At 37.8% G+C, this 1,135,727-nt stretch overlaps 7 protein-coding genes, 1 long non-coding RNA gene and 3 pseudogenes across 22 annotated transcripts in view; 6 read left to right on the plus strand and 5 right to left on the minus strand.

Moving 5' to 3' along the window:
• Positions 1-6,950, plus strand: part of EHBP1 (EH domain binding protein 1) — a 331,743-nt gene extending 324,793 nt beyond the window's left edge. The window contains exons 21-23 of the mRNA XM_061210795.1: positions 87-160; positions 6,433-6,547; positions 6,765-6,950. Coding sequence (XP_061066778.1) covers positions 87-160; positions 6,433-6,547; positions 6,765-6,855 — 280 coding nt within the window. The 3' untranslated portion in view covers positions 6,856-6,950. The remainder of the gene's footprint in view (positions 1-86; positions 161-6,432; positions 6,548-6,764) is intronic.
• Positions 6,951-14,315: 7,365 nt separating this feature from the next.
• On the plus strand, positions 14,316-17,667 carry OTX1 (orthodenticle homeobox 1). Of its 2 annotated transcripts, XM_061211316.1 has the most exons (5): positions 14,316-14,412; positions 15,408-15,559; positions 16,849-16,999; positions 17,093-17,174; positions 17,205-17,667. In XM_061211316.1, the coding sequence occupies exons 1-5, from the start codon at positions 14,316-14,318 to the stop codon at positions 17,665-17,667; spliced, it is 945 nt and encodes a 314-aa protein (XP_061067299.1). The 2 variants fall into 2 exon arrangements, with proteins under 2 accessions (XP_061067299.1, XP_061067298.1); XM_061211315.1 differs by having other exon boundaries at positions 16,849-17,667.
• Positions 17,668-32,440: 14,773 nt separating this feature from the next.
• On the plus strand, positions 32,441-41,014 carry LOC133104977 (brain-specific angiogenesis inhibitor 1-associated protein 2-like protein 1; annotated as a pseudogene).
• Positions 41,015-58,719: 17,705 nt separating this feature from the next.
• WDPCP (WD repeat containing planar cell polarity effector) lies at positions 58,720-607,563 on the minus strand. 5 transcript variants are annotated; one of them, XM_061211054.1, is made up of 17 exons: positions 607,552-607,563; positions 402,444-402,528; positions 382,764-382,811; positions 381,870-381,914; positions 380,262-380,332; positions 379,949-380,008; positions 357,513-357,627; positions 354,794-354,927; positions 351,095-351,286; positions 335,963-336,572; positions 325,675-325,863; positions 322,415-322,538; positions 259,629-259,692; positions 220,274-220,376; positions 122,086-122,248; positions 85,994-86,025; positions 58,720-58,802 (listed from the first exon to the last, which is right to left on the minus strand). In XM_061211054.1, exons 2-17 carry the CDS (start codon positions 402,502-402,504, stop codon positions 58,726-58,728), a joined length of 2,088 nt encoding a protein of 695 aa, XP_061067037.1. In that variant the 5' UTR covers positions 402,505-402,528; positions 607,552-607,563; the 3' UTR covers positions 58,720-58,725. The 5 variants fall into 5 exon arrangements, with proteins under 5 accessions (XP_061067037.1, XP_061067036.1, XP_061067038.1 ...); XM_061211053.1 differs by lacking the exon at positions 607,552-607,563 and adding an exon at positions 502,481-502,905; XM_061211055.1 differs by lacking the exons at positions 379,949-380,008; positions 607,552-607,563 and adding an exon at positions 502,481-502,905.
• Positions 503,209-526,401, plus strand: MDH1 (malate dehydrogenase 1). The gene is made up of 9 exons (XM_061211058.1): positions 503,209-503,313; positions 508,287-508,385; positions 509,219-509,315; positions 511,746-511,921; positions 513,759-513,881; positions 522,623-522,799; positions 523,262-523,375; positions 525,199-525,288; positions 526,058-526,401. The coding sequence occupies exons 1-9, from the start codon at positions 503,311-503,313 to the stop codon at positions 526,181-526,183; spliced, it is 1,005 nt and encodes a 334-aa protein (XP_061067041.1). The 5' UTR covers positions 503,209-503,310; the 3' UTR covers positions 526,184-526,401.
• A 787-nt stretch (positions 607,564-608,350) lies between the features above and the next one.
• Positions 608,351-608,923, minus strand: LOC133074596 (nucleoplasmin-2-like; annotated as a pseudogene).
• Positions 608,924-670,624: 61,701 nt separating this feature from the next.
• LOC133105436 (14 kDa phosphohistidine phosphatase-like) lies at positions 670,625-671,000 on the minus strand (annotated as a pseudogene).
• A 52,325-nt stretch (positions 671,001-723,325) lies between these two features.
• Positions 723,326-779,857, plus strand: UGP2 (UDP-glucose pyrophosphorylase 2). 5 transcript variants are annotated; one of them, XM_061210644.1, is made up of 11 exons: positions 723,326-723,553; positions 736,702-736,745; positions 739,527-739,654; positions 740,501-740,608; positions 770,199-770,384; positions 771,697-771,830; positions 772,839-773,136; positions 774,274-774,471; positions 775,016-775,258; positions 778,195-778,299; positions 779,435-779,857. In XM_061210644.1, the coding sequence occupies exons 1-11, from the start codon at positions 723,405-723,407 to the stop codon at positions 779,540-779,542; spliced, it is 1,701 nt and encodes a 566-aa protein (XP_061066627.1). In that variant the 5' UTR covers positions 723,326-723,404; the 3' UTR covers positions 779,543-779,857. The 5 variants fall into 5 exon arrangements, with proteins under 5 accessions (XP_061066627.1, XP_061066631.1, XP_061066630.1 ...); XM_061210648.1 differs by lacking the exon at positions 736,702-736,745 and having other exon boundaries at positions 723,326-723,421; XM_061210647.1 differs by lacking the exon at positions 736,702-736,745 and having other exon boundaries at positions 723,326-723,407.
• Positions 779,858-781,342: 1,485 nt separating this feature from the next.
• VPS54 (VPS54 subunit of GARP complex) lies at positions 781,343-875,372 on the minus strand. 5 transcript variants are annotated; one of them, XM_061168777.1, is made up of 23 exons: positions 874,898-875,372; positions 851,043-851,198; positions 849,447-849,646; positions 840,842-840,920; positions 838,410-838,444; positions 836,215-836,346; positions 832,661-833,046; positions 825,327-825,453; positions 824,242-824,349; positions 821,853-821,908; positions 818,354-818,450; positions 811,674-812,014; positions 806,025-806,154; positions 805,227-805,408; positions 804,527-804,639; positions 801,978-802,041; positions 799,379-799,484; positions 798,394-798,481; positions 797,691-797,812; positions 797,499-797,579; positions 788,183-788,290; positions 785,831-785,925; positions 781,343-781,909 (listed from the first exon to the last, which is right to left on the minus strand). In XM_061168777.1, exons 2-23 carry the CDS (start codon positions 851,176-851,178, stop codon positions 781,804-781,806), a joined length of 2,892 nt encoding a protein of 963 aa, XP_061024760.1. In that variant the 5' UTR covers positions 851,179-851,198; positions 874,898-875,372; the 3' UTR covers positions 781,343-781,803. The 5 variants fall into 5 exon arrangements, with proteins under 5 accessions (XP_061024760.1, XP_061024756.1, XP_061024759.1 ...); XM_061168773.1 differs by having other exon boundaries at positions 849,447-849,688; XM_061168776.1 differs by having other exon boundaries at positions 849,447-849,652; positions 874,898-875,371.
• A 53,551-nt stretch (positions 875,373-928,923) lies between these two features.
• PELI1 (pellino E3 ubiquitin protein ligase 1) lies at positions 928,924-979,223 on the minus strand. The gene is made up of 7 exons (XM_061210500.1): positions 978,904-979,223; positions 941,202-941,341; positions 938,319-938,448; positions 934,559-934,660; positions 932,125-932,322; positions 931,846-932,034; positions 928,924-931,268 (listed from the first exon to the last, which is right to left on the minus strand). The coding sequence occupies exons 2-7, from the start codon at positions 941,270-941,272 to the stop codon at positions 930,702-930,704; spliced, it is 1,257 nt and encodes a 418-aa protein (XP_061066483.1). The 5' UTR covers positions 941,273-941,341; positions 978,904-979,223; the 3' UTR covers positions 928,924-930,701.
• Positions 979,224-1,035,012: 55,789 nt separating this feature from the next.
• Positions 1,035,013-1,058,208, plus strand: LOC133074585 (uncharacterized). Of its 2 annotated transcripts, none has more exons than XR_009697203.1 (4): positions 1,035,013-1,035,069; positions 1,044,217-1,044,352; positions 1,047,673-1,047,718; positions 1,058,053-1,058,208. It is a non-coding gene; the product is annotated as an uncharacterized LOC133074585 (long non-coding RNA). The 2 variants fall into 2 exon arrangements; XR_009697204.1 differs by lacking the exon at positions 1,058,053-1,058,208 and adding an exon at positions 1,056,216-1,056,468.
• Positions 1,058,209-1,135,727: the final 77,519 nt, after the last annotated feature.

Raw genomic sequence — 1,135,727 nt, forward strand, 5'->3', positions numbered from 1 at the left:
CCTAAAATCAATGTAAGCTAAAGGTTCTTTTAAGTGTTTAATGATTTAGTAATTAGCATATTGATGAACTTTTGCAACTTGCCTAGGGAAAAAGAACATGATTTAGAACGACGATATGAGCTGCTGAATCGGGAATTGCGGGCAATGCTAGCCATTGAAGGTAAGAGATGCCATGGCCGAATGAGGTGTGTGAGGTGTCAGTTGTCAAAGAGATTTAAAGAGTGTAATACACTTCTGGTCTCACTAGGTGTGGTCTGACTAAGGACCTACAGGAATTGCAAATAAATGCCTTAGAGTCAGAAACCAATAGTCATGTAAAACCTAAGGACCCTAATTCAGATCATCGTTATGCTTGCTATTAAACATAAAATTGTCTTAACTTTTGTCTGTAAGCTTAAATGTCCATTAAATGGAAAATATAACTAGTTAAATGATTTCATTACATTTTACTATGTGCAAGTTAAAGTGGTTTGAGAAAGATCTATCATTTTGATTTTTCACATTCATACTCTAAATTTTACCTTAATATTTAATTGATGTCAACACAAATATGTAACTGTCCAGTCTGCTATAGTTCTTAAGATTCCAGCTCCCATTAAGTGAATAATCAGGCAAAGATTCCAGCATATGAGATAAATACAACACTTTCACACTTTATATAAAGCTTTTAGATGAATTACATATATAGTAATCCTAAGCATGGTTCATAATATCAATAAACATCAGCTAGCTTAACTATGGCATTTACTATATATGCTTATTTTTTTAAAAATTCTCTGTTCTCCTTATACCTCTTAGTTGAAAATGTCTTATAGTTCAAAGATGTCCACTTAAAAGCTAATCCTTTGGGCTCTGTAAAATGGACCTTTAGTCTAATCAATGCAAATTGATTTTCCTATTCTGTATTGACCTCTTAACGCATTGACTGTCCATTGTAATTTCTTTCTTCACCTGATAAGGTACCTGATCCATAAGAAGTCAATTCTAATTAGTTCAGAAACTGGGAATTTAAGTTTGTAAGAGAAAGCCAAATGAAACCATATGTTTTTAAATATTTTAATTAATATTGTTAGTAAATAAAATACATGCTGTTTATCTAAATAGTATCTTATACATTTATAGAAGTTTTATTCTTACTTTTATATTCCTAATCTCATTTGATAAATATGAGTAACAACATTTGTATATCCTAATTTAGAAATTAGATTTACTTTATTTAAAAGGCTTTCAGACAGCTAATTTCCTTAAAGTGGCTATCAAATTATATCACTAATAATGACTCTAAAATTTGTCAAAATTATTTAAGAAGTTCTGTGAAACTTGACACTGAATAAAATGCACAAATATACTAAATGGTATTTTTCCTCTTGATATAATTTTTGTAGTCATGGTATAGTCTTTAAAAGAGATTGGAAAGCTAAATAGTCATTTGAAAAGTAGGTATAGCAAATACTATTTATATGGTATATATATATGTATGTATAATATAAAATGTGTTTGTACATAGTATGTGTAACTCATTATACAATTTATTCTTTATAGATTCATTATATATTATGCTCAATACAGAGTATTACAATGTTTAAAACTTTACTTTCTCATGTATAGTAAGTTAAATCATCCCTAAGATACAGCTTGATACAATACAGTTGACTTTTAAGGCAGATATTGCTTCTATCCCAAAACCAGTATTATTACCAAATAGTACCATCTTTAAAGGAGGGCCATAATACATATAAAACATCCCAGTTTCATTGGCCATCCTATCCCTATATAATAGACCGACAGTCTTAAATAATATAACATTTTTCTGCCGGCTCGCCTTGTACACATGGAAGAGCAGTAGAAAGTAATATTTTTGAAGAAGAGAAAAAAAATTAATGTTTTTCTTTTCAGACACCTTTAATACAATTGTTAATTTTTTGTGGTTTTGTTCTATTTTTTAATTAATACTATTGTCCCATATGTGATTGTGCCTTAAATCTCTCAGCCAGTTTCTGTTGCTGGTTGAGGGGGGGGAAAGAGACTTGAGGAAAGAAGCAGCCTGTTGATTACAAATAAAGACACTTTCTCAGAGAGAGGCCTGTCCCATTAGCCTGGGCAATATGTGGCCTGGGCTGTCCTAGAGAGATACTGAGCATCGTGATCATCAGTTCTTTGAAGACAGTATCCTCTGAGCCAGCCCTTAGAATGGACACACATTCAGTAGTCTTTCAGAGTGTTAAAACACCACAGAAAAACACATGAACAGGCAACACTAATTGGTTTTGTTTTGCTTTCCTTTGTTTTAAAGTCCCTTCCTCTTTTCTTTCCCATCTCTTCTACTTAGTAGCCATAAGATGGTTTTCATAATAAATAAACTAAAATATTTTTGAATAATCTGCTACTGAAACCATTAACTAGGAGAAAAGCACAGAATATTAATAGTCATAGCCCAGTGAAAGAAGTATTAACAACTTAGTTTGAGAGCAAAATAATAATAATAATAACATTCAATATATCCATTCTTCTGAGAATCCATAATCACTTTGGCCTTTTTTTTTCCCCTGAGGTGTTTTCATTGTAGGAGTTTCACTCTACTGAGCTAAGTTGTAGGATCCCTTAAGCTAACATCTTTCAGATACTTTTCCTATAGTTTTTTTGTTCCAGATTATTTAATGCCCCCTCAGGAAAGATAAATTCATTTCTGCACACATTGGGGTGGGCTTTTGGAAAGTGGTGTGTTCATTTTCTGCACAAGAAATGGATCTTCTCTAGGATTTTGTACATCTTGATTTATTCTTGGCTTAGAGTTTGAAGTGGGTGCTCTTCTAAAGGGATTTATGCATAGGTTCACTATTTTTGTAGTTATGGCTTATATGATAAGCTTTTTATATTTAAAATCAATATGTAATCCTGTGGAGGAGCTTATCCCCTAAAACCCCATTTGTAAATCTATTTTAGCTTTGTTACACAGCACAGCCACAGTCTTCCATAGATTGATTAGGTACAGCAGTAGAATCCTATCAAATGGCCTGCTCTGATGATGATGCAAACTCTTTCAGGATTGCTAGTTGACTGGAACTAAAGATAAGACTTGACTGCAATCCCCCAATGTGCTCTTTACAAAACTAGTGTTAATTTTCATCAAAGTGCCAGGCTTATTTATAGTGGCAAGGTTGAAGGTTTACTACAAGAACTTTAGGTCCTTTCTATTAAAGTGTTTATAGGTATTTCTTTTGCCTTTTTTCCAAGGTAATTATCAACTTCAGCAAATAAACTGAATCAGGGAATGAATAATTGGCCCTATATATAAAAAAAGAGTTTTTTAGATTAACAAAACAGCTCAGTGCAGATAGACATAAACAGAATCTCTTTATTTTAACACTTTGGCTCAAATGCAGCATCAAAACTTAATCCTATTTGTTGTGAGAGGATATGGCTTTTGTAGCAAAAGTACACTGGAATCTTTAAATTAATCAGAACCCACATTGTAGTCTGTCCAAGCCAAAGTCAGTGCATCTAGCTAGCTGTTATAGGTGAGTAATCCTTTCTTAAAATGTATAACAAGTAACACATAAACTTACATTCAGGCTTTTAAAACATGACATTGCATCTAGGTGAAGCTATTTAAAGAGGGATTTTTAAATTTTTAAATGTAGACCTTGAACATACAAATGTGAATCTTGATCAGTTTTAAAGGTGTTATCAAAATTTTTTAAGTCATCAAAATAGTTTACTTAATTTCCCAAATTAGCATTCAAATGTGTGTGTGAATGTGTATAAAGTTACTCCTGTGAGAAAGCAAATCCAAAGTAAAAGTAGTTTTGCTAGTGTAAAATCTACTCACTGCGCATAGCTATTTTCTCCACATTGACTAATTCTTTGTAGATAGATATTAATGTAGTAATGACAAATTTAATATGAAAAATCCTATAAATTTATGCTGAAACATTTAAAATTCTAATGTCAGTTAAATTTGTGAGATGATGAAAATTACCTAAATATTCATAACTTAAAAATGTTTTTGTTACAGTTATGTGAAATGTCACTATTGAGCTAGGAAAAGGTTAAGAGTTTTTAAATTATTCAATACTTAAGGGATTAAAAATATAAAATTGTTTCCTCTCTTATCCATATTGTTAAAACCTTATTTTTAAAAAAATTAAAGAAATCTTGATATTTCTAATTATTAATTAAAACCTTAAAAGTGACTGGTCAAGTATAGGGAAGGAATAATTTAATCAAGAAGATTATGTGTCATTAAAATTTATTTTTTCTTTAAAAAATTTTGTAATTTTCAACTTAATTATATTTTTTAAGTTTACAGTGGAGAAATTTTATTTCCCAGTAGTAAAGCTCTTATCAAAATGTTTTGGAAGTAAAGAATTATAAATTAAGCTTATAATCAGAATGATTTCTTGAGATTGGAAATGGAAAAATCCATATTCATCAAAATTGGTAATCTTAATAATTATAAAATTTAGTTACAAATCTTTTACAAATTTAGCAGGTTTTTCTCTGAGTTAATATTTCTAGAACTACAGTTACCTGAAATTAGACTAGATGACCTTTAAGATCTTTCCAACCTGGAGAGTCTATTAATTTATCTGCTGTGTAGAATGAAACTGATTAAGAACAAGAACCAGATTAGAAAATTGTCCAGCATTCCTGACCTCGGTTGCATTTAAATCCAAGGAGTAAAATTGTGATAGATATGGCTTTTCTCCAATTTTGCTGTTTCATTATTATTTTTTAAATTCTTACATTAAGAAAAAAACTTTCCATAGCAATAGTTTCTTTATTCCTCTCTATGCAATAGAATACTTCACTTCTTTTTAAATAAGAATGTAATGTGACCAATTATTTAATGTACTTATTTGTGATGTTTTGTATCGAATGTGGGTAATTAATATATGGCATGTTTAATATATATGTGTGTATGTATTCGAGCTTGTAATGAAAGGAATAGTGATAAAATAGAATAAATTATTCTAGCTTTTTGCTGCTATTCTAACCTTTATTGCATGATGATGCATCTAATTTTTAATTTGTAAATACAAGATAGAATTCCCTCTAGCTCCATTTGCTTTCATAAAGCTGCTGAGCAGTTTGCTGTCTTGAATAAATTTTGCTTTGGAGGGGGTCGGGGGGATTTGAACCAGCACATTCTTGTGTGGTTTGTGAAGATTCACATGGTAACCAGCGGTGTGCATTGTTGGGTTTATCTGAATAAGCACCAGCCATGTGAGTTTTAACATGATTGCCCAGGGCAATGGAGAGAGAAGAGAGAAACCAGAAAGGATTGCACTCCTCTCTGTTTTTTGGAAAGTGCATTTGCTGGGGGAGGGGGCTACATGAGTCAGTGGCCAGGGTATTTTTTTTTTTTAAGCTGGTGTCCTGTTTCCCTCTAGGTCCTCATTTGTTCGGCTATCTGCCTCATCATCTACTTCTTCTTTTCATTGTTTACCTTCCTAATGAGGGAGGCGGGGTAGACTGGGGGTTGATTGACAGCTACAAGCCCTTACAGTCTGGCCAGAGAGCAGTTGGCTTTGGTTTCAAAAGTGCTTTAAATGTTCGATTTGGTCCTGTTTTTATTAAACGAAACTGCTGCTCATCTTAAGGAAATTATCAGACCAGCAATGATTAGGAAATATATTATTGGGGCCTAAAACCTTCAAAAAACTGCCCATTCCCATGGAAGGAGCATTGCCCATCGGATTTTCCAACCGGGGTTTCAAAAAGAAGTATGTAATTTTTCCTTTGCAAAAGTGCTTTGATTTGAAACCACGCAGCAAACCTCTCCAAAAGAAAACTGGCTGTGATGCGATCGAGAGCTGCAGTGTAATGTTGCAGAGCAAATTTATTTTTTACTTCAAAGAAAAATGCTAATTAGCCGATTCACTACTTTTAAAGTTATTGTGAAGCATATGGCGCCCAGTGTGAGATACATCCAACTGCTAAAATAGAGCGAAGAGGAAATTAGCGAAGAATGGGCTGTATGGGGTGAGCATGGGGGTGGGGGAGGAGGATAGGTTCTCAGGCAGATTCTCTAGCCTTTTCAGGGTGATTTTATCGCCCGTCTCTGCTTCCCGCCTCCTCATTCACCCACATTCCCCCCTCACCGCTCGGGCCGACCTCTTCTGGGCCTCCAGCTCTCCCTCCCCCACTTTGGCTGACATCAGGTGCGCACCTCCGCTGGCCACCGGCGCACACCTGGTCTCTTGCAGGTTCCAGTCCAACCCATAGCCGTCTCCATCTACGGAAAATACTTAGAAAGTAGGGTTTTAGGGGCGAAATCCTCACCACGACGGCCAAACTCTCCGTGAAACACTAGCTAGTGGCTCTGTAATATGGTTTGCAGAGAAATAAAAGGGGACTGGAAAAGGCGGGAAGGGGAGGGCAGGGTGGGGTGGGGGACCGGGTGGGTAAGGAGCCTCCCGTCCCCTGCAGACTGGCAGAAGACCGAGGCCCAGAAGCGACGCGAGCAGCTCCTGCTGGATGAGCTGGTGGCCCTAGTGGACAAGCGCGACGCGCTCGTCAGGGACCTGGACGCGCAGGAGAAGCAGTAAGTGGGCGGTGGGGTCGGGGTCGACGCTCTGCCGCCTGCTGAGGGGCCGAGAAGTTTTCGGAAAGTTCAGTCCAGAGGTCCCGGGTGGGCCGGGGCAGCCTCCTGCTGGCCCCGCGAACCCCGTTCCCTCTGGGGCTCGGAATGCGGGGCGAGAGGAGAGTGCCGCTCTGCGCTCCAAGAAGAAAAATAATTTGGTTTCCTGTTTGATTTCCAGGGCCGAAGAAGAAGACGAGCATTTGGAGCGAACTCTGGAGCAAAACAAAGGCAAGATGGCCAAGAAAGAAGAGAAATGTGTTCTTCAATAGAAGCCAGACCAGAATCTTGACCAACCTTTTATTAGTCTTGGGTCCCCAGACCAGAAAAAGTCATTCTCGTTGTTGATTTAAAACTTTTAACATTTTGTTTGGCTGGATTGTCCTTCTTTACCACTACCACCACCTCTTTTCCTCCCTTTTTTCCAGACAATGTACAGAACTCCGAAATAGCTTTGTTTAAGGATGTGTGTGTGTGTGTGAGTTAATCATTTCCTTGAAATCATGTAAAATAGATTGCACAGACATCTTGTGAGTGATTGGTATTAGGAGTGTTCAAGAAACTGTTCAAAGAAGAAAGAAAAGAAAACTCTTCCCTCATTATTTTCCCTCATTTTTTGATGGAGGAAAATTTTAAAACATTTTTGTTGTTGTTGTTATTGTTAATAGCATAATGAGGGGTGGGAGGGGGCTTAAGAGGGAGGGATAAGGAAAATGTCATGAATGATTTTTTTCCAGTCCTGCCATATGTAACACTGAGTCTGTTACCTAAATTTTATAGTTAGATCATCTTCAATTTACTTATTAAACTGTGTTCTATTTACCAGTGGGATTTTCTGCAGTTGTTTTGCATTTCACTATGAAGATAATAGGGTACTTCTCCTCTGCTTTCTTCGGAGGATGGCCCTTTAACGTAGCCTGAAACAAGTCCTGTGATTTGAAGTGAGCTGTAAGGATGGGACTAATTGACATGCATCACTTTACAAAGACAGTCTTATCATTTGAGAATGCGCCATCTTTTTCTCTGGATAATTATTTATTACATCTAGCTTGGTTCCTACATTTTGTTGGGTCTCAAAATTGGCTCAAGAATGGTGTTAATATTTATTCTGTATTGATAAAAGTCTGTCTTGCCATTATGAGTAAATCCTCCAATTAATATTTTCTTCTCTAGCATAGCACTGTCATTTTTTTGTGAAAATGGTTATCTGTTTATTTATTACAATACTGAGTCATATATAAATTTTCAATAAAAGCAGAAACTTTCTTACCTTAAACACTGCTGCTACTTCTTTGCAATGAAAACTTGAGGAGAAGTTTTTGTATTCATAAGACTTTTCATGTGGAAAAATGGTCCTCTTGAATGCAGGGCAGGATACTGGGCTGTATTTGGAGCTGAATAAGTTTACACCACCCCAGAGGGGCCCTGCTGACACACGAATGCGAATTGAAAAGCAATTAGTCGTATTTTCTTAAGCAGTGTAAACTATCATCTTTTAGAGGGTCATCTCTTAACGATTTGAGGAAATTTGTGATTCCACAGCACTGAAAAAATGTAATTTTCCGTTGTTATAATTTTGCACTCATATGAGGAAGAACTATGACTTCTGATAACCGGCAAGACTGTAGATGCCGAAGTGAAAGGAAGAGGGTTATTGTTGGAGGGGAGGAGGAGGGTAAGTGTGTGCAGGTGTGTTGTGTATGAGATGAGGGAAAGGGAACTTTCAACCAGAAGTTCTAAGCTACAGAAAAAACTGGCGATTTTATGGTAGTTTCCATCACTCCTCTACAGAGGTGTCTTGAAACAAAGAAAGCTCGTTCAACAAGTCTGGAGACAGAGAAAACAGTCCACTAGCATTTATACGTTAGCCTAGATCATACATACATATATACACATATACATATATGTACATATACAGACAAGTATTTATACCAATACACACACAAATTCCTTTCGAAAACTATGCAGCCGCCAGTCTTTCAAAATGATAAAACCTTACTACGGTAGAATTTCTTCACGACAAGGATTTTAAGAAGTTATTGAAAAGTTATCAGAACTAAATGAAATCGGGTATTTGCCCTCTTTATTAGAGCAGGAGAGCAGAGGGAGCTACCGCTCCCTGGGGGAAGCTCTCAGAACCCGGCCCTAACCCCAGGGAAACCGGCAGACGAAAACCATCAGCCCGGAGCAGCCTGGGGCTTGGGTGACCGGCGGCACCCACTCCATTTACGCAGGATTCGGATTCGGGGAACCTTCCCTCTCGCGGAGCCTCGCATAGAGGCGGCTCCCCCAAGCCGCTCGCGACCTGCCAAGTGACAATCCTTCGCTAGCCCCAGATTTGCTGCCCGTCTCCCTGCCCCTCCTGCCTCAGTCCCGAGCCTCGCGGGGTTTCCATTGGGCTGCTCTGTGGCGCCCGCACGCCCCGCAGTGGCGGCGGAGCGCGGCCCCCGGGGACCATCGGGGTCAGGCCCGCGGCGAGGGCGCCGCATCCGGATTTCGTCGCGTGGTGCCCAGAGGCTGCCTTCCGGGCGCAGGCGCGAGCCCAGCACGCCTAGAGGCCGGCAATCCGAAAGCCCGCGCAGCGGCAAAAGAAGCTGTGGGCCCGGGGGTCGCCGAGGAGGAGGAGTGTTGGCAGCGGGCTGGCTTGGGCACAGCCAGCGGGCCGGTGCAGAACTTCCGCCCCTGGCCAGGATCCCAGGGCCCCGGAGCCAAACCCCTCCCCCTGTCCCAAGTGTCCTCCAGAGTCTGGCCCGGCCTCGAGGTCACCTGGATGCTAAAGCCAGGGCCCAGCTCCCACGCCCCCTCCCCGGCCCGGGGCCCTCGAGCTGAGTCCACAGGCCGTTACCGGACGAGGCCCCCTCTTCCCCTCCCTGAGCTGCGGCCGTTGCTGGAACGGTCGAGGCTGCTGGCCCAGCGTCTCCCACCTGGATATTTGCCTAGCAGCGGCCGCCTCAGTCCTTTACGCCACATACAAGAAACTTTCATCTCAGTCTCCCCCGTCTCCACTCTGCTCCCTCTCTCCTCTTCTCTCTTTTTCTTCTCTTAATCCCGGGGTTTTATGGGTTGAGCATTAAAAAAATTCGCCTGCAATTTGGGATTAGATAAATACTCTCATTAGGGGGGGAAAAAATCGTGCTACTTGATACCTCGCAACTTCCCCGAGACCGCGGCAGCATCTGGAACCGAGAGCGCCCTGCTCCCGCTTGGCGGGCCCTGGGGACCGCCTGAGCACATTCCAGCGCGCACTGCCGCCCCACCTCGCCGCGCCGGACCTCGGCCCAGCGCCGCAGCTGCAGGCCAAACGGGGCCGGGAGGAGGCGGGAGTGCGAGAGTTTGCGGGACTGGGACAGGGCACGCACCCAGGCCTGGGAGGGCTAACCCAGGCACACAGCGCGCAGGCCCCGGCCGGGGTAGCGCCGGGCTAGGGACGCAGTGCCGCCGAAGCTCACCCCAGGGCGCCGGCATACTCTTCCCCATCACACTAGTGCGCTCCAGCCCGCGCCTTTCCCCAGAACCGAAAGCGGGGGTGTATTTCGTTTTTTTCCTTAAATCTCTGCACATTTCGGGGGCTCGGAGTCCTGGGCCTCGCGGACTATTCCCCGCGGGGGCCTGCGCGAGCCAAAGGTGTGTCCCCGCTCGGGTCAGCGCTGCGCTCTGCGCAGTTTCTTTTCCTGTTAAGTCTTTTTCTTGTTCATGTTTTTCCTTTTCTCCCGTTCTTTTATTGTTTTCTCTCTCTCTTTCTCTCCTTTTTGTGAATGGGCCGCGGTGTCTTTGTTCTGGAGAGAAGCGCCCGTGTCGCCGACTTTTGTGAACCAGAGAAGGATCTTGTAAAACCTTTTCTCCTTCATACTTCCCCACTCCTACCCCTCCTCTTTTGCCCCTTTGATTAGATGTTCCCTCATCGTCAAAAAAAAAAAATGTAATTTCGTTAGTCTGGCGGCCACTTTCTTTGAACATTAGCTCGCTTTCAGCTCCAACTTCAATTAGAAGGAGTTGATTTTGAGAGATCAACAAAAGGACCGACCAAAGCCTTATTAAAGGTCCTAAGAAGATCTCCCGGGTTCTTTGAGAAGCAGTTAAGGAAACAGTGTGCCCTCCATCATATTCTGTTACCGTATTTTATTCGGACTCCAAAGGAAAGTGTCGCTTGGGGGAGGGGTAAGCACTTTGAAGAGCGGCGGCCGCGGCCCCTTTTCACTCAGCGGGCTCCCCCTTCCTTCTCCTCCACCTCCTCGCCCCGCGCCTGGTCCGCTCTCGGTGCCCGACCCTGCGGCCCCGCAGCGCCCGCGCTCCCCACCGCGAAGCGCCCGGTGGCTCCTTGACTCGCCCTCACACTTACTCCTGTTCAAACTTTTCACTCCGCCTGTTGAGGTGGAGGGGAGGGGGGATTAGGAAGAAGCCGTAGGAATTCCTCGAAAGGAAGTAAAGTGCCTAATATTCAGGAGGAGGTGCCATTTAAAAGAATTGCCTTACTCAGTGTTGGGGCGAAAACACTTTTTTTTTTTTTTTTCTCGCTTTGACAAGTCCACCCAGGTAGACGTGTTTGAGAAGTTTGTTCGATTGGGAAATGGGCTTCGCCAGTACGAACGATCCGGGGAGATCGCTTCAAGGAGGCTCCTGCGGCATGTGGGAAAGATATTGAGGGCAGGGGTCTGTGGCCACGTTTTCCACCAAATTGTCCCTTGTAAAAGGAGAACGGGAAGGAGACAGTGTGAAAGAGAAAGTTTCCTATCCAAACCTTTCGATTCAGAAGTAGAGTGTGTGTGTAAGGGAGAGGGGACTCTGGGCTCCAACATTTCAAAAGAAGCGTTTAGGATTTTCAAACACCTTTCGTGGGGACTGGGAACCCCAGGAGACGCCGACGAGCAGGTAAGTGGCCGTGCCTCCCCTGCGGGTGCTGCTTGCGGGCGCGGGAGTCCTGAGGCGCCGAGGCGGGATCTGCGCACTGGGAGCTGCTCCCGCGCTCGGCAAAGTAGCCTGTGCCAGCACGAGCCGCCCGCGGCGTCCCTCTGCGGGTGGTGGCGCGGTGGATGAAGACGCTGGGGCCCGCGGCGCCGGGAGAGGGGCCGGGGGCCCGCTCCCCTCCAGCCCGCGGCTCCCGGGTCCTCGCGCCCACCGGGCCGCCGAGCTGGGTGGCGCGCGGGAGAGCGAGAGAACCGGTTCTCCAGCACCTCGCCTCCTTCTGCCACTCCCTCCAGGGCGCCAAAAGGGCGAGAGAAGGGCGGGGAGCCCCGGGGCGGCCTCGGGACCGGCGTCCCCCTCCACGGCCTGGGCTCCCGCGCTGCGCTCGTCTTCCTCGCGTCGCTCTGCGCCGCGTTTGCCGCCAGTCGAGCCCCGGAGTTAGCGCGCGACCGGGGCGGGGCGGGCGGGCGGTGAGGGCGGGGTGCAGGGGGCGGGGGAGGGCGGGGGTGCGCGGAGGTAACCCCCGGCTCGTGCTGCCATTGCCCGGCTCCCTGTCACTCAGCCCGCGCGGGGCCAGGGATTGGCAGCCTAGCCCGGTTACGCACTCACCTCGCGTTCACATACCCGGGGAGGGCATTAGAAAGGTGATCAATCTTCATCAGGCTACATTTCCAATCATCTAAACAACCCGGCCAGACAAGCCACTCCGACAAGGTAAATCGCTTGATTTATTTAGTTTGCGAAGTGCCTCTGCGGGGCTTCCCCAGCCCCCACCGCCTCCACGCTGCACGGAGTGCCACGGCAACCTCGAGCCACCTCCCAGCTCTGCCCCTCTCACCCCCACCCTCCTCCTTGCGGCCCCTCGGCGCGGTCCCGGGCGAGGCAATGTCTCGGGAGCGTGTAGGGCTTTGCAAACAAAGTGTGTGTGTGCAATAAAGTGAAACCTGGAGGGACACGCACAAAGCCACTGGAAAGAAAGAGAAAGGGAGGAGGGAAGTTGGGGAAAGAAAGAAATCTGGGGGTCCTGGACCAACCGCCCAACCCGGCGGGTAATTCCTGTGCTGCTCTGTTTTGCAGGTTGGCTGCCCGGAAGGTCTGTGTGAGGGTGAGAGGTAGATGGTGAGCGGCCCCGGCAGCTGAGGGCAGGTAAGGAGAAAGCCGGGAGCCGCCCGGGACTCTGGGAATGCGTCGGTTGCTCTTGCCTCCCCGTCCTCAAACGGGTCCCCGCTTCCCAGGTCCCCGGCACGTGGGCGGGGCTGGGAGGCGACCTGGCTCCCCTCTTGCTGCGCTGAGGACCCCGGATCTCTGCTGCGGCCCCGCGCCCCTCCCCCGCCTCCTCCGAAGTAACCGAGCTGAAGTGCTAAGTTTGAAGAAAGTCTTTGAAAACTCACGCAGCAGCCTAGAAGAGTCGCCGCGGCTGAGTCCCATTCTCCTTCGGCCCCAGAGCCCAGGCTCTTTCCCTTCTGTCGCCTTCCCTGCAAACTAGGTTCTCCCGGCCCAGGTCCCATGGGGACGGGAGCGGGAGGCTTCTTTAGCTGTAACTTCTTTCTTTCCCTAAACTCTCTAGCCCGGGTCCCAGGTCTGCTTTGAGTTCCTTGAAGCGGGGTAAAGCGACAGGTCGTCTGGAGTCTCAGTCCCACACCCCCAGCGCCACTTCCTGACCCCTGATTGTAGCGCCTCAGTTTTGGGGCAGCTGGGGAAGCCAGGCGTCGACCTTCCAGCCCGGGTCAGAGCGAGCTACGCCTCAGAGGCCTAGTTCTCTAGTCTCGATCGGGTCCTGCGGCCGCGGGTTCAGCTAGTAGGATAGGCGGGGAGCGCACCGGACCTGCTGCACTCAGGCCTCCCAAATCCGCCAGACCCTTGGGGCGCTGGGCAGGTCACCTTTCAACCCCAGCCGGGACCCCATTGTCCGCAGCCAGGACCGGCTTGCGTTGACGAAAAACGGCCTGCGGCTGTGGCGAGGCGCCGGTGACCTCGGGCGGCGTCTTAGAACCGCCACCTGTACAGTGACCCTTTCTGGTCGCCTCTGCGGGACCTGGGCTCGAAACTGTGGTCGAGGTGTGGGTGGGATTCCGGGTAAGCAGTCTTTCAGCGGCTGGGCACAGAGAAGTCAACTGGAAGGGCGGCTGTCGGCTCTAGGGCCGGGACCCAGTCGAGGAGACTTTGGCAGGTCGCACTCTCCCAAGTGGGCAATGCGTCCCGGAGAGGCTCAGGTGCCGCTAGCCCTCCGCAGTGCCTCACCTGGGCTCTCCGGAATCTACCTGTGCGTCCCACTTTCAAAAACGTTTGAAACAAAACGAAACAACGCCTCATGCTCTGGGTCTCCTGCCGCCTGGGGGCCGAGCAAATGTTTTCTTGTGCAGTGTGAGGCCCGTTCCCACCCGACCAGAATTTTGCCTAGTCTTGGGACTTAGCAGACTCTGCGGTTCAGGCTCTGACCTCCCAAGCTTGGCCCTGATTTTAACCTCTCCTCACTCCTAGTGTCGCCCTATGAGTGTCTGGCCCATTCCAAGCCCGAAAAGAGGTGATCATGATCCAGCTATTTTACTTTTCAAAGAAGCTGTGGTCTTTGGGCTAAGGCCTTACAGAGCCGAGTTGACCGCCCTGTACAGTTCCATAACCGGCGTCCCCTCCCCATCCTGTGACTCCTTGCCTCAGACAAGACCAGGCAGCCGTGATGGCTCGGAATGACGGTTTCCGTGTGTCTCGTGTCTCCATAGGCCGGGCCCCCAGACGCAACAGAGCTTGAAGGACTGCGCAGTGGGAGCCCCGCACTGCGCCCGGCCCCGGCCCCCTGGATCCTTCGGGGCGCCTCCACCCAGCTGTTAGCATGATGTCTTACCTCAAACAACCCCCATACGGCATGAACGGGCTGGGCCTAGCCGGGCCGGCTATGGACCTCCTACACCCCTCCGTGGGCTATCCGGGTGAGCACCGGCCCCCGCCCCCGGCCCCTGCAAATCTCGGGGATCCCCAGCCTCTCGGGTTTAAGCACAAACTTTGTCGTGGATCGGCCCAGGGAACCGGTTGCCTAGTCTGCTTACGGTGCAGGGCACGCTGCAGGCTCGCAGGGCAGAATCGCGGGTCGGTGAGGACGGCCGGGGCGGCGAAAACGTGAGACGTGAGCCTTCCTTGCCTGGCCACACCGGCACCTTGTCTCCTGTTGTGCTCCCACTGCCAGCACAGGGCGCGTTTACCCACGGATTCGATTTCTCATGGGTGGTGTGTGTGTGTGTGTGTGTGTGTGTGTGTGTGTGTGTGTGTGAGAGAGAGAGAGAGAGAGAGAGAGAGAGAGAGAGAGAGAGAGAGAGAGGATCTATGCCTTTCCCCCCAACATTGAACGAGGAATATGGGCACTCGCTAGGCCCTTAGAGGAAGGGCCCAGCTTGCCTTATGCAAAGCGACTGGCTGAACTGAGGGGGGATTCTCCCTCCCTAATTAAACTGTCCTCTAGACGGGTGGCCTGCACCAACTTTTGCACTGTTGATGTGGAAGACTTGAGCCGAATCCTGGCTGTCTTTTCTAGGTTCCACTCCTTCACCCCCATTTTTTCCCTCGGAAAGTGTTTTCCAGGACGTGCTTCTGCACACCCCTTCCCCACCTTCCAGCCAGGGAGAGTGTTGGGAGGGGGGAAGTGAAGGAAGAAAGATTGCATAACTTCTCTTCCTTTCTTAACCTCTGAGAGGCAGGGAAGGGGGCAGCCCTGGAGTGCCGGAGACACTGGCTCCCAGTCGCTCACACATGCAGTTTCTCCCACCTGTGGCTGTCAGGCTCGGCCTCCCTGGGGAGTTGTTTTTATGCTCGGAGCTCGGCTTTCTTTTGCAACGGCCTGGTTCAGGGCCTGCCAGGGGCCGGTCCGCGTCCTCTAGCGCGAGTCCGCGTGGCCACCACTGACCCGACGCGCCCCCGCGTTTCCCCTCAGCCACCCCGCGGAAGCAGCGACGGGAGCGCACCACCTTTACGCGCTCTCAGCTGGACGTGCTCGAGGCGCTCTTCGCCAAGACTCGCTACCCTGACATCTTCATGCGCGAGGAGGTGGCGCTCAAGATCAACCTGCCAGAGTCCAGAGTCCAGGTGCGCGCGCTCGCGGGACTTCAGGGTCGGGGGTGGGGTGCTGGGGCTGGTTGGAGAGGGCCTGGGAAGGGGGGGTCTGGTGTGGGGGCGGGCTTACAGGCTGGGTAGCCCCTCTCAGACTCCCCCTAGCGCTGGGCCGGGCCTGGCAGAGGGGCCAAAGTTAGAGGAGCTAGCTTAGAGCCCTGGATTCCGCCCTTGGCCCCGGGGCGCCTTTGCTATCCAAAGTCCTTTTTAGGATTGCCGGAGGACAAGCGAGGCTCCCGAAGGTAACGTGCCCTGAGAGCCCGACACTTGCCCCTGCCTCTTTGGCCGCCCCAGGACTTGGCAGTTTCCTTCCGGGTCCTGAATGCTTCCTCCGCCCTTGCCTTGTATCCCGGGGATCCTGGAAATGGAAGAGTGGGGCTTGGCCAGAGCCTGGTACCCTGTCTGGGAGTGCGCCCCACGGGTGGCGCCAGTTTGATTAGACATTTCCTTTGCCCGGAGAGGATGCTGAACGCAAAACCTGGCTACCAGCTTTGCTGTTTCTGTTTTTGCGATGAAAGGGACCCGAAAATACTGTTCGGATTATAACTCAGAATTCTCCTCAAAGGCCTTTTATCTTGCCTTTTCCCCCCCAGAGGCTCGAGAGAACAGGAATGCCATGTCTTGTACCGGGGCCTTCCAAGAGGACTGAGAACTTTATGACTGTCCTATTTGGTTCCCCACTTGGAGCCAAGAAGTCCAACGAAATTCCGCCCAGGCTTCCTTCCCTAGTCCCCCGAGTACTGCCTCTGTTCAGCCTCCTGGCCTTGCTCCTGCTCCCATCCAAATTCTCGCCCTGCCCAGCACCAGACATGCAGGGGCGGAGGGGCTCCAGCCTCAAACTCGGGGACTGTCCCCCACTCCGCGGCCTGCTCTGTGCCTCTCCGCAGTTTACTGAGCTCTATTCATAGAAGACAGGGCCTCCAAACATACATAGGTCTGTTGGGAAGCAGCCAACAGCATCAGTTTAGAGATGGCTGAACTTCTGGCTGGACAGACACAAATGTTCCGCCCTCCGGCAGAGTTGCGCTGGGCGTGGGGGGGAGTGCACATCCCTACTCTGCCAGAGGAGGGTCTTTGAGCAGAAGGATGGGGGAGGGTGGAGGCTCGCAGGGAATGCAGGGTCTGGCCGGGTCGGAGATGGGGAGGGGAGGAGGCGTCGATAGGAGAGGGATGCGGATCCTAGGCCGGGTGTTGGTCCAAGGGGCGGGGGAGTGGCAAGCTCTACTCTCCCCCTGACACGCTCTCCCCCACCCGGCCCGCTGCAGGTCTGGTTCAAGAACCGCCGCGCCAAATGCCGCCAGCAGCAGCAGAGCGGGAGCGGGACCAAGAGCCGCCCAGCCAAGAAGAAGTCGTCCCCGGTGCGGGAGAGCTCGGGCTCCGAAAGCAGCGGTCAGTTCACGCCGCCCGCTGTGTCCAGTTCCGCCTCGTCCTCCAGCTCCGCATCGAGCGCCTCTGCCAACCCGGCGGCAGCAGCGGCTGCAGGCCTGGGCGGGAACCCGGCGGTGGCAGTCCCGTCGTCGTTGAGTACGCCGGCTGCCTCGTCCATCTGGAGTCCGGCTTCCATCTCGCCCGGCTCAGCGCCCGCTTCCGTGTCGGTGCCCGAGCCTTTGGCCGCGCCTAGCAACGCATCGTGTATGCAGCGCTCGGTAGCCGCAGGCGCCGCCTCTGCCGCAGCCTCCTATCCCATGTCCTACGGCCAGGGCGGCAGCTATGGCCAGGGCTACCCCGCGCCCTCCTCTTCCTACTTTGGCGGCGTGGACTGCAGCTCATATCTAGCGCCCATGCACTCGCACCACCACCCGCACCAGCTCAGCCCTATGGCACCCTCCTCCATGGCGAGCCACCATCACCACCATCCCCACGCGCACCACCCGTTGAGCCAGTCCTCAGGCCACCACCACCACCATCACCACCACCATCACCAGGGCTACGGCGGCTCGGGGCTCGCCTTCAACTCTGCCGACTGCTTGGATTACAAGGAGCCTGGCGCCGCCGCCGCTTCCTCCGCTTGGAAACTCAACTTCAACTCGCCTGACTGTCTGGACTATAAGGACCAAGCCTCATGGAGGTTTCAGGTCTTGTGAGCCCAGGAGTGGGAGGAAGAGAAGAAGAAACGCAACTACCTGCGCCCTCCGTGGTCCCCGTCCAGTTGTTGCTGCTGCTGCTGCTGCACTGCCCGCCTTTGCCTCGGCTTTTCCAGACCCGAAATTTCATGCTCCCAAAAGATGCCCATTGCTGCACTGCCGCCCTCATCTTTGTGCCACTTGCTTGGGGGATGTGCAAACCCTGCCCACCCCTTGGATGAGGGGACCGGTGCTTCGGCTTGGCCCACAAGTTCTATACGGGAGAGCTGTGTGCTCCCCTCCTCAACCCCTAACGAACTCCTAAGTCACCATCTTCTAGTCTTTCTGGACAGTTATGCGCTTGCAGCCTTCGGAGGCTCTTCGCTCTGACTTGCTGTTTGAGCCCTACACTTTAATTTATTCTTTCTGGACACTGGAGTCACTAACTGGCATGTGTCTGCCTGTTGGAGTGCACCCATGCTCTACTCCAAATCAAAACAACCACTAAGCGTTTCTCGCGTGCAGACTGCCGCCCCTTCAGCTGCCCTAAGCCCCGCTCCCCGCCTGCAGACCAGAGCTTCCCGGCGTTTCCTCCTCCCCAGCCGGATGCGCTGGGACGAGGCCCGGAGGGAGGAGCGCACCCATAGCCTCTCGCGCACAGCCCCGCCCTGCGTAGAACTGGCTCAGGCTTCCGCTTCGGCGGGAATGCTGTATATAGTCAGGTCCGTTCCAGGGACCACTTAAACTTTTTAGTTGCTGTTGGTTGAACTGAGCATATCTCGTCTTAGAGCCCAAGAAATAGAACTTTAAGATATATACAGCATATATATATACACATATATATATAACAAAAACAAAAAATATTTTCCCTCTGTCCCCTTTCCTCTCTTCCTCAAACGATGGCGCTTTTACTTTTTCAGTTGTTGCAAAGCTTCCCTGCCCTCACACACCTTCTCCCTCTGTGTATTTATTAAAGAGAATCGTTTGGTTTCAGGAAGCTGCGCGCGGAGGATCGGGAGGGTCTGGGAGTGTGAAGGCAAGAGCCAAGTCAGGGTACAGGGGAGGGGGCTAGTCTGGGCCGGGGCGCAGGACTGAGCCCTTCACCAGGTCTAAGCACAGGGTCGCAGTTCCAGTTAAGAGAGCAAAACCAAAAGAAAACAAAAAATAAAAATACAGCATTATGGAAAAACAAACAAACCCAGGCCCCAAACCCCGGTTCCAATTCCTCTGTCGGCTTCTCTCTCTTTAAACAACCCTGTTTTGTCTAGTGAGTTTTTAGTGCACCTTCATTCTCCGAAATCTGCGGAGAACCCACGCCTGTATATCAGTTTTGGCTTTGGCCTTTTCGTCCAGTAGGTGGGAAAGTAATTTGTAAATTTGGTTTGTCCGATGTGAAGATCGCAAATTACTTGTTGAAATGTAAGGCAGTCCCCTTCCGCCCCCTTTATCTACATTATTTCCCGAAAATAAATGCAAATTAATGAACGGCTTGTCAGTGTTGCTCTTCTGCTTCCAGCCCAGGTCCTGGTCTTGGGTGGGTGGAGGGGACTAAAGAGAGGAAACCCCCGTGTTAATAACCCGCGTGTTAATAACCTGTGTGAAGCTGGAGGCCAAAGAAATGCTCTCCTAGGGAGGGTCCCCCCCTCCCGGTCAGCCCGGCCTCTTCCCCCAGGCGTTTTGACCCCGTATCCCCTCTCGCCATCCAGGACAGAGACAGGTGTCAGGACTCAATTCCCGAAGCAATTCCTTTCTCTTCAGAGGCAGGAGCCTGGCACTGATTTCTTCACCCTAATTGCTTGCACCAGAAAGAAGAGGGGGAGGGGAAGAGGGTCGGGAGGCGGGAAAGGATAGCTCTGTAATGCTCTCAGAGCTGAGCCAAAAAGGAAAAGAAAACAAAACGACAAAAAACCGATCCGTGTCTTGCATGTTGGCAGCAGACGACCTTCCTTTCTGCTGAGCTGTCCCCGGTGGCTTCACGGAGGCCGGGGGAATCCGAGTCATCCCTTCCACGTGCTAAGATGTCCCTTTAAACCCTCAGACCCTGCCAGAAGTAGCCAAAATATCTTTGTTCGTATTGCTAAGTTTCTTTAAAACGCAAACACAAAATCTAGAAAAGTCGATAGGGACGCGTTTCACTTTGGCAGGGGAAGAAGACTCCTGGCTCACATAAGGGGGTTCGGAAGGACGGTTCCACCTTCCCCTGAGGAAGACAGGGGTAGGGGTGGGGATGGGGTGAGATGATCCTCCAGAAGACCCAGAGTCCATACTCTGGTCTGAAACCTCCTGGGTGTAAGGCCCAGAAGCTGCTCAACTTGTCCATGGGCGGGAAGGAAATAAGCAAACAACGAAAAGTTTCCTGCGAAGTGACCGACACACCCTATTCTTTTCATTCCGTGTAAGACCTAAGAACACAACGTGAGGCCGGGTTTGGAGAACGACCCCCTCCTCCAGGGTCCCGCGCCGAGTTAGGTCTCAGTGCTGCGAGCCCCGACTGGAGGGAAGCCCTCTAGGCCGCGTCCGCCCTCCGGACTCCGTAGGCCCGTCTCGGACTCCGTAGGCCCGTCTCGGACTCCGTAGGCCCACGCCTTCCTACCCAACAAGCCCAATATCCCCGACTCCGCAAAGGCCCGCAGGAGGGCGCAGCCACGGCCCCTCCCAGCCTGGCCCCGCGGCGCCGCCGGCGGAGGACGACCCAACGCGCCGGTTCGGTGTGCGCCGGTGCCCCTGGAATGCGGGGCCCACACGTGCCGGGGACTCCCGGCCGGCGCAAGGAGGCTTCCAGCTCGCGCGGCACGAGCCTGGGCACCGGGGCTGCAGGGCCTACTGGGCGCTCTCCTCAGCCGACCCTGCCTGGCCTTCCCCAGGGCCGCCCTGGTTCACGCAGCCGCCGCCAGGGCCGCTCGAGGTTCTGGGCTGCCTCCCCCCGCAGCTCCCTGAGGCGGGTTCTGTGCGGCCCAGCGGTCCTCCTGGCTGCGCGGTGGAATGAAACCACGAGATCCGGCTCTGCACCCGCTCGGACAACCGTGTGGCCTCCGGAGCAAGGTACTCAACCCCCTGGGGCTCAATTTCGTCGCATTTGTTATTTGGCCCAACTCTGTCGGGGATGTTCCAGAACCTCACACTTTGGGCCGAGGCTGCGGGCACGTAGGTGAGACGCATCCCCGTGGCCTGGCCCCTCGGCGGCTTCCAGAAGCTTCGGCGCCCGTGTACTCAGGCAGATGGGGACCAGCGGCCGGGCGCGCGGAGGCCCGGCGGGAGTTCCCGCCCGGGGGACTAGGCCTCGAGAAGAGGCACGTGCTTCTTCCAGGGCCTCCCAGCCTGCGCCGAGGCCCCGCGGCGCTGAGTGGAAACCGGGAGCGGGAAGGCGCTGGGACACCTCAGGCTGCCGGGACGCGGGAGCTTGGGGGAGCGGGGAAAGTGCGTGGCCGCGGCGGGGGCGGCCGGAAGTGGCCGGACGGGGTGGGGGCGCCCAAGCGGCGCCGAGTGCAGGCGGCGGCGGCGGGAGCGCGGCAGGTCCTTCCGGGCCACCTGTTACAGGCAGGTTCTCTGAGAACCGCCCTCAGCTCGCCATTCTTCTGAGGGAAGAGGTTTGTTTGGGTTTTGGTGTTGGTGACACAATGGAAGCAGCTAGAATTGAAGCAATTTAAGGAGATTAAGCAACTTCAGAACACTTAGCAACGTTAAGACGTCAACAGTTTTGTTCCTTTGAGTGCTCAACGAAATCTTCATGTTTTCTACTCATGGCTTGTGTTCTCTGCTCAGACTCTGGGGGCAAAAAAGTCTACCTTACAGTGAACGTATGTGAGGTGCTTTAGGGCTAAAGGATAGGTCGTGTTTGTGTTTTTTAAATAATTTTTTAAAATTCTTAAAACCATCTCAGGAGCACCGCATTAATTTGCTGAAGCTCTGAAAAGATTCAGTGAAGTAACGTCGTTTGTTGTAGAGCTTTTCAGTATTTTATAGTGAGTCAGTAGCTACTGAGGGCATATGGAAACAACATTTCTCAACGTTGTAAATGGGGTTTTTTTTTGGAAAAAAATTCTTAAATTTAAAAATTCTATGGGGTATTAAACGTGAGAGGAAAAACAGGTAAAAAGGCACCGAATGTCAGCAAATTCATGCCGGATTCAGAGACCAGAAAACCGAGAGGTTTCAATTTTTGTGTCAAAAGAAAATTACCAGTTTTTTCATATATTTTGTTCAAAATAGTTTCACAGATAAATTGTGATTTTTTTTTCAGTTGTGAAAATGATAAATTCATGACTTTGGCAGAATAAATGAATGTTATTGATGTCATTAGGCACTGACAGGCACTAAGGTTTTCTTTAGAGATACAGAAATAAAATGTATCTGATATATTAAATGTAGTTAATATATACATTATTGGTAAAGAAAATCTGTATCATTACTATTCAAGACCAAAAAAAAAAAAAAAAAACCACTTGGCTTCTGTTGCAGAATTAATTTAAGAACAGCATCAAGATATCTTTATAAAATTCCTTAATTGAAAACCTAACAAGTTCTCAACGAGTTATTCTATATTTTCCATACTGTCTCTCCCCCCATTGTCTAAAATGAGAATGAAAAAAGCTCATTGGCTCATTAATTTTAACTAAGGAATATTTATATTCAATAATACTTATAGTAAAAACCACCAACTAAAAAAGAATACTAAGTGATAATAATGCATTGCTTATTTGACAAGGAGAAAACATCTCCATTATCTTTAAGAAAGAATCTGTTTAATTAAATGTGTGAGTGTCTGGAATATACTTATTTGAAAAAGAGGGGTTTTGGGGGGGAGGGGCTGTGTTTAGTTGATGGATCCTGATAAAGCAGTTGTGCTTCTTAATCATCCTGTTGATATTTATTGATATCTGAAAAAAGAATTGGATTTTTTTGGTGGGAGAGGGGAACATGCCATTTTGACCTAGTGATTCTTTAATAATGCTTTTAAAATGAGTTGGATTTTACTTACAACACTTTAGGTGAAGTCTTCCAGAAGTTTTTAAAAATCAAAAATATTTCCAAAAAACCTTCAGTTATTTAGGTGAAATGGCAGTTACATAAAATAGTCAAAGTTGAAACTACTTTTAAATATATCCAGTTTTTTCTTAGGGAAAAAAATAAAGCAAAGAAATGTATGGTGTGCTCACAACTAAAATCCATCTCCTAATTATGAAACTATACATTTTTATTTCTAGGACTATTATTTCAAAGATAGGGATATGCTTAAAAATATTTTGGAGTTCTTTCTAATCAAATAGTACTTAGGCTCAATTTAATGCCGACCTATCAAAATTTAAACATTGAAAATCTATTGTGTTTCTAAAAATTGTACCCCTCCTACCCGCTTTGAATAATTTACTTGGTGGCTAATGAAATAAAAGACACAAAGTTCCATTCCATTCCAAGTGTCATAAGTACTTTGTTTTTCAAAGGTTAATCTTTATTGAACATCTTATAAAAACTATTTTAGGAAATTTAGAAATTCTTTTAAAGTGTATTGTAAAATTAGGATTTAAGGAACTTGAGTCACAATTTTTTCAGGATTGAAGTAGAGTATAAATAAATCATAACTAATTTTGACATTTGGGGTAAAGTTAATTAAAATGTAGGAATAAATGGTCTTTGATTCAACAACTTGGTGTCTAAAGAGCTTATAAAATATTTTTAGTACACAAATATTATGTCTGTTCAAAGCTCTAAATGCTTATAAGATATACCATCATCTGTCATAGCTATTTAAATGCAGGAATCATATTTTCTTTTTAAAGTTTAGTTTAAAAACTTTATTGTGTAATATACATACAAAAGAAAGTATAAAACAGGTTTCTACAATTTAAAGAGAAAGGAAAATATAACCAGAGCAACAAGTTCTCAACAAATACTTTGAAAAGTAGATTTGAGATAGGTCATAATATTAGTGTTTAAATTTGATGTTACATCAATTATGTCTATTATTGTCCCAGGGATTTTGGTAAATCCTTTAGAGTAGTGGCTATTAATGTCTATAGGGACACTTTTTAAGGCAGAAAAACAGTTAAAACCATAGGATATGAAAGTTCTATAGGCCTTTGAAAAATCCATAGGGTTTCTATTTTGGTAGAAAAACTGTGCTTATATCTACTTATATTTTTTGACAAAGGAGCACCACAAGAATCTATCTTCTTGTTTCCCAAGCATGGATATTTGACCTCATCCAAAGCTGTGGCTTCAACTCTTGATTTCATTACTGGTGATCCACAAATTCATATTTCTAGCTCACACCTCTCTGTTGGACTTCATATACCTGTACATACACTGAAAAGAGGCCATTGACTTTTAGCTCTTAGGAAGTTAACGATATGATGTCTGGGTCTTGCTTCAAATACTAGAGGAAGAGAGGGAATGGGTGGAGTATAGATGAAACAAGATTATTATGAGTTTTTAATTGTTGAAGCTGAGTGAGAATACATACAACTTCATTACACTCTACTTTTGTGTATTTAAATTTTCCCATAATAAAAGGTGAGTAAAAATATTTATTAATTTGTGGAAAGTAGTTTTTGCGGTGTATTGAGGAAACTGAGCTTCCCATCTTTGGGGCTCATACAATATTGTTCACATAAATCACTTTCTTTATCTGTTCTCAAGTCTTGTGACGTTGGTTGGTGTGAGGCTCAGGGTGGTTTGGTTATTTACTCAAGATCCCATAGCTGGTAAATGGCAGAATTTGGCAGAACTCGGTCTTCAGATTCCATGTTCATTTGGCTATAAGAGCTACCTAAAATATGTTAACAAACATTAATTTAAAAAAAAGACACCATATTACGAATCAGATTACCAGATTGACATCAACAAACATGCTTTATCTTAGTTCAAAATTCGAGTTTTGGTAAACTGAAAATTATTTCCTAGGACATTATTACATTTATGTTCCTGGGCATCACTTCAATATCATTTAATGAGTGTTCGGAAAGATTAACAGAGTGTTAAATGAGAAGACTAGTCATACCAGGTCTATCTCACCTTTTAATTTCTTATTAATTTTAATTCCTTACTAATTTTTAATTTCTAAGTAATCTTAAAATTCCTGTTTTTTTCATGTTTATGAGTAGTGTTTTCTATTCTTGGCTGAGCCTTTTTTGCTTCTCAGAATATTGCTTTGCTATGTTATAGGAGGTCTAATACAGGGAAAGTTGTGTAAACCAGATATGGAGTTGAGATTCGGTTAATGACTTGTAAATGAGGCTTAATTTATTTGTTAACAGATATTTGGAATCTTTTTTCTAACTATGCTAACTTCAGAACTTCTCTTCAAGTTTTGAAGTTTGTAGCTTAATTTTAAAAATCTCACTGAGCAAATCCGTGTCATTTTAGGGTAAATTTTATTTTTCAGAGCTAGCTCTGAAAATTAAAAAATGGGTTAACAAGTTGGGTAATATAGATCACATAACTTTATAGATACTGATTTCCTTTATTGAAAAGCAAAAAGCAGAAGTCTTGTTTACATTGTATCTTTATTTCCTCAGGTTTTAAAAACCGTTCATCTCATGCTTCTATTCCTGCTACTGACCTCTTCAATTTTCCTCTTACCTGATGTAAAAAAACAAAGGTTGTCTGTTCATTTTTATTAATGTTTGGAGAAGAAAAAAACTAGCATCTCTTTTCTCCCTGTATTTCTTTGGGTGAGACATGAACTAATCGTGTTTTCAGATCAGCACCTGATAATTCCTGTGTGCCTTTTTTTTTTAAGATTTTTTTTTTTTTTGATGTAGACCATTTTTAAAGTCTTTATTGACTTTGTTACAGTAGTCCTTCTGTTTTATGTTTTGGTGTTTTGGCCGTGAGGCACGTGGAATCTTAGCTCCATGACCAGGGATCGAACCTGCATCCCCTGCATTGGAAGGTAAAGTCTTAACCACTGGACAGCGAGGGAAGTCCCCCTGCATGCCTTTTCATTTGTACATTTTGGAATTGAGATCCACTCCCCTCCCCAAGATTGTATTCCACTAAATCTGTTATTCCAAGAGGGATTAGAAGTCAGTGGGGGTCCTAGAGTAAGAGAAGGCTAAGAGATAGGGCTAAGTTTTCCATTACTTGAAGTGCTTGGCACAATGGCAGGCACATGGTAGGTCTCAAAGGTTTGTTGAGTGAATGAAAGAATGAAATCCAGTCATCAGACTTGAAACAGATTTAAATGTAGTTTATCTCAGAAATAGAGTTGTCCTTTTTCTTTGTGGTATTCAGTTAGTTTAAATGGATTAGATAGCACGTTTTCTTTTTTTTTTTTTGACAGCATGTTTTCTTAATCTCTTTTAATCATCCTTAGAATCAAGATCTTTTGGTTACTTCTTACTCTTACATCTTTTGTTAGATTTAAGACCATTTCAAAATTTAGTTCATTAAAATTTTAAGTTATAAAATATATTTTAAAGTCCACAAAATATATATGTATGTTTTATCAGTTGGTTATCAACTTACGAAATCACCACATTGAGGTCAAGGAGTGGAGCATTATTGGGACCACAGAAATCCCTGAGTATCTCTTGCCCATTACAAGCACTTCTGTCTCCCCAGAGGTAACCACTATCCTATAATTTATAGTAGTGGTTTTCTTGCATTTCTCTTTTATATATATATATTTTTTATTTTTATTTATTTATTTATTTTTGGCTGAGTTGGGTCTTCGTTGCTGTGCGTGGGCTTTCTAGTTGCGGCGAGCAGGGGTGACTCTTCATTGTGGTGCGCGGGCTTCTTATTGTGGTGGCTTCTCTTGTTGTGGAGCACGGGCTCTAGGCATACGGGCTTCAATAGTTGCAGCACGCGGGCTCAGTAGTTGTGGCTCGTGGGCTCAGTTGTGGCGCACAGGCCTAGTTGCTCCGCGGCATGTGGGATCTTCCCGGCCCAGGGCTTGAACCCATGTCCCCTTCATTGGCAGGTGGACTCTCAACCGTTTTGCCACCAAGGAAGTTCCTGCATTTCTCTTTTAACTTAACCACCTGTACATGCATTCATAAACAATATGTATTTATTTTGAATTTTATATGAAGTTATTTTTGTAACTTGCTTTTTTCACTTAACATTATGTTTATAAGATTCATCCATGTCATTGTGCATTTCTATAGCTTTTTCACTTTCATTGCTATATGCTGTATAGTATTCCATTGTATGAATATACTACAATTTATTTATTTATTTAAAATTTTTATTTTATATTGGAGCATAGTTGATTAACAATGTTGTGTTAGTTTCAAGTGTACAGCAAAGTGATTCAGTTATACATATACATCATTTGTTCTACTGTTGATAGGTATTTGGGATGTTTCTAGTTAGGGGAAATTACAAGGATGCTGCTCTGAACATTCTTTTATGTGTATCCTGGTGCACATAAAGATGCAAATCTCTAGAGTATATCCTAGGAGTGAAATTTCTGAGCCATAAGGGATGCATATTTTCAACTTGACTAGATACTGGCACAGTTTTCCAAATTGGTTATGTTAATTTATATTCCCAAATAGTGTATGAGAATTTCAGTTGCTCCATATCTTTGCCAAAGCTTAGTATTATTAACGTTTTAAAATTTTGTCAATTTGTTGGGTGTGTAGTAATATCTCATTATGGTTTTTAATGTGTATTTTCTTGATTACTGGTGAGATTGAGCCCCTATTCTTTTTTTTTTTTTTTAAGTATTTTGTTTTTATTTATTTATTTATGGCTGTGTTGGGTCTTCGTTTCTGTGCGAGGGCTTTCTCTAGTTGTGGCAAGTGGGGGCCACTCTTCATCGCGGTGCGCGGGCCTCTCACTATCGTGGCCTCTCTTGTTGCGGAGCACAGGCTCCAGACGCGCAGGCTCAGTAATTGTGGCTCACGGGCCTAGCTGCTCCGCGGCATGTGGGATCTTCCCAGACCAGGGCTCGAACCCGTGTCCCCTGCATTTGCAGGCAGATTCTCAACCACTGCGCCACCAGGGAAGCCCGAGCCCCTATTCTTATATTTGTTGTTTATTTGGGTATCTTCTTTTGTGGAGTGCCTATTCTTATATTTCCCTCTTTTTCTTTTAGATTGTCTACCTTTTCTCTTTGATTTGTAAGAACTCTTTACATATTTTGAATTCAAGTCCTTTGTCACTTATATGTGTTGCATATATTTTTCCCATTTTGTGGATTGTCCTTTCATTCTTTCTTAAAGTGTTTTTAAGTAGCCAAATATGTTAATCTTTTCCGTTATGATTGGTGTCTTTTGTGTGTCTTTTTTAGGAAATCCTTTCTTACCTCATAATCATGAAAATATTTCCCCATATTTTCTTATCAAAGATTTCTTTTAAAAGTTTTGCCATAGATATTTATCATCTGACTTTTTTGTAGTATGCAGTATTTGGCAATGGTTCCTCTTCTTCCGTCTTGAAACTTCATCTGCTCACATGACTGCAAATGTCATCTTTATGTTGCTAATTCCAAAAATCTGTATTTTTGGTATTGACTATACTCATTAGCTGAGATCCTTATTTCCAACTGCCTCCTGGATCTTTCCACTTGAATGTCTTGCAAATATCTGCAAATGTATCAGTTCACAGCTCATTTTAAAAAATCTTTATTGTTTTCTGTTTAGATTAATCATCATACAAGCCAAAATACATGGTGGAATCTCTGACTCTTCTTTTCTTACCTTCTTCATCCAAATACCCATCATGTCCCAGTGATTCTGCTTCTGAAATGCATGTCAAATCCATTCATTCCCTTCTCTCCAGTTCTACAATTACTGCTCAGAGTTCTACCTAGTCTGGTATAATAGCCTTCTAATTGGTTTTCCTGCCTTCCTTCTATCCCCCTTCTCTAGTCAGTCATTCACACTGCCACAGAGTTTTCTTTCTAAGACACAAATCACACCTCTTTCCTGCTTTTATGGCTTTTTGTTGCCTTCATTATAACAAAAAGTTCAAATTCCTTTACATGGCTTCTACCACTACTCTGGAGAAATCTCATGTTTTAGCCACACCAGCCTACTTATTGTTTCCCAAAGAAGCTGTGTACTTTCATTGTGCCTTTTTTCATGTTGTTCCCTCTGCTTGGAATAGTCTTCCTTCTACCTCTTCCCACTGGGAAAATCCTATTCCTTCTACCACCATTCGCAGAAAGAATTAATCCTTCCTGTCTCTGGGCTTCCCATAGCACTTTGTTTATACCTTTATTGCAGTACTCATAATATTGCTTTATATTTATTACTTTATGTATCTGTCTCCTATGCCAGACTATGAGGTTTTTGAAGACAGAGAATATGTTTTATTAATCTTTTTATTCTCAGAATCTAGCAGTGCCTGGTACAAAATAATACTCAATAAATACTTGAGTTAGATAATTGTGCTAACCTTAAAAAAGAAAATAGAAGTGTATGCATTGACTTAAGAGTTGTGAGCAAGGAAAAATGTTCGTGGAAGAGTACAAGGGGCTGTTTTATGTGAGTGGGTTCCAGCCGAAAAGATTAGAACATGTTGCTCTGGCTCAATACTAACTGAAGGGACAAGAATAATCTTAAAAGAATAAATAAAATTGACTGAGTTCTCATTTTTTAAAGGCTGACTTACGTTTCAAATGGACTTGAAATACCAAGTTAAATTCATTTTTAAAATGTAAGAAGTTCACAGTACTGCTGGAGAAATTTGTGTCTTTTTCAGAGAACACATTAATGAGCATAATCTATTACTACAAGTTTTTATAATACCAAATACATCTGTTTTGACAGTGCTTACTAACTTTTACTCTGTAAGGTGCTGGTAAATCAGAACAGTGACAGGTTAACAGTTCTTGCATGTACTATTTCTGTAGACTCTTAAAAATTAGAACTTCTGGTGACTAGAATACAAATACTCATCTAAGGTTCACAGAGCACAGGCACAACACAATTAAATTGTGCCTAGATAGTTTATTACAGTTCATCTGGAGGAAGCAGGGTTAGTGTTCAGTAACATTATTATCTTTCTTTTCATGTTAACTGATTAATTGTATGAACAAGATTATTCTAAATACAAAATGTTCTTAGTAGATAAATTTAAAGAGCAAATTGATTTTTCATTTAAATATTTTATATTGTTTATATCCGGAATTCTGATTGGAGTAAATCTTTAAGGAAGCTTTAAAAAGTTCATCTGTATCTGCAGGTAAGGTATCTTTTGATGATGAATTTATAAAATAAATCAGCCCCTAATCAAAAAAGCAACTTCCAGATAAACATGGTCAATTGAATACATGTGTTTATTTTCACTCCCTCTTGAAAACATACTACTAAAATGGAAGTCAAGGAATAAAGAAAGGCATGAACTCCAGAAGGACAAAGAGAAGTTGAGAGGAGATGTCAACAGAATTTTGGAAGCTGGGACATCAGTAGGTGAGTGGTAGCTAACTTAGTAAAGAAAGCTTAACCCTTAGTCTGTACAGCTGCCTTCCACCTGCCACACCTGGCTAGCCAAGATAGCAGTTATTAGCCAATGGCTGTACAGATACCGATGGTTTCCAGGCAAGTGGCCAGCATGAACTTGGTAGGGAACCAATGCTCTGTCTTGGATGATAAGATTGCAATACATGTGCCTAGACTCTTTGAGCCTGGGAATAACAACATTCATGGCTGAAATATGCTGTGTAAGCATATATTATGAATAATTGCAGCAGTAAGATGATGGCATCTAAGGAAGACCCTCAGTGGCTCTGTTAATTCAACAAGGGTATCATAAGTCTAGATATTATGCAATTATAATATCTAGAGCTACACAGTCCAGTATGGTAGCCAGTAGCCACATGTGGCTTTTGAGCTATTGAAATATGACTGATTTGGATGGAGATGTAATTTTTTTGTTCTATTTATTTATTTATTTGGTTGCACTAGGTCTTAGTTGTGGCACGTGGGCTCCTTAGTTGTGGCACGTGGGCTCCTTAGTTGTGGCATGCAGAACTCTTAGTTGCAGCATGCATGTGGGATCCCTGACCAGGGATCGAACCTGGGCCCCCTGCATTGGGAGCATGGAGTCTTATCCACTGTGCCACCAGGGAAGTCTCCCCGAGATGTAATTTAAGGATAAAATTCACCCTGAATTTCAAAGACTCAGTATTTTAAAATGTAAAATATCTCATTAATAATTTTATATTATGTAGCTGCTTGTGGAAATATGTATATACTGTCTTAAATAAATTATTGAAAATATTTCACCTGTTTCTTTTTTACTTTTCTAACGTGAATACTAAACAATTTTAAGTTACATATGTGCTCTTATTATTTTTCTTTTATACAGCTCTGAAGAGAGGTGTTGATCCTCAGGGCTGGCTAGTATTGTTCCCTGGTCTGTTTACACGGGTGTTTAAAAAGAAGGTATTCTAAATGGGGACTTGTGCCATGCTGTGCAGCATCTCTCAGTAGCACCTAAAGTACTGCAGTATGTACCTTTGCCAAACTACAAAATTAATGGTGTATGAGTCTGTTTATTGAATAAAAGGGAATAGTCGAAACTTATCAATAGACATCTTGCTAAAATTTGTAATTTTCTTGTTATCCATTTACCATGTCTCTTCAGCACAACTGAATCCCTATAACTCCCTGTAGCTGATTACTGAATGTTATAAGAGAAAACTACACAGTTGAGCCAACTGAAAATACCGTAGTTTTGGTTACCAACCTGGCCTTGGGTTCTCATTCTTTCTAGCTATATTTTCATGTTTTCCTTTTTTTTTAAAAATTAATTAATTCATTCATTAATTTGTTTTCTGGCTGTGTTGGGTCTTCATTGCTGCAACTTTCTCTAGTTTTTCGACGAGTGGGGGCTACTCTTCCTTGCGGTGCGCAGGCTTCTCATTGTGGTGGCTTCTCTTTGTTGCAGAGCACGGGCTCTAGGCGTGCAGGCTTCAGTAGTTGTGGCTCGCAGGCTCTAGAGTGCAGGCTCAGTAGTTTTGGCACATGGGCCCAGCTGCTCTGCGGCATGTGGGCTCTTCCTGGACCATGGCTTGAACGCATGTCTCTTGCATTGGCAGGCAGATTCTTAACCACTGTGCCACCAGGGAAGTCCCTCATGTTTTCCTAATCATCTCTTTAACTTAGTCCTGATAGTGGCCATTTAAAACGTCTTTCATTCTTCTCAGACCTCTTATCCTTGTTCTTAGAAGATGACCTTACTTCCTACTTCACTGAGAAAATGCTGTAGTAGGCATCAAAGAAGAATGCCTTTGACTTTCGATTTTTGTGTATATATTTATATATATGCCATACCTACAGTCTAAGTGCACTAATAGCACTGTCCAGTTCTCGTCTCCCGTCTCAGGATAATCTCTGTTTCTGTGTTCTGTATCGCATACCCTCTATTTTGGCATCTTCAGTTTTTTTTCCTTCTCTATTGGCTTCATCCCAACAGTACTTAAACATGCTTTAACCTCTGTCATCTTAAAAAAATCTTCTCTTGACATCTTGTCCTCCTTTACCTACCACTAGGTCTTCTTCTGTTTAACTGTTGAGCTTCTTGAAAAAATTGTCTATTTGTTGTTTCCACATTCCCACCTTCTATTCACTCTTTAATTCACTGCAATAAAGCTTCTGCTCTGGAGACTGCTTTTGCCAGAGTCACTAGTAACTTATATGTTTGTGATCTGAGGGAACAATTTTCAGTCTTAATCATAGTTAATCTTTCTACAGCATTTGACACTAATAGTCATTTTCTCTTCTATGAAATACTTTTTCCCCTTGTTTTTTGTGATACTGTACTCTTCTGGTTTTTATTATAATGTCCCTTCTTCATAGTCTCCTTTGTGATTCCCTCTTTTCTGTATGGAGAGAATATGCCTGAAGGTACGTGGAGAGAAAGAAAGGCCTGGACATTCCAGCATCCCAGGTGAACCCAGACTTTTAGATGTTCCTGCCAAGATGCCAGACCTATGAGAGAGCCACCTTACATGCTCCATACCCAGAAAGTTCCCAGATAACTTCAGCCACAGGTGACATCACATGAAGCTGTAGAACTGCCTAACTGAGCCCAGTTAATCCACAGAATAATGAGAGATAACAAAATGGTTGTTGTTTTAAACCCTAAACTTGCGGTGGTTTATTTCACAATGGATAAAACTAAAACAAACTCTCTTTCTGTTCTGTTTACTACTTCAGTCTCATCTCTGATAATTCACCTTTGACACTTTAAGATCCACCTCCAGTAAGCTGCTTGAAGTTTCCTGAATGAACTCTACTTTTTCTTCTAGACTTTTTGCTCCCAGTGTCAGCAACAGTTTCTTCTTTTTTAAAAAATATTTATTTAGGCTGCGCCAGGTCTTATTTGCAGCATGCGGGATCTTCGTTGCGGCATGCATGCGGGATCTAGTTCCCTGATCAGGGATCGAACCTGGGCCCCCTGCATTGGGAGCACGGAGTCTTACCCACTGGACCACCAGGGAAGTCCCCATTTTCTTTTTCAACTTACACCCTCCCCCCACCAAATTCCTACTCAATTTTCAAGTTTTTACTCAGATATCCCTAAAACCCTGGGTGAATAAGTTAATTGCCTTGCTGTGTCCTCTCATAGTAGCAAGTACTCTTACTGGCAGTATAATGGTTGAAAATATAGTGTCAAGTAGTGTAATATTTTGCAAGTTACTTAGGCTTCCTAACCTTCAGTTTATTCATCAGTAAAATGAGGATGATAATAATGGCAATTACCTAGTTTGTTGGGTGCATGTAAGAGTACTCAAAAAATATTAGCTTTTATTAATGTTATTAACACATTATCATAAGTGCCTTTTCATCACTTTATCCCTACAATCTAGCCAAGTGCCTGGCACAAGTGTCTAGCCAAGTGTCTTACTTCCAAAATTTTTCCATTACTCCAGTTAGAAACTCTGTCCCATTAAGCAAGAACTTCCCATTAACTCCTCCCCCCAGAATCTGGTAACCTCTAGTCTACTTTCTTTCTCTATGAATTTGCTTATTCTGGATATCTCATATAAGTGAAAATACAACATGTGTCCTTCTGTGACAGGCTTGTTTCACTTAGCATAATGTCTTCAAGGTTCATCCATACTGTAGCAAGTGCCAGAATTTTCTTCCTTTTTAAGGATGAGTATTACATTGTATGTATATACCACATTTTGTTTGTCCATTCATCTGTCGGTGAACACTTGGCTTGCTACTGGCTATTGTAGATAATACTGCTCTGAACATAAGTATACAAATTTATTAGTTTACTAGGGTTTCGATAACAAAATACCACTGACTGGGTGGCTTAACCAACAGTAATTTATTTTCTCACAGTTCTAGAGGCTAGAAATCCGAGATCAAGGTGTCATCAGAGTTGATTTCTCCTGAGGCCTCTCTCCTTGGCTTGCAGTTGGCTGCCTTCTTGTTGTGTCCTCACGTGGCCTTTTCTCTGTGTGTTCACATCCCTGGTGTCTCTTCCTCCCCTTAAAAGGTAACAAGTTGTATTGGATTATGGCTCACCATTTGAACTTATTTAACCTTAATTACCTATTTAAATACTTTATCTCCAAATACAGTCACATTCTGTGGTGTACTGGGGATTAGGACTTCAATGTATGACTTTTAGGGGTACACAGTTCAGTTCATAACAAGAAATGTCTGTTTGAGACCCTGCTTTCAATACTTTCAGGTATATTCCACAGAAGTGGAATTGCTAGGTTGTGCGGTAATTCTATTTAAAAATTTTTGAAGGACCAGTATACTGCTTTGTATAGTGGCTGCGCCAATTTACATTCTCGCCAACTGTACACAAAGCTTCCAGTTTTTCCACATATTCACCAACAGTTGTTATTTTCTGTTTTTTTGTTTGTTTTTGTTTTTATTTTTTTTTAAATAAATTTATTTTATTTATTCATTTTTGGCTGCGTTGGGTCTTCGTTGCTGCGCTTGGGCTTGCTCTAGTTGTGGCGAGCGGGGGCTTCTCTTGTTGCAGAGCACGGCCTCTAGGCACACGGGCTTCAGTAGTTGTGGCTTGCGGGCTCTAGAGTGCAGCCTCAGTAGTTGTGGCGCACGGGCTTAGTTGCTCCGCGGCATGTGGGATCTTCCCGGACCAGGGCTCGAACCCGTGTCCCCTGCATTGGCAGACGGATTCTTAACCACTGCGCCACCAGGGAAGCCCCTGTTTTTGTTTTTTAGACAGTAGCCCTTCTAATCGGTGTTAGGAGGATTTTATTATTTTTGATACTGTTATGAATGAAATTGCTTTCTTCTTTTTCAGATTGTTCATTGCTAGTGTATAGAAATACAACTGATTTTTACCTGTTGATTTTGTATCTTGCAGCTTTGTTGAATTTATTTCTTAGCTCTAACAGTTTTGTTTTGTGGATTCTTTAGAGTCTTCTACCTAGAAGATCATATAAACTACAAATAGACATAGTTTTATTTCTTCCTTTTCAATATGGATGCCTTTTATTTTTCTTGCCTAATTGCTCTGGCTAGAGTTTCCAGCACTATGTTGAATAGAAGTGGCAAAAGTGGACATCCTTGTCTTATTCCTGATTTTAAAGGAAACCAAGCCTGTTTTTTCCATAAAGTAAAATCTTCCACAAATGGAGAGTGGTCTTTCACATTTGGGATATAATTCTCATTAGCTTGCTTTGAATGAGGAAATACAATCACTTATTAAGAACAAGAGGAAAAAAGTGTGGGATGGAAAGAGTTGGGACAAAGCTAGGCCGAAGTTGGGATAATAGACAGGTATGGGAGAACATTACAAGGCATGACAAGATGTTCAAACAGAGGTGGGGTCAGGAACATACAAGAATCATCCCACCACTAGGAGGCAGTCCCTAGCTGCCTTAGGGCTAGATCCTGAACAAATGGACAGGACTCTACAAGTTATTAGCAACTGTAATGGATGTTCATAGCATATGACAGGTATTTTTATAAATTAGGAATGAACAGGAAGTGAAAAATAAGTGTAGTTCATAAAAGCTCCCTGTAAACTTGGCTTCATTGATATAGAGTCCATGTAGTTATTATCTACACTTTAAGAGTGAAAGAAGGTGCTACTAATGATCTTCCCTGAAAAGCAGATGTGAACTGATTGTCCCAAGCAGACTGGGACATAGGATATCCTATTGTAGAGCTCTTCTCATTCATAGCAATAGATTACAACTGCAGTTAATCTTAGGAATGTTTAGTCATGATGGCATATTGATTAATTTCTGTAAGAAACTGACTGCTAAAACAATCTAGATGTGGGTTCATAAGGTTGAGAAATTTAGTGTAAATCACTTCAGATTACAAATGAACATAGATAATAAAGGATAATTTACAAAGAATGTAGAGATCTTTGTTGCTGTTGCCTCTATTATTGCATATAACTAAATCTAGGCTCTAAGCTGGACTGCCCTTTAGGCAACTTTTTTTGTCTGCTACACTGAGTCAGAGTAATTCTTACAGTGATGTAACTTTCTGTGGTGATTGATGATGAGTTTATAGCTCATTTATTTAAGAATTTTTTGATGTGGACCATTTTTAAAGTCTTTATTGAGTTTGTTACAATATTGCTTCTGTTTTTTGTTTTGGTTTTTTGGCCGTGAGGCATGTGGGATCTTAGCTTCCCGACCAGGGATCGAACCCGCACCCCCAGCATTGGAAGGCAAAGTCTTAACCACTTAACCACTTCCAGGACTGCCCTAGAAGTCCCCTATAGCTCATTTATGCTTACTGTTATTTTCTGAAAGTTTATAATAGCATCTATGAGTCAATTGATTCACCTATATATGACAGAATCCATTTTCTGTAAGTAGTATGTCTTTCTTTTGGAAAAACCTCCTCCATGAAAGGATGTATATGTTACTTAGGTACAGGGCTACAATCTTTGCTATCAACCTAAAACTTTAGGAATTTATGTCATAACATATTAGTAAACTGTCATGACTATGACAGTGTGGTCTATAACTTTTCTTAAATTTTAAAAAGTAATTAGTTTATATTTTTGGTTACATTACATTATATTTTTAATACATATTATATATAGTTTTTTTAGTTTATATTTTCACAAATGTTCAGAAGGTAACTGGCATTTAGTTCTTTAATTATTTTGACTATTGCTTTGTTTCCTTCCTTACCCTGTAAGTTCCATGAAGGCATACAGACCTGTGCTACACCTCTTTGAGCTTCAGTGTAATCAAGTGCTAGGCACATAGTAAAGGCTTACTGATAAATGGTTATGTCTTAAACATACCATATTTTCCAGTATTTACCTTAACCATACCATATTTGTGGTTTTGTTTAATTTATTCATGATTTTGTTCAAATTGTCTTAATTCAAATTCTCATCTTTACGGAACTAAAGCTTATAGATCAATGGTTCTCAATCTCATCAGACTGAACATCCTTCTTTTAAAAATTAATGCTTTGTAACATCCACTGTATTATCCTGAAATAAAATTTATAGGCAGTACAACCTATTTATACATCTAATTTTGAAAGACAGTATAATGTTTGAAATCGTATTAAGGAGCAATAAAGGAAATGGATTTATTATAAAATATTAGATTTCAATATATAAATGCTCAGGCATTATTACACTGGAAGTCCTGAGGAAGTAATCAGATCTTTGTACTTGTACCAAAATCACTGTGAAATAGACGGCTGCATATGCAAACTGATAGAGGTGCGTTGTATTGATGTTTAAAATATCATGAGTGGTGTTTCTTTTAGTAGTGATTTTCTGCAGTGGTGAACTATTCTTGAAAAAAATTCCAAACTTTGTATTACTGAAAAATTCAGCGCATGTCAATACCATGCAAGAATATATTGTATTTGTATGTAATACGAAGTTAGAGTATAGGCTCGAGTAATTATAAATAAGTTTTTCCCTTATATGGCTATCAGGAGTTTGGAAGTCATGGGTCAGTTCTTTGTTCTTGGAACTGTCCTACTTCCTGCCCACTTGCTTCTTGCCCATTTATATCAGTAACACCTCACCTATCCCAATAATTATAACACAGTAACCAAAAATGCCCCCCAAAATTTCCAAAAATATTTAAAGAATCTTTTAATTTCCACAAATTAAAAAAAATCCCCTTTCTTAGAGGATTCTGCCCCATTGAGAATAATGTTGAAAATGATTTTTATTTTCAAATAGAATCGGCATTCCTCTAATGGTGTTTTGTGATAAACTAGGTTTGGACATGTTAATGCCCTTGAGGGAGAAAATATTCTATGGTCAAAGCAAAATAGTTTACTTTTTCTCTGAACTGCGTAACTTTTCATAGCCTTCTCTTTTTTTTCCCCAATTTATTTATTTATTTATTTTTGGCTGTGTTGGGTCTTTGTTGCTGCGCACCGGCTTTCTCTAGTTGCGGCGAGCGGGGGCTACTCTTCGTTGAGGTGCACGGGCTTCTCATTGCAATGGCTTCTCTTGTTGCGGAGCATGGGCTCTAGGCGCACAGGCTTCAGTAGTTGTAGCACGCAGGCTCAGTAGTTGTAGCTTGCGGGCTCTAGAGCACAGGCTCAGTAGTTGGGGTGCACGGGCTTAGTTGCTCCACGGCATGTGGGATCTTCCCGGACCAGGGATCGAACCTGCGTCCCCTGCATTGTCAGGCGGATTCTTAACCACTGTGCCACCAGGGAAGTCTGATGACTTTTCATAACCTTTAATGTGCTAATAGGTATTGTCAATCTACCAGAGGAAGATGCAGTGTTCCCAAAGCGGCTCCATTGTGGAGTCCTTTTGAAATTGCAGAATTAAATTACTTAAAAATATAGTCCCGTTAGGCATATTAAATCCTGTGGGTTGAACTTTGAAGATAAAGACATGAATGTCTGCAATGTACTCTATTTATAGTGGGATGTAGGGCTTGAACCCGTGTCCCCTGCATTGGCAGGAGGGTTCTTTTTTTTTTAGAAGGGTCATTCATTCATTTATTCATTCCTTCATTCATTCAGGCAGGAAACCCTCGTATATATTTTTTTGTTTGTTTTCATTTTTGGCTGTGTTGGGTCTTCGTTGCTGTGCCTGGGCTTTCTCTAGTTGTGGCAAACGGGGGCTACTCTTTGTTGTGGTGCGCGGGCTTCTCATTGCAGTGGCTTCTCTTGTTGCAGAGCATGGGCTCCAGGCGCGCGGGCTTCAGTAGTTGTGGCACGGGGGCTCAGTAGTTGTGGCTTGCAAGCTCTAGAGCACAGGCTCAGTAGTTGTGGCACACGGGCTTAGTTGCTCCGTGGCATGTGGGATCTTCCTGGACCAGGGCTCGAACCCGTGTCCCCTGCATTGGCAGGCAGATTCTTAACCACTGCGCCACCAGGGAAGCCCCCGGCAGGAGGATTCTTAACCACTGCACCACCAGGGAGGTCCCTTGTTGGTAGTTTTTAAAATTCATAAAGACATTATATGCAATTTAGAGAAGACAACTCAATGTAAAATATATGAATGCATCTCTAAAAAGATACCAAAGTGAACACAGAAATAAGTTAGATTCTTTGGAGAAATCTCAAGCAGTGTTGAAGAAGATCAGATGGAAGAGTCAAAGGGAATGAAATGCACTAAAGAACGGAAAGAACACAAGTAAATATTTTTTATTAATTTTTATTGGAGTATAGTTGCTTTACAATGTTGTGTTAGTTTCTGCTGTACAGCAAAGTGAATCAGCTATACATATACATATATCCCCTCTTTTTTGGATTTCCTTCCCATTTAGATCACCACAGAGCACTGAGTAGAGTTCCCTTTACTATACAGTAGGCTCTCACTAGTTATCTATTTTATAAATAGTAGTGTATATATAGTCAATCCCAATCTCCCAATCCATCCCACCTTTCCTTCCCCCCTGGTATCCATATTCTCTACGTCTGTGTCTCTATTTCTGCTTTGCAGATAAGTTCATATGTATCAGTTTTCTAGATTCCACATATAAGTGATATTATATGATATTTGTTTTTCTCTTTCTGACTTCACTCTGTATGACAGTGTCTAGGTCCGTCCACATCTCTGCAAATTGCACAATTTCATTCCTTTTTATGGCTGAGTAATGTTCCATTGTATATATGCACCACATCTTCTTTATCCATTTCTCTGTTGATGGACATTTAGGTTGTTTCCATGTCCTGGCTCTTGTAAATAGTGCTGCAATGAACACTGGGGTGTGTTCATTGTGTTCAAGTGTCTTTTGTAATTATGGTTTTCTCTGGGTATATGCCCATCAGTGGGATTGTTGGGTCATATGGTAGTTCTATTTTTAGTTTTTTAAGGAACCTCCATACTATTCTCCATAGTGACTGTATCAGTTTACATTCCCACTAATAGTGTAAGAGGGTTCCCATTTCTCCACACCCTCTCCAGCATTTATTGTTTGTAGGTTTTTTGATGATGGCCATTCTGACAGGTGTGAGGCTATACCTCATAGTTTTGATTTGCATTTGTCTAATAATTAGTGATATTGAGCATCTTTTCATGTGTTTGTTGGCCATCTGCATGTCTTCGTTGGAGAAATGTCTATTTAGGTCTTCCACTCTTTTTTTGATTGGGTTGTTTGTTTTTTTGATATTGAGCTGCATGAGCTGTTTGTGTATTTTGGAGATTAATCTCCTGTCAGTTGCTTCATTTGCAAATATTTTCTCACATTCTGAGGGTTGTCTTTTCATCTTATTTATGGTTTCCTTTGCTGTGCAAAAGCTTTTAAGTTTAATTAGGTCCCATTTGTTTATTTTTGTTTTTATTTTCATTACTCTAGGAGGTGGGTCAAAAAAGATGTTGCTGCGACTTATGTCAAGGAGAGAACACAAATAAATAGAATCTGTAGAAATTGCTACTTCTTGCCAGAGTAGAGTCCAGAAATTTATTTCAGATGGCTGCAAAGGAGCTCCACTTGAAGAGAGGAGGTGATTCTGTTTTTTGATTGACAGATACTGTAGTTTTGTAAATCACATCCATTATTATCACACATAGTATGCAGAATTACTGTTTCAGACTGCCTAGCTGGCAAGAAATCTGTGGTGATGATACCAAAGTCGTAGAGAAAAGAAATGAATATGATAGAAGAAATAAAGACTCCAGTCTTTATCCCAATATCTGGAACACCTCAACTTTCATCATTAATAGAAGAAGCATGATTGGATCAAAAAGTAGACTGCACAGTTGGGTCCACTCTACCTCTTCATCTCAAATACCTCCAGCTCCTGGGCCAGAATGTACATCAGCCCATAGACTGATATGTTAACAGCACATCAGTAGTTCCAGAGAGTTGAGAAAGGATAAATAATCAGCAAATACTTCACATGATCCAATTAACTGGTATCTTTTGTAACTGAACTGAACATGCTGAAAAAACATAAATTAAAAACTATTTTTCCACATACTGTTGATAAGACCTTACTTAGCTTGTTACAGGGAGATGCTAATCTCTGAGGAATAAGGTGGCTGACTTTATGGAGAACGTTGACACCAAAGGAAGGGGTTGGTTATCATGGTCATAGACAAATTTGCTGGAAGAAATGAAAAGGAAATAGGGACTATGTCAACTCCATGCCCTGCATCCAGAAGAAGCATCACGTGGGGAATTTGAAAAAAGTAGTGTTGTCATTCCCCTCACTGAATTATTTGGAATGTTTGTCAATTAAGAGCAGCTGCAGATAAGATAGTAGATACTTCCAAAACTGCTTTTACTTTTAAGGCATCAGTATCCAAACTAGAAATCATATTTCCTAATATACAAGTGTAGCAAAAACTGTTTTTTCTAAGTATAGAAAACTCCGTGCTACTGTGAAACTCTGACCATTAGTGACAAATGATCACAACACCAGTAACATGATGAAAAAATTCTTGGAAGTTTACCAAGATCACATGCAGGTAAACCAGTGCGTGAGAACTTCAGGCTGCTGGTCTCAGGCTCCTTCCTGATGGGTTCAGGACAGTCATAGCTTGTCTCTTTTAGGATAGTGAAGTGGGAAACTCTACAAAATATTAATGACACAAGACCCTGGTTTGCTACTCTAGGTCCTGCAAAGGGGAGCACAAGGTTTGAGTTATCCTAAATGCAGTTGTTAGGGAGCACCACCTGTTTTGAAGGGAGGTGCTCCAACCAGGAAAGAAAAAGCAAGCACATTTCATTAAATGGCTCATTGCTTCTCTCACCATAAAAGAGTTGGGGGCATCTTTGCTTTCTTAAGGCATAACAGCAGAGGAATCCAAAGGGAAACAAGATGATCAACAGGAAGATGCTAAAACAAAGTCAAATGATTTTAGGGTATTTCTTTCAATATTGATACATAAGTATAAGTATTCACTTCTAAATAAGAAGGGAAAATTTTTAGGGTTTTATTTTTTCTTGCCCCTATAGGAAAATTCCAATAAGGTGATAAACTTGAGGTTTGGGGTCTTTTTTTGTTTGTTTGTTTATTTTTTAAGAATTTTAATGAAAGTTACATATGTTTGTATCAGCCATGTTCATACCATGTCTAGAAAGCCCCCTATCTTGGGAAACTTAATCTCAGAGCTTCCTCTTCAAAATGCAAGCATCAAATTTTAAAAAATGTATGTGTAGTCCCTTTAATGTGATGCTAAAGTAGATATCTTTTCCCCCTGTATATTGGTTTAATACACGTCAAATGTAGTTTACAAAGGGAGAGGACAAGTAGCTATGTATAGAATATACAGACAGAGTATCACACTGGGGGGCCCACAGAAGAGCGGGGGAGACAACACTTTTCTGTGGGAACAGCAGCTCTATTCCCAGAAATGGTTCTTGGCAAAAGGCTGAGAAGCCTGGAGCATAGATATCTTAACAAAATGCTGCTACACAGCAGGCTCAACTATTAAAGTATGGACAATAAATCATTCTCACTTAAGCTAGTGTGACTCTTTTTTTTTTTTTTTTTTCCTCTTGGGTGTCCCTAGACTCTTGAGCTACTAGGATTGAGTTCTCAAGGATGTAGAGCAACATGGGAAGTATTCTTAGGGCTGTAAGATAATGGATGTAACATTTATTAAATGCCTATTATGATCTAGGCACTGGGATAGATTCTTTTAATTTACTTAATCCTCACATAAGTTTAGATATTTTATTTTCCTTTTACAAATTATAAGAATTGAGACCAAGAGAAATTAAATAACTTGTCCAAGATCATTCAGGTATTAAGTACTTGAACTTAGATTTTAATCATAGTTACTCTGATACTGAACCAGTTATTTTGCCATTTTGCATAATCTAAAAAACAATGTTAATGTAAATTATTTCTACCTGTTAGAAGAAACAAATTTTTATAACTGAGTAGGTCGTCTTTTGGAGCTGACCCTGTATCCCATTCCTAAGTAGGGAATTATCAATGACTAAGGGACGAAGAGCTTTTCTAGGAATAATAAACATGGGTTGGAGACCCTCTACAACAGTCACCATTTGATAGGGAGTTGACTGTCAGATCAGAGGTGATAACAAGAAAGCAACCATTTGGGTCACAGCTGGACTAGAACCCCAGAGTCAAAGTGGATCAGAAAAAGACTAATTGTGTAAAGTCTTCGTTGAAAATCCTTCATTTTGGCATTCTGTTTCACTCCTTGTAAAGCCAGTTTTTATAATGGTCTACAAAGCTCTACTTGATCCCTACCCTACACTTATCTCCTGTTGTCTCTCTAACTTCCGCTTCTACTATTTTCTGTTGTTGTTATTTGTTTTGATCATTATGCTCTGGCCACTCTGGCATTCATGCTGTTTTTTTAAACACATCAGACATACATCTGCCTCAGGCTCATTGCATTGGCTGTTCTGTATTATAAAATATTGTGTAGATATTCACAGACCTCACTTTCTTTTCTCCTGCAAGTCTTTGCTCAAATGTCATCTCATTAAGGCCCACCCTGATCACCCTACTTAAAATTGCCACCTCCCCTACCTCGATACTCTCTTATCTTGCTCTATTTTTTCCATAGCACTTATCATCCAACCTACCATATAATTTACTTGTACCATGTATTATCTGCCCATTCTCTCCCAATTAGAATGTAACCTCCATAGGTCTTTTTATCTGTTTTATTTACTGATGCAACCCCAGTGCCTAGAACAGGGCCTTGTATAAAATAAGTACTTAGTAAGTACTTCTTGAGTGAATGATTGAATGAATGGGCTCTTCTTATTTCTTCAGAGGTTTTCTGACATCTGCAGCAAGTGGTTTGAAGAATCCCTTAGTGTATTGCCATCAGACAGTGGCCCTGGTAAATAGTGGCTAGATCCAGGTTTATCTGAGTGACAGTACAGTCAGTCCATTTTTGATTGAGTGACTTCACTGTGGTGATTCCTAAATTAACATATATGTAAAACAAGATTTGATTTTTTTGGTTTCAGCTTATTCTTAGTTTTTTTTAGTAAATTTTTTCTTTCCTTTACCTTTTGGAAAATTTTGGGTATGAACTAAAATGGAGAAATACAGCGAACCCTTATGTACTTATCATACAGCTTTAACAGTTAACACATGGACAGCCATATTATGGAGATATTCCTTCTCGCTCACTGCCCTTTTCCCAAGATTATTTTGAAGCAAAATGCAGTGATAGAAAGATGATACATCATTTCATTTGTAAATTATCTGAAAGGTTTTTTGGTAGAGTTGAATATTGTTGAAACTCTTAATATCGCAGCTCATAATTTGTTTCAAAATATAATTAAATCACTGCTAAGGCCATCACTCATATTATGGAGTCTTACTATATTTGTATCTTTTCATCTAAGATATGCTGAACCGATTTTCCGACTTATTTTTGGTTTGAATGTGACTTTTTCCCTTTTGGTTTATGACTCAATTGTATTTTTTTAAAAGAAGTCTTCCTCTTAAGGTACCTGCTTTTCATATAAATGGCCTTTTATATAAAGTGATTGGAAACTTAAAAAGGAAAAGCTGTTTGTTTTTAAGGTAGTGGGATTATGGGTAATGTTTAGTTTTTCCAAAATTGGAGTGTCTTTACTATTACTATTAAGAGAAAAAAGTATTTTGTAATTGAGGATTTCCTACTTATCTGTGGAATATGAGATGACCAAGTCAGTGATGCAACAGAAGGGCCAATTTTGTACAAGTGGCTGAAGAAGAGCTGGATAAAACACTTTGTTCAGAGCAAATGACCTGTGATTTTTATCTGAAAGCTTATTTTTTGAAGCACAAATTCTCTCTGTGCTATGGGGTTACTTCATACAGTCTCAAAGCATGACTAAAGTCAAAAAGTTTTATTTGCTGAAAATTATTACAGGCCCCTACAATCTGTGGGTTTTATTTTTTATTTTTTTATTTTTTTATTTTTTTAGATTGGGAGCAGAAGGGAAAGCAGACAATTCGTATAAGTATCAAAATTTGTGCATTATTAAGACAAATTATTTTTAAATTAATCAGAATTTCCTAAATAAGAGAATACATCTCATATGTGAAATTTTAATATTAGACTATTAAATGTAGTTGTAATAATTTTTATAGCTTGGCAGTTGTGAAGGCATAATAAAAAAATTTAGCCACTTGCTGTTACTAAATTATAGTCCATGGTAAGGAACATATTCTGCCTAGAAACATTTGAAAGTTTTAAGTGCTGACTAGGAAATTTTAAAATGTTATATTATTTTAAAAAGATTTTCTTGACAGACAAATCAGCATCTCTGCCAGTTTCTGCATCATTATTTTTGGCAGGATAATAAGCTGTAATGCCAGGATTCAGATATATGGTAGTTGGAACTATAGATGATCCAAAAATTCATTCTCAAACTGTGATATATCTCACACCCATAGGAAGTTGGGTGTGGATTACAAATAATTAGGTATATACATGGTTTTAAAACTACCCAAATAAAGATAAGTGGTTTCTAATAAGTGGATGAGAACTTTTGAACTATTGTAACTTTGATTATGTATTTTAATTTAATAAAATATTCAAAGCCTTAGCACTCTGTTAGGCTTTGGCAGTACATAACGGCAAATACACAATGATGCTCAGCATTTCTTGAGAGGAAAGGCAGAACTTTAAACGGTTTCTGACATGTGTCCTTTGCTTGAGGGAGCAGTTGAAATTACAGAAGAGAGGGGTTAACGGATGGAGTATGATGTCTGAGGAGCTTATGCATAAGGATTCTGGACCAAGAGGTGAGGAGGGTGAAATCTTGTGCTTTGCCTGCTAAGTTTATTCCCTGGTGCAGGGATTGTGTACCTAGAGGAGACACTTTTCTCTTACAGTGTGCACATGAGCTATCAGAGACTCTGGTGGGTAGAGATGAGCTCCAGAACTCAGGAGAAGAGATTCCTATTCCGTAATGACTGTAGGAAAGTAGAAAGCAAAAATCTGAACAGACGTCCCTTCAAATATTTGTTCAATATTTATTTTATCGAGGGGTAGGAAGATACTGACTTTCTCGTAAAAAAATATATATATACAATTATGTTCATAAGAAAACATTTACCACTTGCACAGAACATAGCTTAATATTTTTAAAAAAGTTTGCTGTTTTCCTGTCGCAACTAGATAGCCTTATTTATTCACACTCATTAAAGATTGGCTCATAAAGCCCTACTTGATCTAACTTCTCCCTACCTTTCTGCCATCATCTCCTATAATTTATTTCCTTGCTCATTATATTCCAGCCACAGAGAAGTATTTTTTTCTCTTCTTCAAAGACCAAGCTTATTTCTGTTTTGGAGCTTGCTATTCCCTCTGCTTAGAATGCTCTGTTCTCCCCTATACCCTATGTTTGCATGGTTGGTTTCTTTTTATCCTTTGGGTCTTTTGTACCTCATCGTGGCCTTCCCTTACTTTCAGTCTACATTAGCAGCCTCTCCAGCCCAGTCTTCTCTATCATATCTTTTTTAAAAAAAATAGCATTTATTACTATATGTTATCTTTTAAAAAACATTATTTACTACTATATATTAATATTAATCTTCGTTTATTTGTTTATTATCTGCTTCTGCTAGAATTTAAATCCCCAAGAGCAGGGACCTTGTTTGTCTTGTTTCCCAGATCAGTACCTGGCACATAATTGGTGCTCAATAATATTGTTGAATAAATGATTAAAGTGGGAAAGTCTTGTTCAAAATATATTTTAAAGTTATTTTTCTGGTTTTCATGTTGGCAGCATGCTTCTTACTTTTCTATATTTTGGTTCTTTAGTCAGTTTTCTTATGCTATTTTCTGAGCCAGACAGAAAGGTATATTAAAGGTTTCAAATTTAGGTTAAAAAATAAATTAGTTGTTCCTGGCAAATAGCACCATGCAATGCATGGTTTAATTTCAATTTTTCTGGAGATTCTGTCAGTTTCAAGTGCCTGTTAGCCACCTGGATCAGGGTTGGTAGTGTAACCTTTAGTAGCACTGTACAATCTAATAAATAGATAAAATTTGCAAAACTATTTGATGGAGATAGGTTGGTGCTGGCAAGAAGTATTTAAAATTTTTCTCTCAAATGCTGTCCACTTTGGTAGTTTAGAGACCAGTGCACATTTGCCTGGTTATAAAGCAGTTGCTCTAAATGGTCTCTTATTATCAGTTTCTTCCAGTGATTTTATAGTGCTTCTTGTAGACTGGCATTCAGGCAGCTATTTGGTCAGTCAGTCCTTCAATCCAGCTCCGGGATATAGATAGGTATGAGTACAGGTCAGTATAAGAGTGATACCAAGAATTTGAGGAGTTCTTGGCTGATGTTCCTTATCGGTGAATTAGGAGGCAAGGTCATTTGCTCTGATTAAGGGTAGAAATAGCAAGATGGGAGGTTTCAGGAAAGTGGTGAGGAATGGGAGAGAATTGACCAGGGAAGTCAAGAAAGGTTATTAGGTAGAGTTGAGGGCAAAATTGAGATTGGTGCCGCTGAAATGTATCATTTACCTATCTGCTCATTTGTGTGAACAACTGGAATGGTAAATTGTTGAGTAGTGTAATAGACAATTGTTATTTTTATGAGTTCTGTAGTATATATCTGACAGTTGAAATAAAAAAAACTATCAAATGGGTTTTTCAGTATAAGTTGATATAATATATGAAATAACTAAAACATAAAGGGGGAGGGTAAAGGGATCTGTATGGTGGTAATGTTTCTCCTTTCCGCTTGAATTGTTAAAACACTGATTCTAAGAAGATTGAAAAGTTAAGTCAGTTTATTTTAATCCCTAGAGAAACCACTAAAAAAACTTTATAGGTATAAAAAATAAATATACAGAAATATAATAAACAAATATATAGTAACTAAATGTAATAAACAAATTAAAATGAAATACTAAAAATTATTGAAATAATTTAGAAGAAGTCAAGAAAGGGGAAAACAGAGGAATGAAAACAGAGGGACAAACAGAAAACAATAAAATGGTAGTTTTAAATCCAACATATTAATATTTATATTAAATATAAATGGCCTAAATGTAAGAATTAAACAGTTAGCAGTTGTCAGATTCAATAATAATAATAATATTAAGAATATAGTTGCTTGTAGTAGTCTCTTATGGTCCTTTGTATTTCTGTGGTATCAGTTGTAACTTCTCCTTTATAATTTCTAATTTTGTTGAATTGGGCCTTCTCCCTTTTTTCCTTGATAGGTCTGGCTAAAGGTTTATCAATTTTGTTTATCTTTCCAAAGAACCAGCTTTTAGTTTCCTTGATCTTTTCTATTGTTTTCTTAGTCTCTATTTCTTCTATTTTATTTATTTATTTATGGCTGTGTTGGGTCTTCGTTTCTGTGCGAGGGCTTTCTCTAGTTGCGGCAAGCGGCGGCCACTCTTCATCGCGGTGCGCGGGCCTCTCACTGTCGCGGCCTCTCTTGTTGCGGAGCACAGGCTCCAGACGCGCAGGCTCAGCAATTGTGGCTCACGGGCCTAGTCACTCCGCGGCATGTGGGATCTTCCCAGACCAGGGCTCGAACCCGTGCCCCCTGCATTGGCAGGCAGATTCTCAACCACTGTGCCACCAGGGAAAGCCCCTATTTCTTTTATTTCTGCTCTGACCTTTATGATTTCTTTCCTTCTACTAACTTTGGGTTTTATTTGTTCTTCTTTCTCTAGTTGTTTTAGGTGCAAGGTTAGGTTGTTTATTTGAGATTTTTCTTGTTTCCTGAGGTAAGCTTGTATTGCTATAAAGTTCCCTCTTAGAACTGCTTTTGCTGCATCCCATAGGTTTTGCATCATGGTGTTTTCATTTTCATTTGTCTCTAGGTATTTTTTTTTCTTCTTTGGTTTCTTCAGTGATTCATTTGTTGTTTAGTAGCATATTGTTTAGCATCCACGTGTTTGTGTTTTTGCAGTTTTTTTTCCTTATAGTTGATTTTTAGTCTCATAGTGTTGTGATACCACAACCAGACAAAGATACCACAGAAAGAGAAAATTACAGGCTGATATCACTGATGAACGTAGACGCAAAAATCCTCAACAAAATACTAGCAAACTGAATCCAACAATACATTAAAAGGACCATATACTATGATCAAGTGGGATTTATCCCAGGGATGCAGGGATTTTTCAGTATCCACAAATCAGTCAGTATGATACACCACATTAACAAATTGAAGAATAAAAACCATACAACCATCTCAGTAGATGCAGAAAAAGCTTTTGATAAAATTCAACATCCATTTATGATAAAAACTCTCCAGAAAATGGGCATAGAGGGAACCTACCTCAACATAATAAAGGCCGTATATGACAAACCCACAACTAACATCATACTCAATGGTTAAAAGCTGAAAGCATTTCCTCTAAAATCAGGAACAAGACAAGGATGTCCACTCTCACCACTTTTATTCAACATAGTTTTGGAAGTCCTAGGCACAACAATCAGAGAAGAAAAAGAAATAGAAGGAACCCAAATTGGAAAACAAGAAGTAAAACTGTCACTGTTTGCAGATGACATGATACTATACATAGACAATCCTAAATATGTTACCAGAAAACTACTAGAGCTCATCAATGAATTTGGTAAAGTTGCAGGATACAAAATTAGTACACAGAAATCTGTTGCGTTTCTATACACTAACAATGAAAGATCAGAAAGAGAAATTAAGGAAACAATCCCATTTACCATCGCTTCGAAAAGAATAAAATACCTAGGAATAAACCTACCTAAGGAAGCAAAAGACCTGTACTTGGAAAACTGTAAGACACTGATGAAAGAAACCGAAGACAACACAAACAGATGGAAAGATATACAGTGTTGTTGGATTGGAAGAGTCAATATTGTTAAAATGACTAAACTACCCAAGGCAATCTACAGATTTAATGCAATCCCTATCAAATTACCAATGGCATTTTTTCACAGAACTAGAACAAAAAAATTTTAAATTTGTATGGAAACACAAAGGACCCCAACTAGCCAAAGCAATCTTGAGAAAGAAAAATTGACCTGGAGGAACGGGCTTTCTGACTTCAGACTATACTATAAAGCTGCAGTAATCAAAATTGTTTGGTACTGGTGCAAAAACAGGCATATAGATCAATGGAACAGGATAGAAAGCCCAGAAATAAACCCACACACTTATGGTCAATTAATCTACAACAAAGGAGACAAGGATATACAATGGAGAAAAGACAGTCTCTTCAATAAGTGGTGCTGGGAAAACTGGACAGCTACATGTAAAAGAATGAAACTCTTAACACCACACACAAAAATAAACTCAAAATGGGTTAAAGACGTAAATGCAAGACCAGATACTATAAAACTCCTAGAGGAAAACATAGAACACTCTTTGACATAAATTGCAGCAATATCTTTTTGGATTCATCTCCTACAGTACTGAAAATAAAAACAAATATAAACAAATGGGACCTAATTAAACTTAAAAGCTTTTGCACAGCAAAGGACACTATCAACAAAATGAAAAGACAGCCTATAGAATGGGAGAAAATATTTGCAAATGATGCGACTGACAAGGGATTAATCTCCAAAATATACAAACAGCTCATACAGCTCAACATCAAAAACAAAACAAAACAAAACAAAACAAACAAAAACAAACAAAAAAACAAAACAGAAACAAAAACAACCCAATCAAAAAATTGGCAGAAGATCAAAATAGACGTTTCTCCAAAGAAGATGTACAGACAGCCATGAAAAGATGCTCAGCATCACTAATTATTAGAGAAATGCAAATCAAAACTACAATGAGATATCACCTCACATGGGTTAGAATGGTCATCATCAGGCTTCCCTGGTGGCGCAGTGGTTAGGAGTCTGCCTGCCAATGCAGGTGACATGGGTTCGAGACCTGGTCTGGGAAGGTCCCACACGCCGTGGAGTAACTAAGCCTGTGTGCCACAACTACTGAGCCTGCGCTCTAGAGCCCGTGAGCCACAACTGCTGAAGCCCACGCACCTAGAGCCCGTGCCGCAACAAGAGAAGCCACCGCAATGAGAAGCCTGCACATCACAAGGAAGAGAAAGCCCGCAACTAGAGAAAGCCTGCATGCAGCAACGAAGACCCAACGTAGCCAAAAATAAATAAATAAAATAAATTTATTAAAAAAAAAGAATGGCCATCATCAAAAAGTTTACAAATAATAAATGCTAGAGAGGGTATGAAGGAAAAAGGAACCCTCCTACGCTGTTGGGAATGTAAATTGGTACAACCATTATAGAGAACAGTATGGAGTTCTCTTAAAACACTAAAAATAGAGCTACCATATGATCCTGCAATCCCACTCCTGGGCATATATCCAGAGAAAACTATAATTTGAAAAGATACATGCTCCTCAGTGTTCATTGCAGCACTATTTACGATAGCCAAGACATTGAAACAGCCTAAATGTCCATTGACAGATGAATGGATAAAGAAGTTGTGGTATATATATACAGTGGAATACTGCTTGGCCATAAAAAAAGAATGAAATAATGCCATTTGCAGCAACATGGATGGACTTAGAGATTATCAAACTAAGGTGAGGTAAGCCAGACAGAAAAAGATAAATATCATGTAATATCACTTATATGTGGAATCTAAAAAAAATGATACAAATGAACTTATATACAAAACAGAAACAGACCCACAGACATAGAAAACAAACTTATGGTTACTGAAGGGGAAAGGGGATGGGGAGGGATAAATTAGGAGGTTGGGATTAACATATATACACTACTATATATAAATCAGATAACCAACAAGGACCTACTGTATAGCACAGGGAACTATACTCAATATTTTGTAATAACCTGTAAGGGAAAAGAATCTGAAAAAGATATATATATATATACACATACATACATATATATATACACACATACATGTATATATATACAACTGAATCACTGTGCTGTACACCTGAAGCTAACATGACATTGTAAATCAACTATACTTCGATAAGATTTAAAAAAAAAAATTAACAATACTGAACTGCTTTAAATAAATAAATAAATAAGTAAATTAAAAAAAAAAAAAGACCTGGGGGAAAAAATCTAAAAATAGATCTACAATATGATCCAGCAGTTTCACTACTGGGTATATACCCAAAGAAAACACTAATTTGAAAAGATACATGCACCACAGTGTTCATAGCAGCATCATTTACAGTAGTCAAGATATGGAAGCAATCCAGGTGTACATTCAGTAGATGAATGGATAAAGAAGAAGTGGTATGTATGAACAAAGGAATATTACTCAGCCATAGAAAAGAATGACAAATTTCCACTTAAAACAGTATGGATGGACCTGGAGAGTATTATGCTTAGTGAAATAAATCAGACAAAGACAAATACTGTATATCACTTATATGTAGAATCTAAAAAATATAACAAACTAGTGAATATAACAAAACAGACTCACAGATAGAGAACAAACTACTGTTTACCAATGGGGAGAGGGATGGGGGAGGGACAAGACATGAGTAAAGGATTAAGAAGTACAGACTTCTATGTATAAAATAAGATACAAGGATATATTATACCCCACAGGGGACATAGCCAATATTTTATAATAACTTTAAATAGAATATAATCTGTAAAAATATTGAGTCACTATGTTGTACATCTGAACCTAATATAATATTATAAATCAACAATACTTTAATAATAATGTGAAAAGATACAAAAATATTAAGACAATAGTGTAAGATAAGAATAATCAATATAGAGTTAACCAATTAAAACCAGAAAGTAAAAGATTAAATAATAAAATAATAAAGCATCCTCAAATGATAAAAAGTAAAATAATCTACGATTAAGGAGATTTAAAAAATAAAATCGAACAAAAATTGAGGAGATAAGTAGATACGCAAATTAAATCTCTTTTGGAACTTCCCTGGTGGCCCAGTGGTTAAGACTTCATGCTCCCAATGCAGGGGGCCCGGATTTGATCCTTGGTCAGGGAACTAGATCCCGCATGCTGCAACTAAAAGATCCTGCATGCCGCAGCTAAAGATCCCGCATGCCGCAACTAAGACCTGGCACAACCAAATAAGTAAATAAATATATATTTTTTTAATTAAATCTTTTTTAAAAAAATAATTATCAATTTCATTTTAGGTTATCCCACCTTGGTCCATGGCATTCCCTCAGGACTTGTCTAGGATTCCATCCTCTTGACCTCTGACAGGATCCTCCAACTCTAGTAGTGCCCTCCAGGCGGCACACCTTAGCCTAGGTCTGTTTATTTTTTTTTATTTAAAAATTTTTTTAATTTTGGCCATGCCACGTGTCTTTGTTCCCTAACCAGGGATTGAACCTGGCCCCTTGTCAGTGAAAGGGTGGAGTCCTAACCACTGGACTGCCAGGGTATTCCCTCAAATTAAATCTTGACATTAACATCCTGTAAGAGAAGAATAAAAAGTGTCTTCTGAGCTGCGGAAGCTTCACAGCTTGAGTGCCTTACTGCAGATTGCTATGGGATAGAGGACAGTACCTACTTAATAATGCCATTTCTATCATGCTTCTCACATTTGAAAAAGCATCAGTTCTCAGATATTTTGAAAGAAATTTGAAAGAGTATGCTTCTTTCTTCATTGTGTCATGTTTTCAAGTCCTTAATTATTTTGTAAAACTTTGTGTATGAATGTTTCTGAATCATTGTTACAATCAAGGAATGTTTGGTTGTAACAACAGAAGGACACCCAAAAAGGTTCAGGTAAAAGGGTAGGGAGAGTTGATATCTTAAAAGGGCATTTCATTTCATTCAACTGCTGGCAGCCTCCAGGAAACAGATCTCTGGAACCAGCCGTCTTGTTGACATTTCTCTGCATGTTTGCTTTTCTCTTCTCATTTGTTATAAATTGACTTTCCTGCTCATGCATTCATTTGCACATGGCCATATCATGACCATCTCAAAATGATAGCCTAAGACCTAGGTCTTAGTCTACATGACTTCTGGTTGTTCTTCCCACAATTAAATGTACATGTTCTAATTCCAGATCCCCAGGAAAGAGTAATAAATTGTTTCAATCAGTTGTGTTCTGGAGGTACAGTTGGGAGTGAGGGGACAGGGTCAAATGGCACAAAGGACGTTTGCCTTCCTGGGTTACGAGCAGGGCAGGTTTTCAAAGAAGAAATTATTGGCATCTCTCTCTTTTTTTTTTTTTTAAGTTAACCATTTTTAAAAAATATTTATTTATTTTTGCTACGTTGGGTCTTCATTGCTGTGCACAGGCGGACTTTCTCTAGTTGCAGTGAGCGGGGGCTGCTCTTCGTTGAGGTGCACAGGCTTCTCATTGCGGTGGCTTCTCGTTGCAGAGCATGGACTCCAGGCACACAGGCTTCAGTAGTTGTGGCACGAGGGCTCAGTAGTTGTGGCTCACGGGCTCAGTAGTTGTGGCTCATGGCCTCTAGAGCACAGGCTCAGTAGTTGGGGTGCATGGGCTTAGTTGCTCCGTGGCATGTGGGATCTTCCCAGACCAGGGCTTGAACCCATGTCCTCTGCATTGGCAGGCGGATTCTTAACCGCTGTGCCACCAGGGCAGTCCCTATTGACTGGCATCTCTTGTATACATAATTAATACTTTTATTTTTTATATGTAATGTGAATAATTACAGAGTAAAGAAAGGGTTCTTCTTTTTAGTCTGACCATGTCTTTCATTCTACCTGTGAATTATGTGAGCACATCTCTCCTCTCTTGATAGTGGTAACTTCAGTGAGTGATCACAGAATGAGATCATGCTGACTTCTAGATAGAACCCCCTTAAATAAATCTCTATATTTAAGGTTTACTTATTAATTTTATATTAAATGTTATCAAATGAAGACTTTAATTCTACCTCTTAAAATTAAACATGACATTTATTTCACATTTTAAAATAATTAAGTCCATTCATGTTAACATAGACATTTTTTGACATTTGACATTTTAAAATAAATAAGTACATTCATGTCATATAGATTTTAAAACCTAATATTTTAGGATTTAATTCTTGTTCTTTGTACATTTATAGAGTCACTTCCTGTTTAATTTTAAAATCTGAATTCCTGTTAGCATGCAGAATAAATAGATTATGATATACTGAAGGGCTAAGCTTCACTGTCTTGTGTCAGATTAATCCCGCATATATAGGTCATCACTGTACTGACAGAAATATGGCTGCAATTCAGCAAAAAAGTGCAGTGGATATGTTTTTTTATGTAGGATGAATCCTATGCTTCTTGACTGGTTGTTGTATAATTCTCCAAACAAACGAACAAACAAACCTCCATGATTTGAAAAAAAAAAAAAATGGTGATTATTTAACTAGGATTATAGTTTCTAGATTATTAAAATATGGGAAATATTGCTACTTCTGAAAATTAGCTCTTTTTTGGAGTTATTTTAATGAGGTAGCAGATCTTAATGTACTTCTTTCAGAGACTTCAAGGTCATATTGTAAGGTAAAACTGTATGTTACATACATACTTATAAGATCATGGTAAAATACGCATAACATAAAATGTATCATCTTAACCATTTTTAAGTGTACAGTTCAGTAGTATTAAGTATATTCACATTGTACTGCCAATCTTCAGAACTTTTTTGTCTTGCAAAACTGAAACTCTATACCATTAAACAGCTCCTCCTGATTTCCGCTGCGTCCTAGCCCCTGGCAACCACCATTCTACTTTCTGTTTCTATGATTTTGACTACTCTAGATACCTCATATAACTGAAATCACACAGTATTTGTCTTTTTGTGACTGGCTTCTTTCACTTAGCATAATGTCCTCAAGGTTCATCTGTGCTGTAGCGTGTGTCAGAATTTACCTTCCTTTTTAAGACTGAGTATTCCATTGTATATATATATATACCACATTTTGTTTATCCATTCATCCTTTGGTGGGACACTTGGGCTGCTTTCACCTTTTAGCTATTATAAATAATGCTGCTATGAACATGGGTGTACAGATACATATACCAGAAAAGGAATTGCTGGATGATATAGTACTATTTTAAATTTTTTTTAGGAACCGCTGTGCTGTCTTCCATAGTGGCTGCACCATTTTACATTCCTACCAGTAGTCCACAGGGTTCCAGTTCTTCCACATCCTTGCTGACATTTGCTTTCTTTTTTGTCCTTAATAGCCATCCTAATGTGGTGAAGTGGTATCTCATTGTGGTTTTGGCTTGCCTTTCCCTAATGATTAGTGATGTTGAGTATCTTTTCATGTGATTACTGGCCATTTGTATATCTTCTTTGGAGAAATGTTTATTCAGGTTCTTTGCCCATTTTTCAACTGGGCTGTATTTTTGTTGCTGTAGGAGTTCTTATAAGATACATGGTTTGCAAAATTTTTCTCTCATTCCATAAGTTGCTTTTTCACTCTGTTGATAATGTCCTTTGATGAACAAAACGTTTTAAATTTTGATGTAGTCCAATTTATTTATTTTTACCTTTGTTGCCTGTACTTTTGGTGTCACATCCAAGAAGTTGCCAAATCTAACGTAATGAGGCTTTTCCCTATGTTTTATTCTAAGAATTTTACATAAATTAGGTGTTATGTTTTGGTCTTTGATCTATTTTTAGTTAATTTTTATATATGGTGCAAGGTAAGGGTCCAGCTTCATTCTTTGGCATGTGGATATCCAGTTTTCCCAATACTAAAATGACTTGATTATATCTGTGAGGGTTTATATCTGGGTTGTCCATTCTATTTCATTGGTCTGTATGTCTTTACATACTTTAAAATAATATAGTTAATAAAGTTTTAGAATATAACATCACTTGTAAATTTGATAGTTCTTGTCTTTACTAACATGTCAATAGTTGGTAAGAAGCAAATATAATATCAGTTTTGGTTATTTGGCTTTTTAGTGAAAGCAAACCATTTAGAAACAGGTATTCCAAACACAGTTTATTTTGGTAATCAGGCACAGTGTCATCACTAATATGAGTTACTGTGGAACTTTTTGGGGATCTGAGAATGTCAGAGAATAGTTGAAAAAGCTCATGCATCTATTCCTGAAGGAGAAAATGTGAACCTGTCAGTGCTAGTGCAGATGCTACGTAGCTGTTCTTGTTTGTGCCTCTGTTTTCACTTTAGAGCAGTGGAAGTTCATTCATCATCCTTCCCGTCTGTAACAGAGCAGAAATATCAATTTATTGGAATATTTAATAAATACCCCCAGGTTCACAACATTTTGAAAGCACAACATTTGTAAATCATGGACACTCTTGAAGATGTCATGTATAACATATTCTTACTATTGTCTGAACTTGGTTTTCTACATATTTGAGTTAATTTTTCCAGAGGCATGTGAAGTGGGAAAAATGGGAAATTTATCTAAGAACTAAATTTTGTTTAATTTTTACCTAGATAACTGGCAAACCTACCATCATCATCATTATATAGAACAAAATAATTTTATTTATATCCATATTTTATCTTAATATCTCATTTAAATTTTTACTTTTTAGTATGAACTATGGTCTACTCACAAAGGACCTAGAAACAGTACTGAACTTTTCTACCAGTCTCTAGACAGTGGCCAAATGAACAAAAGGATACGGTAGATCAGAAAATGTGTTTTGTATTTCTGGTTAATGACTATTTACTAGAAAATCTGGAGATATTGTTGCATTCTTGACAAAGCCATGTTTTTCTCAATATAATGTTTTCTTTAAAAAATCAGTTAACTTTTGATTATTATGCTAAAGAAAGATAGGAATAGTAAAAAGAAAATTTCCTGGTAACTTTTCATTTCTTTTTAGTATGGTTCAGGTACTATGTATTACTAAAACTTTTCCAGAGCATGTTGAAAAATATAATTTGGGTTTCACCTCCTTTCTGTATTGTACCCTCTGGTAGTGGTACAGAGGAATAGGAAGTAGGGAGAAAAATCTGAAGTATAAAAGACTTCAATCTAATTAACTCTTAACTATAAGATTTAAATATATAATGTACCTCATATACAATATTTGAAAAAGATGTTGATTATTATAGACATTTACGGTTGTGAAATATGTGCTACCTGCTAATGAATGGGGATCAAGAACTGTGAAGGGTCTGAGGTTTTTACCCTACTTGCAAGCCAACAAGTTATCAAACTACAGTTTCATGCTGGTAGAAGACATGAGACTCTGGGTCAGAGACAAAAGAGAGTTTATTACTTACAGCAATAGTTGCTAGAGTATCAACATTTTTTTGCAGGGTGGGCATTGGTTTCCTAAGTCCCATTCCCACAGGGTGATGTGAAGAGGGCCAGGTGATGCTTGCACACTCATTGGGCTGTGTAAAGGGTAGGAACTCTGAGCTTAGGGAATTCAAACCTTTTATAACAGGTTGTAAGCATATTGCTCCAGAAGGAGATAGTATCTGTGTTCCAAGGGGCAGTCAGTGCCTCATTATCAGTAATTCAAGAGACCCATGGAAAATTGTCTTCCAACAATGGGCCTGGGCTGAACTTTTCGCTTAATAAATACTTTATTCATCATGCAAATTAATAATATAAACAATATCACAAGAGGAGATGTTTAAAATACTTGGGAGAACCAAGTTTAAATATCCTACTTTTGAAGCACCTAATAATGTACAATTTAAGGAACTTCAGAAATTTTACATTATTGAAAATAAGTAAGTTAAAAACTTTTACTTAAGATGACTTTGCTGTTATGCTGCATGTTTTTGAAACTAATAAAACTTTACTTTGAAAATACTCTGAATTTAAATGTTTTAACTAATTCATATTATCTCTCCTCTTTTTAATTCATATAGGGAGATTTTAATCTGTATCAGGCCATGAAAAAGTTTAGATGTGAAAAATGTGGGTTTTTTAAAAATAAAAAACAAGTTCCTTATTTATACCAAACCGAAGTGAACCATTCTGAGAGAACCACCATCTCTGATTTCCTGAAAGTAAACAAATAGAAACAATTAAAATCATGTTTAAGCAGAGAGTAAAAAATAATTGACTTAATATTTATATCTTTAATATTCTTAATTTAAATATTTAAAAACAGTGAAAGAAAATAAAAAGTTTAAAATGAATTGTATATGTGTAAACAAGAGAACTGTGTATTTATCTTACTCTTAAAATTTTGCTAGAGTGTTTATAAAAATCAGTGAAGAGAAATAACATATGAAGCATAAGACATTAAAGAAGGAAGGATAAGATGTTAGTTGAAATTTGGAAGCATCTGAAATGTTGCATACTGTGGGTCTTCATTTGTGATTCCACCTATTTGATTTTTTTTTTAAGATTTATTTTTTATTTATTTTTATTTTATTTATTTTTGCTGCGTCAGGTCTTAGTTGCGGCACATGGGATCTTCGTTGAGGCATGCAGGATCTTTCTTTGTGGCACGCGAGCTTCTCTCTAGTTGTGGCGTGCAGGTTTTTTTTCTCTTCACTAGTTGTGGCATGCAGGCTCCAGGGTGCGTGGGCTCTGTAGTTGTGGCTCATGGGGTCCAGAGCACGTGAGTTCTCTAGTTTGTGGCCCGCGGGCTCTAGTTGAGTTGCGCAAGCTCAGTAGTTGTGGCATGCGGGCTTAGTTGCCCCACGGCATGTGGGATCTTAGTTCCCTGACCAGGGATCGAACCCACATCCCCTGCATTGGAAGGCGGATTCTCTACCGCTGGACCACCGGGAAAGTTCCCACCTATTTGATTTTACAATACTATCTGTTCTAAAAGGTCCCATGTAGCATATATTTATTTTTTTTAAAAAATTAATTAATTAATTAATTTATTTATTTATTTTTGGCTCTGTTGGGTCTTCGTTGCTGTGCGTGGGCTTTCTCTAGTTGTGGTGAGTGGGGGCTCCTCTTCGATGTGGTGCGCAGGCTTCTCATTGCAGTGGCTTCTCTTGTTGTGGAGCATGGACTCTAGGCACGTGGGCTTCAGTAGTTGTGGCACGTGGGCTCAGTAGTTGTGGCTCATGGGCTTAGTTGCTCCACGGCATGTGGGATCTTCCCAGACCAGGAATCGAACCTGTGTCCCCTGCATTGGCAGGTGGATTCTTAACCACTGTGCCACCAGGGAAGTCCCAAGCATATATTTCTTAATTTTGATGTTTTACTGCGTATTTAATAGTGGCTCTTGAGATAATGGTTCATAGAAAAGATTGTGTGTTTATAAGCCCTTTATAAAACAGTATGAAGCTACAAAGAGATACTAACAAGAATCTCATCCATTTCCCATTTCTTATTCTTTCTGTCTTTCACATCTCCCCACCAACCCTATCAAGTATAGAAAAACAAAGGATTTTATGATAGGATTCTGAAGTTGGAGAGTGTTTAAATGTAAGACTAAATGTGAGTAATTTTATTTGAAAAAACAATACAGTGGGGACATTTTTGAAAGTTTGGAGATAACCTAATTAGTGTTGAAATGGTAAAGGGGAAAGGTAAAGAGAGTAGGCATGATGGTTAATATTTAAACTAACATGTCATAACTGGAGACATTTCTCTTATTAAAAATTATTTAAAATTTTATTCCTTAAGCTATATCTTGAAAGTTCTTTTTACTAAAAGAAGCCTTTCAGAAAGTCATTACATTATTCTATTTTAAGTAGTCATATCTCAAAGAAAACAGGTGTGGGGCTGGCAGGTAAGGGAAACTTGTATGTATGCATGTGCCTGTGGATCTGATTTACACACACACATACACACACACACACCCCCCAACCTGGAAAAACAAGTAACAAGAAGAATGAGTAATTTAATATTGCCTGAGGCTTGTGTGTGTGCTGGCAAGTTCAGGGGTTTTAGGTAGCTTTTAATTTAAAAACAAAAAACATTGTAAGCACTGATATTTTAAAAATATTAAGCTCCATCTCTTGGTTTATAAGCTGCCATACAAAGTCTATTTTCTATACCACTAGAATGGTCAAGAAACCTGGATTTAGCTTTTGGTCTTGTACACTGACTGGCAGAGATCCTAGGTAAATTATTTTATTTTCCTAATATCTGGTTATAATCGTTGCTGGAAGGCCAGACTTTGCATACCCAAGAAGTGTCATCTGGTTCAGCCATTCTTGATGTTCTTTGGTGCCTTCTGTCCAGGCCTTAAAGCCTGTCTTACATTAGGACTTACATTTAAAAAAGTAAAAATCATAGAATTAATTTCTCAGTGATCTCCCAGGACTTAAAAATTTTTTTTTTCCTTTGAAGGATTTCCTTTAAAATCCATTTTATTTTTAAAAGACTTACTTCTAGACATTTCCAAGGTTTCCATGACTGTGTATGCCATGCTAAATAACCTTAACTTGTACCCTATTTACCTTAGAGGAATATTTTAATGAGTAATGCAATAATGTATTTTGTATACTCCATTATATAATCATTATTAAAGATAAAGTATATTCATTAAATAAAATTTGAAACATGGAAAGGTACTAAAATTTACCCACAGTCCCACCAGTCATATAAAACTATGGTTTAATGTGTATTTGCTTCCCGTCACTTTTTTCCACATATATGTTTTACTTATTTTGTTAAACACAGCTGAAAGCATATTGTATGTGCAGTTCTGTACATACAGTAAGTCCCCTGCATACAAACGAGTTCCGTTCTGAGAGTGAGTTCTTAAGCCCAATTTGTTTGTAAGTCCAACAGAGTTAGCCTAGGCACCCAACTAACACACTTGGCTATACAGTACTGTACCGTAATAGGTTTATAATACTTTTCACACAAATAATACATAAAGAATAAACACAAAAAATAAAACATTTTTAATCTTACAGTACAGTACCCTGAAAAGTACAGTAGTACAGTACAACAGCTGGCATACAGGGGCTGGCATCAAGTGAACAGGCAAGAAGAGTTATTGGCTGGAGGAGGGAGAGGAGGTGGGAGATGGTAGAGCTGAAGGATCGTCAGCAATAGGAGATGGAGGGCAAGATGCAATTTCACTCACGCCTGACATTGATGGCACAGGTTCTTGTTCCTTGCTGGATTCAATTCTATCTACCCTCTTGAATAAACGATCCAGTGATGTCTGGATAGTAGCTCTTTTTTTCTTGTCATAGATGACACGGTAGCACTGGATTGCATTTTGAACGGCTGCTGCAACCTTTGTGTACTGTTCTATGTTTCCGTCCTGTGCCTCAAAAACTAACAGTGCCTCCTCAAAGAAAATCCCCTTGCCATTTCCTGTGTCGTGAATCTCTTCGGGTCTTCAGTTACTTCTTCTTCCTCTTGTCTGTCTTTGTCCTTTATCTGGGCCTCCAATTCCATCAAGTCCTCATTAGTAAGCTCCTCCTGTTGCACAGCAGATTCCATTGTTATTGCCTGGCGCTTCTTAGCAGTACCAGCTATGTCACCACTCCTTTAAGGCTTGCTTCTGGACATCCTGGGCTTGAAATAAAGATACTGTACTACTGTACTCTATACAATACTGTACAATAAAGTACACAAAAGCACAACCACTTGTAGAGGATACACGCACGTGACAATGTACGCCAAACATGTGAACTAACTTATGTGATTGGACATGCAAATGCACGTTCGCATCTTTAAAAGTTTGCAACTTGAAGGTTCGTGTGTAGGAGACTTACTGTATTTGGCTTTTGAGTTTTTTGGCCTTACTTTAAACACTTCTCAATGCTCCCACAAAGTCTTTGTTTTTAGTGGCTAAATTTTATTATATTAATTACTATAGCTTTACTTAACCATTCCTCTTTTTGGTTAAATTTATATTGTTCCTAATTTCTTCTTTTTTATAAATAACCCTATGATAGACATTCTTAGGCATGAAGTTTTTTCTGTGTTTAGGATTATTTCCTTGGTATAGAGCTGTAGAAATGGAATTATTGTACCAAAGTTTATGAAATTTTAGGCTTCTGGATAAACACTCTAGAATTGGTAGTTTTGCTTTGTTTCTTTCCTAGTTTGGGAGGAAGTGATTTTGTTTGGTAACCGGAAGTGGTGGTTTCAACAGAGGCCGATCTTCATTTTATTACATGATGAAATTGTGCTTACCCTTGACTGAATGTTACATGTTAATTCTTGTAATAATTTACTTCAACAAAAGGGTTTTCCCCAGGCCCTCATTTGATTTCTACATATAGTTAAGTACATATTCTGAGCCACACCCTATTGCTGTTACCTAATGTTGGGTGATACCAGGTCACTTTCTTTGAAAGGTACACAGACTTTTGTAAGCAAATTCTACAGACAAGTTAAGGTTTGCTTTGCTACAAAGTAGATTTTGACATGTTGCTCATTTAATTAATATAAATACCCTTTTTTAATACACTAAGTGATCATCTCATTATTTAATGTTAGGTTTTCCCTGTGTTACTGATGGTCTCTTATGAAGTTTCTGATCTGGCTCAACAGTAATTAAATCCCAGAAGTATACTATTTTAGAGACAGAAGAAACCTTGAAGTTTTCTAATCTGAAATTCTTTCATTTTACAGTTGAGGAAACTGAGGCTCATGTGGGATAAGTGTTTTGTCCAAAGTCACTCACTTAGTGGCAGAGTTGGGATTAGAATTAAGTTCTTATTTCCCTCTCTAGTACTTTCCCCACTTTTTTGTGCCTAACAACATGTGTTCCACAGGCTGCTTTATGATTAACTCCTATGATTGCCTATTCCTGTCATTTAACGGATGCCATAGTTCACCTCTACACAGCAGGAGAAGCTTTCCTGATAAAGTTGTCAGGTTATTCAAATTTCACTGTTGAATATTAACTCTCCTTTTCACATATTTGGTATCATATAGCAATTTCTTCTTAATCAGCATTCCAGAGTTGTGGTGCTTGATGTTCTTTCTAGAAAATGAAATCTCACTGACTACAGTCTAGCACTTGCCAAAGGCTAGCTTGAGGCTTCTGGTACTTATGAGAGACAAGTTTGTAGATAAGCTAACTAACTTTCCAACTACTTCTGTGTTAAGTAAACAATCAGAAAGGAATGTACTTAGAACACGTCATCTCACCTTTCCACAGAATTGTCTTCACTGAATTATTATTCAATGTAATTCCCTCAGCATTTATAGAAGATTTATAATAAAAACATCATGTGAATAGGATTTTTGTCTTTTTCAAAACCCTACATGAAGACATGTTTAGTTTGTTTTTCAGTTTTCTAACACAGTTTTTGAGTGTGAAATCCAGTGCTAGAAAAATGTTTCTATCCAGAAGAATTTACTATTTGCATACTTTAAAAAAGTAAGTCAATAAGAGCAATAATAATGAGCAGTGTTTTGGAGTTAATAAAATCCTTTCGCATTACCTAATTTAACTTATCAATCCTGTGATGTTAGTAAGTATAACTATTTTCATTTTACAAATTAGGGAATAGGTATAAAGAAGTGTGTGGCAGGGGGAGATCAGCCAAGATGGCAGAAGAGAAAGACCCTGAGCTCACCTCCTCTCATGGGCACACCAAAATTACAACTATTTACAGAAAAACTATTGATGAAAAAGACCAGAACCTACCAGGAAAGATCTTCTACAACTAAAGATATAAAGGAGGAACTACCACGAGATGGGCAGGAGGAATGGAGTTGCGGTATAGTCAAGTTCCATACCCCCAGGTGGGCAACCCACAAACAGGAGGATAATTACAATTGCAGACGTTCTTCCTAAAGGACTGAGAGCTCTGAGCCCCATGTCGGGCTCCCTCGCCCGAGGAGCCTGTGCTGGGAAGACAAGCCCCAACCAGGGCAGAAGCAGTTATTTGAAAGGAGCCTGGATCAGACCAACCTGGTGATCTTAGAGAGTCTTCCAGAGAGGCAAGAGGCAACTAGAGGTCACCCTGGGGACACAGAAGCTGGTGGCAGCCATTTTGGGGAACTTATTCTACCACATGGACACTGGTGCTGGCAAGCGCCATTTTGGAATTCTCCCTCTAGCTAATTAACCTCAGGACCCAGGCTGGCCTCTGCCCAACAGCATGTAGGCACCAGTAAGTACTGTGACGCTTCAGGCCAGGCAATTAACTGGGCGGGGACACAGCCCCACCCACCAGCAGACAGGCTAACTTAAGACCCCCTGAGCCCACAGCTGCTCCTGGACATGGCCTTGCCCACCAAGGCCCAGGACTCAGCCCCACACACCATCTTGTAGGCACTAAACCCGGGAACCCGCCAGGGCCTTGCAGCCAGAGATCCTGGGAACCAGCCTCATCCATCAGCATGCGAACACCAGCCCCAGGGCAACAACAGCCAGGCAGCCTGTGGAACCAGCCTGCCCACCAGCAGGGCAACACCAGCCCCCAGCTCCGCCCACCAGCAGGTCAACACAAGTTTCTAGACACCCCGGACACTGCAGCCAGCTGTGTCAGGAACAGGCCGCACCCACCAGCAGTCTGACACCAGCTCTGGGACCCCTGGGCCCTGCAGCCAGACCCTAGGATTTGGCTCAGTATGGGCTGGCATTAGCTCCAGGACCTGGTTTCATCCACTGCTGGGTGGGCATCAGCCCCAGGATTTTCTGGACCCAGACTCCAGCATCCAGTGAGCCAGTACTCACCCTGGGGCCCCCTAGGGTTTCATAGCCAGCTGCCTTGTGACAGAGCCCTGCCAACTAGCAGTTGGCAGCTTCCACACAAGGCAGGGCTTGGCAACCAACTGGACCAGGGACCAACCAAGCCTACCAGACCACCCACATTAGTCAGCCCACTGCAATAGAAGGGGCCACACAGCTCATGTAGGGGACACCCCAAGAGCATATAGCTCTGGCGACGAGAGGGAAGTGCACTGCTGGGATGCATAGGACATCTCCTACAAAAGGGCACTTCTTCAAGGACAGGAAATGTAACCAACATACCAGATACATAGAAATGAAACAGCAAGTTAGGCAAAATGGGGCAACAGAGGAATGTGTTCCAAATAACGAAACAAGATAAAACCCCAAAAGAAGAACTAAGTGGAGATAGGCAATCTCCCTGAGAAAGAGTTCAGTATAATGATTGTAAAGGTGATCAAATAACTTGGAAGAAAAATGGACACACAGTGAGAAGTTGATTAGAGTTGGAAAATATAAAGAACAACCAAAAAGAGATGAAGAATACAATAGTGAAATGAAAAATACACTAGAAGGAATCAATGGTAGACTAAATGATACAGAGGAACAGGTCAGTGAGCTGGAGGACAGGATAGTGGAAACCAATGATGCTGAACAGAAAAAAAGAATGAAAAGAAACGAGGACAGTTTAAGAGACCTCTGGGCAACATTAAGCATACTAACATTTGAATTATAGGGGTCCCAGAAGGAGAAGAGTGAAAGGGTCCGAGAACATATTTGAAGACATAATAGCTGAAAATTTCCCTAACCTGGGAAAGGAAACAGATATCCAAGTCCTGGAAACACAGAGTCCTAAATAGGATCAACACACACCAAGATACATTGTAGTTAATATGTCAAAAATTAAAGATAAAGACAGAATATTAAAAGCAGCAAGGGAAAAGCAACAAGTTACATGCAAAGGAACTCCCATAAAGCTGTCAGCTGACTTTTCAGCAGAAATTCTTCAGGCCAGAAGGGAGTGGCATGATATATTTAAAGTGATGAAAAGGAAAAGCTTACAACCAAGAGTACTCTATCTGGCAAGGCTCTCATTCAGATTTGATGGTGAGATCAAAAGTTTTACAGACACACAAAAGCTAAAAGAGTTCAGCACCACCAAACCAGCTTTACAAGATACATTAAAGTGAAAAAGAAAAGGCCAAAGAAACATGAAAATTACGAAAAGGAAAAAGCTCATCGGTAAAGGCAAACATACAGTAGAAGTAGAAAATCAACCATGTACAAGGTAGTAGGAAAGTTAAAAAACAAAAATAGTGAAATCATCTATATCCACAATAAGCAGTTAACGGATACACAAAACAATTCTATGTAAAACGTAGCATCACAGAAAGTAATTGTGAGAGGAGGAGAGTACAAATGCAGGGTTGTTAAAATGTGGTTGAAATTAAGAGATCAGCAACTTAAACACATGTATATATAAAGAGATTGCTATATATAAACCTGGTAACCACAAACCAAAAATCTATAATAAATACACACACAAAAAAAGAGAAAGGAATCCAAGCATAACACTAAAGATAGTCATCAAATCACAAGAAAATAGAACAAAGAAGAAGAAAGGAACAAAGAGAAAAGACAAAAACAACCCAAAACCAATTAACAAAGTGGCAGTAAGAACGTATATATAGATAATTACTTTAATTATAAATAGGCTAAATACCCCAGTCAAAAGACAGAGTGGCTGAATGGATACAAACAAGACCTATATATGTGCCACCTACCAGAGACTCACTTCAGATCTAAAGACACACACAGACTGAAAGTGAGAGGATGGGAAAATGTTATCCTATGCAAATGGTGATCAAAAGAAAGCCAGGGTAGAAATAAATATATCAGACAAAATAGACTTTTAAGACAAAGACTGTTACACAAGAAGATATAACAATTGTAAATAAATATGCACCCAACATAGGAGCACCTAAATACATAAAGCAAATATTAACAGACATAAAGGGAGAAATGAACAGTAACACAATAATAGTAGGGGACTTTAACACCCCATTTACATCAATAGATTGTGCAAACAGAAAATCAATAAGGAACCAGTGACCTTAAATGACACATTTAGACCAGATGGACTTAATTGATATATATATAACATTCCACCCAAAAGCAGCAGAATATACATTCTTTTCAAGTGCACATGGGACATGCTCCAGGATGGATCACAGGCTAGGCCACAAAACAAGCCTTGGTAAATTTAGGAAACTTGAAATCACATTAAGCAAATTTTCCAACCACAACACTATGAGACTAGGAATCAACTACAAGGAAAAAATACAAATACACAGACATGTGGAGGCTAGCAATATGCTACTAAACAACCAATGGATCACTGAAGAAATCAAAGAGTAAATAAAAAAATACCTGGAGACAAATGAAAATGAAAATACAACAATCCAAAATCTATGGGACGCAACAAAAACAGTTCTAAGAGGGAAATTTATAGTGATGCAAGCTTACTGCAGAAAACAAGAAAAATTTCAAATAAACCTAGCCTTACACCTAAAGTAACTAGAAAAAAACCAAACAAAACCCAGTTAGTAGAAGAAAAGAAGTTATAAAGATCAAAGCAGAAATACATGAAATAGAGACTAAAAAACAATAGAAAAATCAATGAACCTAAGAGATGGTTCTGTAAAAGGATAAATAGAATTGATAAACCTTTAGCTAGGCTCATTGAGAGAAAAAGGGAGAGAGCCCAAATCAATAAAATCAGAAATGAAAAAAGAAAAGTTGCAACCAACACCACAGAAATACAAAGGATCATAAGAGATTAATATGAACAACTATTTGTTTATAAAATGGACAACCTAGAAGAAATGGACAAATTCCTAGAAGGGTACAATCTCCCAAGACTGAACCAGGAACAAGTAGAAAATATGAATGGACCAGTTACCAGTAATGAAATTGAATCAGTAATATTGATAATAATAAGGAAAAAAAAAACTCCCAATAAACAAACATCCAGAACCAGATGTCTTCACAGGTGAATTCTACCAAAGATTGAGAGAAGAGTTAACACCTATCGTTCTAAACTATTTTGAAAAATTGCCGAGGAAAGAATGCTTCTGAACTCATTCTATGAGGCCAGCGTCATCCTGATACCAAAACCAGACAAAGATACTACACAAAAAGAGGAAACTATAGGCCGATATCACTGATGAACATAGATGCAAAAATCCTCAACAAAATACTAGCAAACTGAATTCAACAATACATTAAAAGGATCATACACCATGATCAAGCGGGATTTATCCCAGGAATGCAAAGATGGTTCAATATCCACAAATCAATCAATGTGATACATCACATTAACAAACTGAAAGGTAAAAACCATAAGATCATCTCAATAGATGCAGAAAAAGCTTTTGACAAAATTCAGCATCCATTTATGATAGAAGTGGGTATAGAGGGAATATACCTCAACATAATAAAGGTCGTATATGATAAGCCCACAGCTGACATCTTACTCAACGGTGAAAAGCTGAAAGCATTTTCTCTAAGATTAGGAACAAGACAAGGATGCCCACTCTTGCCAGTTTCATTCAACATAATATTAGAAGTCCTAGCCATAGCAATGAGACAAGAAAAAGAAATAAAAAGAATCCAAATTGGAAAGGAAGAAGTAAAATTGTCACTGTTTGCAGATGACATGATACTCTACCTAGAAAATCCTTAAGATGCTGCCAAAAAATTACTAGAGCTCATCAATAAATTTGGTAAAGTTGCAGGATACAAAATTAATATGCAAAAATCTGTTGCATTTCTATACACTAACAAAATATCAGAAAGAAATTAAGCAAACATCCCATTTATAGTAGAAAAAAAAAAAAGAAAGAAAAATCCTAGGAATAAACTTACCTAAGGAGGTAAAAGTCCTGTACTTGGAAAACTGTAAGACACTGATGAAAGAAATTGAATAAAACACAAACAGATGGAAAGATATACCATTTTCAAACTCATAGATATGGAGAACAAACTAGTGATTATCAGTGGGGAGAGGGAAGGGGGTGGGGCAAGATAGGGGTAAGGGATTAAGAGGTAAAAACTACTATATATGTAAAATAAATAAGCTACAAGAATACATTGTACAACATAGGAAATATAGCCAATATTTTATAATAACTATAAATGGAATATAACCATTAAAAATTGTGAATCACTATGTTGTACACCTGAAACATATTATACATCAACTATACCTTAATAAGAAAAAGGTGTGCCTTTTTCATGGATTGGAAGAATTAATATTGTTAAAATGACCACACTTACTACCCAAGGCAGTCTGCAGTTCAGTGCAATCCCTATCAAATTGCCAGTGGCATTTTTCACAGAACTAGAACAAATAATTTAAAAATTTATATGGAAACACAAAAGACCCTAAATATCCAAAACAATCTTGAGAAAGAAGAGAGTTGGAGGTATCTCTCTCCCTGACTTCAGGCTCTACTACAAAACTACAGTAATCAAAACAGTATGTACTCACAGCAATCAAAATTCATCACCATTGCTATTTATTTACTAAGAGATTGAATGTGCTGCCAGTAACACTCAGTGAGGTTGCTGATGATCATGGAATCCTGGAATATATATAACCTTTAAAAATTGAGAATCACTATATTGTACACCTGTAACATATAGTATTGTACTTCAACTATACTTCAATTAAAAAATGAAAAAGAAAAGTATGGTACTGGCACAGAAACAGATCAGTGGAACAGAATAAAGAGCTCAGAAATAAACCCACACACTACAGTCAATTAATCTACAACAAAAGAGGCAAGAATATGCAATGGAGAAAAAGTCGCTTCAATAAGTGGTGCTGGGAAAGCTACATGTAGAAGAATGAAATTAGAACATTTTTCTCACACCATATACAAAAATAAACTCAAAATGGAATAAAGACCTAAATTTAAAACCGGAATCCATAAAACTCCTAGAAGAAAACATAGGCAGAACACTCTTTGACATAAATTGTAGCAATATTTTTTTTGGATCTGTCTCCTAAGGCAAAGAAACAAAAGGAAAAATAAACAAATAGGACCTAATTAAACTTAAAAGCTTTTGCACAGCAAAGGAAACCATTGACAAAAAGAGAAGATAGCCTATGGAATGGGAGAAAATATTTGCAAATGATATGACTGATAAAGGGTTAATATCCAAAATATATGTACAGCTCATACAACTCATTACCAAACAAACAACCCATAAAAAATGGGCAGAAGACCTGAATAGACATTTTTCCAAAGAAGACATACAGATGGCCAACAGGCACTGGAAAAGGTGCTCAACATCACTAAGCATCACAGAAATGAAAATCAAAGCCACAGTGAGATATTACCTCTCATCTTTCAGAATGGCTACCATTAAAGGACCACAAATAAGAAATGTTGGTGAGGATGTAGAGAAAAGGGGACCCTGTACACTGTTGGTGGAAATTGAAATTGGTGCAGCCACTGTGGAAAACATTATGGAGGTTGCTGAAAAAACTAAAAATAGAACTACCATATGATCCAGCAATTCCACTCTTGGGTATATATATCTGAAGAAAACAAAAACAAATTCAAAAGGATACCTGTACTCCAGTGTTCATAGCAGCATTATTTACAATAGTGAAGATATGGAAGCAACCTTAAGTGTCCATCAACAGATGAACTGGTAAATAAGATGTGGTATATACAATGGAATACTACTCAGCCATAACAGAGAATGAAATTTTGCCATTTGCAGCAACATGGATGGACTTGGAGGGTATTATGCTAAGTGAAATAAGTCAGAGAGAAAGACAAATACTGTATGATATCACTTATGTATGGAATCTAAAAAATGCAACAAACTAGTGAATATAACAAAAAAGAAGTAGACTCATGGATATAGAGAACAAACCAGTGGTTACCAGTGGGGAAAGGGAATGGAGGGAGGGGCAAGATAGGGGTACAAACTATTATGTATAAAATAAGCTGCAAGGATATATTGTACAACACAGGGAGTATAGCCAATATTTTGTAGTAACTATAAATAGAGTATAATCCTTCTTAAAATAAATTTATTTATTTATTTACTTGTTTTTGGCTGCGTAGGGTCTTTGTTGCTGCGCACAGGCTTTCTCTAGTTGCGGAGAGCGGGGGCTACTCTTCGTTGTGGTGCATGGGCTTCTCATTGCGGTGGCTTCTCTTGTTGCGGAGCATGGGCTCTAGGCGCACAGGCTTCAGTAGTTGTGGCACGTGGGCTCAGTAGTTGTGGCTCGCAGGCTCTAGAGCACCGGCTCAGTAGTTGTGGCACATGTGGTTAGTTACTCCACAGCATGTGGGATCTTCCTGGACAGGGCTCGAACCCCTGCATTGGCAGGTAGATTCTTGACCACTGAGCCACCAGGGAAGTCCCAAGAGTATAATCTTTAAAAATTGTGAATCACTATGTTGTGCACCTGAAACTTATATAATATTGTATATCAACTCTACTTCAATTAAAAGGAAGTTGTGTGGCAGTGAGGAAACAGTGGAATAAAACTGGAACTGAGATATTTTGTTTATAAATCCTGTATTATTTCTATTATACCATTTGCCTCCCAAAGTATGCCTACTTCACATTTTTGCCTTAGACTCCCCAAATTCAGAGCTAAACTCAATTTTAATTTGAGTAATACAGCCCAGATATTCAACAACCTCTCTTACTTTGCAACTTTTAATTGATTTTTGCTTTGTGTAATTTTACTTCAGATATTGTTTATGAAATAATTTTGGGAATTTCCTCAAATCTTTCAAAAAGTAGATGAGATAAATTGGTTTATATCTATGAAAACTGATCACTGTGTTATGGCTGTGTTCACACTTTTGTTTTTTTAACTAATGTTTTATGTAACTCACCTCTTTAGGCGATATGTTGATACATTTTAAAATATTAAAAAAATCATTCTTTGGAGGAAACAAGTATGAGAATAGTTTATCACTTATTCCATCTCAACAAATATTTGAGGCTGTTGTCATCCATCAAGTAGATTAATACACTTTGTGTTAGAAGGATCAATGAACACAAAAATTGATACTTTTTATCACATTTTTAGAAATTGCATACTTTTACTCCAGTTATATAAGGTGCTCTTTATTAATGTGGATAATTATCAATTTGTAAATATTGGGGATATATCTATTTGTATACATATATACGCTCTATTCTATCTGTACTACTCTCTTCTGGCTAGGCTCAACCCTCCTGGGTGATTCTAAGGACAGAAAGAGCAATATAAGCAGCAAATTGCTGTATCTGTCATAATTCCATATTAAAAAGAATGGGTTTCTACCATTTCCAAAATTTCCAGACACTATGCCAATGAGTAGTACAGCAAGACAAATTAGATGTAAAACTTCATGGTTTGTTACCTACTTGTCCATGACCAGAGTCAGTGGTAGGGAACAAGAGGTATGCTCCATACCTAGAAACTCATTCCAACATGCAACCCAAGGTAGTTTTTTAAAAATGTATTGATTAAAGTTTAACAGAGAACTCACATTCTTTCCCTCAGTTTTTGTCATTAGCAGAAATCCCTGCCAGAATCTTCCCTGGAGCTAGCTAGACCCCTAGTGGTTTCATTTTTTTTTCCTTTTGTTTTTTAAATTGTGGTGAAATATACATAAAATTTACCATTTTAACTATTCATGACTTTTTCTAATTTGTTTTTTCTTCATTGTGGCTGACTCTTAACTGTAACTCAGTTAACATCTGTTTAAATATGTTTTTCAAAATAGTTCTGGAGAAAGTGGGCAAGAATCTTCTTAAAGTGTACCACATCCATCAGAGAACAGTCTACTAAATTGCAGGGCACCTGAGGTTAATAAGATCACTGTGAAGATGGTTTATAAGTTGTAAAAGTGAGGATGAATTAATATTTTCTTATTGCAGGGGGAAAATGCCAGAGCATTTTTTGTTTTCATGAAGACTAATACTAATTTTTCTTCAGATGGTAGTTATTTCAAATTAAGACATGGTAACATAATTCTGTTTTCATGTTTTTTGATAAAAGAGAATGTGAACAGGGAAAGATGAAGGACAAACTTTTTCTTGAAAAGTTGTAAAGAGGCAGTAATGTATACTATTAGAGAAAAATGTATCTACTGTAGTAATTAAGGTTTGACAGCAAGCTAATTCAAAGCATCACAGAACTTTACATCTGGATTTCTCTATATACTCCGCAGAGGATTTTACCCAAAGAATTTTTCTTAGAATTAAAGTCCATATTCTGATGAGCCTAAGGCTAGGTCATGGTTAAAATAAGCAGTAATTAAAAATAGTGTCATTCCTTACTTTAACTGTAAACTATCTTTAGGCCTGAGCAGAATATGAACTTTAAGAAAATTGTTTGGCTAAAATTCCTCTGGGGATTGATGGAAGTAGGTAGATAGATAATCTGTAATAATGTAATGTATGTTATGCATAATATATATATATATACACACTTATATAATGGAACACTTAAGATTTGTGCATTTAATTGTACATTTTATAGGGGGAGGGGAAGGATTGTAAATAAACATTAAACTCCAGTTAATGATATGCATGCTAAAGTGGCTTAAAGGGGTGAAGTGTACAGATGTCTGAAACTTACTTCGAAATGTATCAAAATATAAGATGGTTTATAGAAGGACGGGTTGATGGATAGATATATGATAAAGCAATTACTATGAAACATTAACTGTAGAATCTAGGTAGTAGGTTTGTGTATGTTTATTGTCAAAGTCTTACAACTTTTCTGTATATCTGAAATTTTTCATAATAAAATATTGGAAAAAATAGTGTTAGTGATAAGATACCTAAATAGTTCTAGTAGGTCTACTTTGGTTCAATTAATATTTATTGACATATTGACACCTCTAGTATGCCAAGTGATATAACAGGTATTAGGGATATATAATGACTCAGACTCTCAGGTGGAGAGTAGTAGGAGATGAAATTGGAGAGGAGGACATAGGTTGGGTAATGGAGAGTCTTATATACCGTAATAAGGAGCTTGGCCTTTATCCTATGGGGTTTTAGGCAGGGGAATTATAGGTAGATCACTCTTGTAGCTTTGTCTCCACAAAGCTATATTTGAGGTAGTGGTGGCAGTGGTGAGGATAGACTAAAGATAACGATACCAGTTAGGAAGCAGTATTCCAGGTGCAGATAATTAAGATCTGAATTACAATGGGACTAGATTCTAGAAATATTTAGGAGCAATCAACAGAACTTGATGATTGGTTTGATTAGCTGTAGGTGGGTTGTAGGAAATCAAGAATCATATAAATAACCATATAAGAGAAGGATCAAGTTTTGGGCTGGAGGATAAAATGATGAGTTTGGTTTTAGATATGTTATGTTTCAGATATGTGAAAGTAACCAGGTTAGGTCCAAGATGGAGTCATTCATGCTAAGCCCCATGTCAGCCAACCTAAACTTAACTAAGCTTCTGCGCTTGGCTCTTCTAGAAAAGGAAGGTCTAGGTCAATGAATCAGTGCCTGCCTGCTCAGCACAAGTTACCTAAGACTTCCCTTTGCAACATATAAGGAAAGTAACCCTGCTTTAACCAATCAGCAAATGCCCAGTATAACTTCCTTGTTCCTGCTCACTTTGGTCTATAAAATCTCTTACTTTGTACAGCAATTCAGAGCTCCTTTCTGTCTACTAGATTGGATGTTGCCCACTTCATGAATCATTGAATAAAAGCTTGTTATGTCAATATATTTTCTGTGGAAATTTTTCTTTTAACAGATATAATCTAGTCAAAGAGATATTTATTCATTCATTTGTACCTATGTTATTTGACAAATATTGACCACAGAATTCCATGCCTGCTGTTAATGATAAGATGGTGAGCAAAATGGACATAAATAATGCCTTTAAGAAACATAGTCTAGAGGGAAGAGATATGGGGACATATGTATATGTATAACTGGTTCACTTTGTCGTAAAGCAGAAACTAACACACGATTGTAAAGCAATTATACTCCAATAAAGATGTTAAAAAAAAAAAAAACAGTCTTTGGGAGAGACAATTAAATCAGAAGGGATAATAAAGAGTGATCTTTCTGGTGATAGGAGAAGCAAAGGATGCTGTGGAACTGCATGGAAGGGACAGCTATCTTAGTCTGTCAGTGGCTTGCAGGAGCAGGATGTATCAGTGTGAAGCTTTGGATGAAGCCTGGGCTGAAGATACCAATTAATGTCTTTCTGCTGCTGATTCCTGAGAGTTGATAAAAATGTCAAGGGATAATATATAGAATTTAAAGAAGAAAAGGCTAGAGGCAAGTAAAAAGTTATAGAAGGAGGTGAAATAACAAGGTAGAAGAACTAGTTGAGTGTGGTATGATGGAAGTTAAATGTTTCAAGATAAAAAGCAAAGTCAAGAGTGTTAAATAGTATAGAGATCTGTGATGGGTTAGGTACTAATTTGTCCATTGGGTTTGGCAGTTCAGAGGTCATTGGTGACTAAGTGAAAGCAGTTTCAGTGAACTGATGTTTAGTTAAAACAAAAAAAAAAGTTAATCTGTAGGGGCCAAGATTTTTAACATAAGAAAAAAGAACTACAAGGAAAAAAGAACACAAATAAATGAAATAAACCCCTCTTCACCCTAATTTTAAACTGGAAATATCAGTTAAAACTCATGTTTTTTTTTTCCTTTTAAAAATATGTATTTGTGTTCACTGAAAAAGTCTAAAAGCTATAACTGTAGAGAAATAGTAGATTCCAAGTCTAAGGCAGGGAATATATGAGTCAGGTACATGCTGCGCCATAAAAGTAAGGCAGTTGCCAAAGGCTAATTGGGTCATACCAAAAGGAGAAAGGAGCTGACATGAAGGGAAACAATTGGAGAGTCAAAACTGATTATGACTACAGGGGATTGGAGTGCATCAAGCATCTAAAAATCCACAGGTTCTTAAAGATTTTTAACACACACATACACACACACACACTCTCTCATTGGATGTGTGGAAGTTGCTAGGGCACCAATTCATAACTCTAAAGAAGGGGTTGGCAGGCTATGGCTTATGGCCCCAATCCAGTCCACCTCCTATTGTTGTAAGGCCTGAGAGCCAAGAAGAGTTTTTACATTTTAAATAGCTGGAAAAAAAATCAAAAGAATATTTCATAATGTGAAGATTACATGAAATTCAAATTTTCAGTATTCATAAATAAAGTTTTATTGGAACATAGACATCTTTATTCATTCAAGCATTGTCTATGGTTGCTTATTTGCTATAATGACAGAGTTGAATCGTTGTGACAGAGACCACATTGTCTGCAAAGCCTAAAATATTTACTATCTGGCCCTTTATGGAAAAAGTTGGCTGATCTCTGCTCTGAACATTGATAAATAAAAGGAAAGAATCAAGCATTTATCCTAACTTTTTAAAACTTCCTTTCATGAAAACCAAATAGTTGATGAAGGACAAATTATTTTACAGAAGAATTGCAAGTAATAAATACAGGTGAAATGATAGACTTAGAAAATCCCTATTTTTGAATCCCCCATGAAAAAATTGTCAGGCAGCGTTCACCAATGTATTTTAAAACCACCAAGTAAAAGTTTGATGGGGAATTTTAAGTGGAGGAATCAGATACCGTCTGAATCTGTTGGTCAATTATAGCATCACTAAAACTTGGGGCAACCAAATATTTATGTACCTCATGATACGATGTAAAAAACTGCCTAGAAAGCTGCACTTTAAGCAAGAAAATGGATTAAAATGCTAGTGTATAGGAAATAACAGGAGACAGAAGAACAATTTAATGAGCAATCTATCAACCAAACCCAGAATATGAAGCATTATATAGAATAAATGACCTGGTTTCTCTAAGGAATGAACTATGTAAATGGATTAGACAAATGTGAAAGGTAAAAGCTTTAATAACAGAAGAATATCTGTATAACACTGGGAGGAGGGAAGGACATCTTAAACAAGACATAAAAAACATACCATAAAGGAAAAGGTGGTACATTCTTTAATGTGGTTGAATTTCTCTTTAACAACTATGAAGACAGGGACAAGACAAGCAACAAACAGGGAGAAGTTACTTAACAAAGGATTAGTTCCAGAATATGTAAAGAACTCCTCCAAATCAGTGAGAAAAAGGCAAAGAACCCAATAAAAATGAGTGAAAGATAGGAATAGGCGTTTCTAGAAAGAAGAAACATAAATAACCGGAAACATATGAACATATGTTTAGCCTTATTATTAATTAGGCAAGTGCAAATTAGAATCTCAACAAGAAACTATTTCACAGATACTAGGAATGGCAAAAAAGTTGAAATACGAATGTTAAATCTAAGTGTTAGATTGTAGAGCAATGGAATCTCTTACACTTCGCTAGTGGAAATATAAATTGGTAAAACTACTTTGGGAAAAATTTGGAATTATTTATTAAAATTTAAGATGTGCATTGCCTATCACCAGAAATTCTATTCTTGGGTATATACCCTAGGGATATGTAGAAAAATGTTCATAGCAGCACTGTTTGTAATAGAAAAAGCTAGAAACCACCTAAATGTCCATCAACAGTAGAGTAGATGAATAAATTATGACATTCATCCAGTGGAATACAATAGGCAATGGAAATGAATAAACTTACACCTATACACATCAGCATGGATATATTTCCAAAACATAGTATTGAATGAAAAAAGCATGTAACACAAAGAATGCACTATGTTTTTGTTTATATGAAGTTTAGAAATAAGTAAAACGAAATATCATGTTATTTAGGGATGTAGCCACATACAGGGAAACCATAAAGACAAACAAGGGAACAATTAACATAAAATTTAGGACTGTGAGAGTAGGTAGACGGATAGGAATGTAATTGGGGAGGAGCACCCGGGAAGCTTAAAAAGTATGAGTAATATTAATTATCATCTCTAGATAGTGTAATTATAGGTGATTTAAGTTTTCTTATTTTCCTGCTTTCCATATTTCTATGCTGTGGTTTTTAGAGAGGCAGTGTTCTGTAGGGGTTTCTCTAGAGCAGTGCTTCTCAACTGGAGGTGATTTTACCATTCTCCTCCACCAAGGAGACACTTGGCAATGTCTGGAGATGTTACTTGATTGTCACGACTGAGGTGGGGGAGCTACTAGCATCTACTAGGTAGTGGCCAAGTATGCTGCTAATGTTTAATCCTACAATGCACTGGATGGCACCTCCAAAACAAAGAATTATCTGGCCCAACGTGTCAGTAGCTCTGAGATTGAGAACCCTGGTCCAGAGCCAGACTGTTAGGGATTGAATTCCAGCTGTACACCTCACAAGCTGTGTGACTGTGGGGAAGTTACTTAATCTCTGTGTCTGTTTTCTTGTCTATAAAATGGGACTAATAGTAGAATCCACATCATAGGGTTGTGAGAATTAACTTAATTAAAACATTTAAAGTACTGAGTATATGCCTAGTATACTAGGCACTTGATAAATATTAGCATTAATTATCTTATTATTTAAAATTTTTATTTCTTATTGAATACATTCAATTGATTAAATAGAGAAATATGTTGAAAAAGTTATTATAGTAAAAGAAAATTATACAAAGACACACAAAACCCTACTTCAAAATGTAGCATCTGAAAATTTTACATGAGAAAGACCTTTGCAAGCAGTAATGACAGGATGTTACAATCTGTGTTTTATCTGCGCTTAATAATAATTCCTAAACAAGAAACCAGGGGGCTGAACATAAAGTGTGTATAAGTTAGTGCTAATCTGACCATAAGCTATATTAATATCTGAACTCAAAGACGTGTGGCCTAACTATTTTCGATAATTATCCTATACTTTAGTACACAAAGTGATGTTTCTTTTTTTTTAATTTTTGAATTTTATTTATTTTTTTATACAGCAGGTTCTTATTAGTCATCAATTTTATACACATCAGTGTATACATGTCAATCCCAATCGCCCAATTCATCACACCACCATCCCCACCCCCCTGCAACTTTCCCCCCTTGGTATCCATACATTTGTTCTCTACATCTGTGTCTCAACTTCTGCCCTGCAAACCGGTTCATCTGTACCATTTTTCTAGGTTCCACATACATGCGTTAATATATGAAATTTGTTTTTCTCTTTCTGACTTACTTCACTCTGTATGACAGTCTCTAGATCCATCCATGTCTCAACAAATGACCCAATTTCATTGCTTTTTATGGCTGAGTAATATTCCATTGTATATATGTACCACAACTTTATCCATTCGTCTGTCGATGGGCATTTAGGTTGCTTCTATGACCTGGCTATTGTAAATAGTGCTGCAGTGAACATTAGGGTGCATGCGTCTTTTTGAATTATGGTTTTCTCTGGGTATATGCCCAGTAATGGGATTGCTGGATCATATGGTAATTCATTTTTTAGATTTTTAAGGAACCTCCATACTGTTCTCCATAGTGACTGTATCAATTTATATTCCCACCAACAGTGCAGGAGGGTTCCCTTTTCTCCACACCCTCTCCAGCATTTGTTGTTTGTAGATTTTCTGATGATGTCCATTCTAACAGTGTGAGGTGACACCTCATTGTAGTTTTGATTTGCATTTCTCTAATAATTAGTGATGTTGAGCAGCTTTTCATGTGCTTCTTGGCCATCTGTATGTCTTCTTTGGAGAAATGTCTATTTAGGTCTTCTGCCCATTTTTGGATTGGGTTGTTTGTTTCTTTAATATTGAGCTGCATGAGCTGTTTATATATTTTGGAGATTAACTCTTTGTCTGTTGATTCGTTTGCAAATATTTTCTCCCATTCTGAGGGTTGTCTTTTCGTCTTGTTTATGGTTTCCTTTGCTGTGCAAAAGCTTTTAAGTTTCATTAGGTCCCATTTGTATATTTTTGTTTTTATTCCCATTACTTTAGGAGGTGGATCAAAAAAAGATCTTGCTGTGATTTATGTCAAAGAGTGTTCTTCCTATGTTTTCCTCTAAAAGTTTTATAGTGTCTGGTCTTATATTTAGGTCTCGAATCCATTTTGAGTTTATTTTTGTGTATGGTGTTAGGGAGTATTTTAATTTCACTCTTTTACATGTAGCTGTCCAGGTTTCCCAGCACCACTTATTGAAGAGACTGTCTTTTCTCCATTGTATATCCTTGCCTCCTTTGTCATAGATTAGTTGACCACAGGTGCGTGGGTTTATCTCTGGGCTTTCTATCTTGTTCCATTGATCTATGTTTCTGTTTTTGTGTCAGTACCATATTGTCTTGAATACTGTAGCTTTGTAGTAGTCTGAAGTCAGGGAGTCTGATTCCTCCAGCTCCGTTTTTTTCCCTCAAGACTACTTTGGCTATTCGGGGTCTTTTGTGTCTCCATACAAATTTTGAGATTTTTTGTCCTAGTTCTGTAAAAAAATGCCATTGGTAATTTGATAGGGATTGCATTGACTCTGTAGATTGCCTTGGGTAGTATAGTCATTTTCACAATATTGATTCTTCCAATCCAAGAATATGGTATATCTCTCCATCTGTTGGTATCATCTTTAATTTCTTTCATCAGTGTCTTATAGTTTTCTGCATACAGGTTTTTTGTCTCCCTAGGTAGGTTTATTCCTAGGTATTTTATTCTTTTTGTTGCAGTGGTAAATGGGAGTGTTTCCTTAATTTCTCTTTCAGATTTTTCATCATTAGTGTATAGGAATGCAAGAGATTTCTGTGCATTAATTTTGTATCCTGCAACTTTACCAAATTCATTGATTAGCTCTAGTAGTTTTCTGGTGGCATTTTTAGGATTCTCTATGTATAGTATCATGTCATTTGCAAACAGTGACAGTTTTACTTCTTCTTTTCCAATTTGTATTCCTTTTATTTCTGTTTCTTCTCTGATTGCCATGGTTAGGACTTCCAAAATATGTTGAATAACAGTGTTGAGAGTGGACATCCTTGTCTTGTTCCTGATCTTAGAGGAAATGCTTTCATTTTTTCAGTTTTTTTATTGATTTGAGTTTTTCACCATTGAGAATGATGTTTGCTGTGGTTTTGTCGTATATGGCCTTTATTATGTTGAGGTAGGTTCCCTCTATGCCCACTTTCTGGAGAGTTTTTATCATAAATTGGTGTTGAATCTTGTCAAAAGCTTTTTCTGCATCTATTGAGATGATCATATGGTTTTTATTCTTCAATTTGTTAATATGGTGTATCACACTGATTTGCGTATATTGAAGAATCCTTGCATCCCTGGGATAAATCCCACTTGATCATGGTGTATGATCCTTTTAATGTGTTGTTGGATTTTGTTTGCTGGTATTTTGTTGAGGATTTTTGCATCTATATTCATGAGTGATATTGGTCTGTAATTTTCTTTTTTTGTAGTATCTTTGTCTGGTTTTGGTATCAGGGTGATGGTGGCCTCATAGAATGAGTTTGGGAGTGTTCCTTCCTCTGCAATTTTTTGGAAGAGTTTGAGAAGGATGGGTGTTAGCTCTTCTCTAAATGTTTGACAGAATTCACCTGTAAAGCCATCTGGTCCTGGACTTTTGTTTGTTGGAAGATTTTTAATCACAGTTTCAATATCATTACTTGTGATTGGTCTGTTCATATTTTCTATTTCTTCCTGGTTCAGTCTTGGAAGGTTATACCTTTCTAAGAATTTGTCCATTTCTTCCAGGTTGTCCATTTTATTGGCATAGAGTTGCTTGTAGTAGTCTCTTAGGATGCTTTGTATTTCTATGGTGTCTGTTGTAGCTTCTCCTTTTTCATTTCTAATTTTATTGATTTGAGTCCTCTCCCTCTTTTTCTTGATGAGTCTGGCTAATGGTTTATCAATTTTGTTTATCTTCTCAAAGAACCAGCTTTTAGTTTTATTGATCTTTGCTATTGTTTTCTTTGTTTCTATTTCATTTATTTCTGCTCTGATCCTTATGATTTCTTTCCTTCTGCTAACTTTGGGTTTTGTTTGTTCTTCTTTCTCTAGTTCCTTTAGGTGTAAGGTTAGATTGTTTATTTGAGATTTTTCTTGTTTCTTGAGGTAGGCTTGTATAGCTATAAACTTCCCTCTTAGATCTGCTTTGGCTGCATCCCATAGGTTTTGGATCATCGTGTTTTCATTGTCATTTGTCTCTAGGTATTTTTTGATTTCCTCTTTGATTTCTTCAGTGATCTCTTGGTTATTTAGTAACGTATTGTTTAGCCTCCGTGTGTTTGTGTTTTTTACGTTTTTTTCCTTGTAATTCATTTCTAGTCTCATAGCATTGTGGTCAGAAAAGATGCTTGATATGATTTCAGTTTTCTTAAATTTACCGAGGCTTGATTTGTGACCCAAGATGTGATCTATCCTGGAGAATGTTCCATGCACACTTGAGAAGAAAGTGTAATCTGCTGTTTTTGTATGGAATGTCCTATAAATATCAATTAAATTTATCTGGTCTATTATGTCATTTAAAGCTTCTGTTTCCTTATTTACTTTCATTTTGGATGATCTGTCCATTGGTGTAAGTGAGGTGTTAAAGTTCCCCACTATTACTGTGTTATTGTCTATTTCCTCTTTCAAAGCTGTTAGCAGTTGCCTTATGTATTGAGGTGCTCCTATGTTGGGTGCATGTATATTTATAATAGTTATATTTTCTTCTTGGATCGATCCCTTGATCATTATGTAGTGTCCTTCCTTGTCTCTTATAACATTCTTTATTTTAAAGTCTGTTTTATCGGATATGAGTATTGCTACTCCAGCTTTCTTTTGATTTCCATTTGCATGGAATATCTTTTTCCATCCCCTCACTTTCAGTCTGTATGTGTCCCTAGGTCTGAAGTGGGTCTCTTGTAGACAGCCTATATTTGGGTCTTGTTTTTGTATCCATTCAGCAAGCCTGTGTCTTTTGGTTGGAGCATTTAATCCATTCACGTTTAAGGTAATTATCAATATGTATGTTCCTGTGACCATTTTCTTAATTGTTCTGGGTTTGTTTTTGTAGGTCCTTTTCTTCTCTTGTGTTTCCCACTTAGAGAAGTTCCTTTAGCATTTGTTGTAGAGCTGGTTTGGTGGTGCTGAATTCTCTTAGCTTTTGCTTGTCTGTAAAGCTTTTGATTTCTCTGTCAAATCTGAATGAGTTCCTGGACGGGTAGAGTAATCTTGGTTGTAGGTTCTTCCCTTTCATCACTTTAAGTATATCATGCCACTCCCTTCTGGCTTGTAGAGTTTCTGCTGAGAAATCAGCTGTTAACCTTATGGGAGTTCCCTTGTATGTTATTTGTCCTTTTTCCCTTGCTGCTTTCAATAATTTTTCTTTGTTTTTGATTTTTGCCAATTTGATTACTATGTGTCCTGGCATGTTTGTCCTTGGGTTTATCCTGTATGGGACTCGCTGTGCTTCCTGGACTTGGGTGGCTATTTCCTTTCCCATGTTACGGAAGTTTTCAACTATAATCTCTTCAAATATTTTCTCTGGTCCTTTCTCTCTCTCTTCTCCTTCTGGGACCCCTATAATGCGAATGTTGTTGTGTTTAATGTTGTCCCAGAGGTCTCTTAGGCTGTCTTCATTTCTTTTCATTCTTTTCTCTTTATCCTGTTCCGCAGCAGTGAATTCCACCATTCTGTCTTCCAGGTCACTTATCCGTTTTTCTGCCTCAGTTATTCTGCTATTGATTCCTTCTAGTGTAGTTTTCATTTCAGTTATTGTATTGTTCATCTCTGTTTGTTCTTTAATTCTTCTAGGTCTTTGTTAAACATTTCTTGCATCTTCTCGATGTTTGCCTCCATTCTTTTTCTGAGGTCCTGGATCATCTTCACTATCACTATTCCGAATTCTTTTTCTGGAAGGTTGCCTATCTCCACTTCATTTAGTTGTTTTTCTGGGGTTTTATCTTGTTCCTTCATCTGGTACATAGCCCTCTGCCTTTTCATCTTGTCTATCTTTCTGTGAATGTGGTTTTTGTTCCACAGGCTACAGGATTGTAGTTCTTCTTGCTTCTGCTGTCTGTCCTCTGGTGGATGAGGCTATCTAAGAGGCTTGTGTAAGTTTCCTGATGGGAGAGACTGATGGTGGGTAGAGCTCAAGGTGATGTTTCTCTTATTCTGTTTAACGACCTTTCCAGAAAGATTCTTGGGAAGTCAGTTTCTTGATTGAATCTCATGTACATCCAAATGGATGTGTCTGTAAAGTTTTGATAGGTTGCAGTTTTTTTTTTTTTCTTTTCTTAGCAGATAGTGTTCTAAAAAATAAGCTATTTAAAAATATATAGAATTTATGGTTAAATTTCTTTAAGCTTTAGCAAATTAAATGCAGATTATTATGCATGCACATTCAACTGTAATATGGCACTTCCCTCTAAGCAATTATTATATTTTCAATATAGATATGTCCATAAAGAAGTAGATTCAAGCAATGATGTTAATAATTACTATCATTAGTATAGTTCCATACAATTAACAAAGTCCTACCACATACATCGTCACAATAGAGCTTCACAAAAATCCTGTGGGGTATGTGGAGTTATCTCTATTTTACAGATGAAGTAGTTGAGACAGAGATGAAATTATTTTTCCAAAGTTATAATTTTCATAATTGTGGAACTATCATTCAAACTCCAGTCTCATAATAAATCAGTTACTGTGATAATCCACTGTGGCCTTTTTTTTTATATAACTTTTTTAATAGATTTATTTATTTTTATTTATTTTTGGCTGCGTTGGGTCTTCGTTTCTGCTTGCAGGCTTTCTCTAGTTGCGGCGAGTGGGGGCTACTCTTAGTTGCGGTGCGTGGGCTTCTCATTGCAGTGGCTTCTCTTGTTGCAGAGCACGGGCTCTAGGTACGTGGGCTTCAGTAGTTGTGGCACGTGGGCTCAGTAGTTGTGGCTCGCAGACTCTAGAGTGCAGGCTCAGTTAGTTGTGACACACCAGCTTAGTTGCTCTGTGGCATGTGGCATCTTCCCGGACCAGGGATCGAACCCCTGTCCCCTGCATTGGCAGGTGGATTCTTGACCACTGTGCCACCAGGGAAGTCCCCATTGTGGGCTTTTAATAAAATTATGAGGCTTTCTCTGACTTATACAAAACCTGTTTGGAATTGGTATAGCAGGGCATTGCTTTCTTCTCTCAAAATGAACTTAGATGTGATGTCAGCAACAGAAGATGGAGAGGGACCCCACATGCATTACTTACAAAAATTACACATAAATGTGATAAAAATGAATTGGATAACTTCATAATTGTCATAAAGCTTTTATTTTTATGTTTAACTTTGGATAATTTCAAATTTACACCAAAGTAGAGAGAATGGAATATATAAACTACTATATTACCCATCACCCACCTTCATCAATCATCAACTCATGGCAACTTTAATTCATCTTATCCCTTCTGCTTTCTCCCAATGCATTATTTTGAGGCAAATTCCAGATATATAATTTCTTTTGTGCATAGTTCATTATGCATAATTTTGTTTTTCAAAAATAACTATTTTAATAATAATTATAACTTTGAAATACTGAAAAGCTGAATAGTTTTCTAGAAAGCTGTTTCCAGATAATGTATACCAGTAGGCAGCTTTTCCTGAGTTCAAAATAATCACAGTATGCTTTTCTTTTGGAATTTAGCTGTCTAATAAACAGTAAGAGAAAGAGTTTTACCTGTCCTATGCCATCTTCTCTCATTTCTCCTTCTAAAATAAAAAATCACAACAATCATTATCTTAAAATCTAATAAAGGGCTTTAATAAAAATTGTTAATAGAACCTTTTAATATCCTCACTAAAAAGAGAAATACTTAAAATAATCATAAATAAAATACTTAAAACTCTAGAGAAAGCAATAACCAAACTTCAAAATAGTATGAAAATACCAGTTATTCTCATGCATACATGTTATGGCTAATGTACTGAAATCAAATGAGTAGACTGTGCCTTTATTGTTCCTTCTGTTCTTAAAGAGATGCCTTAAAACTTGCATGGCAAGTAAGTTTCGTCTAAGTGCCAATTCTGGTTGATTAGTGGTGGTTACCTGGGGAGTGTGTTAAGTTTTATGAGGGCTTTTTTTTTTCTCAATGGGAAAGAATACTATATTTGATTAGTGGGTTATTTGCTCTCATAGCAGTGATATGAGACCTGCTGACTCTGGCTTAGTACATCAAAATGATGCTCTTAAAAGAATCATCTTTACTTAAATTTAAATATTAGGCTGAGGAAAAAGAAGTGACATTACTGCCACAGTCTAATTTCTCATTATTGATGAATAGTAGGTAGACATTAATTTACATATTTTCATCCTTGAAACAAGTAATTGTGTATATAATTGTTTGTATTAATAAGTCCCAATTGTGTTTCTCTTTTCTTACAGCACTTAGTGCACACATGCATATACCACTCATTTGGCACTAGGCTATGTTCACTTATATTATTATTTATCTCCTTTATTTAGTCTAGCTTACCAAGCAGATTATAAATTTTCCTAAGCTTATCAGCAGAATCTTATTCTTCCTTGTAGTCCTAGCACCATGAAATGCCATGATGATGATGATATTTTTATAAAAATACATGTTACTTGTCTGTCATTAACTCTAAATTACTTGCTATTTTGTGGTATTTTTCTATTGACTGGGATATTAGCTGTACAGTTTAAAATTTTCATAACATTTCTAATATGGTATGGAGCCATATTATGAAATCTGGATTGTAATGCTTTCATAGGACATTTGATTTTTTTAAAATAATGGATTGGCTCTTGCCTTTAGGTAGATAAAAGTTTAAAGCCTACAGTAAGATGGTTATTCTCTTTTGGAAGCTCTCTAGGAGTATAAAATTAACCATCTCTCTCAGAAACTGGTATAACATTTTGTCTTCCTAATAGTCATACATCATTCTTATGACTAAACAAAACTAAAACAAAACAAAATAACCTGCTTTAATTTATGTTTTTAAAAGTTTTCCATAGACCATAAAACAGCCCAGTGTACTTTGTGTAATTAAATAGTAATTGCTATCCCTGTAATCTTGACACTTTGCGCTAAACAACTATACTTTTCAAAATGTTTAAAAATAAACACTTTCACCATGTTAGTCACCGTCAGTCATCCTTGAATCCATGCCAATTTTTCATATAAAGGAAAATTAACTTCCATAGCGGAAGTGTTAAGATCTATGATCTAGATTCTAGATGGACATCTAAAGAGATTGGTGTAATAAAGTGATTGCTTCTGACTCTAGTATGTTATAGTCTTTTAAACACATACCACTTTCTGTTTATTTTCTCATAAAAGACAGTTACTGCTTCATTCAGTTTCTTGTCAACTATGACAGTCCCCATCCCTTAACTATATTTATCTTAGTCTAGATAAGGGGCCTACATAATGTAAAGGGCCAGATAGTAAATATTTTAGGCTTTGCAGGCCAATAGGCAAAATTGAAGGTATTATGTAAGTACTTATATAGCAAGAGAGAGAGATTCTAAAATGTTTGTCTTGATGAAATTCAAACTATAATAATAATAACTGATTACAGGTGTTTTTGTGGCACACATCTAATTGGAATGGGGGATAGCATTTCATTTGATTGGGGTTCAAAGTTAGTGTTCTCTCCCATCAAACTCAACTGCAAATATTCATCTGTTAATGCTGATCTCTGATGAGATTTCATGTATTTCACCTCTGAATATGCCCTTTCAAACAGATTAGTACCACACACTGATATCAATCCATGAGCAGCATCTTATTTTATAGAATTCTTCTTTCTTTATTAGATTCATCTTATTTTATTAGATTCTTCTTTTGATGTTTGACTTTTAGCATGTTATTATATTGCAGATTAATCACTTCCAGTTGCAAGTTAGGTAGAAGCTCCTCAGTTGCAGTTGATGGATTTTGAAATATGGAAATTTCCTTTGCATTTGCATTCAGGTCCAAAAATCACTGCTGGAATTAGGGAGACCAATTGTTCTAGTTTCCTGGGACTGAGCGGTTACCCAGGATTTGGGACTTCATGTGCTAAACCTGGGACAGTTGTTTACCCTCTCTGGAGTTTAATTTGATATTAGAAAGTATATCTATTTCAGATTTGTGTGGGAATATAGATATTATTTTTTGTTTTAACTCTTGATAACACAATGTGATATTATTTGTGATTCAAACAGCATTAATTAGCATTGTATTGGCTTTACTTCAGTAAAAAAATTCACGTATTAACAACTGTTTGCCTTATAATTTTAGGTTAAATTCATTAAGAAACATTATCAAGTTTGCAGCAAAAGCTGATTTCCTAAGCCATTCAGTTTGATAATAGTGGTCAGTAGTGGTTCTTCTCATTTAGAAAAATTTTAGTCTCAGTACCTAAAAAAGTCACAATAAAATTTTGTCACTGCAAAGTTTTTGAACTTCTGCATGGTAGGGCAAATCAAGATATTCAGCTTCCATTTTTGACAAAAATTCACAAAGCTGAGGATAGTTAAATCCACAGGAGTGAGTGAAATTCACCTTTGACACTGTTGGTTCAGTAGCACATGATTAATTCAAATATTTTCTGCAGGGTACCTGCTGATTGAATAACAAATACCATGAATAACCATAACATTTAAAACACGCTTTGTAAATTTGTCTTTTTCTCCTCCACATATATTGGCATCATCGATTGTAACACATCTTAGCAGATTCCACTATAGGTTGTACTGAACTAGTGTTTTCTCAACTTTGAAGATATTCTTGCCTGGAATTGTTTCACACAGACTGTTCATAGAGGTTAATTCTTCAGTTACTCCAAACTTGGCATTGACTCCTCAAATAAAAAACAGCAATTGAGCGGTATCCACAACATCTTTTGACCAAAGAAAACCACTTGAAATCATTTTCCTTGCGTGTATATGTGGTTGTTTTTTTTTTTTTTTTTGCCTTGTTTTTTCATCAGCTATTCATATTGCTCCCAATGTCCTCAATTTTTTGAGTAACTGTACTCACTGAATGGCTGATAATCTCAGACAGAGATTATTTTCTCTCAACACACTTCTTCGGTTTCTACAATCAAATATGATTTAATTAACTAACCATCAGAAAATGGCTTTCCTTGATTGGCCAACAAATGAGCCATTCAGAAACTTACTTGGTTGGAGCCTCATGTTCATTTTTTATTTTTGTGAAGAAACTTTCCTATGATGAGACACACCATTTTAAATTTTCTATTTTTTTCTGACCATTGTTTGCCTGTGGCAGGGGATATTGTGATTAGTCCTTTGATTGGTAATATTCATGTATATTGGATTCGATGGAGCACAGCTATAGTGTCATTGCATAATAAACATGGTGCTTTGCCATCTAATTTGATAACAGAACAATCCACTCTCCACTGTGCCTTAAAAGTGTGACGTTTGCAGTCTAATCTTCATTTCTGGTTTTGATATGATGAGCAGGCACTGGTAATAAAGATAAAGTTAAAAATTGTGATGTGGCACTTGAAAGGCTGTGGATTTATAACTGTGTCACTGCGGTTTGCAGTGTGCTAAGCAGCCATACGAAATGCTACTCAATTCTGCTATTGTAGCATGAAAACAGCTATAACCGATGTAAAAGAATAAGCATGGCTGTGTTCCAATAAAACTTTATTTATAGACGTTGAAACTGAACTTCTATGTGTCACAAAATATTGTTCTTCTTTTGATTTTTTCCAAAACATTTAAAAATGTGAAACCATTCTAGCTTGTGGGCTCTAAAAAAACAGGTGACAGTCAGACTTGGTCCATGGGCTCTACTTTGCAGATCTCTAGTCTAGATAGCCTTTTTCCAAACTATGGTAATGTTACTCCTATTTTTTAACGCTTACATTCATTTCTATCGATTTTCCCCTTTCCATATCATTTTAAAATTTATTTCTACCTAAGTAAATAAACTGAGTGATAGTTATTCTTTACACGGAGGATAGCTAGCTTTAGCATAGTACCTAAAGTACTTAGCAGAATGCCTGGCACATTGTAAATGATCAGTGATTGTTTGCTTTACCATGGACATTCTTATTCATAATGGCCCCTAATAGTGGTAGAGAGGTGTTTAAGATTAAAACATTTTCTAGCTTGTTTTGGAACATAGGACACAATCAAAGCCTTTAAAAATTGAGGTATGTAGATTATATCTATAACATTACGTGGACTGTGATAGAAATAAATTAAATCAATACAATGAGAATTGCTTTCCAGAAAATCCTTGCTGGTTGTGTCATAGTCTCATTAGTTTTATAGGAAGGATGGTAAATTACTGGATAATTTCTTTCAGTATTTGACCAAGAAAATTGTCAGTGTTAGGCTGACCACTGTAATGCTTTAAAAAAAAAAGAATTATTTGTGATCATTATCCAGTGTCTTAAGTGTCTTAAGTACGTATCCATTAGGTCTTTTTGACTTGAACACATCCAGTGTTGTTGCTGTTTCATCACAAATTTATTACATGAGCTTTCTCACTAAATTTAATAAGGAGTTACTCTTAGACCAGTGTTACTCAGAGTGTGGGATGAAGACCAATAATTGATCTGCAAATTGTTTGCTACTGGTCTGTGAACTGTTTATTATTTGTGATGAAAAATAGAAAAATATGAGAAAAAGCAGTTAGAAATTTTTATGATAGTTTGACAGGATAATTTTATGTGTGTTTAATAAAAGTTTAAACTTTTATTTTTAAAATTTAAATAATATATTAAAATTATGTAATTGACATATAACATTATATTAGATTCAGATGTACAAAATAATGATTAGATGTTTATATATTGCAAAATTATCACCAAAATATGTCTAGTTAACATCTGTTACCACACATAGTTACACTTTTTTTCTTGGGATGAGAACTTTTAATATCTGCTCTCAACAACTTTCAAATATACAGTACAGTATTATTGACTGTAGTCACTTTGCTGTACATTACATCCCCATGATTTATTTTGTAAGTGGAAGTTTGCATCTTTTGCCCCCTTTTACCTACTTAGCCTACCCCTCAATCCCCACCTCTAGCAAACCACCAATCTGTTCTCTGTATCTATGAGTTTGGGTGTTTTGGGTTTTTTTTATATTCTGCATATAAGTGAGATCATACAGTTGTCTTTCTCAGTCTAGTTTCTTTCACTTAGCATAATGCCCTCAAGGTCCATTCATGTTGGCACAAATGGCAGAATTTCCTTCAATATTATGGCTGATAATATTCCATTGTGTGTGTGTGTGTGTGTGTGTGTGTGTGTATCACTTTTTTTATCCATTCATCCACTAATGGATGCTTAGGTTGGTTCCATATGTTGGCTACTGTAAATAATGTTGCAACAAACATGGGGGTACAGATATCTTTTTGAGGTAGTGCTTTTGTTTTCTTCTGATAAGTACCCAGAAGTGGAATTGCTGGATCATCTGGTAGTTCTATTTTTAATTTTTTGAGGAACCTCCATACTGTTTTCCATAGTGGCTGTACCAATTTACATTCACACCAACAGTGCATGAGGGTTCCTTTTTCTCCACATCCTGACCAGCACTTGTTATTTCTTGTCTTTTTGATGATAGACATTCTGACAGGTGTGAAGTGATATCTCATTGTGGTTTTAATTTGCATTTCCCAGATGATTAGTGACGTTGAGCACCTTATCATGTACCTATTGGCCATCTGTATGTCTTTTTCGGAAAAATGTCTATTCAGATCCTCTGCCCATTTTAAAATCAGATTTTTTTTTCTATTAAGTTATGTGAGTTTTTATATATTTTGGATATTAACCACTTATCAAATATGTGATATGCAAATATTTTCTTCCAGTCTGTAGGTTGCCTTTTCATTTTGTTGATGGCTTCCTTTGCTGTGCAGAGGCTTTGTAAAAGTTTTATGTAGACTCACTTGTTTATTTTTGTTTTTGTTTCCTTTGCTTTTGTTGTCAAATCCAAAAATCATCACCAAGATTGATGTCAAGGCAGTTACCGTCTATGTTTTCTTCTAGGGGTTTTATGGTTTCAGGTCTTACATTCAAGTCTTTAATGAATTTTGAGTTAACTTTTGTGTATGGTGTAGGATAGTGGTCCATTTTCATTCTTCTACATGTGACTGTCCAGTTTTCCCAACACCATTCATCGAAGAGACTGTTCTTTCCCCACATATATTCTTGGCTCTTTTGTTGTAAATTAATTGACCATATACTTGTGGGTTTATTTCTGAGCTCTCTATTCTCCATTGATCTATGTGTCTGTTTTTATGCCAGTACCATACTGTTTTGATTACTATAACTTGTAATATAGTTTGAAATCAGGAAGCGTGATGCCTCCAGGTTTGCTCTTCTTTCTCAAGATTGTTTTGCCTATTTGGGGTCTTTTGTAGTTCCATACAATTTTAGACTTGTTTGTTTTATTTCTGTGAAAACAGCCACTGAGTGCTCAGTTCCTTTCCAGGAGATACCAGTGACCTGGAGCAAAGCAGAGGGAGAGCGCTAGCCTGCATCTTTGGAAAGTAGTTCAGTAGGCACCTGTATGGGTATTAAATTAGATGTCTGTTCCTTAGGCTGAAGATTTAAGACAAGTAAATGGGCCTCTTTCACAGAAAGACTGGGTGTTTTTTCAGTTGGTGCCTCTGCCCTGGGCCCTGGGACATACTCAGGTGAGTCTATGAGCACTTTAAAAACTGTTTCTCAGTTTGTTAGAGCCTTGTCGGTCTTGTGGATGCAAGCCCCATTGGCTTTCAAAGCTAGATGTTTGGGGACTCAGCTCTAAGTTACAGATCTGAAAAGTTGGGGAACTAGACATGGGGTTCAAACCCTTTGCTCCTCAGAGGGAAGTTCCAATTTGAGAGTTCCAATTGTGGGTTGCCATGTGGGGTGAGTTTGTGGCAAGATTATGTCTCAGTCTCTCCTACCCATTTCGATGTTGGTTTTTTTCCTCATTTGCCTGATGTATAGGAGTCGCTTAGCTAGTTTCTGGGGGTTTTTTTCAGAGAAAATTGTTCCCTATATAGCTATAGATTCGGTGTGTCTGTGGGATGAGGTGAGCTCAAGACCCTCCTAATTGCCACCTTTTTTATTTATTTATTTATTTTTTGGCTGCACTGGGTCTTCGTTGCTGTGTGCGGACTTTCTCTAGTTGTGCCAAGCGGGGGCTACTCTTTGTTGCGATACACGGGCTTCTCATTGCAGTGGCTTCTTTTGTTGTGGAGCACAGGCTCTAGGCACATGGGCTTCAGGAGTTGCAGTACGTGGGCTCAGTAGTTGTGGCACGCAGGCCGCAGAGCATGTGGGCTTCAGTAGTTGTGGTGCATGGGCTCAGTAGTTGCAATGCGTGGGCTCTAGGGTGTGCGGGCTAAAGTAGTTGTGGCGTGCAGGCTCAGTAGTTGTGGCTCACAGGCTCTAGAGTGCAGGCTTAGTAGTTGTCGTGCAGGGGCTTAGTTGCTCCATGGCATGTGAGATCTTCCCGGGCCAGGGATTGAACCCATGTCCCCTGCATTGGTAGGTGGATTCTAAACCACTCCACCACCAGGCAAGTCCCCTAACTGCCGTCTTGAACCAGAACCTCCTTGGACATTAATTTTTAAATTTCATTTTAATTTTTGTTTTTAGTTTTGTTTTAGATAGAAAATTAAAAAAATAAAACTTCTCCTCAGATTATATGATTCATTTATGATTTCTATAAAAACAGAAGGGAAGAACCATTAAAAGTTTCTGTCTTTTTTCTCCTTTATTGTACTTTTTTCTCCTCTTTTGGTTACTTCCACTTTTTCTTTCAAATTGCAAATTTCAGTAAAGTTCTCAACTGAGCCAACTTGGTCATTTGTTAGGTTTTTGTTGTTCATTTTTGCTTTTCTGTCTATTAATTTAGTTTGTATAGCTTCCTCATCAGCCTCATCTCTGTAGAATTCCTGCCTATTCTTATTTTGTGTTAGAAAATACCACCTTTATAATGGGTTTTCTACTAGGTAATTAAACTTGGCTAAGCAGGGTCCATGTGGATAATTGTTTCTGTGTCAATGTGACTGAGCCATAGGGTACCCATGTATTTGGTCAAACATCATTCTGGGTGTTTCTATGAAAATATTTTTGGATGAATTTAACATTTAAATTGATAGACTGAGTAAAGTAGATTGCCCTTCCTAATGTGGATGGGATTCGTCCAATCAATTGAAGGCTTGAACAGAAGAAAAGGATGGCCCTTCCCTGAATACGGGGGAACTCCTACTTTGTCTGCCTTTGACCTGGGACATTGGTTTTCTGCTGCCTTTGGACTTGAACTGAAACATCAACTCTTCCTGGATTTGAGCCTGTTGGCCTTCAGATTGGAACTAAACTATCAGATCTGCTGGGATTCCAGCTTGTAGATCATAGGTCTTGGAACTTGTCAGCCTCCATAATCACGTGAGCCAATTCTGTATAATAGACACACACACACACACACACACACACACCCTATTGGTTCTGTTTCTCTGGAGAACCCTAACTAATACAACCCATATTCATTAATTTGTTCTTACTGTATTAATCCTTTGGTACTTAAGTGTGGAAGTTCACACATAGTAAAACACAAAGGGAGACCCTGATGTGTTATTTAGCCACTTATATTAGAATTGGTTGCTTAAAAAAATATTTTAAACTTATCTGAATACTATTCTAAAACAGTTATTAGAGCTAAGATCTATATTGGGCAAAAGAGGATTCAGTTGCTAGAGTACAATGAAGGCAAAATAAGGTTATTTCAAGGAAGGAGTAGTCAATGATATAGAATGTTATCAGCAGTTGTGCGGAAGAGTTCTGGAAAAAATCATTAGAATTTGTCAGTAGGAAAAGATTAATCGTTTTCAAAATGAATATTTTTAGAAGAATTGGGTAGAAAGGATCATTTAGGTATTAATATGTTTTGGGTGACAAGGAAGTAGAGGTAGTTAAAAAAATATGCAGTAGTAGAAAATAAGGTTGGATAGGGATGATATGTGTAGATTATAAAAAGTCTAAATAGTTTAAAGTCATTTTAATGTCAGTTTGGAGAATGTATCAAAAGCATTCTACCATAGTTATCAACTGTGAACACATTATATGCAGAGATTATGTCTTTTACCTCTGTTTTCACTCTATAACATAGTTTCTGGTACACAGGAGGCACTCAATAAATATTTGTTGAATGCTGGATGAAAGATGCTTACAAGTCGTATTAAATCTTTTATTAATCTCAAAAATTATCCTTTTCTGTTCCTATCAATATTTTCCCTCAGGCTTACTGTACTCCCAAAGTATCATAATGAGCTTGCTATTTAGTATTTCCTTCTGTTATTTCTCATTTCAATCAACTTGGGATGAGGCCAGTAGGTTAATATTCTTATGCCATGCTCTTGATAATATTACTCTCCTGCCTATAACCTTAAAAGCCATATAACTACCTACTGAAATAAATATAAACTCTTTAGCCTTGCACCACAGCCCATCCACAATCTGACCCATTACCTACCTTTTAGTCCTTATCTTTCACTACTGCTTTACACTTTAGCATCATTGGGCTTATAAAGCATGTAAAGCCGTGATCTACTAGCCCAGTGCACTGTCAAAATGACAAAATTCAGCAACCAATTCTTGGTCATTTCAAAATAACTCAAGTTCTTCAATTACTTTTCTTAAATACCATGAAGGAAACTGTATTAACCACAGTGATACAAAAAGCTATAGATATTTAATGTATTCAACTTGATGTATTTGGAGATACATGTACACCTGTGAAACCATCATCACTATTATTGCCATAAACTTATACATCACCTCCAAGAGTTTCCTCCCATCCACCCTCCCTTGTATTTTTTTCTTTTTTCCTTTGTTTAAGAGCACTTAACCTAAGATCTACCCTCTTAGCAACATTTTAAGTATATAATACAGTACTGTTCATCATAGCCCCTGTGTTGTACAGCAGATCTCCAGAACTTATTTTGCATAAGTGAAATTTTGTATCCTTTGGCCAACACTTTCCCACTTCCCCCTCTCCCCAGCCCCTGGCCATCATCATTTCACTTTCTGCTTCTATGTTTTGACTTATTTTATTTAGCATAACTGTTCTTCAGGTCCATCTATATTGTAACAAATGGCAGAATTTCCTTCTTTTTAAGGGCTGGATAATATTCCATTATATGTATATAGAATATTTATCCATTTGTTCACTGATGAACATTTGGGTTGTTTCCAATCCAAATGTTGTGAATAACACTGTGATACATGTGGGATTGTAGATATTTCTTTAAGAACCAGATTTCAGTTCCTTTAGATATATAAAACCAGAAGTGGAATTGCTGGATAAAATGGTAATTCTATTTTTAATTTTTTGAGAAACCCCCATATTGTTTTCCATAGTGGCTGCACCAATTTACATTCCCACCAACAGTATATAAGGGTTCCCTTTTGTCCACATCCTTGCCAACACCTGTTGTTGTTTGTATTTTTGATAATAGCCATCCTAAGAGATAGGAAGTGATATCTCGTGGTTTTGATTTGCATTTTCCTGATTGGTGATTTTGAGCACTTTTTCGTGTACGTGTTGGCCATTTGTATGTCTTCTTTGTAAAAAGGTCTATTCAGTTCCTCTGTCCATTTTTAAATTGAATTTTCTTTTTTACTGGGTTATATGATTTCTTTATATATTTTAGGTATTTATCCCATATCAGATATATGCTCTGCAAATACTTTCTCCCAATATTGCCTTTTCATTTTGTTGATGGTTTCTTTTGCTGTGTAGAAGATTTTTAGTTTGATCTAATCCCACTTATCTATTTTTGCTTTGGTTGTCTGTGCTTTTAGTGTCATATCCAAGAAATTGCCTGGTTCAGTGTTTAGCTTTCCCCCTGTTTTATTCTAAGAGTTTATTGTTTCTGGTTTTAAGTTTAGGTGTGTAATACATTTTGAATGGATATTTTTTAACATGGAGTGAGATAAGGGTTCAGTTTCATTGGTTTCCATGTGGACATCTAGTTTTCCTACAAGTATGGAAGAAACTATCTTTTTCCCATTGTGTATTCTTGGCACCCTTTTTGAAGATCAGTTGATCCTATATGTATGGGTTTATTTCTGTGCTCTCTATTCTGTTTCACTGGTCTATATGTCTGTTTTTATGCCAGTACTATACTGTTTTGAGTATTATAGATTTGTAGTATGTTTTGAAATCAGGGAATGTGTTACCTCCAATGTTATTCTTCTTGCTTAAAATTGCTTTGGCTATTTGGTGTCTTTTGTGGTTCTAAATGAATTTTAGGATTGCCTTTTCTATTCCTGTAAAAAATGCCGTTGGGATTTTGTTTAGTTCTAAAAGTTTTTTTATAGAGTCTGTAGGGTTTTCTACATATAAGAACATATCATCTGCAAACAAAAATAATTTTACTTCTTTCTTTCCAATTTGGATGCCTTTATTTATTTTTTGTTTGTAATTGTTCTGGCTAGGACTTCCAGTACTGTGTTGAATAGGGAGGTGAGAGTGAGCATTCTTGCCTGTTCCAGAAATTAAAGGGAAAGCCTTCAGCCTTTCATTGCTGAGTATGATGTTAAGTGTGGCCTTTTCATAAATGGTCTTTATTGTAAGGTAAGTTAAGGTCTTTAATAGGTTAGTTCTTTCTGCACCTGATTTGTTGAGAGGTTTTTTATGTTTGTTTTTAAATCTTGAAAGGGTGTTGAATTTTGTCAAATGTTTTCCTGCATCTATTGAGATGATCATGTGAATATTATCCTTTGTTCTGTTAATGTGTATCACATTCTATGATTTTTGTATGTTGAACCATCCTTGCATTTTAGGGATAAATCCTACTTGGTCAAGTGTGTGATTCTTTTAATGTGCTGTTGAATTCAGTTTGCTAGTACTTTGTGGGGAATTTTTGCATCAATGTTCATCAGGGATGTTGGCCTGTGGTTTTCTTTTCTTCTGGTGTCTTTGTCTGGCTTTGGTATCAGGGTGATGTTGGCCTCATAGAATAAGTTTGGAAGTTTTCCCTCTTCTTCAATTTTTGGGAAAAGTTTGAGGAGGACTGTTATTAATTCTTCTTTAAATGTTTGCTAGAATTCACCTGTGAATCCATCTGGTCCGGGGCTTTTCTTTGTTGGAATTTTTTTGATTACCCCTTCAATTTCCTTATTTGTTATTGATCTGCTCAGGTTATTTCTTCTTGATCCATTCTTGGTAAATTATGGGTTTCTAGGAATTTTGCCATTTTTCTAGGTTTTTCAACTTATTGCTAAATAATAGTTCATAATAGTCCATTATGATCATTTTTGTTTCTGTGGGATCAGTTGCAACATCTCCACCTTCATTTCTGATTTTATTTATTTAAGTCTTCCCTCTTTATTTCTTAGTTAGTCTAGCTAAGGGTTTGTTGACTTTATCTTTTCCAAAAACCAGTTCTTAGTTTCAATGATTTTTAGAAACAGTTTTTCTATTTTCTATTTAACTTATTTCTACTCTAATCTTGATTATTTCCTACCTTCTGCCAGCTTTGGGGTTAGTTTGTTCTTTTCTAGTTCCTTGAAGTGTAAAGTTATGTTGTTCCTTTGTAATTTTTTTTTAATAAAAAGTTTATTGTTTATAAACTTTCCTTTTGGTACTGTTTATGCTGCTTCCTATAAGTTTTGGTATGTTTTCATTTTTGTTTATCTCAAGATATTTTCTAATTTACTTTTGATTTCTTCTTTGACCCAATAGTTGTTTAAGAGTGTATTTTTTAAAATTCCATTAGTTATCCCATTTTCTTTCTTGTATTCATTTCTAGTTTCATTACATTGTTATCAGAAAAGATACTTGGAATGATTCCAGTCTTCTTAAATTTGTTAAGACTTGTTTTGTGACCTAGCATGTGATTTATCTGGGTGATGGTCCATGTAGACCTGAGAAGAATGAGTATTCTGCTGCTATTGTTCTGTATATGTCTTCAGTTTTAATTTGGTGTATAGTGTTGTTCAGTTCTGCTGTTTCCTTCTAGATTTTTCCTGTCTGAATGATTTATACATTATAAAGAGTTAGGTATTGTAGTATCCTGCTATTATTGTATTGCTGTCTATTTTGCTCTTCAGATCTGTCAATGTTTGCTTTACACATTAATAAACATTTTATATTTGATGTTGGGCACATATATATTTATAATTGTTATATTTTCCTGTGGAATCGACCCTTTATCATTATATAATGAACTTCTTTGTCTCATGACAGTTTTTGACTTAAAGTCTATTTTGTCTGATACAGTGACTCCTGCTTTCTTTTGGTTACTATTTTCATGGAATATTTTTCTCTACCCTTTCACTTTTAGCCTACGCGTGCCCTTAAATCTAAAGTGAGCCTCTTGTAGATAGCATGTAGTTGAGTCTTAATTTTTATCCATTCAGCCACTCTGTCTTTTGATTGAGTTTAGTCCACTTACACTTAAAGTGATTATTGATAGGAAAGGGTTTCCTATTGCCATTTTTTAAATTGTTTTCTGTCTTTTTTCTCTTGTTCTTGTCCTCTTTGCTCACGTTTCTTTATTGTTTGATGATATTTTTTTTTGGTAATAGCATGCTTTGATTCTTTTCTCTTTATCTTTGGTATATCTATTATACTTTTTAAAAAAGTTACTACTGGGCTAACATCAAAGATTTTATAGTTATATCAGTCTGTTTTAAGCTAATAACAACTTAACTTCAATTATATCCAGAAAGTGCACCCTTCTTTCCTCACACACACAATTTACAAACTCATGCTAGATTTTACTTCTTTCTATATTGTGTTTCCATGAACACATTACAGTGGTTATAGTTATTCTCACTACTTTTGTCTTTAAAGACTAGTGTTACAAGTGATTTATGTGCCACAATTACAGTATTACAGTATTGTGTTTCTCTTTATATTTCCTTTAGCAATGAGTTACAGTTTCATGATATTGTCTAGCATTTTTTTGTTTGTTTCAACTTGAACTCCCTTTAGCACTTCTTATAAGGCAGATCGAGCATGATGAACTCCCTAAGCATTTGTTTGTCTGGGAAAGTCTTTATCTCTCCTTCTCTCTTAAAGGAAAGAAGTTTTGCCAGGTAAAGTATTCTCGTTTGGAAGCTTTTCCTTTAGAAAAGGAATATATCATCTCACTCGCTTCTGACCTGCAAGGTTTCTGCAGAGAAATCCACCAATAGTTGATGTGCTATTCCTTGTATACTCCCTCATGTGTGACAAGTTACTTTTCTCTCACTGCTGTAAAAATTCTCTCTTTGCATTTGATTTTTGATAATTATAATGTGTCTCATGAAAATCTATTTGGGTTCAACCTATTTGGGGAATTTGGGGCCTCACAAATCTGGATGTCCATTTCCCTCTCTAGATTTCAGATGTTTCAACCATTATTTATTTTTTATTTTGTATTTTATTTATTTATTTATTTTGGCTGCATTGGGTCTTCATTGCTGTGCGTGGGCTTTCTCTAGTTGTGGCGAGCGGGGGCTACTCTTTGTTGCAGTGCACCAGCTTCTCATTGTGGGTGGCTTCTCGTTGCGGAGCATGGGCTCTAGGCACACGGGCTTTGGTAGTTGTGGCTTGCAGGCTCTAGAACACAGGCTCAGTAGTTGTGGCGCACGGGCTTAGTTGCTCTGCAGCATGTGGGAGCTACCTAGACCAGGGCTCAAACCCGTGTCCCCTGCATTGACAGGCGGATTCCTAACCACTGCATCAACAGGGAAGCCCCAACCGTTATTTCTTTCAATAAGTTTTTAGCTTTTCTCTCTCTCTCTTTTTCTCTGTCTCTACTCCTCTGGGACTCCCAAAATGTGTATATTTGTGCCTTATTGGTATACCATAAATCCCATAGACTTTCTTCACATTTTTCATTCTTTTGGTTGTTGTTGTTGTTCCTCTCAATGGGTAATTTCAAATGACCTGTGTTTGAGTTTGCTGATTCTTTCTTCTGCTTGATTGATTCTGCTGTTGAAGTTATTGAATTTTTTACTTTAGTTATCGTACTCTTTAGCCTCAGTCTTCTTTTTTTTTTTATATTCTTTTTTTAAAGTTTTTTTTTTTTTTAATTTTTGGCTGCACTGTGTGGCATGCAGGATCTTAGTTCCCCAAGGATCAAACCCATGCCCCCTGCACTGGGAGCGTGGAGTCTTAACCACTGGACTGCCAGGGAAGTCCCTTTTCTTTTCTTTTTTGAATGGTTTCTATATCTTTATTGAACATCTCATCTTGTTTAGGTATTGTTTTCCTGATTGTCTTTAGTTGTCTATCTGTGTCCTCTTTTAGAACATTGAGCTTTATGACAGTTTTTATACAATTCTTTGTCAAGCCATTCATGGATATACATTTCTTTAGGGTTGGTTACTGGAACTTTATTAGTTTTCTTTGGTGACGTCATCTTTGCCTGATTCTTTGTGATGTTTATAACCTTGTATTCATGTCTGTGCATGCATTTGAAGGAGCAGGAACCTCTTCGATTCTTTATAGACTGTTTTTGGCAGGTAAAGGCCTACTCCTGCTAGGTCCCTGGATGGACAAGCTTGCCTCCAAACTGCAGTTAGGCAGGGCCAAGGCCAGATTATGAAGCTGCTTCCAGGTCCACAGTCAGGTCCATGGTTGGCTAGACTATTACTGGGGGCACCAGCAGGAGTACCACATGCTGGGTCCTCAGGTGGATGGGACTACTTCTAAATCCACAGTTGGCAGGTCTTTTTCTTGGGGTGCAGATTGTCTTGTCTCCTCCCAGGTCTCTGGGTGGATGAGACTGCCTCCAGGATCACAGTTGAGCAGTGGGAGCTCGTCATGGGGTTGCTTCTAGGTCTTTAGTTGGGTGTGTATTCAGCGGGCCTAAAATTGGAGTCACAGGTGGGTGCGGTTCCTGCTGGGTCTTAGTTGAGTGTGGCTGGAGCCATGTCCACAGGGGGATAGGGCTGCACTCAGGTCTGTATTCAGCAGACCTGCTACCACGGTGTGGGCATGCCTTCTCAAACTGTCTTTCCTTGGTTTTGGGCTCCAGTGGGGATGCTGCAACTTCTACCTGGATTTTGAAACTCCTACAGTGGCACTTTTAATTCATGGATGGTTGCCAAATCTGTGTTTCTGTTGGGAAATGAGGGCTGGAGGGACCTCCTATTCTGCCATCTTACTAGTAACTGTCAACTTTTAATTTCAACTTTATTGCTGGCCTTTTTGAATATTGTTAACTCTACACTGTTCTTCAAATTCAAGGGAAAACAAAGAGACAAAAATAGCATATTTTTCTGAAGACAAAATCATGTATCTTTAAGCCATTAATGCCAAAAGAATCACTTTAAACTGTTTATTCAACTGCCCATCCTTTACGTGAATCATTCCATTGAAAGTTTGATTTCATAGGTGAGAACAACTGAAGAGTTGAAGTAACAGTATTTTGGGTCAGAATTGGGACCATATAGTATATCTGCTTTGTGACACGGAGTTGGTAGGCCTCAGTTTATGAAAAAAAAATGTTAGTAACTGCTATATCCTTGGCACAATGCAATACTTAAAGATTCTTTTTCTGTCTTCACCACATCTCTCAGATGCTGAAGTTGCTCTCATGTATTTCCTTCCCTGGGCTCTTCAGAAGAAAAACTCCACTTAAAGTCTCTTAACTCCACATGCCTCTCTTGTTCTCTGTTATCTCCCTTTCTTCCAAATTTTGCATTTCAATTGGCCCATTCTCAGAGGTAAAGGGAAGAAAATGAGTAGGCCAAACTTAGGTTCATCTTTAGGGGACAGTGAAGGGGACATAGTGAGAACATTAAAATATTAATTATTTTTGTCCCTTCACAAGCAGTCATCTATGTGTTATCTATGTTTTCTATTTCTATAATTTCATATGCAGTTTCTTCTGCATGGTAAAATTCTACTTATCTTTGAAGGCCACCTGCTCAGCTCAGCATCTTGGCTGGAGGTGAATGCTGTTACCTCATCATGCTTTTATTTTGGTACCACTTTTAGGGAGTATATTACATGGCTGCCTTATGTTACAGTACTTACTGTTTTTATCTTCTTGTTACTAAACTGGGCAAGAATCATGCCATTTTTCTCAATGACCTTCAAAGTCTGGCTTCTCAAAGTGTAATCTTCAGGCCGGCACCATATACATTACTTGAGAGCTTGTTGGAAATTCAGAATCATGGGCTCTAGCCCAGATCTACTGAATGAGAATCAACATTTTAATGAAATCCCCAAATTTATTTGTGTGCTTATTAAAATTAAGCCTTTGTTATAATCACATGACTTGGTATTTTCCATTATACTAGCCTAGAGCAGTCTTATAGCACATCAACTAAAAATGCTTAGGGTTTTCTTATTTTTATGCATTCACTGAAAGCTCTTGCCAGCTATGACACTGTTTTTCTGTTACACTTTGAATACTTTGTGTACCTTGGATACCATTACCTTCTTCATTACAGGTCTTAGCCATCAAAGATCCAGCACAGATGTCTTTTTCAAGTTCATTCCTTCTGTCAAATACTTGTCTATTGTGTATAGGTTTTTTAATTGGAAAAAGAATGAAAAAGGAAATTATAGGGTTAAACATGTTACAGATTTTAAATATTGAATATTTTCAGACTTACGAGGTTTTAAAAAATATAATGAAAAAAATTTCCTTGGAACCTTTCAACAATATAATCATTTAAATACCATAATGTTAAAAATGTTGAAAACTGTTTTTAACTTTCTCACCATTTGAAGAGCAATTAAATTCAACTTTAATATACAAATGTAATATTTCACATATACAATTTTCAAAAAAAAACAGTCATGGAAACAAAATGTGATGCTCTGAACTCCTCCTGGGTATTACAAAATTAGAATGAATGGTAAAAGTTTTCTATTAAATAAATTTTATTTTTCTAATTTTAGAAGTAATCCATTATTATTGTAGAAAAACTAAAAAAACACACACACACAGAAAAAGAACATTAATATAATCCAAATATCTAGAGTTCTTATCTGGATAGTTAGCTCCTATACTTATTATTATGCATCTTTTTTAACAAATAAAGCTGAGATTATATTGTTTTACAAAGTTTTAGGTAATTCTCTTATATAATAAGTTTTTTGGTTTTAAAATTTTTATTAAGTTATTATACATTAAAATGAACTTTTAAAGACATAGATTCTATGAATTTTAAGAGATGTATAGATTCATGTTATTACCACTACACCACAAACAGAATACAAAATAGTTTCATCATGCCAAAAAATTCCCTCATACTTTATAGTCACACCCTCCCATACCAGTACTCCTGACAATTGCTTCTCACCATGACTATAGTTTTGACTTCAAGAATGTCATATAATTGGAATCATACATATAAACTTCTGTGTCTGGCTTCTGTCACTCAGTATATTGCTCCCGATATTCATTCAAGATACTAAATGTATCAATAGTTTGTTACTTTTTATTGCTTATCAGTATTCCATTTTATAGATGTGCCAGTTTGTTTATTCACCTGTTGAAGGATATTTGTTTTCCCAGGTTTTGGCAATTATAAGTAAAATGACTATCAGCATTCGTCTATGGGTTTTTGTGTGACATAAGTTTTCATTTCTCTAGGGTAAATACTCAAGAATAGGATTGCTGGCTGATGCTAAATATACTTTTGTAGTGTTTTTTTTTGGTGGTGCCATGCAGCTTGTGGGATCTTACTTCCCCGACCAGGGATTGAATCAGACCCCCTGCAGTGGAAGCACAAAGTCCTAACCACTGGGCCACGAGGGAATTCCCTCAATATATTTTTACTTCATAGGAAACTGCGAAACTGTTTCCCAGGATGGCTGTATCATTTTTGTATTGTCATCAGCAGTGAATGAGTTCTTCAGTTGCTCTGCATCTTAACCAGTGCTTAGTATTATTGTCAGTATGTTTTTATTACAGATATTCTAATAGGTGTGCAGGGGTATCTCATCATGGTTTTAATTTTGTGCTTTCTTCATGACTAATGATGTTGAATATTTTTTCATGTGCTTATTTGCCATCTGTATATGTCCTTATTAAAGTATATGGTCAAGTCAAATCTTTTGCCCATTTTAATTGGGTTGTTTTCTTATTGTTGAGTTTTTAGTATATTCTGGATATAAATTTAATGTCTATCATGTGATTTGCAAATATTTTCTCCTAGCAAGTAGCTTGTCTTTTCATGCTCTTAACAGTGTCCTTTGAAGAGCAAAACTTGATGAAGTCCAGCTTATCAGGTTTTTTAAATTATGAATTGTGCTTTCAGAGTCAGATCTGAGAATTCTTTGACTATTTCCAGATCATGAAGATTTCCTCCTATGTTTTCTTCTAGAAGTTTTATAGTTTTACATTTTATATTTAGATCTATGATCCATTTTGAGTTAAGTTTTGAATAAGGTGTGAGGTTTAGTTTAGGGCTTATGGTTCTTACACATAGATTCCAGTTGTTTAAATACCATTTGTTGAAGAGTAGCCTTTGTTCATTGAATTGCCTTTGTACTTTTGTTAAAAATCAGGCATATTTGTATGGGTCAACTTCTGAGTTCTCTATTCTATTCCATTAATCCACGTGTCTGTCCTTTTGCTAATACCATACTTTCTTGATTAGTTTAGCTTTAGAGCAGGGAATGGCAAACCACAGTCCATGGCCAAATCCAGTCCATGCCTAGTTTTATAAATATAGCTTTATTGGCACACAGCCATTCATTTACATATTGTCAGTGGCTGCTTTCTCGCTACAACTGTAAACTTAAGTAGCTGTGACAGAGACTGTATGACCTGCAAAACCCAAAATATTTATTAAGTGGCCTGTCTGTGAAGACAGAAAATATTTGCTGACTCCTGCTTTTGAAAGGCTTAAGATCGTGCATGATTCTTCCAACATTATTTCCCATTTTAAAAATTGTTTTTGCTATTCTGGTATCTTTGTCTTTCTGTATAAAATGTATAATCAGCTTGCCTATGTCTACAGAAATCCTTTCTGGGCTTTTAATTAGAATTGTGTTAAATCTTTAGATCAGTCAGAAGACAACTGACATCTTTACTATATTGAGTTTTCCAGTCCATAAACCTGGTGTGTGTATCCATTTATTTTGATCTTTTATGATTACTTTAAACAGTGTTTTATAGTTCTTGGCATACAGATTCTGTTCAAGTTTTGTTAGATATATTCCAGAGTAATTTCATTTATTTTGGAGCTACTGTAAACTTTTAAAATTTTGACTTCCAATTCTACATTACTAGTATATAGGCGTATAATTGACTTTTATGTATTGGCTGTATATTCTGTGACCTTGTTAACCTCACTTATTAGTTGTAGGAGTTCTCTGTAGATAACCTTGGGATTTTCTATGTAGATAAACCATGTTGTCTGCAAATAGGGATGGTTTTATTTCTTTCCCAAGCTGTATGTTTTTTCTTTCTTTTTCTTGTCTTATTGCTGTGGCTAAGACTTTCAGCACAGTGTTGTATAAGAGTGGTGAGAGTGGACATCTTTGCTGTGTGCCCACTTGTGTAGTTTCATTTCTGTTTTTGTAGCTTCTCTGTATAGATTGAGGAAGTTCCTTGTTATTCCTTGTTTTCTGAGTTTAAAAAGTGCTAAATGGGTATTAAATCTGGTCAAATGCTCTTTTTGCATCAGTTGATCTGATCAACTAGGTTTTCTTATTTGAACTGTCAATATAGTAGATTTCATTGATTTTTCAAAATTGAATGAGCCTTGCCTTCCTGAGGTAAACTGCACTTGACTGTGTTGTATTTTTTAAAAATATATTACTGAATTATATTTCTTAATCTTTTGTTGAGGATTTTTGCTTCTATAGTTATGAGGGATACTGGTCTAAAGTGGTTTTTTGTTCTGTTTGTTTTTTTTTGTTTTGTTTTGTTTGGGTACTCTGGGTAATGGTAGCTTCAGAAAATGATTTGGGACATGTTTTCTAATCTTTATTTTCTGATAGAGATTGTGCACAATTGATGGTATTTTTTCCCTCTAAATGTTTGGTAGAGTTCGCCAGTGAGACTATCTGGACATGGATATATCTTTTTCAGAGTTTTTTTTTTAACTATAAATTCAGTTTTTAAAATAGTTTTAGGAGTATTCAGATTATCTGTTTCATTTTCAGAAAGCTTGGTAGCTTGTGGTTTTTAAATAATTAGTCTATTCCAACTATGTTATCAAATTTATATGCATAGAGTAGCTCACAACATTATTATCTGTTTAATGTCTATGAGGTCTATTATAATATCCTCACTTTCATTCCTGATAATGAAAACCTATGTCTTTTCTCTTTTTTGTCAGTCTGACTAGAGTTTTCTCAATTTTATTGATCTTTTCAAACAACTTTTAAACTTTTGATTTCATTGATTTTCTTTTTCTGTTTTCAATTTCAATGATGTCTGCTCTTATGTTTATTATTTCTTCTGCTTGTTTTGAGTTTTTGATCTGTTTTTTTCTGGTTTCTTAAGGTGGTAGCTTAGACTGTTCATTGAGACATTTTTTAAAATAAGCATTTAGTAGAATAAAATCTCCACTAAGCACTGTTTAAGCTATATCCCACAAATTTTGATATGTTGTATTTTGATATTTTTCAGTTTATAATATGTTCTGATTTCCTTGAGACTGCTTCTTTGACCTATGAATTATTAGAAGTGTGTTTTTTAATTTCTAAGTTTTTGTAGATTTTTCTGTTTGTCTTTCTGTTATTAATTGCTAGTATAATACCATTTAAAGTCAAGATTTGTTTTATGACCCAGGATGTGATATGTCTTGGTGAAATAAGAAAGTTCATTGGAGATCAGATTAGGCTGGAGATAAAGTGGAAATATTCTTTTTGTTCTTCAGCTCCCATTATCTTTCTCATATTATCTTCATCTGCTTTCTTAAACATAGCTAGAGATTCAGTGAAAACCTGTAACGATCTTTAGGTTGTCAAATTGCTGATACCCTTTAATTTTTATGTTTTGAAAGAGCTTAAGATGGTCTATCTTTGGAAATATGTTTAAAATTGGCCAGTTTTAGCCATATACTGAGGCTTAGAAAAAGACTTCTCTACTTAGTTTTTAGTTTTATAGGCAGCAAACACCTAGCAGGGATAATATGAACTTAACCAGTTCTATCTAATATACATTAAGCTACCGTAATAGCTGAACACATTGGAAATGCTCAGTATATTCTACATTTATTTCAGTTTAAGATGCAGAAATGGACTTCCTAGACATATGCCATATGTTCTCCTCTTATGCCAAGATAACAAGAATTAAAAGACTGAGATGAATAAACAAGGTCAACTTAGACTGAGCCAAATTAGACAACAGAATAATTGTCAGATTTTCTGTTGGCAGGGACAGTTTGTTTTGAGCCAATCTTCATGAATTATAGGCTGTAAATTTTTTTTTTTCTGGTAAGTCTACCACCAGGGATTCTGTTGACAATTTCTTTGTTTTGTAAACACTGAAGATTTTCAACAGTTATATTGTTTATAGGCACACATAAGGATTCTGAATAGATGGGCATTTTTTTTGTTCCAGTGTAAAGAAAACTGCTTAGATATGAATCAAATAAAACCAAGGCAAAATTTAATAGCTTTTAACAGGATAGTGTTTCATTTGGAGTTTCTTAGGTATGAATTCAGATATAACAAATAGCAAGAAACTAACCAATATTATAATTAATTTATGACAGTAAATATCAAAGTAGATAAATTTGCTACAAATATAAAGTTTATTTGCTCTACAGTAAAGAATTTTAGACATCGAAGGGGACTATCTAATACAAATGAAAAATTGAGGCAACCAGAGAAGTTGACTACTTGAAACATAATAACTAGTTTAGGGAAGTACCAAAATCTAAAGTATGTTTAGTTTAGTCCTAGGATCATTTATTTTACTTATCATTGCTCTTCTCACCCTTATGGATTTTTTTTTTCCTTCTAAATTGTTTTTTCTTTGAGTTGTCTAACTTTAAAAATTGCTGGTCAAAAATATGAAAACGAACAACTTGAATAATGGTTGTCTTCGCCACATCAAAAATATGAAAACAAACTAGTTGAATAATGCATTAATGGCGTATAAGGTATGAAGTCTCAGTCAATTCACATAATGGTGATGTTTTTTAAAAACCCATTTATACCCAAGATGCTGTAACTGTTTTAAATTTGGAAGTCCTTGATTCTTTTGCATATCTAAAATGTCTACTTTACACACTACCAGCTATGTATTCTTATATCCTATATATTCTTGTATTATAAAAAGAATTCTTTTATTTATTCAATAAATATCTCTTGAGCGTGCTGCATGCCAGGTACTTTTTTTTTGAGTTATAAAGAACCAGCTAAAAAGTATCTTTATTTCCTTGTAAAAATCTCATAAATAATGGGAAATTGAGGAATGTATTTTACACTGAATCTCAACTCTAGGCTGGATTGGAGTGAGTCAGGCATTTGCAGATAGCCTCCATCTCTGCTTTGGTCTCTTACTGCTACCAGGCAGTTTTCACAGTCCTGGAGGATGAAGCAGTGAGTAATAAACAAAGAAAAGGCAAACATCTCTATCCTCACACAGCTTACATTCTAGTAAGTTTGTTTATAAACTCAAATGCAGTACAGTCTATTCACAACCAGTTTTCAGTGGGTTTCTACATTGTATATAGTTCAAATTAATTTGGTTTATTAATTTTGCCATAGGTTACCTAGAAATTAAAATTTTGTTCAGTGATTTGTAAGTATATGAAGAATGAGAATAGTCTATGGGAAAGATTTAAAATTAAGAGAACATGTTATGGTTCATTCATGGATAGAATATTTGTTAAAAGCTCACTCTGTGACTGGTACTGGGTTAGATGCTGTGGATACAACAGTGAGCAAAAGCAGACACAATTTTAACCACTGGTGAGTAGGCCAAGGCTGTGTGCCATGCTGCTGTGCTATTCTCTCTGCCTCTCTCTCTTTTAGAGGTTGAGACATTACTGAACTCCTGTAGACTCTTTCTTTTTTCTTTTCTTTATTGAAAGAAAAATTATAACAAAAATTTTAAGTATCTTTGGGTAACTAAACTTCCCAAACTGGAGTTTTAATGTTCAAATTAAACCCTGAGCCACAGCATTCAGATGGTGAAGTGTGAAAACAGACCTCACATCAAAACTTCCCCTGATGTCAAGGCAGCTTTCCCTATCAATTCAGCCCAATCAAAATGATCTATTAAAAATGCAGGGGCTTCCCTGGTGGCACAGTGGTTGAGAATCTGCCTGCCAATGCAGGGGACACAGGTTCGAGCCCTGGTCTGGGAAGATCCCACATGCCGCGGAGCGACTAGGCCCGTGAGCCACAATTGCTGAACCTGCGCGTTTGGAGCCTGTACTCCACAACAAGAGAGGCCGCGATAGTGAGAGGCCCGCGCACCGCGATGAAGAGTGGCCCCCACTTGCCGCAACTAGAGAAAGCCCTCGCACAGAAACGAAGACCCAACACAGCCATAAATAAATAAATTAAAAAAAAAATGCAGACCACATCCTAACACTTTATATTAATTTCCTCTTCTGCTGTAACAAATTACCACAAATTTAGTGGCTTAAACAGGGTGCATTCCTTTCTGGAGGAGAATCTGTTTCCTTGCTTTTTTGACTTCCTTCCTTTCCTTGGCTTATAGTCTTCTTCCTCCATTTTCAAAGCTGAAAGTGGCAGGTTGAGTCTTCTCACTGCGAATCATTCTGATACTGACTCTTCTGCCTCCCTCTTCCACATTTAAGGACCCTGTTCCACACTTAAGGATTACATTAGGCCCATCTAGATAATGCAGGATAATATCCCTATTTTAAAGTCAGATAATTAGCAACCTTAATTCCATCTGCTACCTCAATTCCCCTTTGCCATGTAATAAAACCTATTCACAAAATCTGGGGATTAGGATGTGGACATCTTTGGGAGGCCATTATTCCGGCTGTCATCTACTCAGCTATCATACAGTGGCTTCTCACTGCAATGAGAACAAAGATCATACAGCATAGCACGGCCTACAGAGGCCCTAACTAATTTATCATCCTCCTGCTGCCTTTATAGTTTAGCTATATTGACTCTCTGTCACTCGAACCTCCCAAATTTGTTCCCACCCTAAGGCCTTTGCATGTACAATTTCCTCTCCCAGGAATGCTCTGTCAATTCACCATATCTTCATATAGGTGACTCCTTGTCATTCAGGTCTTAACTCAAATATTACCTTCTTAGTGAGTATTTCTCTGATCACCAATTCTTTGTATTTTTTCCTAGTACATATCATTAATTGAATGACTTTTACTTACGTATTTTTGCTTGTTTCTTATCTATATCATTCTTCTTCCTTCCCACACACACCTGAGTGAGAACTCTAAGAGAGCAGTGGGGCTGCTATGTGCCAGCTATACATCAGGCATTGTGGTAGGGTTTGTAGAAATTATAATGACTAAGACAGTTATCGTGGTTCCAGCCTTCACAGAGTTTATAGGTTAATGAAGAAGCAGATATTAATCTAATAATCATATAAGAGAATAAAATTACAAATATGACAGTGTTATAATGCTTTAAGTTAATATATTTTAATATCTGGTAGGACTAGTTCCCCCTCATGGATTTTTTTTTAGTGTTTCATAGATATTTCTATATGCTTATTTTTTACGTGAACTTTAGTATCAACTTGTCTAACTTCATAAAAGTATGTTGGTGTTTTTACTGGGATTACATTAAACTTGTAAGTTAATTTAGAAAGAACTGGCATCTTTATAATGTTGAGTCATCCCATCCAAGAAGAGGGGATGTCTTTCCATTTGTTCAAGGCTATTTTTATGTCTTTCCAAGTGTTTTAAAGTTTCCCTCATACAGGTTTTGCATATTTGTTGATCAATTTATTCCTTAATTTTTAATCTTTGTTGATATCATAAATGGGATTTTCCTCTACCATTCTCTAACTGGTTACTGTTTGTGTATCAGTATATGAAAGCTATTGATTCCTATATGTTAATTTTACATTCCTTATTGAATTTTTAAAATATTTTATTTTATTATTGATTCCCTAGGGCTTTTCAGTTATATTGTAATATCATTGCCAATAGAGAGAGTTTTATTTCCTTACTAATTCTTATGCCTCTAGTTCAAAAACTGGCAAATATTTTCTGCAAGGGCCAGACAGTATATATTTTAGGTATTGAGGGCCATATAGTCTCCACTATCAAGCCATGGACAGTAAATAAATTAATAGGTGTGGCTGTGTTCTAACAAAACTTTATTTACAAAAACAGGCAGCAGGTTTGGATTTGGCCTGTAGTTCATAGTTTGCCAACCCTTGCTCTAGCTGATTTATCTAATTATACCGGCTAATACCTCTGGTACAGTTTTGAATAGTAGCAGAGATACTGGGCATTTTTGCCTTGTTTCTGATCTTAGTGGAAATGCACTTAGTGATTACCCATTAAATAAGATAGCATTAGGACTAAATTGTATATGTTCTTTTGTTAAGAATGTATCCCTCAATTGCTATTTTCTTGAGTGTTTTTATCGGGAATGGGGGTTGAATTTTGTCAAAGACTTTTCCAGCATCTAAAGAGATAATCATATGATTTTTATTGACTTCAGATTTATTAATATGATGTATGATATTAATGGATTTGGTAACATTGAACCAACCTTGTATTCTCAGGATAGATCCAGGTGTTGGATTTTGTGTGCTAATATTTTATTTAATATTTTATTAACATTGATGTTTATGAATGATATTGGTTTATAGTTTTCTTTTTCTGTACTTTACAGAGTTTTTCTTTATTTTTAATGCATTGGGACAATTTGTAGAGCATTGAGAATATCTGATCTCTGAAGGCGTGGTAGAATTCTCCTATCGAACCACCTGGGCTTGTTGCTTTTTTGTAGGGTGGTTCTTTAAGCACTTTGTCTATTTCTTTTATGGTCGGCTTCAGATTTCTAAATCTAATGGTGGTCACTTTTGGCAATCTGCATTTACCTAGGAAATTATCTATATTTTTCTATGTTTTCAGATTTATTTGCTTAGAAATCTGCAAAGTAGTCTCTTATGATTTAAAAAAAATTGTTACAATGATTAATTCCTCCTCCCTCTGCCATTTCTTATTTTGTGTATTTATGCTTTCTCCTTTTTCTTGATCAAGTCAACTTGATCTGTTTTCTTAATTTTTTTCAAAAACACCCAGATTTGATGTTTTAATTAGGTCTACAACTTTTTAAAACTCCTACCTTATTGGTCAGTAAACTGTAGCCTGTGGGTTAGTCACTGTTTTTGTAAATAAAGTCTTATTGGACCACAGTCATGTCCATTCATTTATGTATTGCAGACAGCTGCTTTTGTGCTACAACAACAGAGCAGAGCAATTGCAGCAGAGAACATGGCCCAGAGGCCTAAAATATTTACTCTCTAGACATTTAGGAAAAGTTCCCAACCTCCACTCTGCCTGATAAATTTCTGCTTTTATTTTTATTCCTTCTGACCTATTTTGCTTAGTTTCTTGTTATTTCTTAAGATTTTTGAGTTGGAATTAGTTCATTTTATTTTTTCATTCTCCCTGATAAAAGTGGCTAGTGTAATCACTTTTTCTCTGATCATTACTTTAAATCCCATTATAATTATTTTTTAGAAATTTCATGTTTTATTTTCCTCTTTCACCCAAGAGTTGTTTAATAGAAAGTTTTAACATTTCTAGGAGGAAAGTCGTTTTGTTTCTTGTTAAACATTTCTAGTTGTATTGCATTGTGATGAGGGAGTGTTTGTAATAGTTCATCCTTATGGAACTTAGTGGTATCTGTTTGGCACCTAACATGATCGTTTTTGGTTAATATTTAACACGTTCTTGGGGAGAAAATTTATTCTCTATCATCAGAGTGTAGAATTTGATAAATATCCATAATATCTATATTACTGATTATCTTGTTTAAGTAGTCTTTCTTCTCACTTATTTTTTGTCTACTTAGTCAATTTTTGTAATAAGAATGATGAGTTAAAGTCTCCTGTTATTAGTGTCTATGTTTCCTGCATTTCTTGTAGATTTTCCTTCATAGAGGTTGTTTCTGTGTTACTTGGTACATACATATTTGTGTTACCTCTTTGTTGTGAAATATGGGTGTTAACATTTCCTTGTCAATATTTAATGCTTTTGTGCTTCTCTCTGTAACCAGGATTTCTACTGTTTCTAATTTTTATTTGCCTGGAATACCTTTTCCCATCTATTAGCTGTTCTGATGAATTTGTTTTAGCTATGTATATAGTACATAGCAGGATCTTGGTTTATGAGCAAATTGAAAATCTTTTTGTTTTTTTTTGAAAATCTTTTTGTTTAATGGATGAGGTAAGTTCATTTATATTCATTGATATGACTAATATTCTTGGTCTCAAGTCTGTCTGAATATTTTATAATTATGCAAATTTGGTTTTATTTGCTTATGTTTCTTCTGAGGTTTGAATGTGTTTTTTTAAAAATGGAATTTAGGAAGGTTTGTAGTTTTGTTGGTGGTTACCTTTGTACTAATACCTTTTTTTTTTAATTCAATTTTATTTTTTTATAGGCAGGTTCTTATTAGTTGTCTATTTTATACATATTAGTGTATATATGTCAATCCCAATCTCCCAATTCATCCCACCACCCACCCCCCCTGCTTTCCCCCCTTGGTGTCCATATGTTTGTTCTCTACATCTGTGTCTTTTTTTCTGCCTTGCAAACTGGTTCACCTGTACCATTTTTCTAGATTCCACATATATGCGTTAATATATTTGTTTTTCTCTTTCTGACTTACTTCACTCTGTATGTACTAATATCTTTTCTAATGCAGTTAGTTTCTTCTTAGTTATTATTATCTGATGCATCAGTGTTTATTGGTATCTTTTAACTCTCACCTATACCTATACAGCAATCAGTGGGCTTATTTTGCTTTTCTTTTTTACTGTCAGTGTTCCTCCCATTTTTTAAGTTGTATCATTTCTACTTAATCACAACATACAGTATCTGTACATAAATCTTCCACACTCATCTCCCCACACTCCTGTTTTTGTTTTCTATCTACATTTAAATGTATTAAAACATTCACAATTAGTCCTGTGGCTGAAGCTTTCCCAATCATCTCATGGTTGGATAAAGCTCCTCTTCTAGTACATTCCTAAAGAAGGACTCGTGTAAACTGTTACTCTTTAGATTTGATACTTGTAGAAGAACTTGGATGGATATAAGTTCTTGGTTTACAGTTTCTTTCACTGAGTTTTTAAAAATTGCAGCTCCACTTTTGCCTTGCTGTGTATTTTATTTTTGAAATGGTTGATGCTAGTTTAATTCTTTTGCTTTTGTAAGTTACTTGATCCCTTTTTTAAAAAAATTTATTGGAGTATAGTTGATTTACAGTGTTGTATTAGTTTCAGGTGTACAGCAAAGTGAATACGTTATACATCTACATATATCCACTCTTTCTGGTTTTTTTAGATTCTTTTCTCATATAGGGTACTACAGAGTATTGGGTAGTTACCTGTGCTGTACAGCAGGTTCTCATTAGTTATCTATTTTATATATAGTAGTGTGTATATGTCAATCCCAGTCCCCCAATTTATCCCTCCCCCCCTTATCCCCTGGTAACCATAAGTTTGTTTTCTACATCTATGACTCTACTTTTGTTTCGTGACTAAGTTCATTTGTACCCTTTTTTAAGATTCCACATATAAGTGATATCATATGATATTTGTCTTTCTGTGTCTGACTTACTTCAATCAGTATGACAATCTCTAGGTCCTTCCATGTTGATGCAGATGGAATTATTTCATCCTTTTTTATGGCTGATTAATATTCTACTGTATATATACCACATACTTTTTTATCCCTTCCTCTATTGATGGACATTTAGGTTGCTTCCATGTCCTGGCTATTGTAAATAGTGCTGCAGTGAACATTGGGGTGCATGTATCTTTTTGAATTATGGTTTTCTCTGGGTATATGCCCAGGGGTGGGATTGCTGGGTCATATAGTAGTTCTATTTTTAGTTTTTTAAGGAACCTCCTTACTGTTCTCCATAGCGGTGTACCAATTTACATGCCCATCAACAGTGTAGGAGGGTTTGCTTTTCTCCATACCCTCTCCAGCATTTATTGTTTGTACATTTTTTGATGATGGCCAATTTTTGACTGGTGTGAGGTGATACCTCATTGTAGTTTTAAATTGTATTTCTCTAATAATTAGTGATGTTGAGCATCTTTTCATGTGCTTTTTGGCCATCTGTATGTCTTCTTTGGAGAAATGTCTATGTAGATCTTCCACCCATTTTTTGATTGGGTTATTTGTTTTTTTGATATTGAGCTGCATGAGCTGTTTGTATATTTTTCAGGTTAATACCTTGTTGGTTGCTTCATTTGCAAATATTTTCTCCCATTCTGAGGGTTGTCTTTTTGTTTTATGGTTTCCTTTGCTGTGCAAAAGCTTTTAAGTTTCATTAGATCCCATTTGTTTATTTTTGTTTTTATTTTCATTACTCTAGGAGGTGGATCAAAAAAGATCTTACTGTGATTTATGTCCAAGAGTGTTCTGCCTATGCTTTCCTCTAAGAGTTTTACAGTGTCTGGCCTTACATTTAGGTCTTTAATCCATTTTGAGTTTATTTTTGTGTATGGTGTTAGGGTGTGTTCTAATTTCATTTCTTTACATGTAGCTGTCCAGTTTTCCCAGCATCACTTTTCTCCATTGTATATTCTTGCCTCCTTTGTCATAGATTAGGTGACCATAGGTGCATGGGTTTATCTCTGGGCTTTCTATCCTGTTCCATTGGTCTATATTTCTGTTTTTGTGCCAGTACCATACTGTTTTGGTGACTGTAGCTTTGCAGTATAGTCTTAAGTTGGGGAGCCTGATTCCTCCAGCTCTGTTTTCTTTCTTAAGATTGTTTTTGCTATTTGTGATCTTTTGTGTTTCCATACAAATTGGAAAATTTTTTGTTCTAATTCTGTGAAAAATGCTATTGGTAATTTGTTAGGGATTGCATTGAATCTGCAGATTGCTTTGGGTAGTATAGTCATTTTGACAATATGGATTCTTTCAATACAAGAACATGGTATATCTCTCCATTTGTTTGTGTCATCTTTGATTTCTTTCATCAGTATATTATAGTTTTCTGAGTACAGGTCTTTTGCCTCCTTAGGTAGGTTTATTCCTAGGTATTTTATTGTTTTTGTTGTGATGGTAAATGGGATTGTTTCCTTAATTTCTCTTTCTGATCTTTTGTTGTTAGTGTATAGGAATGCAAGAGATTTCTGTGTATTAATTTTGTATAATGCAACTTTACCACATTTCATTGATGAGCTCTAGTAGTTTTCTGGTAACATCTTTAGGATTTTCTATGTATAGTATCATGTCATCTGCAAACAGTGACAGTTTTACTTCTTGTTTTCCAATTTGGGTTCCTTCTATTTCTTTTTCTTCTCTGATTGTTGTGCCTAGGACTTCCAAAACTATGTTGAATAATAGTGGTGAGAGTGGACATCCTTGTCTTGTTCCTGATCTTAGAGGAAATGCTTTCAGTTTTTCATTGTTGAGAATGATGTTTACTGTGGGTTTGTCATATATGGCCTTTATTATCTTGAGGTAGCTTCTCTCTATGCCCACTTTCTGGAGAGTTTTTATCATATATAAGTTATTTGATCTCTTTACCAGGAGGCCTTGAAGATTTTTAAAATTAATCATTGAAATCTAAGAGTTTTGTTGGGATATGTCTCAGAGCTGATTGTTCTAAGATAATTTTTCTCAGGCATCTGGTAGGATCTTCCAATGTGTAGATTCAAGTGTTTTTAAAAAAAATTTAGTTCTGAAACATTTTCCTGGATTATAGTTTTAAATATTAATTCTATTCCATTGTTTTATTTTTCTTCTTCAAGGAATCAAAATGTATAAATGCTAATGCTTTTTTGCCTTATCTCCCACTCCATTACTTTCTCCCTGACTTTTAAAAATTTCTTTCTTTACTTCCTTTTCATTCTTTTGTTTTCTGCCATTTTCAGTGTCTTTTATTAAATTTTAATTTGAGTTTATTCTCACTTGAGTGCCTTGAATTTTTCATTTCTCAGATAACATTATCTTTTTCTTCTTTTTCTTTCTTGAATTCAGTGAACTTCCTCTCTTCCCTCCTACCCTCTCCTCTCCTCTTCCTTCCTTTCCTTCTTAGTTTTTGTCTTTTTAATCCAGAGTGGGTTTCCATGTACCCAGTTGCTTGTTTGGGTTTATTTAATTCTGCTTGGAGTGTTGCTGTACAGTTTTCTTCTACTTCATGGTTGTTTTGGGGGAGAGAATTTTCCTCAGTTGACGTGCATTGATTTTCATTTTCTGTTCCTTTAAAGTAACTCTGTATGGAACTGTTTATATTTTTCCTGTTTATTTTTGTGGTATTGGATGTATTTTGTGAAATTCTGGTTCAATAGTGCCCTCAGTATGACAAAGTCTAGGGAATTATTGGTGTAAGGATAAATATATTTACCAGTGGAACATAATGGCAAATCCAGAAAGAAATCTTTACACTTATGGGTAACTGAGTTTTTGACAAAATTGCAAAGGCAATTCATTGGGGCAAGGAGCCTTTTCCACAAATGGTGCTCGGAAAATTGGATTTTCATGTACAAAATAATGAATTTAGACCCTTATGTCACATCATACATGGAAATTAGTATGAACTAAAACTATAGAACTTCTAGAACAAAACATAAGAGAAAATTTTGGGGTTTGTAGGTTAGAAAAGAATTTCTTATGTACAAAACAAAAAGCACAATTGATAAAAAAGAAAAGGTAAATTGGGCTTCACCAAAATTTGAAACTTTTGTACTTCAAATGACACTGTTAGGAAAATGAAAGGGCAAGCCACAGACTGGGAGAAAATATTTGCATGTATCTGATAAAGGACTTATATTCAGACTATATAATATATAAATAAATTTTATAACTCAGTAATATGAAAACAACCCAATTAAAAAATGCACAAAAGTTTTGTATAGATATTTCACCAAAGAAGATATACTAATGGCTAATAACCACATAAAAATGTCTAGCATCATTAGTCATTAGGGAAATGCAGTTAAAATCATAATGAGATACAACTCTACACCCAGTAAAATGGTTATAATAAAAAAACCTGACAATACCAATCATAGGTGAGAACATGGAGAAACTGGAACCCTCATACATTGCTGATGGGTATTTAAAATGTTACAGTCACTTTGGAAAAACAATCTGGCAGTTTCTTAAAACTAGGAAGATAAATATAGACTCAACAACAATATGATCCACCAATTCTACTCCAGAAGATCTAACCAAGGGAAATGAAAACAAATGTCTACTTGAAGATGTATATGTAAATATTTATTAGTAACATTATTCATAATAGCCGCAAACTGGAAATAATTCAAATATTCATCAGCTGGTGAGTAGATAAACAAAATGTGGGATATTTATACAATGGAATACTGTTCAACAATTAAAAAGGAATGAACTACATGCTACAATATGTATGAACCTCAAAAACATAATGCTAAGTGAGAGAAGCCTGACACAAAAGACAACATATTGTATGACTCCATTTAAATGACATGTCCAGGTCGTATGATTTCATTTATATAAGATTTCTCTAGAGACAGAAAGCAGACCAGTGATTGGCTCAGGCTAGAGGTGGGAGTGGAAACTGACTGTACCTTGGCACAAGGAAGCTATTTGGGTGACCGAGATGTTCTAAAACTGCACTGTGATCGTTGCACAACTTTATAAACTTACCAAACATCACTGAATTGTATACTTACAATGGGTGAATTTTATGGTACATGTAAATTATGCCTCGGTAAAATTGCTTTTTAAAAAGTAAATAAAGAGGTGAAACTTCAGGCGGCTGAAGATAATAGAGGTTGCCTTCCTTTCTACGTCCCAGTACTTCCTCTATAAACAATACAGAACACAGTAAAGGAAGGGAGGATTGAAACTCATGGGAGAAGCTAAACTATATGAAAACTACACCTTTGGCATAACTTGAAGACAGAGAATGTCCAAACTTCAATATAATTGTAAGTAAAATGGAAAAAAACCCAAATCCCAGTGCATGATTTCTCCAACTCCTGGTGCTCTTGTAGATCAGAGCAGGGACTACATGGAAGGGACTTAAAAGTAACATGCAACTCAAAGGGGCAGTTTTTAAAATGCATAGCTTCTGGGGCGAGGAGATGGGTGGGTGATAAAAGGCAAAAAGGGAGAGGCACCTTTTGGCAACTGGTGTGAAGGAGGAAAAAAGTATAAGAGGAAGATTTAGGGTCTTGCACAACAACAAAAAAAGAGTAAACAATGAGAGGTCATACATCTACATAGGAGTGTGTGTAGAGTGCTTAATTAGCCCCTCTTTGGTTCTCTCATTTCCAGGCTCTCCTTTTAAAATTTCTGGCTAGTCTGTTCTTCTGTCACTTGACATAAGCAGGCTCGTAGAACTGTGACTTTCCCTGTTCCTTTTCCTATCAAGTTTGTTTCTTTTACTGATAGTGAGTTTGCTATTTTTATTGACACTGCTGCCAGGTGGGGTTTTTTCACTCTTAGGCTCCAGATAAAGTCAACTGTTGGTTTTCACAACCTGTCTGACCTGAGTAGAACTACAAGGCTGAACTAGCTTGGGGGGTGGTGGGAGGATGGGAGCAGCCCCAGAACATCACAGATTCCCACTTTATTACTAGAAGTTCAGCAGTTTTTCGTAAATAAGTGCTTCTCAATTCGTTTGCCATTATTTGATTTTCAGAGCCCTGAAATGGTAGTTTAGGTCCAGTTTTATAATTGTTTCCTGGGGAGATTTACTGATCTCTAAACTCTGCCATACCTGGAAATCCTGCCCCTTCATTTACTGTTTATCTATGTAATTTGAGGCATTTTTCTCAAGGATATTATAAGTATATATGTATAGTTGATAGATATGAAATATATATTTCACGTATCACATCATATATCGTATCTTATATTCATGTATGTAATATATGATATGTATAAAAAATGTGGCCTCTTCACAATTATTGCATATAGTTGGGATCCTCAAGAGCAGGTATGTTAACTAAAGACCAGAGGCCAAATCCTGTCCACTACCTGTTTCTGTAAATAAAGTTTTATTGTAACACAGCCACTCTCATTCATTTATATATTGTCTGCGGCAGCATTCATACTATAGCACCAGAGCTGAGTAGTTGCAATAGCGTCTACATGGTCCCCAAATCTTAATATCTGGCCCTTTACACAAAAAGTTTTCTGACCTTAGCTTCAGAGCAGTATCATCATCATAATTAACATTATAATTATCATTATAAATAATGCTATTAATTTGTCCAGTGTTTTTAATTTCATATTTACTCTTTCTCTTTGTTTTCTCAATAACCCAATGTGGCAAGCTGGATAGATATTAAATGAACATTTATCAGATTTCAAAAAGGAGTGGCAAGCTTGCATAAGTATGAATGTATAAAATTATAACTCAAAGTAAATATTCTAAGAATAATATTTTAATAACATAATGATACTAAAATTTAACAACAGAATACAAATAGAATTTAGTATGTTATAGTAGTTTCATTTGGCCTGGGATAACATTCATTCTAACAATATTCTTTTCATATATTTCTGCCTCCATCAAGCCTGCTCTTCCATGACCAAACTACTGCAAAATCCTAGCCATGAGAAAATGTGCATTTTTTTCTTTGACATTTTGAAATTTCCTTGCTTAACTATTAGTTTGCATTTAAACAGGGAATATTTCAATTGTTCAATACTAAATACTGCTCCTGTATGGAGCAGTTTTCTCAGTTCAGCATAGCTTACGTGTCAGCAGAGACATTCAGTGTTCTTTGTTGAATAATATGTCTGTAGATTGAACAAAAGGGAGGGAGGTTATCTGGAAATATGTCTTCTCCTTGAGGTGCTAAAGATAGGCCAACAAAAGCTTCATTTAGCATATCCCCTCTGTCCAAAGGCCCCAGGAGTTCTGTTAAAAAAGGATTAAGATATGAGTCAAATACAAATGTAATTTCTGCTAACTTGTTCATAAGTACAGTTACAGGAAAACTTTCACATATCCCAATGAAACTTTTTTTTTTTTTTTGGTCAGTTTACTATGTAGCGCACAGTGGAAATCTTGCAGTCACAGTTCCCTATGACTTATGTTATTCTTAGACTTAGCTCAACCAGGGGAGTTTGATAGCTGAATAATGAATTTTTTTGAGTTCAGATTTTAAAAATTCATTTATAACTTGCCATTCATAGTGGGTTTTTTTGTTTTTTGTTTTTTTTAAAAATTTATTTCTTTATTTATTTAGTTTTGGCTGTGTTGGGTCTTCGTTTCTGTGCGAGGGCTTTCTCTAGTTGTGGCAAGCGGGGGCCACTCTTCATCGCGGTGCGCAGGCCTATCACTATCGCGGCCTCTCTTGTTGCGGAGCACAGGCTCCAGACGCGCAGGCTCAGCAATTGTGGCTCACGGGCCTAGTTGCTCCGCGGCATGTGGGATCTTCTCAGACCAGGGCTCAAACCCGTGTCCCCTGCATTGGCAGGCAGATTCTCAACCACTGCGCCACCAGGGAAGCCCCCATTCATAGTGTTTTTAAACAGTATTTTATTAATCAAGTATTCTTTTTTTGTTAACCAATTAACTGGAATATTTTATTATATTGGAAAATTGTAAGATTTTTAAAATTTTACTCTCTCAAATGTAGCACACAACTTGAAAACTAAAAGGAAAATATTTTTTCCAATATTTGCTCCTAATAATTTTAAAGTGTTTATAGAGAGTTTGCTATTCCCACATCATACAGATGAATAGGGAGAACTTTAATATTGGCAACTTTGACACAGCATTGTTTTAAAAATTGTTTGAAACATAATGAAGTGTGAAAAATATATACTTGAAAAAACATAAACCTTATTAAAAACCAGCAGCCCTTAGAACCACAGTGTATCTGTATTTTTTTTTTTTAGTTAAAAAATTTTAGACTACAGAGTAAAAACATAATTTTTACCATGTTGAGCATTTTTAAGTGTACAGTTCAGTAGTATTAAGTATATTCACATTATTGTGCAACAGATCTCCAGATGTTGCAAAACTGATGCTGAACACCCATTAAAGACTCCCCATTTTTCCTTTCATCCAGCACCATTTTACTTTGTTTTCTATAAATCTGACTACTTTAGATGCCTCATGTAAGTGGTATCGTACAGTATTTTATTTATGTAACTGGCATATTTCACTTAGCATGATGTCCTCATGGATCATCCATACTGTAGCATGTGACAGGATTTTCTTCCTTTTTAAGGCTGAATAATATTCCACTCTATCTATATACCACGTTTTGTTTATCCATTCATTCTTCCATGAATATTTGGGTTGCTTCCACCTCCTGGCTATTGTGAATAATGGTGCTATGAACATGGGTGTGCAGATTTTTTTTTGATACCCTGAATACAATTTGTTTGGATATATACATATATAAGTAGGTTTGCTGGATAATATGTAAGTTCTATTTTTAATTTTTTGGGGAACCACCATATTGTTTTCATTGTGGTTTCACCATTTTACAATCCTACCAACAATGTACAAGGGTTCCAGTTTCTCCACATCCTAACCAACACTTGTTATCTTCTGGTTATTTTTTTGGTAGTAGCCATCCTAATGAATGTAAGGTGATATCCATTATAGTTTTGATTTTCTTTTCCATAATAATCAGTGATGTTGAGCATCTTTTCATGTGCTTATTGGCCATTTGTATATCTTCTTTGGAGATAAGTCTATTCAAGTCCTTTGCCCATTTTTGAATCAGGTTGTTTGATTTTTGTTGTCGAGTTTCAAGAGTACTTTATATATTCTGGATATTAATCCCTTATCAGATTATGATTTTAGATATTTTAGATATTTTTAGATAAATTAGATATTTTTTCCCATTCCATGGGTTGTCATTTCATTCTGTTGTTAGTGTCTTTTGATGAACAAAAGTTTAAAATTTTGATATAGTCCAGTTTATTTATTTTTACTTTTGTTGCCTGTACTTTTGGTGTCATATTCAAGAAATTATTTCAAATCCAATGCCATGAAGATTTTTCCCTGTTTTTTTTTTCCCTAAGAGTTTTTTAGTTTTAGGTCTTATGTTTAGGTATTGATCCATTTTGAATTAATTTTCATGTATGGTGCAAAGTAAGGGTCTAGCTTCATCTTTTGCATATGTATATCCAGTTTTCCCAAAACCATTTGTTGAACAGACTGTCCTTTCCTCATCAAATGGACTTGGCACCTTTGTTGAAAATCATTTGACTGTATATGTGAGGGTTTATTTCTGGGCAGCTTATTTTATTCCATTGGTCCATATGTCTGCCTTTATGCCAGTGCCATACTGTTTTTTAGCTTTGTGGTAAGTTTTGAAATGAGGAAGTGTGAGTTCTCCAGCTTTGTTCTTCTTTTTCAAGATTGTTTTGGCAATTCAATGTCCCTTGAGATTCCATATGAATTTTCGGATGAGTTTTTCTGTTTCTGCAGAATACATCATTGGGATTTTGATAGGGATTACGTTGAATACGTAGATTGCTTTGGGATATACGGATATTTTAACAATGATAAGTCTTCCAACCCATGAACATGGGATGCTTTTCCACTCATTACTGTATTCTTTATTTTCTCTTAGCAGTGTTTTCTACTTTTCGGTGTAGAAGACTTTCACCTCCTTAGATTTAAGAATTTCATTCTTTTTGATGCTCTTGTACATGGAATTGTTTTTAAAATTTCCTTTAGAGATGTTTCATTTCTAGTGTATAGAAACATAGCTGATTTTTGTGTGTTAATTGTGTATCCTGCAACTTTGATGAATTCATTCATTCTAACAGCTTTTCAGTGGAATATTTAGGGTTTTCTACAAATAAGATTATATCATCTGCAAATAGAGATCATTTTACTTCTTCCTTTCCAATATGGATGCCTTTGATTTATTTTATTGCCTAATTGCTCTGTCTGGGATTTCCAGTACTATGTTGAATAGAAGTGGAGAGAGTGGGTATCCTTGTCTTGTTCATGATTGTAGAGGAAAAGCTTTCAGCTTTTTACCATTGAGTACCATGTTAACTGTGAGTTCTTCTTTATTATATCAATAGTTTTCTCCTGTACCTACTTTGTTGAGTTTTTATTATGAAAGGGTGTTGAATTCTGTCAAGTGTTTTTTGTGCATTAATTGATAAGTACATATAGGTTTTGTCCTTCATTCTGTTAATGTGGTATATTACATTCATTTTTTTCAGGTTGTACTATCCTTGCATTCTAGGAATAAATCGCTTGGTCATGGTGTATAATCTTAATATTCTGCTGAATTTGGTTTGGTAGTATTTTGTTAGCAATTTTTGCTTCAACAATCATCAGAGTTATTGGTCTATTTTCTTTTTTTTCTTCGTCCGACTGGTTATGTGGGCCTCTTTCTTGTAGCTTTGGTTGTATAAGAGACCTTCTGTCAGTTTTCAGTTGGTTTTCTAGGAGAAATGTTCCACATGTAGATGTATTTTTGATATGTTTGTGGCAGAAGGTGACCTCCCTGTCCTTCTACTCTGCCATCTTGATCTCCACCAGTCTATTCTTTTCTTTTCTTTTTTTTTAAAATAAATTTATTTATTTAGCTATTTTTTTTTGGCTGCATTGGGTCTTCGTTGCTGCACGTGGGCTTTCTGTAGTTGTGGCAAGCGGGGTCTACTCTTCGTTGCGGTGCGCGGGCTTCTCATTGCGGTGGCTTCTCTTGTTGTGGAGCATGGACTCTAGAGCGCAGGCTCAGTAGTTGTGGCACACAGGCTTAGTTGCTCCGCGGCATGTGGGATCTTCCCAGACCAGGGCTCAAGCCCATGTCCCCTGCATTGGTAGGCAGATTCTTAAGCACTGTGCCACCAGGGAAGCCCTATTCTTTTCTTTAGTGTCTTTGTCTAGCTTTGGTATTAGGGTAATGATAGCCTCATAGAATGAGTTTGAGATGTTACTTCCTCTTCAGTTTTTTGGATAAGTTTAAGGAGGTTTGGCATTAATTTTTCTTCAAATGTTTAGTAGAATTTCTAGTGAAGCCATAGGCCCTACACTTCTCTTTCTGATTCAACTTCTTTATTAGCTATAGGTCTGGTCAGATTTTCTATTTCTTCATGATTCATTCTTGGTAGGTTGTGTGTTTCTAGGAATTTATCCATTTCTTCTAGGTTTTACAATTTGTTGGCATGTAATTGTTTATACTACTCTCTTATAATCCTTTTTTGTTTCTGTGGTATTGGTTGTAATGGCCCCCTTTTCATTTCTGATTTCCGTTTCTGAGTCATCTTTTTTTTTCATCTTTTTTTTTTTTAACATCTTTATTGGAGTATAATTGCTTTGGTTTGTTAGTTTCTGCTTTATAACAAAGTGAATCAGCTATCTTTGTTAATCTAGCTAATGGTTTGTCAATTTTGTTGAAATTTTCAAACAATCAGCTCTTAGTGTTATTAATTTTTTCTATTGTTTTTCTCATCTCTATTTCATTTATTTCACCTCTGATCTTTGTTATTTCCTTCCTTCTGCTAACTTTGGGCTTAGTTCATTTTTCTCTAGCTCCTTGAGTTGTAAAGTTAGGTTGTTGATTTGAGATCTTTCTTCTTTTTTAATGTAAACATTTATTGCTATAAACTTCCCTCTTAGCACTGCTTTCACTGCATCTCCTAAGTTTTGGTATGTTGTGTTTTCATTTTCACTTGTCTCAAGATATTTTCCCTTTTGATTTCTTCTTTGACTCATTGATTGTTTAAGAATGTGTTGTTTAATTTCCATGTTGTGATGGTTAATTCTGTATATCAAACTGATTGGGCTAAGGGATGCTGAGATGGTTGGGTAAAACATTATTTCTGGGTATGTCTGTGAAGGGGTTTAGGAAGGAGTTAACATTTGAATCAGTAAAGAAGATCCACCCTCATCAGTGTGGGCATGTATCATCCAATCTGTTGAGGGCTGAAACAGAACAAAAAGGCAGAGAAAAGGCAAATTGTCTTTTTCTCTTCTTGAGCTGGGACCCCATCTTCTCTTGCACTCTGACATTGGAGCTTCTGGTTCTTGAGCCTTTGGATTCTGGGACTTACATCAGTGACAAGTTCTCAGCAGGCCTTTGGCCTCAGACTGAATTACACCACCAGATTTCCTGGTTCTCCAGCTTGCAGATGGCATATTGTGGGACTTCACAATCTCCATAAACATGTCTGCCAGTTCCCATAATAAATTCCCTCATATATCTATCTATGTTCTGTCGGTTCTGTTTCTCTGGAGAACCCTAGTACACATGTATTTGCAGATATTTTAGTTTTTCTTCTGCTGTTGATTTCTCGTTTCATTCCATTATGTTAAGAAAAGATCTTCCTAATGATTTCAGTCTTTTAAATTTTGTTAAGTCTTGTTTTTGGCTTAACATAAGGTCTGTCCTGGAGAATGTTCCATGTGCATTTGAGAAGAATGTGTTTTCTGCTATTATTGGATGGAGTAGTCTATATATGTCTTTTAGGTCCAATTGGTGTGTAGTGTTGTTCAAGTACTCTGTATCCTTCCTGATATTCTGTCTGATTGTTCTTCCATAACTGAAAGTAGGGTATTGAAATTTCCTACTGTTAGTTTGTTATTATTTCTTCCTTCGATTCTGTCATTGTTTGGTTCATTTCAGAGCTCTCATGTTTAGTGAACAAACACTTATAATTGAAATATCTTCCTGGTGAGTTGTCCTGTTTATCATTATATAAGGTACTTTGTCTCTTGGGACAGTTTTTGACTTGAAGTCTGTTTGTCTGATATTAGTACAGACAGCTCTGCTGTCTTGTGGTTACCATTTGCACAAAATATATTTTTCCATCCTTTTACTTTCAACCTATGTGCATTGCTAGATATAAAGTGAGTCTCTTGTATGCAGTATGTTGTTGGATCCTGCTTTTTTAAATCCAAAAATTAGATATAGATTAGCCAATCTATGTCTTCTGACTGAGGAGTTTCATCTATTTACAGTTAAAGTTATTACTGATGCAGAAGTATTTACCATTGCCATCTTATGTATGTCTTCTGTATGTCTTGTGGTTTTTGTCCCTCATTTCTCCACTTACTCCTTCCTGTGAGTTTCTTTGACTTTTTTGTAGTGATATGCTTTGATTTCCTTCTCTTTTACTTTTGGGTGCATTCTGTAGATATTTTCATTTTGGTTATTTCAATTAAACAAAATACCTTATAAAGCAATAAAAATCAATTTTAAACCAATATCTTCAATCCCATGTAAAAACTCTACTCCTTTACATTTCTGCACCCAATTTGTTACTGTTGTTAAAAATTGTATCTTTATATATTTTGTACCCATTAACATAGATATATGGGGCAAATATTTGGGGGGCTTTTTGTCTTTTACACTCTATTTAAGAATTAAAAGTGGATTTATGCAACAAAATCACAGGAATAAAGCATTCTATATTTGTCTGTATGTTTACTGGGTAGCTTTTACTTTCATATCACTTCATGTTGCTGTGTAACATCCTTTCATTTCAATTTGTAGGACTCTTTAGCATTATTGTAGGGCAGGCTTAATTCTAGGCATTACTTAGAATTAGTAATGAATTCCTTTAGCTTTTGTTTAAGAAGATGTTAATTTCTTTTTCATTTTTTAAAAATTGAAGTTTAGTTGATTTGCAATATTGTGTTAGTTTCATATGTGTAACATAGTGATTTGTTTTTGTTTTTTGCAGGTTATATTCTATTATAGGTTATTATAAGATGGTGTAATTCCCTGTGCTGTAGAGTAAATCATTATTGCTTATCTATTTTATGTATACTATTTTGTATCTCTTAATCCCATACTCTTAATTTGCGCCCCCCTTTGGTAGCCATGCATTTGTTTTCTATGTCTGTGAGTCTGTTTTATATTTAAATTCATCAGTACTATGGTTTAGATTCCACATATATGTGATATCATGTAGTATTTGTCTTTCACTGTCTGACTTCACTAAGTTTGATATTCTCTAGGTCCATCCATGTTGCTGCAAATGGCAAAATGTATTCTTTTTTTGTGGCCGAGTAATATTCCATTGTATATATATACCACATCTTCTTAAGTGTATCATTTGTTGATGGACATTTGGGTTGCTTCCATGCCTTGGTTATTGTAAATAGTGCTGCTATGAATATTGGGGTGCATGTATCTTTTTGACTTATGGTTTTCTCCAGACATTTGCTGGGATGGCAGGATCATATGGTAGCTCTATTTTTAGTTTTTTTAAGGAACCTCCATACTGTTCTCCATAGGAGCTCTACAAATTTATAATCCCACCACAGTGTAGGAGGGTTCCGTTTTCTCCACACTCTCTCCAGCATTTATTATTTGTAGACTTGTTGATGATAGCTATTCTGACTGGTGTGAGGTGAAACTTCATTGTGGTTTTGACTTGCATTTCTCTAATAATTAGCAATGTTGAGCATTTTTTCATGGGCCTTTTAACCATCTGTATGTCTTCCTTGGAAAAATGTCTGTTCAGGTCTCTTGCCCATTTTTTGGACTTGGTTGTTTGTTTGTTTGATATTGAGTTTTATGAGCTGATTGTATACTTTGGATATTAAGCCTGTGTCGGTGACAATTGTTTGCAAATACTTTCTTCCAATTCATAAGTTGTCTTTTCATTTTGTTGATGGTTTCCTTTGCTGTGCAAAAGCGTTTAAGTTTGATTAGGTCCCATTTGTTTATTTTTGCCTTTATTTCTTTTGCCTTGAGAGTCAGATGTAAAAAAAATTGTATGATTTATGCCAAAGAATGTTTCGCCTATATTTTCTTCTAGGAGTCAGTCTTACATTTAGGTCTTTAAATTATTTTAAGTTTGTTTTTGTGTATGGTGTGAGGGAATGTTCTAATATCATTGACTTATAAGTAGCTGTCCAGCTTTCCTAATACCACTTGTTGAAGAAAATGTCTTTTTCTCCATTGTATATTCTTGCCTCCTTTGTTGTAGATTAATTGACCATACATGTGTGGCTTTATTCCTGGGCTCTCTATTCTGTTCCATGGATCTATCTGTCTGTTTTTGTCCCAATATCATGCTGTTCTGATTATTGTAGCTTTGTAGTACAGTTTAAAGTCTAGGAGGGTTATGCCTCTAGCTTTTTCCCCCTCAGGATTGCTTTGGCAATTCTGGGTCTTTTGTGATTCCGTATACATTTTAGGATTATTTGTTCTAGTTTTGTGAATAATGTCATGGGTATTTTGATAGGGATTGCATTAAATCTGTAGATTGCTTTGGGTAGTATGGACTTTTTAGCAATATTAATACTTGCAATCCAAGAGCACGGAATATCTTTCCATTTCTTTGTATCATCTTCCATTTCCTTTATTAGTGTTTTATAATTTTCAGTGTATAGGTCGTTCACCTCCTTGGTTAAATTTATTCCTAGGTACTTTATTATTTTTGTTGCGATTTTAAACAGGATATTTTAACTTTCTCTTTCTGATATTTCATTATTAGTGTATAGAAATGCAACAGATTTCTGTATATTAATCTTGTATCTTGCTACCTTGCTGAAATCATTTATTCTGCTAGTTTTTGTGTGGAGACTTCAGGGTTCTCTACGTAAAGTATCATGTCATCTGCAAATAGTGACATTTTATCTCTTTCCTTTCACTTTGGATACTTTTATTTTTCTTGCCTGATTGTCGTGGCTAGGACTTCCAATACTATGTTCAGTAGAAGTGGTGAGAGTGGGTATCCTTCTCTTGCTCCTGAATTTTGCGAGAAGGCTTTCAGCTTTTCACCATTGTTATGTTGGCTGTGGGTTTGTTGTAAATGGCTTTTATCATGTTGAGATATGTTCCCTCAAGACCAGCGGTCCCCAACCTTTTTGGCACCAGGGACCGGTTTTGCGGAAGACAGTTTTTCCACGGACAGGGGTTGGGGGGATGGTTTAGGCGGTAATGTGAGCAATGGGGGGTGGCAGATGAAGCTTCGTTCATTCACCCACTGCTCACTTCCTGCTGTGCAGCCTATTTCCTAACAGGCCGTGGACTGGTACTGGTCCATGGTCCAGGGGTTGGGGACCCTTGCTCTAGACCCACTTTGGTAATAGTTTTTATCATGAATGGATGTCAAATTTTGTCAAATGCTTTTTCTGTATCGAGATGATCATATGGGTTTTGCCTTTCTTTTTCTTAATGTGGTGTATCACATTCATTGATTTGTGTATATTGAACCATCCTTGTGACCCTGGAATGAATCCAACTTGATCATGGTGTTTCATCCTTTTTATGTATTGTTGGATTGAATCCAACTTGATCATGGTGTATCATCCTTTTTATGTATTGTCAGATTGCTAATATTTACTTGTGGATTTTTGCATCTATAGTCATCAAAGATACTGGCCTGTAATTTTCTTTTTTTTTTTTTTTTTTTTTTTTTTTTACTGTTTTTTGTCTGGTTTGGTATCAGGGTAATGATGGCCTTGGAGAATGAATTTGGGAGTCTTCCCTCCTCTTCAGTTTTTTGGAATAGTTTGAGAAGGATAGGTATATGTTCTTCTTCATATGTTTGGTGGAATTCCACAGTGAAGTTGTCCAGTCTTGGACTTTTGTTTGTATGGAGTTTTTTGTTTGCTTTTGTTGATTTTTTTTTTTTTTTGGGGCCATCCCATGTGGCTTGCGGGATCTTAGTTCCCCGACCAGGGATTGGACCTGGGCCACGGCAGTGAAAGTGCAGAGTCCTAACCATTGGACTGCCAGGGAATTCAGGGAGTTTCTGTTACTACAGATTCTATTTCACATCTAGTGATTAGTCTGTTCAAATTATCTGTTTCTTCTTGACTCAGTCTTCACAGGGTGCATGTTCTAGAGATTTGTCCATTTCTTCTAGGTTGTCCAGTTTCTTGGTACATAACTGTACATATTATTCTCTCTTTTTTTTTTGTATTTCTATGGTATCAGTTTTTGTTTCTCCTCTTTCATTTCTTATTTCATTCATTTGGGTCCTCTACCTTTCCTTCTTGGTGAGCTTGGCTAGAGGTTTATCAATTTTGTTTATCTTTTAAAAAAACCAACTCTTGGTTTTATTGATCTTTTCTATTTTTTCAACCTCTGTTTTGTTCATTTTCTCTTTTATCTTTCTTATTACCTTCCTTCTGCTGATTTTCAGCTTTGTTTTTTCTTTTTCTAATTCTTTTAGGTGATAGGTTAGGTTGTTTATTTGAGATTTTTCTTGTTTCTTGAGGAAGGACTGTATTCCTATGAACTTCCCTCTTAGAAATGCTTTTGCTGCATCCCAGAAATTTTGTAGCTATGTTTTTGTTTTCACTTGTCTTGAGGTATTTTCTGATTTCTTTTAAATTTCATTGTTGACCTATTGGATTTTTTATTTGCATATTGTTTAGTCTTCACATCTTTGTGTTTTCTGTTTTTCTTTCTGTAGTTGATTGCTAGATTCATACCATCATGGTCAGAAAAGATACTTGATACAATTTCTATCCTCTTAAATTTGTTGAGGCTTGTTTTGTGGCCTAGTATTTGGTCTATGAGAGAGAATATTCCTTGTGTGCTTGAAAAGGATGTGTATTCTGAATTTTTTGGATGTGGTGTCCTGTAGATATCAATTAAGTCCAACTGATCTGTTGTGTCATTTAGGGTTTCTGTTGCCTTATTGTTTTTCTGTCTAGAAAATCTGTCCATTGATGTCCATGGGGTGTTAAAGTCTCCTACTGTTATTGTATTCTTGTCCATTTCTCCCTTTAAATCTGTTAGTTTTTTTTTTTTTTTAATATATTCAGGTACTCCTGTATTGGGTGCCTATATGTTAGCAAGTGCAATATCTGCTTCTTGTATTCATCCCTTTATCATTATGTGATGTCCTTTTCTTTCTTTATGGTCTTTGTTTTAAAGTCTATTTTGTCTGACATGAGTATTGCTATTTCACTTTCTTGTCTTTTCTATTTGCATGAAATATCTTTTTCCATCCCCTCACTTTCAGTCTGTGTGTGTCTTTTATCCTGAAGTGAGTCTCTTGTAGGCAGCATATTGCAGGGTCTTGTTTTCAATCCAATCAGCCACTCTGTGTCTATGATCAGAGCATTTAGTCCATTGACATTTAAAGTAATTATTGATAGGTATGTACTTAGTGTCATTTTATTCCTGTTTTCCAGTTGTTTTTGTAGTTCTTCTTTGTTCATTTCTTTTTGTTTTTGCTTGGTGGTTTGAGGATTTTCTTTTGTAGTATGCTTGAGTACCTTTATTCAAGGTTTTTGTGAATCTATTGTGATTCTGATTTGTGATTACCATGGGGTTCATGTATGTTTATCCATAACTATTTCTACCTGCTTTAAACTGATAATCACTCAAGTTCTAAGAGATTTTACAAGATTTACGTTTGTTACTCCCCTCCCCCACATTTTGTGATTTTGATGTCCTATTTTACATTTTCATCCTTATCCTTTTACTCTTTGTTTTACTTATAATCACTTTACGTTTTTAAAATTTTGGTTTGTTTTTTAATCTATGTACTGGCTTACTTAGATGATCTTTAATCCTTTTATAAATTAGCCTTTCCTATTGTGATTTTTCATTTCCTATAGATTCTTGCTTCTTTTCTATTTAGAGAAGACGTTTCAATATTTCTTTTAGGGTGTAGGTTTAGTATTGCTGAATTCTTTTAGTTTTTGCTTGTCCAAGAAAATCTTTGTCTCTCCTTCTATTGTAAATCATAATCTTGCTTGGTAGAGTACCTTAGGTTGCAGGTTTTTTCCCTCTCAGGACTTTGAATATATCATGCCCCTCCCTTTTAGCCTGTAATGTTTCTGCAGAGAAACCCACTGATTGCCTTATGGAGGTTCACTTGTAAGTAACTCTTTGCTTTTCTCTTGCTGCCTTTAGAATCCTCTGTTTAACTTTTGCCATTTTAATTATGATATATCTTGGTGTGGGTCTGTTTGGGTTTATCTTGTTTGGGACTCTCTGTGCTTCCTGTACCTGCAGATTTGTTTCCTTCTTTAGGTTTGAAAAGTTTTCAGCCATAATTTCTTCAAATACCTTTTCAATCCTCTTCTCCCTCTCTTCTTCTGGAACCCTTATTATTGCATAGGTTGGCATGTTTTATATCGTCTCATAGAGGTTGTATATTGTTTTCTTTTTCTTTTTTGTTTTGTTTTCTTCTGTTTACTGTTCTGCTTGGGTGATTTCCATTATTCTGTCTTCCAGATTACTTATTCATTTTTCTGTGTAATTTAGTTGGCTATTCATTGCTTCTAGTTTGCTTTTTGTTTTTTTTTAATTTAATTTTCTTTATTTTTGGCTGAGTTGGGTCTACGTTGCTGCACACTGGCTTTCTCTAGTTGCAGCGAGTGGGGGCTACTCTTCGTTGCGGTGCACGGGCTTCTCATTGCAGTGACTTCTCTTGTGGAGCACGGGCTCTAGGCACACAGGCTCAGCAGTTGTGGCTCGCAGGCTCTAGAGTGCAGGCTCAGTAGTTGTGGCACACAGGCTTAGTTGCTCTGCGGCATGTGGGATCTTCCCAGATCAGGGATCGAACCTGTGTCCCCTGCATTGGCAGGCAGATTCTTAACCACTGCGCCACCAGGGAAGCCCCTCTAGTTTGCTTTTTATCTCAGAAATTCAATTTCCTATTTTTGGTAGGTTCATGTTTATAGTTACTAGTTCCTTGTTACAGTGATCTGTATTTATATTGATAATCTTTTGTAATTCAGTTACATTTTTTTTATTAATTTATTTATTTATGGCTGTGTTGGGTCTTCGTTTCTGTGCGAGGGCTTTCTCTAGTTGTGGCAAGCGGGGGCCACTCTTCATCGCGGTGCGCGGGCCTCTCACTATCGCGGCCTCTCTTGTTGCAGAGCACAGGCTCCAGACGCGCAGGCTCAGTAGTTGTGGCTCACGGGCCCAGCTGCTCCGCGGCATGTGGGATCCTCCCAGACCAGGGCTCGAACCCGTGTCCCCTGCATTGGCAGGCAGATTCTCAACCACTGCGCCACCAGGGAAGCCCCAGTTACATTTTTATTACCACCTTTTTGAACTTGGGGTCTGGTATACTGGTAAGCTTTTTTTTTTATTACTTATTCTTCTAGGGGATTTTTCTTGTCGTTTTAATTGGGAGTAGTTCCTTTGCCTTTTCATTTAATTAACTTTCTCTATATCTATGAATTTAGGAGAAACAGTTTTCTATTGTGCTCTTGAAGGGGTGGTTGTATGTGGGAACATCCCTGTGTAGACTGCATGTACAGTGTTTTTGGCACAAAGGCTGGTTTTGGTATGGATGCCAGCCATGTCTTTCCTCAGGATGTGCTGGGTCCAATATCACCTTCATAGGGGATGTGGTTAGTGTTGGAATATCTAAAGCCTGTGTAGGTTGGTAGTGGGACTTCCTCTCTGCTCCATGGCTTTCACAATTTTGGAGTAGAAGCCTTGAGGGTTGGGCTTGATCCAGCTGTATTCCCCTTTAGAGGGAATGTTCTGCCCCAAAGGAGGGGAGTGCTGAAGCAAGTGAGACCACCTATGTAGATGTCCATAGCACTGCTCAGAGGCAGCCCAAGCTTTTGTCCCTTCCCCTGTTATGTTCATCCCAGATCTAGTGCATAGTTGTGGCATGGCGTGGGCAGGGCCAGAGCATTCACTCAGCTGGGACCTTGGCCAGGAATGGAGACTAAGTCATGCTGGTTCCCAGCACCACCTGAATAAATATTGACAATGGCTGCCACTGCCCTACCCCAAGTATACTCCAGCCTCTCCAGGTTGTCTCTGCATAGCTAGACTGAGTCTTTCCCCAGAGCCCGGCTGCCCCAGATCCTGTGCCAAGCTGTGGTGTGGAGTTAGCGGGGCCAGGATTTAGCCCCACTCAGAGTTGGGACAGTGGTGAGGTGGCAGCCACCAGTGCAAAATTCTCTCCACCCTGGTTGTTGGCAAGCCAGAATACACGCACTTTTCATGAGTAGTATCTATCTGTCCCAGAGGTTCTCCAAGCAGCCAAGGGGACTCTTCTCTCCACAGGACCCCAAGACTGTGGCTCGACCTGCTTGCTTGCCATGGCGAGGGTCCACCGGTGCAGACCTTCTTTTCAGAGCCCTCCTAGGAGCAGAGGTCATAACATTATGTCTTTTTTCCATCCTACCTAGTTAAGTGGAAATCTTTCTTGTAGCTTTGGTTGTATAGGAGTTCTTCTGTCAGTTTCCAGTTAGTTTCCCATGAGAATTGTTCCACACGAAGATGTATTTTATTTTATTTTTTTTAATTTTATTTCTTTATTTATTTTTGTCTGTGTTGGGTTTTCGTTTCTGTGCGAGGGCTTTCTCCAGTTGCCGCGAGCAGAGGCCACTCTTCATTGCGGTGCGCGGGCCTCTCACCATCCCGGCCTCTCTTGTTGCGGAGCACAGGCTCCAGATGCGCAGGCTCAGTAATTGTGGCTCACGGGCCCAGCTGCTCCGCGGCATGTGGGATCGTCCCGGACCAGGGCTCGAACCCGCGTCCCCTGCATTGGCAGGCAGACTTTCAACCACTGCGCCACCAGGGAAGCCCGAAGATGTATTTTTGATGTGTTTGTTGGGGGAGGTGAGCTCCATGTCCTCCTACTCTGCCATCTTGATCTGACCCACTCTTTTTCATTTCTGAAGCATGGTCCTGCAGGATACAGTACTCTTGGTTGACAGTTTTGTCTTTCAGCACTTCGAACATATCATCCCATTCCCTTCTGACCTACAAGATTTCTGCTGAGAAATCTGCTCATAATCTTATTGAGGCATCTTGTATGTGATGAGTCATTTTCTCTTGCTGTTTTCAAGATTCTCTCTTTGTCTTTGACTTTCAACAGTTTGATAATGTTGGTGTCTGTGTTTAAACTAGTTGGAGTTCATTGAGCTTCTTGCCTTTGAATATCCACTTCTTTCCTCAGATTTGGGAAGTTTTCAGCCATTATTTCTTCAAATAAGTTCTCTTTATACCTGTTTTTTCCTTCTGGGACTCCCTCAATGCATATATTGGCCTCTTTGATGGTGTCCCATAAGTCTTTTAGGCGCTCTTCACTTTTTTGCATTTTTCTAACTTTTTGCTCCTTTGACTTGATGATTTGTAATGACCTGTGTTCAAGTTTTTGGATTCTTTCTTCTACCTAATCAAGTCCATTTTTGAATCTCTCTAGTGAATTTTTCAGTTCCATTGTGGTATTTTTCAACTTCAGAGTTGCTGTTATTTTTAATAGTTTCTATCTCTGCAGATGTTATTTTATTCATGCATTGTTTTCTTGATTTGGTGTAGTTGTATGTGTTCTCTTTTAGGTTATTGAGTGTCTTTATGACAGTTATCTTAAATTCTTCGTCAGGAAGTTCATAGATATGAATACATAAGGAGGTGTAACTGAGGGAACAGCAGAGTATGTGCCTGCAATCCTGGCCCTCTGACCATGGCAGCTGAGCCACAGTTTCAGAAAACCCAGTAGCAACAGGGAAGTTGGCACACATGACTCTGGCCTCCTGCATAGTGGTGCCTGTGTCAACAGGTAACTGGGCAGCAGAGCCGTGAGGCCTGGAACCCATCCCTCCAGCTGCTGAGGGGCCCACAGTCCCAGCCCCTGTGCCCCCCTCCCCAATCCTCAGAGGTGCAGCCCATGAACCTTACAACAATGGATGTGGTAGAGGTGTCTGTGAAACCCCAGCTTCGGCCACACCAACCCCCTTCCCCCACAGCAGAGAAGCCCACAACTCAGGGGATTCTAGACATGACGGAAGAGCCCATGATCCATTTGATGACAGTGACTCTGAAAGAAGGCAACAATGACCCTGGTGGCAGAAGAAGTAGCAATGAGGGCAAAGAGCCATACTTCTTACAGAGACAATGGAGGCTAGAAAGTGCTAACTCTCAAATATAACAAAGGGCAGGTAAGGTAAGAAAACCAAAACCTCTTCTTATAGCATGATCTACCAGAAAACAAAAGAAAGGACTCAAACTTCTAACATGTCATTTAACTTTAAATGCACTGGCAAAGAAACAACTCATCAGGCACCATCAAGAACCACAGTAACACCAGAGCACAAAAAGAAAATGACAGTTCTTCAGAAACCAACCTTAAAATCATAGAATATTGTGATCTAACTGATAGAGAATTAAAAATAGCTGTCATGAAGAAACTCAGTGAACTAGAAGAAAACTCAGAAAGGCAGTTTAATGAGCTCAGGAATAAAATTAATGAACAGAAGGAATACATTACCAAGAGATTGAAATTTTAAAAGAGAGCCAAACAGAAATTATGGAGCTGAAGAACTGAATAAATGAGATGAAGAATGCATTAGAAAGCCCTGGAAATGGAGCACGTGGAAGAGGGAATTAGTGAGTTTGAAGACAGAAATCCAGAAATAATATGAATAGAAGAGAAAAGAGATAAGATGTTTTAAAAATGAGGACATTCTGTGAGAGCTCTTTGACTCTTTTAGGAAGGGCAACATTCAGTAATGTGTATCCCAGAAGGAGAAGGGAGGGAGAAGGGAGCAAAGCTTATTTAAAGAAACAGTAGTTGAGAACTTCCCAAACCTGGGCAAGCAATTAGATATACAGAGCCATGGAGTTAAGAAAACAGCTAATTACCTCAATGTAAAAAAGCCTTCTCTAAGACACATAATATTAAAAATGTCAAAAGTCAATGACAAGGAAGGAATTTTAAATGCAGCCAGGGATAAAAGAATGGTAACCTACAAAGGAACCCTTATTAGGCTATCAGCAGATTTCTCAGCAGAAATCCTATGGGCCGGGGGCAGTGGAATGGTAGTCTCAAAATACTGAAAGATAAAAACTTTTGTCACCCAAGAATACGCTATCCATCAAAGTTATCATTTCAGATATTAAGAATAAGTAAAGACTTTCCTAGACAAAGAAAAGCTGAGAGAATTCATCAACACTAGATTTGCCTTACAAGAGATATTGAAAGGAGCTCTTATACCAGACACAAAAAGGCAAAAATACACAAAACTTTGAACAAGGTGAGAAACAGAATCAGAAAATTGCAACGTTTATCAGAATAGGTCTCTAAACACTTTATTATAACATAGAGCTTAAAGGGAGAAAAATCAGATTAAGCAGATTATAGCAATTTCAGTTTAGTAACAAAATCACAACATAAAAAGGGATAGCTTGAGACAACAAAAACATAAAAGGGAAAGAGGAAGAGGAGAAAACTCATATAGGTAAATGAAGATTAGATGGTATCATCAGAAAAAGGAACATTTTGTTGGTGAGACGTTTAATACAAACATCAGGGTAACCACAAAACAAACACAGATCAGAGACACAAAATATATAAAAAAAGGAAACAGAGAAAAATTTCATAGAAAACCAGGAAACCAAATTGGCAGACAGAAACACAAGGAAAAAGAAACAGTGAAGATACAGAACAACTAGAAAGCAAAAGATAAAATGGAAGTACTAAGTCCTCATCTATCAATAATCACCCTAAATGTAAATGGATTGAATGCACCAATCAAAAGATACAGAGTGGCTAGATGGATTAAAAAACAAGACCCAACTATTGCCTCCAGGAGACACCTCAGCTTTAAAGACAAACATAGGCTAAAAGTGAAGGATGGAAGATGATACTCCAAGCAAATAGCAGCCAAAAGAAAGCTGGTGTAGCTATACTTATTTGAGAAAAAATAAACTTGAAGCCAAAAAAGATAACAGGAGACAAAAATGGGCAGTGTATAATAATAAGTGGACAGCTCATCAAGAAGATAAAACAGGGATTAATATATATGCACCTGACATGGGAGCCCCAAAATATATAAAACAATTATTAACAGACCTACAGGGAGAAATTGAAAATAACACAACAATTAGTAGTGGACTTTAACATCCCACTTACATCAATGGATAGATCATCCAGACAGAATGTCAACAATGAAATAGTGGCCTTAAATGAAACATTAGACCAGATGGGTTTGATAGATGTGTACAGAACATTCCATTCAAATGCAGCAGAATAATCATTCTTTTCAAGTGCACATGGACCAAAAGGTGCACATGGACCAAAAAGAGCATATGTTGGGATACAAAACAAGTTTCAGTAAAGTTAAGAAGATAAAATCATATGAAGGATCTTTTCCAATCACAATGGAAAATAGAAATAAACTACAAGAAGAAAATGGGGAAAATTACAAATATGAGGAGGCCTAACAACATGCTACTGAACAACTGTTGGGTCAGCAGAGAAATCAACTGAGAGATAAAAAAATTACCTGAAGAGAAATGAAAATGAAAATAATACATATCAAAATCTGGGATACAACAAAATCTGGACTTTTATAGCAATACAGGCCTATCTCAAGAAACAAGAAAAATCTCAAATAAACAATTCAACCTTACATTTAAATGAACTAGAAAAAGAAGAAGAAATGAAGCTCAGAGTTAATAGAAGGAAGGAAATAATCAAGATCAGAGCAGAAATAAATGGAGACAAAAAAGACAATAGGAAAGATCAATGAAACTAAGAGCTGCTTCTTTGAACATTCTTTTTTAAAGATTTTTAAAATTATTTATTTATTTTATTTATTTTTGGCTGTGTCGGGGTCTTAGTTGCGGCATGCAGGATCTTCGTTGAGGCATGCGAGATCTTTCATTGTGGCATGCGGGCTCTTTGTTGCGGTGCACAGGCTTCTCTTTAGTTGCGGCATGCGGGTTTTCTCTCTCTAGTTGTGGCGCGCAGGCTCCAGGGTGTATGGGCTCTGTAGTTTGTGGCACATAGGCTCTCTAGTTGAGGTGCATGAGCTTAGTAGTTGTGGTGCACAGGCTTAGTTGCCCCACAGCATGTGGGATCTTTTTACTCTGACTAGGGATTGAACCCGTGTCCCCTGCATTTTAAGGCAGATTCTTTACCACTGGACCACCAGGGAAGTCCCCAAGAGCTTCTTTGAAAGGATAAACAAAATTGACAATTTGATAGCTAGACTCACTAAGAAGAAAACAGAGAAGGCCCTGATAAATAAAATCAGAAATGAAAGAGAAGTAACAAAGGATACTACAGAAATAGAAAGCGTTATAAGAGAATATTATGAACAGATTTATGCCAGCAAATTGGACAACCTAGAAGAAATGGACTAATTCGTAGAATAACACAAGCTTCCTAGACTGATTCATGAAGAAAGAGAAAATCTGAATAGATCCATCAAAGTACAGAGATTCACACAGTAATCCAAAAACTCCCCCAAAATAAAAGTCCAGGACCAGACAGCTTCACAGGTGAGTTGTACTAAACATTCAAGAAGACTTAATACCTATCTTTCTCAAACTATTCCAAAATTTAAAGAGGAGTAAACAGTTCCAAACTCATTTTATGAGGCCAACATCATCCTGTTACCAAAACCAGATAAAGACAACACACAAAAAGAAAATTGAAGGCCAAGATCGCTGATGAACACAGATGCAAAAACCCTCAACAAAATATTAGCAATCCAAATTTAACAATACATCAAAAGAATCATATACCATAATCTAGTGGGATTTATTCCAGGGATACAAGGATGGTTCAACCTCCACAAATCAATCAATGTGATACACCATATTAACAAACTGAAGAAAAAAAACCATATGGTCATCTCAATAGATACAGAAAAAGCACTGACAAGATTCAACACCCATTTATGATAAAAATTCTCAATAACGTGGGTATAGAAGGGAACCACAACATAATAAAGGCCATATATGATACGGTCACAGTTAACATCATACTTGATGGTGAAAAATTAAAGCTATTCCTCTAAGAGTAGGAACAAGACAAGGATGCCCACTCTTGCCACTCTTATTCAACATGTTATTAGAAGTCCTAGCCACAGAAGTTAGGCAAGAAAAAGAAATAAAAGGCAAGCAAATTGGAAGGGAAGAAGTCAAACTGTCACTGCTTCCAGATGACATGATTTTATATATAGGAAACCCTAAAGACTCCACCAAAAACTACTAGAAATAATAAATGAACACAGTAAAGTTGCAGGATACAAAATCAATACACAAAAATCTGTTGAATTTCTATACACTGACAATATGCTAGCAGAAAGAGAAATTAAGAAAACAATCCCATTTAAAAATCACAACAAAAAGAATAAAATACCTAGGAATAAATTTAATTGAGGAGGTGAAAGAACTACACATTTGAAAACTATAACACATTGTTGAAAGAAATTGAAGAAGAAAGAAATTGACAAATAACTGGAAAGATGTTCTGTGTTTGTGGCCTGGAAGAATTAATGTTGTCAAAATGCCCATATTACCCAAGGCAATCTACAGATTCAATGCAACCCCTACCAAAACTTCAGTGGCATTTTTCACAGAAACAGAACAAAAATTAAAAAAAATTTTTATGGAATCAAAAGGACCCCAAGTTGCCAAAGCAATTCTGAGAAGAACAAAGCTGGAGGAATCACACTCCTTGATTTCAAACTATATTACAAAGTCATAGTAATCAAAACAGCATAATATTGGCAGGAAAACAGATAGCTCAATGGGACAGAATTGAGAGCCTAGAAATAAACCCATGTATATAAAGACAATTAATTTGTGACAAAGGAACAAAGACTACATAATGGTGAAAGAATAGTCTCTTCAATAAATGGTGGGGAAAATGGACAACATGCAGAAAAATGAAACGAGGCCACTATCTCACACTATGCACATAAACTAACTTAAAATGTGTTAAAGACTTGAATGTAAGATCTGGAATCATAAAACTCCTTGAAGAAAACAGGCAGTATGCTCTTTGACGTTGGTATTAGCATTATCTTTCTAGATATATCTCCTTGGGCAAAGGAAGAAAAAGCAAAAATAAACTAATGGGATTCCATCAAACTAAAATGCTTCTGTGAAGTGAAGCTTTTTTTTCTGTGAAAGAAACCATCAATAAAATGAAAAGACAACTTACTGAATGGGAGAAGATATTTGCAGATGAAATATCTGAGAAGGGTTTTTTAAAATTTTATTTATTTATTTTTGGCTGCATTGGGTCTTCGTTGCTGCGTGCGGGCTTTCTCTAGTTGTGGAGAGCGGGGGCTACTCTTCGTTGCAGTGCGTGGGCTTCTCGTTGCGGGGGCTTCTCTTGTTGCAGAGCTTTAGGCACGTGGGCTTCAGTACTTTTGTTGCGTGGGTCAGTAGTTGTGGCTCGTGGGCTCTAGAGTGCAGGCTCAGTAGTTGTGGCACACGGGCTTAGTTGCACCATGGCATATGGGATCTTCCCAGACCAGGGATTGAACCCGTGTCCCCTGCATTGGCAGGCGGATTCTTAACCACGGAGCCACCAGGGAAGTCCCCCGTAAGGGGTGATACCCAAAATATATAAGGAACTCACACAACTCAACAACAACAAAAAACCCTATTGAAAAATAGGCAGAGGACCTGAATAGAGGATGGCCAACAGGCATATGAAAAGATGTTCAATGTCACTAATTATTAGGGATATGTAAATCAAAATCACAATGAGATATCACCTTACATTTGTGAAAATGTTTATTAAAGAAATAAGACAAGAAATAACAAGTGTTGTCAAGGATGTGGAGAAAAGGGAACCCTCATTCACTCTGGTGGGAATGTAAATTTGTGCAGCCACTATGAGGACAGATCGGAGAGTCCTCAGAAAATTAAGAATACAGCTGCCAACAGGAATAAAGACGCAGACGTAGAGAATGGACTTGAGGACACGGGGAGGGGGAAGGGTAAGCTGGGATGAAGTGAGAGAGTGGCATGGACATATATACACTACCAAATGTAAAACAGATACCTAGTGGGAAGCAGCCACATAGCACAGGGAGATCAGCTCGGTGCTTTGTGACCACCTAGAGGGGTGGGATAGGGAGGGTGGGAGGGAGACGCAAGAGGGAGGAGATATGGGGTATATGTATATGTATAGCTGATTCACTTTGTTATAAAGGAGAAACTAACACACCACTGTAAAGCAATTATACTCCAAAAAAGATGTTAAAAAAAAAAAAAGAAAATGAATGGAAAAAAAAAATACAGCTGCCATATGATCCAGCCATCCCACTTCTGAGTATTTATTCAAAGAATATAAAAACAATAATCCAAAAAGATATATGCACCCCTATGTTCACTGCAGCATTTTTTATAATAGCCAATATATGGAAGTGCCTATCAGTGGATGAATGGATAAAGAATATGTGGTAATATAGATACAATGGAATACTATTTAGTCATAAAAATGATGAAATCTTGCCATTTGCAACAAATGGATGGACCTTGAGGGTATTATGCTAAGTGAAGTAAGTCAGATGGAGAAAGACAAATACCATAAGATTTCACTCACATGTGGAATATTAAAAAACTAATAAACAAAAACCCCAAATGAATAAGCCAAAGAAAAACAAACATGTAGATACAGAGAATAGAGTTATGGTAACCAGAGGGGGAGGGCAGTGGGGGAGAAGGTGAAATGGTTAAAGGGGATTTAAGTGTATGGTGACAGATGGAAACTAAATTTTTGGTGGTGAGCAGATTGTAGGGTATACAGGAATAGAAATATAAAGTACACGAGACATAGAATGTTATAAATCAATGGTACCTCAATAAGATTTTTTTTTAAAATCCAGAGTTCTGGCTTCTTTTTGAAAAATTAGAATATGTGGCAAAATTTGACGTCCATTTCTTAAGAGCAGAAATCTGCTGAAACAGAATGGCTATTGCCCATTTTAGTCGGATAGACACACTCCAGTTCATACCAGTCTCCATCATACCCTATTATTTCCTCAACATTGAAGCTGGGTATCTATTCCGGTTATCATCAGGCTTATACTCTCATAGGCATTCAAGTTTGCTTTAGAACAGGGTCATCAAACTACTGCCCTTGGGCCAAGTACAGCAAGCTTTCCATCCGGATTTGTATGGCTCATAATATAGGAATGGTTTTTATATTTTTAAGTGGCTGAAAAAATAATTATTTTGAGGCATGTGAAAATTATATGGAATTCATATTATATGAAATACAAAAATTTTATTGGAACACAGCCACACTCATTTGTTTACGTATTGTCTATGGCTGCTTTTGTGTTACGATGTCATAGTTGAGTAGTTGGGATAGTTCATATGACCTGTAAAGCCTAAAATATTTACTATCTGAACCTTTATAACAGAAGTTTGCTTAGCTCTGCTCTAGAACAAAAGGGAAAATCTGTCCTTACTCCTTTTTCTTTAATCTTTTTCCTTTTCTTGTCTCTTGTACTGGTTTCTCACTCTTATACATGTGCCTTCAGACACAGGATAAAATTGCCTTATCAAATTCCATTTCACATCAAGAAGGAAAACAGTGAAAACCCCAGGAGACGACGGTTCTCATCTCTGTCTTTAGCTCTCTGTGATCTTGGACAAGTCATTTTATCTCTCTCAGCATATATTTCATTTATTCAACAAAAATGCTAAATAAGATAATCTCTAAAATATTTTTTCACTTTGAAGTCCCTGAAATAGGAGAAAAAAAAGGAAATAAGGGAAGTGAAAAGGTGGGTGAATAAAAATGTAAAAGACAAAGACTAAAATATGATTGGGAGTCTCCTGGTTGCTAAGTAGGTGAGACAGAATAATAATTGCTACCTTAATTGAGTTAGGCCCTTTACATATATTACCCCTAATTCTCATAATGACCCTGTAAGGTAGGTATCAGTATCCCATTTGCAGATACAAAAACCGAGGGTCAGAGAGGTTAATTGGTTTGCTCTAAACCAGTATCCCTTAAGTAGCAAAAGAATGGAGGTTCATACCTGGAATATCTAGCTCCAAAGCCAGTGCTGTTCCATTTCAACAAACCGCCTGAGTCAAAAGAAGTGAGCTAAGAGAACTTATTGCTATTATATGTTTGTCTTCTGAAATAAATGGAACTATTTCCCTGATGATCTTACACATTATTCTTTAAATCTATCTATTCTTCTGTTGGCCCTGTGCCTTAAAAAAAGATATCCTTTCCAGTCTAAAATCTCCAAAGGATTTTCAAGGTAAAACACATTTCAAGATGGGCAGTCACATGGAAGAATGAAAATCTTTTATAATATTGTTTGTTAAACTGACAGCTGTACTTAACAGAAGCCATTAAAATATTTACAAAGTAGCAGCTGTTCTTGTAAAAAAAATACAGCTTTTTGGAGGTATAAAAATAAACAAGTTGATAAGTACAAGATAAGCCATTTGACGGCTTCTTTGTGTACACTGCACAATATATTGAAAATGCTGGTATTTACAGAACAATTATACTATGAAGCCTTTTAAGTTAAAAGGACACAGACCTAGACCCAGTAAGAGCTGTTTACAAGAATTCTTCATATGAATTTTTAAAGCAACTTTTTAGGAAGCCCCCAAACATCCTTTAAAAAATGTTAGGTTTTTGGTTTCTTTTTTAAATCAGCTTTGTTCATAGAAGATAATTTATCTTATCTATCTATCTATCTATCTATCTTATCTATCGCTTTTGGGAGTTCTCTACTGAACTAGACTTTCAGCCAGCAATCTCATAAAAATAATTGCAAGTCATAGGAAATAGACCAAGAAAGCAAAAATGCTTAAAATTAACTGAGCATTTGCATTTTTATGCCTTACTCTATTAATTTGACATTTTATATATAAACTGAATGACTGATTTTGTCTTTTTAAAATGAACCCTTTTAAAAAGCAAACATTATTACATAGCTGCATTGTTGGTATTTTTATTAGCAGTGATCTGCCATTTTTGCCATCCAAAATTATTTATGAAGGGAGGGAAAAATAGAAGGTGGCTTTTGGCAAAATCTTGATAGTTAAATGGAAGAATGACACTGGTCATGCTTCTGTGATATGAGCTTGGTAATTTTATTTAATGACTTCTACTTATTGGTAAGAGCATTAACTGAACAGAAATTCTGGTAGTGATTTCTAAATGTGTGATATATTAGTAGTTTGAGAAAATCACATATTATAATTTCATTATTAAAGATTCATATATAAGTTAAGGAATTATTCCAAACCTTTAAAAACATTTTGATAACATTTTCCCCTACCTTCAAGTTCACTTTTTTCTTGTCCCTCCAAATACAATATTTACCATGTTCTTAAGGAAAATAATATGTTTCTATTTTTTAGAACTGGAAAAAGGCAAGAACCTAAGATGATAATGTGGGAAGTGTTAGGATGGTCAAGTATCATCAGTGTATCAAAAGTAAGAAATAGCAGGAAGGAAGAGCCAAAAAGTTTAAAAGCGGTGAGCATAGACAACTTATCCTTTAGGGTTAATGTTATGAGGTCCTACACTGTTCTCAGCTATTTCAAAGTGTTGATATGATCTCTATGAAAGTCATGCCCTCCGGTGTAAGAAATACAGCATGTATTTTGTTGAACAGTTCTGTTTTCATTAGAAAAATATGTAAGCACAAATAGGAAAAGTAAGCATATTATTAATTGTTATCATAATAACTTTATGAGTAAAAATTTGTCATTTTAACATTGGGTTTTCTTGTGTCATCCTTTAAAACCTTTGATGTAAGTTGATGCACCTCAACTGAAATAAATAATAACTCATTCTTTGGGGTGATGTAAATATATTGAGATTAAAGTACTTCATAAGAATTTTATTTTCAGTTAATCATTACTGTGTTTTGATCGATGTGTTGAGTTTCAGTGTATATATGTTATCAATGTATATCACAGGGGAAAGAGGTACTTGAAACAGTCTATTCCAGAGTGATTTGGTGGGAAAAGAAATCTTATTAAACAAGATCAAATTTCATTTTTCATTGTTTGTCCCAGGTTAGAAAATGTAGTGAATATCAAGAATCACTAAATTTGTTTATTGTATTTCACTTGGTAAGCAGTTGGTTTTCTACAGCTGAAGTTTAGTCGTGAGATACTAGTTATTATTATTCTATTTCTATACATTTCCTCAAAATGTATGGTAATCTTACAGTGAAATATGAGGGCTACAAAATATGTAAAGTTGAAGTCTTGTTTAACTATGATTTACTAAATGACTTACTAATAGTCTTTAAATTTCAAGGATTCTTTACTCTTATTTTTGAGTTAATATTAATGGAAACCTAGTTTCATTTATGGAATTTTCATGTATTCTCTAAACTTTTATTAACTTGTAACTGGTAAGATTTTTTTATAACTGGTAGAGGATGGACTTTTATTCAAAGTTTTATATATACAAATTTAAAAACTGTTCCAATTAGTAAACCACTGACTCAGGCAATATGATAATTATTGATCATTATATGAGGTATTTTTTTAGGTCATGCCATCTGATCTTGGGCAGGTCACTTAACTTTTCAGATTGTTGGTGAGGGTGTGTAGAAATGGGCATCTTGCACATTGCTGATTGTGTATTGTTGGTAAATAAACCCTTTTAAAGGGAAGTTTGGCAGTATCTATAAAAATATTCATACTCTTTCTGGCCTAGAAACTCTATATCTTGAAATTTATCCTGTATAAACACTAGCATCATAGGTACTTACAAAAATATTTGTGCCAGCTTGTTGTTAAAAATACACATTTTATTATGGAATTTCAACACGTCTGAAACCGGAGAGACCAGTATAATGACCCCCTAAGCTGGCTGTCCATCATCTAGCACTTAGCAGTTTATGGCCAGCGTTCTACATCCCCATCCACGTCCACACCCTACCCACTGTATTATTTTGAAGCAAATCCCAGACAGATCATTTTATTTGAAACATTTTATAATATATTTCTTAAAAGATAAGGGCTTCCCCTTTTTAAACATAACACAATACCATCATCACACCCCTACAGAAATAAAATCATCAAATATCCAGTCAGTATTTCGCCTGGCTAGCTAGTTGTCATATATATATTTAAGTTTGTGTATTTGAATTAAGAGCCAAACGAGGTCCACAAATTGAGTTTGGTTTATAAATTTCTGAAGGACTCTTTTAATCTTTAGATTAATTATTCCCTCTTCTTGCACATTTTAAAAAATTGGGTCATTTGTCCCACAGAGTTTCCCACAATCTGGATTTTGTTGATTGAATCTTTTTGGGGTGATTTAACATGTCCTTCTGACCCCTGTATTTCCCTGTAAATTAGTAGTTAGATATTGGGACTTGATTAGACTTCGGTTATTTATTTATTTGGAGGGGAGGGAGATTAAGAATTCTTCATACATAATGTTATGGCCTCCATCAAAAAGTACATAACTTCTGGTTCTCTCTTTTTGTAAGGTTAGTAGTTAGGGATATGATGATTGTATACTCTGTTCATCTGAGTTTGCAAAATGGTAATATTCTAATTTTGTCATCTGAATTCTAACATATATGTTTTGATCCATCGCAGAGATTATCCTTATTGATGTTCAAAATATCCCATTTTTAGCCAGTGGACTCTGTTCAAGTTAGTTTTTATGTCTTTTCGACATGACCCTACCATTAGTCATTGATACGTTCCCTGCTTTCTGCTCTGAAAAAATGTTCCAAGATCATCTTAAACATTTCCTGCTCCAGAGCAGGAATTGGCTTTTTTGCCAAGAAGTTCTCAATCCTTTTAATGGAAAAGTGGTATTTAGGGACAACAATCTGGGCACTAGCAGTGCCTTTTGATTTAGGAATGGTTATTGTCTCTAGAACCTTTCAGTGATACAGCTAAGATAAAGGTTTGCTTATTTGTTTTAATTAATTAATTAATTTTTGGCTGAGTTGGGTCTTTGTTGCTGCGCGCCGGCTTTCTCTAGTTGCAGAGAGTGGGGGCTACTCTTCATTGTGGTGCACGGGCTTCTCATTGTGGTGGCTTCTCTTGTTGCGGAGCATGGGCTCCAGGTGCATGGGCTTCAGTAGTTGTGGCACTGGTTTTTAAAATTTTTCAAAATATAAACTACATCATTAGTGTATACTGATATTGTCAATTTAAATTCAGATTTATAGTGATTTTTTCATCAATGTTACTAAATTTACATCTCATATTTACACGTGGGCTCAACAGTTGTGGCTCGTGGGCTCTAGAGCGCAGGCTTAGTAGTTGTGGCACACGGGCTTAGTTACTCCGCAGCATGTGGGATCTTCCCAAACCAGGGCTCAAACCCGTGTTCCCTGCATTCGCAGGCAGATTCTTAACTACTGCACCACCAGGGAAGCCCTCACACTTCACATTTTTCTGACCTCCCCTACTGCCACATCTTTCTGACTCCAGCCAGAGAAGGTTCTCTAGCTCATCTAATAGATTGGGCCCACCTGGATAATCTCCCTGCAACTGTAATTATATTTGCAAAGTCCCTTTTTGCCATAACATAGCATATTCATAGGTTCTAGGGATTCAGATATGGACATCTTTGGGGGACCCATTTTGCCTACCATTCATTTTTAGGAAAGTCTCCCCCATTCCCAGCTTATACTGGACTTCACCCATGTGTTCTACTAGTACTTAAATGGTTTACATTTAAATCCCTCATCCTTCTGGAATTTACTGTGGTGTGAGGAGTGAATCCAATTTTATCATTAAAAAATCTAATATAGTCATCAGTTATAGAGATTCCACTTATTAAAAAGTTGAAGTTCATCTTTCCCTCACTGATTTGAATTGCTTTTATCATATACTAAATCTCCACATGGATTGTTTACTCTGTTCCGTTGGGATACCAATATAATACTTTTAACTATAGAGTCTTTATAGTATGTTTCAATGTCTGTGGGGCCAGCTCCTTCTCATTGTTCTCTTGCACGATTTTCCTGGCTTTTCTTGCTTATTATCGTTCCAAAAGAATTTTACAATTAACATGTTGACCTCAGGGGAAAAAATTCTGATGGTATTTTTATATGCATAGTGTTAAATTTTTAAGTTAACTTAGGGAGAACTGATTTTGTCAAATGCTTTTTTTGTGTCTGTGGAGGTGATCATGTTTTTATTCCTTAGCTCTATGAATATGAATAAATTTCCTAACATAAAACCAGTTTTGCAAATGGGAATAAAACACACTTGGTCATAACTTTTAAAATGTGCTATTGGATTCCATTTCCTAACATTTCATCTAAGAGTTGTTACAATGACATTTGTAAGTGAGAATGGTCTGCGGTATAGTCTTTGATAGGTTAAGAGCAATGGTTTACTTTCCTCATAACAAGAATTTTGAAATTTTCCTCCTTTTTAAATGGTCTGAAAAAGTTTAAGAGCCATTGGAATAATCTGATTTTTACAAGTTTGGTAGAATTTTTCTATTAAATTACCTGAGCCAGGAGTTTTGTTGTGGGGGGAGCGCTTTAGTTTTTCTGTTTTCTTCTAAGGTAACTTGCCATTTAAGACTTGATGTTAGTCTGGTAAATTGTCGTTTTCTTAGAAATTACCCATTCTAAATAAGACTTCAAATTTATTTGCATAGGTATGTAAAATAGTCTCTTATGATACTTAAAATTTCCTCTGTCTCAATAATTATTCCCCATTTGTCATGTCTGATTTTGTGTATTTGTGCTTTCTTCCTTTCCCCATTGATTAATAGGTTAGCTACTGATTTGTTTATGATGATTTTTTTCAAATGACAAATTTTAGACTTAAAAGTTCTACTGATTTTGTTTTCTAGCTTTAATTTCTAGAAATTAATTTCTCCTCTTATTTTATTCTTTCATTCTTTTTTTTTTGAGTGGGAGGATTTCTTTTGTTGTTTCCTAAGCTTTTAAAGTTATGTCTGATTTTTTGAATTTCATTTTTAATGTAAGTATTAAAGGCTATACATTTTCCTCTGATAACTCAAAGACATTGATATATTGGATTTTCATTATTTTTACAAAATTTTGCAATTTAACTTGATCTAAGAAGTATTCAATACTATGTTCTTAAGCTTCCAAGTGACAGGCCTTTTAATTTTTATTTTATTATTCAAGTCTCATTTTATTGCTTTCAGAAAGGTCATATTTTCCATGTTATTTCTACTCTCTCCAATTTACAGGTTTATGGAAGTTTTCTTTGTAGCCTAAGATATGGCTAGTTTTCCTGAATGTTTCTGTGAGCACTTACAAAAAGGTATATCCTCCATTATCAGAGTTCAGAGTTTATTATAGATCTAAAAGATCTAATTCACTGATCAGGTCATTTAGGTCTTCTCTTTCCTAAATTTTTGTCCACTTGATCTTTCTTACATTAAGATAGATATATTAAAGTCTCCTTTGATAGAGCAGTTCTCTTTATCTCTCCTTGCATCTCTTGTAATTTCTTTGATGAAAGCAGTTGCTGTGTTGTTTGGAATTTCCATAACTGTTACATCTTCATTGTGAATTGCATCTTTTAGCAGTATGAAAGTATCCTCCTTTGTCTCTCTTTTGGTCTGAATTGTGCCTTATCAGATATCAAAAGTGTGACCTCTCATTTCTTTTAATTTGTATTTGTCCACATTTTTATCCCTTTATTTTTAACCTTTCTGAAAATCTCCCCTTCTCCCTTTCCCTCCATCCCTCCTTTCCCCCCTCCCTGAGAGAGTGAGAGCATATGAGTCTATTTTGCATGCAGTATAGTGTTGGATTTTGCTTCGCTAGATAATCCAAACCTTTCTTTTTATAAATGAGATAATTTATATTTGTTGATATATGATATTTATGTTTGGCCTTAGATTTGTCATATTTTTCATTGTGCACACACAGAGTCTATGTTATCTGCCTTATTTAATGTGTATATCTAAACTTTTAATACTTAGGAAGTTTTGTATTTATTCTGATAGTTACATTTATGTCTACATTACATCTGTACCTTTATATAATACCCTTGGCACCTGAAAAAGGGGAGCACTGTCTGTTGGTCCCCTACTGTGAGCAATGCTGGAATTAGCTGTTAGCCCATTTTCCTCTTTATCCTTCTTCTCCAGTGGCAGATTTTTTTTTAACATCTTTATTGGAGTGTAATTGCTTTACAATGTTGTGTTTCTGCTGTATAACAAAGTGAATCAGTATATGTATACATATATCCCCATATCCCCTCCCTCTTGTGCCTCCCTCTCACCCTCCCTATCCCACCCCTCTAGGTGGTCACAAAGCACCGAGCTAGTGGGAAGCAGCTGCATAGCATGGGGAGATCAGCTCGGTGCTTTGTGTCCAATGTCCGATTTGAAGTGACATCCCTTTTACTTCCAGCCAGTTTCTATAAGGCAATCATGGTAATTATTCTACCCTTATCATTTCTCCACATTTTTTGATAGTTGTACTGTGTTATGTCATTCTCTCCCCTACAACTATCATTGTTTTTTATTGTAGTAAAAATAAGCAATTTAAAATTTGCCATCTTAATTATTGATATTTTTAAGTATAAAGTTCACTAGTGTTAAGTATAGTCACATTGTTTTGCAGCAGGTCTCTAGAACTTTTTTATCTAGCAAAACTGAAACTCTGTGCCCATTAAACACTAATCCCCCACCCCCCGTCCCAGCAGCCACCTTTCTACTTTCTCTTGGACTATTTTTGATACTTCGTATGAGTAGAATCATACAGGATTTGTCCTTTTGTGACTGGTTTCATCACTTAGTTTTATGGGTCGATATATTTATAATGCTCACCACTGGTCTTCATGTAGATGTCTTTCAGTTATTTTGGTTGTCTGAACCTCTTTCTCTCTTAGATTTCCTAGGAATGGCTCATGGGAATAATGGGTTGTTTTGGCTGAACGTAAGATCTTTGGTTGACATTTTCTTTTCTTGAGTATCTTAAATATATTACTATATTGTGTTCTGGAATAAATTGCTGCTATACAAAAGTAATCATAATCTGATTTTATTTGCTTTATAAGGACTTACTGTTTTTGCCTGAATGACCAAAGGATTTTGTTTGTCTGTTTGTTTTCTTTAAAGTCCAAGCATTTCATTAGAATATGTCTTGATATTGGCCAATGTGGCTGATCTTCCCAGCTGTGTGATATGCCTTTTAATTTTGTAGTACAAAGTATTTAAAAAAAAATTTTCATTAGAGTATAGTTGATTTACCAATGTTGCATTAATTTCTGCTGTGCAGCAAAGTGTATCAGTTATACATCCACTCTTTTTTAGATTCTTTTCCTATATAGGTTATTACAGAGTATTGAGAAGAGTTCCCTGTGCTATACAGTAGGTCCTTATTAGTTACCTATTTTATATATAGTAGTCTGTATATGTCAATCCCAGTCTCCCAATTATTCCCTCCTCCACACCCCTCCCTTTACCCCCTGCTAAGCATAAGTTTGTTTTCTACATCTGAATCTATTTCTGTTTTGTAAGTTCATTTGTACCATTTTTTTAGATTCCACATATAAGCGATATCATATGATATTTGTCTTGTTCATTGCAGCACTATTTACAATAGTCAGGACATGGAAACAACCTAAATGTCCGTCGGCAGAGGAATGGATAAAGAAGATGTGGTATATATATACAATGGAACAATTGTATATATATATAATTGTAAGTATATACAATTACTTAGCCATAAAAAAGAACAAAATAATGCCATTTGCAGCAACGTGGATGGACCTAGAGATTGTCATAAAATATTTTTTATTTCAGGAAAGTTTTCTTTAGAGTTTTTAATTATTTATTCTGTTGTATTGCTTTGGGTTTTCTTCTTTAGGAACTCTTATTATACATATGTTGGATCTTCTTTGTCTATCATCTATATCTAATACTTTTTCTTGAGTCCTTTTTACCTCTTCCTTCACTTTTTCCTCAGATTCAGTAAGTTTTATTCAAGATATACACTTTTTTACTGAGGTATAATTGACATAACATTACATTAGTTTCAGATGTACAAAGTAATGATTTGATAATTGTATACATTACAAAATGATCACCATAATAAATCCATTCATCACCTTACATAGTTAAAATTTTTTTTTCTTGTGATGAGAACTTTCAAGATCCGTTCTCCTAGCTAATTTCAAATGTGCAATACCAAACTATAGTCACTATGTTGTACATTACATCCCTATGACTCATTCATTTTGTAACTGGAAGTTTGTACTTTTGACTCCCTTCAACCATTTTGCCCACCCCCACCCCCCCACCCCCGTTTCAGGCAAGCACCAATCTGTTATCTATATCCATGAGCTCGTTTTCGTTTTTAGATTCCACATATAAGTGAGATCATATGCTCTTTATCTTTTTCTGTCTGACTTGTTTCACTTAGCGTAATGCCCTCAAGGTCCATCCATGTTGTCAAAAATGGCAAGATTTCATTCTTTTTTTAAATGGCTGAATAATAGTCCACTGTGTATGTGTGTGTGTGTGTGTGTGTGTATGACCCATTTTCTTCATCCATTCATCAGTTGGATGAAGCAACACTTAGGTTGCTTCAGTGTCTTGGCTATTGTGAATAATGCTGCAACAAACATGGGAGTAAAGATATTTCTTTGCATTTCTGATTTCAATTTCTTTGGATTTATACCCAGAAGTAGAATTGCTGGATCATATGGCAGTTCTATTTTAATTTTTTGAGGAACCTCCATATCATTTTCTGTAGTGGCTGCACCAATTTACATTCCTACCAACAGTGCACAGGCTTCCCTTTTCTCCAGGTCCTCACCAACACTTGTTATTTCTTGCCTTTTTGATGACCACCATTCTCACAGGTGTGAGGTGGTATCTCACTGTGGTTTAGATTTGTATTTCCCAGATGATTAGTGATGTTGAGCACATTTTCATGTACCCATTGGCCATCTGTATGTCTTCTCTGGAAAAATGTCTGTTCAGTTCCTCTGCCCATTTTTTAATCAAATCATTTGTCTTTTTGCTATTAAGTCATTGAGTTGCTCTTAAGTGATTGAGTTCTTTATATATTTTGGATATTAAGCCATAATCAGATATATGATTTGCAAATGTTTTCTCCCACACAGAAGGTTGCTCTTGCATTTTGTTGATGGTTTCCTTCACTGATTTTTAAAATTTTCAAGTGTTTCCTCCTTTAAATTCTCTATTTATCATAAGGCATTGTGTTTATTTGGTCTTGTGATTCTTCCAGTCTAAACTTCATTCCTGAAATGATTTTTTCCTTTTAGTTCTAATTATTTTCTTAGTTCTTTCACCTCTAAAAAATCTTGCTTCTATAATCATCTCATTTCTGAGTTTATCTTATACTGATTTATGTTGTTCTTTCATAACTTCTATCTTTGTATTAATTTATTTAAGCTGATTTTAGAATATTAGGGTCAGTTTTCATCTGTTTGTGGGCACTTCGTGGGCACTCCAGATCTTTCTGGAGTGCTTTCACTGTTCATAGGGTAAGTATTCTGCATCTTATTCTGTTTTGTAGAAGTAACTTTGTATGAGATTTGATTGCAGTCTTCTCTCTCATTTTTTTTTAACATCTTTATTAGAGTATAATTGCTTTACAATGGTGTGTTAGTTTCTGCTTTATAACAAAGTGAATCAGTTATACATATACATATGTCCCCATATCTCTTCCCTCTTGCATCTCCCTCCCTCCAACCCTCCCTGTCCCACCCAGTCTTCTCTTATTATTCATTTTTATGAGAAATTTGTTTTTTTATACTTTGAAGAGGCAGTGTGGGCCAAGATAACTTTTTTATCTTCATAGTTCTGGAGCTAGCTCATGAGTCTTTTGTGTTCAACTAGTCAAAAATATGGTCTCCTGTTGTCTTAGTCCATTAGGGCTGTAACAAAATACCACAGATGGGGTAGCTTATAAACAGGGAATTTATTTTTTATAGTTTTGGAGGCTGGAAGTCCAAGATCAGGGTGCCAGCATGGTCACATTCTGGTGAAGGCCTCTTCCGGGTTGTAGACTGCCAGCTTCTCACTGTGTCCTCACATGGCAGAAGAAGGTGAGGGATTTCTCTGGAGCCTCTTTTATAAGGGTACTATGTAATCCCATTCATGAGGACTCTACCTTCATGACCTTATCTTCTTCCAAAAGGCCCACCTCCTAATATTATCACCTTAGGGGTTAGGATTTCAATATATGAATTCTGGGGGGACACAAACATTCAGACCATAGCACCTATATTCTTCCCTTTAATTTCAACCTTTCTTTCTGTGGCCCTGTTGTCTGTTATGCTCAATTTGGTCTCTACTCTCAAGTGTTTCTCTTCAGTTTAGGGATTTATCTAGGAAAAGTATTTTGATTTGTTAGTTTTAAACATTTATAGGACCTAGAATCTAGACCATTCCAGTACTTCCATATCTTCCCACAGTTCCTTTGTACCCAAAAATTAGAGCCCCCAGTGTCCCCTCCAGTTTCTGTTGCTGTTCTAAGAATGGCCATGGGAAATTTTCCAGGTAGTACTTGAGTTCTTTCTCGGGGCCATAATAAGTCCATTACCTTCCCTCTGCTTCTCCCATGAAATCTTTATTATTGTGTGTGTGTGTGTGTGTGTGTTCCTGCTTTCAAAGTCTGTATTCATGCTGAAGATCAAGATCAGGTGAGCTTTTGCTCTTCTGCTCCATGGGAGCCTTCTGTCCTCCCTCAGGACACCTGCATTACATATCACAGGTGTACCGTATCAGTTCAGCTCCCTACCTGGCCCTGTCCCTAGAGTTGTGCCTGGCTGGTATGACTGGGTGCTTGGAGCCAGAAGCAAGGGCCCCTTGGGGGTTACCCCTTCCAATCCCCTTACTGGGTCAGTGAAAAAACAGTAAAAGTAGTGGTATTTCAGAGGTGGCCTACAAGGCTGCCCCATACCACCCCTTCATAGGGATGTGGTGGGGGGTGGGGGGGGTGCCTCCCACTTATACACCTCTTGAGTCTTTTCACTGTGCCAGACTAGAGTGAAGCTCAACAGGGACTCATTTCCCCACTGATTCTGCCAAACCTCTTTCCTTGGCTGTGGTTTTGCTGGATAGTAGGTAGGGACAGTGGGAATCTCATTCATCCATTCATGCATGTCCCTAATTAGATGACAAAGCATTTGGCTACTTTAAGAGAGTCTTAGTTACTTCCACCATTTACCAGAGCTTCATTGGATTTCTTCACTTTGACATTCACACTAGGTAGAAATCACATTGCATCAACACCCAATATGGTTCTTTGTGAATCCATAAAGATTTTAGTACATTTTGTAGCTACTGCTGATTTGTTCCAACCCACTTATATTTTGGGGTTCATAAGAATATGTTGTCACTAGATTTTGTTGTAGATAGATTTTGGGGTTTACTATCCTATTTGCTATTTCTGTTTTATGAGGAGTTTCAAGGAGATTCAAATACTACAGTGATGCTGTCTTTTCAGAATCCTCTGGCAGCAGTGATTTTCATGAAAACAGGGAATAACCCCAATATCCAGCAATAGGATACTGGTTAAACAAATTATAGTATATCCATACAAATGAATAATATAGCTGTTAAAAAAAAAGAAAGGGGTCAATCTACATACAGACTTGTAGCTTTCCAAAACATTTTGTTAAAAATTTTAAAAAGGAAATTTGTAAAACAGGAAGTAATATATGACCATGTATTACCATATTTTATTAAAATATGTGAAAGGGGAAAAGCTAGAAAAATATGTAATATGATAAGATTCCTTTTATGGTAGGTGGTATTATACAGAGCTTTTATTTTCCCAAATTAAACATTTCATCAATGTTTGAATTTTATGTAATGCATATGTATAATTAACTTTTGTCATCAGAATACTTAATAACTCACACATACTTAATACTCATCTAAAATAGGTAATTTAGGAAATGGCCAAAATTAATTGCTTTTTTTCTGAAAATTTATTAGCATAGGAAATTTTAAAACAGAATAAATGGAACCAGATTTTATACTGAAAACTTATGTTTTCTACTAGGGACTACTACAACAATAATGTCGTCTAAAAGCATTGAATTAGGTTCATCTAGAAGAACTATTTTAAACGGCAGTGTTTCCACTTATTCTAGCAACTCATTGATAGGGTTTTAAAAAAATCTATCAAATACTTTGAGCAAGATTTTAATAAAATCTCTGTGACATATTTTTCTTTTGAAGCATAGAAATAAATTCACAAAACAAGAACCAAAATAATCTGTTAGAACAAGGGTTGCCAAACTATGGCCAGGCCAAATCCAGCCCACTGCCTATTTTTCTGCAACCTGTAAACTAAGAATAATTTTTCCATTTTCAATGATTGGAAGAAAGTCAATGGAAGAATATTTTGTGACATGTGAACATTATATGAAATTTATATTTAAGTGTCCATAAAGAAAGCTTTATTGGAATGCAGCCTTGATCTTTCATTTACATATTGTCTATGGCTGCTTTTGCACAATGTCAGAGTAAGAGTTGAATGGTTGTGACAGAAACTGTATGGCCCACAAATTCTAAAATATTTACCATGTGGAGCTTTACAGAAAATAATTTGCTAACCTTTGCTTAGAATACTTTATTAACCTAGAAAAGCTGGGTCCATTAGAATCATAGGTTTTAAATCACTCCTCTCCAATTTTATTTTGGTTTAAATAGAGTGATCAACAAAACAGTTCGTTTGATCCTCAATTAGTAGTTTTTCATTTTCATACATGACTTAGGTAAATTCTTGAGACCAAAAGGTGAAGTATTTGAAATAGCTTTCTTTCTCCTGAACTAAAATCTTACCTCACATCTGTCATCTAGGAGAAAAGGGATGACTAACATATCATTTTGTGTTGGGCCACATAATTAATGGACCAGTGCACACATTGATGGGTTTAGATGAAAAGTGACTGAAATTTGAACTGTTAGCTTTCCCTTTCTTGTTACTTCAAAACTAGTTTGGGCTTTAAACATCAACTTACAGGTGTTTATCTTTTCTTCTTGTCAGATAAATAGGCTTCCTGAGACATTGTTCTGTGGTTTGGTCCACCTCAAAAAGAAAAACCCAAGATTCCTTCAATTGAATCACAGATAAAGACTAGACTACCTCATGCCCCTTAAGGGTGCCTCCATCCATTGACATAGCCTTCATATCCGTTCAGATATGAAAATTAGAAGTGTCACTGTGGAATACTAAGTTACTGAGTAATTACACAAAGGTTTTTACCTCAAATCTGAGCACTGACTGGAATTCAATTTGGTAATTCATGGTACAAGTATTAAAACCTTTAATACTTATCTAAAAGCTAGACATTTGAATTATTACCTTATTGAAATTTAAACCACAAAAGGTATTTTGTTGCAAGTAATGTTTTTGGTCAGATTAGACGGAGTGGATCATGAGGGATTTTCATTGACTATATTGTGCTTTTCTGTACAATTTGTATTTTTTTGATGAGTTCATATTACTTTTATTAAGGTTAGTTAAGATTAAATTATCTAAAATTCAGGAAAGAATATTTAGAATATTATTAGTAAGAAGTCAGCAAACTGTAATACTTGTTTTCATCCCTTATTTCAGTCCAAAATTGTGCAGTTGTTAGAAAACTATGATGTGAATATATATTTATTTCTGCATTTATTTTAATATTTTAATGTAAAACTAGGCATTTCTCATAAAATACACCATGCTTTAAAACACAGATTTTCCCAAAGTTCTTTGCAAAGATAGTAAAGGTCTCCAGTGAAACTTTTCATATTATTAGCAATTTTAATTCAGTACATATTGTTAACAGTATGTTTTAAAATACTGATTAAAAAACTGCCAACAATTAATAAAATTATTTTCTTCATCCTCAATCTGAAATAGTTGCTGAACTATAACGAAGTCCGAATTATCTGTGATTTTAAATATTCAACTTACATATATGCATAGTGTTATAAATATTCTTTGCATTGCTCTTCACTATTTGGGCTTTTTATTTAGTTTTTTCCCAGATGGATGCTTTTATGAGCCAAAACATAGGAGTACTTTCTGAATTTACCTTTAGGCATTAAGACAAAAGAAGTAGGGGTATTATAACCTGACTTGTTTAAAACATCACTTTGCTACTTTGAATGACAGTTTACAATTTACAAGTAGGGTATGGCTAATGAAGTCAGTGAAGCAGACATAAGCATAGGTTTTCCCTTATACACAGTTCTGGCCTGTCAATCACAACTCCTAAATGCTTTGTTGCACAGGCATGCCAATAACTAAAACCACTTTTTATCATTCTTGTACCCAAAGGCTTTTAAAAGGCCATGCAACCACATCAGTGTTTGAAAACCCGAGATTAAAGTGTAAGTCCTCAAGGAAAGACTTCTATTCCATCTAAACGAGTAAAATTTCCTTGCAATTAAAATAACGTATTATAAGAATTATAAATATTATATTTTAACAAAATTGTTAAAACTTGGTACTAAGGTACTTGTTCTGCCTTGCTTCCAAATTTTCTATAAAGTAACTTCTACACATCTAGAAAATGTTAATATGAATGACTTAAATATATATGTATATTATCTTTAGTGGTGTAATGAATATTCTATGCATATTAAGGTATAGTGAAAACAGAACAACAGCAAAAAAAAAAATTCTATGACTATGCTGACTATATCTCCTTCCCCTGCTGCCCCAAACATGGCATCCTTAGTAATTTTTTCTTTTTTATTTATGTATTATTATCTATATTCTATCTTTTGTGTGGCAATCTGGTACATAGTTTTAACTCAAGGGAATAGATTTTGATGGTAGAAGCAGGGTTTAAGCCAATAAAAGTTCTTCATGTGTCTTAGTGCTTTCTAGTTTTAGAAAATTGGTTCCTATTATAGCAGATTTCAAAGCTGGACATGAGGTTGTTGGGAGTTTGTTACTTCTTGCATTCCTTTTATGATTACAGCATTGGGTGAGAAAGTAACTTGAGAGTTGTAGGGAGCAGCAGAAGAGTGGGTGAATCTGACTGAACATGTATAACTCTAAGCTAAATGTGAGGTAGTTGGTTATAACTATGACTCTGAAAGGTTCTAGGAAATTTTTAGCTAAAATTGATAGAATGAATGTGTCCTGAAGGAAAATGTTTTCTTCAGCTTCAAGGATGTCTCCTGATGACTGTTTTATATTGCTTGCCATTTTAGAAAGTTTCCCTGCCTTATTAGGTTTCTAAGTCTGAAGTCCTTCCTAACTAGTGATTGATGAGAGTTTGTACAGTTATCCAGTAGTGCAGAGAAAAAGCAGGTGTGGAAGTAAAAATTATTATGTGGTGATATTCAGCAAATGAATGTAGTAAGTTATTATTTACTGGCCAGTGTCAGTCATAACTGAATTTTTATTCAGTTATGAATAAAATACGTTTGAATTTTTCTTTTAGATACTGAGCTAGGTGTATTTGCAGATGATTTCTCCATCTCCTGGCCTATATCCCTTATCTTTAGGGGCTTGTCTCTAAATAGCAGTCCCCAACCTTTTTGGCACCAGGGACTGGTTTCGTGGAAGACAGTTTTTGCGGGATGGTTTTGGGATGATACAAGTCCATTACATTTATTGTGCACTTTATTTCTATTATTATTACATTGTAATATATAATGAAATGGTTATACAACTCACCATAATGCAGAATCAGTGGGAGCCGTGAGCTTGTTTTCACTTGCCACTCACTAATAGGGTTTTGATATGAGTCTGCAAGCAATTGATTTATTATGGTCTCCATGCAGTCAGACCTCTCTGCTAATGATAATCTGTATTTGCAGCTGCTCCCCAGCGCTAGCATCACCACCTCAGATCATCAGGCATTAGATTCTCATAAGGAGCGTGCAACCTAGATCCCTTGCATGCACAGTTCACAGTAGGGTTCACATTCCTATGAGAATCTAATGCCACTGCTGATCTGACAGAGGCAGAGCTCAGGCAGTAATGCGAGCAATGGGGAGCGGCTATAAATACAGATGAAGCTTTGCTCGCTCGCCCACCACTCACACCCTGCTGTGCGGCCCGATTCCTAACAGGCCACGGACCAGTACTTGTCTGTGGCCCAGGGGGCCCTGCTCTAAAGGATTCTTGATTGGGTTAGGCATTGCTGTGTGTAGGTGTCCAATTGTTGTTTGTTCCTATTGTCTCAGTTAATTAAAACTCTGGAAAATTTATGATTAGAATTCAGGTGAAGCCTTATACTTTTTTTTAGAAGGTTCATTAAATGCAGGGTAATGAGGTTAGAAAAATGGAAGATGAAATAACCTGTGAATCCCAGAAGAGTTTAAATATTTTTGATGGGGGGAGGTGTTGTCCTATTCTAGGTTGGATCCTTTCCCATAGTTGGATAGAGCATTGCTTAGGAGAGTCACCTCCAGGCTCTCAAAGATGCGTTCTTAGGGGTTGGTCAAGTGGCAGTACTCTTGCAGGCAGTTCAGCCTTACCTGGACAGAGACTCATATAAAGTTGAAAGCTAAGAATAAAAATCAAAATTTCATCCATATATATGATCACTGCTAACCTAAAAATCAACCTTTGGAATCTGGCTGAAGCATTGCATAGGCTTAAGGACATCACAAGTTACTTTTAGCGTAAGAGTATCTGGAAGACTTTTTCACTTACAATTCTACCCTGTAAGTCCAGATTCTTTAAGACTCAGACCATCAGAGCTGTAGGGTATTGGCACAACAGGAGTTTCCCCCTGCCCTTTTTTTAAAAGCAAGACATTGGATAAAATTGAAGATCTCATGTACCATGGCTGGAGATCAGGAATATGGGAAGAAGAGCTGCTGGCTTGGATAATAACTATACATTCTTTGCCATGCTAAGCATCAAGTCTTTTACTTGCAGCTCTAGTGATCAGGTAACTCCTTTTGTCTCCTGGTCTGAGGAGGCCTCAGAGGAGGCAGGATACTTGGTCAGAATTCTAGGAGTGGATAGAGCAGATGGCACACATAAGTAGGTGGTTTTTAGACTATGTTTAAGGCCTTGCCTAGAGGCGAAGCTTGCAGCATTTGAGTCTGTAATACAATACTGATGTATCATCCTGCATTTATAGCTGTTACATTTACAGTGATTTTATATACATGTATAAGCTACTTAATAATACTTCATTATGCCTTTCAGTGTAGAAGTGTCACAAGGACTTATATTTTTTTAATTATAAACTACTTTACATTTATTTCTAATCTACATTAAAGTTATGACATTGCATTATCTAATTAAAATTATGTATGTGTGATATATACATATTCATTATCTATGACTGATTTCAGCAAAGTAAAATTGATGTCATATATTTGTTTTAAAAGAGGAAAAGGTCTAAAAATGTTAAGAACAGCTGATCTAACCTATAAAGCATAAGAAAAAATGGGGAATTGGCTCCCCAGCAAACCAATTATCTATATAGACAATATAAAATGGATATATTCTTTAATTCTTTTAGTCCCTCATTAAACAAAAATGAGAAATGACTGTATCAGTACTGAATAAATATAAATATGTCTAAATGTAGTAACCTTAAATTTTAAATGAGAAAATTAGGAATTCCTATTTTAGGGAAACAACCCAGCTCCCATTGATAAGGCTCATGAATTCTATTCATAGCTGAATGTTGAGTCATCTTGACTAAACTGTGCAATGCATTTGCAACTATTCAGATAATTTCTGATAAATTAAAATCAGCAAAGATCTAGATTCTCCATTAACCTAATAATTTTATCAGGGAACTTTTATTTTTAATACTTTATTGTTAATAAATTTATTTATTTATTTTTGGTTGTGTTGGGTCTTCGTTGCTGCGCGCGGGCTTTCTCTAGTTGCGGTGAGCAGAGGCTACTCTTCATTGCGGTGCGCAGGCTTCTCATTGTAGTGGCTTCTCTTGTTGCAGAGTACAGGCTGTAGGCATGCAGGCTTCAGGAGTTGTGGCACGCAGGCTCAGTAGCTGTGGCTCATGAGCTCTAGAGTGCAGGCTCAGTAGCTGTGGCGCATGGGCTTAGTTGCTCCTTGCATGTGGGATCTTCCCGGACCAGGGCTCGAACCCGTGTCCCCTGCACTGGCAGGTGGATTCTTAACCACTGCACCACCAGGGAATCCCCTCAGGGAACATTTTACCACCCTCCTATGTATCTCTAGACAGCATATTGTCTCGTTTTGAAGATCTGAGTAGCACTCACAAACCTAGCTTTCTAAAGAAAAGACAGTAATGCTACAGTTACATGAAGGCTCCCTGGAAGAGGGAAGCTGAATAGTAATAGTTGAATTTCTGCTTCCCTATGGAGTTTATAAGAGCCCCCATTCTAGGGAGGTCAGTGGGCAACGTTTGAGTAAATTCTGCAAAACTCAAGACTTACTAGCTTCACATAGGATAATTTGGGGGAGGGATGGAGTATGTGCTGGGGAGCCCAAGATGTATCTTTGTAGATGTAACAGGTCTTTACCACTAGTCTGACTGACTTTGAAATCTCTTTCCTGGAAGTTATGCCCTTACTGCCAGTGTTCTGGGAGCCAACTGGGGAAAGTAGACCAGGGATCTCAACATTTTCCCATTTAGTTGCACACCATCCTTTAATCCCCTTCTTTGTGACATGGTACTCACACTGGGGTCTTTCTCTTTTACCCTCTCCAGAGAATTTAACCTCCACTCCTCTGTGGACAAGGTCAGTCAGTCATGCGGTAGAATGCGGCTCAGACTGCTTCTTGAAGAGCTTTCCCCCACTGTCCTTTCCTTTTTATCTTCCCCACACCCTGATTTCTTAATGCCCTGTTACTACCATTTCTTTGTATTTTGAAGAGTCTCCCTTATAATTCAAGAATTCTAGTGAGTAAATCATTTTTCTTCTGAAGTTTGAAGGCATTGCTCCACTGTTGTCTTACTTCCAATGCTGTTGTTGAAAAGTTCAGTCAGTCCAGTCCTTGGGTTTTGTATAATTTGGCGTAGTTCTTGGCCTTCCCCATGCTAGGTTCTTTCTTAGATTTGTCAGTTACTCACCCTTCCCTTCTATTCCTCCTCATTGAAGTTTTAGGAGACAGACAGAAAAATTAGATGAGTATAGACTGCCATTTTCCAGGAGCTTTAAAAAAATTCTTAAGTGAGTTCATTCATAACACTGTCTTTCCTACCTTCTTACTGAAGAAAGGATTTTCAGAATTGCATTATTACAGATTAATCATTTAAAATCACTTAAAATACTTGCCTACACGGATGTTGGAAGGGGTGGCACTGGATTGTGGAAATAGTGGTCCAGAGTCTTTGAAAGTCAGAGTTGCTACATTTTTCAATATGATATTATTAACAAATATTTTTAAGTGGAAAGATTAAGTCTAAAACTAGAAGATAACAAAATTTTAAAGATGCCACAACTCAGAACACCTTTATATCCTCAAATATTTCAGTTTTGAATCGAGTCCTTTTGTATCTCTTTTGTAATATTTTGTGTTGTTTTAATAATACTGAAACTGATTTTTTCTTTTGGAAAACACATTCATTTCAAAATGTCATATAAATAGTAAAAAAAAAAAAAGTATAGTGGAAATTCCTTTATTCTACCTTCTAGACTTTTATTAGTAGCCAAACCTGAATGGCCTTGTCCAGGGAACTGGACTTGTCCAGGGAACTCCTACTAATGGGACCACAGTGGGGGTCTGTCAAATGATGACCAGAATTTCACCAAAACCTACAAATAAGAAACGTTTCTAATGGTTATATTGTATGCTTTGAAAGAAATAAGTTACAGGCTTTAAATATAATTTTCGTTTGAGAAGTTAAGCTGAAATGTTCATTTTTTTATTAAAAAATTCTACTCTATGGCAGGAATGGAAATGCAGACGTAGAGAATGGACATGTGGACATGGTGGGGGAAGGGGAGGGTGGGATGAATTGGGAGATTGGTTTGATATAAATACACTACAATGTGTAAAATAGATAGCTAGTGGGAACCTGCTGTATAGCACAGGGAACTCAGCTTGGTGCTCTGTGATGACCTAGATGGGTGGGGTGGGAGGCGAGGGAGGTCCAAGAGGGAGGGGACATATGTATACATATGGCTGATTCATTTCATTGTTCAGCAGAAACTAACACAGCATTGTAATGCAACTATACTCCAATTAAAAAAAAAATTCTAGGTGTGGAGAAAAGGGAACCCTCTTGCACTGTTGGTGGGAATGTAAATTGATACAGCCACTATGGAGAACAGTATGGAGGTTCCTTAAAAAACTAAAAATAGAACTACCATTTGACCTGGCAATCCCACTACTGGGCATATACCCTGAGAAAACCATAATTCAAAAAGAGTCATGTACCATAATGTTCATTGCAGCTCTATTTACAATAGCCAGGACATGGAAGTAACCTAAGTGTCCATCGACAGATGAATGGATAAAGAAGATGTGGCACATATATACAATGAAATATTACTCAGCCATAATAAGAAACGAAATTGAGTTATTTATAGTGAGGTAGATGGACCTAGAATCTGTCATACAGAGTGAAGTAAGTCAGAAAGAGAAAACCAAACACCGTATGCTAACACATATATATGGAATCTAAAAAAAAAAAAAAAAAAAAATGGTTCTGAAGCACCTAGGGGCAGAACAGGAATAAGGATGCAGACGTAGAGAATGGACTTGAGGACAGGGGAGGGGGAAGGGTAAGCTGGGACGAAGTGAGAGAGTGGCATGGACATATATACACTACCAAATGTAAAACAGATAGCTAGTGGGAAGCAGCCGCATAGCACAGGGAGATCAGCTCGGTGCTTTGTGACCACCTAGAGGGGTGGGATGGGGAGGGTGGGAGGGAGACGCAAGAGGGAGGAGATATGGGGATATATGTATATGTGTAGCTGATTCACTTTGTTATAAAGCAGAAACTAACACACCATTGTAAAGCAATTATACTCCAATAACGATGTTAAAAAAAAATTCTACTCTATGATAATTATGCTATGATATTTTTCTCTATTAATATTATCAGGAAGGGTACTAATATATTGTCCCCCCCACTTTGCTAGGTAGGAAACTAAGACATAACAATATTAATTTTTAAGAGATATGCTCATGTAATGAAGTTTAATAATGCTTAATATATTATTATTGTATTATTAAGAGCAAGGTAAAAAAAAAAAAAAATCACTTCTTCCTGACCTCTCTTCCTCTGCCTCCAAGCAATACCTCTGCCTGAGAAAGAGAAGTAACATGGGGAATACAGCATGAGAGATTAATTTTTTCATATTTCATAGAGAAATCATTAGATATACTAATGGAGTGGGTGTTTACTTACATTGTGCCTCTGTGAGCTGTAATGCATATGGCTGAAACAGACGTATCTGCTACACATGCCCAAGGTTACCTGTTTACTGTGCATTGTCACAGTACTTCTTCAGAGTGTTGCCTATGACACCTCTGGTGTATTCTTCTTTTAGTGTGTATTAGAGAAAAGATAATCATTTGGCTGTTTCATCTTTTGTTAATCCCCAAACAAATGCAAAATTATAATTCCTATCAAAATAGATTTTAATACCACTGATTCAAAAAATAAATCAAACAATTAAGATGTTAAATTAACATAAGAAATGGAACAAATAACAGTAACAAAAAGACTAAAATCAAAATCACTTTGCAAATAAATACACATAAATAAGATGCTTGTTAAAACAATTATTTTCCATACTCTAGGCTCCACAAATTAGGTCAAGAAAAGAAATTACATATTCCAAAATTGACCTATAATGGTGAAAAAAAATTTTAAATACTATTAAAATGCTATATATTGGCCTGTCTTGGTAGAACAGTTAAAAAACGAGGGGGATTACTTATTTTTTTATTATTATTATCATGTTTGGACCTTAACAACTCTGTATACTTTTTTTGTGTGGGAAATTGCTGGATCATATGGTTAAGTGTATGATTAGTTTTTTAAGAAACTGCGAAATTATTTTCCAGAGTGCTAGTACCATTTTACATTTCCATCAACAATGTATGAGAGATCACGTTTATCTGTACCTTAGCTAGCATTTGGTATTATCGCAGGTTTTTGTTGTTTTTTTTAATTTTAGTTGTTCTAATAGATGTTCAGTAATAACTCCTTATGGTCTTAGTTTGCATTTCCCTAGCTCCTAGTGATGTTGAACATCTTTTCACCCGCTTATTTGCCACCCTATGTCCTCCTCAGTGAAATACCTCTTCGTGTCTTTTGCCAATTTTATAATTGGATTGTTTGTATTTTTACTGTTGAGTTTTGAGATTTCTTTATATATTCTAGATGTGAGTCCTTTGTCAGATATGTGGTTTGCAGATATTTTTTTCCCAATCTATAGCTTGTCTTTTCAGTTTCTTGAGATGGTTCTTCACAGAGCAAAAGCTTTTATTTTTGAATAAATCCAATTTATCAGTATTTTCTTTTATACATTATGATTTTGGTGTTATATCTAAGAACTCTTCACCAAGCCCTAGGTCCCCCAACTTTTCTTTTGTCTTATCTTCTGGTGTGAAGTTTAGGTCAAGGAACTTTTTTTTTTTTTTCTTGTCTATGGCTATCGAGTTGTTCCATCAACATTTGTTGAAAAGGTGTCCTTACTCCAATGAATTGCTGTTCCACTCTTGTAAAAGGTCATTTGGTCATATTTGTGTGGGTCTATTTCTGGGTTCTCTCTTCTGTTCCATTGCTCTGTGTCTATCCTTTCACCAATATAATAGTCTGGATTACTGTAGCTATGTAATAAGTCTTGAAAATGAGTACACTTATACTTCCCTATCCATGATTTTCTTTTCAAAATTATTTTAGCATTTCTATATAAATTTTTTTATTAAGGTATAGTTGATTTACAACATTGTGTTAGTTTCAGGTGTACAGCATAGTGGTTCAGTTATTTTTTTCAGATCATATTCCATTATAGGTTATTATAAGATATTGAATATAGTTCCCTGTAATATACCATAAATTCTTGTTGTTTATATATTTTATATGTAGGAGTTTGTATCTGTTAATCCCATACTCCTAATTTATCTCTTCCCCCCAAAATTTCCCCTTTGGTAATCATAAATTTGTTTTCTATGTCTGTGAGTCTGTTTTAGTTTTGTACATAGATTCATTTCTATTATTTTTTAGATTCCATATATAAGTGATATCATATAATATTTGTATTTCTCTGTCTGACTTACTTCACTAAGTACAGTATTCTCTAGGTCCATCCATGTTGCTGCAAATGGCAAGATTTGCATTTGCAAATCTTTTTTAATGGCTGAGTAATATTCCATTGTATATATATCACATCTTCTTAGCTAGTCATCTGTTGATGGACACTTGGGTTGTTTCCATGTCTTGGCTATTATAAATAGTGCTGCTGTGAACATTGGGGTGCATGTATCTTTTCAAATTAGAATTTTTGTTTTTTTCTAGCTATATACCCAGGAGTGGAATTGCCGGATCTATTTTTAGTTTTTAAAGGAACCTCCATATTGTTCTTCTTAGTGGTTGCACCAAATTACATTCCCGCTAACAGTGTATGAGGGTTCCCTTTTCTCCACATCCTCTCTAGCATTTATTTGTAGACTTTTTGATGATATACATTCTAATTGGTGTGAGATGATAACCTCATTGTGGTTTTCACTTGCATTTCTCTATTAATTAGTGATGTTGAGCATTTTTTTCATGAGCCTTTTAACCATCTGTATGTCTTCTTTGGAAAAACATCTGTTTAGGTCTTTTGGCCATTTTTTGATTTGGTTGCTTTTTTGTTATTGAGTTGTATGAGCTGATTGTATACTTTGGATATTAACCCTCTGTCGGTGACATTGTTTGCAAATATTTTCTCCCAGTTGGTAGGTTGTCTTTTCGTTTTGTTGATGGTTGCCTTTGCTGTGCAAAAGCTTTTAAGTTTGATTAGGTCCCATTTGTTTATTTTTGCTTTTATTTCTTTTTCTTGGGAGACTGATCTAGAAAAAATTGTCATGATTTATGTCAAAGAATATTTTGCCTATATTCTCTTCTAGGAGTTTTATGGTGTCATGTCTTACATTTAGGTCTTATATTTAGCCATTTTGAGTTTATTTTTTTATATAGTGTGAGGGAATGTTCTAATTTCATTGACTTATATGTAGCTGTCCAGCTTTCCTAACACTTGTTGAAGAGAATGTCTTTTCTCCCTTGTATATTCTTGCCTCCTTTGTTGTAGATTAATTGACCATAGGTGTGTGGGTTTATTTTGGGGCTTTCTATTTCTGTTCCATTGATCCAGATATCCGTTTTTGTCCCAGTATCACACTGTTCTGATTACTGTAGCTTTGTAGTATAGTCTAAAGTCTAAGAGGGTTATGCCTCCAGCTTTTTTCTCCTCAGGATTGCTTTGGCAATTCTGGGTCTTGGGTGCTTTCATATAAATTTTAGGATTACTTGTTCTAGTTCTGTGAATAACGTCATGGGTATTTTGACAGGGATTGATTAAACCTGTAGATTGCTTTGGATAGTATGGACTAACTCTTGCAATCCAAGAATGTGTATTTGGATTTAGCGTCCTGTAGATATAAAGTCCAACTGCTCTATTGTTTCATTTAGGACCTCTGATTTTCTGCCTGGATGATCAGTCCATTGAGGTCAGTGGGATGTTAAAGTCTCCTACTATTACTGGATTCTTGTCAATTTCTCCCTTTATGTATGTTACTATTAGTTTTATGTATTTAGGTGCCCCTATATTGGGTGCATCTATATTAATGAGTGTAATATCCTCACCTTGTATTGGTCCTTTTATCATTCTGTAGTATCCTTCTTTATCTTTCTCTATGGCCTTTTTTTTTTTGTATTTCCTTTGATTGATTGATTGATTGGATTGATTGATTTTTGGCTGCATTGGGTCTTTGTTGCTGTGCGAGGGCTTTCTCTAGTTGCGGTGAGCAGGGGCTACTCTTCATTGCGATGCACGGGCTTCTCACTGTGGTGGCTTATCTTGTTGTGGAGCACGGGCTCTAGGCGTGCGGGCTTCAGTAGTTATGGCACACAGGCTCAGTAGTTGTGGCTCGCGGGCTCTAGAGCATAGGCTCAGTAGTTGTGGCACATGGGCTTTGTTGCTCTGCGGCATGTGGGATCTTCCCGGACCAGGGCTCGAACCCGTGTCCCCTGCATTGGCAGGCAGATTCTTAATCACTGTGCCACCAGGGAAGTCCCATGGCCTTTGCTTTTCATTTGTGGTTACCATGGAGTTCAAGTATACTGACCCATAACACTATCTACTTTCTTTAAACTGACAGTCATTCAAGTTCAAACACATTTTTAAAAGGGCTACATTTTTATACTCCCCTCCCTCACATTTTGTGATTTTGATGTCCTATTTTACATCTTTGTGCTTATCCTTTTACTTTATTGTAGTTATAATCACTTTTACAATTTTTTGGATTGTTTTTTAATCTACATACTGGCTTACTTAAGTGATCTTCCATCCTTTTCTGTATTTGTCTTTCCTATTGTGATTTTCCCTTTCCTATAGATTCTTGCTTCTTTTCTATTTAGAGAACATCTTTCAGTGTTTCTTTTAAGATAGGTTTGGTATTGCTATGTTTCTTTAGTTTTTGCTTGTCTGAGAAATTCTTATCTCTCCTTTTATTCTAAATGATAATCTTGCTGGGTAGAGAGCATCTTACTTTGCAGGTTTTTCCCTTTCAGGACTTTGAATATATCATACTACTCCCTTTTAGCCTGTAATGTTTCTGCAGAGAAATCTGCTGATAGACTTATGAGGGTTCCCTTGTAAGTGACTGTTTTCTCTTGCTGCATTTAGAATCCTGTCTTTAACTTTTGCCATTTTAATTATATGTCTTGCTGTGGGTCTGTTTGGGTTAATCTTGTTTGGGTCCCTCCGTGCTTCCTGTACCTTGATATCTGTTTCCTTCTTTAGGTTTGGGAAGTTTTCAGCTATAATTTCTTCAAATACATTTTCAATCCTCTTCTCTCTCTTTTCTTCTGGAGCCCCTATTATGCGTAACTTGGAACATTCTATATAATCTCATACATCTTGTTATATAATCTCATACATCTTGTATGTTGTTTTCAATTTTTTTCTTTTGTTTTTCTGTCTTCTGTTCTGATCAGTTGACTTCCATTATTCTATCTTCCATATCACCTAATTGTTCTGTTTCATTTAGTTGGCTCTTCATTGCTTCTGTATTGGTTTTTATCATGGCAATTGAATTGTCTATTTTTTTTTGAATTGTCTATTTCTGATTGGTCATCATTATAGTTTCTAGTTCCTTGCTACAGTGATCTGTGTTTCTATCAATAAGCTTTCTTAATTCTGTTAGCATTTTTATTACCACCTTTTGAACTAAGGGTCTGGACTGATGAGCTCTGTTTCATTATTCTTTCAGGGGATTACTTTTGTTCTTTTAATAGGGAGTAGTTCCTTTGCCTTTTCATTTAATTAACTTTGTCTCCATGATTTAGGAGAAACGGTTATCTATTGTGATCTTGAAGGGTGTTTTTATCTGGGAGAATCTCTGTGTAGACTGTGTGTGTCCATTGTTTTTGGTGCTAGGGCTACTTCTGGTATGGATGCCAGCCACATCTTTCCTCAGGGTATGCTGACAGTTATCCCCTTCACAGGGGTTATGGTTATGCAGGGTGTGAGGCAAGGCTTCGTCTCTGCTCTGTGGCTATTGCTGCCCTGTCAGGGGTGGGGTCTTCTCCCCATTTGTTGGAGTAGGAGCCCTGAGGGTAGGGTTTGATCAGGCTCCGTTGCCCTTGAGTGTGTGCCCTGCTCCAAAGGAGGTGAATGCTGAAGCAACTGAGGCCTGAGTGGTCACAGAGGACCTAAGTGCCGCCTGTGTAAGCGTCTGGGGTTCCACTCAGAAGCAGCCCAAGGTCGTGTCCCTTTCTCTGTTGTTTTGTCCCAGATATAGAGCAAGGCTGTGATGTGGAGTAGGTTGGGGCTGGGATTTGGAGCACTGTGGCTGCAGGAATAAAAGTGGCTGTGCTGTTTACTGCCTGAGATCTGGTCTGCCTCTGTGTCAGTCTTTTCCCAGGACCTGTCTGCCCCAAATCTAGCACTAAGCTGTGTTGTGGAGTTGGTGGAGCTGGGGGCACTCTTGCTGTGAGACAAACCACTGGGTACTCTTAAGTGTGCTGACATTAGCTGCCACCACCCCACTTGGACCACACCCTAGACCCTCCAGGCTGTCTTTGCATAGCTAGATTGAGTTATCTCCCAGGGCCTATCTGCCGGAGATTCAGCACTTTGCCGTGGTGTGCTCTTGGGTTGCTATCCTGTGAGCACACTGACAATGGCCACTGCTGCCCTGCCCCACCCAGGTCATACCCCAGGACCCCTGTCTCTCCATATCTAGAGTGAATCTTTTCCCAGGGCTTCATTGGCCCAGATCTCACAGGAGGCTGTGGTGTGGAGTGAGTGGGGCTAGGGTGTATGCCCCTTTGGATCGGGAAGTGCGGTGAGGCTGCAGCTGCCAGTGCATGGCTCTCTCCACCCTGATTGTTGGCAAGTGAGCATGCGCTCACTTCTTGCAAGTAAAGGCTAGGCTTTTCTATCCCTTCTGTCTGGCCCAGTGGTTTTTCCCGGCAGGCAAGGGGCTTTGTCTTCTCTGCGCAGGACCCCAGGACTGGGATGCCCAGATTATGGCTTGACCTGCTCACTCCCCAGGGTGTGGGTCTACCCATGCAGACCTCTTCCTTAGATCCCTCCCAGGGGCACAGATCCCAACCCAGTGATTTTTTTGTCCCCATCCTACCAGTTACATGGACATCTTTCATGCAGCTTTGGTTGTATAGGAGTTCTGCAAGTTTCTAGTTAGTATTCCATGAGTATTGTTCCACATGTTAGATGTATTTTCAATGTTTTAAGGTGTATGGGGGAGTAAGTGAGCACCACATACTTCTACTCCGCCATCTTGATTCCACTGCTCCATACACATTTTTGAATGATCTAGTCTGTATCTACCATTAATCTTCCTGAGATTTTGATAGAAATTGGTTTAAATCTATATAACAATTTGGGGAGAACTGACATCTTTTTTTGGCTGAGTCTTCCAATTCAGGAAGATGGTATGTTTCTACATTGATTCAAATTTTTGATTTTTTTCATCAGTGTTTTGTAGTTTTCAGCAGAAATGTCTTGCATTTGTTTGTCAGATATGCACCTAAGTATTTTATCGTTCTGAGCAACTGTATATAGTACTGTATTTTAAATCTTGGTGTCTATGTGTTCATTGTCAGTCTATGGAAAAACAGCTGATTTATTTTTTATCTCTTATCCTGCAACCTTGCTGAACTCATTTCTTAGTTCTAAAAGGTTTTACTGTTTTTAGATTCCTTGAGATTTTCTATATAGACCACCCTGTCATCAGCAGATAGAGACAGTTTTGTATCTTCCTTTTCAGTCTGTATGCTTTTTATTTCTACTTCTTGCCTTACTGCACTGGCTAGAACTTCAAGAACTTAGCTGAATAACAGCGGTTTGAGTGGATATCTTTGCCATGTTCCCAACTTAGGGAAAAAACATTGTCTTTATCATTAATTATGATGCTTACTGTAGGTCTTACGTAGATGCTCCTTATCAAGTTGGAGAAGTCCCTCTCTTTTTCTGAGAGATTGTTTTTTTTTAAATCATAAATGGGTGTTGAATTTTCTCAGGTGCTTTCTCTGCACTGATTGATACAATCATGTGATTTGGCTTCTTTAGTCTGTTCATAGAGTAGATTACATTCAAATACTGAACCAATAATTCATGCCTGGGGTACCCCACTTGATAATATAAATTATTTTTATATATTGCTGAATTTCATTTCTTAATATTTTGTTAAGAATTTTTTTGTTTATCTCCATGAAGAGTATTGATTTGTTTTATTTGTTTTTGTTTTTTTTTTTTTTGGCCACACAGCACAGCATATGGGATCTTAGTTCCCCAACTAGGGATCGAATCCACACCCCCTGCAGTGGAAGCACAGTCTTAACCACTGGACTGCCAGGGAAATCCCTGTTCTTTTCTTTTTTGTATTCTGTTTGCCTGGCTTTGGTATCAGGGTAATTCTGGCTTCATAAAGTGAGTTGGAAAGTGTTCCTTTCTCTACTTTTTTCTTAGAGATTGTGTAGAATTGGTGTTCATTCTTCTTTTAAGTTTGGTAGACTTCTCCAGCATAACCATCTAGGCCTGGAGTTTTTCTTTTCTGAAGTTTTCAAATTATGAATTTGATTTCTTTAATATCATAAGACCATTCAGATTATCCATTTCATACTGGTAGTTGGTAGTTAGAGAATTATTTATGGTATTCCTTTATTATCCTTTTGATGTCTGCAGAGTAGGAAGAGACCCTTTTTCTTCCCAATAGTGGTAGTACAGAAAGTCTTTTTCTCTCTCCCTCTCTCTTTTTTTGGTCAGCCTTGCTAGAAGTTTTTTTATTTTATTGATCTCTTCAAAGAACCAGCCTTGTGTTTCTCTATTGTTTTTCTGTTTTCAATTGTATTGACTTACGCTCTTCTTAGTACATCTTTCCTTCAGCTTATGTTGGGTTTTTTTTTTTGCTCTTCCTTTTCTAGTTTCTTGAGGTGAGAACATAGAGTAATGATTTAAACTTTTAATCTAATAGAAGCATGTGCCTTTTGGCATTTCTTTGTGTCCCACAAAATTTCAATATTTCATATTTCATTTTTATTCAGTTCAATGTATTTTTAAATTTCCTTTGAGCCTTCCTCTTTTTTGACTCATGGATTATTTAGAAGGGTACTTTTTAGCTTCCAAGTCTTTGGAGATTTTCCTGTTATATTTAGATTATTTTTCTATATTATTGATATCCACTTTGACTTCATAAAATCCAGAGAACACACACTCTGTGGTTTCAGTTCTTTTAAATTTGTTGAGATTTGTTTTTTGCTCAGGATATGGTCTCTCTTGGTGTATATTTATTTCACAAGCAATGGAGAAGTAAATACATTCTGATGTTGTTGGGTAGTTGACAGTGATGTTGAGTTCTTCTCTGTCCTTACAGAATTTCTGTCTAGTTGTTCTGCTGTTGTTGAGAGAGGGGTGTTGATGTCTCTAAAAACCATGGGCTTGTCTAATTCTTCTTTCAATTCTGTCTTTATTTATGTAGCTTCACATATTTGGTAGCTCTTTTGTTTAGTGCATACACAGTTAGGCTTAGTATGTCTTCTTGTTAGGTTGCTCTTTTATTATTATGTAATATCCCTCTGTGTCCATGGTAATTTTGTTTTCTTTGAAGTCTACTTTCTCTGACATTAGTAGAACCAGTCCTGATTTCTTCTGATTAATGTTTTGATAGTATACTTTTTTTCTGTCCTTTTACCCACAGCCTACCTGTACCATTATATCTGAAATGAGTTTCTGGTAAACAGTATATATACTGGGTCATTTCTTTTTAATATTCTGCAAATCTCGGCTTTAAAAATTTTTTTATTAGTGTATAGTTGATTTACAATGTTGTGTCAGTTTCTGCTGTAGAGCAGAGTGTATCAGTTATGCATATACATATATCCACTCTTTTTTAGATTCTTTTCCCATACAGGTCATTACAGAGTACTGAGAAGAGTTCCCTGTGCTACATAGTAGGTTCTTATTAGTTATCTATTTTATATATAGTAGTGTGTATTTCTCAATCCCAGTTTCCCAATTTATCCCCCACCCAAATCTCTGTTTTTAAATTGATGTATTTAGACCACTGACATTTAATTATTGCCATGTTAGGGCTTGCTTACATATGTAATTTCATTTTTTGTTTTCTCTTTGTTCTCTTTTTTTAAAATGATACATAATTGACATATGACATTGTACTACTTTAGGTGTACACATGATTTTATTATATGTATCATAAATATATAAAAATTATCATAAGATTAGTTAACACCCATCACCATACACAGTTAAAATTATTTTTCTTGTGATGAGAACTTTCGTATTTACTCTTTTGTCAACTTCTAAATATACAGTACAGTACTGTTAAGTATAGTCACCATGATGTACATTACATCTCCAGGACTTATTTATCTTACAACTGGAACTTTGTACCTTTCAACAACTTCACTCATTTCATCTAGCCCCTGCCTCTGGTAACCACCAATCTGTATCTATAGGTTTTTCTTAGACTCCACATATACGTGAGATCATACAGTATTTGTATGTCTCTGACTTATTTCACTTAGCATAATGCTCTCAAAATCCATTGTCACAAATGGCAAGATTTCCATCGTTTTTATGGCTTAATAATACTACATATCTGTGTGCACACATGTATACATACCATGTCTTGGCTATTGTAAATAATGCTACAGTGAACATGAGCATGCAGATACCGTTTTGAGTGTCTTTGTTTCCTTCAGATAAATGACCTGGAAGTGGAATTACTTGATCATATGATAGTTCCATTTTTAATTTTTTGAGGAATCTCCATACTATTTGTTTCCATAGTGGCTGCACCAATTTACACGCACACCAAAGGTTCATAAGGTCCCTTTCCCGATATCCTCAACAACAACACATGTTATTTCTGGTCTTTTTGAGAATAGTCATTCTCACAGGTGTGAAGTGCTGTCTCATTGTTGTTTTCATTTGCATTTTCCCTGATTATTAGTGATGTTGAGCATCTTTTCATGCACCTTTTGGCCATTCGTATGTTTTCTTTGGAAAAAATGTCTATTCAGGTCCTGTGCTCATTTTTAATTGGATTGTTTAATTTTTTTCTATTTAGTTGTATGAGTTCTTTATATATTTTGGATATTCACCCCTTATCAGAAATATGATTTGCAAATATTTTCTCTCATTCTGTAGGCTGCATTTTTATTTTGTTGGTGGTTACAGTTCGTTTAATGTAGTCCCACTTATTTGTGTTTGCTTTTCGTGTCAAATCCAAAATATCATTGCCAAGACTGATGTCAAGGAGCTTACCTATGTTTTCTTCTAGGAGTTTTATGGCTTTACATCTTATATTCAAGTATTTAACCCATTTTGAGCTAATTTTTTTGTATGCTATAAGATAGATAGTGGTTCTGTAATTCTTTTGCACATGGCTGTACAGTCCTAATAACCATATATTAAAGAGACTGTCCTTTCCTCGTTGAGTATTCTTGGCTCCTTTGTTGTAAATTAGTTGACCATATTTGCATGGATTAATTTCTGGGCTCTCTATTCTGTTTCATTGGTCTCTGTGTCTGTTTTAATGCCTGCACCACTCTGTTTTGATTACCACAGTAACGAGGAAGTGTGGTGTTCCAACTCTGCTCTTCTTCCCAAAGACTGCTTCTATACGGGGGGGGGGGGGGTCTTTCGTATTTCCATACAAATTTTAGGATTGTTTGACTTCTGTGAAAAATGCCATTGGAATTTTGATAGGGATTGCATTGAATATGTAGATTGCTTTTGGTAGTATGGAAATTTTAACAATATTTATTCTTCCAATCCATGAACATGATTTATCTTTTCACTTATTGTACGTCTTCAATTTCTTTTCAATCTTGTATAGTTTTCAGTGTTCAGGTTATTTACCTCTTTGGTTAAATTTATTCCTAGGTATTTTATTTGCTTTGATGCAATTGAAAATAGGATTTTTTTTCCTTAAATTTTCTTTCTGATTGATTGATAGATCAATATTATTAGTTTATAAAAATGCAACAGATTTTTGAAAACTGATTTTGTATCCTGAAAGTCTACTGAATTTGTTTACATAATTAATATGTCATCTGCAAATAGGGACAGTTTTCCCTTCTTCCTTTTCGATTTGAATGTCTTTCTTTTTCTTCCTTAATTGCTCTTGTTAGAACTGCTAATAATACTATGTTGATTCAAAGTGGCAAGGGTGGGCATCCTTGTCTTCTGCCTCATTTTAGAGGAAAAGCTTTCAGCTTTCCACTGTGGAGTATGATATAAGCTGTGGGCTTGTCATATATGGAATCAATAGCAGAATAAATGAAGGAGAAAGAAAAATGAATAAGTGAGCTGGAAGACAGAGTGGGGGAAAATCAGTACCACAGAACAGAATAAAGAAAAAAGAAGAATGAAAAGAAATGAGGACAGCCTCAATGACCTCTGGGATAACATTAAACACAGCAATATTTGCATTATAGGGGTGGCAGAAGGAGAAGAGAGTGAGAAAGGGCCTGAGAAAATATTTGAAGAGATTATAGCCGAAAATTTCCCTAACGTGAGAAAGGAAGCACACAGGGTCCCATACAAGGTAAACCTGAGGAACATGCCGAGACACATATTAATCAAACTGAGAAAAGTTAAAAAGACAGACAGACAAAGAGAAAATATTAAAAGCAGCAAGACAAAAGCAACAAATGACGTACAAGGGAATCCCCATAAAGATTTCTATCAGCTGATATTTTTAGCAGAAACTCTGCAGGCCAGAAGATAGTGGCAGGATATAATTTAAACTGATGAAAGGAGAACACCTACAACCAAGAATACCTAGCAAGGCTCTTGTTCAGACTTGATGGAGAAATCAAAAGCTCTACAGACAAGCTAAAGAATTCAGCACCACCAAACCAACTTTACAACAGATGCTAAAGGAAATTCTCTAGGTGGAAAAGAAAAGATCACAATTAGAAACAAGAAAATTATGAATGGAAAAGCTCACAGGTAAAGGCAAACATAAAGGCAGGAAATCATACACACAAAAATATGACATCAAACCCAGGAGTCGTGGGAAGAGGAGAATACAAATGCAGGATATTGGAAATGCATTTGAAATTAAGAGACCAGCAACTTAAAACAATCTTGTATATATACAGACTGCTATATCAAAACTTCATGGGAACCGCACACCGAACATCTACAACAGATACAGACACAAAAAAGAAAAAGCAATCCAGACACAAAAAAGAAAAAGTAATCCAAACACAACACTAAAAATAGTCATCAAGTCACAAGCGAAGTGAATGAAAGAGGAAGGGAAGAAAAAAGATCTATAAAAACAAATCCAAAACAATTAACGAAATGGTAATAAGAGCATACATATGGATAAATACCTTAAATGTAAATGGATTAAATGCTCCAACCAAAAGATACAGACTGGCTGAATTGATACAAAAACAAGACCCGTATATATGCTGTCTAATAGAGACCCACTTGGGATCTAGAGACACATACAGACAGAAAGTAAGGGGAATGGAAGAAGCTATTCCATGCAAATGGAAATCAGAAGAAATCAGGAGTAGTAATACTCTTATCAAACAAACTAGACTTTAAAATAAAGACTGTTACAAGAGACAAAGAAGGACACTACATTACGATCAAGAGATCAAGAAGAAAATATAACAATTGTAAATAATATGCAGCAAACATAGGAGCACCTAAGTATATAAGGCAAATGCTAACAGCCATGAAAGGAGAAATCGACAGTAACACAATAACAGTGGGGAATTTTAACACCCCACTTTCTTCAATGGACAGATCATCCAGACAGAAAATCAATAAGGAAACACAGGTCTTAAATGACACATTAGACCAGATGGACTTAACTGATATTTAATACCCCATGATAAAGTGGGATTTATCCCAGGGATGCAAGGAGTTTTCAGTATCCACAAATCAATCAGTGTGATACACCGCATTAACAAACTGAGGAATAAAAACTATATGATCATCGCAATAGATGCAGAAAAAACTTTTGACAAAATTTAATATGCATGTATGATAAAACTCTACAGAAAGTGGGTATAGAGGGAACCTACCTCAACACAATAAAGGCCATATACGACAGCCCACAGTAACATCATTCTCAACAGTGAAAAAGTGAAAGGATTTCCTCTAAGATCAGGAACAAGACAAGGATGTCCACCTTTGCCACTTATTCAACGGAATTTAGAAAGCCCTAGCCACGGCAATCAGAGAAGAAGAAGAAATAAAAGGACCCAGATCGGAAAAGAAGAAGTAAAACTGTCACTGTTTGCAGATGACATGATACTATACAAAGAAAATCCTCAAGATGATACCAGAAAACTACTAAAGCTCATCAATGAATTTGGTAAAGTTGCAGGATACAAACTTAATACACAGAAATCTGTTGCACTTCTATACACGAACCACTAAAGATCAGAAAGAGAAATTAAAGAAACAATCCCATTTACCATCACATAAAAAGAATAAAATACCTAGGAATAAACCTACCTAAGGAGACAAAAGACCTGTACTCTGAAAACTGTAAGACGCCGATAAAAAAATTCAAAGATGACACAAACAGATGGAGAGATATACCATGTTCTTCGATTGGAAGAATCTATATTGTCAATATGACTATACTACCCAAGACAATCTACAGATTCAATGCAATCCCTATCAATTGCGAATGGCATTTTTCACAGGACTAGAACAAAAAATCTTTAAATTTGTATAGATAACACAAAAGACCCAAAGAGCCAAAGCAATCTTGAGAAAGGAAAACAGAGCTGCAGGAATCAGGCTCCTTGACGTCAGACTATACTACAAAGCTACAGGCATCAAAACAGTATGGTACTGGCACAAAACCAAAAATATAGATCAATGGAACAGGATAGAAAGCCCAGAGATAAACCCATGAACCTACGGTCAATTAATTTATGACAAAGGAGGCAAGACTACACAAGGGAGGAAAGACAGTCTCTTCAATAAATGGTGCTAGGAAAATTGGACAGCTACACGTAAAAAAGAATGAAATTAGAACATTCTCTGTTGTCACCATACACAAAAATAAACTCAAAATGGTCAAAGACCTAAATGTAAGGCCAGACACTTTAAAACTCTTAGAGGAAAATGTAGGCAGAACACTCTTTGACATAAATCGCAGCAACATGTTTTTGAATCCACCTCCTAGAGCAATGAAAATAAAAACAAAAATAAACAAATGGGATCTAATTAAGCTTAAAAGCTTTTGAACAGCAAAGGAATCCATCAACAAAATGGAAAGACAACCCACAGAATGGGAGAAAATATTTGCAAATGATGTGACCAAAAAGGCATTAGTCCCCAAAATTTACAAATAGCTCATGTGGCTTAATATCAAAAAAACAAAAAACCCAAAAATGGGCCAATGACCTAAATAAACATTTATCCAAGGAAGAAAGATGGCCAAGAGGCACATGAAAAGATACTCAACATCGCTAATTATTAGAGAAGTGCACATCAAAATTACAATGAGGGAATTCCCTAGTGGTCCAGTGACTAGGACTCCACGTTTTTAGTGCTGAGGGCCCAGGTTCAACCCTGGTCAGGGAACTAAGATCCTGCAATTCGTGTGGCGTGCCCAGAAGAATAAAAGCTACAATGAGATACTGCCTCACACAAGTCAGAATGGACATAATCAAAAAATGAACAAACAATAAATGCTGGAGAGGGTGTGGAGAAAAGCAAACCCTGCTACACTGTTGGTGGAAATGTAAACTGGTACAGCCACAATGGAGAACAGTATGGACGTTCCTTAAAAAGTAAAAATAGAGCTACCATATGACCCTGCAATCCCACTCCTGGGCATATATCCAGAGAAAACAATAATTCTAAAAGATACATACACCCCAATGTTTATTGTAGCAATATTTATAGCCAGGACATGGAAGCAACCTAACTGTCCATTGATGGATGAATGGAAAAAGAAGATGTGGTACATATATAAAATGGAATATTACACAGCCATAAAAAAGAACAAAATAATGCCATTTGCAGCAACATGGATGGACCTAGACATGGTCATACTGAGTGACGTAAATCAGAAAGAGAAAGGCAATTATCATATGATATCGCTTATATGCGGAATCGTAAAAAAAGATACAAATGAACTTATCAACAAAAGAGAAACAAACTCAGACTTAGAGAACAAACTTATGGTTACCGGGAGGAAGGGTAGTAGGGAGGGATAGATCGGGAATCTGGGATTGACGTGTACACACTACTATGTATGAAGTAGATAACCAACAAGGACCTACTGTAGAGCTACCTAAAGGGAACTCTGCTCAATATTCTTTAATAATCTAAATGGGAAAAGAATTTGAAAAAGAATAGATACATTTATATGTGTAACTGAATCACTTTGCTGTGCACCTGAAACTATCACAACATTGTTAATCAAATGTGCCCCAATATAAAAAAAATTTTTTTAAATGACACATTAGACCAGATGGACTTAACTGATACTTATAGAACATTCTATCCAAAAGCAGCAGAATACATTCTTCTCAAGTGCACATGGAACATTCTCCAGGATAGATCACATCTTGGGCCACAAATCAAGCCTTGGTAAGTTTAAGAAAACTGAAATCATAGCAACCTTCTTTTCTGGCCACAACTCTATGAGATTAGAAATCAAATACAGGAAAAAAAAAACTGTAAAAAACACGAACTCGGGAAGGCTAAACAATATGTTACTAAACAACCAGTGGATAATTGAAGAAATCAAAGAAGAAATTTAAAAATACCTAGTGACAAATGACAATGAAAACACAACAATTCAAAACCTGTGGGATGCAGCAAAAGCAGTTCTAAGACGGAAGTTTATAGCAGTATAATCTTACTTAAGGAAACAAGAAAAATCTCAAATAAACAACCTAACCTTACACCTAAAACAACTAGAGTAAGAACAAACAAAACCCAAAGTTAGTAGAAGGAAATAAATCATAATGATCAGAGCAGAAATAAATGAAATAGAGAAGAATAAAACAATAGTGAAGATCAATGACACTAAAAGCTGGTTCTTTGAAAAGATAAACAAAATTGATAAACCTCTGGCCAGATGCATCAAGAAAAAAAGGAAGAGGGCTCAAATCAATAAAAATTCAAAATGAAAAAGAAGTTACTACCAACACCACAGAAATTCAAAGAATCACAAGAGACTACTACAAATAACAATAGTCAAATAAAATGGACAACCTAGAAGAAACAGACACATTCTTAGAAAAATACAACCTTCCAAGACTGAACCAGGAAGAAGTAGAAAATATGAACAGACCAGTTACAAGTACTGAAATTGAAACAGTTATTTAAAAACTTCCAACAAACAAAAGTCCAGGACCAAATGGCTTCACAGGGGAATTCTATCAAACATTTAGAGAAGAGTTAACACCTATCCTACTGAAACTCATCCAAAAAATTGCAGAGGAAGGAACACTCCCAAGCTCATTCTATGAGGCCACTATCACCTTGATACCAAAACCAGACACAGATACCCCCGAAAAAAGAAAATTACAGGCCAATATCACTGATGAACATAGATGCAAAAATCCTCAACAAAATACTAGCAAACTGAATCATAACCGAATACATTAAAAGGATCATACACCATGATCAAGTGTGATTTATCCCAGAGATGCAAGGATTCTTCAATATCCACAAATCAATCAGTGTGATATACCACATTAACAAACTGAAGAATAAAAACCATATGATCATCTCAGTAGATGCAGAAAAAGCTTTTGACAAAATTCAACACTCATGTATGATAAAAACTCTCCAGAAAGTGGGCATAGAGAGAACTTATAATAAAGGTCATAAATGACAAACCCACAGTAACATCATCCTCAATGGTGAAAAGTTGAAAGCATTTCCTCTAAGATCAGGTACAAGACAAGGATGTCCACTCTCACCACTTTTATTCAACATAGTTTTGGAAGTCCTAGCCACGGCAATCAGAGAAGAAAAAGAAATAAAAGGAATCCAAATTGGAAAAGAAGAAGTAAAACTGTTACTGTTTGCAAGTGACATGATACTATACATAGAAAATCCTAAAGATGTTACCAGAAAACTACTAAGAGCTTATCAATGAATTCAGTAAAGTTTCAGGATACAAAATTAATACACAGAAATCTCTTGCATTTCTATACAATAACAATGAAAGAGCAAAAAGAGAAATTAAAGAAATAATGCCATTTACCATCACATCAAAAAGAGTAAAATACCTAGGAATAAACCTACCTAAGGAGACAAAAGACCTGTACTCTAAAAACTATAAGACACTGATAAAAAAAATTGACGAAGACACAAACAGATGAAGAGATATATACCATGTTCTTGGACTGGAAGAATCAATATTGTCAAAGTGACAATATTGCCCAAGGCAATCTACAGATTCAGTGTAATCCCTATCAAATTACCAATGGCATTTTTCACAGAACTAGAACAAAAAATCTTAAAACTTGTATGGCTACACAAAAGACCTGAATAGCCAAAGCAATCTCAAAAAGGAAAAGCAGAGCTTGAGGAATCAGGCTTCTTGACATCAGGCTATGCTACAAAGCTACAGTCATCAGAACAGTATTGTACTGGCACAAAAACAGAAATATAGATCAATGGAACAGGATAGAAATCCCAGAGATAAACTCACGAACCTACAGTCAATTAACCTATGACAAAGGAGGCAAGACTACACAAGTGAAGAAAGACAGTCTTTTCAATAAATGGTGCTGGGAAAACTGGACAGCTACATGTAAAAGAATGAAATTAGAACATTCTCTAACACCATACACAAAAATAAACTGAAAATGGATCAAAGCCCTAAACGTAAGGCCAGACACTCTAAAACTCTTAGAGAAAAATGGAGGCAGAACACACTTTGACATAAATTGCAGCAACATGTTTTTGAATCCACCTCCTAGAGTAATGAAAATAACAAAAATAAATGGGATCTAATTAAACTTAAAAGCTTTTGTACAGCAAAAGAATCCATCAACAAAATGGAAAGGCAACCCACAGAATGGGAGAAAATATTTGCAAACGAAGCAACCAACAAGGGATTAATCTCCAAAATATATTGAGTTGGCCAAAAGGTTCGTTCAGTTTTTTCCGTAAGGTGGCTCTAGTAGCGCTTAGTTGTCTTTAACTTCATTTGAAACAATTTTGTTAGATTATATTGTGACAGCTGTCATATCAGTGTGCATTAAAAAAAAAAACATCAAAATTGGTGAATTTTTGTGTAGCCATTTTAATACTGAAGATGGAAGAAAGAAAACAACATTTTTGGCATATTATGCTTTATTATTTCAAGAAAGGTAAAAACACAACAGAAATCCAAAAAAGATTTGTGCAGTTTATGGAGAAGGTGCTGTGACTGATTGAACATGTCAAAAATGGTTTGCAAAATTTCATGCTGGAGATTTCTTGCTGGACGATGCTCCACCATTGGGTAGACCAGTTGAAGTTGATAGCGATCAAATCGAGACATTAATTGAGATCAATGTTATATCAAGCGTGAGATAGCCGACATGCTCAAAATATCCATATCAAGCATTGAAAATCATTTGCACCACCTTGGTTATGTTAATCACTTTGGTGTTTGGCTTCCACATAAGTTAAGCAAAAAAACCTTCTTGACCGTATTTCTCCATGTGATTCCCTACTGAAATGTAATGAAAATGTTCCGTTTTTAAAACAAACTGTGATGGGCAATGAAAAGTGGATACTGTGCAACAGTGCTCCCCAACCTTTTTGGCATTAGGGACCAGTTTCATGGAAGACAGTTTTTTTCCACAGACGGGGTGGGGGTGGTTCAGGCGGTAATGTGAGCAATGGGGATCAGCAGACGAAGCTTCACTTGCTTGCCGCTCACCTCCCGCTGTGCGGCCTGGTTCCTAACAGGCCGCAGACCAATACTGGTTGGGGGTTGGGGACCCCTGCTGTACAATAATGTGGAACCCAAGAAATCATGGTGAAGCGAAATGAACCACCACTAACCACACCAAAGTCCGGTCTTCATCCAAAGAAGGTGATGTTGTTTATCAATATATGGTGGGATTGGAAGGGAGTCCTCTATTATGAGCTCCTTCCAAAAAACCAAATGATTAATTCCAATGAGTACTACTCCCAATTAGACCAACTGAAAGCAGCACTCAATGAAAAGCATCCGGAATTAGTCAATAGAAAATGTATAATCTACCATCAGCATAATGCAAGACTGCATGTTTCTTTGATGACCAGGCAAAAACTGTTACAGCTTGGCTGGGAAGTTCTGATTCATCTGCCGTATTCACCAGACATTGCACCTTCAGATTTCCATTTATTGCGGTCTTCACAAAATTCTCTTAATGGAAAAAATTTCAATTCCCTGGAAGACTGTAAAAGGCACCTGAACAGTTCTTTGCTCAAAAAGATAAAAAGTTTTGGGAAGATGGAATTATGAAGTTGCCTGAAAAATGGCAGAAGGTAGTGGACCAAAAGAGTGAATATGTTGCTCAATAAAGTTCTTGGTGAAAATGAAAAATGTGTACTTAAAAACCAAAGGCACTTTTTGGCCAATGCAATACAAACAGCCTATACAGCTCTATGTCAATATAAATAACTAATCACAGAATGGGCAGTAGATCTAAACAGACATTTTTCAAAGAAGACATATAGAAGGCCAAAAAGCACATGAAAAGATGCTCAACATTTTATCAGAGAAATGCAAATCAAAACTACAATGAGGCATCACCTCACACCAGTCAGAATGGCCATCATCAAAAAGTCTACAAACAATAAACACTGCAGAGGGTGTGGAGAAAAGCAAACCCACCTAAACTGTTGGTGGGAATGTAAACTGGTACAACCACTATGGAGAACAATATGGAGGTTCCTTAAAAAACTAAAAATAGAACTACCATATGATCTAGGAATCCCATTCCTGGGCATATATCCAGGGAAAACCATAATTTGAAAATATACATGTACCCCAATGTTCACTGCAGCACTATTTACAATAGCCAAGACACGGAAGCACCCTAAGTGTCCATCAGCATAGGAATGGATAGGGAAGAATTGGTACATATATACAATTGAATATTAGTCATAAAAGAGAACAAAATAATGCCATTTGCAGGAACATGGATGGAGCTAGAAATTATACTAAATGAAGTAAGTCAGAGAAAGACAAATATCATATGATATCACTCATGTGTGGAATCTAATTAAAATAAAAATGGTATAAATGAACTTCTTCACACACACACAAAAAAACAGACTCATAGACTTCGAAAACAAACATGGTTACCAAAGGGAAACATCGGGGGAAAGGATAAATTTGGAGCTTGGGATTAACATACAATACTATATACAAAACAGATAACAAACAAGGATCTACTGTATAGCACAGGGAACTCTTCCAAATATTCTGTAATAAGCTATATGAGAAAAGCATCTGAAAAAGAATGAATATATGTATATGTATAACTGAATCGTCAACTATACTCCAATAAAATTTTAAACAGTAAAGTTACTTGAAAGATAAGAGACAATATAAAGAGGAAAGTATTTTAAAAGTAAATTTTGCCAAACCTTCAAGATGGTGCAGGAATAAAACATGGTGATCATCTTCCTCCCCACAAATACATCAAAAATACATCTACATGTGGAACAACTCCTAGAGAACACCTACTGAACACTGGCAGAAGACCTCAGACTTGCCCAAAGGCAAGAAAATCCCCACGTACCTGGGTAGGGCAAAAGAAAAAACAGAGACAAAAGAATAGTGATGGGACCTGCACCTCTGGGAGGGAACTGTGAAGGAGGAAAAGTTTCCACGTTCTAGGAAGCCCCCTCACTGGCAGGGAATCACAGGGGGGAGCTTCGGAGCCTCAGAGGAGAGCACAGCAACAGGGGTGTGGAGGGCAAAGTGGAGAGTTTCCCACACAGAGGATCAGTGCCGACCAGCACTCACCCGCCTGAGACGCTTGTCTGCTCATCTGTTGGGGCAGGTGGGGGCTGGGAGCTGAGGCTCGGGCTTTGGAGGTCAGACCCCAGGGAGAGGACTGGGGTTGGCTGCATGAGGACAGCCTGAAGGGGGCTAGTGCACCACAGCTAGCCAGGAGGGAGTCCGGGAAAAAGTCTAGACCTGCCGGAGAGGCAAGAGGCCATTGTTTCAGGGTCCACAAGGAGAGGGGCTTCCTGCTCCTTGTGCCCACAGATGGCAGAGCACTGCCTAAGCGAGCTCCAGAGAAGGGTGTGAGCCGTGGCTATCATCTCGGACCCTAGAGGTGGGCATGGACTGCTACCACTGTTGCCGCTTCCAACAAGGGCCCTGTGTGCAAGCGCAGGTCACTACCCACATCCTCCCAGAAGCCTCTGCAGCACGCCACTGCCAGGGTCCCGTGATCCAGGGCCAACTTCCCTGGGAGAACACACGATGCGCCTCAGGCTGTTGCAATTTCACCCTGCCTCTGCTGCCACAGGCACTCCCCACATCCCAATTTTGACTACCGTACCTCTCTCTCCCCCACAGCCTGAGTGAGCAAGATAGCCCTAATCAGCTGCTGCTTTAACCCTCTCCTGTCTGGGCAAGGAACAGATGCCTGAGGGCAGCCTACATGCAGAGACAAAACCAAAGCTGGATCCCAGGAGCTGTGCGAACAAAGAAGAGGATGGGAAATCTCTCCATTCAGCCTCAGAAGCAGCAGATTAAATTCCCGCAATCAGCTTGGTAAATCCTACATCTGTGGAATATCTGAATAGACAACAAGTGTTCCCAAAATCGAGGCTGTGGACTTTGGGGGCAACTGTGGACTTGGGGTTTGTTTTCTGTGTTTGATTTGTTTTTGGTTTTATGTTTATCTTAGTTTAGTTTTTAGTGTTTTCATTTGTGGGTTTGTTTATTCGTTTGGTTGCTCTCTTCCTTTTTTTTTTTCCTCTTTTTGTGAGTGTGTGTATGTATGTTTCTTTGTGTGATTTTGTCTGTTTAGTTTTGCTTTTACCATTTGTCTTGGGGTTCTGTCTGTTCGGTTTTTTTTTTTTCCTTTTTCTTCTTTTTCTTCCATGCCATGTGGCTGGCAGGGTCTTCATGCTCTGGCCAGGAGTCGGGCCTGAGCCTCAGAGGTGAGAGAGCTGAGTCCAGGATGTTGACCACCAGAGACCTCCAATCCCCATGTAATATTAATCAGCAAGAGCTCTCCCAGAGATCTGCGTCTTAATGCCAATACCCAGCTCCAGCCAACGGCCAGCAAGCTCCAGTACTGGATGCCCCATGCCAAACAACTAGCAAGACAGGAACACATTGCCACCCATTAGCAGACAGGCTGCCTAAAGTCATACTAAGTTCACAGACACCCCAAAACACACCACCAGACGCGGGCCTGCCCACCAGAGGGACAAGACACAGCCCCACCCACCAGAACACAGGCACTAGTCCCCCTCACCAGGAAGCCTACACAAGCCACTGAACCGACCTCACCCACTGGGGGCAGACACCAGAAGTAAGAGAAACTGCGAACCTGCAGCCTGCGGAAAGGAAACCCCAAACACAGTAAGTTAAACAAAATGAGAAGATAGAGAAATATGCAGCAGATGAAGGAGCAAAGTAAAAACCACCAGACCAAAAAAATGAAGAGAAAATAGGCAGTCTACCTGAAAAAGAATTCAGAGTAATGATAGTAAAGATGATCCAAAATCTTGGAAATAGAATGGAGAAAATACAAGAAACGTTTAACAAGGACCTAGAAGAACTAAAGAGCAAACAATGATGAACAACACAATAATGAAATTAAAAATACTCTAGAAGGAATCAATAGAATAACTGAGGCAGAAGACAGATAAATGACCTGGAAGATAGAATAGTGGAAATAACTGTTGCAGAACAGAATAAAGAAAAAAGAATGAAAAGAATTGAGGACAGTCTCAGACACCTCTGGGACAACATTAAATGCACCAACATTCGAATTATAGGGATCCCAGAAGAAGAAGAGAAAAAGAAAGGGCCTGAGAAAATATTTGAAGAGATTATAGTCGAAAACTTCCCTAACATGGGAAAGGAAATAGTGGATCATGTCCAGGAAGCGCAGAGAGTCCCATAAAGAATAAACCCAGGAGAAACACGCCAAGACGCATATTAATCAAACTTTCAAAAATTAAATACAAACAAAAAATATTAAAAGCAGCAAGGGAAAAGCAACAAATACATACAAGGGAGTCCCCACAAGGTTAACAACTGATCTTTCAGCAGAAACTCTGCAAGCCAGAAGGGAGTGGCATGATATACTTAAAGTGATGAAAGGGAAGAACCTACAAACAAGATTACTCTACCCAGCAAGGATCTCATTCAGATTTGACGGAGAAATTAGAACCTTTATAGACAAGCAAAAGTTAAGAGAATTCAGCACCACCAAACCAACTTTACAACAAATGCAAAAGGAATCACTCTAGGCAGGAAACACAGAAGAAGGAAAAGACCTACAAAAACAAACCCAAAACAATTAAGAAAATGGTAATAGGAACATACATATCAACAATTACCTTAAATGTAAATGGACTAAATGCTCTAACCAAAAGACACAGACTGGCTGAATGGATACGAAAACAACATCCATATATATGCTGTCTACAAGAGACCTAGGGACACATACAGACAGAAAGTGAGGGGATGGAAAAGGATATTTCATGCAAGTGGAAATCAAAAGAAAACTGGAGTAGCAATACTCATATCAGACAAAATAGACTTTAAAATAAAGACTATTACAAGAGACAAAGAAGGACCCTACATAATGATCAAGGGATCAATCCAAGAAGTTATAACAATTGCAAATATTTATGCACCGAACATAGGAGCACCTCAATACAAGGCAAATGCCAGCAGCCATAATAGGGGAAATCAACAGTAACACAATCATAGTAGGGGACTTTAACACTCCACTTACACCAATGGACAGATCATCCAAAATGAAAATAAATAAGGAAACACAAGCTTTAAATGACACATTAGGCCAGATAGAGTTAATTGATATTTATAGGACATTCCATCCAAAAACAACAGAATACACTTTCTTCTCAAATGCACATGGAACATTCTCCAGGATAGATCATACCTTGGGTCACAAATTGAGCCCTGGTAAATTTACGAAAATTGAAATCATATCAAGTATCTTTTTCGACAACAACGCTATGAGACTAGATATCAATTACAGGAAAAAAACTTGTAAAAAATACAAACACATGGAGGCTAAACAATACGCTACTAAGTAACCAAGAGATCGCTGAAGAAATCAAAGAGGAAATCAAAAAATACCTAGAGACAAATGACAATGAAAACATGACGACCCAAAACCTATGGGATGCAGCAAAAGCATTTCTAAGAGGAAAGTTTATAGCAATACAATCCTACCTCAAGAAACAAGAAAAATCTCAAACAACCTAACCTCACACCTAAAGCAATTGGAGAAAGACGAACAAAAAAACCCCCCAAAGTTAGCAGAAGGAAAGAAGTCATAAATATAGATCAGAAATAAATGAAAAAGAAATGAAGGAAACAATAGCAAAGATCAATAAAACTAAAAGCTGGTTCTTTGAGAAGATAAACACAATTGATAAACCATTAGCCAGACTCACCAGGAAAGAAAGGGAGAAGACTCATATCAACAGAATTAGAAATCAAAAAGCAGAAGTAACAACAACACTGCAGAAATACAGAGGATCATGAGAGACTACTACAAGCAACTCTGTGCCAATAAAATGGACAACCTGAAAGAAATGCACAAATTCTTAGAAAAGTACAACCTTCCAAGACTGAACCAGGAAAGAAATAGAAAATATGAACAGACCAATCACAAACACTGAAACTGAAACTGTGATTAAAAGTCTTCCAACAGACAGAAGTTCAGGACCAGATGACTTCACATGGGGATTCTATCAAACATTTAGAGAAGAGCTAACACCTATCCTTCTTCAAACTCTTCCAAAATATTGCAGAGGGAGGAACACACCCAAACTCATTCTACGAGGCCACCATCACCCTGGTACCAAAACCAGATGTCACAAAAAAAGTAAACTACAGGCCAATATCACTGATGAACACAGATGAAAAAATCCTCAACAAAATACTAGCAAACAGAATCCAACAACACATTAAAAGGATCATACACCATGATCAAGTGGGGTTTATCCCAGGAATGCAAGGATTCTTCAATATACGCAAATCAATGTGATACACCATATTAACAAATTGAAGAATAAAAGCCATATGATAATCTCAATAGATGCAGAAAAAGCTTTTGACAAAATTCAACACCCGTTTATGATAAAAACTCTCCAGAAAGTGGGCAAAGAGGGAACCTACCTCAACATAATAAAGGCCATATAAGACAAACCCACAGCCAACATTATTCTCAATGGTGAAAAACTGAAACCATTTCCTCTAAGATCAGGAACAAGACAAGGGTGCCCACTCTCACCACTATTATTCAATATAGTTTTGGAAGTTTTAGCTGTGGCAATCAGAGAAGAAAAAGAAATAAAAGGAATCCAAATCAGAAAAGAAGTAAAACTGTCAGTTTGCAGATGACATGATACTATACATAGAGAATCCTAAATATGTTACCAGAAACTACTAGAGCTCATCAATGAATTTGGTAAAGTAGCAGGATACAAAATTAATGCACAGAAATCTCTTGCATTCCTATACACTAACAATGAAAAATCAAAAGAGAAATTAAGAAAACACTCCCATTTACCATTGCAACAAAAAGAATCAAATACCTAGGAATAAACCTACTTGAGACAAAAGACCTGTATGCAGAAGACTATAAGACACTGATGAAAGAAATCAAAGACTATACAAACAGATGGAGAGATTATACCATGTTCTTGGATTGGGAAAATCAACATTGTGAAAATGATTATACTACCCAAAGCAATCTACACATTCAGTGTAATCCCTATCAAACTACCAATGGCATTTTTCAAGGAACTAAACAAAAAATTTTACAATTTGTATGGAAACACAAAAGATCCCGAATAGCAAAAGCAATCTTGAGAAAGAGAAACAGAGCTGGAAGAATAAGGCTCCCTGACTTCAGACTACACTACAAAGCTACAGTAATCAAGACAGTATGGTACTGGAACAAAAGCAGAAATATAGATCAATGGAACAGGATAGAAAGCCCAGAGATAAACCCACAAACCTGACAGAGGAGGCAAGACTACACAAGGGAAGAAAGACAGTCTCGTCAATAAATGGTGCTGGGAATACTGGACAGCTACATGGAAAAGAATGAAATTAGAACACTTCCTAACACCATACAGAAAAATAAACTCAAAGTGGATTAAAGACCTAAACGTAAGGCCAGACACTATAATACTGTTCGAGGAAAACATAGGCAGAACACTCTATGACACAAAGCACAGCAAGATCCTTTTTGACCCACCTCCTAGAGTAATGGAAATAAAAACAGAAAGAAACAAATGGGACCTAATGAAACTTAAAAGCTTTTGCACAGCAAAGGAAACCATAAACAAAATGAAAAGACAATACTCAGAATGGGAGAAAATATTTGCAAATGAAGCAACTGACAAAGGATTAATCTCCAAAATTTACAAGCAGCTCATGCAGCTCAATATCAAAAAAAACAAACAACCCAATCCAAAAATGGGCAGAAGACCTAAATAGACATTTCTCCAAAGAAGATATACAGATTGCCAACACATGAAAGAATGCTCAACCTCACTAATCATTAGAGAAATGCAAATCAAAACTACAATGAGGTATCACCTCACACCAGTCAGAATGGCCATCATCAAAAAATCTACAAACAGTAAATGCTGGAGAGGGTGTGGAAAAAAGGGAACCCTCTTGCACTGTTAGTGGGAATGTAAATCGATACAGCCACTATGGAGAACAGTATGGAGGTTCCTTAAAAAACTATAAATAGAACTACCATACAACCCATCAATCCCACTACTGGGCATATACCCTGAGAAAACCATAGTTTAGAAGGACACATGTACCCCAATGTTCATTGCAGCACTATTTACAATAGCCAGGACATGGTAGCAACCTAAATGTCCATTGACAGATGAATGGATAAAGAAGATGTGGCACATATATACAATGGAATATTACCATAAAATGAAACGAAATTGAGTTATTTGTAGTGAGGTGGATGGACCTAGAGTCTGTCATACGGAGTGAAGTAAGTCAGAAAGAGAAAAACAAATACTGTATGCTAACGCATATATATGGAATCTAAAAAAAATGGTTCTCGTGAACCTAGGGGCAGGACAGGAATAAAGACACAGAGATAGAGAATGGACTTGAGGACACGGGGAGGGGGAAGGGTAAGCTGGGACAAAGTGAGAGAGTAGCGTTAACATATATACACTACCAAATGTAAAATAGATAGCTAGTGGGAATCAGCTGCATAGCACAGGGATATCAGCTAGGTGTTTTGTGACCACCTAGAGGGGTGCGATAGGGACCGTGGGAGGGATGCTTAAGAGGGAGGGGGTATGGGGACATATGTATACATGTAGCTGATTCACTTATACGGCAGAAACTAACAAAACATTGTAAAGCAATTATACTCCAATAAAGATGTAAAAAAATATATCGTATGATAAACCATAATGGAAAACAATATTAAAAAAAAAGAATGTATATATAGGTATAACTGAATCACTTTGCTCTACAGCAGTAATTAACACAACAATGTAAATCAGCTATACTTCAATAAAAAAATATGTAAAGAAAAAAAGAAGTAAATTTTGCTTTCAGGTAGGGTGGAAGAGTGTGCAGCACACCAGTATCCCATCTAAGAAGAAATAGAAATCTGTACAAAACTTTAAAATATTTATCTGTTCCATTTTAGTGACACATGAATTATGTAATACAGAATACATATAACATTATTATATATGTCTTTGTATATGTGTGTACACACACACATTATAGATATAGAGGAAGGCTGGAGGTAGACTGAATTTCATCAAAATTACAACCCAGCATTAATTTAGCACAGTCTCTGATTGGATTAAGGTTGTCATCCATCATTCTTTCTACCTAGCAGAGGAAAAGGAAAGAGGAATATAACATTATGGATGACTCTATAATTTTTTGAAATCAAGAATTAGAATTCAATAAAAATAACTGGCAAAGCCAAGAGAGAAAATCATACCAATGAAAAACCAGAGATCAGATAGACAACAGAAACCAATTCACAGGTGGTTCAGGTATGGGCCACTACTAGACAAGGACCACTATAATTTGGTTATTAGTTTTGTTTGTTGGTTTCAAGGAAGATAGTCTCTCTCAAGTAACCTCATGAGCCGCCCTTTATTTCCCTCTCGATGCTCTATGTATCTGCTCAGTCTCCTTTTTTTTTTAAATCAGTGCATATGAGACAAATATAATAAGATTTATTTTATGTTTATATTAAAACAAAGCATACAGAAAATGAAACAAAATATGCCATTAACAATAGCATAAATATCCTAAATATTTAGAAATAAATTTAAGAACCTCTGCATTGAAAATTATGAAATACTAGGAAAAAGTAATTAAATAAGTGGAAAGACATATAGCATGTGGAAGACTCAATGTTCTCAAGATGTCAGTTCTTCATAAGCTGATTATAGATTCAATGCAAACCCAATTAAAGTCCTAACAATATTTTTTGTGTAAATTGACAGTTGTTTATAAAATGGAAATGAAAGTGCAAAGGACTAAGAATAGTCAAGGCAATTCTGAACAAAAACAAAGCTAGAAGACTTACATAACTAGAAACCCAGACCTTTTACAAATCTATAGTAATTGAAATATAGTGTAGTTACCTGATTTACAACAAAGGTGCCACTGCAGTGCAATAGAGAAAGGATGATCTTTTAAATAAGTTCTGCTGGTTCTTGTGGATATCCATTTGGTTAAAACACACATTTTTAAAACCCTGCCCAACAGTGTATACAAAAACCAATTCTATATGGATTATAGATCTAAATATAAAAGGTAAGACAGGGACTTCCCTGGTGGTCCAGTGGTTAAGACTTGCCTTTCAATGCAGGAGGTGTGGGTTTGATCCCTGGTCAGAGAGCTAAGATCCTACATGCCTTGCAGCCAAAAAACCAAAACATAAAACAGAAGCAATATTGTAACAAATTCAATAAAGACTTAAAAAAAAAGTAAGACAAAGATCTTAAAGAAAACAGAAGATATCTCTTTATAACATAAGATATCTCTACAAACTTTTTTAAACAGTGCACAAAATGTAATCAACATAATGGAAAAAAATGGGAAATGTAGCACATTACTACTAAAAACTTCTGCTCATCAAAATACAATATTAAAAAAGCAAAAAAGGGAACCCAAGAGTGGTAGAAAATATTTGCAGTAATGTCAGGATTATATAAAGGACTCCTGAAAAATCATAAGAAAAAAGAATGATAATGCAATGGAATAATGATCAGAAGTCTTGACAGGCACTTCACAAAACATACTCAAATTTCCGATAAACATATAACTGGATGCTCAATTTCATGAGTCATGAGGGAAATACAAATTAAATCTATAATGTAATACCACTATCCACCCTTCAGAATGAGTAAAATGGTGGCAGGGGATAACAACTGTTGGCAAAGATGAGGCTAAACTGTAGTTCTCATGTACTGATAACAAAAATGTAAATTGTTTCAGCTACTGAAGAAATCTTTGGAGGTATCTACTAAAGTTGAATGTATGCGGAAATGGATAGGTATATTCACAAAGGATATTTAGAAGAACATTTATAAAAGCCCAAACTGGAAACAACTGAAATATCCATCAGTGACAAAATGATTACATTTTGTTATATATTGCTATATACAATGGAATAATATACATAATAATATGGGTGCATTTCACAAAAGTAATGTTACGTGAAATAAGTCAGACCCCAACCCTGCCCAAAAAAGACCCTACTAGTCATCTCCATACATTACTAAAGTACATATATTTATGAGTGAACCTATTTCCAGAGAAGGACAGATGATTCTCTTACAAGATCAAGTAAAACTGACTTGTACTACTAGAAGTCAGAAATGTTTATCCTTTGGAGGCATGAGAAGTTGGGACAAGGGAGCCTTTTTAGAGTGCTGATGAAGTTCATTTCCATTATCTGGATGCTGGTTATATGGGTATGTTTACTGAGCTGAAAACTTACAGTATGTACATTCCTCCAAATGTATGTCATACTTTACCACTTACTGAAGTACACACTTGTTTTCCTATGATAGAACCAAAATTCAGCCCTTTAGAAGCAAATCTTGTGATCTAACCATATTCTTCGTTGAAACCCCATGCTTTGGGACAGGAGTTTATAATGATAACTATATAATTGCAAAGGCTTCAGAAAAAAAGGAAAAGCAGGTGATGGAAACATAAATTTATTATTGAATTTTTTGGTCAACAAATAGATGTATAAATTCTAAATAAACAGATGTATCTGCTGGTAGGCACTCTAACGGTAAAGGAACCTAGAGATTTCTCCCCTACCCTAATTGGCAGATATTTACTTTTTTTCTGAGTAAAAGACTTTCCTAAACGTTTAAGCAGTTGAACTCAATTCTTTGATAGATAACAGGGTAAAAAAAAAAAAAAAAGACTATATACTCTACAGATCTTTAAGTACTATTTATTTAAGTCCTTTTAAAAGGTATTGTTTTTAAAATTTCTTGAAATTCCTGACCTGAGTCATCTCTGTGATATATCACACCCTGTCACATCAAGTTAACTTACATTGAATAAAGAGAAGAAAGGTTATAAACTTAGCATGCATACCACCTGACATAAAACATTTGCCAGCTATCTCTTCTGCTTAAATGAATGCATTCCAAATATCTAGACTATTAGCTTGAAAAAACTATAAATTTTATAAAAAAATAATGAAACAGTCATCTCTACACATTATTATAGTGCATACATTTATAAGTACACCTAATTCTAGATAAGGAAAGAGCTTTACTAGAAACAACATGTTTCTCTTTCACATTTTGTCTTCACCTTTGACCCTGCATATGAATGTATGTGCACAAACTTGTTTTACTTCCTTCTTAGAGGCAGTCTGACCAGGAACACGGTAACTATCTAATTATGGAATTTAGAAAATAAAGAAAAAAGAACTAATTGAATTTTAACAAATTTGCCCCAAAGTATTTACAGTGCTTAGGTTAACATGCCATTTGTTATGAAAAAGTGTTATGAAGATCTAAACACTTTTACTTCTGATTACTAAGGCAACATGAAATGAGAAGTTTGTAAGAATTTCAGGTAATGTAGGAAAAAAGAATTTTTCTGACTGAAGCAATCACTCTTCACCCACACTTAATGGTCTCCACTAATGTAAATTATTTAGCTACATTATAAGCAAATTTACTGTAATAATGCCTCTATCTCATACTTTGTTATTATAAATACATCTTTAAATCAAAATACCCACTGAACGAACAAGTCAATTTCCTTTAACTTTGAAGAAATTGCTGAAGTTTACCACTGAATAGGTGCATGAACTGTTCAGCTCAAAGGCTAAGGTAAAGAAATTCAGTTCCACGGTAGTACTATAATCTTCCAGCTCACTGCTCAAAGTTATTATAGAGATTGTATGACACACTGCTCAAAGCTACTTTCCTGCGTTATGCTATGAAAATGGTGTACCTGCTCGTGTTTGGCACTGTTAGGATAATATGGTAAACAAAGATGACAAAGAAAACCTTCTATCTTTTTTTTAATGCCAAAAAAAACCCAAAAAAAGAAATCCCACAAAAAGCAAAACAACTCAAAAAATAAGTAAAAAGTAACATAAGGCAGTAAGGAATATGGGAAATTACAGTGGACTTGAAATAAAAAAGCAGAATGGCAGAGTGGTTCGGAGTATGAGATTAGGAGGCAAATAGGAATGGTTTTAAATTCTGCTTCTGTCACTTTGAGTCTCTGTCCTTACTTATAAATCGGAAAACTAATACTTAACTCTTACGGTTGGTTGTTATAAATGTGAAACATGACAGTAATCGCAGAGCTTAGCACTATGCTGGGTAAATAACGTGTTAGTATATAGTAATTTTTATTTTTGATGAAGATTGGTTCCTTTATTCTCCTACCCTGATAATAGTCCATTTCTAGATTCGGCACAGTAGAGAAGTTACGAACACATGCTTTGAGAAAAAAGGACTTATATGTAACAATCTTTCTGCAGCATACTTTCTTCATCTAAGATTACTGTGACCATTTAATGAGATAATGCATGGTATTCAACATATTCTCCAGTTTATAGTATGCACTTGATAAATGGTGGCTAAAATCATAAGACCTGAATTCTGGCTCTAGCTGTTGCACTGATGAGTATGTAATTATGTAAACAAGGCACTCAGCCTTTCTGAATTTCATCCAAAAAATGGGCATAACATCTGTCCTGTTTATCTTTTAGGGTTGCTGAGATAATAAAATGATGCAGGTAAGCACTTAGAAAACGGGAAGGCCCATAAAAATGGATGGCGTTACTATACTTCTGATGGCAGTTTAGAGGTTAAGTACCATAAAAATGGGATTTAAAAATCTTTTTTATATAATCAAGAAAGCTGTGCTTGACTCTTGTTAGTTTCACAGACAATACACAAGTGATGAACATTATAATAGAAGCACCATTTTTCTCTGTTGAGATTAGTTTATTGTACTCAGGATCAGAAAAGTTACTTAAAGTGAATATTTTGTCTTGTTCAACTCTCAAGAATGAGGTATTAACACTTTAATTTATATACATTGTAGTATATAGAGTATATGACAAGTAGATTGAAGGTTTTTGTTATGCAGAAAGGCCTTCTTTGACCTCAGGAATTCACTAACAGGAATGATACATTATTATGTTATAAGATTAGTTACAACTGGTAAAGCCCTTTAAAGGTGAAAAACACTCTATAAATGCTTAGCATTTATAGCTACTAACATCTAATAAGGTTAAGCTCTTCTTCAAAATGAGCTACTGCTTGATGAGTTGGTTTTTAAATAAGCTGACATGCCACAAGTGGCAGCTGCTATATCATGTGAGTGATTTCATGATTATTGCAATCATTAGAATGTCTATTATTAAATAGTTATAATTATTGATTGATTATTCCTCTAAGATTATTATTGTCTCAGAAAACTGAGGCACTGAAAGCTGAAATAATCCATTTGATTCCACTCATCAAGCTAGCACAGCATAAGGCTCAAGCATCTGGAAAACCCCTGAGGTGCTGATGCTGTACAGCTGCTGTCCAATATGGTAACTACTACTATGTGTGGCTATTGAACTCTTCAAACATGGCTAGTAAGACTGAGGAAAAAATTTTTTAATTTATTTAAAAAATTTTAAATTTAAAAACTGATACTCAGTTTAGTAATTGTAAAACTTTTAAGAATGTATGGACCAACTTGGGTACATGAAATTACTTCTTCAACTGAAAATTTTATGAAATCTAAATACAGATAAAGTATTTCTGATGAAAATTTAACATCTAATTTGAGATGTACTTTTAACATATAGTAGAAAATTTAAGGTTATGTATGTGGCTTGCATTGTATTTCTATTGGACAACATTGCTATATAGGTTCAAAGACAAGCAATAAATTATGTATGATATGGACCCTACTCCCTCTTATATCCATCTGGAGAAGAATATATGAATGTTAAAAATTCAGTTCCAGGAGTTGTAGAATCAGGAACAGTTATAGGTCTTTTCTTTGATAGTGGACACTTGGCTTCAGGAACCATAACCTGGGATTACCTCAGTTACGTGCCGTTAAATGACTAACAACCAGCTCTTCAAAAACCAAATCCAAACAAAAGTCCCAAAATCAACCAGTTTCTTGATTTCTGTGGTGTAAATTATTCCTACCATGGCCAGTTTTGAGCTACCAACATGATGTCCCTGAACTTAGAATTGGGAAGAGATACCCTTAATTGGCACTTGGAAGGCCACAGGAGCCAGCCCTAGTGCATCACTGGAATACTTGATGAGTTCCTGACATCTGTATTTCTTGAAAGTTTTGTAGGTATGTATGTCTGTTGTGGGGGCTGAAGTAGATCGGCTATAAACTGAGTTCTACCCCATAGCAAATTGTAGGATGATTAGACCTGGGAATGAAGGGCATTTTATTTTCTTTAAGCCTAAGGGATGTAAGTCACTAGAAAAACCCTGACTCTTCCTTTACTCCCATTGAGAATATAGATTTATGGTTACATGAAGCCATTTTGTGAACTATAAAAATGGTTAAAAACAGGTAAACATACTACTTAATTTTGATAAGGCAGATGCATGATTTTAACTCATAAACTTTATATACCAACTGTATAACAAATACTTTCTTTTGTGAAAAGAGACATCTTGGGGACATGGTAAGAATATAGGAAGAATTGATATAAATTCTGACACATTATGAAGAGAATTTAATACATGTAAAATATCTGTTAAGAGGTCCAAATTCAGCTCTAAAGTTCAATAATTTTATGACTTTTGTTAGCGAATATATGTGAAATCATTCTGTTTATTTAGAAGTTACTCAGTTTCTGTATTAGCTCCTTTGCTTGGACACCCTGATGTTATGTCTCATGCTAGAGTAAATTTCAGCATAAAGTCTTTTAAAGGCAGTATTTAAGAGGATTTAATTCAAAAGTATTTTTTTTAAGATTTTTTTTTGATGTGGACCACTTTTAAAGTCTTTATTGAATTTGTTACAATACTACTTCTGTTTTATGTTTTGGTTTTTTGGCCGTGAGGCATGGGGGATTTTAGCTCCCTGACCAGGGATCAAACTCACACCCCTTGCACTGGAAGGCGAAGTCTCAACCACTGCACTGCCAGGGAAGTCCCCAAAAGTGTTTCTGAATAAAGCAGTTCACCTTCTAAGAGAATATTCAAACTTATTTTTTCAGTATGGGTTTGTACTATTAGGTGGATATGCATAAATGATTTTTTTTCCACAGAGTTGTATGTTGTCTAGAATTTTGTAGTGTTTTAATTTGGGTTCTGTCTAATCATATGTCATCATATACATAGAATTTTAGTGCTGAAACGACTTAGACTCTTCTAGTTATATCTTATTTTATAGTTGAGCAAACTGAGACCCCAAAAAGTGACTTAAGATGTCAGATGGTTAGTCTTGACTAGTTTAACCAAAACTAGAACTCAGCTTTCCTGACTGCCACCTTAGTAATCTTAAAGTTTGTAGCATCGTACTGCATGAATCTATTGGTCTATCCACATTTCGGGATTATTGATACAAGATTTTTTTGCTGTACTCCATACTAGCCAAGTTAGCACATATTCCATTTATTCTTATCTTCATGGTTTCATTAGCTACTCTTAATATAACATACCAATCCTCAGGCAAAATTCTTCATTATTTACTTGCAGAAAATTTAATTGGGAACAATTCTGTCCTGTATCAGCACAGTTTACTAGTCTAACTAATAAGTAAGTCAGAGAAGAAGGTTTGAGACATTGACTCCTTTCTGAAAAGGAGAAAAAGTAGGGGAAAGCCCAAATAGTTTAATGTTTGCACCTTTCTCCATAGGAAAAGATTGTTATCTTTTGCTAAGTTACTGTCAAGTTATGATCAGGTGAGTCCTGAAAAGATGACACCTTGTTTCATAATATTGTGATTTAGTATTTCAGAATTCAAAAACATGTTAAATATTTAAATGATAGAAAGGTTTGACCTGAAAATCAATACCTAATTTAGAGAAAATCTATATGTAAGGTAATTAAGAATTGATATTATTTAATATGTCACATTCTGTGATTGACAACATTATGTCACTACAGAAAGTAACAAAGGTTGGATAATCATGCATTCTTAGGAATTTTACTGAAAACTTTAAGTCTCTTTTAAGTTATACAAGTGATACAGTCTTGTATAGATCTCTGCAGCTAAGCAAAGCAGTTAGTCTTTGATGTACTTATAATTATGAAGGGTTTAGGGTTATGTCTTTCGGCAAAGATGCCTAGAGGTGGGAAGGTATAGGTCAAAACTGACATCATGACACAATTAATATAAGATAGGTAAAGTAGAGCCAAAAGTAGGTTGGCATGAATATGTCTCCTAAGTCAAACAAGTAATATATCTTCTAAACCACAATGTAGGTAAACAGTTAACCACAACTTCAAATTTTTGTAGAATTAAAAACTTTTGTAGATTAATTTTAGAATAATTTTATATTAATAATGAGATTTTAAGTATAAGAGAGTCTTAACTTTCATGCTTTTATCGTCTATAGGTATAATTTTATACACTTTTACAATGGTACCATGATTTTATAGTAAAACCAATAAGGCATTTAGGAAGAAGATAACTTACAAAAAAATTCAGGCTTTTGAATGGTGTTTAATGAGATGGGAATGTAGGCACAATATACCACTGGGTAACAAAAAGGAAGATAAATAAATGACTTGAGTTTTGTTAAATATATGCATAAGAAAAAGAAATAAGTGACTAACATTATCAGTTATCTCTGGGTGATAATATAATAATTTTTTTTTTTTTTTTTTTTTTGGCCACACTGTGCAGCATGCAGGATCTTAGTTCCCTGACCAGGGATCGAACCTGTGCCCCCTGCAGTGGAAGTGTGGAGTCTTAACCACTGGACAGCCAGGGAAGTCCCCAATATAATGAGTAGTCTTTATACTATATTTTTAATATTGTATTCTCTAAAGTTCATCACTATGCACAAATAATCTTTCATATCAATTTAAAAATATATTTTAAAAGGAGATGGCAACTTACAAAGCTACAGCCTTTTATAGCATAGTATCTGAAATATCATATATGATAAGTGTATTTGGAAATATAATGCACTTGGAAGAATTTCTTAATATTCAGACAGCCACATTACTTGCAGCTGGGAATTATTTTTGAATAGGGTTTTTAAATTATTTCCATTTCTGTGCATATGAGGATTATATAGAGGAAGTTGTCCCCCCCATTTTGCTTATTTTCTTCTTCTAAATACTATACTTCAAAATTCATTGTAACAGATGAACTTGTAGCTTTCCCCCTAAGTGGTGATTGCTTTTAGTTATAGGTGTTTTGCTGGGTGTATGCTCACCTCAATTAAGATAGTTCCCAGACTTTCTTACAGTTACGTGTAGCTTCGTGACCAGGATCTGTCCAATGGGATACGAGTAGAAGTGATGTGTAACAACTCCTGGGTTGTGCCTAAATGAGAAAAGAGTGTGCCTTCCTTCTTTTTCCTCTTTCTTGAAGGCAGGACTGTAAATCTTCAAAGATACAGAAAGAATACCCTAGATATAACAAAGCAACATGATAGAAGGAGCCTAGTAATCTGATACCAGGATGCCTTACCAGTCCTTACCACCTCCCAATAAAATTCTTTCTTAAATCATTGTGGTCTCTCGCTACAGCAGCCTTGACTGTTACATACTTAACATTGTGGTGGCATTATACCACCACTAGCACACTACTGATGAAGCTCATTTTACCCTGGCAAGTTTGATTCAACATTGTATTGGAGGTCCTAGCTATAGCAATCAGGCAAGAAAAAGAAATAAAAGGCATTAAATTCAGAAAGGAAGAAGTAAAACTGGCTCATTTTGCAGATGACATGATATTATATGAAGAAACTAAACTAAAGAGGCCACCAAAAAAAATGTTGGAACTAATAAAAGAATTCAGTAAAGTTAGAGAATACAAAATCAATAAACAAAAATCAACTGAGTTTCTATATACTAGTAATGAATTATGAGAAAGAGAAATTAAGAAAGCAGTCCCATTTACAACTGCATAAAAAATGAGAATAAATTTAACCACAGAAATTAAAGATCTATACACTGAAAACTATAAGACTTTGATGAAAGAAATTGAAAATGACACAAATGGAAAGATAGCCCATCTTCATGGATTAGAAGAATTAATACTGTTAAAATGACCATACTACCCCAAGCTATCTACAGATTCAATGCAACCCCTATAAAAAGTTCCAATGGTATTTTTCACAGAAATAGGAAAAACAATCCTTAAATTCGTGTGGAACCACAAAAATCCTTGAATAGACAAATCCTGACAAAGAACAAAGCTGGAGGCAGCACACTTCCTGATTTCAAACTATACTATAAAGCTATAGTAATCAAAACAGTATGGTACTGGCATAAAAATAGACATGTAGATCAATGGAATAGAATAGATAGATACATCAGCTAATATCTGACAAGGGAGTCAAGAATACTCAACAGGGAAAGGATAGTCTCTTCAATAAATGTTAGTGGGAAAACTGGATAACTGCATGCAGAGAAGTGAAATTGCACCCTTATCTTACACCACTCACAAAAATTGACTCAAAATGGATTAAAGACTTAAACATAAGAACTGCAAACATAAAGCTCCTAGAAGAAAACATAGGGAAAAAGCTCTGTGACACTGGTCTTGGCAATCATTATTTTTGAAATGACAGCAAAAGCACGAGCGACAAAGATAAATAAGTGGAACTACATCAAACTTAAAAGCTTCTGTGCAGCAAAAGAAACAGTAAAAACAATTGAAAATATCGGCAGAAGACCTGAATAGGCATTTTTCCTAGAGAGACATACAAATGGCCAACATGTTCACGAAAAGGTGCTCAACACTACTTTTAACCAGGGAAAATGCAAATCAAACCCACAATGAGTTATCATCTTGCACCTTTTAGAATGGCTATCATCAAAAAGAGAAGAGATAATAAGTGTTGGTGATGACATGGAGAAACGAGAACCCTTGTGCACTGTTGGTGAGAATGTACACTGGTACAGGCAATATGGAAAACAGTATGGAAGTTCCTCAAAAAATTACAAATAGGACTACCATACAATCCAGAAATTCCACATCTGGGTATATATACAAAGGCAATTAAATGGATATTGAAAAGATATCTGCACTCCCTTGTTTACTGCAGCATTGTTCACAATAACCAAGACATGGAAACAACCTAAATGTCCCTCAACGGATGAGTGGATAAAGAAGAGGCTGTGTGTGTATATAACTACATACAATGGAATATTCTTCAACCATGAGGAGAAGGAAATCCTGCCATTTGTGACATTTGGATGGACCTTGAAAGCACTATGTTAAATGAAGTACGTGAGACAGAGGAAGACAGATAGTACTTAATACCACTTATATGTGGATCTTAAAAAGCTGATCTTGTAGAAATAGAATACAATGGTGGTTACCAGGGGCTGAGGGGTAAGGGAATTGGGGAGATGTTGGTCAAAAGGTACACATTTCCAGTTATAAGATGAATAAGTTCTGGGTACCTAACGCACAACATTGTGATTATAGTTAACAGTACTGTATTGCTTTATTAAAAATCACTAAGAGAGTAGAGTTTATTCTCACAACAAAAAAGAAATGGTAATTATCTGATGTGATGGAGGTGTTAGCCAACACTATGGTGGTAATCATATTGCAATATATAAGTGTATCAAAAACACATTGTGCATCTTAATTTACACAATGTTGTATGTCAATTATATCTCATTAAAGTTGAAAATCAATAAAAAAAACATAATATCAACAGAAAATAAGGTCATAGGAATAAATATTAATAAAAGATGTGCAGGACAATTATGAGAAATTAATGAACATCATTAAAGATGGTCAAAGACCTGATAAAAGGAGAGTATGCCACATTCATGACAGGAATATTCAATACTGTAAGGATGACAATATTAGCTTAATGCAATTTCACTTAAAATACCTGTGAAGTTTTCATGAAACTTGACAAGGTAATTCTCAGTGAAGCTCATATGGCAGAGCATAGCACATGAACAGCTAAGGAAATTTTGAAGAAAAACAAGGCAGGGGAAGATATCTATTAGGTATTTCTTACACAAATTTTGTGACGAAAGACAGTGTGGATTGGTACAGGGATATACAAATTATCTATGCTTAAAAGGCTTTTTTCCCCTGAAAAACCGTCTGCTCACTGACTTTTTAAATTTTCTACTTTTCCTTTTTTTTCCATTTTAATTTTGTATTATAACTCTTTCCTCATGCACTCCTGTATTCATTCATTCAACAAATACTTATTGAGTTACTTATTGTGCAAAGGTCTATACCAAGTGCTATGGATTCAATTTAGTCTGTTTATTAAGTCCAACATCTGGGCTTCCTCAGAGTCTGTTTCTACTGATTGATTTTTTTTTTTTTTTTTTACTGTTTATGGGTCATACTTTATTTCATTAAATGTCTTATAATTTTTTGTTCAAAATTGTGTTAAGGGGGGGATCAAGATGGCAGAGGAGCAGGAAGTGGAGCTTACTGCCTCCAACAAATACATAAAAAATACATCTACAAGTGGAATGATTTGTACAGAACATCTACTGAACGCTGGCAGAAGACCTCAAACTTCCAAAAGGGCAAGAAAACCTCCACGTAACTGGGTAGGACAAAAGAAAAAAGAAAAAGAGCGAAAGGAATCGGGACAGGACCTGTGCCCCAGGGATGGAGCTGTGAAGGAGGACAGGTTCCTGCACCCTGGGAAGTCCCCTCACTGGTGGGGAGATCAGCCTGGATGGAGGAGTGGCTTTGGAGCCTCAGGAGAGCGCAGCAACCAGTCTGCAGTAGGCAAAATGAAGAATGACATGCAGAAATGGTTGGTACTGCCACCCTGTGCTCCTCAGCCTCAGACGCTCAACCACTGGTGCAGGCAGGGGCTGGGTGCTGAAGCTCAGGCTTTGGAGCTCAGACCTGGGAGAGGACCACAGTTGGCTGTATGGACACAGCCTGAAGAGGCTGGAGTGTGGCAACTGAGGGTACATTCAGAAGAAGCTAGGGCCCGCCACAGAGGCAAGGCTCCATTGGGGGTGCGAGGGAGAGGGGTGGGAGTGGGACCTCCATAGGAGCCTCTTTCTCTGTGTGCACTCTCAGGCAACAGGACACCATCTACATGAGCTCCGGGGGTGGGTACGAGCCACCAGTGCCATCCTGGGTTCCAGAGATGGGCATATGCTGCTGCCACCACTAAGAGTCCTGCAAATAGGTGCCAATCACTACCCCCACTGTCCCATGAGTGCACGGACCGCTGCTGCTGCTATGAGACCCACAAGAAGATGCTAGTCACTGCCCTCACTGTCCTGGGAGTGTGTGAGCTGCCACCACCAAGAGACATGAGAACAGGCGCCAATCACTGCCCCTGCTGTTGTGGGATTGCGCAGGCAGCCGCCTCCACTAAGAGATGTGGGCACAGGTGCAGTTTGCTGTACCCACCATCCTGGGAGCATGCACAGGCCGCCACACCTGTACACCCCCATTTCAAGGGGATAACAGCCAGCACATGCTGAGGAAAGAGGCATAAAGCATCCAAACTAAAAGCAGCCCCTTGATTGTGGACAAGATGGCAAAGTAGAAGAAGTTGAGCTCACCCTCTCATGAAAACACCAAAATCACGACTAACTGCTAAACAACCACCGACAAAAAAGATTGGAACCTACCAAAAAAGATATTTTACATCCAAAGACAAAAAAGAAACCACAACCAGATGGTAGGAGGGGCACTTTCATGATATAATCAAATCCCATACCCACCGAGTGGGCGACCCACAAACTGGAAAATATATCACAGAGGTTCTCCCACAGGAGTGAGTTCTGAGCCACATCCCCAGCCTGAGGATTTAGGCTAGAGCATTTGGCTTTGAAGGCCAGTGGGCCTTGAATGCAGGAGCTCCGCAGGACTGGGGGAAACAGAGACTCCACTCTTGGAAGGCGCACACAAGGTTTCACATGCACTGGGACCCACACAAAGCAGGAGCCAGGGCTAAACTCACCTGCAGGTCTTGGAGAGTGTCCTGAGGAAGCAGGGGTCAGCTGTGGCTCACTGTGGGGGCAAGAACACTGGTGACGGAGGTCCCAGGGAATACTGATGGGTGTGAGCTCTCCTGGAGGTCGCCATTTTGGCACCAAGACCTGGCCCCACCCAACAGCCTGCGGCTCCAGTGCTGGGACACCTCAGGCCAAACAACCAGCAGGGTGGGAACACAGCCCCACCCATCAGCAGACAGGCTGCCTAAGTTGTACTGAGCTCACAGCCACCTCTAAACACACCCCTTGACATGACCATGACCACCAGAGGGACAAGACCCAGCTCCACCTACCAGTGGGCAGGCATCGGTCCCTCCCACTAGGAAGCCTGCACAAGCTCCTGAACCAACCTCACCCAACAGGAGGCAAACACCAGAAGCAATAGGAACTACAACTCTGCAGCCAGTGGAAAGGAAACCACAAACACAGAAAGTTAGACAAAATGAAACGACAGAGAACTATGGTCCAGACAAATGAACTAGATAAAACCCCAGAAGAACAATTAAGTGAAGTGGAGATAGGCAATCTACCTGAAAAAGAATTCCGAGTAATGATAGTAAACATGATCCAAGATCTCGGAAAAAGAATGGAGGTACAAACCAAGAAGATACAAGATATGTTTAACAAAGAGCTAGAAGACTTAACAAACAGAGATGAACAATATAATAACCGAAATGAAAAATATACTACAGGGAATCAACAGCAGAATAAATGAGGCAGAAAAATGAATAAGTGAGTTGGAAGACAGAGTGGTGGAAATCACTGCTGCAGAACAGAATAAAGAAAAAGGAATGAAAAAAAAGATGAGGACAGTCTCAGAGACCTCTGGGATAACATTAAACACACCAACATTTGCATTATAGGCGTCCCAGAAGGAGAAGACAGAGAGAAAGGGCCTGAGAAAATATTTGAAGAGATTACAGCTGAAAACTCCCCTAACATGGGAAAGGAAAGACTCACTCAAGTCCAGGAAGTGCAGAGTCCCAGGCAAGATAAACTCAAGGAGGAACATTCCAAGACATATTAATCAAACTAAAAAATATTAAAGACAAAGAGAAAATATTAAAAGCAACAAGTCAGAAGCAACAAACAACATACAACAGAATCCCCATTAGGATATCAGCTGATTTTTCAGTGGGAACTCAGCAGGCCAGAGAGAGTGGCACCATATATTTAAAGTGATGAAAGGGAAAAACCTACAACCAAGAATACTTTACCCAGTGAGGCTTTCATTCAGATTTGACAGAAATTAAAAGCTTCATAGACAAGCAAAAGCTAAGAGAATTCAGCATCACCAAACCAGCCTTACAACAAATGCTAAAGGAACTTCTCTAGGTGGAAAAGAAAAGGCCACAATCAGAAACAAGAAAATTACGAATGGGAAAGCTAAAGGTAGGAAAGACTCCACACACAAACATGATATCAAAACCAGCAATCGTAAGAAGAGGACAGTACAAATGCAGGATATTGGAAATGCCTTTGAAATTAAGAGAGCAGCAACTTGAAATAATCTTGTATATATGTAGACTGCTGTATCAAAACTTCATGGGAACTGCACACCAAAAATCTACAACAGATACAAACACAAAAAAGAAAAAGCAATCCAAACACAATACTAGAAATAGTCATCAAATCCCAAGAGAAGAGAACAAAAGAGGAAGCAAAGAAAAAAGACCTACAAAAACAAATCCAAAATTAACAAAATGGCAATAAGAACATACATATGGATAATTACCTAAAATATAAATGGATCAAATGCTCCAACCAAGAGACACAGGCTTGCTGAATGGATACAAAAACAAGACCCGTATATATGCTGTCTAAAAGAGACCCACTTCAGATCTAGGGACACATACAGATTGAAAGTGAGGGGATGGAAAAAGATACTCCATGCAAATGGAAATCAAAAGAAATCAGGAGTAGCAATACTCATATCAGACAAAATAGACTTTAAAATAAAGACTGTTACAAGGGACAAGGAAGGACACTACAAAATGATCAAGAGATCAATACAAGAAGCAAATATAACAATTGTAAATATATATGCACCCAAAATAGGAGCACCTCAATATATAAGGCAAATGCTAACAGCCATGAAAGGAGAAATCAACAGTAACACAATAATAGTAGAGTACTTTAACACCCACTGACATCAATGGACAGCTCTTCCAGACAGAAAATCAACAGGGAACATATTAGATCAGATGGACTTAATTGATATTTATAGAACATTCCATCCAAAAGCAACAGAATACACATTCTTCTTAAGTGCAAATGGAACATTCTCCAGGATAGATCACATGCTGAGCCACAAAGTGAGCCTCGGTAAATTTAAGTAAATTGAAATCACATCAAGCATCTTTTCCAACCACAGCACTATGTGATTAGAAATCAATTACAAGCAAAAAAGAAAAAAACACAAGCACGTGGAGGTTAAACAATATGTTACTAAACAACCAATGGATCACTGAATAAATCAAAGAGGAAACTAAAAAATACCTAGAGACAAATGATAATGAAAACACGACAATCCAAAACTATGGGATGCAGCAAAAACAGTTCTAAGAGGGAAGTTTATAGCAATACAATCTTACATCAGGAAAGAAGAAAAAGCCCAAATAAATAACCTAACCTTACACCTAAAGTAACTAGAGAAAGAAGAACAAACAAACACAAAGTTAGCAGAAGGAAAGAAATCATTAAAGATCAGAGCAGAAATAAATGAAATAGAGAAGAAAAAAACAATAGAAAAGATCAATGAAACTAAAAAGCTGGTTCTTTGAAGAGATAAACAAAATTGACTCATGAAGAAAAAAAGGGAGGGCTCAAATCAATAAAATCAGAAATGAAAAAGAAGTTACAACAGACACCACAGAAATACAAAGGACCATAAGAGACTACAAGCAACTATACATCAACAAAATGGACAACCTAGAAGAAATGGACAAATTCTTAGAAAGGTACAACCTTCCAAGACTGAACCAGGAGGAAATAGAAAATATGAACAAACCAATTACAAGTACTGAAATTGAAACTGTGATTTAAAAACTTCCAACAAACGAAAGTCCAGGATCAGATGGCTTCTCAGGCAAATTCTATCAAACATTTAGAGAAGAGTTAACATTGCAGAGGAAGGAACACTCCCAAACTCATTCTATGAGGCCACTGCCACCCTGATACTGAAACCAAAGATACCACAAAAAAAGAAAATTACAGGCCAATATCACTGATGAACACAGATGCAAAAATCCGCAACAAAATACTAACAAACCAAATCCTAACTGAATACATTAAAAGGATCATACACCATGATCAAGTGGGATTTATCCCAGGGATGCAAGGATTCTTCAATATCCGTAAATCAATAAATATGATACACCACATTAACAAATTGAAGAATAAAATCCGTATAATCATCTCAATAGATGCAGAAAAAGCTTTTGATAAAATTCAACAATGATTTATGATAAAAACTCTCCAGAAAGTGGGCATAGAGGGAACTTACCTCAACATAAAAAAGGCCATATATGAAAAACCCACAGCTAACATCATTCTCCATGGTGAAAAACTGAAACAGGAACAAGACAAAGATATCCACTCTCACCACTTTTATTCAACATAGTTTGGGAAGTCCTAGACACAGCAATCAGAGAAGAAAAAGAAACAAAAGGAATCCAAATTGGAAAAGAAGAATAAGACTGCCACTCTTTGCAGATAACATGATGGTACACATAGAAAGTCCTAATATGTTACCAGAAAACTACTAGAGCTCATCAATAAATTCAGTAAAGTTTCAGGATACAAAATTAATACACGGAAACCTTGTGCATTTGGGGTTAATATATACACCACTATATATAAAATATGTAATCAACAAGGACGTACTGTATAGCACAGGGAACTCTACTCAATATTCTGTAATAACCTATATGGGAAAAGAATGGATATATGTATGTTTATAATTGAATCACTTTCCTGTACACCTGAAACTAACACAACATTGTAAATCAACTATACTCCAATATAAAATAAAAATTAAATTTAATTAAAAAAACAAAATTTTGATGAAAAACTGCATTTAAGTAATATGTTTAAATATTATAAATATTTAATAAATGTGTAAATGTTAAATATATTATTTAATATATTTAAATATAATGTGGCAACTCTGTAAATCACTCTTCTCCAAGGTTTGTTGTTGCTATTTGTTGTTTGTTTGGTAACTTTTGAACTCATTCTGTAAAGTCTATATTCTTTGTTGTGTGCAGCCACTGAAATCTCTTTTCAGTTACCTAAACATCTACAGATTGGATAAAGATTTTTAATCCTAGAACCAGTATATCTTGGAATCTTTTTGGGTGGGGGTTCTGTATGTGTGTCAGGGAACCCCTTGAATGCTCAGCTAGGCATTTTACAACTCAGCTTTAGCCTCCACTGCTTGCATGCATAGAGCCTCCAGATCAGCCAGAGGTGAGAATTTAGGTGACCATCTCAGATATTTCCTAAGAATGCACACAGTCCTGGGCATGCACACAGTAGTATACACAGTCCCAGAAAGATTTTCGAGCTTTTCAAATCTCCTATGGATATCTTATTCTCCAGAATTTCCTTTTTAGCTTTTTGGTTGGCTTATTGTTTGCTCCAGCAGTTATTTACCTTCTCAGGCAGCCAAAATCTTAAACAACTGCCTCTAATAGTTTTCCACAAAGCACCCTGGGGAAAAGGCTTTTTCACAAAGAGTGAGCTTCCAGTCAGGTCAAATAAAGACAGGCTTACACAAGAGGTCTTCCAAGGAACCATGAGTCAAATAATGATAGTTATCTGGGATTGGGACTTTGAAGGACCTCCAATCCTGTTCTTTACTCTCTGCTGGCTCCTGGAGCTGTTGATTTTCACCAGGATAATGGGCTGTGGTTTTCAAGGCTACTGTGGAGCTGGGTGGTGGGGCAGATGGGAAAAGGGCAAGTTAAAACACTACAAAGAACTTCCCTGGTAGTCCAGTATGTAAGACTCCACGCTCCCAACGCAGGGGGCCTGGGTTCAATCCCTGGTCGGAGAACTAGATCCCACATGCATGCCACAACTAGGAGTTCCCATGCCACAACTAAGAAGTCCACCTGCCACAACTAAACAGGCCGCAACAAGATCCCACATGCTGCAACTAAGACCCAGTGCAGCCAAAATAAATAAATAAATAAATATTTTAAAAACCCCAACAACACTATAGAACTTGCTGTTCTTACATGAAATTCAGTTGTTTTTCTTGAAACCCTCCCCAGATTGCTGCATTTCATTAATTTACAGAAGTCTGATAAAGACAAAGCAATAAAGGAAACTGAGAAGGAATGGCTGGAAAAATGTTAGGAAGAAAATCATGCAAGAATGATGTCAGAGAAATCACGAGAAGACAATTTCGACATGGAGGGAGTAGTGAATAATATTTAACTACTGTTGTAAAGGTTATGTAAGTTGAGGACTTAAAAATGCCTACTCAATTTACTGTCATGGTGGGGTAGGGAGAGGGGAGTCACTGTAACATTGTGAAAACTGTTTTGGTGGAATAATTTGATAACAGCCAGATAGGCATGGTTTGAGGAGTGAGTGAATGGGTAGTGGAACAGCTCTATGTGTTTGTTTTCCCAAGGCTCTGTATCCTTTATTTCTCATTCCTTATTTCTTTCCTTGGAAGTCTCTTCAGCTCAAATCCTGATATACGGTGCTGATCCTTCCCTTGTCTTAGATATTCAAATGATTGTGGGACAGCTTGTCTTCTAAGACCCTTGAATCAGAATACCTGAAAGTACACCTATTTTCTTTCTTTTAAAGGTGATCTTGCTGGCCTGCAGGATGGAGTCATGTTTGGTTCTTTCCTTTACCTCTGAAGTAGATGTCTATAGGATTATCTGCCTAATACCCTTGTCCTAAAAACTGACCCCCATATCATATCCAATTGTGGGAGCCTTTTTCTTGGAGCTATGTGACCCAGCCCTCTGGCCATAGTTGATGGGAACAACTTGGGTAAGGAAACCAGCTGAATCAAAGTCCTTCTCTGGAAATTCTGGAACAAGAATGAGAATCATTTTTCCCTCTGCATGCCTCAACTAAAGGATGCAAAGTTTGAGTCCTACTGGCAAACTTGCTTACTGCCTTAAAAACTTGAAAAGATGAAAATGGTCTTTGGAGAAAGAAAATATTGAAGAAAGTCCAAACAGCTTTTAAGTTTCTGGTTCCAGCTATGTCTCAGGTACACCTGTATTCCTATCCTTTGGTACTAGCATATATCCCATGATCCCAATGACATTCCTATTTTTACTTTAGCTCTTTTGAGATGGGTGTCTTTCACTTATCCTCATCCACATAAACTCACTGGTCAAGTCCTATCTACAACCTCTTTGCTCTGTGCAGACTTGACTGGAGAGTTTATTCCATTATATTTAAAATAACTACTGATAGGGAAGGACTTTTCCCATTTTGTTATTTAATTTCTGTATGTCTTAAAGCCTTTTTCCCCCTTATAGCCTTTTTCCTCCTAATTTCCTCCATTACTGCCTTCTTTTGTGTTTAGTTGATATTTTGTAGTGAAATGTCTGAATTTCCATTGTGTATATTCTATAGTTATTTTCTTTGTAGTTACTATGGGGATTACATATAACATCCTAAATTATAATAATCTGATTTGAATGGATACCAAGTTAACTTAAATTGCATACAGAACTCTACTCCTATAAGTTGTGTTCCTGTCCCCCAACTTTATGTTATTGAGGTCACAAATTACATCTTTATATACTGTGTACCTACTAACAGATTTATAATTATTTTCTATGCATTTGTCTTTTAATTCCTGTTGAAAATAAAAAGTGTAGTAAAATATTATAATAATAATTGTTTTTATATTTGTCCATGTATTAATCTTTATTGGAGATCTTTACATTCTTCATATGGGTTCAAGTTGCTATCTAGGATACTTTCATTTCAACCTGTAGGACTCCCTTTAGCATTACTTTTAGGGAAGGTAATGAACTCCCTCAGCTTTTATTTAGTTAGGAATGTCTAAATTTCTGCCTCATTTTTGAGGGAAAGTTTTGCTGGATATAGAATTCTCCATTGACATTCTTTTTTGTTTCAGCACTTTAAATATGTCATTTTATTGCCTCAGGCCTCCAAGGTTTCTTCTACTAGAAGCTTGCTGATAATATTATTGAGGATACCTTGTATATGATAAGTTGCTTTTCTCTTGCTGCTTTCAAGATGCTTTTTTCAAGCTGAAAAGCTTTTGATAGTTTGATTATAATTTGTCCTAGCATGGGTCTCTCTCCTGGTTGATTGTATTTGGAGTTCACTGAGGTTGGATTTGTAGATCCATCTCTTTCCTCAAATTTGGGAAGTTTCCGGTCATTATTTCTTCAAATAGTCTCTGTCTCTTTCTCACTTATCCTTCTGAGACTCCCATAGTTGTTGGTATGCTTGAGAGTGTCCCATAAGTCCTTTAGGCCCATTTCACTTAATCTTTTTTCCTTTTGCTCCTCAGACTCAATGATTTTAAATGTTGTATCTTAAAGTTTGCTGATTGTTTTTTTCTGTCTGCTAAATATAAGTGGGAGCCACCCTAGTTTTCTGGAACAAAAGTGGAGTAGAACATTTATCTAAGGTGTTCACCTCTTGATAGTTACTGTTGTTATTAAATGGATCTTTGACAAGAGATAGTAATCAAAGCCAAAGGATAAGGCCTGAAAAAAAAGCTGAGAAATGGGGAGTAACAGGGTTTCAGTGAAAAAAAGGTATTTACTAGAAATGAGGCAGGGCTCAAAGGGGGAACACCAAGCTCTTTGGCTAGGAATTATCAGCTGGCCTAGGTAACCTGATCAAAATATACACAGGGCACAGGATGCATTTTGGTGAATAGTGGAGTTTCTTCATTTTTCTGAAATTTCGTGGTAATCTCTTCATATTCCTTTCACTCTTAGTAAATTTAAATAGCTTTAAAATGCAAAAATTGCCTCCATTATATCTGAAACTCTGGTGGAAAAGGCAGGGTACATGACAACTAAGGAAAATTCTGATAAAATTTGCTATGAATTAACCTCCTACTGTGTTTCCTAAATGGCAAGAGGGATGGGGATGGAGGATGTTTGTATCCCCATGATGTAACACCGCAATTCCTATTAATATGGTATGGTTTCATTATTTAGTTATAAGTGACTTATCACAAATATAAATTGTACCTACCTCAAAGAATTATGGTGAGACTTAAATTAGTAAATGTAGGTTAACTTAGAATAGTGCATGGCCCACAGTAAGCATTCAGTAAATATTAGCTATTATTGTTTTTATTGGGATGCACATCACTATCCTTAGCAAGTAACAATATACATTGATAGGTCAACTGAAGTTACTCTTATCTAATATTATATTAATATTGAATATCCTTTATCCATTAGGAATGAAGATTTGAAAGTGGTCTATGCATCTTTTGGGTTTGATCAGTTTGGAACTTTTTCAGGGTGGGGGAGGGAGAACAAAATCATCTTTCTGGTAAACAACTGTCAGCTTTGGTATTCAGCTTTAGAGCTACCCTGGTAGTATGGCTTTGAGTCCTTCAGTACCAACTGGAAGACTGGGATCTCTGGTGGTGATGTTAGAGAGAAGCTGACAATTGCTCCTTTTGGCTGCCAACATTACAAAAACAAAGCACAAGGGCTTCCCTGGTGGCGCAGTGGTTGAGAATCTGCCTGCTAATGCAGGGAACACGGGTTCGAGCCCTGGTCTGGGAAGATCCCACATGCCGCGGAGCAACTAGGCCCGTGAGCCACAACTACTGAGCCTGCGCGTCTGGAGCCTGTGCTCCGCAACAAGAGAGGCCACGACAGTGAGAGGCCCGCACACCGGGATGAAGAGTGGCCCCCGCTTGCCGCAACTAGAGAAAGCCCTCGCACAGAAACGAAGACCCAACACAGCCAAAATAAATAAATAAATTAAAAAAAAAAAAAAACAAAGCACAAGATGATCCATCAATGGATAATCAATGTTATAATATTTTCAAGCAACTTACCAAGTGGAAACCTTACTGAAACCTCTCTGTTTTATAGGAGTTCCATGAAGAAATAAATTCTATTACAATTTCTGAGGGTCCTCTGCCTAATTTAGGAATAGGATATACCAGGAACAATAGAAATTGGGATGCCCAGAGATCAGTACTTTCAGAGTTAGTCACATTAGGATAAATTGAGTTTAGAAAAAGGAAACTCATGCTGATATTATAGTTTTTAAAGACATCATTTTTCTATATTATAAAGTTTTGAATGGACTTTTAGATTCAATTTAGGCTTTTGATTTATCTTCTTTGGAAGACTCACAGTAAAATGAATCTAGTGGCTTCTAAATTAAAAAAAAAAAAATCACCCATCAAACCTAAATTTCACGTGAAGTACTTTGTCTGATATAGGAGGGAATTCTTCTGAGATGTGACACGTCTATGTATAAAAATAAAGGATTATATAAGTTCCTGTGTTGGTTAATTTTAATAATAGCACTAATAATAATAAACTGTTTTCCTTAAAATCTTATGAAAAGAACAATGACTTTTTAACTTTTTGCTAAGTAGTTATTAATTACTGATTATTAATTTGCATATTAACACAATTCCAAGCTAAATATCCATACTGTACTATTTACCCAGGCTTAATTCTTGTTTTTTCTAAAAAAAGACACTGTCTTCACAAGAAAGTAATTCAAATTAACCAGCCATGCCCTACAAATGTAAATAGAAGTGATACTGAATAAGTATTGATTAAAATAAAAAGCACTTTAAAAAAACAGCATTAAATCTTACCAACTCCAGAGGTTATTGATTCTGCATCAATGTCACTAGCTCTCTTTCTTGCCACTTCAGCTAGTGCCAATTCGCCCTTATCTAGTGCAAGGTAATGGATGTCCTTTGGAAATAAAGCAAAATAAAAGATTAATCCAAAATGTATCTTAGTCAAGTTACAAAGGAGATTTTGAAAGAAAGAACTTACTGTTCTTTCAAAACAGTAACAAAAATAGATTACAAAACAGACATGGCTGATGAATATTCTTTTTTGTATTTTAATTTTCTCAGTTTTCTAGTACAAGCAAATTTTCTTGAATTGGAAATCATAGCTATAACTAGTGGCAATTATTTAAATAAATTATTTTAAGTCTTTAGGGAAAAAGACAAGCTTTTAAATCCAATGTTTGATGTACTTAGTTTTGTCATGGAATAAAAATCTTAGTGGCTATTTTCTTTAATGAAATTTTACTATCTGAGATAGCTTCTTCAAAATTCAATTGTTCATTATGATAAGCATTTTATAAGGAATATTGTTACACAAATTTGTCTCTGATATTTATGTGTCTGGCACATATTACTTTGTTAATATTATTAACACTACTATTATCTTGAACTCATTCAGTCAACAAATAATCAGTGCCTATTAAGTTGTGAAAAGAGAGATCAATTACAATACCATTTCTCAACAAGCTTTCAGCCCAGTAGGGAGAAAGACAACTGTAAACAACAGTTAGTAACATAGTGTAATAGGTTTTATGGCAGAGTTAAGAATGGTGTAGAACCAAAGAGGAGGGAATGATCCTTGATCTGCATCTTGAAGGATAAATAAGAGTTATAGTAGAAGGGAAAATGGAGAAAAGGCAACAGAAAATGAATGATATCTGGTACACATATGTAGAGAAGCTTGAGAAAACACAGTTCTATCAGGCAATGACAGGTCTTTCAATATGGAAGGAATGTTGGATGTGTGGGAGAATGCAGTGGAAAATAATTCTAAAGAAGTAGACAGAGCCACTAAAAAGGACTCTGAACTCTTTGGTACACAGGGTGACTGCTGGAATGAGAATTTTATTGCAATAAGAATGGAAAAAGAACATGAACAACAAGTTTTCAATGATGAAATATAAATGGCCTATAATCATGAAAAGGTATTTCACTGTCCTAATGTTCAAAGTTGAAAAAATGTAAATTCAAACTGGACAAATTTTTTAAAGTTCTTACTTACTGGTTGCAAAGTTTGGGGGAAAACAGGCACTTATTACATTTACTGGGAATATAGACTTTACAGAGCAGGGGTCAGTAAACTATGGCCTATAGGCCAAATATAGCCTGCCTTTTGTACAGCCCTTGAGTAAAGAATGGTGTTTACCTAGCATAATGCCCTCCAGGTCCATTCATGTTGCTGCAAATGGCAAAATTTCACTCTTACTTATGGCTGAGTAGTATTCCATTGTGTGTGTGTATATACCACAATCTTTTTTTATGACTTTTTTTTTTTTTTTTTTTTTGGCTGCGTTGGGTCTTCACTGCTGCGCATGGGCTTTCTCTAGTTGCGGCGAGCGGGGGGCTACTCTGCGTTCCAGTGCACGGGCTTCTCATTGCGGTGGCTTCTCTTATTGTGGAGCATGGGCTCTAGGTGCACGGGCTTCAGTAGTTGTGGCTCGAGGGCTCTAGAGCGCAGTCTCAGTAGTTGTGGCACACGGGCTTAGTTGCTCTGCGGCATGTGGGATCTCCCCGGACCAGGGCTCGAACCCATGTCCCCTGCATTGGCAGGCAGATTCTTAACCACTGGACCACCAGGGACGCCTGATATATACCACAATCTTCTTTATCCAGTCATCTGTTGATGGACACTTAGGTTGCTTCCATATCTTGGCAAATGTAAATAATGTTGCTATGAACACTGGGGTGCATGTATCTCTTCGAATTAGTGCTTTTGTTTTTTCACATATACACTCAGGCATGGAATTGCTGGGTCATATGGTAGTTCTACTTTTAGTTTTTTGAGAAACCTCCATACTGTTTTCCACAGTGGCTGCGCCAGTCTACATTCTTACCAACAGTGTATGAAGGTTCCCTTTTTTCTACATCCTCACCAACATTTGTCATTTGTGTTCTCTTTGATGACAGCCATTCTGACAGGTGTGAGGTGATATCTCATTGTGGTTTTGATTTGCATTTCCCTGATGATTAGTGATGATGAGCATCTTTTCATGTGCCTGTTAGCCATCTGCATTTCCTCTTTGGAAAAATGTCTATTCAGTTCTTCTGCCCATTTTGTTGATCAGGTTGTTTGTTTTTTGATGTTTAGTTGTATGAACTATTTATATATTTTGGATATTGACCCCTTATCAGTCATATCGTTTGCAAGTATTTTCTCCCATTCAGTAGGTTTTTTTGTTTTGTCATTATGCTAAGTGAAATAAGTCAGACAGAGAAAGACAAGTACTGTATGATATCACTTACATGTGGAATCTAAAAAATACAACAAACTAGTGAATATAACAGAAAAGAAGCAGACTCACAGATATAAAGAGCAAACCAGTGGAGAGGGAAGAAAGAGCATTATAAGCATAAGGGATTAAGAGGTACAAACTATTAGGTATAAATTAAGCTACAAGGATATATTGTATAACACAGGGCATATAGCAAATATTTTATAACTATACATGGAGTATAACCTTTAAAAATTGTGAATTGCTATATTGTACACCTGTATATATAATACTGTACATCAACTATACTTCAATTTTAAAAGAAAATGGTGTTTACATTTTTAAATGGTTGGATGAACTGTGCTCAACCACTCAACTCTGAATGGCTTTGGAATTACCTTATGCTGAAGACTTGAAAGTGTTTCAATCTGAAACTATTATAAGCAAAACAGTACTTATATGTGAAACTTATATTGTGATAAAGTCATTTCAGTGAGAACTAACATTGTTTGACTTGCAAGTAATAGGCTGTGTTATACACTTCCTGCACTGTCAAAAGTTAAAAAACGAAGTGAGGGCTTCCCTGGTGGCGCAGTGGTTGAGAATCTGCCTGCCAATGCAGGGGACACGGGTTCGAGCCCTGGTCTGGGAAGATCCCACATGCCGCGGAGCAACTAGGCCCGTGAGCCACAACTACTGAGCCTGCGCGTCTGGAGCCTGTGCTTCGCAACAAGAGAGGCCGCGATAGTGAGAGGCCCGCGCACCGCGATGAAGAGTGGCCCCCGCTTCCCGCAACTAGAGAAAGCCCTCGCACAGAAACGAAGACCCAACACAGTCAGAAGTAAATAAATAAGTAATTAAAAAAAAAAAAATAAAAAAAAAAAAAAAAAAAAAAAGAAGTGAGATCTCCATTCCTATACAAATTCCCAGCAATATATTTCAGTCCACAGCAGCATTTTTCAACCTTGATACAAGTGCAAAGGTAATGTCCATATTCCAAAGTCTATTTAATGTTGCAATTAAGGAACTTTAATAGGAAGTAATTAATTTGCAATGTAGTAACATGTTAAAAGGCAGTCTAGCCTTTAGCTAGTAGAATTGTAAAAATGCCTTCTGATCGGTGAATATGTGCAATTAAACCATACACTCATGGATTGATATCAATATTTAGCAGTACTTATCTATGAGGAAAGAAATTTGCAAAGTTGAAAATACATAAAATCTCATCATAGATCAGTATTCACAGTGAACATTTGCAACAGATTTTGTTGTTAAGGAAAACGACCTTTCAACCCTCATTAAGAGAAATGTTATCCCCCCGCAAAAGAATTCCATTATTCACATCTGTAGAACTTTATTATGAAAACTGTACTCAATTAATAGATTTTTAATTTTATCAATAAAAATCTATGGAAATTTGTTTTCTCAAGTACCTAAATAATAACCTCAATTTTTCCTTTTGGGCCACAAGCCTATAATATTTGCTATTTGGTCCTTTATGGAAAAAGTTTGATGATTCCATATTTTAATAATACATCAGAATTTAAATTTGCATATATATACTTTTGTAAAATCTTCTTAAGGAAATGATGTGACCAATCTTATGTCCAAGATTGGTGATGACAGCAATACTTATTTTTTCTTTAAGACTATCTTTTTTTTTTTTTTGGCTGCACCATGCAGCATGTGGAATCCCAGTTCCCCAACCAGGGATTGAACCCAGGCCCTTGGCAGTGAAAGCATGCAGTCCTAACCACTGGAACACCAGGGAATTCCTGACAGCAGTACTTACAATGATAAAAAATCGGAAGCAACTTAAATGTATATCAATTGAAAAAATCATGTTGTTTTTCTTTTTTAATCCAAGAGTGGCATGATACTTTCATAACAGATCCTTATATTCAATGAAGAAATTAGCAGTAATTTAAAAATATATATACTCCCGTATTCAATTTGCTAGTATTTTATTTAATACTTTTGCATTTATGTTTTTTTTTCATTGAGGTATAGTTGCTGTACAGTATTATATAAGTGCATCTGTGTTCTTAAGAAATTCTATCACTTTACTTGCACTTGACTGCTAACAAGCCCTCAACTGGTATCAAGGTTATACTAGCCTTATAAATAAGCTAAGGCAGCTTTTTTTCCTATCTTCTTGTCTCTGGCAAAATTTGTATGTGATTCTTCACTGAAAATAAGCAAAAGATATACAATGCATTTAAGAAGAAATTACCACCCATTACTGAGTGACATAAATGAACACCTGATTAAAATACAGATATACACCTGCTTATGGCTGAAAAGACTATATATCATAAAGATATCAATTCTGACCCCAAATAATCTGTAAAATTCAGTGGAATTCCAATCAAAATCCCTTCAAGATTTTTCATGGAACTTGACAAGCTGATCTTAAAATTCATATGTGAAAGTAAATGGTCAAGAATATCTAAGACTTATTCTAGTTAACATTAAGACTATATAATAGCACAAGTATATAGGCATATAAATCAATGAAAAAGAAAGTTACCCATAAAAAATATCAATTTTTTTGTGAGTTACTAATGTTAGTACTTTATGTTTAACAGTGATGTAATAAGTGTTGGCTATAAGATCTGTGGTCCACAAATTATTTCTGGAACATATTCTCTCTCTCTCATTCTTCCTTAATTCCGTGATTTCTACTCTTAATTTTTTAACTGTTATAGGGAATTTGGGGTCATTAATTTCAAGAAGGTAATAAGGCTTAACAGTTCTTGAGTTGATATTATATCTGTACCATGAAGGTTTTCATTTCTTAATCTTTCTGTGGACCTTCTCACTATTCATATATATGAATGTAGTTTTTAGTAAAATGCAGTAGAGAGTATATTTCTGTAACTCCATACCTCTCAGTTTGAGACAGTTCATGCATGAATCTTTACAGTGTGATAAAAGACATCTAGTATCTAGTATCTATATCACTCCCCCAATTGGCTATCCTCTAGATATATTTATTTTTTAACTTTTAGATAGTTTTAGTGTTGCAATTTAGTTTAAATGTTGGATATATACAGTTAAATATGTTCCTATACCCCTGGGAAATGGTCATATTCTAAATAAGTCAAGAAAGTAAAAGCCACTTGGCTTTATATTTCATTTTCATGTCTTTTACTTGATTAGGACAGCACATATAAGAATAGAGGACATGCAGTAAAGCTGGTTGAGACTAAGGCTAAGGTACTGTTAAATGATATTATATTAAATACACTGCAAGAGACCACTACTGGGAAAGTCATGCCCTTCTCATCTTGACTTTAAATTTAATTAATACTTATTAATCAAAAATTATTCCACAAATAATTATGGAGTGTTTACTACGTGCCAGATGCAGAGGTAAATTTACTACAAAGTTTATAAAGCTTAAGCTTTTCTGCCTCTTATTTGTACATATCTTTCCCAGTACCTAATTTTGTACTTGAAATGTTAAATTATTTTTTTAACTTTCTTTTTTAAATTGAAGTATAGTGGATTTACAATATTATAATATTTTCAGGTGTACAGCATAGTGATTCAGTATTTTTATAGATTATACTCCATTTAAAGTTATTATAAAATAATGGCTATATTTCCCTGTGCTGTATAATATATCCTTGTTGCTTATCTCTTTTATACATAGAGGTTTGTATGTCTTAATCCTATACCCCTATCTTGACCCTCCCACCCTTCTGTCTCCCCACTGGTAACCATTAGTTTGTTTTCTACATCTGTGAGTCTTATCCTGTTTTGTTATATATATTTGTTTGTTTTATTTTTTAGATTCCATATCTAAGTGATAATATACAGTATTTGTCTTTCTATGACTTATTTCACTAAGCATAATATTCTCTAGGTCAATTAAATTATTTTCCTTCAGAAGTATAAGTTTCAAGCCCCGTAAAACATGTATCTACCCCCTGATGCCCATCCATCAAGGTTTTCACATACTAGTGAACTGTGTTACCGTACCATGTTTAGATGTTTAGAATCATGTGTCTCGGAGGCACATGGCACAAGGAGACATTGTAAGTTGTACAGTCCTTTTTTGTTTCCTTGGTCTCTTTTTGGAGACTTATTGTATAAGATTAAAATGGCATGTAATGGGTCTAAAGGGATAACATAGATGACAGTAGATTTGAAAAGTGTCATATTGATAAATCCCAACCTTTACTGCCACCCATTCAGGATTACCTAGTTAGTGAATGGTTTTATTATAAAAGTGTTACTAATGTAGAAGCAAGTTTTCAGAAAAATATTCAGAAGAATGAACTATTTAGTTTCTGTCATTCTCAGTGACAATTTTTAATTTACCGTTTGCCAAACTGACTTATATTAGTAACATCTTTTAGCACTATTAAGTGAAATTGGCTTCCACTGAACAAAAGATGACAAACACTGATAGTCTTTGGCTATGATCCACGTTTAAAAATTTACACATATCCTCTCTGTATCATCTAAGATCTGGAATGAAAGACTTGTTATTACTGGGAGCTCATTACCTTTCACAGGTGATATTTAATGTACTACTATAATGAATATGCAGATTTACAACAAAAAGCATTTAAAGCTAAGGAGTTCCCTGGTGGTCCAGTGGTTAGGACTCGATGCTTTCACTGCTGAGGGCCCGGAATCAGTCCCTGGTCGGGGAACTAAGATCCTGCAAGCCGTGCAGCACAACCAAAAAAAAAAAACTATTCAAAGCTAAAAAAAAATCCTGAGTAGATTTTCATCTTTAAATCATACTTTGGACTAGTCATTGACAGATAAGTTTAACTATTATAACGTATTGATGTTGTTATAACCTTTTCTAATTTTTGTTATGCTTTTGGGGATTGATAGGTTTGTATGAGATAGCAGAAGCACTTACAAAGACATGCAACAGCTTCTACACATTTAAGACTACCATGTTCTGGCCCTCCTTGCTATAATATTTTACTTAGTTCAAATCAGTTGATAATATAAAATTTAAATTCATTAAGTACAAGCTTTGCAGCTTTAAGCCTTGTCCAAACCTGCTTTCAGAACATTTAATTTCATGCTGCTTTATTTCAAGTAAAGATAAAGTAAAATGTTGATACACTTCTTTTTGTACTTATTTAAAATAACATTTCTTTTCATAGGACAAATCTGGTTAATAAGAAATTTTAAGAATTAGGAATAAAATATTTCTGATAATGTGTTAATATTTTAGAAATGTCATATTTGTAGATTTGAGGGAAAAGTAACTTTCAAGATAAGGAAGTCTATAAAATAATTTATCTCATAGGTACATTTATATTAATATAAATTTTAGTAATCAGTTCTTAATGTCTACATAAATAACTACATAAATAATCTTTCTTATATAAGAACAATGAATAATTACTTTAAATGTGAAAATATATGCGAACAATTTAGATTTTGTTACCAAATGGAGAATTTACTTGGAATGACACTTATTTTCATGTTAGAATAAGTTTTAAAGTTTTTAATTCATAAATAAAACCTACTGCTTCTTTTTAGGAGTTATATTTTTGGCTTGTTTGAATTTTGTCCTTGGAGCTACTGGTTTATTTAAATTCATCTATTTTAGTGAATTCAACTTTTTCAGTTTATTCACGTTCACTAAGTTTTCATGTTTATTGCACTATTGTATATATTATTATCATACTTTTTAAAAGTCTTCTGATCATTTTATATACTGCTATATAGAATGATCAGAGTTATTCCCAGGATATTATAACAAAATTAAGTTACTATATACAGAAAACCCTAAAGACTCACAAAACTACGGATAAATGAATTCAGCAAGGTAGCAGGATACAAGATTAACATACAGAAATCAGTAGAGTTTCTTTACACTAACAATGAAATATCAGAACGGAATGTAAATAAACAATCCCTTTTAAAATCGCATCCAAAAAAAAACAACTTAGGAATAAACCTCACCAAGGAGGTGGAAGACTTACTTATATGCTGAGAACTACAAAACATTAGTAAAGGAAATTGAAGATGATTTAAAGAAATGGAAAGATATGCCATGCTCTAAGATTGGAAGAATTAAAATTGTTAAAATGACTACTCTACCCAAAGCAATCTAAAGATTTAATGCGATCCCTATCAAATTACCCATGACATTTATCACAGAACTAGAACAAATAATCCTAAAATTTATATGGAAACATAAAAGACCCAGAATTGCCAAAGCAATCCTGAGGAAAAATAACCCTCCCAGACTTCAGACAATACTACAAAGTTACAGTAATCAAAACAGTGTGATACTGGCACAAAAACAGACATATGGATCAATGGAACAGAAAGAGAACCCAGAAATAGACCCACACACCTATGTTCAATTAATCCTCAAGAAAAGAGGCAAGAATATACAAATGGGAAGACACAGTCTCTTCAGCAAGTGGTTTTGGGAAAGTTGGACAGCTGTATGTAAATCAATGAAGTTAGAACACACCCTCACACCATACACAAAAATAAATTCAAAGTGGCTTAAAGACTTAAATAAAAGACATGACACCATAAAACTCCTAGAAGAGAACATAGGCACAACATTCTATTACATAAATCACACCAATGTTTTCTTAGGTCAGTCTCCCAAGGCAATAGAAATAAAAGCAAAAATAAACAAATGGGACCTAATCAAACTTATAAGCTTTTGCACAGCAAAGGAAACCATAAACAAAACAAAAAGACAACCTACAGACTGGGAGAAAATATTTGCAAATGATGCAACCGACAAGGGCTTAATTTCCAAAATATATAAACAGCTCATACAACTCAATAATGAAAAAGCAAACAACCCAATCAAAAAATGGGCAGAAAACATAAATAGACATTTCTCTAAGGAAGACGTACAGATGGCCAACAGGCACATGAAAAGATGCTCATCATCGCTAATTATCAGAGAAATGCAAATCAAAACTGCAATGAGGTACCACCTCACACCAGTCAGAATGGCCATCATTAAAAAGTCTACAAATCATAAATGATGGAGAGGATGTGGAGAAAAGGGAACCCTCTTACACTGTTGGTAGGAATGTAAATTGGTACAGCCACTATGGAGAACAGTATGGAGGTTCCTTAAAAAACTAAAAATTGAGCTACCATATGATCCAGCAATCCCACTCCTGGGCATATACCCAGACAAAACTATAATTAGGAAATATACATGTGCCCCCTATGTTCACAGCAGCACTATTTACAATAGTCAAGATATGGACATAATCTAAATGTCCATCGATAGATGAATGGATAAAGAAGATGTGGTATGTGTATACGTACGTGTATGTGTATGTGTATATATATATACACACACACAATGGAATATTACTCAGCCATGAAAAACAATGAAATAATGCCATTTGCAGCAACATGGATGGATCTGGAGATTATCAAACTAAGTGAAGTAAGTCAGAAAGAGAAAGACAAATACCATATGATACCACTTTATGTGGAATCTAAAATATGACACAAATGAACAAATCTATGAAACAGAAACAGACTTACAGACATAGAGAACAGACTTGTGGTTGCCAAGGGGTGGGGGGAGGAAAGGATTAAGAGTCTGAGATTAGCAGATTCAAACTATTATATATAGGATGGATAAAGAACAAGGTCCTACTGTATAGCACAGGGAACTATATTCAATATCTTGTGATAAACCATAATGGAAAAGAATATGAATAAGAATATATATATATATGTATAACTGAATCACTTTGCTGTACAGCAGAAATTAACACAACATTGTAAATCAACCATGCTTCAATAAAATTTAAAAAAAAAAAATCAAGTTGCCAAACAATGTTTTAATATGCTACTAAAACACTAAAACAGAAGTTTTATTTAAAAACAGGGGTATAGATGAATATATATGCATCTTTAGTTACATATATATACTATATATATAGTATATATATATATATATACACACTATAAATGAAGGATAAAACCAAAAGTGATGACCTCACTTTTGGTGAGAAGGACTAAGAAAATGTGACCCTAACCAGGAGAAAAAATGGTCACTTGAAACAGACCCAAATGAACTAATGGTTTACAGGAAACACAGGAGACAGAGGAACATATTAATAAGCACTCCAAAGATATGAGGTTGGCACATGTCAAAATATGAGAAACTCTATAGGGCAAATGGCTCAGTTTATTCAACAGCACAACTGCAAAACAACTGGGGAAAAGAGAGGTAGCCGGAACTCAGATTAAAATAAACCACTGAGGGACTTCCCTGGTGGCACAGTGGTTAAGAATCCGCCTGCTAGTGCAGGGTACATGGGTTCAATCCCTGGTCCGGGAAGATCCCACATGCTGCGGAGCAACTAAGCCCATGTGCCACAACTACTGAAGCCTGCGGGCCTAGAGCCCGTGCTCCGCAACAAGAGAAGCCACTGCAACAAGAAACCCGTGCACCACAACGAAGAGTAGCCCCAGCTCACCGCAACTAGAGAAAGCCCACGCACAGCAACAAAGACCCAACACAGCCAAAAGATATAAATAAATAAATATAAAAAATTTTAAATAAATACAAAAAAGAAAAAAAAATAGACTTTAAACCACTGAGACACATCAACCAAATGAAATGTTGGACCTGGTTGATCCTGAGATACAACTACCTTTTAGATTTTTAAAAATAAATATTTCTGGAGATAACAGAGAAATCTGAACATGAACTGGATTATTTGATGATATTAAGAAACTAAGGGGAGGGACTTCCCTGGTGGTCCAGTGGTTAAGAATCCGCCCTGCAATGCAGGGGATGCTGGTTTCATCCCTGGTTGGGGTACTAGGATCCCACATGCCGCGGGGCAACTAAGCCTGCGCGCCACAACTAGAGAGCCTGCATGCCGCAACTAGAGAGCCGACGGACTCTGGAGCTTGCACCCCCCAACTACAGAGCCCACTCGCTCTGGAGCCTGTGAGCCACAACTACTGAGCCCACACGCCACAACTAGAGAGAAGCCTGTGTACCGTGACAAAAGATCCCGCGTGCTGCACCTAAGACCTGATGCAGCCAGTAAATAAATAAAATAAGTAAGTAAGAAACTAAGAGGAATTTCTTTAGATTTGATAATAGTATTGCAATGACGTTTCTTTAAAAAAAAAACAAAACTCCTCTTTCAGAGATACATAATGAAGCATTTAAAGTAAAATAATATGTTGCTTCAAAATAATCCAAAATGGGATGTAGGGTGGTTGGAGATATAAATGAAAACTGTTTGGTCATGTATAGGTACTTGTTGAAGTTAGGTGATTGGTATATCGCAATTCATTATTTTATTCCCTCTGTTTTTTATCCATGATAAAAATAAATAAATTCAAAACAAAATTATAGTATCATCCTCTTTAAAAACAAATTTCCTTTGCCATAATTATGTCCTTTTCAATCCTAATCTGTGTGTGTGTGTGTCTTCTTTTTCTATGCCTTGATGATATTTTTCTAAACTATTATCTTACAGGTCTTTTCTAGAAAATGTCTTTGATTTTATTGAGAAATTCTACTTTAAAAAATTTAATTTCTTCTTTTATCTTCATTAATTTCATTTCTCTACATTCTTTGGATTTATTTGTCTTTGTCCTCTTGAGATGAAAGCACAGGTCATTTATTTTCAATCTTTTAAAAAAAATAATGAATTTAAGGCTATGATATTTCTTCTGAGTATTACTGCTTTGGCTGCAAGCCACAGACCTTGATATGTAATATTTTCATTGTCATTAAGTTATAAGTTTATAATTTCCACTTTGAGATCACCTTTAGCCGAAGAGTTATTAATAAGTATGTTGTTAAATTTGGGGGCACATAATGTTATTTTTTATCAGGGTGATCTTTTTTAAAAAATTTATTTATTTTTGGCTGCATTGGGTCTTCATTGCTGTGTACGGGCCTTCTCTAGTTGTGGTGAACGGGGGCTACTCTTTGTTGTGGTGCACAGGCTTCTCATTGCAGTGGCTTCTCTTGTTGTGGAGCATGGGCTCTAGGCACGTGGGCTCAGTAGTTGTGACTTGTGGGCTCTAGAGTGCAGGCCCAGTAGTTGTGGCGCACGGGCTTAGTTGCTCTGTGGCATGTGGGATCTTCCCGAACCAGGCCTCCAACCCGTGTCCCCTGCATTGGCAGGTGGATTCTTAACTACTGCGCCACCAGGGAAGTCCTGGGGTGATCTTTTTGTAGTTAATTTTTACTTTTACTGCACAGAAGTCACTGAATATGATTTCTGTGGTAGAAATATTTGGAATATGTTGATATTTCCTTGGTGGCTTAGATATGATCATTATTTAAAATGAGTGTTATTTTATTAATAACATGCATTCTGTCTATTAAACATATCTTCATTAGGTCAGGTTTTCTAATTGTTATTAAAATCCTTAATATCCTTACTGTTTTTTTCCTTCTCAGTGTATGGTTTTCAGAGAAGGGTGTGCTAACATCCTGCACTTTGTGGATTTTTCAACTTTTCTTGAAGGTTTTTTTTCTTAAGAATATATTTTGGAGCTCTGTAGTTAAATGAATAGTGCTATCTCTACTTGATGGATTACTTCTATAATTATCAACTATATTATTATAAAGGATCTCTCTGTATTGGTTATCAATTGCTGCACAACAAATTACCCCCAAAGTTAGTAGCTTAAAACAATAAACATCAATTATATCATAATTTCTGAGGGTCAGGAATCCAAGAAGACTTAACTGGGCAATTCAGACTCAGGGTCTCTCATGAGGTTGCAGAAAAGATGTTGGCCAGAGGGGCAGTCATCTGAAAGTTTGTATATGAAGGCCCTGCTTCTAGATGGCTCATTCACATGGCTGGCAAATGCAGTTCCTTACCGGCCATTCATAAGACGCATCTGTATCTCACTGCATAGGCCTCTCCATAGGGCTGCTTGAATGTCCTCATGACATGGCAGCTAGCTTCCCCCAGAGCAAGTTATCAGAGAGAAAGGGGCAAAAAGGAAGCCACAACACATTTTATTACCTAGTTTCAGAAGTCATACTTCATAGCTGAAGTGAGTTACCAGGTCCAGATCACATTCAAGGGGATGAGAGGATAAGGCACCACCTTTCGAAAAGAGGAGTATCAAAGAATTTGAGCACATGCTTTAAAAGTACCTCACCTTCTTTTTCCCTTTTAATACTTTTGTCTTCAGATATTTTCTTCTGACAGTTGGTTTTGGAAGCATTTATTTATATATATTTTTATATATTTATATATATTTTATTTATATATTTTTTTATATTTATATATATTTTATTTATATATATTTTATTTATATATATTTTTGAACCATGTTATTTTGGGTTTGGAGTGTTTTATATATGCAACACATACCTGGATATTTAAAAACCCAATTTTGTGGTCTGTGATTTTCAGTAGGTGAATTTAATTCATTGACATTATAATTACTGATGCTTAGACATTCTTGCCAGCTTATTTTTTACTTTCTATTTGCCATACCCTTATTTATTTCCTTTTGATTAGTTCCTATTTGTTCTGCAATAATTTATCAAGTCTTCTTTTTTGTGTTTTTCTTATTTACTGATTCTAAAGTTATGCCATTCGTATTGGTCTGTTAGGGCTGCCATAAGAAAATACCAAAGGCTGGGCACATGAAACAAGAGAAATACTATTTTCTCACAGTTCAGGAGGCTGGAAGTTCAAGAGGAAGCTGCTGACAGGTTTGGTTTCTCCTGAGGCCTCTCTCATTGGCTTGCAGGTGACCACCTTCTTGCTGGATTTGCCGCTGTGCACATGCATCCCTGTTGTCTCTTCCTCTTCTTATAAATACACCAGTCATATTGGATTAGGGCTCCACCTCCACGACCTCACTTAACCTTAACTATATCTTTAAAGGCCTCACTTCCAAATATGGTCACATTAGGGGTTACAGCTTCAACATATCGATTTGGAAAGAGAGGGGGACACAATTCAGTTCATAAAATCACCCTTCCTATTTTTCTGGTGAATATTCTTAAATTCTTAACATACATCAGCTTATTTTTCTAACAGTACCTGGGGTTTATCAGTATTTACTTACTTTGACTTCTCCACTCGCCCACCTTGCTACAACCTGATTATTCACCCTTGCTTTCCCAGGAACATTTTTCTGATTCCTAGTATCCCCTTTCCCAGGGCATGGGGAACTTTTGGTGCTTCTTTCAACTTTGGGAGCCATCTTATCTGGACATTTAGGTTTCTGCTTTCTTTTTTCAATCTTATTTTGTGTGTTTTACAGTTTTCAGTGGATTCCTCACAGCTTCCGGTCTCTTATGTATTCTTGATTTGAATTCCAGTTATAAATTTTAAACACACACACACACACACACACATACACACACGTATTTTCCATCATTTATAGAGATGTGGCACAGGAGGGAGAAGTTGATGTATACACTCAATCCAGTGTCTTAAAACAGAAGAGGTACATTTCATTTATAGATTAATTCTTCAGAGTAGAGACTTCTGACTGGGAAAATTTGAACTTGGAAATCCAAGATAGGTTTGAGTCAATAGAGGTCAGAAAATTCTATATTCATAATATTGTATATAATTACAATTATAATGTATAGAGTAAATGTCAATTCTTGCTTCAGAAGTTTACAGGTATAAAACTCTTCTAAATAAAAACAGGGCCAAAGAAGCTATTTTATGTCAACTTGATCACCAAGTAAGTGCCTAGGAGTGGCAGATGTAAGCCACGCTATAGAAATCATGCCAACGGAAGACAAACTACCCAATAGTATCATGCCAAGGGAAGGCACAGATGGCTGGAGAGCAGCAGCTATAGGTCTTTTTACAGCATTATCAAATAGCACACACTTGACATTCCAACTGGTCCTGTGCCAATGGCCAAGGTAATTAGGGATGTCAACATGAGAAAGTTCAGAAGGCACAGTCATCCTCATGCCATCCACATGGGGCCAGAGAAGCAATCTTGGGTAGTAACTGACTGTCTTTTATGCCACAGTAATAATTAGGTTGGAGAGGTCACTTGAATTTTGAAAAGCAGAATAAGGTCCCAAAGACACAGAATTAAAAGTATTTCTGTGACCAACAGAAATAGACTTCAAAACCACACAGCTTCTACTTAGAGAAACAATAGTCTACAGCTGTGACAATAGTGAAAATTTTAAATATTCTCAGTTTAGAAAAGTTTCAAGTACAGTACAAAGATCTTTTTTTTCTGACTCATTGGAGAGTAAGTTGCCAACACACTCTTGAATACATTAGTGTTTATTTCCTATAAATTTGGATATTCTCCTACATAACCACAATCAAACCATGAAATTAACATTGATAACATTACTCCCACTTAATCACTGAAATTTCACCAATTGTTCCAGTAACAATTCACAGCACACAGCACACAGATCCGTTTCTTGATAGATTTAGTTGGTATGTCTCTTTAGTCTCCTTATTTAGTATAAAATAGTTCTTCAGTCTTTTCACTGATGTGAACTTGGAATTTTTGAAGAGTATAGGCTAGTTATTAGAATGTCCCTTAATTTGGGTTCAATTGGTATTTCCTCATGATTAGATCCAGATTTTGCACTTTTTTTGCAGGAAAGCCACAGAAGGGCTGTTGTGTTCTTATAACAATATATAAGGTAGCAAATTATTTTTATTTGCTCCATTTTGATCATTTGATTAACATGGTGTCTACCAGCCTTCTCCACTGTAAAGTAACTCTTTTTCCTTTTGTAAATAATACATATTTTGTGGGGAAATATTTTGAGACTATGTAAATAATATCCTGTATCTCATGAAACTTTCTCTCACAGTTACAGCATTCATTAATGACTGTTGCCTTATTCAACTATTACTATGATGTTTGCCAAATTGTGATTTTTTCATTTTATCATTCCTTTTATATTTCTTAAATGGCTTTATTTCTTTATTTATGTACTTATTTGTATCAGTATGGACTCAGGGTGCCTCATTTTATATAATGGATTACAGGCATTCTCTGGAGATATTGTGGGTTCAGTTCCAGACCACTGCAATAAAGTGAATATTACAATAAAGCAAGTCACAAGAATGTTTTGGTTTCCTACTGCATATAAAATTTATGTTTACACCATACTGTAGTATATTGAGTGTGCAGTAGCATTATGTCTTAAAAAACATTGTACATACCTTAATTTTAAAATGCTTTACTGCTAAAAAAAAAAAATGCTAACCATCATCTGAGTCTTCAGTGAGTTGTGGTAGTAACATCAAAGATTACTGTTCACATATCACCATAACAAATATAATAATAATGAAAAAGTTTGAAACATTGCAAGAATTACCAAAATGTGACACAAAGCCATGAAATGAGCAAATGCTGTTGGAAAAATGGTGTGATAGACTTGCCTGAGGTAGGGTTGCAACAAACTTTTAATTTGTAAAAACTGCAGTATCTGTAAAGCACAATAAAGTGGAGGTGCAATATAATGAGGTATGCCTGTATAATCAATCATCCCATACATTTTGATATGTTCATTAAAATTCAATTAAAAATATTTCCGAGTTTCTCTTGTGATTTCTTTGATCCATGAGACTTTCAGAGAAGCGCTGTTTAATATGCAAATAGTTGGGAACTGTAGATATATGAATGTTATTGACTTGTAATTTAATTCCTTTGGTGTCATATTTCAGTCTACTAAAGTGTATTGTGCTTTATTTTATGGATCAGCAGCTAGTCTATGTTTAGTGAATATTTCACATACATTTGAAAAGAACATGCATTCTAAAGTTGTTGGATGTGGATTCAAAAACTGTCAGGGTTAAGTTGGTTAAAAGGTTCACTAATCTTTATTGGTTTTTTTTTTTTACTACTTGTTCTGTGAATTACTACATTTGTCTATTTCTCTTTTTTGCTGTCAGCTTTTGCTTCATATATTTGAAACTCAGTTATTTTGTACATAAACATTTAGAATTATGTCTTTCTGCTGAACTTTCATTATCACAAGTGTCCTTCTTTGTCTCTGGTAATACTTCCTTTGTCCTGAAGTCTAATTTGTCTGATACCTTACTGTTTGCATGGTACATCTTTTTAATTTCAATTTATTGTGTCATAATAACTGAAGTGTTTCTCTTAATACACAGAATATAATTAGGTCTTGCTTTTTATCCAGTTCCACAATCTTGGACTAAAAAAAAAAATTCAATCTCTGCTTTTTAATTGTAGTGTGCAGTTTATTTGAATTTAATGTAATTATAAATGTTTGGGTTTAAGTGTACCATCTTGCTTATTTGTTTTCTATTTGTTCTCCTGTACTGCCCTCTTTTGGGTTGAGTACTTTTTATGCATTTTTAAATTTCCTCTATTGACTTTTTAAAGTTGCACATCTATTTAAATTTTTAAGAAAATCCTCTCGGCACTACAATATGCAATCTTAATCTATCACAGTCTACTTAGAATTAATATTATACCACTTCAGGTAAAAGGTACGAACGTTACAGCAGTATAATTTCATTTACCCCAACCCCCGTGATGTTAGTGTCATTCATTTCATATCTACATATGTTATAAACACCACAATGTATTGTTGGTATTTTTCCTCTAAACAGTTATCTTTTAAAGAAATTTTGGCATGAGGAAAAAATACTTTTATTATTAATCCACGTTCACCATTTCCAAAGCTCTTTATTCTTTTATGTATATCCACATTTGGCATATTTGTTCTGCCTGAAGAATATCCTTTAATTTTTCTTATGGTGCAGGTCTGTTTGTGCTGAGTTGTCTCAGCTTTCATTTATTCAAAAGTGTCTTTATTTCATTCTCATTTTATGGTAATTTTTACTAGATATAAAATTTTGTGTTGAGAGTTTTGATTTTTTCAGTACATTAAATATGTTGTTCCATTATCTTTTGGCATCATTGCTTCTGATGAGAAGTCAGTGATAATTCCTATTAGTTGCTGATCCTTTTATGTAATTTTTTTTTCTGGGTATTTTAAAGATTTTTCTCTTCATCATTGGTTTCACTAGTCTGGATATGCTATGCCAAGATGTTGTGTCCCTGGGTAAAGCTTTCTTCTATCTGGAGTTCACTGAGCTTCTTGGATCTATAGACTGATGTTTTCCACCAATTACATGTATTTTAGAGCACTTGACTTTGTCTCACATGTTAGTGAGTCCTTGTTCATTTTTTGCAATTTTTTTCTTTCTTTTATTCAAATTGGATGATCTCTATTGAATTATCCTCAAAGTCACTAATCCTTTATTATACAGTGTCTATTATTTTTCTAAGTAGAATTTTTGATTTCAGATTTCATATTTTTCATTTCTAGAATTCTTCCCCCCATGGTTTTTAATAGTTTCTATGTCTCTGCTAAGAATCCCTATATATTCAGTCATTATGTTCTTCTTTTCTTTTAAAATCCTTGAACATATTTATAATAGCTGCTCCAAAGTGCTTGTCATTTCAACATCTGGGTCATCTCAGGGTCTGTTACTATTAGCATCTTTTTCTCTTCATAATACATCACATTTCCCTGCTTCTTCACACACCTAGTAATGTGCGACATTGTTTATGCTCGACATTGTGGATGTCACATTTCAGGGAGTTTGGATTATATTGTCTTTCTTTAAAGGATATTGAGTTTTTTTTTTTTTTTTTTAAACATCTTTATTGAAGTATAATTGCTTTACAATGGTGTGCTAGCTTCTGCTTTATAACAAAGTGAATCAGTTATACATATACATATGTTCCCATATCTCTTCCCTCTTGCATCTCCCTCCCTCCCACCCTCCCTATCCCACCCCTCTAGGCGGTCACAAAGCACCGAGCTGATCTCCCTGTGCTATGCGGCTGCTTCCCACTAGCTATCTATTTTACATTTGGTAGTGTATATATGTCCATGACACTCTCTCACCCTGTCACATCTCACCCCTCCCCCTCCCCATATCCTCAAGTCCATTCTCTAGTAGGTCTGTGTCTTTATTCCCATCTTGCCACTAGGTTCTTCATGACCTTTTCTTTTTTTCCTTAGATTCCATATATATGTGTTAGCATACTGTATTTCTTTTTCTCTTTCTGACTTACTTCACTCTGTATGACAGACTCTAACTCCATCCACCTCATTACAAACACCTCCATTTCATTTCTTTTTATGGCTGAGTAATATTCCATTGTATATATGTGCCACATCTTCTTTATCCATTCATCTGATGATGGACACCTAGGTTGCTTCCATGTCCTGGCTATTGTAAACAGAGCTGCAATGAATATTTTGGTACATGACTCTTTCTGAATTATGGTTTTCTCAGGGTATATGCCCAGTAGTGGGATTGCTGGGTCGTATGGTAGTTCTATTTTTAGTTTTTTAAGGAACCTCCATACTGTTCTCCATAGTGGCTGTATCAATTTACATTCCCACCAACAGTGCAAGAGTGTTCCCTTTTCTCCACACCCTCTCCAGCATTTGTTGTTTCTAGATTTTTTGATGATGGCCATTCTGACCGGTGTGAGATGATACCTCATTGTAGTTTTGATTTGCATTTCTCTAATGATTAATGATGTTGAGCATTCTTTCATGTGTCTGTTGGCAATCTGTATATCTTCTTTGGAGAAATGTCTAGTTAGGTCTTCTGCCCATTTTTGGATTGGGTTGTTTGTTTTTTTTGTTATTGAGCTGCATGAGCTGCTTGTAAATCTTGGAGATTAATCCTTTGTCAGTTGCTTCATTTGCAAATATTTTCTCCCATTCTGAGGGTTGTCTTTTGGTCTTGTTTATGGTTTCCTTTGCTGTGCAAAAGCTTTTAAGTTTCATTAGGTCCCATTTGTTTATTTGTGTTTTTATTTCCATTTCTCTAGGACCTGGGTCAAAAAGGATCTTGCTGTGATTTATGTCATAGAGTGTTCTGCCTATGTTTTCCTCTAAGAGTTTGATAGTGTCTGGCCTTACACTTAGGTCTTTAATCCATTTTGAGTTTATTTTTGTGTATGGTGTCAGGGAGTGTTCTAATTTCATACTTTTACATGTACCTGTCCAATTTTCCCAGCACCACTTATTGAAGAGGCTGTCTTTTCTCCACTGTATATGCTTGCCTCCTTTATCAAAGATAAGGTGACCATATGTGCGTGGGCTTATCTCTGGGCTTTCTATCCTGTTCCATTGATCTATATTTCTGTTTTTGTGCCAGTACCAAACTGTCTTGATTACTGTAGCTTTGTAATATAGTCTGAAGTCAGGGAGCCTGATTCCTCCAGCTCCATTTTTCGTTCTCAAGATTGCTTTGGCTATTCGGGGTCTTTTGTGTTTCCATACAAATTGTGATATTTTTTGTTCTAGTTCTGTGAAAAATGCCAGTGGTAGTTTGATAGGGATTGCATTGAATCTGTAGATTGCTTTGGGTAGCAGAGTCATTTTCACAATGTTGATTCTTCCAATCCAAGAACATGGTATATCTCTCCATCTATTTGTATCATCTTTAATTTCTTTCATCAGTGTCCTATAATTTTCTGCATACAGGTCTTTTGTCTCCTTAGGTAGGTTTATTCCTAGATATTTTATTCTTTTTGTTGCAATGCTAAACGGGAGTGTTTTCTTAATTTCACTTTCAGATTTTTCATCATTAGTATACAGGAATGCAAGAGATTTCTGTGCATTAATTTTGTATCCTGCTACTTTACCAAATTCATTGATTAGCTCTAGTAGTTTTCTGGTAGCATCTTTTGGATTCTCTATGTATAGTATCATGGCATCTGCAAACAGTGACAGCTTTACTTCTTCTTTTCCGATTTGGATTCCTTTTATTTCTTTTTCTTCTCTGATTGCTGTGGCTAACACTTCCAAAACTATGTTGAATAATAGTGGTGAGAGTGGGCAACCTTGTCTTGTTCCTGATCTTAGTGGAAATGGTTTCAGTTTTTCACCATTGAGGACAATGTTGGCTGTGGGTTTGTCATATACGGCCTTTATTATGTTGAGGAAAGTTCCCTCTATGCCTACTTTCTGCAGGACTTTTATCATAAGTGGGTGTTGAATTTTGTCGAAAGCTTTCTCTGCATCTATTGAGATGATCATATGGTTTTTCTCCTTCAATTTGTTAATATGATGTATCACGTTGATTGATTTGCGTATATTGAAGAATCCTTGCATTCCTGGAATAAACCCCACTTGATCATGGTGTATGATCCTTTTAATGTGCTGTTGGATTCTGTTTGCTAGTATTTTGTTGAGGATTTTTGCATCTATGTTCATCAGTGATATTGGCCTGTAGTTTTCTTTCTTTGTGACATCTTTGTCTGGTTTTGGTATCAGGGTGATGGTGGCCTCGTAGAATGAGTTGGGGAGTGTTCCTCCCTCTGCAATATTTTGGAAGAGTTTGAGAAGGATAGGTGTTAGCTCTTCTCTAAATGTTTGATAGAATTCGCCTGTGAAGCCATCTGGTCCTGGGCTTTTGTGTGTTGGAAGATTTTTAATCACAGTTTCAATTTCAGTGCTTGTGATTGGTCTGTTCATAGGATATTGAGTTTTGTACTAGCAAGGCATTAAATTTGTGGTAGATTCTTTTCATCCTGTCAAGTTGGTTTTATGATATTTAAAGGCAGATTTACTTCAGTTTTGTAAATAGTCTTAGTATGTGGTCCTTATTCTTAAAGCATGGCATTTCTGAGGTTTCATATAAATGCTCAGTGAGGTTGCTTCACTTTGGCTGAACCAGAATTAAAGCATGTCTCAGCACTCTGCAGCCTTTCCATTCGCTCTCAGTGCCACAGCAGAGGCTCTTTGATAGGCTTTGTCTACTTGCAGCCTACTCTCCCATCAAGGACCCAAAGGGAACCACCATGAAGACTTCTGGGTCCCCACTCGTCACACAGATTCTCCCTTTCTGGTATCTTGCCCCACAAATTCTAGACCCCTCATCATCCCTGAATTCTGAACTCTTATCTCTGGCTCTTCAGCTAAGTGACATCACTGGTCTCTGCTCTGGAACTTGTATACAGGGCTCATCTGTGTATTCTCCATTTTTTGAGGAATCATGGTCCTGCTGTCCTTATTGTCCACTGCCTAAATATAGTTGTCTCATATATTTTGTCCAGTTTTACAGTAGGAGGGCAAGTCTGAAAACCAATGTCTCCATTGGCTGGAAGTGGAAGATTCCCCCTTCCCTTACCTCACCAGTAATATTTTAAAACAGTTGAGCCAATATTAATTATATCATTATTTCTCTTTGTTTGGGTTTTAGTAAGAAACAGCTTGAACTATAGGGACCAATGAGAAGCTGATGCTTTTCTAAAGGACAAGAGATTGGGGATGGACACAAAAAGTGTTACACCTGTCCAGTTCACATGACACTCTAAGATACAACTCTTCTTTGTGTCTCCCAAGATGCAGATGGGTTCTCAAAGAGTAGATTCATGGTTCTGGAAGATCTATCAATATGATGACTAGCATAAACCACATCTACCTGAAAGAAAATCATGCCTAAACATGTGAAAGTATTCTTTCCTGGAGACATGAATGAGAAAATAGGGAAATAGGCAATTGGTGCTACTTTTTTGTGATCCTTTTCATATTCACTGCACACAACAGACACTTCCCTTTTAGTACAGACAAACTTTAAGAGCACTTAATTTGGATGAATCATCTCCCCAGTAAGCTGGGGTTCTGTAAATCGTTCAAGCTAGATCAGATTGTCATGTAGATTGTCATTCTGCAATAAGCAGACTTACTGAAATCTTTGTGCATTTTCATAAAGAATAAAAGGGAAACAATAGCTTTCTTAGACTTAGTTATGGGTAGTCATCAAGTCATAAATTGCTAACTTTTGGAGAACTTCCAAATCTTTTGTTTATATAAGCAGTTTGGTATAATTGGAAATGACATGGATTTTAGAGTCAAACACATCTGAGTTTGAATCACGATTTTCAGTTTTCCTTATCAGGTTTATCAACTATAAAATAGGTATAATAATTCTGTTGGTTAGGATTATTATGAAAATTAAATAAGATAACATGCAAAGCCTCTGGCATAATGCCTGGCACTTTGCAGATGATTAAGAAGAGTTAACTTCTTTAATTTTTTGAGCTGTAATGATTTTGTTCCTGATAATCATAAAGCACTTGCATGCCCTCAAGCAAGACAGACTATAAATTTAAGCAGGCATAATCACAAATATCTCCTACTGTTATCAAAAGGAAAGACTTGCATTATTAATCCTACAAGATTAAAACAATTCTTCAACTTGAGGAGCTGTAAATTTTTTTTTTACTTTCTTGAAAATGAGTTAAAATAGGAAAAAATTAGGTTCTTTTTAGTTCTTTTACTTTAATTGAGTGATAAACCCTAGCACGCAGTATTTTATAAAATTTCATTTGATCCATTTTGGGCATAAAATTGATGACATGTTATGCTTAAAAGTAGAATTTGTCACATTTAAGGCTCTTAGTGATTAATAGTTCAAACATAATAGCACACTGCAGGGAGTTATACAGAATTGGAAAGCAGCTAGTGCCAAGTTTAACACTTCACTCACCTTCCAAAAATATACTGCAGAACTTCTGATTCCAGTTATCCAGATAAGGATATATAAGAGAATACTCTTACTGAGAATGACTAGAACAGCTGGATAAAATAATTTCTAAAATTCTATTTGAAGACACTGGAGACCTACCAAGACAGTGAGTATTTGAAGGACCAAGTTCCTAGACAGAAGCAAAGCCCAGAGAGGTATAAGCCTGATATTTGGTGCTGCTTTTGCTTTCAAAGCATTTGCCAATTTGTAATTGGTGGCCAAGAGCCTGAGAAACTGCACAGAAAGTAGTGTTTGAAAAGTTGAGAAACTGCACAGAGCTTTAGGTAGAGTTTCAGGTATCGGACTAAAAGTACAAAGTTATACTTCAGACACTGCTGAGGAGGCAGAGCTTTCAGCTGGGACTACTAAAGGGCTACATTCTTGATATAAGTATAAAGTGGAAATAAACCACCTCTCAGACTGAAACTCAGCTTCAAATAAACTCAACTCCAGAACAGATTAAAATGTTGTTTAACCTTTACCCTAATTATTTGCCAGAAACAAAAGTAAATTCTTTCTGGAGGAAAATAACATCATATACAGCCTCAAATTATCACTAAATTTTAAATATCTTATGTCCAAAATTCAATTTAAAAAAAAAAGAGGAAAGAGATAAGAGTAAATGACCCCCAAACAATAGCAACAACAAAAAGGCCTACCAAAAAGACATTAGTCAAGAGAAAAAGAGGAAAAAAAAAAATGAAAGAGAAGAATGGAATATAGTTAATACTAAGAAGGCCAAGGATGGTTAAAGGACATAGAATAAGTCAGACATACAGAAAAGAAATAGTTGTACTATTATTTATGTTTTACTTCAATTAAATAATCCAATTAAAAGACAAAGCTTGTGAGAGTTGATTACAAATATCCAACTCTATATTGCTTACAAGAGATACAACTTAAATATAAGGAAACATGGATTATGATATACGAAGGATATAAGTAAACACAAACCAAAATAAAGCTGGTGTAGGTATACTTTGAGATATGAAGTAGGTTTTAAGACAAACACTTCTAGAAAATAGAAGAATGTTTCATAATGATAAAGGTGCAATATACCAAGAAAATATAACAGTTCTAAACTGGCATGCACCTAACCACACAGCCTTAAAACAAATAAAATAACAAAAAAGGCAAACAGAACCACAATCACAGTGGAAAATTTTAATACATCAGTCTGAGTGAAGATATAGAAGAATTGAACAACATGACTAACAAACTTGATTTTATATAGGATACTGTACCCAACAACTGTAAACTGTAGAGTACATATTCTTCTCAATGAACATGGAAACTTCACTATTGACCATATAATGAGCCATAAAGAAAGTTTCAACAAATTTCAAAGGGTTGACATAATACAGTAGGTTAAGGGGTGTGTGTGTGTGTGTGTGTTGTTTGAAATTAGTTGAAATTTAAAGAAACCATGGGCAAAGAAGAATTCAGAACAGAAATGTTAGAAATATTTTGAGCTGAATGATAATGAAAAATATGACATAAAGTGTCAGAACACAAAGCTATGCTTGAATGGAAATTATCCCCTTGAATGCATACATTGGAAAATAAAGCCTAAAAAAATCCATGATTTAAGCATCTATCACAAGAAGTTAGAATAAGAACAACACATTTAAACAAAGTTGGAAGACTTATGCTACTGGATATAAATACTTAAAAAGGACAATAATTAAGACTGGTCTTGGTACAGGGATACAGACCTAAACGTATATATGGGAACCTGATTTATGACAAAGGTGGCCATGTAAAGCAATAAGCAAAGGACAGTCTTGTTAATAAACAGTCATAGGTCAACTGGATATATATGTGTGTGTGTGTGTGTGTGTGTGTGTGTGTGTGTGTGTGTGTGTGTGTGTATATATATATATGACAGAAATTAATTTTGAGCCATACCTAGGTGGATCATAGCTTTGAATGTTAATATTAAAATAATAAAACTTTCAGAAGATTAAAAAAGGAGAATATTTTCAAGACCTTGGGATAATAAAAGATTTTAAAAACAGTACACAAAGAGCACTAACCAGCCCCTAGCAACTACCCTTCTGCTCTTTATTTCTATGAAATCAGCTTTTTTCTTTTCAAGATTCCAGATATAACTGATAACACACAGTATTTGTCTTTCTCTATCTGGCTTATTTCACTTAGCATAATGCCCTCCAGGTTCATCCATGTTATAGAAAATGGCAAGATTTCCTTCATATTTTGGCTGAACAATATTCCATAGTGTATGTGTGTGTGTGCGTGTATGTGTGTGTATACATATATGTGTATATACATGTGTGTATATATATATTTTTCTGTATATTACATTTTCTTCATCCACTCATGTCAGTGGACACATAACTTGCTTCCAGATTTTGGCTCTTGTGAGTAATGCTGCAGTGGACATGGGAGTACATATATCTCTTCAAGATATTGATTTTGTTACCTTTGGATATGTACCCAGAAGTGGGAATACCGGATCATATGGTAGTTCTATTTTTAATTTTTTGAGGAACTTCCATATTGTTTTCCATAATGGCTGTATCAATTTACAGTCCCACCAACAGTACAAGGGTTCCCTTTTCTCCACATCCTTGCCAACATTTTTAAATCTTATGTCTTTTTTGAAAAAAGCCATCCTAACAGGTGTGAGGTGATAGCTCACTGTGGTTTTGACTTGCATTTCCCTGACGACTGCTGTACCTGTTGGCCATTTGTATGTCTTCTTTGGAAAAATATCTCTTCAGGTCCTTTGCACATTTTAAAATTGCATTATTTGAATTTTGGTATTGAGTTGTATGAGTTCGTTACGTATTTTGGATATTTACTCCAGATCAGATATATGATTTGCAAATATTTTCTCCCATTCCGTAGACTGCCTTTTCTTTTTCTTGTTTGTTTCCTTTGCTGGGCAGAAGCTTTTTGGTTTGATGTAGTCCTACTTATTTATTTTAGCTTTTTTTGCCTTTGCTTTTGGTGTCTTATCCAAGAAATTACTGCCAAGACCAATGTCAAGTGGCTTTTTCTCAGTGTTTTCTTCTAGGAGTTTTGTGCTTTCAGGTATTACACGTAAGTCTTTAACCCATTTTGAGTTAATTTTTGTGGGTGGTATAAGGTAATTTTTGTGAGTGGGCCCAGTTCCATTCTTTTGCATGTAGATACCCAGTTTTCCCACCACCATTTACTGAAGAGACTATCCTCTCCCCATTGTGTGTTCTTGGTGCCCATGTCAAAGAGCAGTCGACAGTATATTCATGGGTTTACTTCTAGGCTCTCTATTCTGTTCCACTGGTCTGTATGCCTGCTTTTATGTCAGTACCACCCATAAAATGGAATACAATGTAACCATTAAAGTAGTGATATAGGTCTATATTTATTTTTATGGAAAACTGTCACTATAACATTGATGAATGAAAAAAAGCTAGTTATAAATAAAAAGTTTAGTACGTGTGTACACTTACAGAGGTATTTTAAAGGATGTTCATTTCTGGATAAGAAAATTTCAAGTGATTTTTTTTTTACTTTGTTCTTTATATTTTATGGTATTGTTTTTTATTATATTATTATTTACTCATAATCTAAAGATTTCATTTTCATCTAAGGGCTTACTGAATCATATTGATTTTGCTAACAAAATATCTTCTCTTCTATATTCATGTAATTCAGGCCCTGTTTCAGGTCTTCATTATTTCTTGCAATTGGCATGTAAAAGCAACTGTTGCTCTCTCTTAATAGTAATGACACATAATATCTGTTTAGTACTTCCTAGTTTACAAAGTACTTCCAATACAGTATCTCCACTAAGACTCAAAAACAATCTCAAAATGGATTAAAGACATAAATGTGAGACCAGATACTATAAAACTCCTAGAGGAAAACATAGGCAGAACACTCTTTGACGTAAATCATGGCAATATTTTTTTGGATCCATCTCCTAAAAGGAAAGGAAACAAAAGCAAAAATAAACAAGTGAGACCTAATTAAACTTAAAAGCTTTTGCACAGCAAACGAAACCATCCACAAAAGTGAAAAGACAACCTACTAAATGGGAGAAAATATTTGCAAATGATATGACCAATAAGGGGTTAATATTCATAATATATAAAAAGCTCATACAACTCAACATCAAAAAAACAAACAACCTGATTACAAAATGGGCAGAACTGAATAGCCAGTTTTTTCAAAGAGGACATGAGATGGCCAACAGGCGCATGAAAAGATGCTCAACATCACTAATCATCAGGGAAATGCAAATCAAAACCACAATGAGATACCACCTCACACCCATCAGAATGGCTATCATCAAAAAGAACACAACAAATGTTGGTGAGGATGTGGAGAAAAGGGAACCATCATACACTGTTGTTGAGAATGTAAATTGGTGCAGCCACTGTGAAAAACAATATGGGGTTTCCTCAAAAAACTTAAAATAGAACTACCAGCAATTCCACTCCTGGATATATATCCGAAAAAAACCCAAAACCACTAAGTCAAAGAAGATACATGCACCTCAATGTTCACAGCAGCATTATTTATAATTGCCAAGGTATGGAAGCAACCTAAGTTTCCATCAACAGTTGAATGGATAAAGAAGATGTCTTATATATATACATTGGAACACTACTCAGCCATAAATAAGAATAAAACTTTGCCATTTGCAGCAATATGGATGGACTTGGAGGGCATTATGCTAAGTGAAATAAGTCAGAGAAAGACAAATACTGTATGATATCACTTATATGTGGAATATAAAAAATACAACTAGTGAATATAATAAAAAAGAAGCAGACTTATAGAGAACAAAGTAGTGGTTACCAGTGGGGAGAGGGAAAGAGGGAGGGGCAATATAGGAGTGAAGGGAAACAAAGGGTTATTATGGGATTACATGAAATCATTTGTGTGAAACTTAAAAATTATAAAGCACTATAGAATTCAAAGATGCTTTTATTCAATTAAAAAACCCAACCTATGGGTAGGTACTATATTATTATCGTCATTTATATACATTTTTTTTTTAAACATCTTTATTGAAGTATAATTGCTTTACAATGGTGTGCTAGCTTCTGCTTTACAACAAAGTGAATCAGTTACACATATACATATGTTGCCATATCTCTTCCCTCTTGCATCTCCCTCCCTCCCACCCTCCCTATCCCACCCCTCTAGGCGGTCACAAAGCACCGAGCTGATCTCCCTGTGCTATGCGGCTGCTTCCCACTAGTTATCTATTTTACATTTGGTAGTGTATATATGTCCATGACACTCTCTCACCCTGTCACATCTCACCCCTCCCCCTCCCCATATCCTCAAGTCCATTCTCTAGTAGGTCTGTGTCTTTATTCCCATCTTGCCACTAGGTTCTTCATGACCTCTTTTTTTTTTTTTTTCCCTTACATTCCATATATATGTGTTAGCATACTGTATTTGTTTTTCTCTTTCTGACTTCCTTCACTCTGTATGACAGACTCTAACTCCATCCACCTCATTACAAACACCTCCATTTCATTTCTTTTTATGGCTGAGTAATATTCCATTGTATATATGTGCCACATCTTCTTTATCCATTCATCCGATGATGGACACCTAGGTTGCTTCCATGTCCTGGCTATTGTAAACAGAGCTGCAATGAATATTTTGGTACATGACTCTTTCTGAATTATGGTTTTCTCAGGGTATATGCCCAGTAGTGGGATTGCTGGGTCATATGGTAGTTCTATTTTTAGTTTTTTAAGGAACCTCCATACTGTTCTCCATAGTGGCTGTATCAATTTACATTCCCACCAACAGTGCAAGAGTGTTCCCTTTTCTCCACACCCTCTCCAGCATTTATTGTTTCTAGATTTTTTGATGATGGCCATTCTGACCGGTGTGAGATGATACCTCATTGTAGTTTTGATTTGCATTTCTCTAATGATTAATGATGTTGAGCATTCTTTCATGTGTCTGTTGGCAATCTGTATCTCTTCTTTGGAGAAATGTCTATTTAGGTCTTCTGCCCATTTTTGGATTGGGTTGTTTGTTTTTTTGTTATTGAGCTGCATGAGCTGCTTGTAAATCTTGGAGATTAATCCTTTGTCCGTTGCTTCATTTGCAAATATTTTCTCCCATTCTGAGGGTTGTCTTTTGGTCTTGTTTATGGTTTCCTTTGCTGTGCAAAAGCTTTTAAGTTTCATTAGGTCCCATTTGTTTGTGTTTTTATTTCCATTTCTCTAGGACCTGGGTCAAAAAGGATCTTGCTGTGACTTATGTCATACAGTGTTCTGCCTATGTTTTCCTCTAAGAGTTTGATAGTGTCTGGCCTTACACTTAGGTCTTTAATCCATTTTGAGTTTATTTTTGTGTATGGTGTTAGGGAGTGTTCTAATTTCATACTTTTACATGTACCTGTCCAATTTTCCCAGCACCACTTATTGAAGAGGCTGTCTTTTCTCCACTGTATATGCTTGCCTCCTTTATCAAAGATAAGGTGACCATATGTGCGTGGGCTTATCTCTGGGCTTTCTATCCTGTTCCATTGATCTATATTTCTGTTTTTGTGCCAGTACCAAACTGTCTTGATTACTGTAGCTTTGTAATATAGTCTGAAGTCAGGGAGCCTGATTCCTCCAGCTCCATTTTTCGTTCTCAAGATTGCTTTGGCTATTCGGGGTCTTTTGTGTTTCCATACAAATTGTGAAATTTTTTGTTCTAGTTCTGTGAAAAATGCCAGTGGTAGTTTGATAGGGATTGCATTGAATCTGTAGATTGCTTTGGGTAGCAGAGTCATTTTCACAATGTTGATTCTTCCAATCCAAGAACATGGTATATCTCTCCATCTATTTGTATCATCTTTAATTTCTTTCATCAGTGTCCTATAATTTTCTGCATACAGGTCTTTTGTCTCCTTAGGTAGGTTTATTCCTAGGTATTTTATTCTTTTTGTTGCAATGGTAAACGGGAGTGTTTTCTTAATTTCACTTTCAGATTTTTCATCATTAGTATACAGGAATGCAAGAGATTTCTGTGCATTAATTTTGTATCCTGCTACTTTACCAAATTCATTGATTAGCTCTAGTAGTTTTCTGGTAGCATCTTTTGGATTCTCTATGTATAGTATCATGGCATCTGCAAACAGTGACAGCTTTACTTCTTCTTTTCCGATTTGGATTCCTTTTATTTCTTTTTCGTCTCTGATTGCTGTGGCTAACACTTCCAAAACTATGTTGAATAATAGTGGTGAGAGTGGGCAACCTTGTCTTGTTCCTGATCTTAGTGGAAATGGTTTCAGTTTTTCACCATTGAGGACAATGTTGGCTGTGGGCTTGTCATATACGGCCTTTATTATGTTGAGGAAAGTTCCATCTATGCCTACTTTCTGCAGGACTTTTATCATAAATGGGTGTTGAATTTTGTCGAAAGCTTTCTCTGCATCTATTGAGATGATCATATGGTTTTTCTCCTTCAATTTGTTAATATGATGTATCACGTTGATTGATTTGCGTATATTGAAGAATCCTTGCATTCCTGGAATAAACCCCACTTGATCATGGTGTATGATCCTTTTAATGTGCTGTTGGATTCTGTTTGCTAGTATTTTGTTGAGGATTTTTGCATCTATGTTCATCAGTGATATTGGCCTGTAGTTTTCTTTCTTTGTGACATCTTTGTCTGGTTTTGGTATCAGGGTGATGGTGGCCTCGTAGAATGAGTTGGGGAGTGTTCCTCCCTCTGCAATATTTTGGAAGAGTTTGAGAAGGATAGGTGTTAGCTCTTCTCTAAATGTTTGATAGAATTCGCCTGTGAAGCCATCTGGTCCTGGGCTTTTGTGTGTTGGAAGATTTTTAATCACAGTTTCAATTTCAGTGCTTGTGATTGGTCTGTTCATATTTTCTATTTCTTCCTGGTTCAGTCTCGGCAGGTTGCGCATTTCTAAGAATCTGTCCATTTCTTCCAGGTTGTCCATTTTATTAGCATAGAGTTGCTTGTAGTAATCTCTTATGATCGTTTGTATTTCTGCAGTGTCAGTGGTTACTTCTCCTTTTTCATTTCTAATTCTATTCATTTGAGTCTTCTCCTTTTTTCTCTTGATGAGTCTGGCTAATGGTTTATCAATTTTGTTTATCTTCTCAAAGAACCAGCTTTTAGTTTCATTGATTTTTGCTATTGTTTCCTTCATTTCTTTTTCATTTATTTCTGATCTGATCTTTATGATTTCTTTCCTTCTGCTAGCTTTGGGGTTTTTTTGTTCTTCTTTCTCTAATTGCTTTAGGTGCAAGGTTAGGTTGTTTATTCGAGATGTTTCCTGTTTCTTGATGTAGGCTTGTATTGCTATAAACTTCCCTCTTAGAACTGCTTTTGCTGCATCCCATAGGTTTTGGATCGTCGTGTCTCCATTGTCATTTGTTTCTAGGTATTTTTTGATTTCCCCTTTGATTTCTTCAGTGATCACTTCGTTATTAAGTAGTGTATTGTGTAGCCTCCATGTGTTTGTATTTTTTACAGACCTTTTCCTGTAATTGATATCTAGTCTCATAGCGTTGTGGTCGGAAAAGATACTTGATACGATTTCAATTTTTTTAAATTTACCAAGGCTTGATTTGTGACCCAAGATATGATCTATCCTGGAGAATGTTCCATGAGCACTTGAGAAAAATGTGTATTCTGTTGTTTTTGGGTGGAATGTCCTATAAATATCAATTAAGTCCATCTTGTTTAATGTATCATTTAAAGCTTGTGTTTCCTTATTTATTTTCATTTTGGATGATCTGTCCATTGGTGAAAGTGGGGTGTTAAAGTCCCCTACTATGATTGTGTTACTGTCGATTTCCCCTTTTATGGCTGTTAGTATTTGCCTTATGTATTGAGGTGCTCCTATGTTGGGTGCATAAATATTTACAATTGTTATACCTTCCTCTTGGATCGATCCCTTGATCATTATATAGTGTCCGTCTTTGTCTCTTGTAATTGTCTTTATTTTAAAGTCTATTTTGTCTGATATGAGAATTGCTACTCCAGCTTTCTTTTGATTTCCATTTGCATGGAATATCTTTTTCCATCCCCTCACTTTCAGTCTGTATGTGTCTCTAGGTCTGAAGTGGGTCTCTTGTAGACAGCATATATATGGGTCTTGTTTTTGTATCCATTCAGCCAGTCTGTGTCTTTTGGTGGGAGCATTTAATCCATTTACATTTAAGGTAATTATCGATATGTATGTTCCTATTCCCATTTTCTTAAATGTTTTGGGTTTGTTATTGTAGGTGTTTTCCTTCTCTTGTGTTTCTTGCCTAGAGAAGTTCCTTTAGCATTTGTTGTAAAGCTGGTTTGGTGGTGCTGAACTCTCTCAGCTTTTGCTTGTCTGTAAAGGTTTTAATTTCTCCATCAAATCTGAATGAGATCCTTGCTGGGTAGAGTAATCTTGGTTGTAGGTTTTTCTCCTTCATCACTTTAAGTATACCCTGCCACTCCCTTCTGGCTTGCAGCGTTTCTGCTGAAAGATCAGCTGTTAACCTTATGGGGATGCCCTTGTGTGTTATCTGTTGTTTTTCCCTTGCTGCTTTTAATATGTTTTCTTTATATTTAATTTTTGATAGTTTGATTAATATGTGTCTTGGTGTGTTTCTCCTTGGATTTATCCTGTATGGGACTCTCTGTGCTTCCAGGACTTGATTAACTATTTCCTTTCCCATATTAGGGAAGTTTTCAACTATAATCTCTTCAAATATTTTCTCAGTCCCTTTCTTTTTCTCTTCTTCTTCTGGGACCCCTATAATTCGAATGTTGGTGCGTTTAATGTTGTCCCAGAGGTCTCTGAGACTGTCCTCAGTTCTTTTCATTCTTTTTTCTTTATTCTGGTCTGCAGTAGTTATTTCCACCATTTTATCTTCCAGGTCACTTATCCGTTCTTCTGCCTCAGTTATTCTGCTATTGATCCCATCTAGAGTATTTTTAATTTCATTTATTGTGCTTGTCATCGTTTCTTGGTTCCTCTTTAGTTCTTCTACGTCCTTGTTAAATGTTTCTTGCATTTTGTCTATTCTATTTCCAAGACTTTGGATCATCCTTACTATCATTATTCTGAATTCTTTTTCAGGTAGACTACCTATTTCCTCTTCATTTGTTCGGTCTGGTGTGTTTTGACCCTGCTCCTTCATCTGCTGTGTGTTTTTCTGTCTTCTCATTTTGCTTATCTTACTGTGTTTGGGGTCTCCTTTTCACAGGCTGCAGGTTCGTAGTTCCCGTTGTTTTTGGTATCTGTCCCCAGTGGCTAAGGTTGGTTCAGTGGGTTGTGTAGGTTTCCTGGTGGAGGGAACTAGTGCCTGTGTTCTGGTGGATGAGGCTGGATGTTGTCTTTCTGGTGGGTTCGTCCACGTCTGGTGGTGTGTTTTGGGGTGTCTGTGGCCTTATTATGATTTTAGGCAGCCTCTCTGTTAATGGATGGGGCTGTGTTCCTCTCTTGCTAGTTGTTTGGCATAGGGTGTCCAGCACTGTAGCTTGCTGGTCGTTGAGTGAAGCTGGGTCTTGATGTTGAGATGGAGATCTGTGAGAGATTTTCGCCGTTTGGTATTACGTGGAGCTGGGAGGTCTCTTGTGGACCAGTGTCCTGAAGTTGGCTCTCCCACCTCAGAGGCACAGCCCTGATGCCTGGCTGGAGCACCAAGAGCCTTTCATCCACACGGCTCAGAATAAAAGGGAGAAAAAATGGAAAGAAAGAAAAAAAGAGGATAAAATAAAATAAAATAATTATAATAAAAAATAAGAAAAAAAAATTATTAAGAGTAAATTTATTAAGAAAAAAAATTTTTTTTTAATTTTAAAAAATAGATTTATTAATTTTTTATACTAAAAATAAGAAAAAAATTATTTAGAAAAAATTTATTAAGAAAAAAAATTTTTTAATTTTTTTAAAATAAAAAATATGAAAAAACTTATTAAAAATTTTTTTTAAAAATAGAAAATAAGGAAAAAATTATTAAGAAAACATTTATTAGGGAAAAAAAAAATTTTTTTAAGCCAAAAAAAAAAAAAAAAAAACGGACGGACCTAACCCTAGGACTAACGGTGAGAGCAAAGCTATACAGACAAAATCTCACCCAGAAGCATACACATCTACACTCACAAAAAAAAGGAAAAGGGGAAAAGTTAATATATCCTGCTCCCAAAGTCCATCTCCTAAATTTGGGATGATTCGTTGTCTATTCAGGTATTCAACAGATGCAGGCACATCAAGTTGTTTGTGGAGCTTTAATCCGCTGCTTCTGAGGCTGCTGGGAGAGATTTCCCTTTCTCTTCTTTGTTCGTACAGCTCCCGGGGTTCAGCTTTGGATTTGGACCTGCCTCTGCATGTAGGTCCCCTGAGGGCGTCTGTTCCCCGCCCAGACAGAACGGGGTTAAAGGAGCAGCTGATTCGGGGGCTCTGGCTCAGTCAGGCCGGGGGGAGGGAGCGGTATGGAGGAGGCGGGGCGAGCCTGCGGCGGCAGAAGCCGGCGTGACGTTGCAGCAGCCTGAGGCGCGCCGTGCGCTCTCCCGGGGAAGTTTTCCCCGGATTACGGGAGCCTGGCCGTGGCGGGCTGTGTGGAGAATGACCTGTGCTCGCCCACAGGCTGTTTGGTGGCGGCAGCAGCAGCCTTAGCGTCTCATGCCCGTCTCTGGGGTCCGCGCTGATAGCCGCGGCTCGCGCCCGTCTCTGGAGTTCGTTTAAGTGGCGCTCTGAATCCCCTCTCCTTGCACGCCGCGAAACAAAGAGGCAAGAAAAAGTCTCCTGCCTCTTCGGCAGCTGCAGACTTTTTCTCGTGCACCCTCCCGGCTAGTTGTGGTGCGCTAGACCCTTCAGGCTGTGTTCACGCAGCCAACCCCAGTCCTCTCCCTGGGATCCGACCGAAGCCCGCGCCTCAGCTCCCAGCCCCCGCCCGCCCCAGCGGGTGAGCAGACAAGCCTCTCGGGCTGGTGAGTGCTGCTCAGCGCCGAGCCTCTGTGCGGGAATCTCTCCGTTTTTCCCTCTGCGTCCCTGTTGCTGTGGGATCCGCGCTGATAGCCGCGGCTCGCGCCCGTCTCTGGAGCTCGTTTAGGCGGCGCTCTGAATCGCCTCTCCTTGCGCGCCGCGAAACACAGAGGCAAGAAAAATTCTCTTGCCTCCTTGGCAGCTGCAGTCTTTTTCCCGGACTCCCTCCCGGCTAGCACCGAAGCCCGAGCCCCAGCTCCCAGGCCCCGCCCGCCCTGGCGGCTGAGCAGACAAGCCTCTCGGGCTGGTGAGTGCTGCTCGGCGCCGATCCTCTGTGCGGGAATCTCTCCGCTTTGCCCTCCGCACCACTGTGGCTGCGCTCTCCTCCGTGGCTCTGAAGCTTCCCCCCTCTGCTACCCGCAGTCTCTGCCCACGAAGGGGCTTCCTAGTGTGTGGAAACCTTTCCTCCTTCACAGCTCCCTCCCACTGGTGCAGGTCCCGTCCCTATTCTTTTGTCTCTGTTATTTCTTTTTTCTTTTGCCCTACCCAAGTACGTGGGGATTTTCTTGCCTTTTGGGAGGTCTGACGTCTTCTGCCAGCGTTCAGTGGGTGTTCTGTAGGAGCAGTTCCACGTGTAGATGTATTTCTCATGTATCTGTGGGGAGGAAGGTGATCTCCGCGTCTTACTCTTCCGCCATCTTGCCCCTCCCTCTCTATATACATTTTTAAAAACTCAAAAGTTACTGATCTTGAAGGGAACTTATGACCCAAATTCCATGTATCTACCATTACACCTTCCCATTACACCTTGCTGATTTGGGGTAAGGATAAACCCAAACTCCTTAACATGGTCTGGATGTAATAAGGAGTAGAGTACATTTCCCAGAACTGAAAGAAAGCTGATGTAGCTGGAAAGCAGAGAGGTGAGAGTGGAGGGGCCTTAGATGCCATATTAAGGAGTTAGAATTTATCCCAAAGGTGACGAGAAGCTGCTAAAGGGTTTTAAACAGAGGAGTGAAATTATAAATTATGATTTTTTTGACAAGGGGTCTGCAAACTTTTTTTGTAAAACACCAGATAGAAATATTTTAGGCTTTACAAGCTATATAGTCTCTTGCAACCACTCAACTCTGCCATCATAGAGTAAAGCAGTCATACACATTACATAAATCAGTTTGGCTGTGTTCCAATAACACTTCACTTATGGACACTGAAATCTGAATTTCACTATCATGTATTTTTAATATCATATATTTTAAAGTGTTTTGATACTATTTTTCTTTTGATTTTTTTCAGCGATTTAAAACTGTAAAAAGCCATTTTGGGGCTAGATTTGGCTGGCAGGCCAGTTTGCTGACCCTAATTTAGAAGATGTTCACTTAGGCTACAGTGTAAAGCAGACAAAGAGGTCCTTTCTGGCCCATTTCCTCAGGTCCAGTACCTACATACTGACTTTTTAATATTCAAGGCCTATTGATATCATGCTATATGTCTTTTATCCTTCTATCTCTGATAGATGCTAATGCAAAAAGAATATTCTCAGGTTAACCATTATACTTTTTAGGTGACCCCTTTGCGTTCAATGTGGTCATATTTTTATTCTTTAAGGAAGAGATATCTTGGCAGTAGAAGATAATTTACATGTAGGAATAATCCTGTTCATTTAAAAAACTTTTAAATTCAAAGAGGTAATATTTCTCAGTATATAGGCTAGATGATCATTTAAATAGTAATATTTGATCTATTAGAAAACATGATAAATTCTTTAGACAATTTCAATATAGAGCTTCAAATGTATATAGTAGAATCATGAGCTTAAATGGAGCTTTGTTTAAGGCCTTAATGCTCTCTTAAGGCTCTTAATGCTTCCTTAAGGCAGATCTTGGGCTATAAATAAGCAAAGTTACATAGGAAGAATAAGGATGTAGCATTTTGATTGTTTACTTTTACAAATAAAAAGGAAAGTAAAACTATTTCTCTCATTCCCTTATTTTAGGTTTTTACCTTTTACTAGTAAAAATCCTTATGGGTTAGGGTTAGGGCTAGCCTATCAGCAGAAAGCCTATTTGGCTTTAAACTAACATGGAGACTTTCTTTATATTGTTACTGCCTGAGACTAAATGCTGAAACAGATATGATTTGAAAAAAATTTATAAGATGGCTTTGATGATTATGTATTAATTAATAGCCAAAGCAGCAAAAATTACACAGCAATATAATAATACATTGAGAAAGAAAGTTTACCAGACACTAAATGTTTAAATACTCATCTCTTCAGTTCTTATCTTGGCTAGAAAAAAGACTGGGACTATAGACATAAAAAAAATAAAGAAATATGAAGAAAATCTACCTTTACTTGTGAGTAGTGTCAGAGGTGAGAAGGTGGAGATAAAGAGTGAAAGTCATTGGGGTCAGAAAATCTAAAAAGTGTTGTAATTAAATTTCTGACACTGTGATGTCTGCATGCATAGACTTTGGTGAAAATAATAAAATGTTCCTTTAATATACTAATATGCCTGATCAATTTGACCTAACAAAATACAGATGACCAACAAAAGGCTCATACATTTGAAGTAATTAGATTTTTTTCATGATCAATGAAAGCACAATTTAACTGAATGATGCAAAATTAGAATTTAAATAACAAATTCATTCCAAAGTCCTGAACCCATATTAACATCTAAAGCATCAAAGCTTAATTTAAACTACAAAATGTCTTCCTTTGTGCAGAAGATTCAGGTAAAAGAGCCTTCCAGAAGTTTTTGTTGTTTTCAAGAAGCTTTTGCTTCATTGTTTCATTGACAACAGTGAAATCTCTGTGGAGCAGAATATGCTGGAAAACCAGGAACCCCACCTTTGTTTATCTGATCTCACTGGACGCTGTGATGAAAGATCTTATAAAATAAGAACCTGATACAGAGCACAAGGATCTGTAAGAAACTGGTTGATTTTACTGTTCCGTAGCTAATAAACGGAGGACTAAAGCATATTTGAATTTATATCCTCTTGGATCCACTTTGCACTGTGGATACTTTAAAAATACAAGTGAGAACATTCATAATATATTACTTCTCACTAAAACCTAAGGGACAAACTGAGCACATTCAAGATCTAGGGAACATGTTTTGCCCTATGTCCTGGTTTCTGAAGCTGTACTTCTTTAGAGAATGGATTAGAAAGACATTTAAGCTTGTTAGATACAAAGGTGTCATCCCCTCACATCAACGTACATGAGGAGAAACGTTCAAGAATTATAAATTCTTAGAAAACATAAAAAATCCTTTGGGTCTGGCAAGGAAAATGTCAACAAGTCAAAAGAGACTAGATGGCTATTGACCAGTTTCATGAAGGCAGAGCTGCAAGCCAGGATGGAATAATGCTTTCCCACCATGTGTCGAAGGCACAAATGACACTAATCCTTTTTAATGGTCACAAAAGCTGACAACTTACTCAGCCTTAGAACTGAAGGCACAAAATCATCTCTAGGAATGACTCACCATAAACAGGTCACGAGCACCAATGTCAACAGCTAACAGAAATGCCTTTTCAAATCTCTGGTACCTATAAGGAAGAAAAGAAATGTTGTATGTTGTGAACAAAACTACAGAAGAGGAGAGAGCAGTTTGTTTAATTTACTTATGTGTTACTGTTTTTGTTCTGATAAGAAAAATATTCTCAAACAGGAGGGACTTCGCCTGCTGGGATCTTCCCTATGTGAACTCTTATTGTACTTATGAGGAGCTGAGGCACACAGCCCTGTGGAGGTGTTCAGTGCAACTTTCAAAGATAAACATAACCAGATTAGGTGCTGCTTAATGTGGAGAAATGATAGCTTAGGAAATAATGTTTCTCATTATATTTTACTTTGTTGTGTTTTGTTATGTAAGAGAAAAGTATGGGGATATGGAGAATATAGCAGGATAAGAGCAATTAACAAATCATGTAATTATACTTTTATGTTTCTTAGGTAAAACTTGAGAAGTCAAATGTTGCATTATTACAAAACTCTCATATTTGTGAGTTTGGAAAAAATACGTTCTCTGTTGTAAATGAAAATTATAAATGGTTTCTAAGATTTTTTTTTTTTCTTGGAGTATAGTTGCTTTACACTGCCGTGTCAGTTTCTGCTGTATGTACAGCAAAGTGAATCAGCCATACGTATACAAATATCCCCTCTTTTTCGGATAAGTATTTTTTAAAGATACTACTTTTCTACTCTTTTATCCTATCTTTCCTTGAGGTAAAACTGAGAATTTTCTTTGTGAAAGTTTAATTTTAGGCTAAAATACATGAGAACAAACTTCAGTTTAAATTAATTACCTCTGTAGAAATTTTAAAATCCTGAGAGAAAAGCATGTCACAAACACAATTTGCACAGGATTTGGGAATGAAAGTTCATCTTTATTTTGTCTAAACGTTGAGACTTACATATAACTGTCAGTCTTTCTGACTCAAGAAACAAGAAGATAAATAACCAAGTTGTTCTCTGTTCTCTGTTTTATATTGTGAAATAAAATGGTATAAAATATAATGATGTGCCACAACAAGAGAAGCCACCACAATGAGAAGCCTGCGCACTGCAACGAAGAGTAGCCCCTGCGTGCCACAACTAGAGAAAAGCCCTCATGCAGCAATGAAGACCCAACGCAGCCAAAAATAAATAAATAAATAATAAATTTATTTTTTAAAAAATATGAGATTTCAAATAAAACGTGTCAGAAATGTAGAATATTAATTATTATTGACAGAGTACATACATTTATTAGTGAAATAGCTAATACAATTAAAATTCAAACACACAAGGCTTATTATGAGCTGGTAGGTCCAGAACCTGGTAGGTCCAGAACCTGAAACACTTCACAATTTCCATGCTGTGTTTGATTACTCTTATCCCATCTCCTCCCTGGCTCTACTTACTAGTATCTCCAGTATTTGCTTGAATCCCTTTCAACTATGGGAGATCAGAAGAAAATTGTGTTTATTTTTGTTCCAGGAAGCTGAATGATTCATTATATACACAGTGGAAGTGGGATGTAATGAGGAAGAAGACAGAGGATCAGCAAGTTGTACTACTCTTCCATACATTCACTGCCATTTTGCATTTGTTGCCACTCCAATGAAACTTTTCTAGCAGTAGTAAATTATCCATCTTCTAATGTTCAAACTTAAAGATAAGTTCTTATCTTGTGTGCCCTTTTGGCCATATCTGACCCTATTAACTTCCCCTCCTTGAAACCCTCTCTTTCCTTGCATTTGGAGATTCATTCTTTGTTTTCTCAATTCTTAGAATTCATCTTCTTAGTCTCCTTTTTAAGTTAATTTTTCTCTGCCTACTCCATGAAGTTTTCCTCAGTAACCTTACCCACTCCTGTGGCATTGATAATTATATCAATGACCCATAAATCTCTAGGATCCATTTATTTCCTGAGCTCCAAACTCTTTATTTCCAGGCAACTCAAATTTAACATGTCTAATATGTCCATTGATACATAAATTTGGCAACCATATATATGATTAATTGAAATTGGGAAATATGAAATTAAGGTGGACAGGTCAGGAGGTACTCTTCATTCTAGGTGAGAGGTAGTGATTAACATTATGATAAAATGAAAGAGTTGGCATTGGCATCTGGCAGTACGTTCAACCAAAAATATCAAAGGGCGCTCCCAACTAGATTGCTTATAAAATATATGTTAAAGTACAACACAGGACTCTAAAAAAAGGGAAATTTCCAAGGGTACCACACTCTCAGTAAAAAAAAATAACCAACTAACCAAAGTCCCTTGATTGAAACTACAGTAAGGATCCCTGAGCAGAGAGCAAAAATGGGGGGGGGGGGAGGCAGAACTACTCTGGACCATCACCCTCAGTAGACTGAGCCCTGAACAAGTCTCAACGTAAAGGGGCTAAGCCTGAGACTTTTGATTAAGACATGGGCTAAAATGATCCCAGGTTATTAGTGCCCCTAACTTTGGTAGAAAAAATAAAAAGAAAATTCATGCCTGGATTAAAGCACTTTTGATAGACGCCATCAGGATTGCCATAAATTAAAATAAAACAAGTATGAGTTCGCAATGAAAGATCACTGAATACAAAAGAAAACAAGCTACTGTGATGGAAAATTAGAAAATAAACAACAGATTTACTTCTCCAGGGATTTCAGATCACTGAATTATTAAAGTTAGAATATAAAATAATTCAGCATAAGATTTTAAAAGAAATAATTATGGAACCATGAAAATAAGCATACAACAGGATATAATAAAAAAAATTACCAGGTAGATTTTTTAAGAAATAAAATAGAACTTTTGAAAATGAAAACCTGAACTGGAGTTAAATAATTTGTCACAAAGAGAGAATTAGTGAAGTAAAAGAGGCATAAGTAAGGAATTATAGAAAATGTACAGAGAAATGAGAAAAAAATATAAAGAGAGGTTAGCAATACAGAGAACATGGAAAAGTCTAACATGTCTAATCAGGTAATTAAGTTAAAGGCTGAGAAATTTCCAAAGCTGATAAATGATATGAATCAATAAACACAAGAGGGACAATATATATCAAGCAGGATAAATTGAAAAGAATCTATAATTATGGACATCTGTAATGGAAATGCAGAACTCCAAAAATAAAAAGATCTTAACTGCCAGAGAGAAGACAGATCACCTACAAAGGAACTACTGATACAGACAGACTGACACCAGACCTCTCAATGGCAACAATGGGATGTAGAGGACATTAGGGACATACTTTCAAATTATAGAGAGAAAATAAGCATTACTCTTGTATAATATGACAGTGGAACTTTCTTTCAACAATTAAAGAAAAATAAAGACACTTTCAGATGTACAAAAACTGAAAGCATTCAACAGATCTTCAATAAAGGGACTTCTAGGGAACATAACTCAGGAAAAAGGAAAACGATCCCAGAAGGAAGGTTTGAGAAGCAAGAAGGAATGGCTTCAAAAAAAAGGATTTGGTTAATATACAGGTAAATACACACAGACATACATTCACACACACAAATGGTCTGATATTTTTAAGATCAGAAAATACTAATTACATATATCATGTAAATCAAGTGCTAAGGTCTTTGCTTTTTGTACTGTTGAAGATAATAACTGTTTCATTTTGGTAACTATGCATAGTCAGATTTCAAATAGTAACCACTAAAAGACTGTATAAATTGCTTGAATAGCAGTATAGGTAGAGTGGGGTTGAGGCTGAGTGTATTGAAAAAGAAAAAAATTCAAGAAGTATTAAAAAAACAACCAAGAACAGTGGATCTATGCTGGTGCCCTGGTGAAAACAACAACTGAGAGACAACAGGGCCAACTGCTGGCATACCCACAGTTAAGGTGTGGCCAAGAGCAGTGCCAACAACAGTGTAATCTGAGAGCTCGCACAATGGGTGAAAGGTGACACAACAGAGCACACCCAGGTGAGCAGCTCCAGAGGAGGAATACTCAGTGGCTTCTCTCCCAGTGGGAGTGCTCCAATCCCACCTACCTGACACCACAGATCAGAACACAGGTAAGAAACGGATCTGGGGGCCTCTACTCCAGCAAATAGGGAGCAGACCATGCCCCTGTCAAGGCAGTGACAACCACAGAGCATGTCTAATATGTCCACTGTCAATTTGGCAACCATATATATGATTAATTGAAATTGGAAAATATGAAATTAAGGTGCACAGGTTAGGAGGTACTCTTCTTTCTAGGTGAGTAATGATTAACATTATGATAAAATGAAAGAATTGGCATTGGCATCTGGCAGTATGGACAACTAAAAATATCAAAGGGCGCTCCCAACTAGATTGCTTATAAAATATATGTTAAAGTACAACACAGGACTCTAAAGAAAGGAAATTTCCAAGGGTACCACACTCTCAACCAAAAAATAACCAACTAACCAAAGTCCCTTGATTGAAACTAGAGTAAGAATCCCTGAGCAAAGAGCAAAAATGGGGGTGGGGGAGGCAGAACTACTCTGGACAGTAGTCGAAGAATGGGATGTAGAAGATAGTAGGGACATATCTTCAAATTCTAAAGAGAGGATAAGCATTACTCTTGTATAGAATTTGAAAAAGAATAGATACATGTATATGTATAACTGAATCACTTTGCTGTACACCTGACCACAATATTGTTAGTCAGCGATACTCCAATATAAAATACAAAGTTAAAACAAAAAGGAAAATCCTAAAGATGCTACCAGAAAACTACTAGAGCTCATCAATGAATTTAGTACAGTCACAGGATACAAGATTAATACACAGAAATCTCTTGCATTCCTATATGCTAACAACGAAAGATCAGAAAGATAAACTAAGGAGACAATACCACTTACCATCACATCAAAAAGAATAAAATACTTAGTAATAAACCTACCTAAGGAGGCAAAAGACCTGTACTCAGAAAACTACAAGGTGCTGATGAAAGAAATGAAAGATGACACAAACAGATGGAGAGATATACCATGTTCTTGGACTAGAAGAATCAATATTGTCAAAGTGACAATACTACCCAAGGCAATCTACAGATTCAATGCAATTCCTATCAAATTACCAATGGCATTTTTCACAGAACTAGAACAAAAAATCTTAAAATTTGTATGGCTACACACAAAAGACCTGAATAGCCAAAGTAATCTTGAGAAAGAAAAGCAGAGCTTGAGGACTCAGGCTCCTTGACATCAGGCTATGCTACAAAGCTACAGTCATCAGAACAGTATGATACTGGCACAAAAACAGAAATATAGATCAATGGAACAGGTTAGAAAGCCCAGAGATAAACCCACAAACCTATGGTCAATTAACCTATGACAAAGGAGGCAAGACTACACAAGTGAAGAAAGACAGTCTTTTCAATAAATGGTGCTGGGAAAACTGGACAGCTACATGTAAAAGAATGAAATTAGAACATTCTCTAGCACCATACACATAAATAAACTCAAAATGGATCAAAGACCTAAATGTAAGGCCGGTCACTCTAACACTCTTAGAGGAAAACATAGGCAGAACATGCTTTGACATAAATCGCAGCAACATGTTTTTGAATCCACCTCCTAGAGCAATCAAAATAAAAACAAAACTGAACAAATGGGACCTAATTAAACTTAAAAGTTTTGCACAGTGAAGGAAACCATCAACAAAACGAAAAGACGACCCACAGAATGGGAGAAAATATTTGCAAACAAAGCGACCAACAAGGGATTAATCTCCAAAATATACAAATAGCTCATGCAGCTCAATATAAAAAAAACAACCCAATCAAAAACTGGGCGGAAGATCTAAATAGACATTTCTCCAAAGAAGACATACAGATGGCAAAAAGCGGATGAAAAGATGCTCAATGTCACAAATTATTAGAGAACTGCAAATCAAAACTATAATGAGGTATCACCTCATACTAGTCAGAATGGCCATCATCAAAAAATCTAAAAACAGTAAATGCAGCAGAGGGTGTGGAGAAAAGGGAACCCTCCTACCCTGCTGGTGGGAATGTAAATTGGTACAACCATTATGGAGAGAAGTATGGAGGTTCCTTAAAAAACTAAAAATGGAAATACCATATGGCCCAGCAATCCCACTCCTGGGCATATATCCAGAGAAAACCATAATTCGAAAAGATACACGCACCCCAATGTTCACTGCAGCACTGTTTACAATAGCCAAGACATGGAAGCAACTTAAATGCCTATTGGCAGAGGAATGGATAAAGAGGGTGTGGTACATATATACAATAGAATATTACTGAGCCATAAAAAGGAACAAAATAGGACTTCCCTGGTGGCGCAGTGGTTGAGAATCTGCCTCCCAATGCAGGGGACATGGGTTCAATCCCTGGTCTGGAAAGATCCCACATGCCGCGGAGCAACTAAACCTGTGCACCACAACTACTGAGCCTGCACTCTAGAGCCCACGAGCCACAACTACTGAGCCCACATGCTGCAACTACTGAAGCCCCTGTGCCTAGAGCCTGTGCTCTGCAACAAGAGAAGCCACCGCAATGAGAAGCCCGTGCACTGCAACGAAGAGTAGCCCCCCACTCGCCGCAACTAGAGAAAGCCTGCACGCAGCAACGAAGACCGAATGCAGCCAAATAAATAAATAAAAAGAACAAAATAATGCCATTTGCAGCAACATGGATGGACCTAGAGATTATCATACTGAGTGAAGTAAGTCAGACAAAGACAAATATCATACAATATGACTTATATGTGGAATCTAAAAGAAAATGGTACAAATGAACTTATTTAGAAAACAGAAATAATAGAGTCACAGATATAGAAAACAAACTTATGGTTACCAGGGGTGAAAAGGGGGGCAGGGATAAATTGGGAGATTGAGACTGACATATACATAATACTATATATAAAATAGATAACTAATAAGGACCCTACTGTAGAGCACAGGGAACCCTACTCAATACTCTCTAATGTCCTATATGGGAAAAGAATGTAAAAAAGAGTGGATATATTTATATGTATAACTGATTCACTTTAATGTACACCTGAAACTAACACAACACTGTAAATCAACTATACTCCAATAAAAATTTAAACAAATAAAAATAAAAAACAAGAAAGGAATAAAAGGAAGCACAGGAAAATAGAAAGCACAAAGGAAGATAGAAACAGCTCAATATAAAAATAATCATATACATGGACTAAACTCACCAGTTTAAAGACAGAGTATCAAACTGGAAACATAAAATCTGGTTTTATATTATTTATAAAAGCCACATCTAAATCATACAAAGAAGATTAAAAGTTAAAGGACAGAAGAAAATAGAAGACAATTATTGATAAGAATGTAAAGTAATGCAGCCACTTTGGGAAAAAGTTTGGCAGTTTCTGAAAATATTACACATAAATTTGACATATAATTACACTCAATTTCATGGCAATTCCCAGGTACCTACCCAAGAGAAATGAAACAGACCCCAGAGAGACTTACACTCACGTATACACAGTGACATTATTCATAATAGCTTAAAAGTAGAAACAACCCTAATGTCAATCAACTGATGAATGAACGAATTAAAATACGGTATATCTAAACAATGAAGCAGGTTTCAGCAGTAAAAAGGAATGAAGCACTGATACATACTACAAAATAGATGAACTAAAAAATATTACGTTAACAGTTAAAGAAGCAATATTGTATGATTCTATCTATATGAAATGTCCAAAAAAGATAAATCTATAGAAACAGAAAGTAGATTTGTGGTTGGCTAGGGTTGGGAAAAGGGAGTGACTACAAACGGGCATGAGGGATCTTCTTGGGATAAAGGAAATGTTTAAAATTAGATCAAGATAATGGTTTACAAATCTGAAAATTTACTAAAAATCACTGAATTGTAGAATTAAGTGAATAAATTCTATGGTAGTTAAATTAAACCTCAATAAAGTTTTCTTATAAAAAAGCTAAGGTAGCTATATAATCAGATAAATGGTTTTTTGAAAAAAAATTATTAGAGATAGAAAGAGTAAGAACAAAATAATAAAGGTTTCATATCTCCAGGAAGATACAAAAATTCTAGACTGGATGCATTTAATAAAATAGACTAAAAATATATAGACCAAATCTCTGATAGAATTAAAATAAATAATGAGCCCACCAACAAAGGGGAAAGTTCAAAAGTTATATCTGAATTTTTGCTAGGCCAAGCAGTAAAAAAATTCGTAAAGAAATAGAAGTCTTAAACAACATAATTACACAGCTGGATTTAATGGATACATAGAACTTGTCACTCATAAATTAGTGGATACACATCTTCCTCAAACACACATGGAATCCTTACAAAATTATGTTAGTAAATAAAAGAGCATGTCTCAATAAATTTTAAGGAATAATATATATAATGAATCTGTCAACAATGCAGTTTTTGATAGAAAGATAAGCAATAAATCCATATGCATTTAGAAACTAAGAAGTCATTAGTCAAAGAAAAAATTATAATAGAATTTAAAAATACTTAGAAGTAAATGAAAAACTTGAGCAAATGAGACACTGGAAGGGAAATTCGTAGCCTTAAGTGTTTGTATTAAGAAAAGAAGAAAGGTTAAAAATTGATGAGCTAAATATCCCATTTAATAATTTAGACAAAAATAGAATAATCTCAAAAAGACAGTGGAATAAATGTCTGAAGTACTCAAAGGAAATAAGACTGTCACACAGATTCTATATTCAGCAAAAAGTATCTTTCAAGAATGAAGGTGACATAAAGACATTTTCAAGGAAAAAACACCTCTAAGATATGTATCTCCAGTAGAACTGCAGTATACGAAGGGCGAAAGGAAGTTCTTTAGGCTAAAATAAATGATATCAGATGGAAACTTCAGTTCTTCAATAAATAATGCAAAGTACTACAAGTGATCAATGTAAAGAAGATCATTTCCTTTATTTCTTTAACATACATATGTCTGTTTTAAGCAAAAATTATAAAATTGTTTTGTGGGGGTTATAACATATGTAGGTAATACATGTGGCAACTATAGCATAAAGCAGGAGTCCCCAACCTTTTGGTCACCAGGGACCAGTTTCATGGAAGACAATTTTTCCATGGACTGGGTTTGGGGGGGGGATGGTTTGGGGAGGATGCAAGCACATTACATTTATTGTGCATTTTATTTCTATTATTATTACATTGTAATATATAATGAAATAATTATACAACTTACCATAATGCAGAATCAGTGGGAGCCCTGAGCTTATTTTCCTGCAACTAGATGGTCCCATCTAGGGGTGATGGGAGACAGTGACACCTGAAGTGTGTTGCTTATGTCCAGTCTACTCCATAAGATGCAGCTTAATTGTCACTTGCCACTCACTGATAGGGTTTTGACATGAGTCTGCAAGCAACTGATTTATTATGGTCTCTGTGCAGTCAAACCTCTCTGCTAATGATAATCTATATTTGCAGCCGCTCCCCAGCACTAGCATCACCGCCTCAGCTCTACCTCAGATCATCAGGCATTAGATTCTCATAAGGAGCGTACAACCTAGATCCCTCACATGCGCAGTTCACAGTAGGGTTCGCACTCCTATGAGAATCTAATGCCACCACTGATCTGCGGAGCTCAGGTGGTAATGCGAGTGATGGGGAGCGGCTGTAAATACAAATGAAGCTTCGCTCGCTCGCCCGCTGTTCACTTCCTGCTGTGTGGCCTGGTTCCTAACAGGCCACAGATTGGTAGCAGTCCATGGTCCGGGGATTGGGGACCCCTGGCATAAAGGATGAAGTGTGGTGGGTAAATGAACCAATTGAGATGTAAGATTTCTACATTTTACATGAAATAGTACTATATTAACTCTAAGTAGACTGTGGAACATTACGGATATATAATGCAACCCTTAGAGCAGCTAAAAAGTATAATGTAAAGAAGTATAGCTAAAAAAGCAAACAGATAAATTAAAACAAAATTCTGAAAAATATTCAAATAATCAAAAAGAAGGAAAGAAGGAACAGAGGAACAAATATTAGAAGAGATAAACAGAAAACAAATAAAATGGTAGATTGACTTTCAACCACATCAATAATTACATAAATATTAATGGGTTAAACACTCCAATTAAAAGATAAAGATTGTTAGAACGGATAAAAAAAGCAAAACTCAACTATATGCTGTTTATAAGAAATCCACTGTAAATATACAGACACAGTGTGAAAGTAAATGGATGGAAAACAGTGAGTATAGGAATGCTAGAATGGCTAAAATTATCAGATAAAATAGACTTCAAAACAAAGAGTAGTGTCAAAGACAAGGAGGCATAACAGGAACACACAACAATCATAATGTCTCCAGGGTGAGCTGCAGTTGCCTCCTGCCTCTTCAGGAGAATCTCCAAGATCAGCAGGTAGGTCTGACCCAGGCTCCTAGCAGATTACTGTTTCTGTCTTGGGTCCTGGAGCATGTGAAATTTTGTGTGTGCCCTTTAAGAGTGAAGTTGCTATTGCCCCCAGCCCTCTAGGATTCCCAAAAGTAAGCCCTTCTCGCCTTCAAAGCCAAATGCTCTAGGGTCTCATCTTCCCAGTACAGGACCCTTGGGCTGGGAAGCCTGATACAGGGCTTGGACTTCTCACTCCTTTGGAGAACCTCTGCAGTTGTAATTATTCTCCTTTTTGTGGGTTATCCACCCACGGGTGTGGGACTTGACTATAGCATGACTCCACTCCTACTACCTTTCTTATTGTGGCTCCTTCTTTATATCTTTAGTTGTATTAGATCTTTTCTGTTAGGTTCTGGTCTTTTTCATCAATGGTTGTTCTGCAAATAGGTGTGACTTGGTTTGCTTGTAAGAGGAGGTGAGCCCAGGTTTTTTTGTTTTATTTTTAAAGGAACATTTATCTATCTATCTATCTGTCTATCTATCTATCTATCTATGGGCGTTGGGTCTTTGTTGCTGCCCACGGGCTTTCTCTAGTTGCGGCAAGTGGGGGCTACTCTTTGGTGCTCGGGCTTCTCACTGCAGTGGCTTCTCATTGCGGAGCACGGGCTCTAGGTGCATGGGCTCAGTAGTTGTGGCATGTGGGCTCAGTAATTGTGGCTTGTGGGCTCTAGAGCACAGGCTCAGTAGTTGTGGCACATGGGCTTAGTTGCTCCATGGCATGTGGGATCTTCCCAGACCAGGGCTCTGAACCTGTGTCCCCTGCATTGGCAGGCAGATTCTTAACCACTGCACCACCAGGGAAGTCCCGAGCCCAGGGTTTTTCTACTCTGCCATCTTAGCTGATCTCCCGCGGACTGTACTGTTTAATTTCCATATGTTTGAGAATTTTCAGTTTTCCTTCCATTATTGATTTCTAGCATAATTTTACTATGGTAAAAAAAAAGTATGCTTTGTGTGATTTCTGTCTTCTTAAATTCATTAAGACTTGTTTTATGTTCTAATAGTGGTCTATGCTGGTGCATCTTCCATGCTCACTTTAGAAGAATGTTATTCTGCTGCTGTGTGTAGAGTCCTCTGTATGTGTCTGTTAGATCTAGTCAGTGTATACTGTTGTTCAAGCCCTGTATTTCCCTATTGACCTTCTATGTAGATGTGTTATCCAGTATTGAAACGGGTGATGAAGTTTCCAACTATCATTGTACAGCTTTTTACTCCCTTCCATTCCATCACTGTTTGCTTCATATGTTTCGGATCTCTGTTATTTTGGGGCACATATGTTTTAATTTATTATATCTTCTTGATGCATTGTCCCTTTAAGGATAATGTTGTTCTTTACCTCTTCTAAAACTTTTTTACTAATGTCTATTTTGTCTGATGTTAGTAAAGCCACCCTATCTTGCTTTTGCTTGGAATATATTTTTCCATCCTTTCATTTTCAACCTATGTGTGTCTTTGAGTCTACAGTGAGCCCCTTCTAGAAAACATACAGTTGGATCACATTTTTTCCCACTCTTTCAATCTCTGTACTTTAATTGATGGGATTAATCCATTTTCATTTAGTGTGATTACTGATAAAGAAGCTCTTAGTTCTGCCATTTTACTATTTATTTTCTACATCTGTCTTTTTGTCCCATAATTCTTGCAATACTGCCTTCTTTTCCATATAATTTATTTTTTTCTAGTGTACCATTTTGATCCTTCTCTTTTCCTCTTTTATATTTATTTTAGTTATTTCATTAGTAATTACCCTAAGGATTACAATATCTTAAATTTATAACAATCTAAGTTTAAATTATATCAACTTTAATAGCATACAAAACTTTACTTCTATATAGCTCTATCCTCTCCTTTATGTTATTATTGTCACAAAGTTATCTGTTTAAATACTGTGTGCCCATTAACAGATTTACAATTTTTGTTGCACTCACTGTTTTTAAAATCAAATGGGGAAAAAAGAAGAGTTACAAACCAAAAATATAATAATACTGGCTGTTATATTTACTTACATAGTTTTCTTTCCTTGTATTGTTTATTTCTTTGTACTGCTTTGAAATACCGTCCTTTCATTTCAGGCTGAAGGACCCTTTTTAGTATTTCTTATAAGGCAGGTCAACTAGCAGTAAACTTCCTCAGCTTTTATCTGGGAATATCTTAATTTTCCTTCATTTTTAAAGGATAATTTTGCCAGGTGTAGATTCTTGATTGATTTTTTTTTCTTTATATACTTCAAATGTGATCCTGCTACCTTCTGCCTTCCATGGTTTCTAATAAAAAAATCAGCTGTTAATCTTATTGAGGATCTCTTCTACAAAACCAGTTGCTTTTTGCTTGCTGCTTTCAAGATTCTGTCTTTGGTTTTTGACATTTTGAATGATGTGGATTTCTTTGGGTTGATTCTACTTGAATTTCTTCGTGTTTCTTGGATATGTAGATTCCTGCAGTTAGTCTAAATTTTCTTCTCCTTCTAAGACTCCCATAATGCATACACTTGATGGCATCCCACATGTCCCTCAGGTTCAATTATTTCAGTCTCTTTACTGATATTCTCTATGTGGTAAGAAATCATTCTGATCTCCTTTACATCATTGTCTATCATTTCCTTTACCTCTCTAAGCTTATGTAAGACAGCTGATTTAAAGTCTTAGTCTAAATAGAAAGGCAGACATAGAGAATGGACGTGTGGGCACAGCAGGGGGAAGGGGAGGGTGGGATGAATTGGGAGATTAGATTTGACATAAATACACTACCATGTGTAAAACAGATAGCTAGTGGGAACCTGCTGCATAGCACAGGGAGCTCAGCTCAGTGCTCTGTGAAGACCAAGAAGTAGGATGGTGGGGGAGGGAGGTCCACGAGAGAGGGGATATATGTATACATATAGCTGATTCACTTCACTGTACAGGAGAAACTAATACAACATTGTAAAGCAATTATACTCCAATAAAAAAAAAATAAAGTTTTAGTCTAGTAAAGCCCAATGTTTGTGCTTACCCAGGGATGCTATTTATTTTTCCTTGTGAATGGGCCATACTTCCTTGTTTCTTTGTATGTCCTTTAATTTTTGCTGGAAATAAGATATTTTGAATATAATAATGTGATAACTCTGGAAATCAGATTCTTCCAGGTTTTACTGTTGTTGCTTTTGAGGGTAGTCATCTATTTGTTTAGTGACATTCTCAAACTATTTTTGCAAAGCCTATATTCCTTGTCATGTGTGATCACTGAAATCTGTTTCATTATCTCAGCAATCAGCCAGATATTTTTAACATCCTGACAGACTGATGTGACAGATTTTTTAAAAAATTCTAAAGCAACAAACAATTCTCTCAGTCTTTGTAGATTGCCTCTGAGCTAAGGTATGCTTTCACTACTTAGCCAGGCTACCTATGTACAATTCAGCCTCAGAATTCCATTCTTGCTGTGCACAGCCCAAAGGTCCTCCAGAGTTTTAAGTCTGGGGTTCTCTCAGGTCTTTTATGAGCATGCATCCTGCTGTGGGCATGTGTGTTGTACCCCTGATTCCCTGGTATATGAGGTAGTCCTTCAAGAACTTTATTCCCCCCAAAATCTTCACCTTAGCCTTCTCTTTCTCAGGTCTTTCCATCTGTCTGCTGCTTTCCCCACTCTCCATACCTTGCCTGAGAGACAGCTATGCATATTATGTCTTGAAGTGCTTCTGACATACACAAGTGCTTTTGCCAAAGATGCTGTTCCAGCCTGAGGGAGGTGAAACAAAGCCAAGCTTCTGCACTGGTCCCTCTGGAAATCACAAGTCTGGTCAAAATTCGTGACCAGTTTTTGAGAAAAAGATCCATTGTTGCCCTCTGGCACCAGCTAGCTGACACCAGAAATGCTGGCCACTGTCACACTGGGGAATGGGGGATGGCAGACAGGTAAACAAAAATGCAACAATGCTTTCTTACCAAAAGTTAGCAGTCTCTGTCTTTAGTAAGCACTCCCCTGATTATTACAAGTTTTAAAAATTAGATTCTAGAGTTTTTAAAAAGTTAATTTTGTCAGTTTTTGTTTGCTTAATGTTTGCTTCACTGGAGGGACTGATTCTTGGAGCTCCCTACTCTGCTGTTTTCATGATGTCTCTCCCACTTCTATTTATAGACCCCAATGTGGCATTCATGAGAATATCGCTCTGAGATCTCCTACTGAAGGGAGTGTAACCGACAGCCCAAGCTGTTCCATTTTGAAATGTGTCATTGTATTTTTGTGTTAAGGCTACACTTTCCACAAGCTGCTCCTAGGAAATAAATGAGGGCAGTAAGGGATACTAAGGCAGTCCTGTTCCTGACTGACATCGGATTCTTCGAGTGGCAATATTGGCTTGAGGGCTCCAGAGAGCCAAACCAAACCTTCCTTTGAACTGTTCTGTGGCGTACTGGAGTGGGGGTGGAGGCTGTGGATGGGCAGTGTTTAGTAAGTAGACAGTGGAATAGGCCGATGACTACTAAGTTGTATTTATGCCCCAAGGAAGCATAATAAGAGACTGAGTGCTCTTTACAGTTAATGGCTAAGTGTGACAGCCAGAAAGCCACTCTGGTAGCTTATAGAGGTCCTTATCTACTGCATTTGAATGGAAGGTACAATTGACAGGTGGAAGACCTAACTGTTAACAGTCACAGAGCTCTAGGGACATTTGGATGAATCATCAAGGAAGGTCTGCTTTGCTAAAGTCAAGGCCCTATTTAAGAACACTGAAGGGGGCTTCCCTGGTGGCGCAGTGGTTGAGAATCCGCCTGTCAATGCAGGGGACACGGGTTCAAGCCCTGGTCTGGGAAGATCCCACATGCCGCGGAGCAACTAGGCCCGTGAGCCACAACTACTGAGCCTGCGCGTCTGGAGCCTGTGCTCCGCAATGGGAGAGGCCGCGACAGTGAGAGGCCCACGCACCGCAATGAAGAGTGGCCCCCGCTCGCCGCAACTGGGGAAAGCCCTCGCACAGAAACGAAGACCCAACGCAGCCATAAATAAATAAACAAATAAATTTAAAAGGCCTCATCTCCAAATACAGCCACATTTAAAAAAAAAAAAAAAAAAAACACTGAAGGTACTGATATCTAGGTTAGGTACAGCTGCATGGATGCCCTTGAGGATGTTCACAGTGCAGACCCCCTGAATCTGAGAGAGCACTTCCACTGTGCTAAAACATTCTATACAGACCTCTCCCCACAATGCAAAAGATACTCCCTCCCCTCAGGAAATGCCTCTACTACTCTCCTGGTTGCCAGGCTGATAACGAGGGTTAAATCTCAGCACAATTTAACTGAGAATATGCTGGACTTGATAAGCTAGGAGACCACACACTTAAAGAGTTGAAAGAATTAGCTAGCATGTGCCAGCAGAAACAGGGGAGTTGGAATGGAAGACTGGATAAATAATTCATTAACGTGGGTGGCACTTTTTCAGGATACTGAATTTAATATCCTATCAAGGACCCCAAAGGATGGTATAAATTGCTGCTAGAATGGCTCTTAGTAGCCTGAAAAAAACAAAAAAGGCCAATACTCAATGAAGTGGAAATGCCTCAGTGCTATGGCAAACTGTGCAAGGAGAAATAAAATGGATAGCAAATGAGGGAGAGGATGAGTACTCTGCAACTCTGAGATGAACTGCAGCAACAGTGGATGCAGTTTAACTCACTAACCTCCCATTTTGTCTCCAGTCAGTTTCCATGGAGTAGTTGCTGTGGATAAAAAGATCTATACAGACAAATAGTGGATAGTGGTATCACAAGAATGCATTTCTCAGATCTCTAACTTCAGGAAAACAAATAAGCCAATAGCTCCAGCTGCCATGATGTGAGATTCATCACTGCATCTACACTGAGGCTACATTCCCCACAGGCTGCTCCCAGCCAATAAATGATACAGCAGGGATTCCTGGGAGACATGGACCTGTCCTGTCATTGTCCTTTGCCCACAGTGTGAAATCTCACTCTATGCATGCACAGGTTAGTGTTCAGCCAAAGATTCAAGGTGATCCTTGTGCAGATTTCTGGGGCTCTTTCTCTCCTGACTTTCCTGTTTGACTCCAAAGCTTGGGCTTTTCAAAAATTATTGCATGCTATCTACACAACTGACTAAACCTTAGTCTGTAAGTGCTATACTAGAGCTGTAAATTAGGACTTCAGTGAGCATTCGTAACTAGTACATCCTCCTCAATACTTTGGAGAGGCTATTCATAATTGCTTTTGATGATTACTGAGATGGCATATAGTAATTAGATTTCTGGTATTATAATATTTATTAAAGATATTATTTCTGAGACCTTCTTCTGCCAGCTATGATAAGTAAACTGTAAGAGACTGACTTTATTGTCATTAACATAATGGTAGAAGTTATTCACTGCTCTCACAGGGACATTGAGGATAACAGTATGTTGTGATATGACTACTGACATTATAATATATAAAAAATGCTTGGACTTCCCTGGTGGCGCAGTGGTTAAGAATCCGCCTGCCAATGCAGGCGACATGGATTTGAGCCCTGGTCCGGGAAGATTCCACATGCCGTGGAGCAATTAAGCCCGTGCGCCACAACGACTGAGCCTGAGTTCTAGAGCCCGCGAGCCACAACTATTGAGCCCTCATGCCACAACTACTGAAGCCCACGCGCCTAGAGCCCATGCTCCGCAACAAGAGAAGCCACCACTATGAGAAGCCTGTGCACCGCAATGAAGAGTAGCCCCCGCTCACCACAACTAGAGAAAAGCCCGCGTGCAGCAACAAAGACCCAACGCAGCCAAAAATAAATAAATAAATAAATTTTTTTAAAAAATGCTAAGTTGAAGAATAATTCTGTGCTAGTAAATCAGTACAAAAAAATTAAAATACAAAGCTCTAAATTAATGGCAGCAAGTATATGTTAAAAGTAAGGACATAAGTGAAACGATAAGGCCTGACAAAGGAGAGTTTCAGCACTACTGCTTAACCAAGGATATTCCCCTCAAGAGAACTGTTTGGTTAGGATTTCTGACAACAAGTGTGTCAACATATTCTGGTTCTAAGGACATCAAGACTTCCCATAACATCTGAGTTGATGAAATACCAGTATCAGTAGTGGCCCCGTAAAACATGCTGGGAGAAGGACATGTTTATAAAAAGTATTGAGAAATGTTTTTCAGAGTCACTTCATGGAAACTTAAACTGAGCTTGCCTCCAATTTCTCCTGTCTTCGATACCTGTATGTTGAGAATAGGAATGAAAACTTGTGATTAATAAATCTGCGCCTGTTAAATTTTGTCTGTGAAGTATGGATAGAAGTAACGATATAGCTCAAAGTTTCTGACTTATTCTAGAACCATGAGTTTGTCAGAAGTCCCTGGTGCTTTACTAAAACTATAACTTACGGTTTTTGTATAGGATGTCAATTTAAAAAGTAAAATAATTTAGATCTCAGTTTAAATATATATATACTACTTTTAAGTCATAAAGCACTAAAATTTTATTTTCCTATAATAATTTTATTATTTTAGTATATTTTGAAACCCAGCTAAAATTTCCATCTATTCTGTATTGTGTCAAAGTAACCACTGGATTTGAGTATTTTCTACTACCCCTATCTCTCTCTCTATATATACAGATTATTTTCAAAGATAAACTATTTCTGGTACAAAATAAGATATGCAAAAAATTAAAGTTTCTTAGCATTTTTATTAATCAATAAATACTGAATGGTAGTTGGAAGCCCCTGGAAAGAAAACTCTAAGGTGGTTTCTTTCCTTTTATCCCCCATAAAAAAGTATACAAATCTATATTAAAATGAAACATTTGAAGTCATTTGTCTTAGGAATAAACAGTCTGATTTTCATCATTTGAAGGAAAAAAGCACATTTGGAATGAAGGGGGTTCATAAAAACGGATTGACTAGACCACCTGTGTACCCTGTGGTTGCTCACTCAGAATGGTACTCCTCTTTACTTAACAATAGCAGGATTTTTGACTTTTCTTTTGTTGGTGTGCTATTTCACATTGATTGATTTGCATATGTTGAACCATCCTTGTGACCCTGGGATGAATCCTACTTGATCGTGGCATATGATCTTTTTTATGTATTATTGGATTTGGTTTTCTAGTATTTTGTTGAGAATTTTTGCATCTATATTCATCAAAGATATTGGCCTATAATTTTCTTTTTTTGCAGTGTCTTCATCTGGTTTTGGTATCTGGGTGATGGTGGCTTCATAGAAGGCCTGTATCGCTATGAATTTCCCTCCTAGGACTGCTTTTGCTGAATCCCATAGATTTTGGATGCTTGTGTTTTCACTGTCATTTGTCACAAGATATTTTAAAATTTTCTCTGATTTCATCATTGACCCGTTGGTTTTTTTTAGTAGCATGTTGTTTAGTCCCCATGTAATCGTTGTTTTTTTTTTTTTTCTCTTCCTGTGGTTGATTTCTAGTTTCATGACATTGTAGTCAGAAAAGATACTTGAAAAAACTTCTATCCTCTTAAACTTTCTGAGGCTTGTTTTGTGTCCTAGGATGTAGTGTGTCCTAGAGAATGGTCTACATGATCATCTCAATAGATGCAGAAAAAGCATTTGATAAAATCCAACATCCATTCATGATAAAACCTCTTACCAAAGTGGGCATAGAGGGAACATAACTTCACATAATAAAAGCTATTTATGACAAACTCGCAGCCAACATAATACTCAACGGCAAAAAGCTGAAAGCCTTTCTGCTAAAATCTGGAACAAGACAAGGATGCCCACTCTCACCACTTTATTCAAGATAGTATCGGAAGTCCTAGCAACAGCAATCAGACAAGGAAAAGAAACAAAAGGTGTCCAAATTGGAAGGGAAGAGGTAAAATTATCATTATATGCAGTTGACATGATACTACATATAGAAAACCCAAAAGACTCCACACAAAAACTACTAGAACTGATAAATGAATTCACCTTGGTAGCAGGATACAAGAATAACATACAGAAATATGTAGAATTTCTTTACACTAACAATGAAATATCAGAAAAGTAAAAACAATAAAAAATCCCTTTCAAAATTGCATCAAAAAATACTTAGGAACAAACCTAACCAAGGGGGTAAAAGACTTGTACACTATGGAGAACTATAAAACATTGATCAAGAAAATTGAAGCTGATTTAAAGAAATGAAAAGATACCCCATGCTCCTTGACTGGAAGAATTAATATTGTTAAAATGGCCACACTACCCAAAGAAGTCTAGAGATTTAATGCAATACCTATCAAAATACCCATGACATTTTTCACAGAACTAGAACAAATAATCCCAAAATTTATATGGAGCAACAAAAGACCCAGAATTGCCAAAGCAATCCTGAGGTAAAAGAACAAAACAGGAGGCGTAACCCTCCCAGACTTCAGATAATACTACAAAGCTACAGTAATCAAAACAGTGTGATATCAGCACAAAAACAGACACCTGGATCAAGGGAACAGAATAGGGAGCCCAGAAATACATCCACACACCTATGTTCAATTAATCTTTGACAAAGGAGGCAAGACTATACAATGGAGAAAAAATCAGTCTCTTCAGCAAGTCGTGTTAGGAAAATTGGACAGCCACATGTAAATTAATGAAGTTAGAACATTCCCTCACACCATACACCAAAACAAACTCAAAATGGCTTAAAGATTTAAACAAGACATGACACCATAAAACTCCTAGAAGAGAACATAGGCAAAATGTTCTCTGATATAAATCATACCAATGTTTACTTAGGTCAGTCTCCCAAGGCAATAGAAATAAAAGCAGAAATAAACAAATGGGACCTAATCAAAATTATAAGCTTTTGGCACAGAAAAGAAAACCATAAACAAAATGAAAAGACAACCTATGGACTGGTAGAAAATATTTGCAAAGGATGCAACAGACAAGGCCTTAATTTCCAAAATATACAAACAGCGCATACAACTCAATAACAACAACAGAAAAACAAACAACCCACTCAAAAAATTGCCAGAAGTGCTAAACAGACATTCCTCCAAAGAAGACATACAGATGGCCAAATAGGCACATGAAAAGATCCTCAACATCACTAATTATTAGAGAAATGCAAATATAAGATACAATGAGGTATCACCTCACACCAGTCAGAATGGCCATTGTTAAAAAGTCTACAAAGGGAGTGGACTGGGTCTTTCTCACTGGTGTGCAGCTTCAATCAGGTGCCACCATGGATAGAAATTTCTCCCAGTCAAAGCCAAAGCCCTGAGTCTGACACCAGATGGTGGAGCAGAAGGACCTGAGCTCACCTCCTCGCACATAATCACAACTAAATGCTGAACAACCATCAATAAAAAAGATTGGAACCTACCAAAAAAGATATTCTACACCCAAAGACAAAGAAGAAGCCACAGTGAGAAGGTAGGAGGGCCACATTCGTGATATAATCAAATGCTAGACTCGCCAGGTGGGTGACCCACAAACTGGAAAGTAATCATATCACAAAGGTTCTCCCACAGGAGAGTTCTGAGCCCCACATCAGGCTCCCCAGCCTGGGTGTCTGGCATCGAGAGAAGGAGCCCCCGGAGCATATGTCTTTGAAGGCCAGTGGGGCTTGAATGCAGGAGCTCCACAAGACGGGGAAACAAAGGCTCCACTCTTGGAAAGTGTTTAGCAATACAATCTTACCTCAGGAAGCAAGAAATATCTCAAACAAACAACATAACCTTACACCTAAAACAACTAGAGTAAGAAAACAAGCTTACACCTAAAACAACTAGAGTAAGAAAAACAAACAAAACCCAAAGGTTGTAGAAGGAAAGAATTCATAAAGATCGGAGCAGAAATAAGTGAAATAGAGATGAAGAAGGCCATAGAAAAGATCAATGAAACTAAAAGGTGGTTCTTTGAAAAAATAAACAAAATTGATAAAGCTTTAGCCAGACTCATCAGGAAAAAAAAAGGGAGAGGGCTCAAATCAGTAAAATTACAAATTACAACTGACACCACAGATACACAAAGGATCATGAGAGACTACTGTAAGCAACTACATGCCAATAAAATGGACAACCTAGAAGGAATGGACAAATTGTTAGAAGTACAATCTCCCAGGACTTAACCAGGAAGAAATATAAGATATGAACAGACCAGTCACAAGTAATGAAATTGAAACTGTGATTTAAGAACTTTCAACAAACAAAAGCCCAGGACCAGATGGCTTCATAGGTGAATTCTATCAAACATTTAAAGAAGAGTTAACCTCTATCCTTCTGAAACTCATCCAAAAAATTGCACAGGAAGCAATGCTCCCAAACTCACTCTATGAGGCCACCATCAAACTCATTCTTTGAGGCCACCATCACCCTGATACCAAAACCAGAAAAAGATACCACAAAAAAAGAAAACTACAGGCCACTATCATTGATGAATATAGATGCAAAAATCCTCAACAAAATACTAGCAAACTTAATCCAGGAACACATTAAAAGGATCATACATCATGATCAAGTGGGATTTATCCCAGGAATGCAAGGATTCTTCAGTATCCACAAATCAATCAGTATGATAAACCACATTAACAAATTGAAGAATAAAAACAATATGATCATCTCAATAGATGCAGAAAAAGCTTTTGACAAAATTCAACACCCATTTATGATTAAAAACAAAAAACTCTCCAGAAAGTGGGCATAGAGGGAAACTTCCTCAACATAATAAAGGCCATGTATGACAAACCCACAGCTAACATCATTCTCAACGGTAAAAAGCTGAAAGCATTTTCTTTAAAATCAGGAGCAAGACAAGGATGTCCACTCTTTCCACTTTTATTCAACATAGTTTTGGAAGTCCTAGCCATGGCTATCAAAGAAGAAAAAGAAATAAAAGGAATACAAATTGGGAAAAAAGAAGTAAAACTACCACTGTTTGCAGATGACATGATACTATACATAGAAAATCCTAAAGACACTACCAGAAAACTACTAGAGCTCATCCATGAATTTCGTAAAGTTGCAGGATACAAAACTAATAAACAGAAATCTCGTGCATTCAACGAAAGATCAGAAAGAGAAATTAAGGAAGCAATTCCATTTATCATTGCATCAACAACAATAAGATACCTAGGAATAAACCTACCTGAGGAGGCAGAAGACCTGTACTCTGAAAACTATAAGATGCTGATCAAAGAAATTGAAGATGACACAGATGGAGAGATACACCATGTTCTTGGATTGGAAGAATCAATATTGTCAAAATGACTATACTGCCCAAGACAATCTACAGATTCAATGCAATCCCTATCAAATTACCAATAGCATTTTTCACAGAACTAGAACAAAAAATCTTAAAATTTGTATGGCTACCCAAAAGACCCAAATAGCCAATGCAATCTTGAGAAAGAGAAACAGAGCTGGAGGAAACAGGCTCCCTGACATCAGCCTATACTACAAAGCTACAGTAATCAAAACAGTTTGGTCCTGGCACAAAAACAAAAATATAGATCAATGAAACAGGATAGGAAGCCCAGAAATAAACCCATGCACCTATGGCCAATTAATCTACAACAAAGGAGGCAAGATTCTACAATGGAGAAAAGACAGTCTCTTCAATAAGTGGTGCTAGGAAAACTGGACAGCTACATGTAAAAGAATGAAATTAGAACATTCTTTAACACCATACACAAAAATAAACTCAAAATGGACTAAAGACCTAAATGTAAAAATAGACACTATAAAACGCTTAGAGGAAAACATAGGCAGAACACTCTCTGACATAAATCGCAGCAATATCTTTTTCAATCCACTTCCTAGAGTAATGAAAATAAAAACAAAAATAAACAAATGGGACCTAATTAATCTTAAAAGCTTTTGCATAGCAAAGGGAACTGTAAACACAACAAAAAGACAACCCAAAGAATGGGAGAAAATATTTGCAAATGAAGCGACCAACAAGGGATTAATCTCCAAAATATACAAACAGCTCATGTAGCTCAATATCAAAAAAACAAACAACTCAATCATAAAATGAGCAGAAGATCTAAACAGACATTTCTCCAAAGAAGACATACAGATGGCCTTTAAAAAGCACATGAAAAGATGCTCAACGTGCTAATTATTAGAGAAATGCAATTCAAAACTACAATGAGGTGTCACCTCACACCAATCAGAATGGCCATCATCAAAAAGTCTATAAACAGGTAATGCTGGAGAGGATGCGGAGAAAAGGGAGCCCTCCTACACTGCTGATGGGAATTTAAATTGGTACAACCAGGATGGAGAACAGTATGGAGGTTCCTTAAAAAACTAAATATAGAACTACCATATGATACAGCAATTCCACTCCTGGGCATATATCCGGAGAAAACCACAATTTGAAAAGATACATGCACCCCAATGTTCACTGCAGCACTATTTACAATAGCCAAGACATGGAAGGAACCTAAATGTCCATCAAAAGAGGAATGGATAAAGAAGATGTGGTACATATATACAATGGAATATTACTCAGCCATAAAGAAGAATGAAATGCCATTTGCAGCAACATGGATGGACCTAGAGATTATCATACTAAGTGAGGAAAGCCAGAGAGAGAAAGACAAATATCATATGATATCACTTATATGTGGAATCTAAAAAAAATGATACAAATGAACTTATTTACTAAACAGAAACAGACTAACAGACTTAGTAAATAAACTTATGGTTACCAAAGGTGAAATGTGTGTGTGGGGGGATGAAATAGGAGTTTGGGATTAATGTATATACACTACTATATATAAAACAGATAATCAACAAGGACCTACTGGACAGCACAGAGAATTCTACTCAATATTCTATAATAACCTATATTGGAAAAGAATCTGAGAAAGAATGGATATATATATACGTATAACTGAATCATTTCGCTGTACACCTGAAAGTAACACAACATGGTAAATCTACTACACTCCAATATGAAATAAAAATTAAATTTAAAAAGTCTACAAATAATAAATGCCAGACAGGGTGTGAATGGGGAACCCTCCTACACTGTTGGTGGAAATGTAAATTGGTGCAGCCACTATGGAGAACAGTGTGGAGGTTCCTCAAAAAAACTAAAATAGAGCTACCATATGATCCTGTAATCCCACTCCTGGGCAAATACCCAGACAAAACTTTAATTCAAAAAGCTACATACACCCCAATGTTCATAGTGGCACTTTTTATAATAGCCAAGACATGGAAGCAAACTAAATGTCCGTCAACAGATGAATGGATAAAGAAGATGTGGTACATATATACAGTGGAATATTACTCAACCATAAGAAAAAATGAAATAACGCCATTTGCTGCAACATGGATGAACCTAGGGATTATCATACTAAGTGAAGTCAGACAGGAAAGAAAAATATCATATGATATCATTTATATGTGGAATCTAAAATATGATTCAAATGAACTTGTTTACACAAGAGAAACAGACTCACAGACATAGAAAACAAACTTATGGTTATCAAAGGGGAAAGGGGGTGGGGGAGGAATAAATTAGGAGTTTGGGATTAGTAGATACAAACTACTATATATAAAATAGATAAACAGCAAGGTCCTATTGTATAGCACAGGGAAGTATATTCAATATATTATAATGAACTATAATGGAAAAGAATATGAAAAAGTGTATACACACACACACGCACATATGTGTATATATATATATATATATATATATATATATATATATATATAACTGAATCACTTTGCTGTACACCAGAAACTAATACAACATTGTAAATCAACTTATATGTCAATTTAAAAAAATAAATAACAATACCAGAGTCACTCGGTTAAAGTTGTAGGCTCTCCCAGATCACATTGAGAAAACAGACTAGATCCCAGCCATTATTTTCCAAAAGGCCCAAACTGGGGAGTTTATGGGGCAAAGAATTTCCTCCCCGTAATATTGTGTACTTCTCTTTTGCACATGCTCCTTCTCTAACAGCTGTAGCTGAGCCACCCCATCATCAGTTTCTGGTAGGTGTGGGTTTAAGGCTTACATTGTGAGTAGGTGAGTGCTACTCTGCATCTCCTCTAGGGGTCTAAGCCTCTTTTTCTGCAGAGCATAGTATAAAGTATTTTGAAGAGGAGAGGTTGTAGTGGAATAGGTAAAGCTCTGCCTGCCTGCTCCATTTGGGCTCTGAATTGGATTCTTGCTTTTTGGATTTATGTAAGGCTTTGGAAGTCTCCTGGCAATTCACAGGCATTTCTGAGGCACAATAAGGCAAGTTATAAGCTTCTATCACACTTTTTTTACCTACAAAAATGCAAATAGTCATTTTGTATACTTTAAACCTTTCCTTCCTCCCCTGCTTTCTAGCCCAAAATTTGGTTACACAATAAAATACTGTTTTGAAACAATGAAAAATGCTAAATATCTTTATCTATTTAGTTAAAGAGATGTTGGAACAGTGTTAAATATAGCCCAAAAGTTGGTTACACAATAAAATACTGTTTTGAAACAATGAAAAATGCTAAATATCTTTATCTACTTAGTTTAAAGAGATGTTGGAACAGTGTTAAATATTTAACACTTTCCTATCCTTCCCATTTCTTATCTTAAATATAATCTCCTCTCCAAACCAATGTTATGAAATTATGTGATAAGTTAATATGCAGCAATAAATGTGCTTCAGAAATTAATAAGAAGGGATTTCTCTGGTGGTCCAGTGGTAAAGAATCCAGCTTCCAGTGCAGGGGACGTGGGTTTAATCCCTGGTCAGGGAAAACTAAGATCCCACATGCTGCAGGGCAACTAAGCCCGCGCGCCACAACTATTGAGTTCACGCGCCTCAAAGAGAGAGCCCGCGTGCTGCAAACTACAGAGCCCACGCGCTCTGGAGCCCGCATGCCACAACTAGAGAGAAGCCCGAGTACCGCAATGAAGAGACTGCACGCCGCGATGAAAGATCCCGCATACCTCAACAAAGATCCCGCATGCTGCAACTAAGACCCAACGCAGCAAAAAAAATAAAGAAAGAAGAAATTAATAAGAAGCCATTTTCAATGTTTAGTGCCGATACCTTTTAACAATATGATAACCTGATAGTAGACAGCATACAAACTGAGCAGATGTTTAACTTATCATGAGATGAATAAATTTGGGGATCATATAAAGTTATATTCGAAAATACAGCAGCTAAAAGCTTGAACACCATTCAGTGTTCTAATTTAATCTGAGTTACTAGCAAGGAGGAGAGGAGCCTGGAAGCAGTGTCTTCTACAGCAGAAAGCACATGATATCTGCTATGTTCTGAATGCCTGTGTCCCCTGCAAATTTCTATGTTGAAAACCTAATTATGGTATCAGGACCATTAGGTGGGCCGTTTGGATGGTGATTAGGTCATGAGAGAGCAGAGTCCTCATGAATGGAATTAATGCCCTAATAAAAGAGGCCTAAGAGAGATCCTCCACCTCTTCCACCATGTGAGGACACAGTGGGAAGGTGCTGGCTATGAACCAGGAAGAGGGCCCTCACCAGAACATGACCATTCTAGTGCCTCGATCTTGAACTTCTAGAACTACGAGAAATAAATTTCTGTTATTTATAAGCCACCCAGTCTGGGGTATTTTGTTACAGAAGCCCAAATGGACAAAGACAATCTGTGTGCCAGACCCTTTTCCTTGCCTCTAGTAAGACCAGGGACACACATACAGGGATGACATTCTCCAGCTTGAGGGCACTAGCTCTGTACCTTGGAAGCTTGTGTTCATTTCTTACAAATAAGGTGAATCTGACATGAATGCAGACTCCTGCTATGTCCTAGTTGGTATATAATGATAGTTATACTAATGAAAAACTGCACTAGCTCTTTTTAATAAAAATTTGCAGAATACTTTTTAAAAATCATGGTTGTATTTGCATTCATTTACTATTTCAGTCCTGCTCCTATTTTCCATGGTTTTGAAAATTAGCAATCACAATTCTAATTTGTAGAATACCTTACAGATGTAAAAGTGTTTTCTAATAATTGCTTTATTGGATACTATACTCCCAAGAGATAGGAGAGGCAGGTGATTTGATTTTCCATTTTACAGATAAAGAACTGGTCACCTATTTTCTTAACTCTTTGACAGAACTGGGATGACTCCAATTCTCTTTCAACTTCACCAATTAGATGCTTAGATACATTTCACAGGAAGTCAAACTCTTCTCTATTTTGCAGATTACAACGCATTTAAAAATTCCCCCAATCTTCTATATGGTCTACCTCAGTCTCCACTTTCCATTAGTCCTGGAGACACTTTCTGGCCCCTGAGAAAAGCCCTTGTTCCTAGGGTGTACTTAGTTTTGACATATTACATCTTTCTCCTTGGAGCCATTATATCTCTTACTTATCCTCTTTCTTCATTCTTCCTATTATCTCTATCTGAATCTCTTCCTTACTGCCCCTATTTTTTCTATATGCTGTCTCCCTCCCTCCCATTTTTTCTCCTCTCTCCCTCTTCTGTTCATATCTCAATACTATCACCCCAATGTTTGGATGTTAGTATAATCCAACCACATCATTCTGGAACGTATATCTGCATTTAAGCATCCAAAATGTCATCAAATGGTTTTTTTTTTTGAATTTTAATTTTTTTAATACAGCAGGTTCTTATTAGTTATCTATTTTATACATATTGTTGCATATATGTCAATCCAAATCTCCCAGTTCAACCCACCAACCCCCTCCACCCCCACTTTCCCCCCTTGGTGTCCATACGTTTGTCCTCTACATCTGTATCTCTATTTCTGCCTTGTAAACCGGTTCATCTGTACCATTTTTCTAGATTCCACATATATGCGTTCATATACGATATTTGTTTTTCTCTTTCTGACTTACTTCACTCTGTATGACAGTCTCTAGCTCTAACCACGTCTCTACAAATGACCCAATTTCATTCCTTTTTATGGCTGAGTAATATTTCATTGTATATATGTACCACAACTTCTTTATCCATTCATCTGTTGATGGGCATTTAGGTTGCTTCCATGACCTGGTGATTGTAAATAGTGCAGCAATGACCATTGGGGTGCATGTGTCTTTTTGAATTATGGTTTTCTCAGGGTATATGCCCAGTAGTGGGATTGCTGGGTCATACGGTAATTCTATTTTTAGTTTTTTAAGGAACTTCCATAATGTTTTCCATAGTGGCTGTATCAATTTACATTCCCACCAACAGTGCAAGAGGGTTCCCTTTTCTCCTCACCCTCTCCAGGTTTGTCTGTAGATTTTCTTTTTTTTTTAAATTAATTAATTAATTAATTTATTTATTTATTTTTGGCTGTGTTGGGTCTTCGTTTCTGTGTGAGGGCATTCTCTAGTTGCGGCAAGCGGGGGCCACTCTTCATCGCAGTGCGCGGGCCTCTGACTATCGCGGCCTCTCTTGTTGCGGAGCACAGGCTCCAGACGCGCAGGTTCAGTAACTGTGGCTCACGGGCCCAGCTGCTCCGCGGCATGTGGGATCTTCCCAGACCAGGGCTCGAACCCGTGTCCCCTGCATTAGCAGGCAGACTCTCAACCACTGCGCCACCAGGGAAGCCCTGTAGATTTTCTGATGATGCACATTCTAACCGCTGTGAGGTGATACCTCACTGTAGTTTTGATTTGCATTTCTCTAATAATTAGTGATGTTGAGCAGCTTTTCATGTGCCTCTTGGCCATCTGTATGTCTTCTTTGGAGAAATGTCTGTTTAGGTCTTCAGCCCATTTTTTAACTGGGTTGTTTTTTTAATGTTGAGCTGCAGGAGCTGTTTATATCTTTTGAAAATTAATCCTTTCTTTGTTGATTCATTTTCAAATATTGTCGCCCATTCTGAGGGTTGTCTTTTCGTCTTGTTTATGGTTTCCTTTGCTGTGCAAAAGCCTTTAAGTTTCATTAGGTCCCATTTGGTTATTTTTGTTTTTATTTCCATTAATCTAGGAGGTGGGTCAAAAAAGATCTTGCTGTGATTTATGTTAAAAAGTGTTCTTCCTATGTTTTCCTCTAAGAGTTTTATAGTGTCCAGTCTTACATTTACGTCTTTAATCCATTTTGAGTTTATTTTTGTGGATGGTGTTAGGGAGTGCTCTAATTTCATTCTTTTACATGTAGCTGTCCAGTTTTCCCAGCACCACTTATTGAAGAGACTGTCTTTTCTCCACTGAATATCCTTGCCTCCTTTATCATAGATTAGTTGACCATAGGTGCGTGGGTTTATCTCTGGGCTTTCTATCCTATTCCATTGATCTATATTTCTGTTTTTGTGCCAGTACCATATTGTCTTGATTACTGTAGCTTTGTAGTATAGTCTGAAGTCAGGGAGTCTGATTCCTCCAGCTCCAGTTTTTTCCCTCAAGATTGCTATGGCTATTCAGGGTCTTTTGTGTCTCCATACAAATCTTAAGACTTTTTTGTTCTAGTTCTGCAAAAAATGCCGTTGGTAATTTAATAGCAATTGCAATGAATCTGTAGATTGCTTCGGGCAGTATAGTCATTTTCATAATGTTGATTCTTCCAATATAAGAACATGGTTTATCTCTCCATCTGTTTGTGTCATCTTTTATTTGTTTCATCAGTGTCTTATAGTTTTCTGAGTACAGGTCTTTTACCTCCTTAGGTAGGTTTATTCCTAGGTGTTTTATTCTTTTTGTTGCAATGGTGAATGGGATTGTTTCTTTAATTTCTCTTTCTGACCTTTCGTTGTTAGTGTATAGGAATGCAAGAGATTTCTGTGCATTAATTTTGTATCCTACAGCATTATCAAATTCGTTGATTAGCTCTAGTAGTTTTCTGGTGGCATCTTTAGGATTATCTATGTACAGTATCATGTCATCTACAAACAGTGACAGTTTTACTTTTTCTTTTCCATTTTGTATTCCTTTTATTTCTTTTCTTCTCTGACTGCCATGGCTAGGACTTCCAAAACTATGTTGAATAATACTGGCGAGAGTGGACATCCTCATCTTGTTCCGGATCTTAGAGGAAATGCTTTCAGTTTTTCACCATTGAGAATGATGTTGTCTGTGGGGTTGTCATATATGGCCTTTATTATGTTGAATTAGGTTCCCTCTATGCCCACTTTCTGGAGAATTTTTGTCATAAATGGGTGTTGAATTTTGTCAGAAGCTTTTTCTGCATCTATTGAGATGATCATATGGTATTTATTCTTTAGTTTGTTAATATGATGTACCATATTGATTGATTTGCGTATATTGAAGAATCCTTGCATCCCTGGGATAAATCCCACTTGGTCATGGTGTATGATCCTTTTAATGTGCTGCTGGATTCTGTTTGCTAGTATTTTGTTGAGGATTTTTGCACCTATATTCATCAGTGATATTTGTCTGTAATTTTCTTTTTTTGGAGTTTCTTTGTCTGGTTTTGGTATCAGGGTGATGGTGGCCTAACACAAGGAGTTTTGGAGTGTTCCTTCCTCTGCAATTTTTTGGAAGACTTTGAGAAGGATGGGTGTTAGCTCTTCTCTAAATGTTTGACAGAATTCACCTGTGAAGCCATCTGGTCCTGGATTTTGTTTTGTTGGAAGATTTTTAATCACAGTTTTAATTTCATTACTTGCGACTCGTCTGTTCATATTTTCTATTTCTTCCTGGTTCAGTCTTGGAAGGTTATGCCTTTCTATGAATTTGTCCTTTTATTCTAGGTTGTCTGTATTGTTACCAGAGTTGCTGTAGTAGTCTCTTATGATCCTTTGTATTTCTGCGGTGTCCACTGTAACTTTTCCTTTTTCATTTCTAATTTTATGGATTTTAGTCTTCTCCCTCTTTTTCTTGATGAGTCTGGCTAAAGGTTTATCAATTTTGTTTATCTTCTCAAAGAACCAGCTTTTAGTTTTATTGATCTTTGCTATTGTGTTCTTTGTTTCTATTTCATTTATTTCTGCTCTGATCTTTATTATTTCTTTCCTTCTGCTAAATTTGGGTTTTGTTTGTTCTTCTTTCTCTAGTTCCTTTAGATGTAAGGTTAGATTGTTTACTTGAGATTTTTCTTGTTTCTTGAGGTAGGATTGTATTGCTATAAACTTCCCTCTTAGAACTGCTTTTGCTGCATCCCATAGGTTTTGGATCATCATGTTTTCTTTGTCATTGTCTCTAGGTATTTTTTGATTTCTTCTTTGATTTCTTCAGTGATCTCTTGCTTATTTAGTAACATATTGTTTAGCCTCCATGTGTTTGTGTTTTTTATGTTTTTTCCCTGTAATTTATTTCTAATCTCATAGCATTGTGGTCAGAAAAGATGCTTGACATGACTTCAATTTTCTTAAATTTACTGAGGCTTGATTTGTGACCCAAGATGTGATCTATCCTGGAGAATGTTCTGTGTGCACTTGAGAAGAAAGTGTAATCTGCTGTTTTTGGGTGGAATGTCCTATAAATATCAATGAAATCTATCTGGTCTGTTATGTCATTTAAAGCTTGTGTTTCCTTAGTAATTTTCTGTTTGGATGATCTGTCCATTGGTGTAAGTGAGGTGTTAAAGTCCCCACTATTATTGTGTTACTGTCAATTTTCTCTTTTATAGCTGTTAGCATATGCTCTTATGTTGGGTGCATATATATTTGTAATTGTTATATTTTCTTCTTGGATCGATCCCTTGATCATTACATAGTGTCCTTCCTTGTCCCTTGTAACATTATTTTAAAGTCTATTTTGTCTGATATGAGGATTGCTACTCCAGCTTTCTTTCAATTTCCATTTGCATGGAATATCTTTTTCCATCCCCTCACTTTCAGTCCGTATGTGTCCCTAGGTCTGAAGTGGGTCTCTTGTAGACAGCATATATATGGGTCTTGTTTTCTATCCATTCAGCAAGCCTGTGTCTTTTGGTTGGAGCATTTAATCCATTCACGTTTAAGGTAATTATCGATATGTATTCCTATTACCATTTTCTTAAGTGTTTTGGGTTTTTGTAGGTCCTTTTCTTCTCTTGTGTTTCCCACTTAGAGAAGTTCCTCTAGCATTTGTTGTAGAGCTGGTTTGGTGGTGCTGAATTCTCTTAGCTTTTGCTTGTCTGTAAAGCTGTTGATTTCTCCGTCAAATCTGAAAGAGATCCTTGCCGGGTAGAGTAATCTTGTTTGTAGGTTCTTCCCTTTCATCACTTTAAATATATCATGCCACTCCCTTCTGGTTTGTAGAATTTCTGCTGAGAAATCAGCTGTTAACCTTATGGGGATTCCCTTGTATGTTATTTGTTGTTTTTCCCTTGTTGCTTTTAATAATTTTTCTTTGTCTTTAATTTTTGTCAATTTGATTACTATGTGTCTCGGCGTGTTTCTCCTTGGGTTTATCCTGCCTGGGACTCTCTGCGCTTCCTGAACTTGGGTGGCTATTTCCTTTCCCATGTTAGGGAAGCTTTCGACTATAATCTCTTCAAATATTTTCTCAGGTCTTTTCTTTCTCTTCTCCTTCTGGGACCCCTATAATGCGAATGTTGGTGAGTTTAATGTTGTCCCAGAGGTCTCTTAGGCTGTCTTCATTTAGTTTCATTCATTTTTCTTTATTCTGTTCTGCAGCAGTGAATTCCACCATATTGTTTTCCAGGTCACTTATCTGTTCTTCTGCCTCAGTTATTCTGCTATTGATTCCTTCTAATGTATTTTTCATTTCAGTTATTGTTTCTTCATCTCTGTTTGTTTGTTCTTTATTTCTTCTAGGCGTTTGTTCTTTAATTCTTCTAGGTTTTTGTTAAACATTTCTTGCATCTTCTAGATCTTTGCCTCCATTCATTTTCTGAGGACCTGGATCATCCTGAGTATCATTATTCTGAGTTCTTTTTCTGGAAGGTTGCCTATCTCCACTTCATTTAGTTGTTTTTCTGGGGTTTTATCTTGTTCCTTCATCTGATACATAGTCCTCTGCCTTTTCATTTTGTCTATGTTTCTGTGAATGTGGTTTTCATTCCACAGGCTGCAGAATTGTAATTCTTCTTGCTTCTGCTGTCTCCCCTCCGGTGGATGAGGCTATCTAAGAGGCTTATGCAAGTTTCCTGATGGGAGGGACTGGTGGTGTGTAGAGCTGGGTGTTGCTCTAGTGGGCAGAGGTCAGTAAAACTTTAATCTGCTTGTCTGCTGATGGGTGGGGCTGAGTCCCCCCGCCTCCTGTTCGACGTTTGGCCTGTGGCAACCCAGCACTGGAGGCTACAGGCTCTTTGGTGGGGCTAATGGCGGACTCCAGGAGGGCTCATGCCAAGGAGTACTTCCCAGAACTTCTGCTGCCAGTGTCCTTGTCCCCGCAGTGAGCCACAGCCACCCCCCACCTCTGCAGGAGACCCTCCAACACTAGCAGGTAGGTCTGGTTCAGTCTCCTATGGGGTCACTGCCCCTTCCCCCTGGGTCCTGATGCGCACACTACTTTGTGTGTGCCCTCCAAGAGAGGAGTCTCTGTTTCCCCCAATCCTGTCTAAGTCCTGCAATCAAACCCCGCTAGCCTTCAAAGTCTGATTCTCTGGGAATTCCTCCTCCTGTTGCCGGACCCCCAGGTTGGGAAGCCTGACATGGGGCTCAGAACCCTCACTCCAGTGGGTGGACTCCTGTGGTATAACTGTTCTCCAGTTTGTGAGTCACCCACCCATCAGTTGTGGGATTTGATTTTATTGTGATTGCGCCCCTCCTACCGTCTCATTGCGGCTTCTCCTTTGTCTTTGGATGTGGGGTATCTATTTTGGTGAGTTCCAGTGTCTTCCTGTTGATGATTGCTCAGCAGTTAGTTGTGATTCCGGTGCTCTCGCAAGAGGGAGTGAGTGCACGTCCTTCTACTCCGCCATCTTGAACCAATCTCCCATCAAATGGTCTTGCACTATTTCTCTGATGCTTACAGAATATAAACTTTCATTCCCTAAGCGTATCTATAAACTTACAAAAAGTATATTTTCAAACAATCTAATTGGAAAATAGACAAAGGACATCAAGAGATATTTCACCAGAGGATATATAGATGGGAAATAAACATATGAAAAGATCCTCAACATCATTAGCCATCAGGAAAATACAAATAAAAACCACAATGAAACATCATTACACATATAAAATAAAAAATTTTGACAATGTTGGCAAGGGTGACAAGAAACTGGATTTTTGACACATTTCTAGTAGGAATGCAAAATGACAGAGCCACTCTAAAATCAGTATGGGGCTTCCCTGGTGGCACGGTTGTTGGGGGTCCTCCTGCCGGTGCAGGGGATACGGGTTCGAACCCTGGTCTGGGAGGATCCCGCGTGCTGCGGGGCGACTGGGCCTGTGCGTCACGGCTGCTCAGCCTGTGCTCTGGAGCCCGCGAGCCACGGCTGCTGGGCCTGTGTGCCGTGACTGCTGAGACCTGTGCACCTGGAGTCCATGCTCCACGGCGGGAGAGGCCACCGCGGTGGGGGGCCTGTGCGCCTCGGCGAGGAGTGGCCCCCTCTTGCGGCAGCTGGAGGGGGCCTGCGTGCAGCAAAAAAAAAACCCAAAATAGCCAGAAATGAATGAATAAAATAAATAATTTTAAAAATAAAAAAATAAAAACAGTATGGCAGCTTCCTATAGAACTAAACACACACAACCTAGCATATGACTTAGCAAGCACTCCTAGGCATTTATCACAAAGAAGTGAAAATTCACATCTACACAAAAACTGTATATGAATGTTCATAGAAGCTTTATTTGTAATAGCCCCAGCTTGAAATAACCAAAATGCCCCCGATAGGTAAATTCCATGATTTTTAAAATTGTACCTTACAGAATAACATTTCTTAGGAGAGTCAGATTGGTAGCTTTATCTATATGTTAAAAAGTAGTATCTATTTAAACATTTCCAAAAAAATTTTTCCCCAAATAATGCAAAACAAACTAAACTTCAGCTTTTCATTAGGCTAAAGGCCAAATAATAGAAGTCTGTGTCTTAGTGAATGGTTGTTGAAGAAATTTAAGCACTTGATATCATATGGTTAGATGACATTAGTGAACATTTTTCTGTCCAACAAAAGCCAATCAAGAACAGTAATTTTACTCCCTTGCCTAAACCCTTATTGATGTTTTAAATTTTCTTAATTCTTTCCATATTTTCAACATGAAAACTTCTGAAATTCCATAATACCTACTGCCAAACTTACAGATTTGAGATTTTGTCTTTTATTCTTTTAATTATGAACTTAATATACAAATATCTTCTCCTTTTCAAAACTCAAGCAATGCAGATAAAGCATAAACCCCCTCAGAATCACCTCCAAGTCCCAAGCCAAGCTATAAGCAGAGGTAAACACTTTTATTATTATGGATTATGTCTTTTCATACCTTTTAGTGTTCCTGTCTATACATATTAAATCTCAAAATAAATGGTTTAAAAACACAGTTTTTATAGGGGTTTCCCTTAGACATCTATATCCAGTTAGTAACCTCCAATATTTTTTCCTCTCAAGGAAAACCTTTATGTTTTACTAACATCTTACTATTTAGCTGCTTCTCAACTGTCTGTGTTTATCTCTGTATACAGACACAGTGAAGCATTCTCAGCAAAGTGCTTCAGGCTGAAAACAGATGTCAATTAAAAATGCTGATAACAACCCATGGCACCTGTTGTTTCACACTTCTTTTGCTCAAGCCCAAGTCTGCCAAATCCCATTCTTTATTTTTGTAATTCTCTGCAGCCTTTCTTCCATTCCAGCTGTAGGTCTTTCACTGTAGTGATCATTTAAACTTAACAGGAAAGCCATGTTTTACTCAGCCAACCTATCAGGATGACTACACACACAGTCAGCTCAGAGAACCCACTGTCACAGCTCGGATTAAGAATGAACTATATTCTAATGATAAATGTCAATTGTATATATGTGATATTAACAATTTTAACTCTGGGAACAGGAACTTGGTAAATCAATTAAAAGTATGTCCCTCTTCCTTGCAGATCTCAGGAGAGTGTTTTCATGGTAGGACAAGACGGAAGAAAGGAAGGGGATATATGTAGCACTGAGAAAGACCAGATCAGAATTCATAGTGACCTTAACTACATGTAGTCAGAAAAGGTTAAAATTCTTGAGAAGTAACTACAGGCAAGTCACTGAAAAAGAAATAAACTATATTAAAGTGATAAGATGGGGAAGCAGAATATGTCAGATTTACATAGTGGCTCATATAAAGTAATAAAGACTAAAAAATATAATACATGGTTAAAATAGCTAAGTGAGATAATACATGTATAAACTGGAGTATCCTGAAACTGATCATGACCACTGACCCTAAATTATACTAAGCATGGGGTTACAGCCTCAGCAGACACAACGTGAGAGAGCTTTGAGCTCTATTCTGCACTCCTAGCATAGTGGGTGGCACAAAGTAAATAAACATTTGTTGATTGAATGAATAGTTTTTTCAAAAACTAAAGAAATATTTGGAGCAGATTCTGCCTATGTTGTTCTTAAAGGTGAAAGATGAATGTTCTCCCCTAACACTGGAACAAGAAAAGGATGTCCAGTCTAACCACTCTTTTTCAACAAAGTGCCAGAAGTTCTAGCCAGCACAATAAGAGAAGAAATGGAAATGAAAGGAAATTTGCAAAAAAGCTCCTAAAATCAGTAATTGAATTCATCAAGGCCACAGGATCAATTAGCATACAAATATCAATTGTATTTCTATACAGTAACAATGAACATGTGGACACTGAAATTAAAAATTCAATACCATTTACAATTAGTCAAAAAAGATACTTAGACATAAATCTAAGGAAAACTTGTATGGGATTTGTATGCTGAAAACTACAAAATGCTGGTGAAAAAATCAAATATCTAAATAAATGGAGAGACATACCATGTATGGATTGGAAATTCAATATAGTAAAGGTGTCAATTATGCCCAAGTTGATATAAACAAGTTGAGCACAATTCTTATCAAAATCAAAGCAAGATATCTTTTAGATTTAGACAAGATCATTCTACAATTTATATGGAAAGATAAAGGAATGAGAATAGCAGAAAAAAAAATGAGAAGACTCAGTCTACCTGATTTCAAGACTCATATAGCTGCAGTAGTCACACTGTGTGGTATTGACAAAAGGACAGATACAAAGATCAATGGAGTAAAACAGAGAAACCAGATATAAACCTACATGAATATGCCCAAGTGATTTTTGACAAAGGTACAAAAGCAATGCAATGGAGGAAGGATAACCTTTTCAACAAATGGTGCAGGAACAACTGGATGTCGGAGGAAAAAAAGAACCTAAACCCAAATCTCTCACTTATGCAAAAATTTATTCAAAATGGATTATGGTCTTATGAATGTAAAATATGAAACTATAAAATTTTTAGAAGAAAAATATAAGAGAAAGTCTTTGGTATATAAAGCTAGTCAAAGACTTAGACTTGACACCTAAAGCAGTATTAATAAAAGGAAAATTGAGCTACTGGATGTCATCACAATTAATCATTTTCACTCTGCCAAACACCCTGTTAAGAGGATAGAAAGACAAGTTACAGATGAAGAAAATATTTGCAAACTACCTATCTGACAAAGGCTAAGTATTAAAATAAAGAACTCTCAAAACTTAACAATGAAAAAAAAAAAAGGTCAGAAAATGGTGAAAGGTATTAAGAGACATTTCATCAAAGAGGATCTACTAATGTCAAATAATTGTATGAAAAATATTTTCATAATCCATTAGGGTAATGGAAATTAAAGCCACAATGAGATATCACTACACATCTCTCAGAATGGCTAAAATACAAAATAGTGGCAACACCAAATGCTGACAGGAGTGTGGAGAAAGTGAATCATTCATTTAGTGCATGTTGAAACATAAAATATAGCCACTCTGAAAAACAGTTTGGCTTTTCTAAAAAAACTAAACCTATAACTACCATGTAACCCAGCAACTGCACTCCTGGGCATTTATCTCAGAGAAATGAAGACATGTTCATATAAAAACCTGTACATGAATGTTTATAGCAGCATTATTCATAATAGCCCAAAACTAGACACAACACAGATCTCCTTCAATCTTCAAAGGATGAATGGTAAAACAAACTGTGGTAGAACCATACCATGGAATACTATGCAGTAATAAAAAGAAATGGATACATGTAAGAATCTGGCTATTACATAACAAGATTATAATTATGAGTATTATTAAATATGTCAGGTAAACATTGTTGTAAATGTTATTTGAATCTACACTGAACTATTTATGTGTGCCACTATTCAGGACTTACACTGATATACCATAACTGTTCACTTAGAACTTGGAAAACTTAAAACCTTAACTAGGAAAAGGTTACCTTAGGAACAGAGATTTTATTTTTCTACTCAAAGGAGCCTGAGAAACATAGGATCATAAAATCTCAGGGTTGAAAAGAACCTTAAAAGTATGAGGAAATCAGGTTAGGATCAAGATGGCAGAATAAGAGGATGTGGAGCCCACCTACCCCCATGAATGCATCAAAAATACATCCACATGTGGAACAATTTTCATTGAAAACTAACTAAAAACTGGCAAAGAGTCTCCTGTACAATGAAATCTGTAAAAAAAGATACACATGGAATCGGGTAAGAAGGGAAAAGCAGCAATCAGGTCGGGACCTGACCCTGGCGGGGGACTGAGAGGAAAAGAGAGATTACACAGGTGGACACCTACCCTAGGGAGTGAGCAGTTTGAGCCACATATTGGGCACCCCAGCCCTGATGTCCAACACAGGGAAGAAAGCCCCCTTGGCTGGTGGGAGTGCCAGTGGTACTAATAAGGAGGGCTGTGGGAAGCCTGGACTCCACTTGTGAGAAGCATGTGTGTTGCCTGTGTCCTGAAGCAGGACAGAAAGGGCAGACTAAAAAGTGCTCAAGTGGCTGCCCAGTTTTACACAACCACTCTAGTGCACACCCTAGCCTGAGCCAAGTGAATGCTCCAGCCCTGCTAACTTCACATCACAGCTCTACACTGAAGTGAGGCTGCCACGACTAAGGAGAGAGCATGATTGTGAGACGCAGAGGCAACTCAGACCCTGAGCAGCATCTGAGTAGGGCAGAGCAGCAATCACTGGCACTTACATAGGCAGCACATCAGTAGTAGTAGTACCCATCTCTTACTGAGGACCGACTACCACAGCCTGCGCACCAACACACACCAAGTGCCTCCAGGGCCCCACCTTCCCTATGGTGCAGCTCCACACAATGGCAGGGGTGGCAGAAGCTGAGGGGAGTGAATGGCTCTGAGGGATGAAGACGCCTTAGACCCAAAGAAGCATCTGAGCAGGGAGCGGGAGGCCATTACTGGCACTTGCAAAGGCAGTGCATCAGAAGCAGCCCATGTCTCATCACAGGCCGAGAGCCTGCACAGGCCCCTCTTGTTCCAGCACCGCTCCCCTCTGGGGCAAGGGTGCCAGTGCTGGGAGAAGTTAGAGCACACATTTAAAGGGAACAGAGCCAGTTTGGACTCGACCCTCAGGGATTATACTCCAGCAACTTGGGATCTGACCCCACCCTCGATAGAGCAGTGACAGCCACTGAGCAGAGGGGAAGTCCCACCTGACATCTGGCTCAGGCTCTAGCCCCTCCATCTCCATCCCCACCTCCTACCAAGGTGGGTGACATCTGCCAGCACACCCTAAGGAAAGACATAACTTGTGTTCACATAAAATCCAGTTCTCCCACCAAAGCCACTGGGCACACACAGACTGTATAGGTACACTTCCACATAAGGACAGCCCTTTGAGACCACAGTAGGTACCTGTTTCACCTAAATTCATAAAGACAGAGAAAGTTAAGCAAAATGAGAAGACAGAAGAAATGGTCTCAATTGAAAGAGCAAAAGAAAACCCCTGAAAAAATTAAATAATGAAACAGAAGTAAACAACTGACCAGATAAAGAATTCAAAAAATTAGTAATAACAATTCTAACTGAATTAGGGAAAAGAATAGATGAACACAGAATTTTACAAAGGAACAAGAAAATATAAAAAGACCCAATCAAAAATGAAGATTTCAACAGCTGAAACAAAAAAACAAAAACAAACCAAAAAACACTGGAAGAAATGAAAAGCAGCCTAAGTGATACAGAAGAACACAGAAGTGATCTGGAAGAAAGAATAATGGGAACCATCCCATCATAACAGAAAAAGAAAAATGTATTTTTAAAAATAAAAACAGTTCAAAGGACCTTTGGGATAACATCAAGCATACCAACTTTTGCATTATAGGAGTCCCAGAAGAGAAGAGACAGAAAGGGGGTTGAAAATGTATTTAATGAAATAATGAGTGAAAACTTCCCAAGCCTGAAGAAGAAAACAGACATCCAGGTACAAGAAGAACAGAGTTGCAAACAAGATGAACTCAAACTGACCCACACTAAGACATATCATAATTAAAATGGCAAAAGTTAAAGATAAAGAGATGACTCAAAAGGTAGCAAGACTAAAACAAAGAGTCATACACAAGGGAAGCCCCATAAGGTTATCAGCTGATTTTTCTGCAGAAACTTTGGAGGACAGAAGGGCATGGCTTGATATATTTAAAGTGCTGAAAGAGAAAAACCTGCAACCTAGGATACACTACCCAGCAAGATTATCATTTAGAATCTTAGGAGAGAGAAAGAAATATTCAGACAAGCAAAAACAAAAAGAATCCATCAATACTAAACCTACCCTAAAAGAAATGTTGAAGGGTCTTTTCTAAATGGAAAGGAAGTAAGAATATATAGGAAAAGGAATCCCACTATGAAAGGCAGATATATAGTAAGGATTGAAGATCACTTAAATAAGCCAGTAAGTAGATTAAAAGACAAAAAATTATGAAAGCAACTATAACTATAATAAACAGTTACGGGATAAGCATGAAGATGTAAAATGTAGGGGAGTGGAGAAAAAAATGTAAATCTTCTAGAATGTGTTTGAACTTAAATGGCTACCAGTTTAAAACAAGTAGATAGAATTTTGAGTGAACATATATGAAACTCATGTAACCACAAGTCAAAAACCTACAAAAGATACACAGAATACTTGAAAGGAAAAGAACTATACCAAGAAAGAAAATCATCAAACCACAAGGGAAGAAACAAAAATAAGAAGAAATGAACAGAGGAGAACTACAAAAACAACCAGAGCACAAGCACTGGGTTGGCCAAAAAGTTCGTTCGGGTTTTTACGTCAGGTATTACAGAAAAACCCAAACGAACTTTTTGGCCAACACAATAATAAAGTGGCAATAAATACATACCTATCAATAATTACTTTAAATGTCAATGGACTAAATGCTCCAATCAAAAGACAAGGGTGACTGATCAGATTAAAAAAAAACCCAAGACCCATCTATATGCTGCTTACAAGAGACTCACGTTAGAGCTAAAGACACACATAGACAAAGTGAGAGGATGGGAAAAGATACTTCATGCACATGAAAAAAAGAAGAAAGCGGGGTAGAAATACTCATATCAGACAAAATAGACTTTAAAACAATGTCTGTAACAAAAGACAAAATAGGGCATTATATAATGATAAAGGTATCAATATAAGAACAGTATATGACACTCAACATATATGTACCCAATACAGGAGCACATAAATATATACAGAAAATATTAGTACACATAAAGGGAGAAATTGACAATAATATAATAATAGTAGGGGATTTTACCACCCCACATACATCAATGGACAGATCACCCAGAGAGATAATTAATAAGGCCAAAGTGGTCTTAAATGACATCTTAGACCAGTTGAACTTAATAGATATTTACAAGACATTCCATCCAAAATCAGTGGAATACACATTCTTTTCAAGTGCACATGGAACGTTCTCCACAATAGATCACATGCTAGGCCAAAAAATAAGTCTCAATAAATTTAAGACAGAAATTTTATCATGCATTTTTTTTCTGACAACAAAGGTATTAAACTAGAACTCAGTTACAGAAAGACAAATGGGAAAAGCACAAACACATGGAGACTAAACATCATGCTACTAAAAAGCCAATAGGTCAATGAAGAAATGAAACAGGAAATCAGAAAATACAAGACAAATGAAAATGGAAATATAACTTTCCAAAATCTATGGGATGCAGCAAAAGGAGTTCTAAGAGGGAAGTTTATAGTGATATAAGCCCACCTCAAGAAACAAGAAAAATCTCAAACCAACAACCTAACCTACCATCTAAAAGAATTAGAAAAAGAAGAACAAATGAAGACAGAAGTGAGCAGAAGGAAGGAAATAATAAAGATCAGAGAGGAAATAAATAAAATGGAGGGGAAAAAAACAATGGAAAAGATCAATGAAACAAAGAGCTATTTTTTTGAAAAGATAAACAAAATTGATAAACCATTAGCCAGGCTCATCAAGAAGAAAAGAGATAAAACCCAAATAAACAAAATAAGAAATCAAGGAGGAGAAATAATAACCAACACAACAGAGATACAAAAAAAACCATAAGAGAATACGATGAACAGTTACATGCCAACAAATTGGACAACTTAGAAAAAATGGACAAATTTCTGGAAACATACAACCTGCTAAGCCTGAATCAGGAAGAAGCAAACAATCTGAACAGAACAAAATGATAACTAGTAGAGAAAGTGAATTTATAATTAAAATAAAAACTTCCATCAAACAAAAATCCAAGACAAGACAACTTCAGAGGGGAATTCTACTGAACATGTAAAGAAGAGCTACTACCTATCCTTCTCAAACTATTCCAAAAAACTGAAGAGGAGCAAACAGTCCCAAATCCATTCTACAAGGCCAGCATTACCCTGATCCCTAAACCAGACAAAGACACAGCAAAAAAAGTAAATTACAGGCCAATATTGCTGATAAAGATAGATGCAAAAATTCTCAACAAAATATCAGCAAACTGAATCCAACAATATATAAAAAGGATCACACACCATGGTCAAGTAGGATTTATTCCAGATATGCAAGGATGGTTCAATATTCACAAATCAATGTGACTGATACTACATTAACAAAAGGAAGAATAAAAATCAAATGATCATCTCAATAGATGTGGAAAAAGCATTTGATAAAATTCAACATTCATATATGATAAAAACTCTCATCAACACTGAGGGAACAAATCTCAACAAAGACAGTATATGATATACCCACAGCTAACATCATACGCTGTGATGAAAAGGTGAGAGCCTTTCCTCTAAAATCAGGACAGGGGATGCCCGCTCTCACCACTTCTATTTAACATAGGATTGGAAGTCCTAGCCACAGCAATCAGAGAAGAAAAAAAAAAAGAAAAGGCATTCAGATTTGGAAGGGAAGAAGTAAAACTCACTATTTGCAGTTGACATGAAACTATATATAGAAAACCCTAAAGTCTCCACCAGACAACTAGTAGAGCCAAACAATGAATTTGGTAAAGTTGCTGGATACAAAATTAATATACAGAAGTGTGTTGCATTCCTATACACTAACAATGAACTATCAGAAAGAGAAATTAAGAAAACAATTCCATTTACCATTGCATGAAAAAGAATAAAATATCTAGGAATAAATCTACTTAAGGAGGTAAAAGACCTGTACTTTTACTGTAAGACATTGATGAAAGAAACTGAACTGAATACATACAGATGGCTAACAAGCACATGAAAAGATGCTCAACGTCGCTAATCATTAGAGAAATGAAAATCAAAACCACAATGATATATAACCTCACACCTGTCAGAATGGCTATCATCGAAAAGTAACAAGTTGGCAAGGATGTGGAGGAAAGGTAACCCTAGTACACTTTTGGTGGGAATGTAAATTGTTGCTGCCACTATGGAAAACAGTATGGAGGTTCCTCAAAAAACTAAAAAGAGAACTACCACATGATCCAGTGATTCCACTCCCGGGTATATATCTGGAAAACAACCCCAAATACTAATTTGAAGAGATACATCTACCCCAATGTTCATAGCGGTGTTATTTACAATAGCCAAGATATGGAAGCAACCCAACTGTCTGTCAACAGATGAATGGATAAAGATGTGGTACACACACACACACACACACACACACACACACACACACACACACAATGGAATATTATTCAGCCATAAAAAAGAATGAAATTCTGTAATTTGCAACAATGTGATGGACCTAGAGAGTGTATGCTTAGTGAAAGAAGTCAGACAGAGAAAGGCAAATACTGTATGTTATCACTTATATATAGAATCTAAAAAATAAAAGAAATGAATATATATAACAAAACAGAAACAGACTCACAGATATAGAAAATAAACTAGTAGTTACCAGTGGGGAAAGGGAAGGTAGGAGGGGCAAAATAGGTAAATGGGATTAAGAGATACAAACTGCTATATACAAAATAGATAAGCAAAAAGAATATATTATACAGCACGGGGAAATATAGCCATTATTTTGTAATATCTTTAAAATGGAGTATAATCTATAAAAATATTGAATCATAACACTGTACACATGAAATTAACATAAATTGTAAATCAACTATACAGCAATAAAAGAAATTAATTTTAAACAACTACCAAAAAAACTACAAGGAAACCTCATTTAGTCCCATTTCCTCCCTCAAACCTAGGATAACTCTCCTATGAGTCTGACAATTTTGAATTTTGTTTGATTTTAAATGGAGGCATTTCCTTCTAAAACATCATTCTCAATGAGACCAATATCACCTTCAAGGGCAAAAATTTACTTCTTAGGGATTAAAAAAATCTTAGGTATTACAACAGTTTGTGGGCCTCCAAAGTTTAACTCTACCTAAGAAATCTTATTACTTAGACTTTAACTTATCTTTTTAGGAAGAAATTAAATTTATTTAGTTAAAATGTATTTTTTCTCCTTGAGGTGGCAATAATGAGGAAAGGTTGGGAAATACTGTTGTAAAAGTTCATTTAGTCCACCTTCATCTTATTAAACCTCTACAACACCATAATCAATAATAGCATTTATGGGTCCTTATTATGTACCAGATTGTACCACATGCTCCTATTATAGGGATTATTATATTAATTCTAATAACATCCCAATGTGGTAGGTACCATGATTATCCTTATTTATTGATACAAATCAAGAAACTGAAGCTAAGGAATGGTAAGAATGCCCATATCCAAATTCTCAGTTGCTTCCCTCTATACTGCACTGTCCCTCCATACCAGTATACATCTCCTCTTTTATCAAATACCTCTAGAAAACAGGAACTCCTTACCTCTTGAGGTGATTCAGTTTCTAGTATAATGGTGAAGGGCATGGACTTTGAGGTCAGATGGACTCAAGTTAGGATTCTGGTCTGCCATATATTATATATAATTGTTATACAAGTTACTTAATCACTCTGAATATCCTCAGCTATAAAATAAGAATAATATATGCTTACATACTATGATGTGAGGATTAAATGTGATCATATTTATAAAGCCCCTAGCTTTAACCGTCACACATTAAAAAGTAACCTTTCACAAAATACAAATAGCCTATGTGTGTGTGTGTGTGTATAGGAAAATGTATGCAATAAGTATTAGTAAAAAAAGATATTAATATTAAAGCAGGTTGGAGAGACAGGGTATATGGAAAATCTCTACACTTTCCTCTCGATTTTGCCATGAACTTAATTGCTCTAAACAATAAAGTTTATTATTTAAAAATTTTAAATAAGAAGAATTTACTACAACAAAAATTAAAGCAGCAAGCTGCCAAATTTCACCTATTTAATTTTCAATGCTTTAAGATATTGATTATTTCAACTGTGGATATGATGACTAATTTGACAAAATGGTGACAGGAACATTTGACAAAAATATATCAAGAATCTTATAAATGTGAATAACTCTTGACTAGGAAATTTCACTTATAGGAATTCATTCTCAGGAAATAATCAGATAAATGCACAAAAGTGTGTGTGTATGTGTGTGTGAGAATATATGTGAATATGACATCTATTACAGCATTGCTCATAGTAGCAACAATTTGGAAATAGTCCATGTCCATAGATAGGATGGCTGAATAAATTATAGTGGTACATCTCTATAATGCATGATGTGGATCTATGTTTACTGACATGAAAAGAAGGCAATGATATTATATTGTGAAAGAAAATCATGTATTACTTATACAATCAGGAAGTTTATTTTGGAAAAAATGTAGCTTAGTGTTCTAAACTATAATGACAATGTACAGTCCTGTGGATAAGGAAGAGTTGAATTCATGGGGGGCTTTAGGTTTAAACAACATTTATTTATAAAACCTATGAACTAAAAGACAAATACGTATCCTCTCAGAGCAACAACCACATGTGATCAGTGTGTTCACTAAAGATTTCACCAAAGTAATGTCTTTTTTCCAGCCATTTCAACACTGCTGAGGCCCACATGCTAGCTTTCTAAGGAAAGCTAGTATTTGTTACCTCCCTAAAATTTAGATAGATGCTCCTTAGTTCTCCAGGTACTGACAAAACCCAAGCACCTCTTTCTATAAAATTTTATGAGATAGTTAATAAGAATCAGAATCTACAGCAAGCTGAATATTTTATTATTTGAACATGGTTATCAGTGGGGAAGGAAAGGGAAGTGGGGGGAATTAAAAAAATAGGAAGTGAATGGTACTTATCCTGTCTACTCTAGAAGATGACAGATGGGGGCGAATACTTACTATAATTAGAAATAAGGTTATAACATCTGTCCATAGTTTTTTGAGTTAAGTTTAAATATACAATAAAAGAGAAAAGAATTATTAACATTATGTCTACACTTTATCAAACACAAAGGAAACATTTCACATAAAAGTAGACATGTTCTGAAACTTATTTATTGAGGTTCATTTTTTATACTCTATCATGGTCTTTCCGTGAGCTATGAGATCTGCAGATGTAAACAATCTGCCTAATAAATTGTTGACTGTATCTTCTCTGCATGTCTCTTTTCAGACCTCAACAGGTTAGAATCTCTAACAAAGCCGAATTTCTCCTAGACTTAAGTCTTCATGAGTGTCAACAGCCAAGAATCATCATCACTCTCTTAATAGCCACAAGTTGCATACCATGTAGTCCTTCACTATCTGAAAAGACATCTTTGATTTTTGCCATGTTGGTAAAGGCTGTCCTCACACCACAGCTTTTTTAAAAAGTAGCTGTAACTTTGTTACATGGTCCATGTTACATGTCCATATTCGTCTCTAGTACATACCAATTGCAGCTAGGTGCCATTTATTTAATACAGTGAATGTGAATAAATCCTAGTGTCTTTTAATCCCTTTCATCTGCCAAACTAAAGAGAGTAAGACTTCCTGACGAGAAGCATGAGGAGGCCATCATTTGGGGCCAGTCTGGGGTTTGAGGTCAACAACTGTCTTGATCAGAAGTGTCAGGCCTGCAGACACAGTTCACTCACTTATAAATGTGGCCTTTTACCCCGGCCCAGTAAATCACTCATTGAATAAGAGTAACAGAGAAGACAGTGGGAAGTTACATCCAAGAGAAAATGAGAATGACAAGCAGTTCTGAATAGACAACTCAACTAGAATTTAGGCAGAAAACAAATTTTGTACATCACAAATGAAAACAGTAATGACTAGAGTGAAAAAAGTCTTAAGATTCATCCATTCAATATGATGCCTAATAAGCAGACTATCCCTATTCTTAACTCCACCTCTATAATGAATCTAGTCTATTTCTCTCACACTGGACAAAAGAGAGTTCTTAAGGCCATTACAGTAATTCCAATGGAACACAATGGTTATTATGGTGGCTTTTCAAATAATCATGATTTTCCTTTTAACAATGCAGTTTTTGCCCATTTTGATTTTTAGACATAAAAATCTGAGAGAGAATGTGAGCAATATAAGTAAAATCTAAGGACTTATTTCGCTGGTGTAGTCATATATAGGGAAGTGATACTGAAAAGGAAAGCCATACTGCCAAATGCAACACAGTTTGGATGCTTTGGGCCACATCCCTGGCTCATACCCCTGATTAACTACAAAAGGGGAACCTTGAGGAAGAAGAGCCAAGTGTGTCAAATTTGTTCATGAAACAGCCTTCAAGTTATTTGCACCTATCCTCAACAAATTTTGTTTGGTTTACCAATTTACTGATTAGTATCACAACTTTTTTTTCAAATCATCATTATGGTAGAAGGCCCCTCACCCCCTGGCAGGAATCTCAAGTGCCCCTATACCCAACCAGCCCTAACTGGTCCCACATGAAAACAAGCTCTGTCATCTATAAAAGCACATTTATCTAGTTGCTTTCAGTTAAAGGCCTTAAGGTTTTGTCCTTGTTCCCTTCTGCTTATTTTCCCTTTTTGATCTTTGATCCTTTTCCTAAACAAAGGTCTGTTCATATATGTGTGAGTCACTTTCTAGAGTTAAACAATCTTTAAATCTAAGTACCATATCAAAGAAAGTAAAAGTCTCTTAGAAGGCCATCATAGTGAATCAACTCTTAGGATGTTTTTCTTTAAAATTTCATGTACTCAATGATTACAACTATGTAAATAAATATGCATTTGAAAAAACGGCTAAAAGAAAAACAATGAAGAAAAAGTTGTGTGAGTATAGTGATGGATCCTCATTTGTTAAAAACATCTTGGGACTGTGGCTTACTTTGTGGGAAAAATGTTAATTACTAATTTAATTTCATTAATGGTTATAGAGCTATTCAGATCTATTTCTTTTTCACTCAGTTTTGGTTATTTTTATTTTTCTAAGAAATTCTCCATTTCACCTAATTTTTCAAGTTTGTTGTAATGAAGTTGTTCATAGTGTTCCCTTTATTTTAATTTTTTAAAATCTCTGACATGTCTATCATTAGGTCACTTTTAGTATATCCCTAATATTGTTCATTATTTTCTATTTTACCAATCTTGTCAAAGAACAAATGCTTAGCTTTATTAATCCTCTTTTATAATTTTTTGTTACATTAATTTCTGAGCATATATTATTTCCTTCCTTCTACTTTTTTTAGGTTTATTTTGCTAATATTTTTTGAATTTCTTAAATTGCATGGTGCTTTTTAAAAAAAATTGAAGTATAATTGCTATAGTGATTTGATATCTCTATACATTACAAAATGATCACTGCAATGTCTAGTTACAATCTGTCACCATATAAAGTTATTATAATATTATTGACTATATTCCTCATGCTGTGTATTTCATCATTGTGACTCATTTATTTTGTAACTGGAAGTCTGTACCTCTTACTCTCCCTCACCTATTTTATTCATCCCCCCCCACTCATCTCCCCTCTGGCCACCACATGTTTGTTCTCTGAATCGATGAGTCTGTTTCTGTTTTGCTGTTTGTTCATTTGTTTTGTTTTTATATTCCACATAGAAGTGAAATCATACAGTATTTGTCTTTCTCTGTCTGACTTATTTCACTTACCATAATACCCTCTAGGTCCATCCATGTTGTTTCAAATGGCAAGATTTCATTCTTTTTTATTACTGAGTAATAGTCTATTGTAGTAATATAGACCACATCTTTTTAATCCATTCATCTTTCAGTGGACACTTAGTTTGCTTCCATATCTTGGCTATTATAAATAATGTTTTAAATTGCATGGTTCTTTAATTTTGAGTCTTTCTTCTTTTCCAATACAAACATTTAAAGCTATATATTTCCCTTATAACTCTGCCTCAGAACTTACCTCTGAACTCCTCATTCAAACTCAACATGTTCAAAACCAATCTCTTGACCTTTTCCCACTACCTGTTCTTTCTGCAGTCTTACCAGTCTTGTCAATGGCAACTCCATTTTTCCAGTTGCTGAGATCCAAACACTTAAAGTCATCCTTACCTTCTCCTTCTATCATATGCTTCATCCAGTCTGTGAGCAAATGCTATTAGCCAAACCTTCAATATGTCCACAATCCAAGCACTCTATCCTCATCCCTCTTGCTACCAATCTGCTCCAGATGGTCACCATTTCTCACTCAATTATTGCAGCAGCCTCCCAAATGGTCTCCTTGCTCTTGGCCTTCAAAGGTCTATTTTCAACATAGCATCTGAGTGATTCATTCACTAGTTGGTCCAGATCATCTACTGACTTGCCCTATTATTCAAGAGAAAAATCCCAGTTCCTTACAACAGCCAACAAAAGTCCTGTATTACCACCTGCTAGACCTCTGACCCAAGCTCTTATTATTCTGCCTCTCATTCACTGCTCCAGCCAAAGTGCTGGGATTTAACTCATATTTCACCTTCTTAGGGAGGCCTCACCACCCACTGCTCCCTAGTTCCTGTCCCTGCTTTGTTCTTCTTCATGGTATGTATCATTACTTAACATTCTATATATTTTACCTACTTATTTACATGTTTCCTTCACCAAGTGTAAACTTTATGATGCCATAGATTTTTGTGTGTGTGTATTTTGTTCATTGCTATATTCTAGCTCTAACAATAGTGCCTGTTCATATTCTCTATTTCCTTAATTATACTTTGTTCACTTAATCTATCAATTACCACACCAAGGGAATTAAAATTTCTAACTATGAAAGTGGATTTGTCAATTTTTATTTTATGTGTACTCAAGCTATATTATACACATTTAGAATTGTTATATCTTACTGGTGAATTGATTTTTCTGTTGATATTGATCTCTAGTAATCTGTACTACTGATTTTGCTTTAAAGACTATTTATATAACATTATTAAGTCTCTTTTGGTATTGACTTAGTATAATTTTTTTCCATTCTCTAGCTTTTAAACTTTCTATGTGTTAGGTGTCTCTTGTAAAAACGTAGAAAAAACTCTGTTTCAACAATCTCTGTGAATGAAAAATTTAACCTCCTTAAATTGACAATGATTATTGATTTTTAAAATTCATTTCTACTACCTCATTGTGTTTTTTGTTTTTCATCTTTTTTTGTTTCTTCCCCCTGCATGCTGTACCCTCCCCCAATTCTTGCCTTCTTTGGGGTTGAATTTTTCTTTCCTTATCCAACATTTTCACTCTATTTGTTTGACAAGTATACACTCTATTTCTATTCTTTCAGTGATTACCCTAGAAATTCTACCATGTATCTTTTACTGAATAAAATCTGGTATTAATAAGTATCTCTGCCTTCCCCTTAAAAAGTCAAGGACCTTAGAATGCTTTAACTTCTTCACTTCTCTTCTGATTTATATGTTGTCATTGTCCAGGATTTTATCTTTATTTAACCACCTGAATTAGACATTAGTGGTTATGTTTTACATGATCCATTTTTGTTTAAGTTCCCACAAGTTTAACATTATTTTTGTCCACCATTCCTTCTTGCATCTCATACCTTCCTTCCTTTTAGTTCTCTCAAGGAAGATGTTGCCCTTCAAGGGTCCTAGATTGATGTGGGGATCTCTGATCCAGTCTCCCACTCTGCTTGAGCCCTAGGCTTTGTCTCCAACCCTCTGAGTACACAGCCTTTATAAATCAAGCACCTCACTGCCAGGTGCCAGCAGATGCCCTCAAGGCAAACTTTGACTTTGCTTATTCTTGTGGAATCAAGCATCCTTGTCATCTCAACCTCTGAGTGTTTCCCTTAGTTTCCTGCCAGCTCTAGCATGCTTTAAACAAATATTTTAAATATATTATCCATTAAATAGATGATCTGACCAGGAAGTTTTTCTCTGTAGATCATTCTGTCTTATTCTCTAAATATTCTTAGGTAGCAGTTTTAGTATTTTTGTTTTTTGAATTGGTTTCATATAATTGTTTTATTTACTGTGTATGCTCCATTAGTAAAAAGTAAAATTTTAAAAGCCATTTAAAAGTCAAAGTGGTTAACAATTTCTTTTTGCCTAACATATATATTTTTCATAAGCCAAGAGCCATTTCTAAAAGACTACCTTTTTTTTCTGAATTCTAAGTGTAAATATTGACTCCAACATAATACATATTATCCTCCAACATGTTATACAAATTTTCAAACATCCAGGAAAGTTGAAATAATATATTTATATTTTTACCACCTAGATTCTATCATCATTTTACAACATTGTTTTATCACATATCTATTCATCTCCCTTTCTATCCATCAGTTCATCTTACTTTTTTGTTGCAGTGCCAAGAAAAATGCAGACATCAGTACATTTCCCCACAAATATTTTATAAACATGATATTTTTATTTCTAGGCAATAAAGCTCCCTATCCCAAGATTTTGCTTACTATTTTATAAGCATTTTAAAAATATGACTCTCTGTGCCACAATCACATAATACCATTTGAGTCAGAAAACAATAGTCTTATAGTTAAGAGGGGAAATAAACAAGTAAAATTAACTATTAATCCTTTATAACATATTTCCATGTTAGTAAAATAAGCTTCATATGTGGCACATTCACTGAAATGTTTGCCCTTTTATTTCATAAATATTTAGGAGTTCCTCATATAGTTTCTATTTATAATGAAAAGCTCCTACTTGTTAATACTTCCCTATTTTTTTTTTAACATCTTTATTGGAGTATAATTGCTTTACAATGTTGTGTTAGTTTCTGCTGTATAACAAAGTGAATCAGCTATACGTATACATATATCCCCATATCCCCTCCCTCTTGCGTCTCCCTCCCACCCTCCCTATCTCACCCCTCTAGGTGGACACAAAGCACCGAGCTGGTCTCTCTGTGCTATGTGGCTGCTTCCCACTAGCTGTCTATTTTACATTTGGTAGTGTATATATGTCAATGCCACTCTCTCACTTCATCCCAGCTTACCCTTCCCCCTCCCTGTGTCCTCAAGTCCATTCTCTACGTCTGCGTCTTTATTCCTGTCCTGCCCCTAGGCTCTTCAGAACCATTTTTTTTTTTAGATTCCATATATATGTGTTAGCATACGGTATTTGTTTTTCTCCTTCTGACTTACTTCACTCTGTATGACAGACTCTAGATCCATGCACCTCACTACAAATAACTCCATTTCTTTTTATGGCTGAGTAATATTCCATTAATACTTCCCTATTCAGTAGTTCTGGAGGACTATTCAATTTTATGGAAGCAGAGAGGTGAACAATCACCTTCTGAACTTAGTTTAGGCAGACCTGCATCTTCCTTCTATGATATTGTGATTTATAATAAGAAATATATATATTAGATCTTTGTACTGTTTGTGACAAAGGAGCTCCCTGGAACTTCCTAAGTGATAAGGAGCCAAAAAGGTGAAAGGAAAGTCTTTTGTAATTCATAACAATCTCCTTTCAACCATACCTGAGTTTAGGTTAATGAGGTGACTTTCTGAAAGCCTCTACAGATGGGGGTTGGTTGTCAGGGAAACCAACCACATGATTAGAGGGTTAGAACTTCAGTCTCACTCCTGGACTCCTGGGGAGGAGGGAGGAAAGGGGAGCCAGAGGTTGAATTAATCACCAATGGCCAGTAATTTAATCAATCATGCCTATGTAATGGAGCCTCCATAAATACTCAAAAGGAGGAGATTCAGAGAGCTTCTGGATTGGTGAATACATGGAGGTGCTGGGAAGGTGGTGCACTTGGAGAGGGCACAGAGGCTTCGAGTCCTTTCCCACATAACTTGCCCTATGCATCTCTTCATCTGGCTGTTTATTTGTATCCTTTAAAATATCAGCAATAGGGGCTTCCCTGGTGGCACAGTGTTTAAGAATCCGCCTGCCAATGCATGGGACAGGGGTTCGAGCCCTGGTCTGGGAAGATCCCACATGCCGCGAAGCAACGAAGCCAGTGTGCCACAACTACTGAGCCTGTGTGCCACAACTACTGAGCCTGCATTCTAGAGCCCGCAAGCCACGACTACGAGCCCGCATGCCACAACCACTGAGCCTGTGCTCTAGAGCCCGTGAGCCACAACTACTGAAGCCCGTGAGCCACAACTACTGAAGCCCATGAGCCATAACTACTGAAGCCCGTGCGCCTAGAGCCCCTGCTCTGCAACAAGATACTGCAATGAGAAGCCCGTGCACCGCAATGAAGAGTAGCCCCACCAGGGAAGCCCCACCATATACTTTTTGATATTAAAATCAATATAATATTTTATTTTTTTTCTAATCTGGACTCAAGCAATCTGAGTCCTCAGCTTAACCAGTGGGTGATCTCAGGTATATCCCTACTCTGCATGGTGCTTCTTTTCTTCATCTTTAATTTAAAATTCTCTATGATGATCTTTACTGTTTAGGACTTATTCCATTATCTAATAACTTTTTTTAGAGTATTAAAATACTGGCTAGCCAAGTACAGAGGGTAATGCAATTCTAGTACTTCACAAATACAAAAAAGTATTTGCCCTTTTTCTCTTCCCTTAAGCAGGAGAACTTCTTGGCAGCAGATTAAACAAAAGGATGGTTCCAACTTAAGCTATCTCATTCAATTTCTTCTACACTTAACGTTCCTTTTTTCATAATGCCGTGTATAGCCTACTGTCAAAAGAACTACTAAACATTCATTATAATTGAAATAGTAGAAAGCATGCAAAAAAGGAAATATGAAAAGCCTAGTATACCCTAAGAGACAACATTCAATTCCAGATGTAACCACACAGAAAAGTTAGAGTCTGTGTGGTTACATCAGTACTACATCAGTCCCAGTATTTTTGTCATGTCTATGCATATGATTATACATAGAACACTGCCTCATTTAGGGTGAAGAATCTCTTAGAATATACTAAAATCGTTCAGATGAAAAGGCAATATTCAATTGTAGGTCATAACTCATGCAATATATTAACATCTCTCAGCTTCTAAAAAGACTGTTTTCCAAAGGTTTCACTGTTGGGTAGAGATCAAAGTGCCACTTTATAAATAGTTTACTCATTTGTCAATTGATAATACCTCCTTAGCAGGGTTGTTCTGAGAAAAAAAGGGGAGACTAAACATGAAATTGCTTGAGTTAAAAAGAACTACAACAGCTAGGTTATACTGTAAGTAAAATTAAAACTCTAAATTCAACTCAATGTAATTTATGGTGCATGAAACTGAAAATTCTATTACTTTCTATTATAAAATATATATAAAAGTACACAAAATGTATACTTTCAGCTAAAAGAATAATAATTTTTATTGGACCCTGATATATACCCCACTCATCTTAAGAAATGGAACATTACTAATACCTTGGTGGCTCCATGGGCTTGTTCCTCTCATATTTCTCTTAACCCACTCCACAATATCCTAAATTTTGTTATACTCACTTTGCTTTTACTTCTAGCATTGACATATTCAGATGTATCCCTAAAGTAACTAACTAGCTAGTTATCTATCTATCTATCCATCCATCCATCCCTATCCATCCATTCATCTTCCATCCATCTATTTTTTGAACTTTATATAGAGAGAAATGCTATATGTACTTGTCCTTCAACTTCTGCAGTATCTGTCTCAGAGTAATTTCTTGACATTATCTAATTTTTCATATAATCCATAAGATTAAAGAATTAAAGGAAATTAAAGCAGAGAAAATGAGGCACAGTGAAGCTAGCAACTTGCCACCTTGTATAGGAAGACAATGAGCAAATCTCTCTACAGTAATTCTGAAAGTAAAGCAGACCCGTGACTGTCTTAGAACTTTATAGCACATTCATTTTAGCTGCAATTAAAATAAACATTTCTCTATTGTTAAGAGTACAATTAATATTTTTAAATTCACTTTACATAGCTGGTATTTTTTGCTTTCGTATTAAAGGGGCAATTATATTAAAGTGTAGTAATGATGTAAAAGCCCTCAACAATATTCCAATATAGTCTTTAATAGGAAAACAAGAACGAATTAAATAAAGAATATCGAAAAAAGGGATTAACCAAGATGGCGGAGTAGAAGGACGTGCTCTCACTCCCTCTTGCGAGAGCACCAGAATCACAACTGGCTGCTGGACAGTCATCGACAGGAAGACACTGGACTTCACCAAGGAGGATACGCCACGTCCAAGGACAGAGGAGAAGCCACAGTGAGACGGTAGGAGGGGTGCAATCAGAGTAAAATCAAATCCCATAACTGCTGGGTGGGTGACTCACAGACTGGCGAGCACTTATACCACAGAAGTCCACCCACTGGAGTGAACGTTCTAAGCCCCACGTCAGGCTTCCCAACCTGGGGGTCCGGCAACGGGAGGAGGAATTCATAGAGAATCAGACTTTGAAGCCTAGTGGGAATTGATTGCAGGACTTCGACAGGACTGGGGGAAACAGAGACCCCACTCTTGGAGGGCGCACACAAAACAGTGTGTGCATCGGGACCCAGGGGAAGGAGTAGTGACCCTGGGGGACACTGAACCAGACATAACTGCTGGTGTTGGGGGGTCTCCTGCAGAGGCGGGGGCTGGCTCTGTTTCACCGTGGGGACAAGGACACTGGCAGCGGAGGTTCTGGGAAGTACTCCTTGGCATGAGCCCTCCCAGAGTCTGCCATTAGCCCCACCAAAGAGCCCGGGTAAGCTCCAGTGTTGGGTTGCCTCAGGCAAAAGAACCAACAGGGAGGGAACCCAGCCCCACCCATCAACAGTCAAGTGGATTAAAGTTTTACGGAGCTCTGACCGCCACAGCAACAGTCAGCTCTACCCACCTCCAGAGCCTCCCATCAAGCCTCTTAGATAGCCTCAACCACCAAAGGGGAGACAGCAGAAGCAAGAAAAACTACAGTCCTGCAGCCTGTGGAATGGAAACCACATTTACAGAAAGATAGACAAGATGAAAAGGCAGAGGGCTATATACCAGATGAAGGAACAAGAAAAAACCCCAGAAAAACAACTAAATGAAGTGGAGATAGGCAACCTTCCAGAAAAAGAATTCAGAATAATGATAGTGAAGATGATCCAGGACCTTGGAATAAGAATGGAGGCAAAGATTGAGAAGATGCAAGAAATGATTAACAAAGACCTAGAAGAATTAAAGAACAAACAAACAGAGATGACCAATACAATAACTGAAATGAAAACTACACTAGAAGGAATCAATAGTAGAATAACTGAGGCAGAAAAACGGATAAGTGACCTGGAAGACAGAATGGTGGAATTCACTGCTGTGGAACAGAATAAAGAAAAAAGAATGAAAAGAAATGAAGACAGCCTAAGAGACCTCTGGGACAACATTAAACGCAACAACATTCGCATTATAGGGGTCCCAGAAGGAGAAGAGAGACAGAAAGGACCAGAGAAAATATTTGAAGAGATTATAGTCGAAAACTTCCCTAACATGGGAAAGGAAATAGCCACCCAAGTCCAGGAAGCGCAGAGAGTCCCATACAGGATAAACCCAAGGAGAAACACGCCGAGACACATAGTAATCGAAGTGGCAAAAATTAAAGACAAAGAAAAATTATTGAAAGCAGCAAGGGAAAAACGACAAATAACATACAAGGGAACTCCCATAAGGTTAACAGCTGATTTCTCAGCAGAAATTCTACAAGCCAGAAGGGAGTGGCATGATATACTTAAAGTGATGAAAGGGAAGAACCTACAACCAAGATTACTCTACCCGGCAAGGATCTCATTCAGATTTGATGGAGAAATCAAAAGCTTTACAGACAAGCAAAAGCTAAGAGAATTCAGCACCACCAAACCAGCTCTACAACAAATGTTAAAGGAACTTCTCTAAGTGGCAAACACAAGAGAAGAAAAGGACCTACAAAAACAAACCCAAAACATTTAAGAAAATGGTAATAGGAACATACATATCGATAATTACCTTAAACGTGAATGGATTAAATGCTCCAGCCAAAAGACACAGGCTTGCTGAATGGATACAAAAACAAGACCCATATATATGCTGTCTACAAGAGACCCACTTTAGACCTAGGGCCACATACAGACTGAAAGTGAGGGGATGGAAAAAGATATTCCATGCAAATGGAAATCAAAAGAAAGCTGGAGTAGCTATACTCATATCAGATAAAATAGACTTTAAAATAAAGAATGTTACAAGAGAAAAGGAAGGACACTACATAATGATCAAGGGATCAATCCAAGAAGAAGATATAACAATTATAAATATATATGCACCCAACATAGGAGCACGCATTACATAAGGCAACTGCTAACAGCTATAAAAGAGGAAATTGACAGTAACACAATAATAGTGGGGGACTTTAACACCTCACTTACACCAATGGACAGATCATCCAAAATGAAAATAAATAAGGAAACAGAAGCTTTAAATGACACAATAGACCAGATAGATTTAATTGATATTTATAGGACATTCCATCCAAAAACAGCAGATTACACGTTCTTCTCAAGTGCGCACGGAACATTCTCCAGGATAGATCACATCTTGGGTCACAAATCAAGCCTCAGTAAATTTAAGAAAATTGAAATCATGTCAAGCATCTTTTCTGACCACAACGCTATGAGATTAGAAATGAATTACAGGGGAAAAAACGTAAAAAACACAAACACACGGAGGCTAAACAATACGTTACTAAATAAGCAAGAGATCACTGAAGAAATCAAAGAGGAAATCAAAAAATACCTAGAGACAAATGACAATGAAAACACGACAACCCAAAACCTATGGGATGCAGCAAAAGCAGTTCTTAGAGGGAAGTTTATAGCTATACAAGCCTACCTAAAGAAACAAGAAAAATCTCAAGTAAACAATCTAACCTTACACCTAAAGAAACTAGAGAAAGAAGAACAAACAAAGCCCAAAGTTAGCAGAAGGAAAGAAATCATAAAGATCAGAGCAGAAATAAATGAAATAGAAACAAAGAAAACAATAGCAAAGATCAATAAAACTAAAAGCTGGTTCTTTGAAAAGATAGACAAAATTGATAAGCCATTAGCCAGACTCATCAAGAAAAAGAGGGAGAGGACTCAATCAATAAAATCAGAAATGAAAAAGGAGAAGTTACAACAGACACCGCAGAAATACAAAGCATCCTAAGAGACTACTACAAGCAACTTTATGCCAATAAAATGGACAACCTGGAAGAAATGGACAAATTCTTAGAAAGGTATAACCTTCCAAGACTGAACCAGGAAGAAGCAGAAAATATGAACAGACCAATCACAAGTAATGAAATTGAAACTGTGATTAAAAATCTTCCAACAAACAAAAGTCCAGGACCAGATGGCTTCACAGGTGAATTCTATCAAACATTTAGAGAAGAGCTAACACCTATCCTTCTCAAACTCTTCCAAAAAATTGCAGAGGAAGGAACACTCCCAAACTCATTCTATGAGGCCACCATCACCCTGATACCAAAACCAGACAAAGACACTACAAAAAAAGAAAATTACAGACCAATATCACTGATGAATATAGATGCAAAAATCCTCAACAAAACACTAGCAAACAGAATCCAACAACACATTAAAAGGATCATACACCATGATCAAGTGGGATTTATCCCAGGGATGCAAGGATTCTTCAATATACGCAAATCACTCAATGTGATACACCATATTAACAAATTGAAGAATAAAAACCCTATGATCATCTCAATAGATGCAGAAAAAGCTTTTGACAAAGTTCAACACCCATTTATGATAAAAACTCTCCAGAAAGTGGGCATAGAGGGAACCTACCTCAACATAATAAAGGCCATATACGACAAACCCACAGCAAACATCATTCTCAATGGTGAAAAACTGAAAGCATTTCCTCTAAGATCAGGAACGAGACAAGGATGTCCACTCTCACCACTATTATTCAACATAGTTCTGGAAGTCCTAGCCACGGCAATCAGAGAAGAAAAAGAAATAAAAGGAATACAAATTGGAAAAGAAGAAGTAAAACTGTCACTGTTTGCAGATGACATGATACTATACATAGAGAATCCTAAAACTGCCACCAGAAAACTGCTAGAGCTAATTAATGAATATGGTAAAGTTGCAGGATACAAAATTAATGCACAGAATTCTCTTGCATTCCTATACACTAATGATGAAAAATCTGAAAGAGAAATTATGGAAACACTCCCATTTACCATTGCAACAAAAAGAATAAAATACCTAGGAATAAACCTACCTAGGGAGACAAAAGACCTGTATGCAGAAAACTATAAGACACTGATGAAAGAAATTAAAGATGATACCAACAGATGGAGAGATATACCATGTTCTTGGATTGGAAGAATCAACATTGTGAAAATGACTACACTACCCAAAGCAATCTACAGATTCAATGCAATCCCTATCAAATTACCAACGGCATTTTTTACGGAGCTAGAACAAATCATCTTAAAATTTGTATGGAGACACAAAAGACCCCAAATAGCCAAAGCAATCTTGAGGGAAAAAAACAGAGCTGGAGGAATCAGACTTCCTGACTTCAGACTATACTACAAAGCTACAGTAATCAAGACAATATGGTACTGGCACAAAAACAGAAACATAGATCAATGGAAAAAGATAGAAAGCCCAGAGATAAACCCACGCACCTATGGTCAACTAATCTATGACAAAGGAGGCAAAGATATACGATGGAGAAAAGACAGTCTCTTCAATAAGTGGTGCTGGGAAAACTGGACAGCTACATGTAAAAGAATGAAATTAAAATACTCCCTAACACCATACACAAAAATAAACTCAAAATGGATTAGAGACCTAAATGTAAGACTGGACACTATAAAACTCTTAGAGGAAAACATAGGAAGAACACTCTTTGACATAAATCACAGGAAGATCTTTTTTGATCCACCTCCTAGAGTAATGGAAATAAAAACAAAAATAAACAAATGGGACCTAATGAAACTTCAAAGCTTTTGCACAGCAAAGGAAACCATAAACAAGACGAAAAGACAACCCTCAGAATGGGAGAAAATATTTGCAAACGAATCAACGGACAAAGGATTAATCTCCAAAATATATAAACAGCTCATTCAGCTCAATATTAAAGAAACAAACACCCCAATCCAAAAATGGGCAGAAGACCTAAATAGACATTTCTCCAAAGAAGACATACAGACGGCCACGAAGCACATGAAAAGATGCTCAACATCACTAATTGTTAGAGAAATGCAAATCAAAACTACAATGAGGTATCACCTCACACCAGTTAGAATGGGCATCATCAGAAAATCTACAGACAACAAATGCTGGAGAGGGTGTGGAGAAAAGGGAACCCTCTTGCACTGTTGGTGGGAATGTAAATTGATACAGCCACTATGGAGAACAATATGGAGGTTCCTTAAAAAACTAAAAATAGAATTACCATATGACCCAGCAATCCCACTACTGGGCATATACCCAGAGAAAACCGTAATTCAAAAAGACACATGCACCCGAATGTTCATTGCAGCACTATTTACAATAGCCAGGTCATGGAAGCGACCTAAATGCCCATCAACAGACGAATGGATAAAGAAGTTGTGGTACATATATACAATGGAATATTACTCAGCCATAAAAAGGAACGAAATTGAGTCATTTTTTGAGACGTGGATGGATCTAGAGACTGTCATACAGAGTGAAGTAAGTCAGAAAGAGAAAAACAAATATCGTATATTAACGCATGTATGTGGAACCTAGAAAAATGGTACAGATGAGCCGGTTTGCAGGGCAGAAGTTGAGACACAGATGTAGAGAACAGACATACGGACACCAAGGGGGGAAAACTGCGGTGGGGTGGGGATGGTGGTGTGCTGAATTGGGCGATTGGGATTGACATGTATACACTGATGTGTATAAAATTGATGACTAATAAGAACCTGCAGTATAAACAAACAAACAAAACAACTAATACTAAACTTTCATTGGGTTATTTGTATGGAAATATGTTAATATAAATGTTTCAGACATTACATGAAATTTCTAAAAATCTTATATGTTCTGGTATAATGTTATAAGTCATAATCCTAGTTATTACTTTAAAATGTATATCTCAGAAATAACTAATTTTCTTGTCAACTGCATTATTATGAACTTTCATCAAATCTTTAACCGTGGTCATTTTTAAGTCTTTCGTCATTTACAGACAGTTCTGGGTGTACTCTGATGCTTTTGTAAATATGTTTCTATAAAAGGGTTTCATCTTCAGGAAATTCATGGAAAAGACTCTGACAAGTACAGGTTTCTGGTACCTGACTGTACTGCTGAACTGAATGAATAAGCATTTTCAGAACTCTAATGAAAAACTGATGAGCTCATAAAAGTGCTAACAAAAGATCAAGATGAAAAAAAAAAATTAATTACATGGGACTGAGTGAACTGACGAGGATGAGTATAATTTTTGTGACTTTCTGTTTGAATTTAAAAAAAGAAAAAATCCCACGAGGACTCAGAGGCAAAGAATATACAAATCAATTTTCACTGCAAAGTAAAGGAGCTGTTACAGTGGAGGATTACTGGACTGAATGTCAATATTATGACATAGTATGAGTGTGTTTCATGTTTGGTAATTGCAATCATTGTTGCTTTTGTTGTGGTCATCCATGTACAATGCTTGGTGTCAGTCTATCTCTTGTAAAAATAAAATACAGTGTGTGTGGGGGGAAAAAAAAAAAAGAATATCAAGAGCCAATTTGTTTTTCTCTTAGGGGACAGACTATTAGAAAACAGATAGCCATATTATGGAATATTCTAATTAAAGAAGATGGCTCCTTGAATAGGTAATTAGTCTGACACTAATTAATCCAAAGATATCATTCACCTGAGTAAGTGGTGGAAGAATCTCCTTGCATATTTGCTGATTTGGTCCCTGTATTCCAATATAGTTGTATCCAGGAGTGGTCTTGTTGGAGCATAAAAGGTTCCAAGGCTTGCCTCAAGCTGTGCTGTGGAATTCAAACATAGCAGCACTAAAACAAGTGAAACTCCTTCAATTACAACAGAATACTCATGTTTGCAGTCAGTCAGGTTTTGCAAACTTGGATGAAATGTGAGCTTGTTGCAGGAAAGATGAAATTAAAATATGACAGCTGATACAAAAACAAACCTGTGTATAAACTTTCACTTGAAGCAAAGCTGACAATGACTCTGAGCAACAAAAAGCTGTCAAAACTGAAGAAATCCATAATGAATCAACCTCTCACCACAAATGGGTAATTAAAACAGTGACTCATCAGAGTAACACAGTTTGAACTAGTATTTCCAGTAAAATCAACTCACAGTGTGCTCAACATTTACTCTCTTTAGCTGAAAGGAACAAACTAGCCTTTCTGCATTAGGCATTGAAATCAGTATTAGAAATGTTTAAAAAAATAATACAAATAAAAATATCCTGATTGGAGTAATAATATCTATTACAACTTTAGAGAAAGATTGAAATTCCCTATACCTTCCTTAAATCCTGTCCTAAACAACAAGATAGCTGGTTTTGTCCAAGTGTGAAAGTTAACACCCCTGGGAGGTATGTTAATCTGCTTTGGTCAACTGACACCCTCCTAGGAAGGAAGGATTGGAGAGCAGGTTTTGATAAGCCAAAGGGCTAGTGACTGGGAGAAAAAAGCACATTTTGCCTAATTTACACTTTTACCAAGACATGCCAATGGGGTTGTGTTTCTTCCAAGAAATACCTGGAAAATATATAATTACCATAATGGTGAGAGTTGTATGAGAATACAGTTCACAGTAAGACTCCACTGATTTTTATGCTACTAGCACTAGGTTGAATGAACAACTCCTTATTTAGCAAAACTCTTTAGTTTTAAGCATATTTGGGTTTGAAAGTATTACATACCTCATCAGAGTAATTGCTATGGACTTGGCTAAGCTGTTAGTTATTTCTTTTTTTAATCTCAAATCTAGACAGTAAAGTAAGATGAACCTTAGTGGCATTTTCTTTCAAAGGAGCAGTCAATTTAGATTAAAATTGAATACAGCAATGCCATTGTGAAATCAAGCCAGATTCTCTTGCCATTGCTTGTTTTCTTGACAGCATGTTCCGTACATCTGAAATGTTTGAGCCTACATGGAATACTCGTAGCTCCCAGCACAGTTATAGATTCATTAGATAGCCCAGCTTGATATTTAAGGCAGAAATGAAGATCTCAAAGACAACCACAGCACAGCTACAAATAAAAGAGCTCACTGGGTTCCACTAATAAGAGGAAAACAAATTACCATGTCAAATTTGTTAGATTCAGATAGAATAAATCTCAATAGAGAAGAATTGTAAATGTTTTAGAAATGTGTTTTGCAGTTACTTGGGGGAAAATGCATATACCTACTTAAAATGTACATATTCTGATAACCCAGCATCATGCAAGCATTTTATTTTAATAGCCTAGTATATCATACAAGCTTTTTATTTCCCTATCCACCCAATATGGTTCCTTGATAATATCCTTTATTAAGGCGGGAATCTGATAATACCCATTTGTGAATTCCCTAATAATCTTTCTTACTACACAGGGATCTTACAACACAAATTCACTAAGGTGCTAGCAATTTCTCAGTGTCCTGAGTAAGAGTCAATATTTTATCTTCTTCCTATTTCTTCAACTGTAAATTTAGAGTATCTTGCATGGATTATGTGTACCATAACAGGTTTTCTTTAGGGACCCTGCTACTTTTTTTTTCCTCTGCTATCTACCCAACCTGAAGAGTGTACCAATACTAATAAATAATTACTTGAGATAACTCTGCAGGTAGAAATATTACAGTAATCCTAGAACCCTAAAATTTTGAAGTTATAATCTTCTTTTTATTTTTAACTAATATTCATTGAGTACCTACTGTGGGCCAAGCACTGTGCTATGCATTTTCTCATTGCAGAAGTACTGGAATCTCCATAGATGTGTTGGACTACCTCCAAAAAGCACATTCAATTAACATTAAATAAATATTTATTGTGGGCCTCCTATGAGTTGGGGCCAAGTCTCATGATGCAGACTTCTTGAAAAAACATGTTCTTGCTGATTATTCTTCTCTAAAATTAGTAAAATGAAGGTTATGTACAGAATACTATCTAAACAATTTGTTTACTTTGGAAACGTAATAAAATGGAATAAGAAAATCTATAAACATGGAAAGAAAATAGTGGGGAAGAAAAGCTCTCCAGTAAAGGCCTTTTGACATATTCCCTGTTTTCCTTACCTTGTAAATCACATACAGAAAGTTTCTCATTGGCCATGATTTCCCACTGTTAATATCAATGCTTATTACAAACATTTGAAATAAAGATATGAATGCAAGAATGTTTAGATGCATTTTACATTAAGTAAATAAATTACTCATAATAAAAATAACATACACTGGATAACTGGCAAATATAAAAATTGATTTCATTATTGTATGTGGCACATATATTTTTTTCTTTTTTCTTTGTTAACAGTGCCTTGTCTCTCTTTGACAATAAACATCTGAGATCCTATGGGCAAAATAACTTATTAAGAGAAGGTTGGGAAATCCAAGCACACAGAAGGGAGACGGGTATCAGAACTCTCAGTTAGAATGAAAACAAGAAGGAACAGCCTGGGCTGCAATTCTCACACACACACACACACACACACACACACACACACACAAAATCAGTCATAAGGTCTACTGTCTGGACAAAGAACTTGGGATGTGAAAGAAAAATACTGATGTCTAAAGTAAAGGAGAAATAAGGACTTTGTTTAGGGCCCTTTGTCTTCCAAACCCTAGAGAGTACATGAAATTTCTCATCAAAGTTTGAAATCTGAGCATATTCTACACATGAACTTAGTCTGAAATATACAGTGACTTCATTGTGAGTTCCAACATAGGTGTATACAGAAAAGTTATTACGTTGACAAATACTATACAGTAAGTACCATATGGGAGTAATTATTTGATATCTCATTTTGTCAATTTAATAGGGCATTAACATTTTTGTCTTCTAATCTCCAGTAACATGACTTCAAAACATCCTCAAAAAATAACTGATAATAAAATGTACTTCATGTATATACAAAACCCATTTATGAAATATATTTTAAGTCTGACCTTCTCTCTCTGGAGTGAGCTTTTGTCTAAGAAGATGGTTTACGATGGCAGTCATGCTGATAAAGCACTGGTAGCCCAGAGTGTCCCAGTTCATACTACTCAGGATGTTTATTGCCTCACAGATCTCATCACAGTGAATGTACTGGAAGATGATGTCTACCAGGCCCAGCTGTCCTTGTGTGAAGATACCTGTCACAGAAAAATATAAAATCAAGTGAATCTTTTAAAAATAAGAAGTAGGACTTCCCTGGTGGTCCAGTGGCTAGGACTCCACGCTCCCAGTGCAGGGGGGCCAGGTTCAATCCCTGGTCAGGGAACTAGATCCCACATGCCGCAACTAAAGACCCCACATGTCGCAACTAAAGATCTCGCATGCCACAACTAGGGACCCCATATGCCACAACTAAAGATCCCACATGCCGCAACTAAAGATCCCAGATGCCACAACTCAAGATCCTGCATGCCACAATGAAGATCCCACAAGCGGCAGCTAAGACCCGGTACAGCCAAATAGATAAACAAATAAATAAATAAAAATAAAAAGTAGAATAACAAAAACAGATTTAACTTTTCTACAAAGGAAAAAAACAGTGATCATTTCTTGCATAAAGTACTAGAAATGTGGGATTTGGGGGGGGCCAAGAGTAATATGGCACTGTGGTTAAATCTTTAAATACCACCTACCAACTCCATCTAGCTTATGCTTACCATTCAGCACATATTAACTAATTTATAATCAAACTGTTCAGACTAAAAATGAAAAAACGTGAGAACTTTTAGGTAAATCACAATAGCTAATTTAATTTTTCCCATCTGTCATTTAGGCCTCTGTTGTATATATTTAGAGATAATTTTGATGTAACACAATTCTTATTGACCAGCTTAATTAGTTCTAAGTTGCATCTGGTCTTCAGCCCCATGTACTTGGGGGTCGAAAAGTACAAATGTCCGTGACAAATATAATGTGACTATATAAACATTTTTAGGACTGTTTTTATTAATGGGTGCTCTAAATTAATAGCTTCTTCACAGATACCACATACCAATTTATTTTAAATTGGCATTGAGATTATTCTCTTCTATTATTAGTAATTATTAGTAAGAAATTATCAGGATTAATCTTGTTATTGATCCACTTTCACAACTAAGATCTACTATAAAATATCTTAGAACAACATAAACACATTTGCTTACCCTTTTAAAATGAAAGAAAATCCACTTCTAAGCTTAGAGAAGCAAGAGCACAAAACAAAGGGGGGTGGACTCTGTTCTAGTTTTATCTTATCATCTTTTAAATATGGCTGATCTCATTTGAAACTAACAATTTCTGTGTAATTAAGTGACAATAAGTATTAGTGCTTTTAAGGAGTTTGGTTTTTTTTTTAATCTTTAAAAAGTAGCTATCTGTAAAATCTTTTTCCTTCCACAAATGTTTACTGATTTGAGTGAAACTACAAAAACTTCTCAGTACAAATAATCATAAAGCTAAATGAGAAAACATATGTGAAATTATTTGGAATCTGTGAAGTATATAAAATAAATACAGGGCAACAAAGATAAAAAATTACAAACTTCGCTTCTGAAATTATGCAAGCTAGAGACAACAGTAGGGCTTTTAAAATGCTGAGAGATAAAAATGAATTAGCCTACAATTCTAACTTTATAACAAAGCATTGAAAATTCATGAAGAAAAAACATTCTTAATAACAGAGCTCTAAAACAATAAAGCAAAAACTATCAAACTAAAAGGAGAGAAAGTCAAATCTACAATTATCATTGGCGATTTCAGCATTTCTCTCTGATTAGTTGAAAAAAATATATAAACAGAAAATCTGTAAATACAGAAAACACTTGAAAAACATCAGTAAATTTGACCTAATTGACGTTTATACAATGCTTCACCCAACAACAGCAGAATACACATTCTTTTTAAGTGCACATATAACACCAACCAAGATGGAGCATATTCTGGGAGATAAAACAAGCCTCAATAAATTTAAATGCTTTGAAAGTATACAGAATAGGTTCCCAGACCACAATAGAACTAAATTAGATATCAAAACAGAAAGATATCTGGATGATTTTTAGTGTCTAAGGATTTATACACCAAGATTTTCAAGGGAGAAAATATTCCCCTTATATCCTCAGTGTGCTGGTAAGTCTAAGTGATGTAAATACTCCCACCATGGCTGATTTCAAGCACTAATGTGATGTCATGGAACAAGTGATGCACCACTGCACACTGTTATGTAATATTTCTACCATACAGATAAAATAAGTGTAAATAACCTCAAGGGTATAGGTAACAGCAAAATGTAGTAAAATAACTAGGAAGTGGGGAAAAAAGAAATATATCTGGAAAATTTTTAAATATTTAGAAATTAATCAACACTGTTCTAAATAACCTATGGGTCAAAGAAGAAAACAGGAATTAGAAAATATTTTGAAATGAATAAAAATAAAAATATAACATCAAAATTTGTGAGATGTAGCTGTGGTTATAGTATTACTTAGAGGGAAATTACCAGCATTAAATATTCAATTACAAAAGAAAAAGGGTCTAAAATCAACAATCCAAGCTTCCACATTAAGAACCTAGAGAAAGAAGAGCAAATTAGACCTAAAATAAAATAGGAGATAATAAAAATATGAAAATAAATAATAGAGAAAGTCAGTGAACACAAAAGCTGGTTCTTTGAAACAATTTGTAAAATTGACCAACTTCTGCCAAATTGAGAAAAAAAGAGAAGATACATTTATCAATATCAAGAATAATCATTACAGCACTACAGACATTAAAAAATAAGTGAATAATATGCTAACTTTATAGAAATAAATGTAGCTTAAATGAAATAGATTCCTTGAAAGATACAAATTATCAAAGCTCATTCAAGAAGAAATGAATAGACAACCTGAATGATCCTATATTATTTAAATTTGAATTTGCAGTTTAAAAACCTTTACACATATACACACACACAAAACCAGATGCCTTCACTGGTAAATTCTCTCAAACAATAAGAGAAGAAATAATATCACCTCTACACAACTCAAAATATAAGAGGAGGGAATATTTCCTAATTCATTTAATGATATCAGCATTACACTGATACCAAAAATGACAAAACATTACAGGAAAAGAAAAAGAAAATTGCAAACCAGTATCTCCCATAAACAGATACAAAAATCCTTAAAAAATATTAGCAAATCCAGCAACATATTAAAAAGGTAATACATCATGAACAAGAGAAATTTATCCCACAAATGCAAGGTTGCTGAAACATCTGAAAACTGATCAACATAATTCACTATATGACCAGAAAAAACATATAATCATTTCAATGCAGAAAAGCACTTGAAAAAATTGAACATCCACTCACACTAATATATATCAGCAGACTAGGAATGGAAGGGGACTGCCTCAACCTCGATAACATCATACATACAGTGAAAGATTAAATGCTATCCACCTAAGATTGGAAACAAAGCAAGGATATCTTCCCTTGCCACTTCTATTTAATATTGTACTGTCCTAGCTAGTAAAATAGGGAAGAAAACAAAATAAAAGGCATACACGTTGGATAAGAATATATAAAACTTGTTTTTAACTGAAGTTGTCATAGTCATCTATGTAGAAAATCCTAAGTAATCTATAATAAAAAGTTACTACAACTAAAAAATGAGTTTACCAGGGTTGCAGGATACATGGTCAATATTTTAAAATTTTATTTTTATATAACCCCAATGAACAATTAAAAGTTGTAATTAAAAATACTAATTACGATAGCATCCAAAAACATGAACAAACTATGTACAAGATCTTTACACTTTAAACTATAAAACACTGCTGAGAGAAATTAAAGAAGACCTGAATAAATAGAGATGTTGTGTTCATAAATTGGGAGACTCAATATTGTTAAATATCATTCCATCCCATATTGATCTATAGATTCAATGTAATCTCAATCAAAATCTCACCAGGTGTTTTTGTAGAAATTGACAAGTCAGTTTTAAAACTTACACAGAAATTCAAAACATCTAGAGTAGCCAAAACAATTTTGAAAAGAAGAACAGAGACTTCCCTGGTGGTCCAGTGGTTGAGACTTCACCTTCCAGTGCAGGGGGTGCGGGTTCAATCCCTAGTCGGGGAGCTAAGATCCCACATGCCTCATGGCCAAAAAACCAAAACATAAAACAGAAGCAATATTGTAACAAATGCAATAAAGACTTTAAAAATGGTCCACATCAAAAAAAAAAAAAGAACAAAGTTGGAGGACTAATAGTCCTGGCTTCAAGACTTACTGTAAAGCCACAGTAATTAAGACAGTGTAGTACTCGCTAAAGTATATACATATAGATCAGTGGATGAGAAGAGAGTCTTTTCATAGATACACACGCACATATGATCAAGGGAATTCAATGGAGGAAGGATAGTCTTTCCAACAGTTGCTGCTGGAACAACTGAATATTTATATTAAAAAATTAATTTCAACTCATACATCACACCATACACAAAAAATTACTTGTATTAGACAATAAACCTAATTGTAAGAGCTAAAACCATAAAATTTCTAGAAGAAAAAAGGGTTCGACAAAAACTTCTTTGATAGGACATAAAAAGCATAAGCCATAAAATTAAAAAATCCAAGAATTGGCTTTCATCAAAACTAAAACTTCTGCTACCTAAAAAACTGTTAAGAAAATGAAAAGATAAATTACAGGATGGAAGAAAATATTCACAATACTAGCATCCTACAAAGGACTTTTGTTCAGAATATATAAAAACTCTTAAAACTCAATAATAAACAATCCAATTAAACTTGGGCAAAAGATTTGAAGATATACTTCATCAGAGAAGATATCTGGCAAATAAGCACATAAAAGATGCCCAGCTCCAAAGGCTCATCAGGGAAATGCCAACTAACACCACTATACACCTACTACAATGGCTAAAATTAAAAAGACCATTAATGCCAAGTTTTGGTGAGGATGTGGAGTAACTGGAACTCCAAAATAGTTTCTTCTTAAGTTAATCGTAAACTTAGCATATGGCCCAGCCATTCTACTCCTAGGTTTTTCCCAAGAGAAATTAAAATAGATCTCCACACAAAGACTAGTACAAGAAAGTACATAGCATTTTCAATGATATTGGCTTAAATTTGGAAACAACCCAAATGTCCATCCACATGTGAAAAGATACACAAATTGTGATTTATCTATATAATAGAATACTACTCAGTAATGTAAGTGAAAATTTACAGATATACCTACAGATATACATATATACATGTAAGTGAAAATTTACAGATATACATACAAAATTTACAGATATACATACAGTATGTATACATACATCCCAGTAGAATACTACTCAGTAATGTAAGTGAAAATTTACAGATATACATGGAAGAGTCTCACAGACTCTTCCATACTTACTGAGTGAAAGTAGCAAGACACAAAAGAGGACCTATTTTTTGAGTATATTTCTATGAAATTCTAGAAAAAGCAGATCTAATCTGTAATAACAGACAGCAGATCAATGCACTTTAGCTTTGAGGGAGGCAGGGATTGACTGCAAAGGGGTTGAGAGAATTTTGAGGGTGAGGGAAATGTTTTACATCTTGATTGTGGTGGTAATCATGAGGATATACATATTTGCCAAAACTCATTGACCTATGCATTTTTAAAACAGGTACAATTAATTTTATGTAAATTATACCTCAATAAACTTGATCTAAAAATCCATCATCACTCTAGAAAGCAGAATGCTGTCTGGAACAGCAATCCATCTAAAATGATATAAGATCTAGTTTTAAGATGACTAGGCATCTAGTAAAGTATTTGACATATCCTTCCAGCAATAAATTACCACCAATTACCACTTGGGTAAAGTAAAATTTAAATAACTCATTAAAAATAACTCTTTTAAAGAACACATACTTCTTACAAAAGTTCTATGAGAAAAATCAGACTACTTGTTTTTTAGATAGAGTGACAAACACACACAAGCACACACATTGCCTGTGATTTTCAAAATCCTATGAGAGGGAAGAAGTTAGCTTTAATTATTTGTTTAATATCATCATTTGAACTTTTAACCTTTTCCTAACTTTGTAGGTGTTATGAAGCACTGTGGGAGCACTCTAGGTAGATGGAATACTCAACACCACTATGGAAAGGAGGAGTGTGAGAGCACATGCTGTGATTGGGGAGCTACTAGGGAAGCACAGCTGGGGAGATGAAGCCAGAGAGGCAGACAGGCTTATTAACCACTGAAGGATTTCGGGCTGTAGAATCCATGACCAAATCTGCACTCTGGTGGCAGTTCAGGGGATTAATTGAGCGGTGGGTTGGGAAGATTGGAAGACAGAAGATTACAGATAGAGGGCCACTGCTTGATCATGGTAAAATAGCAAAGATCTAGATTAAGGTAATGACAGCAAGGATAAATAGAATGAGATGTTTTTGACAGTACGTATTTAGAAAGGCAGAATTGATGGGATTTGGTCGCTGACTGGATATGGCATCAGGGGTGAGGGAGGATTCTAGGATAACTTCTGACTTGGGATTCTGTCTGTCTAAATAACTATACCATCCCTCAAATTGGAGAATATAGGAGGAGAAGCAGGGAAAAAGATTATGACTTCATATCTGCACATAATAAATCTGTATACCTGCGTACATTCAGGGGGAGGTGTCCAGCAAGCCAGGTTAATATGTGGATGTGGAGTGAGGAGTGGTCTGGGCTGAAGTCAGAGATAGGATACCAAAATCAAAAATAAACTCTCAATCTGTATAAAATGGGAGGAGAGCTAAAAATGGAACCTTATAGAGCCTCAATATTTTCATGAGGAGGCAGAAGAAGAGCATAAAAAAGTGACGAAAAGTTGCATCTGGAGTCATAGAAGCAAGTATGATGAGAGTTCTATGATGGTGAAAGTGGTCAGCAACCATCAAATGCTGAAAAGTCATCAAGTAACATAAGAGAAATATGTGTATCAAGTAGGACGTCACTAGTGACCTTTCCAAGAGCAGTTCCACGAGAACACTGAAGAAAAGAGCCAGAAGGTGGTGCTGTGAGGGGTGAATGGGAGGTAAAGAAGCAGAGAAATTCAGTGTTCACTACTATTTCAATGAGTTTGATTATGAAAGGAAGGTGAACATTTGATTAATAACAGAGGGGAAACAATTTTAAAGAAGAGATGTATGTATGTTTCTTTGTTTCATGGTGTGGCTTGGGCCTGTACCTGATGATGTAGCAAAATTCATGGGGAGAGTGGGGAAGGTGACAGAGTAAAGGTATCAAAGGGAATGTTATGGGATCCAGAGTGGAACCAGTGGTGGAACTAGTCTTAGACAAGAGGAAGGCTCCTTTTCCACTGAATTGAAACTGAAAAGATGTATGTACATGTAGGTAAGTCGTTGGGTGGGTGGTGAGGAGCAGATAAAGTTAATGAAGTGCCAATTAAAAGGTGAGATTCTCTGTTGAGAGGGCAAGGAGCTGATCATGTGAGTTTAAAGACAGCAGTGAAGGCTGGAAAAGGTACTGATGAGAATGGAAAAGCTTTAATATCTCAGTAATATAATTAGGGACTCCTCTTAATCCCAGTATATGTATATAGAAATATGAATAATGACTGTCAGGTAAAGAAATTCTTTTTACACATTGCTTCCACAAAGGAGGACGACACTTCTAGCTCCCTCCTGAGGAAGACATGTTTTTCGCATTCTTACAACAGTGGTGATGGCCTTTTAACCACAGTGCATTTGTGCGATAATTATAAGGATTTAGAATGGAAGCCCTAGCCTTGCAACAGAGTTTTCTTTCAACATGACACTAACTGACCTATTGTAAGAGTCAAATTCCAAAAATCTTAGCATCTTGGCAGTAGCCACTGACACGTTTACATATGACAGCATTCTATTTTAAACTATGATCTATCTCAGCTTCTTACATTGTAAGCTACACCTTTCATGTCAAAATTTCCAAAGGCTTGCATAACAAGCATATGAAAAACATCTCATAAATGCTCCCTAGTGGGGAAACTGCACAGGCAACTACCTGTTTATATATGCAGTAACTTGAATTATACATGAAAATTCCACATGGATGCCCAGAATCAGCACTATGTTAATTCAAGAAGTATATTAAAATTTCTGGATGTATTTAGTAGCAGATCCTAAGAAAAATCTGTTCTTTAAACAGGGTTTTCTTTAAAAAAAAAAAAAAAAGATCTGTTAGCTGGAATCTACTGTTTCAAGGAATCTACTCTTCCTAGGAAAAATAATCTGTAATAAACATTAATCTTATAATACATTTTCAAAAATCCTGGGAAACTCCATCTTTAGATCCTTTAAAGAGCCTGTAAAACTGTAAAATTTCCCTATTCTATAAAACTTCAGTCATATTGAAAATAAAATTTAAATGATAAATGTCAGTTGCAGAAGTTATCACCTTTTCATTTGAATGCTTGACTTCTATTGGATAATTCTCTTCCAAGAGACCTACTTGGGAAAAAGAGGTGACAGCCAACTCATTGCCTAATTGATTTAGGAACAGTGCCCAGGGAGATAGTCCAATTAAGTTTACAAGCTGGCAATTAGCAGGAAGCCCTCTAAATCCCTACACTGAGAGCCTGTTTACTTTAGTAAGAAGGCAAATGTGCTAGAGATAGGAAGAGAAAGCTGTGCTTTTTGCAAAGCTGTTGTGAGTAGGCCCACAAGGCAGGGCTGAAGAAAGGCTAGGTATACGTCAGAAGACAGCCTTCTGTTTGACAGGTAACTTGGGTTATTGAGAGAGAGAGAGAAGGGGGGGGGGAGGGAGTTTTAACAGATATGCAAAACATCTAACATCCACTTTAATAAGTGATGAGTATAGAGACGTACCACTGTTAAATGTGTAGTTGGGCAAAGTAGAACTGGATTATCTTATAATAAATGAGATTCCAAACATATTTTTCTTGGACAATACTGACATCATGAATGGATTTAGTTGCATTTTTAATATGTGGAAAGAACATAGCCCTCACATTATATCCCTGATATCTTTCAAGTTAGTCAAGTCATTTTCATTAGATTTATTTCATGTGTTCAATTTCAGAGGCAAGTAGATCCATAAAAAAACAAAGTAAACTGACAGCTATTTAACAAACACTACAATGTCTTTAAAAACTTAACTTTGTACCACAGAGCCAAATCTTGTAAGGGGTTTTAAAATGTATTTACTTTTCTATGTTTTCAAGTTGCGGTGATGTGCATTAATTGAAATCTGTTTTTTAAAACCTAAGTGAGGTTCTTTCAAGAATGTTAAATTATACAAAACTGCCTAAAGGGACTTCCCTGGTGGTGCAGTGGTAAGAATCCACCTGCCAATGCAGGGGACACGGGTTCGACCCCTGGTCCAGGAAGATCCACATGCCGTGGAGCAACTAAGCTTGTGCACCACAACTACTGAGCCTGCGCTCTAGAGCCTGCGAGCCACAACTACCGAGCCCATGCTCCACAATAAGAGAAGCCACCGCAGTGAGAAGCCTGCGCACTGCAACAAAGAGCAGCCCCCCGCTCTCCACAACTAGAGAAAGCCCACGTACAGACAAAAAAATAAAAATAAATACCCCACTCCAAAAAAAAAAAAAAAAAACAACTGCCTAAAGGATATCATGTATTTCAGGACATAGCCAGTAATGCAAAACTACAAAAGGCAAAAAAATCACAATAATAAAATTCTGCTTTAAAGCTTCCTGGTTGAAATGGGATACATTAATACACATTTTTCCAAATATTGATAAATCCTTTTGAATATTTTTATCTAAAATCTTTAGCAAATTCTAACTAAATATTTCCTTTCTCTTTTTTAAAACACTTGCTTTACACATTTCCAATCTGGGAAGAAATGGACACTTATAATCTAAAATAATTTTAATAGAAAAGTATTACAGAATTTTGTAATGGACATACTTTTAATATATTCTCATGTGTACTATTTCTTAAGGAATTTTTTTAATAGACAGTTTATTTTGGAAAGCATCAAATGTGGCTAGTTCAGTCTTTTTATTCATCACAATGGAAAATTAGTGCAATTTCAAAATTCTTCAATATATAATGTACCTTGACATTTAGAAAATCATCCATAAAGCTTTCTTAAGGAAACTATATGAAATGTTTGAAAGGCAAGCACATTGATGGAATGACAAACAGAAAATCTACATTCCAAGAATAGTTTTATTGTCTTATATTGTCACCATCATAAAAAATTTAATTTATTTACTCACCAACTTCCTTGACTTACCAAGTTTAAACAGAAGTACACCCAAAGGTCCTCTGTCAAACCTGAGGAAGAGGAGATCATAGATGTCCCCACTTTCAGGCTTCTTAGAAACAACCTGCGGAGCTATCCACTGCATTTGAACAAGACTGCTAGAAACATCAAAGAATTTTTTGAATTGTAGAGTCTCCCTAGGTGAGCGGTCTTCAGCCACAAGCTGGATGTTAATAGGAGAAAGAGCCATATCAAAAATTTGCAGCTCCCCTTGGTTACTGCCAACTAGCAGAATGGCACCACTTGGGTGGCAGCTTATTAATGAAGGCAGAAGTTCAGCCTGAGCTAAGACAGTCACTCTACGGTGAGTTTCATAAAGAATTACTGAAGAATCTTCACAGCCCAGAATCAGTTTGTCTTCAGTAACATTCCTGCAACAGCTAATGGCCTTCGATCTTAGTGGTATTCTGGTGACTGATACACACTGGATTTTGTGCCGAACACATTCATAGATGCAACTGTCAGCCATGGGCTCTTTGTCTACACTGATGGAGCACTCCACTGTCAACACCTGATAAGGCTGTTTGGTGCCAAAGCGAACATCCAGTGGATCCCATTCCGTGCGTACAGAACTCAGAACCTGTAAGAAATGTATCAAGTATGTTCATATAGACCTTGGTTTTTCTTCAGCTGTCACGCATAGCCCTGCATATTAATCTAGAATCCTATTGAATACCATCAACTATCACCTTAAATATCAGCAACATATAAGCAGGTATGTGTACATCTCATATGGAACACATATAAATATATATAGCACATATTTAGCACAGCTGCAGAAATTAAGCTATAAAATTTTAACTTAAACACTTTGTTTTAGGAAGTCTGTAAACAACATAAAGACAAATATTTCCCATGATATATAAAAACTAATGAAGTGGGCTTTTAGTAAAATAATATGGCTAGCAGAATATCTAAAGACATTAGAAGCTTGATTTTTAAAAGGATGAATAAAGGACTTAAACAATTTAGTCAATCTCCTTCCAACCCACTACCCCTCCCAATTCCGAAATTATTGGTAAATTACTTACCAGAAATATATTTCTAATTAGTTGGGCAGGGTAGGCAAAGGAAAAAACTTTAGAACCCTGTTAACAGTCCTGTAGAAATATTTTACTGTCAGAAAAGATATGAAGGGTTGTTAAGTAGATAAATGACCAATAGAAAGAAATAAGAAGGTAATGCACTAGTTTTAAAATTAAAAAAAAAAAAAGACCTGGTAGGTAATATGATTTGCAATACTGGTGAGGCAAAATTTAAAAAGCATTTCTGGTGCAGAAAGGAAAGGCTGCAAAGAAACACCTCAGCAGAAGAATAAAGAAATAAAACAACAGGCCATTCACTTTATTCATATGTAAATGTGGGAGGCCAAGAACCTGGAGAGTGGTATCAAAGATATTTTCTAACACTTTGTCGAAAACTTCAAAATTAGATTTAGAAACATTAAAAAGCACATTTCTACACGAGATAAAATTTCACAGAACTATGCATGCGCGCACGCACACACACACACATACACAAGTGCATGTAAAATCCAATGAAATCCAACTAAGGCCAGTACCTGAGTTAATAGTATTATACCAAGGTCTTGTTCCAGGATTTGACAATGTACTGCAGTAATGGAAGATGCTATCATTGGGGCAAACAAGGGGAAGAAGTACAGGAAGGGAATTTGCTTTAGCCTATTTTGGCAATTATATTAGCAGTTTCTTGAGAGTCAAACTATTTAAAAAAAAAAAATTTCTTTTTTTAAAGCACATACAGCTATGTTACATGGTACTGACTTGGGGAGAGAAAGGGGGTTGATGTGAATTTTTTTAAAAATCCATCCTACACATCATTACCAAACTGACCTTCCTAAACTAAATGTTTTTGCTGTCATTCCCCTGTTCAAACCCTTTAATAGCTACCACTAACAAATAAATTAAATTTTTATTCCCCTGCCTGGTATGCAAAACAATATAGGATCCATATCCAACCCCTTCCCTCCCTCACACTCACTTTCCTGCTCTTGATTTTCTTTTTTGTCTAAAAAATGCTTGAGTATGAGCTACATGCCAGGAACTGGTCCTGGCACTGCTGGGGATACAATAGTAAGTCCTCACCCTCAGAGAACATACACGCTAATGGCTGAAGACAAAGTAACAATTCACAAACAAACATACACAGGATGTTAGTGATCCTATATATGTACTTCCTAAGTACTATGAAGAAAAATAAAGCAAGGTAACAGGAATGGGAAGGGGAGGTAATAGAAGTCAGGACAGGCCTCTCTGATAAAGTTGACCTAAAAGTGAAGGGTAAGCCATGCAGCCACCTGGGAGAAGAAGGCTCCAGGCAGAGGAAGCAAACATCCTAAGGTAGTACTCTTGGCCTGATGAAGGAACAACGGGAGACCAACATGGCTAGATAAAAGGGAGCAAGGAAGAAAACAGTGGGAATTGGGGGAGGGAGAAGACTGTGAAGTGGCTTGTAGGCCATTATAGGGACTTTGGTTTTTCCTCTAAACAAGATGAGAAGCAATAAGGAGGGACAAGATCTGACTCGCAAATTCTAGTGTTATCTCCGACAGTCTCCCTTCATTACTCTACTCTGAGGTCAAACTAAACCTGCATTTTCCCAGCTCTGTAACTTGTTAAATTAAGCAAGGAGGCTGTTCAACTGATGAGGCCCTAATTCCACGGCAACCTCTGTAAGCAAACCAAAACCTAAACCTGTAAATGCCTCAAAGTTACAAAATCAAAACACTAAGGACAACCATTACAACAGCCAATTTGGCTTTAAACTACAGCCAATCAAATAATTTCCTTTCTTTGCTTCTGCACTTTCACTGTCAGTCTTTTCCCTGCCTCATATCAGTAGGATGTTCCTAACCACTTCCAGTTTGGCACTGCCCCACCAGAATCGATTTACTCAAACTCTGAAAACTTTTACTATGCCTCAGCTTATCTTTCAACAACTTCACTCATGTCCTTTACCTCAGGGGTCCCCAACCCCCAGGCCACAGGCCGGTACCAGTCCGTGGCCTGTGAGGGATCCGGGCCACACAGCAGGAGGTGAGCAGCAGGCAAGCAAGTGAAGCTTCATCTGTATTTACATCCGCTCCCCAATGCTCGCATTACCACCTGAGCTCCGCCTCCTGTCAGATCAGCAGAGGCATTAGATGCTCATAGGAGCGTGAACCCTACTGTGAACTGCGCATGTGAGGGATCTTGGTAGTGCACTCCTTATGAGAATCTAATGCCTGATGATCTGAGGTGGAGCTGAGGCAGTGATGCTAGCGCTGGGGAGAGGTTGCAAATACAGATTATCATTAGCAGAGACCATAATAAATCAATTGCTTGCAGACACATATCAAAACCCTATCAGTGAGTGGCAAGTGATAATTAAGCTGCATCTGGTGGCAGGCTTTATAGTGGCAAGTGAGTTGATATACTTCAATTGTACAGCTGCATCTGGTGGTAGGCTTTAAATCAGAATCCGACACTTATTTTAGTCTGCGCATGGCCTGCCCATTATTTTATTTACCACTTCTGTCCATGCCTCTTTCCCGTACTGAGCACTTGTCTCAGTCACAGTTTTGGTAAGCCCACAAGCTAACCTTAGCCAAAATGAGTAAAAAAACAAATGTCGCTGGAGAGCGTCTTTGAAAAGGAGGAAAGACCAATGATGAGACAGCAGAAGACTCTAAGACTGCCAACAAAAAGAAAGCTGCATTTAAAAGAAAATACCAAGAGTCCTACTTAAATTAATGGGTTCATTGCAACAGGTGATTCACATTCTCCAAGCCTGCTTTGTATAATATGTGGCAACCGGCTATCCAACAAAGCCATGAAACCTTCAAAACTGCTTCGCCACATGGAGACCAAGCACCCTGCATTAAAAGACAAGCCTTTGGAGCTTTTCAAAAGAAAAAACGTGAACACAAAGAACAGAAGCAATTATTGAAGGCCACCACTTCATCAAATGTGTCTGCACTGAGAGCATCATTCTTAGTGGCTAACCACATTGCTAAAGCTAAGAAGCCCTTTACTATTGGTAAAGAGTTGATCCTGCCTGCTGCTAAGGACATCTATTGTGAACTTTTAGGAGAGGCTGCAGTTCAAAAGGTGGCACATGTTCCTCTTTTGGCTAGCACCATAACTAGATGAATTGATGAAACAGCAGAGCATATCGAGGCGCAACTGTTAGAGAGTAGTAATGAGTCACCGTGGTACGCAATCCAGGTTGAAGAGTCTACCGATGTTGACAACAAGGCAACAATGCTTGTTTTTGTGCAATATATTTTTCAGGAGGATGTGCATGAGGATATGTTATGTGCACTTCTGTTGCCAACCAACACCACAGCGGCAGAACTATTCAAGTCTTTGAATGATTACATATCAGGAAAACTGAATTGGTCATTTTGTGTTGGTATATGCAAGGATGGAGTGGCTGCCATGACTGGACAGCTTTCTGGTTTCACTACTCGGGTCAAAGAGGTCACTTCTGAATGTGAGTCTACGCACTGTGTCATCCATAGAGAAATGCTGGCTAGCCGGAAAATGTCACCCGAACTTAATAACGTTTTGCAGGATGTGATTAAAATTATCAACCACATTAAAGTACACGCCCTTAACCCACATCTGTTCATGCAGCTCTGTGAGGAGATGGATGCAGAGCACACATGTCTTCTCTTATACACAGAAGTGAGATGGCTTTCTAGATCACTGGCCAGAGTTTCTGAGTTATGAGAGCCGCTCCAGAGATTTCTTTTAGAAAAAGTCACCACTGGCAGCACATTTTAGTGACACAGAATGGGTCGCAAAACTTGCTTACTTGTGTGACATATTCAACCTGCTCAACAAACTCAATCTGTCACTTCAGGGGAGAACAACAACTGTGTTCAAGTCGGCAGATAAAGTGGCTGCATTCAAAGCCAAACTGGATTTATGGGGGCGACGAGTGAACACTGGGATTTTTCACGTTTCAAGCATTAGCAGAGATTTGGAAAGAGACGGAGCCCAGGGCCTTCTTTCTCCCAGCTGGTGCATGATCACCTATCTCAGCTTTCAAAAGAGTTGAGCATTAGTTCCCAACCACACAAAACCCCCGAACTGGGAAGGAATGGATCCTTGACCCATTTGTGAATAAGCCAGGTGAACTGACCTTGTCCGTGCTAGAAGAGGATCAACTACTTGAGATCGCAAATGATGGCGGCCTTAAAAGTATGTTTGAGACAACTTCAAATCTCCATACGTTCTGGATTAAAGTCAAGGCGGAATATCCTGAGATTGCCACAAAAGCACTGAAAAGCCTGCTACCATTTCTAACATCCTGTCTTTGTGAAGCAGGGTTTTCTGCAGTGACAGCAACCAAAACGAGATTACGGAGTAGACTGGACATAGCAACACCCTTCGTGTGTCACTGTCTCCCATCACCCCCAGATGGGACCATCTGGTTGCAGGAAAACAAGCCCAGGGCTCCCACTAATTCTGCATTATGGTGAGTTGTATAATTATTTCATTATATACTACAATGTAATAATAATAGAAATTAAGTGCACAATAAATGTAATGCGTTTGAATCATCCTGAAACCATCCCACCACCCCCCCTCCCATCTGGTCCATGGAAATACTGTCTTCCATGAAACCAGTCCCTTGTGCCAAAAAGGTTGGGGACCGCTGATTTACTTGAAATCCACACTCTTCACCCACACAGACTCAGTATTTCCTACCAACAATACTCACTCTTGAAGAATTAGACCAAATGCTATTTCAGTTTCTGAATTTCTTCCAGCTGGGCAGCATCCTTCCTTCCTTTGATCTCACTTCCATACCCCCTTCCCCACTCCAACTTGGCCAATGTGTGACATTCGTTTGGCCTTTTATTTACTTCTAATTTTTGATCATATGTCATCATTTTGACTATAAGCTTAAAAAAATAAACTGTCTCATCTATTTTACACTTTTTTGTGTATGCTGTGTAGGCAGCTAGCCAAAAACTATGCTGGTAAGAGCTTTTTTAAAAAATATATAAATTAAAAAAAAAACCTCACACTATAATGGTGGTTGAATTATCATACTTTCAGAAAGCTTCGAGATTTGTAAAGGAAGCCATAGGGCAGAAAACTGGGAGGCCAGGTGACACTGAATAGGACCTGAACTCACACAGCGACAGCCTAAAAGGAGAGGCCAAGCAAGACAGCAGTCTTGGCATAGAACAGGTTAGCCCCAAGGTGCAGGGAGAAGGGTCCCAGGCTTCCTCAGTTCCAAACGTCTGTAAGACTCTTCCCAATAGGCTCTGTAGTTTCACCAAGAGAAAGGGGTTAAAAGGGAAGTAAGACCATGGACCCCTTATACGCCTTCTCCTCCACTGCCAATCCCTGATACCTCTAAAAAGCTAGCAAAGGTCAGATTTAATACCAAATTCTGATTAAAAAAAGAAAGGTAACATTATATATTTATTGAAGTATAGTTGATTGACAATATTATATTTGTGATTCAATATTTTTATAGATTAGACTCCATTTAAAGTTATTACAAAATAATAGCTGCATTTCCCTATCTCTTAATACCCTACTCCTATTTTGCCCCTCCCCCATTCCTCTCCTCACTGGTAACCACTAGTTTGTTCTCTGTATCTGTGAGTCTGCTTCTGTTTTGTAATATTAATCTGTTTTATTTATTAGATTCCACATATAAGTGTTAACATAGAGTATTGTCTTTCTCTGTCTGACTTATTCCACTAAGCACACTATTCTCTAGGCCTATCCGAGTCTATCCACATTGTTGCAAATGGTTTCATTCTTTTTTATGGCTGAATAATATTCCATTATATATATATGAACACAAATATATATATATACCACAACTTGTTTATCCATTCATCTGTCGATGGACACTTAGGTAGCTTCCATGTCTTAGCGATTGTAAACACAGTGCTGTTGTGAACATTGGGGTACATGTATCTTTTCAAATTAGTTTTCTCTGGATGTACCCAGTAGTAGTAGGATTACAAAATCATATGGTAATTCTAATTTTTTAAGGAACCTCCATACTGTTCTCCATAGTGGCTGTATCAATTTATATTCCCACCAACAGTGCAGGAGAGTTCCCTTTTCTCCACACCCTCTCCAGCATTTATTGTTTGTAGATTTTTTGATGATGGCCATTCTGACTGGTGTAAGGTCATACCTCATTGTAGTTTTGATTTGCATTTCTCTAATAATTAGTGATGTTGAGTATCTTTTCATGTGTCTATTGGCCATCTGTATGTCTTCTTTGGAGAAATATCTATTTAGGTCTTCTGCTCATTTTTTGATTGGGTTGTTTTCTTGATATTAAACTGTATGAATGAACTGTTTGTATAATTTGGAAATTAATCCCTTGCCGGTAGCATTGTGTGCAAATATTTTCTCCCAGTATGCTGGTTGTCTTTCCATTTTCTTAATGGTTTCCTTTGCTGTGCAAAAGCTTTTAAGTTTAATTAGGTGCCACTTGTTTATTTTTGTTTTTACATTCATTGCTGTAGGAGGTGGATCCAAAAGGATATTGCTGCGATTTATGTCAAAGAGTGTTCTATGTTTTTCTCTAAGAGTTTTATAGTGTCCAGTCTTACATTTAGGACTTTACTCCATTTTGAGGTGTGTGTGTGTGTGTGTGTGTGTGTGTGTGTGGTGTTAGAAAGTGTTCTAATTTCATTCTTTTCAATGTAGCTGTCTAGTTTTCCTGGCACCACTTACTGAAGAGACTTTCTTTTCTCTATTGTATATTCTTGCCTGCTTTGTCATAGATTAGGTGGCCATAGGTGGGTGGGCTTATCTCTGGACGTTCTATCCTGTTCCATTGATCTATATGTCTGTTTTTGTGCCAGCACCATACTGTTTTGATTACTGTAGCTTTGTAGTATAGTCTGAAGTCAGGGAGCCTGATTCCTCCAGCTCCGCTTTTCTTTCTCAAGATTGCTTTGGCTATTCGTATTTTTTTGTGTTTCCATACAAATTGTAAAAATTTTTTGTTCTAATTCTGTGAAAAATGCTATTGGTAATTTGACAGGGATTGTGTTGAAACTGTAGATTACTTTGGGTACTACAGTCATTTTGACAATGTTGATTCTTCCAATCCAAGAACACGGTATATCTCTCCATCTGTTTGTGTCATCTTTGATTTCTTTCGTCAGTATCTTAAAGTTTTCTGAATACAGGTTTTTTGCCTCCTTAGATAGGTTTATTCCTAGGTATTTTATTTTTTTGATGTGATGATAAATGGTATTGCTTCCTTAATTTCTCCTTCTGATATTTTGTTGTTAGTGTATAGGAATGCAAGAGATTTCTGTGTATTAATTTTGTATCCTGCAAGTTTACCGAATTCATTGGTGAGCTCTACTAGTTTTCTGGTAGCATCTTTAGTATTTTTCTATGTATAGTATCATATCATCTGCAAACAGTGACAGTTTTACTTCTTCTTTTCCAATTTGGATCCCTTTTGTTTCTTTTTCTTCTCTGATTGCTGTGGCTAGGACTTCCAAAACTATGTTGAATAAAAGTGGACAGAGTGGGCATCCTTGTCTTGTTCCTGATCTTAGAAGGAATGCTTTCAGAATTTCACCATTGAGTAGGATGTTAGCTGTGCGTTTGTCATATATAGCTCTTATTACGCTAAGTTATGTTCCCTCCATACCCACTTTCTGAAGAGTTTTTATCATAAATAGATGTTGAATTTTATCAAAAGCTTTTTCTGCATCTATTGAGATGATCATATTGTTTTTATTCTTCAATTTGGTAATGTGGTGTATCACACTGATTGATTTGTGAATATTGAAAAATCCTTGCATCCCTGGGATAAATCCCACTTGATCAAGGTGTATGATCCTTTTAATGAATTGTTGGAGTCAGTTTGCTAGTATTTTGTTGAGGATTTTTGCATCTATGTTCATCAGTGATACTGGCCTGTAATTTTTTTCATGATATCTTTGGTTTCGGTAACAGGGTGATGGTGGCCTCATAGAAAAGGTTCGGAAGTGTTCTGTCCTCTGCAATATTTTAGAATAGTTTCAGAACGATAGGTGTTAACTCTTCTCTAAATGTTTGATAGAATTCACCTATGAAGCCATCTGGTCCTGTACTTTTGTTTGTTGGGAGTTTTTAAATTACCGATTCAATTTCAGTACTGGTAATTGGTCTGTTCATATTTTCTATTTCTTCCTGGTTTAGTCTTGAGAGATTGTACCTTTCTAAGAATTTGTCCATTTCTTCTAGGCTGTACCAGTTTATTGGCATGTAGTTCTTCATAGTAGTCTCTTATGATCCTTTGTGTTTCTGTGGTGTCTATTGTAACTTCTCCTTTTTCGTTTCTGATTTTATTGATTTGGACCCTCTCCCTTTTTTTCTCGATGAGTCTGTCTAAAGGTTTATCAGTTTTGCATATCGTTTCAAAGAACTAGCTTTTAGTGTCATTGATCTTTTCTTTTATTTTATTTTATTTTTTTTTTAGTCTCTATTTCATTTATTTTTGCCCTGACCTTTATGATTTCTTTCCTTCTACTAACTTTGGGTTTTGTTTGTTCTTTCTCTACTTGCTTTAGGAGTAGAGTTTGGTTGTTTACTTGAGATCTTTCTGGTTTCCTGCAGTAAGCTTGTATCGCTATAAATTTCCCTCTTAGAACTGCTTTTGCTGCATCCCATAGGTTTTAGATCATCGTGTTTTCTTTTTCATTTGTCTCAAAAAATGTCTCATTTCATTTTTTGATTTGCTCTTTGATTTCTTCAGTGATCCAGAAACCAGACCTTATTGAAGGAACGGATAATTCCAGGTTTGCAGCAGGAAATGTACAAGAAAGCATGGACCATATTGTTACACCAGACAGAGGGAAGCTATCCAAGACTACTGAGGTCATGACAAGAAGAGGAGCCAACTTGAGGAGACTCCCACTGCCCAAAGTTAAGAATCTGAGCTTTCAAAAGGATAAAAATTACAATTTATGAAACCCATTAAGTCAAGTATGTTTAAATCCATGAATTAATAATGCTATTAAAAAAACAAAAACTAACTGGTTACCTTCAGGGAGTGATAGGGAACCAATTCAATCTTGAAAACTAGTAAATAAAAGAAACAGATGCTTATCCTGATTATACTATATGAATCCAGCCACTGGGAAAACAAGTAGGAGATGAGTAGAAGTGTCTCATTATAAAAGTATCGCAATTAATAAAAAAAATAATATCATTAGATATCACCATTTTGCAACCGTCATGAATTACTGGATCTAGGCATTAAGCATCAAGAGCTGCTAAAATCAAAAAAGAGAGACAACCAAAAGAGAGAAAGAGAACCTGACATTATGTGCCTTCTGATTAAAAAGCACTCCTTTGCACACAGTCTTGACAAAACTGACTACTAACGTGCAGAATTTTCAAAAGACAAAGAAACTTGTTGAACCACACCATGATGATGGGACAACAAAATCCAGACTGTGGGACACTGCAGTTTCAACAGATAAATTTTAATGAAAAAAAAAAGGGATGGAGCGGGAACTTGCAGATTAAAAGAGAGTTAAAAGACACATTAACATGTTTTAAATAGATAATATTAAACTACAGTTTTGCAGGATGCACATTTAGGTGATAAAAACTATATGAGAAAATGCGTAAAAGTCACAATAGAGGTTACTTTGGGGCACCAGGAAAGGGTTGAGATCAAAACAGAGTACGTGGCGCTATTTCTGGTGCCTGGCAAAGTTCTACTTCTTGACCTGAGTGTGGTTCAGGGGTGTTTCCTTAGTAAAAGCTCATTAAACTATACATTTAGTCTCTGTGGTTTTCCTTAGTGTCTTTATAATAAAGAGATTTAAAAACAAAAAAACATCATCCCTAAAATAGAAAATCTTGGTTATCTGGTTGAAAGCTAACACAGTTCATACATTTCTTTGGAAAAGATGTCTCTTAAATATTTTGGCTTTTCAGTTGAATGCATTTATAATGCTTTCTGAATACTTCTTTTATCAAATTATACTGTACTAAAAGTTGGTCACATTTTGACTTTCCCATCAGTTGGCTGTTCCTCTAAATCACTGCAAAATTAGTTTTTAATTTTTATGGGAAAAAAGTTACCTTTGTGAGGTTATATTTCCCTAGCCCTGACAACGGGTTTTAAGGTTTAATAGCTCTGCTTATGTGTTTTTGATTAATTTGGTTAAACAAATTCAAGTGACCTTTTCTGAGTAAGATATCTTGAAATTACTGCCATACTCAGAAAGCATTATCAAATCCATACAGCTGAAAAGCTAAAACATCTGCTTGAATACAAAGGTAAGGAAAGAGTAAGTTGTGTTGTCACCACATTTTTGACAAAGCTAATGAATTAAATAGTTCTATGATGACGGTAATCACCTTTTCCAAATGTAAGTATAAAGACTGTGAGGAATTTAAGTATAAATGACTACCATGCTATGTACAATAATCCATACAAACACCATTAAAAACTATTTTTCAATGAATTTTACTGATAAAAAATTTCTTTTTCTTCATACTATTGTATATTTTTCAAAACAAATTTTTTTTCCCCTAGACTACATAAATCTCTCTGTTCTGTGCTTCTAATTAAGATATGTACTGTTGTTTAGAGCTCTGCAGTGTGAAATTAGACCAGCAGTTTTCTAATATCCATAAAATAAATTAAGAAATGTTCCTCCTCTGAAAGACAGATAATTCAGTCACAGAGAGCTTACTTCTATGTTTCCTTTGTTTTCTTTTTTTTTTGCTGCTTGGTAAGCCAATTTTCTACTTGGAATTTACTGTTAACACTCTCATTTGGTTCAGTATGTGGGCTTTATCCTTTCCATGGTCTGTTATGCAAAAAAGATGGCTTAAAAATTTTTTTCCAGTCTGCTGTAAAGCAGTGGTTCTCAACTTGGATGCACATGAGAATCACCTAGGGAACCTGTAAAAGAATACTGATGCCTCCTCCCCCTCTGGAGATTCTGATATAACTGGTCTGGGTGGGCTCCTTTGTAAAAGCTCTGCAGGTGACTGTAATGTGTTGCTAAGGCTAAGAACCACTACTCTAGGATCTTGCTACTGTCCAAATAAAAGCTTACTATCTTTTCTGATTGAAATTGGGTGGGAAATTATTTTTTTAAGTTCTATCATTTAATAGATGCAAAGATTAAATTTCTTCTCTATGAGGCTGCTACTTTTTTAGTCTGAATTTTAGGGTTTAAGAGTATATTGTACCTCTTATTCTGAGGATTAGCTCAAGAAGTCTATTGGTCGCTAGTGAAAAAATACTTAAAGACATATGCCTGAATATTACTTTTATAGACTAGTGGTTTTAGTTAATGATACCCTAAAAAACGTGCTACAATTCACAATTAAAGATTATGTCTTCACACACACACAAAGAAACAATTATTTCCCCAGACAGTTCTTCCAAAAGCCATTCACCTTTTGCATATAGAAGTTCACGTGAGGTTCTGAAAAAGAAATCTTTACAAATTTTTCTAACAGTTTAATTTTGATAGACTGATTGAAAGAGCCAAATCCAAGACAAAAGCTACTTGACAAAAAAAATGAATTATATATCTTAATATATTATGATCAAAAAATTAGCTATGCAGTCAGTGGTGAACAATTAAAAATCAGGTGCAAGTATCATATACAACTTCATGAAAATCTATTCAAATACTTAAATAAGATGGATAATTTTCCAAAAATACAAATTAAGGAAAATGACTCAAGGAAAAGATAGAATTCCCGAAAAACAAACAACCCTCGAAAAATGGAATCAATTATAAAAAATCTACCTTCCTTGAAAGACAGCACACCCAGGCAGTTTTATATGAGTTTTACCAAACATTCAAGTATCATATAATTCCTTTTGGCACTGGTTCAGAGAGGAGAAAAGAGAAAAGCTAGTCAAATCACTCCATAGGGGTAGTACAACTTTGATATGAAACTTAGAAAGGATAGTAAAAAAAGTAAAATTGTGTACCAACCTTGAGCAAACTGTAAATCCTCTTTAAAGTTCCCCCCTTATTATCTCTCTAGGTAGAAACAATCCCCACTGGCTCCTCTACAGCTTACACATACTCTATCCACAGCATTATTTAACACTTTAGTGCACTCACACGTTTTCATATTTGGCTCTCATTGGTAGACACTAAGATCCTTGCGGGCAGGGATAGTTTTGTATTTATATCCCCTGGCATGAAATACAGTGCTTACTCCATGGTCATGCTCAGTAGTTGATGAATGATGTGAAAAGAGAGAGGGAAGGGCCTTTCAGGTAGAAATACCAGTAATTTGTACAGACAGGAGGTGGGAAATAAAGAAGCAGTGAGTAAACCATTTGGCTAGAACATAGATTTGTATAAAGAAATAACATTGGAAAGGTAAGTCAGGGCCAGTCAGGGGGACCTTTTCAGTGCCGAGGCTAAGTTTAGTTTCAAAATCTACTGAAGGCATTTGAACATGCAATGGCTAAATCAGATCTGTGCTTCAGAATCCAGAGGTGCACTTTTTTGAGCTGCCCAGGACCCATCTGGTTTAAATCCATCATTTTAAAAATTAGAAAACTACAGTCAGAGAGGGTAGGTGATCTACCCAAGGCCAAAGAACATAGTATTAGTTAAAAGCAGGCAGAAGCTGACAGGAAGTAAATTTGATTAAAGTCACACACTATATGGTCCAACCAACAGGCAAACCGAGGTTTATCCAACTCCGAAGTCAATAAACTAGATGACACCAGGAGATGAAGTACATAGATCATACGTATACCCTTTTTGAACAGTCCTAATTTCAGGTAATAAACTCATTTCAAATAAAGGTAATTTGTGTAATGTAAAACTAAAGGCTGATTTATATTATTATTACTTTTATTATAAAACAGAACATTTAAAAGAATTCTAGTTGGCTTTATTATATTAAGTCATTTTGATTAAGTCTTTTATTCAGTTAGCTTCTGGACCCAAGATCAATAAAATGGTGGGCATGAACAGGAATTGAATAGGAATAAAGCACTTCTTTATCCTCACAAAATCCATACCTGAAGCATTACAAGTGGTATTAGTTACTACAACAAATTGGAAAAGTTCCAGAAAAAGGTAAAATAATTAGTTAAAAAGGACTCTTTGGTCTTAAAAGATAGCCTGTAAATTTATAAAACCAGAAGAGGTAGGTAGGGATAGAGAAAACTTGTACTTGTTCATTATATCTCAGAATACTAATTCTGAAAAATTAAAAAAATTAAAGCCTAAAAGATAATGGATTTAGAGAAAATACAGGAACATACTATTTTACCCAAGCCAAGACATTAAAAAAAACAGGTTAGAGGAGGTTGCTTTTTTTTAAGTTACATTAAAAAAGAAACAGAATTTCATACTCAAAGTACTGATACAAGGTGAAAATAGCCATAGGTTCGTGATAATGAATGATGATGGAACCACTGTCAGGAATAGATAGGGCAAGATCTTGTTTGCACCTCTTAGATTAACCCTTTTGGTGCTCCTGTCCCAGGCAGGAAACTAGACTGAGAAGGCACTCTTCTAAAGCCCTTCTTACAAATCCTTGCCCCAGCCATGGTTTGGCACCACAGAGTCTTGCAGAAAATAGGCATTTGACTAATGTTTGCTACCTAACTGAAGTTTAAAGACGGTGGTTGATAACATAGCTTCGATAGGCATGAAATCATGAGCAAACAGTAATGACAGTACTAATAATGATAATGACAAGAATCACAATAGTAATTGAGAGTTTAATACATGTAGTTATTGCTCTAAATGCATGTATTAACACATTTATCTTCGTTAACTTTATTTTTCAAATAATGAAACCATAGAGGTTAGTAATCTGCTCAAGGACAGAGAGCTAGGTAGTGGCAAAGCTAGGATTTGAACCCAGAAGCTTGTGCTATTAATCACTATGCTATTCAGGCAAGTCCTGAAACTGTGTATCCTCCAGATGTGATACTTTAAAGGATCCCATTTCATATGTAATTTCCTTTGTTGAATATTTGGAAAATAAATTATATGTTTTAAAAAGTATTCACACTTATTTCAGAATAGAAAACTAATAATCCTATTTTATTTTCTCTTCAATAAAATGTATATATTTGCTTTAGATTTACCTCCAGTCTTCCTTGAGCATAACCCAGGAGCAGCAGATTGGCTCTGTCTTTCTCAGAAGAAATGGGGGCCCAAGGCCAAGCATCATCACTGACCAGTGGCCACCAGCAAACAACTATATCTTGAACACAATTGATAGCTAGACGACGCTGTGTTGTCCTGTTTACTGGGCCAGGGATTTCATAATAGGAAATCTAATGGTTAAAAAAAAAAAAAAAAAGCAGACAAGGATCATTTTTAAAATGCAAAATCCTCAAAGTATTGCAAAAATTAAAGCATCTGTAAATGTAGATAAATGCAAGTAAATATGCATGTTAAACATGTGCTTAAGGAGGTGTCAGAATTTACCAAATTCTTTTGACACATATATAAAAAAGACATATGTTCAAAATTCTCCCCATTTTTAGCAGAGGAAAGGAAAAGGAGAAATGTGAGTTAGGGAGGAATTGGCCGTAGCAATCCCAATCAATACCAAAATGTACAGTCATGGTTGCTTGACAGCATCGACCTACACACAGGATTTAAGACCGGCTATATTAAATGACAAGTTCAGTACTGCTGACCAAGAGTGTCTGACTACTGTTTAAGACATAACATGTTAACAATGACTGAGTGACTGACAACAATAAAAGGAAAAACAACTTGAGGCAAATATCACTTTAAAGAATATATGAGACATATACACAAAAATTCTGCATAAAGGGATAAGTCACAGCATCATGCTGCATAAAAGTTTATGCAGCTTCTGAGAATTATGCTTTTCTTTCTTAGGACGGATTTGTAGAATTTATTATTCAAACTATGTTATTTTGGAACATGGTTATTTGAAAACATAAGCACGGCACCATCTGGGTGACACATGCCAAGGAAATATAGATTGCACCGTATTTCTGCTTAAGGAATTAATGGAAGGTTGATAGCTTGGAAGCCAAAAAAAAAAAAAAACTATCTTGCCATTGCTGGTCAGCAATAATCGAACCACTTTCTGGGGATTAAGCGCATGGCTAAGCCTACTGGACCAGACACTAGCAAAGGGCAGGGGGTCTTCTTATCAGAGAAATGCTTCTGGAGCCAGTCTCACTACATGACAGATTGCTTTCATATTCCTGTCTGCAAGGCAACAAAGGATGGCAGTAATGCGATAATGCCAGAGTGCAATGGGTGTTAAGAACCCGTTGCATTTATGTATTGTATTTAGTAAATAATCAGGCTCATCCAAATTGTGATCTCACCACTCAACCAAGGCCATTAAATCAAGGTTAATGCTTTAATAATCCTCTGCCATTTTTTTTTAATATGGTCAAAAGGAACCCTTTTCTATTTGCATGCCCATAATATTATTGACCTCTTCATCCTCTGAATGCACATCAAAAGGAACTAAAATCAAAGTAATTACCAATGTTGTTCTCTCATGGTAAACATTTAACTCCTTGCACTGTCCCTGTCCCTTCACTGTTAAATAAATTGAATTGGATTTTTAAAATGTAGACAGGAAAACTTGTTAAAGGTCAACGCTTTCAGGATATTTCCCCTACATTTTTCTTTGCCAAAACTGTTTCAATCTAAAAGAATTAAATTATGGTACAGCTGTAAAGAAAAGCAGAATTATAGTACTCTACACTATTTCCTTGTTTTAAAATCCAAATGTGCAATGACAGACAACACAGATGTACTTTATGCTTTGAAGTGCAAATTCTTATATTTAAGCTCTCAATATCACTATTTTAACTAGCTATCTTCTTAAGAGAAATACCACAATGGAATTGCTAAGTCCTTAAAAATATACCTACATTATTTTGATGTCCTACCTGCCATGTAAACATGTTACTTAAGAATTTCTAGATAAGAGCTGACACTTTCAATCCTTACATAATGCAAATCATATATGTTATCTGAAATTTCATGTTTGCTATGAGTATTAATGGCATCAGTGTTCTATCACGATGGTCAAGAGGGCAAGTGAGATGAGTAAGTTTCTTAAAACATCCTTCCAATGGACAAATGGCAGTTTTTACTAAGTATTTAAATACCTATATTTAAAATACTGAACCAGAAAATGAAATCCATGGGTTTTCCAAAGGGAAGCAGGCTACTTCTCTAATGTAAAGAAATGACATGGAGTGCTCATGGAGTGCTTAATTTCTCAAAGCTAAAGGCAGAACGAATAAACAAATAAGTAACTCCCTTACTCAAGGTATAGGGCCCATATACTCGGTCTGTTTTTCACATCTTTTCATCAGAAAAGATGACATCCTGACAGTTTCTCTCTGCTCTCATTAACGGGAGCTACTATCCTTCAGCTGAGAAGACTTTGCCAAATTATCCACCACACCTAAGATGGAGAAACTAGTCATACAAAATTTTATATAAATGCATTAAAAACAGTTACTTTAACAGTTTGAGGTAATGCATACTGGTGCATTTTAAAGACCAGTATTAGTAAATAAACAACATTTTAAGTAAATCTACAGTTAGCCATTCTGGAAAATAATATCCCATTAAGAATGCTAAACCAATTTTTTTTACTAAACAAAATATAATATATGAATACCACTGATTTTCAGTTTAAAAGAATCAATATATACAAAGTGTTATAGAAGCTCCACAAAGTCGGCAGACAAAACCAAATTTTAGTTTATTACCACAATGAAACACTTATTTAATGTATTTTATCCCATGTTAAAAATCTTTTTTATAAGAGTAGATTTTTCCACTAAATAAAATTAAATCCTCCCATACCACCACCACCTCAGTCACAATAAGAAATAATGCAAAAGGGCAAAAGGTTAGGTTAAATACTACTTTTCAAACACACACACAAAGTTGACTTTTAAGAATCTTTGCCCTTGTTACAGATACTCTAGGTATGGTGTAAGTGTGCATCTTGTTTAAGGAAGCTGTATATCAGCCCCGTTCCCAGTGAACTGTCTCAAATCCACGTCACAGAGGCTGGATCAATCTTGCAAACACAAGTCATTGCTGAAAAGAGGCCTTGAACTGAAACAGCCTGGAAAATGTATTAGATACTCATCCTACCAGAGAGTATGCCTTCCAAGCAGTTAAAATGTAATGTGGCAAAACTTAAATTAAATACATCATTTAAAATAAAAATCCTGCCTTAACAGATGTAAGGTCCCTGATACAAGGAAACAAATTACCTGGAGTTACTGAAGGGAGAGATACTAACACAGGAAGGAGATTTCTTTTTGCATTTTTCTCCACAGTTACAGTTGGGTGTGGGGGGTGGGGGAGTCTTTCCACTCTTCGTTTATTACACATTTCTATTAACCTTTGAAAGTGCCTTCTTCTCTCTTTCTTTTCTTGTGAAATGGAAGCCAGAGCAGCTATCCTTGCCTAGAAGGATGATACGGGGTCTTAGGGGAAAATGAGAATGGTGTATATACTACCACTAGCAAGAAAACCATTTTCGAATGTGTAACTTGCCTCTATTATCTGTCTCTGACTTCCATAAGTACTATATAAATTACTCCAAGCATGCCACTGTTAGACCCCCATAATGAGAGTAAAAAAGAAAACTCTGGATGGCCACTGTTTCTAGTTGATCAAGCTTAATCCTATAATAACTCTGGTTTTTCTGAAATCCGGAATCATTCAATAAAAACAAGCATAACATCAACTCATGTGATACTCTAGCATACCTTAATAATTAACAATATGACTATATAAAATGAAATCTCTACCTTATAATCCAAGGCTGAGAGTTTTTCCAGTCTTTTGTTTATATCAGGAGAACCCATCTTCTTGGTAAACTGAATAAAACATAGTTTGTTTTGTGCCAAAAATGATAAGATGATAAAGCTGTCTGTGAGAAGAGCTTAAAAAAAAAGATTTGATAATACTATCAAATACTGAGTTAGAATAAAATAATAAAGAATTAACAGTTTCTTCCATTGAAATGTTACAAAAAACTATTTTCAGAAGATAAATGAATATTAATTGAAATAACTAAAGTCTCCTAAATACCATTATGACATTTTACAAAGATAGTGAAGATACTGGGAATAAACAACAATCATCAATCTAATCATGCATGGATTTGATACTTTTTCTTTTTTCCTGAGACCATTTCAATATACACTGATGTTTGGGGACAACCTCCAAATGAGATGTATTTGGAATAGGGCTAAGAAAAGCATAAAATAAAGACCGTTTCACATCTGAATGTAAAGATAAAAACATTTACTTTTATTTGTGCTTAGCCTTTAATCCTGTGTTTATATGATATAAACCATCTGAGAATAAATTGGATTTATTAAGGGATACAGATCAGTGTTCTCCACCAATTTTTTAAAAAATTTTTCATCAATGAATCTTCTTTCTGAGGGTATACTAGTTGAATGAAATAAAGCATATTATATCCAATATGCACATTATATAAAATAATATTTGATAATGAAGAGTAGCAAAAATATTTCTACAGCTTTATTTTTAAAGCACACAGGTAGATAATTAATATTCATAGGTTACATAAAGGGCCATTAATGTTATAAAAATTGTTGATAAAAACATACAGTAGGAATTTGAGAAATGTTTAATATTGTTCCCAGCATAAAGAAATTATTGAATGTTTTATATATTTTTCTTTACTTCCATATCCTGACTGTGCAAGCAGTAACCAACAGTATATCTACACAATTACAGGAGAATCTGGAGAACTGCCAAGAAATCACATTGTTATCCTGGTCTCATGAGAGTGTATCATTTGTGGTGTAAATAAAAGAAACAAGTGGAAAAAAGATATCTCAGCGACATGAATAGTGTTGGAAGTCTCCTTTTAATTCTTATGGAGGAGAATCAATATGACAAAATCATCACAGCCACTATTTTATTTGCAGTGTCAATGAAGGGGTCAATTATTAGACATATGAAAATGGAACCTCTTCCATAGGGAAGCTTCCTTAGCACCATGATCCTATAAGGAAAAGGAAATGGCACACTTATAACCCTAACCCCAGCTTTCATTATCAGGTATATGGCTAATGATAGCCATCCTGCAGAGTGCTTTTCTCTATGAAATTGTGTCTGATTTATTCAGAGATAGCTAGTGAGCACAAACAGCAGAAGGAAGGTTTCTGTAATCTAACCTCTGTCCTTTCCATTAGATCACACTTTCCTTTGATTATTCAATTTAAGATACTGACAATTTTCAATCTCTAATGATAATGCAATCTGTTTCTTAGACCATTTTTTTACCTTGAATTAAAGAACATAATCTTAAAACTTTAGGAGTCAGCACACTGTAGTGCAAAGAAAATGGGCTTTGCAGCCAGAACCTGGGTTCAAATCTCAACCCAGTCATTTTTGGGCTAGTCCTTAGTATCTCATTGGTGGTCATGTTCCTTAGTATTACAGCTTCAATTTCCTTATCCATAAAATGGAAATAACTATACCTTAGAAGGAATAGTTTTTTTAATTAAATGACATACGTAGGTTAGCACAGCATAGAGCCTTTTAGGCATTAATAAATGTCAGTACCCTACTTTTTCAATTACTGGCTTAAAGTCTCTTTTTATGTGCTTTGTAGCAATTATGTACTGATTGTGGTATCACTTAATGGGATTCAGATTTATCTACTATATTTGGCATTGATTTTTGATATTTATAAATACTGCCCAGGGCTTCCCTGGTGGCGCAGTGGTTGAGAATCTGCCTGCTAATGCAGGGGACACGGGTTCGAGCCCTGGTCTGGGAAGATCCCACATGCCGCGGAGCAACTAGGCCCGTGAGCCACAACTACTGAGCCTGCGCGTCTGGAGCCTGTGCTCCGCAACAAGAGAGGCCGCGATAGTGAGAGGCCTGCGCACCGCGATGAAGAGTGGCCCCCGCTTGCCGCAACTAGAGAAAGCCTTCGCACAGAAACGAAGACCCAACATAGCCAAAAATAAATAAATAAATAAATAAATAAATTTTTTTTAAAAAAGTTAAAAATAAATAAATAAATAAATACTGCCCAACTCTCTCAAAAGTTAGTATTCACAGACTTTGGTAACAGAGAATCTCCCTAACAGCCAAAGCACAGGTTTTGTTTTTGCTTTTGTTTTTTTACTGGTGGCTGTGTTGACAAATTTGGGTTATTTATTATTCAAAATTCATGTGAAAATGAAAAATATTTGAAATGTCAACACACCAAAATAAAACACCTCTTTTGAAAATACGTTCACATTTTTTTAAGCAAAGAGTGAAAAATACTCAAGGATATGAGCCTAACACTTGACAAAAACTTTGATATTAAATATTAGTCAAAACTTGTATGGGTCCCAGGGGTTGTTACTGTGCTATTACAAGCAATTATTTGTGTTTTCAAGTCCCCAGTGGTAATAATTAGTCTACCTGTTGACACACTATTTCTCCTGCCCCACTGTTAATGTAGGCAATTGATTTGCACATGGGGGTAATTACCATCACTGATGGTGTCTGAGATGAGCTTCCCCACCAGGCTTCTGTCAATCACCACTTTCTCCAGCTGCGGCCCGGAAAGGCTTAAGGACACCAGCACACCTGAACCAAAGAGAAGCTAAAACCAGGGAAAGGGGGAGAGGGGGAAGGAGATATACTGAGAATTAGAATCTTTTAAAAATCTCTCCCCAAATGCACAACTTATACAGATATTTACATGTGCATCTACACCATGGAATTATAAAGAGCTTTTCTTCTTTGAAAAACAATCACTGATATTCTGAGTAAAAAGATACAGGTGGTTAAATGATGCAACACAATAAGGGCACTGATTAGTGCTATATGCAGAAACTGAATTTAGTCCATGTTTATTAGAAGTGTAATCTTCTAAATACTTAGAAAATAACCGTGTGGAAAAAACTGCTTTGCACTGCATTCAGAAATGTGATGTGTCTTAAACTGAAATGTTTTCAAAGATTACTATTTATATCAGAAATTAAAAGATTTCTTAAGCTTTGAATAATCAATGCTCCACATTAAATAGAGAAAAGATGCCATCATTACAATATTAACAGCAAGTATTACAACTTATTTGGAATTTAAACCACACTTCTACAAATAAAGATCTTGTCTAAAATATTAAAATACATGTAAATCAAGGCAATTAAAGTAAAATGTTAAATGTTAAAATTCATAAATAAATACCACATACCAGAAATAGCTTCTCAAGGAGAGATACAGTAAAGTATGCAGGCTTTATTAATATTAGCGTTCACCCAACCACCCAACAGAAGATGTCTGGATATCACCATTATGGTTTTATACTGCTCCTTTCCATTTGTGGCAGCATAATTCATTCATCTCCAAATGTTTAAAACTTCTGAAAGGACTATGCATATGTGTATGCTTGTTATCTATGAGATTATGAAATATCAACATTGGAAGAAATTGTTTCACCTTCAGGGCAGCAGACTCAAAGCAGATGAATCATGGAATAGCATATGGTACAGAAAGAAAAAAACCAATTGTCAGTAAACTAATCATGAACATGCCAGCCAAACCCAAAGACAACTATGTTTTTAAACAAAACAGGGGACTTCCCCACCTACCTAAGCATCATGTCCCAGCTAGAGAGGATGATTCTGTGACAAGACATATTGTGACATGTGTGAGAGATGAGCAGCATCAGGGACCAGGTTAATAAAAAAAAAAGACCATTACTCCCCTATGGTCTAACAGATTCTAGGCACATGAATCAGAAAAGAAACTGAAGGGTCCCACATGACTTAATGAATTGTCCATTTCATGTTAATGCCCCCAAAGGGGGCGGAGGGCAGGGGAAAGGAGAATTTAATCAACTTTATTGGTCTGGGAGACTAATAAGAGAAGGCACATTTGTTCCAAGAATTTCAAAATACTTCACAAATTAATTAATCTCTACTGAATTATGAATTACATCCAGCCCTGCCATATACCTTGATGACAAACACTGATAGTTCCCTTTTAGGGAATTCCCCCATAACAATATAACATATTATATTATATTATATAACATAATATATAATAATATAATGTGGTCTTTACTCCCTACATTCTCCCTTCTCAGGGAATTTTAGGGTCATCTTTCATATCTAGTTCTCCCCCTTGTAATAGCTTTTTTCTCCCTTCCTCATTTATTCAAAGCACCTCAAATATCTGTCCTTTTCTATTTATTTTTATCTACTAAAACTTTATACCTATACTCTTAAGCACCTCTTTCCTCATTATCCACTGATTACTAGCTCCTTATGGATACTAGCAAGGCCACTTTTATCTTTGTATCTTCAGTGCCTAGAGCAATGCCAGGCACATAGGAGGTGCTAACTAAATGTTTAGAGAAAGAATCATAATTAACATCATAGGATCAAATAATTCATAGTTAGAAGGAAACCTGGTCTAATCTTCCACTCCCACATGACATGGAAGTTCCTCTGCAGCATCCCTACAAGCATCCTTCAAGCATCCAGCCCATGCTTGAAAACTGCCAGTGACCAGAAGCTTATTACCTTACAGGAAATCTGTTCTACCACTGGAAAGTTCTAATCAATTTAAAGATCATTCTTTCATTTTTTTCATTCAACAGAAACTGAATGTTGATTATATGCCAAACACTAAACTAAATTTAGTGGCTCAAAAGTGAATCAAATATAACCCTTAAAATAGGTTAAATATAGGTTAGTAGAGAGAGGTAGGGATATAAGCAAGTAAGTGTAATAAACTGTTACTGGTCCTATTATAAGAATACATACTGGGTAGACTGAGGGGACTGAGAAGAGGTGGCAATGCTTGAGCTTGAGGTGAAGGCTAACACCGCCTTCTAAGAACTTCTACAGTAGCCCCAGTTTCTCTTCAATAGTTCTCTTTTTAAATATTAAAAGATAATAACATAGTGGTTAAGAACATGGACTCAAATCAAAATGAAATCAGCACTGGCTCTACCTCTTACTAGCTGTGTGACCTTGAGGGAGTTACTTAACTTCTATAACTTCATTTCCTCCTCTGAGATGAGATATAATAATATCTACTTCATAGGATGAGGATTAAATTACTATTTACAAACAGTATTTAGAGTAATGTCTGGCACATAGTAAATGTCTGTAATTATAATTATTGTTATTATTTAAACATTACTCATATGTTTTCACTATACCATTTACCATTTCTGAACACAATCCTGTTTTTTAAAATCTTGTGCCCAGACTGGGCTCAATGTTAGATATGGAACACTAGACTCCAGGTGAGTTATAACCACTACAATCTTTTGTCACCTTTCCTATTTGCTCTGACTTAACAAGGATACTGTCTCCAAGATATGTGCAAGTTCCTTCAGAACTTTGGAATTTAATTTGTCCAAGTCCCAAATTTGTTGTTCCTTATTTTGTGCTCTCACCACAATTATCATGAACTAACCCTCATCTCCTAATAGAAATTGCTTTTTCTATGTATGAGCACTTGTTATGTTATAAAATTACTTCTAAAAGACCACTTTTGTCAGATGGAGATGGAAAGTGCAACTGTGATAGTATGTAAAAGAGGGAACTTAAGCTGGAAAGGATTTGAAGGGGAAGTGTCAAGGCGTAGCAGGAAAGCATACATACATCAGTAGATAACTGATATACACATGGAGATAGGAGCAGTGATTTGGGGACTGTGGATCCTGCCCACTGAGCTTGGGCATTGCTTCAGAATCTTTCTCAAAGGATGGGTGCAGTCACTAATGCATTCACTCATTCATTCCACAAATGAATATTTAGTATTTTGTATGAGCCAGGCCCTGTTCTAGGTGCTGAAGATACAGCATTGAACAAAACAGACAATGCCCTTGCCCTACCTCCCTTCAGGAAGCTTGCATTTGAGTGTGGACACAGAGAACAAAAAATAGTTTTGAAATAATGTCAGAAAGCAATAAGAACTACAGAGAAAAATAAAGCACAATACGGATGGAGGCTTTAGGAGGATGCTGTTTTAAGTAAATGACTAATAAAGAAGTAAAAAGGCCTCTCTGAGGAGATGACATTTGAGTACAGATCCTAATGAAGTGAAAGAACAAGTGATATGATTATTTGAAGAAAGGGAGTTTGAGGCAGAGAACAGCAAATGCAAAAACTCTGAGGTTAGAATGTGCCTGGGACAACTGAGGAAAGGTAGGCCAGAGTGGCTTGTGGGGAGTGAGTGAGAGGGATAGTCAGAGGATGAAATTAGCGAGGTAGTCAGGGGCCAGGTTACACTGCACGTTTCTGATGAGAAGCCATAGGGTTTTAAGCAGCAGAGAATTATAATTTATGTTTTAAAGAGGGATCAGGGCAAGAGTAAAAGCAGGGAGACCATTAGGAGGCTATTGCAGTGGTCTGGGTGAGAGATGACGGCTTGAACTAGAATGGCAATGCTAGAGGAAACAGTATGTCGACAGATTTGAGACATTTTAAAGGGGACTTGCTGAAGAATTGGATGTGGCATACAAGAGAAAAACTCAAAGGTTTTTGGGCTGAGCAACTACGTTTACCGAGATAGGAAACACTTGAAGAGAAGTAAATTTAGCTTGGGGGAATCGAGGGTTTGGTGTGGACATGTTAAGTTTAAGGTGTCTATGGACATATAAGTAGAGACATCAAGTAGTCTGAAGTTCAGGGTGAAGTGGTGGCTGGAGATTATATTTGGGAGTCATCAACAATGTAAAGGTAGTGTTTAAAGTCATGGAACTGAATAAGCTCTCCTTAAAAAATGAGTGGAGAGATCATAAGGGTGGGGCCCTAATCTAATTTGACTGGTGTCCTTATAAGAGGAAGAGACACCAGAGGGCTCTCTCTTTCCATGTGCACACACAGAGAAAAGGCCATATGACAACGAAGTAAGAAGATGGCTGTTTACAAGTAAGGCAGAGAGGCCTCATCAGAAACCAACCCTCACAACACCTTGGTCTTAGACTTCTAGCTTCTAGAACTGTGAGAAAATAAATTTCTGTTGCTTAAGAAGAAAAAAAGAAGTGGAAAGAGAGAAAGATGTCCAAGGTCTGAGCTCTGGGACATTCCAATCTTTAGAGGTGTTAAAAGATCAGGTTAGTCCTCTATTGACACCTAGTGTGGGTACTCATTAGGATCAAGGTATGTCCATCATTTCAGATTTCCAAATGTCTTGTGTCCTAGCAGTATCCCTAACACCAGATTTTGGAATAAGAAGGTATAAACAAATTAATAAATTAATTAATGCATTTTTATAAAACAACCTGTGGGGAAGCATAAGGTTTCCAAGTACTGGTGCCAAAGATATTCCTGGATATAGTAATGGAGATAACCAGAATTAGGGGAAAAAAAATAGTCTGAATCTCAGGAAAAGAATATTCTAGCCCAGACAGGAAAGTATCTCCACCTGTTTCCCCAAAAAGTTAGTTCTTAAGCTCTCCAAAATGGAAAAAGCCTATGTAAGATTTGGCAGGACAAGAAGGAAAAAGGGCACCAAGATACTGTCCTACTCCACTACAAGGAACTGGAGAATTCAACAGCTCAGAAAATGAAAAAGAGCAGACAAAGAAGCAAAGGGAGACACCTCCAGAGCACATCTGAGTTTGAGAAGAGATCCACAGGATGAATAAATGAGACAGCCCATGGGATTTCCCAACATTGTTCCAATTTTAATGTCATTCCTTGTGCAGAAGACGACTAAGGCAAAATAGGAACTGAAACTTTTCCTTTTCTCTGATACCCTGTCAGACAGGAAGTATCTTCCTTGCTAGTTCTGCTCTGACCATGTTTCTTCCTATTGCTTTTATAATTTTTTCCTTCTCATTTTCTTCAATAAGCTCATAACCAGAGAGGTGTGCTTTCTCTTTAAGAAACTAAGAAATGATTCCCATGATATTCAGATGGTTCTTCAAATTGGTTTCTCTTAACCTGATGTTGAGTACTTAATTAGAAGTGAAATGGAACTGGGAAAAGAAAGAGAAAATTTTACCAGATGACATCATTAAGCAAAACAAAACTTAAGCAACCACAAGAATCCGAGTTTCATTCACTCAGTAGATCAAAAATATGCGAGTGCCTCCTATATATGCCAAGTATACAGACGGGGATACAATGGTGAATGATGCAGGCATGTATTGGTAGAATATGCGTAGAATACGGCAGAAAATCTCATCTCAGAGAAGTGGAGATTTTGGTTAAGACAGATGACTGCTTCCTAGAAGAGGCAGTTTAGTAGCCATAAAGAAGAGAAATATTACATCATACATCATGTATTGACCGATACATCATGGTCTCAAGTATTGAAGAACTGGTGCAGTAAATAACTGTGAATGAGCTATTTTATAATGGTGATCGCAGCAATTTAATTGAATTCAGTATTCTCATTGGCTAAGGAAACTCCCCCCCAAATCATGTGATTATTATCACATCTGGGGAGAAGTGAAAAGTAAAGGCATGCAGGATCAGTACTAGAAATCAACACTGGGTGATAGGTTCAATCCATCATTTGAGAGGTAAGTCATGGACAGGCAGCCAAGACTGATCCCATGAAATCATCAGGAGACGTGGGAGACAGCAGGTGCTAAACACTACAATCCAGAGAGGCAACAAAGTATTATGACCCTTGGAGTGAATTCTAGGGTTGAAGCAAATATTTAAAGTATCAATATTATAAACCATTCCTCTGGAGGCCCAGTGAATCTGCATCAGGCTGAGACCCAATATCTCCCTCAACCCTGCCCCCCAATCCAATCCATGGGATAAATTCTGGAGAAACTCAGAACTATAGACAGACAAACAATTTTACATTGAGGAAATCTATAATGAAAGGTAGGGTCACTGATCATTTTAACAGATAACCTGCTGGAAGAGAGATAACATGTTTTCTGTAATTTATTCCTTCATTCAGCAAACATTATTGAGTATAGAGGGAAATCATGCCTGACTAATCCATTAAAGTAGAGAGACAAAAGTGAATGTAGTTAAGACAAGAATAAGGAAAAAAATTTAATTGACTCACTATAGGGAATTGACTAAGGAAAAGAAACAAAAGGACAAGAAACAAACAGGTATTTTTTTCTAGATAGAGAAGTGCTAACAATGGGGTTTCCCAAAGATTTCTGTGATGTTATTCAACATATGGAACAGATACATTCCTGGAAATTTGCCTGCTAAATCTATTTCAAATTACAAAATCTCATCTTCTCACTTATTCTCAGTATAAAATGAGTGATGCTACATTTTAATCCCTAATGTAATTTTAAATACAGCTTTTATATATGTATATATATAAAATAATTACATAAAATAAAAGTGATTGTTCTTAGAAAATACAATATTTTATGAAATTCACAAAAGAACATGGTACAAAGGTAAACCTTGTATTTGCCAGTAGTTTTAAGGATCTAAAGGATAAAAACAGTGGTTAGAAATGAACAGGACAGCACATTACTTTTGTACAAAATCTTATAATTTACAGAGGACTTTAATACACACCATCTCTATAATTCATATGAAATGCCAGTACAACTCTGGTACATAGTAAGTACGTAAGTTAAAAAATAATAGTAACAAGGTTAATCCTCACACTAATTCACAATCAGAAGGGTAAAGCAACTAACCGAACGTCTCATAATTAGTGGAGAAGTAGAGACCAAGACATAGGACAAATCCTATGTCCCCCCCAACCGGCCCGCTTAGGAACTAATATCCTTTAACTCTCACTCAGTTGATTTCCATACAGTAACCCATCGGGTTTTCTTCTCTCCAGCTCCTTCTTCAACCTAAACCAGCTTCCCTCTAAACCAGTGGTTCTCAGGTGTGGGGATGATTCTGGCCAGCAGGGGACATTTGGCAATGTCTGGAGACACTGTGGTTGTTGCACCTGTATATGTTAGCCAGTTCCATGGAGGCTCACCTGAACAAAGCACCTGTAAACGAGTTGCTGTGGAAGCAAAGGTGTTTTCCATGTCTCCAACAAGCAGATGATTTGGAAGCTTCTCAAAATCTAATCAACACTTTTCTCATAAAGAAAAGGTAACAAATGAGGACCAAGTCAGATATTTTAAATGGAGTGGTGGGCAGTGCACAGTTCAGATCAGAGCCTGGAGGAAGCCTGTACCAAATGTCTGTAACTCTGTTCAGGGATATGACTCTGATAACTAATGCCAGTTGTCAAGAAAGAAAAAGCCCAAGGGCAAGTCAGAGCCCTAACCATAGCCTGATAGAAATATCCTGTAAGAACACCTCCTTGCTTTTGTTCTAATTCTCAGCTCACCAATCAGCCTTCTTATCTATAATTTAGTCCCTTGAGTAATTCATCCATCAGGTGGGGGGCACTGAAGCTATGAATATATATTTGATAACCCAGGAGTTCAGAGTAAAGAGAAGAGGGCTTAGAATTAGGCCTTGAGGAACCCTAACATTCAAGGACAGGGGAAAGAAGCGCAGGCCTGAAAAGGACACAGAGAAGAATGCTGGAGAGGTAGGAAGAATATTAGAAGAGCAAAGTGTCATCGAGAACTAACAGAAAAAAGTATTTCAAGAACACTGGAGTGGTCAGTAGTGTTGAATCCTCCTGTGTATGTAAGATGATGCTTTAAAAAAAAAGTCTATTGGATTTAGTGATACAGAGGGTTTTTTGTAATCTCAGTGTAAAAGGTTTTCAGTGTAATCATGAGAAAATTATAGCTGAAGTTGGTTAAATGCTGAGTGAGCAATAGAGACTCCAAACAGAAATTCTTTTGAGAAATTTGATTCTGAAGGAAATGGATAAGACATGGTGGTACCTGAGATGAATACTAATTGTGTTTATTTGTTTAAATAGAAAAGAGTAGAGCCTATTTAAGTTGACCAGGAATCTCAAGGAATTCCAAATAGCAAAAACAATTTTGAAAAAGAAGAAAGTTCTCACACTTCCTGATTTCAAGACATATTATAAAGCCACAATAATCAAAATAGTACGGTACTATCAAAAGACAGATCTACAAGCCAATGGAACAGAATAGAGAGTCCAGAAATATACCCTCACAAATATGATCTTCAAATGATCTTCAACAAGAGCCAAGACCACTCAATAGGGAAAGAACAGTCTCTTCAACAAATGGTGCTGGGAAAACTGGATATCCACATGCAAAAGAGTGAAGATGGACCCTTACCTTACACCATACACAAAAATTAACTCAAAATGGATTAAAGACCTGGACTCAGACCCAAAACCATAAAACTCCTTGAAGAAACCATAGGGGAAAAGCTTCATAACGTTGGATTTGAAAATGATTTCTTAGATATGACACTAAAAGCAAAAATAGACAAATGTGACTACATAAAACTTTAAAACTTTTGTGCATCAGAGGACACAATTAATAGAGTGAAAAGGCAACCTACAGAGTGGGAGAAAGTACTTGCAAATCATATATCTGACAAGAGATTAATATCCAAAATATACTTTTTAAAACTCCTATAACAACAAAAAAATCAAAAAACCCAATTAACAAATAGGCAAAGGACTTGAATGGACATTTCTCCAAAGATGATATACAAATGGCCAACAAGCATATGAAAAGATGCTCAACATCACTAATCTTTAGAAAAATGCCTATCAAAACCACAATGAGATATCACCTCATACCCACAAAATAGCAACTATCAAAAAAAAAAAAGAACACAAAAAAAAAACAAAAAACAAAAAAATAACAAGTGTTGGTGAAGATATGGAGAAACTGGAACCCTTCTGTACTGTTGGAGGGGTTGTAAAATGGTGCAGCTATGAAAAACAGGAGGTTCCTCAAAAAATTAACAATAAAACTATCATCTGATTCAGCAATCCCATTTGTGGGTATATAAGCAAAAGAAATGAAAGCAGGGTCTTCAAGAGCTATTTGTACACCCATGTTCACAGCAGTATTATTCACAATAGCCAAGAGAAGGAAACAATCCACATGTCCAGCAACAGATGAATGGATAAACATAATGTGGTACATACATCCAGTGGAATATTATTCAGCATTAAAAAGGAAGACAATTCTGTCACATGCTACAACATGGATGAACCATGAGGACATTATGCTAAGTGAAATAAGCTAGTCACAGAAGGACAAATACTGCATGGTTCCACTTACATGAGGTAACTAAAATAGTCAAACTCATAGAAGCAGAGAGTAGAATGATGGTTGCCAGGGGCTGGGGGTAGGGGTAAACGGAGTTGTCATTTAAAGGGTAGAGTTTCAGTTTTGCAAAATGAAAAAGTTCTGGACATGTTTTACAACAATGTGAATATACTTAACACTACCAAACTGTACAGTTAAAGATGTGTTAAGATGGTAAATTTTATGAGTTTTTTACAATAAAAATTTTGTTTAATTAAAAAATTTCAAGTTTGGGACTTCCCTGGTGGTCTGGCGGTTAAGACTGCGCTCCCAATGTAAGGGGCCCAGGTTTGATCCCTGGTCAGGGAACTAGATCCCACGTGCCGCAACTAAGACCCAACACGCCAAATAAATAAACAAACATTTAAAAAAAATTTTTAAGGTAATTGGAAAGGTCCAGTTGACAGAAAGGATTATTTTTAAAAAGCAGGTATCTGTGGCAAAAACTGTTTCTAAGCATTTTAAATATATTAACTTACTTAATTCTTATAATAAACCTGAGTTAGGTATTTTTATATTCATTTTATAGTTAAGTGAACTCTGGCACAAGCAGGTGAAGTAACTTCCCCAAAGTCACACGGCTAATAAGCCAAGATTTGATACCAAGAAGAATGGAGCAGTGTGCACTTTCCACCAGTAAGAGAAGGGACAATCATGTGGGGTTCTGAGAAGGCCAGAGGGAATGGGATCCAACTCTATGCCAGAAGCTCCCAAACTTTCTCAGTTCATGGCACCCTTTGTGTCTCAGAAATTTTTATGGTTCCTAGTCCAAAAGAAATAACAGAATTCAAACAATTTAAGTATTTATATCCCAACAACTTGGTAGCCATTTGAAAACATAACACACAGAGACTGAAAGAAAAATATTTTTATTTAATTCCTAAATAACCACATTACTTACTAATGGGATGTGTGCACTATTAGAAGTTGGGCACTACACAACTTCTCAAACCTTGGAATCAGACTGGAAACCCTAACCCTCATTGTGTTCTATGTTAATTCTTGTGTGGTACTTGCTTTTTATCACAGCAAGCTCTAAAAAACCAGCTTCATATAGATATGACCTCCTCAAAAGGAATTTAGTGTGTTCTAATGTTGAAAATCTGCTCTACCTGGGGCTACTCGTTTGTATAGAATCCAGCAGCAGTCTTGTGTTTTTCTTGAAATTTTAAAATATCCTGCAGGACTCCTGTGAATTCACTGCAATTCCCAGGGTGCATCAGTGCACAGTTTGAGAACTGTGGGTCTAGGTGGAATGCTTGGCTTTAAACAGGAGTAGAGATTGTTCCTCTATTATGGCAGAAGGATGGATACAGATAGAGATTTATATGTTTGGCACACAGTGGCAACTGAGATCTCACAATTCAACCTAGGATTCTACTTAGACCAAGGGGACTACCAAATGATAGGTACGTCACTGTGGAAAGCCACTGTGAATATTTTACATTCAACACTATTTTATAAGAAGCATAGTTGCAGCTGCCTTTAATTTCATAGTCACTTAAGTAGTATAAATGCTAACCTAATAGTTTTATTTTTTAACTTTATTTTTAAAAATAAGGGGTATAAATCACAATTTGGCAAAAGCACTTGATGTGTTTTCTCTATCAGCTATTTTGGCATATCTATAACATAATATTCTCAAATATCATGAATGTAAAGTTGCTGGGTTCTCACACCCAACCATATATACTGAGTTTATATGTACATTTCTAACTGGCACATTCCAAACTGTGCATCTAATACAAAGTTCTAAATTTGAAGTAGGTCATATTTTAAGTTTTTATATAAAAATTAAGTACAAGGACTCAAATATAATGCACTAAAAGTCTTCTCATTAGCTAGCTATCGATGTAAAACTTTACTCTCCCTTTATAAAGTACATACATGTCTGGCATGTGTTTGTTTCCATTTTGTAAAATACACATGAAAATCAATGAGAGTCATTAGATTACTCAGATTTTGAACTCATTTAGCTTTAAACATATTTACTATTAACTATAACTGGATATATGGAGGAAATTCATAGTCCTGAACTGGCTTCCTTTGTGGCAAAATACCTTGAAGCTTCCAAAACATTATTAGACCCAAATGCCAAGGGCAGAGGCAGGGAATTATGAGTTTCTTCAAAGAAATGTTTTTAAATGAAAACAATTAATAAAAGAAAAGAAAGGACCATTTATGAAAAGAACAGGAAGGAAATGCTGATTGATGACACAAAGATACATTATTATGAAGAAGATAAAAATTTTCTTTGTGTCATAACCGTGTTCTAAAACTGGGTCCATATATTACTGTATATTTAAGAGTAAATAGCTAATGTATTGATGAATTATCATAGATCATCAAACTTTGGATTGAATTAGTCAAGATACAATGTAAATTTTCTTTCTATTTTTCCTGGAAAGGAATGATTTTTTTCCCTAAAAGAGTAATTATTAGGGCATGATATTAAACTGGCTAGCTGAACATTAAGATTACTCAGGTATAGTATTGTGTGTATGCAAACATACAGATATGCATACTTATTCTTAATATAAACCCTTGTGGGTGTGACGGCCATGGGCATGCATCACTCAGAGCTCCTTCAGGAGGAACGAATGCTGGGAACACAGTTGACTGACCAAGACCAAATATTCCCTAGGTGGCTATTAGCCAATGGCTGAGCATGGTGTGGTACTAGTCCAACAGGGGACTCCTCTAATAAGCAGCTGTGACTCAGGGACTCTCCTGTGGCTGAAATTTTCTGAGCACCATGCTGCAGCCTGAGGCTTCTTATACCCAGTCCTTTCTCCTCATCGCTCAGGGCTCAGACCAGCATCACAGTCAAAAGGCTCTTCTATCTGCTTCCTTCCCCTTTATCTTTCACATCTCCCCATAAATCACTTGCTGTTCTAGTACTATCTTGACATCTGCTTCTCAGAAGCACTCTGGTCATGTTTAAAAAGTATTTCAATTAAAGAAATACACATATAAATTGTTAAAATGTCAAAGATCACTTAGAATTAAAGCAGCTGTTTACTGTCTTATCCCACCACAGCCTCTCATCCCACTCTCAAATGTAACCATTTCAACTCTTGGTAATTTCTCCTGGTTCTACCATCATGTTTCTAAATACGTTGTGTCACTTAGAACTGCATTCAGGTGCATGTAATAGAAACCTTAAAAAAAAAGTCATTACTTAACCGAATGGAAGTTTGTCCTCCCTCACAGAACAAGAAATATGGCCTTAAGCAGTCCATGGCTGAAAAGACAGCTCCATGACATCAACAGGTACCAGGAACCTACTTTTCATCCCCTTTCCCTTTATTAAGTGGTTTTTGGTTAACATTACTCCAGCAACTAATTCTTCCCTTTTCTGCATCGACTGTACTACTCCCATTAGCTTACCAACAGGAATAGATGTTATTTCTTGCATCTAAAAAAAGAAACAAAAACCTCTTTTAACCCCACCTCTCTCTCAAGCTCCTGACTTATTTCTCCATTTTCCTTTATAACGTAATCCTTTCTGATGTTTTAAAGCCCTAATTTCTTTCCTCCCATTTTCCCTTAAATACATTCCAGTCAGGCTTCTGCCCATACCATCTACTGACCCTGCTCTAATCTAGGTCACCAATGACCTCCGTGCTACTCCATCCGATAGTCAATCTCAGGCAACTTGTTACTGGTATGCTACATACCAGCAACACTCAACTTTCTTCCTGAAACCTAGTTTCCAGGGCACCACATTCCCTTCAGTGTGCTCTACCTCTCTGGCTACTCCTTATTCGTCTCCTTTCTCCATCTCTCCCTTTCTCTCTCTCCAATCCCCAATGCTGGAGCACCCCAGAGCTCTGCCCTTCTGCCTCCTCTAGTTCTCTATCTACACTCACTCCCTTGGTGATCGTCACTGATTTCTTGGCTTTAATACCATCTCTGTTGCTGCCTCCCAAATTTCTCTCTCCAGCCCAGGCCCTTCTCTAAACTACACATTCCTATAACCAATTGTCTACTGACTTCTCTACTTGAATATCTAATAGGCATTTCAAACACTGACGTCAAAAACTGAGCTCCTGATATTTCCCTCAAAATTGTCTCTTCTCAGTCTTTGCCATCTCAGTAAATGGTCATTCTTCCAGTTGCTCAGAAATTTCTCCTATATTCCGTATCTGATCAATCAGCAGAATCTGGCCACTTCTCACCACTTAACCGCTCCATGCGGTCAAAACCACCATTATGGCTGTTCACCTGGACTGTGGTAACAGCCTTCTAACTGATTGCCCTGATTTGATCTTCGCTTCCTTCAATGTGTTCCCATCACAATAGCCAGAGTTATCCAATTAAAAAGTAAATCAGATCAAGCTCCTCCTCTGCTCAAAAGCCCCCAAGGGTTTCCCATCTCACTTAGAGTAAAAGTCAAGTCCTTTCAAAGGCCTGGAAGGCCGTTATATAACTAGTGCCTCATTTTCTCTCTGATCTCAATTCCTACTACTCTTCTCCTCGCTCATCCCACTCCAATCAGATCAACTCTTCGCTGTTTTTCAAACATGCCACGTATACTTCCATCTCAGGGCCTCTGTACCTGCCTTTCCCTCTGCCTGGAACCCTCTTCTCCAGATACCTTCCATGGCTTGCTCCTTTATGTCTTACTCACAGGAGGTCTTTCCTGGTCACCAGATATCGGGCCCATCCTGCCCTATCATCCCCCACATATACTTCCTATTTTTCTTGTTTTATTTTTCTCTTAACAGTTTTTATTACTTTCTTACATACTCTAAATTTTACTTATCAATCCCTTCTTGATTGTCTGCCCTAATAGAACTTAAGCTACAGGGGAACAGGGATAATGGTCATTTTTGTCTGTTTTATTCACTGGCATCCCTAGCAATGAGAATTCTATTTGGCATATAGTAGACACTAAATATATATGTCCCTTGAGTGAAAGAATGGTCAAAAGCAGGGCCCTGTCCCTTCAGGAATATTTCAGATCCAGACTGGAAGAGCAGAAGCTGAAAAGCCACATCCCAGTTGAGTCTGGTGTGACATTATATATTTACAAAATAAGTACATATATTTTATATGTAAAAATACATTTAAAGTATGCAATATTCCTACAATATTTTGCTTTTTTGTGTAAGCTATTACTGGGTCAGTGGGTGGAAATTTTACTGTAAACTTCTTAAATGAACACTAATCTCTGGGCATGCTCCATAGCACACATGAGAATTTCTCGTACCGAAAAATGAGCAATAGAGGAATTTCAAATGCCTCAGCCTGGGGAAGACATATTTTTGGATAGGGGCAGTGGTCTATGGAAAATAATACCACTAGTTTGAACAACCTACTCTGCCCTCATAGCAGGCAGTGAATGGCAGTGCTTTGTGGAGCCACTGGAAGCCCGAGGCAACAGGAAGAGTCAGTAAAACAGTGCAATATTTATTTAAAATTCTGATATTTTGCTCATTATAGGTCTTTTGAGGGGCATTAATTCTGATTTTTAAATGTTGTACAAAAATATGACTTAAAAAAAGTAAGCTTTCTTGTAAGTCCTACCAGGAACCTCTGCTTACTTTGGCCAGAACTGCCTCATTTTGCCACTCTGAACAATAGGGTCTGTTCATAAAGAAAAATGGATACTGGACAAGCAACTAGCAATGTCTTCCATATATGTTATTTCTTTTTTTTTTTAAATTAATTAATTTATTTATTTATTTATATATTTTTGGCTGTGTTGGGTCTTCGTTTCTGTGCGAGGGCTTTCTCTAGTTGCGGTGAGCGGGGGCCACTCTTCATCGCGGTACGCGGGCCTCTCACTATCTCAGCCTCTCTTGTTGGGAGCACAGGCTCCAGACGCGCAGGCTCAGTAGTTGTGGCTCACGGGCCTAGTTGCTCCGCGGCATGTGGTATCTTCCCAGACCAGGGCTCGAACCCGTGTCCCCTGCATTGGCAGGCAGACTCTCAACGACTGCGCCACCAGGGAAGCCCCATATATGTTATTTCTTGATTTAGTCATTACTTACTGATTTTTTTTCAGTAAAATTTAATTATCCTATATCTTTTATTATCTCTTATTCAATATTATTATTAATTCTCCTAGATGAGATTAGATATCAGATCTATCAGTTCCTTTTCTTCCCTCCCTCCAATATCCCTAGGAGAACCTTCTGTCCCCTGCCCCAATTTGGACCAGCTGCTACCTAGGCCTAAGGCACAGTCATCCTAAGATTTCTCTTCATTTCTTTCCTGTGTAAGATCCTCTGTTTCCTGGATCCTAAGAAATCTTGCTTCTTGGTTCACTCTACTGCTTTAGGGCAGCACATCTTCCAATAACTTCCTGAGAAAACGTCCATGGCAGGTAGGTAAGATTTTTTGAGAGCTAACTAGCCTGAAAATGTCCTTGCTTGAATGGCAATTTAGAATTCTAGACACAGAATTCTAGGCTAAAAGCTCTTCCCTTCAGAATTTTGAAGGCATGATTCCACAGTCTTCTAACTCCTTGTATTGCTGTTGAGAAGTCTGATTCCCATTCCTTTCTATGTATCTTGTTTTTCTTTTTTTACTGCAAAAGCTTTCTGGATCTTCTCTTTATCTTTGGTTTTCTAAAATTCACAAAGTATGTCTTGGTATTAGTCTTTTTTCAACCACTGGGTCCTTTCAAACTGGAAACAAACATCCTCCAGTTCTGGGAAATTTTCTTCTATTATATTTTGTTTGTTTGTTTCTTCCCTCCTGTTTTCTATCATTAGTAAGATATTGGACCTTCTGGCCTGATGCTCTAATCTTCTTATCTTCTATTGCCTATTGTTCACTATGTCCTTTAGTATACTCTGTTCTGCATTATAGGGATATTTTAACTTTATCATTCAATTCTTCTATTAATTCTTCTATCTATGCTGTCATATTTTTTAAATTTATTTTTATTTTTATTTTTACTTTTGGCTGCGTTGGGTCTTTGTTGCTGTGCGTGGGCCTTCTCTAGTTGCGGCGAGCAGGGGCTACTCTTCGTTGCGGTGCACAGGCTTCCCACTGCAGTGGCTTCTCTTGTTACGGAGCACAGGCTCTAGGCACGCAGGCTTCAGTAGTTGTGGCACATGGGCTCAGTAGTTGTGGCTCATGGGCTCTAGAGCACAGGCTCAGTAGTTGTGGCGCATGGGCTTAGTTGCTCCGTGGCATGTGAGATCTTCCTGGACTAGGGCTCAAACCCATGTCCCCTGCATTGGCAGGTGGATTCTTAACCACTGTGCCACCAGGGAAGCCCTATGCTGTCATATTTTTAATTCTCAAGAGCTCCTTTCCTTTTTCCTGAGTATTCCTTTTTCAAAAATAGCATCCTATTCTTGTTTCAAAGATGCAAGAACTTCTCTTATTTCTCTATGGGGATTAATTTTAATTCCCTGAATTTAGTTCTGTTTATTGTACTGTCCCTGATTCTTTTTCTTTTCTGTTTGTTTTAGCCTCAGACTCATAGATCTTAGATTTACAGATGGAGATTTCCTTGAAACTACTGTGGATCTCTGGCTCCCTGGTTATATTTATTTTTTTTTTAATAGATCTTTATTGGAGTATAATTGCTTCACAATACTGTGTTAGTTTCTGTTGTACAACAAAGTCAATCAGCCATATGCATACATATATCCCCATATCCCCTCCCTCTTGAGCCCCCTCCCACCCTCCCTATCCCACCCCTCTAGGTCGTCGCAAAGCATCGAGCTCATCTCCCTGTGCTACGCAGCTGCTTCCCACTAGCTATCTATTTTACATTTGGTAGTGTATATACGTCGATGCTACTCTCACTTCGCCCCAGCTTCCCCCTCTCCCCCACAGTGTCCTCAAGTCCATTCTCTATGTCTATGTCTTTATTCCTGCCTGGCCACTAGGTTCATGAGTACCATTTTTTTTTTTAGATTCCACATATATGTGTTAGCATATGGTATTTGTTTTTCTCTTTCTGACTTACTTCACTCTGTATGACAGACTCTAGGTCCATCCACCTCACTACAAATAACTCAGTTTCGTTTCTTTTTATGGCTGAGTAATATTCCATTGTATACATGTGCCACATCTTCTTTATCCATTCATCTGTCAATGGACATTTAGGTTGCTTCCATGTCCTGGCTATTGTAAACAGTGCTGCAATGAACACTGTGGTACATGTCTCTTTTTGAATTATGGTTTTCTCAGGGTATATGCCCAGTAGTGGGAGTGCTGGGTCATATGGTAGTTCTATTTTTAGTTTTCTAAGGAACCTCCATACTGCTCTCCATAGTGGTTGTACAAATTTACATTCCCATCCCTGGTTATATTTAAAAGTGAGTCTCCAAAAAATTGATTGGAAGCTTGGTGTGTATCAGGAGGCTTGTTAACTTGGGCTTCACTGTAAGGAGATTTGTTGGCACATCTACATTTTCAAAGAGAACTACCAAATATCAGTATCTATAGGCTTTGCTCTGGGAGTAATAATCTATTTTGTCAGAGAAGGGTCTTCTAAATAAGTTACATTGAGATATAAGCCTCGGTGCTGGAGGGGGTAAGGAGTTGGGGAAGATCTCACCATTCCAGATACAGACTCTTACTTAATCCCCTTATTTTCAGTCTAGCCACCTTACTTCTACTCTGTGCTTAGAATCTTCAAGTCCAGAAACCCCCTAGTTTGGTGTTTCCAGAAAATAATTATCCCATTTCATTTGTTCTTTGTAGAAACCACCTCTGGTTTTCATGTTTTAGCCTACATCCCACTGCCAGGCTAATCTCTGTGCTTTCTCTAAATTCTTATTATCTTTTTAAGTTGGTGTCATACAACTTAGCGCTCACTAGTGTCCTAGTGATTTTACGTGTCTGTTTTCCTTGACTAGGTTATGCTGGCAACTCAGCCCACACTTTACACATCTTTAGTGCCTCCTGCAATGGTGGCAGTCAGTAAATACTGTGTGGTGGGTTTTGTATAAATAATATGCTATTACTAATAGTTGTAACTTAAAACCATGGTTTGTCAATTATTATTTTATGAGGAAATCAAAACTGATTTTCACACAGTTTGATGAAAGATCAGGTAACGATGCTATTCATTCTACAATTGAGGAAGTTATAATAAAATAAGTTCCTTAAGGTCACAGTTTATCTGTGATATGCTTGGAAAATAATCTCTACTTTTACATAGCCTGTCAAGTAATTCATTACAAGAATTTAAAAAGAAAACTATCTTTTCTTGGCATTTTAAAATTGTATCTGGAAATGTCGAATAAGTATAGAAAGAAATCAGGGTAAAGATGACTATATCATACTTTTATGCTCAAATGTACATATATGATTCAAATAATTTAATCTAAAATCAATATATATGAAGTTACATCTATCTTAATGATAATACTGCTTTTAACTAATTATGCAGTAATCTGCAAATATGAATGTGACTTGAAGCACAATTTAAGGAATTAAAATATTCCACCACAGCAGTGTACAATTTAATAGTATCTTAATGCCGAAACTATTATTCCCTAAGAACAGTTCGGAAAATGGTTTAAGAAATTCAAAGCAAAAAATTATTAAACACTTTCTCATAATAAATATTAGGAGATCAAAAAAACAGTGAGAAATATATGTGATACACTTCTAATTCATTTCAAACTAGTAACAGGTACAGTCTGAAAAACCAACTTCAAAAGAAAATTTTCATATAGAACATATGTATAGTTAAGTCTTGATTTATAAACTGTTCTGAATTTACAAATGGAAGGAATTATTTTTTAAATGGTACAATTTATAGGTCATTGAATCACTGAATCAACAACATGAACTAAGCTTTGATACTGATGATAACCTATCAAAAAAAAACCTTGTTATTCAACAGAGGGAAAAATCCAGGCTCAGATTGCATCCTCTGAAATTCTTTATGTTGTTTTAGTTGCATCGCTAATTCCTGAACAATTGAACCTTTTGAAGAAATAAGGATCCCTTAAAAAGAAGACAACCAAGATAACTTCCATATAGCCTAAAGTTGCCCCTTTTTGAGGTGGGGATAAAAGATTTACATTAGTTAAGGAGTGGCACAGTCAAAAACTGAAGAGTCCAACTATGTTAGCACCAAGATACTGAGGAACTTTTTTCACTTTTTTTCTAAGAATTAGAGCACATTATGTTGTGATCAACTGCTGACATTTTAGGATTAAATATATGGGGAAAATTACTAATAGAAATGTAAGCTTTAGAGTTACCACACTGGATGATGTACAAAAGGGGGACCCTAGGGGAGCCTGTAGAGATGATTTACTGATTTTGCAGCTAACAAAAGATTAAGGGGATCTTTCTGAAAATTTAGCTTGAGCACCAAATTTTTAATTTTCTGTCATATTAGAGATCTTTAAGAATAACACACATATTCATATTTTTAGAAGACCTAGCTAATAGTCCTGTCTAGAAACTGTGGTAGTGGATGGACCTGTGGACACGGTGGAGGTCAAGTTATCTTGTTGAAATATATCACATCAAGAATGTGCTGGTAGTAAAAGGTCTATTTAAGGAATATCTTATCAATCATAGAAATAAAGCACAAAATATGACAGAATATAATGATAAGTTCCATTGGAAATGTTAAAAGCAGACTCATTGGTACAACAGCCTATGAAATCACTATTATCAGGTTGCTATAAATTACGGAAGTAATTTTGTATATATTCTATCACGCAAATTCCTTTTCTGAGTTGAACTAATTCAATAGTGAGGCATAATCCCTCTTCACACTCTCCCATACACACATGCACACAAACCTGCTTATTAAATTAAAATGCAATAAAGTCTATTTAAAAAGGATTGCCTACTGAGATGCTCCACTGCATATTTTCAGATGCCTGACATGTTCCAACTTACCTGTGCAACAGTAAGGGTGAGGCCATGAGACACACCTCTTACTATAGGTGGTAGGCTTCCCCTGCAGTCAAATAATTTTGAACCAGCTTTTAAAGTGAGTAATGGCATTGAGAAGTACAATTTGAGTTGTACTAAGTTTAAAACTTTCTGGAGTATATTTTGTATTCAAGTTTTAAAGTCTGATTAAAATTTTTATGAAAACAAATTATGAATTTTTAAATAATTCCATCCTTTTCAATAGTATCCTAAGTCTAATTCAAGAAGTATTATGGTTCTAAAAAAGAACCGAAATAGTTATTTGTAGTGAGGTGGATGGACCTAGAGTCTGTCATACAGACTGAAGTAAGTCAGAAAGAGAAAAACAAATACCGTATGCTAACACATATATATGGAATCTAAAAAAAAAAAAAAAATGGTCATGAAGAACCTAGGGGCAAAACGGGAATAAAGACGCAGACCTACTAGAGAATGGACTTGAGGACACGGGGAGGGGGAAGGGTAAGCTGGGACAAAGTGAGAGAGTGGTAGTGTATATATGGACATATATACACTACCAAATGTAAAATAGATAGCTAGTGGGAAGCAGTAGCATAGCACAGGGAGATCAGCTCGGTGCTTTGTGACCAGCTAGAAGGGTGGGATAGGGAGGGTGGGAGGAAGATGAAAGGGGGAGGAGATATGGGGATATATGTATATGTATAACTGATGCACTTTGTTATAAAGCAGAAACTAACATACCATTGTAAAGCAATTATACTCCAATAAAAATGTTAAAAAAAAAAAGTATTATGGTTCTAAAAATATTAATTCAACCTTGTAAACAGTCTCTGGAAAGTAATAATTATGACAGTTGAGGAGGTAACTAAAGTCACTTTCATGAATAAAGGTAGACTAGTTTAAACAAAAAATGAGGACAAACTAAAGTCCACTAAAATGAGATCTATATTCAAATAGTAGATTAAGACAAGTTTATAATTACTACAAATTCAATGTTGTAGATTTATGGATAGAGCCATGGGTCTAAACTTCAAACAAGAGTAGTTAGACCTGAAATTCGTGAATCACATTGTAAACAAGTAAGAATTTAAATTGATACAGGATATTTAATTCCATAAAACAGTTATAATTATTAGTAGTACTGACGTAACTTCAACTACATGTAGGAGTAGAATATGACTAATGATTCTTTTCATCATAAGCAAGTAAAATTTTTCTAGGCAAATAGCATTTTTTAAGCCTATTGACACAGCTGAGATATTTGTCCATTATTTTATGATCAACGGACAAGTGATTATTATGTCCTGAATCTAGACCCATTCAACATGTAGCTCACCTTGTCCAGGCTCTAATAGTGCTGTCCAGAAGAACTTTCTGTGATGGAAATGCTCTGTATATATATTGTCCATATGATAACATGTCACTACTGAGCACTTAAAATGTGGGTAGTGCAACTGAGGAACTGAATTTTTAATTTTAATTAGTTTAAATTTATATTTAAATAGCCACAGGTGACTACCGGCTACCATATTAAACAGTAAAGCTTAGAGGATTCAAAAAGTAAGAGCAAATGTCTTGTTTTGTTAGGGCTAACTCTAGACTGCTTGTTGATTTCCATAAGCATGGTGTTCACAAGTGCTTACAGGAGTGGTCAAAATACCTTTTGTCCTATGGTTTTACCTTCATTCAAAAATATGATTAATCTATGACAAACAAAAAATACCACCTGAAAAGACTGTTACTAGTGCTTATAGTGTCAGTACAACTATACTGATTAATGAGGTAGCCTGAGTCAATCTGTCTAATGTTAGTTCTAGAATGACTAGAATTCAAACTATGAAATACCTGTTCCTAAAAAGTTTTTGTCCATTACCTATCATAACACAAGAATACCAATTACTGCATAGTTTTCAGCTCCAATGGTTAAACACTGCGAAAGCATGTCAAACCTTTTTACCTGACAGACATATTTGTTCTTCCATTTGCTCAGCACACACTGACTATTTTGCATCAGCTCCTGAAGGAAACAGAAAAAGAGAGAGTGCAGTTGGCTATACACATTGTCGTTACCAGTTAAAGTGCTTCTGATTTGCAAGCAAAAAAAAAGATCAGCATGCCTCACAAAGATGCAACTGTTTTGGAACTCCTCACTGGACAAAAGCAAAGCTATCATCACCAGGAGAGTTGATCCTTTATGAAAATTAAAGCTGTTGAAAGATGTTTTAAAACAGATTTGTTTGTTGCCATTTTTGAAACTTCTGGAAAGATACCTCCAACTCCTTGAGTGAGTCTCGAAGTTTTTCTGGGCGTCTGTTTTTGAGCGTCCATGGAAAATCTCGTGCTGGCAAACAAAACGTGTACTACAGTTAGTTAAACATGGTTTAAAAAGGAAACTCTGCTTAGCAATGTGCCTTAGGAGATTAAAATAAAACACCTCCTTAACTGAAAGGAAGTAGGCTTCATTTCCATCATCAAATGACAGTTTTTGAAAGGCTCTGTCATAAAAACAGGATTTTTACCACAAAACAATCTCCCTGATCAAAATTTTATGATGGCAACTAACAAGGCTCAGAGAATCCCTGGGAAAGTTTCCTAGGCCTGTGAATCTAGCACTTAACAGTAAATGACCCACTCTTTACCACAGAAGTAACATTTTCATATAAATAATTAAAGATTCAATCCAAAAGAAATTCCAAACTGTGCAAATAGCCTTATCAGATCTGAAAATTCCTATGAGTAAATGAATATAGTGAGTAAAGAAATAAAATTTAAAAAATAACACAGAGAAAATGAATTTAAAATTAAGCATCACACATTTAAACTAAGGACAAATTTGAGGGAAATCCAAGTTTTAACAGATTAGACACTAACAGTGCTCTTTTCTATTTAAAATAATTCTCTTTAAAATCTACACCACAATTCAATAATGATAAGCCTTTGTTTTGTTTTAAATTAAAAGATAAAATTATTTAGTAGAGTCTCAATGTTAGTCTAAGACAAACTAAAAATAGTTCTGTTTAAAAGAATTAACAGAATGTTAAATTCATTATAATGATATCTATTTCATCACAAAAACGAATTCATCTCTGAATTCTCCTAAATAATAATTCTAAATGCGTGTGTACATGTGTTTTGTGTGTATGTACATATAATATACAGTATATATAGGCATTTAAATTTTTATAGAATTGCTATATATCTTATTAAAGCAAATTAATGACATTCTATAAACATAATTTATGATGTGCAGAGCATATGTAAAAAGTTTTAAATCTCTGTTGCAGGTACTAATACAGTATTTTTAAAAATTAAATGTTAGCTTGATCATTTAAAATGAGAACAAGTAGGATATTCAGCTCCACCTATATTCCAAATAAAACAGTCATATTTTAACCACATTATACTGTAGCCATATTACATATATAACACGTTTATATATTTGAAAACAGGAAAGACTAAAGAGAATAAAATGCTAATACTGATAATTACAAATCTTATTTTCTTACAATGGGTAAAACATGTTAATAATTTAGGCATAATATGGATAATAAAATGTTATCAGAATTTAAGCATGGTACACTTATTTTAAATATATTAAATAATATAAATATGGTTCATTAAGAAAATTTGTGTTTACAGAAGCATATATCTCACCAAACAATGGACAGAGATTTCAATGGTCTAAACGAAATATTCCTAACAATATAATTCTTATTCACATGTTTATGTACCTAAACAATGGGAATTTATAAGAAATTTGTAAGGAATAACATTTTCTATTTGTGCAGAAAGCTTAAAATATGTTTTAAGACTGAATTTTCAGGGATATTAAAATTCCAGTTTTATAATAATTCCAAAAAAATATAAAGTAAACTTACATTCTGCCAGCTTCTGCTTTTCTTCTAAGTTACCATGCTCTGTTGCTGATATTGTGGCAGAGGAGAGATGGAAAAAAAAAAAGTGGAAATTATTTTATTATAATACTTTATATTTTTATATGTGCATAAATAATGTATTTATACACGCTATTGAGATTAATAAATTATGCTAAACTTTTTAAAAGGCAGTTGAAAAATGCCATAATTTGGATGTTTTCATTTCATAGAAGATTTCCTAAATTTGTAGTGAAAAGGCTTACAAAGCACAACAGGTGGGCCAATATCTTGAGTTTGCAATCTCATCAGATAGGGAACAGAACTGCAACTGAGCCCAGAACAGAAGCTGCTTCAGTCTGTCATCAGAACCATGAAGTCAGCCTATTAGCCACCAAGCTAAGCACACAGGATGCCCACACAAGCCCCACTTCAACAGAGACCAAAACAGGAAGTAACTCTAGCTAGAAAGACCTTTTGGCCCATCATGAAACTTCTGGGATTAACAGGATTAATCAGATAAAGAAAATTGATCACTCACTCAGAAATGCCTATTTCAGATATCAGGTGAGGATCTGGGAGGCCAGCATCAGTGGGACCCATGCATTAACAATGCCCTCTACTGGGACACTGATAAATAAACGAGAATAGACTGTCCAGTTATCAGTCTAATCAGCAGTAAAATGAAAATTTTCAGGTTCTGCTATAGCATTTTCTCAATATTGCTTCATTTTATATAGAATAGATATCAACCTCAGCATTTTTCTGAAGAACTGGAGTAACCTTTCTTGAAATTCTAGAATTCATCTAAGACTCATAAAAACAGAGTTTTCAAGTCAGTATTTTATAATTTAGAATACAAAGTTTATAAAAATCACTTTAGTAGAACAGATACTTTACCTGGTGGCTCTTTCTTGTCATAATACTGGTAGATCCCGATGTCTCTATCTGTAGAAAGGAAGAAATGACATCAGATTATGGTAAAAAGTTATGGAGAATAAGAAGCCAACCCATACTGTACGGCAGGGTCGGTAGGGCAGGGAGGAGGGCAGAAACAATCTCTTTATGTTACTGGAAATAAAATACTTCAGAAGTATCTGGACATGGGTTTACCTATTCTAGGGATATTCAGGAACTGGATAGTTTATCAGTCCAGTTAGAAAAGAATTACACAAAACTAGAATGGCATGAGGAAAGAAGTGGTAAAGAACTGACATCAAGGAAGACCAACTTTTTTCTCTCACGCTTCCTCTGATATTTTTCACAGGGTGCTACCAAAAGAAACTACCACTAAGCAAGGCCAAATGAAATCAGTGGATAGAATTCTGAGCCGTGGCTTTCTCTTCTCTAATTTAACTCGAGTCTAGTAGGGTATTTGGGGGAAATCTGCAGAAAAGAAAGAAAGGTTTAGAGGAAGGTGTGGATAAATTATCTGAAGCTTGTTTAGATTCAAAAAACCTTCCAAACCATTCAAATTCAGATGCTCTGCTGGGGTTACAAAAGCAAAGCTAGGCTTCCAAGATGCTGAGAGTGATTTAACCATGGAATCCGTTCCTGCAGTTGAATTACAGGAGAACAAAATAATTGCGTCCACTTTCTTCCTATCTGTGAAAAGTGAAATATTTCTTTCTTTGAAGTAACATTTGTTTCCTTCCATGCAAAATAATTCTAGTTACTAACAAAAGGATACAACTATTTCTAAAGAAATGGAAGCAGTACAGGCTGCCCCCTAGTGACTAACTGCTGCAAACTTTCTCAAACTGAACGATAAAACTTCCTCAAAAAAGCTATAATTAACTTTTCAAATATAGTTTTTCAAAATAGTCAATCATGCGTACTTACTGAAGCTCTATTTTATTCATCATGCCACTAACTGGGACATATAATTTAAAGAATGCAGTTTATTTCTGTTGGTTATATTGAAGATACCTAATAAGGTGCGCCAGGGAAAGGTCATGAGTAGGGCTCCTAGGGTACTGATAATATTTTATTTCCTGACCTGGGTGAAGATTTTATGGGTGTGTTCACTTTTTGATAGTTCAAAACATATCTTTATAATCTTTACACTTTTCAATACATATGTAATACTTTTAATAAACAGATTCTTAAAAAATCCAAGAACCATATGCATTATGTACACAGGCCATATCCTGTGTACATAATGAATATGTGTACATAATGAATATTCCATCATTCCAGCATCCAAGTATTACAACTCTAGAATAGAACTATGAGGATAATAAGGGGTCCTGAATTCTATGCACAAGTCTGACCTACTGCATCTGTCCCAGAGTGGGGCTCTTAAAACCGAAGCAGGAATAGAAAGGCATCCGCATAAGAAGACCCACCTCACATGGAGTGCCAGAGCCTAAGCTGGATAAGGAAGGTGTCCATTGGGAGAGTCAGCCTGACATAGTATGTCAGAACCCTAGCAGGGTGAGAAGCACATTCATAGGAGCAATGGCCTCGTGTTGGGTGTTAGAGGCTGAATAAAGTGAGGAGGACATCCACATACAGGGGCAGCCCAACATAGTGTGTCAGAACCTACATGGGGGGAGAAGGACATCCATGCAGGGAAGGGAACTGCCACAGAGACAGAAGACTGTCTGCATACAGGGTGATTTTAAGTAAATAAAATAAAGATATGGAAGCGTCAGCTTTCCCAGTAAGAAAGAAGTACAAATATAAAAAGAGAACATTAGAATGAACCCTGTGGTGATAGATCTGAATTTGAGGTACTGGTATGAACTCATGGTTTTCGATATATTGAGATACAGAAGTGAATGCGGATGCAAGTATGTGTGTATGCATACATACATACATTCCCTAAGCTCTGGCCACTGAGAGTACCTGGGAGCAGTGATACTCCAAGAGCAATGAGTGCACCTAAAGCACACCTTGGCTTCTAGATACTGTTCTCCTCTAAAAGGAACCAAGCTCCTTAGAGAATTGGCTGATTCCAGCACTGAGGAAGGGAAAGTATAATAAGAGCCTGAAAGATCTGTTGTGCCAGAAAGAATGGAAATGCTCAAATATTGACAGGGACATGGCACAAAGACAGAGAAGCCAGCTTGCAAGGGGTCCCACTGGCCACATCAGGGACAACTTAAACGTCAAAATAAATAATGGTACTAATGGATTAAAATCATTGACTAAAACAGTACCTGAGCCCATAGGGATAAAATAAATTAAAAATATATTTAAAGTTTAATGAGGAATAAGATATTCACATATTTTCAAGGTACCTCCCTTACAAAATACTAATTAATTCCAAAGAAAAAAGTAACTTTGCAGTGGAGAAGCCTAGCAGACATCACCTTAACCAAGTGATCATGAACATCATCAATAAAGACACGAATTGAAATTGTGCACCGCCTGTTAGGATGCATTGAGAATACAGCATCACTTCTGGAATATTCCCACCAGATATGCATAATTTGAACCTACTTATGAGGAAACTTCAATGGTCTAAATTTAGGGACATACTACAAAATAAGTGGTAAAAAAATCTTCAAAAGTGTTAAAGTCACAAAAGTTAAAAAATAAATTTTAAAAAGTTAAAAGGTGAAAGATTTGTTCCAGAATTAAAGAGAATAAAGAGACATAATAACTAAATGTAACATATAATTCTTTTTTTTTTTTTAGGTAAGAAGCGGATTTATTTAGAGAGAAACACACTCCACAGACAGAGTGTGGGCCATCTCAGAAGGTGAGAAAGGCACCAGGGTATTGGGTTGTCAGTTTTTATAGGGGTGGGTAATCTCATAGGCTAATGAGTGGGAGGCTTATTCCAGCTATTTCAGGAAGGGGTGGGGATTTCCAGGAATTGGGCCACCACCCACTTTTTGATCCTTATGGTTGGTCTTGGAACTGTCATGGCGCCTGTGGGCATGTCATTTAGCATGCTGATGTGTTACAGTGAGCATATACTGAGGCTCAAGGTCTAGTGGAAGTCGACTTGTCCACCATCTTGGACCCATTTGGTTCTAATCAGTTTATGTCATGTCCTCGGGCTATGTCATTCTTTCAAAGGTTGTGCCCTGCCTTCTTCCCTCCTGTTTCATTCCCCCCTCAGACATCTTACTCCCATATTCTTATGAGAAGCAGAAGGGCAATGGTCTGTCTTCTGTAACTGCTTCAGGGCTGAGTGGGGGGTGTCGACCCTGCCTGTCAGGGAGTAAAAATCTCTGGATGCCTGATCTAGGGGCCCCAGAGGCAGGACAGCTCCTTGTTTTAAGTCAGTATGGGCTGTAATCCTCGCATAGCCATCATCTTGGTGTGGAGCTGCTGTAACTGCTTCCATAGCCTTTCTATGAATCTCCTTGATGATGAAGCACTTTTTGTAACAGCATCAGAATACAAAAATATCTAAAAATGACAAAAGACTTAAAAGCCATGGTTAAACATCTGATTATAGTGCAATCAATAAAGAAACTTGGTTACAATAACCAGAATTCCAAATGATTACATTTAACTTAACATACCAAATAATCCTAGTTAAATATTTCTCTTTAAGATACCTCAGGGGACCTCTAAAGTACCCCAAAGTTAGCTGGAAATCAAAAGAAACAATTAAAATTTGATATTTGGGAAGTTTGTCAAAAAGTTTTAAAACACTTGGTCAAATAAGATCATAGGTCACTGTGAGACAATACTTATTCCTTAACCAAAGTTACAAAAGATCTCAAAAGCAAATACAAGTCACTTAAAGGCAAAGAAACTAACACAATCTGTTGTCAAAAGCAGAATTTCAAGAATACTTTGGAGGGAGAAACCAAACCCAGTCTTGTTCTAGCCTGTTCCTAATAAAATCCATTTACCCAACTAAATTCAATCCAGTCTTAGAAAATCCTGATCATGCATAACTCTTTTCAGTATTTTTCATTCTTCACACCTTCTTTTACTAAAAAAAAACATGTAATTCTGAACGAGAACCATCTGCTATAAAAAAATGACATTGGAGGGACAATTGGTGAAACTCTGAGTATTAGATGGTAGTACTATTATCATTGTTAATTTCTTGATTTTGATGGTTATGTAGATGATGTGGGACAACACATTTTCTATAGGAAATACACACTAAAGTATTTGGGGGTGGTGAGGCATCAGGTCTGAAACTTACTCTAAAATGGTTCAAGAAAAAAAATTCTCTGTACTAACAAGTTTTCTGTAAAAGTTTGTGATTACTTCAAATTAGAATAGCATTTATCAAAAAGACAAGAAATAACAAGTGTTGGCGAGGATGTGGGGAGGGAACTCTTCAGCACTGCTGGTGGGAATGCAAATCAGTGCACTCACTACGGAAAACAGTATGGAGGCTTCTCAAAAAATTAAAAATAGAACTATCATGTGATGCAGCAACTTCACCTCTGGGTATTTATCCAAAGAACATGAAAACACTAATTCAAAAAGATATAGGTACCATTATATCATGTTCATTGCAGAATCATCTACAATAGCCAAGATCTAAGTGTCCATCGATGGATGAATGGATAAAGAAGACGTGGTATATATACACAATGTAATACTACTAAGCCATCAGAAGAATGAAATCCTACCATTTGTGACATCTTGAATGGACCTTGAGGGCATTATGCTAAGTGAAATAAGTCAGAGAAAGACAAATGCCATATGACTTCACTTATATGCAGAATCTTAAAAACAAACAAACAAAACACAAGCTCACAGATACAGGGAACAGATTGGTTGCCAGAGTCAGGAGGGTGAAGGGGAAGGTGGGTGAAATGGGTGAAGGGGGTCAAAAGGTACAAACTTCCAGTTATAAAATAAACAAGTCATGGGGATATCATGTACAGCATGGAGACTATAGTTAATAATAATGTATTGCATATTTGAAAGTTGCTAAGACAGTAAATATTAAAAGTTCTTATCGCAAGAAAAAAATTTTGTAACCATGTATGGTGGTGGATGTTAACTAGACTTATCAAATCATTATGCTGTACACCAGAAACTAATATAATAAGTCAATTATACATCAATTCAAAAAATACTTTAAATGTCAAGCATAATGAGAGCATGTAAGAGGGTTACTAACTTAGTCTAAATGGCAGGGAAGGCTTCTCTAGGTGACTTACTAAAGCTGTGCCCTAAAGAAGAAGTATGACTGCACACGGGTTCAAAGAGAAGAATGCCCCCAGCAGGGAGAACAGATAGGCCCTGCTGAAGATCCAGCTGGGGCAGAAGATCTTACTGCCCCCTGGGGCCTTTGTGCACTACTGTCTTTGGTCACAGCATTCATTTCCTTTTTTCTATCATATTTATACATATTTCAATATAATTTGGTTTCTTGATTATAAAAATAATGTGTTCACTGTATAAAATTGAGAAAATAAGGAAAGAACAAAAAAGTTTAATTTCCTGTATTTCCATTCTTCGGAGACAGCTATTAATAACATTTTGTTGTCTCTCAGAGTTTTTCTCTGAATGTATATTTATTATTAAATAAAAGTCTTATGCTGAAAATGATGTTTAACATTTTTGGTTTTAAATTGTTTTAATTATTGGATAAATATAGAAGATTATATGTAATGTTTAAAAACAAAACACAAGAATATATGTAAAATTAAAAACATAAACAACAAATCTAAAAAAGAGATATAAGTTTCAGGTGTACAGCATTAAAATTCGACATCTTACACACTACAAAGTGATCACCACCACAAGTCTAGTTACCATACATCACCATACAGTTGCCCTTTTCAGCCATTTCACCCAACCCCTAATCCCCTTCCTCTCTGGTAACCACTAATCTGATCTCTGTATCTATGAATTTGTTATTGTTTTATTTTGTTTATTCCTTTGTTATGTTTTTTAGGTTCCACATAGGAGTAAAAATTATAGGCTATTTGTCTTTTTCCATCTGATTTATTTCATTGAACAAAATACCTTCAAGGTCCATCCATGTTGCTGCACAGGGCAAGATTTCATTCTTTTTTAGGGTATTATTCCATTGTATAAATATAACACATCATCTATATGCATTCATCCATCGATGGACACTCAGGTTGTTTCCATGTCTTGGCTATGGTAAATAATGCTGCAATGAACATGGGGGTGCATATATCTTTTCAAATTACTGTTCTCATGTTCTTTGGATAAATACCCAGAAGTGGAATAGTTGGGTCATATGGTAGCTCTACTCTTAATTTTTTGAGTAATCTCCATATTTTTTTCCATAGTGGCTATACAAATTTATAGTTCCAACAACAGTGTGTAAGGGTTTCCTTTTCTCTACAGCCTCTCCAATAAATGTTATTTCTTGCTTTTTTGATAATAGCCATTTTAACAGGTGTGAGGTGGTATCTCATTGTGGTTTTGATTTGCATTTCCCTATTATTAGTGATGTTGAACATCTTTTCATGTGCCTGTTGGCCATCTGTAGGTCTTCTTTGGAAAAATGTCTATTCTGATCATCTGCCCATTTTTAATCAGTTTTTGTTGTTGTTGTTGTTATTGAGTTTATATTTTGGACTTATCAGATATATGATTGGCAAATGTCTTCTCCATTTTGTTGGTGGATTCCCTTGTTGTGCAGAAGCTTTCTAGTTTGATGTAGTCCCACTTGTTTATTTTTACTTTTGTTGCCTTTGCTTTTGATGTTAAAAATCATCTCTAAGATCGACGTCAAGGAGCCTACCACCTATGTTTTTTTCTAGGAATTTAAGATATCAGGTCTTACATTCAGCTCTTTAATCCATCTTCAGTTAATTTTTCTGTATGGTATAAGACAGTGGTCTAGTTTCATTCTTTTCCATGTGGCTATCCACTTTTCCCAACACAATTTATTGAAGAGACCATCCTTTCTCCACACTATGTTCTTTGCTCCTTTGTCATAAGTTAAATGTCCATTTATGTGTGGGTTTATTTCTGGTCTCTCAATTTTGTTCCATTGATTTGTGTGCCTGTTTTTGTGCCAGTACCATACCGTTTTGATTACCACAGCTTTGTAGTATAGTTTGAAATCAGAAAGTGTAGTACCTCCAGCTTTGTTACTGTTTCTTAAAATTGTTTTGACTACTCAGGATCTTTTGTGGTTCCATACAAAATTCAGAATTATTTGTTCTAGTTTTGCGAAATGTGCCATTGGAATTTTGGTAAGGATTACACTGAATCTATATAGGCATAACTTTTACTGCACTTCACTTTACTAAATTCATTTATTAGTTATGCCATTTTTTTGGCAGAGTCTTTAGAGTTATCTCTATATAGTATCACGTCATCTGCAAATAGTGACAGTTTTATTTCTTCCTTTCTGGTCTGGATACCTTTTTTTCTCCTCACCTAACTGCTATGGCTAGGATTTCCAATATTATGTTGAATAAAAGTGGTGAGAATAGACATCTTTGTCTTATTCCCGATCTTAAGGGAAAAGATTTCAGCTTTTCACCACTGTTAGCTTGGGTTTGTCATATATGGTCTTTATTATGTTGAGGTAAATTCTGCCTATACCAACTTTGCTGTAAGTTTTTAGCATAGATGGATGTTGAATTTTGTCAAAGATTTTTTTCTGCATCTATTGAGATAATTGTATGATTTTTATCCTTCATTTTGTTAATATGATATATCATGTTGATTGCTTTGTGGGTGATAAAACATTTTTGTATCCCTGAATCCCACTTGATCATGGTGCACAGTCCTTTTAATGTACTGTTGGATTTGGTTTACCAATATTCTGTTGAGGATTTTTACATGTATGTTCATCAAGAATTGGCCTGTAATTTTCTTTTTTGTATGGTGTCCTTGCCTGGTTTTGGTAGTATAAAATGTTTGGAATGTTTCCCTCCTCTTCAACTTTTTGGAATAGTTTGAGAAGAACAGGTATTAAATCTCTGTTTTGTAAAATTCACCAGAAAAGCTGTCTGGTCCTCTATTTTTGTTTGTTGGGAGGCTTTTGATTACTGTTTCAATGTCCTTACTAGTAATCAGTCTATACAGATTTTCTATTTCTTCATGATTCAGTCTGTAAAGATTGTATCTTTCTAGGAATTTATCTTCTATGCTGTCCAATTTGTTGGTGTATAATTGTTCACAGTAGTCTCTTATGATCCTTTGCATTTCTGTGGTATCAGCTGTAACTTTTCTTTCATTTCTGATTTTATTTGAGTCCTCTCTCTTTTCTCCTTGGTTATTCTACCTAAAGGTTGGTTTTGTTTATCTTTTCAAAGAACCGGCTCTTAGTTTCACTTATCTTTACATTTTTTTTTTTTTTTAGTCTCTATTTCATTTATTCCTGCTCTGATCTTCATTATTCCTTCCTTCTACTAATTGGGGCTTCATTTGTTCTTCTCTTTCTAGTTCCTTTAGGTGTAAAGTTAGATTGTTTATTTGGGATTTCTCTTGCTTTTTGAAGTAGGCCTATATTGCTATGACTTTCCCTCTTAGAACTCTTTTTGCTGCATCACATAGATTTTGATATGACATATTTCTGTTTTCATTTGTATCTAGGTATTGTTTGATTTCTTTGATGACCCACTGGTTGCTCAGTAGCATGCTATTTAATATCCACCTTTTTATGTTTTTTCCTGGCCTTTTCCTTGTGATTGATATCTAGTTTCATACCATTGTGGCCAAAGAAGATGTTTAATGTGATTTCAATCTTCTTCAATTTACTGAGACTTGTGTTATGACCTAATAGTGATCTATCCTGGAGAATGTTTCTATGTGTACTTAAGAAAATGTGTATTCTGCTGATTTTGAATGGAACGTTCTATATTTATCTATTAAGTCAATCTGGACTAATGGGTCATTTAAGTCCAATGTTTCTGTATTGATTTTCTGTCTGGATGATTTATTTGTTGATGTAAATGGGGTGTTAAAGTCCCCTAGTATTATTGTATTGCTTTCAATTTTTCTCTGTAAGTCTGTTATTATTTGCTTAATATATATTGGTACTCCGCTGTTGGGTGCAAATACATTTATAAATGTTAATATTTTCTTGCTGGATAGACCCCTTTATCATTAGGTAATGCCCTTCTTTGTCTTTTATTACTGTCTCTGTTTTAAAGTCTATTTTGTCTGATATGAGTATAGCTAATCCAGCTTTCTTTTCACATCCATTTGCGTGGAATATCTTTTTCCATCTCTTCACTTTAGGTCTGTGTGTTTCAAGAATTACAAGAGAAGTAATTCTCTTGTAGGTAACCAACAGATGGGTCTTCTTTTTTTATCCATTCAGCCACTTTCGATTGGCAAATTTAGTCCATTTGCATTTAAAGTAATAATTGATAAGTACGTAATTGTTCCATTTTGTTGAATGTTTTCTGGCTATTTTTGAAGTTCTCTGTTCCTTTTTTCTTCTCTTTCTCTCTTCCCTTGTGCTTTAGTAGTTTTCTCTAACATTACATTTAGATTCCTTTCTCATTTTCTTTAGTGTAGTTACTATAATTTTTTCCTTGTAGTTACAGTGAGGTTCACATATAACATCCTATTTAAATAGTGGCCTGTTTTAAGTTGGTAACAACTTAAATTTGAACACATTCCAAAGTTTTATCTTTTTATCCCCCCAACATTTTATACTTTCATTGACACATTTTACATCTTTTTATTTTATGCATCCCTTAACTAATTATTGTAATTTTAGTTAGTTTTACTTCATTTGTCTTTTAACCTGCATGCTTGCCTTATAAAAGTGATTGATCCACTACCTTTATTATATAGTTACCTTTTCTAGTGAGATTTTTACTTTTGTATATTTTCTTATTATTAATTAGTACCATTTCTTTTCCTTTAAAATTAAAGAAGTCCTTTCAACATTTCCTGTAGGGCCAGTAACAGATTTCCTTAGTTTTTGCTTATCTGGGAAACTCTTCATCTCTCCTTCAATTATGAATGATAACCTCATTAGGTAGAGAATCCTTGGTTGGAAGTTTTTTTCTTTCAGCACTTTGAACATGACATGCCACTCCCTTCTGGCCTGTCAAGTTTCTGCTGAAAATTTCTGCTCATAGCCTTTATGGGGTTTCCGTTGTACATAATTAGTTGTTTTTTTCTTGCTGCTTTCTGGATTCTCTCTTTACCCTTAACCTCTCCCATTTTAATTATAATGTGTCTTGTGTGCATCTCTTTGGGTTCATCTTCTTCGGAATTCTCTGGGCTTCCTGGACCTGTCTGTTTCCTTTCCCCAAATAGGGGAGTTTTCAGCCACTATTTCTTCAAATAATTTTTCTAGCCCTTGCTCTCTCTCTCCTCCTTCTGGGACCCCTATAGTCCAAATATTATTCTGCTTGATGTTGTACCAAAGGTCTCTTAAAGTATCTTCACTTTTTTAAATTTGTTTTTCATTTTGTTGCTCTGTGTGGGTGAGTTCCATTGTTCTGTTTTCTAGTCCACTGATTCATTCTTCTACCTCATGCAGTCTGCTGTTGAACCCCTCTAGCATATTCTTTAGTTCAGTTATAACTTCTGTTTATTACTTTCTTATATTTCCTATATCTTTGTTGAAGTTTTCACAGTGTTCATCCATTCTTCTCCAGAGCTCAGTGAGCATTTTTATAATCATTACTGTGAGTTCTTTATACACTAGATTGCTTATCTCCATTTTGCTTAGCTCTTTTTCTGAGGTTTTGTCATATTTTTCTGATTGGAATATATTTCTGTCTCGTTTGCCTAAGTCTCTGTGTTTATTTCTATGTATTAAGTAAATCATTTATTTCTCCCAGTCCTTTCTAAAGTCCTTTCTATTTCTCCCTCTCCTTTCTAAAAGGTTAGAGGGAATATTTCAAAATGGTGCTCACCTGCACCAGAACTATGAAGGTAGCCTGAAATTGCAAAAATGCTTTGGCCAGTGTCTCAGTTCCCAGGGAGTGTCTCAGTTGGTTCCTGCCTCTCTGGCAGATGCTTCAAGATTAGTAAGGGGGTCCCCTTCACCTATGGTCCATGTGCTTCTCAGTATGGTGTTTTTGTGCTGGTTTTCAGGTCAAGTGAGTTTGCATGCACACCCTTTAGGAGTGGGTTTTCTGTTCCCTACTGTTCTATAATTTTCCTAGACATATTCCCCATTGGTTTTCAAAGCCAGGTATTTTGGGCGCTTGTCTTTCCTGTGCAGGATCTAGGGGTTGGGATGTCTGACGTGGAACCTGAATCCCTCACAGCTCAGAGAAAAGATCCATACCTTTTTATCCCTCCCAATCGTGGATTACTGTGGCTGGGATGTGGATTTTTCCCTTGGCAAGACTGTCTCTCTCTCTCCTACCTATCTCAATGCTGTCCTTTTACCTTTTGTTGTAGAGGCTCTATTCATCCATTTTCCATATGTAGTTAAATTTATTGTGTTCGTGGGAAGAGGTGAGTTCAGGATCTTCCTACGCTGCCATCTTGAACCCTCCCCCAAGAACATTATCTTTTACTTCCTCTGTGCCCTTTACTATTTCACTTCCACTCCCTTCCTTCTCAGAGCTATACTAAATCATGTAATCTAATTTTCTTTATAGTATTACCACATATATTTGTCTCCTGAAACAATACATTATTTAATTTAGCCTGCTGTTTTTGAACTTCCTCGGCATGCAGTCATACTGTATGTACTCTTCTGCACTTACTTTTTAAACTTTTTGCCCTATATCATATTCCTGACATTCATCTATGTTGCTGCATGCAGCTGTAATTCATTCACTTTCACTGTTGCATACATTTATCCATTCTCCAGCTGATTGACATTTGGATGGTTTCTAGTTTCCTGCATTACAAACAGTACTATTATGAACATTTTTGTACGTCTCCTGGTGCAAAAGTTATCAAGGCTTTCACATATCTAAGAGTGGAATTACTGGTCAGTAGGCAACATACATCATCAACTATACCAGATGAGGCCAAATTGTTCCCTAAGAGGCAGGACCAATTCATACTTTCGCCAGCAATGAAATAAGTTCATTTTCTTGGTTTTTTTTCTATTTTCCAACACAATTTCTTTTACTCTTTTGAGTTAAAAAAATTTTTTTCTGCTACTTATTTTTAATTTCCGCAAGATTAATATAGTTTTCAAATGTTTCCGAAACATCTATATTTGCTTTCTTGCTGTTCGTATTTTAACGTGAGGCACTAGAGAGCTCAATATACATGAACAATGCTTGCCAACTGTTGGGCTTCACTGACCACTCAGGGACCAGGGTATTTCACCAGAGAACCACCTCAGAAATCAAAGTAGATAGGGCTTCTCTCTGGGGCCATGCAGTCTCTCCAGAGAGGAGCCCCTCAGCTTCTTCTTTCTTGGAAAGTGTACAGCTGCCTGTGACATTCTCAAATTAAGATTAATCTGATTCTAAAAGGATTAAGAGGCCCTCACCCATTAGTATGTAGGCTTTCACTTCATCCCTGTTTTCAGTTCAGCACCTCTCCCGTCTTCTTGCACTACAGCTAGTTTTGAACCTCCCTAAATTAAGTATTTCCACAGTATGAGAAGTATCTCACTGCTTCGTACATAGATTTTCAACTCCCTTTCTTATCACCCCATGCCACAACCCTACCCTTCCACAGTACCTGACTCCTCAAATATCTGTACCTCTCTAGAGTTTTGAGACCCAAATTGGTTGTCAGTGGAATTCTCCGTAGACAATTGATATTCAGATTTTTAACCTTTGGTAACTTCTCCATCCCTTCCAAAAACAATTCAACAGAAATTATCTCCTCTCCTAGTCTCTCAGTCCTTGTGGGTTTATACCCTTTTTTGGAAAAAAAAAACAGCTTTATTGGAGTATAATTGTTTTACAATGTTGTGTTAGTTTCTGCTGTATAACAAAGTGAATCAGCTTTATGTATACATATATCCCCATATCCCCCTCTTGCGTCTCCCTCCCACCATCCCTACAGCACCCCTCTAGGTGGTCACAAAGCACCGAGCTGCTCTCCATGTGCTATGCAGCTGTTTCCAACTAGCAATCTATTTACATTTTGTAGTGTATATATGTAGATGCTACTCTCTCACTTCGTCCCAGCTTACCTTTCTCCCTCCCTGTGTCCTCAAGCCCATTCTCTACATCTGCGCCTTTATTCCTGTCCTGCCCCTAGGTTCATCAGAACCTTTTTCTTTTTTAGATTCCATCTACATTTGTTAGCATACGGTATTTATTTTTCTCTTTCTGACTTACTTCACTCTGTATGACAGACTCTAGGTCCATCCACCTCACTACAAATAGCTCAATTTCGTTTCTTTTTATGGCTGAGTAATATTCCATTGTATATATGTACCACATCTTCTTTATCCATTCATCTGTCAATGGACACTTAGGTTGCTTCCATGTCCTGGCTATTGTAAATAGTGTTGCAATGAACATTGTGGTACATGATTTTTTGAATTATGGTTTTCTCAGGGTATATGCCTAGTAGTGGGATTGCTGGGTTGTATGGTAGTTCTATTTTTAGTTGTTTAAGGAACTTGCATACTGTTTTCCATTGTGGCTGTATCAATTTACATTCCCATCACCAGTGCAAGAGGGTTCCCTTTTTTCCACACCCTGTCCAGCATTTATTGTTTGTAGATTTTTTGATGATGGCCATACTGAACGGTATGAGGTGATACCTCCTTGTAATTTTGATTTGCATTCCTCTAATGATTACCGATGTTGAGCAACCTTTCATGTGTTTGTTAGCAATCAGTATACCTTCTTTGGAGAAATGTCTACTTAGATCTTCTGTCCATTTTTGCATTGGGATGTTTGTATTTTTGATATTGAGCTGCATGAGCTGCTTGCATATTTTGGAGATTAAGCCTTTGTCAGCTGCTTCGTTTGCAAATATTTTCTCCTATTCTGAGGGTTGTTTTTTCGTCTTGTTTATGGTTTCCTTTGCTGTGCAAAAGCTTTTGAGTTTCACTAGGTCCCATTTGTTTATTTTTGTTTTTATTTCCATTTCTCTAGGAGGTGGGTGAAAAAGGATCTTGTTGTGATTTATGTCAGAGTGTTCTGCCTATGTATTCCTCTAAGAGTTTTATAGTGTCTGGCCTTACATTTAGGTCTTTAATCCATTTTGAGTTTATTTTTGCGTATGATGTTAGGAAGTGTTCTAATTTCATTCTTTTAGATGTAGCTGTCCAGTTTTCCCAGCAGCACTTATTGAAGAGGCTGTCGTTTCTCCATTGTATATTCTTGCCTCTTTTAACAAAGATAAGGTGACCATATGTGCATGGGTTTATCTCTAGGTTTTCTATCCTGTTCCTATGATCTATTATTTCTGTTTTTGTGTCAGTGCCATACTGTCTTGATTACTGTAGCTTTGTAGTATAGTCTGAAGTCAGGAAGCCTGAAGTCAGGGAGCCTGATTGCTCCATTTTTCTTTCTCAAGATTGCTTTGGCTATTCGGGGTCTTTTGTGTTTCCATACAAATTGTGAAATTTCTTCTAGTTCTGTGAAAAATACCAGTGGTAGTTTGATAGGGATTGCATTGAATCTGTAGATTGCTTTGGGTATTTGAGTCATTTTCACAATGTTGATTCTTCCAATCCAAGAACATGGTATATCTCTCCATCTGTTTGTATCATCTTTAATTTCTTTCACCAGTGTCTTATAGTTCTCTCCATATAGATCTTTTGTCTCCTTAGGTAGGATTACTCCTAGGCATTTTATTCCTTTTGTTGCAATGGTAAATGGGTGTGTTTCTTTAATTTCTCTTTCAGATTTTTCATCATTAGTGTATAGGAATGCAAGACATTTCTGTGCATTAATTTTGTATCCTACTATTTTCCCAAATTCATTGACTAGCTCTAGCAGTTTTCTGGTACCATCTTTAGGATTTTCTATGTATACTATCACATCATTTGCAAACAGTGACAGTTTTATTTCTCTTCCGATTTCATTTCCTTTTATTTCTTTTTCTTCTCCGACTGCTGTGGCTAAAACTTCCAAAACTACGTTGAATAATAGTGGCGACAGTGGGCAATCTTGTCTTTTTCCTGATCTTAAAGGAAATGGTTTCAGTTTTTCAGCACTGAGAACAATGTTGGCTGTGGGTTTGTCATATATGGCCTTTATTATGTTGAAGTAGGTTCCCTCTACACCTACTTTCTGGAGAGTTTTTATCATAAATGGGTGTTGAATTCTGTCGAAAACTTTTTCTGCATCTATTGAGATTATCATGTGGTTTTTATCCTTCAATTTGTTATTAAGGTGTATCACATTGATTGATTTGCGTATGTTGAAGAATCCTTGCATTCCTGGGATAAACCCCACTTGATCATGGTATATGATCCTTTTAGTGTGCTGTTGGATTCTGTTTGCTAGTATTTTGTTGAGGATGTTTGCATCTATGTTCATCGGTGATACTGGCCTGTAGTTTTCTTTTTTTGTGACATCTTTGTCTGGTTTTGGTATCAGGGTGATGGTGGCCTCGTAGAATGAGTTTGGGAGTATTCCTCCCTCTGCTATATTTTGGAAGAGTTTGAGAAGGATAGGTGTTAGCTCTTCTCTAAATGTTTGATAGAATATGCCTGTGAAGCCATCTGGTCCTGGGCTTTTGTTTGTTGGAAGATTTTTAATCACAGTTTCAATTTCACTGCTTGTGATTGGTCTGTTTATATTTTCTATTTCTTCCTGGTTCAGTCTTGGAAGGTTGTGCTTTTCTAAGAATTTGTCCATTTCTTCCAGGTTGTCCATTTTATTGGCATATAGTTGCTTGTAGTAATCTCTCATGATCCTTTGTATTTCTGCAGTGTCAGCTATTACTTCTCCTTTTTCATTTCTAATTCTGTTGATTTGAGTCTTCTCCTTTTTCTTGATGAGTCTGGCTAATGGTTTATCAATTTTGTTTATCTTCTCAAAGAAACAGCTTTTAGCTTTATTGAGCTTTGCTATCATTTCCTTCATTTCTTTTTAATTTATTTCTGATCTGATCTTTATGATTTCTTTCCTTCTACTACCTTTGGGTCTTTTTTTCTTCTTTCTGCAATTGCTTTAGGTGTAAGGTTAGGTTGTTTATTTGAGATTTTTCTTGTTTCTTGCGGTAGAATTGTATTGCTATAAACTTCCCTCTTAGAACTGCTTTTGGTGTGTCCCATAGGTTTTGGGTCGTTGTGTTTTCATTGTCATTTGTTTCTAGGTATTTTTTGATTTCCTCTTTGATTCTTTCAGTGATCTCTTGGTTATTTAGTAGCGTATTGTTTATCCTCCATGTGTTTGTATTTCTTACAGTTTCCTCCCTGTAATCGATATCTAGTCTCATAGCACTGTGGTCGGAAAAGATACTTGATACGATTTCACTTTTCTTAAATTTACCAAGGCATGATTTGTGACCCAAGATATGATCTATCCTGGAGAATGTTCCATGAGCACTTGAGAATAAACTGTATTCTGTTGTTTTTGGAGGTAATGTCCTATAAATATCAATTAAGTCTATGTTGTCTGAAGTGTCATTTAAAGCTTGTGTTTCCTTATTTATTTTAATTCTGGATGATCTGTCCATTGGTGAAAGTGGGGTGTTAAAGTCCCCTACTATTATTGTGTTACTGTTGTTTTCCCCTTTTATGGCTGTTAGCATTTGCCTTATGTACTGAGGTGCTCCTATGTTGGGTGCATAAATATTTACAACTGTTATATCTTCTTCTTGGATTGATCCTTTGATCATTATGTAGTGTCCTTCTTTGTCGCTTGTAATAGTCTTTATTTTAAAGTCTATTTTGTCTGATATGAGAATTGCTCCTCCAGCTTTCTTTTGATTTCCATTTGCATGGAGTATCTTTTTCCATCCCCTCACTTTCAGTCTGTATGTGGCCCTCGGTCTGAAGTGGGTCTCTTGTAGACAGCATATATACAGGTGTTGTTTTTATACCCATTCAGCCAGTCTGTGTCTTTTGGTTGGAGCATTTAATCCATTTACATTTAAGGTAGTTATCGATATGTATGTTCCTATTACCATTTTCTTAATTGTTTTGGGTTTGTTTTTGTAGGCCATTTCCTTCTCCTGTGTTTCCTGCCTAGAGAAGTTTCTTTAGCATTTGTTGTAAAGCTGGTTTGGTGGTGCTGAATTCTCTTTACTTTTGCTTGTCTGTAAAGCTTTTGATTTCTCTGGCAAATCTGAATGAGATCCTTGATGGGTAATCTTGGTTGAAGATTCTTCCCTTTCATCACTTTAAATATGTCCTGCCACCGCCTTCTGGCTTGCAGAGTTTCTGCTGAAAGATCAGCTGTTAACCTTATGGGGATTCCCTTGTATGTTATTTGTTGTTTTTCCCTTGCTGCTTTTAATATTTTTTCTTTGTATTTAATTTTTGATAGTTTGATTAATATGTCTTGATGTGTTTCTCCTTGGATTTATCCTGTATGGGACTCTCTGAGCTTCCTGGACTTGACTGACTATTTCCTTTCACATGTTGGGGAAGTTTTCAACCATAATCTCCTCAAATATTTTCTCAGACCCTTTCTTTTTCTCTTCTTCTTCTGGGACCCCTATAATTCAAATGTTGGTGGATTTAATGCTGTCTCTGAGGTCTCTTGTCCCAGAGGTCTCTGAGACTGTCCTCAATTCTTTTCATTCTTTTTTCTTTACTCTACTCTGTGGCAGTTATTTCCACTATTTTATCTTCCAGATCACTTATCCGTTCTTCTGCCTCAGTTATTCTGCTATTGATTCCTTCTAGAGAATTTTTAATTTCATTTATTGTGTTGTTCATCATTGTTTGTTTGCTCTTTAGTTCTTCTAGGTCCTTGTTAAACGTTTCTTACATTTTATCCATTTTATTTCCAAGATTTTGGATCATCTTTACTTTCATTACTCTGAATTGTTTTTCAGGTAGACTGCCTATTTCCCCTTCATTTGTTTGGTCTGGTGCGTTTCTACCTTTCTCCTTCATCTGCTGCATATTTCTCTGTCTTCTCGTTTTGTTTAACTTACTTTGTTTAGCCTTTTCTCAGGCTGCAGGTTCGTAGTTCCCGTGGTTTTTGGTGTGTGCCCCCAGTGGGTGAGGTTGGTTCAGTGGGTTGTGTAGGCTTCCTGGTGGAGGGGACTGGTGTCTGTCTTCTGGTGGATGAGGCTGGATCTTGTCTTTCTGGTGGGCAGGGCCGCATCTGGTGGTGTGTTGTGGGGTGTCTGTGAACTTACTATGATTTTAGGCTGCCTCTCTGCTAATGGGTGGGGTTGTGTTCCTGTCTTGCTAGTTGTTTGGCATGGGGCATCCAGCACTGGAGCTTGCTGGCCGTTGGGTGGAGCTGGGTCTTAGTGTTGCAATGGAGATCTCTGGGAGAGCTCTTGCTGACTGATATTACATGGGGCCGGGAGGTCTCTGGTGGTCCAATGTCCTGAACTCGGCTCTCCTACCTCAGAGGCTCAGGCCTGACACCAGGCCAGAGCACCAAGACCCTGTCAGCCACACGGCTGCTAGTTTTGGAGGGTCTCCTGCAGAGGCGGGGCGCAGCTGTGGCTCACTGCGGGGACAAGGACACTGTCAGCAGCAGTTCTGGGAAGTACTCCTTGGCATGAGCCCTCCTGAAGTCTGCCATTATCCCCACCAAAAAGCCTGCAGGCTCCAGTGCTCTATACCTTTTTAATAGTAATTCATTAACTCTCATTTTAGAAGAATCAGGGAAGGAAGCAAATGGGTGTTAAGTCCACTCTGTTTAACTTCAAATTCTATCCTTATGCATTTTAAGCAAGCTAAACTTAATGAAATTATAATGACATCATCTGTAATTATATATTTGATATAAAGAAATAATGCTTTGCAAGGTAAACCATTTTCGTAGTAATGATGCTAAAGACATGTAAATAAATCTGTCCTCCTAAATACAAGAGTTGCTTTAGATACTCAGAAAGGAAAAGATTCTTTTAAAAGATGTTTCCTAATGATACATACTTTATCCTGAAATACTAATAAACATTGTTAAAACACATTTATATTACTCTCTTCTCCCAAAAATGTGAGATTCAAAAAACATGAATAGGGCTTCCCTGGTGGCGCAGTGGTTGAGAATCTGCCTGCCAATGCAGGGGACATGGGTTCGAGCCCTGGTCTGGGAAGATCCCACATGCCACGGAGGAACTGGGCCCATGAGCCACAACTACTGAGCCTGCGTGTCTGGAGCCTGTGCTCTGCAACAAGAGAGGCCGCGATAGTGAGAGGTCCGCGCACCATGATGAAGAGTGGCCCCCACTCGCCGCAACTAGAGAAAGCCCTCACACAGAAACGAAGACCCAACACAGCTAAAAATAAATAAATAAATAAATAAATTTATTTTTTTTAAAAAAATGAATAGAATTGTAGCTCTTAGCTGTATGTTTGAAATTTTACTTTAATATCAAATAGAAATGCATTTACCATTAGCAAGCCTGCAAATATTTATGAATATAAATCAGTTATTATGAACAATCCTAGGAAAAAATGGAACATTTGTGTATCTTAAGAGGAAACAGATATTAGGCCAATAAAATTAATGTCCAAAGCAGAAAGTGTAACTCAAGTTGAAAAAAAATAAGCAGAGTTAACTAAAAGAAATTACTATACACTAGCCAATTTTTCATTAAGTATAAAGAAAATAATGCAATTCCAGCTGCAGAATCTAGGCTCTAACCTTTACTAGTACTTATTTATATTGTTGTAACTTATATTTGAAAAATATTGAAATTAATCCAGAGCTTATTTACCCCCAATGTGTAAGGTATTCTTCAAAGACCACAGGTGCAGTTCAGTCAAGCAGAAAGACATCTGATGGCAGAAGGAATCTCTGTCCTGTTTAAAAAAATAATTAAGAAGAGGTGCCAATTAATTATCTTCTATTGCCAATAAAACCAAGATCCCTTAGAAATAATAAAAAGAATCACTTGCCGCTACTGATATTTGAGATACGGTTCATTAGAATAAACACACTTTAATGTATCCTTAGTTATCTACCCAGAAATGAACTCTAGAAAAAGGAAAAAAAGCACTTCTTTTCCTAGATTTAGTATGTCATCACATTGAGAAATGTAGTAAGAAGAATATATATATTTGGGTTTCCAATAATATAGGTTTGATTTTTAAGGCTCTGGGTATATTTAGAATTATTTAGCATTTAAGCATTTTTAAAAAATATTTTTAAGGAAAAGAAACATCTGTTATGTAGTTAGTAAGTACAAACACATTTTGTAGTCTGTCTTTAATATACAGAGCAAATATTCACAATCTCCCACATACTAACAGGCTAATTAAAGTGGAATTTTCAAGGTAAATGATATATAGTTATTATTATAGGAAACATATTTACTTAGAAGTAAACTGTGTGAAACCACATTAGCATTCAGATTAGTTTGTTAATCTGCATGTCGTGATAGATCCAGAGAGTCTACTCTACCTGCGTTAAAAAAAAGAGAGAGCAATAATGTACATCTTATATTTTCTCCCAGCTTTAACAGCAGGGGCTAGTGATGGATATTATTAACACTTTCTTTTATTATTTCCAACAAACTTCTGAATAACAAAAAACGCTTGAAAAATATTTTAAGACATCTTTCATATGGAGGAAGAAGCACTCAGCTTCTTTAACATTCGGAGTGACTAAAAATATTTTCCCATACTATTCATATGGGTGATAATCCAAAATAATTTTAGACATAATACAAATTTTGTTGTCCTTCCTTCACCTTTACATTTGACCTCAATGCACTTACAATCATCAAGAATCAGATGCATGTTCAACTAATGAGACACAGTGTACTAATTACTGAAATGGCAGAGTGAACAATTTCACAGCATAAAAGAAGGGCTCAACCCTGCTTGGAATAGCAGGGCTCTGAGAAAGCTACAGAGAAGTTGTAAAATGTCAGCAGGACCTCAAAGAAGCATAGGACTTCACCAGTTAAATGATGATGATAAAAATGATGATGATAACAACAGATAATACTTACTACGCACCTACATTGTGACACGCATTCTTCTAAAATTTTATATGTATTAACTCAATCCTTATAGCTACTCTTTGAAGTAGTACCATTACTCCTATAATGAGGAAACTAAGGTATAGAAAAGACATATAACCAGCAGGTAGTGGAGGCAGGCTTTGAATCTGAACAAATCTGAAATCTCTGGTTTCAGAGTCTGTGCTGGCAACCACAGCACACTTACTGATTTGGGGTATACAGAGGTGTAGGGAGGGTGTACACAGCAGTTTGAGTAAAAGGTCAGTGGTAGATCAAGATGCCTGGTGGAAAATGATAGAAAAATGAAGTTGAAAAGGGTAGCAAAAAACAGGCTATAATAAATAGTAAATTTTGGACTGATCTGAATTCACTCTCTTCCTTGTACTAAAGTGCCTTAAAAGGTTAGAGATGAAACAAAGGACTCTTCGACCTCCATATGTGCCCTCCTCTAATCAGAAGCTGGCTGTCACTGTATATAGAAATGGGGTAGAAGAGCTTGTGGGCTCATTACTACGAAGGATGCAATTCCTTACTAGTAGGCAGTAGAGAAAAAGGGATATTAAGCTAATTTGTATTTTTCAATTCAACTGAGTATTATCTTTCAGAGTTGTCACTTGCGAGTGACTCTAGTGAGGCTGCCATTACTCAAAATATTTCCAAAGCTGTGTTCTTTGGAATTGCTTTCAGTTAGTTTCATGAGACTTATTCAGAATTATTACTTTATAGTTGTACTTTTTTAAAATTAAAACACTTACTGTATTAGAACATGTAAACGGGGGCCTAGTCATTTGGATGGGTGAGCTCTGTAACGTTTGTTTAAAGAATCAGTTAATAAATTAAATAAATTTTTTATTTATTAAGCTTAATGTGTGGATTCTAGACTCTAACTGCCTGGCTTCTTATTCTAACTTCTCAGCTTACTCACTTTGCACAAATTACTTAACTTTTCTAAGTTCCCCCAGCCATAAAATGGATATAATAAAGTACTTACCTCAAGACTGTTTTGAGGGTACCTTTATTCAATTACCTTATTATTGTTGCTGTTTTTGCTACTGCTATTACTCAAATGTCTAGCACTACGCAAATTTATATGAAAAAACAAAAGAAGTATTAAATATGATCTCACCTTGTATAGAGAGAAATGAATGAATGACTAAGTATTTACAATAGTGGTTTTATGAAGGAAAAATATCTGTACGTGGAGAAATTTCTACGCCAGAGGAAGTACTGATTTAGGACACGCAAATGCATTAATACTTCACTAGGAATAGAGAAGAAAGGATGTGATAAAACAGGTGCCTACTTATTCTGACACTGAGCATTAAAAGTCACAACTTCTAGACAGTATTAGAAAATAAAAACTCACATTCTTCAATTTAGTGTTGATTCAGATGCCAATAATTAGAACTTATGACAATTCGGACAAAGGCAAGGCTGAAGTTTACCTGTTAGTAGCTACATAATAAGGTTTCGTCATGCAAATTAGAGAAAAAATTTTATAGCCAAAGCCAGAAGGCCACATTTTTACTTACATATCAAAAGAAGACTGCCCTTGAAATGCTATTTTTCAGTTTAAGTCAATTAATAATAAAGAATTTGTCAAAACATTCCCCTAATAACAGAAATGGAGAGTGGATCATAGCTTCTTTTTAATCCATGCTGGCTATTATTTATAAGAGGCAGAGAAGCTTTTAAGTTGAAAACCAATAGCTCTACTGTGTATCTTTACTAAGTTTGAAAATCCCAAGCTACTCAGAAATTATGGAGTTTGGAGGAGAATAAGCAAACTGACGTCTGTGGAGAGTGTCAAATGTCAAGTACAAAGCCCTTGACCCTTTGCACTTGGACGTAAGGGGAAATTCTGAGAAGAGTACAGTGTAGAGTCTATGATCTGGACTTGAAAACAGGACTCATTTGTAGTTTCATTGGCGGGGCGGGGGGGGGGCACTGAGAAAAATGCACGTGCTAGTTCTAAAAATGCCCTGATGTATATAAACAACGCTGCTCTAGTTTCCCACTAAATAAAAAAATAACAGGAGGAAAAGAAGAGAAACATTCTGCTCTATAAAGGACTCCTGCAGCCCCTGGAATATTTGGTTTAAGGGTCGTGAATTAGCCACTGGGGTTGGTGCCCAGTAGAACGTAAGCAGGACTGGTAGCCCTTCGCATTAATATACTCAGAGTGGTGGTATCCAGACAAAGTGGGATCCACACCCAGCAAAAGTAGACACGGCGGCAGCAATAACGAGTTGATGGAGCAGGTCTAGCAAGTGAGGCAAGTGAGAAGGAAATGGCCAGTGTCCATTAGTAAATGATTCGACTTATTTATGAACACATGTGACAACTCCTGCAGGCTCCCCAAAATATGTGTGATTAAGGAGGAGGCTTTGCAGGGTCATGCATTAGCAGGCAGGCAAAAGATAGTCAAATGTGGGTTATTCATCCTTCTTTTCCTCTGAACTTCAAGTATCTGCTAATAAGACGATATAAAGTTAAAAAGAATTAATGGAGTAAATTTTTTAACATTTGTAAAAATCTGTAATTACTAGATGGACATGGTGGGAGGGGACCAAATCAATAACCTTTTTAGTCCTCAAAATGTCTTGCCATCTTTTACACTGTGCAGGTTTTTGAAAGACACAGACCTTTGAAGGCCTTGCATCTTACTCAAGAATGCCACCAGTTAAAAAGAATGCTGTAATTGCCTTGTTTGAAAAATCTGCCCGAAGGAAGCAGTCAAGACTGAGCTCGTATTATTCAAATATTGTATTAATGCATAAATAGTTGTTTTGAAGGAGGAAAGAAAAGAATTTCAGTAGAATTCTGGATTCTGCATTTTGGGAGGGGGCGTGGGCAGGGATTAAAAAGGTAGTGAAATAGTGCCTACCAAAGTGGAGAAATATTGCCCCACTCAGTGCCCTTGTGCATTTCTCTGGGGATAAAACCCAATACACATGACTTAGAACTAGACCAAAACTAGTTACATAGGGCAAAAATGAATAAAAAATGCATGACTAAAAAATACAGCAAACTTTAATATTGAATAGGAAAAAGAATTAGCCAAATGAAAAGAACAGCAGAAGGGAAAACCTAAACAAAAAATTGCCCTTAATTTAATTTTCATTTATTTTAAAATACCTTTTTACCTTTTTCAATTTTCTGTTTAATTTTATAAGGCAGTTGATGACAGTCTCAGATGTGTCAGAAGGCCATTCTAAATCCAAATGCCCAGTCTCCATGAGAGAATAAGGAGCACGATTTAAACTGAGCTTGATCTAAATCTTGATTGTTCTCGTGTAGGGGGGCAGAATCTATGATAGCCCAAATTTTGAGGACAGAGAAATGAGAGGATCTTAGCCTTTCTCACTTTCTAGTTACATCCTCAAAAGCTTTAAAGTCTTCCTTCCAAAACAGATTACATTATAATAAATATTTATTTGCCTTAAGATTAATTGTTACCATGTAGGTAAATTTTAAGAAAGTATCACGGAAAATAGAAACCATTGCACTAAGATGCTGTGACTTTTTTATACTTTTGATAACATTATTTTGGAAAATAAAAACTTTTAGAGGTAAAGATTACGTGCCACTAAATAAATCTTCAGAATATTTGTCTTCCCTGGTTTCTGAAGTCAGCTATTTTGACTGCTTTGGAAAGGAGAGGAAGCCTGAGGGCAAATAAAACCCTAATGTAAAACATGATGGGATAGAAAAATTAACTAAGAGAAGAAGACATTGCTGTAGTTTAATAAAGACGAATGATACCATGGTGCCAATGAGACATTTAAAATGAAATGTGTATTAGCAAAATACCTCAAAGAGCCGAAGGAAATATTTCTTGGGCATAAAGTTAGAACATATACTTGCTATTTATTATCAATAGACTTTCTGAGGATTATCTATCTATTTACCAATTTAAAATGTACAAAATTAAAGACAACTAAATAGCACAAATTTAAAATAAACCACTAGTTGTATTAGGTGTTCTAGTCATCATTAGGTAATTTCAAAATTACCTAAAATACAGTGTATTCCCCCACAATCCCTTGTCTAATGCTATCTACATAAAATTACATTAATTACCTGTTAAGATATGCATGAACATATTTAATCAATGTCACATTATCAGAAATAAAGATTTTTGAAATATTCAACACTAAAACAATCATGCAATGATAAAGTTTGTGTAAAAGGGCAGAGGAGTCTCAAAGAGACCTCAAGCTTAGATTGAACATACTCTAACAAAAGACTAGATGAGTAGGTACACTGGGGTCATTTGTACCTCAGAGTCCTATGATATCTAATCATTAATTAAATATCACAAATACTTTGAGCACCTTAGGTGTTTGACATTTTACTGAGTCACAGATACAGGATTTATAAATCAGGGTCTCTACTATCAAATAGCTAAAATCTAGTATAGCAGATAAAATAATCACAAAAACAATATGAAGTTTGTGATAAGTGCAAATTTAGCAACATAAACAAAGGGCTGTGGGTGTTCAGTAGATGTTCTAGTTTGATAATAAAGAAATTTTCTTATAAAGTAGAGGACATTGAAGAATTCTTAGATTTTGATAAAGGGAGAGAGAGCAAAAGGAGGGAACAATATACAAAAACATAAATTAGACAGAAAGATGCAAGGCATATTTAAGAGGTAGTAAGCAATTGGTTTGGTGCACAAATAGAAGAGATAAATCAGGGCCATACTAAGTAAGTCTTTAAATGCCAAACTTAGGAATTAGGACTTTATATCTTGTTAGGTGGCTACTGAGAAATTATGAATAGTTTCTGATCTGGTAAGGTATTTTAGAAACGGTAATCAACAGATCACAATTGTTGTTGGAAGATTAACTTTGTGCATGGGAATATTGGAGGGATTTTTTTATACAAGTGATCTGTTAGAAAGGTAATAAAGTAACAGGCAACACCAATATTTAGCAACAAGGACTTAAATTGGGATGGTGGAAGTTGGAATGTAAAAAAAGAATCAGATTCATTTGAATAAAGTATCAAAGGCATATGGGAACTGATGAATCGCGGAAGTGAAGAAGAAGGAAGAATCCGGAGTGACCACCATGAGATAGGGATCTGTACAGACATGACCCTTGCCTTGAACACGGCTCTACTGAGCCGACATGCTTCCATCATCATGTGCCAGTAAAAGAGTACCAGCGCATTCTGTTCACAACGACTGACTCAACTACTCAACCAACAACCTCAATTTTCCTAGCCACTGACCTGGCCACTCAGTCTCCTGTTATACTTTACTCTTGCCTTTCAGTTTGTAATCTGGCTCTTCCTCTTCCTTAGACTGTGATTCAGCTTCTTCACCCTGGCAAAGGACTCAAATACCACTGTTCTGGCCACACCTGGTTCCCAGGAACCCCTTACCCAGACCTGTTCCCACCTGGTTTATCCTAGTTTCAAGGGCAGGACTTGGATTGAAACATACATAGAAAAAGGTCAGTCTAGAAGAGGAGCAAGTTTTGTTGTCAATAAACTGAATTTCAGACACAGTGGGAATTTAAGTTATAAGAGTTGATATGAGTAGAAATGTCTAGCTGATAGCTAGAAATATAGAAAGGGGGTCTGGACTGTATAAAAACTATTTTGGAATTTTCTAAATAGAAAGTAAAGCTAAAGCTACTGAAAAAGATCCCAGAAGAAAAATAAAGTCAAGGATAGATATTTCGGTAATTCTCCAACAAGGAGACAATGGAAAAGACAGATTAAGCCAATATAGTGCCAGAAAAGGCATGGAGGAGAAAATGGTGTGTGTTTTTAAGTGGTTATATAGTGATCAAACTTGTTGTTTCTGAATTTTAATACAGAGATGATCTCATCATGGTTTAATGAGAAATAGAGTTTTATCAAGGACACAAAGATTAAGTCTTCTAAAGAAGGTGTGATTCTATTGCTCTAAATGCTGGGCTCTGAGCCCAAATGCCTTAGTTCTAACCATGCTGTAACAAACTTACCCCGAATCATTCAACCTCTCTGCCTCAGTTTCCCCACTAACAAAAACAGGGATAATGATATTGACCTACATTTCTAAGACTGCTGTAAGGATTAATTAATGCTGTATAATGTTCTGAAGATGAAAAGCGCTGAAAATTATTAGTGGGCATTACATAACTAATTGCCTATAACACTGAAAATGTTATCCTTAAATTTTACTCAACCAATAGTTATCAAATAAATGTCCTAGCTTCCTTAGTGACATTTATCTTCAAATGTTATTAAATTATTTTAAATATATCTAGATCTTTTCTATGCTATATCATGTTATCTCATAGCATATAAAGATCTAGATCACTTCAGAAGTCTAGAACACCTTTACAACCTAAATATTAAACGTAAATATTCGGAACATATATATCTGATAATGAGCACCCACTGTAATTAGTCAATAAATGCTAAAATGTAATAAATACTTCAACTTACAAAACTTTAGATTTAACAAATAACACTAAGCAGTGAAATGGTAGGAGCAAAATGCAAAAGTAATACATGCTTATTGTTTAAAAAAATGCAAACAATACTGAAGTATTTGATGTTAAAACAAATGTGTTCCCTTCCCAGAGGCCCTCCCCACTCTGAAGGGAGCCACTACACAACATGGCAGGTGGCCTTCCAGAACTTCTTGAGGTACTTACAGTATGTCCACACCCACATTGACTTGTTTTGTATTTTAGTAAAGACAGGATTTTACTCAACAATTTGCTTTTTTTTCACTGAATACAACAGCATGGATACCCTTGTTAGCATATAAAGATTTACCTCATTGTTTTTAATAGCTACCAGATGTTCCGTTGTATACTGATCATAATTTACTTAACCATTCCATTAATGAACACAATTGTTTCTTCTTTTCATCTTACAAATAATAATACTATGAAAATATACATGCACACCTTACATTTTAATAGGTACTGCCAAACAGGCCACCAAGATGACAGTACCAATTTACATGTCCACCAATAACATGACTACCCTTTTCCCTATGTCCTCAGTAACATGGAACATTAACAAAGTTTTAAATTTTTGCCAATCTGGTAGGTGAAAAATGGATTCTTGTAGTTTTAAGTTTCATTTTTCCATTCATTAAAGGGATCAAACATCATTTCATGTATTTTTTTTAACAATCTTGTTTCTTCTATAAATTACCTGTTCCTAGCTTTTGCCCATCTTTCCATTGAGTTCTCTGTCCCATTCTCTGTGCATTAATATTAAACCTTGGTTACATACATTAGACATATTTAATTCTTTTAAAAATTTTTCATCAACTTTATACATGAAGAAAATAAGAGAACATAGAATTCACATTTTTTAAAAATTGGGCATAACACCACAGAAAACTCTCTGAACTCAATTCAGCTAGTGCTGTGCAGAGTGTCATGGCCAGGGTGATTCTTCATAGCTGCTAACAATTGGTCAGGTGATGTTATTTCTAGATGACGCAAATGGCAATAGATTCCTGTTTCAAGAGAAACTGTGCATCATACTTTCTTAAAGAGGTTAGAAGAAATTCTACGCCTAGAAAGAATAGTAGGAGTCTCCTCATTTTCCCAAAATAAATTATGGCAAAAATCTTTATAAATCTCCTGTTATACTTAAATTTGGAAAATATTTCTCTAGAGCATTGTTCAAACTGTTTAATTCACTTAGGTAAACAGATCATGTCAATTTAACATTTTCTGTACTGCAAGCAGTTTTGACATTTGGACAGTTCATCAATGGCTTCCTCATTGTGGCCTGCTTCCTCCTCTTCCTTCTACTCATTACATGCAACAAATTAAATTTCACTAATATTTAAAGATCAGTGTTGACCTTTGCATAGCCATTTTCTAGGTTCCTGTTAATACAAACATCTTGTTTGCTGATGCTCATTTCAAATATTTTGCTGCACACAATTTTCCATTATTCCAAAGAGACCGGTATCTAGTTGAAGTGCATTTTTTCCACGATTTCCAAAATAATCACAATGGCTTATATCAGGCATTTTAGGGAAAAAAGTATGCTTGCATAAGCAAATAATAACAACAACCATAAAATAATCTTTGCTCACCACCACCTCCAACATATGTACCCACTTTCTGATCTTCAAAAATATGGACTTATTCTTCTTTTAAGGATGTATCTCAACTACAACAATACAGAGACAGGGAAAACAGAAATGTGAGAAATGTGATCATGATAAGTAATTCTAGATTGTAATTCCATAAATATAGTTTTATGCTACATTTGAATATATAGAAAGAAATGCAACTTTGAAGAGAAAATACACTGAATTTCAAGAATAATTCCTACAAAGATGAGTTAAAGACAAGAGAACACTGAAATGCTCTTATCTAAACCAATGTTAACTGCCGAAATAATTTGTCAGTTTAGAGTTACTGTTTAAAAAAGCATATAAATCAAACACTATTGCAAAGTGAGCAAGAATGAAAAAAGAGATCCTTTCTCTTCAAACAGGAAAGACAGTGAAAAATCCTGAAGTGGCCCGCAGCTATATCACCTTAACCTTGTCAGATTTCACTTGTCAACACTTTGATGACAGATTGCCACCCGCTCCTCTAAAAAACAAATCCTAGTAACTGATGAAAGAGATGGCTTCTTATAAAAAGTGGAATATTATCTCATGCAACTTGATAGCTATATACTTTAAAATCTTTTTTTTTCCCAAAAGAGACTTGAAAAACATTTTCTGTGGCTTTTATGAAAACTGAGAAGCTAGAGAACCCTCCCAATGTGGGGAACTAAACGGTGATTTAAAATACCTACTAAATGGACTTTATATTCACTATTTCATTTAATTCTCACAGTAACTCCCTGAAATTGCATACTAAATTGTGTGTGTGTTTGTGTACATAAAAGTATTTTTATGAGCAGGGAATAGCAGTTTTTCCAAGGAGTCCATTTACACACCCCTGTCCTCCATCAACTCTGATGAACTCTAAACCTCTTAATTTACAGATATGGAAACTGAGGTGTAGGGTGGTAAAGTAATTTGCACAAGCTCAGTCCGCTTGCTAGAACAGGACTAGAATTCCTGTCCATGATATCTGTGTGGTGCTTATTCTACTTTACCTCCCTTTGGCTAATGCTGTGCTAAATAGAGCCTTTTAGTTAAGCTTCTGCTTAAGCACCTGAGACAGGTGTCAATTTAGGCTTGTATAATTAATCCATGGCGAAAGATATACATAGATGGAAACTATTTTCTGGCCAAATTGACTTTAATTTATTTTTCTTAAGAAAGCCCTTGAGGGAAGTTACTTGAATGACTATTTAAGGATTATTTTTAATTAGTATATCAGTAGCTCATAAGTAAACTGATGTACCTAAAACATGATTATATAATTGGTATTTCTTAGGCACTAAACAATATTCACACTATTTGCTTAGCAAACTTCATAGATAATATAAAAATAAGCTCCAACATGAAATAGTAATGCTTTATGGATGAGTGCTAAATAAATTAACATCTTCTTTTTAAGTTTATACTATATCAGAGAAGCTTTATTTCTATTTTGACTTCCCTTATTTGGTAGCGGCTCTCACTAAGTTGTCAGGCCCTCACTCTCTATGACAAGTTCTTAATAAAACGTAAACAAGCCCTAAATGCTCACAGTTTATAAGAGTTTTGTGGTGAATCTTTTTATATTGTGATTGGATCTTCCTTCATACTCTTTCTTCTCTGATTGGTTATTTTTCACCTTTAGTAATAGTATATCATAGCATTATTACTTATATAATATTTTTAGTATTTTGTTTCACTGGCTGAATGGAGAACCAAAGTAGTTCATTCACGAAAGAACAGCCTTTTCTTATTGAAACGAAGGCCTGTGAATAACCGCCAAGGTCCCCTGAGAGGGGATCAATTTCACCTTAACATATTTAACATAGGCATATATCATCAGGGCTTAAATGTTAATAATCCTTTAATGCAGTAGGAAATTATTACCTGATATTTAAAAATCAGTAGAATAAAAATAAAAAACAGAAGATTCTAGATCATGATCGTGTTTTGCCCTAAAACCCAAACAAATCATGGATTAATAAAAAATGTTTCCTATGCTTTTAAAACTATACTGTATATTTTAAGTTATCGGAGAGTAAATGGGATAATTATTTGAAAATATGTGGCAAACAATAATTATTCAATAAACGTCAGTTTCCTTTTCCTGAATATTCAGTATCCCTAGATTCTGTTTTCAATAATACCTAGGGAAAAATATTTTAATTATTTTAGCATTTATCATTTCATCTTCTGATTATTTTTAGTTTGGTTCAACCCACATTTGTGAAGCATCTACTAAGTGCCAACCAGGGGACCAGGCACCATGCTAGGCATTCAGAATATGAAGGAAAAAATACAAGTACTTGCACTTGAGGAGGGCACAACTTAGTGAGGAATGGGGGTAGTGGGAGGATAAAAACAATGAATACGATTACATCAGAGAATGGCAAATAAAACAGAAACTTGTCAGAGGAAAGAAGTACAGAAAAAGGAATTGTTAATTGTAGCATCTAATACAATCTCAATCACAAAAATAGAAATTATATATCCAATTTCAGAACCTAAGACCTCTTCAAAGAAAACGAATGACTAGCATATAACCCAGTCACATGAACATAGTGTATTTCCTCAATTCCAACATCACCATAATTCACATTTGATGGTTTCTGAAATGGTATGTATCTTGTAATCATTGTTTCTATTTAATATAGTGTTGCTTTGATATTTCTCTATCAAAACATTCTTGCTGGGAAGGGAGATCAAGATGGCAGAGTAGGAGGACATGGAACTCACCTCCTACCACACACACATCGAAAATACATCTATGTGTGGAGTCATTCTCACTGAAAACTAGAGATATGCAGAAAAGACTTTTGTACAACCAAGGCTATAAGAAGGAGCCACACAGAATCAGGTAGGAAGGGAAGAGGAGTGATCAGGTTGGGACCTGTGCCCCTGGGAGGGAACACAGAAGAGGGTGGAATGTAACAGCAGAGATCCTCCCTCAGGAGTGAGTGGTTTGAGCCACATATTGGGTACCCCAGCTGTGGGATCTGACACCAGGAAGATGAATCCCCTTGGCTGGAGGTTGGAGGGCCGGTGGGACTAACAGGAAGGCTGTAAGAAACCTAGAATCTGCTTGTAAAAAGTATGCATACAAAAGTATGTTTTGCTTACTCCCAAAACAATGTGGGGAAAAAAAAAACAGATTAAAACTACACGAGATTCTGGCCAGTTTCCCACAACCACTCCAGTGCACACCCCAGCCTGAGCCCAGTGCCTACTCTGCCTAGCTTGCTTGGCTCCACACAGGAGTGAGGGCTGCCACAACCAAGGAGAGTGCTCAGTTGTGAGGGACAGTGACAGCTCAGACCCCTCTAGCATCTGAACCAGGTGGGGGCAGCCATTACTGGCTTTCAGAGGCAACGAGCACATCAGAAGTGGTCCCAGACTCTGACTGCAGCCAGGGCCACCACAGCCCATGCCCAGACCTATACTGAGCACCCATAACTGCTCTGTTTGCTCTGAGATGCAGCTCCACACTTGGGCAAGGGTACTGGTGCTGGAAGCGGGGAGAGCACACACTCCCTGACCCTCAGGGCTTCTACTCCAGCAACTTGGGACCTGTCCCTGTCCCCAATAGGGTGGTGTTGGCCACTGAACAAAGGAGAAGCCCCAGGTCACACCTGGCTCCAGCCCCACCTCCTACCAAGGTTATAGCTGCCACTGCACCCTGGGGAAAGACATGACTTGTGCGCACATCAAATCTAGCTCTCCCGCCAAAGCCACTGGGCACACACAGATTATACAGCAATGCTCCCACATAAGGACATGCCTTCAAGACCTCAATAAGTAACTGTTTCACCTAAATTCATAGAGACAAAGGAAATTAAACAAAATGAGAAGACAGAGGAACTGGTTTACTTGAAAGAGCAAGAGAAAACACATGAAAAAAAATAATGAAAAAGAAATAAACAATTTACCAGATAAAGAATCCAAATCGGGCTTCCCTGGTGGCGCAGTGGTTAAGAATCTGCCTGCCAATGCAGGGGACACAGGTTCAAGCCCTGGTCCAGGAAGATCCCACATGCTGCGGAGCAACTAAGCCCATGCCCCACAAATACTGAGCCTGCACTCTAGAGCCCACGAGCCACAACTATGGAGCCCACATGCCTAGAGCCTGTGCTCTGCAACAAGAGAAGACACTGCAACAAGAAGCACGTGCACCGCAATAAAGTGTAGCCCCTGCTCGCCACAACTAGAGAAATCCTGCACACAGCAACGAAGACACAACGTAGCCAAAAATGAATAAATAAAATAAATAAATTTTTTAAAAAAAGAAGAAAAGAAGAATCCAAGTCACTAGTAATAAGAATGCTAACTGAATTAGGGAAGAGAATAGATGAACACAGTGATAATTTAAAGAAGGAAATAGAAAATATTTTTTTAAAATAGAACTGAAACACAGTAGCCGAAATGAAAACCACACTAGACAGAATGAACAACAGACTAGGTGATACTAGGTGAAGAATGCATAAGTGATCTGGAAAGTAGAATAATAGAAATCATGCAGTCGGAACAGCAAAAAGAAAAACAAAAAACTGGAACAGTTTAAGAGACCTCTGGAACAACATCACATGTACAAATATCCACATTTAGGGGTCTCAGAAGGCAAAGGGAGAGAGAAAGAAACTGAAAATGTATTTAATGAAATTATTAAGAATTCCCAAATCCAAAGAAGGAAACAGATATCCAGACACAGGAAGCACAAAAGATCCCAAACAAGATGAACCCAAACAGACCCTACCAAGACATACCATAATTAAGATGGCAAAAGTTAAAGATAACAAGAGAATTATTTTTATCTTTAAAGAGAGAAGCTGGGAAGAGAAAAACAAAGAGTCATATACATGGGAACCTCCACAGGCTATCAGTTGATTTTTCTCAAAAAAAAAAAAAAAAAGCAGGCCAGAAGGGAGTGACACAATATAGTCAGAGGGCTGAAAGGGAAAAACCTGCAACCTATGACACTCTACTCAGATATATTATCATTTACAACTGAAGGAAAGATAAAGATGTTCTCAGACAAGCAAAAATTAAAAGATTTCATCAATACTAATCCTAAAAGAAATTTTAAAGTGCCTTCTCTATGTAGAAAAGAAAAGGCTACAACAAGAAATATCTATAGTAAAGGTAAAACCCACTAATAAAAGAAAATATATAGTACAGGCTGAGGACCAACCACTTAAGTAAGCTAGTATAAAGAGTAAAAGACCAAAAATTGTAAAATCAACTGTAACTACAACAAATAGTAAAGAGATATATATGAAAATGTAAACTAGGCCATCAAAAACACAAGATGTGGGGGAGAAAAGTAAAAAAGGTAGATTTTAAGAACGTGTTTGAACTTAAATGACTACCAGTTTAAAACAAGTAGATATAGTTATAGTGCAACATACAGGAAACTCATGGTAACCACAAATCAAAAACCTACAATAGATACACAAAAACAAGAGAGAAAGGAACACAAACATACCACTAAAGAAAATCATCAAACCACAAGGGAAGAAACTAAAAGAAGAAAAGAACAGAGAAAGAGCTACAAAAATCAAAAAAAAGTAACAAAATGGTAATAAGTACATAGCTATTAATAATCACTTTAAATGTCAATGGACTAAATGCTCGAATCAAAAGACAGGGTAGCTGACTGGATAAAAAAAAAAAACAAGGCCCATTTGTATGCTGCATACAAGAGACTCACATCAGACCTAAAGACACACACAGACTGAAAGTTAAGAGTTGTAAAAAGATATTTCATGTAAATGGAAATGACAAGAAACCAGGGGCAACAATGCTCGTTATCAGACAACATAAGCACCTAATACAGGAGCACCTAAATATATAAAGCAAATATTAACAGACATAAAGGGAGAAATTGACAATAATATAATAATAGCGGGGGACTTTAACACTCTACTGACATCAATGGACAGTCATCCAGACAGAAAACCAATATGGAAACAGTGGTCTTAAATTGTACAATAGACCAGTTGGACTTAATAGATATCTACAGGACATTCCATCCAAAAGCAGCAAAATACACATTTTTTCAAGTGCACATGGAACATTCTCCACAATAGATCAGATGCTAGGCCACAAAACAAGTCTCAGCAAATTCAAGAGGATAGAAATTATATCAAGCATTTTTTTCTGACCACAACAGTATGAAACTAGAAATCAATTACAGTAAGAAAAATGCGAAAAACACACATGGTGACTAAACAACATGCTACTAAAAAACCAATGCATCAGTGAAGAAATCAAAGAGGAAATCAGTAAATACCTTGAGACAATGAAAAGGGAAACACAACTTTCCAAAATCTATAGGATGCAGCAAAAGCAGTTCTAAGAGGGAAGTTTATAGAGATATAGGCCTACCTCAAGAAACAAGAAAAATCTCAAATTAACAACATAACCTACCATCTAAAGGAATTAGAAAAAAAGAAGAACAAACGAAGCCCAAAGTCAGCAGAAAGAAGGAAATAATAAAGTCAGAGAGGAAGTAAATAAAATAGAGACCAAAAAAAAAAAAAAAAAAAAAAGAAACAATCAATTAAACCAAGAGATGGCTTTTTGAAAAGATACCCAAAATTGATAAACTTTTAGCCAGGTTGATTAAGAAAAAAATGAAAGCGAACCCAAATAAACAAAATAAGAAATGAAAGAAGGGAAATAAAAACTGATACCACAGAGATACAAAAAACCATAAGAGAATACAATGAACAGTTATATGCCAATAGATTGGACAACCTAAAAGAAATGGACAAATTTGTAGAAACATGCAACCTTCCAAGACTGAAAAAGGAAGAAACAGACAATCTGAACAGATGGACCATCTGTAATGAAATCGAACTTGTAATTTTAAAAAAACTCCCAGCAAACAAAATTCCAGGACTGGACAGCTTCACGGGGAGTTCTACCAAACATATAAAGGAGAGCTAATACCTGTCATTCTCAAACTATTCTAAAAACTGAAGAGGAGAGAACATTCCCAAAGTCATTCTATGAGATCACCATTACCCTGATACCAAAACCAGATGAACACTCCAGAAGAAATGACAGACTGACATCTCTGATAAATATAGATGCAAAAATCCTCAACAAAAAATGAGCAAACCAAATTTGACAATATATAAAAAAGATCATACACCATGATCAATTGAGATTTATTCCAGGGATATAAGGATGGTTTAAGATTTGCAAAATCAACCCATATGACAACACATTAACAAAAATTAACAAAAATGCAGGATGAAAATCGCACGATCATCTGAATAAGTGAAGAAAAAGCATTTGACAAAATTCAACATCCATTCATGGTAAGAACTCTCATTAAAGTTGGTATAGAGGGAACATATATCAACATAATACAATCCATTTATGATAAACCCACAGCTAACATCATACTCAGTGGTGAAAAGCTGAAAGCTTTTCCTCTAAAATCAGGAACAAGACAAGAATGCCCACTCTCACCACTTCTATTTTACACAGTATTGGAAGTCCTGGCTCCACAAATCAAACAAGGAAAAGAAATAAAAAGCATCCAAACTGGAAGGGAAGAAGTAAAACTGTCACGATTTGCAGATGATATAATACTATATACACAAAGTCTCCACCAAAAATCTATTACAACTAATAAATGAATTCAATAAAGTTTAGGACACAAGATTAATATACTGAAATCTATGCATTTCTATACACTAATAATGAATCATCAGAAAGAGAAAACAAGAAAACAATAATGTTTAAAATCACATAAAAAAGAATAAAATACTCAGAAATAAACTTACCCAAGAAGGTAAAAGACCTATACGCTGAAAACATTGAAAAAGAAAACTGAAGTTGATACCAAAAAAATGGAAAGATATCCCTTGTTCACAGATTGAAAGAATTTATATTGTTAAAATGACCATACTGTCCAAAGCAATCTACAGATTTAATGCAATATTTATCAAAATACCATGGGCATTTTTTACAAAACTAGAGCAAATAATTTTAAAATGTATATGGAATCACAAAAGATCCCAAATGACCAAAGAAATCTTGAAAAAAAAAGAAAAAAGCTGAGGGTATCACACTCTCTGACTTCAGACTATACTACAAAGCTACAGTAATCAAAACAGTATGGTACTGTCAAAAAAACAGACACACAGATCAATGGAACAGAATAGAGAGCAGAAGAATAACCCACACACCTATGGTCAGTTAATCTATAACAAAAGACTCAAGAATATACAAAAGGGATAAAACAGGCTCTTCAATAAGTGGTGCTGGGGAAACTGGACAGCTAAATGTAAAATGAAGTTAGAACATTTTCTCATATCACATACAAAAATAAACTTAAAATGGATTAAAGATCTAAATGTAAGACAAGAAACCATAAAACTCCTAGAAGAAAACATACACAGAACACTCTGACATAAATCTTACAAATTGTTTTTTGGATCTGTCTCCTAAGGCAAAGGAAACAGTAGCAAAAATAAACAAATGAGACCTAATTAAACTTAAAAGCTTTTGCAAAGCAAAGGAAACTATCAACAAAACAAAAACACAACACACGGAATGGAAGAAAATATTCACAAATGATATGACCAGTAAGGGATTAACACCCAAAATATATAAACAGGTCATACAATTCAATATAAACAAACAACACAGTTAAAAATGGGCAGAAGACCTGAATAGACATTTTTCCAAAGAAGACATACAGATGGCCAACAAGCACATGAAGAGATGCTCAAAATCACTAATCATCAGAGAAATGCAAATTAAAACCACAATGAGATTATCATCTCACACCTGTCAGAACGGCTATCATCAAAAAGTCTACAAATAACAAATGCTGGCAAGGATATGAACAAAAGGGAACAACTGTACACTGTTTCTGGGAATGTAAATTGGTGCAGCCACTAAGGAAAACAGTATGGAGGTTCCTCAAAAAACTAAAAATAGAACTACTATATGATCCAGTTATTCCATCCCTGGCTATGTATCTAAAAACTGAAAACACTAATACAGAAAGATACATGCACCCCAATGTTCATGGTAGCATTATTTACAACTGCCAAGATATGGAAGCCATCTAAGCATCCATCAACAGATGAATGCATAAAGAAGATTCTGGTGTGTGTGTGTGTGTGTGTGTGTGTGTGTGTGTGTATATATATATATATATATATATATATATATATATATATATATATATGTACAATGGCATATTATTCAGCCATAAAAAAGAATGAAACCATTTATAACAACGTGGATGGACCTAGAGAATAATATACTTAGTGAAATAAGTCAGAGAAAGACAAATACTCTGTATAAACACTTATAGGTGGAATCTAATAAATAAAACAAATTAATATAACAAAACAGAAGCTGCCTCACAGATATAGAGAACAAACTAATGGTCACTAGTGGGGAGAGGTGTGGGGTAGGGGCAAGATAGGGTAGGGAATTAAGAGACACAAACTACTGTGTATAAAATAATAAAGCAAAAAGGATATGTTCTACAGCATAGGGAAATACAGCCATTATTATCATTTTGTAATACCTTTAAATGGAGTATAACCTATAAAAATATTGAATCACTAATACAATATTATTAATCAACTATACTTCAATAAATATATAGTACTGCTTTTTCATCAGAATTCGATATTAAATCAATAGCACTTTATAATCAGTGGTAAATTAGAATCAAAGAAACATGGTATATGCCAATGCTTGAATGGTTTCTTTTGATAGCATGACCAGCTCCAAGTGAGTTGGCAACATGCACAAAATCCAGCACAGAGGACCATCCCAATAAAGATGGGGGACTGAGCACATGTACTTACCTTCACTTCCTTCCAAACCCACACTAAAATGACAATAAGGCAATAAAAAAGACAAACTCACAAGGCAAAGGGAATTAGAGGCAAGATAACAAAAATAGATATTAACAAAATTTTAGAGAGAAAAAACCAGATGGTCACAAGTACTGACAAAAGATTCAAGAAAGTGCATAACCAAGAACCTATGGAGGATGGATGACTGAGAGCCAAAGATCACATGCATTAGAACCTTACAGAGGCTCAGAAACTGGAGGCACCAAGTACTTTTGATGGAGTGCCTGTGCTCAGGATTGATAACGAGATTGTTTGGAATTCTATGTAAATAATACTTAGACGTCTAGGTGCTTTTCTCTTTAAGCATAGCTGGGCAATATTCCCTCTCCATCACTGAAGAAAAATGGAAATTGACTCTATTGAAAGGTTGTATTAGAGCAACTTCTTAAGAAAAAAGGTAACTAAGAGTAGGAAAGCTATTCTGAATAGAGGGAGAAAAGGAACTCTTGGAAATAAAAATATGAGAGTCATGTAAGTAATTCAAAAGAAGACTTGAAAGAAACTGTTTAGGAAATCTCCCAGAAGGAAAAAACAATTGCATACTTACACACACACACATACACACACGGAGTTTGGAGGATCAGTCAGACTGGTCCTCAGTCACATTATCTGACTAAGAGAGAGAAAAGAGACAATGGAAAGGAAGAAATAATACAAGAAAATTTCCCATAACTAAAGTACATGAGTTTCCAGGTTGAAAGAAATCACCAAGTACCCAACACAATGAATTTATAAAAGACTCAACCTCCAGGCACATCATCATGAAATCTCAAAACACAGGGGATAAATAAAAATCCTAAGAGTTTCCAGAGAAGAAAAAAACCCAACAAAACCAGGTCTCTCAAAAAGGATGAAAGGAATCAAAATTCTCAACACCGACACTACACTTTAGACGACAACAGGGTAATGCTTTCAATTTTTTTTAAATTTTTTTATACAGCAGGTTCTTAATAGTCATCTATTTTACACACATCAGTGTATACATCTCAATCCCAATCTCCCAGTTCATCACATCACCACCCCCACTTCCTGCCGCTTTCCCCCTTTGGTGTCCATACGTTTGTTCTCTGCATCTGTCTCAATTTCTGCCCTGCAAACCGGTTCATCTGTACCATTTCTCTAGGTTCCACGTATATGCATTAATATACCATATTTATTTTTCTCTTTCTGACTTACTTCACTCTATATGACAGTCTCTAGATCCATCCACGTCTCTACAAATGAACCAATTTCGTTCCTTTTAATGACTGAGTAATATTCCATTGTATATATCTACCACATCTTCTTTATCCATTCATCTGTCGATGGGCATTTAGGTTGCTTCCATGACCTGGCTATTGTAAATAGTGCTGCAATGAACATTGGGGTGCATGTGTCTTTTTGAATTACGGTTTTCTCTGGGTATATGCCCAGTAGTGGGATTGCTGGGTCATATGGTAATTCTATTTTTAGTTTTTTAAGGAACCGCCATACTGTTCTCCATAGTGGCTGTATCAATTTACATTCCCACCAACAGTGCAAGAGGGTTCCCTTTTCTCCACACCCTCTCCAGCATTTGTTGTTTGTAGATTGTCTGATGATGCCCACTCTAACTGGTGTGAGGTGATACCTCACTGCAGTTTTGATTTGCATTTCTCTAATAATTAGTGATGCTGAGCAGCTTTTCATGTGCTTCTTGGCCATCTGTATGTCTCCTTTGGAGAAATGTCTATTTAGGTCTTCTGCGCATTTTTGGACTAGGTTGTTTGTTTTTTTAATATTGAGCTGCATATATATTTTGGAGACTAATCCTTCGTTGATTCGTTTGCAAATATTTTCTCCCATTCTGAGGGTTGTCTTTTCATCTTATTTATGGTTTCCTTTGCTCTGCAAAAGCTTTTAAGTTTCATTAGGTCCCATTTGTTTATTTTTGTTTTTATTTCCATTACTCTAAGAGGTGGCTCAAAAAAGATCTTGCTGTGATTTATGTCAAAGAGTGTTCTTCCTATGTTTTCCTCTAAGAGTTTTATGGTGTCCGGTCTTACATTTAGGTCTAGAATCCATTTTGAGATTATTTTTGTGTATGGTGTTAGGGAGTGTTCTAATTTCATTCTTTTACATGTAGCTGTCCAGTTTGCACAGCACCACTTATTAAAGAGACTGTCTTTTCTCCACTGTATATCCTTGCCTCCTCTGTCATAGATTAGTTGACCATAGGTGCATGGGTTTATCTCTGGGCTTTCTATCTTGTTCCATTGATCTATATTTCTGTTTTTGTGCCAGTACCATATTGTCTTGATTACTGTAGATTTGTGGTATAGTCTGAAGTCAGGGAGTCTGATTCCTCCAGCTCCGTTTTTTTCCCTCAAGACTGCTTTGGCTATTCGGGGTCTTCTGTGTCTCCATACAAATTTTAAGATTTTTTGTTCTAGTTCGGTAAAAAATGCCATTGGTAATTTGATAGGGATTGCATTGAATCTGTAGATTGCTTTGGGTAGTATAGTTATTTTCACAATATTGATTCCTCCAATGCAAGAACATGGTGTATCTCTCCATCTGTTGGTATCATCTTTACTTTCTTTCAGCAGTGTCTTAGTTTTCTGCACACAGGTCGTTTGTCTCCCTAGGTAGGTTTATTCCTAGGTATTTTATTCTTTTTGTTGCAATGGTAAACGCGAGTGTTTCCTTAATTTCTCTTTCAGATTTTTCATTATTGTATAGAAATGAAAGAAATTTCTGTGCATTAATTTTGTATCCTCCAATTTTACCAAATTAATTGATTAGCTCTAGTAGTTTTCTGGTGGCATCTTTAGGATTCTCTATGTATAGTATCATGTCATCTGTAAACAGTGACAGCTTTACTTCTTCTTTTCCAATTTGTATTCATTTTATTTCTTTTTCTTCTCTGACTGCCATGGCTAGGACTTCCAAAACTATGTTGAATAATAGTGGTGACAGTGGACATCGCTGTCTTGTTCCTGATCTTAGAGAAAATGTTTTCAGTTTTTCACCATTGAGAATGATGTTGGCTGTGGGGTTGTCATATATGGCCTTTATTATGTTGAGGTAGGTTCCCTCTGTGCCCACTTTCTGGAGAGTTTTTATCATAAATCATTGTTGAATTTTGTCAAAAGCTCTTTCTGCATCTATTGAGATGATCATATAGTTTTTATTCTTCAATTTGTTAATATGGTGTATCACGTTGATTGATTTGCATATATTAAAGAATCCTTGCATCCCTGGGATAAATCCCACTTGATCATGGTGTATGATCCTTTTAATGTGTTGTTGGATTCTGTTTGCTAGTATTTTGTTGAGGATTTTTGCATCTATATTCATCAGTGATATTGGTCTGTAATTTTATTTTCTTGTAGTATCTTTGTCTGGTTTTGGTATCAGGGTGATGGTGGCCTCATAGAATGAGTTTGGGAGTGTTCCTTCCTCTGCAATTTTTTGGAAGAGTTTGAGAAGGATGGGTGTTAGCTCTTCTCTAAATGTTTGATAGAATTCACCTGTGAAGCCATCTGGTCCTGGACTTTTGTTTGTTGGAAGATTTTTAATGACAGTTTCAATTTCATTACTTATGATTGGTCTGTTCATATTTTCTGTTTCTTCCTGGTTCAGTCTTGGAAGGTTATACCTAAGAATTTGTCCATTTCTTCCAGGTTGTCCATTTTATTGGCATAGAGTTGCTTGTAGTAGTCTCTTAGGATGCTTTGTATTTCTGTGGTGTCTGTTGTAACTTCTCCTTTTTCATTTCTAATTTTATTGATTTGAGTCCTCGCCCTCTTTTTCTTGATGAGTCTGGCTAATGGATTATCAATTTTATCTTCTCAGAGAACCAGCTTTTAGTTTTATTGATCTTTGCTATTGTTTTCTTTGTTTCTATTTCATTTATTTCTGCTCTGATCTTTATGATTTCTTTCCTTCTGCTAACTTTGGGTTTTGTTTGTTCTTCTTTCTCTAGTTCCTTTAGGTGTAAGGTTAGATTGTTTACTTGAGATTTTTCTTGTTTCTTGAGGTAGGCTTGTATAGCTATAAACTTCCCTCTTAGAACAGCTTTTGCTGCATCCCATAGGTTTTGGATCGTCGTGTTTTCATTGTCATTTGTCTCTAGGTATTTTTTGATTTCCTCTTTGATTTCTTCAGTGATCTCTTGGTTATTTAATAACGTATTGTTTAGCCTCCATGTGTTTGTGTTTTTTACGGTTTTTTCCCCTGTAATTGATTTCTAATCTCATAGCGTTGTGGTCAGAAAAGATGCTTGATATGATTTCAATTTTCTTAAATTTACTGAGGCTTGATTTGTGACCCAAGATGTGATCTATCCTGGAGAATGTTCCGTGCTTGAGAAGAAAGAATAATCTGCTGTTTTTGGATGGAATGTCCTATAAATATCAATTAAATCTATCTGGTCTATTGTGTCATTTAAAGCTTGTGTTTCCTTATTAATTTTCTGTTTGGATGATCTGTCCGTTGGTGTAAGTGAGGTGTTAAAGTCCCCCACTATTATTGTGTTACTGTCGATTTCCTCTTTTATAACTGTTAGCAGTTGCCTTATGTATTGAGGTGCTCCTATGTTGGGTGCATATATATTTATAATTGTTATATCTTCTTCTTGGATTGATCCCTTGATCATTATGTAGTGTCCTTCTTTGTCTCTTGTAACATTCTTTATTTTAAAGTCTATTTTGTCTGATATGAGAATTGCTCCTCCAGCTTTCTTTTCATTTCCATTTGCATGGAATATCTTTTTCCATCCCCTCACTTTCAGTCTGTATGTGGCCCTAGGTCTGAAGTGGGTCTCTTGTAGACAGCATATATATGGGTCTTGTTTTTGTATCCATTCAGCCAGTCTGTGTCTTTTGGTTGGAGCGTTTAATCCATTCACGTTTAAGGTAATTATCGATATGTATGTTCCTATTACCATTTTCTTAATTGTTTTGGGTTTGTTTTTGTAGGTCCTTTTCTTTTCTTGTGTTTCCCACTTAGAGAAGATCCTCTAGCATTTGTTGTAGAGCTGGTTTGGTGGTGCTGAATTCTCTTAGCCTTTGCTTGTCTGTAAAGCTTTTGATTTCTTCATCGAATCTGAATGAGATCCTTGCCAGGTAGAGTAATCTTGGTTGTAGGATCTTCTCTTTCATCACTTTAAGTATATCATGCCACTTCCTTCTGGCTTGTAGAGCTTCTGCTGAGAAATCAGCTGTTAACCTTATGGGAGTTCCCTTGTATGTTATTTGCCATGTATCCCTTGCTGCTTTCAATAATTTTTCTTTGCCTTTAATTTTTGCCAATTTGATTACTATGTGCCTCGGCATGTTTCTCCTTGGGTTTATCCTGTATGGGACTCTCTGCACTTCCTGGACTTCGGTGGCTACTTCCTTTCCCATGTTAGGGAAGTTTTCAACTATAATCTCTTCAAATATTTTCTCGGGTCCTTTCTCTCTCTCTTCTCCTTCTGGGACCCCTATAATGCGAATGTTGTTGCGTTTAATGTTGTCCCAGAGGTCTCTTAGGCTGTCTTCATTTCTTTTCATTCTTTTTTCTTTAGTCTGTTCCGCAGCAGTGAATTCCACCATTCTGTCTTCCAGGTCACTTATCCGTTCTTCTGCCTCAGTTATTCTGCTATTGATTCCTTCTAGTGTAGTTTTCATTTCAGTTACTGTATTGTTCATCTCTGTTTGTTTGTTCTTTAATTCTTCTACGTCTTTGTTAAACATTTCTTGCATCTTCTCGATCTTAGTCTCCATTCTTATTCCGAGGTCCTGGATCATTTTCACTATCATTATTCTGAATTCTTTTTCTGGAAGGTTGCCTATTTCCAGTTCATTTAGTTGTTTTTCTGGGGTTTTATCTTGTTCCTTCATCTGGTATATAGCCCTCTGCCTTTTCATCTTGTCTATATTTCTGTGAATGTGGTTTTCATTCCACAGGCTGCAGGACTGTAGTTCTTCTTGCTTCCGCTGCCTGCCCTCTGGTGGATGAGGCTATCTAAGAGGCTTGTGCAAGTTTCCTGATGGGAGGGACTGGTGGTGGGTAGGGCTGGCTGTTGCTCTGGTGGGCAGAGCTCAGTAAAACTTTAATCCGCTTGTCTGCTGATGGGTGGGCTGGGTTCCCTCCCTGCTGTTTGTTTGGCCTGAGGCACCCCAACACTGGAGCCTACCCGGGCTCTTTAGTGGGGCTAATGGCAGACTCCGGGAGGGCTCATGCCAAGGAGTACTTCCCAGAACTTCTGCTGCCAGTGTCCTTGTCCTCACAGTGAGACACAGCCACCCCCTGTCTCTGCAGAAGACCCTCCAACACTAGCAGGTAGGTCTGGTTCAGTCTCCTATGGGGTCACTGCTCCTTCCCCTGGGTCCCAATGTGCACACTACTTTGTGTGTGCCCTCCAAGAGTGGAGTCTCTGTTTCCCCCAGTCCTGTTGAAGTCCTGCAATCAAATCCCGCTATCCTTCAAAGTCTGATTCTCTAGGAATTCCTCCTCCCGTTGCCGGACCCCCAGATTCGGAAGCCTAACGTGGGGCTCAGAACCTTCACTCCAGTGGGTGGACTTCTGTGGTATAAGTGTTCTCCAGTTTGTGAGTGACCCACCCAGCAGTTATGGGATTTGATTTTATTTTGATTGCACCCCTCCTACCGTCTCATTGTGGCTTCTCCTTTGTATTTGGTTGGGGGGTATCTTTTTTGGTGAGTTCCAGTGTCTTCCTGTTGATGACTGTTCAGCAGTTAGTTGTGATTCCCGTGTTCTCGCAAGAGGGAGTAAGAGCATGGCCTTCTAGTCCACCATCTTGAACCAATCTCCAATGCTTTCAATTTTTGAAGGAAAATTATTTTCTACCTATAACTATAAATGTAGCCAAACTGTCACTTCAGTGTGAGGTTAGAATGAAGTCATATAAGAGGCAATGTCTTAAAATTTAATTAGCATGCACTGTTTTTCAGAAAGTTACTGGAGGATGTGTCCCACCAAAGGATGGAATAAACCAAGAAAAGAGGATGAAATCCAGAAAATAAAGGATCCAACATAAGAATAAGGAAAAAAAGAGTCCCAGAATAACAGTGAAGGATAATGTATCTCATGCAGATTGAAGCAGGAGAGCAGAGAACTCTAGGAAGGATATTACCAAGAAAAAATAAAATTGAAAGTAATAGATTACCTGATCATTTAAACTTACTGAAAGAAAATTTACACTTCTGTTGGTGAAATTGGCAATGAAAAATAATAGGTCAGTAAAAAATAACCAAATAAAAAAGCAAGGGAATTATTAACTGCTGAAAAAAAAATAAGTTATAAAAGAACAAAAATGTAATCATAGTATGCTACATGGCTAAACTTTGATTATTTACATAGTTAGAATAATGTAAACACACAATATTGATTAACCAAAAATAGTGGTAAACTATGTTAGAAAGGAGAGAGGAAGCATGCATGGGAGGGGATAACTGCTGAGGTGGTGGTTAAGTTCTCCTCTTCCAAAGTAAAATGTTAATAGGTTAAAAGCTAAAATTTTCAAAATAAAGAAATACACGCATGCTGTTTACAAATATGGAGGTAAATACCAGAAGAAATAACTGAAGAATTGAAAGTGGTTGCCTCTGGAGAGTGCTGGGAAGATAAATGTCATTGTTAGTTATGAGTCTGTAGAACTCTAACTTTTTATACTGTGTATGTGTTATTTTGAATTAAAGAAAAAGTTTCCCACCTCTTACCAATTTTATTCAGAATACATTTGCAGATGGATATAGCAGTGAACACTGAGTAAATGCCTCATTCCAGGTGCTTCACCCACTCTTGTGCTAATGCCTTTAAGGTAAGCATCCTTTCTTCTCCTTCAAATTGATGGAGAACCACACAGTTATACCATTGATAGAGCTAATCATACTCCTTTGAGAGGTACTTTCCATGAAAGAATATTTTCTATTAGAAAGACAACTAGGATTTTTCTGAGATAACTTACCACTTTGACTTTGTGACATTCCATTATGTCACCAGACATTTAAAAATACATGCAAAATGGCTAGGCTGCTAATATTAATAGTTAGGAATTACTATTTAGGAGATGCATATTCTGTGGAGTGTCAGGCTAACTTAAAGCTTTAGGTAGACACTAAACACCCAAATAGAGATATGGAGCTCTGGAGTGAGATCCAGAATGAAAATATAGGTTGAGAAGCCAAAGACGTAGTTGAAGCCACAGATGTGGATGGAGAGAGACAGTGGTAGCTAGAGTCGTCTCAACATGGAGCGAGAGGGTTTTGTTTTTTTTTAAAGATAGAAGAGACATAAACTATCAATTTTTCTTACCACTCCTGTATTTGCAACCTCTCTTCCCACGTCCTCCTTTCTAGAGGAAATAGGGCCAGGGCTGCAAAAAGCACAGCATCAATAATTGGTTTTGGTGCCATCTCAGGCTGCAGCTGTGTGTCTGTAAACAATACAGTTCAGGATTTGCCATAGACGGTGCCAGCCAAAGACAAGGTATCTAAGTATTCAAAGCAGGGTTTGCTATTTTTTCAGTAGTTAGTAAATATTATATGTCAGTTGTTTTCTAATAAAGGAAATGTGGATGATATACATACTTTAGTTGCAAAGAATTTTTTTATTTATAACAATACAGATAATACGAGTAAATGGTGGATTTGATATGAACACTGGTAACTATGCATCCTCTTTTCATGAACATTCCAATTTACACTTATGTAAGTTACCTAATTTATGAAATTGATGTTTGGACATGACTTACTTATTTCAAACGTAAGTTTTATGGTGTGACTTTGTTACAAATTATTCAATATGCGGCTCACTCAAAAGTACTTTCCATTAAAGATACTCAGTAAAAGGTTTAATACTGTTACAGTGCAATGGTCCATTCCTGAAAACTACATTTGTGTTGGGTGTTGTTAACCTCCCACATCTAAATCACTGACTAGGTCAATAAGGAAATATGTGCAATTTACCTTTAGAAATTACATTTATTTATTTCTAAACCTCACCAAGTTTGTGAAATCTCCAGGGTTCTAGTGTTGTTCATTTTATGTTTGATCAAAAAAGAGAGAAGAAAGTTCTCTTTTCAGCTAATTAGAGAGCACCCACTGTATGCTGAATGCTTTATATTCATTTTCTCATTTAGACTTTACAACAACCATATGAAGAAGTATTTCTCTATTTTACAAAGTACAAAAATGATAGAGGTATACTTTTAACACAAATTTGTCTAATTCCAAAATCCATCATTTTGTCACTACGTGCTTCTTTCACTGTGGGGTATTTAAAACAATTTTTTTTAAGTTGCTGTTCTACCCAGTGTTCCAGCTGCTACAGCCCTCCATGAGCTCGAGTTTTCCTTCACAGACACTTGTCAGCCCCAGGCCAGAGGGAGAGGGTGTAACTGGCCACCATGTTGTGAAAACACTCAAAGCAAGCCTGTGAAGACATCGTCTTCAACGATGGAAGAGGAAGAGCTAGCCTCTCGCCAACAACCAGCACCCCCTTGCCAACCACATATAGGAGCCACCTGAGACTTAGATCTAACAGGTTCAGGCCAGCCTTCGGATGACTGCAACCTCATGAAAGATCCTGAGCCAGAACTGCCCAGCTTTGTGACCTTCGAATATCTGACGTGTACAAACTATAAGGATAACAAATGTTTATTTAAGTTCTTCTAGTCTTTTATTAAATATATGAGTAACTAAATTTGAATGACGGCATCCTTTCCAATCTTCTTATCACCAACTCTTTTCCCTTTTCCAACAACATGAAATACACTCTGGCTACATAGAAATGCTTGGTTTTACTGAAGGAGAGAAGGAAACGGGGTGTTGGGGGGGGTGCGCAGAGGAAAGAGGAAGGGAGAGAGAAAGAAAAAAAAGGAAAACAAAAAACCCACTCTTGCAAGTCTTTCTCACTATCAGTCACCACTGTCATGTCTTCTTTTCCCTTTTTGGCTCTGCTTCGTCTCAAACATATCCCAACCCTTCTACTTCTTTCCATCTCGGTTACTATGTTCTTCTCTTTTCTCATGCCCCTACGGCCACACTGGAAGCCTTTCTGAGATAGGTAGTTTACCTTATATATAGCTTTTGAATTTCAACAACTGACAAATGCCACTGCTGCCTGCTGTTGCCACTGTGTGTGTGTGCCACTCAGGAGAGGGAGAGGGAGGGAGAAAAAGCATGTGTGTGTTTATGATCAAGGCACAGACCTTTAAATAATTACTCCTACCACCAAGAACTTGAAAGTTTTGAGGCTCTCCCTTCATAAAGAGTTGTTTTCTTTTCAGTGCCATTCTGGGTACTCATTTTCCAGTCTTCTGCTTTCTTGTCTCTCAGGAATTCTCACAATTTCTAATGATACTATATTTGTCCAACAGACATTAAGAACTTATCTTTTATTTCCCTGTTTCAAAGAATTTGGAAAAGAAAAGGAAGTAGTGGCATCTATACGAAAATGATTTAGAAAGGAAAAAGGCCCTAGAATATCTATAAATTAAGAAGAAAGATGTAGTGGAATAACAAAAGTTAAAGATATCAATAAAATTCAAATGCCTGCCATGATCTGCCTCTCCAAATTCATCATTTACCACTTTCCTCCTTAGCTTGATACACTCCAGAAACATAGACTTTCTTTCTGTTCCTCAAAAAATATCAAGCTTATTCCTTCAGAGCCTTTGTATCTGCTGTTCTTTTAATGTGGAAATCTGATGCTTTTCATGATTCAGATCTCTGTGCAAATGTCACTTCTTCCTAAATGTCTTCTCCAGTGACCACCTAATAAAATAGCTCCATCTCAGTTTCTGTCACATCATTCTATTTTGGTTTTAACCATATTGAACTTATCCTACTCTAATATTATCTTGATTACTTCTTTGCTTACTTGTCTGAGCTCCTCGGCTAGCATAAATGCTACATAAACCTGTTCTGTAGTATTCCTCACTGTATCATGAGTATTCAATAAATATTTGATGAATGAAAATTTGGGAAAAAAGACACAGCCAATGACACAAGGTCTCAAGGAAGGCAAGAGAAATGGCATCAACATCAAAGTTGGAGTGTTAGCCGTGAAAAGAAATAACTTACTTTTGAGATACATGGGAATGAAAGAAGGATAAAAATTAAGATATGTTTTGAGATGCTAGGAGAAAATTCTCCATAGGTCTCTCATGTTCCCTTAAAAGAGGCACTGAATGCCCTTGGTTCTAGACTATCTTTTCAAGCATAGCAAACAGCCCTGGAAAATAGAGATAATGTCTCTCATGGGACAAAGAGGAGGCATGCTTACTGCCCATTATAAAAGATTTGGGTTCCTTAAGCTCAGGGCTCCTTTCCTGTAATTCAACCCACTGAACGTACAGGTGTCATCCGACCCACTTCATGTCACCTAAGGGAACTGGGGCTCAGGGAACTAGTCCAAGAATGCTGATACTTCAACTACTCTATTGCTATGAATAAACTGTCCTTCATCTCTGACCCAGGAGTCTTATATTTTCTACCAGCACCCATGAAACTGGCAGGCTGTTTTGATTTGCAAGTAGGGTAAAATCTCAGACTCTTCATAGTTCTTGATCTGAAGTAGGAAGGAAAAAAAGTGAGACATTAAAGCTTAATGTCCTATTTTTTTTCTAACAAAAACTGAAGAGAAGTCTTCTGCTGAGTGAGGCAGGGAGAATAGTGGGGGATTTAACACAAGTGGTTTTGGATATAGTCGTTCCGAGGAAGAGGGAAAAAAGCAAACTAGAAATGAGCATCTCTTTACCCTGTCCCTTCCACCAGTTGGCGAACACTGTTTTTTTTGGGTTTTTTTGTTTTTTTGCCTGATTTGTATTAATTTTATGTCCTCTCCCATACTATGGTTTGATTTGATTTAGGCCCCCCACTCCTTTCCTGGGCTATTTCAATAATCTCTCCAAAGAACCTCTCTTTGCCCCAACCCAACCTACTGATAGATTAATCTTATGAAAAACCAAATCTCACAATATTATTCCTCTATTCGCAAGATACTGAAAATTAAACTAATGCATTATCATTTGAATTTTTTGATTGTGAAATATACATACTAAAGTATGAAACATGTAAGTACTACCTAATGAATAATAAAATGAATATCTACCTACCATCCAGCTTAAGAAATAGAACAATATAAGTACCTTAAGATCCTCATGTCTCCTCCCAAATTGTATCCCTCCCATTCCCTCCTTCAGAGGTGACTAGACCTTGAATTTTGGGTTATTCCTTCCCTTCTCTTTTTCAAAATAGATTACTGCCTATATATGCATCCCTAAAGAATACTGTTGATGAACAGATAAACAAGATGTGATATAGCTATACAATGGAATATTATTGAGCCTTAAAAGGAATGAAATCATCCCTGTATTTAAAAATCTTCCTATAGCTTCCTATTGCTAAGAGCACAGAACTTTAGGTAGGCTGCAGCCAGGAGGGGAGTGTGAGGCCATTCCTCCGCTAGCCCCAGACACTTATGGGGGCGAAAGACCAGAGAAGAGACCCACAGTGGGAATTTTTAAAAGAAAACAAACCTGGTGACAGCAGGGCTTCTCCCAAGAAGGCATGGCAGCTTAGTGCTGGTGGTGCTGGCAGTAGTAGTAATCATGATAAAATGTGATGATGCCAGCTTCTCAAAATTACTTGCAATATATAAAAATTGTCAGATGAATAAAAATACACACAAACTAAAAAAAAAAAAAACTATTAAAAAAAAAAGAGAACAGAGCTTTAGCATGGCAATCAAGGCCTTCATATTCATTTCCCCCTACTACGTTTCTAGTCCTATCTCTAACACAAACCCTAAAACTGTTGCTAGCTTACATACAACTTGCTACCTCTATAGCCTTATATTGATACTTTCCTATCTTTTACTATGCTGTCTCCTTTACCTGGAATATATTTCCTATCATTCAGTAGCTTCTTTAACGTGCTTGGCAGGGCAGGAATAGAGACACAGATGTAGAGAATGGACTTATGGACACAGTGGGGGAAGGGGAGGGTGGGACGAATTGAGAGAGTAGCACTGACATATATACACTACCATGTGTAAAACAGTTAGCTAGTGGGAAGCAGCTGCATAGCACAGGGATATCAGCTCGGTGCTTTGTGACCACCTAGAGGAGTGGGATGGGGAGGGTAGAAGGGAGGCTCAAGAGGGAGGGGATATGGGTATACATATAGCTGATTCACTTTGTTGTACAGCAGAAACTAACAAAACACTGTAAAGCAACTATACTCCAATAAAGATGTAAAAAGAAAAATGTGCTTTTCAGATGCTACCTCCTCCATGAAGCATTCCTGTTCCCTGGTCAGACGAAATCTTTTCTTCATCTGAAATTACTCAGCACTTTATCTGTACTTCCCATATAGTGTGTATTTTCTACTCTACATTTCTACTCTGCCTTAATACCTTTTTAAATCAGTGACACTGCACTCTCCTCATTTTCCTCCTCTCTCTCTCCAGCTACTTCTTCACTGGTTCTTCTTCCTCTGACCATCTCTTAAATGTTGGGTCCTTCAGCGTCTTATCCAGGATCCTCCTCTCTTCTCTTTATATCCTCCCTTTAAGACATCACATCTACTCCAATTACTACCTACATGCTGATGACTCTTAATCACCAGTTCCCATTTTTCTCCTGAGCATCTGGTTATATAAAATTCAACTTTTACCGGCCATCTCCATGCAATATTCCACATTAACTTTAAGTTCACCATTTCTCTAACGAAATTCATATTCTTCCCTTTCAGACTTCTTCCACGGTTCCAATCACATTGAATGGAAGCACCATCTACCTAGTTACCTGTCAGAAATTTAAGTGTCACCTCTATTGCTACTTCTTCCACAAGCCTTCACATTCCATCAATCACCAACTCTTTTGCTCTTACTAGTTAAATATTTCATAAATTCATCTAATTCTCTCCAACTCTATTGCTACCAAAAAAGTTTATGACTCCAGTACATCTCAGTTACTCAGAAAGTCCTCACATTATATCCCTGCCTCTAATCTCACTCTTTCCAATCCATTCTCCACACTGCTGCCAGTGCAATATTTCCAAACAGCAACAATAACCATGTCACTTCTCTGAAATGCCTTAATGACTTCCCATTGCACCAAGGATGAAATTCCAGTGATACACAGACCATGCATGAAATGGTCCTTGCTTACAGCTCAAGCTTCGTCTCTGAACACTGAAGTCTTGGAGTCCCATTAAGTCATGCCAAGTTCTCCAGCTCCTCTTTGCCTTTGCACATACAGTGATTTCAAGTGAAACTCACTTAGCTATCCCCACTTCTCTCTCCCTTCCAACACTTCGTCTGGCTAACTCTTACACACGCTAGGCCTCAGGTAAGCCAAAACTTTCTCCAGAAAGCTTTCCCCAACACCAGGCCTCACTAAGATTTGGTTAGTTGGCAAACCTAATTCCATCACAGGTACTTTCAGAGTACTTTGTACTTTCCCCAATCATAGCACTCATCAACTTATATATTTAAATTTTAATTACCTATTTATTTATCTGTTTCCCCCCCCCAGAATGTAAGCAACTTGAGCAATGAGGATAACTTACTTACTCGTATAGAACATACCAGATGTTTTATAAATATGTGTTGTCAAATGAATGAATGAAGGAATGTCTGATCTTTGCTAAAAAAAAAAAAAAGTCTCCCAATGGCAAAATCTGAGTCTAATAAATTTTCAATCACCATATGCTACGCTCAGAAAAACAAGATTTTTTTTGTGTATTTCAGATAGGACAAAATAAGGCTTGAATTTCAAAGAACATAATCTGAATTATAGAAGTACAGCTCAAAATGATAGAAAGGAACCTCAAGAGTCATACAGTCTAGGACCCTGCTTTTAAACAAGTAAAATATTATCAATCCCTCAGTTATATATGACCAAGTATTTATAAATTATTGTTAGCAATATTATTTAAAATAATGGAATCTATAGAATCCCAACTAAGACATTAAAATAAAAACTGACTTACTACATATGAAACGATTAATATGCTACTGTAGAAAAATAAGACAAATGTGACTACCTTACAGAATTAGGATGCTATAATCTATATGAGTTTAGAGCTTTTATCATTTTAAAATATTTTAAACCACCACTTCAAAAGAAAAAATTTGCTTTTGACAAATTGCTTCGGGTATTCAAAGAGAAAGAAATTCATACAAGCAAGGTTGTCCAGCTATGAAGATGATTTCCATATCCCCAAAATTTTAGCATATATTACTAACACAAGTCTGCTTTAAATGTACTACATCATGCTGTATATTTTCTTTATAGCTTAATATGAATAAGAATCACTAGTGTCAACACCTACTTTAAAAACATTCATTCATGTATCATTCAAGGAAAATATTTTTAATATATTACTTTGACATGTATTTTCAAATTGACAAGAACTCAACAATTATAAGGGTTTACATTTTTAATGTAATAAAGCTAGCAGAAAAGATGAAACTAGCCTGACAGAATTTCACTGTCTAATGGTTCTCAGAGTCAGAATCCTATCGCTTCTAATGAAGAAACATTCAAGGAAAATTATTTACAGAAATCGGTTACTTTTATTTTGATCTGAAAAATCACGAGGTGAGATGCAACCACTATCTGTGATTAGTGTAGATATTTTCAAAGCAATATAGTGCCAGTCATTAGAATTCATGGGCTGGTGTCTTTTCACAGACTTTTCTCAATTTTTCCCTTTGTAATTCTCAAACCCAAGCCTCCTAGAGCTTTTAATAAACTATTAAGAATATTGTTTCAACATCTGTTGCTAAAGTATTTCAAAGAAACCTATTTTAGCAAAAATAGCATTTGATGAAAAGTGAAACTCTTCCCAAATATATACACAATTAAATTATTAATTTTTAAAAATCAATTTGTATTTTCTTCTAAGACAGTAAACCCACAATTTACACCTATCTAGAAAACTGTATTATCTCACTGCAATCTGGCCAACTTTTTGACACACAAAGCCACTCTTTTCATTTGCAGTAGAAACTGTACAGATATTGCAAGGTGAAAGCAGATAGAATTCTTTCACATTGCCAAAGCCTTTGTAACATATAGAATAAACTGAGTATGCTGAATAAGGTCTGCTCCATAAACAATGGTTAAAAAAAAATTCTAGAAAAACTCTGATTACTCCAAGTATTATCATATTAATTTTTTAGTAATATATTTCTTTCTAGTAGTTGAAATATTATCTATAGGCAATTAGAGAATTTGAAACAATAATTCTATTAAGTACCATAATTTATAGATAAATGGATAGTTAGGTAGATAATAGTTAATAAATTATTTCTTGAGTGATTCAGGACATGTTTTGTATTCTTAATTTCTTAAAGAGTTTAACAATTACATCATTTTTATTGGTATTCTAAATAGAAGCAAGTTATTCTATTAAAAGGTTATGTTCTAGGAGCTTTGTAACAAGTATCACTTTGAAAAGCAGTTAAATTTTAAAAAACAACTAGACCTTTAAAAACTATACAGAAATTGTTATCTGTATCTTGATTTAACGGTGGCTTAAAGATGGTCTGCACAATTCTATTCAAGACAGAAACAAGTTTTCTATATAAGAAATAGTATTTAATTTACTAATTATTTCTATAAACGAGACATAAATATTATTTGGCCTCTGTTAACATTCTTCCAAAACATCAAAGTATTTGTTTTTCTTTTATAATTAGGTTACTTAAACTCTTATGAAGTCAGTATTAACAGCTAGTGCAAACAAATTAATCTGATGAATTAAAAGAAGGTATGGAATTCAGAAAATTCATTATATAAAATGTTCACTTTCAGAGCAGATCATTATACACACTATTCAAGTAAAGAGGGTAGAGACAGCAGCTTGTTGGTATAGAAGCCCCCTCTTACGGTTGGCTAAGGAATGAACATGGTGCTTGCTAGAGGCACCCCTAGCCAGTCACACACAAAGAAATGCTAACAGTGAACCAGAAAATGCATAAGAGTGTGTTTTATATTATATATTCTAATAATCATATCTCTATACATGATTGCTTATGTTAAATATGAAATGCAGAAAAGCAGTATGCTAGAACTACATCTATTACATATTTTCCTAATTAAAACATGATTAAATTCTGTATTTCAGTTTTTAATTGATCCCATTTTGATTTAATAAGTTTTTAACTCAAATGGACTTCAGTAACTCTTTGATTTTTTTTTTTAACATCTTTATTGGAGTATAATTGCTTTACAATGGTGTGTTAGTTTCTACTGTATAACAAAGTGAATCAGCTATACATATATATCAGGATATACAGATATACATATATCCCCGTATCTCCTCCCTCTTGCGTCTCCCTCCCACCTTCCCTATCCCACCTCTCTAGATGGTCACAAAGCGCCAAGCTGATCTCCCTGTGCTATGCGTCTGCTTAGCTATCTATTTTACATTTGGTAATATATATATACTCTTTGATTTTTTAAACTATATGCAAACAGTGCTCACTGTCAGAATTTATAATTCAATACAGTGTGTAATAAAGTTACAATCTTACATGGTTTTTAATTTCATATTCTTAATTGTATAATGTTGAAAACTTACTCTTTCATATGAAAGATTACTTTCATAAATAATTTTTTACCATAATATTCTGTTTTTTCAAAATCATTTAACATTACAAAAATAGAGGAAAAATATTAAAATATATAGCAAATGTTTTATTTTTGCCTCAGTTGGTATTAAAGCAGCAATTGCTGGGTTTCTGCCCTTTTCTTCCCCCTCATTCTCTGATTGACAAATGTATTATTAAATGTTTAAAAGTAAGGGTAGAAGAGTTGAGTAAAAGCCATACTACTTAATAACTTCAAACTAATGAAACCAAGACCAACTTGGTTTTTTTTTTTACATCATCACTTTCAAATCTCTTTGGGCTAAATTTTCGTCAGCATGTGAGAATCAGCCATAGTGATCCCATTACTCTGAGTATTCCGTATGTAATTCCCCATGCATCAAACACAAGGCTTGCACAGCTTATCTTTCAAATATCTAAATAAATATGTACATATATAATACAAAATCCAAATTATTTATAAAACCTTAACAAATTTATATAATGTATATACACATATACACATATTTACACATCAATAATATATGTATACATACTACACACACACAACACACATTATATCTCCACACTCTACCAGTCTTCTACATAGCTAAGAAGTTGAGTTACAGTCATTAAAAGGATTATCCAAAATAACTGGCTGAATAGCAATATCTTGGATATGGTCTGAATGAGCTATATATTTAACAGAGCATGTCAAATGTGAGGATTCCCATTCTTAAGACTGACTATATGTATTACCTAAATGAAACTGTTTGAAGCCTGAATACTGCATTCAATAATACAGGCCTGGGAAGGAAGTATTTTTTTTCCTTCCTGAAGTGAATTTGATGCTTCTGAAAGACTGACAGATTGAGAAGAAAAAGTACAGCTCCAAACTAAATTAAGTAGTCACAGAACAAACACTGCAGGTGCAGGAGCAATTCAAATTTCCTATCACCAATGCTTCAATCCTCTTTTAAAAGAACCATTTCTGAGGTCAGAGGTTACTCCCATTTTCATGGCTATTCAGTCCCCTGGCTAATACAGCCAACATGGGTGCCATTAAATAGTGACAATTGCAATAATGGATATATCTGCAAGAGCAGCAAGTCATTTTATAAAAGCTGCCAACTACTACAAAAATACTGATTTTTCAATTCCACAAAATTGTTTCTATAACATTTTATCTAAAACTGTTTTACATTACTTAAAAACAAAATCTATATTGTTTAAATAAAATATTAATCATGTTACATTCCAAAAGTTACAAAGGGGACAGAAAATAAATTTTAAATAAAAATATATATCATCCAATAAGCCACGGCCCAACTGCTTGGACTTAGAATACTCCCAAACTATCTCTGATGTGTGTGTGTCTGTGAGTCTGTGCACACATACATCCCTGTTTCACAAACAGAAAGAAAATGACTCTGCCTTTCAAACCTCCTCTGCTAATTACTGATAATAACCTACCTGGTATTATACATTATAAAGAAGTTTGAACATCTTCTGAAATAAATGTGTAATATATAATTTATTCATAAGTAATGAAGCAATATTACCTCAAAACAGAAATATCAAAAATTCAAAAGAAAAATACTAAAAGTGGTAGACTTGAAGAGAAGTATTATTATAAACGTTAGAGGGAAAGAATTTCATAAGATATAAATCTAAATTTCTAAAAATGTAATTTTTGTATAGTTGTATATGGAAGATAAGTTTTAAAGAAATTTAAAGTCCTATGTTGTTTCATTACATTAGTGAAAGGTACAATCAGTTTTGTATAACTCTGTCTGACAGAGGATATATGATTCACAGTTAGAAAAATGTAAAACTACACATATAGTTTGTGTAATTCTATCAGTTATGATAGGCTACTGAAGTACTTAAATTAATTCTGATTTTTCTGTGATTATCAGTGAATGTTCTAAAACGGTAGGACAGCTTCACTTTGTGCTTCCAAGATATCGAAAGACATTTAAATACAAATGTAACTGAAACAACATTACTCACTAAATTGCTAGAAGACATAAATTACTTTCTTTTTAATTTCAGAAAAAAAAAAACTATCTCAAATTGGAAAAGAAGTTGAAAGGGGAGGGAAAAATCTTTCAGAATTAAGACTTAAGGCTTTAAATAATTATCTGTATAGAAATATCTTCTTCTCCTTAATATACAAGTAAATCAACAATAATTATTTCATTTCAGAAACTAAATCTTCAGTTTAATAATTTAATGACCTGAACTTACATAGGAATGCAAGGGTTTTTTATAAAGTGGATAAAAGAAGACAAAAAACATGCCAAGAGAAAAGCTACTTTTCTAGTTTTAACTGATCAACAATCACTTGATATGACGAAATATAATATTACAGATAATTGTTCAATTGTTCCTATGGCATTTTAGAATGACCTGAAATAGTAGAGGGTAAGCCTGTCTAGTTGCAGTCACAGAGCAATCCAATATTTAAATGTTTGTAGAAAACCAAATTAGATTAGTTTTCTTTTCTGTTTTTTGTGGGGTTTTTTTCCTTCTGTAGTTAGTTGAGCTTAAAATGCAATATAGAAAGTACAAATACTTCGAGACCTTTGTCGTCTAAATTACAAGACAGGCCCCCATTTGAAGTCCGGAACAATTAATAAAAGAGCAAGAGTCATCCATTCATTTTAATATTTTGAGAATTCTCCTTTCCAAAGTTTCCTCAAGCCAGAATTTTAATTTCATCCTCCTGCCTCCCCCCAAAACAACAAAAAACCCTCCACATAATTCATTATACGGTCCTTACACAATTGCACCACCTAGTGTTTACTAGGCAATAATCATACAAATTTAGTAAAGCTTTCTCAGTATTTAAAACAAAACAAAAACCGCTGCCATCACCATCATGACAGTACCACACTACATTAACCATCCAAACTTTAACTTATCTTTGTTTAACTTACAAAAGTTTAATAGTTTGAGATGCATTAACATATTACATTTTAATTGTGATCTATTTAAGTATTCTAAATGTGCCCTGAGTTTAGCCCTCAACTCTGAAAATATGTATTTCAAAAGTGCTCAAACTGATATTATTTGAAGAAAAAATTTATTTTAAAATCTAGAATGTGTTTCAATGCCAAAATTAACAGAGAAAAATGAGAATGGTGAGTGGCCTCTTCATGGGCAAAGGCAACAACGTACCTTCTCTTCTCTCTACTCCTTTGGCTTCCTGACGCAGCAGGGGGCTCTTGTTTCCTTTTCTCCACCCAGAATCACATTTTAAATACTATTTAGCTATGTATAAGGAAGACATACTACTATAGTTTCCACAGTAAATAATTATTAGATTTTTAAAAATTGATGTTCTTGCTATAGTGTTGAGCAATAACTTCTTTAAATGTGTATCCATTAGTGATAAAATACCATAATTATATTAAATTTACAATACTAACCTGACATTTATTTAATAATGTCATAATGATAAGACGTCATCATTACTGTTCTTACATGGTAATCAAGCATAAGTGATAAACTGTTCACATGAATTACTATAATCCACATGGTCTTCAGGTAGTTAAAATCAAGCGTTACTAAGGTGAGCTGGAGGGAGAGAAAGGGAAATCCAGGTGGAACAGAAAGGTACTCTAAGTCCCTACCAAAGACATTAGATCTATATTCTATACTTGGGAGAGCCAATCCTACTCCTTTCCTAGCAGCAAGGTGCCATGGTCGTAGATGACAGAATTCCCTGGCTGGTAAGTATACCAGTTCTTCAACTTGTGAACCTCCAATGTCAAAAGCCAGGACAGAGCCAAATACACTTTGGCTTAGAATAGTAGTTAGTGTCTGTGTATGAGAGTGTGTATGGGGTTCGGGGCAGGGGGGGAAGGGGGTAGGAGGAGGGAAGGCGAGGGGTGGAGGGAAGGAAGGAGGGAAAAAGAGATATGAAAACGGAGGGCTTCAACCCAAACTGAAAACTAGTCCAGGTTCTCCACTTTAACAGCAGAGGTATGCAATCAAATCTTTGGATAGTGTCTATTTCCATTTGTTTTCCAGCACTAGGCCTCTATCAACCATGCATTTTCTTATCTCAAGTCCACCCTATGATAATCTACCCTTTCTTTTATCTTTGGACATTACATTTTTTACCTTCCCCCTAGTTGACAGGCATGATTTATATAATTTGTCTAAAACTGAACATAGAAACAATCCCACAATATCAAGTAGAGCTCCGATCTACCTAGAAACATTCAAATGTTTATGGAACACCTTGTATTCCCTAGAAGCTGAAAGTACACAAGCATATGACACCTCCATGGCAAAAAATGAAATGATGGTCTGCAAAGATTTGCTCTTCCAACTCCTCTAGTTGCATCTAACATATTCATAAGATTACTATTACTCGTCATAAAAACTGGACTCTATGGTAATATGAGGGGCTCAAGTGCAAGAGTACTGTGAAATGTGGCTATGGTTTGAAAACTTTTTCGAACTTAAACAAAACTTACTAAAATTTTTCCCTTTGCTATATTGGTCCAGAGTTCCCGTGATCCTAGAGGCCAACTCTGATAATAAAGTCTCCTAAGATTCTGAGAGCCATGGCTCTCAGGATCCTAAGCCTATCCTAGAACTCCAAGGCACAATAACTACTAAAATGTTGTGGGATACTATATCCAGTGAAGCAGAAAAATAAGAGAGGATGCTTGTGGCCTATAATTAGCTCAGCAAAAAGAAGAGATGAGGGTGACATTTGTTCCTGTTCCTCCTGCAGAATCAAATATAAGTGGAGAATGTTAAAAAGAAAATTGTTATATATAAGCTATGTGGTGATAGATAACTCAGAGCCTTGAACATGAACTCAGAGCAAAAGAGTTATACAGCTTTTAAATTCAAGACAAAAGTAGAAAAGTCTAGGCCTGCCAAAGGTAGGGAATCTAACAGACAACCATCCCCACTGTAAACCTTTAACCCTTAAGCACTACATTCTCAACATAAAGGCAAAGAAGTAAGCCCACCCAACTTCTCTTATACCCTAGAGTACTCCCAAGAAAGTTGGCTTGGTACTGAAGGTGAAAGTGAGGAAGGGCAGGGAAAGGATCCTGTTCCTGAGAAATTGTAGTTCAAAGTCAACCATCACACAGAATTGCAATCCAAATTCTCTTGACCTGGGTGTCCAAAGCACTTTAAGTTTTGAATTTAGCCCAAAGTGGTTCCAGACTGTTAAGTGACTTCAGTAGCAAAAGCAAATACAATTCCTCTTGGGGGAATGAATACACACTTTCATTTCAGACCCAAAGACTTCCCAAAATTAATTTTTCAAATAAAAAATGACATAATGAAACACGGCATCATGAGCAAGAACCAGTAAAAGTGGTAGAAAGCAGAAACAAACTCAAAGAATTAACATGTTGGAATTAGTAAGCACACATTATAAAGTAACTATGTTCATTATATTTAAAGAAATAAAAAATCAAGGTTGAAAATACTGTGGAGAATAGTAAACCTATTAAAAAAGAAAAAGACTTAGATTTTAGACAGAAGTAAATAAAACTCCTAGAAAGAAAACACAATAATTGAAATTAAAACTCAATGGAAAAAAATTAACAGATTAAAGAACTGGAAGACATGAAAGAATTAGTTTGAGAGTTAGTTTAAAATACTTAAGAGTAGCTTAAGAAACTTACAGTGCAAAGTGAAAAGTTCCATGGTATGTCTGATGTTGCTTAATAAGAAGAGAAGAAATTGGGGCAGAGGCAAAATTTGAAGAAATACTAAGAAATTTCTCACATTGATATAAAAAAATAACCTACAGACTCAAGAAGCTCAACAAATTCAAAGCTGGATTTTAAAAGAAAGAAATATTCATGTGTAGACACATCATGGTGAAACTGCGTAAGGCCAAAGACAAAGCCAAGATCTCAAAAGCAGGTAGACTGGTTTCAAAGAAGCAACACTTAGAAATCTGACTTCAACAGCCACAAGAGAAACCATGTGCTCGAAAAACATCTGAGACACAAAAAGGAAAAAAGAAAAGTGATAAACACAAGTATGAAACCCTGTATTAAATGTATGATAGTAATTTCTTTTGAGGTTTCAAAAAAAAAAAGAGAATCGAAATACAAATCAGCAGTAACATATAAGCCGGTAGGTAGGCAAAAGTATTAAAAATTAAAATAATTTAAAAGTTCTAAGGTCCTTATATTGTCCTAAAAGGAAACAGAGGTATTATTAGCCTTAGATCTTGAAAAGTTGGTCTCCACCGGCCCTACTCACCTTAAGTGACATATTAAGTCACTTCATCTTCCATAATTCTATTTTATAGGTGAAGCAACTGAGGCTCAAGGAAGGTTGCTGGGCCGGCCCAGAGTCCCTCAGCAGATCAGGGTTGGCACCAGGATTTTAATCCACGTCCACAGCTTTCACTATTCTGCTTGCATCACTCCTCATGTAATAAATAGGAAGCTCAGCTTGTGATCTCCTGGGGCCCCCAGATATTCCCCAGCCCACCCCAAACCAACAATTTCCTGGAGCAGTCTAAAAGAAAAGAAAAAAGACAAATGCACCCCAATGTTCATTGCAGCACTATTTACAACAGCCAGGTCATGAAAGCAACCTAAATGCCTCTGCAGACAGGGCTGCAAAGTAGCACTATTCACAGTAGTCAAAATAAAGAAACAACCTAAGTGTCCTTAGTGAATGGAAAAGGAAAATGTGGTATACATATACAACCATTATTATTCAGCCTTAAAAAAGGAAAGTCTGCCGTTTGTGACATGGATACACCTGGAAGACATTATGCTAAGTGAAATAAGCCAGACACAGGAAAACAAGCATCACATGATCTCACGTATATGTGGAATCTAAAAAAAAAAAAAGTTAAACTCTCAAACAGTAAAGATGGTAGTTATCACCAGAGACTAGTGGGTGGGGGAAAGGAGAGATATTGATCAAAGGACACAAACTTTCAGTTATAAGATGAGTAAGTTCTAGAGACCTAATGTACAGCATGGTGACTATAGTTAACAATGTATTGTATACTTGAAATCTGCTAAGACAGTAGATCTCAAGTGTTCTAACCACAAAAAAGAAAAGGTAACTATGGGAGGTGATGGATACATCAATTAGTTTGACTGTAGTAATCGTTTCACAGGTATACATTTAACAAAACATCATACTGTATACCTTAAATATATACAGTTTTTGTCAAAAATAAATTAATAGAAAATTTAAAGACCTTCAAAGGAAATTCAAAGTAATTAGAAAGAAAAAACAAAAACAGCACAGCAGAAATTAATGAATTCAGAAGCAAAACCACCATAGAGAAAGTCAACAAAGTACATTTCATTAGAAACCGGAAAAAATCACTAGCATAAAAGATGTTTCAAAACTAGATATTCACAAGCCTTCAAGATGGCGGAGGAGTAAGACGTGGAGATCACCTTCCTCCCCACAAACACATCAGAAATACATCTACATGTGGAACAACTCCTACAGAACACCTACTGAACGCTGGCAGAACTCAGACTTCCCAAAAGGCAAGAAACTCCCCACGTACCTGGGTAGGGCAAAAGAAAAAAGAAAAAACAGAGACAAAGAATAGGGATGGGACCTGCACCAGTGGAAGGGAGCTGTGAAGGAGGAAAAGTTCCCACACACTAGGAAGCCCCTTCACTGGTGGAGACGGGGGAGGGTGGGGGGGAAGCTTCGGAACCACAGAGGAGAGCACAGCAACAGGTGTGCAGAGGGCAAAGCGGAGAGATTCCCGCACAGAGGATCGGTGCCAACCAGCACTCACCAGCCTGAGGAGCTTGTCTGCTCACCCGCCAGGACGGGTTGGGGCTGGGAGCTGAGGCTCCAGCTTCAGAGGTCAGATCCCAGGGAGAGGACTGGGGGTTGCTGCGTGAACACAGCCTGAAGGGGCTAGTGCGCCACAGCTAGCCGGGAGGGAGTCCGGGAAAAAGGCTGGACCTGCCGGAGAGGCAAGAGACCATTGTTTCCAAATGCAAGAAGAGAGGGGATTCAGAGCACCACCTAAACGAGCTCCAGAGACGGGCGCGAGCCACGGCTATCAGCTCGGACACCAGAGATGGGCATGAAATGCTAAGGCTGCTGCTGTCACCACCAAGAAGCCCGTGTACAAGCACAGGTCACTATCCAAACCTCCCCTCCCGGGAGCCTGTGCAGCCCGCCACTGCCAGGGTCCTGTGATCCAGGGACAACTTCCCCAGGAGAACACACGGCGTGCCTCAGGCTGTTGCAACATCATGCAGGCCTCTGCCGCCGCAGGTTCGCCCCACATCCGTACCCAACCCACCCCCCAGCCTGAGTGAGCCAGAGCCCCCTAATCAGCTGCTACTTTAACCCCATCTTGTCTGGGCTGGGAACAGATGCCCTCAGGCGACCTACACGCAGAGGAGGGGCCAAATCCAAAGCTGAAGCCCAGGAGCTGTGCGAACAAAGAAGAGAAAGGGAAATCTCTCCCAGTACCTCAGGAGCAGCAGATTAAATCCCCACAATCAACTTGATATACCCTGCATATGTGGAATACCTGAATAGAGAACAAATTATCCCAAAATTGAGGTGGTGGACTTTGAGAGCAATGATATATACATTTTTTTCCTTTTTCACTTTTTGTGAGTGTATGCTTCTTTCTGTGATTCTGTCTGTATAGCTTTGCTTTTACCATTTGTCCTAGGGTTCTGTCTGTCCGTTTTGTTGTTTTTTTAATACAGTTTTTAATGCTTATTACCATTGCTGGACTTGTCTTCTTATTTGGTTGCTTTATTCTTTCTTTCTTTCTTTTGTCTTTTTTTAAATTACTTTTTAATTTTTTTTATTTTTAATAATTTTTTTATTTTTTATTTTAATAACTTTCTTTTTACTTTACTTTTTCCTTTCTTTTTTTCTTTTTTTCTCCCTTTTCTTCTGAGCCGTGTGGCTGACAGGGTCTTGGTGCTCCAGCTGGGTGTCAGGCCTGTGCCTCTGAGGTGGCAGAGCTGAGTTCAGGACATTGGTACACCAGAGACCTCCCAGCTCCACGTAATATCAAATGGCAAAAGCTCTCCCAGAGAGCTCCATCTCAACCCTAAGACCCATCTCCACTCAACGACCAGCAAGCTACAGTGCTGGATACCCTATGCCAAAGAACTAGCAAAACAGGAACACAACCCCACCCATTAGCAGAGAGGCTGCCTAAAATCATAATAAGGTCACAGACAACCCAAAACACACCACTGGACGCGGTCCTGCCCACCAGAAAGACAAGATCCAGCCTCATCCACCACAACACAGGCACTAGTCCCCTCCACCAGGAAGCCTACACAACCCACTGAACCAACCTTAGCCACTGGGGGCAGACACCAAAAACAACGGGAACTACAAACCTGCAGCCTGTGAAAAGGAGACCCCAAACACAGTAAGTTAAGCAATATGAGAAGACAGAGAAACACACAGCAGATGAAGGAGCAAGGTAAAAAAAAAACAGACCAAACAAAGGAAGAGGAAATAGTCTACCTGAAAAAGAATTCAGGGTAATGATAGTAAAGATGTTCCAAAATCTTGGAAACAGAATGGAGAAAATACAAGAAATGTTTAATATGGAACTAGAAGAACTAAACAGCAAACAAACAATGATGAACAACACAATAAATGAAATTAAAAATTCTCTAGAAGGAATGCAGAAGAACGGATAAGTGACCTGAAAGATAAAATAGTGGAAATAACTACTGCAGAGCAAAATAAAGAAAAAAGAATGAAAAGAATTGAGGACAGCCTTAGAGACCTCTGGGACAATATTAAACACACCAACATTCGAATTATAGGGGTCCCAGAAGAAGAGGAGAAAAAGAAAGGGACTGAGAAAATATTTGAAGAGATTATAGTGGAAAACTTCCCTAATATGGGAAAGGAAATAGTCAATCAAGTCCAGGAAGCGCAGAGAGTCCCATACAGAATAAATCCAAGGAGAAACATGCCAAGACACATATTAATCAAACTATCAAAAATTAAATACAAAGAAAAAATATTAAAAGCAGTAAGGGAAAAACAACAAATAACATACAAGGGAATCCACATAAGGTTAACAGCTGATTTTTTCAGCAGAAACTCTGCAAGCCAGAAGGGAGTGGTAAGATATTTAAAGTGATGAAAGGGAAAAACCTACAACCAAGGTTACTCTACCCAGCAAGGATCTCATTCAGATTTGATGGAGAAATTAAAACCATTACAGACAAGCAAAAGCTAAGAGAATTCAGCACCACCAAACCAGCTTTACAACAAATGCCAAAGGAACTTCTCTAGGCAGGAAACACAAGAGAAGGAAAAGACCTACAATAACAAACCCAAAACAATTAAGAAAATGGTAATAGGAACAGACGTATCAATAATTACCTTAAATGTAAATGGATTAAATGCTCCCACCAAAAGACACAGACTCGCTGAATGGATACAAAAAAAACCCGTATATATGCTGTCTACAAGAGACCCACTTCAGACCTAGGGACATACAGACTGAAAGTGAGGGGATGGAAAAAGATATTCCATGCAAATGGAAATCAAAAGAAAGCTGGAATAGCAATTCTCATATCAGACAAAATAGACTTTAAAATAAAGACTATTACAAGAGACAAAGAAGGACACTACATAATGATCGAGGGATCAATCCAAGAAGAAGATATAACGATCATAAATATTTATGCACCCAATGTAGGAGCACCTCAATACATAAGGCATATGCTAACAGCCATAAAAGGGGATATTGACAGTAACACAATCATAGTAGGGGACTTTAACACCCCACTTTCACCAATGGACAGATCATCCAAAATGAAAATAAATAAGGAAATACAAGCTTTAAATGATACATTAAACAAGATGGACTTAATTGATATTTATAGGACATTCCATCCAAAAACAACAGAATACACTTTCTTCTCAAGTGCCATTGAAACATTCTCCAGGATAGATCATATCTTGGGTCACAAATCAAGCCTTGGTAAATTTAAGAAAATTGAAAGCGTATCAAGTATCTTTTCTGACCACAACGCTGTAAGACTACGTATCAATTACAGGAAAAAATCTGTAAAAATTACAAACACACAGAGGCTAAACAATACACTACTTAATAACCAAGACATCACTGAAGAAATCAAAGAGGAAATCAAAAAATTTCTAGAAACAAATGACAATGAAAACACAATGACCCAAAACCTATGGGACAGAGCAAAAGCAGTTCTAAAAGGGAAGTTTATAGCAATATAATCCCACCTCAAGAGGCAAAAAACATCTCAAATAAAATACTTAACCTTACACCTAAAGCAATTAGAGAAAGAACAAAAAACCACCAGAGTTAGGAAAAGGAAAGAAATCATAGAAATCAGATCAGAAATAAGCAAAAAAGAAATGAAGGAAATGATAGCAAAGATCAATAAAACTAAAAGCTGGTTCTTTGAGAAGATAAACAAAATTGATAAACCATTAGCCAGACTCATCAAGAAAAAAAGGGAGAAGACTCAAATCAACAGAATTAGAAATGAAAAAGGAGAAGAAACAACTGGTACTGCAGAAATAGAAAGGATCATGAGAGTTTACTACAAGCAACTATATGCCAATAAAATAGACAACCTGGAAGAAATGGACAAATTCTTGGAAAAGCACGACATTCTGAGACTGAACCAGGAAGAAATAGAAAATATAAACAGACCAATCACAAGCACTGAAAGTGAGACTGTGATTAAAAATCTTCCAACATCAAAAGCCCAGGACCAGATGGCATCACAGGCGAATTCTATCAAACATTTAGAGAAGAGCTAACACCTATCCTTCTCAAACTCTTCCAAAACATAGCAGAGGGAGGAACACGCCCAAACTCATTCTATGAGGCCACCATCACCCTGATACCAAAACCAGACAAACATGTCACAAAGAAACAAAACTACAGGCCAATAATCACTGATGAACATAGAAGCAAAAATCCTCAACAAAATACTATCAAACAGAATCCAACAGCACATTAAAAGGATCATACACCATGCTCAAGTGGGGTTTATCCCAGGAATGCAAGGATTCTTCAATATACGCAAATCAATCAATGTAATAAACCACATTAACAAAGTGAAGGAGAAAAACCATGTGATAAGCTCAATAGATGCAGAAAAAGCTTTCAACAAAATTCAACACCCACTTATGATAAAAAACCCACAGAAAGCAGGCACAGAGGGAACTTACCTCAACCTAATAAAGGCCATGTATGACAAACCCACAGCCAACATCGTTCTCAATGGTGAAAAACTGAAAACATTTCCTCTAAGATCAGGAACAAGACAAGGTTGCCCACTCTCACCACTATTATTCAACATAGTTTTGGAAGTTTTAGCCACAGCAATCAGAGAAGAAAAAGAAATAAAAGGAATCCAAATTGGAAAAGAAGAAGTAAAGCCATCACTGTTTGCAGATGACATGATACTATACATAGAGAATCCTAAAGATGCTACCAGAAAACTCCTAGAGCTAATCACTGAATTTGGTAAAGTAGCAGGATACAAAATTAATGCACAGAAATCTCTAGCATTCCTATACACTAATGATGAAAAATCTGAAAGTGAAATTAAGAAAACACTCCCGTTTACCATTGCAACAAAAAGAATAAAATACCTAGGAATAAACCTACCTAAGGAGACAAAAGACCTGTATGCAAAAAACTGTAAGACACTGATGAAAGAAATTAAAGATGATACAAACAGATGGAGAGATATACCATGTTCCTGGATTGGAAGAATCAACATTGTGAAAATGACTATACTACCCAAAGCAATCCACAGATTCAACGCAATCCCTAACAAACTACCAATGGCCTTTTTCACAGAACTAGAACAAAAAATTTCACAATTTGTATGGAAACACAAAAGACCCTGAATAGCCAAAGCAATCTTGAGAAAGAAAAACGGAGCTGGAGGAATCAGGCTCTCGGACTTAAGACTATACTACAAAGCTACAGTAATCAAGACAGTATGGTACTGGCACAAAAACAGAAATATAGGTCAATGGAATAGGATAGAAAGCCCAGAGATAAACCCATGCACATATGGTCACCTTATTTTTGCTAAAGGAGGCAAGAATATACAATGGAGGTAAGACAGCCTGTTCAATAAGTGCTGCTGGGAAAACTGGACAGCTACATGTAAAAGAATGAAATTAGAACACTCCCTAACACCATACACAAAAATAAACTCAAAATGGATTAAAGACCTAAATGTAAGGCCAGACACTATGAAACTCTTAGAGAAAAACATAGGCAGAACACTCTGTCACATAAATCACAGCAAGATCCTTTTGTGACCCACCTCCTAGAGAAATGGAAATAAAAACAAAAATAAACAAATGGGACCTAATGAAACTCAAAAGCTTTTGCACAGCAAAGGAAACCATAAACAAGATGAAAAGACAGCCCTCAGAATGGGAGAAAATATTTGCAAATGAAGCAACTGACAAAGGATTAATCTCCAAAATTTACAAGCAGCTCATGCAGATCAATTATCAAAAAACAAACAACCCAATACAAAAATGGGCAGAAGACCTAACTAGACATTTCTCCAAAGAAGATATACAGATTGCCAACAAACACATGAAAGAATGCTCAACCTCACTAATCATTAGAGAAATGCAAGTCAAAACTACAATGAGGTATCACCTCACACCGGTCAGAATGGCCATCATCAAAAAATCTACAAACAATAAATGCTGGACAGGGTGTGGAGAAAAGAGAACCCTCTTGCACTGTAGGCGGGAATGTAAACTGATACAGCCACTATGGAGAGCAGTATGGAAGTTCCTTAAAAAACTAAAAGTAGAACTACCATACGACCCAGCAATCCCACTACTGGGCATATACCCTGAGAAAACCATAATTCAAAAAGAGTCATGTACCACAATGTTCCTTGCAACTCTATTTACAATAGCCAAGACATGGAAGCAACCTAAGTGTCCATCAACAGATGAATGGATAAAGTAGGTGTGGCACATATATACAATGGAATATTACTCAACCATAAAAAGATATGAAATTGAGTTATTTGTAGTGAGGTGGATGGACCTAGAGACTGTCATACAGTGAAGAAAGTCAGAAAGAGAAAAATAAATACCTTATGCTAACGCATATATATAGAATCTAAAAAAAAAAAAAAAAAAAAGGTTCTGAAGAACCTAGGGGCAGGACAGGAATAAAGACGCAGATGTAGAGAATGCACTTGAGGACACGGGGAGGGGGAAGGGTAAGCTGGGACGAAGTGAAAGAGTGGCATGGACTTACGTATACTACCAAAAGTAAAATAGATAGCTAGTGGGAAGCAGCCGCATTGCACAGGGAGATCAGCTCGGAGCTTTGCGACCACCTAGAGGGGTGGGTTGGGAGGGTGGGAGGGAGACGCAAGAAGGAGGAGATATGGGGATATATGTATATGCATAGCTGATTCACTTTGCTTTAAAGCAGAAACTAACACACCATCGTAAAGCAATTATACTCCAATTAAAATGTTAAAAAAAAACCCCAAAAAACTAGATATTCTCATAAATCGTTAGGAATTAGAAAGACAGACATAAGAACAAGCCCACACTAAAGGCTGCTTCTACCCAAGGTTCCGATTTGTTGTTCCAAATGCTGGGAAGATCTGAAATCTGGCTGTTAATTATGCAGTGAAGATGCACTCTCTCAGTTCTTGTTTCCTGCACTATCTCCCACTGCTCCCCTCCATGCCAGACCTTTCTGCAGCACCTTCTGAATCTGTATTCTGTCCTAAACGTCTTCAACACATTTACAAATGCTTTCTCTCCCTCTTTGTCTTCTATAAAACTTGGTTCTGTCATAATTAAACTGGTTTCTCTTATATTCTCACGTGTGGGTCCTTTCTCTCTGTACCTTACACCTTCCGAACAGAACTATGTTTAAGTGTCTCCCATGTTAAGAAGCAAAACAAAAAACCTTTCTCTACTCCTAATTACCACCACTCTCCATTTTCAAAAACAACTCTTGAAAGAGTTTTCTCCACATCCTCCATTTCATACTCTCAGATCCTGCACTCTGGCTTCTATCTCCACCCTCTATGGTCAGGGTCCCCAACCAGTCCGTGGCCTGTTAGGAACCTGGCCGCACAGCAGGAGGTGAGCAGCAGGCGAGCAAGCGAAGCTCCATCTGTATTTACAGCCGCTCCCCATCGCTCGCATTACCGCCTGAGCTCTGCCTCCTGTCAGATCAGCAGTGGCATTAGATTCTCATAGGAGCGCGAACCCTACTGCAAACTGTGCACGCGACGGATCTAGGTAGCGCGCTCCTTTTGAGAATCTAATGCCTGATGATCTGAGGTGGAGCTGAGGCGGTGATGCTAGCACTGCAGAGAGGCTGAAAATACAGATAATCATTAGCAATGAGGTTTGACTGCAGAGAGACCATAATAATCAATTGCTTGCAGACTCATATCAAAACCCTATCAGTGAGATCCTGAAGAGAGTGGAAAGGAAGCGCAGTGTCAGCAGAAAGGGCCGCAAATGAGTAGGAATTTCACGGTGAATGGACTGCTACAGCTCCCGAGGTTACTGCTCCTCAACCCGAGGCCGCAGACGGTGCTGAAAGAGCCCCAGTGCCCATCCTGCCGCCCCCTGCTGCAGACTGACTAGGCCTCAGGCCTCTGCTGGAGTCAGGACTGCAGCTTCCACTGCTCAGGCCTCTGAACGATACATGAGAAATACATCTACACGTGGAACTGCTCCTACAGAACACCCACTGAACGCTGGCAGAAGACGTCAGACCTCCCAAAAGGCAAGAAAATCCCCACGTACTTGGGTAGGGCAAAAGAAAAAAGAAATAACAGAGACAAAAGAATAGGGATGGGACCTGCACCAGTGGGAGGGAGCTGTGAAGAAGGAAAGGTTTCCACACACTAGGAAGCCCCTTCGTGGGCAGAGACTGCGGGTAGCAGAGGGGGGGAAGCTTCAGAGCCACAGAGGAGAGCGCAGCCACATTGGTGCGGAGGGCAAAGCGGAGAGATTCCCGCACAGAGGAGCGGTGCCGACCAGCACTCACCAGCCCGAGAGGCTTGTCTGCTCAGCCGCCAGGGCGGGCGGGGGCTGGGAGCTGGGGCTCGGGCTTCGGTGCTAGCCGGGAGGGAGTCCGGGAAAAAGACTGCAGCTGCCGAAGAGGCAAGAGACTTTTTCTTGCCTCTTTGTTTCGCGGCGCGCAAGGAGAGGGGATTCAGAGCGCCGCCTAAACAAGCTCCAGAGACGGGCGCAAGCCGCGGCTATCAGCGCAGATTCCACAGCAACAGGGACGCAGAGGGAAAAACGGAGAGATTCCCGCACAGAGGCTCGGTGCCGGGCAGCACTCACCAGCCCGAGAGGCTTGTCTGCTCACCCGCCGGGGAGGGCGGGGGCTGGGAGCTGAGGCGCGGGCTTCGGTCGGATCCCAGGGAGAGGACTGGGGTTGGCTGCGTGAACACAGCCTGAAGGGGCTAGCGCACCACAACTAGCCGGGAGGGTGCCCGAGAAAAAGTCTGCAGCTGCCGAAGAGGCAAGCGACTTTTTCTTGCCTCTTTGTTTCGCGGCGTGCAAGGAGAGGGGATTCACAGCGCCACTTAAACGAACTCCAGAGACGGGCGCAAGCCGCGGCTATCAGCGCGGACCCCAGAGACGGGCATGAGACGCTAAGGCTGCTGCTGCCGCCACCAAAAAGCCTGTGGGCGAGCACAGGTCATTCTCCACACCGCCACTCCCGGGAGCCTGTGCAGCCCGCCACAGCCAGGCTCCCGTAATCTGGGGACAACTTCCCCGGGAGAGCGCACCACGGTGCGCCTCGGGCTGCTGCAACGTCACGCCGGCTTCTGCCGCCGCAGGCTCGCCCCGCCTCCTCCGTACCGCTCCCTCCCCCCGGCCTGACTGAGCCAGAGCCCCCGAATCAGCTGCTCCTTTAACCCCGTTCTGTCTGGGCGGGGAACAGACGTCCTCAGGCGACCTACATGCAGAGGCGGGTCCAAATCCAAAGCTGAACCCCAGGAGCTGTACGAACAAAGAAGAGAAAGGGAAATCTCTCCCAGCAGCCTCAGAAGCAGCGGATTAAAGCTCCACAAACAACTTGATGTGCCTGCATCTGTTAAATACCTGAATAGACAACGAATCATCCCAAATTCAGGAGGTGGACTTTGGGAGCAGGATATATTAACTTTTCCCCTTTTCCTTTTTTTGTGAGTGTATATGTGTATGCTTCTGGGTGAGATTTTGTCTGTATAGCTTTGCTCCCACCGTTAGTCCTAGGGTTAGGTCCGTCCGTTTTTTTTGTTTTGTTTTGTTTTGTTTTGCTTAAAAAAATTTTTTTTCCCTAATAAATGTTTTCTTACTTTTTTCCTTATTTTCTATTTTTAAAAAATTTTAAAAAAATTTTTTAATAAGTTTTTTCATATTTTTTATTTTAAAAAATTAAAAAATTTTTTCTTAAATTTTTTCTTAATAATATTTTCTTATTTTTAGTATAAAAAATTAATAAATCTATTTTTAAAAATTAAAAAAAATTTTTTTTCTTAATAATTTTTTTTCTTATTTTTTATTATAATTGCTTTATTTTATTTTATTTTATCCTTTTTCTTTCTTTCTTTCCATTTTTTCTCCCTTTTATTCTGAGCCGTGTGGATGAAAGGCTCTTGGTGCTCCAGCCAGCATCAGGGCTGTGCCTCTGAGGTGGGAGAGCCATCTTCAGGACACTGGTCCACAAGAGACCTCCCAGCTCCACGTAATACCAAATGGCGAAAATCTCTCAGAGATCTCCATCTCAACATCAAGACCCAGCTTCACTCAACGACCAGCAAGCTACAGTGCTGGACACCCTATGCCAAACAACTAGCAAAACAGGAACACAGCCCCATCCATTAGCAGAGAGGCTGCCTAAAATCATAATAAGGCCACAGACACCCCAAAACACACCACCGGACGTGGCCCTGCCCAACAGAAGACAAGATCCAGCCTCATCCACCGGAACACAGGCACTAGTCCCCTCCACCAGGAAGCCTACACAACCCACTGAACCAACCTTAGCCACTGGGGACAGATACCAAAAACAACGGGAACTACGAACCTGCAGCCTGTGAAAAGGAGACCCCAAACACAGTAAGATAAGCAAAATGAGAAGACAGAAAAACACACAGCAGATGAAGGAGCAGGGTCAAAACACACCAGACCTAACAAATGAAGAGGAAATAGGTAGTCTACCTGAAAAAGAATTCAGAATAATGATAGTAAGGATGATCCAAAATCTTGGAAATAGAATAGACAAAATGCAAGAAACATTTAACAAGGACGTAGAAGAACTAAAGAGGAACCAAGCAACGATGAAAAGCACAATAAATGAAATTAAAAATACTCTAGATGGGATCAATAGCAGAATAACTGAGGCAGAAGAACGGATAAGTGACCTGGAAGATAAAATGGTGGAAATAACTAATGCAGAGCAGAATAAAGAAAAAAGAATGAAAAGAACTGAGGACAGTCTCAGAGACCTCTGGGACAACATTAAACGCACCAACATTCGAATTATAGGGGTCCCAGAAGAAGAAGAGAAAAAGAAAGGGACTGAGAAAATATTTGAAGAGATTATAGAGGAAAACTTCCCTAATATGGGAAAGGAAATAGTTAATCAAGTCCTGGAAGCACAGAGAGTCCCATACAGGATAAATCCAAGGAGAAACACACCAAGACACATATTAATCAAACTATCAAAAATTAAATATAAAGAAAACATATTAAAAGCAGCAAGGGAAAAACAACAAATAACACACAAGGGCATCCCCATAAGGTTAACAGCTGATCTTTCAGCAGAAACTCTGCAAGCCAGAAGGGAGTGGCAGGATATACTTAAAGTGATGAAGGAGAAAAACCTACAACCAAGATTACTCTACCCAGCAAGGATCTCATTCAGATTTGATGGAGAAATTAAAACCTTTACAGACAAGCAAAAGCTGAGAGAGTTCAGCACCACCAAACCAGCTTTACAACAAATGCTAAAGGAACTTCTCTAGGCAAGAAACACAAGAGAAGGAAAACACCTACAATAACAAACCCAAAACATTTAAGAAAATGGGAATAGGAACATACATATCGATAATTACCTTAAATGTAAATGGATTAAATGCTCCCACCAAAAGACACAGACTGGCTGAATGGATACAAAAACAAGACCCATATATATGCTGTCTACAAGAGACCCACTTCAGACCTAAAGACACATACAGACTGAAAGTGAGGGGATGGAAAAAGATATTCCATGCAAATGGAAATCAAAAGAAAGCTGGAGTAGCAATTCTCATATCAGACAAAATAGACTTCAAAATAAAGACTATTACAAGAGACAAAGAAGGACACTATATAATGATCAAGGGATCGATCCAAGAGGAAGGTATAACAATTGTAAATATTTATGCACCCAACATAGGAGCACCTCAATACATAAGGCAAATACTAACAGCCATAAAAGGGGAAATCGACAGTAACACAATCATAGTAGGGGACTTTAACACCCCACTTTCACCAATGGACAGATCATCCAAAATGAAAATAAATAAGGAAACACAAGCTTTAAATGATACATTAAACAAGATGGACTTAATTGATATTTATAGGACATTCCACCCAAAAACAACAGAATACACATTTTTCTCAAGTGCTCATGGAACATTCTCCAGGATAGATCATATCTTGGGTCACAAATCAAGCCTTGGTAAATTTTAAAAAATTGAAATCGTATCAAGTATCTTTTCTGACCACAATGCTATGAGACTAGATGTCAATTACAGGAAAAGATCTGTAAAAAATACAAACACGTGGAGGCTACACAATACACTACTTAATAACGAAGTGATCACTGAAGAAATCAAAGGGGAAATCAAAAAATACCTAGAAACAAATGATAATGGAGACACGACGATCCAAAACCTATGGGATGCAGCAAAAGCAGTTCTAAGAGGGAAGTTTATAGCAATACAAGCCTACATCAAGAAACAGGAAACATCTCAAATAAACAACCTAACCTTGCACCTTAAGCAATTAGAGAAAGAAGAACAAAAAAACCCCAAAGCTAGCAGAAGGAAAGAAATCATAAAGATCAGATCAGAAATAAATGAAAAAGAAATGAAGGAAACAATAGCAAAAATCAATGAAACTAAAAGCTGGTTCTTTGAGAAGATAAACAAAATTGATAAACCATTAGCCAGACTCATCAAGAGAAAAAGGGAGTAGACTCAAATTAATAGAATTAGAAATGAAAAAGGAGAAGTAACCACTGACACTGCAGAAATACAAACGATCATGAGAGATTACTACAAGCAACTCTATGCCAATAAAATGGACAACCTGGAAGAAATGGACAGATTCTTAGAAATGCACAACGTGCCAAGACTGAACCAGGAAGAAATAGAAAATATGAACAGACCAATCACAAGCACTGAAATTGAAACTGTGATTAAAAATCTTCCAACACACAAAAGCCCAGGACCAGATGGCTTCACAGGCGAATTCTATCAAACATTTAGAGAAGAGCTAACACCTATCCTTCTCAAACTCTTCCAAAATATTGCAGAGGGAGGAACACTCCCCAACTCATTCTACGAGGCCACCATCACCCTGATACCAAAACCAGACAAAGATGTCACAAAGAAAGAAAACTACAGGCCAATATCACTGATGAACATAGATGCAAAAATCCTCAACAAAATACTAGCAAACAGAATCCAACAGCACATTAAAAGGATCATACACCATGATCAAGTGGGGTTTATTCCAGGAATGCAAGGATTCTTCAATATACGCAAATCAATCAACGTGATACATCATATTAACAAATTGAAGGAGAAAAACCATATGATCATCTCAATAGATGCAGAGAAAGCTTTCGACAAAATTCAACACCCATTTATGATAAAAGTCCTGCAGAAAGTAGGCATAGAGGGAACTTTCCTCAACATAATAAAGGCCATATATGACAAACCTACAGCCAACATTGTCCTCAATGGTGAAAAACTGAAACCATTTCCACTAAGATCAGGAACAAGACAAGGTTGCCCACTCTCACCACTATTATTCAACATAGTTTTGGAAGTGTTAGCCACAGCAATCAGAGAAGAAAAAGAAATAAAAGGAATCCAAATCGGAAAAGAAGAAGTAAAGCTGTCACTGTTTGCAGATGACATGATACTATACATAGAGAATCCAAAAGATGCTACCAGAAAACTACTAGAGCTAATCACTGAATTTGGTAAAGTAGCAGGATACAAAATTAATGCACAGAAATCTCTTGCATTCCTGTATACTAATGATGAAAAATCTGAAAGTGAAATTAAGAAAACACTCCCATTTACCACTGCAACAAAAAGAATAAAATATCTAGGAATAAACCTACCTAGGGAGACAAAAGACCTGTATGCAGAAAATTATAGGACACTGATGAAAGAAATTAAAGATGATACAAATAGATGGAGAGATATACCATGTTCTTGGATTGGAAGAATCAACATTGTGAAAATGACTCTGCTACCCAAAGCAATCTACAGATTCAATGCAATCCCTATCAAACTACCACTGGCATTTTTCACAGAACTAGAACAAAAAATTTCACAATTTGTATGGAAACACAAAAGACCCCGAATAGCCAAAGCAATCTTGAGAACGAAAAATGGAGCTGGAGGAATCAGGCTCCCTGACTTCAGACTATATTACAAAGCTACAGTAATTAAGACAGTTTGGTACTGGCACAAAAACAGAAATATAGATCAATGGAACAGGATAGAAAGCCCAGAGATAAGCCCACGCACATATTGTCACCTTATCTTTGATAAAGGAGACAAGCATATACAGTGGAGAAAAGACAGCCTCTTCAATAAGTGGTGCTGGGAAAATTGGACAGGTACATGTAAAAGTATGAAATTAGAACACTCCCTGACACCATACACAAAAATAAACTCAAAATGGATTAAAGACCTAAGTGTAAGGCCAGACACTATCAAACTCTTAGAGGAAAACATAGGCAGAACACTCTATGACATAAATCACAGCAAGATCCTTTTTGACCCAGCTTCTAGAGAAATGGAAATAAAAACACAAATAAACAAATGGGACCTAATGAAACTTAAAAGCTTTTGCACAGCAAAGGAAACCATAAACAAGACCAAAAGACAACCCTCAGAATGGGAGAAAATATTTGCAAATGAAGCAACGGACAAAGGATTAATCTCCAAGATTTACAAGCAGCTCATGCGGCTCAATAACAAAAAAACGAACAACCCAATCCAAAAATGGGCAGAAGACCTAACTAGACATTTCTCCAAAGAAGATATACAGATTGCCAACAGACACATGAAAGAATGCTCAACATCATTAATCATTAGAGAAATGCAAATCAAAACTACAATGAGGTATCATCTCACACCGGTCAGAATGGCCATCATCAAAAATCTAGAAACAATAAATGCTGGAGAGGGTGTGGAGAAAAGGGAACACTCTTGCACTGTTGGTGGGAATGTAAATTGATACAGCCACTATGGAGAACAGTATGGAGGTTCCTTAAAAAACTAAAAATAGAACTACCATACGACCCAGCAATCCCACTACTGGGCATATACCCTGAGAAAACCATAATTCAGAAAGAGTCATGTACCAAAATATTCATTGCAGCTCTGTTTACGATAGCCAGGACATGGAAGCAACCTAGGTGTCCATCATCGGATGAATGGATAAAGAAGATGTGGCACATATATACAATGGAATATTACTCAGCCATAAAAAGAAATGAAATGGAGGTGTTTGTAATGAGGTGGATGGAGTTAGAGTCTGTCATACAGAGTGAAGTAAGTCAGAAAGAGAAAAAGAAATACAGTATGCTAACACATATATATGGAATCTAAGGAATAAAAAAAAAAAAAGGTCATGAAGAACCTAGTGGCAAGATGGGAATAAAGACACAGACCTACTAGAGAATGGACTTGAGGATATGGGGAGGGGGAGGGGTGAAATGTGACAGGGTGAGAGAGTGTCATGGACATATATACACTACCAACTGTAAAATAGATAGCTAGTGGGAAGCAGCCGCATAGCACAGGGAGATCAGCTCGGTGCTTTGTGACCACCTAGAGGGGTGGGATAGGGAGGGTGGGAGGGAGGGAGATGCAAGAGGGAAGAGATATGGGAACATATGTATATGTATAACTGATTCACTTTGTTATAAAGCAGAAGCTAACACACCATTGTAAAGCAATTATACTTCAATAAAGATGTTTAAAAAAAAAACCCTATCAGTGAGTGGCAAGTGACAATGAAGCTGCATCTGGCAGCAGGCTTTAGAGTGGCAAGTGAGTTGATGTACTTCAACTGTACAGCTGCATCTGGTGGCAGGCTTTAAGTCAGAATCCGACACTTATTTTAGTCCACACATGGCCAGCCCATTACTTACCACTTCTGTCCGTGCCTTTTTCCCACACTGCACACTTGTCTTGTCAAACAGTTCTGGTAAGCCTACAAGTTAACCCTAGCCAAAATGAGTAAAAAACAAACGTCACTGGAGAACTTCTTTGAAAAGGGGGGAAGACCCAATGATGAGACAGCAGAAGACTCTAAGACTGCCAACAAAATGAAAGCTGCATTTACAAGAAAACACCAGGATTTCCTGGTGGCACGGTGGTTAAGAATCCACCTGCCAATGCAGAGAACACAGACTCGATCCCTGGTCCGGGAAGATCCCACATGCCGCGGAGCAACTAAGCCCATGTGCCACAACTACTGAGCCTGCGCTCTAGAGCCTGTGAGCCACAACTACTGAGCCCACGTGCCACAACTACTGAAGCTCGCGCGTCTAGAGCCCATACTTCACGACAAGAGAAGCCATCGCAATAAGAAGCACACGCACCACAACAAAGAGTAGCCCCCGCTCAACGCAACTAGAGAAAGCCCACACACAGCAACAAAGACCCAACGCAACCAAAAATAAATAAATAATTAAAAAGAAAAGAAAAGAGCAAGCACCCTACTTAAATTACGGGTTCATTGCAACAGGTGATTCACACTCTCCAAGCCTGCTTTGTATAATACATGGCAACAGGCTATCCAATGAAGCCATGAAACCTTCAAAACTGCTTCGCCACATGGAGACCAAGCACCCTGAATTAAAAGACAAGCCTTTGGAGTCTTTCACAAGGAAAAACTGTGAACATGAAGAACAGATGCAATTATTGAAGGCCACCACTTCATCAAATGTGTCTGCACATCATCACTGAGAGCATCATTCTTAGTGGCTAACCACACTGCTAAAGCTAAGAAGCCCTTTACTATTGGTGAGGAGTTGATCCTGCCTGCTGCTAAGGACATCTGTGGTGAACTTTTAGGAGAGGCTGCAGTTCAAAAGGTGGCACGTGTTCCTCTTTCAGCTAGCACCATAACAGACGAATTGATGAAACAGCAGAGGATACTGAGGCGCAATTGTTAGAGAGGAGTAATGAGTCACTGTGGTACGCAATCCAGGTTGACAAGTCTACCGATGTTGACAACAAGGCAACAATACTTTTTGTGTGTGTGTGTGCGATGTATTTCTCAGAAGGATGTGCATGAGGATATGTTATGTGTACCTTTGTTGCCAACCAACACCACAGCTGCAGAACTATTCAAGTCTTTGAATGATTACGTATCAGGAAAACTGATTGGTCATTTTGTGCCGGTATATGCACGGACGGAGTGGCTGCCATGACTGGACAGCTTTCTGGTTTCACTACACGGGTCAAAGAGGTTGCTTCTGAATGTGAGTCTACGCAGTGTGTCATCCATAGAGAAATGCTGGCTAGCCGGAAAATGTCACCTGAACTTAACAACGTTTTGCAGGATGTGATTAAAATTATCAACCACATTAAAGTACATGCCCTTAACTCACGTCTGTTCGTGCAGCTCTGTGAGGAGATGGACCCAGAGCACACACGTCTTCTCCTATACACAGAAGTGAGATGGCTTTCTAAAGGTAGATCACTGGCCAGAGTTTTTGAGTTATGAGAGCCGTTCCAGAGATTTTAGAAAAAGAGTCACCACTGGCAGCACATTTTAGTGACACAGAATGGGTGGCAAAACTTGCTTACTTGTGTGACATATTCAACCTGCTCAACAAACTCAATCTGTCACTTCAGGGGAGAACAACAACTGTGTTCAAGTCGGCAGATAAAGTGGCTGCATTCAAAGCCAAACTGGATTTATGGGGGGGGACGAGTGAACATTGGGATTTTTGACATGTTTCAAGAATTAGCAGAGATTTAGAAAGAGGCTGAGCCCGGGCCTTCTTTCTCCCAGATGGTGCATGATCACCTATCTCAGCTTTCCAAAGAGTTTGAGCATTACTTCCCAACCACAAAAGACTCCTGAACTGGGAAGGAATGGATCCTTGACCCATTTGTGAATAAGCCAGGTGAAATCAACTTTGTCCGTGCTAGAAGAGGATCAACTACTTGAGATCTCAAATGACGGTGGCCTTAAAAGTATGTTTGAGACAACTTCAAATCTCCATACGTTCTGAATTAAAGTCAAGGTGGAATAGCCTGAGATTGCCACAAAAGCACTGAAAAGCCTGCTTCCCTTTCCAACATCCTATCTTTGTGAAGCAGGGCTTTCTGCAGTGACAGCAACCAAAACGAAATTACGGAGTAGACTGGACATAGCAACACACTTCGTGTGTCACTGTCTCCCATCACCCCCAGGTGGGACCATCTAGTTGCAGGAAAACAAGCTCAGGGCTCCCACTGATTCTGCATTATGTGGTCAGTTGTATAATTATTTCATTATATATTACAATGTAATAATAATAGAAATAAAGTGCACAATAAATGTAATGCGCTTGAATCATCCCAAAACAATCCCCCCCACCCCAGTCTGTGGAAAAATTGTCTTCCACGAAACCGGTCCCTGGTGCCAAAAAGCTTGTGAACCGCTGCTCTATGGAACCTGCTTTCTCTAGAGTCACAGTATCTCCCTGCTCCTAAAGCTAGTGGACCTTTCGCAGACCTTATCTTCCTTGAGGTTTCTCTTACTACCCAACACTGTTACCCATACCCTCTTTCTGGAAAGATTCTCTTCCCCATGCTCCCCAAATAGTTTACTTCCTAGCTCTCTGACCACTCTTCCTTCAGCACCACTTCTTTCTGCTCATACCAGAATTCTGTCCTGGGTCCTGTTTTCTTCTCACTTTATATACGATCCCTAGGTGATCTTAACCTTTTTCCATAGCTTCACTTCCCACCTACAAAATTAAATCTCAAGCACATACCCATAGGAAGGTAGCTGTCTCTCCTCCACCTATTCCAACTCCTTAAATGAGAATTCCTGCATATAATGTTACCAGTTAAGGACCACAATTGAAGCCCTCATCTTTACCAAGCAAACCTGTCCATTTCCTTGTGGTTCCAGTTTTAGTGAATGATACTACCATTCACTTAATTGCTCAAGACAGAAACTTACATATTGTTCTTTACTTCTTCTCCCTTGCTGCTCACATCTAATCAATTACTATCCACTAAATTCTACTTTATAAATGTCTTTCAAAATGATCTAAATCTCTTCTCTAAAATACCAGCATCTATCCTAGGATTTCAAAAACCAACACCCTAAAATTCATTATTTCTTATATACAAAATTTTCCTACTTCCACAAGAAAAATTAAGTTAGCTTTCATTAATTTATGCATCAATCTATACACACTTAACTATGTTTAACTATCTCCCATATTTAAAAAAGGAAAACAAAACAACAAAAGACTCTCCCTCTACTCCCACTACTTCCTTCTACACCCAATTGAATAAATTCATCCATTCTCTCAATTCATTCATTCAAGATTTCTTGAACACCTATGTATTCCAGCCACTGTGTTAGGAAATGAAAGGCAGTTTGCCCTAAATAATTATACAGATTTCTACACACACCCTTAATTTTAAAAAAAATTTTAGCATAGGAAATGTCAATCCAAAAGATCTCATTGCTTCAAAAGAGAGGGCTCTGGGATGTCAGATCAAGGGTGTCCTTAATGTACTGCAAGTGTAAATGGAAACATGTGATCCCACAATAAAAACAGCCTTAAGTAAGAAGGGCAACAGCTAAGTAGAATTCACGCTGCCACATGACTTTAACCCAAGTCCCTATGGGATGTAGAGGCTTAAGCCACAGGACAAAACTTTTCAGGATAACACATGAAATCAGACTCCTTGAAATACCCCTACTACCAGTATCACCAGGACTGCCACCTATGAGCCCTCAAAACCTAGTCTGCCAGACATTTTATATTTTCCTCTGAGAGGTCTCTTTAGACTTCAGAATTACCTGGTTCTAAAGGCTGTGATTTCATATTTTAATTGTCTTCCATCTCAGAAGGGCCCTGTTCAAATAAAGACCCATCTGCATCTTAGCCAGCCCACCCAAGGAATCAAGTGAGATACAGGAATGCCCCTTTGTGGCAGGCCTCATAACTACCTAGGGTGCACCTGAGTCCATGCCTTCCACAAGGAGTTATAATAACTAGAGTGATTCTCAACTGAGGAGGTAGAGAGGGATTCAGATTTACCCAAGGGGCTTTGTCAATCTACACCCCAAAGATTACAGTACCAAATGTGCACTTACCACTGGACGCAGCAATCTTTCTTCTAAGAATGTCAAAAATACAAAAAGATCTATGTCCAGTACAATTCACTGCAGCACTCTTTATAACAGCAAAATAACAGAAACAACCCAAATGTCCATCAATATGGAACTGGCTGAATAAACCATGGGACAACTACACAATGGAGTTCTATGCAGCTATAAAAAAGAATGGAAAGTGTCTCTATATACTTCTACAGATTTCCAGGATAGAGTGATTAGTGAAAAAAGCACGGAGTATATAGTATCCTGATTTTTATCTAAGAAAGAGATACAAACACGTGAATGCTTATTTTTTTTTAATGGAAGGATAAACCGAAAAGTAATAAAAATGGTTACAGAGAGAGAGAGAGGCCAAGCTGGAGTGGAAAGAAATGAAAGCTAGATTTCTCTAAATGGATCTCATTTTATACATTTGACACGGGAATCATGCAACAGTTAAAATTATAGAATGAAATTAAATAAAAATAAAGGGGGGGGCTTCCCTGGTGGCGCAGTGGTTGAGAGTCTGCCTGCCAATGCAGGGGACACGGGTTCAGGCCCTGGTCTGGGAAGATCCCACATGCCGCGGAGCAGCTGGGCCCGTGAGCCACAATTACTGAGCCTGCGCGTCTGGAGCCTGCGCTCCGCAACAAGAGAGGCCGCGACAGTGAAAGGCCCGCGCACCGCGATGAAGAGCGGCCCCCGCACCGCGATGAAGAGTGGCCCCCACTTGCCGCAACTAGAGAAAGCCCTTGCACAGAAACGAAGACCCAACACAGCCAAAAATAAATAAATAAATAAAATTTAAAAAAAAAAAAAAATGAAGGGGAAAAGCCATCCCCCAAAACCAAAAGCAAAAGGAAGTTCAATCACACCAAGAATTACTTCAACTGACTTTAAAACACAGCAATCTGCTATTCATCCCTAATGGAATATCCTAAGGGAGAGAAATGGGAGAAATGCCAAGAAATTTCTGTTTTTGATAATCATATTGTTAGTAGTGATATTGTTATACTAAAACTATCTGTTTAAGTTCAAGATTAAATAATTAGATTGATATCACTTATAACCAAAATTTTCAATAAAATCAAAGTAAAAACCCTGTATTACTGAATTTGAATCACAATTATCAGTATGAACTTCTGATATATTTTCTCCTAAAAAGATACATATTTACTATCTCTATCCACTAAGAAGGCCTAGAAAAAATGACCAATCCAATAATGGGCACTCCTTAATGCCCAAATTGTGGCCTCTACATACATTTCCCAAAAGAACAGGGCTCCTTGGAGAAAAGGTGGGTTCCAGGTCTGGAATAGGAAATGTATAAGATGAGCCTCAATCACCTTGTCATACTAAAAATACAAAGAAGCTCTCAAAGACTAGTGGGATAGTGTCAAAAGGACCCAGGAGCCAATCTGAAGGGACTAACATTTTGGAAAACAGTTGGATTATCTCCTAAAACTGAACATTCATATCCTATATGGCCCAGCATTTCTACTTATAGGTATGCATTCCCCAAAACATGTACAAGAGAAGAAATGTATAAGAATGTATACTTGATTGTACTCACTTGATTGCTTCAGAATACCAAAAACCTGGAAACAAACAACCCAAATGTCTGTCAACAGGAGAATAAAGGAATAAATTATGGAATATTCAAAGAGAATACTATACAGCAGTTGAAACAAATGAACCACAGTGACATGCAACAATATGAATGAACCTCAGCAATATAACATTAAGATGTGGGTTGTTGCCAAAGTTATTGGGGTTTTTTTGCCCCCCAACAGTGAGTTTACAGATGCCTATTACTACTTTTCAAAAATAACTAACAGTAGAAAGAGGAAAAAGAAGTTTCTCATGCTAAAAGTTTTATATATTTAAAAAATCTGGTCAAAAATATAACTACTATAATGGCAATGAATATTGGCCACACTGATCTTAGGTAACATTAAAGCAATTAAGGCCCAAAATATTTTAAAAGCAAAACGCTTAATGGCATAATGTTTTGGTTCCCTAAAACCAAATACACACGTGTGAATTATTTGTTCAAATAAACAGCACCCATTTGAAAAAGTAATGAATATTTTTTATAATTGTCTAGATTTCTAGTTGCCCTTTTTTAACCTATCCCCAACATATTCTTTCTTTCTTAACTCTTGTTATCCTAGTATACACCTAAGCATGAGTACTTTGCTTTCTTTAAAACATTTTATATTCTGTACTCTACTATAAAGACAAGTGCTATATTATACTACCTAAAGAAAATTGTAACAATTTCTTCCACTGATATGTTTAATCTGTATTTGGGCATTCTTAAAGTGTGAACAGAATGTTAAGAAATGCTAACTTCCGTTGTAAAAGATAATTTTCTCCATTCTCTTTTATGCTGTTATTTCCAATTATTCCCAGAGGAAAAAATACACCTACTGCAAATCATTTTTTTAAATCATTTTAATTATCAACAGATTCCAGGAAACAATAATAAATGCCAATTTAAAAAGATTTATATCCATATTAGGTACCAAGGGCTGAAAGGATAACCGTGTACATTAAAAAGTAATTCAACAGGACTTCCCTCGTGGCGCAGTGGTTAAGAATCCGCCTACCAATGCAGGGGACACGGGTTCGATCCCTGGTCCGGGAAGATCCCACATGCCGTGGAGCAACTAAGCCTGTGTGCCACAACTACTAAGCCTGCGCTCTAAAGCCCATGAGCCACAACTACTGAGCTTATGTGCCACAACTACTGAAGCCCACGCACCTAGAGCCCATGCTCCGCAACAAGAGAAGCCACCGCAATGAGAAGCCCGCCCCGCACACCTCAACTAAGAGTAGCCCCCCGCTTGCCACAACTAGAGAAAGCCCGTGCGCAGCAATGAAGACCCAACGCAGCCAAAAATAAAATAAATAAACTTAAAACAAAATAATCCAACACCAACAAAAAAAAGAAACAGCTAGATGCTCTTAAGACGATTGTGAGGTATAAATATAATATGTCCTCTTTGGGTGTTTACCAAATTAATTGAGAAGACCAAAAGTACAGACACAAACAGTAAAACAAAAATGCAGAAGATTTTTATAGGAAATATATGATTAAATGTCAAAGAAAAGGCTTTAACAAACAAGCTACAAGATTTCTTAAGCATAGAAATCACCATAGAACAACGGTGATTAGAAATAGCTTCCAGGAAGAAGTGGAACCCACAATGTATTTTGTCAGATGGGCACCAAACATTCAGAAAAGAATAGAGGTGCGAAAACCACATATAATTAGAGCCAAAGATTTTTTTTCAGGATAAAATAAATAAGAGTATGCTCTTGAGATGACTTCTACAGGGTAGTAAAGTTAAGGAAAGTTAGACAGGTTACCACTAAACTATAGAAGACCATGAATACCAAACTAAGGGATATAAAATGAAATTCAACCTGTTTGGACCTAATGGCACTGAAATGAAAGCATCCAACAGACTTTCACTGACACTTGGGGGAAGCAATGAATATTTTAAAAGCTTCTGATTCCGCTAAACACCAAAGAGGGGAAGAATGGATATAAAAATAAGCTTGATTTAACTTTACCAGCTTTTCCGAACTAACAACAAAATCACAAATGAATAATGTGAACTCTTCAACGGTTAAATTCTATTTATGAAATATGACACTGCTTTTTCTTTTGCTCTCTTTAAAGACTAAGCATTTATTTCAAGGTTGCGGGAAGTATTTCCCCCATCTGGTACATGTCAGGGCCAGTTATTTTTGCAGCTTTGAAGTTGCTTCAAGGTCTGTCATTTCTTTAGGTCAGGGGATGAATGCCTGGGGTGTTTTGTCCTTGAGGATGCTATTTTTCCTTAATGCATCCTTGTTTAGAAATGATTTATGCACTGTGGAATATAGGGTATTTTAAGATTTTAAAAAAATCAAAAGTCCCATGTCAACCTTCATATATTCAAGGCATAATTTTCCATTCATCTATTTTGTTTAAGTATTCAAATTCATTTGTACATCAATCTGATCATTTTTAAAAAAAACTGTTTTCTCAGTAAACAGGATCCAACGTGAACTGGGTCATTGGTAATCAACTTTAGGACTTTTTTGAAAACTGTATTGTGAAACAAAACTAATAGAAAAGCTGAAGAATAGTACAAAGAACTCTTATACACCCTCAATCCAGATTTCCCAATGGTTAACGCTTTACCTCATACAACTTACATTCTCTCATACACACACAAATTTTTTCTGAACATTTGAAATTAATTTGTAGACATGATATTCCATTACCCCTTAATACTTCAGCATATACTCCCTAAAACCAAGGATACTGTCCTACATAACCACAGTACAATCACCAAAATCAAATTAATATCAACACAATTTTACCATTTAAACCAGAGACCCAATTCAAATTCCACTAAGTGTTCCAACAATGTCCAGGATCCAATACAGGATTGTTTTGCATTTCACTGTCACGTCTCTTTGGTCCCCCCCTTCAATCTGAAAGACCTCCTCAGTCTTTCCTTGTCTTTCATGACCTTGACATTTCTAAAGCATACATGTTGGTTACTTTATAGAATGTCCCTCAAATGGAATTTTTCTGATGTTCCTCTGTGATGAGATGTGGCCTATGCATTTTTTTTGGCAAGAATACCATAAATTTGATGCTGTGTTGGTCTAGGTTCATTACGTCAGAGGCATACAATGTTGACTTGTCCTCTTACTAAGGCTGGTAAATTCTATCATCTGGTTAAAATGATACTTGCCATGATTTCCGTCAGTAAAGTTAGTATTTTGTAATTATTAAAAAGTAATTAGTAAGTATTTATAGGGAGATATTTGAAACTGCAAAAATCATGCTTCTCATCAAAATTTCACTTGCTAGTTATAGTATCCATTGATGATTTTGCCTAAATTAGTTTATTACTATGAGGGCTGCCAAAGGTGATTTTCTAATTCTAACATTTATTTAGATTTATTAGCTGGCATTTTACTGTAAGTTAGAGTCTTCCCTTCAACCCCATCTATTTACTTATTCACTTATTTATATCAGTATATACTCATGGATTTCAATTTATTCAATGAGTTCAATCTATCATTATTTTGATATTCAAAATGTTACTGATTTGATGGGTAGAGCTTCTTCAAGTTGGCTTGTGTTTACTTTTGACATGGTTTTATCATTCTCTCAACACTTCATTGCTTTCCAGCACAAGCCATTTACCTAAGGAGACCTGATTACTTTTAGTGATGAATAACATTTCGAAACCAAGATGTGGACACAAGTATGCTCACTGCTACTAGATCGTCACTGTTTCTAGGCCCTCTCAGGGGTCAGAGCCAGGAAACACTTGTCGGTATACACACAAATACACACATATACATCCATACATATAGCCCACGGCTGGTTCAGTGACTAAAAGAACTGCATTTGTAATTCTAGTCTTAAAATCATCCAAAGAAAAAGGTTTTGATGCATATATAATAGTTTTGACATGACCTCACAAAAAAGCCTCCACTGGAGATAGAACAGGTGATGGAAGAGGGCAAGCAAGATGACCTCCTCTACTGATCCACTAGTCTGAGAAAGTGTCATGCAAAAATTGTCATGCAAGTCACTCTGTTGTACAGTAGGAATTAACACAACATTGTAAATAAACTATACTTCCATAAAATTAAAATAAATAAATAAATGGCATGCACACAATGCATAATAACGGGTACTTTGTCCTTTTGAAAAATGGTATAATTTAATAATCACTGCAATGTGGAAATGAAAAAAGTTTAAAGCACTACTAAGTGAGATTTATCTTACTGAGTACAGAGTCTTCAAAAAAGAAAGGGTCAAAAGACACAAAAAGCCACATATTGCATAATTTCATTTATATGAAATGTACAAACTGGACAAATCCATGGAGACAAAAAGGAGATTAGCTGCCAGGGGCTGGAGGGAGGGAGAAATGAGGAGTGACTACTAATGCATATGCGATTTCTTTTGGGGATGATAAAAATGTTCTAAATTAGATAGTGGTGATGGTTGCAAACTTTATAAGTATATTAAAACCCAGTGAATTGTATACCTTAACAGGGTGAATTTCATGGTATGTGGATTATATCTCAATAAAAAGGGAGGGCCAATAATTCAAGACTTCCTAATGGCACACCAAATGTTAGCTTTTGAGGATTCTTGTGTTGCCAAACTTCCTGAGGCTTTTCTGTACACTAAACACAGCAACTAACACATGATAAATAATACTGTCATACTTCAATAAAGATGTTTAAAAATAATAATAATAATAATAATACTGTCACTTAAATGAAAAGTTGCTTCATCAGAAAAGGTCAACCTGTCAAGAATATAATTGGAATTTTCAATTTTTCACTTCATTAGTTGACAGAAGTCTAACTTAGCACAGTAATCTTTTCATAGCATTTGAACAGGTAGGCATGCTTTGGAGTTTCACTGTTAGAATTCTGTAGCCTGTGGTTTGGGGAATATTTTATTCAGCAGATGTGCAGTGCATATTTTGGGGACTCTATGCCAACACTGTCTCCATTTTACCCACAATCTCTTCCTTGCTGGCATCTCTCAGATCTAGGCTTGTCATAAACCAAGCCCAGTGTCCTTAACTTTTCATCCAGTTGTAAATCAAATGTCTGTGGGGAGCCTCCTTCTTATAATAGGAAGTGAATTTTCCTTTTACTGTCATTATGAACTTGATTTCAGCTAACAGAGGGCAGTTAACTTTTTCTTCAATGCTTGCCATCTTCAACCAAAAGGACCAAAACAAAAAAAATTTTTTTAATTATTCAAAATTCACAAAAATATATGAGTATAAAAGAAATTTAAATAATTAAACTTCCAAACATTTTTTTCCAAGTCTGTAGCATTTATACTTCTGAAGTCATTTAAGCTTAAAACTGCACTTTTAAGACTTTGGGGACACTCTTATCTGACATAAAATATCAAATTTAGCAGTCATATAGGAATACTTAGTCATCTAGGATATTCAGAAGACCATTACCAACACAGTAACTTGCACCCCCTAAAGACAGAGATGATTTTCTTTTCCAAAAAACAAACAAATAATAATTGTTTGGGTAGAAAATCAAGCACAAACAAGCAAGGACTAAATTAAGGATGACCTAACTGATCATTTTTAAATCTAAAGGTTCAATGAAAGGCATCCTGTGATGCTAAAAGAACTGAGTTAATAGTTATCATTCAGAAGAATCCGTTAAAAACAAAAAAAAAACTTTCAAGTTTTCGAATCTTTAGTCACTTTTCCATTGAGACATAGAATGCTGAAGTGGCAGGACATTAGATTCAGTCTAATTATATACCCACAAATCTTACTTTTACCTCTAGAAAAGTAAAGGGAAAAAATAAAATATATTTTAAAAAGAGGATACTAGGAAACACACTTTTTTTTTAATAGCCTGATCAAGGAACAAAAGAGAAAGTTCACAAAGTCTTTCAGATTTCATATAAAACATACCTATTAGGTGGTTACAAACTGGTTTATAATTTCACTTCTAAGCCTTATCAATGGAGAAGAGCTACCCAAAGGGAAATAATAAATATTGTTTTTAAGAACTGTTTCTAAGTTAGCTAAGTATTTTCAGCCAAGACATATATGATTGGCTGAAGCCACCATGACCATCAAATATCTACTACAGCAAAAAGGAAATAACGCCCTGGTAAAGGGCCCCCTTAAGAGTAGTCAAAACAATCAGAGAGTATAGTATACTTGTGTAAATACAGACCAAAAAGACAAGAGTACTTCTATCTATAATGACAGAAGCAAAATGGGAGAGCATTTATCCTAAGGCTTGAAATCCATGAACAGGCTGAGTATGGAATGACTGTCAAATCCCAGAATATTAGAATTAAAAATTGCAACCCTCAAAGCTTATAAATTGGTTTAAGATCCCCCTGAAAAAGTTGGTATTATATCTTTTTAAAATGAGCAGAAATCTATGAACTTGTCATTATAAATACATGACTGAAAATACAGTTAGGTTCAATAAGGATTTGAATAAATGTACAGATGACCACTGGTCGTAGAACCAATAAAAAATAGTCTAGAAGACATAAACCTTGAAAATACATAGCAAATATTTTAAATAACCTCAGAAAATTTTAAAAATGTTCAAACCCCACAGGATATGAATTATAGTAAGACATCCATGAGCCACTGAGGAAAATAAGGTGTCAGTGGTTCAACACTGTGCCAACATTTGATTCACTTCTGAATCATTCCCGGTGCCTAACTAGTGCCTCGCTCATTGTAAAAATCTCAAAGATTTAATAAATTAATAATGATATTGTTAGGTAATCTAAAAAGCAAGCAGGAAATCAGTATATCTAACCAGGAATCCCACATTAATTAAGCATCTATTTTTAAAAAGCACTAAATTCTATTATAGGTTATATGACTAAACAGAAAACTTGTAAAACAAGTCATGTTGAATGAAAAACTACAAACACAATTTAAAAGTTAGCAAAGGAGGTTGATAAACCAAAAGTCTGAGTTATCTTTGACATCCCCCTCTCTTTCACCACCCACAGGTACATATACACCACCATCTAGCCCTGTCTATTCTATATCCTCAATATTTCTGAATGTCTAGTTCTCTCCATCTCACTGCTACCAGCACCTGACATCTCTACAACTTTTTACAGCCTCCTCAACTAATTTATATTCAATATCGTCTCTATGCTGCAGGCAGATCCTTTAGAATGTAAAATAGATCCTGCCTCTCTCCACAGTTTAGCAAAACATGATTATCTCATTGACTTGATGCAAACATTACAAATGTGAACCTACAAAAACATCTGCGTAAGTAAAACATCACGTTTGTTTTCTATATTGAAATAATATAAAATTTTTAACTTAGAATAAAGGTTCTTTGCTATTCAAAAAAAAAAAAGTTTGAAAACATAACTGTGTCATGTATCACCCAACAGAAATGGCAGAGGACATTATGAACCTGATACACAGAAGGCATTCAATAAACGTTTATGTTCTTCCCCACCAAAGAGGAGCCTGATTTTTCTCTCTTTCTCCATAGCTCTTGTTTTTCAGTCAGATATACTGAAAGAGGAGCCATGAGAGTAAAGGGAGGGCTAAGGGACACAATTAAGTCAAAGGATGGAGAATTTGAGATAGGAATTACTTGCCCCAGGGATTGAACAGGGAGGTACATCTGGGCCGATGATCATTAACAAGTTTATATAGGAGAAAGTGAAGTGTATATATTATATATTAGGAAAACAGAATGCCAAGAACATTAGAAACGGAAATTGAAGGTTTCTCATATTTCATATCTTTAACAAATACTTTAACTTTGATTTAGTTTTATTCATATACCATACTTTATTTGCAATATGCTGTTCATGAGGCTTAATTAAGGTTTCATTTTCTGAGGAAGTATAATATAGTAGTTAGGAGCACAAGCCCTAAAGTCAGGCATCCTGGGTTCAAATCTTGGCTCTGCTACTTACTAGCTATGAAACCTTAGGCAAATTATTTAACACCACCATGCCTCGCTTTCCTCATGGTAAAAAGTAATTCATAACAGCAACTACCCGATTAAGTTGTTGTAATGAATAAATGGATAATACATGAAAAGAGCATAACACAATGCCTGACATATAGCACTCAATAAATGTTAGCTATTATAATTATTATTTACCAGAGAATTTCTGCATAATTTCACTACATTTTACAGGCTACTGGTATTTTCTACTCTACCATTTAAAAATTATCTGATGTCTGAATATCTATAATCACTTAAATAAATGTGTAACTCTTTGAAATTTGGATTTGGCTGCATGCCAGCATACTGAAAACTGCTGACCTCATATTATAGAAATACCTCAGTGGTTGTTCTGGGGATAACAATATACATCCTCAAGTTTTCACAGTCTACTGAGAGTTAATATTGTACCACTTCATATAAAATGCAGGAACCTTGCAATTGCCTTTCCTCAGTATTATGCTACAATCATTGTATGTATTACATTTACCCATGCTATAAACATCACAACACAATGTTACAATTTTCACCTTAAACAGTTATAAGTGTTTTAAAGAAATTGAGAAAAATAAATACATTTACCAACATATTTCCCATTTCTGGTGCTCTTCATTCCTCCGAAGACTCAAATTTCCACCTGGTATCACTTCCCTTCAGCCTGAAGAACTCTGTTTAGCATTTCTTGTAGTGCAGGTCAGCTGGCAACAGAATCTCATTTTCGTTTATGCAGTGTTATTCTCTCTTTCCAAGTGTTGACTCTTCAATTTCTGCCTGCTATGGTCACTCTCCAGTGCCTTCAGAGAGCTGTGAGGGTTTTGTATTTTGTCCAGAATTTATAATGTTTTTCTGCAGGAGGATTAGTTCAATACGAGCTACTCCACTGTTACTAGAAGCAGCTCATATTTTAAGATGCCAGAAAAGTTTTAAACATTCAAAGCATATTCTTGGACATATGACCATAGCTAAAAGATGGATTACAACACTTCAAAATGATATATTCATAGTTATCACTATTATTACATAAATTGATTCATGTGGTCTATTAGGTTATAATTCAGTAACCTAAATTATTTCAGCATTGTTTCTATTTTTCCCACATACAATATATACACTTCACTTTGTCCTTTGTAAACTTGATAATGATCCTATACCTAGAAACATAACCATGTACTTGGCTGTTTCTTCTACTAGAGTTTTGTTTTGGTTGTTTGTTTGTTTAATAAACAAGAGAAAACAACTCCAGTTAACTTCAGCAGAAAAGAAACTTATTACAAGAAAATCAGGTCACAGAATCAATGGAAGCCTAGAGAATCAGGCTCCAGAGAAAACCAAAGGAGACAACGTATGATGAAAATCCTATGAGACTCCAGTCCCATAGCCCTTGAAACCTACGGAATACTCATCCCCACTCTCCACCCCCATACTACCAAACTCTCAACTACTCCTGAGTCATCTAATCTAATTTAACATCCACCACTCCCCTAAGAGTTGGTGTCCTGGACGGAACTATCTGATTGGCTCACAGTCTAACTGTCAGGGGTAGATAGGTAGAGCCTACCTCACCATACTTGGTATTTCCCCCAGAATGAGAAGGATATGCAACTGTAAGTTAGTTCTAATATATTATTATTAATTATAAAATAGAAAGTATAAATGATTTGCAAGGGAGAAAACAACAGAGAAAAATCATACACTATGAGGATTTCGTAAAAGTAATATGTCATGCTTGCTTCTTTTGTGGTTCAGTAATTCTAATTATTTTGGAGTTAAAGTTATATCCAACTTAAAATCGGATACACAAAGCTCTCATTTGTAAAACAAATAAGGCAAGGAGGAATTAATTCCATTAGAAGAGGATTCTTGCTTTTCAAAAGTATTCACTGCTGGAGTCCTTCAAATAACTGGCTTCTCCATTACAATTAAAATAAGATTAGATTTATAAAAACTCTCTTTTCTTCTACTTTCTGAACCAGGACACAGGTTTTTTTGGTTTCTTTGTTTTTTTCATGTAAAAGCTTATTTTTATTTAACATCTTTATTGGGGTATAATTGCTTTACAATGGTGTGTTAGTTTCTGCTTTATGACAAAGTCAATCAGCTATACCTATACATATATCCCCATATCTCCTCCCTCTCGCGTCTCCCTCCCATCCTCCCTATCCCACCCCTCTAGGTGGTCACAAAGCACCGAGCTGATCTCCCTGTGCTATGCAGCTGCTTCCCACTAGCTATCTATTTTACATCTGGTAGTGTATATATGTCCATGCCACTCTCTCACTTTGCAGGACACAGGTTTTAACCATTCAACTTTTGCATTTACACCCAGGACATCATTTTATTGATTTATAGATTAATGCATTTTGGGGTGCCTGCCCTCAAAGAACTTACCTAACTAAACTAAACTAAACTAACTGGGTGGACATGAAACAATTTCTCTCTTATGACTACTAAAATCAAGTTAATATAAAGTACTAGAGACGGAACCAGTACTGAACAGTAGAGAAAAATTGTTAAAGACTGAAACTTAATGGGTGCCTTGGCTGGAGAGGCCATCTGTCTGTCACTGACTAGACTTTTTTTTTTTTTTTTGGCCATGCTGCACGGCTTGAGGGATCGTACTTCCCTAACCAGGGACTGAACAGCAGTGAAAGCGCCGAGTCCTAACCACTGGATTGCCAGGGAATTCCCCTTGGATAGGCTTTTTTTATAACTCTGTAGAGGGAGAAGCTAACTTTAGAAAACTGATATATATATAATAATATTATAGAAATGATTCCTGTCCACAGAAATGCAAATTGGCCGTGATTATTATTATCCAGTTGATAGTGTTCAGCTCTGCCTGTTCTGCATTCACTTGTAAATTCATTTCAGCATTCCTTATTTAACTATATATATGTGATACTTTGAACTGGCAACAATATCATAATATCATTAACTAATGAGTTAAATAAAATCTCTGACACATGTTCATTTACATGTGTTTAAAAGTCATGGTCATATTCTCTTTTAAAATCTATCCTTTAGTCTGCTTAGTAGAGAGCTAAAATGAAAAGAAACATACACAACTGCTACCAATAACTCTATAATATAACCTTAAAAAATATGGCAGAGGACTGTTTAGAAGGTAATTGCTGTAACTAAAAAGACTGAAGATCAGTGATATGTTTATTTCTCTATATTACATAATATAGTCTAGAAATGTTCTCTACTATAGACAGTTTATCTGTCTCTATGTATATATATACACACTATATATATATATATATATAAATGCACTACATACTACACAGTATATATGCTGGGCACTATAAATATCTTGTACAATATACAGTATATATATACTCATACTACTATACATATATAGCACACAGCATATAGCATGTATACAGATGTATATATTATATGCTATAGGCTGTATAAAAATGAGAACTGTCCTAATAGTAAATCAATGATCATCTCCATCACTTAGAATAAGAACCCAGAAAATAACTATGAATCCTAGACTCCCATATTTTAACCCTTCACCTAGTTGTTTATTACAATGAGGAGCACAATTCATAATTTGGAACCAAGAGTTTATTTTTTTTAACAGGCACACAATTAAGTAATTTTACCTTTTCAATTAGATATAGCTTAAATATCCACTAGTTAATAGCTTTCTCATAATCAACTTACAGTAGTAATAAAATCAGATTTTCACAGCCAGAAAAGGCCATGTTCTTTTAAAGCCTTCACTCTAAGGTAGTTCCACAACTCAGTTTCAAACAGTCTTAAAGTAATTTCAAGTAACAGTAACCAAAATGCTTTTTAAAAATCCCCTGGCAATGAGTTCTATTTAGTATGAAACTTAATTCATTTTAGATACGTATTTCACTTTTATATTTAATCCTGCCTAGAGAGTAATTTCCAAAGTGATATTTCCTGAAGCCAAAACCCAGACTTCATGTCTCTAGAATAATCTTGCCTTGTAGTAGTTTCAACTTCAGTAAGTCTATATATGCCCTTCCCAAAGTAGTTCTGACTGGCCTGGGCTTGTTGCAAATAGTTGGTTCAGTCAGACAGCTTTTTAAATGTCAACACACTTAATTCACATAAAGTGCAAGGAAAGTATTGTATTTTAAAATAAAGATGCGTTTCCTCTTGTGAAATAAAGTTAATCATTTGGGAAAGTCTGCTTAAGGGAAATGGGATAGTTTTACATTCTCCAGAAAAGAACTGAGAGGGTATCTCATCTCACTTTTCCCTCCCTTTATCCCATTTTCAATCATGACCAAGAGATCAAATGTTTTATGTATGACAGAAAAAGAAACACATCATTAAAGGATGCAAACCTGCAAAATCTAATAGTCTTATAAGCCTGTGAGATTCCCAAACACTGTTCTTTTTAAAATCTGAAAAGAAACAAATAATTTTATGTTAAATACAAATTTTTCAAGCTCCCTAGTATATCCCCTCTACAATTTTCAACAAATAGACTTGATATGAAAAATAGCATTTTATCCAAATATCAAATATTATACTGAGTATTTGAACAGCAAACACAAACAGTCCTAAACCTAATCACAGACTATGTTGTGAAATGTTAATGTATTTAAATTTTTTAATTATACATGGAATTAACTGAAATACTGCACTTTAAACAGTTAGTTATTAATATTTCAGTTATATTAAATAACAAGAACACGGGAACAAGTGATACTCAATGTAGAAAATTTTCAAAGGCAAACCGTACATTGTGGGAATTCTAGTTTTAGCTTCTGGAAAATTTTAACTGCAGTCCAGTCTACACAGATATTCACAGAAGTGCTGAACAGCTCTTTTAAGGAAAACACTAAATGATGATGCCGTAAGAACAGAAAAATATAAGGAAATACACTGAATTATATTTATATCTCTTAATCAGGCCAAATTAATAAGGCAGACTTAATTGTCATGGTTTCACAATATTTTTAGTGAATAATACAAGGTATTAAATTACTGAAAAATCCTTGTCCCAGTTTTATATCAATTTTCAGCATTATCATGATTTAAAGTAAATATCACAATATTAATATTCTAAAAGAGCTCAGAAAGTGAATCACTTAGCTTACACTGCTTACAGACAGAGTAGGGCTCTATTCTGGCAGGATGAAGAAATCAGGATGCAGATACATATTGCCAACTATCCACAGTAGCCACTCAGGGAAACTGCCATCTCCACCAACCCTACTATAAGGGGAGCTAGTCAAAGGATACTCCACGAAAAGGAAAAACATGTGTTTTTAAAATCATGATTCCTCTCCAACTGCCCCCCCACCCCACATACTGGGCTGGGAATGGGCACCTGACATAGTCTAGAGATTGGTTAGCATACTATGGAGGGGGGGGGTGGGGGGGCGGTTATAACCTCCCAGGCCAATCTAACTCTCTGTGTCTCTCTGTCTCTGTCTCTCAGGAACTGTGGATACACCAGACAGTTAAGAGCAGGAAGAAAAGCTGAAAGACTTAAAAAGAAGTCAGGTTATATACTGGTCTCTGCCCCGGTTCCTGACACAGGGCTCCTAAATCCCTCATAAATAGGGGTGCTAGGAGAATATTCTATTCTCATATTTTAGTCTTTGACCCCAGTTCCTAGCACAAAGCTCCTAAAACTCTTATAATTTCCTAAGTGATAAGAGCACTAAGAGCACTTTTTATTCAAATATTTGGTCTCTGACCCCAGTTCCTGATAGAGGGCTCTGAAATCCCTTGGAATTTTCTGGGTGATAGGAGTATCTTTTGCTCTAATGAGGCAACCCTGAGTAGGCTGCTGGTTGGCTGCTGGATCAGGGCCCGTTACCAGAGAGAACGAGCTATGATTAGAAGCTTGGAATTTTCATCCCCACCCCCTATTGAATAGAGAGGGGAAAGGAGCTGGAAATGGAATTAATAACTGATCATACCTACAAGATGAAGCCTCCATAAAAATCCCAATATTATGGAGTTTGGAGAGCTTCCAGATTGTGCTAGTGAACACATCCAGGTACCAGGAGGGTGATGCTCCCCAAGTCCACAGAGACAAGTTCGTGCGCTCAAGACCCTTCCAGACCTTGCCCTATGTATCTCTTTACCTGACTATCTATCTGTGTCCTTTATCATATCCTTTATTATATAATAAAACTGGTACACATAAATAGGTGTTTCCCTGAGTTCTGTGAACTGTTCTACAAAAAACTGAATCCAAGGGAGAGGAGGCCCAGGAACCTACAATTTTTAGCCAAGCTGGACAGAAGTTATAGGTAATCTGGGGACCTACCACTTGCAATTCCTTTGCTAAAAAAAAAAAGTAGGAACTAGGACTTCCCTGGAGGTCCAGTGGTTAAGACTCTGTGCTTCCACTGCAGGGGCCACGGGTTCAATCCCTGGTCAGGGAACTAAGATCCCATATGCTGCACAGCATGGCAATCAATCAATCAATCAGTCAATCAATCAATCAATAAATAAAAAGTAGAAACTAAAAACCAGACTGTTTAGTCATATGAAGCTGTGTTAGGAGAGACTAGGTATGGTGCAGGATGGGGGAAAATGCATACATGCTTAAAAACAAGTCCTGAAAGGATCAAACTATTTTCAAGTAACTTAACTGCACCCCAGAATAAAGCTCAAAATTATTTATAGAAAAATAAAAATACCCAACATCCAAAAAGGTAATATTCACAGCAGTTGGCATTCAATTAAAAAATTACCAGGCATACAAAGAAACCAAAAAATATGATCCATAGTAAGGAGAAAAAAAAAAATCAATCAAAACCAACCCAGCTCTGACAAAGATAATTAAGAGACTAGAACATTAAAACAATTATTATAATGTATTCCATATGTTCAAAAATTAGACATGAAAGATACTTTAAAAACTCATATCAAACATCTAGAGATAAAAACTACAATAAGTGAGATGGAAAATACAATGGATGAAATTAACAGCAGATTAGACAATACAAAAGAAAAGATCAGTGGCCTTGATGACACAGCAATAAAAACTTTACAAGATAAAACCTAGAAAGAAAAGGGAATTTTAAAAATGAACAGAGCATCAGTGAGTAGTGGGACAACAACCAGCTTACTATATGGATAATTTAAGTCTTCAAAACAGTGGCAGGATGGGAGGTAGAGAGAAAAAAATATTTGAAGAAATAATGATCAAAATTTTCCCAAATTTGTTGAAATTACAAACCCATGGACCCAAGAATCTCAAAGAACCCAAGCACAAGAAACATGAAAAAAGTTACACAAATGCATATCATAATCAAATTACTCAAACCGAGTGATAAAGAGGAAAACAGACACTTAAGAGCAAAGGAAGAAAGACAAGTATGGCAGATGACATCAGAAACAAGGTAAGTGAAAAGACAGGGGACCACCATCTTTAAAGTACTGAAAGAAAAAACTGACAACCTAGAATTTTGTACCCAGTGAAAATATCTTTCAAAACCAAAGACTTTTTCAGACATTCAAAGCTGAGAGAATTTGTTACAATCCAGTCCATACTATAAAAATATTTTAAAAAGGAAATCCTTTAGGCAGGAGGAAAATCACACTATATTAGAAATGGAGATCTACACAATGAAATGAAAGTACTGGAAATGATAACTACATGAGTAAATATTAGATATTTTTTCTATTTAAATCTTTAAAAAATAATTAGCTGTTTAAACAAAAATAATAACAATGTAGTATGGAGCTTATAACTTATGTAGAAGTAAAATGTATGAGAACCATAACACAATAGGAAGGGAGAAATGGAAGTAAATTATTGAAAGTTCTTATACTATAGGTGAAGTGGTATACTATCACTTGAAGGTAGATGTGAGAAAAGGGTGTATGCGATAAGTCTTAAAGTAGTCACAAAAACAACAAATAACTGTTATCACTAATAAGGGTAACAAAGGAGATAAAATGGAATTGTAAAAAACTTCAAATAATCAAAAAGAAAAGAAAAGGAGGAAAGAGGGAACAAAGAACAGATGTGACAAAGAAAAACAAATGGCCAGATGATAGATTTAAACCTAACCTAGAAAACTTGAATGGGATTTGCAAAAATGTAAATTCCTCTAAATGGGTAAAAGATTTGTGAGCGACTTCTATTCTTTTTCAAAATTGCTATTCCATAATCATATAAAAACTCTAAGCCACTATGTATATTTTTTATTAAATGTCATACAAACAATAGTGATCAAAGGTATATATATATTTTAAATATGTAACAAATATATAATAAAACATAAAAATGAATAAATGAAACAAATACTCATGCATCAACCCATCTTAAGAAGTAGCAGACAATTACCAATACTTTGAAGACACCAGTGCATCCTCTCCTACTCTCAACCCCAGGCAACTACTATCTTGAATTTGGAATTAATCATCCCCCTACTCTTCTTTATGGTTTTACCAGATGTGTATGAAACTCTAAATAATAGGGTCTTTACACATTTTTAAATTTTATAAAACTAGGATCATACTGTATGTGTTATGATTTACTTTTTTCACTCAACATTGTATTTTTGTTATTCAGTTATGTTGGTGTGTGTTGTTATGGTCCATTCATTTTCAGCATATTCACTCATTCTCTTATTGATAGACAAATAGACGTTTAGAGTTTTGTTCTTAGAAGCACTGCTTATGAACATTCTTGTACACCTCCTAATTTAAATGGATATCTATAGGAGGGGAATTGTTATATTATGTTTCCAGACTTTATGGTCATGCTGTGTTATTACCCCACTGTATCAATCAAAAGAGACCAAGACACTTGTTCAGGGTCATATAGCTAGGTAGTAGAGTTAAAACCAATAAATTCTACTCCTTCCACTTAAAAGAAAAAACTCAAGGTTAGGTAATTCATACTCCTGGAAACAAGTAATTATCAAAAAGAATCCTGATAGTAAGTGGAACAGAATAGAGAGCCCAGAGATAAACCCACACACCTACAGTCAATTAATCTTCAACAAAAGAGGCAAGAATATATAATGAAGAAAAAACAGTTTTTTCAGCAAGTGGTGCTGGGAAAGCTGGACAGCCACGTGTAAACCAATGAAGTTAGAACACTCTCACATCATACACAAAAATAAACTCAAAATGGCTTAAAGACTTAAATATAAGACATGACACCATAAAACTCCTAGAAGAGAACATAGGCAAAACATTCTTTGACATAAATTGTAGCAATGATTTCTTAAGGTCATTCTCTCAAGGCAACAGAAATAAAAGCAAAAATAAACAAATGGGGCCTAATCAAACTTACAAGCTGTTGCACAGCAAAGAAAACCATAAACAAAATGAAAACCTACAGAATGGGAGAAAATATTTGCAAATGATGCAACCAACAAGGGCTTAATTTCCAAACTATTCAAACAACTCATACAGCTCAATAACAAAAAAAGAAACAACCCAATCAAAAACTGGGCAGAAGATCTAAATAGACATTTCTCCAAAGAAGACATACAGATGGCCAAGAGGCACATGAAAAGATGCTCACGGCCAATATGCACATGAAAAGATGCTCACCATCGCTAATTATTAGAGAAATCCAAATCAAAACTACAAAGAGGTATGACTTCACACCAGTCAAAATGGCTATCATCAAAAAGTCTACAAATGATAAATGCTGAAGAGGGTGTGGAGAAAAGGGAACCCTCCTACACTTTTGGTGGGAATGTAAATTGGTGCAGCCACTATGGAGAACAGTATGGAGGTTCCCATATGATCCTGCAATCCCACCCCTGAGCATATATCCAGAGAAAACTCTAATTCAAAAAGATACTTTCACCCCAGTGTTCACAGCAGCACTATTTACAACAGGCAAGACATGGAAACAGGCTAAATGTCCATCATCAGATGAATGAATAAAGAAGATGTGGTATATATATAAACAATGGAATATTACTCAGCCATAAAAAAGAATGAAATAATGCCATTTGCAGCACATGAAACATGAATGGACCTTATCATACGAAGGTGAAGTAAGTCAGAGAAAGACAAATATCATATGATATCACTTATACGTGGAATCTAAAAAATGATACAAATGAACTTATTTACAAGACAGAAACAGAGTCACAGATGTAGAAAACAAACTTATGGTTACCAAAGGGGAAAGGCGGGGGTGGGGCAGAAGGGATAAATTAGGAGTTTGGGATGAGCGAATGCAAACAACTATATATAAAAGATAAACAATAAGGCCCTACTGTATAGCACGAGGAACTATATTCAATATCTTGTAATGAACTATAATGGAAAAGAATCTGAAAAAGAATCACTTTGCTGCACACCAGAAACTAACACAACACTGTGAATTGACTATACTTCAATAAAAAAACAGATAGATAGATAGCAGTAGAAAGGAAGGGAGGGAGGGAGGGAGGGAGGAAGAAAGAATCCTGATAGGTATTATTTTATCTTTTATACATGAAGTTGAAAGAGGAGGTGACTGACCCCAGTCCATTCTATTACCTCTTGACTACTCTAGGCAACTTGATTACATGAAGTTCACATGACTACAACTTTCATCCTGTAAAAATATCCTGTACTTCACCACTCCTGAAAATTCCAGCCAAATATTTTATAGTTAAATATGTCGGGATGTGTGTAAATTGTGTATGTATAAAATAATAAAATAGTGGGACTTCCCTGGCAGTCCAGTGGTTAAGACTGCACTTTCAATGCAGGGGACACGGGTTCAATCCCCGGTCGAGGAGCTAAGATCCCGCATGCCACGTGGCTCAGCCAAATAAAATAAATAAGAAGAAGAAAAAGAAGAAGAAAATAGTAATAAAGCAGTACTCATTGTGACCACAATGACTAATTTTAAGTAAATTACAAGCACTTTAATTTCTTCCAGGATTAAATCTGACTTTAGAAATTCTATGTTTAAGACTCACTGAAGTAAATGTAATAATCATCTTCAAATTACTCTGTATTCATTTTAGAAGTTATTTGAGAATTCTTTCAAAAACTGTTTTCCACGTCATCCAAACCAACCAAATAATTTCCAAGATACATAACATTATTCTTACATTTAAAAAAGAGTACAAACCCAAACTTTTCTTTTTACTAGCTAAGTCAACTGATAATCCTTTAGCCCTGGACAATCCTCCAATTTAAAATATTTACATGAAAAGGATTCTGCGAAGATGGTAGAGTAGGAAACACCAGGAATCTGTCTCCCTACCTGGACAACAATTACACTGGCAGAATCTGTCTAATGTAAGGAACTCTGGAGTCAGCTGAAGGCTTGCAACTTCCACGGAAAAACTTGAACATGCAAATATCAGTTAATTTTGGTCAATTTCAACTCTTAGCACAGTAGCAGTTACCCATCCCCCAGCCACATAGCAGGCACCTATTTACATGTTCCTGGAGCCGCTTACACACAGCTTGTGGGGGCTAGATGGAATATAAGAACTCTGTCCTCTGCTTCTGATCACAGACAAAGAGGTGGGCAGCCATTGTTGTTGCACCTCCCCTCACTGATGCAAGCCCCCCGTCTGGCTAAAGAGACTTCCCAAAGATTTAATGGGGCAGCACCCTTTTTCACCCCTCTTCATTTTTTCCTGTTTCCTCTTTTGGGAGCCAGACATTAAAGACTAGGACATTCACCAACTGCTGATATACAAGAAAAATTAGAAAGTGACCACACATGCCAAGAGAAAGGCACAGAAAAGATCTGAACAGACATTAAGTTTATACCTCAGTCTGATCTTCAGCACAGACAGCCTACAAATACAAAAACTACAGCAAAAAATAGCAAATCCTGCAGAATGCAGACAATCTGATTTCCAGAGTTATCACATTATTAGATTCAAATGTCCAGTGTTCAGCGAAAAGTCACAAGGCATACAAAGAAAGAGGAAAGTATGGGCCATTCAAAGCAAAAAAAGATAAATCAAGAGAAACCATCCCTGAAAGATGTAATGGTAGATATACTAGACAACTTTAAAACAACTGTCTTAAACATGTTTAAAGAACAAAAGAAAAATGTAGACAAAGACAAGAAAACAATGTGCAAACAAAATGGAAATATCAATAAAGAGACAGACAACCTAAAATAAACCAAAAAGAAGTTATGATGCTGAAAAGTATAATAACAGTAAGGAAAAATTCACTAGGTGGATTCAAAGGCAGACCTGAGCAGGCAGGCAGAAGAAGTTCTAGCCAGAGCAATTAGGTATGAAAAAGAAATAAAAGGCATCCAAATTGGAAAGGAAGAAATAAGATGATCTGTTTGCAAATATGATCTTATATGGAGAAAACCCTAAAGACTCCACAAAAGAAAACTGTCAGAACTAATAAATGAATTCAGCAAAGTAGCAGGATACAAAGTCAACAGACAAAAATTAGTTGCATTTCTATACATCAAAATTGAAGAATCTGAAAAGGAAATTACAAAATCAATTCCATTTACAATAGCATCAAAAAGAATAAAATACTTAGGAATTAACCAAGAAAGCGAAAGACATGTTCAATGAAAAAACAATGCTGAAAGAAATGAAAGAAGACAGATAAATGGAAACACATCTCATGGTCATGGATTGGAAGATTTAATATAGTTAAAATGTCAATACTACCCAAAGCAGTCTACAGATTCAACACAATCCCTATCAAAATCCCAACAACATATATTGCAGAAATAGAAAAACTCATCTTAAAATTTAAATGGAGGGACTTCCTGGTGGCGCAATGGTTAAAAATCCTTCTGCCAGTGCAGGGGACATAGGTTTGATCCCTGGTCGGGGAAGATCCCACATGCCGCGGAGCAATTAAGCCCAGGCGCCACAACTACTGAGCCTGCGCTCTAGAGCCCATGCTCCGCAACAAGAGAAGCTACCGCAATGAGAAGCCCACACACCACAACAAAGAGTAGCCCCCGCTCGTCACAACTAGAGAAAGCCCGCGCACAGCAATGAAGACCCAACGCAGCCAATAAATGGATAGATAAATAAATAAAATTAATTAAAAAATAATAAAATAAAAAGTTTGAAAAAAATTTAAATGGAATCTCTAGGGACCCCAAATAGCCAAAATAATTGAAAAAAAAAAAAAGAACAAAACTGGAGGGCTCACAGTTCTTAATATCAAAACTTATTACAAAAGTAGAGTAATTCAAACAGTGCAGTACTGGCATAAAGACAGCTAAATAGACCAATGGAATAGAACAGAAATCCCAGAAATAAACCCTCACATATATGGTCAAATTTTTGACAAGTGTGCCAAGACCATTCAGTGGGAAAAAGGACAGTCTTTTCAACAAGCGGTGCTGGGAAAACATGATATCCACATGCAGAAGAATGAAATTGGACCCTTACATAAAACCATATATAAAAATTCCAAATGGATCAAGGACCTAAATCTAAGACCCAAAACAATAAAACTCTTAGAAAAAACGTAGGACAAAAGCTTCATGACATTGGATTTGGCAATGATTTCTTGGATATGACACCAATGGCACAGGTAACAAAAGAAAAAATAGACAAATTGAACTTGATGAAATTTTAAAATCTTGTGCATCAAAGGACGCTATCCTTAGTAAAACAATGCATTACTTAAAAAGTCATGCATTAATACAAGATCCACTCAATGTGCAGGATAGGCCTACGGATTTTAATGTAACAGAATAGGAAATATTCAATGATATTGTTTCAGGTTACATTTTGCAAATAACCTTTGAGAAACTACCACTAGTGTAGCTTTGATTTAGTATCAAAAATTAATATTATCTGAAACACAATTATCTGAAACAGTTATTTAAAATACTACTCCTTAAAAAAACAAAAAAGCTCACTATCCAGAGATCCACTGAGTAAAAAGGCAACTCACACTACTGGAGAAAATATTCTCAAATCATATATCCAGTAAGGGATTAAGATACAGAATATATAGAGAACTTCTAGAACTCAACATCAAAAAACCAAACCACCGGATTCAAAAATGGGCAAAGGACTTTAGTAGACATTTCTCTAAAGAAGAGATATATGTGGCCAATAAGCACATGAAAAGATGTTCAAATCAGTAATCATTCAGGAAATGCTAATCGAAACTACAAGGAGATACCACTCTATACCCATTAGAATGGCTACTACAAAATAAATAAATAATAACAGAAAATAACAAGTGTTGGCAAGGATATTGAAAAATCGGAACCATGTGCAATGTTGGTGGGAATGTAAAAATGGTGCAGCTGCTAATGGAAAGCAATATGGCAGTTCCTCAAAAAATTAAAAATAGAGTTACCATATGATCCAGGAACTCCACTTCTGGGTATATACCTAAAAGAATTGGAAGCTGGGTCTCAAAGGGATATTTGTACACCCATGTTCATAGCAGCATTATTTGCAACAGCTGAAACGGGGAAGTAACCCAAGTGTCCATATACTGATGAATGGATAAGCAAAATGCGGCATATGGCATATACATACAATGGAATATTATTCTGCCCTAAAAAAGTTAATTCTGCAATATGTTACAACATGGTTGAAACTTGAGGACATTATGCTGAATGAAATAAACCAGTCTCAAAAAGACAAATACTGTATGATTCCACTTACATGAGGTATTTAGAGTAGTCAAAATCATAAAGACAGAAATTGTAATGGTGGTTGCCAGGGACTGGGGGGAAGGGAGAATGTTGAGTTATTTAATAGGTATAGAGTTTCAGTTTTACAAGATGAAAATTGTTATGGGGATGATGGTGATGACTGCACAACAATATGACGATATTTAATACCACTGAACTGTGCACTTAAAAATGATTAAGATAGTAAATTTTATGTTATGTGTACCTTACCACAGTAAAAAAAAAAAAAAACATATTTGTAATAATTTGGTCTCTGACTTATTTCATGTCTTAACCTCGCTTCTTAAATGATGCTGTTTTTAATCACACTATTATCTAACATGCTGTTTATTAATTACATGGATGCTATATGTAAAGCACATATTTCTAAATGAGCAGATACCTAAACCAACAGTAAGGGCACATCAGATTACTCTCCAAATATTACTTTGCTAGTTTCAATGAAAGGGAATCAGATTACAAAACTGTTACATAAAAAAGCCTTAAAGCTTAATTGTATTTCATTAAAGAAAACATCAAAATGAATGATTTTTAACTAGATGCATACCAATTTTATATACGCGATAGATAAAATTAACAGGAGGTTAAATAATTTCATACTGTAAAAGTATAAAATCTTGTAAGCTCCAAAACACCAGCAGTGTAAAGAGCCAACATTCAATTTTAGGGATTTGAAACTGAACGCTCCTTTAATAGCTCTGTCGGAAGTTGTTAGAATGGTATTTCAAGTATTTTCTGTAATTTGAATTAAACATTACCTTAAAAATGCTAAGCTGGGGAAAAAATGTTAAGAACATCTCCAAATCTAGCATAACAGTTCAATGCTCTATTGTTTGTTGACTTAACAAAATGAATGTTTACAACGAATTCAGAAACCACCTGGAGATTCAAACTGACAATGAAATTGCAATGACAAATCGTGCCACTAGACATTAGTTATTACCAGAGATGCTTCTCCAAGGCAGAGAAGACAACCTTATTAGTAGTATAACTGGAAACGTGCTGATAACTCCCACCTGACCAAAAATCCTCTCTTCCAACGTATTATATTACCTGTGAAATGTAGCTTATAAACTAATCAGTACCGATGCATTCCTTCATCTGATTAACAAGGGGAATTCACTCTAAAGAGAACAAGGCCTGTGAACTACCAAACAGGCAGCTTTGATTGCGTGCATCTGGGAGTGGGGACGGGGGCATATGTTTGTAGCCTTCCTGGAGTATGGGAATGTCCTATCCTGCTATAAGACTGCAGTGAGAATTCTGGTTTTGAAAGCTCTTCCTTCTAAAATTCTCTGTAAATCAAGGACAGAAATCATGAGATTTTAAGAACAACAACAGGGAAAAACCTTTTTCTCTTAGCAGTGAGAAGAATTCATTTAGTAGAATCATAGAAATTTTAAATAAGTGTTCAAGGTGAACGGTAAGACTCCGAGAAATCAGATTTTGGGGAAAATGCACACCTACTCTATATGAGAAAAGGAGATGTTGTTTTGCTCCTCAGAAAGAGAGGGGGGAAATGGGGAGAGCCAGAGGGAGCATGCTGTGTGCTATCCCACTAGATCCATCCAGGCACTCTATGCCCAATGTTTAGTAAGGAATTTAATGCAAGCCACATTTTTTTTTTTCAGCAAATTGCATAATGAAATAATTTATTCCAATTATGGTCAAGCTTGATCTCAGAAAACGTTATTTTCTACTTTCTATTAACAAATGTAAAATTATCTGCTATTTACCAGACCAACTCACTTTTTTTTGAATTTTATTTTTTTATACAGGTTATTAGTTATCAATTTTATACATATTGATGTATATATGTCAATCCCAATCTCCCAATTCATCCCACCACCACCACTACCCATCCCCCCCACACACTTTCCCCCCTTGGTGTCCATACGTTTGTTCTCTACATCTGTGCCAACTCACTTTTAGCAAATCACTTTCTTCCTTCATTAAATACATAGGAAAAGTTTGTGAATCGTAAGAAGTTTACTGAAGGAATACCATTCCTTTTATCATACTCCTTACTTCATAAATCACTTATCGTTTTAAGCCCACTTTATATCACTTTATTATAAATGAAGCAATGCGAAATAGCATTATGATTTTCATGATATTTTAAACATTTATATTTTACTATCACTGCATCATTTTAATCTTGACTTTGTTTTAGTAACCTCTCTTTCAAATGCATTCCATAATTTATTTCTGTTTTTTTAATAATATTCCTCAAAATCGAATGTTACTGCATTAATTTAATTTAAAAATGAAGTCATACTTTTTCTGAAAACTAAGTCAACCTTATTTGACTGACTGGTTTCACAATTAGATTATATGGCAGTATTTTATCCAAAACTGAAAATTCAATCAGCAAATAAGCCACCTCAAGATGCTGACAAAAACATATTTAAAGCAGGTGAAAAGATAAAAGCATATGATTTAAAATATTGTTTTAGGAAGGGGATACTGAAATAATATTTCAATTTTTCCTAACACTTTCAGAACATATTGAATTAATTAAGGTAACTCGAAATGAGAGAGGCAAAATCTTAATAAAGCTTTGAAAGACTAACAGGTAGTAAATCCTTTTGCAAGTCAGGTGGTTTTCAATTGTTTGCTTTCAGCCAAATTGAATAACAGCCTGAATGAGTTAACCGGTTAACACATCATTGAAAACAAGTTCTGATATAGGCTACCATGTGATTTTGTTTTGCGAATGACATGGAAGGAGTCCAAAGAACTCCCACCTTCTTATTTATGTGAATATGGTTTCTAAACACATACATCTATAACTCTGGAAAATACAAATAAATTTGAAACTCAATCCAGTCTCATTCTAACTAATACTCATCCACATATACATAAACTAATCAGAGCAGAAAAAGTCCCATCCATTAACAGATACATTTCCATTAAAATTTTACTTTTAATATTTAATAATTATCTAAAATTCATAACATTTGTTTTGATAAACTGTATGCTACTAAGAATTGTAATGATAAAGTTTATTACACTTAAAGCCATAAGTGGCAGATTGAAAAAAACAAAAAATTACTTTCACTTTATATTTATATTTTTGATAAAGAAGTATGATGACACTGGGATCATGAAAAGACATTTTAGCATTAAAATATAATAAAGTAAGATAAAATTATGTCAGGAGAGTGTACTGGAAGTTTGACATTAAGGATGTATAGAAAACTCAACTTTTTTTTTTTTTTTTAGTTTTTTTAGTTTTTGTTTTTTTATTTATTTATATTTATTTTTGGCTGTGTTGGGTCTTCATTTCTGTGCGAGGGCTTTCTCCAGTTGTGGCGAGTGGGGGCCACTCTTCATCGCGGTGCGCGGGCCTCTCACTGTCACGGCCTCTCCCGTTGCGGAGCACAGGCTCCAGACGCGCAGGCTCAGTAGTTGTGGCTCACGGGCTTAGTCGCTCCGCGGCATGTGGGATCTTCCCAGACCAGGGCTCGAACCCGTGTGCCCTGAATTGGCAGGCAGATTCTTAACCACTGCGCCACCAGGGAAGCCCGAAAACTCAACTTTTGACTGTCAAAGAGAGAGCTACCTATTTTTTAAATAGATGATGGCAGATGAATATTTAGATTACACTGTATATTTTTTGAAGAATGATATAACAGTTCTGGTTAAAAATTCAATATTTATAATACATCGGAAATTACAACCTTTACAACTGTGTAAACATGATATATTTTAGATGTTAATTTTTAAATAGGTGATGGAATATGTAGGGTTTTGTTTTTTTTTTAATATTAGTAAGATCTTAGTTTTCTAAACATGGCAAGAAGACCTCAGACAAGTCACAACCTTTGAAACTGAGTTTTCTAAACTGTAAAATGAGGATAATATCTACTCATTCTACCTCAGGATTAAATTATGTATGTAATATTATAAATGTTCACTACATATATGTATATGCATACATATATATGCTTTCAGTTAAATGTAAAACAATATGATTAAATTTATGAGGGCCTAGAAAAATAACACCTCCCTTAATTTTGAGTCCTTCTTATATGAACTAGACAAACCAAGGAAGACATCACATGACAAATCCCAGCTGTAAGTCATGAAAACTTGATTCATTTCCAGGGGCTATATATTAAATTGAACATATAAGTAACTAAATTCCTTATGTGCCACAATTCTTTCAAATTAAACTTGATCAAATATGGGTGGGTATTACAAAACTAGACTTGGGAACTAAGGCACTGAAATGTTCAACTAAAAAGGAGCAAAGGCCTTAGATTTAGAAGCAATGCTGTAGAGGGCCATCCTTACCCAGTCAATCCCAACTTTTGGGGACCGTCTGCAACTTCCTATCTTTACAATGAACACTTTGCAACATAAATTCTAAGACCTGCAGAAAGGTTATGAAACCAGTAAGAGTAATATATGCCCATTCTCTGGGCCTCCATCTACAGTTCTCATTTGTTCCATTTAGATGGAACCAACCATATTCCCCAGGCAAACCAAGCATACTAGACTATAAATATATCATATTGGAACAAAAGATAATTTTAAATATACATTTTATAATCTAAACTGTTCTTAATTCTATCTATAGCTTAAGCCTGATAATTTTGCTAAATGATTTGGTAAACAAATTAATAATAAGCTATTTACCAAAAAATTGATAATATATAAATTTTTATTAAAGTGTCAAATTACATCTGGGAAATTTCTGATATGTTCAGTATTTCACAACTTCTTCCAATCATTTTCCAATATAATTTGCATTTACAAAATTTCTGTTTAGCTAGAAAAGTTTGAAACTGCTTAGGTTCATTAAGCCAAGATTAGTCTCCCAACTCCACAATGGCAATTTTAAAGCCATTCTGCTCGTTGCCATTGTGAGGAAAATATGTTGTGTTCCATGAGGCATTTACAGATGTATAAGACACAGTCTCTGAACTCAAGGAAATTTCAGTCTAATAACTGATACAGAAAAGTTGAAAGCAATGTACAGTGAACACCACAAAAATTCTACAATTAACATTTTACTATATGGTATTTTCTCACATTACTATATTTGCTTTATCTATATTTTGGTTTTTTATGGACTAACTATTCATCCTTCTATACATCATTAATCCATCTTATATTTTTAATGCATTTCAAAGAAAGTTGCAGGCATAAGTATGTTTCACCCCTAAATACTATCATTAACTAGAGTTTAATAATTTTTAGAGATGTTTTTAGAAAAAATTCACAAATATGAAATGCATAAATCTTATATCATTTGCAGATTTTTACAAAAGCTTATACCTCTGTAATGCAAACTCCTATAAAGATACACACCATTACTCTTAGCCAGAAAGTTCTTTCATGCTCATTCCCAGTCAATCCCCACCCCAATTCCCACCTCTGGAGCACGGGTCCCCAACCCCCGGGCCGAGGACGGGTACTGGTCCGCGGCCTGTTAGGAACTGGGCCACACAGCAGGAGGTGAGCGGCAGGCGAGCAAGCGAAGCTTCATCTGCCTCTCCCCATCACTCGCATTACCGCGGGAACCATACTATGCCCACCCCCGTCCGTGGAAAAACTGTCTTCCACGAAACCGGTCGCTGGTGCCAAAAAAATTGGGGACCGCTGCTCTAGAAGGAACCACTGTTAGTGATTTTTTTTTCCCCCCACCACAGATTAGTTTTGTGGGTAATTTTTAAATTCAGAATTTAAAACAAGGAGCGGGGAATTCCGCGCTGGCGCAGTGGTTAAGAATGCGCCTGCCAATGCAGGGGACACGGGTTCGAGCCCTGTTCCAGGAAGATCCCACATGCCGCGGAGCAACTAAGCCCGTGCGCCATAACTACTGAGCCTGCGCTTTAGAGCCCATGAGCCACAACTACTGAGCCTGCGCGCCTAGAGCCCATGCTCTGCAACAAAGAGAAGCCATCGTAATGAGAAGCCCACGAACCGCAAGGAAGTGTAGCCCCGGCTCACCGCAACTAGAGAAAGCCCGCGCACAGCAACGAAGACCCAACGCAGCCATAAATAAATAAATGTAACAATTTTTTTAAAATCCATCTTAAAAAAAACAAAAACAAAGAGCGATCAGGCTGAAGAATCAAAAAAGAATTCATGTGGATCGACAGGTGTGCAGATACACGATAAAGTAAACAAAGCAAAATGCTTAACAATTATAGAAATTAGGCGCTAGGTACTATATAGGTGTGCCAGTTATCAATCTACTATCTCTCAGCATTAAATCTACCTTTCTTTGCCCTGCTTTATGACAATGGAACTAGACCCTCTAAACACTTCGCCTTCGCCAGCTTTAGAGAGGGCCCTATCAGGTCACTACAGCAGCTGAGAAACACTTCCCTTCTGGATTCCAGTTCTCTATTATTATTATTAATTAGTGTGAAGCCCCAAGAGCACTGATGAGGAGACAGGTCCAGCTGTGGCCTCAGGCCCTGTGGCCATGGTAGGTATGCCCTTTTTGAAGAGGCCTGCATCCGAGTTTTGGGAAGAAGGGCCCTCTCCCAGTCTTTCTTCCTCATCCTAGTATCAATAGTAGGTGCTGCTCTTTCACAACTGCTACTTCTGGGACCCTTAGAAGCAGAGCTCTTTTACCTCTTCTAACAGTTAACCACCCCTCCTTGTTCTAGTTAACAATTCATCATATTAAATTTTCAAATAACCTGTATAGTTGTCTCTCCTGACTGAACTCAGACTACTCTCAAGGATATTCACTGTACAGATTTTCTGTATGTTTGACAATGTTGGGGGAGGGAGGAAACAGGGAGATATATTTTAAGAGATTGGCAAAATGTTAACAATTGTTGAAGTTGGATGATGGACTAAGAAAATTATACTGTCTCTTCATTTTGTTTGTTTGTAATTTTTTGTAATAGTTTTTAAAAGTGGAGGGCGGGGAAGAAAGGCTTCATATAGGCCAAAGCATTTGGAGAGGGCCTGGTGGAATGGATTTTAACAGGCATAAATGGAGGCTGAGATTCCAGGTGAGAAAAAGCACACAGTGAAAATGGCAGAATACTGAAGGACATATTTGAGCAATAGCAAGTAAGCTCGCTAAAGTAAAGGTGTATAATGCAAATGAACGTTTGCTGAGATTTTTTTTTCCTCCCCTTTAACCTTCATTTCAAGGTGTTAGTTCTTCATACTCAATTGCTTTTTTTCCCCCTACTCTCCTGTTCCTGCCCCATACTTCTACTTACTATCCAAAGTCTAGCTCTTACCCATTCTTCCCCACCTCTTATTAATCATAAATTGATCCATTTCAGAGTCTTTTCATATATCTTAATTTTTTTAAACAGTGGGCATAATTACATCTGTCTTGGGACATTTAGGAGAAAATATAGGTATGTCTGTGCTTATACAGCAGTATTTTTTACATGTAAAGCCATTAGCAGTGACATGAGACAAGTTTTCATAATCTCTAGTTAGTAGGGGATAAGAGAAAACATTAATTGATTTATTATTATTTAATAACTTTATTATTTATTATTTATTTAATAACTCGTGACTTTTTATTATCGCAAAATACACCTATACACACAAGAATGAGTATGTGTGTGTCAACACATTATCTCCGGGAAGGGGTTGGTAATATTCTTTGTTAAGCTGAGTAGTGAATTGACCAAATAATAAAATTAATACCCATTATTTTCTCCACCCACCAATACATTTAAAGCACCCTTAGGCTATTCTCCAGTGACAACTCTCTCTCCTTCCTTAGGAATGACAAAAATCATAAAATTTGACTTACAAAAAGCATTTTCGTTTAATCCAAACTGAAAATATTATAAAGTATAAAAGCAGCTAGATATTTAAGAACTCATAATAGAGATAACATCAGAGAGGGCACATATATCCAAATAAAACATATATTATGATGATTCATAAAAAGCACATACGAATATGGACCTGTTGCACACATTAAAATATACAGACATTCCAACTGAGCTCCTTTCTCTCCTCACCCCCATTATTGGTAGGGTCTGAACCTACCATTCTACTTCAAGCTTCAACAAGTGGCACATGCTCTTCCACCTATTTAGAATGTGGTGGGACATAGGTATTCCAGAACAGTAGAGAGCAGAAGACAAATGTTGTTCGGTGTCACTCAGGCGATGACTATGCTTTCCTATGCCCTCCTGAGGATGCGGGGCTGCAGATGTTAAGTTTCATTCAAGATCTAGGACAATGCATTGTTTGTAAACTTTGCACACCAAAACTGTTAATGTGAGTTCTTCCAGAATAAATCAGCAATGGTTAAGACAAGAATTGGGTTTCTTTCTTGCCTCACACAGGACTCTTCCTGTGTAGTCAGTATCACAGACAGTGATGCACTCCATAGGGTACCCATGGGCAAAAGAAATGCCTCCACAAAGATATGCTGCAGCTGCTCCTGCTCTACATGATTCAATGCACTCAATAAGGTACCCAGGGGCAAAAGAAATGCCTCCCCAAAGATATGCTGCAGCTGCTCCTGCTCTAGATGACGTCTTGCTTCCACTAAGTTCTGGCAGCCATGCAACAGAACTTTCTGCGATAATGAAAATGTTTGCTATTCTATTACATGTGGCTATTGAGCACTTGAAATGTAGCCAGTGTGACTGAGAAACTGTATTTTTAAATTAATTTTTATTGACATAGAGTTGACATATGTTAGTTTCAGGTATACTACAAAGTGATTTGATATTTGCATACATTATGAAGTGATCATCATGATGAGTCTAGTAACCATCTGTCTCCATACAAAGGTATTACGATATTATTGACCATATTCCTAATGCTGTATATTACATCCCCATGGCTTATTTATTATATAACTGTAGGTCTGTACATCTTAATCCCCTACACCTATTTCATCCACTCCTCTATCCCTTCCCTTCTGGCAACCACCTGTTTGTTCTCTGTTATCTATAAGTCTGTTTCGTTTCATTTGTTTTGCGTTTTTACATTCTATATATAATTGAGAGCATGTGGTATTTGTCTTTCTCTGACTTACTGCACTTAGCATAACACTCTCTAGATCTATCCATGTTGACAAAAATGGCAAGATTTCTCTTTTTTTTTATGTCTGAGTAATATTCATATACCACATCTTCCTTACCCATTAGTCTATCAGTGGATCTTTAGGTTGCTTTTATATCTTGGCTATTGTAAATAATGCTGCAATGAACATTGGAGGGCATATATCTTTTTGAATTGGTTTTTCTGTTTTCTTTGGGTAAATGCCCAGAAGTGAAATTGCTGGATCATATGGCAGTTCTATTTTTAATTTTTTAAAGAAACTCCATACTGTTTTCCATAGTGGCTGCACCAATTTACAATCTCACCAACAGTGCTTAGCAATATTTTTTGGTTAAGCCTCCTCATGCAAGGGAAACAAAAACAAACAAATGAGACTACATCAACTAAAAAGCTTTTGCACAGCAAAGGAAACCATCAACAACACAAAAAGGAAGCTTACTAAATGGGAGAAGATATTTGCAAACAATATATCCAATAAGGGGTTAATATCCAAAATATATAAAGAACTCATATAACTCAACATCAAAAAAACAAACCCAAACAACTCAATTACAAAATGGACAGAGGACCTGAATTGAAATTTTTCCAAAGAAGATGTACAGATGGCCAAAAGACACATGAAAAGATGCGCAATATCACTAATCATCAAGGAAATGCAAATCAAAACCACAAGGAGACACCACCTCACACCTGTACGAATGGCTGTTATCAAGAAGACAACAAATAACAAGTGTTGGTGAGGATACAGAGAAAAGGGAACCCTTGTGCACTAATTTTATTTAATTTATTATTAATTTAAATGTAATAGCCACATGACAATGCAATTCCAAAGCCTTAGTTATAAAAAAATCAGGGACTTAACACATGTACGTTTGCAAATTGTTGAATGTCAACCCAAAACACTACCTGCAACACTGCAAAGTGGTTCTACCTCCTCCTACCCTAGCTGCCTGGCAGAAACATCCATTTGTCCTCAATCAGACAGCACCTCCTTTGTGAAACTGTGGCAGCCCAGAGTTACTAACTTGTTACCTAACTATTACTAACCAGGTCACACCATGTTGTCATTATGGGTTTACATATCTGTGTTCCCTGCTAAACTGGGGGCTCTAAAAAGGCAGCAGTTGTGTATTATTAATTTCTGAATCCCCAGAGCCTAGCAGAATGCCACATCCTAAAATCCTTGCTCTATGTCCTCCTGGCCAATTTATCACACCAGTCTTCATCTAACCAGTCCATACTCTTCACTACTCTACCATCTGAAATCTCATAATCCCAGCATCCATAATGAACATCTTAGAACTGGAGAAATTACAGGTCATATTATCTGTACCAACGGGTGTGGTGTTTTACTTCTACATACAATTGCTCAGTAGAAAACACTGTAAAATAGTGGAAACGATGCATATTAGAAACTCAAGTTTTCTAAAGAGAAATAACGAGAAAGTAGTTAGACACAGGAGTTTGGAATTCAGGACGAGACACAAATTTGGGAGTTTTTGACATAGAAGTGGCATTTTGAAACTATGCAACTCATGAATTACATCACTAAGGGATTAAGTGTAGACAGAAGAATACAGGCACGCCAAGGTTAAGAGGTCAGAGGTGGAAAAGTACTTGCAAAGAACACTGAGAAGGGGCAACCCGTGACATACAGGAAAACCAGGAAATATGTTGAGAGCCATTAAGCTATCATAAATGCTATTGACAGATCAAGTTGGAAAGTAAGGTTCTATTTCTTTCACACAATAGCAAACCCTCCAAAACTGAAGAGAAAAACTGAAAGATACCACTTGGCATTCAATCACCAGTGTAACCAGAAGGTACACCAATGTTTTCTAATATAGATATTTCTTTCATTTCATTACACATATGCTATTCCAGATCATCACATCTTCCTCAATATCCACATGAAACAAGGTTTCAGAGAGCACAACAATTTTCCTGGGCAGCACTAATTTTAAACGAGAACCTCGTTAAGTTATTTTACCAGCTGAGACTAACTGAAACAACCAGTGTCTCCCATTCAGCTGCCACGCTTTCTTTAGAAATGCAGGTTTGGCATAATTTAAAGGTCAAGATGGTTTAAAGAGCATCCAGTTTCCAAAAAAGAACGGACAAAAGTGTCAACATTCACGGAAGACTTAGAGAAAAAGTTAGACTGTGAACTCCAGGAAGGGAGGGGCTCATTTCCCACAAAGCAGGAGCTCAATATTTTTCACTTAACTTGAAAAAAGCTGTATCTTACTGCGGGGAGGTGGCGCGAACTTCAGGGCACTACGCCCTCCAGAACACTGTTGCCCGAACACTATGCGCGCAGAGAGGGACCGGCGAGCTCGCGGGCATCCGCGCAGAAGATCAGCACCTGGGTCGATAAAGGCAACGCGGGACGGCGCACAACCGCACACCGGACCCTAAGGTTAAAAGACCCTAGCCTCGGGCGGGGACTCACCTGCCTCCGGAGTGGGTAAGATGTGGGGCCCCCGGCCGCCTCTGAGGGGGCGTCCCTTCAAACCCCTCACCGCGTCACTGGACACTACCGGGGCGGTGAAGACGGACCCGTGAGGACGCGACGCGTTCGCTCGGTCGCCCAGGTGTCGGAGCTGCAGCGTCACGGATCCTTCAGGTACTCCTCAGCGGCTAGTGCGTGCGCGCGCTCTCCCACCTCGTCGCTTAGCAACCTGCGAAGCCGTCCAGTCTTCTCGACACTTCAATTCCTCCCGCCCCCGCAGACTGTGAATAGTTTTTAAAAAGATTTTGTTTCCGGGTCGAACCGGCTTCACGCAGCGGAAGGTCTCTTTACCTCCCACGTTTACCCTTGAGGGGACGATAAAGTCTTAGCAGCGCACGGGAAAGCGCTGGAGCTAAGGGCTCTGTCTCTCCACCCTCGAGTTACACGCGCCTCCCCTTTCGCCAATTGCTGGGCGCCATCCGGCAGCTCCTTTCCTCCTGAGCCCAAATTCTCCGCTCGTCGCCGTCCTCCAATCACAGCGGCCCGCCCTCGGGGACTACTTTGCAATCGGCTAAGAGCGCAAGGAGCAGGGCGTGAGAAGACCCTCTGACCTCGGGAAGTGTAGTTCAACACTCGAAGGAAATGCATTGGAGATTGCGCCAGAATCAGGGCTGCTTAAACTACAGTTCCCAGAGGGCTCCGCGGTCGGGAGCCGAGCCTTTTCTTTCCAACACCACTCGCCTTTTCCGAGTTGGTTCCGCGATAGAGGTGACCCGACTCCCTGAAGCTCATTTTGCAGGTGCAGAAAAGTGGCCGCGCAGTTCCCAGTCATGGTGAGTGTGGGCCCCTGCATGCTGCCCCCCTCCGGCCTTCGCGCCCGTGTGTGGATTTTCTTGCGTTTGAAGGACTATTGGGGGAAGGCTGTGCAAGGGATTGACCTTCGCGCCCTTTGGAAAGCCCCGACTCATCTTCTGGGGACTGTCGCAGGGACCCGGTCATTGGGAAGGGGTTGATTTACAGCTGGGGGTTCTTAGAAGGTCTTTAGAGACATCGCTGTCCTTGGAGAGGCGCGATCTCAGTCCTTCTGCATGTTGGGGGTACAAAATACGAAGCTGCGGATTTTCTCCAAAGCACGGTATAGGGGTTTGATAAGGACGATAAGGTTTGAAATGGGAGGGGGTGTTGGACCCTAACCTCTTTTTCTCCTCTTAAGCGCACAGTGTTTTTAAGGGCTTTTGTCACAAAGCCCTTGAAAGCAGAAGGCCCTCACTGCAAAGATAGTGCTTACCAGATGCTCGGGATTGCGGTCTACGTTTTCGGGAGAAGTGTTTCCGCCATATCTAATTTCACGAAATGTTATTTAAAACCTGTTCATTGATCTCCTTTTGTCGTACCTGGACATGTTGCAGTGACGGCGCCCCTAGCCAAATAATTAGTGCATTTTTTTTTTTTTTGCTGATCTGTGTGTTAGGAATTCTAGAACCACTACTTTTAAATGTTACACAATAAAACCATCGTGTCATGAAGCTTTGGATGCCAAGATATGGATATCTTGTCTCTGCTGAAAGGGAGAAGGGAGGTTGGTGAGGGTACTGACGTAGGAATAATCAGCATGCTGTTTGAAGGTGACATTTGACATCAAACTGAGAGAAATTGCTTCAGTACTTGTATTTGTAGTTGAAACTGTTTTTCCTCTGTTATTTCAAAATACTAAAATGAGTGGAGAATGTGGGGAAATATTTGAAGGAATTGGAACATTTCCAGAACCTGAAAAGACGTGTTTTCAGGGCAAGGGGATTACTTCTTCCACCTTCATAAGGGAGCCAGTGGGGACAGCTTCTAATTCTCAGTAAGTGTTAAACCTAGGTTTCCTACTTATTTTGTCAGATAACATAATTAGTCATTTAAATGATGGTTTCAGTGGTTTCTGAGCTAGTAATCTTAGCAAGAAAGCAGAGATACTTATTATCAGAGAACCTCAGACTTAATAATTTTAAAACTGGATGGAACCTTTTTAAAAAACATCTTGACCATCTTAAAATTGAGTTTATTGAAACCCAAAAAGAATGTGATTTGCGCAAGGTCATACAACAGTTTGCCCCCAAGGATCTCACATACTTTCCATCTTACCATATTGTATCATTCAGACACATATCAAGTCATTCTGAAAATTTATTTTTAGTTGCTGAGGTTCTGGATGAAGATACAAGCTCATACTGCAAATACAAACTAAACTATGTATCAGCATTTATATTACTTGATGGTTTTACAATGAGAATATTGTAGTTCTAGAATTGGAAGGGAATTTGGAAATTATTTCCTCTAATCTTAAAATATAACCTGGTGAGGTCAAATGATTTTCCCAAGGTCACAGAAAGCTCCTGGGCCCCCATTCTTGCTTTGTTTTTCTACACAGTATATCAAGCCAGGCCTCACCCCAGGAAGGTCACTCCAGCACCAAATAATGTCCATGAGGAAGAACCCTCCTGCCAGTTTGCTGAAACTGACGGCAAATTCTCACATGACTCAATCTCCTTGCCTCCTCAGGAGAGTGTGTGAACAATCACTGAGTTAGAAAAGAGCCATCTTTTGTAAGCTATTAAAATCAGGTTTTTTTCAAGGAGTCAACTCTTTCCTTGTGTCCATAGGGAATGACAAGCAAGAATAAACTGTATGAAGGAATCTGAATACTGTTTGTCTTTTATATTACAGAAATAATATAAATGAGAAAGTAAAAAAGGAACACATGGGTCTTTTGTAGAATAACAGAAGGAACACTTAAATTCAAGCTTTACAACTGAGACTTGAACACATGCCCAAGACAGAGCCTGCACCTGCACGAAGGTCATTAGTGCCCTGCCAAGAGCAAAGACATTCCTTCCTTGGATCTTGGCAGACTGCCCAGATATCTAAACAAAGAATAGTAACCTATCTTCACACTGTAACGTTGTAAAAATGTCAGTGGGAATCTCTCACCCTCCTGCTTTTCAACTGCAATGTTGCAAAGAGCAGACAGAACCAAATAGGCACTTCTTTCCTGTTTCATCACCAGACATTCAGACACTAGGCTTCATACTACTCTTAACAAGATGGAATCACCTACCTGTGAAAATAATTTGCTCAGTGATAGAGAAGGAAACTGCTCAGGTGGAATTCGTGCCTGTTCATTAGTTGTCCACAACCCCTTCACTAGGGACTGTGGTACTTTGAACCCATTTTTTTAGTAGCTAAAATAAATGCCTAAAATTGACTGTTCTTTTCTAACCATCTACCTGACTTTCTGGGAGGTTAAGCTTTACAGATAGTAATATTAACTTTTCCCCTCATTGCTTATCGTAGCTTGCTTTCATTGAAGTAGCATGTGTTTATGCTTTTCTTAACTCTTACTTTCCTTCATTCAACAAATCCTTGTTGAATGCTATATGGGAGTGCAAATTTGAGTCAGAGGCAGACTGTTCTCCCGGAAGTTTCACAGTCTAGTGGAGAGTAACAGCCACAGGCTACAAGAGTCCTTAGAGGAAAAACCTGAGACCTATAATTATAGTGCTTGCTACATACTGTTCTTACTGCTTTGTATGTTAACTCTCTCAATCCTTATGACTACCTTATTTGTTAGGTAGCTGCTATTATTATCTCCACTTTACTACGGAGAAACAATACAGTAACTTGCCCAAGAACATACAGCTGAGTTGAGGAATCAGGATTTGAACCAGAAAGTCTGGCTCTAGAGGCCATCTCTTTAACTGTCACACTCTACTGCCTCTCTAGCCCCCTGTTTTAAAAAATTGGCTTATCCTCTTGTTTCTTGCATATGGTTCACTAATGGAGTCTCTGGCCTAAAATAGTACAAGTTATGTAATAAAAGAAGACTTTCATTAGAACTACTGACATAAATAATTTTGCTAACCATAGCTGGAACTATTGGCATTATTTCCAGCCTTCTCAATGCAAGTATATATGAATAAAACAATTTTTTAAAGCATGTTGGGTTTGCTTCCGAACAATTCTTTTACGTTTCCAAGGTTTTGATAGTAATTTTACAAGATCCAGCAAATATTTGAGCTTTAGCAAATGTTTGAGCTCTAACTACATGCCAGGCATTGTTCTAGGCAGCTGGGATACAACAGTAAATAAAGTAGACGAAGCCCCTGTCCTTAAAGAGCTTGCATTCTAAAGAGGGAGGGGGAATCATTTCTTCCTCTGTTTCTTTTTCCTCACCTGCTATACTTCAAGGAAAGAGGGGAAAATGACAGAATTTAAAACATGTAAAGACCATGTGATAGAAAATAAATATATACAATAACAGTGCTCTTTATAAACCTAAAGTCTATTTTGGAACATAAATATGTATTGTATTAAAATTGGATTATTGGGGGAATTATCGTATTTTGTATATTTAGAGATATTAAAGCATAGGGGGAAGTTGGTGAAGGGTATGGGCAAGAGACCCAGAAGGTCAGGAAGAAACTCTCCATAGTTTTTTCCCTTTTTCTCCACCTCACCCTGGTCACCTCTCTGAAGAAGAAACACATACAGAGTCTGCTGTGTTCAGATGCATTTCTCTACAACAGTTGACACTTTCCTGAGATTTTTCTTCCTCTGAATTCTATGGGTACCAGATTGCTAAGTGCTGCTGACCTCCAGAGGTTAGGGTTTGAAGGTTAGAAGGACCTTTTCAGGTCATAGTCTCCTTCTATCCTAGAAGCATGACCCCTCTCTAAGAGGGAATTCTAAAATATAAAGAAATCTAATCCCCTATCCCCAGTCACTTCAGCCACTTCTCTAGTGTGGGTAACTATAGAGGTGACACAGAGTGGAAGTACATTTACCCAGCATTGTCAGAGAAAGGAACAATTCCCTTGATTGAATTTTTCCATCTAATTAAACTTACCCATTAAGTTTCCAGGCATTTTTGTTCAGCTCTTTTTAATAGAAATATTTCTATCTTTTTAACTCTCTGAGCTTAATTTAACTTATTTTTAATGACTTAGGGTCATCACTTTGAATGTTATATATATTTTTTGTCCATATGTTCATATTTTATTCAGGGTCTATAAGATGACTTCCATCTATTATAACTAATATGTTCTTTGTACTTTTTCCCCTTCCTCCCCTTTAATATTAGTTTTCCCTTAAAATCAGGTTGTCAACTGTTACCACACGTTGCTACTGTTATTTATTACTTAATGCTAAAATTTTTTACAATCCAGATATTATCAGTTTTTCATTTTTCTTTCTCCTTAAATAAAAAATATAGGCTTATTTTTCTTCCCCCAAGTAGTTAAGTTGAATCACGATTAATAGTTTTATAAAAACTTTCTGGCTCCTTCTAAAGGGAAATTTTTAAACGCTATTACTCCTCTTCCTAGTGTGAAGGATTCTTTTCAGCAGAAGGGAGTGGGGGATTTGCATAAGAGGATTTGTAAGGTTCTAGTGGCCGCCAGGGTTTGTATCATCACATAATGCACATCAACATCGTTAGGCCTATTTTAGTGGTAAAATATCCTAAAAAAGATGGATAAGATTTTGTAAGTAAATCCAAGATAGCAGGGAGAGTTAAATAACACCACATAAATATGCAGCCAAGGACACATGTTCCAGAAGTTGCTTAGTTGCTTTGTGCATGCTGTGTTTACTGGGACAAGTCTGGGATAAACGTCTTCTACTAAGCCAGATGCGAAGAGTCTTTAAAATTTTACATTAGCTTTTAAAGTATGTGGTTGTCTTATTATAGAGAAAATTCTGAATATCTTTAGGGTAAAATAGCATTTTTTAATAAGGTGTTAATGGGTCTCTTTCATTACAGTCTGAACCAATCCGAGTCCTTGTGACTGGAGCAGCTGGTCAAATTGCTTATTCACTGCTATACAGTATTGGAAATGGATCTGTCTTCGGTAAAGACCAGGTAGGGGCAAGTATCTGTAAATCTTAAGTAAAAGTAAGAACATTTTCAATAAAACCCTGTATTTAGTTGCAAAGAAATGTTTAAATGGTAAAGGAATGGATAATCCCAACGAATGTACTAGGCACACGGCTATAAGTGGAATCTGGTAGCTTATTTATATGTACCCCTCTGGGCATTGAAAATGCTTTGCAAATTAGAACTATTCCACCTACTGTTAAGTTGACTTGGTGCAGCCAGCAGGTATCATAATGACAGTAACTGTTAGGGAGAGTCACGTGGGAGAGAAAGTTGCTGAATCAGCACTTTCTTGTTCATAAATGGTCTTAAGACCCAAAAGAGTTGGACAGGCAAATAGGCTTCCCAATTTGAAGCAGGCACCCCCTATTCCAGCAGGTCTGATTAATGTACACTAAAATTCTTTCGTACAGTATTCATTTATCCATTCTCTTCACCCATGGATATCAAGTCCTTCCTTCATGCCAGATACTGTGCTTAGCTTTCTGTGAAATGAAATTAGATATACAGCCATCAACAACAAGAGCAAGGTGTGACATGTCACTTCAACTTGATATTTCTTCCATGTACTCCTTTAAAATTCAGTAATGGTGATTCCTCTTACTGTGTCTGTTAGCAAACCATTGCTGGTTTTATAGCATTCCTTTTTAAAGGACGCCTGATGTTAGACACCTGACTTCTTAAAATAATTATGACTAATTAATGGGAATTATACACATATACACACCAATTAGCAAAAACTCTGTGAAAGGACTTTTTCTGTGACTAAATGACATAACCTACACTGACAGATGCTGTCCTTGCTAATTATTTGGCAGCCTATCATTCTCGTGCTGTTGGATATTACTCCCATGATGGGTGTCCTGGATGGTGTCCTGATGGAGCTGCAAGACTGTGCCCTTCCCCTCCTGAAAGGTGAGTTGGGGAGTGGAGGAGAAAGGGATTTTATAGTATTTTACATCTTTAAAAAAACAGATTTTAGAGTTTTGTTAACTGGCCTCTCAATTAGAAATTATTTCATAAAAAGTTTTTGTTTTTTGAACTATAACTACTTGTTAAGATATATACCAAGAATAAATAAGGGTAAAAGTGTGAAATAACCTGTATAAGATAAAAGATTATACTTTTTTCCCAACATGCCTATATGTAATTTATTTTACCAATTAAGTATAATATTGCACAAGGGTTATCCACCTGAGATTGTCCACACTGTGCTATTATTTAAATTCTATTTAAATAGTAATAGTAGTGTCGGGTAATGGAGAACTTTTTCAACGCTAAATGATGTTTTCCAGAACCATATGCTGCTTGGGGACTAGAAATTGGTTGGTCCCCATATATAGTCCCACCCCATCTGCCAGTTGTCAGGTTAAGATATAATATAAATTGTTCTAATCATATACTACATGGTTTGAGAAAGCCTACAAGAGTTCTGCTAAGAGCCTTTGAGACTCAATGAACAAGTAACAAATGTAAGACAAGTCCTAAATTTGGTTGAAAGGTTCATTAAAATATTAGGTCCGGTTGTAAACTAATTTGAATATTTTTCTTTAGCTATACCTTCATCATCTTTTTTGGGGTGAGGGAGGGTAAGGATTAATTAATAATACTCTCAAAGAGGATTGCACAAATCAAAAATGTAAACATGCCCAAGAGAAACAATGCTCAGAATTCATATATCTGTTCAATAAACATTTAGTAGAAGGGATACTCTGCCATCTCAATCATTTGGTTGCTTAGTTATGTAAGAGAATGCATCACCCTGTCCAAGCTGTTCTGCTGGCTCCCTTTCCTCACCCACTGTTTCCAAATCAACCTCCTCTGTTGCTTTTTCCATTTTTATTCCCTTCTCTACAGAGTTCTCTCTGCTCTCTCTAGTGGGCCCAGGTTACAGTTGGCTTGTCCTTGGTCAGCTGTGAATATGATCGGAAGGGAACGTTCAGCAGATAAAGGTGCATGGCTGGGAAGAAGATGGATATTTTTTCTCCAGCTGGTGCTCTTATGTATACTTATTTGGGGACTTACAGAAGCCTGACTGACACAAGTTCCTGGTCTAAAAATTTACCAGTGACAACACTGTATCCTGATTGTCTTAGTACCTTTGGGCTGCTATAACAAAAATACCATAGACTGAGTGGTTTATAAACAAAAGAAATTATTTCTTACAGTTCTGGAGCCTGGGAAGTCAGAAATCAAAGAGCCAATAGATTGGGTGTCTGGTGAGAGCCCAATTCCTGGTTCACAGACAGCCATCTTCTCACTGTGTCCTCACATGGCAAAAGGGGTGAGGGAGCTCTCTGAGGCCTCTTCTATAAGGGCACTAATCCCAATGCGTGAGGGCTCCCCCTCATGACCTAATCACTTCCCAAAGGACCTACTTCCTAATACTATCACACTGGGAATTAGGTTTCAACATATGAATTTTATGTGGACACAAGCATTCAGTCTGTAGCACATGGCCTTTTTAATACAGTCACCAAAAGAAAACCATGATATATAGCTGACACTTCAACAACTCAGGGCTTAGTGGTGCCAGTCTTCCCTGCAGTGGAAAATCCGAGTACAATTTATAGTTGGCCCTCTGTTCACGGATCCTCTGTATCCACAGGTTGAACCAACCTCAGATTGTACAGTACTGTAGTATTTACTGTGGGGAAAAAATCCACATATAACTGGTCCTGCACAGTTCAAAGCTGTGTTATTCAAGGGTCAACTGTATGTTCTTCAATCAAAAAACAGGTGGTGTATTGGACTGACACTGCAGCATAGTGGTTGAAATCTGGACCAATCTTGACTTGAATTATAGCCCCACTCCTTTTTGATAGGCAGCTAATTAATCTCTTCAAGCCTCATTGTCTTTATGTGTAAAATGTTAAAATTAAATTTGACAAAAGAAATCTCTTAGTGTTATTCCTTGCAAAAACTCCTCAATAAGCATTGTTCTAATTTGATTGATATCTTAGAATTAAAGTAATTATAACTTAAAGGTTAGGTGAATTAGTTTATCTTTTGTGTTATCTGTGGTAATTAATGTGAATAATTAATGTTGCCTTGAAAGTTACCTTGCATCATTATAAAAGATAAAAGCTATAGAGTTTTGGAATTAAGATAATTATTGAAATAGGAAAAGCAAAATAAATGTATTGACATTTCTGCTGATGTTATGGTTGTTGAATTAATATATTGCCTTTCTTTTTTTAGGCCCCTAAAACTTTGATCAATGTGATTTGTAAGAGTAAACATTTGCTGCAAAGTGAAAGAGTTACTGGGTAGATTTAGTATGAAAAAGAAAACCTCAGACTTTGGCGTTTAAGTAGCTCTGCATATTTATTGCCATGTTCACAGATGTCATCGCAACAGATAAAGAAGAGATTGCCTTCAAAGACCTGGATGTGGCCATTCTTGTGGGCTCCATGCCAAGAAGGGATGGCATGGAGAGGAAAGATTTACTCAAAGCAAATGTGAAAATCTTCAAATGCCAGGGTGCAGCCTTGGACAAATATGCCAAGAAGTCAGTTAAGGTGACCAATGCAGTATTTTATTGGGTTTTTCATTATCAGCATTTGAAACTTCTGCTTTCAACATTTAAGTGAAAATGAAAGTATTTGCCTTTTTTTTTCCCCCCCAGTTCTGTGCGATGGTCAGTAAATACAGATACAGAGTTTTGCTCGATTAGCCCTCCCTTTCTGGGTTTTGTTCATATAGTATAGAAATCTGTATTCTGAGGGGCTCAAAAACATTCTGCCTATTACCATGACATGGAGATTTAATATTAGTTTGTAAACCTATAGAGAAGGCACAGAACTTTCTGGTGCCTTTTAGCTGTGTGGGACTATTTGTTCAGACATTTGGATTTGTGTTTGTGATTGTGAAGGGAGATGGCTATAAGCTGTTTGTTCTTAGTCACAGGAGGTAGGGGCTTCTGAATGCTCACTTTTTCTCAGTCCAGAGGAATTTCGATATGTTCGTCTCTTGAGGTGTTGAGTCGGTATGACTTCCTATTCTGTCTCTTTGTGTTCAACCTATTTATTTTGGTTTCTAAATTTGTGTTATTATTACAGTAAAGCCTCCTTTTACCAATTAAGTATCAGTTACCTAGAACTTAATTGTCATAGCAAAAGGGCTTGCTAGTTAGAGATTTTTCTGATTTTGATACACTTCTTCCACCCAATTCTGAATTCAAAGAAAGGTAAAAGAAAATTTTATAAGGTTTTTTAATGTTGCCATTTATAATGTTCTATCTTTTATAATACTTCATAGACACCTGGATTTTTGCTTTCTGCAGACTTTATTTCAAATAGTTAACTTTTATTTTCTGTAGTCATTAACAGAAAATAATAGAAATGAGTTGGGTAGAAATCCCCAGGTCTCTTAGTAAAAAAATTACAAGGTTGCTTGGAGTTGTAGTACTGCTTGCATAGTAATTGCCTCTCAGCCAAAAGTGTCTTTCTTGGGGGAAATATACACCGACACTGGAGTAGTTAGGGATAGCGGAGTATCATATCTACAGCTTGCTCTCAAATAGGCCAAAAAAAGACTAAGGGCAGTGTGTGTGTGTGTGTGTGTGCATGCACACGTGCACAGAAAGTGAAAGAGATGGGGCAAATTAGAGAATCGGTACAAGTAATGTGGGAGTTAGTCTTTATAATATGCTTACAGCTTTTCTGTAAGTTTGATATAATTTCATAGTAAGTTCTTTTTATCATTTTATTAAAGATTTTTAAGACTTGTAAAAAATGTTCATGTATACATTTTCCTATGCTGTATTGTAATTCACTGCATCCTATACCTACCCGCTCCAAAAAAAAAAAAAAAGCCTGAAGTGCTTTCTCCTACAGATTGATTCAATGGGTGTGAAATGGTGGGACCTGGTATTTTAGCAACTAACCCAGTTAATTCTTAGGATTAGGCAAGACTGAGAAACACTTTTCATTCATAAGGGCAAATCATTGTCCTAAAGTAAACTTCTCAAGTAGAATTTCTTTCTTGGACTACTTTTATAAGAAGGAAAACTTTTATGATTGAATTGAACTCTGAGATAGAGCCCTAGGTTACTAGTTTTTTATGGCAACTAGATAAATGCTGTCTCTGTTTTGGCAGAAAACAAAATGACTTGTGTACATAACGGTGGTTTTAGTAAATGTTTTCAGTAGTTGCACCAAATACTAACAAGGGGGAAAAGTTATTAGAACGGAGGATAGAAACCTACTAGAAACTAGAAACTGCAATAATAACTATACATATTTAGCTCACACAAACTTGATAAGAAGGCTATGTGTTACATGTCAGTCATATTCTAAGTTGGTTTAGTTAATCAGTTATGGTCTGTAGCTCTGCTATGCCTCGTGTACATCCTAGGTTATCGTGGTGGGAAACCCGGCCAATACCAACTGCCTGACTGCCTCCAAGTCGGCACCGTCCATCCCCAAGGAGAACTTCAGTTGCTTGACTCGTTTGGATCACAACCGAGCTAAAGCTCAGGTAAGAAAGATGCATTTTCAAATCTTATGAATGTTCAACTTTAAACCCTTTTTCTCTCACTTTTTTTTTTTTTAATTTATTTATTTATTTATTTTTGGCTGTGTTGGGTCTTCGTTTCTGTGCGAGGGCTTTCTCTAGTTGCGGCAAGTGGGGGCCACTCTTCATCACAGTGCGCGGGCCTCTCACTGTCACGGCCTCTCTTGTTGTGGAGCACAGGCTCCAGACGCGCAGGCTCAGTAGTTGTAGCTCACGGGCCCAGTTGCTCCGCGGCACGTGGGATCTTCCCAGACCAGGGCTCGAACCCGTGTCCCCTGCATTGGCAGGCAGACTCTCAACCACTGCACCACCAGGGAAGCCCCTCTCTCACTTTTAAAGTAGCTGAATCATAGTTTGTGCTTTTTTCTTGTTGTTTTGTTTTAGTAGGAAGCTATTCCAATTTGTTAGGACATCTTTAAATCTAATCTCTTAAAGCAGCTGAACTTTGTACTTAATTTTCTCAACTATATTTCATTTCCTAACTTTAATTACATATCATTGCTAATGTCCTCTTAGTACAGTGGTTAAAAATTAGTCATTAGTATAGATAATTCACATGACAGCACACAAATTATTTTTGTCAGATATATAGGAGATTATAATAGAAAAACTTGAGCTTTGTGTATTATATGTGGTTCTGCTTTTTTCCCTACTGCTAAGCAATCGAATTTGATTTTAATTTCATTTTCATTTTTATATCCTCATACTCTACATGTTTCCATAAAATTTCTTAGTGTTCACTACTTAGTAGCTAAATTTTAATTGTTATCCAGTTTCCTTATCCCTTGGAGCCTTAGATAAATATGCTAAGGGGTCAGTGACCAGGGTATTAACAATAGCTTTTTTTAAATTAGAGGTCATGCCACTCATCTGTGCTAGTTTCCTAGGCTTTCTCAGATCTAGACAATCCCAGTGCCCTTAGATGTCATGACAAAGTTCTAGTTCTTGGACATAACCTCTTTCCTTTTCCCTAGCATCTTTCTGGCCATCCTCCTTATCCACAGCTCATCTGCTAGATAGGTATATGAATTTAGTTCTTTCTCTTCTAGAGAAGACAACATTGTTGAGTTTCAAGAAAACTATTTTTACCAAATGATGGTGTGAGGTCTAAGTTGAAAAACTGTTCCGGATTCAATGGGCCCATCACTTGGGGTGCATCGCCAGCGAACATACCAAGTACTTTCAGTCAAAGCAGAAGTGTTTATTCCTTGTGACAAGTAAGGAAACAGGTAGATAGCTCTCAAAGCACTGTCTCTCCAAATAGCCAGATCAGGGGCATTTTAAGCTAAGGGTACATGTATATTCATGAAAGGGCGAGTGTAATCTTCAGTGCAAAGGTGGAGTTCTAGATGCACTTGCGCAGTACAACAACATGCTCAAACATACATGCCTTGCATGTTCAAAAATGGCAGAAATTCCAGCCCTTGGGGTGGAGATTTTAGCATTAAAATGAGGCAAAGGTCACCCTAGGTTGACAAAATCCAGGTACCTACTTGAGTGAAATCACAAGGGTCAGCAAAGGCTCATTCCTTAGGCTCCAGTTAATCTGGTGGCTGAGTGCTTGAGGGGTTTTGGACGCTGCAAAACAGCTCAAGAATGTGTTTCAGGCTGATCTTTACCTTCGAAATAGGACAGAACAGGGAGTCTTTATAACTGATTTGTTATCTTTGCTATGGTTACTTCTCATGCCTAATAACAGTTGTTTGTTCTTGCATTCTTTGTTCTTTCTAAAATCATTAATTACTGAGACCTATTCTTTGTTTCCACTTGAAGACCTAGGAGGTCATAGTTCACCTTTCTCCCAATCTCTTTAGAACAGAAGGGTTCTGAAATTCACACTCTAGTTCTTAACCTAAGCTTGTCTAGTGCATGTTACAGTTTCTCTTATTGCCCAGTATTCTACTCCTGCAAGACATGACATACTCTGGTTTAACCCCATACCTTCCTTATTACTGTCTGGCTAACAAAACCACTGCTTTAAATTAAGAGCTTTCAGCTCTGGAGGGCCCAGTGAAGGAGAAAAGTGTTTACATTTAAGTTTCTACACTAAGCTGAATGCTTTACATCTGACTTGTCATTTACTTCTCATAGTAGCCATATGAGGTATCTGTTATTATTACTGTTTTACAGATAAGAAATGTGAAGCCCAGAAAGGTCAGGGAACCTGCTCAAAGTCACACAGCTAGTAAATGACGGAGTCAGTAAAAGGGTCTGCCTGACTCCAGACCCTCATGTGTGTTCTTACAAAATGGGATCAAGTGACCTAATCCATTCACTAGCTCTGTGACCCTGAGAAAGTATATTCAAGCTATAAAATGGGGTAATAACTGAATCTACCTCAGATGGTAGTTATGTGAACTAAATGAGATAAGATCTATGTTAAGACCTTATCCTGGTGCCTGTCACATAGCAAAAACTCAGTAAAGGTTGGCTATTATAGTTATTATTGATGATGATGATGATGATTAAGAGAGATATAACCAAGGTTTGAGAAGAGTCACACCTCAGAAATCTCTCAGTTAATTTAGAAGGTCTTTGGATAACAAGCTTAAATTGCAAATATTTCCTGAGAGGCTTTGGGCTGTGAGCTGGGTCTTTTTCCTTGTTATTTAGCCAGTGTCCAGGGGCTGGGAAGAAATGGGAGTTTGTTTGAATGCCTGGAGGCAGGAGATTGGGGTACTGTAGAACAGTTACGAAGGAAAAGATGATCATCATAGTTGTTGCATCTGTGGACTCTGGATTACCAGATGGCAATTCACTTAGTTACAACAGGAAGAAAGAGGTAAAATGATGACACCGACAAATTTCCATCTTTGCTGTTTGACCTGAGGCCTTGGTGGAGGCAGGCATTGGAAAATTCTGCTTCCAGAAGTACAGCTAAATAATACTTTGTCCCAGTGCCTGCAACAGTTTTCCTTGCGGGGTGAAAGTCTGAGTGAGGAAAGAAGGAGCCATCTCATCATACTTTGACTTTAGCACGTGTTCCAGCATGCCATTCTGATACAGTGAATGCTGTTAGAAGTTTCCTCCTCCTGTAGAGGCTATTAATCCAGTGAGAAAAGTAACAAACCCAAAGATTAATTTTTCTTACATGAATGGATACTAGTCTTACATAATTTATTTTGGAAATCAGAGCTCCTAGCTACCTAGTGACTGTTTATCACCTGCAGAAATCCCCTGTGTATTTGCAGACCAGAGCTACATATGTTGTCTGCTGACCAGGTAATTTGGCAATGAAACCAGTTAGGTGGTATCAGAGAGAAGAAAATTACTAGAGCTGGAGAATGAATCAAAAACTGTTTAACAGATCTGTGTGACAGACGTGAAAGTGTCTGAAGGAGCAAGGAACTGCTAGCCTGGGTACATGGTAGTTTAGACTAGCTCTGACATGCATGATATTCTCAGAAACTATATATGCTGGGTGCAAAGTACTGGCCTTTGCTATCCAGACAGAAGTGGATTAGCTCAGGAGATCTAAAGAATAAGAGGAGGTGGCCAATAGGACACAGGAAGTAAGGGGAGCCTCCTGTAGGGAGGATAGGCCTGCGGGCAGTTTGTCCTCACTGTACTTTGGAGCAGCTGACACTGACATTCAGCAGAGTTATGGTTTCTAAGTTCTTGATAATATACATCTTGGCTCACTTACCCCAGCATAAATATTCCTTTTTCTCAATGATGCCAGCTAAGTATAAGTGAGGACAGTTCTTTGCAAGTCCTTTCAGGTCATGGCACACACAGAAAACGGTACTCATTGCACAGCACACCACTCTACCCCAACCACTAAGCAGATCAGTAGCTGGGTACCCCAGAAACCAACCATCCAACTAATTTGTGAAGACTGATATGGTAGTTAATAGTCCTAATACTTGCAGAACTCTAAATGAAGCAGGGTTTAGATCAGAAGTGATTTTAAATGTCAGGAACAAAGAATTTTAAGTTATTTTTAAAATCTATTTGAGGACTTAAGAAATGAGTCTCAACTTATTTTAAGGGTCAGTGAAAGTAGGCACAACTTGCTTCTTACTTGACCGAATAAATTACCGTGAAGATGAGTCAAGGCATCGCAAACATTTTAGGTAATGGCTTTTTTAATCTTCATTCTTTTTGGTTGGTTGGTTGTCATTTTATTTTTTACTCTTTAAGTTGGAATAATTATAGACTTAGAAGAAGTTGCAGAAATAGTACAGAGAATCCCATGTACCCATCACCCACTTCCCCCAGTGGTGACATCTTACATAACTATAGAGAATTATCAAAACTAGGAAATTGACTAAACTACACACAACACTGTTAACTAGCTTTACTCAGATTTCTGCAGTTTTTGTATGTCTTTATGGATGATCCTATGACATTTAATCATACATATAGATTACTATAACCACCATAGTTTCAAGAAACAGAACTGTACCATCACCCACAGAAGAAGTCCTACTCATGTTGCCTCTTTATAGTTACACACTCCCTCTCCTTTCCTAAACTCTGACAACCATTTGTCTGTTCTCCAACTCTGTACTTTGGTCATTTCGAGAATGTTTTAAAAATAGAATTGTGCAGTAAGTAACCTTTTGACACTGGTTTTTTTTTTTTCCACTGAGTTTAATGCCTTTAATATCCATCCAAGTTGTTACATGTATCAGTAGTTCATTCCTTTTTATTGTTATTCCATTTATTTATTTAATTGTATGAATGTACCACAGTTGGTGTTGGAGGACGGAGGGAACAAAAAGTGCCCACCAAACTGAGAAGGTATCTTGAGACCTTAAAATGAGGCAGGCAGCTCCATATAACCAATGGATCAGTTTATTATAGGGTGACTTACTCACAGGGTGGGATCAGGATCAGGTGGACAGCGACCCAGAAGCATTTGCAGCTGCACTTCCTACCGCAGAGGGACCATGGGGACGATTCTATAGGGTATGGGGGTAGGTGCTTTGAAACAGAACATGCATTTCTAAGTTAAGATTTATGAATGGATAACTAGTCTCATGGGTGCCAGGAATATGTCAAGGAAGGTTTTCATCATTGTTTGGGGACCAGCAGAGCATAGAGGCTACTTGGTCCTAATGTTTATTGAACAGTATCTATTAACGACAAAGCCCTTGATGTGATTCACTTCACAGGTCAGTTTTAAAGGATAGAAGAAACTGTAAGGGCCCGAGATGGCGTCAGTTATGCTAATAGCCATACTTTGTTTAACCATTCTTGAAGGACTTTTGAGCTGTTTCCAGTTTGGGGCTATTGGTATCCTTGTTTTTAAAATTTCTTTAAAATATCAGAGTGTATTCCCTTTGCTATATGGTGAATACACAACCAGAGCTTTGATGCAGTGCTGCTGTTATTTATGTGTGCAAAAGCTGTGGATTCTGGTACAACTATTTTTTTCTCTCATTCTTATTTTAACATAAAGGAAAGAAAAATCACTCACAATGTCACCCTAATACAATAGCTTTTTAAAATATTTTTCCAAAACCTTCTCTTCTAGATCATTATAAATTCTGCTATCTAATTAGGAACAAATTACAGGCATACATTAGAGATATTGTGGGCTTGGTTCCAGACTACTGCAATAAAGCAAATATCAGAATAAAGCAAGTCAATGAATTTTTTGGTTTCCCAGTGCATATAAAAGTTGTATTTGTACTGTAGTCTATTAAGTATGCAATAGCATTATGTCTAAAAAATATATACATACCTTAATTTAAAAAGGCTTTATTGCTAAAAGAAAAACAAATGCTAACCATCATCTGAGCCTTCAGCAAGTCCTAATCTTTTTGCTGACTGGGGGGGTCTTGCCTCCATGGTGATGCTGTTGACTGATCAGGGTGGTGGTTGCTGAAGGCTGGGGTGCCTGTGGCAATTTCTTAAAATAAGACCACAGTGAAGTTCACCATATTGATTGACTCCTCCTTTCACAAATGATTTCTCTGTAGCATACAATGCTGTGTGATAGCATTTTACCCAGAGTAGAACTAATTTCAAAATTGGGAGTTAAACCTCTCAAACCCTGCCACTGCTTTATCAACTAAGTTTATATAATATTCTAAATCCTTTCTTGTCATTTCAACAATCTTCACGGCGTCTTCACTAGGAGTAGATTGCATCTCAAGAAACTACTTTCTTCACTCATCGTAAGAAGCAACTCCTCATGCATTAAAGTTTTATCATGAGATTGCAGCAATTCAGTCCCATATTCAAGCTCCACTTCTAGTTCTAGTTCTCTTGCTATTTCCACCATATCTGCAGTTACTTCCTCCAATGAATGTTGGCAGTTTGCCCTCTTCCCAGGAATCACAAATGTTCTTAATGGCATCTCAAATGATGAATCCTTTACAGAAGGTTTTCAATTGACTTTGCCCAGATCCATAAGAGGAATCACTATCTCTGGAAGCTATAGCCTTATGCAATGTATTTCTTAAATCATAAGACCTGAAAGTCAAAATGAGTCCTTGGTCCATGGGCTGAAGAATGGATGTTGTGTTAGCAGGCACATTATCCATCAGAGCTCTTGGTGACCAGGTGCATAGTCAATGAGCAGTAATATTTTGAAGGGAATCTTTGTTTATGAGCACTGGGTTTCAACAGTGAATATTTCAACAGGTTTAAAATATTCAGCAACCATGTTGTCAACAGATATGGTGTCATCCAGGGTTTGTTGTGCCATTGATGGAACTCAGGCAGAGTAGATTTAGCAGAATTCTTAACGGCCCTAGAATTCTCAGAATGGTAAGTGAGCAATGGCTTCAGCTGAAAGTCACCAGCTGCATTAGCCCCGAACAAGAGAGTCAGCCTGTCCTTTGAAGCTTTGAAGCCTTGAAGCCAGGCATTGACTTCTCCCCCATAGCTTTGAAGATCCTAGATGACATCTTCTTCCAATAGAAGGCTGTTTATCTACATTGAAAATCTGTAACTTAGTGTAGCCACCTTCATTAATTATCTTAGCTAGATCTTCTGCATAACTTGCTGCAGCCTCTATATCAGCACTTGCTGCTTCACCTTGCACTTTTATGTTGTGAAGACACTATCTCTCCTTAAACCTCATGAACCAACCTCTGCCAGCTTCAGACTTTTCTTCTGTAGCTTCCTCACCTCTCTCAACCTTCACAGAATTGAAGAGAGTTAAAGTCTTGCTCTGGATTAGGCTTTGGCTTAAGGGAATGTTGTGGCTGGTTTGATCATTGTGGCTGGTTTGATCGTCTATACGGACCATTAAAACTTTCTCCATATCAGCAATAAGGCTGTTTCACTTTCTTATCATTCATGTGTTCACTGGAGTAGCACTTTTAATTTCTTTTAAGAACTTTTCCTTCGCTTTCACAACTTGGCTGTTTGGCCTAGCTTTCAGCTTATCTTGCTTTCAGCCTTCCTCACTAAACTTAATTATTTCTAGCTTTTGACTTAAAGTGAGGGATGTGCAACTCTTCCATTCATTTGAAGACTTAGAGGCCACCGTAGGGTTATTAATTGGCCTAAATTCAGTATTGTTTGTGTCTCAGGGAATAGGGCGACCCAAAGGAGAGGGAGAAAGAAAGGGGAACAGCTAGTTGGTGGAGCAGTCAGAACACACACAACGTTTATTGATAAGTTCACTGTTATATGTGAGCAGGGTTCATGGCACCCCAAAACAATTACAATAGTAACATCAAGGGTCATTGATCACAGATCACCATAACAAATATAATAATAATGAAAAAGTTTGAAATATTGTGAAAATTACCAAAATGTGACACAGAGACATGAAGTGAGCAAATGCTGTTGGAAAAGTGGTGCTGGTAGACTTGCTCAACACAGGGTTGCCACAAACCTTCAATTTGCAAAAACACAGTATGTGTGAAGTGCAATAAAGTGAAGCACAATAAGAGGAGGTATGCCTGTATACATCCAACTAACCATAATTTCTTTTCTGCCCATTACCTTATCAAGTGATTAACAAAATAAGCAAGCTGATTTTATTTAGATCTTTCAAAATATAACTTTAACCCTTTCTGGTACCACTGTACTATATAACATAATTGATGTTCATGTGACTACAAGGCATGCAGGATCCTGAAGTGCTTTCTGAACCTACAGCTAGAGATTGTTACTTCTGTTACAATTTTAGTACTATTTATATTTTGTATTTAAACTCTTAACTTCAGTTTTCTAATCTATAAAATGAGGACAGCCATACTTTGGTATTTGAGTCCCTTCCAACTCCAAAATTTTATATTTAGGATTATTTGAAAATTACTTAATTTATATAGGTATAGATTAAAAGCTTCACCTAAATATGGAGAAAGTATCTAAATACCTGACTGGTCAGAAATGCTGAGGCGTCATCTCCAAGTATTAACAACAAAGCAAAGGTCACATTTACGTATTCAAGCAATATTAACCTCTTGCTTGGTGTTTTATATTTCATAAATCTACAATACAAATAAGTCATTCATAAACTGTAAGATGATCCTTACTCTTAAGCATTTTACTTAAATATTGTACCCTATAATGTTTCAGGCTCAGTGTTTGTTTACACTATTAAACTCTTTTGGGAAACTACCAAGTGATAAAATTTGTGGGTTTTGTTTGTTTGTTTCCAAATCAAAATAACTCTTGTGTTCCCTTGAAGTTTCAGAGGCTTTTTATCTTAAGGACATTTGTCAAACACGTCACAATTTGAAATTTTAAAAAAAAATTTGTCTAAGTAATATATTTGTTTTCTATTGAACTAGATTGCTCTTAAACTTGGTGTGATTTCTGATGATGTAAAGAATGTCATCATCTGGGGAAACCATTCCTCAACTCAGTATCCAGATGTCAACCATGCCAAGGTGAAACTGCAAGGAAAGGAAGTTGGTGTTTATGAAGCTCTGAAAGATGACAGCTGGCTCAAGGGAGAATTCATCACGGTGAGAAAAATCCGGGAGCTCTCTTCACAGCCAAGCATCAAGAACTCTTGAGAGACACACCACATTACTGACCTGAGTGTGTCCCCAAGGGGTGGTGGGAGGAAACTCAAGGACAGCAGGCCTTTGATGAGTGCATATTTTCTTTGGGGGTCATACTAAGGCAGTCATAATCCAATCTGATCTATTGTGTAGCAGTCAAGATTGATTGTTAAAGTGGGAAAAACTAGATACCCTCTAGTCATCCAGCTATCTTATAGAGATCTGTTTCTTTGTATGAAGTGTGGTAAAACTTTCTGTGCCGGTTTATAGTTTTCACTTTTCAGGAAGACTGGTGCTTCTAAGTGAAATAGGTTAGTAAGGTCAACATGGGGTAGTTGAGTGATTTTGGAGGGGACACATTAAGCTATGGTTTCAGCCTTTCACCCCAGGAATAACACTGCTGTCTCTGCCTGCCCCACCCAGACTGTGCAGCAGCGCGGTGCTGCTGTCATCAAGGCTCGAAAACTGTCCAGTGCAATGTCTGCTGCGAAAGCCATCTGTGACCACGTCAGAGATATCTGGTTTGGAACCCCAGAGGTGAGAATTCAGTGAATTGCACAGGCCACTCTTTTATTTTTGTCCTTTAATGCTATAATGTAAAAAAAAAAAAACATAGCCTTGCAGTCAGGCCAGTTAGGTTCACATTCCACCTCAGCTGCTGACTAGCTGAGTAACCTTGGGAAAGTTGCGTAACCTTTCTGAGCTGTTTTATCATCTTTTACATGGCATCTAACTCACAGGGTTGTGAGGGTAATGAGATGAAATATGGAAAGCACCTAGCACACATGGTAGAGGTGACTTTTTTTTCTTCTTAAAACCTATATTGGGCCTAAAACTTTTAGAGGAAAACATAGGCAGAACACTCTGTGACATAAATCACAGCAAGATCCTTTTTGACCCACCTCCTAGAGAAATGGAAATAAAAACAAAAATAAACAAATTTAAAAAATTTTTTGCACAGCAAAGGAAACCATAAACAAGACGAAAAGACAACCCTCAGAATGGGAGAAAATATTTGCAAACGAAGCAACTAACAAAGGATGAACCTCCAAAATATACAAGCAGCTCATGCAGCTCAATATCAAAAAAAACCAAACCCAATCCAAAAATGGGCAGAAGACCTAACTAGACATTTCTCCAGAGAAGATATACAGATTGCCAACAAACACATGAAAGAATGCTCAACCTCACTAATCATTAGAGAAATGCAAATCAAAACTACAATGAGGTATCACCTCACACCAGTCAGAATGGCCATCATCAAAAAATCTACAAACAATAAATGCTGGAGAGGGTGTGGAGAAAAGGGAACCCTCTTGCACTGTTGGTGGGAAAGTAAATTTATACAGCCACTATGGAGAACAGTATGGAGGTTCCTTAAAAAACTCAAAATAGAACTACCATACGACCCAGCAATCCCACTACTGGGCATATACCCTGAGAAAACCATAATTCAAAAAGAGTCATGTACCATCATGTTCATTGCAGCTCTATTTACAGTAGCCAGGACATGGAAGCAACCTAAGTGTCCATCGACAGATGAATGGATAAAGAAGATGTGGCACATATATACAATGGAATATTACTCAGCCATAAAAAGAAACAAAATTGAGTTATTTGTAGTGAGGTGGATGGACCTAGAGTCTGTCATACAGAGTGAAGTAAGTCAGAAAGAGAAAAACAAATACCATATGCTAACACATACATATGGCATCTAAAAAAAAATGGTTCTGAAGAACCTAGGGGCAGGACAGGAATAAAGATGCAGACGTAGAGAATGGACTTGAGGACATGGGGAGGGGAAAGCGTAAGTTGGGAGGAACTGAGAGAGTAACATTGACGTATATACACTACCAAATGTAAAATAGATAGCTAGTGGGAAGCAGCTGCATAGCGCAGGGAGATCAGCTCAGTGCTTTGTGACCACCTAGAGGGGTGGCATAAGGAGGGTGGGAGGGAGATGCAAGAGAGGGGATATGGGGATATACGTATGCATATAGCTGATTCACTTTGTTATAAAGCAGAAACTAACACAACATTGTAAAGCTATTATACTCCAATAAAGATGTTAAAAAAATAAAAAACCTATATTGGGCCATAGCTTCCTCATTTATAAAATGAGAGTTATGTTTCTCTAGCCTACTTCACACATAGATTGGAAGAGTGGAACAAGATAAAAACCGTGAAAGTTGCCTGATTGTGGAAGTGCCTGATAATGGTTCCTTACACAGTAATGAAGTTATGCACATAGTAAGAACGTGTCACCTGGTTTAATTTTGTTAGTTCATGTGTCAGTTGGTTATGTAAACTAATCCCTTAGCACCATGAGAATGTAAAACATTGTTATTTGTTATTTTCAGGGAGAGTTTGTTTCCATGGGCATCATCTCTGATGGTAATTCCTACGGTATTCCTGATGATCTGCTTTACTCGTTCCCTGTTACAATCAAGGTAAGGTATTTTGGGTTATTTACCTCTGTCCTCTACTGGGAAAGCAGTTGTGTGCTTTTATTAATAAAGGTATAATTTAGTCTAGAAAGTTGTTCCTTTACTAAATTAGACATTTTTCTCAGCTTTAAAATCATGTGAAGCACAACTTCAGGTCACTAAAAGGTTGAAATTAATCTGGAAAGCAAGTTGCAACTCTCCCCACTAGACACATTTTGCTATTATGCTTCTAATATTGGATATCTACAAATATTCTATTACTTCTAAATGAAGCAATGGTTCTAAGTATTGTTGCTTTGTATTATAACTGTACTAAAGTCAGTTGTTTTTTATGTTTGCTGATTAAAGCCTCATTTAAAGATTTTTTCTAGATTCAATGAGTTTCAGATTCAAGTGTTGCGTTTTCATCAGAATTATCTGTTAAGATCTGGATTTTGATTTGCTTCTTTAGAATCACACTTTAAAACATATTTCTCTAGATTAAGTTCAAACTAAGTTGTTGCTTGCTGGAACATCAATTCTAGTTTAATGATAAATCTCTTGGGACTTCCCTGGTGGTCTAGTGGTTAAGACATCACCTTCCAGTGCAGGGGGTGTGGGTTGGATCCCTGGTCGGGGAGCTAAGATCCCACATGCCTCACGACCAAAAAACCAAAGCATAAAATAGAAGCAATTAGTGACAAATTCAATGAAGACTTTAAAAGTGGTCCACATCAAAAAAATCTTAAAAAAATAAATTATAAATCTCTTATTTGCAATTATTTTCAAACAGGATAAGACCTGGAAGGTTGTTGAAGGTCTCCCTATTAATGATTTCTCACGTGAGAAGATGGATCTTACTGCAAAGGAACTGGCAGAAGAAAAAGAAACTGCGTTTGAATTTCTTGCCTCTGCCTGACTAGACAATCATTTCTGTGTTACTAAATGCCCCAAAACTGAAGAATCTAAATGTCGTCTTTGACTCTAGCACCAAATAATAATAATGCTATACTTAAATTACTTGTGGAAAAACAACACACTTTAAAGAAAGATTGTGTGCTTCTTGGTACAGATTTGTGACAGTTCATCATCATGCTGTTAGTGCCGCATTCTAAAATAAATATATATTCAAATGAAGATGATTCAGATTCTAATTTCTAGATACTATTTTGTTTCTATTCAGAAAACAATCTTGCATGTTTCCCAGCTTGTCTAAGGGGTTATGATTTAAAAAAAAAAAACAGAGAAAGTAAAGATAGAAAGAAAAGATAGAAAATGTTACAAGGTAAAGCATAATTCTCTCATATTTAAATAGGATAGGAAAATCCACCTCGTGAATCAATCTACTCCAGAATATAATTTTAAACATTACCTACATTAGGCAATTAAACACATCATATACTTTAAATCTTAATTTATGCTTTGTGGATAATTTGCTTTTAACATTAGCTGTTAAATAGGCTGCAGATAATACTCTGTTAACAGTTTAATGCCACTGATGATATTGGAACCATCATTTTCATGACAGAAGAGAGAGGTAGTTAGTCTTCCCTTGAGGTATTCCTCTATAGCAGACAAGGATTCATTTACACTCCATAACTGGTAAATGCCACTGAAATTTATGCTAGTAGGAATACTCTTAATGTAAGTGTATTACTGGAAACATGCTGTTGTTCGAAAAAACTAGCCTTTTTTTTCCAAAATCCATGAGGATAGGAGACATGTATCTTTTCATCCTTGTCGTTAACTCTGTACATAAAAGATACTCAATATCATAAATCTCTCAGGGCCTAATACAGTGTTCATGGGTGCCCAAATATGTGGCTGGGTTTGTTACTTAAAATCACCTATATTGGGGCTTCCCTGGTGGTGCAGTGGTTAAGAATCCGCCTGCCAATACAGGGGACACGGGTTCGAGCCCTGGTCTGGGAAGATCTCATGTGCCGCAGAGCAACTAAGCCCGTGTGCCACAACTACTGAGCCTGTGCTCTAGAGCCTGCAAGCCACAGCTACTGAGCCCACATGCCACAACTACTGAAGCCCGCGCTCCTAGAGCCCGTGCTCCACAACAAGAGAAGCCACCGCAATGAGAAGCCCGCGCACCACAACAAAGAGTAGCCCCCGCTCGCCACAACTAGAGAAAGCCTGTGCGCAGCAACGAAGACCCAATGCAGCCAAAAATAAATAAATAAATAAATAAATTTATTTATTAAAAAAAAATTACCTATATCATGATCTCAATATTTTATATGTAGAAAAGAAAAAAGCGAGTGAAAAATGCTTTTAGGATTGTTATTAGATATATAAAAATTTTCACATAGCATTTTTAAAAATTTATACAAGGAAAGTACGAATGTGGCAAACACACCCTTCTGTACTCTGCATGTGACACTGGGATTGGGACTCTGCAAACATTTCTTTACCAGCTGCTCCTTGTTAAAATCTGACCATAAAGGGTACTAGAGGGAGACTAGAAGGCTGAGGAAGAAGGAAAGACATGCTCCTGCTCCTCCATGTTGTCTTTCTCTAGCATTACCGTCTTCTTGACTTTATAGAGAAGCCAGAAAAGAAGAACACAAATGAGTCAAACGTATCTTTAAAACAGCAGTTAAGTGGAAGCACAAAGACAAAATTATTTCATGTGGAATTAAAAAATGTTACATGAAGTGTGTGAGTATAAAAGTTATAAGAGCTAGGAGACACAACTGGAAGATACGGTATAAAGAAAATTAAATTTATTCAATAATGTGTTCCCCTCTATTTTATCATCCATATTTTAAATTTTTATTTATTTATTTTTGGCTGCATTGGGTCTTCATTGCGCGCAGGCTTTCTCTAGTTGCGGCGAGCAGGGACTACTCTTCATTGTGCGCGGGCTTCTCATTGCTGTGGCTTCTTTTGTTGCGGAGTGCAGGCTCTAGGTGCGCGGGCTTCAGTAGTTGTGGCACGTGGGCTCAGTAGCTGTGGCTCGCGGGCTCTAGAGCACAGGCCAGTAGTTGTGGCGCACGGGCTTAGTTGTTCCGCAGCATGTGGGATCTTCCCAGACCAGGGCTCAAACCCATGTCCCCTGCGTTGGCAGGCAGATTCTTAACCACTGCGCCACCAGGGAAGCCCTATCATCCATTTTTATATACTGGCCTATTATTTGATTCTGTAAATTAACCTCACCCAACTCCTTAAAATCAGGGATGACATAAACATAAATGAAATGATAGTACATTTGAGAAAGAGCTGGTAGATTCAGATTGAGAGATCTTTCTGTAGAAAAAATTTCTCACCAACTGTGCTTTTGAAACATAGCTTTGTGTTGAATAGATTCACCTTGTGAAATTGATTATTCTTTATGCTATTCACTTCTGTCACCTTAACTAAGAAAATAAAGCATTTTATTGCCTCCTCTCTTCATGGACAGAGTCCAGGACCAGGAAATTGTGCCCTTAAGAAGCATGATAATTTGTGAAGAGCCCATGCCTTTCATAATCATTTTACTAGAACTTGAGGAAATTCACATGGGTGAAGTATAGAGCAAAAGACAGTACATGTTAACAAATAATGTTGGATTCAAAAACTTCCTAGAAAAGTTACAATCTGAATAAAATAAAACTTAGGAGAGAACTGGCCTCTAAACATCCTTATACTGGTAATGTTTGCTAAACAACAAAGAAAGATGGTCAGCAAAAGCTTTTTAAAAAAAATAAAATACAATGGATTGTTCTTAATTATAACAAACCATAGGGACTTCCCTGGCAGTCCAGTGGTTAAGACTTCACCTTCCAATGCAGGGGGTGCGGATTTGGTCCCTGGTCAGGGAGATAAGATCCCACATGCCTCACAGCCAAAAAACCAAAACATATAACAGAAGCAATATTGTAACAAATGCAATAAAGACTTTAAAAATGGTCCACATCAAAAATAAATAAATAAATAACAACAATCTTGGGGAAAAAAAAAAGAAACCATAAAGAAGGAGGACAGAGCAGAAGCAAGAAAAACTACAATCCTGCAGCCTGTGGAACAAAAACCACATTCACAGAAAGATAGACAAGATGAAAAGGCAGAGGGCTATATACCAGATGAAGGAACAAGATAAAACCCCAGAAAAACAACTAAATGAAGTGGAGATAGGCAACCTTCCAGAAAAAGAATTCAGAATAATGATAGGGAAGATGATCCAGGACCTCAGAATAAGAATGGAGGCAAAGATCGAGAAGATGCAAGAAATGTTTAACAAAGACCTAGAAGAATTAAAGAACAAACAAACAGAGATGAACAATAAAATAACTGAAATGAAAACTACACTAGAAGGAATCAATAGCAGAATAACTGAGGCAGAAAAACGGATAAGTGACCTGGAAGACAGAATGGTGGAATTCACTGCTGCGGAACAGACTAAAGAAAAAAGAATGAAAAGAAATGAAGACAGCCTAAGAGACCTCTGGGACAACATTAAACGCAACAACATTCGCATTATAGGGGTCCCAGAAGGAGAAGAGAGAAAGGACCAGAGAAAATATTTGAAGAGATTATAGTCGAAAACTTCCCTAACATGGGAAAGGAAATAGCCACCCAAGTCCAGGAAGCACAGCGAGTCCCATACAGGATAAACCCAAGGACAAACACGCCGAGACACATAGTAATCAAATTGGAAAAAATTAAAGACAAAGAAAAATTATTGAAAGCAGCAAGGGAAAAAGGACAAATAACATACAAGGGAACTCCCATAAGGTTAACAGCTGATTTCTCAGCAGAAACTCTACAAGCCAGAAGGGAGTGGCATGATATACTTAAAGTGATGAAAGGGAAGAACCTACAACCAAGATTACTCTACCCGGCAAGGATCTCATTCAGATTTGATGGAGAAATCAAAAGCTTTACAGACAAGCAAAGGCTAAGAGAATTCAGCACCACCAAACCAGCTCTACAACAAATGCTAAAGGAACTTCTCTAAGTGGGAAACACAAGAGAAGAAAAGGACCTACAAAAACAAACCCAGAACAATTAAGAAAATGGTCACAGGAACGTACATATTGATAATTACCTTAAACGTGAATGGATTAAATGCTCCAACCAAAAGACACAGGCTTGCTGCATGGATACAAAAACAAGATCCATATATATGCTGTCTACAAGAGACCCACTTCAGACCTAGGGCCACATACAGACTGAAAGTGAGGGGATGGAAAAAGATATTCCATGCAAATGGAAATCAAAAGAAAGCTGGAGTAGCTATACTCATATCAGATAAAATAGACTTTAAAATAAAGAATGTTACAAGAGACAAGGAAGGACACTACATAATGATCAAGGGATCAATCCAAGAAGAAGATATAACAATTATAAATATATATGCACCCAACATAGGAGCACCTCAATACATAAGGCAACTGCTAACAGTTATAAAAGAGGAAATCGACAGTAACACAATAATAGTGGGGGACTTTAACACCTCACTTACACCAACGGACAGATCATCCGAACAGAAAATTAATAAGGAAACACAAGCTTTAAATGACACAATAGACCAGATAGATTTAATTGATATTTATAGGACATTCCATCCAAAAACAGCAGATTACACTTTCTTCTCAAGTGCGCATGGAACATTCTCCAGGATAGATCACATCTTAGGTCACAAATCAAGCCTCAGTAAATTTAAGAAAATTGAAATCATATCAAGCATCTTTTCTGACCACAACGCTATGAGATTAGAAATCAATTACAGGGAAAAAAACGTAAAAAACACAAACACATGGAGGCTAAACAATACGTTACTAAATAACCAAGAGATCACTGAAGAAATCAAAGAGGAAATCAAAAAATACCTAGAGACAAATGACAATGAAAACACGACGATCCAAAACCTATGGGATGCAGCAAAAGCAGTTCTAAGAGGGAAGTTTATAGCTATACAAGCCTACCTCAAGAAACAAGAAAAATCTCAAGTAAACAATCTAACCTTACACCTAAAGGAACTAGAGAAAGAAGAACAAACAAAACCCAAAGTTAGCAGAAGGAAAGAAATCATAAAGATCAGAGAAGAAATAAATGAAATAGAAACAAAGAAAACAATAGCAAAGATCAATAAAACTAAAAGCTGGTTCTCTGAGAAGATAAACAAAATTGATAATCCATTAGCCAGACTCATCAAGAAAAAGAGGGAGATGACTCAAATCAATAAAATTAGAAATGAAAATGGATTAAGTTACAACAGACACCGCAGAAATACAAAGCATCCTAAGAGACTACTACAAGCAACTTTATGCCAATAAAATGGACAACCTGGAAGAAATGGACAAATTCTTAGAAAGGTATAACCTTCCAAGGCTGAACCAGGAAGAAACAGAAAATATGAACAGACCAATCATAAGTAATGAAATTGAAACTGTGATTAAAAATCTTCCAACAAACAAAAGTCCAGGACCAGATGGCTTCACAGGTGAATTCTGTCAAACATTTAGAGAAGAGCTAACACCCATCCTTCTCAAACTCTTCCAAAAAATTGCAGAGGAAGGAACACTCCCAAACTCATTCTATGAGGCCACCATCACCCTGATACCAAAACCAGACACAGATACTACAAAAAAAGAAAATTACAGACCAATATCACTGATGAATATAGATGCAAAAATCCTCAACAAAATACTAGCAAACAGAATCCAACAACACATTAAAAGGATCATACACCACGATCAAGAGGGATTTATCCCAGGGATGCAAGGATTCTTCAATATACGCAAATCAATCAATGTGATATACCATATTAACAAATTGAAGAATAAAAACCATATGATCATCTCAATAGATGCAGAAAAAGCTTTTGACATAATTCAACACCCATTTATGATAAAAACTCTCCAGAAAGTGGGCATAGAGGGAACCTACCTCAACATAATAAAGGCCATATACGACAAACCCACAGCAAACATCATTCTCAATGGTGAAAAACTGAAAGCATTTCCTCTAAGATCAGGAACGAGACAAGGATGTCCACTCTCACCACTATTATTCAACATAGTTTTGGAAGTCCCAGCCACGGCAATCAGAGAAGAAAAAGAAATAAAAGGAATACAAATTGGAAAAGAAGAAGTAAAACTGTCACTGTTTGCAGATGACATGATATTATACATAGAGAATCCTAAAAATGCCACCAGAAAACTACTAGAGCTAATCAATGAATTTGGTAAAGTTGCAGGATACAAAATTAATGCACAGAAATCTCTTGCATTCCTATACACTAATGATGAAAAATCTGAAAGAGAAATTATGGAAACACTCCCATTTACCACTGCAACAAAAAGAATTAAATACCTAGGAATAAACCTACCTAGGGAGACAAAAGACCTGTATGCAGAAAACTATAAGACACTGATGAAAGAAATTAAAGATGATACAAACAGAGGGAGAGATATACCATGTTCTTGGATTGGAAGAATCAATATTGTGAAAATGACTATACTACCCAAAGCAATCTACAGATTCAACGCAATCCCTATCAAATTACCAATGGCATTTTTTACGGAACTAGAACAAATCATCTTAAAATTTGTATGGAGACACAAAAGACCCCGAATAGCCAAAGCAGTCTTGAGGGAAAAAAACAGAGCTGGAGGAATCAGACTCCCTGACTTCAGACTATACTACAAAGCTACAGTAATCAAGACAATATGGTACTGGCACAAAAACAGAAACATAGATCAATGGAACAAGATAGAAAGCCCAGAGATAAACCCACACACCTATGGTCAACTAATCTATGACAAAGGAGGCAAAGATATACAATGGAGAAAAGACAGTCTCTTCAATAAGTGGTGCTGGGAAAACTGGACAGCTACATGTAAAAGAATGAAATTAGAATACTCCCTAACACCATACACAAAAATAAACTCAAAATGGATTAGAGACCTAAATGTAAGACCGGACACTATAAAACTCTTAGAGGAAAACATAGGAAGAACACTCTTTGACATAAATCACAGCAAGATCTTTTTTGATCCACCTCCTAGAGTAATGGAAATAAAAACAAAAATAAACAAATGGGACCTAATGAAACTTCAAAGCTTTTGCACAGCAAAGGAAACCATAAACAAGACGAAAAGACAACCCTCAGAATGGGAGAAAATATTTGCAAACGAATCAATGGACAAAGGATTAATCTCCAAAATATATAAACAGCTCATTCAGCTCAATATTAAAGAAACAAACACCCCAATCCAAAAATGGGCAGAAGACCTAAATAGACATTTCTCCAAAGAAGACATACAGATGGCCAAGAAGCATATGAAAAGATGCTCAACATCACTAATTATTAGAGAAATGCAAATCAAAACTACAATGAGGTATCTCCTCACACCAGTTAGAATGGGCATCATCAGAAAATCTACAAACAACAAATGCTGGAGAGGGTGTGGAGAAAAGGGAACCCTCTTGCACTGTTGGTGGGAATGTAAATTGATACAGCCACTATGGAGAACAATATGGAGGTTCCTTAAAAAACTAAAAATAGAATTACCATATGATCCAGCAATCCCACTACTGGGCATATACCCAGAGAAAACTGTAATTCAAAAAGACACATGCACCCCAATGTTCATTGCAGCACTATTTACAATAGCCAGGTCATGGAAGCAACCTAAATGCCCATCGACAGACAAATGGATAAAGAAGTTGTGGTACATATATACAATGGAATATTACTCAGCCATAAAAGGAACAAAATTGAGTTATTTGTTGAGACGTGGATGGATCTAGAGACTGTCATACAGAGTGAAGTAAGCCAGAAAGAGAAAAACAAATATCATATATTAATGCATGTATGTGGAACCTAGAAAAATGGTACAGATGAACCGGTTTGCAGGGCAGAAGTTAAGAAACAGATGTAGAGAACAAACGTTTGGACACCAAGGGGGGAAAACCGCGGTGGGGTGGGGATGGTGGTGTGCTGAATTGGGCGCTTGGGATTGACATGTATACAATGATGTGTATAAAATTGATGACTGATTAAAAAAAAAAAAAAAAAAGGAGGAAAAAAACCTCCTATGATCCCCCTTCCAATTAAATCATATTTTACATAAAAGTAATACATACATGTTAGAAAGTCAGTGAAATGGTGTTAAATGAAAACCAAAAGCCCCTTCCTTCCCCCAAGGATAAACTCTCTTGAAAATAAGTGTTGTTGTTGTTGTTTTTTTATCCTTACAGGAAGAAAAAAGAATACAAACATTTATTTTGAAAGTTAAAAACAAAGTGAAGGGCTATACAGTGAAAAGAAATTTCGTTTACTCACCTAACTCCCACCCACTTAAACCCCATTTTTTTCTCCTTGTTGAGAGTACAGAAATATGTGATGCATAACCCAAGTATGTATGTGAATATGTGGGTGTGTGTTTGTAATCTTCCCCTTATGTACATAAATCATAACACACTAAATACACTGTTCCACACTTTGCTTTTTTCTCTCAATAATATCTCTTATAGCTATGTTGATAGCAATAGAGCCACCTCATTCATTTGATCAGCTATGTAGTATTCCATTGAATGGATATACCACAATTTACACACTTAGTCACCAGTCAATGGACTTTTACATTCTTTTCAATCTTTTACTATACTGTAAAGATGCTGTACTATTTTTGTAAGTATGTTATTTCACACATGTGCAAGTGCATACGTGGAATAAATTCTTAAAAGAAAGCACAATGGATTTTTTTTGACACTGTTGAATCTGATTCACTTTAAAAGCAGCAGCCTTCTGGGTCCTTTAGTAATATGTATATTTAATACTATCTTAATTGGTTTTCTGCTAAACTCTCTTTTTTTTTTTTTTTAACAAGACCTTGATTAAACCAGCCGTAATATTTCTCAAGGAATGTCGACCAGGGACAAAGTCTATTAGAAGGTACCTTTCTGATATACAAACTTAAGAGCTTGGCTATGAGAAACAAAAGACAAGAGAAATAGGTTCTTAGTCGTTCCTTTGAAATTGGAATAAGAACCCATGATCTTTATGATTTTTATGGCTTTAAACAACTTTAACAAAACAAGAAGCATATCCATGTGTGGGTTTCTGAATATCAATCGGTTCTCATACAGCCTAAAAGGGTTAGTGACTCAGCAGGAGTATGTAAGCTTTGCGGTATTTTCCCATTAGTGTCACCTAATTGGTGACTGGTACTTTGTGGGCTGTATTGACACTATTAGCCATACTAAAGTTTCATAAGGTTTATGATACCTACCACACAGGATTGTGGTAAAATTGAATTACATAATACTCACATAGGTGCTTGACACTCAGGAGATAAAAGATAAATGTTATTTTTCTTCACTACTTAAACTGTGCTTAGTGAAAGAAGAAAACCATTTGATACATTGCTAAGGTACCAGCCTAGTCTAGTGGAAAATTAAACAGGCTAAAATTTTTTTAACATGAAAAAAGAAAGTCTAATGTGCAAATTTGAATCTTTTGTATACCCTTTATAGCTTATAATAAGAAATATCAAAGAAAAATAAAGATAATTTTAAGATTCTAGTGGCTTTGGTATTGCCAATAATGTTGATTAGTGGACAGTTTTTTTTATCCTGAAGGGAAAGAGGCCATATCACTCTACTACCTTCCTCTAGTATTACAATTCAAATATGGTAGAATTACTTAAACATAGCAGTTCATGCATAGAAAAAAAAATTACTATAATGAAAAAGTATATGCAAATAAGGATATTAATGGTAATGTGAAAAAGAACTAAACAAAATTACAATCCGTAGAGGGATTTTACAGCTGGAAGAAACCTTTGAGATTATTTAGTAAAATCCCTTTGCATTTCTTTTTAAAGAATTGATCTAATGACAAGGATCTTTAAAGTTTAAGTATTTTTGGTTTGTCTATAAAACACAAAATGCCTTTCTATAACACACCCAAGGAAAAATAAGGGTGGATTAAATGAAAAAACAGATAAGTTTAGAAATGGATGCAAACCAGGAGCTTTTGCCTTGTCTCTGCTCTGCTGGCAGGTCCTCTGGGGCAGAACTGAGATCCAGCAATTAGCACCTCACCAGGGCAGAAATTTTTAAGAACTCTCAACTAAGCCATTCACAACACAGAATAAATTCTTGCACATTACTCTAGGGGGGAAATATCTACATTGGCCACGCTTTTGCAACCCCAAGAGCTAATAATTAACCATGGTTTAATGTGTTTGTTGGGGTAATAATGTAGACCAATTGTCCTTTAACTCAGCTATCAAACTCAAAATTTTTCAGAATTTTCTTGAACTTAGAGATGGGTTGAAAGTAAGATTAAAATGATTACATTGTACTTTCAAATGAAATTATGACCTCATTCCTTCATTTCATATGTATATTTACATATAAATTTTTATTTCAATCTTCTAGTGGGAAAATAAAAACAAATATCTTAGAAACCACACCACTTTTAGACAAAACATGAAAATTTAAAAAAAAAAGGTGATTTGTTAAAAATTCTTCCTCTGTACTGTTTGTTTTCTCTTTTTTCTCATTTAGTAAAAAAAAAAAAACGCATTTTATGCATTTTGCATTTTAACTACTAAATCCTTAAGGATTAAGACAGATTTAAATGAAAGAGGAGCTTATGTAAATACAATCACCTGTGAATTGGAAATGGGAACAATTTTCTTTTCTGCTCAGATACCAACGTCCTGTTGAGAAGAAGATTCTCCAAAATGCTCAAGTGAGTGCTTAGAATGAAAACAGCCAGCATGGAGTGGAGAACTGGGAAGCCAGGGAGGATGCTTTATTTTCTGGGGGGGATACTGCAACTTTTAATTTAATAGCTTAAGGGGAGGTAAAATCTGTAACTTAGGTAGAAATGGACTTCGTTGTATTCCTTCAACACAATTCTAATTTATGATCAAGAATTTAATTGCCCAGGTGTCAGGTCTTTTTTTTTTTTTCTGAATCTATTTACTACAATTGTCTAATGGTAAGTGATTATCTCCTATGTTCATCCCTTAGATGCTGACTGCCAGGCATGCTGGAGCAATTTCTCTTTTAATACCCCTAGGCTCTAGTTGACACAGTTCTGCATGCCCTGGTTTCACTTTTCCAAGCACAGGCACCACAGTCCTTTTTAAAATGTGTTACTCTTGAAAGAAGAGGGATAATCGTTTGGTTTTAAATTGGTTGTAAATTGTACGTTGTGAGGTGGGTCTATTATCCATATTAAGATGTAAAATTAAACACAACCACTATCAGGTTTCCCAGGAGGATTTTCTTTATTCTCTGATCCTTCCATTTCATTTCTTGACCACTGCCTCCTTCCCCAACCCGTGTTAGTCTGCTGACCATTTGGGGAAAAAGAAAAAAGAATGAAGGGCAGAAAAGAGTTTTAAGCTGCTATCAGTATGCTGGGTCATGGGTAACTCGGATCATCCACGAAAATTATCCAAACAGCTTCCTTTAAAAAGAGTAACAGAAGGAATTTCAAGGCTTGAAATGCCCATCCTCCTTCACCTCCATCTAGCCACAACTCTCCTATCCTTCAAGACTTGGCTTAATTGCCACTGTCTCTATAAAGCTTCAATCTGAAGTGATTCTTCCTCCTCAAATTCCCATAGAGTTATTCAGTATAATTAACTCATTTGGCTTTGCAGCATCACCTCCCTTTGAGCTCAAACTGCTATTATTATTTACTATTCCATGGATCTATGTCTTATTTCACTAGATTGTAAACACCCGAAGGGTGGGATCTACATCTTATATTCTCTAACAGCCTAACACCATGCTTTGTACCTAGTGGACTTTTAATAATTATTGTTGATTTAAAAATAAGCATGAGGCAACTGGTTCACATGCAAAGTCCAGGACTTAGGTAAATGACACATTTGGTGAGTATTTCCATAAAAGGATAATTTTCCTGCTTTGATCTTGATTAGTCCATTTTGTTTTCTAAAACATCAGTCTCAAATACTGAATTTTCTGTTTCCCAAGAACAGGATCCTAATAGACAGTCTTTAATTCAAACACAAAGCTCATTCATTCTCAACTTTCCTCAGGATTTTCATGATCTAAAGTCACAATAGTCATGATATTCAAGGAGCATTTAGCTGACAATTTTTATATTCTAGTCAATGACTTTTGTACTTTAAAAATACTGAAAATCATAACTATAATGTCATATTTTGTATACAAGCTTCTTGCACTATAAAATAGGAGGATCTTTCTATTTTAGACCAACAAAAGGTACTGAGTTTTTTTCCCTCTCACTAGAAAAAATTGCTACTATTTTCTACTCTTTTAACTCTCAAAACAAAATGAACATCATATAGTTAATTATATCTACTCAGTAAAAGATGGTAATAACAAATGTAAGAAATCAGAATATGCCACCCCCAAATATGCCACTCTGGCATAAGAGCTGAAGGCAACTGAGAAAAAGCAGACGCAGGATGAGCTCTCTGCCGTCCTCCAGCTACCTGAAAACAGATCATAAATTCCCCTTGTGAAGGTGTCCCTCCCCCACCCCACTTCCCAGACCAGGAGGGGAATAACAACCTTATCACCAAAGACAATATGATACCAAGAAAAAGTCTACACAAACAAATCTTACTAACTAGCCCTTATCTACTATTAGTTCCCTGCATATGTGCCTTCCTACAATTTACTGCCCCTAGAGCCCCAAGGTTCCTTTCCATTATCTTGTCACTTCTCTTTAAATTTACCCTCCTTTGTTCAAACAGTATAAAAGCCTGCAAGCCTAGCTGTTTCCTTAGGGGTTTTCTCTTCTCTCTATGAAGTCCCCAGGGCCAGGTAAAACTTGTAACATCAAATAAATCCCTATGCTTTTTCAAACAAAAAAAATCCCTATGTTTTTCAAACAGGCAGGTTTGTTTTTCAGACAAACCTGCCTGTTGTCAGTTTATTTCACAGAACCAGCCAGAGAACCTAAGAGGGTAGAGAAAAATTTTCCTCCCCCATATATACATATTTTGATAGTGAACATAAAGCATGGGCTCCAGGCTAGACATTTACAACTAGCCTCCTGTTTATATTTCTTGAGGCAAGAAATAGATGGGCTCCAGGTTAGATATTCACAGCCAGCCTCCTGTTTACACTTCCGCATAAAAATAACAACAGGAACAGGGTAAATAGCTGGACTTTGTCTCTGGTGGACACTTTAAGAGTAATGGCAGGGGCAGAGAGGAGCTGAGTCCTGCCCAGATAAAAGATAAAGAGACCACATATTTTTCATTCTTGAGGTCAAGGAGACCTCCCCGAATACACATGCACAGAAAAGCTCCTTGGGGGTCAAAAAGGAGGGGGCACTATCCCATAATAGGTGATGCCAAGCCTCCCACAGGTCTCTGCGCTGGAATCCATCTTGGCAAAAAGTTATGCACGCATGTTGCAGAGGGTACTAGGGCAGGTCAGGTGTGGAAAAAGAAACAAGAAAATTAGCCAAAGGTAAACAAAGAGCCAGAAGAACTGCCCTACATAAATGATTTAACCAAGGGGTCCCCAACCCCTGGGCCGTGGACCGGTAGTGGTCCGTGGCCTGTTAGGAACCGGGCCGCACAGCAGGAGGTGAGCGGCGGGCCAGTGAGTGAAGCTTCATCTGCACCTCCCCATCGCTCGCATTACCGCCTGAACCACCAACCCCTCCGCCACCAGCCCCCAGTCCGTGAAAATACTGTCTTCTACGAAACCGATCCCTGGTGCCAAACAGGTTGGAGACCGCTGATTTAACCGCCTCTTTACTGCACTCCTCCTCATTACGGAGGATGCCCACACCCTTTTCTCTCAGCCTGTGTATCTCTGCCTTGCTTCTGTCGTAATTCAACAAACTGCTTCTCTGTGTGCTCTCCCACTTGTTGTGCTGTATCTCTAATAATAAACTTTGTACCCGTTTTTATCGTTTTTGCCTCCTTGAAACACTCTTGCTTTCAAACGGGGCAAGAGCCAGGGGAACTTGCTTCTATTCTCTAGTCCTTTCTGGTCTAGTGACTAGGATTCCAGGTTTTTATCCAGGCTACCCAGGTTCAATTCCTGGGCAGGGAACTAAGATCCTGCTTTGAGCCACGGCTCACTGTTGTCTCCTCCAGATCAGACACAGCTTCTGACCGTTCTATTTATGAATTTAGGAACAGAAACAACAACAGAGCTCATTTTAAAAAATTTATTTAAAAGGCATAAATGTCTAAAAATAAAGTCCTTGGAAAAATAAAATCTACCCAAGGGGGGAAAAAAAAAAGGCATAAATGTCAACTGAGAAAAAACTAAGACAGGAAGATGTTAAAATAAGGAGAGAGATTTCAGTCTAAGATTCGAAAAAATTTTTGCTAAGCTTCTGTTCTGTTAGAGAATTCAGAGCTATAAATTTAAGCTTCATTTGGTTTAGGGGAATTCAGTTTTTCCATACAGAGGAGCAGCTCTCAATTTAACACCTTGGTATGTGGCCTAAGGAAGTTGATAACAAAGCCCTTTGCAATAGCTGCCCACCTTTCTATTCATTATTTATTTATTTACTTTTGGCTGTGCTGGGTCTTTGTTGCTGTGCGTGGGCTTTCTTTAGTTGCGGGGAGCGGGGGCTACTTTTCGTTGCGGTGCGCGGGCTTCTCGCTGCGGTGGCTTCTCCTGTTGTGGAGCACGGCCTTAGTTGCTCCGCGGCATGCAGGATCTTCCCGGACCGGGGATGGAACCCGTGTCCCCTGCATTGGCAGGCGGATTCTTAACCACTGCGCCACCAGGGAAGCCCTGCCCACCTTTTTAGTAGAAAATCATAGGAGTCTGGGAGGAGGGCACATCCTATGACAATTGGTTTAGCAATCACTTGGGTTAAGTTGGAAAACACTAATGGCCTGCAAGGTCTCTCCTAAAGAGCCCAGACCCAGGACCAGAATACAGAACACTGCATCTCAGAGCTGGAACAGGTCTCACTGATACTTACTCCAGTGGTCCCAAACTTGGACTCAACTAGAAGCTTCAAAAAAAAAACCAGGGCTTCACTGGTGGCGCAGTGGTTGAGAATCCGCCTGCCAATGCAGGGGACACGGGTTCGTGCCCCGGTCCGGGAGGATCCCACATGCCACGGAGCAACTAGGCCCGTGAGCCACAACTACTGAGCCTGCGCGTCTGGAGCCTGTGCTCCGCAACGGGAGAGGCCGCGACAGTGAGAGGCCCGCGCACCGCGATGAAGAGTGGCCCCCGCTCGCCGCAACTGGAGAAAGCCCTCGCACAGAAATGAAGACCCAACACAGCCAAAAATAAATAAATAAATAAATAAATTTATTTTAAAAAAAACCCAGCAACCCTCAGGACTTCTGCTTCCAGAAAAGTGAAGCAGACGTTATTTTCTCTATTCCTCCCTCTAAGTATAACTTAAAACCCTGGACATTATATATAAAATAAACATTAAAAGGCTCTGAAAAGTTGAGAGAAGAAGGCAGACTGGATAGGGAGTTCAGGCCCCCAAGGAAAAACATGCTGGTGAGTTCCCTGGGTTTGGTTTGGTTTTTTGGTTTTGTTTGTTTGTTTGTTTTTGCCTTATGCATTGCAGAAGGCAATGACCTGGAAATGTCAACAAGTGCAGACAAAAAAGCTTCTACATAAGCTGCTCTCTCCAGCCAAAGCAGCAGCCTGGCAAGAGAAAAACCTTCCAGGCAATAAACTGCTCTACTCCAGCCAAACACCACGGAAAAGAACTGTGGCCCTACTACCACCCACACCCGCAAATGCCAAGTGGGGAGCCTAGAGTTCCACTCAGGCCATGCTCTAAAGATACATCCTAACCCCACCACTGGGGTGCTATCAGAAAAGGCTAAGTACGATTCCAGGACTTTCATCCCCATAGGGATAGGCAGTTTGGGGCTATCTCCATGGTATCAGTGGAGACTACATGGGGAGTCTGGACCTCCAACCCACCAAGCAGCAGTCAGGCAACCCTCCTCCACTTCCATGTTATGGTGGTGTCAGAGGAGGGTTAGTGGAGGATCAGGACTTGTATCAGCAATAAGAAGGCCGGTCCCCTCTTGGTGCCAGTAGAGGCAATAATGAGGCACTCCTACCCCTCCCAGCCAGGGAACTATCAGTGGAAGCTTAGTGGGGAGCTGGAATTCCACCCTCACCCAGCAGTACAAGTAGTTTCCCCCACACCCCAGTTGGGTGTCAACATAGGCTGAGGAAGAGACCTAGATGTCTAGCCCCAGCTGACAATAATGAGGTGGTACTCCCCTCTTCCTCTGCCAGAGTGCTATCAGAGAAAGCCAGCTAAAACAAAAGATTTAAGTAAGACTCAGAGTAAGATTTAAGATCTCATAATATAATAATCAAAATGTCCAGGTTTCAATTGAAAATCACTTGTCATACCATGAACCAGAAAGATCTCAAATTATATAAAAAAGATGATAGATGCCAACACTGAGATGACAGAAATGTTAGGATTATCTGACAAGGATTTTAGACAGCCATTATAAAAATGCTTCAATGAGCAACTATAAGCATACTTGAAACAAAGGAAAAAATAGAAAGTCTCAGCATAAGTAATGTCTACATAACGTAATACCTATAACAACCCCTAAAAAGCTATAACAAAGAGATACACTCAAAAACTGTAAATTAAAATGAGTTTCTACAAAATGCTCAAATAACCCACAGGAGGGCAAGAAAAAGAAAACAAAAACAAAATCCAGAGAGAACAAACAGAAAGTAAAAATAAAATGGCAGACTTGAGCTCTAATATATTAATAATTTCACTAAATGAGAATGGTCTAGATATACCAATTAAAAGACAGAGATTGACAGAAAGAATTAAAAAAACATGACCCAACTATATACTGTCTACAAGAAATTCACTTCAAATATAATCACAGAGACAGGTTGAAAACAAACCAAAACAATGGAAAAAAGAAATATCATGCAAATATTAATCAAAGGAAAGCAGGAGTGTCTATGTTAATATCAGATAAAGTATAGACTTCAGAACAAAGAAAATTACCAGATCACAGAAGGGCCTTACATAATGATAAAAGGATCATTTCACCAAGAAGACATAGTAATCTTAAATGTGTATACACCAAACAACAGAGCTGCAAAATATGAGAAACAAAAACTGGTAGACTTGAAAGGACAGTGAGGCAAGTATACAATTACAGTTGGAAACTTCAACATCCCTCTCTCAACAAGTAGACAGAAAATTAGCGGGATATAGAAGAACTCAACAACATCAAACAACAGGATCTAATTGACATTTAGTGAACACTCCACCCAACAACAGCAGAAAACACATTCTTTTCAAGTGTCCCTGAATATTCCCAAGATAGACCATATTCTGGGCAATAAAGCAAAGCTAAACACATTTTGAAAAATTGAAATCATGTAGAGTATATTCTCTGACCATGATGGAATAAAATTAGAAATCAAAAATGGAAAGGTAACAGAAATTCTCCAAACACTTGAAAACAACAAATGAGAATACAGCATATCAAAAATTGTTGGACACAGCTGAAGCAGGGCTGAGGGAAAATTTTATAGCACTAAGTGCATACATTAAGAAAAGGAAGACTCTCAAATCAATTATTTAAACTCTCACCTCAAAAACCTAAAAAAAGAAGAAAGGAAGAAAAAAGCAGAAGGAAGAAAATATTAAAGATCAGAGCATAAATCAATAAAATCAAAAATAGAAAAACAATAGAGAAAACCAATGAAACAAAGAACTGTTCTGTGAAAATGTCAATAAAATTGACAAACCTCTAGCATGAATGACACAGAAAAAACAGAGGGAAGACACAAATTACTAATGTTAGTAATAAAACAAGGATATCACTGTAGACTCTACAGACACAAATAATAAGTGAATACTAAAAACAACTCTACCTTCAGAATCTTGACAACTTAGGTGAACTAACACAACTCATATAATATGAAATAGATAATCTGATTATCTATTATCTATCTGATAATAGATAATAATAATTTTCACCCTATAACTATTAAAGAAATTGAATTCATAATTTCAAAGTTTCTAAAATAGAAATCTCCAATCCCAGATAGTTTTTCCAGAGAATTTTTTTTAATGTTTAAAAGAATTAACACTCATTCTACACAATCTCTTCCAGAAAATAGAAGAGGAGGAAACACTTCTCAATTAATTTTATGAAGTTAGCACTACTCTGATAGCCAAACTAGACAAAGACAGAAAAAAAAAAAGAAAGAAAGAAAACTATAGGCCAACATCTCTCATGATTACAGATGAAAAAATAGTTTATAAAATTTTAACAAATAGAATTCATCAATATTTGAAAAGAACTATACATTATGACTAAGTGCAGTTTATTCCAGGGACCTAAAGGTGTTTCAATATTTGAAAATCAATCAATTTACTCTATCACAGTAACAGGCTAAAGAAGAAAACCACATAATCATATTAATTGATACAGAAAAAAATCTGGACAAGATTCAACACTCATTCATGATTTAAAACTCTTAGGAAAATAGGAACATTAAGGGCAAATTTAAAAAAATCTACAGCTAACATACTCAATGGTGAAATAATGAGCACTTTCTGTTATGAACTGAATTGTGTCCCCCAAATGTATATGTTGAAGACGTAACCCCCCAGCACCTCAGAATTTGACTCTATTTGGACACTGGGCCTTTAAGGAGATAATTAAATTAAAATGAGGCTCTTAGGGTGTCTGATTGGTGTTCTCATAAGCAGGAGATTAGGACACACAGAGAGACACCATGGGTGTGCATACACAGAGGAATGACAGTGTGAAGAGACAGCAGGAGACCAGGCCAGCCATGTGCAAGTCAAAGAGAGCAGACTCAGAGGAAACCAAACCTGCTGACACTTTGATCTCATACTTCTAACTTCCAGAACTGTGAGAAAATTAATTTCTTTTGTTTTAGCCACCATTCTGTGGTATTTTGTTATGGCAGCCCTAGCAAACTAGTACACTTTCCCTTTAAGATCAGAAAAGGGCAAGGATATCTGTTCTCTCCACTCTTAACATAGTGCTGGAAGTTCTAGCCAGTGCAATAAGGCAAGAAAAGGAAATAAAATATATACAGATTGGGAAGGAAGAAATAAAACCTCTGTACTTCCGCATGATATGAATGTCTATGTAGAAAATCCCAAGGAACCTACAAAAAGTATCCTAGAATTAATAAGTGATTTCAGTAAGGTCATAGTATACAAGGTTAACATATAAAAATTAGTTGTATTTTCATATACTAGCAATGAATACATTGACATCAAAATTTTAAATGCAATACCATTTATAATCTGTCAAAAAAAAAAGAGATACTTAAGTGTGAACCTAACAGAACATTTATAGGACTTTTGCACTGAAAACTACACAGTGCTGATGAAAGAAATCAAAGAAGATCTAAATAAATGGATAGACATACTGTGTCATGGACTGGAAGATATGAAATAGTAAAGATCTCAATTCTCTCCAAATTGGTAAACACAATTCCTATAAAATCCCATTAAGATATTTTTGTGGATATAGGCAAGATTATTCTAAGATTTATTATTCAAAAGAGCTAGAATAACTAAGAAGAATACAGAAGGAGAAAACATTCTATTTGATTTTAATACATATAGCTAGAGTAATCAAGACTAACAAGGATTGGTGAGGGGTAAACACATATATAAATGGAACAGAATAGAAAACCCAGAAATAAATCCATACAAATATGTCCAACTCAATTTTTTTAGTTTTTTTAAAATTTTTATTTTTTTATTGAAATATAGTTGGTTTACAATGTTCCAGGTATACAGCAAAGTGATTCAGTTATATGTATATATATATATCTATTATTTTTCAGATTCTTTTCCATTATAGGTTATTACAAGATATTGAATATACTTTCCTGTGCTATACAGTAGGACCTTGTTGTTTATCCATTTTATATATGGTAGTCTGCATCTGTTAATCCCAAATTCCAAATGTATCCCTCCCCACCTTTCCCCTTTGGTAACCATAAGTTTGTTTTCTATGTCTGTGAGTCTGTTTCTGTTTTGTAAATAAGTTCATTTGTATCATTTTTTTAGATTCCACTCTGTGATATCATATGATATTTGTCTTTGTCTGACTTACTTCACTTGGTATGATAATCTCTAGGTCAATCCACGTTGCTGCAAATGGCATTATCTCATTTTTTTTTATGGCTGAGTAATATGCTGTTGTATATATATATACCACATCTTCTTTATCCATTCTTCTGTTGATGGACATTTAGGTTTCTTCCACATCTTGGCTATTGTAAATAGTGCTGCTATGAACACTGGGGTGCTGGATCTTTTCAAGTTGGAGTTTTCTCTGGATATATGCCCAGGAGTGGGATTCCTGGGCTGTCTAATTTTTGACAAAGTTGCAAAAGCAATTCAATGGAGGAAAGACAGCCTTTTCAACAAATGGTGCTGAAGCAGTTAGACGTCCATAGGCAACAAAGTAAACCTAAACCTAAACCTCAAACCTTATGTAAAAATCAACTCATAATAGATCACAGACTTAAATGTAAAACATAACTTTTAGGAAAAAGCATAGGAGAAAATCTTCAAGATCTAGAGCTAGGCAAAGCATTCTTAGACTTGACATCAAAAGCATAATCCATAAAGGTAAAATTGATAAATTGGACTTCATCACAATTGAAAATTTTTGCTCTATGAAGGACCTTGTTAGGAGGATGAAAAGACAAGGTATGGACTAGGAGAAAATATTTGCAAACCACATATTTAACAAAGGACTAGTATCTGGAATATATTTTTAAAACTCAACAACAAGAAACCAACAGTTTAATTAGAAAATGGGCAAAAGACATGAATAGACATTTAAACAAAGAGGATATATGGGCATCAAGTAAGCACATAAAAAGATGTTCAACATCATTAGCCATTAGGGAAGTACAAATTAAACCCATGATGAGTTATTACTACATACCTGTCAAAATGGTTTAAATAAAAAATAGTGACAATGCCAAATGCTGGCAAGAATGCAGAGAAACTAGATCACTTATACATTGTTGGTGGGATGTAAAATGATACAGCCATTACGGAAAACATTATGGTAGTTTCTTGAAAAACTAAACATGCAATCACCATGTGACCCAGCAATTGCACTCCTGGGCACTTATCCCAGAGAAATCAAGACTTAGTGTACACATAGTAACCTGCACATGAGTGTTTATAGCAGCTTTATTCATAATAGACCCAAATTGGAAAACATCTAGATGTTCTTTACCAGGTGAACAGTTAAACATATTGTGGTACATCTGTACCATGTAATACTACTCAATAATAACAAGTAATAAACTACTGATACATGAAACAACCTGGATAAATTTCCAGAGAATTATGTTGAGTGAAAAAAAACCAGTCTCAAAAGATTACATACTGTATGATTCCATTTATATAATATTCTTGAAATGATAAAATCATAGACATGGAGAACAGATTAGTAAATTGACAAATAGTTCCTAAAGCTCACAATGAGATTGCATCAGTTTCCTACCAGCCAGAGTGGAAAGACCTTGCTGAATATGTGGGAAGTTTAATAGAGACCCCAGATTGGTCAAACCTCAGTAGTGGAGCTAAACTCAACCTACACGGTAACCTTAGACATGTCCTAAGAAAACCTTCAAAGCAAGGCTGGAAAAGATCAAGCTAATCTGCAAATAACTTCCTACCAGAACAAAGTCAAACACTGTTTACAGGTACAAAACAATATCTCACACTCAGTAATGTGAAATTTAAGTCCAACATCCAGTAAAAATCACTAGACATACAAATTACACAGGAAAATGTGACCCATAACCCAGAAAAAAAGATTGGTTGATAGGAACAGACCCAGAAATGACAGATGATGAAGTTAGTAGACAAGAACTTTAAAAGAACTATCAGAAGTAATATAAACATGCTCATTGTTCTCTCTTGGTCTGAGTAGTGGTCTACATCTCCATTGCGCTGAACAGAGCAATCGCTTCACATTATAACTCTTATTTTGACTCTTGGTTAAAAACAAAAATAACCCAACCAAGTGTGTTTTAAATGGCTTGGATAGAGTTGCTTCATATATACCCTGCAATAGTGCAAGGAGAGTGTCCAAGGTCCAGATGATCTCTGTCCTGAATAATCTCTGTGCAATGTCAAAATGTATTACTGGAAAAAGACAGAGTGGGTGGTTTAAGAAAGTCCTTCCTGAGATGTGCCAGCTGTTTTGCAGCCACGTGCTTTTCTGCTCCATCTCTGTGATGGGGTAATCTGCTCTATGTACTGACTATGCAGAAAGGTCACTTGGATCCAGTAGTGAGAGAAAATGGCTTCACAGGACAGACAGCAGAGAATATAAAAGAGGAAATCAAAACAGAATTGAGTATTTTGATTGAATTGAGTGTTTCTTTTTATTTTATTTTAATATTTTTTAAATGTTTATTTATTTATTTATTTTTGGCTGCGTTGGGTCTTTGTTGCTGCACGTGGGCTTTCTCTAGTTGCGGCAAGCGGGGGTTACTCTTCCTTGTGGTGCGCGGGCTTCTCATTGCGGTGGCTTCTCTTGTTGTGGAGCACAGGCTTAGTTGCTCCGCGGCATGTGGGATCTTCCCAGACCAGGGCTCAAACCCGTGTCCCCTGCATTGGCAGGCGGATTCTTAACCACTGTACCACCAGGGAAGCCCCTGAATTGAGTATTTCAATCAAAAGGAAACTTTTAAAATATTGATTATCCTGTTTATTATAAAATAATGACACTGGAAATACAACTTAGTAGTTCCCAAAGGCAGGGGTTAGCTACACTTCCTTTAAACGCTCAAATAACAATAATTTGCACCCCCTAATCCCGTGTAATGGCAGAAAGTCCAATGGTTTATTGGGTTCTCTGATCTGAGTGTTTCCAGGAATCCCTGGGAAATGTTGATATGTTCCACAAGGCTGAAGTGCTTTTCGTTGATCATCTCAGGCAACTGGCTCACTATGGCCCACTGCTTCTCTCTCTTCAGGCCTCCTCTCACTAACTTTCACATTCAGCTGGACTGCTGAGGACAACTTCATCTCAAGTGGATGAGTCTCTGCCAAAACAAAACTAAGACTGACCTCACTTGACTGAAAAATTCAGGACAACAGAAAGAAATTACAATGCTCATGAGAAAAAAAATAAAACTAGATATAGTGGACTGCATGGTGGCCCCCCAAAAGACAAGTCCTAATCCCTGGAACCTGTGAACATTACTTTATTTGGAAAAGGGTCTTTACAGATGTAATTTTAAGTTGAAGATCTTGAGAGGAAAAGCTTATCCTGGATTATCTAGATGAGCCCTAAACTTATTACATGTATTCTTATACGAGAAAGGGAGACTAGACTGAAACACACAGGGGAGATAAACACACAGAGAAGAGGAGGAGGCAATGTGACCATGGAGACAGAAGTTGGAGTGTTGTCACCACAAGTCAAGGAATGCCTGTAGCCACCAGAAGCTGGAAGAGGCAAGGTATGGATTCTCCCCTAGAACCTTGGGAAAGAGCACACTTTGATTTTGGATTTCTGGACTATAGAACGGTGAGAGAATAAATTTCTGTCATTTTAAGTCACCTAGTTTGTGGTAATTTGTGAGAGCAGTCACAAGAATCTAATACTAGATGCTACTGACTATGGACCCATAAGCTTCCACAGTGTCCCATAATGGCCACCTCCATCCTCAGTCCCTGGTCTGTGGCCACACTGTAAGACCAGCTCACTTCCTCATGGTCTAGTTGGAGTCTAGACCAGCTTCTCTTTTAGGCTGAAGAATGGTGAAAACTCCTCCATTTTAATGATACAACCATTTTAAGAATCTCTGTGAAGATGCATCTCTAGCCAAAATAAAAACAGCAGGAGGATTATAGGAATATGAGTGCCCAAGAGTGAATGTGTGCAGGGGGAAGGATAGAGGGGAGGTGGTGAAAAAAAGAAAAAAGAACAGAGAAAATGAGATGGAGGAAAGAAATGATGAGAACCTACAGTTGCTGGAGATCATGTTCCCACCCACCCTTTATCAACCTATGTTAAGGTCTGAATAATGTCTTAGTAACACAGTATTATTATTCTTTAAAGTTTAGTAGTTGAGCTTAGTGAGAACTCTTCACATAAGAATATATTTAAGTACAAATTATTATGGCAAATGTTTTCTTCAACATCACTAAAAAGGATCTTTTAACTACATGTATTTGATAAAATTCAATTCCATTTAGTAGAGGAAATACGAATCTAAATTTTTTTAAATTAATTTATTTATTTTTGGCTGTGCTGGGTCTTTGTTGCTGCGCGCGGGCTTTCTATAGTTGCGGCAAGCGAGGGCTACTCTTCGTTGCGGTGCGTGGGCTTCTCATTGCGATGGCTTCTCTTGTTGCGGAGCACAGGCTCTAGGCACACGGGCTTCAGTAGTTGTGGCACATGGGCTCAGTAGTTGTGGCTCATAGGCTCTAGAGCGCAGGCTCAGTAGTTGTGGCGCACAGGCTTAGTTGCTCCACGGCATGTGGGATCTTCCTGGGCCAGGGCTCGAACCCGTGTTCCCTGAATTGGCAGGCAGATTCTTAACCACTGCGCCACCAGGGAAGTCCCCGAATCTAAATTTAAATTAGGAAACCCTAATATAATCTCTCATTCCATCCTTGTATTTCATAGCACTTACCATCATTTGTAGTTATATCTTCATTTGTGTGAGTGTATGTAACAAATCTCCTCAAAACTTAGTGGTTTAAAATTACACATGTTTATTATCTCATAGTTTCTATGAGTCAGCTTTTCTGGGTTCTATGAGCACAGCTTAGCTGGGCCTTCTGCTTCATTGTCTCTTACAAGGCTGTAATCAAGTTGTCAGTTGGGGATGTCATCTCATTTGAAGACGACTGGGGGGGATTTACTTTCAAGCTCGCTCAAGTGGTTATTGGCAGGATTCACTTCCTTGCACTGTTGAATTGAGGCCTCAATTCCTTATGAGCATTTGGCTCCTTGCCACATGGGCCTTTCCATAGAGAATCTCCCAACATGGTAGCAAGAAAGAGGACAAGAGAGACAGAGCCAGTAAGAGAGAGGTGAACAGCCTCATTATTCCATGTCATATCTGCTTCTACTTGCTCATTTTCTGGCCTACAACCCAGCAATCTTTTGGTTGCTTTCTTGAGCTTCTTTCACACATGTAATTTCTGTAGAGTCAAGATTCTGGAAAACATCTTGTGTGTAGTGAGATAATATTTTTAACTATTAATGGATGGTTTTCCTGTGCCCTGCCCCCTGCCCTCCCCCAAACTTGGCAGCTACACATGGGATCACTATTATTTTGGGAAATTTTATCACCAGGGAATCAGAGAACAAAGATGTCTAGTACTTCAAGAGCTCTGGTTCAGACCTGAAACAAATATTTGGAAACTACATGATTTTATAAAACACACACTGTACTTATAATTACACAATGTACTCCTTCTCTACCCTAGGATTAGATATAGATCCCTGGAAGGGAAAGTAATAAAAGAGAGCAATAGTGAACTCTGATGTAGATTGGCTCCCAACTTCACCCAGACTGAGGGGGTAGGGAGGAAGCAGGAATAGAATCCCCCATAAAGTGGCAAGTGAAGAGCACAGAAATGGAGAAAGGACAAAAGGATGAACTTTGGAGGTTTTAAGATTTTGTAGGTGGGATTTATAAGATTTGGCTGGAGTCCAGAGTGACTCAGGTTTCTAAGTTAGGTATTTTGTGACTAAAATATTTGGAGGGAGGTTATAGATTAATTGGATTTTGTAATGATGGGCTTTTACCTTATAGATTGATAAAAAATATTTGTGACTCTTATGCTATTATGAAACAACTAGAACTGGAATGTTTCAATTTGATAATTGGTGTTGATTCCATGCATTTGTTGGTTTTTTTCATGTTTTCAATAGAAAAAATTTTTTTTCCTAGTTTGGGAAGTTGGGCATTTGCCCCCTATATCAACACCCCCCCACACACACCTAACCCAAGCTGTACTGAGGGGCATTTGAGCATCTGGTAATTCCATTCAACTGAGAAACTATAGTTTAGGGAGATTTGAGATCATTAAATCATTACATTTGGTTATGCACATGTTTGTCTCAAGGTCATATTCTTTTTACTGAAGTATAGTTGATTTACAATATTGTGTTAGTTTCAGGTGTTGCGGCAAGTGATTCAGTTTTATATATACACATTTTTCTATATATATTTTTTTCAGATTATTTTCCGTTATAGGTTATTACAAGATACTTTATACAGTTCCCTGTGCTATACAGTAAATCCTTGTGGCTTATCTATTTCAAGGTCATTTTTAAAACATTAGATGGAGAGGTCCAGATAGAATTCTAAGTGAGAAGTAGAGGCTGAAGCTCCAGGTTTGAAAATCATCAGTATATAAGTGGTCATTGAAACCAAAGTTGCATCCATCAAGGTTCCTGGTTATAAACAACAGAAACCAACCCTGGTTATTTTAAGCAGGAAATAATTTATTAGAGATAATAGGTAGCTTATAGAATCTCCAGGAAGACAAGAGAACAAAGCTTAGAGACTTTATGATAAGAAACAATTCCCGGGGTTTCCCTGGTGGCGCGGTGGTTAAGAATCCACCTGCCAATGCAGGGGACACGGGTTCGAGCCCTGGTCCAGGAAGATCCCACAAGCCGCGGAGTAACTAAGCCCGTGAGCCACAACTACTGAGCCCACGTGCCGCATCTACTGAAGCCCGTGTGCTCTAGAGTCTGTGCTCCGCAACAAGAGAAGCCACTGCAATGAGAAGCCCGCGCACCGCAACGAAGAGTAGCCCCCCTCGCCACAACTAGAGAAAGCCCACGTGCAGCAATGAAGAACCAACACAGCCAAAAATAATAAATAAATAAATTTATAAAAAAATAAAAAAGAATAGAAGCTGAGATGGTGAAAGAGAAGATGTGGAAGAAAAGAGAGAAGATAATAATTAACAGCAAATATTTATTGAGTGCTTACATGTTCAGTATCTCATATATATGAAATAATTTACTCTTTAGATCAACTCTCTCAATTAGGAACTTTTTTTTTTTTAATAAGGAGCACACATGTTTGGGAAATGGATAGTCATTCTTAGTTGCCTCAGGTAGAAACTATTGGTTTGCAGGTAGGGAAACTGACTCAACAGAGCAAACACATTGCCCAAGGTGACTGAGCAAGGAGGGGTGACTCCAGAATACACTATACTGCCTCTCCATGGAGAGGATGAAGATGGAATTCTAGGAAACATAGACATTAGGGAGTAGATAGAGAAAGTGAAATGGATTGAGAAGCAATAAATGATCATAGAGCTAGAGGAACCTCAAGAAGAGTACTCTCTATATCAGAAGTCCTGGGATAAGAAATGGTAGTTGTATAAGTTTCCTAGGGCTGCTGTAACAAAGTACCACACACTGGGTAGCTTAAATAACAGAAATTTATTGTCTCACACTTCTAGAGGTTGGATGCCTGAGATGAGGATGTCAGCAGAGTTGGTTCCTTCTGAGGGCTATGAGGGAAGGATCTGTTTCATGCTTCTCTCCTATCTTCTAGTGCTTTGCTGGCAATCTTTGGCATTCCTTGGCTTGTAGGTGCATCATCCCGAGCTCTGCCTTTACATGACATTCTCTTCATAGTCTTCCCCCTTTATATGTCTGTCTCCAAATTTTCCCTTTTTATAATGACACCAGTCATATTGGATTAGGGCCTACAATACTCCAGTATGACATCGTCTTAACTAATTTACGTCTGCAATGACCCTACTTCCAAATAAGATTACATGCTGAGATACTGGGGGTTAAAAGCTTGACTTATGAATTTGGGGGGGGTACACAACTCAACTCACAATAGTGGTCAACTATACAAATGCTGCAGAAAAGTCAAGAACGATGAAGGCTGCACATAAACTATTGGATTTGGCAACTAGGAGGTTACGGAGATTTGGTGAGAACAGTTTCAGTAGCATGATACTGGTAGACATAGATTATAAAAAAGTTGACATAGGAAAGGTGCTTAGGAGAGGACATGGAGGGAACATGCATAGACAATTCTCTATATGTTTGATGTGATAGGAAATGTACGGCCATCTCTATATTTGGAGGCAGACCCTTGAGTAGCCTTTACCAAGTACCCAATGCTATAAATAGAAATTTTATGGTTTGGTGGTGTTATTTCCTATATGCCAAGCCAAATCTTTAGAAATTGTGATTTAAAGTTAATAACTGAAAAAAAATAAAAATAAAAAAATAAAGTTAATAACTGGTTTTGGGCAGACATCTATATAACATGTGGTGGTGCTGCCATAGTGATTGTCACTCTACGAAATTCAGGGCAGGGTATTTTCTGTGTTCAAAATGAAGACATAATTTTAGATACTAAGGACCTTTCCATATATCCCTCTTGAATGTTAGTGTTATTCAAATGAGTAATAGAACACTTCAGACACTTTCGTTCCTTGAAAATGAAATGCCTTTCTTCCTCTGTCTGGAGACACTCTTCTACAGTGCAAGAGCTCAAATAACTGCAAATTCAAATAGTTTTTGAGCTGTACAGCAGGAAGGAGTAGGATTTAGAAGGCCAATTTCAGTGCCTGCTGTGTTTTCATTTCTCTTTGCTAGGGTCAGTTGCTGTATTTCAGAAACAGAGAAGCTCTGAAAGCAAAGATGCATGACTTGAGAACATGGAGTTGGTGTCCCACGTATGTTTAAAACTCCAGTTTGAAAGAAATGCTTTATTCCTTTTCAAACTTCCCTACTGTTTCAGTGAATTCAATTCTTACATGATCCCGCAGGACTGAATTTTATGCTCCCGCCTTCAGGCTGGAAATAGTTTAGTCCTATGTGCTAATGACTGATTCTCCCAGAGTGCGGCCACCTGGCTGCTGGGGCCTTTTGAAGTTCCTACTACAGCCAAGTTGCTCATCTCTGGGTATTTTCCACTTCCTTCTGTTTCTACTCCACCGCTTTCATCCATTAACACTGTGAGAGCCCACGTGGAGTGTGTTGGAACCTCACCATGAATCCTACCCCAGACAAATAGCCCACACTCTCCACATTCCACAGGGGTTCTCTGCTGTAGAATCAAGGAAATCAAGCTTGGAATCTTGTCAAATTTCCCACTGATAGAGACCAAAAAATCTACCAAAAAAGGGGGCCGTAGACACTCACAATGCAGATGCTTTTGTGAAAGATTTTAGGAAGTTTATTTCATTTGGTGAGATACTTGACTCAAAAAGAAACAATCTCCTGGAAGCATCCAAAAATGTTTATTAAACTGGCGGGGCTAAAATGGTGGGGTTAAAATGGCGGGGTTAAAATGATGGGGGATGGGCTTCCCTGGTGGCGCAGTGGTTGAGAATCTGCCTGCCAATGCAGGGGACACGGGTTTGAGCCCTGGTCTGGGAAGATCCCACATGCCGCGGAGCAATCAAGCCCGTGAGCCACAATTACTGAGCCTGCGCGTCTGAAGCTTGTGCTCCGCAACAAGCAAGGCCACGATAGTGAGAGGCCCGCGCACCGCGATGAAGAGCGGCCCCCGCTTGCCGCAACTGGAGAAAGCCCTCACACAGGAACTGAGACCCAACACAGCCATAAATAAATAAATAAATAAATAAATAAATAAAATTTTAAAAAAATGGTGAGGGACTTCCTTGGTGGTCCAGTGGTTAAGACTCCACGCTCCCAATGCAGGGTGCCCAGCTTCGATCCCTGGTCAGGGAACTAGATCCCATGCAACTAAAAGAGCCCACATGCTGCAACTAAGACCTGGCACAGCCAAATAAAGAAAGAAAGAAATATTTTTTTAAAATGGTGGGACCCCCGAATAGCCACAGCAATCTTGAGAACGAAAAATGGAGCTGGAGGAATCAGGCTCCCTGACTTCAGACTACATTACAAAGCTACAGTAATCAAGACAGTTTGGTACTGGCACAAAAACAGAAATATAGATCAATGGAACAGGATAGAAAGCCCAGAGATAAGCCCACGCACATATGGTCACCTTATCTTTGATAAAGGAGGCAAGCATATACAGTGGAGAAAAGACAGCCTCTTCAATAAGTGGTGCTGGGAAAATTGGACAGGTACATGTAAAAGTATGAAATTAGAACACTCCCTGACACCATACACAAAAATAAACTCAAAATGGATTAAAGACCTAAGTGTAAGGCCAGACACTATCAAATTCTTAGAGGAAAACATAGGCAGAACACTCTATGACATAAATCACAGCAAGATCCTTTTTGACCCAGCTTCTAGAGAAATGGAAATAAAAACACAAATAAACAAATGGGACCTAATGAAACTTAAAAGCTTTTGCACAGCAAAGGAAACCATAAACAAGACCAAAAGACAACCCTCAGAATGGGAGAAAATATTTGCAAATGAAGCAACTGACAGAGGATTAATCTCCAAGATTTACAAGCAGCTCATGCAGCTCAATAACAAAAAAACGAACAACCCAATCCAAAAATGGGCAGAAGACCTAACTAGACATTTCTCCAAAGAAGATATACAGATTGCCAACAGACACATGAAAGAATGCTCAACATCATTAATCATTAGAGAAATGCAAATCAAAACTACAATGAGGTATCATCTCACACCGGTCAGAATGGCCATCATCAAAAAATCTAGAAACAATAAATGCTGGAGAGGGTGTGGAGAAAAGGGAACACTCTTGCACTGTTGGTGGGAATGTAAATTGATACAGCCACTATGGAGAACAGTATGGAGGTTCCTTAAAAAACTAAAAATAGAACTACCATACGACCCAGCAATCCCACTACTGGGCATATACCCTGAGAAAACCATAATTCAGAAAGAGTCATGTACCAAAATATTCATTGCAGCTCTGTTTACAATAGCCAGGACATGGAAGCAACCTAGGTGTCCATCATCGGATGAATGGATAAAGAAGATGTGGCACATATATACAATGGAATATTACTCAGCCATAAAAAGAAATGAAATGGAGGTATTTGTAATGAGGTGGATGGAGTTAGAGTCTGTCATACAGAGTGAAGTAAGTCAGAAAGAGAAAAAGAAATACAGTATGCTAACACATATATATGGAATCTAAGGAATAAAAAAAAAAAAAGGTCATGAAGAACCTAGTGGCAAGATGGGAATAAAGACACAGACCTACTAGAGAATGGACTTGAGGATATGGGGAGGGGGAGGGGTGAAATGTGACAGGGTGAGAGAGTGTCATGGACATATATACACTACCAACTGTAAAATAGATAGCTAGTGGGAAGCAGCCGCATAGCACAGGGAGATCAGCTCGGTGCTTTGTGACCACCTAGAGGGGTGGGATAGGGAGGGTGGGAGGGAGGGAGATGCAAGAGGGAAGAGATATGGGAACATATGTATATGTATAACTGATTCACTTTGTTATAAAGCAGAAACTAACACACCATTGTAAAGCAATTATACTTCAATAAAGATGTTTAAAAAAAAAAAAATGGTGGGACCCTATCTTGATTGTAGTGATGATTTCGGGGGTGTATACATCTGTGAAAACTTAACGGATTGTACACTTTAAATAAGTGCAGCTTACTGTATGTCAATTATGTCTCAAGGCTGTTAAGAAAATGTGAGGACTCCTGAGCAAATTTATCTTTTGGTGTCTCATTGACATTGTAATATCTCAGAATTTGGCCAGTGACATTCACACGCCCATTTATTCACCATAGGGTAAGGCTGGTAATGGACTTGTCCCCTAAGGCAGGGCAGGGTTGGCAGAGGTACCGGGATAGGTGAGCACTTCACACTGCAAACAAAGTGACTGGAAAAGCCTGAACAAATAATCCAGTGACTTCTGGCTCAGTAGATGGAACACTGAAATGATATTTTGCTAACATTTTAATAATAATAGCTAACTGCTTGTAGGTTTGGTTCGTTTCCCCACCCCCTCTGCTTTTCAAGGAGTGATCAGACTATGCACATCCAAAAGCAGTTCAGAAACTTTCTGGTATTTTCCCCCTGTTTTCTTGCTCCCTTCTTCTCTTATTTTCTTCTTTTTCCAGAGCCGCATTAAACTTATTTTTCTTCCATGGTTGTCTTTTGCAGGATAGGGTGGAGAATGGGGAGGTGCAGGGAAAACGTATAGAGGCAGGGTCATGTGATAGCCCAGGGGAGAAGTGCTTCAGCCAATTCTTCCATATACCCTCTGGATTCCAGCTAGTGAAACCAACTGCCTTCGAGTTCTCCAGGCTTCCTTCCTTTCATATGCAAGTAAAGTACCTTGAGCCCCATGCTGCACAGCTAGAAACCCTGTCCCTTCTTGCATGTTTCTTAAGGCTCTCAGGGGGGTGTTCACACACTCTGGATCCTCCCTACCCACCACTTTTCTCTACCTGATTTGTGCTTCTCCAGGATGCTGGACCTTCTCTCTGGTTCTCTTTGCTCTGAAACCTGGATTCTCTAAGGCAATGAGTGCTCACTCAAATCTGATACTAAACTGTGATGATTAACAAAAGCTTTTTAAGGGTTTAGTGGAGGAGAAGGCAACAAATAGGTGGCCATTACTGGGCAAGAACAGGACACAGAATGAGATGTTGGGCATCTTTGTTCCTTTGCAGGGAGGCACTGGCTGTCCCTGGACAGCTCTCCTTAGCAATCTGGGGCAGTCTCTCACTCTCTCCTGCTCCTCCTCTCCCAACATTCCCTGGCCTCAAAATTCCAGGTTCAGTGTTCCCAGGAAAACTAAAAAGTTTAAAGACTTAACACAAAAATAATTTTTCCACCAAAAGAAACCAACCCTTTTACCACAACCACCAGAAAAGTTTTAGCTCACAAAGTTCTGGTTTTTCTGGATTTGGCTTTAGCATAGCAAAAGAATCATTCATAGTACCCCACCCCGACCCCAGGAGAACAGCTGTCTAACCCAGAAGAAAATCTAGATCTGCACTTTTAGGAAAATAGGGTATTGATTAAAAACTGTGAAATTATACTTTTTATTTATAATGTAAATATACATTCATCAGCAGGACTCAAGATCAAGGTTTCTGCGCTTCCTCTCCCCTGCTGACAATGCCACAGATAGGGTGGGGATGAGATGATAGATTTGTTTATCACACACTCTACCCCCTCCCACCACGCCCCAACCTTTCCAGGCAAACTGAGGAGTTTGGCTCTTTCGTTCCTCCTTTCCTTCCTCCTCCTTTCCATATACTCCTGTCTCTCTCCTAGATATGTATCTTTACTTATTTTGTGGGAGATTCTAATAGACAGGAATTAGATCTAAACCTGATCTTGGTCTATCACCCATAAATTATTGCTGGTGTAATTTTGAGGACACTAATTGCTCTCTATAATAACTCTCCTTTCCCAGGAGGGAAAGCATGGGCATTGGAAACTGCTGGTGAATAGCTCTCCCAGGAGGTGTCCAGTGTGCAGCCTGCATGACAGTATATGGAGCCCCTGGCTGGAATCCTGGCTTGCTACTTACCAGCTGTGTGAACTCAGGGAAGCTTTCTTCTTCTTTAAGCCTCATATTCCTCAACTGTAGAAAGGGGATGCTAATGGTACCTCCCTCTTAGGATTGCTGTGAGGATTAAATGAGGTCAACTAATTAAGGACATGGTAATAACTGTAAGGTATATTGATAAAAATAACAAATGGGTACTAAAGTCCTGATACTCTAAGTTCCCCATTTCTCTGGTATTCAGCCGCAGAGAACACTTCTGTAATAGTAGTAAACAAGCATAGGGCAGGAGCACATTGCCACCACTCAACAGCAACATAGTTTTTCAAGGCTCTAATTTGATGTAGTTTTATGAATCTTGGCTCCTAGAAAGCTCTTTCAAGGTGCCAGGCTTTTATGTTACCAGTCTTCTCCCTTAGATCTGCTGTAGACCTGACATCGCTATATACCCAGTGCTGCCTGACTTGCCTTGCCTCTGGCCACATAGCCCCTTTACTTCAGGTCTCCCACCCCAATGACTGCCCACCATGGAGACTTTACATGAACCTTAAATAGAGTTAGGACCCAGGGAAGGTGTGATCCTGGGATCTAATGTAGGGAGCTGTAAGTACTATAACCAAGTATACTGGGAAAGGTGGCTTCTGGGGTTCTTCCCTCCTGTCCTTGAAATCCAGGTCTGGTTCCATGGGGAGAAGCTACAGAGGTATCTTTTCAGTCAGATCCTATGGAAAATTGCAATGCAGCAGGAAGATTTAGGAATGTGAGTATCCAAGGGGGAATGTGTGTAAGGGAAAGGGTGGAGGGAAAGTGGTGTAAAAACAGGGAATAATAGCAAATGAGATGGAGGAAAGAAGTGATGAGAGTCTACAGTTGTTGGAGACCATGATGACATCTGCTCTTTATCAATCTATGTCAAGGTCTAGGCTCTGTTCAGAAACGGCTTCTGAGTTTATTAATCACACTCACCTTTGTACTGAGTTAGCACTGTAAATAACAAGGGTCAGCAACCTCTTATTAACTGAAGTAATGGGGGCAAACCTAAGGCACAAGTGTGAAATGAGAGACAGAGAGAGAGAAGTAGAAAAGGGAAAAAGAAGAAAACTGGAGAAAAGGAGAGAGGAAAAGGAAGGCTAAAATAAAGTTATTGCTCTTGAGGAACCAATTAACAGGCATGGTTGCCACTGCTACACATAACATATTTTGCAGACAAGGGAGTGAAAGAGGTAAAGCCCATTGCACAGCCAGGACCCTTAATTCTGTCCCCCTCAGGCCCAGCTTTGAGATTTTGAAAGAGGCTAAAGTAGTGCTCAGAGTGCCCAGGAAGGCGGTTAGGATCCTCTTCCCTTTGCTGATGTAGTCCTCCCCTGTCTCTCTGACTGTGACTGAGAATGTGCCTACCAGACCTCCAACTACTGGGAGTGTAAGTAGATGGAGGGCCCAGCTCCTGTGCTCTGAAATCCATCATCACATTTGTCCCAAGGCCAGACTTCCCACAGGCTGCTCCCAGTCAGTGACAGTACAGCAGGAATTCTAGGGCAGGCCCACTTCTGGGAGACACAGGAATCTTCTGGTGATGACTTTGGCTCTCTAACAGCCTTGCTGAACCTTTCTTAGACCATGGCAGTCTAAGATCTTCCACCCATCCTTCCCTCTCTCTCTTCTTCCCCTGGGGTCAGACTTGCTTCATGAACTGATGGCTCTCCTTGCCTCCTTGGGCTCCCTCCTCATTTTCTTTCACAGGTGGTCCCTCCTAATAAAATCCTTGCATATTTATTCCCAGTTTGGTGCCTGCTTCCCAGGCTAACATAATCTCTAAGCACTAGCACCCTGATCTTAGGGTCCTTTTGAACCCCATCCCAAGCTTCTTTTAGTCCTTTGGCTCTCTCATCACTTTTTCATCATCATTGGGAGCTCAGGAACTTTCAGTCTCTTCCGGGACCACCCTGGAGTATGAGATCCTGCCAACAGCCTCTTAGGCCCATCTGCCTACATACCTCCCTCAGCCTGGCTCATCTGCCACCCAGGCAGCGAGTTTCTCAGAATCCTGCTGAACTCACTAAACTCGAGGCTTCTCTAAGAGTTCTACAGTCTCTTTGTCTGGGATTCCCTCAAAGCTTTCTGGGTGTTTCCATTACACTATTTCCATTTGGTCTTTGACTCCAGGTAGGTGGCATGTATAACAGTGAAGCAAGTTGGGGGGATGGTTCTAAAGTAAAGAGTCTATATTTTATTTAGTTCCCTCTAAAATCTCTTCTCCCTGACTGCTGTTCAAATTTCTTGCTTCCTTTTCTTTTTGTAGGGAGAGGACACAGAAAAATGGCTATTATACATTGTCATGTACTCTTTTCTACTCTGTTTTTTAGAATAAAGTATGCTTAGCCCTCAAAGTTTGGCACTTTCTATTTAAATCTAGTGTGGAATTACAAGAAAACCTTTTTTTTCTTTTAACAAAAACTGAGTCTTACAAATCAAAAGGTTTCAGCCTATTGTTTCTGAGCAACAATATTTAAAAATTCATTTAGAAATTCAGTTGACATTTTTTGTCTAAAGCAGCTAGCCATTTTCCCCTTGAAGTCCAGATATATACAATGATATCACTTGTTTAAGTGTGGTGATAAAATGAATGTAAAACATAATTTAACATCAAAATACTGCCCAGGGGCTTCCCTGGTGGCGCAGTGGTTGAGAGTCTGCCTGCCAATGCAGGGGACATGGGTTCGAGCCCTGGTCTGGGAAGATCCCACATGCCGCGGAGCAACTGGGCCCGTGAGCCACAATTACTGAGCCTGCACGTCTGGAGCCTGTGCTCCGCAACAAGAGAGGCCGCGATAGTGAGAGGCCCGCGCACCGCGATGAAGAGTGGCCCCCACTTGCCGCAACTAGAGAAAGCCCTCGCACAGAAACGAAGACCCAACACAGCCATAAATAAATAAATAAATAAATAAATAAATAAATAAAAAGAACCCCTTCAAAATACTGCCCAATGTAAAATATAATTTAATATCAAAATACTGCCTGATGTAACACAAATTTATGGTTCAGTTATAGCAAATATGAAAACCTTATGATAAGATATTCTATTACCAATTTTTTCCCCATAGTTTCTAATTCTTTCCCCTTAGTCTACATATTTTCTCTAGGCCCAATGTTTTAGTTTTATTTAAATATTATTGAACAGAGTTCTACCTCTGACAATGGCTGAGTGGGTTATTAGGGACTAATCCTGGCATTGCTAACAATTGCAAAAGATGGCCAAAATAGAAAGTAAATATCTGTTTAAGGCACCAAAAAGCTGCTGAGACAGTTTATAGGGCCAGGATCCCCAAAAAGAAAGAAGCCTAGAGATGGGAACTCAGCTTTTGGTCCTCTTTTCCCTCAAGGTAGTTGCTGATTCTGAAAGTGAAAGCTGCGGATGAGGGCATGAGAGGCTGAGCAATCTCCTCGAGCTGGAAAACACCTACCAAGGAGGATTGGTCCTGGGAAACACACCAGCCTTTTGTTTGGGACCCTGCAAGGCTATGCGGAGGAGTAACAGCGAACAGGAAACAGTCCAGCCCTTACAACAGTGGTTCTCAATCATGAATGCACATTAGAATTACCTAGGGAGACTGAAAAAAATATTGATGCCCTATAATTTAAAAACTATCTATGCAATTATGCTGAGTGAAAAGAGCCAATCTCATGAGGATCTGCATGATTTCTATTTATATAACAATCATGAAATAACACTCATGGAGAACAGATTAGTGGTTGCCAGGGGTTAGGGATGGAGGAGAGGAGATGGGTGTGGCTATAAAGGGTGTCACAGGGAGGGATTGTACAGTTGAGCACCTTGATTGTGGTGGTGGTTATGGAAGGCTACAGATCTGAAAAAATGACATAGAGCCCCCCCCACACACATGCATGTATAACTACCAAAATCCGGATAAACTGTATGAATTGTGCCAATGTCCATTTCCTGGTTTTCATAGTGTAGTTGTGTACAATGTTGGTGTTTGGTGGGAGAGATTTGGGAAAGGGGTACATGAAACTTCCCAGTACATTTCTTTGTAACAACCTATGAATCTATAGTTATTTCAAAATAAAAGTTTAAAAAAACTACCAAAAAAATCAATGCCTCACTCCAGAGCAATTGAATCAGACCTCTGGAGTGGAGTCTAGGCACCTGCATATTTTTAAAGCTTCCACTGTGATTCTAATGTGCATCTAGGGTTGAGAACCACTGCCTTACCAGCATTGTAAGGCCACTTTTAATAATTTCAATACTTGGATTAAGGTTATCTGCCACTAGTCTAGTTTATTCCAGAGCAAGAGTAAATCCTCTATGGAAGAAGATAACATCATTCAGGGTCAAAAATTGTCTCTATAATTTTTCAAACTCAATGTCCAACAAGAAGACAAGCCTTGATCTAAAACTAAGAATAAAAACAGATAATAGAAACATCCACAGAAGATCTAGATACTGAAGTTATCAGCAAAAGATTTAAAAATAACTATACTTAATGTTCATCAATGGATGAATGGATAAAGAAAATGTGAGACACACACACACACACACATATATACACATACACACAATGCAATATTATTCAGCTTTTTAAAAAAAGGAAATCTTACCATTTGTGACAACATGGGTAAACCTGGAGAGCATTATGATAAGCGAAATAAGCCAGACAGAGAAAGACAAGTACTGTATGGTATTACTAACATGTGGAATCTAAAAAAAAAAAGTCAAACTCACAGAAACAAAAAGTAGAATGGTGGTTGCCATGGACTGGGGGAGTGGGGAAAATGAGAGAAAGCTGATGAAAGAGTACAAACTTTCAGTTATAAGATGAATAAGATGTGAGGCTCTAATGTATAGCATGATGATTATAGTTGATAATATTGTATAATAGAAATTTGTTAAGCATTCTCGCCAAAAAAAAGGTGAGGTGACGGATGTGCTATTTAACTTGATTATGGGAATCCTTTCACAATGCATATATATATCAAATCATCACTTTAAATATATTATAATTTTATTTGTCAATTATACCTCAATAAAGCTGAAAATAAACAAATAAAACCATTCTTAAAATAGCTCTGCAAAGAGAAAAAAATTCTTAAGCATTAAAAAGACAAAAAAACCCACACCTATGCCCATCACAGCAAAAGTACTAAAATCAAAGACAAAAATGTCTTAAAATTAAGCAGCCAGAGACTAAAAGACATAAAGGGACAGAAATAAGATTAAACAGTGTGATCCTCAACAGAATAATGAAAGTCAGAGTAAAGGTATGCTTCAAAATGCTAAAAGAAAATTACTACCAACCTAGAATTCTATACCCAGTGAAGACATCCTTCGAAAATGAAATAAAATAAGGTCATTTTCAGACTACTGGAAATTGAGAGACTCTGTCACTAAAGGAAATAAGAAAGAGTGCTCTTCAACAGAAGGAAAATAATCCCAGATGGAAATATGGGTCTGCAAGGATTGAAAAACAATAGGGTAATACGTGGGTAAGTCTACATACATGAATATTGACTGTATATGTTTTGTTGACTATACACCTTGGTAGACGCTTCAAAATATTTGTTTACATAACATAACACTTTAAAAGTATTCTCAAATGAAGTATATCATTTCATTTTCATAACCATTCTACAACAGGAAAGTCTGTATATCATTTAGGAATGTTTGGCTGCAAGTATTTGAAAAGTGAATAATAACTTAAACAAATAAAGGTTTATTTTTCTCATATAACAAGAAATATAAGGTAGGCAATCCATGGCGCTTGCAGCTGCTCAATGTAATCAAGGACTCAGGCATTTTCTCTCTCAGCTTCATCATTCTTAATTTGTTAGCTTTTAGCCTTATGGTCAACAGACGGCTGTCCCTCCAGGCAGCACATTCCCAGTTTTGAAAGGAAGAAAAGATCAAAAGGATTCATTAGCTTTTTTGTTCCCCTTTCGGGGGAAAGCAATGCTTTCCCAAATCCGCTTAGCAAAGTTCTGCTTACACCTTATTGGCCAGAACTGTTTCACAAGGGTACCTCCAGTTGCAAGAGAGACTGGGAATTGATGGAGCCTTTCTCTTTTCAGTCTCTACTGCAGAGGAAGGCAAAAGGGAAGGGGGCTGGGAATTAGTGGGAAGTAAGTCGACCTACAGTACCTACATGATGGATAAGGTCAATAAGCTCTCTAAATATTCACTCCACCCTCCTTTTAGTGTACTTTTTTGTATTGCAGAGGCTGGAAAGCTAAAAACAACTTTTCCCAATTAGGATTCTATATAATTCAGGTTTTGCTAATCAGATGCACTTAATGAAGACTTGGAAGGTGGAAGTGAGTGAGGTGAAAGCCATTCTGCTGTTCCTTTGACCCTTTCTGCTAGCAGGAGTAAAGCACTGGCTTTTTCTATGACAGCATTTTAATGGCAAGTTGCTAGCTTCATGGATAGCAATGGACATGTTGTACCTCTACAACACACACCTCAGAGATTCGGCATAGATCTGAAATTAGCAGTGTGGTGGTGATGGCAGCAGCTACCTGACCCCAGGTATGTGCTCCTGAAGCCAACAGTTACTATGATGATCTCCTGCTGGTGGCAGAAGTCACATCTCCATCAATACCTAGTTCAGCAAAACTGTTCTGGGAGTTATTTTTGAAGCCCTAGCCTGGTACTTAACCCTTCATCTCTACCCAGAATCTTTTAAGTTTCTAATTAAATGTATTAAACACCTTTGCTTAAAATAGTTTGTTTTCCATAGTTGATCCTGACTCATATAATCTGCTACGGTCCACATCTTTAGGTTCCCAATACCCATACTTTTCATCAAATATATACTTCATTTGGAGGGGTCATTCCTTCCCCAAGATTTCACCCAGTTGCTACATTCAGTTTGAGTGATTTTTATCCCTCTCTGTCAGTTTCATATGTGGCTCCCCACGGAGCCATGGAGTTAATCTGCCTTCAACATTCCCAGTCTACAGTGTGAGGAAAAGAAGCAGGATGACTACAATATGAACGTAAAACCTGGAGTTATCAGTGGTCCATGGCACACACGGAATCCTGTTGAACAGGAATGGTGAGGACCCTCCACACTGATAGTGGAGTCAGCTCCATGGTTGAACCATCTGTCTCTTAGTCCCAGTTCTGCCCTCTGTGAGAATCTTCCCTTTATCCTCCATGGCCACATTTTATTTGGTCACTGGAGAGTATTCCACTCCTGTGCAGATTTTGTAGCCTACTTCCTACTGACATGGATTCAGGGTTCCAAGGATGGCTTTCAGGGCTAAATTGTCCGTAACTAGTTATTGGTCAGCCAGCCTTGCATTCCTTTGAAGCTTCCATGAACCTTCTTAGGAGGTTTCTTGTCAATCCCATGTGTAAGTAACCATAGTCAAAGGCTTGTTTTGATATAATCTTAAGTCCAAAGATTTTCTTTTACCTCCAGGCCTGTGTGCTATTCTTCCCCTCAGCCCTTAGCTTCATGGCCACTGCCTTTTAGACTGGCTATTCCTAGGTCAAGTTCATCTCTATTGTAAGACTTTGTAGAAAGTGGCAATCATTCTGAATAGGGTGTGTATTGGGGGCAGGAGTGTGAGGAGCATAATTGAATGGATCAAATTGTTGTTTTAAAACTCTCCAGGGTATTCTGAGCAACTGGTTTACTTTCCTCTAAATAATTTTCTTCAACTGAATAAATTTTCTCCACTGAAAAGCATTTTTAAAAGTAAGGCCTGACAACTACTGAGCCTGCACGTCTGGAGCCTGTGCTCCGCAACAAGAGAGGCCACGATAGTGAGAGGCCCGCGCACCGTGATGAAGAGTGGCCCCCGCTTGCCGCAGCTAGAGGAAGCCTTCGCACAGAAACAAAGACCCAACACAGCCAAAAAATAAATAATTAAATAATTAAATAATTAAAGAAAAAAAAAAAGTAAGGCCTGGATGATGTCACCAAAATGATGGTTTATGAGACCCCAGCCTCCATCCTTCCACAAAGATCAACAATTAGACAGCAATTCATGAACAAAATCAGCTCTGGGGAGAGATCTGGAGTTCACTTAAGAAACTTCAGCAACACAGTCAAACAAAAACAGGACAATAAATGCACAAAAGAGGAAGGAAAATAGCTTCATTTTGCCTGCAGCATCCCATCCCTCAGGCTGGCACTGCTCAGCACTGGGAGTAAACTTCCCAAATGGAAAGAGTTCCCCTTGTTCAGAGAGCAGAGTGAGCAACCAGGTCCCCAGCCTTTTGGGGCACCACATGAAGGACCCTCTTTAGTTTCACCTCATCCAGAGAACTGCAGATCTGAGATGTATAGAGGTAGCTACAAACATGGAGAAAAAGCAGGGGCTACCAATATCAGCCACACAGCAGGAGCAATTGCAGTTCCCAATTGCCAGCACAGCTGCCACAGAATCCCTCCAGATTTCACCACCTTCACCCCACAGGTATTCATGTGCACAGACACCAGCCATCTGAGTCTTTTCCATCTTCCTCCCGCCCGCCCCCCGACCTTTACTGGAGGCTGAGACCGGCACTGGCAGCCAGTCCAGGACTCTGTAGCTATGTGAGTACAAGACACCAGCCTAGACCTCTGTAGCTGTGCCCTATCAATGTGTGCACACTCAGGGCTAGCCACCTTAGCTGTGCACCTGCATGCTGCCAGCCTGTCATCTGTCATCAGCCTCCATTGATGTTTGTGTACCTGTGGCAAGATCCTACAGCCACAGAAGTGCACACTGACCCTGTTTCCTGGCACTGGCCTGCACCACGGGACTCATCTGCAGCTTGGCCCTCCAGCTGTGTACCCGAAAACCCCAACCTGACTCCCAGCACTAGCCTCCACTTCTCCTGTGGTAAGACCCAGCAGCCACAGCAGCGCATGCTAACAGCTGGGCCCTCATAGCTGCCAGTGTACCCACAGTTGGCCCCGGCCCTTTCTGCTTGCTGTGGCCCCCACTACTATGTGTGTGTCTGCAATAGGCCCCCGCCACTGTATAGGCACCTACAGGTGGCTCCTGCAGCTGAGTGTGTGCACACCACCAGCTCCAGCCACCACCGCTGCCTGCCTTGATCCCTAGCAACTGGACCTGGAGGTGCTACTGAGGACCCCAACAGCCTTTGCAGCCACTAGAGACCCCCACCCCCTACAGCACTAGCCAAGGACCACACAGTTGATGATGCTGTGGACCCCAGCAGACTGAGCCAAAGAGCCATGATGCCTCTTTGGACCTGGAGTCACCACAAACACCCGCACCTGTTGCCCTGCACCACTAGACCCCAGATCATGGCATGCTCCAGTGTGCCCCCACACACAAGTGAAGGTCTTTCCTAACTGAAGTCAGTCCATAAAGTGTGGAAGATGTGACTGCTTCTTCAAATATGCACATACCTACACAAGGTTATAGGAATCACAAAGAATCAAGGAATCAAAGCACCACCAAAGGAATGTAGTAAACATTCAGTAACTGACCCCAAAGAAATGGAGATACATGAATTACCCAACAAAGAATTCAAAATAATTGTTTTAAAAATGCTCAGAGAGCTACAAAAGGACACAGATATACAACTTAACAACATCAGGAAAACAACATAAGAACAAAACAAGAAGTTAAACAAAGAAATAGAAAAAAAAGAACCAAGTAGAAATTTTGGAGCTGAAGAATACAATGACTAAACTGAACTGAAGAATTTATTGAGAGCCTTAACAGCAGACTTGATCAAGCAGAAGAAAGAATCATTGAGCTTGAAGACATGGGACTTAAATGACATGTTAGATGTCTACACAGAAACATATAGAACATTCCATCCAAAATCAGCAGAATATTCATTCTTCTCAAGTGCAAACGAAACATTCCCTATGATAGATCATATGTTAGGCCACAAAACAAGCCTTAATAAACTTAAGAAGACTGAAATCATATCAGGCATCTTTTCTGACCATATGGGTATGAAACTAGAAATCAATTACAAGAAGAAAACTGGAAAATTCACAAATATGTGGAGATAAAGCAACATGCTACTGAACAACCAATGGGTCAAAGACTAAATCAAAAGAGAAATCAAAAATACCTTGAGACAAATGAAAATGGAAATGCAAGATACAAAACTTAAGGGATGCTGCAAAAGCAGTTCTAAGAGGGAAAGTCACAGTGATAAACACCTATATTAAGAAACAAGGAAAAGCTAAAATAAAGAATCTAACTTCACACCTCAAGGAACTAGGGGAAAAAAAGAACAAAGTTCAAAGTTAGCAGAAGGAAGGGGATAACAAAGATCAGAGTAGAAATAAACAAAATGGAGAATAGAAAAACAATAGAAAAGATCAACAAAACTAAGAGTTGGTTTTTTGAAAAGATAATCAAAATTGATAAACTTTTAGCTAGACTATCAAGAAAAAAGAGAAAGGACTCAAATAAGTAAAATTAGAAATGAAATAAGAGACATTACAACTGATACCACAGAAATATAAAGGATCATAAGAGACTAATATGACCAATTACATACCAAAAAAAAATAGAACAACCTAGAAGAAATGAATAAATTTGTAGAAACATACAACTTACCAAGACTGGATTAAGAGTAAAAATCCTGAACAGACCAATACAAATAAGGGGATCAAAGGAGTAATCAGAAACCTCCCAACACAGAAAAGTCCAGCACCAGATGGCTTCACAGGTACCAATTCTTATCAAACTTTTCCCCAAAAAACTTAAAGAGGGAACACTCCCAAGTTCACTTTTTTGAGGCTAGCATTACCCTGATACCAAAGCCAGATAAGGATACTATAAGAAAAGAAAGTACAGGCCAATATCCCTGACGAATGTAGATACAAAAATATTCAACAAAATACTAGAAAACCAGAGGGTTTCCCTGGTGGTGCAGTGGTTGAGAATCTGCCTGCCAATGCAGGGGACACGGGTTTGAGCCCTGGTCTGGGAAGATCCCACATGCTGCAGAGCAACTGGGCCCATGAGCCACAACTACTGAGCCTGCGCCTCTGGAGCTTATGCTCCGCAACAAGAGAGGCCGCAACAGTGAGAAGCCCGCACACCGCAATGAAGAGTGGCCCCCGCTCGCTGCAACTAGAGAAAGCCCTTGCACAGAAACGAAGACCCAACACAGCTAAAAATAAATTAATTAATTAAAAAAAAAATACTAGAAAACCAAATTCAATACACATTAAAAGGATTATACAACATGATTAAATGGAATTTATTCCTGGGATGCAAGAATGATTCAACATATGCAAATCAATAGATGTGATCAACCACATTAAATTTTTTTAAATTAATTAATTTTTTTGTTTGTTTGTTTGGCTGCATTGGGTCTTCATTGCTGCATGCGGGCTTTCTCCAGTTGTGATGAGCGGGCGTTACTCTTCATTGTGGTGCACAGGCTTCTCATTGCGGTGGCTTCTCTTGTTGAAGAGCATAGGCTCTAGGCACATGGGCTTCAGTAGTTGTGGCACGCAGGCTGTAGAGTACAGGCTCAGTAGTTGTGGTGCATGGGCTTAGCTGCCCTGCGGCATGTGGGATCTTCCTGGACCAGGGCTCGAACCCGTGTCCCCTGCATTGGCAGGCAGATTCTTAACCACTGTGCCACCAGGGAAGTCCCAAACCACATTAATTAAATGAAACACAAAAATCATATGATCATCTCAATAGATGCAGAAAAAGCACTTGACAAAATTCAATATTCTTTCATAATAAAAACTCTCAACAAACTGGGAACATATCCAATATAATAAAGGCCACATGTGACACACCCATAGCTAATATCATTGTCAATGGTGAAAGACTGAAAGCTTTCCCCTAAGATCAAGAACAAGACAAGGGTGCCCACTCTCACCACTTCTTGTCAACATAGTACTGGAAGTCCTAGCCAGAGCAGTTAGGCAAGAAAAAGAAATAAAAGGCATCCAAACTGGAAAAGAAGAAGTAAAATTGTCTCTGTTTGATGGTAATATGAAAATCCTAAAGACTGAACCAAAAAGCTGTTAGAAGCAATTAAATGAACTCAGTAAAGTTTCAGGACAAAAAAATCAACATACAAAAATCAATTTATTTCTATATAGTAACAATGAACTATACAAAAAAGAAATAACAAAAACAATCCCATTTATGATAACACCAAAAACAATAAAAATACTTAGGAATAAATTTAACCAAAGAGATGAAAGATCTATACACTGAAAACTATAAGATGCTGATGAAAGAAATTGAAGGAGACACAAATAAATGGAAAGATATCTTGTGGTCATGGATTGAAAGAGTTAATATTTTTAAATTGTCCATACTACCCAAAGCCATCTATAAATTCAATGCAATTCCTATCAAAATTTCAATGGCATTTTCCATAGAAATAGAAAAAACAACCCAAAAGACCCTAAACGGCCAAAGCAATCTTGAGAAAGGATAAAGCTGGAGGCATCACACATCCTGATTTCAAACTATATTACAAAGACATAGTAATTAAATCAGTATGGTACCAGCATAAAAACAGACACATAGATCAATGGAACAGAATTGAGAGCCTAGAAATAAACTCATGTATATATGGCCAAATAACATTTGACAAGGGATTCAAGAATGCTTAATGGGGAAAAGATTATCTCTTTAATAGATGATGTTGGAAACACTGGATATCCACATGCAAATGAATGAAAGTGGATCCCTATTTTATACCACGCACAAAAATTAACTCAAAATGGATTAAGGACGTAAATGTAAGACCTTAAACCATAAAACTCCTAGAAGAAAACGTATGGGAAAAGCTCCTTGACATTGGTCTTGGCAATAATTTTTTGGATACGACATCACAAGTATAAGCAACAAAAGCAAAAATCAACAAGTGGAACTACATCAAACTAAAAAGCTTCTGCAAGGCAAAAAGAAACAACACGATGTTGTTTTTATCCATACCCTACAGAATGGGATAAAATATTTGCAAACCATGTATCTGATAAAGAGTTAATATCCAAAACACATAAGGAACTCATACAACTCAATAGCAAAAAAACAAATAATCCAAATTTTAAAATGAGCAAAGGACCTGAACAGACATTTTTCCAAAGAAGACATACAAATAGCCAAAAGGTACATGAAAAGGCGCTCAGTGTCACTAATCATCAGGGAAATGCAAATCAAATCCACAATGAGATATCACCTCACACCTATTAGAATGGCTATTATAAAAAAAAGACAAGAATGTCAATGTTTGCTGTTTTCTACTTCCTCAACCATGTTTTTGATCGTGGAAGGCAACAGGAGAAGAGAATCAGCTCAACAGCAAGATTGGCTTGTAGGACATCAGCACATGAAAGCTGAATTGATGTCCGTGGCTCTGGAAAGGCTGTGAGTTCTCCTGTTTCCTTTTGCATCACCAGCATGTCTGTCACAAGGTCAGCCCTTTCCAGAAGCAGTTATAAAAGAGGGTTTGCAGAAGCTGATTTTTTTCTCTCTCCAATTTTCATTCCAAACAGGAGTAAAAATATCTTACACCATAACAACTAACTGATTGAACACAATAGTTGGTTTTATATGCATTATCTTATACAATGCTTACAAGAAACTTATGAGGCAGGTACAATTAATATTCTCATTTTGTAAATGGAAAAAATACTGAGACTCAGATAACATTTCATGGGTTCACTCCCACTGACGAATGCATAAGCATGTAGGGATGGCCATGGCTGTTAATTTACAAACCTATGACAAATGAGTAGTGATGTTTTACAGGAATTACATATATCTCAAAGCACTGGTTTACTTCACATTATTAAATTAAGTTTAGAAAATTCTACAACATCTATTTTCAACTTAATACAGCTCATAATAGTGTTTATAAGAATTGCGCTTGTTTCTGAGTACTACTTACTTACTTGGTGACTTCTACACATTGTTTTGAGCATTTGCTTAAAGGTTTAAAAGTTTTTTAAAAAAATACATGAGCATGGTTAAACGATCTTAACTGTAGAGGAAATGCTTGTGAAATAGTAGAGAAGCAATAAGATAGAGACCCAAACCATCAGAGAACACCAAAGAATGAAAGGAAAAGTCAGATACGGGGTAAGAAGAGCAACATGATGTGAAATTTATCACAGACAAGTTCCAGGTGAGAATAGCCAATGAGCAATAATTAGTCCGGAAAAGCCCTGACTTAGGGAATATGAATTCTAAATGTGAGACCACAACATGAAACATTAAGAATAGGAGTTAAACTCGTTGCAGATACTCACTAGAGGCCATCATGATGGAAAGGTTTTACCTGACCCTGGTGTGAGAACACCCACAAGAGCTGTTTATGCATGAAGTAACAAAAATTACAGAGATCCTGCTAGTGAGTCCACTTCACAATGACTTTCAAATCAAAGACACTACTTTTGGTCCTTGGCTTCTTTCAACGTTCTATCTAAGAAAAATACAACTTTATAATGTTTGTAAGAAAATAGATGAACATTTAAAATAAAGTAAGGCCTGACCTAATATTTTCCCATTATTCTCTATTACTTCTTGTCTTATTCAAAGTTACTAACTCAGCTATTCAGTATCATACAAAATGAAGACCTCCAGAAATTGCCAGGTTCAATTCAACCTTCCCAGCCAAGGGGTCAACTTGATCTTATTAGCACACTGTATTACACAGAAACAAGAATAAATGTCGTAAAACATCATTACAAGGCAACTAGCAAGATTTTTAAAGACCTCAGAGAGATGTGAGCAATATCTTATTACTGTATATACCTACCACCTTTCCATTCAGATGGTGGTAGAAACCCCAGGATGAGTGTTTAAAGAGGTCAAGAGTAGGGCATAAGTAGGAATCAGGCAGATTGGCTGAGTGAAACCATTAGCAAAGGGTGGTCAAGTGTTAGATCATCTATCCCTCTGAACAGCCTGTTCTACACTGTTCAAAGTACTTACAATCAGTTATTTTAATTAACCTGCAAAACAGTTTCCTGTGGACTAGGTTGGAGAGGAAATTATTGTAAAAGTATATTTAAAACTGTTAAATTCAGCTGCAAAGGTTAATTATCATAATTTTACAAATGAAGAAACTGAGACAAACCCTGTTTTAACTCCTGGCTCTGCGCTCTTTTCACACCATCCCAGTAACTCGCTACCAGGAACAAACTTGGCCCTCTACATCTTGGCAATACACATCAAAAAACCCCAAGCATATTGTTCTAAGGTAGTAATCATGGATATATGTAAAATTTATCTAATGATCCCACTGAAGAACTGTTGAAGGCAAAAGATCAGAGCTAATATATATATCTAGCAAAGGTGGCAAATTAAATTACATGGGGAAATGTCATGGTGGTAGGAAAAGAAAACACGCACATATTGTAAAAAAAGTAAAGTGTATAAATGTAATACTGTATATCAAATTGGCGGTAAAATCAATGCACATGCATACTCTTAAATATATATTTATTAACTTAGCTCTGTCATAAGCAACAGTAACATCAGCAGTAGCATTTCTGCTCACAACCAAATCTCATGTGACCACCCTTAGTACCAAGATTTTCGTCTCTAATACTATTCTCCCTTAAAACAAACCAGGATTCTTGGAGGATAATTGACTCCATAATTTGGGGGCAGGAAAAATTATGTTGGGTTGAAACATCAGGTTGTTGCCAGAAATCAAGGATGCAATGATAGTAGTGTTTAGAGGACAAAAGAAACCATATAAAGGAGCTTCCCCTGAACAGGTTGTGGACATTTAAGCATCCAATAAGAAGTGGTAATTAACCATAAATAATGGTTATTAAAACAGTTAAGACTGTAAAAGTCTATGAGTTCATAGTGAAGCTGAAAAATAAATGCTAATTAAAAGTGATAAAAATAATATAGTTGCCATACAGAAGAATAAAGTTTCAATTTACTTTGTTATTAATTTAATAAGTAGAAAGGTATTGATCTATACAGCTTTTTAAAAATTACATACTGTAAAGTATATATATGTTGTGTGTATATATATGTATGTGTATTTTTCTATCCTATTAGCAAGGAGAAGTTTACAAAAACTTGTTGAATGAATGAAACAATTCCCCCAAATATACATTAGAATTTACTTGTTTTCTAAATGTGATTTTCGCCATTATCCTATAAGCCAAATTACTCTCATTATATATATCTGGAAGGATATTTTCTGCAGGTTTTGTTTGGGTCGCAAATTCCTAGCTATATCTCATGGAGAGTACCTCATCTTGTTAGAGCCTCACTTTACCCAGAGAAAAAATTTTATAGACATATAACACCACTGACCAGCAGATGGCTCCACAGAGCAATAAAAATCACTTGAAATGATTTAAGGTTGCTATATCTGCAAATCGTTAGTGCTGGAAATCTTTGGTCTTTATGAACTTATCCACAAAATGAATTTATTTACAATACAGAAATAGAGTTACAGATGTAGAAAACAAACTTATGGTTACCAGGGTGTAAGGGGGGGAGAGGGGGGATCAATTGGGAAATTGGGATTGACATATACATACTACTATATATAAAATAGGTAACTAATAAGGCCCTACTGTATAGCACAGGGAACTCTACTCAATACTGTGTAATGGCCTATATGGGAAAAGAATCTAAAAAAGAGTGGATATATGTATATGTACAACTGATTCACTTTGCTGTACACCTGAAACTAATACAACATTGTAAATCAGCTATACTTCAATCAAAATTAAAAGAAGAGAGAAATAAACTATTCTGTTAAGCTATTTAAAAAATCATAACAACTTTGACTAGTATAAAAGAAAATATTTAATTTGCTAAATTAACCTAGGCAAGTTAAATGTTTTGAGAAAATTTTAGAAACAATATCTTTCAAGAAGTTCCTCAGGAAATTGTTATTGTCAACTTCTACTTCAAAATTAACCCATACTTTTACAAAAGTAGCTCAACACAGATATCTAGACCAAATCATATGGAATTAATTGCTGCTTTTAAGTACCATCTTCTAAATAATGTAAACCAAGGTTAGGAATATTCAGCAATGTTATTTATTCAGATCTAAAAAGTAATGTGATGTCTAGAAAAATAAGTGTACCAAAATCTCTTTTATATAAGTCTTATATGACTTTTTATTTAAAAAATACAAAGTAAGTAATATAGAATATAAACTTCATTCTGAAAAATCTTTCCAGGAATAAATATACACATCATGACATATCTTAAAGAGAGATAATAATTTCCCTTAACATTCTTATGCACTATGATTATTTTATAATCATAGTTTATTATTAGTTTATTATTTTATAATCATAGTTCCAGGGATAATAAAAAGTAGCCATTATTGTCTCTAGATTTTAATTGCAGTCCATACTGTTTTATTCATTCATTCATTCAAATAGCTAATATTTATGGAATAATTGCTATGTGCTAAGCATGCTTTTTGTTTGTTTGTTTTGTTTTGTTTTGGCCACAGTGTGCAGCTTGTGGGATCTTAGTTCCCCAACCAGGGATGGAACCTGTGCCTCCTGCAGTGGAAGTGCCAAGTCCTAACCACTGGACCACCAGGGAATTCCCTAAGTATGCTTTTTTAGTCACTTTACTTGTATGAATTCATTTAATTCTCAAAGCAAGTCTATGAAGCAGGTGTCATTATAATCCCATTTTATAGATAAGGAAACTGAAGCAGAGATTAAATAACTACTTCCAATTCAGACAGGTAACAAGTGGCAAATTCAAACTCTGGTGGTTTAGTTCCAGTTCTGCTGGTCCTCCATGTATCATTTATCAGAAAATATTTTTGGAGGCGCCATGGAGTATGCACTACTCTCTAGATGTCATACAAAAATGTATGCACAAGCCCCATCTCAGGGGTGGGGTGGGGGCCATAAACTAGTTAATGAAAACAATCACATTTGCATTAGTATGAAGCTTTATAGTTTACAAAAGTATGTTCAAACATCCATGAATATTACATAACTCTTTAAGAAAGCACTGCAGAAGATGGTGCAAGCTAGTATGTAATAAAACAGCACATTAATGGTACAGTGATTTAATAATATAGGCAGGTAAGAGAGAGGATGTCTGTGGACTAGAGTAGGCAGATATAATTTAATGAAACTGGTGGGTTTTGAGCTGGGCCTGGACAGTGGGGGAGGATTTGGTGGGCAGGGTGGAGGTGAGGAGGTGGTATTCTGGCAGCCCCAGGGTTGCAGAGCCAATAAGGAGACCTGATTAGAAATAACCCAAGGCAGTTGGGGGTTGTGGGAGATAAAGGTGGAAAAGTAGGTTGGGGACAGACTTTGGACAGCTTTGATATAGGAATGTCAGGGACTACAAGGGCAAGTAGTTGGTAAGTAACTAGTAACAACCCAGCGTGTTCCAGGGAGCTTATTTAGCTGCTAAAGGTCACTACTGCATTTGCAGTGGAACTCTTAGAGTTGAAAATACTATTCCAGTTGTTAAAGATTCTGCAATTGTCTATGTCGTTTACTGATTAATAAACATTTCAGTAATGTTTATGAAGTATCCTGAAAAAATCAGAGCTACTTGATTTATGTATCTATGGTAATACTGTTTCATAAAAATTAATACTTATTTGCCTTATTTATGATGCTTTTATACTAATTTGTGTATTTTTAAATTCTCCTCTGCACATACTGAGCCTTTATCATTCTGCCCCCATCCCCTTCCTCTCTCTCTCTGTCTCTCTCTCTCTCAGCAAAAGAAATTGGTCACAGTAAAACTTATTAACACAGGAGTAATGGATATATATACATATATATATATATATATATGTATATATATATATGATTTTAAAAGTTTTGAGTTTCCGTGACAAGATAACCAGTCAGTTCAATCAACTGTGTGAAAAATAATTAGTGAAAAGTGTTGCCCAGAATTGTTTAGAAATGACCGGATCAATGATTAGTTAAGTGATTCAATCAGAAATATATATTAGTTGACAACATTGCAGAAAACTCACAAACTTTTGAAAGGATTAGGTGGCCAGCCTTTAGAGCAAAGGTTCCAAATATGAGTTATTGAGATACCTTATGATCTTTCTCTGATGTGGATGCAACTTCCTTTATCCCTCCTGTTTCATATTCCCCTCAAGCATTTTAGGAGATGTACTTATTGTTTAAATGAAAGGATATCAAAATCATTTTTGACTTGAGAATTTTACTCTAAATAAAGTGGGTAATACCCTTGGCATTACAAATCACAACTTGGAAGCCTTCAGGGAAGCAGGAAATAATTTCATTTTATTATCACCCATCTCTATAAACTGAAAATGTATCAAAGCATAAAACCTTTGGGATCTGATTCCATTTGCTGACAGAGCCTAGTTGTCCTAAATAATTTGTACTCGAATTTCTTCACCTTTAGGAGTGGAAAGTATAGAAAAGGAAGTAAGATGGAATTCTGAAAACTTGGTTCAAATCTACCAACTGTGTAAGAAGCATAGTTGAAATGTACCAGGTACATATTAGTTATCATTGTTGGAGAGAAAAAGGAAAAGTGACCTTTCTGAGATCAATAACAAATTGATTTTTCAAGTTTAGCCTTTGAAACCTAGATAAGAAAAGGCAGGAAAAACACTGATTATATTGAGAAGGGTTCAACTTCCGTCTGAGCAAAGGTTACAAAGTTCTGAGAAAGGGTGAAATAGAGAGGAAAAAAATAAGAAAGAGGAAGAAAAAATAAGAAACAAGGACACAGACAAAACAGGAGTGAAATTTTCAGAAACACCAACCTACAGAGTTGCAGATTCAAAAAATAAATAAAAGTGTAAATGATTGGGGTGCTACTTTATTTCTTTTGCTTATCTTATTTCTCCTCTTTTTATTGATATGAATGTGGGAATGAGAAACCCAAAACAACATAAGAGAGGTATGAATGAAGGAGGAATGGAGACAGTGAAATACTAGAGCACTTACTTTCTCATTTCTATCTCCTACAATTTATTTTAATATTTCGTTCTAAGACTATATGTATCCTAAATACATATCATTCAATATATATCCTTTTTTAACTTTTTCATTAAATTAAAGATGAGACATATTTAGAAGATTTAAGTTAAGGGTTGCCAGATAAAATACAGGATGACCAGTTATATTTGAATTTCAGATAAGCAATGAATACTTTTTTAGTATAAACATGTCCCAAATATTGCATGGGACATACTTATACTAAAAAATTATTTGTTGTTTACCTGAACTGGGCATCCCGTATTTTTATTTGCTAAATCTGGTAGCCTTAGGAAAGAGCCACTAGTCTTAACAGAGGTAGATCGTCCTTTGTTTAATCCAATTTATCAATATCCCCTACTTAAAATTTTTTTTTAATTGAAGTACAGCACATGTACAAAAAGAACACTTATCTTCAGTGTACAGGTCACTGAAGATTCACAAAATGAACATACCCATGTAGCCAGCACCCAGGGCAAAACCCAGACTGTTACCAGCCCCCTAGAGGCCTCCCTTGTGCTCCTTTCCCTCCACTAAGAATAATTACCATCCTGACTTCTAACAGTAAAGACTAGATTTGCCCATTTCACCACTCTTTCTACTTAGGGTTGTTGGCCTCATCCTTATATTCTAAGAAGGTTTCCATCTACTTGGCAGAAACACAGACCCATGGTACTAGGTTAAATGTCCAGTTGACTGAATATAGTTGAGGTTAAGGAAGAACACACCTGCCTCCATGTATTAAGTGAATTCTCTAGGAAGTGTATTTATCCAAAACCCTACAGGATAGAAGGTGGGCAGAACCTTCCGGGGAACCTAGGAGATAATACTTCCAGAGGAACCAGGAGATAACAAAGGCAGAAATCCAGAAGTCATGAGTCTTCCAGAATATGGTAGGTTACGCACTTTTGGCTAGGAGAGACTGAGGACCAAACAGGTGATTTGGTTGGTGGTATATTTAACAGAGAGATAGTAAGAACTAAGCATTCAATACACTCCCCCATGCAGAGCTTCTTGAAGGTGATCTTATAAGTCACTGTCCCCCCAGCAAGGACTGCCCATTAGCAGTGTTCATCTGCACTGGCATAGCTTTTTTGCATAAGGTTTTTCCATGAAGCCTCCAAATACCTCTGAGTCTGTAACTCCCTCAACCTGTAGAGAGGATACTGGTCCCATTCTACCAGAATGCATCATAATCATTCCCATAACTAAAGACAGGGGATCAGAACCTAGAAGAAGACCCCTTCTGCTTCTCTCCAGTAGTGGTGGGAAAGATGGCCACAGGAATTGAGCCTTAAGAGAGAGTGGGATCACCTCCAACAGGACCTTTATATGCACCAGCCTGGAAAAGATGGAGGGTCCAGGGACTCACTGAGTTCACTAAATATCCCCCAAGTCTTCTTTGGAGCTGAGCCCATAGGGCTGAGTCATTTTATGAGAGCCGTGGCATGAAGAACTGGAAGTATATGACATGGCTGGCCAAGGATCCTTCTCCAGTTGGAATCTGAGGATAGGATTACTGGTGATTCAATCTAGGAAAGACCTTCAGATATTTGACTGGGTGGTGCCATAAAGTTTGAATAGTTTCTGAGCAGCAACATTCCAGGCAAAAGGGAGGCACTGACATTCTCTCTGCCTCTCCAACCAAGTTCAAAACCAAGAAGGCAAAACATGGTACTTCCATTTCCTATCACTGTATTCCTTCCCTACCTAGTGCACAGTCTGTCCTGTTACAAATACAATGAAAGAAGGATGTCTGATATGATATCACTTATATGTGGAATCTAAAATACGACACAAATGAACATATCTATGAAACAAAAACAATCTCACAGATATAGAGAACAGACTTGTGGTTGCCAAGGTGGGGGTGGAGGAGGGAAAGATTGGGAGTTTGGGATTAGCAGATGCAGGCTATTATATATAGGATGGATAACCAACAAGGACCTACTGTATAACACAGAGAACTATATTCAGTATCCTGTGATAAACCATAATGGAAAAGAATATGAAAAAGAATATATATATATGTATAACTAAGTCACTGCTATACAGCAGAAATTAAACATGACACTATACTTCAATAAAATAAAAAAAAAAGAAGGATGTCTGTTTGCAGTATTGTTCATAATAGCAAGAAAGTAGAACACTAACTATCTAACAATGGGACCTTGATTAAATACATTGTGCTACATCCCAAACAATGTAATCTTATCCAGTCTTTAAAATGACATTGTAGAAGAAAATGTAGTAGCAGTCATAGTAGCCAAAGCTAGTCCTATAAAGCCTAAACTACCTGCCAGGTACTGTTCTAACTACTTGGCAAATGTTGACTCACTTAAATATTCACAGCAACTATGTGAAGTAGGAACCATTTTTCAGATGAGGAAACTGAAGTACCTTTATCAATTAAAGGACATGCATGCCCAAGGGTCACACAGTTAGTAAGTGACAGAGCCAGGATTCAAATTCAGATAGGTCCAGAGCCCACACTCTTAACTACATAATGACACAGGAAAATGTTAATCATTTATCGGTAAGGGAGAAAAGCCAGGTTAAAAAAACCCAAAAAAACAAAAAACAAAAATGGTTTGAAAAGTGTGACTCCAATTCAGTATCAAACATTTTAAAAATCATATGACTATACATGCAAAGAAAAATTATTGTAATGATATGTGCCATAGTGTTAACAATGAGAGGACAGAGTTTAAGTGATTCTTAATTCCTTCTTTATAATTTTCTGTATTGTCTACATTTTCTGTAATAAACAGTTATTGACTTCTTTAATGAGGAAAAAATTCTTAAAACAAAACCGTCTCTTGGTGAAATCAGCTCAACAATTGTGACCTTTACGCAAGGCCTCCCGGTGTGAAGCTGTGGAGAGCAGTCATATCATATGGAAAATGTTCAACCAACATGCCCAGATCACATCATGCCAACCATTCTGCCTCAGAGAAAAGCGAGCTTCAAACTTATAAATGCATAAATCCAGTGCATGGGAGGTGATCTCTGTAGAGCACAGAGCAGATGTTAGAATGTTGAAGCTGGCAGTGACCTCAAGCTTCTTGAATCTACCCCCTCATTTGGTAGAGACTGAGGCTTGAGAGGCTACCTGTAGAAAGATGGTTAACTGGGAGGCCCTTATAGAAAATGGCATTAGCCTTAAGAAGCAGAACTCAGCAGGAAATTTCACAAATTTAGCCACAAAAATTTCATGAGAATAGCAAGAGGGCATTTGAGGTTTTTATCTTCATGTGGCCAGAGAAATTTGCCGGGAGAGAGCCCTGTGAATGTATTGCAGCAAAGATTCGTGCATGTAACTTGGGAGAGTTCAAATTAGCTGTAACTGAGAAGAATCTGCTGCAGATGATGACATGGACACGTAGCCTTCTTCTCCCAGGGCTGGGTTACAGACTTTCAGTGTCTCCCTGTAGGTGCCAGTGGAGGTAACCCAGAGTTCTTAGACTTCCAGTCTAGTCTGGATTTCCTGAGGGAAGGGTAAATTGAAAAACCAAGAGTCTCCCACCCAGCCCCACCCTCCCAAGACATCATGGTGACTCATGTGAGGATAGTGGAGAGGGCTGACAATCTCTAAGCAACATGGTTTTTCAAAGCTTGACCTTTCCAAGGGCTACTCCCAGGAACAGGGCCAATCAGTGAGTCCTGCCGGTAGAGCAGCCCCTCCTAGCAGCTCCCCTCCCAGCTGGGTGTCTTTCAGTATCTCTTGCTGATTCCAGATCTTGGGTCTCTCTCTGGCTCACTGATGATGTACCACCTCTAGAAGGCAGCTCAAAGCAGGGCTCTCACTGAGTTCTGGAATGATAGCACTTCACAGATTTTAAAGAAACTGTTCCAAATGTCCTGGAGTACATTAGTGAAACAAGCCTACACTCTTTCACAGAATGTCACAATTTTCACTGCCTTCCCAAGCCATTTGCACAACTCTAGGAGTCTTGTGTACAGACCAACTATGTACACCAGTATTTAAACTAAACAGAACTATGTGATAAGAGTTGCTAGACTTACAAAGAAAGAACTGAGAGGTTTCAAAGGGAAGGTTGTTTCCAGCTGAGGTAGTGAACAAGGCATTCTTTGAGGGATGGCCTTTGAGCTGGGCCTTAAAGGTGGACCCATATAAGAAGAGGGGCAGCAGGACAGGGATACCCAGACAGTGGGAAATGCCTGAACAAAATTTTGGAGCTGTGAAAGAATGAGTCATAGCACAGCAAAATGAAAAGTCATGTTTTCTAGGATAGAGGTGTCCCGTAGCCAAGCCAAGAACTGAGAAGAGAACCATATTTCATCAAATCTAAGATGGCACGATTGCCATGAATTGTAAGATGCACTCTGATTTCAGAGATGTTTTCATTGTTTTAAAAAAATGTGTCTTAGAACAGATGAAACACAGTTAGCTGGGGTCATATTATAAAAGGTCTTGAAAATCAGATAAGAAGGGTAAATGGTAAGGAAGGGGGAGCCCTGGAAAGCTTTTGAGTGGGGGTGTGATATTATGCTTTATGAAGATTGCTCTAGTTTCTGCAGGGAGGCCAAGGTAGGCTATGTTGTGCTAGAGCTACTGCATTAGTTCAGGACCAAGGAAGCTAGAGGGGCGGTAGTGGGAATGCAAAGGGTCAGACATGAGATATTTCCAAGGAAAACCCAAGTGAGTCAACCACACAGACACTGTGAGTGAGAGAGGAGTCAAAGACGAGTTCCAGATGGGTAATGAGGAAGAATGTGCTATGCCTATCATATTTTATGTCTCCAACTTATTATGTTTTCTTCTTGCATATTTTTTCCTTTCCTGATTTTGGCTAGATGGTAGTTTTTGTAATTCTTTTTCTCCCCTATCTAGTGTTTTAAAAGTTTTTATTCCCATCTTTATATTAATAATATTTGCCTTTGCATATTTAAGCCTACATTTTTATGTTAACATAAAAAATTAAGAGCTACTCATTCTCAAACAGAATGGAAGATTTAACTGGTTTTTCTCTCTTCCATCCTCATCCCCACCCCTTTCAGGCTTTGTTCATATTATCACATTTGGAATTTTATTTGGGCACTAGATTCAGGCACATTTCATATCTAGTTATGAGGGTTATTTAATTATGCTATGCAAAATACTCCCCCAAAACAGGATCAATTTCAAGCCATCAAAAATATATTAAAACTTATGGAAAATCCTACCCCATGGCCTGCAGTGAATTTCAGTTTATGGTCCATGTTGTGCTAATTCTTAACAATTCCTAACTACCTGTAAATTGTTTTAATTTTCAATACTGCTGTAATTTCTATTTCCCTAAGTTTTATTTTAGCTTTATTGCTCTTAAAGCTCTCATGATTGAATTAGCATGTTTCCTATTCTTACTTTAGGATGCATGCTTCTAGAATAAAGTGTGCAGTTTTAATTGCTGTACCTTAAGGAAATCATGGGAGATATTCAGAAGGAACAGAGAAATACAATAAAATGTGTGAAGAGAAAGGGCTGCTGCTGAGTAGGGACCAACAACAATCATGAGGGATATTAAGTTTGGGAAAGAAATGACTTCGAGGGCATATGTTAAGGCTTTTGAAATCAAGAGGCAAAGATCAGGTGAATCTACTGATAGAATCCTTACACTAATATTAGAACATTTTATGAAACTTTTAAGAAATAGATTTAGCGAAAAAACTTAAAGCTGTTGAGTTTCACAAGAGGTAGTTTTGCTAAGCACCTTCTTTCACCTCTTCAGATCTAATTTTTATCCTTCTCTGCCCTGCTCTGGCCCTGGGAGACTGACTAACATGGACAGCATCAACAAACTCCCTTGCCTTCTGGCCAGGGTTGGGTTTGGCGAGTGGGGTGGTGATGAGAGGCACTGGGGCAGGAGACTGGAAGATGGAGGGGAGTGACGTTGGGGTATTTGTTCCCCAGTTCCCTCTCTACCAAGGTGTGCAGGGTTGGCTGAGTCTATCCACTGAAGGCTATCACTCTTGTCAGCTCTCTCCGTACTCTTTCTGAGTTCTGGGAAATGCATCCTCCCTTGCCCAGTAGACTTATGGGCAGTATCAGCTCCCCATTGTGCTAACCCCAGATACTGCATTGTCCCTTGCTGATTTCTGTAAACCTTGCCCATACCTTGTAAATAGTGCCTTTACTAACTTCCTTCAATTACCTACATGGAGTATGCCATCCATGTCCAGACCCATGCTGGACCCTGACTGCACATTATTGCACCTAGAGATCCCTGCACCTAAGAAATAGTAAGAGTAGAAAACACAAATGTGAAAAAGTGACCATGGATAAAAGAGATGACCCTGACTTTGAGAAACAGGCCACTATTATACCATTTTGAGACTGTATTATTGGAGCCAGGGGACACCTGTTGGGCTTAGAGTTTGAGTGGATGTAGGCTTTTTCTTTTAGAGAATGGATATTTCCACCATCAGTAATCTTGAGAAATGGATAATCTCCATGTAGGAAATAAAGTGAAACCATGGACTGTGGAAGGAGTGGCACATCTCTCTGGATTAGGGATCCATTTGGCCCTGGACTTTGAAGTATGAAGAAGCTCTGAGCAGGCTTGTGCTGGCAGTGAGCTATCTTCAGGGCAGCACCATCATCAAGCTTTTGTTTCTGTCAGGAACGGCAGTAGATACAACAGCAGCTCAGAGAAGAAAATAACAAGCACTTGAGGCCCTGGGGTAAGGAACCCCTAGCCTGGAAAGGCCTTGTATCTGCTTCTTAGCCACATGAAAAAGTAGGAAGCATTATCGGGATGTTCTTTTTGGACCAAAGGAAAAAGTTTTTTTTTTTTCTGAAGCTGAAGTGAGGGCAACAGTGGGCACTGGTGGGGAGAACTAAGCCCATGACAGCAGAACATTCCTGAAGGTCAAAGCAGCAAGGAGAAGGCCAGAGGGGACACATGGAAAGCTCTCTCTCAGAGCTTTATATATAAAGTAGTACAAATAAAGTTTCAGATAATGTTGAGAGCCCTTTGAGAGAGGTGAATTTTCAGCAAACAGGCTGGTAGGAGAGAATGCTGTCATAATTTTGGTATAAAATGAAAGGATACTTTCCATTGTAAGTCATAGACTGCGAAGCTGGGAATACATGGATTATAGAAATAGCTTCTGAAGGGTCAGGTAAACCCTATCTCTAGTGGACTGATAGTAGTTTACTGATGGATGGTGAAATACATCCCTGAGGATTGATACTGAAGAAACCAAGCTTCCCTTCCACAAAACTCCCTTTGAACTTCTGCTGGAGTCAGAATGCAGGATTAGGTGGGTATGGCAACATTCATGGACTTTGTTTTCATTGAGGTTCTGCAATTCATTTTCCGTGTACTGGAGACAGAAATAGTTCTTGGAGTTTTCACAAGGTTGTTGTGATGCCCGATTCCTATTTTGGTTTAATGGAACTTAGAATCTCCTTAAGGGCCGAACCAACTCTCATTAGTCATATGAGCCTTGCATGTTTACTAAGAACTTGCCCTCCACTCTGGCAAGAAGCAAGGGCCCTGTGTGTCAGCTGAAAGGACATCACCTGACAATCTCTAATATCATGTGAAGTGGACTCAAGTTTATATAAGCATTGTACCCAGGCATTATCTAAAAATATTGCTGTGAGTTATTAACTTGGATCAGATGCATTTCTCAAGCTTTTTATTTTTAATTTTTTAAAAATTTATCTATTTATTTATTCATTTATTTTTGGCTGCATTGGGTCTTCATTGCTGCACGCAGGCTTTCTCTAGTTGCGGTGAGTGGGGGCTACTCTTCTTTGCTGTGCGCGGGCTTCTCATTGTGGTGGCTTCTCTTGTTGCGGAGCACGGGCTCTAGGTGCGCGTGCTTCAGTAGCTGTGGCACTTGGGCTCAGTAGTTGTAGCTTGCGGACTCTGGAGCACAGGCTCAGTAGTCGTGGCACACGGGCCCAGGTGCTCTGCAGCATGTGGGATCTTCCCAGACCAGGGCTCGAACCCGTGTACCCTGCACTGGCAAGCAGACTCTTAACCACTGCGCCACCAGGGAAGCCCCAACATTTCTCAAGATTTTTAAAACAAATCAAGAGTACCTTCATATATTAAGAGTTTTGTAACAGCTCAAGAAGGTAATTACTGAGAAATGAATATCAACTCTCATATGAAGAATAATTTCTCCTGTCCTTGGAAAACGTTAATCGAACTTTAGGGGTCCAGCTAGCTTAGCATCTCAAGATGATAACCTGGGATAAAGAGAGATTGAGACTTAAGGTTTTAACATAAACTTTTCTATGAACCAAATCCTCCTGAATATGGTTACAGTCTGAAATGTCAGGCTCTCTCTTGTCTGGTACCACCAATTATGTACGACTGGGTTCAAAAATTCCACCTCAGGGACATTTTGTTTCTCTACAGGCACAAACATTACTCTCTGCCCAGGAATTTGTGACTCCTCCTCAAGCAGAAGTCTTTTTCCATGTGAGGGAGGGAGATTCCACGTAGTCTGATCTCCCTAATCTGTTCCCGTGACATCTAACCAAAGAGTGCATCTGTAGAGCTGCCTTGCCTCCCTGTCCTCTTCCTACCTTTCTGCTTAAACTTGAAGTAATCTCCAAGAGCATGTGACTCAAGCAGCATAGTATCAGGGATCAGGGCTGAACTATTATAGACAAGGTGGTTTAGCAGCCGAGGAGCAGTTCCTCTAACTCAGGCTACCCAGTGTTCTGAGGTTTCATTTTCTGGCAACCGTGCCACTCCGACTGTAATAGCTTTGTAATTCTGAGGAGTAATTCTGAATTACAACATGGCAAGATCCCCGATAGATGAGCTCATTTTCTGGGTACACTATTTGGGCACATTATCTCAACTATACTAACTTGAATTAAGACCTCCAAGAAAGAGGAGGGTTTTTGTTTCTAATTTACTCCATCTTAACTCTGTTATGGTTGTAATTCCATTGCACATCATGACTAGCACAGCTTGATCAAGCATGTGGTTCCAGGGATGGTGAAGTGTTTCCTACATCAAGAGGTCAGACATCCTAACACTGCCTTTTATTGGCACTGCAGTATAGGTGTGGGCTGTCTACCGTTCAGTACCCACTATATCTTCAATATCAATGTCACAAAAGGAAATGTCTATGGGGACATTCAGAAAACTGAACATAGGCGTGGACTTTCAAAAGCCCAGTCTGTTTCTACAACAGGCAAATTAGATTAGTCTTTATACCAATTTGCCTATAGCAGAGTAACAGTTTTTGGGAAAGTAAGTAGATGTCTTCTTATGTGATAATTAAATGGTAATTAATTTGCCAAAATTAGTCAAACATTCGAAGTATGGATCCTTATGCTGACAGGAAGAAAGGGCACGAACCTGACTTCTGGCAACTTTAGATTGTTTTTCAGATTTTTCTCAAAACAGACCTCATCAGAATTGCCTTCTTCCTTTAAAGCAATTCTCTTAATTGAGTTTGAGGTTAATTATAGTACAAACATGGCCAAAGGGCAATAGATCTGCACTGATTGAAGCATCTCAAGGAATTCATGTGGCAAAAACTTAGCTGGAGTTGGGTTGATTTGAGTTTTCTTTCCCTGGTATTTTATGGAGACTGTGCTGATTGTTGTTTTGGTTCTGTCTGTACAGGAGCAGAGGTCAGGCAGCTAAAACACCTTTGCTGCCAATGACTCTGTGCCCTTTGATTCGTCAGAAAATTCTCTTTAGAGGTTCAGAGGGCTGTGCTCCTCCTGCTAAGATAACGTTCATTGCATTAATGTCATGGGTTTTCCCTTTCAGAAGTAAAGGTAGGAAAACAGTTGGGCAATTTCTTAAAAGGTTAAACACAGAATTATTGTATGACTCAGCAGTTCCATTCCCAGGTATATAACCAAAAGAACTGAAAACAGATACTCAAACAAATACTTGTTCATGAATGTTCATAGCAGCATTATTCACAATAACCAACAGGTGGAAACAACCCACCAATAGATGAATGGATAAACAAATTATGGTATACACATGCAATAGAATATCATTCAGTCATAAAAAAGGAATGAAGTACTGATAATGGTACAATGTGGATGAACCTTGAAAACATTGTGTCAAGTGAAAGAAGCTGGATACAAAAAGTAACATACTATATGAATTCATTTATATGAAATATACAAAATAGGTAAATTCATAGGACAAAAAGCGGACTGATGGTTACCAGCACTTGGAGGTAGTTAGGTATGGGATTTCTTAATGGGGCAGCGAAAATATTTTGGAACTTGATATAGATGGTAGTTACACAATACTGTGAATGTACCAAATGCCACTGGATTGTTCACTTTAAAATGGCTAATTTTATGTTACATGAATTTCACCTTCAATAAATGTAAAACAGCACTTTATTCAATTATCTGCATTAAGTACTATTCAACTCAGAATATCCTTCAGTCCTAGGCAACAGGACTGTAAGCCATAGGTAGAGAAACAACTGTTTGCACCAGTTCCTGACAATGAGAAGCTACTTCAGCCACCTGGAATGTGCCAGACTCATAAAGAGAAGCCTGACAGTTCACCAAGGACAGAAATGATACCCAGTCCTCATATTTGTTGGCAGCTGCTTCAAAAGAGAAGAGCCATTCACCTCTCTGATGGCGACAGAGCTTGAGATTCCATTTTTTCATGCTTTACAAAAATGTATTTTCAATAGAAAATTGATATACTGTTTTTTTATGAAAAGAAATCTTGCAATTGGTGATCTGCAGAAGAAAAATGACCTATTTCTGCTCATACATTCGGCTGCATTTAAATTCTTAGTGCAAAGATAAAGCCAAGAATTCTCTGCTTCTCAGGGTCAGAGGTGTCAGAATTGCCATTCATCATAAAATCAGAGGGGCAACAACAATAAGTAAGTCTTTGGGAAACAGACCCACTGAGGGCTAGGGGGAAAGAAGAAGACAGTGTTATAGGGGTTTAGTAGTTGAGGGATGTCACATGAAGTGGTGATTATCTGTCCTCTTTTCCCAGAGGAAAGAGGAAATGAGCCTAAATGTACAGATGGGCTTCTATTCAGCATTAATATGTTCTTGCTGTAAGGATTAAAAGAGACTGAAATAAGACACTAAGGAGGGCTACCGTGTTTCTTCAGTAGGTATTTAAACTCTGGGAAGCTGATGAATGGGATGAGCTGTGAAGTTACAGTTCCCTTCTCCGACTCTGGGGAAGCTGTAACACATCAGGATCTTTTTTTTTCTTTAGAGAAGGCAACTACCTGTCTGGTGTATTAATAGACCTCTCTACCTGTATCTAACATAATTCCTTCATGATTACTTTCTTGTCCTAACCTTAGTGGGGATAAGGAGCAAAGATATTATCCAAAATATAATCTTTCAAACAGTTGAAGCTGATTGCAATAAGCTCAGCCCCACGCCAGATATTGACAAGTTTTTTATTCTTTGGGTAAAAGAATATTAGTTCTTAACTTGATCATCTGTGGCATTCTTATCATTATTTTAAAGCTCTTTATTGTAGTCTGAAATCACCTATCACCTATGATTGGGCAGCCTAACTTTAGAAAAGAAGCATAAGTGCTATCTAAATAAATATGCTAACAAACCCAGAATATATTTGAGTTGTTCACTCACTTGGTTCCAAGGATAGTGGCTATTGTTCTATTGGCCACAAAAATGCCCTTGTTTGGGAAAGGTTGGTGCGTGTGGTGCAGGGCCAAGCGGAGACCAGGGAGCAAGGAGGAGAAGCTATTGATGCACTGACCCATGAAAATAAAATTTCCATTTTTAGAAAATAAAAACTGGCCCTGCAGCCAAGAATTCCTCAAACTAAATATTAAGGACTCAACTGGCCATGCCTTACTCTTTTTCTACTTTTATGTTTCACAAGGCCAAAGGCAAAGAAACAATGAATAGTTACTTACTACACAGAGCCAATCAGCAGTAGAACTGAAGTTAGAATTTAGGAGAACTTTATTGCCAATCTAGTGCTCAGTCTACTGAACTAGGTAGACTGCCCAAATTTGAAGCCAGTTAACATAATAAATATATTGTGATATTGTTCACGTAAGCACTCTGCAAAAAATATTTTGTAATCTCATTCTGGTAGTAATTTGATGTTTTGATCAAATTGACATCGCCACACTTCCTTAGGCATGAGATGTGTTGTAAGGACTTATTGCTTTATAAAGCAATAATGCAAAGCAAGACTGTAAACTTAAATATTTGAATAACAAGTAATTCTCATGATACTTGCATTTATTGCTTTTAATGGTCTTTATGGCACAGAGGTTATGGTGGCGATTTACGAGGTGTGAAGTCTCTGGATACCTCTTTGGTGGGGGAAAATGTCAGCCTGTAGATCAAAGTCACATGATACACTCAATTTTAGGATTCTAGTGTAAGAGCCTCAGATCAAAGGCTAGACTTGCTCCTATACTTTTCACTTTTCACCTTCCAGGAGAATTATAGTGCATCGTACTTTGGAGCTGCTAACAAAATTCTCAGCTAGATCTGAGTAATTGAGAAAAACAAATGGCCTGGAAAACAGGAAATAAAATATGATGAAATTTATTTTCAAATGGAAAATTGTAACTGGTTCATTCTGAAGGGAGAAAAAAAGAACATAATCATTAAGGGAGCAAAAGATAAATATGAAAAATGAAATGCAGCATTTGGAAAAGAAAGAAACAAGATGGGTTTATCTCAAAGCATATCTGAAATCCAATTTTTAAAATAGAATAATATAAATTCCAAGCACTCAGGACCAGTCCTCTTGGGTGAACAAGAACTTCAGGACAAAAGGTAGCCATGGAATACAGAGGCTCTAGCACACACCTGCTTTCTGTCACCCTGGAGGAGTATAGCTCCATGTTAATCCTGGGGTTATAAATTTTTATAAGCATAACTCTAGGTAGGCAGTGGTTTCTAGGTCCATACAGGCCATTTGGAGGACACTTGGGAGGTCACTGGGTCATGTCCTTATGCAACAAGGACTTGACTTACTGAAACACTATGGGTGTGTCCTACTGGTAACAAGACTGGGCAATGGGGGAACAAGCCATGCTGAGCACAGAGGGTGGCAACCTGGATGGGCTGCAGAGTCAGTAGAAGTCATCCATGCAAGGGGATACCAAGATTTACTCCAGGGGTTAAGCCAAGATGAGACCCAAGATGAGGAACCAGATGTCAGAGCCAAGAGCAGAGCTTGAGTCCAGTGGTAACATTCAACTGGGAGCTGAGGCAATGGCCAGATATTTCAGACAAGAGCAAAGTATGGGGTGTTGGATAAGGAGGGAGAATTCAAAACCCTTCACTTAATACTTTGATTTCCAGCATTGATAGATTTTTTTAGGCCTACCTAATTGTAGTGGGTTGAATGGTAGCCCCCTAATTCATGCTCATGTAATAACCTCTGGAACAGTGAATGTGACCTTATTTGGAAAAAGGGTCTTCACAGATATAATTAAGAATATTGAGATGGGATCATCCTGGGTTAGCTGGGTGGGCCCTAAATTCAATGACAATTGTCTTTATTAGAGACGGCAGAGGAGAATACACAGACAGAAAGGAGGAGAAGGCCGTGTGAAGACAGAGGCAGAGACTGGAGTTATGGAGCCACAAGCCATGGAATGCCTGGAGCCGCCAGAAACTGAAAGAGGCAAGGAGAATTCTTCCCCAGAGCCATTAGAGGGAGCACAGTCCTGCCTACACCTTGATTTCAGACTTCCAGCCTCTAGAACTGTGAAAGAATAAATTTTTGTTGTTTTGAGCAACCAAGTTTGTGGTCACTTATTACAACAGCCCTAAGAAACTAATATACCAATTATACTGTGCTCTCATGAAGGGGTATCTTAAAAGCCCACATGACTTCTAATACCACCATCTATCTCTGCAGGTATACACACACACACACACTCAACAGCCCAAAACAAGGGCTCCTAGGGTGGCAGATGGGGCATAACTATCTGGGTACTGAGTAGGAATATGCCTGAGCTCAACCTGTTTCTGGGTTTTTCTGGTACCTACAGAAGTAGCAGAAATGGTATATACAGGGGGAAATAAATTATTACTTAATAAATGGGATTTGTTTAAAGCATTAAATTTTTCAAAACATGGGGTACAAAAGTAAAAAGACTTCTTAATAGTAAAAAGATTTACAGCCATAGGTCTTTTTTTTTTTTTTTTTTTTTTACTATCTCTGGGATGATGACAGGATCTCCTAAGACTGGGTTTAAATTGTCCCAAGACAGGGCCACTCTATATTATTTTTTTCTATACTATTCTATTTTTTTTTATTGTTGCATATATGACTTAAGTGAACTCTTGAGGATCAAAAGTGCTTGGTAATTTGGAACCGTACTAAAAATTTATGACTTACTCTTGTGTATCAGTCACCCAGCCTTCAACTGATAAATTTACAACGTGAGTTGCAATAAATAAATAACTGCTTACTCTAAAGCTAGAATAGAAAGTCCCTGCAGGCTGGGATCTTTGCTTTGTCCTTTTGCTTTGCTTTGTATCTTAAGCACCAAGAACAGTGCCTGGCACATAGAAGGCACTCAAACTCGAAGCCCCATTTAAAGAAAATAAAAACAGGACTTCCCTGGTGGTCCAGTGGTTAAGAATCTGCCTTCCAATGCAGGGGACTCAGGTTCGATCCCTAGTCGGGTATCTAAGTTCCCACATGCTGTGGGGCAACTAGGCCCGCATGCCACAACTACTGAGCCCATGCACCACAACTAGAGAGAAGCCCGTGCGCTGCAAAGAAGAGACTGCTCGCTGCAACGAAAGATCCCATGTGCCACAACGAAGATCCTGCGTGCCGCAACTAAGACCTGACACAGCCAAATAAATAAATAAATAAATAAATGAATAGAAAATAAAAATATCTAGTATATAACCAAACATACTTTATGCAAGAATCACAGGTTAAAAGTATTAGTGTTATTAGAATTAAGCATATATGTTTCTACAATATAAATACAATTTTAATTCTCAGTTATCAAGTGGAATATCTTTGGTCTGTTCCATTCTGCTACTCAGTGAAGCCACAAACTATCATCAGTCAGGCTGAGACTGCTGGTAACAAGTGGGTGGAGTCTCTGATTGCATTCCAAAGTAAAAAAAAAAAATGTTATCTGGGTCATTTGTCATTTTAGATTATTGCCTCCTCTTCTCCTTTGTGTTAGCACTGATAACTCTCGGCAGAAAGTATTGGGGTTAGAGATGAAGTTAGGAACACGGTCTGGTATTTTCATAAGATTAAAAAATATATATCCAGGTAAAGCCTTATCCAGGAAAATAATAAGTCACTTCCCCTTTTTCCTCAAAAGCAACTGACAGTAGGGACTTCCCTGGTGGCGCACTGGACGGGACTTCACTCTTCCAATGCAGGGGGCCCGAGTTCAATCCCTGGTCAGGGAACTAGATCCCACATGCATGCTGCAACTAAGAGTTCACATGCCTCAACTAAGGAGGCCAAGTGCTGCAACTAAGAAGCCGGTGAGCCACAACTAAGGAGGCTGCGAGCCGCAACTAAAAAGCCCGCCTGTCACAACTAAGACCCAGTGCAACCAAATAAATAAATAAATAAATATTAAAAAAAAAAAAAAGCAACTGACAGTAATAGAAGTAAAGCAATTGTTCTTCACACTTTCTGATGGGGATTCCTTTAGATGCTCACTCCAGTTTTAGCTAACTGGTTTTGTGACTGCACCTATGACTATTTCTTCATCATGGTGATGCGACATGCCCACACTCTCTAAAGGAGTTTGGCCACCAGAAAGCAGAATAGGGATAAGCCTTATTCTAGAGTAATTTAGCAGTGGATCTGGTGTTGGAGTTTCTCTCACAAAAGAATGGGGCTGAAGACCAACAGCAAGAAGATAGGTGTTTATTGAGTTCTCCAAGTGTCTGATACTATACCAAAAATGATATGGTGGCTAAGAGCATGAACTCTAGGGTAAAACTGCCTAGGTTCAAACCCTGGTTCTATGTCTTAGTAGCTGTGCATCCTCAGGTGGGTTAGTTAACCTCTCTGTGCCACTTATAATAATACTCTTATTATTACAATGAGAAGCAGAAAAGAAATATGTGACATGGATAGAAAGAGACTAGGCTGAAGAGAAAGGCATAGTGTTTGTAAGGGTTTGACAGGGTTGTTTTCATATATAATTTTTAAATTTTTTTAGTCATTTTAATGCATTTTCCCTGTGCACAAGAGAAATAACTGACAGAGTCAAAGGATAGTGTTTCCTTTATACATAGCAGTTAAAAGTAATGCAAACATCACATGACACTTTCAGTGAAAGTTACATTTCCAATTTCAAATCAAAATACATATTAGGGTCTCTTTACGGGAGAAGATGAGAAAGAAGTCTCAGGTAAAAAAGCACTTACCTGGCATTACTATACTGATCCTTCAGGCTGCACTAAGATTAAGGTCATTTACAGTCAATTTGCAAATGTTGACGCAATGTCACACTGTTAAGTTTTCTGTAGAATTAAATGTATACTTAGAGATACCAGAATAAACATTTCTACTATATTTTAACTGAACTTGCCTAGTCAACATTTTCACTGAGAAGTTTATCAAAGATGCTGTAAGACTCTACAAAATTGCGAGATATAACGAGCTCCAGAAATACACGTACTTACCTGGTCTTTACATAGTCACGTATTTATTAAATGGCCTCACTATACAACTTTAATATTCTACTATAGTTTTTCAGGGATTCAAAAATTAATCAGGCATGGCTTCTTCTCTCAAGGAATTTACAGGCTAGAGGGTGCAAGAGTTATAATTCAGGGTATTATTCATCTTAAGAAAATGCCACCAGATGGGAATGTAAATTGGTGCAGCTACTATGGAAAACAGTATGGAGGTTCCTCAAAAAACAAAAATAGAGTTGCCATATGATCCAGCAATCCCGCTCCTGGGCATATATCCAGACAAAACTATAACTCAAAAAGATACATGTACCCCTATGTTCATAGCAGCACTATTCACAATAGCCAAGCCATGGAAACAACCTAAATGTCCATCAACAGATGAATGGATAAAGAAGATGTGGCACAAATATACAATGGAATACTACGCAGCCATAAAAAAGAATGAAATAATGTCATTTGAGCAACATGGATGGACCTAGAGATTACCATACTAAGTGAAGTAAGTCAGAAAGAGAAAGATAAATACCATATGATATCACTTATATGTTGAATCTAAAATATGACACAAATGAACCTATCTATGAAACAGACTCACAGACATAGAGAACAGACTTGTGGTTGCCAAGGGGGAGGTGGGGGAGGAATAGATTGGGGGTTTGGGATTAGCAGATGCAAACAATTATATATAGAATGGGTAAACAACATGGTCCTACTGTATATCACAGGGAACTATATTCAGGATAAACCATAACAGAAAAGAGTATGAAAAAGAATATATATATATGTATAACTGAAACACTTTGCTGTTCAGCAGAAATTAATACAACATTGTAAATCAACTATACTTGAATAAAATAAATTTAAAAAAAAGAAAGAAAATGCCACCAGAGAGATTGAGATAAATTATGAGTTCAGGGAAAAGTGGGATTACTTACAGCCGGTTGAGGTCCAGATTCAACGGGATCCCCTTCCCCATACCTGAATCTATAATCGCTTGAATCAGGACAATTCACTCAGATCATTGTCCATTGCCCCCAAACTGAAGGGAAGGTCACTCACTCTACAGAGTCAACAATTGAGAATGCAGATTAGGCCAGGGAAGGGGCCAGGGGTAGGGATTTCACTGCCATCTCAAGGATTAGAAGGACATCTGAAAACTTTTCCAAAGAGCCTGTTATATAGTTTGATGGAAACAAATACAATTGATTTTGCTCTAATCTCATTAGGACCATATGCTAAACACATGAAAAAAGAGAAAACGATCAGTCTGAATCAATTGTTCATAACTGAAGTCATCATCTTGTTTTTCAGTTTTCTAAATAATTAAATTATATGAACAGGGTGGCAATTCCTACTCATAATAGTCCCAGCAGTTAACTGAATCTATAAGAGAAAGTTAAACGTGTTTTTTCAAGGTGCATATTTAGATATTTTTCTTGAGCTCCATGAAGAGGACTGGTCATAACATATAATACTTAATAAAATGTCCTTTCATATGTGTGGATGTATGCACCAGCCTAGGTGATATTTAACACATGTATAGTCATCTTCTTGCACCCCTTTCCCTCCAAATAAACTAGGAGCAACAAAACAGTCATCCCCAGCCACTGCAACTATTGTGGCATTCACCTTGCTTTCTATACCTGGGGAAAATATCACAGATTTTGACACCTGAATATCATTCTGCCTTATATTTTTTAAATTGTTTCATGTATGTATATATCTTCTTTCACTTAGGAAATTATAAGCTTCTTAAAGAGAGAGACACTTTTGTGGGTGTTTTCTGCCACTTAGGGCAAGGCATACTGTAGGCGCTCAATACAAACTTTGGGATTCAACTTCCAAACCAGATAGCATTGTAAATTTACACTTTGAGGCACACTTAAACAATACATGGCAATAACAGTTACAATATAAAAAGAGAACAATTTGAATATACAGTTATCATCAAAATATGGTAAATGTTTCCACATTTCAGAAATAGACGAGATATACAAAGTGGTCACTCTATGTCCAAAGTGGGCAGAGCCGCTCAGGATTAAGGGCAGGGACAGGGTAGGAATGAGGCTCTCCCAGCCATGAAGTTGCCACCCTGGTTGCTGTCTGGGGTCACAGCTTATAAGAAGATGCTTATCTAAGAAGGCAATAGGAAACAGACAGAGTTTTGCAGCAAGGACCTGCCCAATCACCAGCTTATTCAGGGACTAGATTTGTGGTACCTTCACATCACCGCAGCACAGGACACTGAGCTGCCACCACAGAACTGATAAAACATGTTGGCAAATGCATTTTAACCACTGACTGTAAGAAGAAATCTATTTTTATGCTAAAAAAGGTGGAATTAAAATTCTCTATAATGATAAGGAAGACAGGGATAGGTGTTCATTGGGGAGTTAAAATGTGCTAAGGTCTATTTTTTCTCAGGGAAGAGGACAGAGATATCAAACAATTTCATACTTTAGGGAAAATAATAGTTAAGGATATTATAACTTAAAGAGTAAGAATACAATCTGTGTCAAAACTAGAAGAGGAAGTAAACAGAAAACTGAAAGTAATATGGCAAAAATAAGTTCAAATATATCAGTAATCACAATAAATGTGAATGGATAAAATTTACCTGTTAATTTATCAGATTGAGTTAAAAATCAAAGTATAAACTTTCTTAAAGATATACACTTCAAAACAAAACAACACAGAAAGGTTGAAAAACAGGAGATGGAAAGAAAAAAAACTGTACCATATAAATACAAACTAAAAGAAGACTGGTTTATCAGTTACTATCAGACAAAATAATACTTAAACAAAACCCATTAATATATAAAAGGAACAATCTACCAAAGAGATACAAGTTTATGTATACTTGACAAGATAGCCTTGAAATTAATAAAGCAAAAACTGAATTATAAGAAGAATGGAAAATTCAGAGTCTCGACAGAAGCAGATATCATGTTCAGGAGAGTTGCAGATATAGTGTTCAGGAGAGTTTACCTGAAGAGAACTGAATGAATGGATTGTTTACAGAGGTGCATACAGGGTTGAAAGGACAAGAGGGGATGGTGAGGCACCAAAGAACTAACAACAGTGGGAAGCCATTACTCCTCTAGGCCTGAAGGAACAAAGGGAGGGAACAGAATTACTAGAGCCCATGGAGAGGTAGAGCTGTGAAGGAGGGGCTACCCAGAATGAGTTCCTGCCCTGGAGGAAGGCAGACCTCTGTGGGGCAAGGAGGTGGGCCAAACCCACTGACCAAACCTAACTGGAAACCAAAGGGCAAGAGAGTAGGGCAGAGGGCTAAGAATAGATTTTTTAAAGGAATTTATCATTTGATACTAGCAGGTCTTTCTTTATGAGCATCTATAAATCATAGGGCAAATGGAGAATAATCAGCACAATAATCATAGTGAGAAATTTTAACATCACTTTATCAGAAACTGATAGACCGGGTGACCAAGAGTTAGATGTAGAAGACCTCACAATACAATTAACAAGCTTGATTTGACAGATGTGCATGTGTGTGTAGAGAGAGAGAGAGCCTGCTGCCAACAGAGAGTATACATTCTTTCTGAGCATATGGAATATTTATAAAAGTTTACCATACTAGGTCACAGAGGATCAAATGCTAAAGAATTGATATTACATAGAACATAATGTAATTCAGTTGGAAATCAGCCTTAAAAGATAGACTTGTATGTGCTAATATGAAATGACCTTCAAGATATGTTTCTAACTGAAAAGAATAAGATGTGAAGCATTATCTATTTTATACTAATATCTGCATAAAATAATCTACCTCTACTTACATATGCACAGAATACATCTGGACACCAAGAAACCATTAATAGTGGTTGCCTGTGCGGTGGGAGAGTAATTTACCTTTTTTTTTTTTTGATTCTGGATCTTATTCTATTTTTATCATTACTTTAAAAAAATACTAGTTAAAAAAATGCTGAATGGAATTGAGATATGTTATCCTCAGTTTTTTTTTTTTTACTCCATTTTCAAGGCAGTTTCCCAAGGTAGTTTTGTAGCATGTAGGATTTTAAGCAAGATGAATAGCTGCCATGGCTTATCCTAGGTTATGCCAAATTTCCACTTACCCTCCCTCACTTGTTTTTTCCTACATAGCAAACAATATTATAATTCAGTGTGTCTCTTTCCATTGACCTTAAGTTGAGGTGATTTCTGAAAAAATAAAAGCTGAGCTCTTGAACATAAACAACATTCCTGAGACCTCTGAATGTATATGCTGTATTGTTCTTTGAGAACTTCTGCTTGAGAAGGCAGTCATTTATAGAGCAGTTAAACAGAAACAATATGAAGGACATATAAAATAATCAGGACAAGAAAGTAAATATTAACACAGCCCATTGAAATGGATGTCAAGAATGGGACACCTAAATTACCTTATACATTTTTAAGCTGCATTCCCCCTAGTGAGAAACAGTTAACACTTCTCTGAGCATGCTGCCATACCTGACAGTCATTAACCCAGAACCTGAAATATCAATAGCAAAATAATTTCTCATCTGACATTTCAAGTGATAACAGGGACATCTGAACAGAAAGCCCCAAAGCAAACAGCTCTTTAACGGGCTTCTTTATCTAAGGGAGAGTCTACATTGACGATCCCTGCTTTTATAATTCAAACACGGGGTTCAGATACACGAGTTGAGGAGAATTGGCATGACTGCGTAAATGGAGCTGCCACTCAATTCCATGATTTATTCATTTGCAAATTTATAAAATGACAATGAATGTTCCCTATCTGCTCCCTTCAAAGGGGTGTCATGAGAGGAGGCGTCCTGGCCGTTAAAGTCGGCTCCACACTACCAGATGGGATCAGAAGTGGTCTGCTCGCAGGTATCTGATGGGCTTGGGCAGAGCTCCTCAGTGAGCTAACTTCAGCTTTGCTCTAACTCTCACCTGGGGTCCAGGATTTGAGAGCTCACTGAGCTTCTGCTCAGGTCTCCGTGTGTACTCCATCACGTCAGGGCCTTACGCTGAGCAACCCCTTCTTGATCGCGCTCTGGGTTTTGGAGTGCGGATGGACCCGGATGGAAGCCCCAGTGTCCTGCTATTCTCTATTTGCTCCCTTTTGATCACACCCTCTACCCCTTTCCACCTAGCTCTCTGCCCTCTGGCTTCCTGTTGGGTTTGGCCAATGGGAGCCCTGATAGGAGACACGTGGGAGAAATAGAGAGTTGAACGAGGTGGCATAAGCTGACTGTGTCCTTGAACTGAGGATCACTGCTTCTTTCAAAGTAGCTTCACACAACTTTCTCCTCGCAGGGTCTGGGAGCGACTCTCTCCTCTTGATACTTTGATTCTAGGGGTGTTCACAGCAGCTCAGCTGCTACTAGCCCCAGTTTACTGCACTATTTCTCATGGTTCCCCACTTTGCATCCTTATTTGGTAATCCTTTGTAAAACAAACAACCCCTCCTTGAATTATCTTCCTTCAAGTTTGCCACCCGTTTCTGGTTGAGACCCAGACTGATATGCCCCTCTTCACTACTGATGAGATGAATGGCCTCAGACAGATCATGTAACTCCTCTTAGCCTCAGTTTCCTCATTCAAAAACTATGAAGCTATCCCTTCCTTAGAGAGTGCACAGGGATGTATGGGACACTTTGTAAATATGCTTCTACCCACATTTCTAAGGGGCTACTTACCAGTAGCCCCACATAGCAACTAACTGGCTTGACCTCCTGGGAATTAAGATGATTTGACCTGCCTGACAATGAGTATTGCCTGAGGCTGCTGATACTATATTCTTGTGATTTCCAGATCTTTATATCTCACTATTTGACAGCTCCACTGGAATGTCTCAGAGCTACCTTAAAATCCACTATGGTCCAAACAGAACTCATGTCCTTCCCTTCTAAACTTCCCATGTCCTCTAGTTCAGTAACACCACCATCTACTTAGTTTTTAAAGTCAGAAATTTTGGGAGTCATTCTTGACAACTTCCTGTCTCCCATAACCAACCAAGCAGCAACTCTTTACAATTCTGCCTCCTGTATTGTCTCTGGAATTTGTCTATTATGCCCCACGCCGGATGCCAGGCCACCATGATCTCTCAGCTGGATCATTGTAATAGCCTTCTCCAGGGTTCCCTGTATCCCCTTTTGCACCTTCTAGCCCAGAATCTACAGAACAGCCAGAATGTTCTTTTAAAAATGTAAGTCCTAAAAAAAAAAAATTTCACAATCAGTAACTCCCTCACTCTCCTGGCTCCAGCCATGATGGATTTGCAGTTTCTTGACATGCTTTTCCAATTTCTGGGCCTTCCCAGAAACCATTCCCTCCACTTAGAATGCTTCCTTTTCCCCACCCCTCCTACTTGGCTAATTCCTGCTCACCCTTCAGAACGGAAACTTCCTCACAGCCACCTTCCTCGACCTCCCTACCCTTTGACCTGGTCAGGTTCTGCTATTATAAATTCTCTTAGAATCTTGTTTCATGGGTTTCCCTGGTGGCACAATGGTTAAGAATCCACCTGCCAATGCAGGGGACACAGGTTCGAGCCCTGGTCCGGGAAGATCCCACATGCCACGGAGCAGCTAAGCCCGTGCGTCACAACTACTGAGCCTGAGCTCTAGAGCCCGCGAGCCACAACTACTGAGCCCGCGTGCCACATCTATTGAAGCCCGCACGCCTAGAGCCCGTGCTCCCCAACAAGAGAAGCCACCGCAATGAGGAGCCCGCGCACCACAACGAAGAGTAGCCCCCGCTCGCCGCAACTAGAGAAAGCCCGTGCGCACAACAAAGACCCAACACAGCCAAAATTAAATAAATAAATAAATGTATAAAAAAAAAAAGAATCTTATTTCTTTGTAGTCCTTATCATAATGCTAATTGAAGAATTCTCCTAGAGCAGAAGCTCCACGCTGGAGTTCATCATTGGCTGCCCAGCCCTCACACAGTGCTTTGCACGGTAGTTGACATTCTATAAATATTTGCTGAATTATGGATGAGTGAAGGCATATTAATACCAGTTTGGACTCTACCCAAGTTTACCTTCCACCGCCCCCTTACTTGAACTGCTGGTGAGCTGTACTGTTATATGAAAATATTTTTATTTTTCCTCTACTTTTTTTTATTATAAAAGTAATGTGCTCACTAAGAAAACTTGGCAAAGTTCAAAAACATAAAAAAAGGAGAAAAAAATCCCCCATAACTTCAATGTCTAGCATAGTGTCCATTTTAAACCTCTAGTAAATTTGTGTGGCATTTTACCAGATTTGCTACCTGTGCTTTAATTTGAAATTCCTTTATCCTTAACTAACAACTCACACGACTAGCACATGGCTTATTATGTCCTGCCCAGTTTGAGAAAGTCCTATGAGAGATAAATTATAACCCCCCAAATACACACTGCTGAGTAATAAAGGAAAAATACCTGAATGATGCATCTTCCATCCATAAGATGTTATGGAAAAACCCAAACGAACTTTTTGGCCAACCCAATAGTTTGATGTAGTTGTTTATTGCTATTCTGAAATTCTTGCCCATACATGTATTTACCTTTCACAATAGGGGAAAAAATGGTCTAAAAGGGCCACATTTAATCTATGTTCTAATTTTCCATTAAATCAATAGACTTAAAAAATGATCTTATGCCTTTTTTCTTCTTCTCCTTCTTAACTACTAAAGAGCAAAAAATGCACTCTTTGAAAGAACCTCATCAATACTTTTACTGTAGGTCATGTTCCTGGGGAATCTCTCTCTTTTCCAGTTCTCTTGCCTCTACAGATTTTACTAATCATTGAGCCTGACTATATTTTCATATTTAAAAAAAATCATAATTCCTCTGTGACAGATTTAGCTTCAAAATATCATTAATCATATCTGGGTATCTGCAAAGATTTAGAAGGTTAAGTATAGGGCATAGTGGGGCAAAATTTAAGAGTGGGTCAAACCTTTTAACAGCAGCATGAGGAAACTCAAAGGAAATATGGGCAACAAACTGTAAAACTCTCCCAGTGAGCAACTTTTAAAAGTTCTAAAACTAACCATTAACACTAGCCTCCCTTGTTTAAAGAACTCAATGAGAGCTCTGTCACTGAATGCTTACCCGGAAAAGCCCACCTCAGTCAGACACGTGGGCATGTGAACAGATCTTGAAAAATCTGTTTGTGCAGAGGGGCAATTCATTTTTGTTTCTAGGACTGGCTCTGAGCCTAGAAGAACTGCTTTCATACCCATTCACCTCTGGAATTTTTTATGATAACCTTGCAACATCTTTTTACTTGACAAGTAAATTGCTTCTACCTTGAAAGCAAGCGATTTAAAGAAGATGAAGTTAAAAGATCCCCTCAGTACTGCAAATTCCAGAAAACAATAATGCAGACATGGTATTTTTTAGCCGTCCATCATACTGTAACACTATCTCCAGAAGCATATCTGAAGATAAAATGAATATATCTTGTAACATCTAACCATGCACAGATATATGAGTAACATAATAAGGGAATATAAAGAAAGAAAAAAAAAGGAAGTTAGAGGATTGTTTTATCCAAGCAGCAGCTTTATAGCTTTGAAGGAGAAGGAACAGCTGCTCCTAACCTACCTCAATGTAAGAAACAACAACAAAAATAGTCTTTCAGAAACCAGACCCACATCTAAAGCTGTAGAGCTCCTATTCACAGGAACTGTGCTTGGCCCAACACCAGGGCCTGGACTAGGGCAAGATGAGTGAGGAGCCTGCTGGCCCTACATTTAAGGAGGTGCTCACTCTCAGGATGGGTCAAGCGCAGGGTCAGATCTGAGAGCGAGGGCCTCCTTAAAAGTTGAGCCCCGGCACCTCACTCACCTCCCCCTGGTGTGGGCCCTGCCAAATGCTACATGATAACAACATTCATGTGATGCTTTTTCAAAGTAATGCTGTATACTTTATTTTATTTAAGACTTATGACAACCCCAGGAAGTATCAATAGATATACAATTACCCTCATTTTACAGATGAGGAAACTGAGGCTCAAGGTTAAGTGATTTACCCAGTTACTCCACCAGCAAGCAGGGTATCTAGACTTGAATGTGGCACTGGCATTCTTCCACTCAGCACCCCCCACATATGCCACTCAGGACAGCTTATCTCTGAATTCCAAGGGGATGCCTTCCAGCAGGTATCAAGGCAATTTTCAATATATGGTCTCAGGAACACAGACTGAAAATAATTTGGAAATTACAATAAACTTACTCTCCACCTAACTATTCATCCAATCTCTATTTATAACCAGTACCAAGAATTACATATTTCACCCAAAAAAATCCTTAATCTATACTTTGTAAGAATATACACTGACATATTCTGTACAGCTTTTGAACAAAAGACAGTTATACCCCCAAAGAGTCCACTCCATATTATCCAAAATCATGATATTCCCTACAATATCAGGGTCAAAGTAAAAATCAATTATAGTGCCATATTTTACTAAATAAAATTTTCCTTTGAAAAAATGTATTCTAAATAAAACACTGACATGGAGATAATATGACTCAGTGTTTTCTAATTCAATGTTGTCATGAAAGGAAATAGGGACTTCCCTCGTGGCACAGTGGTTAAAAATCCACCTGCCAATGCAGGGGACACGGGTTCGATCCCTGGTCCGGGAAGATCCCACATGCCACAGAACAACTAAGCCCATGCGCCACAACTACTGAGCCTGTGCTCTAGAGCCCACGAGCCACAACTACTGAAGCTTGCGTGCCTAGAGCCCGTGCTCCGCAACAAGAGAAGCCACCGCAATGAAGAGTAGCCCCCGCTCACCGCAACTAGAGAAAGCCCACGCACAGCAACGAAGACCCAACGCAGCCAAATAAATAAATAAATAAGTTTAAAAAAAAAAAAGGAAATATATTCTGGTTATATATTAGTGGTTTTATTAAAATTATCTTAATATATTTTTATTAAAACACTATTCTAAAATGCTTTTTTAACCTGTAAGCATTTCATAATATACCACACAAAATGATAAAAGATTTTAAAAATTCCTGGAGAGCGGAGTTGTTCTGTAAAAAGCAGTTCTTGAGTTAAAAAAGGTGGGGGCAGGGGGAGAGGTTTGACTCAGTGCTTGCATTTTCCAGATGAATAAATAGGTCCAGCTAGAAGTGGCCTGTCAAGGTCACTCAGTTAGTGGCAGGGCCAGGACCTGCATCTCCTGATCCCCAATCCAGAGCCCTTTCCCTGAACCTTGCTGCCTCCTGATAACACATCAGGCAATTTCCCCTTCATGCTAAAAACAAATCGGAAATATTGCACAACTCAAATTTCTATTTCCTTATTTAACATGTGGAATAACTTTCATCTACAGTTCAAGGCTTTCCCTCCTCCCTCCCAGATTAAAGGGATACAGCCATTATAACCAAATTTCTGCACAATATTTAAGTTCCGTATGCTATTTTTGTGCAATGAAAAAAACTTCCTACCAAAAAATAAAGATTACAAAGAGGAATTATAAGTTTTATCACACAGAGGTTGCTTTTCCTTTTCTTCCTGTGTCTGATACCTACTCCTGTGTTTTTTTCTTTTAATGCTAATCAAATACAGTCCATGCTCAGTTTTCCACCTGGGTGCTTCCTTGACTGGCATTTGTTTATGCACAGTGGGGACGGAAGAAAGAGACAATGCCCCAGGCAGGGAGCAGATAAAAGCAATTGTCACTCAGTGTTTGTAATAAGGAAGGTGGAGTAGCTTCTGATACTAGGAGAGAATTAGAAAATAAAATAAGTTTGCACACAGACACCCATACACATGCACGTGTGTGCCCTCAAGGGACATTTATATGCATTATCAGATTCAATCTCCACAAGGACCTTAGGAGGTAGATATTACCCAGTTTTCACATGAGGAAATTGACTTGCCCAAATGACAGACTCAAGATCACACAGCTAGTATGTGACAGCACAAGGATCTGACCTGAGGCTGTCTGACTGCAAAAACCCACAGGAAGGAAAATTTTTCTCCCTTCTATTTCCAGAGATTGATTTTCTACCCCTCCCCAACAAAAATAAAAAGGAGTAGAAATGGTCAGATCTGTATCAGGAATAAGTAATCCAATAAGGACTGAAGTCCTCTAGGAGTAGTATCTTCTTAAAAAGTCTCCAAGAGACAGGTGACAGCATTCTTTAAGGAACTGATTCAAGAGCCAGAAAAGATACTGAGAAAAAGGAAGAGAAAGAATGGGCACGAATAGGGAGTGTCATTAAATGAGCAAAAATGACTTACTAGTAGGAATGATAGCTAACGAATAAATTGTGACCAAATGCTGATGACCTCACTGCTGAGTCCCACAAAGCCTTTAGACAGTCGCCTGTACCAACCTTTCGCTGTCGTTTTCAATGGCATGTGGGAGAAAGGTGAAAGAGCCAGGTCCCTGCAAGAGAAGTATTAGCAGCATTTTAAAAGATAAGAATGATAAAAAAAAAATTAAAAAATAAAAAGACAAGAATGAGACTGTTTACAAAGTGGTGGTTCTTTGTGTTACTAACTCAAGTAATGCAGTTTTTTTTTAAATTGAGGTGACATTCACATAACATAAATTAACCATGAACATTTTAAAAGGTGTACTATTCAGTTGCATTTAGCACATTTCACTGTATTGAGCAATCATCACTTCTAACTAGATCCAAGACATTTTCATCATTCAAAATGCAACCCTGTACCCACAGTAATGCAGTTTTGCAGAAATACTGTTAGAAAACTGGCAAAAGAGAAGAAAGTAAGACAAAAGTTCCAGTGGTATGGCAAAAAGTGAGAAGTAGCTACCTGATGAACTTAAGAGAAACAAAAAAAAAATCTTATTTAACAAATATTTTGCTGAAACATTATAATGTATAATGTACTGTGCTAAGTGTTGGATACTTAAAAAAAAAAATTTCCTAGCAAAGCAAACTTTATTATAGCGCTGAGGTCAGGGCTCTTCTCTCCAGGTGCTGCTGAAACTAGATAGCTGGGGGTGACGGGCTCTTGTATTGCACCTTCCACAACACCTCCATCACCTTCAGACTCAAATGGAGGGGGACTCGGGTGCGGGGGGCACCCTAAGTTTGCAGCACACTCCAAGGAAGGTCCACTCGCAGACCCTCTCTCAGTCACTGCAGCTAAGCCATTTCTGGTTCCTCATTTCTTGGATTCCAGCTTTTCAGGTTTGGCCCTTCTCACAGGGCTCTTGTCTTTAAGACTGGGTCTCACTGCTTCTCTTCTTTTTCCACCTTTTTTTCCTTAGTAATGTTCGTCTGTTTCTGGGGTACTAGCCTCTTGACTTGTTTGACAGGAGTCTCCTCCTCTAGGGATACATCTACATCATCATTATCTTCCTCCTCTTCCTCCTTTTCCTACTCCTCCACTTCCTCCTCCTCTCAGGGCTCCTGTCTGAGGGACAGTCTGAAGCATCATAACATTCCTGGCCTGAGAAACAGGTCCAGAGCCAGCCTGGAGCTGAAAAGTGACTGGAGAAGAAAGCCCCAATCCCATCATGGTGACATGGGTAGGATGGTGGTGATGTGATGGGTTTTGTCTTCTTGTCCTCCTGGCTTGCTGGGGACAGAATCTCCACAAGGTTCATTTTCTCTTTGGCTTTTTTTCCCTAAGCAAATCATACTAGGCCAACAGCTTACAGTCCTGCTTCCCCTGCTTCTGGGGTTCAAAGGTTCAAGTCTGCTTCTACTGGTTTAGCTCACAGCTCCAGAGCATGACTGTTATTGCCTTTTTTTTTTTTTTTTTTAATTTATTTATTTATTTTTGGCTGTGTTTGGGTCTTTGTTTGGGTCTTTGTTTCTGTGTGAGGGCTTTCTCTAGTTGCGGCAAGCGGGGGCCACTCTTCATCGCGGTGCGCGGGCCTCTCACTGTCGCGGCCTCTCCCGTTGCGGAGCACAGGCTCCAGACACGCAGGCTCAGTAGTTGTGGCTCACGGGCTTAGTTGCTCCGCGGCATGTGGGATCTTCCCAGACCAGGGCTCGAACCCGTGTCCCCTGCATTGGCAGGCAGATTCTTAGCCACTGCGCCACCAGGGAAGCCCTGTTATTACCTTTTCACCTGTGCTGTAGCATTAGGATGTGGAAGGTAGCAAAAATACAATCTAGCTTTTATCTTCAAAAGAGTTTGCAGTCCATTGAAGAATTCAGATGTATAATCAAATGGTACAAGGTAAGCAAAAGAAAAGGGACTAGAGAGAGAAGGGTTAAGACACCAAAGGAAGGTCATAGGAAAACTACTTTTTTGTTTAGATAAAGAAAAGTCTTGGGCATGGACCAATGATGATTTTCTCTTTGAGACTACGAAGAGCAGGAAAGTGCCAGGTAAACTGCTAAAATAGGTAAGGATGTTACACTGGCACATGAACCCAATCCCCACTCTCCAGGAAAAAATGAGGAAAGAAGGGAGCTAGTTAAGGCTTCATGTGACCATAGGTCTTTCTGGTGTTATGGTGTGTAGACCCTCTCACAAGAAAGTGCCGGCCAAGTCCAAGAAACTTCAGGGGAAGATACGAAAAGGAGGTGTTGTTATGCAGTTATAGCTATAATGGCATCATTTGGCCAAAAAGAAAAAAAGGAATGTGAGCATTTAAAACATATAAAGAATAAGCAATATAAACAGGTATGGATGCCAACAATAATAAAACAATGGGACATAAAGAGGAATATGATAGCACTAAAGATGTAAAGTATAGAATGGGCATCGGGACTTCCCTGGCGGTCCAGTGGTTAAGACTCTGTGCTTCCAATGAAGGGAGTGCAGGTTCAATCCCTGGTTGGGGAACTAAGATCCCACACACTGCGTGGCGTGGCTGAAAAAAAAAGAATGGGCATTCACTCTGAAAGGGAAGAAAATGTAACAATTAGAGATCAAGCTTCAAATTCCACCCTGCCCAAGATGAAATAGCAAATCCTGCTAAAGAAAGATTTGTAAATATAGAAGACAGATGTCTTTCCAGAAGTATGATGAAGGATTATCAATGGAATGTAAAGACTGAGGACCTAAAAAGTGTGATAGGAAATTATCAAAGAACTCTTAAAGGAGATGTATATTTATAAAAGAATAAACAATAAATCTGAGTATTAAAACAATCTTTGAGGCTATAGAAAATAAGAGAACAAATTAATAAATATGGTTTATATTAAATATAAGACAAAAATATCTTACTAAATGTTTTAGCAAACAATGATTCTCCAATAAAAATGTTCAAGATAAGGGGCAGCAACTACCATTGCATGGGTTACAACTAAATATCTTTGGAGTCAGTCAAGATTAAGGGGAAGGAAGAGATGAATTACAGTTCCAAAGAAAAAACTTATGGGTCTTTCTCAGAGGAAGGAGAAAGATGAAGAACAAATCACCATCTTAAAAATAAAGACTGGGAAATCAGAAACAGGAAGAACTACAGATGTAGAAAGTCAGGAAAACTGTTGCTATATGGATAAAATATATTAGAAAGAGAAGAGTGAAGCAAATAAAGGGCCAGCAGACAAATCCACTGCATTTATAAGAAATGGAATTTTTCCATTTTCATGATGGATGAACAATTATAAATAGGTGTAAAATATATGTTTGGAAATAAAACATGAGAATCAAATGAGTTAATAAGGGTAGAAGTGCTTGAAAAATTATAAGCCAATATACAAATAAAAGCTTTTATTTCAAGTATGTGATGTGAGGCTCTTAAGATTAATTTTATTATTTTAAGATTTATTATTTATTTATTTATTTACTTAATTTTTTTTGGCTGCATCGGGTCTTAGTTGTGGCATGCGGGATCTTCACTGAGGCATGTGGGATCTTTAGTTGCGGAGCGCGGGTTTCTCTCTAGTTGTGGCATGCGGGTTTTTTTCTTCTCTCTCTCTAGTTGTGGCATGCGGGTTTTTTTTCTTCTCTCTCTCTAGTTGTGGCGCACAGGCTCCAGGGCGCGTGGGCTCTGTAGTTTGCGGCATGTGGGCTCTCTAACTGAGGCGCGCTAGCTCAGTAGTTGTGGCGCACAGGCTTAGTTGCACCACAGCATGTGGGATCTTAGTTCCCTGACCAGGAATCGAACCCACATCCCCTGCATTGTAAGGTGGATTTTTTACCACTGGACCACCAGGGAAGTCCCAAGATTAATTTTAAGATAAAGAATTTTAAGATAAAGAATTTGTCTAAAACTTGGCAAATATCACAAAAGGTATAGAAATGAATAAAGTCTTTTTTATATATACAAATATACATTTATATATCGTATATAATATATAAATATTATGTAATTAATATATAGCATTATTATATATTTACATATAAATATATAACCACTTTAATATATATGTGTGTATATATATCTATATCTATATATCTATATCTATCATGAGCCCTATGATCAGTCATCTGTCTGTTTTCCATTGAATGGCTGTTCTTTGTCCCACCCCCGCAAAGAAAGAAAAAAAGGCCACAACTTTTTTCAGTGCCCCACAGGTAGCAATGCCTCAAGTGAATTCTTCACCTCACCAGATTAAAATTTGTATGATGCATCTGCAGAGTTAGTGTTGATCTTTTTCATAGATTTGCATCAGCTTTAACAAACATTTGAACATCACAGTATACAAACTCATGTGAACCTAAACCACTTTTGAAAGCTGACTACAGCAAAATGCTTGAAGGAAGGGAACTAGATACTAATTACATGCTAAACCAGTGGTTTAAGTTATTGTACCTTTCTCATTTTTCTTTTTTTCCTGATTTTCCTCACTGAAACCAGAAATAGGCTGAAAAATTATAGGATAGATAGATAGATAATCAGATAGATAATAGATAAATGGAGAAATTTCCCATGGTAACTCTGATTTTTTTAAAATTAATTAATTAATTAATTAAATTTTGGCTGCATTGGGTCTTTGTTGCTGCGTGCAGTTTTCTCTAGTTGCGGCAAGTGGGGGCTACTCTTCGTTGTGGTGCGCGGGCTTCTCATTGCAGTGGCTTCTCTTGTTGCGGAGCATGGGCTCTAGGCCCTCGGGCTTCAGTAGTTGTGGCTCGCGGGCTCTAGAGCACAGGCTCAGTAGTTGTGGCGCATGGGCTTAGTTGCTCTGTGGCATGTGGGATCTTCCCAGACCAGGGCTTAAACCTGTGTCCCCTGCATTGGCAGGCGGATTCTTAACCACTGCGCCACCAGGGAAGCCCTGCTCTGATATTTTTTATTCATCGAACAAACATTTGTGGAGGAACTACTACATGCCAGGTACTTCGAGGGCTACAAATATGGTACAGACATTGCTTCTGACTTCATAAAGCTGATTATCTAGTGAGGAAGATTGATATGAACATAAATATCTGTAATATATTTATAGAGTAGAATAGAAATATAGAGTAGAAAGTGATAACTGCTATGAGAGAAATGCAGGTAAGTTGCCACGGGAGCTCAGAAAAAAGAGGTTGCCTACATTTAGGAGAGATCAAGAAAAGCTGGTAGCAGAACCTTGGCCTTAAATTTTAATAATAGGTAGAATCTGAACAAGTGAAAACAGGAAGCAAGAATCAATGGGCCAAAGGCAGAGAGCCAGAACAGTTCTGGGCATGGAAAGAAAGAGCAGGGAGCTTGAAAGTCTGTGGTAAAAGGAGTAATGGGCCACAGGGATGGGACGCTGCACTGCGTCAGATGGTACAGGACTTTGTGTGCCATGAGGAATTTGTATTTTACAATGCAGTAAACAGAAAGGTATTAAGGTTTTGAGCAGGAAAGTAACACGAGAAGAGCTGAATTTGAGATTAAGCTGATAATCCAAGTATAAAATCATGTGTAAAAAGGGTTAGGGAGAAGAGGCCAGGTGAGAGTCGGAAGGAGGGGGCATGGAGGAAATAAACATTATAAAAACAGAATCAAATAAATGTTTCATATTCCTGTTACTAATTTGCATTCCAGGAAACTAAATTCTATTAAGTTAATATAGAAACAAGCCTTTGATTGATTGCTAACAACACCAGTCACTTGTACCCAAATGTACACAGAAAATTACCCCAGCTCTCTCTCTAAAAAAAAAAAAAGAAAGAAATATGTAATATCAATAGCTTCTGAGAGTCCTCTCAAGGTGAATTTTTCTCCTTCAAATACTGAATCCGTCATTAGGATTCTTCAGGGAGAGCTCTCATAATCCAGAGGTTAAGGAATGTGGAACTCTAGTCACAGAACTCTGGACTAATCACAGAACTCTGGGTCAATCTGTCCCACCTCCAACTTTACCAAGAGTGAAACTGAGCCCCAAAGCGGGAACTGACCTGTCCAGGGAAACTTGGCTGGTTAGAACTCAAATCTCCTGATCCCTGCTAACTCACATTCCACTGTGGATACTCTGGGTTGGCTAGAAGTGAAGTATCAAAATAAAATAACTCTCTTAATTTGCTTGGGCTTAAAAAAATGGGTTTCAAACAAATAGCAATCAAGAAAAAAAATATGGCTCTACCAGAAAATTGGAAATCTGTAAGATATATATATATATATTTTTTACATAAATCAGTAGCAAGGTATGGCTATCTAGTTGGAATACTGACATACCACACACCTTGCTCATTAGGTGTCATAAAACACTGAGTTAAATGTAGTGTAGCAACTACTTGACTCTTTCTGGAAAATTCTTGACTCTTTCTGGTTACTTTGAGGAATTCTGTAGGTCTTACAGAGACTTGTGGTCTCCAAACATTTTTTTTGTGTAGAATAACAAATATGTTTTTAATAGAATTCAATTTGGGATTTCAGGAAGTTACTGAAAATCTGCAGCCTATAGGCATTGCAGAAATGAAGGAAAAGGTCATCAATCTCTCAAAATTCTGGCAGGAAAGGAGTGGCTGTTTCCAAAGTTCTTTTTCCTTTGCAGTAAGCTGCTTGGTGCCAAAAAACATCTCATCAGCAATATTGTTTCATTTTATAGGGATGTTTTGAGAGAGAGAAAAAAAATTAGTAATGTGTGCTGTGATTTTTCAAACCTCATGTCCCAAAGCCTACAATAATCTCGCTGCGTTTTATTTTGAAAAAGGAAACCAAATGTTTGAGATTTGATCTTTAAGTCTACCTTGTTCACTGCAAGCACATGCTTTAACCTTATCACAAAAAGTAACATGTAGTTTCTTTAAATGCTGCCAAGTCAAAAAAGACAAAAAAAAGTCATAGATTCCATTGAGGACTCAGTGTTCTTCCATGTGTAACATGTTACACATAGTAAGAACCATAGCTACAAAATAGCATTTCTTTACCTCTGCTAGAGGGTTCATCCTCTACTGCCCCTAAATCAGGGTACCCAGGGATGTCGCATGTGCGCTCCAAGAATAGGCTGCCAAATGGTATTCACAGTTCTCCTTGCCTGTTAAAAACAGCTGCTGCCAACCTTCCAAGCTATGTCATTGCTGCTCATCAAAGGCACTGCCACTGTATGCTAGGAGGTCTGCAAGACTGAAGTCCAACTTCAAGGTATCAGAAGTGTTGACAGTCCTAGCACCAACAGTCATACCACTGATAAGCTGCACTCCCTGTGTCCTAAGATTAGCAAAACAAAACAAAATAACAGCTCCATTAGCTCATACTAGATCTTATATTACAGCTGTGCTGGGGTCACAGGACTCAGGGACAGACTGTTCAATAGCTATTTGTTGAAAGAATGAATGAGTCCACCAGGCTGGGCTGCAAACAATCTGAGTGGCAGACACCATGATGTACTCAGATATATTCAACTCCATCTGCTGCCCTTAATGCAACCTCTGTAATTTGGTTCTTTCTTCTACTGGGTTAGTTCTTCTTTGCAAGCAACTTGAGTTGTCTTATAAATAGAATTCCAGAGGGCCCACCTCCACCAGACCCCAGGAATGCCCAGATATGCCTGAATACTAGGGAGGAGAAAACTTAGGTTCAAGCATTACCACATACTATCTTTCTTTATCTTATAAAAGGGAATTACAGAATTGACATACAAAATTCAAGTTTATGTTTTTTATATGATTCTCATCAGAAGTTATGAATTGGTAGCCTGTGGCCAAATCTGGCCAGATGATTTTTTTTTAAACCCACATGATTTTTTTAAAAATTTGAATCAGAATACATCTATATCAATAGTTCTCATACATGAACATGTGTCAGAATCAAGCTTATTAAAACTCAGATTGCTGGGCTCCACCCCCAGTTTCTGATTCAGTTGATCTGGGTTGGGGTCTGATAATTTGAATTTCTACCTAGTTCCTGATGCGTTTCTGGTCTGGGGACAGACTCTGAGAACCACTTTTTGCGGGTTCTATGGTTTTCCCAAACCCCATCACCAGACCCCATTGTATTTCATCTGGCTTATTTTACTTATTCTAGTTACCTGTCTGGCTTTTGAGTTTGAAAGCTGAGTCTCAGTATTTCAGGTGAAAATCCTTTTTCCGCCTGATTCAGGGAGATGACTGTATTACTCACTTTGTTTCACTTATAATACTTGGTTTATCTATAATGTTACAACAAAGTGTTCTGTAAATGGTGTTTCTAATACTCAGGTCCTTATTTTTCATTATGGCTTCTATTGACAATTGATTATTCATGAGAATATCACCACCTTTTCCCCCATGCACATAGATTTGCCTGATATCAGCTAAATCCAGAAGTGGGAAACGAAAAAGGCTGGGCTGTTTATGACAAATGAGAAAGCAATTCAATTTATGTCCATTTATGTTCAATCCTATCACTTTTAAAAATAAATGGTGATTTTTCAAGCATATGTATATTTGAATTTTTTAATCTGTACCTTGGTCAAAGACCAAATATTGCCTGAACAACAAATACTGATTATATTCATAGCTATAGACATAGTAGTAAGTGAGGGCAGTTTAAATCTGTCATAAAGAATAAATATTTTTACATTGTTGTGTTTTAACTTTCTATTAAAATACAACAGGTAAACAGAATAGTACATATATCTTAAGTGTACAGGTCATTGAATTTTCACAAATTGAATATACGTATCTAACCAGCACCCAGAGCAAGAAATAGAACATCACCAGCTCCCAGAAATCTCCCTCACCCCTTTCACAATTTTAAACCTAAGGATAAACACCATCCTGACTTCTAACGTCATAGATTTGTCTTGCCTGTTTTCGCAATTTATACAAATGGAATCACAGTATGTACTACATTGTGTCTGGCTTCTTTTGATCAACATTAAGAGATTCACTCACAATGGTGTATAGAGTCTGTTCATTCTCTGCTGTACAGTATTCCACTGTGTGACCATACTACTGTTTATTCATTCTACTGTTGATGAGCATTTGGGTCATTTACACTTTGAGGTCATTAGAAAAAGTGCTTCTACAAATATGCTCATATGTCATTTGCTGCATTTCTGTTGAGTGCATACCTAGGAGTAGAATGGCTGGGTCATAGGGCATGTGTACAGTCAGCTTTAGGAGATACTGCCAGTTTTCCAAAGTGGTCTTACCAATTCATACACCCACTAGAAGTGTATGAAAGTTCCAATTTCTCTACATTCTCACCAACACTTTGGATTTCACTTACACTTTAAAGACAGATAGGCTTGCCTGGATTTAAGTCATCGGTGTCTTCATTTGATTTTCATATATTTTAAGTTCACTGTAAAACTTCTTTCACTTTCAAGAAATAGAGGCATGAATCTGTCTTTAGTAAATGATTGGGTTTCACAACAAATTTGTAAATAGATACCTTAAATTAGTGAATTTGCTACCTAAGTGAATTTTCCTCCTGCCATGTCTTATCTACTGTTTGTTTTTAAGCCACAAAGAATATTCTATATGGGAAGATATGATTGTTCTCTGTGTTTACAGCTCTAATCTAAAGATGTAACCAACAGTACTTTGCATTTGGTGACTGGCTGTTGTTTGTAGAAACTCTTCCTGCAAGTGATGCTCTTTTAGAACCACAATTTCAATAATGCAGTAAGAAGTTCAGGTTCAAGACCTCACTCTAGGAAGTCAGAGATTTCTGGATAATGTCTGCCCACAGGGAATAACATTGACAGTTTCTGGCTAAGGGTTGACTCTAATGATCAGTAACGAAGTTTCTAATGTCATGCAACTCCTCTCACTCTGCTGTAAGTGGCTCCTTCAAAAACATTGAGATAAAGCACAAATAAAGACATCATTTGTGTTGCTATCAAGGACTAGCTGGGGAACCAGTCTTAGGCCCCTGGGACCTTCTTTTTTTTTCTAGGCTGGTTTTCTCCCAAGAATCTCTGGTAATCAAGTGTTATAATATAGTAAATGTTTTATTTAATTGTTTAATTGAGCAGGAAATGGCCTTAGCAGAACCAAGGTATTTTGTATTTCACACACTTAATATTTATTTCTTTCCTTTTCTTGTCTAATTTGAGTGATTTCTGACTTTGATACATTGCATCTTAAATTTTGTTGTTTCACCTGGGTAAGTACAATATTTACACCTTTCTTCTCTTAATATTTAACAGCTTAACAATGTAAATTCTCATTCCATATTTGTCACTTTTAACCGAAAGCTGGATAAGCAGAAAATCATTGTTTTCGATGATTTTCTTTTTTTAAAGTATAATGACTTTGAGTTTTTAAAAAAGATACATGCTCATTTAAAAAACTCAAGCAATTAAGAAAAGCATAACAAGTAAAGCAAAAAAATTACTCCCTCTTACCACTCAGAAATTAACCATTGCTAACCTTCAGTGAATGTTATTCGAGACATCTCTCTATGCCTATACACATATAAAAGAAGATAAATAGATGTTATTAAAATTGGATCACACAACAGTTATTGGTTAATAAAAAATATTAGAGTTAAATTTAACAAAAGAAAAGCAAACTTTTGAATGATATGAAATAGCTGAACTTCACATAAATTTTTCATCATATTTCAGGCATATTTTAGAGATTGGGCTTGTCTCAGTCCTGATCTCTAACACTTGGCTAAACCTAGAGGAATTTCTTGATTGCATATCCAGTGATATTAGCCTCCTCAATCTCTAATAGTTCATCTTATTGTAATGTGTCTTTTTGTCAGTAGCCTGTTATTCTTTCTGTTAAAAGATAAAATGTAAAGAAAGAAATGAAGAAGGGGAAGAAGGGAAGGAAGGAAGGAAGGAAGGGGGGAAGGAAGGGGGGAAGGAAAGAAGGGGGGAAGGAAGGAAGGAGGAGAGGAATGAAAGTTTATATTTCAATGTCTATATTCCAGTTCATCGTTGTAGTGGTCTTCTTAATTAAAGTGCCATGTAAATTATAGATGATGCTTGCTGAGCATTACAGGGAGAACTAGTTTTTTGTTAAATAGGTCTGGGCTTCCTACTTCATTATGGAACAGGTCCAAAGGACCATTATGGTATGGTCACATCAGAGTTTATGGTACCCTGCCTGATCCATATCCTCTCACTGTGGAAGGAGGTTGCACTAAAAGTCTAGTCTTGTTCAATCTATTTTATGCAGACTGTTATTGCTATGAGGCTTCTTTTTTAACCTACAAAATTCTAATGAGATTAGCTTTAGATCATCAGCACAAAACCCCAGAGCAGTGGTAACTAACAAAAAAAAAACCCGTACAAGACATAAAAATGTTGACGGATTGTGTATTGTATGCTCTGCACAATGACACAACCATGAACTTGTAGAATGTCTGGGTAATGTACCAAGCAGCACCAGGGAAACTCTATACTCAGTCCTTGCATTAAGGACACAGAGCACAATGCTATCAATTGCATCTCATAAACTAGACTGTAAAGAATCTAAGAAGGCTATAATTGAAAATGAACTGAGGGACTTCCCTGGTGGCACAGTGGTTAAGAATCTGCCTGCCAATGCAGGGGACACGGGTTCCAGCTGGTCCGGGAAGATCCCACATGCCGCGGAGCAACTAAGCCCGTGCGCCACAACTACTGAGCTGTGCTCTAGAGCCCATGAGCCACAACTACTGAGCCCGTGTGCCACAACTACTGAAGCTTGCGCGCCTAGAGCCCATGCTCTGCAACAAGAGAAGCCACTGCGTGAGAAGCCCACGCACCACAGTGAAGAGTAGCCCCCACTCGCCGCAACTAGAGTAAGCCCGCATGCAGCAACGAAGACCCAACGCAGCCAAAAACAAATAAATAAATTTATAAAAAAGAAAATGAACTGAAAATGTATTAAGACCAGCATGACCCAGACAAATGGGAAGAAAGGAACTAACATTTCTTGAGCTTCTATTTTATGCCAGATAGGTTATTTGTAACCTTTTCATCCTCAAACAACGCTGTGGAATTGGTATTGTTTGTATTTTCATGTTACAGATGAGTAAACAGGGCTTGGAGGGGTTGATGTTGTGATGAGCAAGAATTTGAATCTAGATCTGTCCAATATTAGGACTTTTTTCCTGAGCTGCTCTCCCTTCCTGCAAGTTGTTATCCAAAGAAATTTCAAACCATACATCAAATAAAGCTTGGTGCAAGGATGGTATATGCAGCCTCTATATGGCTCTGCTACCTGATCATTCCTCAGAACATCAGACCCACTGCTCCAGTAAGTTCGTCAGTGTTCTCTCAGAGTCACACCTAACATTAAATGGATTTGGTTACTGACTGTGCCTGCCACCTGATGCTGCCAAGGGAAATGGAAGAACAGCTGCTGAAAAGACTTACTAATTCCTTTGTATAGTTTGTGACATTATCTAAACTTTAGATTCTAAAGGGCTTTGTAGATACTGCAATTTAAGAAAAAATATATCAAGATGTATCTGGAAACAAAAGAATAAGTTTTTTTTGAAAATTATTTTGTTAGTATGTAGACTTCCCAGATAATGTATATGAAATTTAATCCCAAGTTATGAATACTTACGTGACAGTTCATGGCATTAAGAGATGGAATTCTATTTGAAAGGTCATGTGCACATTTGAGCAACTTGATATCAAGTGATCTTATTAGGGAGATTACATCATAGACCTTGTGATATTAAAAGCATTTTTTTTAAAGTCATGAGCTGCTTAAAGGTAAAAACTGATTGTCTCTGGGATATATTTATACGTCTTACAATTTTAATACCATGGAAAATTAAGTTTAAAAATGCATTCACTGTTTTATCACTCTTTGTGATTTAAAAATCTCTCTAAAAATACTTGGGTAGAAAGCACATGACTCCTAAGGAACAGAGGGTATTCTTGATTAAAGTGTAATAAGCCACTTGACGGCAGGGACAACTTCTGTACATAGTGCTCTGAAGAAAAAAAAAAATCATTGATTTCTCTAACCTACAGTCACAATATGTTCCAGATGTATGAATGGTGCGGGTACAGAGGGATGGCAGAGAGAGGGAGTTATTTCTCATTTTATTTTATAACTGGAGAAACTGAGATAAGTGTTGAAGTCATAATGCTCTTGGATTTATAACACTTTTATCTGCAGTCACTTTCTAAGCAGAACACCTATACTTTATTGATTCAGATCAAGCAGGCGGTGCCTTCTTCCTTATTTCTAATCTGCTCTAATTTGAAAGCTGCAATAGCGATGAAACCCTCTCCTCTGGCTCCCTGGCCTTCTTTTATGCCTGTGGTTGGGAATGGCACTTCATCTGTTTTTTGGCTTTAATTTGCTAAAATACTTAATTTACTAAAATTACTTATTGAGATAAGACTCACAACAGAATCACCTTTATGTGGCTGTCATAAAGTAACTGAATACCAGTCTATGAATGATTATGTTCTTCCACTGATACACTTTTCAGACATCTCTCAATGTTGAAATGAAACAAATTAGCCAGACCAAGGCACACAAGATTCAGACTCACCTTGGAAAGCTGTGAGTCTCTCATACACTGAAGTAAATTATTAAGTTGCAATTGCTTTAGAAAAAAATAAGTAAAAGAACCAAAGGAAAAAGAAAACAGTTTACACCCTAAAGAGAAATTAACTTACAATAACATTTTTCTAAGTATGGTTCTTCCAGTTTTTTCCCTTTGAGAAATCTTCTGTATGATTCTCCCCTTTTGGGGCCACTGCCTGCACAACCCAGAGAAAACCCTCTGATAATAGAAACTTTCCATGTGGTGAAATTTTAGGTCCCCCTTTCCCCTACCACCCCCACCTCCTGCACAAATAGCTTCACCATCTGTCTATAACACTGCCTGAAATTCCATCATTAAATGTATTCCTTCAGATTACATTACCCACTTATTGTAAAAATCATAATCACTTCAACTTTCCCATCAACCTAACACAACTATTTATATTGTTTTAACTATCTCTGATACTTTCAGTGCTTCTGCGGATATTTTAAATCATATAGACAGTATGTAAATGTATGTTTAGTTCTGGTTGTTCATTTGATGTTGCTTAAAATATCCATATACTTGGAATCTAAAAAAAATAAAATAAAATGGTGCTGATGAACCTAGTGGCAGGGCAGGAATAAAGATGTACACATAGAGAATGGACTTGAGGACACAGTGGGGGAAGGAGAAGCTGGGACGAAGTGAGAGAGTAGCACTGACATATATATACTACCAAATGTAAAATAGATAGCTAGTGGGAAGCAGCAGCATAGCACAGGGAGATGAGCTCGGTGCTTTGTGACCACCTAGAGGGGTGGGATAGGGAGGGTGGGAGGGAGGCTCAAGAGGGAGGGGATATGGGGATATATGCATGCATATGGCTGATTCACTTTGTTGTACAACAGAAACTAACACAGCATTGTGAAGCAATTATACTCCAATAAAGATATATTGAAAAAATAAAATATCCATATACCAATACAAGGCATATATTTATCACATTATTCTTATTGTCAGTGCGTTCTACTTTGATAATGTACAATGAATAAGGAATTTGAATTGCTTTAAGTTTTGTTTTCATAAATATTTCTACCTTAAACGTTATTGTACACATTGGCTTGATTCTGACTTTTTGAGATTATTTTCTTAAATAACCTTAAATCTCCCAAAGTAGAAATCCCGAGTCAAAGAATGGCAATATTTTAGTATCTCATTTCATTTTTCTAACATGGTTAAACCTAATCCACTGAAAGACTGTATCAATTTATAATGCTGTCGGCAACATATGAGGACCAGTCTCTCTACACTGTTGGTTGATCACTAATTTTTTTTAATTAAAAATATATACATAGTGTTTATGTATATAGCTAGAACTCAAAATTGCTGATTTTATATTTATTTTTTCATTAAACAAGGTAATGATTTTTCAATTATTGTTCTCTTATAGCGCTTTCGTCTGGAAAGTCTAGAGTCTGGATATTGATCTTACGGCTCTGCATTAAGATCATACAGCAAGGAAGTGACAAAATTAAGATTTGAATTTAGGTTTTTCTTACCTCAAATCACTCCACCATAAGGAGAGGGGATTGGGCTGGAGGGCTGGAGGGGAGCTGGCCATAAATATAGGAATGTTCTTTGTATATTTTATAGACTAAATTGTTTTTAATATTATACTAGCTTCATTTTTAAACATATAGTATACATACAGAAAAGTGTATATGTAATTATAAAGTGAGCTCCTGTTATGAAATAGAACATTGATAATATTTTAGAAGCTCTGTGTGGGTCCTGTACTCTCTTCCAGAAGTAACCTACACAACCTACTCTCCCACTTCTGTGAGTTTTTTCCCATGCTTTTCTTTATAATTTTACCCTTTAGGTATGCCTTCCTAAATTACACATTGGTTGGGCTTTATCTGTTTTCAAACATCATGCAAATGGAATTATACTGTCTGTATTCTTCATTACTCAACATTATGTTTATAAGATTAATCTATCTTGATACATATAGCTGTAATTTGTTGACTTTTATTTCTGTACAGTTGCAATAGTTTTATATGCTGTGTAACAAATTGTCACAAATTTAGCGGCTTAAAACATCATTTATTATCTCAGTTTCCACAGGGTCAAGAGTCTAGGTGTGACTTAACTTGGTCTTTTCCTCAGGGTCTTACAGGTTGCAGTCAAAGTGTCAGCCAGGCTTCATTCTCATCTGGAGGCTTAACTGGGGAAGGATCTACTTTCAACCTCATTCACGTTGTTGACAGAATTCATTTTCTTGCCTTAGAACTCATGGCAGCTTGCTTCTCCAAGGCCAGCAATCATGGGGGTGATATTCCATTACCTTGCCATACAACGTAATCTAATCAAGAGAGGAACATCCCATGACCTTTGTCATGTTCTATTTCTTAGAAGCAAGTCATATATTCTGCCTGCATTCAAGTAGAGATTATACAGAGTATAACATCAGGGGTAGAGATTATGGGGGGCCAACTTAGATTTCTGCTTACCATAATAGTAATTTAGTATTTATTGTATGTGTAAGCCATAATTTATTCATCTAGTCTACCACTGATGGACATCTAGATTGTTTCTAGTTTGGGGCTGTGATGGTTAATTTTCCGTGTTAACTTGGCTGGGCCATTGTGCCCAGATATTTAGATGTTTCTGTGTGGGTGTTTTTGGATGAGATTTAAATTTAAATTGTTGGACTTTGAGTAAAGCAGAGTGCCCTTCATAATATGAGTAGATCTTATTCAATCAGTTGAAAGCCTGAATAGAACAAAAGACTGACCTCCTCTGAGCAAGAGGGAAATCTGCCAGCAGATTACACTTCATCTGCAACATTGACTCTTCCTGGTTCGCCAGCAGACTGTCTTTGGACTCAAATTGCAGCTATTTCCTGAGTCTCCAGCATGCTGGCTCCCCCATCAGATTTTGGACTTGCCAAGCCTCCACAATGGCATAAGCCAATCACTTAAAATACATCTGTGTGTGTGTGTGTGTGTGTGTGTGTGTGTATATATGTATATATGTATCTCCTATTAGTTCTGTTGCTCTTGACTAATACAAGGGCTATTACTAACGATACTTCCATGAATGCTCTCTGTATAGCTCCTGATGAACATGAGGAAGAGTTACTGGGGTATTTAACTAGGAGTGGAATTCCTGGGCTGTAAAGTGTTCCATCTTTATCAGGTAATGGCAAACTGTTTTTCAAAGTTTTTGTGCTCATTTATACTCTCACCAGCACAGCTGAGTTCCTAGTAATACAAATGCTCAACATACCGTATTGTCAATTTTTAAATTTTTGTCAGTCTGATGGGTATGAAATGGTATCTCATTACAGTTGCGTTTTCTTGATAACTGATTAGGTTGAACATGTTTTCATGTGTTTATGGGCCATTTAAGTTTCTTCTTTTGTGAAAGATATGGTCAAGTCTCTTGCCCTTTTATCTATTGAATATTTTGCCATTTTCTTACTGATTTGTAGCTGCTCTTATATATTCTACATATTAGATCTTAGTAACATGCTACAAATATCTTCTAGTTTGTCGCTTGTCTTTGTACTCTATGATATTTTTGGATGATCAAAAATCCTTAATTTTAATGTAGTTTACATTTCAACATTTTTTCTCTGTTTGACGTTTTATGCTTTAAGAAGTTTTTCTATACTCTGTTGCCTTGAAGATGTTTTCCTATATTATCTTTCAAAGCCTTTAATTTTGCCTCTCTTTGTTCTTTATTTCTCCCAGAAATTGATTTTGAAGAGTTAGATATTACTGAAGAGAGACTAGGAGGGTGTACTGCCTCTGGACGCTAGGTGGTTAGGACACACAAGGAGGTATTAGAATGGATGAAAGATATGCTTAAAGCTCTAAAAGATAGAAAGGCACTAAAATAAATGTCTATTATCTCACAATTTTGCCTAGGTTTAGTTATACAACTGTAATTAGAATAACCTATCACGTAACTCCTAAGAAACTAAAAACTCTAACTCAAAGGGAAAGTTCATTTGAACTCAAGAACTTTTAAACAATTCCATTTATTTTACTCACAACCCTGGTAAAATAAATTGGAAAGCATAATTTTTAAAAATATATGCAGAGACAGTATTACTACTTTCTTCCCAATCTTTTTTTTTTTCCTTGCCTTACTGCAATAGCTAGGACCTCCATTACAATTTGAATAGAAGTTGGAAAGGTGGGAACTTCTTGTTCTCAGTTTTAGGAGGAAAGCATTCAATGTGTGACTGTAACAGAGAAGAACAAACCTGACTAATAATCTTTGTGCTCTGTTGCCTGTGCTTAGTCATGCTGGCTCTGCACCTTTGTAAAAGAATGTTGCCTATGGCCTGAAATATATATGATATCCCATTCTCGAAGCCATTCATATAGAGATTAAAAAGTTGCATAACAGAGAATAACATGTCTTGCTGGAGGTTTACAGGAATATTGTGACCAGACTTACATGGACAGCTGCAAGAACAAAGGTTTATCACATCCCCTCTGGGGTCTGACCAGCACCAAGAAGTTTTAAACAACCAGCCATACCCTCTACCCTTTTAGTATGAAAAAAGCCTGAATTCTAACTTGGATAAGATGGTTCTCTGGGACACTAGTCTGCCATCTTCTTGGTCTGCTGGCTTTCCAAATAAAGTCACTGTTCCTTGCCCCAATACTTCGTCTCTCAATTTATTGGCCTGTCATGCAGTGAGCAGTATGAGCTTGGACTTGGTAACATGATCATTAAGTGTGGTATCAGTTGTAGGTTTTCGTAGCTGCCTTCTATGAAATTGAGGAAATTCCTTCCTATTCCTAGTTTGCTAAGGGTGTTTTAATAAATGGGTGATGCACTTTGACAAATGTTTTTTATTCATATATGGAAATGACTTTTTTTTTGTCTCCTTTATTCTGTTAATGTGGTTATAGTGATTGACTTTTTTTTTTTTTTTTTTTTTTTTTTTTTTTTTTTATTTTATTTTTGGCTGTGCTGGGTCTTCGCCTCTGCGCGAGGGCTTTCTCTAGCTGCGGCAAGCGGGGTCCACTCCTCATCGCGGTGCGCGGGCCTCTCACTATCGCGGCCTCTCCTGTTGCGGAGCACAGGCTCCAGACGCGCAGGCTCAGCAATTGTGGCTCACGGGCCCAGTTGCTCCGCGGCATGTGGGATCCCCCCAGACCAGGGCTCAAACCCGTGTCCTCTGCACCGGCAGGCAGACTCGCAACCACTGCGCCACCAGGGAAGTCCCAGTGATTGACTTTTGAGTCTTAAACCAACCTTGCATTCTTGGGCTAGACCCTTCTTGGATGGTCATGGTATATTATTCCTGTTATATATTGTTGGAGTCAATAACCAATTTTTCAAGTATTCTGACTCTGTGTTCATGAAAGGTGTTGGTAGATAACTTTCTTTTCTTGTAATGTCTTGTCAGGTTTTAAGATCAGGGTTATGATGGTCTCACAAGCAAGTAGGAAGTTATTCCCTTCTTCTCTATTTCCTATAAGAATTTTTGTAAGGTTAGTGTTATGTCTTCAATGATTGCTTGATAGAATCCACCAGTGAAACCATCTGGATCTAGAGTTCTCTGTTATGGCAAGTTTTTGACAATATATTTAATTTCTTTAATAGATACAGGTCTCTTAGTATTTTCCACTTAATCTGTGTTGACTTTGGTAAATTGCATTTTTCAAGAAATTTACCCACTTTAAGTTGTCAGATTTTTTGGTACAGATTTTTGTAATATTATCTTATTATCCTTTTAATGTCTGTAGGATTTACAGTGATAACTTCTCTTTTATTTCTGATATTGGAGACTTATGTTGCATCTTTTTCTTGATCAATTTTAGAATTTATGAATTTTGTTGATACCTCCAGATTATCACCATTATCAGCTTTTGGCTTTCTTAATTTTTCTCTCTTGTTTTTCTGTTTTTAAGTCTTTCCCAAGGTTTTGAACTTGTTGTCTTGTGACCTAAGACAAACAGACTGCCAAGACATTTCTCCAGCAAAGATAGGTTTATTGGGGATGAGCAGAGAATTGTAATTCAGGGTCTGCAACCATGGCGAGCTATGTGCAAGTTCTGCATGGCAAGAGGAGAACTCTTTTATAGCGGGGAAAAGAAGTTGGAAGGGCTATAGTAAACAGAGGGCTTTTCATTGGCTGAGTCTTTGCCAGGAAAGAAGAGGAGTCTTTCTTCTTCCTGTTGGGCTCTGCTATTGTCGCAGGGCATGAGAGCTCCCCCTTCTGGTCTTCTGACTCTATTTAATTGAGGTTTCTGTTTACTAACTTTTTACAGACTGAGAATACATTTTCTTCACTAAATCCAATATATCAGTAACGTAAATAACTGAGACGATCTCACCTCTCCTGTTCAGTTTCATGGAAGTAGGTAGTCTTAGATCAAACTCCCCAGAAGCAGAATCTAAGATAGGGATTTGGGTGCATATGGTTTATTGAGGGAACACTCTTTAGGAAAAACTTGTAAAGGGGGGAAAGGAGCATGATAGGGAAGCAAAAGAGCTGCCAAGCAAGGATCTGGTATTAGGTAAAGTATAGCCTTGGCCAAATTTACATAGGGGAGGGCTCTGGATATAAACAGCACCACAGACCTGTCATCCTTTGTGGCAACAGGGCTGGACTTTTACACCATCATCTTATTTGATCATTGGTATGGATCATCTATGGAGAGGGCATAATTTCCTGAATGAGTTGGTTCCCATTGGTTGATGGAAATTGTCTGGAGAAGAGGGTTAGCTGTAAACTATTACAAGCCACCTCTCACAGGAGCCGGGGGGTACTACAGTATCACCTGCAACTGTGCTAGTCAAATAAAATAGAATTTGCAGGTGGAAAATGTGCTTTGAATATTTAATCACATGCCTTTTACACAATGTTTTTGATAGTGTTTAAAGAACTATTCCAATAGTAGTCCTTGCTCAGAGGAATAATATCCTCATATATACATCAGGGTTAAAGTAAGAAAGAAATAGAATACAAAGTTGGTGTATTAGTTAGGACAGGCTGAACTATTGTAAAATTTAGACCACAAAATGTAATGGCTCTAAAGAAGTTTCTTTCTCTCTCAATAGTCCAGGTTGATGTAGGGAGTTGAGAAACTAGAGGAGAAGGCTCTCCCCTATAAGGTCATCCAGGAGCCTGAGCTGATTACAGCTCTGAACCCTTCTTGTGACTTCTAAGATTGTCATGAGCATTGCCATCCAGTTGACTTGATGTATCAGACATCTACTGCTGCATAACAAACTCAGCAGCTTAAATCAACACTTTAATATTTCCTATCTCATAGTTTCTGCAGGTCAGAAATTTGGAAGTGGCTTAGGTGAATGATTCTGACTCAAGGTCTTTCATAAGTTTACAGTTAGATATCTGTTGTAATGGTTCTGACTCAAGGTCTTTCATAAGTTAACAGTCAGATATCAGCTACAGTCAACTAGGGCTTTCAATGTGGCTCAGTTAATGCTGGTTGTGGGCAGGTGGCCTCAGTTCCTTGTCACACAGGCCTCTCTCTATAGGGCTGTTTGAATGTCCTCAGCTGTCCTGCCAGCCTGTGGCAGCTGGCTTCCCTCAGAGAAAGTGATCTAAAAGGGCCAGATGAAAGTCACAATATCTTTTATGACCTAGACCTGGATATCACATTCTGTCATTTCTGCAATATATAGGTAAGCCATATTCAGTGGAGGAGAGGATTACATAGGGACATAAATACCAGGAGTCAAGAATCATTGAGAGCCATCTCGGAGGTGGGCCACCATCCTGGAGAAGCACTGTGGAAGGTATTTACAAGCCAAGACTACTCAAATTCCATTTAAGTAAATTTATCACATGACCACATCTAATGGCAAGAAAAGAAAGGACATGCAAAATAGCTGGCCAGCCATGTGTATTTTATTATAGTGGGAGAAGGGGGCGGGGCAGTATTTAGATGCACATCTGGCAGACTCTGCTACAATTGGGAAAATGAATCAGGAAGAGAAAATATTCAAGAGATGAGTAACTAAAATAAAAACAACAAAAGTTGATCTTAGTGAGCAAATTTCCAACTATGTGTATCCATGCCAACATAATGTTTAAAATTTTCTTTCTGATTTCATGAAATTGTTCTTGCCAACAGCATCTCACAGGCAAAAGCTTTGAAATTCCAATAGGTTGTTTGAAAAGCCAACATCCTAGTCTTGGCTTTAACAAATGTTTTCAATTTATTTTAAGTAACTGACATTTAAAAAACAGTGCAAAAAACACTAAGGTCCATTAGTGAAACCCAAGACATACACAACAGAGAAAATGTGATTTGTCTACACGCTCACTATCTAGAAAACTAGGAACTTAAGAGCAAAACAGCCCAACCCTTCTTTGAGAATCTCCCTTGGAAAAATGTTTCCTATGCACTGACTTAGGTCACAGACCAGGTAATTCTCATTCCATTTCCTCTGAAAACAGTAAAACCTCAGATAAAAGACATAAGTATTCAACTGAAAGATATTTTCAATTATGTTCACTTAATGAGGAAGAGATAATCTCTTAGTTGTAACATGAACCTCAAGTGGGGGAAATTTTTCTTCCTAATTTGGCTGTGAGTCATATTCTGCATCAAAGAATTGGAATTCAGAATGTTATTGATTTGTCCTAAACATTTAACAGCTCAAAACTAGTTTTGCTCATATTTCTCCTGAGGATAGGAGAAATTCTTTTTAAAGTAAGTTTATGTGACTCTATTTGGTTGGAATGATAGAAGAAGCACTTGTAAAAATTCTATATTCTCTGAATTGTTGCATGCTGCCTTATTACTGCAACAATTTAAGGAGAACACAGCCTCGTTTCAGGGTCTGTTAGTCCTTTAATAATGGAGAATTATGTAAATCAGATGACAAAATTCTTGTCGTGGATTACCATCACTCTGTGACAATTTGGCTTATGATAAAAAATGATACAAATATACATTATACATTTTCTCTAGAACTTAAAAATTTTTACCCTGAAACAAGGAGCAGCCACGGTGGGAATAAAATTGGGAACCCTGACTCGGTCATTAGCTGGGAAACATTAGGCAAGTCATTTAATCTCTTTGAGTTCTGGTTTCCTCATCTAAAACAGGAATACTAACAGTGTCCTCTCTAAGGTTTCTGTGGATTAAAGGAAGGAAAACAATGTGAGGGCACTTAGCAAACACTTATGCAGTACATAAAGGTTTGGTCTGTAATAGAATTTCAGAAAAGAAAATTCAGACAGAGAAGTCAAGTGATGTGCCTAAGACGATATATTCAAGAACATTCTCTAGTGTACTTATCACTACTATGCTCACCCCAAAGTCTCTTGCAGGGGGCCTATACATCAGTTAGTTACAGCAGGATGGGTATGAGACCTAACTGGATACATATGTGTGGTAAGAGTTGGGGGTAGTATCGTGTGGACTGTTTTGTGCCTAGTTCAGCACATAGAGGAAAAGATTAGTTCCAAATTTTATATATATAGAAAGAAATTATATACATTATATAAAAATTATATATTACCAATTTTAGATTTATTTTTGTTATATATACTAACTTCAGATTTTTTTTTATTATGACAGCACCTCACTCCAGGTACCAATTTCTGCATCAATACCTATACTGTATCAGTGTAGATTATGCTATGGCAACAAACATATATATTTCAGTGCCTTAAAACAACACTCATGCTACATTGTAGGTTGCCTGGGGGAATCAGCTCCATGTCTTAACTCAGGGTATCCAGGCTGATGAAGTCTCCACCATTTGCTGGGTTTAACACCCAGAGTTTCTGTTTTTGTCAGGTTCTGTTTTTTGTTAGGTTCCCAGGGTGTTGACCTTGCTGGTTAGAAACCACATTTTGAGAATCACTGGCCTAAAGACTTAACTCCTTGCTCCTGTTCAGGAATTTCTGGCCTGTGTTTTCATACTCTCAGAAGATAACCAAACCTCTGAATTTGATAAGGTGTCTCAGAGTAAAAGGCCCGATTAAATGAGAGGCACACAGCAAATCTTTTCAATTGGTCAAAATGGCTCAGGGAAAAGAGATGAAGTGTGATTCTCTCAGAAAAGTCTAGTAAGCTCAAAGTACACACATTTACAATTAAGAGAGAGAGAGAGATGGCAACAAGGAAGCATAAAAAGCATCGTAGAACCATATCTCAAAAAGAACTATAGCATGGTCACTGGCAAGTGGAGCAGACAAGAATCAAACAGATTAAAAACTCTACTAAATTTTTAAGAGAGCTGTATTTGAGCCACCCACCTAGACCAAAAGAGACTGTAACTTTTTGAGATTTAAAACAACCCTTGGGCTTCTCATTGTCCACCATCAGAAACTGGGCTGAGAACGCTGCTCAGTCCTGAAAGAGGCATATTCCTCAATGTCTGTTTCAGATTCAGCCAAAGAGGAAAATGAAAAAGGAAGAATCTTCCAGAAGGCATAGCCAGGTACCACAAAGAACAGTGAGCAAAAGGAGCTTCTCAAAATCAAGGCTTAATCAGATAACATTCCTTAATCAAGTAACCACAGGTAGGGGGCCCTCGAAAGTTCTCCCCAGCAGGATTTCAGAATTCCTACAGACCCCTATTTGCTGTGTATTTGCCATTTTCCCCAAGGAGAGTATTTATTACAATTATCTTGTTCCTGTACTACCATTATATACTGGATGGGAGGACATAGGTATTTGGGGGTTTTTTTGTTGTTTTTTTGTTTTTTTTTTAATTTCACAGGTACAGGTAGAAGCAGCATCATGATTTGAAACTGCCACATCTTACCCAGAGGTCTCAGATTGCATGGGATTTTGAGGCTTTCTTCCTTAGGGAGTGGATGAGTATATTTTGCATGTCAGAAATAGAGTGAGTTAAATATTTGGTGACCAAAAGGGGATTAAGCATTAGGGCTGTTCTATATATTCCAGTTCTTCTTCCAGAGATATGATAGGATTGTATTTCCCTGCCTTTTGACACTAGATACAGACAGGTAATTTACATTGGCTAGTGCAATGTGAGTATAAAGGATATGTATCACAGGAAAACCCTTTGAGAGCCAGTGCATTATTCACATGTTTCTCTTCTCTCTTACTGTAGTGATCACAGAAGCACATGTTGAGATTTGGTCCCTAAGTCACCATGAGGAACAGACCCTCTTGTTGACCTGGATTCTGCAGGTAGAGTGAGCAAGAAATAAATATTTGTTGTGATCAAGGCTCTGTGATAAGGGGGTTGTTTGTTACTATAATAAAAGGCAGCACAAAATTCCTTAATTCATTGAGACCACTTCCTTCACAAAGGAACTTCGCAAGTAAGGTCAATTTCAACCAAGCTGAGATAAAGTTTTCTTTTTTAAACTAACCTAATAAATTGTATTTCCCAATAGTAGGTGAAACTGTTTGTCAGAAAATTCTGTCATTGATAGAACCAACAAACTAATCTCCAACCATCTATGCTCGGCCATTTCATTATAGAGTTAGGCAACAATCTGTGCCATGTAATGTGAAATGAAAGGCAATTATCTGGTGAATTTTGTCAGGTTAGATGACTAACATGGATAACATTTTCCCACGATGCAGCAAAATTTTGTTCTCCCTTGAGTTATCCCAAGATAGCAGCTGCAGTTTTTATTGTATTTTACCTTTCTAGGAAAAGTCGATAGGAACAAACAACTGGTGTTGGGGAGGGAGTGAGTCTCCAACAGAATTTTATAAAGATAAAGGATGTTCTTTTTTTTTCTTTAATTAATTAATTAATTCCTTCATTTTTGGCTGCGTTGGGTCTTCATTACTGCACGTGGGCTTTCTCCAGTTGTGGTGAGCAGGGGCTACTCTCCGTTGCAGTGCTCTGGCTTCTCGTTGCAGTGGCTTCTCTTGTTGCAGAGCACGGGCTCTATGTGCGCAGGCTTCAGCAGTTGTGGCTCGCGGGCTCTAGAGCACAGGCTCAGTAGTTGTGGCGCACGGGCTTAGCTGTTCTGTGGTATGTGGGATCTTCCCGGACCAGGGCTCGAATCTGTGTCCCCTGCATTGGCAGGTGGATTCTTAACCACTGAGCCACCAGGGAAGTCCCAGGATGTTCTTATTTCAGTTATTTTAGATATGTGTGTGTGTGTAAAGTATATTGTTGTATTATATTTCCATACAATTTTTTGTAATCTCTATTATTTTTGAAAGGGATTATTACATTTATTTGTGCTTTCAGTTTTTGTACAACCATGTAGCTTCTCAAATAGGGATAAAATCGATTAAGGAGAGACTGCAATACTTGAAGGAAGAGGAGTTTTTTTCTTCCTTGTAGAATATAAATATTAGCAGAACTCAGCAGCCCAGCATCATTTAATTGACAAGAGTTTCCATAAAGAAAGGAGTCTAGGAATAGTTCAGCACAAAAGGCCTCCCAAGGAGGCCACAGTGACCCCTGTGTGTCAGAAAAGCAGAGTGGAAGAAAAATACTGCAGTCATGGGGCCTCAACAAAAGTTCACTCTTTCCCCTGTCAAAAAAAATATGACTGCTTAGCTTGTGGTTTGTGGGTTTGAGGGTAAGCAAAAGAGTTTCTGTAATTTTCAAGAAACCTCTAGAGTCTTAAAGCAGAACCATGAGTGGGCAGAGGGCATGCTATGAATGCAGGGTGGAGTGATCATAAAGCTAATGAAGCGTGTGTTTCAGGACTCCTCCCTTGCACAGGCCTCCTCCAAGGTCCTAGGAAGGGATGTAGTAATTCTGTATTTATAATTTTTTAAAGGAGTGCCCCCTATATCATATAAGCTTCAGGCCTCTGAACTTATATCTGCTTCTGTACGGAGGTAGCAAGCTGGCTAGAAAGCATTGTCAAATCTTCAGGTGTTGTGGGTCAGGTGCAGGATACACAGAAATAGGAAATTAATCCTTCCCTGGGGAAAGGAGACATGAGAGCAGGACCGGCTACAAAATTGCAGGGCCTGGGACAAAATGAAAATGTAGGGCTCTTTGTTCAAAAAGCAGGAAATGTGTTTTGTTAAAGGGACTAAAATATAAATCTTTTTCCTTTCTTCCACTTTCTCTCTCTCAACATGTCACAGAGTTTTAAATTTGCTATTTAATGAGGTTCTTTTTTTTTTTTTTTTTTTTTTTTTACTTTTTGGCCACGCTCCGTGGCATGTGGGATCTTAGTTCCCCAACCAGGGATTGAACCCTGGCTCCCTGCATTGGAGGCACAGAGTCTTAACCACTGGACCACCAGGGAAGTCCCTAAATTTGCTATTGAATGTAGTGCTCCCTCAGGCATGGGGATCCTCTTGCAGTGAATGTAGAACCTCTCAAGCAGTGGAGAGGTGGCCCCATGTGACCTACCAACTGCTGGGTCCAATCCCCGCCACTAGCCACTAGACCAATGTACTGCTTCCTGGTCAGGGGTGAGGAAGTCTCCCCTTCCCACCAGCCTACTGCCCTAACCCACATGCACTAGATTCTTGGATCATGGGTGGGCTAGAGGCTCATTCTGCCAAGTCCCTGATCAACATGCTGTGGTGCTATCAGCCCAGGGTAGGGATGGCACTTCCCATGCCCACCTGACCCTAACCTCCCTATGCCCACACCCAGGTTCCCACAGGGGGGAAAGGGCAACAGCCACTACTGGGTTGAAGCAGTGAGGGGGGAGGCTGGGTGGGTCTCTGGGAATCAGAGAACAGGGCAGTGGGCAGTGGAGAACCCATCCAGAGAGGTGGTGGGAGGTGGGACTGTGCACGAGCTGAGGCTCCAATCCCCAGGCACATGTTTCACTGCCCCATCAGACTGCATTTACAAAACACAAATTTGAAGATGAAAGTACGAAGAACTTCAAGATGGTGACCACAGAACATTAAACCCTGAGCATGGAGCCCCTGGGAGGCTGCACCCATGAAGGTGGTCCTGCTTGAGAGCTTGATGTGCCAGCCAGAGTTGAAGCTAATATCCATTATTACATATCAACTAATACAACTCTGTTCCAGGAGGGCTTGATTATGTCTCAACTTAGAAGATTTAGACGTGAAAAGGATTTATTTTTTTCCAATCCTTACTTTCAACAGAGCTCTATGGAATCTCCCCTTCCTACTCCTAACAACTTATAGAAGTTCTAGGGAAGTTAGATTCCTAGCTGTCAGATTCCACAGCTACCCATTTTGATCATTAAAACTCTGTCTATTTAAAGACTTTAATCTCATTGTCAATTGAAATCTCATTTCCCCTTCTCCCAGGGCAGCACTGAGCTGGGGCCCTGATTATTAGAGAGCCTGGTTCTGAGATGTCTCCTCCTTCTCTCTTCCAAAGTTGAACTTCGCAGTGTTGGGCAGGACAGGCAAGTGACTGGGACAAGGATCTCTTCCTCTCTCAGTGGGTTGTTGCTTCTCTCTGGTTAACACTGTGGTTCTGAAGATGCCTTCTGTGTGACAGTCCAATTCTGCCCTCCTTGTAGGGTGCATGTGTGAGTTCTTCAGAGGCAAGTCCTGCCCACTGTAGGAATCCTTGAAGTGGGAGGTGCCACCCCAGCTCTACTGCTTCCACAGCTGCCACCTGGCCCCTCAGTGCTACATCTCACAGCCTCTTATTACTAGGCTTCTTACTGGGCTTTCCTGCTCCTCCTCTGCCCTCTTGTCTTGGGGTGGGAAGGGAAGACTCTCCTTCTTCCCCAAGGGAAGATGACCCACAAGCCTGATATTCTTCCTCCTTCTAGTCTCTTTTTAATACATAGTCCAAGTGTGGGATGGGTGGGTGAGGTAACGATCCAGGATAAATGAGTTGGTTTTGGTCTGTTTTAGGAATCTTGGAAAAGGTGTGTTGTCCCCATTGTTGATAGCTGTCTTACAATGTATGGTATAGACTCACTTTGTTTTGGACTGGGCCCTAGTTGCTAATTCCTGGGCAATAATAACCTTTTTAAAAAAACACATGCATCAAATAAATAGGGATATTAGTAAAAGTCTTAACTTGGTTCTTCAGGACCATTGCAAGATCACCACCTCTTTCTGGACAAGGTTCAGGGCAGGCTTGAGATGCAAGTTGCCTCAAATGGGAGCATTATGAACCAAATCAGGGCAATCAGCCCAAAACTAAACCACTAAGTCCAAGTGCGCGGGTAGAGAATAGAGGCTGGTGTGGACCTCAGAATCTTCAGAGACAGACTGAGGGGAGTAAGGAGGTTGCAGAGGAGGATGGATGCTTTTTTTACTGTAGGGGTTTTCCTGTGGCCCTCAGCCCACTTATGTGAGCAGGATAAATGAATTAAAAGCAGACAATCTGAAGATTTGACATGAAAATGATTATTTGCACACTGAGAATGGTGAGAAAGAATGCATTAATTACCCTTTTCAGATTATAGCCAATAAAAAAATTATTTGTTGACTAAGTGGATTCATTTGTAGTGAGAATAGTATAGCTCTTGAAATCCATCCAAAATGCACATATTGTTAATTTAGTGTGACTAAAACTTCATGAAACCAAAATCCATCTCATATATTCTGAAGTGTGACACCAAAAATGTATTTGGATTAATGAAGTTACATAGAAAACATTCTTATAAAGGATATATTCAGAGATCAGTCAGGAGTTATTTTTGTTTGCTTCCATTATGGCTATTCCTCTGTGCCAACAATTTGCTGCTAGAAGTTGTTTTTTAAAATGGAATCTTTGTAGTAGATTAAATCCAGCTGGCTTCAAATACTACAGGGGAAGATGTGGTGGGGGGAAGGGGGCCCAGATGGCCACATCTCCAGGGAATTCTGTGACCTCAGTGATGACCGACTGAAATTCCTAGACTTTCCTTGTGCGAGAAATTCTATGTTCCTGAGAATTCTTGTTATTTTTTTATTGAGGTAAAATTCATATAACATAAACCTGTACCGAGTTCCAAACCATTTTCGTCATCCCAAAAGGAAACCCCATACATATTAAGCAGTCACCCTGAGAATTATGTAATCTTTGGCTCCAGGTTATAAGCATTAATCCTATCAGCTCTGTTATAGAGGAATAACACGAAAATTATTTTCCTCCCAAAAGTATAAAAATTGTTATTTAATAATAGGGTTTACAGGGCCAGCCAGGGGCCAGTCTGTGATTCCAAGGGTGACACCTCCCTGACCTCTGACTCTGAACACGTGGGTGTGGTCTGCCCTCCAGAGGGGCAGCAGTAATATCTCTGCACAGACTTTACAGCCTCTGACAAAGCTACCTGGGTGATCCTACAAGACCAAAGTGTCAACTGAGTTTTGAAGGATATTTAAGGTTTTCAGACTTAAGTGATTTTGAATTATCAACAACCAGGCAATCAGGAGATTTAGTAAGTGGTTAAAAAGAAGAGTGTGGATTCAAAGTTTATAAATGGGTTGGAAAGTGAAGAAAGCCACAAACACTACACTAACAGCCTCCAGAAATGGCCTCCTTACAACTTTGACTCCATTGATGGAGAATGTGTGCTGGGGAAGGGACTCATGTATTTAGGGGAAGGACCAAGAGGCCTCTCAGAGAGAAACTCTGTCCTAAAGGAAGAGCCTGGAGGAAAAGTTTGGGCCAGAAACAAAGGTTGAGTCACCAGAAGGGCATGGTTTCTCTGATTCCAGCACTACATTTGTCAAGATTCCTCTCCTAGCCCAGATTTCTCTTGGGGCTCAAGTTGGGGTGGGGTAGGGTGCGGGACATGGTAAGTAAAAAATGGAAAATCGAAAGAGCTGCTTAGCTAAAAAGGAGGAGTCCTGAACTAGACTAAGGCATCTCATCCATTCAACAAATACGTTTGGGAAGAACTAAGTGTCGGGCGTTTGTTAGACAAGGATGATATAATGGTAAATAAGACAGATATAGTCCCTTTCCACAAGAATTTTATAGTCTGGAGGTAGATATTTAAAATAGGACTACATAAATCCCAAATATTGAACAGGGAAACTACCATGGTTGGGAAGGATAGGGAAGGCTTTTCTGAGGAAACAGCGGTTTCAGCTGAAACCTGAAGGATAAGGAGTTGGGAAGGGTGTGTAAACGTTTTTTGAGGTGGGAGGAGTTTGAGTTTGAGGCCAGCGGGGCCAAGTACAGGGGCTGGAGGGAGAAGCCGCAGGACGCAGTTTATGAAGGAGAATGTTCTGCTACCAAACACACCCGGACCCAGGCAGGGCAGAGAGAGTCCTTCCCTGTTGTAAGGCTGCGGGGTGTGACCTGAACTAGGGCCTTGAAGGGCTTGGTAAAAGGGTTTGTCAGGTGTCCCGTTTCTCCTCCAGCAAAATGCACTAGGTCATTAATTTGGCCTGTCACATGCCTCAGGCGTCTATGTGACATTGTTCCAAAGATGTGGATTCAATCTCTTCCAAGAAAGTCCAGGATTATTCCAGAATCCAGATCAAGTCTCATACCAGGAGCCAAAACTAAGGCATGTGGTGCTGGCAGGACCAGTGTCCTTCCTGGTTAACATTTCTGGCTCAAACTGGGGGCAGATGTGTTCATAAATCTGCATGAGAAACCCCTCACAACATTAACTCCTCTCTGGTAGGAAGGGTGTGGCCATGTTTGTGCTTCTCCTAGCATCACTCCTTCACCAGGAATGAGCAGCCTGAAGAGTCATAAATCTTTCAGTTATATCAGGGCCAGGTTTCCCATCAGATATTTGGGTAGAACTACTATGAATGGGGACAGAACCTCCAGCCACCCTTTGCTCTAAGAGGCCAGGAAAGTTGTCCTTCTTGTTTGAAGCAGTATCCCAGCACTTGGCACAGTGCATACTGTGTGGCAGGGAGTCAGTAAATACCTTTGTAATGAATGAGTGGAGGCTCAGCACAGGGCAGACAGTTCTGCCAAAGCAGTTCCCAGCTAACCCAAAAGATTAGCATTCTCTGCTCTTAGAGATGTGAGAAACCAGCAGCTAAAGCAGTGATTCTCATCCCTGCCTGCACATCTTGGAAATTTTTTAAAATGCATATACAGTTTTATTTTGGGTATGTTTTTTAAAGTATACTTATAAAGAAATTAGGCTGGAAGTAAATATGCCCAAATATTAACTTTTTGATAGTGAGATCATATAGAGTTGTTTCTTACTCTGTGGTACTTCTGCATTCCAAGGTAGGAATGTTAAAGAAAAACAAGAGCTTTAGTGAGGTATAATTGGCATACAATAAACTGCATATGTTTAAAGTGTCCATATAAGTTTTAACATATGAATACACCTGTGAAACCATCACCACAATCAAGATAATGAGCATATGGATCACCCCCCCAAAGTTTCCTTGCATGTCTTTGTAATACTATCCTCTGTCCCATCTCTACCCCATCCCCAGGCAACAAGTAATCTGTTTCCTATCACTATAGATTAGTTTGGGTTCTCCAGAATTTTATATAAATGGGATGATAAAGTATATATTCTTTCTGTCTGGATTTTTTCACTCAACATAATTATTTTGAAATTCATTCATGCTGTTTGTATCGGTAGTTCATTCTTTTTATTGCTGAGTATTTTTGCATTGTACATACATGTAATATATTTATCCATTTGCCTGTTGATGGACATTTGGGTTGTTTCTAATTTTTAGTTACTACAAATGAAGCTGCTATAAACAGTTATGTTCAAGCCTTTGTGTGGATGTATGTTTTCATTTATCTTGGGTTAATTCCCAGGATTTGAGTGTAAATTCCTAGGTAGGCATATGGCTTAACTTTTTAAGAAGCTGCCAAACTGTTTTCCAAAATGGCTGTACCATTTTGCATTCCCACCAGCACTGTATGAGAGTCCCAGTTTTTCTATATCTTCTCTGGCTTTTGGCATGGTTAGCCTTTTGTATTTTAAACATTCTAGTGGACATATAGGCATATCGCTGTGGTTTTAATTTGCATTTCCCTAATGATTAATGATTTTGAGAAGCTTTTCATGTGCTTATTTCCCATCTGAATATCTTCTTTGGTGAAATGTCTGTTCATATCTTTTGTCCATATTTTTGTAAGTGTGTTCTTATTGAGTTTTAAGAGTTCTTTATGTATTCTGTATACAAGGCCTTTATCTGATATGTGATTTGCAAATATTTTCTCCCGGTCTGTGGCTTGTCTTTTCATTCTCTTCACAGTGTCTTTTGAAGAGTAGTTCTTAATTTGATGAAGTATAATTTATCAAAATTTTAAAATGGATAATCCTTTTGGTTGTGACATCTAAGGAATCTTTGCCTAACCAAAGTCACCAAGATTTTTTTCTGTTTTTACTTATAAAAGTTTCACAGTTTTAGGTTTTGTATTTTGGTCCATGATCCATTTTGAGTTAATGTTTTTATATGATAAGAGATGTGAAGTTCATTTGTTTTTGCATATAAATATCCCATTGTTCCAACACAATTTGTTTAAAAAAACCCAAAAAAACACTGTACTTTCTTCACTGAATTGCTTTGTTCAAAATCTATGGACCATATATGTGTAGACCTATTTCTGAATTCTCTATTCTATTCCATTGAACTACTTGGCTATTTTGACACCAATATCTTTAAGTCTTTAAGTCATGTAGTGTAAGTCCTCCAACTTTGTTCTTTTTTTTTTCAAAATTGTTTTAGCCATTCTAGATTCTCTGCATTTCCATACGAATTTTGGAATCAACTTGTCAATTTCTAAAAAAAAAAAAAAAAAAAAATGTCTGCTAAGATTTTGACTGAGGTTGCATTTGAATGTATAGATCAATTTAGAGAGAAATGACATCTTTAAAATATCAAGTCTTCAATCACTTGGGTGTTTAAAAAATACTGATGCCTGGCTACTCCAGACCAACTGAATCAAAATCTCTGGGCATGGGATATGGGTATCATTATTTTCTGAGAAATTTCTCAGGTGATTTTAATGTGCAGCGAGGTTGGTAAACAGTGAGCCCTGGCATCTCTCTTAGTGGGGTTCTGCCCGTTTAATGCTCCCAAAGGGAAATAAGCCACGTTGAATAACACAAGGAATGACTGAAGGAACTAGTGATGCTGAGCTTTACAGAAAAACTTTCAAGGATACATGGACTTGAAGGGCTACCATGTAGGTGAGGAATTAGACTGTTTCTAATCCAACAGACAGAAACTTTAGAGAGTCAGATATCATTGCAGCCCAAAAAGGTGCTTTCTAACAGTCAGTGATGTCCTCAGAAACAATGGTCTTTCTGGGAAAGGAGACTGCTGCAGTCCTATAGGCTGGATAACTGTTTGGTGGGACAGCATTTGCCATGTCCCTACTACTTACTAACAGAAAAGCTGCAGAGGTTTTTCAGCATCAGAAGAGTTCTTGGAAGAATGGTTTTGCTAACCACTGTGAGTTTCTGATTCTATGAAATATTTCTTTAATAATTTTCATGAATTTTTCATGAAATGGCTATTAGTGTAGTCTTTGTTATAAGTCATATCTCAAAGTTGGTGGGGAAAAAGTAAAATATGTTACTTACGGGTAACTAGTTCTGTAAGGGATTAGAATACACAGGGGCATCTAGCATTATATGGGAGAGACAGTAGAAATGGTAATAATAGAGCAATCTTACTGAGAAAAGAAAGCTCAAAATGATGAAACTTCTGAGGAATGAATCTACCCTGTTGACTGCAAGAGCAGGGCAATGATATTGTGCTGTAAAATTTATATGGAGATAAAGTGTCCGCTAAAATATTTGACAGATTCAAAAATATAATTAGTTTTTTTTTAGTGCACATGGAATGGTGACTATAACTGATCATATTTTGGGCCATAGAGTCTAAAAACATGCAAATGATTGACACTATGTAGAGCATGTTCTCTGATTACAGTGGAATTAAGCTAGGAAATCAATAATAAAAAATAATTAGAAAATTGCTAAGTATTTGGAAATTAAGTAATACACTTCAGAATAACCTATGGATCTAAGAAGAAACCACATTAAATGTTGGAAACTATTTTGAACTAAAAGGAATATTTTGTTTCATATTATGAAAACACAACATATTAAAACTAAGGTGCAACTTAAGTTGTGCTCAGAGTCATATTTGTAGCCGTAAATGTATATATTAGAAAAGAAAAAAGTCTGAAAATCATTTTAAGAAGTTAGGAAAATAATACCAACTTAAACCTAAAGGAAGTGTTAGAGTGAGTCATATGAAATTATCTGTATTCAACAATTTTTTACCTTTACAAACAGCAATTTCACTTTGTTCAACCTCATAGAAGGAAGGAAACAATAGAAAGCAGAACTTAAGTTATAATGGAACAGGAAACAAAGTTATAATGGTGAGAATCAAAACTAAAGTTGGTTCTTTATGAAGACTAATACAGAGGTTCTAGAAATGTAGTCTCAGGACTATTGGATGTCCCTGAGTCCAAGGGGTCCACAGGTCAAAAAGGTCAAAACTATTTACCTCTTTGCTCTCCCACTCCTCCTCCTCATCATCATCATATATTATTTTCCTTTTTCATCCTCATTATCTCACAAGTATATAGTAAAGTTTTCCAGTGGTTACATGACACATAGTATTGCAACAGATTGAAAGTAAAAGTAGATAAGAGAATCCAGCTGTCTTCTATTAAATCTGATATTAAAAGAAATTTGAAATCTGAAACAATGTCATTCTTGTCAATCAATTTTTGTTTTAAAAAATATTGCTATTTTCATTTAAACAGATCTTTTTATAAAATGATGTTACTTGTTAAAATGTAATGGGTTTTTAATGAACTAATAAATAAATATCTTTAAATTGTCACAATTTAAATTTCTAATATGATAAATATTGATACGTATAGATAATGCAAAACTTCCTTAAGGTCCTCAATAATTTTTAAGAGTGTAAAGGATCCTGAGTATCACTGGACTAATAAAATTGATTTACCACTGATGAGGTTGGTCAAGAAAAAAGTAAAAAAGAAGGCATGAATCTCTATGATAAGAAATATAAAAGAGATATCACTATATGCCCTACAGACATGAAAAAGATAATAAGATATTACAAACACTGTTACATTAATTCGTTTGAAATTTTAATGAATTGGCAAATTCCTAGAAAACATAGCTTACTAAAATCGATGCAAAAAGAAGTAGAAAGTATGAATAGTTCTATATTTATTTAAATATTTAAGCTCTAATTTAAAACCTCCCTCTGACATATACAAAACCCCATCTAGACCTGATGACTTTGCTGGTGAATTCTACTAAACAATTAAAGAAGAAATAACACCAATCTTAATTAAATCTTCAAGAGAATAGACTAAAAAGGGACACTTGCCAACTTTTTTTTTTTTTTTTTTTTTGGCTGAGTTGGGTCTTCATTGCTGCATGTGGGCTTTCTCTAGTTGCGGCGAGTGGGGGCTACTCTTTGTTGTGGTGTGCAGGCTTCTTATTGCGGTGGCTTCTCTTGTTGTGAAGCACAGGCTCTAGGCGCATGGGCTTCAGTAGTTGCAACACACAGGCTCAGTAGTTGTGGCATGTGAGCCCTAGAGTGCGTGGGCTTCAGTAGTTGCAGCGTGTGGGCTCAGTAGTTGCAGCACGTGGGCTCTAGGGTGTGCGGGCTTCAATAGTTGTGGCACGTGGGCTCAGTAGCTGTGGCTCGCGGGCTGTAGAGTGCACGGCCAACTTATTTAATGAGACAAACATAATTTGGTGCTAAAACCTCATGGGGACGATACAAGAAAGGAACATCACAGGTTCTCTTTCATGACAGATGCAAAATTCCTAAACAAAGTATTAGCAAATTTAATCCAGTGATTCATAATAGGATAATACATCACAACCAATAGGATAATACATCACAACCAAGTTGAGTTTATTCCAAGAATGCAATGTTGGACTTCCCTGGTGGCACAGTCGTTAAGAATCTGCCTGCCAATGCAGGGGACACGGGTTTGATCCCTGGTCTGGGAGGATCCCACATGTCACGGAGCAACTAAGCCCACGTGCCACAACTACTGAGCCTGCATGCCACAACTACTGAAGCCTGCGTGTCACAACTACTGAAGCCCGCGCAACTAGAGCCCATGCTCAGCAACAAGAGAAGCCACCGCAATGAGAAGACCATGCACTGCAATGGAGAGTAGCCCCCACTTGATGCAACTAGAGAAAGCCCATGCACAGCAAAGAAGACCCAATGCAGCCAAAAAAAAAAAAGAATGCAATGTTGGTTTAATATTGATATTTAAAAATCAATCAATGAACAACAACAACAAAAAAATCAATCAATGTAATTCATGACATTAATGGAATAAAGGATATCCATTATATGGTCAATTCAATTTATGCAGAAAAAGCATCAACAATTTAAAAAATCCAACAATTACTCGTGATATAAAGATAAAACAACAACCTCTTAACAAATTAGGTATAGAAGGGAACTTCATTAACTTGATAAAGGATAGTTACAAAATACCTACTGCAAACATCATACTTAATTTGAGATATGGAAAGCTTTTCCCTGAGATTGAGAACGTGGCAAGTATGCCCACTGTCACCTCTGTTATTCATTATTTTTCTGAAGCCAGAGCAGCAAGCCAAGAAAAAACATAAAATAGGCATAAATATTAGAATAAAGAAAAAATGATAAGACTATCATATTATTCAAAGATACTATGATGCATATATATAAAATCCAAAAGAATCTTCAGAGAAACCATTAGCATTGCATTTCTTTATATAATTTCACCACTGCACATGTATCCAATAAAATGTGTACATGTGTGCACCAAAATACATTTACAATGTTTACAGCAGCATTATTTGCAATATTCAGAAACTAGAAACAATCCAAATGCCCATCAACAGTAAAATGGAAAAATAAATTGAGATATATTCATACAATGGAATACTATGTGGCAACAAAAAGACACAAACCAATGACAGATGCAACAACATGCATTATGTTAAATGAAAGAAGCCAGAAACAAGAAGTATATGTTGTATGGTAACATTTATATGACACTCAGAAAAGGCAAAACTAATTTATTGGGTTAAAAGCCAGAGGAGTAACTCCATTTAGAAAGCAGGAAGAGAAACTAGGAAGGGTACAAGGTGGGGATTTCTTAGGTGCTAGTAGTGCTTTATTTCTTGATCTAAGTGGAGGTGACATGGATACATTCACTGAGTAAAATATTCATCAAGAATTTTGAGTATTTAAGAATTCTGTACTTTTCAGACTTTCCTGGTGGCACACTGGTTAAGAATCCGCCTGCCAAGGCAGGGGACACGGGTTCGAGCCCTGGTCCGGGATGATCCCACATGCTGTGGAGCAACTAAGCCTGTGTGCCACAACTACTGAGGCTGCTCTCCACAGCCCGTGCGCCACAACTACTGAGCTCGTGTGCAACACCTACTGAAGCCCACGCACCTAGAGCCGGTGCTCCGCAACCAGAGAAGCCACTGCAATGACAAACTCATGTGCCACAACAAAGAGTAGCCCCCGCTCACTGCAACTAGAGAAAGCCCACGCGCAGCAACGAAGACCCAAGGCAGCCAAAAATAAATAAATAAATAAATAAATTTATTAAAAAAAAAGAATTTTGTACTTTTCTGTATATATATTATACTTCAATAAAATAATTCATAAAGGTATTTGTACAAGATATTGAAGAAGAGAGATCTTTTCACACGTACAGGCAAATGAATGATGACTAAGAAGGCTTAGAGAAATTCCAGGACTGATGTAAAAATATTTTTGAGATAAATCAAACTGTGCCAAAAGAGTGATCATAATATAATTATACAATTCAACTCAACATTATTATGAAAGAGAAAAAACTTAAAAGATCATATCATTTTGTTTTAGTGTTAGAAACTTTGATTAAAATGTGAGCATTGTTGAGGGACAAATTGGGAGATTGGGGTTGACATATAGACGCTACTATATATAAAATAACTTAATAAGGACCTATTGTATAGCACAGGGAATTCTACTCAATACCCTTTAATGACCTATATGGGAAAAGAAACTAAAAAAGAGTGGATATATGTATGTGTATAACTGATTCACTTTGCTGTACAGCAGAAACTAACACAACATTGTGAATCAACTATACTCCAATAAAAATTTTTTTAAATGTGAACATAGTTTAGGAGACCTTCAAGATGGCGGAAGAGTAAGACGTGGAAATCACCTTCCTCCCCACAAGTACAACAGAAATACATCTACACGTGGAACAACTGCTACAGAACACCTACTGAACACTGGCAGAAGACCTCAGACCTCCCAAAAGGCAAGAAACTCCCCACATACCTGGATATGGCAAAAGAAAAAAGAAAAAACAGAGACAAAAGAATAGGGACGGGACGTGCACCTCGGGGAGGGAGCTGTGAAGGAGGAAAAGTTTCCACACACTAGGAAGACCCTTCACTGGCGGAGACGGGGTGGGGGGGGTGGGGAGGGGGGACGCTTCAGAGGAGGAGAGCACAGCAACAGGAGTGCGGAGGGCAAAGCGGAGAGATTCCCGCACAGAGGAACGGTGCCAACCAGCACTCACCAGCCGGAGAGGCTTGTCTGCTCACCTGCCAGGACGGGTGGGGGCTGGGAGCTGAGGCTCGGGCTTCGGAGGTCGGATCCCAGGGAGAGGACTGGGGGTGGCTGTGTGAACACAGCCTGAAGGGGGCTGGTGCACCACAGCTAGCTGGAAGGAGCCCAGGAAAAAGTCTGGAGCTGACGAAGAGGCAAGAGAGCATTGTTTCCTGGTGCGGGAGGAGAGGGGATTCAGAGTACTGCCTAAACGAGTTCCAGAGAACGGTGCGAGCCGTGGCTATCAGCTCAGACACCAGAGACGGGAATGAAATGCTAAGGCTGCTGCTGCCGCTACCAAGAAGCCTGTGTGCAAGCACAGGTCTCTATCCACACCTCCCCTCCCGGGAGCCTGTGCAACCCGCCACTGCCAGGGTCCCGTGATCCAGGGACAACTTCCCCAGGAGAACACACGGTGCGCCTCAGGCTGTTGCAACGTCACGTAGGCCTCTGCCACCGCAGGCTCGCCCCGCATCCGTACCCGTCCCTGCCCCCTGCCTGAATGAGCCAGAGCCCCTGAATCGGCTGCTCCTTTAACCCCATCTTGTCTGGGCGGGGAACAGACGCCCTCAGGCGACCTACACGCAGAGGAGGGGCCAAATCCAAAGCTGAAGCCCAGGAGCTGTGCGAACAAAGAAGAGAAAGGGAAATTTCTCCCAGCAGCCTCAGGAGCAGCGGATTAAATCCCCACAATCAACTTGATGTACCCTGCATCTGTGGAATACCTGAATAGACAACAAATTATCCCAAAATTGAGGTGGTGGACTTTGGGAGCAATGATATATACATTTTTTTCCTTTTTCTCTTTTTGTGAGTGTGTATGTGTATGCTTCTTTGTGTGATTTTGTCTGTATAGCTTTGCTTTTACCATTTGTCCTAGGGGTCTGTCTGTCCTTTTTTTTTTTTTTGGTATAGTTTTAGTGCTTGTTATCACTGGTGGATTTGTTTTTCAGTTTCGTTGCTCTCTTCTTTCTTTCTTTCTTTTTTCTATTTTTTATTACTTTTTATTTTTAATAATTATTTTTTATTTTAATAACCTTATTTCATTTATTTATTTATTTATTTTTTCTTTCTTTCTTTTTTTCTCCCTTTTCTTCTGAGCCATGTGGCTGACAGGGTCTTGGTGCTCTGGCCAGGTGTCAGGCCTGTGCCTCTGAGGTAGGAGAGCCAAGTTCAGGACATTGGTCCACCAGACACCTCCCGGCTCCACATAATATCAAACGGTGAAAGCTCTCCCCGAGATCTCCATCTCAACACTAAGACCCAGCTCCACTCAACAACCAGCAAGCTACACTGCTGGACCCTATGCCAAACAACTAGCAAGATAGGAACACAACCCCACCCATTAGCAGAGAGGCTGCCTAAAATCATAATAAGGTCACAGACACCCCAAAACACACCACCGGATGCGGTCCTGCCCAAAAGAAAGACAAGATCCAGCCTCATCCACCAGAACACAGGCACTAGTCCCCTCCACCAGGAAGCCTACAAAACCCACTGAAACAACCTTAGCCACTGGGGGCAGACACCAAAAACAACGGGAACTATGAACCTGCAGCCTGCGAAAAGGAGACCCCAAACACAGTAAGTTAAGCAAAATGAGAAGACAAAAAAACACACAGCAGATGAAGGAGCAAGGCAAAAACCCACCAGACCTAACAAATGAAGAGGAAATAGGCAGTCTACCTGAAAAAGGATTCAGAGTAATGATAGTAAAGATGATCCAAAATCTTGGAAATAGAATGGAGAAAATACAAGAAACGTTTAACAAGGACCTAGAAGAACTAAAGAGCAAACAAACAATGATGAACAGCACAATAAATGAAATTAAAAATTCTCTAGAAGGAATCAATAGCAGAATAACTGAGGCAGAAGAATGGATAAGTGACCTGGAAGATAAAATAGTGGAAATAACTATTGCAGAGCAGAATAAAGAAAAAAGAATGAAAAGAATTGAGGACAGTCTCAGAGACCTCTGGGACAACATTAAACACACCAACATTCGAATTATAGGGGTCCCAGAAGGAGAAGAGAAAAAGAAAGGGACTGAGAAAATATTTGAAGAGATTATAGTTGAAAACTTCCCTAATATGGGAAAGGAAATAGTTAATCAAGTCCAGGAAGTGCAGAGTCCCATACAGGATAAATCCAAGGAGAAACATGCAAGACACATATTAATCAAACTATCAAAAATTAAATACAAAGAAAAAATATTAAAAGCAGCAAGGGAAAAACAACAAATAACATACAAGGGAATCCCCATAAGGTTAACAGCTGTTCTTTCAGCAGAAACTCTGCAAGCCAGAAGGGAGGGCAGGACATATTTAAAGTGATGAAAGAAAAACCTACAACCAAGATTACTCTACCCAGCAAGGATCTCATTCAGATTCGATGGAGAAATTAAAATCTTTACAGACAAGAAAAAGCTAAGAGAATTCAGCACCACCAAAACGAGCTTTACAACAAATGCCAAAGGAACTTCTCTAGGCAGGAAACACAAGAGAAGGAAAAGACCTACAATAACAAACCCAAAACAATTAAGAAAATGGTAATAGGAACATACGTATCGGTAATTACCTTAAATGTAAATGGATTAAATGCTCCAACCAAAAGACACAGACTGGCTGAATGGATACAAAAACAAGACCCGTATATATGCTGTCTACAAGAGACCCACTTCAGACCTAGGGACACATACAGACTGAAAGTGAGGGGATGGAAAAAGATATTCCATGCAAATGGAAATCAAAAGAAAGCTGGAGTAGCAATTCTCGTATCAGACAAAATAGACCTTAAAATAAAGACTATTACAAGAGACAAAGAAGGACACTACATAATGATCAAGGGATCAATCCAAGAAGAAGATATAACGATCATAAATATTTATGCACCCAACATAGGAGGACCTCAATACATAAGGCAAATGCTAACAGCCATAAAAGGGGATATCGACAGTAACACAATCATAGCAGGGGACTTTAACATCCCACTTTCACCAATGGACAGATCATCCAAAATGAAAATAAATAAGGAAACACAAGCTTTAAATGATACATTAAACAAGATGGACTTAATTGATATTTAGAGGACATTCCATCCAAAAACAACAGAATACACTTTCTTAAGTGCTCATGGAACATTCTCCAGGATAGACCATATCTTGGGTCACAAATCAAGCCTTGGTAAATTTAAGAAAATTGAAATCGTATCAAGTATCTTTTCCAACCACAACACTATGAGACTAGATATCAATTACAGGAAAAAATCTGTAAAAAATACAACCACATGGAGGCTAAACAATACACTACTTAATAACCAAGAGATCACTGAAGAAATCAAAAAGGAAATAAAAACATACCTAGAAACAAATGACAATGAAAACACGATGACCCAAAACCTATGGGATGCAGCAAAAGCAGTTCTAAGAGGGAAGTTTATAGCAATACAGTCCTACCTCAAGAAACAAGAAACATCTCAAATAAACAACCTAACCTTACACCTAAAGCAATTAGAGAAAGAAGAACAAAAAACCCCAAAGTTAGCAGAAGGAAAGAAATCATAAAGATCAGATCAGAAATAAATGAAAAAGAAATGAAGGAAACAATAACAAAGTCAATAAAACTAAAAGCTGGTTCTTTAAGAAGATAAACAAAATTGATAAACCATTAGCCAGACTCATCAAGAAAAAAAGGAGAAGACTCAAATCAATAGAATTAGAAATGAAAAAGGAGAAGTAACAACTGACACTGCGGAAATAGAAAGGATCATGAGAGATTACTACAAGCAACTATATGCCAATAAAATGGACAACCTGGAAGAAATGGACAAATTCTTAGAAAAGCACAATCTTCTGAGACTGAACCAGGAAGAAATAGAAAATATAAACAGACTAATCACAAGCACTGAAATTGAGACTGTGACTAAAAATCTTCCAACAAACAAAAGCCCAGGACCAGATGGCTTCACAGGCGAATTCTTTCAAACATTTAGAGAAGAGCTAACACCTATCCTTCTCAAACTCTTCCAAAATATAGCAGAGGGAGGAACACTCCCAAACTCATTCTACGAGGCTACCATCACCCTCATACCAAAACCAGACAAAGATATCACAAAGAAAGAAAACTACAGGCCAATATCACTGATGAACATAGACGCAAAAATCCTCAACAAAATACTAGCAAACAGAATGCAACAGCACATTAAAAGGATCATACACCATGATCAAGTGGGGTTTATTCCAGGAATGCAAGGATTCTTCAATATACACAAATCAATCAATGTGATACACCATATTAACAAATTGAAGGAGAAAAACCATATGATCATCTCAATAGATACAGAAAAAGCTTTCGACAAAATTCAACACCCATTTATGATAAAAACCCTCCAGGAAGTAGGCATAGAGGGAACTTACCTCAACATAATAAAGGCCATAAATGACAAACCCAGAGCCAACACCGTTCTCAATGGTGAAAAACTGAAACCATTTCCACTAAGATAAAGAAGAAGACAAGGTTTCCCACTCTCACCACTATTATTCAACATAGTTTTGGAAGTTTTAGCCACAGCAATCAGAGAAGAAAAAGAAATAAAAGGAATCCAAATCAGAAAAAAAGAAGTAAAGCTGTCACTGTTTGCAGATAACATGATACTATACATAGAGAATCCTAAAGACTCTACCAGAAAACTACTAGAGCTAATCAATGAATTTGGTAAAGTAGCAGGATACAAAGTTAATGCACAGAAATCTCTTGCATTCCTATACACTAATGATGAATAATCTGAAAGAGAAATTAAGGAAACACTCCCATTTACCACTGCAACAAAAAGAATAAAATACCTAGGAATAAAGCTACCTAAGGAGACAAAAAGACCTGTATGCAGAAAACTGTAAGACACTGATGAAAGAAATTAAAGATGATACAAACAGATGAAGAGATATACCATGCTCTTGGATTGGAAGAATCAACATTGTAAAAATGACTACACTACCCAAAGCAATCTACAGATTCAATGCAATCCCTATCAAACTACCACTGGCATTCTTCACAGAACTAGAATAAAAAATTTCACAATTTGTATGGAAGCACAAAAGACCCCGAAAAGCCAAAGCAATTTTGAGAAAGAAAAACAGAGCTGGAGGAATCAGGCTCCTGGACTTAAGACTATACTACAAAGCTACAGTAATGAAGACAGTATGGTACTGGCACAAAAACAGAAATATAGATCAATGGAACAGGATAGAAAGCCCAGAGATAACCCCATGCACCTATGGTCACCTTATTTTTGATAAAGGAGGCAGGAATATACAATGGAGAAAAGACAGCCTCTTTAATAAGTGGTGCTGGGAAAACTGGACAACTGCATGTAAAAGAATGAAATTAGAACACTCCCTAACACCATACACAAAAATAAACTCAAAATGGATTAAAGACCTAAATGTAAGGCCAGACACTATCAAACTCTTAGAGGAAAACATAGGAAGAACACTCTATGACATAAATCACAGCAAGATCCTTTTTGACCCAGCTCCTAGAGAAATGGAAATAAAAACACAAATAAACAAATGGGACCTAATGAAACTCAAAAGCTTTTGCACAGCAAAGGAAACCATAAACAAGACGAAAAAACAACTCTCAGAATGGGAGAAAATATTTGCAAATGAAGCAACTGACAAAGGATTAATCTCCAAAATATACAAGCAGCTCATGCAGTTCAATATCAAAAAAACAAACAACCCAATCCAAAAATGGGCAGAAGACCTAAATAGACATTTTTCCAAAGAAGATATACAGATTGCCAACAAACACATGAAAGAATGCTCAACATCACTAATCATTAGAGAAATGCAAATCAAAACTACAATGAGGTATCAGCTCACACCAGTCAGAATGGCCATCATCAAAAAAATCTACAAACAATAAATGCTGGAGAAGGTGTGGAGAAAAGGGAACCCTCTTGCACTGTTGCTGGGAATGTAAATTGATACAGCCACTATGGAGAACAGTATGGAGGGTCCTTAAAAAACTAAAAATAGAACTACCATATGACCCAGCAATCCCACTACTGGGCATATACCCTGAGAAAACCATAATTCAAAAAGAGTCATGTACCACAATGTTCCTTGCAGCTCTATTTACAATAGCCAGAACATGGAAGCAACCTAAGTGTCCATCGACAGATGAATGGGTAAACAAGATGTGGCACATATATACAATGGAATATTACTCAGCCATAAAAAGAAACGAAATTGAGTTATTTGTAGTGAGGTGGATGGACCTAGAGTCTGTCATACAGAGTGAAGTAAGTCAGAAAGAGAAAAACAAATACCGTATGCTAACACCCATATATGGGATCTAAAAAAAAAAAAGGTTCTGAAGAACCTCGGGGCAGGATGGGAATAAAGTCGCAGACCTACTAGAGAATGGACTTGAGGACACAGGGAGGGGGAAGGGTAAGCTGGGACAAAGTGAGAGAGTGGCATGGACATATATACACTACCAACTGTAAAATCGATAGCTAGTGGGAAGCAGCCACATAGCACAGGGAGATCAGCTCAGTGCTTTGTTACCACCTAGAGGGGTGGCATAGACGCAAGAGGGAGGAGATATGGGGATATACGTATATGTATAGCTGATTCACTTTGTTATAAAGCAGAAACTAACACACCACTGTAAAGCAATTATACTCCAATAAAGATGTTAAAAAAAACCAAAACAGTGCAAATTAAAACCATATTAGAATGTCTAAAATTTAAAAACTGTCAATACCAGGTATTGGTGAGGATGTGGAGTAAGTGGAACTCTTATACACTGCTTTTGGGAATGTAAAATATTACAGCCATTTTGGAAGACAGTTTGGCAATTTCTTAAAGTGGTAAACTTACATTTACCATATCGAAGGCGTATAGCCATACAAAGACTTGTAGTTGAATGTTCACAGCAGTTTTATTAGTAAAAGCCAAAACCAGAAATAACTCAAATGTTCATCAACAGGTAAATGAATAGACAAATTATGATACTTCCATAAAATGGAGTATCACTCAGTAATAAAAGAACTAACCTACTGATACACACTACATTATGAATGAATCTCAAAATAATTATGTTGAGTAAAAGAAGCCACACAAAAAATGGGTACCTGCTTTGTACGCTTTTATGATTCCATTTATATAAAATTCTAATGAACACAAACTAGTCTGTAGTGACAGAGGCAGATGAGTGGTTGCCTAGAGATGGAGAGAGTAAGTAGGCGTGAAGGGGAGGAATTACAAAGGGGCAAAAGGAAACTTGAGGGGTGATAGAGACATTCATTATCTTGACTATGGTGATGATTTCATGGATGTATACATATGTCAAAACCTATCAAATTATATACTCTAAGTGCAATTTATTGTATGCAATTATACCTCAATAAGATTTTTTTTAAAAAACTGTACAAATGGTTCTGATGAGGAGCTAAGATTGAGAGCCATTGGTCTTCAGGATAAAAATGAACTCCTAGTATGCCGTTTAATGCCTTCACAATCTTTCTACCCTACTTCCTTCAACTCTACCCAGTCCATCCTGTGCTACTTACACCTTTTGAGTATGCCTCCTCCTTCATGTCTCTGAGCCTTTGGACATGGTGCTTCCTCTGCCTGTAGGTCATCTTTCCTTCTCCACTTGTTGAATTTCTGCCTATTCTTCAAAAGTCAGCTAAAATGTCCCTACTTCTGGGATATCCTCCAGACTCCCCCTACCTGTCCTTAGTCGCTGTGTCCTATGATGCTCCTGTTACTCTTTGTATTTAAGTACCACTATTTTCAAACCTACAGTGCAATAATTCTACATTTTCTGTACACTTTAGGATCTGTAACCAGCCTGGGCAGCATTTCTCAGCTTTTTAAAAATCTGTGTTCTCTTCTGATAAACATCAGGACTTTAACCCTCAAAGCCATCCTTAATTCTGAGACTCTTTGCCCCTTCTGCATATTACTACCAGTCCCAAATTATTGTTCAAGCTTTACTTTCTGTTGTTCATCTTATGAAATATTTTTGTTTTCCAAATAAAAAATGATATTGTCATAGTGAATATACTTTTTTCAAGTTATACACGTTTTCCCTTCCCTCCCGCTACCCTGGAGGTTCTGACATACATTCCTCTCTCTTCCACTCAACAAACATCACACTAAGGAAGAGGAATATATCTTTTCCTTCTTTGAATCCCAATGTTGGACACACAGTAAATCTCAGTGAAGGTTTGTAAAATCTAATTGAATTGAACCTATCTTATAAGGGGTAGAGAGAGACTATTAGGATACATAATAGTAAAATTCATAAGAAGGTTCAGGACTAAGTGACAAAATACATACAGATAAATCACTAGGATCAAGCAGGCATCCTCCCAAGAATTTGGAAGACCATTAGAAACTATGAAAATACTAGAACTGTTTTCCAAAATGTGTAACCTGTTGTATAAATGAACACTACATTATGGTAGGATGAATTGCTGTGGCCTCCAATCATAAAACATACTTTTGAAAACAAACAAACAAACAAAAAACATGTTTTGGAGGAGACTCAGGGAATAATAGATGTTAGAATCTCACTTCCATTCCTGTAGTAAAAGGTAGGCTCTTAGAGTGCTTAGGTAATAATATTTTTTTAAGTTGGGAAGGAGCCAAAATAAAGTTTCTGAGAAATAAGGCATATGCTTGTCCTGGCATATTCTGATTTTGCAGGAGCCTCAGAGGCAACACACTGCAGCTGTGCTTAAGCGGGCCTGTTCAGCCCCTGTCTGTCAGGGAGGGGCATCCATACCTCTTGCCTGAGGATAAACCACGATCTCTCTGCAAGTGTGTATTTCCTTGGGGCAGAGAATGGGCCTTGATGTTGATTGAGTGCCTTGTGAGGAATAAATAGTAAATGCTTTCCATTCTTCAGTGCAAAAACAGGAGGCAGTTTTACAAGAGAGTCTTTCAAATCACTTTCTCAGATGGACAAAAAACACTGTTGAAAAAACTTTATTCAGCTTCAACTTCTAATCCACTGTGTGAGCATGGGACTTTAAAGCTTAGTATGGTTTCACGATAAATAAGATCAGTATGCATGAATTATCCTTTCATTTCTTTTTCCAAAATGATTCCAAGAACAAGTTCTTAGAATCAAGACACTGTCCTAATCTTTGACATATTTTCTTAATGACTTGTTTCCTTAGTTAGGGTTCTAGGTATACAAAGATGAAAAACACAGAGTTCCTGCCTTCATGTTGTTCACAACCTTTCCCACAACTACCTATAATACTCCCATAGCTGTTTTCTAGGTGCCAAACAATCTAGGGAACTTTGTCTTTTATTCTTATTTCCAGCCCCATGCCCTGCACTCAGGTTTTCAGTTATGCACAGCTGTTTGCTTCTGTCTTGCATAAGTTGAAAATGTGTTCTGTCAGAGTGACTGGCAGTCAATGATCTTTCCAATCCTGGGTACAGTACCTGGCTCATAGGAGGCCTGGCTCAACACATTTATGTTTAATATATGAATATTGTGTCTCTCTACCCTGTGAGAAACTTCCAATCACCATTTTAAAAAAAAGCTAGTGGGAAGTGTTCTCTTGTGGGTCATGGGAGACTATATTGGCCAGAATACAATCTGGAAAGAACAGACAGAAGGATATTCTGCTCTTTGCCAGGATACCCTGCTGAACATTATTATCCTCAATTATAGAGAAGTAGATATTTTTCCTGCTACATGTTTTTCCTTCTAAGCATAGAACTCCCAAGGACATACTTGGCCTAATCAGAAGTAGGGACTGAAGAGTAACAAATGAAAGGCAACTTCAGAAGGAGAATCACAGTGTTTTAATCAGCCCACAAGGTCTAATTCAAGACACCTGCTGCTTTGTGTAACAACAGCAATCTTCTCAGGACAACACATCTTTCTTTGTTTCCTAGCACTTATGGCTAATATATGCACAGCTTGGAGAACAACATTTATTATGGTAACTAACTTCAGGCAGAATAGAAGTGATAAAGAAAATAAATATGTAGTTAGACTCCAGTATAATGGAGCTTTTTAGGCTCTAAAAAAAGAACAAAATAAAACAAAACAAAAACCAAACAACAATGTGGTACCTGAAAACTAGGCCAAGTAGTCATCTTATGTTTTTTCCTCCACAAAGAAAACCACTTCAGAAAAAGATGGGATCGCTACTCACAGCTGGAATTGAGCCAAAAATGAAAAATTGAAGAATCAGATCTGTTACAGAATTAGTTTGAAAAAAGTTTATTGCTCTTTAAGCTGTTCAGCTTACTTAGTGCTATTTGCCCCCTGTATTATTACTTCAAAGCTACACCCCGAGGAGCACGGTAAGAGCCCACTGTTTCTTTCCTACATCATTTCCATGCTTAAAGTGCCAAGTTGGTATTTGCTGGGCATATTCACCATCACACACACCTGTCCATGCTGCATATGTCACAAAGGCCAAAGACGTGCACCCGGAAATGTTGGAATGGGACAGATGTGGGGTGACTTGGGAAGACAAAGAGAAGGAAGGGATAGAAAGGTACATTTAACTGCCTACTATATGCCAGGTACTCTGCAAGATACTTTACTCATTAGCCAAAAGCTGGCCAATCTCCTCTTCCTTCCCACCCAAGATTTTCCATTTAATAGGGGTAGTGTTACTACTAATGGCATCATGCTGTAAGTATCACCATGCCAATTAATCCCAGGTATGCCCAAGTGGTGGAGAGAAGATAACACAATGTCCAAGGGGATGGTACCTTTAACTTTCCCCTGTAGCAGTAGAAACCCTCTTGTTGTTTATTTCATTCATTTTTTAAAAAAAATTTTTGACCGCACCCTGGGGCATGAGGGATCTTAGTTCCCCGACCAGGGATTGAACCCACACCCCCTGCAATGGAAGCACGGGGTCTTATTTGCTGGACTGCCAGGGAAGTCCCTACTTCATTCATTTTTGAAAACTACTCTGGTGGTAGTCTGTCATTTCACTCACTCATTCATTTAGCATTATTACTGAGTGCTCACTCTAGGCACTGCACAATTACTATGGTAGGTTCTAGGAAAACAGCAGTAAGTAAGGCAGACTCTGTCCTCAAGAAACAAACATAGCCTTCTTGGGAGGCAGACAGACATGTAAACAACAGGAACAAAACAATCTGTGGGGAAAGTGTAACAGTAGACGTAGGTATAAGATAAAACAGGGGAATGGAGGAGGGAGCAACTGCTCCACTTGGGGGAACTAGGGAACCTTCTTGGGACCAGTGGCAGGTCCCTGACATGAATTATGGTTCTGGTAAGTGAAACTGCCATTACCCATATCCTGTTGAGGAGACACTCCAAGTCGGCCCCAGGATCCTGCCCTCCCTCCCCCAGCCACAGCTCTTGGGACTAATGGTGGGCACTGTAGGGGAGGGAAAACCTCTTCCTCTACCCTCTTGTTTAGTCCCTGGGCCCTGCAAATTAAACTGACAATAGACAAATTAACAGGAGGAAACACCCAGAGTTTATTTATGTGTGTAACACTCACACACATGGGAATTCTCCATGATCAGGAACTCAAAGGGGTAGTTAGAATTTGGGGCTTATATACTTCCTTAATAGGCGAAGGGAGAGGGGAAAAAAATTACTTTTTTGAAAGGTAAATGGGTTTTTAGGAAAAAAAAAACAGGAGATAAGAGAGTTTGTGATGTTTGTCTATAGGAGTATGAATGGTCTTTCCTGCTCCTAGAGAGCCACAAAACTCCCTTGGAGATGATTTAATTCATATTCTCCCTCATGGGAGTAGATCCACCCTGAAGAGGAATTTATGGTAGCCTTATTTCCCAGAAATTGCTGCTTGTATTAAAATAAGGGAAGCTCCAAGAAGATTCCCCCCACCCCTGCATTTGCCGAATCTCAAATATCTTCAGCTCAAAATAATCTTTATACCAAAGTAGCATATTTTTAAGATGGCATACTCTGATCCACTTTAGCAATGAACCCAAAGCAATAATCCACACGCAACCTATGGCATGATGTGTGTATATGTGTGTGTGTGTATGTGTGAGTGTGTGTGTGTGCACCTGCACACGCGCGTGAGCAAAAAGATGACTGGGGAATGCAGAGAGAATTGGGTAGTTAGCCCACAAAGCTCTTTCTTGCCCTCTTCTGGATATTAATTCATCCTTCAAGGCTGAAGTGAGGAAGCGTCAAGGCAGAGTGGGTTGTCACCAAGGTGCTCTGAGCAGCCAGGGGTCAGCAGCAAGGTCCCAGGAAAGGATCTCCAAAGCAAGTAGAAAGGCACTCAAAGAAAGATGGAGGTTTTCCAAAGACAAACTTTGGTTCAAGATTAAATAATGTCTTAGGTCAGTTGGTATATGAAATTCCTTTTGACAATAATGAAATGTACCTGCATTTGATAGTAGAATTTGGGCATAAGAAAATGTGGGCTCAAAAAAGTTCTGATTCTTTCTATAATACTAATTGTATAGATTGAAAATGTAAGTGACAAACATGTGAAAGATGACTCTTGAAAGATGATTTTGTAAAACTCTGAACTTTTGAAAAAAAATCTATCTTTTTAAAAAATATGCAGCTTCTAGAGGGAAGCCCAGAAAAAGATCTTGATGCAATAAGGAAAGACAGTGAAGTAACAAGTAACTCAAAATTTAGACCCAATTACTCAACATAAATGTTATTAGGAAACTGAAATATTTTAAGATTCTTGTATTCTTATAAACTGAAAATCATGAACCATGAATACAACTGTATTTCAGTACCTGAATTAAATCTCAGTACTGAAATTGTACAAGGAACTGATGTGTTTAGGACATAGGCTTTAAAATAAGCAAACCTATGTGTGAATCCTGATGCTTTGATCGGTTTCTTAACCCCTGAAAGCCTCAGTTTCTTAATATAGACCATGAACATAATTATGCTACCTCACAAAGTTGTAAAGATGAAAGGAGACAACATATAAAAAGATTTTGGCTGTGCTTAGCATATGAGGTTCAATAAGTGCTAATTATTGTGAAGTAAATGAAACTATCCCCTTTAAACATTTAAAAATAGTTCTTAAAAATCTATTTCTCCATCAGATTTGCTCTTCAATTTCACTGAGTTGGGTTTTTTCTCATTCATAAGAATACTTAAATATATTCTTATTTTTCCTATTCAAAGTTATCAAAAATGTGTTTCTTAGACACAGAGGAGAGAATTTCTCTCTTTTCCTTCACAGGTTCTTTTTTGTACCAGAGGAATTATCTCCTCCTTCCTCCTTTTCTCCCCCTCTGCTTTTTGTACACACCTAGGCTGACTACTTGGCTTGAGTCCAGAGTCATTGCCTCCCTCTCACTTGTGTGGAGAGCTAAGCTCATTCATTACTGAAGGGTAGAGTGCCATTTTTTAGTCAGTATTTTGAAAGGATACTAAACTGGCATTTAAATTAAGGATCCATAAATATTACATTATATACATTTACTCTTCTATTTTAATATTTATAAAGTTCTTAATGCAACACTCCTGCAGATAATTTTTTTCTGAGTGTTATATTTTAGGAAAGGTTTATCATATTCCTCTGTTCTCCTTTTTTTTTTAAGCTTAAAGTTAGGCATCTTCCAGATGCAAGCACACTCCAACTTAACTGACGCAAAAAAACCACAGTATCTTCTTTGATTCATTTCCTGTCTCCTAATTTGAACCTTACAAGTTTTAATTTAGGTCATAGGGAGAAACTTGAACTGTTTAACACTGGGTTTTTTTTTTTTAGGGGGGGGGAGTTGAGTTTTATATGATTGTGTAGCAAGCCAAAGTCATATAAAAAATACATCAAGACAGAATTATCATGGTAACAATATATACATTTTGATTAGGAAAAACAGAGTACACGTTTGGTAGCACAGCTTCATGTTCTGAAAGCAAGATTAATCACACTGACCTGGCTTTAGCTAAATGTTTTTTTAAAAGGTATATGTTTTCCACAGACAAATCCCTTATTCTAAATTTTTATGTTCCCATTTCATTTTTTTCTCTATGTGATAATCAGTTAAGCAGAAAATGAATATTTGAATTAAAAAATTCAGTCCCATTATGGACTGTCTTTAGGTTGATGGCTCTATACAGTTTTGAAGAAGGCACCTATGTAAGCATTTTAATCCAAACCTTCAGGAAAATTTAAGCCAGGAATTTTAATGGCTAGGATTTGCTCATGATATGGCTGGTGCCAAATATATGTGTTGAGTACAGCCTCATTAGACCCTGATCTGCATCCTCTCTTCTATGAAAATGGTGAACTTTAACCTGTCAGCCCCTCACTTTGTTTTCAATAAGGTGAGAAACAAGTCTGTCACTGATCAGCCACTTCAATGACCACATCTAAGACACTGAATTGTGTTTCATCAAGTAATACAGACATGACATAAAGCATGATCAGTGGAAACAGTATGAAAAAAAATCCAAATTGCATGCACTGATGTTATGACTTACAACATGAAAAAGCATGATTCATACTCTCAAGAGATATAAAACCGTACAAATGAGAGCACACAAGCACAGGGAATTTTATCTTTTGGTACTCGATGTATTTCAAGTGCCTAGAACAATTTCTGACACATAATAAGTGCTCAATACGTGTGTCAAATAAGTGAACGATCAACACAATATAAATGAAGAAAGGGCATCATTTCTAGTAAATTCTTATGTTTCTTGATTCACGATTACTCTAGCTCTCTCCTATGAGTACATCTGCAGTGACTTTTTAAGAAATTACATGAACTAGTGTATCCTGGGATCTTAAGGAAAATCAACACAGAACAGGTAAATTTAAATGAGGGAAAGAAAATATGATACCCATGATCTTACAGAAAGAGATACTAGGAACTGAAAGGGAAATTTTAGAATAGAGTGCCTGAGATGGGGCCCTAAGGGCAAGGGTGACTTCAGGAACAGAGGCAGGCATCCAAGACAAACATTACCTACTTTGTAATATTGCTCAGGGTCACCTGGATTCTCACACCACTAGCAAAGTGTGTTTAAGCAAGTAGAGTAGAAAAATAGAATGAGAAGTTCTTCTACCTATTCTTATTGGTAAAACAATTGGACAAAAAAAAAGATGAAAAACGTGTTGATTGGAGAGGATTTGTTTTTATCTTAGACCAAAGTAATTCTGACTTATTTTAAAAGATCATCTTAATAAAGGGCACTGAAATTGTGAAAATCAAATGTGTGACTTATTTTCATTGGCTGTTACGGAACAGACTTCTTTAAAAGATATATTTATAACAAGAATACATCAGAGCAGCATTACCTAAAATTGGAGGTAAACTTGAGGACCAACCAGGATCCAACTTCTGTCAATTAAAATGATGGTAAATATAAGTAATTCCAGACTATGGAACCAAAATACTAAGTCAATATGATTAGTACACTTGGGGGCCAATATCATTAGCCCTTTATCTTTTAACCTTAGATAGAACTCATAATATCTAGCATGTGTGCAGATGTTTGTTGCAACAATTTATAACCAGAATAATTACACGGCCCTTCCAGACACATGTACAAACAAGTAGTATTTTTCGGACCATGATGTTCCCAGTACAGGCAAGTATTACAAAAAGCAAAAATGAGCAATACATCATTAATGGGTATGACTCGCAGGACATTAGCCAATGCACTTTCCAATAAGAAGTCTGATCAACACATGCCATGGGAAACAGGAGAATTTTCTCAGTAAAATTTCCAACTTATACTTTTACACTTCAGAGAAACATATGGTTCTGTACTTAACAGACTTAGCAGTAGTGGGAGGCCTGTGAAAACTGCTTGCAGCCACAACTTGGACTACATCTTCAGGGTTTCTCCCAGAGCTCTCTTAAGGACTCCCTTTTATCTAATGCTAAATACAGATATAATCCTATTTTATTCACTTGTGTCATTATTCATTATGATCAGCATGAATATTATCAGAAGGACATTTCTATTTTTACCAAGAGAAACAAACTGCACAGTTCAGTTGTGCAACTAATTTTTTTAAAAAAAGAAAAGAAATATCCTGCTTTCTTTTTGTTATTACTTTTTGTTATACTAATTCTGCAAAGAGTTTTCAAAAATAATAATTACAGTATATACAAATTTTACCTGCCTTGGCTACCCTCACATTTTCAAATCTCATTTCTTTCTTTGCCTATCCAGCCATATGCCTTCTGCTCCTGACATTGCCAGACTTCAGTATCACACACATCTGTCTGTAGAGTGTGCCTGTAATTCTGGCCACTCAGATCCTAAACACAGATCTTCAGACAAGAACCACCACAACAAATAGACAAAGCAAAGACAAAAAAAAATAACAAAATAAAAACAAAGAGCACAGGGTGGAGGTTGGGGAGAGAGGATGTGGTGGGAAAGAAGTGCCAATCTGGGTATGATACAGGAGCCCAGCAGTTGGCATTGGGACACTGTGCCCCATTAGGGTTGATGCAAGGACAAATCACAGAATATGGAAGCTTATATCCTTGTCTGTATTATCTCATGCATCCCTCTACCCCCAGAAAAAAAATGGGACAGGACTGTTTAACAGTTTTTTCTCTACTGACAGCAGTAAATTCTCTGTGAAGCTAATGAAGTTTAAGCTTTGGGACCCTTTACTTATACAGGCCTAGGAGGGCTCTAGCAACGTGCTCACATGGTCAAATACTTTTGCAAACTTTGCAAAAGTAAGGTATTCTACCTGCAATCACAACCAAAGTAAAAGTACCCCCACCAGAGCTTCTCATACTTTCTCTTATGGTATAGTGCTGGAGTAGCTGCACGTAGATTCAAGTAAGGGAAAGGTGAGTTGGAAATACATCTGGTTGGGTTTAATGGGAATGTTCACGTGGTTTATAGTCACTTCTGAGTACAGTTAAGTTTTTGCTAGCCATCTCAATGTAGGAGTGGCTCCCAGGAATATCCCTAACTCATCCATGACATCATGGCCCTAAGGTGTGTCATGGCCCTAAGGTGAAGGGGCCAGAGGTTGTATCATGATGTGAACAGGTCCCAAAGTGGTCAGCACAGAGGTATACAGCTGGTGGAGGTGAAACTAGAATTGAAATATATGAAAACAGAAGCTAGTCTGGGGGAATTCTTCTAGTCACTAGATGTGTATAATTACAAGTGGAGGATTTAATTCTAATCAATGTTAAACAAAATAGAAGTTCTCTTCTGTACATATGAACTTGACAATGTCACTTTTATACTTATTATTATTATTTTTTAACATCTTTATTGGAGTATAATTGCTTTACAATGGTGTGTTGGTTTCTGCTTTATAATAAAGTGAATCAGCTATACATATACATATATCCCCATATCACTTCCCTCTTGCATCTCCCTCCCTCCCACCCTCCCTATCCCACCCCTCTAGGTGGTGACAAAGCACCTAGCTGATCTCCCTGTGCTATGCGGCTGCTTCCCACTAGCTATCGGTTTTACATTCGGTAGTGTATATATGTACATGCCACTCTCTCACTTTGTCCCAGCTTACCCTTCCCCCTCCCCGTGTCCTCAAGTCCATTCTCTAGTAGGTCTGTGTCTACACTATACACTTTCTCCCATTTTAATGAGAATCAGGCGAAATAGAATTTATCATTATCCCTGTGTTCATGGGGAAGAAACCTGTAGCAGTATTACAAACTGCTATGCAGTATTTTTTTTTGATGTGGACCATTTTTAAAGTCTCTATTGAATTTGTTACAATATTGCTTCTGTTTTTTGTTTTGGTTTTTTGGCTGCAAGGCATGTGGGATCTTAGCTCCCTGACCAGGGATCGAACCCGTACCCCCCTGCAATGGAAGGTGAAGTCTTAACCACTGGACTGCCAGGGAAGTCCCACAAACTGCTATGTAGTATTTTACGTATCTCAAAGTATTAGCACATAAATACACTGACAAAAGATTTAAATTGTTTGCTGATTTGATATAAAATACTGAATCAATAAAGATATTATAAAACTCATAAGATGGGAGGAAATATTTGCAAGTGATATGGCTGATAAGGGGTTAATATCCAACATATACAAACAGCTCATATAACTCAACATCATAAAAACAAACAATCCAATTAAAAAATGGACAGAAGAACTGGATAGACATTTTTCCAATGAGGAAATGCATATCGCCAACAGGCACATGAAAAGATGCTCAACAACGCTATCATCAGGGAAATGCAAATCAAAACCACAATGAGATATCACCTCACACCTGTCAGAATGACTATCGTCAAAAAGAACACAAATAACAAATGTTGGTGAGGATGTGGAGAAAAGGGGACCCTTGTACACTGTTGGTGGGAATGTAATTTGGTGCAGCCACTGTGGAAAGCAGTATGGCGGTTTCTTAAAAACTAAAAATAGAACTGCCATATGACCCAGCAATTCCACCCCTGGGTATATATCCAAAACAACCCCCAAAACACTAATTCGAAAAGATATATGCAATCCAATGTTCATAGCAGCATTATTTACAACTGCCGAGATACGGAAGCAACCTATGTCCAACAACAGATGAATATATATATACATATATATATGATATATATGTATATATATATGAAATTTTGCCATTTGCAGCAACATGGATGAACTTGGAGGGCATTATGCTAAGTGAAATAAGTCAGGCAGAGAAAGACAAATACTGTATGATATCACTTATATGTGGAATTTAAAAATACAACAAGCTAGTGAATATAACAAAAAGAAGCAGAGTCACAGATATAGAGAACAAACTAGTGGTTACCAGCGGGGAGAGGGAGGGGGGAGGGGTACCATAAGGTTAGGGGTTTAACAGGTACAAAATATTAGGCATAAAATAAGCTATAAGGATATATTATACAACATGGGGAATATAGACAATATTTTATAGTAACTATAAATGGAGTATATAACCTTTAAAAACTGTGAATCACTATATTGTACACCTATAACTTATATAATATTGTACATCAACTATACTTTAATAAAAAACAAAACTCATAAGACACCACTACAATGAGGACATCAATGACACTTCAGAGTATTAAGATTAGCTCCTGTACAAGAAGAGTTGAAATTCCTCAAATCTTACTGCTTAGATATGAAGAAAACTTGATGGAAGTTTTCCTAAATCTTAAAAACTTACATGACATTACTAATAATAAGTAGTGAGATTGAAAGAAATTTTTCTAAACTTTTAATTTAAAAAATTATTTTTGATCAACCATGCAAGAGATCTCTCCATTATTTCTATAGAAAAATGTATTTCTATAGAAATAATTTTCACAAAAAATATTGTTATATGAAGAAATTATCAAGGATTGTACAGACAAAAATAGGGGGAAAGTATTATAGAGTTTTGTCAGACAATAAGTTAAAAAATACTGTTTTTATAGATGTTGTGATTTTCGTGGAATTTATCAGCTTTTAAAAACTTAAATTTGTCATGATTTCCTTTCTCTATTCATTTTCATACCTGCTTTTGGTTTGTAATTTAATGCTCTTTTTCTTAAAGAGGGTCTCCAAATTATATACGCTTCAGATCACACAAAACATGGATCTGCCTCTGCCCAGTGCCTGGCTCAGAACCTGGCATATTAGATGTTTGTTGGAAGAATATGCAGGAAGAGCTATTGGCCCAAGGGTGTTGATATGACACTGAGCTTAGTGAAGGAGAGGCCTTTGTATGCTGAGGTTCTTTAGAATATCCAGCCTGCAGGCTTGAGCACTCTGGGATATGATGGGACCACATTTGCCAGTAGAAAACCTGAACCCAGCTGGTGGGAAGCCAAGATGGCAGAGGCAGAGAAAATGAGGCTGGAGCCTGTCATATTGTTTCACAGTCAAGAAAGAATATTTTTCCTTGTGTGTTCATTCTTGAAGGATGCTGAAATTAATTAAAATAAATTCTACCTATCTCCAAAGAATATGCAAATTAATTTTCATGTGTTTGAAATTTTTTCCTTTGAGTTATGTTTCTCATTTGAAGAAAATGGTTACTCTTCCTTCCCTTTAAACTGAATAATGTGAATCATATGTGAATAGGATTACATCAAGTCCCAAGATATTAATGTTTGGAAGCAACTGAATTCCACATAGAGTCCCAATTTTAAAATTTTTAAAAAATTACTTCAAAAAAATGCATAACGTGACCTGATATTGCTATTCTATTCATGTTCCCACTTGATAATATTTCCACTCTAAAATAATGTTTAACCTCAACATTTCTAGATTGCTTCATTTCCATCAAGTGCTAGAAGTCTAGGAAGCTTCATTAACTAAAGACAAAGTAAATTCTAGATACACAGTTTGAGTTAACTGCTTCCTAATGGAGCCGCCTCTGAGTCACCAGCTCCTAGAATTAGACCTATCCACCAGATGAGGTACAGCCTACAGGAGACGTTGGGAGTAGAGAGTCCTCTCTCAAGGTGCTGGGGTAAAGTATAGAGCAGCATGATATCTACAGGCTATAGCAATAGATAAATTCAAATAGTTGATATCATTTGGGTTCTGATACTCAGAGTAGGGTACCCTAAAATGGAGAAAATAGGGCACCCAGAGGAAAGCAGTTTGGAAGTTCTAGTAGGCAGAGAGTTTGCATCAGGGATGCTCATCAGCAAGTTAACTTTAGCCACCTGGCTGGTGTTCAGGGACAGACTCCAGTCCCTGAAAAGGGTTGATAGTGGAGATGGATAATAAAACAGGACTCTGGTTGTTGAGGATACTAAGTCAGATGCCAGTCACAAGGAAGCAAGGCAGAAACTCAGTTAACCAAACTGAAGCACGAACAGGTCTCAGAAAATCAGACAGAGACTTGTAAACAGAACTTGAGCAAATAGTCAGAGCTAGACTAGCAACAAAGGTTGAAACTGAATCCACCTAAAACTGAGTTCCTCTCCTGAGTTTATAATTAACCTCTCTGTCCAAAACTTTATTCCCTTTCATGTCCCGCCCCAGTCCCCTCAGGATTGAGGAATATCAAAGAAAGGAGGGTATTGAAACCAAGAAAAACCCTGTGGGGCCTTCCTGGGTACAAATGTCCCTCTGTGTCCCCCATTTATTATTTGTAGAAAAAAAGCCTTAGTCTCCTAAGCCTTCCCCAAGTTCCAAAGAGGAGGCCCAAGAAGTTAACAATTAGAGAAGTGAGGGAATGCAGAAACAAAGGAAAAGTAGTCCGTCAAGAAAAGCAGGACTGGGCTTCCCTGGTGGCGCAGTGGTTGAGAACCTGCCTGCCAATGCAGGGGACACGGGTTCGAGCCCTGGTCTGGGAAGACCCCACATGCCACGGAGCAACTGGGCCCGTGAGCCACAATTACTGAGCCTGCGCGTCTGGAGCCTGTGCTCCGCAACAAGAGAGGCCGCGATGGTGAGAGGCCCACGCACTGCGATGAAGAGTGGTCCCCACTTGCCACAACTAGAGAAAGCCCTCGCACAGAAACGAAGACCCAACACAGTCATAAATAAATAAATAAAAGAACGTGAATTTCTTTATTAAAAAAAAAAAAAAAGAAAAGAAAAGCAGGACTTCCCTGGTGGCGCAGTGGTTAAGAATCTGCCTGCCAATGCAGGGGACACAGGTTCGAGCCCTGGCCCGGGAAGATCCCACATGCCGCGGAGCAACTAAGCCCATGTGCCACAACTACTGAGCCTGCACTCTAGAGCCCGCAAGCCACAACTACTGAGCCTGCATGCCACAACTACTGAGCCTGCATGCCACAACTACTGAAGCCTGTGCGCCTAGAGCCTGTGCTCCGCAACAAGAGAAGCCACTGCAATGAGAAGCCCGCGCACTGCAACGAAGACCCAACGCAGCTAAAAAATAAATCAAAAAAATTTTTTAAAAAACTTAAAAAAAAAGTCAATACAGACTATAATTAAGGACTCTTTCTTTTTTTAAGTTCAGGAAGGATCAAGTTAGAAATTAGTTTTCTCTTCCTAAACACTGAGTTAGCAACTGTTTGACAGAAATTCTCATCTAGGAAACTGCTCAGCACATTTTTTTCCCTTGACTCATTGCCTGACTCTCCAGGGAGATAGGCTGTGCCGATATCTCCCACATCATTGCTCAATTCCTGGGTCTAGGGTGGAAAATACACTAAAAGATTCGCCATATTTTAAGTGGGACTTAAGAATTAGCCTTGTTGTCATAGACTTGGTATCTGGTGATCCCTGGGTGGCCATATGTTAGTCCCTAACCCTGTCAACTTGGCTACATTTCAATCTCTGGGCTTCAATTTCCCCCCTTAGTATTCCAATTCCTTGCTGGGATGGAGCCTTACACTGAGACCCAGTCCATTTGTCTGGAGAGCTGATTTATCTCTGGATCTTGATTCCTGAAAATCTGAATCCTATTTCCTATACTTCCAGCTTCTGATTAGTATTCTTTTCTGAAGGTGATGATAACTCTAAGCCATGGGAATGATGCCTGCTTATCTTGGAACACTGCTTACGGTCTGTATATCTGCTTGGAATAACTGTGAGATTGGCACCCTCTCATCCTTAGGTATTAGGGAGGATCTCCATAATGTGTTGCATGGAAAAAAAAAGCAGAGTTCTGGAACCTGACAGACTTGAGGTTGATCCCAGCTCTGTTACTTAATTTTAGATAAATTACTGAACTTCTCTAAGCCTATTTCCTCATCCATTAAAACGAGGATAGTGATTCCCACTCACATGACAACTGTGAAAATTAAATGAGATAAAAAATGTAAAGCATCTACTACAGTGCTTGCATGTAAAAGCTTTTTAACAAATGATAGTTATTTTAATTACAAGCAAATGTAAGAAAAAGTAAATTCATTCAGCCCAAAAATGCTTATTAAGTGCCTATTAACTGCCAAATATTTTATTAAGCTCTGCAGGGAGGTAAAAAGGCGAAGGTGACATGGTCTTCTAATGGGGAAGAAGAATAAACATCCTCAACAGAATACGTTGTAGGTAGTGCAAGGGCAGACATCAGCCCAGGGAGACATGTGTATTCCTAGGAGGGTCATCTAAACTGGAAGTGATGATCTTGGATGAGCATCCTAAAGAAGAGAGCTGATTAGGAGGAAAGGAGGATGAAAGGTGCTCCTGGCAGAAGCATGGAAGAGTTTGGTGATTTGGGAAACTGCAAATAGTTCATCAGTATAGTTGGAATATGGACTGGGAGTAGGGAGATGAGTCAGAGAAGGAAACAGAAAGGTAAGTAGGGGTCTCTCCTGATGGCCCTTGTGGCTGAACTAAGGAGTCTGGGATCCTACGTGAGGGCTGTGAGTGGCTGCTGATGAGTTTGAAGCAGAGGAGGAACATGATCAGATTTAAGTTTTAGAAAAATCACTCCAAAGCACTTCCATCGTCCTGGATTTAAATAACACTGAAAACAAAGGCAGAACCACCATAGTAGAAGCCCATGTGCTACTCAAGAAGTATGCTCCCCTCTTCTTAATTCTGTAACGTAAATGTCATGCCAAAATAATCCCAATGGTGCTGGGATAATGAAGAAAACATTTTAAACATAAAATGTCTTTTATTGTGACCTTCTTGACTTCTTGAAAAAAAAAATTATACATCTTCAAAGATGATTAAAATGAAATTCTAGAATCCCTACACATGCTCCACATCTATGGTCTTAACACTGCATGCACCCCTAGTAATCACAGGTCTGACTGAAAATGACTTAATAAATAAAAATTTTATTTAATGTAAAATGCTTAGTCTTCCAGGGATTAGTGTAGAGCTATGTTTACACTGAACTCTATAAATGTTATTGACAATTTAAATTTTAAAATCTTAAAATTCTCAATTTTGTAAAATACTTAGTACTTCCTCACATATATGTCACATTGCCATTTTTAGGATGCTGACAGGAAATTTAATTTTTGAGAAATGATAAAAGAATTTAATGAACTGAATTATAATTAAAGGTATCTGCTGTATCATACATACAATGAAATATTAGATAAAAATGTCAGATATTGGTTATTGAAGCTTCTATTTCTTATGTGGTCAAACTGTCCAGACAGAAAAGGCATGCTCCAGCCAGCACCCTGCTCTGAATTGCCCTGTTTCATGCTTGTACTTTGCCATTTATCTTTTGTCCCTTAATTTTTTTTTTCTTTTTTTTTCAGGGACCAGTGGAGGTGACAATGCTTTTAATTCTCCCTAGAGAGGTAATCTCGGGCACTGAGGCTTGGCCAGGGCGGCAAAGTGCCAAGGGGTGCAGCTCAAACCCTTGGGAGGTGGCCTTGAGGGTAGAGTTCCAGTGGGCTGCTGGAGGCGGCCAGCCTTGGGTGGGCCTCAGTAGCCGTCGTCGGCCCAGGTAACCTCGTAGTCAAGGTACCTGGCTTTGATCTTCTCAGTGGAGACGGAGTGCTGGGCGCGACCATAACCCATGGAGTAGCTGTACACGTGGATCTTCTTGTCCTGGCTCTGGTGGGAGATGCACCCACCCCCCAGGCACTCACAGTCATAGCCCTTCTGCATCTCGCCTGATACCTTGTCCGTAGATGTCGGAGTGGTACTCCGCCCACTTGTAGCCACTCATGATCTCTTTGCTCTCCCTGGCCAGGGCCCCGGAGGGCAGCCCCGCATGGACTCGAATCAGCACATACTTGAAGACACTGTCGCAGTCGATGTCCACGTCAGGGATCTGGGTGAGGTTCGCCGCTGCCATGTTCCCGGAGTGTGCTCGCCACTGCGGCCCGCGGCCCTTCCCCACGCGACACGGGGTATCCTTTAATGTTGGCTTCCACTTGTGTAGTAGACACTGAGGTAATCTCTTCAACAACTATCCCACCTCCTGACACCGTGCATCAGCCATTTGGTTTAAGGAACTGACCTAGACATGTGAGGCAGGCCCTGATAAATCTGCCTCAATCAATACAATCTGATCCTTTTTTGCCTATAATTGGTCTAGGACCTAATGCTTAAATCAATCAGCACATGGCATTCCTTTAGAAACAGACTGGTTTAGGAATAGGCACATGACTGTTCCTAGGCCAATAAGACATGCCAAGAAGATTGTTTGGAGGCTTCTAGGAAAAGTTTCCTCACTTATAAGTGAGTCATTAGAAGAGATGGCTTTTTTTTTTAAACAAAGAAGCATGTAGCTTCAATTGTTACTACCACCCTATGACTATGAGGAAACCACTTTAGGATAGAACTGATGTTATCCTGGGTCCTTGATGATGTTGTTGAACTGAGTTTTAACCATACCTGAAGCCCAGTCTACCTCTGGACTTCCAGTTGTCCAAACCAGTAAATTTTCCTACTGTTTAAGCCACCACTTTCAGTTGGATTTCTGTTATTTGCAGCTGAATGTATTCTAAAAGATGCAATTCTCTACCACTTTTGCCTACCACCTTTGCTTCTAACCTGATGTACCCATTGGCTATCTTTCTTAGCGTTAACCATCAGCACTCTTCTATCTAGACATTTATAGTGAACATTTTAGTTGTCTACCCAATACCTGGGCTTAGCTTCTTCCACTGGACATTATGTAGGATAGGTTGTATGAACCTGGTGCAGCCACGGGAGAAGCTAGCCTGAGAACAAAGTTGATATGCTTAAAATGACAAAACAGAAAAATGGAAAAAAACCCAAGGCCTTGATAATGTCATTTAACTGATGGAACACTATTTTCAGCCTTCTTATTATCTGAATAACAAATATTCTCACTGTTTAAGATAATCTGAGTTGGGGTATTCTGTTGTTTGAATTTGAAAACAACTGAAGTATTGTAGTAGTGTCTAGTATTAGGGAAAATGGTAGTAAGAATGAGAATGTCAGTAAATGTTGACTACTTCTTATGGTTTTCACTAAAAACGTATAACAAAGACAGAAGCTTAAGCTGAAAACAGAGAAGGACGTGGGAGGCAGTAGTAGGAGATAAACTTGGTTGTCAAAGTTTCTTCTATAGATGTCCTGCTAAATAACTTACATTGGACAAAGGCACCTAGTTTTATGTCAAATATAGGTTTACAGAAGGGGCTTCTCTATCGACATTCATTGTTTTCAATTACACTGGCAACATAGGTCATCAAAATGTGAACTAGGGGAATGGGCAGATCTCAGAGAGATGTCTATGGCTAGAAGACTGAAGTGCTCAGACCCAAAGACTATGTCTAGTTGGGCTCTCTGACCGTATTTACTGATTTGTGGAATTAGCCAAAAGAAATCAGGATCCACTAAGTCTCTTAGGGAATTGACTATCAAAGAAATTCTAAGCCTGGCCAATCCACAGCAATGAGCAATTCTGTGATAGTTCAATTCCTTAGGCACCCTCCCAGCACCCCAAACTCACACTAACAAGAAGTGCTAAACTATCTAATACCTGTTTCAAATGTGGCCATAGAAGACAATGAACAAGGAAGATGTTCCCAAAAGAACAGAACTAAGGGCAATGGAAGGCAATGGGTTATCCCAGAAAACAGAATCAGAGACTACCATATTGGCTGACCAAGGGACTCATCACTACTAGGGTGGGCAGTCCTCTCTTCTTTCTAATAGGATATGATATGGGCTATGGGCCAATATCCACTGAATGTCATTTCCATTCTCCCCTTTCCAAATAAGAGTTTCAATTATATTTATCTTGTTCCTTCTCTATTATTTCATATTGAAAATGTTTGAGGTGGAAAACTTTAAGCCATGGGTTCACAAGGAGCCATGTCCAGACCTGACAGAGAGCTCTTGGCCTCGGTGCTGGATGTGGTTGCTGGCTGAGACTTTGGGATGTCTCCCACTGGAGAGATAATGAATGTGTCTCACGTAGGTATGGACTTTTTTTAGATTGTATGTGGGAAAAAGGAGGTATGAAGTTTGATTTATGTGATAGTGTTGGTTGTCTACTCCATATCCGTTTTCCCTTCTTATTGAAAGAGCCCTACTTTTGTTCAGGTACCCACACCTTTCTACATGTCCATGTGCATCAGGAGACATTGGTCTCATGCCCATTCCCATGAGGTAAATCCTGACTAGTCTAGGCCAGTCATGATTTTTCTGTTCTCCTTGCTGGTAACTGTTTTAGACATGGGTGTACTGAGCAATGACACATGAGGAAACGTCTGCTAGAAGACTTCTGGTAAATATTTTCCTACTTTTTAAAAAAATACACAAGGAAATCACAGCTTCCCTCTGTGCCCTTTATTTTATCATGTCAGGTTACAATGTATGGGCCTGCTGCAGCCATCTGGTAACCATTACCAGAGCTTTTTGCTATGTACAAAGCTGACATGCTTAGGCAAGGAAAACAATGGAAAGAAACAGGGTCCTTCAGACACTGAATTAAATAGTCTTATAGACTGTCTACCTCAGGATTTCTTGTCATGTATAATAGTAAATATCCTTATGGCTTAAGTCTATTTAAACTGAGGATGTCTTTTACTCACAGTTCAAAGCATCCACACTGATATATCTCTGTTTCACCCTTTGAGTGCTGTTTTCACCTGATTAATATTTTGTAACGCAAGCTTCCCTAGAGGCACCTTATTGAAGGTAGAGACTGGACACTGACCTAGATACTATATTCCAGTGTAGTTTTTGGAGCATGAACACATTTATTTAGTTATGCCACACAAATACTAATTCAGACCCTAGTCTTTCAGTGTTTCTTATGAATTGAATTGTGACCCCCTAAAATTTATATGTTGAAGTTCTAACCCCTAGTCCCTCAGAATGCCTTATTTGGAGATAGGGCCTTTACAGAGCTAATCAATTTAAAATGAAGTCATTAGGGTGGGTCCTAATCCACTGTGACCGGAGCACTTAGAAGAAGAGGATATTTGGACACAGACACAGAGAGATAGAAAGTAATGTGAAGAGACATAGAGAACAGAGTCATCTACAAGCCAAGGAGAGGAATATATCCTTCCCTCACAGACTGCAGAAGGAACCAACTCTGCCAATACCTCGATCTCAGACTTCTAGCCTACGGAACTGTGAGACAATACATTTCTGTTGTTTAAGCCACTCAGTTTGTGGTACTTTGTTACAGCAGCCCTAGCAAACTAATACAGTCTCTGTGCCATTTCTGCTAGGAACGAGGAAGAAGATTTTCTTTCTTAACAAATGCTAGTCACTCATTTACATATAAAATTTAATTTGACAAGCATTTATTGAGTAACTACTATGTCCCAGGACTTGTTAAGTGATAGGTTCACAGAGATAAGTACTCACTTCCTGTTCTCAAAGAGCTCAGTAAAGTAGCTGTGTGTTCACATTTAAACTAATTAAGAGAAGAGTTATACTCAAACACTTTAGAAGAAACTATAATCCAACAAGTCATAAGCCAATGCAGATCATTCTTATGTGTACATTAAAGCAGATTTCTCTCATTAATGTTCATGATAAATAAATATTATATTCGTGAGAGGAATAAAATTGTATTAATTATTTCATAATTAATTCGGATTGAATTATATAATCAGTCTTAATTGGTGAAGCCTTACCCAAATGATTTGCAATGAATAATTTTTTAAAAGTTGCTCAAGACTATCAATAAAGTTCCTAGGATGTGGAGATTATAAAGGAAGAGGGGTAGTAAAAAAATATTAAAAATGTGGTCCTGTCCTCACTTATATAATCTAATAGAATACCAAGGCAATGAAAAAAGATATAATTATACCTACAAAGTAAGATATAGGGAAAAGAAAATCTAAGTGAAGAAAGAAAGCTAGCACAAGGAAGGGACTAGCTAGCACTAGTCTTCCTATGTAGAAAACTTTTGTAACTTTTTATAAAAGGAGTTTTAAAGGAGAGGAAAATTCATACAGCCATCGTTGGTCATTGTTCTATTTCTCTTCCCTGCTTAGAGCCAGAAATTAGGTCCACATTTACTTTGCCAAGGAAACACCAGGCTCCTCTGGTTACTGAGACTTAACAGTCAGTCTCTGCTCCCTGCCAACTCGCCTTGGGGCAAAATGTGGCGAGCTATAAAATTCTTAGTCCAGTCAATTCCAAACACTTTTTCAGAAAAAAAAGTGCAAGTGTTACCAAAGAAATAAGTGGTCATAGGACAATAAGGTATTAAATTTTATTTAAAATCATTCTATCCTGAACTGTTCTAAGTTTGTCTACATATTATAACCTATTAACTACTTGCAGGAAGCCATAATTCTTTAACAACTGAATTTTTTAAAGAAACCAAATTGATAAGTAAATAACATATTTGACCTTAGATGAGTATGCTGTTTTTGATGCTTTCATGTAAAGTTAAGGTTCTTTGTAAAAAAAAAAAAAAGGTAAATATTAAAAATACCATTTTAATGTTCAAATGTTTCTTTTATTCCAGAAGAAATTTATGGTTAGGAGAATTAAGCAAGAATAAATACATTTATTTTAGCTTGAAATTAGACTGCATCTATCATAATTAGATGTTGAATTAAAGTCTAAGGTATCTTTCTTCTGACCAAACAGGGTAATAATTCTATACTTAATATCTCTAAAAGGTTATATTTTTCAGTTGAAATGATACCAACCTTAGAATTACTTATTTTGAATTTTGGAAGGTCATCAGTGTTCTAGATCTAAGATCTATCCATGATCTGAAATGTTTTAGAAGTGAACAAATGTGTACTTCTTACTTTTGCTTAATTACCACACCTACCAAGAATATTTCACACTTTAGAGTCTACCAATGCAAATAATAGTTTTCTGTTTCTGGAATTTTCCTATTATGTAAATCAATTGCATTTCTGAAGAGCCATTTTGGTCCAAGTGAACAGAGATGTCCAAGAAATTTAGCCTGTGAGGAAATTAATTAAGAAAGCTTGTCAATATCTTATTAGTTGTTGATTTTAAGAGGAGAAACTGAACATCTCTCTCCTTTTGGATATGCCAAGGAAGCCTGTAATCACATTGCTTCTGATAGCCTTCTTGTGACTAAGATTCTGGTGTCCAAGATGGCACCTGATCTCACCTCCTTCCAAAGGCACACCAAAATTATAAAAATTGCAGAGCAACTATTGATGAGAAAGACCTGAAGATGAGCAGAAAAGATCTTCTATAATTAAAGACATAAAGAAGAAACCACACTGAGATAAGTAGGAAGGGTGGAGATGTGGTATAAAGACCCAGAACTCTGGGGTAGGCAACCCACAAATGGGAAGATAATTACAACTGCAGAGGTTGTCCCCAAAGAACGAGGGGACTGAGCCTCACATTGGGCTCCCCAGCCCAGGGGTCCTGCACTGGGAAGATGAACCCCTAGAACATTTGGCTTTGAAAGACCATCAGGGCTTATTTCAGGAGAGCCAGAGGGCTGTAGAAAAGAAATTCCATTCTTAAAGGGTGCACACAAAATCTCACATGCTCCAAGACCCAGGGCAGAAGCAGTAATTTGAAAGGATCCTGGGTCAGACCCACTTGCTGATCTTGGAGAGGCTCCCAGAGAGGCAGGAGGCAACCAGAGCTCACCCTGGGGATACAGACACTGGTGGAAGCCATTTTGGGGAGCTGGATCTACCACGTGGAAACTGGTGCTGGCAAGTGCCATTTTCGAATCCTCCCTCTAGCCTATTAGCCTCAGGACTCTGCCCTGCCCCCACCCACCAGCAGGCTGGCTTCCTTAGGACCCCTTAAGCCCCCAGATGCCCTGTATTGCCAGTACTAGATCCAGGATCAGCCTCACCCACCATCTCAGGGACCCCTGGGAACTGCAGCCAGTGACCTCAGGTCCTGGTTCCACCTACCAGTGGGCCAACAGCAGCTCCAGGACCTCTGCGGCCCTGCAGCTAGAGATGTCAGAACCCAGCTCTGCCCATCAGTGGGCCAGCACTAGGCCCAGGATCTGACCCTGTCCACCAGTAAGAGGGCACTAGCCCTGGGATGCCCTGGGCCCCAGCCCTGCCCACCAGCAGGTCAACACCAGCTCCAGGACCAATGCAGCCCTGCAACCTACAGTGTCAGGACCCAGCTCACCCACCAGCAGGCTGGCGCCAGCCCTGGGACCCATGGGCCCCAGGCCCACCCATTAGTGGGCCAACACCAACATCTGGACCCCTAGAGTCCTGCAGCCAGAGACCCCAGGACTAGCTGCACCCACCAGTGAGCCAGTACTAGCCCTGGGATTCCCTGGGCCCCAGCCCTGCCCACCAGCAGGCTGACAACTAGACAGCTTAGGCCCCTCAGCCAGCTGCTCTGGGATCTAGCCCCACTCACCAGCAGGCCAGCACCACCTTTGGGACACCCCAGAACCTGCAGCCAGTAAAGTCAGGAACTGGCCCTGCCCCCAGCAAGCTGACACTAGATCAGGCACTGCAAGCCCCAGAGTCAGCCACCCTGGGACCTGGCTCTGCCCAGGGCCAGCAGGGCCAGCACTAGCCCTGGGATCCCCAGGAGCTCTACACCCAGCAGGCTTGGGACCCTGCCCTGCCCACCAGCAGCTGGCAGCCTCCACACAAAGCAGGGCCTGGAAACCAACTAAACTGGGGGCCATCCAGGCCTACCAGACTGCCCATAATAGTCAGCCTGCTACAACAGAAGGGCTCACTCAACCCACACTGGGGGCACCCCTAGGGCATATAGCTCTGGTGACCAGAGGGCAGTGCACTGCTGGGACACATAGAATGTCTCCTACAAAAGACCACTTCTCCAAGATTGGGAAACATAACCAACCTACCAGAAACACAGAAATAAAAACAGTGAGTTAGGCAAAATGAGGCTACAGAGAAATATGTTCCAAACAAAAGAACAAGATAAAACCCCAGAAGAACTAAGTGAAGTGGAGATAGGCAAGCTACCTGATAAAGAGTTCAAGGTAATGATCATAAAGATGCTCTAAGGTCTTGGTAGAAGAATGGATGAACACAGTAAGAACTTTAACAAGAGTTAGAAAATGTAAAGAAGAATGAAACAGAGCTGAAGAATAAAATAACTGAAATAAAAAATACAATAGAAGGAATCAACATTAGATAATACAGAAGAACAAATCAGCAAGCTGGAAGACAGAATGATGGAAATCACTCAAGCTGAACAGAAAAAAGAAAACAATTTTTAAAAATGAGCATAGTTTAAGATACCTGTAGGACAACATCAAGTGTACTAACATCCGCATTATAAAGGACCCAGAAGAAGAAGAGAGAGAGAAAGTGGTAGAGAACATATTTGAAAACATAATAGCTGAAAACTTCCCTAACCTGGGAAAGGAAACAGACATCCAGGTCCAGGAATCACAGTGTCCCAAGCAGGATCAACCAAAGAGGAAGATGCCAGGGCACATTGTAATTAAAATGGCAAAAATTAAAGATAAAGAGAGAATCTTAAAAGCAGCAAGGGAAAAGCAACAAGTTACATATAAGGAACTCCCATAAGGTCATCAGCTGACTTTTTAGCAAAAACCCTGCAGGAGGCCGGAAGGGAATGGCATAATATGTTTAAAGTGATGAAAGGGAAAAACCTACAACCAAACACTCTACCCAGCAAGGCTTTCATTCAGATTTGAAGGAAAGATCATAAGTTTTATAGACAAGCAAAAGCTAAAAGAGTTCAGCAACACCAAACCAGCTGTACAAGAATGTTAAAGGGACTTCTCTAAGACAAAAAAAAAGTCACAACTAGAATTATGAAAATTAGGAAAGGAAAAATCTCATTGGTAAAGGTAATTATACAGTAAAGGTAGTAACATGACCACTTATAAAGCTAGTAGAAAGTTTAAAAGATAAAAGTAGTAAAATCATCTATATCTACAATAAGCAGTTAAGGGTATGTAAAACAAAAAGATGTAAAATATGGTGTCAAAAACAGTAAATGTGGGTGGGGGGTGGTAAGTAAAAATGCAGGGTTGTTAAAATATGTTTGAACTTAAGAGATCAGCAACCTAAAATAATCATATATATACTATTTTTATATATGCATATAAAATTATCATATATATATTACTATATATAAACCTCATGGTAATTACAAACCAAAAATCTATAATAGATACACACATACAAAAGAGAAAGAAATCCAAACATAACACTAAAGTTAGTCATTAAATCACAAGGGAAGAGAAGAAAGAAACAGAAAAGAACTACAAAAATAATTCTCAATTAACAAAATAGCAATAAGTACCTACATATCAACAATTACTTTAAATGTAAATGAACTAAATGCTCCAATCAAAAGACACAGAGTGGCTGAATGGATACAAAAACAAGACCCAACCTACAAGAGACTCACTTCAGATCTACAGATGCACACAGACTAAAAGTAGGGGGATGGAGAAAGGTATTCCATGCAAATGGACAAAAAAGGAAAGCCAGAGCAGTAATAAGTATATCAGACAAAATAGACTTTAAAACAAAGACTGTAGCAAGAGACAAAGAAAGACATTGCATAATGCTCAAGGGATCAATCCAAGAAGAAGATAAAACGATGGTAAATATATATGCACCCAACATAGGATCATCTAAATATATAAAGCAGATATTAACAGACACAAAGGGAGAAATTGACAGTAACACAATAATAGTAGGGGACTTTAACACCCCACTTGCATCAATAGATAGATCATCCAGAGAGAAAATAATAAGTAAACACTGGCCTTAAATGACACATTAGATCGGATGGACTTATGTATATGTAGAGAGCATTCCATCCAAAAGCAGCAGAATACACATTCTTTCAAGTGCACATGGAACATTCTCCAGGATAGATCACATGCTAGGCCACAAAACAAATACCAATAAATTTAAGAAAACTGAAATTATATCAAGCATCTTTTCCAACCACAAGGCTCTGAGACTAGAAATCAACAACAAGAAAAAAAACACAAAAACCATAAACACATGGAAGCTAAACAATACACTACTAAACAACCAATGAATCACTGAAGAAACCAAAAAAGAAAATTTTAAAAATAACCTGAAAACAAATGAAAACAAAAACACAATGATCTAAACTCTACGGGACACAGCAAAATCAGTTCTCAAAGGGAAGTTTACAGTGATACAAGCCTACCTCAGGAAAGAGGAAAAAAACTCAAATAAACAACCTAACCTTTCACCTAAAGGAATTAGAAAGAGAAGAACAAACAAAACCCAAAGTTAGTAGAAGGAAAAAGAAATCATAAAGATCAGAGCAAAAATAAATGAAACAGAGGCTAAAAAAAATGGAAAAGATCAATGAAACTAAGCTGTTTTTTTGAAATGATAAAGTCAATAAACCTTTAGCCAGATTCATTAATAAAAAAAGAGAGAACACTCAAATCAATAAAATCAGAAATGAAGAAGTTACAACCAACACCACAGAATTACAATCATGAGATTACTATGAATAATTATATGCCTATAAAAAGGACAACCCTAGAAGAAATGGACAAATTCATAGAAATATACAATCTCCCAAAACAGACTCAGGAAGAAATAGGAAATAAGACCAGACTAATTATCAGTAATGCAATTTAGTCGGTAATTTTAAAAACTCCCAACAAACAAAAGTCCAGGACCAGATGGCCTCACAGGTGAATTCTTCCAAATATTTAGAAAAGAGTTAACACCCATCCCTTTCAAAATATTCCCAAAAACTGCAGAGGAAGGAATGCTTCCAAACTCATTCTACAAAGCCAGCATCACCCTGATACCAAAATCAGACAAAGATAACACAAAAAGTGAAAATTACAGGCCAATATCACTGATGAAAATGGATGCAAAAATTCTCAACAAAATATTAACAAACCCAACTCAACCATACAGTAAAAGGATCATACATCATAATCAAGCTGGATTTATCCCAGGTATGCAAGGATGTTTCATATCCACAAATCAACTAATGTAATATACCACCTTAACAAATTGAAGCATAAAAATCATATAACCATCTCAATAGATGCAGAAAAGCCTTTTGACAAAATTCAACATTCATTTATGATAAAATTTCTCAACAAAGTGGGTATAGAGGGAACATACCTCAATCTAATAAAATCCGTATATGACAAGCCTACAGCTAACATCATACTCATTGGTGAAAAGCTGAAAAGTATTTCCTCTACGATCAGGAACAAGACAAGGATGCTCACTCTCTCCACTTTTATTTGACTTGATATTAGAAGTCTAGCCACAGCAATCAGACAAGAAAATGAAATAAAAGGAATCCAAATTGAAAAGGAAGAAATAAAACTGACACTATTTGCAGATGACATGATAGTATATACAGAAAAATCCTAAAGACACCACCAAAAAACTACTAGAACACACTAATGAATTTGGTAAAGTTGCAGGATACAAAATTAATATACAGAAATCTGTTGCATTTCTATACAGTAACAATGAACTATCACAAAGAGAAATGAAGAAAGCAATCCCATTTACAACTGCATCAAAAAGAATAAAATACCTAAGAATAAATCTACCTAAGGAGGTAAAAGACCTGCACTCAGAAAACTGTAAGATACCGATGAAAGAAACTGAAGACGACACAGATGGAAAATATATCATGCTCATGGATTGAAAGAATTAATATTGTTAAAATGACCATACTACCCAAAGCAACCTACAGATTCAGTGCAATCCTTATCAAGATAATAGTGGCAGTTTTCACAGAACTAAAACAAATAATTCTAAAATTTGTATGGAAACACTAAAGACCTCAAATAGTCAAAATAATCTTGATTAAGCTGGAGGTATCATATGACCTGATTTCAAATTATACTACAAAGCTACAGTAATCAAAGCAGTATGGTAATGGCACAAAAACAGACACCTAGATCAATGGAACAGAATAGACAGCCCAGAACTGAACCTATCCTTGTATGGTCAATTAATACAACGAAGGAGGCAAGAATATACAATGGAGGGACTTCCCTGGCGGTCTGGCAGTTAAGACTCCACGCTTCCACTGCAGGAGGTGTGGGTTCGATCCCTGGTCAGGGAACTAAGATCCCACATGCCGCGTGGTGTGGCCAAAAAGTAAAAAAAAAAAAAAAAAAAAGAGTATACAGTGGAGAAAAAGACAGTCTATTCAATAAATGGCATTGGGAAAACTGGATACCTACATGCAAAAGAATCAAACTGGCCTACTCTCTCACACCATGCACAAAAATAAATTAAAAATGGATTGAAGACTTAAATGTAAGACCTGAAGTGATGAAAGTTCTGGTAGAAAACATAGGCAATAATCTCTTTGCTATCACTATTAGTAATTGTTTTTTGGATGTGTCTCCTCAGAAGTGAATCAAAAGCAAAAATAAACAGATAAAACTACATCAAACTAAAAAGCTTCAGTATAGTGAAGGCCACTTACTGAATAAGAGACAACATTTGCAAATGTTATATCCTATAAGTGGTTAATATCCAAAAATACACAAAGAATTCATACAATTCAACATCAAAAAAACAAACAACCCAATTAAAAAATGGGCAGAGGACTTATATAGACATTTTTCTAAAGAAGACACACAGATGGCCAACAGGCATATGAAAAGATGCTCAACATCACTAATCATCAAGGAAATGCAAATCAAAACCACAATGAGATATTACCTCACACTTGTCAAAATGGCTATTATCAAAATACAACAAATAACAAGCATTGGTAAAGATGTGGAGAAAAGAGAACTCTCATGCACTGTTGGTGGGAATGGAAATTAGTGCAGCCACTATGGAAAACAGTATGGAGGTTTCTCAAAAAATTAAAAATAGAACCACCATATGATCCAGCAAATCTACTCCTGGGTAATTTATCCCAAGAAGACAAAAACATCAATTTGTAAAGATATATGCACCCCTATGTTCATTGAAGCATTATTTACAATAGCCAAGATATGGAAGCAACCTAAATACCCAACAATAGATGAATGGATAAAGAAGATGTGGTATATATATACAATGGACTATTACTCAGGCATTAAAAAAGAATGGAATCTTGCCATCTACAACAACATGGATGAACCTAGAGGGTATTATGTTAAGTGAAATAAGTCAGGCAGAGAAAGACAAACATTGTATGATTTCACTTATACATGGAATCTAAAAAACAAAACAAGTGAATAAACATAAAACAGAAACAGAGTCATAGATTCAGCGAACAAACAGGTGGTTATCAGAGGGGAGGGAGTTGGGGGGAGGAGAGAAAGAGGTGAGAGAGATTAAGAGGTACAAACTTCCAGTTGCAAAATAAATATCATGCATATGAAATGTACAGAGAGGGGAATATAGTCAATAATTATGTAATATCTTTGTGTAGTGACAGATGGCATCTAGACTTATCATGGTGATCATTTTGTAACATGTAGAAATAGTGGATCAGTATGTTGTATGACAGGAAATAACATAATGTTGTAGGTCAATTATACTTCAAAAACCAACCAACCAACCAACCAACCAACTCATAGAAAAAGAGATCAGATTTGTGGTTACCAGAGGTGGGGGGTAGAGACAGGGGGGATTGGATGAAGGCAGTTGAAAGGTACAAACTTCCAGTTATAAGATAAACAAGTATTAGGGATATAATGTACAACATAAATATAATTAACACTGCTGTATGTTATATATGAAAGTTAAGATAGTATATCCTGAGTTCTCATCACAAGAAGAAAATATTTTTTTTCTATTTCTTTAATTTTGTATCAATATGAGATGTTGGATGTTCACTAAACTTACTAGTGTAATCATTTCATGATGCATATAAGTCAAATCATTATGCTATACACCTTAAACTTAAACAGTGCTATATGTCAATTACATCTCAATAAAATTGGAAAAAAAAAACCCTGCAATAAAATAGGTTAAAAAAAAAGAAGAGGAGAAACAGAATTTAAAGGAAGGTAAACCATAGAAGGTTGGTGGTATCTTAGAAGTAGAATTTTAGATTTGGAAGTGACCTCAACCATTATCAAGTTATAAATGAGGTTAACAGGCTCACTGAGATTCAGTGACTTGCCCAAGGTTTCAGAGATAGTAGAAGTTTAAGGAATACACCAAAGTAGCCTCAAGTCTAATCTTTCCTTGACACTAGCCCAGTGGTGATAACCACTGCATAGTAATCTCAATGGTTTGTAGCAGCATCAGAGTCTTTTCTAAAGCAATCTAATTACGGGCTGATATAGATAAGAGGTTTGCCATCTTTTTCTGTAAGGGTCAGATAGTAAATATTTAAGGCCTTGTGGACAACAACCAGTCTTTGTCTCATTTTTCTTTTTTTATTGTAACCATTTACAAAAGTAAAAATCATTATTAGCTCAAGCCCCAGTTAAAGCCTTAAGGCTAAATTTGGCCCCTGGGCCAGTAGTTTGCCAATCTTTGTTACAGGTCAGAGAGTGTTGGTCAGCACACTTTTCACTGACCCAGAGCAAAATAAAAAAATAAGGTAATGTAGTGAGCTAAATTCATTCAGTTTAAAGAAATGCCCTCTGTTCTGAATTCATGTCCTTCCTCCATTTTGGGAGAGAGAAAAGCATTAAAATGTTTATGGAATAATGGAATAATGACGATATAGTTTTTGTTTGCTTTGTTCTTTATGATCGCAGTTAAAAAGAAAAAAATTAGTTACCTAAGTCCCCATAATTAATAATTATATATATTATTAATACCTGAAACCCCAAAGTCTAAAAGAGTATTTGTGGATATTCTCTGCTCCTAAATAAAGCATTTTAGGCTCTTAGAGTATATCCAAGTGGCATATACAACTGAATACACATAACTTAATCCTAAGAAACCCCAACTGAAGTCTGGCAATTACTTCAGAGACATCTGACAAGATCTTATGTTCCCTTTATTTGGATGACAGAATGTTACTTTGCCCGGTGAGTTATGAGTTCAGTACAGTTGCATTTCTGGTTCTTACATAATGGAAATAGCCTTTCTCAAGACCTATCTCTACTGGCATGGTGTCACATATGAAGAGAGACCATATTTTGCCCATATTTTTATCTTCCCACAGCATCAAGCACAGTCATGAGAACTATATTTTTTCTGATTGAATTAATAAGCAAAATAAAATGATCAGAAGTTCAGAAGGACGCTGGCAGGATTACTGCCCTTAGCAGATACGGATTTAGAGAAATTTGGGGAATAGTTCGGGCTGAAATATGTGTGTATTCCAGGTGGACTAACAATTTGGCATCTTTCCAAAGCAATATCTAAAAAATATATGTTCAACACTTATCTAGAGGTAAGGCTAAGTGTTTAATGGCAGAAGAGTGTATTAGTTATTGATTGCTACATAACACATTACTCAGCAGATTAAAACAACAATGTTTATTATCTGAAAATTTCTTTGGGTCAGGAATTGAGGAGAGGCTTAACTAGGTGGTTCTAGCTCAGGGTCTCTCATGACTTTGTAGTTAAGCTGTCAGTTGGGGCAGTCATCAGATAAAGGTTTGACTGGGTTGGAGGATCTATTTCCAAAATGGCTCACTCAAAAGAGGACTCCATTCCTCATCATGTGGGCCGCTCCATAACGTTATTTGAATGTCCTCTTGACATGGCAGCTAGCTTCCTCCAGAGCAAGTGATCCAAGAGAAAGTGTCACAATGTCTTTTGTTACCTGGTCTCAGAAGTCACACATTGTCACTTATGCCATAGCCTATTCATAAGAAGCAAGTCACAAAGTCCAGCCAACACTCAAGGAGACGAAAGAGGGAAGATGGTAAGTACCACCTCTTCAAGGGAGGAGCATCAAAGAATTTGTAGATATATCTTCAAATCACCAAAAATAACAAGGAACAAGTACACTGCCTCTCCTCTATTGTTCTGAACAATTCAATTTTAATCTCAAACTTGCATACCCTATCATCACCGTTAAAGATGGTTTAGTGTTCTCAGCATGCCCTATGGGAAGGAGGATCCACCCATCAGCCCCAAGTAGTTTACCCAAATATTTCTTTTAACCCATGAATATCAAACACCATTTACACATTTTTCTCCATATAATAATATTTTCAGTGATATTTTAGTCTCACAATGAGGTTTATAGATGTCCTAAGTTAATGTCGCAAAGAACTGCCTTGCTGAACTTTAGCTCTGGCTGAAGGTAAAGAATTGTGGAAAATATTGGACTGAGTTTCTTAGAGGAACATTTCCTACAGAGGATGATTTTTTTAAAATGTACAGTATACACAACTTCTCACTTAAGAACTTTGCTGCATTATACCTAGTCCTGCAAATGTATATCAGAAAATTCTCTATATTATCGTTAGCCTATACAGCTTAAAAAAACAAGGAAATGTATTGTTTCTTCCACCTAAAAGAGAAGGAACAAGAGTTCTGAAAAATTCTAATTCTTAGATTTCTTTAGGACATTCTTAACCAATTATTGGAAGTAGCTTAGGACATTGTTCTGAGCATAGAGCATTTTACCCAAACTCTAACCAAATGAAACACCAGATTTCATACTTATATCTGTTCAGGAAGGTGAAACCTTTCACATAGTCATAACACAAAAAGCTCAAGGTTTTCTCTTTGTAGTTAGATCCTTTATAGCACTTCTAGAGACCCTGACATTTCAAAGGCCCATACCTTGAAAGCTATCTATACAGGGAGTAACACAGACACTTGAGAAGAATGGTCAGAAGAGAAGATGCCTGCCCACCAGCATTTACTTTTAAAATTATTGTTGTTTGCTGTTGGTAGGAACGTAAATTGGTGCAGCCACTATGGAAAACAGTATGGAGTTTCCTCAAAAAAAAAAAAGAGTTGGCATATAATCCAGCAATGCCACTCCTGCGCATATATCCAGAGAAAACTATAATTTGAAAAGACACGTGCACCCCAATGTTCACTGCAGCACTATTTACAATAGCCAAAACATGGAAACAACCTAAATGTCCATAACAGATGAATGGATAAAGAAGATATGGTACATATATACAATGGAATACTACTCAGCCATAAAAAAGAATGGAATAATGCCATTTGCAACAACATGGATGGACCTAGAGATTATCATACTAAGGGAAGTAAGTCAGAAAGAGAAAGACAAATACCATATGATATCACTTATATGTGGAACCTAAAATATGACACAAATGAACCTATCTACAAAACAGAAACAGACACAGACATAGAGAACAGACTTGTGGTTGCCAAGGGGGATGGGGGATGGGGGAGGGATGGACTGGGAGTTTGGGATTAGAGATGCAAACTATCATATAGAGAATGGATAAACAAGGTCCCACTGTATAGCATGGGGGAACTATATTCAATATCCTGTGATAAGCCATAATGGAAAAGAATATATATATATATATATATATATATATATATATATATATATATATATATATATATATAACTGAATCACTGCTGTACAGTAGAAATTAACACATTGTAAATCAACTATACTTCAATAAAATAAATTTTAAAACTTATTGATGTTTATTATTGTCATTAGAAACTTATCACTAAGCTTCTGTATGGAATTATGTCTCATGAGATTCTAACATTTTCACTCTGACATTCATTCCTTAGCAGAGACACCAGCCCTGAGAGCAGACAAAGCTGTGTGTGACCTATGAATTTCAAACATACAAGGAAAAAGAGTTTCTGATTTAATACTGAAAAAAATAATCAATTTGGTCATCAGATTTATTGCCTGCAATAAATTTACAAATTTTTGCTTTTAAAAATAGCATGGTATATCTTTCTGGCAGAATTGGTATAGTGTAAACCAGAAAAGTATCATCTTTTCATAATATATTGTTGAGTAATATGAAACTAGAATAAACCAAAAGTTGAAAAATTTGGTTCTTTGCTTAAGTAACTTTGGGTAGTGTGTTACATAATTTGCCAGCACTTACCATCTGCTGTAACCCCTACCTCTTTATTTTCCTGTATGTTTAAAATTATTTTTCTGGGTACTTTTTTTAAAAAATAAATTTATTTATTTATTCATTTATTTATTTTTGGTTGTGTTGGGTCTTCGTTGCTGTGCGAGGGCTTTCTCTAGTTGTGGCGAGCGGGGGCCACTCCTCGTTGCAGTGCGTGGGCTTCTCATTGCGGCGGCTTCTCTTGTTGCAGAGCACAGGCTCTAGACGTGTGGGCTTCAGTAGTTGTGGCACGTGGGCTCAGTAGTTGTGGTGCACGGGCTCAGTTGCTCTATGGCATGTGGGATCTTCCTGGACCAGGGATTGAACCCGTGTCCCCTGCATTGGCAGGCAGACTCCCAACCACTGTGCCACCAGGGAAGTCCCCTGGGTACTTTTTAATAGCTCTTAACGTAGAAATTGTTTTTCAAACATTACACTTGTTTTATTATGTTTCATTATTTTTACAAAACAGATAATATCTTAGTTCATTCAGGCTGCTACAACAAAATACCACAGGCTGAGCTTATAAACAACAGAAATTTATTTCTCATTGTTCTGGAGGCTGAGAAGTCCAAGATCAAGGCACTGGCAGATTCAGTGTCTAATGAGATTCTGCTTCCTGGTTCATAGATGGCCATGTTTTCCCTGTGTCCTTCCTTACAAGGCAGAAGTGGGGAGGAAGCTCTCTGGGGTTTCTTTTACGAGGGCACTAATCCCGTTCACAAGGTCTCCACCTTCATGACATAATCACCTGTGTCAAAGGCCCCAATCTCCAAATACCATCATATTGTGGATTAGGTTTCAACATATGAATTTTGATGGGACACAAACAGTCAGTCTACAGAAGACAATGAGGGAAAAAGTGAGTTATTTCCTAGTAGCTCACCTATTTAATATGACTGAGGAGGTTTACAGCTCAGGCTTGAGCTCTCCCTCAATTTCACTCAACACATACTAAATTCAGTATGTACAGGTAAGGAATTTTCAGACAGGCTTTGGGAATTTAAATTATTGAACACAAAACCACATAATTTCAGTATTTAGTTTTAGATATGTACTTATCGTTACTGACAATTAAGCGCCATGCTTTTATATTTAATTTCACATTGTTCTTTCAATCTCTTATTTTCATATCTCTTCTATCACCAGAAAACTACATGTGACAGAATGAGAAAAATTGGCACTGAAATGAAATAAATGCCTTCAGAAACAGATTTATCCTAGATGATACTGCACTTAGTAATGCCAATTGTGACTGACTATAAAATTTTATATGGCTCAATCCTCCCTTTCATACCCAGAGGGTTGGTACCATGTCTTTCCAAGCACACTAAGGAGAAGCATCTTTCTCAAGTCCTATTCCAGGGTTCTGGAGGCATAGAAATGTCCTGGAGAACAGGCCAGGTACTCATATTACAACTTCATGGATGTGCCCTTAACCTTCTAACTGCAAGGTAGCCAGACCCCACCTTTGCAAAATAATGTTGGAGAATGACTTGGCAGAATTCTTGAGGGTCATGGTGGAATAGTTCTCTTCTAACCCCTTCTTCTTCAGGCCTATCTCCTTGTCATATGTGACAAGAGCACATGTAAAGTCCATGCCAGGGTATCTCTGGCTGGAAATAGGAGCAAAAGGAAAGCTAGCCAAGTCTTATCAAATTTATGTGGCTTCATTCTCCCTTATAGAAAGGAAAGTGTCAAGGCCAACAACTTAGATCAAGAAGTAGATATACCTTTGACAATTTCATTTTCTGTTGGGAACCTATACGTTCAATGAGTACACCCCCCAATCCCATTTAGGATCCCTGAATTTCAGAACTGGAAGGGATCTTAGTGACTACAGTTGGAGTTAGGCAGTTAGAGGTCAAAATGTCACCTTTATTATTGATAAGGTTGTTTGGAGAATGAGGGTTAGGACTGAGGGGCCAAATGACCTCGCTAATATCCCCTGACATATCCTGCCTTACCCCACCCTCATTCCTGCCCCCAAACCAAACCTTGAACAGAACCTGAGACTGCCTCAGTCTGGTCCAGGGCTGAAAATTTATGTGCTTATGTTCTTTTTAATAGATTAACTCCACTCAATTATAATCTGTGGATTCATGGACATCAGCCACTAACGAGGTGGGTTAAGAGGCCAGAGTGTTACTCTGGGGAAGTCCCTCCACATGGAAACAGAAGGAGTGGGGGAAAGCCTACCACTTTCCAGCATTTGTGAGGGGCAGACAGGAAGACTGTTAAATAAAATCTTCCATTTCATTTCAAAATAAGTTGAGAACAGTCTAATAAGAATATACTGTAAATTATTAATACAAACTCTACTCTTAATAATCTATAAAAGACTTTTACTAACCTCTGTTAAACATATTAGCAAAAAAATTAATAAAGTTTAAACCACCATATTTTTCCTCTTCTCAAAGTTTTATCATAACAATTTGCCTTACATGTCAAATTGTGAATAATTCAACAACAAACTTATTCTGAAGAAAGTAATACTGGAAATAGAACTGCGCTCTCTCTCTACATATATTTTTAAATTTTTTGGCTGCATTGGGTCTTCGTTGCTGCGTGTGGGCTTTCTCTAGTTGCTGCGAGGGGGGGCTACTCTTCATTGTGGTGCGCGGGCTTCTCATTGCGGTGGCTTCTCTTGCGGAGCATGGGCTCCAGGCGCAGGCTCAGTAGTTGCGGCTCGCGGGCTCTAGAGCACAGGCTCAGTAATTGTGGCACACGGGCTTAGTTGATCCGCGGCATGTGGGATCTTCCCGGACCAGGGCTTGAATCCGTGTCCCCTGCATTGGCAGGTGGATTCTTAACCACTGTGCCACCAGGGAAGTCCCAGAACTGCTCTATATTAAAGAACTTTACAACTAAGAAGATGAGTTTTGCTTGCAATTCAATTCTAAATGATAGGACTTTCAAAATAAAATCTCAGGAAATGATATTACTCTGGACTGATGAAGTTCACAATTAGCATGTGGAAGCCACCAGTTAGAAAGCAACCAAATCAACTAAGGCAGTAACAGATCCATATGACAGGTGTTCAATGTCCTTGTTGAATTATTACAAAGTGTGACTATATAAAAACTGAAGAAATTAGGCTTTTAGTTCTGAACATTAAGACCTTTAATTTATTTAGGGCTCATCATTTCAATAAAATACCTCAGGTCACAAGGCTGTGGGCTTACATGTTATGATCTTTAATAGAAATGTTATTTAGAACAGGAATTTACAGAAATGAAACTGGCAGGATACTGAAAAATCATTCAAGTTGCCCAAATCATGAAAAATAGAATATTTTATTTAAGGTTTTAAAATTTTAATTCCTTCATAAGAAATATGTTTTTCTTTAAATGAAAAAATTTCATGTATAGTATACCTTATTTAGACTGTAGTCAGACTCCAAACCACTCTACAACAAAGGGCTAATCAATCTAGTAAAAAGAAAAAGTAATTTTTTAAAAAAGCAATATATAAAATAGAACCAAAATACCATGGAAAACTGCAGATACAAGGTTGGTTTACACTTCATTGAGTATTTTAATTAGAGGTTCTATACTTCCTTGATCTGTCCTTTTCTATTCTCTTCTGGATGACCTCATCTACTCTCATGATTTCAAATACCATCTTATATGTTAATTACCTTCAAACATGTACTCCAGCTATCACTTCTCTCCTGCTGTGTTGACCTGTATTTCTTTTGCCATAGGACAACCTCTTCAAGAGGTTTACAGTTTCATAAAAAAAAAGGCATGTAAAAAAAAATTATGGAAGTGTTATAAACATTAATAATATCAGTTTGTACAAGGTACTGTGAGTACAAAAGAAAGACAGGAAAAGCTTCATAGAGGAAATAACACTGGAGTAGATATTTAGGGGAAGGAGCAACAGAAGGGGAGGAAGTGTCATCATAGGGAGAAACAAAAATGTGAGTCAAGCTCTTGAGTAATGAATCAGCCTATAAGCTAGTTCCCTAAAACATGGGCACTGGAGTACAAGTGGGAAATGGCCAGAAACCATACAAGAGCCAAATAAGGGAGGGCCTGACTTGTCATATTTGGAAATTTAAATGTATTCCATATTTCTTATGCCTATTGTGCAGAAATAGAGAACCATTAAAGGGCTTTTTAAGCAAAGGAGAAATAGAATCATAATTAGATATAACAGGAAAAAAAAACATTTTCTATTTTAATTCCTACTGCCTTCTAAATAGCATGAGTTGAATTTGTTCTGCTGAGCCCCTGAAGAGATTTGGCTGTACACATCTGTGAGTAGAAAGCTAGAAAAGCTGAACTGCTGTGCCTTCCAGAGGGAGAAGGAATTCCTGACCGTAGGGAAATGGGCAGAGGTGAGATAAGCCAGCAAAATAGCCAAAGGCAGTGTCCCTATAATTTCCATAAAATACTAACTCACAAACACTTTCAGTGGTTGGTTTTTTGTTTGTTTTGGTAGAAAATAAGCTTCAAGGTCATCCCCAGAGACAGTGCCCAGTGAGCAGAGAGCAAGGATAAAGAAGACTATGAAAATGTTGTGACAGACAGACTTAAGGTGGCTCCCCACGATCTTTACCTCTTGGTGTTCACATCTCTGGTGTTCATGGCCCTGTGAGTGTGAGCAGGACCTGTAACTTGCTTATAATAAATACAATATAGCAAAGGCTGTCACTCCCATGATCATACTGTTCTGTCTTGCTAGCAATGCCTCACTCTAGAGACTCTCCTTGCTGGTTTGATGAAGTAAGTAGCCATGATGGGGAAAGTCCACATGGCAAGGAACTGTGGGTGGCCTCTAGGAGCTGAGGACAGGCTTCAGCCAACAGCCAGAACAAAGTGGGACTTTGAGGTGTTTAACTACAAACAAATGCATTCTGCCCACAACCTGAGCAAGTTTGAAAGTAGATACTTCCCCAGTCAAGCCTTCAGTTGAGAACACGGCCCTGCCAACACTCTGTAGTCTTGTAAGACCGTAAGTAGAAGATCCAGCTAAACTGTGCCAGACTTCTGATACAGTGAAACAACAAATGTGTATTGTCTTAAGCCTCTAAAATTTGTATTAATTTGTTATACAATAGAAAACTAATACAAATGTAACAACCCCCCTCCTCAGTCTCCCCCTTCACCAAAATGACAGATATTTCCTAATCTGTGGCTTTAATATGAACTCTGGGTTATATAAAGTTTGGAAAAATCATTTCTAAAGTAGTTGAAAAGATGAATTAGAAGGGTGGAAAGGAAGATTAAGGCAGGAGATAATGGCAATAGCCCAGGTGAGAAATGGTGAGGGTCTGAATCAAGTCAGAAAATAGAGGAAAAAGAGCAGGTTTCAGGAGGAATATAATGAGGCCATTTGGGACACAATAAGTTCAAGGTGTCTGTAGAACCTCTAAGTGAAGACAGTAAGCTTTGGTACTAACTGTGAGAGATGCTAGTTTTGATCTGGCAAAGTTCACCTTGTCCTGGACATACCATCACAACCTGACAGTAACCTGCCTTTTCAGCCCTCACCATGTATTCTATGCTTCATGGAGCTATCTGATGCTCCCCAAATAGAACACACATATTCACATTTCCATGTCTTTGCTCATGTTGTTCCCTCTGAATGAAATGCATTTCCCAGTCGTGCGTATTTATGAAAATCCAATTCACTTCTTAAGATCCAATTAAAATGTCAATATGCTTTGTTAGTATGTAAGCTTCCTCAAGGACAGAACTTTTTGTTTTGTTCACAGATATATCTCAAAACTCCAAAATAATGTCTAGCAGGTAGTAGGCACTCAATAAATATTTCTTGAGTAAATGGATGAAAGTTTTGGAGTTAGCCATTCCTAATTCTCTTTGACCCAGTCAAAGAGCAAGTACTAGTGTATTCCGCATGCTTAACAAATGTTTGCTGATAAACAGTACAACCTCTCCTAATGTTTCTGAACAAATGAGGAAAAGAAAATATAAATTTAATAGGAGAGATAATGGGTGTATAGCTGAACTTTAGTTCTGTTGAACATTGTGGATCACTTGTTAATTCATTACCAAACATACTATATGCAAGATGTGACTGGTTACCGAAAAGTCATTCCTAACCCCTTCTCCCTTGCCTCCCTCTCATTACAGAGGTGAGGCAGACAGTCATTTTCTGAGCCCCCTTTACGGCTAGAGATAGTCTTGTGACACCATTATGGTCAATGAAATGCAAGGAGAAAACTATTGGATAGATGATTTGAGAAAGATATGTCTTTTCTAGTAAAAAAAAAAAGAGGCAAGTAGAGAGTTCTAGTAGTGTCCCCTGCTTCCTGCCTTTGAAAATGGTTGTGATGCTTGGAGCTTTTGCATCCATCTTGTGACTATGAAGAGAAGGCAAAAGGAATCACAGAGCTACCAACCTGAACCCCCTACATTAAGCTGCTATATCAATGTCAGCAAGCACCTATTCTGGATTTCTTGTTATGTTAGACAAATAAGCCCCTCTTGCTTAAGATCTATTAGTCTGTTATTTGTAGTTGAAAATATTCCCAAACAAGTAGAGAAGGTTTAAAAGTCTGGATAATAATACAATCTGGTAAATAACGCTACATATGAAATGCCCTCAAAATGCCTAATTTGATTTTGAAATTGTGGTTTTGAAAGTAGCATCTACATATCTTTTAAAAATATGTATCATAAGTTACACCATCTCATGTTTGACTGTGTTGTCATAGTCTTCACTGTCTCTTCTGTTAAACCTCATCCTGTGGATAACTGTGTCAAAATGAAGAAATCATGATTTCAATAGAGTATATTTGTTTCTCTGATTTCAGAGAAAGGCCTATTAAAATTAAAATTAAAGGGACAGAATAAAGTAAAAATGGAAAATTAGGATTAGTGAAAATTCCAAGTTTATCCACCCAAAAGTTTCAAAATAATTATACTCCAAAATAGTGGCGCTGTATCTACACTTTTCAAAAAACTTAAGTAAGCTTTTTGATTTACACACATCGCAAAAGACTGGGATGGTAATGACAGAGCACATTACATAATATTGTTCCTATCTTTAAAACCGCAAACCATTTTACAGGACCATTTTTAAGTTGTCTAAAAAGTATAATGAGAACTCTATACTTTTCTCTGTTACACTTGTCAAGTTTCATCAGGGCCTGAGTAGTGTTTTAAATTGCTTTTATAAATGAATAGTGTAGCCAATCACCAGTTCCTAGTATTGCTGAATAAATGAAGTAAATAGTCAATAAGAAACTACCAGTGTAAATAATAATCTGGGAGGCTTTCCAATAGATTAAAAAGGAATCATTTATTAAAACAATGTCTAAGAAATTTCATCAACAAGAACTGCTCTGCATTATTGGAATTACTCTACTATGAAGAGTAGAGTTATCAGCATCTTCCTTCTTATTTTTTATTCACAGGCACTATTTAGTCAGGAAACACTTATAAGGCTAAGAAAGCACTGAGCTGGGCCTGGAGTTGGAGGATACACAGGCGAAGAAGACAGAGTTCCTCTCCTCCAAGACACTTTCGTTGTAGAGTAGAAGCCAGACACACGGGAGAAAGCCTCCAAACCACATCCCAGTAGTTCTATTAACGTTGGACCTACCAGAATCTAAGGGTAGAATATCCCAGATGGATGGCTTTGTTTGTTAAGGAACTGCATTTAAATCCATTCTAGTGGAATGGTCCATGTTAGGCCCATAATGAGATAAATGTATCAAATTTAGCCGTGGTGATGGCTTTAAGCACTAATGCAAAGTATCAAAACAAAACAAAGAACTGACAGAATGGAGTCAAGCTGTGTTTTTGTTTTTGTTTTTTACTTTAATCAAGTATTGCTGTTATTTTAAGGAGTTATCTTTAATCAGGTATTTCTGTTATTTTAAGGAGTTAAAGTCAATGTTTCCTGATTTGAAACTTGTTGTTTCTTGATAGTATCTTGAGAAACAAAAATAAATATACTTATTAGAATTCCATATCTTGTCTCTTGGCAGTATTATGTTTTCACTTATACAATATATTTAGATCAGGTATATGGACGCTGATCAATTCTAACAGAAGTTCCTGCCAGAATTAAAAATGTCACTATGGGTAATTACTACTTAAAATTAATCACATCTTATATTAAGATAATTAGAATTGGAATTCAAAACTGTGAAGCTGAAAACATATCCACAAAAAGCCTTGTATAGGAATATTCATAGCAGCTTTATTCATAATAGCCAAAAGAAAGAAAGAAACAAAGAATTCAAGTGTCTATTATTAGGTAACTAGATAAAGAAAAATGTGACATTGTGTGGGTTGAATAGTGGCTCCCAAAAAGATATGTCCACCTGGAACCTGTGAATGTGACCTTATTTGGAAAAAAGGATCTTTGCAGATATAATTTAAGATCTTGAGATGAGATCATCCTCAATTAGGGTAGGCACTAAATCCAATGACACTGTCCATATAAGAGACAGAAGAGAAGAAAGACACAGAGGAAAAGGCCATGTGAAGACAGGGGCAGAGGTTGGAGTTAGGCTGCCACAAGCCAAAGAACACCTGGGCCACCAGAAGCTGGAAGAAGCAAGGAAGGATTATCCCCTAGAGTCTTTAGAGAGAAGGAGCATGGCCCTGAAAACACCTTGATTTGGGGCTTGTGGCCTTCAGAGACATGAGGAATAAATTTCCATTGCTTTTTTTAAACATATATATTAAAAAAAAATTTCTTTTTTTTTTTTGGCCACACCATGGGGCATGTGGGATCTTAGTTCCCCGACCAGGGATGGAACCCATGCCCCCTTCAGTGGAAGCACAGAGTCCTAAACACTGGACCGCCAGGGAATTCCCTAAATTTCTGTTGTTTTAGCCCCAAAGTTTGTGGTAATTTCTTAAGACAGCCCTAGGAAACTAATAACAGGTATATTCATACAAACTGTGGTATATTCATACAATTTAATACTATTCAGCAACAAAAAAGAATGAACTACTGATACCCTCAACAACATGATGAATCAATCTCACAAAACTCGTTGTATGAAAGGAGCCATACAGTCAGACATACAGACACTATACAATTTTATTTATATGAAGTTCAAGAACAGGCAAGATTAATCTATGGGAATAGAAATCAGAAGTGTGGGTAAACTCTCAGGTGGGGTTGGGGATTGAATGGAAAGGGGCATGAAGGCAGTTTCTGGGGGAATAGAAATGTTCTGCATCTTGATTAGGATGGTAATTACATAGGTGAATACATTTGTCAAAAGTTCATTAAAAAGTACACTTAAGAGCTGCTACATTTTATTCAATATAAATTAAATCAATGAAAAATACTGAGAAAAAACAAAACAACAAACAAATAACGAGAACTTAAATTATACACTAAGGCAGAGGTTGGTAAACTATAATCTCTGAGCCAAATCTGACCTGCTGCCAATATAATTTTATTGGAACGCGGCCAGGCCTAACCATTTATGCATTACCTATGGCTACTTTCACTCTACAAAGTCAGAGTTGAGTAGTTGTGACAGACTGTAGGGCCTGCAAAGCAGAATATATTTACTGTCGTGCCCTTTAAAGAAAAAGTTTGCCAACCCCTGCACTAAAATTATAGTCCATAGCTATGGAGGCCCTAACATTCTGTAATTCTAATTATACTCAATGGTATGAATTAGCAATGTTTGTTATGAAACTTGAAATGTCTTTAACCATTTAGGTGAGATTTTGAGCTAAATCTTATGATTCTTAGTGCATTAGTCCATTTTTATTTCATCTGCCATTTGTCAGAATAATTAATAGTTCACTACTGCACTGTCCAAAGTCAGTGGATACACGGAGAAAATTGCATTTTATCCATATATGCATTAATTTATATGGCCTCACCTGTGAGGTATGCTAGGAAGTGAGGGAGTTCAGAGCATGCCACCCCCAAAATATGTTGCTCTGGCATATTAACTATTTTAAGTTAAAGGCACTTGAAAAACAACAGAAGGAAAACACTCTGAATTTTCCTTCTTTTTGTTAAAAGCAGGAGATGAAATTACTATATGAATTTCTTCCTATACCAGAAGGAATGTAACATTCTTATCAAGACCTAGAAATTAAGACTGAGAGACTTCTATACAAACAGTCCTTGTTAGAATAATTCTTATCTACCTTTAGCCCCCCACATAGTCATTTTTCCATATTTGCCTCTCTTTGTTCACTAATATAAAAGCAAGTAGGTTTTGCCATTTCTTTGGGTCTTCATTCTTTATAAAGGCTCCCATGTTATGTAATACGTGTATTAAATAAATTGGTATGCTTTTCTCTTGTTGATCTGTCTTATATCAATTTAATTCTCAGCCAGCCAAAAAAGAACGCTAAGAGGGTAAAGGTAAAAGTTTGCCTCCCATACGGAACGTAACGCTTGGTTACAGAGAAATGAAAGAATTGGCAACAGATGGAACCAGGGCTGAGTGAACTTAGCAGCAGCTGAAGTGATCCCAAGGGGCTGTAGGCAGTGATTATGGAGGGCCTAGCCAATTTGGTTGAACTCCTATAGGCATAGTTATCAAAGGGGTCTAATGCTATGATCTAGGGACTCTGGACTAAGAGTCTTTGAGCTTAGAAAGTCAAAACTGGAATTCCCTGACTGTCCAGTGGTTAGGACTCTGTGCTTCCACTAAAGGGGGCACAGGCTTGATACCTTGTCAGGGAACTATGATTCCACATGCCACACGGCAAGGCCAAAAAAAAAAAAAAAGTCAAAACTATTAGCCAGATAGGGCTTTGCATTGCCCTTAGAATAAAAACCAAAAATGTGTCGCTGCCTGCCTCCCAGGCTTTCTTATTCCTCCCCTCCTACAACGTCTTGTAACAGGAGGTACATGATCAATGCTGACTTTTAGAAGAATCCTCCGGCAGCAGTTGGGGAGAGCCTGGAAATGAGAATAGTTAGGGTCCACTGGGATAACTTAAATAATAAGGAATCATTTAATGAATGCCTGAAGTAGAGTGACAGTGGGAATGAAGAAATGATGGATTCCAGGATGAATAAAATATTATTCACCCAATGAAACACTATATAGCAATGAAAATAAACTATGGCTACATAAGACAACATGGTTGAATGTCCCAAACATGTTGGTGAGCAAAAGAAGCAGGACACATAAGGATATAAACAGTATGATTCTTTTTATAAGAGGTTCAAGACAGGAAAAAGCCAAACTATGTTGTTTAAGAATGCTTATAGACGTGGTTTAATAAAGAAAAAATTATAACGAGCCAAGATAGCAGTTACCACCAGAGGGAAGAGAGCCATACAGGGGCTGCTGGTCTACTTTTCTGTATGTATTGTATGCATGTTATATCATGATTTAAAACAAAGTTTAAAAAAGTATGAATCCTACAGAAACAGTTGAGATAGACAGAATTAGAATTTATATACGGAAGGTAAGGAAGGGACCTGGGTTCAAATCTTGGTTCTGTTACTCACTAGTGGTATGAACTTGAACAGTTATTTAACCTCTCTAAGCCTTGATTCCTACTAAGGGAGCTAACAGGACTGCTACTAACATTAAAGTTATCTTCTGTCTTCGAGGAGTCACCCCCTCTGGTTGGCCTGGGTAAATCTCCCTCAAATTACTGAGTTTATTAAATGCATTGTGATTTCCTATGCCCTATAAGGGATAGGAGTTCCTCAGCACCTTTACAGGTCAGCTGGCTGTTTCCAGCAGATGGAGGATATTAAGCCGTCTGCTCTTATGGTCCTGTTCTCAAACTTAAAGACATGTATCACAATCTCCTGGAAGTCTTATTAAAACACAGCTTCTTGGGTCTCATAGGCCTGTAGTGAGGCCCGAGAATTTGCATTTCTAACAAGTGCTAGTAAGCTCCCAGATGATGTCATTACTACAAGTCCAGGGACAACCTTTTGAGAACCACTACTCTAGTATTCTATACTTTATTCTCAGGCTCTCCAAATACAAAGGAGAGAAACACTTTACTCAGACACTAGGAAGGAGAATGATTCCGTCCACTTGTGCAGCACTATTTTTCCCAAAGGGAGTTGGCTTTCCACAGTTACAGACCTCATATGTCCAGTATATACCCTCTCCTATGGACGTCCTCAGAAACACACATTACCAACAAGGGCTTACTGCTCCAGTAAGGAATTAGGGGGAGGGAAGGAAGAAAGGGGTAGGGGGTCAGGAACATATGTTCAAGTCATCTCACTCCTGTGAGAATTAAAGGAGATAAAAAAGCATAGCACCTAGGACATTAAGAGCACTCAATAAGTGTTAGCTGTTATTGTTATGACTTTAACTTTTTTCAGGTGGATGTTTGCAAAGATGGCTGCATCATTAAGAGTATATAGGATGAGCAGTTTATCAGGAAGGTGATTAACTTCATTACCAACATTTTAATATCTGTATTTTCATGTTTATAAATTTAATATCATGGCTCTAAGGTTAAAATTGAGGAATTTTATAAAACAGAGTTAACAAGTTATATGAGAGACAGAGGAGACAGCAGAAAGTTTCTGGAGCTTCCTTTGCGAAATGAAGATGTGGCTGGGTTTGAGACCTAACTAGTTAGAAGGTATCCCAAATGCCAGCAGCTGGCTGGCTCATGGAAACTAGGTTTTAAAAGCAGGCAGTAAGCACATATTAAACTTGTGATGTGCTTTGGCAGAAAGTCTTGACAAACCTCTCTCATTCTTTAAACACATGGTTCCAAAGTTTCTAAACAAAGTTCAGTCTGAACGTTGACTTTGCCTTCCATGAGTAGGGTGGGTGAGTGAGCAGATTTTGCAATACCTTATTAAAGATGTCAGGGTTTTGCCCTCTGCAAGAAACATGTGTTCTTTTCAGGCAGGCAGGAGTTTCTTTTTGGCACATTCCTATACTTTAATATTTGTATCTCAGCTATCCATTCCAATATTATTTCTGTGCTTTACATGCTTTCAAATTACCCTGAGAAATTTACATAGGTTCTATGAATTATACAGACCCCAATAAAGTAAAAAACAACACTATATAATTTTTTAAAATAGCAATAAATAAATTTAACTGATAATACAAACATTTGCAAAATTTTAGCAACCATTTTGTAGTTTATTTTTTAAGGTCAAATTATGAAACTATAACTAGAAAATCCACATAGTTGATATTCTTAAAAGTGAAATACAATTATTAAACTCATTCCGCATGATTCAGTTAAATTCAATTCAACACTTATTTGACTGGTAGGTGCAGGCGACACAGAGGTGAATAAATGATGAGGTCTTTGTCCTTAAAGAGTTCATGGTCTTTTTTGACCATGTGTTTATTTCTTTCCATGTCTCTTTCCCCAACTTGAATATGACTGTCTAGTCCCTAGAGGAGGAGGTGACTGACTGCCAGACAGTCTGAACTTGGAGCTGTCACTGCAGAAGTGAAGCTTGAGTTGGCATTTGAAGGATACTAAGAATTGGGGCTGGGAAGCGGGGAGAGAAGTGCAGGACATTCTAAACGGGATAACAAGTGCAAAAGCACTGATGTGGGAAATAATTTGTTGAGACTGACAAGCACCTCTGTGTGGCTGCAGCTCCTGTGCTCATTTTAAGAGGTGTGCAAATGAAGGTAAAAATTTAGGGGGGCCAGATGGTGAAAGGTTCTTTTTCTGTTCTAAGGAGTTTTGATTTTACCTGTAGGTGACTGGGAGCCATGGAAGCTTCGTAAGCAGCAGAGTTAGATTAGGTTTGTGTTCTGGCAACAACTGTAGGGTCAACAGGAAAGAGAGTGAACCATAGTGAACTATCTGGACAAAAAGTCATGTTAGGATTAGGTCACAACAGCTCTCAGGGAGCAGAATGCTGTCTACTGTTGTTTCCAAATGTTTGATTTGACAGTAACCTTAAACTATTTTTAACTGTTATATTATACAAAATGGAACAATTGCTGAAAATGAATTAAAACTGAAGGCCCTATCCATTGGCCTAAAGTTCAAAATAAAAGTGTAAAATCGAGGATATCAAAGGATTTCAGAAACACACACACACACACACACACACACATTAGATATGAAGTTCAGGGGTAAAGATAGGTATATTTCTTTGGTGGTCAGTAAAATCATTTTCAGCAGCTTAATAAATAACATAAGATTAAAATTTGAACCATCTTTGTGTGAGGGCAAAGGAGGTATGATTGCTGGTATATGCAGTGGAACAATTACATATTTTATTAAAGAAAGTCGAAAAAAGAGTTGGGGTTTGTGAATCAATCAGTTTGATCTTTAAAAGGAAAAATATGGGAAATGATATTAATAGTTATGTGTAAAAGATGTCAATCTACAAAGCACACAGAAGTGGTTAGAATAATAATTTTATACAATAAACAGTCATAGGAGATGCTAACAAAGTACTGGGCAATATGTCACTCGGTAAAGGAAAATATATGTTTGACTACACAAAGGTTAAAAATTGACATAAACCACCAACATAATAAAAATCTGAAAGCTAAACCAAACTGGGCAAATAAGTATTGCAGTATAGAAAGCACATATATACCCATAAGAAAACTTTAAGATTCTAATAAATGAATTGGCAAGAGAAATTAATTTTTTTAATTACAAAAGGAATGACATAGAAACATTTGAAAAAAAGTCAGCCTCGGGCTTCCCTGCTGGCGCAGTGGTTGAGAATCTGCCTGCCAATGCAGGGGACACGGGTTCGAGCCCTGGTCTGGGAGGATCCCACGTGCTACGGAGCAGCTGGGCCCGTGAGCCACAATTACTGAGCCTGCGCGTCTGGAGCCTGTACTCCGCAACAAGAGAGGCCGCGATAGTGAGAGGCCCGCGCAACGCGATGAGGAGTGGTCCCCGATTGCCACAACTAGAGAAAGCCCTAGCACAGAAACGAAGACCCAACACAGCAATCAATCAATAAATAAATCAATCAATAAATAAGAACGTGAATTAAAAAAAAAAAAAGTCAGCCTCACTAATAAAGAAATGCTGATTAATAGATTTAACTTTTTTTTGCCTATTAGCAAAGCTTTTTCCCCCACTTTGTTTTGTTTTTTAAAGTGCACACCCAGTATTGTGAAGACTACTGTATTATGAAAGGGGCACGCTCTTCTTTGCTAGTGCGTGACATTTGGCATTATATATTAAAATGCCTGTAACTTTTGATTTAGCATATGCATTTTGGGGACACCTTGTTAAGTGGAAATACATGTTTTATTTAGCTTGTTGTTGTTCAAGTATCAGGAGTCCTGTTCAAGCTCCATAGGACAATGTGGGGTTTAGTGTTAGAACCCATGGGACCTGGAAAGCACCTGGAACCAAAGAAATTCTAGGGATTGGCTGCTCTCTCTCATCATTCTCTCATGGTATCTCAGATACTCTCTACAAGTCTGTCCCCTCTCCCCTTTCTGCTAACTGGCTGCTTCGGCTTATCCATAGTTTGTGACTTTACACATATTCAGTGCAGGTTAGCAGGGGATTCTGTTCATCATCACTCAGGAATCCAGGCTGATGGAGACTCCTCATTAGTGTGCTTCTTTGATAACTGTGGCAGAGGGAAGGAAGCATGGAGAACTGTGTAGGGGCACTTAAAACATCTGCCCAGAACTGATATGTATTACTGGTGCTCACATTTCACTGGCCAAAGCAAGGCGCATGGCCACAACCAACTCCAAAGTGAGCCAGGAAGAGCAATCCTACCAATATCCAGGAAGAGAACTGAAATATCTGTGAACAGTCCTTGTGATTTCTTCATCATCATGTTTGCATGCTCACTTAAACTTCTCATAAATGAAGATTAAATTGAAAATTATGGTCCTGCATTTTTTCTTTTTTTAATTTTTAAAAATAAAGACATGTCAGCACATTTACTGACATAAAATTGTACAAATGAGCACAAATCCACAACACACATTCATCATGCTCAGTTAAAAACCAGTTAAATGTTCAGATGCATTAGTCTGGCAAATCCTCTGTTGAGGCAAAATTATATTGTAGCCAATTATACAACAAAAACAACAGACTAACAAGTAAGTTAAGTGTGGTGTCATAATACTGTATCCTATTATAAGTATTTTAAGCAATCCTTGTAACTTTTAGTTCCTTCTTCTCTAACCTTTATACTTAAGATAATTAGTTCTACTAATAGACAAGCTCAATGGTTTAACCTTGAAATAAAATTTTTGAAAATCTACTACTCCCTTCTCAGGCTTCTGAGTCAGCTTAATTTAAAAGTACCCTGAAATTACTATTTGCAAATATTTATCTTACTCCTGCATAGCTAAAATAAAGAGAAATAAATTAAATGCTAATGATAATAAAAGACAGAAACTGTCATCCATAACTCTTATTTAAATTTATTTATTTATTTATTTATTTATTTATTTATTTATTTATTTATTTAGCTGCACCGGGTCTTAGTTGGGACCTTTTAGTTGCAGAAAGATCCCACATGCCGCAACTTAAAAAAGATCCCGCATGCCATAACTCTTGATTTTAAAATTTTAGTGTGTTCAACAAAGTAGCATCCTTCCTCTACTCCTTAATAAGCAAATGTTATATAGTTAAATTAAAAAACAAATCTATACTAACAAATACATTTGTCTAATTTACATATTGAAATTCTCTGTAAAATTTCATTTGGAAAAAAGTTCCAATGCTAAAATTAATTTTGAGAACTACTTCTGTAGATCACTTTCTTTGTCATGAATCCATTTGGTATTTAACTGACTTTTAGATCTCTTTTATTTTGAAAAATCTTCTAAAAATGCAAATGTGGTCTCTTGTGTCTCATGGCTTTCAGACTTTCTTCAATCTCTCCTTTGTTAGCCATCCTAGCAAGACTCCCTAGTTAACAAAATACCAGAATTTTAGAAGTAGTTTATACTGCATATTTGTAAAAAATTTTTTCCGTAAACCTAGAGAATGAGGCAAGAATTTATTTTCTACAATCCCATGCATGCTTATTACTTGGCTAACAAAATTAAGCCCTCCTGACCTTATATCATTGCTCCTTCTCAACCCCTCAGCTTCGGTTTTATTGAATAAAACATGGTGAAAGAGTCTTTTTGTTTTTCTTAGAATTTTCAAAAGATATAAATATTAGCATGACCCAAATGTTTCAATCAAACCAGTTACTGCTCTTGTGGTCTCATCTATATATTGGTTGTACATTGGCTTTATTAGTCACATCTATCTTTAGCCAGCAACATTTAAAAAATTCAGTAGAATGATCATGGTTTCTATGATAAACTCTTTGAGAAAGTGAACTGAGTTTACCATTTCTAGTCAAATCATTTCAGTTGCATAAAACAGGCAATTCAACTTAAAATGGCTTAAATAAATAAAAAGGAATTTATTGGCTTGCATAATTGAAAAGTCCATGTGTAGACAGGAGAAGGAGGGTCTCAGTTAAAAGGTTCAAACTCTGTCACCAAGATTTAGTTACTCTGCATCCTTCACTCTGTCTTCCCCTGTGTTGTCTTCACTCTCAGGTTCCATGTGGTAGTCCCCAGAAACTTCAGGCACATATTCACTCAGATTCAAATTTAGTAGAAGAGGCATTGTCTCTTCCCTGTTGTTCCTTAACAAGTCCCAGGATCCACTTTGATTGGACCATTTTGTTCACATGTCCTTGGCCAAGGGATACTAGGGTCTGTATCAGGAATTCTTTGGGCAGCAAGTAACAGAAAAATCTAACAGTAGTTTAAACAATGTAGACATTTATGATCTCATTTAACAAGAAAATTGAAGGTAAGCAGTTCAAAGGCTAGTGCCATTTATTGAAGTTCATCCTTTTTCGGTCATCTATAATACCCATCTGGCATAAATCAAGTTACTGTATATATATGGATCAGTTTTTTGACTCTATTCTGCTTCCACTGGTCAATTGTTTATCGCTGGGCCATTGTCAATATGTTTTACTTTATATTTATATGAAGTCTTGATATGTGATACAGCAAATCTTCCCCAGTTCTTCTTGAGGAGTATCTTGGCTATTTTTGAGTCTTGGATTTTCCATATAAATTCTGTCAAGCTTGGCAAGTTAAAGAAATCCATCTAAGATTTCAATCAAAATTAATTTGGATAGATCAATTTTGAAAGATGTGTCTTCCTTACAATATTGTCTTTCTAGCCAACAGTGTGATTATATTTCTCAATATATGTTATTTTTTTAAAGATTTTTTTTCTTTTGATGTGGACCATTTTTAAAGTCTTTATTGAATTTGTTACAATATTGCTTCTATTTTTATATTTTGGTTTTTTGGCCACAAGGCATGTGGGATCCCAGCTCCCCGACCAGGGATCGAACCCCCACCCCCTGCATTGGAAGGCGAAGTTTTAACCACTGGACAGCCAGGGAAGTCCCTATATTTATGTTTTCATTAAAGTTTTATAATTTTCTCTATAAGACCTTGCCTAATATCCAAAGGATTGTATAATTTTTTCTTGCTATCATAAAAATTATTTCTTAAAATATTATTGCATATAAAATGCATTTAAATTTTGTATATAAATATTGTATCAGACATTTTGACAAATTCTTTAAGTCTAATGATTTGTCAGCAGACCCTTGGATTTTTCTATGTAGGAAATCATATCATCTGCAAATAATGATGGTTTTATTCATTTCCTTCCAATCCTTTAACTTTTTTTCTCTTATTGCAGAACTTCTTCTTTTACTTAAGTATTTCTATGTCCTCATATTACAGTTCCTGTAAATTCAATTCAGGTATATTTGTGTATGTTTTTTTTTTCTTATCTGATAATGTCTATTTTTCAATTGGTGAGTTGTGTCCATTTACTGATATATTTGGATTTATTTATCATTTTATTTCACACTTTTTAAAAGTTAAAAAACATCTTTTTACTTCAAAAAATCTGTTCTTTTCTCTTGCTGCTATCTACTGCATTAAATAAAATTTATTTACCTCACTCTCTATTGTATTTTGGAGTAGTACATTCTACATATATTCTTTACTTATATCCTTAATATAAACATTTAGAGTCCCCTGAATAGCCAAAGCAGTCTTGAGGGAAAAAAACGGAGCTGGAGGAATCAGACTCCCTGATTTCAGACTATACTACAAAGCTACAGTAATCAAGACAATATGGTACTGGCACAAAAACAGAAACATAGATCAATGGAACAAGATAGAAAGCCCAGAGATAAACCCACGCACCTATGGTTAACTAATCTATGACAAAGGAGGCAAAGATATACAACGGAGAAAAGACAGTCTCTTCAATAAGTGGTGCTGGGAAAACTGGCAGCTACATGTAAAAGAATGAAATTAGAATACTCCCTAACACCATACACAAAAATAAACTCAAAATGGATTCGAGACCTAAATGTAAGACCGGACACTATAAAACTCTTAGAGGAAAACATAGGAAGAACACTCTTTGACATAAATCACAGCAAGATCTTTTTTGATCCACCTCCTAGAGTAATGGAAATAAAAACAAAAATAAACAAATGGGACCTAATGAAACTTCAAAGCTTTTGCACAGCAAAGGAAACCATAAACAACACGAAAAGACAACCCTCAGAATGGGAGAAAATATTTGCAAACGAATCAACGGACAAAGGATTAATCTCCAAAATACATAAACAGCTCATTCAGCTCAATATTAAAGAAACAAACAACCCAATCCAAAAATGGGCAGAAGACCTAAATAGACATTTCTCCAAAGAAGACATACAGATGGCCAAGAAGCACATGAAAAGATGCTCAACATCACTAATTATTAGAGAAATGCAAATCAAAACTACAATGAGGTATCACCTCACACCAGTTAGAATGGGCATCATCAGAAAATCTACAAACAACAAATGCTGGAGAGGGTGTGGAGAAAAGAGAACCCTCTTGCACTGTAGGCGGGAATGTAAATTGATACAGCCACTATGGAGAACAATATGGAGGTTCCTTAAAAAACTAAAAATAGAATTACCATATGATCCAGCAATCCCACTACTGGGCATATACCCAGAGAAAACTGTAATTCAAAAAGACACATGCACCCCAATGTTCATTGCAGCACTATTTACAATAGCCAGGTCATGGAAGCAACCTAAATGCCCATCAACAGACGAATGGATAAAGAAGTTGTGGTACATATATACAATGGAATATTACTCAGCCATAAAAAGGAGCGAAATTGAGTCATTTGTCGAGACGTGATGGATCTAGAGACTGTCATACAGAGTGAAGTAAGTCAGAAAGAGAAAAACAAATATCATATATTAACGCATGTATGTGGAACCTAGAAAAATGGTACAGATGAACCGGTTTGCAGGGCAGAAGTTGAGACACAGATGTAGAGAACAAACGTATGGACACCAAGGGGGGAAAATCGCGGTGGGGTGGGGATAGTGGTGTGCTGAATTGGGCGATTGGGATTGACATGTATACACTGATGTGTATAAAATTGATGACTGATTAAAAAAAAAAAAAAAAGAGAAAGTTGATATTAGTAAGTTTGAACGATTTGCCCAAAGCTCTTATAGTTAGTGGCAGAAGTGGAATAAAAAAAAAATCTGTTCTTTTCTCTTGCTGCTATCTACTGCATTAAATAAAATTTATTTACCTCACTCTCTATTGTATTTTGGAGTAGTACATTCTACATATATTCTTTAGTTATATCCTTAATATAAACATTTAGAGTTTGGAATTGATAAATATATCTACCTTGATCATGAATAAAACAAGGGCCTAGAATAGTTTTCCTGTGTTCACTCTACCCATTGTTCATGTTATTACCATTAGTATTTTAGCTTCATCTTATTTTTGTACTCCCTGATGAGTCATTATTATTATCATTGTTTTATATGAATAATACCCGTTTAGATCTTCCCCATATATTTACCTGCTCCCATTGCCCACTGCTATTCTTTTCTTTTGAGAAGGGGTCTCTCATTCCTTCCTTATGGTATGATTTATTTAATTATGAAGTATATCCTTTAGTAGGGATTCTCAGTTTTTGGTCTCTCAAGTTATAGTTTAGCTGGGTATAAAATTTTAGGCTGACATTTATTTGCTCTTGTTACTTGGAATATATTATGCCATTGTCTTCTGACTTATATTGTTACAACTGAGAAGTCAATTTCAATCTAATTTTATTCTATTGGTGTGGTGAGTTCAAGGATTTCTAGAGATCAAGGAAAAGACAGAACAATGAGATGGCAGTATTGCATAATAATGTTTATTACGTGGCACTTGGACAGAACTGCAAGAAAGGAAAAGTCACTCACAGCAAGAGATTCTTCCAGAGACAGCAGCATGGGGTCACCACTCAGAAGAGAAAAAGGGCAATAGAACTCCCAAGGAGAGGGGAATCAGAGAGGGGGCTACATGTCTAGGATATGTCACTCAGTGGAAAGGTGGTGAATCTCTGGGTCAGAGATCTCTGAAGGGCAGCCCAGTTTGGGGTCTTTTATAGCTACAAGGTTAGTCTTATCTATAGCTAGAAGAGTTTGGGTACAGTTTTGTGGGATATGTCAAAGATGTAGTATCTAAGTGGCTAGAAATCTGCTTATTTGGGCTACGCTTAAAACAATTGGATGTATAAAAATTTGACTTTGGTGCTGGTGGGTTTTGATCTAATGGTCCTAGCCTGCTGTGAACAAGTAAACAACATAGGAACCAATATACAGAGGCCATCTTTAACCTATTTATTTAATAATTGGGCAATCTATCTTTTCTCTCTGGATGTTTTTAAGATCTCCTCTTTATCTTTATCTAGGTGTAGATTTTTTTTTTTTTCTGTCTTGTTGCCACTATGTCTCCTGAACGTCCCAAGAATGTTCCCAACTCAAAGTTTTTGCATGTCTTAGAACTGCAGCTTGGAAAGCAATTCCTCCAGATACATTTTTGGCTTGCTTCCCCAACTGGTTCAAGTCTCTGCTCAATTACTTCCTCAGAGAGGCCTTCCCTGATCCCAATGTCAAACTTTCTTCCCTTACCCTTTATTTTTCTTCATAGAACCTTTTATATACTACTTGACATTTTCTTAAATATTTATTTGTTCATCAACTGCCTCCCTCTCCCAAGAATATATACCCACAAGGGCACAGACTCGGTTTTATTCACTGCTATATCCCTAGTACCTAGAATAGTACCTAGAACACTAGGTTCTTCATAAGTATTTGTTGACTTAATGAATTAATAGCCTTTCCTCTATGCTTTATTCTTTCCTTTTTAGGAAGATGAATTCTTTTCTGTGTATCTATGGGCCAAATATGGCTGCCCCAGAATGATATGCCCCAAGTGACCAATACAAAATGACCAGCATTTCTGAGTTCTAATTCTAAATTCCTAGGAGAGAAAGTCTGACCAGTACAAATTGGGTCAGTAGTCTCTCCTTGGTCAAAGTAGGTATGGCTAGGTGGTGGGTCATAAAGTGCACATGGCCACAGAGGTCTCACTCCAATGGAGTAGAAGCTTTTAGAAAAGGGAGGATCTGGGCAAGCAGGTACTCAAGAATTGTCTCATATTTGCTGTAAGGGCAAACCGAGGAAAGTTGAAAGTCACCATAGAAATGCAAGCAATTATAGGGTTCACTGATAGGTGAAACATCACACAGAGACAATAAGGTAAAATTATTTGTTGATTCAAGATCATTCTTAGCATTGGTTTACATTGTGACAGTGATATTTAAACTGTTTGATTTCTCTTGCTTTATCTTCTTCTTACTTAATCCATTGCCTGGACTCCTAAAGTCTTAAATTCTTGGCCCTGCCCCAGCCTTCCCTCTCTTGACCCTTGAGTAACCTTTAAAATTTACTGTTAATTTTTCCTTTCTTGCTAAGTGATGGTAAGATTGCTTGTCATTTTGTTTCTTAAGAAAATTGCCTAATATTTGCTTTTGTTAGGAAATATGCCACATTATGGTATGGAAGCTTATAAATTTTTATTTTTAATGTATTAAAAACAGATACATATTTTAAATTATTATGATAAAAATAATACATGCATAAGTTAAAAATTCAAACAGATGAGTAGAAAAATAAAAGAGAAAAATGCAGCCCAACTATTGTTCACAACCTAGTTCTACTTCCTAGAGCACTTTTTTGACCAGGACCCAAGTAGGAAATACATTTTACATACACACACACACACATCTGATAGAAGTTTCACCAATTTTACTTAATCATACTTTTTCTTCATCTTCTCCCTTCTAATGTAGATTGTAACCCACTAACTTGATTTCACTCTCACAGTTTGAAAAACACTGCCCTAAAGGTAGCTACATCAAACTGTTTTTAGTACTTCTGATAGTTACCTCCATACTTGAAAATAATACACACATACTTCCACATTTTGGTTCAATTCCTGACATTTTTAAAATTGCCTCCACACTTTGAAAAAGAACAATAAGAATTTGGCTTAATTACATTAGCCTCCATTTTTCTTCCCCAAGTCTCTTCTATGCAATTTTTATTATAGTACATTAAGTTCTATTTGTTACTTAATTGCTTTAAATATACTTAAACCTCTATTTCTTGATCTACCATTAGAAAGTGTCCATCCACACTTTAGAAAATTTCTCTTGACTCCTCCATTATGTAAGGTTAATACATTTGCATCCTTTCACTTCCCTCCATTTCCCAACTTCATTAGCTGTACCAGTACTTTTACACAGTCAATACTTATAATATTTACTCTGTTAGAATAACTGACTTTTGCATTTTGTCTTTAAATTTATTTTGAAAAGTGATTTTTTTCAGTATTACAATTTAGTAAATCTTATTCACTGCTGAATCAATAGTATAAATGAACTTGTAAAAGAGAAATGTAAACCATGTTACTAAATCTATGCTTTTTGAAGGAACATGTTCTAGGTGTCAATGTCAAATGGATTCTCTTTTTTCACATGTCCATTGATTACTCATAATAATGACACATATTTGTTTCATCTTTGGACCACGGGTTATACAATTTTTTTGCGTTTACTAAAGATTCTGTCTTTTTTTGGTTGATGACAGGAGAAGCATATGTCACCCTATAATTAAAATTATTAAGGTTTTTAATCATGCTATTTCATAAAAATGAATCTACTTTTTTCTTAAAGATGTTCTTCTGATATCCTTCTAACTTTCCGTTATTATTACTATTGATCACCTTGAAGGTCTAAATATCTGTGCTGAAATATCTTTTTATTGCATTCCTAGAGCAGATTCTATTACTGGCTTTCCATGTTTCCTTCTTGAGTTCTCTTTTCATTTTACTAGAACATTTACTTAAGATTTTTTTTTTTTCCTGAAAAGGTACATAAGAAGTCAAAAAAAGTGAAAAATTCCCTAATTTGCTCTCATCCTTGAATGCTTTGTCTATAGAATTCTAGGTTCAGAATTAATTTTCTCTCAGAACTCTGAAGTTCTACTGCCTTCTTATAATCAGTGTTGCTAAGATAAATGGCAAACTTCAATCTATTTCAACCTCCCTATCACTCCTGTAAAGGTAATTGACAACTTCTATTTGGCTGACTCTCTCTCTTCTGTGCTCAGTTTAATTAAACTCTCATAACTGGCCTTTTCTGATACTCTCCTCCCTGGGCTCTATACCGCACACTATGCTGGTTTTCTTAAATAATTGGCTACTCTTGCTCATTCTCCTTCACACGTTTTTCCTTTTTCTATGTGACGTCTAAATGTTGGAGTTCCTGTACCCTCTTTTCTATTCTCTATGCCTTCTCCCTACATCAGTCCTCGTGCTTTAAAAACTATCTGCTGACAATTCCTAAATTTATATTGGTAGGCTAGACTTCTTTTTGAGCTCCAGATTCACATCTTTAAACATCTGCTTGACATCCTCTTGTATGTCTCCTAGGCATTTCAAGCTGAACATGACCAAAATGAATTTTCTCCCTAAATCTGGATTCCCTCAGCCTTGACCATCTCAGTGACTGGTGATATGATGAACTGCCGCCCTTGACTCTTCCTTTTTAATTCACTCCTCATGACTCCTCCCTCCTCATCCGATTCTCCCTTCATCCAGTTCATCACCAATTCCTGTTATTTCTGCCTTCAAAATATAGCTCTATACTCTATAAAAAATGTAAATCAGATCATGTCAGTTCCCTGCTTTAAATGAAGGATAGGATAAAATCCAAAATCTATACAGCCAGCCCTGCAGGTCTGATTCCTCCCTAATTCTACAGACTCATCTCTTGCCTCTTGCCACTCTTCACTCACTTATTTCCTCCCTCCAGCTTCCTGTCATCTCCTAGAACACACAGTGCTCTTTCTATCTCAGAGCCTCTATAATTGCTATTCTATCTATCTGGTGTATTTCTCCTCAGGTCTTTATATGGCCGACTCCTTTTTATCCTTCAGGTTTTGGCTTAAATGTTCAGAGCCTCCATGTTAACCCACACATGGCTTCTAAGTGAATTAGGAAAAGGTACCCTTCTGGAGAGCGCCGTGTGGGTTGGATTTGAGCCCCCACTGGCAGCAGTGTAAATGCCACCTCTCAGAGGGCTTTTCTTGACCACCTTGCTATATTAATGCTCCCTCGTATTCTGGATCACAGCACTCTGTTTATTTCCTTCATAGCTTTTCATTCAACCCGCAGTATTTAACTAATTATTATTTTATTTACTTGTTTATAGTCTGTCACCCCCACTTAGGTCAGGAACTTCTCTATCAACTTCACTATCATAAACCCACGACCTACTAGTGCCTGGTTCATGTAGGTGTTCAATGAATATTTGTTGAATGAATAAATGAATGAAACTGGGCTCTGAAATTTCATATGAATGTGAAAAATAAAATGGTTTAAGTCATCCAGTTCTGTTTTTCATAAACACATTTTATCTGAAAACTCATTTTCCTTCACACTTTATTTTACTATTTAATTATTTCCACCCCTTGAATTTTTCTGTTTCCTGAAATCTTTTTTTCAAACATCATAGGATTTGAGTGGGATTTATGGCATTGCCCCGGAGTTGGTGATATGTCAAGCTGAGCACAAAGAGGTGTTAAGTATTTTTCATTTTAAAGAGAAAGCTTCAATAATTGGAGCTTTGCCACTTCCAACCCCAGCCCTTCCCCACCTATCCCCAGTGTCTATGACTAGAAGATTGAGGAAGGATGCTGAAAACAGAAATTGTCAGCATCATTGTAGGCCAGAGTACAGCACCTTTTCCATGGGGAGCAGGGAAGTGGGTTTCCTTCTACCTCCCAAACTAGGTGAGGTATGAAGACCGAAAATCACTTCTCATAAGAAGGGAAGACCAACATCAACCTCAACTGTTGGATATTTTTTAGGTAGCCTTCTTGTTGATCTGCCCAGTACTACTTTAAGTGGAGAAAGGAGAAATGAAAGAGATGGCAAGGTGGAAAGTAGGAAGCAGAGGAGAAGTATGTTATCAGACTATTCGGTGTGGCAAGGAAGTAGGATATTCTCATTAGCCAATAGACTCCTTGGAAGGTAGCAGGGTTTAAGTCATTTTGCTAAAGTTGCATCTAAGTGAGCAATCTTTGGGTAAGGGGATCCTTGTAGCAAGAGTCTGTGGGTTGTATTACCAGTTGTAAGAGCTGAGGCAGGGTGAAAGAAGTCAAGTTTGCACCAGATCTCCCAGGTCGGGGAACTGCATGGCTGGAAGGCTTTGCAAGCACCCTCCTGTCCCCACAAATCATATAAATGCCACATTAGAAAGCTGGCATTTGCATCTCTGCCATATAGAAGTAAAGCAGTAAAAACCAACAAAGAACTATAACTGCAAACCCAGTGAACTAAAGAGAGATTTATCACTCTTCCCCATTTTTCCTCCAGTCTCCCAACTCCTGGGGAACTACCACCAGAAGGAGAGGAAAGATGAATGAAAATGCAGACCATGCTTCCCCCTCCACTGCAGGTTCCTGGAGTCTCAAGTAAAGACTGAGCAAAAATAATGGGTGCAGGGGAAATGAGATTTAATTGAGATATGAAATTGGATTTTTTTCCCTCACTTAAGATAAAAGGAATTTTTTTCACGTCAATATATATATCAGTACAACCACCACATCTTTTAATGACTGACAGTATCCTTTTATATTGATTTTAAACATATCTATTATAATTTAACTACTCTTCTATTAGTCCATTTGAGTTGTATCTTCATTTTTACTATTAAGACACTGCAAGAAATACCCTTGTATACACCATGAATCTTCAAAGCAATATATTTAAAATTATGTTTAAAAATACATTTTAAAAACCAAACCTATCTTTTTCCACTTAAAGAATCTCAAAAGCTCTAGCTGTAAGGCAGATCTCTAAGCGCAGGGACACTGATTTAACAAGAAAAGTGATCAAAGGAAATCTCTTCTCAGGATTTGTAGAATAGAGTTTAGAGGTGACAAATGAGTGGGCTGAAAAACACAGTCCCAGTGTGAAAAGATTAAGGGCAGTTCTGAGGCTAAACAAAGAGTAAATGAGCATGGTTTGATTTTTCCTTGACACTACATTTATGGGTCTATCAGTTACATTGTACTGTGTAACAATACATGTATTGGATATAGCTTAGCTGGGCAATTCTTCTACTGGTTTTATCTGGGTCACTCATATGGCCAGTTTGACTCATTGGGCTCCAAGGCATGTCTGGCAGTTAATGCTGGTGGTCTAGGGGATCTCAACTGGAAAAATTTGTTTCTACTTCAGGTGGGCTGTCATTTTCTAGTAAGTTAGAACGGGCTTCTTCATATGGTGGTCTCAGGGCAGCACTCCAACAGGGGAGACTAAAGGCTGAAAAGCTTCTTAAGGCTAAGGCTTGGACATCACACAACATCACTTCTGCCTCATTCTATCGATCAAAGAAAGTCACCAGACCAACACAGATTTAAGGCGTAGGGGGAAAAGACTCACCTCTTAATGGGAGGAGTGACAAAGTGACGTTGCAAAGGATCAGGGCACAGGGATGGGAAGAATTGTGGCCATCTTTGCAAACACTCTATCACAACAAACTTGTTTTGAAATGCCTTAGTGTTCTAAAAGTAAATTTATAAGTCGACTATTTGCCATCCCAAACATGTTTCCTGAAGAAATAATGGGAAAACTCTAATATAGACCAATATAGCACTCTACAGCTTTTAAAGTTCATTCATAAATATCTCACTTGATAATTCATTCAACTAGTTTATTTTGATTGCCTATTATGTGCCAAACACTGTGATATGATCTGGGGATGCAAGATAGATATGGTCCTTGCCCTCAAAGAGCTTACAGTCGGTGGAGCAAAAATAGATGTTTAATAAGTAATTACAATCAAGTAATAACACTAACGAGATTAATGTTACGGCAAGGCAATACAGGAAGTCATCAGTTGAAATCATCATCATCACTCATACCCTGCCAACACTGAGTGAGATGATCTTTATGATAACTCTGTAGGAGGCAAGACAGGATATTAGTTGTTATTCTCATCTTTAAGTGAGGAAACTAAGGCTCATAAAGTTAACCAAGTAATTTATCCAGGGTTTTCAGGTTCTAAGTGGCAGAACTCAAAATAAAAAAACAGGCTGTTTTCTAAAGTCTGCTTTTTCCAATATACTCTTCTGCCTCTCTAGAAACCAATACTGTTATGAGAACCTGATACAGAAAAAAAACCCAATAAATTAAAACAAACAGAAAAACCCTTGGATGATGGTACATATTTTGTAGTGATTCTTCTGAAGGGACTTCAGTATTTACAGCTTTAGAGACTGATGATGTACAGTTGATCCTTGAACAGGGGTTTGAATTGGAGGGGCCCATTTGTACAGAGATTTTTTTCAATAAATATAGTACCTTTATTTTCATTCTACAGATCTTTAAATTAATTAAGTGTGGGGGAGAGTTTGTGTTCAATTAGAGATCACAATAGGTAGAATCTTAAGAACTAGGGTTTCAGTCCTGATTCTATCTAAATTGTTTCAGCTTCCTACTCCTTTGTTTTTGGGGCAGAAATAGCAGTAGTCAGATTTTCCACTGCGCAGGTGGGGTGAGCGCCCCTTCCCCCGCCACCACCATGTTGTTCAAGGCTCAACTGTAATGTATAACATACCTAATCTAGTATATCTACCTATACAACAAGGAATTCTGCTTACTTCCTAAATCTCTCTGGACCCTAGAATCTAGACTGTTATTTGGGTTCACTATATTGAGAAAAAGCCATTTAAAAAATAATGCCTATGGACATATATACACTACCAAATGTAAAATAGATAGCTAGTGGGAAGCAGCCACATAGCACAGGGAGATCAGCTCGGTGCTTTGTGACCACCTAGAGGGGTGGGGTAGGGAGGGTGGGAGGGAGACACAAGAGGGAGGAGATATGGGGATATATGTATATGTATAGCTGATTCACTTTGTTATAAAGCAGAAACTAACACACCATTGTAAAGCAATTATACTCCAATAAAGATGTAAAGAAGAATAAAAGACTAAAAATTAAAAAATTTAAAAAAAATAAAAAAATAATGCCTAAAGCGGTTCTTTAACATGACTATTTACAGACAACAAAAAGGATTAGATGAGAATGACAAAACTGAATTTCCACTAAAGAATGAATTATACATTATGCAATTTACTAAGCAATGAACTTAATCAAGAATATATATGTCTTGGCCTCAAATTCTTTTTGGAATAAGAAAGGATATAAATTATAAATAAACATGGACATATGTAATGTATACCCACATATATATGTATATAGGTGTACATATACATATATATGCACACACACATACATACAAAAATTTCAAATAATTAGTATTGTTTTATTCCTTCTCACTAGGAAAATGGTAAAACCCTCAAGTTAACATGGTTTAAGGAAAGTTTTGGTCTATCCGGATCCTTCTTTCTTTCCTTATCCTGTTACTCCATTTGTGCCTTTATCTGGTCTCCATCCCATGCTGGTCTGTGTTAGAAAGGCTTACATTATCAAACAACTTAAAGTCTCTGAATCTGTCTGTGATGCTCAAAATTCAGACAGTAGTCTTCAATAAATTTATTTCTATTATTTGAATAATCTTAGTTTTTAATTTGTTACTGAACAGATCCATGCAAAGCCAGCACTTCAGTAGGTTTGTCAACCTCTAACGTTTTCTCTGTAAAATTCTTTTCAAAAGTCATTGATAATTGAGAATAGCTTCTCTCTTCCTCCCAGCACTGCTCTCTGCTCCAAATTCTCATTTTCTTGGTGTGCTGCCCAGCAGTGGTGGGGCGGTAATATAGACCAGAATTTTCTAATTCTATGGTTTGAATGGCTTACAGCTGTGAAGCATGATATTAAGCCTTTCAGGCCTGGGGCAGGCAGTTGGGACTCCCTGGGCTTGTTGCCTCCAGCTTCTTGCAGGCTTTCTCAGAGGATGGCCCAAGATGAACAGTCTCTACAGGTGGAATGGATGATGAATAATGTCCAGTAGTTCCACAGGCCTCTTATCCAAGCATAGTAGTATGCTCGGCAGTTGGCTGCTGAAGTAGATGTCCAGATGGTAGAATACGTCCTTGGCTGTGCTCAGCACACTGCAGCCAGCATGGAGCTCCTGGATGGTGCAGCTCTGATGGTTCTGAAACTCTGACTTCACAGACATCAGATACTTCTGATTGTTTGCAGCTGATGTGCTCTTTTACTGGCATCCAACGTAGTTTTGGTCTGATTGATCCAACAATGCACATGTGTTTTACAAATTAAAGCTTCATCATTATTTTAAAGTACTTGGTAGAAAAAAGTTCAGCTGGATTCAAAATCCATTTGCCTTATCATGTCATGTTTCATCATTGTTTGTCAATAAAAAGAGCTGTTAGATTCTTTGAATAGAATATCAACCATTATACATTTTTGAATGGTTGCAAAAGAAATCATTTAAAATAATTTTTATCACCTATTTGTGCAATGTTCCTCATGAATGGTGACTCTATTAGTTTCCTATGGCTGCTGAAACAAATTACCACAAACCTGGTGGTTTATAACAACATATATTTATTCTCTTACAGTTCTGGAAGTCCAAATGGATTTCTCTGGGCTGAAGTCAAGATGTTATAATTACCCAGTTATTTAGGCTTCATCCAAAGAATAATCTTGAGGATCTTCTCTTTAATATTTAGTTAGGGTGGTGGGTGTGAAATGCTTAAAATAAATTTCCTGAGACTAAGTTAGGGAACAGAAGTTCTTTATTCCTTCCTTCCCAGTGGTGGCACTGGCAGGAAATTTAATAAGCTAGACCCAAGCAGAGATGTTTGGGAAACCATCAAAAGATGTTTGATGGAATGCACAACAGGGAATCTTTAATATGGTTGAAAGAGGAAGAAAAAAATAGGATTAAACTGAATATTTTTCTATTTAACAGCTCTTCTCTATGAGGATTTCAGTCACTAAGAATAAGTAACTTCATCATCTATGCATATGTCACCTTAGAAAAGCAGTATAATATTCTATCTTATGAGTTTAGCAAGAGATGTATTATTTCATAGTGAGTTTTTTTTGTTTTTCCAAATTATGATTACATAACGATCTATGTTTATTACAAACTCTGAGGGAATACAGACTGTTTCTTTATGGTTATTCCTAGGCCTACTCACTCTGCCTCTATAATCAAGGGGGGGCTCTGTAGATGCAGTTTGGCACATGACTGACATACAACAATTTATGGGCATCACCATTTGTCAACAACATTCTCCTCCGGGCAAGTGCAGAACAAGAGTAACAGGAGACAACATAGTAAAGACCTGCCTTCTATGCAACTTTCAAAGGAGAACCCAGAGGGAAATTATTGATAAGCATGAACAAGATAACACATGTGGTTAAACTGCATTTTTGTGAGCCTAATGACTTTTAAGACTACTCAGAAGATTGGTTTATCAACTCATTAGATAATTATCTGTAATGTGAGACAACCCTGTTTTTTAAAACATCTTATTTGAAATAATTGCTACTGTTTTGATATAAACTTAAATAACCTTCAAATGTAATTTAAAAAAATCGTACTGTGAATAAATGGAAGGATATAATTGAAATAATTGAAATTCACAACTTGTTTCCGAAAACTTCCTGATTCATTAACAGGGTGTTGGCAACAGGAAAGAATGAAGTCTTTCTCAAGTATTTGGAAACATCATTCATTTTTTAGACTACTCATTCATTTAGTAGTCTGTCTCACAGATATTACTTGATATCTTTTTCCAGTTAACCCTGTTTGGTTACCTTTTGACTCAAGTAAAATGCCCTATTGTTAGGTCTAGTCAGTAACTGGCAACTTCTGACTAATAGTAGCCCCCTTTTTCTTCTTTCAGTGGGTGGTCTAGGATTTAGATGGATACAGATGGGAGCCAATATTGAGCGTGGGCAACAGTTTAGTGTATAGTTGTTGCCTGGTCTCTCGGCTAAACACTTAGTGCATGACATAGAAATTTTTATGTCTCTGACATGTTCTCCAAAACTGCACTGCTTTATTTTCTTGTGTGTGGGGAAAAGGGGGTACGATAGACAAGAAAAAAATTAAAAGACCACACACATTGCTGATCTGTACACTTATTTCATACTTTAGTAATTTCTAAACCACCCCGTATTGGATAATGCTCATGGTGGGTAGTCAGCAAAGCTTACTGTAAAGTCATCAGGGCGTTGCATTTCCTGCTATTACTCTTATACTTGGCCCAAGTTCACATTCTAGGTGGAAATAACTGAAACTTAAAAATTCTTTACCTCTAAATATAAATTATAAATTTAATCTTATTTACAGCTCTCAAAGAGGAGCGAACAGGATACAACACTGCAAGTTAAAAAGATTTAGTGGCACTAAACTGGTCATTCAGAATACACTTATTGAGTGCTTGCTATGTACCAGACATTGTGCCAAGCATTAAATCTAAAAAGGCACCAAAAAGGATGCTTAGAAATAGGGCAGTAGCCATCGTTTCCTTGTGTTGATAGAATGTTCCCATCTAAAGAAAAAGATATGGCAAGGTTGTTATACATCCCAGGACATGGAACTGGGTAAATTAAACTGAATTTTCTCATGTTTCTATTGGGAAGTATAAAGAAGGAATGAGAAAATTATAGGCAGAATGTATATCATCCTTGGATGGTAATATATAGTACCAGCGAAAAACTGGCTTTCAGGCTTTTTAGTTTACAATCCATCTCATTCCAACCCATAACTGTACACACATTCCTTCCCAGGCCCCCATTTCATCTTCCTTTAGATTCTGCCCCCCTCCCCAAGTTTCTGCAAAGGTTTCATCTGTAAATCTATCTATCCACATTACAAATTTCTAATGCCACAGATAGCAACCTCATGCACCTTGAAGGAAAATTCCACAGTAGTGTATTATGAAAAAAAGGGATCTCATACACACACACACAAAGTGATTTTTCAGATATTAAAATGTATAAATATATTTCAGAAATAGACAACAGCCTTTTAAGCACACTTGAAACTTCTCCACGGCCATGATCTTTCCTCCTTAATCCCACGTGATCTGCCAAGTGAGATTGTTTCTAGTGGCTCTGAGGTAGTGGGAGGTTCTTTTACAAAATGTTTGGGGGTTCAGCATTTAAATGTAAACCACTGTGTAAAGAAATTCCATTTTACAGGGCACTATTTGAAATAATATTTGAGAATATAGCTTCTAGAGTGCTACTTCTCTAAGAGCCAGCCTCTGAATTGATATAGACCTAACCCCTGAAGACAGGTAGTTACTTTTTGGAGATCTCTTGAGGCAGCAAATGTACACATCCTTTGGTACTATATCTCAATATATAATCGCTCATAAATCAAGATGTCATTCTTAGGTTTTACCAAATAGTCTTGCTGCAATTAAAACGTACTTCCTCTCCCTTAATCTTTTGTGTAGGTAGGAAATAACTGATCATCCTTCTTAAACCTTGTATAATTAAAGACTCTTCACTACTCTTCAGCTTTATCATTTGTAGGCTAAGCAACCCTATGGGGCTCAAATCTTTTGGTAGCATTTTATTTTGGTGTTAACGCTGATGGATGGATAAATACTGCTTATTCAGTGCTGGAACAATTTCTCTACTGTACACAAAGAATGTGGAGATTCTGATCAAGATCTTCAGTCTCCAAATGCTGCTATTAAAATGTAGACATTTGGATTTTACACACTTCTTTGGGGAAATCAGTTTTATCGCTGAGCGGTTTTTGGGTGTGATCTTTTTGGATTTCACATAAGAAATATAGTACCAAGGGTTATCATTCTCCAGCATGACAAATGAATCACTGGCCTTTTCTGTGTTACTTCAATAACATTTCCATACGAATACACAGCCCTAAAAAAATAATTTGTTTACAGAATGAGCCATTTAAAAATTCTCACTTTACCTTGGTTGATTAGTGTTGTCCAAGGCCTCAAACTCTTCTAGAATGACATGGTTTACTGGAGACACCTAAACAGAGCGCTGACAATTCATTTGTCCTGATGCAGGCGGCTTTAGTCATGAATTGTAAAGTCTGAGATACACCCAATAACAGGCGCACTGGGTCATACAGGTAGGTGGGGTTGGCAACATCAGGTGCGATTTAGCGGGCGCTGCGCTGGCCCTCTTGTAGTCCCCGACTCACTGCAAACGTTCTTTTAACATCCTCTTTCCTTGAGGGCTTCAAAAATCTATTAAAAGGAAAGCACCTCTTGAGGGGTAACTTAAGCCATTTCCCCTTTTATCAGAAAAGTAAACGCCTAACACTGCGGAAACCTCTACAGGAATAGGAACCGGGGTGGTGGTTCTGGTGTGAGAGCCTTCGCTTGGCGTTTTCTTCGATGCCCTAAATTCCTCCTCCTGTTAGTTAAGTCCCACACATCCAACTGCTTACTCTTACTCTTTAACGCATCTTCACCCTTCCGAGACCAGATGTGTGGGTAGAGTTTGTGTCTACCGAGAAGGGCCTGGGCTCTCTCGGGGTAGTTGCGCGGGGTGCTCCGGCTCTACTCGCCCGATAGATATCTAGCTTCAGTCTCTGGTAAGCGGAAACATTTTTAAGCACTACAAAAATAACCACTCGTGCTTCAGATTGTCTCCCTTGCTGAAGTATCTGTGGAAGGCTGGGAGTTCTACTGGTGAAACACCCCTGGCCCAGCCGCTGGAGGCGCAGCCCGAACGCGCGCGGGATCCGGGCTCGGGCTCGGGCTCGGGCTCGTGCTAGTGCTAGTGCTCGTGCTCGGGCACAGAGCCCACCTCCGCCCGGCTGCCTCTGGCCGCATACGTCCCGCCCCCTGCCACCCCCGCGCGTCTCATTGGCCAGGCCCTGAATCCGCCTCGGCTCCTGACTGGCGGCTGCTCCTGTCTGTCTGCGCAGCGGGGACATTTCCGCCGTGAGGGGGGCTGCTCCAAATGGAGGGGGAGGGGAGGTGTTTGGGAGAAAGTGGGGGTTTTGGGTTGCGGGATCCTGCAGCCCGGTGGACGGAGGTCAGAAGCTGGGCTGCGACCAATGGTGAGGGATTCAAGGTGTGCATGTGTGAGGGGAGAGGGGGAGAGAGAAGGTTGCCTCAGAGGTGACATTCTCTCAGCCTGCGAGCCTTCTTCCAGGCGCGCCATAAACGCCCCCAATTTCCCAGCTGCTAAAGGAAGAGGAGGAAGGTGGGTCTCTGTGGCGGTTTGGGGAGGGGCCGGGGCGGGCTTCCCACCACCCCTTGGGCGAGTGTGTTTCCCTCTCTGAGGCGTGTAGAGCCCCTCTGCCTGACCAGCTTTGGCCCCGGAGGCCCAACTTGGGGTTCGGCCAGGAGGAACTAGAATGTGTGAGGCTTGGGGCGGGCCCTCCCGGGCTCCTGTCCCTCGGAGTCGGCTCTCCCCTCGCGGGTGGCCTCCCAGTGTCCGCTGCGGGGGAGGGGCGTGGTAGCCTTCGGCCCCTCCCGGGAAAAAGCCGCTGCAGGGTTGCCGCCGCTCGCAGCAGGGAGGCGTTGGTCTGGAGGCCCCCGCCGGCCCGCCCGCGCGCCGAGCGCCTCTTAGTCCCAGGACGTTGATGGGCGGGTAGAAATGGTTGAATCGCCCCCCCTGTGCCTGCCTCCCCCGCCTCCCGATCCCTGCAGGGCGGGGACCGCCGTTGGCCCGAGTTTCCCGGGGAACTGTCCGGAGGCCGGACGGCAGAGAGGGGAGGGGGAATCGGGGGTGCGGCCCGCCTGTGCCTGCGGCCGTGCTGCTCCGGAGGGCAGTGAAGTAGCCGCTCTAGATCCGCCTCTTTCATTGATGAAATTAAAGTTCGTGTGATATTACCTTTTCCGGGAGCCTCCAGCTGGCCCTCATTTGTGTCAAGGGTGCAGTGTAGCCTGGAGTTCCGAGCAGACTCGGTCGCACCAAGTTTCTGTCTTTTGGAAGTGCGGAAGGTTTTCCTGGGTGGTTTTTTTTTCTTTTTTTTGAGACAGTTTTAGCCGCTTTGAATAAATACTCCCTTAAGTGGCAAAACATAGGAAGAGGAGAAGGAACTCGTCGGTTGTTAAAGCAGGGGTGGAAGAGAGACCTGCCCATAGCGTGACTCCTCTAGGCTTTTGAATATATATATATATACATATATATATAGGCCAGAGTATTTTAATAAATCCCTAAAATGTCGAGATTTGTACAAGGTAAGACACGCTTCTTTTTTCTCCCGGGTTGCTTTAGCAGTACCGAATTTGGGTACTGGCAGTCGAGAGGTTGGTGGGTGGTTTGGAAGTGGAAATGTTCATTTGAGGTACTATTTGCGAAACCCTTTTCGTTAAATTGACATTTGAGCTGTCTTGAGCTGCTGGGTTGGCGTTTCAGATACGTATAATTTATACCCCTGTACTCTGCTGCATTTAGTTCTGCCTCCCTGAAATCAGGTTAGTAGCACTCTGGCTCCCTGGGATAGGGGCTGTAAATGATGATAAAACAGGATTTTGGCTGCTGATTAATCCCTGTTCTCTTTTCCGGGTCGAAGTCAAGGTAACTCTGGGTGCGGACGGGAAGGGGAACTGAGAGGGCTGAGGAAAGGCAGGTGGGTTTAGCCAGGACTGTTGCGGAAGCTTTAGCGTTCTCAGCTTCTCCGTCTGTGTGTACGTGGTCTGAGTCTCAGATTCGTTTATTGCGAAACCGGGAATAGCTCGTAGAAGCTGGAGGTCATTTCAGCAGGAGAAATGACTTTGCTGCATTGCTGTGTTTATTTTTTTCCCTTCTTTGAAATCTGTAAATATTATTAAGGTTTCTTTCAAATTAGGAAATTGTTCTCTAAATTCTACATGTGTGTTAAAAAAGGTTTAGGGAATGCCTCTCAACTGAGTTAAGCAGTAACATTGTGTGTATGTGTGTGTGTAACGTGTACACATTGAAATTGGTGCTACCTTAGACCTATGTCATCAATTTGTAGCATAAGATTTGCCTTCTGGTATGCAAGTAAACCCTTTTCTTGCAGACCCCACAGTGTGAAAGCTTCGGCCATCTTGCTGAACACACAGCTAGTAAAGTTCACAACCACTTAATGTGGCTCTCAATAAATGTAATGTACTTAAAAAAATTGTGTCAGTAATGGCCATCATTTGGCCCTGAGCATAAAAATGCCCTAGTAGGTTTTACATCACTCTATTAACTCTTCTTTGAGTTTTGTATAATAAAGTAAGAGAATTTGCCTGCATTATTATGAAAACAGATGGGACACGTATGTCTGCCTTTAGCACTAAGCTCAGAAATGTCACTTGTCATTAGACTTTTAAATTCATGCTATGCCTTGTATGTGGTAAGAGATGCTTCTGTTCAGGTTGAATAAATGTCTTAGTCAAGAATAGAAAGTAGAGGTAACTGTCAGAAGTTTGCTGGATTTTGTAACAACAACAATATTTAATTACCAGCAAGCCAGTATTGCAATAATATGCTAGAGAAAAGTGGACAAGTCACTTCTCTTTAAAAGTTAAGAATATTATTAAACTCCAGGTGTTCCTCGTTGTTATGCTTTAGAGCAGCCTACAGAGGTGGTGCGTGTTGACTAATGTCACATCCTTTGCTGTTTGTTAATGGCTAATTGTTTTCAGGAGATTCTAAATAAAGTGGCAATACCTGTGTATGTTGTTATTCCTTTCCCTTGTCATCCACTTTTTAAAAAAAATCAGCTTTTTATCTTGAGATTTATAGAAAAGTTGCACATATGTCAAAACTAAGAAATTATCACAAGTACATTACTATTAACTAAACTACAGACCTAGACTACTTTTCCATGATTCAATCCAACATGGCATTTAATTGCCATCCAATTTGCTCTAAGTGGTAGTTTTCTTTTTAAATTGGCAATTTTGCACAAAAAGATGACACTTCTCCCCTCCAAAAATTTTTTTAACATGATTTTGCTCCTGTTTATCATTGTTTAAATTTGTACTTCAAGTGTAAACTCTCTGTATGTTTAATTAACTTTGCTGCATTGATCAGTGATAAACTTTATTGGGTAATGATTCTGCTGTCTCCACAGATCAGTTTTTAAGTGTAAGCGTTGGGATTTTTGTTTTTGAATTTTTTTTGGTAGCAAAGATCAAATTGTTTGACCTTTGCTGTAGCATTTATTGATATTTCCACTCATTGACACTTAGCTTGTGCCACTTCATAAGGAAAAGATTGAACAAATTAGGCTTCTAAACTGTTTTCATATGTTGTCTCATTTAAGCTTCACAAGAGCCCTGAGAGGTAGTAGATTTTAATCGTGACCTTACAGGTGAGAAAATTTAAGTATCTTATTCCAAAGTTCACAGCTAGTAAGCACTGAAATTCATATATAAATGTGTCTTAAACCCTTGTCCTTTCCAGTACCTTTTATTGCCTCTTATGTTAAAGAACTTATCAGGAACAATGGCTTCTTTCTCCAACTAGACTGTCAGTTTTCTGTGGGCAAAGATAATATTATATCCCTGGGGGAAATACAGTGTCTTGAAGTGGTGGATGCTCTGAAAGAATCTGTCATGGATGACAAATGAGAAATGCAGACTTTCCATGTACTTTTTAGTAGTTTAGCCTACATTTTTGGCTGTAGTTTATTAACACCTCTAACATAAATGTTGAGAAAGATAAAAGGGATGGACCTAGGTTTGAATCCTGTTACTAACAGGTGATCATAGACAACTTTTCTGAACCTCCGTTTCTACTTATATAGACATTGGGTATTAGTACTTATGCCAACGGGTTTTTGAGAAGCTGAAATGAGATTAATTACGTGAATGCATTTAGATGGCCAGTAAATTTTACTTTCCTTTCTTAAAATGATGGTAGCTTTTTGGATAGCATTGCCACTATAAGTATAACCACATGTCACAAACAGAAACAATGCACCTATGGCAGTTCTTTATTTTCCTATTCCAGGTTTGGTGTTCAGGCCTCCAGCAACTTGGGAGTTGATATATATATTTTTTTAAAGTATGGGGTTGGAAGGGAAAGCTTGAACAGTGATGTGAATACATAATTGGGGACAGTTTTTGTTTCAGTCCAATCAACAACTAAAATTATGAGCTCTTACAATACGCAATGTACTGTATTGGGATTTCTCCTGTATCCCTTATGGTTGGCACTTGAAATTCAGATCTGGGTATTATACCTGTGTGTTGTGTACACGTGTTTGAATGTCCTGGAACCTGGGGTTGCTATTCTCGGCTTGAATCTCTTCCCTCCAATCTAGGCAATGTGCTTTATAGCAGCGGTCCTCAACCTTTTTCGCACCAGGGACAGGTTTTGTGGAAAACAGTTTTTCCACGAATGGGGGCGGGGGGATGGTTCAGGTGGTAATGCGGGTGATGGTTAGGGGGTAATGCGAGCAATGGGGAGCAGCAGATGAAGCTTTGCTCCCTAGCCTGCCGCTCACCTCCTGCTGTGCACCCGGTTCCTAACAGGGTTGGGGACCCCTGCTTTACAGGAAAGCTAGGCATGTCCATTCTCAAGCACTTTGACTGTAAGTTATTAGGTAGAAACGTTCAATTAATAAAAATACTTAATGTCAATAGGCAGGAGAATTCCCAGTATGTATTCCTTGGCCAAAAGAAGGTTCAACATGCTTTGGGCATCTCCCAAGTCTGTGTTTCTCAGGCACTTAGAATTCCTTCTCATAGGAGGACTCTTTACTGGATCTCTGGCTTAATTCCCTAGCCTGGTGTATTCTGCCCTTAGGTCACCTTCTGTCTGCCTGTGAAATTACATCTCCATTTGCTAGTTTTCTCCATCCCAGGGGTTGTTGCAGGGCCCACAGTTTTTCTAAATAAATGTGACTACTGCTTAAATGAGAAAGGGCCCCTTGTCACAGTTGGAGGTAACACCTCCTCCTGTGACCCTGCTGGGTCATCAGCAGCTGTGACTTTTGCCAGGTATGTTAGTCAGTGCCATTTGGAATTTGGCTTTTCAAAAGTTCTGAGAGCTATGGGGCAATCTCCCTACATGATTTGAAACTTATAAATGGCACTGGACCTACTGTCATCTAGCCAGCTAAGGCAGTGTTATGTACTTATACTGTAATTTAGAGGAACTTTAAAATTTTATTTATTTATTTATTTATTAAGAAAATTATTTTTGGCTACATGGCATGCAGGATCTTAGTTCCCCAACCAGAGATCGAACCCACGCCCCCCTGCAGTGAAGCGTGGAGCCTTAACCACTGGACCGCCAGGAAAGTCCCTGGAGGAACTTTTTTAAAAACTGTTTGTCTACTTAAATTATATAAAAATGTCCCTTAATATTCTTAAATTGAAGTACTTTCTTATATTTCAAGGGAAGCCGTTTGAGTACCTCTGTGTCACTTAAAAAGTATTTCACATTTTCCATTTGTTGGAATTCTCTTTTAGTGACTTTTTTTGGTGATTCTTGTTTGGTCAGCGGAACGTAGCCAGGGAAGATTAGCTGAACTAAGTGTAACGGGAGGGGTCTCAGATGAGTAACAGGGGTGAGAAGCATTCTGGGGCCTGGTTGTAGAGGTCAGGCCTAGGCCTGGTTCTTCTCAAATCCTAAGACTAAATTCAGCCTGTTGCTGATTATTTAGATGACTAGGATGTTTTCAGCCCAGGAAGGTTGTGGCATGGATTTGAGGCAGGACTAGAGGTGGCAAAGCAATGACTAAGGCACACTTCTCATTTTTTAAAGATGTAGCTTAGGATTCACTATGTTGCTAGAGAGACAGGGATTTAGTTAAATTCAGAGTCACAGTTATAAATGGAAAATTAAAAGAAATTCAAAGAGTTGAGCTGATGAAAACTTTGTTTCCAACATGGATCTTGTAATCTCTTTGGTTAAATTGTCTTTGTTCTTGATAACTGGGTCTTTCTTCTAGTAAAATGGATGATTTTCATTTGTGAAAGCCCACTCAGGGAAAAAAGAAATTAGACATTAGAGAAATAAGAAATATTAATTGGTACACTTCTTGGAAGTGCCATTTTAATATTCTGAAGATAAATTGAAAAATTAAAAGGAAATTGATGTTAATTTTGGACAGTAGGTGTTTTCTTGTAATATCAGTTCACATTCACTTCACATTCTTTGTGTATTTATTTTTCTTCATAGAAAATTGTAGTAACTTTATGAATTGTAGTGACTTTAGTTAAAAGAATGGGATACTTAATTTGTGTGAGGAAAATTAGTGGGCCTAATAATGAAAATATTCTGGGTCAAAGAATAATATATTGTAATTTTCCAGTTTCCACCATGTTGAATTTGGTACTTTTTGTGGAAGTGCAGGTATTAGGAGTTCCCAAAAAGTCAGATATATCCATTACTGAAAAGTTAATATAAACAAATATTTAAAAGTTAAACTAACTGGATTATCTGTAAAAATGAATAATTAAGAGTTGACTGTATTAACTTTATGTAATATGATTCATTCTGATATCCAGAATTTATGCCAGTGGAGAAAATCCCAGCAATATTAGAATAAAATTGTGGGGGAGATCCTCTGAAGGTTTGGGATTTAGTGAATGTGGAAATATGATTCACTTACCACCCTTTTGATTGCTTGGCATCTCTTTAGAAGCTTGGTTTTCTAGACTGGTGTCCTTTTTACACAGCCTACAGTTTCTTTTCTAAACTATCATGTTTTGAACTTGGTGTAATAGTGTTTGAATTGTGGACATTTTGGTCTTGGGTAATTTGATGGATTGTCCCAGGCACAGTGACTATTAATTGAAACCATATGTCTTAGGTCTCTAAAATTCTACTACCAGGCATGCATCTTTCTATTAATAACTTACTAAATTCTTTGCAAGTTGACTTGCTAAGTTATTGAAAGAAAATTAAACTTTATGTGTTTTTTGGTTGGGTTTATGTGTGAGAAAGGGGATAGTACTCCATTTGAAAGCTGTTTTCCAGTTCTCTTAACTGGTAAGCAAGCATCTCCTTCAGTTCGTTGCAAAGTAATTGTCTAGGAGTCAAATTCTGCCTCTGCCAACAGCCCCATTGTTTACTTTTCTCTGTCATCGCCAAATGAAATCCATTGTGCCCCCAAACCATTTTGACAATTAAGAATTGTTTTTGAGAGCCATGGAGAAATTGGCTATGTTGTCTTAGTTAACTTATATAAACAACAAAATGTTTTGTTTTCCAAACCATTGCTAGGTATTTGTTAGTTTTTTTATGTAAATCAAGAAAGTTCCCTGTTTCTCTGATTTTTACTTGTATCTTTAAAAAAAACCCCACTATTCGTTATATTCATGTACATGAAATAGTCAAGTTATGCTTAGTCTACTTTTTAATTGTTAGTATTTTTTTATAATTTGATATCTATTCTAGGGGACACTCCCTTTAACAGTAGTTCCACTTGCTCTTTGGCTGCAAAGGTAATTGAAGTTTGTGTTTTTCTCTGGTTGCTGCCCTGGCAAAAACTGATGTGATTTTTCATTTATGTTATAACCCTGCCTAAAATTTTAAAGCTTCCAAAGAGAGTAGGAAAACCAAATAACGCAGTTCTGCACTGTTGCGGGTTCATTTACGCTGATGGTAAAATGCTTAGGCCTGGTAATAAAATATTTATAGAGTACATAAAAGCTTTCTTCGATTTTTCATTGCTCAGGAAATAAACAATATAGAAGGAAAAGTTGAAACGCACAAGAGAATGCTTATTCTGATATGTAGTTTTCACTTCACGCAGTAACTTCACTTGATAGACGTATTAGGGTTTTTGCAGTTTTCATTCAGATTTGGTGGCATACAGCCTGGAGGTCGTAAGCCACATAATGCACTGTAACAGAGAAAGGGAGAACTTCCTCCAGGAAGGAGAGGCAGGGCGCCATGCAGCAGGGTTGGGATTCTTGCGTGGCTGCCACTGTGACCTTAGGCAAGTCAGCATCTCTAGGCTCTGTTTCATCTCCAAGATAAGGGAATTAGACTCACTGACCTTAAAGCCTTTCCAAGGTTAAAAATTTTATCTAAATGCACATGTATCAAATTACACAGCAGGCCTGTCAAATCATTTTTTGGTCCTTGATGGTGATTTTATGTTGTATCCCTTTTCTCTCCTCTCAACAAATGGGAAATGGGTGTGACAGGCCCCTTACCATCCATTAAACTTGTTGCAGAGTGATATTATTTAACTAGTTGGCACATCTCTCCTGAATGTTCTGTTTTCCAGAAGTGATATTTTCTGTTTTTTGGGTTTTTGTTGTTGTTGTTTTTGTTTTAAGAGCTACTCTGTTGTTTGAGAGCAAGGTTAATCTTAATTATTAATGAGAAGTCTGGTTTATGTATAAATTCTAACAGTTAAAAAATTTTTTTAAGCGAGCAATGCATGATTAGCAAAAATCTTGATTATCAAGTAGCTCTGCATGTTCGGTGCTGGAACAGTTCTCAAAAGCCTGGTACCTTTTAATTTTTGTTAATCAAAAATCATTTATTAAGCATTCATATGGCTGTGACCCATGCAAGTGTTAGGATGTACATGGCTGAGTCATTTAAAAATCTATGTAAATGTAAACAGTCATACTATAGTTTGTAAGCTAAAATAATATTACCTTTAATACTGAAAGATCATATAAAATTGTATAAGACCAACTAATCAATTTTTCTTTATGATTGAATGACACGGACTTTATTTTTCTGTGTTTTTCCTAAATGAAGCTAAATTTGAATATATAAATTGCCCAAATTTGTTTAATCACTAAAGTTAGTGAAAACATTATGGTGACATTTATACACAGTAATAAAGATTGAAAGAAAATTTAGAGGTCATTTTGTCTAAACTGCCTACAGGTTTGGAATTTCTTTGACCACATCCCTGATACTTGACTGTTAAATCAGCCTCTGCTTGAGAAGCCTTAGGTACTTCAGGTACTCAAGACACAGCCCATACTTTTCTTAGCCCTGCTTCTCCATGACTGGAAATCATAGCTCTTGAACACTTTCTCTTTGGCCTTACCGGGTACTACCTCCACTGGACAGGACTCTACCTTCTTTATACCCAGCACATTGCAGTATCATAATAGGCTCTTACTCATTAATTTAATAAACATTACTTGAGTATCTACTATGTTTCAAGTTCTGTTTTATGAATACATTGGGTATACAGTGGTGAACAAAATAGATACAATATATTCTTGGATATTGTTGGGTAAGATATACATTGAATAAATTTTAGAAAGTATGATGTCATAAAGGGGAGGTTCAAGGATCTACCATATGAGCATGTAATGGGCAACCATGCTTAGTTTAGAAAGATTTCTAGGAAGAGATTACATTTAAATTGAACACACAAATAATATATTACTGGCTGTTCAAACCACTAATATGAGAAGTTAAGTCTTGATCTCCAGTATACATTATCAGGTGCCTGTACTGTGCCAGGTGTTGAGGTAGGTGTAGGAAAAAAAGTTGAATAACACTATATGGCTTGTGCCCTTAAGGTGATACAGACAGACATCTCAGCAAAGAATTAAAGTTTTGGGGGTATTTGATATGTGTCTGATACAGCGCAGATTAAAACCTCCACGTAGCCGAGTTGTGGTAGAAAGGAAGGCCTCTTTGAACGTTCAGAAGCCACCACCTAGAACACTAGGAATGCAACCTCCAATAGCAGATGCTATTCAACTCACAGAGTTTGAGCTCTTGGGGGCTGAGGGATCAGGGAGTTTCCCGGGTGTTGGGATGATTCTCATGACTTTGGAATTCACAACTGGGCCTTTAATTTCTATTTTTCTCTCCTCATTTCTGCCTACCCTTCTCTAAAATTTTTGAATTACACTTGAGATATGTGTTTTGGAACAGTCTTATAATAGTTAGGATGGTTTTAATTTCATAGAGCAGAAAAATACCAACTCAGTTGGCTTAAAAAATGAGGGACTTATATCACATGAATCTTGAAGTATGATGTTCCAGGGTTGGTTAATTCCATGCAAAGACTGCATCAGTCTTTTCTTCCTTCTCTTAAGTATATTTGTCTCGTTCTTGGGTCAGCTTTCTTCAAAGTCACTAAATTGCAGAAGAAACTGAAGGTGAGGGGTGGACACATACTCATTGTGGCCAGGGATGGAAAAGGTACTATGTTTTCTCAGGTGTCTCTTTTTTCAGTGAGGGACGCCTTTATCCAACGTCCTTTGCAAACTATATCTTTGTTGCTCACTGGCCAGAATCATTTTATGGTTCACATTTAAACCAATCCCTGGGAAGGCTTTAGACCAGTCTGGGCCTGGTGCCATTTCTGAAGGCCTCGGGGCAGGGAATAGGTGACCAGAATAGCAATGGGGTAGGAAGATGATTGATGTGCATGGCTGATACAAACATGTTCAAATAAATGGAGTAGAGTCTATATCAGAGCTACTCAAGGCAATACTGGCTGCATTCATTTATTTGAAATGCATATTCTCCTCACTCCAGACCCAGAGGCAGAATCTCTGGGAGCTTGCCCAGGAATCCGTGTTTTAACAAGCCCTCCAGGTGATCTGTATGCATATTAAAGTTTTAGAAGTACTATTGAGACAGGAACTTGGAGCCTTTAGGCACTCTGCTTAAGCACTTTCTTTAGCTTTGGCTACTCAGAAAAGTACTTCAGCTTGGCTTTTAAGGTATGCCTGGCTAAGGAATTTGTATTTCTTTCCCATCAAATGAAAATCCCATCAAATGGAGAAGTGACATGATTAGAGTTGCAGTTTAAGGGAATGAATTCATTCTGCCTGGTACCACCAGATTAGAGTGACAGATGGGTAGACTAGTTACAAAGCTGTTGTCATCATGACCAGGAGAGTGAAATTAAAGTAGCAGTAGTGGGAATGGAAAGCAATGAATGGAATGGTGGCAATTCAATTAGGAAGTTTGGTATTGGATTGGATGTAATGTGAGGGGAAAGGAGGGAAGAGCCAACTGTGACTGAGATTTCTAGGTCACCTCGGAGTGACTAGGAGAATGTTAATGCCATGGGGTGCCGGGGCGGGAGGGGTGGAGGCAGGGAGATGAATTTAGTTTAGATGATGAGTTTTGTTTTGGACATGTTGAGCTTGAGGTACCCAGCTGGGTATCCAGGTGCAAAAGGTCTAGAAGGCAGTAGGGAATGTGAGCCTGGAGCTCAGGAAAAAAAGATCAGGATGAGAGGCATGTATATGGGAGTTATCAGTAAGGAGATCGATAAGGGAATAATTGAGGGGGAAAATGGTCTGAGGACAGAATCTTAGGAAACCCAGGGAGTAGGAGAAGAAAGAAGGAGCCAGTTATGGAAACTGAGGCATGGTTAGAGAGGTAGGAGAAGATGTAGGATAATACTGGGTAGCTGAATCCAAAGACTAAGAGCTTTTCTAGAGGAATATTCGCAAACAACTGAGTTTAAAGGACTGCAGTAAGAGTCCAGGAGAGGCTGGTTAGCTTTAATAAGTCATAAGTCTAGTCAGCATATGTCCTCGGCTTTATTCATGGTTATTTCCAGTTGCCACTACGTTCTTAGAGTTTCATACTTATTTGGCCCACAAGTCATTTCCTGGTTTAAGATTAAGTGAGCTTGCCAATTCTGTGACTTTGGGTACCTTTCATTGTGGGTTTCCAAGGAAGGTTGGGACTAATCAGATCTAACGAGTGGTGGGAGGTGGCCTGGGAGAGAGGGCTCCTCACCTTCTTAGTTGCTCTAGGTGTTATCTCTGGCCTGCCCCTTGTGAAGCTAGCTTTCTGCTTTGGAATGTGAAGTTGTTTTGTTTGCCAGTATCAGGATGTCAGGGAAGGGTATTATGTATACTTCTTAGTTGCTGAAATGGATAAAATGAAATACCTGAATTAAGAAATGAAAACAATCACTTGCTAGATTGAATGTCTCCTACTTCTCAATTCTGTTCCTTTCCTCCTCCTCTTCTCTTCCCCTCCCCCCTTTTTTGGCTCCAGTTGAATAGGGGAAAGTCGATGGTGTTGAAATCTTAGTTCTCGTAAACAGGAAAGAATTAGGAAATAGAGGTACGGAATAAGCTTCAAAAAAGCTACTGCTTGTTCTATCCCCAATTTACTAAATTGTCATTAAGTCAACTAAGACAATTCTAGTAAACCCAGTTTCATGTGGTAGGGAGTTTCCTGTCTGTTCACTGGGCATAAGAAGACATTCTGATAGACATGCTTTCAGAGGAGAGTGTTATTTGGGGATTTTGTGCCAAAGATTAAAGAGAGCCAGACTAGGAGGGAAAAAATGAGCAGGATGTTTCTACCTCACTGTGGTGGAATTGGGCTCAGAATAAATTGGCTTTGCTTCCAGCATTAGCCTGCTCTGTGACCTTGGGTAGGTCATTTAACTTTTCACCCTCAGTTTCCTCATCTGTAAAATGTTGAGGGTAGATTAAATGCTCCGTCTCGTGTCTAAAAATGTTTTGATTTATGACTGAGGTAATGAAATGTTTGATTCCTAAAACGCTCTCTCTGTCTAAAGTGGAGGGGGATCAATTCTCTATTGCTAGGAAGTGAGGTGGTACAAAACATCTTAGGAGGTTAGAAAGCTTGCATTATTCAGTGGATTCTTTAATTGACCTTCCACTAGAAACACAGCTGCCATTGCCAGAAGTGTAACCTGAGAATGTTAAGTCCAAGAAAGCTTCTGAGTTCTATACTTCTTTTCCTACCAGAAATTCCAGACCTTTCTTTAAAAATTCAGGATGGATAAAAGAGGTCACTGCAAAGGGAAATGGTTTCTAGCTCCATGCTTCCTAGTCTGTGCCAGGTGCTTAAGATTGAAAATTCTTTATTCCTTAAAAGCCCTTACTTATTCTTTAATCACTTAAAATCAGAACTTCATAGTAGCACTTTGCCCAGGGGAAGGGGAAGGAAACAGCAGTGGAATGAGGTGGAAGAGGTAATAGGCTTATAAGGTTCTTTGTTGTAAAAGCTGTTCAGATTTGTAGAGGGGTAGAAGGAATACAAATTGTTCTTCATTTGCATTTGGTGCTACATCAAACCAATCAAAGTTAGGGATATTTGTCACAACTCGAGTTTTGTTTTTTTTTTAATTAATTTATTTATTTTTGGCTGCGTTGGGTCTTCGTTGCTGCACGGGTTTTCTCTAGTTGCTGCGAGAGGGGGCTACTCTTTGTTGAGGTGCGCGGGCTTCTCATTGCGGTGGCTTCTCTTGTTGCGCAGCACGGGCTCTAGGCGTGAGGGCTCAGTAGTTGTGCCTCGCGGGCTCTAGAGCACAGGCTCAGTAGTTGTGGCACACGGGCTTAGTTGCTCCGTGGCATGTGGGATCTTCCCGGACCAGGACTGGAACCCGAGTCCCCTGCATTGGCAGGCGGATTCTTAACCACTGCACCACCAAGGAAGTCCCTGTCACAACTCGAGTTTGAATCTGTGTCTGGGTTTTTTTGAATCTGTGTCTGAAGATTGGACCTGCTGCAGCTGGCAAAGATCCCATGTAGTATTAAATGTGAGTCTTTCAACTAACCTTTCTTTGCTAGGCTTGGAAGGGAGGGTAGTAATATGGGTTCTGTGTGTTTTGACCTTAAATCCCATACATTGATAGGTTGTTGTTCTGCAGAGGGAGTCTCTAAAGTTTGGTGTTTTGTTGGGTTTTTTTTTTTCCCCTGGGCTGTTCTCATGTCTCAAACAGCTAGTGCAGTTATTTTTAAACTTTGTAGTTACATTTAATTTTATCTCACATTTGTTATTTGCCCAGAATATAAAGTAAGTTAAATGTTTCCATCACTATTTGTAGGAATGTGACTGTGCATGCTGGCCTTCAGGATCTGACTTCAACAACAAAACAGCAAGTCTTGTAGATGTTTTTGAGTCTAACAAAAAGCTTACTTTTAAAATTGTTGTACAGTTACTTTTGATCTATTTTAATCAGTCTGTGACACAGAATCAAATGATATATGTGTTCTTTAGAGGTTTTATATTTAGTAGATTTTTCTTTCAAATCAATTCTTAAACATTAATATGGGAGTAGGTGGGGGACTTAACGTGTGACAAACTTTAAATTACAACTAAGTCAGTCAAAGGATGACATGTATGGTTGATGTCACATTAACTCTAGTTTAAAATGTTCTGTAAGAGTTTTTAATTCCCTGTCATAGTAATGATAGTAGTGCCAAACCCTGAAGTGCATTGGGCTTGAACCTCTGAATGCTGTGGACCCATTAGAAGACTGTTTTTTGATTGTCACAAATTGTACTGTCTAAAAACATTCTTAAGGTGATTGTCTTAAAAAAAAAAAGTTCTCCAAAGACAAAATAGGAACAATTATTATAACAGAAAATAATTATGGTCGAAATGTCTGTGGTTCCTTGGGAATGCTGTGCTTTTTGTGTTTTCCATCATTAGTGCAGTTTGAATGAATGTATATAGTTCAGAGGTCTTCGTGTTTGCATTTTAAAATTAGGTAAATGACCTCAACTTTCAAGCTTGAATTCATTTTAAATTTTAATTTTATTTCATAAAATGTGTAGACAGTTACCTGTTCTCTGCATTTATAAGTATAAACAATATGTCTGTTAATTCTGTAATTTTTATAATTATGTAACTCTATCCTATCCTTAAAACATTTAAAGTAAACCCTTTATGTGCAAAAAAAAAAAGTTATGCTAACGTGTTCATCCATTATCATCATTTTTTACATATTATAATCAAATTGCTACTTACTAGTTGAAACATATCTTTATGTTTATGGAACATACAGGTGTGTGTGTTTCTTATGATGTTTCTTAGCTCACAAAGAAGTTATTTATGAACTACAGTGTGGGTCATTGTGGTAGTTTTACTGGAGTCCATAAACTTAAGCCTTTAAGAAAAGCACAGTTAGAAAACACTATTTTAGGATTGGATTGTGTGCTTTCACCAAATTCCCTTGTATTTTTTTTTTATTTTAATGTGTTGGAAATTGTGTATGTACTTTTTTTTTTGAAGAGCTATGATAAGTATCTCATTTGTTAACATTTTTCGGTGTTTGGGAAAGGCTGTCTACATTAAATTACCTCAGGAATTACATATTTACTAATTTTTAATAGTAATTTACTAATTTCTGCTCTCAAAACTATCTTTAAAATATTGATTATGTTGCCTTTAATTCTGTCTATATGCTTCCTTCTGCCCAGATAATAAATGAAGGAATTTATGGTATGTGGGAGTGTTTTTAGCTATATTGAAATATGGTTTTGCTAAATTAACCAACATTTGTAGAACTAACTAGCTATCAAAAGAAATGTTTGAACATAAGCTTCAAAAATACATTTATAAAATAAGATTGAGTTAGGTATTGAGGATAAGGGGGGGTGAACAATAATCCGATTGTTCCTTATTTTATAAGAAGTAGACAGGATAATTTCTGTCTAGATAATGAAGTATATAAAACAACCTTGTTGGCATTTTTCTCCTAAGGTACTTGGGCCTGGGATGTTTTCTTTTTCTGCATTTTTCTTTGTTTGTTTTCATCTAATGGGCATTTCTGTCACCTTTAGTGAGATCCATCTGTCATAGAGGTGCCCAGCTATGCCAGAAGTCCTGATAGTCTTGTCCAACACACATGAGCATTGAAAAGTTTGGCTGAAATTAGGAACCAGAAACAGGGAGGCAGCCCTGTGCCCTTCTCCTTTTAAAATGAAAATTTTGATGCCAGGAAAGTAGAGGCACTTTGGAATAGCCAGTATCTCTGAAGGGGTTCTTCTTTAGGGAGGAATATGAACTAGAGTGGCTCCCCTTCTAAAATGGAAAGGATTCCTTAAATTTATCATCTGTCCTGGAGGAGGAAGGAGTCAATTTGGCTTCAGTTGCCAAACCCTTCAGTTCTCTTATGAGGCAGCAGTTCCATAAGGACAGGTTCTATAAAATATGCCCTTATTAATGTTATTCCAGGTGTTCTCATTTTTTTCCAGCTTTAACAGCTAGGACGGAAACATCAGCGGAGATGGAACTATATGCTCAAATGAAGATTAATCCTTTTACTTCCACCTGCTTCATCTCCCCAAAAGTGTTTAGTATTTTAGAAACACCTGTAAAGCATATAGATGTACCAAACAGTCAAATTTGAGTGCATATGATTATTGAGTCATAACTAGTTGACAATGCTAAAATCCTGCTGGAGGTTGATGGGACCAGAAGATTGAGCCCTTTTCATTTGCTGGCACACCAGAAATAAATTGGTTGTGGTTTACCAGCTGTTTGAATGGTTGTCTGAGTTCTCAGTCTGTGGTTTTTATATTTTTGTTTTAAGATCTCAGCAAAGCAATGTCTCAAGATGGCGCTTCTCAGTTCCAAGAAGTCATTCGACAAGAACTAGAATTATCTGTGAAGAAAGAACTAGAAAAGATACTCACCACAGCACCATCACATGAGTTTGAAGTAAGGACCCTACACTGTTTTTGCTTTCATCCATCTACATACTGAGTTGCTATTGCTGCTACTGATCATCTAGCCTGAAATAAGCACAAGATGTAGTGATATATTTAAAAAATTAGGATTGCTCGATAATTAAGGATTTTCAATATTTGCCCATTATAAAACCATTGTCTTTTTTATTTTTTAAATTCTGGTAAGTTTCTAAAGTTTGAAAGAATCAGAACAAAATTACAATTTATGTGATCTGTGTTTTGGTATCATTGGATGGAAAAATGGATACCATTGTTCAGTTAAAATTGTGAGAAGTTAATTGATCAACCTTATATCCTGCATGCCTTTTCCAAAGAGCCAGTTCTAACAGAACTGTGCTACTCTGACAGCTATGATAGAGGTTTCCCAGAATAGGCAGGTGTTTACTTTTCTACTTACAAATCAATAGATTATCCTTTTCATTTTCAAATTTCAATTTATACTTAATGTTTTGAGGTTAGCTGTTTTTTGCTCCTTCTTGTTCTTTTGGTGAAGATTAATTGTCACTTAAAAGAAGTAGAGAAATACATTGGTGAATAAATGTAGAGAACCAGTTGGAATTCCCACAGGCCAAATGGTGTTCAGATTACATGATACGGGTGGGAGATGGGGAGATTACTTGTATTCCTTTAAGTGTGGTTCCTATTAGCTTTTTTTCCTCTTTAGTTTTAAATTGGGGTGTAAAAAAGTCTCTGCTGTACTCCATGTTTTAAAGGTATAAGAATTTCACTGAAAGGTATTTTAAATGTACAATATATGTCTGTTTTTATTAAATATTAAACATTCTGCTAGTTATAACAACGACTTCTATTCTCATAGCACACTAAAAAAGACTTTGATGGATTTCGGAAGCTATTTCATAGATTTTTGCAAGAAAAGGGACCTTCTGTGGATTGGGGAAAAATCCAGAGACCTCCAGAAGATTCGGTAAGTTCTGGATAAAATGTAGGAAAATTTAAGGTAATTTCAGACACTGGTTTAACTTTTGGGGGTGGGATACTATAGGGTACCTGTAGGAACCATCAATTCAGACATTGAAACTACAGAAATAGCCTGCTACTACTTTCCTTTCTTTTGGACCCATCTATCCAGTCCTGCAGAGCACTTATGAAAGTCTAATCTCCCTATAACACTACCTCATAACTTAACATCCTTGAATATGAGGCAGTTCTTTTGTTCAAACACATGGTAAGAGCTTCATTATGTTTTCTTCCTTCTATCTCCAAACCATCTGATTTCTCACTGCCTATAGGGTCATGTACAGTCATTGTCAGCTACTTAAAGCTCTCCCTATGCTTTCAACCCATCTTTCTAGCTGTATTTCCCTTGCCTGCCTTTCTTGAACCAACCCAGCATTCCCTTCACATGCATAGTATTTCCCTGCTTCTAGACTTCTGTGTATGTTGTTTCCTTGGAATGCTACGGGCTCTTCACCTATCAAAATCCTGCTCATTCTTTGAGGCTCAGTCTAAATGCCTCCACCTCTGTTGTCAGCTCCTAGCAGAAAGCTGCACTGAAGAGGTGTAATGTGGTAGTATCGGAGGTTCAAATCCTAGCTCTACTGCTTTTGAGCTTTGTGTAAAATGAGAATGATACCAAGTGCTTTCTGTACTTCACAGGGTTATGAGACTCTCTTAAGAAACATATGGAAACATGTTAAACCATGAAACATTTTGCAGATGTTCGTGGTTATTTCTATCGTGCTGTGGTAGTAAGCCAGCCTAATTAGTAGCAGTTGTTTGTATGCATGTGTTGTCTTCTTACTAGTCTTTGAGGCCAGGAGACCATGTATCCTGAGTTGAATGATTGATCTAAGTTAAGTGATTGTTTCAGGGACAGGTTTGGTTAACACAGTGACCTTTCTTTCCTTTCCTGTCAGCAGTTTTGACCACTGCTGCTTGTGGCATTTTTCACTGAAGGTAGAAAAGGCTTGATGGAGTGGAATAATTGTATGTAGATAGTTTATGTCTTATGTATCTGTAATCTTAAATAATCTAATATTGGTTTAAAAACAGGGCTGTTTTAAGCAGGAGTTTGGCAAACTACTGTCTGAGGGCTGCACCACTGCTTGTGTTTGTAAAGTTCTGTTGGGACATACCTGCATGCATTCATTTGTATACCATATCTGGTGGCTTAAGCTAATGGAGTCCCTCATATTTCTTCTAATGAGAAAATCTTAAATGTTCCTGGTGAAGAGTACTTTTTTTCCTATATGTGAAAATTGTCTTTCAGTTATAAAACTTTTAAAAATTATAAATTACATGCTCATGGTAAAAAAAGAAAACAACAAAGAAAAAAAAAAAATCCCACCTAAGCGTTCACCTTGAGGAGTCTCTCATTTTTGATGTTGAAGTTAAAATTCCTCTTGTCTATAGTGATTGCCAATTACAGTGTGCATATATATTTTTTTTTTTTTTTTTTTTCTTTAGGGTCTTCTATTTTAGTCTTTGATTTCCTTCACTCTAGTGATGTACTGTGATTTATTTTTCTGCTTTTAAGTGGTAGAATTAATCATATTTTCTCCTGAAAAATTAATTTAGAGCAATCTTCTGTATAGGTATATAATTTTAAAAAGGAACTAGTTGTAAATTCAGTCAGATTAAAAAAAGAATGTTTGGGAGTAGACCTAAAATTATAATAAAAAATTTACGCATTATGTATTTTCCCACTTTAAATACTTAATATTTTTGCTAGGAATTTATTCCTAGTTGAAATGACTTTACTTTTCTGATTAATGACAGACCTGGGGATAAAGGTGTGGTTTTCTTCTTAATTCTTGCAGACTTGGGAATTTTTTTTCTCATTACACAAACTTAACCTTTTGATGATAGAGCCTACCTTGAAGGAAGGCACAAAAATTTATTACTTTCAGTATATTTATGATTCAGGATTCTGCTTTGCCAATGGAGAAATCTGCCTTTGTGTATTTTGAGAGAAGATTATGATACATAGTAGGGTTTCTTGACGTGGGGATTGGAGTGGGGGGGAGGAAGCAAGTAGAGAGCTCAGAACCACCTAGGGATTTTTCCATTTCAGCGCCACCATTCCAAACAAGGTCTTGACGAGTCCTTTCAGGAGGCTATGCCCCTGCAGTGAGCTGTAGTTACTGATAGGAATGCTGAATTGATATAGAAAAAAAAAAAGAAAGAAATAGAATATAGAATTCTGGATGTAATATGATTTTATGAAGTCTTTTCTCTTTCTGTTTATAAAAATGTAAGTCTCCATTAAAAATATGTATTTTATTTTACTTTATTATTATTATTATTTTTTTTATTTATGGCTGTGTTGGGTCTTCGTTTCTTTGCGAGGGCTTTCTCTAGTTGCGGCAAGTGGGGGCCACCCTTCATTGCAACCACTGCGCCACCAGGGAAGCCCTATGTCTTTATTTTAAAGCCTAGGTTGTGAGTATCTTTTAAAAAATGTTCTTATAATCCGATGTGCCCTTAATGTTGAGGGTTTTGAAATGCAGAGGGAAAAAATAAGTTTGCTCTTTTAACTATGTTAGAGCTTCTTGAGGGCACAAATGTGTCGTATATACTCTGTATGTTAACTATTAGCTTTGGCAAGTAGTTCTGAGAATACAAATTATAGGTTAACATTCATTCACCTTGCTTCGCCTACACTCCTCCGGCTCCCTCCCTCTCCCCGCCACCCCCAGGCTTTTTACTCTCTGGTCATAGAGGTTATATAGAGGTCAGTTTTCCTTTCAAAACATAACATTATTTAGTGAACATAGGTTTTGTTGGTTTTTTTAAGCATTTTTTAAAATTAATTTATTTATTTTTGGCTGCATTGGGTCTTCGTTGCTGCGTGCTGGCTTTCTCTAGTTGTGGCAACTGGGGGCTACTCTTCATTGCAGTGCGCGAGCTTGTCATTGCGGTGGCTTCTCTTGTTGCGGAGCATGGGCTCTAGGTGCGCAGGCTTCAGTAGTTGTGGCACGCAGCTCAGTAGTTGTGGCTCGAGGGCTCTAGAGCACAGGCTCAGTGGTTGTGGCACATGGGCTTAGTTGCTCTGCGGCATGTGGGATCTTCCCAGACCAGGGCTCGAACCCGTGTCCCCTGCATTGGCAGGCGGATTCTTAACCACTGCGCCACCAGGGAAGCCCGGACATAGGTTTTTATTTTTTATTTATTTTTTATTTTTTTATAAATATACCCCTTTTTAATTTTTTATTTATTGATTGATTTTTTCTTTTTTTGGCTGTGTTGGGTCTTTGTTTCTGTGTGAGGGCTTTCTCTAGTTGCAGCAAGTGGGGGCCACTCTTCATCGTGGTGCGCGGGCCTCTCTCGTTGTGGAGCACAGGCTCCAGACGCGCAGGCTCAGTAGTTGTGGCTCACGGGCCCAGTTGCTCCGCGGCATGTGGGATCTTCCCAGACCAGGGCTCGAACCCGTGTCCCCTGCATTGGCAGGCAGATTCTCATCCACTGCGCCACCAGGGAAGACCAGGTTTTTATTTTCTAAATGCAGGTGATACTGTACCCTCTTAACTAAAAAGAAATTATTGTCAGAGAATAGCCATTTAGAGTGACATTTCTCATGTCATCCTTGCATATAAACATTGTTATAACAGAGGATCTATATTTTTGTGTAGGAGTTGGCCACCTTGTTTTGTAAATAAAGTTTTAACAGAACACAACCACACTTACTCATTTACATATTGTCTATAGCTGTTACAGTGCTGTGATACTACAATGGCAGAGTTGAATAGTTGTGATGAAGACCATACGGCTTATAAAACCCAAAATACTTCCTTTCTGGACCTTTATGGAAAAAGCTTGTTGACCCCATTTTAGTGTATTTATTTTTAGAAGATCTTCAGTAGTTTACTTCTTTGGTCCCCAGAAAACTGACCTCAAATGCCTTTTTCAATTCAGATGATTACATTTTAGGTAAAACTATTTTTTCGTAAATACTAGATTGGAGGATATACTTATAGAGAGACATTGAAATTTTATGTTGTCAAGTTTTACTTACTCATTCTTGCCTACTGTGTTGAATACTTCATTTTAGCCCTGTCAGTGAGCACATATATATATATTTTTTATTGAGGTATAATTAACATGCAACATTTTATTACTTTCAGATGTACAACATAGTGATTTAATTTAACATCTGTATGCATTGCTAAATGATCACCACTGTAAGTCTAGTTACCATCTGTCACCATACAGAGTTAATACAATGTTATTGACTGTACTCTCCATGTTTTACTTTACATCCCCATGACTTATTTATTTTATAACTGAAAGTTTGTGCTTCTGGATCCCTGTCACTCATTTCACTTCCTCCTCCCCTTTGGCAACCACCAGTCTGTTCTCTGACATACATGTTTTTTTTGAAAAGCCTATTGAGCCCATATTTTATTGAATTATGCTTAGAAGAAGAACGCAATTTATGGAGTTATGCCATGGATAATGCTCTGCCCCCATTTTGTGAGTGTTAATCTTGATTATTACATTCATTTAGTTATCTTGATATTTAGTTACTTAAGGAAAGTTTTTAAAAAAATGTATTAAGGTTAATGTTTTCGACTAGCAAGGAGGGACCAGTCAGCATGTACAGCTTCATTGGACCATTTAGTTGCTTTCTAGAGAGGCCGTAAGAGTGTCTTGTTCCTCGCCAAGCTTAATGTTTGAGCTTAAGTGTTGAGGATGGAGAGGGATGTGAAATAGATGAAAGAGATGGGAAGACACAGAGCCTACTCAAGAAGGTAATGGGACTGATGGGTTCTTTTGAGCCCTAACTTAAAACCTGTTATCACCTGGCTGGCCGTGACCTCTGGTGACAATAAAGCACATTATCATTTATATGAAAAATATTCTCTAAAGAAGGCTTTTTCATTTAGATAGGAACACAAAGTCCCTGGTTGATTTATGATTGTCATTGTTCTTGTTTTAAAGTCCTCAAAAGGGTGAGGGTGTATTTGTGAATGGGGAGGAGTTATATAGGGTCAACTCTTTTTGTTTGTTTGATTGAGACAGAGAATTGGCATGAAAAATATCGTATCAATGTGGTATTTAGCTTCAACAGATTTTTTTTGTTTTGCTCTACAAAATAACTGAGAGCTTTTCTTACTCTTAGTCTTATCAGTGCAAAAACATTAAAACGTGTTTAAATATAATAATAAAGTATTCTGAGAAAGTTACAGTGTACGTGTACAGAGTGAAAATACAGATTTTTTTATTTGTCTTTTGGAAGGTGAATCATAATATATTGTGCAGCTAATGTTTGCACATCTTTTTTGAAAGACTTACTGGAGACAATTTGGCCAAGGATCTACCGTGATATGACACAGGATGGTTTGCTTTGAGCATGGTGAAGATTTCCCAACTGTAGTCAGCAGCTAATGGCAAAGCCATTAGAGACTTGTTTTGCGTGTGTGTAGAGATAGCATTAGATCCTGTAAAGAAGATGTGGTACATATATACAATGGAATATTACTCAGCCATAAAAGGAATGAAATTGGGTCATTTGTAGAGATATGGATGGACCTAGAGACTGTCATACAGAGTGAAGTAAGTCAGAAAGAGAAAAACAAATATCGTATATTAACACATATATGTGGAATCTAGAAAAATGGTACAGATGAACTGGTTTGCAAGGCAGAAGTAGAGATACAGATGTAGAGAATAAATGTATGGACACCAAGGGGGGAAAGCAGGGTGGGGGGTGATGGTGGTGGTGGGATGAATTGGGAGATTGGGATTGACATATATACCCTAATATGTATAAAATGGATAATTAATAAGAACCTGCTGTATAAAAAATAAAATTAAATTTAAAAAATATTAAAAAAAAAAAGATAACATTAGATCCTGAATGTAAAAGTATTCCACAAAAAGGAAATAGGTAGTAGCATTTAAGGAAATGGTCCTGGGGACATGGGTGGATACCAGAGAGCCTCATCTTTTCCTTGAAGTAAAATTTTTTTTTTTTTTTTTAAATAAATGTATTTATTTATTTTTGGCTGCGTTGGGTCCTTGTTTCTGTGCGAGGGCTTTCTCCAGTTGCGGCGAGCGGGGGCCACTCTTCATCGCGGTGCGTGGGCCTTTCACTGTCGTGGCCTCTCCCGTTGCGGAGCGCAGGCTCCAGACACGCGGGCTCAGTAGTTGTGGCTCACGGGCCTAGCCGCTCTGTGGCATGTGGGATCTTCCCGGACCGGGGCACAAACCCGTGTCCCTTGCATTGGCAGGCGGATTCCTAACCACTGTGCCACCAAGGAAGCCCCTAAGTAAAATTTTAAAATGGTAATATATAGAATTACTAATCTAATCAAAAATACTAATACTAATTTAACAAATATTGCTAAAACTCATTCCCTACCTTTTGATTCCATGATGAATTGAACAGTCTTTAATTTTCTCCAGGACTACCTTCCTTCACATGCCTTTATATACAGAAAACTTATTTCAGGAAGGGGATGTGACTAAGGGGGCTGACCACAGGCCTACGAGTCTTACTTCTGTTCTGGTTACTTATTTATTATTTTACTTTAGAAATAGTAATAATAAATATGTGGCCACTTTAACATCAATCCCATGGTTGACTCTGAGAGACTCTAGGTAATAGTGTTAGACCAGGGTCTCTAACCACTCCCCCTGTGTCTAGAGTTGGGGATGGTCCAATCCCACAGAATCGAGTTCCTTGGGAAAATTATAGCATGGATATAGGTAGTAGTACCACTCCTCTGAACATTACCATTCCCCTCTCCCCAACCCCCATCATACAGAGAACCTTTTTGGACCTTGGCTCATGTGTTGCAAGGCCTAATATAGATCAATTTATTATTATACTCTCCAAGTGTATATTTTATGTAGGCATTTTGTGTCTTATAATCAGATGAGAAAAATACATCTGTGAAGTTCTCCTATCCCACATCTTCATCTGTGGTACAACTGTGAGGGAATTTCCATTATTTTTATTTAATACAGGACAACCCTGAACCTGCAAGATTGGTACTGGGAGAATTTTTTTTTAAAAAAAGAATGGGTGGCCCATACCTACCTCTAATCCTTTCTGCCCTGTAATTCCTTGGGGACATTTTACTAATTCCTTTTCCTTATTCTAGATCAGATGTGGACAACTGACCCTCTGCTTATGCCTTTGTATAGCCAAGATGAAACTGGAATAAGTTTACACTAGGCATCTGAACCCAGGAAGTCTCTGCAGGGATTGTAGGCCCTAGATAGATTTTTTGAATTTATAGGTAAAATTGTATAAACGTACATTTTTTCAGAGTGGACAGAAGTACTGTTTTAGAATATCATTCAAGAAACGTTTATTGGGTGCTTCCTCTCTGTCAGGAACTAGTTGCATGCTGGGACTACAAAAAAATAAGTCTTGGTCCTTCTTCAGCATTTTGGCCTTGAGTTTTAGAGGAAATGGATCCAGAAACAGCTACCTATGAAATAGTGTGAGAAGCAATCCATAGGGTGGATGCTGTGGAAGCATCTAACTGGCATGGGGGCTCAGGAAAGACTTCCTGGCATTAAGATAGACTCTTGGGGTAACCTTGAGGCAAGACTTCTCTGAGGAAGGGAGGAAAATCAAAGAGAAAAAAGCTTTGAACATAATAGGAGTCTAGAAATAAACAGGTTTATAGCATTTAGCTTGTTCTCTGGTTGTGGAACGTATGGTAGATGTGTCTGCTTCTCCATGTCTAGAGCCAGAAGAAAGGCCCTGAGAGAGCCGGATGCTGAGTGTCTTTGCCTGACATTGCAGCTCCTGTTGCTGGCTGAAAACCTCAGCCACTGGGTTACACGGGAGGAATGTCAGAAACTACAGTTTCCATTTAAGAGAGACACTAATGGTGGAAGATGAGAACAGAATTTAAAAACCATGCTTCATTATATGCCTCAAACAGTTTGCTTAGATTTTTCAACAGCGTAAAACATCAACCCAAATAGTTAAAAGATGCTATTCTTAAAAGCAAAAATAAACAAATGGGACCTAGTTAAACTTAAGAGCTTTTGCACAGCAAAGGAAACCATCAACAAAACAAAAAGACAACCTACAGAATGGGAGAAAATAGTTGCAAACAGTGTGACTGACAAGGGATTAATCTCCAAAATATACGAACAGCTCATATGGCTCTATATCAAAAAAACAAACAACCCAATCAAAAAATGAGCAGAAGACCTAAAGAGACATTTCTCCAAAGAAGACATACAGATAACCAACAGGCACATGAAAAGATGCTCAACATTGCTAATTATTAGAGAAATGTAAATCAAAACTACATTGAGGTATAACCTCACTCTGGTCAGAATGACCATCATCAAAAAGTCTACAAATAATAAATGCTGGAGAAGGTGTAAAGAAAGGGAACGCTCCTACACTGTTGGTGGGAATGTAATTTGGTGCAGCTGCTATGGAAAACAGCATGGAGTTTCCTTAAAAAACTAAAAATAGAGTTACCATATGATCCAGCAGTCCCATTCCTGGACATATATCCAGAGAAAACTAGAATTTGAAAAAATAACATGCACCCCAACGTTCATAGCAGCACTATTCACAATAGCCAAGACATGGAAACAGCCTAAGTGTCCATCGACAGAGGAATGGATACAGAAGATGTGGTGTTTATACATACACACACACACACACACACACACACACAGGAATATTACTCAGCCATAAAAAAGAATTAAATAATGCCATTTGCAGCAACATGAATGGACCTAGAGATTATCATACGAAGCGAAGTAAGTCAGAGAAAGGCAGATATCATATGGTATCACTTATACGTGGGATCTAAAAAAATACAAAGGCACTTATTTACGAAACAGAAATAGATTCACAGACATAGAAAACAAACGTGGTTACCAAAGGGGAAAAGATGGGAGGGAGGGATAAATTAGGAGTTTGGGATTAACAGATACACACTACTATATGTAAAATAGGTAAAAACAAAGTCCTGCTGTAATATCGCAGGGAACTATATTCAATACCTTGTAATAACCTTTAATGGAAAAGAATCTGAAAAAGTGCATGCGTGTATATATATGTGTGTGTGTGTGTGTGTGTGTGTGTATATATATATATATATATATGATTGAGTCACTTTGCTGTACACCTGAAACCAACACAACATTGTAAATCAACTATACTTCAATTAAAAAAAATAAGTTCAAGGTAAAAAAAGATGCTTATTCTTGTTTTTGTTTCTTCACTTGTGATAAACTTTATAAGGTTAATCAGCATTTTAGCTGTTAATAGCTTTTTTTTTAATGTTAGGTTGATTAAGGTATAATTTACATACAGTAAAATTTATTCTTTTTAATGTAAGTTTTCTGAGTTCAGAAACGCATACAGCCGTGTAACTACCATCATAATCAAGATATAGAACTTTTCCATTATCCCCAACAGTTCCCTTGTGCAGCTTTAAAACATGCTTCCTCTTAAACCCTTGTAGGGCTTGATTCCCACTTTACTTCTTTCCGTAAACACACAAGCTAAGCAAATACGTATCTTTCTAAAGTATTGCCTTTTCCTTCATTCAGAGTTCTCCAAAGAAGAGGTCAGCCTAGCCTCTGCCCTCAGTTTTTTTTTTTTTTTTTTAACGTCTTTATTGGAGTATAATTGCTTTACAATGTTATGTTAGTTTCTGCTGTATAATAAAGTGAATCAGCTATATGTATACATATATCCCCATATCTCCTCCTCAGTTTTATATCAGTTTTATATCTGGCCTTTCTTTTAGCCTTTGTTTTCCTCCACCTGCTCTTTAATCTGCTGTAAAACTTTTTTTTAATAGCCTCTGGCCTTTCCCCCCTGCCCCACCTTCATTTCTCCAGGGCTGCTCCAACAGTGTGAATTATATAATTAAACTAATAATGTACACTGCTTTAATCACTTTAATCACACTGCTATTTAGTACCTTAGAGTTTAAAGCTAGTATGCAGCATAAATAGGATTTGATGTTAGAGGCTTCAGTGTTATTTTTTAGGAAATTTAGGATTGTCACAGTTATTTTGAAGCATCTTTTGTCCACAGTTAGACTAACAGGAGGGTTGACTTATAGGGGAAATGTATGGTTATTTTAGTGAAGAGCTAGTCCTAGTCACATAAGCAGATTGGCTTTTGGACTTCCCATATCTTCTGTTAGAATTCCTTTACAACTCTCTGGTCATCTCCCTTTGTCCTTTCTAATCCATACTGAAGTGGAATGTTCTTTGAAAACTACCACCCTAGCTGATAAGGATACAGGCCAAATGTCTCACAAGGTTGACTAATTTTATGATTTTAGCTCACTTCTATAAAAGGGTGATGAACATATACCTGTTTGTAGTATTTGAATTTTTTTTACCATCTGTATATATTACTTTTGCCTTTAACAGTTAAAAAAATATCTAAAAGTCTTTGAACTTCCTAGAGTGTCTATAAAAAAAAAATCTCAGTTATAGTAAGGGTTAGGGAGCAGTTGGCACTTCTCTTCAGTTACCTCCTACTTTGTAGGATCATTTGCCATCTGTAATCACTGTTTCTTGTTTTTGTCATTTAGGTTTTCTGTCAGTTCTTTTACTGTCATCTCTTCTCTAGTTTATCAGGTTTAAAGTATACAGTTGTAATAAGACTATTATGATTTTAAATCTCTTCAGCATTTTGGAAGTTGCTACAATTTTTTTCTTTATTTTATTATTATTATTATTTTTTGGCTGCATTTGGTCTTAGTTGCAGGATCTTTCTTGAGGCATGCGGGCTCTTCGTTGCGGTGCGCAGGCTTCTCTCTAGTTGTGGCGTGCCGGTTTTCTCTCTCTAGTTGTGATGCGCAGGCTCCAGAGCGCGTGGGCTCTGTAGGTTGCGGCACGTGGGCTCCAGGGCTTGTGGGCTCTGTAGTTTGTGGCACACAGCCTCTCTCCTTGAGGCGCACAAGCTCAGTAGTTGTGGCGCAAGGGCTTAGTTGCCCCACGGCATGTGGGATCTTAGTTCCCTGACCAGGGGTCGAACCCGCGTTCCCTGCATTGGAAGGCAGATTCTTTACCACTGGACCACCCAGAAAGTCCCGGAAGTTACTACAAGTTTTAATGGGAGGGCAGTAAGTATGGGACTTTGAGAGGCAAAAATATTAAGGGTAAGAAACAAAATGCTATAGGTAGGTAAACACATGAGAATTGAATAAGTTAACAAGTTACGATATGTGTTTAAATAAGCTTTTAATTTTAGAATAGTTCGATTTTTAGAAAAGTTGCAGAGATTCACTGTGTTTTTAACTAGAAACATTATCAAGCTATCTAAACTGATTTTTGTTACCCGTATTCATTTTTAAACTTCCTGCTGAGTCAAAGGAAGCACAAAATAATTGCTAAAAATGCTTATGGAATGTTTCTTCCATGCTCAGAAAAATAAATAAAAGATAGCTGAGAAGAAACATAGAAATGCCAGAGGGGTACCTATGACTAGACTAAATATGGAAAAAGGCAGAAGTAAGCCATTAAACAAAGATTTCTTTTTATAGAAAGGCTTGTGAAAGACAAGTGTCTTCATTGTATATAGTCCTAAAGCCCTTGGGAGATTGGAAAGTTTTCTGTTATTTCAAAAGAGCATGAAACAAACACTATTCCAAATTTTTTGTTTTTTAATGAAGCAAAGCATTAAAGATTTTTCATTTAAAAATTCCATAAAAACCTGTGTATGCGCAGCTCTGTATTCTGTAGTTAATGCTTATTTTCAATGTTGGGGTGCTTATGTCAGATGTACTGAATCCTTTGTGATCTCATTTAGTATTCACAACAGACCTAGAAGATGGGTGCTATTATTATGCTCATTTTAAAAAGAGGAAACTGAAGTTCAGAGTTAGTAAGTCTTCTAAAAGGAAGAGCCCTGGTATGAACCAGGTGGCAGGCTCCAAAGACCTGTTTCTTTCATATCCTTTAGTAACAATAATGGAGCTCTTCAAGGAGTACAGCCCTATTTTCATCTCTAGTGCACAGAATGGGGCCTACTTTATGTGCTTATCAGCAACAGTAATAAGAGCAATAACAGCAGACATTTATTCTGCGCTGATGTGCCAAGCATGTTCTCAGCTTTCACATGCATTTCCTTACGTGATCCTCAGATGACTCTAGGAGCTCGCTGTTATCTCTGTTTCACAATTGAAAGCTCTGAGACTGAGTGGTTTACTTAACTATTAAGTAAGTGGCAGAACCAGAATTTAGGCCCAGATCTTCCTGAGCCCAGGCTCTTAACCACTCTGGTATCTTATAGAGCAATCACCAGTTGCCATCCATGTTTGAAAGGAACTTGAAAGTCTTTAAAGCGTGGCTTTTCCATCATTTCTCCACCTTTCCTTGAGTAGAACTGTTGAGTAGGCTCCACTCCTTCCCTTAGAGCTTCAGATATCCTCACTTGACTTTGAAGTTCTAACAGCAACACATTTAACAAATATTTATTAAATGGGTACTGTGGGGTAAGCATTTATCTAGGCATCGGAATACAAGTGAACAAGATAAACAAGGGACTAACACTCAGTGGAGCTTCATTCTGGTAGAAGAGAGAAAACATAAATGTGTAAAGAAATAAGATTATTTTAAAAGACTCATTTCCCATCGCTGCTGTGCTGGCCCAGGTTCACCTCAGCAGTCACATCTCCCTCCCTGGCTGAAGACAAGGGTCTCCTTTACTCATTACTTTTACTCTACAAATTTATCAAATATCCACTATTTTAATTGTTGGGAATGCAAAAATAAAGACAATCACTTCTCTTAAACACCTTACAACTTTGTGCAATGCTTCCCAACCTTTCCCATGTAATGACATACACAGAAAATGAATGGGGTAAATACAGGAGGCTGTTTAAAGCTGGGAGGAGGGCTTTGGCTGCCTCAGGGTCTGTGTAGCTGCCTGGAGGGCTAAAGGAATCAACAACACAAGCATGCAATAGCAAACCAATTTTGAATTTTTGGTTTAGTGGGGAGCTGTTTACACAAAGTTACATTTATAGTACAATGGGATAATAGCTATGAAGGTAGTTTCAGAAACAGTTCACTAACACACTTCCGTCCTAGAGCAATTAACTGGTGTTCTCTGTTTTCTTTGAATGCTTGGGTCTACTCTTAATCATCCTAAGTTCTTCTCTTACTAAGTGGTTTGTTCACCAAAACTTAATAGTGTTTGTTCCCAAACCTGTTCATACTAGTTATAGTTTTGTAATGACATAATGAAATTAAATTTTGTGAATGAAATGGGCTTAAAAAATTTATTTCCATGAAAATTGAGTTGAACGCTTTGAGAAAGTTGGATAAAGATGAGTAGCCAAAAAGAAAAAAGGTATTGTTAAATTAGGTGAGGGCGAGATAAATATGAATCTTCTGCATGCACATTGTTTCACAGTTGACTAAGATCTTGGTCCACTTTGAAGAAACGAAACTGGAAATCACACATGGTATCTTATTGGTGTGGTTTACATAAGTTGACAGAGCTCTGGTCAGCAGATCCATACCATACCAAAGGAAAAGATCTCTGTGAACGATTGTACTATTATTTGTAAAAAGTTGAAATAGTTTAGGTATCTAAAACTCTTTCATTGTTCTGTGTTTGAACTTGTTTTTTAAATCTACTATCTACCTATCTAGAACGTTTTAGATAAGTGGGTTTCTGGTACATGTAGCAAGTGTAGCAGGGAAAGAGCAGTTGGGGAGTTGGAAAGTCCTAAGCAAGTTAGGGATGAAGAGGTGACATTAGAACTGAGTCTAGACAAGGTAAGTAGGTACCATGTCTGCAGTTCATTGTCGATTTGGAGGGATCCATTTGGCTGAACTAAGAAGATGCTGGAAAATATAGGAGATGAGAGGTTATATAGCAGGCTTTATATAGCAGGCTGGTTGGAATGTGTTTTTAGGAGGTAAGTGAGGAGTGGCTCTCTCACTCTGAATTACATAGGAAATTCCGATTTCTTATAGTTCTTGGTTCCCACTAAAGAAATGGCTACTTTTAATTTTTCCTGTTTTGTTTTTCTTTTTTCAACACCCTTTATCAGGGCTAGCTGACTTCCTTGCAGTTTAGCTTCTATACGTTAATGATGTGTATTGAGCAATTTTTTATAGTTTAAAATCTCTAATCTCATGATATTGAGCTATAATATTCTTAATCATATACTTATTCAACAGGTATGTGAGAAATTACCGCATGCTCAGTGTCAATCATTAATATATTCCACCATTACAAAACCACCTCCCTATGTATACTGAATTCATTCTGCCTTCAGTGTACTTAACAGTTTTTTTTTTTTTTTCCAGTTTACCTGTAATAGCAGTGAGGTCAAGAATACAGACTCCAGAGTTTTAAATCCCAGCTTCATTACTTCTTAGCCATGTAACAGTCAGCAGGTTATTTAACTGCTTTAAGCCCAGTCTCCTCACTCATTAAAAGTAGACATAATAAAAGTAAGATTTTAATGAGTAAGATTTTAATGAGTATTATTGAGAATGCATGTAAAGCACTTACTATGTGCCAGGCACTCTGATAAAGACTCAGTAAATGTTTACTATTGTTGTTATACATTCAACAAATATTTACTAAGTACCTCTTAGATGTCAGGTGCTATCCTGGACACAGTAAAAACAACAGAATTGTATTAAGGTTACAGATGGTATTTTTTTTTAAGTTCTGTAACTTTTCTTATTTAAATATTCTTTGTCTTTGGTTATGAATATGTATTTGTTATCAGTATATTTAATTTGATATCTGTTTCATTTATGATCATGAATACTTTAATTCTTTCTATGTGTCTTATTTTTTGCAAAATATTCCATCAAGTAGGTGAGCCATAATTTACATCCCTGTAATTCCCTTGTATCAAATGTGTTGGTAGTTTGCAATTTTTGTTGTAATAGATACAGCTCATCTATCTCTAATGATTTTTCCTGATTGCAGAGATAAATTTTAGGAAATTCTTTAACTTTCTGGATTACAGGAAGTCTGTGCTCCTTAGTAGCTGTAAGGCCAGTGGGGATAAACAACATAATGTTCTCCGTTATGAAAATGATTAGCTGTACTATTCTGTTTTATGAGTTTTATTGAAGATCCATGTAGTGAAAACTCCAGGGTGGTATATGTAGATTGTCTTTAACCAGCAACTCCATCCATGTTTATAGATTTTTAATCTACTAAACTCAAGATAGATGTGAAGGCTTGGCCTTGTTTCAGAGGACTATCGTAGCTATTAAAAGAATTGGGCACCCATTCTCATTTTGTGTGGACATTTAGGTATTTAAAGGATTTGTGTGTTCATTGTGGGGTGTAAGGTTTAGTGAGCAGGGGAAGTTTTGCAGAGCGTTCTTAGCATTGGACTGTTAAAGCTTAGGGGAAATTGTAGGAAGGTTGGTGAATGACCATTATAAGATTCTTTGATCATCTATCATTGGGCGTGGCATAAGTTGGGAATTCAAATGTTCTTTCTTAATTTTTTGATGGTAGGAAATAAGATAATGAATCTAACTCATCACTTGAAGGAAATATAGAAGTAAAAACAGTTGACAGAAGTGTGAGAGTTGGGAGTTTGTACAAGTGTATCAGTGTGTGTTACTTCTGGAAAGTCTCCTGTAGTTGGGCATGTAGGTTGACTCTTACTTTTTTCCTATTATAAAAACCCTGTAATGAATATACTTATATATAAATCCTTGCATCTCAGAATTATTTCTAAGAAATATTCAGAAATGGTGTTGTGTTTGGAGGATATAAAGTTTTTAAAGTTTCTTATTAGACATTTCAAATTGCTTTCCAGAAAGTATACCAGTTTGCACTCCTATTCACATTAATTTATTGGATCAACAGCTATATTTTGAGTGCCAACTGTATATTAGTAGAGAACCATACTGATAAAGCCCTACCCTCATCTAGTTTTTAGTTTATAATCTAGTGGAGGCATGGACAGTAAAAGATATGTAATGTAATTTCAAGTAGTGGTAAGTGACATGAAAACAAAGGTAAGGATATAGGGAATGAGGGAGTAGAGGTAATATTTTAGAGAGGGTAGGCAGAGAAAGGAAAGGCCTCTCTGAATTAGCATTGAGTAGAGACCTACAGTCTATTTTATTGTAGTCTTGCTACATTTATTAAAGCATTGAGTATTATTGTTTTAAAAAATACTTGCCAGTTGAGATGAAAAATATTTTAAAATTTTTATTTGATTATTAGGTTGAATTTTTTCTTTGGCTTATTTGCGTTATGTTAGTTGTTTGTATTAATTTAATATGGAACCATCCTTTTATTTGTAATAATTGGTTGTTAGACTTTGAATTGCTATGATCCTTACCTTTATGTAACAAAAAGGCACAGTATTCAAGTTTGGCTCCCCTGAGAGGGCAATATGAGACTTAAGATGAAAATAAGTGATTTTTATGATTCTAGCTCCTGGTAATAGTTCTTTCTGAGATTTTTATTAAGGTCGACTTTAGTAACTGAGGTAGCAGATTGTAGTGAAGGATATTGTGCATGAGTTATTGGGTTGGTGCTGATGAGTGTAATTGTTTAGAAAGCAGTGTTGTTGCCAAGATTTCTGACTTTTTCTTTGAAAGGACCTGTTTACTTACTCCCTCTTACAAATTTTTGCTTTTGGACATGTGTGGACTCAGTGTGTGAATAGGACAGTTGATTTCCTCTACCACTGGAAAACTTACCCTGTTTTCCTGTCTGTAAGGTCTAGTTGACATATAATTTAGAATAATTTAAATTAATTTAAAAAAAAACAAAGATGTGGGAGTTAATATCAATAGCTGGCAAAATTAAAATATGTACTTGATTTGATAGTTTGTCTTGTGTTCTTATAATTTCTTAAGTGAGAGAAGACAAAAGAACTTTCTTAGGAAATGTACTTTTCCAGGCTTAGCTTATGATGTTTAGTATGTGATCGTTCTGTTTGTTTCCTATCACAGAGGGATCATTTTATAATTACTACACTAATATTATGGCCTGTAAAAATGATTTTTTATGCAGCGCAAAGTCTTAGATTTAGGTTTTCTTTATCAGAATTGTATATAATGTTTGCTAATTCAGTATTTTTCTTTTAAATTAAAATAATGGTGTTTGTAATCAGGTTTCTAATTAGTGATGACACCACTTTTGTTTGAAACTTAGTATTTAATAAGACAAGAAATAAGTTCCAGAGAATGGATTTCATTTATTAATAGCTGTTTGTTCCATTCATTTATTCACTTATTTACTCAACAAATATGTGAGTGCCGCTAATGAGCATGACACATAATTAAAGGTGATAGATATGGTAGGGGGAGTACCATATGGCAGTTACTGCCTTCCTGGAGATATGGAGCACTGAACAGACAATTTGGAGACAGTGTAATAACTACTGATAGAAGCTGGTAGTACCTGAAGCAAGAAGTGGGGGCTTCATCAGACTCCCTCCTGGTCGTATGAGTGTCACAAAAAGCGATTTTGCTCTGTGGTTCTCTGACACCTTGACAGGGTGTATATGTGTACCTGCACATATACACCCACACAAAAGACTAACTTTTTAAAAAATTCTTTTAATTGTGGTAAAATACACAACATAAAATCTACCATCTTGACCATTTTTAAGTGTACACTTCAGTAGGGTTAAATATATTCCCATTGTTGTGCAACCAATCTCCAGAACTTTTTCATCTTGCAAAACCAAAACTCTATACCCATTAAACAACAACTCCCATTTCCCTCTCCCCCGAGCTCGTGGCAACCACCATTCTGCTTTCTGTCGCTATGAATTTGACTACTCTAGGTACCTCATATGAGTAGATAAAAGACTTTTTAATCTTAGGTTTTGCTTCTGTTGTTTTGAAAATTGCTGAGTTCTGCTACCAACTACACATCCTTGGTTTTGCTTTCTTGGATGAATATGCAGGGATACAAAAGCCTGGGGGATTGTTCTGTGGCAGCATTGTTGCCAGCGGAACCACAAGCTGACACGGCCTGAGGGAGCGCCTGCTCTCTGGCCATGCTGAGAAGTCATCAGGCAGCATGGAGCCAGGTTAGGACAAGCAAAGTTTGGAAAGGCAGAGATATTGTCAAAACGTGGGTTTTTCTCACCACAGAAGACCGTCTTAAACCAGGGTTTGGCAGACCTTTTCTGTAAAGGGTCAGATGATGAATATTTTAGGCTTTGTAGGCTGTGTAGTCTCTGTCATGATCGCTAACCTCAGCCATGGTAGCATAAAAGCAGCCATAGACGATATGTAAATTAACGAGAGCGGCTGTGTTCCAGTAACACTCTGTGAAAACAGGTGGCAGGTCTGACTATCCCACAGGCTATAGTTTGTTGACCTGTGTCTTAAACTATCCTCAAGCTACACATAACTGGAGAGAGACGGGGTGGAACCCATACCTGGGAGATCACTGAGCTGGTTTGTGACTTGGAGCAGAGAGAGAAATACAGTTTTATTAGATTTTTTTGCCGTATTTTATCAAATTTGTGCCATCGATTGTAAGTTGTACCTTTTATGTACAACTAAGAAAGAAAAAAAGTGCAACCAATTAATTTTCAGATCCCGTTGGTTGTATGATGCATCCTGGTTTCAGAAATGTTGAAGTGTGGGGTGGGGTGGAGAGTGTGTCTGGATCAGTGATGTAGTGATAGCACAGCCAGCACCTGTCTTCTTACTGTGGGCCACACATTTTGCTTAGCACTTCACTCATATTGTCTCATTTATCCTCATAACAGATCAATGAAGTAGATGAAAAAGACTTTGAACAGAAAAATAATTTGCCATAATAAGCAGTGGAATCTAGGATCCAAACCTAGGCAGCCTGGCTTAAAGCCTGTGCTCTCAGCTGCTTTACTATCCTGCCTCCTTCAGTTCTGGAGCAATCTTTTTATCAAATGATAAAATTCATGCTGGAATTGATGTAGTTTATTAAAATGATTTGAATCAGGTCATGGAGGAAACAGCAGCTACATCATTTCCCTTTAGCATGTCCTTGCAATTTCAGACATTTCTCAGGACAGCCAAAGTACTGGTTTTCATCCATTATGTGCCTGCTGGTGCCCTCAAAGAGGAATTATTATTTATGAACCTCTTCTGGAAATATTTTTAAAATGATAGTTTCCAAGCCAAACAAATCTTGTGCTGGAAGAAAAGTCTTGGTGCTGTGTGCACAGTAGTATCTGTGATGCCAGCCAGCACTTCTGGTCCTGCTACTGCAGAGGAGAGTAAGCACCACATACACTGTAATTCATCCTCTTCTGCATCTGTGAGCGTTGCATCAAAGATGGTGCAATCCTGCATAAGTAAGGCAGACTTCGCCGAAGATGACCTTACTGACTTTTAAAGATACAGAAAATGTATGAGCCATTGAGTTCTCGAAGTCTTGGAGAATTCTGGTGTTCCTAGCACAAGCCTGCATTCAACTGACAGAGCAAGCTGTGAGAGCTTGCCTTGGAGGGAGTTGAGGTTTTTAGTACTCAGGATCATCAAATAGGAAAGTCAAAATTGAATGGCAGTTAAAGATGGCAGGCATCTCAAAGTCCATCTGCAGTGTCAATTTCTAATTCAAGCCAAACAGAAGCCTTATTGAAATTCAGTTTGGAGAGTTAGTTTATTTTTTGCTTTATTTGCATATTAACTTTCACTGGGAAATAAACAGCGTCTCTTATAAAGATTATTTTTATATTCTGTGAATGAAATTTCCACAGTAGTGAAGTTTTGTTTTTTGGGGGGATGGCATTGCACTTTCCTGAAAGAGAGTCCATTAACGTCTGATTTTCACAAGTGACTGATAGCTCATAAAGCCTGAGAATCATTGCTCTGAACTGAGATGTGGAGGATGAAGAAAAGGCATTTGGTGAAGTGAGTTTGCATGAGGGGGAAAGTGCAGAGACTTGCAAGCAAGAGATGTGGCACATTAGAGAGCCCAACGCTGCATGTCCCTGGAGAACAGTGTGTAGGGAGAGTAGGAGAGCAGAGAGCAGAAGGAAGAAAGGGCCAAATCATTACGGACCTTGTATACCATGTCTTCTGTTTGGGATTCAATTCAGCTCCATGTAATAGTGAAACTCAAAATAATAGAGTAAATGTAGAGAGACACAATCCAGAGCTAGTATGGCAACCTGGTGGTTATCAGGAACCTGCGCTTCTCTGTTTTGCCACTCTGCTATTCTCAGCATATCTCCTTATGGTCCCCGGTGGCCACCTGAATGAACTCTAGTCATCGTGTCTTCGTTCCAAACAGCAGGAAGGGGAAAGAAGGGCACAACCCCTGCCCTTTCACAGAGACTTTCTGTAAATCTTTCAACTCACTTCCAGTTAATCACAGTGACCAGCACTTTGGCACAGATACCTGCAAGGGAAGCTGGAAATGTGGTCTTTTTTGGGGGATGGTGGTGTGCCCAGCTGACGAACAGGGTTCTGAAATGGAAGGGAAAAAATGATATTGGGGTAGGCAGCTAATGACCTCTGCCATGCCATGTCATTGCTTTGTTTTGTGAATGACGTAATCAGGAGAGAAACATCTTCAAATTTTATTTTCTAGAAGATCACCACCTGCAAGGTAGAGGGTGGATTGGAGGGAGGTTAGGAGACCATAGAGACCACTGCAGTAACATAGATGAGAGGTGAGTGGGATGCGGACTGTGACAACAGAGACAGTTTCCTGAGGCTGACAGGACTTGGTCATTGATCAGATGTGAGCAAGCTCTTGGCTTGGCAGTTGGGTGTGTCTTGGTGCCATAGAGACAGGAGCAGATTGCCGGAAAGAGGAGGTCTACTGAGAAGGGGCTTGAAAAGGAACAGGAAGAAAGAGGAGGAAAATAGAATGCGGTGTTTCAGAAGTCAAGGAGAATAGAGCATTTCAAGATCTAGGGAGTGGTCAATTGTGTCAAATGCAGCTGAGAGCAGAGTTAGAGAAGTACTAATGTTATGGATAGGATTTAGCAATTAGAAGGATGTTGATGACCTTGGTAAGAGCAGCTCATTGAACTATGGAGAAAACCAGATTGCAGCAGGTGAGCGAGTGAAAGGGAGGTGAGGAAGTAGAGGTGAGTACAGCAACTTTTTCAAGAAGCTTTGCCTTTAAGGGATGTGAGTATGGAAAGGGGTGAGTGAGTGTATGCATTGCTGTCTTCTTTGTTTTTTAGATGTCAAATATTTGAATTTGTTCATGCTGATGGAAAGGAATAGAGAGGGAGAGGTTGATGCTGGGACTGGGAGATTGATGAAACGGGGATCTTGAGATGGGCACTGGCAGAGAGATTGCCTTAGGGTGGGGGACAGCTCTTCCTGTGACGAGAAGGAAGGGGAAGCAGCAAAGGTGGAGATGCAGGGAGGTCCCGAGGATCTGATCTGGTGGCAGAAGGTCGAGGGCATTCCCATAGAGGATGGCTTTATTTGCTCTATGAATAGCAGTTGAGCGTATCTTGGTGGCCGAGGGGGTGTTGGCAAGTGTGTTGGTGGATCGTGTGATAATGTACATGATTTGCCAGCTTTTCCTGAATGAGAAAACAAATCTCTGGATTAGGTATGATTTTTCTGTCATTAAATTAATTGGTAGGAGCTTTCAAATGACCCAGATTTTGGTCATTACATTTAGAAATGTGAAGTGAAGAGACAATGTGAGAAAGTACCTAGCACAGGCCTTGGTACACAAAGGCTGTGCAGTGAGGGTTTGGTGAATAAGCTGATGTTCTTGGAACACTTCCTGTACATATGGAGCGTCATTTCAAACTCTTTTTTACTGTTACACAGCTCTTTTCTTTCAGGCAAACTTGCTTCTGTTGAAAAAAAAATTTTCGGATTGCAATAATCACACCCTTGTGAACCGTAACAGGGCAGCACTGTTAGCTTGTCTGGCACCGTCTCCAGGAATAGCACGAATATGCTACCAAGAACCAGGTTAGACTGTTGCTAATGGGAACATGTCTCCATGACGGTGTGATGAATTCAGCTTTTCTGATAACTGGAAAGTAAGTTGTAAGCAGACTTGGCAAGATACAGATCACGTTAGACAGTTTTTAAACAATCTTTTTAAAAATCTTTCGATTTCTGCAGAAAAACTAGATTGACATCCTAGAGGGAAGAATGTTGTTTAAAGTATGTTCTTTCATAGATTGCCAACTACTTTCTTTTGTTCATTCCCCAGAGGAAGTTGGGTGTTTGACCCATTCTTTTCTCCCAGTGAGAAGAGAACACGAGTGGCCTCGTCTCCGCTGCGCATTTTGAGGGAGTCTCATGCGGTTTGCCCCACCTCACCTGTAGGGGTTGCCCTGCTGTATATTTACGTGCAGCAGAGGTCTTCTTAGAATACTGAATTCTATTCATGTCTGAATAGAGACATGAAAGAGAAACAGGGTGATTAGGATTGAAAGCACAAAGATAGCACTAGTGACTGACTAAAGTGATTCAATCAGAGTAACATCAAGGCCACATCCGGCAGTGCATGGTACTCCCTGTTGTCTCCCAACGCCTTCCATCTTTGCCTGAGTGGATGTCTTTGTGCATTCTCCTGGGGGAGCTGAGAAGGAGAAAGTGGAGCACAGGTCTAATAATGTTTCTGTGACTAGGTGTGTCCAGCATAACTTCAGCTGTTGCCAAGCAACCTTCTAACACAGGTCCCCTTGGCTTGTGGAAATAAACCGAGCTCTGTGGGATTGCTTGGTGAGGTCCCTGTTGGAGGGTGTGTAGCATTCTCTGTAGCATCACCAACAGACAGAACTTGTGTTGGCGTGTAGGGTGATTTGTGTGATGGGAAGCTGAGCTTACCACCTAATTTAACCTGTAATAAGCTGTAAACCAAAAGTGTCCTGGCTTCCTGGACTCACACAATCGGTGCCTTTCTGTGTGTCTGTGTCTGCGTATGGGAGTGTTGTGGGTATAAGTCGAAACCTAAGTAAAAGTGGAGGCTTCGAACAGCAACACTAACTTGATGACTCTGGACATCTTTCCCCTGGCTGTACCTTGTTACTTCACACCTTGTGACTTCTTCCCTTTCTCTCCATAGTCCTTTTCTTGTTAACAGTCAGTTCCTCAGTGTACTGGTATTTAATTAGCGGCTTTTAAGAATTAGCAAGACAAGTAGGTGTTACTGAAAGCACCACCTAAAGAACCATGGTTCCTTGACATTTGTAGGGTGACTCCCTGCCCACTTAACTTGGGGTACAAAGTTCTAAATATGGCACTTGACAGAGAATTCTGGGCCCTAACCTGAATGGTAAACAAGTCTTTCTACTTGTGAGTTGCCTGGGCCTGTACCCAAAAGTCTTCATTAGCTCGGTTTTGGAATTTAGTGTTATGCTTGGATCAGCTTGTTTTATTTCACTCCAAATATTTGAAAAGTAATTCAGAAGTACATTTTAAATTTAAACTCAAGTTCTTAAGATACCAGTCTTGGGAAGATTTGAATTAAAACTAAAAGTATACTTAATATACCTTTTGGCTGAAGACCAAATGGCCTAGTGTTAAAATCATTATGAGGCTGAGACCTTTTATTTATCACCATTATAGAATAAATTTTGGGGATACAAGAAAAAATTTGTTTAGCCTCCATAGACTCAGTCATAAGGAATTGTCTTCTTTTTTTTTTTTTTTTTTAAGTATTTGTTTATTTATTTATTTATGGCTGTGTTGGGTCTTTGTTTCTGTGCGAGGGCTTTCTCTAGTTGTGGCAAGCGGGGACCACTCCTCATCGCGGTGCGGGGGCCTCTCACTAGCGCGGCCTCTCTTGTTGCGGAGCACAGGCTCCAGACGCGCAGGCTCAGTAATTGTGGCTCACGGGCCCAGCTGCTCCGCGGCACGTGGGATCTTCCCAGACCAGGGCTCGAACCCGTGTCCCCTGCATTGGCAGGCAGACTCTCAACCACTGCACCACCAGGGAAGCCCAGGAATTGTCTTCTTAAAGCATTCTAGTAAAATGCATGTTTTGAAGATTGATTAGTGAGAACAAAACATATTTTTTCTCTAAATACTTTATATTCTTTATGGTATGTGGATCAAAGATGTTTTATCATGAACATACATGACTTTGGAGGGGTTTTTTCTCCTGGTGAAACTTTAAGGCAACAAGGTTGACATTTGGTTTTTAATTCATCTGCACAGGAGGTGAAAAATCCCTATTAGTACTTTTTCTAAAAATGGTTCCTAAATCTCACTTTGTTTAATGCTGTGAGTGTTAGTATACCAAACAGTTCTTCAAAGAGTAGAATTAAGATATAATCCAGTTTACATTATTCTGCCTGATATTATTTAAATTTGTGTAAACATTTGTTGGCTCAAAAAGGAGATTATGTTCTTCCTAAAGATATCTAATATACTCAAATGTTGTGTTTATGTGTTTGGTTGAATGTCTTGTGATGTGATGTCAGTGTCATTAAAGTGAAAAAGAAAGATTGTATTGAACAAAGAAGGATTTTGGCAGAGTTTTATTAAAACAAATTGAAACATAATTCTCATCCCTCAGTTGACTTTTTTTTTTTTAACAGACCATCTAGAACTTCACATGCCACTAGCCTTGTGTGTTGATTTACATTTAATATTAAATAAAATTAAAACTTCAGTTCCTCAGCTGCATTTAGCACTGTCTGGAGAATGACAGTGAAAAAAATGCCATCCTATTGATCTTTTGACTACATACTTAAATTTCTTTTTACATTGTTTACATTTTTGTAAAGTTTTTGCCTTGAAATGACAGGCTGCCCATCCCTCAGAGATACTAGTAAAATCACAACTCAGGTGTTGAGCAGTGTCTGAAACCCCAAGCCCTGCCATTCTGTCCTGTTTTCACATGGATCCGAAAGATCAGCGTTTTCTTAGATTTATACTTTTAGAACTGTGGTTACACCTGTAATGTTCTTTTCATTCTTTTAATTCAAAGTTAAGAGAGTATTGTTATGTTCATTAAATTCAAATAAAGAGAATCCATTTTCTGATTTACTAAACTAAGACTTCAGAACATGTATTCTATTCCAGTTTTAATACCTGCAAATGGGATAAATAAGTTATATATATAGGCTCAATTTGCCATAGAATTTGCCAACCTGTACCTGTATTCCAGTTCTTCATATCAATCCTGCCTTCTCTCAGATCTGTTGCATACACACACATCAACTTTATTAAATAAAAACATGTTTCTGGAAAAACCTGCATTAATTTGGAATCTCCTCAAACATATAAGCCACTTTAAAAAAAGAATGCTAAATAAACCTTGAGGACATTGTGCTAAGTGAAATAAGTCAGTCACAAAAAGACAAATATTGTATGATTCTACTTGTCTGAGGCACCCAGAGTAGTCAAACTCATGGAGACAGAAAGTAGAAGGGTGATCGCCAGGGGCTGGGGAAAGGAGGGAGTGGGGAGTTGTTTTCTAATGAGTATAGCTCCAGTTTTGCAAGATGAAAGAGTTCTGGAGATTGGCTGCACAATAATGTGAATGTACTCAATACTACTCAACCGTACACTTAAAAATGGTTAAGATGGCAAATTTTATGCTATGCATATTTACTACAGTTTTAAAAAAAAGAATGTTATAAAGCTGGTTCTCCGACTTAAGGTTTTCTTTGAGAGTGTCTTGGTTCTTCCTGGCCCTTTGTGTTTTCATACATACATTAAATTGGCTTGTCAGTTACCACACAAAAAACTCTTGAGATTTTTATTAGGATTGCATTGATCAGTTTGGGGAGAATTAACATCTTTACATTAGCAAGTCTTCTGATTTACGAACATGATAAATAAATCCCTGAATTTAGTTAAGTCTTTTAATTTTTCTAAAAAATGTGTTCCGTGAATAATCTTACGTATCTTTTGTTAGATTTACTGCTAGATATTTGCTATTTGCTATTTTTGATGGTTTTATTATAAAAGATATCTTTTAAATCAATTTTATTTTCTAATTTTTTTACATATAGAAGCAGCTAATTTTTTACCACCTTTAAACATTTTAAAGCATACAATTCAGTATTGTTAAGTACATTCATATTGTTGTGCAACCAACCTCCGTAACTCTTTGATCTTGCAAAGCTAAAACTCTCAACCCAATAAACAGCAACTCCCCTTTCCTGGTAACCACCCTGCTACTTTCTGTCTCTATGAATCTGACTGTTTTAGGTGCCTCATGTAAGTAGAATCATACAAGTATTTGTCTTTTTGTGACTGGCTTATTTCACTTAATATAATGTCTTCAAGGTTCATCCATGTTGTAGTATGTATCAGAACTTCCTTCCTTTTTAAGGCTGAAAAATATTCCATATGTGTATATACCACATTTTTTTTAATCCATTCATCTGTTGATGGACATTTGAGTTGCTTCCATTTTTGGCTATCGTGAATACTGCTGCTAAGAAGGTGAGTATACAAACATCTCTTGAGAGTCTGCCTTCAATTCTTCGGCGATATACCCAGAAGTGGAATTGCTGGATCATATGATAATTCTATCTTTAATGTCTTAGGAACCACCATATTTTTTCCTTAACAGGTACACCATTTTACATTCCCACCAACAGTGCACAAGGGCTCCAAAAGCAGTGGCTTTTTTTTTTTTTAATTTTTGTCTGCGTTCTATCTTTGTTGCTGTGCGCAGGCTTTCTTTAGTTGCGGCGAGCGGGGGCTACTCTTTGTTGCAGTGCGCGGGCTTCTCATTGCGGTGGCTTCTCTTGTTGCGGAGCACAGGCTCTAGGCGCACGGGCTTCAGTAGTTGTGGCACGTGGGCTCAGCAGTTGTGGCTCACTGGCTCTAGAGCTCAGACTCAGTAGTTGTGGCGCACGGGCTTAGTTGCTCCGTGGCATGTGGGATCTTCCTGGACCAGGGCTCGAACCCATATCCCCTGCATTGGCAGGCAGATTCTTAACAACTGCTCCACCAGGGAAGTCCCTAAAAGCAGTGTTTTTTGTTGTTTTTTTTAATACTGACCATGTATCTTCAATGTTGCTGTGCTCACATTATCCTAACAATTTATTTTGTGAGGTCTTTGGATTTTTCTACATGTAAAATCATATCATCTGTGAATAATGACAATTTTGTCTCTCAGTGGATACGTAAACTGAATACTACATGGCAGTGAAAAGTGAATGTATTACAGCTGCATGCATTAATGTGAATAATTCTTAAAACATAACATTGAATTAAAGAAGCAAGTCACAAGAGGATACTTTATAGTATGATTCAACTTATTTAAAAGTTTAGAGACAAAATTAAGTAAAATATTGTTATCATTATGAATGCATACATAGGTGGTAAAACTACAGGGAGTCAAAGTCAAGGTGGTTGTTACCGCTAGGGGTGGAAGAGGAATATGATCAGGGACAGATGCATGCAGGCTTTTACGCTATGGCAGTATTCTTTTTAAATTTAGGTTATTCTTTCTACCGTATATGTGTATTTTATAAACTTTTGTATGTATGATATTTCACAATGAAAGTATTTTTAGGTGAAATTGGAAAACATAGGCCTGTCTCACCATATGTAGAAAAAATAATTTGCTTCTATGTATTCTATTTTTTTAAAAGTATATTCAAAGAAACATTAAATAGGTAAAAATATTTCCGTACTAAAACAGTTTTACCTAAAATGAATACATGAACTAGGGGTTTTCAGTTAAATTGATTTTCACACCCTTGTGAGGCTTCTGTAAATATCAGACTCTTTTCTGGGAAGTCAGAAGCAGCTGCTAGGGACTTGCCTGGTGGCGCAGTGGTTAAGAATCCGCCTGCCAATGCAGGGCACATGGGTTCGAGCCCTGGTCCAGGAGGATCCCACATGCAGCGGAGCAACTAAGCCCGTGCGCCACAACTACTGAGCCTATGCTCTAGAGTCCATGAGCCACAGCTACTGAGCCCCGTGCACCGCAACTACTGAGCCCACGTGCTGCAACTACTGAAGCCTGTGTGCCTAGAGCCCATGCTCCACAACAAGAGAAGCCACCGCGATGAGAAGCCCGTGCACCGCAACGAAGAGTAGCCCCCACTCGCCGCAACTAGAGAAAGCCCACGCGCAGCAACGAAGACCCAACACAGCCAATAAATAAATAAATAAGAAAAAAAAAGTAACTGCTAAATGGAAATGGAAATTCTTGGCTTTTAAAAGATAATCCGAGGGCTTCCCTGGTGGCGCAGTGGTTGAGAATCTGCCTGCCGATGCAGGGGACACGGGTTCGAGCCCTGGTCTGGGAAGATCCCACATGCCGCGGAGCAACTAAGCCCGTGCGCCACAGCTACTGAGCCTGCGCGTCTGGAGCTTGTGCTCCGCAGCAAGAGAGGCCGCGACAGTGAGAGGCCCACGCACCGCGATGAAGAGTGGCCCCCGCTCGCCGCAACTAGAGAAAGCCCTCGCACAGAAACGAAGACCCAACACAGCCAAAAATAAATATAAATAAATAAATAAATAAAAATTTAAAAGAAAAAAAGATAATTGGAAAATAATTGGCTTGATCCCATTTGCTAATAACTCTTTTGAGTAGATATAATGTGCCTAAGAAATTCTCAATAATAGATACTTGAAGTGTATGGCCAGGAATCCACATTTGACATGTATGTATTTTTGACCAAGTATAAAGGGATTTTTGCCTTCACAGCCTAATCACTGAAATGTGAGCCCATCAACTCCTTTTCCAGTCATAGACTTTATTCATCATACACACACACATACACACACACCATCACACACACACCTACATGTAGTAGGACATGAAAACAGCAAAGTGTATGATAGGGTTTTATTTTTTCAGTCCCCTCAAGTGTTATCTATCCTCCACCATCATGTAACCAAAGAGTACATTTGATGACCTATTTCATTAAAGAAAAATAACAACAAATGTTCTTCTGTAAATGGATAGAAAATATACTGTGATCTTTTTAAAAGCTTTCATTCTTGTTATAAGATGTTTAGACTTGCTTGTGCCTCTTCTTTAAACAGAAGAATTTGAGCTTCCACTGTGTCATTGTTCCTTCCCTGTGAGGGATAAATTGAAGATGAAGGTTCTGTGCTCATTTCGAACTTGTTTTACTGTTTACACAGCTCATTTTCTTTCAGGCAAACTTGCTTTTGTTAAAAAAAAAAAAAAAGACTTTCAGATTGCAATAATCACACCCTTGTGAACCATAATAGAGCAGGTACTGTTAGCTTGTTTTGAGTATTTGGCACTGTTTCCAGGAATAGCATGAATATATTACTAAGAACTGTGTGATCGTATATATACTTCTCCAGAACTGATATAGTGTACCAGAAATAGTCACAGATTTGATAAGTTTTTTGCTCCCTATTTGCTATGTTGATGCAAATTGAGAATTCTGAGTTTTTGAAGGTAGTCCAAGAGACTTGGGTGTTCTCACCAGCCAGACAGATATTTGTAGACTGTAACTTTTCCCCCTCTTGTACTCCACTGTACTGTAAATGAACCGCTGAACTACTTCTGTGTGCAAGGGAAGTTGCCGATGAGAACTTGATTTTGAACCAGAAAGGCCCTGGACATTAAAGGAAATGTAGTTGAAACTTTCCACAGAGAAAGCAGACCTCTTTAAGGAAGCATGGAAATAACCTTGGTATTGATTTGGTTTAACTTTTTGTAAAGCTGTTTGAATTATTCTATAATTTTTTAAAAATTTCAGATTCAACCCTATGAGAAGATAAAGGCCAGGGGCTTACCTGATAACATATCTTCTGTGCTGAACAAGCTGGTGGTGGTGAAACTCAATGGTGGTTTGGGAACCAGCATGGGCTGCAAAGGCCCTAAGAGTCTGATTGGTGTGAGGAATGAGAATACCTTTCTGGATCTGACCGTTCAGCAAATCGAAGTGAGTAGTAGCCTTTCTCATGAGCTAACAAAATCATTTTTAGTTTTTAGGGTATTGTAAATGTTACCTTATAAAATAACAGACGTGGATTTGAACTAGTCAAGGAGCTTGCTATCTTTAGTCTCTTTATTAGTGTATAAAAAAGGTTTGGTGTTCTAAGAGCAAAACCTTAGGGTGATGTAAAAGCTTTTGATCTTTAAATAGCATTTGTGGTGCTGAAATCTCTGGATCTCTTCGGATTCTCCTTTGATCTCCCCACCTCTCTCCCCGCTTTCTGTCTAGTGGTAGCCTTCATCACAGCTGGGATGATCTGGCTTTATTAACCCCTTTTGGGAGGCTGGGGAGAATTTCGTGTATCTGGTTGGGCACCGTGGATGCTAAGGACTGTTGTTGGCTTCTCTCTTGATCATAGTCCATAAAGTCATTAATCATAGACCGTAAGCTCTTCAGGGGCAGTGGCCCTATCTTTTCCATCTCTTTATCCCTAGTGTCTCATACGGTGCCATCAACGACAATAATAATAGCAGTAGCAGTGGCTAACATTTATCCAGCACTTACCGTACACCAAGTGTTATTTTGAGCTCTTTACATGAATTGACTCATTTGTTCCTCTCCACAACTCTGTGAGATAAGCACTATTATCATCCCCATTTTACAGATGAGGAAACCAAGACACAGAGAGGTTGATTTACTTGCCCAAGGTTCCCTAGCTAGTTAGTAAGTGCAGAATCAAACTCTGAACATAGGACAGTCTGACTTCTAATATCCTATTTTCTTCTCACTCTGTTGCCTCTTAGCTCTTCCTAGAGATGGAACAGATTTCAGTTGGGGTAAAATTACAATTCTTAACATGAATCCTGAGAATAGGGAGACATGTCTTTGTAACATTTGTACTTTCATCTCCACAGTGCTTTGGACACAGAGTAAATGCTTAGTCTGTGTTTGCCCATCCAGCAAGGCCATAGGGCATCGTGGCTGGGCACACAGCTGCAGAGTCAGACTGCGGGGTTGAGGGGGGCGGTGTCCTTGTTCTGCCACTGACCTGCCACCTCTCTGGGCCTCAGTTTAGCCATCCATAAAATGCAGACAGTAGTTTCTGTCTCATAGGGTTGTGACTTAATGAGCAAGTACATGGTGAATTGATTAGCAAAATGTCTTATGCTAAATAGTTATTTTTATTGCAAATCTGTATATTATACTACTTATAGATGATGTTTTGGACATCTTGTGATTAACCACAGAGAGTTAATTTTACACTTTGAAGCAAAAGAAAAGTAAGTCTGGGTAGTCTGATTGTCGTTTTCTTCCCTAGCATTTGAACAAAACCTACAATACAGATGTTCCTCTTGTTCTAATGAACTCTTTTAACACGGATGAAGATACAAAAAAAATACTACAGAAGTATAATCACTGTCGTGTGAAAATCTACACTTTTAATCAAAGCAGGTACAAGGAGTAAAAAAATTAACTCTGGGGGGATGTTATTCCTGGGAAAGAAGGACTTCTTTGTTTAAACAGAGCAGCCTCAAGATGTACAAGTGCCAAAGACTGTCTGCACGTGTTTAATGCCCTTAAAGGCTGAACATTTGTTAATAGATATGTGATAGTTGCAATCACTCTGTGGTTATGTAACTTGGACTTCTTAGAAGAGAATCTGCCTGAGATTCTGGTTCTCACCAGTGGTAGGAAGCAGACATCCCTGAGTACTAACCTGCTGTTGATTTTCTGAATATATCTATTGGTAAGAATGGACACCATTTCCCAAATAGGTTTTCAGGGAAAAGAACAATCCCACCACCAAATAAGTTTGAGAAAATTTACTTAATATGTCTCTCCTCTCTTAAGAAGTCATAAAACATATTAATGTCTTAAAAATATGGGGTGTCCTCCCATCTGCATGACCATGGAATACTTTTTTTTTTTGCAGCAGATATTACTATCTAGGAAGCTGATTTTTTTGGTCAACACAGATAATGAGAGATTTTCTTTTTTTTTTTTTTTTTTTTTTTTTTTTAATTTTATTAATTTATTTATTTATGGCTGTGTTGGGTCTTCGTTTCCGTGTGAGGGCTTTCTCTAGTTGCGGCAAGCGGGGGCCACTCTTCATCACGGTGCGCGGGCCTCTCACTATCGTGGCCTCTCTTGTTGCGGAGCACAGGCTCCAGACGCGCAGGCTCAGTAGTTGTGGCTCACGGGCCCAGTTGCTCCGCGGCATGTGGGATCTTCCCAGACCAGGGCTCGAACCCGTGTCCCCTGCATTAGCAGGCAGATTCTCAACCACTGCGCCACCAGGGAAGCCCGAGAGATTTTCTTAAATGGATTCACTTATGATTAAATTACTACTGATAGACTGAAAGGGAGGGAAGTTTTATTTAACTTTAAATGCATTATTTTACTTGAAGGTCTGGAATGCTCTAAAGAGTTGATACTGAAAAAGAACTTTTTCTTTTTAAGGTACCCGAGGATTAATAAAGAATCTTTACTACCTGTAGCAAAGAATGTATCGTTCTCAGGGGAAAATACAGAAGCCTGGTACCCTCCGGGTCATGGAGATATTTATGCCAGTTTCTACAACTCTGGTTTGCTCGATACCTTTATAGGAGAAGGCAAAGAGTATATTTTTGTGTCCAACATAGATAATCTGGGTGCCACAGTGGATCTTTATATTCTTAATCATCTAATGAACCCACCCAATGGAAAACCTTGTGAATTTGTCATGGAAGTCACAAATAAAACGCGTGCAGATGTAAAGGTAAATACTAAGAGGAAGCAGTTTGGGGATTCACATCTTCACATTTCATAGTTCAAACTTTTTATTGGAAAGTTTCTGTGTTTAGAAACTTGATAACATCATTGTAAGCTAGAGTGGGATAGTACTCTAGAGTACCCTAAGTTCCATCTGATATAACTGTGTGTATATAAATCCAGGTTTAATAGTAGTAAAATCATCTTTATTTTTTGAATAATCTGTATGGGCAATTTTAACTGAAAACAATTTCACATATATTTATAGGATAATCTGAAACATATGTGAAAACACTTTCAGTAACTTTGTTCAAACCATTAATATTCTTCTAGTTTGGTGCTTAAGTGTTTTTTATTTAATTATTCCTTTAATGAAAATTTACTATTTCTATTTCTACAGTATGTATTTCTCTCTGTATATTTTTTATCACTGTAATATCTGTTGTTGTTACAAAAAAGCAGTTTGATACAAAGCAAAAATTTGTTTTTTTCACTTTGCATGTTTAGTGGTGATGACACTTGGCCTTTGATGGAATGGTACACAAGGTTTTCTCCTTACCCTCAGGGAGTAAGAAAAGTGGGCAGTGTGTGAATACTAATATGGTTGGTCCCGGGGCTGGGTTCTATGCCTCTTGCAAATGACCCCCTCACACATGAGTAGACGTCCCTTCCCTCTTCCCACACTGCCATGGCCTCTAGGCTAAGACCACTCAGAGGTCCCTTCTCCTCCACTTGTGCCTGTCTTGACTTTACTCCCCTTATCCTAGAGGTAGTCAGAGCAGGGTTGTGAGGTGGTAGGATTGGTTGTTTGGTAACGGACGGTGGTTTGAGAATAAGAGGAATGTCTGTTCTTGTAGGAGATCTTTGGAAAGTGAGGAAGACTCTGATGTACTCCCAGGGCCTTTATTATGGACAAGAGGGCGTGTATACAGTATAAGACAACAGACAACCTGAATTATTTTCTTTGGTTCTACTTTAATACATGTGTTGCTTTGTATCACAGATCGAATCACTGCCAATGCTTTTTATTTCTGGGGTATTTTGTCATGAGTGTCTTTTCTATATCGTTCGTAGACTGTAAACAATGTAGTATGGCTGTAATTGGGAGAGATGTGGAGGCACTCACTCTTCTCTGCCTTTCTAGGGTGGGACACTCACTCAGTATGAAGGCAAATTGAGACTGGTGGAAATTGCTCAAGTGCCAAAAGCACATGTTGATGAGTTCAAATCTGTATCAAAATTCAAAATATTTAATACAAACAACCTATGGATCTCTCTTGCAGCAGTTAAAAGACTGCAGGAGCATAATGCTATTGACATGGAAATCATTGTAAATCCAAAGGTAAGCCAAAGTTGCAGGCCATCAGGCTCCCTGGTTCCGATCACAGCCCGCTACACACAGACCCACTGCCCACTCCCTCTGGCTCATCTATTCCATGGGTCACTGCTTTTTGCCTAGTTTCTTCAGTTCCTGGCCCTGTCTTTCAGAGTCGACACCCATCCCTTTAGTGTGCCAGGCGAGACATGGTGCCCTTACTTGACCCTGGGCTGTGGTAGTGGCAAGAGCACTGGGCCCAAAAGTAAAGGGCCCACCTCAGTCCTGTTGCTCTGGTACTGATAGGCCTTTTGGTCACAGGCATCTGTGTGGGTTTTCTGAACCTTTGGTTCTTTCTCATAAAATGGAAATGTTACTGAGAAGAGTTACAAAGCTGAAAAAGATCACTATATATAAGCACCTGGCGTACGGTAGGTGCTTGAGAAATGTCAGTTCTCAAAATTCTGTTTCCTTCAATGGATCTCTGAAACCACTCCCCAAGTATTAACTAGCCCATGTGGAACTAAGTTGCTGAAACCTCTGTTTCTCTCTCCTGCTCCCTTTCTTACAGACTTTGGATGGAGGCCTGAATGTCATTCAGTTGGAAACTGCAGTAGGGGCTGCCATTAAAAGTTTTGAGAACTCTCTAGGTATTAATGTTCCTAGGAGCCGTTTTCTGCCTGTCAAAACTACATCAGATCTCTTGCTTGTGATGTCAAACCTCTATAGCCTTAATGCAGGATCTCTGACAATGAGTGAAAAGCGGGAATTTCCTACAGTGCCCTTGGTTAAATTAGGCAGTTCTTTTACAAAGGTACGTAATTATAAAGATGATATACATGTAAATTTGTATTTCTTAAATGTGTAATTATAAAGATATGATACATATGTGAATTGGAGTCTAATTACAGTCTTTGCTGCTGATCTATTATATTCCTCCATCTCTATTGTCTTTTAAAGGGACTCAATCATAGAAGGTGAAAATGTAACTCATTTTTTAACCGGCTGCTATAGAGTAGAAAAGAATGTTTACATTTTAAGACATTTTATCTTATGTCTTGTCTAAGACCATTACTGCTTTCATCAGTGAGAGAATGTTAATTCTAGTTTAACAAAATGTACTGAGCCTCTACCATGTGTAAGGCAGTGTTCTAGGTGCCAGGTATTTAGCAGTAAATGAAACAGACTAAAATCTTTGCCTTCCTGGATATTCTAGTGGGAAAGGATGATAATAAGCAAGTCAAATGTATAGTATGCCAAGTGATGGAAAATGCTAAATAAAGCAGGGAATGTGTGGGTGTGGCAGTGGTGGTGTCATTTTACATTGGGTGGCCATAGGGCCTCACTGAGAAATTGAGTACACCATGCAGGTATCTGGGGCAAAAAGCATTCTAGGCAGGAGGAATAGCAAGTATAGTAAAACCGACCCTAACATGATAAGTGGAATCCAAAAAACTTAATCACATAAAATGCTGTGAGGTTAATGAAGTGACAGGGTGAGCTTTTGTGGCTGGCCTGTAGAGTCCTGCTATGCTATCCAAGTCTATTCTAGTCCTGGTTGTGGTTTAGTGTCACCTGGTGTGGATGTGTGTACTGCCCTTATATATTCGGGGCTATGATTCTGGGTCCTATGGCTAGGCTAGAATTTCCAAGATAGCATCAGGCATTTTAGAAGTCTCCCTGGTCTTTCGTGCCTCCCTCATCTGCCTGGTTGGGCTGGGAAAATCCTGATGTTACAAGGACCCACCATCTGCCCACATCCTGAGGTTAAGATTGCATTTTCCACCTAACCTCATCTTCCCTTCCCACTCTTTCTAGCCTCTTCCATACCCTGCAGGAGATAAGAACTTTAGCTGCCTCAGTTTGAGAACAGGGGCTGAGTGGGCAATGGCTACTTGCTCTGAGGAAGAACGTGTCTTACGGACACTAGAGCACAGTGAGCAAGTGAGGGATGGGGGTGGGAGATAGTTGGTCAGAGAGATAACAGGCCAGATTGTGTAGAACCTTGTAATTGAATATTGGGAGCGTGGCTTTTTTTTTTTTTTCTTCTGGGGAATGAGAAGCCATTGGAGAGTGTGAGCTGAGGGGTCAAGTTGACCAATCTGGTGGGCAAGGGTAGAATCAGGGAAACCAGGGAATAGGCTGTTGCTGGAATCCTGGCTTGGACCAGGGGTGGTTGCAGGGGAAATAGTGAAAAATGTTGACATTATATTTTGAAAGTTGTACCTACAACTTGCTGTTGGACTAGGTAGGAGGGTGAGAGAGAGAGAACGGTAAGGATGGCTCTAAGGTTTTTTGGCCTGTGCAACTGGAAACATGGAATTGCCATTTACTGAGACACAGGAAGGCTTGGGTAGAGTAGGTTTAGGGGGAGCAGAATGGGGAGTTAAATTTTGGAGATACTGTACTTGGACCTTCAAATGGAGAAGCTGCATGTATGAGTGTGGAGGAGAGATCTAGAAAAGAGGTAAATTTGAGGGTTGTCACTTTATAGCTGGTAATTAAAGCCATGAGATAAGGATCACCTAGGGAGTGAAAGGGGGGCGGGGAGTCCAAGAACTGAGCCTTGTGGAGCAGTAAGGCTTAGAGGATGGGGACGAGGTGGAGGAAGCAGCAAAGATGACTGAGGAGTTGCAGATGAAGAACTGGGCAGAAAACCATGAATGTGTGTGGCCTGAAAGCCAAATGAAGAAAATGTTTCAAGAAAAGAAGGACTAATCATTTGTAGTCAAGTGCTGCTGCCGATTCAAGTAAGATGAATGAGAACTTACCGTTAGATATAACGGTTGAGAGGTTTTGGAGCCTGACTGGAATGGATTTAAGAGAATAGAAGAGAAATTGGAGATACGAGTATAGAAAACTTATTCAAGAGTTTTGCTTTAAAGAAAAACAAAAATGGAGCTATAGGTAGAAAGGGATATAAGATTTTAGAGGTTTTTTTTTTTTAAGTTGGGAGAATTTATAGCATGTCTTATACATTGATGGGAGTTGATACACTCAAGAGGGAAGGATCACTGAAGAGGGAGAAGGAACTGCTGGACAGTATCCTCGGGCAGTAGCCATAAGAAGAGTTAGCCTTAAGTTGGAATAGAAATGGTCCAACCCCAGTACTAGGAGGGACAGAGTAATGGGCTAGAGGGCAGGTGGGTGGTGGTGGTAGAAGCCAGTGGAAGTTTTCCTGTTGCTTCTGTTTTTCTCAGCAAAATAGGAAACAAGGCCATATAGGACTATTTCTAGTGCCAGTAAATCTAAGGAAATAAGAGGCAAAGATAGTGATCATTTATAATGATAATTTGTGCTGTTGCTCTTCCTGAACTATATTCCTTCTTCTCAATCCTACCCTTCGCATAAAACCCAGCTCCAGTCTAGCTTGCTTCGAACCATGATGATCTCTCTCTTTTTTCCAACTAACTCCAGATTATGTGAACCACTCATCTGGCTCTTAGCATGTTGGTTGTTTATCTTTTTACTTATTACTGTTTTTTTAAATGATCTACTCAGCTGTAGTGTAAATTGCTTGATTGTAGGGACAATGTTCATCATATCTCCTGGTCTCTCCTGCACAGGATATATAAATTCTCACTGCACACACAGTGAGTGCTTAATAAACAGGGTTCCTCCCATAGAAGGCCTGAGCTTGGCCATAAATAGAATGTTTTACAGTTCAAGCAAACTGTCTTGTTAATTTAATCCCTGTTTTTCTGTTAACCCATTTTTGAAACAATTTTTATGTTTACATTTTTCCTTCAGGTTCAGGATTATCTAAGGAGATTTGAAAGTATACCAGATATGCTTGAATTGGATCACCTCACAGTTTCAGGAGATGTAACATTTGGCAAGAATGTTTCATTAAAGGTGTGTCATTATGATGAAAATTACAGTTCTTAAAGCTTCACAAGACAGGTTTCATTTTCTAGTCCTAAATTTACCTTTATTTTAAGGAATACTTCTTAGTTTGTACCAGACTGTTTATAAGATATGCATTTTAAAAATGAAATAGCTTATTACAATATTTAGTATTAATACTGTTTTCCATAAATATACAACATGGTTAAAATATAATTGTGTGTAGGCATTTTGTGGAATATAGCATTCAAGTGGAAAGCAAACACTATTAAATAATTGAATTGGTACTATTTTATTGAAATATGACAATATTTAAAATAGAATCACTGATAAATTAGCATTAGTTACTAAAGATGACTATTTGAATCTGAATGAAAGTCGAAAAAATGACAGCTTCATTTATACTGTTTATATTGATTATAATCTATTGTTAAAGTAATCTGTTGTTATCATTATGAAGATGTTCATTCACATTACTGTAGTGCTTGGGTACTTTGATGAGTATCATTCCAGCCTAGCGTAAGAAATAGGAAGGACTATGGGTATGAGTATTAAAGCTCAGAACCAAAGATTCAACAGTTTTTTCCTAATCAAATATTTTTTAAAAATTCCATACATACCTAGATTTCATGTGTTCTTCCTATTAAAGCTACTTACAGATCTTGGAAAAAAACAAAACAAAACTATATATATATAATTACTGCTGATACTGCTTCATCTAAACAATTTTACTTAAGACATGAAATATAAATCATTAAACTGTTCTTAAAAAAAAAACAAACCCACACCTGTATGTAAATATAAACCAAGCACCTTTCAGTTTACGAAGGTAGATAATGCTGGTGGCCTTCCAAGTAGTTCTTGGAAAGGGCCCGCTATTCTGTGGCGCTGGCCCGCTTCCCACTGCTAGATTCCTTGCCTCCTTATCAGAGATGGTACCACAGCTACCGCCAGTATTGTGACAGGACACATTACAGTTTTCCTTAATTTAGTGTTATTTGTTTTTCATGTGTAATATTGTTTATAAATGCACTTACTCTATTGTAAGAAGTTCTACATAAACTTGATAATTGTAAGAAAATCAGTTGCATTTTCAGCTGCACTTGCAAGTATACTCTTGTTTTTTGTTTTTCCTGTCACTTAGGGAACGGTTATCATCATCGCAAATCATGGTGACCGAATTGACATCCCACCTGGAGCAGTATTAGAGAACAAGATTGTATCTGGGAACCTTCGTATCTTGGACCACTGAATGAAAAATACTGTGCACACTTTATACTAATTATGGGTTAAACAGTTTCTTACAATGAAATGTTCTCTAGGATTATAAAATAGACAGGTACTTTACTATGTTACTGTACCCTGCAGTGTTAATTTTTAAGTTGAGTTTTCTGCAGTATGCTTTTAGTCTGTGAAAAGCACAGGTGGAAGCAATACTTTTCTTTTTGAAGAAGATCCTGAAAGTTAAATTCATCTTAAAGTGCAATATTGTTTAATCTTAAAACTGGGGTAGCTCTGCTGGAAAATCTTTTAACAGAGGCCTCAATGATGGTCACTTTGAACTGCTTGTGGTTTTAAAAATAAAGCTGTGAAGCAATCCATGTGTACACTTATACTTTTCAATGCTAACTTTATGAAATGGTGAAGAAAAATGGTTTACTCTTGCTAAACAGTTACTCTGTCAGTTGGAAGACTTGCTCTTGGAACATTGAAGTACTCACTAGCCGGTTACCTAACAAATCCAGTTTTTGCATGTCTAAGAATCTTAACCACATCATTATTTCCACAGGAATTAAACTTGAAGGTATTTAATATCTTTCATCCAGTTCTAAAGCTGGGATGCCTGCCGTGCTCTCCATAGACTCTCCATTTATTGAAACAAAGTGGTGTTTCTTTTCCCAGCTGAAGGGGTGGGGTGGGTAGAGGTAGGGAATTTCTTTCACATCCTTGTTCTCTAGTATAGCAGGGTGGGGTATAACTTTATAAAAAGTTCCCTTTCTCTGAAGCTTCATTTGTTGAAGCTTGCTTGTTGTTACTGAAAAATGTTCTTGAATAACCCAAATCAGGTCTGCTGGTAGTTTGAATTTCAGCTTTTCTCTAAGAAAGAATCATTTTCCAATTCTTCCATACTTGTTTTTGAGTAAGCTGCCTGTTTAATAAGTTTACTGTATACTATAAAAAAAAAAAAAGTTGTCTTTTAAAGTCTGGTAATTCTTTACAGCTTTATTTTAGACAGACAGTTTAAGAACCAATGACATACTACCTCTGTAATAATGATAAAGGAAAGAATTCCTCTTAGGGAACCAAAGAGCACAAAATAAGACTATTTCATTGTACATAATCACCACAAGGTTAGGCACTCTGACAGGGTTAGGCAAGATTCCTGGTGTGAAGTGAGGCACAGGCACTTTCATTTATAGAGTGCTGCTGATGCTAATTTTGAAGGTAGGTGTTATAAAAGTCTTTAAATAACTTACTCATCACCTTATATTTCTGGCCCCAACACAGCAGCCTATATTTTAACAGTTCTATTATTTTCTCCCTGGTTTTTGTTCATATATACATTGAAAGTTACTTACAAATAAGAACCCAAGGCAGGGGACATACTTCAATGTTATGAGGAGTTCTCACTTTAACATTTAGATAAGTAGGCAGAATATATGAAAATGTATTCTTACCTCTGCTAGAAATAAAAAGGAAAAAAAACCACCCCAACCCTTCATAGATTTTTATAAAAATACAGCTGTTAAACTGCAGGCTTTCATACACCACATCTGAAAAGTATTTAAATTAGTAGTTGCATAAATGAACACCAAAATCTTACTCTTTAATTATTACTTACGATCAGTCTTTCAAGTATTTAGACTATTCTGGAAGGCTTTACGCAGTTGACATACAGTGGTGATGACAGATTAAATATGTGACACACAAAGCCTGAAACTTGACATTGGTCACTAAAACAAAAACTGAATTCCTAAATCCAAGCAATCAAAAGATGTTTATTTTTATAGAAAGATCTGTAAAAAAATAATTTTTCAAACAGCTTTACTTTCATAGAGAAAACTTTCTACAGAGGTTGAGTAAGATTTTAATATTTTAAATTGTACCATCATTAAATAAGGTGGGACACCATATGAATTTCATTGCACTGGAAGAAATGCAAAGCATTTTTTAATATAAAGTATACAGAGCATTCTAGTCAACTACAGCTGTGTTACAGCTATGTGTTCTTTTGGATTTGGTCCAAAGAAACCTGAGTCTGTTTCCAGAGAGAATGAAAAATATTATAGACACCTGATCAGTTACTCCTCACCAAAGGAAGCACACAAATGGCATTCCTTGTAGATCCCATTGAATCCCAGTTTCCCAACACTGATACTTTCCTTTTCCCCTTCCCCAACCCCAGTTCACTTTGGGTTCCAGGTTCAGTTCTTGAATCACAGGCATCCATATTTTCGTCACAAACATACACATCCCATGGTAAGATGAACTACCCAGTTTTCCAGTATGTCATCACCTTTTCTGTTCCCAGATCTCGGCCATATTTAGGTCCAAATCTTTAAGGCCTTTTAAGGCTTGAAGATTTCCAGTGTAAAAAGCTACATCTGCTGTGACCAACCTAAACATTGGAAAGAAAATTATTTTTAATCTCATGTTTTCTTTTCAAATAATAAAGTAGCAATGCTCACAGAGTACTCTGAGTCCTATCCTAGCTGCTAGACTATGATTTAAAATTTGGACCAAATGTCACTGTATTTCTCTCAGCATGATTCCTACTATCATATAGTTAGATCATTTAATGTTCTCTCTCTTTCAACAGTGTTTTGAAAAGGAATAAACCAATGCAGGTTGGACTCAGTTTCATAATTAATTCTGCCCAATAAATTTATCTTAAAACAGTATGAAATAATAGAGAAAAATAACAAGTTAAACTTTTTTTTTTTGATCAGTTGTCACTAGAATAGAGTATACATGTATATGACTAGTGAACTCAAGGAAAAGAAAGTTTCCTGAATGCCATCCTAAGAAGTTAAATGAAGGCTGAGGCTGGGACTCATGTGTTAAGTACTACTGGATATAAAACTTGCTATTGACAATCAATGTAACAATACTTGACAAAAAGTAAGAATTATACTTTTAAGTATTTAGCTGTCACATTAATGCCTATCCTTGAAAAAACACTCCTGGAAAGAATGCTCAGATAAACAAGTATCAAAGCTCCACACAGAAAAAATAGGGACTGGTCTGATTAGACGTGTACGTTGACAGATGTGGCCCATGGAGAAACAAATAGGAGATCTTGATTTAGTAGTTTGTAAAAGAAGAGGAAATGCAGCTTTGATACTTTAAAGAGCATGTAAGTTCTGGATTGCTGGACTACAAGGGGGCAAAGGTATTTTAAGCACCCTTAATATATGTATGAGTCTAATTTATAAATACACTCGTACTTATGTACTTAATGTTTCACTTTTGTCACATGGCAGAATTCAGTAAGGACCATATTTTTGTTTGAAACTCATCTGGGTCAAGGTGCTTTAAAATCCATAAAAAGAGTCTAAATTAGTAAGTACGCTGAAACTGACAGCAATGGCTCAAAAAAGAACAAAGTCTTAAGGCAAGGTTCCCACATGAAAAATTAAACGAAATTAACAGAAATCTCCATTTTAAAATATCAAGTTATGTTTAATAAACAACTATTTACAGTCTATACAAGATAGTACCTAGAAAATATATGTTTCACATCAAAGTTGAAAATATTTGATAAAAGAACATAAAAGCAGATATTTGCAATATATATAACCAATGAAGGATCAGTTTGAGGGCATATGCAAAAATCTAAAATCAGCAAGAAAAAGATAATACCCAAGATAAAAAATGGGTGAAGAATATGAAGAGGAAAAGTCACAGATGAGAACACCTGAATGACAAATAGGTGAAAAGATGACAAACATTAGGAAATGCAAGTCAAAACAAAATACCACTGTATCCCATTAGACTGGCAACAATTAAAAAAATCTAACAGCAGATGTTGGCAAGATGTGGAATAAAGGTGGGAATATAAACTTGGTATAGCCACTTTGGAGAACATTCTGGCAAAACCTAGTAGAGTGAAAATGTACATGTGATCTACTTCTATGTACATACCCTAAAGAAATGATCACACCATTACACATGCATAAGGAAAGATCTTCACTGTGGCATGATTGTAATGACCTAAAATCGATCACCAGGTGAAATGGAAACATTAAATATGGTTGATTCATGTGGGAGAATACAATAAAGCAATCAAAAATGGACAATTTCTATATATCAACATAAACAATGTCGAGTAGAAAAAAGCATATGTACAATATACCATGTAAGTAAATTCATGAAACAGCTCCACATTTTTTTTTTTAGATAAAGAGACAATAAATGAGAAGGACTTAAAGGATATAGACCAGATTTACTAGAAACATTGCCTAAGGGTTGGGGGAAAGAGAATAGGACTGGAGATGGGGTCAAGGGGTACTTAAGCTCCATTTGGAATGCCATTTTTAAAAAAAATGATGAACATTTTTTTTCAAGTGAAAATGACACGTTAATAATGATCAATTCTAAGTAACAGGAATACAAATATTATTCTCCATATGTCTCTGTATTTTAAAAATGTCTTAAAATAGAGAAAAAAGAAAATCACATTAAAAAGAAAAAGTGCAGGACTGGGGAGAAGAAGGAATAGGGAGCAACTGCTTAATGGGTCTGGGATTTCCTCTTGGGGTAGTAAAATGTTTGGAACTAGACAGAGCTGGCAGTTGCACCCAGGTGGCGGCTGCGAAGGCACTAAGGACCACTGAATGGTTAACTATAAAATGGTTAATTTTATGTTACGTGAATTTCACCTCGAAAATAAAAGGTAAAATTTTAGAGCCATTTCAGGAACAAAAATTCCTTTTAAGCAGGTAGTTTATTATGTCTTTGGCTAGAGTCTAGAGATAAATTTTCAGGGAAAATATCTTTCAAGTGATCACTCAAAGACATAGTTTGACTTACACAGTATTAGTGTCTTTAAAAGTATGTGACAACGAAGATCTCTAAGGTGGTACCAACCCCCAAATAGCTTTATTAACAAAGAAAATAATAGGTGATGAATTAACTTGGATGCTTCAGAACTACTGGTCTGAGAAAAACCAACCGGCGAGATTTGGTTATGTGAATAAAAGTAGAAAAGTATGAGTGGAATGGGCCTTTTATTAGCTTTGTATGAATAGTTTCTGAGAGGTATTTGATATTTGCTATACTGTCTTTGAACTTTTCTGTGGCTTTGAAATTTTGAAAATAAATAATTCTTTTAAAAGAAAAAGAACCAGGTAATAATCAAAAGAGAGAATCAGATTTTTGCGTAAAACTCTTAAATTCAGCCTGGCTGACAAATTCAGCAGTTTGAAGCTTCCAAATAGTTTTGTGCAAAATCAATTCATTGTACTCGCCAACAACACAGGTTTGAACTGCGTGGGTCCACTTATACGCAGATTTTTAAAAACAGTAAATACTAGAGCATTACATGATCTGCAGCTGGTTGAATCTGTGGATGTGGAATTGTTGATACAGAGGAGCCCTGTATATGGAGGGCCAGCTCCCTAAGTTATACTCAGATTGTCAACTGCTGGAGGGTCGGCACCTCCAACCCCCACCCCATCCCCCTCTTGCTCAAGGGTCAGCTGTACTTCTTTTCTTTTTAAGGGTAGGGCCAACTTCTGACTCCAAAAGATGTTTTTTACATTTGTTCCTATAAGTTTGAAACTTGAGCCTGAAACTCCTTTAAAAGGGAACAAAATATTCTATTCTTAATCCATGGAACAGGTAACACACTACAGAAACCATATAAAGGTGTACCTACATGATCAGTGCTTTGCACTTTGTATAATCTTTAAACCCATATCTTTATCTACATTGCTCTTAACAAAAATTCTGTGACAGAACTTTTTATCATCCCTATTTTTAAATCTAAGAATATTAAGACGCAGGGTAAGTGATTGGCCCAGTTATAGAGCTAGTAAGTGGCAGAACTTAACCCAAGTTTTCTGATTCTAAATCTATTTCGCCAATAATACATATAATTTGTTCAATGGCTTACAATAAAATATGTATACACTTATTTTTTGTAACCCTGTGAAGGAATTAAGGCAGATTTTATGGTTCTCATTTTATAAATAAGGCACAGAGGTTAAGTGACTTTCTCACGGTCATACAAAGTAGGACTTTGAGTTCTGTCTGGATAGGTGAAGACTACTGGGTGACTTAAGGAGGTGCTACTAATGTACACTGCCTCAAAATGGACATATAAGGTTAGTTAACTAATTCACCATCTATAAAACACTTTAACACAGATAGATATAGATATACATCACCTCCACAGAGGGAAAAAAAGGCAAAAGTTTGCTGATTTTACAGTCTGGGTCCCTGGCAAGATTATAGTGGAAAAGGACAGCATAATGAATAAAAACCAATCAAACAGCTCAATATGGGAGTATGGGGTAAAAACATGCTGAAAACATACCCATTTTGAGGTCCTCCATCATTTATCACATTTAAGTGAGATAATTGCTTTTTCAAGTGGAGTTTGTAACTTGCATTAATTCTTAAAAATAACATCTGGAAAAGAAATAAAACTCAGTTTCTTAAAGCTCTATTGACATAGAAGACGTAAGTAAGTAATCACTATTATTTGCAGAAAAACTTAAAAAACCTTTTGCTTTGGCATATACTTTTTTTTTTTTTTTTCCATTATTGATTTTCTTTTATCTCTTAAATTTTATTTATTTATTTATGGCTGTGTTGGGTCTTCGTTTCTGTGCTAGGGCTTTCTCCAGTTGCGGCAAGTGGGGGCCACTCTTCACCGCAGTGCGCGGGCCTCTCACTATCGCGGCCTCTCTCGCTGCGGAGCACAGGCTCCAGACGCGCAGGCTCAGCAATTGTGGCTCACCGGCCCAGCCGCTCCGCGGCATGTGGGATCCTCCGGGACCAGGGCTCGAACCCGTGTCCCCTGCATTGGCAGGCGGATTCTCAACCACTGCGCCACCAGGGAAGCCCTGGCATATACTTTTAAAATGCTCCTCTGAAAGTATTTAATTGCTATTTCAGTATAGTTTTTCTCCTTAGTTGGATAAAAGCTCTTTTTGCTCTTTTCAGTAGTACTTCTTTTAGTGATATGACTTATCACTGCCTTTTGCCCCTTAGTAGAAATCCTCTGGCATGTGTAAATGGGATCAACCATACAGGTAAAAAGAATAAAAAGAGATGGAGAATTCTGCAATGTATCAATATTAACTAGGAACTTGATAGAGAAAAAAGTCACAATGGTAAAGGCAAGGCTACCGTTATCCTTCCCAATTACTTGGAAGTATTTTATTGCTTCATATGCAGATTTTTAATGCAATACTTCTTTGGGAAATGCCTGACCTGAAATTATATACAATTAATCTATGGAAACAATTTTGTGAAATATATTTCCCATGGGAAAAAATATATAAAGTCATCTATGGAAAAGTTTTATGGAATTACTGGTACTCAAGTGACAATAATGACATAAAATCTATAATTTGTGCCCAGCTTGACAAGAGTTCCCTTTAAATGATGATGCAGATAAAAATACATGAAATACCTATATACCCAGCTCCTGGACCTGGCTAAGCCTTGTTCTAGAATTAGAACTCAAATGGCAAGTCCAGAAGGTCAGAATGTCAGAGGTGGGGGATCTTTCATGTGGAATGAAAAGGATGGCTTGGCTAGGAAGACTGAGAAAGGAAGAAGAGACCCTAGTGGGTGCTCCATATCTCAAGGCTCCTCCTCAGTCCTCAGAGAGCCCCAAAGGCGCTGGATGATATTTAATCATAAAGATGGTATGATTAATGAAAACCTAGGGAAGCATGAGAAAATGGTAATAGCTAGTATAGGATGGAAGTCTGAGGTGGCATGGGAAAGGAGACCAGCAGGCACAAGAGCAGGGAAGAGACACTGAAAAAGCTACTCTCTGCTCCCAAATACCATTTCCAAGCACTCAACCAATTAGAGACAAACTGAAATATTGATAAGAAACTTGTCTAAATAGCAGAAATCCCAGTGAAAGCTAAGATCATTAGTCATGTAACAACTAGGCTTGTACTAATTATAACATTATATCATTCTACAATTAGACTTGAATGAGATCACCTGGTATAAAGGGAACAAACTAAGGTGGGTAAAGAAGACTGGAAAAAAAGAAGTACTGGAACCTTTAAAGTACTAGGCGAGGGAATTGAGGGAAGTCACGGGTAGGAATGTCAACGAAAAGTGAAGAGAACTCTGATAATAGTGCAGGGAAGACAGTAGAGACAGAGGGTGGATACTTCAAAAGTAAGAGGTGCCAAAGACTACCCATTTTGCTATTTTTCCTGATCTGTGCCTACTACACATCATTTATGCTGATCTAACAAATATTAATGTTAAGGCATACTGATTGAGTTACTTTATATGTCATCTCATTATTAAGTCCATCACTAATTCCTCCCCTATCCAATTTGGATTATAATCACAGTAACATATTCTACTATTCATTGATAAATGCTAATCCTGATTTTCAAACTAATAATGTAATAAATGATGCCAGTAGAATCTGGGACCTCTGATGACCCAATGGACAAATGAAAATCTGCTTTTTAGAATGGCTGACTACACAGCAAAGCTACTATTGCTCTGGCCTGTCAGGGCAAGGAGCACTCTGAAATCAAGTCAATATAACAACTGGAAAAAATAATAATAATCATACTGGAATACGAACTAAGCTTAACTGTGCCAAAAGTACATAATAAAAACACTCCAATTCTGCATGCATTTTATGTTATATATAATAGTTTTAGGAATTACTACTCACTTGTGTTTGTTCTTCTGGAAGGAGATCAAATATAGCTTCATGCATTTTTGCCATTTGCTTACAAATATTCCTGAAACAGGCAGAAGGAACGGGAGCTTTCACTTCATACTGGCAGGGAAAAATAATGAGAATTATATTCATGTCCTCTGGATTGCATATTGTCCCCACTGTTCCCTAAAACATATATTTTCTGCCCCTACACATCTAACTCTTCAACTGCGATCTGTGCTACTCATGCAAATCTCAAAAACTTTTCATTAAAAATCCTAATCTATTTTGAGAGAGCCAGCATAATTTAGTGGCTAAGAACATAGGCGGCTTCCCTTCTTAAGATGGACTGCTTGGGTTCAAATCCCAACTCTTAAAATTCTTAGCTATGTGAGATGGGGTGAGTTACTTCTCTATATTGGGTGAGATATTTCTCTATATCTCAAAGGGCGTGCTGTGAGGATTTTAAAAGATGGCTCATAAGAACTCAAACTAGTGCTTGATACCAAGTAAGTACTCAAAAAATGTTAGCTACTATTCTGGCTCAAAATACGATAATGAATCATTAAAGTAGGCCCTCCAAATTAACAGATTATTTTTTAAACATGATTTTAAGAATGCGTTCAACATGATCATATCTGAAATCAATACAACTGGTAGAATTAAAATGTTCTTTTTCTTTGCAGGTGGGCCAATATAGTAATCATATTTACCCTAAGGTTAAGAGAAGACTTTTTCAGGCTTCCCTGGTGGCACAGTGGTTAAGAATCCGCCTGCCAATGCAGGGGACACAGGTTCAAGCCCTGGTCCAGGAAGATCCAACATGCCGTGGAGCAACTAAGCCCGTGCGCCACAACTACTGAGCCTGCGCTCTAGAGCCCACAAGCCACAACTACTGAAGCCCGCACCATAACTACTGAAGCCCGCACGCCTAGAGCCCATGCTCTGCAACAAGAGGAGCCACCACAATGAGAAGCCCGTGCACCGCAACAAAGAGTAGCCCCTGCTCGCCACAACTAGAGAAAGCCTGAGCGTAGCAATGAAGACCCAATGCAGCCAAAAATAATAAATAAAATAAATTTAAAATAATAATAATAAAAAAGAGAAGACTTTTTCAATGATCTGTACTGAAAATTTAAAATTAGGTAAATTCACTTACTATTCTTACATCTGGAACAGTATACTGATATGATTGAGATAATCATCTTTTGGCCCACATTTTAGAATTCACAGCTTAAATTATATATCATTTTCATTTATAAGACAAATTTGGGCTAAATAATTATATTTTAGATGCACTAATCTTATATAGTTTATTAAAATGATGAGTTCCAATATACTGCTGCAGCAGAACCATGTGGAAGTCACCGTGTGACTGGACCAAGCAAAGTCGTGACCACTCAAGGGTTTGTCTCTCTTCAGCCTAGAGATATATCAAACATCCCCTTATCTTTTTTATTAATAACAGTTTTAAGATATAATTCACATACCATAAAATTCACCCCTTTAAAGTGTACAATTAACTTTTTTTAGTAAACTCTTATACAACCATCACCACTAATTTCCAAACATTTTCATCACCCCAAGAAGAAACCCCATACCCATTAGCAGGCACACCCCGTTCCCCCCTCCCCTCAGCCCCTGGCAACTACTAATCTCTAGAAATGGAATCATACAATCTGTGGCTTTTTGTGACTGGCTTCTTTCACTTAGCATGCTTTCAAGGTTCATCCATGTTGCAGCATGTGTCAGTACCTCATCTTTTTTATGGCTGCATGATATTCCATTGCATGAATATACCATAGTTTATCCAATCAGCAATTAATGGACATTTGGGTTATTTCTACTTTTGGGCTATTATGAATAATAATGCCATGAGCATTCATGTACAGATTTCTGTGTAGACAAATGTTATCAATTCTCTTGGGTATATACCCAGAAGTGGAATTACTGGATCATATGGTAACTCCATGTTCAACCTTTTGAGGAAATGCCAAAATGTTTTCCACGGTGGCTGTACCACTTTACAATCCCACCCAGCAGTATATAAGGGTTCCAATTTCTCCATATCCTCACCAACACTTGTTATTGTCTTTTTTATTTTAGCATCCTAGTGGGTATGAAGTAATATCTCACTGTGGTAATATCGCCTTATCTTAACTATCCCCCTGTCCTGGGTTGAATAATAGCTTCCCCAAATTCATGTTCACTTAGAGCCTCATAAGGTCATAGTGGATTAGAGTGGGTCCTAAATCCACTGACTGGTGTTTTTATAAAAGAAAGGAGAGGGAAATTTAGACACAGAGAAACACAGAGGGAAGATGACCACGTGAAGACAGAGGCAGAGATTGAAGTGATGCATCTACAAGCCAAGGAATGCCAACAACTGATAGCAAGCACCTGAAGCTAGAAAGAGGCAGGGAAGGATTCTTTATTAGAGCCTTCAGAGGGAGCATGGTCTAGGGACACTTCTATCCTCCAGAACTACAAGAGAATAAATGTTTGTGTTATAAGCCACTCAGTCTGTGGGAATCCGTTATGGCAGCCCCAGGAAACTAGCATACCCCCAAAACCTTCCATCATCACTGCTTTCCCTCAAGATACTATCCTTTCCATCTGACCTTCACCACACGTTTCTTCAGTCACTTAAACTTGATACTGTACTTCTTTATTCTCAACCCTTAAAGTTTGGTTCTTGCCACCACCCAAACTACCTTCCCTCCGCCATTAACAATCTTCTGAAATTTCTCTCTGGAAAAATCACTAAGGAGGTCCTAATTTCCAAATTTAGTAACTTTTCTAGTTTCCCTTCCTCACTGCTCTGCAGTATTTCACAGAATTTCACACTTGAAACACTATCCTGGTGCAGTACAATGCTTTCCCGGTTCCTCCCCTCCTAACCTTCCCCTTCTTCTATCTCCTGTCTCCTAAGTGCAAAGCTACTTTAACATTAATACCCCCTTATCTTCCTCATTTTTCTCTCATCAACATCGTTCAGTCTCATAACTTCTAATATATCTCTAGTTCTGAACCATTTTATTAAGTCACACATTTGTTACATGTTCCAATCCATAACTGAATTTACCATGAGCTTTCCCAAACCTGCTCCTCTTACCTGTTTCAATTACTTTTACTGGTATTATAATCCTCCTGATCACACAGCCCTGAAATCTCCAACTCAGTTTTTATTCCTTCTTTTCCTTGTTTCCTTGTATTGAATCAGTGACTAAGTCCCATCAAATATACTTTCATATTATTTTACACATTAGTTAGTACTCTAGGTCAGAATTTCTCAACCTCTATACTACTGACATTTTGGGCTAGATAATTTTTTGCTGTGAGGGTTGTCCTGTGTATTGTAGGATGTTCAGCGACATCCCTGGTCTCTACTCACTAGTTGCCAGTATCATCCCACTCTAAGTTGTGACAACCAAAAATGTTCCCAACATTTCTGAATGTCCTCTGGGGACAAAATTGTCTTAGTTGAGAAACCCCACCCTAGGTGAGGCCTCAGTACTTCTCATCTGAAAAAATATAGCATTTTAACAAATCCAGATATTACTTCAACAAACACTTAATAAAACTTCCTGGCACATAGTAAGCTCTGAATAAATATTTTCCTGGATGTGTATATGTATGTATGTACATATGTGTGTGTAAATGCACATAGGTATGTACATATGTGTATGTGTATAAGTGTATGTGCGTGCTTGAACAAACGTGTCAGCTGAAGTGTACAAAGATGAAACAGAGATAGTCCCTTTGGGGAGCTGGCTGTCGAAAAGTTCGTTGGTGTTCCAGAAAGTGGACACTACATTCTACAGGAACAGGGGTGAAGAACATTTAGGTGACAGCAGAGATGGCTTTCTAGGAGCACACTCAGGCTGCTGAGTCTTCAAAGGAAAAAAATTAAGTGAAAGTATTCCAAATAGAGGACGTGCCACAACACCTCAAATCCATTCCACATACTATCTGATTAACCCTTCTAAAGTATTGGGTTGGCCAAAAAGGTCGTTCGGGTTTTCCCATATGATGTTACGGAAAAACCTAAATGAACTTTTTGGTCAACCCAATACAATTCTAATCAAGTGATTCATTAGTTTAAAAACTTTTGGGTTCTGTTTCTGTTTAAAATTTAGAAAGCTGCAAGAGAATGTCATTACTACCCTAACCACAAGAAAAAAATGGGAATAATTTATAAGACCATAACATTTCTTGAACCTATCAGAGAATAGAGGTTACAGGAACCAAGGGAACAAATTCCAAAGAGTAACAAGGCCCCCTGAGGAGGGACGGGACACAGGAATCACTTTCAGCAAAGCATAGGAAGAAGAGGTGACCACCCTAGAAGCAAATAAGAAAACAACTAACATTTTAATAATTTCCCAAAGGCCAAATAGACTAGCATATGTTCACAATAAGAGAGAACCCTAGCTACAAGGGAAGTTTCCACTCACAAGCTCTCCATGGGTCTCTAGCAGGTGCTCACAAACAACACTGGGGTCAGGGCAGAAGACCATAAAGAGTCACTCTCAGTAACACAGGCAAGCAGGAGGTGACTGGCTGCCACCAGGGAAAAGGAACAAATACCACCCACCCCCCCAAACCCTCCTTGTATACAGGGCAAAAGCCTTAAGTCACTGAGAAGGGACTCTTTTGTCCCCAAGGCCACTGTGTGAGGGGTAGAAACAAAACATGCCTGGTTCTGAGGAAAGGGAGAAAAAACATCTTAAGCCCAGGATCCTACACCAATCAAAGCAGAGGCTGGGTACAATTGGAGGAGGAGTGAAAACACTGAGAAGGCTCCACATCCAAGGACTCACATTACCTAATTTCAAGACTTATAATAATGCTACAGTAGTTAAGACAATGTGTTACTAGTGTAAAGAGAGACATATAAATCAATAAAACAGAATAGAGTCCAAAAATAGAGCCACACAAAAATAGTCGACTGATTTTTCAACAAAGGTATCAATAGAGAAAGGACAGTCTTTTCAACAAAAGGTGTTGGAACTATCCAAAAAAATGAACATTGACTCATACTTCACACTATATAAAAAAATCAACTAAAAATGGATCATGGACTTATATATAAAACCTAAAACAATAGCGCTTCTAGAAGAAAACACTGGAAATTATCTTTGTAACTTGGGTGACAAAAAGTTATTGGGATAAGACACAAGAAGCATGAATAATAAAAGAAAAAACTGATAAACTGGAATTCACCAAAGTTAAAAACTGCTCTTTTTAAGACACTTAAGAAAATGAAAAGGTAAGCCATAGACTGGGAGAAAATACTTACTTGATAAAGGACTTGTATCTAGGATATATAAAGAACTCTTAAAACTCAATAAGAAGATAACCCAATTTTTAAAAATGAGCAAAAAAAATTTGAATATTTTGCCAGAGAAAAAGTATGGATGGCAAACTAACACATGAAAAGATACTCAACCTATTGGTCATTATATAAATTAAAACCACAATGAGATATCACTCAATATAGACCTACTAGAAGACTAACATTAAAAAACAGAGAGACAGTAGAAGGTGCTGGTGAAGATAAAGAGTACCTAGAACTCTTGTACATCACAAGTAGAATATAAAATTGTATAGTCACTTTGGAAAATAATTTGGCAGTTTTTTATAAAGTTTTACATTTCTATGCCACCATCAATATATTCCAAGGTATTTACACAAAAGAAATGAAAACACATGTCCACACAAAGATGTGCCCATGAATGTATATAGTGGCATTATTCATAACAGCCAGAAACTGGAGAAAACCCAAACATCTATCAATTGATGAATGGATAAACAAATAGTAGTACATCCATACAATCGATATCACCCTATAATAAAAATGAACAAGCCATTAACACCTGCTATAACATCCATGAATTTCAAAAGCGTTATGCTAAATGAAAGGAACCTGGGACAGGAGGTTACATTCTGTATAATTCCATTTATAGGACATTCTGGAAAAGGCAAAACTATATGGAAGAAAATCAGATCAGTGGTTGTCATGGTTTGGGGATGTCAGGAAAGGATTAACTGCAAAAATGCCAACAGTGATGGAATTGTTCTATATCTTGATTGTGGTAGTTCTACTACATATACATGTTAAAATCCATCAAATTATATACTTAGAAAGGATGAATTTTACTGAATGTAAATTATACCTCCATAAACTTGACTTAAATTGCTTAGCTTTCCATTGGTAGTCAAAGCTCTCCACTATCTTTCCAACATATCTCCCACTCCTGGGTTTACCCACCCTAATACATTAGCTAAATGGAATTACTTACCTTTGTTATTATTAATAACAACAGCAAAAGCATTAGCAGTCAACATTTATTGGAACTGGCTATAGTCAGATACATGATAAAAGAAAAGTGCTCCACATATATTATCTCATAAATCTTCACTACAAGTTTACGAGGCTTTATTATTATCCTCATTTAGAGATAGGAACCGAGGCTTAAAGAGATTAATAATTTGCCCAAGGTTCTTCAGTGACTAATGTGTGACAAACATGGAATTTGAACTTAGGTCTACCTGACCCAACACTAAACTTCCTTCTTAGGATCCCTACCAACATGTCTGTTCATGCTGTTACCTCAGAGTATCTCTTCGCCTCAACTTCATTTGCTCTAATTGTATCTATCTTTAAAAGCAAAACTTATATGCATGCCTCATCCATAAAGCTTTCCCAGATCTCCCTCCCCAGCTGACAACCATCTCTTTCAAAACATTAAAAGCTCCAATAGCACTGAATCGATTCCTTACTTACGATACTTTAATCTACCTCCTGTTATAGTTATTGATATAATTATCCTACTAGATATTTTACTATATGAGGACAAGATCAAAGGCTTCTTCACTCTTGTGTATCACTGTTAACCTAACACGATTTAACTCAATGAATAAATGAATGGTGGCTGGGACATTAGTCTAGCCAGTAGTACAATTAGATGTTAATGTTTCATTCTACCCAAGGAAAGGTACCCTTGTTTATTAGCTTCTTAGAATCAGCCTATATTTTATTACTGTGTTATTCTTCTTTCCCCAAATTAAAATTCCTGATAAGAAAATGAAAAGCTAAAAATTGAGAGACTAACCCAAATCAAACACTGTCTGCTATTTTGGTGTGAATTAAAAACAGGGCCAAACTCCTGGGCAACCCATGGAAGCAAGTAGGGCAGGGAGTGGTAAAGAGAGACTTGATAATACAGGGAAAATGTAACATGTCAGGGTAACAGGAGAAGTCATCAGTGAGGAAGGTAGCAGAGAAAACACTAAGTTGCAAATGTCTAGGCACACTCTTGACATTAAAAAAATGGGGAGGGAGGTGTTTGAAATTTATAAAAGAGTTAAGAGATATAATAACCAAATGCAATGTGTAATTTTGTTAGGTGTGATATAGTAGTGTGATTATATTAAAAAGTATCCCTCCCTAGTTTTTAGAAATATATACCCAAGTATTTAGGGATGAAATATTATAGTGCCTCAAATTAACTACAAAATATTTTAGCAAAAAAAGAAAAATGTTAATGACTGTTAAATATAGGTGATAAATATATGGGAAGCTCACTAAATAATTTTCTTTATTTTTCTTTACCAAAAAGAAAGAAAGAGAGAAAAAAGAATGCAATGAATTGTCACAGGAAAAAGTCTAGCCATAGTCCCAATTCTTGTTCATAGACTTTGGATGACCAACATGATAGAAAAAAGTCAAGGTTTTAAGAGTACCAGCACTTTTTTGGTTTTGCTTCATTCTATTCCCCAGCTTATTACTAGCTTCACTATTTAACATTTACCTTACTCTACATTATTAGGTGTTAAGTCCTCTGCCTTGTTAGATGATAAACTTCTTGAGGGTAGTCACAGTGCATTATTCATTGACTTTTGGTACACAGAAGAATGTCATGTATCAAAAAGGAAACTGGTGGAATAGAACTGCTTTTGCATTTAGCTTGTACTTGGCAACCATGAAGAAAACAGAGAATTTCTAACCAATCATTTTTCTCTATACAAAACTAGAAACTTAGAAGGCATAACATAACATAGGTATGTTTGCACATAACTATAAATTCCTTAAGCTTCTTAAAAGAGAAGCATAAAACATCTATACTATATACTAACTATGTCAGAGGTTCTCAAAGTGTGGTCTGGGGACACCTGGGAGTTAGAGGCTCTTTCAGGGAATATGTGAGGTAAAAACCATTTTCATAATAATACTAAGATTAGTATTATTCACTTTCAGTCTCTCATAATTGAATGGTGGGGATTTTTAGATGACCTGTGATGTCATTCTGAAGGCTAATCAAACGTGTGTTTATGTATTCTTGTGTTTTAAATTTCTTTTTAGTTTTAATTTCTAATATGGTACTTACTGATAAGTATATTTGCATAAAAAAATCTCTTTGGGGTCCTCAATTATTTTTAAGAATGTAAAAGGGGTCCTATGACCAAAATGTTTGAGAACTTAACATTAAACAAATGCAATCTTATTTTCCAATCACTCCTTTTCACTGTCAACTTCAAAGATTTGGGTGTGAATGGGCACCACTTTATCTTGTCTTTTTATAATTTTTATGTGCCTACTGCTCTTGCCATCTCAGAATCTGAAGGATCCAAGTAGAAGGAAAAGCATATCAAAGGGTCTTGCTTTATAAGATTACTCTAAAAATACTCTGGGGCAAAAGTATAAACTAAATAAACCTTCAAACTTTCAAGGTATGAGATTTCTGCTTTCTCTCTAAGACATGTACTGAATAATTGAGGGAAAGGAAAGAGTGAGGGATAGGGCAAAAGTGACTAGGGCTGATTAAGTGACATTTTTCTGAAGATACCCGCCGAGTGCAATTAAGAATTTTTTGGAAAACAGTGCTCCTTTTAATGACCTATGTGGAATGGGAAGCAAATAAGAAACAAGTACTGAAATTGAATATCTATGACGGAAATAAGAGAGCACCTCAGGCTCTACCTTCTTGGCCTGGAAAATAAAATAACACACTTTACCACAAATAATTTAATGTTTATTTTCTCAATTCTGTCTCTGGAAGGCTTTCAGACTAAAATATGCTTTGAAGATACATAATTTTCAATGCAGCTAATATAAAATTACTTCTATATAGGGTTTCTATCATCCTTGAAATCATCTTCCCCCACCCCTACCCCCAAGTCCCTTAGGAAATGAATATCAACTATTTGGGTGATCTGAACATTTGAGTTTTTCCCTAAACCCGGAACAATTTTGATTTGTTAGACAACTGTGAAAAGTCACAACACTTTCAAACAAAGCCTAATAATTTCCGTAAATTATTACCTTAGATAACAGCTTGTCAAATAAGCTATCCATTATCGCTACAAGCTTAGCTGATATTTCAGCTATGTGGTCATGGTAGTCCTGTAATGAGAAATAACGTTGTATTTTAAAGTCCCTGGGACACATCTAAAATACTTAACAATTAAGGAGTTAAATTTACGAAACTCCAGTAGAAAATACATGGAAAGGTACCTTAGTGATATGATCAAAATGCCTAAGCATACTATACTGCTTAGGCTGCAGTCGAGCTTCAAAATGAGCCCTGATCACAGGAATGTAGTGCACGATTAACTGCAAACAGCGTGAAGAAAGAGCTGAAGATCCGGGAGGTAGACATATCGTGGAGAAAAAAAAAGGTATTAGCTGGTATTTAAGGTATTTAATTACCTATCAAATTATGTAAAAAATATCAATTAATTTTATACAGACCCCAGTTTATTACATAAATGAAGAACACAGTAACAGAAAGCAACATATTTCATATTTTTTGTTTAAGAAAATCATTTGGTACTGAATGATGTAATGAATTATGCTGCTTTTCCAATGGACTCAAGTTGTGAGTAGTACTGGCATGAGGAAGCTAATGGGACAACCGATTCTCTTCTGACATTCAGATACCTTTCACCCCATATATACATACGTACTTCATACATATTACATTTTAACATTTTTTTACAATAGTGCAACTTTCTAGTAACTTATATTTATTGGAGTGAAAATTCCTCATAACATTTCTCCAGAAGTTATTTTTCAGTTATGGCAATACATAAGAAAGTGACATTGCTACTTTCAGAGGCTTTAGTTAGAGGCATAAAAACATCAGGTATAATAAAACATAAGTATAGTGACATCACTGTAATGCCTCAGCATGCGAATTAAATGCAAAAATCCATACCCAAATTTTTTGTAGTTATTGTTTTTAGTCCAACAACTTGCAGTGCACCAGCTCCAAGAACTAACTGGCAACTTCTTGAATTGAAGTACTAACAAAGGAAGAAAAAAAACAAACCAACAATTTATTAAAAACTATGCTTTATATGCTGGCAATGTGTTAATTCTAAAAATACATTCTTCTTTCCTCTCATTTAAAGACCAAATGAGTTCTTCTAGTAGGAGCAATTAGGATCTGTTTATGTAATGACAAAACAAAACAAAAAAAAGGCAAGGGGTGTTCCCAAATGATAATATTTACAGTCTGGTAGGGAAAAAGTTGAGAAATTCTAAAAATCAGTTGTTCAGAAATTAATCTTTAATTGGCATTCACAAAACTAGTTGTTTCAGTCATTCTAATTGGATAGTCCTACTTTCGAAAGGGTAACAAAATCTTTCTGGACTAAAATATGACAACTTAATTTTGGGACAGAATTAATTGATAGATTAGGTATTTGAAAAAAATAAAGCCTTTTCTCTAGGCTAGCAGTTTAAAATATCTGTTAATATGAAATGGCTGAATAACACTATCACCACAGTTTCATCTTACATCAATGGTTCTGAAATAATGATTTAAGAAAAATCTCTAACCTTAGTGAGATGAATTTTGTAAAGTTCAGTGAATTCCTTCCATGCACATTTGAAACCAGTCCAGGTTTTTTGACCTAAGTGGCCTCAGTCATGTTCAGCACCTAACAAACAAATCATCTCCTGTCTCCGATATCATTAACAACTCTATGAGTGTAATGAGGAATCACCAAATGTGGAGTGAGAAGGAAGCAAGTGGCCTCCTTCAAATAACATGTTGTGTTCAACCACAATCAAATGTCACAAAATTAATGTCTTAAAGATAGCTTAACCTTGAAATGTCTTAGAGTTGGAAGATTACTCACGCCCTAATGAATTACTTCTTCCAACTATTTTTTCCATAGGAGTGAAATCATACACACCTTCAATAAATCTGATAGACGAGTGAGCATGTCAGTAGTAACAGATGGGATATTATCCACACACTGGCAATATTCAAGGATAATTCTTATCAACAGCAATACGGTTCTACAAAAAAAGAAAGATGACCCAGTAGACACTCAAAACAAGAAAAATCAAACTGATTTGGCATATAAAAATCAATATTGATCTTGGTAACTGTTAAATTATGTGTTTTACCTATAAGTGCAACAGAGTAGGCACTAGGGTAAGGCAACAGAAAATCCCTAGAGTGTAAAATTAAGGAGGCACTCAATTTCAGGGTTGTGCAATTGCAAGGTAATCACTTGCATGACACTGAGAAAGGGTACCTCCTTAAATTTTGTGTTGTGAGCACATCACTCTCTGTGTGACATTCACACTAAGGTAAGTCTCTTCCATAAGGCAGGTATCCCATTCCTTGGCCAATTTAGAAACACTGAAAAAAGCTTAACCAGTGTTTCTGATTAGGTAGTAGGTCCTCATAAATGTTGAATTAATGAAGGGAACCTAGTCTAGATTTTCTTAGTGAGATGAAAGAGAAACTGTGGCTTCTAAGAACAATATATCTTCTAAGAAGTTTATTTGTAAATCACAAAAGCTTCTCCAAAGATGAGAAAGTTATCAGCTCATTATCAGGACATGTCATAAGCTGAAAAGAGGCACTACTGGGAGGTTAAATAAGGTTGAAACTAAGGGAGAAAGAGCCATTCATTACAGCACATCTAAATTCAATGAGATCCTCAGAAATGAGTGATCCATGTAAACTAATGTTTTATGAAAGTCTGAAGAGAGCAGTGATTCAAGAAGGAGAGTATCTAGCCTTTATAACAGCTTAATTGTCAGACCATATATTACTCTCCATGCATAGTCCTAGAGTCTGCTTTACTGGGCAGGAGTCCATTGCTTATGTTTTGTAATTTTCTCTCTGAAGATATAATACTCCACCTTTAGCCAGGGAGTTCAGTTTTTTGGCAGAAGCCTCTTTGCCTAAAGAGCAAGAAAGCCAGATAGCTAGAGGGGACCATTTCCATCAAGCAAGGGAAGAGTAACAAGACACAGTCCTTCCTCGGTATCCACAGGGGATTGGTTCCAGGACATCGCGTGGATACCAAAAACCATGCATGCTCAAGTCCTTTATATAAAATGGCGTAGTAAAGTCTTCCCTCTATATCCATGGGTTCTGCATCCTGGTTGGTTGGATGTGGAACCCATGGATATAGAGGGCCAACTGCAATGGGTAATTAAGGAAAGAAATCATGATTAGATTGAAGGACTAAGATTATAGGGAGGTTGAAAAAAGCTCTGTCCCACCAGAAATGGAAAAGAACTCCAGAGAAGAAAGGAATGGAAGCTTTAGCTTACAATGGGTGCACTTCAGAGTTTTGGATAATATACAGGTTGAGAAAAAGCATAAATTCTATACACACCATTTGAGTGCTTATTAGGTGCTAAGAAAAATTAAAATGGTAAGATATGATCCCCATCTTTGAGGAATTCAGAGACTAACCAGAAAGTGCCATGAGAGAGGCACAGAGAGTTACAAAGAGAGGATCATTCATTCTTCCTGGAAGGGATGGCTGTTTCAGAAAAGACTTACTTACTGACAAGAAACAAAGAAGAAAAGTGAAAAAGAATTCTGGTGTAGATATTGGGAGCTAGATTTTTATTCTAATTCTGGCTCCATTTGGGTAATTTTATATTAACTACTTAAACTTCTAAGCTCCAATTCTCTTAACTGTAGAAAGGGAACAATAATCCCTGAAATGTCTATTGTACAACATGGTTGTAGAGATCAAAAGAGATCATATATATGAAAATATCTGAACTATGAAGTGTTATTAAAATTAAAGTATGTGAAGATATTATCTTAACTACCCATTTAATAAAAGGCATATAGTACTAGACAAACAACACTGGAATTTATATTTTTCTTAGTTAACTTGAATTTGAAATACTGTTTTTGGTAAAAGACCTAATGACAAATGATGATAATGGAAATAACTACCAACAACTATCAGCTTCTTGTTAGGTACTAGAACTGTGCTAGATTCTTTACATGAATTACCTGTTTAATTTTACAATAATTCTAAGTATAGTACTATTATCCACATTTTGTTTTATAAATAAGAAAACTGAGGCGCACAGAGTAACTTGCCCAAGGCCACAAAGTAACAGAGCTGCTGGGACTCAAACCTAAGCAGTCTGACTCCAGAGCTCACAACTTCAACTACTATGCTGTATACTACACACTAAAAAAGTTGCAGGAAAAAAAGACAGAAAGAGCTTGAGACACTTATAACATCATGGAGCCACTATAGCACCCTTGGATTATGTACCTCTAGGTTCTTGTTACATGAGAAAAATCAACCAACCCCTTTTTTTGTTAAGCCAGTGTAGTCCTAATGGATACAGAATACTACAAAATATAGAAAAATAAAAAGGAATCCATAAAAATTCTTTAAAATTCTTTGTAAGATTTACAATTGTTAATCCAAAATTTCCAATTCACATCAAGGGGTAACTAAAAGACCTATGTTTTAAATACTTGATTCAACTAATGAAGAAAAACGTGTCACTCACCCAACAACAGCATACTGTTGTCCCTCGACAATGAGAACTTCAGCTGGTTTCCTTTCTTCTGCAGCTAGAGAGTAAAGCGAATAAAGAGACATGGGTATAAGATGAAACAAAATATTGGATAAAAAATTTAAACTGGAAAAAACTGAAAAAGTTCCTATTCAGGGCCTGAAACTCTCATTTCTGCAAATAAATCTACTTCTTGGGAAACAATTCAGCACAAAGTAAATAAAGTATACTGCATTTGGAATCAGAGAAACCTGGATTTGAATTCCAGTACTGCCAATTACTGGATGCAAGACTAGGCCAATTACTTATTTTGAATCTCAATATCTGTATCCATTAGACATGGACAACAATATCTACCTTTCAGTGTTGTTACTGAAAGAGATAATGCTTACGAACTGGCTATCCTCTAGGTCTGGCACATGGCAGATGATCGATAAGAAGTAAAGGAAAAAGAATGTTATTAGTTGGGAAAGGCAGAACTAGCATTTCAACTGGTTATCTTTTCTTTATTATAACCCTTAGAGTACAACTTAATTCCTAAATTCAATGGAGAGATTATGTATTACTTTTCAAGATTTTAATCCAAAAGTTACTTTATTTTCAGCATGTGGTATTTCTTATCATTAAAAAACAAAATTCAGCATATTGAGGTGAAAAGAACAGTGGACTGGATTACTGTCCTGAATCAGCCAAATTAAACAGATTACCATGTTTAAGTAAATCATCATGCTTCCCTAAGCTTCAAATCCTTTTGTTCTAAGACATTAAATATCTACTTCCTCATCTCTCTCAAGGAAAGAAATTCAGTGTGATATAATTTCTAATCACAATTCACTCTGTATGTCAGATTAAGTTTTTTGAGGACAGGGGTTGTGTCTTAACCAATTCTCAATACTGCAGAGAAATGGCTTAGCACAGTAGTTAAGAGGAAGGGCCCTAAAGTCAGTCTGCCTGCAGTTGGATCCCAGCTCTACCACTTCCTAGCCAGGTAACCTTAGGCATGTTGCTTAACCTCTTTGTGCCTCAGTTTCCATATTTGTTAAATGGGAATACTAACACTGTCTAGCTCATGGATCTGTAAATGAGATAACAATGTAAAGTGCTTAGAAAAAACTGTCTAGCATCAGGTAAGCACCAAATTAATATTAACTGCTATCCATTAAACTTCATCTCTCCAATGCCTAGCTAAGTAGCTAGTAACTCAATAAATAGATGATGGGTGCATGAATAATAACCAAGGATACTTAACTCGGCATGAACTAGTAAAATGTTAATGGATTTCTAATAGCATATCCTTTCTTCTTTCTCAGAGGAAAACAAAAGACAGAAGCAGGGTATATGGACTACCCTGATGGTACATTGGTTAAGAATCCACCTGCCATTGCAGGGGACACGGGTTGGAGCACTGGTCCAGGAAGATCCCACATGACGCGGAGCAACTAAGCCCGTGCGCCACAGCTACTGAACCTGCTCTCTAGAGCCCGCGAGCCACAACTACTGAAGCCCGCGTGCCTAGAGACTGTGCTCTGCAACAAGAGAAGCCACCACAATGAGATGCCTGCACACCGCAACGAAGAGTAGCCCCCGCTCGCCGCAAGTAGAGAAAGCCCGTGCTCAGCAACGAAGACCCAACACAGCCAAAAATAAATAAATAAATAAATAAATATTTATTTAAAAAAACACTTTAAAAATTATTCAAGAACTTCATAATTTCAAATCTGGTATTACAGGATGAGTTGTACATAAATTTATATTATTAACACATGATAACTCCACTTTAACTGATATACAAAAATATCTCTAGCCACTGCATGTCTTTCATAAGAAACCCAATTGACATTTGATACAAATGACAATTTTCTTCTTGAAATTCTAATTTTTTAACTTCTGTGTTTTTCTGGATTGTCCTACCTCTCTGCCCTTCCTTTGTAGTCTCCTTCATAGTTTTCTTATTCTACAGTTCTTTATATTTTGGTTTTCTCTATCATATCACTACTACATTACTTGTGATTGATAATAAATATATTTTTCATCAGACTTAGACCTTTTAAAGTAAAATTATACCTCTTACCTATGTCTCAACATCTGACACATAGTAGAAGCATACTAGCGTCCAATAAAAGAGTACATGTCTCTAAACAATATGGTACAGTGGTTAAGAACATAGCTATGAAATTATATAAAGTTGGTTTCAAATCCCAGATCTTTATTTGTACCAAATTCCTTAATCCCTGGAAGCCTCATGCCTCCTCACTATTAAACAAGGTAACAATAGTATCTTTATTATAGGTTGTTGTGAGGGTAAACTGGAGTAATGCATGTAAAGCACTTGGTCCAGTGTCTGGATATGGTTAATACTCAATAAATATCTGAAATTATTATTATAAATTACCACATACTTTTCCAATCAACTACTTACTAAGCTGGGAGTATTAGTTCTAAGCTTCCCAAGAGGCACTATCAATTAAAGAAATATTAAGCACTCCTACAAAATGAACAAACAATATAAAATTGAAAGAGAGTGTGTGAAAGAGTACACATACCCCCTGATTTTTTTTCAGGTAAAGCAATCTTTCCATCTGCTATAGAATCAACAAGATCCTGAAATTCTGCGGGAACATCAGCTTGCTTCCAGCGCTCATTGTCTAAGAGGAGGCTATTCAAAAGTAAAAAGAAAGGAAGATAAACTTTAATAATCTCCTTGGGTGAAAAGAAAAGGAAGAGCTGAGTGAGTACATAAGACTTTTGTTATGTATTTAAGACTACATGTATCTTAGTTAAATTCAAGTAGAGCCCATGCAATACAAGGTATTGAGTTTTTAAATAATCATGGCCATTACCTGTTGTTAGTACGTAAGACTTTAAAAAGTGCTGAACACCTTAATAAACTGAAATCATTCATAAACAGTATGAATAGTTTCAGAAAATATTTCTCTTTTTATGTCTCTTAGCCTAGTCAGGAAGAGTGGTAAAACATAATTAACTTCACTTTGAGTGGGAAAGGAAAAGTCAATCTATTAGGATCTTCCTGGTAAGTACTTTAATGGAACTAAACATTCTAACTCCACTTTCAAAAGCCAAGAAATGTGATTTTAATTCCACAATCTGTCTTTAATTAAAAAGAAAAAAATCTGTCAGGGGTTTTAACTGGCCAATTAATGAAGTTTCCTCTTTTAAATATAATTGTGTTTTGTAAAGAAGAGGGGAAAAAAATGAAGAACAGAATGGACATGGTAATAATACCTGAGTTTGGTTTTTCTCTCTTCATGAAACCTGTTTACAAATTTATTAGCTTGGCTCTGAAGTGCTCCAAGTAATGACATGCTTTTTCTTCCACAGATCTGTTCAGTTTCTAAAATGAATGTTTCCATTAATCTGGAAAGTGTTATGAATTCTGTGGAATTTAGTTTCTCAAGAAAACCATCCTAAATTTTAGAGATAACACAAAAATCATGAGAGTTAGTATAACACCAAATATGGATGAGCTATAAAACCAACTTAAACAAATATTAATATTAATTAATTGTTTTTATAATAGTTGTATTAATTCCTAAAAATTATTTTAAAACAATTTTAAATGAAATTTCCCAATACTTTAGTCCCAGAAATCAAGCATAAAAAGTTTAAGATGTCTAAATTTTATTCTGATCCCTTTGTAATACAGTAGCTCAAATAAATTCAGATCATACTATACAATTTTCATACTATTGGAGTACAACTAATTTTCTTAATAAATTGTTTGGCTAGGTATACACATATATATGTATAAAAACAGCATATTAATTTCAAATTAATTATTAAGGTATTATATTTCAAAATAAGTCTTTTAATCATTTATTTGAAAAGCATGCTTAACTTTTTCTATTTCTTTTATTTGGATTATTTTGCATTTCAACACCTCCTTAATAGACCACACCAGTACCTTATTAAGTGTTAAAAATATGCATTATGTGGAATAGGGACACAAGCGAGGATATATTCCAGATCTTTAAAATAATGTTACTATGTATAAAATATCTAAAGTTTATCAAAACAACTAACCTTTGCTCTTGACATGAGAAATTTGACGGCTCGATCATGGCATATATCTGAGGCACTATATAATAACTCCTGGACATTATTTGCCAGCTTTCCCAGCTCTAAGTCAGTTAATTTCATGTCTTCATTGACCCTGAAAATGATAGAAAGAGATTAAGTCAAGGAAAGTTGTGAACACACTGTTCGCCATAGATGACATACCAATAAAAAACAAAAAGCTGTAAAATTTACATTTGAGGGAAAATTCTGTGATGTATCATATACTTTTATTTTTGTGGTAGAGCATCACATAAACAAGCTCAGATAACACAAATATATTTTACCCTAATCTTATATAAGAATAATTTTCTCTCTCTGCTGTAGTATTTTTAATACTTAGTTCAGACTCTGACTGGAAATTCTGCAAAAACTACAGCAAAAGAAATTCTCGTTAGGTACAAGGGCGTAGCTGTGGCAGGTTGTGCACAGGTGCCTAGGATGACATAGTGGAAGGAAGAGGAAAGGAATGGAAAGAAGGAACAAACAGGCCCTCTTTTTACTTATAATTATGAATGACTATTAATAGTCAGATCAACTGAACTAATATTTCCTGAGTATTTACTGTGTTTAACTACTATGCACTGGAGGGAATACTGTTCTCAAGAAACTTACAATTAAATAGGAGTATTTATAATATGTAATGCATTTATTCCAGTTTTGAGGAAGAAATGTAAGACTTCCTGTTTTTTATACATTTTTCCCCAGGGCATGTATAAAGACCACTGATTCTGTGCCAACAAGTCAGTTTAGTGTTATCATGAACCAAGTGAAGTACCTTAGTGTAATTTTTCTCCGTTTCAGTTGAATTAAAATAACTTTCAAAGATATTTCAAAGAGGATCTGATGTATATTAATTTGAGGCAAACCACTATTCTCACTGGGTTAAGGTATTAAAGAAAGTTATTACCTGTTATCCTTTAAAATTATATCATTAAATTTACTTACTAGTGCTTTAAAATAATGGAGGGATAAATATTTTTTAAATACTCTCAGATACAGTATCTTGCTTGGTTCTCACACTCTGAGGCAGATAGATAAATTTCTACTTTACAGATGAGGATACTGAATCTTGAAAGTTTAAGTGATCTACCAAGGTCACAAGGTTAAGAGGGTGGGACTAGAACCCAGAATTAGTCTAATTCTATTTCTAATCTGATAAACTTCCTCTACTGCAACATTTCCTTCTATATAAACAGTCCAAGTGCTATTTCAATACCAGCACCCATAAAACTGTTTGCTTAAATTTCAAAGTTAAAATTTTATTTCAATTGTAAATTCAATTTTCTGAAGGATTTCTAAAATTTGCCCCTACGTAAGGGAATGATTAAGAATTTGGAACTCTTGCCAATATGCCACCAATTCACAAAGATATAAACAGGAAATAGCAAAAAAAAACCAACTTAAGTCTTTAAGAAAATAGGGTGACAATCCTAAAAGCTGGGAAGTTTGGTTTTCTAAAAAAATCATTTATTTGTTTGTAATTTTGCTTTTTAAAAAGATTTTTAAAAATTTAAGTCTAATGGATCTCTTTCACGTTAATAGGGAAAAGCAAAAAACAAAAAACAAAACCTCACAAACATGATCCAGTAATTCTACTTCTGGCTATGTACACAAAAGAACTGAAAGCAGGATCTCAAAGAGATATATTTGCACACCCATGTTCACAGTAGCACTATTCATAACAGCCAAGAGATGGAAGCAATCCAAGAGTCCACTGACAGATAAATGGATAAAATGTGGTATATACATACAATGGAATATTACTGAGCCTAAAAAAAGGAACTTCTGACACATGCTACAACATAGATGAACCTTAAAGACTACATGCTAAACAAAAGGACAAATACTGTATGATTCCACTTATATGAAGTACCTAGAGTAGTTGAACTCATGGAGACAGAAAGTAGAAGAGTGGTTGCCAGGGGATTGGTAGGGAAGGAAATGGGGAGTTGTTGCTTAATGTGCATAGGATTTCAGATTTGCAAGAACAAAAAGATCTGGAGATTGGTTGTACAACAGTGTGAATATATTTACCACTACTGGACTGTGCACTTAGAAATGGCTAAGATGGTAAACTTTATATGTTTTTATTTTAACCACAATTTAATTTAAATTAAAAAATTTTAAAAACCTACAAAACTTTCTAATCCTTTCCATTATTTTTCCTTTCCCATTTCCTGCATGGGAAATTATTTACTCTTTTGTGCCCATGTCTGCATTGGAATAAACTTACAAAGTTGTAGATTATTTTGATAATGTAAGAAAATATGGAAAATCTACAACATAGATAAAAAATCAGACATCATTTCTGCATGTACTGTATCCATGACACAATTACATACTGCAAAAACACTTGATACAAGAAAGAACTAGTTAGGGTCACGTGTATAAATATACTCAATCAATCCATTGTCCCTTGGGGGTGGGTAGTTCCCAGACATTTATGTGCCTATGAAACACAGAAGAAACCACCTACAGAACCTCTGTTATCATGCTATGGGAGCATGCCATTGTGGAAAGCCAGAGAAGCTCCAAAGTGTATAGTGAGCCACAATGGAGGTGGGAGGGGAGGGATGAAAACTATGAGGCTGCATTTGATTTAAAGGAATCTCAAATAGTACAGCAGATTTCTAGCTATCTTTTAATATCGTTTCTCACTTCTGCCATAATAGTTTTAGCTATCGAATAGCCAACAAGCTATAGACTATCTCTCAAGCCTCTCTTACAGCTAGATACAGACATGTGATAATATTCTAGCCACTAGGATGTGGGACTGCAAATTCTGAATTGTACTCTTAAAAAGAAAGAAAGGATAAAACATGAACAAATTTACGTGAAAGCAACAGGGAACTAACAAATCTAAAATGTATATGGATTTGCAACATAAATAAGGTATATTGGAAGAAGAATAAAAGGTAGGAGAAATTACCAGATATTAAGACTAATTAAAAAGCGATCATAACTAATACAATTTTACTTAATGGTACTGGTGCAAAGCAGACAAGTGAACAAAACAGAATCTAGAAACAGACTCATACATATATGAATATATAATTTAAGACAAGAGTGGCACTATAGAGCAACGGGTAAGACAGTCTTTTCAATAAATGGTGTGAAATCAAAAAGATATCCACATGAGGAAAAAGACAACAACCTCACACTATACACAAAAATCAATTCCAGATGGATTGTGGATCTAAATGTGAAAGGGACAGCAACAAAGCTTCCAGAAAAAAACATAAGAGAATATCATCAAAGTCTTAGGGTAGGGAAAGATTTCTTAAATAGGACACACAAAAAAGCACAAACCATAAAAGGAAAGATTGAATCATAAGATATTAAAATTAAGAACTTTTGTTCACCAAAGACCCCAATAAGAGAGTGAAAAGTCAACCCACAGAGTGGGAGAAGATATCTGCAGTATGGACAACTGACAAAGGGCTGTGTTGGGACTACATAAAGAACTCCCATAAATCAATAAGAAATAAAAGGCAAACCAATAGAGAAGTGGGCAAAGGATTTGAATAGGGCCTTCACAGAAGAGGATATCCAAACAGCCAATAAATATATGAAAAATGCCCTCTTACCAATCATCAGGGAAATAAAAATTTAAACTACTATACCTGGGACATATCCACCAAAATGTCTAACATGTAAAACACTGACAATACAAAGAGTGAATGAAGATGTGGAGTGATAGGAACGTTTCCACACAGCTGATGGGATTGTAAAGGAGTACAATCCTTTGGGAAATTGTTTGGCATTAGTTAAATTGACTATTCACAATACTTATTCATTCCTAGGTATATATTCAACAGAAATACTTATGTCATGTACACTGAAGACATCTACAAGAATGTTCACAACAATCAAACTGAAAATAATCCAAATTTCATCAACAACAGAATGATAAATACATTGTGGTGTAGTCGGAAGTGGAATATTTATGCACAAATAAACTACTGCTGCATGCAACAACTTAGAAAAATATCACAAATATAATGTGGAATGAAAGAAATTAGAGACTAAAGAACATGATTCCATTTATGGTTCCATTTATATAAAGTTTAAAACCTGGAAAAACCAATAGTTTTAATGGTTTTTTGGGGGGGAAAGTGAAAGCATAGTGGCAAGGGGGGGGCTTCTAGAGAGCTGGTAATGTTCTATCTCTTAACCTTGGTGATTACACCAGGGTGTTCATTTTGTTATAATAAATTGAGCTGAACACTTATAACTGGTCCATTTCCCTGTATGTGCATCACATTCCAATTAAAAGATTAAAACAAAACAAAAAAGTAAGGAGAGTACCAGCCTTTATCCTCTCCTTCCTGCTGCTACAGATTGAAATGAGATGATAAAACCTAAGGCACAGAGGGAAGCTACACAATGAGATGGTAGAGCTACCTTCCTAGCTCTGGACCTCCTACCTCTGAATTGTTACAGGAGAGAAACAAAATTCTGTATTGTTTAAGCTACAGGTGTTTTTACATCTCTTTTAACAGCAGTTTTAGACTGAATCCTAACTAATAAATGTGAAAATATAAGCCAGAACAGAGAAGAAAAAATTTTATTAATATGTAGTTCAGGGTTTGATTGATTGATTTATGGTGGGGAGGGGGAGGTATTATAGCTGACTTTACACTATAACTGCAACCTTTATAAGCTCCTGGGCTATAAGCTGACTTACATCAAAATGAACAAAAGTACTGAGTTCTTATTATTCTTAATAATAACAAAATACAAACAATGTTCTTGGACCAGAAAGATTTTATTGGCTGTTTTATTTTTGTTCTTCCTATTCAGAACATTATTGGGACAACTGGTGAACTCTGAATGGGGTCTGTGCATTAGATGGTAATAATGCAGCAATGTTTTCTTGATTTTAATTGGTATACTGTAGTTAACTAAGAGAGTGTTATTGTATTTAGGAAATATACACTGAAGTATTTGGAACATTAAGTCTGCAACCTATTGTTAAATGATTGAGAAAAAATTTTAACATGAGAGACAAAGAAAGGAGAGACGAAAAGAGAGTGAGAAAGAGAGAGGAAGGGAGAAAGAGGGCAATGTGGTAAACCATTAACTGGGGAAGCAAGGTGAAGGATATATGAGAGTTTTTTGTACAATGCTGACAACTTTTCTGTAAATTTGAAATTATTTCAAAATAAGTTTAAAAAAGTAATATTTAAAAAGAGAGTGCGACCCACTTGGAAATTCATGTCTGAAAAACTGAAAATTGTAAATCAAACAGATTTTCACTATATACAAAATACAAAGGCGACATAGTAAAAGAAAGAAACATAACCAAGGAAATACTGACCTGCCACTAATGACTTTAAATAAGTCATCTAAACTCTCCAAATTGAGGGCATTTAATTAAATGGTTCCTTCCCAGACTTAAAATTCTACAATTCTCAATAACTTCCAATGCTCACCTCCTTACCTTCCATATATTTTCAAAAAGATACGTTTCAGAAAATTAATTTTGTTAAATTAAATTCCAAAAGACCAAAGTGTACACGGTTTTTCAATAAACTGAATAATCAATCTTATTGGAACCATTAATAAGATGACTCAAAATCTTGTTAACTTGGCAGCAGTCACCATACTCACATAATATCCACAGCTCCTGGAGTAACAGATGATGATGTCTGCTCTTTGCTGGATGAAGAATCAGTAGCACATTCTGGTTCGGATACCGAATCACTGCTGCAGGGCTCACTATTTGGAGATGCATTTCTTTGAGAGGTAGTGTCAATTGTTATAGGTGTTAATTCACTCTCATTGAATGCATCGCTTATAAACATGCCTTCATGGATTAAATAAGCCACCTCCGTGTCCAGTGAATTGTCTTTTGCAGCATTCTTCTGCTGCGAAATCTCCTCCAATTCTCTAGTCCTTTGATTTTTGTCAAGAACTGAGAGAACAACACTGTGAATGACATTTAACGTTGCCTACAAGGAAACAGGATACATTTTTAAAGGATTTAAAATATTTTGTACCTAAAGGTTCCAAAAGTGAACTCTGTGTATGTACTTTTGAACATCTTACAAATGAGTCAAGGTCATGCATATCAGAATTTCTTTTATTACACAGTAAAGGTGACTTGTGAAAAAGAATTGCTCAAGAGAGATGGGTTCCCTAAAGCTTAGACATAGGGCTCCATTTACAAATTAATTTTGTTAATGGAAATCTCCCTAAAATATACTGCATATTTCTCTAACTTCTTAAATAGGTTACACTAAACATAACTTGCCTGTCAGAGGATCATATTCGTTGATTGATGTGCTTTCTTTTCTTTTTTATTTTTTTTAAAGGGGGGTGCTTGGAACAGAGCAACCAGTATCCAATCATCCATTCAACAAATATTCACTGTTTTTTTTTTTTTAATTAATTAATTAATTTGGCTGTGTTGGGTCTTCATTGCTGTGCACGGGCTTTCTCTAGTTGCGGCGAGCAGGGGCTACTCTTTGTTGCGGTGCACGGGCTTCTCATTGCAGTGGCTTCTCTTGTTGAGGAGCACGGGCTCTAGGCGCACGGGCTTCAGTAGTTGTGGCATGCGGGCTCAGTAGTTGTGGCTCGCGGGCTCTAGATCGCAGGCTCAGTAGTTGTGGAGCACGGGGTTAGTTGCTCCGCGACATGTGGGATCTTCCCAGACCAGGGATCAAACCCATGTCCCCTACACTGGCAGGCGGATTCTCAACCACTGCACCACCAGGGAAGTCCTGCTGTGCTTTCTTAAAAGGAAAAAACAATCCATATTCCTTACCGTACCTACCCTTAAATCCATCTCTCTCTCCTCATCTTACACCTTTTTCTCACTCATTCACTGCTCTCCAGACATTCTGGTTCTCTTCCTATTCTTCTAAATTCCACTGTTCCCATCTCAGTGCCTTTGTTGTTTCCTCTGCCTGGAATGTTCTTCACCTTGATGTTTGCATACATGTTTCCTTCTCACCGCTCAGGTTCCTGCACAACTGTTACTTCCTCAAGAAGCCTCCGGGACATCCCTGGTGGTCCAGTGGTTAAGACTCCGTGCTCCCGATGCAGGGGGCACGGGTTCGATCCCTGGTAGGGGAACTAAGATCCCTCATGCCGCACGGCAAAAAAATAAAATAAATAAATAAATAAATAAAACTGAATCAAAAACAACAAAAAAAGAAGCCTCCTATGACTCCTTCCAGCAACCCTATCCCATTAACCAGTTTTCTTTAAATAACAGTTACCACTATCTTTTTATTTTTTTAATTCTAGGTCTCTTTCCACTACAATGTTAGCTCCATGAGATATTATATCCTACTGCCTAGAATAGTAAGTACTGGGCACATAGGAGGTACTTAATAAATACTGAAAGCCAATGTCTTCAGGGACTACTAAGAAACAGGGGCTGCATTCCTTCTTTAACATTCATGGTTGCGTTCTTGTAATTTGTTGCCCCTTTCTCAAAACTCTTGATTTCTTTTTTAGGATCTACATGGTTCTAGGCAAGCAGACTCCAACTTTAAGTCTCCAAATATAGAATAAGGGTCTAAGCTAGTCCAATCAGCTAATGGAACCACCTGAGCTTAAAGCTAAAGAAGATACACAGAAGACAGACTGAGAGAAACATAGAGAAAGAAAACCAAGGCTTGACAACATCATCAACCTCTCTATCAAGCACCTAAAGGCTGACCTACCTATGGATATTTTTCAGTTATATGAACTAATAAATCCCCTTAATTGTTTAAAACACTCTGTATTTCCTGTTATTTGGAACTAAATGCACTCTAAGTGATACAATATTCCATACAGTATACGAGAGAGATTCTGAGCCTTCGAGTGTCTGTGGATACTGCATATTTTCTTTCTCCATTGATCAGTAACTCCTCTATTGTCACAAACTTGCTCCTTGCTACACTCCTCCATTGCTACTTTTAATCTTCACTACTGTCTCGTCTTAATCTTGATGTGCTATCTCCCCCATCTTCATTTTGCCTTTCTTCTTATCTCTTCTCTCTTGATGATTTTCTTTCTTAAAAATTTTTTTAATAAAAAGTGGTCATGGTCTTTGGACATGGTCTTTCTCTCCCCAACAACTATTCTATACCTCCCCCATAGGAATACAGCTATGCAAAACTGAGTCCACCTTCCAGCTTCAGGTGTTAGTCCTGCGTATCCCACACAGTATACTCCCAACCTCCTTGCCACAGGATTAGTTCAGAAGTGAGAAGAAAATCCAGACCCAAAGCAAGCAGTGCATAGCATTGTCCTGACCACAGTAACCTAAATCAGCCCAGTGGATTAAAACCAAGGACTTTGATAATTGAAGAAGAAAAAATCTTGTTCTAGGAAGTAGAGTATACAAATGTGGAAGACCTAAAACTGTTATATATAGCCATTTTGCTATAATTAGGTTGGTTACTTTGAAGGTGAAGCCAACAAAGAGGAGGTAGAAGTGAATTAAAACAGAGAAACTAAGCGAGAAAACCATGACCATGTCATAACTGAAGGCTATCCTCGTTTTGGACTATTTTAAATTCCCCAAGCCAATACATTTCTTTTATTGTTTAAATTAGTTTCATTTGAATACTTTGTCCCTTTTAACTGACAACATCTTAGCTAATACAATAAACTTTCCATATACAGTGTATCAGGTGTTCTCTTAGGGGTTCTTCACTGTTTTCACCATACCTACAGTTTTAAAGGTTTGCTGATTATTTTTTTCCAAGACCAGAGCCATTCTTGCTTAAGGATGCCAGAAGATTTTACAATATATAGTAGATTCAACAGTAGGTACGTGATTTATTTTCTGAACTTTCGTATTGCAGCAGTTTACAGTCAAGTTCATGTTTAAAGACCAGAACCGCTAAAATAAATTTTTTCAGTCTTGAGAATAATGAATGAAATAATCTGGTAACCATATTGATAAGTCTTTAAAATGATAGTCCAGAATTATTTGTCCACGTAACAAATTGAAAACTTGAGTTAAAAATTTCTTAAAAAAGAATGTAAGCTTGCATTTAAGGATTATTTTCTTTTTTAGCTATACAAATCATCTTAAACTATGGGGTATAAACAATAAACAAGAATGCTAATAAAAATACAAAATACAATTAATGCCCAGAAATAAACCCATGCACTCATGGTCAATTAATCTACAACAAAGGGCAAAATACAGCAAGAATATACAATGGAGTAAAGACAGTCTCTTCAACAAGTGGTGCTGGGAAAACTGGATAGCTACATGTAAAAGAATGAAACGAGAACACTCTCTAACACCATATTAAAAAAAAACTCAAAATGGATTAAAGAACTAAATGTAAGACCAGATACTGTAAAACTCCTAGAGGAAAACATAGGCAGAACAGTCTTTGACATGTTGTAAATCACAGCGATATTTTTGGGGACCTGTCTCCTAGAGTAATGGAAATAAAAACAAAAATAAACAAATGGGACCTAATTAAACTTAAAAGTTTTTGCACAGCAAAGGAAACCATAAACAAAATGAAAAGACAACCTACGGACTGGGAGAAAATATTTACAAATGATGCAACTGACAAGGGATTAATTTCCAAAATATACAAACAGCTCACACAGGTCAATATCAAAAAAACCCAAACAACCCAATTAAAAAATGGGCAGAAGATCTAAATAGAGGTTTCTCCAAAGAAGACATACAGATGGCCAACAGGCACCAGAAAAGATGCTCAATATCGCTAATTATTAGAGAAATACAAACCAAAACCACAATGAGGTATCACTTTACACCAGTCAGGATGGCCATCATCAAAAAGTCTACAAATAGTAAATGCTGGAGAGAGTGTGGAGAAAAAGGTACCCTCCTACACTGTTGGTGGGAATGTAAATTGGTGCAGCCACTATGGAGAACAGTATGGAAGTTCCTTAAAAAACTAAAAATAGAGTTACCATATAATCCAGCAGTCTCACTCCTGGGCATATATCCGGAGAAAACTCTAATTCGAAGAGATACATGCAACCCAATGTTCATAGGAGTACTATTTACAATAGCCAAGACATGAAAGCAACCTAAATGTCCATCGACAGATGAATGGATAAAGAAGATGTGGTACATATATACAATGGAATATTACTCAGCCGTAAGAAAGAATGAAATAATGTCATTTGCAGCAACATGGATGGACCTAGAGATTATCATACTAAGTGAAGTAAGCCAGAAAGAGAAAGACAAATACCACATACCACATGATATCACTTATACGTAGAATCTAAAAAAACTGATACAAATGAACTTATTTACAAAACAGAAATAGACTCACAGACATAGAAAACAAACTTATGGTTACCAAAGGGGAAAGAGCTGAGGGGGTGGTGGTGGTGCGGTGGCGGGGGGGGGGGATAAATTAGGATTTGGGGGTTAGCAAATACAAACTACTATATATAAAATAGATAAACAGCGGTCCTACTGTATAGCACAGGGAACTATATTCAATGTCCTGTAATAAACTATAATGGAAAAGAATATGAAAAAGAATATATATATATGTATAACTGAATCACTTTGCTGTATACCAGAAACTAACACAACATTATAAATCAACTATAGTTCAATTAAAAAAATGTAATACCTCTTTTTGTAGAAAACTTAGGAAAAACAGAAAAGAATGAATCACAAATTTAAATTATACATAATCCTACCACCTAAAGATAACCACTAAAAAGACAAGCTGTCTCTTTGGTCTATGGAGATGAAGAGGTAAAAAAATCTTTCTAACACAGCTAAGAGCAGACTATATATTTAAGTAGGTCTCTGTCTTGCTTTTTAACTTAATGTTATAATGTATGCATTTTCTTCAATCATTAAAAATCCTTGCCTGCATGATATTCCATGATAGTGAATATACCAGGCATAACTTATTTTACCATTCCTCTATTGTTAGACATCATGGTTCTTTCCAATTTGTAGTTATTTAAAAATTCTTCATTAAAAATGAACAGCTGTAATTAACATTATTTTTCAGCGAAATCATGCCCTCAAGGAACCACAAACTTTTTCAAAGAAAAAAGTACTATATTTAAAGATTAAACATCATCTTCAAAGATGTTTTACAACAGTATTAGTTTAAGTGGCCTAAATGTGAAAATAAGAAGCTACAATTAGGACAAATCACTGTTCCCATATTGTACATACATCAAATAATAATTTGGCTTAGTTTAACTGATATAGAACCTAAAAGTAAGATAGCTACTTAAAAATTACTGGCAAAAAGTTGGCCCGTTCTAACTATGCAATGTAGGAGTTCTATATATCCAGAAATGTGTGTGATAAGGTCATGGTAGGAATATAAGAAAAAGTGAAAACAAGGCCTCGTTACTGTGCAATCCATGGATAAAGGTTTGCTATCTATCTCTATCAATGGATAGGATCAACATTTTGGTAGGAGTCTGAATTAAGTATAGTGAATCACATTTTATAAACTTTTCTCACTCTGACTGGAAAGCTTATGTATGTGACTTAGAGCATGTCAATGTCAATAAGGAAGTCATATCATAGATAAGTACCAAAGTCCCCCAGATCATTTTTAACATGAAACTCAGGAGATGCCAGGGATGTTAACTAGGACATAAATACAATATTGACACCTGATAATTCAAAGAATATCACATTTCACAAACAGCCTGTTATACTCAGTAATTCCTAATGACTGTCTCATTAAAACACAGTTATGACATGTTGGTAATCCCAACCAACATGTATTAGAGTCTGTGACATTTTTTCTTCTGAAAAATGCTGTGTAGCATGTGTTCTTTTCCTTATAATGACTGGATTAAAATTAAGTTGTTTGACCAAAGGGACAAAGTAATTAAATGCAATGCATGATACATGAATGGATTCCGGATTGAAAAATGAAAAAAAACCCTGCAATAAAGAACATTAGTAGAGCAATTTAAATATGAACCATATGTTAAAAAATACCATTATATCAACATTAAATTCCTAGAAAAATTAAGTGGTTTGGGATAGATTTTTGAGTGTTTCACAATATTGTAATTCTAGATAATCTACAGAGATTCAAGCATCACAAAATCACAAAAGGAAATATTATTGTATAATATTTAATGCCAAGTAAACATCATATTTCTTTTAAAATAAAACATATCGTCCAAAATTATAAAAAGGTACCAAAATACTCTGAAGCACTTCAAATCTAATTTAAAACCCTTTAGAAAAATTACAGAAACAAAGAAATTTTGTTTTATTCTAATTTTCATATCTAGAAAGATGACTTAACTTTAGGGATATTCTGGACAAACTGATAATCACATAAGCTTACCTTAACTCTCTGTAGGAAAATTGTAAACTTAGAGAAAATATCCTTTAGCAGATCAAACCACTGAAGAAAATTCAACATTCTCATCTGATCTGCAAGCCTAGAAAAAAAAATTCAAACAAAAATAATGACTGTCTTCAGGCCAACATGGTATTATCTACAAATTGGAGGAAACTACACTAAATACTAGCAACAAGAGAATAATAAAACGCAATTTAATCTAGATACCTAGCTAAAATTGTAAAATTGAGATGAAGATGTCAATTACTAAGCAACTTCTCCTTGTTTAAACATCTCTAAGACTAGTCAAGTACACTGACTTATGAATGTTATCATGTAGTAATTCCATGTGAACATGCTTCGTGACCATTTGATGAAAAAGCATAGAAAAATAAACTAATTTTGGTTAAATATGGAAAAGATATATTCTGGAATAAAAATAGAAACATAACATCTCCCTTAATAAATGAGCCTCTTCAATAAGTGGTGCTGGGAAAACTGGCAGCTACATGTAAAAGAATGAAATTAGAACACTCCGTAACACCATACACAAAAATAAACTCAAAATGGATTAAAGACCTAAATGTAAGGCCAGACACTATCAAACTCTTAGAGGAAAACATAGGCAGAACACTCTATGACATAAATCACAGCAAGATCCTTTTTGACCCACCTCCTAGAGAAATGGAAATAAAAACAAAAATAAACAAATGGGACCTAATGAAACTTAAAAGCTTTTGCACAGCAAAGGAAACCATAAACAAGACGAAAAGACAGCCCTCAGAATGGGAGAAAATATCGGCAAATGAAGTAACTGACAAAGGATTAATCTCCAAAATTTACAAGCAGCTCATGCAGCTCAATATCAAAAAAACAAACAACCCAATCCAAAAATGGGCAGAAGACCTAAAGAGACGTTTCTCCAAAGAAGATATACAGATTGCCAACAAACACATGAAAGAATGCTCAACATCATTAATCATTAGAGAAATGCAAATCAAAACTACAATGTGATACCATCTCACACCGGTCAGAATGGCCATCATCAAAAAATGTACAAACAAACGTATGGACACTGAGGGGGGAAAACTGCGGTGGGGTGGGGATGGTGGTGTGCCGAATTGGGCAATTGGGATTGACGTGTATACAGTGATGTGTATAAAATTTGATGACTGATTAAAAAAAAAAAAAAAAAAAAGAAGGAAAAAATCTACAGACAATAAATGCTGGACAGGGTGTGGAGAAAAGGGAACCCTCATACACTGTTGGTGGGAATGTAAATTGATACAGCCACTATGGAGAACAGTATGGAGGTTCCTTAAAAAACTAAAAATAGAACTACCATACGACCCAGCAATCCCACTACTGGGCATATACCCTGAGAAAACCATAATTCAAAAACAGTCATGTACCACAATGTTCATTGCAGCTCTATTTACGATAGCCAGGACATGGAAGCAACCTAAGTATCCATCAACAGATGAATGGATAAAGAAGATGTGGCACATACATACAATGGAATATTACTCAGCCATAAAAAGAAACGAAATTGAGTTATTTGTAGTGAGGTGAATGGACCTAGAGTCTGTCATACAGAGTGAAGTCAGAAAGAGAAAAACAAATACCGTATGCTAACACATATATATGGAATCTAAAAAAAAAAAAAAATGGTCATGAAGAACCAAGGGGCAAGACAGGAATAAAGACGCAGGCCTACTAGAGAATGGACTTGAGGACACCGGGAGGGGGAAGGGTAAGCTGGGACAAAGTGAGAGAGTGGTAGTGTATATGTGGACATATATACACTACCAAATGTAAAATAGATAGCTAGTGGGAAGCAGTTGCATAGCACAGGGAGATCAGCTCGGTGCTTTGTGACCAGCTAGAAGGGTGGGAGAGGAAGGGTGGGAGAGGGAGGGTGGGAGGGAGGGAGACGCAAGAGGGAAGAGATACGGGGATATATGTATATGTATAACTGATTCACTTTGTTATAAAGCAGAAACTAACACACCATTATAAAGCAATTATACTCCAATAAAAATGTTAAAAAAATAAAAATAGAAACATAACATCTCCCCTAATAAACTTAATAACCTACTGTTCTAACTACAAACTAAAAAGTACTCTTCCATATATGAAGGATCATGTGGCATGGTGGCTAAGAGCATGGGCTCTTAAGCCACAATGCCTTGGTTCAAGTTCCAGCCCTGCCACTTACTAGTTGTGTGACTCTGGACAAATGACTTAACTCCTCCATGATCTAATTTTCTCATTTTAAATGGGTAGAACCTACCTTATATGGTAGCTGTGAATATAAACTGAGCTAATACGAAGTACTCAGAACAATGCACAGTGCTATGTAAGTATTAGCCAATATCATATTAGCTACATATATATTATATATATACTAAATATTACAATACATAATAGTACAGCCAATATTTTTATAACTGACATCAATCAACTTTAAGATTAAAAATTAATAAAAAATAGAATTCCATAAAGATATTTTAGAGTACTACAATGACTTATTACTCCAAATTTTTAATTAACGCTGCTACACCTAGGACTTTATTCTCAAAAGATACTCCTATACACTTGCGATATAGGATGTTCTCTAAGTTGAGAAAATTCCCTAGGGAAGAAAAATATTAAAAATAACTGACTCTCCATGTATATAGGGCTTTTAGCAAAGGTCCAGTAACTAAATTTTTCCAACTACTAGTGATCCCTGCATTATTAGGATTGCTTCAACTAATTCTGAAATTGAGCTTTCACTAGGTAATAGTGTGGAAATTAAAACTCCACAATCCTCATTCTATGAGTTTGGCCCAGAGAAGTTTTACAGTTGTCCATATTACTATTCATATCTTAGACCAATTAATAAAGTTTAGATACCTATATGAACAAGAAATTCATAGTCATAAAATATTTATCACTATTCTCCTTAAAATAAGAATAGTTATTTCAAGGGGAAAACAAAAAATTACAGACATGACAATTCAAAATCATGTACTCAAACTTCTCAAAACTAACTGGGTTTTAATTATATAGCTAAATAATTTAAATTTAACACTGCTATTCCTCTTCAATTTCCACCCTCCATATGACGTTGTATCCTCTCCACCCTCTCTCTGTCCTGGGAGGCTGACCTGCTGGGCTTGGCCAGTGAGGAGCCCTTACAAAAGACTGAAAGGAGGAAAGGTGTTAATAGTCCGTCTCCATCCCTGAGGGGTTACCTCAGGATGACTGCCTCCCTCCACTGAAGATCACTTCAACTACTACAAGACTTTTTTTTTTCAGCTACTTACATCTTCTTCTCCTTCTGAATTCATTAACTGCTCTCTTTCTTTGTCCCTTAAAGGTACTGCACTATCACTTGTGATTTTCCTACACTCTGCCCACACCTTAGCAAATAATTCCTGAACTAAATCCTCCTTAGATTATTCTAATGCGTTATCTTTTCCCTGACTGGTAACCCCAACTTAATATTTATACTTACTTCAAAACAACATCTGTGTCTATGTCTTCTATTTGTGAAACTTTATTAATCACACACTGCAAAATTTAAGAAAAAAAATTTGATTAACGTCTTTAGAACTGTAAGTACTACATGTTCATTTGTATATTAATAAGGGCCTCAATGACTATAATTATTTGACCAAACTTCTCCTGTCTCTTACACCTCAAGGTGTTTAAAAAACTGCAGCATTACCTTTACCCTATTAAATAATTATTCCAGGGTATGCTTGAACTGTATTAATCACAATTTCCTACTATTTAAAACTGTTCACACACAAATACACACACAACACACACAAACACACACGCACACACACAAAACCCCCATAGAACTATAATACTTGGGACATGGTATAAGCCCCATACTAAAATTCCAAAAGAAATTCATTTTGGAGGTCACACTTCCTTGCAACACGTGCAACAGTTTAAGGTTTTAAAAAATAAATGCTCAGACTTTAGAAGTCTAGGAATTAAAACACAGCAGTTTTTAAAAACTGTTTAAAAGTATAATATACATACAGAAAACTGTACAAATTACGTTTATAGCTCAATATTTTTTTTACAAATGGAGTGCACCTATTTAACCAGAACTCAGATTATGAAATTGAATATTACCAGTAAGCCCCTCCTGCTCCCCTCCTGGTCACTACTTCCTCCCAAAAGACATTACTATCCTGATTTCTAACACCACAGATTAATTTTGCCCGTGTTTGAATTTTACGTAAGCGGAATCATACAGTGTGTGTACTCTTCCGTGTCTGGCTTCTTTGGCTCTACCTTATGTATGTGAATATCCATGTTGTTCCATGTAGTTTATTCATTCTCATTGCTGTATAGTATCCAATGATGTAAATATGCTATAATTCTATTTATCTTTTTTACTGATGATAAAATTTGAGTTTTCCTGGTTTTTTATTACAAATATGCTGCCATGGAATGCTTATGCTGTCTTTGGTGAGCCTAGGTATGAATTTCTGTTGGGTAAATTACCTAGAAGTAGAATTGCTAAGCTATAATATACATGTATATTTAGTGCTAGTTATCAACAATTTTTGGAAGTGGTAGTGATAATTTTAAAATATGGTGTTTTAGTCAGTGTTTGAAAGAGGTAAAAGACGGGGTGATTGTAACCTTTTTCTTGCTTGTTTTATTTAAACATTAAAAACTATGAAATGTACATTCAACCTAATGATGATCAATTAAGCCTAAGAAATTCATTCAAAATTGTTCTTTTTCATATACAGAAAAACTAAAGTTCAGAGAATGAGATTTATCTGAATAGAAAAAGTCAAAACAAAAATCAGGGAAGTGTATACATATAGCTGATTCACTTTGTTGTACAGTGGAAACTAACACAACATTGTAAAGCAATTGTCCTCTAATAAAGATGTAAAAAAAAAAAAACTGCTTATGGAAAATAATTGTATCTCATGAAATATAGCAGCAACTTAAATTTCACATCTTTAAAACTGAAATAACCTTAAAATGTATATCTACTTTCGAATGAGTAGATGACAAATACTGAAACTTTGATAGCATTGTAGGTGGTAAGCTTTTTCTTTTAATTTCTAAAAGTAATGCAGATGTAAAATGTCTGACAATTCCACTTTATCACTTTATGCCAATTGTGTTGTAATAAATACCAATTAGCTTGGGAAAAAAATCAGGGAAGACTAAAAAAAAAAATAGATTTTAGTTTACAATTATAATTTCTTAGAGATCAGAGTAAGAAGAAATGCTGGTGAAAGTATATACTATTGGTAAAATCTTTTTAGAAAAAAAGCAATTCAGCTCTATGTATCAAACAATTTAAAAATACTTTTCACTCTCTGACCAATAGTTCCACTTCAGGAAACAGTTATAAGAAAAATAGTCTTAAATATGAGAAACCAAACAAACAAGACTTTATACCAAAGCATACCAAAGATGTTTGTCACAGTGCTCTTTATAGTACCGAAATGAAAATGACCTAAATATTTAACACAGAGGAAAGGTTAAACAGGTTTAACTAACATAATGTTGATGGAATTTTATACAACCATTAAAAGTGATATTTCTGAAGGCTTATGAGCAAATGCTTATGTTATGATTCAAACGGAAATATATATACAATTCAAAATTATATATACAGTATGAGAGCACCAATGAAAAACACCAGTAACAACTTATGCTTAGAAATATTCTTAAAGTGATAATCTTTTTGACTGGTAGGGCTATGTTTTTCTTTCTTCTATTTTTCTATATTTAAAATTTTTTAATAAATGAGAAAATATTACTATGATACTGCATGTATTATTACAGGATCATGTAAAAATAAACTTCACAAAAGATTCTAGACCAAAATATATCAAATAAAAAAGTATAATTACCTGTTTAATGATATTCTTTGCTGTAATAATCATTTCTTCACTATATATTTCTAAAAAGTTAAGTTTTCTTTGTTTTAAAAGTCCAAATACAAGAGATACTAGTCTTTCCTGTGAAAATAAAAGAAGGGTATACAATGTCAAAATTCAAATACAAAATAATCTCACTTAGAGGTAGAAATAATCAACGTCAAGGGTTTTATTGTTTGACCCTCAAATCTCTATCCTCCTTATGGTATTTTCTAAAAGCCTTAAGAACCCCTTTCCATAGCAATCTTGTCATCAGATTTTTGGAGTCATTATTCTAAAACAGGTAAATCCTAACCTACTATAGTGGCTCAAATGAAGCTGGTTTGGGGACAAAACAATATGAGTACATTCTGGTCTAGTTTCAGTAAGTAGCTAGAAAGTATTCTTCTCAAACCCTGATGACCAATAAATACTCTATGAGCCTGGTGCTTTCTAATTACTGGTCTAGAAGACTGGAATGATGACCTGGATTATTTGTGGAGCATTAACTGCTAACATTTACAAAAATCTCTTTAACTACTTAGGCTGCTATCAGGGCTTTTTGGATTCTTTACAAGTTCTTGGCAATAATCAGCATTGAGAAGTTACTAGATAAGTTACCAAATATGATATATTTGTATATGCATATGCATAAAACATGTTCAAAATAGGTGCTCAGTGAATGTGAATGACTGATAAGTTACCATATAATAATGATCACTTTTTATAAAAGACACACTCCAATACATGCATATACATGGATATAAGTTAATTCAACCTATATCTACATCCTATATCTATATTTGGAACTTGGGTAGTAAGCCATATAAAGACTTCATTTTAACTCCCATTTCTAATTAAGCTATACACTTATTTATTCTCTAATTTCACAGGATAATAAACAATTATGTGCTTCCTAAAGTCACACAGTTAGTGAAAGATTTCATAGGTCTCACAGGCTTGATATTGAAGATAATTTTGCTCACTATAACCTGAGGAGAATGTGTTCTAAACTAAGGCTGTTAGGAAATAACACTAAGCAATGACATCAATTTCATTCTATAGTTCAAAAGACATACCTCTTCTAAAATTTGACAGTCATCTTCCAATGGTCTATTTAAGTCACTGTGAGAATAAGTAGAAAATTCTGCAATCATCATTTTATCTATCAGTTTTTCTAATTCACAAAGCTGTGATCCCAAATGCCTACAAAGGAAGAGGGAAATGTTACTTACATTTATTAAAAACCCAGATTTACTCCACGATCAAGGGAACCCGTCAGCAAAACTTTTCTAGCTGACAGTACTTGTGCAACAAGGTGATGTTTTAGTAAAATGGAGTCTTTCAACTTAACAAAAATAACTGCGACAGTTTCACGTCATCTCCCAAATTCTATTTTTCTCTGTATATCTTTAACCTCCAAACAGTTAAATATACTATAGGAAACTTGGTTCTAGAAAACTTCATGACTGCTTTTTAGTCTGCTTTTCACAGACAAAATACTCAGATATTCTAAGTCCTTTCCTCATTAACCACTTACTGAATATAAATGTCAGTAGCTCCCCAGCCATTCATGTATGCAATAAATACAAGTGCTTACTATGCACCAGGCCCTGTTCTGGGTACCTATAAATATCTGAAGGACTATAGCAGAGACTGACTCAGCTCAACCTCTGTCAGGATCAGTTTGAGTTACTGTGCAATATCCCTCAGGCCATTAAAGTCATTAGAACACACGAGTGAAGATCTAAAGTCACTGAGCTATAATCTATCCATGGAACTTCTTCTCATGAAGTATGATGTTCCTTTTTAGTCCACCTCTTCAGCACCTGCAGATCCTGGCTAGGGTGAAAGTGAGCAGGACTCTAACTTTGGCAGAGTTGTGGGGGTGGTGAGGGCAAGTATTACTAAAGAGATTTGGAACCTTTTCCTTAGAAAAAGCAAGTACTGTCCAAGTGACAAGAGTGGTCCCAGGTAGTTAATCCCTGCTCTGAAGGGCACTAAGGATGAATACCGTCATATCCAAAGGGATTTTTGCCACACAATCTAATAGTTTCATAAAAACAATGGGTTGAAGAAACCTAGGTAATCTAGTTGAAACCAAGGCATTTCAAAAATTAAGTGAAATTTATCTTAAATGTAAACATTTATAATTAATTATAAAAACATTTTAAAAGTTTATGCTACATTTACTTGAAAAACAAGCCCTTAATGTTAGCAACTGTCTTTACTATGACCAGATATAGCACATTAAAAAAAATTAAAGCATGTGACCTTTTAGACAGATCCGTTGTTCTTCCTTATGAACAACAACAATATGGTAAGTATGCAGTGATACTTTTAGAAAAAATCTGATAAGTGAAATAACATAAATTTGCTTTTTGCAATATGAAAATTATATTTCTCACAGCTAGTTAGAAGTCTAATAAGGTTCTCATAAATGGTGACAACATCTCACAATAAACTAATTTATAACATATCCACTCTTACAAACTAAAACACTGCCATAAAAGGAATTTGGCAGTGTCTTGCAAAATTACATAGGCAATTAGCCTTTGACCTAGGAATCTCACTTCTCAGAATCCATCTCAAAGATACACTGGTAAATGACAAAAGAACATACATTCATTGCAGCACTGTTGGTAATTGCAAAGGAATGGAAACAACCCAAATGCTGACCAATAGAAGACTAGTTAAATATATCATAATAGACCCTATACACTTTTAAAAGAATTGAGGAATACCAATTAATATACTATATACTGCTACAGAGCAGTTTCTCAACTACTACCCCCCTACAAAGTCTTTTCAGACATTTTTATTCCTAATCACTCCCCATGAAGTTTTAATATCACAGATATACTGTACCGTGGCCTTTGGAGGGCCACAAACCATTGTAAAATCCAAGAATTTTTTTCACCCTTCAAGAACAAACTTTTCCCCCCGTTGGGTGATATCCCCCATTGAGAATGCATACTGTAGCATGATCTACAGGGTATATACTGTAAGGTAAAAACCGCAAGGTGGAGAAAAGTATGTACAGTATGCTAATGCTTATCTAAGATGAGGGACAGACAGAGAGATGGATAAATAAACATAAACTAAAACTTTTTAAAATGACTTATAGGAGTAGGTACAGAGGAAGAGAACCAAGATAGAAGTTAAATTTCTCTGAATATCTTTTGTTTTATAGGTTTGACTTTGGAACGATGTAACTACTTAACATAGTTGTAGAACAATATTACATTTAAAAACAGCAATCCTTGAATATCAAAAGCAAGTGAAACAAATGAACTTAACTATGTATCAAAGTACAGGCAAATCTACACAAACAGGAATTATTGCAAGTGACTTTAAAACACAGTAATTTATCCATTCATACCACAAGGGATATACCTTAAGAAAAAGAGGGAAAATTATTTTCTAGCTCTGCCCACTAAAAAGGCCTAGAGATCATGACCAATCCAGTAGCAAGGAACACCTCTGATACCTAGATTGTAATTTCTAAATACCATTTCCTACTAAAAGAAACTAGGGTTCCTTAGAGAAATGGCAGTTTACAAATATGGAGCAGAAAATGTATAATATGAATATCCTGTCATAACACGAAGAAAACCATTAATGACTACTCATAGAATCAAAAGGACTTGAGGAGGTTCCTACAAAAGATAGGACAATATGAACATCGATTAAAAAAAAAACTTAATACTTCAAATATATATAAATCCATGTGCTTATAAAACATTTGGAAGATGCTACATTTTTCAATTCATTATTTTAAAAACTGCTAAATAAAGGAAAAGAACCTAGACTTTATCTTGCCTATCCTTGTAAGAACTGTCCTTCAAAATTATCAAATAATTGTTATGGAGAAATATGGCTTTATAGAAATATTCCATTAATAAATGAATAAGGAAGTTTAGAATTAGAATATCACGATTTGCAACCCATAATGAGATGATAAATCTAGGCAATGATCACCAAATGGCTGCTAATTTCATGAAAAGAGAGACAACCAGATATATGCCTCTTGGCTGAAATACACCTATTAGGTACTCTTAACAAAAAGAAAAACTTAAATCTGATCAAGGCTTTAAATCTAACTACCAGTTTATAGAAAATACAAGCAAAAGGAAAACACACTAAACATGGGGATGCAGTTGGCAAAATCCAGACTGTGAGAAGCACTACAAAGACAACTCAATTTCTCCAATAAATATTTTGAAAGGGAGAAAATGAGAAGAATGGAGAACTATATATCAAAAGACATTTGAAATACATCAACCAATTGGAATATACAGTTGTTATTATTTGGATCCTGTTTCAACAAATACACTGTGAAAAGAATTTTGAGAGAAATAGGAAAATCTGAACACTGACTAGCTATTTGAAACTATGAATGATATTCGAGTTATGTTTTTAAAGATCCTTATCTTTCAGAGATACATAACGAAATACTTATGGATGAAATGAAATGATGTTTTGGATTTGTTTCAAAATAATCCAGGAGTAGGGGGAGGCATATAGAGAAAACCAAGTTGGCTATGAGTTGATAACTCACAGGTGATATGCAATTTATCCAGCTTCATATAACTCTCTTCATAATATTTCCTCTATTTTTTTTGTACGTTTCAGTTTTCAATAAGTTTTAAAAAGCAGTAATAGGGTAGGATATGAATCCACACATAAGTTTAACATTGCTTTGTTCTCAGTTAATTGATTTTTATAAAGATCAAAAATTCCTTTTAAATGCAGACTAGAGGTTAACACTCAAGTCTGTGTTACCTTCAGGTACATATAGTCTTCAGCAAATCCCAACAAAGAATTATGGTAGGAAGTCCATAGGACTGTATCTACTGATGTTTGGGCATCAAAGTAATAAAACTCTATCATTTCAGCCTAATAACTTAAATGTGAGGTTCTATTTAACTTCAGATATTGTCAAAAATAACTGAGTAGCTTCATTTTTATGCATCTTAAGTAATTTTAAAGTCTGACAAATATAATAAAGAAGAGCAGATATGAATCTCAATACTAACATCAAATAGTATTTATTATGTACTCACAGGTATATGATAACATATATAAAAAGATTTGTCTAAGCAAATCCCTAAATAAAATTTCTAGAATTAGTGTTTTATAGGATTTACCTATTCATCCTTGCTCTGTTTTTAAAATATTTTTGACTACTTTAACAATAGATGCAGTTATACTGGCCTGTATATTATTATTAACCTTACCAAAAATATTTAATAGATAAATCTGCTAACAGTTCATTTTAAAAGTATGTATCCTAATAATCACATATAATACTTTACAGTAGTGAAAGAAATCTGCTGAAATGACAGACAAATAACTAAAAATCACTTTCTGAAAAAGTACATAGGCTCATATATCCAGCTAAACAAATTGGAGCAATTCTAATACTTTCTACTTTAATATGCCTCAATTTGTACATGAATTCAGGTCTTCTACTAAGCTGTGGGTTCACTACAATGACCTCTGTGTTGCTTTTATCACAGAAACTTACATATCAATAAACCCTACAGTAATACTAGTTTCATCAAATAGCAGAAAATCTGTTGTTTTGGCTTCACCTCAGAGCACACAATGTGGATGTTTTCATATCATGTTTTCAAGATCTAAATTATGGGAGATTATATAGGAGCAAAGAAGATGTTAAATACCTTTTAATACTTCCAATAATAAAAATCCCTTAAGGTGGCCTCTGATCAATGAAATCATAATAAGCTGGAACCTATAATTAACTCTGAATGTTTTCCACATTTTCTTTCAAAAAGAAGAAGAAGAAGGCGGCGTACGACTAGAAAAACTAGTTTCATTAATTTTTAACCTAAAATCTATTACTATGGTAGATTCCTAGCTCAGCAAACCTCTAACTCAGTTGCCCACAGTTTAACATCTATTGCACTAGAAAATTAGCACTGACGTTCAGAGTGATCTATTTGAGGTCCTACAAAACCTCAATCAAATATATTAAAAAGTATATATAACTCTTGGGTCCGATGAGATCTGGGTTGAATCTTGACTACTGTTTTATAACTTCCTGTATGACTTGGAGCAAGTTATCTAAGATTTTCAATGCTCCAGTTTCCTTATCTATTAAAATGGGGATAAAACTATCTATCTCATAGAGGGGTTTTTTTGGAGTGGGGAGGGGGATCAAATAATATATGCAATATTCTTAGCACTGGTACAGAATACCACAGTATTCAAAAAATGTTCTTAGGTTTTGTAGTGGTGGTAGTAGTAGAGTAATGGTGGCAGTAAGTAATAAAGAAAAAATTTAACAGTGGTGAAAACTGAAGTTTCTACATAAACCTTTACAGTAAGAAACAGCAAATAACAACATTATATCCCTGAATTTCAAGGTAACTGAATATTTTCTATATGAAACCTGCAAGGTATCAAGGTTCAAATATATTTTCATATATATTATATTTTATATGAAGAATAAACACTCTTTACAAATGTGCAGGTTCTAAAAAAATAATAGTAGATATTTGAGTAAAACATAGATAATCAGAATATTTGAAAGTCTTTTAAAAAACCATATACACTTTTTTATGAAGAATATTTTGTCTTTTGAGTTAAGGTACAAACAAAAAAAGTAAGGATGACAATAAAGGTAAACTCTTTCTTGAGCTCAAGATAATTACAAGATTATAAAATTTTCATTCTGCCTCCTGATAAATCATAATCTACTGGGAATAAATATCCAACCCTGTTCTTAAATATTTTCCAGATAGCTTTGGAGAACTAAACTTTTCATCAGTATTATTGGGCATAAACTTATGAGTCAGGAAAATGAAATAAAATAAACTGCATGACTTTTGGAGTAAAAATGAGAACAGTTTCAGAATTTGTGTTTAGCAGGCAAGCATTTAATCTTTGTTTCTATTGCTCTATTCAGAGGATAAAGCACTCTACTTTGTAGAATCAGCTCCCGATATTCATCAAGTTCGTATTATATAGTGGTGACAAGAAAAAACACAGCTTCTGTCATTACAGAAGTCCATTTTGCTAAAATACTGACAAAATTAATATTATTTAAAAAATATATGCCATACACACATTCAAAAAAGAGAAATATTTAAAATTTCAGAGGTAAAGGGGAAACTAAAAATCATTTAGTCACCCTGGGTTCCCATGCTGAGAAATCCAAAGTAGGCTTCAAAGGACTATGAACCACCCAAAATTGATTGCAAAATTTTATGTACAGGTATATTTTTATGGAAAGAAGGTCCATCCACAGCTTTCAATAGATTCTCAAAGAGGTTTGTGATCCAAACTTTTTCTGTAAACATCCAAGTCTGGATAAGGTTCTTCCCGTAAGGTTAGGCTCCATAGCAATCTGTACATTCATCATCATACTGTACTGTACTGTATAATAACTACCCAGTAATTTGTCTCCCTCCTACCAAATAAATTGTAGAAACAGAGCAGAAAGCATCTCTGCTTTGTTCATGGCTATATTCCCAGTATTCTGCCTGGTGTCTGTCATGTAATCAATAACCATTTCTTGAATAAATGAATCAATCATTCATTTGCATAATTAAAATTGGGCCAACTTTTTAAAAGTGCTTTCTAAATAAATATTCCAATTACATATCCTTAGTCAATAAGAACTTATAATTCAATTAAAATAAACTTATATTGAAGATAACCTTTCCAGAATATATTAAGTTATAGAGCATGTCTTCCATAAAACTTCTTTGTAGTCACTCAGTAGTATAAGGTTTCCCAGCAGATAGGAACTTCAACAAGGACACTGAAAGCCTGCTTAACTGAATGAAATTTTGACGGCTTACAATTGGTGTAATCTGTAAATTAAACATATGACATGATCTCACATAAAATAACTAAAACCCTAATCTTAAAGGTATTTTCAAAATAAAAACTTAGAAGAAATTGGGTCTTTTCCATCATCGTGTGGAATTTTTTGCAATGTGATAGACTGCAAATGAGAAATGAATTTTAATAATTATCTAATTTAAAACTTATTCAATGGCTTTTAAAATGAACTTAATTTCAGCTATACTGGTATTCCTTTTTCTACCTTTATCTATTATCTTGACACAAAACTACTTCAACATTTTCAAAATATAATTTTCAAAGCTGTGACTGGCCCTTCGTTGATTTCATCTACTAGAAAATTTAATTTTACTTCTTTATCCAAATGTCTCTGTAAATATTGGTCCTTATGATTTTTGTTTGTTTTAGTAAGACTAAAATATCAGAATGATAACATTATTAAACAGATCAATCTGGAAGAAAAAAATACCCTTGTAACTCTAAACACATTCATACATTTTCAGCTAACATTACACACTAAAATTTATCCTTTAGAAATTTCTAACATTATTTCTAATGGCTTCCTTAATGGACATACCGGAAGCTGTGAATGCCCTGAAGTTCCTGCTGTAGAACCTCTTGTGTTGTTGCTATTAAGTCCAATGCTCCGACAAATTCAGAAGTAGATAACAACACCTGTACTGTAGGCTGAGTCTGGTGTACAGTGGCCATTAATTTCAGTTTATTGTATACTTTAACACAATTATTTCTGGTAAGTGCCAGTCTTAAAATGTGTAGTGATCCTTCACACATTACTTTATCAATCTGTGCAATTTTATCTCGAAGCATTTTTACAGCCTGGGAAGTTTTCTTGAGGTAGTCCTGCAATTCGTGTTGAGAGGTCATTGCATGAAAAAATGCTTCTGAACGTAGAGAGATCTGGTGAGCAATGTTTACTTCCACAATATCCAGATAATGGCTCAGCTTAAGAGGAAAGGAAAAGAAAAAAAAAAATCACAACATATTATAAGTATACCTTAACTATCCAAATACTTTCTGAAAATGATACAATATTTCTACATGTATTTTAAATCCCATTTTGTGAACTGTTTATGTGATGCTTGATACTAGGCATACAAAATAGAAGGGAGATGAAAGGTAGAGCCCAAAGTTAATAAATGTAAGACAAAAGCATAGAAGGTGATTTACCTTCTTCCTCTGCTCCTGCCATTACTGTCCTCCAAACACCAACTACTTTCTAGAAAGTAAAAGTAGCCCACAGTCATCTCAGATTATAATCTAGTTTTAGAAGTTCCAAGATCTGAGAGAGAATGATTGATTTCCTTAACCTCCACACATCATTGCCATCACCAATATCATGTATCATTTATCTGACTGAAAGATGATTATAGTTACCATTTACTGACTTTTTATGTATCAGGCACTGGTATTTTATATACACCATCTTCTAATTTTAACAATCTTGGAATACAGGTATTATTATTATTTTATTTTACAGATGAGGACAATGAGGCTCAGAAACATTAAATAACTTGAATAAAGTCATATGATTAGTAAGTAGAAAAACTGAAATTTGAACCCAGGTTTGTCTAACTCAAAAACTGAAGTTCTTTCTACTGTACCATGCTGCCTCAAAACGTTAGAGAATTCATGAAAGACAGATTGGTGATCCAGCCACAAATTACAGAGAGTACTAGAATTCACCTGGATCTTTTTTTTTAGGCTGTTAATTTCGCATTTCAATAATTATTCTTTTATCAATTTGTAAAACTCAGTTTATTTCCAATGTGGTTTCCTCTTAAACAGCTGACTGAAACAATTAGTTCATATATATCTTATTTGTAGTACTACCAAAATTAATTCCTGGAGTAACATGTATTAAGAATGCTTTCTAATTTCAAATATGGACTTCTAAAACTTGAGTTGTCTTTTCTTCCTTCATAACTGCATATGCCTTTTTTGGCTATATTATTTTTCCATTTCTCTCCCACTTTTTTACTTCTAGATTCTTCAACCTATAGCTCAAACTTTAAGAATTATCTCTGAACATCTCAGGATAATTTGTAGTGTTAAAGGGTTAATGGGCTTTCAACATTTAGGACTCATAAAATTAGAGGATTATTTGGTCACCAAGCCTGTCTCATTAAAACCATGCAGGATCATGCATATCTTCAATACGGCTCCTTCAATAATCTATTATAATATATAATAGATTACAAACAAGACATTCTTCTGTAGTTTAAATCTGTTGCATTTATACTCTTTTGTTGTTGTTCTTTTTACCTTCAACAGCTGTTCATTTATTTACCTAAAAAGCAATATGGGGGTGAAGGTACTTAGGTACATCACAAGCTAAAGTAGACTCAATCTTCAGAAAATGGAGAAAAAGTAACTCCTGTAGGACAGCGGTACTCAGAATGCAGTTTATATGCTGCTGCCAGTTTGTGAACTGTTTAACAGGTCCATGATGAAATGAGGAACTCTGCTGGAAATTAAATCAACTACATCACTAAGCCCACAGTATTGCTTTTTCATAGAAAGACTTTCTTAATGAAGGAAGCAGTGAAATGATTTACGTTCTAGAGCAAACTCGTTATCTCATCGCAGACCAGCACTTTGGGTAGCAGTACTACAATAGGACAAAAATTTCTCTAATCCTGGTTGTAGCATCCCCTCTTTAAAGCTAGCAAGATAAAACGGGTGCTGTCAATCATACAGTGAGTTTGAATCCTGTCTTGGAATCCTGTCTTCCATTCCTTTTCTAAGAACAGAGCAGAATGAGGAGACAAAATGTAAATGTAATAAAGCTGATTCTGCAACTTGCCAAAAAAAAAAAAATTTCCATTACTTTAATCACTTTAAACATTTAGCATGAGAAAATTGTTTCATTTGAATTTCAAAGATTTCTGCAATTTATCAATACTCCATTGATCTATTCTTTTCAAAGGCATAATATTTTCATAATTCATTTCCTATTAAAATTCTATAAAGGGAACAATTTTTAAAGTATTCCTAAAACTATCTGTATAGATTGATGAAATTTTTATTGGCTTTTGTTGTTTTTCTCTTTTAAGGTATTATTCTACCAGGGGATATACTTGGAATGTGAAAAAGTAGTCTGGGAGTGAGCCTGTGTCTATATATCCATTGTTTTCATAAGATTTGTGAATTTATTCTTACTCAAGGAAAACCTTTATAGATGAAAATGTTGCCAAAAAAAAAAAAAAAATTGAATTCATTTTCATTTTCAACTGTGAGAAACGGAATACTCACAATTCTTTCCCCACATTTCTTCTCCTCTCCGCCCTAAGTAGCCCTTTCTTCAGTTGCTGAGGAGGACTGGACCCAACTTATTGAATAGTCTACCTGAGGCAAGCTTTCAGACTGCCAAGAGCTGTCACCAGACTAAAATGAAATGCTTTCATCTCAGTTTAGGAACCACAGTCAGTTTTAGAAAAGCTCCAAACTGAGTGCTAAGAAAGAACAGAGATCAAAGGTCTTTACTTCCTGTTTCAGTTTTAAAAGATTCTTGATCTGTGAGTTATGTTTAAAGTTTTACATTTTAAATGACTTTCAAGATGTTGACTTCTGAAATATAGAACATTGTAAAATTTTGAAAAACTGCTGACTAATAACACGCAAAAGGCTACGCTTTGCAAAGCTTTGCAAAGCTAAAGGTACACTGCATTTTTTAACTATGATATTTTTGCTTCAAAATAATCATCATTACTATGTGTAAACGAAGAAAAATAGTACCTCAGGAAAAGTTAATTTTCTGTGCTTTAAATCATAAAGAATATAAAATTAGCCAATATACTGTTTGGAATAAATGTAAAACAATTAATTGTGTTATCTAATACATCCTTTCAATTGAGATTGCTATCAACTGCTGTTTCAGATAATAAGCACTCAAACAATAACCTTTTCCTTTTTCAACAGCACAACTTGTATTGCATTGAAACAAAGTGCTATTACTTTATCAGTTAAGATCTGAAGGGTTCTAATTATCAGTAACAATAAAGATGAAATTAAAGGTATTAGTGCCTACTAAATAACTAACTCTGAACTCACACAAACAGTACCACTTAATTAAAATAGTTTTCTACATGGGAAAAGTAAAAAAGAAACTACCTTTTCTTGTAGCAACTTTGAGGAAGCTGCATCACGATTTCCTTTTCCACCAGCAGTATTAAAATGAGACCATGGTAAAACTGAATTAAAAGTTAACGAATCGTCCAAGGCAAAATCTGGTTTCATAAAAATCTATTAAAAAAATGCATTTCCCTCAATTAGATAAACATTTTCTTTACATCCATTATCCTTCTAACATCATAAGACCATTAAACAATAATTAACTTGAATCTCAGGCATATACAGAAAAAGCAAGTGATAACAAGTTGAGTTATTTATACAAAAATCTGTAGAAGAAAAATATATAAATAATGTTTCATCCAGCTAAAAATGCTCATGAAAGATAGAAAAATGTTTTTTTGCCTTTACCAATAGAGATGGTCATTCCATTACCACTTGGTCAAACTCACGAATGCAGTCCCACTGGGCACATATGAAAGGGAGATATCATACTTATCCTAAAATTTCTGTATTATTTCCCACTGATAGTGGTTTTTTAAAAATATCAAATATCAATATCTCTATACTTATATTTCTATTTTCTCTTGCTCAAAATTCTTTCAAACTTTCTTTTTTAGATTAGACATACACTGAATTTTAAAACCAAAACAAATTCAATTTTATGAAGAGACTGCTCCTTTCCCTTGTATACCACATCCATCTGGGCACCAAGTACTACCCTTAATATTTCCTTATTATCACTTGAATCTCCTCTCTACTCTATCTCCACAGTATTTCTACAGCTCCTCATTATCTCTGGATTATAGTAAATGGCTACTTACTGATGTCCTTCCCTAATCTATCCTCTATATATCTTTAAAATGCAATTATAACTGAATTAACTTCTCTTTTTAAATCTCTCAATGGATTCCCATGACTGACAGACCAAACTCTCTTAGAATGGCATTAAGAGTTTTATTTATCTCATACTTCACAAAATTTATTTAACCCCATCTCTAAACACAAGTATACCATGTATACTTATTTATCTCATACTTCATAAATATTTTTACTTAATATGTATATCTCCCCCAGACCATATGTTCCTATAAGACTGGATTTATATATTATTAATCTTTCTATTCCAGCACATAGCATAAGGCCTGAAACATGGTTTAATCAATTAATTTCTATGTTATATTTTATTATATTCACTGATGCATATGACCCATATCAAAAAATTAGTATGAATGTGATAGGGAAATCTAACTAGGGACATGAGTATATTTTCTAGTCCCTCTAGTATAACTGAAAGTATTGATTAATTCAATAAATGTTGACTATCTATGATTTTACTTATGCTAGGCACTAAGGTGGAAACAAAGCTAAATTATTCCAGAGGTCCTAATCTCAAGGATCTTTAGCCCAACGGATGTGATAAAATAGATACATAAATATTTTATAAGGGAAAGAGTGACAAATGCCTTAAAAGGGAAGGCAGGGGTCTAGATAAAATGCTATGGCAGTTTGGCAAAGGGGCCAATGATCTTCATTTGGAGGACATGTATTCATGTAAAGTTGTCATTTAAGCAAAAAACTGTAAAGGATTAGATATGGGGACATAAGAGAAAAGTCTTCCAGGCTAAAGGAACACTGCAAGTAAAGCACGGAGTCAGCGAAAAAGTCTGGCTGAAGTAAAGAATGTGTAAAGATTAGTAGGCAAAAGTTAAGAGTGTGCCTATGATGGAAGTGAATAATTAAGGGCCTTAAATGACACAGTTTGAATTTTATTTTGTAGGAATCAAAGAACTTTAAAAACGACTGCCCTTTCCTTTTTGTTTCTGTCTCTCATCCTTCTGTCTCTTCTCACCCTAAAGAGCAATTATCACAGACCTCTTTGAGAATATGATGAATGCAATGGACTCCTTCCCCAGAAAAAAAAGAAAAACAAAAAAACACTCATCTATTACACATCTCTACAAAATTTTTCATACAAAGAAAATATCCCTAATAATTTGGAGGGGTAATAAGATCAATAAAATTATATTTTAAAGTGAAAAGATTTAAACATATTTGTAGGTTTTGGTGATAAAGAAGAGACTGATCATGCAAAAGAGAGAGAATAAAAGTGAGAAAGTCCCAGAAGAGGCAAAGCGGTCAAAGCATCAGAAAACAGCCCAGTGAAAGCTTCTTACAAGGCAAAATTAAAGATCAAATATTAAAAAGCTGTATTCTCATTTTTCAGGTTTTGTTACCTTAGGTACTTGCTCCAGATCTGTCCTGGATTTATCTATTTTAAAAAAGGAAAAGGGAAAATATGATTTTTTAAAACTTGTTTTCATTTTATTTCCATAAAATATATTTTGACAGATTCAATACTATACTAGGTCACAACTAAATAACCATTTAAGTTTCTTTCTTCAACAAATATCAAACACCTTCTGTATACCTAGGAGTAGGCAAAGCAGTGAATAAAACGTATGTTTCAAATAATTTTAATCAATTGTATAGTAGCAATAAAACAACTAAACGTATTCAAGTCTTTTTTAAATGGACACAGAAAGCTTGGTGTTATCTTATAGAAATGCTATTTTTATTGTTCAAAAGATCCACCATCCCATCCAGTATTTCCTATGATCAAAAAAATTTTTAATGCCATATTAGTTTTCTTCTTAGACATCTTAGTTTGTATCCTCTACAAACTTCTTGCAAATGAACCTCCTTTATCTTTGTCTCACCAATCAAATTTCAAACAAGGTACCCTCCTTTCCAAAACTAAGCTTTCTGTACTCAGACTCCATCCTCCCCTGCCTCTTCTCTGAGCTCGCATCAATTACCCTGCCTCTCCATATCTTTAACATTTTAATAGCTCTTTCCTCTCTGCATACAAACACGCTCAGTTCTCTTCCATTAAAAAAGAAGAAGAAGAAGAAGAAAGATAAAACCCAGGGCCTAGAGTAGGTTGAGGCAAGGGAGAACCTCAGGTGCAAAATTTAAGGAAGCACTCACTCTCAGAATTACGCAAATACCTCTCTTGCCTCATCTAATCCTGGCCATGCAAAAACATTCTAGCACAACTGCTAGTAGAAACAAACTAGAGGGATTCTGTTCCCTCTAGTCAATACCTTACATTTCAAATCTTCAAGTCACATCCATATTGGCAGTCTCCACTTCTTACTCTTGTACTTACTCCTTAATACATAGTATTGAAGTTTCTGTAACTACTACTCCAGTCTAAATGTTCTCCCTAAGATCTCCCAAATTGCCAAATCCACAGAGATTTCTCAGAGTGCAAACCTGATCTATCCCAGAAGTATTCTGACACTGTAGACTAATTATTCGCACTTCTTTGAAATTCTAACTACCTTCCATCTCTAAGGTGGAACTCTCTCTTGGTTGACTCTCCTGTCTCTCTGACTACTTCTTTTTAGTCTCCTTCACAGGTACATTTTCTACTCCCTCTTAAATGTGACAGCCTCCTAGTGTTCTATCATCAGTTCTTTTCTCCTTACTACTCACATCCTCCCGGGTGATCCCACCTGTGCCCTTGGATTCAACTACCATGCTATTGTCTAGCATACTGTCTATGATAATGTCTATCATACTTGTATCTCCAGCCTAGATCTCTTTCCTGAGCTCTGGGTTGCATACCAGACTTCTCCTTCTATGCAAAACTTCAATTAAACCAGCCTCTATCTCCTCCAAACTTCCTTCTCCAATACTACCTCTCTCACCTAGCCAGCTGCCCAAGCAAGAAATGTGGGAATCATCCTTGAATCATTCTTGCTCCATTACTAACAAATGACTGACCACCAAAACCTGTGCCTCCATTTCTGAAGCATCTCTTAAAGACCTAATTTCCTCTCCATCCTCATTATAACTGCTATTAGGAACACATGATTTCTCGCTTGTATTACTGCAATAGGCTTCTACTGTATTCTTGCCTCCAGTTTTATCATCATCTATAAATTTACTACCCACAACTGCTTTCACAGTGAAATATATAATCATAACTCTGATCATGTCTGGTTTAAAATATTTTGTAACTCTATACTGCTTTTAGAAAAGAAAAATGTCTCAGCATGATATACAAGGCTCTTCATGATCTGACTCCTACCTACTTCTGCAGCCTCATTTCTTGCTCCCAGTGGAGCCAGCATACTAAACTCTTGCAGGTCCCAGAACATGCTAATTTCTCTCTTGACTCTACAGCTTTGCATAAACTGTCCCCTTTCCTGGAATGTCCTTTTGCACATAAATATTTCTTGATAGTTAGTTTAAAACACAGACAATCCTCATCAACTCTAGTTTTTATAAAGCTAAGTTAGGAACTCTTTACAATATTACCATGCTGAACTTACTGCCTGATACACAGTGTTGGTTTGTTTAACCTTGCTCAGGAAACCATCAGCTTCTTGAGGACAGGGACTATTTCTTATTCATCTATTTTTAGGCAACAAGCAAAGTACAAAGCATCTGAATATTAAATAAGTATTTGTTGAACTGAAGGATAACACTACCATCAGATCCATGATTTTTCTCTTTAAAGCTTTTAGAAAAGATTATGGTTGCAGGCTATAGACATTTCACTAGAAATAAAAACTAGATATGATAGTCAACAAGGTCCCCAAATTAAGATTTTGTTCATTAATATTTATGCTATGCTACAAATAGCACATATTCATACCATGAGTATGTAAGAGAGTCCTGTCAAAGGTATCTTTAGGAGGACAAATTTTCTTGCATCTCTCATGAATCTTCTCTCTCTAATAAAAAGACAAATAAATAATGTGATCAATGCTGTGTGGCAATATGAGTATTCAAAGCATTAAAATATTTAACAAAACAGAATATCAGAATATACCAAATAAGTTCCAAATTTTTCTAATATGAAATCACTAGCCTCTTGAACTTAAATACAAGTAACAAGTATGCTTAATAAACCAAATACCACTGAGACGTGTGAATGTCTATGTACTTATACTCATCCCATTTTATACAATTATAGTAAAATCTCCATAAACTTAGAATGAAGTGGGAAAACAAATTAAAAAATCCTTATTTTTATAACAGAAATCAATTAAGAAAATAACTTTTTTAAAATAAGCAAGAAAATTTTAAACCTATATACCCAAGATCGAAAGACAGATTAGTAGTTAATACTTCCTCTGAGTCCAAAAAGAAAAAAGGAAAGACAGAAAGAAACCCCACTCTGAGTTCAGATGACCACTAACAACACTGTTATCTTTTCAGATACCATACACAGGACATATGAGAAAGTGGAGTGTGGTAAGGAAAAAACCCTGGGCTAATAGTATTAGCCCTGCAGAATTCTGGTAGCAGTTCTATCAGAAACTACAGGACTGTCTTCCAAAGTGGCTGTACTATTCTGCATTCCTATGCACAATGAATAAGAGTTCCTATTAGCCACATCCTTGCCAGCATTTGGTCTTGACAGCATTTTGGATTTTCACCATTCTAAAGGACGTGTAGTGGCACCTCATTTTAATTTGCAATTCCCTATAGACATATGATGTCGGGCAATTTTTCATATGCTTACTAGCCATCTGTATCATTTCTTTGGTGAAATGCCTGTTCAGATCCCTTGTCCATTTTTTGTGGTGAAATATACACAACATAAAATTTACCATTAGTGGAGGTGGCCAAGATAGTGGAGTAGGAAGACCTTGAACTCACCTCCTCCCACAGACACACCAAAATTATAACTATTTACAGAGCAACTATCAATGAGAACCTGAAGAATAGCAGAAAAGATTTTTCACAACTAAAGACATAGAGAAGAAACTACAGCAACACAGGTAGGAGGGGTAGAGGTATGACCCACTCGCCTGGGTCAGGGACCCACAAATGGGAGAAATATCACAATTATAGAGGTCCTCCCCAAGGAGCAAGGGGTCTGAGCCCCACATCAGGCTCCCCAGTCCAGGGTCCTGTGCTGGGAAGATGAGCCTCCAGCATGTGTGACTTTGCAAACTAGTGGATCTTATGTTCAGGAGAGCTGGAGAGCTATAGGAAACAGAGTTTCTGCTCTTAAAGGGTGCATGCAAAATCTCACATGCTCTGAGTCCAAGCCAGAGGCAGTTGTTTGAAAGGAGCTTGGGGCAGACCCACTGGACAATGTTGGAGAGCCTCTGAAAGAGGCAGGAGGCAACTGGGACCTCTCCAGGGAATAGAGATGATGGGAGCAGCCATTTTGGGAGCTTGTTGCACTGCAATAACACCAGTGCTGATGAGCACCATTTTGGAATCCTCCCTCTAGTCTATTAGCACTGGGAACCCAGCCCTGCCCACCAGCAGGCCAGCACTAGCCCTGAACCCATCCGAGCTGAACAGATAGCCACATGGGGACCCAGCCCCACCCTCCAGAAGGCCCATGGCCACTGCATAAGGCACAGCCTCAAAGCCCATCAGGCCGGAGGCCAGCCATGCCTACCAGTGCGCCCACAGTAGTTGGCCTCCCCACAAAGAAGGGCACATGCAGCCCCACATAGGGGCTACCCCTATAGGATATAGCTCTGGTAACCATAGGGGAGCATGTTGCTGTGCCCCACAGGACATATCCTACTTAAGACCACTTCTCCACGATCAGGAAATGTAACTGACCTAACACACAGAAATAAACACAGAGAATTGGGCAAAATAAGGAGACGGAGGTATATGTTCCAAACAAAGGAACAAGACATAACCTCAAAAAAAGAACTAAACCAAGTGGAGATAAGCAATCACCTCCACTAAAAAGTCAAGGTAATAATAAAGATACTCACCAAACTCAGGAGGAGAATGAATGAAAACTGTGAAAATTTCAACAAAGAGTTAGAAAATATAAAGAACCAAACAGAGCTGAAGAATACAATAACTGAAACTAGAAGGAATCAACAGTAGATTAGATGATACAGATCTCTTCAGCAGTCTCGAAGAGGAAGTAGTGGGAATCACAGAAGCTGAACAGAAAAAAGAAAAAAGAATAAAAAAAAGTAGTTTGAGACCTCTGGGACAACATTAAGCATACTAACATTCACATTATAGGGGTCCCAGAAGGAGAAGAGAGAGAAAAAAATGGCAGACAGCTTGTTTGAAAAAATAATAGCTGGAAACTTCCCTAACCTGGGGAAAGAAACATATATCCAGGTCCAGGAAGCACAGAGAGTCCCAAGCAAGGTGACCCAAAGAGGTCCACACCAAGACACATTAAAATGAAAATGGCAAAAAAAAAAAAAGATTATAAATACAGAATCTTAAAAGCAGCAAGAGAAAAGCAACTAAGTATGTATGAGGGAACTCCCATAAGACTATCAGATGACTTTTCAGCAGAAATTTTACATGCCGGAAGGGATTGGCAGGATACACTCAAAATAATGAAAGGAAATAACCTACAGCCAAGAATACTCAACCCAGCAAGGTTATCACAAACCTGAAGGAGAGATAAAGAGTTTAACAGACAAGCAAAAGCTAAAAGCTAAGAGTCCTGAACCACTAAACTGGCTTTACAAGAAATGTTAAAGGGACTTCTCTAAGTTGAAAAGAAAAGGCCACAACTAGAAATATGAAAAGTATATCCCATGATAAACCATAATGGAAAAGAATATTTTTAAAAGAATGTATATATACACACACACACACATATGTATAACTGAATTGCTTTGCTGAACAGCAGAAATTGACATAATATTGTAAATCAACTATACTTCAATTAAAAATTTAAATTAAAAAAAGAAAAGTATTAAAAAACTCAATGGTAAAGGCAAATATATAGTAAAGGTAGTAGATCAACCACTTATAAAGCTAGTAGGAAGCTTGAAAGACAATAGTAGTAAAATCATCTATATCCACAATAAGTAGTTAAGAGTTACACAAAACAATAATATGTAAAATATGACGTCAAAAGCGTTAAACGTGGGGGTGGGGTGTAAATATGTAGGGTGGTTAGAATACGTTCAAACTTAAGAGAGGATCAACTTAAAATAATCAGTGTGTGTGTGTGTGTGTGTGTGTGATATTTAAAGCTCATGGTAACCAAAAACTACAAATACATACACACTAACTAATCAAAGATAACCAAAAACCTGCAATACATACACATACAAAAAAGAGAAAGGAATCCAAACATAACACTAGGGACTTCCCTGGTGGTCCAGTGGTTGGGACTTCACCTTCCAAAGAAGTGGGGGGGATGCAGGTTCAATCCCTGGTCGGGGGGCTGGGATCCCACATGCCTGTAGGGCCAAGGCACAGAATGGAGGCGGTGTTGCGGCAAATTCAAGAGACTTTAAAAAAAAATGGTCCACATCAAAAAAAAAAACTAAAAAAACCCAAACAAACATAACACTAAAGATAGTCATCAAATCAAAAGGGAAGAGAGCAAAAGAAGAGGAGGAAAAAAAAACTACAAAAACAACCAGAAAATGATTAACAAAATGGCAATAAGTACATACCTATCAATAATTACTTTAAAAGTAAATGGACTAAATCCTCCAATCCAAAGACATAGAGTGGCTGAATGGATATAAAAACAAAACCCATATATATGTTGCCTACAAGAGACTCACTTCAGACCTAGCCACACGCAGACTGAAAGTGAGGGATGGAAAAAGGTTTTCCATGCAAATGGAAACCAAAAAAAAAAAAAAGAAAAAAAAGCTGGGTAGCAATGCTTATATCAGACAAAGTGACTTTAACACAAAGACTGTAACCAGAGACAAAGAAGGACATTATATAATGATCAAGGGATCAGTCCAAGAAGAAGATATAACAGTTGTAAATGCATATGCACCCAACATAGGAGCACCTAAATACATAAAGCAAATATTAATGAGAAAAACTGAAAGTTATACAATAAAAGTAGGGGACTTTAACACCCCACTTACATAGTTGGATAGGTCATTCAGATAGACAATCAATGGTCTTAAATGTCACATTAGACCAGATGGAACTAACAGATATGTAAAGAACATTTCATCCAAAAGCAGCAAAATACGCATTCTTTTAAATGCACGTGGAACACTCTCCAGGACAGATCATATGCTAGGCCACAAAATAAGTCTCAAAAGGGACTTCCCTGGTGGTGCAGTGGTTAAGAATCTGCCTGCCAATGCAGGGGACATGGCTTCAAGCCCTGGCTCAGGAAGATTCCCATATGCCGTGGAGCAACTAAGCCCGTGTGCCACAACTACTGAGCCTGCGCTCTAGAGCCCACGAGCCACAAGTACTGAGCTCACGTGCCACAACTACTGAAGCCCGCGTGCCTAGAACCCGTGCTCGGCAGCAGGAGAAGCCACTGCACCGCAACAAAGAGTAGCCTCCACTCATCACAACTAGACAAAGCCCACACGCAGCAACAAAGACCCAATGCAGCCAAAAATAATTAAATAGATAAATTTATTTTTAAAAAGTCTCAATAAATTTAAGAAGACTGAAATCATATCAAGCATCTTTTCCAACCACAAGGCTATGTGACTAGAAATCAACTCCAAGAAGAAAAAATTCAAAAACGCAAACATGTGGAGTCCAAACAACATGCTACTAAACAACCAATGGGTCACTGAAGAAATGAAAGAGGAAATTTAAGAAATACCTAGAAACAAATAAAAACATAAACATAACAATCCAAGATCTATGAGATGCAGTAAAAGCAATTCTAAGAGGGAAGTTTATAGCAATACAAGCCTACCTCAGTAAACAGAAAAATCTCAAATAAATAATCTAAACTTCCACTTAAAGTAACTAGAAAAAGAAGAAAAAGCAAAACCCAAACTTAGTAGAAGGCAAGAAATAATAAAGATCAGAGCGGAAATAAATAAAACAGAGACTTAAAAAACAATTGAAAAGATCAATGAAACTAAGAGCTGGTTATTTCAAAAGATAAATAAAATTGATAAACCTGTAGCCAGACTCATCAAGAAAAAGAGGACCCAAATAAATAAAATCGGAAATGAAAGAGAAGTTACAACTGACACCACAGATACAAAGGATAAAAGATTACTACGAACAATTATACACCAATAAAATGGACAACCCAGAAGAAATGGATAAATTCCTAGAAACATACAATCTCTCAAAACTGAAACAGGAGGAAACAGAAAATATGAAAAGACTGATTACCAGTAATGAAATCAAATAATTAAAAAAAAAAAAAAACTCCCAACATACAGAAGTCCAGGACCAGATGGCTTCACAGGTGAATTCTGTCAAACATCTAAAGAAGAGTTAACACCTATCCTTCTCAAACTACTCCAAAAGGGATGCTACCAAACTCATTCTACAAAGCCAGCATTACCTTGATATCAAAATCAAAGACACGACAAAAAAGAAAATTACAGGCCGGTACTCCTGATGAACATAGATGCATGAATCCTCAACAAAATATTAACAAACCGAATACAATAATACATTAAAAGGATCATAAAATATGATCAAGTGGGATTTAACCCAAGGGTGCAAGGATAGATCAATATCCGCAAATCAATCAATATGATAGACCACATTAACAAACTGAAGAATAAAAATCATATGATCATCTCAATAGATGCAGAAAAAGCTTTGACAAAATTCAACATACATTTATGAGAAAAACTACCAACAAAGTTGATATAATGGGAAAATACCTCAACATAATAAAGCCATATATGACAAATCTACAGCCAACATCATACTCAACAGTGAAAAGCTGAAAGCATTTCCTTAAGATCAGGAACAAGACAAGGATGTCCATTCTTGCCACTTTTATTCCACATAATATTGGAAGTCCTAGCCACAGCAATCAGACAAGAAATAGAAATAAAAGAAATCCAAACTGGAAAAGAAAAAGTAAAACTGTCACTATTGGCAGAATACATGATACTATATATAGAAAATCCTAAAGAAGCTACCAAGAAACTATCAGAACTAGTAAATGACTTCAGTAAAATTACAGGATACAAAATTAATAAACAGAAGTCTATTGTGTTTCTGTACACTAACAATGAACCATCAGAAAGAGAAATGAAGAAAACAATCCCATTTACAACTGCATCAAAAAGAATAAAATACCTAGGAATCAATCTAACCAAGGAGGTAAAAGCCTTGTACTTGGGAAACTATAAGGCACTGATGAAAGAAACGGAAGATGACACAAACAAATGGAAAGATATACTGTACTCATGGATTGGGAGAATTAATAGTTAAAGTGACCATACTACCCAAGGTGATCTACAGATTCAGTGCCATCCCTATCAAAATACCAATGGCATTTTTCACAGAACTAGAGCAAATAATTCTAAAATTTGTATGGAAACACAAAAGACCCCAAATAGCCAAAACAATCTTGAGAGAGAAAAACAAAGCTGGAAGTATCATGCTCCCTGATTTCAAACTATACTATAAAACTATAGTAATCAAAACAGAAATGGTACACGTGCAAAAACAGACACATAGATGAATGAAACAGAATAGAGAGCCCAGAAATAAACCCATGCTTACATGGTCAAATAATCTATGACAAAGGAGGCAAGAATATACAACAGGGAAAGGAGCCCCTTCAATAAGTGGTGCTGGGAAAAATGGACAACTACATGCAAAAGAATCTAACTGGACTATTTTCTCATACCATATACAAAAATAAACTCAAAACAGATTAGAGACTTAAATGTAAGACCTGAGGCCATAAAACTCCTAGAAGAAATATAGGCAGCAACCTCTTTGACATCGATCTTAGCAAATTTTTTTTTTTTTTTGGATCTGTCTCCTCAGGCAAGGGAAACAAAAGCAAAAATAAACAAATGGGATTACATCAAACTAGAAAGCTTTTGCAGAGCAAAGAAACTATCAATAAAACCAAAAGTCAGCCTACTAAATAGGAGAAGATATTTGCAAATAATGTAACCAACAAAGGGTTAATATCCAAAATACACAAAGAACTCATACAACTCAACATCAAAAAAACAAACAATTCAATTCAAAAATGGGCAGAGGACCTGAACAGACATTTTTCCAAAGAAGACATACAGATGGTCAACAGACACATGAAAAGATGATCACTAATTATCAGGCAAATGCAAATTAAAATCACGGTTGAGATACCACCTCACACCTGTCAGAATGGCTGCTACTAAAAAGACAACAAATAGAAAATTAAAAATGTTGGTCAGGATGTGGAGAAAAGGGAACCCTGGTGAACTGTTGCTGAGATAAATTGGTACAGCCACTATGGAAAGCAGTATGGAGGTTCCTCAAAAAAGTAAAAATAGAACTGCCATAGAATCCAGCAATTCCACTTCTAGGTATTTACCTGAAGAAAAACACTAATTCTAAAAGATATATGCACACCAATATTCACTGCAGCATTATTTACAACAGCCAAGATAAGGAAGCAACCTAAGCGTCCATCAATAGATGAATGGCTAAATAAGATGTGGTATATATACACAATGGAATATGACTCAGCCATAAAAAAAAAATGAAATCTTGCTATCTGCAACATCGATGGATCTAGAAGATATTATGCTAAGTGAAATAAGTCAGAAAAGACAAATACTGTATGCTCCAACTTACATGTGGAATCTATAAAACAAAACAAACAAACAAACAAACAAAGCAAAAGGAAAACAGACTCACAGATACAGAGAATAAACAAATGGTTGTCAGAGAGAAGGGGAGTTGGGGGGTTGACAAAATAGGTAAAGGGGATTAAGAGGCACAAGCCTCCAGTTATAATATAAATAAGTCATGGGGATGTAATATACAGCATAAGGAATATTGTCAATAATATAGCAATAATTTTGTACAGGGACAGACAGTTACTTGACTTACTGTGGTGATTATTTCATAACATATGCCAATGTCAAATCATTATATAGTACACCTGAAACTAACATACTATTGTACATTAACTACTTAACTTTTTTTGTAATTACAAAATAAAAAATGAAACATTAGTAACGTTGACCATCTTTTCACATGCTTATTGGTCATTTGTATATCTTCTTCAGAGAAATGTCTATGCAAGTCCTGTGCCCAATTTTTAATTGGATTGTTTGTTTCTTATTGGTGAGTTTCACATTGATTCTTAGAACTATTAGGAATGTATAATTCTGAAAAATCACTACTGTAAGAGAAATATATTTACATATATCTAAGCAAAGAATTAAATACAACCCAGGACAATAGAATATATATGAAAAGAAAAGAATACCATAAGCTCATCAAAGATTATTGGTCAGAAATCGATAATAAATCAAACTAGAAGTATTTCTTTTACTTTTAACCTGACTATAACTAATTTCAAGATCAGATATTACCTGAGAGATTTCCTGTTGATATACTGTAAAATGTTCCTTGCTGATCTGTGGGAGGTAGAATGAAGGTATGACTTCAGTGTCCACAAAGTCCAATCCCCATGTTTTTGTGAAGAAGTCAGATTCTCTCTTTGCTAATCTAGGATCATTTAATGCTGCTGGGAGATTTACTTTGGAATGATATATAGTCCATCTATGTTGATCTGTAACTAGAGATGGGGCAACACATAAACTATTTGAATCACCTGCAAAAAGTAAACAAGAGAACTCTGTAAAGTAAGTTTTATGTTTGAAAGCACATTCTAGAAAAATAAAAATGCTTAGATTATACAAAGCAACTAAACTCTCCCTTCTATAGCAAATGCTTTAACCTTCAGCTTTCAGCATCAACTGCCAAGGGGAGGAAAAACATGTACAAGATAAAGGATATGCAGAATTTGAGGGTTGTAGTTGAAGGGTGGGGGGAAGAAAATCTTTCATTAATTTCTTTCCTTAATGTACAATTTATCTTTTTTCAACATCAAAACTCTTCTACCTTCTATTGTATGTCTTCTATCCTTTAATACTGCAGGTTTTTTCCACAGGTAGGCCTTTTTTCTATTGTTTTATGGCAGACACACCTGGTTCCAATATCCTTTTTTTCAGCTTATAATTAGATAACCAAAATGCTGCTGTGACATTAACCACAGAGGAGAGAAAAATATACAGTCGGTTCTCGTTATTCACAGTTTTGTTCTATAAAGTCACTGGAACATTTAATAAGCAAATACTGAACCTTTGCTCCTATGGGAAATACAGGGTTATGTTCCTGCAAATCTCTGGAACTTTCATCATCCAATCAACATATAATCTTGTTTTGTGTGTGTTTCTGTTTAAAGATATCTTATTTAATATATATTGTTCATTCATTAACATTCAACTCATGGCTAACACCACTATAACTAACACCTGAATGAAGTTTATGCAACATATGTATTTTCCTCATAAGACACAATAGCCTTCCTGTGCTTAGAAACACTAGAAAGCACTTCAGTACAACATTTGGAAACCATTTTGAACAGCAAAATCATCAACAAAAATACAAAAAAAATGTGGCACTAAATAGACCACAAAAGGGACATGTGTTTACAGCATGAAAGCTGAAAGAAGGCAAAGTGTTGCTTTGTTCAACCTCAGGTGGGAACGTGCGTATCAGGCGATTCAAATTTTTCACTCCTCTGTGCTTGTCTACAAATGACCACAAATGTGCCACAAGTATTGATTTAGCGGTTACAACTAAATTTTAGGAATTAAGCAAATTTGCAAATATAGTATCGGCAAATAATGAGGACTGACTGTACTATGTTTAACTGAAGAGCTTTCAATCTGTACCCTCATTTTCAAAACTTTTCTTTCAGTTCATAAAAGTGACTTCGTTTATGGAAATGTATGAAAAGAACTATATTCCAATTTCGTAATCAACTTATTTCCAAATTATGTCTTTAGTTTTCACATCGTAAAATTTACTCTTTTGAGTTAAGTATATGATATCTGACTTAATTTAAAGACAAAACAAATCCTCAATAAAATTCCTCAAAAAAAAAAAAAAAAAGGCATTACCTGTGGGCTCCTTGGGACACACATCTGGCAGTGACTGCACAGGTCGAATGTGTTTTGCCGGGTCTACCTCTTTTTTAAAGAAAACATCACTGCTGCTTCCTTGAGGCACTGGTGAAGAACTGTGGCTTGAAGCCATTGCATAAAATCACCACTCAACTGAAAATGAGCAACAAATAATCATCAAGACACTTAATACAAATCAAAACTCATCTGTAAGTACTATGCATGTCACAAATTTTCTTTCAAAAACAGACACATTATTTAAAATCCCTCAAGGTGTAAGTACATAATTTGAATACTCACTATTAATTGTGGGAGTCATTCACTATATTTAGTTTGCTAAGAACGTTATTTGTCCTTGTTTAAAAAGTATTCTCCTCAAAGTGAAATATCCTTATTTAGTCTTTTATCCAAAGTGAAAATAGATACCAAAACTGTAACCAATATATATTAAAAATGAAAACATTCCATTCATTCAGCAAGTATATAATAATTACACATTATAGCAAAATGGGTTAAGTGCATGGGTTTTTGAAATCTGACTGTCTGGGCTCATACCCCAGCTTCACTTACCAGCAATATAACCTTGAGGAAATTTACTTAATCTTTGTGTGTTTTACTTCATGTGTAAAAATGGAGATGAAAAAAGATCCCATCTCATAAACATTTTGTAAAAATTAAAGGAATGGATATATGTAAAGCATTTAAAACAATGCCTGCCTCAAAGTTAGTGTTCATAAATGAACACTAGTTATCATTATGTTTACAATTACTATGTGACTGTCACTATATTAAATGTTTATAAAAGAAATATCATTCTTCAAGGTACTTGCAATTACATTAGGTAATCAAAAAAATCAAAACCCTAAACAAAACACAAGTTAATCTATGTCTACACTTTTTAACAAGTAAGAAAAGAATTTGTGGGGCCAAGACAACATAATAAAGGCTACAATGTCAGGTAGCACTTTACAAATGAAGCAGTACATAACCTGGATAATGAAGAACATGTATTATTTTACTATCGGAGGGTAGAAACTCATATTGCTGATCATATCAACCAAACAGCAGACATTCAATAAATACTTTTTAATGAAGGAATAAATAAATGAACATAAACAGAAGCTTATAGCTGAAAAGGAACTTAGAGATCACCTAGTCTAATTTCCCTGATACTAGAGATAAGTATAACAAGGCCCAAAAGGATTAGGTGGTTTACAAAGATACATGTGGTTTAACAAGTTTTTTAAAAAGCCAATTTAGGCAACCTGGTGAATAGAAAAGTAAGAGTAAGAAATAAAAGGAGAGATATAAGGCTAGGGCTGGTGACAAAAAAGTCATCCCCTCTAATTCCTCTATAGTTTGATGGAAAGCTAAAAATTATATTTCCCAGACTTCTTGTATACCTGTCTCAGTCCTTCTAACACAAATGAAACACATCCAATTACACCATTCACTGAGACCGTAAGAAACACACTGCTAAGAAAAGAACAAAGATAAATAACTTCCTCAAAGTTCCGGAACAGAAAGCAAAAAACAGCATGAACAAAGGTTAAGGGACATGGAATAATCATAAGACTATGCGGAAACTGACTTGGCTGGAGTGAAATGTTTGCTGACAAAAATGCTGACAAAAGTACTGACAAATAAATCATATTTACACACACACACACACACAAAGACAGTATGGTCGAACTACAGGAGCCAGTAGAGGTTTGGGGGAAAAGAGTACTATAATGAAAATATCCAGGAAAATTAATCAGGGTATTGGTTTGAAAGCCATCACCAGCCCATTGCATTTATATCCATATATATTAAGTGTACAGTTGTTTCTGTATAAAAGCATTTGCATATTTAAGAAGAAGAAACATTTAAGAATGTTTCCTAAGGCTAGGAAACATTGATAACACAGAAGCCTGTACATTCAGTGCTTGGTAAAGACAATTCTACATGTGACATTAAGTCTGTTTAACTTTTTTGTTAATTTCATCAAATAAAATGGCTAAAATAAACACATTTTGACACTTAAAGAAGTAGGCTACAAATATATGGAAAATGTGTTCATGTCGAACACCCACTGCTTGATGTCAGATAAATTAAACATTGATTCCGACAATAGCACACTACAATTTCAATGTATTCTATTTACCATCATGTTGTTTTACCAGGAAAAAGAAAGCCTAATTGACATCTTAGGAATCTAGAAATACTTGGGGAGATGGGGACTTGTGGAAAAACATTTCTAGACTCCTATAAGTTACTTCTATATCTGGGTGGGGAAATTAAAATGGCTTATTTACTCCTTAAAGATTCTGAATTGGGAAAGATGCACAAGTTTTCTGTTTTTTTTCCTACACCCCTTCTAATTCTTATGAAAAGAGGGACAATCTCTAGCTATAAAGGGATTATGTACAATTATTAGGGTACTGCCTACATGGGTGAGCCCCAATTTCTATCCATCTGACTCTCAAATCCTCTCACCATCCTGTGTTAATTAAGATGATCTCCCCACAGTAAGAACCAAACTTTTTATTAATAACCACATAACACGTATGATGCAGATACTTGGTAAGTGCAATCATTGGTAATAAAACATGGCAGATTTATTCACAAAGCATGGATGTATAAACAAATAAGCAAATCTACATGGCCTCTAAACCAAACAATTTCAGCAAAGAAATAATCTTTCATAAGAAAGTTTTAGTGTAAGTGAAGAATAGTTTGTCTACCCAGAAAAAAAACAAAAACAAAAACAGAATACAGGAAAAAGGAAAGCTCTCAGCACTAAATGTAGGCAACCCCTGATTTTTAACACTTCCACTTGTAACTACCATCTAGATACAAATTGGGCATTTGACCAGTGGTCACCAATAATGAGAATCTATAAATAGATCCACCCTTCTTCACATGGTAATCTTCTCATAATTATATCATCACCATACTCAAATATTTTCTCTTGAAGTCTTCTTTGGTTTCTTACACTTAGTCACTGTTTATTTCTATTTTTGCACCAATCATACTGAAATTTTGGTTTTCATATAGGTCTTTCCTATTAGACTGTGAACTTCTTGATGTTTCCATTTTCCTGTGTATTCTACATGCCTAACACAGTTCCTGGCACACAGAAAATATATTATAAATATTCTATAGATGAATGAAATGGGCAGTATGTAGAACAGATCAGAAGAGAGAAACATTAGTTAGACAACTACCAATACTCCTTGAGTGAGTAGATAGAAGCATGGGTCTGGGCTGATGAAGAAAGGAATAAACAGACTAATTCGTTCCAAAAGAAAAAAACTGCAAGGATGTGTAAATCAGAAACATTTGATTTTCTTTCTTGTAGCTCAAAATATCTTTTTATGCTAAAAGTTTAGTTAAGAGCTTCTATTTAAAAGGCCTAGAAGCACTGTCACTCCAGAAGCAATGAGCATACCAAGTGCTCAGACCCTGGTTTCTAAATACCATTCCCCACAAAGAAACAATGGTTCTTTAAAGAAATAGTTGACTCCAAACCTGAAGCACAGAAAGAACAATTTGATCATGAGAACACTTGTGTCAGACAGCAAGGAAATGCTCTAAGACCAGTAGGATCTATCAAAAGGGCCGAGGACCAAGTTAAAGGGGCTCCCACTGACCACATTTAGGACAAGTTGAGTGCTCAAAAAAAAAAAAAAAAAAACCCTGAGTGTAACATATTGAACAAATACAAAATAATGAATCTATAGTGTTACTTGGGGGGAGGGGGATGAGGAAAAGGGGGTGGAGTGGGAGAGGGGAAAGGAAATCTCTTATTTATAGAAGAATGCCAGTAAATGTGAAGAAACGACTGATATAGAAAATCACCATTTTGTAACCCCCAATGTAAAAATCAATTTAGGAAAAAATCATCAATGTATGCTAAAGCTATTAGGTGAAAGGCTGTTCAGAAACAGAAAATTCACCTAGTGCCAAAGTATTACCTCACAGACTGCTTTGCAATGCAAAGGGGAAAATGTATCTCTAAAATGGAAAGATCTGGCTGTCACCACCTTAATTAACTAAGTCATCAAACTTGGCATCATTCAGAATAATAAGACAACTTGATATTATGTGATTCATGAAATAACAATATGAAATAAACATCATCGCCTATGAAGCATTCTCACCAAAAATGTTTAACCCAATCTAATCAAGCCTCTAGACCAAGGGTTAAGCCTTTTGTCCTGTGGATTCCTTTGGCAGTCTGGTAAAGTCTACAGAACCTTTGCCAGAATAATGTTTATAATGCATAAAATACATAAGATTACAATGGACAATTATACTGAAATATAGCTGTCAAACTATCTTCTTAAATTGTAATACAGTAATATTTTTGCTTCTTGATTATGCAAATTTATCCTAATTTCTAAGCAATAAATGAGCATAAATATTTTGAGATAAATTTAATATGATATGAAAACATCTGAAATTTCTCTTGGTGACAAAGTTATATAGGTAGTGCTAATACCCCTGTGAAAGGTTTCTTACATTCACAATTAAAGGAAATGCTAAAATTCAGTTAAGGTATGGCTGCTCAACCATGGCACCACTGACATTGACATTCTGATCTAGATAATTCTCCCCCTGTACATTGTAGGACCCTTAGATGCATCCTTAGCCTCTATCCACTTGATGCCAATAGCAGCCTCGCACCCAGTTGTGATAACCAAAAATGTCTTCAGACAAAGCCAAACGTCCCTATGCGGGGGAAGAGAGGAGAGAGGACAAAAATCACCTCAGTTGAGAACCACTGAATGAAAATAAAGATGTAATTTTTTCCCCATCCAAAGTTCAGACTCCCTGTATTCTATTCACAGACCCTATAGAGTATGTGAACTGAAGGTTAAGTACCTTTGCTCTAGACCTACCTTCCAGTCTAAGAAAACAGAGGGGAATAGGAGAGTGAGATTTAAACCACAACATGGGGAAACAAACAAACTGAGAATGAGACACTCTACAAGAAAACTGGCCTGGAACTTAGATGAATGTCATTTTTAAAAGCTGGGGAACTATTCTATATTAAAATAAATAAAGAGACAACAACTAAAGGCAATACGCAAGCCTTGATGGGATGCTGGTTAAAAAAGAAAAAAATGCCTCTAATACACTCTTGGAACAATTGGGAAATTTTGAATATGGATTGGATGTTATATGAGATTTTGGAATTATTATTAATTTTCTTAAGTGGATTGATGGTATTGAGATTATGGGAAAATGTCCTTATACTCAAGACATGAACAATAAAGTATTCAGGAATAAAACATGATGCCACCTACAACTTACTTTCAAATGATTCGGCAAAAAATACACACAGATAAACAAATACGGCAAAATGTTAAAAATGGTTTATCTAAGTCAAGTACATATGACTCTAACATGTTCTATTCTTTCACTTTTCTGTATGTTTTGTAGTCTTCACAATAAAAAGTTGGGGGAAAGAAACTATATTTTTCAAACATTAAATAGATAAATAATGCAAAATATAAATATCAGAGAGAAGGAAAAACATTAAATTTGTAACTGTTAATCTGCCTGAAGATGGCATTCTTGTACAACTTCAAATATGGAGGAAAGAAAATCAATAAATTTCAATCAAGTTTTAATGCTGCAGAAGAATAATACCATATATAGAAACAAATTCCTTAGAAGCTGAATGAGAAGGCAGCTGAGACGGACATTTACCACAGGCATTACCCAGATACTGTGTAAAAATCTCTTCCCTTGCTTCTACACCATAATATTAGCTGCTTACAGAGAACAATGATATTACAAAATCATTTACAGCCAACTCTGAACTATCTATGAAATTGCCTATTACAGGTAAAGTAATAGCAAAAGTCTATTTTTTCACCCTCTACCAAAGTGGTTAACACAGATATGCTAACTAATCATTTTACTTCCCTTCTATTCTTCACAAGTGATACCCTACTTTATAATATACCCTACTTTATAAAACCTAAACTTGCCTGCCCTCTATCGACCTTCTATCATACTGTGGTCCTCTAACTGGTCTCTCTGTTTTCAGTCTAGACCATTCTGCACATTGCTTTAGGATTAATCTTCTAGAATGTTTTCATTCTGTCATACTTCAGCTCAAAAACCTTTGCTTTCATTTGGAAAGTTATTCATTACTTTCCAAACAAGTGCCAAGTTTTACAAGCTGGTACTCAAGGATTTCCACAATCTGATGTTTACCTTGCTTTCTAGCCTGATTTCCTATTACCCATGGATAATCTCTATTCTGGATAGGGTGGTCTAATTGTCCCTCTAATCCATCACACTATCAAGGCTTCCTTGGCTTTGTTAAGGCTGTGTCCTTCCTAGAATATTCACACCATCCTTCTACCTATCCAATGCCCCTTCTTCCTTCAAAGGTCATTTCAAATTTCATTTCTAGATTACATATATTAAGAAAACAAATATACAAACACTCCAAAATATGAACAAAAATAACCTCAGCATTATTTTTAAGAGTGAAAAAGCTGAAGCAAACTCCTAAATAAGAAGGAATTGGTTATTTAATAAGCTATAGTATAGCCAATGGATTACACTGTCATTAAAAATAGGATTGCAGACTTCACATCCACTAGGATGGTTACTATCCAAAAAAACAAAAAACAAAACCAACCAACCAAACATCATCAACAACAACAAAAAGTGTTGGCAAGGATGTGGAGGTACTAGAAGCCTTATGCACTGTTGGTGGGAAGTAAAATGGTGCAGCCATTTCAGAAAACAGCATGGCAATTCCTCAAAAAAGTAAAACTAGAACTACCATATGATGCAGCCATTCCACTTCTGTGTATATACCCAAAAGAACCAAAAGCAGGGTCTTGAGGAGTCATTTGTACATCCATGTAATAGCAACATTATTCATAATAGCCAAGAGGTAGAAGCAACCCAAGTGTTCACTAACGGATGAATGGATAAACAAATGTGGTATATATGCACAATGGAGTATTATATTCAGCCTTAAAAAAAGAAGGAAGTTCTGACATTTGCTATAGCATGGATGAACCTTGACGACGTTATGCTAAGTGAAATAAGCCAATCACAAAAAGACAAATACTGTATGATTCCACTTACATGAGGTACATAAGCAGTGAAATTCACTGAGACAGAAAGTAGAATGTGGTTGTCAGGGGCCAGGGGAGGGAAAACAGGGAGTTGTTGAATGGATTATACTTAAAAATGGTTAAGATGATAAATATTATGTTATACATATTTTTTACCACAATTAAAAATTTTTTGAAATACGACTGCAAAATATTTAATAACACAAAAATGTTTAACATATATTGTTAAGTGGAAACAGTTTTCAAAGTAGTATGTCAGTATGATCCCAATTTTCTAATTTAAAATAAGCATACATATTTCCAAAAAAAAATTGCACAGACATATACCACAATATTAACAATGGTTACCGCCAAATGACAAAATTATAAGAAATTTTTATTTGTTTGTGTTTTGGAACTTTCCAAATGTTTTCCTATGAAAACTTATTACTTTATATGTATTAGTCAGGGTTCTCCAGAGAAACAGACCCAATAGGATATTTATAAGAGAGTTATTCAAGGAATTGGCTCACCACCCAGTTGTGGAGGCCAAGAAGTCCCACAGTCTGCCTTCTGCAAGCTGGAGAACCAGGAAAGCCAATGGTATAATTCAGTCCGAGGCCAAAGGCCTGAAATACAGGCGGCTGCTGGTATTAAGACCCGGAGTCCAAATGCCTAGAACCAAGAGCTCTGATGTATGAGGGCCAGATAATTCGAATGTCCCAGCTCAAAAGGAGAGAACAAATTCACCCTTCCTTTGCTTTTTTTGTTTTATTCAGGTCTTCAAAGGATTAGATGATGATGATGCCTGCTCACACTGGCAAGGGCAGATCTCTTTACTCAGTCTACTGAATTAAATGCTAATTTCATCCAGAAACACCCTCAAAGACACACTTAGAAATAATGTTTTACCATCAATAGTGGGCATCCCTTAGTCTAGCCAAGTTGACACATAAGATTAACTATGACACTTTATTAATCAGGAACGATGCTATTATTAAACTGCAAAAGTTCAGTTTCAGCCTTATACCTACCTCCACTATGAATCTTTCTAATGACTATAACCCTCAGAAAACTAGCTTTCCTTTGAAGTTGGAATACTTACGATCTATATCAGCAATTTACAAACTTTATTGATCCTGTATCCCAACAGTTAAAAAAATTTTAAGCAATCATCATTTACAAATTATATAGGGTACAACTGTATTAATGCCGGTAATATAAAATTGTGCTAAATGGAACTTTTTTAAAGATAGAGAGAAAAGGCTTTTAAAAATAATCTAGTTTATTAATTAATGGCAAAAAGTACCTTTTTACTCTATTTTTAATCGATAGCGATGTGATTTCACTATACCTCATTATTATTCAAAATCTTGATTTAAACTTTATGAAATGGTGATTCAAAGGTTTGGCTCTAAGTTCAATTTATTTTTATACCTGGCTTTTAATGCCTATTATAGAAAATTTAAAAAGATACTCACAAATGTATGTAGAACCAAATGGAAGAAATCACTGATCACACTTCCTAAACTCTCTATTTTGAGATTTTTAAAACAGGGTAGAAAACTCCAGTCTGGGTTTTTAAAGAGTTCATCATTTAACAAAATAACATAATGATGGAATATTTCCAAACATCTGTTTTCACAACAGATTTACCATAGCTTGAGTGTTTCTAGAAGATCAACTACTATTATACATTTTCTTATTCATTATTTAAAAATAAAAACAAACAAAAACACCCTGTGGAAACAGATTTAATGTGTGCGTCTGTCTGTCTGTCTCTCTGTGTTTTGTGTCTGTGTGTTTCACTATCTGGTTAAATATTACTGTCAGTCACATGCCATTTCTGAAAAGATCAGCAAATTTGGAATGCTTTTTCTTATTAAAAAAAACACAAAACATACATAACATAGTCTTAAGTTTGACGGCTATTTTGAGTACTTTTATGTATGGAAGAGCTTGTACTAAGAGTAGGAGAATCCAACTCTGTGCTTTGTTTATTTGTGGTTCCATTGTTAGTATTCATCCAAGATGTGATTTCTCTTCAGGAATCATTTTAGGTTAATTAAACATTTTATAAGAGTTGGTTTAGTTAAAACTAGATAGCATAATTTGTAAACCCAATTAACTATTCATGTAAGGCTATTACATCACAAGGATGAACTAAGTGAAGGATACCACTCTTAATCCCTTGAGCTTACTCATTTATCTGTAATTTGACTATCTGATAAATAAACATACAGACTGATTGAAGATGCTGGTATCAATCCTCATAATAAATATTAGTAAAGGTTCATTTCTTTTTTCTTTAGATAAAAAATGAATATTCCTTAAGCTGGGTGGAATCTTATAAAGGAGTTTAGACTTAATCCACAAGACTGTAGTGAGTCATTATAGACTTAAGACATGAGTGTTGAATAGATCACTCTAGGAGAGTATTAGTGAGGAGGGCCAAGTATAGAACCTAGGAGGACTCCAACATTTCTGAAGAAAGAAATGAAAGAAAGATATAAAGAAAAGCTTGTGATAAAGACGAGAAGGAACATCCAAGAAGGTGGGAGAAAAACCAGGGAAGAAAAATCAGCTCAGAATTGGCAAGTAAAACACTAAGGAAAAAACCTCCTTTAGATTTGGAAATTAGGAAGTGACCACATCACATTGGGAAGCAATATCAAGTCCAATACAGGGGGTGGAAGCAGAATGCAGAGGTTAGAGTGAAATAGGTAAGGAAATTAACACACAATGGCTATTGTTTCAAGAGACTCAATTATGAGATTACAAAACAGAATATATAGTACAATCTCATTTTGATATAAAAACTTTATATAGCTATATATAATATATGAAAAGGTATACGACAAAATGTTAACGGTGGTTATATAATAGGCTTTTCCTGACCACAGTATCTAAGCACATCCTCCCCTTACTCTATCCCCCATCCAACACACATATCCCTGTTATTCTCTACTAGTAGCATTATGGTTTGTGTACTTTATAGTACTTTCTCAAATTATAACTATTTATTTACCTGCTTATTTCCTGTCTCTCTCTCTACATCATAAAATTATATTTGTTTCATTCATCTTCCTATACCACACCCAGCACAGATGAATGTTGGATGAATGAATGAATAAATGAATGACTCTCATGGAAAAAGAGGTAAGCACACACAAGCCACTAACAATGTCTCATATAAGTTCATGTGTATTCAAAACAATCTAAAAACCTAAGTCGAAAATATGCTACCTTGTTTGTATAACATTACCTAACTTTCTAATATTTGATTCTAGATTTCTACCTTTCCTGTAAACACAGTATAATATATTGGTTAAGAAAACTGGCCATAAAGTGAGTTAGATTTCTGTCATTAGTTGTGTGACCTCTGACAACTTTCTTACATTCCTCTGTTTCCTTGTTTATAAAATGGGACAGCAACAGTGTCTTCCTCATAGGAATGTTATAACATTTAAATGAAATATAATTTACATAATCTATGTACTTGGCACATAGTAGACATTCAATAAATAATTGCAACTACTACTATTTATCATTATAAACATCTTAAGCCTTAACATTTGGACTGTGCTGTACAAAGTTTTAAAATAAATATAAACTTTAGGTTTCCAAGCCTCCTCTATTGGTGTCCCTTGCTTGAGTGCCCCTAGTTTGGGTTGGGCGGGGGTAAGCAAACCAATATGGGCATATATAATTTACTGTCAGAAAAGTAGTCAAAGCATAGAACAGTGGTCCTCAAAGCCATGCCAGTAAAAGGAAAGAAAAAAGAGTAGTGGAAAATGATGATGAAGCTAGAATAAATAGTAGCCTAAAACAGAAGCAATTTTTGATAAAAACTGTGTTTGTGAGAGAGAAGAGGGATGATGAGGCAGAGAAGCTAGAAATAATGCTTTGGAAGACATTTGAATAAAGGTCAAAATTCAATCCATGGGAGTAGAGTGGATGAGATAAAAATTACAATCTCTGAGTTGGATGGGACTTTCAGAGATCATCTGGCTCAACTTTCTACCTAATATATGAATCCTTTCTACAAGGGGTCTTTCTGCCTCCACTTGAAAACATTCAGTAATAGAGAACTGACTACTTCAGAAGCAGATTATTACTACAAAACAACTATAATTGTTTTAGGAAAAAAATTATCTCTTGTAGTAAACAGAATCCTGCTTCCCTGAATTTTGCATCACCGTTCCTAGTTCAATTACATTACAGAAATAATAGGGTAAATAATTCTAGTCGCAGGAAAGTAATATTACAAAGGAAGAAAGTGCAGAAAAAGAGGGCCAATGAGAGCTCAGAGCAAGGGGTGGGGCAAATACATGTAAGAGGTAAGGAAGAAAGCAATCAGAAAAACCATCCTACAGAAGCCAAGGGAGAAGTGTCCAGGAAGAAAGTGTGAAAAGTAGTGTCAACATTCTGCAGACAGAGAGGTCAAGAAGGTTATTAACTTCAGAAAGGATACTGGATTAGAACAGTTTTAGGACAGTGTTTGGGGCAGAAGCCATACCACAAGAGGTTAAGTAAGTGATGAAGTAACAAATGCAACAATATCAACATATTTTGGTGATGAAAGAAAAGCGATTAGAGTTGAGCAAGAATTATTTAGGCCATGGGAGACTGGAGCACATTTATAGGCAAACAGCAAGAAATCAACTGAAGGGTGAGATTAAAAGAAACAAGAAAAAGTGGTGGAGAAAGGAGATGAGAGAGAAAGAAGAGTTAGATACTCATGGGAATGGGATGGGGTGGAGAGGAGGAAGCAGAAAAAAAGATACAGAATCATACCCAGAGACTATGAGGCACATTGGGCTATGCCCCACCTTGAGAAAAACAGGACTTTGTCAGGCAGCAGTAAGAAAATGAACAAGCTGATCCAGAAACGTTGCCTTCCATCCTACTCTTCTGCCTAATGCCCTTATCCATGATGGGCTGTCAGATCAGCTGGGACTTGGGTGAACCTGGATTGCCTCACTCCTACCACTAGTTCTGAAAATTCTCTTAAGTCCTAAGATCAAGAGTGCAATGAAAATACGTTATCTATGAAATAAGGAAGGATGGCAGAGGAGCGGGAAGCAACAGAAAAACAATAATAAGATGAATTACATCATTACTAATATTTGACTAAACACTACACGGTTCATAATTGCTTGCTTTCATTCAGATTATTTTGTTGGTCTTCCTGACAACCTAGCAAGAAAAACATTTCTGAGTGAATCTGTGAATGAATGAATCATTGATCCCTATTATGTGGATAGAGAAATAGGTTCAAGAGTAACTTGGCTTCAAACCATTTAGCTACTTAGTTGTGAAGATGCGACTTGCATTCAGATCTTCTGATTCAAAATTCCATGCTTCTGTCACCAAACCACACTGCCTCTCCGGAGAGAGAAAAAAACCCCCCAAAACCTATGTTTTTCACTACTGCCTCCCATCCATTTCAGGCACCCAGTGCTCTACTTTTCTGTCTTCTTTTTCTCCTTATCAGATCAATTACTGATCCAATAACAATTATTTAGAAGAACAAGTCCATCTTGTTGGGTTTTTTTTAAGATTTTTTTTGATGTGGACCATTTCTTTTAAAGTCTTTATTGAATTTGTTACAATATTGCTTCTGTTTTATGTTTTGGTTTTTTGGCCGTGAGGCATGTGGGATCTTAGCTCCCCAACCAGGGATCAAACCTGCACCCCCTGTGTTGAAAGATGAAGTCTTAACCACTGAACCGCCAGGGAAGTCCCCTATGTCCATCTTGTATTAAAAATAAATGATAGTTGGGCTTCCCTGGTGGCGCAGTGGTTGAGAATCTGCCTGCTAATGCAGGGGACACGGGTTCGAGCGCTGGTCTGGGAAGATCCCACATGCCGCGGAGCAACTAGGTCCGTGAGCCACAACTACTGAGCCTGCGCGTCTGGAGCGTGTGCTCCGCAACAAGAGAGGCCGCGATAGTGAAGAGGCCCGCGCACCGCGATGAAGAGTGGCCCCCGCTTGCGGCAACTAGAGAAAGCCCTCGCACAGAAACGAAGACCCAACACAGCCAAAAATAAACATAAAAATAAATAAATAAGATTATAATAATAAAAAATAAACAAATAAAAATAAATGATAGCAATAATTAACATCTGATTGTGATCATTTTTTAAAGACTATTTTTTAGGGCAGTTTTAGGTTCAAATAATTTTATAAGACTGGGACTGCTAGAAAATTATTACTCAAGGAAAAAGACACTTTTCATCAGTATAATTTACTATTTTTGTTAACAAAAGGATAATTCCTGAGCTGCAATGAGGGATAAATACGCTACTATGGGCCATCGAGATGAGAAGACAAGTACTTATTTATACGATAGCATTAATTTGTTAGTATTTCTTGAAAGCCCAAATCTTTAGGTTTAAATTTTAGCTTCAGTATTAAGATAATTGTGAGCAATAATGTATATGATATACAATTTTTTAACATTTTAAGTACTTTAAAAATTACGATTAAACTAGATTCTGTCAGATGATAAATCTTATATAGTGGAGAAGGTTATTATTTGTGTCTTAGCTGTATGAAAGAAGCTTAACTATACCATTTACCAGAAATTGGCTCTTAAAATTCCAAAAATGTGGCAAGTGCTTTTTTTTTTTTTTTACTTATATTTCCCAACACATGTGCATGCTCACATACAGATGCACATACAACATACAGATGCACATACAAACATTCAGTAAGTAAAGGGAAAAATCATCTAAATAATCACATAAGAAAGATCTTTTTAAAGCCCTCAGAATGTGTACTAACACTATATAGGTTTGTGATTTGTTAAAAATAGATCTAAATTCACCAAGTAAGCAAGATAACTTCATGATCAGTCTTCAGAATAGTTCTTAGAATTTAAAAATTTCCTATAAATAAAATGACTTACAGATCTCTTTGTTACTCACATCACTCTGTTATTGGTCAAGTCAGTCATACAATCAACTGGGTCATTCCATCACTGGATGACTTGAATTTTTTTTTTTTTATACAGCAGGTTCTTATTAGTTATCATTTTATCCACATCAGTGTATACATGTCAATCTCAACCTCCCAATTCATCACACCACCACCCCCACTCCCCGCCGCTTTCCCCACTTGGTGTCCATACGTTTGTTCTCTACATCTGTCTCAATTTCTGTCCTGCAAACCGGTTCATCTGTACCATTTTTCTAGGTTCCACATATATGCGTTAATATATGATATTTGTTTTTCCCTTTCTGACTTACTTCACTCTGTATGACAGTCTCTAGATCCATCCAGTCTCAACAAATGACCCAATTTCGTTCCTTTTTATGGCTGAGTAATATTCCATTGTATATATATACCACAACTTCTTTATCCATTCGTCTGCCAATGGGCATTTAGGTTGCTTCCATGACCTGGCTATTGTAAATAGTGCTGCAATGAACATTGGGGTGCATGTGTCTTTTTGAATTATGGTTTTCTCTGGGTATATGCCCAGTAGTGGGATTGCTGGATCATATGGTAATTCTATTTTTAGTTTTTTAAGGAACCTCCATACTGTTCTCCATAGTGGCTGTATCAATTTACATTCCCACCAACAGTGCAAGAGGGTTCCCTTTTCTCCACACCCTCTCCAGCATTTGTTGTTTGTAGATTTTCTGATGATGCCCATTCTAACTGGTGTGAGGTGATACCTCATTGTAGTTTTGATTTGCATTTCTCTAATAATTAGTGATGTTGAGCATCTTTTCATGTGCTTCTTGGCCATCTGTATATCTTCTTTGGAGAAATGTCTATTTAGGTCTTCTGCCCATTTTTGGATTGGGTTGTTTTTTAATATCGAGCTGCATGAGCTGTTTATATATTTTGGAGATTAATCCTTTGTCCATTGATTCGTTTGCAAATATTTTCTCCCATTCTGAGGGTTGTCTTTTCGTCTTGTTTATGGTTTCCTTTGCTGTGCAAAAGCTTTGAAGTTTCATTAGGTCCCATTTGTTTATTTTTGTTTTTATTTCCCTTACTCTAGGAGGTGGATCAAAAAAGATCTGGCTGTGATTTATGTCAAGCAAGTGCTTCTTAAAATATGACTTATTTGAGATATTTTAAATTACTATGATTAAAAAATAATCTCTACTAACTTCCATCACATCGATCTTTGGTTGGACATTACAGTGTGGTTTTTTTTTTCTTGCATATATCAGTATTTCTAAATTGGGGGAAATCAAGTTGAAGCTAAAGGAACACAGAAAATAAGAACAAAGTTGTGCTAATCTAATTTGCTTTTTCCTTACATTCCCATTTGACATGTATGAGACCCTGGGCCTTGTAGGAAACTCTGAATACAGGTGTTTCCTGAAGTTCCTTATTTACTTTTGATTTAGTGACAAGAAGGAACAGTAAGAGAGAAATTTGGCCAGAAGGATAAAAAGTACAAATATTTGTAATATTAAATTTACATATTTTTAAATGGCTATAAGTACTATTTCACGTGTGACATTCTTATCAGGAATAAAATCACAAATATCCTCAAAAAAACAACATAAATATATTTTTTAAATCTAGATGTTATTAAAAATAAAAACAATGTCTTTTTTCCCCAGCACTCATCAGAGACTTAATACACTAAAATAACATACTATAGCAGCCGCTGAAATTAATGAAGTGTTCACAGGCCTGGAAGTGAATGATAAAACTGTACTGTGAAAAAAATCTGTCTCTAACATGTAAAAAATTGAATGAAGTCAAAATATAACTTGGATGCTTTATTATACTCCTTTAGGGCATTGATATTACTGTATTACTAGTGAAATTTTTGTCAAAGTGAATCAGATGAGAACACTGGTATTCTGTTCTTGGTGTCTTGACCAAAGATTAACAAATAAATCCTAAAATCACTCATTCAAAGTTACTGGAGGATACAAATGTCTTAAATATGTAAACCAGTAGATACTTATTAACATGTCTACAAAAAGAGTAAATTTAAAAGAAAATCTGGGGGCTCCCCTGGTGGCGCAGTGGTTGAGAGTCTACCTGCCAATGCAGGGGACACGGGTTCGAGCCCTGGTCTGGGAGGATCTCACATGCCACGGAGCAGCTGGGCCCGTGAGCCACAATTACTGAGCCTGCGCGTCTGGAGCCTGTGCTCCACAACAAGAGAGGCCGCGACAGTGAGAGGCCCACGCACCGCGATGAAGAGTGGCCCCCCCTTGCCGCAACTAGAGAAGGCCCTTGCGCAGAAACGAAGACCCAACACAGCCATAAAAATAAATTAATTAATTAATTAATTTTAAAAAAAAAAGAAAAGAAAAACTGTATAATCGACGCTAGCTTGAAAATAGTTGCTAAGAGAAAATTATATATTAATGTTTTCCTAAGAAGGACAAAAATGACGCCAGGATTTATCCACTGTTTTGGGTTATCCCTGCCTTGCTTCTTTCTACAGTAAAAACAATCTAGTGTTAAGTCTATCTTTGTAAATAAAATACATTTTGTATCTAGATCCTTGAAGGGAAGGGTCTTCAAATAATCTAAACAAGTATGTACTCTATAAATGTTAAGTAATAATAAAGATGATGCTTTCAAGAAATTTTCTTTTTAGAGAAAATAAAGCAAAACAGCTAGAAACTCACCTGCAGTGAGTCAGTAAGCGGTTCAAGAATGAAAATATTAAATGTTAGTTTGAGGTATAAAGTAAATAACTATAAAGTTTATTAGTACTATAACCCCAAACCAAGAATAAATTAGCATTTTAATTAATTACTGCTTGATATTACCTCTATACCTCCTCTCCCCACTGTTTGGGTCTCTTAGCCCAGTTCTGCCTCACAAGCTTCTCCACTTAGCTTGGATCTCATGGTCAATTACTTCAACAGTCTCCCTTGCATGTTCAATTCTCTCCTCCCTCATCCATCTTCAATACAATCTGTCTTTGCTTTGTTCCTGGCTGCAGAACACTGCCAGAGAAAATTTATGTAAAACATGCAGATTATACATTTATGAGTTCCAATCTCAGATGAGGCTCTGCTCAGCAGTCCTTTCACTTATTTATCCTCAAGCACTTCTCTTTCCCAATCCCCACAGTACTCATAACAAATTTTCATTACTCTCATGTCCCCTAGCTTACCTCCATCAATCTCATGCTCAAAAAGTAAATGTCTACCACATAGCAATAAGAAAAAGTCCTCAGATATGACTTCTTCCATCCATATCCAAACGTACCTAATTCTCACCTATACACAATTCCTAACTTTCTGAGGTACAGTATAGGTGTCTACTCTTTTCCAGAGTTAATCCCCCAACCTGCTGTTCCTTTTTTTTTCTTTTTTCAGCATGTTATGCTTTATTATTTCAAGAAACGCAAAAATGCAACTGAAATGCAAAAAAAGATTTGTGCAGTGTATGGAGAAGGGGCTGTGACTGACCGAGCATTGTCAAAAGTCAACCTGCTGTTCTTGATCTCATCTTTCTGCACTTCATCTAAGACCTTGTTCTATTAATTATTCCCTGACTCTCCTATTGCCAATCTCATCAATCCATCAAAAAAATGTTCAAGTACTAAATTAAAGTTCTTTCCTTCAACTCTATCTATTCAAGCTACTTCTTCTTGCCTCCCCTTCACTGGCAAACCTCTATTTTCTCTCTGGTCTACCACCTTAGTAATCCATCTTCCATCTTCACCACTCACTTGGCTCTGGAAAAGGTGAGGAATGACCTGATTTCTAAATTCAATTGCTTATATTCAGTCTTCATCTAACCTGACCTCATGCTCTCAAAAATCAATGAAGGTAATAAATGTAGATGGAATGAAAGAATTAGAAAAATCACCCTTTGTAACCCTCCAATGCAATGACTGATTCAAGCAAGGATCATTAATGGATGCTAAAACCATTAGTTTAAAAGATTGTTAGGAACAGGATATTTACACAGCAATGAAGTATCACACTATCAATTATGTATTAAATAGTAGAGATCTGTCAGTTCTCACCTTTACCAAGTGATCAAGCTGGAATCACCAACAGGGGACAGCCTGACATTATGTGTCTCCTGATGTGATAAAGTGGTAGGTATATATATCATCTGTGTGGTATTCTTGCCAGAAATATTCTACCAGAATCGAATCATAAAGAAACAGACTAATTCAGAATATGGAAGATACCTGAGGACAAATGCCTCTACTTTTCAAAAGATAAACCCAAGAAGAAAGGGAGACAGTGGGACTAGTCCAGATTGGGGGAGACTAAAGAGACATACAAGCCAAATGCAATGCATGAATCTTGACTGAATCTTGCATTAAAGGGAGAAAAAAAGCTATAATTTTGGGACAAATGGGAAAATTTAAGTATGGACTATATGTTGAATAACGTTACTGAGTAATTGTTGACATTCTTAGGTATCATAATGGTATTGTGGTTACGTGAGAGAATGTCCCTGTAACTGGGAGATGCATGCTTAAGTATTAGGAATGAAGCATCATAATATCTACATCCAAAAAAAAAAAAAAATCTACATCCTGTTTTCAGGTTTGGCAAAGGGGTGTGTATGTGGTGTCTGCGTGTGTGTATGGTGTGTGTGTGTGTGTGTTCGTTCTACTATTCTTTTGACTTTTCTGTGGGTTTAAAATTTTTCAATAATAATAATAATGCACCAATGAAGGCTTACTAAGAACTGAACATAAGTAGAAATGAGTCAGATAGATGAAGGGGAGAAAGGGTGTGATAAGGAGAACCCTTCAGGAATAGTGAACAGTAGTGCAAAGGCTTGGAGGGAAGAGAGAGCCTATTGCCAGAAACCACAAGTAATTCAATCTGTCTATTTTAGGGGAACAGGGAGTTGTGGAGAGTCACTAGGCTAGAGAGATAAGTTGGGAAAAGAACTTAAATGAATTTATAAATCTGTTAAAGGAATAAGGAATGTGGGTTTCATCATGAGGAAAGTCACAGAAATAATTTAAGCTGAGGAATGATATAATCAAATTTGCCCTTAAGAAAAATCACTGATTATAGCACTGAGAACGGACTGGAGAAGACTAATACTAGAAGAGACCAAATAGGAAACTTGTAATAATGTAGGTGAGAGAAGACAGTAGCCTGAACTCAGATAATGGTAGAGGAGACAGAGAAAACTGGATAGATTCAAGGTCTTTCTCCACTTCTAACCTCTTTTCAGTATTCCATACCCAAATTTGTAACTGCCTACTGGGCATCTTCACCTACAAGTCTCAGAGATACTTAAAATTCAATATATCCAAAACTTAAATTCATTACCTACCATCTTTATCCACCCTCCCCTGCCTGCCAAAAACGTATTCCTTCTCTAGCTCAGTTAACAACACCATCTATGTAGTTTACCAAGCTAGAAACACTAGAGCCAACTTAACTCTCTGACCTCTCCACATTCTTCAATGTCTATACCAACTTGAACTGTCCTATGGATTCTACCTTTAAAATTCATCACAAATCCATCCCTTGCTCTCCATTCCAACTGACACTGCTATAGTTTAGGATTTTATTTAGCCAAATTGAAAAACAAAACAAAATAAAAACAAAACAAAACAAACAAGGGCACAAACTTTCTTGACATAACTATTATGATTTCAAAATTTTACTTTATTCACTCCTCATGAGAAAGACATCATAAAATATGATGAATTACCACAATATTCATATGCAACCCTTAAAATATGAAGAAAGGCATGAATGGTAAATGAAGACAGAAGGAATTAGTCCCAGCAAGGTAACTGATCCAGATAACTATAGCTTACTCTTGATAAGGCTAAAACTTTTTGTATAAGGCACTTATGAAATTTTTAATTCTTAAATTATACATTTTTATGACTTTTCAAACAGCATATTTTGAAAACAAGGTAACCTTTTCTTTATAACTTAATTTCACCATTATAATAATCAGTTTTATACTGTGTTGTAATAATGATACCCTCAGGTGCTACTGAAGGAAGTCAGTCTGCCCCTAGTTGGAAGAGCTCCAGATTTTGGTGATAATACTAGTTCTTTTACCAGTTTGTTAGCGATATATTCTTAGAACTTCTCTCTTCTCCCTAGAGAGGTTGTCAGCAGTTACTATTCTCTGCCTAGCTTTCTATATTCCTGCTTTGGCACCATCTAATTTGATTCTTCTGAAGCAAGTAACTCTTTTTTTATTAATTGAGGTATAATTGACATATAACATTATATTAGTTTCAGGTACATTAACTAACTCATATAGTATTTTACAGTTGACATAGCATCTTAACACACATTACCTCATTTAATTCTCACAATAACTTTATAATACAGGAATTATCACTATTCCTACTTTATAGATGAGAAAACTGAGGCTCAGAAAGATTGAGTAATTTATCTAAAGTCATAAGGCTGGTAAATAGCAAAAGTGATTCCAACTTTTCAATCTTTTCTTCTTTCATCACCAAATTAAGCTTGTTATAAAGAAATTAGAGTCAAAAGGGGCCCATAAGGAAAAAAAAAGATGAGATTCATGTACAAGCTTTGAATTTTTCTGCATCACAACATACACTATTAATTAATTAAAACACTTTAGCTTACTTCTCTCCTTTCTTCGCAGTTGAAGCTACCAGGAAAAGAAATCTAGATAGAGAAAATACTATTTATCTATTTCCAATTTCAAAAACCTATGCAACAGTAACGAACAATTCAAAACATAATAGTTCAAATCTGCAGTAAAGTAAGGCTGTCATTTTCAGGAAAAAATTTTTTTACTTCAGATTTGAAGACAACTAAACAGACTAAAGAATATCTGCATTATGTCACAGATTTCCTTTCAGTTTTCCCTCAACCGCCTCCCCCTGCAAAGAGAGAGAATTGCTAGAGGACCTAAAGTTTAATCTAACCCACCAAACAATGCCCACTGAAAATATTTTCCAATCTGGTGGGAGTCAAGAACATTTGCTCAGGCCCTTACCAGAATCACACAAACCACAGGATTAGAACATTACTGATATGTAGGGTCAGATAATTCTTTGTTGTGTGTGTGGGGTAGGGTGGAGTAGGACATGTCCTGTGCATCCTAGGATATTTAGCAATAGCACCCCACCCTCAGTTGTGACAATGAAAAATGTCTTCAGACACTGCCAAACGTTCCTTAGAGGGCAAAACTGCCCCTATTTGAGTACCATTGGTTTAGATGTTAGGGCCCTGGGTCTTTGAAAAAGGAGGCCTCCAACCAGCCCTGTATAATTTTTAAAAATTAATTTTGTTTTTAAAATTTGGATTTTTAAAAATAAGATGGTAATAGTACAAGAAGATAGCTAAATAATATATATGCCATCCTCCTTTAGGTTAAAGCATTTTAGAGGATTTTGTAACATGAATCGCATCTACTGTCACCTCTTCCCCTCCATCCCAAAGTTGGGGAATGTCCAGTTCTCTCCCTACTCTGCTAGTAAAATGTCAAATACATACATACTTATATATACATAGGATCTAAACAGTTCTAACTTGCAAATCCCCATTTCTTGCCTTACATTGTCACATTGTGGTTCTTGAGTCACGCATTCTAGAGATTCAACCTTCCACTCTTCAGATTTCCTCATCTGGTTCCTGCCATCTATTTGCAAAGCAAGCAGGAAGTAAGCTGATGACCTTTAAGATTTTTTCCAGCCCTAATATCCAATGGCAAAAATATTTCTTCAACTTTTACTTACTGACTCCCAGCTGACTAAACCACCTCCTGAGATCACTTAAGTCATTCATCCTAACTTTTTTCTTTCTCCACTCTTTATAGTAATCCATGAGGAATACAACCAAACAGTATATCAACTGTTTAAAACATCACTTATTAATACCAGTGATCAGTTGATTATTTCCTGTCTAAAACTATTTTAAACATGGAAATTAATCTTAAAAGAAAAACTTTTCAGGGAGCTGATACTATTTATGAGTGAACCACAATTCACTCATTGAGAGGGAAAGTATATTAGTGGTTGCCTAGGTCTGGGGCTGGTGTGGGGAGTATGGGGAGTTTCTTTTTGGGGTGATGAAAATATTCTAAAATTAGATTATGGTGATGGTTACACAACTATGTAAATATACTAAAAATGGATGAATTTAACACTTTAAATAAGTGTACTTTTACTCAATAAAGTATGTAAAAAGCTAAAAGCAGGAAAATAATTTTAATCAACTTTTACTGATAGGAAAGGAATGTGATTAAGAGCAAATTCTGCAGTTTGCCATTTCAAGAGTTATGTAAGATTTGATTTTAATTCTGACATAAAAACTTAATACCTATTCAAAAATAAACTTTAACTTTTCCAGAAAACAAACATATGCAAATTTAATCATCTTTTCTTAGTAAACTTTGGATAATTTAAAAGCAACGGAAAACACTTCAGAAAGCCCAGTGTAACACTTCAGAAAGCCCAGAGTAACAATACCTCTCCAAGACCAAAATATATTAATATCATCAACAAGAAAATGTGAAGTCTTTATAGTTTTGTAATGCATTCTTTATAAGGAAGACCATAAAACATTTATTTCTTTTAAAAGTGATCCTCAGATTGTAATGTCTGTCCTGATAGTGCAATAATTCTGAAATTAACAGAGCATAATTTTAAAACAGCCATATCACAATAAAATCGCAAACATCTAATCCCTCAAACCACAACTATCAATCGCCCAAAATTTGCACACATTGATCATTTTTACCAAAACCTATCATAAGCAATGATGACCACTATGAACAATCAAGTAATACCTATTTCTAGGAAATCAGACTCTGCAATACAAATAGTCAAACAAACAAATCCCATCATTCCATCTGTTCTATCATAACTGCTTAGAAGTCATTAAGGCTCTGAAGGTACTTTTCCAACTAGAACACTTCATCATATATAAAAGTCAACCTGACTGTCCATCAAAATCTGCAGTTTAAGTTACCACAATAACACATATCTCAGTATACTATCATGACATCACTTGCCTTGTAAGCATTTACTCTTAAGATTGCCCTGGGGTTTGACAAATCAGATATAGAACCAATTAAAAGCAAAACACAAAAACATTCCAATTTAATTCTTCGAAAGTAAGGAGAGCCCCAATAAAGACCAAAATAAAGCTGGTGAAAGGGGAAGTTTAAAAAATATTGCAACCCGGGTCAACCAAAATTCTAAAAATACCATCCCGAACTCAGTACACGGACAGACCAAGTGGTTAATTATAATGGGCAGGCAAAAGTTCCCTTGTCAACGACAGGAGGGCAGGGAAGGCCTGCCTTTGTACCAATGCAGAGATGGAAAGACACATAACTGAAGAAAAATTAATTATTTAACAAATGATTGCGAGCTAAATTGCCAAACTGCAAAACACCGAGTTATTTTCTGGGCTGGCTTTCGCCAGGAGGAAAAAATGAGTTTTTTAATTTAAATTATTCCAGTAGGATCAAAAAGGGGTAAGGGCCCGGCTAGAAAAAGAAAGGGAAAGTTTGGGGGCAGCGTCTAAGGCGGGTGGTGGAGGTTCCACAGCCCGGATCCCCGAGAGGGGAGAGAGGGGCGAGAGCGGCGTCGCGGCCGCGGGCTGGAGGCGAAGAGCACAGCTGCCGGCCCCGATCCCGGAGGAAGAGTAAGAAGGAAGAGGAGGTGGTGGTGGCCGGGAGGAATGGAAGCTTCGGCGCCGGTCAGTTGTGACCGAAACTCCGCCGGCTCCGGCAGGGGAGGAGACAGAGGGGGTGGGGTCTCGGTCCTCCCTCTACAGGAGGTCGGGGTGAGGGTGGGCCGCGAAGCGCTGGGGGCCGCGTGCGGCCGGCCCGACACCTACCTGCGGGTCCCGGGCAGCAGCCCCAGAGCGAGGCCTAGTGCATCGCCGCCGCCTCCAACCCTCCACGTCGCGCCGAGGCTGCTGCTCCGCGGCCGCCGCCGCCCGGAGCCCGGCTGGGCCCGAGCCCGGCTTCCCGCCCCCGCCCCGCGCCGGCTGGCTAGTCGGCTGGGGGAGCACAGGGCCGCCCTCTCGAGCCCAGCTCCGCTCGGGGGTGAGAGGCGGCAGCGGCGGCTCCCTCACGTCTCTCCCGGGTGTCCTGTCAGCCAGCAGTTTCCCCCGGGTCCGCAGCGCCGCCTCCGCCGCTCCTGCCACCGCCTCTCCCACATCCCCGGCCTCCAGAGGAGCCGCCGCCGCCGCCGCCGCGCCGCGACCACTACCCTAGCGCTTCTGCTCCCTGCTCCACTGCTTCCCCTCACCCCGTCCGCCTGCCTGCCTGCCTGCCTCGGCCCGGCTAGATCCGGGGAGACAGTGTCCGAGGCCGCAGTGAGGCCGCCGCAGCCCCCAGCCCACAATCCACCGCGCGGCTCCGCCGGGGCGGGAGGCCGCGGCCCGGACCGGGGGTAGCTCTCGGCGCCTCAGGAGAGGGCCGGGGTCGGCGCTGGCGCCGCCGGCGTTCCCCCGGAGCGGGGAATACCCCGCGCGGCGGCTCGGCGCCTCCTCTAATCTCTTCTAATAGTCCTACAGGCAAAGAGAGAAACCCACGCTGAACTCGACTTTTCCCCACGACCCTTCCCCCACCCCGAGGCGCTCTCGGCGGCAGCCAGGTGCCGCCTGCCGCCTTCCCAGGGACGGTCCGCGACCCCTCAGGGTGGCCTTCGCCCACCCCCCAGACCAACTGACTCCAAACATCCCTCAACCACGCAGCGCCTATTAAAGGAGATACCTCCACAACATTCCACCTCTCCTTTCACCCCCTCCAAAGTGAAGGCTGCTCAGAATTTTCCAGTTAAGTGTCCTTTGAAAGGTTTAAGGTCACCCCCTCCCCAACAATCCCCTGGACTCTGGAAACAGGGCATTGTCTCTCTCTCGAGGCCTTCCCTCACCAAGTTCTTCTCCTAAGTTTTCCCCTAGTTCCAGGTCTTCCTCCCAGGCACCTATCAAACTTCTCTGGCACTGAAATCAGTTATTCCTGCTATTTGACTGAGATGCTTGAAGTGTGTGTATATTATTAATACCTCCTCCCTGTGATTCTCAACAGTAATCCAATTTAGCCGGGTTTCAGAGGGCTGGTGATCTTAATCCAATAAAATACAATCCACAAGAAAGGGAATGTCTTAGGATATTTTTTAAAAGAGAGGAAAGGGCCATTTGAGTGCTTATGTCTTAATTTTAGGAAGATTTCTTTCAATTTTGAAATTAGTTCTTTGCCTAAAAATATCAAAGTTTCAGGCATTTATAAGACACTTGGTGTGTTTTAACAAATCAAAAGTGAAAATATAAGTTTTACCTTTGGGGATTGAAAAAAAAATGTTCCAAATTTCACTTCTAAGAAGTCACTTTGAAAACTGCAAACATAACTCTTTGTGAAATAATAATTTACACACTAAGGAGCTAAAGTTGGGGGAAGGGAAGGACAAAAGAGAAGGAAGCAACAAAAATAGCTGAGAGGAAATTCTTACAGTATGTTTTTCAAATTCAATTCTCTACAGTTTTGTAATAAGGAGAATGAGAATATCAATCTCCAATATGAACTAAATTTAACTTTAAAATTAGAAATCCTCCTAAATCCCCAATCTCATATAAAACCAGATGAGTTTACATTATGAACATATCAAGGAAAGACTCACCAAATTTCATCAAAGGCCAGAAAGGAAAATAATTCACTTTAAATCTAGAATCAGTTCACAGATTATACTAAGAAATATAGCAGGTTCCTATATTTTGGAACCACATCAGAAAATCAACAATAGTTCAAAAGCTGCCTTAAACCTGGCAGTTTGGCCTTTTAAAAAATATTTGCATTTATACCCCACCTTGTTTCAAAGAGATTCCAAGTTGCTGTAGTTGGCACTTGGGTTAGACAATAGCCATGAAGTATCTCCCAGACACTAGAAGAAGACAGACTGGTTTGCTTTCCTCATTATCCATCTGTAGATAACATACCATAGGAAGAAAATACACACTGAGTATTGCACTTAGTTCTTTCAGGGATCCAGCATGATCTGATTTTTACTTTTCCACAGAACAGTTCATAATCATTAATCTAAATGTAAAAGTAAATGCTAATGATCAGGTTTGCCAAAAATAAAACAAAACAAAAAACTGTTAACTGGACAAGTAATTTAATTTAGAAGTAGATAAATTTCAAATTAATTAATATGTTCACTTGTTATCCCTTGAATCATTTCAGTATTAAAAAGAAAAGCCAATGGTGGTGTGATGAATTGGGTGATTGGGATTGACATGTATACACTGATGTGTATAAAACTGATGACTAATAAGAACCTGCTGTATAAAAAAATAAATAAAATTAAATTTAAAAATTAAAAAAAAAAAGCCAAACCGAAAATAAATATGCAGAGATATATTATTAGTGTTAATTTCCAGGAAGCACAGATCACAGAAAATTAAGGAAAAAATGGATAGAAATAATCATTGCCCTCAAAAAAAGCAAATATGAAGACAATATTTAGCTACCCTATTACTAACAGTGTATCTAGCATAATCTTTATTAAACCTGTTGAGAATTATGAATGGTGATAGTCATCAGGGTCATATATTCTCACTAGATGGACAATGGGCAAATTTTCTAATGCTGCAACACCTATGAAAGGCCTACGTTATGTTTGCTGTATGTTCAGCACATATTTGTGTAGGGGGCAGTCGTGAGGTTAATGTGTTTATCAATCAGTGAACATCATTTTTAAGGACTTGTTTGACAGAAACTATACATTCACATGCCAATATAAGTACAGAAGGGAAAGGGGACACTGGTCAAAGGAACAATCAGAAAAATCATTTTGCAGTTTAGTTGGACATGAGCACTAGCCCCTCTTTTTTCCACAGTAGCAAAGCTTAAATCTATCAGATGGAAACCCAATCAAGTTCTCTAACCTACTCTATAGCTACATATGTATAGTTACATTGTGTGCTTTCTATGAATTACCATTGGTAAGCAAAGTCCACATGTACTCATGCACTGAAAGTATTATGCTGGTAGTAGTTTCATCAGGGTTTGGTTTTTTGATCCAATACCCTGAATTACTTAATCCATCATATTTAAGCTATTGTAAGACGTTACAGCATTTTTAAATCACAATTTATAACAATATGATAAAACCTGAAACTATGTTTTAATATTTCTTCATATCTAATGTGGGACCATTGGAAAACTTTCCAATTTACTCTGCATATGGTGTAAGACATTAATACTAAATGTGTGGATAAACAACACTAGAAATGTTATAATATTTCACGTGATAATACACTCAGTAATTGTTGGGAGTAATATATAAGTTTTCAATATTCCATCATTGTTTTTTTAACTTTATTTATTTTTTATACAGCAGGTTCTTATTAGTTATCTATTTTATACATATTAGTGTATATATGTCAATCCCAATCTCCCAATTCATCCCACCACCACCACCTCCCCACCCCCCATCCATCACTGTTTGCATCTTCTAAATCAGCTGCTTGATTACTTTGGAAACAATTATTTAACTCTGTTAAATTGCCCTGTTACATTTCTCTTTGACACTGATATTCCACATTTTCATTTGATTACCATAAGAGCAACTACTATTTACTAATAATTTACTGTGCTCCAAGATAGGGAAAACCAAGGTAGCAGGGTGTATTAGTTTTCTATTGCTGTGTACAAATTATCAAAACTTATTAGTTTAAAAAACACATATTTATGATGTTATAGTTTTGTGAGTCAGGAGTCTGGGCACAGTTTAGCTTGGTGTTCTGCTCAGGATCTCATAAGGCTGCAATCAAAACATCAGTCATGCTGTGTTCTCATTTGGAGGCTTGACTGGGGAAGAATTTGCTTCCAAGGTCATTCATGTTATTAGCAGAATTCCTTTTCTTGTGATTGTAGGACTGAGAACCCTAGCTTCTTGCTGTCTGGGGGCTGCCCTCAGCTCCTAGAGGCCTCCTGCAGTTCCTTGCCATATAGGTTTTCTCACTATGGCTGCTTACTTCATCAAACCAGCAAGGCGTGTCTCTAAACTCTAAAGTGAGTCACCTAGCAATACAGAATGATATTCTATCTTCACCATGTTCTATGGTTTAGAAGCAAGTCACAAATTTTGCTCACACTTAAGAAGAAGGAATTACACAAAGTTTTGAACACCAGGAAGTGGGAATCATGGGGGCTACCCTAGAGTCTACCACCTGCAATGATTAATTCCACAGGCTTTGGAATTCAGCTAATTTTGGGTTTTTCAACCTGCTTTGACACGTTAACTATGTGATTTTGATCTCAATTTCTAATCCTTTGTTTCTTCATCTGCCAAATAGGAGTAATATCCTCTTCACAGTTTATTTTTCTCCAATGTAAAGTGATGGTAATAATAAAGTTGTTGTAAGGATTAAATGAGCATTTTAGCACAGTAACTTATAACATGAAAGGCTCAATAAACACTTGTTAGTTTTCTTCCTTTTCCCTCCTCTCTTTTTTATTTTGATCTTGGTCTCCTAGAAGTCCCCACTGTCATTTCTACTTTCAATGGCTACTTTGGTAGCCTGCGTGCAGAGTACACATGTGTGTGTACCTGTGTCTAGGGCCATGCAAACCCAACTCTAATATCAATACCTTTAAAAATAGGACTGTATTGCAAATGTTATCTCTAACTTCAACTAGGAAAATTAAAAACTGATAAACCCATAACATTAGAAGGATAGTTATTAAACATAGAGGCTCTGAGAGTTTAGAGAAGTTTGTTGGGATTGACTTTTTTTCCTCCCTCAGAATCATGTTTAATATGCATATGGTACAAAAGACATGTTATTGCATAGTAGTCTTCATGGACTCTGGGTTTGCATCCTAGACCTGCCACTTTCTAGCTGAGTAACCTCAGGCATGTTCAGCTCTCTAAAGCTCAGTTCCTTATAGGAATAATGATAGCACCCACTTCACAGACCTTCTATAAGGATTACATTTAAAGTATACTTAAATAGCATCACTTAGTGCCTAGCTCATAGTCACTACTTTAAAATGTTAGATATCATTCTCATTACTATAATCTTTACTATCTCATTATTATTAGGAAAGCTGTGTTAATGAAAACCATAGAACAGGAAGCAGCAAGACATGGCTATGAATGAGGTGCGTGAAGTGAGGCATGAGAAGTCACAAAATCTCAAAAGTTCTCATAAACCAAAGGGCTGCAAGTAAGATAAATGGTCAGAAGTATAAAAATTTGCAAGTCAGAAGTTGGACAAGTAGGAACTAGGGGCCAAGGTAAAATTGTGAATTCTCAACCAAACTGTGAGTAATGCAACCTAAGACATCAGCAAGAGAAGGGCACATGAAACAGGTAATTCCTACCTCAGACATGAAGTCTTTTATATAGTTCCTCCTGGAGCAGGAGTCAACCATATAGCATATCTAGTTGCATTTGGAACAGGAAACACGTGAGTCCTGTTACTATTGGAAAATAGTGAGTAAATTGTTGAATAGATTAGGAGAGTATAGCAATCAGAAATATGGGCATATCCTGACAAATGTAAAATTATTTTCAAATTGGACCATTTCCCTAGAGAAGTAGTTATACCATTTAATCGGTCCCATTATCATATTTTTTCTTATGTCACTTTTTACAGTATTGGTTCTTTTATCTATGGAGGCTTTGTCTAACAAACTAAGTTATAAGTATTTCCAGGACAGGATTTTCTGTTGTCGCTGCTATTGTACTTTTTAAAATATCCTACAGAATCTGGAACAATGTACTACATAGTAGACTTTCAATAAATGCTTGTTGAATTAAAAAATAAATATGAATTACTCCCGCTTAGTAAATGGTATTTGGCATAATGAATAGTAATAATTCATGAAATTAATTGATGACCTTGAAATCATACTTGACTCTTTCATATTCCACATCTACCATGTCAGAAAATCCTATTAGTTCTACCTTCAAAGTATATCTTGACTAAACACTTCTCACCACTCACATTTCATCCACCCTGGTCCAAGCCATCTTGCCTACAGGGCTGCTAACTACAGCTGTTGGGCTATACACTGCTCATTACGGGAAGCACCATTCTCAGACACTGCAGGGTGAATGATGCTTCTTGGAGTTGTATAGTGCAATGATCCTACTTGCCTGGATTACTGCAAAAGTCTCCTAGCCTTTGTCCCCCACCAGCTTATTCTCAACACAATAATCAGCTTGATCTTGATGAAACTTAAGTCAGGTCATGTCATGTCATTCCTCTGCTTAGAACACTCCAGTGGCTCTATCTCATTCACAGTAAAAGATAAAGTCCTGGCAAGGCCCTAGTTGATCTCATCCCACTCTTACCTCTCTATCTTTATCTCCTCCTAGTCCCCCCATTTCTCACTGCTCTAGTCATATTGGGCTCCTCACTGTTCCTAAATCCAGGCATGCTCCTGCCTCAGAGTATTTACACTTGCTCTTCCCTCTGCCTGGAATGCTTTTCCCCCACATATCCTAATGGCTAACTCCTTCACCTTCTTCAGGTCTTTATTCAGATCTTACCTTCTCAGTGAGACATTCCATGACACCCATATTTCTCATTGCAACACCATGTCCTATGTGTTTTTCCACTTTATTTTTCTCCTTAGACTTTATTATCATCTAAGCCCCCATATGTTTTACTTATTATCTGTCTTTCCCCCACAGGAATGTAAGCTCCATGAGGACAGAGAGTTTTGTCTGTTTTGTTTATCACTTTACCCAGCCAGTACCTGGAACAATGCCTGGTGTGAGCTCAGAGCTCAGTAAATACTTGTTGAAATAATGAAAGAAAGACAAAGACAAACTAGTGCTTATAAACATAAACCACTTTCTTCCACACATTAAGCAGAATGAGTAACCAATTAGTCTAATGTTTTTTCAAGACTTGCCACTGATATGTTATAGGGCTCAAGATTTTTGTAAGTCACTATTAATTTATTAGATAATGATAGTCTTGGCTTATTTTACAATTGGAGTATTTTAAGTAATAACTATATGGAATTATTTTTTAACTATGCAATTCTATAATGAAAAGACAATGGTTAAACGTCTATTAGAAAAAAAAATTTTTTTCATTTAAAACTTCTCTAGGTTAAGGAGAAATTTCATTTAAACTTTTCTAGGAAAATTATGGGCAATTTAGAAACCATACATTTTCAGAGAAACAGAAGCCATGGTTGGCCTCTCAAGGGATTTTCCTCAAGAACCACCCTCTACATCAACTGGGTATGTGACTCAACACCAGCCATCACACAGAAAGACCCCCCTAAGCAGCAGGAATACAAATTCTTATACCGCTATGTAATATTTTTAAATAGAGAAAAAATCAAACAGGAAATATTTTAGAAACAAAATAAACAGAGACAAAAACAACAACAACAACAAAAAAAAGCAGTGGTATCATGAAAACAGGACAATTTCACAACATAATCCAGAGTAAAAGATTAGTATAACAATGGATTGCAATTATATAATGGACTTTCATTGGATACCAAAATGCATTAGAAAGGCCATTTAATTCTCATGCCACTGTCTGGTCATTTTGATTCCGATTCTACCAGGAAGTAAAATATCTGTGTTTTCTTGCCTTATTCTCTTTACTTCTGTGAATTCCTGAGCATTAATAAAAACAAGTTCTCAATCAGAATTTGATTTCAATCTAGAAGTCTTATTTCCGAAAATCTAGCCTTAGATTTAAAACAGTATTTTCCCCTTCCATACTTTTATTTATTAACTTTTAAGGATCTATATAAAATAAAAATAATGAAAAACTCAAAAGAAAGAAAACATCTTTGAAATCAAAGACTTTAGGAATGGAAGAGGCTTTTCACTTGCACATGAGGAAATGGAGGTCCAAAGGGCTGAGACAGATAACATTTTAGCGGTGTCAGCCGATTTCTAATCAGAAGCCAGGTTTAAGGGCTTCCGGTCCCATGCCGTTTGTCCCACACTATATTGTGGGAATGCTACACCAAGAAATTACTGGAAAAGAGAAGAATTATGTTAAGTGGAATTACTTATTATTTGAATCCAAAAAATATCAGATTCCCCTTCTTCTCCAAAGAAAAGTTAAGGCTTTCTCGAAAAGTATGGAATTTGAAGGTTCTCAATACTTGTAAGAAAAAAACATCTTGTAGGGAAGATTTTGCTTGGTAATAAGTATTTAATAACTTAGTAAATAATCAATTAGATTAATTTATTATTTCAGGTATTCTTTACCAGTTCACAAATCCAAGAGACAGTTCCCATATTTGGTTGCAAGAATGCAGTATTTTAGAAAATGTATAGCTTATTTTTGTGTGTTCCTCCTTTATAAATATGCAAAAGCCTATTTCCATTCTTCTAAGTTTACCCTAACTTTATTTTACAGCTCAATATGCCCAGCAAAAGAAATGGTAAAGAAAGCATACAGGACACATTTACAAAATGTAAGTATTTTTGTGTCTATTACAAATTGAAGGTCAGACTAGTGACAGTTTTTTTTCCACAGATCCCTACAACAAGCGTATATCAAACCAGTGAGCAAACAAAAAGCCTGTATAAATGGCTTTGTCTTTATGATTAAACTGGCTCACTGATGCGTGCCAGGGAGTGCTGCTTTGATTCCAGGTGGTCAGCATATCCCTCTAGTTAATGGCATCCAGAGGGAAATGGCTCTCCTCTCTGGCTGTCTGATTCTTTATTGCCTGCCTGAGCTGCCTGCCTTTTGCCCCAGTATGTTAGAGGCTACCTCAGTTACTCACTACTTGTCCCCAGAATGAGGTTAATTTTTTGTCAAAATCATGACTCCTCTTAATGGTGGAAGAAATATTCTGATTCTAAATCTCTTATTAGAATGAAGAGGTAGGGAAAGTGTTCCTACACCAGCACTCCCTAACCCCCCCTGCCGTCATCCTCATTCTCCAGTAGACATCCAAACATCCATTCACACTCAGTGGATATTTATCAAAGATGTTTCTGGGTCCTAGATGCTAGCAGTAAGCAAGATTGATTCAGCTCATGCTCTCATGGCACTCACAATCTGGGGGTGGTTTGGAGAGGGAGTACAGAAAAGAGACATTCAACAAATATTATAGGAAATGTTCAACAACAGTTGGGATACGTGTCATGGAAAAGTAAAAGAAGCTATGAGAGCTTGTAAAGGTGAGTGTAACTTAATGTAGGTGAACAGGGAATCCTTGCCCATGGAAGCAGCATTTAAACTGAGAAATGAATAGGAATTGGCCAGGGAAGGGGAATAGTGGTGGTGAAGAGTCCCAGGCAGTGGAAAGAGCCAGCAGAAAGAAACTCTGAGACATGAAGGAGCTAGGTAAGCAGAGGGAAGAGAGAAAAGGCTGAAGAAGGCCTAAGCCAGACCATTCAGGGAGTTATAGGTCATGGTAAAGTTTGGACTTTATTATAAGTTTTTACAGGGCTTTGGGGAAAGAGATGACACAAGCACGTTTTTAAAAGATCAGTTTGACCACTCTGTGGAGAATGAGTTAGTGGAGATAACCAAGAAAATGTATGGCACTAGCAGCTAGAAAGGTGTCTGTTATGGACTGAATGTTTGTGCCCCCCACGCCCAAATTCATATGTTGAAGCCTTCATCCCCAAGGTGATGGTATTTGGAGGTGGGAACTTTGGGGGGTAATTAGGTTTGAATGAGGTCATGAGAGTGAAGCCCCTATGATGGGATTAGTGTCCTTATTAGAAGAGGAAGAGTGAGAGATATCGCTGTGACAGTGAGACACAGTGAGAAGGTGGCTATCTGCAAGCCAGGAAGAGGGCTCTCACCAGGAACTGAATCTGCCAGCACCTTCATCTTGGACTTCCCAGATCTCATAACTGCTAGAAATATTTGTCTGTTGTTTAAGTGACCCAGTCTACGGTATTTTGTTATAGCAGCTGGAGCTAACTAACACAGTGTCTGAGTGGTCCAGGTGCTGGGCTAAGGTGGTAGTGGTAAAGACAAACAGCAGTAGACAGATTGAGAAGTATCCTTGGAGACAGAATTGACAGTACTTGGTGACTGGTTGGACAAAGGGACTAAGAAATAGGTAGATGTAAAGGATGATTCCTAGGTTGATGATTCCTAGGTTCCTGACTAGAGCAACTAGGAGGATGGTGGGACTATTTAATGAGGTAGGAAACACTGGAGGAGGAAAAGATTTGGCACCATAAGTTCAGTAATAGACATGTCCAATTTTGGGTGTCTATGTACTAGCTATCTGGAAATACTAAGGAGGCAGTTAGATATATGGGTCTGGAACTAAGAGAGACCTGAATGAAGATATAAATTCAGAAGTTGTCAACATGCATTTAATAATTGAAAGGATGGATGTGTATGAGATTCCTGAGAGAGTATAGAGAGATAAGAAGAGAAGAGGAGGGAAAGGAAGGGAAGAGAAAAGAAGGGAAGAGGGCCTACGACTGGCCACAGATCCATACAACAAGCATACATCAACATATATCAAATCAATGAACAAACAAAACATTTATATAAATGGCTTTGTCTTTATGATTAAACTGGCTCGCTGATGTGTGTTAGTGAGTACTGCTTTGATTCCAGGTGGTTTAGCATACCCCTCTGGTTAATGGACTAGGTCCCAAGAGGAGGAAAAGCAACCGGGGGAGACTAGAAAGAGGAACCAGAGAAATAGTAGAAAAGCCAGGAGACCATGGGGTCACAGAAGACAAGGAAGTAATTTTTTTGGAAGAAGATGGGAGTGGTCAACTATGGCAAATAAGATGTGTTGTCCATTAGATTTAGCAGCCTGAAGGTCACTACTGATCCTACCAAGAAAAGTTTGGTAGTTGGTAGAATTAGAAGCAGATTATCATGAGTTGAGGACCATGATATGAAAAGAACAAAGAATGAGTGAACTGTTTCTAAAAGCTTAGTTATAAAAAAAAAAAAGTGGGGTAAGGGGAGGGACCGATGGAGTGGTAGGTGAATGTAAGGGAGGATTTTCTTAATATGGTACATATTTGAACATGTTTGAATTCTCAGAAGTTCTCTTCAAAAAAAAAAGTAACTCCATTGGGCATAATAATTAAGTTTCTCCCAAATATTTTTCACTCATGTTATTCTGTGGGTCAGGAGATCTAATATCACTTAAAACTTTTGATTGAACTTGACAAAAAAAACTTGGCTTAAGCTAAAAATTGGGGTGGCGGTGGGGTGGGGAGGGGATAATTTATCACCTTATGTAATTAAAAAGTCCATGGTTGGGGATGACTTAGGACATGGTGATATTTCGATGCTCAAATGATCAAGCAGGAACCAATTTTCCCCATCTCTCAGCTTTACTGTCATTCATTTATTCATTTGAAAATATTCATTGAAAAGCTACTATGTCTATTTTAAACACTGGAGATACAATGATACAAAAAACAAACCCACTTTCACTACTTCTTTTCAGCATTTTACTGGAGGTTCTAGCCAGTGCAATAAGTTAAGAAAAAGAAGTTTTAACAGTATAACAATTGGGAATAAATAAAACTGTTATTATATTTAGGTAATATAACTGTGTATTTAGGAAATCTCAATGAATCTACAGATATATTACTTGAATTAATTAGCCAGTAAGGTTGCTGGACACAGGTGTGGGAGGTAGAATTCTAAGTTGTCCCTCAAGATTCTGGTCCCCTGGTGTACATACCCTATGACATTCCCTCCCCTAAAGTGTGGGTGGACCCGTGAATGAGATTTCACTCACATGATTAGTTTATCATGTATGGCAAAGGTGAAGAAATTTTGAAGATGTAATTAAGACCAGTTGAACTTGAGGTAATCAAAAGGAAGATCATCCGAGTGGCCCTACCTAATCAGGTGAGCCCTTTTAAAAGAGTTTAGATGTCAAAGATGTCAGAAATCAGACATATTTGAAACAAGAGAAATGGTATCCTGCAGGCCTTGAAGAAATAGAATGCCATACTCCAGAGAGGACTACATGACAGGAAACTGCAGTGGCCTCTAGGAACTAAGAGTGGCTGCTAAATGACAGCCAGCATAAAAGAGGACCCTCAGTCCTACAGCTGTAAGGAACTGAATTGCAGCAATAATCAGTGAGCTTGGAAGAGGACTCTCAGCCTAAGGTGAGATCATAGGCATGGCTGACACCTTGATTTCAGCCTAGTGAGACTTTGAGCAGATGACCTAGCTAACTCATATCCAGACTACTGACTCATGAAAACAGTGAGAGAATAACTTTATTTTTTAAGATGCTAGGTTTGTGATAATTTGTTATGCAACTATGGAAAACCAATATAGAAGGTCAACATGCAAAATTCAATTATTTTTCTATATACCAGCAACAAACAGAAAAAAAATTAAATTGTTACCATTTATAATTGCACGGAAGTATCAAATACCTAGGAATAAATCTAATTAAAGAATGCAAGACTTATCTACACAGAAAACTATAGAACTTATGGAGGGAAATTGAAGATAACCTAAATAAATGGAAATATGTGCATTGTTCATGGATTTGAATTTCAATGTTGTAAATATGTCAATCTCTCCAAATTAATTTATAGATTCAATGCAATCCCAATGAAAATCCTAACAGATTTATTTGTGGAAAATAGCAACCTGACTCTAAAATGTATATGGAAATGCAAAGGGCCAAGAATAGCCAAAACACTCTTTAAAAGAAGAGCAAGATAGGAGGACATACTCTACCAGTTACCAAGGTTTACTATAAAACCACAATGTAATACGGCATGGTATTAGGGTAGCAACTAAAGATAAACAATTCTTAAACCTCTTACAAATCAAAAAATAAAAGACAGGTAACTCAATAGAAAAATGGGCCAGGCAGTTGAACAGGCACTTCACGGAAAAGGATATCCAAATGGCTACATGAAAATGTATTTAAACTCATTAGTCATGAGGAAAATGTAATATGATGTACTATACTACACATCCACACTTAAAAGACTGAAAATACCAAATGTTGCCGAGGATGTGGAGGAACAGCTACATAACAGGGTGATTTCATGCGATCACTTTGTTCTTTTAATTTAAAAAACTTTTTTATAGTACGATCATTTTGGAATGTAATTTGGCAGCATCTTCTAAAGTTGAACATATGTACACTCATGTACACTCTATGACCTAGCAATTCTATTCTTAGGAATATATCTGATAAAAATGCATGTATATGTTCATCAAAGGCATTTATAATAATGTTGAGTGACAGAAGCCAGACACACTGGCTTCTGAATACTATATGAGAATGAATACTATACTTCTATTTACACAAAGTTGGAAAACTCAAAACTATGGTGTTAATAGTCAAGAGGAGAGAGGGGGTAGTGACTGGGAGGAGTATGAGGTGGGTAATGTTCTATTTCTTGATCTGGGTGGTAGTTAAATATGTGTATTCACTTTGTAATAATTTTTTACTCAAATTAGTTTTGTGTGTTTTTTTTCTGTATGTGAATGATGTATCAATGAAAAGATTTTAAAACAGTGCCAAGCTTCCTGCTCTCATGGACTTTATATTTTTCTGTGAGGATCCCTGCTCTCCTCTGTGTTGGTGGCTTCGATCTCAGGCTTCAAGTGGTGGGAAGAGGTAGGAAGATAGCTCCCAGCAGCTCCTCATCTACAACTTCCCATGTTCAAACCAGAAGCCAAGGTAGGCTTCTCTGCTGAGTCTTACAGGCTCAGCAAAAGTTCCAGGTTGCCTCTCTCTGGTCCTGATTGAGTGATGCTCCGATCCCAGTCACTGAGGCCAGTGTGAGGTTCTTAACTGGGAGGCCTGAATCACAGCCAACCCTAAAACCAGAGTGAAATAGAGTCAGCTTCACCAGAACACATAAAATAAGAATGAGGAAAGATGTGGTTCTCCAAATAAAGAAAAACGAAACAAAACAAAACAAAAAACAAAACTGGGGCCCCATTTCAGAAAAGGAAATAAATGTGGGCTGAAAACCCAGGAAACGTGTACCACAGGTCTCCTGCAAGTGAAAAACCAGATTTGCCAATTCATATTAGGTCAACTTCCCTTTAATCTCTTTCATTTACCACACATGTTTCAGGGATTTGTTTTGCTTGCTTCTTCCACTACTAACATGATTGCAAATAGACTCTTTTCTTCCCTTTCATTAGCTGAGAAGTAGGGTACTCCCTGTTTCTATGGCTTTGAGACAAGCCGAAAACAATCAACCAAACAAAAATTAACAACAAAAATCCGTTTAGAGTTTTAAATATCTGTGTCTGCTAGAAACTACAATGGTTAATAAAAAATAATCAGACCTTGGGAAATAAGTTCTATTTCCACTCACCTTCAGAGGCTCCTTTCAGGTGCCTCAGGGGATACCTTCTCTGGTAAGCTTTCTTTACCATCTCCTTCCCTGATCTGAGTTACTCAGCTCCTCTGACTGCTTGTTTACACTGTACTGTAATTTCCTGTTTTCTTATCTGTCTTACCCATTGCCTCATGTTTTCCTTGAGGACAGGCTTTGGCCTATATTACTGTATCACCAGTACAAAGCTCACTGTCTGGGACATACACGATGGAGGGTCAATAAATATTTTCCGAATGAATGAGTGCTTCATATCCCACTTGCATTTAATTCTGGTAACAGCCTGTGAGATAGAGATTATTAGCCTGAGGCTTGGAGAGGTAAGGTAGGTGACTTGCCCAAAATCACACACAGGTAAGTGGAGTCAGGATTTGGGCTTGGATCTATCTGATGCCAAAGTCTGGGCTCTTGGCTACTGTCTTGGTCAAAAATGTTCATTTATTTGGAATAAGGTTCAAACTCTAGCTTGCAAAAGTTGTCCATAATTGGATCCTATCTGCCTTTCTAAGCCTTTCTGTCATTCACCTTCACGTATCTTTCCTCACAGCCCCTGAACAGACTTGGGTTTTCCTGCCTCTGTTTTTGCTAGGCTCTGCCAACTCTGCCTACTAATCTTATCCCTTCTTCAAGGATCAGCTCAGATGTCATCTCTTTGATGAAATGTTCCCTTATCATTTAGCCAGAAGTGGCATCCTCCTCTTCTCAATTGTCATATCCTTTATTTCCTGAGCCATGGACATGGCATTTACGACACACTAGTGTCCTGTTCAAGCTATTAGCAGACCTCTTAGTTTCCATATTAGACGATTGCTCCACGGCCTGTCCCACTATGGCCCCTCATACAGTGACTTGCACATGGTAGACTTTAAAAATGCTGGATGAATTAATGGTGGCAATGGTGACTTTTGGGTATGCCACCCATCTCCCTCCCTGTCTAGGGCTTATGACTGTGCAAATCATTGTTAAATCTGCCTCATATCTCATATCCTCCTCATATTCCATAGTCTGTGCTCTCTTGGGACTCAGAGGGATCTTCTGCATTCAGAACCACCAGCTCTTAAGTTGGCAAATTGTAGAAGGAGTTTTTTTAGCTGTCAACAACGTGGTTTCACAAATAGTTTGGTGACATGGCTTTGTGAATAATACATCTTTTTTTTTTTTTTTTTAGTTTAGAAGGCCTAGTGACCGTGAGAGGAAAAAATAAGGGAGTTTATTCTAGGTGTTTCTAGAGCTGAGGTAATTTGGTCTGTTAACAGTAAAACCTGAAGTTAACCAGAACCCAATTAACTAGCAGTAATTAGCACCTCCGATGACACACACACGCGCGCGCGCGGAAGAGGGAGAGAGAAAGAGAGAGGATTTGCCCTTAGGAGAAAGAAACAAATGACAAGAACAACACAATATTATCAGGTGCACTCAAAACAACCACTAGCAGCATGTGCCCTCCTCTCAATAACAACATCGTTTCCAGAAGTGAAGCAACTCAAACTTCTGAATCATGCAACGTGATAGAAAGATAGAAGGGTTGGGGCTTCCCTGGTGGCGCAATGGTTAAGAATCCGCCTGCCAATGCAGGGGACACGGGTTTGAGCCCTGGTCCGGGAAGATCCCACATGCCGTGGAGCAACTAAGCCCATGCGCCACAACTACTGAGCCCAAGTGCCACAACTACTGAAGCCCTTGCACCTGGAGCCCGTGCTCTGCAACGAGAAGCCACCCAATGAGAAGCCCGCACACCACAGCGAAGAGTAGCCACCGCTTGCCACAACTAGAGAAAAGCCCATGTGCGGCAACAAAGACCCAACGCAGCCAAAAATAAAAAAATAAACTTATAGAAAAAAAAAAAAGATAGAAGCGTTTACCAGAAAATTCATTTAACCAGCACATGTCATTTCCCACAAATTGTGGTTAAGCAGTGTTATATCTTAAGACTATAGTGAGCTGCCTAGGAGTTGTGGGCAAGTGTAATTCCTTAAAAAACAACAGCTTTTCAAAGTTGTTGAAGAGAAGAATTATAGCAACTAAACTAACTAGAAATGGAAGCCATTTTCAAAAAGAAACCAGAATCCTCAATGTACAGCTGGAGCAGAAGATTCTGGAGTGCCTTGTTTTCTGCTAAATTGCAGGCTCCAATGATCAGGTTTCAAGTTTTACTGCAGCAACTGACTCAAAGTGATTACTTAGCCTGCAAAAGAGAAAAGAGTGTAAAGGAACATGATTGAGGTACTGAAAATTGCAATTAAAGAGGGCACATGAAACTTGATCTGTTCCTCCTTTAAATCTGGTTGAACAATACATGGACAAGAACAATTAAAATAAAGTTTAATATTAATGGAAATATTAGAGAAGCAACTAAGATTTCTGGAGACATTTTTAAAGGCATAGTATTTATAATGGCAAAGGGGGGCATGGAGAAAAAGGCTGAAATAAGATATATTTTTAGCTGAGTAATGACACATATTAGCATTTGATGACAAAGTCAACAATGTCAAATTTCAGGTGATTAGAACCCAAGAACTTGGTGGGCTAACCCTGAAGATGCTGCTGGAAGAACACAACAATAGCCATTGTAAGATTGGAGGCAAATTAGCATGGTGAGCCAAGTGGCCAATACATCAGATCTTCAGATGATGGTGATGAGGAGGAGGAGGAGGAGAACTGGCGTGTTCACAGCTACTTCCCCATTATTTGAAAAAAAAATTTCTCTGAGTTTCTTTTTGTTTTGTTTTTCTCCATTTCTTGGATTACCTTCCCTGTACCTCTTCCTACCTGCCCCACCCCCAACTCTGCATATCCAAATTCTACCTCTTCTTCGAATAAACTTTTAAAAATGCAGTTTATTCCAGAAAGTGATTTCTGAGCTCACTACTAAGAAAAAGCAAGCCTCTTCTCTTTATCCCTCCTCCACACCTCTTGTGAGGCACTAGTCATTTTCTGCCTTATAATATGGATACATATAATGGGGCTTGTTTCCTACACTAGACCTTAAGCATAAGATTCATGATTTATCTCTGTATTCTCTACATTATCACTTCTTTCTTATGTATAGAAAGCAACCAACAAATATCTGTAAATAATTATAAATTTGTGTTTAGTGAATGGAATAGTAGAGATGGAGTTGCACTGATGTAACTGTCTTGTCCAGATTCTCTTTGACCAATGTCTCATCTTTTCAAAGGGTAAAGATGCAGTTCTTATGACTTCATGGGCTAAGGATTATCAGTATTAAGACAACATATGGTACATATGTTTTAGAATCTTTATGTGAATTAACTTTATAAATTTAATTATATTTTAATGCCAGAGGGGTTTTGCTATTTAGAGGAACCATGTATAGGATCCTTTTGAAATACTTAGCTCCTCCTAAGTATTTTGCTGTAATTTTAACACATGGAGATAGTTTTTTATTTAAAAAAATATTTATGTACAATAAAAGTCACTTTTTTGATGCATAGCATTATAAGTTTTGACAAACGCATAGAGTCACATAATTAAGACACAGGACAGTGCCATCACTCAAAAAGTTCCCTGATGCTGTCCCCTTGTTAGTCCATCCCCTGACCACAAACCCTTGACAACCACTGACCTGTTCTCTGTCCCTATAGTTTTGCCTTTTCCAGAATGTCATATAAATGGAATCAGATAATATATAGCCTCTTGAGTCTGGCATCTCTCACTTAGCATAATGCAATTGAGATTCATCCATATTGTTGGCATATCAACAATTTAATTCTTTTAATTGCTGAGTTGTATTCCATGGTACAGAGGTATTACAGTTAAAGGATATTTGGGTTATTTCCAGGTTTTGGCTATTATGAATACATCTATTATAAATATTCATACACAAGTCTTTGTGTGAACTATATACTTTTCTCTTGGGTAGACACTTAGGAGTGGGATTATTTGGTCACATGGTAAGTGTGTAACTTCATGAAAACTGCCAAACTGTTTTCCAAAGTTTCTGCAGAATTTTGCATCCCCATCAACAATATGTGAGAATTGCTCTGCACCCTAACCAGCACTTGGTATTATAAGTTTTGTTTTTAGAAACCATTCTAATGAGTGTGTAGTGGTATCTCATTGTAGTTTTAATTTGTATTTCACTAATAACCAAAGATGTTGTGCATCTTTTCATGTACTTACTTGCTATCCATCCTCTTTAGTTAAATATCTGTTGAAATCTATTTTTTCCATTAAAAAATTGGGTTATTTCATATGGCTTGCCTTTACTTAAATAATTTTTTAAAATCACATAATTTTGTAGAAAAAGAAGAAAATTAAAATCATCCATGAATCCACAATAGGTGATAATTATTTTTAAATATTGGTATATGTACTTCCCATCTATTTTTTTAATGTGGGTTTACCCTGAATTTCCTTGGTTGCACCAGCCTAAATATATAAACAAGGTCAGCAAGTAGTAATAAGTCAAATGTAACTCAGGTCCTTTCTATGCCTTGTTCACAAAATGCTTAAGATAGAAGAATGGAGGATTCTTCAATGGAGAAACTAAATAGCCTTAGAAAAAGATATTTTCACATACTGGCTTTAGGTAACTGGCCAATAAGAAGGCTGTTGTATCAACTGATCACCCTAAGAGAAGACCATCATTTGAACTGTTCCCTTCACCCCAGCAAGTGCTTTCAATTTACCTTTTTTTTTTTTTTTTTTTTTTTAAGTTGAATCCTCCTCCAGAGCTGGAGAAGCCCATGTTGTTTTTTTATTTTTTAAAGATTTATTGATTGATTGATTGCTATGTTGGGTCTTCGTTTCTGTGCTAGGGCTTTCTCTAGTTGCGGCAAGCGGGGGCCACTCTTCATCGTGGTGCGCGGGCGTCTCACTATCGTGGCCTCTCTTGTTGCGGAGCACAGGCTCCAGACGCACAGGCTCAGTAGTTGTGGCTCACGGGCCTAGTTGCTCCGTGGCATGTGGGATCTTCCCAGACCAGGGCTCGAACCCGTGTCCCCTGCATTAGCAGGCAGATTCTCAACCGCTGCGCCACCAGGGAAGCCCTCAATTTACTTTTTTAGTTGATTTCTGTCACTTCGAAAAAGAACAGAGACCTAAGAGTCATCCGACAATTAAGAAAAGCCTTGGAATATTACTCAGCCATAAAAAAGAATGAAATAATGCCATTTGCAGCAACATGGATGAACCTAGAGAGTATCATACTAAGTAAGTCAGACAGAGAAAGACAACTATTATATGATATCACTTATATGTAGAATCTAAAAAATGATACAAATGAACTTATTTACAAAACAGAAACTGACCCAGACTTGGAAAACAAACTTATGGTTACCAAAGGGGAAAGGTGGGGGGAGGCTGGGATTAACATATACACACTACTATACATAAAATAGATAATCAACAAGGACCTACTGTATAGCACAGGGAACTCTACTCAATATTCTGTAATAACCTATACAGGAAAAGAATCTGAAAAAGAATAAAAATATGTATATGTATAACTAAATCACTTTGCTGTACACCTGAAGCTAACACAACATTGTAAATCAACTATACTCCAATATAAAATAAAAATTTAAAAACAAGTCCACAACATCAGAGGTAACAAAGAAAAAAGGAACTTGAAGGAAACAAAGATGATGCAGGATGCAGGAAAAAACCCAAAAAACAAAAAACACCTTTTTTAAAAAAAAGTACTTGAGGGAATTCCCTGGTGGTCCACTGGTTGGGACTCTGTGCTTTCACTGCCAAGGACCTGGGTTCAATCCCTGGTCAGGGAACTAAGATCCCACGAGCCATGCAGCACAGCCAAAAAAAAAGTATTTGAAAACTAAAAATACGATCACTGAAATAAAAAGTCCCAAAGAAGATCAAGAGGAGAATATTGAAGACAAAGAAGACGAGGAGACAGAAAGTAGGGGAAAAATATAAGAGACTTTAAAAATCAAACAGAAATTCCATTGTTTAGCTAGTTAGAGTTCCAGAGAGCACAGGACAAAAATGAAGAAGAAAAAATTATAAACGAAATCCTAGAAACTGTATCTGATGTAAAGAACATAATCGCCAGGTGAAATACCCAGCCCAATGATTGAAAAAAGGCCTGTAACAAGGACATGATGATAAAATATTAGTACACTGAGCATAAAGATCATAAGACCTTCTACAGAGGGGAAAGATGATTGTATCAAAAGGAAGAAGAAACAATAACTTCAGCCTTCTCAATAGTATCACTCAATTCTAGAAGACAATGGAATATTATCTTCAACATTCTGAAGTGAAATTATGTTTAGCTAAGAATTTTATATCCAACCAAGACAGTGTGAGGGTAGAATAAAGACATTTTCAGAGATTCAAGATCTCAAAAATTTATGTCTTATGTATCCTTTCTAGGGAAATTACTGTTTCAGAAATATAAGAGAGTCAACCAAGAAAGATGACAAGGTGCCCAGGAAATGGGAGAGCTAACCCAGAGGATGGTGAGAGAAGTCCTAGAATGCTAGAATGACAACCATGCCTCAAAACCTAGGGCTCATTCAGTCCTGATTAGATCAAGAAGACAGAGATTTTTTTTTTTGAGAAAAAATGTGGAATTGATAGATTGATGGTTCTGTGTTTGGAGGCTTGGAAAAAAAATATTTCTAGCCTTTTGAGACTTGAAAATCTTTATATATAGTTGTAATTAAGTAAGTTCTGACTACTGGCTTAAAACATTTTTGCCTTGTGACATTTTTGCCAAAAAGTCTTGCCATGTGACATTTAAAGATTATGATAAATCTATAGTGGGAGGAGGTGGGGAAGGGAAGTGGAGGTGGAGGTGGAGTTAAAGGGCTAAATCCTCAACCACCATAACAGGATGTCAATAGACAATGTCTTAAATTGATAAATCGAGAAATAGCTGAATGAACAAAGTACTTAAACACAAAGAGGTAAATAATAGATAAAACAGTTAGAAATTGAAAGTGGCAGCCTCTCAAGAGCAGTATGGATAAGAGATGGAGCAGAGGTCCAACTGTATCCCCACATAAGTCTTCTAGAATAATTCATTTTTTTAGAACCATGTGCACATATTACTTTGATGAAAAAAACACAAAAATTAAGTAAAAATATTTGCATACACTCTTCAGATAGAATTGGAGTTGATGTTTCAAAAGGCCTCACACTTTTTAGGTTTTTGCTATATACTGTAAAATTGTCTTCTAGAAGTTATCAGTTTTATTGCCACCAGCATGTATAACTAGTATCCATTTCCCTACCTCTTTGCCAATCTATATTATTTTTTTTCAAATCTTTGCCAGTTGGATGGGGGGGAAAAAGTTTCTAACCATTATTTGAAATACATTTTCTTTAATGGGTCCTACTTACAGTTGAGGCTAAGTGGCATTCTGTCAGTTTGCTTCCTGTTAAATTCCTGGATTGCTACTTGATGAAATTGCTAATCTTCTATATGAGTATATGTCTTAACATCTAGACCTAGGGCTAGACAGACTGCAAAAATTGCCTTAACTGTGAAGTAACAGAAAACATATCTCAAACAGAATTATTGATCTGCTTTCCCAAGCAAGTACCTCTTCCTGACTTTCCTACTTCTATTTAAGACCCTAGTAATTCTGGACCCTTTCCTCCATACTTAGTCAGTCAACTAATGAATCAACTTTGACTCTACGGAGACTCTTATACTTGTTTCCTTTTTATCCCCTCTTACCACTCAAATGTTGCTTTTGCTTTCAGAAGAATTTTGATAGATATTTCCAAATTTCCCTTCCAAAAGATTTTATATGAACTTATATTTCCACCAATAGTGTAGGAGAACAACTTTGTCCTTGAACTGTCAACACTTGGTACTAAACTTTTTGATCTTTATCAATCTAATAGGTGAAAAATAGATGATACCTCATTGTTATTTTGATTTGTACTGCTTATGTATGTAGCTAAAATATATAATTTCTGCCTACATCTCAGTAACCAACATTAGGTCACATAGACAGGCTCAGAGGCAGGGGGCTCACAATGCCAGCATTTCGCTATACAGCCTTTACAGTGCAAGGCAGGGAGGAAGGGGGCTGGAATGGATGTTGAAGCCATCGTCATTTTTCTCATATATGACTTCTGGGTTTTATGTCCTTCTCTACCCTAAGATTAAAATTTTGCTCATTTTTTATAACTTTTTATTATAAAACCATTGAAATACACAAAAGTAGAGAGAACAGAATAACGAACTTTCTGGTATCTAACACACAGCTTAAAAATTATTAACATTCTATATTTTGTTTCACTTATCCCATGCCTAATTATTTTTCTGAAGTCTTCTAAAATAAAATCTCGGATACTGTATTATTTCACTCATGAATAATTCAGTAGGTTTCCCTAACAGGTAAGGAGTTCTAACTGATGTATAACATATAGACATTAAAATGTATGGCTCAATTAACTTTCATAAAATGAAAACACTCATGTAACTACATCTCATATCAAGAAAGAGAACATTACCAATACCCCAGAAGCCCCCTTTCTGTCTTCTCCAGGTTATTACTGTAGGGAAGAAAAAAGTTTTCTTTGACCCTCTTAGGGTCCCTGGATGGGTCTGACAATTAAACTGACAGAGACAGGTTAACAGGAGAAGAGCATACAAATTTAATATAAATTTTACTTGACATGGGAGCCTTCATATGGAAGTGAAGACACAAAGAAACAGAGCTGTGTATTTTACACTAGGTTTGATGAAGAGTGGAGAGTGATGGAGGAAGAGGCTAGGTTAAGGAGTATGAGATAATGTAGTAAACTTGGGGAAATTCACAAGGCCTGTTTATTAGGATGCTTCTTGGTGTTCCTTTGTCTTCCAAAATTAGGATGCACCTTTACTCCAGCTATAGTGAGGGCACCTCTCACATGAGAGTTTTTTGACCTGTTTCAGAGGAGAAGGGTAGGAAGGGGGGTGAGTAGGGGAAGGTCGGAGAGACCTTCTCGCTCTGCTGTTTTTTCAACTCATTCAGTTTAAAATAGTATTTCATTGTATGAAAATTTCATAGGTTTTTAACCATTCATTATATTAATGGATATTTGGGGTACTTCCAATTATTGGCTATTGCAAAAAGTGCTGCTATGATCATTCTTTTTTTTTTTTTAATTTTTATTTATTTATTTATTTATTTATGGCTGTGTTGGGTCTTCGTTTCTGTGCTAGGGCTTTCTCTAGTTGCGGCAAGCGGGGGCCACTCTTCATCGTGGTGCGCGGGCCTTTCACTATCGTGGCCTCTCTTGTTGCGGAGCACAGGCTCCAGACGCACAGGCTCAGTAGTTGTGGCTCACGGGCCTAGTTGCTCCGTGGCATGTGGGATCTTCCCAGACCAGGGCTCGAACCCGTGTCCCCTGCATTGGCAGGCAGATTCTCAACCACTGTGCCACCAGGGAAGCCCCTGTGATCATTCTTGTACAAGTCTTGCAGCACATATGTCTACATTTCTCTTGTGTATATACCTCAGAGTACCATCACTGGACGATAGGGTATGCTTATGTTCAGTTTTAGTAGATACTTTCAGTTTTCTAAAATGTTTGTACCAAGTTACAGTCCCACAAGCAGTGTATGAGAATTACAACTGTTCCACGTGGTCATCAACACTTGGCATTGTCAGTCGTTACAAGCTGAGTTCCCTGGGAAGTAGACTCTGAGAAGGAGATGATCAAACAAGGAGTTTATTGGGATCAACACCTGCAGAAGGGAAAGGGAGTCAGCAGGACTGGACAGAGGGAGGAGTTGGACTGTGATGCAGTTTCAACCAGTGACTCAACTCACCCCACAGAGAGCCAAGTTTTGGGGCCATTACAATAGTCCCCGCCCTGCCACCATGGCTGCTCTGTTTATATGTCTATTAGATCAGCATAGGAGCTGATGATGGAGGCTGAGTGAATCAGCCAGCTGAGTCATTTTGTCTCCTGGTGTTTAGTGCCTCTTCTGTGGTAGATGCTCTTGGTGGGTGTTCACATGCAATCTTCATATCCACTTTATCCCCACTCCTATATGGCCATCCCACCCCAGACTTCTTCCTCCCTGATCTCCCAATCTTTCTTCTTCCAGGCCCTGACCAGTTGGCCAATGCTTTGTCACTGATCATGACTCTATGTATATTCTAACCTCCAGCCGCTTCTCTTTCCACACAAAGTGGATGATGATTACAGTGAGATAAGTGTTTATAAAAGCACCTTGTCAGTGGTTCTCCATGCCCAGGCTATATACCTCAGGCCAATTAAATAAAAATCTCTGGGAGTGGGACCCAGACATCAGTGTTTCTTTAAGGTTTTCCAGGTGGTTCCATTGTTCATCTAAAGTTAAGAACCACTGCTCAGGTGTTCAGCTTTCTGCTAAAACTTGAAAGATAGTGTTTCTCCAACTTTGTTGTGCATTAGAATCAACTTGTAGATGCAGATTCTTAAGCTCCAAACCCACAGATTCTGATTCAGAGAACTGAATTAAGGCCCAAATCTTTGGATTTTTTAAGTCACCCAAGAGATGGGTGGATACAAGTCAACCAAAGAGCTAACTCTGACAATCTCTGATATAAGTAAACCAAGTTTCTTGCTTACCAGGAACTCAAATCTCATAGAGAGCAAGTTCTTTTAATTGGTGGCAGGAGGAATTTTAGCAAAGAGTGTTGAAAATCATCTCTACAGGATTTTAGAAATCAGATAATTCATTATCTGCTAGTATGACAAATAAATCTGTACTTGAAAAATAAATGGGTCTGAATTACTGTGAGATGCTAAATAAGCTTATATTTCAAGGTCTCCATAATACATTTGACTTTTTTAAAAGCCAGGCTATACTATTGAGAACGTTTTCAAAAGAAGCACCCAACCTAAAATTACAGCGGCTCTTTGCTGTCTTTAGGTTCATGTTCTTAATATTCATGGTGGGTCTCCTTTCTGCTAAAGCCCAGAGACAACTGGCAGCAGCAATTTTCACTGTCAAGAGTACTGCTTCTCCAAGACAGCATCTTCAATAAGTGGTGCTGGGAAAACTGGACAGCTACATGTAAAAGGATGAAATTAGAACACTACCTAACACCATACGCAAAAATAAACTCAAAATGGATTAAAGACCTAAATGTAAGACCAGACACTATAAAACTCTTAGAGGAAAACATAGGCAGAACACTCTATGACATAAATCACAGCAAGATCCTTTTTGACCCACCTCCTAGAGAAATGGAAATAAAAACAAAAATAAACAAATGGGACCTAATGAAACTTAAAAGCATTTGCACAGCAAAGACCAAAAGACAACCCTCAGAATGGGAGAAAATATTTGCAAATGAAGCAACTGACAAAGGATTAATCTCCAAAATTTACAAGCAGCTCATGCAGCTCAATATCAAAAAAACAAACAACCCAATCCAAAAATGGGCAGAGGACCTAAATAGACATTTCTCCAAAGAAGATATACAGATTGCCAACAAACACATGAAAGAATGCTCAACCTCACTAATCATTAGAGAAATGCAAATCAAAACTACAATGAGGTATCACCTCACACCGGTCAGAAAGGCCATCATCAAAAAATCTACAAACAATAAATGCTGGAGAGGGTGTGGAGAAAAGGGAACCCTCTTGCACTGGTGGTGGGAATGTAAATTGATACAGCCACTATGAAGAACAGTATGTAGGTTCCTTAAAAAACTAAAAATAGAACTACCATACGACCCAGTAATACCACTACTGGGCATATGCCCTGAGAAAACCATAATTCAAAAAGAGACATGCACCACAATGTTCATTGCAGCACTATTTACAATAGCCAGGACATGAAAGCAACCTAAGTGTCCATCGACAGATGAATGGATAAAGAAGATGTGGCACATGTATACAATGGAATATTACTCAGCCATAAAAAGAAACGAAATTGAGTTATTTGTAGTGAGGTGGGTGGACCTAGAGTCTGTCATACAGAGTGAAGTAAGTCAGAAAGAGAAATACAAATACCGTATGCTAACACATATATGGAATCTAAAAAAAAAAAAGGTTATGAAGAACCTAGGGGCAGGACAGGAATAAAGACACAGACATAGAGAATGGACTTTAGGACACGGGGAATGGGAAGGGTAAGCTGGGAAGAAGTGAGAGAGCGGCATGGACTTATATATACTACCAAATGTAAAATAGATAGGTAGTGGGAAGCAGCCGCATAGCCCAGGGAGATCATAGCCAAAGGAGATCAGCTCGGTGCTTTGTGACCACCTAGAGGGGTGGGATAGGGAGGGTGGGAGGGAGACGCAAGAGGGAGGAGATATGGGGATATATGTATATGTATAGCTGATGCACTTTGTTATAAAGCAGAAACTAACACACCATTGTAAAGCAATTATACCCCAATAAAGATGTTAAAAAACAAAAAAAAGAGTACTGCTTCTCCACTTCACGTGCGTAACAATCACCTGGAGCTCTTGTTAAAATGCTGACTTGGATTCAGTAGGTCTGGGCTTCTGCATTTCTAACAAGTGATGCATTACTAACATCTTCTGCATTTCTAACATCCCAGGTGATACTGATGCAGCTGGTCTGGGAACCACAGTCTGAGTAGCCAAGATCCATGGCCTCTTGTCCTTCCCCTGTAGCTCATACTTCACCTTATAACAAATTCTGTTCCACTTTGGTCCTTTGGGTTAAAGCCAATAAACCCAAACTGCCTAAGATGTTAAAATCTGGTAGGTTAACTGATCCCATTACATGTTCTGCTTTTCAAGTTAGAATGAGGACTTAAAGAATTAAACTATATTAAGCATAGACTTTAAAAACAATTAAAAACGTTACTCACACGCTCCATATTGATTCAGACTCTCCATATCCTTTGATTTCAGCAGTATTATTGTCACGCCTTGACCTCTTGTTAATTAACAAGATTTTTAAAGATGGATTGATGAAAATGATGTGCTGATCAACTTATCTGATGACATTGAAACTAAGTAAAAATTCTTTTGGAAATCTACTTAATCTATACCAAGAGACATTAAGTTTGTTTACACCAGCATTGTTTTGATATTTGATCTCATATTCTCATTCCTGATAACATACTACAAATAATTTACTTATACAACAAATATTTGCTGAGCATTTACTATATGCCCCTCCCTGTAATAGATGGTGAATTAACTTAAAAGAAGGAAAAAAGCACTTTCTGCAAAGATATTTATTTCAGTATTAACTAAAACGAAAAACTTGGAAACTAAATCTTCAACAACTGGGGAATAATTATGTACATTTTGATATAACAACTCAAAGTAATAGTTCAAGACATTAAAAATGCTGTGTAGATTACAAAATTGTGTGTAAAAGGAATTTAAAAGAGGATTAAAAAACTGTGCAAGCAAAAAACTGAAATAAAAGCTAGGGAGGTGTATTGTTATAATATTACCGTAAATAAAATGTTGCCGTAAAAAACTTATTAAAAAAACCACACACACACTCACACACACACACACACACACACACACTTGTAGCAGCATCAGATACTATAAAGGTTCATTTCTTTGACTATTGATGCAACTTTTAAAAAGCCTTCTCTTACACCAACAAAAACATTTCTGTCTTTTCCTGCCTCCATAGCCTGCTGCTTCCTGTTTGTAAACGCAGGCAGGAGATGTCGAGGAGGTAATCTAGAGCTCTCCTGATTTACAGTGAGGAAAATAACATTTTCCTGAAGAGGCTGGCAAATGTTATGCAGACATTTTACATCTGTATCAGTGTTATCAATGACATGGATTCTACAAAGCTAAACCCAGGCATCAAGGTATTCTTCTTTCAGCTATTTTTGCTTAAAAGTTATTGGTTTGGGGTTCTAATTTTCTCATATTGCAAACTTTATGGATATTGGGTTTTTAGTTGTAAATATCATCTTGTTTATATTTGAGTTTACTCAGTGTTGGAATCCCTATGTAATTCTTTAAGTTTGGTAAGTTCTCAGGTACAAAGGCATAATTTAGGGAGGGGAGTGGGAGGGGTGTGTGTGTGTGTGTGTGTGTGTGTGTGTCTGTGTGTTTAGGTAGACTACCACAGCTAGTGGGTGATGAATGGCGTTGGGGTGGGAGTGAGGGAAAGGGAGTTTGGGGATTTTTTTTGCAGAGAGAGTGCAAGGCTCAGGGATGCTGTCCTGCAAACTATCAATTTTTATTCTTCTCTCATCCTTTCACCTACCAAAGACTTGCCAAGGCTGTGAAGAATAGATAAACATACACAGAACTAGAAGGACTGAGTAAGTGATAAGCCTCTTAACAGCAGAGATTTTATGAAGGTTACTATGAGCTAATTTGAAAAACAGTGTTGCTGAATGGTGAAGAAAGGATGCTCTCATATTCAGAGTTAGAGTGATGCCAATTCCTTCTGGGCACCATTCATACAGATAGGTTTGCTTCTTTGCCCTATGTCAAGGAATTAGGAGGAATGCCTCCTGGTTTGCCCTCCTATTTACACTCCTGACACACAGAGGTGAAGGCAGGTGGGGTTTTGCATTATTTTGTACGTGCAAGTGGTTGTTCAGTGACCTTGGAAAAGCCCAGTGCTAATGTATTACAGCAGGTGGCAGCCTTTCCCTGGGAGAGAAGGAAGAGCTAGTCTTACCTAAGGCAAAATTATTTTTGGTTTTATAGCTTTGCTTTGATATAAGTGTAAGGTGATTTATCTAGGGCCTGAAGTTAAGATTGGCTTTATAACAGAGGGAAGAGGAGCAGGAACCCTGGAACCCAGAAAAGGGGATGTGGGCTCACTTCCGGGACCCGGCCGCTTAGTCACTGACTCTGAGTTACTCAGTGGCTGCCCTTGGGGAGCCTGGTCAAGTTCAGACTCCACACCAACAGGTGTGGGTGAAGGCATCAGCCTGAGGCTCAGAAAGGGGCTCTGAGCAAGAGGCCACAGGGAGGTAAAGAACTGACCTAAAGACATAGAATCAGAGCAGATCAAGAAGACTCTGCTCTATACGGTGAGGAAGGGCGTTTGATAGCAGAAGTATCCCCTTTTCATTCCAGATCTGTAAAGAAACATCTAAACTGCCAAATGTTTTTTTGAAACAGTTATTAAGTTCTTCTCCTTCAAGTTTGCAAAGTGCTTAATGGATAGCCAGACTTGGCTGAGAAGCTTGACGCTGGATATATATCCAGTTCGTTTCTACTTTCTTAATGGTATGATTGTATTTTATCATTTATCAGGAAGGAACTATGTCAACTATATTTCAATTTAAAAAGGTTTTATGTAAAATGATGTTATTCAAAACAGTGTGAATGAGGAGACATTTACTAAAGCACTTACAAATGGGTTTGCTTTGTGACTAAAGGTAATTACTGTGATGAGATGGGGGTAGGAACACTCAGATATCAAGGAACTAGCTGTGACTATTTAAATTAATTAAAATTAAAGCAAAAATTCAATTCCTCAGCTGCACTAACCACATTTCAAGAGCTCAATAGCCATCTCTAGCTAATGGCTACCATATTGGATAGCACAGATTATTGACCACTTCCATGGTCACAGAAAGTCCTACTGGTCGGCGCTGGACTAGAGGAAAAAACTGGGGAGTGCTGCCAAGTGAAAAGCATGCGGTTAAGAACAAGCCCTCCTTGTAATACTAAGTATCGTAATCATAATTCCTCAGTGCGGCAGGAGTTTCAAATAGAGTATTTCATATGATTCTGAAGGCAATCCACGACCATAACAACACTGCAGCCTACATTTGTGGAAACCTTACTGCCGGCCAGGCACTAAGGGCTCTGTTGTAATAACTCATTGGTCTTTGCAAAAAACTGGTGACTTCTAACTTATCTGTGGTTACCTGGCTTGTAAGGAACAGCTGGAACTCAAACCCATGTTTTTCTGGGTTGTAATAATTAGAGAGAAGATGTGGGAAATGCCTAGCACACTCTGTATGTGAATAAATCTGCTTTTAAGCCACTTTCCCCTTAAACTGGGCCAACTCTTGGATTCTCTGTCACATACTTGTCTTTCTGGCTGAAGAAGGCTTTATGCCAGTTCTGATAGAGTAACAATGATGCCCTGTTTGTCAGGATGTGAGCCATTTCCTCCCCCCGCCAAAGCAGAATCGGCTGTTTGCACAAAGGAAGTTGGTTTCTCAGCAGCTCACCTTTGTAGAAATCAAGTCTATTTGGGTGAAAATTTTGAAATAAGATATTCTTGTTTAAGACAAAAATATTCTTATTTAAGACTGGAAGTATATATGGGAAAATGCTGTTTTCTCTAGGTTGGTACAATTATGAAAAATATTTCCTCTTTTTGCCCTTTTCTCCTTTTTCTTCAAAATGTTGGCTCTATTTTGTAACTTTTCTACATGAATATGTGTAATAACATTTAACAAAATCAAATCCAGATACTACATCATGAAACTGGTTAACTGGTTAACAATATTTTAAGCTTTTGATAATACAGCAAATACTTTAATACTAGCCAATAAAAAACTTTAAATTGAATGCTAAATAATACTTTAACCAATAGCCGAGGAAGCATGGAATTTAATTATAAGGTTAAAAACGGCAATAAACAGTGTTTGGGTACTCACTGCCTCTCTGCAGGTGGGGACTCGGGGTTGTTTTATGTCAGTGGCCCCATGGATGCCTGCTTTACGTCATCCCGTTCAAGATGAAGTAGGGACTGGTCCATAAAACAGTCTGTGATTCACGCTGTTACTTTTATCATCAATTAGCACCATATGGTCTTTGAAAACTAATAAACGTGGTGTGAGGAAAGAGAAAAGGGATCTTTTCAAACTACAGCATAGATGTCTGTCCTTCCCAGGTGAGGCTCATTATGTAGGAGTGCTGTAACTGCAGGGAAGGCAAAGGGGAAAAAAGAGGTTGAGAAGTGGCCCGTAAGTGCTACGGTTCTTTTCTCCTATAAAATTCAGATTTTGTGATAGTTTTACTTTAAAAGCATGTCTTTACCTACTTTTAACTAACACATCATTGTAAAGCAATTATACTCCAATAAAGATGTTAAAAAAAAAAGTGGTATTCTTTTAAGTGTGTATGCATTTTAATTTTCTTTAATGAAATTTGGTATGCTGCTAAAGGATATCTTTACGTACTTTTAAACCTGTAGTGTGAGTCTACTGTGAAATAATAGCCAAATGAAATGGTAGCCAAAAACGTTTTCAAATATCTAAGAATTCTGATTGAATACAGTTTATAGAATCATTCACTTTAATGGCCTAATAAAAAAATTTTTAAGTATAAAAGATAATTTAGAGGATCAAGTGATAATGTAGCAGCAGAGAATCAAGAATTCACTCCTTATTCCCTCACTTCCCCACCTCTGAGGCTTCCATTTAAAAGCGTTACTGCTAACTTCAGAGTGTAATTTAAGTTAGGTGGCTATAGGTTTAAAGCTAAGGAAAAACAAAAGACATGTGAATTCCCAGCAATCATCTGCCTAAGCAGGCAGTTGGAGATAAGAAGGAATGAACTGAAAAAGGGCAACAGATTCATTCCACAGGTGGTGTACGCAGCTGCAAGGACTCGGTGAGCCAAGCCCTTTTCAGAAACACAGAGAAATATTCAGCCTTGTCCGCTCTCATTCCCTGCAAGAGGATAGACCTGGCAGCCTTAAAAAGGAAGAGACCTGGAATCAGACCAGGCTCTTTTGTGATTCCTGTTTGAAGGCATTTTGAAAAAAACAGAATCCTGAGATCAATTCACTTAAAAAAATTATGTACATACACATATGAATACCATGCATTTTATACTGCCTGATGGATGCCAAACAATCCACCTCTGCCAACTAAATTGTCTTTGCAGATGTCTTGGAGCTACCTGTTTGTCTCCTCTATTCTGATTTTCATAGTAAGATATTATTTCAAATAATTTTTCTTTTTGCTTATGGAAGTAACAAGGCTAGGGTCACTGATCTGATACCACAGAACGATATGTTCATTCTTGGTTCCACACTGCACTGCACTTCTGGTTTCATAAGGAAGGCTGCATTTAGGCTTTGGTTTACAGAGTTCAGTTTACAGGTGTATCCTCCACTCTATTTTATTCCCATCCTCTGGCTTTCCACTGCTGTGTGCTTTGCTCAAGTGTGGTTAAATGGATGAGCTACTCACACAGCGCTTCACATGGATTATCTCAAAAGGCAGGCATCACATCTCATTTGTGGAATGAAAAAACTTCAAGAAAGATAGGGTTTACATCTTTCCTTTTTTTTTTTTCTTTTGGACTTTAAGTGCAAAGACTTGAGTTAATCACCCTCCTCAGTTCATGATGGTACATGATCATCCATGCAAGGTCTTTTCTTGTTTCATTTTATCATTTTCTTTTTCTATTTTATTATTTTGCCCTTTCATCTCCAGCATCGGCAGGCACTCTGATATATTTAATATGTGCTTGGATATGCACGGACCCCCAAGTTTTTAATATAATATTGTTTTATGAATGTATGTGTTTTAATTCTGTATTGTTCAATGGCTCATTTCTGTTTATTGTTTTTTTTAATGCAGTGCTGTTTTTAAGTTCTTCCCATGTTCCTTTATGCACATGTAGCTAATTTCTTTGAACTGCTACATAAGGTTCCATAGCATGTGTCAGATACCTTTAATATGTCCATCCCCCTAGTGATAGGACACCTGGACTGCCTCTAACTCCCTTGTACCGCAAACAACCCTGTGATAAACATCTTTATACACTTCTCCTTATGAACCTGTGCGGAGAGGAATTCCCGAGTCATAGGTTGCATGTGTGCATGTAAATGTGTGCAAGCACACACACACACACACACACACAATTAAATACTGCCAAAGTGCTCTCTAGAATACCTGTATCTATTTACCGTCTCACCAGCAGCACACGAGGGTCCTTGTTTTCTCACATCTTTGCCAAGACTGCCAAATCATTGTCCAGCTTTCTAATTTTTACAAATCTGTGTGTAGGTGGTATCTTTAAAAGTCTTAATATGCATTTCTGTGTTTACTGGTGACATTGAACTTCTCTTCAACCCTTCTTAGCCATTTGGGTTTCTACTTGTGAGAAATGGCTATTCTTACTCTTTGTCAATGTTTTTTTTTTTTTTTTACTCAGTCCAGATCTTTTTTTTAATTTTATTGAAGTATAGTTGATTTACAATGTTGTATTAATTTCTGCTGTATAGCAAAGTGACTCAGTTATTCATATACGTATTCTTTTTCATATTCTTTTCCATTATGCTTTATCACAGGATATTGAACATAGTTCCCTGTGCTATACACTAGGACCTTGTTGTTTATCTAGTTTATATATAATAGTTTGCACCTACTAATCCCAAACTCCCAATCCTTCCCCCCATCTCCCCTCCCCCTTGGCAACCACAAGTGTGTTCTCTATGTCTGTGAGTCTGTTTCTGTTTCATACATAGTTCATTTGTCAATGTTTTAACAAAGATTCTTTACTTCACCAAACTTTAGTCAGGCTCCTGAACCTTCTCCTAGGCCCGTCTCTTCTCTGCACTTCCTTGTGAAATCCAGCTTTAGCAAGAACCCCGCTAAGTCAGTTTAACCAGAACCCTCCACCCTCGATATCTGATCACCCTTGATATCTGATCAGGTTCCTCATCCTCTACCATCCCCCAGGTGATGTCTGATCACCCAGGTCTAGCTTCAGCAAAAATCTTGTTAGTTTGATTTAGCCAGAATGCCCCTTACTGCTGATTTTCCTCTTAATAATTTTCCATTCACTGACCCCTCCACCCCTGCTCACTTACCCATGCTCTATTTGGAGTTGAGCCCAGTCTATCTCCCTTACTGTATAATTCCATTGCAGTGGTCCCTATACCACACAGTAATCTGAACAGGGGAAGTTTAATATAAAGTATATTAACTAAAAGTTGGATTAACTACTAAGGAGTAAACAGAACTCTAAAAAATACAGGAATAGTCTATATGGGGAGCAGTACTTTCTAAGGCAGTGTTACTGAACTTCTTTTTTCATTATTGCTTCCCTAAGGAGATTTTTTAGACATTTTCCCCCCTTAATGCTCCCCTCCATGAAATTTTAACACTGCAGATATATTGTGTATCTGTTTATGTGCTGTGGCCTTTTGCAGGGCCATAAACCATTGTAATACTTAAGATTATTTCACACATACCACCCCAAGAACCAGTTTTTACCCCCACTGAGAATGCTTGCCCTAGGACTAAGGCCAAGCACCCAAGGAAGGGACAAATTTGGAAGAGCCCTTTCTCCCCTCAAGGCTGAGATTCTGATCTCACCGAAGAGGGTGTAGCTGTCATCCATTGGGTGGTAGAGAAATTCACTGAGGTGCTGCAAGTCAGGATGGGGAAGAAATCACCTCGCGGAGTACCTGTGAGACGTGCTGGGTGGTTGAGTGTGGTTGGGATTCTGGTACCCACTGGCTGCCATGCACTGCAGGAGAAGGAAAACCACATCAGAACAAAGAAGAGAAGCACTTTCCTCCTGCAGTGGTCCTCCAGTGCTCTTTACTGACAAGGCATCATGCCAGCTGCAAAGGAGAAATATTTACAGGGTCCAACTCCAGCATCACAAAGCAGGGTAGTAAAGGGTGGATTTGAGCTGAGAAGAAATAAACTGGTAACTGCAACATGCATCAAAAGAAATTCTTTTAAATTTAAGGTTCTAATTAAGTTCTGGCTAGTCAAAGCTTTACAATGCCAACTCACCACACTGTGGTATATACACATCAAAAACATCTAGGAATTTGCAAAAATGCAGGGCATATCATCAGTAAAGCAATTTATTAATGTTATGTGTTGTCATTTACATGTGATGTTTATGTCTTTGGCCCACTGTCAGTGAGATTTATACTTGGAGTTATTTTCTTGAGAATGAATGTGGATGTCTGATTTGTCTGTATTCTTTCTCTAAACAATTCAGCCATAGACTGTTGACCAGCTGACACCAATCTTGTCTTTTTGATAGTAACATTTCTCAGGGTAATTCAATGGACATTTTGATTTACCAGTAAATCTGTTGTGAGGCTGGTAAATATATCAGTTCATCAGGACCTGATTATTCTTGGGTGAACAGATGAAATTGAGTTTCTAAATCACAAATCAAAGGTCTAAACCTTTGATGTAGAGCAGAGCAGATGTACAAATCATTGTACCACGGAAGCCTAGGTTGTCCAGTGAGACTTCCCCACTCACAATATACTGAGCTACCTAAAGGTAATGTGTGCAGCCAAGGGACAGAGCAAAGATAGCTAGTCAATGTCTTTGGCCTTGTTTGAAATTTGCCCCAGTGCTAATTGCTTATGTAAGCCTATAGCTGCATATCATATAGATGTCTCAATTCATACTTCTAGTTTAGATTTGGGCGTGAAATGGCTTCCTAAAACAGGGCATGTGAATCAAGCTCTCTGGAATTTAGTTTCATTACTTGTAATGTGAGAAAGTTAGTAAAGATTACATAAGTGGTATGTTGAATAAGCACAGTTCTCTGACCTAATCGAAAAGCAACCTTATATATTTATTTTTGCCCCCACTGTTCCTTTACATATATAAAAAGTCATAGACTTTCAACTTCAGTTATAAACAGTCTTGATACAGAAATTAGATAAGTGTAAGATATTAATCAAAGCTCCAAAGCTGATGTTAAGAACACACCTTTTCCTCTCCGCAAGCCCAAGACATCTTCACTCTGAAAGCTTGCAGTGGGAAGGGGGAGGGATATTGGATGGCTCTTCCTCAAGCCTTCTTGTCAAGTGAATGGAAATATCATTACACTGTTCCTGAGATCCACTCTCCACCGTTTTCTACCTTTCTCTCTGCCCAGGAGGCTGACCCTGTATGAATGTGTTCCCTTTCTCTTTGGCTTCCAGTTGGCTTTGGCCAATGGGGAGCCCTTGCAGAAGACCAGAGAAGGTCAAGGTATTCATCCCTTGGCTTTCTCCTAGTGAGACGGCCTTTGGTTGGCTTGGGTCAAGGTCACTGCTCCTCTTACTGTGGTCTGCTCCAAATAACACTCCCTTTCCAGATGCTGATAATCATTCCCTTAGGGTCCCAGGGTGTCAACCACTCTGTTTCTTTTAACCCCTAGTTCCCAGACTGTCCCTTGGGTTTTCATTACACCCCCAACAACCTCCTTACAAATAGTCTCTTTGAAAAGAAGCTCTTCTCAACTTATCCTAATTTAAGTGTACCATCTGTTTCCTGTTGGGACCCTATCTGGAAAAAATTCATCAAAATTCATATTGCATAGCAACACTTGAAGTTTAAAAAATCCATTTTCTTAGATTAAGTAACACATCACAATACTCACTCTTAAAATCATTTGCCCCACAATGTTATTATCCAAAGTACTTCAACAACTACTGTACTGTACTGGGCCAAGTCTAGGTTCAGAAAAGCCAGAGCTGGGGCTTCTAGTCTCTCCCAATTCATCTCTTTCCTTCTTGTTCAGGGCTCTCTTGCTGGTAATCTCTCCCACCAAAAGGAAAAATGGACCTAATTAGTTTCAATATCTTCATGAATTAGTCTAATATATTTCCAGGAAAATATGCATTTTAAAAGAGAACTCCTGGGCTTCCCTGGTGGTGCAGTGGTTGAGAATCTGCCTGCCAATGCAGGGGACACGGGTTCGAGCCCTGGTCTGGGAAGATCCCACATGCCGCGGAGCAACTAGGCCCGTGAGCCACAATTTACTGAGCCTGCGCGTCTGGAGCCTGTGCTCTGCAACAAGAGAGGCCACGACAGTGAGAGGCCGGCGCACCGCGATGAAGAGTGGCCCCCACTTTCCGCAACTAGAGAAAGCCCTCGCACAGAAACGAAGACCCAACACAGCCATAAATAAATAAATAAATAAACCCAAAAGTTAAAAAAAAAAAAAAAAAGAGAGAACTCCAGGATAAAAAATGAAGCTCTAATGACAGAAATTTCAGACCCTGAGACACCAGGAATGGGGAAGTATGTTTGACCTCATCTATTCTGAGCAAGATGAGGCCCAATTTTCCTACATCTTAAACATGTCACACAGGGCTGAGTTTTAAAGTCCCTGCTTCAGTGTTTGTGCAACTGTTCAGGACTTTCCAGGGTATCAGTTATTCAAAAAAAATTTAGCCCAAGTCAAGGAGAGCTTAGCGTTTAGTTTTGAAAGTACAAGAAATACCTAAAGATTGTGGGTAATTGTTTTATAGCGTGCCTGAAAAATCACTAACGTTGCCTCTCTTTTTACGTCTTGCCTCTGATCAGCCCTGCCGCTTCAGCTACACTTAAATGAAAGAAATCAAGTAAACAACTTTTAGCAATCAGGGAACCTTAAAATTGCAGGTGATCTGTAGCAGGTTAAGCACACAGCAACACACATGCAATCATTCAAATTTTGTACCTGGCAAATGAGGCTAACAATTTATACCTTGATCTGACTTGATTATTTGAAAAAGCTGCTTTTCTGTGGCATTAAATATAGATGCTAGTTCTGTCTTGCAGCCAAGTTTCTCCCTAGAAAGCCACATTAATCTTATGATTCCCTTACAAAGAAACTAGTAGAAATGATTTCTTCTAAACTGTAAACTAATAAAAAGGTATCCATGAGTGCTTGTCGAGTTTAAAAATATTGTCTTTCTCCTTTTCCCCTCTGAATGAACTTAGTTGGTTTTGGTCCACACATATTTACTGTTTATTATGTGCCAGGCACTGTTTAATGCAAAAATACAGTGCTGAAGAAGGCAAACCAAGTCCCTGTCCAAGGTGGTTGCACTCCAAGTGAGGGGGAGATAGGTAACAAACATTTAAACAAACAAATAATACAATTTCAGGAACTAAGGGCTATGAAGAAGACAAAATAGGGTAATATGGTCGACGGTACCTGGGGTGGGATGTGGCTGCGTGGTGACATCTGAGTTCAGATCTGAAGGCTGAGAAGGAGGCAGTAGTGTGACAATCTAGGGAAGAGCTCTGCTAGCAAAGAAACAGTAAGTGCAAAGGACCTGGGGTCAAAATGAGCCTGGTGTATTTGAGAGCAGAAAGGTGGTCAGTGTGGTTCTAGTAGAGTAAGAGGGAAGGCTTGGAAGATGAGGCTGAAGAGGGAGGCGGAGTCAGGTCAGAGTGATAGGAAGCTATTGGAGGATTTAAAGCAGGGAAGCTGGGAAGTGATAGGATCTAATTTATATTTTAAAAAGAAAAGTCTGGCTGTTTTGTGGAGAATAGATTGTAGGAGGTCGGACATAGAAGCGGGAGACCACGGAGGAGACAATGGCAGAAGTCCAATGACAGATGCTGGCAGCCAGGCTGAGGGTTTCAGCAGTAAGGCCATGGCTGGCCCACACAGTGCTTTTGTGACAATTAGAAAAAGTCTCCCATTCCCTTTGGTGGTTCTGAATAGCAGATGGGTTATATATGGAGTGTGAAGAAAAGAGAGGAATCCAGAATGACTCAGGCTTGCACTGCCTTATTGGGTGGATAACGGTAGAATCAGGTTTATGTTCACTTTGAGGACCATGAAGTTTTTGCATCAGGTGGGTTTACCCAAGTCACAACTGAAAACTTAGTAACATTTACCACACTGACACTGGCTTCCCCGCAGCACTGGAAACCTTATGCTGATGTCATGGAGATAACATTGTGAGATATTCAACCAGCGTGTTTGCCTTCCCGGTAAACCCTGTCTCCATGGATCCTTTGACATGCTTTGAGTCACGGGGAGGAAAAAACCCAGCCAAGAATGGGTAAGTCATCATATACTTTGAGTTTCAAAATAGGATTGAAAAAAAATTCATAGCAAGACAATAGTTTGAAATTAACTGCCTTTGATTCGTAAAAGCCAGACTTTGTAGAAAGAAAAAAAAATGTATTTGTATACACGGATGAGGCAGAGCTTGGAGGGCTGCCCCTGAGCAGGTCACAGACAGTGCCAGGAAGAACACAGGATGTGATGTCAGAGCCGTTTTCCCATGGCTGGAAAGGAAGATAAACGTTTAAGCAGCAGGCAGGAAGTTGTGAGAGTCAGAGGGTGTGAGCACAGGGTTGCCCCAGATGAGGGGTGGAGGGGCCCTACGGCAGGAGGAGTGTGTACCCTGCTTTTCCCTTTGGAACTAGGCCAACTACAGACAAGTGGAAATGCTAGGGTTGGGCAATGAGGGGCCTTGAGAAATGCTCCCAGTTCCCGGGCCTGTCCGTGGTCTGCAGCAGAGCCCGTGGGAGAATGACGAAGGCTGACAGGATGAATGGGCTGCAGGAGGCCTGGCCTTGGGCCAAGAAGGTACAAGGTGTGCGGCCTTTATCACTGAGGGCCGTGGTGGGGACCGTGGCTGTCAGTAGCTGGAATCAGTGTAGCCCAAAGGCCAGAGAAAACAATTTCTTCACCATGGCCTCGCGGTCAGGAAGTCCTGGCGGTTGGCAGACTTCCCCTGCACTTCCCCTGTAGCATGCCTTTCACCTGGGCAATATTTTTGGAGAGGGAACAGGGAGAGAAGAACGCTGCGATGAGGGAGAAACCCCGAAAGACTGAGTGATTTCCCAAGGGAGACTGGTTTAAACCTAAAGGAGATATCTTTTATTTGCAAGATCAAGTGTTTTCCACCTACATCAGCAATGGGGGCTTTTTAGCAAGAAGTCGTTATAGACAATAAAGTTACCATATATATTTTTGTAAATCTGATTTATTTAGTGTGTCCATTTCAAGGCTGCTACATTAGGAAGGTCTGTATCTTTACTGAATGAAGAGAACTCAGCTTATGTACCTCAGCCTATGATGGAGTGGGGGAGGGGCGAGGGAGAGGGCAGGGCTTGATTCTGTCAACACTGGTTGCCTCCCCAGGGACGGTAGCTCGAGGACAGAGGAGAGAGAAAGACTTATTTTTCACTGTATACCTTTTGTAACTTTTGTACTTGTACCATGTGTAAGCATTAACTATTCAAAAAATAAAGTAAAATGGGAAAAAAATAAAAGCTTCTGAAATGAAAAAAAATGCAGATGCACAGAATCTCATATTCGATGCTTGACAATTAACATTCAATACTTTTCGTCTCACCAGGAACCTCTGAGCCATTTCTCCTTCTTGGCGCACCCTGGGTTTATTCCTTTCATTTGTGCTGGTGTTGGTTTTGTAAGCTCTCTTGCCACTCCAGCTTGCCCATGACCCATCTGTGCTTTGTACCCCAAACACAGTACATCCTGTGGGTAGACCGTCCATTATCCAGGGGAAAACAGTCCTATTGACCCAGTCAGTCTTACCTGTCATCCTGGATTGAGGTGTGGAAAGGATTAATGAGGGGTAGATCTGGTTGTTTCCACCTCTTTGGCATCAAGTAGCAGTGGGGAATTAGCAGAAAGGACTTGAGTACTGGAGTCAAACTCACTAGGACTTGCCTCTGCCGGCTACTAGCTTTAGGTCCTTGGGTGAGTCTTGAGTTTCTTCTTCTACACATTAGAGTTAATATAAGCCTCATTGGGTCAACCTAGCACAATGCTAGAACTGTTCTGATTACCCTCAATCCCCAGTCCAAGAGAAGAGAGATTAATTTTGATAAAATCTTACATCCAGCCAAACTCAGCGTACCTCTTCTCCCTGTTTTCCTTGGTTTCTACCCAAGGCCTAAGCCCCTCCATTCATCTATCACATCCTTTACTCTCATTTACATCCTTCCCTATACTTTTACTCCCTTGACCCAATCTTCCTCTACTTCCTTCTTTTATTAAATGTATTTTCATTTGCAAGTAACAAGCAGCTCAAGTCTAACTGGTTTGAACATTAAGGGCATTTATTGACTCAAGGGGCTGAAAATTCAGCAGTGGCAAGGGCCTTGGGTTGGCTGCAGTTCAGAATTACTATGGTCTCTGTTTCTTTCTGTCTCTCCACTCCACCAACCCTCAGCATTGCTTTATTCTGGGACTGACTCCCCTAGTGTTTATAGGCTGGATGTCAGCAGCAATTGGGCCCATATACTTCCTCATTATGTCCAGAGGGACTGAGAGGGAGTGAGTCTATAAGCATCAAACAAAAATCTTAACCTTCCATTAGTTGGAATAGCATGAACCAATCATGGTGACTAGGAGACAGCCATGTGCTACTTCACTAAGGTCTAAATTGTCCACCCTTGAGCCAATCACCGTGGCAAGGGAGAGGGGACTACCATGATTAATTTAGACCAATGGTTCTCAACTGTGAGCAGTAACACCTCCTTAAGATTACTGAAACATTTTATGACTGGGGGTATCACTGGCATTTAGTGGGTGGGAGCTAGGAGCTTCGAATGTCTTGCAATGTACAGGACAGTCCTGTACAATGAAGAATTGGCCTGCCTCAAATGCCAATAGAGCCCCACCAAGACATACTGGCTGAGACAATCAGGGCACATCACCCTGAAGTTGAGGGTTTACTTTCCTCTGAAGTGTGACAATACATAAGCCACACTAGGGTGAAGAGATACCTGAACAAAAATGACCAGATCACTCAGCTCCTTCCTCACCTTTACTGGCTCCCTTCTGTCTACTTAAATCCCTCTTGACAATATCATTTACTTCCTAGCCCCATTCTGTTGTACCTACCCAGGTAAACCCTATTGTGGCAGTGATTCTTAGTATCTCCCAAGGTCTGGGCTCAAATTTTTAAATTTAAAATGTAACTGGTCACATGGCCATCCATAATAAAGACTAAAATTTTCAGCCTCCTTGCAGCTAGATGTGTCAAAGGACCAAGCTATGGTCAATGGATTTAGGTAGAAGTGGCATATGCCCTTCTGCTGGTCCTACCTTCTTCCTGCTGACCAAAATGCAAACAAAATGGATGGAGCTGGAGTAACCATGTTAGACCATGACATGGAAGCCAAACCCTGATGGCAAAGTAAGGCACTCGAAGGAATTTTGATTCCTGACACACTGGTGCTCTATTCTAGCCTTATTAGTCTGCCTGGATTTTTATGTAAGAGGGCAATCGACTTCTTTCATGTTTTTTTTTTTTCCTGTCACTTGCAACCAAACATAACTATGTAACAATATTGGACCAATCTAACTGCCTCCCCACATCAATACTGGGGGTTCAAATGCTGATGGTCAGTCAAATCACATGACTAAGCAGATCACTGCCAATATCTGGTATATGCGCCACCATCACCTGGGTCCTCAGTGCTGCCCAGCAGTGTCTCCAATTCTCTCCAGTAGCCACTTCAAACCTCCTTCATGCTCCTCAAATTTTCATTCTTTCTTCTCCTATTTCCCTCTCTGCTTATTTCAGAGGGAAGATACAAGAAACCATTAGATAAGAACTTCCCCCCTCAGTTGCCCACCTCCAACATTGCTTATATCCACACCGTTGTTTTTTTCCCCTTTCCTCCAGTTACAATGAAATTAGCTTGTCTCAGGCTAATTCTTCCCATGTGCTACGGATCCAATCTCCTCCATCCTATGCTCTATCCATTATCTTCCTCCTCTCCTCCAAAGGCTCCTTCCTTTCAGCCTTCAAACATCCTTAAGTAGCTCTAATCTGCAAACACACAAAAATCTTTCCTTCAACCTTGCATCTCTGTCCAGTTTTCTCCCTTCTCCTCCTCTCCCCTTCTTGCCTCTCCTCTATTCCCTATTTACTCCCTTCCCTCCCTTCTCTCCTTTGCTTCTCCCTCTCCATCTCCTCCCCTCCATAATCAAACTATTTGACTTTTCCAGGTCTCCACTTCGTCATCCTCAAACCTCTGAAGCTTGGCTTCTACTTTTCTCACTCCTTGAAAATGCAGTTGTCAAGGTCACAGACACCTTCCTTGTAGCTAAATCCAAAGAATATTGCTCAACCCTTGACTTACTTTGCTCCTCAGTAATTTGACACTGTAGACCAGCCCTCCTTAATGGGTTCTCTTCTCTTGACTTCCACGTCATCAATCTCTTCTGGTTTTCTGTCTTTTTCCCTCTGACATCTCTTTCTCAGTCTTTGCTATGGGTTTCTCTTCTTCCACCCTACCCCTTAATGTTAATGTTCCATCTGGTTGGGTCACAGCTTCCTGGGAGGTCTTACTCATAGGACCTCAGGCTGATACTCTCCAAATCCGTATCTCCAAGGTGGATCTTATTTTGGGTTTCAGAATCATACATTCAACTGCCAACAGAACAGCATCATGGATAGTTTATAGTGATCTCAAACTACATTCATCCTCCTCCCTTCCCTATAAACCTGCTCTTCTGTTATACCATACAGGGAATGAACTACCATCTATCAAGTTGCCCAAGCCAGAGTCATGGCTTCTCTTTCATCTGGTCAGTCATAAAGTCCTGCCAAGTCTACTTTTAAATACATTAAATGTTTAAGATCCATCTGCCTCTCTCCATTCCCACGGCTACTTCCTGTATGCAGTTCCCCATCATCTCTCACTTGGGCTATTCTGCAACTTTTTGTCTCTCTGCATCCAGTCTTGCATACCTGTTCTCCACAGCAGTCAGAGAGAGTGATCTTTCAAAAGTGCAGATCTGATCTCATCATTCCCCGTCTCCCTATGGCTATCAGGATAGAGCTCAAGGACACCTTGGCTTTTCTTACAAAAGCCCTGTCTGATGTGTCTCCCTCCTGTATCTTTTCCTCCCCTTTTTTGTACTTTCCACTTAGCCACATTCAGTTTCAGTTCCTCAAATATGCACTGCTCTCTACTGGTGCTGAGCCTCTGCACAAGCTCGTCCCTCGCTAGGAATCCTCTTCCCACTGCCTCCACTGCCACCTTCCCCTGTCTTCTTCCTTCAAGTCAGGCTTCTCTGACCTCCCAAGTCTGGTTCAGTGCCCCTCCTATGTGCTCTTAAACGATCTTTATTTCTGTCATAGCACTTACACATATTGTAATTGCTTACTTACTCGTTCCCTTTGACTAGATTTTCAGCATTATGAGGGTAGGGACCATGTCTGTTTTATTCTTTATAGTTTCAGTGCCTCTCACTTACTAGATGCTCAATATATTTTTGTTGACTAAATGAACCCAAAGTAGGTATTCAATACATGCTTCCCTTCCCAGTGGATAAACACGTCTGACTAGTCAGGTAATTAGAAGGTATTCAATGAAACAACTGCTCTCAGGGTGGGGGAAATGAAAGAATCCCTCTCTAGTCATCTTATTTAATGTTGAAAAACAAAAACCCACTGAATTTAATAGAGCACTGTAAATTGTGATGTTCATGTGGAGAAAAAGACCAAATTAAAATCAGCTCTTGCTTTCCAATTTAAGTTGTCAACAGGCTTTCTTCTTTGAGGTTTCCCCATGACTCCCACAGAACAAGGAGAGAAAGGTATATCACAACTGTCAGCAAAGATTCTCATTACTTTCCTCTCCACTCAAGAATGAAGTTCCTCTCTCCTATCTTGTGATCTCAAGGTTGCTAGAAAATTAAAAATAACTCTTCATCCTTCATGAAGGATGAAGGGTCCAGTTCTGCTCAAATATTCAATGAATATTTAACTGAAGGCTGACTCTATACAAGACATCCTCTTATTTTTCACACTCTCTTCAAGTTTTATGAAGGATCGAACTTTGTCTCCTGCAAGTATTTTATTCTCTTGCACAGACTTCCCTTCAAGAGGGCAGCCTGTACTCTACTGCCAAAGGCCCTGTAGCTTTTAAGAAGCAGAATGAGGGCTTCCCTGGTGGCACAGTGGTTGAGAATCTGCCTGCCAATGCAGGGGACACAGGTTCGAGCCCTGGTCCGGGAGGATCCCACATGCCGCGGAGCAACTAGGCCCGTGAGCCACAGCTACTGAGCCTGCGCGTCTGGAGCTTGTGCTCCGCAACAAGAGAGGCCGCGATAGTGAGAGGCCCGCGCACTACGATGAAGAGTGGCCCCTGCTCGCCGCAACTTGAGAAGGCCCTCGCACAGAAACGAAGACCCAACACAGCCAAAAATAAATTAAAAAAAAAAAAAAAAAAAAGCAGCAGATTGAAATCAGATAAATAGTTTCTGTCCCAGCCATACAGGTCCAAATCACATCACTCATTTAAGATACCAAAAAGAATTTTGCTCTGAGCTACTTTTCTAATCACATTGATCATGATGCATTGCACTACTTACTCTTTCTTATCCATTCATTCCAGTATATATTAGCCCCTGGTACCTGTTTGCTGGTCATAGAAAAGTTTTTCTCCATGAGAAAACAATTGGTCCAGAAAGGAGATCAAATTTTGGATCAAACAGCAAACCAACTCCACTATCTCCAATTTCATTTAAAGAACTGATCTTCTGGAATTTCACAAAAGCATGGCATTACCTTGTTGGCACCCATCTAAGTTTAGTTTGCTTAGATACAATGCCAGAAAACACAAAGCAAATGCTGGCATTTCAGAAATGCTGTGTTGGCTGGAAATGAACCATGAAAACGGAAGCAAACGGAAGCAAATGAAAGAGGGTCTTAAAGTCAGTGTGTTCTTGCCAATCAGGAAGATGAAGTTGTCACTGCATAAGATTCCATTTTGTTTACTTATACCAAGTTCTCCAAATAAATAAAGACTTCTATCACCTTTCCACATAAAAGAGAAACTTAAAAAAAAAGAAAGCCACAAAACAGATTTTCTGGAAATGTTCTCACTCAATGAGATGTGAGCTTCCCGTTGTGTGTAAATCTTCTCTAGTGAATGCTGGGTCTTATGGTTATAAGTGTACTTACAAATCAGACCAGGGGTATTTGGGAACCCAGAAGGTTAGTTGGTAGCTCAAAGTGTCAGCCATAACGAGCAATGAACATGACAAAAGTTAAGTTAATGTAATATTCTCAGGCTAAAAATTTAAACTACTACATGTTATATCAATTCTTTCACTCACGTCTCTCCCATTTTGTAGAATATTTCACTGGTAAGCAGGTGTAATTCATAATGAAGGAAAGCATCAAAAGGTTAAGATCGACTTTCTATTTGAATTCCCATTACAACCAAGCATATTTGCAGATCAAAAAGATGTTCAAACTGGTGTCACAGGTCAACATATAATTAAATTCCAACACAGGCTCATAGAGACAAGTTCCTTGGAATTTGTTGTTAGGGAATTTGACATGTTGGGTCACTGCTCTGAACTGTCCCCCAAACTATACCCTTTCAGGGATGTTTTGGCTATGAATAATTTGGAATATCCTTTCCTTTAGCCATTAAATGAGTAAGAAGGTCCTTAGACTGAAGATAGCTTTATAATTCATTTAAAATTCTTTGACTTTGTTGTATATCAAAGAAGCTACTGAGCTCCCCAACTGAAGAGACCATAAATTTATTAGTCTGGGACCATCTGCTCTTACAAGTCTAGTTCCACACATAGGACCAGCACCAAAGTCCTTAGGAACTAAGATGAGGTAGAACAAGTATTAATTAACTGATGTCAAAGGGTTGGATTTTCTTTTCCCATAGGATATCAGGTAACAAGATTCATGACCACAGATAGATATCAGGTAATAAAATTCACGACCACAGATAGAGCCAGAGTTAAACATAAAAGTATGTTACAAAATTACAGGAAATGCTGGCTTTAGTATAATTAGATCCTCTCCAAAGGGACTGTATAGCTTGATATTTTCTCACTCCCCTCACTCACTTAGGCTCTAGTTTATTTACAATGAATAACTGCCCATTGTTACCGACTCTGATAATGGAACATCTGAGGACTGGTATCCGAGGCCAGACTGGATTAAGGCTTGGACTCGTGCCTTGTCTGAAGAATTCCTTGTTTTTGTGAAATTCCACCCAGATATTTTCAATGGCTCTTTTGTATTTAAAAAGGAATTAAAACACTTTGGTAAATAAATATGGCCATATTTGAAGTCAGTAGCAATAATGAAACCATAAAAGCATCTTCAAACAAACTCTTGATTGTTAACTTTCAAACTTTAAAAATCCTGTAACACGTACCAAAGCAGTAAACGTTCTTTTAGTGCTTCTCTGCGAAAGGCCACATCCCAAGAGTAGTATCTTTGACTTTCATTTCATCACCTCACAAGTATCACGTCATAGTTATATTACATTACCTCTACAACTAAATACCAACTGTGCATAGTACACCTGACTCAGGGCTTCTTGCCACGGTTGAGTGCTCTGAATAAAATCAATCAAAAATACAACTAACATTTGCATTCATTCAGTGTGACTAATATAGAAATTACACTAACAAACTTGTCAGAATTTACACACTCAAGTGAACACTGTTTCTTTCAAAAAGTCGTCATGAGGAGGTATACTTATTCCAAAACTGGGAGCAGGTGTTCGGGGTGTGGGGAGGGGGGGGAAGGAGAGGAAAAGAGAGAGAGAAATTGATTGAGAGAGAGGCAGTGGTGGTGAAGGGGGAATCCAAGAAACTGCCTGTCTCTGGATGTAATGATTCCTGCCCATAATTTCCACACCTGGACATTAGGATAATTACTATGCTTTCTCTGTTGGGGGCCACAAGTTCTCTAACTTCCCGCCCACAATCTCTGTGCAAACTCAACTTTGGAAGTAACTGCCTTAGGGATCCTAACATGTTACCAAGACCCACAGTGGGGAATTCCTCCCATTACCCCTCTCAGCTGTCACCAGAGCCCATCCCTTCTTTGGGAGCTCCTACCACCTACAGGTCTCTGACAACCTTTCTTGTGGAAGTTCCTTTTCTTGTGTCTGTACACCTAGCCCAATTTAACTCCTCTCTCTACACCTAAAGATCTGCCCCTCATGATTCAAGATTTAGACAACTTTATGGGTACTTAGGGTTTAGGTTGCTATTATTATTCAATTACATTGTGGACCAAGAAAAATTCTGAGTTGCTTGACAATACAGTAATTTTAACATTTTAATGAGACATTACAATCACCACTTCAAATAACTTATTTTCCAAAGGTCAGCTGAAAAAGACGCCTACTGAAAGTGAAGGGTATCTGAATGTGTTGCATTCCTGCAGAGGTGCGGTATGCAAAACAACTGTGCTAACTTCACAATAAATAGAAAAGTAAAATAAGTGCCCTGTCACTGAGTGAGCGCTCTTGTTGGCTGAATGATTCACGTAGAGGCCAAATGGCTATAAGTGACACTACTGAACAACTCTTGATTTTCTTTTACTCTTATCTTTCATTTCCAAACTAGATAACCTTTTAATGAAAAGAATTCTGAAACAGACCATCCGCTACATTTGGGAGCCATTGTTTATATGACAATGAGAGTTGATGTTTTAACTCTGCTGACACTTTGAATTTAAAAATAAAAACAATTAAAGTGCACGTACTGATCTCTGCTTCAACAAACAAAACATGGGAATTGAACTGAATCTTGGTGATTCAAGTTCATGATAATCAAGTGTTAGGGGACACTAGTACCGGATTTATCAATCGGTAGCTACTACCTAACAAGGCCTTGGTTTCTCACCTGTAACTTAATTGCCAAGATCCCTTCTAGTTTATATTCTATATTTTTATTAATAGTTATACAGTAATATGATATGGTAAAACTTTAGGAAATTCTAAGGTGGGTAGATCTTAACTTTCCCTTTCAATCTTGGCTGTCTTCTGTGTCTTCCCCAACCAATAAAAGGCTCAAAAACTTGAATTTCTGGATGACATACTTTGGGGCTATAATTGATATTTCTTCTCTCTTCTCCAGGATAATCCTTTTTGTTCTCTTCTGACACCACCCATGGGTTTTCTCCTTGTTGCCCTGTCAACCTTCTAGTAATTGTCACTTTTGCCATACCTCCACCTTTTCCATTTTTGTCTTTTCAACCAATGAAAACACATTTTCTGATTAAATAAACAGCTTCTGTAACCTTCATTCTTTTGACTGTTTTTGTTAATGCTTCTACTCAGACTGTTTGGATAGCTTAACAGTTCAGAGTTCTAACAGTTTTCTATAATTATATAAGAAATAGTTTTTGAGCATCTACATGTGCCAGGCACCATGACAGCCCTTTATCAACCTGGGGAAGAATTCTTTCAATGTGTTCCATCATTAAAGTGGGGAAGCAGCAGATATGACACTAAAAGCACAGGCAACAAAAACAAAAATACACAAGTGGGACACACTAAGAAGCTTCTACACAGCAAAGGAAACAAAAGAATGAAAAAGCAACCTATGGAATAGGAGAAAATATTTGCAAACCATGTATATAAGAAACTCTTACAACTCAACAGTAAAATAAACTAATAACCTGATTAAAAAATGGACTAAGCACTTGAATAGCCATTTCTCTAAAGACGACATACAGATGGCCAACAAGTATAGGAAAAAATGCTCAATGCCACTAATCATCAGGGAAATGCAAATCAAAACCACAAAAAGATATCACTTCACACCTGTCAGGTTGCTATTATCAAAAACAAAAGATGACAAAGTATTGGCGAGGAGTTGGAGAAACTGGAACCTTTGCCCACTGTTGGTGGGAATGTAAAATGGTGCAGCCTCTATGGAAAGCAAAACTACCATATGATCCAGCAATCCCATTTCTGGGTATTTAACCAAAAGAATTGAAATCAGAATCTTGAAGAGATATTGGCACTCCCTGTTCACTGCAGCACTATTCACAAGAGTCAAGAAGTGGAACAACCTATATGTCTGACAGATAAATGGATAAAGTAAATAAATAAACACACACACATTTACACACACACATACACATATAGTCTGGAATACTATTCAGCCTTAAAAAAGAAGGAAATTCTGCAATACTCAACAACATGGATGAACCTTCAGGACATTATGCTAAATGAAATAAGCGAGTCACAGGAAGACAAATACTGCATGAATCTACTTATATGAAGGAATGGCACTGCTTCCTGAATGTGAATTTCTCTGCTTGCAGGACCAGAAATGAGTACAAGTTTCTGTAGCAGTGGATTTGTTGCTACCTTCCAGGCAGCTGCCTGGATCTTGTAACTGATCACGTTCCCCTTATTGAATAACCTACTAAACACCTTTGCACTAAATCGATTTGTGACTCACCTTTAGCAAGTTTACAGGCCTTCATTAAATCTACTTGTGTACTCATGCCAATGCTGATTCTATCTTACTTTGTTATAATACCAAATTCTTTTACTTTTGTTCTTCCAAAAATTTTTACTATTGATGTTTAACATTCTTAATTATAATTTTTATAAGCCACCTTAAATCATTTTTGAAAAATTGTTTAAAACTGATTTAAAAAAAGACTTCAAATTCCATTGGGGGGGGCGGACAGTAAAATGTAGCGCCTGTGTACACAGGTATGGAGCAAGACTTCTGAGGTTCAAATTTTGACTCCTCTAGTGACGAGCCATGTGAACCTTGGACAAGTTACTAGACACTGCTGTGTCTCATTTCTATTGTAAATGGAGACATACAGATATAGAAAACAAACTTATGGTTACCAGGGGGTAAGGTGGGAGAGGGACAAACTGGGATATTGGGATTGACGTATACACACTACTATATACAAAACAGATAACTAATAAGTACCTACTGTAGAGCACAGGGAACTCTACTCAATACTCTGTAATGACCTATATGGGGAAAGAAGCTAAAAAAAGAGTGGAGATACATATATATATATACATATATATATATATACATACACATATATATATACATATATATATATTTAACTGATTCACTTTGCTGTACAGCAAAAACACAGCATTGTAAATCAACTATACTCCAATAAAAATTAAAAAAAAATAAAATGGAGATAATAGTTCCTCTCTCAAAGGGTTGTTTTGAGTTTTAAATAAAATCAGTAATATACTTAGAATGATGCATTTAGAACAGTGCTTGGCACATAGCAAACGCTCAAATGTTAGCTGTGAGGAATTTTTATGCTGTAGTTTAGCATACATAGCTGGGTTTACAATCTAATGTCAGTCTAAACAAACCAGCATTCCCATCATATCATGTAACAGAATGTTTGGACATGATATTTTACAATGATTACTAGAAGAACTCTTTTGATCTTCTTTACTGCATTTTCTGCTGACAATATTATCAAAGACAGGCATATTTCCTTAAGGGAAGCTGGATATTAAAATCTGGACTTATAAAATAGGTTCAAGAGTTCTTTGTTTTCCGTTAACATTTAAATATTAAAATTAAAACAAACACAACTGTGCTCTGCCACTGCCAGAAAGGATTTGAAGCAACAAAATATTAAGCTTCAAGAAAACAGAGTTTTTTTTAAAAGAAAGCAAGAGCTAAGGAAAAAGGTGTATATGAGCGAGATGGGAGAAAAACTGTATCAGAACAAGTTGGCTAAAGGAAGTTACTGTAGTTGAAAACAGAACTTCATTTCCTCAGAGGGCAGCCAAAGCAAAGGGAGAAACATGAGAAGTATCCTGACTCTCTATTTCAATGAAAGGAAGCTGGCCCTTAATCAGGAGGAATACTTTTTTGTTTCTAAGCTAGCATAGGATACATGGGGAACACTGATGATAATAATTAAGAACTTTGACAGTAGTCAAAGAAAAGAAAAAAGCAGAGACAGTTTTCGGTAAATACCTCGTCTAAGAGGAGTCTCAATCTAATGTCCAAGGCTAAGCTCCACAGTCAGTACACCCTCCCCCACAAACTGTTCTCTACTTCACTAAATGACAATTCGATCCTTCTAGTTAGTTATTCAGGCTAATAACCAAGTCGTCCTTGACTCCTCTTCGTTCTTTCACACCCCATATCTGATCTGCCGCAAATATCATCAACTCTGCCTTCAAAGCCTACCCAGATTCTGGTTACTTTTCAAAACAGCTCCACTGCCCCCACGCTTTGACCTAAGTCGCCATCATTTTCCCCCAGGATTACTGCAACAGTCTCCTCACTGGTCTCCCTGCTCCACTTCAGTCTATTTGGATCTTATTAAAATCGAAGTCTGAGCACGTCATTCCCTTGTTCAAAATCCTCCTATGGCCCCCCACTCATTCACAATAAGTCAAAAATCTCAGGAGGCTCTCTGAGGTCTAGTTCCGCCCCCATGCCCCACTTCTTCTCTGTCTCTTTACCTCTTTGACCTGACCTGCTCCTCCTCTCCCTTCACACCACATGGCCACACTGGCCTCTTGGCTGTTACAGAAATGTTCCAAGCATCAGGACCCTTGCAATTGGTGTTCCCTCTGCCTAAATGCTCTTCTCCTAAGTAGCCACTCCCTTCAGATCTTTACTCAAATACCACCTTCCCAGCGGGGCTTTCTGTTGCTCTATTTAATACTGCAAACACTCCGCACACCCACACACATCACACGTGACGTTCTGTATCGATGTTCTGTACCTCCCTTTTCTGCTTTATTTGTCCCTCAGCACTGCTATCATACTATGTCTTTTAATTTTCATGTTCATTTCCATCTTCTCCACTAGAATGTAAACCCCATGAAGGCAGGGTTTTGTTTTGTTTTGTTTTTTCCTGCTACATCACCCAGTGTTAGAACAGGGCTTGTTGCACAGTGGATATTCAAATATCCGTTGTAAGAATGTGTGGGTAAAATTCTGAGGGCATGGCCTTAGAGTATACTTATATAGGAGTAATTCTGAAAGCGGGAGTGGGAGATAGAGTAATACAGTTCAGTTATGTAGTATTTTGGTGATCTGATTTGCTACATGGTTAATGCTTAGAACACAAAAACCAAAGAATGGATCACAGATCTTTCAGCCAGTGGTCTCTAAAGTGGGGTAGCATAAGATGATCGCCTGGGATGAGGGGCCAACATGTTGGAATTATATTTTTTTTATAAAGTTAAAGAAATAATGGATGGACTTTCACTGGTGCCCTCACTCAGTCTACGTGTCAGAAGGTCATGCATCACACATGGTTCTTGGGGCACTCTTCTGAAGGAAGAGTGGAGTGGGAGTACTCATGTTAGATGTAATTATATATTTACATGATTATTTATTCCTATCCTGTTTCACACGTACTAGAAGATTTTTATATCATGAAAGTAAGCAATCACAGCTTCGAGAAGATAACATGATGAAAGACTCCTCTTTCTAGGTATCTACCCTGTCTTGCTTCATGACCCTAACATTTTAGATGAAGGGAAATTTAATTCACTGTACAATGTAAGGAACATTTAGATATTAAGATCACTTTGATAAAAGAATTGAGCCATAAAGATTGTCTTTCTTGAGAGTGCATTTAGGAGACCTAAATACAACTTTTTCTCTTTGGCCAGAATACTGACATTCCCTTAATACAACTTAATAAGTAAAAGTATTCCGTTAGGCATTGGCAAAATGAAAGAACTAATAATTAAAATGCTTGAACAGAAAAAGTATGACTAAAGATTTAAATTACCTGAGTTTTCAAAACTTAAATTTGATAGAAAGTGAACCAGATTTTTCTTAGTTGGTAGGAGGAAATTCAGGCACCTTGGGAAGAACATGAACCTTTTATGATCACTGAGGCACTATTAAACGGTCTAGTACGCAACTTGCTACAAGCCATCTCTCCAGCAGGGCTTAACTTAGAAAAAGGCCTCAATTATTCAACCACTAAAGAAGTTCCTCTATTGATAAGTAAGAGATGCTTTCCCAAGAGAACCAGAGATTTAAAGTGTTACATTAAATGCAAACTCCTCATCTATTTCAAGTGAATATTTTTGGAGCGTGGACTAGATTTGTCCACAAGTTTTCACTTCTGGTTTCCCATTCTCAGTTATGCAAAAATGAACTCACAAAGGCAAATTCAAATATCTATTTTGAAAAGTATTTACTCAGTTTGAATAAATTAATTGCAAATAAAAATCAGCTACAATATATAGCCTGAATAGAAATGACTAGAACAAATACAACACAGGACTTGATTTCCTTGCATTAGTCACAAAGCATGTGACAATCTAGAAAACTTCAAAATCAATTATATTTCTTTGAAAAAGGAGTAACAGCAGTTACTGATACATCACAACTAGTCAACTTATAATACAAAGTTTCCTGACATGCATTTCCTGAGTGAACCCAAATGATTTTTTAAAACAAGGAAATTTTGACAAGTTGAAGTAAAGTAAAATAGTTCATGGCTTCTAAGCAACAGGTTTTGTTTTTTAAAAACCAAAAGAAAATTCAGAACAGCACTGTAATAGGATAAATTAAAGCTGTGCTACCACATACAAAATTTTGCTAGAGTCAATTAAGTATAATACAATTTTTCGAACTAAAGGAAAACAAAAGATTAAAAAAATGATTCTGTCTAATCTAAAAGTGTACTGATTTCTACAAGTGTCACAAAGGGTTTGATGTAGTGCAACTGTCTATACTTTCCTTGTGGTGTGTTAAAAAAAAGGGGGGGGTGGGGGGAGGGGAGAAGAAATGTTTTCTTGCTTCTGAAAGCAAAGAACTTACTGGAATTAGAGAATAAACTGACCATGCAAGTATGTCCCTCCATTTGGCTGTCACTGGTGCTCATTTGCCAACCAAGCATTTCCTTGAGTCACACTGTGGCAACTGTCCTTTTAGGATTCAAGCCCACAGTTAAGGCTGGTCTGTTAGATTAAAAAAAAAAGAGCACTGTTGTCATTCAACCCTTTATATCTCTCTAAATTTCTTACCTGAATAAGTCTAAATACAGGATAGTTAATTAAGCATTTCTTTTTCTAAAAGCAAATCAAGTCACTCTCCTTTCTTGTTATTTATGCTTTTTCTCATGGGAATGATTTTTTTTCTAGAAACAGTGAACAGATGAACCACAGTTTATATCTAAAAAATAAACTTGCCAAATGTTGCTGATACTAAAAACAGATTAGTTATCATGGGAGAAAAATAGATAATCTAGATTAAATTGCATATTCAAAGGAGCATGTGAAATGTTTCTTAGCATTGAGTTTTTGTTATAGTACTACACATGGGAGAAACATTGAGGAAAAAAAATCTTTCCTGATTATCTTCAATGTGGTTAAAAACAAACACCTCTTACATAATGGTAATTAATATGAATTTGTTTTTACAAAGTATTCTAATTTACCAAATTTCATATTTAGATGGGGGTGGGGAGAGAGGCTCTCTTGTCCTTCTTCCTAACTTTGCAAATCCTTGAGCTATGCTTGCTAAACTACCATTCACACCAAGAGTGTGAGACCATCGTTACCATGCTACTCTACCAAGAACATTCTAAGATATTTTCTATAATAAAGATAAATAGAAAAAAAGTTAATATACATGTTGCTGTATTTTACAATGTTTGCAACAAACTGTAAACTAACATAGTTTGAACCAACAGTACCCTCAGTTATACAAAACAATTTTTCAACACTGAGGATGGGTGATTCAAAACACTAAAATGAAGGCATCAAATTAGACTATGTCTTTTTCTCCTCAAAATATATTTTCAAAACTCAGAATTCAGAAGTCTGGTACTTTTGGAAATTCCTTTGCTTGAGTTTCCCAGATTTTTGCTCAGAAATTGCTACTATTTATTATAAATGTTTAAAAAAATTATTCATCTTAATGCAAATGACCAGAGCAGAAAAACTGTGATGTGGACAACAGGCTGGAAAACCCAAATCACTTAGCTTATAAATGTATAATGTAGTCCTGGAGGACAACGGTCTGTTAGTCTAGAGGTCCTTGGAAAATAAGTCTGATGTAGCCTTGTTCACCAGCCAACTGATGTGCACAAAAGGGACAGGCTGCATGAAAAGTATGAGTACCATGTGGAAGCGGGATCTGGGACCAGTAGGCAGTTGTCTTTTCTGAACACACATGCCCACACGGGCTAAACGCATGGGTTGGAGGGCCGGCGTCCACATAAAATCCAGCTTCACATCCAAGCCACAGAGGGACATAGGGACCAACAGACCTACACATAGGACATTCACGATCTTTTCCATCACGTTCTTCTTTGTTTCCCCAGTTATGATAGCCATGCACATGGCCGCAGTTCAGATACACCCATGGTTGCTTTTCATCAACAACATCTTTCCTCTTCATACTAGGAAATGCTAGTGTGTTGAACCCTACAGGGCACTGAGGTCGTGCTGCATTGATTTCCTGTCTTAAAGCTTCTAAATGCTTCACGGTAGGAGTGTGGGAAAGGCCTTCTGCAGTACGCCACAGCAATGTTGCACCACAGAGGTCAATTAATGAGCCATCTTGTAACTGATTGGTTTCAATTTCCACCTAGAGGAAACAAGAATCAAAAAAACACATTCACCACTGAGTTTTGGATTTTTACCTAAGAGTTTTGGTCTTATGTGCTCCTTACTCAAGAATCAAGATTTCCTCTGGTTGTTTATTTAAGAAACTCGAATGGCAGTCATGAAAAAGATGGGTTTGAAAATCAAGGATAAAATACTGAGCAGTAACTTACCTCTTTTCAGCTTTATAGTAAAGACAATTTATGATTAAAACATCTGGCTGATCAGTAAGTTTAATATTTCCAATTTGGTAAATATGTTGGTCAAAGATATACAGATACAAGTAGAAAATACACAGAGTGCTGTTTAAATTGGGAAAGCTTAGGTTTTAAAATATATTAACATAATATAAAAGAAGAATAAATTTTTAGAGTGTTCTAATTGAAACATTAAGATATTATCCTCCTGGTATAGTATTTGGTAGTCAGCACTTGATAGCCATACTTGGTACTCTGTGTCAGCAAAAGATTTAATAGTTTTTGGGAATATGTAATGCACTCAGTCCAACTCACCCTATGAGTTTAGTGTTGTTAAATAAGAAGCTACATCTCAGTACTTACCATTTTCCCTCGCTGCTGAGCTGATCTGGTTTCACGCAGGCTGAATACATTTCCACACACTGATATTTCTCTCCATATTCCAGGCTTGGAGTCTTCTGTGAACCCATTGCGTGGATGCATAACAAGAACGCCATTGGTGGTCAAGCCATCCATCTGTCCATCTGATGTCTTCCATTTGGCAGCCTTCTCCTAGTAGGAAAAATAGTGAGCTTCTGTTTATTTGTAATTGGGAAATAGAAGTGGTTATAAAATGCAACATTTAGGAAAAAAGCTTTTTACCCCAAGAAAGATGTTTTTTGATGAGTCAAATCCTGCAGCATAAATCCGTGCTGTAAAGGGGGGATTCCGTTCACATATGATTCTACAGGCAAATCTTGATATGGTGCTTTGCACTGACTGTGTATCAGAATTACTTTGACTTCCAGGAACTGTGTCAGTTACTACAAAGTCAATGGGACTTTCAGTCGACCGACCAATCTAAGGGAAAAACAAATATCTATAAACCTATTCAAAGGAACACAATGGAAAATCCACTCAAGAAAGGCACAAACAGTAAGGTGAAATCATTAAGCCTCTGAAATTTCTAATGCTCAAACTTATCATACTTAACTCTGGGGCATCTATACCCTTGAAAACCAATCTGTCACATTTCCTCTGATGTAGTAATCACTTAGAGCAATAAAATTTAGTAGGAACTTACAACCCAGAATATATGAAACCCTCAGGGAATGAAGAGTTTAGGATGGCTGAGATTTCTAGGTGGCTGCAGATTTTAATTTTAACCCCTTTGGACAGAAATATGTCTACCATGTATTATTCTAGTTTCCCTAACAGAGTATAATGAACATAAAAGTAAATCTTTTATGATGACTCCAGGACATTACACTATGAATACCATTTATATTAAGCTGAACTGCACTTATGTCTTCAGGTGCTATAAAGGTGTAGAGGAACGCTGATCCTTATGTTAAAGGTTTACAAAGCCGTGCTTTGAGGTCTTATGTATAATTCACAGGATTCTTGTGTCTCTTCTGTCAGGTTGTCAGCTACCATTTCTTGCTGTTGGGCATATTTGCCTCTAGTAGCATACCCCTCCTCTAACTAGTTACTCTAATTCTGCCATGGGTTGAGAAATCAAATAACCAAACTTCAAAGAACAGTATTTCAAAAGGTTCCCAGTGATGGCCTAAGGGATTCTCCAGGGAGCAGGGAAAAGTGCATGGACTTTGTGGCATTTATTTTATATGCCTAGGTGTCCTTTTTGTTTTCTTCCTCGTTCTTGGCCATATTTCAGAGAGACAAGGTTCTTAGAACGAAGTTCTGCTGGGTGAGGTGTCAGTGAATTAAACATCTTCAAAGGTCTAGCAAGTATAAATTAATTTCATTTTGGAAGATGAATGTTGAAAAGAAAAAAGGAAATCAGTGGAAGAGATGGCAAAAGTGACAAATGTCACAGAGTTTTAAAGTAAACATTTAGAAATCAGTTCATTAATGTCTTTGTTATAAAGTAGTATCATAAAAAATTAAAGAATACCATTACTAAGAAAAAATATTGACCCTTTACAAAGATGACGACTCTTAAGTCATTCTTTGCATAGTTGAGCTTTAAGAATTCCTTATATCAGTACACTTTTAGATAAAATTCTTCAGTGTTTTTATCCTGCCACCAAGTACAAAGTCTTTATTTAGTTTGGATAGTGTTAGGGGGAAATTTGTTGGTTAAAAAATGTAACATTGGATGTCCCTTTATTTTTAAGAATATGATATCCAAAGAAAACGGTCTCAGACATTTGGAACTAAAAATATTTCTACTGTTCTAAAAAATTCAGCATTCCATTAAAAGGATGTGGGGGAGAGTGACTTTAAAGAAATACTTTGTTACTGACTACAGCAAAGACACCTCCAGGCCTTATTCATCTTCATTTAATTCTTGTAAAATAAAGAAAAACTGAAAAGTCACTGGGACTACAAGTATAAGAACAACATTATTAGGTACTTTATGTCCCATTTGTTTCAAAAAAGCGCAAGGCCTTACAAAACCCAATATTAAGGGAGAAGATATCATGAATTTTGCTTACGTCTTTGGGTTTAGCTTTTCCATCATCTATCAATTTATAAAACCATCAGCACTGGATTGGTACAAAGAATGAGAGAAATAAAAACTGTTATCGCCAATAGCTTTGACCAAACATGTGCTGAGAAGCAAGTTTGACTCCACATATATGATGTGAACAGTTAGAAACTGCCTGTAGTTTCAGTTGCCTAGAGAGGAAGGTGACAAGTAATAGCAAAAAAAAAATCATAAATGTGTACAAAATATCTCTTGGTTCCTTTTTTTAGATAATAATAGCTAACAATTATTATAGCTACCAATATTAATAGCTAAGTGTTTACCAGGTACCCGGCACAGTTCTGAGGACTTTATAGGTATTAACACATTTAAGCCTCCTAATAGTCATCTGAGGGAATTTCTATTATCTGCACTTTATAGGAGGAAACAGAGGCAGAGAGTAACTAAGTAATGTTTACCAGGAATTCTGATTTCAGAGCCCATCTTTTAACCATGCTACATGGACTTCTATATATGGGGTTTAGAAATCAATATATATTTTAATGAAACGCACTAAAATATGACAAATCTTAATCAGACCACAGCAAAAGTCACTTACAACAGGTTTTTAACTTTAAAAAAAAAATGTAGATGTTACAATACCTGAAACATATCAGTGTTGCTGTCATGAGTATATTCAACCACCACTGTCTGGGCCCGAGACAAGGTGTATGATATGCTATGCTGGTCCTTGTTGCTTATTGCCTAAGGAAGGAAAGATCAATAGCAAAAATTAGCAGGTAGGTCAATCAAAATAGATAATCTTTTCATAAAAAAAGAAAGGTCATCTTTTTATTATGTGTGTAACATATCTTCCCCCTGAAATTTAGGGTAGAGATTAATAACTTCCGTAACCTCAGCTGTGACAGTGGTTTCTTAGGTTAAGTGGGATGCGGAAGAATTCAGGCAGACCTCATTTTATTATGCTTCACAGATATTGCGTTTTTTTTTATAAACTGAAGGTTTGTGCCAACTCTGCATTGTCAGATGACGTTAGCACTTTTTAGCAATAAAGTATTTTTAAATTAAGGTATATACATTTTTTTTAGACATAATGCTATTATTGCACACTTAGTAGAATACAGCATAGTGTAAACATAACTTTTTTTTTTTTTAATTTATTTATTTATGGCTGTGTTGGGTCTTTGTTTCTGTGCGAGGGCTTCCTCTAGTTGCGGCAAGTGGGGGCCCCTCTTCATCGCGGTGCGCGGGCCTCTCACTATCGCGGCCTATCACTATTGCGGCCTCTCTTGTTGCGGAGCACAGGCTCCAGACGCGCAGGCTCAGTAATTGTGGCTCACGGGCCTAATTGCTCCGCGGCATGTGGGATCTTCCCAGACCAGGGCTCGAACCCGTGTCCCCTGCATTGGCAGGCAGACTCTCAACCACTGCGCCACCAGGGAAGCCCCTAAACATAACTTTTATATGCACTGGGAAACCAAAAAAATTTGTTGTGATTTGCTTTATTGTGGTGGTCTAGAACTGAACCCAAAATATATCTGAGGTATGCCTGTACACTGAAGCAATTATAGAGTAAGAACATAAGTTCACTGTATAAAAACATTATACAATCTGAGTCTCCATTATAAGTATTTTAAATTATAAGGTAATCGAAACCAAATCCCAGGTAGAAACTGAAAGCAGTACTCAGTAGTGCTCCGATAAGGAGAAAATACAAAATCTTGCAAGATAAGAGGAATCTTATTTTTAAAGTAACTCAAAGAGGTTTAAAGTTAACAAATAAGCAGAGATAATTGGTTTTCCTAGCCATTCTGTGACTCTATAGATGACAAATATTTGCCATATGCTGGGCTAGATACAGAAAAATTCATAGAATGATTAAACATACCAAAGGAAATGGATACAACGCTTATGACTGTACTTCTGACTTATGCCAAACTAAAAACATTGCTAAAAAGAACTTTTCAGTTTTGTTTTCAGGCGTTTTCTATGTATATGAGTTGACGATAATAGCAGAGGGAGAAAAACCTGCACAAAGGAAGTGGAAACAGGTTGCATAAAAGGAAAACAGATAGAAAGACACAGAAGAATGATTATAGGCAGCAAAGAGGCTAAATGAAAAAACTTTCTTAATTAGAACTTTGGCATTATAAAATTTTACTTGGTTTCAATTTGTAGCTAATCTGTAATAGATAAAGCCTTAAAACCATAGTTTTAAGATAATTAAGATCGTGAAATTTTCAAATATACAAAGAGAATAAACAAACACCTGGGTACTAACTACCCAGCTTTATCATTCTTACTAATGCCATTTTTTGCTTCTGATTTTTTAAAAGAAATTAAACTGCAGATATAATGAAGGCTGCTTACATGTCCTTCCCTACTCCCCTCTCTCTGTGGAGGTACTGAATCTCAAGAGTGCAGTGTAGGTCACTCCCATGCACGTGCTTAACATGTTTTACTACACATTTATGTGTTCATAAACATTACAAAATGGTTTTAAAGGTTTAAAAACCTATAATTATTTTAACTCAGCATTAAGCAGCTGATTTTTCAATGAAAGAATTGCTCAGTATTTTGGAAGTTAATTCTCAATGGCTAAAGGGATTTAAAAACACAGGTTTTGTGTACTTTGAGATTGTTAGGCCCTGGTTTTTTTCTGTTGTTTGTTTGTTTTTTAAACTATTAGACCTACTCGTAGATTGAGAATAAGAACTATGTCAAGTTCTCACTGGACTGGAAGGCAGGGTTTAGCCACTCATCCCAGATGACTGCCAGACTAAACAATTAGTTTTCTTCATGACCTCATTACCACATCCCTCCAAAATTGAAAGAGGAAAATGTCAATTTTTGACCCCTAAGATTCTTGTTGCCTAGTAAAGATGAAAAGGAGCCAACAATGAAAACATTAGGAGCATGACAGTAAAAATATGAAGAAAAGTACAGAAAAGGAAATTATAGAAGTAAGGATCAGAAAGATTTCTGATAGTGGGTCTCAACCAGAGGTAATATTAGCTGTGTAAGGGGCATTTGGAAATACGTAGGTGCAAGTTTTGGCTGTCACAATGATTTGAGGGCTTAAGTGGCATTTAGTGGCTGGGGACCAAGAATATTAAATATCCTACAACATGTAGGACAGTCCTGCATAAAGAAGAATTGGCATACCCAAAATGTCAAGAGCACTTCTGTGGGGAAATACTGGAAAGAAGCTCCTCAGATTGGATCAATAAGCCTTCCACTCCACCACCTGCTTATTATTTATCAGTACATCCCTTCTCTGCAAAGGAGCAGAAAGAAACACCTAAAAGAAACTGTCCCTTTTCTACATTCACTGGTTCTCGAACAGTGAAAGAGGAGACTACTCAAGGCATGAGAACTCTTGTTTAGACACCACACTGGATATAAAACAAAGCCAAAAATCCAACTGACTTCAGGGACCAGAGCTGTGACCTAGAGCAAGGCACTGTATGCCAATTTCTCTCTCGTTTATTAAACCTACAAAAATATACCTCAGATGGTGTAATATTAATGTACATTCTGGGGCTGCTTAGCTAAAGATACATACACTTCCAGAAGTCAAAGAACTCTTTGTAATTTTTATTCATTCACCACAGTATCAAATTCAGTCTGTTATAAAATTGGAAGTAGAGGAATTCACAGGAAATGTAAAGATCTGAAACTCCCCCTTACTGTCTAGGAAAAGCCCAAGGGTCCTGAAATGGTGGCCCAGCTTCTTGAGATCTTGGTTGGGAAATAAAAAGGGGGTGAGAAGCATTAAATAGTCCAGGAGATTGAGAAGTTATATTATAGACACAATTGGGTATTTGCTTTCATAGCTTTGATTCAATTTAATAATTATTGAGGTCTACTGTGTTCAAGGCAGTATGCTAAAAGCCATGAGGATCATAAAACAAAAAATAAATAAAAACAAGAGCATCCATAGGATCTTTAGTTAAAAAAATCACCCCATCCAAACATGCTTCTAGTACCTGAATACAAATATTATGAACCACATTCCCTGCCCAGCCCAGGCGGGGTCTCTCTGGTTATAGCAGGATGCCCTACTTCTCAGGGGAGTTTCACAATTCCAAATACTACATAAAGCCCTGGCCCCACCCCACCCCACTTTTTTAATAAGAAAAAGGAATTATTCCCTTCTAATTTCCACCCACTGGTGCCAGTTTGTCATAAAAAAAAAAAAAAGTCCTATGCTCTTCCAGATGGCAGTTCTTCAGATATCCTATCTCCAAAGCGTCTTCTCCCACCCAAACAAAAGGAAACTTCTGGTACAGAATGTGAAGGGAATGCTAGAGAATATAAACAGCAAGTACAAGTCTTTCAATTTCTCCAAGTTAATTTATTTAGTTTTTATTTTTTGGTTTTTTTTTTTTTTTTTTTTTACCTTTGCAGCCTGAGGAGTACAAGCGATATGCACAGTGCTGGGCTTCACCCCATTTGCCTTAGGTCTTTTAAGCAAAGCAAACCTACTTTTCCTCCTTCCTCTATCGCCGTTTGGAAGAGACCCATTATACCTGATGGAGGAGAAAAAAGTTTAGGGGATCTCATGTAAGAACCACACAATTCTAAAACAAATGTTTTACACTTCGTCTTAGAGGATCAATCCCCAATTCATTATGTATTAGCAGATTATAAGTGTCTGGAATTAACTTCTAGCAATTGCTGATCCTCAGACCAGCTGCCTGAGTGTGAAACAAAATGAGATTCTTTCTGGTGACATTCGAAGTCACAGAGAAGCACCTTTTGGATTACACACAGCTGTGAATTATCTATATTTTCCTTCCCTCTTTTATTCAAGATAATCAAGAGCTGATTAATGGCATATCTGACTTCATGTGACTCATTCTTTTTTTTAAAAAGGTGAGTTTGCATGTGCTAATACAACCTTTAAAAGTACAATATAATCTCCTTTAACTATGAACCAAACACTTTATTAATAGCTGAACTTCTGAAATAAGGAATTTTTAGATTTAAGTCTCAGCTACTTGCATATACACACTCACATTCACATGATGTCAGCAAAACCTGCCTGACTGAGTGTAACTAAGTGGTAGTTAAACATACTTTTGTTGTTCAGACCTTATGACCATTTCTCCATGATAGCATATATATGCCCTAAAGCTAAGCCAAGGAAGCAAGGACTGAACTAATAGGAAAAAAGTTCAAAACATTTGGGTGCTTACTATGTACTAGGCACTAGTGGGTTCTATTCCACACATCACCTCACTTAATCCATTCTCATAAAAACTGCGAGACTGGCACCACTAGCCACTGTTACAGGTTAGGAATTAAGTTATCCCTCAGAGGAATTAAGCTCCTCAGAGGCTCAGAGGAATTAAGTTATTTCCTGAAGGTCACACAAGTGACACTGGCAAAGCTAGAATTGGAATCCAGGTGTTTGTCATTCCTTTTTCATTCTTTACTGCACCGTTGCGGCATGAACGGTAGCTTAATAATCACCTCTCTTCATGTACTATCTTCTCACCGCCCGACAAAAATCTTTGGTTTGATGGTTTCTTATTTACAGTTGGTTAATCTGGGGGAAAATGAGGCAAGGAATGGGGACAGTTTTGAGGGTGGAGGAGAATGTACTTGTAAAATGGCCTACGTTAGTGTCTGACAAGGAAGGGAAGGGAGTTTACTCAAAGACCGTCAGATACAGAAATTACACTGAACCTTTATAAAATGTAACACACTCTGACTCTACTGGAGAAAACCCCTGCTGGAAGTTCAGAGTGGCGTCTGGCAGCTAATGCATGAAGTCTGCTGTTCTAGGCTGTGCTGGCCCCAGCCCACCCACTGTGGGCTCCTCACTGCCCCTCACTACTGTCCACCCAGAGCTTGCCTTGTTCCTCTTCTGGACATATGCTCTCTATTCCCACACTGTGTTCCTGCAGCTCAGAGCTCTGTTTTAAAAAGCAACAGCATGAAACTGACAACCTTATGCAGCTTGACTTCTCCTTCTAGAGGGTTGAAAAGAAGCATTATTTGCATTTTAAGATACCAAGTGCCAGGTACAGAGACAACGACTACTGATAAGATTAACTGAGAAACTGCTGGGCTAAAAGAGCCAGTTTAAACCATATACTAAATTTTAAATTCTAAGTCTTCAAATGACTCAAATTTCCTGAGGAATTTAACTTTGAATAGCTTTTGGTGGTTAAAAGCTGTTTGTCATTAATACATCAAAATCTATGTGATTTGAAATTGTAATATTATAGTTACTATATTGTTTATAATCTTTTAAATTGTTTTTGAGAAAAAACCTGCTTTTTTTTTTATCTCAAAGGGCCTTAGATGATCTTGTCTAACTGTCATTTTACAGAAGAGGAAACTAAGGCCCAGAATGGTTAACTGACTTGCCTAAGGCCATACAGCTAGCAGTGTTGGAATAAGCACTGGAATCCAGGATTCCTGGCTTCCAGCCAAGCTCAGTAATGCCATATTATCTCCCCGGTTTTTCTTACTTTCTTATCTGAAACAATGGACACATTCTCACTTAAAGAAGAACTTGCACCAAACTGATTCTAAAACATGTTGTAATGTCTAGAGCTGCTTTTTAGGCAGGAGAGAAACAGTAGGGGGAAAGTAAATTTCACAATTTCTAGTTTCTGAGATCTCTAGTAAACAGACTAACATTGTGTCTCCATTTTGACAGCTGTGGCAAGTTTAGATTGAATAAACTGAAATAACGGAATCATCTATTCCTCAATCACGGATTGTATCTGTGTCAGTTGAATGGATGAGATTACTTCTGAAGTAAACAAGTAGCAAGGTCCTGGCTGCAGAATCATCATATCATTATGTCTATACAACTCTTTTCTTCAAGTACAGGACCATAAGCACAAAGCAGCAACTGCCTCAGAGGGGAAAGGAATAAATAAATACTAACCTACACGAAATGACCTAAGCAGAGAGGGGATTTTTGGTAAAGTCAGCTGAGGCAAATTTTCTAAAAGAAGGGACAGGAAAGACAAATGGACTGGCTATGTGACTTTAGACAAATACCTCTTTTACTTCATCTTTAAGGTTTGTCCTTTCTAGGGGTGAGGGTGAGGCAGAGTTTATGTAGCATTTAAGTACTTATAAAAGATGATATTAAAATGAGCATTAAAAGAGTTTCTTGATTTGGTAATATTATTCTGTAGCTTTAAATACTCTTTGGAAATAGGTAGGCTATAAATTCTAAAAAAGGGTACTTTTAACCTAGATGTTCAAGTTACCATATATCATTCAATTATATGCTGATCAGATGGAGAAACCTTACCCTAAGACAATGAGTTCACCGTATTTTACTGGTGCTTTGGATGGATGATTTTCTTGATCAGGAGAAAACATGAGCTTGGCTGTTTTTCTCAAATCTCTGTTCACTGGTCAGGAGCCTTGGGACACCTTTTGCATTATTTCCTAGAGGGGAAAAGTTGTCATTAATAATTTGAACAATGAATTTCAGTTTAAATAAAGATGTTCTTTTCTAGCAGTCCTTGTGAGCACAATATTATGCAAAGTATCACATAATATATAAAGTATGTGACATTTTCCCCAATAATGGTTATATATTTGATATAACCGTTTAAATACATTAAAAATGTAAATTTAGCAACTTCTGGTTCCAGGAAGATGAAGTAGACATTATTTTCCCTACTATTTCTGGTAATTACAACTAAAAACCCTGGACATTATATATAATACATAAGAAGACTTCGAAAACTAGAGAGAAGGCAGAATAGTTAGGGGCCTCCGGGTCCAAGGAACAACTCAGTGGTGAGTTCTTTGGGTTTTCTTTTTGCCTAATATAATCCCAGACTTGGAGCTGAAGAATCTAGCAACCTGGAAATGCCAACTGGCAGACAGAAAAACAAACAAACAAACACCTGACAAATGTCTGGCCTCTCTAATCAAAGGAACAAGAAAACGGCAGCCTTAGCAAGACAGAAAACTTTTGACAATAACTGCTCTACTGCAGCCAACACCACAGATAACACTGTGACCCTACCACCACCCTCACCAGCAAGGCCTGAGTCGGGAGCCCAGACTTCTACCTCACGAGGCCATAATGAGGCGGCCTGACCTCCCCTGGCCCTGCTCCTGCCACAGGTAGTGTCAGAGCAGGTCAAGTAGAAAGCCAGCACTTCCAACCTGTTGGCTAGTAACATGCCCCCTCCTCTGCCCTAGTGGTGTCAGTGGAGACGACAGGGAGTGGTCTAGAGCTGGACTTCCATCCTGGACTCGGCAGGATCTCCTTCCCTCAGGTGTCAATGGAGGCTGAGGAGGGAACCTGGACTTCCATGTCCACCTGGCAGTAACAAAGAGGCTCCCCCTCTTCCCCTGAGAGAATAATGTGAGGAAAAGCCAGTGAAAACAGAAGGTCTGGATAATATCCAGTGTCAGAACTTAATACAAAAATGCCCAGGTTTCAAAAAAAACCCACTTATTATATCAAGAACTAGACAGAATTAAAACAATGCAAAAAGATAATCAACAGATGCCAAAACTTAGATGACATAGATGTGAGAATTATCTAACAAAGATTTTAAACCAGTCATGATAAAAATGTTTCAGTAATCAATTACAAACAAGTTTGGGATAGACAAACAAACAAAGAAAAAAATATAAAGTCTCTGCAAAGAAACAGAAGATATATAAAGCTCATTGGATGGGCTCAACCCAGAATGGAAGGAATGTAGTAAAGGATCAGTGAACTGTAAGACAGAAAGTACCCAGTGTGAACAACAGAGAGAAAAATAGACTGGAAAACAAAAAACAAAAAACAAACAAAAAAAAACAGAGCCTCATGGACCTGTGGGGCTACAGCAAAAGATCTAATATTTGTATCACCAGAGTCCAGAATGAAAGGAGAAAGAGTGGAGCTGAAAAAGTACTCAAAGAAATAATGACTGAAACTCACCAAATCTGAAAAGAGAAACAAAACCACAGATTCAGGAAGCTGAACAAACCCCACACAGGATAAAACTAAAGAAATCTATGCCAAGACACATCATAATTAAACTTTTGAAAACTAAAGGCAAAGAAATTTTCTTAAAAGCAGTCAGAGAAAAACTACACCTTACCTATGGGGAAAAAACAATTAGAATGACAATTAATTTTTCACCAGAAACTATAGAAGCCAGAAGAAAGCGGCCCTTTTCAAGTGCTGAAAGAAAATAACTATCAACCAGATTCCTACACCCAACAAAAATGGAGGGGAAATCAAGACATTCTCAGATGAGGGGAAATTAAGAGAATTTGTCACCAGCAGATCTACTCTAATAGAATGGCTAGAGGGAATTCTCTAGACAGAAGATAAATAAGAAAAAAAACTTGGAACATCAGAAAAGAAGAAAGAACATGGTAGTAAAAATATGGGTAAATAAGCTTTCCTTTTCTTGAATTTTCTGCATTAGGTCTGAAGGTCAAAGCAAAAATTTTAACACTGTCCTATGTAGTTCCAAATGTATGTAAAGGAAATATTTAAGGCAATTATTTAAGGTAATACATATATTGTACTCCTGGGCATTTCTCGCAAAGAAATCAAGACTTATGCTCATACAAAACTTGTACATAAATGTTTATAGCAGCTTTGTTTGTAATAGCCAAAAATTGGAATCAACCCAGATGTTCTTTACTGAGTGGATGATTAAACTGTGGTACACCCATACTATGGAATAGTACTCAGCAAGAAAAAGGAACAAACTATTGGTACATGAAACAACATGGACAACTCTCTAGAGAATTATGCTGAGTATAAAAATCTAAGCTCAAAAGGTTACATATGATTCCATTTATATAACATTCTTGAAATGACAAAATTATGGAAACAGAAAACAGGTAAGTGGTTGCCACAGGTTAAGGAGGGGGTGGGAGTAGGAGGGAAGTAGGCGTGGCTACAAAAAGGCAACAGGAAAGAACCACAGTGGTGATGGACATGTTCTGTATCCTTATCAATGTCAATATTCTGGCTGTGGTAGTGTACTATATAGTTTTGCAACTATTACCATTGGAGGGAACTGTGTAAAGGGTACAAAGAATCTCTCTCTCTCTCTCTTATTTCTTACAACTGCATGTGAATCTACAATTATGTCAAAATAAAAAGTTTAATTAAAAATGTAAATTTGACACATGTATGAAAAACAAAAGACTAGCACTTCTGATAAGCTAGAAAAATCACTACAATAAATAATCCCCACAATACTACGATGTCTATTTTATCAGAAGTTTAATGGGACCAGGTACTTCCTATATCTATTCTCTCCCTGGTCTTCCTGATAGCCCTGTTATGAAGGTTTCACAAGAAAACTTTTCTAGCTAACCCATGAAAGTCTCTTGGTTTTATCCTTCCACTAATTGGTTTCATAGGCAACTCATGAATGAAAAATGCCTACTTGCCATTTTCTACATTACAGTAAAATATGCTTGTACAGCAACACTTCTGGAGAGAAGGCAACACAGAATATTTGTAGCCCAATGAATAAGAACAAGTAAAAAAACAAGGCTTAGCTTTTTTGATGCCCTTTTATTCCCTTATAACTGACATACACATTTAGACCAGCAATCCAGACAAACACACTAACTTTTTTGTTGGTAAATTTTAAAGTTGCTTACTAAATTAAAGAAATGAAACATTCGTAAAGAACTATTTTAAGAAAAACATTTCCTTCAAATATGCTATAAAATCTTCTCATCTCCCCAGATGAATTTGCTTTTGATGACCAGATTTTAATATATTAAATTGTTCAAAGTTTACAGAAATCGATATATAGGTATAGCACCATAATTATGAGACATTAGGTTTGTGCAGAAATGTTCACTTAAGTAAAATAAACTATACTGATCAAATACCCCATTTAGAAAAAGAAACTGATGTGAAGCTAACTAAATCCTTCAATGTAAAAATGTAAAAGTTTTAAGAAAAATTAACTAAAAAACAATTTAGTTCCATATAACAAGACCATCTAATCTACACTGTATCATATTTTAATATATGAACATGTATCCATATCTTTTCTCCCCTAAAGAAGCATTCCATTTTAAAAAGCTAAGCAGAAGCTTAACTCGAGGTTTTAAATGTGGTCTTCTTAGACAATTAAGGTACTGCTGTCAAACATGAAAACACTGCTTTGACACACTTCTGACGGAGAACAGCAAGAATTAAAATTTTAATAACAAGAATTAATTGAATTGAAAATTTAAATTAAGTTTTAATAACACTGCTTTGTCTTGATTCAGATTCCTTTTTAGAATTACTTTCTATTTTTAGGAAGTGGGGGGTTTTCATTTATAGTAGCAAAACATTTCCTTAAAAAGAACTTATTTAAAGAAGTCAATTTCAATAGTATTAATAGGATTAGTAAGTACACATATATGGCAAAAATCTGAAAATGATACATGAATGTCCATATTTGGCTGATATTAGTTTAAAGCATGGCTAGCAAGTATTAGCCTATGTTCCGGTTCTAGCTCTCTCTTTGAACAAAGTAATCTGTTTCCTCAACTCTAAAGATGAAGGGACTAAAGTAAAATGAAGATAATTTTGGAGGTGGAAATATATATGAGACCATCTGGTCCTAACATAAGAATTTACAAGTAATGTGCACATGGCACTATAGATTTAGTCCTATTGCCTCTATAGCAAAAGGAACAAATTTTAGCTTTGACAAGCAATTAGTAGAGTAGGGCTGGCATATACTCACCATTCTATACTTTCTAGAACCGCTGTCCAAATGAGCCAAGAAAAACAACATATTCCCAATTATTCTTACTCTGGTTAGGTCCCTTAGAAGGTCTGAATTGGGGTATTTTATCAGTGATATCAAAATTTCAATCACAGGAACACAAACTTGGCTTCTATTTCTGTATCTAATAATCTAAAATCTGTAATAAAATACTTTAGTAGTACTGGTTATGTATAATCCTAAAGCCCAGCAGCTAGATAGTGCTCTTGCATTCACTCTCTTCATATAATCTCTGTGTTTTGAAATCTGAATAATATACAGAATTCTTCAAAATCAATTCCTGAAGTCATGCTCCTGAGAACATGAAATGGGTATGTACATAAAGTATTTATATTCTAATGCCTCAATCACAGGCCCCACCTGTTGGTATTCAATTAAGTTAGCTGGTCTGACCCCATATATTCAGTCCTATCCCAAGGTGATCTAGCACAAAGACTATGAAATAGCACCATTAATTCTACATGAGACTCGAAAAAAATGATAAAGAAAACCTTGCTAAGATATTAATAAGGCTGTTTTCTATAATATCTATTACTTTGAAGCTTTGCTTGATCCTTGAAAACTAAGCATGCTGTTCTCATCAGCAGGGACCTTCCCAAGTTAAACAAATTTTTAAAAGAAATATATTCTGGAAGTGTTGTTTTTTGTGTCGGCAAGGAAAACACGAATAATTAGCCATAAAAAATATATTTCTTAGAAATAGTCTCATTAATTTGACTGATACAACATTCTAATCATTTGTTCTTTAAAGGCCAGTGAAATACAATTGTTTTCTTATCAAGTCTTTGCAAAGGAAAGACTCTATAATACATAATTGTCAGTTTTACCTTAAGAAGGAAAACTGGGAAACCAATCTTTGTCCAAATTGCTCCCTCAACATAACACTTTTCTTTTTTTTGTACATTGCACACAGCCTTTTTGCTTGCTTACTACATACTAAACACAAGTACAAGATTCCTGTCCTGAAAAATAAAAAGAAGCAAAAGAAACACTAACCAAGGGACAAAACAGATCTTAGGAAGATGTTTACATAATCTTTTGAACACTCCTATTTTGGCGGGCAAGTGAGTAGGCATAAGAGGTGCTGGGAAAAAAAGGAAAATGTTTTAAAACATGAAAATGTTACAAAGCTTCTTTATGGTGAAAAATATGTGGATTGCATATACTATCTCTGATGAAACAGATTTCCATCTACGCTAGAGTTCTCCTGTGGTCGATTTCAAAAGGATGACTCAAACAGAAGGAACTGTTTTCTTATATTTGTGGTAGAGCCATTTTATGAAACCAATTTAGCTGATGATTGGAGGGAGGTAAACTTATAGCAGCTGCTTGATAAGAGTGAAAAATTAATCACCTTCCTTCTTTCACAATCAGCAGGATTAATAAGCAGCATTTTTCCATAAAAGGAGAGGAGGGATAGGAGAAATAATGGTGTCAGCTGTAGGAGTATGAGGTTACTACTTTACTTTCTGTCGGTGTCTTCTGGCTTCTGAATATAGCACTGAAGGAAGTTAAGGCCATGTTCCCCTTCTCAGGATACAGGGCACCCCCTGGACAAACTCCCAGCCTCCCCCTTTAAGGTGGCCAAATGACATGCTGATATTCTATCAGCTACAGCGATAACGTATTTTCATCCTGATGGGAAAGCAATGAACATCTTTCCCACAGATAGTATTTGTTCCTCTAAACTAGGGTTTCTCAGCCTTGGCACTACTGACATTTTGACATGGGGGCAGGGGGCTGGCCTGTGCATTTTAAGAAGTTCAGCAGCACCCCTGGTTGTAATATCAAAAATGTCTCACCTTCCCACACTCCATCCCCTAACTTCCTCCCCATCCTTCTTCACCCTCAGAGCCACTGAGAACAAACGGGATAACAATTTTTTTCAGAGAGGAATCTCCCATACTTTTGGTATAATGCTTGGTACATATCAAGGTATTTAATAAACACTTGCTTACTACCATAATCATACTGATATCTTAAAAGGTTATTACTAAGCCTTGTGCTAGTGAAGGCAATGGCTTTGAAGCTGCAGTTTCAGTATTTTATTAGACTTGATAAGAGTGGCTGGGAGTGAGAATGGGAGAACTATCATCTTACCTTGATGGCGATTAATTATTAATATTTCTGTGCATTTAAAATATTTTAGTATTGTAGCAACCTCTCTCAAGTGGTTGAAGGGACTGGCCAAAGAAGTAGCTATAAGGCCAGTGCTGGGTAGCCTGACATTTAGAGAAAGGCTAATCTGTGGAGGCCAGATAAGGAAATATCTTCTTGACCTTGGGGACCCAAACCTAGAGAAACTAGAAGTAGGCTTTGGAAAACCTAGGGGAATGCTTTTAAATCAAAAGGCGTATCAATCTGAATCAAACTTAGATTAAGGTCTATTTTGTACTTGCACAGAATGTTAATTAGCAAAGTGCTTTCTCATAAGATTATTTTATTTGACCTTCACAACAGCCATGTGAATTAGGTAGGAAAGTCTTATTAACTCCATTTTCCAGATAGGGAACAGAAGTTGTCAGTCAGAAGGGCCAATGACTGGTTCAAGGCCACACAGGTAATATTTGGCAGAGCTGGCTGAAACCCATGTATTAACTAAACATACATTAACTCATTTAATTCCTATCACAACTATATCAAGTATAATCATTTATCCCCATTTGATAAATGGGAAGACTGACACTCCTACAAGTTAAGTAGTCCAGGTTTTTTGATACCACTAATAACACCCCAAACAAGGTTGGGTGGGGCTGACTCCTAAATAAGAGTAAGAGACCTTATTATGGGGCCATTTAGGAGAGAGATTAAAAAGTATAATAAACTCTAGACAAGTTATACTCCAGCATACACTAGTCACAACTATGCAATTATGACTAGGGCTTTTTGAGATTTGAAACTTTGTCACTTCCTCAGTGCTCACTGTATTTGTCAATCCTGTTTCCTGGTAGTGACCAACAATAAAAACATCAGTAAATGGTGGACTTTGCACGCTTATTTTAAAAATGAGGAGGGGAGAAAGGAACCCAAGGGGAAAAGCAGGGTATTACACTAAGATAAATTCCTGGCACCCCCAGGAAGAAAAAAACATGTATTAGAAGAGAGTCCAGATAGCCTAGGGAAAGAAGCCTTCATGCACTCCCAGAAAAGTGACAGCCAAGAGGAAAGTGCAGGGCAGTAGTCCTGACTGGGGAAGGGGGTTTAAATACAACCTTGCCACCCTACTCCAAAATGATCACTTAATTCCCCACGTCTAGAAAATGTATTTTAAAAGACACAACTAAGGACTCAAACATTTTTACTGTCTCTGCCCACGCTTGGCCTGTATTCAACTCTTTTAGACTACCAAAGTTCCTAAAATGATAATATACTTCTCAGAAAGCAAGACTAGAAATTCCCCTAGATTTAACCACTAAAGTCTCAAAGAAAATTCTGCAGAATGCAGCAAATTCAGTGGGATTAGATAGCTACTTGGAACATAAAACATCTGATAAAAGTATACTCATTGGAAATTCTATAGTTTTTCTAAAGTCAGCATCCAACACTGGCAGGCAACTCATGCTTGTGCTACCCTTTTTTCATAGTGTCCAACACTTCCTGGGTTCTGTCTCTGTGCCAAGCACTGTTCTAAATACTTTACATGTATCAACTGATTTAATCCCAGAACAATCTTATGAGGTAGGAACTATTATATTCCTTGTTTAATAGATAAGAAAACCAAGGTTACAACTCAAACTCTAGCTAGTACTCTGGAACTGCTGAAACAACTGAGTTTAAAATGAAAAGTAAAAAAAAAAAAAAAAAAAAAGGGGCAGTGGTTAAGACTCCACGCTCCAAATGCAGAGGGACTGGGTTCGATCCCTGGTCAGGGAACTAGATCCTACAGGCATGCCGCAACTAAGAGTTCGCATGCCACAACTAAGGAGCCAGCGAGCTGCAACTAAGGAGCCCGCCTGTTGCAACTAAGACACAGTGCAACCAAATAAATAAAATAAAATAAAATAAAATGAAAAGTTCATGGGGCGTGGGGAGGAAAGAACTACATTGGGAAACTAAACAACAAACAAGAAAAGCCCCCAACTCTTTTCCTACTATAATGTATTAAAGAGTGAGAGTTTACACAAATGGTATAGTCCTAATATGGGATAAACTTCTATAATATTGACTATTTAAATTTTCTTAGTAATTCAATTTTAAAGCTGAGTTTAAAAGTCCCTTAGATAAAATTTAAATTTGAAAAAAATGAATAAAATGGATTTTTCTCAACCACTTTAAATCTATACCAACCTATGAAATTAAAAATGGAATATGGAGTCCATGTTCCACAAAAAGTATTGTGCAATGATTATTTTTGGACAGTTAGATTACTCTAGAATAATCTGGGTTTTCTCTAGTCCTTATTTTTATTAAAACACTGACCAAATTACACGCATTTTAAAAAGGCAACAACAATAGCCTCAAAGTACCTCCCCCAATATGCTTATTAATTATAAAGGAGAAAACAGTAACTTCACAGTGGGAGAAACCTGGGAGACACCATCTTAACTAACTGATCAAGGTTAACATTATCTGTAATAAAACATTTTGATAGCATGTATTCCCTGATTATGATGCACTAAAGCCACATCACTTCGGTGGTTATGTTGCCAAAAAATGTATAACCTGGATCTAATCAGGAGAACACATGAGACGAACCCAAATTGACAGTCTACAAAATAACTATCAGTACTCAAAGTGCCAAGGTCATGAAAAACAAGGGAAGACTAAGAAACTCCCAGATTGGAGATTAAGGAGATGCAACAACTACATGGGATATGGGATCAGGAATTGGATCCTGGAACAGAAAAAGGACATTAGTGGAAAACTGGCATTTGAATATGTCCTATAATTTAGTGAACAATATTGTACCAATGTTAATTTCCTGGTTTTGATAAATATACCCTGGTTATATAGATTGTCAACATTAGAGGAAGCTGAGTAAAGGGTATTATGTAAACTCACTGCATTATTTTTCCAATTTTTCTGTAAGGCTAAAATTATTTCAAAATAAAAATTTTAAAAAAAGACAATAAAAATAGAAAACAAAATAGCCCTCCAAATTTAATAAAAATTTAAAAACAAAAAATTTAATTAAAAAAATGAATTCATGATTCAAAGTCTGCTTCCTTTCAGCCCTCTCACAACCTAAAGGTTCAAGATTTCCATTTATGCTGGCCCTGTCAAGTCACAGTGTCTGGTCTCATGTCCTTTCTCTGATGTGTAACTGCCCCATCCACAGCCTCTTTGGTGAATAAAGTTGTTACTATACAAGTGTGGACACTCACTGGACTGAGTGATACCTGAACAAAAGTGATGCATACTGATCTGAATTTGGCAGAATCATGCTTCACAGGTTTTTCTTTTTTAAAAAGTTACGACATAAGGGCAATTTACTATTGAATGCTCTAGGTGGCATCATTAGAAAACACTTTGTATATGGAATTATATCATAGCTTCTGAATTAATGCTCTACACTGAAACCTCTAACAGTATTTGAATTTAGTTCTAGCCACCTACACACATTAATCCTGGTCTTAAAGAGTGTATAAAAGGGAATAGAAAGGGGAGTTGGAAGAAAGAAGAGTTGGGAAGCATCAGCCCTGGGTAATTTTGACAGATTTCATTTAAAATAAAATTTTGAAAATTTTATTTTAAAGAAATAAAAAGTCAAATACTTTCCTGAATTATTCACTAATTATTTCATTATGATACTGTTTTCTTCAAACTAGAAGAGAGACTTGTGAAGGACTAAGCTATGACTGCCTAGGGCCAACCCTGAGAACTCTGGCCCTTGACAGTCATGAGGGCTATATCCATGGTCCTTCACGAATTCTCAAACCTACAAACCAGTCCTATAACACATAATCTTCCATCTAAAAAATGGGGGCAATATTTTCCACACCTCATAGGATTTGTCACCAGAACTGAAAGCGAACAACAAAGCTGCATGGAGATTTGTATGTTGGGTCATCTGCTTGATTCGCTCACAAAATATCCAAGTCATAGAATTTTGAGTCTCTTAAAATTATTCAAACTGTGAAAGTTAAACCAGTGATTTTCAAGGTTCTAATGCCATGTTAAAAAAAAAAACAATCAAGTATTTGTTAAATGTATTTAGTTAGGCATACAAAGTTGGTCTTGATAATAACTGTTAATTTATGGTGATGCTGCCTCATCACTTAATATTTAATTATTTCCTCAGAGATGCATCTTAATTTCTCAGTATCTAAACAAATGTTTATAATCAGTTCTTTGTAGGTAACTTTGATACCATGTAGAAAGTTCTAATCTTCTACTGCTCATAATATATAACACACCCTGAAATATATTCAAAAGCCTCAAAGATCACTGCAATTAGTTTCAAGGTTGAATGCTATACAAATGATTGATTCTCAATAGTGGAAAAAACTACATCTAAATCAAATAAGATTTAGTATATGTATTTCTTGCTCTTACAGGGAAGTTAACTTTAACTCTTTTATAGTTTCACAATTCCATTATAAGCTCTATTAAAAAGGAGTAGGAAAAGAAAAATGTAGTTGAAAATTCAAATTACAAATGAATCTCCAATATTTTTTCTAACAGTAAAATCAGCTACCCATAGAGAGAAGTCATTGTTAAAAGATGACAACTATTATAATCTCACTAATGAACAAGAGTTTCATGTTATGAGTTTTAATTTTTCTTTGGTTCATGAAAAGTTCTCAAAAGTAACAGCAGCTGATCTTTCTTTGACCAAATCATGATGTTTTCCCCATAAATTTTTATAGCAGTAATTTAGAGACATTGTGTGTGGGAAGCTAAGAACATCTATTTTTTAGCAGAGTGAATATTTTAAATCACTCAGTATGGTATTCCTATTTAACTCTTTATTAGGAAAATAATACACACATATAGCTTGGATATTTCTACAAATTTCCTCCTTCTACTCTGATTACTGTTATAGTATCACATTACAAATACCCCGATTAGGTAACTTATTATGATCAATTTTTCCTCCTAATTTGCAACTCTTCTCATCGCTGACTTGTTGTATACATACACAAGAGAGTGAATACTTCCCCCTCACGAATAGATTAGAAAATTTGATTAAAAATGAACACACATTACTGGGCAGCATGTCAGTATTCTAGCAAACATTCAGTTTTTTCATGAATTTTCAATTTAAAAAATCTTAGTTATACCCTTTCTTTTAATGAAAATAAAATGCTTCAGAAAAGAACACTGCTGGGAACTTATAACTGTTCATCTTTTAGCAGAAAGAGCCTTACTCGCCGCCCCCCCCCAATCAATCATCAGATATAAAATTATTAAATCTCTTCCTACCACATCAGAGAAGAACAACAAAACATTCAGGTAGAGACATTACCTAAAATTCTTATAAAGCAAGACTCAATATTTACAAAAATTCTTTATAAATTTTCCCTAACTTATAAAAATGTTTAAATAGTAAACTGTAGTTATCTCAAAGGCCTAGATCTCTTTGAGAGGACCTCAGGAGATTTATGGTCAAAAAACTAGATTCTGAATAAGCTGTCAACAGCTAACCAAAGTACAATGACAGCACCATCATTCTGGCTACCAAACAATTTCCTTCAGAGAGCAACATAATTCTCAAATTTAATAATTCAAAAGAAAACAATGGACAACACTGAGTTCCAAAGCATGTTAAAAATTAAATACTGTGGCTTGGATTGGAAAAATACTGCAAATGAAGAGTTTTCAGTTTTCTGCTGACCAACAGTCAAAAGGCAATAAACCCCTGTAGTTATTTGTCTTACGCTTTCTTTAAGACTAATAAGAGGTTAAGATTAATAGTATAAACCTCCCTAAAAACACAAAATCCTTGGAGCCTGAGATTTATTCAACCCTTTTTCTAAGAGGGAAGGAAATATAATTTATACATAACATACTTCTAAAACTGAATGTGAAAAAAATGTGAAAAAATTAAATATAAACCATCTGATAATTCAGATCATTCCTTTAACAACCCTACCTTTAACCCGAAGCACTGACAATGTGACACTTAAAATTAAGCCACAGAACACCTACCTCTTTATTCCATCGCTATTATCACAAGTTAGATAAACAACCTTTTCACCAGAGGATAAAATCCAGATAGTACTAAAGCATCTCCCAATTACCCTTGGAATCACACACAGAATAGCAGTCTGAGCAGTGTTTTCACTTAAGCACCTTCATAATATGTGTGGGTGGGCCTGTGTATGCAAAATAGGTAAACACTATGTAATTCTAGATTCTATTGGCTGAATTGAGAATTCACTTCTCCTCCCTCCTCCCTAAGGAAGTCTGTGTCCCAAAAGGGAAGAAACGGAAGTAAGAGGAAAGCACGGAACAATTTTTAACACTGGCTGAATTTCAAGTTATGGAATAAGGTACCTCAAAAGGGAGTATTCTATTTCTTAAAAGGCTGACTGAACTACATAAATGCTCTCTAAAAATGTCGGAAATATAACTAAGATACTGAATTACGTTTTCATGATAAGAATAATAGCCTATTTTAACAGATTTAGTATAATACTCAATCTGTTAAGAAAGAAACACTCCATTTAAAAAAAAACAGAAGAATCAATACCACTCATATGTAAAGAAAGAGTACCCTTTTAGAACTATCAAATGAAGCAGATTTTTTTTGGTCTTGTTATAAAAAACCACATGATCCCAGGCATAAGAACAGGTGAACATTCAATCATATTTTTAATTGATCATGCTTGTCTATTTCCAGCTTTATACTTTAAAATAGATTCACTGGGTGTTCATAAACATGGAGAAATGATAGCAGTACCCAGAGGGAGTTGGGATTGTACAAGTTTCACCAAATAGCTCCTGAAGGCACCTGACTTACTGACTTCAGCTGCTTTTAGATCATCCTACTCATAAGCTTCATTTGAGGAGTTACTGCCTGCTTCTCCAAATTCCCCTGTACCTTTTCTTAAGAAATGTGTTTCCTTATGGTGAAGGGTTATACATGTAACTTGTATATTCCTCTACACAGCCAAAGGTGAACCTGTTTTGTGCTTAATTACATTTAAGATTTTTTAAAGCATGCTAAATTAAGTCACAAGAGCAAATTCTGCTCCATACCTGTTCAATAAGCTGCATATGCAAACCATCTATACTCTTCACCCACTAAACTGTTGTTCAGCTTGAGTCTAGGGGGTGTATGCTCTTACACAAAAATACTTTTGGTAGCCCTAGGTCTAATCATATCTTGTCACAAAATGAACCCTCTCCTAGCTTATAGCTACAAGTCTACTTCTGTTGCTACCCAGCATTCCATAACTGTGTCACATCCCCTGAAGCTATTCTTGCATAAATCTGCATACTGTTTCTTTTGCTCATTCTGCTGGCAGCAGGCCCACTTAGGTTACTGTAAAGTAAATCTGCTCAGGTAGTCTGCTTTTGTCCAATGTAGATACATGTTCAGTTCAGGAAACCTATTTGTAAAAATGATCTGGGCATATTCTAACATTTTGCTATTTGGTGATCCTGCCCTGTCATGTGCTTCTAGGCTGATGAAACTGCTCAAGAAGCCGGACATGACAGGTCCAATACTTATACTAAACAGAATGTAGTTGTTATTGACTATGCCTTAAACTTGATTCCACAACAAAACCTGAGGACCTGCCATTCCTTAGACCTCTTAATTTTGGGAGTGTATTTCTTGCTCAACTCCTAAGGCAGTCAATATATCAATAGCTCATATACTATCATAATGACTTACCTTAATGATTAAAAATAGAGCATTAAGAGTATTAAAATTCCTTACATATTTCAAGCTCTGTGTTTATACCAAATAATCTCCTGAAGGCATGTATTTTTCTTAAAGAGCTCTAAGAAGACATTAAGGACAAAACCTCCCTATTTACTAAGTGAGTATGATGAGCAATTTTTAAATGGGACAAAGACCCATATTCATAAGGGAAAAGGGCTAGAATTAAATTTTTAAGCTTTTCTTTCCCAATTTGAATTGACTAGTTACCTGTTTTTATTTTTCTTTTTTCTTTTCACATGCGATTTATTTACAATGACGTCTGATTAAATAACATCATGGAAGCCAGTCAAATACAAAAATAAAACATTAAGTAGCTTTGTTGGCTGGTAGAAATCAAAGTTACCAAACTCTGGCAGATGGACCTTAATCTCAATGACCTTTCCCCCACTCTTCTTCCATATCTGCCTTGGCTTACAGGTGTCAAACTTCCTTGTCTTCACCTACAATATCTGAACTTCTGGCACTTATCTCAGTTGGGCTCAGAGACCAAGAAAAAACTTTCAGTACCCTGAAAACTTTAAAAAATCAATCCAGAAGAAAACTAAACAAAACAAAGTGTACTTACCTCACAATTTCTATGCCTTTTTCAGATGTTTCTTTTCTCACGTCCTGTTTTTCTTATGTGTTGTAGTTTAGGTTTTGATTTTACCTTTGGACACAACTGACCTCTGAGAGCTTGCTTCTCCCCTAATGATCTCCGAATACTTCTGAGGATGCAATCAAGGACTCATTCCTCCTAGTCCCTTTACCTCTAGCCACACCCACAGCAGGCTTATACATTATTTCATCCTTTAGTTCCACCTCACTGGTAACAGCTATGTCATGTTCCTCTAACCCATAAGGCAAATTCACATAGATGGCCTTGGCTATTCCACAATAAGCGTTTACTGAATATCTACATGTGCCCGGTTTTTTACTTGCCAAATGCATCTAACTCTCATCCTTCTGAGGAAAAGGTATTTGGGGCCTAAGATTTTTCAACAAGGCATGTCTTCCTTGTTTAGGGGCAGGAAGAAGAAGAAGAAAAACGTCACTGGTATTACTGTATCATATAACCACATATTAAAGCTGGAAAGAACCCTAACGAATATCCTATCAGCTTACTCAATTTTCAATTCCCTCATTTTATAGATGAGGAAAATCTACAACCAGAGAGGGTAAGGTATTTGATTAAGTCATAGGACTAAGTAGTGGAGCCAGCTAATAGATCTTTTGACTTCTGTTAGGTTGTTTCATTAGTTTTGGAGGCAATACCACAAACACTTAAGAACAGAGCAGTCAGCTAACAAGTAACTCATACCTTGTACCATAGTATTATCACATGAGATGGCCAAGTATTTACCTTTAGCTCTATTTTTTGCTGTGTGTTGTTACATTATACCATAAAGAAAAAGCTGAAAATTAGACATATAGAAGTTTGATGATGTGCATACCATGGAGATTTGTTTCTTTTTGCTCACCAGATGGGTCATGCCTCCCAGAACTGGTCACACTCCCACTTTGTCGGCTTTGCTAACCTGGAAGTCTCCCTAAACAAACCAAAGAAATCTAGATATCCAAAGCACTGCATTAGATAACCCACAGAATGGTATACATATCTATATCCAGGTACAGATATATAAAGAACTCTTGTAATTAAATAATAAAAATATAAATAATCCAACTAAAATTTGGTAAGGGAATCTGAAAAAAGATTTTTCCAAAGACATACAAATGACCAATGACTACAGAAAAAAAAATGCTCAACATCAATAGCCATTAGGGAAAGGTAAATCAAAACCATAATGAGATACCATTTCACACCCACTAGGATGGCTATCATCCATAAAAGAAATATTGTCGAGGATGTGGAAAATTCAAAATCAAAATCAAAATCACTGCTGGTAGGAAAGTAAAAAGTGCAGTCACTTTGGAAAACAGTCTGGCAATTCCTCAAGAGATTAAACACAAGGTTATCATATGACCCAGGAATTCCACTCCTAGGTATATATTCAAGAGAAATGAAAACATATGTCCAAAGACTTGTGCACGAATGTTCATAGTAGTATTATTCTTAATAGCCAAAAAGTGGAAACAACCCAAATGTCCATCAACTGATGAATGGATAAATAAAACGTGGCACATCCATACAACTGAACGTTATTTGGCAATAAAAAGGAATAATATACTAATACATGCTACAGCATGGATGAACTTTGAAAACATTATGCTAAGTGAAAGAAGGCAACCACAAAGGATTACATATTACAATTCCATTTATTTGAAATGTCCAGAGTAGGCAAATCCAGAGACAGAAAGTATGATTAGTGGTTGCCTAGGGCTGGGATGCGGGGGGGTTGGGAAGGGGTGATGGCTAAATGCTATGGGGTTTCTTTTTCAGGTGATGAAAATGTTCCAAAATTGACTGTGATGATGGTTGCACAACTCCATGACTATACTAAAAACCACTGAAGTATACATTTTACGTTGGTTAAACTGTATGGTATATAAATTACATCTCAATGAAGCTATTATAATAACAAAGAGAGAAAGAAAGCATTACCACATTAAAAAAAACAAAAAAACCTGCCATAAACTCAAGATCACTGGATGCTAGCATGCACCTGGAATTCAAATACTGATCTTGGACTTGCTACTTCCTGAACCATAGAAACTGAGGGAAACAATCATTTGAACGTTCTACAAGATATACAAGTTTTCACAAACAGAGCTGAAGACTTTCCCAAACCAACTGCTTTTTGTACCAGAAATCTCAAAATTCACAATTAGGCTTGGAATTTCTAATTTCACATTGTTTCAATCTACCTTTAACTGCAGACACAGGTTTTTTGGCTTTTTTTTTGGTTTGGTTTTGCTGACATCTTACATCACCTTCAGCGAGTGTGAGTGACTGGTGTTTCCTCTAACACCAACCAACTCATCAATTCTCTGACACCAACTGGGTGTCTAAGAAATCAATTCAATTCTGACACTATCCACCTGGAGTAAGCTCAGATCCCACAAGTTAAAGGACTCAGTCCTACAGAAGGGCCCCATTTCAGATGCCAGCTGCAAATCCCAGGCAACCCTTAATTCTGCTATAAATTGGGGGTTCCCATGACTACCTCTTCATGCTCCATAATTTACTAAAATGTCTCACACAACTCAGGAAAACACTTAACGTTTACCAGTTTATTATAAAGGGAAGTATTATTGAAATATTTAAAGTATTAAACAGCTTATAGTCTTATTTGGCTAAATAGCTGAAAACAGAAAATTAACTGATGATGGTATCTCTCCACAACAGGATTATGAAGAGCCACCCTTCTCTCAACATTCTAGATTCCATTAAATGCTTATTAATGATTTCTTCTACTAACAACAGCAATTATGGGCTTCCTTGCACTTTAATCAACTTAGATGTTTGAGTAATTTTCAAACTGAGGCCTGTGGTCTCCTTACTTTTACATCTAGAGTCACATCTAGAGTCTAATAATGCAATTACTAATCCAACATATTATTGAGCATTCACTACAATGCCAGAAGCAATAGGAGTATGCAAACTAATGCAAAAGGTATGATTCCCTACACTACCTCTCATTTACTTATAGTTATGAAAAAAAAGGTGTAAGTCAGTCAGTCCAACCCAAATCAGTAAAGGACAGGTACCACATTAAAACAAAAGACAACAGATAAGGTAAGACTTCAAAGAAAAGTGTTACCACTTTGGTGGAAGAGGACCCAGGGAAAGCTTCATAGAAAGAGCGGTATTTGAGTTGGGCCTTGGGAGACAGTCTAGATTCTGATAAGTGGGGAAAAGGCATTTCAGGTGGGAGAAACAACATGCATCAAGATTAAAAAAGGCAAGTGGAAAAAATGTATTGTGTGCTCAGGAAAGGGTAGGTTCCCAGGAGTGAAGGGTTTGGTTAGGAGACCAATAAACAGTAAGCCTGGAAATCAGGGACCATGTAACCTTCTGTAAGCTCAGTGACTGTATCAGCAAGCATTGATAAATGTTTAATAACTGAATGAGACAGAGCTGAAAGGTGAAGAAGTGCCTGATATAGTGGGCCTTAAGAGTCTGGGTAGAGATTGAACTTTACTCTGGAGTTAGTCCAAAGTCTTTAAATAAAGCTTTCAGAAAAGGAAGAAAACAAACCTGTATTACCTACTATGTAGCTGGTAAGAACTTTACATTTGTTAAACTCAATCTTTACAACTGTCTTATGACAGATAAGGAAATCAGGCAAAATGATTTGCTCAAGGTCATTTAGAAACTAAGTGGCAAAAGCTGACATCTGAGTTTAAACACACATCCTGTCTACCATTCTACACAGCAAAAGTCAACCAATCAATCAAGCCAGGGCCAAAAGATGTCTGGTCACAATGTCTAGGATAAAAAGAACATATTACGTCAAATTAAATTTTTTAGTCTGCTTATTACTACATTATGGTAAAATGGGTTTTTGCCAAATTTGGGTAGAATGCTGGGATAGTCTGACCCAAAATATAGGCTGTAGTAAACACAGAAAATTCATTTTGGGGATTCTTGGGAAGTCATCTCGAAGAAAGAGTTATCTTTCCAAACAGATTAAACTGATATAAGAGAAGTTAATCTGAAGAGGGAAATATATGCCAATTCATTAAGATGAAATGGATGATGTAAGCCATAGAAAGCCCACAAGGACACAAGCAGCATGGCTCCTTTTCTAGTTACTGATTCTCCTCACAATTTTTTCCTGTTTATTTATGAAAATCTATATTGATGAATACAGAAGGTTGGTGTGGGCTCCCTCAGCATTTGTGTATGTTAATTGTCAATTTCTCCCAGAAGGAAAGCCACACAGGGAGGATTTGTACCTTTCCTTTTTCTCAGGTTGATGGATCAAGAACAGATTAGTAATCTGGCTCTCTCCTTAAGTGAGATCAGTTGCACACATGTTTCTGGAAGGCAAGTATGTAAATAAAGTACGAAGCTGTATATAAAGCTGAAAGATGCTTATTAAACTTTTTAAAACTAGCCAGGCCAAAGTGATCAAAAGGAATCTGTTTGATGTTGGATATGGTTTTCATATTTTTAGGTACTGAGAACCAGGACAAACCTGACCAAGGATGAGTTTACCTATAAGAATGAGAAGCTGGCTGGGGTAGATTGGAAGGAAACTAAAGAAATCACTCATCCGTTATGATTTTTAATATTTCTACAATAAAATCTAAAACCTCAGTTTAAAAAAGTCAGTTCAGCATAAAGAAAAAGTATGACAACAATTATTGATTCCTCTTTATATCTTGACAATAGATAAAATCTCTTTACACTATATTTTTTCAATAGTGGATAGGCTACCAAGACCAGAAAAAACATTCTCTTAAAGCATATTAACTTGCAAAAGCCCAGGTTGTTACATAACCCTTTTGCTGATATTTATTAAACAATAACAATAAAACATGGGAGAACAAAAGCACAAAACTCATCCAATTTCAAGCCATTAAGAGTTGGTTTGAAAACTTTTCAGAGTATGAGTCTGTATAAGTTTGTTTGGAGACTATGCTTTAGTAGATTATGAGCATCACAGCAATGTTTCTTAAACAATGTTAAGTGAGTCAGGTTTTTAACACCGATGAATCGGAAGTGGATGCCTTTTGGAACTTTGTCGTGTTAAAAGTATATTCATTTAATGCTGCTTTAACTGTTTTTCTCAAACTCTATTTCCAACCAGACCTTGACTGCAACAACTGCAATTTTGCTAACCATAGTTCTTCTCCTTGTTGTCAAAGTAATTTTGTACCTGAAATTGGAACTAACCTGGAAAATCTAGGTTGTTGCCTCAGTTAACATTTGAAAGTCAGAATTTAGCTTCCCTCTAATTACATTTGTTAGGAATGACCACTAGACAGGAAGAGATCCTTTTTTCAAACTGGTTCTCCACCTTAGTTTATTGACTTTTTTCCCATCAGTCACCTCAGATAAAACCAGATTCTTCCCATCCCTATGGTTTAGAATCTATATTCTGTACACCAGATACCTGAAAAGAAGGAATGCTGTTAAATCGAGTTCCCTTTTAAGTAATTTCAGTTCAAGCTAAGATTGGGTAGATGAAAAACATCAGTTTTCTTCACATTCAAAACTGAAAACCTATTTGTATCAAAACTGACATACAAAGGTGTGTGTGTGTGCTGGGGGGTTGGGGGAGAGTACAGTTTTAAAGGCCAGAAAAATAACACTGTCTATCCAGAAATTTCTAAAGTTTAGTTCTGTAAACATTTATGAAGGGCCTACTATGGATCAGGTACTGTGCCAGGAGTTATAGATACAAAGATTAAATGAAAAATATTCTTATGTTAAAGGAGTCATTAAAATTAGGGAAAACACCTTTTCCTCCTAGAATTCTTCTGAGATTTCCTATTTTAACCATATAATGGTCTTATAAGCAAATAAAGTTATACACTATACAGGTCTATGCTTTTAAAACTAAGCGATCAGATTTGTAAATGTACTTTTTAAAAGTACCGTATACATTTTATTTTTTTAAATAAGTATTTATTTATTTATTTATTTTTGTCTGTGTTGGGTCTTCGTTTCTGTGCGAGGGCTTTCTCCAGTTGCGGCAAGCGGGGGCCACTCTTCATCGCAGTGCGCGGGCCTCTGACTATCGCGGCCTCTCCCGTTGCGGAGCACAGGCTCCAGACGCGCAGGTTCAGTAGCTGTGGCGCACGGGCTTAGTTGCTCCGCAGCACGTGGGATCCTCCCAGACCAGGGCTCGAACCCGTGTCCCCTGCATTGGCAGGCAGATTCTCAACCACTGCGCCACCAGGGAAGCCCCCGTATACATTTTAATTGCCACCACCATTTCTTTCTTTTTTTCTCTCCCACTACAGAATATATATATATATATTTTTTTACACGACCTCAAAATTTTCCTAAAATTTTTCATTTTTAACCAGAGTTACAGACTGAGTTGAACTAATATGACATCTGTAATGAGTTATTAAAAAATTCTTCATTTGCTTCTATTGTTATCTTTAATTGTTTGTCCTAATTATGCTTCCTGCCTTTACTGGAGTTTTATTACAGACTATATAGTATGTTCAAATTTCCACACATATCTTTGAATTTCATACAGCTTACAATTCTTAAAGAGGATCTCCTCTATGAATATTTTCACATATTAACATTTGTCAAAGCACTGAGTTTTATGTGCGTTAACATGATTATTTTTCATAATAGAAATAAGATTTAATTAACATATTGCTCTTTCTCTTTGAAGGCCCTGACATAGACAAGAAATTGCTATTTGGATCTGTAAGTTTGGAGGGCCTTTTGGAGTTTTTTGGTTTTGTTTTTACCTTTGACCATATAGCATTTGGTCTATCACTGTTTACTGAGCCAAGTATCTACAAAGACAAATAGCAAAGCTTCCTATTCATTCCACTAAATCAATTAGGTTATTCACACATTTATTGAACACTTGCCAAAAAGCCCTTTTTTTGGTAGCAATAAAAAGCAACCTTATAATAAAGGTGTATTTTGTTTTGGAAAAAGAAAAGCCAGGGTTCTCAAATTCATATTGCAACTCTTGCTTCACTTGCCTTCAATATTGTGTAGGTGGAGGAAAGAAACCAAGACATTCAGAACAAAATGTGAAGTCAAGGGAAATTTTTAGACAGCAATAAATGGTGAAAATGACTTCAACTTACTGTCAGAACAATCTTTTGTAGAGAAACATAAATGTAGGCACTTTAATATACCCCTGACATTCAATGAAAAAAATACTAGGCACACAATACCACAGATTCAGATCTTACTTGTTTAAACTAATTTGGGCTCTTTTTCATATAATTCAATAAACTGCAATTATAATCATTCGAATAGGCTTTGTCTAATTGCTCTTTTTAAGACTTAAAGACTTAAATTCTTTATAACTCATGAAATATATTACTCCCTTTTTTATTATAAAAATGTTCTTCAGTAAATATTCAGACTATTTATAAATTTTCTAAGATCACTCATTTAATGTCACAATGTATTGTGGAAAATCCACTTTAAATGAACCATCCTATATTTGTAAAATGCACTAACACCTATATAAAAACCACGTAAATAAATACATTGCTGATTCTAGAAGATGTAGAATACAGTCTGCAATTGGTAATACTGCTGATCCAAATACCGTTACAGGGATTTCTTTAATAATGACTCTAATGTTAGAACATTAATTTAGCACCCCCTAAGGCAATGTATGTACTGTTAAGTTTTTATTCAAATCATTGATTACCTACAGAGAAACAATGTAATTTTTGTTAGAAATGATTCTCAACTAGTATTTATACTAGGAAGAGTTACTGTGGTGGCTGAAATAGAAAGCTCCCCAGTTGATGTGCCCCAATAAGCTCCATTACGTCAATTTTTAAGTTTTAAAGCATGTGTCTTTTAAATCCATTGTAATTCAAATTCTTTCCAACTTCTTCCCAAGTATAAAGTGCCATGGCTGTCCCTCTCTATGTCATATATAACACACGTTTTTGACAAAAATGAAACTGAATATATAATAAATGCTCAGTAAACAGTAACTTTTAATGTTATCCCTATTTACCTGTAAAAAATTCTGTTAATGTTTCAAGACCCATTTGATATTCCTTTTCCAATCAGGAAATTTTTCCTCATCCCCTGAACTCTTATCCTTATATCCAGCTTTGCATTACAGTTATGTATGACCTTGTGCTATCTCCTATGAAAGCTGAAAACTCCCCGAAGAGAGTGTTTTGCTCATTTTGCAGCACTTAATAAAAAAGGAAAAGATGATGTTAAATATACATTTACATTAGATCCTTCGGAGTCTTCATTTTAATTTTGGTGGATAAAGCATAAATATTTCTGGGGTATCAGGAAATTTAAAAGAAAAAAACTAAAATTTCCTAGAGATTATAGAATATTAAAGCCTTATGGGGATGGATGTACTCATTCATATACATATTAATGTAACATAAAAACTAGAAGGAGACAGCTAAATGATTATATTAGAGACTGAAATGTAAATATCATTTGCCACTTCATTTCATATTTTTGATGTTAAAAAGCAAGAAAAACCCTACAATGGGTATGTTATTTTTTCAGTAAGAACCAAGTTTTCATTTTCAGACTAAAATCAGTCATAGAAATCAATATGTAATGTCTTTACTAGTGTCCCTTATCGCCCCTTACTCCACCTCCTCTCACCAAGGCCCTGAGTGTCCAGGAGAGAATATTCGATTTTATGGTTCTTTATGAAGTTCTTGGTCCAAGAGCCCAGTCTGCTTAAGGCATTAAAGAAGTGTCAACCTAGAAAAAGATGTTAATCCATAAAGACACTGCCCTATGTCACAAGAACTAGCTATCAACAAACTGGATTACCATAGATAATAGGAAAATTAGTAGTATGGTATTTGTTAACATAGCACCAAATTTTAAATTTTGATACATTCTCAAAGCTCTTCAGAGGTGAAAAGTCTAGCAATTCCCATTTACATATTGCTTTAAACAGTAATTTGGAAGTGAAATTATACAAATTCCAAATTAGCACTAAATACTAAATTAAAAAAAATCAAATTGGTCTTTGAGTGCGAACTCTTAAAATGGAAAAGATACTATAAAATACATCTATTTTCCACTGCCCAAAAAACATTCTCTCTTCTGGTGGTATAATGATATCTTCATTCCCTTATTGTAAATACATATAGTTTATGTGTGTCTGGTGTAGTTGACTACACCCTCAAACTCGATAGCTGGGTACATGGCTCTGTCCCAGACAATCCAAACTTCACATTCCCTTGGCTACAAGGGAAGTGGGCTACTATGAGCCCATGAGATGCAGTGAGACTTTTGCTGGGACTTCTAAGAAAAAGATGGTTAATCTTTCCAGATACACGTGACTCTAAGGATTTAGGGGCTGAAGGGACTGAAGTTATCTTTTGCTTATGTAGGGCTGGAGAACAAAGCTAGCTAACACTGAGGAAGCAGTGCCAAGAAACATACAGAAATTGAGTCTTGATGACATTATTTGAGCCTTGGGTGGAGCCATTCTTGATGCCACACCTATCCTGGGCCAGTTTACACAAACCGTTATAAATCTCCTTCCCCCGCCCCCCGGGCTCACCCCTACTTAAGCCAGTTTGAATGGAGTTTTCTGTCAAAATAGAGTCTAAGCTGATATAACAACTATTTTAAGTGTTTTCCAATAATAAATACACTAGGTCATAGAATTCAGTTCCACAAACAAGGTAAAAACAGACTCTTCCCCATAGATGATTCTGGTTTTTCAAAATCCACTCTCCTTCTCAAGAACCCCCCACCCCCTGCTAAGTTCAAAGACTATGAAAGACTTTATATCTTCTGCCTTTAAACTGTCTTAATACAAAATAAAAAAAAATATTTTTTTGCCACAAAGGAATAAGAACAAAAAAATCAACAATGGAAAAAAGGAATAAGTAATTGGGGGTAGGGGGGAAGTAAATCCTCTACAGAAACTGTAAATAATATCCAGATGTGCTTTTTACTAAACACTTAAATGAGAGTCAGACTAAAGCTTATAAAATTAAGCAGATTCAACTACATCTAGAATCTAATACAAAGATATAATGCTAAAACCAAAGTTCTTATTTGAAAATCAGCCGATAAAATTAAAATTCAAAGACAAATTCCTTGGGAAATTGAAATGTCTTAGACTTCTGAAAACAGACAAATCACTACATAATTTCAAAAGAGGTAACAGTTAATCAAAATCATAAAAATTATTGATTTTAAGCATATTATGTGGATACAACATGCTATTGAGCCTCCAAGTCATTCTGAAAATTTTAGCTAAAGAGGATTTAACAGAGTAAGTAAATGACAACAACTGAAGTCACTTAAGAGTAATACAGAATTAGTACTTCCATTTTCTAGGGATTTTCGTGACTTAACTGCTAACAAGAAAGGGAAAAAACCAAAAAATACACATGGAATAAAATGGAATTAAGATGTGTATCATTGTGCTTCTCATATCTTACTGAAGTGAAATTTTACCTGCATATTTTAGATCTTCTACATTTTAAACACCAGGTGTGTTTGCTGGAATGAATTACAATACTCTTAGGATCACGACGAGACCATTAATTTGGAGTCCGTGTGCAAAAGGATGAGATAAATTCTTATTAGTTGAGATGAAGTAAAATAGAGTGGTTAAGGGAGTTCTGGAGTCAGACTGTCTATGTTGACTCTTGGCACTGTCATTTAATAGGTGTGAGACTTGGACCAACTGTACTGAGGTTCAGTTTCCTCTCCTGTAAACCTGAGATAATAATAAGTAATAATCTTAACATGTATGCAGTGCTTATCATAAGTGCCAGGCATTTTTCAAAGACTTTTACATATTAATTCTTTAACTCCTTCTTAGGAGTTATTAATGTTCTTAGGAGATAAATAATAACTCTTGAGATTCCCATTAGTTTGACTTTGAACCTGAGAATCTGAGTTACCTTTGAGACATCCATGGGAAACAATTATACGTATAAATCTGGAGCTTGGGACGGAAATATAAACCTGGAAATGTTCTACAAAAGAAATTACCTAGGAAGAGTACAGAATAAGAGAAGAGAACCTAAGACTAACCCTTGGACTTCCCTGGTAGCACAGTGGTTAAGAATCTGCCTGCCAATGCAGGGGACACGGGTTCGAGCCCTGGTCTGGGAAGATCCCACATGCCGTGAAGCAACTAAACCCGTGCGTCACAACTTCTGAGCTTGCGCTCTAGAGCCCACAAGCCACAACTACTGAGCCCGCGTGCTGCAACTACTGAAGCCCGTGTGCCTAGAGCCCATGCTCCGCAACAAGAGAAGCCACCACAATGAGAAGCCCGCACACCGCAATGAAGAGTAGCCCCTGCTCGCCACAACTAGAGAAAGCCCGCACACAGCAACGAAGACCCAACGCAGCCAAAATATAAATTAAAAAAAAAAAAAGACCAAGCCTTGTGGAATTCAAAAATTTAGGATTCTGCAAGAACAGCAGCAGCTTCTGAAAGAGATTAAAAAGCAACAGCATTAAGGTGTTGGTGTAAGGTATATGGTGTCCTGGAAGTGAAGAAGAATGTTTCAAAAAGTAGGAAGTAGCAACAATGTCAAATGTTGCTGAGAGGTCAGGTAAGATAAATACTGGAAAAGTGTCACTGGATTTAGCAACATGGAGATAATAAGTGATCTCCACGGCTTTTTTCTCCTCTACAAGACCAAATCAGGATGCCAATAAGAAGAATAAAAATAGCTTCTGATTTTTGAGCACCTACTTTATGCTTAACACAGTGCTGAGGGCTTTATATATTATTTCTATTCTTTTCAACAGCCCTACTTGGAAGGTATTCAAAGCTTTGAGAGGTAAACTGAGTCAACTGTCCAAGGCTGCTAACCAGTGGGGGAGGGATCTGAATCCAGTTTTCTTCAACTCAAAGCCTCTTTCTATTATACTACTGTACCTCTAACTTGAATGACTACCTATGAAGTTGGTTCTGGAAAAAGAAAGACAGCAAAACTGAAGAAGCTGCCAGACTGAGAAAATAAGGGATGAGTCTAGGAAAACAAGAGGCTTCCAAAAGAACAAGCTTAATGAACCGATGTGAAACAGTTGGAGAGAAAGAAGTAGAGTTAAGATTTAAAGACCCAGCCAGAAAGAGCCTCATACCATCACAGTACTTTTTTAAAAGCAAAGTGTGGTCCACGGCATACAGTAGTAGCACACCTGGGAGATTGTTAAAAATGCAAAATCTCAAGGCCCATCCAGACTTACTAAGTCAGAATATGCATCTTAATATGACCCCCAGATAATTCGTACACTATATTAATGTCTGAGAAGCACTGGTCTGTTATCATTACACAGATGAAGACGCTAACTAGCTTAAAAAGTTTGCAGACCCAGAACTCAGGCTTCTTGTCTCTCAGTTTAGTATTCGTTCTGCTTCATTACGTGCCCTCCAAACAGACACAACATCACTTTGAACTTCACTAACCTGAGGGTTTTGCCACAGAAACACTTAGGAGTTGAAATGCGTTATCACTGACCATTTTTACTTGTTTCCACTTCACTTGGAATTTTCAGTGTCCCCATGAATTTTCTCCAATCACCTGTTCTTAATATCACAACATACCTTAGTCCATTCGGGCTGCTATAACAGAATACCATAGACTAGATGGCTTATCAACAATAGAGATTTATTTCTTACAGTTCTGGAGATGGAGAAGTGCAAGACCAAGGCACTGGCAGATTTGGTGTCAGGTGAGGGCCCACTTCCTGATTCACAGACGGTCGTCTTTTTGCTGTGTGCTGGCTCTGCCCTCATGACCTAATTACTTCCCAAAGGCCCTACCTCCAAATGCCATCATATTGGGGTTGAGGTTTCAACATATGAATTTTGGGCAGACATAAACATTCAGTCTGCAGTACTATGTGAAACATAAACATGCTATCCCTGACCACAAAGAATTTTTAAATTCACATAGTAAGTTTCAACCCTGAACGCTCATGCGAAAAGACAGTAAAGACTTGGAGAGAGAGACTTCCTATAGGCAAATCGTTTAAAGTCATGGATTCATGGAGTTGGAAGAGATCTTATAAGGTCGGGAGGACAGATTTCATCTAGAATGCCAGCCATATAGCTGCTGACAGTGCTGTACCAAAAAGGAGTCTAAAGCCACTGTGAGGTCAGTTATTAGCTTTATCTGCCATGGATTGGTTCCAAAGAGGGCTCTCATAGAGTTGCTGACCTTCTTTATAAAGAAAGGAAACTAAGGCTCAGAGAGGTTAAGTGAAATATGTGAGGTAGTGGATCCATCCTAAATAAATGGACTGGAACGCTATGTCTCTTGACTTCTGAATCAAGAGACTTTCTTATCCTGAATCATACTGCTTCTCCTTTCTGATATACTTATTAAAAAATAATAATAATAAATCATTTTTGTGTAATAGATAACAAAAATCAAACCAATTAAAATTTAACTGGGGATAAAATAAGTCCTCAGAATTTACAAGTCCTATGATAAGAACTTACATGTAAGTACATTCAAAGATTTAAATGAAGCCCACAACCTCTAAGTTGTATCACTGTGATCAATGAATTATCTCTGACTCAAGATTGTTTTCTGACAATTTTACTTCACGGCAAGTTTTTCCATTTGACAATTCTTCTTTAGAATTTAGCCATGATGACTCAGGGCACCTAGATGCTATGAAGGAGCTTTCAATTTAAGAAGTAGGAGGAGAATGATGGGGCATACTGAATCATTAACAGCCTATTCAGTTTTGAAAACTACCAAATCCTATTTGGAAGCCATTTTAAACACAGCTTCAAGAGGCAAATTCTGGCGGAAGCCTTAAAAGACTGGTCTTTTAAGAGCTCAACTATATGCAGATAAACTGGCGTGCCATTTCTACAAGAGATAAAATCAAGAAGCTTCAGCAAAATGGGATTTACTTTTTGTTGAGGAAGTGTTGTTGGTGATGAAATTTAAAAAAGGTAGTCCACCTCAAAATTCATAACTCCTTCAGTGAACTGATAGGACTAATTCAGAGACTGAATCATCCCATTTTAAATGAAAATTACAGTAAAGCAATAAGTAAATTTGAAAAGCTTTCAGATACATGAAGTCTGTCTATAGGGCTGTGGTTCCTAATTAGAAGCAGCCAGAACTTTATAAAAGAGACACATTTCACACATTTTCTCATGAATGATAAACTTAACTTTGTAATTTGGATGTTTTGGTCCTTTGGTAAGTTTTAAAGTATGGTAGTGAGAGACAATTCGAAGAAAAATCCATTATGTTAACTGCAGTCTAAAATTAAAGAAAATCAGCTTTGAGTGTTTCCAGTACATGCAGTTCATTAAATCTGGCATAAATCCCCAGAAACATGAAGTACTGTGGATAGTATCTGCCAAGAACCAGGAATACAACACTAATAAGGTTTTGAAGAACCACACACCTCCAATTGTTTTCGTTTATTGTTAAAAACTAAAATTAAACTTAATTGTGCCTTCTGAAGATTAAGCCAACTGACATGTTGAACACTACAACTAGCAAAAAATCAGGGCCACTCACCTCATATTTCATTCTATGGAAGGAAGAAGTTATAAATGACTTCACCATATTACTTATCTTTTTCTACTTTCCTCTCGACTGTCAAAAAGCAGCTCAACATGAGTCTAGACACAGTTTTTCCCCAAGGCCATTTATGATTAACTATTATTACAGTAATGATGAAGTCCCTGATTGTTTGACATTTTCAGAAAAGACAACAACATACACCAAGAGCTGAAAACAGCTTTTGAAATTCCACTAGGCTAGTTTAAGTATAGATTCTGGATAGATGCAGGATTAACTTATGAGGCTTTCAAATCAATGAGTTTATTACTATTTCCTACATTACTGAGTTCAAAAAGTATTCCATCCTATAGGTCAGTTAGTGCCAGCTAATGCAATATACCATCCCTCAACCAGAATACACACCAAAAACAGCACAAGATAAAAAGAAGCTAAGCACATAAGACACAAATAGGAAAAGTGTTATACTTGCCATCTACATGTCACTTCTTTTAGGCCCTTAATTCATTCCAAGCCCTCTTTATAAATATAAAAAATGGCAGACAAATGTAGAAAACACTGTATAAGAGCAATGGGCACTACTAAAGTTGGCAAAGGAAGATAAACAGAGCCAGTGAGAGTGATGGAGAGATGAGCACGAGAGACAGATGAAGTGAGAGAGGCAGGGATGTGGAATATGAGTATTTGCAATGCACAAGGTGAAAGGAATAACCTAGAACCTGATGCTGTAACCATCTATAGAGCTTAAGTAATAGACTGAATTTCCATATAATTCTTAACTACTGTTAATCATCATCATCAATTCCAAGATGAAGTACAGGCTTTATCATGGTCATAATGTTTAAGTCAACATGAAATATAACATGTGCCTTTTGCAAAGCAACTTTTTTTCTTAAAATGGAAGGTGTATTATCATTACTATTCTCTACTTCATTTATAAGTTTGAGTCTTAGCTCATTAGGTCATGGACACTTAAATAGATTCAAGTTACAAGAATTATCTATCCATGGTCATGTTTACTATTTTGTGAGAACCAATTTTTTTCTTTCCTTCCTTCTCTTGCTCCCTCCCCTCTCTCTCTTTCTCTTCCTCCTCCCTCAGAAGTTATTTATTCCACAAAAATGGAAATGAAAAACAGATTCATAATCCTACCACCAAATCAAAAGACTGAAAGCTATTTCTAAAACGAGCCACACATAAGTACAGTCACCACCTTAGAATTTCAAAGTCCTTTCTGAAAAACTACCACCACTTTTATTTTACAGATGAACCAAAGATAGCTTTTAAAAGACTTTCAGAGTTAGTGGAAAGCCCAGAAATTAAACATGGGCTCTGTGTTCCATGCTCATAGGTTAGTGTTTAAAACGCATTAAATAATCCAGCCTAGCAGCTCAATCCTAATAGTATGTGCAGTATATGAAGAAAGGGTTTGGCTATCTACCTATCTATCTATCTATGCACCAAAGGGACAAAAACTCTTGAGTGAATTAAAGAACTAGATTCCTAACAATTTTCTGAAAAATAGGAAGCTTTGTTAAAGTATTCCTTATACAGTTATATACTTATATGCTTAGTGGTCACTTTTTGCAATCTATTATATAATAACATTTCACAAATTCTACTTAATCCCATTATATTCTACACATTATTGGTTAAAGAAAATATTGTGCCTTCCCGTTATGCATAATTAACTAGAAAAAGGATGTTTTCTTTATTCAGTGTTATCAGTAGAGTAAAAATCACTGAAATATTTTTAGTTTCTCAGGTTGGAAAACTTATTCTTATAAAAAAAAAATGAACTAGTATAAAAATATTCAAAACTAGTAATCTCTACATGTATATTGCCCTTTAAGTAGATTTAAAAAACCCATATTTATGGAGGGCTTTTTCTGGGGGTGGGGCTTCCAAATATTTGGAGGATGAGGACTGATATTTCTATAATTTTAATAAAGATTTAAAAAGAGGGACTTCCCTGGTGGCGCAGTGGTTAAGAACCCGCCTGCCAATGCAGGGGACACATGTTCGAGCCCTGGTCCGGGAAGATCCCACATGCCGTGGAGCAACTAAGCCCGTGTGCCACAACTAGTGAGCCTGCGGGCCACAACTACTGAGCCTGCGTGCTGCAACTACTGAAGCCCGCGAGCCTAGAGCCCGTGCTCTGCAACGAGAAGCCACCGCAGTAAGAAGCCCACGCACCGCAACGAAGAGTAGCCCCCACTCACCGCAACCAGAGAAAGCCCGCGCGCGGCAACGGAGACCTAACGCAGCCAAAAATAAAATAAATAAATTTATTATAAAAAAAAGATTTAAAAAGAGTTCTTTATGGGAAATCAGCATGTTCTTGAAAAAATTACTAATCTGAGATTTGAAGCATGAATACAAGAAGACTTGAAAGCCAGATTCCTAACACTAAACGTGTGCTAGTCTTTCAATTCCCAAGTGTATGCCATTGCAACAAGAAAGTTACACAATTTCATTACAACGATAAATGCCATCTCTTCAGTCTTGGATGCATGACACAAATGAAACTTATCAGCAATGACTGTTTTGAATACTTAAGAAATATGCATTGTCTTGTATGTATATGTTGCGTGTTTTAATGTATGAGACAGAACTTAAATATCCAAATGAGTATAGTCTCTTCCATATTAGTCACTCTCACAGGTTATATCCTTACTTTAAATGATGCTACAATTGTCCAGAACATTATTAAAATTCCTCTTTAGTCTATGGGTGGATCTGATTTTCAGAAACAGTAATGGCCTTCTCAGAGTAGATCTGACATTTACAAACAGCCTGAAGTTATTTCCTATTTTCTTTCTGTCAAAATCCTTTCTGAGTCATATCTGATAAATAAGGTATCATGTGGCTAATACCCCCCTTTTCCTTAAAAACAAGGCGGAAATAGAAAGTAATGAGCTCTGTTCATGTGTGGCTCTTAAACTGGCTTAGAAGGCAATTTAAAAAAAAAAAAAAGAACCAAAAAAATTTGAGTAATGCTAGTATTGTTGAAATAAGTGTAGAGCTTCCAGGGGGACTAAACTAGACTTATTTTAGATAAATGTATAAAATAAATATCCTTACTTTAAAGGAAGGATGGACAACCAAGTCCTATACCATCTGGTCTCCTCTACCCTTCCTTTATATTTCTGACTATCCCCTGCTATTCTCTCTCACTCTAACCCAGACACACTGGTTTTCTTGTAATTTCTTGCATTCCAATCAAGCTCCAATCTCAGGGTCACCGTACTCACTGTTCCCTCCACCTGGAATGTCCTGCCCCAAGATTACCTGCAAGGCTTACTCCCTCACCTCCTTCAGGTCTTTACTCAAATAACTATCACCTTCTCACTCCCATCCCATACTCACATCCCACATATTCCCTCTTCCCCCTTTCTGCTTTATTTGTATGTGTAAAACTGTTAATTATGGAAATTTTCAAACATACACAAAAGTAGAGAGAATATAAGAAATCTCATGTATCCATTATCTAGTTTCAAAAATTTTTCGATATATGGCCAATATTGTTTCATCTATGCTCCTCTCCCCTGCAAATTATTTTAAAGTAAAAAAATCCAGATATCATATTTTAATTCATAAATATACCTCCAAAAGGTAAGGACTCTTGTTTTAAAACCATAAAACATTACTACACCCTAAAAAATTGACAATTCCTTTTTATTAAATACCCATCAATGTCCAAATTTCCCAAAATTTTCATCAATGTCCTTTTACAGTTAGTTTGCTCAAAGCAGGATCTAAGGTCCACACAATACATTTGGTGGATATGCCCCTTTAGTTGCTTTTAATCTTATATCCGCCCCCCCCCCCATTTCTTGTTATTTATTTTTTAAAGAAACCAGGTCATTTGTCATTAAAACACAAAATATTTTACCTTTTTATTGTCTGTGTCTTGTTATTAGAATGTAAACACCATAAGGCAGAGATTTTAGTCTGTGTGATATCAGCATCTAGACCAGTGTCTGACACATAAAAGGCATCCAATAAGTACAAAATGAGTATTTGGCATTAATGCCAAAAGCCCACCGCCCACCCAACTGCAGAAATTGCTGATCACAGCACTCACTCCTGCTGAGTCTGAACCAGGACTCCCAATTTTCTAAACATAACACTCCAGGCAATCACCACCAGGCAATCAGATTTGGTACCCAAGATGAAATCTATTGGCCATATCCCTGCTTTAGCCCCCTTCAAAATAAGTATACTTCTATCTCTAAAACAGATTCAACATACCTTGTATTTGGAAATTTAGCTGAAGCTTAGCATAATAAATTACTGACTGTATTTCTTGTCAAGTATGTTTAAACATTTCTTAGCTCATGTTAGACAATTTAGGGGAAAAAGCAAATTGCAGCCAAAAAATTAATAGAAAAACAAACTGCAGAACATGGTGGGAAACTGGGGGGTACTACATATTTTTAGAACTAGCAACATCCCAAGAGGTTCATTATAAAATAAAAATCAGCAATAAATTCTTTGAAAAGGAAGTAAATTACATGTGTACTCAATTAAAAACTTTTAACTACATGAATGGTCACGATTAACTGAGGGATGACAAACATCAGGATTTTCCCACAGGCACCAGCAACATATTCTATTTTTCTGTAAATGGTATTTTGAGGTGTAAAAAAGCATTACAGGCGTGATACAAGGAGTGACATGTAGAACTCTACTTCTCTGAAACGGAGTTTACTGTGGCAAAAAACCTAAAACATCATGTACAACATTCTGAAAAAATAATCAGGTGTTCTTAGACTCATCTGCAATTCAGTTCTCTTAAATCACCTGACGAAGCTCTTTTCCTCTTAAGTTTATTTCTGAAGGAAGCTATGCTAATTGAAGGGCTCCAATCATATGTTCATCAGTTACTTCTATTTAAAAAGAAAAAAAGCAGAAATTCTCTGACTCAGGAAATCTTGTGCTTTCTCTTTATTACTTGTAAATTCATTCAGCAAAAACAAAAACTATGTAGGACCTACTAAGTGCAATTATTTTCAGCCTTTGGAAGGAACAATTATTAGAAGGGATCTTTCAAGAGAACATAAAAAAAGCTAGTGGTACAACTTGAAATTATATCTAGTTCTTTCAGTGTCCAATTTTTCTTGTTTTGAAGTTCCCACACATTAGTCTGGGGAAAATGTTCTCTGGCAGAGGTCAAACTTAAAGAAAAACAATAAATCTCCACTACCACATGTGTAAAAAAACCTCCAACAACCCAAATCCCTTGAAAGAATGCTTTCCATTTACTTTTCCTGTGTGATATATTTAGAGAGAATCATGAAAAGATGGCTAGAGATCTATAAACAGAAAATGCTAAGTGGAATTCACTGTTCACAGACTTTAGCTAGAATTTTGTCCCTTACACAATGTTGTCAGGAATCTGTAATATTGTACTCTATAAAAACATCTTCACCAGGTTTCCTTCATTCTACTGATTTTCTTCTTTCTACTGGCTTTTAAATTTGTTTTATTCTCCTCAATTAAAAGACACAAATGTAACTTTATGAAATAAGATGATTTTTCCAAAGAAACTCCTAGAACCATCTCTCAGTGCCATCATGTGTTTGTCATTATGTTTTCATATATACAGTTAAAACAGATGAAATAATCCATATAAGCCTTTCTGATTTAACAAATATGAGAATAGGTCTATATTGATACGCCATGGTAAGATGTATGTATGCGAGAATGTTAGGATAGTTTTCAATTCTACCTCCTCCAGCTTAAAATCTCTATCAGTTACAGAAGCTTCTGTCTGAAAACAATTGTTCACAGAGCAGGACTACTATAGTCCTTATCATCTGACCTACTGGACAACCACAATAAGGCATACTGTGAATTGACAGAACTCTTCATATACAAGTGGCATTTTGACAACCTGAAAGGAAGCTGAAACAAAGACAAAGGCAAACACACTCAGGCTTCCCCTTGAAACTTGGCTCAGTAGCTCAGCAGTACTAGACTCAGTTCCCTGGCCTGTACTTTTCACTCATTTCCTTTAAGGGGTCCCAAAGAAACTAGGAAACCTGCAATGCCAGCCTTTGACAGTCAACACTAACTTCTGTCTTTGGACTCCAGTGACTGAGCAGACATTGTGTTAGTAACTACATTAAAGTACAAATGCCTCTGGCAAATCTGGTTTGTAAACGCTACAGAAAAAGTTCAACATAACCAACTGTAAGGTCACCTAAATGAAAATTTTAAGGAGAGCACAGATTTCCGCCCCCCCCCCAAATCCGCCACTAAGGCACAATTCCCAGATCACTTTTTTTCAAGTCAATAAATACTACTATTATTACATTACAGCACTTCTATAATATTAATAAAAACCTAGGTGGCAGTTTTCTCTTTAAAAGTCTTAAATTTATTAGATGAAGTATTATAACCACTTCACTACATACAATTTTCCATACACTTAACTGTATGTTCCAAACAACTTATTTTTCAATTTTTTAAACTCAAGATCTCTTTCAACATACTACAGAAAGGGGACAGGTTAGAGGATTGGGGAAAAAATATTAAAATAACAAATGTCTTTTCCTTTTCTGATGGGACCACCAGAATCTAAAATCTGGGGGCAACTATAAAATACAAAATTAAATTCAAGAGAATTTAGGGTAAGAGAAGTACTGTTACTGCAGTTCTGATCATTATTCATCTCAGGAAATAACTAGTAGAAATGATGCTTGATTTAAATTTTTAGTACCTTCCAGTTTGGTTCAACTACCAAAATAAACAAACCTGTCCTCAGAATTATGTATCTTCCTCCAGAAGAGGTTTTTGATGTGAATAAAAAACATATGGAATTCATATGCTGTATTTGTACAAGAAGGACAATGTTTTGAAAGATATAAATCTGATCACACCGAGAAAACATTTTCTCTGTTAGCTACAAAGAAAACGTCATAAACTGAAACCGAAGAACTGGAGAAACTGAACCTTCTCCACAATTTAAAAATTTAAATTCACACTACTATGCAAACTAAACAACAACAACAACATTCTTACGATTCTGCTCGGCTATAAAAGTAACACATATTCAATGTAGAAAAAGACAAAGCCAGTTCAAAAACAAAAGATCAGCTGCTAAGAAAACAAAATAACATTTTGCAGAGTAAGAGAAGTACACAGTCTTTGAACCAAAACAAACAGATGACCGTTTCGTACACTTCAAGCGTCAGTTCTTAGCACAACGAGCGCCTTATGGATAAAGTGCTCACTCAATTATCTGATGACTAAACAAACGATGGGAAGGTTGTTGGTGCTATTAAAACCAAGACATTTCCTTGCGCGTAGTGACTAAAATCTGCTAAGCCTACATTAAAAAAATCTCTGCCCTCCCTCCCCCAACCCCCATCCCCCATCCCTGCTCTCCCGCCTTGTAAGAGACCTGCTTGTACAAAAATAAAAGTAGATGGGTGAGGTGAGTTTGTGATGTACAGTATTTTCCCCACTCGGAGCATTTTTCAAGACTCTTTTGAGGTTTTAAGATTCAAACACTATGTAAGAAGAGTTATTGTTTGAACTACCTAACAATCACCCCGACTTCTTTTAGACTTTAGTTCGCCTGTAAGTAAAATGAGCATCTTTAACTTTTCCACGGGGCACTGAAGAACGAGTTCTTACTCATAGATGCTTTCAGGTCCTCAGACACCAGGTGCGGTGGAACAGCAAGCGTATCCATCAATTAGAGAGCTCTTCTGGACCTCAGTTTACCCACTTACAGAAACGGGCTTATTAACATGTTTCGTAGGGGCCCCGGAGGTGTAATTAATTAGTGTTTTTAAGTGCTCTGAGATCCAGAGATGAAAGAAAACGCGAAGGACACGCAAAGATGATGGCAATAATCTTAACAATAAAAAGAATGACTAACTTGGAAGTCTGTGTTATGTAAGGAAGGAAGAAGTTATCAGATTCGCACAAACAAAAGCCCACAACCCCCTTTGTTTCTCTTTTTTCCAATCTTGCTCCCCGCCCCCCCGGAGCTCCCCTCCAGCAGCTGGCGGCCCGGCGCCGGGCGTAGGGTGCGGGGCTCGGACTTGGCCGCCGAGCGCCCGCACTCAGGCGGAGGGGGAGGGGGCGCCCGCCAGCTCCTGACAAAGGCGCTTCCTCCTGCGAGAGCGCGGGATACAGGCGCCGCAAACTCCTCTCCCGGCCGCCTCCGGCGCGGGGGCGCGCAGGCGGGCGGGGAGAGCCGGCCGGCCGCCGGGGGAAGCCGCCGAGGAAGTTACGCGCCCGCCTGGCCCGCATCCCTCGGTGGCCCCGCCGCGACCCCTCCCACGGCACGCCGCGGCCACACTCACCGGACAATTGCTGGTGGCCGGAATCCCAGCACGGCCCCGAGACCCGGAGCGAGGGGGGTGAAGGGTGCGTGCGCGAGGAGCACGAGCAGACAGCCCGGCGTTCCACCGCAGCCTTCCTCGCCTGCCGGCCGAGCCCGGCGAGAGGAAGTTGGCCGCAGAGCCGAGCGCTGGAGAAGCCGCGGGCGGAGGGAAAGCCGTGGGGTCCGCTTTGTGATGCGCTCCCGGAGGGCTCGAGGCAAATCCGAACGCGCGGCACGGCTTCTGCTGCTGCTGGAGGCGGCGGCGGCGGCGCCCCCCGACGGTTCCTCCACCTCACACCGCCTCTGGGTCACTGACACACTCTCGGAGGGAGGGGAGGAGACTAGCTGGAGGGCGGGGCCGGAGGGAGGGGACGGGGGCAGGGCCACAGCGGGAGGCGGTGCCGCGGCGCCGAGTGGTCTCTTGGGAGTTGTAGTTCTCTGAAGAAAAAAGGTGTACCTTGACGTTTCCGTGCTCGCTCTGCACTGCGCATGCTCGAGGGGAGAGGCTCGGCCCCACTGTTACTATGCTCACCGACACACTAAGGAAGGGAACGTGTTCAGCGCTGCTCCTGGCTGAACAAGGCCCTCCTTGTATTATGGTGCTGTTAGGGATCCCGCTCTTTGCTAGTCCTTCTTACTTCGCTCCACCTCCAACTCCTACCCTCACCACTCATAAGTGCCCAGTGAAATCTGACTTCCTCACCATATCTCGGTCTTCCCTGCTGCTTAATTTTATCCCATAAATTCGGAATCACGAATACCCATTTCCCTCCCTTCCCTCAGGCGAATCCTCTCTGCCTTAAATTCAAGGTTTTCTTTGCTTGTTTTTGTTTTTTTTAACCTAAGACTTGTAGAAAGGTAGTTGCTTCCAATAACTTAACAGTTAATTAGGTTATAAAACGGTTAGGAACATTGCCACTGTCAGATTCTGGTAGTTCATTTCTTCGCTCAATTAGTCACATCTAACTTTAAGGCCAGTAAAGGTAAAGCTCGGGATTAAGATCGCTGTATCTTACTTGATCAGTGCAAAATAATCCAGATTTCTAAAATTTTAAGGCCTACAATTTTTTTTATTTTTTATTTTTTATTTTTATTTTTTTAAGGCCTACAATTTTTAAGAAATACTAATTTCATAAAGTATAAGTTCAAAAGATAAGTGGAAATTTGAACATTGTTTACGGTGTATACATTGGCCAACTTTCACTTGGCAATAAGAGAAATCTGAACCAAGGTCTGAGTATGCTGTTGGGCTCCTCAGCTAAGTCGACACCCACACAGGGCACCCAGGTGTGAATAGGTGGTGGAGGAGCCTGGTGAAAGGCAGGACATGTTACTGGATCTCCAGAGGACTATAGGCAACCTGTTCCAAGCTCTTTTGTTTTCCTTCTCTGCCTACCTAGAACCCCATATTCTGGAAGAAAAAGATTAATGCTTAGAAATCAGAAACACAGGAAAAGTTAAGGTTTTCGGATAGAGAGTTTCGAGATCAAGTATCCTTATGTTTGCAGACCACATAATTATTCATTCAAAAAACATTTATTGAGTATACTATGTCTCAGGCACTTTATTAGTTCCCAGAAATAGAGATACAGGAATGTAAAAGAAGGATTTATTGTTTTCAAAGTGCTTACTGTGCAGAGGAGGAGCCAGGTAAATAAACAAACTCAGCGTGATAAATACTTTAGTAGGAAAGTACACTAGGTGCCTTGACACAGTTACCCCAGACTCAGGCAGGGTCAGGAAATGCTTCAAAGAACATTTAAACTTGAGGATGACTAGGAGTTAGTGTGTTTGTGTGCTTTGGTGGAGGAAGGAGAAAGGAGAAGTGAGTGAGAGCATTGGGAGCATAGGTTAGGGTTACGGTTAGGGCAGCGAGAGTAAAGTGCTAGAGGCGTGAGATCAAAGAGTATTTTGGTTCAGCAAAGAGTTCAGCATTGCCTGTGGTAGGATGGGATTGAAGGGAGTGGCAAAAGGAGACACGAGAAGGTAAAGGAGACAGATCATGAAGAATCTTGTACAATATGCAAAGAATGTAGAGTCTTTTCTAGAAGCAAGGGAAAGCCATGCCAGGATTGGAAGCAGATGAAATTTTGGTAAGGTATACATTTTAGAAATGCATTTTATGCATTTAAAAAAAGATGAGAGCCTGAACTGGCACTGGCAGTGGCAGGAGACAGAACTGAGGGAAATCAGACACTATTCAAGGAATAGAATTACTAGAACCTAGTGAGTAAATTGCCTGTGTCTGGGGGTGAAGGGTGAAGGAAAGTTATCAAATGATGCTTTGGGTTGCAAGCAGCAAAAAACTCAACTCTAACTGGCTTAACCAATAAACCAATATTGACCTGTCTAGATAGAAAGTCCAGTGAAAAGATGGGCTACAGGGCTGAATGATTCAACAGCTCAGTGATGTCATTAAGGACACGTTTCTTTCTTGTTTCACTGCTTTTCTTTCCTTAGTATTGGCTTTACAGTTGCCAACAATTCTTGTGGCTGTGAGTTTCATCATCTAGGTCCAAGAAGAGAAGAAGAGCGAGTATTTATGAAAACTCTTTTAGAAAGGAGAGAAAACTTTCCCAGAAGCCTCAAGAATTGATTCATGGTGGCCAGGGGATGGCATGAGGCTAGTTATATTAGGATAAAGACATATGCCCTGCCTCTAGGTCCAAAGCTGTGATGAAAAGGTGTGGATATCCCAATGAAAACTGAGGTGATTACCTAGAAAAAGAAGAATGGAGGCTGAGAAGGGGAGAACCACAATACCTACTACAAGGAATGAGAAAGATGATGACTCACAGATGTTTGGCTTATATGATTATGAGCTAGTGATGCCATTCACTGAGTTAGGGAATACAAGACATTGAGCAGATTTTGAGGGGGAATTTGACGAGTTCATTTTGGATATGCTGAGTTTGAGATGGCTCTGAATCTAGGTGGAGAAGTGGAGTGGGCAGTTATATATATGAATCTAGTGCTCTGAAGAGAAATCTGGACAGCAGAAGATATAATCGGAGTATACCATCATATAGATGGTAACTGAAATTTTGGGAGCAGATGAGATCAGCCAGGGAGAGAATGCACAGCAGAAAAGGAGGAGCCAATAATAGCATCAAGGTATCTTCATGCTCTTCCTGCCTACGTCTTAAGTGCTGGGAACATCAGCACTTAAAGAGTAGGCAGGAAGAGCATGAAGATGCGTTGGAACTAGCAAGAGAACTAGGACATATTACAAAGTAGGAAAATGTAATCTATTACATTTTCAGGAAAAAAAGTCAATAAACAAAGCCAAAAATGACAGAGATGGTAGAATTAGCAGTCAAAATATTAAAACAATTATTATAAATATGTTCTATATGCTGAAAGAGAGAAATTAAAGACATAAAAATGGAATTTCTAGAGATTAAAATTGCAACTTCTGAAATAAAATTTTCACTGGATCAGATTAACACTCAGAAGCAGATTAGGCACTCATAAGAAAAGATGAGTAAACTTGAAGACATAGTAGAATCTAGCCAAAATAAAGCACACGAAGAACAAAAACCAAAAAAAAAAAAAAGAAAAAACCAGAGAGCCTTGGTGATCTGTGGGCTAATACCAAATATTCTAATATATGTGTAACTGGAGTTCCAGATGAGAGGAGGGTGAGAGGGGTGATAGAAAAATTATTAGTAATATGGCTGAAAGTATTTTCAAATTTGATGAAAATTATAAATCCAGAGACTCAAGAAGCTCAGTAAGCCCTCAGCAGGATAAACACACACATTCCCACATGCTCACAAAAACCACTGCAAAAGACGACATTAAATTGTTGAAAACTAGTGATAAGAAGAAAAGATTAAAAGCAGCTGGTGGAAAAAAAGGTAGGTTATGTATAAGGAAACAAAGACAAAAATTCAGTAAACTTCTAATTAGAAACTATGCAAGTCAGAAGACAATGAAAGGGCATTTTTAAAGTGCAGAAAGAAAAAAAAAGTCTGTCACATAGAATCCTATATTTAGAGAAGATATCTTTCAAAAATGAAGGCTAAAGAAAACAAAAGCTGAGAGAATGTTGCCAGCAGAACTGCATTACAAGAAATGTTAAAGCAATTTCTTTGGCATAAAAAACCAAAACCACATAGAAACTTGGATTTATGCTAAAGAATGAAAAGTGCCAGAAATGATAACTACATGAGTTAATATAAAAGACTTTCCCCTCATTTAAAAAAATTTTAAAAGATAATTGACTATTTAAAGCAAAAATTATAACATATAAGTAGAAGTAAAATGCTTGACCACAATAACTATTTGAACTCAAAGGATGGAAGCAGGAAATGGAATTATATCGTTAGAATTTACATTATACTATTATTTGAAGGTAAATTGTGATAAATTAAAAATGCGTATTCTAAACCTTAAAACAGCCCTCAAAAATAAAACAATCAGGTATAGCTAATAATAAACAGGTATAGATAATAACAGGTATAGCTAATAAAAACAGAAATATAGACGAAATCTGTGTCCCTAATGACCATGGAACTGACATACAGCTCTGGACTTTTCACCTCCTGACTTCTTTTAAGTGAAAGAGAAATAAACTTCTGTCTTGTTTAAAGGCATATTTATTTTGTAGTCTGTGCTATGTACAGCTGAACCTAATCAGAATAGCCACAAGCCTAAAAGTAGTTTCATCAAGTGTATTTCCCAGAATCAGGCAGACCCGCACATTGCCCAGAATTTGGCCACATGGCCAATAACTTCAACACATGTTCTGGAGTTCATAATTGTCACTATAATTCCAAGGATAGTTCACCTTTTGTATGAACATCAATTACTATTAATTCAATCAGTTTTTCTTGAAGGAGAAGATACATGTAAATTGCTTAGCGTAGTCCCTGGAATATAGTAAATGCTCAGTCAATATATGTTACTTTAAAACAGATCCACAATAATAAGATAGATGTACCTTAGACATATGGTGGGGTTTGTGCTCCAAAGTTAGGTGTAGAAAATCAAGGTGGCATTCACTTATATACCAAAATCTGTGAATCTCTTTTTGAAATTGTATCCACCACACAGTTCTGTATAGTGCTTCAAAATCTGCAGTCCTTTGAACAGAGGACAGTTCAGTCATGGAAAGTGAGTGCACCTCTGATTACCATCTACTCAGTCCACATATCTAGTTTAATACCTTCATTTCCTTGACCAAAGTAGCTAATCTCTTGTTGTCTATCTGCAATTTCAAATTTGGTATATTCAGATATCTAGCCATTTCAGTAAGAAAGTGAATCCTAAAGGACTGACAAGTTGGATTATTTCTATCCCTTAAATTCTAAAAAGTTTTTCATCTTGGGAAGTTGCTCAGTAAATTTCAGCATTTCCTCTACTGTATGACTATGTAAAAATCAACTAAAACTATGTTTCTACTCTCCCCCAAGCAAATAAAAATGGTATTTAGGATATGAACATAAGGAAAAATCACAATATTGGTACCTTTCTCTAAAACATCATGCGATAAATCTAATTTACTAGTAAATGATGCAGAGGAAATTGGACACACCAAACTTTTCTTATGACTTGAAAAAACTGTTGCAAACTTGTTTTTCTCCTTTTATTGGAAAATTTTCATTTCCTGCAAGTGAACATATCTTTTTATGTTTAGTACAAATTTCTCTTATTTTATACGTACAAATGATTATATACTGTTAATTCATGTATGCCAAAAGTTATTTTTTGTTGCTAAAAATTCAGGCAGACTTCCCTTTGGGATCAGAAAGACCCTAGACTGCATTTTGGACTGCATATCGGACTCTTGCTGAGATTCTTGGATTTGAGAGTAATAAAGTATGTGTGTGTGTGCTTGTCCATGTGTGTGTGCATGTGTGTGTGTTCATTTCAATATTCAGATAATAAATAGGTTCTCTCTCAAAACTCCTACCTTCCAACATTCCTCCCCCAAATAAAATTATTCTCTCCTAATGTCCTCAAAGTCTCCAAATAGCTCATAGCCAACATGGAACATGTTCCTATTTTAAACCTGTGAATGGCACACAATTTGAAGGCCTGGGCTTTCACTCAAAAGATTTGTAGGCCCCAAATGCTGGCTCTGACATTTTAGATATATTTGGAAAATGTCAAAGACAAGCTAGTTAAGATTTTAATGTTTTAAAGGAGTATGCTTGTACACCAAAGAATGCAGCCTATATATTCTCAGTATTAGTCCAACCAACATGAGTGCCAGCAGTTATTTTGGAACTTTAACAAATACTGAATAATGAGAGAAGTGGAAAACTCATGAAGAGAAAATTTAGATTGTGTTTCCATCCCTATCGATTTATTTACTCATGGAATAATTACTTGTATTTTTGTACCTCAAATTTCATGCATTCATTCTTTCACCAAATACTTATTGAGCATCTACTATGGTGCCAGGCTACGGACACAAAGATTAATTAGCCATGTTCCCAACCCTGAAAAAGCTTATAATCAAGTGAATAGATAAGTGCAATAAAATTTTATAGGCACTTTTCTAGAATGATGTTTAGGGAATAGTGAGAATGTAGACGGGGTAATAATCAATTTTTCATGAGAATGCAGTCAGAAAACACTTCTAAGAGGAGTTGGTGGTTGAGCTGAGTCCTGAAAAATGAGAAGGTGTTCATCAGGTAAGCAAGGACATTTCAGTATAACTAGCACTTTAAGAAAAGACATGGAAAAATGAAATAGCAGGGCCTATTTAGAGAACTACAAGCCGTTCAATACGGCCAGATCATAGGGTGTGACATGGGCACCCTGAATGTTGAGGTTGGGGGAATTTTCTGGGATCAGATAATGAAAGTCATTGTATGCCATGCCATGCCATGACAAGAAGTTTGGCAATGAGGAACTGTTGAAAGATTTTAAACAGAGGAGTGACATAAATCATATTTATCTTTGAGCATGGTGATCGGTTAAGAGAATATGCAATAATTCAGGTGAGAAATGATGGACAAACTAAATAGCTGTGGAGCATGAAAAGAAGAGAACGGATACCAAAGACATTTAAGAGGTAGACTGAACAGGACTTGATTGCTGATTGGATGTGGGAGGTAAGAGGAAAAGGAGGGAAGGATAATGTGGAGGTTTCTGATTGTGTAGCTGGGCATTACATATTGGAGTTATTCATTAGCATAGTGAACACTAGAGGAGAAGCAACTTTGTAGAGAAGGATAATGATGAATTTCATTTTGGACGGTTAAGCTTGAAGTGAATTCTATGATAACCAGTAAACATCAGATAAATATTTAGGACTCATCCCATCACTGAATCCAAGAATGTGGATAAGATCACCCAGGAAGAGTGTGTAGAGTAATGATGATGACAGTATTTAACATTTATTGCATTATTAAGATCTTATTTGTGCCAAGCAACTGCTGTATAATATTTCATTTAATCTTTGCTACCACCCTATGAGATAAGTACTTGCAATGGTTAATTTTATGTGTCAACTTCACTGGGCTAACGGAATGTCCAGATATTTGGTTAAACATTATTCTGGGTGTGTCTGTGAGGGTGTTTTTGCATGAGATTAACATTTTAATTGGTAGACTGAGTAAAGAAGATTGCCCTCCCTAATGTGTGGGCCCCATCCAATCAGTTGAAGGCCAATTTGTATAGAACAAAAAGGCTGACCCTTCTGCAAATAAGGAGGCTTTTCCTCCTGCCTGACTGCCTTGAGCATGGACATTGAATTTTCCCTGCCTTTGAACTCAAACTGAAACATTGGCTCTTCCTGGGTCTTGAACCTGTCAGCTTTCAGACTGGAACTACACCATAAGCTCTCCTGGGTCTCCAGCTTGCTGACTGCACATCTTAGGACTTGTCAACTTCCATAATTGTGTAAGCCAAATCTCTTTGTGTGTGTATGTGTGTGTGTGTGTGTGTATGTATATATATATATATTATTGGTTCTGTTTCTCTGAAGAACCCTAACTAATACAAAACTTTAACAGTTGAAGAAACCAGGGCTTATAGGCCTGAGGTTACTCAACTATACAAAATTGTGAATCTAGAATTCAAATCCAGGTTGTCTGAGCTCAGAGCTTGATCCTTGAGAACCAGGGAAAAAATCTTGAGGAATACCAACATTAAGGGCTGGCAAGAGGAAGAAAGAGACATTCATGAAGGAAACAGAAGGAATAGCAGAGAAGTAGGAAGAACCCATTATGCATTATCATGGACTCCAAAGGAGGAAAGTTTTAGAATGGGGGAGGTTGGCTAAGATGAGGTTTGAAAAAATCCATTGCATTTGGCAGCTAAGAAGTCCCTAGTGTCTTTTTCCAAAGCAGTATCTTTTGGAGTATTTCAATATTTACAGTGAAAGGATATAAGAAATTTTAAAATATTTTATCAAAAATTTTAATTTTCTTATTCAAGATTAAAAACCTGATAAAAGAAAAAAATAATAAAAGATTAGATCTGGGTCTAACCAACAAATTACTTATAGTTGAAAAACCAATGCTTTATATATTCAGACCAGTTAAGGATTATCAATAATATATGATTCTAAATCTTTGAGATATTCCATTATTAATTTATTGACTTTAATAGATACATTACTGTGGAAAATATGTCTATAAGGTTGTAGATATCTTTTTCAGATAAGGTTTCATAGAAAAGGACAGTACCTCTGACTGTGATAGAGGAAATGGGAATCTTTTTGCAAAACAAAATACTCTTGCAAAAATACAGATGGTAAATGAGTGTTCTTTAAAACAAATTAAGATATTTTCTAAATCTAAGAGTTTACAAAACAAAACCAATGAATGCTGGAGAGGGTGTGGAGAAAAGGGAACACTCTTGAACTGTTGGTGGGAATGTAAATTGATACAGCCACTATGGAGAACAGTATGGAGGTTCCTTAAAAAACTAAAAATAGAATTACCATATGACCCAGCAATCCCACTACTGGGCATATACCCTGAGAAAACCATAATTCAAAAAGGGTCATGTACCAAAATGTTCATCGTAGCTCTATTTACGATAGCCAGGACATGGAAGCAACCTAAGTGTCCATCAACAGATGAATGGATAAAGAAGATGTGGCACATATATACAATGGAATATTACTCAGCCATAAAAAGAAACGAAATTGAGTTATTTGTGGTGAGGTGGATGGACCTAGAGTCTGTCATACAGAGTGAAGTAAGTCAGAAAGAGAAAAACAAATACCGAATGCTAACACATATGTATGGAATCTAAGAAAAAAAAAAAAAGGTCATGAAGAACCTAGGGGTAAGACAGGAATAAAGACACAGACCTACTAGAGAATGGACTTGAGGATATGGGGAGGGGGAAGGGTAAGCTGTGACAAAGTGAGAGAGTGGCATGGACATATATACACTACCAAACGTAAAATAGATAGCTAGTGGGAAGCAGCCGCATAGCACAGGGAGATCAGCTCGGTGGTTTGTGACCACCTAGAGGGGTGGGATAGGGAGGGTGGGAGGGAGGGAGACGCAAGAGGGAAGAGATATGGGAACATATGTATATGTATAACTGATTCACTCTGTTATAAAGCAGAAACTAACACACCATTGTAAAGCAATTATACTCCAATAAAGATGTTAAAAAAAAAACAACAAAAACAAAACAAAACCAATGGGTATGACAATGTCCTTAATTGATTCTTCCCTGTTTTTCCTCCACCACCCCTTTCCTAGCTTCCATTGATCTGCTCACGTTTTCCTTATTTCCCCCCATTTTATCCTTCTCATAACATGGTTCCCAGTTAGTGGTGTCACCGACCTCTTAGGGGGCATTTAGAAATGTGTGTGGTCATTTTTTGTTTTTCACAATGACTGAGCACTGCTATTGGCATTTCATAGGCAGGGCCAGGATTACTGCACAAAGGAGAAATGTCTTACTCAAAATGCCAATTGCATTGACTGGTTAGGTGGTTATACATTCCATATCCATCATTCCAATGGTTACCCTTAGATTTTTAATAGGGTATACTTATTTAATCAACATTTTAAAGCAGCTCCCAAACAATACAAGGAATTCAGAAAAATTCTGATCATACCCTGTCTGCCCCACCTTCCATATTATTGTTTTTAGTACTACCTTGTTCTTAACTCCCTAAAAGTCAGTTGTCATTGTTATTTTTTTTTTTTTTTACAATAAATGCTCATTTATATTTATGTGTCTACATTCTCACCAACCTCTATTTTCTGTCACTTTCATTTTAGCTATTCTAGTGAGTATGCAGAATCCCACTGTGTTTTTTATTTCCATTTCCATTTCCCTGATGGTTAATGAAGTTGAGCAACTTTTTATAAGAATATTGGCCATTTGGGAATCCTTTCTTTGAAGAGTTTAAGTTAAAATCTTGCCCATTTTCCTATTACAATTTCTTTTTATTATTAATAGAAGTTCTTTATATATTCTAGTTATAAGTCCTTTATCATATATATGTATATATGTGTATATTGTATACATATATATGTATATAATATTTTTACTACCTGGACTAGTTTTTATGAAAGTTTCTCAACTTGAGAGTCTCTTATCACAAAGGTAGTATAAATCCAGACCCTATAGTCACCAATTATGGAGCTTTGGGTTTAGATTTCTCCAAGGAGAATTTTTTTTCTCTACTCAGAGCTCAGTATAGAAAACAAACTGCTTGCAACTTGTCTAGTTTGGTAGACAAAACTTTTCTAGCTCCTTTTCACTGATTGTGCAGCTATTTAGAAGTCCTGGCATTAGCAGGAGTCCCAGTTCTAACCTTTGCACTGCAGGTGGGAGGGCACATCTCCTGTCCCCATGTGGGCATTGAAACCCTGGCCCCCAGCCCCTCAGGCCTAGATTCAGGTCTCTGACTTTGAGTCCCCTCCCCCTGACACAACATTTTTTTTTCTGGCAGCAGGGATTTCTCTTTCTTTCTCTCAAGCTTCATTTTTGTTTCTGTTGTTATATTTACCCAGCATGTCTATATATTTGTATCAGAAAAGGTGGCTCCAATTAGCTCAGTCTGCCATGATAGAGGAACCTATTTTTCATTCTTTTTGAAAACTATTTCAAATACTTAGCCATATACCATTACTTTTAAGAACACATCCAACTTTCTAAAATACTACTTCATTAGTATTCAAGTAAAAAAGAAACATGTTGACTGTTAAGCATTACAGTCTCAGGTGGTAGTATAGAAACTCTTGTTACATGGTTAGGGAATACTGGGAAGCCAGGGTAGGATGGGGAGAGGGTTTTGGGTGAAGAATCATATTTAAATTTGGTAAGTTATAGGACTATAAGCTCACGATACTCACTTTAATTCTCCCTATTTCATCCTCCCAGCTAGGTAGGTGCCCCATAACCCAATCTTCCTTGTTTGTTTCCTCTAGTCCTCTGAGTTACTTTAATAAGTAAAGTAGCAAGTTACTCCTTAAACTCCTCAGTTTTTTTGGTTTCTGTTTGTTTGTTTGTTTGTTTTAATCTCTTTGTAGACTTAAGTACAGGAATCCTGGACTTTGCCAATAGAAATTTCCTATTTGAGTTCTGCCTCTCTGAGGATTGATTCTTTACAACTACCTCTCTTGAACTGGTACTGCTTTAATATTTTCTCACATAATTCCCCCATGCAGTTTCACATCCTGCTTTAATCATCTGTGTCTCCTCCTGCTTGTCCTGCCTCCACAGTTACCTCTCAGAGCTCAGTTTCTTCACAACCCCACCCCACTGTGTTACCATGCAAAGCTCCCAGCCTCCCAACCTGAGTCACCATACGCCCCCTTCTAGTGTTACCAGCCCAGGCTCCTGTCCCCAATCTACCTCGTCTCTTCTCAGATAGAATCAGCATTGCACATTAGTAGAGATACAGTTCCATCCATTTGACTAGACTTAGCCAGCCTGGAGGTTTTCAATTTATGGGAGTACTTTTTTTAAAATGTAGTACTTGGAAATCTTTTTATTACAGAAAATTTCAAATATACAGAATGACAGAGAATAGTCTAATGAACCCCATGTACCCATCATCCAGCTTCAACAATTTTCAACTCCTGGTCAATCTTGTTTTATCTCTACCTCTACCACACCCACTGGTTTATTTCAAAACAAATCCCAGATGCCATATAATTTCATCTGTATTTCCATATGTGTCTCTTAAAAAGTGGGTATCTTTATTTTAAGAACATAACTATAATGCAATTATCACACCTAAAAATACCCTCTCTTGAATATTTCCTTAATATCCTCAAATATCCAGACAGTTTTTATGAACTGAGATCCAAAAAAGAATATATATGCCGTTGGTTGTTATATCTCTTAAGTTTCTCTCTATTAAAAAAACAAACAAACAAAAAACCTTTGTGTTACGGAAATTTCCAAACATATACAAAGTAAGCAGTATAACATACGTACTCAACACCCAGCTTCAACAATGATCAACAGTCTGTCATTCTTGTATCATCTATACATCCACCTACTCTCCAATTTCCATTCAATTATTTTTTTACAGTCTTTTGAGGTAAAATGTGCATGTATTTAAATATACAAATCCTAGTTGTACAATTTTGACAAATGGATATATGAATGTAACCCAAACCTCTGTCATCACACAGGACATTTCCCTCTCCCTAGATGGTTCCCCTGCGCCTCTTACCTCCTCACTGGCAACCACAATTTTGATTGTTTTAAGCCTTAGATTAGTGCCTGTTCTAGAACTTTATACTATTTTATATTCAGCTTCTTCTCTGTATAATGCCTGTGAAATTCATCCTTGTTGTTGGATCAATCTGTTTCTTATAATTGCTATCACTATTACATATGTTTATCTTTTCTCCTGTTGATGACATTTGGTTAATGCAAGGTTTTGGCTAATGAGAATAAAGCTGCTAAGAACATTCTTATATAAAACTACCAGTGATTATTAAGTCTCTTTTAAGCTCTAAGTTGTGTGTGTGTGTGTGCATGCGTGCATGCATGTGTGTATGGAGGTTGTTAGTTGTTGGAGAATCCAGGTAATTTGTCCAGTAGAATCTCTCGTCTGGATTCTGCTGATTGCATCCACATATATTTCACATATTCCTCTGTCCTTTGCATTTTCTGCAAATTAGTAGTTAGAGCTAGAGGCGTAATCAGATTCAGGTTCAATTTTGTCAAGACTATCAAAGGGGTGCTGTGCACTTCCATTAGAAGATATGTAGTGATTGATGTTCTTTTATTTGCCACTGTAACTCTGGGATAGATTTCTAGAAATACAATTGTTGGATCAAAAGATAAATGTATATATAACGTCGCTAGATTTAACTTACAGGACTTTTCAGGGGCTTATCCACTATAATATGCTGTTTAGTGAGGTATTAGCCAGTTGCAGTAATTTTACTACATGGAAAAACACACACACACACACACATGCACGACTGAATCTCATTACTGGTAATAGTTATGTTTGATAAAGTCACTGTGAATACTGAACTAGCAAATACTGAATGATTGCTTTTAGAGGAAAAACAAGGTTAAGTTCCTGCGAGTGTCCGGTCCCAACATTTTAGTCAACTGATCAGTACATAACCATGTTTTATGTGTACTTCTGTTTAAAGACACATTATTTAATATGTATTGTTGATTCATTAACATTGAACTCACAGTCAACAGCACTACAACTCATGCCAAATGAAGCCTGTACTAACACATATTTTCTCCAAAGGCAACATCACAGTCTTCTTGCACTTAGGAACACTAGACAGCACCTCAGCACTACGTTTGTGGGCTGTTTTAGACATTGAAATCACCAACGACAAGCACAAACATATGAAAAATTTGTCACTAAATGGACCACAAAAAGGACACTTGTTGACAGTGTGAGAGTTGAAACAAGAAGGCAGAGCATTGCGTTTCTCAGTCTCAGGTAGTAATGTGAGCACCAGGTGACTCAAATTTTGGCTGTTCTTCATACGTTCATGAATGATCTGCAAATCACTATGAGTATTGAATTGGGGGTTACAAGTAAATTTTAGTGAGTAAGCAAATTCACAAATATGTACTCCATGAATAATAAGGATCAACTGTATATATAAAACAGGGTTCTCATCTCTTCCGGATCCCCAGAATTGGGGCAGATAAAAAGAAGAATAAATTTCCTATTTTCAGCAAACTTGAAGGGACTATATTCCCATGAGTCTTGTGCTTGATTTGGTGTTCCACCCCCAAATATGTGTAGATTTAAGGGTTATCATGACTCACTGTGATAGGAGAAGATGTAAGTAAATTGGGTTTTAGATATGATGACATTTTTACTAAAAAAGAATCCTATCTAGGTGACAAAAAATATCATATGTAGAGGTAGAAATGGCATGAGGTCTAGAAAGATAAATATAAAAGTGTCTAAAAAACTAGCTAAATATATGACTTGAAAGAAAGAGAAGACTGAGAATTGAGTACTTAATTAAGGCAAAAAATCCAGTTCTAAGATATTTCAATGAAGCGGAAATGAGAGACATACTACCTAATGAGGATGTCTGGTGACTAGAAGAATCACTACTAGATCTACTACTAGAAGTAGAGGTGGGGCACAAACAGAAAAGACTTTGCCTCGCCGATGAAAAGGAAAACAATTCTGACTTGGACTTGAGGGTATATGTATGGGAAACTTTAGTAAGAATAGACCAAGTGATTGCAGAATACATATGGGTAAAGGAATTTGTCTCAACGTGGGCATGAACCTTAGAGAACAATTTGTTATAAATCTGATTGATTAACTTAGTGGCATTAGATTAGTACAATAAATAAAACTGTATGCCTGTGATTTACATGTTGAGATAGATTTTATTCCTTCCAAGACCTCTATAAATTGTAGTCATATGTTTTGTTTTCTACTTCACATACTAAGCCAATGCTGGAGTGAAGAACATTACCAGGGATACTACAGGGGATACAGCATATTCTCCAAACATTACCATAACAATTACCCTTTCCCACCTCTATGCACTAGTACCATTTTGGGGGGAGGTGACAACACTCCCAAGAAAATACACCACTAGACTTTTGCTTTGGTCTCATCATTAAAATTTCTCTCCAGGTCAGATATCCAGACTAAGGCATTTCTTCGAGTCAAGTCCCAGAGACACTTCTAGTGCTATCTTGCTACCCTTGACCACAACACTTGTATCCCTTCGTCAGAGACTCCAGTTTCCTTCCCAACCTCAACCAGCATTCCCGTAAAACTCTCCTATAATTCCCTCTCTTACACACTCTCACGATAGCCTGTCCTAAGTCATGGTTTGTTAGCCTGGGTCTCCCTTTATTTATTGGACATCTTGCTTGCACTCACTGGTTTCTCCCTGGATTTAAGAATTTCAGAGACTATATCTGGGAAATGAAAAAAATACTCCCTTGATATAGAGGGGAAAATGGTGCTGAAAAAGTCTACCAGTAGTATATACTTTTAAAGAAAGCAACTTGGCTAATAAGATTATCATTACTATGATAGACACCTACATTTTAGTTTCTGACTGGCCAGATTTCACAATATTTAGGAAAATTGTGAAAAGTAATTCTTACCTCCCAGAAGACTAGAATTCAAGAAAGCTCTGTCACTCAGAAGTAGTTTTACTGATTGAGAAGAATAAATTCAGTAAAAAAAATTCAGTAAAAACCTTGTCTGTACACATAAAGTAGTAGGACTGATATAAAATAAGAAAATAAGCCCTTTTGTAATTGCAGGTTCAGTTTGAACTTTTGTTTACTCCATTTCTAAATTTCATTGTTCAGTTAGAACCCTATGATAACACTTATGAGATTATTTTGCTATCCAAAGCAATTTGTTGTTATCCACTCCTCAACCATAGCTATTACCCTCATCAATTCCAAATTCCAACAGATAATACACTGGAGGGCTAGACTGGGCTAGGGGTTGCTGACAACTAGGTGATATGTAATAAGAAAATCAGAATAGGTCAAATCACTCTGAAGACAGATCCTCATGTAAAGCTGTGAGAGTCACAAAGGGCCTGATTAGTGACCCTGTCACTAATTTGGAGTCAGATCTGAGATTTGGGAATGGTCTTCACTGGCAGTCACTGTTGCCTCTCACCTTCCCCCTTGGAAAAATATCTGCTATGTTGCAATCACTGAGCAAATGTCAAATGCCTTCTGGGATGTTCTGATCCTGCCAGGAATACCCTGTCCCTCAAGCTCTCATCTGCTCCGTGGGAAAGTTTTTGAATTTCCAGTCTCTAGCCTGCTGCACCTAGATCCTGGGCAACCAAACCTAACAAGTGTGTGGTTCAAGTGGTTCCTTCGATCTCATGGGTAACCAAACATGTCCAGGGAACAGAAGAGAATTATCACATTGATGATAACTTGTGCCTGTTTAGAGCTTATGTGTAACTCTTAACACAGAGGGAAGAAATTGCCATTAGAATTCTACTGATATTGATACTGATATTACGATCAAGAGTCGAATTATGTCTTGATTGATAAGCATAAGGAACACAGTAAAAACCTTGTTTTATAGGTATAGTGAGATTGATACAAAATAATAAATAATCCCTTTCATAACTTGAGGTTCACTTGAAACTTTTGTTTATTCAATTTCTAGATTTAATTGAACCATGAGTGTATACCACTTAAGCGATTATTTTGCTCTCCTAAACAATGTTACTATTCACTCCTCAACAATAGCCATCTACTCTCATTTTTTACTCTCCATTTCCAAATTCCAACGGATTATTCAACTAGAGGATTAGATGGAGCTAAGAACTGAAGACACATAGGTGATACTTAAACACAAAGAAATGGAATACATAATGTAAATATCTGACAGTTCTATTCAATTATGAGATGAGTTTGGTGTTAAAATTTAGAAATACAACTGCTGTGAATTTTTACTGATGACATGCTGAATTGTGGCCTTGGCTACTGACACAGTTGACCGTGTCAAAGGTTGGCCTTTATGTGAATAAAAGGCAAACATTTATATGCGACAACACAGGCAAACTGGTTAGCTTATAAGAAACTTCAAATCTATCTCTATAAATAAAACAGAGAAAATGGATTAAAATAACATAGTAAGAAAAAAAGATCGGTTATCTCACAGTCCTATATGGTAAAAATTCCAATTATCTTGAGATCATTTATCCAGCAATCAAAACAGGACCCACTAACCCAGAGGTAAGAATAAAACTTCTGAGCTGCTAGAAAAAGAAAGAAAGGAAAAGAAAAGAAAAGAAAAGGTTTAAAAAGCTATCCTAGGGCTTCCCTGGTGGCACAGTGGTTAAGAATCCACCTGCCAATGCAGGGGACATGGGTTCAAGCCCTGGTCTGGGAAGATCCCACATGCCATGGAGAAACTAAGCTCGTGCGCCACAACTACTGAAGCCCGCGTGCCTAGAGACTGTGCTCCGCAACAAGAGAAGCCACCTCAATGAGAAGCCCACCCACCGCAATGAAGAGTAGCCCCCGCTCGCCGCAACTAGAGAAAGCCTGCGCTCAGCAACGAAGACCCAATGCAGCCAAAAATAAATAAATTTATTTAAAAAAAGAAAAAAGCTATACTAAAGCTCACAAACTTTATTAGTAGAAATTGGTCTAATACTTAAGCTCACTTAAATAAACTTGATTATTTCATTTCTGGGGCCACAGAAGATTAGAAACAATAAATTGTTTTTTTTCTCCAGTCATTACAGACCCTTATATTTATTGTGTGTTTACTACGTGGGAGGGATAGTTACAGAAATAGCTAATTCGATCCTAGGAGGTATGTACTATGAGTCCCCTCATTTCACAGACAAGGAAACTGAGGTGGAGAGAGGTTGATAAATTCGCCCAAGAGCACACAGTAGAAGTGGATAGGGTCAGGATTCAAACACAGGTATTTTACCAGAGACCATACCGTCAGGTATTCGTGGCAGAGATACAGTGATGAACAGGTCTGAGGAGGTTCCTGCTGTCACAGTCTACAAGGGACAAGGAAATGTAAGAGAAGAGAGCTGGCAGGAGTAAGAACTGACACACAGCAGAACAAGGAAGGAGGTTGAGGGCTGGCGAGTACCAGACCCTTTACAGTTATTATTTAACTCTCTCTTTGCAACCATTCTGCAAGTAAGCATAAGCACTTTGCAGATGAAGAAACTGAAGCTGTAAAGAGTTAAATAAATTTCCCCAAACTGCATAACTAGTCAACAGTGGATCTGTGGTTGGAAGCTTAATTTCTTTCTCCTACACGTCACTACTCAAACACAGGCTCATAGACAGCGTTTCAGCCTAGACCACTCTGTATGAAAGGAAACAGCCCTGAACACACTACATCAGCCTGTGAGGGCCTTGGGTAATGCATAAAATGGTTAAATGTAAAAATGGTACAATAATGAATGTGTAAAATCGAGACCTGAATAATCAACAACCAGTTACATTATGTTGATTACTCTCTAAGAAAATGTATAGCATATTTTTAAAAGCCTAAAAATAGACATGGTGAAAATAAAACTAATTTGTGGATTTAAAGAAATGAGCTTCGAGTAACTGGAAAAGTTTTGGAATATTTCTTTTCTAATGAAACCAGATAAAATTTTCTATATTGGGAAATAGTACAAATAGACATATTAAATAAAGGCTAACACAATTTTGTGTCACAGGGCCCAACAAAAATAGTCCCAACACTTTAATACCAGGTTGGATTATGTGTTAATACTGAATCAGGCAGCATCTAAAAAGTGTTTCTACAAGTTATGAGAGATTATAATTTATCAGGAATTCAAGCTATTAGGAAGGTAAAATAATTGAATTTCCCCCCATACCATACTTTCGTGAGCAAAAAAGGACACCAGGTATTTTTCAAAGACTTCTGAACTTAAAATTCAGGTATTCAGTGCCAAGTAAACAAAGGGTTTACATTAAAGAACAATATACATGGCATGTCTTAAATTCAATGTTTATCTATGTTTCCTACACTTTCCCATGTACAGTGCTGTATTGATGATTGTCTCATAATGATAATCATGATCCACAATGTACCCTCTGAGCTATAAAAAGGCCAAAAAGCTAAAAACTACAGTCAACGTAATTTGGGAGTAATATATTTGTCTCTGTCTTTTAAAAAAATTAGCCAACTATTGCTTAACTCAGCGGTCCCAGCCTTTTTGGTCCCAGGGACCGGATTCATGGAAGACAATTTTTCCATGGATGAGGGGGGTTTCAGGTGGTAATGCGAGCGATGGGGAGCGATGGGGAGCTACAGATGAAGCTTCGCTCGCTCGCCCATCACTCTCCTCCTGCTGTGCTGCCCGGTTTGTAACAGGCCGTGGAGTGGTACCGGTCCGCGGCCCCAGGATTGGGGACCGCCGGCTTAACTAACAGCTTTCAGATAACTCATATCATTAGTTAGAAGACGTTATTCTCCAGCCTACTCAAGGGAGCATTTGAAAAAAAAAATTATGGAAAGTAGTCCTAGAAATTCAAGAAAATCATGTTTTCATCTATTGCACATGAGTTGTATCGACCTGAATGCTCTTTTAAAGTCCCATGTCCTGCTTAGGTGTTTGGTGTATTTTTAATGAAAAAGTTTAATAATTTAAAAATAGCTCCTAAGAATTTTTCAGTTGGTTAATGATCATAGACAATTCAAACAGACAAAAATACTATTTGTTACTGAATAGCTTTAACATTTTACTGTGTTGCAAGAAAACTATGTGTGGGAGATAATTACTTAATTTAGACCTATATATTTGTGCACTCAAAAGTGGCGCTTTATGTCAATGACGAAAACATAATCATAAATAAAGGTTAAGTTCTGTTCAAGCCCTTTTGCTAATTGTGGGGGGGTTTTCAAAAGAAATCAAAGAAACGGGTGTAGTTTAAAGTACAAGAGAAAGCAAAACATTTTCTTCCTGAGCTTTCACACAGTGGAAGATGTGTAGCTACAATTACTTTTTCTAAAATTTCCAAGACAGTTCCAATATTAATATTACGTTTTGAAACCAGGTTAAGCCATTCGCATTGATTTTTGTTTCAAAATGTTTGGACACCAGAGAGGGTAATAGTCTAATATTGATATTTTTAGGAAAATCTTACTTTTACTTTGATTCCTAATGATATTTAGGAACATCAGAGAGTTTGTAAAGGTAGGTCCCACACTCATTTAGAAACTTAGAACATTTAATTAATAAAAAGTAACTGATTTTGAGTAGGTCTTTCTTCTGATGGACTTCAGAAATTTTATGAAATATGATCCAAGTTTATAACAACACAGAGAGATTTACTTATGAAATTTCTTATGCCAAAGATACTCTGATAGTTCTTTCTTCCAGCCTTGGTCTTCATATAGTGCATATACACTGATTAATCTGTAAGTTAAAAAGAGTCCATCATCTGTTATTAGGACAGCATTTCAACCATGTAAGAGAATGTATTTCTCCTTTTAAAAACATTTACTATAATTATATTTTCTAAGGAATCATTTAACTATTGAATCAGTATGATAGACCTTATCAAAGCAACAATTGAGTAATTGGCCTAGAATGGTACTTTGCACACCTAGAAGAGGCTCAGCTAGTAGATTCATTAAAAGAACATTATGTCCTGTTTTTTTCCCATTTAAAGGAAAGGAAGCATTTTAGCACAAGTATAAAGACAGGACATACCTACTTCTTGCTTATTAAGGAAAATGCTGAAAGGGAACCTTATCTCCACCTGCTTGACATCTTCTCAGAAAAGACTAATCTTTTAATTTCCTTTCCTTTTTCTCCTTACAACTTTTAATTGGTTCACATGTTCTAGACCTCAGGGGTCAATGTCATCTTTCATTTTTAATGTGGCGTGTCCTCAATTTCCTAATGCCCATGCACACACAGGTGGTGTGATATTGGTGGCTCATAAGACATACTTGTCTTTGTGTCATACTTGTATTATATAGCTTGTGTGACAGTTATGACATACTTCTTACATCTCAAATAAAGATTTAAATTTAATTCTTTTTTGAGATAATGCATATAGATGTCCCCTAAAAATTATACATATATATGTAATAGACACAGAAACTTATATATTAGTGTCATTATTACTGACTCATAGTATGACCCTGAAGGTATTTTTTAATGACAAGATCATACACACGTACAAAAGAAGGAAGCTCTTAAACCATCTACATATTCATATAGATTGGATCTAAAAACTGCCACAGAAAGCTCAAGACTCCATTCAAGTCAGGGGACTGGAAATGAGAGAGCATTTCTGTTTATATTTGATTTCCTGGTGCTGTGTCTTTATATAACTAAGAAATGATGTGAATTCACATAATCATGGCCAACAGCCAAATCTTCCACAAGCACTTGTGAGCGTATGTGTATATTCATGAATAGATATATTAAAGATTCCTATCTTTGTAATTCATAAACTTCTTATGTCTAGACAGAAACAAATACAGTGCAATGTCTGAGTATTATTTCTGATGTGTGTGATAATAATTTGCAGAGACCACTTACACCGACTCAAAATATGTGAATTAAATGTGGTGCTTCTAAACAGAAGCCCTCTCTTTTTCACTCTGGAGAAAATAATTTGCTCTTTTACTTAACTATTTTTCCCCCTATGACTCAAGGGAACCCATGACTTCAATATATTTTTCTTGTAGGTATTTTAAATAATATACTATAAAAATAACATATAGTAAATTCAAATTTAATTAAATAGGGAAATGTTTAAGAGTGCAACTTTTAGACTACACTCTTGAAATTTAGACAATACTCTTCCCTGAAATTTTAGTGAGCTTCAAAATTTATAAATGTTTTGTCCTTTCTTGAATAAAACATTATCCAACATGTAATTGAAAAATACAAACTTAACATATCACAATATTATCATTGTGTCTATTCATCATATATGATGCACTACTTTATGTGATTGACCAGTTTAATCTGGAAGTGACATGTGGCCTCTATTAGCTGCTTAAGACAGTCACAATGAGCGGCAACATGGATGCAACTAGAGATTATCATTCTACGTGAAGTAAGTCAGAAAGAGAAAGACAAATATCATATGATATCACTTATATGTGGAATCTAAAATATGACACAAATGGACCTATCTATGAAACAGAAACAGAATCAGGGACATAGAAAATAGACTGGTGGTTGCCAAGGGGGAGGGGAGTGGGAGAGGGTTCGGTTGAGAGTTTGGGATTAGCAGATGCAAACTGGTGTACATAGAATGGATACACAACAAGGTCCTACTGTATAGCACAGGGAACTATATTCACTATCCTGTGATAAACCATAATGGAAAAGAATATAAAAAAGAATGTATATATATATATATATATATATATATATATATATACACACATATACATATATATAACTGAGTATCTTTGCTGTACAGCAGTAATTAATACAGCACTGTAATTCAACTATACTTCAATAAAAAATAAATTACAAAAAATAGACAGTCACAATAGACTAGATGTTGATTTTTTAAACTTAAAAGAGAGCATCAGTGGTTCACTAAATTTTCTGGGCAGAGCAAGACCTTTTGCCATCCTGTAGGGTCAAAATTCATTCTCTAGTTATGTCGTTCAACCTTCCTTAGTGTTCACCAGAATGAGAGTCAGCAGCAGCTCGCAAGGTCCCTATTTCACCATCATTCTGTCTCGCTCAGCTCACAGCACTGCTTCTCTTTGCTGTTCCTTTGATATCTCCAAAGAGCCTCTCTACTGGCTCTCTCCTAAAAATGCACCCACCCCCCGCCCTCCCGTGACCCTACACTCTCCTTTTAGCTCTCACCGTCTCTCTCTCTTTCTCTTCCCATTCACGCTTCCTGAGAGAGGGCTATATTCAGTCCCTCCATTTTCTCATCTCATTCACTCCTTTATTATCTATTTCCCTTTTAGTAAAATATGCATAACATAAAACTTGCCATTTTAACCATTTCCAAGTGTACAGCTCCGTGGCATTAAGTACATTCACATTATTATGCCACCACTACTGCTATCTGTTTCCAGAACTTTTCCATCTTCTCAAACTAAAACTCCATACCCACTAAACAATAACTTTCTATTCCTCCTCCCCCGCATCCCAAGAGCCGCTGGCAACCACCATTGCACTTGCTGTCTCTGAGGTTGACAGCTCTGGGTACCTCATTTAAGGGGAATTATACAGTATTTGTCCTTTGGTGGCTGATATTCACTTGGCATAATGTCTTCAAGGTTCAGCCCTGTTTCCTTTATTCTCTATTTTCCGACCCTGTCTTCTCCACGTCACTGAAATGTTCCTTGCCAAGGTCACCAGTGATCCCCTATCTACTCCTCTGGAAAATCATCTTTATTTTTCAGTGGCATCAACTGCACTTGACACTTCTTAATACTCTCCTCTCTTTTCACCTTCAAGACATCCCTCTCTCCTGATACACTTCTAGCATTTCTTTGTGGGTTCCCCTCCACTTTAAATACTGTTTTTCTTTTGTGTCTATGTACATTCTAGAGCATTCTCCTTGGGTGATCTTGCCCATTCCCATGGCTTCTACTACCATCCACCTGTGGATTCCGACTCTATCTTCAACATAGATTTCTCTCCTGAGCCCCCAAGGAGGGCAAACACCTGTAGCTGGAGACCTCCACATGAACGTACTATGGACAACATGTTCAAAACTGAACTTAGCATATTTCACTCCAGGTTTATATAAACAAATGGATGGAACCATCCTCTGAGTCATCCTTTTTTTTAAAAAATTAATTAATTAATTTGGCTGCGTTGTGTCTTCGCTGCTGCGTGCGGGCTTTCTCTAGTTGCGGCGAGCGGGGTCTACTCTTCATTGAGGTGCGCGGGCTTCTCATTGCGGTGGCTGCTCTTGTTGTGGAGCATGGGCTCTAGGCGTGCGGGCTTCAGTAGTTGTGGCACATGGGCTCAGTAGTTGTGGCTCGTGGGCTCTAGAGCACAGGCTCAATAGTTGTGGCGCAGGGGCTTAGTTGCTCCGCGGCATGTGGGATCTTCCCGGACCAGGGCTCGAACCTGTGTCCCCTGCATTGGCAGGCGGATTCTCAACCACTGCGCCACCAGGGAAGTCCCCTCTGAGTCATTCTTGACTTTTTAATTTTCCCTACCCATAACATTTAATTGATGTCAAAGTTTTCTCAGTTTTGCCCACTGAAAATCACTGGAATATCCATTCTCGCTGCTACTGCTACTTGTCAATTCAAGTATTATTCTTCTCTCTGGATCACTGCCACAGCATCCTAATGAGTCTGCTTCCCTTCCTCAGTTTCATCCTCATCTAATGTATTCTTCACCTGTTGCCAGAATGATCTTTCTACAAAGCAAATCTGATTATATCACTCTCTGAATAAAAATTTTGAATGTCTTCCCATTGCCTTCAGGAAGAAGTCCAAACTCCTTAGCATAGAGCGTCATGCTCTGCATCTAAACCTCAGCACTTACTGCTTTCCCTTAGGCGTTACTCCTTCCTACAGGCGTGACAAACCACCCTGAATGCACTCTCCTCAGGCTGTCATGTCTTTGTACGTGCCCTTCCCCTGGATAACTCCTGCTTGTCCTTTAGGACTCAGCTCCAGGGTCACCTTCTCCAGGAAACCCTCCCAGGAGGTGGCTGAAGTGGATGCGATGGCGTGATGCTTGGATTCCTCTACCTCCTCAGGACTAAAACACTCATCCTTCTAACTGCTCAGAGTGTTGGTAGCAGTTTAGACCTCTGCTAAATTTCATTTTGGAGATTACCCTGGGTTGAAGCGCCACTTACTTAAGGTCATGCCTTCCTTCCTAAGGGCAGCCCATACTCAATGACTAGTCACAGAGGTATACAGAAGTATAAAGGCTGGTCCCATGGCCCCAACTGGGACAATGCTGCAGGCCATCCTAGCACCATAGTTCTCTCTTGGAAAGGCAGAGGACTTCGTTGCAACTGCATCACAGCCCAACTTATTCTTCTGCCCAGTTCACCTTCTTTCACTTCTTCCTACAGGTGTTGATCATGAGAACAAGCCTTCCGCACATAAATCTCCATCTGAGAGTCTGTTTCACAGGGAACTGAATGGTAACATTAGGTTAGGACTCTCAACACCACTTGCTTATTCCTATCATAGCTCTTATGCCACGATATCATCATTGTCTGTTTACTCGTGGGGCTATGCCTAAATATAGTGAGCAGCTTGAGAACAGGGATTTTCAATCTTGTCTTTTCATCTTCACTTCCTTTTTATCCTCACTCATTAAATCTTTTTGAATAAGTGAATGCATAAATGAATGCATGAGATCACCATCTTCAAAAGCCTTGGGGGCTTTCCTAAAATCAGTTCAATCCTTCCTGAATCTTATTTCTTCTAGGAATAGCCCCAGAAAATCTGGAATGTCTCTCCCAGAATGTATTTTAGGCTTGCTGCTGCTTCTGCTTCATGAAATTGTTAAAGCATGAATTTGGAGATCTGGATTTATTAACCTGGAATGAATACTCAGTCATCATAGCTGTGTGACTTTGGGAAAATCATATAACCTCTTCATGTCTCAGTTTTATCAGCTGGAAAATAGTAATATCCAGCCCATAGATATTGCTTGGTGATAAATAAATGAGATAATGTCTGTGTGAAGCAATGGCACATAGTAGATACTCAGTAAATTTTAACTCTCTTTTTTTCTTTTTAGATTTAACTTACTCTTTTTATAATAATTTGCAAAGAAATAAATTACAGTAGTTTGGTCCTACTGAGATGATCTCATTAGCTCTCATTACCTTCTCCCTCCCCCTTACCACATGGCAAAAATCCATCATCCTCTGCTACTATTCTTATTTTAGAAGGAAAAAAAAAGGGCTGCTGAAAGCATCTACTCAACAGTGCAAGTCCCTGCTTGCTATAAGTTTTGCTATTTATCATGAGGCATCAAATTTGCTAGTGGCATGAGGTGTGGCTGGGTGTGTCTGAGAGTGAATCAAAGTGAATAAATGACATGAATGTAACACTACCTGATGGGATTCAGTGAAGCGTATGAAGGGCTAAAATGATTAAAATAAGGCACCAAGAAAAGGTTAAACATACGGTAGCAAGGTATCCCATATATTAAGTACCTGATTCACCCGTATTTCCAGTTTTCTTCTCAGTACTTGGAAAATCCCATTTCTCAGCTTCCTTGCAGTTGAGTGGACAATGTGATAAGCTCTGGCCAATGGCTGTTAGTAGAAGTAATAGATCACATGTAGGAGAAGAATTTAAAAGCCAGTGTTGAGTTTTCAGCTAGAAGTCTGGAATGTTGAAGGACATAGGCCCTAGACAGTCTCCTAGATCTGGAACAGATTCTGTGAAGAGTGAAATAATCTGTTGTGTTAAACTACTGAGATGTTCGTGTTCCTTGTTACCACCACAAAACTTAGCCAGTTCTGACCAATGCACTGGAGCTCAAGAAAACTCAGGATAAATGTGAATAAACAAAACATCTCAGGAAAAATAGGAACCGTGGCCTGCTGTCTCAGAAAACAGAACTGGAAGGGTATTCAGGGTCTTTGTCAATCTTTACTGTTCCTCCACCGAAGTAACTTAGCTTCTCTCTTTGAATCTGTTCCTTTCTGTGTCTGTCTCCTTCTCCCACTTCCAATTGCCAGTTGTCTTTCTTTGCATCATTGTGTCTCTGCATCTCTGTATCATTCGTCTTTCAAAGAGATAGAACTCGGTCCAATTTGGACAACCATCAGAAAGAGCTCTGGTACCAGATTACTTTGCAGGCTGCTGGGTAGTCTACAAATTGGCTTTCCTTGAGTCAGATGCCCTTCCCTGGTCCAATTAGCAAAAACCATGGGATTAGGTCATGAGATACAAAACATGGCCACCCATGTTTAAGGAAAGGCTTGGGATCTCCCCTGACCTTCACACTCCCTACCATCCCCTCATCAGGAACTGTAGGTTAGAGTGCTGTTAGACGGTGCTGCAGATATAGTAGGCATCATGTTGGCTTGCCCAGTAAACTGGGATACAGACCTTTCAGGTCAGTGAGAGAGAGACTATTACTCCACTGCTGTGCCCACTGGGCATAGAACTGGTTGCACAAGTGCCTTGGCCTTGACCTGGAAATTGACCTGTGACTTCTGGGACAGGACAGAATTTTTGTTAAGCTGATGAGACTTCCTAGATGAGACAGGAAAAGTGGATCCAATGACCCTGGGTCAAATGCACAAGATTTCTGGCCTCCTAGATACTCATTGATCAAGAACTAGATATTTAATTTTGAGAATTTTTTTTGGTTGATAATAGACACAAAAGGTGATAGTTGTTTTAGGGTAGTGTAATAATCAGTGATTTTAAAATGGTTTTAGTGTCAGAATATAAGTTAAGGACCATTTCACTTCACCATGAGCATTTGGTTAACTTATTCATAAATGTGAAATAAGAGCTTCCCTCTGCTCTTAACATCACCCTCCTGCCACAGTCTCTTACAAATATTCTTTTTAATGTATGGTCGTCTTTGTTTGGACTGTATTTTACCTTCTTAAAATGTTTATTCCATTTTAAACTCCATTCCTTAAGCCAGCCCCTATTGTTTAACTTTCCCCTGAGGCACCTTCTTATCTTTCCCCAAATACTCTACTACCCCCTCAAATGGCTTCAACTCCCTAACTGCCCTCAGTCCATTCCCAATCAAAATCCTCATTGCCTCTGAGGTGATCTCAGTTGGAATTAAAAGGAAATAAGCCAATTAAACTACTATAAATTAAGAATGTCTGGTAGTTAAGTGACAAAATAAAAACAATGCAGAAAAGTTTTTTGATCAGAGATGCCTTCCTACTGTTCTTTAAATTATTGCAGTTAGGTTCTTTTAGCTTCCTTTTGACACTACAAACAGAATAGAGGTTCCAACACCAGCTCTTGGTCAGAGCTAACGACACAGGATAGGGATGGTGGATTTAATATTTTTTGAGAAACCATGACCACATCTCAAGTAATTGAAGAGGCTATCATTTATAAAATGCATCCCTATTTCAGGAATGTTAAGTTGTAAAAAAGGTGTGCCATAAATTCTACAGAAATATGGTAAATGGTAGACATCATGTTGGTACACTGTGGGGAAGCTGCAGTGAGGGAGTGGAGTGTGTGCTGATCTTTCATTGAGACCAGGTTCAGCTTCCAACCCTCCCCCTTATTAGCTGTGTGACCCCGGGCAAAGCATTTCACTTCTTTGAGCCTAAGAATCCTCATCTGAACAATGGGGATAAAAATAGCTACAGAGTTATTAGATGTTTTATGGAATATTATGGTACATGAAAGATCCTGACACATAGCACGTTCTCAGTGGGTGTGAGCTGAATTTGAATCTGCCTTTTAAGCACCCTGTAAACTTGAGGAAAGAGGTTCCTGCCTTATCAAGAGGATTGATAGAGGACTGGAATGAACTCTTTGGTTGGGACAGAAAAGACTTCAGCCGTGGATACCCCATCTCCTTTGTACCACTGTTGATTAGATAATAATTTACTTGTTGTTCCTTCCTTCATGTGTTCCTTCACTTAATCATTATTTTTGGGGTCCCTACTTTTTGGCAGGCACTGGGATAAAGTGATAAATAAGACATGGTGATCTCCACGGATCACTGAACCCAACAGGGAAATAAAGGCATGTGAGCAAATAAGCGAGAAACACTAAACAACCTATTCTTTAAAAATCTGCAACCATTTCCGTTTAAGAAACAATTAAAAAAAAAAAAAACCCAAACCAAGGTAGAGTCCCAATATCTTCTATGATTTGCAAAATGTTGTAGAAGCATGGGTGATCTAAACTAAACTCTATCACAAAGAATATTGCCTTCTTCAACTTTTCTCTCTTATTACAGTTAATTTTGACTTTGGCATCAGGACACATTTTGTTTTCCTTCTGCTTTCACACTCTGCATCTGTTACCTTCTCTGTCAGGCAAGTAGAGAAAGTAAATCATCAGGCAAGAAACAATAAGCACAGTGCACATCTAGAAACTGAAACAAAATTGGTAGGCATAATTTTAGCTCTACCTGCTTTCATAGTGCTTTGCATATGGAATACTGTATCTATAGGACTTTTAGATTTTTGGTGAGGCAGTACGGCACAGTGGGAAAAATATAGGTGTAGAAATCAGAGTAAATTTAAATTTTGGCTTTATCGTTTGCTAGTTGTGTGGGCAAGTCATTTAACCTCACTGACTCAGTTTCCTCATTTGTAAAAATGAGTGATAATAATACTTACGGGATTATAGTAACGAACATATATGCTTACTCATAGGCCTTTAATAAATATAAGTTATTATTGAAATCATATGACACAAAAGAAAATATTTTCTCAGCCCTTGGATAACTGTATAAAATACTCAAACAACTTAATATAAATTGTGTATATTAAGGGCAGGATTTGACCTGATTATATTAAACAGGCAAATAGTTATTAAAATTGTCTTAACTTGGGTCACCTACTGGGAAAAGATCATTACAAGCTGTAAATGTCTAGCTAGAGTGATCAACCCTGAAAACAGGGCTGGGTACAGGTTGGAGCCAGTCCTCAAGGTGGGAATGTGGAGCAGGGAATTAAGCTCGACCTCTTGGAGAGCGGTACATGTAATATTTGGAGTTCTTGGGTAAGAAAGAGTTGTTTCTTATTCATTTATTCATTCATATGGACTTGTGTATATTTTATATTTTAGGTAATATCTAATGCTATGTTATTTATCTTGCTATTCAAATTGTTCTAGCTTTGGCCATGGGGAGCCTTTTCGGGTTGGTTCCTATGCCCCTCTGACACACCTACATCCTTTTGTTTTTTTGAGCACTACTTTCTTTCTGGGACTACAACATGCTTTGGGCTCGTCTTCTATTTTCTCTGCCCCAGCCCTAGAATCAGCCGTCTCTCCAAAGAGCCCTGGTTCCTTTGGGAAATGGCATTTAGAAATCAAGATCTTGGTGATAGGTGTGCTCAACCAATATTTTCTGAGCATTTTCTATGCATCTGGCACTGTTCTGGGCACTGGAGATAACAACAGCCAAGGTCTCTGACCTCAAGGAATTTACATTCTAATGGATCATGAAAATTAAAGGTGATACTATGAACAAAACGTCCAGAAAAACACTTGGCTTATAAAAAGTGCTCAAAAATGTTAGTAAATCCTTCCCCCTCTCCCTCACTACACTCACTCTACAATTGTTCTAATCCCTTTCTTGGGGATTGGAGCAAACTGGGCTATGCTGAGGGCTGGAGTCCCATATAGGAGTGGGTGTAGGGATTGTAGGGATTATTGCTGGTGCTGGGCTGCATGGCACCTGTGCTTCACAAAGCATGTTTGAAGTGTTCCTGAGAAGGCAAATCAAAGCCTGTAATAGAGGATCAGTATCTAACCCTAACCCAAGGGATACAACTCAGGCCACTGAGGAGATGAGTCAAAAGCTCAGAATTTCAGTTGATCGAGACCAAGTGTGGAAGCAGAGTACAAGTTGAATCAAGTATAAAAGGTCCCAAGTGAAGGCCATGAATGAAGTAGTGGACCTGGGTCTTTATTGGGTGCTGCCTTCATGGTATAGGAGCACCTTACCCGCTGATAAACACAGGCAAGGCAAATACACTTGATCTTTGAATGTCTGTCTCTCTGTTTTGCATCTTCTGTCACATTTCCTGTCCATTGGTTCCAGCTGTCCTGCCATGCATTTCAGAGTTCAGATAAAAGCCCACAGTCATCTGGAGGAACTCTTAGTGCAAGCATAATGTTGATACCACGATGGCCATATTGTCACCCAGAATCATAACGCAGGGACTGGAGAGTAAGCTGTTAATAGCTGCCCCCAGAATTGAGGCTTACTTAGGGAACACCATGTCTCTCGGCTCTCTGCCTTTATGCTCAGGTCCTCTTTTGTGTTGGATGAACTGGGAAGTTGCTACCTGGGAGGGTCTGTGCTGAGGAGTGGCAGCCCAGGTCTCATCAGGAATTGTGAACAGAGGGAGAGGCAGAGGTCAGCACCAGGGAGGTGGTAAGCAGAGTCCTGCCTGGGGCTACAGGTAAGAAAATAACCCAGGAGGCCAGACTCTGGGAGGGCTGAGAACTGGTAGGGAAAAGAATACGAGAGGGGGCATACAGAGAGGTACAGGACAAAGGCTGAAGGTTAGGGCTCCATGTGCCCAGTTACCTGTGCTGCTGGCTGCTGAGGGGTTGGGCTTAAGGGGTTGGGCTTGATGGGCTAAAAGAGCTTTTCCAGGCCTCGCTCCAGAAACTCCCAGGGACTGATATTTCCCCTTCTTTCCACAGTGATAGTAAATAATGAACAATTATTTGTTATAATATAATGATAATTAATTATAAGATAATTAGCAACCATATTATTTATAATCATATATAAATAATAATAAATAAATAATAAATAATAAATAAATATAAATAAATAATAAATAATAATAAATTATAAATTATAATAAATCAAAAATTTGCCTTCTGATACCATTCTGAGGCCTATGGTAACCTCGTAAGAGGCAGAACTCACCAAAATCTAGTGAAAGAAATCCAGAAGAGAGGTAGTCTTTTAAAATAACTGCATTTTAAACCGTATGTTGAGTTGAGCCTGCCCTTCTCAACCTCATCTTGGGACAGGAAGAGAGCAATGGGTTGTCACAGCAAGTTTGGTGTCCCCTTATCCCTTTGCAGCCTGGCCCCTTGACTAGGGACTGTGGCATCATGGAGCTTAGAGGGAGGACCAGGCCTAAAGGAGAGAAGGGATGGTTTGGGGTCAGAGGACTTCTTCTGTCCCTGTCCTCTCATAAAACCTGTAATCCTGGCTCAGTCTTGCCAAAAACATACTGACCAATGCTTAAAATGCAAGTCAAGAGCAGTGAATGGGCAGTCATGCGGGATGATGGTGGAGATGAGATGATTTGTCCTTAGACTCAGGTACAATGTCCTCTCGCCTGCATGAACATCAGGACATTTGAAGAGCACTTTCTGTACTCAGAGTCTCAGCTGCTTCAAAGTGGAAAAGAAAATCCAATAAGATTTTTAACTAATTTCTATGTCTCCCTGGCAACTGTAATATTATTCATAGTAAACATCTAGGGTAAACCAAGTAGTCACATGGGAAAATGATATTTCACACCTCTATTTTGGAATTATGTGCAAAGTTTGCCGCATCCCTCATGTTGAATATCACATAGTTAAATTGTTAATTACCCCAGTTGAAAATGATGATCTGAAATTAAATTATTAGTCATCGTTCTGTTGCATAAAATATTTGATTTCTCAACTCATGGACAAAATCTGTAATAAATGTTGCTGGCTTACAAGTCGATATTTACCACTGATTTATGCAAGGTTCTAAAAAATTGATTAACAAAGGCTAAAACAAGAGAGTGAAGAATTTAAGAAATTATTAGGTTCTCTGTTGAAAAATAAACACAAACCTCTTATGAAACTTTAGATTCAGTTTCTAATAGAAGGGTAAAACCGAAAGGGCATTTGCTTCCTCAACAATTCAACACTGGAACTCAGCAGTACTCTGGCATATATTAGCAATACTTAAAATTCCCCCTTTAAGCTAAAAAGGAAGTATTGGGAATTCCCTGGCGGTCCAATGGTTAGGACTCGGCACTTTCACTGGGGAGGGGGGGGGCTGGGTTTGATCCCTGGTTGGGGAGCTAAGATTCCGCAAACAGCCTGGTACAGCGTGGCCAAAACAAACAAACAAACACAAACCAAAAAAACCGTTATCCCGTCCCCTTTTTCTTTGATTACTCTTCACTTTTCTCCCCTTCTCCCCATCTAGTTCTCATCGTTTCCTCTCTCCTTATTTATAACCTTCAAGCCTTGCCTCTTTTCTTTCTTCCCAATCTCCTTCCTTGTCTCCCTCTTCAAGGCAATGCTGCCCAGTGGTTATTAAGACCATGGGCTCTGGAAGCAGATCAAGGCTTCCAATTCTGGCTCCACCGTGCACTGAGTGACCCTGGGTAAGCTGCTTCATCTTGCCATGTCGCCACTACCTTGTATCAGTCAAGGTTCAATTAGGGAAGCAGAACCACTAGTGTGGGAGGCACTGGGGAAGCAGAGGTCTGAAAGGGGAGTTGAAAGATCAGAGGGGTCACCCACCAGTTCATCTGAGAAGGCAGGTGTGTCCAACTGTCTGAATGGGTCTCTGAGTAGAGAGCTGGTGGAGAAATCTATGGGAGCTGTTGCCTCGAAAGGTTTGCATTCAAGCATCTGGTGATGTTGAGTCTGATCAGGAGGGCCAGAGGTCCCCCCAAAGAGCAGGATGTGGAGTGGAGGAGAGCGGACAGCTGGAACCTACTGGTACCTTCATGTCTGTCCATTGCTGCATCTAACCATGATGACCTTCAGAGAGTAATGGCTGCTGCTTTATTCTGCCTTCCAAATCTCATGCAAATTCCACTTTTGGCCAAATCAAACTCAGAACCATACAGGGAAGAGGATTCTGGGGAACTTAGGTCTAGTTTAACCAGGGTTTTTAGTACAAACCACCACGTGAGTAATTTTGAAAATGCAGTTATTAGGAGTTCATAACTCATGGAGATGTGAAAAGTAAATGAGACTTAAAACATGTAAAGAAAGCACTTATCACAGTGTCTGACACATTGTAAGCTCCCACTAAATGTTAACTGTCATTTCTTCTTTGTTTTCAATCCACTTCCTCTTATGTTGCACACTTATACCTAAGCATTATGACCAAATTTCTCAATGTCATTGACATTGCATCATCAATGTTCAGGATAATTAGTAAATGATGTGGGAAGTGTAACAACAAAACAGATATTTATTGAGTACTTACTAGGTGACCTTTGTATGCATCAACACCTATGATGCTAATAACAACCCTACGAGCTAGCTATCATCATCATTCACAGCAAACGATGAGGTCACTGAAGTAGAGAGATTATTTACTTGCCCCAAATTACACACAATTTAGACACAGTACCGGTTGAGAGTGGAGTAAGCCCATTTTAAACACTCTGTTTTCATTAAGGGTGGGAGTACCACCTCCAGGAAGATCATCTTCAGAAATACAGCACCTTCAAAACTAACAAAGGATCTTAGAACTTCTTTTCTGTTGTTATTGTTTCACACAAAATTTGACGAATTATAAATCTGCTCTCCATGGTTTGGACTACAAAGCCAGTGGTCAGAAAGAACTCGGTACGTGGCAATGTTGTGCAAAGCAGCCTTGATCAAGCCAACGTGTGTTGAGGTATTTGGGGAGGGAGTTGGAGAAAAGTTGAAGAAAGGTTAAAGTTAGTTCATAATTAGATATAATTTTGCAACCTAAAACTTGAAAAACTTGCTCCAAATGGGCTCCCTGGCCCTTTTTAAAGCATGGCCTTGTGACTTTTACTGGAATGCAAAGTTTGTCGTTACTCCAGCCAGTAACTCTCTCCCCGACCTGCCCCAAGCTCAAGCTGTCCCCTAAAGCAGAAACTCCAAATTTACAACTCCACTGATTGTACTCATTTTTTTCAAAAATTTAAATGTTTTCAGATGGGGCTTATCACAGTTCCCACTCATCTCTCTCTATTTTCTGTCATCCAGCCTTACTTCACTCATTGATGTTACCTACAAGGCATTTGAGCTTCCAAAACTTGCAAGGTAATGGTCTCTAGGAGCACAAATTTCAAAGGGATTGTCTGGTCTTGGATTTCCACACAGAAGTCAGCAGAGATGAGGAGCATGGACCTTCCCAATTCTACTTTCTACTCATTTGGTCCCTCACCACCCAACAGACTCCTTAAAGTTCTTTATGGATAAACTTGCTGTGTGACATTCTGACAACCCCTAGGTTTACCTTTTAAGAACTAAGATCTGAATTGCTCAAAAGCCAAGTGGAAATCATACAATTTCACCTTTGCCAAATGTGACATGCATTTTGTAAAAGAAAAACCCTGAGATATGAGGGCTAAGTACTGAAAGAGTAAAGCAGAAAATCTAAGAATGTTCATAAGTAGACACAGGTGCAATCCCTGCAAGTGCACTTGAAAAAGGGTTAATAGTGTACTTTTTAGTTTGTAGGGCTTGAAGTTTTAAAGTGTGCTATTAGGGAAATATTTGATTTCTTACGGTTTGGAACACCTGTGATATGAAAACTTGAAGATACTAAAATATGATAAATGATAATGTTTCAGCTATGTTGACAAGCATGTTTGGCATTGAGGTGGTTACCTGTCAGAAACAGTGCTGGTATTCATTACTTTTATTAATGGTCACTGAAACCTGGGACATGAAAGTGATGGTTCTGTAAAATGTATTCAGTTCAAAAGCTGGTTTAGGTATTTTATGATACAGGTTGACAAAAGTTTGTGATATGTAACTTAAAACATGTGGGTGCAGTTAAAGTAACCATAGTATTCATTGGATAGAATCTTTTGTTGTTTTTAGAGATATGGAAAAAATCGGATTAGATAGAGTCTAGCTTGCTAAAAAGAGACACAGAACCTTGCTTTTTATTACAAGAGACAAAGCCTCCTAGAGGTTTGCATTTGCAAATTTCTCCTGGCGTCCTTCAGGTTTGTGTACCTGAATCTGAGCACCATATCATCTTTACCATTCTCTTATCCTCTCTCTAACACTTACATAACTAAAGATGCTTTTGCTTAAATGGGTATTTGAGTCAAATTATTACTTTTAATTAAGTATAAATGTTATAGTTTTGCTCTCCTAACCCCTGGCAACTTTCTAATCTCTGCTCTCAAAAGCAAAATATTTGCTTTTACTGTATAGGATAAGATGGTGGTAACTAGAGTCTTAGATTTTTAAAAACTGCTTGATTGTCGAAATGAAAGGATCTCAGTAAACATATCGAGTATTATTTATTTGGAACACTATACCAGTTTAACACATAATTACAATTTCGGAATGTGTGCCATTACGCATTTAACATAATTAATTAAATTAATACAAATGCAAATTCCTCATACACTAATGATGACTCCTAGAACACATTATATCTTTCCCATTTTTATTCTCAGCATAGTGCATAGAAGCCTGGCCTGTGTAATAAATGCACTTTTAGAACAGTGGATTTTCTCAATTTCAAGGACTCTTTTGGGTGCTTAGCAAGTATACAGAACAATAAGTCCTTGGACCCTTACTGATCAAAGCAGCCAAATGATTTGTTGATGTTTTGGAAGAAAAAGAGGTAAAATATTCAGTTTAATGATTGAGTGGAGAATGGTTTTATAGGAAAGGGGTTTAAGTCACACAGTTAACATTAACAATAGCAGCAATAATAATGAGTTGATTGAGCCTGGAAAAATAATATTCTCCTTGGCGAGAATTTTAGGATTACTTGAACTGTGGTGTCCAATAGAACTTTCTACAATGATAGAAATGCTCTACAATCGGCACTGTCAAATATGGTAGCCATTAGCCATATGTAACTATTAAGCATTGGAAATGTGGCTAAGGCAACTGAGGAACTTGATTTTAAATTTTATTAATTTTAATTAATTAACATTAAATTTAACTAGCCACATGTGTCTAGTGGCTATTGTGTTGGATAGTGCAGTTCCAAAGTGCTTTTTTTAAAAATTTATTTATTTTTTATTATTTATTTATTTTTGGCTGCTTTGGGTCTTTGTTGCTGTGCTCAGGCTTTTCTCTAGTTGCGGCGAGCAGAGTCTACTCTTCATTGGGGTGCGCGGGCTTCTCATTGCGGTGGCTTCTCTTGTTGCGGAGCATGGGCTCTAGGTGCGCGGGCTTCAGTAGTTGTGGCGCCTGGGCTTCCGTAGTTGTGGCTCGCGGGCTCTAGAGCACAGGCTCACTAGTTGTGGTGCATGGGCTTAGTTGCTCCACGGCATGTGGGATCTTCCCGGACCAGGGCTCAAACCCGTGTCCCCTGCATTGGCAGGTGGATTCTTAACCACTGCACCACCAGGGAAGCCCCCAAAGTGTTATTGATAAAGCCTCTTTGAGTAATTTCTTTAGTTCACTCATCTATTCATGCACACATTTTATATATTTTTACATTCATTAATTCAACAAATATTTTTTGAGCACCTTCTTTGTTTCAGGCACTGAGAATGTGATGAGCAAAACTGACCAGGGCCCCACCCTCACAGAGCTTATATTGTCTCATGGAATAGATGAAAACCAATCAAATAATCACACAGCTGGTGGGAATTAGGAGAATGTGATGGTTGTAAGATTATCCCATGTGGCTGATTTCTGTGAGGAAATCCAGGCTTTTCAACCTCTTTAAAGTCTTCTGATTTCCCACAAGGGAGTGACCTCTGACCTGGGATCTGAAAGATATTTGGCCCTTTGAAAGGGATAGATTTTATCAGTTGACACTACAGAGATCAAGCAGGGTTGGTAGAAACAAATTTAGATAATTATCAGACTGACTACACATGTAAACAAAATCCCTGTTTCTCTTTAGAAAGAAGAAGAAGAATATCAGGAGCTTGGTGGCTTAGAAGCATTAAAGCTGTCAAAACTGAAAGTAGAGCAGTTGATCATAGGATATCCAGGGAGTTTCCAAGTCATTCTGTCTCACAGTATATAAAGGTACAGACCCTCTTAAGTGCTTCTTTATCTTTTATTGAAATAAGGTGTAGAAAACACACACACACACACACACACACAGACACACACACGCACACCTGGGTATAACTAAGAAGTAAGACGTTAGGTAAATTACATTTCCTTAAAGAAATATTTTGATGTTCTTGGAAACCTATACTCCTACTGAATACTAGCTAAGTTTCTGATATAGACAAACTGCGTCTCCTGTAAACATGCCATATGAAACAGCACTGATCTCTTCCATCTAAATATTTCCCAGTACCCTAGGATGGTCATCTGTGAAATAGATGATCTGAAGGTTCAGGAAACCAAACTATCCAAAGGAGCACAAATAGTCATCAGAATCTAGTTTGCATGTAGAATTCCAATCTCCCTGGAACTTCTAGCTGGTAATCTAATTTAAGCATGAAATGATATATGATAATTTGAAAATAATTATGTACTCTTAAATGAGAAGCCACTAAAGCACAGCAGCACAGAATTAAAGTAGCATGTGACAGTCTCTAATTTTACCTGCTGTAATTTTAATTTGGGGTTCGGAGTCAGGGTGGCAATGCCTTTTCAAAACATTCTGATCTTGATAAAAAATATCCAGGCAGAATATCTAAGAGAAATACACTCTGTCATCCTCAAAAGAGTGTAAAAAGTGCATCTAGCACTTCCCACGGTGCAGTATTTCATGAATCTGTCTAGTTTTGTGGAACGCTGCCAGATGGCTGAGCTCTATTTCCACACCCCCCCCCACCCCTTTTCTTGGTATGCCTGAGAGCATACGACTTAGGCTACAGCCATGCCTACAGCAAAATTACACCATGCTTAATTAACAGAAATCACTACATAACACACCTATGGACCATTCCTGGGGGTGTGTTGGGTAGAGCCACTAGGAACTCTTGGGTCAATGCAGTGTTGAATACTTTTCTCTCACCTACAAATATTAACACGTATTGTTCCCTGAACCAACAGGTAAGATCTCCACAAGTGATGGGACACTGCTCCGTAATTCAAGTCCGCAGATACCCTGAAGCCTCTGAACTAGATTGTGCTGAGTTCAAGTTTCTATAAAACCCACGACGACTGTCTTTTCATCAGGATACATGCTCACTCCCTCCCCAGAGGTAGGCATTGCTACTAGGGGATCCCTAGGTTGTTATTACCCTACACCCAGTCTTTCTAACCTGCAGTTTTTCACAGGAAAGAATTCTTGTAGAGAGGGCTTCTGTGTGCAGAGGGGAGGATGGGAGGAGTAGTGGTTTGGGGAGGAGAATTCAGCTCATTTCACTAGTGGTCACTAATGCCTTTCTGTCCAATCACTCCTCCAGGCCCAAACCATTATATAATACATGTTGTAGCCTTTTGCATGTAGGTTATAACCTAAGCAAATAATCTTGTGGAATACTGTAACTTTTTATAATGTAAAATTTCAAACATATCCAAAAGTGAGGCACACTAGTGTGATGAAGCTCCGTGTATTCCCATCACTCAGCTTCCACATGACTAACTCATGGCCAGTCTTATTTCACCTACACCCCTACACCCCTACCACTTGTATTATTTTGAAGCAAATTCATGAATAGTTTGCACTTCGATGGAGCAGTTAATAGAGGAGGCCACTTTTCCCCTAAAGCCGGCTTTGATTCTTCTCTTCCCAGCAGGAAGAAACTGTGATCCTTGAGACTCCCTAGCATTTTATTTCTACATTTCTTCTAGCACCAATCACGTCTTGTCTGGTATTATAGGTCTTTTTGTACATCCTATCTTTCCTATTGAACCCTCAGTTCCTTGAAGGCAGGACTTAGGACTAATTCATCCAGCATTCAATAAATGCTTATTGAATGAAAGAAGAAATGTACAAAGATGGACTACAATGACTAAAATCCAAATTCGGATCAAAATAGATACACATCCAGCACTGGGAATCAAAGAAACAGACATTTCTTCACCTCAGATTTGCTCCTTCTGTTTATAAATCATAAGTAGAGACCTTGAGTTTCTTCCAAACGCCAATACAATCTTTAGGGAAAATATGTTTATCTTGAATTGGATGATAAAGGACTTAAATATGGTGAAAGATGTATTTGTTATTTACGATAATGTAGATAGAAGTGGTTTCTTGTAGCTGTGTATTAATATAATACAAACTTGAAAACAGTGATCCATATTTTGCATGAAATAACAAAAGAAATTTGGGAAGGACAATTTTCTTCCACAGGGAAAGAAAATGGACTTTGGAGTTGGGCAGACTTGGCCGCAGAGCCCTGCCTTCAGCAAGTTACTTAACCTCTCCGACCCTTACCTTCCTAATCTATAAAAGTGGAAGGATTTTTTTCTTGCTTCACATGATTGTGAAGGATTAACTGGGATAGCATATATGAAATCTCCAGCACTGCCTGTCATATAGTTGGTGCCCTTATGCACTGGTAATAATATTAGCAACCACTTAAGAGTTTGCTATATGCTGGTCCTGGATTAAGCAGGATACATGTATTATTCTAATTAATCTTCACAGTAACTTCGAGGACAGTTAATATTTCCATTTTGTTGATGAGAAAACCAAGGTCTAGAAACTTAAGTAACTTGCTCAAGGTCACATAACTAATAAGAGGTAGAGCTGGGGTTTGGAGATTTAAACCTGGGTCTCTCTGACGCTAAAGAGGAATTCTGTGTAATTATTGTGCTGCCTGACTTTCTTTCATTAAAATTTCTTTGAAACTTTGTATAGAAAAGGGCCTTTCTTAAAACTTTAAGGAAAATATCTTTTCTTTCAACCACTTATTGCTGCTGTAATAGAACCTGAGAAATAAGCAGCTTTGAATAATTAGGAATTTTTGAAAGTGGGAGGGTTAATAATGGAAGAATGAACATTTGAAGAACACATTCACTTTTTTTTTTTTTTTAACCCGCGTCCCCTGCATTGGCAGGCGGATTCTTTTTTTTTTTTTTTTAAATTAATTAATTAATTAATTTATGGCTGTGTTGGGTTTTCGTTTCTGTGCGAGGGCTTTCTCTAGTTGTGGCAAGCAGGGGCCACTCTTCATCGCGGTGCGCAGGCCTCTCACTATCGTGGCCTCTCTTGTTGCGGAGCACAGGCTCCAGACACGCGGGCTCAGTAATTGTGGCTCACGAGCCCAGTTGCTCCGCGGCATGTGGGATCTTCCCAGACCAGGGCTTGAACCTGTGTCCCCTGCATTGGCAGACAGATTCTCAACCACTGCGCCACCAGGGAAGCCTCACATTCACTTTTATTTTAAACACTTATAAGAATAGTGATTGTATAGAAAATTAATGTATTTATTTAAGGGATGTATAATATACAGAGACTTTTTGTAACACTAATTCTAGTAATGTTGCAGAAAAATATACCTGAAGGCACAACTTCCGTAAGACACCAACAGAAACAGCAGCATCAAAAATGTATAAAATTTACAAAATTGGGAAGATTTTAAGTGAAAAAGCTAGTAAAGTGTTTAGTGCATGATATATAATGAACATGGAATAGATATTTGTTGGATAACATGAAGCATGAGTCATAAAACACCTAATATATTAAGTCACTCAGAATCTGAGGCAGTGTCCAGTGCCTAATTAAGTCTTATGAAAACCTCTAAGAGTATATATTTTCTTTTTCTCCTTCTCCTTATTAGAAGTTCTGGCATTTCCTAAGTCTATTAGTTCCATTGGTTATCCCAGTACAAAAGCCTAGAAAGGTTTCCATTGAAATATTCAGGTTGACTATTAGAGGTTGTCAACACTGTCCTCTCTGAATAAAAATATTTAAAGGGTTTGTTCTTCTAGGAAATGTAGCCCACCTTGAAAATTCATCTGTAAGATAGAGCTGGAGTGGCCGGTCCCTACAACTCTCCACGTTCTGAACCCAGATTTACTGTAGTAAAGAAAAATCTGAGTCAAATGTCTGAGGAACAGGGCGTGATTTAGCTAAAACTGCCAATTTTGTTACAGCATGTTTCGAAAAGTTGCCCCCAAACCGGCTGTCATGAGTACTTCTTAAATTAAAATAATTCCCACTGAATCTTTTGAAAGTAAATAGTTGATGTCCAAGACTCTCCCAGGAAAAGCCATTGTAAAGTCTCATGAGGGCGGGAACTTTTGTCTGTGGCACTCACCTCCGCATGCTCAGGGCCTGGCACTTGGCAGGTGCCATAGATCTGTGTGGACTTGGGAATAAAGGAAAATTATTTGTGCCACAGTTCAGCTATACCAGGAGCCTGGCTTTGTGCTTATTCTTACAGTTAAAGCTTTCCCTAAGTGAGCTCTAAAATTCCCAGATGTTATAGTAAATACTCCTCAAATAAGTTTGGGATAACAACCTCGATATGGTTCAAGTCATATGTGGCAAAGATAAACCTGCCCTAGTATTGTTGCACCCTAAAACTCCCCATGGATTTGGAAGCTGGCAGAGATAAAGCAGACCCCAAGATGGTCTCAGCTGGACAAATGTTGAACAGAACAATTGCTGCCTCCAGTTGCTTTTGACACAAGTATTTGGTGGGGTGGGGAGCAGAGGAGGATAGCATGTTTGCTATTCGTGGACAGGCTCTTTCTTTTTTATCCTGCAGCCTTTGGAAGTTAATGATAATAAATTAATACTGCAGGGTCGTCAAGGTCAGACACCCTGTATCCTACGGGGTACCTGGATTTCCGATCCACTCAGATAAGGGGAAAGACAAAGGAGCAGTAGCCACCTGTCTTTATTAGAAATGGTGCTTGGTGCCCTGGTAGGGCTCTGCCAGTCTGCTTTGGCTTGCGTGTGGGTTGGGCAACTCGCCACTAAGAGGTCCTCACGGGGAGAAAGGCTTAAGAGGGTGGGCAGCATGATAGAAGAATCACCAGATTGAAACACAAGTCTAAATATATTCATCTTGTCTTTGTCTCATCTTTAATGTAACCACTTGAGGAATTAAGTTGCTCCTGTATGTTAGGGTGCCTCAGTTCCCCTAAGTTTTGCTCTCCCCCAGTTTAGCCATGGGCAGAGAATACACTTCTACCCTAGGGGCTGCTGCTTGTAGAAGGAGATAATGCTCTTGCACACATTACTAAGCTCAGCGTGAAATTAGTCCCCAAAGGGAGGAGGCGTGACCAATGCGTGTCAGATGTTCAGGCTTTCTGCGTGACTCCAGCCAGGGGCAGGGATGTGGCTATGGGGAAAATAGGGTTTGGGGAAACAAAGGAGCTTGAAGGCAACCAGAGTTCCAGGCTAACCCCACAGAATAAAATGCAAGGAGTGAGGAGTGGGATGGAGGGCGAGCGGGAGGCAGTGGAATAAAAGAGGGAGGGGAGATCTTTGCAAGCTATGTGTTAGAGGTCTTATTAACTGGCCTGGCCACTCACCAGCAGTGTGACCTTGGGCAAGTTAACTTTCCTGGGTCTCACTGTCCTCATTTGTAAAATGTCATCAGGTTGTTAAGAAGTCCAAATGAATACATGGAAAACATTTTGGTTTGCACCTGCACCCCGCCCCCCCTCAAAATGCTCAGTAAACATTAGCTCTTATTATCTGTAGCTCAGGCTTGCTTTTATGATTTGGTTTGATTAGTTTATCTACAGTTTGTACCAAGACAGGGTTATTTTGAAACACAGAGTTTCCACTCGGTATCACTTCACAGTTTGAGTAAACTCACGTACGCCTGTGCTGGGAAAGGTTGGAGATCCTTAAGAAATGTTCTTAAGAAGGATTACACCTGCCACTAGGTGTGAATTATTTGGCTAATTTAGTGTTACAACTAACAAAAAGAATGAAAAAAAAAAGGCTTTCCTTACATCTGTCCTCACTTGGTAATATAATAGGAGACTTAGTGGCTCACTCTCTCACTTGTTCAAAAAAAAAGGCAATTAAAGAACTTCACAAAACATTTGGTTGCAAAGCCTGAAAAGAGTGCACATATCGAGAGCAGTTCCTTTCTTCTGCAGGAATACATTTTCATTAGGTCTTGGGTCAGCCTGTATCTAGGCTTTGGGAGAGAGTGTGCTGGCTTAAGGCAGACCTCTGTACCAATTTACAGTGGAATCTGATAAAAAAAAAGCCCACGAGAAGAAGAAAGAAGCTATGAGCTTCCAGATAACTACATGGTCAAGAATTCATAGGACTTGAAATTCTGATCTAGCCCAGAATGTGCTTTTGACAAACACAGGGGAGAAATTATTGTAAATGTGCTATGCTAGCTGGCCCAGTAGGAGAAGTGGGACAAAAATGTAAAAAAATTTTTTTAAATTTTATTATTTAAATCCTGAGGTGAGGGGGAATCAACAACCTTTTAGGTTAATCTTTACTACCTACCTTACCAAGGGAGTCAAAACACTTGATACAAGGTCATTTTAGATGTAAAACAAGAATAACATGGAGGCATAATTATTATATACAAAACATAAATCACAGCAAACAGTGGGGAGAGGGATGGGCAAGATAGGTGATGGGGATTAAGAGGTACAAGCTACTAGGTATAAAATAAGTAAGATTAAGGATATAATGTACAGCACAGGGAATACAGCAAATATTTTACAATAACTTTATATGGAGTATAATTTATAAAAACGTCAAACCACTATGTTGTACACCTGAAACTAATATAATATTGTAAATAAACTATAATTCAATTAAATTTTTAAAAAAATTACATCAAACAAATTTTCATAGAGACTTGGCTAGTTCTGGTCAGGAGAAAATTCTTGGTGTATTTTCACTGGAGTTACACTAGTGTAACCTAGTAGTGGAGTTATTGGAAAGTCATTATTGTATAGTGGCTTCTAGAATTAGTCTATGATTAATAGGTCCCTGACGGAAATTAACTCTGAGGAAAGCATCATAGGGAAACTCAGTTTTAATCTAGGGTTTTGCAAGTTCATACAATTGGCAGTGGCCTAAGGAGCAAAATGGGTTAACTGAAGTGGGTTGTTACCAAATTGTTTGCGTTCAACCTTAGTTTTCTTCTTATTAATAAAAAGGTAATGTGTTTTCAGGACAAATATTGTGAATGCTCCATAAGCAGAAAAAATTAAAGTTATAAGTTAAATTGCCATAATTCATTAGGAGGGAAAGAATTAAAAGAGAAAGAAAAGTTGAACTTGATACTTTCAAGTTTAGTGTCAGGACCTTGAAGTCTGGGTGTTGCCCATTTGTGACAGTGTAATCCTGAATAGGTAGGTAACTTAGTTTCCCTACATATGGCCTTGAGTAAATAACTTAATCTTTCTGGTATAAATTAGGAATACTTTATGAACATTTCATCAATGTCTACACAGCAAAAAATAAAAAAGTTATTGCTGATTGCTCGGTTTAGGTGGTCAGTGAAGATAGCAGAACCAGCCAAGACAAGTCTGAGATTTACTGCCCTTGACTTGCCTGCCTTGATTACTTACATGGCCTTAATTAGCCAGCTTGGTGCAGACTTCCCTTCACTTTGTACTCAGCAAATTTGACTGCAGAGTTGTTTTCCTCCCCTGTGAAAATGAGCAATGTTTATATTACTAAGATCTAAAAGAAAAATTTTAAAGATGACTAAAAACTAGAGCGTGGAAAATTTTCATTTACTGAGCCTCCACTTTCTACTTTCTTGTATCACCCAAAGGGTGGCTTCTCACTCCCTTGGGTCACCTGCCTCTAGTTCAGTGGCTCTCAAACTTTTTTAAAAATTAATTTTTCTTGGAGTATAGCTGATTTACAATGTTGTGTCAGTTTCTGCTGTACAGCAAAGTAAATCAGTTATACATATATCCACTCTTTTTTAGATTCTTTTCCCATATAGGTCATTACAGAGTACTGAGTCAAGTACTGAGTCCCTGTGTTATACAGTAGGTTCTTATTAGTTATCTATTTTATATATAGTAGTGTGTATGAGTCAGTCCCAACCTCCCAATTTATCCCTCCCCCTGTCTTTCCCCCTTGGTAACCATAAGTTTTTCTACATTTAGGGGCTCTCAAACTTGACTAGCTTCAGACTCACCTCAAGGGCTTGTTAAAACAGATGGCTGGGCCCCACCCCCAGAGTTTCTGATTCACTGGGTCTGGAGTAGGACCTGAGAATTTGCCTTTCTAACAAGTTCCCAGTGATGCTGGTGCTGCTGTTCTTGGGACCACACTTAGACAACCACAAAGGGAAGTGGCCTCCTGCCAGCTACTTAATTGTCCCCATAACACCCTCCCCTCCCCCCACCTTACCCCTAAGCCTTTATCTCCTCCTAGGGCCCTTCCTTTCACCACTGTAAGTAACCAGTGGGATCCCTGGCCTCTAGCTGCTCCCTCTGGGTGGCCCCTGCTGGGAGCTGAGGTGAAGGAGTCTTACTTCCTCACAACCCCTCTAATGCATGACTCTTGATGTTTTAAGTGAAAAGACAGAAATAACTAGAGGGAATTAGAAACATTAGTGGGTAATGTGAAACTGAAGCTAAATGTGATTGTTCTAGTACACAGAAGCTTGGGTTGAAAACCCCATCTCTGCCAACTGGTGATGGTGGCTCCATTATGATGGCCACTGTGTGCCATATTAGTGACTCCTACTTCCTGTCCTGGAAAAGACATTAGAGGTACCCTACTTGAGCCTGCTTATTCTGTACTGAGGAGTGAGATCCAGATGGGTGCCCTGGCTATTCCTTCCTCTTCCTTTGCTGTAAGTTCAAGATTCTGTTTTTCTCCCAGATACCACTGGGATCTGTAAAGTCTCACAGTAGAGAAATCTTATAGGTCTGTCTGGGTTTAGGCTCCAGTTTTCTGAAGAACTGAAGGAAACAAAGTGACCTTTTTGGCTTCTGAATATGAGGTTAAGGAGAGACTATAGAGGAGGCCTATAGGTTTATGAGAACTTCCCCACATTTCAGGAACCTCACAGTGAGCTCCAAAACATTTTCCCATGGTTGCCACACGACACGACCAACATGGAAACCAAGAAAGGAAACAAGGAAGCTAAGGGAGAGGTCTGGACAAAGATTTCCCTTTCCTTCTCGAGTTCCTCTTCTAGTATGTGACGCTGTAGAAGCAAGATCCAATGACATCAGCATCTTTGGTGAAAAGGAAGACAGAAGTGGAGGGTATACAGGGAGGGGATTAGTAGTCTGGAGGCACCCAACCTAGCAAATCCAGCGTGGGCGTCCAGCAGCTTAATTAGTGAAAGCACCATCTGAATGTGGCCTCAGTTGCAGGTTTGGGGCCAGATTCATCTGTGACTTGACCTAATTCAAATCAACAAGTAAATATTAAGCAATGATTATGTGTCAGGGAAGTGTTATGGGAAATAGAAAGAAAAGCATGACATGGATCCTGCTTTCAAGGAATCTATTATCTAGAAGGGGAGAGAAGAACTGTATACAAACCACTAAGGTGCAAGACAGACTATGACTCTCTGGGAGCCCTGGGCTACGGCTGCAAATGGGCTCCTGGCCATACGCTGTGCATCTGGGCCACTATCAGAAGGTTAGAGATGGCTGAAGTAGAGGCCTGTGCTAGGGAGCTGGTGGCAGTCAGTTAGGGGATTTGGTGCTAAAGAGGTTATTAGTTGACTGCAGAAGCAACTACATACTTCTACCTAGCTATTTGTGATCATTGAGGCCAATTTTCAATTTTAATCTATATATTTGCATCCCTAATTTTGGTGAGGCCCCTCTTCCTACTCACAAATCTGTGCTTGTAAATGACTAATTGTTGTTCTATCCACTTGAGTAGTTAAGCAACTAAATGACTGCCTGTGCAAATTCAGGGGTTTGGAGACAAACACAACTGTGTTAGTGGTTGCATAACCCCAAGGTGGAAAGGGAAAATTAATAGGCAACCAGTGAAAATCATTACTAATGTTTTTCTTCTGAACTATCAAGAAATAAAATTACATACTTGGTCTTTGGAACATGATAGATGGGGTAGACTATCAGACAAGGAACACAGCAATCTTCTGAGTAGCTGATGCCTCGTTATTTGAATCAGTAGAATCTATATCAACAACAACAACAAAAATAAAACCAAACCATGAGATCCTGAATATTTTGAGGCCATTCCAATTTCAGTTTCAGTGGGTCTAGGGAGTTTGAAATTTTGTGTGGCTGAAATGGTTACGAGATCACCCAAAATTCATCATCCTCCTTCCGTAATGGAACTGTTGCTGGGAGGTGGACTGAGGCCCAAAGAAAGAGATGATCCCACAAAGATTCCTACGTTCCTGCAACCCCAGAACCACCTGCCTCTGCCTGCCCCCTCCTCCCTGATGGAATGCCACAGGAGAGGGATACCAGGAGGATGCAGACAGAGTAGAAACAAAGAAACATTTCCACTTCTCGTTTTTGTATGAGGCTGTACCCTTTACATGGCTGGACTCTTTTGGAAGCACTGGAAGAAAGGGGTAGGGTCATTTAGGAGCTCCAGGGCCCTTGGAGATAGGCATGTTGGGTGGGTATGTGGGATGGGATGTGGGAAGGGGAAGAAAGGAAAGCTTGTGATGGAGCCAAAGTGATACAAATGCCCAGAGGCTCCAACTAGCTAATCCCCGGGCACCTCCAGCAGGGCACTCTTATCTCTCTTGCTCAGCATGATGGTTAGGCTCCTGAGAAGAAGTAATTAAAAAAAATAAAAGTGAATTTTGTCGTAAGAAAAAAATGAAATCATGCTCCAGTAGGTTGAAAAAAAATCTGTCAGGTATTTTGTGTGTGTGTGTGTGTGTGTGTGTGTGTGTGTGTGTGTGTATCTCATTATTATGACCATGGACTTTATGTCCACAAACAATAAGTTTATGGAAAAAAAGTAAAGACATAAAAACGATTATTCATAAACTAGAGAATAAAGGTCCTTAGTGATGTCTAAGTTGCAGAGGCAGTAGCTCGCAACCATTAAATCTGCCATTCTCCACGCTCTTCACTGCATCCATCATAGGAACACGGGATGGGAAGTTTGTCCTACTCAGTACTATGTGCTACCCTACTCTTTTAAAAATCTGGTTTGCTCTCTCACACCATCCTCTGGCTGTGGTCTCGCTCAAGTCATATTGGTCATTCATTAACATATTCTGTTTGGCAGATAACATCCATTCTTACTTTGTCTTTTGCTATTTCTTAACTTGGTAGCCTCTTGGCCATGCTAATGGATGTATTGTAATCAGAAAAGGTGGATGGTGAGTAGGACTGGGCTTAGCTCCTCACTGCTCAGGGTATTATATCACATTACCCCCACCAGCAACACTCCCAAATTACACCATCAGCTCCAATTCCAAAATATTTTGGTGGGCAAAACTAGTCTTAATTTCTTCTTTGTTTTATTAAAAAATTAAAATAAACGTGTGAAAATTGGGAGGTTGGCGTATCGTGTGAGTTGAAACCTTGGCAACAGTGTGTAAAATCTATATCTGGGAATAGTTGAAACCAAGAGTTAGACTGTGCATTGCTTAGTATTACAGGCTTCAGTGTATTAAAGGAATATAAAATAAGTAGGTAACTTTTGCTTCTTCCTTTCACCTGAAACGTAGTTAGTAAAGAGTAAAGTCTATGTGGTTCATACCAAAAAATACATCGGTTTGAAAATACAGCAGGAAAAGATTTATTTTTTAAAGAAGCCAAATCTTGGTGTTAACAAAGCACAAGTATTGTGATTCAAACTTTATATATTTTGTTGAAAGTGCTTTCACATTTGTATTACTATTATTTCTAGTCTATTTTCCCAGAAGAGCAAAGTCAAGTTCGAGATGAGGGAACTAGCAGAACAGGAGGCCATAAAAGTGATGGAATGCCCACAAGGCATATAAGAAACTAAATATTGATCTTTGTTCTTTCAGCGAGGACTCTCAAGTTTCTAAGGATGTCATTACAGCTACGGTGGCGTTGGTTAATCTGATCTGCTATTCAGCTGTGGTCTTGCTCAGCGCTGAAAGAACACTTTGTTCATGAGCTTCAGCTGACAACCAGAGAGTTCTCTAAAGCAAGGGTTATAGAGAGAACATTCCTTTCCATGTGTTATGTAAGATATTCAAGGTATGTAGGACTCCGAGGCCATGAATAAAACTTGTTTTAAAAAATGACACAACTAGCTAGTGGGAAGCAGCCGCATAGCACAGGGAGATCAGCTCGGTGCTTTGTGACCACCTAGAGGGGTGGGAAAGGAAGGGTGGGAGGGAGGCTGAAGAGGGAGGGGATATGGGGATATATGTACAGCTGATTCACTTTGTTATAAAGCAGAAACTAACACACCATTGTAAAGCAATTATACTCCAATAAAGATGTTAAAAAAAAATGACACAACTTATACATTCAAATTACTTTTTATCCTTCTAAGAGTCATATTGGAAGACACATACTTATCCTAGCAAAGCACTGTTCAAAGCATTTTGGAATTTTTTGTTTTAGTGTTGCCTTTAGAGCCAGGGTTAGGGTTTGTGAACCACTTAGGACTAACTACTTAGCATGTCACCTCAATTTTTAGCCATGACATGGAAGGTTGATTATTTGTTTTGCTTCCCCATAGACTTAACTCTAAATAACTTGGGATATTTTTTAAAAAAACAAATCTATTCATTTACCCACTGATTCATTTAATCAATAAATATCCATTCAGTGTCCTGTGTGCCAGGCTATATGTTAAAAGTTGAGGATTCAGCAATGCACAAGACAGAAATAGTCCCTGCTCTGTTGGAGCTGACGTTATAATAGGAAAGACAGACCAAATCCATCCCCACAGCAACATGCTAACAAACAAATTTTAAAAATACTTGCCAGTTGGGATAAGTGGTATAAAGGAAACAGATAAGGGGCTGAGCTAGAGAAATAACATGAAGAAAACAGTTTGTTAGATGGGAAAGGTGACATTTAAGCACAAATTCAGCCTCTAAAGATGTCTACTTGCCACCATTGGGAGTATTCAGATGAATACATTTTAATTTTGGAGAACAATTTTGAAGCCTGAGTGGGGGCAGAGCCCACTTTCCCCACAGCAAATTTTCTTTCTGTAGGATATGAAAGTGTGACCCTAATCAACGAAGTGGCTTCAAATGTGATACCTCAGTTACCATAAATAATCTGATAGCAAATAAGTTGTATCTCACTTGGCAGCCCTGACCAACTGATAACAGCCCTTTCTTTTTTTCTTTTGGATTAAACAAACATACACACAATTTTCTCCCCAGATGGTAGAGCTGTCTGACATCTCGACTGTCCCATTTGCAAGGCCCCAGGATCTTTAATCCTTCACCTACTGAGGCTCTCAGAGCCACCTGGGAGATGTCCTGGAGGTCCCCAATACTACAGAGGTAGTAGCACTTCATGCTCTGTCCAGTACTTGCAGGACAGCATCAGCACCCTGTTTAGGTTCTCAAACACCTTCTGCAGGATGATGCCAATGGTCTTGAGAGAGATTCTGAGTCTGTGCCCTGGCTTCATGGGAAACCGTGCTGAGAACCGTGAATGATGTCTGCTACGGGCTTGGAATGGGGTCACATAATGTCAGTTTGCCCATTATTGGAGATGTTAAGTTTGATCACTAGGCTAAGCTGGTGTCTGACAGATTTCTCCATTGTACAGGCACCCTTCTTCCTAAAGAGTATTAAGAAATACTCTGTGGGGTAACATTTTGAGATTATGTTAATTTCCTGTTCTCCAACAGTATTTCACTGCCAAATGACTTGCCCAAGTTCATAGCTAATAAGTCACAGAACTGTGACGGGAGTTCTATTTCTCCAACTCCCAGCCCTGACAACTTCCACTCCACTATGCTGGTTCCATCCATTAGCATGTGAACATTTCAGGTAGGATATGAAGAAGTCAGGGTTTCTAAAGACTCTAAGAAAATCTAGGTGCTATTTAGACCTTCATAATTTATTAAATGCATTGAAAAATAAAAGTTTCATTAGAAACTCCTATTTTGTGTGAAATAATTAGATTTCCCTTAATGTGGCTAAGGATGCAATACATGGTAACACTGCTAGATAGATGAATTGTTGCTATTACTACTCAAAAGAAACAGATAGATATTGTGGCCAATTCTCCTGCCCCCAAATATTCTTAAGCAGGTTTGGATCCTGTTTCCTCTGCCCTTCTTCACTTAGAATTTTTTTTTTTGGCTGTGCCACTCAGCTTGCGGGATCTTAGATCCCTGACCAGGGATCAAACCCGGCCCCGGCAGTGAAAGCACAGAGACCTAACCACTGCACTGCCAGGGAATTCCCTGCCCTTCTGCACTTTGAATACCAGTATAGATTTGTTGGATAAAAGACTCTGTGCTGAGTGTGCGTACCAGTATCTTTCCTTAGAATCATTAACTGTAACTATAAATCAGATGGATTTATGTTCATTTCATTTCTTAAACCACACTGTGGGGGTTTTTATATGAATCGAATTCCTATTGTTGAGTCTTTCTAAACATCAGAAGCTGTCCCAAAGACTTCCTGTGGCAGTATAGTCCATGGGGTAATTGTATTAGGATAATAGGGTTGAAACATTTCATAATTTAATGAGTTTGTAGATTTCTTATTCCCAGAATTAAAAAAGAACCTCTATGAATGTCAAATTCCATAATTATCTGACAGAACAGAATTTGGCTCTATTTAACCAACTGGCATACTCTCCATAGATAACAACATGGTTTGATTGATATAAAGAGCCCATTTCTCACCCCCCTCCTCTCAGGCACCAGAAATTCATTAAATATAAAGCCTTACATAATTCTGTAAAGAAGCTCACTTCTCTGCAGTTTTTCTAGCTTCTAAATTAGATACTAAAGAAGAAATATCATTCTTTAGGTGCAGGCTTTCAGCTTTCCCTGAAATGGAGTGGTTGGTCATGGTCCAGCACACAAACTGGCTTGGGTTTGATGGAATTTAATTAATAATAATAATAAAATACAAAGTCCCCTTGGTGTTAACAAGCAAATTCTGGGGAGAGAGATGAGAATAGGATGTGGATCGAGTCTATAAGTGGCCTAGGCCTCGAAGATTCCTTCTGGCATTAGGTACACACATTTGGGTTTCTTTGGATTAGAAACATAAAAGCATAATTTGTGCCTTTAATTAAATTTTTTTTCCAGTAGAACTCTTGCCAAATGGCCAAAGAAACATAGAGCTGGATAGAAACAATAGCTGACATTTATGTTCTAGGTGTTTTGCATGAATATTGTTTAACCCTCACAAACAACCCTTTAAGAAGGTACAATTATTATTTTCCTTCTTTGAAAGATGAAGAAACCGGAGCCCAAAAAGTTTAGGCAACATCCCATAGGATAATCTGGCTTGCAAACACAAACAAACAGTAAGACTGCAGAGCCTGAGATCCTGAGGTCCCGAAGATAGGCACTATCGCCTCCCAAACTCTGCTGCCTTTCCATGGAGGGGTAGGGAGACTTACAGTGCTTTTCATAGGAAGACTGCTAAGTGCTTCTCTTGAATATTATGATTATTTTCCACAGCAATCCTTTCATGCAGCTTATAAACCAAGAACTGGGGGTCCATCAAATGGAAAGTGACTTGTGTAAGACATTCCCTGTGTTCCTGGGAGATCCTGGCAGAAGGCGAAGAGGCTCTTACCATTACTCCTGGGAATTCACCAATGGCTAGTACTCTTCCCAACTCCTCATCATGAAAGACAAACAGCATCCTTCCTAGTTGGAGTGTACTCATTTGATACTTGTTCTGTATTTCTCCCTAGTGGCCAACGTTCCTGACAGAGAAAATGAAACCAGGATAATAACCATTGTAGAGTATGAAATTGCTTCTTATCTGAATCCATACTCTAAACCTCCTTCAGTGCTTTCATAAATCATCCCACACTGATAGAATTATTTTTTATGACTCATAGGTATACTTTACTTTTCCAGTTTTATCCTCTTTACTTTCAAGGAGAAGATTGGATGATGGAGAAGAAAGATTCACCTGCAGAGCTATGTTGGATTTTATTTAACCCTAACACATAGACTGTGGACTAAAAAAAAGAAATATGCCCAGCTTAGTATTATGTACAAAAAAATTTTTTTAAGTTTTACAGAATATAATCCAATGATGAAAGTCATTCACTTAACAAGCATTTATTGAGTTCTTTCTAGGTATAAAGCACTGCAATAGGTGCTGAAGTACAAAAATAAATAAACCTCATCCCTGCCCTCAAGATGCTTATACTCTTGGGTGTAATATTGTGTGACCATTTGTCTGGGCCTGCCTGAGGCAGTCTTGGTTTACACCTGTTTCCCCAATGTAATTATAAACAATACTCTCTTTCACTCTCAAAAGTGTCCCAGCTTAGATGACAAATTGCATATACCCTAGCAATAATATTTCCCACTAGATGATGTTTTAAAAATACTTGTAATTCTTGGATATACTGTAAATAAGAAGTACAAACAGCAAAGCTGCAAAGAGTATACTGACATAGTGTCTTCATTTTGGAATCACTATTCCTGTCTCTGTATGTCAGTTGAAGTAAGTTCATTGGGAAAGTGTGGCATTTGGTCTTACATTATTCTTTAAAATGCAACTACTGTTCAATCTCTATTGAGAGGATGAAATATATTGGCTAGAAAACTTAAGAAGATGAGAGAATACTGCAATAAATGGAGATAATAATATGTATCATACACGCAACCCCAGTTTTATAGGAGCCAAAGGTAAATAGGACACAGGGGCCCTTGGGGGCCAGGGAAGTGTCAGGTGGAGCAGAAAAAGCAACGGTTGGAGGCATTTGGGGTCACGAGCCTCTGATCTCAGAGTTCAAGGTGGCGTCTTTCCCTCTCTTGGACTCTGGTCTCTATCCCATTCTTATACGTACTGAACTCATTAGTTTTTAAAGTCACCTGCGATGTGCTTTTGTGAAAGGTTGGTGTCTGCAGAACTTCTAATTACACATTACTTTGTGTACTGTTGTCTGAATATGTATATGTACGTATTTTGATATTGAAGACAAGCTATTTTTAGTTTCCTTTTGGGTATGTTTGGAGAAACTCTTAACTGTGGCTATGCTGCTATGGAAACAGTATCCATGTATACTGACATGTTTACAATTGTTTAAAACACTATAAACTTTCCAGGGCAAAGGCAAACAGCTTACTTCCATCAAAGTTGCTCCCTGGTTTCCTTTTTTATTAGTTTATTTATTACTCTCAGACCCATGTTGGAATCTGTTTCATCTGTGCCTGCATTAAAGAGCTGTTTTTTGCTGACGTGCATCATTTAATTGATTTCACATTCGTAACTACAGTAGCACTGAGAACAGATGAAAAGTTTACCCTGAAATCAGAAATATTCTTTGGCCTTGCTAGGAAGTGAGAATTAAATACCTCCTAGGCTCCCAAATGAAAAAAATGGAATAATACCTCTTGAGGGTATGTTGACTGACTATCTAGAATTTGCAAGTGTAGGATAATCATTTAAATATAACTACTGTAATTATTATTTGTGTGTACAGAATGAATTTAAAGACTAGGCTAATTGCTTCAAAACATGCAAACCCAAAAAGGAGTTTTCTGGCTTATTCCAAGCATGGAGAAAAGTAGGTGGCTAAGAATCTTTACAATTTCTGGAAAAAGAATCTTAACAAAGCCACATGAATTGAAGTGAATAAGAACCATGTTTGTTTGAAAGTACCAGGAAAGTGATTTTTGGCAGGGTAGTTTTCCAAGAGTGAAGAAGTATTTTAAAGTGGAACCTGTAATTGTGAATCATACAATGGTGTGTCCTGACTACATAAAAGGGCACATACTCTAGCAGAGCATAATATTTTATAGGATTTTAAACACAGAGTACTTACTCCTTTAAAAACTTCTCTTTTCCAAAATTTGATATCTATTTTGGGTAAGTATACAGTAAAGAAAGTTTTAGCTGTCATGAAGTCTACTTTCCTCTCTCTTCTACTAAAATCTCATATTTGTCATCTTCCTGAAACAGTCATTTAAAATCACAGCTCAAGGGGCTTCCCTGGTGGCGCAGTGGTTAAGACTCCGCCTGACAATGCAGGGGACACGGGTTTGAGCCCTGGTCCGGGAAGATCCCACATGCCGCGGAGCAACTAAGCCCGTGCGCCGCAACTACTGAGCCTGCGCTCTAGAGCCCGCGAGCCACAACTACTGAAGCCCACGCACCTAGAGCCCGTGCTCTGCAACAAGAGAAGCCACCGCAATGAGAAGCCCGCGCACTGCAACGAAGAGTAGACCCCGCTCGCCGCAACTAGAGCACAGCAACAAAGACCCAATGCAACCAAAAATAAATAATAAATTAATTTTAAAAAAATCACAGATCAAAAAAAAAAAAAAAACACCCAATGGCGTATAGTTGATTAACAGCTATACTCCAGTATAAAATAAAAATTTAAACAAAAAACAAACACCCAGTGGAAGTCCTGCGGGAAGGGGCCTGCTTCCTGGTGAGCTGGTTGACGTGAGCCTCAAGTGCACGTAGAGATCAGTGAACCATAAGCCGACAGTCCCCGTCCCCCGCCCCCTCCCCCCCCCACTCCCAGGCCCCTTTCCGACAGTGTTTATATACTTTCTCTGCTCCCACTCATCAGCGGACATGCCATTCTAAGCCCTTCAAAGGGACAAGGTTTCTGTGATTCTGTTTTTCTTCTTTGTGGGAAGGATTCCTCCCCGGCCCTGGAGCTTAGCAGCAGCTAAGAAACGTGACCCCAAGGTCACATTCAAATTAGAACTCAGTAAACCCCGAGGGTTTGTTGCTTCCTGGCTCTAAAGGAAACTCAGAATGACAACGGTGGCTGGATATTCTACCATGGGTATGGAGAGAGTTTACAGGGGGGCCTAACGGGACGGACGGGACTCTGGGAAGAGTGGGTGTCAAGTGGCTCTGACAACTGGGTCCCTTTAGGGTTGCGCTCAGGATCAGGATGAAAAGGTGGAAGCGGGGTAGCAGCAGCAGTGCGGCTTAACACACAGCGCTCCCCAGGCAGCCACTAATTGGCTTACTCCTTTCAGACGTCTCTTAAGAAGTAGATTTCCGTTTCTGTTCTGTTGCCTCTGAGGGGATTTCCCAAATTAACCTCCTCTAAGCTTTCTTGAGGGGCTGTTTTTGAGGGCTGGTGGGGAATTTCCCTCTTCTGACCAAATTGTTGCTGGGAGAGATTTATTGCTGATCTTCATCTGGGGATTTTCTCACAGGCCTTTGCTACTTCCTGTTTCCCAGGAGTCTCTGCTCTCTGGGAACTGAAGAGCTATCGGGAGAAGGGGACAAACAGGCTTTAGGAAAAAGGAAAGAGGGCATGTTTGATACAATGTTACTCTTCTCCCCTCTTCCGGTTCTTTGCCATAGTGATACTGGATTTGAAGATCAGGCCCAGGGACCTTGCTGAGGGTTCAACTGGATTACACTAAACATTCCACAGGAACTTGGGTTGGACAGTGAGATCACGAATCACATGAATGACTGGTTTATTAGAATAGCTTTCCTTTATTGGGGATGGATGGAAACTCTTATGTTAAAAGAAAGCATTAAAGAATCATTACTCCTTTTACTTAATGGTAATACTCTACCACTTCTTGAGTGCTTTCTGTGTGTCATGCATGGTGCTGGGAGTTCTGCATACATTTCTCATTTGATCCTGGCAACAACCCAGAGAAGTAGGCTTTATTAAGGCCCATTTAACAGATGAGCAAACCAAGGCTCTGAGACGTTAGGTAATTTAGCCACATTTTCCTGGCTGGTATTAGGAGAGCTCCAATTCTGTGGGATCCCAAAGCCTACATTCATTCAGCTATAAATTTGCCAATTTGAGATTTGTTTCATAGATCTTTGAGGTGCTATTACCAGCAGAGTAGTAGAAAGGATCCTGTGTAGAAGCAGCCCCCCAAAACCAGGAGTGAAAATATTTTACAGGCAGTATTGACAGTTGTTAGCTTAGCTCTGTACACCTGCCAGGCCCTTTTGCTGTATATTCACCATCTTCACGTCACCTGGAAAGTGATGCTGCTGACCTGGGAGTAGGAATCAATATATAAAAGAAGCTCCAACTGAACCAATTATTTGTTTCTCCTAGAGAACCCTTTACCTAACCACTGCTTTTCACCTTGCTATTTTCTGCCCTAGCTTTGTACATTTTATCAAGGTTCTTAGAAATAATTCCCCTGAGGACAGGTCCCAGAATATCTCTGACCCTGCTCTGGCCCAGGGAAAATAACATTCCTGATTGCTCTGAAGCTAGATTACTGTCTCTGTGTGCACGGGTGTGTGTTTTCTTGTATGAGTTTCTCAGTGGGATAGATTATTAGCCACAGTTGACATTTGCGAAGTTCTCCATATACTTTCAGTTCCACCAGAGGAGTTATGAGTGCAGGTGAGGGTTTTGGGGGCAGTACCAGGACTGATATGGCAGATCCTGGGAGTTCCCAAGGGTCAGCTTGGACACTTCTTTCCCACTGCACACTTTGCTGCAGCATCTCCTCTCCAGGGTCTGCCTAGGAGGGCTCCTGACCATATCCTCTTCATCCAAATAGTGAACTCTGATAGCTACCAACTGTTGAGAGTTTACTAGTTGCCAAGTGATTTACCTGCCTTAACTGACTTGATCCTCACCCATGAAGGTAGACAAAATGATTCTCATTTATTTTACCAGTGAGGAAACCAAGGCCCCGGCAGGTTAATGATTGACCCAAAGCCGCCTAGTAAGTAATCTGAGAGACTGGGACTCAAATACTGGTCTGTCTGATTACTAGTTATGGCTTTGTTGTGGGAGAGGGGAGTAAACCTTATTTATGTGTTTATTTTTTATTTATATTGAGATATTATATTCGTTTCAGGTGTACAACATAATTCAATATTTTTATATATTATGAAATGATCACCAAAATAAGTCCAGTTACCATCTGTCACCATGCAAAGTTGTTACAATATTATTGACTATATTCCCTATGTGTACATTACATCCTTGTGACTTATTATATAGATAAGTTTGTACCTCTTAATCCCCTTCACCTATTTTGTCTGTTCCCCCACTCTCCTCCCCTCTGGCAACCACCAGTTTGTTCTCTGTATCTGTAAGTCTGTTTCTGTTTTAATTTTCTTGTTTTGTTTTTTAGATTTCATATGTGTATATATATATATATCTCTCACATCTTTTTTTAATCTATCCATCTATTGATGGACATGTACATTGCTTCCATATCTTGGCTATTGCAAACAGTGCTTCAGTGAACATAAGGGCATGAGTTCTTTTTGAATTCATTTTCTTCAGATAAATACCCAGAAGTGAAATTGCTGGATGTTATGTAGTTCTATTTTTAGGTTTTTGAGGAACCTCCATACTGTTTTGCATAGTGGCTGCACCAGTTTACATTTTCACCAAAAATGCACAAGGGCTCCCGTTTTACCGCAACCTCACCAACACTTACTGCTTCCTGTCTTTTTGATAACAGCCATCCTGACAGGTGTGAGGTGGTATCTCGCTGTGGTTTTGATTTGCATTTCCCTGATGATCAGTGATGTTGAGCACTTTTTCATGTTCTTGTTGGCCATCTGTTTGTCTTATTTGGAAAAATGTCTATTCAGATCTTCTGCCTAATTTTTAGTCATGTTGTTTTTTGATATTGATTTCTTCACTTACAGTTTGATGGATTCCTTTATTATTATGTTTGGATTCCCTTCTTTTTGTGTGTGTGTATCCATTGTAGGTTTTTTGTTTGTGATTACCATGAGGTTCATACATATCAACCCGTATCTATAGCTGTCTATTTTAAGCTGATAGTCACTCAAGTTTGAAAGCATTCTAAAAGCACTACGTTTTTATTCCTGTTTCCATGTTTTATGCTTTTGATGTCATATTTTACATCTTTTTATTTTGTGTGTCCCTTAACTACCTATGTAGCTATAGTTGATTGTACTACTTTTGTCTTTTAACTGTCACACTAGCTTTTTAGTGGCTGATCCACTGCCTTTACTATTTATTTGCCTTTATGAGTGAGATTTTCTTTCATATATTTTCTTATTTCTAGTTGTGGTCTTTTCTGCTTAAAGAAGACCCTTTAACATTTCTTGTAAGGCTGTCTAGGCGTGATGAACCCCTTTAGTTTTTACTTATCTGGGAAACTCTATCTCTCCTTCAATTCTGAATCATAACCTTGCCAAATAGAGTATTCTAGGTTGTAAGTTTTTTCCTTTTAGCACTTTAAATATATCCTGCCTCTCCCTTCTGGCCTGTAAAGTTTCTGCTGAAAAGTCAGCTGACAGTCTTATGGGGTTTCCCTTGTATGTGATTAGTTGCTTTTCTTCTTGCTGCCTTTAAGACTCTCTTTTTATCTTTACCTTTTCCATTTTCATTTTAATGTCTTGGTGTGCATCTCTTTCAGTTCATCTTGTTTGGAGCGCTCTGTACTTCCTGTACTTGGATGTCTGTTTCCTTCCCCAGTTTAGGGAAGTTTTCAGCCATGATTTCTTCAAGTAAGTCTTCTATCCCATTCTCTCTTTCTTCTCCTTCTGGGATCCCTATAATGCAAATGTTATTATGCTTAATGTTGTCCCAGAGGTTCCTTAAATGCTCCTCAATTTAAGAAATTCTTTTTTCTTTTTGCTGTTCTGGTTGGGTGATTTCCATTATTCTATCTTCCAGATCACTTGTTCGTTCTTCTGTATTATCTAATCTGCTGTTGATTCCCTCTAGCATATTTTTTATTTCAGTTATTGTACTCTTCAGCTCTGATTTGTTGTTTCTTGTATTTTCTAAGTCTTTGTTGAAGTTCTCCCTAAGTTCCTCCATTCTTCTCCTGAACTCAGTGAGCATCTTTATGATTGTTTCTTTGAAGGCTTTATCAGGTAAATTACTTATCTTCATTTCATTAGGGTTCTTCTTCTAGGGTTTTATTTTGTTCTTTCGTTTGGAACATATTCCTCTGTCTTCTAATTTTGTTTTATGTATATCTATATCTATCTATCTACCTACCTACTTACATTCTTTTTCAGATTCTTTTCCATTATAGGTTATTACAAGATATTGAATATAATAGTTCTCCATACTATACAGTAGGTCCTTGTTGTTTATTTTACATATAGTAGTGTGTATCTGTTAATCCCAAACTCCTAATTTATCCCTCCCCCGCTTTTCCCTTTGGTAAACGTAAGTTTATTTCTATGTCTGTTAGTTTGTTTTGTAAATTAGTTCATTTGTATCATTATTTTTAGATTCCACATATAAGTGATATCATATGATATTTGTCTTTCTCTGTCTGACTTACTTCACCTAACATGATAATCTCTAGGTCCATCCATGTTGCTGCAAATAGAATTATTTCATTCTTTTTTTTTTCATGGCTGAGTAGTATTCTATTATATATATATATATATATATATATATATATATAACATCTTATTTATCCATTCATCTGTCGATGGACATTTAAGTTGCTTCCATATCTTGGCTATTGTAAATAGTGTCACTCTGAACACTGGAGTGCATGTATCTTTTCGAATTAGAGTTTTCATCTTTTCCAGACATATGCCTAGGAGTGGGATTGCTGGATCTTACGCATCAAGGGTCTTTTATAGCGGAAATTATTTTATAATCTCTGAAATGACCTTATACCGAGAGTAATATTAATAGTTTGTTAAATAACTCCATAGTAAATAACCATGTTTAGGACATGTTTGCCTGCTTGAAAGAAAATAGGGCATTAATTTGGAAATTATTAATTTTTCATGTTAATACATGAATAAACAGTTAAGAAAAATGAGGGCCATAGTTCCATTTCTTTGTACTCTTTTAAGCAAAAGTTTTTAAACCAGTTATCTATATTTGCTGCCTCTAATGTCTCTCTTCTTATCACCTCTTAAAACTTGTTCCAAACATGTGTCTCCCATGAATGCTTCATTGAAACTGCTCTTTTCAGAGATGCCAATGACTGTACTTTTCTAGGTCCATCTGTCAGTTCTCAGGCCTCATCGTAGGTGTGTGTCAGTAGCATTTGACATAGCTGGTTTCTCCCTCTACTCTGGAACAGTTTCTTCACTTTGCTTCCAGGACACACCCTCTCTTGGGTTTCCTCCTCCTCACTGGGCATTCCTTCTCAGTCTCCTTTGCTGGTCCCTCCTCTCCTCCCTGACCTTATAACCCTGGAGAGCTGCAGGGTCTTCTTCTTAGGCCTCTTCTCTTCCTTACTCCCTCCCTTGGTGATCTCACCCAGTTTCATGGTCTTAAATATCATCTACATGCTGCCAAAAGTGTATCTCCAGCCCAGACTCCTCTTCTGAACTCCAGACCTTTACGCAACTGCCGACTTGACATCTCAGACTTAACAAGTCCAGACTCAAACTCCCATTCTTCCTTTTAAAGCCTGCCCCATCCACAGTCTAAACCTCCCCAGTGGATGGCGACTCTATCCTTAATTAGTTCCGAACAAAAACCTTACAGTCATCCCTGACTCTTCTTTTGTCTTTTTTCTCACATCCAAGTCTTGCTGGCTCCTCCTTCAAAATATATATGGAATCCAACCACTTTTCACCACCTCCACCTCTCCTAGCCTGGTCTGAGCCACTGTCATCTCTCTCTTGGATAATTGCCATCACTTCTTAACAAGTTGCCCTGCTTCTAACCCTTGCCTCTCACTTCTACTACAGGCTAGTCTCAAGAATTCAGTCAGAGAGATACTTCAAAAATAAAGTCAGATCATGCTACTCTTCTGCTCAGAAACCTCACAATGTTGTCCTGTTTCACTCAGAGTAATACAAGTCCCCTCAAAGGCTTATGCAACCTAGATGACCTGCTTCCCCATCACGTTTCTGGCCTCGACTGCTGCTAACTTCACCTTCACTCATTCCCCTCCAGCCATGCTGGTCTCCTTGTTGTTCCTCAAACACCTCAGACCTTTGGCCTTGAAAGCTTTACCCAGATAGCCACATGGCCCGCCCCCTCACCTTCTTCACATGTTCCCTAGGTTTTCACCTTCTCAATGGGGCAACGCTGCCACCTATTTCAACTGAACTTTCCTTCCCTCTTCACACCCAGCACTCTTGATCATCTTACCCTGGTTTACTATTTCCATTTTCCATAACATTTATCCCTTCTAATGTCTATTGAAATCACTTACTGTATTTATGGTTTATTTTCTGCTTCCCACCTATAATGTAGTCTCCATTAGGACAGGGATCTGTTTATTTTGTTCACTGATGTATTCTAAGCACCAGATCAGTGTTAGCCGCCTGGTAGGAAATCAGTAAATATTTTTAAATGAATGAAAATTCAAATCTTCAGAGACAGAAATGACAGGTATGAGAAAAGTCTGTAAAGACCCTATCTGTGTAGGTTCAGTGATTTTAAAAGGGATTTTTATCTCTTACTTCTTAATGACAGAAATGAGCATATAACTTCACAAAGTCACAAATTAAAAGCACCCACAACAGTTTGTTCACTTCAACTGTTGCTTTTGAAGAACTTGATAAAATATCTTGTCCTTCTATCCCTTCTTTTTTGGTAAGCCTCCTTTTAAATACTCAAATAACCTGGGTGTTACTGCTGGGAAGACATCAGAAAGGCATTTAGCTGAAGGATAGAATTTATCAGGGCTCATGGTCAAAACAGCTCCTCAATATTAATTCTATATTGTCTTTGAACGATAATATTCATAGTTCCTATCTGGACAGGCCTCATAGTGTTCATGGTACTATGAGGGGCCTTAAAATTCATGTGACCTGTTTTCTCAGATGAAAGTGGGAAGGATTCTGACAGCAAGTTGGTTTGTGGGTAAAAGCAATGACACCATTGGTCGAGGTCTGATGGCCACCATAGCTGTTACATGTTTATATTAATACTTCCCTTTTTGAGACATTTCAAGAAGTACTTTTCTCAGTAGTATGAGGTAGACTACATGTACTAATGTCAAAATTTCTGAGGTTGCTCGAGTGTTTCCTGGTAAGCCTAACCACGACATGATGGGTACTTAGTAAATGACAACATGGTGGGTATAGAGGTTAAAATAGGGTCATTCATCTCACAGTCTTTCTCAGTGGAAGGCCCAAAATAATATACGCTATTTTATTCTCTAGTTTTCACCCATGCCCTTTTCCCCACTCCAGGGAAGCTTTAAGTGGACTTGCTATAACTGTGTTATGCATATGATAGACAGAATCTGTTACTATGATTAAATAATTGATTTATATTTAAAAAAAGCAATTGTCTGTTATTTATAATGGCAGTCCTATTACTTAAAGTAATTTTGTTTGGACAGATCAAAATTCATCACTCAATTTTTAACACTAGGGCTTGAAATTACTGGTTTTTTAAAATTAAAAGCATTAGAGGAATATAGTATAGTTATAGGAATATGATAACATTATAGGAAGTTTGGACAATTAAAAAAACTACCTGTAATTCCATCTAAGCATTATGATCATTTGTGAGCCAATAAACTAATCAGTCTGATGTTGGTTGTACTTAAGTTTTAGATCCTCTGCAAACCCACTTATTAATTCATTCTTTCGGCAATAATTTTTCAAGCATCTGTCTGTACCAGGCCCTGTGCTACACTATGGGTATTTTGTTGGTTCACAGGGAGAGGCCAAAGTCTCAACACTTGGCAAACATCAGCCATTCTGTGACTTCCTCTTTTGCCCAGAGGTCTAGAAGCAGCACAGGGGGGATGCCAGTCCAATGGTGACATGGTCACTCTTCTGCTTTGCTTGAAGATAAGGGCACTAATTCCTTTGCTTCTCCACCCTTCATCTGCAGATTACCTGGGCCTAGACTGGCCTTAAATCTCTGAGACAGACTGAACCCTAATAAATGGGTTGCTGATCCTAAAATAAAATTGCGAATCAGGTTTGGTGTTTGATGTAAAAGCCTGAGAGACGCAGGTTTGTTGCTAATTTAGATTACAAATGTCATCAAAAATAGAAACCAAAAAGGTTAGGTAATTTCTAAATTAAACACTCTTTCTTAGAATAATTACCATGTTACAGCATCTGTGTACTTTGGTAGAATTTGAATAACACTTTATTGCTCAGAATAATGTTCTATTCTTGTCACCAAATAATACCTGAGTACATGCTCTTGAACTCCCTGACTGCAGGAAGGGTGTTGCCCTGAATGCTGGTACACCCTCTGCAGTGAAACTTGGTTTTGCCGGAACTTTTCAGGTACTAAAAAAAATCCCTTTTTCTATTCCCCATTCATTCACAGGCAAGAGACATAGGCTTTGTTCATTTTTTTTCTAAATCTAAATAGACTGAGTCAGGCTTGTATAATCACCATTAAGGACAGACCATGGCAGCATGGAAAATATGATTTGAATCTCCTTTCCATGGAAACTGGCTATGAAAAGGGTAGGTCCATCAATCATAATTTGAAAGGCAAGTTACAAATCTTCTGATGAAGCCTTCTCAAGCTATCATCACAGCAAGTAGAACTGGGAACCCGTTTTTCAGTTGAGGAAATACAACTGGTCATTTTGGATACTTCCATCTTGATAGCTTAGCCAGTGGGAGAAGCTTCCTGGGCTGAAATAATAGCTTTTCAGCATTTCATGTTTCTAAGTTTGAGTCTGAATTTAAGGAATGCTAATCTGTAACAACAGTTACAGAATTCCATAGAATTTTGTCTAAAATGACATGAACTGGTTGTCATAGTCTGGGAGATAGTTCTTCACTAGGACACAGCTTTGCCTTTAGTCAAAGGTCATACATGCACAAGCAAACAATGGCTGTGTTTTGTATATTTTTCTGTTACTTTAATGCATTTAAATTTCAATTATGGGTGTACAAGACATGAGTTGTATTATTAAACTCTCCTTTATGCTTCTTAATGAGGACTATTTTTTTTTCTTTCTGAGTTGAAAACAAACCCTTTTAGCTTAAAAGCCTGTGTATTCTAGAAATGAATAATCACTATACAGAGACTATGATCACTATGCTATTTGTCCTTTAATATGTGCTCTCCTTTCTTCCACAGTAATAGAACCCCTGAGTTTTTAGCTGGGCATGTAGCTGTTCAGAGGAAAAAAAAGGCTATTTCCCAGTTTCCTTTGCAAAGGACTGGGTGGAAGTTTTATATGGCAACTTCTGGAACTTTCCTTAAGTGACAGTTGGTATGTACCTCTTGCCCCTTCTTTGTCCTGTCCTCCATCCTGCTGCTACAATTGTGGACACGCTAGCAGGAGCTCTCACTGACATCTTGGCTCATGAAGACAAGGGCAACACAGCAGATGAGTGGGCAGAAATGTCATACCAGCTTGCCTACCTTTGCAGCTTTATATGAAAGAAAGATACACTATCCTGTTTAAATGACTGCTCTTTTGGGTCTATGTTTTTCAAAATGAAAACTAATCCTCATGTATACAATCACCTATAATGGAAAATACTGGACTGTTTAATCTGACATGAAGAAATAAACATACTGTAGCAGACACCTATTGGCTCATGTGCCCGACACCATTTTCCAGAACTGACCCTCTCTCTGCCACCATCTACTTAGTTATAGTGAGAGTTTCCAAGCTCTAGAACATGACCTCACCTTTGACTGAAGGATGAGCCCCTGACCCAGCCTGGGCCAATCAAAAGCTTTCCCCAGGAACTTGAAAATAAAAAGGAGAAAAAGAGATTAGTCTCTTTGGATTATAAGACTGTAATAGTAAATACATGAGCTATTGGCAGCTTTGTTTTCCACCAGGTGTTGGGAGAAGTAGAAGAAAACAGGCTACAATGAGAAAGAACAATGAATCAGAGTCAAAGAGAGAAGCAGAGGGACTTCCCTGGTGGCTCAGTGGTTAAGAATCCACCTGCCAGTGCAGGGGACATGGGTTCGAGCCCTGGTCCAGGAAGATCCCACATGCCTCGGAGCAACCAAGCCCGTGCGCCACAACTACTGAGCCTGTGCTTTAGAGCCCGCGAGCCACAACTACTGAGCCCGTGCTTTAGAGCCCGCGAGCCACAACTACTGAGCCCACGTGCCTCAACTACTGAGCCTGCGCGCCTAGAGCCCGTGCTCCACAACAAGAGAAGCCACTGCAATGAGAAGCCTGCGCACCACAACAAAGAGTAGCCCCCGCTTGCCACAACTAGAGAAAGCCCGCGCGCAGCAACGAACACCCAACGCAGCCAAAAAATTTAAAATTTAATTAATTAATTTTTTAAAAAAAGAGAGAGAGAAGCAGAGATTTAGGGATGGAGGCAGAGAAGATTCCTAGGTTCCCCAAAGTCCTCTCAGGCCTGGTTGTCTCAGCACTGCTACTTGCTTACTTAACATCCACTCTCCACTTTCTCCTTTCTAAGCAATGCTGATGTTCTGAACCCCCCTCTCCCCCATCCTTAGAAGGGGTTATAGATTGGCTGAAAAAAATATGTGCCTGACAATCCCCTGGCAACTCTATTGATCCAGTGATGGGCATGCCTCTTATATTGGCCCAATCTGATTGAAAATTTATATTCCATGTCTAGGGGGGCAATTTACTCTTTTTCCTGCTGGAGATGAACAAGGAAGCACATAGTCCTGATTGCCATTGTCAGCTCTCTTGCCTCTATGAAAGTGACCATCCTGGGATGAGGGCAACACGAAGATGGCAGCAAGAAGAATTCTAAAAAGTGTGAGCCTTTGATAGCATTTTAAAAATTATTTATTTATTTATTTATTTATTATTTGGGGCTGCGTCTGGTCTTAGTTGCTGGCACACGGGATCTTTCGTTGCAGCGTGGGCTCTTTGTTGTGGCACGTGGGCTTCTCTCTAGTTGTGGTGTGCAGGTTTTCTCTCTCTAGCTGTGGCACACGGGCTCCAGGGTGCATGGGCTCTGTAGTTTGCAGCACTCGGGCTCTAGTTGAGGCGCCAGAGCTCAGTAGTTGTGGCGCACGGGCTTAGTTGCCCTGTGGCATGTGGGATCTTAGTTCCCCAACCAGGGATCAAACCTGCCTCCCCTGCATTGGAAGGTGGATTCTTTACCACTGGACCACCAGGGATGTCCCTGATGGCATTTTTGAGCCCATCCTGGACTGAATCAAATATATTTAGATAATAAATGACCTATTATAGAAGTCAGGGGTCATCAAAGTTTTTCTTAAAGGGCCAGATAGTAAAAAGTTTAAGATTTGCAGGCTATAAAGTCTTTGTCCCGACGAATCTACTCTGCCATTGTAGCTCTAAATGAGCCTTAGGAAATACATATATGAATGGCTCTGAATGTGTTCCAGTAAAACACTTGGTGACCAACCTGCAGGCTGTCATTTGCCAACCCCTGTTATAAGCCAGTTTGAGTCAGTTTTCTGTTACTTGTTGCCCAAACTACCATATATGATACACAGGTTCTAGTTCATTTCTGAGGGCCAGCTGCATCTGGCCCTTGGAGTCTATGAGAATCTCCAGCGTCCAGAGCAGATGGCCAAAATATTTAACAAGGGGTACAGCATAAACACCAACCAACCACGAACATGTACAACGGTCATCTTGGGGTGAATTGGCTAAATATTACTTTGCTATTATCTCTCTATGAAGTCCTCTTTGTTACTTAAACCAGCCAGAGTTTATTTCTGTTATTTATAAACAAAAGCATCTTCACCGTTCTTTTTAGATTTTCATTTTGGGTACTCCTTTAATGATTTTACTCCTTTTTTTTTGGGGGGGGGGGTAAGATGCTGATCAGTTTTATATTATTTCTTCTTTTTGATTCTTCGTTTCTTAAGTTCAGTATGCCAGTGACAAGACTGTAATACTGATTCTTTTAAAAACTGGCAGATGAAAACGTTCCCTGATAATGAGCTCTTTTTTGAATTCCTGCAGACCTTATGATCACTAACACACAGTTCAGCACTTGACACAGGGGGTGTGACTATAAACTATCAAAAAGATTTCAGCACACATAACCACTGCTCAGACATCCAATGTAGTTTGTTAAATCCAGTTGCAACTACAAGTTATATTCCAGCAATGCCGCCATTTCTCAAAGCATCTTTGGAATTCCTCCAATCTCCCCACTTTATTTTAATATCTGATGTTGATGGAGATCTATCACACTGTCATCAGGTCTGGCTTTGAATGAATTCCTGCCATTTTCAAAAAAATAGATCCATCTTAAATATTTGCAATCATAGAGTATTTTCTTTTTCCCTTTCCTTTCTCACATAATTATTAGGCACCAAGCTATGCCGAATATGCACCTTTAACTCTTCTAGGTGCTCCTGTGATAAAGTCCCTATTATCAGTGTGTTCATAGTTTAAAAGGGGAGAAAATAAATAAATAAGTTACTATGTAACCCAAATTTGTCCAGGCTTCACCAGTCCATTAGTACAAATATGGTCCTCCTAAGACAAACAACCCGAATTTCACAAGCTTTGCCCCACTTACATATGTGGGAACACAGCCTCCTGCCAGGCTTTTGACATGGGTTCCCGCACTAACCACTTATGTGTTTCCATTTCAGGTCTCCCCTGTTGATCTCTGCTGCTTTCAAGCCTCAAAGATGCCAGGTGCCTGGGTTTTTTTGTTTTTGTTTTTGACTTTCAAAACTTTTCTTTAATGGTGAAGGAAAATGATACTATGTTACACTAGTTTAAAGCTTTTAACATTGTTTTCAAAAAAATTCTAGAAAACAATTTAACAGGGGGTAAATCTCTGTAGTAGGTAGCCTGACTGGCAGCCAGTGTCTGTAAAACAGTTCAGAGTAGAGAATTCTTATTGTTTTCCAGACTGACCTGCTTCAAAAAGGAAGAGGCAAGTTTAACCCAGTAAGCAAATGCAGAGCTAAAAGACAGGAGGAAAATGGGCCAAGAGAATGGCTGAGACATATTTTCTTCTCAATCGCAGCCAGTTGCCCTCCTTTCTGGGGGCACATTTTAAAAGAACATAAATTTCTGCAGATGGTCATCACAGCAGCAATGAGCTCCAAGAAGGCAGGGGCTTCGTCCATTTTCTTCAGTATTGTATTCTTTGGGCCCAGAACAGTGCCAGACACTTACTAGCAGCTCAAGACATACATGAACATAAAATGAATGAATGAAGCCAAAATAGAGTTAGTCCTTCATTCCACATTTCACTGCTACCCAGCTGTCTTCCACAAAGAAATGGGAAGAATGCCCTGCCCCTCACTGGATGCTACGTTTTGTTTTCTGGGTCCTAATGAATGTCCTTTCTCTTTCTAAGTCCTTGGTGATCACAGCCATTTTCAAATTCTCTCTCAGCTCCTTTCTCTAAGAACTCAGGCCTGGTCCTTGGGTCATTGGTGGGAAACAGACATACTTGAACCCCAACTATGGCCCAGGCTCAAACTTACTTTCCTGACTTAAAGATAATATGGAGTGATAAGAATTACACTAGATGCACGTACAGGGACATAGCAAACGAGATGAGAAATTGAAGACAGTAGGAAATCATAGGGAGGGGGACAGATGGTGTAGAAAAGATGATGGATAAAACTGCCTGCTTCATAGTTTTGCCTTTTACTTGCCCTGAAAATTTTGTCTTCATAACCTGATTGTTAACATCCTCCTCCTTGTTTTATAATTTCCTCTTTCCAAGTATGCAATAGGTGCTAGTTAAATATTTGTTGACTGGTTGACAAAGAGAATTAAGACCTAGTGGAGTCTCATTGTTTTCCCCTAATATTTGCTTTTCCATATTGATTGCTCTGTGGTCACACTGGTCTATGAGACACTGGACAATGAGAACTCAATAAACGCTCATTTGTTCAAATCAAAATCTACTTAAGGACTACATACAATGGGTCAACGCTTGTGCTAGATAGAAAGCCCCAAAGATTAATAAGATCTAATAAGATGCTCTAAAGAAGCATACAATGTAGCAGTAGAGATAAAGCATGTCAAATAACTCTAATGTAAGGTAGAAAGAGTTCCATGGTGTACTAGAAGATCACATAACTTGCTATGGGAATACAAAGGAAGCAAAGAGAACTCTAATTTGTAAGCTCTGAGAAGGGTACACAGAGGAACTCTATGAGGAATAAGTAGGCTTTTAACCAGTGGAGATGGGTGGGGGGAAGCATGTGGGTAGTGGGAACTCCATGAATATATGGAGGTGAAATTCAATCTACAAAGGAATGTATATCATAGATGTTTCCAGTATTTTCTCCCATTATTTAGCAGTTGTGTATCAGTCTCTTAAAACAGAACCAGTAGAATAGTGGTATGGCACGTTTTCTGGTTGTTTTTTTTCAAGTTTGCACTGAAGGAGAGGGTTTCATGAACAATGCTGCTGGCAGTATTTTAAAAGAAAGACTAAAGCACCACGCTGCATGTGAATTGCTCTGTCCAACTGTGCATGCAAAGCAGATGGCTGTTAAACATTTGTTCCATCCCTGGTATTGTCTGCCTTATAAATGCTAAAGAGTAGCTGAAACGGAGAATTCTATCATGTTAAAGGAATTTTTGCCTATAATTTGTTTATAACACACTCCTGACTAACGGGCAAGCTCCCTGCTCCCTGGGGCTATGCTCCAAGTGCGCACACATTCCAGAAAGATTAGCCTTTCCCCTGTTGCTGCGAAGAGCCCTAAAAGCCATGGAAATCAATACATACAATGATTTATCACTGACAGATTAAAATTTTCTATTGATTTCTTCTGGAATGGAAATTTGTGTCCCCCAAGGAGCTTTATTCTTTTAATAGACAACTAGGCACTCAGTTGTAATTTTAAGTTTTGAAATGCTTTGGCAACAGTTTTTATGAAACACACAGACGAAAAATGGCAAGGGGCCCTGGATAGTTTGAAAGTCTGGCTGAGATGTACAGAAGTGAATAGCGCTTGCTTGCCTGGGCCCACTGTGAGCCTTGGTCCCCTGAAGCAGATGCTCCGTCCCTTGCCATTGCCATGTATCTAACGACTGCTGTCAATTTGCAAGCACCAGCAGTCTGGTGGGCTCCTTGTCTTTCTTTCCTTTCTGAAAACAACTGTCTACTCAAAATGTACTCTGAGGCTATACATCTCAAGAGACCAGCAGGCAGTTAGTATTTGGAGGATCCATCATTCAAGCAGGCTTTATACTCGTGCTTTTCAAAGTTGAATGTGTGCATGAGTCTCCTGGGGACCCCATTAAAGCTCAGATTCTGATTCTGGGGTGAGACCTGAGATTCTACAGTTCTTGCGTGCTCCCAGGGTTACCTGGAGTGGGAGTTTAAACTCATCCCTCTCCAAGGTAGGAAGGACATGTGGTGTGACAAGGACAGTGTGCTGAGCACTCAAAGGCCACGTGATGACATGTCGCCCTGACCAAATGTCCCACAAACACCAGGAACAGAACCCAGAGGGAGAGTCTGAGCTCTTCACTGGGAAAGCCTGACCTTATTTGTTTCTCTGAAGCAATATGGTGATGGGATAACAGAGGAAGAGAAAGAAAATAGATGGTTCATTCCTCTATTCCACACGTTTTAATCCCTTACTCCGCGCCAGGCATTTTTGGCACAGGGAATATAAATATAATAAGAAAATGGACAGAGGAGTAGACTATTTTGGAAAGGCAGACATTGAAAGCATTCCCCTCAACCCCTTTACTTTTGTCAGGAAACTTCTACTCCAAGAGACCCTCTAAGGAATCTAGCCGTTCAGCATCGCCCAGGAGAACAACATTATCTGTCGTTGTGCTTTGTGTTCAAAGATACTTCTGGCAATGATGTTACTATTCCTGTGTGTGAGTCTGGCAGAAAGCCCTAAGATGTGACCTAATTTCCAAATAGCGTGTCCTTCTGGTGAGCTGTTATTAGTAAAACCTGCTGTAGTTTATGATTCTACCCTATAGACATGGAGAAAATCGAAGGAAAAGGAGATTTCCAACTGGATTTGTTTGTGTGACTAGATGATCTTTATGGAATAACAGCTTATGCCCATTATATGAAGAGATGATGTAGAAACCAACACACCATCTTTTCTTTCTGAGAGCAGGGCTCTGAAAAGCCTGGAAGTGGAAGATCATTAGGTAATTTGTTGTTAGCTCAAGAAGGGCACATCCTGGTATATTTACAGTCATGCTGCCCAGAGGGAGAATGTTTATGTATGGACCTGTTTTATCATCCCTTCTCTCCTAAGTGGGTCTTGAAAGTTAAATTATAACATTGCATTATGCTTAAAAGGAAAGGATGCTTCATAGAAAAAGCATTTACTAAGTTCTTAAGGGACTGTTGTGCACTGATCAAATGACAGATGGTGTTCAGTTTTCACAATGTAGGAGTGCTAAAAGAATGTAGGGTCACAGTGAAGGCATGGAAAATCAGAGTAAAATATGGTGCAAGTTGTTCTAAGCCTGGCATAAGAAGAGGAGGTACCAGGAAAATGATCCTAACCACCAAGGGAGGAAAGGAAACTGAAATGAAAAATGATAGTACTTCAATTTTTGAAAAGCAGGTCTGTGCCCTAACTTAGCTATGGGATGTTGGGTAGGTCACCAGTGTCTCTGGGCCTTGCTCTATGAGTGCAGCAGGTAAGAGGTTTTCGATGATCTTTAAGTCCCCTCCCAGCTCTGTAACTCTGAGTGCTTACTCTGTGTTAAATGCACCATAAAACAAACACCTTCAGAAGCACCATCATCTATCTCTGGGAGGGTTTTTTTTTATTATCCACATTTTGCAGAAGAAACTAAGGTTTGGAGAGTTTAAGAAACCAGGCCAAGCTTACACATCTAATTGGAGACAGAGCTGGGATTCAAACCCAGGCAACTTGACACCACAGCTAATGCTTTTAAGCTTTACAATGTGTTGCCTTTATAAAAATTGTATGGGTAAAGAAGGAATATTTTGTCACTTTCTTAGAAAATCAGTTGGTGAGGTAGGGAGGTCCCTTACAATATTTGTTATATACCTGTTTTATAATTCTTGACATATTGGAGTTTGATCCTGATAAAGGAAGATGTTGTAACTGGTGTCATAATCTAATGTCCAGGAATTTAAGATGTGAGATGAGCAGCACACACCTTCCTCAGTTCCTGCCTTCCTCAGCTCACTTAGCTGCAGGTATTGATAGCTTTACTTCTCAGGTTCTGGCCTGCCCAGCTGAGCCCACTTTGTCAGGCCAGGCTGCTGAAAGGTAGCCACAAGAGCACTGACTAGTGGCATCTTAGGATTCGTGTTCCTGTCTCCTAGACTCGAGATCCTGGAAGCTGGGAAGTTCTAGGCTGCAGACAGCAGCTTCCTCTCACTCTCGTCCAACAAAACTTCCCACACCCACATGACAAGGTTCCAGTAGAGTTTCCTAGTTTGCATGCCGACTTTCCTCCTGAGACTAGAATTCTGCACTAAACACCACCCTGCCTGGATGGGGCTAGGCTACCCTCCCCAGCCCTTGGAGGAAGTGTGACAAAGGGCAATGGTGGATGCCACCTTCATCATTTTTGCATATTTGCATCCCACTTGTATGTATTCTTATTTACTTATATATACTCTTATTTACTTATATATATACTTTAAACAGACTCACTTTTAAAATTTAAATAGCTTAATCTTTTTGAGAGAGAAAACTGTCAAGGAGGTTTATAGTTTTAAGTTTTATATTTAGGTCTATGATTTATTTTGAGTTAATTTTTGAAATATGGTCAGAGGTATGGATTGAGGGATTTTATTTTTTGCATACAGACAACCAATTATTGCAGCACGATTTATTGAAAAGATTATCTTTTCACCAAATGATTGTCTTTGCATCTTTGTTCCTCTCCTTGGGAGTTAGGCTGGGTTCTTTGTTCCTCTTGATTTCCAGCTTGGGAGCCAAAATTTGGGCTACCACCCACCTGGCTTCAACTGTTGCCCTTTCTAGGAGGTTCCTGGTGCCCATTCATTAGCCTGGACTCTATGTTTGCTATATCTTTGGACATTGTAATTTAGTCTCTTATTGACCTCTCTTTGGTTACTTCTGCTTAATAATATAACTCTCCCTTTTCTTAAGGGTTTACTAGGTACTCCAGCCCTAACTCTGCCAACCCTCCAAATTCTCTTTTTTTTTAAATATCAACTTGCCCTTGATGTCCCAAAAGTTACAACATACAAAGTGAATTTGAAATTTTTTAAGGGGTGGGAAAGGGTAAGAAAAGTTTTGAATTTTGTACAGAAGAAATGGGTGGGTATTCATAAAGCAGTGTCATTAACTATTGGCATGTCCCAACCGGGGTTCACTATTAAAGGGCTCTTGTGCATAATGAGTTATTTCCCTCATGTGATTTCTGTTTTAGGGTAGGACTAAAGCATCTATGTACTATCCCACATATATCCCACACACAAAGGTACACATACAGACATCAACACACACACATACACAGATATCCGGAAATATTTTTGCACTTAACTGTGGCTCCCCTTCCAGTTAATTTACAGACATATTTTATAGTTATACTGTAGGGGAAATTTCTAAGTTATCGGATTTTAGAGACCATAAGGATTCATCTGGGTTAGGTGGGCTGTCAACTCTGATGAAATGGTGGTGGTGGTTTTGAAGCACTGCATTGAAAAGGATTGCCAGGCTGAGTTTAGCTCAGTGGGGAAAAACAACTTTCATTGATTAGTCATGCCTGCCACGGTTTGGGGTGGTGGCATATATGTGGTATATTACTAACTCTAATCTAAGACTAGGCCACTCTGTTTTCCACTATAATAATCTCTTCTACACTATTTTTGAGTGCTGGCTTCTGTCTACTACGGGAATATTTTCAGTTATTGTGAGCTTGCTATTTTTCAAGAATGCTTACTGCATTGTTGAACAGCTTACATGTTGAGTCCAAAATCTATCATTGCAACTTCCAATCATTTGTCCCAATTCTACTATTTGGACCTGTACAGACCAAATTAATACCCTATTCCCCATCATAGCTCTTCAAATATGAGAAGATAGCTATTATGTGATCTCTTCTCCTAGATAAACACCATTTCTTTCAGTTATTTTTCAGATATTGCGGTTTCTGGGTCTCCACCATCCTGGATGTTGTTTAATTTTTCCTTGCTACCTTTCAAGTTTGCTAATCAGAAAGGGACAAAGAATTTTAGGTAGGATCTGACCAACTGGAATTAATTGGGACTCTTTCTTATTGACTTACACTTACTTATATTAATAAGCTTTAGTTTGCACCTGAAACACGTTACTTGGTTATTTCACACTGAGCTTACAGTAAATATAAAAAGAAATTATTTTTATATAAATTACTTCATTCAGTTCTTCTTCCTGAGTTCATATCTGAATTTTTACCTTTTAAATTGTATCTTAATAATAACTGCCCTTTCTTGAGTACCTGTGCTGCATGCTCTATTTGTGTTTTCTTTCATATCTATGAAGTAGATATTCATTCCAATTTAGCAGTTGTGAAAACTGAGACTCAGAGATGCCCAGTGTTACAGATCTAGTAAGTTGCAGAGCCTGGACTCAAACTCAGTCCTTTCTAGCTCTAGAGTCTATTCTCTTTTGGCTGCCAAATGCTCAATTTGATAATTCTGAAACCTGAATCCATCACAGAAAAAAAAAAAAAAGGTGGGAGGAGATAAATAGACTGTCCTTTTGTCAAGATGTTCTTTATTTTTGGCATTCTGATGTACCAGTCAAGCACTTCATTTAAATACATGAATAAAAAGGAAATAAACTTTTCCTGACCAGTTCCTGGTGAACTCTTGTTGGTTCCTAATGGTCATCTGTTTTAAAGTGCTCATGAGATGCCTGCTTAACTATCCAGTCTGGAACTTTGCTGGGGATTAATGGCAAGTTTATCAGTCTATAATTTCCAGAATCCATGATTACTGGGACATTTGTCTGTGTCCTTGGTCTGGTCCCTGTCCTACTTCCCATAAGATCTCACAGCTGCTCACAGTAATTCTACCCTTACATCTGCATATGTGTCCAGTTCTCTGAGATGGAAGTGGGGTAGGGGGTGGGGGGTTGCCCTCCTTTAAAGTAGCTAAGTACTTTCACACCGTATTCCCTTGTCTTTTTTTAATTTCTTCTCCATAATGTTATTTCTTCCATTTCCACTTTGTAGGTAAAAAGCAGAGCCTCTCTCTTAATGGAGGGATTAATGGAATAGATGCACTCAACAAAGTTTCCAGCAATTTCTGTTAAGTGAACTCTAAAGTGAACTCTTATGGCCCCAACAATAACAAAAGACAGTGAGTGCACTTTCCCGAAAGCCCAACTTGTATTACAAGTCAATGAAATGCATTTGGGTACTATCTACTCTTTCAGATGATCTGTGCTGGGAAATTTCTCTGTCAGTAAAAATAATAGAGCCAAATATGAGTATTAATAGATAAGGAACCCAGAAGAACCCTGCAGGGCCCTCCCCAAGTACAAAACCGAGCAGTTGATGATTAAGACAATAGAGTCACAGACTCAGTGTCTGACGCACATTCCTGAGTCGTTTTACAGATACTGTAACTGCCACAAGAGGACAAAAAAAGAAAAAAAAAAACTACTGATAACTGCATGATGACCAGACTGAAGCCATGACATAAGCTGCTCCAACTTAAGCAGTACTGAACCTATGGCTAGCACAATTCCAAGAGCTGGCCTTAAGAGAATAGGATTAACATTATTGCTCATAATAATCTATATCTTTATGGGCATCAAAATAATTGCAGCTTGCTCTGCCCGTCTATGTAAGCAGGCAACTAAAATTGTCAGCAAAGAGATGCTACAGACCCATGTTGACATATTCCACTCTGAGAATACGGTGCCTTATGTCAGCACGAAGAAGTTACAGAAGATGGATCTTTGGCCCTAATCCCACAGAAATGAAATGATGTTTGACAGTAGGGAACTGAAAGCAGCTCTTTTGCCCCTTTCCTGCTTGCCCATTTCTGTACCCCTCTAACCTTAAAAGAACCTAATTATAAGAATGAGATCACTAGGCAATTTAACCTAACTCCTGACCATGCTCTCCTGAATGCACACCTTGCCTTGCCTAACCTGTTGATTCTTTTCCCAGATTAAAAAGAAGTACGAATGAAGAATTAAGCAGTTTAAAAAAAATGACGAGTTTTCTACCCCAACAGTGCCCCTAAAACAATCCTGCGGGCAGATCACTCAGGCAAGATAACACCTGGAGAGACAGTCAGCCAGTCTGCATTAAAGGGAGAAAGATGCTGCGTTTAATGAACGGAACCTCCTGCCTCGACGATTCATTGAGATTCTTCACCACCACCCTCGTTTTTCCCTTTAAAAACTGTCATGGCTGAGCAGAATCTTCGGAGTTGGTCTCTGGACACCATGCCACCATCTCCCCAGATTGCCAACTTTTCTGATTAAAGCACCTTTCCTTTCTATTGACACTTGCCTCTTGAATTAGTGGCTTATATTAAGAGCAGTGAGCAGCCGAACCTGGGTTCCGTAACAGGTGTGGTTAATTCCCTGATTACGTCCCAACTAGATCTAAGAGTATATGTATTCTGAAAGTTTAAAGTTTCTAGTCTATGACATAGCCTGACACCCATATAACCGTCAAAAGATCAGTAGGCCGTGCAAATTAACACACCTGCCAGGACCCTGTGTGAGGGGTCCGGTGTTAACACAGAGCTGTTTCCTGGATAAGAGTTAGGAAGCAAGCACTTAATACAAAGCTTACTCTCGGTTGTTTTCATGCTTCCCAGTGCTACAAAAAGAGCTTGTCTGTGAAACACTAGTAATTGCACATTGTTGGTGTGGAGAGACATTGAAAGACGATAAACTACAAGGAGCAGCGAGCTCCCTTTATAAATCTTACCTCGCCTAGATTACCAACCGTGGACTTCAGTTTCCATGTGCTCTCTCCTCTTTGTAGTCCTCAAAGGCAAGCCCTGACTAAGCCCAGCTCCCTCCTTCCTTCTGACTCCTTATCTGGAAGCCCCTACGCTCCTTCTAATCCCTTCAGAGGCTTTGAAATCCGGGTCTCTGAGCACAGGCGGACATGAATATTCATCTAGGGGCGTGGCCCCGCAGCGTGCTCGACTCCAGGCAGCTGGGATCTGCCGAATGGGCGCGCCAGCTGCGTGCCGGGGCAACAGTTCTCATTTTGTTTGGGGGGCTGACAAGACGTCCAGCCTCACGCCGGCTCGAGACCGCACATTGTGCGTGCGTGGGAGGGGCTTTGCCAAGACGAATGGACTTCTCTGAGGCAGGGCCTAGGAGCTGTCATTGGAGGGGCTCAAATCTCCCTGCCACCCACCTGCCAGGGCCTGTGAAATTCCACTGACAAAAATTCAGGCATTATCCTCTCCAGGGGTTTGTCCCTTTTTAAGAAAACAAATACCCCTTGTGTGAATAATTGGAGGCTTTTATCCTTTGGTGGCACCTCCTCCTTTGCAATTCTCTCCATGGAGACTCTTTCTAATGCCTCCTCAGGGCTAATCACAACTGTTCCTCACAGCAGTTTTGTTTTGTTTTTGTTTTTGTTTTTAAGATTATCAAGCCATCTTGTCTGTCTCCCCTCCTCTCCATCATCTTTATTTAGTAGTAGTATAGCAGTAGTGGTTAAAAAACAGACATCCTGAATTAAAATTCCAGTTTGACCACTTACAATCTGTATGAATGTGGCAAGTTAACTGCTTTTGCTTCAGTTTCTTCAACTGTATCATAACAGGAGGTAATAATACCACCTACATCATGGCGGTCTGAGGATGAAATTTTATTTTTGGATTTATTTATATATACACACATAAAATATGATACTGTAATATAAAATAATCTAATATTAATCAGGTATAATATATACTTATATATTAATGTATTGTGGTTGCATATATTATCTACTATATATGATCATAAATATAAAATGCTTGTACAATGCCAGGCATGTATTAAACACTCAGTAAGTGTTAGTTATTGTTGTTGTTCTTTTGTCTTTTGACTGGACAGGACTGGCAGAAGACAGCTGAGTGTAAAACAGTGGAAGTCAGCTAGAGTACATGTTGCTGGAGGCGGAGTTCCATGAGAAGCAAAGGAGGCAAGAAACCACATCCACCCAAGGCAAGAAGAAAGTCAGGCTGAACCCAGACGGAACAGGGAGGAACAGAGAGGTCAGCCTGCAGTGGGAGCTGGGATGCAGCTGAGAAGGGGGGTGCCAGTGGGGAAGTGTGGGAACCAATCCGCTTGAGGAAGGATCACACAGTGTGCAGCAATAATGATCACAGTACCACAACTCGCTTTTTCGTTTGTTTGATTTTAGGCTGAGTCCCAGACCCTAGTCTGCACTCCACTGACTCTTAAAGCAACAGGAACCTCAGGCAGGCCCTAGGAGCAGGAGCTGGCACTTTCCTTGGGGTGTCTCAAGTTTGAGAAGTTTTAGCTCTAGGATTCTCCATCGACCCCATCTCCCTGTCTTTGCACTATTCCCATCTTTAAAATCCCATTATCCACAGCACAGCACTCAGGCTCTGAACCCCACCCAGTCCTTCTAGTTATGTTGGCTTTGACTTTACCTACCTTCCTATCTCTTCTGACATTGTCCACCCACCCTTTCCCCACAAGACATATTACCCCCACCACCCCCCATTGATTTCCAGGTATTCCAGTCTTCCTATGGTCTCCTAAACATGTGGTTTTGGAAACAGTGCTGTGTTCACTACTTCATTTCATTTTCCTGGGCAGCTAAGAAGATATTTCCCAGTTAGGTTAGGACAATGAGCAAATTCTTGACAACAGAAAAGTGAGCAGAAGTGATATGACATTTCTGGTTCAAGGAAGGTAAGAGGGGGTCTGAGTTCTTCGTGGTCATTCTGTCTTGTCTATAATTCAGGAAGTGCAGGAATCTAAGACAGTGGTTTGCAAGATGGAAGCAGACTGGATCCCGAGTTTCTGTTGCAGGAACGCGGACCAACTGGAATTGGATTTTTTTTTAATGAGAAGAAAAGCCATTGAGATTATGGAGTTTATGATCTCAGCAGATCCCATCCTACCCTGACAAATCATACCCATGCTATGCTCTTTCTCATTTTGGTGTGTCTCTAATAACATTATGCCCCTTGGAATACCTCCCTGATTTCCTACCCTGCAGTAAAGTGCTGTTATCTTTGGAGTCTCCTCTGTGTTCTTGTGTTGTGCTCAGGTTTCTGGCCTGAGTGACTGGATGAATCTTGGCACTAGTAAAAGAAAATGAAAAGGAGGAAGAGGAGTACATGTGGTAAAGAAGAAGAGCTCCCTAATGTGCATGATGAATTTGAGAATAGGATATCCAGGCAGAGATGTCCAGTAGGTATTTGGATATCTGAAAAGTAAGATAAGAAGAGGGTAGAAGATGGGAAGATGGAGCTGAGTGAAACCCCAACATTTAGGGGAAGGCAGAGAAGGCAGAGCCCTTACAAACTTCCCTAACTTCACAGTGTCCCCCTAGGCCGTTCAGGGTTGAGCATGAATCTGGGAAACTAGCACTAGTTTGTTGATCAAAACTTACAAATGTGAAATTTAATTTCTGAAGAAAACAGGGTACTGTGCAATCAAAGCTGTTGAATAGACATGAAAAAGTCTTTGAAGGTGGAATGGCTTGCCTTTATTACTGAGAAAACTTCCCTTGGAAAGTTTAGCTTTGATCGTGTTAAAGGAAACCATAAATTGGTAAATTTAATTTAAAAGCCTACCCTGGCTTTTATATTCCTGGCTTTCCTCAACCTGAAGTCTTCTGGCTTAGATCAACCTAAAGGAGTGAGAAGGTTGCAAAGATTTTAAACTTGCTGTAGGAGTCGATTGTTTTCACTATCCTCTGTTTTGTTTTGTTTTTCTTCATGTGATTGCTCATTGCAGATAATTCTTAAATTATTCTAAGTGGTCACCCTATTACTGCAGATCTTTAAATGGCACCTGGACTACCTTCATGGGTCAAGAGAGGTGTAACCGGTGCATACTTCAAGGCTATCAGCAGACCACTGAGGTTCTTTCAACACAGATACTATTTAACATCTGCAGTTTCAGAGGCTCCCGGGCCCAGATTTCTGGAGTATCTCTCCCTCAGAAGTGTAACTCCCTTTGAAATCAGTTGCATGTGAAAAGGGGGTGGTTTCTGTTTGATACGGAGGTATAGATAATATCAACCATTATATTGTCAAATAAAATTCCAAATGCAGCTCAACATGCTGGTTTAATGCAGTTTGGGTTTGGAAGGTGAGAACCCCCAAATGCATTTTCAGTAGCCAATTTTGTCACAGATCCTACCATTAGATGCAGCATTAAGTAATTTAACCCTTTCTTAAGTCTTTGGGCAAATTTAAGTGCCTATTACATCTGCCCTCAATCTTGGGAGTCTGTAGTAAAAATGCAGTCTGTGTGGTATATGGATACACCACCATGCAGTATGTGGTGTATTTGATGAACATCATATATTAAAAGCCATAACAGAGAGTGAGAGGGAGGAGAACAGACAGTGAAAGGCATCCTGCCCTGTGTCAAGGGCACCACTCCAGGGTGACATCTGCTCATAAGCTGCTGGACAGCATTTCTCCCACATTGAAAAAATTATCCTTGTGATCTGCAGGTTGAATGTCTTGTCCATGTGTTTATTAATGATTTTACATTTCCTTTCATCAAGTCGGTGGAAACATTCACATGTCCTCTAAATGTATGTAGCTCTGCTGTTCTTTGTGGAATCATGGCTGTAACTAGCATTTTGTTTGTTGGTTTGTCTCTGAGTGCCTATTATGGACTAGTCTTCATGTTAGGGGTTTATATAACATCTTCAGTATCCACATCAACTCTACAAGATAGCCATTACAATTTTCCTTGTACAGATGAGGAAACTGAGTCTTGGAGAGGTTAGTAAATTGCTTCGGGTCACAGCTGGTGAGTGGTAGAGTTGGATTCAGAGCCTCCAGAGCTAGTGCCCTTTCTGTGGGACCTTGCCACTCCTCAGTTAGTCTTCCTTGTGCCATCTTAGAGCTTTTCCTCCATAGCTTATCACTTGACCTTGGAAGTTCCAATTTCCTGAGCCAGCCCCTGGGAGAGTTTGATGAGTTAATTCAAGTTTCTTCATCTGTTGAGGGAACTGAAAAATCTCTGAGTGTAGACCTCAAATTCCATTTATCTTGGATTCCTGCCTCCTCAGCAAGTGGCCTCATCAGTGGCTGACCAGCTCAGTGGTGGCCGGTGGGTGTTTGTGCATCTGGTTCTCGTCTTGGCTCTGCCTCCAACTCATAGGGTGACCTGAGGATGTCACTTAACCATTTCATGTCTCTGGTTCTCCAAATATAAAATGGAGGCATATTAAGAATGATCTTTCCTGAAGGCTTGCATGGACTAGCTAATTAGGCCCTGGATTACGTTGTAGAGCTAAGGATCGTATTAATTCAATTCAATAAACATTTATTGAGTTGCAGAGCAGGTGGAGGCACAATGTGTCTGGCCTGTGGATGCACTATTCTAAACATTTCCTTCATCTGCACCCCTTTGAGACTCCATGCCACCTCTAAGATGCCTTTATCTCCACCTACAAGTTTCTTTAATTTGTCTGTGTGCTAAGACTCACTCTTGAGTGCTTCTTCATCCTTGCTCACTCTACTTTGTTTGCAGGGAAACATAGCATAGTTCCTTCCTGTCCTTTAGGAAATTCTGTTAGAATTCAACCAGTTTGGAAATTGACCTCTTCCTGCTCTACTAAACTGATCTTGATTCTCTGGGTTGGAGCGTGGCATGGTCCATACAGGTCTACACTGTAAGCTCAGAGATGCATACTTTTTATTTTTTATTTCAAATGTGGCACCTGACCTAACATGGAGTCTTCCCACAGTGAGATCACGATCGTGACAATAGAACTTTCATGTGTTTGGGCTCTCTGCCAAGTGCATCCATGAGCCTGAGATACAGCATTCCTGTGATTCCCAAGCCAGATCTTCCTTGGTCTCTGTGCCAGCCCATGAGATAACAGCATGCTGTGAACACATACAGTATCGTGTTTACCCTGTCTGGAGCCGGCTCTCCAAAGGTTGAAACTTTACCCTATTTTGGGGGGGGGAACCTGTTTTCTTATATTTTCATTTGGGATCTTTTAGTAACAAGATAGCCTTCTGGGACTGTGTTGTGAGCAGTTCTGGAATTGGTGGGTATTTTTACATGTGTGTACATTTGCTTCTGTTCCTTTTTGTGGTGACCTAGCAGAGGGAAGAGTCTCCATTTGGCTGGAAGCCTGGGATGATTTAATCTCTACTGTTTGAGTGGCATTAATTAATGTAGCAAATGTCTCAGAAACTTAGTTGTCTTAGGGATACCAGGGGAAGGTCTTCAAAGGATCTGTACCATAGTCAAAGATATGTAAAGAGTATATCTTAAGAAGAATGAGCAGCCCTGTGGACCAAGAGCAAAACTGCTGAAAAGCATTGGTGGAGGATCATTAGCTCCCTAGTGGGTCTTAATGCTCCATTTCATCAAGTTTTAGCAGTGTCCATTTCATAAAGCTTTTGGCTTGTGCTAGGTGTTGTTCAAAACATGATGTACAGTGACTTGAAGCAGTGGACTAAAGGGAGAAGAACTACCATTTTGGAAGAATAACAACAGTTAAATACCTGAACTTGCAAAGCAAAGCAAAACAAAACAAAACACCCCAAACTCAAAGCAACAACAAAAACGAGCAAACAAAAAACCCCAAACCCACAGGAATACTGTTAAAGCCACTCCTCTACTTCTTCTGGTATCATCTCTGGAAACCAAATTTTATTAGAAACACGAAAACGGGATAAAATGTTTGAAACAATTTCTTGTCTGTTGGGCCTTTTCTTCCTAGTCCCTTAATTATCGGATCTCAATTGTAAGGGATCCAAATACATCTTAAGAGCTTTGTCTTACCCATTAAATTTATCTGACAACATGTAGGTTTGAAAGATTAAAGATAGCAGGGAGGGTTTTACAGATTGGGGATCTATTTGTGTTTTCTGAGATTGGGATCACTTTTTTAAAAAAGCTTTTCAAGGTAATGACTGACATACCAGAAGGCCTGACGTCACAAATAGCTATCACAGATGAAGTTGTTCAGTGAAGTTCATTAGCTGTACTGTTTTTTACTGCGTCCCATAGCATTTCAATATCTGAGATGCATTGCCCTTCAAGAACGGCCACTGCTGAAATGCATCCTGTACAATAAGGTTTCCTCTAGGTGGGAACATTGTGGCTCCTCATCTTTTGTTTCTACCATTAACTTTGGAGGAACTTTTACTCCTCTAGGAATGTCAGCCAAGCTGACTTTCCCATAGACCCCGAGTCTTATTAGTTATGAAATCAGTGATTCTATTCATTATTATGTCACAGTAGGATGGGCTTCATACTAATTTTAGAAGCTCTTTTCTCTTTGGACCACGCATGCCATCAAATAGCCTGGTTTGCCTTTTAGGAGGTAAGAAATCAAAAGTATTCAGTTTTGACCTTTTAAAATTCTTAGTAGTCTAGAAAACTAGAGATTTTTCTTGGAAACATAGTGGAGGGGTTCATGATTGCTTTGTAAGATTATCAATTGCATACATTTAAAAACTCTCCAGAATTAGAAGAAATATCATGACAAGTATTTTAAATATTCACTGTCAGGAATGTACCACAGGCCAAGGTCCTGCCATTCCCAGATGGCTCCTTTAGAATTTCTTTTAATTAAACATTGCTAACATTTTGCTGCTTTGATTGAGGCAAGATGAAGAAATAATAAAGCAACTCAATGAATGTAAATTAAAATGCTAAGTGTTGTTAATGCTGTTAAATGTTTTGAAGTTGTTAGGTTTGTGCTCTGTGAATTAAAGGAAGGGTATGATCTCAGGCCTGGGTAAAATATGTGTGAATCCATGTTCTTCTCAAATACAATTGGAAATATTGGCCCCTATAATTTGATCCCTTCAAAATATTAAATTTACTCCAAGCAAATAATTAAGGACATATGCAAAGATTTAGCTACAAGTTGATAATAGCAAAAAATTGGAGGTAACCTAACATTTAGGTTGCCCTATCTTAGAGGAAGAGTTAAATAAACAATGGCACATGCATGCAATGGAATTCTTATAGCCACTTGAAAAGATGTTGCAGAGGAAAGTTTGATGATGTAATAAGATGATCAAGATGTACTGAGTGAAAAATGCAGTTCACAAAATAGTATACACAGCATTCGTTTTTAACCCTTTTGGGGTCCACATACCTCTTTGAAAATCTGAGTAAAATGTACATTATCCTGGATGGTATTTCCCAAGCTTTGCTCTTGGCAGTTTACCCATAAAACTTGAGTTTCTCCTTGGTTTGTAAGTTAGGTAAATCATGTAATACTGACTTTGAAACTTTCCCCTAAATTTTATATAAACAAAAAAACTTCATGCATAACTTGTTTAAGAGGAGATCTACTATTCATTCAGATGATGTTAATGTTCTTAGTGCTCGTTTTTGAAGGTCTTTCACTCATTCATTCTCACATGTGAAATACTCAGCAGAAAGCCTGACAAGTAGTAAACAAACATACAAATGATACTGTTATTTTCACTCACAAGCATTGATTTATCCATTCAAATCCTTATTGAACAACTACCTTGAAATGGCTAGCCAGTGATAAATAAGACTGATAAAGTTCTGCTCTCCTACAGCTTTTTTATTCCTATTGGGGGAAGCAGACATCAACCGACCACTAAAGAAAAAAGGAGACAGTGCTACAAAGTGGAGATAGAGAGTACCATGCGAGCATAGGTGGGGGCACTCAGCCTCTGCTGAGATGTCAGGGAAGCTAAGATCCTAAGGGTGCATTGAGATTAGATTGGAAGTTGGGGTAGAGTGGATGGGAAGGAAGCAGCATTCCAAGCAGAGGGAACAGCATGTGCAAAGGGCTCTGAGTCAACACTTGACCTGGATTCCAGTAGATTTTCATAATTTAGAAAAGGTATACTCTTAGTCATTGGCAGTCAAGAGAAGTGTAAGTATCGCTCCTTCAAAATGGACTTCTTTCTGTTTTCAAAGTTTGTCTTCCTTAACTCTATTTAGATTGGATGTCCATTGCAATTATGGTGAACTTCCCAATACCTCCAAGTATATGCAGGATGTATTGTGGGAAGTAAGCCAGCAAGATTGTTCAAAGACAAAGATCGAGCAAAGACAGCATTTGATCACCATTATTTTTCTGGGGGAAAAAAAGGTTCTGCTTGCTCCATAGTGTGTACAGATGATCCGACTTTCTTCCTTCGAAGCCTCTTTGAATATATAAATAGATGCAAGTTCACCAGGAATTAAAAATATGGTAGATTATTTTGCAGGCATATTTGACTAGACTGGACCCTCTTATCAAGTGTCAGTTATATCAAATTTTGCAGCAGGCTTGAGTCCATGAAACCAGACTTTGTGGAAGAGAAAGTTCAGTGCACGTTCACAGGCAAAGGATGTGACAGAACCACTTTGCAAATACGAAATATTGAAAGAAACGTTACTTCCCCATATTTAAGCATTACCAGCCTCCCTCCTCCTACATAACATAGTATAAGATAATATTGCAAACAAATGCCCAGACGGATGCTGAATTATTTATAAGAACAGGCTACTGATGTGGATTAGAGAGAATAACAAAGCAAGAAATAATAATGTTATTGAGACTGATAAAGTAAAAGTACATAAGCAAATGTGAGTGAACAATATCTCTAGAGATTTACACCCACAGGAAAGCTGTATGCTGTCACTTGGTTCATGTAGATCCTTACTTGAGAAGAGAAACAACACCTGGGGAATTAGCTGTACTGTATTACTTAACATTTATTTATAACTTTTCAACAATTTCCATAACCAGCATTATTTAGTCACAGATGTCTCAGTAATCAGGACCACGGGCTCTGACAGCGATATTTTTTTAAAACAGATGATTTGTAGTATCTCAACGATGTTTGATGATTTAGAACTTTCCAGTCCTTGCCTATTCACTATTGTATTTTTACAACAGACTGCGTCAGCAATGGCAATTAGAAGATTTAGAAGCTCTATTCTAGTGCTCTTTTCAAAAGAAATATCTAAAGACTGTCTGTTTCTAAGGACTTTATTGTTCTGTTTTTTTCAGATGTGAGTGGCCAAGATAGTATTTAGATTTTGGCCATGAGCCAAGAGGAAATCTCAATGGTTACCACTGAGGTAGGGATACTGAAGAGCTAAGAATCTTAAGAGGGCCCTTTCTCTTTTCAGAAAGTTATTCTAGGGTGAAGATGTGCTCCCAAAGATTCCTGATGTGCCACATCTACTAAATCCTCCTAATTTTAAAGGACTGAATCAGGTTTCCTTATAGTATAGCAAAACCATATTTAAATTAAATCATAGCTTTAAAAATTAAAATATCGATAATCCTCTCTATTCCTGATTAGGATTTAGAAGGCACACAATGTACCTTGCAATGTATTTTTCCCCCGTGTGGGCAGGGACTTTTTCAAGAAGTCAGATTTGTCTTTTTTTTTCCCTTACTCTTTTATCCCCAGTGCCTAGAACAGTGCCTGGCCCAGAGTAGGTGCTCCACAAACATGAAAGAATGAATTAATGTATTTAAGCAATTAAAGTAAACCAGAACAGAAACACTCATGTGACCTATACGTATAGACCTTAGCAGTCTGGGACCACAAAATTGAGTCACATTTGATGCCTACTTTATGATGGCTTTGAGCCTCTGCCTGGCTCTATGGGAAGCTAACCCTCAACAAATAGCCCCAGGTATTTCTTAGAGGTCCTGAATGTGAGGGATCATGTGTGTTTAGAAATACAACCAATAGTTTCTTCTCTAGCCACGTGGCTGAGCCATCCTGCCCCAACCAGACTCCATCTATAGTACTGGGAGAGAGGTTACTGTTTTCCTCTTACTCCATCCCAAGCCTGACACAGACCCTTTCCTTAATTCCCCATAGCACAGCTGAAACCAGGCTGCAATTTGGGGTAGGACTTGATTGAAAGTTTAGTACAGGGTGTTAAAAACAAAATTCAGTGGAGTAAATTTGAAGATCTAACTGGCTTTATTCAACAATTCATGAATCGGGCAGCATCCCATCAAGCAAATAGAAAGGTACTCTGAGGAGCCGTACAAAATAAGAGAGTTTTATAGAAGTGGGCAGGGACAAGGAAAGAGCAGATTACCTCATCTTTCTTTGGGGCACAGAAGGAGTCTATCATGTGGATTACCTCACTAGTACTGACCTGGAAATTCCAGATTGACCGGTTTAAGATTACGTTCCTGGGAGGGGTTGAGGCTGCAATTAGGTTGGGTATTAAGTCTTGGTTTGCTGATGTGGGTCTTAGCACAAGTGACTCCATTTTGGACCTGTTGTCTCTTTTTAACCTGGTGAACATCTCAATGATTGCTGCTATGTTAGGTTGTGCTTAGAGCCCATGAGTCCCAAATCTAGCCTCATGAGACTGGAGGCACTCAACCTGTCTCCACGTGGCAAGGGCCAGTTCCTTCCCACTGCTGGGAGTCCCCTTCCACTAGGTCACACTGCCTTCTACAGCATTTGCAAATACATGAGTGCCTAATGCTTGGTCCAACAACAAATGCTAAGGACATTCAGGTCCAGGTGGTCAAGGACAGCTTTACCATAAAGGTAAGAGCTGTTGCTACTTGAAAAATATAGAAATGAGCTAAAAGGTGATCCTGATATTAGGTAATGCAGCTACAACTACCTTTGAACAGAGGAACGTCTGCGTCTCAGGCTAAATAGCCAGAAAGTTTAGTCTGGGTAGAAACTGCCCCGGATTATGTCAAAGAGCCAGATTCTACAGCATGTTGACTTCACATTCAAGTGTAAAGTTAGGCTAGATTTTTTTAAAAATTAGGAATCCATAACAGGTCTTTTATTTTTGTCTGTTGAGGTTTAGATTTGCTTTTGAGGAAAAATACTAGAAAGAATGTTATGCAGAAGTAGTGGTCACTTTAACACAAGTCCACTCCTTCCTCCCCACCAGTTTCAGTGGAACATTCCATCCCCCAAAATTCCATTTGCTTTTGGTGCCCACCCTTGGTTCCCCCACTATGTGGAGAAAGCTAACCATCCTGAGTTCTCAGTGTAATGAAACATCTTACTTGTGAGTTTTATATCAACAGGGAATCGATTACAGAACAAACTGTGTTCTACAACTTTTGGCAACCTGAACCTTTGTGAGCAAGGCATTGGCATTTCCTTGTCTATCAGTATTGAGCTAACTTTGTGGCATTAAATGGAGGCGATGATGGCGTTGCCACTGAGACGAGAAGCAGGACTGTGGGCATGGCTCTTTCAGGGCCTCCACATACCTACCAAACTCTGCCTACTTGGATGGTTTAAATGAATCAGTAATTTTGCTGAGGCTTTTAAAAAATGTTTCCTTATGTCACCTCCAAATTTTATATTTCTTCCATGTTTATAAATACCACGTGAATTCATCTTATTGAAGAGAGGAGATGCGATGTAACAGTTAAGAACAAGGACTCTGGAGGCAAGTGGGTCAACTCTGTCACGTTCTAGTTGCATGACCTTGGACAAGTCATTTCCTTTCCTCTGAGCTGACTTTGCAAAACAGGGAGATAACTCCTTCTATCCAGGGCTGCTGAGAAGTTTAAAGGTAAAACTGTATGAAGGTACTTCACAAAATGCCTGCCACAACGTCAATGCTCAAAAAGGGGTAGCTACTATTATTCTTGATTTTGTCTCATGTTTCAAGTTTCTTGGTGGAAGAATCATGACTATTTTTTTTTCTTCCATAGGTACCCAACAAGATTGTTGATGGTGTTTGTGTCTATACCAGCATTATCTAATCACCAACATAAGTCATGGAAGCAAATGTTCTTGCTTCAGGTTTATTCCTCTCCATGCCCTGCTTGTGGGTGGGGTGGTCTCTCCCCTCTCCCCGCTTATCTCATCCTCCACCCCTTTATCATCCACTTTCAGAATCAGGGTTAAAAATGTGGGCATACCACTACGCGTTTTTATAAAAAACATCTTTATTGGAGTATAATTGCTTTACAATGTTGTGTTAGTTTCTGCTGTATAACAAAGTGAATCAGCTATACGTATACATATATCCCCATATCCCCTCCCTCTTGTGTCTCCCTCCCACCCTCCCTATCCCAACCCCTAGGTGGTCACAAAGCACAGAGCTGATCTCCCTGTGCTTTGTGGCTGCTTCCCACTAGCTATCTATTTTACATTTGGGAGTGTATATATGTCAATGCTACTCTCTCACTTTGTCCCAGCTTACCCTTCCCCCTCCCCGTGTACTCAAGTCCATTCTCTACGTCTGTGTCTTTATTCCTGTCCTGCCCCTATGTTCTTCAGAACCATTAAAAAAATTTTTTTACATTCCATATATATGTGTTAGTATATGGTATTTGTTTTTCTCTTTCTGACTTACTTCACTCTGTATGACAGACTTTAGGTCCATCCACCTCACTACAAATAACTCAATTTCGTTCCTTTATATGGCTGAGTAATATTCCATTGTATATATGTGCCACATCTTCTTTATCCATTCATCTGTCGATGGACACTTAGGTTGCTTCCATGTCCTTGCTATTGTAAATAGTGCTTCAATGGACATTGTGGTACATGACTCTTTTTGAATTATGGTTCTGTCAGGGTATATGCCCAGTAGTGGGATTGCTGGGTCTATGGTAGTTCTATTTTTAGTTTTTTAAGGAACCTCCATACTGTTCTCCATAGTGGCTGTATCAATTTACATTCCCACCAACAGTGCAAGAGGGTTCCCTTTTCTCCACACCCTATCCAGCATTTATTGTTTGTAGATTTTTTGATGATGGCCATTCTGACCAGTGTGAGCTGATACCTCATTGTAGTTTTGATTTGCATTTCTCTAATGATTAATGATGTTGAGCATCCTTTCATGTGTTTGTTGGAGATCTGTATATCTTCTTTGGAGAAATGTCTATTTAGGTCTTCTGCCCATTTTTGGATTGGATTGTCTGTTTTTTGGATATTGAGCTGCATGAGCTGCTTGTATATTTTGGAGATTAATCCTTTGTCAGTTGCTTTGTTTGCAAATATTTTCTCCCATTCTGAGGGTTGTCTTTTCATCTTGTTTATGGTTTCCTTTGCTGTGCAAAAGTTTTGAAGTTTCATTAGGTGCCATTTGTTTATTTTCGTTTTTATTTCTATTTCTCTAGGAGGTGGGTCAAAAAGGATCTTGCTGTGATTTATGTCAAAGAGTGTTCTGCCTGTGTTTTCCTCTAAGAGTTTTATGGTGTCTGGCCTTACACTTAGTTCTTTAATCCATTTTGAGTTTATTTTTTTATATGGTGTTAGGGAGTGTTCTAATTTCATTCTTTTACATGTAGCTGTCCAGTTTTCCCAGCACCACTTATTGAAGAGGCTGTCTTTTCTCCATTGTATATTCTTGCCTCCTTTATCAAAGATAAGGTGACCATATGTGCATGGGTTTATCTCTGGGCTTTCTATCCCGTTCCTGTTCCATTGATCTATATTTCTGTTTTTGTGCCAGTACCATACTGTCTTGATTACTGTAGTTTTGTAGTATAGTCTGAAGTCAGGGAGCCTGATACCTCCAGCTCTGTTTTTCTTTCTCAAGATTGCTTTGGCTATTCAGGGTCTTTTGTGCTTCCATACAAATTGTGTGAAGTTTTTTGTTCTAGTTCTGTGAAAAATGCCATTGGTAGTTTGATAGGGATTACATTGAATCTGTAGGTTGCTTTAGGTAGTAGAGTCATTTTCACAACGTTGATTCTTCCAATCCAAGAACATGGTATATCTCTCTATCTGTTTGTATCATCTTTAATTTCTTTCATCAGTGTCTTATAGTTTTCTGCATACAGGTCTTTTGTCTCCTTAGGTAGGTTTATTCCTAGGTATTTTATTCCTTTTGTTGCAAAGGTAAATGGGAGTGTTTCCTTAATTTCTGTTTCAGATTTTTCATCATTAGTGTATAGGAATGCAAGAGATTTCTGTGCATTTACTTTACCAAATTCATTGATTAGCTCTAGTAGTTTTCTGGTAGCATCTTTAGGATTCTCTATGTATAGTATCATGTCATCTGTAAACAGTGACAGCTTTACTTCTTCTTTTCCCATGTGGATTCCTTTTATTTCTTTTTCTTCTCTGATTGCCATGGGTAAAACTTCCAAAACTATGTTGAATAATAGTGGTGAGAGTGGACATCCTTGTCTTGTTCCTGATCTTAGTTGAAATGTTTTCAGTTTTTCACCATTGAGAACGATGTTGGCTGTGGGTTTGTCATATATGGCCTTTATTATGTTGAGGTAAGTTCCCTCTATGCCTACTTTCTGGAGGGTTTTTATCATAAATGGGTGTTGAATTTTGTCAAAAGCTTTTTCTGCATCTATTGAGATTATCATATGGTTTTTATCCTTCAATTTGTTAATATGGTGTATCACATTGATTGATTTTGTGTATATTGAAGAATCCTTGTATTCCTGGGATAAACCCCTCTTGATCATGGTGTACGATCCTTTTAATGTGCTGTTGGATTCTGTTTGCTAGTATTTTGTTGAGGACTTTTGCATCTATGTTCATCAGTGATATGGGCCTGTAGTTTTCTTTTTTTTGACATGTTTGTCTGGTTTTGGTATCAGGGTGATGGTGGCCTCGTAGAATGAGTTTGGGAGTGTTCCTCCCTCACTTCCTTCAAATGTTCACTCATAAGTCACCTTCTCAGTGAGCCTTTGTCTGACCTATTTTAAAACTGGACTCTGTACCCACACCCTTTACCCACATCCTCTAACCCCCTTCTCTGGCACACTGGGTACCTAGAAAAATGCCTGGCACTTACTAAGTACTCAATAAATATCTGATTATGAAAAATGGAAAAATCTCATATATTTTGGAAGAGTTTGAGAAGGATAGGTATTAGCTCTTCTCTAAATGTTTGATAGAATTCACCTGTGAAGCCATCTGGTCCTGGGCTTTTGTTTGTTGGAAGATTTTTAATCACAGTTTCAATTTCAGTGCTTTTGATTGGTCTGTTCATATTTTCTATTTCTTCCTGGTTCAGTCTCAGAAGATTGTGCTTTTCTAAGAATTTGTCCATTTCTTCCAGGTTGTCCATTTTATTGGCATATAGTTACTTGTAGTAATCTCTCATGATCCTTCGTATTTCTGCAGTGTCACTTGTTACATATCCTTTTTCATTTCTAATTCTGTTGATTTGAGTCTTTACCTTTTGTTCTTGATGAGTCTGGCTAATGGTTTATCAATTTTGTTTATCTTCTCAAAGAACCAGCTTTTAGTTTTATTGATCTTTGCTATTGTTTCCTTCATTTCTTTTTCATTTATTTCTGATCTGATTTTTATGATTTCTTTCCTTCTGCTAACTTTGGGGGTTTTTTTGTTCTTCTTTCTCTAGTTGCTTTAGGTGTAAGGTTAGATTGTTTATTTGAGATGTTTCTTGTTTCTTGAGGTAGGATTGTAGTGCTATAAACTTCCCTCTTAGAACTGCTTTTGCCACATCCCATAGGTTTTGGTTCATCATGTTTTCATTGTCATTTGTTTCTAGGTATTTTTTGATTTCCTCTTTGATTTCTTCAGTGATCCCTTGGTTATTTAGTAGTGTATTGTTTAGCCTCCATGTGTTTGTATCTTTTACAGTTTTTTTCCTGTAATTGATATCTAGTCTCATAGGGTTGTGGTCGGAAAAGATACTTGATACGATTTCAATTTTCTTAAATTTACCAAGGCTTGATTTGTAACCCAAGATATGATCTATCCTGGAGAATATTCCATGAGCACTTGAGAAGAAAGTGTATTCTGTTGTTTTTGGATGGAATGTCCTATAAATATCAATTAAGTCCATCTTGTTTAATGTGTCGTTTAAAGCTTGTGTTTCCTTATTTATTTTCATTTTGGATGATCTGTCCATTGGTGAAAGTGGGGTGTTAAAGTCCCCTACTATGATTGTGTTACTGTCGATTTCCCCTTTTATGGCTGTTAGTATTTGCCTTATGTATTGTGGTGCTCCTATGTTGGGTGCATTTTAGCATAGTTTTAATCAAAAGACATTCCATATAATCCCATAACACTAGGTGGTTTCTGTTTAAAAAACAAAACAAAACCCCAAATTACTGTATAGACCAAAAAACATATTTGGTAACTGGATTTAAAAATTTTTTTCAACCAGTCATGCAATGTACACTTAATAGAACTCTGAGACTCTTTGAGAACAAACTAGCAGGAATTGACGAAACATTTTACAGACTAAAAATTCCATTTAAGTCCTTGGTTTTGACCTGAGTGAATAAAGGGATAAGAATGCTGAATGGTCTACCTCCAAGAAGGGGGCCTGAAGCAGGGGAGGTCACCACCAGTGGGGTGTCATTGGCAGTTGACATGGCCTCAGCCACACTTCCTGACTCACCTTCAAGTGTCCCTTGGGCATCACTCTGGCTCTGGGCCAGCTCGCCTCCACCCTACACTCCTGCTTTGGCCATGCCCTCAGCCCAGAAATCCTTCCTCCCTTCCCGGGGAATTAACGCATTCATGACACCTATTAAAAGAGATGGTAGATCTGGAAAAGGAAACCAAAATGTGGTAGAGTGGGCAGAACACAGTTTGGGGAGTTATTGGCAAATCTAGCTTCAAGTCTGGGCTCTAATATGTTCTGGCTGTGAGCCTCTGAGTAAATCATTTAGCTTCTCGAGCCCAGTTACTTTATCTGTAAAACAGTGCTTCCATTTTTCATAATCAGATATTTATTGAGTACTTAGTAAGTGCCAGGCATTTTTCTAGGTACCCAGTGTGCCAGAGAAGGGGGTTAGAGGATGTGGGTAAAGGGTGTGGATACAGATTCCAGTTTTAAAATAGGTCAGACAAGGCTCACTGAGAAGGTGACTTATGAGTGAACATTTGAAGGAAGTGAGGGAGTGAGCCTTGAGGGTATCTGGGGGGAGAATGTTCCATGCAGAGAAGTAGCTAGTGCAAAGGCCCTGAGGTAGGAGGGAGCCTGTTGTGCTGGAAGAACAGTGGGGAGACCAGTGTGACTGAAGCTGGTGAGGAAAGCAGACAATAGTGCAGAGGGAAACAAAAGGGAGCTAAGCTGTGCACAGTCTTGTGGGTCATGGTAAGGACTTGGATTTTCACTGTGAGAGAGGATGGGAAGTCCTTGGAGGGTCATGAGCCAAGGACTTATATTTTGGAAGGGTCACTCTGGCTGCTATGTTGAGAATAGACTGTAGGTGGGCAGGGGTGTGAAGCAGGGACACAGGTTAGGAGGCTATTGCCTCAAGCGAGAGAGGATGGTGGTTTGGACCAAGGCGTAGCTGTGGAGGTGGCTGGATTCTGGACGTATCTTGAAAGCAGAACAAACAGAGTTTGCTGATGGATTGGATTGAGCATGAGAGAAAGAAAATAGTTGAGACCTCTGAGGGTTTTGGTATGAACAATTGGAAGAATTGTGTTGCCATTAATGGAGATAGGAAAGCTGGGGGAGGAACAGATTTGGGGTCGGGGGGAGATGGAGAATTGAGTGATAATGATAATATCTGCCCTGCCTCTCTCACGGGATTAAATGTGATGATTCATGGGTAATCTACCCTACCAATATGCCTTACAGTTCCTAGTATTCAAAGATTCTCTCCCTTCCTATTCAGAGGCCGTCTATTCTATGGAGAGTTGCCTCTCTTCCATTCTCAGGTGGTTGCAGGTGGTGGTGGGTGAAGGGCTCCTAGCACATGGACTCTTGGATCTGACAGGTATTATCTGAGCTATATTTAGGTGGATATTTTAGGATGGGTCTTCACAAACGTGACTCAAGTATGACTTAACAGTTGATACCTTTATTTCTCCCTAGCAGAATATTGTTTCTAATTTTTCTTTTATATAGCAACTGATGTTGCCATGCAGATCTCTTGGTTGCTATGAGATGGTAACAATACTCTGCCCCGCGATTGGCGGGGGCCTCCTAAGCGGTGTGGTTCTCGCTTGGGTGACTGACACTGAGCTGTTACTATGGTGAACTTTACAATTTCCTTTGATTGGTGGATTTTAGAAATAGGTCGTCCGTGGAATTCATTACATTTTGCAAGTAAAAATGAAAAATAAGTATCATAACTTTCCCCCGTCTCCAACATGAAGGAAATGTGACACTTAATGACATAATGAATCGCTGTTGGATCACTTAGGAACCTTTTGAGAACCGAAGAGTGATGATAATCCTGTGCTAAATTTTGGTGGGAAATATTTTCCTTCCTGCTTTGAGTTGATTATTCAGATTTAGGGACATCAGGCTGACCAGAGTTGGGGTGGGGTTGGGGAGATGTGTGTGGATTGAATTGTAAACTCCTTTCTTTCTGTGGGAATAAAAGTGATGCTGGGGGCCTGAGTGTGGAGGGCAGGAGGGATGTGGGCTCAAGGCAGTGCTGATTAATGCTGCATCTCAGGACCAAGTATTCTCGTGGTCTCAGGAGGGTGCTAAGACTTGGGTCATCAGACTCACCTCCAGAGAGGAAAGCCACTGAGTGCTCCTGGCTGGACATGGCTTGACACAGGGGTCCGAGAGTACAAGCAGGGCTTGTGCTATAGCTGAATCCTCCTGGCTCCCATTCCCTCACCAGCTTCATTCAGGTGGGTAGGCAGGTCCTGAAGGGTCAGTCTTCTGCTCGTCTTTGCTCTCAACAAATGGGAAAAGAGGGTAGAGGAATGAGTTTTAACCTTTCTGATTTTGTAACCTAACTTCCTCTCTACAAGAAAAAGTGGGAGAACGCTGGAAGAACCTGGGAGGAAGGATGAATTATTTTAAATACATCTGATCTACCTTTTTCCAACACTTGACTAACAGGTCCTGTTTGGAGTGATGGGTGGGGGAGTGGGGGCGGAGATGGGAATGAGGCTGTGTGGGAGGGAGAGAGTCAGGGAGCCCTCAAACAGAATACATAACAGATTAGGGTGCTAGGGCTAATATGTGACACCCAGAGCTGATAATTTCTAACACCTCCTTCCTACATGACAAAATTATTTTTAGTAATAATCACACAATGAAACCAATAATAATAGTTATTAAAGAAATTTTACTTTATGAAACTTTGTGCCATATCAATTAAAAAAATAAAATAAATGTCACAATCTAAAAAAGGAAGAGTTATGAAGTAATATTTTCAATTTCATTAATGTATTTTTGAAGACAGAGATGAAAAGTTAGACCTACCTGTTGGTCTTTTACAGTAATGAATAATAATGTTACAGTGTCTGTTTTTGCAATTAACTTCTGCAAATCTGTCAGTGACTTTGTCAAACTTGTTTTTCTTCCCATATTCATGATGTGTCGATCCACCTTTGATCAAAGAATACTTTTCATTAATTTTAATTTTGGAAGGTTTCTTTCACATGAAACAACAGTTTAAATAAATAGGAAGTCTTCAACATAAGGCTACATTTGGGAGAAATGCATAAAAATCCCATTTCACAATAAATCCCAGAAACTTTAAACACAATAAAAACTCCACGTGGTCAAATAGAATGACAGAATTGAAGTAACTCAAGTTCTGTTTGTCTTTACAATCACTGTGCTATCGTTATTTATTTTGAATCAATTTTTTGAACGCAGGAATTTGAAGGACCAGACAGGCTGGATGGACACTTGTGCCCAAAGCAAGCTTTCTTATATACTTACTCTCAAAATAAATGCACAGAGTTAATTCTCTGAATCAACTTCCATGTAGAATATGTTTACTAAAGGAAAAGCAATAAAAAATGTGCTAAACTGAAGCTTACATTTATGTTGTTAAAACTCAAGTGCAATTGCAGCAATTGTTTGGAAACTAGACCAACAAAAGATTTTTTTTTGGTGAGGAGAGAGCAGTTTATTACTGACATTGTTTAGAATTGCTTGCCATGGTGATAATAGAAAGCAGACTGGCTTTTTAGCTGGTTTTATTATTGTTTTTTAAGTCTTCTCCAGGCCATGAACCCCTGGATGGGCCTCTGGGGTGGACCACTCCTCCCGCCCCGGCACTGCACTGAAGTAGAATCGCTCTGATTGTGTCTTGCTGGAGCCAAAGCACAGTAAAAGGTAATGATGCAGGGAACTGAAGGAATGACAGACCCTGAGAGGCTGTTGGTCAGCAAATATCTGGTAAATTCTCTGACACTGATACAACCAAATGGATTTTTTTTTCTCTTTTTACTCTCATAATAAAAGGAAAAAACAATCAAGCATCATAGCTTAAGTATCCTTCTTTCTCATAAAAACGTTAGTGATTCCTGCAGCTTTGCGTGTTATTCATATAGCTTTTGTGTGGCCTGACATTTTCCCCTGAACCTTTTGCTATTTTATTCTATTCTGGGCCATTGTTTTTGACGCCTAATTTCATTGTGCACTGAACTCAGCACTGAATTTATTTTTACTAATAAAACATGTGACATGCTTTGCTGAGTCTTCAGAACTGGTTTAGTCATGGGGCAAAGGCATTGGACGCATGAAGTTGCAGGAACCATTATGAGGGCTAGAATGATTGGTAAGGGAAGGAGGAAGAAAAAAATAGCAGAGGTCACAACTTACCCTTCTAGGTTTGCTATGTATGACACTCCCTTTTTTTCCTGTCACCGCATCAGACATATATTTAGATCCACCCTTATATTAATAGATGGTTTCCTGGGTAGGGCAATTTAAAAGTGCTGGTGCCTGAACTTCTACCATTAGTTCTGTATATTCCTTTAGGTTAAATATTGTTTGCTCTCCACGGGCCTCTGGAAAGCAGCTACCTCTGGAGTGTAGGTACCTCTGGGAGAAGTAACACATCAAGTCTCTAACACTTTAGTATAAATGAGTGTATTTGATTGCTCCTTCTGTTACCTGATTAGCAGGATGTGGACCCTGGGTAAACTAGAAAGTCATGGAGACACTTCTCAACTCAGCCCTGACAGCCTGGAATGTGTATGTTTGCTATAAGGAATTCCAAGTCCCTCTCTGAGGGTAAACAACAGAAAAAGGCCCACCCTGTTGATAAGAGGTCTGAAGGAACTTCATATGTAAAGAATAACATGTTTTAATTTCATTTCTCTCCCAAGAACCAGAACATCCTCCTAGCCTACAACACAGCCCCCCACTTTGCCCCAAGAGTGCTGGAGGCTTCGTGCCGTCAATTGTGTCTCATTTTTATTCTACTCGCATATGTCTGGGGAGAAGGCCCTTTGAGATTTCTTCTTGGCTCTGCTTCAGGCTCCATAATAGCAATGGATCCGCGCTTCTTAATCCAGTGAGGGCAGGTGGCAGCAAGCCAAAATGGCCTCCATGGAGTGCGTTTGTAGGAGTGGCACTTTCAGCATGCATTAAAAAATCAAGAGCCAGGCAGGACAAAAGCTCAGACTGACAGCGTGCCCCTAAGAAGGGTGCCTGCACCAAGGTTTAAAAAAGAAAGAAAGAAAAGCATTTTCTTTTCTATTGAATTGAGTTAATGTTCTGTGCCAGCTTTTGTTCCTAGAAGCATCGTGTGTGTGTGCGCGCACGCAAGCCTGTGGACATGCACGTGACTAGTTGCTCACACAGCTGCTACCTGAAAAATCACAGGTAAGTTGTAGAGATGATGCTAGAAAGTGTTAAGAAGGCAGCTGAGAGGATGCCCATCAAGTTTATCAAGAACAAATGAGGTGGGGCTTCCCTGGTGGCACAGTGGTTAAGAATCCGCCTGCCAATGCAGGGGACACGGGTTCGAGCCCTGGTCCGGGAAGGTCCCACCTGCCGCGGAGCAACTAAGTCCGTGCGCCACAACTACTGAGCCTGCGCTCTAGAGCCCCCAAGCCACAACTACTGAGCCCACGTGCGACATCTATTGAAGCCCGCATGCCTAGAGCCTGTGCTCTGCAACAAGAGAAGCCACTGCAACAAGAAGCCCGTGCACCACAACGAAGAGTAGCCCCCGCTCACCGCAACTCGAGAAAGCCCGTGCGCAGCAACGAAGACCCAAGGCAGCAAACAATAAATTTAAAAAAAAAAGAACAAATGAGGTGACCTTGACTTTGTTAATAGTTTGTCTCCTCTCAAGGTTTAAAAATATATTTATGTCAATATATAACCCAAAAATGTTCATTAATTGCCTATTTGGGTGGTTCTGTTCATAATATGTATTTATCCCAAACATAAGTTGTTAATAGAAAGTATGAAAACTGCTCTAGATGTGGAATAGGGTCCATTATTCTAGGGTTTAGAACCACATATATAAATGTGGTACCACACAAATTCACACTCTTTTTTATGAGCCATGGTCCTTCACTATACATAGGTATTTCCCCAGGAATGTGTGTATAAGATAAATATTTTCAAATGAAATCATATTTTGCTTGCTCTAAAAAATGAAAATTCCTGTGACAAAACTTTCCTTTCTGGAAAGTATGAGTTAGGAATGAGAAGGTCATCGGCCTGGTCATTTTCCTTCTGTGGGCTCGATTTTCTCATCTACGAAATCAGAGGGTGAGTGCAATGAATGATTTCTAGGACTCCATCACAGCTTTATTCTTCTGTGTTTCAAAACTGTTTTTAGTGTAAATAATCACACCATAATTTGCCCATCATCTTTTTAAATCCAGAATTTTGACTCTGGGCTACCTTACTTAAGAAGGGTTCACCTGAACTGGTACTAACAGGTTGTCTGAATTCGTTATTCCTTCCCATTATTCTTTTGGGATGAAGTGGAATGAGTCATAAGTGAGGAGGTTATAAAAGCACACACAGATTAACAGGAAGACAGAGACAGGAAGGGGTAGCAAGACACGTCAGCATTTTCCCCCAGACAGCTTGAAAGCAAAAGCGGAGGCCCCATTGTTTGCTCACAGCTTTTGTACACTGACCTGTCAGAGTGGGACACCCAGCCACAGAGCATAGCCAGGAGCATTTCATGGAAGCCGGCAGGCCTCGAATGCAAGCAGCTGCCCTGCAGGTGTCTGCAGGAGAGAAAAGTCTGGGAACTGTATGAGTTACAGGAAGTGAGTCTTAGGTAGGACTCCTCCCACCTTTACCCTATTTGACAATTTCTTGAAATTCTCCCCATACCAAAAATGCCTTGAAAGAGGTTTTTTTTCCTTAGTATTTCCATTGTGGGAAATTAAAACCCTCTTTCTTGGTGATAGTAAAAGTTCGGTAATTTTGCACCATTGGTGGCTTTTTGGTGATATAAATCCATTCTTCTGGAAATGGCCCATTGGCTAAGAATATTTATTAACATATTTTGAAGGAAATTGACAGTGAAATATGATCTGCCTCTAGATCACACAAATTACTCAATTTGTAGATATATAACCACACCATTTACAGAAAAGCATAACTTGATTTACCTTAACAGCCATTCTCTGAGCACCTATTCTTTGTCCAGTAGTGTGCTAGGGGTGAAGCGATCAAACCTTGCTTGCTGTATTTTAATATTCCTGGATGCCCTCCACCTATGGACCGAATGTTTATGTCCCCCATAATTCATATGTTGAAATCCTACCCCCACAATGTGATAGTATTAGAAGGTGGGGCCTTTGGGGAGTAATTAGGATTAGATGAGGTCATATGGATGGAGCCCTCAGGAATGGGATTAGTGCCTTTGTAACAGTGATGAGAGAGCTTGCCTCCTCTCTCTGCTCACCACCACGTGAGGTTACAAGGAAAAGATGACAGACTGCAATCCAGAAGAGGACCCTCACCAGGACCTGACCATGCCAGCATCCTGATGTCAGACTTCCAGGCTTCAGAACTGTGAGAAATAAATTTCTACTGTTTATAAGCATCCTAGTCTATATACTTTGTTATAGCAGCCTTAACTAAGACACTCTCTGTTAATATTTTCCAGAACCACATATTTATCTATTTTTCCTACCTAGGATTTTGTGATGTGCAATAGCACATCAATAAATTCTAGTTTAGCTTTGGTTGGTTACAAAGCAGCAACCTTGACAAAATTCTCTGTTCTGCATTTTGACCCTATGCCAGTCAGTGATTTTCTAGTAATGGTTGTTTTCTAATATAGTCTTCAATTCATGGTACGCAGCTGGATTAGTTGAACACTACTGGCTTGTCTATTGGATAGTATTAGCACAATTATTATGGCAGCTGCTGTCATCACAGAAAGGGGAGTAGAATTTACTCTCCCACTGGTGACTCTACTCTGTTTATACATAACATCAAAAGGCTGTTTTTTGTAAAATCATTTTAAAAAACCATAACACTCTTATAAATTGTTTTCACAAACTCTTATGTCATCAGAAAACATGCTTTGGTTATATTTTACCTACATAATCTTGGCTGAATGGATGCAGGTAAATACCACAAAGGCAATCTAACCTGGAGTAGGATATACTCCTGAAAGCACAGTAAAATGCCAAGGTTCTCTAGATACCTCATTACTTGTCAAAGGTTGATGGTAAGGGATCCAGTGCCACTATCTGCATCATATAATATTATGTCATAAAAAAAGATAACTACACCCCAAACCTTATAACAAAAGAATGAAAACCCAAATCTGAATTATGGAAGAAAATAGAGCTTTAAAGGGAGGGGTGTAGAAAAGGTGATAGGATTCACAGAAAGATAGACAAAATGAAAAGGCAGAGACTATGTACCAGATGAAGGAACAAGATAAAACCCCAGAAAAACAACTAAATGAAGTGGAGATAGGCAACCTTCCAGAAAAAGAATTCAGAATAATGATAGTGAAGATGATCCAGGACCTCAGAAAAAGAATGGAGGCAAAGATTGAGAAGATGCAAGAAAAGTTTAACAAAGACCTAGACGAATTAAAGAACAAACACCTAGAAGAATTAAAGAACAAACAAATAGAGATTAACAATACAATAACTGAAATGAAAAATACACTAGAAGGAATCAATAGCAGAATAATGGAAGCAGAAGAATGGATAAATGACCTGAAAGACAGAATGGTGGAATTCACTGCCACGGAACAGAATAAAGAAAAAAGAATGAAAAGAAATGAAGACAGTCAAGAGACCTCTGGGACAACATTAAACACACCAACATTCGCATTATAGGGGTCCCAGAAGAAGAAGAGAGAGAGAAAGGACCCGAGAAAATATTTGAAGAGATTATAGTAAAAAATTTCCCTAACATGGGAAAGGAAATAGCCACCCAAGTCCAGGAAGTGCAGAGAGTCCCAGGCAGGATAAACCCAAGGAGAAACATGCCGAGACACATAGTAATCAAACTGACAAAAATTAAAGACAAAGAAATATTATTAAAAGCAACAAGGCAAAAATGACAAATAATATACAAGAGAACTCCCATAAGGTTAACAGCTGATTTCTCAGCAGAAACTCTACAAACCAGAAGGGAGTGGCACGATATAGTTAAAGAAATGAAAAGGAAGAACCTACAACCAAGATTACTCTACCCAGCAAGGATCTCATTCAGGTTTGACAGAGAAATCAAAAGCTTTACAGATAAGCAAAAGCTAAGAGAATTCAGCACCACCAAACCAGCTCTACAACAAATGCTAAAGGAACTTCTCTAAGTGGGAAACACAAGAGAAGAAATGGACCTACAAAAGCAAACCCAAAACAATTAAGAAGATGGTAATAGGAACATACATATCAATAATTACCTTAACGTGAATGGATTAAATGCTCCAACCAAAAGACACAGGCTCTCTGAATGGATACAAAAACAAGACCTATATATATGCTGTCTACAAGAGACCCACTTCAGACCTAGGGACACATACAGACTGAAAGTGAGGGGATGGAAAAAGATATTCCATGCAAATGGAAATGAAAAGAAAGCTGGAGTAGCAATACTCATATCAGATAAAATAGACTTTGAAATAAAGAATGTTACAAGTACAAGGAAGGACACTACATAATGATCAAGGGATCAATCCAAGAAGATATAACAATTATAAATATATATGCACCCAACACAGGAGCACTTAAATACATAAAGCAACTGCTAACACCTATAAAAGAGGAAATCTACAGTAACACAATAATAGTGGGGGACTTTAACACCTCACTTACACCAATGGACACATCATCCAGGCAGAAAATTAACAAGGAAACACAGCTTTAAATGACACAATAGACCAGATAGATTTAACTGATATTTACAGGACATTCCATCCAAAAACAGAAGATTAGACTTTCTTCTTAAGTGCACACAGAACATTCTCCAGGATAGATCACATCTTGGGTCACAGATCAAGACTTGGTAAATTTAAGAAAACTGAAATCATATCAAGCATCTTTTCCGACCAAAATGCTATTAGATTAGAAATGAATTACAGGGGGAAAAAAATGTAAAAAACACAAACACATGGAGGCTAAACAATACATTACTAAATAACCAAGAGATCACTGAAGAAATCAAAGAGGAAATCAAAAAATACCTAGAAACAAATGACAATGAAAACACGATGATCCAAAACCTATGGGATGCAGCAAAAGCAGTTCTAAGAGGGAAGTTTATAGCTATACAAGCCTACCTCAAGAAACAAGAAAAATCTCAACTAAACAATCTAACCTTACACCTAAAGGAACCAGAGAAAGAGGACCAAACAGAACCCAAAGTTAGTAGAAGGAAAGAAATCATAAAGATCAGAGCAGAACTAAATGAAATAGAAACAAAGAAAACAATAGCAAAGATCAATAAAACTAAAAGCTGGTTCTTTGAGAAGATCAACAACATTGATAAACCTTTAGCCAGATTCATCAAGAAAGAGAGGGAGAGGACTCAAATCGATAAAATTAGAAATGAAAAAGGAGAAGTTACAACGGACACAACAGAAATACAAAGCATCCTAAGAGACTACTACAAGCAACTCTATGCCAATAAAATCGACAACCTGGAAGAAATGGACAAATTCTTAGAAAGGTATAACCTTCCAAGACTGAACCAGGAAGACACAGAAAATATGAACAGACCAATCACAAGTAATGAAATTGAAACTGTGATTAAAAATCTTCCAACAAACTAAAGTGCAGGACCTGATGGCTGAACAGGTGAATTCTATCAAACATTTAGAGAAGAGCTAACACCCATCCTTCTCAAACTCTTCCAAAAAATTGCAGAGGAAGGAACACTCCCAAACTCATTCTACGAGGCCATCATCACCCTGATACCAAAACCAGACAAAGATACTACAAAAAAAAGAAAATTACAGACTAATATCACTGATGAAGATAGATGCAAAAATCCTCAACAAAATACTAGCAAACAGACTCCAACAACATATTAAAAGGATCATACACCATGATCAAGTGGGATTTATCCCAGGGATGCAAGGATTCTTCAATATACGCAAATCAATCAAAGTGATACACCATATTAACAAACTGAAGAATAAAAACCATATGATCATCTCAATAGATGCAGAAAAAGCTTTTGACAAAATTCAACACCAATTTATGATAAAAACTCTCCAGAAAGTGGGCATAGAGGAACCTACCTTAACATAATAAAGGCCATATATGACAAACACACAGCAAACATCATTCTCAATGGTGAAAAACTGAAACCGTTTCCTCTAAGATCAGGAACAAGACAAGGATGTCCACTCTTGCCACTATTATTCAACATAGTTTTGAAAGTCCTAGCCCTGGCAATCAGAGAAGAAAAAGAAATAAAAGGAATACAAATTGGAAAAGAAGAAGTAAAACTGTCACTATTTGCAGATGACATGATATTAGACATAGAGAATCCTAAAGATGCCACCAGAAAACTATTAGAGCTAATCATTGAATTTGGTAAAGTTGCAGGATACAAAATTAATGCACAGAAATCTCTTGCATTCCTATACACTAATAACGAAAGACCAGAAAGAGAAATTAAGGAAACACTCCCATTTACCATTGCAACAAAAAGAATAAAATACCTAGGAATAAACCTACCTAGGGAGACAAAAGACCTGTACGCAGAAAACTATAAGACAGTGTTGAAAGAAAGTAAAGATGATACCAACAGATGGAGAGATATACCATGTTCTTGGATTGGAAGAATCAATATTGTGAAAATGACTATACTACCCAATGCAATCTACAGATTCAATACAATCCCTATCAAACTACCAGTGGCATTTTTTACAGAACTAGAACAAAAAATCTTAAAATTTGTGAGGAAACACAAAAGACCCTGAATAGCCAAAGCAATCTTGAGGGTAAAAAACAGAGCTGGAGGAATCAGACTCCCTGACTTCAGACTATACTACAAAGCTACAGTAATCAAGACAATATGGTACTGGCACAAAAACAGAAATATAGATCAATGGAACAGGATAGAAAGCCCAGATATAAACCCACGCACTTATGGTCAACTAATCTATGACAAAGGAGGCAAGGATAGCCAATGGAGAAAAGACAGTCTCTTCAATAAGTGGTGCTGGGAAAACTGGACAGCTACATGTAAAAGAATGAAATTAGAACACTCCCTAACACCATACACAAAAATAAACTCAAAATGGATTAGAGACCTAAATGTAAGACCGGACACTATAAAACTCTTAGAGGAAAACATAGGAAGAACACTCTTTGACATAAATCACAGGAAGATCTTTTTTGACCCACCTCCTAGAGTAATGGAAATAAAAACAAAAATAAACAAATGGGACCTAATGAAACTTCAAAGCTTTTGCACAGCAAAGGAAACTATAAACAAGACGAAAAGACAACCCTCAGAATGGGAGAAAATATTTGCAAACGAATCAACGGACAAAGGATTAATCTCTAAAATATATAAACAGCTCATGCAGCTCAATATTAAAAAAACAAACAACCCAATCCAAAAATGGGCAGAATACCTAAATAGACATTTCTCCAAAGAAGACATACAGATGGCCAAGAGGCACATGAAAAGCTGCTCAACATCACTAATTATTAGAGAAATGCAAATCAAAACTACAATGAGGTATCACCTCACACCAGTTAGAATGGGCATCATCAGAGAATCTACAAACAACAAATGCTGGAGAGGGTGTGGAGAAAAGGGAACCCTCTTGCACTATTAGTGGGGATGTCAATTGTTACAGCCACTATGGAGAACAGTATGGAGCTTCCTTAAAAAACTAAAAATAGAATTACCATATGACCCATCAATCCCACTACTGGGCATATATATACCCAGAGAAAACTGTAATTCAAACAGACACATCCACTCCAATGTTCATTGCAGCACTATTTATAATAGCCAGGTCATGGAAGCAACCTAAATGCCCATCGACAGACAAATGGATAAAGAAGATGTGGTATGTATATACAATGGAATATTACTCAGTCGTAAAAAGGAACGAAATTGGGTCATTTGTAGAGATGTGGATGGACCTAGAGACTAACATACAGAGTGAAGTGACTCAGAAAGAGAAAAACAAATATCATATATTAATGCATATATGTGGAATCTAGAAAAATGGTACAGGTGAACTGGTTTGCAAGGCAGAAATAGAGACACAGGTGTAGAGAACAAATGTATGGACACCAAGGGGGGAAAGTGGGGGGGGGGGTTGGTGGTGGTGGGAAAAAAAAAAAAAAGAAAAGGTGATGGCAAGTTGTTGAAATATACTCACTTGCTCAACCATTTTTATGTGGACCATGGTGGTAGTAGTTATCAGAACAAGACTGGAAATGATTTCAGCACCCTTTTGGCACACTGTATAAGTGCAAGGCAAGGCACCTTTAAATGTAATGTGTTCATGTGGTACATATTTATACACAGTGGAATATTACTCAGCCATAAAAAGGAATGGAACTGTGCCATTTGCAGAGACGTGGATGGACCTAGAGACTGTCATACAGAGTGAAGTAAGCCAGAAAGAGGAAAACAAATGTTGTATAATATCGTTTATATGTGGAATCTAGAAAAATGGTAGAGATGAACTTATTTGCAAAACAGAAATACAGTCACAGATGTAAAGAACAAACGTGTGGTTACCAAGGTGGGGAAGCGGGGGGTGGGATGAACTGGGAGATTGGGACTGATATATATACACAACTATGTATAAAACAGATAAGTAATGAGAACCTACTGTATAGCACAAGGAACTCTATTCAATGCTCTGTGGTGACCTAAATGGAAAGGAAATCGAAGAAAGAGTGGATATATGTATATATATGACTGATTTACTTTGCTGTACAGCAAGAAACTAGCACAGCATTGCAAAGCAACTATACTCCAATAAAAATTAATTTTAAAAAATTGAGTGTGTTCAGTGTAAATTGAAACTTTTAGTCTGAGGATTCATTTCTACATGAAGAAGAGTAGCTCCCAGCTCACTCTCCTCCTGCTTTCTTAGTAGCTGCACCCTGAGTTGCTTACTGGTCCTTCCCAGGGTTAGGTGGAGCTGCCTTTTTGCTCTTGGATCCATTCTTCCTTCCTTCAAATCCTATGAAAACACAATTCAATAGAGGATTGTGAGCTCTTGCTGCCTTTGATCTCTGAGCAAGGAAAGGTGACTGTATATGATTAATGAGCTCAGCTGAACTTTGCCCAGTGGCCTAGAGGATGATATGGGCTCCCAAGAACATTTAGAGGAGGAACGGGAAGAGACCCAGGATGTTCTGATGGCAGCTGGTGTCTTGGAAATGTGTAGTCTTGGAGGAGATGTCCTAGCCCAGCAGTGTTGCCTGTCTTGGAGTGACAGAGACATGCTGAAGGGGGTGGCCACCCATCCACTCACAAAGAATAATTACACCCTTCTGCTAGTTGTGTGTTCCCTCCAGTTCAAGGAAGTTTCCATTCAGTGAGGCAGCACTTAAATTAATGGGAGAAATGGGCTTGAGTGGGATACAGAGAGGGGCTTAGCTAAGAGGGAGGACCAGGTAAGGGAGATGAGCTGGGCTGTGACCAGCTCTAGTTCTCCAGCTCAGAAAGACTGTCATCACTACCCAAACCATACTAAGTTTAGACTGTAACTCTCACCTTCTTGGTAAACTGTGCAGTGTTTATGGTCCCATATGGATTCAGTTCTTCTCAATAAGGTTATCTTTCTTTTGAGAAACATCCCCTCTTGGTGAAGGGAGCTCTCTGAACTGGGTGGGCCCAGGATGGTTGTACCAGCTGTGCCTGGACAATGATGCCTTTTCTGGGTGAAGGACTCGAGCAGGGGCTGGATCTAGCCCACTCGGCTTGCTGAGCTGAGCCCTGGCCCAGGGCTGAGTCAGCTGAGGGAAGGAACACCTTTGTATAATTGGCCTGCCATTTTCTAGTTTGCACAAAGCCCCGCTGAAGTGCTAGTGCTATATGAGCACCATCCCAAGAGGGTCCAGGAGTCATGTGGGATGACATCCTGGTGCTCACCTTGGGTAGCTCATAGGCACATCTGAATGAAGCCTATACCTCTTTAGGCTGCCACTTACCACTCTTGTACCTGAAGAGTGACAAAACCTTGACCTTCAAGACTTCCACAAATGACTGCACTAGTCTCACTGCTCTTGATGAGGCTCCAGGTTTCTTCCAGCATGAGCTCAGAGAATAAACCCCTACCCTGAGAGGACTCTGAAGACCTGACTTTTTCTTCTGAATCCACCTTCAACAGCTGTTTGATCTAAAGTGAGTCATTTAACCCTTCACATCCTTCGTTCCCTTACCTGTAAAAAGGGGATGACAATTTTCATGTCAAAGGATTGTCCTGAGGATTAAACAAGAGAATGTTTAGGAGAACATTTTGGGATGTAATATCCTGAACAAACGAATGTTAGGAGTGACCATCTCTCCCGTGCATCACCTTGAGATGGGAAACCAGAGGCTCTGTTTCCATTTGGTACAGCGGCCACTTCAAAGTCTCATGAAGTCTGCCTAGTAATGCCAGTGAGAATCGAGCCCCTCTGTTCTGGAAGAAAGGCTGCACCATGAGCTCGCTGTTGCTGCTTTCTTGGAGGAGACTTCTTTATAGATAAATAACACTGCTCATGGGAACTTCAGAGAGAAAATCTTCAGTGTGCCATAAAAAAGATTTATTTTTGTGAAGTTAGATATCTGTGAAAAGTAAAAAGGCAAAAGATTAGGGGACAACCAAAGTCAGGAATCTGACTCTCTTTAAATGGACCTCAAAATGTTTTTGTTAGTTTTTAAGTGGTAAGAATAAACATTTGAGTAAGGCAGAGACAAATTATAATCTCTTGGGTTGTGTGTTCTCCTCTCCAGAATGCCAGCTGCAGCAGTCCCAAACTGCTTTCAGACTGACCTCGCTTTCAAGTCTTTCTCCAAACAGTCGTAACCCTTTATCAAAATCCTCAGTAGGTGGTCCCACAACTGGGTTGATGGGCAGGTGGAATAGATAGTAACTGAACTTAAGACATGCCCCTACCCCAAAGTATCTCCTGGGTATCCCACTGCCGATGACTAAAATCCTGCTATTAGCCATTACTTTCTTTAAATTAAGAAGTTACCTCCTATTAAAATCCAAGTAATGGATCTCTTCTCCTGGAGAAGTAACATATTAAAACTGTAATACCTTAGTGCGAGGGACTTGATTCAGGGGCCAGCAGACTTTTTCTGTAAAGGATCAAATAGTAAATATTTTAAGTTTTGTGGGCCATAAGGTCTCTGTTGGAGCTACTCAACCCTTGTCATTGTAAGGCAGAGGCAGCCATCGAGGTAAGGAATAAGCATGGCCGGGTTTCTATAAAATTTCATTTACAAAAACAAGAGGTGGGCTCCATTTGGCCCGTCGGCTGTTGTTTCCAACCCCTGACTTAATTGGATCCTTTTGAAAGGAGCAACCAGCTGAGAGCAGGGGAAGGAGCACCTGACACCTGGTGTGGGGGAAGGGAGGTGACCAGAAGGGTGAGAAAATGTGGGACAAAGAGCCACAGGGAGAGCTGGGCCCTATAAGCCAAACTTCATAAGAGTTAGTCCTGTTTAGCCATTTAGACATTTTTTTTCTGGTCGAAATAATTTGACTCAATCAGTTTGTTTACTACATGTATTTCTACAATTTTTTATTTGGTGGAAGGGTGATACTCATTTTAATTGTATTTAGTATATCATTCTTACTTAGTGTATCAATTTAATAGTCACAGGACAAGGCAGCTCCCATTCTACCATTTAACAGCTTAGAATACTATTCACATGTCATCAAAATTGCTAAACGTTAAAAGGGAAACACTTTTGAATTCAGAAAAAATTTTCAGACTGTATTCTGCTCCCTCTCCCCTTCCTCTGTTTGCGTTGAACACTTTTTGACACTTGAATTACCTTATGGATGGTCTTAGAAGTGAATGGTGTTCTGATTTTCTTGAAGCTGTGCACGAAAGAAGCTTTTTTCAAACAGTATTTTCTTTCAGGATCAGTGGAAGCTGATGCATGGTGCTTAGTCTTAGCTGTGACGTGTTCTTGAAGGAAAAAGAGAATTATTTATAAGCCTTTTCAAGCCTCATTCAGGTGTCAGTGGGCACGTGGGGGAAAGTGCACGATATCCACAGAGCTGGCACAGCTGACCCATGCCATGGAGGGTGGGCTTGGGTGGTATTCCAGGAGCGGGGTGGGATTTGACGAAGACATGACTCCTCTTTGTCAGTTCCTCCTGTGTCAGACAGTGCAACATGGAAGATGACAAATTTAGAATTAGCAGTGGAGCCTGCAGCTGTGGACCAGGCAAGTGAGACTCATAACCACAGCCTCTGAGGAGACTACAGCTGACCACTGGGGTGGGGAGAGGAAGGGCAGTGGGTTGTTAAATTGGTGCCTGCATGTCACTCTGAGACATGCTGGCTTCTCTCCATTGTTGGGAATAGGCCCAATGCCTTGGAGACAGTCTAATTATCTTTTTATACATTCATAAAGAAGTTTATTTTTGGTAAAGTCACTCAAACTGGAATCGACTTGATTGGTTTATATTGGAAAAGTAATTTGGGGCTTATCATCCAAATTACATTAAGAATGCTGAAATGCATTCTAGTTATTACCTAATCTAGCCTACTTCTTTCTTTATCAGGGAGATGGAATAACATCCAAATTATAGGGCTTGTGTGTGTCCCTAAGTATGACCCAGTAAGGGAAAAACTGCTTTTAAAAGGGGACTGTTAACATTCACTAGATGGTTTATAGTGAACTGGTTTCCTCCTTCTGCAGAATATTGTCAGAGATCTGAATGCAGAAAGGACAAAAGGCCCTCATCATCTGTGCAGTGCACAGCCAGCCGTGGAGGAAAGGGTGGTACTGCACCTGCATCAGTTCGGGTGCCTCCAGAGAAACAGAACCAGTAGTGCGGACGTGCGCATGCATGCTGCCCTCCCCACTCACACACAGAGTCAATTCTCGTTATTCATGGTAGTTATGTCCCATAAAGTCCCCACAGACACTGAATTAGGAAATACTGAGCCACTGTTCCTAGGGGAAATACAGGGTTAGGTTCCTGTGAGCCTCTGGTCACATTCTCCTCAACCGATCAAAATATAACCTTGTTTTATCTGTATTTCTGTTTAAAGACACCTTACTTAATATACACTGTCGATTCATTAACATTGAACTCACAGCCAACAGCACTATAACTGATGCCTGAATGAAGCATATTTCCTCACAAGGCAAATCACAGCCTTCTGGCATTAAGAACACTAGATGGCACTTTAGCAAGATGCTTAGGAGCCATTGTAAACAGCAAAATTGCCAACAAAAAGCACAAAAATATGAAAATCATGGCACTACATAGACCACGTAAAGGACACTTGTTTACAGTCTGAGAGCTGAACAAGAAGTTGGAGAGTCACCGTGTTCGACCTCAGCTGGAAAAACAGCTGCATTAGGTGACAAATTTTTCACCACTCTACACGTGTCCAGGAATAACTGTGGAAGCACCGTGAGTGTTAATTTGGTGTTATAATAAATTTTAGCAAGTAGGCAAATTCACAAATAGAGAATCTGTGAATAATGAGGATCAAATGTATACGGAACAAGATTTATCTAAAGCAAATAGCTTCCATGATTGTGGGGAATGGCAAGTCTGTGGTCTGTAGGGTGGAGTGGCAGGCTGGAAACTCTCTGGCAGGAGCTGAAGCTGCACTTAACAGGTGGAATTTCTACCTCAGAGAAACCTCTTTTGCTCTTAAGGCCTTTCAAGTGATTGGATGAGGCACCCAGACTGTCAAGACCTTTTACTTAACATCAGCTGATTGTAGATGTCAACAGCATCTACAAAATACCTTCACAACAACACCTAAACTAGTGTTTAATTGAACAACAGGGTGCTATCGTCTAGCCAAGTTCATACATTAAGCGCCCAATGTAGAGCCCAGGAAAATGGCCCTGGAGGAAATCTTCCCTTTTCATTTTCCTAGAAGGTTAGTATGAGAGAGCAACAGCTCATAAACCCCATCCTCTGCCTGGGTAAGCATTTGTTCAATGTACTTTGACGACTTCCACTCTGCAGAGGGACCTCAGTCAGAGCACTGACCACAGTGGGTAGGAGTGATGAGGATCTTTTATTTGAGGTGTTAAAAAGGGACAGAGGGCTTCCCTGGTGGCGCAGTGGTTGAGAATCTGCCTGCCAATGCAGGGGACACGGGTTCGAGCCCTGGTCTGGGAAGATCCCACATGCCGCGGAGCAGCTGGGCCCGTGAGCCACAATTACTGAGCCTGCGCGTCTGGAGCCTGTGCTCCGCAACAAGAGAGGCCGCGATAATGAGAGGCCCGCGCACCGCGATGAAGAGTGGCCCCCGCTTGCCACAACTAGAGAAAGCCCTCGCACGGAAACGAAGACCCAACACAGCCATAAATAAAATAAATAAATAAATAAATATTTAAAAGTGTATATTAAAAAAAAAAAAAAGGGACAGAAATTTTTAAGCCTTTCCCTCTGATTCACAAAATATAACCCATCTTTGTTTCTAGTTTGATAATTTTCTTATGGCCATTGATCAGGCTCTTTCTGCTCTGAGCCTCAGCCAGCAGCCAGTTGCTCAGCCCCTGCCCTGGAATTAATGAGAGGGCTCGGACTGCTCCCAGCCTCTGGGCTGCTGCGTCCTGTCAGCAGTTTTGTTGGGCAAGAGTGGTGCTATTGCCCAATCTCCAGGCTTCCCGGTTCCTCTCGGGTCCATGATGGTTAGGAGAAAAGGAGGAGGGACCCTGCCCTGTGCTGTAGCCCCTGTATTTCAAGTGTGATGCATAAACCAGCAGCATTGGCATCACCTGAGAACTCGTTAGAACTGCAGAGCCCCAGACTTACTGAATCAGAATCTCCATTTTTAGCCAGGTTCCAGGCGATTCATATGTACAGTAAAGATTGCAAGCATGCTCTAGATAGCTATGTGGAGCCTACAGTCCTTCAACCCTCAATGTTTAGGTCTTCAATCCTGACCCATCTTTCCACCTATTTTGAATCCGATATTCCAGAACAACCCTGCTCCACCTGGCACTGGTGGATGGACACCTCCATCCTGCTTTCCACAATTGGAAGCCCTTGAATAATCCCCCTGCCAAAGCTGGCCTGCATTTTTTCTTCCCCTGGTTGTACATGACTCTATTCTCAGCGCCTGCCCAGGAGCACTACTTCTGCCCCATCCTGCCCTCTGATCCTGCCAGCTCCCCGCCCCCTGAACTCCTGTCAGGTTCTACATGCAGACGTGTCGGGGAGGAGAGACTGGAACTTCCTCTTCAGAACTGACTTGGACAGATTCAAACACTGATGAGCACAGTTCAGAGAGGAAGTAGAATCAGCTGAGAGATGCAGGGAACAGGGGGTCAGTTTCCAGATGTCTCATTTCCAGAGCAACCTGAGGTCAGCATATGAGCTCTATTTAAGCCTCCATTGCCTAATTGTAAATTGACAAGAAATCTACCTTTGAACCCCTTCTGTGAAACCCATTAAACCAGTTCGGAACCTCAAAGTTTCTCTATACATTTGCTTTTGAGGCCAGTTTAACAGGGGATCTGTGGCCAGCAAAGAGCTACAGTATTAACTTTACTAGAAGTCTAATGGTCCCTTTTTTTTTTTTTTTTAATTAAGCATGGAATCCATTAACCTGTCATTATGATACCACCATGCCATGGAGTCAAATGATTAATTTGCCATGCACTTAACAGTATAGTCTGTAATTATAAAGGCTATTTTCCAAACCTCACATTTGATCATTCCTGAAGAGGGAGGATTTCTCACCATGAAAACCAGCTTTAGGCTTGGATAGCAATTACTCATCTTTCCTTTTCCTGGCATTATGACCATAGGAGTAGACAATGGATTGGTTCCCAAAATGACCTCAAGCTTTTCCCACTTAAACTGTGTTAATTTCTAGGCTCATCTCCCATGTCTCCAGAAGTGGAGAACATATAATCATAAGCCAGTCAATCGAGTCCAGCCTGCAATTTGCTGAGGGTCATTTTCTTGACTTGTCTGAACCACCACATGGTTAATTTGATTGCCATTGTGTCCAGATGGACTAAGTGCATGTCAATAGATGTGCAAGTCAACTTGAGCAAAGGAAATTAACTATACAAGTGAACTGACTTACATGTGCCTGAAACACTCTGAGCTGCTGCACTGCACAACTCTCAGGGGTGCCACTGTTGTCCATGTAAACAGAGTTCATGGGCAGTGCACAACCTGTGGGACTGCATGTAGTAGCCCTGGGAACATTCTTTTCCTGGCTCTGCCTGTAGTTGGTGCTTTGTCAACCATCTGTTTCAGCCTAAGTATCACCTCAGAAAAGCTTCCTTGACCATTTAATCTAAAGGAGCTGCATCCTTACTCCCCATTCTATTTATTTCCTTCATTGTACTTACCACAGTCTGAAAGGATCTGGTTTAGTCTCTGCCTCTCTCTACTAGACTGGAAGTTTCTGGAGGGCAGGGGTGTTGTCTGTTTGATACACAGTAGGTGTTTAATATGTATTTGTGGGATGGGTGAATGAGATACTCAATATGTGCATTTAAAGCAATACCTACAAGAAGGGAGATTACCTCAGGAATCTTTTATCCTATCACCAAAATGCTAAAGTAAGCTTTCTTCCATGGTTATTCTTTCTGGAATTTTTTGTTTTGTATAACTTCTTCTGTCCTCTTTTACTTTGTCTTGTCTTTTATCCTCTGCTATCTTAAGGTACAAATAATAACCTTAAACCTCTCTAAAATGAAAGAACCACCTGGTATATGAGTGCCCACTGAATACCAGGCATGGTTACAAATGCAAAGCAGTCAAAACCATGGTCCTTACATCAATGATGGAGCAAGACATAAACATGAAATGTTGATGCTTTTTAATTATTCAAGCTATGCCTATGTTCTTAAGGACTGATAGAGAAGGGGAATATCTTTGCTCAATATTCTAAGAATCAGAAAGATATTCCTTTAAAATATATTTTTTTCTAGTACAATACACATTTTAACACCAATTTGAGGAAAGAACAGAAGAGTTGTCACAAGCAAAAACATGATTAATTACCAAATTATTTGTACAACCATGATTGCTACAGAGGCTTATAAGTTTATTTAGCCTGAGACAGTCAGAGAAGATTTGGTAAAGGTTGGTGCTAAGTCTGAGGGTCTTAAAGGGAATGTAGTGGGATTCCTGGTTTGAATATAAACTCTACCAGCAAGACTAGAATATATCCAAGTACCTCTGAGTACATCCAAGTACAGCCAGACACACAGCTCTCGGATGTGCACTTGCATGAGTAAACTGTCAAGGGTGCCCTGTGGGGGGTCAGGGACAGGAGACTGGGAAGGACTCTGGTCTGAGCCTGTTGAAAGAGCGCAGATGCCCGAGGAGCTGCTATCAGGAAGGATCTGAGTCATAGAGCTGTGAGTAGTGTCCCCTGGAGTCCAGGGGGTGGAAGCTGGCCTACCACCTGTGCCTTAAGGACTCCAGGGGACACAGTGCTGGCACCTTGAGGGTTGAGTCTTGGGCTCATCGAGAGAAAAGACATTACAGTATTTGTGGAGGGTACATACAGGAGCGGTGGCCTTGGCTAGAAGCATAAACGTGGGGCATAAGGGTGGCTGGCACGGGAAAGGAAGAACACGGCAGGGGCCATGTGTTTGTGCCATGTTGTGAGTACATGTCAAACAATGCACGGGGTGAAATTTCCGGGTGTGACTCTGAGGGGCCTCAGAGATCTCGCAGCACTCAGGTGGGGCAATGGAGGAAGCTGCTATTGCTGTGACTCATAGGCCAATAAAGCTAGACAAACTCAGGTTTTGAATGAAAATGTTTGCAAATGAATGCAAATATTTGAATAGAAGAGCTGTGCCCAGGGTGCAAAGATAGACGGTGGCCAGAAGCAGAGGCCCCAAATGACCAAGCTAAGGAGGTTGCCTTTGGAGGCTAACCAGAAGGACACTGATGCAAAGGAATCAGGATTCAGGGAGGCCTATCTGACCCTGGTGTTTAGCAGTAGTTTTCAAACTTGCTTTAGCATTGAAAACATTTTGTGAAATGAAATCTAATGAGGATGCTTTGTAGGTGTGAAGTAGATCAGAATGATAGAAAGGGAGGGGAAGGGTGGAAAAAGATGGGGCCTGGGCTGCAGGGTGATGCCCAACAGTTACTTCTTGGTGGTGAGGTAGTTGGGAGTTTAAACTTTTTTTTTTCTAACCTGTATTTCCTAATATAAACAGTTAGTTTTATAATTATAAATTCCAAAGCTGGGACTTCTCTGGTGGTCCAGTGGGTAAGACTCCGCACTCTCAATGAAGGGGGCCTGGGTTCGATCCCTGGTTGGGGAACTAGATCCCGCATGCACGTCATGACCAGGAGTCCGCATGCTGCAACTAAGAAGTCTGCATGTCGCAACTAAGACCTGGAGCAGCCTAAGTAAATAAATAAATATTTTTTAAAAAAATTCCAAAGTTATTTTAAAACTAAAACAATTCATTGCTTTGTATTTAGAATCAGTTCATAGCTCACCTCCTCAAGAAACTTTCCTTCTCTCTCTGAACCTCACGCATTTTCTTCTCTATATGTCTATATATATCTTCTCTATATGTCTCTATATATCTTCTCTATATATCTATATATATCTTGCATGCTCTTTGGAACTTGTGGATAGTTTGCAGAGGTGCTGTTTTGGTCTGTTCAGGCCACTGTAACAGGATACCATAGACTGGGTGGCTTATAAGCAACAGAAACTTACTTCTCACTGTTTTGGAGGCCGGAAAGTCCATGATCAAGGCACCAGCACATTTGGTGTATGGTGAAAGCCCGCTTCCTATATATATATATATATATATATATATATATATATATATATATATATATATATATATATATATAAATGAATGAAATGATGAGGTACAAGGAACACTGCCCAGATGCCAAATTCATTAGCCAGTAGGCCTGAGATTGGTAAAAAGTCCTGCTGGTCTCTCCTGTATATGCTTATCCCAATAGATGACTCACTCAGATTCACACTGGGCCCAATCACAGAGGAGGCAATCAGTGGCTAAAAGTGACTAAGCACTTTAGGAAATTAGCATTCTGGTTTCTCGAATGTTGGGTCTGATTATATTTTCACATCTTGGGACCTACCTCACTATGGCACAGCCTCATCCAGAGAGGCTGTGGGGCAGACACAAGAGCCTCCGGGGCTTGAAAAGAACTTTGAGAGACTAATTGTCTATGGAGATGAATGGTTACAGTCACTGGGCTCTTGAAACTGGAATGTAGCTTGTGAAATAGAGCATTATTATTCCAAAACCCACTCTCTGCAGAGGAAGTGGAACTTCTCCAGCTGGTTGGTGAGCTTCTCAGTTGTTTATCTCTGGGCTTCACTTCCAAGGGGAGCGTTTTTCCTAGGCCTCACCAGCCACAGGGAAAGAAATCAAGGGTCTGAGTTACAAAGAGGTATTTGATTTCGAGCACCACCTGGTTTCCCAGGATGTCAACATTTGCCAGAGCTCAGAGAAGCTGCTTGGGCTGTTCCTGCCCCAGGCCTGAGGTTGTGGCCCCGTAGAGAGGCAGCCCTCCCTATGGGCCTCAGAAAGCATAGGCCTGCTAGTATCAGATGTCTGTCTGATGAACCAGAGACCAGTCCCAACCAGACCAGTTGGAAAGGGGCCAGGGTTGATTCTCTCACCTTTTTTGGGACCCTGAGCCCAACCCCTCCCACTCAGGGCAAGTTCTCCATCTCATAAAGGAGTTTAGGGAGTCTCTTCTTTCTTCTTCTCCTTTACATGAGGGTCCTAATCCCAAAGTCCAGGACTTGGAGAAAAGTCTTCCTTTTCCTTCAGATCCTCTTTGGAGCAAAACGCTGGTGGTCACTTGGACGTTCCAGGTCCCTGAACCAGGCAGGCAGGTGAGTTCCGGCTGCTGCCCTCCCTGTAAACAGGTACTTAGGTACCCTTTTTGTGACAATACTTGCAGTTAAATACAGGCATCTTATTCAAACAGGAAATTCACATTTTTCACATTCTTTAGCCAGAGTTAAAGAGGATACTACAGAAGCAGCAGTGCAGATTAGGAATTTGTGAATGTGAATGTTCTTCATACTTCTCCTTCTGTTGGAAACAGCGGTACCTTCTCCATCCTCTTTATCCTCTGGTGTGACAATGATCACTCTTCATATGGTGAGAGCTCCTAAAGGACTAGAGCATGGCATGAGGCTTACAGGATCAGCCTTTGGTGTTAGAACAGACCAACTTTCAAATCTCCAGGTTACCCCATCATTTAAAGTGTAGGGCTTGAGGAGGAAAAATCAAGGGAGAAGAGGAAGGTCTGGTATCTGGAAAGCCAATAAAAGTGACAGAGTCTGCCATAAGCTGGACAGGTAAGACAGGTGTGTGGATGGAGTCATGAAGGAATGGACTTTTCCAGGAACTTGGCTGTGAGGGAGAGGGACAGCGGCAGGCAGGTTGGGGAGAGAAGTTTTAAGAAGGGAGAGACCTGATCATGTTTCTAGGCTGCAAGGGAGGGACCAGAAGTGGGGAGAAGAAGTAAAAAGTAGAGAGCAAAGGCCCAGGAGAGATTGGATCCAGAGCCCTAGAGGAGGCTCTGGGCAGGAGAGAATCCAGCTTTCCTTTGCAAAAGCTGGAAGGTGAGAGTGACTGCAGAAGTGCCTGAAGTTTCAAGCGTGGGTGTTGAAGGAATAAAATGAAATAAAAGCTGTTATGGACTAAATGTTTATGTCCCCCAAATTCATATGTTGAAGTCCTAATCCCTAATGTGATGATATTTTGGAGGTGGGGCCTTTGGGAGGTAATTAGGTTTAGATGAGGTCATGAGGGTAGAGTCCCTATGATGGGATTAGTGTCCTTATTAGAAGAGGAAGAGACCAGAGCCTTTTCTCACCCTGCCACATGAGAGAACAGCAAGAAGGCAGCCATCTGCAAACCAGGAAGAGGGCTCTCACCAGACACCAAATCTGCAAGCAACTTGATGTTGGAATTGCCAGCCTCCATAACCATGAGAAATAAATGTCTGTTTTTAAGCCACCCATAAGTCTATGGTATTTTGTTATAACAGCCCAAACTGCCTAAAACAGAAGCCTTGGTCATCTGCTAAGAGAAAGGTGGCCATGGTTGGGGTGTAGTGGTGAAGGTTTAAGATGGCAGCTGGGAGAATCAGGGGAGGAAAGGATGCTGATCAAGGGCCTGTGAAAGGGTGGCAGTGCTGAGAACCCAGCTGAGGTCAGAGGACATGGGTTGTCAAACCCAAACCACAAGACTGTGAATTCCTATGCTACCCTCAGGGGCCCTCACATAGGAAGGAAGTAGGGAAATGGTTGGGGTGATCCACAGAAAAGGGTTTGTGGGACTGACACAGCAAAAGGAAGGGGGCAATGAGGCTGAGGCTGGTCACAAGAGAGTGACAGAAGAGTTGTGTCCTGGGGTCCAGCCATGTTGTCAGTGATGGGCTAGGAGAAAAGAGTAGAGATGAGCAGCAGATGAACTGGGAGAAAGGGGTGATGGAGCTGAAAGAATAAGGGATGGGTGTGATGAGAGAAAGAGAGAGGAGACAGACAGATAGAAAGAGATGGTAAATGTTGAATAGATGTGATAAAGATAGATGATAGAGAGATCGATAGATGACAGGTAGAACAGGTCTGAGCTGCTAAAGTGGAGTAGGGTTGAAGTTTTCTGATAAGATGTTGTCAAATAATCTTTTAGAAAGTTAACCTTGGGCTTTCCTGGTGGTGCAGTGGTTGAGAGTCTGCCTGCCAATGCAGGGGACACGGGTTCGAGCCCTGGTCTGGGAAGATCCTACATGCCGTGGAGCAACGAGGCCCGTGAGCCACAACTACTGAGCCTGCGCGTCTGGAGCCTGTGCTCCACAACAAGAGAGGCCGCGATAGTGAGAGGCCCGCACACGGCGATGAAGAGGGGCCCCCGCTTGCCGCAATAGAGAAAGCCCTCGCACAGAAACGAAGACCCAACACAGCCAAAAATAAATAAAATAATTAGTTAATTAAAAAAAAATTAAAAAAAAAAAAAGAAAGTTAACCTTTTCCTGAAAGAAAATAGAGGTAAGCATACCCCTTAGAAGGCTAATGCAATGGTGTAGATCAGAGGGCATGCTGCAGTTTCCCTCCTGTGCCCATGGCGATCACCATTAATGGTCAACCACACTCTTTCCTGCTAAACACAAAATCCTTTTCAACATAGGGCTCTAGTAGCCACTACAAATTAATTGGAATTGGCCTGTGAGATGGAAACTACTTTCAGTTCTGGTCCAGATGAAAGGTAATAAGCCTGGGCCAGGTTTTTAGCAGCAAGGATGAAGCGATAGCAACATGTAAAAAAAGGTCTATAAACTGACTAAGGTCAGCTTGTCATAATCCATGTATCCTTCCTATTCATCAATAGGTGCTCAATTAATGCTTATTAGCTAAGGAAAATCCTTCTGCTAAACTGGGAGGGAGCAGGATCCAAAGCTCGCCTGTAGCCATTTAAGCCCTATTTGGAATGTGGCATACAGCTTTAGGGACTTTTGCATATATCTTGAATGTTGACTTGTTTTTAAATTACCGGATTCCTACTGCTATCCGTAATGTTATATATTTGGTTCTAGCCAAAAGAGACTGCACCTGAAGAGATTCTGCCACTTACTCAGGAGAACTTAATCTTTTACTAATTCGGTTAGGAGAGGACACAGGAAGAAGTGTGGGAGGCTGGATGCTAATTGAGGAAATACCAGGAGATGGGTAACAGGGAGCATGTGTGTTACTCTCAGGCTTCAAATCTGCCAGGTGTGTGTCTGGTCACAGGTATTTCACGTCACACCTCCACCTGCCCACACAAGGCCATTTTGCTCTCTCATCCTCTCTCCTTCTGCCCTTGTGATACACACCACACACACACACACAATCTCAGTGTTGTGCTTTCCTTTGTAACTCTTTCAATAAGTCTTTGGTTCTATTAAATCCTAGTCCCTTTTGGATCATTGAACTCACTGGGGTTTTCCTCTCTCTCTAGTTCTTGGCTCTTCTGGTAAGTGCCAAAGGGGAAACAAACATGAACAAAGAGATAAATGACAAAAACCAGTCCCAGAAGCCTTCACATTGAAGTCACCTCATTATGTAACAACAATTTAAAAAGTCCTAAATAAGTGGAGACCAGGATGGTATACAGAAGAATTCTTCTTTTCAATATTAATAATAGTCTAAAGGAAGTTGTGGTGACAAGTCAGGGATTAACTCTTTACATGGATATCTGATCACCACTGGGCTTAATGGGACTCAATAGTCTCAGTCATATTGCGCAGTCAGAGATCAGTTTTGCAACAGCTTAAGACAAAGGCCTAAAATCAAGGAGTTCCAGCAGAGAGGAAGGAAATGAGGCTTCCTGCCAGCTGAAGCTGCTCACCCAAAGGGAAAATGGATTAGATAAGGTGAAACGTGTCCCAGAGATGGGCCCAAAGCTGCCTCTGTTTTCTTGTAGCCTCAGGCTGGGTCTATCTTTTAGGAAATTATGACCCAGAGTGACTAAAGGGAATTAGCTGCATCCTCCCCTGGGCTCCTACCAAGCCAGGGCCAGAAACACTCATCTATCTCCGATGTGGAAGATCATTGAGTCATGAGATTTGTGGTTTGCCTCATTCTCCAGCTCTGGAAGCCAGCCATGGCTCACTGAACTGGGATTTCCATCTGGGTCAGCGAGGGTCAGTCCAGGTGAGCTCTTGGGCTTCAGTACAAACTGGCCTTAGGGTGTCCCCAGAATTGAGTTCTGGGGACATCCCGAGAGCCAAGGGTGGCTCTCTCAGGGTTCTGCGAACCAATGAGGCTGGGCTGTGAGATGTCCTTTCCTCCTTAAAGAAGCATTAATTGAGTACCTACTGATGAATAGGAAGGATACATGTATTATGACAAGCTGACCTTAGTAAGCTTACAGACCTTAGTTTACTGGTTAGGAAGAAACATTAACACACCTTGGGCAGTAGGTGCTGCCTGCCATATATATGGACTGACTGTGTCCCTGCAAAATTCACGTGTTGAAACCAAATTTGCAATGTGATGGTATTTGGAGGTGATGGCCTTTGGGAGGTGATTAGGTCTGAAAGTGGAGCCGTCATGAATGGGATTATATGCTTATAAAAAGAGACCCCAAAGAGCTCCCCTGCCCCTTCTGCCATGTGAGGATACAGTGAGTAGATGGCATATATATATATATGAATATCTATGTATGAATATATATATTCATTCATATATATATTTAAGAGAAATAGCCTTGGGAAATAACACTTCAACTGTTTTGCTAGAAGATCAGCAGTAGTAGTTCACCTCGTACATAGTTTCCTCAGTATGAATACTGAGGGGTTTCCTTTTTCTAACTTGGTGGTACAGATTATTCCAGTGCTTAGCCTATGGGTGGAATCCATACTTACTTTCCAGCCCCCAGTGGAGTTATGGAATGCCGAAGGAGATGGCAGGAAAGCATTTGGGAGAGCCACCCACCCAAAATGAACCCAACCCAATTCCAGATGACTTGGCTCCATTTTGAATGGGACTTTCTTATTGTTCTTTTTCCCTTCGAAATTGGTTTTCAGTTTACATGTTTCCCTAAGTGGATAAAAACTGAAAACTGTGGGTATTACATTTTAATTGGGGCTGGTACTATTCTAACAATTAGAAATTTAACTGATATTTTTTAGAAAACTGAACTTGCTGGCATGAAAAAGATACTTTTGCCTCAATTTTTCATATGCTGATGCAGGAGTGTAGGGAAAGCCATCAATGTCCCAAATAAAACAAAATATTTTCAAATAGTAAATTATCACTCAGTTCTACAATTCTTTTATTGCCTAAGAGATTATGGGAACCCTTGTAGGTGTCACCACCAATGGGTACCTGTTATGACAAATATCTCCCCATAGCACTCTTACTTTCCTCATTAACTTTTTTTTTTTTTTTTTGGAATTAGCAGACAAAGATTTTATTTTATTTTTTCTGAATTTTTGAATTTTATTTTATTTATTTTTTTATACAGCAGGTTCTTATTAGTCATCAATTTTATACACATCAGTGTATACATGTCAATCCCAATGACCCAATTCATCACACCACCACCCCACCCCCCTGCCACTTTCCCCCCTTGGTGTCCATACGTTTGTTCTCTACACCTGTGTCTCTATTTCTGCCCTGCAAACCGGTTCATCTGTACCATTTTTCTACGTTCCACATATATGTGTTAATATACGATATTTGTTTTTCTCTTTCTGACTTACTTCACTCTGTATGACAGTCTCTAGATCCATCCACGTCTTAACAAATGACCCAATTTCATTCCTTTTTATGGCTGAGTAATATTCCATTGCATATGTGTACCACATATTCTTTATCCATTCATCTGTCGATGGGCATTTAGGTTGCTTCCATGACCTGGCTATTGTAAATAGTGCTGCAATGAACATTGGGGTGAGTGTGTCTTTTTGAATTATGGTTTTCTCTGGGTATATGCCCAGTAGTGGGATTGCTGGATCATATAGTAATTCTATTTTTAGTTTTTTAAGGAACCTCCATACTGTTCTCCATAGTGGCTGTATCAATTTACATTCCCACTAATAGTGCAAAAGGATTCCCTTTTCTCCACACCCTCTCTAGCATTTGTTGTTTGTAGATTCTCTGATGATGCCCATTCTAACTGGTGTGAGGTGATACCTCATTGTAGTTTTGATTTGCATTTCTCTAATAATTAGTGATGTTGAGCAGCTTTTCATGTGCCTCTTGGCCATCTGTATGTCTTCTTTGGAGAAATGTCTATTTAGGTCTTCTGCCCATTTTTGGATTGGGTTGTTTGTTTTTTTAATATTGAGCTACATGAGCTGTTTATATATTTTGGAGATTAATCCTTTGTCCGTTGATTCCTTTGCAAATATTTTCTCCCATTCTGACGGTTGTCTTTTCGTCTTGTTTATGGTTTCCTTTGCTATGCAAAAGCTTTGAAGTTTCATTAGGTCCCATTTGTTTATTTTTGTTTTTATTTCCATTACTCTAGGAGGTGGATCAAAAAAGATCTTCCTGTGATTTATGTTAAAGAGTGTTCTTCCTAAGTTTTCCTCTAAGAGTTTTATAGTGTCCGGTCTTACATTTAGGTCTCTAATCCATTTTGAGTTTATTTTTGTGTATGGTGTTAGGGAGTGTTCTAATTTCATTCTTTTACATGTAGCTGTCCAGTTTTCCCAGCACCACTTACTGAAGAGACTGTCTTTTCTCCATTGGCTATCCTTGCTTCCTTTGTCAGAGATTAGTTGACCATAGGTGCGTGGGTTTATCTCTGGGCTTTCTATCTTGTTCCATTGATCTGTTTCTGGTTTTGTGCCAGTACCATACTGTCTTCATTACTGTAGCTTTGTAGTATAGTCTGAAGTCAGGGAGTCTGATTCCTCTAGCTCCGCTTTTTTCCCTCAAGACTGCTTTGGCTATTCGGGATCATTTGTGCTTCCATACAAATTTTAAGATTTTTTGTTCCAGTTCTGTAAAAAATGCCATTGGTAATTTGATAGGGATTGCACTGAATCTGTAGATTGCTTTGGGTAGTACAGTCATTTTTCACAATATTGATTCTTCCAATCCAAGAACATGGTATATCTCTCCATCTGTTGGCATCATCTTTAATTTCTTTCATCAGTGTCTTATAGTTTTCTGCATACAGGTATTTTGTCTCCCTAGGTAGGTTTATTCTTAGGTATTTTATTCTTTTTGTTGCAGTGGTAAATGGGAGTGTTTCCTGAATTTCTCTTTCAGATTTTTCATCATTAGTATATAGGAATGCAAGAGATTTCTGTGCGTTAATTTTGTATCCTGCAACTTTACCAAATCCATTGATTAGCTCTAGTAGTTTTCCAGTGGCATCTTTAGGATTCTCTATGTATAGTATCATGTCATCTGCAAACAGTGACAGTTTTACTTCTTCTTTTCCAATTTGTATTCCTTTTATTTCTTTTTCTTCTCTGACTGCCATGGCTAGGACTTCCAAAACTATGTTGAATAATAGTGGTGAGAGTGGACATCCTTGTCTTGTTCCTGATCTTAGAGGAAATGCTTTCAGTTCTTCACCATTGAGAATGATGTTTGCTGTGGGTTTGTCGTATATGGCCTTTATTATGTTGAGGTAGGTTCCCTCTATGCTCACTGTCTGGAGAGTTTTTATCATAAATGGGTGTTGAATTTTGTCAAAAGCTTTTTCTGCATCTATTGAGATGATCATTTGGTTTTTATTCTTCAGTTTGTGTTTATTCTTCAGTTTGGTGTATCACTTTGATTGACTTGCGTATACTGAAGAATCCTTGAATCCCTGGGATAATTCCCACTTGATCATGGTGTATGATCCTTTTAATATGTTGTTGGATTCTGTTTGCTAGTATTTTGTTGAGGATTTTTGCATCTATATTCATGAGTGATATTGGTCTGTAATTTTCTTTTTTTGTAGTATCTTTGTCTGGTTTTGGTATCAGGGTGATGGTGGCCTCATAGAATGAGTTTGGGAGTGTTCCTTCCTCTGCAATATTTTGGAAGAGTTTGAGAAGGATGGGTGTTAGCTCTTCTCTAAATGTTTGATAGAATTCACCTGTTCAGCCATCTGGTCCAGGACTTTAGTTTGTTGGAAGATTTTTTTTTTAAATTTATTTATTTTATTTATTTATTTTTGGCTGCTTTGGGTCTTCGTTGCTGCTCACAGGTTTTCTCTAGTTGCAGCGAGCAGGGGCTACTCTTCGTTGCGGTGCGCGGGCTTCTTGTTGTGGTGGCTTCTCTTGCTGTGGAGCATGGGCTTCAGTAGTTGTGGCATGTGGGCTCAGTAGTTGTAGCTCGCGGGCTCTAGAATGCAGGCTCAGTAGTTGTGGTGCAGCACGGGCTTAGTTGCTCCTGGCATGTGGGATCCTGCCGGACCAGGCCTTGAACCCGTGTCCCCTGCATCGGCAGGCAGACTCCCAACCACTGCGCCACCAGGGAAGCCCTGTTGGAAGATTTTTAATCACAGTTTCAATTTCATTACTTGTGATTGGTCCGTTCATATTTTCTGTGTCTTCCTGGTTCAGTCTTGGAAGGTTATACCTTTCTTAGAATTTGTCCATTTCTTCCAGGTTGTCCATTTTATTAGCATAGAGTTGCTTGTCTCTTAGGATGCTTTGTATTTCTGTGGTGTCTGTTGTAACTTCTCCTTTTTCATTGTTAATTTTATTGATTTGAGTCCTCTCCCTCTTTTTCTTGATGAGTCTGGCTAATGGATTATCAATTTTGTTGATCTTCTCAAAGAACCAGCTTTTAGTTTTATTGATCTTTGCTATTGTTTTCTTTGTTTCTATTTCATTTAGTTCTGCTCTGATCTTTATGATTTCTTTCCTTCTGCTAACTTTGGGTTTTGTTTGTTCTTCTTTCTCTAGTTCCTTTAGGTGTAAGGTTAGATTGTTGATTTGAGATTTTTCTTGTTTCTTGAGGTAGGCTTGTATAGCTATAAACTTCCTTCTTAGAACTGCTTTTGCTGCATCCCATAGGTTTTGGATCGTCGTGTTTTCATTGTCATTTGTTTCTAGGTATTTTTTGATTTCCTCTTTGATTTCTTCAGTGATCTCTTGGTTATTTAGTAACGTATTGTTTAGCCTCCATGTGTTTGTGTTTTTTACGTTTTTTTCCCCCTGTAATTCATTTCTAATCTAATAGCATTTTGGTCAGAAAAGATGCTTGATATGATTTCAATTTTCTTAAATTTACTGAGGCTTGATTTGTGACCCAGGATGTGATCTATCCTGGAGAATGTTCTGTGCGCACTTGAGAAGAAAGTGTAATCTGCTGTTTTTGGATGGAATGTCCTGTAAATATCAATTAAATCTATCTGGTCTATTGTGTCATTTAAAACTTCTGTTTCCTTATTAATTTTCTGTTTGGATGATCTGTCGATTGGTGCAAGTGAGGTGTTAAAGTCCCCCACTATTATTGTGTTATTGTCAGTTTCCTCTTTTATAGCTGTTAGCAGTTGCCTTATGTATTGAGGTGCTCCTATGTTGGGTGCATATATATTTATAATTGTTATATCTTCTTCTTGGATTGATGCCTTGATCATTATGTAGTGTCCTTCCTTGTCTCTTGTAACATTCTTTATTTTAAAGTCTATTTTATCTGAGTATTCCTACTCCAGCTTTCTTTTGACTTCCATTTGCATGGAATATCTTTTTTCCATCTCCTCACTTTCAGTTTGTATGTGTCCCTAGATCTGAAGTGGGTCTCTTGTAGACAGCATATATATGGGTCTTGTTTTTGTATCCATTCAGCAAGCCTGTGTCTTTTGGTTGGAGCATTTAATCCATTCACGTTTAAGGTAATTATCGATATGTATGTTCCTATTACCATCTTCTTAATTGTTTTGCATTTGTTTTCGTAGGTCCTTTTCTTCTCTTGTGTTTCCCACTTAGAGAAGGCCCTTTAGCATTTGTTGTAGAGCTGGTTTGGTGGTGCTGAATTCTCTTAGCTTTTGCTTGTCTCTAAAGCTTTTGATTTCTCTGTCAAATCTGAATGAGATCCTTGCCGGGTAGAGTAATCTTGGTTGTAGGTTCTTCCCTTTCATTTCTTTAACTATATCGTGCCACTCCCTTCTGGTTTGTAGAGTTTCTGCTGACAAATCAGCTGTTAACCTTATGGGAGTTCCCTTGTATGTTATTTGTCTTTTTTCCCTTGTTGCTTTCAATAATTTTTCTTTGTCTTTAATTTTTGCCAATTCGATTACTATGTGTCTCGGTGTGTTTCTTTTTGGGTTTATCCTGTATGGGACTCTCTGCGCTTCCTGGACTTGGGTGGCTATTTCCTTTCCCATGTTAGGGAAGTTTTAGAGTATAATCTCTTCAAATATTTTCTCGGGTCCTTTCTCTCTCTCTTCTCCTTCTGGGACCCCTATAATGCTAATGTTGTTGCGTTTAATGTTGTCCCAGAGGTCTCTTAGGCTGTCTTCATTTCTTTTCATTCTTTTTTCTTTAGTCTGTTCCGCAGCAGTGAATTCCACCATTCTGTCTTCCAGGTCACTTATCTGTTCTTCCGCCTCTGTTATTCTGCTATTGATTCCTTCTAGTGTAGTTTTCATTTCAGTTATTGTATTGTTCATCTCTGTTTGTTTGTTCTTTAATTCTTCTAGGTCTTTGTTAAACATTTCTTGCATCTTCTCGATCTTTGCCTCCATTCTTATTCCGAGGTCCTGGATCATCTTCACTATCATTATTCTGAATTCTTTTTCTGGAAGGTTGCCTATCTCCACTTCATTTAGTTGTTTTTCTGGGGTTTTATCTTGTTCCTTCATCTGGTACATAGCCCTCTGCCTTTTCATCTTGTCTATCTTTCTGTGAATGTGGTTTTTGTTCCACAGGCTGCAGGATTGTAGTTCTTCTTGCTTCTGCTGTCTGCCCTCTGGTGGATGAGGCTATCTAAGAGGCTTGTGCAAGTTTTCTGATGGGAGAGACTGGTGGTGGGTAGAGCTGGCTGTTGCTCTGGTGGGCAGAGCTCAGTAAAAGTTTAATCCACTTGACTGGTGATGGGTGGGGCTGGATTCCCTCCCTGTTGGTTGTTTGGCCTGAGGCAACCCAACACTGGAGCCTACCCGGGCTCTTTGGTGGGGCTGATGGCGGACTCTGGGAGGGCTCACGCCAAGGAGTACTTCCCAGAATTTCTGCTGCCACTGTCCTTGTCCTCACGGTGAGACACAGCCATCCCCTGCCTCTGCAGGAGACCCTCCAACAGTAGCAGGTAGGTCTGGTTCAGTCTCCTATGGGGTCACTACTCCTTTCCCTGGGTCCCAATGCGCGCACTACTTTGTGTGTGCCCTCCAAGAGTGGAGTCTCTGTTTCCCTCAGTCCTGTCAGAGTCCTGCAATCAAATCTCGCTAGCCTTCAAAGTCTGATTCTCTGGGAATTCCTCCTCCCGTTGCCAGACCCCCAGGTTCGGAAGCCTGACGTGGGGCTCAGAACCTTCACTCCAGTGGGTGGACTTCTGTGGTATAAGTGTTCTCCAGTTTGTGAGTCACCCACCCAGCAGTTATGGGATTTGATTTTATTGTGATTGTGCCCCTCCTGCCATCTCATTGTGGCTTCTCCTTTGTCTTGGATGTGGGGTATCTTTTTTGGTGAGTTCCAGTGTCTTCCTGTCGATGATTGTTCAGCAGTTAGTTGTGATTCTGGTGTTCTTGCAAGGAGTGAGAGTACGTCCTTCTACTCCGCCATCTTGGTTCAGGGCCTCCTCATTAACTCTTGTTATGTGGTTTGAGTCAGAAAACAATTCTTTCCAACTCTAGAACTTCCAAAAAGAATGGTTTTAAAGAATTAATCATACCCATTATTAAAAGCAGACCCAGAATATACGTGATGTGATGTATTATCATACATACTCCATTGTGAATATAAAGACATCAAAGAGGAATTAATCTGTTCGCTACAAACTTAGGGAAACAAATTGAAATCCCCGTTCTATATTAAAGATCTAATTAATTTATCAGCTATTTGCCTCATCATTTGAACAAGTAAAAAAAAATGCCATTTATAGAAATTATATAGTTTTGTCATATTTTATTTTCTAGACTAGTTTTATAATTATCTTAGCCAATAGATTTCAGCTATTTTATGTCTTTTGTTATTTATTATTGTTGTTCTTGTAACTTGGAATGTACTATTGATGATTTAAATGTTCTTTAGATCATACAAACCATTTACCTTAAAAACTGGACCATTCAATAGTTCAGTATCTAACCTACGCCCAGGAAATAAAAATTGACAAATTTGAATCTCAATATTAGAGCTACACTATTTCATAGAACCTAGATTTAGTCTTCAGAATTTTGGAGGGAGAAAGTGGAAGGGGAAAAATGACTTAGTTTTTAGTTGGACAGAACACAAATATACCTGCTGCCCCTAAATGGTCAAAGGTGAAACCAAATTGATGCATCAACCTGTGAATGTTTAAAATCTGTCTAGCTCAATTCTTTCCAATGTCTGGAACATTTAGGAATGTAAAATTAATAAAAAACACGCTTTAAAAAATGTTTCAACTCACTTCCTTGGAGGAGGAGTAAAAGAGCTAATAATCATCTGATCAGACCTGCTGTTTCCTCAAGAACTCACAGAATACTTATGATCTTTCCATTCCTACCATACTTGCTTGTGTTATAGACATCAGGGTGTTAGACTAGTCTTGTTTGTACATTTCACTATCAGCTGAGCAGGGTAGGGGAGACTGAGTGAAATCTGAAACCAGGATTGCCTGATTCCTGTTATTTGGTTACATAATATGTAATATAAACAGAATGAGTGCTGCCCCTTAGGATTTAAGTTAAAGCACTCAAAGCAGAGTGGACCTTGAAGAGAGTCATGTGGTTATAAACGGATCCCAGTAGCTATTGCCTTTGCTCTTATTAATTACTTCACTTCCCATTTTTGCTTCCAGAGATTATTAAAGTACTGGCCCCCAGATCCTACTTGAATCTCTTGACTGTATACTGACTGCTATACAAATAATACTCCTCTTTGCCTAGAAGGTATCTGAGAATGTGAGTTACACTTACACAGCTATAGTTCAAAAAACATAGCTAGAAGATGCAGCCTGTATCCCTGTGCAGTTGGACATCTAGGAGGTTCAGGACCATGGTTGGGACTTGGCCACTTACTGGTCCAGGAATTCCACAGCTATGATAGCTGTCATAATCAGGTGGGCTAGGGGTCTGCCTGATTTTCCATTAACTCCACACCACCATGGAGCGAGGCATATAGGATCACCTACAAAGCAGAATAAGCCTGTGCTTCGGCCACCAGCAAAGCAAATGCCAATCCCTCCTTCTCCCTGCCCATCTATCTGATCAGTTGAAGGCCTTAAAAGATTGATACCCCCTAAGAAGGAAGAAATTCTGCCTTTGGACTCAAGACTGCAACATCACCTCTTCCCTGGGTCTCCAGTCTACCATGCAGATTTTGGACATGCTAGCCTGCACAGTTGTGTGAGCCAATTCCTGAAAGTAACTCTGTCTCTCTTTCTGTCTGTCTCTCCCTTTCTCTCCATCTATCATTCCATCTATCATCTACCACCTATCCATTCACTACTGGTGCTGTTTCTAACTAATACAGTGACAGAGGTGGACACTGAAGAAATGGGGCAGAATAATATTCCTGAAACTTTACTGATGTTTTATGTTCCTATTACTTCTCCCTTTTGCCCATCCCTCAAGCCAAGGTGCTCGGTACTCACTGCTTTACAGCAGATGTAACAGAAAGAAATGAGTCTTTCTTGCTTTGGTTTCCAATAGCCCTATGGCCCTTTGGGGACTGTACAGACTCCATTCAGAGCCAAAATATTTGGGAGATGTGGGGTTTCAGAAGAGCAGTGTTTCCTCTGGACTAGAAAAGTTACCCCAGGCCTTGGAAGGGGAAGTGGAAGGGACGTGAAGAGGCCAGAGATGTTGTTAGTCCTGAAGATCTGGTGGGAGGTGGGGGTGTGGGTCAAGAGGAAGCAAGACCCTAGCTAAGGAATGGCTGTGCAATGAGTCTGGACAAACAGTTCTTACACAGCCAGGCAGAGTCCCGGCTCCCAAATGAGACATGAAAGCCACAGGAGAGCCCGGACCACTCGTGAAGAGGCAGAGACCAGGAACGCATCTCAGTGATGACCAACAGGTTTCCATGGCCTACAATTAGGAGAACAAAGGATGTCTCGGTGGACACCCTCATGGTCAGGTGACTCAAGACCAATGGACCTTCACCAACCCAGTGACCTGATACAACTTATACGTCAAGGAAGTTAGACACTGCCAGAGAAACTCCAACTTGCCTTAGATAAGTTTCTATGATTCTGGAGAATGGGAACTCAATGGTTTAGAGAAAAAATGTCTTAGTCACCAGAATTGTGACAAGATATAAGAGTGGAATGGCTTTGGGGAACTGAAAGATGGCCATGATGGTGCAGTGCAGTGAGTGAGGGGAAGGTAGCCCAAGCTGAGGTTGGGAAGATGAGCAGGGGCCATATCACACATGCCTGCATAGAGCATGTATTGCAAGTGACATGGGAAGCTGTTGAAGGATTTCAAGCACTTCCCAACTTTTAAAGGTCACATTGGCTGTTGCATGGAGAATGGATGGGGCGTGGCCTGCATGCAGGTTAGGGGAGCAGTTTGAGAGGCTACTGCAGTCATCCAGGTGACAGAAGATGGTGGCTCAAACCAGGTTGGTGGCAGTGGAGCTAGGGGATGGATTATTGATATGTTTTAGTGTAGAAGTAACAGGTCTTGTCATTGGGTTGTATCTGGGGAATGAGGGAAAGTGAGTGGTAAGAACTGCCAGGTTTCTGTTTAAGCAACGAGTGGAAAATGAAGCCATTTACTGAAGGAGGGGAAGTCTGAAAGAAAACAAGTACATGTGAGGAAATCCAAATTTCTGTTGTGGATGTAATAAGTTTGAGATACCTGAGAGACAACCCCATGGAAATGTCCAGAAGGTATAAACAGAGCACAGAGAAGTCTGGGTTGGAGGTAGGAATGTGGATGTCATCAGTTTTAGCCTTTGCTGTTTTTTATTTTGTTTTATTTTGCACCTGCCTAACTCCCATTCATCCTTCAGGTGTCAGCTTAAACGCTGCTTTCTTGGCAAGGCCTCCCCTCCCCCTCCCCCGGTAGACATCAGTATGAATTAGGTGCTCTACTAGGTTCTCTCTCTTTAAATTTTTCCTTCAAAGTACTTATCGCGGTTAGAAATTGAGATTTATGTTTGCTTGTTCTTCAGGGATGAATCTCAGCCCACATTGAGCTGCTCTAGAAAAAAAGAAGACTTTTTTTTTCTATGATGAAATCATTTAGGCCCTAAATTTTAGAAGAAAGAAGGCAGGGAGAAAAGAAAAGAGGGGCCAGAGCTGAGTGCAGATAGACTGACACATTTATGTGTCAAATAGAAGAGGAAGCTGACAAAAGGAGCCCAGAAGGAGCTAGGAAGAAAACAGAGTCTGGGATGCAAGGGGAGACAAGGACTGAGGGTGTGTCACTATATCAAATTCTGCTGCGAAGACTGAAGTGATGGTTGGATTTACACCATGGTGGGCATGGGGTGCTTTGTAAGAGCAGTTTGGGTGGAGCCATGTGGATAGAAGGCAAGTTGCCCTGAGTAAAGGAACAAATGGAAAGGAGGAATGATAAATAATACATGAAGGCTACTGTTCCGAGAAGTTTTACTGTTTGGGGAGAGGAAACTAGGGCAGTGGCTAGAAGGCTATGTGGGGTTAAAGGAGGGTAGCTTTGGGGGTAGTGAAGTATATCCATGTGTAGATGGGGACAATGGATTGCGGGGGTTTGGGGAGAAATAAAAACAGAAGGAATTAGAGATGAATAAAAAAAGAAGAGGAAGGGAGAGAGCAGGTAGGAAACTGGTGACACACAGAGAATGGAGCCAAGAAGCCTTTGAAGGCCATGCCGGAGCAGCCTCAGCCACGCCCACGGGGCGGCGAGGCGATGCCAGCTGCTGCTCGTGGAGGGGGAAGCCATTGCTGGCTAAGCGGTTAGTCAGTCTGTCAGCAGCCAGGCCCTGGCCCCTGGCCAGCCACATATTGGGAGCAGAGTAACGAGTCTTCTGGCAGGCGTCGTTGAAGAGGAAGGACGGACGGTGTGGCTGAGCGCTGAGCAGCCGGGACCGGTTTCAGAAGGAGCAAACTCTGCGGGAGCCTGCAGGGGAAGGGCTAAGAGATGCCACCCCTGCGCCCCCTTTGTTTCTCTTGCCTACACAGCTGCAGCCAAAGGGGTGCGGTGCAGTTTCACTCATTGCTCGTACCGCCTCGCAGTTCGACCACTACAGGGGGAGCGGCCCTGCAGCCGCAGGAGCAGATGGGCACTGCTCCAGGCTGCATGGGAAGGGGAACCAGGGAGATGCGGCAGCAGCCCCATACTGACTTCACCTTCCTGGTGTAGAGTCCGAAGCCCGGGACGGGCATGGTCCTGGCTGCCCGGTGGGAGGCCCAGGCTGGCTGAGTCCCAGAACCACACAGAAGAGCAGACCCGGGCTCCTGGCAGAGCCCGGAGAGGGCATCTGCTACAACACACAAAATCATTCAGTGTCCCCGCTCACCTTAGGCCGGTGCTTTTCAAACTTTAATGTGCAGGAGAATTACCAGAGGATTGTGTTAAAATGCAAATTGAGTCCATAGAGCTGGGGTGGGGCCTGAGAGTCAGCATTTCTAACAAGTTCCAGGGTGATGCTGACACTGACACTGCTCTGACCACACTCTAAATAGCAAGGCTTGAGAGGCCTGATGGGGTGAGGACCTCCTCTTCCACTGAAATCATATCAGCTCATATGCACAGACCCTTCACACCAGGTGAGAGTCACATGGACAGTGGAGGCTATTCCTTGTGGTTTGACCCCCAGGATAGTGACCCCTGCACCACATGGTTATTAAGTTGTTGCCCTTCCCCTAACTCCACCCCAGAAGGTTTCAGAATTGAGAGGACATCAGAATCACCTGGGACACCTGTTAAAAATACAGACAACCTGCCCCCTTTCTCATTCCCAGAGGACCAGATTCGATAGGCCTGGGGCAGGGTGCAGGAATACACATTTTTATCAAGTTCCCCAGCTGTTTCTGATCCAGGTATTTTCATTGAACCACCTGGAAACACCAAATACAAACACTTATATGGTTCATGGTTTCCCAGAAATACGTGTACTGATGTTTGAAAATCTGAAGATTTGAAGGAATAAAGATATGACTGAGGAAGGTTAGGGGCTGAGGTTGGTATTTTTGCTCAGGGGACCCTCCCAAGCATTCTCTCAAATCACCCTAGAGTGATTACCGTGACTGCACACTCGACTGAGCCTACCTTTCAGTGGACAAGTTGCTGCCCCCCCCAGGAAGGTTAGAGCTATTTTTCAAGCATTTGTGATGGATTTGAAGTGGCTGATGAGGTTCCCCAGGGGACTAGGGACACCTCCTTACCAGGTGCTCTGTTCTCCCCTTTGTGGGAGGGTTCCGGGGTCTTTCAGACACTTTCAAGTCATAGGACAAATCTTTCTCCTGCTAATGGAGCAGGCAGGAATCTTATTCCATTATCCAGGGACCTGAGAAATGTCACATTTATTTGCTTTATTTCCGTCTGATTCTAAGTCTCTGGTCCACTGGGCTGGCAGGAAATTTGAGCTCAGTCATTGATATCTTAATACCTCTAGGGTGGTGTGAAGATCCCAAAAGACCCTCAGATCTTTAGCTCACGTTGGTCCCTTTTCAAGGCCCCTTCAATCCAGTGACTTTAATCAGAACTGTTGCTCTGTACTTGGATCTTTGTGGAGGCTGGGAACGTCATGCTTAGGCTCTAGCCTCCTAGTTGCCCGGTTTAGCATTTCCCTCTGGAAATCCTGCTTCTTTTCTGGGACTCTGTGAGAGAGTAGGCCCGAGGTCAACATAAACTTTAGGGTCTGTGGGACCATCACCTTCCCAGCCTTGGGGAATCTCCCAACTCTGTCTCCCCACTTCTGCCTTCTTTTCCTCCCCACTTTGCATAAACTCAGAAGCAGCTCAGGGTTTTGAAAAACAAAAGCCAGAAAAAGAGGTTGTCTGTAATATAAACCATTTTTGAAGGAGTGAAAACTTTTCAAAAGATTAAAAAGCATGAGTCTCATGTAAATATGAAATGAACACATGTCAAAGATTACATTCAACTCCAATTTATGAGGGAACTGGTAAGACATTAAAACTAGTCTAAAGAGCATTTGAGAACCTCGTATCTATACACAACTTATTAGATTGCTGGGTTAGATACAAAACTGGTTAATGTCCAACAAGGCCATAAACCATGACTTTGGGGGTTATCTGTTCTGCTGGACAGAAATTATTTGTGTCTCTACCCAGTAAAAATCTGTAAGTTAACCTCACCCCTACAGAGTTGTAAAATTGCCTTAGGAAGCAGAAAGTCAAGTCAAGCACTGCATTTAACACCTAGTACTACTCTCTCTTGCCTATTTCCAAGTTTTGGAAAATTCTTCTGGCAGAAGGAAACTCAAAGGGCCCAGCTACCTTCTTGGAATGTGGGAGGAAAAAAAAATAGCAAGAACAAACCTCAAAATAATATCTCAATTATCCCATCACAGAAATATATGACCCTCATTAATATGACCCCATTCTGATGCTAACAAAGTATCTATATCTTTACTCTGTCTCACCAAGCCTCCACTTCCTACAAGGGGAGGAGGGTGATGAGGACACAGAACCTCTTCCTGTACCATATTAAACACTCCAGTGGAGACTCAGCCCTCTATCCTGTCCCTGAAGCACATTTACAGATCCTTCTGAACATTGCTTGAAAATCCACAAAAACAGAGAACAGAGGGAAAGTCCACCCTTGATCTCATTAGTGTGAGACATTAGCCCCCTGTTCCATTGTCAAAATCTGCACTCTGACTACAGCTTGCTGTCTGCCCAAAGCCTGGCTAAGTCACAAGAAAAGAGTTGGATACTTTGTGACAAATCACACCTGTGGCTGCACATTGTTACACAGAAGGGAGCAGCCAGAGAAATGCACCTGTAGGGAGAACTCTCCTTCCTTAAGTCAACTGCAGTGGTCTCTCCCACTTCCCCAGGTCTCACTTTGTGCATCTGGGCCACAGAGAGGACCCACTTCCTGGGAGCAGGCAAGTGTTTGCTTCCTTAGTTCCTGGGTTGTGCCTTTGAGTCTCCATGCTGTGCTGTTCCCCTTCCCTGCTTGCTCTGCCCCATCTTTTCCTTGTTTCATATGAAACTCATCAGCAAGTCAGTCTTGGGGCAGGAGTCAGTGTAGCCTGTGGCAGGGATCCTGAGTGGGAGATCAGAGAGACTGTGAGAAAAATGTCAAGCCCTGCTCTGACCGGAAATGTCCCAAGATGGGAGGAAGGTGGGTCTCACAGAAGACAAACAAAATTCATCTCAGTCTTTTGGATTTGGAAGCCAAAGTTACACACAGAGTTTAGGGAAGTGAGTTAACCTGTAAGCCTCTAAAATACTCAGCTGGCCAGATTCCCCAGTGGACTATCAGTCTGAAACATTGCTTTATCCCTCTAGATTTATAGTTCTGAAATGTTAGCATGCACCAGAATCACCTGGATGGCTTGTTAAAACAGAATCCTGAACCCCACCCCTCAGAGTTTCTCATTCAGTGACCAATGAATTTGCACTTTTAACAAATTCTCAAGTGCTGCTGCTGCTTCTGCTTCCAGGAACACACTTTGAGAATCACTTCTCTAGACCAATGCTTCTCAAACTTTAATATATACAAGAATCCCCCAGAGAACCTCCTTCAAAGGCAGATTCTGAGTCAGTAGGTCTGGGATGAGATTCTGCATTTCTAGCAAGTTCCCAGATGATATCTGTACTCTGGTCTTCAGACCACACTTTGAGAGGCAAGTCTCTAAAGCAGTGGTTCTCAACCCTGGCTGCATATTAGAAACATCTGGAAGGGTCTTGAAAAATCCCCATGCACAGGCAACACTCAGCCAATGAAATCAGAATTTCTAGGAGTGAGGTCCAGGCATCAACAGTTTTAAAACCTCTCCAGATGAATGCAATGCGCAGCCAAGATTAAAGATTGTTGTGGGACTTCCCTGGTGGTCCAGTGGTAAAGAATCCACCTTCCAATGCAGGGGAGGCAGGTTCGATCCCTGATCAGGGAACAAAGATCCCACATGCCACAGGGCAACTGAGCCCACGTGCCACAAACTACAGAGCCCACGCGCCGCAGTGAAAGATCCCGCATGCCTCAACGAAGATCCCGCGTGCCTCAACTAAGACCCGACGCAGCCAAAAAAAAAAAAAAAAAGACTATTGTTTTAGAACAGCGGTTCCCAACCCTACTGCGTAGTTTAAACATATGGGATGCTTTTGCAAAATACCTATTCTTGAGTCACATGCCTAATAACTTTCTAACTGGTCTCCCCAGTCTGTTATCCAAATAAACATCAACACACACACACACACACACACACACACACACACCCCTTTAAATTCTTCAATAGCTTCTCCTTCCCTTTAGGATAAAAACAAAAGTCAGAATTTCTGGACATGGACCTGGGGTCTTTATATTAAAAAATACCCCCAGTGGTTCAAATGTGCAGCCAGGATTGGGAACTGCTCTAGACAGTCTCTAATGACATTCTACCTGCTCTTTAACCCTTGCCTATTAGATGTGGTCTGCCCACCCAGGCATGCAGAAACCTGCCCTGGGCAGCAGCCTCTGCTTGCTGACCCCTCCCCCCTGCCTGCTTAGCCTGCTATTCCCCACTTGGATCGCTGTCAGTTTGACCCTCTGCATTTGTACTTTGCCTCCCCAGAGCTGCCTTGGGGCTCCTCCATGTTTTACTAAACATAGGCCTCTCCTCCCTGGGTTCTGACCCTGCTCCACAGTCGCCCACACCCTGACTTGGATTTTGGCTCTGCACACTCCCCTCTTGGCATCAGCTTCCCCACCATCCCCCAATACCAGCTGCCTGCTTAAGCCTCCCAGCCTCTACGTCAAGTATGTAGACTCTGCAGATATTTACCAGGGGCCTCCAAGGTGCCAGGCACTGTGCTGGGCAGGAGCTGCCTTGTGAACCAAAACAGACCTAATCACTGCCCTTGGGGAACTTCACATTCTGGTGTGGGAGACAGTGATCGGACAAATGTAAAATTGCTACAGTATTATGTGCTGGGGTGGAGAGGGCACAGTGCCATGGTTGTCTATCAGAGGGAAGCCTTGCCTGAGGAGCAATATTTAAATTAAAATCTAAGAGAGCAGTAGGAATTACCTAGGTGAAGAGGAGAGGAGAATGGAGGAGGAAGGGGTGTCATGTGCAAAGTCCGGGGTTGTGGGAAGGAACGTGGCATACTGGGGGACGAAAGGTCTGGGTGGCTGTGGCAGAGGGAGAGGAGGGTGTGAAGTGGCGTTAGACATTCTATAACCTATATGACACCCACTCTCTGGCCAAGGTTCAGCACACAGCAGTCACCAACCCTGATGTGGCAGTCATTTGGTAACTGGCTCTGGTGGGCCACACTCTGCACAGCTGTGCAGGTTGTATGCCCTGGTTATGTGCATAGCAAATGTTTCTCTTCCCTTTTCCTATCCCCTTTCCCCGGGCTTTCTCCTCTTTTCTAGGGAAATGGGACAAATCTACTGAGTATAACAGGAAGAGATGAGTACCATGGTTTATTTCAGTTGGCCAGGCACAGGCTCGACATCCAGAAGAATGTTCAAAACAATCCTTTATTTTAGATTCAAGCTGTGCATCTTCTAACTCATATGCTGTCCACAGGGGTTGGATGTCTGGGAGGCACTCCTCTATCCCATTCAGTTGTCCCCCACATCCTCAGCAGTTGGAATGTTTCCTTACATCTTAGCTTCTGGAGGCCAGCCCCATCTCCTGTAGCCCCTGGATAACAACAACAGCAGCAACAACAACAACAAACTTCCCTTTGGACCCTCATTTCCAATAGAGTGTTCTAGGAAGAGGGACTGTCCCAAAGGACTCCATGATTCAGCAGGGAACTCCAGAGCTTCTTACCTATGGGGTATACTCCCAAAGAACATAGGCAGGTCCTTGAGTGCCAAGAATAGACAGGAACCAGCCCTTGTGCTAGACCCAATGAGAACAGCTCAAGTCAAGGGAGGCAAGATGCTAACAGAAATAACTGTAATTAAAGGTAGAAAAAAATTGATGTGTTAGAAAAAGCTGTAACTTCCTCAACTTGATAAAGACTATTTACAAAAACCCTACAGCTAACGTCATGCTTAATGGTGAGAAATAGACACTTTCCACTAAAATCAGGTACAAGGCAAGAATGTCCCCTCTTACCACTGCTTTTTGACATCATACTTGAAATTCTTGCAAATGTAATATTCAAGAAAAGGAAATAAAAGGTATACAGATTGGGAAGGAAGATATAAAACTGTCTTTGTTCACAGATGACATAAGCATCTATGTAGAAAATCCAAAGAATGGACCAAAAAACTCCTGGAACTAATCAGTGATTATAGCAAGTTTGCAGGATACAAAGTTAATATACAAAAGTCAATCGTTTTCCTATATAAAATCAATGAACAAGTAGAATTTGAAATAAAAAACAATATCATTTACATTAGCATCCCCGAAAAGATATACTTAGGTATAAACCTCATAAAATATGTACAAGATCTATACACAAAACTCTGATGAATGAAATCAAAGAAGAACTAAATAAATGGAGAGATATACTATGTTCATGGATAGGAAGACTCAGTATTGTCACTATGTCAGTCCTTCCCAGTTTGATCTGTAGATTCAATGTAATCCTAACAAGAGCCTTGCAGAGAAAGGCAGCCTACAAAGAGAATGGAGAAGACAAACAGAGCAAAGAAGAGATGAGACGCATCATCGTTTCAGAGAGAGAGAGAGAGAGAGAGAATCATTATGCCTACTTTCTAAACTGAACTCCTAGGAGATTTCCCCTTTCCTTAATTACAAATATTTTAGTTCCTTTGTGTTTCAGTATCTTGTAACCAAAGAGTCTTCAACCAAAACAAGTAGAAATCAGAGCTTCAGAGATGACCACAATGACGTAAGCCCAGAGGAAAACCTAAAGAAGGCTATGAAGACTAAAGGTGAAAGAAATCACACAGCACCTGCAGCAGATTCTGCCCATCCTTATTGAAGGACTATTTAAATTACTTTGTTTTCAGAAATGTACATTTAGTCAAAAAATTTCAGAGAGTAACAAACAAGGTCTGGTGAGGAGATAATGCATGCCTGGGACACTGTGTACCACTCCAATTTACAGCTGACCTGCAGAGAGATTTCATCATCTCAGATTACCGTGAAAGTTTAATAACCAAGGTGAGAAAATTGACCAGTAGTAATGGCTCTCAGTCCTCACAACCTCTGATTAATGATGTACTTTTCAATGATTCTTATGCTATACAATCATTCTTTCTTTCCTGTAGTCATCCAGCCATCCATTGATTCTACAACTATTCATTTAGCACCTACTAAGTAAAAAGCATTGGAAATACCAAGACAAATAAGACATACTCTCTGTCCTCAAGGGCAGTGAGTACTGTTCATTCACAGAATTTTTACAGCTTGTAATTATATGCATTTGTAGGATTCTTTGTTTAATCTCTCTCTCCCTGACTATGTCAGTTTTATAAGGGCGGGAATCATGTCTTTTTTGGTTCACTCTTGTATCCTAGCACCTGGCAGAGTTCCTGGCACACAATGGGCACTTGATACACATTTGGTGAACAAAGAATGAATAAAGGGCTTTCAGTCTATTCAAGACTTAGAATTGTCTTTCTTCTGTTTTTATTTAACCCTTATTATATCCTACTCCAGAAAAGGAGATTTTATAGGAGAATCAGGCAATAATACATTTTGAAAGCTAGGTGACTAATGTCCCACAGTGTTTGAAAATTGCAAGCTCTGTGACAGGTGCCTGAGCTAACAACCTGGTAACAAGAATCCTCCCTTGTAATGTGCATCCTTGGCATCTAGGGACACTTCCTTTCTTGGTAGCTCTCAGATTAAAACTGCTCAGGAGAGGGGGGTTCATAGAATGCAGCTGATTCTCTGCCCCTGAGGAAATGGACCGTGGAAAGAAGAAGTGGATGTGTGAAATGACCATCTTTAGACTGGCAGGAGGAGGTGGGCAGAGAGGACAAGAGATTCCTTGTATGGCTGTGCAGGTCGCATCCTCCACAAGGCACCCAGACAAGGGGGAAGTAGGGGCTGAAATCTAGCCAAGCTCTTCTCGCTGACAATGAACTCTGGCAAGAGGCTATGTCAAAGGGGCCCCAAGGAGGGCCCAGTGAGGAATCCTCACATTCTGAAGAAGACTGACAAAGTAATGAAGGAGGGTGTGGAAAGAACGCATTTAGCATTCAGTGAGAAAGCAGAGAGGTGGAGTGTTGCCCACTCTGAGGGCCTCATTCTCTGTGAACCATTGTTTGCCCGCACCCACCCCTCATACCCACTCCAGCACACCCAGTTCTCAGAGTGATAAGGGCTGTCTCCTAGTAAGAGCAGGGAGATTTGTAAGAGGACGTCTAAAACCAAAACCGTCAGCAAGAGGAAAAGAGTCACCCCATTTCCCTGAAGATGAAGGGGGATGGCATGGTTGACAACAGGGCTATGAGGCTGCTGGCCCAGGTCTGTGTCCTGGCTGGCAGCATAAGGCTTCCCTTCCCCAAATGTGCAGAGGCTCTATCAACACAGCAAAGAACTCATGTACACAGCCTAAAAGAAAAACTGTTTAGTATCAAATAGCTTTTAAAAAAAAAAAAATTACCGACATCCACCCCTATTCTGCTCTTTATGATACATGGAAACACCAGGGCTATTTCTAGCTCGAGAGGCAGGGGTGCTGATGAACAGTGAGGTTTCTGCAGCCGATTACTGACAGGCCCGAGCTGTTGCCACACTGCCGAGGTGCTAGGCACAGGCAGCTTAAATGCACATGGCCAGCACATGGTAGGTGGGCGGGAGGACGTCTGGCTGGCTCTGGGTGGAGAAGCGGGGGACGGAAGTGGCTCTGAAACTGCATTTTGGGAGCAGTAAGCTGAAGACATTGTAGTTCTGTGTGCTTCCAACACCACCTTCCTTCCAGAAAGAAAGAATGAAAACTCTAGGGATATCAGTGCAGCTTCCGCAACTGTTTCTCTTGCTTCCAACCTGGAATGTCATTGCAGGGGGCCAAGATGCAATTCTTTTTCCTGACAGAGAATGAATAATCTTGAAAGAAAGTGATCAGATCTTAAGGAAGGTCATAAAAACATCATGGGGAGGTAGGGAAAGGGAAGGATTAACTTCAATTCTAAAATTTCATAGACTTTGAAATCATATGAATTTGAGTTCAATTCCTGTCTCTTTCATTATCAGCGGTGTGACCTTAAGCAGGTGCTTAATCTCTCTGCAACTCATTTCCCTCATTTGTAAAGTGGGAAGAATCCACGACTGGAGGGTTTTATTTTGGTGGGGGGCAGCCCGTCCATGGTCATGGCCCTAAATGCTCATTGTTTTGAGTGGGTTAGTCATTCCAAAATCCAGGATCCTGCTGAATCTCGTTCATCCTCTTCTAGGAGAGTACTCATTGTTTTTCTTCATTTTTATATTTTATCTTAATGGAAAGCTGGTGATTTTTGCACAAAGAACAGGTAGAAATGTGATTTATGTCACATATGTTACACTACTTACATAACAAAATCCACACACTGCCTTGTTTTCAACAGTTTAAATATTTTTGCCCTCTAGGATGTAGGGTGTCAGACATTGCTCCCCCTAAAAGCTGTGTCTAAATTGATAGTGATATGTACATTGAAATGATTTTTGTAAGAATTAAGCATGTGAATATTTAGCTCCATGCCTTGCATATAAGTGCAAAGAAAAAAAAAGTGGCTTTTGGTGGTAGCTATGTGTTTTCAAACACCACACTTGGGTACAGAATTACCCGATTACTTTCTAAATCAAATTACATCTTATCCTGAGCCTCTGCTTTCTACATCCTATTCATTACTGGGGCTAGCATACTCTCCTCAAGTCATGAGAAGGTCTGAGGACCCTCACACAGAGCAGAACTAACCAGGAGGCTCTCTGGCCTTTAGCCCACGCTGGTCACTTGCTGATGTGTTCACTGTCCGAGCACTCAGAGAGGGCTGCACTGCTGCCACCACTCCTTGCTTAGGTTCACAGTGTTTGCAGGGGCTGGAAGCCCCAGCCCCTAGCACCCCAGTCCCCCCACCTCCCCAGCCCTCCAGCTTACCTAGCTATTCTCCTCTGAGACTGAGACATCTCTCTGGGTGACTGCAAAGAAGCAGGGACTCTATTAACCTGAATGTCCCAAAGACTCCTGGAGCCCAAACCATCATTCCCTTCTCGGGCTCAGGGACTATCTTCTTTTCCTGGAAGGGAGGAGGGGGCCCAGGAAGGGCTGCTTCAACTTCTACTCCTCCAAACACCAGGTAATCTCCCTCCAATGGGGCCATTTCCCTCTTAATTCACCTTTTTACTCCATTATCATTATTATTTTTGAACAGGATTTATCATCTTACCACGGGAATTTAGGACTGTTTTGTCATATTTTTATTTTGAGAGTTATGAACACTCTCAGAATCCCATTCATTCTGATACCAAATGAAGATCTAGCCCCATAGAGCAGAAATTCACTTGGGTCCATTGAGAAACAGAAATCTGTCTTCTAATTCTTTGTTTCCTGTTCCCTTCAAGATAGCACGGTGCTTTAAATTCTCTGTGAAATATCCTCTGCTTACCCTTCTCTGTTAGAGAACTTTCCCAACTCATCTATGAGATATTTCACTTGACTGTACTGTGTACTGGGGAGAGAGTGTGGGTCTGTAGAGTGTGATCATCTCAAGAAAGGAAGTATGTTTGCCTGTGATTTTTCTGCAGAAGGCAGCCAGCAACACAACTCTGTGGCTTGTAACTAAAACATCTGACTTTCTTACCAACGTGGTTAAATCTTCTGTTTTCTTACTCGGCAAGAGCTTGCTGAAAACTGACACTGTAGTTGCTGGCTGGGATCACAGCTCTGCAAATTATTTTAATGGTATGCATCGTTTCTAAAAGGAGTCAAGCAAGGTCAGCACAATGGGTATTTGTCTGATAGCCTCTGGGGTAAATGAGCATTTTTGTTTACTTCAAGAAGAGAATGAAGACCTGTGATCTGCAGTCCAGAAGAGTTCTGCTATTGGCTATTACCATAGACGTTTCTGAATTTTTCCATCCATGAGGAAGTGACTAATAAAATATGCGCAACCTTAACAGTCAGCTCTTAATAGGTTTATTTCTACTATAATTAATGCTTCTTAAAAGTCATCAGAATGTTGAAGAATTAGATGTGCCCTTGTTGGCAATTCATACAAGTAAGGAAGCCCCAAAGGAGAAGGATGAGAATTAGCCCAGACAGACATGGTCAATCTTAGAAAGTCATAACATCTCGTCACAGAATTTCCAAAGCTCTGGTTCATTTGTGAAACTGGCAGAGAGTTAGGGAGGACTTCAGCTAAAGATGATAAACACACAAGTGGAAGCCCTTGACTCACTCCAAACACTTAAGAACTTCTGGATAAAATATAATCAAAGTGTTTTTAATATATAAATAGGCATGAAGTCAAGAAAGGAAAATCACCAAGTTGCAGAAGCAAAAAGAGAATTCAAAGTCAGAGGTGAATGGGAGTTGTACTGTGTATAAGGTGAGATCTAATCTCATATTATTTATAGAATGTGGAAACCCAAGCTGTGATACTACTGTTAAAAACTTGTCTTGACCTCGATGTAAAAATATGAGTTCATTAAAAGATAGGTTTAAAAGGCGTCAAGATGAAAAATAAATCAGGTTCAAGGATAAGAAGATTCACTAATATGAAAATCAATTTGCCCAAGTTTATCTGCAGTTTCAATCAAAATTTTAACGGGAATGTTTTGTGGATATTCTGCAGAAAAATCCCAGCTGCTTATAAAATGTATATGGAAGGGAAAAGGGCCAGAAAAAGGAGAGGTAATCCTGAAGAGGGAGAAGTAGAGAAGGAGGGAGAGGACTTGCCTTACCAGATGGCAAGAATGGACTGTAAAACTCTAGCAATGAAGACTTGGGGGAGGGGAGAATTGATGGGGATGGGATAGGCAAAGAGACCATTCCAATGCAATGGAAGAGAACTTAGAAATAAACTCACTGTACGAGAACAAGTTGATTCATAACAGAGCAAGCATTACAGATAAGTAAAGAAAGGAATGGGATGATCAGAAAAGGAGCTGGGACAAATAAATTCAAAATGGATTAAAGACTTAAATGTAAGACCTGAAACCATAAAACTTCTAGAAGAAAACATAGACAGTTTGTTCTTTGACATTGGTCTTAGCAATACTTTTTTGGATCTCTCTCCTCAGGCAAGGGAAACAAAAGCAGAAAGAAACAAATGGAACTACATCAAATTAAAAAGCCTTTGCACAGCAAAGGAAACTATCAAGAAAATGAAAAGACAGGCTACTGAATGGGAGAAAATATTTGCAAACAATACATCCAACAAGGGGTTAATATCCAAAGTATACTAAGAACTCATACAACTCAACATCAATTAAACAACCCAATTAAAAAATGGGCAGAGGACCTGAATAGACATTTTTCTAAAGAAGACACACAGATGGCCAATAGGCACATGAGAAGATGCTCAATAACACTAATCATAAGGGAAATGCAAATCAAAACCACAATGAGATATCACCTAACACCTGTCAGAATGGTTATTGTCAAAAAGACAACAAATAACAAGTGTTGGTGAGGTTGTGGAGAAAAGGGAACCCTCATGCACTGTTGATGGGAATGTAATTTGGTGCAGCCACTATGGAAAACAGTGTGGAGATTCCTCAAAAAATTAAAAATAAAACTACCATATGATCCAGCAATCTCCTGGGTGTTTATCCAAAGAAAATAAAAACACTAATTAGAAAAGATATATGCACCCCTATGTTCGTTGCTGCATTATTTACAATAGCCAAGATATGGAAGCAACCTAAGTGCCCATCAATAGATGAATGGATAAAGAAGATGTGGTATATATACAATGGATTATTACTCATCCAGAGAAAAGAATGAAATTTTGCCATTTGCGACAATATGGATGGACCTAGAGGGTATTATGTAAGTGAAATAAGTTAGACAGAGAAAGACAAATGCTGTTTGATTTCACTTATATGTGGAATCTAAAAAATAAAACAAATGAACAGACATAACAAAACATAAACAGAGTCACAGATACAGAAAATAAACAGTTGGTTGCCAAAAGAGAAAGAGGTAGGGAAAGGAGAGAAATAAATGAGGAAGATTAAGAGATACAAACTTCCAGCTGCAAAATAAATGAGTCACAGGTCTGAAATATACAATGTAGAGAATATAGTCAATAGTTATATAATATCTTTGTATGGTGACATATGGTAACTAGACTTGTGGTGATCATTTTGAAATGTATAGGAATATTGAATCAGTATGTTGTACACCAGGAACTAACACAGCGTTGTAGGTCAATTATACTTCTAAAACAAACAAACAAACAAACAAACTCATAGGGAAAGAGATCAGATTTGTGGTTACCAGAGGCAGGGAGTGGGAGGGAGGGGGAATTAGATGAAGGCGTCAAAAGGCACAAACTTCCAGTTATAAGATAAATAAGAACTAGGGATGTGATGTACAACATGATAAATATAATTAACACAGATGTATGTTATATATGTAAATCCTAAGAGTTCTCATCACAAGGAAAATTTATTTTTTCTATTTCCTTAATTTTGTATTTATATGAAATGATAGATGTTCACTAAACTTACTGTGGTAATCATCTCATGATGTATGTAAGTCAAATTATTATGCTGTACACCTTAACTTATACAGTGCTGTATGACAACTATATCTCAATAACAATAGAAGAAAAAAAAATTTTTACTGGGGCTAGGACAATTGGTTAACATACCAAAAAAAAAAAAAAAAAATGGAGAAATAGAGTTCCTACATCATGCCACACATAGAAATCAATTCTACGTAGATTGAAAAGGCAAAACAAACATTTTATTTAAAATGTAGAATGTTCTTATGAACATTGAGTAAGGAAAATTTCCATAAATCACAAAATGTGTAAAAATAGAAAACATAATTTGAATACATAAAAATGTATTTATCATAACATGTCACGAAAAGAGTGAAAACAGATATAAAATGAGAGAAGATACTTGAAAGAAACATAAGTAGCAAAAGATTAGTATTTTGAATATGTAAAGAACCTCTCTGAATTAATAAGAAAAAGACAAGGTTGATGGGATACCTGATATGTTTGAACAGGCTAAGAGGAAGTTGAAACAACTGTTAGAGGGTTGGGGTTAAATGAGAGAGAAATTCATAGAAAGCTATGCATTGAGAAAAGTAGTTACTGATGCCATGGAAATCAAAAACTGTTACAGGAAAGGAAAAGGATTCTTAGTACATTACACGGCCCAGCAATCAAAGGTGTTTACATAACCACAGTAATCTAAACAATGAACCAATCTAATTAAATAAGGAGAAAGCTTGGAAGGATGGAATATGGAGCAGGATGGGTGGCTGGTGGTGCATGAGGGTGAAAGAGAACTAAACTCTTATTTTCTACAGTGGGATTGCAACATGATGCCGCCCACCAAAACAAACTAATAAGCAGATGAGAAACAACAACACAAATGTGTTATTTAGAGTTGGAGGAGTGAACCCCAAACAATCAGCTGAAAGAGCTGAAAGTGACTTCTCTGGGGAGGAGAACACAGGATCCCCTTACAGGACTATTTGCCTCTTTTAACAATGAGCACATATAACTTTATAACAATAAAAACTGACTCCGTGACTGATAAATAATAGCAAAGAACCAAATTGAAAGTCTTAGAATAAAAAATGAAACCATTGGAATTAAAAGCTCAAGAGATGGATTAAACTGAGGAATAGACACAGCTCCCTCTGGAGTTTTTTGGTCCAACCAATAAAACAGGGAAATTAGGAGAAGAGTGTGCAGAGCAAGGAAACTGAGGCCTGCTGAGCAGAGTCGGGTGATCTCTAAGCCATTTACCACTGCCCAGCCCTCTCCTTCTTCTCTACACTTTGGCTAAGGTCCCAGGAGGAAAGACCTAGATTTTTGGCATCACCTCCGTACCTGCCCCACATTAACAATAATCATTAACATTAACTGAGCACCTGTTCTAAGCACTTTACATATATTAATGTATTAGCATTTCATCCTCACAATCACATTATGAGGTGAATATTACTACTCTCATAATTAAAATTGAGGGGCACAGAGTGAAGGAACTCGCTTAAAGCCACTCAGCTTGTAAGTGGTAGATTTGGGATTTGAACCCAGGCAGTTTGTCTTCAAAGCTCACATTCTCAACCGTTATGCTATACTGTGTCTTGTTAGACACATGCACACACACACACACACACACACCTGCCTGAAGTCTTCAGTGAAATAGCAAGTTTATCGCTGAAAACAGGTTAAGGATCCCTCCTATACCACAAATGAGTGTAAGCTGAAAGTAGAATGAGTTCACAAAACAAAGGGATGCATAATCGTTTATTGATTTTTATTTATTCTCTACCTCATTTTCAAAAAAGATATAAAGCAGCTTCCAAAATTGTCACATCCAGGAACTAAATAAAATATGAGCAAAGTGAAAAAAGAGCCAAAGAAAGTGGACAAGGGATTATGCCAACTGAAAAAGTCAAGAAAGTTGCTATATCTGAAAATAAAACAAAAATATGATCCTCCTAGCAGCCACAAAAAAGAAAGAAATGCAAGTAATTGCAAAAATCTCATTATAAAATAGGAGTTGATTGAATGTTGATATGATGTACAAGTTAAGTGCATGATAGAATAGGAAGGGGAGGTGAAATGTCATGTCATTACATATGGAGTCACTGTGATTTTGGAGAAAGTCACTGCCTTTCTTTCATCAATTTGGAGAGTAAATTTGGAAAAGCTTTGCATGGGCCTTCTGTCTGCCTTGCCTCTTTTCTTCGGCTCACAACATTAAAACCACAATGCAGACTGCTTCCCTAGGTCAATGGAGCCATCCTTAAGATGAATCAAGCTAGTGCAGGGTAAATAAAGAAAGCAACCAGCACAGAGCCAGGTGGGACTTGAACCCAGGGCTGCAATAGTGCAATAATATTTCCTGTGCTCATGGGGCTTGTTGGCACCCCTCTCCCTCTGCTGTGTGGAGGAGTTGATTGTGCAGATTTTGGAAGGCTGGGATGGAGGCCAGCTGTGGACAGGCAGCCAAGTGCGCCAGACGTCGGAGTCGGGAACAGAGTCCTTAGATGCTCCTGGGATCTTGGGTACTCAGGGAAGATACTAGCCACAGGCCACTTGTCTCCTTGACCTGATAGCCCAGGCATCCTGGCACCCTCTGTTTTCTGGGAAATTGGTATTGACCCTAAGCACAAGAAGACTTGGAACTCAACAGAAATTCAAATAATCATTGAAGGTATCAAGATAGTCTTCCCTGTTGGGGCTGAGTCCACTCTGAGCACAGCCATCACACCCTCCTCCAGCAACCACCCTATCTCTCTCTGCCACAGCCAAACTTCTTGAAGGAATTGTCTATACTTGCTGTCTCTAATTCTTTATCGCCCATCCAATATTCCAGTGAAACTGCTCTGGACAGAGTAGCTAATGACCTTGTTTCTGAGTGGGCGCAGTTCTTGTCTTCCTTGGTCTCTTTGTAGCAGGGTTATCCTTTCTTTGGAAATGCACTTCCCTTGGCTTCCATAACTCCATCCATAATTCCATCGTCTCCTGACTTTCCTTCTCAGGTTCTTGACCCCGGGCCCTGAGTTTCTAGCACCCCTCCCCCTGCATGCAAACCTGCTGCCTTGTGAGCTCTATGCGGGGAGGGAAGATCTGCTTGCTCTCCATTGTTTCTCTCTCTACAGTTTGGCTAAAGTTCCAAGAGCAGGGAGGGCAGCTGGTGGTGCCATCTCCTCTCCGCCTCTGGGGAAAGACATGCAAAATGCTGAGCACGTAGAAGGTGATCAATCAATCAATCAATCTATATATATATATATATATATTTATAACATTTTGTTTATTTATTTTATTTTTTTTGGCTGTATTGGGTCTTCGTTGCTGAGCGCGGGCTTTCTCTAGTTGCGGCGAGCGGGGTCTACTCTTCGTTGAGGTGCGCAGGCTTCTCCTTGCAGTGGCTTCTCTTGTTGTGGAGTACAGGCTCTAGGCGCGCGGGCTTCAGTAGTTGTGGCACGTGGGCTCAGTAGTTGTGGCTCATGGGCTCTAGAGCACAGGCTCAGTAGTTGTGGCGCATGGGCTTAGTTGCTCCATGGCACGTGGGATCTTCCCGGACCCGGGCTCAAACCTATGTCCCCTGCATTGGCAGGCAGATTCTTAACCACTGCACCACCAGGGAAGTCCCTCCATAAATATGTTTGAAGGAATGAACAAATATAAGTTTTGTTCATGTTTATTTAGGATTTGTATCCTGATGACCTCAAGAAAAGGACTGAAGGTGGTTTATAATGTTAAAATATATAGAAAAATATAACAAAACATTTAAAGAGAGAAAGAAATGATGGAAACCAAATGAAAGTGGAATGAGATGGACATACCAGCTTCCTGGAATGAATTAGTTACTGCAATGGAACATTCAATTTAGTTCTGAGCTTCCTGGTAGGCAAAGCAAAATGAGAAATACATCAGGTTATATATTTCCTCACTGGCAAATAAAAGGAAGCTTACAAGTATGAGTAAGAATAGAGTATGGATAGAAATATTTTCTGGTACTGAATTTTAGTAGGTGTTCTATCATATAGTTACCTTTATAAGGAAGGGACATTAGTAATATACTGGGCACTGTCATTGACCATCATTTTTCAAAATGTCTAGATGCTTCTCCAAATTGTTCTTTTAGACACCTAGAGGATACTAATAGAAGGGGTAGGTATTCCAAGACATACGAGAGCTATCTTAATTAGGGAAGTGAATTGAGACTGAATGGGATAAACTCCTTCTGGGTATCAGGCATTCACAAGATACATTCGTAAAATGGACTCAAATACCATGGGTCTCTTGCCCTTGTTGGAAAGCCTAAGTACATTTTGGTGGAGGCCAAGGAGGACCAGCTATACTGATTTTCACGAGGAAACACATACAGAAACCCTAGTTCCATTTTCCTCAGAGATTTAACACCATGGGTTCATAAAAGCTCCAACTTGGAAATGCTCTAGGGACCATGTGATGTTAAAATCCCAAAGGGAGGCCAGGTAGGATTTCTGCTCATGCATCCCTCTCCTACCAGATTTGGGCTACATCCAAAGAAACCACGATTCAACATGAGATACAAAGTTCAAAGTTCAAAAATTAGGTACAAAGGTGTAGAAAAAAAACCAGTTAGATTATTCTTAATGTCCTCTCAACATCCAACTTAAAAGTAGACCTAAGAAAGTGAGTTAAGAGGCAAGATTTTCACTGAGAACTTTAGAGAAAGCTGATGGTATGCTGAGGACCTCCATCATCCTTGCACACAAGTGGAAGAGATGCATGTGCTTCCCCTCACAATAGAGCTTATGGAGAACTTAATGTGTGTCACCTTCAGTTTGGGGGACACAGTGGATTGGACCAGCCTGGGAAACCTACATGGACTGCGGCCATACTAACCTACAAGGCTAGCGGCCTTGATGGCAGACTGAGGAGACAGGATTGGGTGAATGGGTGTGGGTCAAAGAATGCAGGCAGCAGACCAGGTATGCTGAGAAAACCAGCATGGGGACTTGGATGCTGCCCCCCGAGTCATCTAGGGGTGGGGTAAAGGGACCTCAGCTGAGAGAAGCAGAGACATCACTGAATTTCCAGGGAGTATAAGCAACTGCTGGGATCTAGATCTTGTTGTCCAGGGGTCCACAGGTGAGAGAACCCAGGGATGCTGATGGGGGGAGGTCTCTGAAGAGGACTGAACTGTACTACTGGCCAAGTCTTGAAAAGGCCTTTCCTAGAACTTTCCTGCTCCCTTCTCCAGATCTCTCTTTTCCTCCAACTGTGTGTGTGTGTGTGTTTGTGTGTGTGTGTGTTTGTGTTTGGGAGTGTGGGGGTCAGAAAATGCAGTCAGCAGTTTAAGGGAAGAGAAGAAGTAGGGAAGGAAAGTGAACCACAGCTGCGCTCCCTCCCATGGTTGGCCTGACCTAGAAGCCAGGAGAGACCTCAACTTTAAATCTTGTTCAGAGTTTTTATTATTACATAGGACTGGACATTTTAATTTCTGGATTGAGACTCTATTTTGTGACTTAAATGACCACAGGTCTTTTTTTTTTTAGCTCAGAGGGACCAGAAAAGTCAGAGGGCCTGCCTGAGTTTCCTTCCAGGGCCAGGGGGAGAACCCACAGTACCCAAAGTTTTAAGGGATCCCAGAAGACAAAACCAAGCTTCTGGGTGACACTTGCCCCCAGTCACACTGGCACAAAGTAGCAGGGACATGAGCAGGCCCAGGCCCATCCCTGCCCTGGAGCTGGGACAAGGAGGGTGCAGAGTCCACTGAGGGCAGGCTTAGGATTCCAGCCTGTTTAAAGGAGAGGCCTGTCCCTGGAGGCAGAGGCAGGAAGCCGAGCTCACTCTGGCACCGGGAAGTCTGGGAAATGAGGGCGCCAGTGGAGAGGCTCCCAGATCCTGGCAGGAAGGGACAGGACGGAGTCACACAGCGCTTCTGAACCCTACCCCCTGCAAGGTCAGGTTCAGCCACCAGGTGAAAAGCTTCTCCATCTGATAACAAGGTGGAGGGCAGGCCAAACACCCAGGACAGTTAGCCCGGGTGATGCGAACCTTGTGCCCCAGGCTCTGGGAAGGAAAATTAGTTCGGAACCAGAATCCAAAGAAGGTGTAATTAGAGTCTGCAAGTAGACACAAACGGACTCTCACAGCTGAGGGTGCTTGGAGCACTTTGGAAGAAAGGCACAGTGAAAATACAAAGTAGTATTATTATCGCCTTAATTATAATTAGAACCTACAAGTCAAGTCTTGAAAGACATTTATAGCACATCCTTACTTGTTTAGGTCAGCTTCCCAGAAAGAGGGGGAAAGACAGACTTGGACTTTTAAAATTTAAGCAAGAAACAGATCAGTCTACGGGTCAGGGCTACTATCTGGAGCTCCCCTATTTTAAGGACGCCCTTTGGGGCTCAGGTATATGAACTGCTAGAGCCTAAAAGCTCAACATGGTAGAAAATAGGCTTGTTTTTTAGCCTCGGAGGGCTACAGGCCAGTTGGAAGCTTCCACCCACTGTGAAGTAATGCAACTGGTAAAATAGCTGGTAAATTTTCCATGACTCAGGGCCTGATGAGTGATGCATCTGCGAAGCAGAGCATGAAGGGAGGATGCTGAACAAATATCTAGGGGAACCCCAATGGTTCCTGATTATTACAGGGCTTATTGTCCTGGTTGAGGATAATTCAGACTCACTGACATTTTTCCTCTCACCTCCTGCCCCTATTAGAGGGCAGGAGGCGGTGGAGTGGGGTCGGAGGGGGAAACGTTACCTGCTTATTTAGGTATTAAGGGCAGCTCTGGTAGGAAAATCCATGTGAGCAGGTCAGGGCTGATGGTTGCAATGAGTCTCAACCTCTGTTGATTTCAGGCACCCCCGCTGCCCCTGTGCTCAGAGCACTTTGGAAGTGAACAATCCAGAATGCCTGTGATCGGCAGAGACACTGAAACCAGAACTGCGTAGACATGACGTAAAGAGTCACACCACTGTGTGGTGCAGTGAGGTTTGAGGCTTTGTGACTGATGAGGACAAGTGTTGCATAACAACAGCTTATGAAAAGCTGGTTTTAAAGTATCTGTATACCTGTGTCATAGTCAATGAGGACTCAGTGGAGATGCAGCCAGGGATGATCTGCTTCTATTCACCTCCTATTTCCAAAACGTAGGCACCCAGGCTTCCTGGGCTACCCAGGTCCTCCTTCATGCCTGGCACTGCCCATCTCATGCTCTGAACCCATTACTGGATCCCCTTTCCCTTCTCCACTCAGTACCACATTCCAAACTTACCCATCCTTAGTCTCTCCCTTAGGAACTCTGAGAGTCTGAAAATCAGCAATGTTGGATTAACACATCCCTTCTTCCAGATAACATTTTACTTGACTTTGTGGAGATGTGCCTTCACCTAAAAGGAGACTGGTGTGAGCCTTTGAGGCATCGCGTAGCCCAACAAAGTGTGGGTAGTTGGGTGCACGGTATCCCAACATCATCAGACACACACGTCTGAAAAGGATCTTTTGTCCAACGCTGCTCTGAGTTTTTTGGCTACTATCCTCACTCAGATAAGTTTTCCTCTTCCTAAGTTTCTAATCCCTAGGTTTGTCATGACTCACACTGAAAACAAACAAATTTTACTTTTTTCCCCCTAAGTGCTGTAGCAGTTTTTCCCTGGGTGAGAAGAAACTTAGGAGTCCGCTCCAAAAACTTTAGAAAAAGGAAACTCCAATCTCTCCAATGATCACTATGTATTTTTCACTCACAGGGGGTTTTACTGAAGTAAGGAGCATTCTGTATGCCTTCTGGGTAATTCTGTGCAAAAATCCACAGTGTCAAGAGAACATGGTTATTAGCAGCAAACTGTACAACCCCTTATCTGTTTCTTCACAGGCTCTAGCCACAGGGGTCAGAGCTAGGTGCCAGCTCTTCATGCTAAAAATGTTCACAATTTGGTCTGTGCCAGCAGTGAGGACTGCAGTGTGAATGTGCGAATTCTTGCTCCAAACTGGCTAGACACACAGTTTGTAAATGTCATTTCTTGGGATCCTGTTTTATCTGAGAAACCAGATTTCACCAGTGGCACTGACATTAG

The sequence above is a fragment of the Eubalaena glacialis genome, chromosome 14 (genome assembly GCF_028564815.1).
Source record: "Eubalaena glacialis isolate mEubGla1 chromosome 14, mEubGla1.1.hap2.+ XY, whole genome shotgun sequence".
Taxonomy (NCBI): Eukaryota; Metazoa; Chordata; class Mammalia; order Artiodactyla; family Balaenidae; genus Eubalaena; species Eubalaena glacialis.

Excerpts from the sequence above, each read along its gene's own strand:
- OTX1 (XM_061211315.1), top strand. The coding sequence starts at position 14,316 with ATGATGTCTTACCTCAAACAACCCCCATACGGCATGAACGGGCTGGGC. Across the intron at positions 14,413-15,407 it reads CCCCTCCGTGGGCTATCCGG|CCACCCCGCGGAAGCAGCGA; the intron begins GTGAGCACCGGC and ends GTTTCCCCTCAG. Across the intron at positions 15,560-16,848 it reads TGCCAGAGTCCAGAGTCCAG|GTCTGGTTCAAGAACCGCCG; the intron begins GTGCGCGCGCTC and ends GGCCCGCTGCAG.
- PELI1 (XM_061210500.1), bottom strand. The coding sequence starts at position 941,272 with ATGTTTTCTCCTGATCAAGAAAATCATCCATCCAAAGCACCAGTAAAA. Across the intron at positions 932,323-934,558 it reads GCAACACTGATATGTTTCAG|ATTGGTCGGTCGACTGAAAG; the intron begins GTATTGTAACAT and ends TTTTTCCCTTAG. Across the intron at positions 931,269-931,845 it reads CTCAGCAGCGAGGGAAAATG|GTGGAAATTGAAACCAATCA; the intron begins GTAAGTACTGAG and ends TGTTTCCTCTAG.
- VPS54 (XM_061168773.1), bottom strand. The coding sequence starts at position 851,178 with ATGGCTTCAAGCCACAGTTCTTCACCAGTGCCTCAAGGAAGCAGCAGT. Across the intron at positions 833,047-836,214 it reads CAAAGTTGCTACAAGAAAAG|CTGAGCCATTATCTGGATAT; the intron begins GTAGTTTCTTTT and ends TTTCCTCTTAAG. Across the intron at positions 825,454-832,660 it reads CAGGGCATTCACAGCTTCCG|GCATTTGGGATCACAGCTTT; the intron begins GTATGTCCATTA and ends CTTCCTTTGTAG.
- UGP2 (XM_061210644.1), top strand. The coding sequence starts at position 723,405 with ATGGTGAGGGATTCAAGGTGTGCATGTGTGAGGGGAGAGGGGGAGAGA. Across the intron at positions 736,746-739,526 it reads GATCCCATGTAGTATTAAAT|ATCTCAGCAAAGCAATGTCT; the intron begins GTGAGTCTTTCA and ends TTTTGTTTTAAG. Across the intron at positions 778,300-779,434 it reads GCAAGAATGTTTCATTAAAG|GGAACGGTTATCATCATCGC; the intron begins GTGTGTCATTAT and ends CCTGTCACTTAG.
- WDPCP (XM_061211054.1), bottom strand. The coding sequence starts at position 402,504 with ATGTCTTTCTGCTTGACTGAACTGCACCTGTGGTCTTTGAAGAATACC. Across the intron at positions 220,377-259,628 it reads GTGCTCGTGACCTGTTTATG|GACATCCATTACCTTGCACT; the intron begins GTGAGTCATTCC and ends TTATTTCCAAAG. Across the intron at positions 58,803-85,993 it reads GAGAAGATGGCATAGGACAG|GAAATCAGAGATGGTGGTTC; the intron begins GTAAAACTCTTT and ends GTTTACTTTCAG.
- MDH1 (XM_061211058.1), top strand. Across the intron at positions 508,386-509,218 it reads CTGTCTTCGGTAAAGACCAG|CCTATCATTCTCGTGCTGTT; the intron begins GTAGGGGCAAGT and ends ATTATTTGGCAG. Across the intron at positions 525,289-526,057 it reads CGTTCCCTGTTACAATCAAG|GATAAGACCTGGAAGGTTGT; the intron begins GTAAGGTATTTT and ends ATTTTCAAACAG.